Consider the following 899,144-nt stretch of genomic DNA (forward strand, 5'->3'; position numbering starts at 1 on the left):
AGTTGGAACCACTTGACAGCACCTAACAACGACAGGGTACACTACACACTATTTATGAAGTAGGAATTGCCTAATTGTAACTAAAAATATTGTGGCTGTATCTAGTTTTCCCTACCGCCCAGCAAGTCAGGTTGTTGTACTGTGGTGGCTTGAGTATTGCTGTGATGCTGGGAGCTAGGCCACCAGTATTTCAAATACCAGCAGGGCTATCCATGGTGGACAGGTTTCAGCGAAGCTTCCAGACTAAGACAGACTGGAAGAAAGGGCTGACTATCTACTTTTGAAAATTAGCCAGTGGAAAACTCTACGGGTCACAAGAGAATATTGCTTGCTTTGGAGCTGGAAGATGAGCCTCATAGATTAGAAGTCACTTAAAATACAAAACGGCCGCAACAATGGACTCAAACAACAGGAAGATGGTGCAGGACCCAGCAACGCTTATTGTGTTGTGCGTGAAGTCACCACGAGTTGGAGCTGACTCAACAGCAACCACAATAACACTCTAGCTCTCTAGGTCCTGCGCGTGCTGTCAGGGGGGACCAGTCCCTGGAGAAGGACATCAAGCTTGGTAAAGCAGAGGGTCAGCGAAAAAAGAGGAAGACCCTCAATGAGACGGATTGACACAGCGGCTGCCACAATGGGCCCGAGCCCAGCAAAGACTGTGGGAATGGCGCAGGACCGGGCAAGGTTCCATCCTGTTGTAGGTAGGGTCCCCGTGAGCTGGAACCAGTTTGGCAGCACCTAACCGTGACAGGTCCTGCACAGTTGCTCTGCTGCTGTTCAGTGACATGACGCACTATGAGCTGGGTTCCCAGCCCCTCTGAGCCTTCACGTTCATCCACCTCTTTGCTTGAGCATTACACAAGGGCCCAACAAATGCTATTTGGTCACAATGATAATGTCCAGACATTGCCTCTAGGAGGTAAGATCCCTTTCTTCCTTGAAGCTGGCAAACACATGACCATGAGCAATTTTGATGGAAATTCATCATAAAATGCCTTTTTTGAGTATTGCTTGAAAAATAAGCTGTTGCTATAGGATTTTAATAACACTGGCCTCATGCCGAGATGAAAAGCGTGTGGTCATCAGCTACAAAGGGAGCTTCAGCTGAGAGGGCTCGTTTTGGGATGAAAATTGTCTTCCTGTTTTCTTACTACATCAACGATACAGCAATTTCTTTTATAATTTCCAGTTGTGCACAAGCTGGTCAGCAGAAAATTAAGAGCTTCCTTTCCCCACTAGCTGAGAGAATATTCTTTTAAAAGAAAGAAAGATAAAAAGAAGGAAGAAAGGAATTAAGGGGAAAAAAATCCATAGCAAAAACATATTAAAAAAAAAAAAAAATCCTCCCTAGCCTACGGGCTTCAGGAAAAGATGATTAGTTTGAGAGATACGCAGTAGCCTGGGTTAGGTCCTGTGTTAAGTGTTGCCTCTCTAGGCACGTGGGTTACTAGGGTCCCTGGAGCGTGATTCCATATTCCGTAAGTCCGTGTAACCTCTGCTACTGCCCGTCTGTCTCTTCCTTATTTCTGTTCTACAACCTAGGAAGGTGATCTTAGTTGATCATTGGAAGTTCACTTCGATTGCTCTCATTAAATTGCTCACAAATTTCACTCCTTGTGAATGGGGAGAAAAGAGGTAACATTCCAAACCTGCAAAACCAACATTTTCACCGATTACAGGGTCCTTCCCTTCACCATTGGGGAAAGAGCTTCAGATCAGGCTGAGGATTTTCCGCTGAAGTGAAACCAAGTTACAACAAGGTCAGAAAACGTGATCTGGAGGCTTCAGCGACTTCTGGTGCCAAGGCCTTCCACTGTGTGCTTTCAAGGTCAGGTCAAGGTTATATGAGAAATGCTCACAGTCTGCTCACAGACTGACTTGTCTGTCAGTCTGTCATACTGTTGTGACTTGCGTGTTGCTAAGATGCTAGAAGTGATGCCGCTGGTATTTCAAATACCAGCAACATCACTTATGGTAGACAGGTTTCACGGAGCTTCCAGACTAAGACAGAATAGCAAGAAAGACCTGGCCATCTACTCTGGAAAATCAGCCAATGAAAACCTTGTGGACCGCAAGAGAATATTGTCTTAGATAGTGCTGGAAGATGAGCCCCAAAGGTTAGAAGGCAACAATGGACTCAGTTATGCTGGCAATCTTGAGGATGGTGTGAGACGGGGCAGTGTTCAGTTCTGTTGTACCCCGGGTCACCATGAATCAGTGTCCACCTGACGGCAACTAACAGCGTAGACGTGGGGATCTGGAGCCCTGGGCTTCTGTTGTTGTCGTACGTTGTTGAGTCAATTCCAACTCACGGTGACCGTATAGGACTGAGTAGAACCACCCATAGAGTTTCCAAGGCTGTAAATCTTTACTGGAACGGGTCACCAGGTCTTTTCTCCCACAGAGCCACTGCTGGATTCAAACTGCCTATCATTCGGTTAGCAGGTGTGTAACCGTTGGGCCACCAGGGTTTCTTCCTGGCCTTCTACCCAGGGGTATCCCAGGATTGATCTTGGCACGTTGGGTGAGTCCCCCAGGGAGGGACTGTTCACACACCATGCACTGCAAACCTAAGCTGCCCCACATGTGAACCTTGCTGACACTTGAGAACGGAAGGGAAAGAAACCAACTATTAAATCGGTTTTCTACAAGGGCTGTTGGATTGGGTTACCCAGGAAAAAGACTCTGAGTGCTCTAGGGACAGCATCTCTAGGACAGAGGGAAGCAGAACTGGGCAGAAGGGGAAGTTGAGCTCTGACGTACGTGGTTGCAATAGAAGCTTCAGCCGATCCCATGGGGAGTGTTGGAACTGAGACGGCCCCAGGGGGCTGGGCCTTGGCACTCCCCCATGTCCACAGGTCACTGGATGAAGGGTGCCCACAGGGAGGGGTGTAACCTGGGTGGAGCTGCTCTTTTCTGCAGAGAGAAGTCCTGAACAGTCAGTGGGCGGCCAACAGTCCCAGCAGCTGGGGGAATGAGTGCGTTCACCCTAAAGTGGGGACCAGAGATACTCCATAGCCTCTACTACTGTGTGGAGTTTCATGTGTGACTCCTGGCTGCTGTGACAAAGTGGGGCCCCTTTCAGAAAGAAAATATCAGGACTAGGAAAAGTTGTTGGGACAAGGTGGGGAATCAGGTCAAGGCAATTCAAGACTGGCTGTTGGGAACTAAAGCCATTATGGCTGCCTACATTTCCTCTTCCCTTGTTCCTCCCTTAAGATCCAGTCACCTCCTCTGCCCCAGTAGTGTCCCTCCCAAAAGCACATGGCTTGGGAATGCATACTAATGAGTTATTATTGCTGTTAGTGCCATGGAGTTGGCCCAACTCATGGCAACCCCGTGTACAAGAGAACGAAACACTGATTGCTTAGTCCTGTGCCATCTTCAGGATCATTGGTAGGCTCAGTTCCATTGCTGCATCGACCAACCAACCACGGGTGGTTCACCTTCCAGCACTATATATTCTGTTGTGATCCAGTGGGTTTTCACTGGCTAATTTTCAGAAGTAGGTCACCAGGTCTTCCTTCCTAGTCTTAGTCTGGAAGCTCTGCTGAAACCTGTCCACCATGGGTGGCCCTGCTGGTATTTGAAATACCAGTGGCCTAGCTTCCAGCAACATGCAAGCCACCACAGTATGACCAACTGGCAGATGGGTGGTGCACAGACGAGCTAATGGCCCCTTTGTGAAGGCATCTGTGCTTCAACAAGGCCTTCTGTGCCAGACAACCTTAAAAGCATAGACTTTGGATTCAGACCGGCGTTGTTTCAAACTCCAACTCTGACACTTTATAACTGTGTGGCCAAGAGCAGAGTGCTTAACAGCTCTCAGCCTCATTTTCCAACCCCCTGCCCCACCCCGCCCCGCTCCCATTGGTAAGACAGGGCCATACTATCTACCTCACAGGGCTATGGTGAAGAATAAGAGAATACTTGTGAGGGGCCAGCGTGGGGTGGTAAACAACCAAAAATCCAAACCAGTTGCCATTGAGTTGCCTCCCACTCACGGTGACCCCATGTGGGTCAGAGTAGAACTGTGCTGTTAGCAATTTGGGTTACTTCAGCATTTTAGCCAGCGATGTAGCATTGGCTAGAAGTTGTAAAAATGAGAAGTGTCTTGGGGGGGTGAATGTGCTGGGGAAAGTGAAGAAGTGATGTGGGAACTTTTTTTTTAGCATCCTTTGCAGACAGGATATTGTTTAAGTATATCTTTATAACCTAAACCCATTTAAAAAAAAAAAAAGTTGCCATCAAGCTGACTCTGACTCGTGGTGACCCCGTGTGAGTCAGGGTAGGACTGTGCTCCACAGCATTTTCAGTAGCTGATTTTTTGGAAGAAGATTGCCAGGCCTTTCTTCTGACGTGCATCTGAGTTGAACTGAACCTCCGAACTTTCGGCTAGCAGCTGAGTGTTTTAACTGTTTGCACCAGGGGCTTAATGAGTGTTATCAGTTATTATTTAAATGGTGGTGAGTTAATATTACTGATGCTGTTTGTCTTACCAGCCATCGGTACCTCTGTCTGAACTGGTGCGTCTATGTTTTCTGGGTGCAAGATCATGTGGACTTTGGCCGGGAGCGTGACCGTCTCTCCAAGGCGGATCATGTTTTCTCATAACAATCAAATGTGTCGGTCATACACCCTGCTGTTGCCATTCCCAGTCACACGTGGCAGACATGTTGAGACACAACAGAGCACTTTGATGTCAACCGGGTTAAAGACCAGGGACTGGAGAGATGCTTAGGTGATGTCTCCCATTGTTCTCAGCCTGCTGCCTCCCCGAGGCCTCTTTCAGATAGCTCTGTCTGCACGGAGCAAGTGGCCTCACTGAAGCAAGGGCGGTGGCAGAGGGAAATGATGACTCATTAGGAGATGGGGATGTCACAGGTGGGCTTCAAGTTTTGTAATTTAGGTTATTTGCAAATCCTGGTATTCTGCTGAGGTTCTTCTATGTATATGACTCGTCCATATACATATATTGATGTACGTGTAAACATATATATACAACCCAAACCAAACTTAACCACTGCTGTCAAGTTGATTCCGGCTCCGTGTGTTACAGAGTAGAAAAGCTCCATAGGGTTTCTTGGCTGTGACCTTTATGGGAAGAGATTGCCAGGGCTTTCTTCCACATTGCCGCTTAATGGGTTAAGATTGCCACCCTTTAGAATACTGTTGTTGTGGTTGTTGCGTGCCATTGAGTTGCTTTTTGACTCATAGTGACCCCAGGTGTCAGAGTAGAACTGTCCCATAGGGTTTTCTAGGCTGTAAACTTTACGGGGCAGATAGCTAGATCTTTCTCTCGAGGAGCGGCTGGATGGGTTCAAACCGCCAACCTTTTGGTTAGCAGGGGAGTACTTAACCATTGCGCCGCCAGGGCTCCTTTGTACATTAGTAGTTGAGCACAAACCATTTGTATCACACAGGGACTTTGTGTGTGTGTATGTGTGTATAAAAATATCCATACACATACCGTACATACAAATATATATGCGGAACATATATTCGAAATTCGTCTCAGCATGGAAGAAACTAAAAATACATGAATCGGAGCCTGCTCTTACTTAACATCAAGATTAATTATTTTTCAAGGTAAATATTGACAAAGCTGGAGACCAGGGCAGCCAGTACCTCTCAGTTCAATAATTCTTGATGTTAACTTCGGCAGAAATCAATGTCTGCTTATTGTACTCCCAAGAGCCAAGACAGGCAACTCTACCATTTGAAAGAAATTTTAGTTCTAAAATTAAATTAAAATCCAGGTCTTGACATCTTGCTGGCACTAGGTACTCCCAAGTTCTTTCTAAGAAATGTTAACTAAAGCATTTATTGGGTCTGTTGCCCCAGCGGTTAATCAGAAAGGATTGTTTCTTTGCAGACAGGAGGAAATTATAAGGAGGAAGAAGGTGAGCGTGAGCTACTCAAAGGAGGCAGCTGGGAAGATTGCAGGGCTTGGTCTCATTACGGCAGAAATGACTCTCAGAAACCTGCCCTGGTCTCTGCCATGGAGGAGGACAGGCAGCTGTTTCTGACTAGCTGAGGCAACTAGTCCCATCCCTGACATTCCCAATCCACGAGTCAGAGCAGGAAAGGAAAGAGGCAAGGGCTGCTGAGCCACATGACGGTTCTGGCCACCCAAGCAGTGGTGCCAGTAAGAGGCTGTGAAGAAGAGGGTATATGGGTAGATTGACCTGTGTCCATCTATATGTGCACACACCTGTGGGCATTCCTAGATGTTTGGGGTTTGGTACACAATCAGAATTGCAGCAGTCGACTGGATTGGAAGGAGCCACCCTCATATACCTGGGAGTATGGTGACTAGGCCAACAAAACAACGAGAATGGGGTACTTAAAACCTCCTTTGGTGAAATAGGTCCCTGGGTGGCACAAATGGGTTGTATTTGACTAGTAACCTAAAGGTTGGTGGTTCGAACCCACCCAGTGGTACCACGGAAGAAAAGGCCTGGCAATCTGCTTCCATTAAGATTACAGCCAAGAAAATCCTGTTCTTTCTGTAACACATGGGGTCACCATGAGTTGGAATCAACTTGATGGCAACAGGTTTGAATTTTTGGGTTTTTTTTTTTTTTTTTTTGGTGAAATATGCAAACCTATGCCTTTACAAGCTGCCACCATGTTACCAGTTGGGAATGTCAGGACTGTTGTTGTTAGGTGCTGTCAAGTCAGTTTCGACTCATAGTGACCCTGTGTACAACAGAATGAAACACAGCCTGGTCCTACGCCGTCCTCACTATCGTTGTTATGCTTGAGCCCATTGTTGCAGCCACTGTGTCAATCCATCTTGTTGAGGGTCTTCCTCTTTTTCACTGACCCTCTACTTTACCAAGCATGATGTCCTTCTCCAGGGACTGGTCCCTCCTGATAACATGCCCAAAATACCTGAGACGAAGTCTCTCTATCCTTTCTTCCAAGGAGCATTCTGGCCGTACTTCTTTCAAGAAGGGTTGGGACTACTGACCAGTTTTAAGGATTTTAGAGACTCAGCCATCTCCTGATCCACAACCAGCCTGGAGAGCTTTGCAGTTGAGGAGTGGAGGACTCAGCCATGGGGTTAGCCCATGCTGAGTTTCATAAGATGCTTCCGGTTGTTGCAGGGCCCTTCTATGAAGATCTTGCAGCTGCTCTGAATAGACCTCAGTGTTCAGGGATGTCTATGTGAATGGAGTAACCCAGGTACACTTGTCTACACACGCGCACACACACACACACACACAATATTCCTTCGTTTGTGGAATGACCACATTGCTTTATGAACTACAGTGTTGTTGTATGCTGTCAAATCGATTCTGACTCCTATTGACCCACTTGACAGAGTAGAACTGCCCCATAGGGTTTCCTGGGCTGAAACCTTTACAGGGGCAGATCGCCAGGCCTTTTCTCCCACGGAGCTGCTGGATGGGTTCGAACTGTCGACCTTTCGGTTAGCAGCCAAGCACTTAACCACTGCGCCACTAGGACTACTTATGAGGTATCGTTGTTGTTGTTTGCCACAAAGATGTCATGTTCAGACGCTGCAAATCTCCACTCTAAACAGGTTGGATGTAAAACTCTGAAGGTAAAGGTTTTGTCTGTTTTGGTCCCTGATCTAACCCAGCACTTAGGAGAGTGCCAGTCAGTATTTGTTGGCTATTTCCACCACTAAGAACATCGACACCAACCACACTACCAACAACAGCCACACAAACACATGGGAGAACTTCACGGGACGATGAATCCTTCAACTTGCGAAGGTTCTCAGCACATTGCCTGCTAGATGATACTCAAACATTTGTTGAATGAACAGTCTAGTTTTTTTTTTTAAATTATAAAACAAATGTTTGCAGGTGGTAAAAAAAAAAAAAAGCATTAAGAAGGGTGTATAACAAAAAATAAAACCCCTTGTCATTCTGATCATCAATCTTACTTTCCTTTAGCAACTAATATTTACAGTTTTGTGCCCTTCCAGAAGTTTCTTTGTATATATCATTCTTTTCTATTAAACAAATGGGAATGTGCTCCACACACTGTCCTGACCTTGCTTTTCTCGCTGACTGAGATATCCTGACATCTTTCCTTACCAGCACACACAAATCTGACTCATTCCTTTGTTGTTGATTTTTTTTTTTAACAAAGCATATCCTATCATGTAGTTGTAACACGACTTATTTAATCTTTCTCCAATGGTGGAAATTTGGATGGTTTGAAGTCATTTGCCATTTCAAACAATGTCATAGTGATTATCTTTGTCATGCTCTAGGGACACCATTGACATAGACTCAATGGAATGGCACCTTCTTGTGTTGTACAACGTGGTCGTCCTGGTTCTTATCCTTAGTTCTCTGCACGCACGGCCAAGTATTTCTGTAGGGTAAATTCCTAGAAGAACAATTGCTGGACCAATAAAAATTTTGATAAATAGTCCCAATCCACCTTAAAAATGTTGGATATCAATATGAATCAATTAATAATGCCTCTTTTGAGGGGGTCATTTCCCCAGGATTTAAAATAGGAGCAGCTTCCACTTACTTTTTTAATCCAACCTGAGGCCAAAATATGACTTTTATTTCTGTCCTGTTTGTATAAGGAAACTCACAAACACTCAACTATTTGTACAGGTTAAATTTCAGTTTTAGATTCTTAGTCTTTGGAAACTCTAAGGCTTAGTGTCAGCGAACATACTCTAACTCTTTAGACACTCAGTGTATTACAACAGTGCTGCTCCTAGCTCCTAGCGTAATGCTTTCCTGAAAGTCCAATTTTACCTTCCTTTCATGTCCGTAAGGAGCCCTGGTGGTGCAGTGGTTTAGTGCTCAGGTGTAAACCAAAAGGTCAGCAGTTTGAACCCACCAGCCCCTCCACGAGAGAAAGATGTGGCAGCCTGCTTCTGTAAAGATTACGGCCTTGGAAACCCTGCGGGGCAGTTCGACTCTGCCCTACAGGGTCGCTATGAGTTGACGGCAATGGGTAATGGGTTCATATTTGTAATCTTGCAAAAGTTGGTGGATATTTCATATATCAAGGGCATTGGGATCAATCCTCTAGAGGTTTTGTACTGATGCTTTTGGCTCATCAGCAAATTCGAAATTCATCCTTGATGATTTTTATGGCTGTAGTAGTCATCCAATTTCATTTGCAAATGAAACAAGTGGCCTTTGATGGCAAACTCTTTGCAAAGCCAGTGCGCTCCATTGAGTTTGCTGTGTTTCCTCTGTAGGTTGAAAGCAGTAGCTGCCTAGAAACAGCTTAACCCTACCGTGAGAAATAGCATTTTATCATGGAACTTGGCAGAGCCTTCGATTTCCTCCCATGTAATATCTGTCAGTCATTCCCATTGTCCAGGAAACATTCTCTCTGCTCTCCACGTAAAAATCGTTATCTCTGGTGGCAGATACAGCTTCTCTGGGGCCAGACCATGCTCATCCTGTGGTTCCCTCATGTTGCCTTTCTGGATCCCCTTGGAACACCAGTTGTGCTCTACAAAGTGTGGCCAGAAAGTTAATGGTGCAATAAAAAGGCCTGGATCCTTTCCATATACTACCCAGCCCCCCTAAATTGTGTGTCAATCTTCCTGGCCCTGCTGCCGAGCCCAGTGGGCATAAAAGAGGCTGGAGTGAAAGCACGAGGTCCTGTTTATGGAGTCATAGTGTTGAGCTGGGAGGGACTTCGTTGTTACTGTTGCCGTCCGGTTGGTCTTAACTCATGGCGGCCCCATGTATAACAGAACAAAACATTGCCAGGTCCCGCACCATCGTCATGGTCATTGGCAGGTTTGAGTCCGTTGTTACAGCCATTGTGTCATCCATCTCATTGAGGGTTTCCCTCACCTTTCCTGGCCCTGACTTTACCACACCTGAAGTCCTTCTCCAGCGATCAGTCCTTCTTGAGGACTTGTCCAAAGTAAGCCGAAGTCGCAGACAGTACCCTGTCGTGATCTGTAAGATATTCACGGGCTGATATTTGGAAGTAGGTCACCAGGCCTTTCTTCCTAATTCTCTCCCTGAAAGTCTGTCCTAGTCTGGAAGCTCTGCTGACACCTGTCCTCCATGGGTGATCCTGCTGGTGTTTGCAACACTGGTGGCATAGCTTCCAACATCATAACAACATGTAAGTATGACAGACTGCCAGACTGATGTTGGATGTGAAGTAGAACACATATAATTCAGAACATGCTTCTCTGTGCAGGGGCTCAGCAGCCCCGGGGGGACAACTGAGAAGGATTCCACTGGCCTGTTTAGGGCAGGGGTCAGGGTCTGTCTCAAGAGCTTCGCAGGCTCTAGCCTACTCTGGATTAAGAGCCCTTTTTGGTACCCTCTTAACCTTGGAAAGGAGCCCTGAGGGGTACAGTGGTGAAAGCACTCAGCTCCTAACCAAAATGTTGGTGGTTCGAACCCACTAGCCACTCCGTGGTAGAAAGATGTGTCAGTTGTCTCTGTAAAGATTTTCAGCCTTGGAAACCATATGGAGCGGTTCTACTCTGTCCTCACAGGGTCGTTATGAGTTGCAATTGACTCGACAGGAGTGGGTTTGGTTTTGACCTTGGACCTGCTGAGAGGCATTCTTAGGTGAGGAGTTGAGTTCAGTCCTAAGGTTTGTTGGTGACACATAGGTACACGTGCCTGTTTTGGCCAATGCCCAGAAGCAGTTCTGGGAATACCTTTGTCATCTCTAAGCTGGGCTGAGACCAGAGACAAGCCCTGACCCCTGAATTCTGGAAGCCTTGGGGCTCAACGGGCTTGATTAGTTTTGGTGTTGGTGAATGCCCACACCTTCACATCTTTTAAAGAAAGCTGCTGCCTGAGGTTGGACGCCCGAACCGTCCACAAAAGCAGATCATATAGCAAGCAATCTCGTGCACAGCAGGACAATGCAGGCTTTGAGGTATTGCTTGGCTACAGAGGGCTTGGCCAGCCTGTGGTTTTGCCTGGCTGGTGGGGCCCCAAGGCCTGGTTGCCTTTGCCCGTATAGTTTTACCCTTTAAAGGCACAGGGATGTCATAGAGGGCACGTCTCAGAGCCTGAGTTTTAGAAACGAGGGGATCGGGTCAAGTTATGTTTGCTCACTTGGGGATCAAAGCAGAAATCTGAGTTTGGGAGGCGGCTGCCATACCCCAGGCTGAACTAACTTTCCAAATAGCCAACTGACCTCCTGACCTAAGAGTGGTCAGTCACCTACCAGCCAATGAACCAACAAACCAGTAGGGCCCAAAGTTCTGAAGGAGCTTGTGTACCCCATATCTCATCCAAAGACTGATTACTAACACCTGTTAAATGTGTAGAAAACAGACCTCGTTTCTTGCACCATGGTGTTGTTGTTAAAACCAAACAAAAAACCAAGCCTGTTGCTGTTGAGTTGATTCCCTACTCTGTAGGACAGAGTAGAAGCACCATAGAGTTTCCAAGGAGTGCCTGGTAGATTTGAACTGCCGACCTTTTGGGTAGCAGCTTTAGCTCTTAACCACTATGCCACTAGAGTTTTGTTGTTAGCTGCTGTCAAATAGTTTCTGACTCATCACAACCCAGTGTGCGCCCGGTCCTGCACCATCTTCATGATCACTGGCATGTCTGAGTCCATTGTTACGGCCGTTGTGTAGTGTCTTCTAACCTAGGCGGCTCATCTTCCAGCACTCTGTCAGACAACATGCTGCTGTGACCCACGAGTCTTTCATTGGCTAATTTTTGGAAGTAGATCTCCAGGCCTTTCCTCCTAGTTTGTCTTAGTCTGGAAGCGCCACTGAAACGTGTCCATCATGGGTGACTCTGCTGGTATTTGAAATACTGGTGCCATAGATTCCAGTATCACAGCAACATGCAAGCCCCCACAGTATGACAAACTGACGGATAGGTGGTCTATCACAGCATGTAGGAAGTTAAATTGTGTATGCTATTTCCCATAAGACCATGTCAATAAACCCACACATTTGTCAAGTGACTGACTACATGTCTCTACTATGACACGAGAGTTATACTAATTACGGTTAGTAAGAAGATGAGTAAGGTAGCTTACCGTCGGGTAGGAAAGATAAAACAAGCAGACACATAGTGTAACTTGGGGTTACAAGTGGTAGGCAGTGGTAACTGAGGTTCACTTAACATGATGTTCTTTAGCCTCGTTAGAAACTCAGGTCAAGAATCAAAATGATCCTGAATGTTCCCTGTGCTATGCTGTATTTTACATGCCATATTTTATGTCTTCTTCTTAACAGATGACCTATTGTTCTTATCTGAGCCGACTCACTTCTAGGTTGGCTGGAAATTATTCTCGAATATTCTCTCACCTTCAATTGTGAAGTATCTTTGATCTGGAGATCCATGACCAAGAGCCCCTTCACAAAGAGCCCAATGTGATTCTAGCAGTCACAGACTGACCTCAGAGTTCACCCTTGTTCTTGAGCCGTGTCCCCACACGACCTGGAGAAATAAGTGAGCCACCCAGCGCCTTCCCTCCCTGCTCACCAAAGAGAGCACTCCTGGGGGCGGCCTGAGCTTTTACCCATGTTAGCAAAGCTCAATAAATGCCGGTGTTTTTTATTTAAAGGAGGAATAGAGTGGACCAGGACTAGCTCCCTCTATAATGACAAAAATCTTTTTCACCCCAGTTGTGAGTTCAACTTCAGCAGTGCCACGGGTCAACTAGCTTCACTAAAAGGAAGAGGTTTTATAAAACGATCTCACTTATTTTTTTTTTAAAACCGAGAACAGCTATTAACCCTGTAGGGGTTAAATCAAACGCTTTAGATCCAAAATATAACTCACATAGAGGCTCTACTAGCTTTAATTTTTTCCTCCAAATTCGGAATCCTGAATGCCTTTTTTTTTTTTTTTTTTAAAGAAAACGGTGCATTCATTTTCTCTGAAAATGACTTCTTTGTGCTCTAGTTTTCTAGCTCAGAGATAAAATTGAATTCTTTGAAGAGGCTCAGAAACTAATTTAAAAAATCTAAGGCCCATCAATAAGTGACAGAGAGTTCTTTGCGTACCATTTTATGATCCCTAGTTTTTTAGTTCGACAGACCCCAACATATTGTTCAAAACAAAATCCTTCATTATCATTTGATGTCTGTCATTAGGCGATCCAAATTACATACTTTTTGCTCTTCTTGTTCATGAAAACTTGACTGAGTCTGACCAGTTAAATGGAAAGGTCATTTTCAATTAGTGTAAAATCTGAATAATAAAGAGTTCTTAGAGAAAAGACACTGGTGTGTTTTTAAGTATATATTCTAAGACTCTTGAAGAAACTGAAGCACTAAACATTTTAGAAGACATGTGAAAGATTTCCCCAACCCCCAAATCTTGATTTATTTTTTGTTTAATATATATGTATTTTTAATTTTGGAAATTTAAAAAATATAAAGTATGAAGAGTAATTAACAACCCTTATACCCACTGCCCATAAACAGTTTATTACATTGGCTTGTAGTTTTTTTTTTAAATAATTTTTATTGTGGTTTAAGTGAAAGTTTACAAATTAAGTCAGTCTCTCACACAAAAACTTATATACATCTTGCTACACACTCCCAATTACTCTCCCCCTAATGAGACAGCCCGCTCTCTCCCTCCACTCTCTCTTTTCGTGTCCATTTCGCCAGCTTCTAACCCCCTCCACCCTTTCATCTCCCCTCCAGGCAGGAGATGCCAACATAGTCTCAAGTGTCCACCTGATCCAAGAAGCTCACCCCTCACCAGCATCCCTCTCCAACCCATTGTCCAGTCCAATCCATGTCTGAAGAGTTGGCTTCAGGAATGGTTCCTGTCCTGGGGCAACGGAAGGTCTGGGAGCCATGACCACTGGGGTCCTTCTAGTCTCAGTCTGACCTTTAAGTCTGGTCTTTTTATGAGAATTTGGGGTCTGCATCCCACTGCTCTCCTGCTCCCTCAGGGGTTCTCTGTTGTGTTCCCTGTCAGGGCAGTCATCGGTTGTGGCCGGGCACCATCTGGTTCTTCTGGTCTCAAGATGATGTAGTCTCTGGTTCATGTGGCCCTTTCTGTCTCTTGGGCTCGTAATTACATTGTGTCCTTGGTGTTCTTCATTCTCCTTTGACCCAGGTGGGTTGAGACTCATTGATGGATATTAGATGGCCGCTTGCTAGTGTTTAAGACCCCAGATACCACTCTTCAAAGTGGGATGCAGAATGTTTTCTTAATAGATTTTATTATGCCAACTGACTTAGATGTCCCCTGAAAGCATGGTCCCCAAACCCCTGCCCCTGCTACGCTGGCCTTCGAAGCATTCAGTTTATTCAGGAAGCTTCTCTGCTTTTGCTTTAGTCCAGTTGTGCTGACCTCCCCTGTATTGTGTGTTGTCTTTCCCTTCACCTAAAGTAGTTCTTATCTACTATCTAATTAGTGAATAACCCTCTCTCACCCTCCCTCCCTCCCTCCTCTTGTAACCGCAAAAGAGTGTTTTCTTCTCAGTTTAAACTATATCTCAAGTTCTTATAATAGTGCTCTTATACAATATTTGTCCTTTTGCAACTGACTAATTTCACTCAGCATAATACCTTCCAGGTTCCTCCGTGTTATGAAATATTTCACAGATTCCTCACTGTTCTTTATTGATGCGTAGTATTCCATTATGTGAATATGCCATAATTTATTTATCCTTTCATCAGTTGATGGGCACCTTGGTTGCTTCCATCTTTTTGCTATTGTAAACAGTGCTGCAGTAAACATGGGTGTGCATATATCTGTTCTTGTAAAGGCTCTTATTTCTCTAGGATAAATTCCGAGGAGTGGGATTGCTGGGTCGTATGTGAGTTCTATTTCTAGCTTTTTAAGGAAATGCCAAATCGATTTCCAAAGTGGTTGCATTCCCACCAGCAGTGTAGAAGTGTTCCAATCTCTCCACAGCCTCTCCAACATTTATTATTTTGTGTTTTTTGGATTAATGTCAGCCTTGTTGGAGTGAGATGGAATCTCATTGTAGTTTTAATTTGCATTTCTCTAATGGCTAATGATTGACAGCATTTCCTCACGTATCTGTTAGCTGCCCGAATATCTTCTTTAGTCAAGTGTCTATTCATATCTTTTGCCCATTTTTTAATTGGGTTGTCTTTTTGTAGTTGAGTTCTTGCAGTATCATGTAGATTTTAGAGATCAAGCGCTGATCAGAAATGTCATAGCTAAAAGCATTTTCCCAGTCTGTAGGTAGTCTTTTTATTCTTTTGGTGAAGTCTTTGGATGAGCATAGGTGTTTAATTTTTAGGAGCTCACAGTTTTTCACTATGAGTTGGAATCTACTCGACGGCACTGGGTTGGGCACAGTTTTCTAGTTTTTCTTCTGCGTTCTTCATAATGTTTTGTATACTGTTTATGCCATGTATTGGGGCTCCTAACATTGTCACTATTTTTTCTCCCATGATCTTTATCGTTTTAGAGTTTATATTTAGGTCTTTCATCCATTTTGAGTTCGTTTTTGTGCATGGAGTGAGGTATGGGTCTTGTTTAATTTTTTTGCAGATGGATATCCAGTTATGCCAGCACCAGTTGTTAAAAAGACTGTCTTTTCCCCACTTAACTGTTTTGGGGTCTTTGTCAAATATCAACTGCTCATATGTGGATGGATTTATGTCTGGATTCTCAATTTTGTTCCATTGGTCTATGTATCTGTTGTTATACCAGTACCAGGCTGTTTTGACTACTGTGGCGGTATAATAGGTTCTAAAATGAGGTAAAGTAAGGCCTCCCGCTTTGTTCTTCTTTTTCAGCAATGCCTTACTTATCCAGGGCCTCTTTCCCTTCCATATGAAGTTGGTGATTTGTTTTTCCATCTCATTAAAGAATGTTGTTGGAATTCGGATCGGAATTGCATTAAATGTATAGATCACTTTTGGTAGAATAGACATTTTTATAATGTTAAGTCTTCCTATCCATGAGCAAGGTATGTTTTTCCACTTATGTAAGTCCCTTTTGGTTTCTAGCAGAAGTGTATTGTAGTTTTCTTTGTATAAGTCTTTTACATCTCTGGTAAGATTTATTCCTAAGTTATTTTATCTTCTTGGGGCTACTATAAATGGCATTGATTTGGTGATTTCTTCTTCGATATTCTTTTTGTTGGTGTAGAGGAATCCAACTGATCTTTGTATGTTTATCTTGTATTCCGATACTCTGCTGAACTCTTCTATTAGTTTCAGTAGTTTTCTGGAGGATTCCTTAGGGTTTTCTGTGTATAAGATCATGTCATCTGCAAATAGAGATAATTTTACTTCTTCCTTGCCAATCCGGATGCCCTTTATTTCTTTATGTAGCCTCATTGCTCTGTCTAGGACCTCCAACACAATGTTGAATAAAAGCAGTGATAAAGGGCAGCCTTGTCTGCTTCCCAACCTTAATGGGAATGCTTTCAGGCTCTCTCCATTTAGGGTGATGTTGGCTCTTGGCTTTGTATAAATGCCCTTTATTATATTGGGGAATTTTCCTTCTATTCCTATTTTGCTGAGAGTTTTTATCACGAATGGGTGTTGAACTTTGTCAAATGCCTTTTTTGCATCAATTGATAAGATCATGTGGCTCTTGTCTTTTGTTTTATTTATATGATGGATTATGTTGTTTTTCTAATGCTGAACCATCCCTGCATACCTGGTATGAATCCCACTTGGTCATGGTGAATTATTTTTTTGATATGTTGTTGAATTGTATTGGCTAGAATTTTGTTGAGGATTTTTGCATCTACATTCATGAGGGATATAGGTCTATAATTTTCTTTTTTTGTGGTGTCTTTACCTGGTTTTGGTATCAGGGATATGGAGGCTTCATAGAACAAGTTTGGGAGTATTCCGTCCTTTTCTATGCTCTGAAATACCTTTAGTAGTAGTGGTGTTAACTCTTCTCTGAAAGTTTGGTAGAACTCTGCAGTGAAGCCATCCGGAATAGGGCTTTTTTTTGGGGGGGGGGGAAGGTTTTTGATTATCCCTTTCAATCTCTTCTTTTGTTATGGGTATATTTAGTTGTTCTACCTCTGTGTTAGTTTAGGTAGGTAGTGTGTTTCTAGGAATTTATCCATTTCTTCTAGGCTTTCATATTCGTTAAGAGTACAATTTTTCATAGTAATCTGATATGATTCTTTTAATTTCAGTTGGTTCTGTTGTAATATCACCCCTCTCATTTCTTGTTCAGGTTGTATGCTTCCTCTCCTGTTTTTCTTTTGTCAGTTTGGTCAGTGGTTTATCAATTTTTTCAAAGAACCAGTTTTTGGTCTTATTAATTCTTTCAATTGTTTTTCTGTTTTCTATTTCATTTAGTTCAGCTCTAATTTTTATTTGGTTTCTTCTGGTGCCTGTGGGTTTCTTTTGTTGCTCTCTTTCTATTTGTTCAAGTTGTAGGGATAATTCTTTGATTTTGGCCCTTTCTTCTTTTTGGATGTGTGCATTTATTGATATAAATTGGCCTCTGAGCATTGCTTTTGCTGTGTCCCAAAGGTTCTGATAGGAAGTGTTTTCATTCTCATTGGATTCTCTGAATTTCTTTATTCCTCCTTAATGTCTTCTATAATCCAGTCTTTTTTGAGCAGGGTATTGTTCAGTTTCCATGTGTTTGATTTCTTTTCCCTGCATTTCCTGTTACCAATTTCCGCTTTTACCACCTTACGGTCAGAGAAGATGCTTTGTAATATTTCAATGTTTTGGATTCTGCTAAGGCTTGCTTTGTGACCTAATATGTGGTCTATTCTAGAGAATGTTCCATGTGCACTAGGAAAGAAAGTATACTCGGTTGCTGTTGGGTGGAGTGTTCTGTATATGTCTATGAGGTCAAGTCGGTTGATTGTGGCATTTAGATCTTCCGTGTCTTTATCGAGCTTCTTTCTGGATGTCCTGTCCTTCACCGAAAGTGGTGTGTTGAAGTCTCCTACTATTATTGTGGAGCTATCTCACTTTTCAATGCTGATAGAGTTTGTTTTACGTATCTTGCAGCCCTGTCATTGGGTGCATAAATATTTAATATGGTTATATGTTCTTGGTGTATTGTCCCTTTAATCATTATATAGTGTCCTTCCTTATCCTTTATGATGGATTTAACTTCAAAGTCTATTTTGTCAGAAATTAATATTGTTACTCCTGCTCTTTTTTGATTGTTTGCTTGATATATTTTTTTCTTTGCTTCGATTTTTTGTCTGTTTGTGTCTCTAAGTCTAAGGTGTGTCTCTTGTAGGCAGCATATAGATAGGTCTTGTTTTTTAATCTAGTCTGCCACTCTCTGTCTCTTTATTGGTGCATTTAGTCCATTTACATTCAGCGTAATTATGGATAGGTATGAATTTAGTGCTATCATTTTGATGTCTTTTTTTGTGTGTTGTTGACAGTTTCTTTTTCCCACTTAATTTTATGTGCTGAGTAGATTATCTTTATATATTGTCCTTTCCTCATATTCGTTGTTGTTGCTTTTGTTTCTGCTGAGTCTCAGTTTTTTTCTTGCATTTTATTTTGATGAGTAGGGTAGTTTGTCTCCTTTGTGGTTACCTTATTATTTACCCCTATTTTTCTAAATTTAAACCTAACTTTTATTTCTTTGTATCGCTGTATCTTCCTCTCCATATGGAAGGTGTACGATTACAATTTCTTAGTCCCTCTTTATTATTTTAATGTTGTCTTCTTTTATATGATAACATCAGTGTTACCCTGTTTTGAGCTTTTTTTTTTTTTTTAATAATCTTGCTTTGTTTTTTTGGATTTCCCTGTCTGGGTTGACTTCTGGTTGCTCTGCTCAGTGTTCTGGTCTTGGGTTGATACCTGATATTATTGGTTTTCTAACCAAAGAACTCCCTTTAGTATTTCTTGTAGTTCTGGTTTGGTTTTTACAAATTCCCTAAACTTGTGTTTATCTGGAAATGTCTTAATTTCACCTTCATATTTAAGAGACAATTTTGCTGGATATATGATTCTTGGCAGGCAAGTTTTTTCCCTCAATTTTTTAAATATGTCATCCCATTGCCTTCTTGCCTGTATGGTTTCTGCCAAGTAGTCCGAGCTTATTCTTATTGGTTCTCCTTTGTAGGTGACTTTTTGTTTATCCCTTGTGGCTCTTACAATTCTCTCTTTATCTTTGGTTTTGGCAAGTTTGATTATAATATGTCTTGGTGATTTTCTTTTAACATCTACCTTATATGGAGTTCGATTAGCATCCTGGATAGATATCTTCTCATCTTTCACGATATCCAGGAAGTTTTCTGCCAACAAATCTTCAACAATTCTCTCTGTATTTTCTGTTATCCCTCCCTGTTCCGATACTCCATTCACTTGTAGGTTATTTCTTTTGATAGAGTCCCACATGATCCTTAAGGTTTCTTCATTTTATTTAATTCTTTTGTCTGATTTTTCTTTGAATATATTAGTGCCAAGTGATTTATCTTCAAGTTCAGAAATTCTGGCTTCTGCTTGCTCAATTCTGCTCCTCTGACTTTCTATTGAGTTGTCTACTTCTGTAATTTTGTTAATCTTCTGAATTCTGATTGCTGTCTGTGGATTTTTCTAGCTTATTAAACTTTTCATTATGTTCCTGAATAATCTTTCTAATTTCCTCAATTGCTTTATCTGTGTGTTCCTTGGCTCGTTCTGCGTATTGCCTCATTTCCTCCTGATGTCTTGAAGGGTTCTGTATATTAAACTTTTGTATTCTGCATCTGGTAATTCCAGGAATGCACTTTCATCTAGAAGATCCCCGGATTCTTTGTTTTGAGAGGTTGTTGAGGTGATGATGGTCTGTTTCTTTATGTGACTTGATATTGACTGTTGTCTCTGAGCCATCTATAAGTTATTGTATTAGTTTATGTTTGCTTACTGTGTCATAGCTGCTTGCTTTGTTTTGTTTTTATATGCCCAAATGGGTTGCTTTAGTGAGCCAGCTTGATCATTTATGCCTTTGGAGCTCTGACATCCTGTCCCCAGCTGGCTAGAGCTGTTATCAGGTATATCAGTCTAGAAGTCCATTCAGTTTTCTTGTATGAATTCAGCTCAGGTTTCCAGGTAGCTGATCATCAAGTGTGTGGTACAGGATCTGTCCTACAGTCTTAGGGGGACAGGGGTGATTGGCGTATATACTGGTATCTGATTGCAGCATGGGGGAGGGGGTCACGCTCTGAACAAGGCAGGGGGCTGAGAACTGACTCCCGAGTGTCTCTGAGAAAAGTGCGTCCCTGTTCCCTGGAGCGTGCAGGTGGGTGGGTCCTGCAGACGGACCATGGGCACCCAAGGTTTTTGGTTGTAAGGACTGGGAGGTACCAGTTATCTTTGGACCTCTGTTGTGGGTGATCTGAGTGGAGCTAACAGTCTTTGGGTCCCTTATGTGGGTAGGTGGGGACCTTGTTTAATAGGCAAAGCAATGTCAAACGTCAAATACCCACCTCTCCACTGCACCACTGAAATGGTTGGAGTTTGCCAACAAGGGCCTATTCTCCTGAAATAGGCCCACACAGGTCCATGCAGAAGGGAAAGGTGCTCAAGGTCCACAGACGGTTTATGCCTGGAGAGGAGCTGCTTCTGTCCTGAGTTCCCCCAGTTAATGGAGTTAGCAAATTATCTTTTCCCCCCAGTTGCAAATTTTTTCCTTCCCCAAGTCTGGGAGGACGGCTCCAGGTGCTCATCAGGGTCTATCTCAGGCCTAGGGATTCAGCTGCTGCGGCCGGCTTGGGCGGGGGGTGGGGGGCGTGCGCGGTAAAATATAGGCAAGTCCTTAGCTTTTGCCGGGAGCGCCCTTCTGCTCAGGTTCTGGAGGCATGAGTGGGCTGTGTGGCTGCTGCTTCTCCCTGAGGAAACTGCGGCTGAACGCTGGGACCAGCCCGCTGCCACTACCGCTGCCGCTGCTCCGGGAATGGTGCCTGAGGGCTCCCCGCGATTCAGGTCTGGCACCTCCTCTCCACTTCTGAACAGTCTCTTCCTTCCCTGCCCCTCAATTCGTTGTCTAAGCTTGCCTTTGATGCTCAGGGCTCCTAGCTTGTCACAAATATACTCATTTCACTTGTTTTTTCGGGTCTTTGTTGTGAAGTGGGCTGGGTGGAAGTGTCTGTCTATTCCGCCATCTTGGCTCTGCCTCCTGTAGCCTGTTTTTATTAAAGAAATAAAACTTTACAGGTCAAGTTGAAGTCCTCTTTGTCCCCCATTCTCTGTCCTGTCCCCTCTCCAGAGTCAGTTTATGTTATGAATTTAATGTGTATTGCTACGATTTTAAAATACTTCTTATGTGCCTTCTTGGGCATCAGAGGAAAACATACTGTTGTTTTGTGTGTGTGTGTGTGTGTGTGTGTGTGTGTGTGTTTTATGTACATAAGGGGCAGTTTTTTGCACATACCATTTTACAACTTGTTTTTTTTTTTATTCAACATTGGTTTATTTATGAACATCTCTGTTTAGAACGAGTTTTATTTCTTTGCATTATTTGTGTTCCTTGATGCATTTAGATTTACTTACAGCACTTTGAAGGAGCCCTGGTGATGCAGTGGCTAAAGTGAGGGACTGCTAACCGAAAGGTTGGTGGTTCAAAACTGAAAGATGTAGCATTCTGCTTCCGTAGATTTACAGCCTTGGAAACCCTATGGGGTCACTATTAGTCGGAATCAACTCAATGGCAGTGGGTTTGGAATTTATACCATTTTAGTTTGCTTTTGTGGACTTTTCTCCTTTTTGATTGAAGTGGTCATTTACTCTTTATTTCCTCTTCTACTAATTTGAAAGTTATACATTCTATTTCTAGGCCTTTAGTGAAAACAAACCAAACCAGTTGCCACGGAGACAACCCTGACTCATGGTGACCCTATGCATGTCAGAGTAGGACTGTGCTCCATAAGGTTCTCAATGGCTAATATTTTGGAGGTAGATCACCAGGCCTTTCTTCTGAGGCAACTCTAGGTAGACTTGAACTTCCAACCTTTCATCTAGCAGGTAAGTATGTTAACCATTTTTACCACCCAGGGACTCCAGGTGCCTGGGAGGGCACAGCAACGTGGCCCGCGTGATGGACGAGCAAGGAGGCTCACCTCTGGGCCCTGTGATGTGCTCCGGGCCTCACAGACCTCTGCAGCCACGGGACCCCGTGTTTGCCTGGCCCCTGCTCACCATGCTGGCTTCAGCTGCGCATCTGTGAGGCTGGCCTGACTTGGAATCCGCCTCCCTCAGTTTAGTTAGGGTCAGGTCTGCCCCACTCTCCATCTCTGGAAATCTCCTGCAACCCTGCAGGCAGCCTGTCCACCCACACTCTGCTGCAGATGGACAGGCCCTGACTCTCAGCTTAGCTCATTCTGATGAACTTAAGGCTGCTGACTGCTGCAGGCCACCCTGGGGCCTTCCTGGCTTCATCGCCTCTCACCGCCACCAGTTTAGGTTCCTTCTACATTTCTGGCACCTGGAGATTTCCATTTTTTGCTTCCAAGGCCTATTTGGTATAAGTTTGTCCTTCTATTTTATTCAGCATTTTTGTGCGTTTGGAGTAGTGGATTTCTACATGTGCCCCATCTGCCATCTTGCCTGGAAGTCCTGGAATCTTACTTACTTAGTTTACTTTCAAGTCTCTTTTGTGGGGGTCAAAGTAAGCACTTCAGTTTAAGTGAGTTTAAGGACGATCTGAATCAACAAAGTTTTAGGGTGTGATTTTTCTTTTTCGTCATCTACAATACAGGGACAGTTCTTCTTTACAATTACCTTTTTGATTTTCCTTCTCTTTTTTTTTTAGTCATCAATATAGATCCTCAGCAACAAGGGCGAGGGCATGGTCTAGAATGTGCATGCCAGGATATACATCAAATTATTCCAGTGACAACTGTGGAAGCATCTACTATTATAAGGCACCCCAGAGAGGTAAATGCCCTGACTTTATGGCTTGTATAATCTAATTGGAGAATTAAGGTGACATGAAATATTTAAATAACATCACAAGTCTGGGGCTTAGCAAGTGTCCTACCAGTGCCACAAACAACACCTATCATAAACTTCCTGGAAAAGAAGAGCTTACCATCAACTGAGCAAATAATCTGAGAAAATGGACTACATGAAGAAGGACGGGGCATCAGGATTGGAGAAAGACTCATTAAGAACCTACATTATGGAGATGATACAACTTTGCTTGCTGAAAGTGAAGAGAACTTGAAGCACTTACTGATGAAGATCAAAGACCACAGCCTTCAGTATGGATCACACCTCAACACAAGAAAAAAAAAAAAAAAGAAAACAAAAATCCTCGCAACTGGACCAATAAGCAGAGAAAAGATTGAAGTTGTCAAGGATTTCATTTTACTTGGATCCGCAATCAACACCCATGGAAGCAGCAGTCAAGAAATCAGACTATGCATTGCATTGGGTAAATCTGCTGCAAAAGACCTCTCTGAGGTGTTGAAGAGCAAAGATGTCACCTTGAAGACTAAGGTGCACCTGACCCAAGCCATGGTATTTTCAATTGCATCATATGCATGTGAAAGCTGGACAATGAATAAGGGAGACTGAAGAAGAACTGACACCTTTGAATTGTGTTCTCGAAGAGTATTGAATATATCATGGACTGCCAAAAGAACGAACAAATCTGTCTTAGAAGCACAACCAGAATGCTCCTTAGAAGCAAGGATGGCGAAAGTACGTCTCGCATACGTTGAACATGTTATGAGGAGGGACCAGTCCCTGGAGAAGGACATCATGCTTGGTAAAGTGGAGGGTCAGCAAAACAAAGGACAACCCTCAACGAGAAGGATTGACGTAGTGACTGCAACAATGGGCTCAAGCGTGACAACAATTGCGAGGATGGTGCAGGACCAGGCAGCGTTTCATTCTATTGTACACAGTGTTGCTATGAGTCAGAACCGACTGGACCAAAAAAAAAACAAAAAACACCAAACCTGTTGCTGTCGAGTCCATTTGCACCTTATAACAACAGCAACCGTCAACTTGAACATCCACTACAGTCCTATGGAAAAGCTTGCCTTGAATTAAAAATTGAGGAATGGACCAGTGTTTAGTAGGCTTTGAAAAGGGGTAGTATTACATTCTCATATTACCTTAACACTGAGTCTCATGGATGTTTTCCTCCTTCAGTTTCCTTTCCAACTAAAAATAATGTTTATTGGATATTTTCTGATTACAAAAATAAAAAGTATTTACTGTAGAAAATAAGAAAATTATAAAGAGGAAAATAAAACACCATACATAATCTTACTCTGCACAGCCAACCGGTAACATTTTTATTTTATAATTTCTAGGTTTTTTTTTCTATGCATATTTGTGGTTTTTAAAAGAAAGTAGAATTCAGGATCCTATTAAACTTATATGTTTTTTCCATTAAAATAATTTATTGTGGTAAAAAACATATATCCCCCAAATTGCCATTTTAGGCATTTTATGTGTACAATTCAGTGACATTAATTGCATCCACCACACAGTGCAGTCATCAACACTGTTCGTTTCCAAATGTTTGTCATCGCTCTGAACAGAAACCCAATGCTCTTTAAACAGTAACTCCCATTTCCCCGACTCTCTGTGCTTTGGAAACCACTAATAACCTCTTGTCTCTATGCATTTTCTTGTTCTAGGTATTTCAGATGAGTGGGATCATGCCATACACGTCTTTTTGTGGCGGACTTTATATCTTTGTAACCTGCTTTTTTCGCTTACTTTCATAAGCATTTTCCTTTTCAAGAAACACTCTTCTAAAACATGACATTTAATGACTCCACAACACTCATCACGTCCGTTTAATCAATATCATAGTATTGGTCACGCTGCATGGTGGGGGCACTGACTCGGGGTGAGGTATCGGGAGGTGGGGACATAACATGGGAATGCAGGCGAGGGCCAGACGCCCCCTGGTCAAAGCTAAAGCGCCAGCTACTGTCCCCTTTACTAGGCTGGCTACCGAGTCACAGTCAAAGCTGTAAAAGCCAACCCAAGAAAATAGTTTCAAGTCCCTCAGATAGTTGCTCTTAAGAGTTTCATTTGAATTAAACTGTAAAACAATAGACCCCCGTTCAAAAAATAAAAGGAAAAATCAGAGAGCAAAAAGAAAGCAAGCTACTACTCTGAATTCACGTAGCCCTAGTGGCACAATGGTTAAGTGCTCTGCAACTAACCAAAAGGCCGGTGGTTCAAAAAAACCCAGGTGCTCAGCAAGAAAAAGACCTGGCAATCTGCTCTGGTAACGATGACAGCCCAGGAAACCCTATGGGGCAATTCTACTCCGTCACATGGGGTTGCTATGGGTCAAAATCAACTTACGTGACAACAATTAACCGCACTTAACAACACCTCTGAATTCACTTCCTTCCCTGATCTGAGTTCACTCTGTATAGTTGTTGTTAGGTGCCGTTGAGCCGGTTCCTACTCACAGCGACCCTATGCACAACAGAACGAAACACTGCCTGGTCCTGTGCCATCCTCACAATAGTTGTTATACTTGAGTCTGTTGTTGCAACTACTGTGTCAATTCATCTCGTTGAGGGTCTTCCTCTTTCCCGATGATCCTTTACTAAGCATGTTGTCCTTCTCCAGGGACTGATATCTCCTGATAACATGTCCAAAGTGTATGAGTAGTCTCGCCACCCTTGCCTGTAAGGAGCATTCTGGTTGTACTTCTTCCAAGACAGATTTGTTCGTTCTTTTGGCAGTCCATGGTATATTCAATATTCTTGCCCAACACCACAATTCAAAGGCATCAATTCTTCTTCGGTCTTATTTATTCGTTGTCCAGCTTTCACATGCATAAGAGGTGATTGAAAACACCTTGGCTTGGATGAGGGGCACCTTAGTCTTCAAGGTGACATCTTTGCTTTTCAACACTTTAAAGAGGTCCTTTGCAGCAGATTTACCCAATGCAATGCGTCTTTTGATTTCCTGACTGCTGCTTCCATGGGTGTTGATTGTGGAACGAGGTAAAGTGAAATCCTCAACAACTTCAACCTTTTCTCCATTTATCATGATGTTGCTCATTGGTCCAGTTGTGAGGATTTTTGTTGTCTTTATGTTGAGGTGTAAGCCATACTGAAGGCTGTGGTCTTTGATCTTCATCAGTAAGTGCCTCAAGTCCTCTTCACTTTCAGCAAGCGAGGTTGTGTCATCTGCATAACGCAGGTTGTTAAAAGATGATTACTGTTAATGGATTATGTAAATCAGTAGTTCTCAAATTTCAGCGCACTTAAAATAGAGCTAAGAGCCCCTTTGAAAACTGTAGATTTGGGGACCACACCTCCTGATATTCTGATTCAGTTGGTCTGGAGTGGGGTCCAGGAAATCTGAAGGGCAAATTTTCCACCATCAACTGCTGTGGAGTTGATTCTGATTCGTGGTGACCGCATGTGTGTCAGAACAGAACTGTGCTTCACAGGGTTTTCAGTGGCTGATGTTTTGGAAGTAGATAGCTAGGCCTTTCTATTGAGGGGGCTCTGGGTAGAAATGAACCTCCAGCCTCTCAGTTAGCAGCCAATTGAACTCACTGATCGCACCACCCAGCTTCCAGAGGGGAGCCCAGGAATATGCATTTTAATGGCTACACCACTCTGAGAAGCACTGGCCCTGATATGGTGGAGATTTTTCCCACCAGCTGTTGCCTGGAATCCCACCCATCAGAAAATCCATCCATCAGAAAATCTTGTTGCTTACTGCTCGTTAGCCCGTCCAGAAAAGGTGAGGAGGACGGGTACCAACATGAGCGATTCTGCTCTTTTCATCAGTGGATTGATACTTTGCAGCACTGAATTTAAAGTAATGGCCAAACTTATGACTAATGGATATGATATTTTAGGAATTATTTAATGTATTTTTTATTCACCTTAAATCAAGATGCCATATGGCTCCCCATCCTTTTAATCAATGAGTTTCAATGCTTCAGGGGCAGGGCAGTCACTGGCTAGAACACCAAAGTCATCGCTCAGCTTTGACTGTCAAATGAAGCTTTTTATGTATGTGTCCCCAGGGGGAGAGGGCTGCTGAAAGCCAGACTGCGTCGAGAGAGAAAAGGCATTTCTAAATTTCCAAACCTCCATTTATGTATCATTTATTTCTAACCTTATTGAATTCTTAGTGAGAGAAGGAGGCCTGGAGAATCTCTGCTCTTCAAATTTTCTTGAGGGTTTCTTTGTGGCCAAGTACAGGATTGATTGTTGTAATGTCTCTAGCTACTAACACAGGTGAGCTGATTGTAGTGCTCAGTTCCTCTGTGTCTATTTCGTGTCTCCTAGATCTCACTGATTTCAAAGAAATATATCCAATCTTCCACTCTAACTGTATTTTATCAAGTTTTCCTAACACTCTTTTTGCACTTAAATTACATTTTTATCAAAGTTATGTTCTTTTGCAGTCAAATTGTACTCTGATGTGTAAAACAAGAAAACATAATCCCCTGCCTTCCTCCTCCCTGTCCCAAGATCCCACTCCCCAGAGGAAACCACTTCCAACCCTTTTAGCTTCACCTTCTGGTGGTTGCTTCCATATTTCAAATTTGCATGTAACTTTGAGTTTTCAATTTTAAATATGGTCTACTGACTTCCTATTTTGGAAAAAAGTTTAGGGAAGAATAGCGATAAACACTCATACTCAATCTGCCACATTTAACGCCTAGAAGATGCAAAACCAAACCAAATCCATTGCCCGGGAAGGGATTCTGACTCGTGGCGACCCCATGTGTCACGGAGTAGAACTGCTCCATAGCGACCCCATGTGTCACGGAGTAGAACTGCTCCATAGCGACCCCATGTGTCACGGAGTAGAACTGCTCCATAGCGACCCCATGTGTCACGGAGTAGAACTGCTCCATAGGCTCTTCTCGGCTGTAGTCTTTACAGAAGCAGATTGCTAGGACCTTCTTCTGTGGTGCCACTGGGTGGGTTCAAACCACTAAGCTTTAGGTTGGTAGTTGAATGCAAGCAATCAAACAAGGTGATTCTGGACACGTGTGCTGTGTAAACCACACTCTAACGCTGGTTTTGTGGGCTGTTGTCTCAGGGCTTTGTGAGACTTCAGATTTCACCCCGGCTCATCTTCAGAAGACCTGGGCTCCTCCTTCAGTGTATACCAGCAAATTCTCTGGGTTCAAAGTCACCTGCCAAGCTCTTCCTCCCAATGTCTGGTTCCAAAGCTGGCTTTTTATTTTTATCTTATTCTGGTATGCTGGTGACAAATATAACAACACTTGCCATTTTTAACTACAGTCATTCATTGCTTAACATCCATCATCTGTTCTGCCAAATAGGACGTAATATGATTTGGAGGCTGTGTGAACACCTGGGTTAGCGGGAAGCGGCGCACACTGAGGGGTGCTGTTTGTGGCCTGACCCCAGCAGGTCCCCCTGCGGATGCCCCAGGTGAGCTCTTTGCGGGGTCCTGGCCAGCGCGCAGCCCTGGAGCCCCAGGAAGGTCATGGTGGGAGGCTCTGGGTGTGGCCCGAGCAGCAGGGGAGCAGTCTCGGCGCCCCCGGCCAGGCTGGGCCCGCGATGCCTGCTGGCCTTGGGCAGTCAGGGGCGGGCTCGTGTGCGCACTCCTCCCAGCGGCAGGGGCCCTGTTCCCATGAGCGGGGGCTACTGAGTGGGGCTGCGAGCCTCCCCCAAAGCGCGCCCTCCAGGCCTCGGGTGTGTATGCGGTCAGACGGTCCCCTAATGGACTTTATGCTGCGCATGACTGTATTTTAAGTGTATAATTCAGGGAAATCAATTGCATTTGCCTTGCTGTGTAACTGTCTCCACTATCCATTACCAAACGCTTTTCTCCAACCGAAACAGAAACTCAGCACCCCTTAAGCCATTAAAAAAAACCCCAAAAACCAGTTGCCCTGGACTCCTACTCATTGCACCCTCGTGTGTCAGGGCAGGGTCTTCGGAGAGTCCTCTTCAGTGGCTGATTTTTCGGAAGCAGATTGCCAGACTTTTCTTCCCAGGTGCCTCTGGGTGACTCGAATCACCAACTTTTCAGTGAGCAGCTGAGCGCGTTAACCTTTTGCACCACTCAGAGACTCCCTTTAATCAGCGTTGCTGTTGCCTTCCAGTCGATTCTGACCCATAGTGACCCTATGGAACTGAGTAGAACTGCCTCAGATGGTTTCCAAGGCTGTAAATCTTTACGGGAGCAGATCGCCACACCTGTCTCCCATGGAGCCACTGGGTGGGTTTGAACCGCCAACCTTTGATTAGCAGCCAAGGGCTTAACCATTGCACTACCAGGGCTGCGTTTTCTCTTCCTCCCCTCCCCAGCCCTTGGTAACCACTAATAAACTTTCATCTCTACTAAAACATGACTTTTGATATTAATAGGAGCTTCTTTGGTTGAAGGCTTCCCCAGCCCCATTACTGCGTCGCTGTCTGGCTTTGAAATGTCACAATGGCATCTCTGCCCTTGTTTAGGAAATCTTCCTTTATGAAAAACTCCATCTGAATCACCCGACAATAAATAATTGCTATAAAAAAAAATTTTTTTTTTTAATTGCTACCCTGGTGGTATAGTGGTTAAGAGCTACGGCTGCTAACCAAAAGGTCAGCAGTTCGAATCCACCAGGTGCTCCTTGGAAACTCTATGGGGCAGTTCGACTCTGTCCTATAAGGCCGAGAGGAGTGGGAATCGCCCCCAGGCCGATGGGTTTAACCAATCACAGGAGTCCAAAAGCAAGTCTGAAATCCAAAACACTGCACCTATTCCGCCTCTAGGCGGCGCCAGCCTTTTGGAAAATAAGGCTGTTTATGTAACTGGGATTGGCAGTCTGAGCGGCTTGTGTAAATGTCATCCTTTAAAAATAAAGACGAAACTCTCGGCTAACTCAAACAGGAGCAAATTAAAACGTGGAGTGAAACATCTATTTCACAAACACAATTCATCCGCTGTCTTTGGCGCTTCAAAATGACACCTTGTCTCCGAATGATAACTGGCACCCTCCCACTGGCTTTGTCTTCGCGGTGACAAAACAACCCATCAGTTCACTCACTTCAGTGGGAGACAAATCCAGGCGGTTAGGACGGGCTTCGTGTGACTCACAGGCCTGGAGACCCAACTCCTGTGCAACCAAACACATAAGCCAAGCCACCATGACGTGACTGGGGTGTTGACTTTATCCCCTCACACTGTACTGAAGAAGCTTTGTGTTGAGAGTCTTGACTGTTTTAAAGATGACTGGTTTTCCTCATGAACTCACCAGGAAGGCCCTTGAAATATCAATTTTCCACAGAGTTAACCAAAACAAAAAACCGAGCCCCCCACTGTCAACGGGGCTTCCGACTCCTGGCAAACCCGTGTGTGTCAGAGGGTTTTCAAAGGCTGATTTTTTTAAAGTAGATTGCCAGGCCTTTCTTCTGAAGTGCCTCTGGTGGACTTGAACCTGTAACCTTTCACTCAGCAGCCAAATGTGTTAGCTGTTTGTACCACCCAGAGACTCTGTCCAGATGATCGCTCTCCTCCTTGAACAAGTTCTTTGACTGACATCCTTGTTTTAAACATTTGGAAAACTTCTCTCTGAGACTTACCTTGTTGTTGTTAGTTACTGAAGAGTCAGTTCTGACTCACAGCAGCCCCACGTGTTACAGAGTAGAGCTGCTCTGTAGGGTTTCCTTGGCTGTAATCATTTCAGAAACAGATCGCCAGGCCTTTTCTCTGTGGTGTCACTGGGTGGGTTTGAATCATCGACCTTTAGCTTAGTAGTCAAGCATAGACCGTTTACGTCACCCAGGGACCTTCAACAGATTTTATAACACCCAAAACCATCTCAGTTTAAGGGTTTTGTGTCCTCATGTGCTAATGCAGAGTCTCCATCTTGGCTTTAAAATGGAGTCTCTTGGGAAGTTTTTAAAAATCCTGAGCTCAGGCACACATTGTGTCATGGACTGAATTATGTTCCCCCCAACCCCAAATGTGTGTATCGATTTGTCGGGGCCATGATTCTCAGCATTGTGTGGTTGTCCTCCATCTTGGGACTGTAATTTTATGTTAAAGAGGATTAGGGTGAGATTTTAACACCTTTACTAGGGTCACAGCCCTGATCCAACGTAAAGGGAGTTTCCCTGGGGTATGGCCTGCACCACCTTTTATCTCTCAAGAGATAAAAAGGAAAGAAAAGCAAGCGGTGAGCTGGGGACTTCATACCACCAAGAAAGAAGCACTGGGAGCAGAGGGCGTCCTTTAGACCAGGGTTCCTGCGCAGAGAAGCTCCTAGTCCAGGGGAAGATTGACTAGAAAAACCTTCCCCCAGAGCCAACCGAGAGAGAAAGCCTTCCCCTGGGGCTGATGCCCTGAATTTGGACTTGTAGCCTCCTAGACTCTGAGAAAATAAATTTCTCTTTGTTAAAGCCACCCACTTGCAGTATTTCTGTTACAGCAGCACTAGATGACTAAGACACACCCCAAACCAATCAAGCAAGAATCTCTGGGGGTGGCACTCAGGCACAGTGTTTCCTCTGAGCTCCTCAGGCGATGTAACCTGCAGCTGCCCTTTGGATTCCTTCACTTCCTGTTCAAGGATCTCTTCCCCTTGGGGTTCAGACCCTAGATGCTGGGGCTGGGTGCAGGGACCAGTTCCTTTTTCTCCTGGAGTCCATGCTCGTTCTACCTAAAAACTCAGGCAGACAGATCCCTCAGTGTATCCCTCAGTGTCATATGTCCATCATGCCTAGATCAGCCTGAAGTTCAATGGCAGCCACATCTTTATGTCAAGCTCGGGGCTCCATGGCATGGTCATTGGCTGACCATTGAAGGGCACCTCACAGGCTGTCTATGTGATGGTTCCCAGAGGCCAGTCTGGAGACTAATTGTTATAACTCAGGGATCTTGGTAGAAGACGTATAGCTGGACTCAACCCCCAAAGGTCCCATTCAGTAGGTCTGGGAAAGACCTGGAAAGCCATGTTTTAACCTGCTAAGTTTTGGGGGAAGCTGATCTAGTTCACCACCTCCAATTTACAGAGGTAGCAGGCCTCAGAAGGGGGAAGTGACCTGTCTGAGGTCACTGGCCAGTCAGGAGGAGACGTAGGTTTAGAATTCAGGTGTCCTGACTCCTGTGAAAAGAAACCATACTATGGGCAAATGCAGTCTTTGTATTTCAAAAATAAAACAAAAAATATCCAATGAATTTTTCCTTTCAACATTACCAGTCAGACATTAGGGCTAAAGAGCAAAGTGTCCTTGAAAATCAAACCTGGGTTCAGGCCCCCACTTGGCCAACATTATTTGTGTGGTTTGGGGCAAGTATTTTCACCTCCCTGAGCCTCAGTTTCCAAATATTTCAAAAGGGGTCATACTTGTCTCATAGAGTTTGCTGAGGATTAGATGACACAGCTGGAGCCCTGGTGGCAGAGTGGTTAAGGGCTACAGCTGCTAACCGAAGGATTGGTAGTTCGAACCCACCAGCTGTTCCTCGGAAACTCTATGGGGCAGTTCTATTCTGTCCTATAGGGTTGCTATGAGTTGGAATTGACTCGACGGCACACAACAACAGCAAATGGAGTAACACGTATAAAGGGCCTGGGATAGAACCTGGTATGAGTAAAGACACAAAACTGGCTCCTGCCATTTCTAATACTCTGATTATTACTCAAGTTATTCAGCGTTTGTCTGCCTTTGTGATTTGGTAGAAAGTGAGCCAGAATTATGGTCCAAGAGGGTTTCACCATGTTCTTTTAGCTTAACCGATAGCCAGTTGCGTTGAGTCAATTCGTACTAATGGCGACTCTGTGTCAGAGTAGAACTGTGCTCTGTACGGTTCTCAGTGGCTGACTTTTCAGGAAGAAGGCTAACAGGCCTTTCCTCTGATGTGCCTCTGGGTGGCCTTGAGCCCCCAACCTTTGGATTATCAGCTGAGTACATTAATCATTTGTACCACCAAGGGACTCCCCTTTTAGCTTAGTGATTGCTGAATGCCTTCATCCAACGCAGCAAGTCAGGAAAAAAAAAAAAAAAAGACTTGTAGGAGCCTGAAGTTTTTTGTTAGATATGTATTTCTGGTTATAAATGAAAATCACATTCATCATAGGAAACAACAGAAATGTTCAGAATCATTGTACAATATTGCCTTCAGTCATTTAACTCAAAAGTAGACCCATAGTGTAATACATTTTTGTATCTTGTAAAAAAAAAATAACGTATTACGGGCATTTTCCCATGCCATTAAAATTTTTTGACTATACTTAAGGATTTCATCTTACTTGGATCCACAATCAACAGCCATGGAAGCAGCAGTCAAGAAATCAAAAGACACATTGCTTTGGGTAAATCTGCTGCAAAGGACCTCTTTAAAGTGTTGAAGAGGAAAGATGTCACCTTGAAGACTAAGGTACGCCTGACTCAAGCCATGGTATTTTCATTCACATCATATGCATGTGAAAGCTGGACAGTGAATAAGGGAAGACTGAAGAAGAATTGACACCTTTGAATTGTGGTGTTGGCGAAGAATATTGAATATACCATGGACTGCCAAAAGAACGAACAAATCTGTCTTAGAGGAAGTACAACCAGAATGCTCCTTAGAAGCAAGGATGGCGAGACTGCATCTTACATACTTTGGACATGTTGTCAGGAGGGATCAGTCCCTGGAGAAGGACATCATGCTTGGCAGAGTACAGGGTCAGCGGAGAAGAGGAAGACCCTCAACGAGGTGGATTGATGCAGCGGCTGCAACAATGAGCTCAAGCATAACAACGATTGTGAGGATGGCGCAGGACCAGGCAGTGTTTCGTTCTGCTGTGCATGGGGTTGCTGTGAGCCGGAGCTGGCTCAACGGCACCTAACAACAACAACAACAACAACAACAATAACAACATATTCTTTTAATAGCTGCACGATATCTAATCATATGGCTGCATTCATAATTAACCATTTTCTGATTAATAGATATATTGTTTCCTTTGTTGCTATGGTAATGGACATTTTGATGAATGTTTTGTAGATAAGTCTTTTCCTGAGTTTCTGAATTATTTCCTCAGTATTAAGTCCCATAATAGGAATTTTCGGGTAAGAGACTATGACCTTTTAAAGCTTCTTGCTGCGTGTTGCCAAATGACTCTCTGGAAAAGTTGCACCGATTTATTTGTGCCCTAGAAGCAAAGGATACCATCAACTTAGAATATTGTTATTTTGGTATAATTGCATTGATAGAATTTAGTGCATTTGAAAACATTTATTTGTAATGTTGGATTTTTAGGTACTTATTAGTCATTTATATTTTGTCCTCTGAGAATTGTCTGTTAACTTGGTCTGTTTTTCTCTCACAAGCTAGTGTTTTCTTTTGAGTTTATACGAGTAACCATACATAAGTGACAGCTATTTCTGTAAGCTTCTTTTCACAGACTCTTTTCATGCATTCACAGCACAGTTCTACCAGCCGTCTGTCAGCGTGTCACCCTGTGGCTGTTCGCATGTTGCTGGGATGCTGGAAGCTATACCACAGGTATTTCAAACACCAGCAGGGTCGCTTCCAGACTCAGACAGACTAGGAAGAAAGGCCTGACAATTTACTTCTGAAATTAGCCAACGAAAGCCCTGTGGATCACGACACGATACCGTGTGATATAGCACCTGCAGATGAGCCCCCTAGGCTGGAAGACACTCAAAACGTACAGTGGCTGCAACAGTGGACTTGAGCAAACCAACGATCGTGAAGATAGTGCCGGACAGGGTGATGTTTCGTTCCGCTGTACGTGGGCTCGCGCTAAGTTGGGGCCGTGTCAACAGCAACTAACGACAATGGTACGATTGCTGTACACGTCTGTCTGCTGTTATAAAGGCTTGCCCACAAAGGAAGCACCGTTCAAGTCGTTGTAAGTCTCGGGGTAGCAGCTCCTGAGCTGCTAACGTCCTGCATTTCCCAGTGGTTCGGTGTAATGGCGGGGCTTGGAGCCAGCGGAACCTTTGTTCAAATGCTGGTTTGCCACTTACGGGTTTTGTGGTATTGCTTATTTTATTTAACCTTTTGGAGTCTTATTTTCCTCATCCATAAAACGAAAATTCTATCTAAATTTCAGGGTTCATGGAAGGATTTCACAAGTTGATGCTTATCGAAATACCCTGTCATGGATGAATTGTGTCCCCCCCCAAATATCTGTCAGCTCGGTTAGGTCATGATTCTTAGTATTGCTTGTCTACCGTTGCGTCATCTGATGTGATTTCCCTATGTGTTGTAAATCCTATCTCTGTGATGTTAATGACATGAATTAGTGGCAGTTATATTGATGAAATCTACAAGATTAGATGGTGTCTTAAGCCAGTCTCTTTTGAGATACAAAAGACAGAAGCTAGCAGAGAGACAAGGGAACCTCATACCACCAACAAAGCAGTGCCAGGAGTGCAGGGTGTCCTTTGGACCTGAGGTTCCTGCACGGAGAAGCTCCTAGATCAAGGGAAATTGGTGACAAGGACCTTCTCCCAGAACTGACAGAGAGAGAAAGCCTTCCCCCGGAGCTGGCATTCTGAACTTGAACTTCTGGCCTCCTAGACTGTGAGAGAATAAAATTCTCTTTGTTGAAGGCTTGCCCTTGAGGTATTCCTGTTACAGCAGCACTAGACGACTAAGACACACCCTAACACATATAACGAAGTCCCTGGGTGGGACAAATGGTTAACAGGCTCAGCTGCTAAATGATAGATCGGCAGTTTGTATCCATCCGAGGTATCTCGGAATAAAGGTCTGGCCATCTCCTTCTGCAAACCCAGCCACCGAAAACCTGAAGAACACAGTTCTACTCTGACACACATGAGATGGCTGTCAGCGACTGGTTTAACCATTCTCAGTGACCTCAAGGTCAGGCCCAGAAGAAGCAGCAATAATAGCAAGGTATTCTTGGGGCCCATAATTGACACCCCAAGTATTGGTGGCTCAGCACAGCCTGGTGGCTTTGGCCTGTGGGACGACTTCAATGCCAGTTACGCCAGCGCAGTGGTTTAGTGGACAGCAGAGGCCTTGCCACTGAGACCTCTCTACAAGGATCCAGAGCAAAGAAGAAAGTTATGGACGTGGCCACGTGCAGCAAGTGAGAGAACTGCCTTTGAACCTGCATGTGATACTCCCTGGAGACCTCCAAGTTTAGGGCAGGGAGAGGATTTTACAGTAGGCTGTCAAGTTGATTCTGACTCGTGGCAACCCCATGTATGCAGAGTAGAATTGTGCTCCATAGGTTTTTCAGAAAGGTGTGATTGGAAGCAGGTTGCCAGGCCTTTCTTCTGAGGTGCAGTAGGCTAGAACATGAGAAATTCTGCTTTTTACTGCTATTTTGATCTACTTTATCATCATGCTATGTGGCCTATGGACACCAAGCGGATGGGCCAATGTAAGCCCACAGAGGTCCAATGACTTATCCGAAGTCACATAGCCCATCACCTCCAGACGCAGGTTTCCTGACTCACAGCTCCTGCTCTTTCTTTTACGGCTCCTCATCACCAAGCACGTTTCTCCATGTAAGCCAATGTCTTCCTCCGGTGCTCACAGAACCGTGTTACGGCAAGGCCTGTGAGAGCCGGAACTCCATGGGACTGCCTTGTTTTTCTGGGCCTCGCAAGTTTTCTGCCTTGGACAGCGTGTGGTGTTCCCACTTTCCTATGGCTTTTTTTTTAGTGGAAAATATTTGTGTATTCCTTCTCTGACAAATTTCCACCTTACACAGGTTCTGGCTTTTGCAGGTTTTACTGCACCTACTTGAATTTCTTGGGATTGGATACGAACACCATTGATGTGATGAAAGAAGGATCAGTCAGCCCCCTCACCTTGTCCTCTTAAATCTGGTTCAGTGGGGAGGGATCCAAGGGCATTTCAGAGCAGGCAGGGGATCCAGGGGTGACCCAGTGGGCTCTGAGGCTTATTGCAAGATTTGGATCCCTCCAGGGCAGGTCTAAATGGATCCTGATAGTTGAGGTTTAAAGTAAACCCCTAAGCAATACTGAAAGTGTCCCCAGTTTAGCCCCAGGCTATTTAGGGTCAGGCATTCCTAGGGGATACCCACAGTTAATGTGTTTGGCTGCTAACCAAAAGCTTGGTGGTTCGAATCCACCCTGAGGTGTCTTGGGAGGAAGGCCTAGTGATCTGCTTCTGAAAAATCAGCCAATGACGACCCTGTGGAGCGCAGTTCCACTCTGACACACGTGGGTTCCCATGAGTTAGAGTTGACTTGACAACTGGCTCTTTTATCTACGGTCAGGTGAGATGCCAGAGTTAAGCTAAGTCGACACCATCCTTAGGGCTGGTGGGGTGGGCGTGGAGCCCAGAATCATCACTCTCCTCCGCCTCTGTTTTCCCCACTTGAAGGCTTTGTCTACAAGGGAAAGCACGTGGAGCTTCAGCAAGATTTCAGACCATTTGAGCAATAGCCCTTTGCTGAGCATGGTTCCCAGATATTTTCTTTGGGTAAATCTGGCAACCCTGTGAGCAATGGGGAATGTGTTGTAACCGAGGCACTTGGTTTACCTGTCTGCACGTTACTGATTCATTTCATAGGTTAATTGGCGGTAGCTTCCTTTCACTTCGCTATGTAGACTTTGATCAACACTGGAGATACTTCTTATGCTTCTCATCTGTTTCAATTATGGGATTGAGAGTTTCAGTGAAAATTGGTGGAAACAGGTTCTGTTCAGAGAGCCGTCCTCATTTTCACTGTGGGGTGAAGGAACTGGGCAGGACTGCCTGTGGTTGGCCATGCTGTTGAAGGTCAGAAGCAGCAAAGGGGCTATGACACCCCTCACCGCAGTGGCCTTCTATAGTGTCTTCATGTGTAAGAATGAAGGCTGCTCTCATGAAGGTGGTGGTGTAGATGAGGGAGCGAGTGAGAAAAAGGAGAAGGTGGGCCAGGCGGCTGCCCTGCGACTGCCCTATACCAGGCCACTGCTCAGTGGGACAGGTCAGCCTGTTTGGTGTCCTTCTAGGTCACCTGTTGCTAGAACGACAACAGAAACTTCCCAGTGACAGCACTGGAGCAAGGTCCCTGGCCTTACAAACAGGTCCAGAAAAGCCCTTCTGGAGCAGGCCTGCTACGTAGTGAGTGTGCATTTTCAGTACCTTCATTTCCTGAAGGGTGGGCGGGGCAGAGGGCACGCTCCCAACTTCCATCGTCCCCAGCCACCAGCTCCGTTACAATCCCACCTGTCCTGCCGGTCCCAAGCCCCGGAGCCGCCTGCTTCTACTGGTGCTTGTTTGGGCTGGTTCTCTGCTTTCTTTTTAATTTGTACAGGGACTGCATGTCATGTCTAGGCAGTTCCTTGGAAAACAGGTGACTTAGCCCTTGACTTGGTTTTGCCACCTGTAGAATCCATCTCTGCTTCCAAGATTTGGGTCAACTTATATGAGGTCATAGGTTCCTGAGTAGCGCTATACTACTAACCTAAATGTTGGCGATTTGAACCCACCCAGTGGTGCCACAGAAGAAGAGGTCTGGCGACCTGCTTCCGTAAAGATTACAAGGTTATCAAGAAAATTCTGTGGGACAGTTCTACTTTGACTAACTTGGGGTCACCATGACTCTGCATCTCCACGTAACCGTTCATGTTGAGATTCAAATTCAAAGCTCCTGAGTTGTGAGACTAGCATACACCTGCCTCGTGAAGGGGCCATTTTGTTGCAAGGGGCGTAACCCCTAATAGGAGCCCCAATCCTCCCTGCTCCCTGGGGGAGTCATCTGAATGGGAACGGGAGTAGCATTCCAGGTACGCTTTGAGGAAGCCAAGAAGATGCCCAAAGCAGAAGGGTTTTCCCTCACGTTGACTGAAATTCCACTCTTCCATGAAGCATCATTTGAACCTTTGGAACATAAGGTCGCTATGAGTTGGAATCGACTTGATGACAACGGGTTTTTTGATTTAATATAATTAAGGAGCCCTGGTGGCACAGTGATTAAGCACTCAGTTGCTAACTGGAAGGTCATCACTTCTAACCCACCAGCCACTCCTCGGGAGAAAGACGTGACAGTCTGCTTCTATAAAGATGACAGCCTTGGGAACCCTATGGGGCAGTTCTGCTCTGTCCTGTAAGGCTGCTATGGGTCAGAATTGACTCGTTGGCAATGGGTTTGGTAATATAATTTCTTTTAGGAGGGCCCCACCTACCAGGTGTAACACCTTTCCTCCATTTCATTGCTTCACGTTTGATGTCTACAGCAGCCCATTTCAAAGTTCTGAGGGATGTTATGGGCACTGCTGAATACATGGTCTCATGGCAAATATGTGTGGGAAACATTGGGTTGAATCAAGTTGAACAGGTCTCTTTTCTGCAGACCTTGTCAGAACCAAAACCAAACCCATTGCCGTCGAGTTGATTCCAACTCATAGTGACCCTACAGGACAGAGTAGAACTGCCCCATATGGTTTCCAAGGAGCCCCTGGTAGATTTGAATTGCTGGCCTTTCGGTTAGCAGCTGAGCTCTTAACCACTGCACCACCAGGGTTTCCAATCAGAGCCTTTAATATTTAAACGCACAGTGTGAATCTCCTTAGTATGCCATATTTATCAAGTTTGTTTGACTAAGAAACCAATATTCCCCAATTTTACCTCCTCCCCCCTCCCCCAGGCCAGGGGAACCACTGTTCAATGGATCAAATTTGAAGAACTAGTCTAGAACGCTGTTGAAAGATCATTGGCCAAGATCTTGTTCTACCACTCTAAGCTGCTCAGAAGATGCTAGAAATCGCTCCCTGTCTCTTCAAACAAAAACAAACCTGTTGCCATGGAGTTGATTCTGACTCGTAGCAACTGTATAGGACAGAGTAAAATTGCCCCGTAGGGTTTTCTGGGCTGTAACCTTTACGGGAGTGAATAGCTAGGTCTTTCTCCTGCCAGGCAACTGATGGGTTCCAACTACCAACCTTTTGGCTAGGAGCTGCGTGCTTAACCACTGTGCCACCAGGGCCCCTTCCCTGTCTCTTAAGATTAGGTTATTTGCTGATCCTTAAGAAAATTATGGTGAATTTTTTGAAAAAGACTTTATTTGTAACATGGGAATAATAATACCTGTCTCACAAGGTTGTTACCCGTCATGAGGATTGAAGGAGTTAGTTCGCTAAAGCAGTTGCCACAGAGTAGACACCTAATATTATAAAAAGTAACAAGGAGGTGGAACCACTAACGCTGAATCGAGAGTCTCTTGGCAGTCACAACAATGAAGATTGTAAACAAAGAATAATATGTTGCCAACCCCCAAAATATTGGTACCACCACGTATAAGTTTTAGAATACGCAGTGCCTGGAGATAGTAGGCCCTGGTGGCACAGTGGTTGAGAGCTCTGCTATTAACCAAAAGGTTGGCAGCTTGACTCTGCCAGGCGCTCCTTGGAAGCCCTATGGGGCTGTTCTGCTCTGTCCTACAGAGTCGCTATGAGTTGGAATCGGGTTGATGGCAATGGATTTGGTTTTTTGGCTTGGGAACTTGTTAGAAATGTAAATTACCAGCAGGTTCCAGTTCAAAGCCCTGCTTTATTCAACTGGACCCCCGTGTGAAGCTGTGGCCAAGTCATTCTTTAGGAATGATGACATATTCTCCAGGGAGGCCTGAAGAGATCTTTGTTCCCTTTCCTTTGCCCTCTCCAGCTGCAAGGGGTGAATCGGTCTCAGGTTCTTCAGAAGACTCTGATGGGACCTGACTTACTGGCACTGTTGTCCTGGGGCAGCAGCATCCAAGGCTCTTCCCATCAGTGGACGACAGGGCTGGAAGCCATGTGGGTGCTGGGGAACCTGCAGAGCATGGTGTTGATAGCGGCGATGAGTAGGGAGACGGCACCAGGCCTCAGACATGTCTGCAATGTGAGTCACGTGCAAACGGACACTTTCGCCTCCTGGTTTCCTTCTGTCCAGCATCCTCCCGCATGGCCCAGGTTCATGACGCAATTTCAGGGGAAGCGAACTTGAGCAGCTCATCGTAAAATGCTTGATTCCACTCAGCTTCAGGCACTTTGATCATTGATCACAGCCATCATGTCCTCTGTCCACCATGGGAGGAGCTTATGCCCAGGTTAGGGGAGCCTCGTCTTGGCTGAGGGTCACATGCAAAGGACTGCTGTCTGTGCACACCTCAGGGGTGCCATTCCCGCTGACTACAAGGTGAATGGCACCCCGGGAGTTGTGCAGTTAGTGACGCTGACGGGGCCTGTATTTGGTGAGGCTGAAGACCCCATCCATCCAGCCGCACAGAATTCGTGACCCCTCCTCCTCTCTGGTCCCTCACACCCAACTCATCTCGCCATTGCCGCCAAGTCAAGTCTGACTCATGGCCACCCCATGTGTGTCAGAGTAGAGGTGTGCTCCGTAGGGTTATCAGTGACTGACTTTTTGGAAGCCAGTCACTGGACCTTTGTTCTGAGGTGTGTCTGGGTAGACTCAAACCTCTGACCTTTCGGTTAGCAGATGAGTGCATTAACCACCCAGGGATTCCAATTCATCTCAAAGCCCTCCCTTTTCACCCCAAATCCCTCATGAATCCATGGAGTCCCTCTGTCTCTGTCAGCCTGTCTCTAGTCCAGCCCCCGTTGTCCCTCACAGAGACCCTGCTGTGGACTTCTAACTGGACTCCCCACATCTCTCTTGACTCATTTTTTCAAAATGCATATCTGATCACAACCTCCTCAGCCTCTCCTTATCTCCCCCAAACACCACTCTAATGAAGCCTCTCGGCACTTAGGATAAAGACCACAGATCTGAATACGGTCTGCCTGCGGCCCACTGCTCAGATTCGTTTGTCTTCCTTCGCTGTCTTCCCACCCTGGTCCTTCATCCAGGACATCAATCATGCCATCCCCCCGCCGAGGACACCCCTTCTCCCCATAACCCCATTACATCATCAACTCCCACTCATCCTTCACTCTCGCTCATGCTCACTTCCTCATCTGACCTTGACATGGTCCCGTGGTAACCTGATTTGCGCGGCTATTTGTTTAGTGTCTCCCCACAGGCCTCTACGCTGTCCATCTTGTCCAGGGTAACACAGTGTGTTCATTTCATTTAGCAGCCAAGTGTGTTAATAGCTTGCACGGCCCACTCCTATTACCCCAGTACCAAAAAGCCAGTTGCTGTCAAGTCTATGAATGCTTGTTGCCTTTCGGCGGGGAGAAGGCAAAACCTTGCAGCCCTAAGCAGACAGGTGAGCGACATTCACGGGTATCCCACACCGACTCCAGCCCCTGCGTCCTTCCCACCAAGGAAAAAAGCCAGTTGCCATTGAGTCATTTCAGACTCGTGGTGACCCCACACGTGGCAGAGCAGAACTGTGCTCCACGGGGTTTTCAGTGGCTCATTTTTTGACATAAATCACCAGGCCTTTCTTCTGAGGTGCCTCTGTGTGGTTTCAAACCTCCAACCTTTCATTTAGCTGAGTGTGTTAACAGTTTGCATGACCCTGTTACTTCTCTTACCCCGATACTAAAAACACAGTTGCGGTCGAGTCGATTCTGACTCATGGCACCCCATGTGTGTCAGAGCAGAACTGTGCTCCATAGATTTTTTATGGCTGATTTTTCAGAAGTAGATTGCCAGGCCTTTCTTCCGAGGCACCTCTGTGTGGACTTGAACTTCCAACCTTTCAATTAACAGCAGAGTGCGTTAACCATTTACACTATTAAATCCCCTTCCTTTGCAGGTACCTCCAGCCTGAGTGCATTTCAGGTCTCTCTCATTCTTTGCCCTCACTGCAGTTCCAGACCCCATTTTGAATGACCTGGCATGATTGTGAGATCAAAGGCTAATATCTCTCTCATCTTCCTATAAAGGAGTCTGAGTAGTTAGTTCCTTCCCACAAGTATCTTCCAAGCCTATTATGAAGCCAGCCTCATGTTAGACTTCCTCTCTCTGAGAAATTAAACAAGCCCAGGGAAAGTCCACATCCTGAAGGTGCTCAAACTTGCATGAGGAAACAGACCCATGGCCTGTCCAATGCTCTGCTGTGTCTTCAAACTCCATCAGAATTCAGACAAGGGGGAGACCAATGAGGACTTGAGTGTTGAGATAGTGTGTGAGTTTCCTATTGCTGAAAGAAATAAGAAAAGCCTTGCTATCTTCTGAAATTCAGCCAGTGAAACGGTGGAAATGGTCTGATCTCGTTGTGCATTGTGTTGCTATGAGTCAGAGGCAGACTCACTGGCAGCTAACGACAACAGCAATTGTTCGGCCTGTCACAGAAGGGTTCCTGGAGACGCATGTGGTTGGCCTTAACAATAGGTGGCCTTATAGGATAGGAAGGTGGGGTGACATTCTGCGGAGGAGATAGATGTGCGCTGGGTGGTCTGCACCAGTTGGACAGTGGGCTTTACAAGATCTTCTTTCTCTTCTGTGTGATTCCACAGACAGGTACCCAAAGCCCCCGGTGAGCCTGGGCTCTCCTCGTTGTGCCTGTTTGTGTATTCTGTATTCCGCAAGTTCCCAATAAGCATTTCTGACCAGTGGGGAATGCCCCGATCCCTGGGAGCAGTGCAGCAAAGGAGAACATTGGACGTGCTCACGGGGCTTTAAAACTTCACTCAGTCATCAACATTTACTGAGCACCGCCAGTGCCAACCACTGTGCGAGGCTTTGTGGATGCACGTAACTGAGACAGAGTCCCCGAACCCAGGGTGCCTTTTTCTTCTTCATTTCCCAAGCTTCATGCCACGAATAAGTTACGTTAATAGTCAAAATATGTTTACAAAAAACATAAAGGGGTTGACTCTGACATGAGTTGTAGGTCACGGCGAGTCTGAAGCGTGCACTGTCTATTCCCAGTGCTGATGAGGGTTAGAGCAGGTGGATGGAGATGTCCTTTAGCTGGAGGCGATGAGCAGAAGCATGGCTATTTGCTGGAATGGGAGGGACATCAGGATAACGGAGACAGACTAGCAGGGTAAGTGGAGGGTGGGTATTGAGGGAAGCGGGCTTAGTAAGAGAACTCCTGGGTGGCGCAAATGGTTAACGTGATCAGCTACTAACTGAAAGGTTGGCAGTTAGAACCCACCTGGAGGCACTGTGGAAGAAAGGCCTGGTGATTCGTTTCTTAAAGGTCATGGCCTTGAAGACCCTATGAAGTGCAATTCTGCTCTGCACCACATGGGGTCGCCATGACTTGGAATCAACTTGACAGCAACTAGTTTGGTTTGGTTTGGGTTTAGGCTTAGTAAAAAATCCCGGTAGACTCTGAAAGTTGGTTGCAAGTGCTGACTTAAATAAGAACTGTATGTTGTTTCTTAAACCTTTGTTTTATTTTTTCTTTCCTGTTTGCCCAAATGCCACGCCCTAGCACATTTCTCAGAGTTCTGGTCACCATGCTAGTAAACTGGTTTCCAGGGGAACTAGCCGCTCCTCAAGAACATACAAACAGCCCCAGAATAGTTCCTGTGCTAGCCTCAAAAGTAAAACAGAGAGGAGGAAAAATGGGACTGCGTCTGCAGATTAGAAAACCCAGATTGATGCATTTAAAGGTAGATATGTGTGGAGGGAAGTGGGCTTTGAAGTCACGTTCCCTGATTCACATTCCAGCTCCAGGGCTTAGCAGGTGGGTGACCTGGACAAGTCGTTTCATTTCCTAGTAAGTCTGTTGTTTCTTCTATAAAATGGGGATAAACGTAGTAGCTAGAGCATCAGGCTATTGTTGAGCATTAAAATGGCAGCAGCTGACATATTATCCTGCACACAGTAAGTTCTCAATAAATGTTAAATGACATTTAGTGCATAAAGACACCACCTAAGGTTGTAGGCTGGTGTAGGCAGTTTCCGATAGGCTGCTAACCTAAAGGTTGATGATTTGAACCCACCCAGAGGCTCCAAGAAAGAAAGACCTGCCAAGAGCTCCCCTAAAGATTCCAGCCATGAAAACCCTACGGAGCAGGTCTACTCTGTGACCCACGGGGTTGCTGAGCGGGGAGCCGACTGGGTGGCAGCTAACAACAACAACAAGGTTGTAGGGGCGTATCTTCGGGCTTTAAAGCAAGGTAAGAAACATGATGACTAAAGCTCATCCTATTTTAGAAACTGGAAACAAACCACCCAAAGCCAGAACAAATCAACTGACTTACAGAAAATGGTACAAAACAAATCAAGTGATTTACAGAAAATGGTGCTCACTGAGTCATTGGCAGGCTTCCTGCTTCCTTGCATTTTCCTTAGTGATGTACTTGAATCCTGGAATATGTGTTTCAGATTGACCTCAGCCTTTTATGAGAAGAGATTTCAGAATCCAAATCTGCTGCCAAACTTAAGTGGGAAAGGAGGGGAAAAGTCTGAAACCATGAAGGAAGAACGGGAGCCATCATAATAGCTACTGTCACAGGATACTGCTTGTCTGGTCCCAGATTATCTCATATGGTTCTCAAAACAATCCTACTAGGCAGGCAGGGCAGGTGTTAGTATTTCCCCCATCTTATTGATGAAAATACTGAGGCTGGGCCCATAAAACAAACAATGATACACGTAGCTCAACCAAGTATGCAAGGCTAAATGGGCACACCAGCTCAGGGGCAAGGACAAGAAGGCAGGAGGGGACAGGAAAGCTGGACGAATGGAAATGGGGAACCCAAGATCGATAATGGGAGAGTTTTGACACGTCACAGAGCTGGCAACCAGTGTCACAAAGCAATCTGGGTATTAACCGTTTAATGAGAAACTGATTTGTTCTGTAAACCTTCATCTAAAAAAAAAACATCTAAAGCACGATAAAAAAAGAAAATGCTGAGGCTGAAAGAGGTTAAATAATGTATCTAAGTTATCTAACTCATCGCACAGCTGATAAGGGGCAAGGTTCATGACTCCACATCTGTGCCTTCAGAAAAACTGTCATCCTATGCTATCAGCACCACTGTGAAAGATTTTCTAAAAAATAAACACACCCAGTTTATGTAGCCAAATAAGTGTTGTCTTTCAAAGTGGTTACTTTTAGGAGCTGTGTGCTATTCTGCAAGTGCAGCTATTATGCACGTGTCTTTAGAATTCATTTCAAATTATGAGACACACACGCACATGCACACACACATTTCATTAGTTTTGCATCCAAAATGCCCAGTTATTCTCCAGACTTGCCTCCAAACGACTTTTGCTACTTTCAGAACTCAAATCCACTCTTTTCAGATGAGACTTGTGATCAATGAGGATAGTCAAATAAAACCCACAGGCTCTCATGGAACATCCAACGGTTTTGAACCAGAGTAAACACATTGGAATATATTGAAATATATGTGCCACTTCCTTAGAGGACTCTTTTGAAGGGCATCCTTTGTTTGAGTGTGAAAGCTCTGGTATGTTTATTTAAACATGAGGGTCATATTACTTTATGGTGTGGCTTTAGGGGATCAATAAATAACTCCTTTTCTCTCCCCAGACACCAGTTGAGAAATAAGACAGGAAGCAGACAGATGGAGATCAAAGTGTAGCTTTATCACTAATAAATTGATGGCAGAAGCAGCTTGAGAGCTGTGGCCACAAGGCTAGCCAACTACCCAGCCTCAAGTGAGAAAGCTTTACCCACCAGTCACAAGGGCAGTGGTGGCTCAGTGATAGAATTCTCGCTTTCACTGAGGGAGACCTGGGTTCGACTCCCAGCCAATGCACCTCAAGCACAGCCACCACCGGTATGTCAGTGGAGGCTTGCATGTTGCTATGATGCTCAGCAGGTTTCGGTAGAGCTTGCAGACTAAGATGGACTAGGAGGAAAGGCCTGGTGATCTACTTCTGAAAACTAGCCAAGGAAAGCCCTATGGATCACAAAGGTCCTATCTCATTGTGGATGGAGTTGCCAAGAGTCAGGGGTTGACTCAACAGCAGCTAACAACAAGCCAGCCAGTCACCGGCAGCACGTGACCCCCACAGCCCTCACCCCCATGCCAGGCAGAGCTGGTCTCACGAAGCAGACTCCACAGCGGGGGGCAGAGCAGAATGCCCGAATCCTGCAGACAGGCAGGTGATAGAGGGTGAGAGACGGACCAGGAGAGACAGAAGGAGGTTAAGCTAGGGTGTTCATTTCTTTCTCCCAAATTCACTAACACTAACCCCCGCGTGTCTGTTGGTTTGTTGTACTGTGACGGCTTGTGTGTTGCTGTTATGCTGGAAGCTATGCCGCTGGTGTTCACATACCAGCAGGGTCACCCATGGAGAGCAGATTTCAGCTGAGCTGCCAGACTAACACAGACTGGGAAGAAGGACCCGGTGGTCTACTTCTGAAAAGAATTAGCCAGTGAAAACCTTGCGAGTAGCCGCAGAACATTGTTTGGTGCAGTGCCAGAAGATGAACCCTTCCGGTTGGAAGGCGCTCAAAAGATGACTGGGGAAGAGCTGCCTCCTCAAAGTGGAGTTGACTTTAATGACCTGGATGGAGTTAAGCTTTCGGGACTGTTTTAGTTATCTAGTACTGCTCTAATAGAAATACCACAAGTGAATGGCTTTAACAAAGAGAAATTTTTAGTCTAGTAGGCTCCGAGTCCAAATTCAGGGTGTCAGCTCCAGGGGAAAGCTTTCTCTGTCAGCTCTGGAGGAAAGTCCTTGTCATCAATCTTCCCCTGGACTAGGAGCTTCTCGGCACAGGAAACTCAAGCTCAAGGGACATGCTCTGCTCCTGGCACTGCTTTCTTGGTGGTATAAGGTCCCCATGTCTCTCTACTTGCTTCTCTCTTTTATATTTCAAAAGAGATTGGCCTAAGACACTATCTAATCTTGTAGAGCTCATCAATTTAACTGCCACTGATCCATCTCATTACATCATAGCGACAGGATTTACAATACATAGGGAAACCACATCAGGTGACAAAATGATAGACAATCATACAATATTCGGAATCATGACTTAGCCAAGTTGACATACACTTTTGGGGGACACACTTCAATCCATGACAGGGACCTTCATTTGCTGATGTGGCGTGACTCAAAATGAGAAGAACCAGCTGCAAACATCCATTAATAATCAGAAAATGGAATGTACGAAGTGTGAATCTAGGAAAATTGGAAATCATAAAAAATGAAATAGAATGCATACACATTGATATCCTAGGCATTCGTGAGCTGAAATGGACTGGTATTGACCATTTAAAATCAGACAATGTTATGGTTTGCCATGCCGGGAATGACAATTTGAAGAAGAATGGCATTGCGTTCATTATCAAAAAGAACATTTCAAGATCTATCCTGAAGTATAACACTGTCAGTGACAGGATAATATCCGTACAAAGACCAGTTAATATGACTATTATCCTAATTTACACACCAACCACTAGGCCAAAGATGAAGAAATTGAAGATTTTTACCAACTTCTGCTGCCTGAAATTGTTTGAACATACAATAAGGATGCATTGATAATTATTGGTGATTAGAATTCGAAAGTTGGAAACAAAGAAGAAGGATTGGTAGTTGGAAAATGTGGTCTTGGTAATAGGAACAACGCCAGAGATGACAGAATTTTGCAAGACCAACAACTTCTTCATTGCAAATACCTTTGTTCAACAGCATAAACAGTGACTATACACATGGACCTCACCAGATGGAATACACAGGACTATATCTGTGGAAAAAGACAATGGAAAAGCTCAATGTCATCAGTCACAACAAAGCCAGGGGCCGATTTTGGACCAAAACATCAATTGCTCATATGCAAGTTCAAGCTGAAAAAAAAAAAAAGCTGAAGAAAATTAGAACAGTTTACAAGAACCAAAGTATGACCTTGAGTATATCCCACCTGAATTTAGAGACCAGCTCAAGAAAAGACTTGATACGTTAAACACTAACGACCAAAGACCAGACTAGTTTTGGAATGACATCAAGGACGTCATACATGAAGAAAACAAGAGGTCATTAAAAAGACAGGAAAGAAAAGAGCAAAATGGATGTCAGAAGAGACTCTGAAACTTGCTTTTGAACAGTGAGTAGCTAAAGCAAAAGGAAGAAATGATGAAGTAAAAGAACTGAACAGAAGATTTCAAAGGGCAGCTCAGGAAGACATCGTAAGGTATTATAATGACATGTGCAAAGATGTGGAGTTAGAAAACCAAGAGGGAAGAACACACTTGGCATTTCTCAAGCTGAAAGAACTGAGGAAAAAATTTAAGCCTTGAGTTGCAATACTGAAGGATTCTCTGAGCAGAATATTGAATGACGCAGGAAGCATCAAAAGTAGAAGGAATCCAAGGGGGTGGAGCCAAGATGGCGGACTAGGCAGACGCTACCTCGGATCCCTCTTACAACAAAGACACGGAAAAACAAGTGAATCGATCACATACATAACAATCTACGAACCCTGAACAACAAACACAGATTTAGAGACGGAGAACGAACTAATACGGGGAAGCAGCGATTGTTTCCAGAGCCTGGAGCCAGCGTACCAGTCAGGAACGGCACAAGCACAGAGACCTGCTCCACCCTCCTGAACTAACCCCGGGAGGGGGACCAGCTGGTTCCACGGGCGGCGTGGGACGCAGCCGGTAGGAGAAGTCCCCGAGAGGCAGTGACTGGTCTTGGAGCAGAAAGAGCAGCATCCGAGCTGGGGAACCGTCCTGCAGGGATTTGGACTGGACGCAGGTACGCCATAAACACGGAGAGTTGCTCCACCCCCCTGAACTAACCCCGGGAAGGGGACCAGCCGGGTCGCGCGGGCGGCGTGGGACGCAGCCGGTAGGAGAAATCCCCGGGAGGCAGCGACTGGTATTGGAGCGGGGAGAACAGCGTCCCAGCCGGGACACTTGGTCACGGCACAAGCACGGGGAGCTGCTCCACCCATCTGAACTAACCCCGGGAGGAGGCCTAACTGGTTTTCGGAGGCAGCACGGTCACGCGGCTGGAGGGACGAGAAGTCCCCGGGAGGCAGCGACTGATTTTGGAGTCGAGAGTGCACCGTCCCAGTAGGGGAGCCTTGACGCTGGGCGTGGGGCTGGAAGCGGAGGATCTGACCGTGACTCCAGCGGGCCAGACCCCCCGGGGGCAATCTCCACACAGCCAGCACACATAGGCGACGCGCCCCGCGGGAGTCTCAGATATAATAGTCATTCCAAGCAAGACAAGCAACTCTGGCTATATTCTGAGGTGCTACTCTCCTATCTCTCTGTTCCCTCCCCCACCCTCCCCAGGCGGCTTCATTAACATCTGAATAGCCTGAGCCAGAGGGAGAACTCTGATAGGGATCTGGCTGCATTTTTTTTTTAGCGGATTTTCTGGAAAAACTAGTTTCCCAGTGATGGCTCGGAGACAACAATCCATATCAAACCACTTAAAGAAGCCGACCGTGACAGCTTCTCCAACCCCCCAAACAAAAGAATCAAAACCTTTCCCAAATGAAGATACAATCTTGGAATTATCAGATACAGAATATAAAAAACGAATTTACAGAATGCTTAATGATATCACAAATGAAATTAGGATAACTGCAGAAAAAGCCAAGGAACACACTGATAAAACTGTTGAAGAACTCAAAAAGATTATTCAAGAACATACTGGAAAAATTAATAAGTTGCAAGAATCCATAGAGAGACAGCATGGAGAAATCCAAAAGATTAACAATAAAATAACAGAATTAGACAACGCACTAGGAAGTCAGAGGAGCAGACTCGAGCAATTAAAATGCAGACTGGGACATCTGGAGGACCAGGGAATGAACACCAACATAGCTGAAAAAAAATCAGATAAAAGAATTAAAAAAAATGAAGAAACCCTAAGAATTATGTGGGACTCTATCAAGAAGGATAACCTGCGGGTGATTGGAGTCCCAGAACAGGGAGGGGGGACAGAAAACACAGAGAAAATAGTTGAAGAACTCCTGACAGAAAACTTCCCTGACATCATGAAAGACGAAAGGATAGCTATCCAAGATGCTCATCGAACCCCATTTAAGATTGATCCAAAAAGAAAAACACCAAGACATATTATCATCAAACTCACCAAAACCAAAGATAAACAGAAAATTTTAAAAGCAGCCAGGGAGAAAAGAAAGGTTTCCTTCAAGGGAGAATCAATAAGAATATGTTCTGACTACTCAGCAGAAACCATGCAGGCAAGAAGGGAATGGGACGACATATACAGACCACTGAAGGAGAAAAACTGCCAGCCAAGGATCATATATCCAGCAAAACTCTCTCTGAAATATGAAGGCGAAATTAAGATATTTACAGACAAACACAAGTTCAGAGAATTTGCAAAAACCAAACCAAAGCTACAAGAAATACTAAAGGATATTGTTTGGTCAGAGAACCAATAATATCAGATATCAGCACAACACAAGGTCACAAAACAGAACGTCCTGATATCAACTCAAATAGGGAAATCACAAAAACAAACAAATTAAGATTAATTAAAAAATAAATAAATAAAAATACACATAACAGGGAATCATGGAAGTCAATAGGTAAAAGATCACAATAATCAAAAAGAGGGACTAAATACAGGAGACATTGAACTGCCATATGGAGAGTGATACAAGGCGATATAGAACAACACAAGTTAGGTTTTTACTTAGAAAAATAGGGGTAAATAATAAGGTAACCACAAAAAGGTATAACAACTCTATAACTCAAGATAAAAGCCAAGAAAAACGTAACGACTCAACTAACATAAAGTCAAGCACTATGAAAATGAGGATCTCACAATTTACTAAGAAAAACGCCTCAGCACAAAAAAGTATGTGGAAAAATGAAATTGTCAACAACACACATAAAAAGGCATCAAAATGACAGCACTAAAAACTTATTTATCTATAATTACGCTGAATGTAAATGGACTAAATGCACCAATAAAGAGACAGAGAGTCACAGACTGGATAAAGAAACACGATCCATCTATATGCTGCCTACAAGAGACACACCTTAGACTTAGAGACACAAACAAACTAAAACTCAAAGGATGGAAAAAAGTATATCAAGCAAACAATAAGCAAAAAAGAAGAGGAGTAGCAATATTAATTTCTGACAAAATAGACTTTAGACTTAAATCCACCACAAAGGATAAAGAAGGACACTATATAATGATAAAAGGGACAATTGATCAGGAAGACATAACCATATTAAATATTTACGCACCCAATGACAGGGCTGCAAGATACATAAATCAAATTTTAACAGAATTGAAAAGCGAGATAGATACCTCCACAATTATAGTAGGAGACTTCAACACACCACTTTCGGAGAAGGACAGGACATCCGGTAAGAAGCTCAACAGAGACACGGAAGATCTAATTACAACAATCAACCAACTTGACCTCATTGACTTATACAGAACTCTCCACCCAACTGCTACAAAATATACTTTTTTTTCTAGCGCACATGGAACATTCTCTAGAATAGACCACATATTAGGTCATAAAACAAACCTTTGCAGAGTCCAAAACATCGAAATATTACAAAGCATCTTCTCAGACCACAAGGCAATAAAACTAGAGATCAATAACAGAAAAACTAGGGAAAAGAAATCAAATACTTGGAAAATGAACAATACCCTCCTGAAAAAAGACTGGGTTATAGAAGACATTAAGGAGGGAATAAGGAAATTCATAGAAAGCAACGAGAATGAAAATACTTCCTATCAAAACCTCTGGGACACAGCAAAAGCAGTGCTCAGAGGCCAATTTATATCAATAAATGCACACATACAAAAAGAAGAAAGAGCCAAAATCAGAGAACTGTCCCGACAACTTGAACAAATAGAAAGTGAGCAACAAAAGAACCCATCAGGCACCAGAAGAAAACAAATAATAAAAATTAGAGCTGAACTAAATGAATTAGAGAACAGAAAAACAATTGAAAGAATTAACAAAGCCAAAAGCTGGTTCTTTGAAAAAATTAACAAAATTGATAAACCATTGGCTAGACTGACTAAAGAAATACAGGAAAGGAAACAAATAACCCGAATAAGAAATGAGAAGGACCACATCACAACAGAACCAAATGAAATTAAAAGAATCATTTCAGATTATTATGAAAAATTGTACTCTAACAAATTTGAAAACCTAGAAGAAATGGATGAATTCCTGGAAAAACACTACCTACCTAAACTAACACATTCAGAAGTAGAACAACTAAATAGACCCATAACAAAAAAAGAGATTGAAACGGTAATCAAAAAACTCCCAACAAAAAAAAGCCCTGGCCCGGACGGCTTCACTGCAGAGTTCTACCAAACTTTCAGAGAAGAGTTAACACCACTACTACTAAAGGTATTCCAAAGCATAGAAAATGACGGAATACTACCCAACTCATTCTAGGAAGCCACCATCTCCCTGATACCAAAACCAGGTAAAGACATTACAAAAAAAGAAAATTATAGACCTATATCCCTCATGAACATTGATGCAAAAATCCTCAACAAAATTCTGGCCAATAGAATCCAACAACACATCAAAAAAATAATTCACCCTGATCAAGTGGGATTTATACCAGGCATGCAAGGCTGGTTTAATATCAGAAAAACCATTAATGTAATCCATCACATAAATAAAACAAAAGACAAAAACCACATGATCTTATCAATTGATGCAGAAAAGGCATTTGACAAAGTCCAACACCCATTTATGATAAAAACTCTTACCAAAATAGGAATTGAAGGAAAATTCCTCAACATAATAAAGGGCATCTATGCAAAGCCAACAGCCAATATCACTCTAAATGGAGAGAACCTGAAAGCATTTCCCTTGAGAACGGGAACCAAACAAGGATGCCCTTTATCACCGCTCTTATTCAACATCGTGTTGGAAGTCTTAGCCAGGGCAATTAGGCTACACAAAGAAATAAAAGGTATCCGGATTGGCAAGGAAGAAGTAAAGTTATCACTATTTGCAGATGACATGATTATATACACAGAAAACCCTAAGGAATCCTCCAGAAAACTACTGAAACTAATAGAAGAGTTTGGCAGAGTCTCAGGTTATAAAATAAACATACAAAAATCACTTGGATTCCTCTACATCAACAAAAAGAACACCGAAGAGGAAATAACCAAATCAATACCATTCACAGTAGCCCCCAAGAAGATAAGATACTTAGGAATAAATCTTACCAAAGATGTAAAAGACCTATACAAAGAAAACTACAAAGCTCTACTACAAGAAATTCAAAAGGACATACTTAAGTGGAAAAACATACCTTGCTCATGGATAGGAAGACTTAACATAGTAAAAATGTCTATTCTACCAAAAGCCATCTATACATTTAACGCACTTCCGATCCAAATTCCAATGTCATATTTTAAGGGGATAGAGAAACAAATCACCAATTTCATATGGAAGGGAAAGAAGCCCCGGATAAGCAAAGCACTACTGAAAAAGAAGAAGAAAGTGGGAGGCCTCACCTTACCTGACTTCAGAACCTATTATACAGCCACAGTAGTCAAAACAGCCTGGTATTGGTACAACAACAGACACATAGACCAATGGAACAGAATTGAGAACCCAGACATAGATCCATCCACGTATGAGCAGCTGATATTTGACAAAGGACCAGTGTCAATTAACTGGGGAAAAGATAGCCTTTTTAACAAATGGTGCTGGCATAACTGGATATCCATTTGCAAAAAAATGAAACAGGACCCATACCTCACACCATGCACAAAAACTAACTCCAAGTGGATCAAAGACCTAAACATAAAGACTAAAACGATAAAGATCATGGAAGAAAAAATTGGGACAACCCTAGGAGCCCTAATACAAGGTATAAACAGAATACAAAACATTACCAAAAATGATGAAGAGAAACCCGATAACTGGGAGCTCCTAAAAATCAAACACCTATGCTCATCTAAAGACTCCACCAAAAGAGTAAAAAGACCACCTACAGATTGGGAAAGAATTTTCAGCTATGACATCTCCGACCAGCGCCTGATCTCTAAAATCTATATGATTCTGTCAAAACTCAACCACAAAAAGACAAACAACCCAATCAAGAAGTGGGCAAAGGATATGAACACACATTTCACTAAAGAAGATATTCAGGCAGCCAACAGATACGTGAGAAAATCCTCTCGATCATTAGCCATTAGAGAAATGCAAATAAAAATACGATGAGATTCCATCTCACACCAGCAAGGCTGGCATTAATCGAAAAAACACAAAATAATAAATGTTGGAGAGGCTGCGGAAAGATTGGAACTCTCATACACTGCTGGTGGGAATGTAAAATGGTACAACCACTTTGGAAATCTATCTGGCGTTATCTTAAACAGTTAGAAATAGAACTACCATACAACCCAGAAATCCCACTCCTAGGAATATACCCTAGAGACACAAGAGCCTTCATACAAACAGATACATGCACACCCATGTTTATTGCAGCTCTGTTTACAATAGCAAAAAGTTGGAAGCAACCAAGGCGTCCATCAACGGATGAATGGGTAAATAAATTGTGGTATATTCACACAATGGAATACTACGCATCGATAAAGAACAGTGATGAATCTCTGAAACATTTCATAACATGGAGGAACCTGGAAGGCATTATGCTGAGCGAAATTAGTCAGAGGCAAAAGGACAAATATTGTATAAGACCACTATTATAAGATCTTGAGAAATAGTAAACCTGAGAAGAACACATACTTTTGTGGTTACGAGGGGGGGAGGGAGGGAGGGTGGGAGAGGGTTTTTTATTGATTAATCAGTAGATAAGAACTGCTTTAGGTGAAGGGAAAGACAACACTCAATACATGGAAAGTCAGCTCTATTGGACTGGACCAAAAGCAAAGAAGTTTCCGGGATAAAATGAATGCTTCGAAGGTCAGCGGAGCAAGCGCGGGGGTCTGGGGAACATGGTTTGCGGGGACTTCTAAGTCAATTGGCAAAATAATTCTATTATGAAATCATTCTGCATCCCACTTTGAAATGTGGTGTCTGGGGTCTTAAATGCTAACAAGCGGCCATTTAAGATGCATCAATTGGTCTCAACCCACCTGGAGCAAAGGAAAATGAAGAACACCAAGGCCACACGACAACTAAGAGCCCAAGAGACAGAAAGGGTCACATGAACCAGAGAGCTACATCATCCTGAGACCAGAAGAACTAGTTGGTGCCCGGCCACAATCGATGACTGCCCTGACAGGGAGCACAGCAGAGGACCCCTGAGGGAGCAGGAGATCAGTGGGATGCAGACCCCAAATTCTCATAAAAAGACCAAACTTAATGGTCTGACTGAGACTGGAGGAATCCCGGCGGCCATGCTCCCCAGACCTTCTGTTGACACAGGACAGGAACCATCCCCGAAGACAACTCATCAGACATGAAAGGGACTGGTCAGCGGGTGGGAGAGAGACGCTGATGAAGAGTGAGCTAATTATATCAGGTGGACACTTGAGATTGTGTTGGCAACTCTTGTCTGGAGGGGGATGGGAGGATAGAGAGGGAAGCCGGCAAAATTGTCAAGAAAGGAGAGACTGAAAGGGCTGACTCAAGAGGGGGAGAGCAGGTGGGAGTAGGGAGTGAGATGTATGTAAACTTATACGTGACAGACTGATTGGATTTGTAAACGTTCACTTGAAGTTTAATAAAAGTTATTAAAAAAAAAAGTAGAAGGAAAACACAGAGTCAGTATATCAAAAATAATTGGTTGACGTTCAGCCATTTCAGGAGGTAGAATATGATTAGAAACTGATGGCACTGAAGGAAGAGGTCCAAGCTGCCCTGAAGGCATTGGCGAAAAACAAGGCTCCAGAAATTCCCAGAACACCAATTGAGATATTGCCATAAATGGATGCAGCACTGGACACGCTCACTCGCCTATGCCAAGACATTTGGAAGACAGCTACTTGGCCAGCCGACTGGAGGAGATCCATATTTATGCCTGTTCCCAAGAAAGGTGATCCAATCGGATAGGGGAAATTATCGAATAACATTAATATCACACGAAAGTCAAACTGTGCAGAGGATCATTCAAAAGCGGCTGCAGCAGTTCATCGACAGGGAACTGCCGGAAATTCAGGCCGGATTCGGAAGAGGACGTGGGACCAGGGGTGTCACTGCTTACGTCAGGTGGGTCCTGGTGAAAGCGGAGAATATCAGGAAGATGTTTATCTGTGTTTCATTGACTATGCAAAGGTATTCGACTATGTGGGTCATAACCAATTATGGGTAACATTGCAAAGAATGGGATTTCCAGAGCACTTAATTGTGCTCATGAGGAACCTGTACATCAAGAGGGAGTCATCTGAACAGGGGATATCGTGTGGCTTAAAGTCAGGAAAGATGGGCGTCATTGTTCTGTCCTTTCACCATACTTAGTCAATCTGTATGCTGAGCAAATAATCCGAGAAGCTGGACTATATGAAGAAGAATGGGGCACCAGAATTGGAGGAAGACTCATTAATAACCTGCATTATGCAGATGACACAACCTTGCTTGCTGAAAGTGAAGAGGACTTGAAGCACTTACTGATGAAGATCAAAGACCACAGCCTTCAGTACGTATGGATTACACCTCAACATAAAGAAAACAAAAATCCTCACAACTGGACTGATAAACAACATCATAATCAACAGAGAAAACATTGAAGTTGTCAAGGATTTTATTTTACTTGGATGTACAATCAAAACCCCTGGAATCAGCAGTCAAGGATCAGACTACGCATTGCATTGGGCAAATCTGCTGCAAAAGACCTGTTAAAAAGCAAAGATGTTACCCTGAAGACTAAAGTGTGCCTGGCTCAAGCCGTGATGTTTTCAATCACTTCATAAGCATGCAAAAGCTAGAGGATGAATAAGGAAGGTCAAAGAAGAATTGATGCCTTTGAATTATGGTGTTGGCGAAGAACAGTGAGTATAACACAAACCGCCAAAAGAACGAACAAATCTGTCTTGAAAGAACTACAGCCAGAATGCTCCTTAGCAGTGAAGATGGCGAGACTTCCTCTCACTTGCTTTGGACATGTTATCAGGAGGGGTCAGTCTCTGGAGAAGGACATCATGCTGGTAAACTAAAGGGTCAGTGAGAAAGAGGAAGACTCTTAATGAGACGAATTGACACAGTGGCTGCAACCATGTGCTCAAGCACAATAACCACTGTGAAAACAGCACAGGATCGGGCAATGTTTCATTCTGTTGTACATAGTGTCACTATGAGTTGGAACTGACTCGATGGCACCTAACACCACCACCACCACCACCAATGCCACCATTACTACCACAACCAACACTACTACCACCACCAGAAACACCACCTCCGTTGCCATCATCGCCATCACTACCATCACCACCACCACTACCACACCTTCACTGTCACACCTTCACTATCACACCTTTCCCACCAGCACCAGCTCCAGCGCCATTACACTGCTGCCTCCACCCAAGTCTAAGCTCCCATCAATTTTGTCTAGACAAAGCTTCCTAAATGGTCCACCCACGTTCATTCTGGCCTTTCTTCAATATGGTCTTTACATTGAAGACAGTCATTTTTTTCACAATGGACTAATCCTATAGGTCACTCCTCCTGCCAGCGGACAAAATGAGGCAGAGGGGTTTGGGGGCTGGTGGCCGAAAGTGTTTCACGTGGATGGTACGTGGAAAGGTGATTCTCCCCTAGCATTTTTCAGGCATTTATCTTCTTTAATTGAATGTGAGCAAACTTTCTAAGTGTTAGATACTGTTATCCCATACAACAGATGAAGGAATTGGAGCATAGATAATTTCCCAAGGTCACACAAGTAGGTAGTGGTGGAAAAGATTTGAATTCAGTCTGGCTGCAAAGCCCATGCTTGTTTAAACACACGAAGAAGAACTTTGATTTTGCACAGAAAGCCCAGTGTAAGGTAGTGTGTGATAATGGCTCAGAGACTGAAGACATCATTTCTTTTGGGAAATCAGCCAAGGCTTTTTGGTGAAGGTGGCATTTGAGCCCTGGTGGTGCAGTAGTTAAGGGCTTGGCTGATAACTGAAAGGTTGGCAGTTTGAACCCTCCAGCCATTCCAGAGAAGAAAAGATCTGGCAATCTTTTCTTTTAAAGATTACAGTTTAGGAAACCCGAGGGGCGAGTTCTGTTCTGTCCTATAGGGTCCCTGTGAGTCAGAATTGGTTCAACGGCACCCAACAACAGCCACAGCAACATTGGAAGTGGACTTGGGGTGGCAACGGTAGTGATAGTGGATGTGGGAGTAGCGGCGGTGATGGTGGTGGTGTTTCTGGTGGTGGTGGTAGTGGTGTTGGTGGTAATGGTGGTGTTGGTGGTGGCAGTAACAGTGGTGCTGCTAAAGGTGTAGGTGATGTCGGGGATGCTGGTGGTTTTAGCGTTGTCGTGGACTGAATTACGTCCACCAAAAAATGTGTGTATCAATTTGCCTGGGCCGTGATTCCCAGTATTGTGTGGTTGTGCTCCATTTTGTGATTGTAATTTTATGTTAAGGATTAGGGTGGGATTGTAACACCCTTACTAAGATCATGTCCCTGATCCAATGTAAAGGGAGTTTCCCTGGGGTGAGGCCTGCACCACCTTTTATTTCACAAGAGATAAAAGGAAAGGGAAGCAAGTGGAGAGTGGGGACCTCAAACCACCAAGAAAGCAGTGCTGGGAGCAGAGCATGTCCTTTGGACCAGGGGTTCCTGCACAGAGAAGCTCCTAGTCCAGGGGAAGATTGATGACAAGGACCTTCCTCCAGAGCCAACAGAGAAAGCTTCCCCTGGAACTGATGCCCTGAATTTGGACTTCTAGCCTTCTAGACTGTGAGAAAATAAATTTCTCTTTGTTAAAGCCATCCACTGGTGGTATTTCTGTTACAGCAGCACTAGATGACTAAGTCAAGTGTGGCGCTAGAGATAAATAGACAGATTGGGGGGTAGTCAGGAAGTAAAATCAATAGGGCCTAGGGGAAATTTTGATGTATGTGTCGACGGAGAGGATGATGTCAAGGATAGCTTCTAGGTTTCTGGCTTGTCAGTAAAGTGGGGACAGGGGTGGGAAGGGGAAATGATGCCATTCCCCCTTTCTTCTCATGTACAAATCTTCAAGATCCCAGTCAAGTTCCACCTCTTCCTTGATTCCTTTCCGGAGATGGTGATCTCTCTTTCCTCTTTATTCTTTATTGTCAGCGTTGGAGCTCACAAAATCCAAACACAAGTTCTTTCTGGGGCCAGGCAGGTAGCTGGAGTGAGAGAAGCAGGCTGGGTCAGGAGGATCTGCTGAGCGGCAGGACCTTGGTGATGTGTAGAGAACATGGCCTATCTAACAGGAGGGGTGGGGGCTGAGCTGAGCGTTGCCAGCTCTTGAGTTTTCAAGAAGAGCTGAAAATCATGATTTTTTATGTTTATGAGTTAGCAACTAATTCAACACTTACAAAAAAAAAAAAAAAAACTATTGTAAGGGCCAGTTCTATGGGCCAAATAAAACAAATCTGTGACCCGTGGGTAACCAGAGTGGATTTTTTGTTCTAAATCATTCATTCATATTATTTTACTCATCATATTATTGGCCAAGTATATTTCCATAAAATTATTGGGATAGAAATTTTCTGGTAACTTAGCACTATTAAGAAGCACTGGCATTTGAATTCTGCCAAATGTGTTATTAGAATCAACTTTAAAAGCACAATTTAAAAAAAAGTTAAACATTTATTTTGAAAAATTTCATATCCTCAGAAGAGTTGCAAGAATAGAATAATGAACTCCCATACACCTTCACCCAGAGTCATCAGCTGTAAACATTTCACCACTTTCGTGTTCTCTTTTTCTCCCTCTCTGTCTACACACACACACACACACCCCTGATCCATTTGACAGTAAATTGTAGATATCGTGACCTCTAATTCTTCAGCATGCATCTTCTAAGTGTAATGACATTCGCTTACATAACCACAGGACAATACAAGGATCAAATTCAAGGTTGAGAGAATACAATTACCTGATTAAAAAAAAAATGCTATATATTTTTTTAGACGGTTTATATTCAATTTTGAAATATTTTTTCTGATCCAAGATCTAATCCAGGCCATCCACTGCGTTTGCTAGTCATGCACACTGAGTTCCCCTTTATCTGGAACAGTCCTTCAGTTTTGTCTTTTGTGACACTGACATTATGAAGAGTACAGGCCAGCTGCTTTACAGAACGTCCCTCTGTTGGCGTCTGCCTGAACGTTTCCTCTTGTGTAGATTTGCGTTACATGTTTTTTGGCAGGAATATGATGTAAGCGCTGTTTTTTTCTCAGCACGTCGCATTGCGAGCCACATAATGTCACTTTTATCCCTTGGTGAGGGCTGTGTTGGCCAGATTTCCCCATTACACAGGCATGTTCCCCTTTGTGATCAGCACGGAATCTGCAGGGAGACACTGCAAACATCCTGTTCACCAACAACCTTCTGCCCAAAAGTTTTAGCATCTAAAGCAATCATTTCTTTTTAAGGATCAGCATGGAGCTGGTTCCTATGAGGCAGAGGTTAAAGACGCTCAAATGTCCAACTTCTCCAAGCTGCTGTCCCACTCCATCATCTCTAACCACTCCCTCTCCCTTCAGTACTGTCCGTCCTGTTTCTGGGTTCCGTAATTCACTGGAACATCTCACAGAACTTGTGAACCATGTAAAGGAAATGGCTCACATGGTTGTGGGGGCTGGCAAGTCCCAAATCCAAGGATCAGGCATAGGCTTCTTTTGACCACCTGGCTGCAGGGACTGACGAACCCAAACGGGCAGTTCAAGCCACAGACTGCTGGCTCACAAGGCTGTGGATGCTGGTGAATCAGGTCAGACGATAGGCTGCCAGCCCATGGGGCTGTGGAGGCTGGTGAATCCCAGAACCGGCAGGTGGGACAGCAGGCATCTGGCTCAAGTTCCAAGAACCAGAGGTTAATTGATCATGAACCAGACACAGGATCCAGATGCAAAGAGAGAGAGCCCTGCCAGGTCATCCACACATATCATAGATGCAGTCCACACCCCAGGGAAGGGTGTAGCTTGAGTAAGGGTGGGACTTGAGTCCTGCCCTTCTGCAAGGCTTTGACCTAAGACACACCCTACACCTATCCTGCCTCATCAACACGCAGAGGTCAGGATCCACAGCATAAAATGGAGGACAACCATACAATATTGGGAATCATGGCCTAGACAAGTTGACACATAGCCCCAACCGTCACAGGTTCCATACACCTTATTTGCATAGTCCCACTCAGTCATTGTGTGTGAGCCATAAAGATGATGGCTAGAAGGGCCATAGGAAGTAATTCATTACACTGCAGAATCCACTGAAGATTCTTGTCTGAATCTATTATTACTATGGAGGTTGCAAATTTGTGATTATTTTAAACTAACATTTCTTTTACATTTATTAGCATTCGACAGCAAAGAGCTTTCCCTTTCCCATTTGGTTTTTTGTGTTTGTATGGACACACATGGATGCATTTTTTTATCCAATATTTTATAATCTATTTCTGTAACTTTGGTGTTAAAATTGTCCACAGTTGGCCAGTGGGAGCTCCTTCAAGCTGGCTCCTATGTTCTTTTGATATGTCTCCATCATTTCTTTTTTAAAAATGGTGTGATAAATATATATGTAATGTAACATTTGCCATCTCTACGTTCTTCACATGTTGTCTTAGTCATCTAGCCCTGCTATAACAGAAATACAACAAGTGGATGGCTTTTTAGGAAACTTATTTTCTCACATCTAGTAGGCTAGAAGTTCAAATTCAGGGTGTCAGCTCCAGGGGAAAGCTTTCTGTCTCTGTTGGGTCTGGAGGAAAGTTCTTGTCATCGATGTTCCCCTGGACTAGGAGCTTCTCTGCAGAGGAACCCCGGATTCAAAGGACGTGCTCTGCTCCTGGTGTTGCTTTCTGGATGGTATGAGGTCCCCAGCTCTCTACTTGCTTCCCTTTCCTTTTATCTCTTGTAAGACAAAAGGTGGTGCAGGCTACACCGCAGGGAAACTCCCTTTACATTGGATCAGGGACGTGACCTTAGTGAGGGTGTTACAAACCCACCCTAATCCTTAACATAAAATTACAATCACAAAATAGAGGATAACCACACAATCCTGGGAGTCACAGCCCAGCCAAACTGATACATACATTTAGGGGGGACACAATTCAGCCCATGACATGTGTACAATTCAATGACATTCATTGTGCTCGTCATGTTGTGTAGCATCACCATTATCTGCCTCCACAGTTTTCCATCAGTGTCCCCTAGGCAATGAGTTCCCTGGCTCCCAGCTCACTCCTGGTAACCACTACTCAACCTTGAGCTGTTTATACTTGTCCATTCTAGATATTTCATATAAGTGGGATCATACAATATTTGTCCTTTTGTGTCTGACTTGTTTCCCTGGGTGTGATTTTCAAGATTCATCCGTGTTGTAGCATGTACCGATACTTCATTTCTTCTTATAACTGAATAATATTCTTCTGTATGTATGTGCTGCATTTGGTTTGTTCACTCATTTGTTGATGGACAAAGAACTCCTATAACTTAACAACAAATGGCCCAATCAAAAACTGGGCGAAGGGCTTGAATAGACACTTGCCTGTCATTTTCTGATGATTTACTTTCTGGCAGAACAAGATACTTCAGGCTCACTCTGTGTTTTCCTTGCCCTAGCCCTGGAACCAGCCATTTACCTGCTTCCTTTTTAGTGGAGAATGTCATAGAAACCAAGGTCTGGGTACTGAGTGTGCTCATTGCTATTGAGATGTCATTGATTCTAGGTGCTTTCGGGGGGGCGACTAGGGGATGTACATGTTCTTCAATTCCTGGGTTCACACTGTTACCTCTAGTTCCAGAAACCAGAGGGCCCTTCCTCGTCTTCCCCAATTCCATAGTTGTATCAGTCTTCTATTTCCCACGGCGAGTGCCCTGGCTCCCAGGAACATCAATATACTTACTCATCGAAAGCATCACTTTTAAAAAAAAAAAAAAGCAGGAGAGTTTTTCCTCTTCCTCTTTTCCCAGCTGCTGAGATAATTCATTTGGACGTTCTTCATTTTCTGTAATTTTTTTCTCACTAATTTTCACACACTATAAGCATGTTCAGGGTTCTCCAAGCATATCTTTGCAGGGATTTCACCATGTAGAAGTACTAGGTTAATATTATTTACATCAATCATGTCAGAAACCATTCCCTTGCTTTAAGTGAGGTCAGAATGGTTGTTGATAATAACTTCCATCTGCTTGGCAGTTTACAGTTTACAAATACTTCTTTATACGTACAATTTCATTGACTCTTCATGGTTTGAATTCTTGAGGTCCTGGCCAAAATGAACAATAGATAGAACCCAGAGCTTCAGGAATGTTTCACATGGTAGAAATTATTCACACATAATACCTGCTGATTTTTACAAAGATACATTTAGAATCTACGATTGTAAGAAAACGGGTATCATATAAAAGCATGAATAATACGAAACAGTAGATAATATATGGCTCGGGTAGTATCCTCCCCCACCTCCCCCGTGTGATCCCGTTTGGGAACAGAGTTTTCTTTATTATGTTAATAAAGCCATGTCATCGTAGGGTGTGTCCTAAACCTAATCACTTCTGAGTTACAGAAAGAGAAGATTAGACACAGGAGGGAGCACAACTGGGGGAAAACAGGTGCCCCATGAAGATCATCAAGGAACTGAGGGACGCCAGGGCCACAGAAGCTGAAAGAGACAAGGACCTTACCCCAGAACCAGCAGAGAGAGCCTTCCTGGAGAGTCGGTGCCCTGAATTCGGACTTCAAGCCTCCTGAACGATGAGAAAATACACTGCCGTTCTTTAAAGCTGTCCTCTCACAGTATTTCTGTTATAGCAGTGCTAGGAAACTAAGACGAAAACCTGAAGTTTTTATATTCACGTGGACTTTTTTTTTTTTTTTTGGGCTTTGCTGTTTTTGCAGGAATTTTGTGTTTTCCTTAGATTGATGTTAAAAAAAAAGTCAGCTTCCTAAACACACATGGAATTATAGAATGTCTTTGAAGCAGACATTTGCAAATGTGGCTGCACACAGAATCTTTTGGGGATCAGTGAAAAGGGGCTGTACCCCACACCAATAAAATCAGAATTTCTAGGTTAGGTGTCAGGACTTTTTAAAGCCACCCAGGAGATTCCAGCGAGCAGCCGTTGTATAAGAAAAGAAAGGCTGTGTTGAGGTTTGGTGTGTGTGACTTGCACACAGGCTAAACATGGTGAAATCTCTTGGTCCTGATTATTTCTGATTTAAATATCAGTACCTAAAGTGGGCAAGGATATACACTGAGCTTAACCTAGCTGTTGAAGGGGCCCAGGTGGCATAGTTGTTAAGAGTTTGGCTGCTAACCAAAAAGGCAGCAGTTCAAATCCACCAGCCACTCCTTGGAAACCTATGGGGCAGCTCTACTTTGTTCTGTAGGGTCACTATGAGTTGGAATCAACTCCACCGCAACGGGTTTGGTTTTTAGTTTTAGCAGTTGAAAGGCACTGAATATATTCTTTTTTTTTTTTATTAAAAAAAAAAAAAAAGCCAATAGGGGGTTAAAAATCATATTGCTTTTATTCTAAGGTCTACATGATTTTCATATTTTAATGTTTCTGATATCACGCCATGACCTAAAATTAAGGGTTAAAAAAAAAATTTATTTTTTTAACTTTCTCAAGTTGTCCCTACAACAGGGTTCTTAAACCTCAGTGTGCATCAGAAATACCCAGCATATTTGTTACAGAAGGACCTCTGGTGTCGCAATGGTTAAGTGCTTGGCAGTCGGTGGTTGGGTTCAAAAAGGCCTGGTGATCTGTTCCTGTAAAGATTAAACCCCCCAAAACCACTGCTGTTGAGTCGAACTCATAGTGACCCTGTAGGACAGACTGGAACTGGCCCACAGGGTTTCCAAGGTTGTCATCTTTATGGGAGAAGACTGCCACATTTTTCCCCTGTGGAGAATGGGTTACTAGGAGTCAGAAAAGACTCAATGGCAATGGGTTCTTTCTATTTTAAGCCAATTGGCTAGGTATTTACTGTGTGTTTGCATTCATCACCCATTTAAATTTTATATCAGCTTTATGAAGTGGTACTACTGTTAAGCCCATTTTACAGAAGAGACATTGAAGGTTTGGAGAGCTTAAGAAACACACAGAGGGTGCAGGTAGGACTTGCCCAGGGTACCTGGGTCCAACGTTTAAGAACTGCCACCTGCAATCCCAACCTAGCTTTTCAGCCATTCTTCCCTTATTGTTTCTCAACATGAACTGTTTCCTCCAACATGGCGGATTCCCTCCTCATCCTTGACCTCCCCGTGCCCACTCCTACCCCTGGACCTTTACTCCTGAGGTCCCTCCATCCTCTCCCAGGCCTCTTGCTGCTCTCCTCCTTGGTATTGGTGGCTGCTGACTACTCGGCCCCTGACTCATGGAGACCACATCACAACAAAATGAAATGCTGCCTGGTCCTGCATGGACTGTCTTCATGATTGGTTGGGGATCGGACTGTTGTAACCCATAGGGCTTTTCACTGGCTGATTTTCAGAAGTAGATCTCCAGGCCTTTCTTCCTAGTCCCTCTTAGCCTGGAAGCTCTGCTGAAGCCTATTCAACATCCTAGCAACACGCAAGCCTGCACAGACGGGAGGTGGCTGCACATGAGGTGCATTGCCTGGGAATAGAACCGGGTCTCCCGCACGGAAGGTGAGAATTCTGCCCCTGAACCACCGCTACCTCACTGCTGTCCCCTACTTCTCCCCAAAAAGAGACTGTTCCTCTTCTCTAACAGCCCCAAACCTAAACATGCCTCCGTGCTTTATTTCAGCCCCATCTCTGCCATGCACCTCCCCGACCTCACCAGCCTCCATGAGTGCTCCCTTCTGGGACCTCCGTGGCACTCTTGGACTGTAGCCTTTATTTGGTACCTGACATGAATTGCCGCATTTCAGCGTCTTAGTTGTCATCTAGATTAAGCTCCTTGGGGGCACTACCCTGTGCCTGGCAAGTAGTGGAGTTGCTAAAATGTCTGCTGACCCAAACCCATTGCCATCGAGTCAATTCTGACTCGTAATGACCCTATAAGACAGAGCAGAACTGCCCCACGGGGTTTCCTAGGAGTGCCTGGTGGATTCCAACTGCTGACCTTTTGGTTAGCACCCACAGCACTTAACCACTACACCACCAGGGGCCCACGATAAAGTCAACTCAAATAAAGACCCACAGAAATGAGTATAAAAGCAAGAAAGACGAGCGATGGGACCTCCTGGGAGAACCTGTGAAGGGGTTACACTTACTGACACGTGAACAACCATTGGATCTACAAGAGTTGCTAAGTGCATTTAATAATTATTCTTTAGAATTTAGTTTGTGGAATCCTAATCTCTCTCCCAAACCCAGAGAAGGGTGAGAAAATCTTATTTGGTGGGGCTAGGATGACAGGGTGGCAAAGAATATTGAATATACCATGGGCTGCCTTGACAACTTCAATCTTTTCTCCATTTATCATGCTGCTGCTTATTGGTCCAGTTGTGAGAATTTTGTTTTCTTTATGTTGAGGTGCAATCCATATGGAAGGCTGTGGTCTTTGATCTTCATCAGTAAGTGCTTCAAGTCCTCGTCACTTTCAGCAAGCAAGGTTGTGTCATCTGCATAACGCAGGTTGTTAATGAGTCTTCCTCCAATCCTGATGCCCCAATCTTCATGCAATCCAGCCTCTCAGATTATCTGCTCAGCATACAGATTGAACAGGTATGGCAAAAAGATACAACCCTGACGTACACCTTTCCTGACTTTAAACCACGAAGTATCCTCTTGTTCTGTTTGAGCAACTGCCTCTTGATCCATGTACAGATTCCTCATGAGCACAGTTAAGTGTTCTGGAATTCCCATCCACAATCAACACCCATGGAAGCAGCAGTCAAGAAATCAAGCGACACATTGCATTGAGCAAATCTGGTGCAAAAGGCCTCTTTAAAGTGTTGAAAAGCAAAGATGTCACCTTGAAGACTAAGGTGTGCCTGACCCAAGCCATGGTGTTTTCAGTCACATCTTACGCATGTGAAAGCTGGGCAATGAATAAGGAAGACCAAAGAAGAATTAATGCCTTTGAACTGTGGTGTTGGTGAAGAATATTAAATATACCATGGACTTCCAAAAGAATGAACAAATCTGTCTTAGAAGAAGTACAGCCAGAATGCTCCTTAGAAGCAAGGATGACAAGACTTCATCTTACATACTTTAGACATGTCATTAGGAGGGATCAGTCCCTGGAGAAGGACATCACGCTTGGTAAAGTAGAGAGTCAGGGGAAAAGAGGAAGACCCTCAACAAGATGGATTAACATAGTGGCTGCAACTATGGCCTCAAGCAGAACAAAGGTTGTGGGGACAGCGCAGGACCGAACAGTGTTTCCTTCCGTTGTGCATAGGGTCGCTATGAGTAGGAACTGATTTGACGGCACGTAACAACAACAGCAGGATGACAGTGGCTTAGGAGAGGGGTGGTGGAGGTGTGGTATATTCTTTAATATTCTAGTACTAAAATATTGAAATCATATTCCATTGTGACCATCATTGCAGATGAGAATGTATTTTTTTTAAAAATACAGCGGGTAATGCCTACTTAGGTTCCTTTCCAGCCGTTAGGGTAGTAGGGTTTTGTGATAAAACGACTTAGTATTTTGGGGCCATAGGGTCCTACCTAAGAGGTTACATGAGACATCCTCTCTGACAGGCCTCCACTCTCCAATAGTGACTCAGAGCCCTTACCTGCGAGAACATGTCCAGGTACCGCTGAGCCACAGTCAGGGCTGATGCTGGGGAAAGGGCGCCACCTACTGACCAGCCATAGCCACACTCCTTGCTGCAGACACCTCCCCTTTGGTGCTTGGTTCAGGGGAGGTGTGCCCAGAGAGGCTGGCCCCAGAAGTCCAGAAAGTTCTCTGCCAGTCCCAGGAGGGCCCGCCATGGTCATAAGGGTATAGCCATACACAGCAAGGTGTTCTGAGTGCCTATCTTTATAAGACTCTCTTAGGAAAGAGTTCTCCTTTGAGGAAAAATCAACAACCTCTTGCAGAAAACGATAGAACTCATATTTGGCTGCTGTTACACAGAGCTGTGGTCCCATCACACAGACTTCAAAGACAGTTGTGTCGTTAGGGGAGGGGAAGGAGAAAAGGGTGAAGTCTAGGGATTAACTCCATTTTAGGAGCCCTGGCTGCACAGTGGTGAAGAGCTCGGCTGCTAACCGAATGTCGGCAGCTCGAATCCACCGGCCGTTCCTCGGAAACCCTGCGGGGCGGTTCTCCCCTCCCCTATAGGATTGCTGTGAGTCGGAACCAGGTCGACAGCCACTGGTTCGGTGTTTGGTTTTGTGGTGAATCAGTTTGTTGTTAGTCACCACTGAGTAGGTTCTGACTCAAGGTGACCCTATAGGATAGAGTAGTACCCTGTGAGCGAGGTTTGATGTGGTGAAATCCACGTGAAATCGTTCACTACCAATTAGTAAGTAAGCACGAGTAAGCCTGTGCTTACCTTGCCTACTGGGTCACCTGTCCCTGTCGGGGTTTGTAAATTCAAAAAGAGGCTTTGATTCTGTTGGAAGGTGCTGTGGGGTTTGGAGAGAGACAGATGCCAGCCACACCTAGAGGCAGAATCTTGAATGTGGTGAAAAATTGTGAACTTGCTCATGACAGATGATCTGGTAAGCAACTGAAGCCCGGTGCTTACTTTGCCCATTAGGTAATCCACTCCTGCCCAAAGAGATGATACTAACAGCAATGCTCACATGGTGGTGGGCACCGTGCTAGCTGTTTCTCACTCCCACAGGTCAGTCATTGATTCTCCCCACAGCCCCAGGAGGTAGGAACATCACAGGCTTGGGAGATGAGGCTGAGGAACTTGCCCCATGTCCCCGCCAGCTGGTAAGAGTTGAGATCTGAACCTAGTTCTGTCTGGCTCTAAAATCAGTGTTCTTCTCCTTGTCTGTATGGAGACCAGAAGACACCCCCAGAATGGAGAACAAGTCCAAATCTCCTCTAGACAATGTTTTTAGACAAGGATCAATTCTCAGATGATTGGGGCGCCCTATATGGAGAGAAGTTGGGTCAAATACCAACATCACAATGCCATTTACTTATTTCAAAACGATGTCGGCAGAATGGAAAGTGCTTTAGAGATCTCGTGTGCTGGTCAAGTCCTCCTAGCACTCCAAAAAACACTCGGCTGAGGCCCGAAGGTGGGCCATCCCGGGGTGCCACCTCATTATGGGAAGTCCTTGGTTTGCTCACATGCTTGCAAGATGCTGACGGGCTTCCTCACAGGGCTGGAGTCAGCCCCTCATGTGTGTGCTTCTTCACACACAAAACTGGCTGTGGAGACAGACGGGGCAGAGCCAGTGATAATCGGTGCTGAGACTAATGAGCGTGTTAGGGATTTAAGTTTGCAAATGAAATTCAGGAACTCCACCACGACTCTCCTGGGACCAGCGGTGGAGGAGAAGGAGGGCAGGCAGTATGCTGGGCCCCAGGTCTATGAAAGAGGCATCTTGAAGCTTGTAGACTACATAACTAAGTTTCTGAGTTTCTCCTTATCAACCATTTGACTGGAAACTGCCTGAGTTTGCCTGCCTTCCTACCTAGCTACCTACCTGTTGCCATCAAGTCAATTCCAACTCATGGTGACCCCATGTGTTACAGAGTGGGACTGCTCTGTAGGGTTTTCTTGGTTGTCATCTTTACAGAAGCACACTGCCAGACCTTTCTCTTGTGGTGCCACTGGGTGGATTTGAACTGCCAACCTTTAGGTTAGCAGCTGATCGCAAACCACATGTGCCACCCAGGGACCTTCGAGCTTGCCCAAGAAGACATTATTAATACAGTATGGGGGGTGGGGGGCTTACATTGAATAATCCCATTTGCTGTTCAATTACATTTTTACATTTTTCTAGACCACACGAGTATGTCCATAGGAAATGTCTCCCCCCTCTTTTATTAAAAACCAAAATGCAAACCCATTGCTGTCCAGTCAATTCCAACTCAGGACGACCCCATGTGTTACAGAGTAGAACTGCCCGGTGGAGTTCCTAGATGTGATGTAATCCTTCCACTGCACCAGAGGCTGGAAGGTCTGTTTCAGGCTGACTCTATGTGATGTGAAATGAGAACAAGGGTGCGGCAGAATCCAGATATGGAAATCCAGTCTTAAAAACAGTCTGATGGTTTGGCACTCGCAGGATAAATTGGTCATAGCTTTCAACAACTTAGATCCAAGCCAAATGCTATTTGCGTTGAGACAGTGATTCAGGGGCCGTATCTTATTTGCTTCCTTTGAAAATAGAGCACAGGCATTTTTCCATACCTTTGAGAGAAATCTTTTGGCGACCACGCTTATGCATTCATTGTATATTTTATTGAGCCCTAATACAAAGTTCTACGTCTCATCTCGAATGTCTCTTCTGGAGTTATCCCAGCATCCCTGAGCTGAGTTGCTTGTTGCAATGATGGTCTCCTGATGTCTTGTGAAGACGGAGGAAAAATTGGCCAACTGGTAAAGATAAAAAAGAAATAAGAGTAAATGAAGGTTTTCAGAGGATTATAAAGCACACGTGTGGAGCCTTTATGTTCAGAGTGAGAGCGGATATGAGTGCGTGTCTGAATCAGCCATCCAAATAGAGTTCTAGACTGGACCAGGCTGAGGCGTAGTGAAAAAGTAGCAAGGTTTGCCTTTTGTGGCTTTTCTGCCCCCTTGTCTGGATATTTATTTTCTCATAACCTGCACCTCTCTTCTTTTTTCAACCTACTTTCCCATCCTTTGCTAACTTTAGTTGTTGTTGTTGTTGTTGTTAACTGCCATTGAGTCAGTCCTGACTAATGGTGACCCCACGCACAATGGAATGAAACGCTGCCTGGTTGAGCGCCATCCCCATGACTGGTTGTGAATCCACAGGGTTATCATTGGCTGGTTTTTGGAAGTAGATTGCCAGCCCTTTCTTCCTAGTCCATTCTAGTCTAGAAACTCGGCTGAAAACTGTTTAGCATCATAGCAACAAGCCAGCCTCCACAGATAGACACATGCTGACTACACATGAGGTGTGCTGGCAGGGAATTGAACCCTGGGCTCCCACATGGAAAGCATGAATTCTACCACTGAGCCACACTGCCTCCTAACCTTAGTGAGAGAATCAGAATTGTCTGGTTTCAGCACCCACTTCAGGACTCTTCCATACACTACCTGTCAACTTTTACTTCTACTCCCCTTTCAAATGCGTGTCTTCCTTGTCCCTGTTCTGTGAGGTCTTGCTGGTCAAGGAGGAGTTCCAGGGGTAATTATGGTCCCCGGGTGGCACAGGCAGCTTGTGTTGGACTGCTAACCTAAAGGTTGGTGGTTCAAACCCTACCAGGGGTACCACAGATGAAAAGCCCTGGCAGTTTGCATCAGTTAAGATTGTAGCCAAGAAAACCCTACAGGGCAGTTTTACTCTGTAATACACAGGGTCACCATGAGTTGGAATTGACTTGAAGGCAACTAACAACAATGCTCTCTAAAAATTTACAAACACTCAACTGGCATAACACAGTTTATAAAGAAAATGTTCTCCATCCTACTTTGGTGAGTAGCATCTGGGGTCTTAAAAGCTTGTGAGCAGCCATTTAAAATACATCTATTGGTCCCATCCTGTCCAGAGCAAAGGAAAATGAATAAAACCAAAGGCACAAGGAAAACATTAGTTCAGAGGACTAATGGACCACATGAACCACGGCCTGAGCCCAGAAAAACTAGATGGTGCCCCGTTACCTCCACCAACTGCTCTGACAGGGAGCACAATAGAGGGTCCCACAATAAAGAGGGAGAAAAATGTAGAACAAAATTCTAACTCAAAAAAAGAAAAAAGACCAGACTTAATGGTCTGACAGAGACGGGAGGAAACTCTGAGACTATGGCCCCTGGACATCCTGCTAACTCAGAACTGAAGCCACTCCTGAAGTTCACCTTTCAGCCAAGGATTAGACAGGCCTGTAAAATAAACAATAACATGCGTGAGGGACATGCTTCTTGGTTCAATCAAGCATTCAAGACCAAAAGGGCAACAGCAGCCAAAAAGCAAAGACCAGAGGCAGGAAGGGACGGGAACCCTGAACGAATGGACGTGGGGAACCTGGGGTGAAAGGGGAAAGGGGGAGAGAGCTGACACATTGTGGGGATTGCAACCAATGTCACAGAACAATTTTTGCATACATTTTTGAATAAGAAACTAATTTGCACTGTAAACTTTCATCTAAAAGCACGATAAAATTAAAAAAACATTACTCAGTCAATCCTTGATTATAAGGCACAGATGATACAGTTTTTGAATGGTTTTCTCATTTTGCTTTGTTCACCTAACAGATTATTGAGTTCCAATTACACAGACAGCGACGGATTTGGTGTAGGGGATCTTGAAGAGAACACAGCTGTAAGTCTAAGGGATGGGAGACTTGTATACAAAGAGTTAAACTGCACGACAAGCACCAGAAACAATTCGGAAATGACGCAAGGCGATTCTCTTTTATCTAACAAATGCTTATGTCGTGCTTTCTGTTTGGAGACACTGTTCTAAGTGCTTAACAAATATTAACTCATTTAATCTTCCGAGCAGTGCTCCAAGGCAAATACGATCCCTACAGTCATTCCTGGCCTGCAGAAGAAGAGACAGGCACGGAGAGGTTAGGTCGCTCAGCTCTTAATGTAAGGCCAGGGCTGCCTCTGGGGCCTTGGATGGTCTGGATACAGCCTCCCCAGAGTTAGGAGACAAGGGCCAAGTGTGAGGCACAGACAAGCGCTCTGAGTTGGACGGCCAGAGCCATCGCAGGTGAGCTGAAGGGGTCAGGAGTGCCTCATGGCAGCAGTTCTCAACCCTGGCTGCCCATCCGAGCCCCCTGGGAAGCCTACAAAGTCCAGATGCCCAGATCCCTACTGCTGTTGTTGCTGAGTAGAGCCACTCCATAGAGCTTTCAAGGCTGTGACCGTTCAGAAGCTGATCTCCAGGCCTGTCTTCTGAGGCGCCTCTTGCGGGGGGAGTTTAAACTGCCAGCCCCATCCCGGGCCAATTAGATCAGGATCTCTGGAGTGAGGTCTGGCCAATTGTATGAACTGCTCCTCCAGGTATTCTGAAGAGTAGTCATTGTTGGGGACCCTCGCAAGGAAGGAGGCCCTAGGACTAGATCCTACAGGTTGGGGGAGAACTCAGGAAGGAGGCGGGGAGAGGGTGGTCCAGGTGGGAGATGTGGGGGGGTAGAGGACCAGGTCCCTCCTCTCTGTTCTCTCCTCTCCTCCCCCCACCCAGCTTCTGTATCTTCCTCTTGACCCCTTCTTCTTCTCTCTCCTGCTCTGACCTTGACTTCCCCTCCTTCCTTCCTTCCTTCCTTCCCTCTCTTCCTCTTCCCTTCTGTCCCTTTACCCTCCCCCTTCCTGCCTCCTGCTAGCCTCTCTCTCATTTCCTCCTTCTCCTGCCCCACCCTTTCCTTCTACTTCTCAGCTTTTTGGTCATTTCGCTTAACCCTGCTCGCCTTCCCCAGCAGAAGGCGGCAGAGTCAAGGCTCTCAGCCCAGTCTCATGCCCAGTGGCAGTGCTGCAGAAAAAATTGAGGGAAGGACCCGGTTGGGTATTTCAGTTGCCAGCGAGTCAATTCGACTCACGGAGACCCCATGTGTGTCAGAGTAGAACTGTGCCTCATAGGGTTTTCAATGGTTGATTTTTCAGATGTAGATCACAAGGTCTTTCTTCCAAAGCACATTTGGGTGGATTCGAATCTCCAACCTTTTGGTTAGCAGTGGAGCACATTAACCATTTGCACTACTCAGGGACCCCGCTGACAACACTATTAGTATTTTAAGTGCTGATAAGAATGTTAGTGGGCCCTGGAGCTCACGGTACCTGCCTCTGAGAGCGAAGGGAGAGGAGAAAGTGGAAGGCGTATTGGTTTTCTATGGCTGCTGTAACAATTTACTCCAAACACAGTGGCTGAAATGACACCAATTTACTACCTTGCAGTTCTGGAGGTCAAAACTATGATAAGGGGCTCACTGGGCAAAAACAAGGTTTTGGGAGGGGTGTGTTCCTTTCTGGAGGCCCATTTCTTTGATCTTTTCAGCTTCTAGAGGCAGCCAGATTCCTTGGCTTGTGGCCACTTCCTCTGTCTTCCAGGCAGGCAGTACCCCCATCTCTCTGATTAAAAAGAGGCACAGAGACGTGGAGGCCTGGGGAGCATGCAAGGCAAGCTTGGAAGAACTACCTAGTTCAGTATCATCAGGGGTGGCAGGTAACAGGTAACATGTACTATTTATACAATGTATTTTGTTCTTAAGTTTTACATATAATTATGTTTACCACATATCTCATCAAAACACCTTACAATAAGCAGCACTATATGGAGGCAAACGATCCTAGTGGTGCAGTGGTTAAGCTCTCAGCTGCTAACCGAAAGGTTGGCAGCTCAAACCCTCCAGCGGCTCCGTGGCAGAAAGATGTGGCAGTCTGCTTCCATCAAGATCACAGCCTTGGAAGCCCTATGGGGCATTTCTACTCTGTCCTATAGGGTTGCTATGGGTTGAAATTGACTCGATGGCAGTGGGTTTGGTTTTGCATATGGAGGCTGCACAAAGTCACAGTAAGGGCTCATGCCCTAGAGTCATAGGGAGTAGGCTCCTGTCCCAGCTCTGCCACCTATTTAGCTGGGAACCTGGGGTGTGTGATGTAACCTTTCTGAGCTGTGTTTTCTCGTGTGTACAACAGGAGCACTAAAACCTCCCCATTGCTGAAGAGTCGATTCTGACTCATAGCGACCCTGTAGGACAGAGTAGAACTGCCCCATGGGGTTTCCAAGGAGTGCCTGGTGGATTTGAACTGCTGACCTTTTGGTTAGCAGCTGAACTCTTAACCACTATGCCACCAGGGTTTCCCTAGGAGTACTAGTAGTACTAAACTCATAGGGCTATCATGAGGATTAAATGAGATCATAAACCTCAGGCACCTCGCTCAGCCGCTGACCCATGATAGCAACCAGCTGCCATCGAGTTGATTCCCACTCGTGGTGTCCCCATGTGTTGCAGAGTAGAACTGTGCTCCATGGGGTTTTCAAGGGTGTGACCTTGTGGAGGAATCCCTGGGTGGTACGAACAATGAACGCGCTCAACTGCTAACCGAAAGGCTGGGGGGTTGGGTTTACCCAGAGGTGCCTCGGAAGAAAGCCCTGGCAATCTACTTCTGAAATATTGCAGCCGTTGAAAACCCTACGGAGCACACTTAACTGGACAGCAAATGGTGGTGGTGCTGATGGACCTTTGGGCAGCAGATCGCCAGGGCCTTTCTTCTGAGGCAACTCTGGGTGATTTGAACCACTAACCTTTCGGTTAAGTAGATGAGGGCTTTACCGTTCGCTCCACCCAGGGACTGTACATTATGTTGAACGTGTGTGATCGTTGCTATCGCTGGACTGTGTCGCAAGCTGATAGCACTTTATCATGACGCCCACTTGGTGCTGGAAGGAAGAAAAAGAAAGAAGGAAAACAGTGACAGGAAGAGCATTCTGACCTACGCACCATTGGCGATAACATCATTACTATTAAGTTCAAATCGTCTAACTGCTGGGCCTCAAATTCAATCTAGAATCCAAGGACGCCGTGCTCCTGGTACCTATGCCAACAACCCCAAACGGCATCTATAGCTAGCGTTTGAAATGACATTTAGTTATGAGACAGAAGGCAGAAAGGCGTGGGGGAGGGGAGGTGGTCAAGGCCAAACGGAAACTTTCTGAAACCAGATCTGTTGCCATCGAGTCAATTCCAACTCAGGGCAAACCCCATGTGTTATAGAGTAGAACCATGCTCCATTGGGTTTTCTTGGTGATAATCTTTAGAGATGCAGATCTCCGGGCCTTTCTTCCATGGTGCCAAGAGCCAACCGTTTGCACTACCCAGGACCTGAAACTATCTAAAGTACGGTTGGTTAATAGCCACAGCAACGATGGCAAAAATGAATGGAACTCAGGGAAGCTTGGGCAGGCACTTACGTACAAGTCCTTTTTTTATTTCTTAATGGCATTGTTGTATCTGGGAATGAGAAAAAGTCCAATTTCTATAGGAAGTTGGCAATGCATATTTTTCCCATGAGGTGCTAAGTTCTGGGGCTACGTTTGTTAACCAGTAACCGAGAACATGTAAAAAGGGCCTGGCTTTTCAAGGCAGTTGTGTGACAACCAAATGGATAAGCTGCTCTAGCTGACCCCCCAAATGTTGACCAGCTGGTCTGAAAGGGGCCTTGTGTTACTACTGGGGGAGTGGAATGTCTCTTGATTAATCTCATACTGACCAAATGGTAGAAGGCCCCTGAAGACGGCTGGCGCCATAACTTGGTTTTTAAAAATAAGCAGACTAAAATGATGTCACAAAAACTTGAATATACCTAATAGGTATATTTAATATTTCAGGTGTCTAGTTTATCTTCATATCCTCCATGTGCCTTGAACATTTCGTTGCTGTTTTTAGGTGCCATCGAGAGGGTCTGACTCACGGCGTCCTTATGCATACAGCAGGAGGAAACCTTTTCCAGTTGGGCTCAGTCTTCATGATTGTTGGTATGTTTGAGTCCACTGTTGCAGCCGTTTGTCCATCCATCTCGTTGAGGGTTTCCCTTGTCTTTGCTGACCCTCTATCAACCATGGTATCCTTTTCTAGTGATTGGTCTTTCCTGATGACCTGTTCAAAGTAAGCGAGCCAACGTCTCCCCCATGCTCACTTCTAAGGAGCATTCTGGTGTTTTTCTTCTGAGGCTGATTTCTTCATTTCCCCCCCCCCCCCGGCGGTCCACAGTATATTCAATATTCTTTGCCAACACCATAATTCCAATGCCTCAACTCTTTTTCTGTCTTCCTTTTTCATTGTCCAGATTTTGCATTCATATGTGAAATGCATATATTTATAAACAGATCTTAGTAATATTTCAAGAAATAGCCCATCAGCCTTTGCAGAATGTTAGAAGCATCTCCACTGGGTATAAAGTAGGGAGAAAAAATCCAGCAATAAAAAAAGACAGAGACATTGCATGGAGCAAAATCTTCCACATTTTGGTCAGTAATGTTTAAAGGAATCCTGTTTAGACTCTGCTTGACAGTCTTGACCTTGGAAGGGAAAAGAGGTATGATGCTATGAATGTAATAAAAACCAAAAAAAAAAAAAAACATACCCAGTGCCATCAAGTTGATTCTGACTCATAGCGGCCCTATAGGACAGAGTATAACTGCCCCATAGAGTTTCCAAGGAGTTCCTGGCGGATTCGAACTGCCGACCCTTCGGTTAGCAGCTGTAGCACTTAACCACTATGCCACCAGGGTTTCCAATGTAGTAGGTATGAATAATCATTTTTTAAGAATTGTATCACCAGTGTGTAAGCAGGGGAGTCTGGGTTGACTGTACTTGTGGCAGATTTAGCAGAAAGATCAACCCAAACGTTTTATTAGGGTATCAAGTGCTGATAACATAATGTGAAATTCGCTGCCTTCACTATTGTGCTACGCTCTTAGGAAGGTAAAGTGGAAAATTTCCACCCTACACATTTAGTTCCTTCTTTAAGTTGGCAAACGCTGACTTTTTCCACGGCATTTCTACATAACTGGACTCTTGCCAGCTCGAGCATGCACGTGTGTGTGTGTGTGTGTGTGTGTTTTCCTAGCTCGGCATAGTATCACTGGTGCTGTTAGCTCAACTTACCTGCATTTGGGGTTAAAACTTGTTTCTTTCTCTAGGCACCTTACTGGGCCTAGGAATCTGATCAGAGTCCTTTGCAAGTTTGTAACTGATTTGCTTAGGAGCACTCAAATGGACACAAATAACAGTTGCTGTGATGCTCTGCTGTGAGACATTCCCACCCGAGTCCACTGTGTTCAGCCGCTGTAGCTATGAGATCCGCAAATGTTCCTATTTTGTACCTAGCTTCATGTGAGCAGAGGTGGGTCTGTGTCACTTTGTACCCTTCTGATGCTGATCCCTCCACTCGGAGTGGTCTCTTTTGCTTATCAATTCTCCACCCATTCTTTGAAGTCCAGCTGCAACAGCCAAGCTACTCTACCTTCTGTTGCAGGAAATTATTCCTGCCTTTCTCCTCCCTGCACACTGAATTGTGCTTCTGTGACACGGGTTACAAGATGCTTTGCACTTATACACCTGCAGTGTGCTTTGCACACATTCAGACAGCATGCACAGTTATTTTGTAGCAACACTGAAAGTACTCTGGGCTTCTAGAGTGGCAAACTTGGCTCTGCATCCAAATTTTTTTTTTAGTTGTTTTATATATATATGTTTAAATTTGCCAATTTAACATTTTTCAGGTGTATAATTTAGTGATGTCAATAATGATGCTGTGCAGCTGTCACTCACAATCATTGCTGAATTTTCCTGTCACCGTAACCCAACTCTCTTTAACTGTTTTCTGAGCTTTAGCTCCTTGCTGATTTTTCATGGTCATCTCATGCAATTGCTTCAAGGATTAGATGAGATACTGTACGCGAATAGCCACCATTTCTTGCTGGCTTGCCATATCCCAGGAGGCACTGGGTAACAATCTCCCATGTACAAAGACTACAGAGGTTAATTCCTTTATTTCCAGTCCTTGGATATGGAAGTAAAGAGCAGGTGCACACACACACAAGGTAAGTCTCCAGAGAGGGCAGAGACTGCCTGGGCTGCAGTTGCCCTCTGTCTGGCTGAAAGGCTGCAGGGAGTGATTCCTAGGTAAGATGGGAAGCTCACAGTGGGGGGAGGGGAGTGTCATTTCCTTTCCCACTGTCTCTTTTTGCTCCCCCTTCCCCTCCCCTGCTGACAAGTTCAACCCGGGGGAGATACAGACTCATTGTGAATCACTCCAGGGTTGTACTGGTGGTATGCATTTGTACCATAACTCGTGGAATACGAGGGCATTGCAGATCTATCTTCTTGGCCAAGAGAAAGCCAAGCAAAGCACTGTAGCTCTTTAATGGCTAAGGTCTTCTGAGGAATATTAGAGGCTCCTGACAAGCCTATCTGAAGAAACATGACATTCCCACCCTTGGACTCACCAATGAAGAGAACTTTGGGGATCTCCACGTTGATGACTCATAACTTTCCCAGTGTTTTATTTCCATGAGCCATGGATTAAAGTAGGGTGTAGCCCTGTATTTGTGTCTTCAGCTAAGCTCTTCTCACTTCTCACCAAGTGGAAAGTTTTGGAAGCTTCTGCAAGTCCCTAGGATACCATTTCATGATTCAAAACCATTGTACTTCAAATGATATTTGAGGGATGGTGGAAAGTTTTTTTCCCCCCCCAGCCTTCACCCAGGCTTGTCTTGTTCCTGGGGAGCACCCTCTACAGCATCCCGTGTAGCAGAAGAGTCTGGAAGAACAGAATTTCCCATGATGCACTTGAAGAGTCAGTGTTCCCATCTTGCTCTGCTCCCAAAGACTTGCGTGAATAAGGAGCAGTTTTTATGCAAATGTCAGGCATGTTGCAATAACTAGCTACCATGGAGTAGTCATGGCAATTCCCACCACTTGAGTTCTTTGTTTTTTGTGATGTTGCTGCATGCCTCATTTTATGAGGATTTTCTTGTGTGTGGTTGAACCCATCTCTTGCCATCTTGGGCTTGGATACTTGTATTTCAAAAGAGATGAGGAAAAAAGAGAGAAACTGGGAAGACAATCGAATGACACCTTCTGGGTACTAATTACATTATTTCCTCCCTCCATTTCTACTGACAGATATTCTAGTGATTAGTATTCTGATGAATCTCTGTTCTAAGGAGAAGGGGGAAAAAAAAAGGCCATTGCTAAAGGGAGTCTTAAAAAGAGAAGTCAAGTCTTAAAGCAAAGGATTGTGAAAACCTGACTCTTGTGTGACGTTTATGCCATGGATACAGGTCAACTCCAGGAATATTTCTTCTGAAATGAGATAAATGAAAATTGCCAAAGATCTCAGTGGTTTGTTTTCTGGGGTGAGTCATTTGTGTAACTGAGAGCTTTCATCTTGATCACAGGGTCTACTACCTGAAAGTGCAGTGCCTGTGACTGAGTAGTCCCAGAAGGGAACATAATCAGCTGCTACAGAGTCCACCCTGACTCCCGGTGACCCCGTGTGTGTCAGTGTAGGACTGTGCTCCATAGGGATTTCAGTGGCTGATTTTTCAGAAGATCACCAGGCCTTTCTTCCCAGGTGCATTTGGGTGGACTTGAACCTCCAACCTTTCAGTCAGAGCCAAGCACGTTAACAGTTTGCACCATCTAGGGACTCAGTTTACAAGGACCGGTGAAATTCGAAGTGTCCTGTGAGACCCTAATTCACTTCACTCGGGGTGAATCATACCCCTCCCGCAGAAAGGCCTACCTGGGGGCTACTGCGTGCCTCGCAGATGTTGATTTCCAAGATGGAAGCTGTGTACCTGCAGCAATGCTTGTGGGAACCATCAGGAGTGGGCCTTCTGGCGACCACCTTTCGTGAGCTCTGATGGGTGGAAGCAGAAGGGCTGAGAGCGCCGATTAACCAGTAAGCAAGGTGTGCACAGGCTTCACGGTGTTTACTTACTAATCTGTAGTGCACAATTTCACATGGGTTTCCCCACATGAAACAAGTGAAACTGTGCACTACAGATTAGTAAGTAAAGTAAACACAGCAAGCCCCGGCATACCTTGCTGATTGGGTAACCCATCCCTGGCTGAGGGTCAGAGTTAGGCAGAGTGAAGGCGGAGGATGCTGAACTCTTAAGGAGACACTCCACTCCACAGACGCTGTTACCCAGCGAACGCGCTTCCTCTCCCGGCAGCCCGTGTGCAGAATCTTACACTCTGCAACGTTTCCGTTGCCTTTCTCTCTTCTCTGCTTATACCACTCGCCGTCCGGTTCGGTCTGACTCGTGCCGACTCCATGAGTGTGTGAGAGGAGAACTGTGCGCCACAGGGTTTGCGAGGGCTGATTTTTCAGTAGAGTGCCGGGACTCTCTTCTGAGGCACCCTCTGGGTGGACTGAACCACCGACCTTTCGGCTCCTTAACTTTTGCACTAGCCGAGACTCCTCTAGCTTTTACTTTAAAATATGCCAAAGGCATCCTTTGAGTCTCACCTATCAAGTTTCTCAGTTGTCCTGTGAATACAGTTTCCTATATAGAAAGACCCTTTTGCCATTTTTCACTTTTTAGTTTCAACTCTCTCCGCTGGGTATTTTCCCTTCTTATTCGTCACGATTTGACATCAAACGCTGAGGAAACTCTGACACTTTTTAACGTTAAAAAAAAAAAAAAAAAAAGCTCAACAAGTAAGGCCTGGAAGAAACCGCGGTGTCTCTCTGCCGTATTCTCCGGGGTTCCTCAACTCCTGGAGCTCGGGAAGGCGTGTGTGTGAACGCGTAGACAGGGAGACTTAAGCTGGCCTGAGAACTGGCGGGTCTGGTGACCTGCAAGCCCGCCCCCAGCCCGCCCCCGCCCCCCGGGCGCTCGCACTCAGGAAGCAGCTGGCTGCAGGCCGGCTCGCAGCCGCACACAGATCCCCACTCCTCCTCCTCCCGCCCTCCCCCTGCCCGCTCCCTGCAGCCGCGTCCACACTGCGCCGCTAGGGCAGCCCAGAGCGCGGCGCGCACGGCCACCGCCGCCCCTTCTCGCCCCTGCGCGCCGCCAGCCGCCGGCCAGCTTCGCCCGGGCGTCCCAGGACCTGACCCTCCCGGCAGCAATTAGCTACCGTCCCCGGGCGGCCCCCAGCCGCATCCCCTGGCCGGGGGCGAGGAAGATGAGCAGGACAGGCGAGGCTCCAAGTGGAAACTCAACTTTTTAAAAGCACTGTCCGCGCCAGTGTGCGTGTGCGCGGGGGAGAATGAGCTGATGCCGAGGGTCTCGCTATCCCCTCCGCCTCCCCCGCTGTCGCCGCCGCCCTCGTAAACGCGCGCGCACACCCGGCTCCGGCCCTCGGCGCCCGGAGAGGGTCGGTCTCCGAAGCAGCCGGAGCCCGTGGAGCGCGGCAGGCTGGAGCACCGCTGTCACCCAGCGGGCTGGCCGGGGCAGGAAGGGATCCGCACGCCGGCTTTGTTGTGGAGATCCCGGTTACCTGGTAAGTGGATGCCATAGGAACTTTGCTCGCAGGCGACAGAGGGCGTGAAAGCGGGCGCTGGAGCGTGGAGGAGTGCAGGCGCAGAGGCGCAAACTAGGAGTCGGAGTTTGTCGCCGCTGAGCGCCCCTTTATGGCTACGCGCACCCCCACTCCCGGATTCTCGAAAAGTCCTGTTTATGGAGATGGATTGCAGCGACATACAGTTGGGGTCAAGCTGCGTTGTCGTCCGTTGGGAGAGCACAGTGTTTGGGGGACGGAAATCAATAAGGCTTTAAAGTTCCTCAATCTACTAGGAAGAGTTTCTGTTTTGGGTTTTTTTTTTAAACTGCAGGGGCCAGAGGGCTACAAAGTCAGGGCAAGTGACTAGACGCACGGGGTCGGTGCACGCCACTCCGTGTACCCACTGCAGGGACACTTTGGAGAAGTGGGAAGGGATGGGGTGACTTGAGGTCTGTCGCGCACACGCGGGACTGTTGCCTTTTAAGTTCCACGTGCTCGTGGCATTCCACGGCGGCTGTGGCGGCCGCTCACCTCGCCCCACCCCGCGTCCCCACTGCTCGGGGAGGCTCTGGGGTTGGGGGACCCGTGTCCATCGCGGGGACCAGCCCGGCGCCCCGCAGCCGCCGGGTCTATGACAGCCACCCTCCCACGCCGTGATGCTCAGACACTTTCAGACGCGCACACCCCCCCCCCCGGTTGGTCACCGCGCGTTTATATTTTTATGGGTCCCGACAAAATGTCAGCACTGTTTGGAAAGTGTCTCAGTCTTGGGGACTTTGTCCTGAGCGCGGCTTCGGTCCCTATAAATGACCCTGTGTGTGTGTTTTGAAGTCGGCCCGGCTGTTCTCTGGAAAGCGTGAGTGAGCAGCCGGTGCTTCCTAGACACACACACCTTGCCCCGAGCGCCACTTCCACGTTACTCACTGGGGCTGACAAGTCACCTCGGGGATGAGGAAGTCACCCAGTGTCTGGAAAACTTGGCCCCGGCGGATTTGTCATCCTGTGGATGATTCAATTAGGTACCTGAAGGGAGAAACTTTGGGGAAGGTCGTTTCTGGTTTCGCGGGACCCCCCTCAGAATTCCTGGGGGGTTTGGGAGGCCGAGGGCCAAGCGGGACCCCCCGAGGGTCGGACACTCGCGGGGCGGGGGCGCGGCTCCCGGGTCGCGCAGCCCGGGCGTCCCCGCGGCGCTGTCCTCTCGGCGGCTCGCGCGGGACCCGGTTGCACAACAGGAAACCGTACGAGTTTGTTTTGTTTTGCTTTGCTCGCTCGCTCGCTCGCGGAGCGGCCGGGGCTGGGGAGCGGGGCGGCGGGGACGGTCAGGGCGCAGCGCGCACCCCCGCCCGCCTGCCGCCTCCCCCGCGACCCGCCGCGGCCCGGGGCTGCGGACCCCGGCTAGAGGACCGGGCACCCATGGGGGCGGCGCTCCTCCCGCCCGCCCGGCGCGCCTTCCCCGGCCTCCCCGCCCCCTCCCGGCTGGTGAGACCCTCGTCTCGCCTGCTTGGTGATCCTGCTGCCCCGAGCGTCTACACCCGCGGCGGGGGTGGGGTGGGAGAGCTACTTCCGGAATCGCCGGGAGCAGCGTCCGTGGGGACTGGACTTTTGGGATTGCAGCCCCCTTTTGCAGAGAGGAAGGTCTGCACCCTCGGCCCCCGGCGACCCAGCCAGGCGGCCCCTCCTTCTCCCAGGACACCAGCATCTCTGCAGAGGGGGGTCCCACGGGCCTTGGGGCTGGTGAGCAGAGGGGAGGTCTGCAGCTCCCCCCAGCCGACCGGCTCCCTTCGAGTTCTGGGAAAGAGGAATCTCAGGTATGGACTGTGAAAACTACTCGGGACCTTTGCGATCGCGACCAGATGAGGGAACCGAGACCCAGAGACAGCCGGGCCTCTCTAGCCAGGTGTGGCCCACCCGGGACAAACTCTCAAGGTTCCCAGTTCCCAGTTTAGAAAGTGTTTCTCGGCCTGGGGCTGAACTGAAGACAAATGCTAAGTGTCCTTTCTGCCCCCTCTGACAGCTCTGATGAGTCATGATTTCTGCCTTGGGAGTCAGCTGAGAGGGCTGTTTCCCCCTGTCTCCTTCCCCACTGGACTCCCTTTTTAGATAGGGTTGGAGAGAGAGTTTTGGGTACCAGATTGTGTTGGTTTTAATCTTCTCATTCCTCCCCTCCTCCCTCCCCCAAGTTTGCTTCCAGTGGTGATGGGTGAGGCAGGTGGGCTCCACAAAAGTTTGCAGCAGAGGGATCTGCCCCAGTGAAGGTTGTTCCTGAAAAAAGTTGGAAGCCATGTAGGGACAAGAGTGTGGGATACTGTGTTACTTCTGCAGCTGGGAACTTGCTGAAGTTTAAATGCACTGCCTTACAGTTTTTACTTGTTGTCTGTGCGACTAGACTAGCTGTCACACTGCCTTTGAAAGGAAGGGTAGGGGCACATTTTTTAGTCATTTCCAGAACACCTTTCCTTATTGGTGGTGGCCGTTATTGTTAGTTGCCTTCCCGTTGGCTCTGATTATGGCGACCTTATGTTTAACAGAGCGAATCCTTGCCAGGTCCTTCTTGGTAGTTAACTCCTTTGCCTCATTGTTAGATGACTCCGCAGTCCTTAAGTATGAATAGTTAAATAACCCCGTCTCCTTGGCTCACCTTAGGCCAGATTTCGGAGAACATCTTCCCTCTGATGACTTGATTCCACCCCAGGTTCTTTAATGGGAGTCAGGCTTCAGGGATTGAGTCTTTGGAGTTGGTCCTTGTTTGCTTGGGATGAAGTGGTTATTACCCCGAAGAGGAAAGTCACCTATTTTCTTGATGGAACCAGGATCCTCCTGTTGTTGTTGATGGCCACTGAGACGATTTCCAGTCATAGTGACCCCATGTGGTAGAGTAAAACTGCCCCATAGGATTTTCTAGACTGTCATCTTTATGGAAGCAAGTTGCCAGGTTTTTCTCCCTCTGAACTGCTGGGTGGGTTTGAACTACCAGGGTTTCAGTTAGCAGCCTGGTGCTTAACCACTGGGCCACCAGGGCTCCTTAGGATTTACTAGTGGGTAAAATTCCTACAGGTCCAAAATAGTTAGGGTGGGGAGGTTAAATAGCATCCTACGAATGGCTTGTACCAGCCCTGCCTTCACTTATTTGGTGGAGAGTGGCTCCCCATCGGTTCAGAAGACAGGTCAGTATTCTCAGTGTTTTCTTCTGTTTGTTCCTCCTGCTAGCAAATTAAATCCGAGGACATTCTTTACACTGTCTTGTCACTCTCATATTGTCGTTATTGATCTCTGGAGTTGGGACGTCCATTGTAATTCTCCCAGGGCATACAGAGAAGGGGCATTTATTGAAGGGGATCGTTCAGGAAGTGCCACCTCGTGTGTGCTCGCATCCCTGGGGAAGTCATTTCCTGTGCTTCTCTAATTGCTTTTGGTAGAGGATATTATAAAGAAGGTGGAAATACAGGACTTACGTGTCACTTTTGCCCAAGTTTGGTTGGCTCGCAGACTCAATCAGGACTGGAAATAAGATTAGAGATAAATAGATGGCCCAGATGAAACCCAGGTAGCCAGCACATGCTGCCCCTCTCATTCAGGGAGGACAAAGCTTGTAACAAAGCCTTTGAAATGACACTAACATGTCATTTGATTAAAAGGTGCTCACGTTCCAAGGGTGCCTAGTTTCCCACTTATTTCAAGTGGAGTTGACACAAAAGCCAAGCTTTTTTTTGAAAGAAATAACCATTCAGAAAAGGGCACGTACTTTAAGCTTGATGCATTTTCACAAACTGAATACAGCTGGGTAGCTAGCATCCAGATCAAGAAACAGAATACCCTAGAAACTTCTCTCATGCTTCCTTCTGTCACTACCCGCCCCCAAGGGTAACTGCCGTCTTGACTTCTAACTGATAAATTAATGTTGCTTGCGTGACAAAACAGTGTTTTAGTAGGTCAGATAATTGGGGTTAAAGGTGATTGGAACAGTTTGGCTTGTAGAAATTAGATGGCCGGGCAATACTTAATATGAGAAACCAAACAGAAAACCCATTGTTGTCGAGTCAGTTCTGACTCATGGCGACCCCACTTGTTTAGAGTAGAACTGAGTTTCATAGGGTTTTCTTGGCCACAACCTTTACAGAAGCAGACTGCCAGGCCTTTCTTCTGCGGTGCTGCCAGGGGGGTTCAGACCACCAACCTTTTGGTTAGCATCCGAAACCCATTGCAGTTGAGTCAATGCAGAGTCACAGTGACCGTATAGGACAGAGTAGAAGTGCCTCATGGAGTTTCCAAGGCTGTGAACCTCTACAGAAACAGGCCGCCATGTCTTTCTGCTGTCGAGAGGTTGGTGGGTTTAAACTGCTGACCTTTCAGTTAGCAGCCGAGAGCTTTAACCACTGCACCACTAGGGCTTCTTTTGGTTAGTAGATGAGTGCAAATGGTTTGTGCCACCCAGGAATCTCATAATATAATAGGATGAAAGAAAAACACTAGCGAACTGGAAGCCATGTTTTCTGCCCTAGCGACGGTTTGATTAGGGAGATGCTGTAGACATCTCCCAGGGCAGGTGGATAGAGAGATGGCTGAGGAGTGGCTTCTACCACAGCCCACAATGCAGTGGGCCGCCCTCTGTCACGCGGGCAGCTCCCACAACAAAAGAAGGTGTGCCTGGTCTCAGGGCTCAACTGATAGTATTTGGTTTTCCACCTTTCGCTAGGACTTGTTGTTGTTTGCAAGTATGCTGAGATAACGGCCAGGATAGTGCCTGCCTAGAGGAGCAGTGTAGAGGTTCTGGGCTACTTTTTCCTATTAAAGAAAGGAACAGGCTAGGAGGAGCAAATTAGGAACGTGCAACTGTAATTAAACAGGTTCCGCAGGTCACGGAGCTGGAGGAGTCATGATTGTGTGGTCACACCTCACTTAAAAACAACAACAGAAAAAAACAAACCTGTTGCCGACGAGTCGATTCCGACTCATAGCAACCCTATAGGACAGAGTAGAACTGCCCCATGGAGTTTCCAAGGAGCGCCTGGTGGATTTGAACTGCTGACCTTTTGGTTAGCAGCTGTAGCCCTTAACCACCATACCAGCAGGGTTTCCACACCTTGCTTATACAGTATTTATTCAAGGAGGTGGGTGAGACACCTCACACAGTGCATAAATATACATAAATACAGTATAATAAATATGTAGTATATAAATGTGTGATGATATATTTCATTTATAACTTTTTTTCCGGTAGAAATGATCACTGCAGTATACATAAGTAGGCGAATGTGTAAATGTAGCATGAAAAATACATGTATATGTATGATAATGTAGCTTGACAAATATATATCCAGTTGCCATGGCGTTGATTCCAGCTCCCGGCGGCCCCCGTGTGTCAGTAGGACTGTGCCCCCAGGGTCTTCAGGGGCTGTAATCTCTCGGAAGGAGATGACCCGGCCTCTGTTCTGAGCTGCCTCTGAGTAGATTTGGTTAGTAGCGAGTGCTTAACTCTTTGCACCACCCAGGGACTTTGAAAAAAAAAATACAGGTTAGTATAAATAAAAAAGAAATATATATATATATTTTTTATATATCTGTATATAAGGAGCCTTGGTGGTGCAGTGATTAAAGCGCTCGGCTGCTAACTGAAGGGTCAGTGATTCAAACCCACCAGCCGCTCTACGGGAGAAAGATGTGGCGTCTGCTTCCATAAAGATTACAGGCTTGGAAATACTGGGGGGCAGTTTCACTCTGTCCTATAGGGTCACTATGAGTTGGAATCGACTCAACGACAGTGGGTTTGGTTTAGGGTATTTATTTATATGTATAGACATATATTTGTATAAGGGGCCCTGGTGGCACAGAGGTTAAGCATTTGACTGCTAACCAAAAGGTCGGCAGTTCAAATCCACCAGCCTCTCCTTGGAAACCCTATGGGACAGTTCTACTCTGTCCTTATAGGGTCACTAAGAGTCAGAATCCACTCGACATCAGAATTTTTTTTTTCAAATCTATGTACAAAAAAAAAAAAAAATTATTTTTATTTTTTTATGTACCAGGTGTGCTAAGTATGTATCATGTATTATCTCATTTAATCTTCTGTGCTGCTATGAAATATGTACAATACTATAATTATCCCCATTTTATAGATCGGAGACGTAGGAATTCAGAGTAAGGATCAGGGAAGATCTAAAGTGAGTATGGTGCCTTGGAAGAAAGTCCTGGCAATCTCCTTCTGAAAAATCAACCATTGAACACCCTGTGGAACTTATTTCTTCTCTGACACACATGGGGTCACTGTGAGTTGGAATTGACTCAAGGGCAACTGGTATATCCTGCAGGGCAAGTAGGACCTGGGTGTGGGGGAAGGGTGAAAAAGAAGGCAGGAGGGGAAAGACTGCTGACATGCACTCCAAGGCGATATGTAGGATGAACAGAAAAAAGGACTTAATCTCTGTCGTGGATTGAATCGTGTCCCCCCCAAATATGTGTCAGCTTGGTTAGGCCATGATTCCCAGTATTGTGTGGTTGTGCTCCATGTTGTGATTTTGCTGTGTGTTATCAATCATAATCTCTACCTGTGGTTAAAGAGGATCAGGGTGGGATGTAACAGCCTTGTTCAGGGCACATCCCTGATCCAATGTAAAGGGAGTTTCCTGGGGTGTGGTCTGCACCACCTTTGATCCTACAAGAGATGAAAGGGAAGCAAGCAGAGAGTTGGGGTCCTCATATCACCAAGAAAGCAGTGCCAGGAGAGGAGCGCGTCCTTTGGTCCTGTTGTTCCTGCTCTGCGATGCTCCCAGACCAAGGGGATGCTTCACAAGGACCTTCCTGCAGAGCCGACGGAGAGAGAAAGCCTTCCCCTGGAGCCAGCGCCGTGAATTCGGCCTTCTAGCCTACTGGACTGTGAGAGAATAAATTTCTCTTTGTTAAAGCCGTTCACTTGTGGTATTTCTGTTATAGCAGCACTCGATGACTAAGGCAATCATGTTCTGCCTTGGGCACAACATGAGAGAATTTGTCAGAAAAACTGGAATTAAGAAGACTCTAACTACTCTGTCCTGTAGGGCCTGTGAGTCAGAATCAACTTGATGGCAACAGGTTTGTTTGTTTGTTTTAAGTAGATGAGGGGGTCCTTGGGTGATGCAAATGGTTTGCGCTCAACTACTAACCTGAAGGTTGGCGGTTCGAACCCACCTGGCGACACAGCGGAAGAAAGGCCTGGCTATCTGCTTTTGTAAAGATTACAGCCAAGAAAATCCTGTGGAGCAGTTCTACCCTGCAGCACATGGGGTTGCCATGAGTCAGAGTCGACAGCAACTGTCTTTTTTTTTTTTTCAATTAGCTGAGAGCTGACTTGAGACGAAGAAAGCTGGTGGGGCCATTCTTGTCTGACGTGATCTGTCCAAGGCCAGGAACATTAGTGACTGTACATTCCTTTGGGTGTAGCAAGGCTCGCTGAACTGCAGATGGGCAGATAGGCAAGATCAGACCCTGTCCGAGGCTCCCTGCCACCCAGTTACGAGATCAGACTTTCTGAATCGCATTTCTTTCTGAAATTCTGAGCCAGGTCCACAGGGTCTCAGTTCTAGGCCTGCTGAATGCTGTACAAAGAAAACCAACCAGAGGCCAGGGCTGTGTATGAATTCTTGTTATTCTTGTGTGTGAAGACATGGATTAATGTTTTTCCAGCCCTTCCAGCATGACCAATAGATTCCATTTCTGTCTGTAACTTGACTGAGTCATTCATGTAGTTTTTTTTTTGTTTTAATAAATATGTTGTCATGTTGGTTAAGGGCCTAGTCATTGTTGTGGACATTCATACTTCTACAGTGATGTCATTGAACACAGTTTAACTTGTGTAAAACGTCTGTCCACAAGCAGCTAAAAATAGGTACATTGGTCACTTTTCAGCTAACTGCACTGGAGGGAAAAATCATTTAGCTATCCGTGTGATAGGGGTTCTTTAATTATGCTTGAATGTTTGGTCTCAGTGAATGATAAATTCTATATTCTATTTTGTTTCTAGAATCTTCCATAGGTACCTACTTTTTATCCCGTTGACTGTCATTTAGAGCCTTGCAAATAGCTGTTCACAGGGACTGAATAGTTTTTTACACATCAGTGACAAAGAGCGCTCTTTCCGTTGGTGTTACCTTACTACCTATGTGTCTCTGTGAAGGTGAATTTTTCTTTTTTTTTAAAGAAAAATCTCTGAGCAGTTACTTTTATGTTTCTGAAGAAGCCATTGTATCTCGAACTGTGGCCACGTGGCGTTCACTCTTTGCAACTCAGGTTATTAATTCAGCAGTGACATCATAGGGAATGTGTTCACTTTTCCACTTCAAATTCCTTTTCTCAGGATTTGACGGTTAACTCATGTTAAGAACCCATTTGAAAAACTCAGTTCTCAAAGACAGTTTTGTGCTCGTTTTACCTCCCCCCACCTTTAGTCTCAGCATCAGGAGAGTGGGGTTTTCTGTCCAGGGACTGCTGCCCGCCCCCTGGCAACAGGGAGGACCCATCCTTGTCGATGGCTTTGATCCTGACTCAGTCGATGGGTCGGTTGATCTCTATGGACGATTGCACAATTGACCAGTTGATATTTTGCTGAGTAAAAGACATTGTGAAGGATACCAGTAGTCTAGTGTAGCTCTGCATTATTTAATCCTTACTTTTTATAAAGCTAAAAAGGTGGACTTTTTAGACTTTTTTTTTCTTTCTTCATCACAGCTACTTTTTGGTACTTGTTTTACTTTGGCTGTGTATCTGTATCTGCGGCCGTTCTTTGTAGGTACTGGGCAGGCAGATAACCAAAATGCATTCAAAACTGGCTTTCACTCTCTCTCTCTCTTTTGTGTTTAATTGTGACCTACCATAAAATACATTTTTTCATCTTATCCAGGACACACTACCTATGCATATGGATAAGCAGACATGTACACCCATAAACGCAAATAGAATACTTGACTTTTCCTATATTTGTGGGAGTGTACTGTGATACTTTCTAGTCTATTCTGGTCTGTTCTATTTCCTAGGAAAATGCTTTCTTCACTGAATAATTGATTCCATGGTCCGCCAATGGGTTTCAACCCTCAGTTTGAAAAACTGCTAAATTTACAAAGAGTACTTTGTTAAGCTTGGATCTAGAAACTTGTGGCATATTCTTAAACCTAGACTGGGCTGACATATGGGATGGTTGTCTTTCTGAACTATTGATATTTATCTTCAAAATCTTTTTGGTCCCAGGTTCATTCACAGTTTGTGTGTTTTTTATAGCTGGCCAGGGTAATCCTTAATTATCTTCCCCTCTGTGGCCATTTTCGATAGACCTACAGTTTTGTAAACCTTTCTGTGCTCATTGCTGAGTTAATGACTGGAGCAGAGTAAATGAAACGCTTGTTTACTACTCTTAAAGTAGTAAGCCAGGAGGGCGGGAGAGTTATTTCAATGCACTGAAGGGTGAAAAGAGGATTCTAAGAGAGGTTACTGAACTTTAGTATCACCCTCCAGCAGTATTTTCCCAGAAGGTTCTGAATTTCCTCTAGCTGTCTGTAGTCACCAGCATTGTGTGGCAGCTTCTTAATGCTGCTTCTGATGGTTAAGTTAGAATCGTCTAACTAGAGCATAGATTCCTGAAGTGGATTTGGCCATTTCTTCTCTTCCACTCCCACCTTCCTTCTTGTCTTCTTCCTTTCCTTCTTCCTTCCCTTCCTTTCTTCTGTGACCTGTCTCTATTTACTACTCATATTTTGAATACTGTAGGCATTAATTTTGATTCAAAAGGGCACTGCTAAGTATTTTGTTCCATAAATTTAGAGAGGATTATTCTCATTTTTAAGAAAATTTTGTAAAATATAAAAATGAAAAGAGAAATTAGAATGTGTATCTCTAAGTGGATAGTGAGAGTCCTCAGATAAAACGGTATCAGAGTTTCCGTGAGATAGGATTCATAATGTCCATTATATTAATTTTTTTTTCTGAGTAATACTTGGAAGAATGGCCTGGAATTTCTGGAGCGACCACAAATTTGTCTTCATATTTTTAATTGGTATTACTCAGAACTGAGCCTCTTTGATGTCATCTTATCGGTGATTATACAGGTGTAACACCCTGTAGAGCTTAGTCTTCAGGATAAACATGTTAATCTTCTTGGAATTACCAAGATTAGACCTTGTTGTTGTTAGTTGCTGTCCAGTCGGCTTCGACTCGTGGTGGACCGATGTATAACAGAACGATACATTGCCTGGTCCTGTGCCACCTCCTTCATGACTGTCCATATGTGTGAGCCCATTGTTGGGGCTGTTGCGTCAGTGCAGCTCGTTGAGAGTTTCCCTTGTTTTCGCTGACCCTCTACTTTACTAAGGGTAGGCCTTGGGAAAAGCAAATGAACTTATGGTCTGTATGCACTGGGTGTCTGCGTATGTAACTCCGTAGTTTTCTGCCCACGTCTCAGTATGAGGGATTATCTCAGTCCTGTTTCTCTGTAACTTCTGCGACTCTGTCAATTTCACTGAAGAAAGTTATGAAACTACAGACGTGATGCCTTGTAGCGGGCCATGTTATCAGAGTAGAGTCCCCTCCAGTTCCAGTTCTGAGAAGTGATATTGCACACAGCCAATACATGGTCTCCACAATATCCTCCAGTCTTAGGCACATGTTTGCACTTTCCTCTCGTTAAAATTGCGGACAAGAATCATTTTGATTTATTGGTGACATCTAATATAGCTGTGTTTATATTGTTGCCAATAAAATGACTTCCATGATTGGTTTTTGTTTATACAATCTTTTCTGAGGAGTCAGTCACCTGTGTTGGGACAAGGTACATTCTGCTTATGGAAATGAAGCCCTGGGATCTAAGAACACTCAGCTCTCTCTGTCCTTGACTCAATGCAAAATGTGCTTCCCGCTGCAGCTGTGTGGGAGAATAACTCACGTTATCTGTCAATAGGCTTTCATTTCTATATTCTTCTGGCTACAAAAGCTTTAGCAAGGGAAGCCGTCAGGAATGGCTTGGGCCTGTTAGCGATCAAGGCGGTGACATTGAACAAGACAGTGTTAATGAAATTATACAATCATTAACCCAAAGGGAAAGAATAAAAAGGATCAGTAAAGCTTGGGGATAGATTACCCAAAAAGCAAGGCACGCATGGACTTAGTTGTGTTTATTTACTAACCTGTAAGGAGCAGTTGTTTGCTACAGATTAGTAAGTAAACACAAGTAAGCCGGTGAGTACCTCACTGGTTAACCCACCCCTGATAAAGCTCTGTTTTCAAGGGCTCAGACAGATAGGTAGGTAGACTCAGGAGCAGTTTGCTAGCCAGTGATTGAGCCTCATTATCGGGTTTCCCTTGCAGGGTAAGAAATGCTTGTAGCATAAGGAATGGAAAATGTAACAAAGGCTAAATGTAGCCTAAGGGAATGAAATGATGTATGAAAATTAATAATTAACTGGCTCATCAGATGAATTATGACTCCAGATGAGTCTATTAATGATATTTACCAAGAAAGGGCTTTGGGCTGTTAATAGGTATCGTGGAGCATGTGCTTTTAGGATTTTCTTGAATGGATGAGTTCACATTGCTTTTCGTTTGTTTAATCCTTTAAGTCCATGGGGGGAAGTACCTGGAGCCCAGGGTAGAAGGTAGAGTCATGATTTTATGTTTTGATGAAAGGCTTCATTTTCCCAGAAAACTGGTATAATTATTCAACAGGTTGGCGCCTTAGTTTCCTGAAGGGTTAAGTAACTCCTTCTCTGCCCTGGCTTCTACGAGTGTTTATGTGTTTTAAGAGTTTGGATATCGTCAAAAGGAAAGATTTATTGACTCACGTGTTGACTCATAGCAGAATGAACATTTTCATTGTTGGAACCAGTGGTGTATTAAAAACCAAAATATGTTAATATGTCAGCTCAAAAAGCCCTCAGATTTGTACTTCTGGGTACTCATTTTTTTTTTTTTTTTGGTGGTAACTTGGGGTAGAGTAGATTCCTGGATGGTGCAAACAGTTTGTGTTCAATTACTAATCTTCAGGTTGGCGGTTCCTATCCACCCAGTGGTGCCACGAATGAAAGGCCTGACGATCTGCTTCTGTAAAGATTACGGCCGGGAACACCTTCTGGAACTCAGTTCTACTCTGTGACACACGGTGTCACCATGGCTGGGAATTGACTCAATGGCAACGTTTTGTTTTTGCTTTTTGGGGGGTAGAGTGGTTGGGGGACAGAAGAGAAAATAAAATTATGCTGGAGATCTTGATCAAGTTTTTTAAACAGAGAATTGTTCTGCCAAATCCTACCAGTTGGATTTTTTTTAATTATTTTTTTTTATTGTACTTTAGATGAAGGTTTACAGAACAGAATAGCTTCTCATTAAACAGTACACATACTGTTTTATGACATCGGTTAACAATGCCACAACATGTCAGCACTCTCCCTTCTCCACCTTGGGTTCCCTATGACCAGCTTTCCTGTCCCCTCCTGCCTTCTAGTCCTTGGCCCAGGGCTGGTGTGCCCCTTTAGTCTTGTTTTGTTTTATGGGCTTGTCCAGTCTTTGGCTGAAGGGTGAACCTCAAGAGTGACCTCATTACTGAGCTGAAAGAGTGTCTGAGGGCCATACTCTGAGAGTTTCTTCAGTCTCTGTCAGGCCAGCAAGTCTCTACCAGTTGGGTTTTTGACGTACAAGTTTTCAATACTCATTAGTCATGGTTTTACTTTTTAGTAATCAGTTGTAAAATTTAATCCTAAAATTCATTTTTCTCGGTAAGGGTTGCCTTTCAGCACGTTGCTGGCGTGAGCGCCTTCTCGTTTGCTTTAGATTTGGTGGCGTAGAGGCCGATGCTGTATTCCTCACTGTCTACCCAGCTCCTGGAGATTTCAATGCCGCGGGTGTAAAATGGACACAGTTATCCTTGATCGTCAGGAATAGGTATTGTTGATCATCTTCCCTATGTAAATTATCCGGAATAATAGGCTTTCAAGAGACGTTAATGGTTATTGCCAGCCCTCCCATTTTAAGCCCAGAGAAGTTATAAGTGATTTTCTAGAAACAGAGTTCAGGTGTCCTCATTTCTTGTTGAGGGCTCTTTCATTCTGGCTCAGTGAGGATGTGTCCTTCTTAAAAGGTAACTGTTTATTCCTTTTTTCTTTCCAAGTGGGTTTAGGATTACAGTATATCTGATCATACCACCTAGCTTGAAAGTATATAAAAATAGTATGCTGGTAGCCTCTGACCTATGCTGGGGTTCTGTTTTGATGACTGTTGTAAGTCGGTTCTGACTTAAGTCAAATACCTCTTTTTTTTTTTGGTTTTCATTATCGTTGCCTTCTATTGTTGGTACCTTTATAAATCCCATCTTTCAACATCTGCGAATAAACACCTGAGACTTATAAAAAAAAAAAAACTCAACAAATCATGAGCTATAACATTGTATGTAGTACATATCACTAACCATAAGATGTACAAAAAACCGGAACTAAACAAAACAACAGCCGGTTGTAAGTTCGTTTGTCATAATGCAAATGCGTCATAAGACAAGGACTACCTGTAATTTGAATAGACTACATTGATTTCTAAGTTCTGGTGTTTTCTACTTGGGATTCCCTGGGTGGTGCATATGATCCACATGCTAGATTGCTAACTGAATGGTTGGAGGTTTGAGTCCACCTAGAGGCACCTCGGAAGAAAGACCTGGTGATCTGCTTCTGAAAAATCAGCCATTGAAAACCCTAAAGAGTACGGTGCTGCTCTGACACGCGTGGGTTCACTGTGAGTCAGAACTGACTTGACGGCAGCGGGTTGGTTGATCTTATACTTGAAAAATCTGGTGGCATAATTAACACGGAAACTGCAATGTTAGGCATATTTTCACATGTAAATAAGAAAAAAAATTTGTCTTTGGAGACTGCTTTTCTCAGCTTGCATGCCATTGACCTATTGGCTTTTCTTTATGGTATTAATTGCTTTACTTTCTGGCCGCTGCTTTTTTAGTAATAAAATTTTAAGCACGTTATTTGTTGTTGTTTTCACTTTCAACCGAAAGCTATTTCAAAGAGGAGTGTGGTTTATAAAAAATAAAAATAAAGTAAATATCCCGTTCAAGACAGGCAGGTGTGAGTGTCTGGTGCCTAATTAAGCTCTCAGTGCTTTAGTTATTTTTCCTTCTTGCAAACTCACCTTCTTAATGATCCAACCTATTGCTAAGGTGCCTACTTATGTTTATATCTAGGTTTTTGATGAGAATTCCTGCTTGTATACGATCTTGCTGCCAAAATGACTCCCTTATTTTTAACCTGGAAATGGGCACGCTCTGCAAACCTGCAGACACTTGTCTCTTGGACCATGGTGTTAGTGACTCATATTTCCAGTCATGTTAGACAATCGTTCATTTTAAACACATTACCGATACGACGTATTTCTTTGGCCATTTCTTTTTAGGGAGGGGTTGGTGCTGAATGAGTGCTTTCTTCTGCAGAGTTCGGAATGCTCAGAAAACACTGAGCATATCAATGAGCAGGGACTAGGTGGCCAGTATTATCTATAAATCTCTCTTGGAAGAGGCACAACCACAATGCTCCTGAGAAGCGAGGATGGCGGAACTTCATCTCACGTAACTTCGGACATGTTATCAGGAGGGACCAGTCCCTGGAGAAGGATATCATGCTTGGTAAAGCAGAGCTTCAGCAAAAAAGAGGAAGACCCTTAATGAGATGGATTGACACGGTGACTGCAGCAATGGGCTCAAGCATAAAAAAGATTGTGATGACGTCACAAGACAGGGTGGGGATTCAATCTCTTGTACATGGGGTACTATGAGTTGGAATCTACTTGATGGCACCTCACAACAACAACATTATTTAGGACTGGGAGCCCTGGTGATACAACAGTTAAGCACTTGGCGGCTAACTGAACGCTTGGCGGTTCAAACCCACCCAGTTTCTCCACGGGAAGGAAGACCTGGCGATCTGCTTCCATAAAAATTATAGCAAAGGAAACTCTGTGAGGCAGCTCTACTCTGTCCTATGGGGTAACAGAGTTACCTTATGAGTGTAAATTGACTTGACGACACCCAACAACAACAATGTTATCTGGTAAAGCACCGAGACAACCAATGAGTCAACAGATGGGCTGGTAACATACTCGAGTTCTGCTAAATGGGACAGCAGAAAAGGCATTGGGATTTTTCCAGTGCAGCAATCCTACAGCCGGTCTGGCACCAGGGTCTATTTCTTATTGTTTCATACAGACACTTAAACGATGCCAGTTTGGATAACCTGGATTTATTTGTTCATGTTCATTCATGGAGACCATGAGAGAGGGGAGAACAGGAGAGAGACCTGACTTGGAGGAGTGCCATTGAGAATTTTCTAGAACAGGAAGGTGTGCCAGGACTAAAAGTCACAGACTGATAGAAGCCTAGGAAAATGAAGAATTGATGAAAATGAAAAAAAAAAAATGCTAGTTTTTGTATTGTTAATAATTTTTGAAGTTCCTCCATACAGGAATGCCCGATAAGCTTTGCCGAAGGTAGCGTGGAGGGTTTGACTTGAAAATTAAGATATTTTTGATTTACTGAAATGATAAAAGAAGAAACTCCTCCGAAGAAGTTTGCCCTCATGGGTGTTTTTTTCCTTGATGATTTATGATGTCAATGGCGAGGGAGTTGAGTTGAAAATATTTGTCTAAGACATTGAGAGAATCCTACAGAAAAAGTGGTGGTAATCCAATTAAGGCTCTCTGGCTCCTACTGAAGAAGCCCTAGTAGTGCAGTGGTTAAAGCACTCAGCTGCTAACCAAAGGGCTGGCGATTCAAACCCACCAGCAGTTCCTTGGGAGAAAGCCATTGTGATCTGCTCCTGTAAAGGTAACAGCCTTGGACACCCTACGGGGCAGTTCAACTCTGTCGTATAGGGTTGCTATGAGTCAGAATAGACACAACGGCAGTGGGATGGGTTGTACTCCTGCTGCTTTGCTCACAGTCCTCATTTCCTGTGTTTGTTCAGCCTTGGCTTCTTTCCATGGCTCCCATGTCTCTATGAGAGAATAGAGATCATGCTTGTGTCTGTCATTCGTTGGGAGTAATGGCACTACTGTAGCACTTAGTCACCTTATTACATATATTTTGGGGAGTTCTTGGCCAAGGCAATGTTCTGTTGTGATCCACAGGATTTTTTTTTGGCTAATTTTTGGAAGTAGATCATCAGGCCTTTCTTCCAAGTCCACCTTAATGTGGAAACTCCCCTGGAACCTGTCTACGATGGGTGACCCTGCTGCTATTGGAAATACTGGTGGCATAGTTTGATCATGAAGATGGCACAGAATGGGGCACCATTTCATTCTGTTAAACATAAGGTTGACGTGAGTTGGAGCTGACTCGCTGGCGACTAACAGTGACATTGGTAAAGGCAGGCAAGGGCCTTTCGTAATGGTTTAGAACAAAGAAGTATTGCCATCCTCACATATTGGTTGGTGGATGACGTGTCCTGTGGTCACGTCCGTACTTCTTGTTTCCCTTCTGCTGCATTAGGATGTGGGGTAGGAGGCTTCGTGGGACTGTGGCTGGTTTACCATATGTGGCGCGCGGTGAACATCCTGGACAGCTCAGCTTTAGAAGGGCTGTTTTTCCTTATAAGGAGCCCTGGTGGTGCAGTGGTTAAGTGCACAGCTGCTAACCAGAAGGTTGGCAGCTCGAACCCACCCGGCAGCTCTGCAGGAGAAAGACCTGGTGATCTGCTTCTGTAAAGATTGTAGCCCTGGAAACCCTATGGGGCAGTTCTACTCTGTCCTACAGGGTTGCTGTGAGCTGGAATCAATCCTGTGGCAATGGGTTTCGTTTTGGTCTTTCCTCATGCGTTTTTCATAGCCCTTTGGCTTTTATAGGATCTTCATGGACGGTCACAGTATCCTGGTGTTGGTTCTGTTACCACATCAGTCAGGAACCAAGACTGTCACGCTCCCGTGACGCCTGCCAAGCTCTGTGTAAACCGTGTTCCCAGGTCCGGGTTTTTATCTTTTGTAAATCTGAGGACCGTGCAGAGGGTTGCTTTTAGAGTGTAAATAAGAGATGCTTTGTTGTTGCTGTTGTTACTTTCCGCTGAGTGGGCTGTGGCTCATGGTGACAGCCTAACACGTTGCTGTTGAGTGGATTCTAACTCACCGACCTAATAGGTCTGAGTAGAACTCCCCCTTAGGGTTTCCAAAGCTGTAAATCGTTACGGAAGCAGGCAGCCACGTCTTTGTCCTGTGGAGTGACTGGTGGGTTCAAACTGCTGACCTTCTGGTTAGCAGCCAAGTGCTTTAACCACTGTACCACCAAGGCTCGACCTTACGTGGAATGTAGTGTTGCCCAGTCCTGGGCCATTTTCAAGATTGTTGGTATGTTTGAGTCCATTGTTGTGGCTGTTGTCTGCTTTTTGTTTGTTTATCGGGGCCTTTGAAGCATTGGTCTCACAGCTCATGATGGTTGTACTTTTGGGTTTCCCAAGGCCCACTTGTAGCAAAAATAAATAAGACACAGCCTCTAGAGAGCAAACTATGCTTCATTTTGCAAGCTGACCAGAAGACTGGCTGCAGTTGCCATGAGCATTGTATTGAGACGGGCTTGGTGGTAAACACACCATGCGGTCACCATGTCTGAGCTCTCTAGTGCTGTTGTGACAGAAATACCACAAGTGGGTGGCTTCACCAAACAGAAATTTTTTTTTTTCTCACAGTGAAGGAGGCTAGAAACGTGAATTCAGGACGCTGGCTCTAGGAGGCAGCTGGCTTTCTGTTGGCTCTGGGGGTAAGGTCCTTGGCTCCGTTCAGCTTCTGTTTCTTGGTTCCTTGCAGCTCTCATGTGGCATGGCGCCTATCTTCCTCCAATTGCTTTTTTAGCTCCTTATCTAATCTGCTTTTTTTAAATCTCAAAAAAGTGATTTAAAAGACACCCTACACTAATACTGCCTCATTAACATAACAGAACCCTATTCCCAAATAGGATTTTAACCACAGGTGTAACCTGTGGCCTTTACACAGATCCGGACTCCTAGCTACCCTATGCGACATCGTAGACCTGCCCCAGACGGTTTCCAAGGCTGTAAACTTTACGGAAGCATCCTGCCGAGGGCCGACCATTTGGTTAGCAACCAAGTACTTAATCACAGTGTCACCAGGACTCCTTAACCACAGGTATAGGGGTTAGGATTTACAGCACATGTTTTTGGAGGACACAATTCAATCCATGACAGGCCATATTCCATGTCTGCCATGACCGCCATTGAGCCACGCATTCAACGACCTTACTCTGCCTAAGAGACTGCTTTGTAAGAGTGCTTCTTTCTTCGTGATATGAATGCCACATGGGTTGAAAACTCACTGTACTTTGTTTTCATTTTTACTTTTAAAAATGCCTGCCTTTGTTTTTTTCAGCAGGCTCTGACCCACACCATGGATAACGTACTGGACTTGGCCTGAAGGGTGTGGGTCGTGCCATTGGAGACTGACTATCCTGGCTACGGTTGTTCAGAATGAATGGAAGGGCATGCAGCATGAACCTGCACCGGACGTCAGGAGCCCCCCAGGGGCCCGGGATGGCCAGCAGCCCCCACATTCCTCCCCTCCGCACCCACTCGGGGACTCCTGGCCCCTCATCGTGTGGCACCTCACCAAGCTCAGCTCTTGGAAGCCTCGCTAACAGCCTCCATCTCAAGATGCCCTCGGGAGGAGGGATGGTCCCTCAGGGCAACATGGCCAACAGCCCCCTCCACCTGCCAGCCTTGAGCCCTCGGAGACAAGTGCTGACCAATGGCAAGCCTCGGTTTCAGGTCACCCAGGCTGGGGGCATGGCGGGGCCACACCCTTTAAAGCCAAAGCAGCAGGAATTTGGAAGGCCTTTTGCTCCAAATCTTGGGAAAGGTAGGACCATCTTTCTGAGATCTTTGAAAAGTGGAAATTATTATTATTTTTCTCTCCCTAGTCCTTTCTCTGCCAGCAAATCCTTTGGCAAATACATGAGTCAGTATCAAAGTCAGTGATCTCAGTGGTGTTATAGCTTGCTCCATAGAGATTGGGGGTGTACATGTGTGTGTGAGGGCAAGGGGACCACAGCAGTAAATGCTACCTGTGAACAGGTGACACCTCGTGGGACTGTGAAACAGAGAGAAAGGTAAGATAGCTAGATCAGAAATGGGGAGGTGGGGAGGCATGTGATAGAAGGGCAAGGTCAAGTTTAACAAGATGCTGCCCTCTGGTTCACCACAGGCTGGATTCTAGGTCATAGTGCTAGTTGGGTACTAGAAGAAAGGCTTGTTTGGAAGGAAAATGGTTATATATAAAAAAAAAAAGGAGTAGTTTTAATAGCCATTAAATGAGAAATTAGTTCATATAAAGAGAAAAATTTATTTTAAGAGCAGAGCGTATAATTTGAATGAGACAGTAACAAGAGGGAACCAAGTTAGAAGAGAATAATGAAAAGATGTATTTTGTACTTGTGCAGAGCTAGAAAACTGGGGTTAATTTGAAACGCAGAGAGATCATGCTTTTAATTCAGTAGTAGTTGAATTACTGTGTATTTTTAATTAAAGAATAATTGTTGGGGAATAGCAAATGATTTGAATGACACACTCTTTAGAAACTGGTATTGACTTAATGAAGTTATATTGCAAAGTATATGTGTCCTTAAACTAGCAGAGAAAGGGCAGATACCCCATGTAAAATACAGCTTTGTTATGTAAAATAGCAAAGCTATTAAGGTATTTTTAGCGTTTAGTCTTAAAAGTTGATATTCAAAGTACTTACAACCACCAAGTAGACTTGCTAGCATCCTTGTCAACGGCCACTCACCCAGTTAATTGTGGTGCAGAATGGTTTATAATAGGCAAGTAGCCAAAAAGTTATTTGTTTTAGTGTCTGTATATTTCTCTGTATGGAGAAGATGGTATAAATGAACAGATTAAAATAATAATAATAACAAAACACCCAAATATCTATGTAGCTATTTGATTTTTTTTTCTTCTCTTCCCGTTCTTCTTCCCCTTTTCCCCCTCCTCTTGCCCTCCCTCTGTCCTTTTCCATTTTTCTTTGTCTAGGTTTGGTTTTGATTTGTTTTTATTTTTTAGAGATACTGACATTTGGTGTAAGTATAGGAAGCTTCCCTGGGGACTGCTTCTAAAGGAGCTGTGTCATCGCTGAGCTGCTACGTTGTCTGCGTGGCCAGCTAAGTTCCTTAATGTTAGCTCATGAACTTGAATTTTTGGGAACTGAGTCCTAGTAAAATCTTTCAGCTCATGCTTGCCTAGTGAACCATAGAATGCTTTTCTGTATACACATACTGACAATAATATTGGTGTTAAACACTTGGTACTTGTTATGTCATAACTGAGCATGCGTCAGGCGCCATGTTAAATGCTTTCTACCCACAGTCTCAGTGGATCCTCACAACAGCCTGTGAGTATGTGCCCTTGTGGATTTAACTGATGAGGGAACCAGGTTCTAGAAAGGGACTTTCTAGATGAGGGATGAGGAACTTGTCCAGGGTCGCTGGCCGGTGAGGCGTTTGGGACTTATTACTTCGGTAGTGACCAGAAGTGGTTATGATTATAATCGTAGTTTAAAAAAAAAAAAAAAAGCATGAGATACCAAAAAAAAAAAAAAAAAAAAAAGCCAAACCCATTACCATTGAGTTGATTCCGACTCATAGTGAGTGACTCTATAGGACAGAGTAGAACTGCTCCATAGGATTTCCAAGGCTGTCGTCTTTACAGAAGCACACTTTGTGACATCTTTCTCTTGTGGAGCAGTTGGTAAAACAAAAAAACAACAAAAAAAAACGCTTCAACTGTTTAACAGATAGTGAACACTCACAATCAATACATCTTGGAACTCATATAAAAAATAGTGGTTTCATTTCTCTGCTTTTTGGCTTTCTGGCTCCCTGCTCAACTCTGGATCTACACAGTTGGGGCATGCCTGGGTGTGGATACGGGGTCAGGACCGTGGCCGTGCAGCATGGTTACCACTGGTGATCTAGATGGTGCCAGAAGTGTCTGGATGTGTCCCTTTCAGATCCTGGGTGACAATTCCTAAATTAAGCCAACACCTGGCTGAGAATGGTGATCTGGGACCTTTTGAACTTCACCCAGTCATTTACTCAACAAATAATTATTGACCATCTGTTATGGGCAAGCCACGATAGGCAGTGAAGCAGCCTTCGCCCTCAAGGAGTGGGAGGATTCACACAAGTAAATGGGCAGTTAACACAAAGCACAGTGAGGGCTGTGATAGGGATTCACTTAGGGTTCCTAGCTCATGGGGGATGGGTGGGCCTGGGAGGAGAGTACGGTATCTAGGCTGATACCTGAAAGTTGAGGAGCTAGCCTTGTAGATGTGCAGAGTGTATGTCCCGTGTGTGTGTGTATTTGTGCGTGTCTGCATGTGAAGGGGGATGTCTGGAGCTTATTCTGGGTAGGGTTAGGGTTAGGGTAAGGGTCAAAGTACACGCAAGACCTAAAGGGGAAAGATTCAGGTGCACACCATGAACTCCTACCTGGTTCTATGTGGTTAGAAATCTACACAGAGGGGTGGAATCTGTGTTAAGAGATGGAGCTGGAGAAGGATAAGTGGAAGCCAGATGAAGGGTCAAGAATGACACGCTGAGGAGTTTGTATTTATCTTGAGGACACTGGTGAGCTGTTGAAGGGCTTTAACCTCTGAGAGGGTGCCATATGCTTAAGCTTGATGCTGAAGTCTCCCCCTGGCTTTGCCATTGCTTTCCGATGCATATTGACAATACCATGAACCACACGGATAGGTACAAAAGAACCTGCGACTCTGTGGGGCATCAGTGCTTTGGGGCAAATGCTGTTCACGTGGTGGCTAAGAACATACATTTTCTAACCCTTGAAGACTAAGGCAGACCTAACTCAAGCCATGGTATTTTCAATCGCCTCATATGCATGCAGAAGCTGGGTAATGTATAAGGAAGACTGAAGAAGAGTTGATGCCTTTGAATTACAGTGTTGGCAGAGAATGATGAATATACCATGGACTGCCAAAAGAATGAACAAATCTGTCTTGGAAGAAGTACAGCCAGAATGCTCCTTAGAAGCAAGGATGGTGAGACTTTGTCTCACATGCTTTGGACATGTTATCAGCCTCTGGAGAAGGACATTAGGCTTGCTAAAGTAGAGGGTCAGTGAAAAAGAGGAAGACCCTCGAGATGGGTTGACACAGTGGCTGCAACAGTGGACTCAAGCATAACAAGGATTGTGAGGATGGCTCAGGACTGGGCAGTGTTTTGTTCTGCTGTACATAGGGTCTCTATGAGTCAGAACCAACTTGACTACACCGAACGACAACCTTTGAGAGTGGCTACACCGACTCTCAGGTACTCGGTAGAGCTATGTATGCAGAATAGAGGCAACCTAAGAATTATCACACGAACACGCATCTGACTTGAGGTCTGGAAAATCTCAGTGGGAACCTCACGACAAATACAAACTTGATAGTAATGTTTGTATTACTTAGGGTCCATTGAAAACTCAAATAACATTGACTTAACATCATAGGGCACAGTTCTCAAACAATGTGCCAAGTCACTGGGGCACCACAGTGAACCCACAGTGAACTCATGCTAAGGCTGCTAACCAAGAGGTCGGCAGTTCGAATCTACCAGGAGCTCCTTGGAAACTCTGCGGGGCAGTTTTACCCTGTCCTATAGGGTCTCAATGAGTTAGAGTTGACTCAAGGCAACGGGTTTGGTTTGGTGTGCTCCTTTTGGTGATGTCATATCTTTGTGAAGCTGCATTTTGTGTTGTGGTTGTTAGCTGCCACTGAGTTGGCTCCCCGACTCATGATGATCCCAGGCACAACAAAACAAAACGCTGCCCAGTCATTTACCATTCCTCTGATTGGTGTGGATCAGATTGCTGTGAGGCATAGGGTTTTCATTGGCTGATTTTCAGAAGTGGGCCTTTCTTCGTAGTTCATTTAGTCTGGAAGCTTTGCTGAAGCGTGTTCAGCATCATAGCAACACGCCAGCCTCCACTGACAGATGGGTGGTGTCAGTGTGTGAGGTGCACTGGCCAGAACTTAAACCTGGGTTTTCCTCGTGGAAACTACCACTGCCTGCTTTTTCTGTAGTCATTGTGATAAAAAGAAGTATTACGTGAAAATCAGGGAGCCCTGGTGGTGCTGCTAACCAAAAAGGTCGGCAGTTCAAATCCACCAGCCACTCCTTGGAAACCCTATGGGGCAGTTCTGCTCTGTCCTGTAGGGTCGCTGTGAGTTGGAATCGACTCAATGACAATTTTTTTTTTCTTTAATTAGAGGGATATTTTTTCTCATACAAAGAGAAATCTGGGGTGGGCACTTACTGCTAATGGGTGGCAGCTCAAGGGTGTTTGGACCAAGGTCACCGAGAGTCCTTTAGTGTTTCCGTCTTGGTGGCTCATGGCAGCCTCACTCCAGCTCTAGCTCCAGCTGTGGGGTTGGCCTTCTGAGGAGGATAAAAGTGGAAGGAAGAAGGATAACAGGCAAAAAGACACCAGGGGCAACTCTCCTTAGTTGGTCCCCTTTAAATCGCTTTCCCAGGGCTCACAAAGCTGTTCTCACTTCCTTTTTTTAATAACTTGTTTTATTTCTGTTGTTGTTGAAAATACACATAGCTGAATATATGCCAATTCAACCATTTCTACATGTAGAATTTGGTGACATTGATTACATTCTTCAAGTTGTGCGACCATTCTCACCCTCCTTTGCCGTGTTGCTCCTGCCCCGCTGACGTAGACTCACTGCCCCTAAGCTTTCTGTCTAAACTTTTGAGTTGCTGTTGTCCATTTGATCCCATGTAGGTACTTCTTAAAGGAGCACAATGCTCAAGGCAGGCATTCTTTACTATCCCACTTACATTTAATTAGCCAATCGTTTCATAACTTACCCCTTAAATGGAATTCATTCTTTGTACTGGAATTTATTTTTTCCATTTTTTTTTTTTTAAAGTTAGCTTTTGCCCTAATATGGTGTGTTGTTTTGTGTTGGATGGTATCTGTTGTGTTTTACTCTTTCGCATTTTGCTACCTTTGCTTTATCCCTCTCTCAAGCAAGCAGAATCACTAGACAGTAAGCTGCAGACACCGTGGCCCTTCACCTCCAAATTCCTAAGCAAGCATCACCGAAGGACAAGCACATTCATGCTATTTAACCAAAGCGTATTCTTTACAGAAAGAAATTCAACTTCCATACAATATTATTTGTATATAGTTATATCTTAAAGTGTAGTCCATATTCAAATTAGTTTTACCCTACCCACTACCCAAGTGCCGTCGAGTGTGGGGCAAATGATTAAGTGCTCAGTTGCTAACTGAAAGGCTGGAGGTTCTAGTCCACCCACAGGCACCTTGGAAGAAAGGCCTGGTGATCTACTTCAGAAAAGCCAGTCGTTGAAATCTCTGGAGTGCAGTTCTACTCCGGCACACAAGGGGTCACCACGAGTCAAAGTCGATTGGATGGCAGCTGGTTTTTTAAACTACAGAAAAGAGTTATTTTTAGCTTTATGTTTCTCAGGTACGGAAATTCGTTTTCAAATTGATTGTTTACTACATGTAGTTTTTTAACTTGCTGCGATGTATTTATGGGTACCTGAGCCACGGAGTGAGCCTGGAGCATGTTTTGAAGTTGGTGTCATACTGGCCTTGCTAGGGTTTATGCTTGTAGGGTCCTGGTTCTGTTACACCAGTAATGGCATTTCCCCTGCTTTCTGTTCAGCAGTTACACTCTGTAATTAGGCTGGTCAAAACACATTTTTGAAGGCATTTGGGAAAATCAGTTTTATGCTCCCCACTTTAAGCCTGCTTGACACAACTATTTCAATGTTTAAGACAGTTCCACATTGGCAGTACCCTGAGGAATATGTAATTGGGAAGATTTTCATTAGAAAAGTTTTTTCTTTTACTTCAGGGCCCCTGACATTTCTCGCCGGGCTCTGCTGTCCTTGGAGACAAAGGGAGTTAGTTATTCATTAGCGTGTGTGGGTTATTCATTATTGTTGGTCAGGACAAGCAGAATAACACCAACAAAGGACACCACATTCATTTGGATTAAGAAGCCCTTTTTGCCACTCAGGGCTGGTGTTTCTTGTAAAGACCTGGTTTAAGAAAGATAATGTGTGAACCTGGGAGGTCTGAAAATTAATGTACTTTAAATCATAAAAATACACTGGTTTTATTTTTATTTTTTACCATTTATGATTGGCTAAATCAGTGGGTTATAACCTGGAGCTTAAGTTCAAGTGTGATCTCTCAGTGGGTCAGCTGGGTTTATGCTTCTCCCCAATGTCACATCATAAATTTTATACTGATTTAAGATACTACTTTTATCATTCCTTCACTTAGGTTTATCCCTGGAATAACAATAAAACCAAAAAAAACCAAACCCAGTGCCGTCGAGTCATTTCCAACTCATAGCAACCCTATAGGACAGAATAGAACTGCCCCATAGAGTTTCCAAGGAGCGCCTGGTGGATTTGAACTGCCAACCCTTTGATTAGCAGCAGTAGCACTAAACCACTATGCCACCAGGGTTTCCAATAGACAATTGAAAAAAATCTGCTTACCGGTGAGTGTGTCATGTTGAATGCAGTCATATTAGAATTAGAGGCAAGACTAACAACTGGGGTCCCACATGTTTGAACATGGATGGATGAGTGGATGGATGGATAGATGGATGGATGGATGGACAGATGCCTTGGGGTTGTTTCGGACACATGGCACCCTTATGTACAACAGAATGAAATGCTGCCTGGTCCTGCATCATCTCTTGATTACTGGCATGTCCGAGTCCGTCGTTGTCGTATTGTGCTAATCCATCTCACCAAGGGTCTCCCTCACCCTAGCTGGTCTTCTCCTTCACCAAACATGATGTCCTTCTCCAGCAATTGATCCTTCCTGATGACATGTCCAAAGCAAGCAAATTGGACACTGTTCTGTTCTGATCAATGAAGTTTTCACTGGCTAGTTTTCAGAAGTAGATCTTCAAGCCTTTCTTCCTTGTCTTAGTCTGGAAGCTCCATTGATACTACCGGTGACCTGCTGCTATTTAAAATATTGCTGGCATAGCTCCAGCATTATAACAGCATGCAGGCCACCATGGTGTGACAAACTGACAGATGGATTGGTGACTTTTTTTTTTTGGAGTGATGCAGTTAATATAATAGCTAAAGAAAGATGGGGCAAGATACTTGGTCACTTTTTTTCCCTTCACTTCTGCTTTTTAATCATTTCCTTTCACTTCCAGTGTGGCTTCCTGCAGAATTAGAGCAAACAAAGTTAATATTCCATAAAAGCTTCCAAAAATAACCCAACCAGCCAGAGACCAAAGGCATTATTCCCGTCGAGGCAGCCAGGGTTTTCGTTCAGTCTCGCCAACAAGGCAGGTGAAACACGATGTTTACTTTTGTTTACTTTCTGGCCAACACAGGGTCTGCTTTGTGTGATTTATCGATGCTGGGTGTAAATCTAACTGATGATGAATTCCTGAGTATTATTGAGTGGCAGGCAGGATTTGTTCCAGTTATGAAAGCTGTTTGTCAGTCTCGTAACTTTCCTCCTTTGAAAGACTATACTCCATTTCTCTCCCCACCCCTTAAATGCTACAGGACATGAAGCTGAACTTTAATATCCGTTAGTCACCTGTTGCATTTGCTAAGGCTGTTAAACAGGAAAAGCTTCAGACTTGAACATTACTTGGTAGTTCACAAACTTTCATATTCATTGTCTCATATTATTTGACCAAAGGCACAATCCTGTGAGGCAGAGCAAGGGTAACTGGCCCCATTTTAGGGATGAAAAGACTGAGGGTTAGTTTGCTAGATCTCATCCTTCACGTATTATGTGAGTTTTCCTTGAATTCTAGTTGCTATCAAGTCAGTTCTGACTCATGGTGACTCCATGTGTGTCAGAGCAGAGCTGTGCCCCACAGGGTTTTCAGTGGCTGATCTTTCGGAACTAAATTGCCAGACCTTTCGTTGAGGCGGCTCTGGGTGGACTTGGACCACCCGCCTTTTGGTGAATAAAGAACCAAAACTCAAACTAGTTGCTAACGAGTCGATTCCAAGGCATGGCACCTCCGTATGTGCAGAGGAGAACCGTACTCCATAGGGTTTTCAAGGCTGTGACCTTTTGGAAACAGATCGCCTGGCCTTCTGAGGTGTCTGTGGATGGGTTCGAACCGCCAGCCTTGTGGAGAGTAGTTGATCGGTTAGCCATTTGCACCACTCAAAGTCTCCTTTATATGTAGCTAGGGTGAACATATAGCTCATTACTCAAACTGGAATGTTTTCAGGAGTGAAAAGGGGCGTTGTTAATCGTCCTGCCTGAGACTAACCTGGACAAACAGAAATGGAAGCTCACCCTACATTTAGGGGGAAGTTTGATCGCATTTGGAGTCAGAATCTTGCCCAACTGCTCAACCCACTTGACAGGATTATTCCCATATAAGTTAGCAGCAGCATTAATTCCTGGGGACACTGAGTGATTCTTAGTAGATCACTTTGTAGAGTGCATATGTTTCTGATTGTTCCAGGATTGAAAATAAACTAGCTGACAATTATTTAGCACTTTCTTTGTTCTAGCACTGTGCTTTGCTTTACGTGTCTTAGTTTAATCCTCAGCAGTACTATGAGGTATCCCTATTGAAAACACAAGGGCGTAGGGGCTTAGAAAGATTAGAATGTTTACCCAGGAACGCACAGCAGAAGAGCTAGGAGTGCTAACCCGTGTCTCAGGGACCACAGAGCCCTAAGCGTCTCTATGGAATATTATTTATTTATTTATTATTATTATTGTACAGGGCTTGCCTCCAAAGACTAGGCTCTTGGTAATTGAGGGTTATTTCCTGAAAAATATATTATCTTTAACATAATTTCCACCGTTTGTGGCAGTATATAATAGTGCCTGGTATATATTTATTTAGAAAAGAACAGTGAGTTGAAGCAGAAAAACAGCTGCCAAGTAAATTGTTGCAGGCTCTTATGTCGATTTGTGTTAAAAGCGCTCTTCGTCAGTAATAAGTACTAATAATTGTTACTAATGAGGAGCTCTGGTGGCACAACAGTGAAGTGTCTGCTGCTAACCGAGAGGTTGGTGGTTCAGACCCGTCCAACGGCTCTGCAGGAGAAAGTCCTGCCAATCTGCTTCCCTAAAGATCACAGCGTAGAAAACACTGTGGGGCAGTTTTCCTGTGTCACATGGGGTCACTATGAGTGGAAATCAACTCTGTGGCACTGAACAACAGCAACAACAATAAGCCATGTGTACGGATTATTCAAGGAGCCCTGGTGGTGCAGTGGTTAAGCACTTGGATGCTAACTGAAAGGTTCGTGGTTGGAACCCCCCAGTGGCTTTCCAGGAGAAAAGACCTGGCGATCCGCTTGTGTAAGGATTACAGCCTAGAAACCCCCACGGGGCAGTTCTGCCCAGTCACATGGGGTCACTATGAGTTGGAATCATCTTGACGGCATACAACAACAACACAATAACACTGCTTATTAGTACCCAGGACCTAAGACACGGCATTCTTCCCTGCCCCAAACTTGTACTCAGAACTTTTGTGCTACTGGCCAACTGGGTAGAGTGCCTTTATCCAGATTTTTGGTTCCCTGGAAACAGGACCTGGTTGGTCTCGCTTGGGTCAGGTCATAGTTCATTCCAAATGAGGTGGATTCAGAGCCTCGTGGAATAAACCTGGGTCTCACCTGCTCAAAAAAGGGGAGAGTGGGCTCAGTAACACCTAGGACTCCCTAAATGAAGGTAATTTTAGAGGTGTGCCTCAGGTAACAGTGTAATTTCCAGAGTCATGACAGGACTTGGTTCTTCAGCCCAGGTGTTTCCAGAATAAGGTGAAGGTTTAACAGGTATGACCAGCAGCAAAAGTAAACTCTAGGAAATGATTTTGTTTTTTTCCTTAAAAGATAAACTGTTGAACTATATACATTGTGATATTTTGTGTAGTTGTTCAGTGGTGGCCACTACAGCTTCTAAAGTGACCTCTCCTTTTTTTTTTTTTTAATAGTAACCTAGATTTTCATTGCTCAGTATGGGAATTAAGAAAGAGTATTTAATGGATGATCCAGTAAACCTTTAGGTTGATTTTGTATTTAGGGTTTAGTGAGGGGGGGCTTGTCAGAGTTCAGGTACACAGACCTGTGATTTCTATTTGAAATCACCTTGAGCAACACGGCAATTTGAAGTAGTCTGGCTGTCAGATTTGAAAAATTTCAGCATCGCTGTTTATTGTTGCCTTGGGTTATATAATCAAAGAGTCTCCATTTGTGATTTGAATACTCCTGGCTTTTATGCCGTATTTTAATAGGAAACGATCAGAAACAAAAGATATGCAATTAATCAGTCGGTTACATTTTTAAAAAGTTGGGTTACATGGATTGAGTGTTGAAGATATGTTTTCCCTACATATTTGGCTCAGGTAATTTTTCCACTTATATAAAAGTGTGGTCTCTACAATCATTTGTTATTGTGGTATGTAGACTGTAAGCTGGCTCCCAATCATTCCTGCCTCCTGGTATTCATGCCTTTGTGTGATACCCACCCCCTGAGTATGGGCTGGATATACTGACTTGCTTCTAACCAGTAGAATACGTCAAAGATGATGGGACGTTACTTCAGTGACTAGGTTACAAAAGATTGCAAGCAGACTCTTTCTGTTGCCTTCTTAGCTTGCATGCATTGGTAAAGCAAGCTGCCATGTTGGATGGGACCTTGCGGCAGGGAACTGAGAGTGACCTCTGGCCAGTAGTCAGCCAGGAACTGAGACCCTCAGTCCAACAACGTATAAGGAACTGAATTCTGCCAGCAACCACGTGAGTGTGGAAGCAGATCTTCTCCAGTCGAGCCTTCCTATTAGAGTCCAGCCCTAGCCGTTGTTGACACCTTGATTGAGGCTTCTGAGAGACGCTGGAGCAGAGGACCCAGCTAAGCTGTGCCCAGACTCCTGACCCGCAGAAACTGTGAGATAATCAATGTGTGTTGTTTTACATACCTTAAGATTGTGATCATTTGTTACTTGGCAATATGTAACTAATACAGTTATTGTCTGGGCTTTTCTCTCTTTCAGGAGGCCTAGAAAACTAGGCAAAATCTAGGAGCGGAGGGAGAGGGATGATGAAAATCTGTTGAGGGCCTGTGCTATGCCAGCCCTGGTGATAGGCTTTGTGATCACCAGAGTCAGCTTGTGAGGTCTTGGGTCTCCACCCGCAACCCCCCGCCCTGCTCCTTTTCCTTTTTTTCCCCCGTTGTGGTGAGTATGTATATATATATAAAACAAAAGTTTGCAGTTTCACAACTTTTCTACGTGGACAGTTCAGTGGCATCATCATGTTGTGTGACCATCTATTACCTCCATCTTAGAAGCTTGGAAACCAACATTCGGAGAAGCAAAATTGTGTGTTCAGGCTTACACCACTGATACAAGGCAGAACCAAGGTGCCAATGCCGCTCTGTCTTACTCCCGTGTCCTGTTCCTTCCACACGTCCGGCCAACTCCCACAGGCTTAACAAGCATGGTGTGGCACTGTTGCCTAGAAAAAGCAAGCGCTCATCTTGTACTTCTGTGGACTTTTCCCAGGCCTCGCTCTCTCCCTCCCGTCCCTCTCAGTGGTGCGAGTTCTCACCAGAAATTCTTTTGCCCCTTTCTTCCTGCCCTCCATTTAAGCCAGGGTTTCACAGCCCTATTTTTTATTGCCCTCGTTATTGTTCTCAAAACTTACAGACTGTATTATAAACTTTGATAATAACAAAATAGACAATATTATAAATTTTCAACTATATGCATAAAGATGTCATTGTGTTGTTAGGTGTTGTCGAGTCAATTCTGACTCATAGCGACCCCATGTGGCCGGGTAGACGTGCCTGTAGGATTTTCTAGGCTGGAATCTTTATGGAAGCAGATTGCCAGGTCTTTCTCTTGTGGAGCCTCAGGGTGGGTTCCAACTGCTAACATTTTGATTAGCAGCTGAGCACTTAGCCGTTTGCACCACCAGGGCTCCTTAAAAACAACAGCAACAACAACAAAACCAATATAACTTCCTAGCTGAAATACCGAGGAAATAGAAAATATTTTACTATAAAATAAACATAGCTTAATTTATCATAAAATAGTAGGCATGTAAACGTGAAAATGCCCTGGCATAACGGCACTGGAAGACGTAAGGAATTATTCAGATGCTTGTACTTAAATATGGAATTAGCTGAAATCCACGTGATTCTGGTGGGCCGTGTTGGTGGCTGAAATACCACAAGTTGCTTTTAGTGATAGGGTTTTATGAAATGTTGGATAACACTTGATAATATTTCTGTCAAATCAATGATCAGTCTTCTCTTAATTTGCACTGAAACTTCATTCCTAGATAATTTAGTGTAAATTTTGTTGTTGTTAGATGCCGTTGAGTCAGTGCCGACTCATAGGGACTCTGTGTACAACAGAATGAAACACTGCCCGGTCCTGCACCATCCTCGCAATCGCTGTTATGCTTGAGGCCATTGTTGCAGCCACTGTAGCAGCCCATCTCACTGAGGGTCTTCCTCTCTTTCCCTGACCCTCTACTTTACCAAGCATGCTGTCCTTTTCCAGGGATTGATCCCTCCTGATAACATGTCCGAAGTATGTGAGACGTACTCTTGTCATCCTTGCTTCTAAGGAGCATTCTGGTTGTGCTTCTTCCAAGAGAGATTTGTTTGTTCTTTTGGCGGTCCATGATATATTCAATATTCTTCTCCAACACCACAATTCAAAGGCGTCAGTTCTTCTTCGGTCTTCCTTATTCATCGTCCAGCTTACATATGCATATGAGGCAATTGAAAACACCATGGCTTGGGTCAGGCACATCTTAGTCTTCAAGATGACATCTTTGCTTTTCAACACTTTAAAGAGGTCTTGTGCAGCAAAAACAAAACAAAACAGTTTAGTATTAGGCCTTTGTTAAGAAGTGTTGAAGGACTGAAAAGGCAAAAAAGGGAACTCTGCAGTAACAGAAAGATAAAACTGCAGGGAGTATCCTACCATCCTCAGGCCGGGGGACCAAAGGAGAAGGGCTAGGAGTTATCAGCACCTAGAGCCCACAGAGCTGGGACCCGGACCTTTGAGAAGGTGCTGTCCATCTGGCGCTGGTGCTTTGGAGAGCTGGGACAAACTGCCCTTCTGGGGATTCTTCCAGAACCAACCAACAAACATGGGCTCCTACTCTCTGGGAGTCATCGCTGCAGACTCTGGAGCGCTCAGTGAAGATGCCAGATCTATAAAGATCCTCAAATCACAGGTCATGCTTCTGGTCCCTATTCCTGTTTCTTAAATGGCCTGGCATAATCGTACTAGTTAGGTCTAGGCAAAGTACATAAACCCTACTATGGAATTCCTTTCAGAATGCTTCGTTTCAGACGAAGCTTACATACTTGAAAATTCAGAGCCAGCTCAGAGAAATAAAGCAGAGTGACACCATGCTCTCATTTTCATAATTTCTGAGTCTTAATCAGATTTGAAAGACTAGTGATAGCCAATGTTTGCATGGCACTTATGATGTGGCAGTATTATTCTAAGTGCTTTATATTGTCCCACTTCTTAGTGAATTAATGAGACAGGTTATCTCATTAAGCTGCACAAAAACACAATGAGATAGGTACCATTATGTTAGTTTTTATTATTACTCCTCCCATTTTACAGATGAGGAAAGCGAGAGATGATTTAATAACTTGCCCAAAGTCATGCAGCTAGTAATTGGCAGAGGCGGGATTTGAACCAGTCTCTTTGGCTGTAGGGTATGTGCTCTTCACCACTAAGCCATAATGGCTATGTTTTTCTTTTTAAACTTGTGTGCTTACTTATCTATAGATGGATGGACAGACAGGTAATAAATCCATCCATTGCTTCAGCAGTGATGTGGTGTAGTAGAAATGCTGGCTTGGGCCTGGAAGATTGAGGCTCAAAACCCAAATCGTCCACTAACTTTCTTGGTGACTTTAAGAGTCTCCTTAGCAACCTGGGCTCTTTGTGAAATGAGGAAGCTGAGTTAAACGACCTTGGAGATCCCTTTCTAACTACCATTGTTTTCAGGGGTGGAAGGAACCTGGTCACTTTTTGAGAACTAAGAGCTAGAGATGAAGCCTGGCTTGCAGGATGAGCCAGCAGTCAAGGTCTGCTTGAGAGAGCTGGTGTTGCTCTTGGTAGGTAAGTGTCTCAGGCTTGGCAAGGACAAAGATTAAGGCCTCTTTTGTCCAGATATGTGGGCACTGTGGGGCTGGCTGTTGTCTCATTTTCCTGCTGCATTTCCATTTTTTTTGTGTGTGTCCAGGAGTTAATCTTGCCAGGAACTGGCGAGAGCACTAGTTTGAAGTCATTTCTTCCTCGGGGATTTAGCCAAGAGAGGGTGGTCCCTTCTAGCTTTACTTGCTCCTAAGAATCTCTTTGTTGTTGTTTTGTTAGTTGCCATCGAGTCAGTTATGACTCATGGTGACCCCATGTGTTTGGAGTAGAACTGCACGCCATAGGATTTTCAAGGCTGTGACCTTTCAGGAACAGATAACCAGGCTTTTCTCCCGAGGTGCCTCTGGGTGGGCTTGAACCACCTACCTTTTGGCTAGTAATCAAGTGCTTAACCAGGGACTCCCAAGGAGCTGTCTAGTCTGCCCCAGTTGATAGCTGGCCTATGTGTAGATCATCTTTGATCTAAAGACTGGGTGCCTGGAATTCAGAGGCCAGAAACTATCCAGGAACTTGAAAGTCCAGCAAAAACACTCCCAGTCTAGAAGATGGGAGATGAGTTGTGTTGGTTTTAAAATCCTTATCTTAAGGTTGGGGAGGGGGGGAACATGGGTGTGTGGGTCGGTGTTTGTGTGGGGGGACAGCTTTCTTTTATCCTCGAATCAATGACACTCCCCTTTACCCTCAGGCATTCTCCTTGTTTTTCTGTTCCTCCTCTCCCACCCACATTTTCCAAAGCCTTGAATTTTATGAAAGAATTAAGAGTCCCTGAAGCCTTTATATAAATGGGTTGTATTGCAACACGTAGCACTTATCAGCAGTTCTGTGAAATTTATGGGTTTATTTAGAGTCAAAACTGACTTCAGATTAGGTTCTTAGAGTTGCCAAATGTCACAATTGATGTTATTTTTGGTAAATTTAGCACAAAAGAATCATTTTGACTCATGTTCAGTGTAAAGTTGGATACAGATACAAGTAATTCTTCATAATCTTTGAATTGCTTCATATTTTTTCAATCACTGTCAGTATTTGGTGGTGAAATAACCATGCATCATTATCGTAGTAGATGATACCCGTCTCGTAGGCGGCCAAGAACCACACGGTAGATGAAGAGGATCTGTGTGTGTGTGTGTGTGTGTGTGTGTGTGTGTGTGTGTGTAAAATACTGGCCTGTATTTATGTCTGCTAAGTGGCATGGGGGAAACACTGGTAGCATAGTGGTTAAGTGCTACAGTTGCTAACCAAAAGGTCAGCAGTTCAAATCCACCAGGCCCTCCTTGGAAACCATATGGGGCAGTTCTGCTCTGTCCTATAGGGTCTCTATGAATCGGAATTGGCTCGATGGCAAGGGGTTTTTTTAAGTAGCATGGGCAAGAGCCCTGGTGGCACAACAGTTAAGCGCTCGGCTGCTAACTGAAAGGTCAGCGATTCGAACCCCCCAGCAGCTCAGTGGGAGAGAGACCTGGTGATCTGCTGCCTTGAAGATTACAGCCTAGGAAGACCTATGGGGCAGTTCCACCCTGTCACCTAGGGTTAGTGTGAGTCTGAACTGACTCGACAATACACAGCAACGACAGCAGCAAGTAGCATGGGCAGTAAGAACCCTTGATAGGTGGTACCTTGGTAGCCTGCTCAGGCGGGCCGTGCCTGATTTATATTCAGTCTCCTTACTGCATCTAGGAATTTGTGGTGCTTTTTCTGAGATCTTGTGCTAGTCCAGAATTGAGCTGGAAGGTCCCAGAAAAGTTTCTGAGAGCTGTCAGACTGTGAGAAATGTAGTTCTGAGATAGTCCATCTGCCTCATTTAGAGTTACTGGAATTCTGAAGCAAGAGTTGGTTTGGTTCTTTCTGCATCCGCCAGCTGGCTGATTTCTCTGGTGTCAGATGAAGTTAGGAGCCAGGGTGAATGCCTTTTACAAAAGTACTTTCCTTCGGTTGACTCCGGGTGATGAACTTGTCACCTCTGGTAGTTTGTGTTTAAATCTGTCATCCTTAGAGGGGAAGATTTCATAATGTGGGTGGTATGGGTGATGGAGTGGCAGGGTGAGCACCTCAGGGATGTGTGATCCTTACATGGCACACGAGCCTAAGGTGCCACCCCAGCGTGGCACGTGGTCCCTGTGCATGCTCGCCCACTCTTTGGGGGCCATTTATCTTCACTGAACTGCATTCGGATGAAAGAATTTTTGTGAAATTATATGTAGAAATTAGAAATTAGATTCAGGCGCCACCAAGGGCAACATTCTTATCTGTGTTAGGAGGTAGAATGGAAGTATTAGAGATCATTCTAGTTCCATCCCTCTTTACTCCGGGGAATGGCGTAGAGGCAGTATATAGCATAGTATAAGGAGCCCTTTTGGGCCAACTGCTAACTGAAAGGTTGGTGGTTCTAACCTACCCAGCAGCACCATCGGAGAAGGACCTGGCGATCTATTCCTGTAAAGATTACATCCTAGAAAATCCAGTGAAGCAGTTCTACTCTGTCACGTGAGGTTGCTACGAATTGAAAATTGACTCAATGGCACCCAGCAACAACCACGTATAGCATAGCAGAGCGGTTAAGGATGTAGACCCAGGAGCATGACGGGCTGGGAGCAAATCCCTGCTCTGCCACTTGTCAGCTCTGGTACCTTGAGCAAGTGACTTTCTCTAAGGGATTATAACTACACCCACCTCATAGAAGCTTTTAAAAAATGGAAGAAGATGAGGTGTGTCTCGAATTTTAGCAGAATGCTTGGTATATGAGAAATGTAAGTAACGCATTATGGGACCAAGGCAAGTTTTTCATGCATTATCTTGGCTCATATTTACAACATTCCATCTTTTGCTTTGTCGTTGTTGTTAACTGCCGCCAGACAGCCCCGACTCATGGAGGCTCCACGCACAACGGAACTAAACACTGCCCGGTCCTGTGCCATCCCCTGGATGGGCTGTGCTTTGGACCACTGTGACCCATAGGGTTTTCATGGCTTACCAGGCCTGGATTCAACACAGTTGAGGGTTGCTGTGATGCTGAACGGAGACCCTGGTGGTGTAGTGGTTGAGAGCTATGGCTGCTGACCAAAAGGTCGGCAGTTCGAATCCACTAGCCGCTGCTTGTTAACTCTGTGGGGCAGTTCTACTCTGTCCTTGTAGGGTTGCTGTGAGTTAGAATTGACTTGACAGCAATGGGTTTAGTGGGTATGATGCTGGACAAGTTTCAGTGGAGCTTTCAGACTAAGACAGACTAGGTAGAAATCAGCTTCCAAAAACCAGCCAAATCAATCCATTAGGCCTCCATCAGCAATGCCTTCCTTGGCCACGGCAAGTGAGCTCCAGGTGGAGTGGCATCTTGACCACACCTGCACCCTTCCTCCCACAACAAGGCAGCAGCAGAGAGAGCTAGATCTCCTTTAATAGGGTGAGTCAGAGGCTACTTCAGGGGTCAAGGCCAGGGCCATTTTAGCTTGGGCCACAGAGATCTTTTTCTTCGAGATGCAGACCAGCTAGGATACTCTCAATTGGTTGCAGTGGGGGAAGTCTAGCCTTGCAGTTTCCCACACTGTTCTCTGAGGTACGCTGGAGTGCCACAGTGAATTCACAGGTGGAGTTATGGGGCATTTCAATTTTTTGGAGGGAAGCACAGAAATCCCAATCTTCTGTCGTCCACCTTTGACCTAGCGGCTCAGGGTGGCTCACAGTTTTACCACTGGATTGCTGCATTCCTCCAGGGATGTCTTATCTTTGCAAAGCTGGGTTTCAGCTGGGTTTGCTGTACCATGTAAGAACCAGCGTGGAGCAGGAAATGAAGGTGGCAGTGTCCAAGGTGATTCCAAGCTTTTAGAAGCTGTGTAGTGCCCAGCCACATACACATCCCATTAATAATAGTGGTTATTCAAGAATGAGATAAAAATGTCATTTTTCTATCAATTTATGTCTGTTCATTTTTTTCAATGTCTACTGAGTTGTAAAGATATAAACACTTATTGTTTGGAATGGAGTCCCCAGGTGGGGAAAATGGTTAATGAACTCAGCTGCTAACTGAAAGGTTGGAGGTTCAAGTCCACCCAGAGGCTCCTCAGAAGAAAGGCCTGGTGATCTGCTTCAGAAAAAGCAGCCGTTGAACACCCTGTGGAGCACAGTTCTGCTCTGACACACATGGAGTCGCCATGAGTTGGAACTGACTTGTGAGCAACTGGCACAGGTACTTACTTAATAACTGTTAGGTATTTCTCTTGGCCTGGGGGTGCCGTAGGAGCCCTGATGGTGTGATAGTTAAGCACTGGGCTGCTAACCCAAAGGTTGGTGGTTCGAACCCACCCAGCACCTCCGCAGGGGAAAGACCTGGTGATTTGCTCCAATAAAGATTACGGCAGGAAGACCCTATGGGGCAGTTCTACTCTGTCACATGGGGTCGCTGTCAGTGGGAACCAACTTGATGGCACACAACAACAACAGCAAAAATGGGGTGCCATGAAAAACTGCTGAGCCACTAGGGAGCTGTGAACCGAGAAAGTTTGGGACCTGTGGTTAAGCCTCTCAGACCTCCAGGAAGAAGAAAAGGGGAGAGGCGGGACCCATCCTGCCACCAACTCTAGCCAGCCTGTTGGCTACCCTGCTTCCCTGCAAAGTCCATGCCCCTCAGCACTCTCTGAAGCACTCCTGTGGGCGATTGCACAGAACGTTGTCTGACAGAATACTGAAGATGAGCGCTAAGGTTGGAAGGCACTCAGAATACCCAGGGGCTGCAACAGTGGACTCAGACGTAACCAAACGATCACAAAGATGGCACAGGACCGGGCAATGTTTCTTCTGTTTTATATAAGGTTGTCATGAGTCGTAGCCAACTCAATGGCACCTAACAAGCGAGTGATTGGGTGAATCAGAAAAATTAACAAATATCAGTGAGCAATGTGGTTTCTACTGAATGAGTACTCTTACATTGTGGCCAGGGCCGGATTAAGGCATGGGAGGGCCCTAAACACTGATAATCCGTGGTGCCCCTTCCTCTGCTTACTCCGGCATTTGAATGGGATGTATGAGGTAGATATGTGTACATGTACACAGAGGTGGGTTAACCAGCAAGCAAGGTATGCATGGGCCTCCTTGTGTTTACTAACTAGACCAAGCTATAGTGCACGATTTCATCTGTTAACCTATGGGGCAGTTCTGCTCTGTAGCACAGGGGGGCACCTTGAGTCAGAATCAAGTCCACGGCAATGGGCTTGGTTTGCTTCTTGGTTTTCTCCTTGGAGAACTGCACCACAGCCCTGAGCACTAGGATGATTCTTAGTCCTATTCGTTCAAATGTGTGGGCCAAGGAGACTTCCTGGTCTCGCTTGAGTTTCTCTCTAAGTAGTCATTTCTCTTTTCAAAATTTTCTTTTATGGGCAAATGTGTTTTGAGCACTAAATGCCCTGACTTGAGACCAGCCCTTTGAAACACGGGGACCACCTGGCTCTGGGAGGGAACCTCCCTCTGGAGGCCACACCAGTTATCACACACTTGGCCCTTTCAGAACACGAAGAAATCAGTATCTGTTCACAGCAGGAGCATCTTTTCTTTGAGATTGGAGATAAGAGAGTGCATAGGACCCATTTCCATGGGCTCACGTGGCAGTGCCTCATGCGTTAAGATTCTGAAATGGGAATGACGCTTGATGAAACCCTAAGTTTAGGACCCTTGACAAAGACGAAAGGCAGAGAAGTGGCCTCGTCCCCTTGCTCAGGTGTGTGACAAAGAGGTAGCATCCCAGTGGTGGGGTATCCATTAATGTTAGGAAGAGGAGGGCCTGGCGTGTTTGGGGGAGGGGGGCAGGGAGACAGGGAATAGGTGGAATATGGCCGACCCAGATTTTGGGGGGCCGACCCAGAAGGGCCTGTTGGTGTTTTCTAGAGTAAAATTGGTTGCCGGATGACAGCTGGGGCTTTGTGATAATAAGTTTGAAGAACTATGTTTAGAAATAAAAACTCACCCACCGCCATCACGAGTGGATTCCGACTCAATAGGATTGGAAAAGTACAGAAGTTGAATTATAACCACGTGTTAGTAATGTTGAAAGTCGCTTGTTTAAAAGAGTAAAGAAAGAAAAGAATGTAAGCAATGTCATGACTGTGGCAGCCTAGTATTTTGTTGACCAGTGGTTTCAGATGTTGTCAAATACATGTTACATTTACTGTTGTGATTAAAAGGAAACAAATCAACAAATGAAAATCAAATCAAATCAGATCATCCCCAATCCTGCCACTCAAAATAAACTCTTTTTGCTTTCGGATTTTTCTGAGAATTCCAGGGGGTGGGGGTGATTTCCCAGTGAACATGGTTCCACTAATCTTGTCCCCCAAAGTAAAAGGCCGTGTTCTAAATATGCCAGTTCTTTACTCATTATGGATCTTATTTTTTAAAGTAAACTTTTTTGTTTGGAATAATTTGAGTTTACAGAAGAGTTGCAAAAATGATAGCATTCCTGTTTATCTCTGATGTTTCTTGTTAAAGTTACTTTCCGTCCTGTTGTTGCTATGTGGATGGAGCCCTCATTTCCACATCCCTTCTGATTTGTTTTTACTGGTAAATGTGATTACATAGGGCTCGAACCTTCTCTTTCCTTGTATCCCTGGTGCCTTCTATGTTATCTGACATGGAAACCCATTGCCCCGAGTCGATTCTGACTCATAGCGACCCTATAGGGCAGAGCAGAACTGCCCCATAGAGTTTCCAAGGAGCGCCTGTTGGATTTGAACTGCTGATCCTTTGGTTGGCAACCGTAGCTGTTAACCACTGCGCCACCAGGGTTTCCATCTGACGCGGAAGTGTTCAATAAATATTTATCGAGATAAATAATTGCTTTTTGGAAATTTACCGTGTTATCTAGTCACTGTTGAATTCTCTTACTTAATTCTCTTAGTTTTTCAGTTGATAACCTTGGATTTTTCTCAGTTTACTGCCGTATTCTGCAAGTAACAGTAGCTTTGTTATTTCTTTTTATGATTAAATTTTTTTGTGTGTTGTATCTTAAGATACATCTTATATCCCTAAATTATAATGATGGTAGTAAGCATTTTTAGGAGCCCTGGTGGCACAGTGGTTGAGAGCTCAGCAGCAAACCAAAAGTTTGGCAGATTGAATTCACCAGCCGCTCCTTGGAAACCCTATGGGGCAGTTCTACTCTGTCCTACAGGGTCATTACGAGTCGAAATCGACTGGATGGCAGTGGGCTTGGTTTTTTGGTTTAAGCGTTCTTATCCCTGATTTTGCTAAGAATGCTTCTGGTGCCAAGATTATTAACAAACTTAGAGATCTGTGAGTGAACTTTAGGGAGGGTCTGTTAACTCCCAGAGCATATACACAAACTTGATGCATGTGTGTGTGTATAAGAAAATTCAGACTTAGATTTACAATTTTAATCATTTAAAGTATGCTGTTGCTGTTGGTTGTTGTCAAGTGGATTCCAACTCATAGTGACTGCATGTGAGAGAGTAGAACTGTGCCCCACAAGGTTTTCTTGGGTGTAATTTTTATAGGAGCAGATCGCCAGGTCTTTCTCTGGATGGATTTGAACCACCAACCTTTTTGTTAGCAGCCAAGCACTTAACCTTTATGCCACCAGGGCTCCTTATTTAAAGTATACGCATTGCCTTGAGTCGATTCTGACTCACAGCAACCATATAGCACAGAGTAGAACTGCCCCATAGGGTTTCCAAGGTTGTAAATCTTTACGGAAGCAGATGGCCACATCTTTCTCCCGTGGAGCAGCTGGTGGGTTCGAACCGCTGACCTTTCAGTTAGCAGCCGTGTGCTTAACCACTGTGTCACCAGAGCTCCTATTTAAGGTATAATCCCTTTATTCTTCTACTTCCTGTTTACCATGAGATTGTCTTTTGTTTGAGCTCATCTTTTTATTTGTTCTAAAGCAGCTGACCTTTGAGCTTTAAGGATCCATACCCTTAAAATATCTGGCTTTGACTGACAACCCTGTTAGCAGAGGGGAAAAAAAACAGCTATGGAGGGAATCCAGGTCGTTGTAAGATTTAAACTTTGCGAGGGGCTTGAGAGACTTAGAAAATGACAAAGGGTGGTTGTTGTAACGGTGTTTTACGTGTCGAACACGTGAAGACGGGCGGGGTGGCTGTTGTAATGGTGTTTTACGGATTGAGCACGTGAAGACCGAGGCAAGGAGAGCTGACAAAAGATACCCATATTTTTGAAAACCCAAGGTGTTTTAAAAACTCATCTATTTGAGTGAGAAATAAAGTGTACCGAATAGACAACTGAACCACTTCTCACAAATGAATTATGTTGTGCTTAATCCAAACCGAAGGAGCCCTGGTGGCTCAGTGGTTAAGCACTGGGCACCTAACCGAAAGGTCCACAGTTTGAACCTGCTAGACGCTCCTCAGGAGAAAGGCGCCGCAGTCGGCTTCTGTAAAAATTTACAGCCTTGGAAACCCTATGGGGCAGTTCCACTCTGTCCTGTAGGGTCACTAGGAGTTGGAATCGACTTGACAGCAACGTGTTTTTAAACCAAAGTAAATGCGAGCTGGTGTATTGAGGGGTCGTGCTGGCTTTACCTCCTTTGGTGCCAGAGTTGGGGGGAAAGGGTGTGAAAACGCCTGAGGAAGATGCTAGAGATGATCTCATTGGACAATATTCACTAAAATAAATGAAATATAATTTAGAACTTATATCAGGGATTCAAAGGGACTGTTTAAGAATTCCAGAGAGTTCTAACAGATTCTACAACTCCAACTCATGGTGACCCCATGTCAGAGTAGAATTGTGCTCCATGGGGTTTTCAGTGGCAGATTTTCCACAAGTAGATGGCCAGTATTTTCTTTCGAGGCACCTTTGGGTGGACTCGAACTTTCAACCTTTCAGTTAGCAGCCTAGTGCGCTCAGTGTTTGCACCACCCGGGGATTCCGGTGGAATGCAAAAGGTGTGGGCTTTTGAGCATTTTGATCAGGAGATGGATTTGTGGAAGGAGCCTGTGCTGGGCTGGAGCAACAGCACAGGCAGAGCCTGGAGGTGGGAAGTGATCAGGAGACAAGCTGTGTAGTCTCCTGGTGCTCGTGGTTAGCTATGATGAGTGGTCAGGTGAGATATTTTGGACCTGGGGGGACCCATACTCTGAAGTCCTTCAGTGCTCATCTTCACTGGGCTGGCAGCGTACGTCACTGAAGGATGTTGAGGAAAGAAGTGACGTGATTTGAACTGTGTTTTCAGAAGGTCACCTTGGAAGTAAACGACCATGCGTTTGGAGAAAGAATCACAATGCATTTCGGGGGCATTTGGGCCTCATATCCAAATTTAGCCTTTTGTCAGCAGCCGTGCCATCAGGTCCTAGAGTTGCTCCTTTGTGTCTGTCCCTCCTCCTCCATGTAAACACTCCTTTGTGTTCATTCATTCAGAAAAAGTTATTTGGCATCCGCCATGACGTCCTCACATGGAGATAGCTCCTTGCCCTTTTCAGGGTGCCTTTGTAATACTGTCTGCCTTGTTTCCTGTAGACGCACTGTGAAGTACCTAGGGCTGGTGTTACTCCTGTTTTATAGGTGTAGAACCTGAAACTTGCCCAACGTCAAAAAGCTGGCAAGTGGTGAGTTAAGACCAGAATTTGAGTCTTCCGATTCCTTAAGCAAATGCGACTTGTACCTTTGTAAAACACTGGATCCTATGGGCTGTGAACCACAGTGATCTCTTCTCTGAGGGAGGGAACGATCTTTGTAGGGCCAAGGGTCACATATCTAAAAAGCAGTAGAATCCGTCCTAACCAACCTTACCTGGACTGGTAGTTGTGCTGATAATTAAAAAAAGAAAGTTGAGGTGGGAAGGTATAAAGCTGTGAGCCTCACACACCTGGAAGGTGTTGTTGTTGTTGTTAGCTGCTGTTCAGGCAGCTCCGACTCACGACGACCCCCTCCCCACCCCGTACTGCAGGGTGAAACATCGTCTGGTCCTGCGCCATCTTCACCATTGTTGGTATGTTTGAGTCCATTGTTGTGGCCACTGTATCAGTCCATCTTATTGAGAGTTTCCCTCACCTTCACTGGCCCTACACTTTACGAAATACGATGTCCTTCTCCAGCAGCTGGCCCCATCTGATGACATGTCCAAAGCAAGCAAGTTAAAGTCTCCAGCAATGTTCTATGATCCCCAGGGTTTTCATTGGCTAATTTTCAGAAGTAGATTGCCAGGCCTTTCTTTCTAGTCTGTCTTAGTCTGGACGCTCCACTGAAACCTGTCCACCATGGGTGGCCCTTCTGGTATTTAAAATACCAGTGGCCTAGCTTCCAGCATCACAGCAACATGTAAGCCACCACAGTATGACACACTGATGGACAGGTGGGTGGCAAACGTGTTCCGGCAACTGAAAGCATCTAAATCCACGTTATTTACTAATCTCTTGGTGTAGGATTAAGGCTTTGATTAAGGGCCCTCTTCTTGGAGTCCGTGTCAGTCATTATTCTTGCATAAATCTTGTATAATTTAAAGTATTGATTTCTGTATTCTGGAGTGAGAACTGAAAAACACTGGGAAGCAATCTTGAGTGTAGGATCATTTTAGATTTTAAAATCCCCTCCAAAGACCTTTTTTAGATATCGCCCCCACACCTAACTCCTAATTCAGCAACAGCTTTCTAAAAGCAGTTCACCTTTTTTGAACCTTTCCAATGTAGTTTTCATAGAAAAGCAGCCTGTCTTCTTCTTCTACCCATTTCATGTAATATTTAATTAAATCACGTAGATGCAAACAGCATACAACTCTCATATGCGTATCTCTCATGAATAGGTTCAGGAACAAACACAATGGCTCTTCATAAATATCTAACTCTACTGGGTGAGAGCTGAGGTTTTGTGGTGTGTTAGGAAGTAGCTTCCTGGCCAAGAGCCTACCCTGTGCCATGGGCAACTGTCTGTGTATTTTACAGCGCTCAAGGAAGACACCAGCTATTCCGCTGAGTTGGTTAAGAGACATTCAGCTGCAGTTTAAGCTACAGCAGCATGTAACACTAGGGAAATTCAGAGTGTGGTTGAGTTGAGGTGGTTTAGGGTTTATGGAAGGCTAGGGACATTGCATTCAGGAAGGGGAGTTCCAGTGTATGTACGAGAGAGAGAGAGAGAGAGACAGAGAGACAGAGAGAGAGAGACAGAGAGAAGGGAATGACCAGATATTCTCAGCAAGAGAAAGAATGTCATTTCCTTGGAATACAAAAAAGGGAACAGTCAGATGGACTGACCTCTCTAATTCAAAATCCTCTTCTAAGTTTTGTCTCATGAAGGAAACTTCCGATACCAGCTGGGTTAGGTGAAGATTTTTATTTACTTGATGATGTAAAATCATTGTGGTGGTTAAAAACTTGGACAGTCCTTTACCGGATTTTTATGCAGATAGCGCGTGCCTGCTACATGTTTGCCAGCCACACCCTCCCACTGTGAAGTATTTTCATCAGCGCCGCTATGCCAATTTTCTTTTTATGTGTTACAGTAAAAAATTAGCGCTTTCGAAAATACCTCGAGGGGGAAAGGGCGTGGTTGGCAAACAAATGTAGAAGATGTGTGTTATTTGTGTGAAAATACAGTAGCTTCCAACTTTCAAAGTGGGCTACACCTGACTCATCGCCAACAGATGAGGAAAGTTTCCAGGCAGGCATTTGTGATGTCTCTTAGCGACCCTTTCTGACGTCCTGGGCCTCTGTGGAATCCCCCTTCGTATATTTGAAAATGGCAGTTATCTTTTTTCCAGAGGCTAGACTGGATTATCCCAAAGTGATATAACCACCTTTCCATCTGCTCTCTACTCTAAATACATTAAGACAGAGCGTTAAAACCCAAAAGACGAAACCACTTGTTGTCAAGGTGATTCGGACTCATGGCGACTCCATGTGGTGCAGGCTAGAACTGCCCTCCATAGATCTCAAGGCTGTGACCTTACAGAAGTAGACGGCCAGGTCTTTCTTCCAAGGCACCTTGTGGGTCGGTTAGTATGGCAACCTTTCAGTTAGTAGTCGAGTGCTTAACCGTTTGCTCTGCCCAGGGACACTAGATAGATAGGGAAATTAAAATGTATAGAGCCATTTGCCATCCATAATTATAAATTAGCCATGAAGGCTGCTAGTATTATATGTGTATATCTGTGTTATTACTATGTATTTATATGTGTGGGTGTATCTCTATATATTTGTGTATAAGCATAAAAATGAGTGTAAGCATAAATACCTGTGCAAATACAATATATACACACAAATGCACACCATAGTTTTAGGAACTAGAGACATCTGATTAATTAAAGGTGCAAAAGGCAGTCTCATAGGTATAACTGCAGTGTCAGAATGTTGGGCTCTATTTGCTGGGGTCACTGGACAGCAGGGCAAGGTGGTTGTTCCATACCCTTTCACCTCAATCATTTCTGGCTGATCCTTTCTGGTCACTTCCTCCTCCTCTTTCCTGGACTCTGTACTCTGTCGAAGATTAAACAAGATCCGACCCTCATATCAGTTTGCTAAGCTTCCTCTAATTATTAAGTGAGTTTGCTGCTAACAGTGGATTAAGGTATCAGCCTTCCTAGGGGTGTTTGTCTCTTAAGAGTGGGTTCTTGGAGACAAAAGGCCTTGAAGACCCAAGATCTAGGGTACCTTATGCAGGACCAAGTGGTTGCGGGGTTCATCATGGTGGTTTGTCTGGAACCCCTGAAGTGTCATTGGTGTGCTCACAAGGCTGGGCTTTTCTGTATGGACGGCATTGCCCATCTACAACAGTGCTGCTGTCCCGTAGAAATACAATGTCAGCCACGTGTGCAATTAAAATTTTTGGTAGCCACATTAAAAAAAGTAAAAAGAAACAAGGGGAATTAATTTTTAATATTTCACTGGCCCCATTATTTCTAAAATATTATTTCAGCCTATAAGCCGGTCGCTGTTGAGCTAACTCTGGTCTATGGTGACCCCGTGTGTGTCAGAGGAGAACTGTGCTCCAGAGGGTGTTCAATGGCTGATTTTTCAGAAGCAGGTCACCAGGCCTTTCTTCCGAGGCACCTCTGGGTAAACTTGAACCTCCAACCTCTTGGTTAGCAGCTGAGCATGTTAACTGTTTGTACTACCCAGGCACTCCACTTCAGCATAGACCAAATATAAAAATTTATCAATGATATTTTACATTCTTTTTTTTTTTTTTTTGGTTTTAAGTCATTCATATCTGGTGTGTATTTTATATAACCAAAAAAAAGAAAGAAAAAGAATCAAACCATTGCTATCGAGTCAATTCCAACTCACAGCGACCTTACAGAACAGAATAGAATTGCCCCAGAGGGTTTCCTAGGCTGTAATCTTTATGGGAGCAGATTGCCAGGCCTTTTTCCCGGGAGTGGCTGATGGGTTCGAACTGCTGACCTTTCACTTAGCAGCTGAGCACTTAACCACTGCGTCACTATCTCTAATCAGAGTAGCCACATTTCAAGTAGCCTCAGGTGGCCAGTGGCTGCCGTATTGGATGGTGCAGGTCTAGAGTGTCCCATGGCGAGGGTGGGCAGGATGTCATCTCTAAGTCTCAGAACTTGCTGGGTGTGGGGAGCCTGCTGGGAGACAGCCGTGTGTCCATCCTGCCCGATAACTAGTTGGACTCAGATTGTTCGGTTGATCGTGGGGCTTGGGCAGGCTCTGTGTTTGACTTTACCTCAGAGAGAGCAGGCTGATCCCTGTAGATCCGTGAATAAAGAGACTTGTTCCAAGGAGAAAGAGGCATTGAGTAACAAGCATGAGATTTCCTGACTAACAGCCAAGCCTGAGCAAGTTTTCTATAGGCTGGTTGGTGTACGTTTCCATTTCCTGGAGTGGCCCTAGAATTATTGTTGTTGTTGTTAGGTGCTGTCAAGTTGGCTCTGACTCGTAGCAACCCTGTGTGCAACAGAAGGAAACCCTGCTCAGTGCTTCACCGTCCTCACGACTGTTGCCATGTTTCTGCCCGTTGTTGCAGCCACTGTGTCAGTCCATCTTGTTGACTCTCTGCTTTACCAAGCATGATGTCCTTCTCCAGGGACAGGTCCCTCCTGATAACATGTCCAAAGTATGAGAGACGAAACCTCACCATCCTTGCTCCTGAGGAGCATTCTGGCTGTAGCCCTAGAATGAGAAGGAAACAGCTGTGTGTTCTAGTGGGGACTACAAAATAAAGCACACCGTGATCCTGAAATGGGTCAGGTCGGAACTGTGGCAGTGGATCCAGGCAGGATGAGGAACTGTCCCCAGCAACAAACTGGCATCTCACTGCCACACAACACTGGGGGGTCCCTGTGAGCCCCTTTTCCCTGGTGAGGGGCCCAAAGCCACAGGGTAATGTACAGTTTTACTCCAGAATTTAGGGAGAGAATATCAATATTCCTCCTGTTTTTGTCTTCTCATTTTTTTTGTGATATATATTTATGAAAGTGTATATAACTATGGAGTCCTGGTGGCAAAATGGTTAAGAGCTTGGCTGCCAACCAAAAGGTCAGCAGTTTGAATCCAGCAGCTGCTCCTTGAAAACGCTACTGGGCAGTTCTGCTCTGTCCTGTGGGGTCACTATGAGTCGGAATCAACTCATTGGCAATGGGTTTCATTTTTTTAATATGTAACTAATATATATATGCATAATATATATATAGTCTCATGTACTTTGGACATGTTATCAGGAGGGACCAGTCCCTGGAGAAGGACATAATGGTGGTAAGGTAGAGGGTCAGCGAAAAAGAGGAAGACCCTCGATGAGATGGACTGACCCAGTGGCTACAACATTGGGCTCAAACATAGCAACGATTGTGAGGATGGTGCAGGACCAAGCAGTGTTTTGTTCTGTTGTACATAGGGCTGTGGTGAGTCAGAATCGACTCAATGGCAGCTAACAATGATATGTAACAAAACACTTGTCGATTTGACAATTTCTACGTGTGTAATTCAGTGGCGTTACGTTCATCATGTTGTGTGACCGTCATCACTACTCTTTACTGAGCTATTCCGCTGTTAACAGAAGCTCAGTGCTCCCTAAGCAGTGACTCTCTGCTCCCCTCTCTTGTCCACCCCTGGTAACCACTGATCAGCTTTGTTCTCTATGCATTTGTCTGTCTCACGTAAGTGAGATCCCATGGTGTTTGTCCTTTTGTGACTGACTTATTTCCCTCAGTGTGGTGTTTTCAAGGTTCACCCATGTTGTGGCATGTACCAGGACTTCATCTGTCTTTATGGCTGGGTAGTAGTCTGTTGTGTGTATACGCTACATCTCTGGTTTTTATTCGAATACTTCTTTCAGTGAAATTTGATAAACAGGGCTCTCCATTTGGATTAAAAAAAAAACAAAACCCATTGCTGTCCAGTCGATTCCGACTCATACTGACCCTGTAGGACAGAGTAGAACCGCCCCATACGGTTTCCAGGGAGCTGCTGGTGGATTGAAACTGCTGACCTTTTGGTTAGCAGCCATAGCTCTTAACCACTGTGCCACCAGGGTGTCCTATACTTAGATAGTAGGGCTGTATTATTTGCGTAGTTGTCTTCTTCCCTTCAAGATTCCAATTTTTTGTATTTTCATTTTTTGTAACTTTTTTCCCACTTTACTCTGATTATAAAACCAACGCATAGTGAGAATACGAAGATAGAATTATTTATTAATATTTTGACATTAGTACCATTTATAATCTTGAGATAGTTGCTTTTTTTTCCCCCCTGAAGGAAAAACCTTAGGAAAGGAGGGTTGAAGTTATACTTTAGATGATAAACAAATTCTAAGGAAGATAAAATATATGTCCAGGACTTAAATTTTATAACAGTTTTTCCTATTTCTTGATTGCAGTTGCAGCTGAAAAAAGAAAGATGAGGTGAAATGGTTGCAGAATAAGTCCGCATGAAAAAAAACCTAGGTTTTTTTTTTTTTTTTTTTTAATTATCAGTGAATAAAGTAACGCAGGTGAATGAGAAGGGGCTAACAACCTTTATTCTGGTAAGAGTCTGATGGTTCACAGTTCAAGCGTACGTGGCGCCCTGTGCTAAGACTCCTGAAATCTAGTGACCGTGGTAGACCGTGCTCCTGGAAGAAGGATGAACGTGAACCTCTTCAGCTATACGTAGGCATAGTCTCATGATACTTTGAAATAAGTTGCTGGTATGTTAAAAGGAAACATATTTAATAGCCTAGATATCATCTTATCAGGGGAGGAAGTAGATGATGAATAACCATGAAAAAAAATCTGTAGATCACTTTTTAAGTAATACTTCTCTGAAAAGGAGGGAATTGGATCTAACGGCTTTTCAGACCCCCTACAGATTCCCAAGAGCCCGTCGTGGTGCATACGGTTAACGTGCTCAGCTGCTAACCAAATGGTTGTCGGTTCTAGTCCACCTAGAGGCTTCTTCCTGAGAAGAAAGCTGGTGATCTACTTCTGAAAAATCAGCCATTGAAAACCCTATGGAGCACTGTCCTACTCTGAAAGACAAGGGTTGCCATGAGTTGGAACTGACTGGACAGCAACTGGCAATTAAAAACTATTAATTGAAAGTCCCTTTATTTATTTATTTATTAGTTATTTAGTGCCTAGCACAGAGCCATTATAGCTGAGAAAACCCTGTGAAACAGTCCTACTCTGTACCACACGGGGCTGCCATGAGTTGGCGGTGACTCAGTGGCAGCTGGTACTGGTATCGCTTTCCAAGTCGGGGATTTCTGTCAAACTGAGTTTAAGGCAGGTCTCTGAACCTGTTTATTCCAGTTTGAACCCCTGCTGAGAATTTGCATTTCTAACAAGTTCCCAGGCGATGCCAACACCGCTGGTTAGGGACCAGGTCTGAGAACCACTGGTAAAGCAGTGGGTCTCACAGTTTAGTTTACCTAGAACTGCCCCGTAAAGTTTCCAAGGAGCACCTGGCGGATTTGAACTGCCGACCCTTGGGTTAGCAGCTGTAGCACTTAACCACTATGCCACCAGGGTTTCCAATTTAAGAATCACCTGGGGATCTTGTTAAACTGAAGATTTTGATTGAGTTTATCTGGGGTGGAAATGCATGTTCGTAGCAGAGGTTTTACCTGGAACAAACCGGTTGGAAGCCCTGATTTAAGGAATGACAGAATTAGCATAGTGGTTCTCAACCTTCATACCAATATCTCAATGACTACGATTTTTTGGGATGAGTGTTACAAATACTTTGTTCCCAAAGATAATGTGGTAGAGTTTTCTCCCGTGTTTTGAGAAATGGTTCAGAGCTTGTAATTTACACCCTGTGCCTGCCCATGGGAATGTAAGGAGTAAGCGTCATCTTTCCAGCCACGGAGGGAAAGAAGCTGAGAATTGCTGTGGTCAGAGAGAACCGCCAGCTAATTTCTTGTTTTGAACCGGCTTCCTCATGGTGCAGAATTCCCAACGGCAGCAGCAGCAGCAGCGGTGCAGAAGCTACAGTAGTTATAGTCCGTTTCTCCGCTCTGGCCATTTCCAAAGGCTTTGCCCCAAGGAAAGCCTGACTCAGAGAATGCTTTGGGACAGAAGTGCTTTAGGGTTTAAGTAGAGGAAGCCAGCTCTGGAAGAAAGATGTCAGGTGGGCAGACAGTACCGTGGATAGAAGGTGCCTGACTCGTGAAGCATGACACAGAGGGAGAAAGGAGTTTTGTTCAGACGCTTGTACATTTTCTTGTTATCAAGAATTGAACAGACACTGGTGGAACTTTGTTATGCTGCTTGTAAATGGTTAAGGTTTCTGGTTGTTTCGCAGAGGCCTTCCGAGTTCAGCTAGCCACAGTGGTTTTAGCATGGGGAACTGTTTGGCACTTAATTTTCTTTATTATAAATTAATGGGTCTAGGTATATTTCAGGAAGGAAGTTAGAATGTTGGAGATGACCAACATCTTCTCCCTTGTGGGGGGTGTTGTTAGCTGCCAAATTGGCACGCCCCAAAGGTGAGAATGGGACAAAACTTGTCCTGCGCCATCCCCATGGTTGGTCTCGGATCAGACCTTGATGATCCATAGGGTTCCCACTGGCTGATTTTTTGGAAGTAGATCATGGGGCCTTTCTTCCTAGGCCGTCTTAGTCTGGAAGCTCTGCTGAAACCATCATAGCAACACGCAAGCCTCTGCTGATAATGGCTGGTGGCTCTACACAAGGTGCATTGGCTGGGAGTCAAACCCAGGTCGGGCACATGGCAGGTGAGAAGTCTGTCACTGAACCACCAATGCCTCCTCTCACGTGGGCAGACTCTCTCATTCCCATGAAAAGAGTATAGTCACATTCATATTCCCCTTCAAAACCCAAGTAACAGCTCCCTCTCCTTCTGTGTCAGTTCTATTCTGGGCAGAGTTTGGGCGGGGGGAGGGGAGTGCTGGATACTGTGTGTCTATTAAGAGATCATCTCCCTCCTTTCGAGTCTTCCTTTTAACCACATTGTTCCACTGTCCCAGGAAGCTCTTTGAGGGAAAGCTCCATGTGAGGCATGAGAAGCCCTGGTTTCTTTTTGGAGGCATGGTCATAAACCATAACCCTCATATTGTGCTCACTGCGTGGAAACAGACTGGGTGGCAACAGGAAATTTCTGGGGAAAATGTTTGTTCTAAAGCATCCTTACGTGTAAATTCTGAGGAAGGAGCTCTGGACAATCTCTGGTCAAAGGCAGAATAAAGGGAAGGTGAAAGGGACTCAGCCTGACCCTGTGAACTCTGCAGGCTAGTGAGTTATCTAAGGAAGGGTGCGTTATTTAAAACCACACCAACCTGGACCGAGCCCTGAAGTAGCAGTGGGCTGGAAAAGAGAAAATATGCTCCCAGTGTTTCCAAAAACAGGAAGAGAGAAATGAACTTGTCAGTAGTTATTCTCTTAAATTTGATCTCGAGTGAAACAGTGGAAAAAAAATATTCCAAAACAAAAGCTGTGTCTTAGGAGAGGGTTAATCAGGTCGTGAGAATCGACAGTTGGATGAGCCACGTTAAAAAAGAAAGTTAGGGAATTGGAGGGGAAAACAGGTTAAAGAATTTTGATAGTGAAACAGCTACACTAAACCAACTGAGCCTGCGGTTTAAAGAAGTAATTAATCCCAGTGGCTAAGGATCCCATTTATAGATTTTCAGCCCTGCCTCAGAGCTCAGTAGACCCAGCCTGAAGTCCATTTCTTCCAGGTCTCACTTAAAACTCCTGTTTTTGCACATGTACTTTAAAATGTTTATCATCTGCTGAGAGGCTTAATTCTGTATACAGTACTGTTTTTTTTTTTTTTTTTTTCCAGTTAATGTAAAGTTACCATGAGCGAGTAGTTATTCCTCATGGGGTCATAATTTTTGTGGCTGTATAATATTCTGAGGAGCCCTGGTGGCACAGTGGTTAAGCTCTCGGCTGCTGACTGAAAGGTTGGCCTTTTGAACCTACTCGGGGGCTCCGGGGGGAAAAGACCTGGCAGTCTGCTCCCATAAAGATTATAGCCTAGAAAACCCTCTGGGGCAGTTCTGCCCTGTCACATGGGGTCACTAGGAGTCGAAATTGGTTCAGTGACACCTAACAACAAAAACACACTAGTCCATACAGTGAACATATTTAGGAGTTTCTTACACTGGATCTTTAGGTTATTTCAAAGAGTGTTTTTTCACTGTTACAGACAGTCTGCTGGGAACATTTTGTGTAAACTACATTTTCCCCTTTTTTTAGATGGTTTCTTTAAAATTATTTTTGACATAGGGTTATAAAGTAGATGGAGGAAATGAGCTTCATGATGGCTTTTGACCCTTCTTGTCAAATTCCTTTCTAAAACCTTTCCACAATTTTCACGTGGTGGGTCAGAGTGGCTATGGCCAGTTTTGCCTAATGAGGTCACAGTGACTGAAGGATTCCCTCATTTAATGGAACTGGGAATGATTCTAACCTGAGGGGATGTGGCTCCATCTCCCAAGCCAAAGGTTGGAAACTGGTCTCAGGAAATACTTTTAAAGGAACTACAGAAAAAAAGAGGAGTCCTGGTGGTGTAGTGGTTTAAGAGCTTGGCTGCTAAACAAAAGGTCAGCAGTTTGAATTCAGCAGTTGCTCCATGGAAATCCTGTGGGGCAGTTCTACTCTGTCCTATAGGGTCGCTGTGAGTCCGATTCAACCCAATGGCAACAAAAACCCAGTGTCGTCGAGTCGATTCCGACTCATAGCAACCCTATAGGACAGAGTAGAACTGCCCCATAGCGTTTCAAGGAGCGCCTGGGGGATTTGAATTGCTGACCCTTTGGTTAGCAGCCATAGCTCTTAACCACTATGCCACCAGGGTTCCCCGATGGCAACAGGTTTATAGAAAAAAGAGTAGCATTTGCCAATCAGAAGAGAAATTTTAGATTGTCTATATTGGAGGGATTAATTTTTTCAGGTTTACTTTGCTTTATCTAATAGTCTTGGGGCCTAAAGACTAGGGAGTAAATAAAATGTTTATAAATTGAATCTTGAGCCTCCCTGGGTGGTGCAAAGGCTTAACGCTCTCGGTGACTAGGGAAAGGTTGGAGGTTTGAGTCTACCCGGAGATGCCGTAGAAGGAAAGCCTGGTGCTGTCTTCCAAAGAGGGGGGAACATCAGCCACTGAGAAGTCCGCAGAGCACAGCTCCACTCTGACACACACACGGTGACCGTGAGTCAGAATCAACCCGACAGCAACTGGCTTTTGGTTGAAAAATGCCATACACGTAGTAGGGACTCAATAAACGTTATGAGTAAATGAAACCCTGCGGGAAACTCGTCATTGAAAGTAACCCTGAAGTGAATGTTTTTTTGGTAATGTGGTGGAAATTAGTCTGTTCTGCCTGAAATTTCAGATATTTTTCCATCCAGGTTTTCTGAAAATGAGGTATGCTTCTATAATTCCCTGTTATAGCCAATATTTGCAAGTCCTGTAACTAAAAACTGTTTAAGCCTAAAGACAAATATTCCATCGGTCACATCCCAACCCGTGTGAAAAGGGCAATACTTCTTAAAAGTAGGAATTCTTAATATGATAAATTATTTGTTTGGAGCAAGGAATCTTTGAAAAGCCCAGAACGTTAATAAGCGAAGGAGGCGTTTAAAATAAACCACCAGCGTGCTTGTAGCATGAGGTCATTCAGACGCCTCACCTTCAAAACAAAAGGTTTCCCTTCTTCCCTAGCTTTTTCTCTTTCTTTTTTGACAACCACATCAAGTTTTCCTGGCTGTGGCCAGGGAGCCGCGCTCCAGCTATTAAGCTGTGTGAGAGCAGTGAGCTTGGTTAGCAAGGATCGTGTGTGCAGTTGTCAACAAAGGCTTGTTTTACTAGGAACAGTGACTACGCAGGTCTGTGCAGAGGGTTGTGTGCAAAAGTGTTAATCAGTAAGCAGCTTGAGCCGTACTCAGAATCTCTTTGACATAGTTATTTGGCTCTTCAGGGGTGATTGTTGGTTCTGTCCGTTGGCACCCTCTGGGAAAGAAGTTCATCAGTATGCTGAGTTCCTTCTGCCGAGAGCTTGACTCAGTCCTCTGGTTGCTTTCTTTTGCTTCTCTGTAGTCACTTTGCACAGGTGCACAGCCCGTTAGTATTGGTGTTTAAGTACAGCACGCTGGTGAAATGATAATGATCTCAGCTTCCATCCCGGATGACAGATTCTTCTAGCAATGCTTCAGTGTCCCTGACGGAGGGCATTTTGTACACACGCTCACACCCGCGTGCATGCAGCCTCTCACACGTTCACACACACACACACACACACACACACACACACACACACACTTGCCCACTCACACTCCCAGCCGACTCAGATTCCAAGAAGTACAGAAAGGAGTACGGTTGGCCGTTGGAAAGGGTGCAAGTCTGGTGCCCGGAGGAGTGACGGGGGGTGAATGGATTCTCTTGCTCTGTTTGGCACATGGCAAAAGGGCTGCATCACTCCAGGAATTATTCCCAGCTTTATTCCAGCATGGCTGAATGATTGAGGTCCAGTTGTCAGAAACTCGAAACTGATGAAAGTTTCACTTTGAGTCCTAAGCGAAGGCTCACGTGTGGACCTTCTCCTTGTGGTGTGCGTGTTTCAGGAGACCCCCCTCAGCTTTTCCCACTCAGTGACCCCATCACGTGTTTATTAAGTCCCCTGGGGTGAACCTTCCATGCCTAACCGAGACCAGCTGGGCTGATGCCATGGGAATGTATGTGGTGGTCCCTTGTTAAGTCCTTCCAACTCTTTAAGGGTCAAAGAGTGCAGAGCTTGGGCTGGGGGTGGGAGGGAGTCAGTGGAGTCTAAAATCAGATAATCTATTGATGTTCTAATCTTGACACTGTCTCTTACTAATTGTGTGACCTTCAACAAGTCACTTAACCTCTTGATCGAAATTAAGAATAAAAACATAAATAATGGATTAGCATAACAATAGCTTAACACTAATTGAACTCCCACTACATGCTGGGCACTGGGCTGAGCATGCGACGTAGCTGTCACATTTAATCTCGAAACAAGGCAGTGAGGTACATCCTGTATATCTTGACTTTGCAAATGAAGAAATGGAGACCCAGAGAGGTGAGATGTCTTGTTGACGGTGATAAAGCTACTGTGTGGCAGTCAAAAGACTGAATCTTTTGACCCATTCTACCATCCTGTCTCTCTCTGATGTCTTATTTACTAAGATTCCTGCCTCTGAAAGATTCAGTAGATGATGTGGGAGAAGAGGTTGACCAAGGGTCTCCCCAGACTCTAAAGTTCACCTGAACTTGGCTTCTAACCTCTAACGGTTGGGTTTGTATTGACCTATGAGTATTAACATTCTAACTAATCGCTGGGCGGAGTGGTATTCAGCATTTGGTCTCAGGTGTAGTGAGAAAATACAACAGAATAACAGAAAGGAAAACAAAAGGCTGAGGCATCTCATAGAACAGCTCACCTCAGGGCCGGATGATGAATTAATAACACCAGTACCACTGCTGGAAAACCAAGAGGTTCTAGTGAGTTGCTTTAATCAAAGACCTTTCAGCTCTTAGGCTGAGGGGGCCAGGATTTGTGTAGCTGGACCACAGCAGGAGTCTTGGAAATGCCCCTAGGGGCATCCCATAAGCCCTGTAGACTTCACTGTTCTTAAACAGAGTTTTCCTTAGCAAAAGCTGGAGGGTGTTGAAGGAAGTTCTAGGCTCCTTAAGATTGGCAAGTCTGGGGTAGTACTTGAGCAGGAGGGACTAGTCCTGGTATGAAGTACAAGCTTTTCTGGAGGGGGTCTGGCTAGTACGTAGATTGGGGGGTTTCCGCATGGATGGTGGCTAGCTGCAACATTTGGGGTTTTGAATGGAGACTGTCACAAGAGAAGCAGTAGTTAACCAAGAGCATCAGTTTGCCTAGTTTGAAGATTGAAGAGTAACCTTTGAAAAAAGGATTGCCTGTTTATTTTTATATCATGGGTACCCAAATCACATAATTGGTCATTGGCCCTGACCTTTTTTATTAACATGGGTGTTACTGTCATTTGGTGGTGGTTTTAATGCAGGGGTTTTTGTTGATACTCTAGAGCAGAAAATAAACTGACCCAAACACAAAAATATTTTACCCACACCCTGATTCTCTTGGAAGTATATTAAGATTACTGCCTACTCTTTGGGATGGCCAAAGTTCCCTGGGTAATTTTAACCAATCACTTATTTACATCTTTGTGCTAAGTGCTTAGACATGACTGAGTAAATGAAATTTTAGGAGGAAAAATAAAAGAACAGAAATAACACAGGTTGTTTTCTAATTTTAGCTGACTTTTTCTCTTCTGGCTCCTCCAACCTTTCCTTCTTTATCTTTATGATGGGTACTTCCAGAACTTCCTGTGGATAATGCTAACAGTAACAATAATAATAGCTATTGTTTTGTAGGAAGGAGCCCTGGTGGCGCAGTGGTTAAAGTGCTAGGCTGCTAACAGAAAGGTTGATGGTTTGAACTCAACTAGCAGCTCCGCAGGAGAAAGATGAGGCAGTCTGTTTCCGTAAAGATTATAGCCTTGGAAACTTTATGAGGCAGTTCCAGTCTGTTCTACAGGGTTGCTATGAGCTGGAATCAACTTCAGGGCAATGGATTTTTTTTTTTTTTTTAATTGTTCCATAGTGGCTACCTTTAGTTAGACCTTGTATAATGTTTAAAAAGTTTCTTGTATGTTAGCCCTTAAGCAACCTAATAAGTGAGAGACTATTACCTGTATTTTAAATAACAAATGGAGATTCAGAGAAGTTATGTAACTTGCTCAAAGTCACACAGCCAGCAAATGGCAGAGCGAGGCTGGGAACCTAAGAAAGTGTAGTCTCAAAGCTAGGTCCTTTTGTTTCCTGTTTTAAAATGGTTTTTTTTGGAGTTGTGAAACCGTGAAACAAAGGATTACAAATCCTGCTTTTTCAAAAAGCTAAAGGTTTAAAATGGAAATTATTTCTTTTGATTTTCGGTGACTCAAAAAAACGTTGTTTGGGCACATTGCCCGTTGTAGTACAGAGGGAAGACTTTCACAGGGACGTGAGGACAATCAGGGGTCCTTACCAGCTCTTTAGGTGCCATTGGGTTTTCAATCCTATGCCTTCCATTAGGGTCACTGGAAGTCCGTTGTTAATAGTATTTCCTGCGAGAGTTTGTGAGTAATAAAACCAGTCAATAGGACTTTCCGTAGCAGTCCATGATGGTAAGATCTTGCTCTTTGAAGGACGGAAAATATCTTCGTCTTGCCTTAATGATAGAGCCGTGATTTAGTTGGGCATCAAATTCTAGACTGAAAGCTGTTTTCCTCAGCATTGGAAGGTTTTACCCTTGTTGGTCTTGATTTTTGCTTTTGAGAAGTTTGCTAACCACCTAACTAGTTCCTGTGAGAATTTTGCTTTGTTCTGATTTTTTTTTTTTTGTTTGTTTCATCGCAGTATGGTTTTATCTTTCAGTCTAAGGACTTGTTTTTCACCCCAGTTCTGGAAAATCTCTCCAAATATTTCATCTTTGTAATTCCCTCCATTCTTTTTCTAGCATTGTTAGTAGGCAGATTTTGGAGCCTCTCAGTCTATCTTCCATGTCTTTTACCAGTTGCCATCACGTTGATGCTGGCTCATGGCGACCCCACGTATGTCAGAGGAGCACTGTGCCCCATGGTTTTCAATGGCTGATTTTTCAAAAGTGGATCGCCAGGCCTTTCTTTCCAGGTGCCCCTGGGTGAACTCAAACTTCCTTTAGGTTAGCAACCGAGCCAGTGAACTGCTTGTACGACCCAGGGACTCCTCTTTATCTCTTAACTGAACCTTAATATTTTAAAGAAAAAGTTTTTCTTTTTTCCCTTGTGCTTCCTTCTGGGTGAAGAAAACACCTTCTTAGTATTATCTTTTAATTCAGTATTTTTTTTTTTTTTTTATGTGTCAAGTCTAGATTTATCTCATCTATTGAGGTTTTCAGAGTCCGTGAGTGGTACAAATGGTTAAGTGCTCGACTACTAGCCAAAAGGTTGGCAGTTTGAACCCACCCAGAAGTGCCTTGGAAGACAGGCCTGGTGATCTGCTTTTGAAGGGTAACAGCCTGGAAAACCCTATGGAGCCGTTCTACTTTATAACGTTTGGGGTCACGATGAGTCAGAATTGACTCAATGGCATCTAACAACAACAGTTGAGTTTTTCTAGTTTAATGAGTATGCTTTTATTTTCCAGGAATTTTAATTGTTTCTTCTTTTATATCTACCTGTTCTTACTCTGCCTTTTAAGGTTCATAAATTCATATCTATTTTTAAGGGATGTTGTTTCTTTATTCAGCTCATTAATCATCCTAAATGTAATTTTTAAGTCTTTGTCTGACTGTTCTGTAAAACTAACGTCGTTTGGGCTGAATTCGTCAGTTGATGGTTGATTTGACTTTTGTAGAATTAGATCCTTTTGTGTGTTTTGGAGTTTTGGTTTGCGGGCTCATTTTGAATGGGAGGGATTTTTGCTTTTTTGTATTGTTTCTGTTTTTCTCTCATTCTCCCTCCTTGACTAATATTTTGTGGTTTTGTAGTTGGCTTCACCTGGTGCTCCAGGTCTGGTCCATAATTAAGTATTATAATGGTGTTAAACACCATTATATAATGTGTATATATAATATGTATATTGTGTATATATATATATAATATTATGTATTAAGATATGTATAATGTATTTGTGCTCTCTGTTAATTTTGGAAATATCACAGTTTAAGAAGCAAGCAGGCAACCTGACTCAGTGCCTGTCCTCTAAGCCTTCTTTCCTCTACACCCACAGCTGCTGAGAAAGCTGGTACCCCAGGCGGGAGGTCGTCTGTTATTTTGTACAGTGTCTTCTCACAGATGCGTAGGTATTTGGAGAGGAGAGGGGGAGCCCTACCTCAGCCCATGGCTTCCAGCACAAGGCCCCATGCCCATCTAGTATGTGGCACTCTCTGGGTCCTCATACCTTTTGGAAGTCCAGTTTCTGCTGTCACTGCTATGCCTGTCTTGGGAGTCCTGCCTTCCTTTGACTTTAGCCTCAATTTCTACATTTCTGTTTCTTTTCTGGTTGGTGGAGATTTATACCTTACCTTCGAGAACAGTGATGTCTTATTGGTTAGCTCTTTTTAAAAATTTAAAATACATGTTTGGATCAGAGGAACTGTTTTGAAGCTTGAATTTACAGAGCTGACTTGGCCTGACCCAGGCCATTTTCACTTTGTCTGTCTGCTTTTCTTTGCAGTCTTTCCCCAGGAATGACGAAGCGCACGGTTGTGTTGCTGTCTGCCTAGTCCTTTTCCTTCTCTCGCAGAGCTGCTTCAGAAATTAAGGGCTTTGCTTTCTTCCTGGTGCTTATACCTTGATTGGGCAACATTTGGGATAAATTTCAAGGCTCCACCTTGAGTGTAAATGTCAGTGTTATCTCGAGTTAAGGAGAATAAAATTAAGAAATAAGTAAGTTTACAGAAATTATTCTCCAGAACCAATTTTCAGAAGATGTGACATTTGATATGTGTACTCAAGTATAAACTTTGACTTGGCTTTCACACACGTTGTTACGAAAGAGCTGAGAAAGCTTCAGGGGTTTGTTAGTTTCCTTTCTTTTGATTTGAAATAAGAAGTAATACGAAGTGAAAAATTTTCTTCTTATCAAAGTATTTTTGAAAAAAAAAATTTTTTTGAAAAGACAGATGCTAATAAGACTGCAAACCTTTTATTTATTTTTAACATCTTAATAAAACCAAAGAACCAGGCAATGTCCAGGATTCAGAGCATTTTAATGGACCTCACGTACTTGGGTTGAAAAGTGACATTGAGCTTTGGACAGCCCCTCCAGTCCCCCTTTTCTGTCTGCTAAAGACCCACCATAACTCACTTGTCACTGACGAGGGTGGTTCTCTTACGCTCAGATGGATCCCGAACCCTGTCTGGTGACTTTCATAACCGGAGTAAGACAGATACTTTCATGTTCTCTCTTTATATACAATATGTTTAATGGAAAACTACTATGTTATAAAATTACTTGTTTATTTTAAATTATTCTTAAAAAATCTTTTGAAAAGATAATATGTGTGCCTGATACAATTTTCACACAAAGTGTGTTTGGTAAAAAAGCCCGTTCCTCCAATTTGTCTCCATTCTTTCAGGTCTTCTGCTCAGAGGTGGCCATGTGACTGTTTCCTTGTGTGTCCTCCCTGAGATTGTCCATACAGATACAGACAAGGATGTGTACACTCCACTTTTTTCATAAGTGGTAGCATATCACACAAGGAACCCTGGTGGTGCCGCAGTTAAGTGTTCGGCTGCTTCCGCTAACGGTTGGCGGTTCAAACCCACCAACGTCTCTGCAGGAGAAGGATATGGTGGACCTTTCCTTGCTTCTGTGAGGATTGTAGTTGTTACTGTTTTGTGCCTTCGAGTCGATTTTGACTCACAGCGATCCTATACAGGGTAGAAAACCCTATGCCACATAGGGTCGCTGAGTCAGAATCGACTGGATGGCACCTAACAAAGTGTATCACACATGCTTCTGAACATTGTTTTTTATACCTAACAATTTATATTGGAGCTCGTTCAGTATTGGAGCCCTGGTGGCTCAGTGGTTAAGAGCTCAGCTGTTAACCAAAAGGTTGGTAGTTTGAATCCACCAGCTGCTCTTTGGAAACCCTATGGGGCAGTTCTCCTCTGTCCTATAGGGTCACTATGAGTTGAAATCGACTCGATGGCAACGAGTTTGGTTTTATTATCGGTATGTACGTATAGTTGTCTAATGATTTTTTTTTCTAGGTTAAACCAGTTAGCTATTGCTCTAACTGCAGTGTACTCAACAGAGCAGTCCATAGGAGCTGTTCCTGTCCAAGGCATGTTTGTTTTAGGTTAAAGAAGGACCTCTCCCTGTTGGACTCTCCTAGCAGGTAGATGCTTGTGACTTTACATTTAAGAAGATAACAGGGCAGATTCTGACCCTGTGGAAGCCCGCTCACAAGAGAGCCTTTCAGTTCTGCGTTTTCAACAATAGGTGGCGCCAGCAAGTTCTGCATTTGGGCTTTATGTAGATATAAAGCATCACCATTTTCATCATTTTTCATTTTGTATCGCTGTGTTCCCATGTTATGAAGAGCAATCCTGTGGTTCCCTGAAAACCCAGAGGATTTGCACATGCGCACACGAACACGCACTCGCGCGCACACACACGGACTAAGACGCCTTTTCTAGAAAGGTTCCTGCCATATTCTACCGTATCGCTTGCCTCGTCCCACCTTTGTAGCTGTCATCCAGTGAGACCAGCCGTTTAGCTATTCACGTGTTAACCAAAAACCAGCTGCCGTGGGGTCGACTCCTACTCACGGGGACCCCGTGTGTGTAGAGCAGAACTGGGCTCCATAGGGTTTCCAGTGGCTGATTTTTGAGAATCAGATCGAGTTAACTATGAATATGATTTCATATATGCGAAATAGGCACTGGCAGGTGGATCTTTTGAGGTTCACTTTGCTTGAGATTTGGTCCTTGGCCACACACACGGGGATGCATCTTTGCACTGAGGAGTTTTGTGCTCTCAGAACTTAGGCTGTCCCCTCTGCGTTCCCAGTTGTCTATCGGCATCTCAGCTCTGACACCACCCATCCGAGCTCCCTACCAGCTATGCCCACAGGTCCCATTGACATTTAAAACACAGCCCATTTCAAACTTAATCCGTCATCATTGCCCAGAGAGCAGTTCCCTTCTTTTTTTTATATTGACACCTTAGACTTCTCTCCACCAGTTCATCCTTTTGTCTTTCAAAAAAATGTCTTTTATTTCTGTTGCTTCTCTGACAATAGGAGCCCCTGGGTGGCAAAGGCTGGCGGTTCAGATCCACCCAGAGGCTCCCTGGAAGACAGGCCTGGCGATCTGCTCCCAAAAGGCTAGCCATTGAAAAGTCTATGGAACAGTTCTGCTTTGACACACGTGGGGTCCCCAGGCATTGGTATTGACTCGACAGCAAAACAAGCAGAGCAATCTGACAATACAAGACTTTGATCCCTTTATAACTGTGTGATTTCCTGGCCACTCCCCTTCTAGTCCTGTTAAGTATGAGAGAATAATCCTCCTGGCTTGAGGATGGATCACTGATAGACTGGTCTTCCACCAGATTTTCTAAGTTAAGATTTCAGGTACTGATCCCGACCAACTCTGCAATCCCATACAGGTGTGACACGGGTGTCCCATACGGGTGTCTGATGGGCATCCCATACAGGTGTGACACGGGCGTCCCATACAGGTGTGCATACGCACTCTGATGCCACCTTCCCTCTACTGGCATCCCTCGTGTCCACGGACAGCCCTCAGGAGTTCAGAAACCAAAGGAGGTTCTACGACAGTCAACAATGTTGGTTTTTTATTGACTGAGCATCAATTCCCTCTTTCTTTTCCTTCCTGAAGGGAGCTCAGAACTCTTGGGCCTTCATCATGCTTTGGTTTCATCCTATGGTGGTAACTGTGGGTTTCTGCCTTTATAGGACCTTTTGATCTCGTACAAATCCCAGTAGGCCAGCTTGTATCTTTATGCCAAGACTTTGCAAATTTCAGCACTCCTCAAATTCTCCTTTGTTTTCTGTAAATTCAGATATTCACAGAGAATACCAGAGCGTGCATCCAGAATTATGAGTATTCTTTGTGCTGTGGGAGCCCCTGAGTGGTGCATATGGCTAATGTGCTCTGCTGCTAACTGAAAAGTTGGAGATTCAAATCCATCCAGAGTAGCCTCGGGAGAAAGGCCTGGTGATCTATGTCCACAAAATCAGCCACTAAAAACCCTGTGGAGCACAGTTCCACTCTGACACACGTGGGGTCACCCGGAGTTGGAATTGACTCAGTGGCAGCTCGTTTACTGGTTTGTGCCGGAAGCTTCTGACTAAGCTGTTGAACATTTTGCCGTCGTGTTAGGTCAGGGACCCATACCACCGAGGTCTGTCCAGTCCTGTAGTCTCTGCCCCATCCACAAAGCCTGCTTGAAAACCTTCATAGCTCTTCCTATCTTTCCATTCAAGACCAGCGCTCTGTAGATCTAACTTACTTTTTCTGTGTAACGTAACGTGATCTAGAATCATCTCTGCAAGCCTGGAAGATTTAGCCCTGTCTTTCTGCGAACAGGAAAGGTCGCCTGCCTCAGAGGAACACACGAGAGAGGGAGGGAGAGAAAAACGGCGATGCTTAGTGATGTTACCAGCTGCTGACGAGAAGATCCTGGGCCTCCTGTATCACAGTTAGCTCACGGCCTCCTTCCACACCACTTCCCACCAGCAAAGCAAAGGAGTGGAGCCACCTTCCCTCTGCAGCCCTCCCCGACCAGGCTTCCTGTTTGCATCCTTTGGCTTTTGTTTCTCTCCCAAAGATGCTTCTAATGTTTATTCTAACCAGATCTCACCTACCCATATGTGGCCAAGATCAGCTTTCAGCCTCTTCGGGATGAATACCTCTGATTTCTTTTAAAACTGGGTGGGTTGATAGTCTAGGAATTGACTCCAGCTAATTACTCATAATGAAACCAAATCAAATCAACCCCATTGCCATCACCTTTATTCCAGCTCTTAGTGACCCTATAGGATAGAGGACCCTGCCCCATAGAGTTTCCAAGGATGTAATGTTTACGGAAGCAGACTGCCACATCTTTCTTGCAAGGAGCTAATGGTGGTTTTGAACCACCGACCTTTTGGTTAGCAGCCGAGCGTTTAATCACTGTGCCACCAGGGCTCCAGTTAATCATAATAGCCACTGTTTGTGGAGGTCTTACTATATGCGGGATACTTAGCACTCACTGTCTTTTTAGCACTCATCCTCAGTTCTATGAGGTAACTAGTGTTATTGCCTGCCCCGTTTACGGTGGAGGACAACCAGGTTCGGGGAAGTTAACTTTCCTGTGATCATACAGATAGAGAGTGGCCAGACTTGGAGACTTGGATCTTTCCTTCATACCTTGCTGCCACTCTTTGAAGCAATGCTATGAGGTTCTACTTTAGAAAGAAGCTGGAAGCCGTACAGTTTTCTTATCCTGAACCCTGCTTATCGCTTTTTACCCTTCGTTCCACCTCGGGCATAGATGGACTGTCTGTGGTTCATAGTTTGAGCCAGGCATATAACACCCTTCAACCTTCTCTACCAACAAACAAAAAAACAAACCTATTGTTGTCGAGTCAATGCTACCTCATAGTAACCCTGTAGCACAGAGTAGAACTTCCCCATAGGGTTTCCAAGGAGCGGCTGGCGGATTCGAACTGCCGACCTTTTGATTAGCAGCCAAGCTCTAAACCACTGCGTTACTCTGTTTGAGTTTCATAAGTTGTCCCTGTTGGTAATTTGTTAATTCAGTTAACATATATTTGTTCTTACGACTGAAGGCCCAGGGTGGTGCAAATTGTTAACGCTCTCGGCTGCTAACAAAGATTGAAGGTTTGGGTCCATCCAGAGGCACCCTGGAGGAAAAGCCCAGTGATCCATTTCCAAGAAATCAACCACTGAAAACCCTGTCGAGTACAGTTCTGCCCCGACATAACATGAGGTTGCTGTGAGTTAGAATCTTACTCGAAGGCAACTGGTTTGGTTTTTATTATTCTCATAACTACATACCAAACAGGGGGATACAGCTGTTCAAAAGTCTTATCTTACATGATCCTGTCTTCATGGACTTTACACATTAGTTGAGGAGAATGCACTCTACATGTAAATAAGAAAAAAAAAAAATAACCAAGTAAGAGAGAAACTTGGTTCTGCTGATTCTTATTGTCAAGATATTGGAAAGCCCAATTAGCTTGGGTAACCGGGTCACAATCTGCTGCGAAAAGGCACTTACATGAATGTAGTGTCTCATGGGTAGGAATTAGTAATTCAAACCAGTGTATGTTTGAAGTTGATTAAAGGAAAATAGTTACATTCCTGAATAATGATTCAAATGTGCTGGAAAGTTACCCATTACTCACGTATTATATAAATACATTTTAATATTCTGGCCAATGTTAAGATGATATGATTTCAGGTAGATGGCACTATTAAGTCTTCATGCAGTCATAGAATGTTGAGTTAGACAATGTGGTGGGTTGTTTGACCTTCTCCTCCCTCGTTTTCCCTGATGAGCTTAAGACTCTGAGAAATCGCATATGTAATCTTCCCCCTTCTTCCCAAATTCATGACTCGCAGGGTGAATAGATTCTGGGTTATTCAAGGTCTCAAGAGTTCAAGTTGTCAACATTTCACCCTCTCATACATTCACAATGTCAATGACGTGGAAATTAGAACAATTTGAACTTCATGGTTCTTTTCCTTAAATGTGGTGAGGAAGTGTGAAATCATCATTAAGAAGAGTTAGCTAGATCTCTTCAGCCTGTCTTGTCTAGCTTTCATACTCTACTAGCTACCGAATGGTTTGGTAGTTCTGGTGACTCAGGAGGCAGCGTTACTCTGGGTGGCTACTTTAGGAGACCACATGAAAGCAGTCATGCTCCTTGTTACGTTGCAGGAATGAGTTTTTCTCAATGCCATCACTGAATTTCAATGGAGGAAATAAATTACTCAGGCATTTTCTAATGGCTAAAGAATTTTCCACAGTCTTGGCTGTCTAGTTCTCATCATGTGGAGGCTCCATTACCAAACAGTAATTGATATAATTTTGACTAGCAGGCTGATACTGCTTAGAAAACCAGCTAAATAAAACATCTGAGTCATAGATTCTAGACAGAATTTCAAAGAGGGGGACTATATGAGAGACTTAACCTTTTGTAGTTATGAGAAAAATGCAGACTTGGAGGAAATAAAATAATACAAAAAACTGTGGTCATGTCCAGGATTGACCACTCATTAACTTTGTGAACGTGGGCAAGCTACTCAACTCTCTGAGCCTCATTTCCCTCATCTGTGAAAATGAAGATGTAATAATTTCGGCTGTAGCTGTCTCATACTGTTGTTGGGAGGATTACGTGAGATCACAGTTGTGAAGGCACACTAGAAAATACTGTGAAGTCAGAATGGAGACACAACATGAAGAATGTAGCCATGACATTGAATTGTGTACGTAGAAACTGATGAATGGAGGTGTGGTCTGTTGTGTATACTTTCACCAAAATTAAAATGAAAGAAAACACTATGAAGATCTATGTAAGGAGGAGGGCTCAAAAAATATTGTAGCTATGACAGTGATACTCAAAGCGACAACTGTGATTGATCTAAATCTTTGCATAGAATTATGTATAAGAGACCATTAAACGGGTACTTAGATGCTTTTATGTGTTGGTGTAGTGACAGTGTTTGAAAAATACTAGTCACTAAAGGCACTGTTTTTATGTTCAACATTGATACCAGTAAATGAAAATAGATTGAAATATCTTCCTTGTTTCAAAGAAGTTTAAAGGTAGCTTTCAAAAATATGATCAATAAAAAAAGATGAAACCAGGTAAGTGAGGAAATGGGGAGAAGGAGAGTGTGATGAACTAAAAAGCAAGTTAAGACGTCAAATGTATCTCATATGCCCTGTACAGTTTGCTAGAGGTGGGCAGAGATTTGGTTCTGAGTTTCCCTGCAGCCAATGCGAAGAAGGAAACATAACATATGTGTACATCAGAGTGCCCAGAGAATTAAACAGTGAAGCAGGGCTATTTCTAATATGGGGACAATGTTTTTCAGGGAGCCCTCTAAGGAAGACGGTGTATAAAGAACTGAACAGCGTTGTACAAAGCTTCTCAATGGTAATCAGTCGTATATTTTTTGAGGTCGTTATTGTTATAATGCCAGATGTCAAATTCACTGTTTGTTAGTAGGCTTTTATTTACTTGGTTATATCATTACTGAGCACTCCCTGATTGGCACAAATGGTTAAGCACTTGGCCACTAACTGAAAGGTTGGTGGTTTGAGTCTACCCGGAGGTGCCTTGGAAGAAAGGCCTGGTGATCACCTTTCAAGACCACTGAAAACCCTGTGGAGCACAGTTCTACGCTGACACACCTGGGGTTGCCAGGAGTCAGAACTGATTCGATGGCACTGGTTACTCATGATTGAGTGTATATTAGAAGTAACGATTTATGCGATCAGCTTGCTCCCTTCCTTTGTTTTATGTGTTAGGGAACTGAGGCCTTGAGGAGTGGGGTCAAAGCTCGGGGTTACGCAGTACATCTGTCTCAGAGTGCAAGGGGCTCCGATTGCGAGTGTTTTCTCTGAGCCTGCGGTGTGATCGTGGGAAGGCTCCTTGTCTCAGTAAAAGTACCATTTGGCATGAGTTTCTAATTGCGAGTTTTGCAGTTTACACTGGTGCTTTTTTCTGGGTCTTTGTTGTAGAAACTAGTGAATTGGGTGAGATTTTCCTGAGGTGTTTGTTTTTGCTTCTAGAACTTACCAATAAGCCTGCAAAACCAGATCTGGAATTTATGGAGAACAGGTCTTAATATGAAAAATTTCCAACATTTCTGATTAATCTACCTGGTGCACCTCCCCGTGAAGTATTCTCAAGACTGTCATCGAGGACATGACCAGAAAATGTAGAAAAACAGTAATATTCTATACAAATATTAAAAAAAAAAACCAAAACCATTGTTTTGAAGGATAGATGGATTTAAAAAATATTGGTGAGAAGCCTAAGGGAGTTGTTAGGTCGGCTCTGTAACATATTTGTTTGCTCACATTCATGGGAAGTGAATTCTGATGTGAGGAGCAGTTAAGACGTCCCTGTGGTGTTTCAAAGACTGAACAAAACAAACATCTTTCATCAGGGAACTTTAGATCAACCATGAGAATAAACAGGGGCCCAGGTGTTAGAGAAAATAAGGGTGGGTTTCCCAAAGGGTCAGGCAGTGTGCTGAGAGATAGCAGAGAAACTTGGCTCTCTAAGGTTTGTAAGGCAACTTGATTGTGACTTTGAGATGGGCGCATTTGTGGGCTTTTAACCTAGGGGTAGAAATTATAGCCACCACTCATCCGTCAGTTTGTCCTACTGTGTTGGCTTCCATGTTGCTGTGATGCTGGAGGCTATGCCACTGGTATTTCATAAGCCAGCAGGGTCACCCATGGTGGACAAGTTGCAGCAGAGCTTCCAGATTAAGACAGACCAGGAAGAAAGGCCTGGTGATCAACTTGTAAAATTAGCCAATGAAAAACTTATGGATCACAACAGAATATTGTCCAGTGAAGTGCTGGAAGATGAGCCCTCTAGGTTGGAAGGCACTCAAAATATACATTGGCTGCAACAACGGGCTAGAGCATATCAACAATGGTGAAGATGGCACAGGACTGGGCAATGTTTCATTCTGTTGTACGTGGGGTCACCATGTATCAGAGTCGACTCAAGGGCAACTAATAACAACATGTGAATCACGGGATATAAACATTAGAAGCAATGACAATGAGAAGCCATCTCATCTGTCCTACCCATGGGGTTAAGTGACTTGACCGAAGTCACACATGGAAGATTAAAATCCGAGATACCCAATTTGGAGATACTTGGCGATGCGCTGGGTTGGAGAAGAGGAAGCAGTGCTCATGTTCAGTGCCTTTTTCCATCGGAGAAACTAAAGCCTTTGACCAGATTATCTCAGAGCAACGCCATATATCTAAAAGTGATTCCAGTTGTCATGTGTAGGTGTGGAAGACATAAGTACTTAAAAAGTGAGTCTTCTCTTTCCTGGAAAGACCCTGGATTGCCTATATAGGGATTTTTCCCCGATTCCCTGTGGAACAGCAGAAAAAGGAGTAAACATGAAGGCTATGGAGGTAAAGGAGGCAGGGCACAGCCTTGTGCACTGACCCACTGGCCTGAGAAGTGCAGTGTCCTGTCTTTCCATCTTACTGACGGCAGAACGAATCTGATGTTTTTTTTTTTTTTTTTTATCTCAAACGTACGCACTCACTAAACTAATCTGTTAAGATGTAAAGCATCTACCACATTTTTTAGTCAAATTGCTAGCGTAGAGTTATAGGATAACACATTTCCTTGGACTTGTTGCTGTTAGGTGCCCTTGAGTCGGTTCCGACTCATAGCGACCTATATACGACAGAACAAACACTGCCCGGTCCTGTGCCATCCTCACAATCGTTGCTTTGTTTGAACCCACTTTTGCAGCCACTTTGTCAGTCCACCTCATTGAGGGTCTTCCTCTTTTTCGTTGACCGTCTACTTTACCAAGTGCGATGTCCTTCCTCCAGGGACTGGTCCCTCCTGCTAACATGTCCAAAGTACGTGAGATGAAGGAACATTCTGGTGTATTTCTTCCCAGACAGGTTTGTTGGACTTGGCAGTGCCCAGATCTGGTCCCAGTGGTGCTTTGATTGTTTCCTTTAAAGCTGGTAGAATAACCTTTGACTCTCACGTCTGAAAACTTGCCTCCTGAGTAGGTGATCTGTGCACACACTTGCCATTGGATTGGGACACTGTGACTTGAAACATTTGGCAAACTCCAGTGCCGATGTAGGGAGTCCTGGGTGGTGCACACAGTTAAGCCCTGGGCAATTAATCGAACCCACCTAGAGGTGCCTCAGAAGAAAGCCCTGATGATCTGCTTCCAAAAGGTCACAGCTTTGAAAACCCTATGGAGCAATTCCACTCTGCACACACGGGGTCGCCACGAGTCAGAATCAACTTGACGACAGCTACCAACAGTGACAACAGTGCTTAAGCCAACTCGAGGCTGGCTCTGTGTACATTGATCGTACATGTTGAGTGTTACATGATTCACAAGAGAAGAGGACAGGTAGACAGAAGGGGAAGGGTGGACTTTTCTAAGCATCCCGTTTTGGTCTGTCTTCTTCAGGCCCTAAGGTGAGTCAGCGTAAGTCTTTCTAGAAGGACTGAGTCACGAGGCATCTGATGCAGAGTGAGGCTGTCTTTTGATAAGCAGGTAGTGGGAGGAAGCTTGGTGGGTAGAATAGCATCCCATCTGGGGGTTGTAACAGAAGAGGAAGGTGCACATGCGACAGTGACTAGAGAAGTCATGGCTGATGTCTGGACGGCACTTAGAGCTTGCAAAGTGAAGTCACACACATTGTCACTGACCCTGGGTGGAGAAAGGGAGGGAGGGAGAGGAGCAGTTGTTGGTCGAGTTATCGCCGACTCATGGCGACATTGTCTATAACTGTCCTGCACCATCTTCATGATCGTTAGTATATTGGAGTTCACTGTCTTAGCTGTTGGAGTCAGTCCATCTCATGGAGGTTTGGCCCCATTTTCACTGACCCCCTTTTACCAACCATGGTGACCTTGTCCAGTGATTGGTCTTTCCTGATGACGTGTCCCAAGTAAGCGAGCCCAGGTCTCACCATCCTCACTTCTGAAGGAGCGTTCTAGTGGTATTTCTTCTAAGGCTGGTCTGCGTGTTCTGCGGGCAGTGCGTAGTACATTCGGTGTTCTTCACAGACACCATAGTTCAAATGCACCCATTTTTCTTCTGTCTTCCTTTCTCAGTGTTCAGCTTTTGAACACACCTTTTGAAAAGACCACAGCTTGGGTTCAGCACACCTTAGTCATCTAAGTGACATCTTTACTTTGTAAAACTTTCAAGAGGCCTTTTGCGAAGATACACCCAATGCAAACTGATAGATGGGTGGTGGGCGCCAGCAGCCATAAACAGAGGCTTCAGCGTCAAAGCTTCAGCACCGTCCTCCCAAGAGCCGAAGTAGCTTCTTCCTCTTTCCCTTTCCGGTTCTGTACGTGGGCAGCTAATCTCAGTGTTCTTGGCACTGGTCAGATGGAGCCTGGCATTCTGAATATGTGGCATAAGTTCTCTTGGTTTTGCTATACAGAGCGGGTCACCTTTGTCCCAAAAGGACCGTTTTGCATGGAAGGGGAGAATTCAGTGGTCTGAGAAGCAGGAGCACTGGCTTCTTGGCATAGCCCAGCTCTGGTTACCAGTTCCCTGCTCTCTACGCTGGGGAATTTGCCCAGGTGACCCCTGGTGTCCCTTTCAAAATCTCTTCCAGAGGTTTCCCAGCACTGGGGCTTCCACTGGGGCAGCGACAGATGACTCTGCCATTCAGGTTGTCTGATTCTGTAATCACGTTTGCCTTGGCTTCTTCTTTTTTCCTCGTAGGTAGACACAGTCCTTCTCTCAACGTTTTTGTCCCCTGTTATTTTCATATGTTGTCTTTGCCCTGTTCTCTTGGAGTGTAATCATATGTTAGCCAAAGGCAAGTATTAGATTTTCTTTTCCGTGTGCTCTATTTCTTTCTTCAGACATTCTCTGAAATCAAAGGAGGGTTGTGGGAGAAAATCAGGGTCAGGTATCTGAATTAAGTTGAGAGAAATTTAAAAGGCTCTTACCTCACTGATTGTTCTTTATGCCCCCATTTGTCCAAGGGGAATGGAAGACAACATTTTGCCTAGCGAATTCATGGAAAATTTTTTTCCCAGCTAATTCATGTATTTCTCACAGGCTTGAGGGTTCCAAGAAAATGCCAAATGAAAATAACCTGTTTTTTTTTTTTTCATTTGTCACCTATGTATTTGGTTAACTTTTTATTTTAAAATAATTTCAAAATTACAGAAAAGTTACAAGAATAATACAAAGAATTCCCAGATGCCCTTTTCCCAGATTCCACAAATTTTGACATTTGACCTCATATGCCTTGTCATTCCCTGTGTATGGGTACCTATATTGTCATCGTTGTTAGGTGCTGTCGAGTCGGTCCCGACTCATAGCGACCCTACGTACCACAGAATGAAACGCTGCCCGGTCCTGCACCATTCTTACAATCATTATGCTTGAGCTCATTGTTGCAGCCACTGTGTCAGTCCATCTGGTTGAGGGTCTTCTTCTTTTCCACTCACCCTGCACTTTACCAAGCATGAGGTCCCTCTCCAGGGACTGATCCCTCCTGACAACATGTCCAAAGTATGTAAGACGCACTCTCACCATCCTTGCTTCTAAGGAGCCTTCTGGTTGTACTTCTTCCAAGACAGATTTGTTTGTTCTTTCGGCAGTCGGTGGTATATTCAATATTCTTCGCCAACACCACAATTCAAAGACGTCAATTCTTCAGTTTTTCTTATTCATCGTCTAGCTTTCATGTGCATATGATATGATTGAAAATACTGTGGCTTGGGTTAGGTACACCTTAGTCTTCAAGGTGACAACTTTGCTTTTCAACACTTTAAAGAGGTCCTCTGTAACAGTGTGCCTATAAATCTAATTCTGTACCTATATCTATTCTATGCCTATATCTAACTCTATATGTATGTGTTTATATGTAGTTTTTGTTATTGTGTGCCGTTGAGTCAATTTTCAATTCACAGCTACCCTGTGTGAAAGATTAGAACTGCCCCGTAGGGTTTTCTTGGCTATAATCTTCACTGGAGCAGATCTCCTGGTCTTTCTCCTGCAGAGCGTGCTAGGTGGGTTCGAACCACCAGCCTTTTGGTTAGCAGCTGGGAGCTTAACTATTGTGCCACCAGGGCCCCTATGTATCTATGTACAACACACTCCATGGGAGAAAGACCTGGCAACCTGATTATATATTTAATCATTTGAGAATAAGTTGTAGACATGTTGCCCCATTGCCTCAGAACACTTCAGTGTGTATTTCCTAGAAAAGAAAAGAAAAATCCTTCCCCTGCTGCTTTAGGATGCAGTCCAGAGTGACACGTTGTTGTCGTTATGTCTCCTTCACCCGTTGCTGCGAGTCGATCACTTTAACTGAGATCAAATGAGTAACTGATGTTGTCTCATCTTTCTGCCTGTTCACTATGCACGTGAAAGAAGTCAGTTATGTCTACATATTGGGATGCTATTTGGAGATTGCTGGGTTTGATCACGTTTATTGTAGGTTCACTGTACTCCTCAACCCATTTTGTATCTTGAAATGCACAGCAAATGGTGATAGGTGTACGGAGCACAAAGTTAAATGGATAAGCTTCATAGAGGATGCCATCAATGGCCATGAGGGTTCTGGGTTCCAGGTTATCCTTGTCTTGTTATGCCTGTCACCAGGTAGGGAGACACTGTGCTCAGCTCTGGGTTAGAGCATGGTGCTCCCAAGCTGCTAAGATAGTGCGAGGACCTAATTCTTGTGTCTGTAGTGTATGTGCCTTGTTGGTCAGCTCTGGCCAGGTTTGTGCCACTGATCACAAGAAAGACCATGCAAGAAAGTGTGGCTGTCTCATGGCAATCCCTGCAGAGGTGCTAAGCCCTTGGCTGTAGTAGTGGATCATTCAGTATTGCCATAAAGGTGACTCTCCAGTTCCAACTGATAATTCATTTCTTTATCCAGCAAGTATCGACTGTGTGGCAGGCACTGTATGAGGTTGTAGGGAGACAGTGATGACCAGTCTTGGCTCACTTGGGGCACACATTCTAGAGGAGGAGGCAGGTGATAGAAAAGGAAACAAATAGCAAGGATGGTTTCAGATAGTTATGACTGCTCTGAAGAAAATAAAGCCATGGGTGTGTTTTAAGTGGTGTGTGGGCAGGCTAATATGCTGTGATTTACCTTTTTAAAAGATCAGTTGGCTGAGGTTTGGGACTTGGGTTTTAGGGGGCAAAGAGTGGGTGCGGGGGAGTAGGAGAAAGATGGTGATTTTGAACTGGCTTTGAGCCGGAATGGAAACTCTGGTGACATAGTGGTTAACTGCTACGGCTGCTAACCAAAGGGTCAGCAGTTCATAATCCACCAGGCACTCCTTGGAAACTCTGTGGGGCAGTTCTACTCTGTCCTATAGGGTTGCCATGAGTTGGAATCAACTCGACGGCAGTGGGTTTGGTTTGGCTTGGTCCAATATGGAGATGTCCCCGGGTGGCGCAAACGGTTAAGTGCTTGACTACAAACTGAGAGGCCGCTGGTTTGAACCTGCCCAGAGGTGCCTTAGAAGAAAGCCCTGGCACTCTGCTTCTGTCACAGCTTCGAAAGCCCAAAGGAGAGCAGTTCTAATATCCAAATGTGGGGTTGCCGTGAGTTGGAATTGACTTGACCACAACTGGCGTGGTCTGGTTTTGGTCCAATATGGTAGCCACTAGCTACATGTGGCTGTTTAAATTTAATGCAAAATCAATTAAAATGATAAATTCAGTTTTTCGGCACATTAGCCACATTTCAAGTGCTCAGTAGAAACGTGGGTAGTGGCTACCAGATTGGACAGTACATATACAGAGCACTTCCATCATTTAGAAAGTTCTACTTGGCAGCGCTGGTTGTAATAGTTGGTGGAGGGATTTGGGTTAGAGTTTGGAAGCAGCATCAACTGGACTTGCTGATTGATAGGATATGGTGCTAGAAGGGGAGAGACAAATTAAGAACGATGTATGGCTTTTGGGCTTGAGCGCCTGGTTAGCTGGCTGAGACTGGGAAGGAACGGGTTTGGGCGTACACATCAGTAGTTCTGTCTTAGATACTCTGCCCTTTCTTCCAGGGCAATCTTAATGGAGGTGGAGGAGAAGGAAGAGTCCATTGTGATGAGCTTTTCAATCTCCTAAACCCACCAAACCCAATTCCAACTCATAGCGGACCCTAGCAGATGCCAAGTGAGTCCCATGTGTTCGTAAATCCCCACCTTGCTTTAATTTTAAAGGGGCCATTATTGTCTGTTGGTTGTTCTATTAAGTGCTATCTCGTGCTGCTGCAGAGTTTAGTGCCTCAGAAATCCTTTTGTTTACTATGATTTTATTTGAATTGTAATTTGGGATGCCGAGCTATCTTTATTGAAGAGTGACTTATTATAGGACCACAGGTAGAGGCTGCTGACCTGGGCCTGGGACAGGTAAATTAACCCATACTAAATCTGTTGAGTAGACTGACTTGTGGCATCCCAGGTGTGGTGTCAGAGTAGAACTGTGTTCTGTAGGGTTTTCAATGGCTGACTTTTTGGGAAGCACATCACCAGGCCTTTCTTCCAAGGTGCTTCTGGGTAGATTCGAACCTCCAATCTCTTGGTTAGCAGCCTAGCACTTTACTGTTTGCTCCATGCTGTGGCTTCCTGTTAGCCTTACCCTTTTGGAGCTTAGCAACCTGAAATATATAGACAAGGCATGTCTTCTAAAGGGGGGATGTTTTGGATTGAATTGTGACCCCCCGCCCCCCCAAATATGTGTTGTAAATCCTAACCCCTGTACCTGTGGCTATAATCCCATTTGGGAATGTTTTTTGTTATGAAGAAAGCAAAGCCGTGAATGTGTTTAAGTGGTGTGTGTGTGTGTGTGTGTGTGTGTATTAGGCAGCGTTAGTGTAGGATGTGTCTTGAATCAATGTCTTGACATACAAAACAGTAGATCAAGGAGCAGAGGTGAGGGACCATAGATGCCACACCACATGAAGATCGCCAAGGAGCCAAGGACAGTCCATGTTGTACACTGTGTGTGAATGCAAACACTGGGCGCTTTTCACTGTTAAGGGAGTCCCTGCCCATTTGGAAGGAGTCACTTGCCTGTCCATTGGCATGGGGAGAGGCCCTGTATTGACAGTATGGCTCAGGGGAAGGTGAAGGCTGAGCAAGTATTTTTCTTTGTTTTAATGCCACAATGCTCTTATTGCTAATGGCCTGCACCCAGGTGTGGGGTCTGAGCCACGTGATAGAGGCCACTTGCAGGCTATGTGTTCTTCCCTTCCCTTCCCTTTCATTCTGCTGACGCATGAACGTCCTCTTTGGCTATGTCTAAGTCTTCTGGTGCTGCTGTGACAAAAAATACCATAAGTGGGTGGCTGTAAAAAACAGAAATTTATTTTCTGCCAACTCTGGAGGCCAAAAATCCAAACCAGGGACTTGGTCATGTTGATTGCTTCTGTGGGCCTTTCTCCTGGTTCCTGGTGACTGCAGTTGCTGGCTTTCTGTTGCTTGTAGACAGGTCCTCATGTGGCATCTGTCCTAGCCCTGCGTGTGTGTCTCTCTGTGTCGTTATTTCCCTTTATAAGACACCACGCAGAAGGGATTAGGTTTAGGACCCAGCTTACTTTGGAATGACCCCATTAACATAACAAAAGAAAACTCTCCAAACAGGATCATATTCATAGGTACTGGGGCTAGGACTTCAACATTTTTGGGGATACACAACTAAATCCATATAACAGGCTGTTAGGGTTTCAGGTTCACCACTTCTTTGCTCATGACCCAGATGCCCTGGAGCCCTGTTTCACGTGTCCAGACGCTCTTTCACTGGGGAGTGGGTGAGATCTCAAGGTCTTTCCCTTGCACGTTTCACGGGGCCACAGCGCCTGGCAGCAGCAACCCTCCCAACGTGGCTCTGTTCTCTTGAACCTACACTGATTAACGCATGGAGTCTCCAGTCTCTGAAGCCCTTGTGTGAATCAGATCGATTCCGATTTGCTGTTCAGCAGAGGAGGGGTTTTGGTTTTTAATATAATGCATGTGACATTCCTTGCCTGCTTCGTTCCTTTTTGTCATGACAACCCCCTCCCCCCTCCATTCTGCTCATCAATAAAGAATGAGTATGGGCAACTCTGTAGCTATAGGAAGGATAAGCTTCCCAGGAAAGTGTGGAGAGTTTTGAAACCCGAGTCATGTTGGACCCTGAATGTCCCGGGAAGCACAGAAATATGGGGAGAGAACTGAAAACAAAGAACAGCGAGGTAGGCATTGTGGCGAACTTACATGTAGCAGCTGAACATTGGCTCTTCCCAGCTTCTTCCAGAACTCTGGCTGGGTTCTCTAAGTCCAGCAAATTTGCCAATTCAACCCACATTTTTCTCCTTGCATGGAATTAATTTAGAACTAAGGAAGAAAAACTACCCTGGCATCTGTCTATTTAAATAGAAGGAGAAGTCTGCGACTTCTTTTTTTTTTTTTAAACTATCTTCTCAGAGCACATGTAATGAATTTGTGTGGACAAGATTTTCTCAAACATTAGGAAGGCCGCCATGGGACCATCACGCCAAACCATATGGAGTCCAGCTTCAAAAGGAGAGTCTGAATTCAGACTCTTTGATTTCTGAAATTCTCCTATGTCTACCCCTCTATTGAAGAACGATTTTTAAAAAAAGGATCTTGAGAGCAATTTTTGAAGGCCGACAAGTACCCATCCAGTGTTGCCATGCTATTGAAGGACACGCACGGAAAGCTGGAGTGTGACTTCGTAGTGGCACGATATTGTGAGGACACTTTGAAGTGGTTGAGTTATGCAGACATGTTTTCAGAGACTCCAGCGTCCAGTAGGTACTGGAACTGGGACTTGATGACAGGAACATTGACTACCTGGAAACTGAGTCGTAGAAAGATGACTCCATAGACCCAGGCGAGGGGCATCGTAGTGACCACCGGGGCTTGTGACGTTTGGAAGATGAAAGCAGCACATGAGAGTATCTAGGAATCTTTTCTTACTAAAAAAAAAAAAAAAAATTTTTTTCTTACTAGAGTCGTGATAAAGACTAAACAGATTTTTTTTCTTCATCATAAATGATAAGCCTTGTGTCAGCTTCTACAAAAGCTTGCAATCAAAATGAACAAAAGAGCTGAACTCTCTTCTCACCTGCAAGTGGGTATATATAGGACATACGCGTATGCATACACGTGTGTGCGCATGCACACACCCATGTCTCTTACACACACACACATGTCTTTTACTCCTGTCCCCTCCCAGGCAAATGTGTGCACTGACTGAAGTTTGGAGAAGGTTAGACTGGCTTTAACTAGAGTCTTTTAGAGGTGAGGTGATGGGGGCAGTGGTGGGTCAATGGTAGAATTCTCCCCTTCCATGTGGGAGATCTGGGTTTGATTCCTAGCCCGTGTACCTCAGGCACAGCCACCACCCTTCTGTGCGGAGGCTTGTGTGTTGCTGTGATACTGAACAGGTTTCAGTGGCGCATCCAGACTAAGACAGCATAGGAAGAAAGGCCTGGCTATCTGCTTCTGAAAATCAGCCAGTGAAAAACCCTGTGGATCACAACAGTCCGATCTGCAGCCCATCACGTGGATGGTGCTTGTTGTGCATGCGGTCGCCATGAGCCAGGGGCCAGCTCCACAGAAGCTGACAACAAAGGTGAGATGGAAGGGTTTACATATAAAAAACAAAAAACAACCAAACTGTTGTCGTGGAGTCGATTCCGACTCATAGCAACCCCCTAGGACAGAGTAGAACTGCCCCAGATGGTTTCCAAGGCTGCAGTCTTTACAGAAGCAGGCTGCCTCCTCCTTCTCCTGTCGGTTAGCAGCTGAGCACTTAACCACTGCACCACCAGGGCTCCTTAGTTTGCATATAGGGTTTGCATTTTCAAAGTACTGGTGGCACAGTGGTTAAGAGCTCGGCTGCTAACCAAAAGGTCTGCAGTTGGAATCCACCAGCCACTCCTTGGAAACCCTATGGGGCAGGTTTACTCTGCCCTATAATGTCACTAGGAGTTGGAATTGACTTGATGGCAACAGGTTTTTTTTTTTTTTCCCAAAGTACAGCGCACTGTCCCAGGTGAGGTAGGCAAATCTTTTTTAAACTCCAGGCGAGCATTTTGGTGAATCTCCTCCAATTTGGGTAAATGATTATCATAAGTCCCATGTCGTTGACCAGCCTTAGCCGGCTAATTGTTTTCTCCCAGACTGCAGAACGCACTTCACCTTCTAACGTGTTTCCCGTCTACATGATTTGCGATCTCACTGGTGTTAGCAGCCACAGCAGCTGAGGAATATGTTATTTTACACAGATGGTGAATGAAGAAGTAACCTCGGTTTCAGGAAGGAATACGGCATCCTGGGAGATTTCAGGTCTGAGGATAAAGACCATTTAGGAAGTATTATGGATTGAATTGTGTCCCAAAAAATATGTGTTGTAAATCCTAAGCCCTATACCTGTACATAGACCAAGAGGTAATCATTTGAACAGAACAGGGGGATATTGTATGGTTTAAAATCAGGAAGAGTGTGTGTCAGGGTTGTATCCTTTCACCATATTTATTCAATCTGTATGCTGAGCGAATAATCCAAGAAGCTGAGCTATATGAAGAAGAACGTGGCATCAGGATTGTTGGAAGACTCATTAACAACCTGCGATATGCAGATGATACTATACCTTGCTTGCTAAAAGCGAAGAGGACTTGAAGCACTAACTGATGAAGATCAAAGACCACAGCCTTCAGTATGGATTACACGTCAACATAAAGAAAACAAAAATCCTCACAACTGGACCCATAAGCAACATCATGATAAACGGAGAAAAGGTTGAAGTTGTCAAGGATTTCATTTTACTCGGCTCCACAATCAACACCCATGGAAGCGGCAGTCAAGAAATCAAATGACATATTGCATTGGGCAAATGTGCTACAAAAGTCCTCTTTAAAGTATTAAAAAGCAAAAATGACACTTTGAGGACTCGGGTGCACCTGACCCAAGCCATGGTATTTTCAATTGCCTCTTATGCATGTGAAAGCTGGACAATGAATAAGGAAGACCGAAGAATTAATGCCTTTGAATTATGGTGATGGTGAAGAATGTTGAATATACCATGGACTGCCAGAAGAACAAACGAGTCTGTCTTGGAAGAAATACAGCCAGAATGCTCCTTAGGAGCAAGGATGGCGAGGCTTTGTCTCATATACTTTGGACATGTTATCAGGAGGGACCAGTCCCTGGAGAAGGATATCATACCTGGTAAAGTAGAGGGTCAGCAAAAAAGAGGAAGACCCTTAATGAGATGGATCGACACAGTGGCCGCAACAATGGGCTCAAGCGTAACAATGATTGTGAGGATGGCACAGGACCAGGCAGTGTTCTGTTCTGTTTTACTTCGGGTCATTATGAGTTGGAACTGACTCGATGGCACCCGACAAGGACAACATACCTTTGATTATAATCCCATTTGGGAATGGTTTTTTTTGTTATGTTAATGAGGCACTATTAGTGTGCAGTGTATTTTAAGTCAGTCTCTTCTGAGATATAAAAGAGATTGAGCAAGCAGAGGTAGGTGGGGAGAGATGTCAAGCCACATGAAGATGGCCCAGGAGCAGAAGCTCAGAAGAGATAAGGACCTTCCTCCAGAGCTGACAGAGAGAGAAAGCCTTCCCCTAGAGCCTGCATCCTGAGTTCAGACTTCTAGCCTCTTAAACGATGAGAAAATAAATTTCTGTTTGTTAAAGCCACCCATTTGTGGTATTTCTGGTATAGCAGCACTAGAGAACTAAGACAGGAAGCTAAATGAAACGGGAAAGAAAGCAGACTGTGATATGCCAGGTCCTCCCAGGCTGTCATTGTTTTCTTACCTGTGGTTTCTCTAACTTTTCCTGGTGTGGGAACTCCCGAGGGCAGGCACTGTTGAGTCTCTCTCCTGGGGCCTGGCATAGTCCTAAGGAGCCCTGGCAATGCAGTGGTTAAGGGCTCAGCTGTTAACCAAATGGTGGTTCAAACCCCCCAGTGGCTCTGTGGCAGGAAGGCCTGGTAGCCTGCTTCCATGAAGATTGCAGCCCGGAAAGCCCTATGGGGCAGTTCTGCTCTATCCTGGAGGGGTGCTGTGAGTCAAAACTGCCTTGGTGGCACCTGACAACAACAGCAGCAGAGTTCTGGAAGTTAGGGATGCTCAGCCAATGTGGGGCGAATGGGATGGCAAAACCAAAGACATTTGCTGCCGATGGAGGTTCTTATTGGCTGCTGGTTCTGACAGAAGATGCTTTTCCCCAAAGTTTGCAGAAGCTTCTCTGCCTGCTGGGCTGACCATTTGACACATTAATAACTTTGAAACAGAATATGGGTCAATTTAGGCACTGCCTCCTTTCCACAAAAACACACACTCGAGAGCTTTTATGACAGGATGATCAGAGAGTAGAATTTACTTCTGAGCAATTATCCTCCTTCTGTTAAAGGTTGTTCCATGAACTTTGATCCTGAGTTTTGCTTGATGTGTGCTAGAATGGCATCTAGCTGGGCACAGAAAAGTCCCTGGAAAATCCTCGTGTGAGGTAAAGTGTCACTGGGACGAACACACCTCCCTCCATCGCTGTCCTCTGACTTGGCTTAATTTGCTAATTTTTTTACAGCACCAATCTCTATCTGAAATTGTTTATTGTTGTTGTTTACATGTTTATTTTCTGCATTTCCTATTAAAGTGTCATTGCCGTTGTTAGCTGCTGTCAAGTCGACTGATTCATGGCATCCTAACATACAACAGAGTGAAATGTTGCCCGTTCCGTGCCATCTTCATGATTGTTGGCATGTTTGAGCCCATTGCTGTGGTTATTGTGTCAACCCATGTCACTGAGGGTTTTGTTTGTTTGTTTTCATTGACCCACTACTCTTCCAAACATGATTAGTGATTGGTCTTTCTGATGACTTTAAGTCTCACCATCCTTGCTTCTAAGGAACATGCTGGTTGTATTTCTTCTAAGACTGATTTGTTTGTTCTTCTGGCAGGGCAGAGTATAGTCAGTTTTCTTTGCCAATACCACCATTTGAGCACATTGGTTCTTCCGTCTTCTGTTTCATTACCCAACTTTCGCGTGCATATGGCTGAGTGAAGTATAAGCTATGCAAAAGCAGGGGCTTGATCCGTAACTCTGGCTCTGCACGGGGCCACGTCTGCCTCATTGCTTCTTTTGTACCAAGTACCCAGCAGAGTGCCTGGCACGTAGAAAGAGCTTAGTAAATATTTGCTTAATGAAGGAATGAGTTAATTTGATGATCCATGCCCACTCCCAGAGTGTGGTCAATCACAAACATGGCTGTGAAGTGAGGTGGGACATGACTAGGACACTAGGGGAAGCCCCAGAGGACGCGCCACCATTGGAGTCAGGGGAAGAGAGATAGAAGTCAGTCTGTGAAACAAAGCAGATCAATGACCCTTGTTATTTTATTTTATTTTTTATATACTTAACATTACTTTTTTTTATTGCAATATAATTTACATGTAAAATTCAGCCACTTGAAGTATATAATTCAGTGACTTTTGGTAAATTTGCCAAATTGTGTAACCATCACTACAATTTAATTTTAAATGATCTTCGTTGCCCAACAAGATTTCTTATGTCCATTTACAGTTAATTTCCATTCCCACACTCAGCCCTAAGCCCTAGGCAACCACTAATCTACTTTCTGTTTTTATACGGTCACCCATTCTTTACTTTTCATATAAGTGGAATAATAGAGTAATGCAACATGTGGTCTTTCGTGTCTGGTTTCGTTTACTCAGTGTAACGTTCCCAAGGTTCATCCATATTGTAGCATGCTGTCAATTCTTCATTCCTTTTTACGCCCAAAATCAATCCATCATATGGGTATAGCACAATTTGTTTATCTATTCACCCGTTGGTAGACATCTGGATTGTTTCTAATTTTTGGCTCCTGTGAATAATACTGCTATGAGCATTCATGTACATGTGTGTAGACACATGTTATCATTTGTCTCGGGTACATGTATAAGAGTGGGATTGTTGGGTAAATTTATTTGATTTTTTAATAAATTGCCAAACTGTTTTCCAGACTTGCCATACCATTTTACATTTCCACTGGCAAAGTGTGTGGAGCGGCCCTGGTTCTGTGTGGGTTTATTTTTGGGTTGTGGTCTCTTTTGACAGTCTGCCTGTCCATTCTTTCATCACTACCACATTGCCTTGATAACTAGCTTTATAGTTGTTGTTGGGTGCCTTCAAGTTGATTCTGACTCACAGTAACCACACATGACAGAGTGGAGATGCCCCACAGAGGTTTATAGGCTGTAATCTTCCCGGGAGCAATTGTCAGGTGTTTCTCCTGTGGAGCTGCTGGGTGGGTTTGAACCATCAACCTTCCAGTTGGCAGCTGAGCGTGTAACAGTTGTGCTACCAGGCTCCTTGTGACCCTTGTTCTGAAGGGCTGCCTTTAACCAAGCTTGCGAACTCTTTTATTCCACCCTCAGTTAGTAACACGGTGTATTTCTTTACAGAACCCAGGTATGTGGGGGCTGGGTAGGATGGTGGCAGGGCTTGGATGACCTGCCTCTGCACTGAGTGTGAATGAATTTAGGACTTCCTTGGATACCGTGTCTTAAGAGCCTGCTAGAAAGAAAACCCACTGCCCATAGCCATCCCATTGAGAAGCCCACTTTGTGGGCTTTGTTAGAGTGGGACCAAGGAGACCTTGAATGTACACCACAGGGAACCCAAAGGAAATGTACATGAAGAACAGGACAGAGGATCATACATTTTGTATCATCTGGAAGAGCCCAGTGACCTGGTTTTTATTGCTTCACCATATGGCCAGGATTGAACTAGATGCCCATGGGGGGTGGGGAGGTATGATGCTTGGGAACATGGTTTTGTTGTTGCGATCAATTTCATTCACAGGAAACCACAGCCAAACCCTACAAGACAGCTGTATTGGCTTCTTAGGGTTGCTGCAACAGAGTACCACAAAGTGGTGCCTTAAAAGGACAGAACTTTTCAGCCTCACAGTTCTGGAGGCCAGGAGTCCTAATTCGGGGTATCAGCAGGGTCCTGCTCTGTCTGTGGGCTCTAGGGGAAGACTCCTTGTTGTCTCTCTCAGCCTGTGGTAGCCTACCCCAGGCTTTCCTTGGCTTGCAGCTGCAGCGTGACTCCGACTCTGCCTCAGTCCTTTTCACGTGGCCATCTTCCCTCTGTGTCTCTTCTCTTTCACAAGAATATAACTGAGACCGGTTGAGGGCCCACCCTACCCCAGTAAGGCCTCATGTTAATTTAAGTGATAACATCTGTGAAGACCCTATATCCAAACAAGGTCACGTCCTAGGTCCTGGGGAGTTAGGACTTCAGCAAATCTTTTTGGGGGACACAATTCAATCCATAACCAAAAAACCAAACCCATTGCCGTTGAGTTGATTCCGATTCATAGCATCCCTATAGGACAGAGTAGAACTGCCCCATAAGGTTTACAAGGAATGCCTGGTAGATTTGAACTGCTGACCTTGTGGTTAGCAGCCATAGCTCTTAACCACAACACCACCAAGTTTTCCTCAATCCATAACAGGGATTGATTAGATTGGAAAGCATGGTGTTGACTATAAGTGAGGGAGCGACTTTGAAGAGGACTGCCTGTGTGAGGGGTCACTGAAGCCTTGCAGGAGGCAAACGTGTGTGGGCTTTATCTTGGAAGAGGAAAAAAGGGGGATATTCCATGTTCATGGTGGGCCAACATGAGGGAAGGCCCAGCTGAGAACTGCAGCTTACTGGTGAGACCATGAAGAGGCTGGCTTGACCAGAGCTGTGGGAAATAGAACCAGACAAGTAAAGCTGTCTCCAGGCGTGGAGCATGGTGGGGGGCCTGTAGGCTCCCTGTGTCCTTGGACTAGGAGGACACACATTATTTTTCTTTCTGTATTTTGAGGCTCTATCATGTCCAACACAGCCTGGCTTAATTTTAAACCAAAAACTTAAGTTGTGTGGATTGTGGAAACCCCACATAAGAAAAGAGTCCCTGGGGCCACTCACTAAACTTTGCTCTTCAAAAAAATATATTGAGGAAAAAAAAAATCCCTGCTCAGCAGTCATAAATAGCTTGCTGGATATGAATTTCGGCAGGCCAAATTTGAAATTCTATTCTAATTCAAAGCATGTCCACAGCCCTGTTTTCAGATTTGCCATTTAAATGCTTTCTCGGATAATACAGAGGGATGTTAAGATAAACTAAGGCCACCTCAGAATGGGAACGGCAATTGGATGCCCAACTCTGCTGATAACAAGAGGCGTGCTAATCTGATGGTTACTTTCTGGTTGGTTTGTTCAAAGATAGAGTGATTAACCACACCACAAATCCTTTGTATATTGCAAAGCTATCATAATCGGTTCTTTCTGATGTTTTTTCAAGAAGGTCTTTGGGGCTTCTGTTACCGAAATTAGGCTCACTTATTAAGGCTCGAGTTGACTAAGGTATGTATTGTTCTGAAGAAGGCTTCTTTCATTCAGTGATCCTGATGGGTCGCCTGGTGTGGACCAGGCATTGCGTTAGCGCTGGAGGCTCCAAGCTGAAGGAAATGCCATCCCTACATTCCATGAGCCACAGGGCTGGTGCCCCCCCGCCCGTCCCCCCACAACCTGTTGACGTCAGGTCGTGGACTGATATTGACAAAGTTAAGGGAGAGATGGTGGGCGAAATGCAGACTTCTTATTTTCCAGCCTTGGCCTTGAGCAGTGGTTCTCAGTCAGAGCTGATTGTGGCAAGGCCTGGAGACATTTTGATATTTTGATAGTTGCAACTGGGGGGATGCTACTGCATTGCTGGTGGGTAGAAGTCAGGGATACTGCTGAACAGTCCTGCAGTATGGGACAGCCCCACAACAGGGCATTATCCCAAGTGTCCACATTGCAGCGTCAAGGTTAAGAGACCCTGGCAAAGCAAGCAAACAAATATAAAAGCAAACCAGTTGCCATCGAGTTGATTCTGATTCGTGGCGACCCCATGTGTGTTAGAGCAGAACTGCACTCCTTAGAGTTTTCAGTGGCTGTGAACTTTGAGAAGCAGATCACCAGGGATTTATTCCAAGCACCTCTGGGTGGATTCAAACTGCCAACCTTTTAGTTAGTAGCCGAATGCTTAACTGTTCACACCATCCGGGGATTCCAAGAGGCCCTGGCAAAGAGGAACTTCATAAAATGATTGAAATCCCACTAAGACTCTAGCAGTGAGCTTGTCTTTGGCCAAGACTGTGATTAATGTTGGAGAGAAAAGCAAAATGGAATTTAATGATTTATAAGAATCCTGAGGATAACTGGTGCAATGAGAGTAACATAGACTTGTCACTGCGTTATGAAATTTTTCCTGGAAAAAGTAAGCCTGCCTCGAGAATTTGTCCAAATAGGGGCTCTTTTGTCACTTGGGATAGGAGGATTCTTTTTGGTGTGTGGGGCTGTTCTATGGATAGGAGACCCTGCTGGTGTAGTGGTTAAGAGTTTGGCTGCTAACCAAAAGGTCGGTAGTTCAAATCCGCTAGGCGTTCCCTGGAAACCATATGGGGCAGTTCTACTCTGTCTTATAGGGTCGCTATGAGTCGGAATCAACTCAGTGGAAGTGGGTTTGGTTTTTCGTTTTTGTTCTATGGGTGCGGGATGTTTAGCACCCCAGCCTCCATCACTGGTGCCAGTAACACTCCCAGGAATTATGACAAACCCAGATACCCCCCCAGATATCTCCAGGTCTCTCCTTACGAGAGGCTGGACCAGCCCAGAATGAGAACCCTCAATGAAGGAGCACCCATCTAGGGGCCAGGATGTGTGGGTTCTAGGTGAACTCTGTGACTCCCGTTGGAAGTCATTTTACCTCTTCAGGCTGAGTATCTTCATTTCTAAAATGAGGGGATTGGGTTAGATTGGGTCTTCAAAGTAGAGCATATGCATTCATTTCATTGCAGGAAGAAAATCTTAGAACTTGTGAACGTCCATTTATTTGTCATGTGGTCTTTTAAGATTGTTCCTCTTGTGTATGTTTTATCCTGCACTTGGCATGGACGGTGTCAGGGATTGAATTGTGTCCCCTCAAAATATCTCTCAACTTGGCTAGTCCATGATTCCCAGTATTGTGTGATTGTCCACTATTTCATCATCTGATGTGATTTTTCCATGTCTTGTAAATCCTGTCTCCGTGATGTTGATGAGATGGGATTGGGTGCAGTTATGTTAATGGTGCAGGACTCAGTCTTTAAGATGAGGTTGGTTTTATGCCAATCTCTTCTGAGATAGAAAAGAAAGAAGTGAGCAGATAAGACAGGGAGACCTCATACCACCAGGAAAGCAGCACCGAGAGCAGAGCGTGCCCTTTCGACCTAGAGTTCCTGCATGGAGAATCTCCTAGACCAAGGGAGGATTGATGACAAGGACCTTCCCCCAGAGCAGACAGAGAGAAAGCCTTCCCCTGGAGCTAGCACCCTGAATTTGGACTTGTAGCCTACTAGATTGTGAGAGAATAAATTTTTCTTTGTTAAAGCTATCCACTTATGGTATTTCTGTTATAGCAGCACTAGATAACTAAGGCAGACGGTATCATGAGTTTATAATTTCCATATAACTAATGTTAATGTTATCAGGAGAGACCATTCCCTGGAGAAGGACATCATGCTTGGTAAAGTAGCAGGTCAGTGAAAAAGAGGAAGACCCTCATTGAGATGGATTGATAGTCCCTACAACAATGGGCTCAAACATATCCAGGATTGTGAGGATGGCACAGGACCAGGCAGTGTTTTGTTCTGTTGTGCATAGGGTCCCTGTGAGTAGGAACTGACTTGATGGCAGCTAACAACAGTGTACATTTAGGAGTGGTATGCTCAAGCATGTTTGACTTAAGGATGCTCCATTGAAGAAGCTGGGAGCTCAGAGCTCTCCGCCTCTGACAGCCTAAGTTATGGGGTGGAATGTCCTAGAAGCTGAAGGTTTTCTAGCCACAGACTCACCCTGCTGAAGGATGCACAAGGTGATGGACATCCAGCATGCCTCCAAGAAGCAGCTAGCCACAGAGCTCCATCTCCTGGCTTTTGGAGACTTGTAACCAGAGTCAGATTTTTAAGAACTGGCAAGCCACCGGGGTTTTTCAATTTTTTTCTCTCCACAAGTGTGGAAAACACTATTCCCCGATAGAAAGTTTGATTGTTACTTTGCAAAGTGCGTGGGCACGTTGTGAAGTTGCGTAACCGCCTCTCACCAGAGGGCCTGGTGGAAAACCGTCTCTCCCTCTCCTGCCCACTTCAGCAGGAGCACAATAGCCCACTTGCTTGCAAACACTCATGCTTCACCAGGTTGAGCAACTTGGTGTGACTTTATATTCTTAAGGCCACTCTCTGGAGCTTGTTCAGAGGCATAGTCCTTGCTCAGCCCCCTCCCATTGACGTCAGGCTCAGCTGTGGGGAGACGTGCATGTTGAAAACCAGAACTTGTCCATGGCGGTTGTAGCCTCAACATTAAAAACAAAAAAACAACTCTCCATCCCCCTGTTCCCAAGCTCCTTCATTGTAAGCTCTCCTTTTGTCATTTAACTGGGGGGAGAGCATACTTCTGTTTGCCTAAAGAGGCAATATTTAAGGAATCAGCCAGTTTCTTAGATTACTTATGTGTGGCTAGAATCTGCTTTGACAAATCAAAGTTTTTCACCCAGGGGACGGGGCTGAAATGAAAACTGCAGGCCTGGTTGGGTCTGCTCTTGGCAGACAGGAGGCGAGTGTGACGTTAGTAAAAGAGAAGGGACTTTGCTGTTGTGTTCGGAGGGCTTGTTGAGTTGTGTAGGCTGATTGTGCCGTTCTAAGAGCTCTCTTCTCGCTCCCAGCTTTATTCAAGGGACATATGGTATTTCTGTGGCGGTTAAGGGGGAAGTACTTTACTGCACCCAGATAAGGCAAAGTGAGAATCCTCAAATCAGTGACCTAAACTGGTCCAAAAAAAAAGTCCTTCCATTTGCTTCCTGGTTGCACCCACTGCTCAGAGGACTGGGTTTGGTTCCCAGTCAGTGCACCCCCCGCGCAGCCATCATCCACCTGTCACTGGAGGGGCTTTTAGTGGGGGCTTGTGTGCTGCTGCTGCTAGGATGTCAGCGGAGCTTCCAGACTAACAGACACTGGGAAGAAAGGCCTGGCAATCTACTTCTGAAAATCAGCCAATGAAAACCCTATGGATCACAGCAATTTAATCTGCAAACGACCATGGGGATGGTGCAGGACTAGGCTGTGTTTTGTTCCATTGTGTATGGGGTCATCATGAGTTGGGGGAATGGTTAAGCACTTGGCTGCTGACCGAAAGGTTGGTGGTTCGAACCCCCCAAGCGGCTCCATGGGAGAAAGATCTGGCGATGTGCTCCCATAAATATTACAGCCTAGAAAACTCTATTGGGCAGTTCTACTCTGTCACGTATGGTTGCTATGAGTTGGAATTGATTCAAGGGCACCTAACAATGACAATAACAACTTCTGCCTAAGGATTCTGTGATTTTAAAAGGGCAAATTGTCTTCCTTTGCTTCTGGCCCCTCTGGGTCCACAAACATTGTATTTGGTTTCAGCGTGCGTGAATGTCCACCTAAGGATGCTAAACATTCCTTGGTTGTCAGTGTCACGCCCCCCAGTACAATAGGCCAGGTAGCTACATTAAAATGTGAAAGCCATGTTAATCTCTCAACTGTACCCAGATTTGACAGGTCGCATTTCAACTGACAAACAGTTCAACTCCGTTGTAAGTTGACCCAGGGTTCATAGTTATCAAAGATGTTCCTTCATTCTGGCAGTTGCCACAACTCTGCTGTTTTCACAGAGAGATGGTTCCATGTATGGATGGTTCAAGCTCCTCATTTAATCTGAGAGTTTAACTTTTTCATTACCATTGGGTCAGCGGTATACCAGCCACTTGTCATACCTCTGGCCCTCAGAGGTAAGGCGTTATTCTGGTTCTAAGGCATTTAGGGTCAAGGTGGGTCCCTTCTGAAACGCGTGAAGCTCAGCAGACCAGAGCTGGGGCCTCACTGTTGTGTAGGTTGAGCATTCTATTAGGTGATGCTTCTTGGATGTGTTAGTTTTGTAAACTTTTGCCTCTTTTCCTTTTATTTCTGTGAGATAAGGCTTGCAAGCATAATTACGGTTTTCCTGTGTGATAGTTAGGGAGCCCTGATAGGTTCATTTTGGTTTTTCTGTGTCAGATTTGGAAAACCAGAGATTCCCCACGTAACCTAATGAAAAGGTGCCCACCATAAATTACTTATCTAGTTCTCATTGGAACTCTGGTAGCATAGTGGGTACGAGCTACAGCTGCTAACCAAAAGGTTAGTAGTTCGAATTCACCAGGCTCTCCTTGGAAACCCTATGGGACAGTTCTACTCTGTCCTGTAGGGTCGCTATGAGTCAGAATGTACTCAATCAGCGATGGGTATAGGTAGTTCTCATTGCTATATTGTTGTACCACAGATCAGTGGTACCACAGTGCCACTCGCCTCATTGATGGCTTGTATTACCAGACCATGTTTCTCAAAATCCATATTACCATCCAAAAATTTAAACACACTCAATTAGTAAGCATGCCTTCCAAAACTGAAAATAAATGCAGTATTAAAAAAAAAAACTAAGGAGAAAAAATGTAGCGATGACAGGGTATTAAGGTGTGAAGCCCACATTTCCCCAAGCCTCAGACATGCTGTGAAGAGACCGTGGAGTCTTCTCTCGTTTTGTTGACCTTGGAGGTTGGGGGGTATGGTCCCTTGCGTATCCCCAGCACATGTGCTGTGTGAGATTTCCCTAGGTCATCCCTAAAGCTATGCCTTCGTTTTTCCTTGGTAGGCTTTCTGAGTTTTGTATTATCAGAACTTCCTGTTGAGAACGGTAATTTTATCTGTAGAAAATGAACCACTTTCGGCGGGGGGAGGGGGGGTGGGTGCCGGTGAGTTGTGGTATAGTGACATTTGGTTAGCAAGCTTCTGTTTCAGCCAGTCTTTTGTAATTTTTTGTAAGACCCTCATCATAGCCACTCTGAGCTTTCTGGTTTCCAGAATGGAAGCCCTTAGTCTTTGTTTAACATCTTCAGGAAAGGTATACAAGCGAGAGCTCATTTACAAATCCTCTTGATTACTTTGAAGATCCTCTTTGAGGAGGCCTGGTGGTACAGTGGTTGAAGTACTTGGATGCTAACTGAAAGGTCGTTGGTTTGAACCCACCAGCTGCTCTATGGGAGAAAGATGTGGCAGTGTGCTTCCTGTAAGGATTACAGCCTTGGAAACCCTATGGAGCAGTCCCACTCTGTCCTGTGGGGTCATTATGAGTCAGAATCAACTTGATGGCAACGTGTAGAACAGGTATCACAGTGCTTTTCGTATACTTCATGACACGCTTAAAACTTGCGTCTCTCTCTTTCATAGATAGGATTTTAAATTAAGTTCCTTTATAGAGCAACAAGGAGCCCTGGTGGCTCAGTGGTTAAGTGCCCAGCTAACTGAAGGTTAGTGGTTTGAACCCACTAGCTGTTCTGTGGGAGAAAGATGTGGCAGTCTGCTTCCATAAAGATTACAGCCTTGGAAACACTGTGGGGCAGTTCCATTCTGTGCTTTAGGGTCACTGTGAATTCAGAATTGACTCGATAGCAACAGGTTTTGTTTCGTTTTTTGTTCTGGACAGTTCTGCTATAGATTTCTTTAGGTGCAGGTGAACAAAAACATATAGACCCCCCCCCCCACCAAGTAATTTAAAGACAGGAGGATCTTGTATCTGTTAGTCACTTTCCCTTCAGACCTTCAACTTTCCTCTCTTCTAGATTCTTTCTGCCAGATTCCAAGTCAGATTTGCAAGCAAGCAAGCAAACTGAGCAAAAATTAAACTGAACTCCAGCCTTCCTTTGACTACCTGGATCCTTCTAAACTTTTTCCTCGTATTCAGATTTCTTAAAGGAGAAATCACCCATGTTTAAAGCCTTCCTCAACCCGTTGACATTACTTTCCTTAAGGTCCTTTGTTATTGTTGTTAGCTACTGTCGAGTCAGCCCCTGACTCATGGCAAACCCCATGCACAACAGAACGAAATGCGATCTGGTTCTCTGCCACCCCCGTGATTGGCTACAGATCGGACTGTTGTGATCCATAGGGTTTTCATTGGCTGATTTATGGAAGTAGATTGCCAGGCCTTTCTATCTAGTCTGTCTTAGCCTGGAAGCCCCTCTGAAACCGGCTCAGTATCATAGCAACACACAAGCCTCCACTGATAGGCAGTGGCTGTGCATGAGGCTCATTGGCTGGGAATCAAACTTGAGTCTCCCGCCTAGAAGGCGAGAATTCTACCACTGAACCACCACTGTCCCCTGAGGTCACCAATGACTCTCTTTATTAGCTGGGATTCCTTGTCTTGTCTTGTTGAACCAATTCCAGCTGGCTTAAACATTCATGGAGAAACCCTGGCTCATGGAACTGAGAAATCCTGAGGTGGGTGCTGGCCACTGGGGAGGCTTGATCCAGTTCTTGAAATCGTCCACCAAGGACCTGGGCGCTTACTGTGTCCTTCATTGCCTACCATGGTTTGGCTTTATCCTTAAACTCCTCAGTGCCATTTGCTCACCTTCTGATCCCCTAATTCTAGACTTTCCCCTCTTATAGCAAAACGTCCATACATCCTCACATCAAACCTTCCAGGGAAGAGAGAGAACATTTTTGTGTTTCAGAAGCTTCTACAGATATCCCCTTGAATCCCATTGTCTCTGCTTGGATTCTTGGCCCTCCCCGACCCAATCTGTCACTACGACTGGAGGTTTTGAATGTGGTGATTGATCGAGGCCAATCATGGTCCTCTTTGGCTCTATGGATGGGATCATCAAATCCAGATCACGTGACTAAGAGTGGGCATTATGGATTGAATTGTGTCCTCCCCAGAAGATATGTTTAAGTCCTAACCTCTGTACCTGTGAATGTGACCTTGTTTGGAAATGGTGTTCTCCAAGATGTTATCAGTTAACATAAGGTTATACTGGAGTAGGGTGGGTCCCAATCCAATCTGAGTGCCATCCTTATAAAAGAGGAGGAGTTGCACAGAGGCAGAGACACACAGAGGGAAGATTGCCATGTGAAGAAGCGTCTGCAAGCCAAGGAATGCCAAGAAACGCCTGGGGATACCAGAAGTTGGAAGAGACAAGGAAGGATCTTCCTCTAGAGTGATGTGTCTGGATTTAATTTGGACATGCCTAGTAATAATAATAAAATTTCATGCTTAACATTTGTGACTTTTATGGAGCTTACATTTCTTTGAATTATGGTATTGGCAAAGAACTTTGAACATATCATGGACTGCCAAAAGAAGAAACAAATCTGTCTTGGAAGAAGTACAGCCAGAATGCCCCTTAGAAGCAAGGATGGCGAGACGTCGTCTCACATACTTTGAACATGTTATCAGGAGGGATCGGTCTCTGGAGAAGGACATCAGGCTTGGTAAACTACCAGGTCAGCGAAGAAGAGGAAGACCCTCAACAAGATGGATTGACACAGTGGCTGCAACAACGGGCTCAAGCGTAACGAGGACTGTAAGGGTGGCGCAGGACCGGGCAGTGTTTCGTTCTGCTGTGCACAGGGTCGCTGTGAGTCGGAGCCGACTCGATGGCACCTAACAACAACGACAACACGTTTCTTATCATTAGTGTCAGCAGTTTGATTTTCTCTTTACTTTTCCCTCTTTCGTATTTTTTCTTGTTAGTAAACCTGGGTAGTCAAACAATTGCACACACATCCTTGGGTGAAAATGTTGCTGCTACTGCCAGACCAGAACATCTGGCCGACAAGCTCCGTCATCTTGGGGCTGCTCAAAATGTTTATTCATCAGCTGAGCGAACAGTGTCCATGTGTGGCACGTGAGGAATGATTGAGGGATTTTCGTGTGCAATGTGCAGAGGTGAAATGGAAATACCTGTATTTGCAGCCCAGGCATACCCATTTGCCTCCAGGACATCTCCACAGAAACGTCCTCGGGCACCTTGTTCTTCCCAGCACCTCTCCTGCATTCTCTAGTTCAGGCGGAGACATCACCATCCTCCCTTGTTATTCGAAGCAGAAGCCTGCCATTATCTGTCATTATCCTGATACAACCTTTGATCCTATCCAGGCACATTGTTCATTTTATGCCCCATTTCTTAAAACTGCTCTACCCTCTCTGTCCCTATTCCCACTATCCTAGTTCAGTCCCATGTCTTAGTTCAACTGGTCCACTCAATTTTCCACCACTGTCTGTTTGTCGTGCTATGGTGACTTATGTGTTGCTGTGATGCTGGAAGCTATGCCACTGGTATTTCAAATACTAGTAGGGTCACCCATGGTGGGTGAGTTTCAGTGCAGCTCTAGACTAAGACAGAGTAGGAAGACAGACTTGTGATAGTTCCAAAAATTAGCCAGTCAAAGCTTCATGAATCACAATAGACTATTGTCCACTACAGTGCTGGAAGCTGAGCCCCCTTGGTTGGAAGACACCACACAATGGCCACCAAAATGGACTCAAATGTATCGACGATCACGAAGATGGCACAGGACCAGGCAATGTTTCGTTTTGTTATACGTAAGGTCACCGTGAGTTGGAGCTGACTTGACAGCAAGTAACAACAACAACACTCAACTGCAGAAGCCATGTTACTGGTGTCCTTTTTGTCTAGTTATCCTTCTTTCATATGTATCTTTTGTACAAGGGGTCCGCAAACTTTTTCTGTAAATGAGCAGATAATCAGTATTTTAGGCACTGTGGGTCACGTGGTCTCTGCTGCAGCTATTCAGCTGTGCCGTGGTGATAGCAGCCATTGACAATTGGCAAAGGAATGAATGCAGCTGTGTACCAATAAAACTTTATTTATGGGCACTGAAATTTTAATTACACGTAATTTTCCTGTGTCACAAAATATTCTTCTTTTTTTTTAACCATTTAAAAACGTAAAGACCATTCTTAGCTTGTAGGCCTTACAGAAGTTCCACGGGCTATGATATGCTGTCTCAGTTCTACACGGTTATCAGAATGAGCTAATGACAATGCAAGCTGAACAGAATCCTTTGCCCACTTAAGCCATCAATGGATTGCCATGGGGAGCCAATAGGATGAAGTCTGTCTTCTTTAGAATGTCTTGTTCTTTCCTCCATGATCAGAGCTCCGGTCTCATATCTTCCCAATTCAAGTATTGCTCTGCAGTTTTCCAGAATACTGGCCTCCTTGCAGCTCTCTGCCTGAAAAAATAAAAACAAAAACCAGTTACCGTAAAGGTTATTCCAACGCACGGAGACCCTATGTGTGTCAGAGGAAAACTGCTCCATAGGGTTTTCTTTTTTTCTTTTAATAATTTTTATTGTGCTTTAAGTGAAAGTTTACAAATCAAGTCAGTCTCTCACACAAAAACCCATATACACCTTGCTACACACTCCCAATTACTCTCCCCCTAATGAGACAGCCTGCTCTCTCCCTCCACTCTCTCTTTTCGTGTCCATTTTGCCAGCTTCTACCCCCCCTCCACCCTCTCATCTCCCCTCCAGGCAGGAGATGCCAACATAGTCTCAAGTGTCCACCTGATCCAAGAAGCTTACTCCTCACCAGCATCCCTCTCCAACCCATTGTCCAGTCCAATCCATGTCTGAAGAGCTGGCTTTGGGAATGGTTCCTGTCCTGGGCCAACAGAAGGTCTAGGGGCCATGACCACCGGGGTCCTTCCAACCTCAGTCAGACCATTAAGTCTGGTCTTTTTACATGAATTTGTGGTCTGCATCCCACTGCTCTCCTGCTCCCTCAGGGGTTCTCTGTTGTGTTCCCTGTCAGGGCAGTCATTGGCTGTAGCCGGGCACCATCTAGTTCTTCTGGTCTCAGGATGATGTAGCTTCTGGTTCATGTGGCCCTTCCACAGGGTTTTCAATGGCTGATTTTTCAAAAGCGGATCACCGGGTCTTTCTTCTAAGGTACCTTTGGGTAGATTAGAACTGCCAGCCTTTTGGTTAGTAGCTGAGTGCTTGATGGTTTCCACTGCCCACACAGAGCTGTTTCTTTCTGGGCCCCAGAAATTCTCTTCCTGGAATGTCTTTCCCTTTATATCCCTTCCTCCCTCCTCCCTTCCCTCCTTCCTTAAAAAAAAAAAAAAAAAAAAGTATTAGAATTGTTGGTTTGTTTGCTCAATTAAGAGATTTCTTGCTGGCAGGACCATGTCTTACTTGACCCCGTACCCTCATCATCTCACGTCTGGTTCGGCGTCCTGCTAAAGTAGGTACTCAATATTCACTGAATGCACGCACCCACGCATGAATGGACAAATGAATACAGGGCAGAATGGAATAGCTAAATGAGCCAAATTTGCTCTTTTGCTAACAATCCTGACCAAAGTCTTGGTGAGTTCACAGGTTGAAAGCAGAGCAGGCCTTCTTAAGAATGGATTGGGTTCCGAAAGTTTGTAAGTTGGTTGTTCAGAACTTGGAACACATTTTTTCATACAAATGATGTTCTAAGTTATGCTTCGCTGTTCAGCCTAGCCCACAAAAGATTATTTGATGCGTCATGCTGCTGAAATCCTGCAGAGTGGAAATTTAGGAAAAAAGATAGAAAATAATAACTGAGGTTTCACCTTTTAAATTTTATTAAAATACGACAAATCCACAGCTCATCACAAGAAATTTAAAAGGCATCCCTGGGCATTTTGTAGTATTACGAATTAAACAAAACTAGATCCTGGTAAAGGCTTAGAGTGGAAAGGTGGGAGATGGGGAAATTCTGACGGATTTTTTGGGAGACCTGAGTGCCTTTAAATACACCAATTCCTTACTCTTCTCACTTCAAATCTTCCGGCTTTCTTTGCCTCGTTAAATGTTTATCCCTAGACATTTGTCTGAGCTAATCAGAAAAGATTATATCCATTTTTTTAAACTCAAACATAAATGATACATAGTCACACATTTGAGAGGTTAAAAAAAAAATCTTCTTGACTTCTAATCTACTTCAGCAGAATTCCATTTTGTCTTTGGTTGTTCTCTTGCTTTAGAATGATTGCTTCTTCTGTTTTTGTTTGTTTGTTTTCCTTTCACCTTTTTCTCCTGGTTTTCCTCTCTGACTCATCAATATTTTTGTCATGGTCTTCAATTTCTTTGTAACTTGGCCAAGAGACCAGGTAGGCACAAATAGGGTCAATGATAAGATCACCAGCCTAAACTCACTCTTAGCTATTAATTGTTTCTTAATTTTTCCCTTATTCAACACATATTTATTAAAAAGCTTTCTGAATGTAAGGTAGAAAGCCAAGTTCTGTATCAGTTAGGGGAAAAGGTTTGGATGGACAAGGTGGGGTGTAAATAGAAATGAAAGGAAGTTTGAAGATCAAGAACAAGACTCGGTATTCAGAAACCAGGAAGATCTCAGTCTTTGTAACAGGATATACGTGGTGTGAAAACAATCCTAATATTACAGACATTTTTAATGTAGACAAGTACAGTTCCTCTTAAACTCTCTGCTCACCGGTGTACTTTTCACAGTTGGCATATACATTCAGATTTTATTTCATGCACATATGAACATATATTATTAATAATGATTTTTACAAAATTGGGATCATCTCTTAGTTCATCAAATCTAAGATGTGCAATTGAAGATACACCATCATTTTGTGTATCCCTAAGAGTGAAGAAAGCTCTGCCGATTTAACTTTGACACACTGTGCCAGGTATATATTCCCATTTCCCTCCAGACCCATCTGTACCCTTCTCCACCTCCCCTCTGTCCTGGAATGCTGCCCTGGCTCTGACCATCTCGATGCTCTCCCTTGCCCTCTGGCTTCAGTTGGGTCTGGTCAGTGGGGAACCTTAGCAGAAGATCAGCAGAAAGGAGAAGGAGCACTTGGTCCTATTGCTCCATCCCTGAAGGGTCACCTTGGGCTGAACGTGCTCTACCATGGAAGGACATTTTCTCCTCAAGGTGACAGACTCTTATCTACATGACTTACTCCCTCCTTCCTAGATCCTACTCTTGCTTTTATATTTGGCCCCATTATTAAACCTCTCTCAAAGTATCCTAATGTGAGTGTACCGTCTATTTCCTTTTGGAGTTATAGACTGATAGATAAACCATCGATTGTAAGATGCATTCTAATTTCTGAGATGCTCTTAGAATTGTTGCTATTCTACAACATAGCTTCCCCCTGCAATATTAAAGTACATGTTAGTATATCTGCTCCATGAATTGCACATAAATGTTCATTGCAGCATTATTTGTAATAGCTGAAAAGTAGAAACAACTCAAATGTCCACCAACTGGTGAATAAATAAACAAAATGTGGTATATCCATACATTGGAATACTATTCAGCAACAAAAAGGAATGAGTTCTGAAACATATACAACATGGATAAACTTCAAACATATTATGTTAAATGAAAGAAGTCAGACACAAAAGACCACATATTTTGGTTCTATTTGTATGAAATATCTCAGAAGTAAAATCTATAAAGATGAAAAGTAGATTAGTGGTTGCCTAGGGTTGGGGTGGGAATGGCTATTAAGTGTGGGCATGATGGATTTTATTAGGATGATGGAAATGTTCTAATACTAGATTATGGTCAGAGTTATACAACTCAATAATTTTACTAAAAATCATTTAGTTGTACACTTAAAGAGCCCTGGTGGTGCAGTGGGTAAAGTCCTTGGCTGTTAATCCAAAGATGGGCAGTTCAAACCCACCAGCTGCTCCGCAGGATAAAGATGTGACAGCGTGCTTCCGTAAAAAGTCATAGCCTTGGAAACCCTATGGGGCACTTCTACTCTATCGTATAGGGTTGATATGAGTCAGAATCGACTTGATGGTAGTGGGCTTTTTGTACACTTAAATAGGTGAATTTTATGGTAGTAAATTATGTCTTAATAAAGTCATATAAAAGAACATGCTGAATTTCTTTTTATGTCAGTAACTATGGCTCTAATTGTAGCTCCTGTGTTTCATGCTCTTGTATATAATGCTCTGATTTATGGCATTTGGCACTGATGGAGAATCTCAGTACCTTTGCACATGCTCCCAGTAAGCTACTTGCATAAAAGTACTGAAAGTACTCTATTTAACCCATTGCCGTGGAGTCGATTCCAACTCAGAGTGACCCGATAGGATAGAGTAGAGCTGCACTATAGAGTTTCCAAGCAGCACCTGGTGGATTCGAACTGCTGATCTTTTAGTTAGCAGCCGTAGCTCTTAACCACTGCACCACCAGGGCTTCTGAAAGTACTGCAGACCCTACTGAAGATCTTTTTTTTTTTTAATTAATATTTTATTTTGCGTTTGGTGAAAGGTTACCTAGCAAATTAGGTTCCCATTGAACACTTACTACACAAATTGTTCAGAGTCATTGGTTACATTTTTCACAGTGTTCCACCAAAGATTTTGCAGGGGAGAGCTAGCATCCACATGGAGAGGTCTGCTGTGCTGGGTGTGTCCAGGTCTCTCCTCCAGCCAGGGGCCCTGCCAGCCCTGTACTGCCCAACCTGGGTTGCTCTTCCTTTCTCTCTCTCTCAAGCAAACACGTTATGGATCAGGCTTAGCACAGGGCAGTTCTGTGTCCCTCAGACCTGGATTCTAATGGCCCTTCAGCCTTGGAGGCCCACCAAGGATTACCCACGCATTTTCCCGAACAAAAGCACACCTCTTTCTTTGAGGTGGGGTGTTATAATACAACTACTAAGAAAAATAAGATTTCCTTTATGTTATTACGTTGCTCATTCTCTTTAAGCTGCGTGGTATTTCACTTCAGGGATGAAATGTACTTCTTATCAAGTTTTCTACTGAACAGCATTCTTGTGCAGTTACATATCTTCCCGCAAGGTTGGAGGAGCTCCCTACTGTTGACTTTCTGTTTAGTCCTTATCCTCACATTTGCTTAATCCATGCTCTCCCACATGGCCAAGGATAATCGAGAGCTGGCTGTAGTAATTTATCCCTTTGATTTGGAATGTGAGATTAATTATACATAAATACTATTTCCTATTAATGGGTGTTCTCAGTATAAATGGTATGAGTTTAAGATTTTTTTTTAGGGCTTGTTTGGTGGTTAAGAGCCAAAATGTCAGCGGTTTGAACCCACCAGCGGCTCCTCGGGAGAAAGATGTGGCAGAGTGGCTGGTTAGCAGCCGAACATGTAAATGGAGCTCAGTTAAGGTTTAGTTCATGAATGAGGCGTGGAGTTTTGTTTAGAAAATCTGTGAAAACAAAGATGAGGGCTGTGGGAACACCTGGGTTTGGCAATGTGCTGAGCGGTGTGGTTCGCATGGCTGTCAGAGAGCCGTGGACGCCTGTGGTCGGAGTGACCTCACAGGTCACTGAATCTCTTTTGGAGGTTCAATATTGAACCTGAATTTTTGTGCTTGTGACATCTACCCACTGGTTTCAGCTTTGTTTCTTAGGACGAACATGGAAGTCACGTGCCAGCCTTTCATATGGCATTGCCTTAACAACCCAGGGATAGTCCAGACTGCCGCTCTGAGCCTCACCAGGGTTGTAAATGGCTCATTTTTTTTTCAAAACTAGATTGCCAGGCCTTTCTTCCAAAGAACCTCTGAGTGGACAGGAACCACCAACCTTTCACTTAGCAGCTGAGTGTATTAACTGTTTGCAGTGATATTAAGCTGGAAGTTCATTTGTGTTGCTAGAAATGACTTTTTAAACAATGGTTTTAAAAAAGGCTCATATCTTTTTTCTTTCTATGGGAGATTGCATCCTGGGTTAAACAGCACAGAGACTTATAAACAGGGTTTCCAAATAATTTATCATTCAAACTAAGCACTTTGGAGAGTGACCAAAAAAACAAACCAAACTCATTGCCTTCCAGTCGATTCTGACTCATAGTGACCCTATAGGACAGAGTAGAACCGCCCCATAGAGTTTCCAAGGCTATAAATCTTTAAGGAAGCAGACGGCCACATCTTTTTCCGAAGGAGCAGCTGATGGATTTGAACCACTGACCTTTTGGTTCGCAGCTGAGCACTTTAACCACTGTGCCACCAGGGCTGTCTTTGAGAGTGAAGAGGGTGCTATTTGATAATTACTCCAGGAATATCCCAGACCTGTGGGCTGTATAGCTACCCTACCTGAGGGAATTTTAGAATTTTAGAGCACTTTTGAAGCTGAGGACTGCTTGTATGTTATTTTGTAATTTGATGACAAGTTGTTTTTGGTGGTGTCTTAATTTTAAACTAAATGTAAGCACATCTGTGGGGGCAAACTTCTCAACAGTGAAAGGAAGAGTAACTTTTTGGCTTGCTCCTTACTAATAGCCTCAGCGCTCACAAATTGCCAGTAGGTTTCTCTTGTCTGGTTCGCACATTTGGTTTCTGTCTTTCATAGGGAACATTTGCAAACTACCAAATATAAACATCTTTAATGAAGCAGGAAGATAGCGAGGTGAAACAATGTCCAAGGTGTGAATTATTGCACCATCCATCCTCAGACGGAAGCGTGACTTTTTGTGACTGTGAGATGGCTCTTTGCCAAGTTGCATAACAAAAACCCCGGTAATTACAGCCCCTAGATAATTCATGTTATCTTTAAATGTCTATTTTTAAGTTAGGAGAAACTGTAAAATGAAAACTCCACCAGTAAAACCTCATCTCCAAATTCTTAAATTTGTGTAGCTATCTAGTGTTTATGGTAGGTACCCTCCAGAGGTTGATTTCCTTCTTTGTGATTGTTATGAAATATTATTAATGGCTGGAGGGGAGATAACAGAAAAACATCTTCAGTGAAAGAGGTCTGATAAACCTACCTATATCAGGGATGATGGAATATGCCGGAGCATGGTATATTGAGGACTTCTGAATTTCTTTAGGAAGTTGGCGTTTTTATTTTCCTGCTTTTATCATAGTTAAAATTGCCCTTCCTTTGACATGATCTATCTTTGCACTTCGGAAACCCTGGTGGCATAGTGGTTAAGTGCTACAGCTGCTAACAAAAAGGTCGGCAGTTCGCATCCACCAGGCGCTTCTTGGAAACTCTATGGGGCAGCTCTACTTTGTCCTATAGGGTCGCTATGAGTTGGAATCGCCTCGATGACAACGGGTTTGGTTTGTTTCTTTTGTTTGTTTGGAATACCTAAGGTAGGTGTAGGACAAGCCGTAGGCAAAAGCCTGAAACAGGCAGAATTCAACAACGCTCCATGGGTGTTTGTGTAGCAGTCTAGGCAGTGGATACTCCTAGCTCTAGATTTTTCTATGTATCTGTCTCTCACACTTCCCAGATCTTCCTTGTCCTATCTCATTGCCTTAATACTCTCATCTCTCTTCCACTAAGTGGGCAGTGGTGGTTCAGGGGTAAAATTCTCCACTTCCAGATGGGAGACCTGGGTTCGATTTCCGGCCAGGGTACCTCAAGCGCAGCCACCACCCATCCGTCAGTGCAGGCTTGTGTGTTGCTATGATGTCGAACAGGTTTCAGTGGAGCTTCCAGACTAAGTCTGACTAGGAAGAAAGGCCTGGCAATCTACTTCTGAAAATCAGCCAACCAGAACCCTACGGATCACAACGGGGCAACTCAATAGCAGCTAACAACAACAACAATGACTCAACCTAAGGTGTGAGTAAGGGATCATGGTTCATATTGTCTCCTATCGTCCCCTCCGTTTCTCTGTCTCTATAAGATCTTTTTTAGAAAAGTGACCCAGTGAGTAGGTATTTCAGGCACTGTGGCAGAGTCTGTTGTAAAGATGAGCACTTTAGGGGTGTCTTCCTCAGATCTTCTGGTGCAAATATCTCATCCACCTCTGATTGATGTTGAGTCCATTCCGACTCATAGTGACCCCATAGGACAGAGTAGAATTGCCCCATAGGGTTTCCAAGGCTGTAATCTTTATGGAAGCAGACTGCCACGTCTTTCTCCCGTGGCGTGGCTGGTGAGTTTGAACTGACCTTTTGGTTAGCAGTCAAGTGCTTTAACCACTGCGCCACCAGGAATCCTTCTAGTCCACCTACCAGTCCTGAGTTATACAACTGACCAGAGTCGTTATAGTTCACTTGGAAATCAGTCATCTTTAAGAATAAGGAACAGCCCCTATGGAAAGAGGTACTGAAACGTAGGGCCTTTGAGAAAGGACGTGGTAATTCACTCCGTAAATCACTGTTTCCCTGAAGGTAGTGGTAATCACCGTGCTTGGCTCTCAGCTTCAGCTGGAAGAATCACGGAAGAAAGATTTCCCGTTGATGTGTCTCACGCAGGACCTAGGCTGTGACGGGAGTTAGTACCTTCTCCGGGACGGCAGAGGCATCAGCTGGGAGAATTCCACGCTCGGAGTACACCTGTCTCCCCTCACATACCGTATTTGACGTTGCTTTCTTCCTGCGCACCCACTGCGCTCTCAGAGGGAAAAGATACCTCCAGGCTCACCGGGAGCGCTTTCCAGATGAAGGCTTCCTGCCACACCTCTTGGATGCTTGCTTCTAGAACTTGCCCTGTATGAGTGTGATTCGTTCTCAACCTTTCCCAAGTTGCAAAAGGAAGCTTTATCTTCCTAAAAGCTGAGAGAGGTCTTAGAAATCAACAGAGTCAGTAGTGTCTTAATTTATTCTTCAGAACCCCAGGGTTCCTTCAAGGTGTCACGGGAGCTGGGAGGGGTTGGGTCATGAGGAAAAGGTGTGACTTCTTATCCTGCTTCAGCCTCAGCACCTTCACTTTTATCTCTTTTATACGCTGGGCTTCTGGGTAAAATTTCTTTTGAACATGTCAACCAAAATTTGAAAGCTTCTGGTCTTTCAAATTTAGTCCCTTGACTAGTCCCAAGTGTTTTCAGCTAGCTGCTAATGGCGGGGCGAAGACTAGAATACGCTTCCTGAGCTGTGGCCCTCCCGTCTTGTTATATTGCTTTGTCTTCTGAAAAGGTAACCCAGGTCAAACACTGCCAACCACTAAATAAATGAGAGGAGTCATGAAAAAAAAATCATAAAGAGCTGAACTTTGGGGGAAAATGCTAAGCCCTTTTGAGTTCAGAAATGCAAACTAAAGCAATAGTGATTTTCTTTTCTTTTTTTTTAATCTATCCTGTTGACAAAGATTAGATGGGGACAACCCAGGTGTCCATCAGCCTATGAATGGCCAAACGCAATGTGGCCTGTACGTACAAAGGAACGTTATTCAGCCATAAAGAATGACGTTCTAATGCATGATGCAACATGGATGAATTTTGAAAACATTATGCTGAGGGAAAAAGCCAGACACAAAAGGACAAATACTGTAGGATTCTGCTTATGTAAAATACATAGAACGGGCAAATTTAGAGACAGAAAGTAGAGGTTTCCATGGGGCTTGGGGACGAATGGGGAGTAACCGCTTAATGGGTACAGGCTTTCTGTTTGGGATGACGAAAAAGTTTTGGAAATAGATAGTGATGATGGTTGTACAACATGATGGATATAATTAATGTCATTGAATTGAACAATTAAAATGGTTAAAATGGCAAGTTTTATGTTAAATATATTTGGCCTCAATTAAAAAAAATAATGAACAAAGATGATAATACTCAGTGGATAGAAACATGAATGGAAACCTCTAGGGGTTTCTGTACGTTGGTAATGATGGTGTGAATTTTGAGGGCCATGTTTCTTTAGAGAGCTCGAGACGTATCTTAGATACGTTCACCTTCTCCGCTGGTTCACTCTGATGCAGTCCAGGGGCTGTTCACCAGCCACAGCCTTTTTGCGCCTGCCTATGTGTACATCCTAACTGGAGATGCCCGTGCTGGGCAGGCTTAAATGTATTGACTGCCATTCTTACATAGGTCCCCAGGTGGCACAGATGGTTTGGTTTCAGCCATTAACCAAAAGGTTTGTGGTTTGAGCCCCCCCAGAGGCTCTGTGGGAAAAGAGGCCCTATGATTTGCTTCCCTAAAAATTACAGCCAAGAAAACCCTGACACACGGGGTTACCATGAGTTGGAATTGACTTTGTGGCAATGAGTTTGGTTTGGTCACTCCTACATGTGTAAATAATCCAGTAACCCCACTTTTAAAAACTGATCCTGAGAAAAGCCATTTGAAATAACGGTTAAAGACGTGTGCATACAAACGTTCTTTGCAGTTTTTTTTTTTTTTAATGTAAAAATGAGCTATAGCCTAAATACACCACAGTAAGTGAATGGTTAAGTCAACTGCTAATGTCTGCATGATAAAATGCTAAAATTATGCATACAAGTAGGTTTTTGCAAAGTGTTAAAATAATTTTAACATACCATTTGATAAACAGAGCTTCATGCAAAATTGCATATAAAATATAAGCTGAATGATTTCAAAATATGCCTACCTGTGGTGAGAGGACCAGAGAGAAGTAACGTGAAATGCCGTGACTATTTCTGTGCAGTGGGATTTTGAGTGATTAATTTCTTTGACTTCTAAAATATTTTCTGAATTTTCCACGTTGCAAATGTGTTATTTTTATAATAGGGGGAATGAGTTTTTTGCTTCCTGACAAGTCCACTGGAAGTGCCACCAAGCTCTTGGTTATGGGTTGTTTTCTGACATAATACGGGAATGAAGAAAGGGTCAAAGCCCACCCTCCACTGCGGTGGTTGGTTCTGTGAACAGAAATTTCCGTGTGTCGTTTGGCACACTGGGTGTTCTCAGTGGGCAGCAGTTGCTCCCTGGGTCTTTTGGTTACCATACAGGGACTCAGGGTTTATGTTTGGGAGAGTATGATGGCAACGTTAGGTCCCTGGCTGGTGCAAATGGTTTGCGCTCAACTGGTAACCAAAAGGTTGTAGGTTCAAACCCACCCAGTAGCACCATAGAAGAAAAGGCCTGGTGATCTGCTTCCTAAGTTAAGATTATAGCCAAGAAAACCCTCTGGAGCAGTTTTACTCTGTAATACGTGGGCTGCCGTGGGTTGCAGTCGACCAGGATGGCAAGTAACAACAACAACGACCATGTTGGAACCCACTTAGGATTCTTCAGTGTAAAGAGGCTTCCTTTAGTATAGCTCACAAAAAGGGGAAGACCTGGGTTTCAGTCCTGGCTCCATCTTCTCCTCTGTACGGACACTCTAGCCAGATTGGGAAACCTCTCTGTGCCTCCAGTTTTTCCTCTGCTAAATGAGGATAATGATACTTCCTTTATACCCATTAACCAAACCCATTGCCGTCGAGTCAATTCTGGTTGATAGCAACCCTGCTGGACAGAGTAGAACTGCCCCATAGGGTTTCCAAGGGGTGGCTGGTGGATTTGAATGGCCAGCCTTTTGGTCAGCAGCCAAGCTCTTAACCACTGCACTGCCAGGGCTCCTTACCTCTTTTATAGTGATGTTAAAATAAGAAAAGTATTAATGGGGGAAGAATAATTTGGAAAAGGAGGGTGAGAATGGCCGCACAACTTGCAGAATATAATCAATGTCACTGAATTGTACATTAGAAACCGTTGGATCAGTGTATGTTCTACTGAGTGTATATTCAATGACAACAAAACATATTAAAAAACAAACAAACAAGAAAAGATACGTAATATGCCTAGCACAGTATCTACCATTAAAGAAAAATCTGATCCATGCTGTTACATTGCTTCACTTCCTCTGGGCCTCCTCCCCTGTATTATGGAAGTTATGTAAGGGGGGAAAGTACTTTGGCTTTGGAAATTTACTCCTTATCCAATATAGTGGGGACTTGGCTTGATGTAATCCTAAGACTCAGAAGAATGGATAGATCATTCTGGCAGCTCCAAGAGAGAAACAAACAACAATTTCTGTTTCTCAGGGGCTATGGGCCGCCTTGGTAAGAACAAATGTGGGTCTGTCTCAGAGGATATATAAAAATTGTAGTCATTTGTCTTCGGTAGCTGGAGGTCCAGCTTTTTATTATGTATTCGTGACTAGGAGAAGGCACTTGGCACAGGATGAGTTCCAGAATTGTGGAGGAGGAGAAATGGCGTTTCTGCTTCCTTCACTCCTTTCTGCTCTCCATCTATCCCCCTCTTCTACCCTTTCAACAAACTGCTGTCAGAGCCTTCATTCTGGTAGACATGACAAAATATTGACAGATTCTGATGTTATCTTTCTTAGACGTATTGGTATTTAGTCAGGAGGCTTGGCTCTAAGTGTCTGGGGTTCTGGTGGAAGAATTCAGTTGGAGGTCCATTGAGCAAGAGAAAATTTTGTATGTTGGGAGACCATCCAGGAAGACTTGAAATAACTTCTGAGGAAATCTCCTGCTTGAACTCTTTGCTCTTCAAAGAAGGAAGGAGTGCTGAGCTCAAGAGACCATTAGCTTTGGGAGGGCTACAGCTGGCTGCTACCCGCTGATGTCCTTTCTTTTCTGCCCCTTGACTGACTTCCGAGTCCTCTCACCACTGCACACGTCACAGCCATATTTGCTGTGAAGATGGTCAGAACTCTAGATTCCTGCAGGCCTGATGGCTCATGTTGTCAGAACCTAAAATTAAACCTGGCCAGTTGCCAATGTAGAAATAAAATGCAGATGAATCATTAAATCATTAAAAATGGAAGCAATGTTTACTGCCTCCTGGAACACAGCCGGGGAACCTGGGTACGAGATTGGCACACGCCTTTAAGATGATGGAGCGACTGCAGCTCGGGATTTAAAAGCCAGTGTTTCCAAAGGAACAATTAATTAAAAAGGGAAGTTAATTCACAGTTTACAGGCTTAGCATCTGCTTGTTTAATATATGCAATAAAAAGCAAAGTAGTGGTAGATTTATAAAAATGTCAGTTCGAAAATTATGTGTATATAACTGTATATATAAATTTTGCATAATCCATCTCTCTTTTCCTTTTGCTGATCTTCACCAAGGTGTTGTTTTAGAACAGAATGTGGTACTTTTACCCTGTGTCTTTTATGATCTAAATATTCGAAGTTGAAATAATGTACATTTTTTATGTGCTGTATTAGTCATTGGAATTTCTGGAACTGTTTTTTTTTTTTTTTTTTCCAAATCAGTGAATTGAAAATACCTGTTTGCATGTTTTCCTTGGCATGTCCACGCACTGTTTTTTGTTTTTCAGCTGAAGTTCACAGGCTATGTTGTTTTTCTAAGTAGGTGTAATACGGGAGGCTGGTTTAATGTGCTGATAACAAGGACTTAAATGCATCCCATTGCGATATAAAGAAATTCAGACGTTGTTGCTTTATCCCTTGCAAATTTGTACTTAGCTTTATCCTGTGAGCCAAGCTATTATTTTTGGCGGCTTTTTCTTCTAGAGAAATATCTTTACTGCATATAATTTTCGTGAGCTTACCTACACGTGTAGAATTTCCTGAGAGATAGAGACAGTCCCTGTTGAGTTGACTCTGACTCACGGCGACCCCAAGTGTGTCAGAGTAAAACTGTGCTCTCTAGAGTTTGTAATGGCTGATTTTTCAGAAGCGGAGCACTAAGCCCTTCTTCTGAGGCACTTCTGGATGGACTTGAAAACGCCAACCTTTTCATTACCAGGCAAGTGTGTCAGCTGTTTGCGCTACCCAAGATTCCTACAAAACTGAGATAGAGATATAGAAACCTATTTTTTTTTTTTTTAATTTAGGTAACTTTTCTACGTGGAAATGTATATATTTTTTGTTTTTTGTCTTGTTTTTTCACCCAACTGTATGCCCTGAATAGGACTCCTGTTTTATTTATTTATTTATTTTTACTAAAGGTCCAAGAACTTAAATCATTTGAAATAAAGATCTTAAAGTATTTTCCAGTGATAAATTTTGGATATAGAATTTTTCAATGACATTTATTGTTTGGGAGAAATCTCGCCCCTCAGGGATCATTTTGTGTAGAAATATATAGTTTTAAATTTAGTACTAGAATGAACAGTCAAAAAAAAAAAAAAAATGACCCACACAGTCGAATGCCTTCGCACAGTCAATAAAACACAGGTAAACATCCTTCTGGTATTCTCTGCTTTCAGCCAGGATCCATCTGACATCAGCAATGATATCCCTGGTTCCACGTCCTCTTCTAAATCTGGCTTGAATTTCTGGCAGTTCCCTGTCGATATACTGCTACAGCCGGTTTTGAATGATCTTCAGCAAAATTTTGCTTGCATGTGATATTAATGATATTGTTCTATAATTTCCACATTCGGTTGGATCACCTTTCATAGGAATAGGCATAAATATGGATCTCTTCCAGTCAGCTGGCCAGGAAGCTGTCTTCCATATTTCTGGCATAGTCGAGCGAACACCGCCGGTGTTGCATCTGTTTGTTGAAACATCTCAATTGATATTCCATCAATTCCTGGAGCCTAGTTTTTCACCAGTGCCTTGAGAGCAGCTTGGACTTCTTCCTTCAGTACCATCGGTTCCTGGTCATATGCCACCTCTTGAAATGGTTGAACATCGACTAATTTTTTTTGGTACAATGACTGTGTATTCCTTCCATCTTCTTTTGATGCTTCCTTCGTCGTTTAATATTTTCCCCATGGAATCCTTCACTATTGCAACTCGAGGCTTGAATGTTTTTTTCAGTTCTTTCAGCTTGAGAAATGCCGAGCGTATTCTTTTCTTTTCGTTTTCCATCTCCAGCTCTTTGCGCTTGTCATTATAATACTTTACTTTGTCTTCTCCAGCCGCCCTTTGAAATCTTCTGTTCATTTCTTTTACTTCATCAATTCTTCCTTTTGCTTTAGCTGTTTGACGTTCAAGAGCAAGTTTCAGAGTCTCCTCTGACATCCATCTTGGTCTTTTCTTTCTTTTCTGTCTTTTCAATGACCTCTTGCTTTCTTCATGGATGATGTCCTTGATGTCATTCCACAGCTTGTCTGGTCTTTGGTCACTAGTGTTCAATGCATCAAATCTATTCTTCAGATGGTCTCTAAATTCAGGTGGGATATACTCAAGGTCATATTTTCGCTCTCGTGGACTTGCTCTGATTTTCTTCAGTTTCAGCTTGAACTTACATATGAGCAATTGATGGTCTGTTCCACAGTTGGCCCCTGGCCTTGTCCTGACTGATGATACCGAGCTTTTCCATCATCTCTTTCCACAGATGTAGTCAATTTGATTTCTGTGTGTTCCATCTGGCGAGGTCCCTGTGTATAGTCGCCATTTATGTTGGTGAAAGAAGGTATTTGCAATGAAGAAGTCGTTGGTCTCGCAAAATTCTATCATTCGATCTCTGGCATTGTTTCTATCACCAAGGCCATATTTTCCAACTACGATCCTTCTTCTTTGTTTCCGACTTTTGCATTCCAATCACCAGTAATTATCAATGCATCGTGATTGCATGTTTGATCAATTTCAGACTGCAGCAGCTGATAAAAATCTTCTATTTCTTCACCTTTGGCCTTAGTGGTTGGTGCGTAAATTTGAATAAAAGTGGTATTCTCTGAAAGCAGAGAATACCAGAAGGATGTTTACCTGTGTTTTATTGACTATGCAAAGGCATTTGACTGTGTGGATCATAACAAATTATGGATAACATTGTGAAGAATGGGAATTCCAGAACACTTAATTGTGCTCATGAGGAACCTTTACATAGATGAAGAGGCAGTTGATTGGACAGAACAAGGGGATCCTGATTGGTTTAAAGTCAGGAAGGTGTGCGTCAGTGTTGTATTCTTTCACCATATCCTTTCAATCTGTATGCTGAGCAAATAAACCAAGAAGCTGGACTATATGAAGAAGAATGGGGCACCAGGATTGGAGGAGGACTCATTAACAACCTGCGTTATGCAGATGACACAACCTTGCTTGCTGAAAGTGAAGAGGACTTGAAGCACTTGCTAATGAAAATCAAAGACCACAGCCTCCAGTATGGATTACATGTCAACATAAAGAAAAGAAAAACCCTCACAACTGGACCAATGAGCAGATTCATGATAAAGGGAGAAAAGATTGAAGTTGTCAAGGATTTCATTTTACTTGGATCCACAATCAACAGCCATGGAAGCAGCAGTCAAGAAATCAAAAGACGCATTGCATTGGGTAAATCTGCTGCAAAGGACGTCTTTAAAGTGTTAAAGAGCAAAGATGTCACCTTGAAGACTAAGGTGCTCCTGATCCAAGCCTTGGTATTTTCAATCGCATCATATGCGTGTGAAATCTGGACAATGAATAAGGAAGACCGAAGAACTGACGCCTTTGAATTGTGATGTTGGCGAAGAGTATTGAATATACCATGGACTGCCAAAAGAATGAACAAATCTGTCTTGAAAGAAGTACAACCAGAATGCACCTTAGAAGCAAGGGTGGCGAGTCTGTGTCTTACATACTTTGGACGTGTTTCCAGGAGGGATCAGTCCCTGGAGAAGGACATCATGCTTGGCAGAGTACAGGGTCAGCAGAAAAGAGAAAGACCCTCAATGAGGTGGATTGACACAGTGGCTGCAATAATGAGCTCAAGCATAACAACAATTGTAAGGATGGCTTAGGACCGGGCAGTGTTTCGTTCTGTGGTGCATAGGGTCGCTGTGAGTCGGAACCGACTCGAGGGCACCTAGCAACAACAACAACAACAACAAAAGTATAGTAATATGCTTGCCTGTAATTAGAATATCATCAATATCTGAAGGCTTTATTGACCTCTTTCCCAAATGAATTGAAGTTGTTTACAAAAAGCAGGGAAGATGCATATGGCATGATTAATACCCAGGAAGAGTTAGGGCGAATTAGAGGGTGAGAACAATGGTGGTAAAAGAGGAAGAAACGAATTGCCAAGTGAAGTCTGAGTGTAATTACCGAGATTGAGGGCATTAAGAACTTAATATTATATGAGCATTTACTGGAAATTAGCCTCTTAAAAACTATGCTTGTTTTTCCCCTTTGTATTCCTGTTTTACTCTTCCCTGATGCTGGTATGGCACCTCCCACCTTCCACCCTTTGCCAGACTTGAAGCTAAGGTAGAACTGAGCAATGAGTTCTTGTTGATCTGCAGAAAGTGTTAGATGGGTGGTTACAAACAGATCACCCAGGGTTGGAATGTGGCTCCGCAGCTGGGTGTTTTCCAGTCCACCTAGTGCTTAGGGGGAGCCCTGGTGGTGCAGTGGTTAAGACCTTGGCTGCTGACCAAAAGCTTGGCAATTCAAATCTACCAGCCACTCCTCTGAAACCCAGTGGGGGCAGTTCTATTCTGTTCGTTAGGGTTGCTATGAGTTGGAATTGGTTTAAGAGCAGTGGGTTTGGTTTTTGGTTTTAGTGTTTAGAGTGGAGCCTTGGTGGCACAGTGGTTAAGAGCTTGGCTGCTAACCAAGAGGTTGGCGGTTCGAATCCACCAGCTGCTCCTTGGAAACCCTATGGGGCAGTTCTGCTCTGTCTTGTAAGGTCACTATGAGTCGGAGCAACGGGTTCAGTTTTTGGTTTGGTAGTGTTGAGAGAGAGAGGGAAGGAGAGAAAGAGAGGGAGAGAGAAAAGGAGAGAAAGAGCAATAACATTTACAAATGAGATTTCACATAAAAATTTAGATTTTTGGCTTTTCTTGGAAAATCAAAAGTGATACTGAGTACCCAGCCTACTTTCCTGCCTTATAGCACTTCAGCTGCCCTCTTTAGTTGGAGCTTGTGTTCCTTATGGCTGCTAACCAAAAGTTCTGCAGTTTGAATCCACCAGCCATTCCTCGGAAATCCTTTGGGGCAGTTCTACTCTGATCTGTAGGGTCACTATGAGTTGGAATCCTCTCAAGGGCAATGGGTTTTGTACTCAGATCAACAGCAATGGGTTTTGTACTCCTTACATCTCTTGGCCTCCAGGGCATTTGTGAGTAAGGCCCCTGATTAAAATGCTCCTGTTACAAAGAGCTTGCATTCTTCCGGCAGTGGTAGGGGATAGATACTGCGCAGCCTGAGTGTGTTTCTAGTGATTTTCTTAGGATTTCTGCCTTGTTGCTGACTTGCCTCACCCTGACCCCAGAGGAGCACATACAAAGCCCTTTGTACCACAGTCCTCTCAGATGATGCATCCTCATTCAGTATTCATTCATTCATCATTTGTTCCAAAAACATTTATCTCATGTTTACTATCAAAACTCAAGTAAGATAACTCTATCTATAGTTGATACTTGCTGTTGTTAATTGTCCGTGAGTTGGCTCCAGCTGATGGTGATCTTATGTATAACAAAATGAAATGTTGCCCAATTCTGCACCATCTTCATGACCGTTGGTATGTTTGAATTCAGTCTTGGCTACTGTGTTAACCCACCTAGTTGAGGGGTTCCCTCATCTTCGTTGGCCCTCTTGTACCAAACATGATGTCCTTTTCTAGCAACTGGTCTTTCCTGATGATGTCTCCAAAGTAAGTGAGTTGAAGTCTCTCTGTCCTCACTTCTAAGGGATATTCTGGTTGTATTTCTTCTAAGACTGATTGGTTTGTTCTTTTGGTAATCCATGGTTTATTCAATATTCTTCACCAACACCACAGTTTGAACGCTTCACTTCTTCTGTCTTCCTTTTTCATTGTCCAACTTTTGGGTGCATATGAAGTGACTGAAAAGACCATGGCTTGGGTCAGACACACCTTAGTTGATATTTGTTGTTGTTGTTGAGTACTGTCAAGTTGATCCTGACTTATAATGACCCCATATGACAGAGTAGAACTGCCCCATAGGGTTTTCTTGGCTGTAATCTTTACAGAAGCAGATCTCCAGATCTTTCCTTTACAGAGCCACTGGGTGGGTTCGAGCCACCAACCTTTCGATTAACAGCCAAGCACTTAACCTTTGCACTAGCAGGGCTCCTCCAGTTGGTATTTAAACCAAAAAAACCAAACCTTTTGCTGTCAAGTAGATTCTAACTCATAGTGACTCTATAGGACAGAGTAGAACTGCCCCATAGGGTTTCTAAGGAGCAGCTGGTACATTCCAACTGCCGACCTTTTGGTTAGCAGCCGAGCTCTTAACCGCTGTGCTACCAGGGCTCCAGTTGATATTTAGAAAGTACTAAATGCCCTGTATAAAAGGGGACTTTGAAAATACTGTACATTGGAATTTGGGAGAATCTCAGAGGTTGGAATCATCTGTAGATTCCCACTGCACGTATTGTACAAAATGAGGAGAAATACTTGCAGTGTGTTTGTTACTCATTATGGGCATGGAATGACCTTCACCTCTGTCGGTGCCCAGCTTGCCCTCAGCGATAGCAAAGGGCTGTGTATATTGAGGATTGGCACTGAGCCACCGCCCTGGAAAAGAACGCTCACTGGTAGTAAGAAAGACAGATGCAAATACAAGACTTCTGAGTAAATAAGAAAATAGATATTCATGTGGATTTATTCCAAGCCTAAATGTGATTCATTTTGGGGCACATATATATGTATATATATATATATATATATATATATATATATATATATATATATATATATATATATATATGTGTGTGTGTGTGTGTTTTCTCAGATCTTAGCTTTTGGAAGCAGAGCTAAATTTCAGTTTTCATATATAAAAGGTACCTGGTATGAAAGAGGAGTCCTGGTGGTACAGTGGTTAAGAGCTACGACTGCTAACCAAAAGGTGGGCAGTTCAGATCTGCCAGCGACTACTTGGAAACCCTATGGGACAGTTCTGCTCTGCCCTGTAGGGTCAGTATGAGTTGGAATCATCTTGACAGCAACAGGTTTTGGTGCTTTTTCTGGTATGAAGAAAGGAGCCCTGGTAGCGTTGTGGTTAAGCGCTTGGCTGCTAACAAAAGGTTGGTGGTTCAAACCCACCAGCTGCTCCGTGGGAAAAAGATATGGCAGTCTGCTTCTGTAAAGGTTACAGCCTTGGAAACCCTGTGGGGGCAGATCTACTCCATCCTATAGGGTCGTACGAGTTGGAATCAACTTGGTGGCAGTGGGTTTAGTACGAATGGGGCATTTTACATGATCACAAATCTGTTAATTGTTGGAATTAAAAACACATATAAACCCTTTTGGTTATTATTACCCCAACGGCAGTGGGTAGTGGGTACCCCCAATACCAACAAAATGAAAAGGTGTTCTACCATTTCTCAATATTTGGTTGTTCGGTTCCTGCTCAATGACTTTTAACATCTTATTCGTTAGGAGCCAGCGGTCATTCAATCTAGTGCTACTATAACACAAATACCATTCAGTCATACAGCCACTTGACTGAATGGCATTGAGCATTTGTTCTGTGTGGTACGCACTGTAAACTTTCAGCATCTGAACAGGGTAGACCCCGTTTTAGGCTTAGCCTACGTTAAAAGCAAAAGCATTCAAGCCATCTTAGTTAGCTTCCTTCCAGGGGGCTGCTTTTGTCTTACATTTTTATTTCATGTGATAACAGTCCATGAAGGGCCACACTGAATGAGTAAGCAGCTCTCCCCTTGGATAGCTAAAGAAATCACCCTGTAAGGATCTTCCCGTATTTGCAATTTTGAAGTCTGCATCTGATTTTTAAATAAGTGAATAGGTTTTCTCCATCCGTATTAATTTTTTTAACTCTAAAAATGGAAGCCCAAAGACAGAGTTTAACATTTTTTCCTTTAAGTTGGAAAGCAGAATGCAATAGTTTAAATTTTAATCTAACCTCTGTCTAAGTTGCTTCTATGGAATCTTATAACACAGTCCATTTTCGAAAGCTTAACTATAAGCTATTCCCCAGACTATTTTAGTGAATAAAGAGCACCCTATCTTCCTACTGTTTGGGTGAATTTTGTATTTATTTGCATATTGCCTGCAGCCTTGAATGATGGAAAGCAATAGTGTTCCAGGAGGGAATGTCTGCTGGCCTAAATATGCCTCATTGGTGATACTAACAGAAGTGCCGTCACCTCCTCGGTGGTTATTGTCTGCCATTGAGTCGCTTCCAACTCATAGCAACTCCGTGTGTCTTAGTTATTTAGTGCTGCTGTAACAGAAATACCACAAACAGAAATTTATTTTCTCATACACAGTTTAGGAGGCTGGAAGTCCAAATTCAGGGTGCTGGCTCAAGAGGAAGGCTTTCTCTGTCGGCTCTGGAGGAAGGTCCTTGACTCTTTTGAGCTTCTGCTCCGGGCAATCTTCATGTGGCTTGGCATCTCTCTTCCCCCATCTCTGCTTGCTCAGTCTGCTCCTTTGATATTTTGTATGTGATTGACTGAAGACACACCCTGCACTGATCCTGCTTTATTACCATAACAAAGACAACTCATTCTTAAATGGGATTCTAACCACATGCATTAAAAAAAAAAAAAAAAATCCATTGCCATTGAGTCAGTCCAACCCATAGCGACCCTAGAGGACAGAGTAGGACTACCCCATAGGGTTTCCAAGGAGCAGCTGGTGGATTTGAACTGCCGGCGTTTTGGTTAGCAGCCATTTATTACTTAACCACTGTACAACCAGGGCTCCACCATACACACAGAAGTTAGGATTTACAACACATATTTTTGGGGGACACAAGTCAGTCCGTAACACCATGTGACAGAGTAGAACTGCCTCATAGGGCTTTCTAGGCTATTATCTGGAGCGAATTGTCAGATCTTTCCCCGGTAGAGCCTTTGGGTGGGTTTGAACCACCAACCTTTCAGTTAGCAGCCCAGTGCTTAACCATTGCACCACCAGGGCTCCTCACCATATAGGTGGGTGGCGGTCAGTCTCATCCTTTGAAGCTCAATCGTTCTCACATGATTCCCTTTGTGCGATCTGGGTGTGCTTCCATCCAAGGATGAGCTTCACCAGTTCTGGCCACACTTGCTTGGCCTTCCTGGCAGAAAACTCCCCCAGGCCTCCTTCCAGAGTGGCCTTCCCCTGAAGTCGCTCTAATTTTGTTGCTAATTCCTGCCTTTAAGAGCCTGTTTGAAACCCTTCTAGGTAAGTTTCTCCCGTTGGCCTTACCTCATCCTGAATGTCTACCTGTCCTGTGTTATTGCTTCACCCTTCTGGAAAGGAAGCCAGGGATCCTGTCTGCTACTGTGTGGTTGTTTTCTCCATGTGCTGTAGCACAATTACCATATAAATGATTCATTACTTAGGACAGAATCTGAGCCAGTGGGTCTAGCCAGGGTTTGAAAAATTCTCTGGTCCAACCCTCCCTCATTTTGCAGATGAGGATGGTGTGTCTGAGAGAAGTTAAGTGGTATCTGGTGAATATTTACTGATTGCCAGTTATATGCCTATGACTTGTTTCATTTAATTTTAATTTTTTATTTTGATATAATTTCAGACTTATCAGGACACAAAAACAGTACAAGGAATTTCCTTAGATCTTTATCCAAATTCCTCTAGTGTTAAGTTTGTACCACATTTGCTTCATCATTCCCCCTCTGTATTTTTCTGAACCCCTTTCCTTCTTTCCTTCGTTCATTCATTCGTTCCCCCCTCCCTCCCTCCTTCTTCCCTTCCTTTTTCTCTGTGCTGAAACAACACCTTTTGGCCACATCCCCAACAACACCATGGAGTTGGGGTTTTCAAAGCTGTTTAGTAACTTCTAGAATCTAGGGATAGTAAAACCAAAAAAATCAAACTCGTTGCCATCAAGTTGATTCTGACTCATAGAGACCCTACAGACAGAGTAGAACTGCCCCCATAGGGTTTCCAAAGAGTGGCTGGTGGATTTGAACTGCTGACCTTTTGGTTAGCAGCCAAACTCCTAACCAGAGTACCACCAGGGCTCCTTGGGGATAGTAGTGATGTTATATTAAAGGTCAGTCAATGCAAAGTAGAAATCTTGGTATAATTCCTCACGCTCTCCCTATGTCTGCCAAGCAGGAGTCTCCAACCCTAGTGAATTCTTGGCCAAGGTTCCCACTGTTGTCTACCCGTTGACAGTGTTGGACAACAGTGGGAACCTTGGCCAAGAATTCACTAGGGTTGGAGACTCCTCCCTGAAATGTAGAGACAGGACAATCAGGGCTCTCATCTTCCTCACTGCAGATGGTGGTGATTATCTTTGACCCCACTGGGGAAAATATCCAAATACTCTTTGAGACTTAGTTTAAATAGTTATCACTTATATATTAAATAAAAGGGTCATCAAAAAAGAGGAAGACCCGCAACGAGACAAATTGACAGAGTGGCTGCAACAATGGGCTCAAGCATAGCAACAATTGTGAGGATGGTGCAAGACCCAGCAGTGTTTCGTTACGTTGTACGTGGGGTTGCTATGAGTCAGAACCAATTCGATGGCACCTAACAACAACAGCGCATTTCCCTACGGAGTTACCATGGTTTGCATAACCAGATTTTCTGGTTATCTAACTGAGCATCTGGGTCAAACAGATTAAGGTTTCAGTGGTTAGGTCTAACCAGGGACAAAGCTTATACCTATTTCCATTAAGTTCCTCGTTTAATTTACCATAAGGCCATCCCAACTTGGCCTCCAGCATTAAAGAGAACATAATACAGCAAAATGCTCATCTGGAAAGGAATTCGCATTGTTCAAAGGTTTGGAGGACAATTACAACACTCATAAAACCAGAAAATGATCCATAAATCTTTTTTAAAGTAAAAATGTTGGCTTATTTCTCAAAATGTTTCTATTACTTAATAATATGACTATCGGAGCCTTTGTTCAGCACATAATGTTCAGGATAATTTGGTAGACATGAACTGAAAATTCTTTAAACAACTTGCTTTTATCACAATTCAATTTTATTCCTCTATTCAGGCATAGTGACATTCATTTAGTGGCTTTGTTGAGGGAACATTTCTTTGCATATAATATACAGGACCATTCAACTGTAGTCTGGGATAATTATCCATTTCTTTGGGCTTTCTTGGATGGAACAAATGGAGTCCGGTTAACAGCCTCAAGTCAAAAATATCTTAAAGACATGACTTGTCTTATACGTATAATTAAGGGGAGGGGGGGAAGCCTTTATTTTTGGATATTCTTTAGACAGTCATTTATAACAGAGTGTTAGCTTGAAACTTTGGCAAGCAAGATCTTAGACAGAGAGAGACAGACAGGCAGAGAGAGACAGAAAGAAGAAAGACAACAGTTGGTCTGACTTGTTTACTGAGCTTTGATGTTGAAAACTTCTGCTCTCATTGGTAATAAGTGAAGATTGCATTGACGCGGGCCAGTTTTGTTGTCTTACAAATCTCCACTTGGAACAGACCTTGAACTAGAGCCCATGACCAGAGTGCCCCTGCTTTGTTTCTGCGCCTCCTTGCTGCTGGTCCTTTATGATATGTTCTCATCAAGGCCCATCAAGATCCCAATGAGGCTGACCCATTGGAGAGACGTCAACAGCCTAAAAATGGCACCCCAGAAGAGCACTATGTGTCCAACTTAGATGATGCAGTGGCCACAGGCGTGATATTAATCAGCCAGTCACCTGTTAGAAAGTATTTTTGTTGGGGTTGAGACACACACATTATAGGCATCCTGTGGGATGCAAGGGGCATGAATGAGCTTCGGTGTCAGACACTCCCAAATTCAGTTCCTAGTGCTGCCACTTCCACTAGCTCATGACCCGCCTTGAATACATTACAGGTAGACCCAGACTTACCACGGGGTTCCGTTCTGACAATTCCATCCTAAGTTGGTTCTGATGTAAGTCGAATACCTCATTTTTTTTTTTCAGTTTTCATTATTATGGTCTTTTATTGTAAGTATCTTGTATAAATCCTATCTATATTTGTCTTTGGGGCTTGGAAACATTACATAAAAACTTACAGATGTATTTTAATATATACATACATAAAAAATACACAAACCATAAAAATTTACCCTGAGGATGAAGAAGAGTTGAATGGCGTTGGCATTTTGTCAACTGCAGTAATAATTCCACTTGTGGAAGGTTCTGGATCATCTGAATGTTCCCTGAGAACAGGGATGGCATTTCTAGTCAGAAAATTGGAGTTCTCTATATGGTCCTTTTCTTGTTTTCTGCATATATTTCCTGGTAACATCTCATTGCTTCCTGAGTCTGCCTATCGACTTTAGAAAAGCGATTAGCAGCTGAAGCCCCTGATTTAGTTTAGGAAAAACTTTCAGTAAATTATGTGCTGCAGTATTGTGTGTGGTACATATTACTAATGATGAGATGTAAAAAAAAAAAAAAAGATGTTCTTAAGCATGGTTTCTTGTAACTTGAATACGTCATAAGTCAGGGACTATTGTTAGATGCCATCCAGTCGGTTCTTGCTCATAGCGACCCTAAGTGCAACAGAACAAAACACTGCCTGGTCCTGCACCATCCTCACAATTGTTGTTATGCTTGAGCTCGTTGTTGCAGCCACTGTGTCAGTCCATCTCATTGAGGGTTTTCCTCTTTTTTGTTGACCCTCTACTTTACCAAGCATGATGTCCTTCTCTGGGGACTGGTCCCTCCTGATAACTTGTCCAAAAGTACGTGAGATGACATCTCGCCGTCCTTGCTTTGAAGGAGCATTCTGGCTGTATTTCTTCCAAGACAGATTTGTTTCTTCTGGCAATCCATGAGTATATTCAATATTCTTCATCAACACCGTAATTCAAAGGCATGAATTCTTCAGTCTTCCTTATTCACTGTCCAGCTTTTGCATGCACATGGCGCGACTGAAAACACCATGGCTTGGGTCAGGCACACCTTAGTCCTTAAAGGGACATCTTTGCTTTTTGGCACTGTAAAGAGGTCTTTTGCAGCAGATTTGTCTAATGCAATACGTCATTTGATTTCTTGACTGCTGCTTCCGTGGACATTAATTGTGGATCCAAGTAAAATGAAATCCTTGACAACTTCAATCTTTTCCCCATTTACCATGATGTTGCTCATTGGTCCAGTTGTGAGGATTTTTGTTTTCTTTATGTTGAGGTGTAATCCACACTGAAGGCTGTGGTCTTTGATATTCATCAGTAAGTGCTTCAAGTCCTCTTCACTTTCAGTAAGCAAGGTTGTGTCATCTGCATAACACAGGTTGTTAATGAGTCTTCCTCCAATCCTGATGCCACATTCTTCATGTAGTCCAGCTTCTTGGTTTATTTGCTCAGCATACAGACTGAATAAGTCTGGTGAAAGGATACAACCCCGACATGGACCTTTTCTGATTTTAAACCACTCCATATCCCCTTTTCTGTTCAAATAACTGCCTCTTGGTTTATGTACAGGTTCTGCATGGCGACAATTAAGTGTTCTGGAATTCCCACTCTTCACAGTGTTATCCATAATGTGTTATCCATACAGTCAAGTGACTTTGCATAGTCAATAAAACACAGGTAAACATATTTCTGGTATTCTCCACTTTCAGCCAAGATCCATCTGACATCGGCAATTATATCCCTTGTTCCCTGTCCCCTTCTGAATCCAGCTTGAATTTCTGGCAGTTCCCAGTTGAACTGCTGCAACAGTTTTTGAATTATCTTCAGCAGAATTTTAGTTGTATGTGATATTAATGTTATTGTTTGATAATTTCTGCGTTCTGTTGATCATCTTTCTTTGGAATGGGCACAAATATGGGTCTCTTCCCGTTGGTTGGCAAGGTAGCAGTCTTCCAGATTTCTTGGCATATGTGAGTCAGTGCTTCCAGCACTGCATCCATTTGTTGAAACATCTCAATTGGTATTCCATCAATTCTAGGAGCCTTGTTTTTCACCAGTGCCTTAGTGCACCTTGGCTTTGTCCTTTATTACCATTGGTTCTTTTTTTAAATTTTTATTGTGCTTTAAGGGAAAGTTTATAAATCAAGCCAGTCTCCACACAAAAACTTAACATACACCTTACTACATTCCCTCCACTCTCTCTTTTCATGTCCATTTCGCCAGCTTATAACCCCCTTTACCCTCTCATCTCCCCTCCAGGGAGGAGATGCCAACATAGTCTCAAGTGTCCACCTGATCCAAGAAGCTCACTCCTCACCAGCATCCCTCTCCAACCCATTGTCCAGTCCAATCCCTGTGTGAAGAGTTGGCTTTGGGAATGGCTCCTGTCCTGGGCCAGCAGAAGGTCTGGAGGCCATGACTACCGGAGTCCTTCTAGTCTCAGTCAGACCATTTAGCCTGGTCTTTTTACAAGAATTTGTGGTCTGCATCCTACTGCTCTCCTGCTGCCTCAGGGGTTCTCTGTTGTGTTCCCTGTCAGGGCAGTCATCTGTTGTAGCTGGGCACCATCTAGCTCTTCTGGTCTCAAGCTGATGTAGTCTCTGGTTTATGTGGCCCTTTCTGTCTCTTGGGCTCATAATTACCTTGTGTCCTTGGTGTTCTTCATTCTCCTTTGACCCAGGTGGGTTGAGACCAATTGATGCATCTTAGATGGCTGCTTGCTAGGGTTTAAGACCCCAGACGCCTCTCTCTAAGCTGGGTTGCAGATTATTTTCTTAACAGATTTTATTATGCCGATTGACTTAGATGTCTCCTGAAACCATGGTCCCCACACCCCCGCCCTGCTACTCTGGCCTTAAAGCATTCAGTTTATTCTGGAAACTTCTTTCCGTTTAGTCCACTTGAGCTGACCTCACCTGCATTGTGTGTTGTCTTTCCTGTCACCTGAAGTGGTTCTTATCTACTATCTAATTAGTGACTCCCCCCTTCCACCCTCCCTCCCTCCCCTCTCTTGTAACCATCAAAGAATATTTTCTTCTCTGTTTAAACTATTTCTTGAGTTCTTATAATAGTGGTCTTATACAATATTTGTCCTTTTGCAACTGACTAATTTCACTCAGCGTAATGCCTTCCAGGTTCCTCCATGTTATGAAATGTTTCACAGATTCCTCTCCATTCTTTATCAATGCGTAGTATTCCATTGTGTGAATATACCATAATTTATTTATCCATTCGTCCATTGATGGACACCTTGGTTGCTTCCATGTTTTTGCTATTGTAAACAGTGCTGCAGTGAACATGGGTGTGCATATATCTGTTCTTGTAAAGGCTCCTATTTCTGTAGGATCTATTCCAAGGAGTGGGATTGCTGGATCGTATGGTAGTTCTACTTCTAGCTTTTTAAGGAAGTGCCAAATTGATTTCCAAAGTAGTTGTACCTTTTTACATTTCCACCAACAGTGTAAAAGTGTTCCAGTCTCTCCACAGCCTCTCCAACATTTATTGTTTTGTGATTCTTGTCTTTTGTTTTATTTATGTGATGGATTACATTAATAGTTTTTCTAATGTTGTACCATCCTGGCATACCTGGTATGAATCCCACTTGGTCATGGTGAATTATTTTTTTGATATGTTGTTGAATTGTATTGGCTAGAATTTTGTTGAGGATTTTTGCATCTATATTCATGAGGGATATAGGTCTGTAATTTTCTTTTCTTGTGGTGTCTTTACCTGGTTTTGGTATCAGGGATACGGTGGTTTCATTGTATGAGTTTGGCAGTTTTCCTTCCTTTTCTATGCTCTGAAATACCTTTAGTAGTAGTGGTGTTAACTCTTCTCTGAGAAAGTTTGGTAGAACTCTGCAGTGAAGCCATCGGGAACAGGGCTTTTTTTGGGGGGAGGGGGGAAGGGAAGGTTTTTGATTACCTTTTCAATCTCCTCTTTTGTTATGGGTCTATTTAGTTGTTCTGCCTGTTTTTGTGTTAATTTAGGTAGGTAATGTGTTTCTAGGAATTCATCCATTTCTTCTAGGTTTTCAAATTTGTTAGAGTACAATTTTGCATAGTAATCTGATATGATTCTTTTAATTTCAGTTGGGTCTGTTATAATATTGCCCGTCTCATTTCTTATTCGGGTTATTTGCTTCCTCTTTGGTTTTTCTTTTGTCAGTTTGGCCAGTGGTTTATCAGTTTTTTCAAAGAACCAGCTTTTGGTCTTGTTAATTCTTTTAATTGTTTTTCTGTTTTCTGTTTCATTTAGTTCAGCTCTAATTTTTATTATTTGTTTTCTTCTGGTTCCTGAGAGTTTCTTTTGTTGCTCTCTTTCTATTTGTTCAAGTTGTAGGGATAACTCTTTGATTTTGGATGTGTGCATTTATTGATATAAATTGACCTCTGAGCACTGCTTTCGCTGTGTCCCGAAGGTTCTGATAGGAAGTGTTTTCATTCTCACTGGATTCTCTGAATTTCTTTTTTCCATCCTTAATGTCTTCTATAATCCACTCTTTCTTGAGCAGGGTATTGTTCAGTTTCCATGTGTTTGATTTCTTTTCCCTGCTTTTTCTGTTATTGATTTCCACTTTTATGGCCTTATGGTCAGAGAAGATGCTTTGTAATATTTCAATGTTTTGGATTCTGCTAAGGCTTGCTTTGTGACCTAATATGTGGTCTATTGTAGAGAATGTTCCATGTGCACTAGAAAAGAAAGTAGAGTTGGTTGCTGTTGGGTGGAGTGTTCTGTAAATGTCTACGAGGTCAAGTTGGTTGATTGTGGCATTTAGATCTTCTGTGTCTTTATTGAGCTTCTTTCTGGATGTCCTATCCTTCACCAAAAGTGGTGTGTTGAAATCTCCTACTATTATTGTGGAGCTGTCTATCTCACTTTTCAATGCGGATAGAGTTTGTTTTATGTATCTTGCAGCCCTGTCATTGGGTGTGTAAATATTTAATATGGTTGTATCCTCTTGGTATATTGTCCCTTTAATCATTTTATAGTATCCTTCCTTGTCCTTTATGACGGATTTAATTTTAAAGTCTATTTTGTCAGAAATTAATATTGCCACTCCTGCTCTTTTTTGATTGTTGTTTGCTTGGTATATATTTTTTTTCCATCCTTTGGGTTTTAGTTTGTTTGTGTCTCTAAGTCTAAGGTGTGTATCTTATAGGCAGCATATAGACGGATCATGTTTTTTAATCCATTCTGCCACTCTCTGTCTCTTTATTGGTGCATTTATTCCATTTACATTCAGCATAATTATGGATAGGTATGAATTTAGTGGTATCATTTTGATGTCTTTTTTGTGTGTTGTTGACAGTTTCTTTTTCCCACTTAATTTTATGTGCTGAGTAGATTATCTTTATATATTGTCCATTCCTCATATTTGTTGTTGTTGATTTTGTTTCTGCTGAGTTTCTATTTTTTTCCTGTATTTTATTTTGATGAGTAGGATAGTTTGTCTCCTTTGTGGTTACCTTAGTATTTACCCATATTTTTCTAAATTTAAACCTAACTTTTATTTCTTTGTATTGCCGTATCTTCCTCGTCATATGGAAGGTCTGTGATTACATTTCTTAGTCCCTCTTTATTGTTTTAATGTTGTCTTCTTTTATATAACCACATCGATGTTACTCTGTTTTGAGCTTTGTTTGTTTTTAATCTTGCTTTGTATTTTTGATTTCCTGTCTGAGTTGCCTTCTGATTGCTCTGCCCAGTGTTCTAGTCTTGGGATGATAACCTGATATTATTGATTTTCTAACCAAAGAACTCCCTTTAGTATTCCTTGTAGTTTTGGTTTGGTTTTTACGATTCCCTAAATTTCTGTTTATCTGGAAATGTCCTAATTTCGCCTTCATATTTAAGAGACAGTTTTGATGGATATATGATTCTTGGCTGGCAATTTTTTTCCTTCAATTTTTTAAATAAGTCATTGCATTACCTTCTTGCCCGCCTACTTTCTGCGAATAGTCCGAGGTTATTCTTATTGGCTCTCTTTTGTAGGTGACTTTTCATTTATCCCTAGCTGCTTTTAAAATTCTGTCTTTATCTTTGGCTTTTTGGGTTGGCAAGTTTGATTATAATATGTCTTGGTGACTTTCTTTTAACATCTGTCTTATGTGGAGTTTGTGAGCATCTTGGATAGGTGTCTTCTCATCTTTCACAATATCAGGGAAGTTTTCTGCCAACGAATCTTCAACAATTTTCTCTGTATTTTCTATTATCCCTCCTGGTTCTGGCAGTCCAATCACTCGTGGGTTATTTCTCTTGATAGAGTCCCACATGATTCTTAAGCTTTCTTCATTTTTTTAAATTCTTCTATCTGATTTTTCTTCAAATATATTAGTGCCAAATGATTTATCTTCGAGTTCAGAAATTCTAGCTTCTACTTGCTCAATTCTGCTCCTCTGACTTTCTATTGAATTATCTAGTTCTGTAATTTTATTGTTAATCTTCTGAATTTCTGATTGCTGTCTGTCTATGGATTTTTCCAGCTTATGAAACTTTTCATTATGTTCCTGAATGATCTTTCTAATTTCTTCATTTGCTTTATTGGTGTGTTCCTTGGCTTGTTCTGCGTATTGCCTCATTTCCTTCCTGATGTCTTGAAGGGCTCTGTATATTAAACTTTTGTATTCTGCATCTGGTAATTCCAGGAACGCACTTTCATCTAGAAGATCCCTGGATTCTTTGTTTTGAGAGATTGTTGAGGTGACCATGGCCTGTTTCTTTATGTGACTTGATATTGACTGTGTCTCTGAGCCATCTATAAATTAGTGTATTAGTTTATGTTTGCTTACTGTGTCATAGTTTCTTGCTTTGTTTTGTTTTTATATGCCCAAATGGGTTGCTTTAGTGAGCTAGCTTGATCATTTATGCCTTTGGAGCTCTGACATCCTGTCCCCAGCTGGCTAGAGCTGTTATCAGGTATATCAGTCTAGAAGTCCATTCAGTTTTCTTGTATGAATTCAGCTCAGGTTTCCAGGTAGCTGATCATCAAGTGTGTGGTACAGGCTCTGTCCTACAGTCTTAGGGGGAAGGGTGATTGGTGTAGGTACCGGTATCTGGTTGCAGCAGGGGGTCATGCTCTGAACAAGGCAGGGGATTGAAAACTGACCCCCAAGTGTCTCTGAGGAAAGCGTGTCCCTGTTTTCTAGAGCGTGCAGGTGGATAGGTTCTGCAGATGGACCATGGGCACCCAGTGTTTTTGGTTGTAAGAACTAGGAGGTACCAGTTATCTTGGACCCCTGTTGCGGGTGGCTGGTTGACCTGAGTGGAGCTGTCAGTCCTTAGGTCCCTGATGTGGGTAGATGAGGACCCTGTTTTTTAGGCAAAGCAATGTCAAACATCAAACACCCACCACTCCACCGCACAGCTGAAATGGTTGGGGTCTGCCAACAAGGGCCTATTCTCCTGAAATAGGCCCACGCAGGTTCATGCGGAGGGGAAAGCTACTCAAAGTCCACAGATCGTTTATGCCAGGACAGGAGCCAGTTCTGTCCTGAGCTCCCCCAGTTAGTGGAGCTGGCAAATTATCTTTTCCCTCAGTTGCAAATTTTGTCCTTCCTCAAGGCTGGGATGATAGCTCTAGGTGCTCATCAGGGCCTGTCTCAGGCCGAGGGAATTCAGCTGCTGAAGCCGGCTTGGTGGAGGGGGGCGGTGCAGGAAAATATACAGAAGTACTTAGCTTTTGCCGAGAGCACCATTCTTCTCAGGTTCCAGAGGTGTGAGTAGGCTGTGTGGCTGGCTCCTTCTCCCTGAGGAAACAGCAGGCAAATGCTACCACCAGCCCGCCGTTGCTGCCCCGGAAATGGTGCCTGAGGGTTCCCTGCGATTCAGGTCCGGTAACTCCTCTCTGCTTCTGAATCGTCTCTTCCTCCCCCTGCCCCTCAGTTTGTTTTCTAAGCTTGCCTTTGATGCTCAGAGCTCCTAGTTTGTCATAAATATACTCATTTCACGTGTTTTTAGGATCTTTGTTGTAAAGAGGGCTTGCTGGAAGCGTCTGTCTATTCCGCCATCTTGGCTCTGCCTCCAGTACCATTGGTTCTTGATCATATGCTACCTCCTGAAATGGTTGAACATCAACCAATTCTTTTTGGTACAGTGACTCTGTGTATTCCTTCCGCCTTCTTTTGGTGTTTCCTGCAGCAGTCAATATTTTCCCCATAGAATTTTTCAGTATTGCAACTTGAAGCTTGAATTTTTTCTTCAGTTCTTTCAGGTTGAGAAATGCAGAACATGTTCTTCCCTTTTGGTTTTCTAACTCCAGGTCTTTGTACATTTCACTCTAATGCTTTACTTCATCTTTTCAAGCTGTGTTTTGAAATCTTCTGCTCAGCTCTTTTACCTGATTATTTCTTCTGGTTGCTTTAGCTACTTGATGTTCAAGAGCAAGTTTCAGAGTCTCTTCTGACATCCTTTGTATTTTTTTGCTCTCTTTCCTGTCTTTTTAATGACCTTTTCCCTTCTTTGTGTATGGTGTCCTTGATGTCATCCCACAACTTGTCTGGTCTTCAGTCACTAATGTTCAATGTGTCAAATCTGTTCTTGAAATGATCTTTAATTTCGGGTGGGATATATGCAAGGTCGTTCTTTGGTTCTCATAAACTTTTAAAAAAACTTCTTCACCTTCAACTTGAACTTGCATATTAGGAAGTGATGGTTTGCTCTGCAATCGGCCCCTGGCCTTGTTTCTGACTAATGATACTGCGCTTCTTCATTCTTTCTACAGATGTATAGTCAGCTTGATTCCTGTGTATTACACTCAGTGAGGTCCATGTGTACAGTCAGTTTATGTTGCTGAAAAATGGTATTTGCAATGAATAAGTCATTGGTCTTGAAAAATTCTGTCATCCAACCTCTAGTATCATTTCTATCGCTAGGAGCATATTTTTCAACTGCATGTCCTTTGTTTCCAACTTTTAAGTTCCAATCACCAGTAATTATCAATGTGTCTTGGTTGCATGTTTGATGAATTTCTGACTGCAGAGGTTGGTAAAAATCTTCAGTTTCATCATCTTTGGCCTTAGTGGTTGGTGTGTAAATTTGAATAATAGTCTTCCTTGTAGGCATGTAGATATTTTCCTATCACTGACAGAGTTGTACTTCAGGATAGATCTTACAATGTTCTTTTTGACGATAAATGTGATGCCATTTCTCTTTAATTTGTAATTCCCAGCATAGTAGACCATATGATTTACCTGATTCAAAATGGCCAATACCAGTCTATTTCAGCTCAGTGATTCCTAGGATATCGACCTTTATGCATTCCATTTCATTTTTGATGACTTCCAATTTTCCTAGAATCATACTTTGTGCATTGTACTTTCTGATCATTAATGGATGTTTGCAGCTGTTTCTTCTCATTTTGAATCATGACATATCATCAAATGAAAGTTCTGAAAGCTTTACTCCATCCGCATCATTAAAGTCTACTCTAACGTGAGGAGGTAGCTCTTCCCCAGAAGTGTTTTGTGTGCCTTCCAACCTGAGGGGCTCATCTTCCAGAAGTAAATCAGACAATGTTCTGCTGATATTCATAAGGCTTTCACTGGTCAATTTTTTTTTTGTGTGTGTGCTTTAAGTGAAAGTTTACAAATCAAGTCAGTCTCTCATATAAAAGTTTATATATACCTTGTTGTGTACTCCTGGTTGCTCTTCCCCTAATGAGACAGCACACTCCGTCTCTCCACCCTGTATTCCCTTTGTCCATTCAGTCAGTTTCTGTCCCCCTCTGCCTTCTCATCTCCCCTCCAGACAGGAGCTGTCCACATAGTCTCATGTGTCTACTTGAGCCAAGAAGCTAACTCCTCACCAGTGTCATTTTCTATCTTATAGTCCAGTCCAATCCCTGTCTGAAGAGTTGGCTTTGGGAATGGTTCCAGTCTTGGGCTAACAGAAGGTCTGGGAACCATGACCTCCAGGGTCCTTCCAGTCTCAGTCAGACCATTAAGTCTGTTGTTTTTACGAGAATTTGAGGTCTGCATCCCACTGCTCTTCTGCTCCATCAGGGATTCTCTGTCGTGTTCCCTGTCAGGGCAGTCATCAGTTGTAGCCAGGCACCATCTAGTTCTTCTGCTCTCAGGCTGATGTAGTTTCTGATTGATGTGGCCCTTTTTGTCTCTCGGGCTCATAATTACCTTGTGTCTTTGGTGTTCTTCATTCTCCTTTGGTCCAGGTGGGTTGAGACCAATTGATGCGTCTTAGATGGCTGCTTGCTAGGGTTTAAGACCCCAGATGCCACTCACCAAAGTGGGATGCAGAATGGCCAATTTTTTTTTTTTTTAAGAAGTAGGACACTAGGTCCTTCTTCTTAGTCTGTCTTAGTCTGGAAGCTCTTTGAAACTTGTCCACCATGGGTGACCCAGCTGGTATTTGAATACTGGTGGCATAGCTCCAGGATCACAGCAACATGAAAGCCCCCACAGTACATCACACAGACAAATGGTGGAGTCGGGGATTACCTGCACTTAATTTCTCTGACCTGCAGTTTATGTAGCAGGAAAATCTTACAGTCATTCAGCAAGCATATATTGGGCACCTACTGTGTACTAGGCACTCTGTCAGGTACTGAGGGTTCGTTGATGAGAAAGAGGCTGTTTCTCTCTGCCTCTTACGTCTGACGTCTCTTACCAGGAACTGTTGCCATTTGTAATTCAGACCAATCAGGGGCACAGTTCTATGGAAGGTGGATTGGACTGAGCCTGCGAACATGAGTTCCTATTCCAGCATTGCCAGTAACTGACCATCTGCTTCTGGACAGGTCACTTAACCTCTCCAGGGGTCGCTTCTCTAAGTTCCTATTCCAGGATTGCCAGTGACTGACCGTCTGCTCCTGGACCAGCCACTTAACCTCTCCAGGGGTTGTTTCTCTGGTACGATGAGGGTCTGGACTAGGCACAGCCTTTAGGTCCCTTCTGACCCAACGGCACTCACTGATTTTCTTCCTGATTCTCTGCCTGAACCAATGTGATGTGTGGGCTTCTTGTCTTTCTGTCTCTACCTCCCAGTGGACCCACCATCACAGCCTCGATGGGGTCGTAGGTGAGCAGGAACACTGCTTTGCTTTTCAAACTTGATTCAATGCTTTTCACCCTGTGCCTTCTCTCACCTCTGGTTTTGGGGCAAGTAGCAAAGGCAAGAGAAGGGAAGACTCAGCTGTCTCTACATCTTGTCATCCACCTCTTTAATTAAACTTGAGGTGACTCTTGGGTTTCATGCTGAGAACACATGAAGCGAAAGTGCCTTTTGTTTTCCACTGTCCTCACTTTAATTCGTTGCCATCACAGTCTAAAGCGAAATTACAGAATACAAAGGGGGAAACTGGAAGATTCTTCAGCAGCCGTTTTGTCTACTGTACTGAAGTCTCAGAGGGAGAAGCAAGCTTCCCAAGGAGGGCAGGTGGTTAGCAGTCAGGCCAGAGCTTGAAGTCAGATCCCAGGGCAGTTGGCCTTCATTCTGCCATTGGTATAAAATCAAATGCATTTTCAAAGTTTTTTTTATGGAAAAGAATGTAGTTTTAAAAAGCATAAGCTGTTGTTTTTGCTTTGTTTTGCTTTTGCCTTGGATATTCAAGTAGGTGTTTATGTCAGAAGGAACTCTGCTGAGATGATGTTGGAAATGGCCTGTTAATTAGTTGCCATTGAGTCAACCCTGACTCATGACGACCTTATGTACGACAGAAAGGCGTGTTGTTCAGTCCTGCGCCGTCTTCACGAGCTCTGACACATTTGGGTCTACGGTTGTAACTGTTATTTCAGTCCATCCCACTGACGGTCTCCTCATTCTCACTGACCCTCTGCTTTACCAAACGTGATGTCTAGTGATTGGCCTTTCCTGACGATATGTCCAAAGTAAGTGAGACAGAACCTCACCTTCCCTGCTTCTAAGAAGCATTCTGGTTGTATTTCCTAGCCTAGAATAGCCCTGGTGGTGTAATGATTAAGCACTCAACTGCTAACCCAAAGATTGGTGGTTCAAACCTACCCAGTGGCTCCATAGGAGAAAGACCTGGCAATCTGCTTATGTAAAGATTACAGCCAAGAAAATCCTAAGGTCTGGGTCTACGCTGTCACACTGCATCGCTATGAGTTGAAAATTGACTCGATGGCGCCCAACAACAGCAAAGCATAGCCTGTTCCCCGTATTTTAGGGACCTGCCCCCGTCCTGTTCGCCTGCATCCATGGAACCTGGTGGTGCCTTTAGTACCTCTGACCACGTGGATGAAGTACAGCCCAATGCAGGTGTCATGCCTCCCAGGTACGCAGCATACCAGACCATGGTATGATGCTGCCTTGAAAGGGGAAGCAAGAACAAAATTCAGAATGAATCTCTCTTCACTCCCTGTAAGTCTCCCTCTCCCCAGATGCTTTGCTATTTTTGGTTTAAATGGTGCTGTTTTTGCCAATAGTAAGCATCCTTTTATTTCATGTAAGTCTGGAGTGTGCTTTGCACAGGGAATTCAGTCTGGGTTTCCTCCCTCTTTCTATGCATGGTTGTTCTTAGGTAGCCCCCGTGCCATACACAGTATCTTTTGCTTCCTGATATTGTTTGTTCCCTGCTTATGGAATGTTCTCTGACATCTAATTTTAGATCCTACACGGTGCCCTCTAAGCAGCCCCTCCTTTGCAGGAATAAAAGCTGTGGTTAAAATGTCACTTCCCATAAATCAGTTTTGGTGAAGATGGAGGCAGCTGTGGGCAGGGGAGGGAGGCAGGAACTCAGGAAGCCTTGGCAGGGTCTGACCCTTTCAAAGTCGACTAATCCCCTGTCTTATCCCCCATCTCTGTGCTGCTCCTGGGAGGGTGGAGGGACCCTCTTTAACATGAAGGAATGAGCTTTCGCATTGTTCGCCTTTGTCGCACCAACAAAAGCCCTGGAAAATTCCAATTAATTAGCAAGCCTTGGGCTAATGAAAGAATAAAACCCGAAAGAGAAACGCTCAAAGCTTTTGGAGAGGTGTAACATATGAGGACAATGCTGATTGCAAATATTTGGGGCTGTTTGTATAATTTTCCCAGGGTTTGTCTTCCTGAGACTCAAAGGAATAAGACAAGAGAGACTAGAGCAAGGATTTGCTCGGGTCAGGATGTAATCACATCGCTGGCTTTTAAGGACCCCAAATGACTCACCGTCATTTGGAGAAGGCCATTCAATGCGGACTCACACACTCAGGGAAATTAAATATAGCAGATAGACCCTTCACGCATTTTGTGTGTAGACAGAGACATGGCAGTTGACCTGGCGTAAAGTAGTTGGGGAAATAAGATTAAAGTTAATTATTATGAAGGACCTGGAAATCACTGTACCACTGTATGCTGGAATGAGGATTTACAACCAGTGTGACTGCTAGAAATACATGGTGATGAAAAGCACTAAACTTGCTCACTTGTAGTTTTTTTTAATTGGATAATAATAATAATAACCACAACACAACCAACAACTAACATATACTGAGCACTTACTGAGCACTGGGCACCATTCTGAGCATGGATACCATGTGATTGATGCTTTGAGCACCTTCATTTTATAGTTCAGAGTATTGAGGCCAGATACTAAGTGGCTGGCCCAAGGCCACAGTTATGAGTGACAGAGCCAAGATTTGAATCTATACGGTCTGATTTCAGAGTCCATACTCTAAACCACCAAGCTGTCCTGCCTGTGAAATATACTCTTATTACAGGACTAGAAATAATGCCGGCTGGACTCAGAGCCTGAGAGTCCAAGACCCTACTCCCAGTTTTGTCACTAGTCATTCCTGTGGCCTTGGACAAGTCACTTACATTTCTGGCCTTCAATTTGTTTGTCTGTTAAATGGAGTTGTTGGTGATCTCTGAGGTATCTTTCATCTCTGATATCCTGTGGTTGGAGAAAATAGCGAATTTCAGATACAAGGGTAAATGAAGTGGTCACTTTCAAGGTGTGTGTGTGTATGTGCATGTGTGTCCAGACATAAAAACAGAGGTGGCAGCTTTAAACCTAGACAGACCCGCATTCAAACCCTGATTTTCCTGTCTAATGGGGGGATGACTGCTTTATCGTTCCAAACTTTAGTTCTTCCCCTCTCTGGTGGAGGTGATGGTTGTACGTGTATAGACGGCCTAGCATGACAATGCCTAGGCATTGCTAGTACTTCCCTATTAGCCTTCATGTAGGTGGTGTGATGGTTGGATAGAGGGTTCCCCATTTAGAGAGTTGGGCCAGAGCAGAGAGGTTAGTTCAGCCAAAAGGAACGTGGTCCCAAAGAGGTGGCTGGGTAGGGATTTTTGCATGGATGCATCTTTTGATGACTGACCTCATAACTGAGAATAAATCCAGTCCGAAACCACCAAGCTTCTGGCTGGTATTCCATCAGACTCCTTTGTTGAATTACGTTGCCTTCCTTTCATTGCTGTTCCTTGGGCAATTATCTTGTCTGCAGATGTTCAAACAGTGATGCTCTTGAGACTCCCTGGAACGAGCGGTAATTGAAAAAATGCTGGCTTAGCAAGTAAGCTGTACCTATTTCTGAGCCATTCTAGTAAGGGTTGGGGGAGAGACAGGGAGACAAACACTGACTAAGGGAGAAAAAGGAGCCCTGGTGCAGTGGTTCAAGGGCTTAGGAGCTAACCAAAATGTTGGAGGTTCAAACCTACCAGTGGCTCCGCAGGAGAAAGATATGGCAATCTGCTTCCTTAAAGATTATAGCTTTGGAAACTTTATGGGGCAGTTCCACTCTGTCCTGTAGGGTTGCTATGCATTGGAATTGACTCAATGACAAGGATTTTTTTTTCTTTTGGTAAGGGAGAAAGAAATTCAATACATCTACAAAGGGGTGTTTTGGAAGCCATTTATATTGTCACCATGGCTACTCTGCCTGGTATAAATAAAAGTTCTTTTTACTCTTATGACCCAGAGTCAGAGTTGGTGCTATGGAAATGACACAACAGAGAACTTGATGAAAACAGGTTGTCATTACTTTTTAAAATTTGGCTTTCTTAAAACCAGTGTACTATAGACTAGTGGTTACCAGTGAAGATACAAAAGGGTTGTCCATACATTGTATATCAAGAGAGGAGCCACTACTCAGTTTACCAGCCAGTCTGAATATTCTTTTGAAGTCATCTACATACTTCCCAAAGTCAAAAAGAGTTGGCGTATCTTAAACCCTAATCTGGGTGTAGAATAGATTGGCAACCGCAGAGTTTCTGAGAGTTAGATAATCATTTGTAACTTGGGAAGACATCTTGGAATTGTAAAGAAAAATAAATCTTAGTTACCTCAAAGGCAAGGTCTCTGTAGAAAATGATATGATAATAAGACAAAACCGTCAAACAGGCTTGGGTTGTGCAGACTCAGTTTGTTCCAGAAAAGTTCAGGGTGAAGACAGCTCGTGAATTCTGTCATCAGGCAGTGAGGCCCGTATCACATGTCACTTTGCTTTGTTTTTAACATGTGGCTCAAGCTATGCCAGACCTGCTGCTGTGTGGGAGATGTACTTTCTGACAACATAAGGCATTTTCCTGGCATCAGGCCCCTTTGGAATTTTTACTGGTGTGCACAAACCCAGTGAGTTTACGTTTCCCACACATGTCCAATGCAGTCACACTTGGCTTTGTGGATTTCTGGTGGTCATGAAGCCTGTCAGTGCCAACATGGTCAGATCCTTCATCACCACCAGAGGTCATGCTGAAGAAACGAAACCAGGCGTTCATTCGTTTATTACTCAAAAATTATCTCCCATCTACCATGTCTGTTCTGAGGAAGAAACAGAGTAGACAAGATAGATAAACCCATTTTGGATGAGCTGAAAGTATTTTGTTTGGTGGAAATGAAAATATCTCTAGAAGGCGGTCTCCTTTTCCTCCTGTCTCCTCATCCATCATGATAAATAAAGTTCACTGGGAAAATTTGTTTATATTAGGCCATGTTCACGGAGATGATGATGACAACGACGATTACATTAATACTCCTGTCACTTCTTGGCTGTACACTATTGACTGACTGGACCAGTTGATCTGTTGCTGTTGAATCGATTCTGACTTGTGGCAACTCCATGTATGCGTGTTAGAATTGGGGTTCGCAGGGTTTTCAAGACTGTGACCTTTTGGAGGCAGATTGCCAGGCCTTTCTTCTGAGGCACCTCTAGGTGGGTTTGATCTGCTAACCTTTGTTTGTTAACCTGTGTTTAACCGTTTGCTCCAGCCCAGGACTCCTTGGCTGAATGGAAGCACTATATAAATAAACACTTCTTGGGAAGTGAGACTGTGCACCACTGAGCTACTTTTTGGAGCCCTTGTTGGTAGCCTTTTTAAACCCTGGTACTCCCCTCCTGAATATGTTCTATTGTTGAACATAGGGAGAGCATTAAAATGAAATGAACCCCTGAGCACAAACTCATTATCTCTGATGGACAATAACTCTAAGAACCTTCCCCAGTATTAAGGGCCCAGTGTGGGTTATCTTTGTATAGAGAGAACATTATAGTCCATCTCGATAGAGGAAGCCAAGTGAAGTCAGAGGTTGTACAAGATGATAGATAAATGCCCAGTGTTTCTTTCATACGTGACTCTACAAGATGGTTCCTTCTGTTCATTCATCCAGCACGTATTTATTGACAATGTGTCAGGTATAGGACTAAGGACTAGAGATGCAAACTCACTAAGACACAGGCATTCTTCTCCAGGAGCTCTTAGGCTAAGTCAAGAGGTCATTTCCAAATTTATCAGATACCATGCTCTCCCTTGCCGAGTACATTCCAGCCACCCTGGCTTTCTTGTCCTCTTCCAACACACTAAGTGCATTTAGCCTTCAGGTCTTTCCACTTGCTCTTTCTTCTGCCAGGGACACTTTGCCCCCGTACTTTTGCTTGACTGGTTTTTCCTCGTCATCTGGCTCTCAGCTTACAAGCTGCCACTTCCAAGAGCCTTCTCTGCCACCCAGTCTAAAGAAGCCCCCTCTCCAACCCTCCCTCACATCTCTCTGTTTTCTTTTATGGTGCTTCTCCTTGTGTGATAACTATTTTGCCCGTATATTCATCCACTTGCTTATTGTTTGTCTCTTCCCCACTAGCCTGCATACCCCATGCAAACAAGGATCTTACTTGCCTTGCTTGCCATGGTATCCTTAGCAATACGTTTTTGTTGAATGAAAAATTAAATGAATAAATGGATAACTGTAATACATTATAACACATTCTGTAATGGAAGAGTTAGCAGAGTGCTAGCTTGGAAGAAATAACTCTGGAGTGCTTCTTAGAAGTGAAGATAGCAAAACGTTGTCTGGCTTACTTTGGACGTGTCATCAGGAATGAGACCAATCAGTAGAAAAGGACATCATGTTTGGTAAAGTAGAAGGTCACTGAAAATGAGTGAGGGCCCCCAAAAAGACCAGACTGACTGGCCTGACAGAAACTGGAGAAACCCTGAGAGTATGGCCCCTGGACACCCTTTTAGCTCAGTAATGAAGTCACTCCTGAGGTTCACCCTTCAGCCAAAGATTAGATGGGCCCATAAAAAAATGAGACTAAAGGGGCACACCAGCCCAGGGGCAAGGACAAGAAGGCAGGAGGGGATAGGAAAGCTGGTAATAGGGAACCCAAGGTCGAGAAGAGAGAGTGTTGACATGTCGTGAGGTTGGCAACCAGTGTCACAAAACAATATGTGTACTAATTGTTTAAGAGAAGCTAGTTTGTTCTAAAAACCTTCATATAAAGCACAATAATAAAGAAAAAAAAAAGATGAGACCCTCCATGAGATGGATTGACACGATGTCCACAACAATGGACTCAAGCATACCAAAATCATGAAGGCAGCACGGGACCGGGCAGTGTTTTCATTCTTTTATACGTAAGGGCACCATGAGTCAGAGCTGACTCTGGCGACTGACAACGGCGACGATATATACATCCATTAGTGAGATTATTACTCGAAGAGACCAATGCATTCTTACTGAGAAGCTTTTCTAAGGATAAAATTTATTGATATTTAATGAAGCATGAAGTCTCAATGAACCAATGAACTAAATGAACTAACAGGAAAATGAGAAAAAGAGTGAGAACGTTTGTGCCTGAGTAGGTTTGAGATGTCTTCGTGAGAAGACATTTGAGCTGGGCCTAGAAGACAGGAGACGGTGTATTGGAAAGCACCACCTCTGCTTAGGTAGGTGAACGCTCTTCCTTCCCGATCCTGTCCCTGCCCGCTTGCCCACCTGCTCCTGGAATTCGGCAAGCAGCCACAATAATTCACCAATAGACTTGACTCTAATACGCATGACAGGATAAGCCTGGCAATTGGAGCCCCTGCCCTCCTTGGACGCATGGATCTGGGAAATGAAGAATGTATGTTTCCCGAAAACTTCTCTTTCATGCTACAGAGACTTGTTAGAGCTCGTCTTTCCAATAAAGAGAAAGTTGGAATTGATGGAATGGAGAGAAAGAGCTTATGAAACACAGATAGGCCTTTTTGACTTCATAAAAATAGAAGCTTAAAAGTGGCATTGTTTTCAAACAGAAAAAAAAAAAAGATATTTTTTCCCTACTGTAAGCAAATATTTGCAATTGAGGCATGCGTTTTCAGCTATAGACTAAAATCTGCATATTACTTTGGGGTCTACAATCGTGGCAATCCGGGGTTTTGTCATGTCTGATAGACATGCTTGGGATCTATACATCCATTCACGAGATTATCGTTTGAAGAGACAAACACATTTGTACTGAAAAGGTTTTTTGAGGATAAAATTTATTGATATTTAATGAAGCGTGAAGTCTCTAAAATGAACCATGAAAGCAATAGCTAAACTAATTAACTGCACATAAAGACTCCGGAATACATACGTGATGTGGGCTGGGTGCTTATCAATTGTCCCTGGTTAGCCTGCCATCCTCTCATATGTGCTTTGTGGAAGCAACACCCGCAATAAAGGAGGAAATAACCATTAAGATTTCCTGTGAACGCGCATGGGATGTTTAAGTCAAGCACTGCGGGGTTTATAGGTTGTAATTTAGCAGCATTAAGACTGGCAACAACAGCACATTATTTCCACACACTTGTTTGAAGCCTCTGTGCTGCTTCCTTGAATGATGCATCCTTCCCTGGTTCTAAAAATATGCATCTGCCTCCCTCCCCCTGCTCCCGCCAAGGAGAGGCCGGGGATGGGGAGTACCGTGAGATGAACGTTTCATTGTGCAAGACGGATTTGGAGGGGCCTCTTTCAACTGCAGGGGAAACATGTCCTGCTGGGAGTGCTGAGAATGTTAAACAGCAGGTGAAACCACTCATGCTATGATGGTTATTACAAGTTGCAACAATATGGGGGACAGGTGACTTACCCTAGCAACACCATCTTCCTCCTCAGCCAGTGGCTCCCTAGTCTTACCCACAGGCACCTGCTCTCCGGCCCGTTATCACAGAATCACACACAATTCCCTCTTGGGCCTTCTGGAAACAATATTCATGTACTGACAACGGAGCCCGACAGATGGAGATCAGCTCGGACAGCGTATACCAAGGGCAGAGGGTCAGGCACTGCCATAAAACTCGGGGTGGCGGCTCTCAAACTCGTGTGTGCGTCAGACTCCTGGTGAAAACACGAATGGGCGCCCCCTCTCCAGTTTCTGATTCAGTAGGTCCTGCAATAAGGCATGAAATTTGCATTCCTGACAAGTTCTCAGGTGACGCCAACGCTGCTGCCCCAGGGACCACACTTTGAGAGCCTTGTGGTGGTTGGTCGCCATCGAGTGGAATATGACTTATGACAACCTCATGTGTGCTTGTAGAAGGGCTCCGTAGGGTTTTTAAGGCTGTGACCTTTTGGAAGCAGATTGCCAGGCCTTACTCGCGAGGCACCTCTGGGTGGGCTTGAACTGCCTGCCAGTCTTTCGGTTTGTAGCCCAGCACTTGACTCTTTGCTCCACCCAAGTGTCCTAGGGCTGCTGGATGACTTATAACCTTAGGACTGTCCTCTCTCACAGTTCTGGAGGCTAGAAGTCTGAGATCAGGGTGTTGGCAGGCCCATGTGCTCTCTGAACTAAGACTCTAGGAGAGGGTTCGTTCCTTCCTTCCTCCAGCTTCTGGTGGTCCCAGGCGGTCCTTAGCTTGTGGCTGCATCACACCGATTTGTGCCTCCATTTCACGTGGCCGTCTGCCATCCACGTCTGTCTGTCTCTCTGTCTCATCTTTTTTTTTTTTATAAGGATACCAGTACTGGATTCCGGCTCACCTTGCTCCAGTATGACCTCAAGTGAACTAATTACATCTGCAAAGACCCTATTTCCAAAGAAGATCACGTTCACAGGCACTGGGGTTAGCATTTCAACATCTTTTTGGGGGACACAATTCAACCCATAACAGATGGGGAAGGACATTTTCAGGGACACCGTTTAGGGAAGTTACCACCAAGTAAAGATGTGCTTTGTCCTGGATACCCCTTAAACGCCCACCCTCTACCTTTTTCTTCCCTAAGGGGGTTTCTGTTTATCCTCTGAGGCAGTCATGGCCTTGCTATCAGATAAGGGTTTGGCACTTATTTACATTTAGGTGTAGATGACTCTTGGTGACTTAAAGGATTGTTGTGTGCCGTCGAGTTGATTCCGACTAATAGAGACCATACGGGACATAGTAGAGCTGCCCGCGTAGGGTTTCCAAGGAGCAGCTGGTGGATTCGAACAGCCAGCCTTCTGGTTAGCAGCCTGAGCTCTTAACCACTTCACCACCAGGGCTCCTAAAGGATTACCCTTAAAAACAACAACAAAAGCCCAGTTGCCCTCCAGTTGACTCTGACTCCTGGTGACCTCCTGTGTGTCAGTGTAGAACTGTGCTTCCTTGTGTTTTCAATGGCCAATTTTTTGTAAGAAGACTGCCAGGCCTTTCTTCTGAGGAACCTCTGGGTAGACTGGAACCTCCAACCTTTTGGTTAGCAGCCACGTACCACCCCAGGACTCCACCGTTAACAAGGTCATATACATTTCTAATAGCATGAAATCAAAGGAATGAAACTGCAAAGAAGGTATTTCAGACATCTGCCAGGGGGTGGAATGGCTTTAAAGGACATCAAATTCAGGTATGAACTTATACTAACCCAGCTTATGCTATTCAGGCTAAATTCTGTGCCTCCCCAGGAAGTATCAGTCTGCCTTCAGTAACCTCTCAGGTGCTTCCAAGTTCTCTCTCTAATACCTAGCACAATGTCTGTTGTACAGTAGACACCTGGTAAATATGTATTGAATGGGTGGATGGGTGGATAGATGACTGGATGGATGGATGGGTGGATTGATGGGTGGGTGTATGGATAGATGGATGAATGGATGGATGGATGGATGGATGGATGGATGGATGGATGGATGGATGGATGGATGGATGGATGGATGGATGGATGGATGGATGGATGGATGGATGGATGGATGGATGGATGGATGGATGGATGGATGGATGGGTAGATGGATGGATGGATGGGTGGATGGATGGATGGATAGGTAGATGGATAGATGGATGGATGGATGGATGGGTGGGTGGATGGATGGATGGTAGGATGGGAGGGCGGGTGGGTGGATGGATGGATGGATGGATGGATGGATGGATGGGTGGGTGGGTGGGTGGATGGATGGTTTGGTAACAGAGACAAAAATACTTAAAGCTGTGTATTCAGTGTGCTTCTCTCTCCTCTTGCCCGTTGAGTAAAATACTGTGTTGCCTGAAGGGAAAGTATTCTCAACTTCTCTCAGGACTTCCCCACACTGATTTTGGGGCTTTAATAGGCTAATTAGTGGAGAAGATAAGCTGAGGAGTGGGAAGAGAAGAGTTTTATTTTGATTGTGCTTTAGGCGAAAGTTTACAGCTGAAGTCAATTTCCCATACAAAAATTTATACACATATTGTTATGTGACACTGGTTGCAATCCCTATAATGTGACATCATACTCCCTCTTCCCATTCCAGGTTTCCCCGTGTCCATTCAACCAGCTCCTGTCCCTTTCTGCCTTCTCATCTTGCCTCCAGACAGTAGCTGCCCATTTAGTCTCGTGTATCTACTTGAACTAAGTACGCTCTTCACAACTATTATTTTATGTTTTATAGTCCAGTCTAATCTTTGTCTGAAGAGTTGGCTTCAGGAATGGTTTTAGTTCTGGGTTAACGGAGAGTCTGGGGGCCATGCCTTTGAGGGTTCCTCTAGTCTCTGTCAGACCATTAAGCCTGTTTTTTTTTTTTTTTTTTTTATGTGAATTTGAGTTCTGCGCCCTGCTTTTCTCCTGCTCTGTTAGGGACTCTCTGTTGTGTTCCCTATCAGGGTGGTCATTGGTGGTAGCCAGGCACCATCTAGTTCTTCTGGTCTCAGGCTGCTGTAGTCTCTAGTTTATGTGACCCTTTTGTCTCTTGGGCTAATATTTTCCTTGTGTCTTTGGTATTCTTCAATCTCCTTTGCTCCAGGTGGGTTGGGACCAATTTATGCATCTTAGATGGCCACTTACCAAAGTGGGATGCAGAACGTTTTCTTAATACACTTTGTTATTCCAGTTGACCTAGATGTCCCCTGAAACCATGGTCCCCAGAGCCCAGCCCCTGCTACTCTGTCCCTTGAAGTGTTTGGTTGTATTCAGCAAACTTCGTAGTTTTTGGTTTAATCCAGTTGTGCTGACTTCCCCTGTTTTTGGGCTGTCCTTCCCTCCCCCCTCTCATAACCACAAAAGACTGTTTTCTTCTCAGTTTAAACTATTTCTCAAGTTCTTATAATACTGGTCTCATACAATATTTGTCCTTTTGCAACTGACTAATTTCACTTAGCATAATGCCTTCCAGGTTCCTCCATGTTATGAAATGTTTCACAGATTCCTCACTGTTCTTTATCGATGCGTAGTTATTCCATTGTGTGAATATACCATAATTTTTCCATTCATCCATTGATGGGCACCTTGGTTGCTTCCATCTTTTTGCTATTGTAAACAGTGCTGCAATAAACGTGGGTATGCATATGTCTGTTTGTGTAAAGGCTCTTATTTCTCTAGGATATATTCCAAGGAGTGGGATTGCAGGATCGTATGGTAGTTCTATTTGTAGCTTTTTAAGGAAGCTCCAAATAGATTTCCAAAGTGGTTGTACCATTTGACATTCCCATCAGCAGTGCATAAGTGTTCCAATCTCTCCACAGCCTAACATTTATTATTTTGTGTTTTTTGGATTAATGCCAGCCTTGTTGGAGTGAGATGAAATCTCATTGTAGTTTTGATCTGCATTTCTCTAATGGCTAATGATTGTGAACATTTCCTCATATATATGTTAGCTACCTGAATGTCTTCTTTAGTGAAGTGTCTATTCATATCTTTTGCCCATTTTTTAATTGGGTTATTTGTCTTTTTGTAGTTGAGTTTTTGCAGTATCATGTAGATTTTAGAGATCAGGTGCTGATCAGAAATGTCATAGCTAAAAACTTTTTCCCAGTCTGTAGGTAGTCTTTTTACTCTTCTGGTGAAGTCTTTGGATGAGCATAGGTGTTTGATTTTTAGGGGCTCCCAGTTATGTAGTTTTTCTTCTGCATTGTTAGTAATGTTTTGTATACTGTTTAAGCTATGTATTAGGGCTCCTAACATTGTCCCTATTTTTTCTTCCATGATCTTTATCATTTTAGATTTTATATTTAGGTCTTTGATCCATTTTGAGTTATTGTGCATGGAGTGAGGTATGGGCCTTGTTTCATTTTTTGCAGATGGATATCCAGTTATGCCAGCACCATTTGTTAAAAAGACTGTCTTTTTCCCATTTAACTGTTTTGGGGCCTTTGTCAAATATCAACTGCTCATATGTGGATGGATTTATGTCTGGATTCTCAATTCTGTTCCATTGGTCCATGTATCTGATGTTGTACCGGTACCAGGCCGTTTTGACTACTGTGGCGGTATAATAGGTTCTAAAATCAGGTAAAGTAAGGCCTCCCACTTTGTTCTTCTTTTTAAGCAATGCCTTATTTATCTGGGGCCTCTTTCCCTTCCATGTGAAATTGGTGATTTGTTTCTCCATCTCATTAAAGAATGTCCTTGGAATTTGGATCGGAATTGCATTAAATGTATAGATTGCTTTTGGTAGAACAGACATTTTTATAATGTTAAGTCTTCCTATCCATGAGCAAGGTATGTTCTTCCACTTATGTAAGTCTCTTTTGGTTTCTTCCTGAAGTGTACTGTAGTTTTCTTTGTATAAGTCTTTTACATCTCTGGTAAGATTCATTCCTAAGTATTTTATCTTCTTGGGGTCTACTGTAAATGGCATTGATTTGGTAATTTCCTCTTCAGTGTTCTTTTTGTTGGTGTAGAGGAATCCAACTGATTTTTGTATGTTTATCTTGTATCCCGACACTCTGCTGAACTCTTCTATGAGTTTCAGTAGTTTTCTGGAGGATTCCTTAGGGTTTTCTGTGTATAAGATCATGTCATCTGCAAATAGAGATACTTTTACTTCTTCCTTGCCAATCTAGATGCCCTTTATTTCTTTATCTAGCCTAATTGCTCTGGCTAGGACTTCCAGCACGATGTTGAATAAGTGTGGTGATAAAGGGCATCCTTGTCTGGTTCCCGTTCTCAATGGGAATGTTTTCAGGCTCTCTCCATTTAGGGTAATGTTGGCTGTTGGCTTTGTGTAAATGCCCTTTATTATGTTGAGGAATTTTCCTTCTATTCCTATTTTGCTGAGAGTTTTTATCGTGAATGAGTATTGAACTTTGTCAAATGCCTTCTCTGCATCAATTGATAAAGTCATGTGAATCTTGTCTTTTGTTTTATTTATGTGGTGGATTACAATTTTTTTTTTTACATTAATTGTTTTTCTAATGTTGAACCATCCCTGTGTACCTGGTTATGAATTCCACTTGGTCTTGGTGAATTATTTTTTTGATATGTTGTTGAATTTTATTGGCTAGAATTTTGTTGAGGATTTTTGCATCTACATTCATGAGGGATATAGGTCTATAATTTTTTTTTTCTTCTGGTGTCTTTACCTGGTTTTGGTATCAGGGATATGGTGGCTTCATAGAATGAGTTTGGGAGTATTCCGTCCTTTTCTATGCTCTGAAATACCTTTAGTAGTAGTGGTGTTAACTCTTCTCTGAAAGTTTGGTAGAACTCTGCAGTGAAGCCGTCTAGACCAGGGCTTTTTTTTGTTGGGAGTTTTTTGATTGCCTTTTCAATTTCTTCTTTTGTTATGGGTCTATTTAGTTGTTCTACCTCTGTTTGTGTTAGTTTAAGTAGGTAGTGTGTTTCTAGGAATTCATCCATTTCTTCTAGGTTTTCAAATTTGTTAGAGTACAATTTTTCATAGTACTCTGATATGATTCTTTTAATTTCAGTTGGGTCTGTTGTAATATCGCCCCTCTCCTTTCTTATTCGGGTTATTTGCTTCCTCTCCTGTTTTTCTTTTGTCAGTTTGGCCAGTGGTTTATCAATTTTGTTGATTTTTTCAAAAACCAGCTTTTGGTCTTGTTAATTCTTTCAATTGTTTTTCTGTTTCCTATTTCATTTAGTTCAGCTCTAATTTTTATTACTTGTTTTCTTCTGGTACCTGTGGGTTCTTTTGTTGCTCTCTTTCTATTTGTTGAAGTTGTAGGGATAATTCTTTGATTTTGGCCCTTTCTTCTTTTTGTATGTGTGCATTTATTGATATAAATTGGCCTCTGAGCACTGCTTTTGCTGTGTCCCAAAGGTTCTGATAGGAAGTGTTTTCATCCTCGTTGGATTCTCTGAATTTCTTTATTCCATCCTTAATGTCTTCTAAAATCCAGTCTTTTTTGAGCTGGGTGTTGTTCAGTTTCCATGTGTTTGATTTCTTTTCCCTGCATTTCCTGTTATTGATTTCCACTTTTATGGCCTTATGGTCAGAGAAGATGCTTTGTAATATTTCAGTGTTTTGGATTCTGCTAAGGCTTGCTTTATGACCTAATAATTTGGTCTATTGTAGAGAATGTTCCATGTGCACTAGAAAAGAAAGTATACTTGGTTGCTGTTGGGTGGAGTGTTCTGTATATGCCTACGAGGTCAAGTTGGTTGATTGTGGCATTTAGATCTTCCGTGTCTTTATTGAGCTTCTTTCTGGATGTCCTGTCCTTCACCGAAAGTGGTGTGTTGAAGTCTCCTACTATTATTGTGGCTCTGTGTATCTCACTTTTCAACGCTGATAGAGTTTGTTTTATGTATCTTGCAGCCCTGTCATTGGGTGTGTAAATATTTAATATGGTTATATCTTCTTGGCGTATTGTCTCTTTAATCATTATATAGTGTCCTTCCTTGTCCTTTCTGATGCATATAACTTTAAAGTCTATTTTGTCAGAAATTAATATTGCCACTCCTGCTCTTTTTTGTTTGTTGTTTGCTTGGTATATATATTTTTTCCATCCTTTGAGTTTTAGTTTGTTTGTGTCTCTAAGTCTAAGGTGTGTCTCTTGTAGGCAGCATATAGATGGATCCTGTTTTTTAATCCATTCTGCCACTCTCTGTCTCTTTATTGGTGTATTTAGTCCATTTACATTCAGGGTAATCATGGATAGGTATGGATTTAGTGCTATCATTTTGATGTCTTTTTTTGTGTGTTGATAGTTTCTTTTTCGCACTTGATTTTATGTGCTGAGTAGATTTTCTTTATATATTGTCCTTTCCTCATATTTGTTGTTGTTGATTTTGTTTCTGCTGAGTCTGTATTTTTCCCTTGTATTTTATTTTGATGAGTAGGATAGTTTGTCTCCTTTGTGGTTACCTTATTATTTACCCCTATTTTTCTAAATTTGAAACTAACTTTTAGTTCTTTGTATCACTGTATCTTCCTCTCCATATGGAAGGTGTATGATTACATTTCTTAGTCTCTGTTTATTATTTTAATGTTGTCTTCTTTTATATAATAACATTGCCATTACCCTGTGTTGGGCTTTTTTTTTTTTTAATCTTGCTTTGTTTTTTTTGATTTCTCTGTCTGGGTTGACTTCTGGTTGCTCTGCCCAGTGTTCCAGTCTTGGGTTGATACCTGATATTATTGATTTTCTAACTGAAGAGCTCCCTTTAGTATTTTCCTGTAGTCTTGTTTTGGTTTTTACAAATTCCCTCAACTTGTGTTTATCTGGAAATGTCTTACTTTTACCTTCATATTTAAGAGACAGTTTTGATGACTGTATGATTCTTGGCAGGCAATTTTTTTCCTTCAGTTTTTTAAATATGTCATCCCATTGCCTTCTTGCCTGCATGGTTTCTGCCGAGTAGTCCGAGCTTATTCGTATTGGCTTTCCCTCGTAGGTGACTTTTCTTTTTTCCCTCGCTGCTCTTATAATTCTCTCTTTATCTTTGGTTTTGGCAAGCTGGATTATAATATGTTTTGGTGACTTTCTTTTAAGATCTACCTTATGTGGAGTTTGATGAGAATGTTGGATAGATATCTTCTCATCTTTCACAATATCAGGGAAGTTTTCTGCCAACAAATCTTCAACAATTTTCTCTGTATTTTCTGTTATCCCTCCCTGTTCTGGTGCTCCAGTCACTTGTAGGTTATTTCTCTTGATGGAGTCCCGCATGATTCTTAAGGTTTCTTCAGTTTTTAAATTCTTTTATCTGATTTTTCTTCAAATATATTAGTGCCAAGTGATTTATCTTCAAGTTCAGAAATTCTAGCTTCTACTTGCTCAATTCTGCTCCTCTGACTTTCTATTGAGTTATCTACTTCTGTAATTTTATTGTTAATCTTCTGAATTTCTGATTGCTGTCTGTCTATGGATTTTTCCAGCTTATGAAACTTTTCATTATGTTCCTGAATAATCTTTCTAATTTCTTCAGTTGCTTTATCTGTGTGTTCCTTGGCTTGTTCTGCGTATTGCCTCATTTCCTTCCTGATGTCTTGAAGGGTTCTGTATATTAAACTTTTGTATTCTGCATCTGGTAATTCCAGGAATGCACTTTCATCTAGAAGATCCCTGGATTTTTTGTTTTGAGAGATTGTTGAGGTGATCATGGTCTGTTTTTTTTTATGTGACCTGGTATTGACTGTTGTCTCTGAGCCATCTGTAAGTTATTGTATTAGTTTATGCTTGCTCACTGTGTTGTAGTTGCTTGCTTTGTTTTGTTTTGCTATACCCCTATGGGTTGGTTGAGTGAGCTAGGTTGATTATTTTCACCCTTGGAGCTCTGACATCCTGTCCCCAGCTGGCTAGAGCTGTTATCAGGTATATCAGCCTAGAAGTCCATTCAGTTTTCTTGTATGAATACAGCTCAGGTTTCTGGGTAGCTGATATCAAGTGTGTGGTACAGGCTCTGTCCTGTGGTCTTAGAGGGGCAGGGGTGATTGGTGTATATACTGGTATCTTATTGCAGCAGGAGGTCACACTCTGAACAAGGCCGGGGTCTGAGAACTGTCCCCCAGGTGTCTCTGAGGAAACCACATCTCTGTTCCCTAGAGTGTGCTGGTGGGTGGGTTCTGCAGAGGGACCTTGGGCACCCAAAGTTTTTGGTTGTAAGGATTGGGAGGTACCAGTTATCTTTGGACCCCTAGCACGGGTGGCTGGGTGACCAGAATGGAGCTACTAGTCCTTAGGTCCCTGATGTGGGTAGGCGAGGACCTTGTTTAATAGGCAAAAAAACGTGAAATGTCAAATACCCACCTCTCCACCACACAGCTGAAATGGTCGGAATTTGCCAACAAGGGCCTATTCTCTCAAAATAGGCCCACACGGGTCTGTGCAGAAGGGAAAGGTGCTCAAAGTCCACGGATGGTTTATGCCTGGACAGGAGCCGCTTCTGTCTTGAGCTCCCCTGGTTAATGGAGGTAGCAAATTATGTTTTCCCCTCAGTTGCAAATTTTTTCCTTCCCCAAGGCCAGGAGGATGGCTTCAGGTGCTCATCAGTGTCTATCTCAGGCCTAGGGATTCAGCTGCTGAAGCCGGCTTGGTGGTGGTGGTGGTGGGGGGCGGATTAAAATATACGCAAGTACTTAGCTTTTGCCAAGAGCACCGTTCTCCCCAGCTCCCGGAGGCGTGAGTGGGCTGTGTGGCTGGCTGCTTCTCCTGGGGGAAACTGCGGCTGAACGCTAGTACCAGCCTGTCGCCACCACCACTGCTGGGAATGGTGCCTGAGTGTTCCCTGCGATTCAGGTCTGGTAACTCCTCTCCACTTCTGAACGGCCTCTTCCTCCCCCTGCCCTCTAGTTCGTTGTCTAAGCTTGCCTTGATGCTCAGGGCTCCCAGCTTATCACACATATACTCATTTCACTTGTTTTTTCAGGTCTTTATTGTAAAGAGGGCTCGACGGAAGCGTCTGTCTATTCCGCCATCCTGGCTTCGCCTCCTATTTCTAGCTTTTTAAGAAAGTGCCAAATCAATTTCCAAAGTGGTTGTACCATTTTACATTCCCATCAGCAGTGTTTAAGTATTCCAGTCTCTCCACAACCTCTCCAGCATTTATTATTTTGTTTTTTTGGATTAATGCCAGCCTTGTTGGAGTGAAATGGCATCTCATTGTAGTTTTGACTTGCATTTCTCTAATGGCTGATGATTGTGAGCATTTCCTTATGTATCTGTTAGCTGCCTGAATGTCTTCTTTGGTGAAGTGCGTGTTCATATCGTTTGTCCTTTTTTTAATTGGGCCATTTTTCTTTTTGTCGTTGAGGTTTTGCAGTATCTTGTAGATTTTAGAGATTAGACCCCTATTGGATATGTCATAGCCAAAAATTTCTTTCCAACCTGTAGGTCATCTTTTTACTCTTTTAGTGAAGTCTTTTGATGAGCATAAGTGTTTGATTTTTAGGAGCTATCTTTTTTTTTTTTTTCTTCTTCTGGTGTTTGTGCATTGTTAGTTATATTTTGTATTCTGTCCATGCCATATATTAGGGCTTCTAACGTTGTCCTTAGTTTTTCTTCCATGATCTTTATCATTTTAGATTTTATATTTAAGTCTTTGATCCATTTTGAGTTAATTTTTGTACATGGTGTGAGGTATGGATTTTGTTTCATTTTTTTTGCAGATGGATATCCAATTATGCCAGCACCATTTGTTAAACAGACTGCCTTTTCCCCAGTTAACAGACTTTGGGCCCTTGTCAAATATCAGCTGCTCATAGATGGATGAATTTACATCTGGATTCTCAATTCTGTTCTGTTGGTCTATGTATCTGATGTTGTACCAATACCAGGCTGTTTTGACTACAGTGGCAGTATAATAGGCTCTAAAATCAGGTAGTGTGAGGCCTCCCTCTTTGTTCTTCTTCGTCAGCAATGCTTTACTTATCTGGGGCCTCTTGCTTTTCCATATGAAGTTGGTGATTTGTTTCTCCATCTCGTTAAAAAATGCCATTGGAATTGGATCAGGATTACATTGTACCTGTAGATTGACCTTTCCACAATGTCGAATCTTCCTATTCATGAGCAAGGTATGTTTTTCCACTTATGTACCTACATCTCTTTTGTTTTCTTATAGCACTGTCTTGTAGTTTTCTCTGTATAGATCGTTTATATCTCTGGTAGATTTATTCCTAAGTATTTTATTTTCTTGGGGACTATTGTAAATGGTATTTGATTTGGCGATTTCCTTTTTGAAATTCTGTTTGTTCTTGTAGAGGAATCCAACTGATTTTTGTATGTTTATGTTGTATCCAGATACTCTGGTACAATAGAGAAGGTTTTATTGGGAAAGACTGAGACTGGATTAAGGAATGAAGAGAAGAGTGGAAGAAGGGAGAGCAAGGAGGGAAGAACCCTGTTTGCTATGTGTATGCTAAGAGAGTTTGTTTTGTTGTGTGGGAGTGTGGGAGAGTTGAAGAGTGAAGGAAGCCTTCCGGTTGCTGAAGGGCATGATGGAGTCGTCCATCAAGAGGAATGGCAGGGGTGAGGGCAAAGAGGTGGTTTTTACAAGTGTTGCTCTGAGTTATGAATTGTTGTTGTTGTGTGTCATCAAGTCGATTCCGACTCATAGTGACCCCAGGTGACAAAGTAGAACTGCCCCATAGTGTTTCCAAGGCTGTAAATCTTTACGGAAGCTGACTGCCACATCTTTCTCCCATGGAGCAGCTTGGTGGGTTCAAACCACCGCTCTTTCAGTTAGCATTTGAGTGCTTAACCACTGTGCCACCAGGGCTCTTTGGTTATAAATTAGATACTTGTTATTTATTATTAACGAGCCCTGGTGGAACAGTAAAGTGCTCGGCTGCTGACCAAAAGGCTAGCAGTTTGAACGTGTCATCTGCTCCATGGCAGAAAGATGTGGCAGTCTGCTTGCATAAAGATTTACAGCCTTGGAACCCCATGGGGCAGTTCTAGTCTGCCCTGTACTGTCACTGTGAGGAGGTATGGATTCCATAGCAATGGGTTTTTATTTATTACTATTTTTAGAGAGGAATTAAAGATTGGACTTATTTTTACCATCCATTGCTGGACTTCGTTTCTCTAAATCTCATTATCTGTCTGAAATTGGAATGAGAGGTCCTGAGATTTGAGTTATGCAAGGTTAAGTGTGCTTGTTGTTGTTAGATGCCATCGAGTCGGTTCCGACTCATAGCGACCCTATGTACAACAGAATGAAACGCTGCCCGGTCCTGCACCATCCTTACAGTTGTTGTTATGCTTGAGCTCATTGTTGCAGTCACTGTGTCAATCCACCCCCTTGAGGGTCTTCCTCTTTTCTGCTGACCCTCTACTTTACCAAGCATGATGTCCTTCTCCAGGGACTGATCCCTCCTGACAACATGTCCGAAGTATGTGAGACGCAGTCTCGCCACCCTTGCCTCTAAGGAGCATTCTGGTTAAGTGTGCTAATGTGAATCCTGGAGCGTAAGGGGATGTCGTGAGCCCACAGCGGGAAGGCACTTAGCGCTCTGGTTACCTTCCTGAGCAGTGATTCTCCAAGTGGAGTCTAGACCAGCAGCAGCAGCAGCATCCCCTGGGAACCTGTTAAAATGCAATGTCTTGGGCCCCACCCCACACCTACAGAGTCAGAAACTCTGAAGATGGGGTCCAGCATTTGTGTTTTAACAAGCCCTCCAGGTGATTCCACGGTAACTAACAACAACAACCAGGAGATTCTGGTGTACGCCAAAGCTGGAGGAATATTAGGCTCAGGAGTGGCTATATTCTTGGGTCTTCATTTGAAGGAACGCTAGACGTTGGACCTGACCAGACCCCTCTGGAATTCAGAAGGACTTGGGTAAAGTATTACTGTGCAGTTGTCTACCTGTGCGTGACTACAACTTTTTTCCCTCTTAGATACTTCATCATCTGAAGGCCTATAAAGATGGACACATTTTTCAGTTCAGCCAAGAAAGCAAATGGGCTGAATATTAAAAGGGAAAGAAGAAAAGTTTATAAAGCAGTTATAACGAACAACTACCCAAGAATCTATACCACATCTGGGTCACGAGCCTGGGAAAGTGACTTGGTTGTGGCACACATGGGCTATGTGATGGGTCAGTGATTCCCGGTGTAACCCATCTCTGATGTCACTTTCAAACTTGCTTTTTTATCTTTTGGCATTAAGCTAGTAACATGTGACCTTTTAAATTTTTCACTTATCAGTGCCAGTTTTTTTTTTTTTTTTTATTCTGTGTGTAAAAATAATACACGTGTAGGTGCTCTGACCAGCTGCCCCACTGAGCTCCCTGTTGACAACCAGGGTCAACTGCGAGCATGTGAGAGAACAATTTATATGCCCATCTGTCCACCCTTCAGATGACTGCAGCCCTAGCTGACATCTGTCTGCAGTGCACGGGGGACCCCAAGTAAGAACCACCCAGCTGAACCCAGTCAACACCTGGGACGACACCACAGGAGATGATAATAAGACCCTGAGCCCTGGTGGTGCAATGGTTAAGTGCTTGGCTGCTAACTGAAAGGTTGGGGGTTCAAACTTACCAGCAGCTCCCCAGGGAGAAGAGACCTGGTGATCTGCTATTTATTATTTGGGATAAAAACTCAAAGCTAAATTCTTATCTCACATTATATATGTTCTGATTACCTATTGCTATGCAACACACTACCCAAAACTTGTGTGCTGTCAAGTTGATTCTGACTCATAGCGACCCTATCGGACAGAGTGGAACTGCCCCATAGGGTTTCCAAGGCTATAATTTTTACAGGAGCAGACAGCCACATCTTTCTCCCAAAGAACGGCTGGTAGGTTCAAACCATCAACCTTCTGGTTATCAGCTGAGCGCTTAACCACTGTGCCACCAGGGCTATTTAATCTTTTGCCTTCATTTTAGCAATGATAAGTCTGAGGCCTAGAGAAGTTAACTTACTTGCCTTGTGCCATGTAGTTAGCTTAGGAGTCTAGAATGGAAAGAAGCCCAGAAGATAACCTTTGCATGTGGACAGTGAAATTTTTCATTATTTACATAAAAATATAAAACTTGAGTGAACAAATCTGTCCTGGAAGAAGTATAACCTAGAAGCAAGGATGGCGAGTCTTCGTCTCACACACTTTGGGCATGTTATCAGGAGGGATCAGTCCCTGGAGAAGGACATCATGCTTGGTAAAGTGGAGGGTCAGCGGAAAAGAGGAAGACCCTCAATGAGATGGATTGGCACAGTGGCTGCAACAATGGGCTCAAACATAGCAACAATTGTGAGGATGGCACAGGACTGGGCAGTGTTTCATTGTTAGAACTTCATAACTAGGACTGACTTGATGGCACCAAACAACAATATAAAACTTGATGCTGTATTTTAAACCTTTTGGGATGTTATGAAGAGTAGGGAATGACTTTAGGAATTTTTTCTTCCAGTCTCCCCAACGTTTGCTCCAATATTCTTGCAGCTCCTTCTTGTAGTCTTTCGAGGGCAAGAGCTCGGCCTCATTTCTGATTGCTAGAGAGTCCTTCCTTTGGTTGAGCTGTGCACTGCCTTCCTGAGGCTCTGACGTCCTGTCTGGTTGGATGGTGTTGGAGGAAGCTGAGCTTTCACCGGCTGCTCATGTGGCAACTACAAGAGGTTGGAAGGGCAGTGGAAAAAATTGTGTGACTCGTGGTTGGATGAGGTGAGATATGGTGTAGCGAGGGCTTGAGGTCCTGGTTTCCCATAGTATCAGACTTCTGTGAAATGGGTATCTTATAAATATTGTCAAATAGAATTGAGTTTTCTATGTTTTTTTTTTTTTTAGGTCTTTTTTGGGAGATGTCTTAGTTATCTTGTGCTGCTGTAACAGAAATACACAAGTGGGTGGTGTTTAACAAACAGAAATTTATTTTCTCACAGTTTAGGAGGCCGGAAGTCAGAATGCAGGGCACTGGCTCTAGGGGAAGCCTTTCTCTTCTGTCCTCTGTAGGGGGAAACCCTTGTTTCAGCTTCTCTAGGCTGGCGTTCCTCAGTTCCTTGGTGGTCTCCATCATCTTTACCCCATTTGTGCTTGCTTCTCTTCATGTCTCCTCTCTTTTCTCATCGCAGAAGTGGTTAGGTTTAAGACACATCCTACACTGTTATGGTCTTGTTAACACAACAAAGAAAACCCTATTCCCAAATGGGATTGCATCCAGGGGTACAGGAATTAGGATTCCTACACATATTTTGGGGGAGGGGGCACAGTTCAATTCATTACAAGAGTCATGTAGGTAAGGGTTCTGCCCCAGGAGCACTGAGGGTCTTAACCCCAAATGCCCTTCTTACTGTCACCTCGGAAGGTTCTGCTTTCCTTGGAGCCTTCAGCCAGGGTCTCACCCCCTGCCGTGGGGGGTATGAGCAGATTTAGCTAGGGACAGATGAATTTTATGTTTCATGACCAGGCAAGGCCCCTGTGCCATGGGATGGCCAGCCAAACTCATCCACATAATGAAGGCCCTTTCATTATTTTGGACTCCTGAAGGCAGAATTTTTCTTCAGAACAAAGACAAAGAAAGTTGAAGGCCACAACGCGAAGAATTCCCTCAGTGCGTAATGGCTAATTGGGCAATTGTTCTGCGATTTTTATGTTGCCAGGAAATAAGTATCCTTGTAGCATCACTGACTGCTTGTAAAATTTCTTTGAGATGGGAATCTTTTAAAAAATTATGCTGTCAACTTTGATAATGCTTAAATTAGAGCCCCGCCCCCTTTTCTCTTTCTTAAAGAGGCTCTTTCTGTTCCCGAGTTGGTTCAATGGCAAATTTCAATTTGGCAGAAAAAGAGGCAGGCATGGGTTCTGCGAAAACCTGTACTGCCCAAGGTTTGAGGAATCTGGGCAGACTCAGACTGGATCTCTTTTTTAATAATGTTGAAGGACAATAATCTCATTTCCCTCTTCTCCTGCAAATTCATGGGTTTTGTCTAATCTAGAAGAGAGACTGCTTTTGTGTTCTCTCAGATTTAGACAAAAGGGAGAGGGACATTTCTCCAGGACTGTTTTCAGATTCAATTATTGAACTGTGATGGGATGGACCTTCAGGCACAGTTGTGAAGTAGGGGGCCTCTGTGTTCCTTCTCGTCCCTGTTTCCTCCCACTGTGCTTCCTCCAGCCCTTCAGCTCTCCATAGTGCTCTTAACTCAAACCTCATGCTCATTGCCTGGAAGGAGTCTGCCATCGGCCATCTTCACTCTATTTTGAACGAGAAAGGCATTTTTAACTGCCTCAGATGTGTTTGCACCATTGTGTGTGTACGTGTGTGTGTGTTGTGTGTTGTGTGCTGTTGAGTCTATTCCGATGTGTAGTGACCCTATAGGATAGAGTAGAACTTTCCCACGGGGTTTTCTAGGCTGTATGTAATCTTTATGGGAGCAGATCACCAGGTCTTTTCTCCTACAGAGCTGCTGGTGGGTTTGAAGTGCTAACCCTTCGGTTAGCAGCTAAGTGCTTAACCATTGTGCCGCCAGGGCTCAAACATCATTTATAACTGACAACCCAGTAAAAGCAGTAGATACTGTAGAAAGGAGGGTTAGTTAGGCGCTCTGTTACTTAGATTTTTATCCTGGCTCTGACGTTAACAAGGACCCCTAGTGGTACAATGGTTAAGAGTTTGGCTGCTAACCAGAAGATTGGTGGTTTGAACCCACCCAGAGAGAGGTCTGAGGGAGGAAGACTTGGCGATCTGCTCCTGTAAAGTTACAGCCTAGAAAACCCTATGGGGCTGCTGTATTCTATCACATGGGGTCACTATGAGTCAAAAATTGACTTGATGTCACCTAACAACAACTGCCATTAACTGGCAGTGTGACCTTGGGGAAGTCACTTTACCTCCCTGGACCCAAGTTTTACCATCTACAAAATATTGAGGTTGGAAAAAAAAAGTTCAGTATTGTTTGCCATGCTGTATTCAGTATTCTTCCCCAGCTCCACAATTTGAATGTATCAATTCTCCTTCAGTCTTCCTTTTTCATTGTCCAGCTTTTGCATGCATATGAGGCAATAGAAAAGATCATGGCTTAGGTCAGGTGCACCTTAGTCACCAAAGTGACATCTTTGCTTTTATAAATCCTGAAGAAGTGTTTTGCAGTAGTTTTGTTCAGTGCCATATATCGTTTGATTTCTTGCCTGCTGCTCCCATGGGCATTGATTGTTGATCCAAGTAGGATGAAATCCTTCACAGCTTCAATTTCTTCTAAATGATTCATTAAATGATCTTGTTTGGTCTTCAGAAAGCCCCCAGATAGCTCGGCAGGGAGACTTAATTTAAGTGATTTGGCCAGGGAGGCACAGCTACACAGCCACAGACCAAATGTGGTGCCTAGGTTGTGCCTTTGCTCTGGCAGAGACTTCTCTGGCCTCGTACTGCTGGCGCCACCCCCTCACATCTACATTTCTGTCCTGATTGTGTTAATATGTTTATTGGTTGATGAAACCAGGGAGCAATTGCTAGTCTGGGGACAGTTGGTGGCTGGTGGACTGTAGGTCAGGGAAGTTTTATAAGATGAAATTTTGGTCTTCTGAGGCAGAATTACAGAAAAGGCCTCCCACAAACTTTATGTAGGAGCCCTTTTGGTGCAACAGCTGAGCACTCAGCTGCTAACCAAAAGGTTGGCAGTTCGAACCCACCTAAGCAGCTCTGTAGGAGAAAGACCTGGTGATCTGCTTCCATAAAGATTACAGCCAAGAAAACCCTGTGGGGCAGTTTTCCTTGTCACAGTGGGTAGCTGTGAGTCTAGAATTGACTTGACATCACCTAACAACAATAACGTGAGACTTTATTCATATTGTTTTTAAGGCAAGTTGGTCTCTGGTAGAAACGGGCCCTATAAAATACAGGGTCTACATGGGAAATAGGCTGCCCCTCAAATTCTGGTTGCACTGTGCTTGTCTGTGTGTGGCAATGTTGCACTTGCATGCATGCAATGCTCGTGTACTCCTAGCATAGATTCTGGTGAATTGTGTGTACTCAGGAGCTTCATGGGATGAATGAATGAATGAATGAATGCAAAATTGCAGCAGTCCCTTCTATGATAACATTTAGGCAGGTGAGCATTTTCATATCTCACTCCTAAATATCAGCACCACCATTATCACCGTCATCCTCTTCTTCAGCATCTCCTCACTGAGTGTTCCAGCAGGTTGCTTTTTTTTTTTATAGACTGTTTTTTAGAGTAGTTTTAGGTTTATAGAAAAATTGTGCAGAAAGTACACAGAGTCCCATATACACCCCTGCACACTCTTTCTCCTGTTATTTACATCTTGCTTGGGTGTGGTACGTTTGTTAAAATAGATGAACAAGGGTTGGTACGTTATTATTCACTCAAGTCTGTAGTTTGTATTAGGGTTCACTCTCTGTGAACAGTCCTGTGGGTTTTGACAAAGGCGTGCCAGGGACCCACCATTATAGTGTCATACAGAGTAGCTCCACTGCCCGAAAAATGTCCTGTGCGCCCCCTATTCATCCCTCCACCGCTGCCCGGACCCCGCAGCAACCACTGATCTTCTTATGGTCTCTAGAGTTTTGTCTTTTCCAGAATGTCGTATACCTGGCGCCATACAGTATGTAGCTTTTTCAGACTGGCTTCTTTCACTTAACAATGTGCATCTGAGGTTCCTCCATGTTTTTCCATAGCTTGATAGCTCATTTCTTCACTTTTCCAACCATCACCACTGTTTATTTCCCAAACTTTTCCATCACCCCAGAATTTCTGCCCGTTGTGCAAAAAACTCTGCGTCTTCCCTTGCCCCTCAGCTCCTGGTAACCACTAATCTACTTTTGTCTATATGCCCTTGCCTGGTCTGGATATTTCATATAAATGGGGTCGTGCAGTATTTGCCCTGTGTGTCTGGCTGATTTCACTCAGTACAATGTTTTCAAGGTTCATCCATGTTGTAGCATGTGTCGGAACTTTGTTTCTCTTTATGGCTGAGTAATATTCCATTGTGTGTATAGACCGTGTTTTGTTTATTCATTCTTTGAGTGACAGGCATTTGCCATGTTTCCACCATTTGGCTCTTGTGAAAAATGCTGTGCCGAGGATTGGTCCCACAGCTTTTTGTTCTTACTTTATTTTACCAGATGCCACTTTGTGGTGTTCCTCTCGTGATCTCTGTGTCACCTGTCTTTACCATGCAGTGTAACCACTGACTGAGTAAATGAGCAAATGAATTTGATGTTAAGTAGCAAAAATTTCTAAAAGTGAGATGGTTTATAATAGACATTGAATAACCATTGCTATAAAGGTTAGATAGTGTCATCTATTCATACTTACAGGCATGACACTATTTATAGTACCTAAACAGAACAAATTAAGGTACCATCCTTGACTTTCTTGCCTACAACCAAAATGTTGGAGCCTGGGCTCTGCATTTGTTCGGTCTGGGAGAAGAATTGTTTTCCAATTTTCCTGTCTCCTCTCCATTTAGTAGTATTTGTCCAGTAACACAGAGGGCGACAGAGTGAACACATTCATAGCCATCTGTGCATGTTTTTGGAGGGGACTACGTAGGTTTGAATCCGCATCTTGGCAAGTTATCTTTTCTGGACCTCAGTTTTTGTCCTTGTGAAATGGGATGGTAACAATCGCACTGATCTCATAGGGCTGTTGTGTGGGCTAAGTGAGATAACCCATGTAGAGGGCCAGGCACATTCCTGTGGCACTAAGTATGTTGTTAATTGCCATTGAGTCAGCTCTGACTCACGGCAGCCCACGTGTAACAGAACAAAACGTTGCCTGGTCCTACGCCATCTTCATGGGTGTTGGTATGCTCGAGTCCATTGTCCCGGCTGTGGTGTCAACCCATCTCGTTGAGGGTTTCCCTCGTTTTCGCTGACCCTCTGCTTTACCAACCATGATGTCGTTTTCTAGTGATGGGTCTTTCCTGATGACGTGTTGAAAGGTAGGGAGTCTCCCCACCTCTTTTGTGGTACTTACCAATAGCTAAGGAAGGGGAGAGGAGCTGGAGGTTTGTTATATTCCGTCTCCATGCAAGGCTTCGTGGGGGAGGTGACAAGCCACACTGTTTGGTAGGGAGCAGTGTGGGCAGTGAGGTGTAGGCAGCCTGGTGGGAGCAGGTAAGTGGCAGGGGTGACAAAAAAGGAGCAGCCCCTGCCACCCCCACTCCGGGCCTCTGAGCAATCTCCCTGTTTTAAATAATAGCCCTTCCCCCACCAACCTGTGGAAAGACCTCTGTACTGAAGCCACAGGTGTGGTGTGGACGTTCCTTGTCCATGGGCCTCTATAGGCGGCTGCTCCGTTTGGGATGTGGTGGCCTGGCACTCCGCTGTGGGGTGGTGAAGGCGAATACCATTGATACTCTCCCCGTCTTTACAGACCTGCTGGTTAAGAGGGCGTCGTAAGATATCCAAAACCAAAACAGTTACCGTCGATCGATTCCAACTCGTGCCGACCCCGTGTGTGTCAGAGTAGAGCTGTGCTCTATAGGGTTTTCACTCGTTGATTTTTTTGGAAGTAGATCGCCGCTTGCGCCACCCAGGGCCTCAGACGTAAGATCCATGTACAGCTAATTCCAAGTAGGAAGTCATGAATTGCACAAGAGATGCAAAAACAACGTTGCCAGGGAGCTCAGAGGAGGAGGACTGTAAACTGCAGGCGTCATCGTTGTCATGGGTGCCATCGAGTCTATTTCAACTCATAACAACCCCATGTAACAGAGTAGAACTGCCCCATAGAGTTTTCTAGGCTGTAATCATTATGGGAGCAGATAGCCAAGCCTTTCTTTTGCTGAGCTGCTAGGTGGGTTTGAACTCCAACCTTTTGGCTAGCAACTGAGCTCTTAATCATTGCACCGCCAGGGCTTCTCAAACTTAGGATAAAACCAGAAAACCAAACCTGTTGCCGTCAGGTCAATTCCAACTCATAGAGACCCTATAGGACAGAGAAGAACTGCCCTGTAGGGTTTCCAAGGAGCAGCTGGTGAATTTGAACTGCCAACCTTTTGGTTAGTAGCCAAGCTCTTAACCACTGTGCAATGAAGGCTCTAAACTTAGGATGCTGTTGTTGTTGTTAGGTGCCGTCGAGTTGGTTCTGACTCACAACAACCCTATGCACAACAGAACGAAACACTGCCTGGTCCTGAGCCATCCTTACAATCGTTGTTATGCTTGAGCTCATTGTTGCAGCCACTGTGTCAATCCACCTTGTTGAGGGTCTTCCTCTTTTCCGCTGACTCTGTACTGTGCCAAGCATGATGTCCTTCTCCAGGGACTGATCCCTCCTGATAACATGTCCAAAATATGGAAGACGCAGTCTCGCCATCCTTGTCTCTAAGGAGCATTCTGGTTGCACTTCTTCCAAGAGAGATTTGTTCGTTCTTTTGGCAGTCCATGGTATATTCAATATTCTTCTCCAACACCACAATTCAGGGCATCAGTTCTTCTTCAGTCTTCCTTATTCATTGTCCAGCTTTCACATGCATATGATGTGATTGAAAATACCATGACTTGGTTCAGGTGCACCTTAGACTTCAAGGTGACATCTTTGCTTTTTAACACTTTAAAGAGGTCCTTTGCAGCAGATTTACCCAATGCCGTACGTTGTTTGATTTTTTGACTGCTGCTTTCATGGCTCTTGACTGTGGATCCAAATAAAAGGAAACCCTTGACAGCTTCAGTCTTTTCTCCATTTATCATGATGTTGCTAAACTTAGGATAGGAGGCAGGAATCTGGTAGGTGTGTTCCCAAGAGGAGGTGGCATTTGAGCTGATCTTTGATGGGGGGGGGGGAGTGTAAAGGGACTGCAGTGGGGGGTTTAAACCTGGACTCAAACTCCTTGTATGTGTTCAGTCAGGGAACTGATCTACCCAGATCTCATCCAGGATCAGAGAAAATTAGCAAGAGTTTTCCTGAAGCTGTTTTCTCTATAAGGAAAGAGGGGAGGGGTTGAGAGCTAAGGAATTCCCAGCGTTCAAGTTAAATGTTAACTCCTTTGTGTAGTTAACAACTAACTTATTCTTTTCTATGCAGAAGAAAGAGGGGGATGATGCAGAGCAGCCTTTACCTTGTAACTTAGAGCAAGAAAACACCAGTTGTTGTCTGCGTGTCCACGTTTTCAGCAATTCATGTGTAGCTAATGTAAAGATGGGTGCTGTACACGTACCGCCACGAGTCCCTGGGTCTGTCTCCTGTAGGCTTCTCAAGAGTGGTGGCTACTTTTGAGCATATTCCCAGTTTAGCCATTAGAAGATTACAGGCTTTGTCTGTATGAACTCAGCAGCTAAAACCAGGCTTCCAGAAAGGTGGGTGAGCTCACTGCAGGCGGCCCAGACCAGGCGAGTTGATGACCCACCCGCCATTGTTCACTCCGGCCAGAGCTGGCTGACTTCACCCGCAGTTCCGCTTGAAGGGAGACATTGTTCCCTGGGCTGCGTTTGTCAGATGCCTTCGCCTGCACAGCGGCCTTGCTGAACGTCCCAGCAGTCCCCGAATGTTCCTGCAGGTGCCTTAGGAAACCGGAGAGCGAGTAGCCCTGGAAATGTCTGCAGGGTTCTCTGCACAGCTGTCTGAGGCCCCAGCAAAGAGCAAGACGTAAACACCTCCACTCCCACACGTGTGTACAGACAGTGCACACTCAGGGAGGACCTCTTACTTCTAACACTTTTAAATGTCAGTTAGCACACAGCCTGCGAGCAGGAATACTTTCAGCATTAAGTGGTGTTGCTGAGGACTGGGGATTTCTCAGGAAGAATCATGGTAATGTATGGGATGGAGGTATGTGGAGGAGGTGGACTAGGGCTTACAGAGTTATTTGTGTTTGCTATAAACCGTGGTGGTGTAGTGGTTAAGTGCCACAGGTGCCAATCCAAAGGTCAGCAGCTTGAATCCACCAGGCACTCCTTGGAAACTCTATGGGGCAGTTCTGCTCAGTCCTATAGGGTTGCTGTGAGTTGGAATCGGCTCCATGGCAATAGGTTTGTTTTTTTTTTTTCAATCAGAAATGAAATCTAGCATGTTCAACTTTTTCAGCTTCTAAGGATGTTGTTGTTACTGGGTACTGTCAAATCAATTCTGACTCATAGTGACCCCATGTGACAGAACTGGCCCATAGGGTTTCCTAGGCTGTGATATTTACAGGAGCAGATTGCCAGGTCTTTCTCACACGGAGCTAAGCGCTTAACCATTGTGCCATCAGACCTCCTTCTTCTTAGGATATTACCTGTATAATGTTCATTTGGTGAAGAAATGAATGGCTGAAAGAGATTGATTTCACTGGACTTAAAATTTTATATTTCAGGTGTTATGGCATGGTGGTTGGAATGTAAGAAGGAAATGGTGAATTGCCTTTATTTGTTATAAGACCAAATGCTTTTGACTCTGAAGATGCTATCGAAAGATGCAATCAAAAGGGAGAGGAAAAAAAAAAAAAAAAAAGCCAGTTGCCATCCAGTTGACCCCAACTCGTGGCAACCGCATGTGTGTCAGAGTACAACTGTGCTCCATAGGGTCTTCAATGAATAGCAATTCAGTTTTAAAAACTCAATCTGAGTGCTCTTCAGAATGAATGCCAAATAAAATCCCGTGACATTGGCCCTGGCCTGTTTTAAATAAACAGCTCTTGTATTATCCTTCTTCTCCCCCTCGTTGATCTAAACCAAAACCAAACCTGTTGCTGTTGAGCCGATCCTGACTCATAGCGACCCCATAGGACAGAGTAGAACTGCCCTGTAGGATTTCCAAGGAGCGACTGGTGGATTTGAACTGCCAACCTTTTTTTTGGTTAGCAGCCTGAGCTCATAACCACTGCGCCCACTGGACTCCCCACATTTGTCTAGAGGATGTTTAATTTTCATTGCTAGGCTAATCCTTGGGCTGGAGGCATACTGAATTCCATTTTTAGGTAGGAGAACAGATGTTTGAGGTAAACTTTCTTCAGGAGAGCTCAGTTCACTGTTGACTGGGCTAGGGCTGCAGATGTCAACTTAGAAATTAGTTTGCCTGATTCAGGTGACTTGGATAAGACTTTTATTCTTCTCAGCCTTCTGTATTTGTGAGTGCATTCTTGGGAAGATTGCTGTTGGGCAGTGTTGCATGTCAAAGATGAGGGAAGTTTAGTTATTAACCCAAAATAGAGGGTAAAGAGGGGCAGTAGGCAGGTGAGGAATGAGGAAAGGGCCAGACTGAAACATTTCCAAAAGGTATTTTCGTTGTTTATACTTGTTAATTATTAATATTAATTATTGATGAAAAACGGCTTAGAGTTACATGCCACACATTGTTTTAGGAATAAATTATCACATTTCTTATCTGCAACTCGAGTAGATATTAAACTGTTTGAAATAATCAATATTTATTCATTTAGTAAGATTATCCCCCCTTCCTTCCAGCCAGAATTCCATGAATTTCCTGCACATAAAAGAGTTTATTTTATGAATGTATGCACTCTTCCCTCAGCTTTGGGTGGCTTCACACTAAATGGCTTTTTGAAAACTGAATCTGACCAAAGAAGGACAAAAACTGAAAAGTCTCTTTAGAACAAAGTATATATCTCACACAAGGCATTTAGATAATGTAGAAGGCTTCGGAAGGTTAAAAATTGCTAAATTACTTATGAGTATTGTGCTTTGTCTCAAATTCCATGCCCTGTCAGATATGCACTGTAAAATTCACCTAGTTTCTTTCTTTCTTTTGTTTTTTAATTTTTATTGTGCTTTAAGTGAAAGTTCACAAATCAAGTCAGTCTCTCATACAAAAATTTATACCTTGCTATATACTTCTAATTGCTCTCCCCCAGTGAGACAGCATATTCCTTCCCTCCACTCTTTCTTTTCGTGTCCATTCGGCCAGCTTCTGACCCCCTCTGCCCTCCTATTTCCCCTCCAGACAGGAGATGCCAACATAGTCTCATGTGTCTGCTTGATCCAAGAAGCTGACTCTTCACCAGTATCATTTTCTATCCCATTGTCCAGTCCAATTCCTGTCTGAAAAGTTGGCTTTGGGAATGGTTTCTGTCTTGGGCTAACAGAAGGTCTGGGGACTGTGACCACTGGGGTCCTTCTAGTCTCTGTCAGACCATTAAGTCTGGTCTTTTTACAAGAATTTGGGGTCTGCATCCCACTGCTACCCTGCTCCCTCAGGGGTTTTCTGTTGTGTTCCCTCTCAGGGCAGTCATCGGTTGTAGCTGGGCACCATCTAGTTCTTCTTGTCTCAGGCTGATGTAGTCTCTGGTTTATGTGGCCCTTTCTGTCTCTTGGGCCCATAATTACCTTGTGTCCTTGGTGTTCTTCATTCTCCTTTGCTCCAGTTGGGTTGAGAGCCATTGATGCATCTTAGATGGCCACTTGCTAACATTTAAGACCCCTGAAGTCACTCTCCAAAGTGGGATGCAGAATGTTTTCTTAGTAGATTTTATTATGCCAATTGACTTGGATGTCTCCTGAAACCGTGGTCCCCAAAGCCCCGGCCCCTGCTATGCTGGCCTTCGAAGCATTCAGTTTATTCAGGAGACTTCTTTGCTTTTGGTTTAGTCCAGTTGTGCTGACCTCTCCTGTATTGTGTGTTGTCTTTCCCTTCACCTAAAATAGTTCTTATCTACTATCTAATTAGTGAAAACCCCTCTCCCTTGCTTCCTCCCTTCCCCCCGTTGTAACCATCAAAGAGTATTTTCTTCTCTGTTTAAACTATTTCTTGAGTTCTTACAATAGTGGTCTTATACAGTATTTGTCCTTTTGCAACGAAATAATTTCACTCAGCATAATGCCTTCCAGGTTCCTCCATGTTATGAAATGTTTCACGGATTCATAATTGTTCTTTATTGATGCGTAGTATTCCATTGTGTGAATATACCATAACTTATCCATTCATCCATTGATGGGCAAGGTGCATCTTTTTGCTATTGTAAACAGTGCTGTAATGAACGTGGGTGTGCATATATCTGTTCATGTAAAGGCTCTTATTTCTCTAGGATATATTCCAAGGAGTGGGATTGCTGGATCGTATGGTAGTTCTATTTCTAACTTTTTAAGGAAGCTCCAAATCGATTTCCAAAGTGGTTGTACCATTTTACATTCCTACCAGCAGTGTATAAGTGTTCCAGTCTTTTCACAGCCTCTCCAACATTTATTATTTTGTGTTTTTTGGATTAATGCCAGCCTTGTTGGAGTGAGATGAAATCTCATTGCAGCTTTGATTTGCATTTCTCTAATGGCCAGTGATCGTGATCACCTTGTTTCTTGGAAACGAGCTTTTTAGGAGTTTCTGCATTTTGTAATTTATCATGCAGGCTTAAATGATGTATATTCTGTGTACATTTCAGTGGACAAGTATGCACATGATTGAAGGTTGCTCTGGAAGTGAGAACTGGTTGGTACTCTTGTTGAGAGAGAATGATTGAGACGCACACACACATACACACTCAGAGGGGGAAGGAGAGAGAGTGAGAGAGGAGAGAGACAGCCAAACAGACACACACACACACACACACACACACACACACACACACACACACACGGGGAGAGGGAGATTGAAATTGGACTGTTCCTCAGACAGATTGGGAGTTGGTGTGGTTTGGAGACTGACCTTTCTCTCAGAATCAGGCTATAAAAGTCAGTGTTTCTGCTTCTCAGGAATTATGGATGTTTTGAACATTATTAGATTCATTTTAGCCCCAGTCTTAAGGACTGCATGTCAGATTTATGATGGGTTGGACCCATTTTCTGGTCTAAGACTGTGTCTTTATAATCAGTTGGCTTTTCTCTATGATAACGTCCCAGCAGATGTAGGCTAAGGTGTACTAGTCAAGGCATCAGCTACCTAAATGGTTGGTTATAGAAAATAACACCCACCATTGAACCATCTCTGGGGGTCCTTGTGCATTGGCTTGTGTGACACCCTGAGGTAACCTGTATTGGTGTGTTTTGCCAGTGGGGGAGGTTGCAATAGTGGTTTGAAAACCTTACCTAACGGCGGAGTAAGTAGGCTGATCCTGGATCAGTTCATTCTCTCTGTCATCTCAGGGATTTGCCCGCTGACCTCATCCACAGCTTGGAGATGATAGTTAGACCTCTATGGGTAGTTGGCTCACCACTCTTCAGAGTCCCAATCTAAGACCAGGGTTTCTCTGGGGGATCTAGAAAAGTTCCACCTGACTTTGCTTTCAATAGGCTCACTTCCTTTTAGGAAGAAAAATTCTGCAGTTGTGTAAAATGTCTGGGGGCCTTGCCTTTCTGAAGTGAGGGTTACTGGTGATGCTTCCTGGGAAGAACAAGTCATTCTTTTAAGTGAACAACACGTTCTTGCTTAAATATTTCCCAGAACAGTTCTAAAGAAATATAATACAGGTAAGTTTTGTTATGCTCTTATTGTGAGTTAAGTTTACGAGAAGCAAAAGTGGGATTTGAATCATAGAGGGGGAAAAAGCTTTTTTTTGTTTTTTGTACAAGTGGCTTATGTTTTCTATCTCATGAATTCTTACCATTTATAAAATTATCTGGTTCTTTGCCCCTACTCATGGTTGACTTTTCTCTCTTTTTTTTTTCCATGTACAGACCTTTGAATTATTTTTATTCATAAGTGAAAAATGTATTACAGCTTTATTTCCTTTTATTAATAGTTCCTTCTTGCCCTTAACCACATCTCTGACTTTTTGGCATGTGAAGCCCAGTGAGCTCATGCTTAATCATGTATAAACAACCATCTAATTATATGGTTTTGAATTTTCGTTTGACCGACTAAACAAAAATGACACAGAAAAGAGAGACTTGACAACCTCCCTGTCTTCAGATACCTGGCTTTCCCCCCCTCCTTCTCTCTTCATACATTTAGTGAAATACGTGCTATAACTTATCAAAAAATCAGTTTGCCTTTGCCAAGTTTCTGAGGTAAAAAATTGTTCTTTTCAAGGCTACGTGTCAAAAAACAAGTTGGTCGAGCTGAATTATATGTCTTTTCAAACTTCTTGTGGACTGTATTCTTTCCTCCCTGGGACAGAGGTATTTCTAGAATTCCTCGTGCTGCTGGTGTCAGGTGACAGAGGGACATTTATGGGGCACGGTTTCTCAGTCCCCATCCCCTTACCTTCTCCCTTGAGGTACAATAACAACTATCCCTGATGCCATATCTTCCCACCCTCCCCCAAACCACTCTGATTGACACATTTTTGAAAGAAGCTAGTGGGAAAAATCTTGCCAAACAAAGGTGCTCACTGTACTTAAACAGGAAGGATGAAGTTGTTGGTTCCCTTTTCTTTCTCACTGGCTGGGTCCTAGAATTCGAAACACGGAGCAAAATCTCTTCTGAACAGTTAAAGGGTTTCATGATAGATAGTTCAATGTGCTTGATGGAAGAAGAAGAAGAAAAGATGCCTCCCTTTATTTATTTTTCCTGACTATTTCACAAGATGAGTGTTTCAGAAGGTAGGTTTTGTTAACTCATATTCAATAGCCATGAGAGAGAAGAAAGTCAAGGGGGATTTGTGTGAAATCTGGCCACAGTGATTTTTCTCGGTAGTCCTTCAGCTTTAAAACATACATCTGGGCCATCCAGGATACTCCACTGGTCTCACTTCTTCAGGAGCAAGGAAGAATGAAGAAAATGAAAGACACAAGGGAAAGATTAGTCCAGTGACCTAATGAACCGCAACTACCATGACCTCCACCAGACTAAGTCCAGTACAGTACAACTAGATGGTGCCCAGCTACCACCACTGACTGCTCTGACAGGGATCGCAATAGAGGGTCCTGCACAAAGCTGAAGAAAAATGTAAAACAAAATTCTAACTCAAAAAGAAAGACCAGACTTGCTGGCCTGACAGAGACAGGAGAAACCCTGAGAGTATGGCCCCTGGACACCCTTTCAGCTCAGCAATGGAGTCACTCCTGAGGTTCACCGTTCAGCCAAATATTGGACAGGCCCATAAAACAAAATGAGACTAAAGGGGCACAGCAGCTCAGGGGTAAGGACTAGAAGGCAGGAGGGGACAAGAAAGCTGATAATAGGGAACCCAAGGTCGAGAAGGGAAATTGTTGACATGTCATGGGGTTGTTAACCAGTGTCGTAAAACAATATGTGTACTAACTGTTTAATGAGAAGCTAGTTTATTCTGTAAACTTTCATCTGAAGTACAAAAAACAACAACAAAACATTCTTTTGGTTTCTCAAAGTGTGGTGATTCCGGAAATGCCTATTTCTATAGGCTTAAATGTCATACAGGTTAGGCCTGAAAGCAAGTTACGGCAGCTCTGTTCTCAGAGTTTAGGGTCAGAATGACCTAACTAAGGTTAATGTCTAAACAATCTTCCTTCTAGAAAATATTTTAGCAATTTCCTCATATTTTTTTCTGCCTGTACTAAGGAGCTAATATTGGCCAGTGACTTACAGGGGCTGATTGTAATATTTTATTCCAAACTGTAGTTTTGTTTCAAGGTTCACGTTCTTTCATCATAGAAGAAGAAGATTAAAGCAAGACTTCTGCCTTTTGGAGTTATTTTTGTTTTGTTGTGGAATGTTTAGAACAAAGAGGAGAGCAAAGCCTGGCAGAGTTTATAATTTGGTTCACCTGGAGCAGTCAGAAGAGTTACTCTAACCACCAAGTTAAGGACTCTACCTAATTGACCGTTCGAGAATTGGAGATGATTTCTCTCCTTCCCGTTGACTTTGGAAGCCATGAGATCTAACGTTGCTCATGATGGGTTCTTTGTACTCATGTGCTCAATGTTTGTATGTTATTCAGGAGATGAGCTTTCAACTTTTTATTCCTATTTATTCTCAACTATAACATTCAGACTCAGGTACATAACTACTACTCCTTAAAAAAAAAAAAAAAAGTATTACTTTAGGGGAACGTAAGCACAACTCCGTTTAGATTTTTCCTAGGTGTATCAGTCTGTATTATGATGGCTTTTTTGCTTTCATGGGAAAGGATTTGGGTTGGAGGTGATTTTTTTATTTGTTTGTTTTAAAGTAATTATTTTTATTTTGTTTATTGTACTTTAGATGAAGGTTTACAGAACAAACTAGCTTCTCATTAAACAGTACACATACTGTTTTATGACATTGGTTAACAACCCCACGACATGTCAACACTCTCCCTTCTTGACCTTGAGTTCCCTATTACCAGCTTTCCTGTGCCCTCATGCCTTCTAGTCCTTGCCCCTGAGCTGGTGTGCCCCTTTAGTCTCCCTTTGTTTTATGAGCCTGTCTAATCTTTGGCTGAAGGGTAAACCTCAGGAGTGACTTCATTACTGAGCTATAAGGATGTCCAGGGGCCATACTCTCAGGGTTTCTCCAGTCTCTGTCAGACCGGTAAGCCTGCTGTTTTTGTGTGAGTTAGAATTTTGTTCTACATTTTCCTCCAGCTCTGTCCGGGACCCTCTATTGTGATCCCTGTCAGAGCAGTCAGTGGTGGTAGCAGGCACCACTTAGTTATGCTGGACTCAGTCTGGTGGAGGCTGTGGTAGATGTGGTCCATTAGTTCTTTGGACTAATCTTTCCCTTGTGTCTTTCGTTTTCTTCATTCTCCCTTGCTCCCACAGAGGTAAGACCAGTGGAATATCCTAGATGGCCGCTCACATGCTTTTAAGACCCCAGATGTGACTCACCAAAGTAGAATGTAGAATGTTCTCTTTATAAACTATGTTATGCCAGTTAAGCTAGATGTTCTCCTTGACCATGGTCCCCACAGCCCTCAGCCCAGCACTTGGGTCCAGAGACGATATTTTTTACTTGTTGTTTGACCCACCTTCGGGTATTCTATACCAGTTGCTGTCATATCAACGCTGACTCAGGGTGGCTCTGTGTGTGTCAGAGAACTGTGCTCCATAGGGTTCAGTGGCTGATCCTGGGGAAGTAGATTGCCAGGCCTTTCTTCTGAAGCACCTTTAGTTGAACTTGAACTTTCAACATTTCAGTCAGCAGCTGAACGCATTAACCATTTGCACTGCTCAGGGACCCCTCAGATACTGTCAGCTAGGAGTTGTTGCTTGTGATAATGTCTGACATGCCCCCGCAGGGTGTAGAGGTAAGACATTCACATTTAGTTAATGCCAACTCACGTTCCAGTCCTGTTTACAGAGGTGCTTAAATCACTTCACGTCTCTAATGAGTTAAAAAAAAACAGCGTTAGATAAAGGCAACAGAAGGGAATCTATAGTATATAAGTCCTGGTCCAATTGCCTGTGTGTGTAGATTAGTGATGTTGGAATTTTATTTTTATATTCTGAAAGTTTGGTTAAATTTATACAATGACAGGTTGCTTGAGCCAAAGAAGAGATATTTCAGCCTCCCCCCCCCCCCAATTTAAAGTAATTCTGTAGTTGGCGTGGCTTACTCTACCAATTCAAGTATACAAAAAAAAAAAAAAAATTATTTCCTTTAAATCAAAACAAATCAGACTCCAGGACCCCATTTTTCTGGTTAGCAGGAAATTTAACCTTGATCATTGTTGCTTAGGGTTCCCTGATGCCCTGCCAAGGTATGACAAGTTTCTAGGGTCTTTGTACAGAGCAACATGTTCCAAGAGGCTTTTCTGGTTCTTGATCTATGAGGTTACTGCTGAGATGCCTGCTCACCAAGCCCACATAGTCTCTAGAAATCTGGGGCTTCTGTGCATAGCTTGGGCACAGGAATCTGTGCTAGAGCTGGGAACCCCAGGACATTTAGGGGTCCTGCTGTCCCTGGGAGCTGCCAGAGAAGAGGTCACTGGTCCTTCACTACGTAGACAACTGTCAGACTGCTGTTCCTCCCCAGATGTCACTAGTTTCACTTCTCTCCCCTTCTCCTGCCCTCCTCAGAGGCATAATCCCAAGGAACTTAGGCTTCCACAGAGGACTAGAAGCCAAGGAGAATTCAAGCAGCAGCTACGTCTGTTGTTGTTGAGTTGACTCAGACTCAAGGCGACCCCATGTGTGTCAGAGTAGAACTGTGCTCCATGGGGGTTTCAAGGTTAATTTTTCAGAAGTAGATCACCAAGCCTCTCTTCTGAGGTGCCTCTGGGGGGACTCAAAACTCCAACCTCTTGGTTAGCAGCTGAGTGCTTTCACCATTTGCACAACCCAGGGCTCCAAGCCTATAGGTAAAAAAGAAAACCAAACCCATTGCCGTCGATTCTGACTCACTGTGATCCTGCAGGACGGGATAGAACTGTCCTCTAGGATTTCCAAGGCTGTAAATCTTTATGGAAGCAGACTGAGACATCTTTCTCCCGTGGGTTTTAACTGTCAACCTTTTGGTTAGCAGCAGAGCGCTTAACTATTGGGCCACCAGGACTCCTTCTAGCCTATAGCCTAACACTCCCTGTATTGCTCAGTAAATAAGACCTGCTGCTGTAGTCCTCTGGGAAACTGATGCAGCTTTCTCCCATTGAAGTGGGTTTCCTTCCTCCCTTCCTGTCATCTTATATTTATGGAAGTCCCCTTTGTATAGCCTACCGATAATCATTTCACCTTGAAGTCATGTATTTTCACAGATTAGTTCAGCATCTAAGCCTGGGTCTTAGCCTGTTAAATGAGATTGGAAGAAAAGAATTGCCTGACTCATCTCTGTCACCTGTAGTCCCTGGAGCAGATCCTGTAGCACAGAGCCAGGACCCAATACGTGAATACGACCCGTGAGCGATAAATTGCTAAGTGGTACCTGTACTAGTATTACCGTTTTTCAGAGTCATGGTTTGCTTATCTGATGTTTGTATCTGCTTTGGTCCCACAGGATTGTTAGAAAATTTGTCGAGGGACAAGGCAGTAGAATGTGCTTACATTTTCTCTTTGGTTTTTTAGGCTAATTGTTGGTGAACTTTATTTAATGCTCTTGCTATCTTCTGAGAGCCTCTGAGGAGCGTAGCCACTTTCAGTTAACTTGGCAAATCATTACAAGAGCGAATGGAAGGATCAGCACAAACAGTCTCTGCTAATTAGTTGATAATTGATGTACAATAGCTGACCGATGGAACTTTAGAATATTAACTTTGTCGGAGGGGTATTGTTTAATTCATCTTCCCGTCTTCATGAGGTGGCCTGGAGCTGTGTATTCTTAATAATAGCTTCTCAGGAGTGCCATAGTGGTGGGGAGGAAGCTCGGGTGTCTTTGTACAGGAATCCAGGGCACTAAAAGACACAGAAAGGAATATGATATTTTTTGATCTCTCAGAGCATAAGTGTGACTCCTCCAATACAGGGATGACACCAAGTGAGTAATGCTGGTGATTCCATACTTTGTGGTCGGCATTCCTGCCTGCTGACTCGGCTGGAAGAGTGTTGGTGTGAGAGTACATTCTTCTTTGTGGGATAAACATGGTAGATTTGACCAACAGGACTCCTGCGGGCAGAGTGGTGGGGGATTGATTGCATGATTCCTGGGAATTGCCATCCATCTGCGTCCAGATTTGGGCTGCTTAATGGCTGGGACAAAGCAGCTTACTTTTAGAATGGACTCACAGAACAGTCTTAATATGAAGCCCCCCCCCCTCTTTTTTGACTTTATCTCCTAAATCTTTATCAACCAATTATAAAATCCTCAATCTTACCCAGGAATCCCTGGGTGGTGCAAATGGTTAACATGCTCAGCTGCTAACTGGAAGGTTGGTGGTTCGAATCTTCTCAGAGGTGCCTTGGAAGAAAGCCCTGGCAATCTACATTTGAAAAATCCACCATTGAAAACCCTATGGAGTACAGTTCTGCTCTGACACACATCCACACATCGGATCACCATGAGTTGGAGCTGACTTGTCAGCAGCTGGTAGTACCTGTCCCTTGTACAGTGAAAAGCATATACTTCTCAAAGTTCTCTCATCTACTTGATTCTTATCCCGTTTTAGAGAAGAGAATGGGTCAGATTGGTGCTGTGCTTTGTCCAAGGTCAGGTACCTCGTTACTAATGGGCTCTTAATGGTTCTGCAGGAGCCCTGGTGACAGAATGGTTAACAGCTCCACTGCTAGCCAAAAGGTCAGAAGTTCAAATCCACCAGCTGCTTCTTGAAACCCTTTGGAGCAGTTCTGCTCTGTCCTATAGGGTCGCTATGAGTCAGAAATGACTTGAAGGCAACACAGTTTTTTTTTTTTTAAATGCTTCCTTATCACAGGAAAATAAATATGTGCATTAGAATGTTAAATGTGTTAACTATTTCAGTACAGGAAGTCCCTGACCAATGGCGGGGTTCTGTTCAGATGACTACTCTGTAGCAAGATGGTTCTGACTTAAGTTGAATACCTTCTTTTATTTTTTAATTTTCATTATTATTGCCTTTTATTATCAATATCTTTATAAATCCATTCTTTATTTGTCTTTGTGGGTTGGCATGAAAATGATAACATCAGCAAATCACTTGCTGCAATATTTTATGTAGTACACATTGCTAACAATAAAAACCAAAACCAAACACGGTGCTGTTGAGTTGATTCCAACTCATCGTGACCCTATAGGACAGAATAGAACTGCCCCATGGGGTTTCCAGGGAGCGACTGGTGGATTCGAACTGCCCACCTTTTGGTTTACAGCCAAGTTCTTACCCACTGTGCCACCAGGACTCCATTACTAATGATAAGATGTACCAAAAAAAAAAAAGTGGGCGATCATAAGTGTGGTTCATTGTAACTCGAATACGTCATAAGTCGGAGACTGCCTCTATTAGTTTAGAGACATTGCTCTTAGTCAGTGCAGGAGTATCTGATGATTCTCTTAAGAATATAGGGCATGATGTGTGTCTGACTCACATCTGCTTTTAGAATTATACGTGTTCATGTTTGTATGAACTGAGAGAAGGATGTGGAAGGATACAGCCTCAGCTGTTGGAATTGATTCTCTTCGGGGGTGGTCCAGCACACGTTTGTCAGTTTGTTGTACTGCGGTGGCTTGCGTGTTGCCGTGATGCATTCATGAGGGACAGGATTATGAGCTTTTCCTTCACACTCTTCTGCATTGCTTGCTTTTTATAGCGCAAATCCCCCTCCCCCCCCAAATCCCTGATGCTGTTAAGTCATCCTGACTCATAGCGACCCTATAGGACAGAGTAAGACTACCCCATAGGGTTTCCAAGGCTGTAATCTTTATGGAAGCAGACTGCCACATCTTTCTCCCACAGAGCAACTGGTGGGTTCGAACCTCCAACTCTTTGGCTGGCAGCCAAGCACTTAACCACTGCGCACTAGCACACACACACACATAAGTATATATTACTTTTAAATTTAAAATATCAATACAGTTAATCCTGAATAAGAGAGAACAGCTGCATCCTAGACAATGCTTTGATATATGCTAAACTAATAAACCGTAGAGATGAAATTTATATGCCATAATTCCTAATATAATGTTGGCGCCTGTGAGGGGGTTCCCGATAAAGAGTACCTTTCTTTCCTACCAGAAGGTCCCTTTTTTCCAGATAGAGGATATGTTGGAAGGCAGAGCTTTGTGTGAGAGCCCAACAGCCCTGCTGACTGCCTTACCCAGTGCAGGTGGCTCTGCTGGGACAAGTGTCCTGTGAAAGGCTGACCCCGTGGAAGAGCAGAGAGCTGTGCCTCTCTCTGGGCAGGTTCGGCCCCAGGAGGAAACCACAGGGCTTCCTGAGCCACTCACACCCTGTTATTCGTCCTACTTTGGCAGAGAAAAGCTTACAACAACAATAATAACAATAAAACAATAAAAATAATCAGCTTCTATAGAGATAGATGGGTGAATGGATGGATAACCAATTGTTGCTGAGTTGACTCTGACTCACGGCGACTCCATGTGTGTCAGAGTAGAACTGTGCTCCACAGGGTTTCCAATGGCTGATTTCCTGGAAACAGATTGCCAGGCCTTTCCTCTGAGGAAAAGCTTCTGGGTGGATTCATGGTGGTTTTGGTTTGATATCTATGTCAGTTTTAGAAGAGCCATAGATGAACATAAGTATTTCTGAAGGATGCAGCCTCAGCAGGAATAATTGCGACATAAAGGACCATTTGACTTCAAGAGAGCCCTGTTAACTAATGATGACGTTAATTAAAAACACCACCCCGCTCAGATGATCTATCTGTTCAGAAACTCAAAAATGCAAAGCACTTGCACTCCCACCAGCATGCAGTGATTTTGGCTAGAAACTACATGGTGCTCCGAATGCCATCTTCCCCGATCCTCAACTGAGCAGTAAACACATTCAAAAAAAAAAATGCAGTCTCTAAAAATAAGCGGTATTTCAAAATGAAAACCAGTGCCCAGGCAGTTGGCACATCTGGTAGTTTAGAAAAGTTATACAGTTTGTTTTCAGAGAATGATAAGCCAAGGAACATTCCAGCTTGGCCAGTTGAAGCCTTTTTCTTCTATCTGTGATGACACCTGGTTTAAAAAAAAAAAAAATTGGCTTCAGGCTCAAAGCAAAAAGAACATTGGAAATGGGTAGAGAATTAAATAGCATCATTTTATTATATTGTTTTATGCAAGGAATTATACAGAACTGTTCACCTTCTTCAGGAAAGAAAGTGGGAAAAAGAAGCAAGAGAAGGCAGATAATGATAACAGTAACAACGATAACAGCGGCTTCCGTTCACTGAGTACCTACTGTGAGTTGGCAATGTACTGAGTTCTTCATGTGTGTTATTATTACTAGATGCACAGTGACCTTTTGGGGTGGTGCTATTTTTATTCTTATTCTATAGACGAGAAGACATAGACACAGAGATGTTAAGCAGTGTCCCCAAGTCACACAATTAACAGGAGGGGTCACAGGCAGGCTGTCTCTGGAGCCCACACTCTCGAGCACTGCGTGATTCTGAGGCATTTGCAGGTGTTTCGTACGCCTGGCATGATGAAAAAAATTTTAAGGAGTTAGGTGGTTGCATTGAGCACAGTGGCTCCTGGTCAAACCATTGTTTGCCTTCACTTGTGAGACCAATGAGGCCATTTTTCCAGAACATTCTCATAGTTGTGCCACAGACATCACACGTTCCCCAGGAATTCACCGTTTATCCTCACACTGTAAGCATAGGTGATATCTGTTAGAAGCCGGCTTGGTCTCCTAGGCCGCCATGACAAAACACCACAAAGTGGGGGGCTTTAAAGTCAGAAATATGTTGTTTCACAGTTATGGAGACTAGAAGTCCAAATTCAGGGCATGGACATAGGGGAGGCAGTCCTTTGTCTCTTCAGCTTCTAGTAAACCCAAACCCACTGCCATCGAGTAGATTCTGACTCATAGCGACCCTATAGGACAGACTAGAACTGCCCCGTACAGTTTCCAAAGCTGTAATCTTTACGGAAGCAGACTACCACATGTTTCTCCGGCAGAGTGGCTGGTGAATTTGAACCACCAACCTTACAGTTAGCAGCCAAGTGCTTTAACCACTGCGCCACCAGGGCTCCCAGCTTCTAGTAGTTGCCAGCAATTCTTAGCATTCCTGGGCTTGCAGGCCCATCTGCCTGTGTTGCCTAATGGTGTCTGTCTTCCCCCGTGTGTGTCTGTGTGTCTGTATTCCCCTCTAAAAGACACCACTCAGAAGGGACTAGGTTTAGGAGCCACGTTACTCCAGCATGGCCTCATGAACATGACGCAAGAAAACTGGTTCCAAACAGAGCCATATTCACAGGTGTAGGGACTAGGACTTCAACACATCTTTTAGGAGACACAGTTCAGTGTGTAACACTGTGGGCGGATGATGTCAAAGTAGGTGGTGAATTTGGGAGAAGGGAGTGACCTGATGGAGACACTGGGGAGGGAAAATTAGCCTTTATTACAGGGATAGAAATGTACGGATCCAGGCTGGAGGATTACAGAGGCAGCCTTGGCCACTGTAAGCTTCTGGCCGGGGAAAATGAATTTATAATTACTCCTTGACTAACTTCATCATCTGTCGTGCCCTAGTAATCAGGGCTGTAAGGAGCATCAAAGCACTAGCTTAGTTGGAGGTTTTTGAAAAAATGGCACTGTGTTTCAATCAAGAAGACAAGGAGGGTTTCAATGGAAGTAATTTATCGGAATTTAATATTTACTTATAACTGTCTTTTTTATGTTGTATACATACACATAGACAAAACGTTTGCTGTTTCAGCATCTTGCATGTGTACCATTAAAAAAAAACCATTGGGTGACATTAATTACGTTTATCATGTGTGACCATCACAACTATCTGTTTCTAAAGTTTCCCATCACCCTTAGCAGAAGCTTAATGCCCCTAACCGATGACTCCCCACTTCCTCCTCACTCCCACCCCTGGGAACCACTAATAAACTTTGATCTCTGTGCATTTGCCTGTTCTAGCTATTTCATATAAGTGGGATCATACAATATTTGTCCTTTTGTGTCTGTTTCACTCAGCATGATGTTTTCTAGGTTTGTCCATGCTGTAGCATGTATCAGGACTTCAGTTCTCTTTGTGGCTGAATAATATTCCATTGTATGGATATGCCACACATTGGTCATCCATTCATTCTTAATGGACATTTAGGTTCTTCCCACCTTTTGGCTACTGTGACTGGTGCTGCGGTGATCATTGATTCTCATGCATTCATTCTTGACTTCATTGGACAGACTTTATTGTGTGCTGTGTGCCGGGCCTGGACTAGGTGCTGAGGAAAGAGGTGCGTTGTCTTCTCAAGGGCATTGTTTTCACAAAGCTCCGGGTGGAGGGGCGGGGTGCCAGGCATGGAAGCAGTTCAGTTCCCTGCAGTGTTCTAGGTGCTGAAGCAGATGGGTCATACAGGGTGATGGGGCAACAGAAGGAGGAATTGCTCACATCTACCCAGGAGGCAGCAGTGTTTGGGTGGCGCAAATGGTTCATATGCTTGGCTGCTAACTTAAAGATTGAGGGTTCAAGCCCACCCAGAGGCACCTTGGAAGAAGGCCTGATATCTACTTCTGCAAAATCAGCTGTTAAAAACCATACAGAGCACAATTCTACTCTGACACACATGGGGCGCCATGAGTTGGAGTTAACTCGACAGCAACTGGTCTGGACCCAGCAGGCGGTGGGGCAGTGGGGGGGGGGGAGGGCATGGGTGATAGAGGAGGTGACCTTTGAATCCAGTCCTAAAAGATGTGCAGGTACTTGCTAGATAGACAGGTAAGAGAGTACCAAGAAGAGAAGAACACGGACAAGACAAGAATTACAAGAACTCTTTCGAGCTATGGTACTGGAATTCCATCATTTCTAAGATATGCCTGTTTGTATATCTCGGCATCTCTGAAATCTGGACACCGTGCACTGGTGTAATCAGCAGCGCATGTTCTTACTAGAACAGAAAAGAAGGTACATCTCATAATCGAAGGCATCTTTAGCTTGATAACAGAAGGTACTGATACGCTTTGCCATCAAGTGGTATTTCTTGGGTGTGCTGTTCCAGGTGCTAATATGCCTCTGGTTTAGAGGTAGATACTAATACCTTTTTATTGAGGAGGAAACTGGTGTGAAATGATTGAATTCCATAAATGAATCTATGACATTAAATTTGACAGAATATTTAACAGTCGTGGTTGATTTTAATAGTGATGACTGGTAGCGATAGAACAAGATGAAAGAATTCAGGAGTTTTATGTACTGGAGCCCTGGAGATGCAATGGTTAAGTGCTTGGCTTCCATCCAAAAGGTTGACAGTTGGAACCCACCCAGTGGCTCTTCAGGAGGAAAGATCTGGCGATCTGCTCCCGTAAAGATTATAGCCTAGGAAACCCTATGGGGAAATTCAACGCTGTCATGGGGTCACTATGAGTCAGAATCAACTCGACAGCACACGACAATATAATGGACTAGGCTATGAGCTGTCACACTGCCTTTATCCACGGTGAAAAGGGAGTCTGTGGATGGTGCAGTTAGTGAGTATGGCTGCTAACTGAAAGGTTGGCAGTTCGAGTCCACACACAGGTGCTTCAGAAAAAAAACCTGGTCATCTACTTCCAAGAAAAAAAAAAATCAGCCATTGAAAACCCCGTGGAGCCCGGTTCTACCCTGACACACATGGGCTTACCATGAGTCAGAACTGATTCAACGGACAGCTGGTTTGAAAAGCAAGTGGTATGTAGCTCTCGGGTTTCTAAAGATGCTGGGTTTATGATGCATTACGTAAAAATGTACCCAGCATTCTTGGTGTCAAGATGAAGTCTCGATGGTACAATGCTTATGAGTTTAATGAAAACAGAGAGAACATCTATAACTCATTTTCAAGTCACAAGAAGATAGAGCAGATGTAAGCTGCAGCGGGTGGGGGAGAAGGGAGGTTCTGCCTTGTGCATCTGGGAAAAAAAAATCAGAGAGAAATTACCCTTGGGGTTGATGATGGGAAGTGTCCAAGAAAGAAACCAAGCATTGTAGCACCTTAGCTTCAGTCCACAGGTACCATGTACACACACCCTGGTAGAATGTTTCTGCTCTGTCATTAAATCCCTTTGTGACCTTGGACAAGTCAATTACCACTTGGATTTTGGTTTCCCATGGGGGTTGGACTTAAGCAGGGTCCCTGCCATTGTGACTGTACCGGCCTTTTTGAGAAGCGATTTCCCCGATGCGAGCTTGCTAATGACTCTGAGGTCTTATTTATGCCTTGGTTTTGTGGGCTCTTGGAAGAGAGTGTCAGAAAAGTTGACAAGTAAAGGCACTTTTTGGCTATTTATTTAATTCTGGGGGAAAAAAAAAAAAAGAAAATTGTACCCCCTGGGACTCAGGAAAGTCTCAGTGACGCTTTTCCACCTCCTTTGATCCCAAATATTTCAATGAGGTAAATGGGGAATTTGGTGAGAAAATGTCAGAGCCTAAACTGAGCTCATAGTTATTTTCATTTTTTTAGAAATGGAAACAGACTGGGTAGTCATGGAGCCCTGACCAGGTAGTTTGCAAAAAATGTTTGTAAAAGCACATCCATGTAGAAAAAATGCTTAGCATGAGTAGACCAGGGTGATTGTTTTTATAAACGAGTCATAACTTTGTTAGCCTCTCTCATCCTTGCTTTTCACTTTGTAACTGACACAGATTCTTGTGGGTTTTTTTTTTTTTTTTTTTATCCCTTTTTGAGTATGTCCCAAATTTCACTAAACTGGAAGATTGTGACTAATGAAAATGAAACATTTATGTCGAATTTGGCTACCATGTTGCTTTTAGAATGTGGGTTTTGCATAGAACCCTGTCTTCCTGGTTTGTTTTCTAATTGGGTATATGTCCCATGACAATGTATTGGAACGAAGATGAGAACTCAAGGTTTCAGAATCACAGCCAGACCATATCCTTTTAAAGAGACTTTTTGGAAGGCCAGGTTGGGAATGAAGACAACCAGTTGAGCAGGTTTTTATCAGCAATGCCAGCTTCACTTGCAGGGTGACCCAAGAGACTAGCTATTCCAGGAAAAACTTGGTTTGATATAGGTAATCCCATCTCCTTCCTACCTTAACCCTTTAGGTAAGGAGATTAGAAAATATTTTTAATATGACTGGGCACTTCCACCTGGACGCAGCAAAATAGAAGCACATTTTGTATGAGCGGTGATTATGGGGTAGTTTCTACTGTAGCATGATAGCTTGTTCATTGGAATTCCACGAAGCCCTTTGGTATCACCAATACTGCGAAAAATGGTGATCCAAGGACTGGCTCTAAAGACGGGTCCAGATGTAAGTGTGGACATGTATGTGTTTACTGATGTCTGATGTAAGGGGCACAGAAGCTAACCTGATTCATTTGTTTTTAGGGGCTCTTGGCTTTGGGCCTCAGTGCAAGTCCATTGGAAAAAGCAGCTGCAACAATCTAGTGGTCACCAGCAGCCCCATGATGGTTCAGCGACTGGGACCCATTTCACCTCCAGCAAGCCAGGTCTCTACAGTATGCAGCCCGCTCAGTCCTAGCTTACAGAGGGCAGTGAACGCAGCCAGCCTGAATATACCTCCTTCAGATACCAGGTCTCGCGTTATTTTTTTTTTCCTTCTTTATGGTATAATCACACCCCATGAGTGAGTGTTTTCTGTTCCTGAACACGCACACGTGCGCACACACACACACACAAGCGTGCATGCATGTACCTCCTTCAATCTAAGCTTTGTAGGAAAACATGTATGAAAACCAAGTACATACAACACTGTCATCTGAATTGGAAGGAATGATGTTATAACTGCTGTCTTTCCGTATGAGCGAGATGACCTCAATATGGATCTTGGGCCTGAGGGAACAAAGCCCAGTGTGTACCTTTGTCACCTCCTGGTGAAGCATGTCATGTTGTGGTCTAGAAAATAGCGATGTTCCATATACCTCTCTTACCTGTGAGGTTTTCAGTGTATACGTTGTAGCATGCCCAGGCTGCTTTATGGTTTGTTTCTTCTGTCCACCCACCCATCTACCTAAGTACTTATTAAGTACTTCCTGTCTGCATCAGAGTCCCTGGCTCATGCAAATGAGTCATGTACTTGGCTGCTAACTGAAAGGCTGGAGGTTTGAGTCCACCTGGAGCTGCCTCAGAAGAAAGGCCTGACAATCTACTTCTGAAAACGCAGCCATCGAAAACCCCGCGGAGCACACAGTTCTATTCTGATACACGTGGGGTCACCAGGAGTTGGAGTTGACTCAGCAGCAACTAGTTTTGGCTGCTGTCTGCATAATACAATGGTCAGAGCTTAGGGAGATAGGAGAGAAAGTAAAGAGAGAAATCAGGAGCCTCAGGAACTCAGGATGTGTCTGGGAAGGCACACTTTCGGGTAGGAATTACATAACAATTCAAGACCATGCTTGACCAGGTACCAGAAAAAGTAGATACCATGTTGTGGATGTCATGTGCTGTCGAGTCAATTCCAGCTCATGGTGATCCTACAGGGCAGAGCAGAACTGCCCCATAGGGTTTCCCGGGCAGTAATCTTTACAGGAGCAGATCATCAGGTCTTCCGCCTGTGGAGTGGCTGGTGGGTTTGAACCACTGACCATTCGGTTAGCAGTTGTGTGCTTAATCATTGCACCACCAGGTCTCCCTTTGTCTCTATCTCTATGTCTCTATCTCTGTGAGTGACATTTGAATAGAATAGGGAAATCACCCCCTCAGACAAATTTTTCTCTCTGTCAAAATTGTTATTAGAGGGGGCATAAGCCAAAATACTCTGTAGTATGTAATGTCTGTTTTCAGGTGTGAAATGAATTATTTCATCTTCCAGAATTTGTCTTCTTGAAAAAACACAACCCAAAGTTTTTGCATCTTAGCCCTGGTTCTAAGGAGCCCTGATGGCTCAGTGGTTAAGCACTCGGCTATTAGGGTCGGTGGTTTGAACCCACCGGCAGCTCCCAGGAGAAAGACCTGACAGTCTGCTTCCGTAAAGATTACAGTCTAGGAACCCCTATGGGGCAGTTCTACTTGACCCGATGTCACACAGCAACAGCTGTGGTTCTGCTGTAGCTGTGACCATGCAGAGGGATTTTACCTCTCTGGACCTCTGCTCCTCATCTTTGGAGGGCTGGGGTGGCTCTGAGCGGTCTTGCATTTCTGGAATCTCATTTCTTCTCTTTCTCCTTTCTCGCTCTTCCCTTCCTGCCCTTCTTTTTCCTTCTTGTGTCTTGGCATTGCCCTCCTAGCTGCTGTTTGAGACTCTGAAACTGTAGCCCTGGAATTTTTTTTTTTTGTAATGCCAATATTTTTTTATGAGGTGGAAACTTGTTTTCCACCAGAGACTTTTTGTGATGGGAAGCTGCTGTCATTTTCCCATTGATGATTATGCCTTGAGGGACTCCTCAGACTTGCTGAGTGTTGCATGTAAAATTAACAGTGCTCATGGGGAGGTGTCATCGGGAAGCTTCGGCTTCCCGTCTGTGGTAATTCCAGCCCATGCCTTGAAGGCAGAGAGACATAATTAATGGAGAAGCTGACAGTAGGCCTGGCACAGGCTGCTCGAGCATATACCTGACGCGGTCCCGTTCAGGGGATCGGCCAGGGAAGGGTCATTATTGCAGGGTTTTCTGGCGTATTTGATTCCTTAGCATAATTTTATATTCTTAAAAGACAACATCTACAAGATGCACTGTCAGGTGTTTTCGACTGCATTCTGAGAGTCTTTCTATGGAAATAGTTTCTTTTTGCAGGGTGAGCAAAGAAACAGGAGTTGAGAAGTGGCTTGGTGAAGTCTGGAACTTTCTTTTAGCAATCTGGAAAGGTTGCATTTGTATGTGATCTTTCAGTTGGTTTGTGTGTCCATCAGAGGAGAGAGAGGATAAGATACAGCAGCTCGACTTGAGGGCATTCTGCTGTCAGGAGATAAAGGGAAGATGAACAGAGAGTCTGCTTTGTGTTTTATCCACTGAGGGCAGCGGGGTGGGCATTGGAGCCGGAGAGGGGACCTGAACTCTTCAATCTGAGATGGCCACCCTGTGCGAAGCCTTACTGTGTTGGCTGCAGGGAAAAGAATTGTATTCATGTATAGGTATATGTATGTATATAAATTTTTATTGTGCTTTAAGTGAAAGTTTACAAATCAAGTCAGTCTCTCACACAAAAACTTATATACACCTTGCTACATACCCCCAGTTGCTCTCCCCCTAATGAGACAGCCTGCTCCCTCCCTCTACTCTCTTTTCGTGTCTATTTCGCCAGCTTCTAACGCCCTCTACCCTCTCATCTCCTCTCCAGGCAGGAGATGCCAACATAGTCTCAAGTGTCCACCTGATCCAAGAAGCTCACTCCTCACCAGCATCCCTTTTCAACCCATTGTCCAGCCCAATCCCTGTGTGAAGAGTTGGCTTTGGGAATGGCTCCTGTCCTGGGCCAACAGAAGGTCTGGGGGCCGTGACCACTGGAGTCCCTCTAGTCTCAATCCGACCATTAAGTCTGGTCTTTTACAAGAATTTGTGGTCTGCATCCCACTGCTACCCTGCTCCCTCAGGGGTTCTCTGTTGTGTTCCCTGTCAAGGCACTCATCGGTTGTAGCTGGGCACCATCTAGTTCTTCTGGTCTCAAGCTGGTGTAGTCTCTGGTTTATGTGGCCCTTTCTGTCTCTTGGGCTTGTAATTACCTTTCGTCCTTGGTGTTCTTCATTTTCCTTTGATCCAGGTGGGTTGAGACTCATTGATGCATATTAGATGGCTGCTTGCTTGCTAGCGTTTAAGACCCCAGATACCACTCTCCAAAGTGGGATGCAGAATGTTTTCTTAATAGATTTTATTATGCCAGTTGACTTAGATGTCCCCTGAAACCATGGTCCCCAGACCCCTGCCCCTGTGATGCTTGCCTTCGAAGCATTCAGTTTATTCAGGAGACTTCTTTGCTTTTGCTTTAGTCCAGTTGTGCTGACCTCTCCTGTATTGTGTGTTGTCTTTCCTGTCACCTAAAGTGGTTCTTATCTACTGTCTAATTAGTGAATACCCTTCTCCCATCCTCCCTCCCTCCCCCTCTCATAACTATCAAAGAATATTTTCTTCTCTGTTTAAACTATTTCTCAAGTTCTTATAATAGTGGTCTTATACAGTATTTGTCCTTTTGCAACTGACTAATTTCACTCAGCATAATGCCTTCCAGATTCCTCCATGTTATGAAATGTTTCACAAATTCCTCACTGTTCTTTATCCATGTGTAGTATTCCATTGTGTGAATACACCATAATTTATTTATCCATTCATCCATTGATGGGCACCTTGGTTGCTTCCATGTTTTTGCTATTGTAAACAGTGCTGCAATAAACATGGGTGTGCATATATCTGTTCGTGTAAAGGCTCCTATTTCTCTAGGATCTATTCCAAGGAGTGGGATTGCTGGATCGTATGGTAGTTCTATTTCTAGCTTTTTAAGGATGCACCAAATCGATTTCCAAAGTGGTTGTACCATTTCACATTCCCACCAGCAGTGTGTAAGTGTTCCAGTCTCTCCAACATTTATTCTTTCGTGTTTTTTGGATTAATGCCAGCCTGGTTGGAGTGAGATGAAATCTCATTGTAGTTTTGATTTGCATTTCTCTAATGGCTAGTGATTGTGAGCATTTCCTCATGTATCTGTTAGCTACCTGAATGTCTTCTTTAGTGAAGTGTCTGTTCATATCTTTTGCCCATTTTTTAAATGTGTTATATAAATATATATATATTTTTAATTATTTGTTTTTCTTGATTACCTATGTGATTCTTTATCATTATAGAAAATGTATCCCTGGGTGGTGCAGATGGTTAAGTGCTTGACTACTAGCCAGAAGGTTGGTAGTTTGAACCTACCTGAAGGCATCTCAGAAGGCAGGCCTGGTGATCTGCTTCCAGAAGGCCACAGCCATTGAAAACCCCATGGAGCAGTTATACTCTGACATACATGGGGTCGCCATGAGTCGGAATCGACTCAACGGTAACTAACGACAGCAACATAGAAAAATGTGGGAAATAGGAAAACACAAGGCGACAAATGAAAGTCATCTTGAGTTCTGACCCCTGGAGACAACCTTGGGTGGACTTCTGATGCCCAGCCTTCTCTTTATGCTCATACAGATGCATCATAAACACGTCTTCCTTTCTACCAGATCAGTAATAACCTACATAGTTTTATAATCTACTTTTTCAGTTAATATACTATGGGCACTTTTTCCTGTAATAAAAGTCTTCTCAGGCATCAATCAGATAATGGCTTCTTGCTGCCCAAGGTTCTATTTTATTAATAAAAACATATAAGTAAGAACAAATTTTCCTCAGTCTTTTATTTCTGGGCATTTAATTGTATCAGTTTATTTCAGGATGATAATTCATGCTGTTTTGGATCGAGTCTGTAAATGTGGGTCTGCACATCGCTGGTTTCGCCTTGGTTTGGGAGTTCCATGTGATCTGCGTTCAGCATGTCTTCCGAGCTTGGCATTGAACCAAGTAATTCTACTTGCTCATTAGACCTCTTGTGGCCCAGTGAGAGTGACTTGATTCTTGCCTTACCAGCACCCTAGACTTCTGCCCGCCGTTTCTGAGTTTTTCATACTGGGTCTGTTTTGAGCTGTCTCTCCTTTCCTTTCACGTGTACTTCCAAATTAGCCCGCCCCCAGAAATGACACCCTTGGGTCAGATGCACGCAGGGAGATGGAAGTTGTTCTCAGTATGCCTTTGGAAGCACAGCTCCTTGTCACCCTTTCTCAAGGGCCCAGGTGCTTAGCAGCAGGGGTTCCAGATGACAGTCCTTTGGAACCTTTCCTAGCCATTCGACATAGTTTTGCAGAAAGAGATCAGAACATTTGGGTTCCATTCCTAACCTGTGTGAGTTGAAACCTGTCGCACCAGGTCTCTTAACCAAGCAGACTGCGGGGACTGCGGGGACTGTGCGGTGTGAGGTAGGGAGGACAGCAGACGTCAGGTGTGATCCAGCAAGGTAGCTGCCTGTATCAGAGGCTGCTTCAGTTGTACTTCCAGGAGGACTTTGGTGCTCTTCTTTTTTAAATTTGGTGTCACTGAGAGGAATTTCACAGAACCACGGGATTTATTCTCTGTAAAATAGAGGTAGTGGAAAAAGCTGTTTGGCGTACCTCAGTGGTTGTATCAAGTGAGATAGCATAGAGGGATCATCCTCAGAAAGCTGTAAATGATGGTTAGTCATCATTTCATATTAATTGATGATTTATTCACTTTCTTAGTCGGCAGTTTTTTGAGTGCCTGTGTGTATCTGATGCTCTGAGGGTGGATGCTGGGGAAGTAGAAAGAAAGCCTTTCTCTTGGAGGGCTTTGGATTTTATTGAGGAAGATAACACACAGATGCCTGAAGCTAGCTACCCTTAAGGCACAGCACAGACAGTAGATGGAGTCCTTTGGTAGGGCAAGTGGTTAACACGCTCGGGGTTAACACACTCAGCTGCCAACCGCCAACCCAAAGGTTGGAGGTTAGAGTTCGCTCAGAGGCACCTTGGAAGACAAGCCTGGTGATCTAGTTTTGAAAAATCAGCCATTGAAAACCCTACGGAGCACAGTTCTACTCTGACACACCTGGGGTTGCCATGAGCTGGAATTGACTTGACAGGAAGTGGGTTTAGGTGTGGTTTGAGGAAAATGAGAAGCATCTCTCCACAGGGGAACAAGTGAATGTGTTTCACTATAGGCCATCCTCAACCAAGTAATGTAATTACCACAAGCAAAATAGGCAAAGGTGGAGAGAAAAACTGGAATGTGTTTTCTAGATCAAGGTGGATATAGTATCAGAGGCTGTTATTCACTGCTTACAAACCTGAATTACTCCCACATGACAGTGACCAGGCAAATACAACAGTGCCACATAGGTGTCCACTCAGCCCCCAGGCTTGGGAAAGCTCCGCTCTTTGTGTCCTCAAGACAGACCTTCTCAAGCTCAGAGGGGAAGCAGAGTCTCTTGTCTCTGCCTCACCTATGCTAGGACCACTGATTAGCTGGGAGCAGAAAGCAATCCCTTGGTCTTTGTGGGGAAGGGACCCAAAGGTCCTTGCGGTCCAGTCACCAGAAGCCTAAACTTGACTCTGAGGGGGGAGCCACGTGCTGCCAATGTGGGGGGAAAATAACTGGAAATGTCCAAGGGAACTAAAAAGAGATGGCTCAGAAACCCCCTTGGGGCTTGCAAAAGGGCGTCAGCCTAAATATGAGGATGTGTACCAAGGAAAGGAAAGTCCGTGTCAGGGGTAACTGGACATAAATACCTGCCGTGTTTGTCACCGGGAAACATTCCTTAACTCGATGGAAACTCCACGTTGATCATGGTGTTGCTACCTCATGCTGTACGTTTCAGAGCTGAGATGTCTTCTTACTATTATCTCAAGCTTGTAAGAAACGCCCATTCCTTGGTTCCTTTCTGTGAAGAGGAGGAAGATGAGACTGTCTCTCTCTTACTTCCCCCAGCTCCTCTGCCACAGGTTGCTGTTAAACAGCTGGGGATAGTAACCGTGTTCATTTTCAGGAGACGTGAATTTTGTATAATGTTTTGATTAATTTTTGTCAGAAAATGATCTTGTAGACAGCAACGCAGTAAGCCACGTGTTCCAGATATTTTCCATGTCTGGGTCAGGAAGCACAGTGAGTTATGTCTAGCTTCTTTGTGATAACTTTTCCATCTAAGGGACTTGGCCTTTCTTTTCAATTCTTTGTAAGGTAACCATGTCATAGTGAAATACAATGCATTTTAAAGAGACCGGAGCTACATTACAAACCGTTTTGATTTGCAGATAACATCTCGTGACATGAAAGCATGATTTTTAAAGGGTGAGAAGAGCACGAGATGATTTGGGGAAAAAAAAAATTTTTTTTCTTTGAAGCCAATGATCTGCTCTTGGCCCAAAGCTTGTCCCATTTAGGGACAAGAGCTCACCGAAATCCCAAGACGGGCGAGTGCCGTGTAAACCTCGTACAGCCCACATGTGTAATTCCAAATATGACCGAGTTCAGTTTGTTACTTCCTTATTTATTATGCACCTTGCTGCTGAGCCGGTCCCGACGCATGACGACCTCCTGTGTGCACAGCAGAATTGCTCCATGTGGTTCTCAAAGCTGTGTGACCTTTCAGAAGCAGATTGCCAGGGCGTTCTTCTGAGGCGCCTCTGGGTGGGTTAGAACCACCAACCTTTCTGTTAGTAATCAAGTACTTAATTGATAGTACTACCCTAACCAAAAAAACCAAACCTACTGATGTCAAGTCGATCCCGACTCTTAGAGGACAGGGACCCTAGAGGACAGAGTAGAATTGCCCCGTAGTTTCCAAGGAGAGGCTGGTGGATTCGAACTGCCCATCTTTTGGTTAGCAACCAAGCTCTTAACCACTGCGCCACCAGGGTTTTCGTAGCATCTCCAAGAGACTCCTTATACGTTGTAGCTGTATTTTCATTTTTTTCTATTTTCTAGAATGACTGAGTACTGACAGCATTAGTTGTTCTCTTTAAAAACAAAAATTCTTCCGGATTCTTTAATATTAGTGAAACTAAGTCATGAAATTATTATTAGGTCCCCTGATTACCTTGACTTTGAAGATTTCTTTTTTTCAAGTTAAGCATGGGTTTATGTTTTACCTCACCAAATAGATTTTACTTGAAGTCTGGGACTTTGTGTAGTCTGGCATTTCCTGCAAAGCTTATTATAGCATGTGGCACACAGTAGGTGCTTAATAAGTACCTGCTTACCTGGTTTGGCGAGATAAACATCTGAAATTATCCCCAGGTCTCTGAGTTTCCCCCTACATTAAAAAAATATTTAAAAATAAAGCAAGGACTATTTATTATCATTAAAGTATTAAGATTATTTATAACAATAGCTCTTTTGTTTTATTATTCCAGCAAGCATTAGGCTTCATTGTTCTTCTTGGTAAGATGTTATTTACCTGGAACTAAAAGCCTTGGGTTTTATCTTAGCCAAAGAATGTGTGTTTAGCGGAGAATGTAATTAGGGGAAATACTTAAGGGATTGTCAATGCAACGTTCTTTTAGCTCTTAAGCAATCCATATCCTGCTAAAATGTTTATCTTTTTTTTTTCCTTTTTCCCCTTGTGGCTGCTGTTCCAGGTCCCTTATTTCACGTGAGTCTTTGGCGTCCACGACTTTGAGTCTGACAGAAAGTCATTCAGCTTTGAGCGTGAAACAAGAGTGGTCCCATGGCTACAGGACTCTCCCTTCGCTTCCTTCCAACCACGGCTCTCAGAACGGCAGTGATCTAGGAGACATCCTGGGCCTTCCCCCCGGGACGGCCATGTCCAGTGGCAGTGTCTCTAACTCATTACCGTCCTACCTTTTTGGCGTGGAGAATAGCCACTCTCCCTACCCGAGTCCCCGGCATTCCTCCACCAGGTCCCACTCGGCCCGCTCCAAGAAGAGGGCCCTATCCCTGTCCCCGCTGTCCGATGGCATCGGGATAGACTTCAACACCATCATACGCACCTCGCCCACGTCCCTGGTTGCCTACATCAATGGCTCCAGGGCTTCCCCAGCTAACATGTCCCCACAGCCTGAGGTCTACGGCCACTTCCTGGGCGTGCGCGGCAGCTGCATCCCCCAGCCCTGCTCCGTTCCCAGCAGCCAGAAGAGCCTGCTGGTGGCCAGTGGTGGCCTGGCGCTCCCAGCCTGTGGGGAGGACGATGTGGCTGAGTATGAACGCATGCAGCAGCTGGAGCACGCTGGGCTGCAGCCCGGCCTGGTCGGCAACATGGTGGTGCAGCATGGCCAGCCCGCTGGCCTGCTTAAGACCGAGCGCCTGGACGACTTCCCGGGGAGCACCCTGGACCTGCCTTCTGCTCCCCCTCTCACTCCTTTGCCACCCCCACCCCAAGGCCCCCCACCACCCTACCATGCCCACCCGCACCTTCACCACCAAGACCTGGTCCCCCATGCCCAGCTGCTGTCCCTCCCCCAGGCAGCCCTGGAGGAGGATGGGGACCTGGATGACCTGGGGGGCAAGCACTGCTGTCGCTGGATAGATTGCAGCGCCCTGTATGACCAGCAGGAGGAGCTTGTGCGGCACATCGAGAAGGTCCACATCGACCAGCGGAAAGGAGAAGACTTCACCTGCTTCTGGGCTGGCTGTCCGCGCAGGTACAAGCCCTTCAACGCCCGCTATAAACTGCTTATCCACATGCGAGTCCACTCTGGGGAGAAGCCCAACAAGTGCACGGTGAGTCTCCGAAGCCCATGTGGCTGCGTTCAGAGAAGGTCCAGCTTGCTTTTCATGCATTTGTCCAATCTCAGCCCCCAAATCAGGGGATGCGCTCTTCCCAGATGGAGTTCGGATGCCCAGCTCTAGCTGTTCATGAGGTTTGACTCCTCTTCAGCTCTGAGGAAGAGGAGGTTTGTTTACATATTAGCGGGTGCGGTCTCTCTCCACTTGTAGATGATCTTTGCAGGGGTACATGACCCCTCACGGCGGGGGGAGATGGAGCTGCCACACTGTAAGTAAATCTTAGCACACAGATGCGCAAACTTTGGATTTCTGAAATACGCCGGGATGTGCAGGAGAAGACACACACGCTGCACTACCAGCACGCGTTAGCTCTTTTCCAAAGCCAATGCTTGGTGATTTTTCCTCCTCTCCAAGAAGTACACAAATATTGGGGTTGGAGAGAGGGGTGTTTTGCTATTTGGAAAGGAGCTCACCCTTTAGCAACCTGGATAGTGAAAAAGCGGCTGAGTGCATCCATACGCCTGCGCATTGCCTTTCAGGGTCGCAGGCTCGGTTGGCAGTTTCTAGCCAGTGTGAAAACACCCAGGGTACACAACAGGAGCAAAGCCTCGCGGGATCTCCCCTAGGTTTAAGGAGAAGGGATTTTGTGGGCAGGTGTAAGGAGACAGAGCCCAGTGAGGATGAGCCTTTGGTGTTGAAAGGAGGGGGCACGGCGTCTCTTTCACCCCCACCTTCCCTTTACACGGCTCGGATCCTGGAAATGTTCCCGTTTCTTGGTAAAATGTACTGTTTCTGAGTAATATGACCCTTAAGTGATTTCCCAACCATTTCACACCTAACAGAAACCTTCCGTGTTTACAAGCAGGTCATCACCCCTGGGGTCAGAGGGTGGCTTTGCACAATCTCAGATGGCTCACTTGACTCTCGTGTTTTATGTTAGTTTAGAGAGAGGGAAATATTTCCTTCAGAGAGAAAAACCTGAGAATTCTAGGTATGCCTTGAATCTTGAACATGCTGCTGTTGTTATGTGCCATCGAATTGGTTCTGACTTATAGCGACCCCATAGGACAGAGTACAGCTGCGCCCCGTAGGGTTTCCAAGGAGCTGCTGGTGGCTTCAACTGCTGACCTTTTGGTTAGCAGCCCAGCTCTTAACTGCTGTCCCACCAGGGCTCCTTGAACATGCTGCAGGCCACTACATGTGTGAAATATGTAAATCTTTTTGAAAAGACTTTTACTTGGACGGTGGTCCCCCCACCTGGAATCCCTTTTTTCTGTAGTGTATCTGGATGATAAAGACTCTGGACCACGTTTATGTTTGATTGGAGATTGACCAAGTTGTCTGATTCAGGCAAAAGCCAACCAAACAGGTGATCTCTGTAATGCAGGTATTAGAAGCCCTTTTTCTCCGTCCAGTGGGTACTTTTGCAAGAGTTTGAAGAATTTCTGGAGGAATAAAATTGCATTTCTTGCTACATTCTGCCCCATGTTGCAATTTTTTTTCTGAAGGAAAACCTGAAGCTGATACACCGTGAGAATGCCGGTTTGTATGAGTGAAAAGAAAAATTATATTCCAGGCGGCAAAACCTTATTCTGTCGGTAGGGTCCTGCATTAAAAAAGCCAGAAAAAGACAAGCAATTGAAGGCAGTTCCCTTTAGTGTGTTTGGAACAAGCCAGCCTCTTGCAGGCAGGAAAGACATTTAGTCTCTGAAGGAAAACAGTCCAACCTTTTAGTTCTGACTAATCCTAGCTGAAAATAGTTCACTCGATTTGGCTTCATGGAAATAAACATAACGGTTTGAGTTATCAAAAAAAAAAAATGTATTTTTTGCATTGCAAAAGTAATTTTTGGACAATAGGGCTTCTCCCATTTTCCACTGTTTGCAGACTTTGGGAAGGCATGTGACTTTGAAAAGTTGACTTTTGCTAAAGTGTATGATGACTGTGAAAAACAGAACTTCCGCGAAAGAATGTTTGCAGGCCTGGGCATAACTTTTCATTGTGTGGTTCAAGATGGATCTGGGAGGTAGATTTCTCTCTCCCCTACTCTGCTTACTCTCCAGCTCTAGACAGAATCTTCTCCACATTCAGATTGTTAGGTTGAGTAGCCTATCGAGTCTGGAAGCACAAAGCATTGACTTACATGTGTCGGAGCACAGATCTATTCGGACAAAACAGGGTTTATTGGAGCTGACGAGTGCTGAATGCTAATCTTGTGACTGTATATTTTTAAAAGGAAGACATCCATTTTCATTCTAAAACATACGCGTCATGGGTGGTATGTCTTCTGATAACGTTGATGTTGCCACGTGTCATCTGCTTGATTTGTAGGGCGATAGCCAACCGGCAGCGAGTGATTTTAATGTGAAAATTCAGCATTGTTCTCAAGTTGTAGTTCACGGATAGAATGTATCACACCGATTGTGGATACACGTCAGAAAAAAAAAAAAAGTATGTCTCTGCTTCCTGTAAAACCCATCTTTACGCTCCGGAACCGGACACAAAGAACTGTGAAAACTGAAAATGTTCCTCTCCGGTTACCTTCACACCTGACGGTAGTCAGTTGAGTCAAAGCTGAAGATCTCCGCCAAGTAGAGTGAGCACACTCCTCTCTTGGAGGCGTGAAGTGGTCTTTGTGTTTTTGGCCGTGTCACATGCTGCAGGGCCAGGTGCACTTTAGAAGGCCCAGTCCACTTCTGTTTTACGTGTGTTTAACTGGGATTATTTTATTGTGTACAATATTTAGCATGAGTCATATTCACTTACTGAGCTTATTGACCCAAGAAAGATACGATGACCCAGTTGTGCTGGGTGACCATGACTACAAGCGGAACAGTGAGCTTCTGAAAGTCCTGGTTAAAGGAGGCGTGTGATGGGGCTACTTGGCGACAGCCTGCTTACAGTAAGAGGCTTCCCCCAGTGTCCTCCCTCGTTGTCAGATTCCGTTTCATGCAGGGAGAACACAGCTCAGACTCTGAGACCGGAACCCTGCAGCCCTAACCAGAGCTCTAGAATCCAGGTCGCAGGGTTCCAGGTGGCAGCAATGGGGGCAGATGGTTACTTTATTTTTGTTAACGACTAGAGAGCAGAATGGTTTCTTTGTCTTTTTCCACCCAAATGGCTCCACGGTTCTGTACATTTCATTCTTGTTGCTTTTGCAGACATCTAAGCCCCCTGCTCTCTTTCCAGGTCTGGCCTCGATTGCAGACAAGTTCCCGCGCAGTGAATGGCAAAAGCCCTGAGTAGCAGAGGCCAAGATAGAGCAGTACCCCTTACGGCAACCACCTGAGTCCATTCCCTGCTATCTATTAACTGAAACAGGTGCCAGATCATTCTATTGGAATCTTCCTGAGCTTATACCCACCCCAACATTGATGAATCTCACTGTTATCAAAACCTCTGAGCATTCTGAGCCACGTTGTTGTTGTTAGCTGTCATCAGTCGCTCAGCGTCGACTCACGGCGACCTTACGGATCACAGAAGGAGATGTTGCCCGGTCCTGTTCGCTCCTCATGATCGCTGATATGTTTGAGTCCATTGCTGTGGCTGTTGTGTCAATCTGTCTCAGGGAGGGTTTTCCTCGCTTTCGCTGACCTTCTCTAGCAACTGGTCTTTCCTGATGACATGTCCGAAGTAAGTAAGAGGAAGCCTCTCTATCCTTGCTTCTAAGGAGAGTTCTGAATGCACTTCCTCCAAGACTGATATATCTATGCTGAGTTCTATTAAGTTTTTCTGAGATGACAAAATTCCAGATTCTCAAGTCAGAACAAGTCATGGAATCTCTAGATTGGACTCCTTCCCAACCCCTTGTTTCGTGTTCCTAAAAGGACAATATAAAAGGTGACCCCACACCAGAGGTGGGAACTAACCATACCTATCCATAGTAATTATTTCAACAGAGTGCACGCTGAGAGTCTTTTTACCATAGGTGCCTTTAAGTTGAAGAGTGTGCAGCACCCGGGGAGTGTTGATGGCCGGCACGAGAAAGCCTATCTTGAGCAGGGGGACAGGGTCCTGAGCCAAGATCACAAACACGATGAGTTGCCTTTGCACACAATAGAGAGCAGTTGTTTTGGGAGGTTAGGGAGTGTTAATAAGGGAATTAGGGGGAATGTGGGCTGCCACTTAAATGTTGCTTATTATTCCTGGATGAATTTTGCCCAATAGCAAAAAGGAATTTTGCAAAACTTTTACCCACCCACAGATTTTCATGAAAATGTCACTGACCAAAGACGCTTTGAATTTTGTATGAATTGACTCATTTCTCCACAGGCATTTTGCCTGGCAAAATCCGGAATATTTGCTTTGGCTTGAGTATTGGGCAGTTTGCTTTTTAAGTAACATTGGATTATGAATACAAGAAAATAAATACAGAGCTGGGCCTATGTCCCCATTCCCTGTGGCCTGCCTTATGGGTGCGTGGGCCAGCTTTAGCGATGTAAAACGTTTATTGAGGAAAAATAAATTCACTGTAAGCTGTGGGAGAAGGTTTTTTTTTTTTTTCATATCCTTTATTTAGTTATTTTGATAAGACTTGCTATTGATTGGTGACCACAATTATATATACCAGAAACTATCCCAGGAAAATACCATTTAAGCATAACTATTAGTTACTACTTCACAATGTTCATATTGATCAAACTTAGTAAATTCTCAGAATCAGGTATGGAGGGGGAGGTTATGGAGAATGCTAATCAAAATACCAGAAGTTTGACTCCATCCAGAGGTGCCTTGGAAGAAAGGCCTGCTGTCCTGCCTGTGAAAAACCAGCCATTGAAAACCCTGTGGAGTGCAGTTCTACTCTGACGCACATGGAGTTGGAGTGAGTGACAGCAGACCCGATGGCAGCTGGTTTTGGAAAGCAGAAGATGAATATATTCAACTAAGTCATGTCTAGGTGTCTAGTCTAGAAAAGCTCTTACATATGGGGGCAGGAAGATACACAAAAAGATGTTTATTTCACCTTCATTTAAAACAAAAAGTATAAATAACCTAACTGCCCATAAAATCCAAGAAATAAAAAACTCAACCCATTGTTGTTGAGTCAATTCCAACTCATAGCGACCCTGTAGGACAGAGTAGAACTGTCCCATAAGGTTTCCAAGGAGCGGCTGGTAGATTCAAACTCCTGATCCTTTTTTTTTTTTTGGTTAGCAGCCGCAGCACTGAATTACTACCATTAACTGTGGTTTACTCTTAAGAAATAATATAAAGCCGTTTAATATTAATGATTTAGATCTACATGTTAAACATGGATAAATCTGAAAAAAACAATGTCGAATGAAAAAAATTAGTTGGAAAAAGATATATACAGTATAATACAATTTATGTACATTAAAAAAACACACTAGACTATATAATGTATTTTTGTAGTTCTGTAATTGTGTATCAGGAGTGACCAGTTTCTGGAGAAGGACATCGTGCTTGGTAAAGTAGAGGGTCAGCGAAAAAGAGGAAAACCCTCAGCGAGATGGATCGACACAGTGGCTGCAACAGTGGGCTGCAGTGTAACAACAATTGTGAGGATGGCGCAGGACCGGACAGTGTTTCCTTCTGTTGTACATAGGGTCGCTATGAGTCGGAGCCAACTCGACGGCACCTAACAACAATAATTATATAATTACTTTGTGAAACAATAAAATTGTGTGGGAAGGATAATCAGTAACCTTAAGGTTCTTCTAGAAAAGGCAGAAAGAGAAAGAAATGGGTTGTGGGAGGGTTTTTTTTTTTTTAGAGGGAGAGAAAGAGTGAGAGAGAGCAAGAGCATGTGAGAGAGCACTGAAGCAAATATGGCAGAATATTAATTTTTTTTAACTTGGTGATGGGAATATAAATGTCTTAAGTGTTGTTAGGAATCCCTGGGTAGTGCAAGCACTTGACTACTAGCCAAAAGGTTGACAGTTCAAACCTACCCAGAGGCACCTCAGAAGACGAGCCTGACGACCTGCTTCTGAAAAGTCACAGCTTGAAAACCCCCTGGAGCACACGTGGGGTCTCTGTGAGGTGGAATCCACTCGATGGCCAGTAGTAACAATAGACGTCTATTAGCATAGTTCCTCTAGTTAAGTTTCATAATCATAGGTACATTTTTTGGTCTGAAAATAAAAGGGAAATCGACAAATAGGACACTCCCACTGCCTTCCACACATACTGGTTTTCAGATGAGAAGAACAAAGCTGAGAGAATTTCAGTGGTTTTCCCCTTTTTCAGAGCCTCTGAGGTAGTGGTTCTCCACTGTGGCTGACGTTGGGGTCACCTGGGGAGCTTTGGAAGGCCCAAGGCCTGGGCCCTTCCCCCAGAGATGGGTGGAATTCGTCTGGGTGCCGCCCCCAGGTGATGCTACCGTGAAGCCAAGGCTGAGAAACGGTGCTCTAGAAGCTCCTAAGTTCTGACAGGGGGCCTGAGGTAAATAAACGCGCACCCTGGCATTTCAGACAAGGTGTAGTGGGCAGTGTTTAACGGAGAGTACGTCCTCCTCCCATCAGGGTCCTGCTGATGGTTAGGGGATTGCGCGCTCCACTCGGGAGCCCTCAGCTGCTCACCCGAAGGTGGGCAGTTCTAACCCACCAGCCACTCTGCAGGAGAAGGATGTGGCAGCCTGCTTCGGTAAAGATTACAGCCTCAGACACCCAATGGGGCAGTTCTACTGTGTCCTGTGCAGTCACTAGGAATCAGAATCCACCTGACAGCACTGGGTTTGGTTTTGGTTTTTAGTGTTCCCTTGGAGTAAAATTCAGAAATGAGATGATAAGATACAAAGCTATTTTGGAAGCGGCAGCCTGCTTTCAGCCAAGTACTACTCAGAGTACTGCTCAGAATACTGCTCGGAGTACTGCTAAGAGTACTCAGAGTACTCAGAATACGGCTCGGAGTACTGCTAAGAGTACTCAGAGTACTCAGAATACGGCTCGGAGTACTGCTAAGAGTACTCAGAGTACTGCTTCTTCTTTCAACTAATAGCCAGCTAAAGGCTGGGATGAGAACTGCGCTGACCAGCAGATGTCATGGCCACCTCCTTGCCTCCCTGAGTTAAAAGTGGAGCTGACCAAGGCGTCACATCTGTCCCGTTCTGAGAGGGAAGAGTGAGCGTTCTCCCTTCCGCATACAACACAGCCTTCCTGCTTTTAATATAAAACAGTCTTCAGAACAGCTTCGCTACTATAGATATGTGTGAAGCGTTAGTGAATTACCAAAATATTGAATTTTCCCTTTTATCAACTCTGCTGATGTGATTAAATAAATAAAATTAACATTAATATCCTCCTCGTCTCTTGAGGCTGAAACCCTACTAGCGCAACATCTGGTAAGTATCAGGCAGAACGAAGTTTCTAGGCCATATCCCACAGACATCTGTCTGTCAAGCATAGAATACAGACTCCGCGATTTAAAAAAAAAAAAAAAAAACTCAAGGTTTTATTTTATTTTTCTCAGTGATTTTACACAAGAGATACAAGCATATTTATCTGTGTATATACATGGTGAACATGTAGACCCAGACATGTCATTGTAATTTACAAATCCTTTAGTGTAGGTTAAAACGAAACCACAGAAATTCGCCTCAGCTGGGCCACGGACCACAGTCTGTGAGGTGGTTGTCAAGTTACATTTCACGTCTCCGAAACACAGTTTAGAGACCTGCCATTTGGTAGTGGTTTAGTTTTATTTCCCTTTAGAAGGTATTTGGTCTCGTTTACCTGGGAACTGGCCTTTTGTGAACTTCGTCTTGAAAATAAATGCGTAGCAGATTTGGGCAAGCATTTCAAAGTAAGCGGTGGTTTGTATTTCTTTGCTCTGTGATTCTAAGATTAATTAAAAACAATAGATAATGATAGCGGCCCCGTCTAAGAGGTTAAGTAGTTGAGGTTTTATCCTCATTAAACAAAATCATTAACTACACCACGGTTAATGTTCCTTTTAGTTCATATTTGTTTTGTGGTTTTGCTCTCATTTCATGCCCTGAAATAATTTTTTTTTTTAAATAAGAAAGGATTATATAAATACTTTCACAAATGCTCTGATTAAGGGAATGTGTCTCTGACCTTTTGAAGTTGGTTCATATAATAGATCTTAAAATATACTTTTATTAGTTCATTTAGACTGCACTGCTATGGAAAATTTGGTTGGCAATTTATTAGAAACTTTTTTTTGTGTGTGAGCTTTGAACTGTTTCTTGATTGCCTTTTCTCTGAGCAGTGGTGTTGACATCCATGAATCCAGGTAGAATTGGAATGTGTAGACTGAAAGACCAAACAAAATTTATTTTTTCAAAAAGAGGTAGTCTGATTCTCTTTGATCTTTCAGAAGTGTTTCTTCTAGCTCTGGGGAGAGTGACTTGGAAAAGAGATGTTTATTTATTTTTCCAGGTGGATTCGTTAGTTTCCACTGTAATTACTGAGTCAGGGTTTCTAGATCATCAAGAAGACAGTAGATGCTGTAGCCCTGGGCAGTGGATGTGTGGCTGGCAGACACAGACCCTAGACAGGCAGGTTGGATGTCACATCGGCTTTGACTTTGGCTGGCCATGTGTCCTCTATCCAGAAGGGTCGCTGGTTTGTCTAATAAGTGTTACCACTCCTGTAGGAGGCTGGTGTAGACAGGAATTTGGTGAGAAAATGGAATGACACCTGTGTTCTTACTTAGGAGCACAGTAGTTATTTTTTATTTTCTTGGGCCATAGATATTGGTCTTGAGTGGAGATAATGACTAATTCTTTAGAGGGCGAATTTTGAAGAATTAAAAAAAAGTGGTTAATTCGAAAAGCTGTTGAGGAATTGGAAAGTGAGATGATTAAGTTCTGGGCAGGCAAAGGCCATGTGTGTAAGTAATCATATTGTTAAAAAGCAAAGATGTCCGTTTGATGGCTAAGGTACGCCTGACCTAAGCCACGGTCTTTTCAATTGCCTCATACGCACCTGAAAGCTGGACAATGAAAAATGAAGACAGATAAGAATGGATGCCATTGAACTGTGGTATTCACGAAGAATATCGAATATACCATGGACTGCCAGAAGAACGTACAAATCAGTCTTAGAAGATACAACCAGAAAGCTCCTTAGAAGGAAGGATGGTGAGACTTCAGCTCGCTTACGTTGGACACATCATCATGAAAGATCAATCACCAAAAAAGGGCACTATGGTCAGTAAAGCTAGAGGGTCAGCAAAAACAAGGGAAACCCTCCGTGAGCTGGACTGACGCAATAACGACAACAGTGGATTCAAACATTACAATGATCATAAAGACGGTGCAAGGCCAGGCAACCTTTCATTCTGTTATACATAAAATGACATAAGTTGGAACCAACTTGACAGCACCTAACAACAACAACAACAATTATACTGTGCTTTAAACTTAAAAGACCAAAACTAAACCCGTTGCTGTTGAGTTCGTTCCAACTCATAGTGATCCTGTAGAACAGAGTGGAACTGCCCCGTACAGTTTCTAAGGTTGTGATCTTTATGGAAGCAGACTGCTCTTCCTTTCTCCCATGGAGCAGGTGGTGAGTTTGAACCACTGACCTTTTGGTTAGCAGCTGAACAATTAACCACTGTGCCACAGGGCTCCTTGGGTCAAAACTTGATGTTGTTGTTAGATGCTGTCTAGTTGGTTGCAGCTGACTGCGACCCCATATACAACAGAACGAAACACTGCCCGGTCCTGTGCCAACCTCACAATCCTTGTTACGCTTGAGCCCATTGTTGCAGCTACTGTGTCAAGCCATCTCATTGAGGGTCTTCTTTTTCGCTGACCCTCTACCTTACCAAGCATGATGTCCTTCTCCAGGGACTGATCCATCAAATTTAGGGGAACCATATAATTTATAATTCAAATCATACTTTTGAGAATGAAAGGGTTCTATTTTGCTGGGATATGAACATATGAGCATCTGAGGATTATCCTGGGAAAACCAGGATGTGTGGTTACCCTACCCAGATAATATGTGTACTAATGGTCCACCCAATACATGTTCATTTATTCATTTGACAATGGATCATTGAGAGAAAGCGATGTGCCCTGTCCTGGACGCTGGGGGACAGCAGTAAATGGGACATTATCTTGAGGAGCTTACAGTCTTCAGGGGTGCAGGTAATTATTCAAACTGCAGTGGATATAAGGGCTATGATAGGGGTCTGTGCAAGTTGTTTTAATGGGAAGATGGGAAGAAGCCTCCAACTAGGTCTAGAGTCTGGGCAGGCTTCTTAGAGGAGGTGACATTTTCACTGCGTCTTGAAAGGAGACAGTAATTTTTGGCTGAGAAAGGGAAGGAGGCCGTTCAAGCTGAGGCACCACCACGTGCAATGGCCGGGGGCATGGAGGAACCCAGTGAAGAAACAATTCCCAAGTTGTTTGGTCACGCAGATGAGGTAGAAGTGGGAAGTGAGGCTGAACATTGACCTTGGGCCAATCACGAAAGACTTTTGCTATCAAACAGGGATACCAGTAAAACCAGGTGCAGTCCAGTTGACTCCAACCCATGGCGACCCTGTGTCTCGGAGTAGAACTGTGCCGCATAGGGTTTTCAATGGCTGATTTTTTAAAAATAGGGGTGCTGTTTTTAAAATTAGAAGGAATCCTACATCTAGTTGCTACAAATGCGAATCTAATTAAGACAACAAACTTTAGAACAGAGAAAGCACCAAGGTAGTAAACACTGTGCTTTGGTGCATGTGAAATCAAACTGTGGCTCCCCCAAACTATCTCTGTGGTCTCTTAAACTTTATGATTTAATTATTCATTAGAACATATGTCTCGTCAGCTATCATACGGGACGCATACATTTTTCTTAGGCCAAGTGGTCAGCCAGGGAAACACAGAGTCTCATATACTTGGAGGCAGGCCTAAAAGCATTTCAGTTGTGTACTTTAAAGAAAGAAATTAAAAACCTGGGGAAGACTGGAGACCAGCGCTGTTTGGTCAGCTATGTAGTGTGAGTAAGATGTGGTCAGAGGCCGCATCCATTGTCCTGTGTGTGTGAGTAACTACCTCTTAGTTATATATTTCCTTTTATAATCGGTAAAGGGGGGGTCGCTATGAGTCGGAATTGACTCGTGGCAACAGGTTTGGTTTTTGTTTTTTTGGTTAAAGAGAGCGGAGTACTGTTAGACAAAGCTTTGGACTGGCTCTCATTATGCTGTGGTTGTCAGCCTTTTCAAGATTTTTTCCCTCGCTGCTGAGATTTACTTTGGAATTTTTTTTCTGCTCGAACTGAATTAATACAGAACAGAGATAAATGGTTGAGATGTTTGCTGTTGTTGTTGTTGTTGTGCACTGTTGGGTCAATTCCAACTCATTTTGACCCCAAGGGACAGAGCAGAACTGCCCCTTGGCTATAATCTTTACTGGAGCAGATTGCCAGGTCTTTCTCCTGCAGATCCACTGGGTGAGTTCAAACTGTTGACCTTTTGGTTACCACCTGAGTGCTTATCTGTTATGCCAATGTCATTGCTGTCACATCGATTCCGACCCTATAGGACAGGGTAGAATTGCCCCATAGGGTTTCCAAAGAGTGGATTCAAACTGCTGACCTTTTGATTAACAGCTGAGCTCCTAACCACTGTGCCACCACGGCTGCAACATGTTTACCTGTTGCCATTGAGTCAATTCCAACTCGTAGTGACCCTATAGGACAGAGTAGAACTTCCCCGTAGGATGTCCAAGGAGTGGCCTGTAGGTTTGAACTGCTGACCTTTGGGCTCTCAGCCGAGCTCTCAACCATTGCGCCACCGGGGTTCCAATGTGTTTAGAGGAGCGAAAATTAAATCAGGTCTCATCAAAATGGCACTCTTTGCCAGCGATTCCATCTGCAGCTCTTGAAGGCCACATGCCTCTCCAGACTCGGGGGAGGCAGAGGGGAAGGGGAGACTCACTTGCTTTATGCGAGGAAGCAGGCGCTCTGGCAGCACTAGCCTCAGCCCGGGCTCCAGCCTCCCACTGTTGGGTCACTGACCACAGAGCACGGCCTGGAGCCAACATCAGTGGACCCGGCAGTCCAGGGTGTTCCAGTTGGGGCAGCTGATGCGTCTTGGATCCTTGTTCTTAAAAGTTATGAGGTAGCTTCTCAGGCACATCTCTCCAAAACGATGTCTTCTCTGTGTTTTAGAATGTTTATTTGCAAAGGCTTTAATTTTTAGGTTGGAGCACGGGTACTGGGCCTGTTGTGCCCATCCTTGAATGAGAAATGTTGATGCTGCTCAGCTCTTGTTTTCTGTCACTTCCTCCCTCCCTCCCAATTTCCGGTGTGAAAATTGCCCGGAAAAGATCATGTGATGCCGTGTTAGCCAAGAGAATAGACTTGGGGGTGGAAGAGTAGTTGTAAGGAAGGGAAAATGGGACACCCAGCCTGGAATAAAATTGTGAAACAGGAATTTCTCTTCTTCTCGCTTGTGGTGCCCCCTGCTGCGTCTTTCCGCAGAGCTCCCATGCTGCCTCACAGCCCCTTCCTCGCTCCTGACTTCCCTGTCTGGCTGTTCAAGGCTTGCTTTCCCTAGGGAATTTTGGGAAAGATAAATTCAGACATGTAAATGGTGAATGGCTACTCCTCCCAGAAGTAGCTGCATTTTTACTGGGAAGGAAGTATTAACCTTTTCTCTTAGACCAACAAGTCCATAGCGGAATGGGAAGGGAATGAAAACAACTGTGTTACAAATTCTGACCCTCTAGATTACTTTATTTAATCGTCACCATAGCCCTCAGGAAGAAGCTTCAGTGGCGTGTGGTTAAGCACTCAGCTACTAACTGAAATGTCAGCAGTTTGAACCCACCAGCAGCTCCGCGGGAGAAAGATGTGGCAGTCTGCTTCTGTAAAGATTTACAGCCTTGGAAACCCTAGGGGCAGTTCTACTCTGTCGTACGGAGTTGCTATAAGTTGGAATTGACTCTACAACAACAGGTTTCTTTCTTTTTTTTTTTTTTTTGTATAGCCCTCAGAGCTAAGTAATTGTGGAGTATGAGATTTGACTTTTTTTCCTAGTACGTACTGAAAGATCATTTATTATTCACCTTTGAGTGCTAACCACAGTACCTGGTTCAATGATTAATGGATAGCAGACTGTATGTACATATCTACGTCTGAAACCAATCGCCTTGGAGTCCATTGTGACTCATGGTGACCCCCTGTGTGTCTGAGTAGAACTGTGTTCCACAGGGTTTTCAATGGTTCATTTTTGGTAGGTAGAAAAAAAAATTTTTTTTTTTTAGATCCCCAGGCCTTTCTACCAGGTGGAATATAATACATATATGTGTGTGTGTGTGCGTATACATTCTCAAAGCTAGGTGAAGGGTACACGGACGTTCATTATTCTATTGTTTCAACTTGTGTGAAGACTTAAAATTTTCCTCAGTAAAAAGTTAAAAATAAATGAAACACTTTCTGAATTAACTTGTAGGAAGGAAAAGGACGGTTTGTTCCCTCCAACTCTTCAGAAAAGGGGTGCCATTTTTTTTCTTAGATAACCTGTGTTCTACTGATCTGGAAGCAATTTTTTCCATTGTGCATGAAGGTCTCTGAAATCACGGTGCTTAAGAATGAAAAGAGGGATAATCTTAAGGAGTAAATTGTTTGAAAATACAAATGATTAGAAGGAAACATTGTTGAAATATATTAATCAAGACAATCTAACTTCTGTAATGAACAACCTCCAGATCTCAGTGGCTTGACATGATAAAGCTTTAGTTCTCGCTCATGTTGTAATCCAGCTTGCTCATTGTGGTCGTACACGAGTGACCCAGGAGCCTTTAACCTAATGGCCCTGCAGTCAGGGTTTAGGGCCTTGGAGTTAGTCCCTTGAATCCTCTGTGCCTGGCTGATAGACAACGTGAAAGACAGCACATTGGGAATTGTTCAGATTTTAGAAGCCAGTCCTGGAAATGGGACAGTTCCTTCTTCCTTCATTCCATTGGCCAGAATGTAGTCACATGACCCCAGCTAACTGCAAGGAAGCCTGGGAAATGTGGTCTTCGTGTGCGCCCAGGAGGAAAATTAATCAGAATATTATCTCCACCATGGGAAACTAGGGTTACCCCTGTTTTCTGTGAACCTTGACTTATCCTGGTTCTCCATATCCCCTTGCAAAGAAGAAATGCTTCCATCTTGATCTTGACATTTCCATGAGTAGCAACCCTATCTCATGAAAGTGGTTTTGTCAAAGACTATTTTTTTTTTTTCTTATTAGCGCTGGTTCCTCCAACTCGCTTTTCAACCTCCCAAACTGTTCCCAGCCCACCGAATTTTTCCTTGCTCCCTCTTCAAGTATCCCATTGCTGTACCGTCACCACTGCTGGGAAAACTCTCACTATCTCAAGTGGATTGCTCATGTTCTCCCACCTTGTCCCAATGACATGTTCTCAGCACATTACTGCCTTCTGGTCATCATCTTCCCTGGGTCACAAGGATGTGTGATGTCTTCATGTTCCACATGCACCCACTCTTGAGGCCGATCTGTTCATTACCAAGGGCAAGGTCACGCATGAATTGCTGAGCAGTCCACCATTGTGCACAGAAATTTGGTGTGAAGGACTAGCTTACTAAGACCCTGAAACAAAATCCTCGGCGTCTTTTCAGAAAGCAGCTTATTTGATCCGTGCAGTGTGGTCATAAGTGCCCGTCTATTCTCTGAGTGCTTGCTTTTGGTCAGAACTGGCACAGGCTCAAGGAAAAAAATGACAATGAGCCTCTATGGACGCTTTTGGTCCATTTCCATAAATATAGTCAAACAAAATGAAATTGCCTAGGTCTTTATACTGTGTCCTTTGGTGTGTTTAAAGCTTGCAAAACCACCCCCAAGGATGACAAATTGTAAACACCATGCAATACCACGGCCCTGGTTCAAGGCCTGTCCCAGTGTTCTGCCGACGTCTACCCTTCCTAGAAACGCTGAAAGTGTTTTAGGAAAATGAAGCTAGGCAAACAAGCTTATCAGGAGCGACAGTAAAAAAGAGTCATTGATTCTAATTAGGAGGCGTCACATATGCAGACACAAAGCTGCTTTTGTGTGGCCGAAAGCCTGCCTGCTCTCTGGAACCCATGCGGTGCTTTCCTGTGGCTTTGGATAATCAGCCTGACAAAGTTTCAGGGCCCTGACCCCTTGGCCCGTCTCAGTCTCGAGTGATTCAGCTGCACTTGTTGAAACTTGTCTAAGGTGTTGTTGGGAGGTGTGCTGGGATACAAGGTGTTGTGACGGTGTGACAGTGAGAGGGGTGCTGTTTGTTTCTGCCAGCCTAGAATGCCTCATAAGTGGATGTGGGCAATGCTCAGGTTCTTCAGGCAAGGATGGAGTTGATTTCTGGTTGTTTCTATAGCAAGTATTTTCCCTCAACAGTCCAGTGTGTTGGCCCACTTCTAGTGAGGACTCTAGCTTCTCGGGTTGTCTGGGTCAGCCTGATCCTGCTCCACTGTGTCCCTGGCAAGGCCAGCTTGAGACTGTGACCCTGGTTTTGTGCCGTGTCAATGGAATGGAGCCTTTGTGATGGATCCAGTCAAGGAAGGAGCTGTATAATCTGAGCAAATAATGGAGAAATCACTCTAATTGCTGGCTCCATTGAGGTAGTAAATCAAAATCAACCACCGTGTCACTGTCACTTTCCTTGAATTGGGAACTTGGGAAAAAATGAATCTCACTAGACCGCAGGGTCAGGAACATGGATCTTGGCAAATCACCGAGGCAATTTAGTTCAAAATTAAGAGTACATATTGACCATTTGTGATGGCAATGATTTATTTTCAAGGATGCAGTTCACGAAGGCATTTTTTAGTTGCCTGATTGTACATTTCCTGCTACAATTGGCTTGCTAATCACCTTCAGTGAGCAATAGGGGCTGGCAAAAAAAAAAGGGGAGGGGGTGGTGGGAGCCCATTGTGTCCCGAAGGAACGGTGCTGCCAAGTGTCTTGACAGGCTCCTCCTGCACTTGTCAAACAGCTGTGCCGGGGAGTGAAATTTTGGAGTCGGATTCTCACTTAGCTGAGACTAGAATAGGCTTCATTGAAGGTGTCCGCAACAGGGGACGATTTTAAACTCTCAAACTCAGAATCCATGTGCTTCCAACACATTCCACGGACCCTTTCTGCGCCTTTTTTCTTTTCTTCTTCTCCATTATTTTCGTTCAGATAGGTATTATATATAAAAAAAATTCCAAAGAGAAAAGGAAGTGAAAGAAAATTGTCTTTGTATGGGGACAAATGTCTAAGGTCAGTTGCATAATAGTTTCGCTTAAACATATTTCACTTCTTTAAATATTTGGGTGATATTTATGTTTGAACGTGGAGTCTTTCATCTAAGTATAGATGCGAACTGTTCTTTTGTGGCTTCAGCTGGCAGCTTCTCTAAGGTGAACACTCTCTTGGGTCCCTAGAAGGGACCCTCAGGTGCAAAATAGAAGGTTCTCTGAGAGACTAAGTCAGATGGCTGTGCCTGTTGCTCTCACTCGACTATTTATTGAGCAGCTACTTCATGCCAATCACTGTTCTCAGTGCTGAGGATACAGCAGGGAGCAGACCAGACCAAAAGCCTTCTGTCCTCCTGACGCTACGTTTTAGAGGGGGAAATAGAAAACAATTGGATATCTGGGGGAAGAAAGTTCTAGGCAGGGAAAAGAACAAGTGCGAAGGCCTTGAGGCAGGTAGGTTGACCCAGAATGTTCTAGAACCACCAAGGAGGTCAGAGTAGCTGGAGTGAGGTGAACAAGGGAAAGAGAGGTGGAAGATGAGGTCAGGGTGATAGTGGAGGCTAGATGGGTTAGGGCTTTGAAGCCATTGAAAGAGTCCTTGGATGGTCCAAATGGCTTATGTGCTAGGCTGCCAAGCAGAAGGTTGCAGGTTTGAGTGCACTCAGAGGCAACTCAGAAGAAAGGCCTGATCACCTGCTTCCAAAAAAATCAGCCATTGAAAACCCTGTGGAGCCCACTTCTACTCTGACACACATGGGGTCACCATGAGTCAGAGTCAACTCTGTGGCAGCTGGTTTTCAGGCCATTGAAAGGATGGTTTTGAGTAGAGGGAGCGATAGGATCTAACTATGTTTTATTAGAATCACTGAGTGATAGAAGGGGAGCAAAGAATAGAAGCAAGGGGACCAGAACTGCCATCGGGATCATTGCGGTAGCCTCCTAGCTAGGTCCTCTGGCTTTGTCTCAATGGTGGCTGTTGGAAGAAACTGTTGGATTGTGGTTGTATGTTTACAGGACACCTGACAGGATTTTCCGATGGATTGGACGTGGGCTGTGGAAAACAGGGGTATTGGGTGACCCCAAAGTTTGGCTTGAGTAACTGGAAGGGTGGGCACTACCTTTTGCTAAGGCGGGGGTGAAGGTGGAGGCTTGGGGAGGCAGCAGAGGGCTTGGTTTTGGACTTGGTAAGTTTGAGAAGTCTGTGAAACATTTCAGTGGTGATCTGGAGAACAGAGAAGTCTAGACTGAGGATACAGTTTTGGGACTTCTGTGTATAGATAGCAGTTAAGGTTATGAAATTGGCTGACCTGATTTAAAGTGAAATGAGAACTAGAGGGATGAAAGAATTGGTGTCTATGCTCCCGGAATCTATGGGGAGTGGGTGAAAGGGAAGGTGAATAGGAGGAGGAAACTGCTCTTTGATAAGTACCTTGTATCTCCTCTGCCCGGCTTTGTCTACTGCCCTTGACCCCACCTCTCGCGTATCCAACTAGTTGCCATCAAGTTCACTCCAACTCATGGCGACCCCGTATGTGTCAGAGTGAAGCTGTGTTCCATAGGGTTTTCAGTGGCTGATCTTTTCCAAAGTAGATCACCAGGCCTTTCTTCCAAGGCACCTCGGGCTGGACTCAAACCGCCAACCTTTCATTTAGCAGCTGAGCAGGTTAACTGTTTGCTCCACCCAGGGACTCCATCATGGTGCCGTTGAGGAGAAAAGTATCAGGTTGAAAAGGTTGTTCCAGGTTTCCCTCCCATTGAAATACCTGTATTTATGTCTCTAGACAGAAAATGAGAGACATATTCCAAGAGAATAAATTAATTTCTGATGTCATGGTCTTGTGTTCTTGAAACTTTGAGGGGAGCGGAGGAAGTTAACGACAAGATACATAGATTGTAGTTTCTGCAGAACTTAAAAATGTGTAAATAGGTAATCAAGAAAGTATTAAGTCACTTCTACCACTGAGGTAACACTGGGGTGACAAGAGGTCTAGGAACACAGGAGGACTTCTTGGTCAGTGTGTTGAGGGGATTCCAACAGCAGTGGGTGCTTTTCTTCCTACCTTTCTGCCAGTGGGATTCTGTGATTCTGTCTTTCCTAAGTTCATCTCTCAATGACTCTGATGGTGTCTGCTGTTCCAGAATGCACCTTCTCAATTGCTGGGCTGACTTCTGTTCAGTGGGCCTGCTCTGGGGATGTCCCCCGGTGTTCATGAGGATAAGACGGCTACTGGCTGGAGGGGTCTCCTGGGCTGTCCTCACGTCCACGTTCTGAATGTGTGACAGGCTGCCGTGTTCTGTTCTCACCCACAGAAACCCAATGAGTCTCTAAAGATAAATTTAATTTTAAGATCACACAATGACGTTTCTCATTATAGAGACAGCTTAATGAAAAACCTTTTGTGTACCATGCGTTAGGTTTGTTTGCTGTAGATTATGAAAACTAGGGAACACAGCCTTACATCTTAGCTTTTGGAACATTTTATGATGTTCATGTCTATGGCAATAAAATTTCATTGGCTCCAGCGGGATGTCTCCTGTCTCCTTTGTTTAATTGAAGTGTTCTGTCACATCTACAGCACGAGAAGGGATAGGGATTTTATTTTCTCTTTACATTTCTCTTTCCCTTCTGTTTCCTCCCTTCTCCCCCTCATCTCCCTAGCACCTACTGCTTCCCTTTGTCTTTTCTTTCTGTGCAGAGCTACTGGGATGTCTGCAGAGAGAAAACAGAGGTTGCCACAGAGCTTAAAAGCTGTGTGTATGTGTGTGTTTCCAGTGGCTGTGAAAGAAAGCAGATTCAGTGCATTTAAGTCTATGTCTTAGAGAGTTCATATCTATTTTGGGGCTGTTGCATACTCTCTGGGGTCCCTGGGAGGTATAAATGGCTGCTAGCCAGACGGTTGGCGGTTCGGGTCTACCCAGAGGTACCTTGGAAGAAAGACCTGGCAATCTACTTCCAAAAAACTAGCCATTGAAAACCCCATGGAACACAGATCTATTCTGACACCTGAATCATCATGGGTTGCCATGAGTTGGAGCAGACTTGATGGCAGCCGGTTTTTATTGGCTCCATTTCTCTAGCAAATTGTATCATCCTACTAGGTAGGGCAGGGCTTCTCAACCTTTTAGCACTATTGACATTTTGGACCAGATAATTCTTTGTTGTGGGAGCTGTCCTGTAAGTTATAAAATGTTCAGCAGCATACCTGGCCTCTATGCACCTCCACTCCCAGCCGTGACAACCAAAAATGCCTCCAGACATTGCTACATGTCCATGGTGGGGGTAGGGAAAAATTGCCCCTGGTTGAGAACTGCTGAGTTGCAGGAAGCTGAATTTATAAGCCTTATGCATGTAGAGGGAGGGCAGCCAGTGCCTGGAACACACATACTTGACTCAAGAAAACAACTTCACTCAGCCATTGCCAAATTACAGACTGTAAGAGCGCTCCCCCTGCCAGAGTCTTACCAAGAACGTGGCCATGACCCCTGCAACTTCTGATGACTAGTCAATGGGGAAGAAGCCTTTTATGCTTCCCAGGTTGTGGTGTGGAGGTATGTCAGCTGTGCCAAGTACCTAGTGATTCTTGGATTCCCTTCTCTAGTAGAAACACAAGTATACGTGGAGGGTTGGTTCCCTGTCCTAGAAAAAGGTTGTGTCTAGAATTTCTCCTCTTCTTATGGGGAAGCACCTACGGCAAAAATAGGACAATATTCTAAGCCATAATTCTAGCCTTAGATGAGAATAATTCCTATCTATGACCAATTTCTCACCAGTTTTAATATTCATGGTGAGACCATGAAACAAACAAACAAAAAAACCTAAACACAGTTGCTGTCAAGAGTTGATTCCAACTATGGTGACCCCATCTGTGTCAGAGTAGAACTGTGCTCCACAGGGTTTCCAACAGCCGATTTTTCAGAAGTAGATCACAGGCCTTTCTTCCAAGGCACCTCTGGATGGGCTTGACCCACCCATCTTTTGAGTAGCGGCCAACCGTGTTAACTGTTTGCATCGCCCAGGGTCTCCAGTGAAATGTACTGAAAATATACATAGAAGGTGGCTGTGAGAGGTCCAGTGTTGCAGTTTCATGGTGTCTGTGTCCTTAGATGCTGTCTTTGGTTTCAGAAGGGAAGCCCAGTTCAGTTCTCCCCTTTAGAAAACGTCCCTGAAAGGGTACACCTTTGGTGCCCACGACGGTCCTAAGTATAATTACTCATTAATGGGAAAGAGAATTCTCTTCCCATCACAACCTGACTTTGATTAGGTTGAGATCTACAACTGTGACAAGCTGTAGTGCTTATAAGAGTAAACTTTTTTTGAAATCAGCTAATTGGTGGTGGTTGAAATACAAACAGCTTCTTGGATATTTATTAATCAGGAAAATAGTAGGTGTAATTATTGCTAGTTACCCGTATTATCCTAGAAGAATGATATCCAAAATCGAAGACACTGATTGTCGAGCTGACCTGTTCCATCCATTCAGGAGACTTGTTAAATCAAGACTAGGTTTGGGGGTATTTTGTACTGAATGGCTAGTGGCAAAAATAACAGACTCTGACACATGAAAGTGGCCTTATACAGTTCATACCAAATAATTAAAAGCCCGGTGTGCTCATGATGGAAGGCGATAAAGTAGAAACAGCTGTTTTGGACGTTTATTTTTTGAACCCCAGAGAGAAAAATGCTTTATGGTCTGAGGCAGGCTTTAGGGAAGCTGAACTCTACTGAAAAAAAATAGCATTTCCGTTTGTTAAGTCCGCTTTACGAAGCAGTATCTCATGTATCACCTCATTGGATTATCCCAAAAAATCCTTTGGGGTAGGAAAGGTGGTTGCAGTGTTCATTTCCATTTAAAAATGAGGGAATAGGTCAGTGTGACTTATCTAAGATTTTTAAAAAAAATCCAAGAAAACCCAAAAACAGTTGGCACTGAGTCAGTTGCAACTCATGGCGGCCCCATGTGTGTCAGAATAGAGCTGTGCTCCACAGCGTTTCTTTATTTGTTTCTTTTATTGTCGTGAAAATATCTACAACAAAATCTACATCATCTCAATTTCCGTGTGTACAATTCAGTGACATTGACTGCATTCTGCAAGTTTCCATTGGGTTTTCAATGGCCGACTTCAGAAGTAGATCACGAGGGTTCTCTTCTGAGGTACCTCTGGGTGGATTAGAACCACCAACCTTTTGGTTAGTAGACTAGCTCTCTTAGGCTGGGTTCTCCAGAGAAGCAAAACCAGTGGTATGTGTGTATGTGTGTGTGTGTGTGTGTGTGTGTGTGTGTGTGTGTGTGTATATATAAATATAAATATATATTTATCTGAAGGAAATGGCTCACGCGGTTGTAGAGGCTGGCAAGTCCCAAGTCCATGGGTCAGGCATCAGGCTGGAGGCTTCTCCTGACTCTTGGAGCTGCAGGGGCTGACGAACCTAAGATTGGCAGGTCAGATGGCAGGCTGCTGGCTCACAGGCTACAGAGGCTGTTGAATCCCAAGATTGGTGGCTGGCAATACAGTAAGCTGCTGGCTCAAGTCCCAAGAATCAAAGGTCAGGTGATGACGAGCCAGATACAGAATCCAGAGTGAGTTAGTTTTGCCAGAACATCCATATATATTGGCTGCAGGCCACACACCAAAGGAAACTCCCTTTCCAATTGATTTGCTGCTCACGTCAGATCACAAAATGGAGGATGATTATGTCAGATCACAAAATGGAGAAGGAATACACCATTACATAACTGCCAAATTACATCATCACTTAGCTGTGAAACTGCATCACTCCATGACTGCCAAAACCACTGAGGATCATGGCCCAGCAAAGCTGACATGCAGCCTTAACCATCAAACTAGCACTTAAGTGTTTGCGCCTCCCAGGGACTCCATCTAAGGTTACACAGCCAGTAAATACTGGATTGTGAATTAGGACCCAGGTCAGCTGGACTCCTAGACCAGCGCTTATTTCCATTCTACCACCATCTCCCGTGAAGTTACTGTGAGTTATCTTTGTTTCATTCTGTACGCTGCTGTTTTCCAGGGCTCCCAGTACTAATTTCTTCCCCATGCCCACTAGGGGGCGGTATGTTACTCAGCTCTGGGGCCCCATTCATTTTGCATGCTCCCCCTAGTGTTGTACAACTAGAGGAGTCCTGAAGAGGCCACCGTGTGGATGGTGCCCCCTGGAGGTGAGCAACATGGTAGCCTCGAGTAGAATTCCATCCATCAGGGCAGTTTCTACCCCCGTATGAGTTAAAATTGTGGAGTGATATATTGGGTGAGTAAAATGACTCTCTTTGCCTGGGAACTTCACAAGAGTTAGTTTTTTTCTGTTTTCCCCTTCGGTGTTACACCATTTAAAATACCATACAATTCTGTAATGCTACTTATAAAAATAGCCGTTCCAGTCCTGCTAAATTAAAAAGAAAAGGCAACACTGGGTTTATTCCTTTGGTTAAAGAAAGATGCTTGATTTTGATGTAGGATTATTTCATCTTGTTTAAACATTGTAATCGTGTCCTTTTCAATTTGGTTATTTTGGAAAAAGCATATTTTTATTTAATATAAAAACTGTATCTCTCTGAACCATAATATCAGGGAGTATCTGAAGCACGTTTTTTGTCATTTGTTTTTCCTAATTAGTCAGGTTTCTTTTATCCTATTTTGTTTTTTTAACTCCTCCCTGCCCGCCTGCCCCCCACACCCCACCACACCCCACCACCACCTTTGTTTAGTTTACTAATATACTGTCTGATCTTTTCCAGAAAATTATCTGGACTCTTTTCTTGGTTGGTGGGAAACCCTGGTTGCATAGCGGTTAAGTGCTACAGCTGCTAACCAAAGAGTCGGTAGTTCGAATCTGCCAGACACTCCTTGGAAACTGTGAGGCAGTTCTACTCGGTCCTATAAGGTCGCTATGAGTTGGAATCAACTTGACCACAAAGGTTTTTTTTCCTTGGGTGATTGATTTTGTGGGACCAGAATATGTGCAAAGAATATAATGTTTAGTGACTTGGATTGTGCGTGGATGAACAGTTCAGCCCTGGCAGGAAGTAAAGTCATCTCAATTAGATGGAAGGAAAATTACCTGACAGTGTAAACCTCATACTGCATATGACCTTACCGGTTCTGATTTCTGTTGTGAGGACACTATTTCTATTATCAATATATAACAGAAAGGAAACTGAGTAAGGGTAAAAACGCCGTGGCCTTTCATTTATATACCATTTTATAGGGATCATTTTATACCTTTTCAAAATATCCTATGTTGTTGTTAGCTGCCGTCGAGTCAGCTCTGACTCATGGTGACCCACATACAACAGGATGAAATGTTGCCTGGTCTTGCTCTGTCATGGATTGAATTATGTCCCCCCAAAAATGTGTATATCAATTTGGCTGGGCCATAATTCCCAGTATTGTGTGGTTGTCCTCCATTTTGTGATTGCAATTTTATGTTAAAGAGGATTAGGGTGGGATTGTAACATCCTTACTAAGGTCACATCCCTGATGCAATGTAAAGGGAGTTTCCCTGGGGCATGGCCTCTACCACCTTTTATCTTACAACAGATAAAAGGAAAGGGAAGCAAGCAGAGAGTAGGGGCCTCATACCACCATAAAAGCAGTGCCTGGAGGAGAGTGCAGGCCCTTTGGACCTGGGGAGAAGCTCCCACTCCTAGGGAAGATTGATGAGAAGGCCGACAGAGGGAGAAAGCCTTCCCCTGGAGCTGATGCCCTTTTGTACTTCCAACTTACTAGAGTGTGAGAGAATAAGTTTCTCTTTGTTAAAGCCATCTACTTGTGGTATTTCTGTTACAGCAGCACTAGGTGACTAAGACATGCTCCATCTTCATGATCGTTGGTATTCTTGAGTCCATTGTTGCAGCCACTGTGTGCTTTGAGTGCCTTCCAACCTAGGAGGCTCATCTTCCAGCACTGCGTCAGACAACAGTCTGGTGGATTTTCACTGGCTAATTTTTGGAAGTAGATCAGCAGGTCTTCCTTCCTAGCCTGTCTTAGTCTGGAAGCTCCGCTGAAACCTGTCCACCATAGGAGACATTGAAATACCAGTGGCATAGCTTCCAGCATCACAGCAACATGCAAGCCACCACATTATGACGAACTGACAGATGGATGGTGGGTCATTCTATAACATATGTCATTTCATTGTTGCACAGTCCAGCATGGAAGGCAGAATGGTCAGCCTTATTGTTCCCATTTTATGGGCTAGGAAACTGAGGCTCAAAGAAGCTATGTGAGAAAACAAATTATACAACAGAGTCTTCTTTATATTAACAAATTATACAACAGAGTCTTCTTTATATTATGCTGTAAATTTTACCTTTTTTGCCCAAAATAACATTAAGAGTTTCAAGGTAGGAAAAAAAAAAAAAAAAAAGAAGTTTAAATTCTTTGTGGAATGGGGTGAGATATAAGTAAAACATAAATAACATTTTAAAATGTGAAGTCACACAATTCTATTCATACTTAATTTGTAAAGTATTATGTTCAGTGAAACGAAAACGAACAGGAAGTAGGTTCGAGGGACCTAAGGAGTTCAACCCCACCTGGGAGCAGGACTTGCCTCGGTGCTGGCCTCGAACAAGCTGCCGCTGGGGCTGCTGTTGCTGCTGCCGCCCCCTATCTGAAGCCATCGTAATTGCAACTGCCCTTGTTGCTGGACACTGCTTGACCTTGAAGGCAGTGGGAAGCCACTGAAAGATTTTAGAGGAGAAACCAACCAGTTGCTGTTGAGTTGACTCTGAGTCATAGTGACCCCATATATGCCAGAGTAGAACTGTGCTCCAAAGGGTTTTCTTTTTCATAATTTAGTTTTTGTTGTTGTTGAGATCATACAGAGCAGAACATGGCGACGCCAGTTCAACAACTTCTACGTGCGCGATTCCCTGACGCCGATTACGTTCTTCGGGTTGTGCAACCATTCGTATCCTCCTTTTCCTAGTTGTTCCTCCCCCATTAACCCCATAAACTCACTGCCCGCTAAGTTTCCTTTCTAACCTTTTGAGGTTGGTGTTGTCAATTTGATCCCGTATAGATAGTTCTTAAAAGAGCACAATGCTCAAGGCACGCATTAATTTAGCTAAACTTTTTTTTTATTGTTTGGTTTTAAGAAGGCTTCAGGGGATATTTTTGGTTTAAGGTTTAAAATTATCTCAGGGTAATAGTTTTGGGGTTTCATCCGGCCTCCGTGACTCCAGAAAGTCTGGATTCCATGAGAATGCGAAATTCTGCATGTTTCCCCTTTGTGATCAAGCTTCTTCTGTAGACTCTGGTCAGAGCATTCAGTAATGGTAGCTGAGCTTCCTGCAGTTCTTCCACAGGGTTTCAAGGACTAATTATTCAGAAATAGATTGCCAGACTTTTCTTCTGAGGCACCTCTGGCGGGACTGCAACCACCAGCCTTTAAATGATCAAACCTGTGTTTTAAGATGTTGCTTTGGCTGCAGTGTGCAGAATGGATTTGGAAAGCATGATGGGGCAGGAGCAGGGGCCAGTAAGGAAGGTTTCAGGTTGGCCCATTTGGGGGGTAATGGGGGCACAGCCTCAGGTGGAGGAGGCGCAGAATTCACACCCGTTCTCACATCTCCGAGATGTCGATCAGTACAGCCCACCTGCTCACGCTTTCCCTTAGCCTGGGGACCAGACGGGGATGAGCTAGGTGTCTCTGGAGAACACATCCAGTCTCCCAAGCATTGGGGCTTCACATATTCCTGTAATGTGTGCTACCTGAGGCTGCTGACTCATGGAATAGCAACCATGAAGGTGCTATGGATTGAACTGTGTCTCCCCAAAAGATTCGTTGAATTCCTGAGCCCTGTACCCTTGAATGTGACCTTGTTTGGCGAAATAGGGTTTTTCTTTACAGATGTTATCAGTTAAGTGAAAAGTGCTCATACTGGAGTAGGGTGGGTACCAGTCCTAATCCCTTTGGAGCTGTGTTTTGTAAAAGGGAAAAACAGACGCAGGACCGGGGGCACACACAGGGGAGATGCTGTGCGAAGGTGAGTCTGCCAGCAGCAGAGGAATGAGCACCAGGGGTTGCCACAGCCGCTAGAATCTAGGAGAGAGGTATGAACAGTTCTTCTCGTAGAGCCCCCAGGAGGAGTTGACATGGCTGAGACCCTGATATGGACTTCTAGCCTCCAGAACTGTGAGGAAATAAACTTCTGTTCTTCCAAGCCACCTACTTCGTGGTGTTATGTTACAGCGGCCCTGGGAGACTCAGCAGAGGGGAGGGCTTGGGGCTAGCATCCCCTGACCTGGACACAGCATGCCTCACTTTGAGCTCTGTGTGTGAGTTTGCTAATGTCTTATGGCTGTATACAAGAGCTACCTTAGACAGCTAAGGAGCCCTGGTGAGGCAACGGATAAGTGCTCGGCTGCTAACTGAAAGGTCAGTGGTTCAAACCCACTGGCAGTTCTGTGGGAGAAAGACGTGGCCGTCTGCTTCTATGAAGATTTACAGCCTTGGAAACCCTGTGGGAGAGTTCTATCCTCTCCTGTAGCGTTGCTAGGAGTCAGAATTGACTTGATGGCAGCCGGTTTTTAGACAGACGTATGCATAAGCTTCTAGGGGAGATTGATTCATTGGGTAGATCTATATTTGCCTCATGATCCCTGGAATTTTATGTCTCAGCTTTGAGCAGGGCCTTTTGTTGTAAGGAGAGATTAAAAGGGTGAAGGCTGATGTCACAGCAGGAGAAAACATCAGCAGTGACAGCAAAGCCCAACCAGCTGCTGCGGAGTCATTCCGGACTCGTGGCGACCCCGTGTGTATCAGAGAAGAACTGTGCTCCATAGGGTTTCCCTTGGGTGATTTCACAGCAGGAGATAGAGAGAAATATTTCAAAAAAACAGAAATTAAGCTAAGGTCAGAGCCACACTGAGAGTGCTGAGGCACAGTTATACTCTCTGTGGTTGGAAGACGGGAATGCTGCAGAGACCTTAGTTCATACCCAATTACTCTCTCAGGGGAACTTGTTTACTGGATTCTGCCACCAGTTTAGGGGTTGTTTTCTTCAGCGGTGAGGGTTAGTTGGTGAAGTGATTTATTATGTTTCTCTTACAAAGCGTATCGATCTTGCTCACGGAAAATGTTAGTGGTGTATCTTCCATCGTTCATCTTCCGCTGCCCCATCCATTGCCTCCAACCCTCGTCCGGTGACTCTCATGTCACAGAGGAACATCTCATTAGGAATCTCCAAGCTCAATGACATGGCTCTGTGAGGTGGCAGGATTTTTTAAAGGCAGTCATTACTCAGAATGGCAAGCAGGAATTAGCGTTTAGGTAAGAGAGCATTACAAAGTCTTGAAAAGGGATTCTTCCTTAGCCTCAGTGAGAAATCTAGTTCTGCGAGACTGGAAAGTTGTTTTTATTTTCCACTCTCTCCTGCACCAGCTCTTCTGTCTTTAATCATCCAGTGTCCTACTGCATAGAAGAATCCATGGGTCTCGCAGTATGATGCTGGGACCCTGATTTTAAGAAGTTATGAACTATTTCCAACACACGTAAAGACAGAAGAATAAAACAGCAAACACTCAGACAATGGAACAGAATAAAAACCAAAACACCCAAACCCGTTGCCATTGAGTCAATTCCACACAGAATAGAGTGCTGAAATGGACCCACATATAAATGGAAACTTAATATTTTAGAATTCTGTTTTTTGTCTTCATTGGGTAGTGGTCCTTCCCCGTGCCTCTGAAGATAATGTAAACCCAACACTATTGAGTTATTGGGAAATGATCCCAGTAAACTCACCGCATGGATCATAGCCAGAGTGTAATGAGGGGATATCGTTGACTTCGAGCAAAGTGCTTCATCACAGTCAACAACAACAGCACAGCGCACACTGAGGGTTGTCTTTATTCTAAAATATTTTGTCTTGGGAAAATATTTTGGTCAATGTGTGGTGGTGGTGGAGTCACCAACATCTTGCTTTGTATTCCCCCCTCAGTCCTGAGGTCTTCAGTCAGAAGTTCCAGATGAGGGAGGAAGCTAGTGGAGGTGGTCACAGGAGATGCCACCTCCTTACGTGTGCCTTCTCACTGAAGGGCATGCAAGTGATCTGCAGGAGGAAGTGACAGGAGCGTCAGGTGGGCCCTGAAGCCCATGATTTCATGTAGGTCCATGTTTCTCCCTACTCCTTCTTACAGGGTGGTGGTTGTTGCTGTGTGCCGTTGAGTTGATTCGACTCATAGCAACCTGATGTGAAAGAGAACTGCCCCATAGGGTTTTCTAGGCTGTGATCTTTATGGGAGCAGGTCGCCAGGTCTATCTCCTGAGGAGCCACTGGATGGGTTTGAAGCACTGACTTTTCAGATAGCAGCTAAGCACTTAACCGTTGAGCCACCAGGGCTCCTTCCAGGGTAGGCACCCTTTTTGTATTATAGGACTTCACATGAGTGTTGTGCCTTTTTGCTCTAATCTTGGGAGAATTTTTCCTTTTCTCCTAACATCTTCAGTGGAGGCATCCTTGATTCTAAAGGGCTTTGGGTAGCAGGAGATTCTAAGAGAAGCCACTCCTGCCCCAACAGATTGGAGATGTGCCATTCTCCAAACCTGCAGGTTCCTCTTGGAAGAAAAATCTCTGCAAAAAGAGGCCCCTGCCCATGGTCTGAGGAGTGACTTTCTTTTTAACTGTTCCTTCCTTTGTCTCCTTCTCTCCATCAGTTACAAGCTCATGGAAGCCGAGACCTGTCTTCCTTCACCATCTCTGCCTCTTCCCCATACCCACCTCTGCCACCTTGTTTAGAAGACTGATTCACATCACAGATCAATCTCCTTAACTCAGGAAGGGCATAGTCAGCACTGCAAATAACCTTAGATTAAAGGTGTTTGTCGTTAGATGCCATCGAGTTGGCTCTGACTCATAGTGACCCCATGTACAACAGGACAAAACACTGCCTGATCTTACAGCAGCCCACTGTTGCAGCCACTGTGTCAGTCCATCTCGTTGAGGGTCTTTGTCTTTTTCACTGACCCTCTACTTTACCAAGCATGATATCCTTCTCCAAGGACTGGTCCCTCCTGATAGTACGTCCAAAGTGTCCAAGACATAGCCTCTCCATCATCACTTCTAAGGAGCATTCTGGCTGTACTTCTTCCAAGACAGACTTGTTCATTCTTCTGGCAGCCCATGGTATATTCAGTATTCTTCACCAGCACCATAAATCAAAGCCATCAATTCTTCTTCGGTCTTCCTTATTCCTTGTCTGGCTTTTGAATGCATATAAGGTGATCGAAAAGACCATGTCTTGGATCAGGCTTATCTTAGTCATCAAAGTAACATCTTTGCTTTTTAAGATTTTAAAGAGGTCTTTTGCAGCAGATTTGCCCAATATTCCACTTTAATTTTTAGTTTAGTCCTTCAGCCAGTAGACAGATTTAAGAAGTAAGGACTCTATCGCCACCCCCTAATTCCCTGCTTTCATAAAATTGTCAAAGGGTCATTGAACTTAGAAGGGGCCATTGAGAAGTCTGAATTCTGCAGTTATTCATGGGATGACTACATTACTTTTGTTTTTGGTAGGAGTTAACAATACAAATGACCTTTCAGTTGGAACTATTCCTGGAACTAGGTGTAGAAGTGACTCAGTCTATGTCTTTATAACAAAACTGAAAGGAAAAAAAGAACCAAACACCCACATTTACCTTCGTCTAAATAGAGTCAATTAGCAAGAAATCATCTGGTTATTTAACAGAATGTAGAAACATAGACCATAAGTCTCTTGGTGATTCAGAGATTTTTTTTTTTTTTTTAAATAAAAATTCATCTGTTTAATCGTTTGGTTAACAAACTCATCTTTGTTCTTTTAGTTTATCTCAAAAATGTCCTTCTCTCTTTGCTTTGCATTCAGATGTATTCCTGCTTTGACAAAACCCATGATGGAGAAATCTCTCATATAACAGGACTACTTTTTTTTTTTTTTAAGTTACTAGATGTGGAGGAAATAGAGCAAAGAACCCAGATTTAGAATTAGATTCAGCTGAATTCGATTCCTCGCCATGTTAACCTACTGGCTGTGGAACCAGGAGAGCTCTGAGCAGCAGTTTACTAGCCTGTAGAAGGAAGGTAATGATACTTACCTTGTGGAATTGTTGGCAGGGTTAGGGCAAGTGGTCCGGAACCACAGTGCCAGCCAATTAGTAGGAACTCACTTTTTAAGTGTTAGTTCCTTTTTCCTCCTGTGTGGGCAGGTGGGAGTTCAGCTGTGGTTAACTGTAGTGTAGGTAGATATTAGAAGTGAAGCAAATCTAAAACTAGTTCATTGACAAAACTCTGTCCTCTTGAGTAGGACGTTTTACTCCTCTGATTTCCCTTATCTTTAAATGATGAAAATGAACTAGTTTTAAATTTGCCTAACTTCTCTCCCAGAGGAGAGATTAGACCCCAATTCTTTTCAGACCTAGGCCTTTCCCTTACAGCATAGCTTACCCCATGATCTTACTCTTGAATTCCATAAAACATAGCAGCCACCTAAATGAACTTCCCAATATAGTCTACCAAGAGACCTGGGGAGAAGAGAAAACACGATCTTGATCTATGTGATCGTTAAGAAAATTAGACTACATATAATGTTTAGGCCTCACAGTTATCATGGAATTTTTCGTTCATATTCTTCAAGTTGTGTAACCATTCTCACCCTCCTTTTCTGAATTATTCCTCCACCACTGCCGTAAACTCACTGCCCCCGTAAGGTTCCTATCTAACCTTTCTGGAGTACTCAGAATTTGGTGTCTTTTTGGCATAGCATGAGATGGCGCCCAGTTACATGGTTTATGCCAAGAGACGGATTGACTTTTTCAAAGGGTGTATGTGTTTAAAATGTGCTGGATATTGGCAGATTCCACCCCTATAGAAGATGATACCTCTTTGCAGCCAAGTGTGAGAGGGCCTCACCAACACAGTGTATTATTAAGCACTTTGCTTTTTGCTAATCTGGTAGATGAAAAATGTTAATCTTTTTAGGAGCTTGGTGATCCGTGTTGTTTTTCCTCCTCGTGGCTCAGCATGTCCCTCCCCTCTCCACTAGTCCGTTCCCATTGCTTTCTCTCAATTTGGTGTTTTCAGTTGAGATTTTGGATTGATTAAAGTGTTTTATTGGGAAATACCATTGAAAGATGAAGCATCCAAAGTTGGGACACTTACAGGAAATTGAATTCAAAGAGAATGTAAAATGCAATGAATCCTTCCCAAGAATTAGTCAGTAGCAAAATATTGATTTAACACGTGGTTGACCCTAAAATTCTTAGTTTTTTTGGAGTGGGATTTTATGAAGTGAGGCCTTAGGGACACTAAAGGATTGATAAGGCCTTCTGGTCACCTTGACCTGTCACGGTCAGTGGATACCTCTTTGACTTCAAATGGCCAAAAATTCCAATGGAAGGTGTTTAGTAGTTCAGGTTCAACACACGCACATGAAAACATAAACCAAACCTGTTGCTGTCAAGTTGATCCTGGTACATAGCGACCCATAGGTCGCTGCATAGAACTGCCCCATAGGATTTCCAAAGACCAGTTGATGGGTTCAAACTGCTGATCTTTTGGTTAACCACTGTGCCACCAGGGCATGCCCACCTGCAGTTGAGGAAAATTGTAGAGGTACAGCCACCCTCAGTGGCTGAGTTAGAGGGACTGAAGATGCTCTGGTTGCATGTCGGCTTCCTGAAAACCAGCATCCCCTCCTGCCTACTTACAGTCCTTCCTGCTGCCACTGGAAGGTCAAGCCCTTAATATGCATTTGCTCCCTGCCATTTTGAAATGTGCTCAAAATTGAGTAACTAAATCCTGGGTTCCTTTTTAAGTGTTGAACGTTCCTGTTCAGACTTAGGCTGGAAAGCCCCTGCCAGACGTGGAGAGGGAGCCTAGTGTCTGCCCTCTCCTCCCCACATGCCTTTGTCCTCCTTTTGCCAGAGCTGTCCACACTCATTGAAAACATGAGGGTCAAGGTGATTGACTCTCCAGTATTTTTCCAGTAGAAACCTTCATGCATTGTTTTAACATTTTTTTTTTCAGGCAGCATAACATCGTGATTGAAAGCACGGATTGGGAAGCCAGACCTTGCCTGGCTTTAAATCATGACTCTGCCACGGACTGGCCATTAGACCAGCCCAGTACTTATCTACTCTGTACCTTCATTTCCTCATCTGTTGTGGTTGTTAGTTGCCATTGAGCCAATTCCAACTCACGAAGACCTCACACGTACAGAGTAGAACTGCTCCATAGGGTTTTTAAGGCTGTGACTTTTTTGAAGAGATTGTCAGGCCTGGCGGCATGGTGGTTAAGAGCTCGGCTGCTAACCAAAAGGTCCAAAGTTCGAATCCACCAGCTGCTTCTTGGAAACCCTATGGGGCAGTTCTACTCTGTCCTACAGAGTCGCTATGAGTTGGAATCGACTTGATGGCAATGGGTTTGGCTTGGTTTTTGGGGCCTTCGCAGGTGCCTCTGGGTGGGTTCTAAACGCCAGCCTTTCAGCTAGTAGTCAAGAGCTTCACTGTGTGCACCACTCAGGATCTTCTTTCCTCATCTGTAAATGAGGATAATTAAATGAGTTGATGTGTGTACTTACATGTATACCTGTGTTTGTGTTATGAGCTTAATGAAGTGACTGGCTTATCGTAAGTGGTCTGTGTTTATTATTGTCATCATTATTAGTTTTATTTTTATTTCAGATGCTGTAAGGACAAGTGGGAAAATGTTTACTAGGTACTACTCGTACACGATATTACACATATTAACTCACAACAACTCTTGTGGATATTATTCTCTTTTTATATATGGAAATGGAAGCACAGGGAGGTGTAGTAAATTGTTTAAGGAACTTAGATACATTAGAAAATGGCAGCTGGGATTTGAAATCAGATTCTAGAGGCTGCGGTTGTAACCACTGCGCTGTACACGAGCCTTCCCTTCACAGAGCTTGGGACCCAGGGACTCTAGCATATGACAGTACTACTTGCAGCAGCTCCAGCAATAGTAACCGAAAAAGCCAAACTCATTGCTGTCAAGTTGATTCTAACTCATAGCGACCCTACAGGACAGAGTAGAACTGCCCCATGGGGTTTCCAAGGAGCACCTGGTGGATTCAAACTGCAGACCTTTTGGTTAGCAACCCAGGTGTTAACCACTGTGCTGCCAGGGCCCAGAACTGTTGCCCTGGTGTTGATTCTGACTCATGGCGACCCAATGTGTTAGAGAGTATAGAACTGCTCCACAGGGTTTTCTTGGCTGTCATGCTCTCAGAAACAGATCACCAATCCTCTCTTCTGTAGCACGGCTACATGGGTTTTTCCATCAACCTTTAGGTTAGTAGTCAGTCGTTTAACAATTTGCGCCACCTAGGGACCTTCCAGCAATAGCAGTACCAGTACTAACACTAGCTGGCCTGTAGCGGGCGTGCTGTGTGCCAGGCATTGTGCTCACCATGTCATATACCTGAGCCCACCTCTCCCATGGCCTTATGAGGAAGCTACGATTAGATGCTCTGGTTACTGAGGGGCCAGCCGGAATTTAAATCCAAACCTGTCTGATTTCAGTGAACTGGAAAGCTTTCCTTGTACCTCAGCTCCTGCTCACCTCATTCTGCCTGGGAAGCCTTGTTTTTACTTTAAGCCCTGTCTTCGTTTGCTAGTGCTGCCGTAACAGAAAATACCACAAGGGGGTGGCTTTAAAGAGCTGAAATGCATTTCTCACAGTTCTGGAGGCTAAACGTACAGATCAGGGTCTCATCCACGTCACTTCCTTCTGGGGGCCTCTCTCCTGGATTCTGGTGTCTGCTGGAGATCCTCGGCGTTCCTTTGCTTATAGACAGGGCTTCATCTAGTGTCTGCCTTCCCCCGTGTGTGTGTCTTTGTGTCTACTCTGCTTTTTTTTTTTAATAACTCAGAAGTGATCAGGTTTAGGACTCACCCTACTCTGGCATGGCCTCATTAACATAACAAAAGAAAAACCCTATTTCCAAATGGGATCACATCTGTAGGTACAACGGCCAGAAATTCAATACATATTTTTGGGGGATGCAGTTCAATTCATAACAAACCTAAAAGAAGGATAGAATACAAATTCTCCTGTGACATACTACAAGAGCTATCACCAAGTCATTTTTTTTTTTTTTTTAACAGAATTGAGTCCATTTCAAACCCTTAATATGAATGAATTCAAGGAGTCTCCGTAAACTCAAAACAAATATTGACTAAAGAAGGCCACAGTTTTGGATCTGCTGAGGGTTCTAGACTAGACGTTAACACTAGGGAGCGATCAAAAGTTCAGTATTTTCTCGAAGATGAGGGTATGGGGCCCCTGTAGAGGGGAGAAACAGTAAAAGTGGAGTTTTCTAGAAGATGAGGTGTCCTCTAGGCTCCTGTAGTGGGAGGGGCAGTGTAGGTAGAGTTTTCTAGAAGATAAGATAGGCCCTGGGCCTCTGTAGAGGGGAGGGGCAGTGAAGGTAGAGTTTTCTAGAAGATAAGGTGGGCGCTGGGTCCCTGTAGAGGGGAGAGGCAGTGAAGGTGGAGTTTTCTACAAGATGAGGTGGGCGCTGGGCCCCTGTAGTAGGAGGGGCAGTGAAGGTGGAGTTTTCTAGAAGATGAGGTGGGTGCTGGGCCCTTGTAGAGGGCAGGGGCAGTGAAGGTGGTCTATTTCACAGCTCTACCTAGAACAGGGGCTTCAGGGACCGAACACATTACTTCTGGGACGAGCATCTGACCTGGATGGGATGGGAATAGGAAATCTATACCTCGAAGTCCCTTTGAACCCAGACAGGACAACTCTCACACATAGAGGGACAGAGCAGGGACATAATGCCTCTTATGCTAAGGACATGGAGGCAGACGCGAGGGACCACTTCGTCTCAACAGAAACAAGTTCTCCTCTTTTGAATCACCTGGAATGGGGATTTTCCCCTTTACTATTCTGGTAGTGAAGACACCTGAGATTTTTATGTTTTTAGCTTAAACATGAATTTTTATGTTTTAAATGCTTTTTATATTTTAGCAATGTTCTTCCTCAATAATTCTTAAATATTAACATAGTTCTATTCCCCTCACATTCAAACATGTTTGAATTTGTCAGATCATTTATAGAAAGAAATTTGAACATGTAGTTTTGTATTATCATGTATAAAATACATATACCATAAAAAAATTTTTTTTTTCATATATATATGTATATCATATGTAAGGAACCCTGGTGGCTTGGTGGTTAAGCCCTTGGCTGCTAAGCAAAAGGCTGGTGGTTCAAACCCCCCATCGGCTCTGCAGGAGAAAAGATCTGGCAATCTGTTCCCGTAAAGTTTACAGCCTAGGAAACCCTATGAAACAGTTCTACTCTGTTATGTAGGGTCGGTTGCTTTGAGTCGAAATCAACTCAGTGGCAAACAACAACATATCATATCATTTATAGATAGATACACACACATAGGTATATATAAAATAAATATTTATCCAGTATTGAAGGTTAGGTTTTTCAGGCATTTTCTTTTTTAAATAAAGCAGCATTCAGCTTTTTCATAGGTGATAATTGTCTTCTTAGTCTGGTGCCCTTTACATAGTGGAGTGATATGTTCCCGTACAACCTGAGCTTAACCCTGCCACATTGCAGACGTGACAAGTGTGAATATTGGGGTTATTAAGAGTCAGGGAAAAGCGGCCAAGCCAAATATTTGGGACTAGTTCATAAAAAAAAAAAAAAAAAAAGAAAGCACTTACGTTTTTGTTTAAAGAAAGTTGTGGGGACGGCCTTCCCAACAGCTTGGTTTTAACATGACGTTTGGATATAAATGTTTCTGTTGCAATTACGTCATTGGTATCCCCATCTGAAGAGCTACCTATTCCGTGTTCTTTCTGAGGAACAAAGACAATGAAGAAAGACCTTTTGGGGTGAGGCCCTCTTGACTGGCAGGCTTCACATTTTGGCTGTGAAGCACTTGGACTTTTTTGGAAAGGAATATTGGTATCCTCAACTTACAGCATATTTGAGTTATGACAAACTACACTTAAGACCTTCCTTTTTCTATTTCTGTACATCTTATCGTTAATAGTATGCATTACATACAACGTTGCAGCGTGTAATCTGCTGACGTTATCATTCTCAGTTGTAATGTTCCCAACCCCCGAAGGCAAATATAGATTAGAGTTATAAAGATACTGATAATAACAGGCAATAATAATGAAAGCTTAAAAAAAAAAAAAAAAAACCGTGGTATTTGCCTTACGTCAGAACTTTGATGGAGTAGTCGTCAGAAGAGAACCTGATCGTAAGCTAAGGACTGCCTGTATATCCATTTGGATCATAGCTTAAAATTGAGGCAGAGAGTTCATAAATATGAAATTTCATCATATTTTCCCCATCATAGTAAAAGGCCTGCAATTTAACAGGAATGTAACACTAGGTTGTAAGATTCTTGAGGGAAGGGACAAGATTTTTTTTAGTGCTCCCTTTTTCTTCGGCACTGGAAACACAACCCCGTATACAGTTGGTGCCCAATAAGTATTTATTGAAGTGAATTCAATCTAAAATGGTGAGTGGCTAGTTTTAAGAATAAGATAGTTGTCCTGTGACCTTTTACTTACAATATTCTATCAGATTTGACTTAAAGGACACACACCCTTCTGAATCACTTTAGGGCATACTTTAGGATGGGGAAAAATAAAGGATTGTACTTCTTTTAGTCCCTGGATGGCACATATGGTTAAGCAGTTGGCTTCTAACCAAAAGGTTGCCTATTTGAGACCACCCAGAGGTACCTCAGACGAAAGGCTTGGGGATCTGCTTCTGAAAAAATCAGCCACTGAAAACCTTATTGTTATGAATTGAATTGTGTCCCCCTGTCTGGGAATGTGTGTTAACTTGGCTAGACCATGATTCTCTAGTACTGTGTGATTGTCCACCATTTTGTCATCTGAGATGATTTTCCTATGTGTTGTAAATCCAACCTGTATTACGTTAGTGAAATGTGATGAAGGGCAGTTATGTTAATGAAGCAGGAGTGAGTCTACATGATTAGGTTGTGTTTTAAGCCAATCTCTTTTGAGATATAAAAGAGTGAAGGGAGCAGAGAGACAGGGAGACCTCATACCATCAAGAAAGTAGTACCAGGAGAAGAGTGCGTCCTTTGGACCTTCGTCCCTGCAGCGAGAAGCTCCTAGTCCAGGGAAAGATTGATGACAAGGACCTGCCTCCACAGCTGACAGAGAAGGACAGTCTTCCCCTGGAGCTGACGCCCTGAGTTTGGACTTTTAGCCTCCTAGGCTGTGAGAGAATAAATTTCTGCTTGTTAAAACCATCCACTTGTGGTATTTCTGTTGTAGCAGCACAAGATGACTAAGATGCTTATGGAGCACAGTTCTACTTTGACACACATGGTAACTGGTTTGGTTTTGGTTAGTGCTTCTCTTTTTATTTTTTTCATTTTCTTATCGTGCTTTAAGTGAAAGTTTGCAATTCAAGTCAGTTTCTCATACAAAAACTTATGCACACATCATTATGTTACCCTAGTTTCTCTCCCTACAATGTGATAGCACATTCCTCCTCTCCACACTGTATGTGTCGTGTCCACTCAGCCAGCTCCTGTCCCCTTCTGCCTTCTCATCTCACCTCTGAACAGGAGCTGCCCACAACTCTTAACGTGTCTACTTGAGCTAAGAAGCACATTCCTCACAAGTATCATTTTATGTCTCATAGTCCAGTCTAATCTTTGAAGAGTTGGCTTTGGAAATGATTTTAGTTCTGGGCTAACAGATTCCGGGGGCCATGTCCTCTGGGGTCCCTCCAGTCACAGTCAGACCATTAAGTTTGGTCTTTTTTACTAGAATTTGACTTCTGCATCCCACTTTTCTCCTGATCCATCAGGGATTCTCTATTGAGTTCCCTGTCAGGGCAGTCATTGTGGTAGCTGAGCACCATCTAGTTCTTTCAGTCTCAGGCTGATGGAGTCCTTGGTTTATGTGGCCCTTTCTGTCTCTTAGGCTCGTATTTTCCTTATGTCTTTGGTGTTCTTCATTCTCCTCTGCTCCAGGTGGGTTGAGACCAATTGATGCATCTTAGATGGCCATTTGCTAGCTTTTAAGACGCCAGGTGCCACTCACAAAGTGGGATGCTGAACGTTTTCTTAAGATACTTTGTTATGCCAATTGATCTAGGTGTCAGCTGAAATCATGGTCCCCAGATCCCTGCTCCTGATTCTCTGTCTCTCAAAGTGTTTGGTTGTATTCAGGAAACTTCTCAACTTTTGGTTTAGTCCAGTTGTGCCGACTTCTTCTGTATTGTGTGTTGTCCTTCCCTTCTCCTAAAATAATTCTTGCCTACTGTCTAGTTGGTGAATACCCCTCTTCCTCCCTCTCCACCGTCGTAACCATCAAAGAATGTTTTCATCTGTGTTTAAACCTTTTCTCGAGTTCTTATAATAGTGGTCTCATACAATATTTGTCCTTTTGCCACTAATTTCACTCAGCATAATGCCTTCCAGGTTCATCCACGTCATGAGATGTTTCACGGATTCATCGTTGTTCTTTATTGTTGCATAGTATTCTATTGTGTGAATATACGATAATTTGTTTATTCATCCGTTGATGGGCACCTTGGTTGTTTCCGTCTTTTTGCTATTGTAAACAGTGCCGCAGTGAACATGGGTGTGCATCTATTTGTGTTTTCTCTAGGATCTATTCCAAGGAGTGGGATTGCTGGATCGTATGGGCGTTCTATTTCTAGCTTTTTAAGGAAGCACTAAATCGATTTCCAAAGTGGTTGTGCTATTTTATATTCCCACCAGCAGTGTATAAGCGTTCCAGACCCTCCAGAACCTCTCCAACATTTATTATTTTGTTTTTTTTGAATTAATGCTAGCTTTGTTGGGGTGAGATAGTATCTCACTGTAGTTTTGATTTGCATTTCTCTAATGGCTAATGATCATGAGCATTTCCTCATGTATCTGTTAGCCATCTGAATGTCTTCATATCCTTTGCCCATTTTTAATTGGGTTATTTGTCTTTTCGTTGTTGAGGTTTTGCAGTATCTTGCAGATTATAGAGATTAGACACTGATCAGGTATGTCATAACCAAAAAATGTTTCCTGGTCTATAGGTTGGCTTTTTACTCTTTTGTTGACATCTTTTGATGAGTGTGTTTGATTTTTAGGAGCTCCCAATTATCCTAGTTTCTCTTCTGGTGGTTGTGCATTGTTAGTAATGTTTTGAGTGCTGTTTATGCCATGCGTTAGGGCTCCTAGTGCTGTCCTTATTTTTTCTTCCATGATCTTTATCGTTTTAGATTTTATTTTTAGGTCTTTGATCCATTTTGAGTTAGTTTTTGTGCATGGAGTGAGGTATGGGTCTTGTTTCACTTTTTTGCAGGTAGATATCCAGTTATGCTGGCACCATTTGTTAGAAAGACTGTCTTTTCCCCCATAATGGGCTTTGGGCCTATGTCAAATATCAGCTGCTCCTAAGGGGATGAATTTACATCTGGATTCTCAATCCTGTTCCTTTAGTCTATGTATCTGTTGTTGTACCAGTACCAGGTTGTTTTGACTACTGTGGCGGTATAATACTTTCAAAAATCCACTAGTGAGGTCTCTCACTTTGTTCTTCATTTTTAGTAATGCTTTACTTGTCCGGGACCTCTTCCCTTTCCCTATGAAGTTGGTAACTTGTTTCTCCATTGCATTAAAAAATGCCATTGGAATTTGGATCTGGATTGCATTGTATGTATAGATTGCTTTGGGTAGAATAGACATTTTCACAATGTTGAGTCTTCCTATCCATGAGCAAGGTATGTTTTTCCACTTGTGTAGGTCTCTTGCAGCAGTGTCTTGTAGTTTTCTTTGTATAGGGCTTTTATGTCTCTGGTTAGATTTATTCCTAAGTATTTTATCTTTTGGGGGGCTGTTGTAAATGGTATTGATTTGGTGATTTCGTCTTCGATGGTTTCTTTGTTGGTGTAGAGGAATCTAACTGATTTTCGTGTGTTTATCTTATATCCTGACATTCTGCTGAACTCTTCTATTAGTTCCAGTAGTTTTCTTGTGGATTCGTTAGGGTTTTCTGTGTGTAAGATCAGGTCATCTGCAAATAGAGATACTTTTACTTCTTCCTTACCAATTTGGATGCCCTTTATTTCTTTTTCTAGCCTAATTGCTCTGGCTGGGACCTCCAGCATAATGTTGCATAAGAGTGGGATAAAGGGCATCCTTGTCTGGTTACCATTCTCAAGTGGAATGCTTTCAGACTCTTTCCATTCCAGATGATGTTGGCTGTTGGGTTTGTATAAATACCCTTTATTATATTGAGGAATTTTCCTTCTATTCCTATTTTGCTGAGAGTTTTTATCATGAATGGGTGTTGGACTTTGTCAGATGCCCTTTCTGCATTAATTGATAAGATCATGTGGTTCTTGTCTTTTGTTTTATTTTTGTGGTGGATTACATTGATTGTTTTTCTAATGTTAAACCGTCCCTGCATACCTGGTATGAATCCCACATGGTCATGGTGAATTATTTTTTTGATATGTTGTTGAATTCTATTGGTTAGAATTTTGTCGAGGATTTTTGGATCTAAGTTCATGAAGAATATTGGTCTGTCATTTTTTTTTTTTGTGGTGTCCTTATCTGGTTTTGGTATCAGGATTATGCTGGCTTCATAGAGTTTGGGAGTATTCTATCCTTTTCTATGCCCTGAAATACCTTTAGTAGTAGTGGTGTTAACTCTCCTTTGAAAGTTTGGTAGAATTCTCTAGTGAAGCTGTCAGAGCAAGTGTTTTTTGTTGTTGTTGTTGGGAGTTTTTAAATTATCTTTTCAATATCTTCTTTTTTGTTATAGGTTTCTTTAGTTGTCCTATCTCTGTTTGTGTTAGTTTAGGTAGGTAGCGTATTTCTACAAATTTGTGCATTTCCTCTAAGTTTGCAAATTTGTTTGTGTACAGTTTTTCATATTATTCTGTTATGATTCTTTTAATTTCGGTTGGGCCTGTTGTGATATCGTCCATCTCATTTCTTATTTGGGTTATTTGCTTCATCTCCTGTTTTTCTTTTGTCAGTTTGGCCAGTGGTTTATCAATTTTGTTGATCTGTTCAAAGAACCAGCTTTTGGGTTTGTTAACTCTTTCAGTTGTTTTTCTGTTCTCTGTTTCCTTTAACTCTGCTCTGATTTTTATTATGTGCTTTCTTCTGGTGCCTGAGGGTTTCTTTTTTTGCTCTCTGTTTGTTTGAATTGTTGGGGTAATTCTTTGATTTTGGCCCTTCTTTTTGGATGAGTGCTTTTATTGTTATAAATAGACCTCTGAGCACTGCTTTTGCTGTGTCCCAAAGGTTCTGATAGGAAGTGTTTTCAATGGATGCTATGAATTTCTTTATTCTGTCCTTAATTTCTTTTAAAACCCAGTAGTTTTTGAACAAGGTTCTTCATTTTCCAAGTGTTTGATTTTTTTTTCTTTGTTTTTTTCTGTTATTGATTTCTACTTTTATGGCTTTATGGTCAGAAAAGATGGTTTGTAATATTTCGATGTTTTGGATTCTGTTAAAGGCTTGCTTTATGGTCTAATATGTGGTCTACTGCAGAGAATGTTCCATGTGCATTGGAAAAGAAAGTATACTTGTCTGCTGTTGGGTGGAGTGTTCTGTATATGTCTGTGAGGTCAGGTTGGTTGATTGTGGCATTTAAATCTTCTGTGTCTTTACTGAGCTTCTTTTTAGATGTTCTGTCCTTCTCCGAAAGTGGTGTGTTGAAGTCTCCTACTATTATTGTGGAGCTGTCTGTCTCACTTTTCAGTGCTGTTAGAGTTTTATGTATTTTGGAGCCCTATCATTGGGTGAGTTTTGCTGGGTATATAATTCTTGGCTGGTTTTATATATTTCAACACATTTCCTTCTTGCCTGCATAGTTTCTGCTGAGTAGTCTGAGCTTAGTCTTACTGACTCTCCTTTGTAGGTGACTTTTTTTTTTTTTTAAATCCATAGCTGCTCTTAAAATTCTCTCTTTGTCTTTGGTTTTGGCAAGTTTGATTATAATATGGCTTAATGACTTTCTTTTGGGATCTACCTTGTGTGGGTTTCAGTGAGCATCTTGGATAGATATCTTTTAGTCTTTCATGATATCTGGGAAGTTTTCTGCCAACAAATCTTCAATGATTCTCTCTGTATTTTCTGCTGTCTACCCCTCCCCCTGATTCTGCTACTCTATTCACTCATAGGTTATCCCTCTTGATAGAGGCCCACATGATTCTTAGGGTTTTCTCATTTTTTTTAATTCCTTTATCTGATTTTTCCTCAAATATGTTCGTGTCAAGTGCTTTATCTTCAGTCTCACTGATTTTGATTTCCATTTCCTCAATTCTCCTCCTATGACTCTGTATTGAGTTGTCTAATTCTGAAATTTTATTGCTAATCTTCCGGATTTCTGTTTACTGTCTCTTTGTGGATTCTTGTAGCCTATTATATTTGTTATTATGCCCTTCTCTAATCTTCTTAAGTTACTCTAATGCTTTGTCTTTGTGTTCGTTGATTTGTTCTGCATTTTGCCTGATCTCCTTCTTGTGCTCTTGAGAGTTCTGAATTTTAATTGTTTGTATTCTACCTCTGATAATTCCTGGAATTTCTCTTCATTCAGAAGATTTCTTGATTCTTTGTTTTGGGAGCTTGCTGAAGCCATTATGGTCTGCCTCTTTATGAGATTTGGTATTGACTGTTGTCTCCAAGTCATCAATAAGTTCTTTATTTTATGTTTGTTTACAGTGTCCTAGCTTTTTTTTTTTTTTTTTTGATATGCCTGAATAGGCTGCTTGAGTGAGGTAGTTTGATTATTGGCACCTTTAAAGCTCTACCATCCTGTCACCAGTTGGTTAGATTTGTTACCAGGTATGTGAGTCCAGGAGTCCATTTACTTTTCTCATATGGATTCAGCTCAGATGTCCAGGTAGTTGGTCACCAAGCGTGTGGTACAGGCTTTCCCCTACAGTTTTTGACAAACAGGGGTGATTGGGGTAGGCACAGGTATCTTGTTGCAGTAGGAAGTCATGTGCTGAGCAAGGCAGGGGGCTGACAACTACCCCTGAGTGTATGTGTGGAAAGTGTGGCCCTGTTCCCTAAAGTATGTAGGTGGGTGGGTTTTGCAGCCAGAGTGTGGGCACTCAGTGCTGTTGGCTCTAAGAACTGGGAGGCACCACTTATCCTTGCACCCCTGTCACAATTGGGTAGATGGCGTGGGTGAAACCACCAGTCCTCAGGCCCCTGATGTGGGTAGGTGAGGACCCTGCTTAGTAGGCAGAGCAGTGTCAAACATCACAAACCTGCCTCTCCATCATATAGCTGAAGTAGTTAAAGTTAGACTTCAGGTATATACCCTGTTGTACTGTGCTAATGAGGGCCCATGCTGTTGTAATGAGCCCATACAGGTCTATGCAGGGGTGAAAGGCATTCAGTGTCCGTGGACCCTTTATGTCTGTGCCTTGGCAAAGGAGCTGTTTCTGACTTGAGCTCCTAGCTTAGGGGAGCTGGCAGATTATTTTTTCCCTGTTTGTTAATTTGTTCCTTCTGCAAGGCTGGGAGAATGGCTCAGGATACATGACAGATCCTACTTCTGGACCAGGGAAAGTGGCTATCACTGAAGCTGGCTCGGAACCCAGTGCAGAGCAGGGAGGGGTCGGGTAAATGGAGAGAGTTTTTTCCAAAGGGGTGTTTTTTGATCCACATGGCAGATTAGACACACGTATTCATCTTTTGCTGAAACAATGCCACCTTTCGCTGACTCTGGAGGCATGAGTGGGCTGTCCACTGCTTAGCCTCTCCTGATGTGGAAAACGCATCGTGAATGCCATTGCTTGTCTTACCATGCTCGTGGCAGTAGATCGAGCCTGCAGGGCGCTGGTTCCTGCCGGGTCATGTCTGGCAACTCCTCACTGCTTCCGAACTGTCTCTCCCTACCCCTTCCACTCAGTCCAACTCCTCGACTTTGCCCATGATGTTCAGGGCTCCCAGACTGTCATATATAATCAAATAATTTGTTTTTTTTGGGTCTTTCTTGTAAGAGGGACCAAAGGAAGTGTCCGAGTACTCCGCCATCTTGGCCCTGCCTCTGGTTAGTACTTCTGTTGAGTTTTGGAGCCCTGGTGGTTCAGTGGTTAAGAGCTGTGCTGCTAACCAGAAGGTGAGCCATTTAAATCCACCAGCCGCTCCTTGGAAACCCTATGGGGGAGTTCTCCTCTGTCCTACAGGGTTGCTATCAGTTGGAATTCACTCAATAGCAATGAGTTTGGCTTGGTTTTGGTTTTCTGTTGACTTCTATCCAGCTCTCCTTTCATTGGGTACTAATTATGTAAGAACACTTTTTTTCTTACCTTTTTTTCCCTTTAATTCATTAATTCACCAAATAATTACTTATTAAGCATATGTTTTATGCCAGGGATTGGGCTAGGCTGAGGGACTGTAAAGGTAAATAAAATGCAGTGCTTGTTCCCAAAGGGAGTCAGGTCAGTCAATTAAATGGTACAGGTGTCCTAATCAGAAGGCTTTATGTACATGGTACTAAGCTCTGTTCTCTCATCTCCTTTCTTCCCTTTTTTCTTCTTTCTTCTTTTAAGAAGTAGGATTCTTGTAGAGTATGTGGGGTAGGGGGCAAGTCCAGGTCCACTGTAGCTGTGATCAGACGTTGTCTAGCCAGTTAGCTGTGTTCTGTTGTAGCACATCCATTGGGGTTTATTAGTGAATGAAATGTAGAGCCTGTCTACAGGTGGCCCCAAGTCCACTGGGACAATTACATGTATTTAACTAACCCCAAATGGGGGCAGTGGTGGTTCACTTGTAGAACTCTCCTGGGAGATCTGGGTTCTATTTCCAGCCAGTACACCTCATGTACAACCACCACCCATCCATCAGTGGAGGCTTTTGTGTTGCTGTGGTGCTTAACAGGTTCCAGCAGAGCTTCTGGACTAACGAGGACTAGGAAGAAAGGCCTGGTAATCTGCTTTTGAAAATCAGTCAGTGAAAACCCTATGGATCATAATGGTGTGATCTGCAGCTGATCATGAAGGTAGCACAGGGAGTGGCAGTGTTCCATTCTGGTGTGCATGGGTTGGCTATGAGATGGGGGGCCAATTTGGTACCTGACATCAGTAACTAACCCCAATACAAATTGTTGCTGTAGTTAGCTGCTTTTGAGTCAGTCCCCGCCTTATGGTGACCCATGTGTTACAGAGTAGAAGTGCTTCCTAGGGTTTTCTTGGCAGTAATTTTTGGAAGCAGTTCACCAGACCTTTCTTTCGTGGAGCTGCTGTGTGGGTTCGAACTGCCAACCTTAAGGTTAGCAGCCAATAGCAAACCACTTGCACTACCCAGGATCCCCTAATAGAATTAGATAATAGTAAATTGGGTAAGTGAGGTGCAGATAAATCCCTGAGAGAAAAAAATTCTCTGTGTGTGTGTCTGTGTGTGTGTGAGAGAGAGAAATATGAAGCCTTTGTGGAGGAAATAGGCAGATTTGGGGTGTGTAGTAGGTTAGGGTACCTTGGACTTTTGGCACATGTAGGAATATGGAAACTCCTGTATTGGGTGCCCAACTAATGCTTACTCTAATTAAAAAAAAAAATTGCCGTCGAGTCGATTCTGACTGATAGCAACCCTATGGGACAGAATAGAACTGCCCTACACGGTTTCCAAGGAGCAGCTGGTAGATTCCAACTGCTGACCTTTTGGTTAGCAGCTGAGCTCTTAACCACTGCACCACCAGGGCTCCACAGTGAATGGTTATCTTGTATAAATGAATCCTATGTTGTCGTACTTTCTTCCCCAAAAACCTATTGTTTTCTTGATTTTTAATGTGGTTTTTCTACAACTGTATTTTAAGCTCCATAGCCCACATCCTGTGCTTTTTGCTCTTCTCCGTAGCAGGGGGTTTTCAAACCATTCCCTGGTGCTAAAGGGTTTAGCTGGGCTATTTTTTACCAGGGGAGTTAGGCTTTTGATCTTTCTGGAAATTGCTGATTGTTTTCCTCTTTTCTTTGTAAGGATATCATTTTCGAGTCCATTTTTCTTTTCCTCTTTCTTCTCAAAACACTTTTTTCATTTTCACTCAGTAGTGGGTCTATACATTTTTTGAATATGCATATATTCAAGGCTTTCACTTGAAAGTAAAATGCAGGTTTTGCCACTCTAAATGGAAAAGGAATAATATATTGAATCCATGACCTAAATAAAGGATGACAAAACAGATGATACATTTTCATAGTTACCCCACCTCTGCTGCCAGTCTCACCATGGTAACTCTGTGTATTGCTCTTACTCTTCAGCAGTATTTTACATTTTCCCTTCCTTGCCTCCACTTATCATGGGTTATTGGTTACAAACAAGTATAATTATTGCCTTTTTTTTTTTTCCATTTGAAACTTTGCCATGTTTTCAGGGACAGCCCAATTCAGCTAAATAATTCTGAGTTGACTGCCAAGTGTATGAGAGCACCATCCCAGCAGCTTGTGGAGGACGTGGGCGTAAGGCCTGGAGAGTTCCTATCTTCTCCGGGCTCCTAATTCAGTGTGGAGGACATGTCTACAGATCATTCCATTATCAGCTGGACTGTGAAGGATGCTACCATTGATGAACAGACCAGGCTTTGTGGGAGGTGAGGGGAAAAGAGATTAATCTATACAGGGGTCGTCCAAGTTCATGACCCTTTTTGGATAGTGAATCAGTTCCATGAAGCCTAAACTCCCCACTATGCACAGTGCTAGGTACATACTGAAGAAGCTACTCAGGAGTCTGTTGAAAAATAGTCCACATGTGGAGTAAAAATCCGAAAGTCTATAAAGGATTCAATGGAAAGAATGTCTCTTAACACATCCTTCCTCTCCAGAGACACCCAGTTTTCACAATTTCCTGTCTGACTGATTGTTAAAGATATGTTTCTGGAAGATCCTTTTTTCATTTCATTGAATCCAACCCAACATAATTCTGTGTATGTGCCAGGTGCTGTGTTGGGGACTGAGAATACCAACAATAGGGCTCTGATCTCTGAGAGTTCACAGTATGATACACACAGAGTTATAACTTGAAATATGAAACGTTCAGTGAAGTAATAGAGATATGAGTAAGTGTTCTGATAACTCAGAGGAAGGAATGAGTCATTGCCTTAGGGTGGGACTGGGGAAGTTTTATAGAGGTCAAGATCCTTCAGCTGGGTCTTGGGGGATAAGGATTTCATTAGACTGAGGTTGGGGGAAGTAAATTCTAGGCCAAAAGACCCATGTGTTCAAAGAGGTAGGTAGATAGATAATTGACAGACAGACAGGTAGATAGAGATAGATAGCTGCCGTCAAGTCAGCTTCTACTCACAGTGACCTTATGTACAACAGAAAGAAACGTTGCCTGGTCCTGAATCATCATTATGCTTGCTGGCATGTTCAAGCCCATTGTTGTGGCTATTGTGACAATCCATCTCATGGAGGGTCTCTCTTAGCCTTGCTGGCTGTCTACGTCACCAAACATGATGTCCTCCTCCAGTGATTGATCCGTCCTGATGATTTATCCAAAGCAAGCAAGTTTGGCAATGTTCCATTGTGATCCATAGGTTTTCATTGGCTAATTTTCAGGAATAGATTGTTAGGCCTTTCATCCTAGGCTGTCATAGTCTGGAAGCTCCACTGACACCTGTCCATCTTGGATGATCCTGCTGGTATTTGAAATATCAGTGGCATAGATTATAGCATCATATCATGACGTAAACCACGACAGTCACACAGACTGACAGAGGGGTGGTGGGTTCAAAGAAACAGAAGGCTGGAAAAACGCATGGCTGAATCTGTCCATCAGGCTAGAGTGGAAAGTACATGCAGCAGTAGATGTGTCTGGAGGATGAGTCCAAATGGTCAGGGACATGGAATGCCTCATCCTATGGTGTTTGGACCTCATTGTGTGTGAAGGTGAAGAGAAATGGCTACAGGAGAGTAAGCATAGTCATGATGTAAGCCACTTCTGTGGTGGTTCTCTGAAGGATGGAATGGGCGGGGGAGAAACCGTAAGTGTAGAGATAAATTGAGATTATAAACTCTGCCTATAATCTGCGCAGGATGAATGAGAAGGCAGCAGTGGAAATGAAGAGAAAGGAGGTTTGAGAGATCTCATAGAAGAAGAAATCATCAGGCCTGAGGATGACATGGACTTATTAGGCTCCTGTCTCAGGATCTCTGCACCTGCTGAGGGGACATAGAGAAGTTAGACACAGTCTTTGTGCTGAAGGAGTCCACAGTCTAGTCGGAAGCAGGGCAGTCTCAGAAAATGCAGAGTAAGAAATGAGAAGGAATGGGAACTCTGAGAAAATACCTGAAGATCTAATGAGAGGGCAGATAAGAAGCCCTCAGTGACAGGACAGAGCGATCAGTTGTAAAAGCAGAAGGAGAAACAGTTGAGGATAGCATGGTGGTGGGAGTTTGAGAAAAGAGAGTGTTCCTTAGTTCTGTTGCTGTAGAGAAGCCGGGTAGAGTGGAGGCTGAGAGAGAGAGCTTAGCTCTTAGAAAGTCAGTGTTGACTTCTGGGAGAAAATATTATTTATTTTGGCAAGGAAAGAAAGGTCTCAGTGGAGGGCCTTGGAGAAAGGCAACTAGGAGGTGGACTTCATGAAGAGAAGTAGGGCTGGAGGTCATCTCTCCTCATTTTATCTACCCAGTGAATTTTCCCCGGGATGGTTGGTGAATGTGAGGCCACATGTGGGAGCTGGGGGAGAGACAGTTGGTTGACGAGGGCATGAAAGATGACAGTCAAGCTCAGAAGAAGGCGAGGGTTCACTAGAGCCTCCACAGACCATCCGTTCCTGGCGCTGAGCTTAGGATGCGCCTTTCCACTGCTTCGTTCCCAGCCTGTTTGGTTCTTCCTGTTGAGTACCTAATTTTATATATAAACCCAAAGGAGATGATTTTCTGTTTTTTTTTTTTAAATTCCCTCCAAAAGTTTCTCCTCCCTTTATTTGTAAAACTGAATTGTCACCTTTCATCAGAGATGGGATCAGCCATCTCTGATGGGTGTTTCTGACCCGCATCCAGGAACGCATAAAGTTTCTTTGAGGAACTCAGTGCCGGTTATTCTAGAAGGTTCCTGTGCATAGACTGAGATGTACAGATTAACAGGCACAGTCCTAACGTGGTGTTCTAGAAATCGCGTTGGGCTCCTCCAGGAGGAAGCCAAGGAGTTTGTTAGGTCACCAGAGCCTGGAGCTCCAAGCGCAGTTGCTGTACGGCTGGCTTCTGTTGTTTGTAGCTCCCTGTAATGTGTGATAACAAAGAGCAGTGTGTGGTAACAAAGAACACTCTGTTACCATGAGTTATTTTAACCACCATCCTTCGGCTGCTCAGCCTTTTTTCCCCCTTCTTCCTCACAGCTCTGTTTCTGGCTCCATGTTCTCCCTCACCCACTTCCACCCCCTCCCCAGCTGCTCCTCCGTGGCGCCTCGTGGGAAGGCCTTCCCTCTGGTTGTTTCTCCTCCACCGCTGTGAACCTGCTGGTGGCTTGTGGCCTTGCGACATTAGCACTTTGTCATTATTTGTTCTCTCTCTTTCCACTTATATTTCTACCAGGGCTTCTTCACATTTAGAGAACCCCAAGGAAAGAGATTTCATGGGCCCTCTCCTTGGACGGGAGGTCTAAGAAGTGAGGGGGGATGGGGGGAAGGTTGTACATTTCTGGCATTGTACTGCTCTGCTGTCTGAGCTGGGAAGGAGGGGAGATCAGTGGTTTTGAGGGCTTCGTAATTATTGTCTTTCTGCCCAGGATCTTCTTGTTTTTTAATGCTACTAAATGTGTCTTCTACTATTATTTTTTTTATAATGCACCTTTTAATGCTACTAAGCCAGAGTCTCGTGCCCATCCACCACCTGTCTGCCAGGGGAAGCTTGTGTCGTGATGATGCTGAACAGGTTTCAGAGGAGCTTCTAGACTGTGGCCGACTAGGAAGAAAGGGCTGGAGATCTATTTCCCAAAACCAGCAAGTGGAAAACCTACACATCACAACGGTCCAATTGGCAACCCATCATGGGGAGGGCACAGGTCGGGGCAGCTTTTTGTTCCATTGTGCAGGGTGTCGCCAGGAGTCCAACTGACTCGATGACAGCATCGAGCAATAATACAAAACACAGAATAAGCTTTACTAAACCAGACCTGGAAAAGTCGCTTGCTTTATTCTTAAATCTTGACCTCAGACTCTGAATAGTAACTGAGCCCCAAGTGGCTCCCTCTGACTCCCTGGAGAGAAGTGAGGAATCACATGGTCTGTGATGTAAATGGCAGTAAACCCGGAGTGGTCCAATAGAGGCGGTTCCTTTCTCAGAGGTGACTGCCCATGCATTGCCTTTTGTCCTGGCATGAAGTAGCAGGTGAAATCAGAAACCACTGATATAAGCAAATGGTGCACAGGACAAGGGTGTGGTAAACTTTACTGAATTGTATTGTACAGATTTCAGGGCAGAGAGTGGTTTTTATCTGTTTGCATCTTTCTGCAGCGAATTATTTTTTCCTTTCGGCTTGGTTTATTTCAGAACATACTCGAAATGTTTTTCTCAAACCCCTTGTTACGCATGTCATCAGGGGTATATATCACACCAAGAAAGAATATAAAAAAGTAGTTCAAAGATTTCCGTGAAAAAGTCCCCCCAGTGGGCTCTGTGACCTTGGGAAAGTCAATTAAGGTCTCCATGTCTCAGTCTCTTTACCTGTAGCATGGGGAATCCCATGTGTGTGTCAGTGTAGAACGGTCCACCATGGGGTTTTCAATGGCTGATTTATGGGAAGTAGATCTCCAAGCCTTTCTTCTGAGGTGCCCCTGGTTGGACTCGAACCTCCAGCCTTTCGGCTAGGAGCCCATCACGTTAACCGTTTGTACCCCCCGTTGACTCCATGAGTTGGAATTGGCTCAATGGCAACTGGTTGGTTAAGAATGAGGAGGCTGAACAACATAAACTCTAATGTTTTGTCCGTTTCAAACAGCCATTGATGATATTTCAGATTGAGGGCTGGCAACCAGACCTCACCTGGTATTTCAATTTCGTGTACCTGGTAGAGGCTACCTAGAGGGCTGTGGTAAGGATTATAGACTGCCGGGCTCAGTGGAGAAGATGTTGGTTATTGATTAGTGATGTCTGCCATGAATGTGGTTGGGAAGAGTAGTGGCACGTGTTTTGTGATTTGCAGTTTCTGCTGTAACTGTACTTAGAGGGACCACGGGGAAATTGTGTTTTCATTTCACAGACATACACACACACACGATAGTATATCCTTTTGAACCAAATTGTTGATGAAAACACAGTCGTGGGTTCTGTTCCCGTTCCAGATGATTTCATTTCCATCAAATCAAATTTCTTATGTTGTCTTAAACCCAAGGAGAATAGAGAAAATTATGTGTGGTTGACATAGTATAAATGTATCTCTATTGATTGTTCTTATCACTTCTGACCCAGGACTCCTGAAAACCTGTTCACTTGCAGAGGGAAAACAACCAACCAACCAAAACTTGTTGATTCTGATGCACAGCGACCCCGTGTGTTACAAATTAGAACTGCGCCATAGGGTTCTTAGCTATAATCTTTACAGAAGCAGATAGCCAGGCCTTGCTTTCATGGCACACTGTGTGGGTTCAAACCACCTACCTTTTGGTTAGTCGTTGAACACAAACCATTTGTGCCACTCAGGGACCCATGTGCAGAGGACAAGTTAGTAATTGATAGCTAGCTACCCACCTAATGTAGTATATGACCAAGTCCTAGAATATGACTTTTTTATGACTGTGGGCTTTGGAACAAAAAAAGGTGTTGAAAAAGTGTAACGGAAAATACATAATCTTCCCCTGGAATCTGTTCCAAGAGTGAATGTGAATATTCATTGCTCTAGGATGTCTGACAAAATGATGTTTTCAGAACATCTAAGTGGAGAGCTAGAGAGCAGTGTTTTTGGAATGGTAGATGGGAATGGGTAATGTTAATCAGATTTCAAGGCTCATCATGACCGGCTGCCCCTCGGGACACTGATCAAAGTTTTGTGAATCCTTCTGATGCGGAGTTATTCATTAGAGCTCTCAGCACGTAATCATGGCCTGTCAGAAGATCTGCTCGGTTCTGTGTAATAAATGAGTAGCGTGCCTCCGGCTTGCTGAGGTGGTAGCTTGATAACTGCGTAAGCTAGGTTGTTTTTCTTCTCCCACAAGGCCTGAGCAAATGGCCTCAGCTCTTGCCCGCCCCATCTCAAACGAAGATGAGAAGTTTAGGACTTAGATTTCTTTCAGGGTTTATTTCGAAGGGGAAAGAGCCCAGCCCCTCATTTTGTTCCCCCTTTTCTTGTTGTCGGACCTTCTTTGGAGCTGGAAGCGTAACCGGCCTTGTTTTTATGCCCGTGTCTTGCGAAGGATGTATACATTTTTCTCCAGCCACGCGTGGTGATGTTCAGGAAGACATTAGTAGGCTGATGCTGATAAGTGGTGCCGCGTTTAAACTGCTGCCTGCATGGTACTCGTACTAGCACTCGGGGAGGCAATTATTTCCCATGGTTTTGACAAGATGTCAGCTGTAATATGCACAGAGCACAAACGTATCCTAAGATACTCGAGTGCCTTCGAAATCCTTCCAGAGGAGAACTCAAGTATGTGTCTGGGGCTTCCATTCCAACTCTGTCCTGTCTTGGAGTGTTTGTTTATATTTAGGTTATTAGCTGTTGATGCACATGAAGTGGCGTCGAAGAAGCAGGAATCATTCTATTTAGTGATTAGAATTTACAGGGGTTTCTAGGAATATTATGCCTTTTTTTTTTTTTTTTTCGAATTTGAGAGAGTAAAGAGATGGAAAGCAATGTGCTATTAGTCATTTTATTGATAATGGCAGTGGAGGTGCCTGTTGGTAACAGCTTCAGAGGGAAATAAGAGCTATTCTGTTGAGTCCCCGGGTGGCACAAACTGTTAACGCGCGGCTGCTGACCAAAGGGTTAGAGGTTCGAGTCCATTCAGACATACCTCAGGAGAAAGGCCTGACGATTTTCTTCTGAAAAGTCAGCCATCAAAAACCCTATGGAGCACGTTTCCACTGTCACACATTTGGGGTTGCCATAAGCCAGCATCAACAGGTTGTGTTTTATTTATTTATTTTTTTTTACAGAATTATATTGCACACCTACTGCGTATAAGCCACTGATGAGAATAAAAGATGCATCAGGTCCAGAACTTACCAGGGAGGAGTTTATCATCCAGTTGGGAAGCATGTTAGTCAGGACAGGCTAGCTGCTATAACAGACCCCCAAATTGCAGTGGCTTAACACAGTAAAAGTTTATTTCCCGTTAGTTGGTTGGCTTTCTATGTACTTACCCAGGAACCCAGGTTCCATCCACTTTGTGGATCCACTTCAGGGTCTGTGGTGTGGTGTGGTACTTTCACCATAAAGCCGGATAAGGAGCAAAGAAAAAGAGGATTACGCGTGGGTGGTCTGATAGTGAGGAAGTCCCTTCTGTTGTCATCCCATCGGCTAGAGCTCAGGCACATGGCTAAATGTACTTACAAGGGAGCCTGGGCAATGCAGTCTGATACACTAGACAGCTGGCAGCCTGCGCCGTTGGAGGTCAACTTCTACAGCAGTGTTGAAGGGATTGAATGCGGTAAGGACAGAATGGGCCATCAGCTGGGGAAGCCTGGTGGATAGGATCTAGATGCTGTCTTAGTTCTCTAGTGCTGCTATAACAAAAATAGCACAAGTGGATGGCTTTAACAAACAGATTTATTTTCTCACAGTTTAAGAGGCTAGAAGTCCAAATTCAGGGCACCAGCTCTAGGGGAAGGCTTTCTGTCTCTGTCGACTCTGGAGGAAGGTCCTTGTCTCTTTGAGCTTCTGCTCCTGGGCGATCTTCACGTGGCTTGGCATCTCCCTTTCCCACCTCTTCTTGCCTAATCTGCTGTTTTTATCTCTTGTAAGATATTAACCAAGACACACCCTACACTAATCCTAACTCATTAACATAACAAAGACAATCCATTCCCAAGTGAGATGATAACCAAAGGCATCGAGTTTAGGATTTACAACACATATTTTGGGGGGACACAGTTCAGTCCATAACAGATGCCTACGAATATTTTCAGAAAGAAATCCAGAGGGTCATCTTTGTATCAGTTCTGTGTGGAAGTCATGGTGCTGTATAGCACTGTAATCCTTTGTGATGTGTCGGAATTAGAGCGCTGGGCCCGCACTGAATACGAGCTGACTGTGTAACCCAAACACACCTAATACCTATCACTTACTTTCTTTGTAGGTTGTTGAGAAAATACAAGAAAAAAAGCATGTGCAAGTTATAAATGTGTACTCTATGCCTAATTTAAGTGTTTAGAATATACTTCCAAAGCAATTCAAACCCTTAAACCAAGAATATCCCTTGAAGTCTTCTTTAAACAAATAAGAGTTTAGCTTAACTGGTAAAGAAGGGCTGCCATGAGCATTGTGCTCTTTTAAGAACTATCTACTATATGGGATCAAATTGACAACAGCAACTTGAAAGATTAGATAGGAAACTTAGGGGGCAGTGAGTTTATGTTAATGGGGAGGGGAACAATTCAGAAAAAGAGAGTGAGAATGATTACACAACTTTAAGAGTATAATCCAAGTCACTGAATTGTACATGCACAAATTGTTGAATTGGTGTATGTTTTGCTGTGTTTAGTCTCAACAACAACAGCAAAGCTGTGAGACCCTATTATGGAATACCAAAGAAGGTAAAAACATTAACCCAACCACAGTAAAATATCGGTACAGGAAAATCACCTTGGATATGAAATATCTTGTTTGCATTAAACCATTTTACATTTGAGGAGTTTGACGATCACAAAGACTTGGCTCTATTCAACAGTTTCCCAAGGAATCAAGGCTAGATTTTCAGCAAATGACCTGGAAAAAAAATTTCTTTTTCGAGAAAAGAAGCTTGATAGTTTTTCTGGGGGTGAACAAAAAGGGGCATTTCCAAGCAGATTTCTCTTATTCAGCACTTTTAATACCCTTCCTGAACACTAAAGCAGCTAAACACATTTTTAGTAGTTTTCACTGAAAGAAAGTACAGCCTGGAGCCAAGAACGTCCACGCCAGACTTTAAGCTAGAGCAGGTTTTTACAGCCATGTTAGAAACCTCCAGAAGAAGGAGGGTTATAATGAAAAACTCTGACCTGCCCTTGACAGCATGGATGGCTGTGCCACAAAAATATTCGGTTCTTTCCCTCAGCCTGGCTAAAAAGGATCTCTTGGTATCCTTTGCTACAGTATTAAAATTTTTAAATGTTTTATTTAACCCAGTGGTGTCGCCATGAATTGGAGGCTGACTCCCTGGCAGCAAACAGCAGCAATCCAAAATAGTATAATATGAACATGTAATCAATATAAGGAAATTATTAAGATGCTTTACATTCTTTTTTATTGTACTAAGTATAAAACAACCAACCTTGATGCACACCTTTCCTGACTTGAAACCATGCAATATCCCCTTGTTTTTTTGAACGATTGCATCCTGATCTATGTACAGGTTCTGCATAAGCACAATTAAGTTTTCTTAAATTCCCATTCTTTGCAATTTTATCCATAATTTGATATGGTCCGCACAGTCGTGTGTGTCAGGGTTGTATCCATACACCATATTTATTCAATCTGTATGCTGAGCAAATAATTCAAGAAGCTGGACTACATGAAGAAGAATGTGGCATCAGGATTGGAGGAAGACTCATTAACAACCTGTATTATGCAGATGACACAACCTTGGTTGCTGAAAGTGAAGACTTGAAGCACTTCCTGATGAAGATCAAAGACTACAGCTTTCCGTATGGATTGCACCTCAATATAAAGAAAGCAAAAATCCCCACAGCTGGACCAACAAGCAACATCATGATAAATGGAGAAAAGATAGAAGTTATCAAGGATTTAATTTTACTTGGATCCACAATCAACACCCATAGCAGCAGTCAGGAAGTCAAAGGACACATCGCATTGGGCAAATTTGCTCCAAGAGATCTCTTTAGTGTTAAAAAGCAAACATGTCACCTTGAAGACTAAGATGTGCCTGACCCAAGCCATCTGTTTTCAGTTGCCTCATAAGCACGTGAAAGCTGGAGGATGAATCAGGAAGACCAAAGAACAATTGACACCTTTGAGTTATGGTGTTGGTGAAGGATATTGAATATACCATGGACTGCCAAAAGAATGAACAGACCTGTCTTAGAAGAAGTACAACCAGAATGCTCCTTAGAAGGATGGTGAGACTTCTTATATACTTTGGACATGCTGTTGGGAAGGATCAGTCCCTGGAGAAGGGCATCATGCTTGGTAAAGTAGAGGGTCAGCAAAAAAGAGGAAAACCTTCAGTTAGATGGATTGACACAGTGGCTGCAACAATGGGCTCAAGGATAACTGATTGGGAGCATGGTACAGGACTGGACAGTGTTTCTTTTTGTGGTACACAGGGTCACTATGAGCCAGAATTGACGGCACCTAATAACAACAACAACAACAACAAGATAACCAGGCCTTTCTTTCAAAGCACCTCTGGGTGAACTTCAACCCTAACCTTTTGGTTAGCTGCCAATGGCTTTAACAATTTGCACCACCCAGAGACTCCTGTATTACATTAGATGTAAAGTGATTGCATTATGTTATGGGCATAACTACTCCAGCCAAGGCCAACTGATTTACAGCAGCAGGTAAAAAAATTAGTGTAATGGTGCTTAGGAAAATATCTCATGGGACGGGGGAGAGGGAGTTGGCAAACAAACATGGCAGGTGTGCAATATTTGCATAAAAGTACATTAGTCACATGTGACTATTCATGGCAGCAACTAAACCAGTGTTTGGCCAAACAGCAGGGAACCATATCCAGCCAAGTTGACACAAGAAATTAACCATTACAAGTTGGGAGCCATATCTTTGAGGAGTAGATTCCGTGCAGGTAAGGCTGGTTCTGGGCGTGTTAGAAAACCATAAACCACAATCAACTACTGCTGCAGCCAGGGTGAGGAACGTTACTGGGAGGCTTCTGACCTGAGCAGGAAGAACGTGAGAAGAAAGCACCTTGACCTTCCTTCAGCTTTCCCCTTTCCCTCTGTTGTTGCTAGGTACTGTCCAGTTAGCTCCGACTCATAGCAACCCCATGGTCAACAGAACAAAACACTGGCTAGTCCTCTGCCATCCTTATGATTGTTGCTATGTTTGAGCTCCTTATTGCAGCCACTGTGTCAGTGCATCTTGTTGAGGGTTGTCATGGATCGAATTGTATCCCCAAAAAATATGTGTGTTAATTTGGCTAGGCCATGATTCCCAGTATGGTGTGATTGTCCACCATTTTGTCATCTGATGTAAATCCTAATCTCCGCCTGTGGTTAGTGAGGCAAGATTAGATTATGTTAAAGAGGATTAGGGTGGGAGGCAGCACCCTTACTCAGGTCATATCCCTGATCCAGCTAAGGAGACTCTGCTTGGGGTGTGGCCTGCATCACCTTTTATCTTAGAAGAGATAAAAGGAAAGGGAAGCAAGCAGAGAGTTGGGGACCTCACATCACCAAGAAAGCAGCACCGGGAGCAGAGTGAGGGTTCCTGCTCTGAGAAGCTCCTAGGTGAGGGGAAGACTGATGACAAGAACTTTCCACCAGAGCTGACAGAGATGAGAAAGCCTTCCCATGGATCTGGTGCCCTGAATTTGAACTTGTAGCCTACTAAACTGTGAGAGAATAAATTTCTCTTTGTTAAAGCCATCCACTTGTGGTATTTCTGTTATAGCAGCACTAAAAGACTACAACAAGGGTCTTCGTCTTTTTCATTGACCCTCTACTTTACCAAGCATAATGTCCTTCTCCAGGGACTGGGCCCTCCTGGATAACATGTCCAAAGTACATGAGACAAAATTCTGACATCCTGGTGGAGCAGTGATTAAGAACTAGGCTGCTAGCCAAAAGGTTGGGAGTTCAAATTTACCAGTTGCTCCTTGGAAACCCTATGGGGCAGTTCTACTCTGTCCTATAGGGTCGCTTTGAGTTGGAATCGTCTTGACAGCAATAGGCTTGGTGTGGTTTTGGTTTGACCTGAAAGACATGGATTAAGATGACATAAGTTGCAATCTTTTTTGGAAAATATGTCATTTTGTTACTCTATATTAAACTTGTAATTATTTACAAGTAGTTATTATAGTTATTTGGAAACCCTGGTGGCATGGTGGTTAAGTGGGACAGCTAACCAGAAGATTGGCAGTTCAAATCCATGAGGCGCTCCTTGGAAACTCTATGGGGTAGTTCTACTCTGGCCTATAGGGTCACTATGAGTTGGAATCTACCCGATGGTAGTGGTTTTGGTTTGTTTTTTTATTATAATTATTTAAAGTATTTTTTCACATGAGGTTCATTGTTCTCATGGGATTAAAAAAAAAAACAACCATTGCTGTCAGTTGATTCTGACTCTTAGCGACCCCGTAGGACAGAATAGAACTGCTCAGAGGATTTCCAAGGATAAAATCTTTATGGAAGCAGACTGCCAAATCTGTCTCCCGAGGAGCGACTGGTGGGCTCACACTGACGACCTTTTGGTTAACAGCTGAGTGCTTAGCCACTGCACCACCAGGGCTCCTTCATCAGATAATTGATGAAATATATTGATCCTAAACCTTGGTCCCTATTAAATATTCTTTATTTAGTTTATTTTCATAATTTCAGTGCATCTCAATCTTTTAAAAGCCTGATCTGTCTTCTCATGTGTCAGTCATCCTTCTCATTTTGTGCCAGGGACTTCTGTGATGCGCTTGCTTTTTGTATCTTCATGGTGAGATCAGCACTGACAGAAAGATTACTGGAGTTGAAGTCAGGAGACAGTATGCTGTCCCCTAACTATGGGACCAAGGAGCCCTGGTGGCACAATGGTTAAGTGCTCAGGAGTGAACCAAAAAGTTGGCAGTTTGAACTTACCCAACGGCTCCACAGAAGAAAGATGTGAAGATCTGCTTCCATAAAGATTACAGTCAAGGGAACCCTACGGGGCAGTTCTACTCTGTCACCTAGGGTTGCTATAAATTGGAATCGACTTGGCAGCACCCAACAACAACCACTATGGGACCCTGAGCAAGTCTCTTGAATGGGAATATAAATTTTTTTTTTTTAATCTGGAGAATTGGGAAGATGGCAGTAGACCATCCGTTTAGGTTGGTTTCAGCTCTAAAATTCTGTGGGTTAGTAAAACTTCCTAATGACCATGTAGAGGCAAACGTCATTTACCAGGTTCATGGTGACTTTGTGGGTGACAGAGATGACTGAGCCCAGGGGACTGAAATGTAATCGAATCCTATGTATTGATTGAAACTAATGATATCTGAGAAGATACGTGGAGTTGCCATGATTTGGAATTGATGCCGCAAACGCTGGTTTGGTACTTTAAGCAGCAGCTCTGGTCCAGAGGGACAACCTCAAAACGTGGCTCTTCATGGTGACGGAGTTCCCAAATAATCAGAATATGGAAAACTGATATCTCCTATGGTGTAACAAGGGTTCAAGTTATAAAATACAGAGCTGTAAGAGATTATCATCTAATTAAGCAGGACCTTCCTATCTTTCAAAGGAGGAAGCCAGTTTGGAGCATTTATAGCAGAAGAAAGGTGGAGAACAGGGTGGGAGGCTGCCTGGCTGTTGTGAGGTTGTGGGATGTGGTGTCATCAATCACCTAGCAAGCATGTCCAGGAGGAGGAGATGAGTTTGGTTAGAGGTGTATGAACCGCAAAAGGCTTAGGAAACAATTTATATTTTTAGAAAAGAGAACTAAATTCCAGGAATGTCTATGGCAAAGCCCAGGTGATGAGAGTGCCAGGTTGTGGCTTGGGTGGGCGCTGTCTCAACCTGAAACCAAAGCGTGGTTTGGGACCTATCCTGAAACGACCCTGATCCTCTGGAGTGTCCTGGCTCATGCTGTTGACCATCTGCAGCCTGGGGCTTGTTGGACAGTAGATTAGCAAAAGGTTCTAATCCTTTGGTTTGCGTAGGAAGGAGGAACCAGACAGCTGGAAGTGAGATGGAGAAAGAGGAATGCCGGTGAGTGGGGGAAATGATTGGAGAACTTTTCTTGTGCAAACTTCAGTGAAAAAACCTGCGAGCCTGCACCTTGGCTCTCAGTTTGTATAACTGGATCCTCCAAGTTACTTCTGTAGTATTTTGTCTCCTACATTTTAAGCAGGGGTTTGCGTACTTACGCACATCAAATCATAGAGTAATTACTCAGAAACTCCTGTGTGCCCAGTGGAGTTTTAAATACTTTGTATGTATTAATTCACTTAATCCTCCCAATAACCTGTATCTTCCTCATGAAATCCTCCCAATAATTTGATAAGGTGGGTGCTCAGCATTATCCCCATATCATAGATTAGGAAAATGAGGCAGAGAGAATTTAAGTTATTGTTAGAATAAGAGTTTAGGCCCAGATCTTCTGACATGAGGAGCTCTGGTGGCTCAGAGATTAAGCACTCAGTTGCTAACCAGAAGTTCAACAGTTCAAACCCACCCGGTGTCTCTTCAGGAGAAAAGACCTGGTAATCTGTTCCTGTAAAGATTACAGCCTAGGAAGCTCTCTGGGATAGTTCTACTTTGTCATGTAGGGTCTCTATGGGTCAGAATTGACTCGAAAGCAAACAACAACTATGTCTGACTTGAGGATTCATGCTCTATTATTATTATTTTTTAATAATATTTTATTGTGTTTTCAGTGAAAGTTTACACAGCAAATTAGGCTTCCGTTTGACAATTTCTACACAAGTTGTTCAGTGACGTTACTTTATTTTTCACGATGTGTCACCATTCTCATTAATTGCATTCTGGTTGTTCTGTTTCCAGTATTCTAATTTCCCTGCGACCCCTTGTCTTCTCATCTTTGCTTTAGAGTCCTTGTCGACCTTTGAGAATTTACATGCCTAACGACCGTGTCGTCCTGCTCCTGTAGCGGGTACTGTGCCCTGGATGGCTGTGGGTGCTCTGGGAAGTGTGCTGTGTTTGAGAGAAATCATAGGAAGATGGCAGCACCCTCCCTCTCGCAACATGTTACCCAGTGGGATCCATCCTGAGAATCTGCCTGGTGGCTGAGTGTTTTGAGTACTGCCCCACCCTGAGTATCGGATGGGGAGTGGACACGTGAGCCTCTTTGGCAACTGAATTTCAAGGTGTAGTAGCCCACGAGTGTTTTTGGAATGACCTGGTGTTCTTATTTAAAATCCTGGCTAGCATTACTGAATGTTTCGATCAAAAATTCTATAGAAAAATCCTGATCAAAAGGGGGAAAACGCAGAACAGAATTTAAAATTCCTTCGGAATCTAGATTTTCTGAAGCCATGAGTCCCCAAAACAACTGCCCTGAGAATAATCTTTAAGTGGGGGTGGGTGAACCAATAAGTAAGGTAATTTCAGCAGATAAGGTGAAACCCACGTGAAATTATTCACTACAGATTAGTCAGAAAGCACAAGTAAGCCTGTGTTTACCTTGTTTACTGGGCCATCCATCCTTTCAGGTATTGTAAATTTGAAAAGAAGCCTTGATTTTATAGGGAGGTGCTGTGGGACTGGGAGAGAGACAGATGCCAGCCATACTTAGAAGCAGAATCTTTGATGTGGTGAGAAAATGTGAAATTGTTCCCTTCAGATGGTCTGGTGAGCAAGGTAGCTACTGAGCTTACCTTGCCTATTGGATAATCTACCCTGTCTTTAAGCCTTTAACCTTAAACCAAAAACATCCCCTGAAGTCTTCTTTAAACCAAGTAATAGTGTAACTTAATGAATAAAGAATGTCTGCCTTGAGCGTTGTGCTCTTTTAAGAACTATCTATATGACATCAAATTGCCAACTGCAACTCGAAAGGTTAGATAGGAAGCTTAGGGTGCAGTGAGATTACGATAATGGGGGAGGAACAATTCAGGAAAGGGAGTGAGGATGGTTGTACAACTCAGAGGAAGTAATCGATGCCACTGAATTGTGTACATAGAAAGTCGAATCGGTGTATGTTCTGCTGTGTATATTTGCAACAACAAAAAAATAAATTATGTTAAAAAATCAGTAAAAAAAAAAAATCTGGTCCTCATCCAAGACCTTCTGTATCTTCTTCTGAATCTGAAGGTTGTGAGGTGAGAATTGGCAATGGGAAAGTTTAGAAAACACCCCGGGTGATTTGTGTGTGCACTGAAGTTTGAGAAGTGCCCCATGGAGCACCCTCTCTTTCGATGAATGTCACCTACCCATTGGCTTATGCAAACCCACCTGTGATGATCATTTGTACAAATAGCTGTAGAGATGATACATGAGAACTTCCGTAGGCTTTGGAGAAACAGGTGTGCCTTATAAATGGAGTGGCTGCAGGGTTATAGAGCTGCTTTCCAGTTTGAGACTATAGCAGCTATTTGTACAAAAGGGACCTACTTCAGGGGCCAATGTTTGAAACAAAGCAATGAGCCTGAGCATGAAGAGATCATAAATACACATGTCGTGCTCAATAGCAACAGCATATGCTTTTATTTAAGAGTTATTTTACTACTAATTTGGGCTTTCAGCTCTATTCTAGGCTGTACGGGAGCTGTAAAATGATGAGCTTGGCTTTGTTAGGCTGCTCATGGGTATTTATTTTTTTTTCCTGAACCCAGTCTCCTAATGTCTGAGAAAGGAACGAAACAACCATCACAGCAACACAATAATACGACAACAAATAAGCTGCACTCCTCCCTAGAAAGCCATTCTGTCACATGCAGAAATCTCTGTAATAAACAAGATGTAATTAAAAAAAAAAAAAGATAAGGTTCATGCTTGGCTAGACTTTGCAGTAAATTGTAAAGAGGAAAAAATGCCATGTCTTATTTACAGTGAATGCATTTCATACGTGGGAACCAGATCCTGATAGCTCAATCAGAGATTTAAAATGTCCTGCATGTTTTATAGAAAACTCTCTCCCCCCTGAAAACTAACCCACCATTGCCCAAATGTTGTTGATGGATTGAAGGTGCTTTGACTTTGTTGTCCTGGAAGAGAGGGCCCCCCTCCCCGTGAAATCCTACCTGCCCACCACGTGAAAACATGGTAGGCAGGGTCTTTGTGTGCTTGACGGCTAAGGGCTTCATGTTGTTAGCTGCCATCGAGTCGATTCAACTCACGGCAACCCCATGTGTGCAGAGTAGAACTACTCCTTAGGATTTTCAAGGCTGTAACCTTTTGGGAGCAGATTGCCAGGCCTGTCTTCCAAGGCACCTCTGGGTGGGTTTGAACCACCAACCTTTTGGCTAGTAGTAGCGTGCTTAACTGTGCCACCCAGGGACTCCAAGGGCTTCCTAGCTTGGCCTTCTTCACAGAGGTCTAACTTTGCAGTGGTTGTGAGTAGCACAGAGGGCCTGTCTTTTAGGGACGTGAGTAGTGGGGTCCATCTTCAGAAAATGGTCAAGCCTATAAATATTATCGGAAACCCTGGTGGCGTAGCGGTTAAGAGCTATGGCTGCTAACCAAAAGGTTGGCAGTTGAAATCCACCAGGTGCTCCTTGAAAACCATATGGGGCAGTTCTACTCCGTCCTTTAGGGTTGCTATGAGTTGCAACTGACTCGACGGCATTGGGTTTTTTTGTTTTTAAATAAATATTATCATGATTAACTCTAAGAAAAAAAAAGAATAGCTTGAAAACAGTCCACGGGGAAAAGCACCGTTGAGACAGTGCAGACATGACAATAAGGATGAGGGGCTGATTTTACTCCCCTGATTGGGGACAACTCCTTGCATGACTTTTCCTGGCCTTCTCCCATGGTTGAGAAATAGAATGACCTCCCGGGTGGTATATATTGAGCTCCCTTCCTGACGGTACATGCAACCGTCTGCGTAGTCTCTGGCCAAAAGGGATGTTATCAGGGCAAGTAAATATTAAATAATAATTAAAAAAAAAAACAACAACGGTTGACACAGAGTCAACCCTGACTCTTGGTGACCCCATGTGCTCCATAGAGTTTTCAATGGCTAATTTTTTGGAAGTAGGTCTCCAGACCTTTCTTTCGAGGCCACTTCTGGGTGGACTCAAACCTTCAACCTTTTGGCTAGCAGTCAAGGATGCTAACCATTTGTACCACCCCACAGGGACTCCAAGTAAATATTACCTGTTGCCTTTCCTCTTTGGGTGTGCTTCTTGATGTTCTGTTGTTTAGTTTTTGCTTTGTAGTGGTCGAGTTTTGTGGCTTTTGTGAAGCACTGAGGACCACTTTACAAAAGATATATTATGAAAATACTTAAATTATAAAACCACCTTAGTACTTTTTCTTTCCAAGAATAGAAATGCCAGATTGGTAACTGTGGGCTTCAAGGAGTGCAGCAAACGGAAAGCTGAATTTTCTTCTTTCCCTCTGGCTGTACCTTTTATTGTTGTTGTGCAGTCAGTCGCAACTCAGAGCGACGCCATGTTGACAGAGTAGAACTGCTCCGTTGGGTTTCCTAGGCTGTGATCTTTATGGGAACAGATCTTCAGGTCTGTCTCCTGTGGAACCGCTGGATGGGTTCGAACTGTTGACCTTTCGGTTAGCAATGGAGCGCTTAACCATTTGCGCCTCCAGGTCTCCTTCCTGGTTCTACCGAAAAGGACTTCTAAGCCAGAGGATTTATAAGTTTCCAACCTGGCAGGTGTCACTTAAGCTTTTGCATAGCTCTCTGCTGCTTCACACTTTGTAGATACCCGCACAGCCCTTTTGAAAGTCAGAATCTGAGATCCAGGATAGAAAAGCAAATGTTGGTGATTTAAAGGTCCTGGATGAATTTGTAATGTCACACTTCAAACTCTAATTCTACCCCGACCCCAGCATACCCCCTTGGCAAAGCTAGTACCAACATTAGCTTCCAAACAGTTCGTTGATATTGTTCTGCATTTCCTTAGGGACGTTTCTAGAGTGTTTATGGGGTTCCTGTGTGAGTTGGAGTTAAAAAAAAAAAAAAAAGGAAAGCAGCAACGCTTTGACTGAGGAGGTTCATACCTGTTGCCTTAGAATCAATTTCAACTCATGGTGACCCTGTAGGACAGAGTAGAACTGCCCTGTAGGGTTTCCAAGGCAGTAGTCTTTGTGGAAGCAGATTGCTGCATCTTTCTACTGTGGAGTAACTGGTGGGTTCAAACCACTGACCTTTTGGTTAGCAAACAAACGCTTAACCACTGTACCACCAGGGCTCCTTTAAGGACATCCACTTGGTGAGTTATTTCCTTATTCACATAGACCCAGTGGTTATGTAACAGAGCTGCTGGGAGTATTTCCCATCATGTGGTACCTTTGAAACATGTCTGTAGGCATTTGAAGACCTGCCTCCCAAAGATGCATTGTCCCCTTATTTAAATTCAAGGCGTACTTTGTGACCGTCACTGGTTCCTGAATAGGATCTTTTGGTGTATTAGTGTGCTTTGACATCAAAAGGCTTTACAGATCTCGCTGTCTAATGTTGGCCACAGCATCATAAGTGAGTTCTAAAGGAAGAAAAAAAGATCCCAGTGGAGAAAGGAGGAAATAATGATAATGATAGCCATTTCCTGGGAGTGGATGTGTGCATATTTCTGAGTCCTAGACGACAGGTACAGAGAGCCGGTGGTTCAGCCTGGCTGCCATATTGTGAGCAGATAGGCCTTTTCTGTCTTAGCTGGGCTTCTCCAGCTCACCCATAAAAGAACTGTGAATGGCTTCTTTGGCAGTGATTGGAGACCCCCTGGCAGCAGATAACACAATTAATTCATTTATTACTTAATTATTTAAATATCTGAGTGATGATTGCTAGCTTTGGGGTACAAATTGAATATTGAGGGCAGACTAACAACTCCATCCAAACTCTTCCACCTGGGTGGGTGTGGGTGTGTGTGCAGGTGGGCGTGTGGGTGTGTGTGTAGGTATGGTGGGTGTGGGTGTGTGAGAGAGAGACTTATGTAGTGCTCTCACTCAAACGAGGAGCACTGGTGGTGCAGTGGTTAAGCGCTCAGCTGCTAACGGAAAGGTCAGTGGTCCAAACCCACCATCAGCACCACGGGAGAAAGATGTGGCAGTCTGTTTCCATAAAGATTACAGCCTTGAAAACCCTAGGGGGCAGTTCTACTCTGTCCTATAGGGATGCTATGAGTCAGAATCAACTTGATGGCAAGGGATACTCACGCACACACCACCTCCTCCTTTGGGGGGTAGTTTGGGTTGCCGAAGGTGTAAAGTGATAATAAGTGTAGGGGGGATATAGTCTTAGGTATCTGGGAAATCTTATTTGACAAGTGAAATTCCCAGTAAACAGTCCTCACTTGTCACTTTGCTCATTATTCTCTCAATGCAAACTTGAACTTATCCTAAATCATTATCCGTTAAATCGCTGTGCCCAAGAGCAGGGCTCCAGCACAAAACCGGGGGCTGGTTATTGAAAATCCTGAAGCAATTTTCTGGACAACTGTTCCAACGGTGGAATCTCATCTTCAGCAGGGATGATGAGGACAGAATAAAAATATGGCCCAGAAAGCATCGAGGTGATGGAAAACCTGGCAGCAGATAGCTAGTGATGGTCACACAACATGATTAGTGTAACTGGTGGCACTGAACTGTATGTGTGAAAAGTGTGGAATTGGTAAATGTTGGGTTATATATATTTTTACCATCCAAAGAAGAGCCAAACCTGTTGCCATTGAGTCGATTCTGATTCATAGTGACCCTGTAGGACAGAGCAGAACTGGCCCATAGAGTTTCTAAGGAGCTGCTGGTGGATTCAAACTGCGGGCCTTTTGGTTAGCTGTTGAACTCTTACCCACTGGTGAGCTTAAGGTAATTCATGTGAGTCAGTGAGTGATGAACGAAGCTTTGCCGCTCCTGCCAAGGGAAACTATGAAAGGGCCCTTGGTCGTCTCATCCATAAAATGGGAATAATTTCTTAACAGAATGCTTGCCCACAATGGCTGTTACAGTGGATATCAGACATTTTATGAATATATTTAAAAAACAGTTAAAAATGATCCAGTATGTATATCATATATACACACGTATATCTGTATGTATGCGTGTGTGTGTGTGTGTGTATACACATATATGTATATGTTGTTAGTTGCCATCAAGTCAATTCCGACTCATGGCGACCCCGTATATGAGAGTGGAACTGCTTCATAGGATTTTCAAGGCTGTGATCTTTCAGAAGCAGATCACCAGACACCCCTAGGTGGGTTTGAACCGCCAACCTTTTGGGTAGTAGTCTGCCGCTTAAGTGTTTTCTCAAGGTGTATATATATATATATATATATATATATATATATATATATATGTATTACATTTGAGTCACTTGACTCAGATAAAATCACTTGACTGCGTTAATTGTAAATGCAAACTGGGCCACAGGGAATGCCAGGGCCTTGGCTGCCTCTGGGGCCTGGGTGCCATGTCCCTTGGTCTCTGCTGGATCCTGGCAATGACGTCATAGCAGCTGGCATGTATTCCAGCAGCTTCTCTTCTGGTCATCCACGGGCTTACCCACCCAGATGGGAGTTTTCGTTATACCTCAAACTAGAGAAGGCAGAGTGGCCTTGTGGTTGGTTTTTTGTTTGAAATCTACTGTGGTATTTTAGAACGATTCCCAACTCTTTCATAAAAGAACTTTGGTGAAATAGCAGCGCAGCTGTAAAAGGCTCTTGACGGAATGGAAGGGCTTCATTTCCGTGTAAGTATGCCTTGCAGACCGAAAAGCACTCCCCTGTCCCCGTTCACTCCCTTTCATTTCAAGGCACTTCCCACCATCATCTGGAGGTAGCCATGCAGTTGAAAAAAACGTTCTGATGTTCTGGCGAAAAACAAAGACTAGTGTTTGACAAGTATGTTTAAAAGAAACTTTAAGTTCTTCATTTAGTTAACAGCTATGAGGAGTGGTGGTTGAGTGGTAAAATTCTCGCCTTCTGTGCAGGAGACCCGGGTTCAATTCCTGGCCAAAGCACCTCATGCATAGCCACTGCCTGTCTGTCAGTGGAAGCTTGTGCGTTGTTGAAGAGGTTTCAGACAAGCTTCCAGACTAAGACGGACTAGGAAGAAAGGCTTAGAGATCTACTGAAATCTCAGCCAGTGAAAACCCTATGGATCACAGTGGTCCGATTTGCAACTGATCGTGGGGATGGTGCGGAATCAGGCAGCATTTAGTTCTGTTGTGCACAGGGTTGTCGTGAGCCAGGGGCAACTTGCTGGCAGGTAACAACAGCAGCAATTGCTCTGCGCACCACTATGTTGTTGTGGTGGTGTGCCATCAAGTCAACTCCGACTCCTAGGGACCCTATAGGGCAGAGTAGAACTGCCCCATAGAGTTTCCTAGGCTGAAAATCTTTACAGGAGCTGACTGCCACATCTTTCTCCCACGGAGTGGCTGGTAGATTCAAACCGCCGACCTTTCGGTTAGCAACTGAGCACTTTAACCGCTGTGGTACCAGGGCTGGTCTTTAGTAAGCATTTAAATCTTTTAATAATTTTTATATGTAAATATTACATCCATAATCCTGGCCTCCTCTGGGGGACAGCAACCTGAAGGCCTCCGAGCCTGGGGTTTGGAATGGCTGAATAATGGATCTGAAAGCTTAGCCACCAGCGGGTCTGCCTCTCCAGTGGTTTAGAGGTAGCTGAAGGAGGCCAGAGGCACTACTTGTGTAATTCTCGAAATCTGGAAGACCAGGGAGCCAATTAATTTCCCCAACCATAAAGTTTTAGAGCTGGCTGGTATCTCAGAAATCTACTCAGCTCAGAAAATTCCTACCTAGTCAACACAGCATTTTTATTGCGTCTTATCGGAGGCCCTCGAGGCTTCATAAAACTAGGAGTTTTACGGTATTTCTGCTAACCCTGTGTAGTTATTGGAGCTAACTCTCTTGGCTGGGCATGAACAAGCCACTTTTCTGGACCTTCGTTCTCCATGCGTGAGACGAGGTGGTTGGATTAGAGATGATTTCTAAGATCCCGTAGTTTTCTGATATTCTTTCATCAGTGCTCAGACCTGGGTTCATTACTCAAGTCTGCATTGGGGAGAGAAGTGAAATAGGTCAAAACAAAACAAAACAAAAAAACAAACCCTCAAACCCCCAATCCACAACATTGAAAAAAAAAAAATCTGGAATCCAAAAAAGAGAAACAAAAAAACATCCCTCACGGCACTGTTTCCATGTGCGTGACCAGGGTGTCCAGATCCCCTCACGTGGTCATACAAGGGCAGTTACAGGTACACGTAGACTTAATTAACAATAAATGAGAATTTTTCCGATGACATTCTTGCTCTTGGAGCCCAGATTTTTCTCAGTGTTTATTATCTCTGATTATAAAGGTCAGATTTGGCCATTGTAAACCAAGTATGCCAAGTATTTCTGTACTTGGAAAATATGGAAAAATGTAAAGGAGGAAAAATTTAGTAGATACACCAGTCAAGCAAACAACTTTTTTTTTTTTTAAATTGTGCTTTGGGTGATGGTTTGCAGAACAAACTAGCTCTCATTAAACAGGCAGTACCCATATTGTTTTATGACATAGGTTACCAACCCCACAACATGTCAGCACTCTCCCTTCTCTACCTTGGGTTCCCTATTACCGGCTTTCCTGTCCCCTCCTGCCTTCTAGTCCTTTCCCCAGGGTTGGTGTGCCCCTTTAGTCTCGTTTTGTTTTATGCGCCTGTCTAATCTTTGGCTGAAGGGTGAACCTCAGGAGTGACTAAAAGCTAAAAGGGTGTTGGGGGGCCATAATCTCGGGGTTTCTCCAGTCTCTGTCAGGCCAGCAAGTCTGGTCTTTCTTTTTGAGTTAGAATTTTGTTTTACATTTTTGTCCAGCTCTGTCCGGAACCGTCTACCATGATCCCTGTCAGAGCAGTCAGTGGTGGTAGGCCGGGCACCATCTAGTTGTACTGGACTCAGTCTGGTGGAGGCCATGGTAATTGTGGTCCGTTAGTCCTTTGGACTAACTTTTCCCTTGTGTCTTTAATTTTCTTCATTCTCCCTTACTCCTGAAGGGGTGAGGCCAGGGGGTATCTTAGCTGGCTGCTCACAGGCTTTTAAGACCCCAGACGCTACTCACTTTTTTTTTTTTTAATACGTCACATTAACCTTCTTTTTTTGCATGTATATAAAATATTTCTTTGCCCTTTTCCTCTTTTGAGATTTGGAAGTTATGAATCCTGTTTTTGTTATTTAAAATTACCTTTACAATGAAATGTTTTAAAGCTTATTTTTCTCTCATCACCCAAATCGTGAATGACACCTCTGCTGCTTCTCCCTGGTGTGATGAAAGCATTAGAGCCTCTTTCTACAACTTCTTTGCCCTGGAAATTTAGACTGGGATGACTATTATAATTGTAAAATTATTGTTTTTATTACATGTTGCATTTTCTAATTCAAAAACAATTTCCAGAGTTCACTCTGTGTGCTTACAAGCTTATAAATGACATTTCATTTTAATTAGAACGTTTTAGTTTTAGAGCTCATGCTTCCTCCCGGGGCTTCCATACTAATAACTTCTTCATTCTTGAACTCTAGGTTTTGGATCCTTTCTCCACTGGTTGAAAGGCTTTTAAGGAACTTTTTCAGAAAGTGTACATAGTGTGATGCTTTCTGACCTTGTGTATTCTAAGGATTTTTTTCTGTTTACCGAAGAATGATAGTTCTACTGGATTTAAAACAATTGTATCCTCACCTTTTTCTTTTAAAGCTAAAAAAAAAAAAAAAAAAATCCAAAAAACCCATTGCCGTTGAGTCGATTTCGACTCATAGTGACCGTATAGGACGGGACAGAACTGCTGTATGGAGTTTCCAAGGAGTGGCTAGTGGATTTGAACTGCCTACCTTTTGTTTAGCAGCCAAGCTCTTAACCACTGAGTCACCAGGGCACCTCTTAAAGCTCAGTGGTTGTTAGTTCATTTTCATTTCCAATTCTTAATATTGTGGAAGAGAAGTCAGGGATCAATCTACTCTTTGCTGGTAACCTTCCCCCCCCCACGCCCCCCGCCTGTTTTGATGCTATGAGATTTTCCTTTTCTTCAGGTGGGACATTTATCAATGTCTTTTCTCCCTTAGAATCCAATCTGCTGTTCCCTGTCTTTATTGTGGCTTTAAATGAGAAAAGCTTGTTTTTCATCTCTAAAGTGTCAAAGGAGGAGTCGTTGGGCAGTCGAAATGGTTAAACGCTCAACTATTAGCTGAATGGTTAACAATTCGAACCTACCCAGGGGTCTCTCAGAAGACGGGACTGGTGATCTGCTCCTGAAATGTCACAGCCTTGAGAACCCTATGGAGCAGTTCTGCTCTGCACACCTGAGGTGGCCATGGCTTGGAATCCATGGCAACAACCATGTCTTAGGAGTTTCCCTTTTATGAGTGTATATTCTAGTTCCATAAGGTGCCCACTTGGTTTTTGTTGAGGAGACCAACTGGAGATTCTCAAAAGTAGTCTCCTCTTCTTGCAGCAGAACTCTTTCACAGGAATGCTTTTACTGTGGTCCCTCATGGGATTTCCTTAAGTTGACTGGCAGCATCTTTTCCTACGACCTGTCTCACTCTTTCTCTGTTCACTCCTGTGAAGGAACGTCTCTGCTTATGCAGAATTAAGCGTAGGGATAGGGTGTCTTAGTCATCTGGTGCTGCTGTAACAGAAATACCGCACGTGGATGGCTTTAACAAGCTTCTCTGCATGGGGACCCTGGGACCAAAGGATGCACTCTGCTCCCGACACTGCTTTCTTGATGGTATGAGGTCCCCAATTCTGCTCACTTTCCTTTCCTTTTATCTCTTGAGAGAAAAGGTGGTGCAGGCCACACCCCAAGGAAACTCCCCTTACATTGGATCAGGGATGTGACCTGGTAAGGGTGTTACAATCCCACCCTAATCTTCTTTAACATAAAATTACAATGACAAAATGGAGGACAACCACAGAATACTGGGAATCACGGCCTAACCAATTGGATACACACACTTTGGGGGAGACGTAATTCAGTCCATGACATAGGGTATCAGCCAGGGTCCAGGCAGGATACAAACTACACTGGTAATTTGAAGGAGAAAAATTCAATGTAAAGTATTATTAACCAGCCAAAGATATTAAGTACTAAAAAGGGAGAAAAGGGGTTCTGGGGGAACACACGGGTGGCAAATGCAGTGAGTAATTATTTCCTCTAGGGCTCGAGGAAGCCCTGTAGTGCAGTGGGGTTAAGTGCCCGGCTGCTAACTGAAAGGTAGATGGTTCAAACCCACCAGCTGCTCCGTGGGAGAAAGATGTGACAGTCTGCTTCCTTAAAGATTATAGCCTTGGAAACCCTATGGGGCAGCTCTGCTCTGTCCTGTAGGGTCACTATGAGTTGGAATGGAATTGACTTAATGGCACACAACAACAACAACAACAGGGCTGGGCGGGGACCCTCTGAGGAAGGAACCAAGAATTTAGAAGGGGGATTCCTGCCCTACCCCCCAACAGGGTTAAGATTGAACTTCATTAGTGAGGGTGTGGCTCCAGCTCACTGTATGGTAGAGAAATTCACTGGGACCCATACAAATTCCCCATTAGGGTGCTGGAGAAACTTGCTAGAGAGTAAACACCATTGGACTTCCCACCTGCTGTGGCAGCAATGCAATAGAAGCAAAAAGGAAAACACACCAGAACTAGGAAGAGAAGCCCCTTCCTCCTCTGTGTCTTGCAGCTCCCCCTATTAGCAGAGCCTAATACTTCACCAACTGGCAAAGGAGAAATGTTTACAGGGTCCAGCTCTCGTGTCACAAAGCAGAACAAAGAAGGGTAGATTTGGAGTTGATAGTCAAAAATTGGTAAGTGACACGGATGGGCTCTCTGAGGCTTAGGAGAAGGAAGGAAGGAAATGTTTGTTTTTAGTGTAGTTTTATATTACTTGGCCAGAAATCCAGCAGCCTGGAGGAGTCAGGAGGGTGCTAGAGGGCACTGGTGGCAAGGAGCATCACCTTGGTATGGGGGAGTGCCCTTTTCATTCTTGTTGGACAACCAGGAGGTGGCTGGGACAGTGCCCTTGCTCTGTCCTTGCCATCAGCATCCACGGTAAACGGGAATATGCATTCCTGAGGCTTTTCCACCCAGGGGGCTCCTTGCCTGGATGGTAGGGTTCAGATAGATGCTCAGTTGTCTTCATGAGCTTCTTCTGGGTCTTCTTCCATTTACTTCTGTGCCAGGGAGTTGTGGATAGGGTCAGTCTCTCATCGTCAATGCCATTTGCTCTCTTATGGAATAGAAATGCCTTGACATTGCTGGAGGATGAATGTTCTGTTGTTGTTGCTAGCCCCCAACTCATGGTGACTCCATGTAAATGGAATTAGACGGTTGTGATCCATAGGGCTGGCATTGGCTGATTTTCAGACGTAGGTGGCCAGGCCTTTCTTCCTAGTGCATCTTAGTCTGGAAGCTCTGCTGAAACCTGTTCAGGATCATAGCAACACACGAGCTTCCACTGACAGGTGTTGGCTGCACATGAGGTGCGCTGGCCAGGAGTGGAACCTGGGCCTCCTGCATAGAAAGCAGGAATTCTACCCCAGAGCCACCACTGCTCCTGGCGTGAGTGTTAACCAAAAAACCCCAAACCTGTTGCTGTCGAGTCGATTCTGACTCATAGCGACCCTACCCTATCTAAAGTCCTTAAAGGATGTAAATTTTACCCGTTTTTTATATTCTTTGGGTGATTTTAACGAGACTCTAGGAGAAGATGCATGTAATTACACCATCTTCTTACCAGGAAGTCTCATATTTTTCAATGTGCCAAAAACCTTTTTTCCTAGACTTATTTTGACCTTATGCTTTTAAAGCGTGATTTTCTTAGCCTGAGTTTCCTATGCTTTTTCTAAGTGAAGTTGGAATTATGTGACACCATCTCAGGGCGAGAATACACTGTGAGTTTTCCCCACGTAATTTTTATGGGCATCATCTATATAGTCCAACTCTAGCATCTTAAACAAACCTCATCATCGGAAATATTCTAGTCTTGTCAGGTTAGTTAACATCACGCTGATTCGTGGATTTGGAAGCATTTGGCTTGTGTCCTTTTTCTTTTCCTGGCTCAGAGGAAACTTTTAAGGTTAATACAGAGAGTTCTATTTTAGTCAGACTGTTTACTAATTGGTAGAACATGACATTTGTGTTAATACATTAAGGCGGAAGAGTTGGGAATGTGTATCGAAGAAACAAATTTGATATTAAATTTTGAAAAACGACAGAAAATTTCTTACTCTGGCAGTTTTGCAGTGGGGGTATGAACATATTCAAAAGAGCTAAAATGAAAAGAGAAGGGCTTTATATAGTACGTGGAAATAAAACAAATATTATGGTACTTGCAAAACAACCCATTCCACTTGGCCTTGAATCCCCTTTTGTTCCGAGTCTGTGTGATGCTCCCTTTTCTGTCTGGGCTGTGTTGCTGGCACAGTGGATGGGGTGGCTGTGAGTCAAGGAAAAGCTGAGCAGAGACCCAGAGGTGGCTTTGCCTTCGGGAGGGACTGGTTGGAGTCCTTCACAGCCTGGGGGAGTTCTGGGAAGAAACAGAGACTCAGCCAGCTCTCTTGATGGGATGAGATGGACTTCATTGCCCTTTGGTGATTTCCAGAATCAAACTTTTTTCTTTTTCCTTTTCTAAAGATTAGGAGCAGTGCCTGTCTTAATCAGCAGGGCTCTCTGTTCTGCTTTCAGATGATGAGTAATGAGTGTGTCCTCCAACCACATCTACAAAGACAGCTTGCCGGGATTAGGCTCCCTCTGGATTCTAATGGACAGGGACCGATCGCACATGACTGGATGCTCTCTGGCTGTTTTTAACTCTAATATATGTCTTTTGAAGGTCACTTCCTTGTGTGAGAAAATGGAAATGAAGTTGGATTTAAATAGTTTCCTCTCTAGTATTGTTTAATTTTATACATCTTTTCTGAGCAGAGGGAATGAGTCTTGGTAAGATGAAGTCCCTGAGTGGTGCAAATGGTCAGTGTGCTTGGCTGCTGAATGAAAGATTGGAGTTTGGAGTCCACCCAGAGGCACCTCGGAAGAAAGGCCTGGTGATCTACTTCTGAAAAATCAGCCACCGAAAACCCTATGGAGCACAGTTCTACTCTGACACACATGGGGTCGCCATGAATCAGAGTCGAGGTGATGGCAGGTGGTTTAGGAAGGAGATGAACCAAATGGGGATGGAGATCTTGTTTAAACCATATAAGAAACCCAATAAATTTAGTTTTTTGAGATAAAATTAGCAGCGTAGAAAATGAGACAGCCAAGGAGAACCTTGAACTAATGTATAAATGTTATCTCTCTGTGCTTTGTTGTGTAAAAGCTCTAAATTTTTGGTAGTTGTATCCATCAATCATTTCTCCTGTTTGGGGATTCTTATCTTACTTAAGAAGGCCTTCTTTATTACAATATTTAAAAGATATTCTTGGTGTTTTCTTATAAAATTTTTATACTTTCTCCCCTTACCTTTATCTCTCTGTTCCTTCTATAGTTTATTTTTATATATGATACAAGGCAGGAATCTAGTTTTTTTTTCCTCAATAAATGGTCAACTCTTCCAGCATTGCTGAATAAGGTCCACTCTTTTCCTACTGAGATTATATACTACCATTAGCATAAACTGCATCCTAATTTTTGCCTTGTTCTCTTACTTGATTCTCTCTTCGTGGTCTATTTGTCAGCTGCTGAATCTCTACATTTCACAGTTCACAAAAAAAGTTTCTTATAGCATTGAAATATGTTTTCACGTCTGAATGGGACCTTTTCTCTCATTGCTGGTCTTCAAAATTCTGTTGATCTTCCAGCTATCCATTTTAATCACAATGGACCTCAGAATCAGCTTAATGCGTTTCATAGAGATATCTTGCATTCAGTTCACAGATAAATGTTGAGTCTGACTGTACAGATTCTCGATAGTTTCTCCATTTGTTTAGGCGTTCCTTTGTGTCCGGCAGTGAAATCTTGTGCCTTTCTTCATCTACGTATTTCACTTTTATCAGTAGGTTTCGTATTGTATAGTGGACACACACACACACACACACTTGAATAGCATGAGATCTCAATGGGCCTTCATTTTTTAATTGGTTGGTTGTGTGTAGAAAAGTTATTTTTTTCTATGATGATCTTGTGTCTCACCAACCTATCAAACATGTTTATTTGCCTTTTTTTTTTTCAGTTGATTTTCTTAGATTTTCTAGTTATCCCTTTCTGATATTTATAACCTCATTTGTTTTCTTGCATCACTGCCTTGTGTAGGACCTTTGACACATGGTTGAGTTCTAGTGGTTCAAACTAAAACCAGACCCTGTTGCCATCATGTTGATCCTGACTCCTAATGACCCTCTGGCTGGCTGATAGCGAGTGTGCTTGTCTTCCTTCTGACTTTACCGAATAGGCTTCTAATACAGCACCATTTTTAGAAGCTTTATTTCTTTATTTTTTAATTGCAAATTAGGATCAAATCTTATCAAGAGCTTTTTAAACCTCTGTTGAGGCCATCATCTGGTTTGTGTTCTTACTCTGTTCATGTACTGGATGACATGAATAGATTTCCAGATGTTTAATCGTCCTTCATTCTGGGGTAAACCATGCTTGGTGGTGGGATTTGGTTCTTAATAATATTATGCTTTCCTGCACTAATAGCCCAAATATATCACTTCTTCTTCTGGTATAATTTGTTACGTGCCTTTCGAAGTCTCTTCCACACTCTCTGAATTCTGCCATCATATTACATGTTTTGTAAGAGCTAGAATTTCTCTAACTGGAGTATAAAAAGGAAGTGTAAGTAAGAAATAAGATAGGACAAGTCCCATATGTTTTGTTCCAATATTGTAGAATGTACACATCACACTGCTAGATGGACCTAAGGTGGTGTTGGTTCAGGATAAATTTCTCTTTTGTGCATTGTTCTTTACAGCAATGGAACTCGTAAATGTTGTATCTATCTCTGTATTAATCTGGTGAGATTTAAGGATTACGGTGACATAAGTGCGTTTATTGCACGTGCTTAATCAGCATAACCCAAGTGCTTAATCAGCGTAATAGCAGCAAGAATTTGTATCACTTGTCTAAAGCGTCTGTGTGCATGACATTCTGCATGCGCTATCTGAATTAATCTTCACAACCATGGTGGGTAAGCCAAATAGTTACCGTTGCCCCATTTTATAGGTATGAAACTGAGGGTCAGAAAAGGCACGTGGCTCAACCTAGGTCACAAAGCAAATAAATGATATAGTTGAGATTAGACCCATGTTTTCTGAATCCTACACCGATATTCATTCCATCTCTGCCTTGGATTGCTTGGATGATGAAAACTGGGCCTTTTTATTCACAATAGCCAAAAGGTGGAAACAACTCAAGTAAGTGTCCGTCAACAGATGAATGAATAAACAAAACACGATACATACATTATTCATAGATGAGTATGAATATATATTATTCGGCCATAAAGAGAAATGAAGTCCTGATACATGCAACAATGTGGATGAACCTTGAAAACATTGTGTGAGTGAAATAAGTCAGACACAAAAGGACAAATATTGTATGATTCCACTTATGTGAAAGAGCTGGCTCAGGCAAAGGCAGAGACTACAGCTTGTTAGTGGTTAGCAGGGACTGGAGGGAGGGGGAGTGGGGAATTATTGCTGAAAGAGTACTGAGCTTGTCTTTAGGGTGACAAAAAACATTCGGAAATGGACAGTGGTGATGGTTGCACAACACAGTAAACGTAATTAATGTCATTGAATTGTACACTTAAAAATGGCTAAGATGGCAAACTTTTTGTTATGTATATTTCACCACAATAAAAACAAACAAAACATTGGGCCTTAGTATGTGGCAGAAACTGGCCCAGAAGCAAAGAACCTTTTCTTTCCCTTCCACCTCTCGCCCACTCCAGCCAGGACTTGCAGTATGAAGAAATCAGCAAGGAGTCCTCAAGGAACACTTTATGCAATAGCATGAAGACTTCGATTTTGAGCAGCCTTTTGTTCTTCTCCTCGATGAAGGCAGTTGCTAAGCCACAGGGACAATGCATGGTTTTAGTATGGCGGTACATTTGTGAGCCCCTTTGCATCAAAGAACGCACAGTCCTTCACACACACTGACTTTGACAAGCTGGCTACTTAGTGTGGGCAGGCAAGAAAGTAATTCAGTCTCCATGTTGTGCTCATGAAATTATGTCCAGGAGAGATGCTGCAACAACCTGAAACCACAGAGTAAATGAGGGGTAGACTGGGAGGACCAGGACTCCTGCGGCCTTCTCCACCTCCCATCCCCTTTTTTTGTCACCAGACTTAATGAAGTTCAGCTGTCCCAGGTGGAGGACGCTGTCTTGGGTTACCCTGAGCACTGATAAACCAGGGGGAGCAGAGTAAAATGTGCAGTGACAGTTTTTATTTTTCACTCATTACATTCTAGCACAATTCTTTATGTGGTACACACAGTACAAGCTTGGGAAAGACCAGCATGCTGCTTTTTTTTCTCTTTAGAAACGTTTTAGGATATCACGATGTTAGCTGTCATGATGCTTTTGATAATTTAGATATTTTACTGGGTGTCATGTAAACATGAGTCTTTAAACATCTATGATAGAATGGCTGTATGTAGACTGGCATGACTGTTTAGAATCCCCAGGATCCCCAGCCGCAGAGCAAGCATCCACCCTCCAGGTCTTTTCCCTGGGCCTTTACCAGATGTGTAGGGTGGTATGTGGAAGGAGAGGGTAAGACAAAAGCTGAGAGGGTTTCCTCTTAAAGAACATATGGCCTTACCCAATGGAAGGAAGTGGTCTGGTGAAGGCTGGGGGGCGGGCAGGAGGGCTGAGATAAATCCCTTCTAGTCACCAAAGACTAAAGTCAGGGCAGAGAGATCTCCAGAGGTGCAGAAACTCAGGGCTGTAATGGAGCATGAAGAGACCTTCTTAACGACCCCAAAAACTGGCCCCTGGGCTTAAAGCTGAGGGAGATCTTTCCCAGTTTAGAAAATTGGTGGTCTAGCTGTAAAACGTAAAGAGATCCCTGGAATCTTGCCAGTACCCAGATCCCTAGCCCTGCTGGGAGAATCCTGATCTCATCCTCAAAATATCTGAAGCCAGTGGTGAATTAAATCTAACTAAACAAACAGACAAAAAACAAACACACTGTCGAGTTGATTCTGACTCATAGTGACCCTATAGGACAGAGTAGAACTGCCCCATAGGGTTTCCAAGGAGTCGCTGGTGGATTTGAACTGCCAACCTTTTTAGCAGCTCTTAACCACTAACTAAAGCTACAGTAAACCCAGAACCAGATCAAGTATAGATTATATTGACTCACCTGGCAACCGCCCCACCACCCTAGTGACCTGATAGAAGGAGCATGGTCTTTTCTGTGGATAAATATTATTAACTAAAGTTACTCCTGTTCTTTTACACAAAATGTTTGGCATACAATAAATTATAAGACATATGAAGAAGTAAGCGATTGTGACTTATGGTCAAGAGAGGAAATAGTCAATATAAGTAGACCCAGAGATAGTCCAATTCTATAAATTTCAAGAAGGGACTTTAAATGATTATGCTAAATATACTAAAGTTTCTAGTAAATAAAATGCATAGCATGCATGACCAGATTGGGAATTTTAGCAGAGAGATGGAAACTTTTTTAAAAAATCAAAAGTAGAGCAGCTGAGCATGGCCTGTAAGTCTGGAAAGCCAAGGAGACGAATAGACAAGAGAAGACACTGGTGACTAGAGACGTGATTTCTGAACCCAGACTACTGTCTGTTTACTCTTGGTCTTGCTTTTATTTCCCTTATTGTGTACGTGTGGTTCATACTTGTTAACTGCAGAAAAATAAAAACAAGATGAAACAACAACAAAACTAAACACCTACAGGCAATTCCTGTGCTGGAGAAATCAATGGCCCAAGAATCTAGGCTTATAACTAAAGTCTAGATTTACTTCCTTTTCCTTTTCCCTAGGAAAGAAATTTGAGCTTCAGGTACATTTGTGATTCTGTACAATCCATACATGAGGCAATGTCCTCTTTGTCTTTTTTGCTTAGCTTTGTTTGGAGAAATCACTCACTCAGAAGGGCATGTGCACCAGAAGAAAATGTCTGCGTTACAAAGCCTGGAGAAAAACACCTACAAATGTTTTTAAAATGTTACATTTGCTTTACTTTTTTTTTTTTTTTTAAACATGTAAAGAGATCAAGGTTTATAGTGAGGGAGATGTGCTTTTTGCATAAGCCCATCATCAAGGCCTCTTTTCTGAAGTTTTATCAGTGAAGACAGTTTTGTTTTAAGGCATTGGAAGTACTGTCATGTCTTTTCCAAGAAATGTCAAAGGGTCATTTTGGTATCATTGAAAAACTTGAGTAAACTTTTTTTTTCCCGAGCTACATTCTCTGTTTCCTAAGAAGTCAATTTGACCTTTCTTTCTTTTTTATTTCCTTTTCAGTTTTATTTCATTTGAAGAGAAGTGAACTGGTCCACACAAAATGTGACTTGACATTGTACCTTTCAGTCAAGGACAAATAATGTGTCTGAAACAGACCCCAAATGCTTGCTGAGCTTAAACCTTTTCCAGGAAATGATGGAAGCCTTCTCTTTTCATTTTTCTCTGATTATCCATTTTGTAAATTTTCATTGTCACCAGTTTTTGTGCTTTTCTGTTCACCTCGTTGGAATAGAAGTGGTGCGATATTTTAATTAGAGATTTTCCTTGGGGATGGACCTAACCAAGGAGGATTAGTTTGGAACTAGGCAGGACTGGCTACATAATTTGAAGGGCCCAGTGCAAAGTGAAAACAAGAGGCTGTTTGTTAAAAAAAAAGCTATTAAAAACTTTAAGATGATGACAGCAGAGCATTATGTCAAGCATGGGGTCCTTCTAAGGGTGGGGCCCTGTTGGGCTACATAAGTCACACACACATGAAGCCAACCCTGGGACTGGGATTATCTTGGTTTCCAGTTCCTTAGGGTGTTTTTGATATTTCTTATAGCTGCCCATAAAGATATTCTAGACTTAGGGTCTTGAATGGAATGACACTTACTTTGGAGCCTGGTTGTTATTGGGGATGTACGGTCAGGATGGTAGGCTGTCCAGGTTGTGCACTGCGCAATGCTACAGTGTATCATTCACAATCTTAGTCATCATAAATTTAGGTGATTCTTGTACCATTTTTTTCCCCTGGCAGATGGTAGCAAAGTGTCTTGAGGAAGGGAGTAGCTTTGCTAATTCACACAGAGATGCCATTTGGGCAGGTAGTCAGCTGCTTTTGAGTAGAACTGCCGCATAGGGTTTTATAGGCTGTAGTGATGTTCGTTTTCACTCGCCTTTCCCCACCCTGTAACATTTTATCTCTTTTCCTTGTTAAAGATCTAACTCTTGTTTGTGACTGTAAGTGCTCGTTTGACCTCACAGTGTGTGTGTGTCTATGTCTGTGTGCCTGTCATTCCTTTCTCCCCTCTCTCCTGCTCCCTGTCTGCTTCCCTTTGGCTTTGCTCTCTTTTCTCTATCTAGCCATTACTTTGCTCCCATAGCCTGGCTCTAAAGAAAGACTTTTGAGAAGCTGATATTTTAATCTTAGGTTGAACTTCATTCAGGTTGTCACCTCTCCCAGGGGTATTTCCATTTTAAATCTTCTACCCTGGATGGGAAAAGGGACATTTTAATAATTTAAAGGAAACCCCATGAGCAAATGGAGCCTGTCTCAGCTGCGCTGGGAACTAGTAGCTGAAAAAGGAGTCTTGTATTTGAACTGCATTCACAGGGAGCTTACACTTTGACAGTGAAATCGGAATAAGATTTCCAAGAAGACAGACTGATTCCCAAGCCTTTAAGGCCAGTCCTCAAATCCATGTTCTTAAGTCTGGAGGGTATCTTAGAGATACTTTGCAGGAGCCCTGCTATCAGGATTGCTATTGTGAACTGCATTGATAGCCACCCTGATGATCTAGGTTGCCCTATGGACCCATATGTAAGGTGCATAGGATCAGGGTGAAATGTGAAACTGGATGGTGACAGTGAAGGGAAGAAGTAGGTGAGATATGAAACTAACAAGGACATGGCATTTGTTCCACACAATCACCATGTCACTGTTTTCCCCATCACCTGAAAAAGGGGGAAGGAGGGTTTCATTCTCCTGCTTGCCCTTTACAGAGTCTACCCCTCTTCCCTTCCTTGGTGCTGCCCTGGATGTTCATTTTAACCTGATCTTACCTGCAAAAGAAATGGTATAAGAAGGAAGTGGAGGCAGTAGATTAGAGTCTTGTCTTGTTATGAAAGCAAGGCCGTTGGTAGCATTGCCATACACCCGCCTTTCCCCGTAAAGCTGCAAGAGGGTACCACTGAGTGCTGAAAACGAGCTGGCGTACTGTTGATCTGTAGAGAATGAAGCCTCTGTACATTTGCCTTGAACTGTTCCCTTGCACCTGATCAGGGGCCTTTCGGTCAAAGTGATAGGACTGCCATTCCTTGGTTTCCTTAAACACCTGTTGCCGTCAAGTCGGCTCAGACTCATGGCACCCGACGTGTGTCAGAGTAGAACTGTGCTCCATTGTGTTTTCAATGGCTGATCTTTTGGAGGTAGATCACCAGACCTTTCTTCCAAGGAGCCTCTGGGTGGACTCGAACCTCCAAACTCTAGGTTAGCAGCAAGCGGGTTAATGATTTGCACTAGCTGGGGACTCTGCTCTGGGGTTTCCTCAGCGGGCCCCTGCACATGCCACATAGCAACAGATTTGCTTTGGATTTAAAATGAGCCTTCTATAGAAAGGCCCTGCAAATCTTTCTGTAAGATTTAACACGGCATATCCTCTGTCTTGTAATTATACATTTTTTGTTGTTGTTGGTGGTGGTGTTAAGTGCCGTTGAGCTCATTCCCATGTGTCGTGACCCCATGTGACACAGTAGAACTGCTCCATAACGTTTTGAGGGTGTCATCTTTACAGGAGTGGATTGCCAGGTCTTTTCTCCTGTGGAGCCAGTGGGTGGTTTGAACCACCAACCTTTTGGTTAGCAGCTGAGTGCTTAACTGTTGTGACACCAGGGCTCCTTAATTAGACAGTTCACACTTTGCCGTATCTCAAGATTGTAAGCCTTCAAGTGGCTGCCACCATGTCCTGGTCATGTTGGAACCCCCAAAGTCTGTCCCGGCACTTGGCATATGGAAGGTGCTTGGCGAGGTGAGAGGCTGGTCGGTGGTGCTGGGAGTCCTACAAAAATAGCATGAGGAACAGGCAGCACAGAGCACCCTTGGCTCTGTCGCACCTGGAGTTTAGAGTAATCCGAGGCCAGGCCAGATCTGCTCAGTCAAACCCAGCATCTGTAGCTGCACTTCTCAGAATAGCCCAGGAAAGAGAAAACAGAGGCCTTTGCCAAGTCTGTTGATGTCAAGGATGACAACTCCATATGCTAGGAAGCAGGAGCCCCAGGTGCACTGTGGGTTCTCAGTCCAGGATGCTGAAGTAATGAAAGGGAGAAAGATGAAGAGCGTCTGGCATTGCCTTCTCTTCTTCTCCCCTCCCCATCAGACCAGGAGGAGAGGACATGAGAATGTTAAAAAAATTGAGGTAGCATGATGATTTTTTGGAAAGCCCTAGCTATCACTGTTAGACAGATGCTTGTTAAATCCCAGGAAGGGTAATTCATAGCTCCTGTGGAAAAAGCGTTTCGGACTCATAATTTGTACCGGTATCTCCATTTTCAGAAATAGACTCTTCTGAGCACTGGAAGCGTCCTAGTGACCGAGTGTGGCAAGCAGTAAGATGGGAAACCAAAAAAGCCAAACCAAGCCTGTTGCCATCAAACGATTCTGACTCATAGCAACCCTCTAGGACAGAGTAGAACTGCCCCATTGGGTTGGTTTCCTAGGCTGTAATCTTTATGGAAGCAGACTGCCACATCTTTCTCCCACAGAGCAGCTGGTGGGTTCAGACCACTGATCTTTTGGTTAGCAGCAGAGCACTTAACCACTGTTCCACCAGGGCTCCTTAAGGTGTAGAACACTGCTGGCTTTTCAGACGGTTTGTCGGTAAAACACACATACACCACAATATAAAACACAATTTAAAAATCCAGTCTAGTTTCCAAATGTCCTAGTTTGGTTATGCAAATATGCACATTTGTTGGGTGCTTTTGAGGGCTTGGAAATGCGGAGGTGATGCGAAGTTGTGGAAATCTGTCTTGGGTTCACTGTTTGCAGGGCCTGGGCTATGTGAGGATAGACCAGGGGCCCCAAAGGCAAGGTCTCTGCCCTCCTGAGGTAGATGTATCGTGAGAACCTGGATGGCACCCCTACTCCGTACCAGGGGGCTCCCTGACTTCGGGTCAGCAGTTTCATCTTTCTGAGTCACAGTTTGTTCATCTCCTAAGAAAAAGGTTTAGACTTTCTGAAGGCTTTGTGCTCAACTCACAAATTTTCTCTGTGTTCTTCTTTCTCTCTCATTCAAATAACAAAGAACTGATGATCATAAAAAAGACCCAAGAGCTTGGTCAAAGTGAACACATTGAAGGAGCGTGTAGAATAACTTGGCCTTTTGCTTTGACCCTAAAGTAAGTCCTTGGAGGGTTTTATTTGAAAAACAAACCAGAACAAAACAAAATAAAAGCCTGACACAAACTTACCTTGAAGGACCTTTAGTGAGACTGCTTTGTCTTTATCTCAGGAACAAAGACAACTGATTGCAATGTCTGATGGAGTGTGCGAAGGTGGGGTCTTCCATGCACATTTGAAGTCCACGTGGTCTACAGTTGATCAATGGTCTCATTCATCCGGGTGCCTTTGGAGGCATACTTCTGTTCTCTGTAGAGCTAGCTGCTGTCCAAAATTGCTTTTTTCTTTATGAAAGTAGAAAATTAATAGGTACCAAGTCTGGCTCTTCTTCTGTCTCGTGGGAATTTTTTTAACCTTGAGCACCATTCAGTCATTTACCCATTACCAAAAAACACCTACAGCGTAGCTGGTTGGAAACCTTGGTGGTATAGTGGTTAAGAGCTACAGCTGCTAACCAAAAGGTCAGCAGTTCGAATCCACCAGGCACTCCTTGGAAATAGTATGGGGCAGTTCTACTCTGTCCTATAGGATCGCTATGAGTTGGAACGGACTCGAGGGCAGTGGGATGGGCGTAGCTGCTATTGTTTTAGGCATTGGAGATACCGTGATGGACAAGACAGGCAGGTCCTGCTCTCGTGGAGAGTACATGCTAGAACTCGGAGATGGACAGTTAATAAGAAAACAAGTCAATTAGTAATCTCAGAGAATCTGCAGGTGCTGTGAAGATAGTGGAGCAGAGTGCTATCATACAAGTGTTTGGGAGTAGGAGAGGGGCTGTTTTAGTTTGGGTGGCCATTTGGTTCTGTCAGGGGAGGCATACAATGAGCTGAGACCTGAACAATACGGACACGCTAACCGTAATTGCTTGATGCTGAATTGGCCACTCATGTTAGTTAGTGTTAGTTAGAAAATTAAATTTCAAATGTAAAATGGAGCAACCACTGTGGAAAACAGTTTGGCAGTTCCTCAAAAAGTTAAACATAGAATACCATAAAATTTTTTATGGTAAGAACTACCATTGCCATCAAGTTGATTCTGACTCCTAGGGACCCTATAGGACAGAGTAGACTGCCCTATAGGGTTTCCAAGGAGCGTCTGGTGGATTTGAACTGCCAACCTTTTGTTTGGTCAACAGCCAAGCTCTTACCCACTGTGCCACCAGGCCTCCAATTACCCAGCAATTCCACGCTTAGGTGTATACCCCCAAAGGCTTGAAAACAGGTATTTAAACTAATGTGTGTACACGAGTGTTCATTGTAGCATTATTCATAATAGCTAAAATGTGGAAATTTCCATCAACAGATGAATGGATCAACAAAATGTCTGTACATATAATGGAGTATCAGTCAACCATAACGAGGGATGAAGTATACTGATACATGCTACAACATGGATGAACCTTGAAAATGTGATGCCGAGCGAAAGAAAGCAGACATGAAAGGCCACATATTGTGTGGTTCCATCTTTACCGCAAATCCATAGAGACAGAAAGCAGATTAGCGGTTGCCAGGGGCTCGGGGAGGGAGAATGTGCAGCGACTTCTTAATGGGCACCAGGTTTCCTTTTGGGTGATGAAAATGTCCTGGAACTTGATAGTGGTGGTGGTTGCACAATGTTATGAACGTGCGTAATACCGCTGAACTGTACACTTTAAAATGGTCAAAATGGCAAATCTTACGCATATTTTACCACAATTAAAAAAAAACCCAAGTGTGATGTTTGGCACCAGCTGAGAGGCATTTATATATACTTAAAAATATCCTGACAACTACTTATAAACTGTCTGGTTTAGTCCTTTATTTCAGGGTAGATGCTGGTGGCACAGTGGTTAAGAGCTCGGCTGCTAACCAAACGGTCAGTGGTTTGAATCCGCCAGCTGCTCCTTGGAAACCCTATGGAACGATTCTATTCTGTCCTATAGGGTCGCTGTGAGTCGGAATCGTCTTGATGGCAGTGGGTTTAGTTGAATCTTTATAGGAGCAGGTTGCCAGATCTTTCTCCCTCGGAGCCACTGGGTGGGTTTGAACTGCCAACCTTTTGATTAACAGCCAAGCACTTAACCATCCTGCCAGCAGGGCTCCTTTTCAAGATAGAGCTGAACTCAAATACAGCTGTACAAAGAGGCAGGTGTGCATATCTCTCCAAGGAATCCGTTCTTTCATGTCCTAAATCATTTAGAAGTGAGCAGGATGGGCTCCCCTCCCGCCCCGCACTGCACCCTAATCTCTATCAGTTTTTCAGATGTGATCCAGCCTCTCTCGGGAAGAGACTTAACACTCCCAGCTTGTTGCCTCTCCCTGTGAGTCTTAAGTGAAGAAAGAAGGCTCCAAGGATGGGGAGTGGGTAGGACGATAGCCCTGAGATTAAGACAGGTGGAGAGGGTTTGAACAGGTCTCCCAAGACTAAGCTGAAGATGTGGCTGTAGATAAAGGCAACACCAAGAAGGCAGGAAGTGAACACCGCCTGGCTTTCAGATGGCTTGGTGTGAGCCCTGGCCTCTCCTGCCACTACTTGCCTTGGGGCCCTAAGATGTCATTTCAGTTCAGATATACATGTATTGTTCACGAAAATTAGTACTGTCCACAGGCTTAGCACCTAAAAGAGATAAGATATGGGAAAAAATGAAATCTTTGATAAAACTTGAAGACACGAGTTCCATAATCGTGTCACATTTCTTCGTTGCGTTAATATGTCGTGATTCTGACATTTCTGTCCGGGAAAGGCAGTTGCTGTTCAGTTACCCCCGACTCACGGTGACCCCGTGTGTGTCAGAGTAGAAATCTGCTCCATGGGGTTTTCAATGGCTTATCTTTCAGAAGATCACCAGGCCTTTCTTCTTAGGTGCCCTGGGTGGACTTGAGCCTCCAACCTTTTGGTTAGCCGCTGAGCGCGTTAATCATTTGCACCACCCAAGGACTCCATTTCTTAGAATGGGAGAAATTGATGAAAGTTCTGTGGCCCAGAAAAACTGTGGATCCCATCTACAGAGTTTTCAAGCCTCCAGTGACAGTGATGGCTCTGTCTGTGTCTGTGTGTGTGCATGTTTTTTTTTTTTTTTTAATTCTTAATTAGTATTCACTTACTCTCAAGTCTGTAGGAAACCTCTTTCTTTGAGTGACATGAATTCAATGCTAGCTAGGCTTTTTTTGTTACAGCTGCGAATTTTTCTGATCTATATGGTTATTAGGAAGTGGAGGTGTGTTTAGATATATTTTTGGAGGGGTGGATTTTGATAGATTCAGCCTTAAAAATAAAGCACTCCTCCAGACTGGGGGAGATATTGGGACTACAACAATTTTCAACAATCCAGAATGGTTTCTATTGGCCCTGCCCACCTAACCACTCCCCAGCAGCAATCCCTAACCCCCACAGGCACACACCTTTCTTTTTCCTTTGTCTGCTTTCCTGTGGAGGTCTGTTGGTGGCTCAGTGGTAGAATACTCACCTTCCATGGTGGCGACCCGGGTTTGATTCCTGGCCAATGCACCTCAAGCACAGTTATCCCCTGTCTGTAAGTGGAAGCTTGTGTGTTGCTAGGATGCTGAATGGGTTTCAGCGGAGCTTCCAGACTAAGACTAGGAAGAAAGGCCTGGTGATCTACGTCCAAAAATCAGCCAGTGAAAACCCTACAGATCACAATGGCTTGATCCCACTGTGCAGGGGGTCGATATGAGTTGGGGGCTGACTTGATGGCAGCTAACAATAACTTCCCCCCCACACTCAATGTTAGAAATAAAAAATATACCATGTGTTCCTTAAGCAATGTTCGAATTCCATCGTAAACACACATGGGAGAGAAGATAAGCATGGTCTGTTGTGTGTGTTTGAGGCCCATTGTCTGTTCTCGTTGGGACCCCCTTCTTTGGGGATTGTGAGGAGAGGGGGGTTAGGCTGCACAGGAGATTATCAATGGGTGCTTTCAGGCACCCTCTGGAGCGTGCCCCTTGGTAGTAATTACTTGTTTAGGATCCTACGTGCACCAGAAGGAGCTCACTGTTCTCAGAAAAAAAAAAAAAAAAAATTTTTTTTATATTCTCAGACAGGAGGAAAAATAAATCTTTGTAGTTTGCTGTGAAACGCCCAGCTTCCCCCAACTACAAGGACCCCTGTGGCAGGTTTAGGATTTCACCTGCAGGTGCGAAGGCTTACTCTTTTGATCCCTTCTTAACTTGGAGGCCTAGCTCTGGGAGGGGGTGTTGAGAGCCTAACCAGGCTTGTAAAAGCCACACCTGCGACTTGGAGTGGACCCTAGTGTTAAGATTGAAAACATCACCACCAAAAGGTTTGAATCCTGTGATGAGGGTCTGAAAACAAAAGACTTTTAACCTGGCATCATTGCTCTGTATAGACATGGACTCTGTTCTCAGGACATGCCCTAGAGGATTCACATGCGTGAGTGTGTGTGTGTGTGTTGGAGGTGGGGTGTGTGTATGAAAGAGAATGAGGGAAAGAACGAGATGATTAATGGTTTCAGCACAGGACGCTCCTATTCTTGTTTTCAGTTGTTTCTTGCTAGTAGTCTTGTGTGGTAACTTGCTCATAAATCATTGGTGTTCAGAGTCTCAGGGTGGTTACAACAGTTAGCATGCTTGGCTGCTGACAGAAAGGTTAGAGTCTACCCAGAGGTACCTTGGAAGAAAGGCCTGGCGATCTATGTTCAAAAAATCAGCCATTAGAAAACCCTGTGGAGTGCAGTCCTATTTTGACACATGTGGGGTCACCATGAGTCGGGGTCAGCTTGACAGCAGCTGGTGGTGGTACTGTTTACCGTAACTGCTATGTGGTTAGAACCCAGCTGGTCCAACCAACTCAGTTTCTCTCTGTGCAGCCCTGTGCCTATGACATTTGGTGCCGATACAGCCTGCTGCTCAAGTCTGGAACGCAAAACTATTTGGAGTTCTGGCCTGCTCCGAACTTGTCTGACCACATTGTTTCCAAGTGAAAGAATGCATGATGTCACCAGCACGCCAGAGATGGTCTTCGGGAGAATCAGACTGCATATGTGAAGGAACCCTAGTCATGCAGTGGTTAAGCGCTCAGATGCTAACTGAAGGGTCAGCAGTTCGAAACTATCATCAGCCACTCAATGGGCGAAAGATGTGGCAGTCTGCTTCCGTAAAGATTACAGCCTTGGAAACCCTACGGGCCAGTTCTACTCTGGCCTATAGGGTCACTAGGAGTTGGAATCAACTCCATGACAAGGGTTTTTTTTAGATTGCGTATATCTGGAAAAGGGCTATATTGTTGGAAGTAACAAAAAAGTTGTTGATAAGATGTTTATGCAGGGAGCCTAATGGGTGCACACGCTAGGCTGGTTGCTTGATGGGTGGCTGGGGGGACCAGCCTTTGAGAAAGGTGAAATTACTGAGAAAGTTTGCAGCTGGGACTTCTGATGGCCACAGAGGGGACCTCAGTGCTGGGAGAGGCACTGCCACCTATTGCTTGTGGCTGTAACAGACGCTTTCATGGGCTTGTAAAGGGGGTTTTCTCTTTCTGTTAGGTCATTGCCTTCAGAGTGGTTTAATGCAATTTAAAAATAAGCACAGCGTTGAGTACCATAATGTGGTTAAGCAAGCTGTGTCCGATTGTGCAAGGTAACTTTTTTCTTCTATTTATGAGAGCGGTTTATATTGTATTATGCACATCCTGAGCCACGGCGTGACTCTGTGATAGCCCCAGGTAATACCAGCATTTAAGGTGGACTGCTTAAATAGACCCACAGAGAAATAAGTTTTCAGCAGGATTCCTTCCAGCACCTGAAGCATCTCACAGCTTGATCTGTATCTTTATATCTTCTGACAAATCTGTTTTCTCCTCTTGATCCTCACGAATGCAATTCTCAATTAAAAAAAAAAACAAAAAACTATTTGCTTTCCGTGGTTTGGTTTAAATGTTGCATGAAGTTTAACTCTAGGCTGAGCTTTGTGGTAGAATTTGGTCAGAGTAGTGTTTGATGCCCTGGGACCATTCACCCTGTCTTAGTTACCTAGTGCTGCTGTAACAAATACCACAAGGGAGTGGCTTTAAGGAACAGAAGTGTATTTTTTCACAGTTCTGGAGACTAACAGTCCAAATCAGGGTCTCGGCCATATTGATTCCTTCCTGATAGGTAGCCCGGCGTGCCTTGATTCCGTGGCTTATAGACAGTCCTCACTGGCGTGTGTCTTTCCCCTGTGTCTCATCTGCACTTTTTATAACTCAGAAACCATTAGATTGAGAACCCACTTCACAAGGGCCTGGTTTCATTAACATAATAAAGAAAACTATTTCCAAATAGGATTATAGCCACAGATCTAGGGGTTAGGATTCCAACACATATTTTGGGGGATACAATTTAATTCATAATACCTCTCTCCTTCAAGGTTTGACCACGTTCGTTGTGAACAGACAGAAGTGCGGTAAATGGGGAAGGTATCAGTTTTATGTGAATATTGTGTACGCCACGGACTGCCAGAAGAGCCAACAAACTTGTCTGGGGAGGAGAACAGCCAGAACGCTCCTTAGAAGAGAGGGTGGCCAAACTTTGTCTCACGTACTTCGGGCATGTTATCAGGAGGGACCAGTCCCTGGAGAAGGACATCATGTTTGGGAAAATAGAGGGTCAGCGGAAAAGAGAAAGACTGTCAATGAGATGGACTGACACAGTGGCTGCAAAGATGGGCTCGAACATAACGATGGTGAGGATGGTGCAGGACTAGGTAGCGTTTCATTCTCTTGTATGCTGGGTCACTGTGAGTTGGAACTGACTTGACAGCACCTAACAAAAACTATGTCAGTTTTGTTTAGGGCTCTCTGATGATGGGTTAGATTAGAGAGCACAAGTGGGGCCCCTGACCTCACTGTCAGAGTCTTGAGTCTTATGCGACTTCCAACCAAGAGACTGCTGGAAGAGTTGAAACTCAGAGCAAACACCTCCCTGGGCCTAGCAGGTACCCCTCCCCCCGCTCCAAAAAAAAAAAAACGAAAAACAGACAACCCGTTGCCAACAAGTTGATTCTGACTCATAGCGACCCTATAGGACAGACTATAACTGCCCCATGGAGTTTTCAAGGCTGTAATCTTTACAGAAGCAGACTGCCACGTCTTTCTTCCCGGGAGCGCCTGATGGGTTTGAATTGCCTACCTTTTGGTTAGCAGCCCAGCACTTAACCACTGTGCCACCACGGCTCCTTGTCTAGCAGGTGCTGTTGTTAGGTACTGCGGAGTCAGTGCCAGTTCATAGCGACCCTACGTGCAACAGAATGAAACACTGTCCGGTCCTATACCATCCTCACAATCGTTGTTATGCCTGAGCCCATTGTGGCAGCCACTGTGTGTCCATCCATCTCGTTGAGGGTCTTCCTCTTTTTCCTTAACGCTCTACTTTGCCAAGCATGATGTCCTCCAAGAACTGGTCCCTCCTGATAACATGTCCAAAGCATATGAGAGGAAGTCTTGCCATCCTTGCTTCTAAGGAGCATCCTGGCTGTGCTTCTTCCAAGAAGTCCAGCAGGTAGCAGCCACATATTCTGCTGGATCTAGCGCACCCCCTTGCTTGCTGCACCCCTCTTTGGATCTGCACTGTGCCACTCAGTGTATTTGCTATCTTTCTCAGCATCACGGCCTCTACAGGTTTGATGAAGATACCTTCAGTGTCTTCACCCAAGTTAAGTGATCAAGAGGTTGAGCTGGACCTTGCCAAGGCGAAAGTCCTGTAGCAAGCTACTAGGAACCCCTCTTGCAGTGAATGTTAACTTTGACAACGGTTTATAGCAAGTTTACTCCCACTCTCTTTATTTATAAGGGTATCATAGGAGACCATGGTGGTGGCTTGCCGTATTTCTGTATAGGGATATAATCAAAGGGAAAAATATACTTAGGCTGATATGGAGGAGCCCTGGTGGTGCAATGGTTAAGCACTCAGTGCCAACCCAAAGGTTGGTGGTTCAAGCCCACCTAGCGTCTTTGCAGGAGAAAAGATCTGGCGATCTGCTCCCGTAAAGATTACAGCCTAGGTAACCCTATGGGGCAGTCCTACCCTCTCCTGTAGGGTTGATATGCGTCAGAATCAACTGGATGGCACACAGCAACAGCAATGGGCTGATGTGACCAATTCTTAGTGAAATTTTGCTGGGTCCTAGTGATTACGATTTCTTTTTCTGGCTTCTCACAAACCATCCCTTTACTAAAGCATTTATGATATTCTCCAAGATCTCCCAAGGTGACTTCCATGCAATTTCTAGAATCTACCTTCTGTTTCAATTTGAAAACCTGGATGACAATTTCCCAGGGACCCAACTTTTGGCACATTCTCCGTTTTCCCTGACGACTCAAGGACTTCTGGTGGGGATTGAGCATCAGCGATTGCTGGCGCAAGGTCTCTAGACCTAGTGCTGGGATTCTGAGGCCGTGTTTACTGTCACCTTATGCCTCCCATGGGATTTTTTCCAGGCCTGGAAATTGGGACCACACCTTCTTTCTTCCTAAGTTGTTACAGCGCATGTGCAAAAAAAAAAAAAAAAAAGTGTTTATAGCTAGAAGGTCCAAAACCCTTGATCGTCCTACAGCTCTCTACTCAAAAAACCAAACCCACCACTTTTGAGTCCATTCTGACTCATAGACAGCCCTGGGGAGTCTAAGACTGTAAATCTGCATGGAAGCAGGCCGCCATGTCTTTCTTCCGGGGAGCTGCTGGTGGTTTTGAACTGTTGACCTTTCAGTTAGCAGTCAATTGCTTTAACCATTGTGCCACCAGGGCTCCTGGTGATGTGAAACACACAATGACCAATGTGTGGGTTATGTTCTTTCATTTGCAAGTGGGTGTCCTCACGTGGGCTTCCCCAGGTAATAGGGCTTATTATAAGGGTGTTGGAGTCCCTGGGTGGTACAAATGGTGAATCCACACAGCTGCTAAGTGAAAGGTTGGAGGTTCGAGTCCACCTAGGGGCACCTCAGAAGAAAGGCCCGGGGATCTAATGCTGAAAAATCAGCCATTGAAAACCCTGTGGAGCACAGTTCTACTCTGACACATGCAGGGTCACCATGATTAGGGGTTGACTTGACGGCAACTGGTTATAACGATGCAGGGGCAGTCATGGCAGAAATTGTCCCACGGAAACACACAGTTGAATGAAGAAATGGCCAGGACTTGGAATCACAAGTTCCTTGGCAACTCTAAGGACTGGGTTATCTCACCATGGTCATAGGAGGAGTTCAGATCCCTCATCTTAGCCCTGTGCCAAAAACACACTCAGCTGCTCTTTCTGCCTTATCTTTGACTCCTGTTACTTACCTGTGCCCTGAATATCTTTTCTCTACCTCAGAGTTTACCTTTACCCAAACTTTTGGCTTAATCAATAGTTTGCCCCACCTGTGGCACCTTCTCAAGCTGAAAGAACTGAAGAAAAAATTCAGGCCTCGAGTTGCGATAGTGAAGGATTCTATGGGAAAAATATTAAACGATGCAGGAAGCATCAAAAGAAGATGGAAGGAATACACAGAGTCATTATACCAAAAAGAACTAGTCGATGTTCAACCATTTCAAGAGGTAGCATAGGATCAGGAACCGATGGCACTGAAGGAAGAAGTCCAAGCTGCTCTGAAGGCATTAGTGAAAAACAAGGCTCCAGGAATTGATGGAACATCAGTTGAGATGTTTCAACAAACGGAGGCGGTGCTGGAGGTGCTCACTCGTCTATGCCAAGAAGTATGGAAGACAGCTTCCTGGCCAACTGACTGGAAGAGATCCATATTTATGCCTATTCCCAAGAAAGGTGATCCAACCGAATGAGGAAATTATAGAACAATATGATTAATATCACATGCAAGCAAAATTTTGCTGAAGGTCATTCAAAACCAGCTGCAGCAGTATATCGACAGGGAACTGCCAGAAATTCAGGCTGGTTTCAGAAGAGGACGTGGAACCAGGGATATCATTGCTGATGTCAGATGGATCCTGGCTGAAAGCAGAGAATACCAGAAGGATGTTTACCTGTGTTTTATTGACTATGCAAAGGCATTCGACTGTGTGGATCATAACAAATTATGGATAACATTGTGAAGAATGGAAATTCCAGAACACTTAATTGTGCTCATGAGGAAGCTTTACATAGATCGAGAGGCAGTTGTTTGGTCAGAACAAGGGGATACTGAGTGGTTTAAAGTCAGGAAAGGTGTATGTCAGGATTGTATCCTTTCACCATACCTATTCAATCTGTATGCTGAGCAAATAACACAAGAAGCTGGACTATATGAAGAACGGGGCATCATGATTGGAGGAAGACTCATTAACAACCTACATTATGCAGGTGACACAACATTGATTGCTGAAAGTGAAAAGGACTTGAAGCACTTACCAATGAAGATAAAAGACCGCAGCCTTCAGTATGGATTGTACCTCAATATAAAGAAAACAAAAATCCTCATAACTGGACTGATGAGCAACATCATGATAAACGAAGAAAAGATTGAAGTTGTCAAGGATTTCATTTTACTTGGATCCACAAGCAACAGCCATGGAAGCAGCAGTCAAGAGATGAAACGATGCATTGCATTGGGTAAATGTACTGCAAAGGACCTCTTTAAAGTGTTGAAAAGTAAAGATGTCACCTTGAAGACTAAGGTGCGCCTGACCCAAGCCGTGGTATTTTCAGTGGCATCATATGCATGTGAAATCTGGACAATGAATAAGGAAGACTGAAGAAGAATTGATGCCTTTGAATTGTCGTGTTGGTGAAGAATATTGAATATATCATGGACTGCCAGAAGAACGAACAAACCTGTCTTGGAAGAAGTACAACCAGAATGCTCCTTAGAAGGAAGAATGGTGAGACTGCATCTTACATACTTTGGACATGTCAGGAGGGATCAGTCCCTGGAGAGGGACATCATGCTTGGCAAAGTACGGGGTCAGTGGAAAAGAGGAAGGCCCTCGGCGAGGTGGATTGCCACAGTGGCTGCAACAATGGGCTCAAGCATAACAACAATTGTAAGTATGGTGCAGGACCAGGCAGTGTTTCAACCTGTTGTGCATAGGGTCGCTTTGAGTCGGAACTGACTTGACCGCACCTGACAACAATAACATGGCAGTTTGGAGTCTATTTCTTTCCATTCTCTTGTCCAAGGAAACATGTTTATTTTTTAATGGTGGTGAAAATATATACACCGAAACATTCACCAGGGCCACGACTCCCATGTATGCAATTAGTGACATTGATCACATTTTTTATGTTGTGCAATATCCTACCACTAAGGAAACTTTTTAGATGGTGTCCACCATAATTTAGGAATGAATCTTTCCAGAGACTATAGAAAACATTAAACAATCTCCCAAAGCCCTTTTGAACCTTAACATTTATTATTTTATTTCTCTGGTTGCCTCCTTCCTTTGAGAAAATAACAGTCTACCTCTAGTCTCTCACCACCTCCGTCTGTTCTTTTCACCTTGTGCTCCTGTTACCATCTGCCTGGGTCTGTTCCTGTTTTTCAGGTAAGATTCTTTAGAATGAATATGACTGGCCCATGTCATGCATGTGTGGGAGAGCTCTTTGCTGGCCAGCCCAGGGATTGGCAGTCTTTGGGTCAGATGTACCTCTTTAATCCAATCAGCTGTGTCTGTGCCATGGAGCCAAACACGGCAGCCCAGAAGGAGGGGAGTTACCCATAGAAAGAGACTTCAAGCATGATTGACACACTGGTTGGTCAGAGGGCCGGCTTACAATACTGTCACAGAGTTAGAGACATTAGTAAGTTTTATCATATTTTTAAAGAAAACAAAAGCAGAAACCTGAGGACTATCCCATTCTACTGGGAGAAATATTGAAGAACAACAACAGAAAAAATTTGCCAGTCAGTTCTTTTTCAATGCCATAAAATGAAAAGTGTTTTAAAGTTTTTTTTCTAAGAGCTTTTTAAAAAAGCCTGCTAAGTTTTAGGGGACAGCTTTTGAATAACTTTGTAAGATGCTCCATTTTTATTCTCCAGACTGGGTTTGGTGACATTCGTGGGGCTGAGCTGCTGTCCTGCTGGACCAACTTTGACCTTGTCATCTGCTCTTGATTTTGCTTGTGTGACAGATGCCAATGGAAATTACCCTCTGACTCTTTGTTGGCATAATTCTTGCTCTTCCCTTTTAAGGATATAAGGGTTCTTGTATTTATCTGAGTATAGGTCACGATCTTCTTGTCTGTGCTTTTAAATTACGCGTTGTCTTTTTTTCCTAAGGGAATGTGGTACTCAGAGAAATAAAATAATAAATGTTAAGGATCCAAGGACATTTGGAAGATTATTTAATTTCTTCCTTAGTCTTTGGGCAGATCCATTCCTAAATTTTTCCAGTCACCATCTTAAAAGTCCTCCTGAGCAAGAGAATGGATACAAAATGGACAGACTTCTCTTTACTTTCCCTTGTCACCTGTGAATCTCAGCCATCTGGTTGCAGGAAACTTTACACCTTACCAAGGCAAGGAGAAGGAATTTTTTTTTTTTTTTAAAGCTCTGATGACCCACTTATCTATAATAAACCATATATTTTCCTTTATGTATTCAGAGGAAATAAGTGGGACCCTCCCCTCCTTCCTCCTTCATACCCAGGACCGTCGGCTGCCCTTGGCAGGTGTCTCTGAAGCTCAGTGTTCTGCTTGTGTGTCTTAAGTCTAAGGTTACAGGTAAAATGTTTGTGTGTGTGTGTATGTGTGTGTGTGTCTTCTCCGACACACACCAACTCCAGATCTCCTCTTTGACCAACTACAAAGCAGTCCTTCTGCTCTGGACTCTGACTACCTGGAGTTGGGTCAGCTCTCACAAATTAAAGGGAACAGTCCTCCAGACCACCAGGTCTACTCAAGACTTCAGATGCCAGCCATGAGCTTGGCGATCCCCAGGGCCCCCTCCCTTCTGACCTGATTTTTACAAATTTGGGGGTTCCCACTATTCCCTCAGGTCTGATAATTCACTAGAACGGCTCACAGAACTCGGGACAGCTCTGTACTTGGGATTACAGCTTTACTATAGCAAAAAGGATACATACAAATGAGGAGAGCCACAGGGTTAGGCCTGGGAGGGTTCCCAACACGAGCTTCCGTGTCCCAAAGGACACATCACCCTCCTGAGCATGGATGCTGTTCACCATGGAACAAACGGTCTCTCTCTGTCTCTCCGTTGCTGTCTTTCTGTCTGAGACACACAGAATTTTTCTGTGGTCAGTGTTATGATTCTGAATGTCTTTGGCGCCTGAAGGAAATTTTATCCAGGGTAACATTTACTGTCCCCTTAATAGTTCCCTTTTATTTATTTATTTTTTAAGCTCAGTGGACCATCCAATAGTCTCCCAAATCCCACCTCTGAGTTCTAAGACAGTAATATTGTTTGCTAAATGTCGAACTGATGGCTATGATACCTAACATAGGAGACTTAGATCAAATTCGTGATTCAGTACCAAAAGAAAAAAAAAAAAAAGAAAAGCTCCTTGCCATCGAGTCAGTTCTGACTCATCGCGACCCTATAGGACAGAGTAGAACTGCCCCCTTAGGGTTTCCAAGGAGCGCCTGATGGATTCAAACTGCCGGCCCTTTGGTTAGCAGCCTTAGCTCTTAGCCACCATGCCACCAGGGTTTCCTTAGGATTCAGTAGAAGTGCTTAAATATGGACCCTTTGTATAATCACAAGAAGCTCTGGAGGTGCAGTGGTTAAGTGCTTGGCTGTTAACTGAAGAGTCGTTGGTTCGAACCCACCAGCTGCTCCATGGGAGGAAGATGTGGCAGTATGCTTCTGTAAAGATTCCAGCCTTGGAAACTGTATGGGGCAACTCTCCTCTGTGCTATAGGGTCGCTGTGAGTCAGAATCGACTTGACGGCGGTAGGTTTGGCTTTGTATAATAAAAACCCAGAAAAAACTTTCTTTTTTTTTTTTTTTTCTGGATTTTTATTATACAAATTCCAGCCTTGGAAACTGTATGGGGCAACTCTCCTCTGTGCTATAGGGTCGCTGTGAGTCAGAATTGACTCGACGGCAGTAGGTTTGGCTTTGTATAATGATACACATAAATACTTTGTGCCTATTGTGTAGAACTTGGTGCTAAGGGGTGGGGAGTAGGTGCGTAATTTTGGAGGTAGAGTGAAGATCCACACACAGTTTCTTTGACTTTGATCTTTATACCCTGCTATAGGAGCTCTGTTCTCCTCCTGAGTAGATTCTCTGCCCACCTTCTTTTCTCCTGGGCATCCCAGGAGCTCTCCTATGTACCTGGAATGGATTCTCTGAGATATGAAGGTGTCTGCTGGTTTTCTTGTCTGTGCTGGTCCCCATGGTGATATCTGCTGCTCAGCCCTTACCTGTGCTCTTGGCAGCGCCTAGCCTGATGCCTCTCATCCATGGTGATGCTGGCTGGTTCATCCGTGGTGATGCTGGCTGGCTGCTGGCTGGTGCTCCAGGTGCTCGGTTCTGTTGCTTCTGCAGCTGCTATTCCTGGGAGCCCCAAACCTACCAAATTCAGATTGTGTTCTCTGGAGCCACAAATGAATTGGGGCTTGTACTTGTCTGAAAATAAGATTTTCTTCCTCCTTTTGTGTTACTCTGTTTTCTAAGGAGGTGCTATGTCAGCTCCCAGTAGCTCAAGAACAGAGACAGATGTCCCAATAAGCACGGTGTGCACAGGCTTATGTGTGCTTACTTACTAATCTGTAGTGCACAATTTTACCTGTTTCATGTGGTGAACTCCATGTGAAATTGTGTGCTACAGATTAGTAAGTAAACACAATTAAGCCCTTACATGCTTTGCTTACTGAGTAATCCCCCGCCGCTCCAGAGGGTGTGAACACAGGTCTGACCCTTTATTTCTTCAGACGTCATTCACAGCTTCATGGCTCCAGGACTTGGTGGAGAGGGTTGTCCTGAGGGTACTCTGAGCATTAGACACAACCAACCAAAAAACCCAACCCAGTTGCTGTGGAGTTGACTCCAACTCCTGGCAACCCCACGTGTGCCAGAAGTAGAACTGTGCTTCATAGGGTTTTCAGTGGCTAATTTTTTTGGAAGATCTTCTGAGGTGCCCTGTGTAGACTTGAACATCTAACCTTCTAGTTAGCACCTGAGTGTGTTAACCATTTGTACCACCCAGAGATACAATAAAAAAAATACTGTACTCAAAAACACGACTTCTCACCCCTCAAACAATGGAGGCGTAGTTTGGGACCAAACTTGTAGGCCTGACCGTCTCATCCCTTAGGATATTATTTCATCTTCCCACAGACTGACTCTGATGGACTGTCAGTCCATCAATCGTGCTCAGACTAGGTACACCTGAAGCCCACCTGTGACTATACCCAAGGTTCAAGGCAAAACTTAAACCAGCACCAAATCAGCTGCTGTGAAAGTTGACTCTGACTCATGGTGACCCCAGGTATGTCAGAGTACAGCTGTAATCCACAAGGTCTTTAGTGACTGATTTCTCAGTAGGTTGCCAGGCCTTTCTTCTGAGGTGTTTGAGTGGACTCTAGCTGCCAACCTTTCTGTTAGCAGTGAGCACATTAGCTGTTTGCACCATCTAGGGACTCCAAGCCAGAACTTGGTACTTGTAAAAGAAAAAAAAAAGACAGAATGTACCTCACCCCGACCCCTGCCTCAAACTCAGAAAACTGGATTTTTTCCTCAGCCCTCTACAGTTCATACTTACAAAAAATTAATTCTGACAGTACCACTTCAGGCCCCTTTCCAAAGAAGTGAACTTTTACTGAGAGTGATTTGAAAGGAAGGCACAAATGGGTGTTTAAAAAGATTAAAATGCAAGGAAGGCACAAATGGGTGTTTAAAAAGATTAAAATGCAGGCGTGAAATCGGGACGTTGAGCAGGAGCTGGGGGGCCAGGAGGGGTTTGGAAAACAAGTGCGAAGCTGGACTGCAGCGGGGAACACAGGGGCTCCGAATTCAGGAGGAAAACCATTTTTGTTTCTCAATAGAAACACGGCCATTTCTTTTGGCATTTCCAAAGTTGCCACTCCCAGGGCTCGCGGCGCTTTTTCAAACAGGCGCTGGCGATTTGGCATCCCGACACATAGCCGGCTTACAAATATGTGCACTCTGAGGCCTTCGCACACGCTCTCTGTGGTTTCTTTTAGAAAGTGCCTTTAAGGAACTCCGCCGTCTGAATTCCACAAAGCCTGTGCGGCTTTTATTGCCGCGGGAATTGTGTATACATTGTTTTCCCCACAGACTGCCGTTTGTTTGTGTTTTCCCACAGTTGTTGTTTTGGGGAGTTTTGTTTTGTTCTCGTGGCAGCTGAAGTGATTTGGAGTGTTTGCAGCATGACGTTAATTAGCCAAATGTTTCCACCTGGAACTTTGAACACCTGGGCTGACATAAATTGCTCAGCATCAGTGCGGGAAGCCTTTGGAATCGCGGATGCTGGGGCGGGGTGCAACAGAGCGCGGGCGGGGACGGGTCCTGTGCGCTACTCATTTCAGCAAATGCAGACAGGGGCAGGGGTTTTGGTAGAGCTGATTCTCAGCAGCCAGAGAGTCAACTCTGAGAATTTGCGTTTCCACCCCAGAGGTACTGACTCCGAATCTGCAGCAGAACAAGATCCCCAGGTGATTCTTACCTATAATAAATTGTGAGACCCACTGCTCTACTGGTGCTTCTCAGAACTGGTCCCTAACCAGCAGCATTGGCATCACCTGGGAACTAGTTAGACATGCAAATTCTCAGCAGAGGTTCCAAGCGGACTGAACTGGTTTGAAGCCCTGGTTTGAATGCAGATAGCTTAAATTTGGTGCAGTTAGGTTGACAATTGGCCCATTTTACTTCTCAATGTGCTTGCCCTTGGGCTGCATATTTTAAAATCTTGGATGGTTGGGAGGGAAGAGTCAAGGTTGGTCTCGTCCATTGTTAGGGCTTCTGGGTGAGAGATTAGTACCTGGATCCTTCCACATACCCCATCCATGAGAGGAAGGCTCTGGCATTCCTGACCTACTGAACATATACAGAAACAGCCATATTCAAGTCAGATACAAGACCTTTTTCTTGTTAACCCATTGGGCACCTGATAAGAGTCCCTGGCTGTGTAACTTCCTCCTGTACCCTGACTTATTAGATCTACGTTTCTTCATTTGAGAGCATTGAAGATGTTAAGAACACCCAATAAAAATGGGCAAAGGACATGAACAGACACTTCACCAAGGACATTCAGGCAGCTAACAGACACATGAGGGAATGCTCTCGATCTCTAGCTATTAGAGAAATGCAAATCAAAACCACAATGAGATACCATCTCACCCCAGTATTACTGGCACAGATCAGAAAAACAGAAAATAACAAATGTTGGAGAGGCTGTGGGGAGATTGGAACTCAGATGCACTGCTGGTGGGAATGTAAAATGGTACGACCATTTTGGAAAATGATATGGCGCTTCCTTAAAAAGCTAGAAATAGAATACCGTATGATCCAGCAGTCTCACTCCTAGGAATGTATCCTAGAGAAACAAGAGCCATCACGCAAATAGACATGTGCACACCCATGTTCATTGCAGTTTTATTCATAATAGCAAAAAGATGGAAATGACCTAAGTGCCCATCAGCAGAAGAATGGATAAATAAACTATGGTACATACACACAGTGGAGTACTACACAACGATAAAGAACAATGATAAATCTGCGAAGCATCTCACAACATGGATGAGTCTGTAGGGCATTATGCTGAGTGAAATAAGTCAATCACGAAAGACAAATAGCGTATGAGACCACTATTATAAAAACTCATGAAAAGGCTTACACGCAGAAAGAAACAATCTTTGATGCTTACTAGGGAGGGGAGGGGAGGGGAGGAAAGAACACTAAATAGACAATAGGTAAGTGGTGACTTTGGTGAAGGGTAAGATAGTACACAATACTGGGGAAGCCAGCACAGCTTGTACAAAGCAAGGTTGTGGAAGCTCCATAGATACATCCACACTCCCTGAGGGACCGAATTACTGGGCTGAGGGCTGGGGGACCATGGTCTTGGGGAACATCTAGCTCAATTGACCTAACACAGTTTATAAAGAAAATGTTCTACATCCTACTTTGGTGAGTAGCGTCTGGGTCTTAACAGCTTGTGAGCGGCCATCTCGGATACTCCACCGGTCACACCCCGTCTGGAAAAAGGGAGAATGAAGAAATCCAAAGACACAAGAGAAAGATTAGTACAAAGGACTAATGGACCACAAGTTCCACAGCCTCCACCAGACTGAGTCCAGCACAACTAGATGGTGCCTGGCTACCACCACTGACTGCTCTGACAGGGCTCACAATAGAGGGTCCCAGACAGAGCTGGAGATAAATGTAGAACAAAATCTAACTCACAAAAAAGACCAGACTTACTGGTCTGACAGAAACTGTAGAAACCCTGAAAGTATGGCCCCAGGCACCGTTTTAGCTCAGTTCTGAAGTCATTCCTGAGGTTCACCCTTCAGCCAAAGATTAGACAGGCTCGTAAAACAAAAGGAGACTAAGGGGCACACCAGACCAGGGCAAAGGCGAGAAGGCAGGAGGGAACAGGAGAACTGGTAATGGGGAACCCAAGGTTGAGAAGGGCGAGTGTTGACATGTTGTGGCGATGGCAACCAGTGTCACAGAACAATATGTGTATTAATTGTTTAATGAGATTATACTTTGCTCTATAAACCTTCATCGAACGTACAATAAAAAGTTAAAAAAAAGACTCCAAACTAAAAAAAAAAAAAAATGTAAAACCAGACCTGTTATTGAATTGTATTGTTTTCAGTTCCCCTTAATTGCTGATGATATTTCATCAGCTGTGATTTCTTCTATTTTCATTGCAAATGTAGCATGTGGTAATACTTAGTGATTTAAACAGGCCTTGGGGGCTAGCTTAGGCATTTCACAACCATCCCCAAACAATGGATTAATAATTTTTGACACAAATTCTTTCACATTTGGGGACTGTATATTCAACTATGGGGCAGTTCTACTTCCTATAGGGTCGCTATGAGTCAGAATCGACTCGAGGGCACTGGTGTTTTTTTTTTATATTCAACTTAACAGTTTTGTGTTTTGTTTTACCCCACCAGGTACATTGCTCTATAAATACTTAAAAAGTGATTGTCCTGATTTAGAAGTTTGAAAACTCTTCGAAGGCCCCAGTTCTCTCTCCCATTAGAATGAGCTTCCATCTAGGAACCGTGTTAACGGGTAACTATTTGGCCAGGTATGGACCAGGGCTATGCAGGAGTCTTTTTTCCAGGATGACTCAGGTACCCTCTGGCTGGAGTCCTTTGAAGCGGGGCTGACCTTGGCTCTCCCCTTACCGCTCATATCTCCCCCATTTTGGCCCCCACTTTTGAGATGTACTGGCCCTCTGTTTGGACTTTGCCCAGTGATGTTGCAGAGCCTTCTGTTCCCACTGTGACCTCGGATCCTAAAATGATAATACTTCTACTTCATCTGCTTCTAAGTTGAGGATCCTAATTCTTGTGTATTTGAGCATCTTGGCCTTACACCATAATAAACATTGAGAAACACCCAAGATCTCGCAGAGATTTCTACGACCCTAGCAGAATCTGTTTGGATGTATCTGCCTTTGGAAGAAAACAGATATGTCTTAGGAAATAGAGTGGAAAGAGCATTGGACTGGGACGCAAGAACTAGGCTTTCGTCCAGGCTCTAGCACTCACTGATGGTGCAACTCTGGACATGTCGCTTCATTTAACCATGCGTTCCTCAAGCTGGTTTGGAAATGTTAGGGAGTTAGACCTGGGTCCGTAAGCTCCTTTCTGGTGCTGCTAGCCAGTGTTTCTGTGAAGTTATATGTTCTGCGAAACAGAGACTTATGGGATCCGAACTCCTTCAGTGAAGCGAGGACTTCTCCCACGGGGAATAATTGTTTGGAAGCAGGAAAGACAGGGGCTTGGATACCAGTGGAGAATATCTTTAGGGTTCTCTGTTTTGTCTTTCAGTAGAAATGATACTGAATTGGGCAGCTAGGTGAAATATAATTTTTTTTAATCCAACCCTTGAATTTTGGCCCTCAGAACCAATTTTAATACATGCAGAAATACCTTGATGAATGACTATGCTGCACCCTCTCGAAAGGGTAATCAAATGGTCTGTTCAGTCCACGTGAAGCAGGTGACGTGTGGAACCGCCCTAGGCACGAAAGGGTCCAGAAGATGTTCTTGCTTAAAAACCCCCAAAAGGACAGTGTTAGAAGAAGGACTGGTGCCCAAACTTGCTATCTTGGCTTTCTTTTTTATCCCCGCCACCCTGCCCCCTGAGTTTGTGAGATATCGAGGGTTCCTAATGTGGCCAAGGAAACCCTGGTGGCGTGGTGGTCAAGAGTTACGCTGCTAACAAAAGAGTCGAAGTTCAAATCCACCAGGTGCTCCTTGGAAGCCCTATGGGGCAGTTCTCCGTCTTCTAGGGTCGCTAAGAGTTGGAATCAACTTGGTGGCAATGGGTTTGGTTTTTCTTTTTTTTTTTTAATGTGGCCAAGGAGCCCCGGTGTTCCAATGGATACGTGCTCTGCTGCTAACCAGAAGGTTGGTGGTTCTAAACTACCAGCTGCTCCACGGGAGAAAGATGTGGCAGTCTGCTTCCACAAAGATTTACAACCTTGGAAACCCTGTGGGGCAGCTCTGCTCTGTCCTATAGGGTTGCTATGAGTTGGAATTGACCTGACGGCAATGGATAATGTTGTGGCTGGCTGTCCAGCTTTACTCAATGATTTGCGGAGGGTGAAGGCTTGGGGTTATCGGGCAGTTCCTCAACTGTGTACATTGGGCCACCTTGGAAATGAGTGGGGAGAGGAGCCGGTCATCTGAGTTATGACCGAGCCCAGTGTGTCAACTTCCGGCTGTGTCTACAGACAGGGATACTTGTATTTAGAGTGCTTAATCCTAACATTTAAGAAATCGGGATTAAGGAAGCTGTACAACTGTAAATGTTAAAGGAAAAGAATGAACAAAAGGGTACCAGAGAGTTCAACACACAGTGTACAAACTACGTCACGAGGCAAAGGCCAGTTCTCTTTACAACCTGGCAGCACAGCGGTTTGCAGAACCGGACCGCACGTCCACTCCTTCCACAGAAACATTAAAGGGACGTGCCCAGGAAATGCCTTTTCCTTTTAATTAGGGGAAAGCGGCCTGCTGAGACCTGGGAAGGGTATTGGATTTCACCTTTAATCTCCCAGACGTCAATCTCTTTACAAGGGGCGTTTCTCCGAAAGGTACCAGTTGGAGTGCCTTGGCATGGGGTCCCAGAATGGCCTTTATCATCCCGATGACAATTTTTCTGATTTAGTTAAGAGTTTATTCAGTTGTAAAGCTACATGAGTCACGTAATTAGAGGTTTCCCTCTGTGTCAACAGAGAGGATGTTTTTGGAGCTCGGTAACAAGTTGGACAACTTTTCGGCCACACTTCAAAAGCAGCAGTCAATTATGGGATAATGTTTTTAGACTGTCAAAACTGGAATATGGCCGGTTGCTAATCATCCTAAAATAAAACCCTTGATTAATTGCAGAATGAATTATCCAAGAGTGACTAAGTTTACTTGGTCCTCATTGAAGTTTTACCAGGCTACCTGTGCTAAGCCAGGTGAACCGGAAGAGGGAGGCGATGTTTTTCTCCCTCATCAATGTTCCACTTAAACTAACAATCAAAGATAAAAAAGCTTTTGAGATCACAAAGAGAGACAGACAGGGTATCATATGAACATTTCATCCAATGAAGTGATTTTTTTCACCCTTCCTGGAGTTCGCGTCTTCCCTAAACACGGGCAGCTGAAAGGTGTATATAAAATATCCCTTCAGGGAAAAACACCACAGTGAAATTTCTCCACAGCTGTCATAATAGTAGTTCATTAATTAAATGGTATTTTTAAAATAACTATTTGAATGTTCCTTGAACATGAATGAATCGTAGCCAACGCTTTGAGAGAGAGCACAGATTAATTAAGTGACCACAAGGGCAGAATGAATATCTGGCATTTAGAAATGCAGGAGAATTCCAGCCCTGACTTTTGGCAAGACTGATGCCTGTTTTTCTGTTCCGGAGACATTTGTCTCCTAATTTGGGGGTCATAGGTTAAGATAATGCCTGGGCTTGTGAAAGTCCTACCATGATTCTCTCTTGCTCGCTGTGTGTGTGTGTGTATGCGTTTATACGTGTACATGTTTGTGTGTGTTATGTGTGCCTATATATGTGTGTGCATGTAATGTGTTTGTGTGTGCCTATATTTGCTTGTGTGTGCCTATATTTGCTTGTGTGTGTGTATGTGTGTGTTTGTGTGTGTGTCTCTGGAAGCATTCTACATAGTACCTGGCTTGTAGGATATTCTCAATACGCTTACTTATAAACTACGTGTGTAACATTTATTACATGTATCAGGTAGTCTTTCGGGAACTTTGAAATTTAACTCATTTAATCCTCACATTACCCTCTGGGCTAGATACTCTGATTATCCCATTTTACAAATGAGAAAACTGAGGCACAGGCAAATGAGTAAGGTGCCTGGGTCACAAAACTAGGAAGTGACAGAACCATAATTGAAACCCCAGTCTGTCTGGCTTTGAAGTCCGAGCTCTACATTAATACGCTAATATGGCCTTCTCGAAAAATCTTTGTTGAAATGGAAATAACAGTCTTGTGATGAAGAGCTTATAAGGTAAGTTCACATGTCTTATTTCATTTGGTTCTCAGAGTACCCAGTTAGGAAGGTACAGTTATTCCCGTTTTGTTATTGTTGTTGAGTGCCTTAAGTCCATTCTGACTCTTACCCACCCCATGTGACAGAATAGGCTTGCCTCATAGGGTTTTCTTGGCTGTATTTTTTCAGGAGCAGACTGCCAGGTCTCTTCTCCTACGGAGACTCTGGGTAGGTTCAAACTACCAAACTTTCGGTTAGCAGCTAAGTACTTAACCATTGGTGCCACCAGTCAAAAAAAACAAAAACAAATCCATTGCCGTTGAGTCGATTCTGACTCATTGAGACCCTATAGGACAGAATAGAACTGCCCGGTAGGGTTTCCAGGGAGAAGCTGGTGGATTCAAACTGCCGACCTTTTAGCTAGCACCTGAGCTCTTAACGACTGCATCACCACGGCTCCTCACGCCTCCAGGGAGGTGAATATTTTCCCAGAGTCACCTGGCTAGTAAGTTATAGGGCAAAAGGCTGGAACACGGACCCCTGGCATCAGCTTGGATTTTTTTCTGCTGGATCGCTGTTTGCTCCCTCGGCTGGTTTTCATTTCTCCTTGAGGGCAGCGGTTATACTCAAACACAAACCTGAGGAGTGGGGAGAGGTTTTTGTACCAAGGACTGCTCTTCCAAACACCAGCTTTTCTGAAATTCTTCCTGGTATGTCACCTTTCCCACAAACCCCTCAAAACCACTTATTTTGATGGGATTGACTCTGGGAAGTCAATGTTTAAGTAAAAATTTCCCAGGTAATACTCCATTTACTAGACACCTGTTTAGTATCTGACCCCCAAGGCTGAAGGTCTTCAGAGTGGGCCCCCCTATTTTCCACTCGTACCCCTTGAGTCTAGGGAGTAAGCTGCTTTCTTGTTTGAATCCTTTATTCTCACCTTTTGGCTATTGATAGAAACTGTAGCCAATTTGGGCTGAGTTCTCCACTTCTTTTCCATAGGCATCTTGTTTTCAATTCAAATTGTCAATCATTTCCTGAAAACCTACTCTTTATTTCTACATCTGTTTATTTATATCCCATCTTGTTCTGCAGCAGTTGGGGTAAATTAAAGGAAACATAAAGTAATAAAATACAAGCGTAAAGTAGAACGTCAAGACCAGAGAAGATAAAAATTAGGATAGGATAAGGCCCGAGGGAGAGAGGCTTGACTTCGAGCTTCTTGTTCCTGTTGTTGTTATTGAGTGCCACTGAGTCTCTTCTGACTCATAGCGACCCCTGTAACAGAGCAGAACTGCCCTGCTGAGTTTCTTATGCTATAATCTTTACAGAAAGTAGCCTTGGTGGTGCAATGGTTAAGTCCTTGGCTGCTAACTGAAAGGTTGACGGTTTGAACTCACCAGCTTCAAAGGAGAAAAGACCTGGAGACCTGCTCCCATAAAGATTATAGCCTAAGAGACCCTATGGGGCAGACCTGATCCGTCGCACGGGGTCGCCACGAGTTGAAACTGACTTGATGTCACCCAACGCAACAACAACCTTTGTGGAAGAAGATCACCAGGTCTTTCTCCCTTGGAGCTGCTGGGTGGGTTCAAACAGCCAACCTTTTGTTTTAGGCAGGAAAAAAAAAAAAAGGTCAAAACAAACAAGCAAAACATGAAATGAAGCCAATTCCAGAATTCTTGTTGATGCTAAAGAGAGGAGAAGTCTTAACTCTAAAGGAAAATTCTCACTTGGAGCTCCTTTCAGAAGGGAATTCCGTGGAAAAACCATGTAGACACTGATTACAAACGTGACCTTGGATCTGTCAGCCTAGGGCAGAGGGAGAAAAATGAAAGCCTGTGGAATAAAACAAATGCAGCTGGAGGGTAAGTCATACTGTGTGGGGATGCCGAGAAAAGAAGTGTTCATCTTCACAGAGGGACCCGGGAAGGTAGCCGGACGTTCCACCTGATGGCGCCTTGAAAGAAGGGAAAGATCTGGTTTTGGTTGGAGAAGAAAGAAGAGGCGAGCATTCCAGCAGAAAGAAAGGAGCAGCGATGGTCAAGGTTATGGGAGGTCCCGTTGTCCCCTTGTGTTTGGGGCAGGGCAGGGGGGCAGTCCTTTGAGTCAAGTGTGGGAAGACTGATGTGATGGAAGACAGGACAGGAATGGTGGTTAGAAGGAAACTCTGTGTTTTAGGAAGTTGGGTGGTTTCTGAGAAAGGGCCGTGACTGGACCTCTGTTTTGGGAAGCTCATGCTGGCACCAGCGAAGATTGTCTCTGGAAGGAAGGAGATCACTTAGGGCACTTTTTGCAATAATAGAGAGAAGTGACCAGGGCCCCAGCTAGGCCAGTGGCAGTGGGAATGAAAAGCAGAAAATGGAAAATCCATGGGAACTAAAGTGAACCGGATTTGGCCGGTTGTAGTTTTTAGAGGTGTAACGGGGAGGCAGGTGGGAGGTGGAACCGGTTTGTATTGAAGGCAGGGACATAAGCTTGTACACCGGTGTTCACTGCAGCATTTTTCACAATAGCCAAAACGTGGAAACAATCCAAGAGTCCAATAACAGATGGGTAGATAAACAAAATGTGGTACATACATACCATTGGGGAGAAAAAAAAGTTGCCATCAAGCCAATTCCAACTCACAGTGACACTACAGGACAGAGTACAACTGCCCCCCATGGGGTTTCCAAAGCTATCATCTGCACGGAAGCACACTGCCACATCTTTCTCTTGTGCAGAGGCTGGTGGGTTCGAACCGCCGACCTTTCATCCGCTGTGCCACTGGTCCTTTGTATATACATCCCGGGGAATATTATTCAGCTGTAAAGAGAAACGAGGCTGTGATGCATGCAATGACATGGGTGAACCTTGAAAACATTGTGCTAAGGTGAAATAAGTCAGACACGAAACTGCAGATATTACGTGATGAAATATCTGTAGGCTAGGAAAAGGCCACGAAAGCAGCATTTACTAGTGGTTACCAGGAGGGGGTGAGGGGGAAATGGGGGTTACTGCTTACGGGGTGCTGAGTTTCTGTGAAGGGTGATGAAAAACTTTGCCAAGACTGGCGATGGCTGCATAACCAGGAGGGCATGGTTAAAGTCACTGAATTGTACACATAATAATAATTGAAGTGGCACATACTTTGTTCTGTGTATATATATATATTTCACTACAATAAAATTTTGTTTTTTAGAAGAAGATGGTGAGGTAGGGTTTGGCATATGCTGAGTTTATCAGACATGCGGAGATGGGGTTGGATGTACTGGAGTCTTCTTTATTCTTGCTAAAGTACAGTGCCTTGGTCAAGAACTTGGACTTTAGTTGACTAGATGTGGTTTTGAATCATGACTCACTAGATCTGGTTTTTAATCATGGCTCTCCCATAAGCAATCAGAGACTTAGTTTTTTCATCTGTAAATTGGGGATAACGTCTACCGTAAAGGATCATGGTAAAGGGTCAGTGAGAATGCACACGTTTGGAAAGGGTGCTGCGCGGCTGTAGTGAGCAGTCTTGTTGGGATTATTTCTACTCCTCTTGGGCTGGTCTCACCTCCTCCTCTCTCTGTATTTCTGCTTTGTTGCATCTACAGTTCTTTCATCAGAAATATGTTTATCTCAAAACACAATCAGAACCTCACTGTCCCAGCTCACCAGGCAGTGATAGTGTGTATGACAGCCTGGTGAGGTCAAGCACCCTCTTGCTGCTACTAGAGAGAGTATCTAAAGGTATGAAAACCTGTTGCCATCCAATTGATTTCCACTCATGGTGACTCCATGTATGTCAGAGTAGAACTGTGCTCCACAGGGTTTTTGATGGCTGATTTCGTGGAATTAGGTTGCCAGGCCTTTCTTCCAAGGCACTTCTGGCTGAACTCTAACTCTGTCCTTTCCGTTAGCAACCAAGCACGTTAAAGCATGTTAACCGATTGCACCACCCAGCTCTGAAGATCCCCTCGTTCTTGTCTTAGCTCCACTCACTGGTAGCTCTTGCAGGGTTCCGTCTTCAATCCTTAATTCTCCTTCTGAAGGGGAGAGTCACTGTAGGATGCCAAGCAAAGTGCAGGTTCTGAAGACAAGATTCTGCACTCTGGGGTGTGAGGGACTGTGGTGCTGAACTCCTCAACCAGCCAGTGCTCAATTTGAAGTTAAAAAGGGTTCGTAAGGACAAATCCTAGGTGGTGCACATGGTTAATATGCTCAGCTGCTAACTGAAAGGTTGAAGGTTCAAGTTCACTCAGAGGCACCTTGGAAGAAAGGCCTGGTGATCTGCTTTCGAAAAATCAGCCATTGAGAACCACGTGGAACACAGTTCTACTCTGATACATGTGAGGCGGCCATGAATCGGGGTTTAAGGACAGAAAGGCAGACACTGTTGGTAAACAGAGCACAGTGACTCCAGCATCACATGGTACCCCAAACTATTTCTTGAAAACTGATAAAGGTGATAGTTTTCGAAAGTGACAGTTCTAGAAAGTGACAGTTCGGAGAAAAGGTGATGTGGCATCCCCGAGGGCAGGTAACAGGACGTAAAGGGCCTCTGATGGGCCGGTGGGGCTGTTACAGCAGTCCTAATTATCAGGTATTGTGGGCTGAGCTTCTTGCTGGGGGAACGTTCTCCCTAATTAAAACACCTCTGCTCTGAACAAGCTCAGAGGTCCCTGCTAATTCAAGAAACAGTGGAAAAACCTACCAAGAGCTCAGCTTTAATTGAAAATATAATAATTAGATTGTGGTATCCTACTTTTAATGATAGAGCCAGATTTTCTCTGTTTCTCACTTGCTTTCTGGTGGCATTATGCCCTGATGGAATTAATAAACTTTCTGGGGATCTGTTACAATTTCCAAAACTCTGTTGCTCAGCCTGAATCCAGAAATGCAGATAGTTGTCAGGTTGTTTCAGTTTTCTTGGATCCTTTGCCTGAGTTTTGGGGAATCAAACCTTAAGTCCATGTGTTGTCACGTAGATGAATAGAACGTTATTTCATCTGATATAACTTGCGTTCATTTTTATTGTCGTAGATGTATATATATGTAACACAGCATTTGCCAATGAAATGTTTCTCACGTATACAGTTTAGTGACAATAATTACATTCCTCACGTTGTGCATTTGTCCCAGTATCCGCTGGCACAGTTTCCATCACCGTGATTGCATTCATTTTTGAAGCTGGTTAAGGAGCATGTTTAAGGAACCGAGTGTCACCAGACACAGCATCAGCCTTCCGTTTCTACCCATGCTTGAACTTGAATGTGAATAGGGGTCGCCTGGGAGATCTTGTTAAAATTCAGATTTTGGCTGAGTGGGTCCAGGGTGGGGCTTGGGATTCTGCGTTCTAGCAAGCTCCTGGGGTTGTCTGTGCTCCCACTGGTGGCCCACGCCTTGAGGAGTGCAGTCTTGGCGGGCCCAACTCGGCCTGTCTCCATCTTCTCCCCACGATGGAGATGTGCCTACCTATGGTTTGTGCCCCTCTTCGGGATCTTGCCCTGGGCACACAGGCCCCGGGAATTACTGGCCCAAGTGGTCTAGAGCTTCTGCTAGTGTTTTCCCTGGCCTCTTGTACCCTAGGTCCGAGGGGTGGCCGTGTGACTGGGCTGTTGCAGAATGTACGCGAGGCCACGTGTGGTACACGGTAGAGCCAGGGCTGAGCAGAGAGGGGGCACGCCAGAGGGGTGCAGGAAGCTCCCCCAGCACTGCTTGCTTCTGTTGCAGAACTTTGACATGTTCAAAATGTCTAAATTCAACCTGGCATTCCAAGCCTCAGGTGTTCTGGGCAACTTAGTAGGCGAATGCCGTTGGGGATAGGGACAGGGGACATACAGGGGCAGAAGGTGCCCATCTTGACCGGGTAGGTGACCAGAAGCCTCCTGGCTTATGGTGTCTGTTGTTGTTGTTGTTAGGTGCCATCAGGTTGATTGCGACTCATGGCAACTTCATATGTATCGGAACAGCACGTTGCCCGGCTCGGCGCCATTTTCACGAGTGTTGCTGTGTTTGCATCCATTGTTGTGGCCGCTCTGTCAGTTCGTCTCGTTGAGGGTTTCCCTCTGTTCAGTGACCCTCTCCTTCACCAACAGTGATCTCCTTCTCCAGCAATTGGTCTTTCCTGACGATCTGTCCAAAGTGAGGAAGATGAAGTCTCACCATCCTCGCTTCAAAGGAGCATTCATACTGGCGTGGAAAATTAGAGTTTTAAGACAATGACTTGAAACCTATACGGATGGCCAGAGAGGGAGTGACTAGAATCACTGGGGCAATTTCTAACCGACCTCCGAGTTGACTTTCTTGGTTGTTCTCTCATTGCCTTTATACCACAGGGGGCGTATTTTCTTTGGCACCTATGAGTAGTTTCTTGATCACATCAGTATATGATGGCATGATGTCAGTGACCAAGACACACTAGGTAGTGGAATATTTGAACAAAACAGGCATCTCAGAGTTTCTGTTGCCATCCTAGCTTCCTGTACGCTGTTAGCATCTTGGTGAATGTGAGTTGTGTGAAGGCTCACTTTTAACATTAACGGTGGTGGGGAGCACACATCTTGGCCTGTTGTTGTTAGGTGCCTTTGGGTTGGTTCTGATTCATAGCAACCCCATGCCCAACAGAACAAAACACTGCCTGGTCTTGCGCCATCTTCACAATCGTTGCTATGTTTGAGCCCATTGTTGCAGCCACTGTGGCAATCCATCTCGTTGAGGGTCTTCCCTTTTTCACTGACCTTCTACTTTACCAGCAAACCATGGTGGTGTGGTGTAAGAGCTACGGTTGCTAACCAAAAGGTCAACAGTTTGAATCCACCTGGAGCTCCTTGGAAACTCCATGGGGCAGTTCAACTCTGTCCTATAGGGTCGCTATGAGTCGGAATGGACTCGACAGCAATGGATTTGGTTTTCGGTTTTCTACTTTACTGAGCATGATGTCTTTCTCCAGGGACTGGTCCTTTCTGATAACATGTCCAAAGTACATGAGATGACGTCTTGCCATCATGGCTTCTAAGGAGCATTCTGGCTGTGCTTCTTCCAAGACAGATTTGTTCGTTCTTCCGGCAGCCCATGGTATATTCAATATTCTTCACCAACACCGTGATTCAAGTGCATCAATTCTTCTTCAGTTTGCCTTAGTTATTGTCCGGCTTTCATATGCATATGAGGCAGTTGAATATACCATGACTTGGGTCAGGCGCATCTTAGTTCTCAAAGTGACACCTTTGCTTTTTAACACTTTAAAGAGGTCTTTTGCAGCACATTTGCCCAATGCAGTGCATCTTTTGATTTCTTGACTGCTGCTTCCATGGGTGTTGGTTGTGGATCCAAGTAAAATGAAATCCTTGACAATGTCAGTATTTTCATGATTTTGCTTATTGGTCCAGTTGTGAGGATTTTTGTTTTCTTTATGTTGAGGTATAATCCATACTGAGGGCTGTGGTCTTTGATCTTCATCAGTAAGTGCTTCAAGTCCTTTTCCCTTTCAGCAAGCAAGGTTGTGTCATCTGGATATCGAAGGTTGTTAAAGAGTCTTCTTCCAATCCTAATGCTGCATTCTTCTTTGTATAGTCCAGCTTCTTGGATTATTTGCTCAGCATGCAGACTGAATCAGTATGGTGAAAACTAGTTTTGGCCTGGTGGGAAGAAAAGATCTGTTGGAATTTATAAACCCAAGGGGTAAGTATTGTTACAGTTGATTAGATGACAGCTTTTACAATTTATTGTCCAAGGTATGTCCCTTGGTGGTTCAAAATGGTTAAGCACTTGGCTACAAACTGAAAGGTTGGTGGTTTGAGTCCACCCAGAGTTGCCTGGAAGAAAGTCCTGGGAATCTGCTTCCAAAAGATCACAGCCATTGAAAACCTGATGGGCACAGTTCTACTCTGACACACCTGAGGTCACCTTGAGCCAGAGTTGGTTTGAGGGAAAACAACAACAACAACAACAACAAATTATTTCCCAAGAATCCCATGGGTTTCAAAGATAGTCTTTTAGGTTACTGAAGGGGTTATCAGTGGAATTTAACTTTTAGATGAATTTGGGGGGAAATTACTGATTTATATTTTAAATCTGGGTGATGGTATTAATGGCAACCCCAAATAATCTTCTTCCTTCCGTTCAAATAATCTGCAGAATATACTTTTTTCTTCTTCATCATTCCGTCCTACTGTGTCTACCGTATTTTCTCAGAGAACTTGCCTACATATATAACGTGCAGGGCTACGGCACTACAAAAATAGCAAGGTTGAACAGTTGGCAAAAAAGGTATGATGCGTGCATCATTTGTGTCAAAATATGGTACTTCTCAGCCAAAGACCACGTTAGAAAGCAGATTAATGAACCTCTCCACCAGAACGTGTAAAGACTTTCTTATACTTTTTCTGCATTGATCGGATAAGGAATAAGGAAAAGGGAAGAGCGAGCCTAACACTGTCCGAGCAACGTCTCTTACCTTTATTGCCCTGATTGCTATCAATGTATTCATATAATTTTAGAATTTACTGTCCCTTTGACGTAGCTCATCCACTGCCAGTTCCCATAGGATATGCCGTCTTTTCATTTGCCATTCATAGGTATAGACTTTGGAGTCCCTGGGCGGTACAAGAGGCTAATGTGCTCGGCTGTTAACTGAAAGCCTGGAGGTTTGAATTCCCCCAGAAACACCTCAGAAAAAGTCCTGGTTATCTGCTTCTAAAAAAAATCAGCCATTGGCAACCCTATGCTGCACCGTTCTATGCTGACACACGTGGGGTTGTTCTGAGTTGGACTCAAATGAACAGGAGCTTTTTTTTTAAAATGGTTTTTATGGTATAAACCAAACCAGACCCACTGCTGTCGAGTTAATTCCATCTCATAGTGATCCTATAGGACAGTGTAGATCTGTCTGTAGTGTTTCCAAGGCTATAAATCTTTATGCAAGCAGACTGCCACATCTTTCTCCCATAGAGTGGCTGGAGGGTTGGAACCGCCCGCCTTTGGGTTAGCAGCCGAACGTTTTAACCACTGTGCTGCCAGGGCTCCTTTTTTTTTTAAATGTGTAGACGTTAATAAAATATTACTTGATGCAAAAGCAGGCAAAAATATCTGTGGTGTTTGGATTCAGGAAAGAGGTTAGAGCTGGGGCAGCGATGGCTGGGATTGGGCTGGCTGGGGGGGTGCTCCAGGAAGGCTGGTCACATGCTGCTCTTGGCCTTGTTACATGGGACCACTGTGTGTGTGTTCACTGTATGGCAATTCAGTGAGCTCTGCCCTTAAAACATGCACTCTTTTCTGTAGGTATGTTCTGCTTCAGTAAACATCGTACTGAAAAATAAGAAGAAAAAAACCAACCCTGCTTCCCCCCAATGCTTTATACATTCTTGATTTTGTCATACAGTCTGCATAATTTGAGAAAATATGAAAACCTTTAGTCCTGATAAGGGGCGAAGGAAGGAAGGGATTTGATATTAATTATTGACTATGGGCTCTAATGTTACACTAGATGTCTTCCATAATACAGTGTCTCATGTGACCTTCTCAGCACTCCTGGGAAATGCTGTGTGTTTTCTCCATTTGCAGATGAAGAAACCGAGATCCAGAACATTTAAGAAGAATGGGCAGGCTCATACAGCTGTGTGCTAAGGGGTCAGGGCTTGACCCTCGAGTCTACCTGGCTTCAAAGTTCTCTACAGTACATGACCTCTTTATTACCTAGCTGACGTTCAATTGTTAGCTGCCGTTGAGTTGGCCCCAGACTTCAGGACAACCTGATGCACAACAGAAGGAAACCCTGCCTGGTCCTGTGCCATCTCCATGATCGGTTGCGGATCAGATTGTTGTGATCCATAGGGCTTTCATTGGCTGGCTTTTGGGAGTAGATTGCCAGGCCTTTCTTACTAGTCCATCTTAGCCTGGAAGCTCCACTGAGGCCTGTCCAGCACCATGGCAACACACAAGCCTCCGCTGACAGACAGGTGGTGGCTACGCTTAGGTTCATTGGCCTGGAATCTAACCTGGGCCTCCCGCATGGAAGGTGAGAATTCTGCCCCTGTACCACCAATGCCCTGAGGTTGAATTAGTATTTAATGACTGAGTGAGTTAATTAGGGGAAGAGTACTGTGCTGCCGATCTAGTGGGCCTGGGTTGTGTTGGTGTGGTCTGGCATACAAGTTTGCAGATCGGTCCCTTGGAATGGAATTGACAGGACCCCACCCGCTGGGTTCCCCCTCCTCTCACACTGAGCTAGCCTTCAGCTGGACCAGGCTGGGCAATCATAAGAGCTACTGACAGACTGATGGGCAGTTATCCGGAGCGCACCTCTCCTGCGAGGGTCCATCAGGGCTGTGCTCATTTGGAGCCAGTGTGCGAATGTCTCGTCTGCCCGGAGAACGGCAGCAGTAACTGAGTGGCGGGGAGGCTGGAGCGAGCAGGACCCTAGTGAGCTGTCAAGTGGGATTGCTGAGATGATTTCAGTGTGAGCTTCTCAGACTGTTTAGGAACAAGAACAAGCACAGTACATGTTATTTATGGCATTCACACTCTTGCAGCTAGAAACAAAATACAGCATGTTCCCAGGCTCAGATTTAAATGAGAATATTCTGGCATCTCCAGATTACCTGAACAGTGGTTTTGAAAGACAAGGAAGAGCCCCAAACCTAGATGGGGGGCGGGCAGAGAGACGACAGAGAGGGTCAGAGGGAGAGAGGATGTATATCTAATGCGTTCGTGCATTCTGAAAATGTTGCAGTCCTGAGAGGCATTGGCTGTTTTACCTACTGTGGAAACGTGAAAGGCGTTCCTGTGTATCCATTTGTGAGCTATTTTAGTAAAACTCATGCTGTTAACTACTGCTGAATTACGCTGTGCTCTTCAAATTTTTTTTTTTTTTTCTTCTGGCTTAAAGATCTAGTTGGATGGGTCTTCTTTGAGAATCTTCTGGAAATCATTTTAGCAACTTTGAAAGGGTTAAGGGTTGTTGGATTAAATCCATGTTTCCTTTTAGCCAGGCTACTAGCATTGTATCCTGGTGGACTGTTAACTACCACAGGGGTGGATTCGATTACATTTTTCAGGAAGCCCTGGTGATGCAGTGGTTATGTGCTCGGATGAAGTGTGGTCTGTGTCCAGAGGTTTATTTCAAGGAAGCTGGGGCAGAGATTTGAAGTCGCTGCACTGCTGATCTCCATGCCCAGCCTGCAGACTCAGGCTCCAGGCCAGTTTGACACATAAACACGTGTCCTCAAAGCCTAAACCAGTAAACCAGTTACCCCGGAGCAGATTCCTACTGAGGGCAACCCCATGTGTGTTGGGGTGGAACTGCGCTCCATGGGGTTTTCAGTGGCTATGACCTTATGAAGCAGATCTCCAGGCCTTTCTTCCTAGGACCCTCTGAGTGGGTTCGAACCACCAACCTTTCAGTTAGCATCTGAATGCTTAAGCATTTGCACTACCCAGGGACTGACTCCTCCTCAAGGCCTAAGAACCTGTGTGATTCGGAGAGACCTGGGTTTGAATCCATTGCCCACCACTTACCAACAAGGCGACCTTGAGCACATTGTTCAGTCTTTCTCTGCTTCTCTCTATTCGTCTGTGAAAGAGTGCTGAGACCTGTCTTGACAGGATGCTGTGAGCGTTAAATGAGATAATGTTCACGGGGCCTGGTCAATAAATGTGAATTCTGTCACTCACCCTCTTTCCCCCTGTTTATTTGAGTGAATAAAATAATGTTGGTAAAAGTGCCTTTAACCCACATTTTAAAACTAACAAATATTCTTAGAGAAAAAAAGATTTTGTTAAACTACCTTCTAGTTGGGAGATTCTTAAGTTTTGAAGTGTATTATTTATTACAAAATGGTTTGTATTTTAGTATATTATTTTACTTGAACTACATTATATATATACAGATCATTTTTTTCCTGTTTCCTCAGCGTATGTGTGTCTTTTTTGGGGGGTGGAACATCTCAAGTAATCGCCTGTGAAAAATGGGGGACTGTAAAGAAACGGGAAGTAATATATTCTTATCCTTCCATTGACCTAGCAGTTCGCACACGTAAATGCGTGATATCAATAAAAGTGACTGTAATTATTATGGCTTCATGATAACAGAAAAGCATTCTTATTCAGATATACAATAATAAAAGTAATTGTATCTTTGCTAGGAAAAAATAAATGGAGGTAGGTAGGTTTATATGACTTGATAACTGAGACTGTCATGTAATGTATCAGGTAACTTATTATTTCTCGGTAAATACTAAGCGGATAGTCCTACTCTCTCTAACTAAATGGAGATATCCTAGCTTCAGAGGTGTTGAGGGCCTGTTTGGCAAAATTGCGTGTGCATTTATTGTCTCGATGTTGGAGAAAAGGCTCCCCTTTGAACCTAATCACATTTTCTTAGGTTTTTGCTGTCTGTACACGGTGTGTTTTGGGATCATGATTTGGCCCAAAGCATAAAAAAGGGTATGTTATAAAATTCATTCTTCTCTACCATGATTTTTCCTTCTAAAAATTATTTGCAACATTTCATCTTGGTTACAATAAAGACTAATTCGAGTCTCTTTCTCTATTGATTATTCCATAAAAGAGAGCTGCTTCACCTACACAGCTCCCCACAGGCATGAGCCAGTATTTATTCACTCTTAGTACATTTTTCGGGAAGCCCTGGTAGTACAGTGTTAAGCGCTGAGCTGGGTGGTTCAAATGAACCTGCCAGCCACTCCATGGGAGAGAAGAGCTGACAATCTGTCTCTGTAAAGATTACAGCCTAGGAAACCCTTTAGGGCAGTTCTACTCCGTCCTGTAGGATCTCTATGAGTAAGAATCTACTCGACAACACAGGATAATAACAACAGTATATTTTCCACCTCGTAAATCTTAGGAATATCTCCTTTTGAGCTGATAATAAGGCCTCCATGGGCTACCCTCTCTCCATAAAAATTTTGATAATTTTGTGAGACTCATGATTCTTTTTTATCTAAAAACATGGGCCAAAGCGTTGCATATTTGGTCTGCTATCTAAAGACTTGGTTCACTCGCCATTCATGCATTCGTCTCTTTTTTTCAGTGAGCATTTACTGAGTGCGTCCTGTTGCTTATCACTGTGAGATGTGCTAGGGACCTAGTGAAGGGAACAGACACAATCACTGCTCTTTGGACTTTATTGAAGAGTAGGGGAGATGGATACTATTGAAATAATCACAATTAAATCGATCATATCTGTGATAAATTGTTATTGTTATTTGGTGCTGTAAAGTTGCCCCCATACACAATGAAACAAAATGCTGCCCAGCCCTGTGCCATCCTCATGATTGTTGTGATTTGTAGTGTCTTTGTTGGCTGATTTTCAGAAGTAGATCTCCAGGCCTTTCTTCCTAGTCCATCTGAGTCTGGAAGCTCCCCTGAAACCTGTTTAGCATCCTAGCAACAAGCAAGCCTCCACGGACAGATGGGTGGTGGCTGGACATGAGGTGTGTTGGCCGGAAATCGGATCCAGATGTCCCACACGGAAGGCAAGAATTATACCACCGAACCACCGATGTCCCCACAGTCTGTGATGAATAGGAGGATGCAGTCCAACCACGGAAGGTGGGGAAGGCTGTCTGAGAAAGTGGCAGTACAGCACAAATATGAAGGAAGAACATGAGTTAAGAAGATTTTGTCTATAAACTCAAAGTCAGAGCTTCCTTTTTTTGCCCGTTTAAATGTGTACAGTTTCCTCAGCAGTTACAAGGAGCACGCCTCCTCCTGTGAACACCCTGTGTGATATGAGGCAGCCTAGCCACCAGCTATCAACTCATCTTCGTAAAAAAACATGAGAGGTGAAGACCCAGAGCTTTCCGGGATTCGGTTAGCTGTGCCCTGATTAGACTGACGCAGTGGTCACATGGAGCAGCCCCTTCTATCTGCTACCTTCGCTGCTCCAAATACTGATGGGGCTCATTCAAGAATAAGTATGTTCCTACAGGGAGGCAAAAAAAAGAAGAAATGAAAATTAATCGATTCTATCCACACAGTCATTATCCTGACCTTCATGTTGATTCTTGATGGGATGACAACGATATTTGCAGCTTCTACAGCCATGATACTAATTAGAATGGGAGCAGCACTTTTGGTGAACTTCCTCTTTGAGAAGGCTTATTGAGTTTCCCTTTACATGCTCTGTCTGAACACCTGCAGGCAGGTTGGAGGTTGTGTGGCATAAAGGGGGTTCTGGAAACATTCTGAGACTTACTTGATTGGTGCTTTACCCAGAGTCTTTAAATGTTTAGGAACCAAAGCAGCAAACGTTTCCTTGGTAACTCTTCTTTAGAACCTGGTGGCCAGGGCAGCAGCCTTACTCCAGATCGTGCTTCCAGGGTTGCTTTGGAAAGCAACAAAAAATAGCAGAATGGACTTACGTTTAGATATAATTTTCTGAATAGTTACACTACCTAATCTGTATTGGGCACTGCACAGAATTTAAGCTAAAAAAGACAACTCGTCCTTGACTATTAGGAGCTTAGAATGTAGACAACTCAAATTGTATGTGGTACCAAGTAAGGATGGGGTGCTTTTTAAAAAAATTATATAAGTGAATTTTTAGAAAGATTGGATAAATGTATTTCAATATAAATGGCTTCCTTTAATCCTATATATTAGTTTCAAATTTATTAAGTTATAATCTGTATAGTAAATTGTATCTTTTTAAAGTGAACCATACAATGAGTTTTTCATAGGTGTACGAGCCAGTTGCTATCCAGTTGATTCTGACTCATGTTGACCCTACGTGTGTCATAGTAGAAATGTGCTCCATATAGTTTTCAGTGACTGATTTTTTGAAAGTGGACTGCCAGGCCTTTCTTCTGAGGTACTGCTGGGGGGGGGACTTGAACCTTCAACCTTTTGGTTAGCAGCCAAGTGTGTTAACTGTTTTCACCACCCAGGGAATTCCTCACAACTGTATTGAAAAAAAAAAAACCGTTGCTGTTGAGTTGATTCCAACTCATAGCGCTCATGAAATCATTGCCACACAGAGCGTTTTCATCATCCCAAAAGTTTCCTCATGCAACTTTGCAGCCTGCCCCTCTCAGTCCTGGGCACAGGTGACAACTGATCTGTATTTTGTCACAGTAGATTAGTTTGCATTTTCTAGAATTAGGTAAATGGTATCAGAACGTATGTACTCTTTGTATCTGGGTTCCTTCACTACTACAATTGTTTAGAGTTTCATCAGTGTTGCCTGTATCAGTAGTTCACTCTGTACTGCTGAAGAGTATTCGCTCTGTAGGTATGCTCTCAGTTATCTAGTGCTGCTGTAACACAAAGACCACAAGTGGTTGGCTTGAGCAGACAGATTTATTTTCTCATGGTTCAGGAGGCTAGAAATCTGAAGTCAGAGTGCCGGCTGCATGGGTAGGCTTTTTTTTCTGTCGGCTCTGGAGAAAGGTCCTTGTTTCTTTTGAGCTCCACTCCTGGGCGGTCTTCGTGTGGCTTGGCATCTGTCTTCCTCTCTCTCTCCTTCTTTTGCTTGTTTGTTTAATCTCCTTTGTATCTCAAAAGAGATTGACTTAAGACAACCAAACCCAACCCATTGCCTTAGAGTCTATTTCGATTCATAGCAACCCTGTAGAAGAAAGTAGAACTGCTACATAGGGTTTCCAAGGCTATAAATCTTTGTGGAAGCAGGCTGTCACATCTTTCTCCTGTTGACTGGTTGTTGAATTTGAATTGCCAACCTTTCAGTTAGCAGCTGATCACTTTACCACTGTGCGACCAGAGCTTCTTGGACTCAAGACACACCGTACACTAATCCTACCTCATTAACATAACAAAGACAGCCCATTCCCAAATGGGATTATAACCACGGGCATAGAGGTTAGGATTTACAACACAAATTTTGGAGGGCCGTAATTTAATCCTGGAAGAATGGCTGAAAGAAGTACAACCAGAATGATCTTGAGAAGCAAGGATGGCGAGACTTGGTCTTACATACTTTGGACACGTTACCAGGAGGGATCAGTCCCTGGAGAAGGACATCATGCTTAGTAAAGTAGAGGGTCAGCGAAAAAGAGAAAGACTCTCAACGACATGGTTTGACACAGTGCCTGCAACAATGGGCTCAAGCCTGACAGCAATTGCGAGGGTGGTACAGGACCAGGCGGTGTTTGGTTCCCTTGTACATGGGGTCGCTATGAGTCGGAACTGACTCGACGGCACCTAACACCAGCAACAACAATTCAATCTATAACATACATCATCTTCTGTTTATCCATTTACTTGTTGAGATGTTTCCAGATTTTGACTATTGTGAATAAAATTGGCATGGACGTTTGTGTACAAGTCTCAGTGCAGACATTTGTTTGCATTTCTCTTGGGTAAATGCCTAGGAATGAAATGGCAAGATCATACGGTATGTTTAACTTCTTAAGAAATGAGGTCAGGAAATTGTTGCTAAATCCTGCCACCAAGTAATCCACGCACATTGGTATTTTAGAGCATTTCATTTTTCTATGTAAATAGATGAACCAAGTTGGGGGTTCGGGTTTAAGAATTTTCCCTAAAAATGTATGGTGAAGATTTGTTGTTGTTCGTTGTCATCAAGTCAGCTACTACTCATGGCCATCCCATGTACTAAGGAATGAAACATTGCCCTGTCCTTCACCATCCTCATAATCATTGATATGTTTGAGTCCACTGGTGTGGCCACTGTGTATTCTGAGTGCCTTCCAACCTAGGGGCTCATCTTGTAGCATTATATCGGACAATATTGTATTGTGATTCATAGGGTTTTCATTGGCTAATTTTTGCAAGTAGATTGTCAGGCCTTTGTTTCTAGTCTGTCTTAGTCTGGAAGCTCTGCTGAAACCTAGCCATCATGAATGACCATGCTAGTATTTGAAATACCAGTGTACCAGCATCATAACAACGTGCAAGCCACCACAGTATGACAAACTGACAGCCAGATGGTGAATGCTGAAGCAACCGGAAGAAATGATGAAGTAAAAGACCTGAACAGAAGATTTCAAAGGGCAGCTCAAGAAGATAAAACAAGGTATTACGATCAAATGTACCTACAGTTAGAAAACCAAAAGGGAAGAACACGCTTGGCATTTCTCAAGTTGAAAGAACTGAAGAAAGAATATAAGCCTCGAGTTGCAATAGTGAAGGATTCTATGGGAAAAAAATTGAATGGCACAAGAGGCATCAAAAGAAAATGGAAGGGATACACAGTGTCACTGTGCCAAAAACAGTTGGTCAATGTTCAACCATTTCAGCAGGTAGCATATGATCAGGAACCGATGGCACTGAAGGAAGAAGTCCAAGCTGCACTGAAGGCATTAGTGAAAAACAAGGCTCCAGGAGTTGAAGGAATGCCGATTGAGATGTTTCAACAAATGGCTACAGCGCTGGAGACGTTCACCTGTGCCAAGAAGATTGGAAGACAGCTACCTGGCCAACCAAGTGGAAGAGATCCATATTCACACCCATTCCAAAGGAAGATGATCCAACAGAATGAGGACATTATCAAAGGATATCATTAATATCACACACAAGTAAAAATTTACTGAAGACCATTCAAAAGCTGTTGCAACAATACCTCAGCCGGGAACTGCCAGAAATTCAAGCCGGATTCAGAAGAAGACATGAAATGAGGAATATCATTGCTGATGTCAGAGGGATCCTGGTTGAAAGCAGAGAACACCAGAAAGATGTTTACCTGGGTTTCATTGACTATGCAAAAGCGTTCAACTGTATGGATCATAACAAATAATGGATAGCATTGCGAAGAAAGGGAATTCCAGAAAATTAATTGTGCTCATGAGGAACCTGTACATAGACCAAGAGGGAGGCGTTCAGATGGAACAAGGGGATACTGCGTGGTTTAAGATCAGGAAAGGCGTGCATCAGGGTTGTACCCATTCACCATACCTGTTCTTCCTGTGTGCTGAGCAAATAATCCGAGAATCTGGAATATACGAAGAAGAATACAGCTTCGGCATTGGAGGAAGACTCATTAACTACCTGTCATATGCAGTTGACACAACCTTGCTTGCTGAAGGTGAAGAGGACTTGAAGCACTGAGAGATGAAGATCAAAGACCACAGCCTTCAGTATGGATTACACCTCAACATAAAAGAAAATCCTCACAACTGGGCCAATAACATCATGAAAATACTGAAGTTGTCAAGGATTTCATTTTATTTGGATCCACAATCAATGCCTGTAGAAGCAGCAGTCAAGAAATCAAATGACATATTGCACTGCCCAAATGTGCTGCAAAAGACCTCTTTAAAGTGTTAAAAAGCAAAGATGTCAGTTTGAGGACATCCAAGCCATGGTATATTCAGTCACCTCATATGCATGCAAAAGGAATAAGGATGACCAAAGAAGAGTTGATGCATTTGAATTACAGTGTTAGCAAAGAATATTGAATACACCGTGGACAGCCAGAAGCACGAGCAAATCTGTGTCTTGGAAGAAGTACAACCAGAATGCTCCTCAGAAGCAAGGGTGGAGAGGCTATATCTCACATACTTTGGACATGTTATCAGGAAGGACCAGTTCCTGGAGAAGGACATCATGCTTGGTAAGGCAGAGGGTCAGAAAAAGAGGAAGACCCTCAACGAGGTGGATTGACACATTGGCTGCAACAGTGGGCTCAAGCATAACAACCACGGTGAGGATGGTGCAGGACCGGGCAGTGTTTCATTCTGTTGTACGTGGAGTCACTATGAGTTGGAACTGACTTGATGGCACCTAATAATAAGAACACGGGGCCCTGGTTGTACAGTGTTTAAGCGTTTGGCTGCTAACCACAATTTCAGCAGTTGGAATCCACCAGCCACTCCTTGGAAACCCTATGGGGCAGTTCTTCTCTGTCCTATAGGGTAGCTATGAGTTGGAATTGACTGAATGGTAACGGGTTTGGTTTTTTTTATAGTACGGTATAAGGAGCCCTGGTTGCACAGCATCTAGGTGCTAGGCTGCCAAATATAGTATAGAATAAAAAAAAAAAAAAAAAGTATAGAATAGCATAGTATAAATAGCACAAGTACTATCTGTATATGTAGGTTGATGTGGAGACTATATATGTAGGAAAGATACTATGTATAATATTTAGGAAAATGCTCAGGGGACAGTGTCAGAGACTCTCCAAGTCCCCTCAAGGACCTAGCCAAGAACTGCAGATGCTTGATTGCCATTCCCCTGTAACCAGCCCTGCATCAGGTCTGTGTCTTTTTCAATCCCCAAGACCCACTGCTCTCTCTATCGCGCAGAAATCGCTGAGCTGCTCTATTTTTGGAGCTGCGAGCAGGTGGAAGTTGATTTGTGCTGAGTGGTACTGTGACTGTGATCAGGAGACGCCTGGCCAGTATCATTTGCTTCTATCAGGGTGACAGCAAGAGAGACTCTGAAACAATCCACCATGTGTTACCGTTAATGATTTGCTTTGCTGGGTGCGGCTCAGCACTAATTCTCACTGTATGGGACGTTTATAGTCTGAGGATATGTAAATAGGGAGAAGGATACAAAGTATCTCATAGCTGGAAGCTGGAGTTTAGTGGAAAAGTTATTAAGTTTCAAGATTAAAACCACGATGAAAAACCTGGTGGGAGACTCCAGGTGTCTCTTGTGCTTGGTTTCTAACTCTTCTTAAAGATAATAAGTATAAAAAAAAAAAGCCAGCCTAATTGGTTTAAAGGGTAAAAAATACAGTCCCAAAGAGTTTTTAAAAATTATCTTTCTATAATGTTAGACAAATGGGTTGGTGAGATTCCCTCCGGATTGACTGGTGCCTGGATATGCTATAAATGAAAACAGACAATGTCATGCTTGGTTTGAGAGGGACCTTGAAAGCTCAAATCCTTGCAAGGAAGAACTCAATTTACTCACTCTACACAAGTCTCCTTTATAGCAGTCTTAAAAACAAACAAACAAAAAAATATGGGGTGTGAAGGGTGCTGGAGGGAAGTGGTGGCTCAGTGGTAGGGTTCTTACTTTCCACGCAGGGGACCCGGGTTTGATTCCCGGTCAGTGCTTCTCATGCACAGCCCTCACCCAGCTGTCACTGGAGGCTTGGGTGTTGCTGTGATGCTGAACAGGTTTCAGTGGAGCTTCCAAACTAAGACAGGTAGGAAGAAAGGCCTGGTGACCTACTTCTGAAAACCAGCCAGTGACAACCCTGTGGGTCACAACGGTCAGCTCTGCATCCGGTCATGAGGATTGTGCAGGACCGGGAGGCGTTGTTCCATGGTGCCCGGGGTCGCCGTGAGTCGGGAGACCGAATTGATAGCAGCTGACAACAACAGCAACAAGGCTGCCGGGCAGTAAGGCTGTGTGATGCTGTCAGGAGACCCGGAGCCTGCCTTCATTCCTCCCTCTGTGTGTCTTTGCCAGCTGTGTGATGTCAGGCAAATGACCGAACCTCCCTGGACCTCCGTTTCATCCCCCAAATTCCGAAGGATTGCTGTGTGGGACAAAGACTTCACAAATATGAAAGCACTGTTTACATTTAGGACACTGTCCAATAAAAGCTTTGATCCTTTGGGGTTGCATCTCAGTGTTCCAAAGAGCCATGATTGTCCTTTATCCTTCATACTCAGGAGTCCTGGTGGTGCAGTGGTTAAGCACTCAGCTGCTAACTGAAGGGTTGGCTGTTCGAATCCACCCCAGAGGCGCCCTACAGGAGAAAAACTTGGTGATCCGCTCCTGAAAGAGTACAGCCAAGAAAACCCTATGGGGCAGTTCTACTCTGTCACATGGGGCTGTTAGGAGCCGGAATCAATCCCATGGCACCCAGCAACAACAGCAGTGTTCTTCACATGGTGCTAAGGATTCAGGCTAGCGTTTACCAACCGCCGGCCAACTGGTCCTTTTCTGGGGGCTTTTCCCACATTATTCTGTTGCTTCTCACTGTCAGTGCCTTAGGAACTGCTGTCACTCCATTCCCTAGCAGGAACTGGAGATCCACAGGGCTCGTGGTAAAGGGAGTGCTGGCATTTAAAGCTCACTCTTACCTCACTCCTCTAAGGGAACATACCTGAGCTTTCTTTTCTACTCAGGGCCTCGTTAGCTTGCCACCATTTATATTCTGTCCTTCTCTAGCAGGATTCCCAAGGGGGCAAGTGTCAGAATCCTGTGGGAATTCTCTTTTTCCAAGTGTGTATACCCACCTCCCAGAGGGCTGGGCCTCACTGCCACAGCCGTTACCAAGGGGACGGCCAGCTCCCAGAGTTTAAGTGGAAGAGAGCTTGCAAGCCATTGCTCTTTGGATTTGAAAGCTGTTCTCCAAGTTCCCCTCCTCCGCTTTCCCCTTCTTGAAGTTCACTAATCCCTGTCAAGATCCCCATTATAACTAAGAACATGTGACGCCCCTAAAGTTTAGTCTGTTTTACAGGCTTAGTTTAATTCAAAGCTGATAAACTTGGTCGCTAGGGAAGTGCATCCCAGGTGTGTCTGTCATTCACGAAAAACAACCAGCAAGAGAAATGATTCATCTTGTTTCTTTCCTCGGTGACTTCTCTTTTCAACTGTGGCTTCTGGGGACATGTCTGTGACTCCTCTGGACTGCTGGTGCCAGTTCTGGTTTAACCAGAGAGAGGGGATGCAGAAGCAACGCCTAGAACTTATCCCCAAATTGCATCCTAACTGGCCCCTTTTATACTGAACCTCCCTGCTAGCAAGACTTGACAAAGACCACTAGCAAGTAGTTAAATTTATATGTTGCCTGCCTGCTTGCCTGCCTGCCTCCCTCCCTGCTTCCCTTTCTCCCCTCTTCCTTTCTTGCCTCCCTGCCTCCCTTCCTCCCCTCCTCCCTCCCTCTCTCCCTTCCTTCCTTCCAAAATACACTTAAAAGTTATGATTACTTTGTGGAAAGAGTTTTGCTTCACATTCCAATGCAAGCATTTGAAAACCCATGTGTTTGTGAGAATATTTGCAGCAAAAAGATATGTTGTCACTGGGCACTGTCAAGCCGACTCTGGCTCCTAGCAACCCCACGCAGCAGAGTAGAATTTCCCCACAGGGCTTCCTAGGCTGTGATCTTTCTGGGAGTAGATCCCCAGCTCTTTCTCCTATGGAGCGGCTGGTAGGTTTGGAATGTTAACCTTTTGGTTAGCAGCTGAGCGCTTAACCACTGTTCCATCAGGGCTCCTTATATACAGAGATATAGCCATGTTTTAATATTAGAAGTAGGGTCTCTGGGGCGGAGGCGGGCCAGGAAGCAGGCATGTTAAGATGTTACTTTCAATCTTCTTGGTGGATATGTCTCACAGTCTTACCAATGCTGCTCAGATTGCGTATTGAACTGACTCTCACCACCACACGGCTTCTACTGAAGTCTTCATTTTTCTCTTTGCACTCATCCTTAATTTTGTTGAAAAGACACCACTTTGGGAGAACCTGTTTGGGGAGGGCATATTCTCCCTGCGCCTTCTTAGACTTCTCCATAGGCACGTTCTACACCAGGCTCCTCATTCTAAGAGCTGCGTCATTGCTTGTGCCATTTCCGCTAGTAAGACTTCCCACAAATTTCAGATCTGTGCATCTAAACCTTAAAGCGATCAACTGCTGACTGAAAAGGGTTGCTACGAGTTGGAATTGACTTAATGGCAGTGGGTGGGTATCTAAACCCTGACCATCTCTGATAGCCTCCCTCTGATCACCTCTACTCTGAGAAGACTTCTGCAACCACCCGTGCCCGAAGCGATTTCTCCCTTTTCCAAAGACTTGTCCTTACTTTGTTTCTGTCCCTCATGTGACACTGAAATACTGCTCTGTGTTTCTAGTTGTGTGTGTGTGTGTGTGTGTGTGCATGCGCACACGTGTGCTCTCACAAACAGATCGTCAGTTTCTTGAAGGTGGTTGTTGTTACCAGCTGCCGTTAAGTCGATTCTGGCTCATGGCAACCCCACGTGGGGAGTAGAACTGTTCCCTAGGGTTTTCTTGGCTGTAATCTTAACAGAAACAGATCACCAGGCCTGTCTTCCATGGTGCAGCTAGATGGGTTTGAACCATCAACCTTCAGGCTAGCAAGGAAGAGTGTATCTTCCGTATATTTCCTGGATTGCTGCACTCAACTTTGTATCATCTGTTGGTTGATGAAGGCCAAGCTGCCTGCTACTCTGCATTGGAGTGAGGCTGGTCAAGGAAGACTCAAGCAACTCTCTTACTGGGTCCAGTTACCTCCCTAGAACTAAACCAGCAACCCTCCTCTTTTCAAGCCAGTGCCTAGCGGCTCTACTGAGACAAGCGCAAGGCCATGCCCCAGTAAGAACTGGAATTTCCAAAGATCTGGGTGGTGGGAAGAAAACGGGACTAACTTGGTGGTTTCTAAAGAAGAAGAGGTTTTCCAAGAAGAAGAAAGGCCAAGCTTCCTTTTCAGAAGCACCAGGGACCAGATGACAGGCACGAGATGGCCCACTGGGCGCTGAAAGCATCTGGCAATGTGATGGTTTGGTTTGCAGATCGGATGTCAGAAAACCTCCCGGGCTACGTTGCCCCAGAGGAGCCCTCGGCAGTTCCCTGTGCTGCGGAAGTGTCTGTGTTCACTTGGGTTGTCACCTGGTCATCTGCCAGCTGGTGATGGGGCTGTAGTGCCTTTGCACAACAATGGGGCCCTCCCAGGGCTGAGGAAACACCACCGAGATGGCGAGTGCCAGGACCCTTAGATGTCTCGTTTGATGGCGGCTGTTTGAGCGCGTCCATGTGGAGGAGTGTTTTCAAGCCAACGTCAGACTGGAGTGACTGGGGTAAGCCGTCAGAGCCTTCCCGGAGTCAGAGTGGAGGGTGGGCAAAGGCGGCAATTACAGACGAGCGCAGAAATGGCAAGACAGGCTAGTCCCATTGTTTTTCGGCATTGGGGACCTCACTGTCACTTCACATGGTGTCTTCGAAAAAGCCCCCTGGGCATTCCTGGCCTGAGCCATTAGCGCTGGTCTCAAGCCTCTTAGTTCTGTGTAGGAACATGTAATTCTTCTTATTTATGTAACAGGAGAGTGGAAATGAAAAAGTACAGGAATGCTGAGACTTAAGGTCCCCCACTGCAGAAAGGAAACCGGACAGCTTGCCCAGCAGCTCTTCTTCAGAGACAATGGGAACCGCGGTAGTTTCAGATTCTTCCTGACTTCCCGGTTGGCTCCGTGTGCAATAGCTTTAGACATGCGAGGCTTTTTATCAGATGACAGTGCTGTATGGCCACCGATGTTCTGGGTGAGGGGTGTTTGGGGCCAGCCAGACCTATACTCTGCTCAGTTTCCTCTGAATGTGATGAATTTGAAGTGGAAAATCTGACCCATCTTTGAATTAGCATTTGGCGCCTTAAAGCAGAGAAGAGGCGCTCTGTGTCAGAAAGTGGCCCTGGAACCGTACGTTTCACAGCCTTCCACAAAACAGCCTGGGCATTTGATGGGCGTGTGTAACTGGGACCTAATTTTTCAGCTGTACCGTGTTTACCGAATTCCTAGTAATCAGGGCCAGGCTGGTTATACCAGTTATTATTGAGAAATAACCTACACAGCCATGCTTGTTTAAAATCTTTGTTGTTGTTGAACTTCTTTCTAGACAGGATAAACCTAACTTGGTGGGTAGGGCAGGGGAGACTGGAGAAGGGGCATTCGTAGCTTCACAAAAGGTGAAATGTTCCAGATGGGATGTCGTGACATCTCTAAGGTAAGGGTGGGTAGGTCAGTGCAAGCTGCAAGTTAGGGTTTCCCTTGTCTTTTCTAGGCCGTATGTATCTTATTAACATCGCGTTGACATAGCTTGAAAGGCAGAGGCATTACCTAGATTTGGGAAGTCTTTCCAGGAGTCAGTATGGTAGAATGATGAGTGAGAAGGTTAGAATCTTTACCTCGAATGTTCCTTACCCACTCAATACCTGCGCACATGCCTAACTTGGCATAGTTGTTGTTGTTAGTTGCCGTCAAGTGGGCTCGGACTCATGGTGACCCCACATACAACAGAACGAAACGTTGCCTCATCCTGTGCCATCGTCATAATTGTTGGTATGCTTGACTCCACTGTGTATTTTGAGCACCTTCTAACCTAGGAGGCTCACCATTCAGCACTGTATCGGACAGTATTCAGTTGGGATCCATAGGTTCTCCACTGATTAATTTTCAGAAGCAGATTGCCAGGCCTTTCTTTCTAGTCTGTTTTTGTCTGGAAGCTCTGCTAAAACCTGTCCACCACAGGCGACCCTGCTAGTATTGGAAATACCAGTGACATAGCTTCTAGCATCACAGCAACATGCAAGGCACTCCAGTATGACAAACTGACGGATGGTGAATGGTGTAGCTAACTAACTCTAATTTATAGTTAAGAGCTTGTCTGCTAAACCAAAGGCTGGCAGTTCAAATCCACCAGCTGCTCTTTGGAAACCTTATGGGGCAGTTCTACTGTGTCCTGTAGGGTTGCTGTGAGTCGGAATTGACTCAGTGGCAATGGACTTTAATTTATCCTTTAGATTTCCTCTCAAATGCCGCTTCCTTTGGTTACTTCAGAACCCCCGTCATTATACCTTATGCTTCTTTCTGTAGCTTTTATCCCACTTATATTTCAGTAATTGATCTTGCAAATAGTGGTTTAATAGCTATTCCCCCTAACAGAGTGACAGTTCTGTGAAGGGAGGGTGTGTCTGTCTTGCTTGCTTCTTCAGTCCTTACCAGAGTCTAGCACAGTGACCTGTACAAGGTAAGGAATGAATGAATGAAAGAATGAGTGAGTGAATGGTTGACTTGCCCAAGCTCTGCCAGGGCTCAGCCCTGTGACACTGGGTAAGCTGTCCCAGTTCCTCTAGGTCCCAGTTTGCATCTGCCCTTTGGAGGCATTGGGCTAGACAATTTCTAAGGCCTGCTCAGTTCTCTGATGCTGTGACTCAGATTTCTAGGACTCTGTTCTCCCATATTCACAGCCTCACTCTCCCTGTGCTGGTCTTAGAAACCCTGTCGGCTCAGTTTAGGCCAAATTCAGGAGTTGGTTGTTGCCCCCAGCAGGGCGTATATCAAAGCTTGCTGGTTGGAAGAAAACGTTGAGTTTGAATGAAAGTCTTCTTGACCATTGGCCACATGTCAGTTCTCTCCTCCAGTCTGTCTGCCTTCCCTTGCCTGTGGCACTCTTAGACTCACCTTTAGACCATATGGGACCTTTGCATGAAGAAATTAAAAGGTGTCCCCTGTATTTGGGACTTCAGCTCTATCACCCCATCACCCCTCACTGGACATCCTGGTACTGAGCACAAACTGCCCACCTTGGTGCTGGAGCCCTCCCTGCCTGCAGCACCCCCCGCAAAAAAAAAAAAAAAAAAAAAAAAAAAAACTGACAAAGAAAAAAACAGTTGCTGTGGAGCTAAGTCTGATTTATGGCCACCCCATCTGCTTTAGAGCAGAACTGTGCTCCGTAGGGTTTTCAGGGCTGTGGTCTTTCTGAAGCAGATCACCAGGCCTTTCTTCAATGTCACCTAACAACAGACCACCTCTGGGTGGATTCCAGCTCCTGCATTTGGTTAGAAGCCAAGCACTTAATTGTTTGCTTCACCCAGGGACCCTGACCTACCCTAATTCTTGACAAATGTCTACCTGTACTTTTGTTCATCTGCCTTGCCTTGCCCCTTCATACCTGAGGCACCTTGGTTTACATCCTCCTACCTGTGCCTAAACTAATCCTCAGAGTGTTCATGGGCTCCAGAGTCTTATCCCAACTCCAGACTTCTCCATCACCAAGAGGCCAAGCAACAAATAGAAAGGTGAAGGAAAAGGTAGTCTGATATTTTGTACCCAGAAAATAATGTGAGCTTTTTTTTTAGTCCTAGCAGATCTTGAGACTGCCTGTGTCCTGTGCGTCTGTCTACATTTGCATGTTGTTGTTGTGTTGTTAGGTGCTGTCGAGTCAGTGCCAACTCACGGTGACCCTGTGTACAACAGAATGAAACACTGTCTAGTCTTGCTATCCTCACAATTGTTGTTATGCTTGAGCCCATTGTTGCAGCCACTGTGTCAGTCCATCTCGTTGAGGGTCTTTCTCTTTTTCTTTTCTCTTTTCCTCTTCTTATATTTACATAGGGCAGCCTCATTAACATTTATGAGGACCTCCTAGGTGTCAGGCTCTATATATGGGTTATAAAGGATCGATGTGCACATATAGTAGCTACCTTATTCATGTTAACATATATAAATGCATCAATCATAGAAAAAAGAAACAATGAATCTCTAAGGGCAGAAAATTGATTATATCATGAGAAAGTTTACTTTCAATCTTGACACAATTATTATGCCTCCTTGGCTATTGGGAGTAAAAGTCACAACAACCTTCAGAAGAGAGAATGCACAAGGAAGAAATGCAATCTGCTGTGGAAGCAGTTTTTTTTTTGAAATTTTACACTATCTTGTAGGTTTATGTAGATCGAAGAAGAATTGACGCCTTTGAATTATGGTGTTGGCAAAGAATACTGACTATACCATGGACTGCCGGAAGAATGAACAAATCTGTCTTGGAAGAAGTACAGCCAGGATGCTCCCTAGACGTTAGGATGGCAAGACTTCGTCTCGCTTACTTTGGACATGTTATTCAGGAAGACCAGTCCCTGGAGAAGGACATCATGCTTGGGAAAGTAGAAGGTCAGCAAAAACGAGGAAGACCCTCAACAAGATGGACTGACACTGTCTGCAACAAGAGGCTTATACATAGCAACAATTGTGAGGATGGTGCACAACCAGGCAGTGTATCCTTCTGTTGTGCGTGGGGTCCCCGTGCGTCAGAACCAGCTCGATGGCACCTAACAACACCAACAACAGACAGTCTTAAAGTGAGTCATTTAAATCTGTCACTTAAAGTCCATTGTGGCTTTTTGGCTGAGAAGTGCCTGCGCTGGCGTTTGCACATTTGACGGTGACATCATGAGCCACCAAGGGACTCAAGTCAGCTCACAGGCACCAGCACACTGTGGGCCAAACTGTCACAGAGGGCCGGAGTTCACAAAGCACAACCACATTTGGTACTGTACTTCTATATTAGAAACTAGGACAGATGAGGACCCAACACATGAATAAGTGTTAGAAGAAGACAAAGATTAAGATGGATGCCGACCGGGGTCCGTTGTTAACTGAACCCAAAAAAATAAAACGGGTGCCGGCAAGCTGATTCTGACTCATGGCGACCCCTTGTGTGTCAGAGTAGAACTGTGTTCCATAGGGTTTTCAGTGGTTGTGACCTTTCAGAAGCAGATTGCCAGGCCTTACTTCTCAGTCACCTCTGGGTGAGTTTGAGCTGCCAACCTTTTGGTTTAGTAGCTGAACACTTAACTGTTGGCGCCACTCAGGGACTTCTCACTGTTCACCAGTCCTCCACTTTCCTGAAATTTTATAAAGGAATGGAGTAATTTTCACACAAGTGTAAAGAAGAATATTTTTACACAGTAGTTAAAAAAACAAGAATCTCAGTGTCCTCAAGAAATGGCATGAAGAGCTATATAAAAGCATCAGGGAAGGTTTGTGTGTTCAATATCCTTTAGAGAATCATGGAGGGGAGTTGGGACTCATCATCTCCTCCCCCCGCACCCCTTTGACACAGGTGAAGGAATAAATACAGTAATTACCAAAAAGGATTTGGTTTGCCTACATTTCATGGCCCAGCAGTTGGTCTTCGAAACGTGCATTGGCTACTGTGGTCCACATTCCTCTAATGATTATTAGTAAATCATTGATTTGCTTATTCTGGGGGCATTTATCAGTGCTCCTATGTGCCAGGCAAGAAGCCTGATGGTGCAGTGGTTAAGTGCTCGGCTGCTAACTGAAAGGTCTGCTTGGAACCCATCAGCCGCTGCGCAGGAGAAAAGACCTGGCGATCAGCTTCCATAAAGATTTCAGCCTAGAAGCCCTATGGGGCAGTTCTGCTGTGTCCTCTAGGGTTGCTGTGAATCAAAATCAACTCGAGGGCACCTAACAACAACAGCGTGTGCCAAGCTGGGCAGTGACTGCTTTAGGGAGATCTGCATTGTGGAAAACACTGCCCCCATCATAAGGGGCTTACAGTGTAATGAGTAGGTAGGAAAACCTAAGGAGGTGGTGGTTTGGACCCTGTACTTATGAAATTGCTTTGAATGACACGTGTAAAGGTTAGAAGGAGTTTTGTTGGAATTTTTTTTTTTTTTTCATTTTCCCAGTGATATTTGTTGTATAGGCAGGCTGCCTGCAAATGAAGGAAAAACGTCTCAGTGCTTCTAGTCCTTTCCTCTCTCCTGTCACCTCTCTGACTTCTGCTGTCAGAAGTAATCATTTTTAATGAGAATCCTCAACCATAAAAATCCGACTTTTGAAAGCAGTGCTGGAAAGAGAGACCAGTCTCTTGGCGGGAATGTCAAAACAATAACAACAACAACAAAAAGTTAACAGCAGATATGCCTAGTTTCCCGTGAATAGGGTTTCATAAAAACCACCGTGAATGAAACTGAAGGGGGCCTGAAAGTGTGGGAAGAAGGCATGTAGCCCACCCAAACGCAACTGACCAGAAACGAGCAGCTTACACCAAAACAGTTAGAAAGTAAGACCTTACAGCAACTCCCCCCCAGCCAGTGGCAGGCCACGTGGCCCAGAGACAGCCCGCCGGAAGCAGCTCAGCCCCGTAATCACCAGGTAGACGCGTTGCCAGGTCTTGGCTGGCTTCTTCCCTGCTTGGGCTGCTGTGTACTCTGGATCCTTTGTGAACGGGCTGAGAACCTGTGATGGCACCATGCCACTGTGTGCTGCACAACTCAGCATCTGTGTCCTGAGGCCTGGCTCACAACACCAAAGGCACCAAAGACCCATGTGCCTCCCAGCACAACCACAAACCACATTTTCTTTGTGTTCTGGCCTTGCTTCTGCATTCCTGTGCCATTTGACTGGGAACCCCCCTGGTTCTCGCTCACCGCCTTGTCCCCCCATGCCTGGCACGAGGTCCCTTGCAAGCCAGATTCTCTTAGTGATGAACTAACAGTTACTTGCTTCTTTCTCCAGACTCTGGGGCCACTTTTTTCAAACTTCTGCTTTGGCACTTTGTAGTCATGATACTGGTATGTATTTTAGGACTCTCCTCTAACTACAGGGGCTTGCAGGGGGATTTTCAGAGCCTTAGGTACTGTAGGTGTGGGGAAGGAAGTTGAGCAAGTGGAAAACCACCAACACACACGTATGTACCTACTATCCATTTGGAGAAGATCCACTTTGATCTGTTTTATATTTTGGTAGTTTATTTGAAAATAAAGATCCTACTATAGATGATACGGAAACTCTGGGGGCGTAGTGGTTAAGCGCTATGGCTGCTAACCACAAGGTCGGCAGTTCAGATCTCCCAGGTACTCCTTGGAAACTCTGTAGAGCAGTTGTACTCTGTCCTGTAGGGTCACTATGAGTTGGAATTGACTCTGCGGCAGTGGGTTATAGATGATACGTAACCAGTGAACTAGTTGCCATCGAGTTGACTCAAACTCGTGGTGATCCCACGTGCGTCAGGGTGGAATGGTGATCTTTAGGGTTTTCAATGGCTGATTTTTCAGAAGTAGGTCACCAGGCCTTTATTCTGAGGTACCTATGGGTGGATTTTAACTTCCAACCTTTGGGTGGAGTCCTTGGGTGGTACGAACAGCTAATGCTCTTGACTACTAACTGAAAATTAGTGGTTTGAGTCCAACAGAGGCACCTTGGAAGAAAGGCCTGGTGATTTACTTCCAAAAAGCCAGCCATTGAAAACCCTCTGGAGCACAGTTCTACTCACACACGTGGGGTTGCCCTGAGTTGGAATCAATACAACGGCAACACACATCCATACCGTTGTCTTAATTATTACACCCTGGAGCATTTTCTTGATGGTGGGATTTTTGTGCCTCTCAGTATGGATTAAACCTCAACATAAAGGAAACAAAAATTCTTACAACTGGACCAATAAGCAACTTCCTGATAAATGGAGAAAAGATTGAAATTGTCAGGTGTCAAGGATTTTATTTTACTTGGATCCACAATCAACGCTCATGGAAGCAGCAGTCAAGAAACCAGATGATGCATTGAACTGGGCAAATCTGCTGCAGAAGACTTCCTTAAAATGTTAAAAAGCAAAGATGTCACTTTAAGGACTAAGGTGTGCCTGACCCAAGTCATAGTGTTTTCAATTACCTCATTAGCATGTGGAAGCTGGACGATGAATACGGAAGACTGAAGAAAAATTGATGCCTTTGAATTATGGTATTGACAAAGACTATTGACTATACCACGTACTGCCAGAAGAACAAACAAATCGGTCTTGGAGGAAGTGCAGCCAGAATGCTCCTTAGAAACAAGGATGGCAAGACTTCGTTCGTCTCAGATACTTTGAATGTGTTATCAGGAGGGACCAGTCCCTGGAGAAGGACATCATGCTTGGTAAAGTAGAGGAGCACTGAAAAAGAGGAAGACCCTCAATGAGATGGATCGACACAGTGTCTGCAACAATGGGCTCAAGCGTAATAACAATTGTGGAGATGGCTCAGGACTGGGCAGTGTTTCGTTCTGTCGTGTATTGGGTCGCTATGAGTCAGAACTGACTCGGCGGCACCTAACAACAACATCAAGTTATTGGGTTCATCAGCCAGAGTGTGGTCTGGAGGACAGTACCCCAGTCTAGGTATTTCAAGCAGGAAGGGGTTTCATACAGGAAATTATGTCTTATAGAACCATTGGAAGGGCTGGTGAGGACAGGTCAGAGAAAATTGCCACTGGCTTTCGGAAGATTAAGAAGCTACAGAAATCAAAGGAAACAGCCATGGGTGATCTCAGCCACTTACAGTAGCACCAAAGAGGGCAATTTGCAGGAGAATGTCTGGAAGTGGATAAAAGTCTCAGGTCTGCTCCGGCACCCAGCTCTGCCTGCCTTTCCTGGACCTAATGATGGTGTCTCCTTCTCTTCTGCTTTCCATATTGTGCACAGATGCCTCTCAGTGGTGCACTCTAACCTGGACCCCTTCCATAAGGGGTTCTGTGGGAATAGTCTTTCCTAGACTCCCCTGCGGAGAGGAATGCTCACCATTCTGAGCATTTTCCATGTATTAACTAAATTAACCTTTGCAACTATACATAGGATCTGTTGCTATTGTTGTTGGTAGATGGTGTCAGGACAGTTCTGACTCATAGCGATCCTATGATCAAGAGAGCGAAACACTGCCCAGTCCTGCGCCATCCTCACAATTGCTGCTACGTTTGTGCCCATCATTTCAGCCTCTGTGTCAATCCATCTTGTTGAGAGTCTTCCTCTCTTTTGCTGACCCTCTACTTCACCAAGCATGATGTCCTTTTCTAGGGACTGGTCCCTCCTGATAACTTGTCCAAAGTGCATGAGATGAAGTCTTGCCATCTTCGCTTCTAAGGAGCATTCTGGCTGTACTTCTTCCAACACAAATTTGTTCATTTTTCTGGTAGTCCATGGTCTGTTATTATCTGCCCCATTTTACTGCTTAGGACACTGAGCCACAGAGATTGAATAACTTCCAGTTAAGTGGCAGAGTTGGGATTATGAATCCAGTCAGTCTGTGCTCTTTAACTCTGTGCCAGTGGTTCTCAGATGGGAGTTATGTCTGGAGATGCTTTTTGATTGTTACCACTGGCATTTAGTAGGTAGAGATCAGGAATGATACAAAACATCCTATAAGGCACAGGGCAGCATCACCACCAATCCCCCCACAGCGAAGAATTATCCTGCTCAAAACATTAGCAATTCCAAGGTTAAGAACCCTGCTCTATACTAGGCTGAGCTGGTTGGAAGAAGAAACCTTGGGAGCAGAAGGAGCTTTTATTGTTCTTAGGGGTTGTTGTGATCACCTCCTATGCATCCCATTGATTAAGGAGGATCCCACTCTGCATAGTACAAGACGATGGCCAAACATATGCCACTTGACACTGGACAGATGAGATGGACAGGAACTTGCCTGTCAAATAAAGTCACAGCCTGGGGGAGGAGGACACCGAATGCCATGCAGAGCCACGTGGGGGCTGCACTCAGAAGGAGAGTGGATCAGCAGGGGCTGTGGGAGGCAGACTTTGTAGTAACAAGAGGGTGGGGTGGCTCCTTGGTTCCTACAGGAGAAGATGATTAGCTTGTTTGGATAATTTCATGGGCTGGCGGGGAGGTGAAACCCGTAAGTCCCAAGAACCCGATGAGGTGCAGCTGGCCTGACTGATAGGGGAATTAGCCTCTGGGTGGGGAGGCTTTACCGCTGGGTGGGGGCGTATCTGATGAGAGCAGGGGAACTCATGGCTTTTGGGATTCCTGTGAGACCTGAAGATACAACGCACCTCTTGAAATTTTAGGTCTTACAATGTAGGAGTCCACCACTTGAGAGTTTTCCCTGTGTCGTGTGGCCTGGGCCAGGGACGCCAGACCCCTCCTTCTTACCAAACCCTCGCTCTACAAGGAGCTGCTTTTCCATTTACGATGAACCCAGGCAGACCTGGCCAAGGATGGAAGACGGGAAGCTCCTCCTATTCTGGAGACTGCCAAGTCCCTGGTGTTCACCCCACACCTCTGGCAGTTCCTGGAGTATTTTTCATCCACCACGCATTGCCTCTTCCTTCTCCCCCTTGCCCTGTCCGGAACTGCCATTCCTCTGCCAAATACAACACAGACCTGCGGGAGCATTAGAACAATCTTTGGCTCCATCCATGGCCCCAACAACCAGGCCAGAATGAGTACTCTGCCACCCTGTTCCCAGAAATGCCAAGCACGAAACTGTCCCCACTTTCACTCTCCACTGGGAAGCTCTGTGGAGGGCTGCCATTTCAGGACCCAGACCACAGCTGACCCTGTGGGCCAGCAAAGGCACCGCCATCTTTCTGAGTGGCAGCTGGCACCTGTCACACGTGTCTTGGTGGCATCCCTGTTGGAAGTAAGGAGTGATCTGTGCCAGCTGGCTTGTCAGCTGGCACAGTAAACAATGAGCATGAACCACCGTGTGTCTGCGGCACAGCTGAGGAGCTGTCTTTGCATGCGGGCTGTGCGAGGGAGGTGGGCAGCCTTCTCAGGCTCTGTATGAGCAATTTCCATTCTGTTGTTTTCTCTCACACATGGTGTTCTGGAACGGCTCTGGAAAAGGGGAGAGAGAGAGAGAGAATGAGATCCCTCCTCGGTGCTTTAATTTAGATTGTTGAGAGTAACTTCATCCATTTTCTCCTGAGTGTGTGGGGAGAGGGAACATCAGAGAAGCAAGGGGATGAGTTCCGTTTGTGGCTCAGGTGGGGAATGCCTCCTGACCATCACAGAATGCCAACCTAGCAAAAGCTCTACTGTGTAGTAGAAAGCACACTAGGCTATGAGTAGTTGTTGTTGGCTGCTGTCGAGGCAGCCTTCTACTCATGGCGACCCCATGTACAACAGAAGGAAAAGCTGTGTAGTCTTGCGCCTTGATCAGTTTCAGATTGGACCGTTGTAAGCCATAGGGTTTTCATTGGCTGATTTTTGGAAGTAGATCACCAGGCATTTCTTCCTAGTCTATCTTAGTCTAGAAGCTCTGCTGAAACCTGTTCAGCAACATAGCAACGTGCAAGCCTCCAGTGACAGAGGAGTGGTGGCTACACATGAGATACATTGGCTGGGAATCAAACCAGGGTCTTTCAAATGGGAGGTGAGAGTTCTGCCACATGGAGATAATGCTATTTGGTTCGTAGGATTGCTCTGAGTCCTTAACGCCTGTAAAGAACCTAGCCCAGGGCCAGACTTGTGGTAGTAAGGAGCATACCTTAGTTCCCAATCTTTCCCCACCCTCACCCACAGCTCATCCTAGGCCGTGACATGTTGCCCATTTCAGTAATGTGCTCAAGGCGTGACTTGAATCACATCAGACCAGCTGCACCTCACCAGGTCTTCAGCCTACAGTTTCACCCCGCTGACAGCCCGTATAGTTACTCAAACAAGCCAATCATCTTCTCCTATGGGAAGCAGAGGGCACCTCACCCTCTTGTTACTACAAAACCTGCCTCCCATAGGATCAAATATATATATATATGTGTGTGTATATTTTAATGACCTGGTCTATAGCTAAGGAGCTGTGGTGGCACTGCGAACCAAAAGGTTGGTGGTTTGAACCTACCAGCCGCTCCACTGGAGGAAAGACTTGGTGATCTGTGTCCATAAAGATTACAGCCTTGGAAACCCTATGGGGCAGTTCTACTTTGTCCTGTAGGGTTGCTCTGAGATGGAATCGACTCGATGGCAACAGGTTTCTTTGAAAGGGAGTATAGTTAAGGGCAAACCCTGGTGGCATAGTGGTTAAGAGCTATGGCTGCTAACCAAAAGGTCAGCAGTTCGAATCCACCAGGCGCTCCTTGGAAACCCTATGGGGGCAGTTCTACTTTGTCTTTTAGGGTTGCTATGAGTCAGAATTGAGTTGACGGCAACAGTTTTTATAGTTAAGGAGCCTTGGTGGTATAGTTGTTGAAGCACTCAGCTGCTGACCAAAATGTTGGTGTTTCAAACCCACCAGCCACTCCACAGGAGAAAGATGTGGCAGTCTGCTTCCGTAAAGATTACAGCCTTAGAGACCCTATGGGGCAGTTCTACTCTGTCTTGTAGGATCACCATGAGTTAGAATTGACTCGACGACAGTGGGTAAAGCTAACTTATATTCTAATTGGCTGACTTATCCCTTTACTCTGTTTTTGAAAATTCCATATGGATGGCTAAATGTGTTTTAGAAATATTCCATTTTTCTTGAGACATAGGATTAACTTTCATTAAAACCAGCACTCAGAATAAGTGGTAAAAGACACTTTCCCTCTGTTTCCCTGTTAGGAAGGAGGTGCGAAGGGAACGTTTACAGCAAAGGGCCTCAGACTGTAGAGCGAGGCAGACCATGCCTTCTCCCCAAGTATTTCGGCAGCTTTTGTGGGAAGTCTGTGGGAAGCAGAGAAGAGAGGATGTGGCTGACGTGCTGTGTTAATAGCTGTGAGTTGAGAAGTGGGGTGACAGGAAGGGCCTGTGTGGATCTGTGAACATGGTACGTCCATTTGCAGGTATGTGTGGCTTTAATCATCGTATTGACTTCCATGTTTGCTCTTCCAGAAGCCTTGAGACCACGGTGGTGCTGCACTAGGTCAACCAATGGCTGCAGACAACTGAAGGGAAGGCAAACCCACAAAGCCACAGATAGACTTCTCTGCCTGACACACGTCTCTTCTTTCTGTCCTCAACAAACAGCTCATATTGAAATATTTCATTATCTCCACTGGTGGTCATTTTCTTTTATATGCTGTACCATCCTGGGCTCAGCCGTGTTATTCCTGGCAGATGTTTAGGTTATTTCAGATTTTTTTTGCTAGTCCAGGGTCTGACTGATAATCATAATAATAATAGCTGACATTTACATAGTACTTAACATATGCCAGAAACCCTGGTGGCATAGGGGTTAAGTGCTATGGCTACTAACCAAAACGTTGGCAGTTCGAATCTACCAGGGGCTTCTTGGAAGCTCTATGGGGCAGCTCCACTCTATCCTATAGGGTCTCTATGAGTTGGAATCGACTGGACGGCAGCGGGTTAGGTTAGGTTAGGTTAGGTTAATATGTGCCAAGTGGAATCTAAAGCCCTTCACATGTGCTAACTAATTTAATTCTTTCAACAAGTCTATTATTAGCCCCATTATATTGATGAACAAACTGAGGCATAGAGGTCCAAGAGGCCCAAGGTTACAATTAGAAAGTAGTAGAACCAGGATTTGAACTCAGTCAGTTTAGCTCCTGAGACCATAGAGCTTTGTGCCAGCACAGAGGGAAAGTGCCCATTATAACTGTCAGGAAAGGCTCTTAGTGAAGACCTGGCATTTTCTCGGTCCGAAAGGAAGTGTAGAAAGTGCCAGGTTGAGACAGGAGCAATACTTGCCAGGCTGAGGGGGCTGCAGGTGCATAGCTCAGGTGTGTGTATGGGAATCTTACTATACAGAATGTGACTAGAACACAGGTGAGTCGAGGGTAGGTCGCGGGAGAAGAGGCTGCAAAGATCCTTGGAAGCCTGATGGGGAAGGACTTACTTAGTTCGCCTTAATAGGAAGCTGGATTTTTTCCTGTAGGCAACAGGAAGATGCTAGAAGCTTTTAAGTAGAGGACTAAGAAAATCATCTTTTTTTTTTTTTTCCCCTTAAACTTTTTGAAATTGTTAAATGTATCCTATCTACCAGAACATGAATATAATGCATGTGTATTGTAAAGACAATTTCCTGGGTGGCACAAATAGTTAACCATTAGACTGCTAACCAAAAGGCTGGCAGTTCAAACCCACCCAGAGGCACTTTGGGAGTAAGGCCTGGCAATCTGCTTCCAGAATATCACAGCCGTGAAGACCCTATAGAGCTCAATTCTCCCCTGCACACATGGGGTCGTGCCGTGAGTCAGAATCAACTCAATGGCAACTAACAGCAATGTAGTAAAAAAAAGTAATAAATAAAACGAACAGTGATGAATCTGACATGCAGCTTGAGAGACAGACGAGTATTAAGTCAGGCCCTTAGAACCTCCGTGTCTCCCTCACCAGTCACATCCCCATCTCCTGCTCAGAGGAAGCTACCATTTTTTAAATTTTGTATTAATCATTTCCTTGCTGTTCTTCAAAGTTTTCCACGCATATATGTGTCCCTAAAAATATACCCTTCAGTTTCGCCTGCTCTTGAAGTATATATATTAGCTCAGTATTAGGGTCATTGGTATGTTTACAGTATTGAGTCTTCTGTATGTGAACAGAGCCCTGCTGGCTCAGTGGGTAAGAGATTAGCTGCTCACCAAAAGGTCGGGAGTTCAAATCTACCGGCTGCTCCTTGGAAATCCCATGGGGCAGTTCTACTCTGTCCTGTAGGGTTGCTTTGAGTCAGAAGCGACTCGATGGCAAACGGTTTGGTTTTGGTTTTTTATATGTGAACACACTTTGTGTCTCAGTTGATTTACATCTTCTTTAAGGTATAAATATATATGTTATGTGTGTGTGTATGTGTGTGTGTGTATGTGTATACATATATATAATATATATATATATTTTTTGCCTAAAGGGCTTATTCAACTTTTGAATTTTTTTCCGCATAGTATACTAAATGGTTTTTTGTTGTTTTTAGAAATTGTATCTTTTTTAATCTTACATTTTAAACTCTTGGTCTCTGGTACATACAAACGTATTCTGGCTACTTGTCTTAGTTATCATTCTTTGGTATGAATACAAACATAAACATGCCAAATAGGTAAAATAACCAAGAGGAAATAATTAAATCAAACTTTTTTTAAATTGTACTTTAGATGAAGGTTTGTAGAACAAACTAGCTTCTCATTGAACAGTTAGTACACAGATTGTTTTATGACATTGGTTAACAATGCCACAACATGTCAACACTCTCCCTTCTCAACCTGGGGTTCCCTGTTACCAGCTTTCCTGTCCCCTCCTGCCTTCCAGTTCTTGCCCCTGGGCTGGTGTTTCATTTTATGGGCCTGTCTAACGTTTGGCTGAAGGGTGTCTTTTGGTGAGCATAAGTATGTAAATTTTAGAAGATCCTGGTTATCTGGCTTATCTTCTGGGGTTCCTGTGTTGTTAGTTAAGGTTTGTATTCTGTTAATGCTGTATATTAGGTAGGGCCTTTAACGTTGATCCTATTTTTTCCTCTATGATCTTTATAGTTTTTGGCTTTATATTTAGGTCTTTGATCCATTTCGAATTAGTTTTTATGTATGGTGTAAGGTATGGGTCCTGTTTCATTTTTTTTTTTTTTTTTTTGCAGATGGACATCCAGTTTTGCCAGTACCATTTGTTAAAAAGACTGTCTTGTCTCCATTTAATGGGCTTTGGGCCCTTGTGGAAGATCAGGTGACTGTAGGTGGATGGATTTACATCTGGGTTCTCAGTTCTGTTCCATTGGCCAGTGTGTCTGTCGTTGTACCAGTACCGGACTGTTTTGACTACTGTAGCTGTGTATAGGCTCTGAGGTCAGGTAGTGCGAGTCCTCCTACTGTATTCTTCTTCTTCAACAGTGATGTATTTATCTGGGACCTCTTCCCTTTCCATATAAAGCCGATGATTAGTTTTTCCAGCTCTTTAAAGAATGTTGTTGGTGTTTGGATCAGGATTGCACTATATCTGTAAATTGCTTCGGGTAGAACTGTCATTGTCACAATGTCAAATCTATCTATCCATAAGCATGGTGTGTTTTTCCATTTATGTAGATCTCTTTTGGTTTCTTGCAGTAATGTTTTGAAGTTTTCTTTGTATAGGTCTTTTACATCCCCGGTTAGATTTTTTCCTGGGTAATTTATTTTTTTAGGGACTATTATAAATGGTATTGTTTTCCTGATTTCCTTTTCATCATTCTCTTTATTAGTGTATAGGAATCCAACTGATTTTTGTTTGTTTATCTTGTGTCCTGCTACTATGCTAAATCTATTAGTTCCAGTAGCATTCTTGTGGAGTCTTGGGTTTTCTATGTATATTATTATATCATCTGCAAGTAGGGACAGTTTTACTTCTTCCTTACTAATATGGTTGCCTTTTATTTCTTTTTCTTGCCTTATTGCTCTACCTAGGACTTCTAACACAATGTTAAATGGGAGTGGTGATAAAGGGCATCCTTGTCTTTTCCTGTTCTCAAGCGGAATGTTTTCAGCCTCTCTCCATCAACAATGATGTTGGCTGTTGGTTTTGTATAGATGCCCTTTGCTATGTTGAGGAATTTCCCTTCCATACCTATTTTATGTTTTTATCAGGAATGGTGTTGGACTTTGTCGTATGCCTTTTCTTTTGTCAATTGAGATGATCATATGATTCTTTTATTCATGGCATGGATTATATTGATTAATTTTCTAATGAAGTCAAACTATATTTGATTATAGTACTGTGAATATATGTACTTATGGGATATATTCTAAGGAGAGAAAGAACTGTAAAGAATGCTAAACTCTACTCAGTAGGTTTATTGTTAATGTTAATATTTCTATTCTGAAAAATACGTATTGTAAGATAAAATAGTTTCTTATTAATGTAATTAGAAACCAAGATTTTTCACTGTAAGAGAAGCAATAGAGATATAAAAGAAAGAAAATAAAATCCTGTGGCATTAAATTTGAATTGCCTCTCTCAGATGAACATACAATTTAAAATCAATGTTTCCTAGCTCTGTCCATTGAGAGGGCATAGAAGTGTGACACTTTACTAAGAATGAGCCCACTCAACACACAGATCCTGATTTCTAAGTATCATTCCCAACTAAAAGGACCCACTTCCTTGAGGAAGTGCCTGATTCCAGATCTGGAGTAGGTCAAGTCCAAGGTGAGCCTGGAGCGTCTTTTGGGGCCAGAAAGCAAGGAAGTGCTCAATGAGTAATGGAATCATGTCAGAAGAACACAGAAGCTAACTTAAAGGAATTTCCACAGGCAAAATTGAGGGCAATTTAAGCACTAAATATATAGTGACAGTAATGGATTATCACACAGTGATGAGAAGGAAATAAATGAAAGTTTTCTAAACTCTCTTATTAATTCCAATCACTTGCAGGTTCTTTCGGGGGTTTTATGTATAAGGTTATATGATTTACAAATGATGATTTTTATGTCTTCTTTCCCAGTCCTGATAACGCTTTTTTTCCTTTTCTTATTGTCTAGACTAGAACCTCTGGTATGTTGCTAAGTGGAAATGCTGATAATATCTATCCTTGTTTCATTCCTATTTCATTTAAGGTCATGGCTTTTAATGTTTTACTATTGAGTATGCTCTTTATTATATATTTTTAGAAGGTTAACAGATCTCTTTTATGCTTAGTTTGCTACGAGTTTTTATCCTTAATGGGTGTTGCATTTCGTTTAATATTTTCTTCTGTAGAGAGCCATATGATTTTCTCCTTATTGTCAATGATGTGATCAATGAAACTTATTTTCCTAGAAAAAAAATTTATTGATTCAATTTTTTAATGCCTATGGTATCATTCAATCTTTTTATTTTTAAGTCTCTTTTGGTAGTTCGTATTGTTACAGACACTTTTCTGTTTCATTTAAGTTTTCAATTTTTTGACAAAAAAAATTGTCACCTTTCTAACCTCTCCTACATCTGTAATTATATTGCCTTTTCATTCCTGTTATTGTTCATATGTGTTGTCTTTCTTTTTTTTCTTGATTCGCTTTGTTACATGTTTGTCAATTTTATTTTCCTTCTGAAAGAACCAATTTTGAGCTTTATTATTAGAATATCCCCAATTCTTTCTCACTCCTCTTGGTTTCTGTTTGTGGCGGCGGTGGTGGTGTTTTTTCCTGGCCCCTAAAGCATTCCCTTGCTCTATTCCCAGGTCCAAACCACATCAAACTCATTGCTGTTGAGTTCATTCCAACTCGTGGCGACCTCGTGTGTTACAGAGTAGAACTGTTCCATAGGGTTTTCTTGGCTGTAATCTTTATGGAAGGAGATTACCAGGCCTTTCTCCCATGGCACGGCTGAGTGAGTTCGAACCCCCAGCCTTTTGGTTAGTAGATGAGCACAGACTGTGCCACCCAGGGACCTATTGCCAAGTCAGCCATGCGTTACGATAGATATTCCTTGAAACACTGTCACCAGCATTTTTAGGTGTGCCGCATCAGAACCGATTTCTTTGAACATCTCGTTTGCCACGTGGCCTGGGGCAGAAGTAAATAAGGAAGGAGTTTTGGTTTTCAGAGAGATAACACTGGTGGCAGAGTTCAGCATAGGCTGCCATCAGGGAGAGGCTAGAGACAAGAAGACAGTTGTTGATTCCAGATGATTTATTCACACACTAATGTACACATCCTGTGCAAAGGCTTATTAGATTCCTTTACAAAGCCTGTGAAACGTGAAGATATTTCATAGCCATTACCTAGGGAAATCGTGGTTTGTCCCTTGTGGTGTTTTAAACTGGGTTTGGGAGTCAGAGCGTCCATATTCACAGTCTGAACTTAAGGGAGACACATAGTTGCCAAATCCTGAGTGAGAAAAATGAATCCAAGTCAAGGTGTAGGTGCCAAAATCATAGTCTCTCTCCCCGGTGTTGCTTGTTTGCCAAGCATTCTTCAACATAAAGGGGGCACCTGAGCTCATGCCCGGTTGTGGGTGTGCTATGCAGAGGTGATCGAAGCTGCCTTTGATTTCTCAGTGCTGGGGAGAGGGTGAAAAGAGTGAGACAATAGTGAGAAGCCACTTGCTGCATCCATTGCATGAACCCAGCAGGTACTTCTCTAGGACAGTGGTTCTCAAAGTGTGGCCATGGAACTTGTGAGAAATGTCCCCCCTAGACCTTGTAAATCAGGAACTCTGGAGCAAGGACCTGGACTCTGTGTTTTAACAAGCCCTCTGGGTGATTGTGGTGCGTATTGAAGATAGAAAACGGCTGCTCCTGGGTTGATACACAAAGGAAGCGATTTCTTAGAAAAGATAAGTCAGTGTTTCCATTGTCAAAATACTCTTAAAATATAACAAAACAGATGATTTATAGCACGCACACAGAAAAACAAATCGGCAGCAACCTAAATGTCCAGTAGTAGAGGAGTGGTTGAAGGAATTACAATAGAGCCATTTGGTGAAATTAGGCCACCATTCAATTTATTTAAGCATAGTTAATGGTGAGGAGAATTATTATGGTAGAATGTTCAAATGTATGTTTGTATACGTGCATGTACATACATACATGCTTATGATGGTTATATAGGCATTCCTCAGGATCCCAGGAAATTCCTTACTTTTCCTGGAAATATATAAAAATGATGTTGGTCTCTCCTTGGAGAGTGGACTTTTAGGGGGATTTTGTGTATAAACATATAACATAGCAAAAATTGTGAGGATGCCACAGCTCCAGGTAGTGTCTCGTTCTGTTATATGTAAGGTCACCATGAGTCAGAGCCAATTCAACAGTGACAACAATGTACATATAATGGTACATATAAATATAATGAAAAAGGAAGGCAGAGGAAGAACTGATGTGTTCCAATTGTGGCATTGACGGAGAGTATCGAATATACTGTGGACTGCCAAGAGAATGAACAAATCAGTCTTAGAAGAAATACAACCTGAATGCTCCTTAGAAGCGAGGATGGTGAGACTTGACTCGTTTACTTTGGACATATCATCAGGAAAGACCAGTCACTAGAAAAGGACAACATGCTTGGTAAAGTAGAAGGTCAGCGAAAATGAGGGAAACCTTCAATGAGATGGAATGACACAATAGCCGCAATGATAGGCTCAAACATACCAATGATCATGAAGATGGCACCAAACTGGGCAATGTTTTTTTTGTGTGTGTGTGTGTGTTATACATAGGGTCACCATGAGTTGGAACCAACTTGCTGGCAACTAACAACATAGGTGTAGTGTATAACCAAAACCAAACCAAACCCACTGCCATTGAGTTGATTCTGACTCATAGCGACCCTATAGGACAGAGTAGAACTGCCCTATAGAGTTGCCAAGGAGCCCCTGATGGATTCAAACTGGCAACCGTTTGGTTAGCAGCCATAGCTCTTAACCACTATGTCAGCAGGGTTTCCCATGTATGTTGTTGTTGTTGTTAGGTGCCATCGAGTCGGTTCTGACTCCTAGCGACCCTATGCACAACAGAACGAAACACTTCCCTGTCCTGAGCCATCCTTACAATCGTTGTTATGCTTGAGCTCATTGTTGCAGCCACTGTGTCAATCCATCTCATTGAGGGTCTTCCTCTTTTCCGCTGACCCTGTACTCTGCCAAGCATGATGTCCTTCTCCAGGGACTGATCCCTGCTGACAACACGTCCAAAGTATGTAAGACGCAGTCTCGCCATCCTTGCCTCTAGGGAGCATTCTGGTTGTACTTCTTCCAAGAGAGATTTGTTCGTTCTTTTGGCAGTCCACGGTATATTCAATATTCTTCGCCAACACCACAATTCAAAGGCGTTAGCTCTTCTTTGGTCTTCCTTAGTCATTTTCCAGCTTTCACATGCATATGATGCGATTGAAAATACCATGGTTTGGGTCAGGCGCACCTTAGTCTTCAGGGTGACACCTTTGCTCTTCAACACTTTGAAGATGTCCTTTGCAGCAGATTTGCCCAATGCAATGTGTCTTTTGATTTTTTGACTACTGCTTTCATGGCTGTTGATTGTATATCATACATATAATAATACATATACATGTAATATACATCAGCATCCATATTTTATATATTTCCAACTTGTCTAAGATGAACAAATACTAATTTCACATCAACAACCAGGAAATAAACTATTTTTGAATTGTAGTAGAATTGCATCAAATTGTAGGTTTCAGTTGATTAAAGCTGACACCTGCCTCGCTGGCTTTCTGAGGAACAGTTGGTTAAGAAAGAAGCAGTAAAAGAGATCCTGGTCAGACAAATGGCGCAGCCAGTGGTGGAGTGAGTCACGCGGGAAATGGGTTTACTTTGGGGATATTTGCAGATCAGTTCACAGCACTGTGGACTGGCCATAAATCTTGAAAGTTTGGGAATTGGAGTGGGAACACAGGAAATGCAAAAACCTTCTTCCCCACGATCCTGCAGCTCAGAAAATCCCCAACATCTGGCTCACGTGTGAAGCCAGGAAAGACAGGGTTTACTCTGGCAGCCAGCCTTGCTAGGAGCCTGAGCTTGTTGGCTCCGCAGCACCCAAGGAAAACGCTTTGCAAGGATTTGCTGAGGATATCATTCCCAAGTAGAAAATCTTCATACACATCGAACTAAAGAAAATGCTGTATGGTACCTCTTAGGGGGTAAAAGTACTTGACCTTATCACCGTTGGTCCAGGTCGAGACTGGATGTCTTGCTGTCTGACCTTTTGTTCTGTGCTGGCCAAATTAAAGATGACATAGAAAGCCATGGTACCTTTACAAAGACAGTCAACTGTTAACTTTCTTTAAAAAACTTTTATTATGGAAATTTACAAAAATTGTCAAAAGTAGAATGAACAGTTACAATGAATATGCCCATGACCCAGCTTAAACATCCTTTACTTCATAATAAAAAAAAAAAAAAAAAACTTTTTGTCTTAGTCATCTAGTGCTGCTATCACAGAAATACCACAAGTGAATGGTTTTAACAAAGAGAAATTTATTCTCTCACAGCCTAGGAGGCTAGAAGTCTGAATTCTGGGTGCAGGCTCCAGGGGAAGGCTTTCTCTCTCTCTCACCTCTGGAGGAAGGTCATAGTCATCAATCTTTCCCTGGTCAAGGAGCTTCTCAGTGCAGAGACTCCAGGTCCAAAGGACGCACTATGCTCCTGGCACTTCTTTCTTGGTGGTGTGAAGTCCCTGTGTCTCTCTGCTTGCTTCTGTCTTTTATATCTCAAAAGAGATTGGCTCAAGACACAACCAAATCTTGTAGATTGAGTCCTGTCTCATTACCCTAACTTCCTCTAATCCCATCTTATCAACGTCATAGAGATAGGATTCACAACACATGGGAAATCACATCAGATGATAGAATGATGTACAGTCACACAATACAGAGAACCATGGCCCAGCCAAGCTGACAGATATTTTGGGGGGACACAATTCAATCCATGACACTATTCATATTGAGCTTCTGGGTTAATAATCTTACCAAGTCTCTCCCATAAATGACCATCTCTTCCTTTACTTAGAGAAGGGTTTGTTTTTAGAACCTCGTTACATTCACCATCTGTCAGCTTGTAGCACTGTGGTGGCTTGCATGTTGCTATGACTCTGGAAGCTATGCCACCGATATTTCAGATACCAGCAGGGTCATTCACCCTTGGTGGACAGGTTTCAGCAGAGCTTCCAGACTAAGACAGACTAGGAAGAAAGGCTTGGTGATCTACTTCCACAAAGTAGCTAATGAAAACCATATGAATCGCGGCAGAATACTGTCTGCTATGGTGCTGGCAGATGAACCCCCTAGGTTGGAAGGCGCTCAAAATACGCAGTGGCAGCAACAATAGATTCGAGCTTACCAACGACCGTGAAGAAGGCACAGGTCTGGGCAACACTTCGTTCTGTTGCGTATGGGGTCGCCATGACTCAATGGCAACTAACAGAAACATGCATTCATTATCTACCCATGGGAAGAGAGGGCAATGCAATCTGTTTGAACACTTCTCCACAGAACCCTTAACAAGGGAAAGTGTTCTTGGTTGCTCCCTTTTCCGAAGCACCTATCATTAAAAGACAGAGTCAACTCATTCTCATTAATCCTTTTTCTTTGGTTTTAAACTTTCAGATTTTGAGTTGTTGAAATCCAAAATCATCCCTGACCCCTCTCCCCAAACTACTTTTGGGAAATATCTTAGTGGTTTTTTTTTTCTCCCCATTTCATGCAGTCTTTTTATTATTATTAATTTTATTTATTTTCTTGTTGTTGAGCATATACACAGCAAAAGATACACCAATTCAACAGTTGCTATACATACCATTTCCTGACATTGATTACATTCTTCGAGTTGTGTAAGGATCGTCACCCTCCTTTTCTGAGTCATTCCTCCCCTGTTAAGCTTAGTCTGGGCACCGTATAAGATTAAAGTGAAGCTACTGTTCTTGTCCTCTGAATGCCCACGTTAGTTGTGACTCTGACGTGTGCAGACAAAGCCGCCCTAAAGCAAGGTTTCGGTGGGGAGTCCTGTTTTCTCGTCGACTTTACACTGTAGCGTCTGACTTTACTTCCTCTAAGATGCAATCAAAGCCTCACTTCGTGTAATGGCAGACTTTCTAATAATAAAATATTAGTGACCCCCCGAGTTAAGCTGCAATTAGAATACAAAAATGTAATCAAATTAAAATGGAAGTATCAGTGAATTCCATTGATCACCATGTGAAGCGTGGCCAATAAAGATACAGCAATTGGAGTTCACAGACTCTGAGACTCGTATACATTTTGAAAGTGTTCCTGCATATTAAACCTTCAAATGAACTTCCAACTTCAGCTATGACATTCACTTTTTTTCATGACTTATTTTACTTTATTTTAGCTCTACTGTCTCTTGGCAGACATGGGCCCCATGCCATCTGCTGAAAACTCTTTTCTGTGTGTGTCTTTGTTAAAAAGGCTTTGAGGGGAAGGTAGAAGTAAAAATCAAAACGTCCGTTCATTGGAATGGTGGCTACCATCGTATCCATTTGTACACAAATCTCCAAGGTATCTCAATAAAATGTGCTTCAACTTTAAAAGCAGGGAGTTTTCTATCGCAAGAGCCTTGGCCATTAACACCCTCTTCATACAAATGGTTGCGTGAGCTTGGCGCTTCTGCTCGTGTGCTGGGAGCTACTTTCTGCTTCGAAGTCCCTGGGTGGCGCAAACAGTTAACAGTCTCAGCTATTAATTGAAAGGTTTGAGTTTCGAGTCTACCCAGAGGTACCTCAGAAGGAAGACCAGGTGATCTGCTTCGGAAAAATCAGCCCATGAAGACCCTTTGGAGCACAGTTCTCCTCTGACACACGTGGGGTCGCTGTGAGTCAGAATCGAACTGGCAACGACTGATTTTACTTTCTGCTTCAGAACTAGCTGAGGCACAGTTGCTCTGAGACTCTGACCAAGTTCCGTAGCCCTATTTGTATAGATGAGAAACGTTGGTCTGTTTCCCTGCTAAACAAAATATTTTCACTCTGACATTCCATATGTCAAAGAACCCCTTTGTTGCCTAGGCCTGCTTTTAAAGTGTGGGGCATGCTTACCGCCAAGGACGAACCCATCTTTATCGGAAAGAAAATTCTGCCATTTAATTTGTATGCAATTGTATTCGTCTGAAATTTAAAACATTTTAAAATATTAAAATAAACACGGATACGTTTGGATGTTTGAAAACTAATACGGACTTTAAGGCTGGACTATTGCAGGTTATATCCTTGGTTCCCTGGGGGTCAAGTATTCCTTCCTCTTCTGGGTAGGACAACCCATTGCCGTCGAGTCAGTTCTAACTCATGGTGACCCTATAGGGCAGAGTAGAACTGACCCATAGGGCTTCGAAGGAGCAGCTGGTGGATTCAAACTTTTGGTTAGCAGCCAAGCTCTTAACCACTGCGCCACCAAGACTCCAAGAGCTGTTCTGGAGAGAACCTTTTACAGAAGAATGGTCATGGCTATTCGTCAAGATGCCAGGAAATTCCTTCTTACTCTACACAGTCAGAATGTTGCAAATTCCTGGTTGGCAGGAACGTCTTTCTTATGCCCCCCTCTGTGAGGCAGGAATTTGTTCCCCATTCACCTGTCAACTTTACTGAGTCAGGGGCTGTGCCAAGTGTGGGTCAGCCTTTGGGGAAGAAAGCAGATGTCATCGTCCTCGGGAACTTAAAACTGGTTGGTGTCAGTGATGGCTGGTTGTTAGGGTGTTTACTAGCATCTGTCCTCCACCTGATTGATTGTAATACTGTGTGAATTAAACATTTCCCCCATTTTCCCTTACGAAGCATTAGCTTTTTCAGTATCAACTAAATGAGGAAAAACTACCCACAAAATTGCGGTTTGTCCAAGGCCCTTTTCATGCTGTACCCCTGCCTGGGTTGCACATGCCATGTTTGAAAATGAGCTTCATAGTAGAAATATTACCTGGTTTCATCATTCACATTGAGACAGTATTCAATTTTCTAGTCTCCCTTGCAATTACGAATCTCTCTTTAAATTTGAGCTCAATGGTATCTGCTGAAAACTCTTTTTTGCGGCTTCATTATTAAGGCTTCAAGAGGAAGTAAAAATCAAAATGGATGTTCATTGGAATGTTGGCTACCAGTGTACCCATTTGTATACTTATCTCCAAGGTATCTGAATAATACGCCCTCTAATTTTAAAAGCCAACACCATTTGCTACTGCAAATGTCTTGTGTCTTGTTCCTCCTATTTGCCACTAACACCTTCTCCATACAAATGAATTAAAAATTTTTTTCTCCTTTCCTTTATCAAGCAGTGGCTTTTTCAGTATTAACTGGGTGATGAAAAACTATCCACAAAAGCCCAGTTTTCCCAAGGCCCTTTTCCTGCCTGGGTTGCCACATGCCCTGTATGAAATGAACTTCACAGTGACCCATAGTGAGCATGGCGAGACCTCGTCTTGCTTACTTTAGACACGTAATCAGGAAAGATCCACGGCTAGAAAAGGGCATCGTGGTTGGTAAAGTAAAGGGTCAGAAAGAAAGTGGGAAACCATCAGTGAGGTGGATTGACAGAATAGCCGCAGCAATGGGCTCAAACATACCAGTAATCCTGAAGATGACACAGGGCTGGGCAACATTTTGTTTTGTTGTACATAAGGGCCTCCATGAATCAGAGCCAACTCATTGGCAACTAACAACAACATAGTATAACAACCTGGATATTGATCTTGATACACTGTATTTTTATGCAAATAATATACACCTTTCTACGTTTGTTTGCCAACTGTGCCCCCCCACTTCGAGGTATTTTCATAAGCACAGCTATGCCAATTTTTTTTTATATGTTGCTGTAAAAAATTAGCATAGCACGCTTACAAAAATAACTCAAAGGGTGAGGGCGCCGTTGGCAAACCAATGTAGGTGTGCGTTATTTGCTTAAAACTATAGTAAATCTGCCAATCTTATTCAGATTTCCTTGGTTTTCTTTGTACTTGTGTGTTTGTGTGTGTTGAGTTCTATGCAATTGAATTGCCTGGGTAGTTTTGTAAATTCATCACTTCAGTAAAAATACTGAGCATTTTCAATGCCTCAGTGGTCTTTCTCATGCTTCCCTTCCATAACCACACCCACTTGCCTCTTGTCCAGTCCTCCATCCCTAACCCCTGACAACCACTAATCTGTCCTCTATTTCCAGAATTTTCTCATTTCAAAAAATGTTACCTAGTTGGCGTCATACAGTATATAACCCTTTTGGGTTGGCTTTGTTTTCTATTCAGCAGACTTCTGGACGTTCATCCAAGCCCTTTGCTGGGTATGTGGTTTGAAAATATTTTCTCCCATGCTGTAGTTTATCTTCTCACTCTCTTCACATGGGCTTTCACAGGGCAAACGTTTTTAATTTTGGTGAGGACCAGTTTACCTGTTTTTCTTTTTATGGATTGTACTTCTGGTGTCCCGCTGAAGAACTCTTTGGCTAATTCTATATCCTGAAGATTTTTTCTGATTTTTTTCTAACAATTTTATAGTTTCATGTTTTACATTTAAGTCTATGAGCCATTTGAGTTAGTTTTTGTATAAGGTGTGAGGTGTAGGTTGCCGTTCATATTTTTTGTTTATGGATGTCCATTTGCTCCAGCACCATTTGCTGAAAAGTCTGTCCCTTCTCCACTGAATTTCTTTTGCACCTTGTTAAAAATCAGTTAAGCATATTTGTGTGGTTCTATTTCAGGACCACCTATCCTGTTCCATTGATCAGTGCATGCATCTGGTAACACCCTGTTCTGATTATGTAACTATAAAGTAAGCCCGAGTGTCAGATAGAAGGAGCCCTGGTGACATAATAGTTAAAGGCTCAGCTGCTAACCAAAAGTCTGGTGGTTCAGACCCAACCAGCGGCTTCGTAGGAGAAAGATACGGTGACCTGCGTCTGTAAAGATGACAGCCAAGAAAATCCTATGGGACAGCTCTGCTCTGTCACGTGGGATTGCCAGGAGTCAGATCAACTCAGTGGCACACAACAACAGCATCAGGTAGACTGGTTCGCCCCACTTTATTTTCCTTTGTTAAAGACTGTTTCAGCTATTCTGGGACCTAGGCCTTTTCATATAATTTAAAATTCTTTTTTATTTTGTCGTTGAGAATATACATAGCAACACATATGCTAATTCAACAGTTTCTACGTGTACAATTCAGTGACATTGATTACATTCTTAGAGTTGTGCAACCATTCTCATATAAATTTTGATTGAAGTCATGGAAACCTCACGTCCGTCTAGATCCCTTTATTGTCCCAGTTTTTAGATTCTGTGACTTGTCTATGATGTCACAAGGAAGCTGCAGTCCATATTGAAAGTTTGTTTCATAGTGATGGTCAAAGCCCCAGAGCAGATTACCTGCAGCAGCACCTAGAGCCTCCATCTCCCAGCCGGGCGAGGCCTCCTCACCGGCAGAGCAAGCACGGTCAGCTCTGTTCCGCCCTTTGCAGGAGCTGGTTAGCAGCAGACAGCGGGCGCCTGTCCGTCAGGCACACACCTGCAATCTGAAAGCATGAAACACCGCCGCTCACTGGGCCCCGTGGCTCCTAGGTGTTGAGAATCCATTTGCTAGTTTTAATTTTCTATAAATTATTCTATAATTAAACTAAAGAAGACTTTCTTTTCCTTCAGGGAAGTTATCCTTGACAGCTCCTAACTTAATTTTGTTAAATTAGCCTGACTGATTTATTTCTTTTCTTTTTTTGCACAAGTGAATTTATAATTGATGTGGGTAGAACAAATTATATAGCTTACAGTTTAGGAATAGCGTAAAGTTTTAATTTAAATTGAGAATGGCATAAGTTAGAAGGAAACATTAAGAAAATATGTTTTTACAGAATTATATATTTTTTTCATGGAGTCCCTGAGTGGTGCAAATGGATAACATGCTCGGCTGCTAACCGAGAGGTTGGAGGCTTGAGTCCCCCCTAGAAGTGCCTCTGAAGAAAGGCCTTTGTGATCTACTTCCAAAAAATCAGCCTCTGAAAACCCTATGTTGCACAGTTCTGCTCTGACACACATGGGGTGTGTCCAGTTGGCTTGGTGGCAACCGCTCTGGTTTATATTGTCGCATCGCTTAATTGTTTAAGATTGTAAATAATACCTCTAACACAGGCCACCTGTGCTGCTTCGGAAGGGTATTGCATATTAACACTTTCTCTCCCAGAGTCATCTTAGATTTCTCACGGGAAATCAATCATTTGAAACATTTCTTAATATTACTGGTCTACATGGCTAGTTTAAAAAAAAAAAAAAAGTGAGTCTAGTGGCCGCAGTTGTACATCCACACAGCCTGTGGGAGAAGGTGATATTCTAGACGGGAACATACTTCTGCCTGGTAGCCCCAGTGCTCATTTACTAAAATCTAATGCCTTCCAGTTAATGGTCCTTCAAACTGTGGCACTTCTGTTCTTACAGAAGAGTTATATCTAATTTGGAGGCCCTGGTGGTACAAATGGTTAAACGCTCGACTACTAACCTGAAAGTTGGTGGTTTGAACCCACCCAGAGGCACCTCAGAAAACAGGCCTGGTGATCTGCTTCTAAAAGGTCACAGCCTTGAAAACCTTATGGAGTAGTTCTGTTCTGCACACATGGGGTCATCATGAGTCAGAAATGACTTGTTGGCAACTAACAACACCAACAACAACGCACCTAATTTTTTTTAAATTGTACTTTAGATAAAAGTTTACAGAACAAACTAGCTTTTCATTAAACAGTTAGCACACATATCGTTTTATGACGTTGGTTACCAAGCCCACAGCATGTCAACATATCCCTTCTCAACCTTGGATTCCCTGTTACCAGCTTTCTTGTCCCCTTCTGCCTTCTAGTCCTTGCCCCTGGGCTCGCGTGCCCCTTTAGTCTTGTTTTGTTTTATGGGCCTCTCTAATCTTTGGCTGAAGGTTGAACCTCAGGAGTGACTTCATTACTGAACTAAAGGGGTATCCAGGGGCAGTACTTTAGGGGTTTCTCCAGTCTCTGTCAGGCTAGTAAGTCTGATCTTTTTCTCTGAGTTTGAATTTTGTTCTGCATTTTTGTCCAGCTCTGTCTGGGACCCTCTATTGTGATCCCTGTCAGAGCAGTCAGTGGTGGTAGCTGGGATGAGGGACAGTGTGAACTTTCTTTGTGAATTAAGCTCAGTGTATAGCGAATGTATCAAGTATAAGAGAATGTCGTGTGTTGACTGAGGTAGCCTCAGTCATGGCCTTCACCTTGATTTCAACTCTAATTTCTTCCAGTTAAGAAAGTTTTGGGCTCTGCATCATTCCTTCTTGTATTTAAGAGCCAATGACCTTCTGGTGAGTCTGCTCTTGATTCTTCTACCTTCTTTCTGGCCAGCTACCTAAGGAAGCCTTCCGTATAGCATGAGGAAAATAAAAGAAATTGAAATGCAAGCCAACTTCCTTTCTATTTCTGAGAAAAATTTTGGTGAAGAAGATCTTGAAACTTTTCATTACCTGAAAATAAGGCAGTGAATATGTATTGTCTTTGCTCTTATGACGGACAAGAAACTAAAAGAACCCCAGATATTTTTTGCTGTTATTGTTGTTAGTTGCCTTTCAGTCAGCTCCAAGTCATGGTGACCTCACGTATGACAGAACAAAATGTCGGCTGGTCCTTTGTCATCTTCATGATCGTTAGTATGTTTGACTCCGTTGTTGCAGCTACTGTGGCCGTCCATCTCACTGAGGCTTTCCCTTCTTTTTGCTGACCCTCTACTTTACCAAATATGATGTCCTTTTCTGGTGATTGGTCTTCTCTAATGACGTGTTCACAGTAAGCGCGCCAAGGTCTCCCCATCCTCGTTTCTGAGGAGCTTTCCTTCGCTCTTCCGGCAGTCCATGGTATATTGAATATTCTTCACCAGCATCGCAATTCAAATGCAGCAATTTTCTTCTCTCTTCCTTTTTTACTGTCCAGCTTTCCCATATATTTTATTTGTGTGCACTTACTTAGATATTAAATTTATACACTACCTTTCCTTGCCTTCACAAAGGACCCCAGCTTCTATCAACAAGAGAAAAAGAAACGTCACCTTTGTTTCCGGTCATGGACCATTTGTTAAAGAGGAATGCAGTCCGATGTATAAACACTGCAGTAGGTAGCAAAACGTTTGATCTTTATAAGGTGGAGTCACTAGGGCTGTCAGGAGCTGGCCAGAGCCTGGCGTGAGAAGGTGTCCCTTTACCAGGGCAGGGGGCTGTCTCGAGAGATGGAGTTTTTATGCTCAGATAGCCCTGGATTAAAAAACAAAACAAAAACTAGTTGCTGTCGAGTCCACTCTGACTCACGGTGACCCCACGTGTGTCAGAGTAGAACTGTGCTCCGTAGGGTTTTCAGCGGATGATTTTTCAGAAGTACGTTGCCGGGCCTTTCTTCCAGGGTACCTCTGGGTGGACTCGAACCTCCAACCTTTTGGTTAGCAGTGAAGTGCTTAACTGTTTGCACATCCTAGGAACTCTAAGTCCTGGATAGGAGCTGCATTCAAAATGAAGGAGAAAGAAAAGAAACAAGAGAGACAGTGCAGGGAGGTGATAGGCTTTTTTTTTTTGCCGGGGGTGGTGATGGAAATGTTCTAAAATTGACAGCCGTGATGGCCGTGTATACCTGTGAATATACTGAAAACCATAGAATTGTACACTTTAATGGGTAAATTGCCTGCTGTGTGAATTGTATCTTAATAAAACTGTTTTAAAAAATGAGGCAACGCAGCCAGATGATTCTGTTTTTAATTTATGCAGCTATGTAGGAAAAAGAGGAAAAAACAAACCATAGTCGAGGTACCCCATGCTGGCGGAGAAAGGGTGAATCACGGCAGAGAGCACATTTGGAATGTTGTGTTCTTTTTTGTTCTGTGCTTTAGCAAGTAAACACAATCGAACTATGCAGAAATAGCAAAGGAATTAAAATGTGCCACTCTGTAAAGGCATAATAAAATCAGACAGGCCGATCCAGGTTTTTTTTTTTTAAGTGTAAGCAATTACTTTGCAGGTGAAAGAAGATTAAAGCTGTTGGTGAGTCCCTCCCTCCCTGCATGGCAGGCACACAGAGCTCAGAGTCTGCCAGAGCTCTCCAGAAACTTTAGAGATCTGTCGTGAGGCTCTCTGTGGCCGTTTGTGAAAGGGAAGTCACCACCAAGTATCTGGGCATCCACTTGGGGAGGTTATAGTCTTCTGGACCTGCCTGTCAGTTCCTATGACAGATGAGGTCTCATGACAAGTGTTAGCTATGTGAGCTGCCTGCCACAGCCCCAGAAACTGGACAGCCGCCTCACAGCTCCAAGCCATTCAGTGTTCTTGGGTTGGACTTAGGTTTGTTGTAAACCATGGGTGGAAAGATTCTTTTAGGGTGTCCCTTGTTAGAAAACCTTCAAAAAGTGTGGATATACAGCAAAATGAACACGCAGGCATCCATCAGTCCATCCATCTACCCACCCACCCATCCATCCACTCACCCACCTACTCATCCAGCCATCCATCCAACGAAATTTGAAATTTTCATTTGTTCAGTGTTTGGAGGAGATGCACGAGCTTTATTACGTCATCATGGGGCGTATGTTAGTGCTGTGTTAAAACCTGTGCAGTGGAGTCAACTCTGACTCATGGTGACCCCAGGTGTGTCAAAGTAGAATTGTGCTCCATAGAGTTTTTATTTATCTTTTTTATTGTGCTTTAAGTGAAAGTTTACAATTCAAGTCAATTTCTCATACAAAAACTTATACACACATTGATATGTGAGCCCAGTTGCTTTCTCTATAATGTGATAGCACACGCCTCCTCTCCACCCTGCATTTTCTGTGTCCATTCAACCAGCTTCTGTCCTCTTCTGCCTTTTCATCTCTCCTCCAGGCAGGAGCTACCCACAGTCCCATGTGTCACTTGAGCTAAGAAGCACACTCCTCACCAGTATCATTTTATGTTTTATAGTCCAGTCTAATCTTTGTCTGAAGAGCTGGCTTTGGGAATGGCGGCTGGGGTCCCTCCAGTCTCAGTCAGACCATTAAGTCTGGTCTTTTTACTAGAATTTGAGTTCTGCATCCCACTTTTCTCCTGCTCCATCAGGGATTCTCTGCTGTGTTCCCTGTCTGGGCAGTCATCGGTGGTACCTGGGCACCATCTAGTTCTTCTGGTCTCAGGCTGATGTAGTCTCTGGTGGCCCTTTCTGTCTCTTGGGCTCATATTTTCCTTGTGTCTTTGGTATTCTTCGTTCTCCTTTGTTCCAGGTGGGTTGAGACCAATTGGTGCATCTTAGATTGTCACTTGTTAGCTGTTAAGTCCCCAGACACCACTCACCAAAGTAGGATGCATAACATTTTCTTAATATACCTTGTTATGCCAGTTGACCTAGATGTCCCCTGAAACCATGGTCCTCAGACCTCCATCCCTGCTACTCTGTCCCTCAAAGTGTTTGGTTGTATTCAGGACACTTCTTAGCTTTTGGATTAGTCCAGTTGTGCTGACTTCCCATGTATTGTGTGTTGTCCTTCCCATCGCCTAAAATAACTCTTGCCTACTCTTCCATAGATTTTTTAATGGCTGATTTTTGGAAAGGAGACTGCCAAGCCTTTCTTCTACGTGGACTTGAACCTCCAACTTTTCTGTTAGCAGCTGAGCTCATTAACTATTTGCACTACCCAGGGACTCCACCCTAACCTCCCCAAACTCTTAAGGTTTAGTCTTTTGGTGTTGACGGCAGATGGCAACAACAACACTGTTTAATACACTGCGTTTTGTCTCTCCAACAACACTGGAGCCGTTTGAAGATTAGAGTGAGGTTGCTCTTCTTTAGCATCTTAGTTCTCTAGTGCTGCTGTAATAGAAATACCACAAGTGGATGTCCTTAACCAACAGAAATTCATTCTCCCACAGTCTAGAAGGTTAGAAGTCAGAATTCAGGGCACCAGCTCCAGGGGAAGGCTTTCTCTCTCTGTCAGCTCTGGGGGAAGGTCCTTGTCATCAATCTTCCCCTGGGTCTAGGAACTCTTCAGACAGGGACCCCAAGTCCAAAGGACACACTCTACTCCTGGCTCTTCTTTCTTTGTGGTATGAGATCCCCCTCCTTTCTGCTAGCTTCTCTCTTTTATATCTCAAAAGAGATTGACTCAAGATACAACCTAATCCTGAAGATTGAGTCCTGCTTCATTAACAAAACTGCCTCAATAACATCAGAGAGGTTAGGATTTACAACACATAGGAAAATCACATCAGATGACAAAATGGTGGACAACCACACAATACTGGGAATCATGGCCTATTCAAGGTGATGAGCATTTTTGGGGGACACAATTCAATCCACAACAGTAGCACAGCTGAGCCTGGTAGTGGGTGCTCATCGGGTACTAATTGATTGAAGTGCGGAGTAACTTTTAGGTGGCTGTGAAGAGACCCAGTTCTACTTCCAAAGAAGTTTCTGCATTGATAAGGAGAGGGAACACTTTAATTTAGCCCCATCTCCCTAATCTCTCTGGATGCCCTAGAGAAAAATAAGAAAAGTTGCTTTTAGGTAGTAATTAAGAGGTAAATTCTTAGACCCCATTTGAAATTCCAGGGGTTTAGGATTAGTAATGGACTTAAGCCTCACTCATCAAAATCAATTTTGATCCCTTTAAAGCTTAACGTGTCTAATGTAAAATAGCCTTAAGCCAGGCAATTTTTAACAAGATACACCTGGTCCAGTAGTTTCCTTGTCTCTTACATCTCTGCTTCCTTGAGATATCCATTCTTTCTGAATCATTTAAATACTCTGTGTGGCCAAGCCTTCCAGTGATAATTTTTTATAGTCATCTTTACTATTAAATTGAAATTCAGTAAGAATAATAACCATGCCTCTATGTTTTATATTATCCCTAACACTACTTGCTGCTCTTCAATGCTTTTTGGGTAGAGTCTTTATGTAGCGCTGACTCTGCCGATTTTGTATTCAAAATGCCAACAAGGTAAGTGTTTTAATTGCATTTCTCAATCTTGGGAACAGGGCTTTGAGCCAGTTTGAACTGGTTCAGTCATGGGCAACAAAGTGAAACCAGAACAGACTTGGATTTTTATAATTTGGGTGATCTTGAATGAAAATCGGAATGGGAAAAATTACGAGTCGAAGCCCTGGAGTGGGAAGCTTAGAAGAGATGTAGTGAGCCCTTTCAGGAGACCGTAGTGTAAGATTGTATTACTGGCAGGACTGTAGAGAGCAACACAGATTCAAAGCTGAGCGGTTGGCTGCCATCTTTGAGTGGGGCTCCACTGTTTCTGACTCTGCTCAAAATCCACCGAGCAAGACAACTGGTTGCTTTGTAACACCTACACTGCCCTTGTTTTTTAAGAGGGGGATTAGGCTACTAGCAGGGCGTCTACTCATAATTTTTCCCATTCTGATTATTGTTCCAGTTCACCTGGATTTTGGAAATTTGGGTCTGTTCTGGTTTCACTTCCTTGGCCATGACCGAACTAGGAAGAACCGATTCGAAGCTCTGCTTGGCAACATCAGTAGGTCCCTGGAGCTAATTATGTGCCATCCATGGAACAGGATAGAAAGTAGATGAAGTTTATACTAGCTGCCGTTGAGCTGACTCCAACTCATGGCAACCCCATGTGGGTCAGTGTAGAGCTGTGCTTCATAGGGTTTGGAATGGCTGATATTTTGGGGCTGAAGATAGAGGTGGTTCAAAGAACTTGAGGTAAGGAAAGCAAGGGTGTTTACAGAGCCCTTCATTCCACAGGTTTACTGAGTGCCTACTATGTGTTTGTAGTGCTGTAGCAATTGGAAATACAACTATAAAAACTCAAACAGACCAATGAGATTGACTGATAATACAGAAATATTTATAAGAAAACAGCCATCTGGTCTTTATTTGCCTGGAGCAACAGAGAAAGAAGGAGAGTCAGAAATAGAAGGAAATGAGGTGAGTGCCTAATTGCCTCCATGAACAACTTCCTCCTTTGCCAGGAGACCAGAAGAACTAGATGGTGCCTGGCTACCGTTACTGAACATTTTGATCAAAGAGTCTATAAAAGAAACCTGATCAAAAGGTGGGGGGATATAGAACTGAATTTTAAATCCTCACGGAATTCAGAATTTCTGGAGCCGTTGAGGCTGATGAACACTTGGAACTCTTGCCCTGAGATAATCTTTAAACCGTAAACCAAAAATATCCCCTGAAGCCTTCTTTAAACCAAATAACATTTTAGCTAACTAGTAAAGAATGTCAGCCTTGAACATTGTGCTTTTTTTCAAAAGAGTATATGGGATCATATTAACAACAGTAACTTGAAAAGTTAGATAGGAAGCTTAGGGGGCAGTGAGTTAAGGAACAATTTGGAAACGGAGGGTGAGAATGGTTACACAGCTTGAAGAATGTAATCAGTGTCACTGAATTGTACATGTAGAAATTATTGAATTGGTGTATGGTTTGCTGTGTATATTCTCAACGACAATAAAAATGAAATGGGCCAGGTCCCCCAAAAGAAAAACCGCAGGGTATTTTGAGGGCATTTAAGGGGCAGGGGCTCCTGCCAAAGAGTTTCACTGAGCAATTCATCAAGATCCAACTGGCCTGAAGGGAATCTGAAATGCTTATTCTCAGCGTCAGTGAGTAACACCATGCTCATGTCAGGAAGAATTTTCCAGCATTGGGAACCAGTGGCATATTTATAGCCCCTTTTATGTCAACTTGTCAAGCAGCATCTTTAACACAGCCGTCTCTCTAGAAGCCTCTCATGGTTGTTGAGGGCCATAGCAACACTGGAGCCAGGCGTTCTGTCGTCTCCATTTTAGTGGAGCAGGGGATGCTGGGAGTTAATCTGTCCATAGCATACTGTGAGCACAGAGCCTGAATGAGCCAGAAGAGAATAGCAGTTCTGATTACCTGGAGGCCAGAGGCATGTCTCTGGCCAACGAATGTCATATGTGAGCCTCTAGACCTTGGAGCTGGCTGTTGGTAACTGATTCAGAGACTTAATTATCTGGTTTCATTTGTGTTTGTTGAATGGTGATGATGGCATGTAATTGTTGTTGTTGTTAGGTGACATTGAGTTGGTTCCAACTCATAGCAATCTTATGTGCAACAGAAAGAAACACTGCCCAGTCCTCCGCCATCGTCACTATCGTTGCTACGTTTGAGCCCATTGTTGCAGCCACCGTGTCAATCCATCTCGTTGAGAGTCTTCCTCTTTTTCACTGACCCTCTACTTTACCAAGCATGTTGTCCTTCTCTAGGACTGTTCCCTCCTGGTAACACGTCCAAAGTACTTGAGTTGAAGTCTCGCCATCCTTGCTTCTAACAAGCACTCTGGCTGTACTTCTTCTAAGACATATTTGTTCATTCTTCTGGCAGTCCATAAAAAAAAGAAACCCATTGCCGTAGAGTTGATTCTGACTCAGTATTCAATATTCTTTGCCAACACCATAATTCAAAAGCATCAGTTCTTCTTTGGTCTTCCTTATTCATTGTCCAGCTTTCGCATACATATGAGGCAACTGAAAATACTATGGCTTGGGTCAGGCACACCTTAGTCCTTAAAGTGACGTCTTTGCTTTTTAACACTTTAAAGAGGTCTTCTTAGAAGATTTGCCCAACGCGATACGTCCTTTGATTTCTTGACTGCTGCTTCCATGGGCATTGATTGTGGATCCAAGTAAAATGAAATCCTTGACAACATGGATCTTTTCTCCATTTATAATGATGTGGCTTATTGGTCCAGTTGTGAGGATTTTTGCTTTCTTTGTGTTGAGGTGTAATCCATACTGAAGGCTGTGGTCTTTGATCTTCATCTTTAAGTGCTTCAAGTCCTCTTCATTTTCAGCAAACAAGGTTGTGTCATCTGCACATCGCAGACTCTTCATATTCTTCTAAAGGCAGGTTGTTAGATTTTTTATTGAAGAATAATGTGTCAGGTCTGATTTTCAGCGATGCTTCCTGTGAGAGGGACGCTCCATGTTATAGAAATGCATGGTGACCAACAAGCGAAGCTGTGTTATGCTGCAGAAGAATGACTGACGTTATTCACAAATGAAGCCTCAAACGGGATATTAAAGCAAACACTATGAAGAAAGGACCCACAAGAGTCAGCCTTAATAATGTAGCTGATGGGGCTTAAGGAGCCCAGCCAGACGGGGCTCCACCATTGACAAGGCTGAATTAGCTCTCAGTAGCAATCAAGGCAGTTTGAGTGCGTCCACAATTTCATATAGGAAAGCTGATGGTGAGAAATGATAGAGTGCTCTTTATGAAAAAAAAAAATCAGAGATGACCCACTGCCTGTCCAACAGCCCGATTCTAGTTTGCCACGTGCAGTGAGGGAACGGGGTACGTACAGCCACGCTTTGAGCCATCACCGGTCTTCTTTAGAGGGTTGAGGCTTTCTTTGATGTGTACCTGGAACCTGGATCCAGCAGATCAGCTGCCGTGGAGTCAACTCCGACTCAAGACAGCCCCACGTATGTCAGAGTAGAACTGTGCTCCGGAGAGTTTTCAGAGACTGTTTTTTTTGGTGGTAGATCACCCGGCCTGTCTTCTGATGCACCTCTGGGTGAACGCAAATGGCTCATCTTTCAGTTAGCAACTGAGCACACTAACTGTTCGCACTGCCCAGGATAGCTGGGGATCCAGCATAATTGCCTTTAAACACTCTGAATCGTTGCCTGTGAGGTCGGAGCTGAGGAGTGGATCACTGCCTCAGTGGGTTGGGGTGGCTTCACTGAGAACGTGAGGCTTGAGCCCCACCTTTAAGGATTGGCAGGCTGTGTCCAGATCACAGAAACGGACGAGTGTTCTTTGCAGAGAGAGCAGCAAGTGCCAGAGTACAGAGCTACAGCCTAGGTAGGTGTGTCGGTGATCTGGTGTTGCCGTAACAGAAATACCATAGGAGGATAGCTTTAAAGGACAGAAATTTATTTTCTATAGAAGCTTAAAAATACTTATTGATTGATTTGACTATATAATGACGCCTTTGTTGTGTCTTCCTATTCATTTATTTGTGAATTAACCCCGATTGGGAGTGTAACTGGAACTGTGTGCTGCAGAACGGCCAGCAGGTTTTATGTAAGTTCTAACCAAAGAAAAAGGAGTCCTGATTGCTCAGTGGTTAAGCACTCAGCTGCTAATAGAAAAGTCGAGGGTTCGAACCCACCAGCCACTCTGTGGGGAAGACATATGGCAGTCTGCTTCCTTAAAGCCTTGGAAGCCCTGTGGGGCAGTTCTACTCTGCCCTACTCTGTCCTGCAGGGTCTCTGTGAGTCAGAATCAATGCATCAGAAACAGGTTAGGGTACCTAGAGAACAAGGAGCCTTGGTGGTGCAGTGCCTAAGTGTTCACCTGTAACCAAAAGATTGGCGGTTCAAACCTACCCAGTGGTTGCAGAGGAGAAAAGACTTGGCAATCTGGTTACGTAGACCTTACAGCCAAGAAAACCCTATGGGGCAGTTCTATTCTATCATATGCGGTTCCTGTGAGTCAGAATTGACTCGATGGCACCTAACAACAACAACTAGAGAATGGTAGATGAAATCAGTAGGTTGGACACAGAGCCAGGGACTAGTTTCCAGGATGTCTCAAAAGGGCCTATGTCTAAAGGAAGTTCTTAGGGAAAGAAAAAACATTTGGGCGCCATAGTGATTCAAGTGAGAGGCGGTTTCCAGGTCTGATGTGGGGTCTGACATGCTACAGACCTCCAAGGCCCCTCTCAAACCCCTGCCCCCAACCCATCCAGGCAAGAGTAAAGAGCACCAAGTCCCAATGTTAGGGCATTAATGTTGGATTCCCACACAGTCCCCCAAAGAGAATCTGTTCTCCTGTTTCCTCCCCCATTCTCCATCCACTTGGCATTTTAAAGGTACATGTGACATGGTCTGCATTTTTAATTAAGAAGGGGAATGAGTTTCACATTCAATTACTTTAAAATTTGCAGACATTACTTTCATCATAAAATTGCCCCATTTTATTTACAAGTAAATTTTTCATTTTCTCAGCTTTTCCCTCCTGTATTTAATGATCATTTTACGTCTGTTGTCACGTGACCTTTGGTTTTGCCTTCCCTGTCATTTTTGCAAACTCCTGCTTTCCTGTCGGTTGGCTCAGTTCTGCTCAGTTACTGGACCTGTGAGCAGGGCTGGGCCTACACTGAAGAATTTTCATGCTATAGTAGCTCATTAATTTGGATTCCGTTGCTTGGGAGTTGTGATCATTTCAGCCAGGCAAATGTTTCTGACATTGAGTATTATCTTTGGCCTTTTATATATAAAATTGTCATTTTTTCCACTAAGTTTCAGAACGGTGGAGCTGAAGAAGCCACAAGAGCTCTTAACTGGTGCCTTACTTGACAGATGAGAAAACTGAGGTACAGAGAGCGGAAGAAGTCTTGAGAGTGGCAGAGCCCTGGTCCTCCAGCCTCCGATTCTCATGAGACCAGTTCTGACTCATAGCAACCCTACTTACAACAGTATGAAACGCTGTCTGGTCCTGCACCATCCCCACAATTGTTGCTGTATTTGATCCCATTGTTGTAGCCACTGTGTCAGTCCATCTCGTTGAGAGTCTTCCTTTCTTTCACTGACCCTCTGCTTTACCAAGCATGATGTCCTCCGATGACTGGTCTCTCTTGATGACATGTTCAAAGCACATGAGACAAAGCATTGCCATCCTCGCTTCTAAGGAGCATGCTGGCTATACTTCTTCCATGACCGATTCGTTCGTACTTCTGGAAACCCATGGTATTTCAATGTTCTTCGCCAACACAGTAATTCAAAGGCATCAGTTCTTCCGTCTTCCTTATTCATGCATATGAGGTGATTGAAAATACCATGCCTTGAATCAGGCACACCTTAGTCCTCAAAGTGACATCTTTGCTTTTTAACACTTTAAAGAGGTCTTTTGCAACAGATTTGTCCAATGCAATATGTCATTTGATTTCTTGACTGCCGCTTGTGGATCCAAGTAAAATGAAATCTTTGATAACTTTAATATTTTCTCCGTTTACTGTGATGTTGCTTATTGGTCCAGCTGTGGGAATTTTTAGTTTCTTTTTGTTGTTGTAGTTAGGTGCTGTTGACTCATAGTGACCCTGTGTACAACAGAACGAAACATTGCCCGGTCCTGTGCCATCCTCACAACTGTTCTATGCTTGAGGTCATTGTTGCAGCCATGGTGTCAATCCATCTCGTTGAGGGCCTTCCTCTTTTTCATTGACCCTCTATTTTGCCAAGCATGATGTCCTTCTCCAGGGACTGATTCCTCCTGATAGTATGTCCAAAGTATGCAAGACGTAGTCTCGCCATCCTCGCTTCTAAGGAGCACTCTGGCTGCACTTCTTCGAAGACAGACTTGTTCATTCTTTTGGCATTCCGTGGTATATTCAGTATTCTTCACCAGCACCACAATTCAAAGGTGTCAATTCTTCTTCGGTCTTGCTTATTCGTTGTCCAGCTTTCACATGCATATGAGTTGATCGCAAACACCATGCCTTCTTTATGTTGAGATGTAAGGAAAAGAGCTACAATATCTTTATTTCTAAATATTCTTCACCTTGAACCATGTACTGATGAAATCAAGGCTTTCTTATCCTACATCTCCTCACCCCACCCCATCTTACCTTATTCTAACTGAGAAGTTATCTTCATATGCTAAACCCAAACTCACTGGCATCCAGTTGATTCTGATTCACAGCGACCCTATAGGAGAGAGTAGAACTGCCTCCGTATGGTTTCCAACGCTATAATCTTTACAAGAGCAGACTGCCACATCTTTCTCGTGGAGCAGCTGGTGATTTCGAACAGCCAGCCTTTCAGTTAATAGCCAAGCATTTTAACCACTGTGCCACCAGGGCTCCACTTGGTATGCCAGCAGGGCTTTAATCAATCCGGAAATCACTTTGGAATGGTCATCATGCTGAAATGCAGCCTCACACACTGCTTTGCTTGGAGATGACCCTGAGTTGCTGCCTCCCGTAGGGTGAAAGGGGAGAGGAAACCTGTGCTGTCTCTTCACATCATGCGACAGTGCAGCCAGTAGCCAGACCTGCCTCCTGCTTCCTGCCACCGAGCCCTTAGTGGAGCTACCATCCCGCTAGGCTTGCCCCCAGGTTGGCCTCGAGATCTTGCAGGCTCTTGAAAAGTGGGTGAGCACAAGGAATTTGTTGTGAGCAGCAGCAACCCTGGGAGCTATTCCCGTTTTTGAGCCTGTCCCAGAATTTCGGAAGAGCACTAGGTAAGGCCAAAAGGGACCTTACATCTACACCCAGAGACTCTAGAACTGTGATATGCACCGTTTGGGGGGCATAGACCAACTCTGGGAATTCGATGACGGGTACAGCCCATTGCTCTCACCCCCAGCCCCAAATACACAGCTGCACGTGCACACATACACTCCCACGGCCCTGCGTGCTGTTTCAGGGGTGTCACAAACAGTTGGCGCTCAATGGCTAATATAAAGGTTGGAGGTTCGAACCCACTCTGGTGCCATGGACAAAAGGTCTGGTGATCTGCCTTTGTGAAGATGGCAGCCAAGAAAACCCTGTGGAGCAGTTCTGCGCTAACACATGGGGTTGCCATGTGTTGGAAACAACATGATGGCTGTATGTTTGGTTTTTTGTGTATGTGCGGATTCTCTAAATCTCATCCGTGGAGTGTCAGAATCAGTCTCTCTAAGCTAGAAGGTTCAGACTGATCATGATGTGTTCCACCGAAATTTGTCAGTGCTGCTTTGCAAACATCTCACTTGATCCTGGATAAACTCACGTGGTAGGTGCATTCCTCCTGCTTTACAGATGTAGAAACAGGTTTAGAGTATAACATCGTTAATACTGTTATTACGGCTGCTAATTGCAGCTGCCACGTATGGAATGTTTGCCATGTCCTAGGCACTGTTCTAAACACGTCCTATGTATTAGCTTCCCTTCATCATGAGCCTTGGAGGCTGGTGGTGTTGTTAGGTGCCATCAAGTCAATTCGTGCGACAGAACGAAACGCTGCCTGGTCCTGCGCCATCATCACAGTCAGCGCTATGCTTGGGCCCATCCTTGCAGCCACTGTGTCCATCTGTCTCATTGAGGGTCTTCCTCTTTTTTGCTTACCCTCTACTTTACCAAGCATAATGTCCTTCTCCAGGGACTGGTCTCTCCTGATAACATGTTCAAAGAATGTGAGACAGAGTCTCGCCATCGTCGCTTTAAGGAGCACCCTGGCTGTGCTTCTTCTGAGGCAGGTTTGTTTGTTCTTCTGGCAGCCCATGTCATGTTCAGTATTCTTTGCCACTACCATAACTGAAAGGCGTCAATTCTTCCTGGGTCTTCTGTGTTCAGCGTCCAGCTTTGCACGCATATGAAGTCATTGAAAATACCACGGCTTGTTTCAGGTGCACCTTAGTCCTCAAAGTGACATCTTTTCTCTTTAACACTTGAAAGAGGTCTTTTGTAGCACATTTGCCCAGTGCAGCGTGTCCCTTAATTTCTTGACTGAGGCTTCCCTGGGTGTTGATTTTGGATCCAAGTAAAATAAAATCTTTTCTCCATTTATCATAATGTTGCTTATTGGTCCAGTTGTGAGGATTTTTGTTGTATGTTGAGGTGTAATACACATACTGAAGCCTGTGGTCTTTGATCTTCATCAGTAAGTACTTCAGGTACTCTTCACTTTCAGCAAGCAAGGTTGTGTCATCTGACCATCACAGGTTGCTATGAGTCTTCCTCCAATCCTGATGCCACGTTTTTCTTGATATAGTCCAGCTTCTCAGATTATTTGCTCAGCGTGCAGACTGAATAGGTATGGTGAAAGGATGCAACCCTGATGCATACCTTTCATGACTTTAAGCCACGCAGCATCCCCTTGTTCTGTTCTAAGGACTATATTCTATGTACAGGTTCTTCATGAGCACGAATTAAATGTTCTGGAATTCCCATTATTCACAATGTTACCCATAATTTATTGTGATCCACACAGTCAAATGCCTTTGTATAGTAAATAAAACACAGGTAAACATCTTCCTGATATTCTCTGCTTTCAGCCAAGATCTTCCTCCAACCCTTGGAAATAGGAACTATTATTAACTCTATTTTAAAGATAAGGAAACTGAGACAGAATATTGTGGGGCTCCAAGATGGATGGGGAGATTTGAGGACCAGGCATGGAATGAATGAACTCCAAGGCACCCTACAGAGTTTGTGAATGATTCTGACTTCAGTCATTGCACCTTCCCTGTGCTGAACAACCTCTAACCAATTCTCTGACAGTTGAATCGTTAACTCAAAATGTAATGCCCAGGAGAAACCCTCCAGTATTGGCCAAAGTTTTGATAGATAACGTGTACAACCCCTGTCGGAACTGGTCCCTTTGACTTCCATAGAAAAGTTCTCGAGTTTGCCCTACTCATAAAAAATCAACAGCAGCCATGGAGTCGATCCCGACTGATCGCAACCACATGCACGTTAGAGTAGAACTACGGTCCACAGGGTTTTCAGTGGGTCATTTTTCAGAAATAGATTTCTCTGGGTGGACTCGAACCTCTAACTTTTTGGTTAGTAATCAGGCATATTAAGCTTTTGCACCACCCAGGGACTCCAGGATTTGCACTGTACTTGTACTTAATGGAGATGAGCTACTTGTCCCAGAAGAAAGTGGAGTGAATTAGGAACAGAGAGTGAAGCTTGGGCAGCTAAAAATGATAGATTGATTGATCTGTCACTGTCCCTTCCAGCCATGGGATTTTGCGACTCAGTGGTTCTGTGCCATCCATTGGTTAAATGACTGGATTGACTGATGGTGATGGAGCCCATGGAATCCATGCCGGGGTCCAGAACCAGCAGCTGGAGCTGTTCCTGGGTTCACATCCTGGGCCACAGGACCTCACCACATGCTCTTGGAAACGAGATAGGAAGCAAAGCTTGCTTTCCTTAAAAAAAAAAAAAAAGTTGACCTAACTGCCATATTAATGTAAGCTATTTTCATGGGAAAAGAATTTTATGTGTAGGATAGTGAACCACAGTTAAAACTTTATTTTTAATTAGATGCTTGTTTTTTGGATGCCTTTGGGCCATACTCATGTTTAAAGAGTAAATCCAGAATGTGCTGGGTTTTTACAAGAATGTATTGTTGTAAAAAGGAGCCCTGGTGGTACAGTGGTTAAGTGCTCGGCTGCTAACTGAAAGGCTGGTAGTTCGAACCCACCAGGCATTCTGCAGGAGAAAGATGTGGCAGTCTGTTTCTGTAAAGGTTCCAGCCTTGGAAACTCTATGGGGGAGTTCTACTCTGTCCTGTAAGGCCGCAATGAGTCTGAATGGACTAGACAACAATGTGTTTTGGGGGGTTGATTGTTGTAAAAGCAGCTCTTTGCTTCACTATAGTTTTTCTACTGCTTGATCATTTTAGCCATTACCAACATACGTAGAATTGAGGTTTTTACTCAGGACACAGCCCGACACCCCTTTGTGTACTTCAACCCAGATCTGATATTTGTACAGGTTTATGAGTAACCTAATTGGAAAGAATCAGCATGGGTCCATTCCCTAACACATGGAGGTTGACCCTGTCCCCGCGTTCCCCCTTCTCAGCCATTTCTAACGCCACGCACCCACGCAAAACTCATTCTCTGGCCCCACCCATCCAGAGCCAGGGCAAATCTCACAGGTTAAAAGGGCTCCTTTTAGACTGCCAAAGAGGCAGATGCCAGGGAGTTCACATAACACCCTCATTTGGACCTGCTGACTCCTCCTTCTCCTTTGGGTAAATTATTTCTATCTAGATGAGCCCTCTTTTCTTTTGTGTAGTGGTGTCTAGCATGTTTGGGAGTACTCATTTTTTCACTTGCTCACCGATACTCATTGAGCACTTGCTAGCTGCCATATATTCTGTGAGGCACTGACAGCATCGTTATAGAATGATAGCTGCCTTCAACTACCCATGGTGTGGTCATTGACTGAAAATTCCCCAAAGCCCTCAGGAGCCAATTTGCTGCATGTAGTCCTCTGTGTTGAGCCACCTTGTGACTGGAGAAAATTAAGGCTATTAAAGGAGGAAGAAGAAGAATATTTGAGTGGCGAGTCCTTTGGACAATGCCTGGAAAATAGTAGATGCCCAGTAAATATGTACTGTTTGAATGGATGGATGAATGAAAGAAAAAAATGGTCTGTGATAATCATTGTATTGATGATGTTAGGATCATACTTAGCTCAATGTGTTGAACCAAAAAAAAAAAACCAAACCCAGTGCCATTGAGTCGATTCATAGTGACCCTATAGGGCAGAGTAGGGCTGCCCCATTGAGTTTCCAAGGAGCACCTAGCAGATTCAAACTGCTGACCCTTTGGTTAGCAGCTGTAGCACTTAACCACTATGCCACCAGGGTTTTCCAATGTGTTGAAAGGATTTGAAGATACTTTACCACTTCACTTGTAAGACATTTTAATTGGAAATATGTATTGCACTCCTGATATGTGCTGGGCCCTGTGCTTGGCACTGGGGCCATGGGAGTGGGCGAAACATGGTTGCTGCCCACTAACTGAATGGTCCAGGACTTCATGAAGTATAGGCCGCTGTCAGAGCACCTGGGAGGGGGGCATGTTACCCAGACCCAGGGGTCAGCAAGAGCTTCCAGGAGAAGGTGTGGCTTGAACACATGGTACCTGTCTTAGTTCACTAGTGCTGCTGTAACAGAAATACCAAAAGGAGGTAGCCTTAAAGAACAGACATTTATTCTCTCCCAGCTTAGGAGGCTAGACGTCTGAATTCAGAGCACCTGTCCTAGGGAAGGCTTTCTCTCTCTGTGGCTCTGGGGAAAAATCCTTGTCTCAGCATCTGTAGCTCTGCTCTTTCTCAGTTTGTTGCATTCTCCGCAGGTCTCCATCTTTCCACCGTTGGTGCTTGCTTCTTTCTGTGCCCATCCTGCCCTTCTTATATCTTGCAAGTAATTAGGTTGAAAACACCCTACAATGATATGATCTCATTAACACAACAAAGAAAACCGTATTCCTGAATGGGGTTACATCCATAGGCATACCCTGTTGCAGTCCAGCCAATTCTGACTCATAGCAAACCTAGAGGACAGAGTAGAACTGCCCCATAGGGTTTACAAAGAACAGCTGGTGGATTCAAACTGCCGACCTTTTTGTTAGCAGCCAAGCTCTTAACCACTACACCACCAGGACTCCTGGTATCACCAGGGACTCCTGGTACCACCAGGGACTCCTGGTACCACCAGGGCTCCTGGTACCACCAGGGCTCCTGGCACCACCAGGGCTCCTACATAAATTAATCTGGATGAATTAGGGTTCCAACACGTATTTGGGGGGAGGCACAATTCAGTCCCTAATAGCACTTTTGGAGAAGAGGCATATTTTAAATGAACCCGGTTCTCTCAAGGCCTACACTACAGCCTTGGAAGCTAGAGGCAGACTTTGGGGCCCAAAGAAGGCTTCTCTTCTGACTAATAGCTTTCATATAAAATCGGGTGAAAAGGTTGAAATCACCTTCCAATCATGTGCAGTGCAATATCCTGGGAGTTGGTGGTGAAATGAAAAGACCTAACTGTTCTCTTCCCTTTAAGACAGAATCTGTTTAAAACGTAGCCCAGACGGCTGGGGTCTTAACAAATGCTTGCTTAATTGAATTGAAGATAGAAACTCTGAAAGGTGGCAGGGAGAGACGTTGGGGATCTGCTTACTCCCTCATCTCAGTTCTGGGCTGTTGCCCAAGTTCATCTTCCTTCAGTCGGTCCAGCTCCGCAACAAAAGAATGCTTCGGTTCAACAGAGCACCATAGAGCCGCACGCCTGCTGAGCAGGTGGGCCGTCCGGAGAGCCTGCGTGGTAAATACAGAGTGCTCATGGAAATGCCAAGTGTCACTACTTTGGCATTTAATTATCTGACTTACTGGCAGCTGGAAGTAGGGAAGCAAGCAGAGAAAAAAAAAGAAGAAGAAAAGGCGGGGGAGCAGAAGGCAGCACTGGACAGTGATCTGATACAGACAGCTGGGTGGGAGCACTACCATCTGGGCACATCCTTAAAAAACACCCACCTTGTAGTTACTGTTAGAATCACCTACAGGTTTCAGGAAGAAATCTCCATCAAAACTGCTTCTGGTTTTTTTTTTTTAACATCACTTTGGACTTGCAGAGGAGCACACCATGAATGCTCTCAGTAAAGATCTTTTTGGGTGATGTTCCGTGTCGAAGGTGTCAGGACCTGCAGCAGCAAGGGCAGGCAGGAGAGGGATTCCAGAAACATTCGGGATCTGGTGGCAGAGCTGTCAGATTTGAATTGAAAGGACTTGGCAGGCTGCTGGGATCGCTTGCGTCTCAGGTGGAGTAGAGTGATAATAGCTTTTGAGGGACCAGACAAGGATTTTTACCCCAGCTCTGACGCTCACAGATGGTGTGAACCTGGGCCTTTCTGTGTATCCTCAAGGCTTACTTAGGTACTTCCCCCTGGAGGTTCTCATTGTTTGGGGAATTACTATAAGTAAGGAAGGAAGAGTCACATGGGAACCCTTGTGGCATAGTGGTTAAGTGCTATAGCTGCTAACCAAGAGGTTGGCAGTTCAAATACACCAGGCGCTCCTTGGCAACTTTATGGGACAGTTCTAGCCTGTCCTATAGGGTCGCTGTAAGTCAGAATTGACTCGATGGCAGTGGGTTTGGCTTTTTTTTTTTTTTAAGAGTCCCTTTGGACCCCCTGGGTGTTGCAAACTGTTAATGTGTTCTGCTGCTAACTGAGAAGTTGCAGGTTCGAGTCCATGCAGAGGCAGCTTGGAAGAACGGCCTGGTGCTCTGCTTCCACAAAGTCAGCCATTGAAACCCTATGGAGCACAGTTTCTATTCTGACACACATGGGGTCACCCTGAATCAGAATCAACTCTCCAGCAGGTGGTAATTACTAGTTATTAATTAAATGTCACTTTTCTGTGGTGCCTGGCACAGAACTATTACAGCCAAGGAAACCCTATGGAGCAGCTTTTCTCTGTGACACATGGAGTCACCATGAATTGCAATCGTCTCGATGGCAACGAGTTTGGTGGGATTTTTTTTTTTTTGTCAGAAGCATTTAAACTAGGCGATACGTTTGAAAATCACATTTTTTTTAAGCAGCAGGACCCTTTTATTAAACAAAATATTACATAGGACACTCATATCTAACACCAACAGGAAGGAGCCAGCTGCTCAGACAAGGAGCAAGATTGAACTTTCTAGAAACCTTCAGATCTTTCTTCAAACATCATCACCTTTTTGAGACCGCCCTGACTCCTCCTAAGCAGCAAGCCCTTTCACCTCACCCCAACCTCTGGTGTTCCTGTCCCCTTTCTCTGCTCTGTTTGTCTCCATATAAACCAAAACCAAACAAACAAACCCTTTGCCATCAAGTTGATCCTGACTCATAGCGACCCTATGAGACAGAGTAGAACCGCTCCGTAAGGTTTCCAGGGAGCTGCTGGTGGATTCGAACTGCTGACGTTTTGGTTAGCAGCCGAGCTCTTAACCACTGCGCCACCAGAGCTCCAGTCTCTGTAGAAGTTACCATTACCTGCCATACTGTATGTCAGCTCATTTGGCTAGTGTCTGCCCTTCCCACTGGAAAGTATGTCACCAGAGAGTAGGGACTTCATCTCTTTTGTTCACTGCTGTATCCCTGTCTCCTCTGACAACACCAGGAACAAAGTAGGCACTCCATAGTTATCGTTTTCAGTGAGTGATGCTAAGTAGTTACCATGTGTGGTGCCTACTGTCATAGTGTAATGTGGGGGAGAAGCAGGGAACCAGGGAACCATCAAACTTGTGTGGTTGATGTTGTGTTGGGTGACGCATGGCGTGTTATGGGAGCATGCAAATGGGAGGTCTGGGAAGACTTCCTGGAGACAGTGGTCTGAGCACTTAAGAATCTGAGGCACAGGGAGGGATAAGTCACTGACCCAGTGTCACATCATAGCCAAAAAGTGGCAGAGCTGGTACAGCACGATGAACTGACACTGGCACGAGGACCTTGGTCTCCATTCTAAACACATAATATATGTTGTTGTTCGGTGCAGTTGAGTCAGTTCTGACTATAGCAACCCTGCATACAACAGCACAAAACCCTGCCCAGTCCTGCAACGTCCTCACAGTTGTTACTATACTTGAGCCCACTGTTGCAGCCACTGTGTCAGTCCATCTCATTGAGGGCCTTCCTCTCTTTCCCTGACCCTCTACTTTACCAAGCATGATGTCCTTCTCAGGGACCGGTCTCTCCTGACCACGTCCAAAGTAAGTGAGATGAATTCTCGCCATACTCACTTCTAAGGAGCATTCTGGCTGTTCGTCTTCCAAGACACAGATTTGTTCGTACTTCTGGCAGTCCATGGTATATTCAGTACTCTTTTCCAACACCACAATTCAAAGGCATCAATTCTTCTTCAGTCTTTTAAATTCATTGTCTAGCTTTCCCGCGCATATGAGGCTATTGAAAATACCATGGCTCGGATCAGGTGCACCTTAGTCCTCAAAATGACGTCTTTGCTTTTTAACACTTTAAAGAGGTCTTTTGCAACAGATTTGCTCAATGCAAAAAATTTCTTGACTGCTGCTTCCATGGGCATTGATTGTGGGTCCAAGTAAAATGAAATCCTTGACAGCTTCAACCTTTTCTTCATTTATCATAATGTTGTTTATCGGCCCAGTTGTGAGGATTTTTGTTTTCTTTATGTTGAGGCATAATCCCTAGTGAAGGCTGTGGTCTTTGATCTTCATCAGTAAGTGCTTCAAGTTCTCTTTACTTTCAGCAAGCAAGGTTGTGTCCTCAGCATATCGAAGGTTGTTGATAAGCCTTTCTCCCACCCTGATGCCATGTTCTTGTTTATATAGTCCAGCTTCTCGGATGATTTGTTCAGCTTACAAATTGAGTAATATTAAAAAAAGTCAGTATCAGGACTTAAGCAGAACTTGAGTCATGTTTATGGGGAGTTGACACAGCCTTGGCTACATCACTGAGGATCAGCTGGATCATAACGGCTTATGTGATTGAGTCCAGAGAACGTTCAGAGGATTCCAGAGAGTGAGGAACGGCATCGCAGAGGAAGTGGAAATGAAATTGGGGATTTTCACAATGCTGCGAAAGTAATATTGGCAGATTTGGGCTTTCATCAGGGTCTGACTCAGGAGAATGTGACTCAAAAAACAATATTCCACGCACAGACAGTAAAATAGTGGTTATTATATGTACAGAATCTTTGAAAGTGCAGACACGTTGAACCAGGAGTTCTAGTTCTAAGAATTTAACCTAATACAATTTATTCTAACATTTTATTTATACATGGGTTCCTGTTGTTAGTTGCTGTCACGTCGGCCCTGACTCATGGCGACCCCATGTGTTACAGAGTAGAACTCCTATATACGTATATAAAAAAAAAAATAGTGCCATATACGTATATACAGAGTACATATTCACATACAGCGTGTATACATTCATATACTCTTGGTATTCATATATATATATATATATGCAAATATAACTGCAAAATACTTAGAGGGGGAACTGATCAAATAATTCATGGATTATCCGTACAATGCAATATTATGTAGTTAAACTTATGATTTTGAGATATAGTTATTAAGATGGAAAAATAATGTTGTTGTCAGTTGCTGTTGAATGGATTCCGTGTCTTAGTGACCCCGTGTTGACAGAGTAGAGCTGCCCCATAGAGTTTTCTTGGCTGTAATCTTTATGAGAGCAGATTGCCAGGTCTTTCTCCCATGGAGCCACCAGAGGGGTTTGACCTGCCAGCCTTTTGGTTAGCAGCCAAGCACTTAACTTGTTGCGCCACCAGGGCTCTCCAGAAAGATAATAACCATACATTATTAAGAAAAGAAACCCCAACAGTACGTATAGGATGATTTTATTTTCTAAAGAAAATGCGTGTGTGTATATATATATTTATACAGTGTATATATATGTGTGTGTGTGTGTGTATGTTGTTGTTGTTTGGTGCTGTCGAGTCGATTCTGACTCATGGCAACCCTGTGTACAAAAGAATGAAACACTGCCCCTTCCTGTGCTATCCTCAGAATCATTGTTATGCGTGCAGCCGTTACGTCTCATTTTGAGCCATACCACATCAGCAAATGAAGGCCCCTAAAAGCTTTACTGTATCCATGTCATAGAGGTCGACTCTACTTGGAGGAGGCAACTCTTCTTCAGTGGTATTTTGAGGGCCTTGCATCCCCAGGAGCTCATCTTCCAGCACTGTATCAGACACTGTTCCACTGCTATTCATAGGTTTTCACTGGCCAGTTCTTTCAGAAGTAGAGTGCCAGGTCCTTCTTCCCAATCTGTCTTAGTCTGGAAGCTCCGCTGAAACCTGTCCATCGTGGGTGAGCCTGCTGGTATTTGAAATATCGGTGACATAGCTTCCAGCATCACAGCAACACGCAAGTCACCACAGTATGACACACTGACAGATGAGTGGTGGATATGTGTATATGCATACGTAGACACACACACAAACACATACATACACACACATAATTATATATTTCTATGGGATAAAGACTAAAAAGATAAGACTAAAAAGATAGAGGTCAATATATTAGCATCGTTTATTTATGTAGTAAATAAGTTTTTATTCAGGTAATAAGCATTGTTTGGCTGCTAACCAAAAGGTCGGTGGCTCAAATCCACCAGCTACTCCTTGGAAACCGTATAGGCCAGTTCTGCTCTGTCCCGTAGAGTTGCTATGAGTCGGCATCAACTCGACGGCAACAGGTTTGGTTTTCTGGTTTTGTAAGCATCATTGGAAAGAAGAGCAATACTCCCCCGCCCTTAACAAACTGCTTGGCCATTGGCAGTAGTTTCTATCACCGAGGTTAGCCCTCCACCCCCACTCCTGTACCAGGCTGAGGGGTGATGTGTTCACAGCTGCCTGTGAACCTCTCAGGAAGCTCAGTCTTCTTCCCAGCTCAAGTCTTCCCTCTGCTTTCCTGAGTGCCTTTCGTGAGAAAGGCCCATCTGTCGGCCTCCCCCGGGACTGCCATTTGTCTCTGAGGTTCAGACCTGCCGACGGTGCACCCAGTGGCGTCAGCTGGCCTTTTGCTGTCATGAAATCTTCCTGTTGTACACTCACAAATAAAAGTTAGCAGCACTTCATGGCTGCTTGGTGTGAAATTAGACCTTTTAACCAGCTGGATGCAACAGCCGGTGTAGAAATGCTGATGACGGCTAGCCTTCATGGTTCCATTCAATTAGAAATAGATTTTTTTCCCTCCTCTGTGGTGAAAGGGGTTGTCAGGAGGAATGCCTCCCAAACGTCTGAAATACGTACTTGTGTAAAAGCACCATTAAAGTCAAGTAACATCTCTATGACCTTTGAACCAAGCCGTCATCCTGCCGTTATTGATGGAGTGCTATAGGCCGTCTAATTAAAATCAGAGTGACAGATTTGTTATTGAAAATCTGAAACCCAGCTCACAGCCCGCACAGCACATCTGAGCAGCGTGTATCTCTGTTGTGTTGATAGGCTCACAGAAATCGCTAGGCTGTGCCGGGTGCCAAAAGGGATTCGATAAATCTTCTTTTCTTTCTGAGGGATTCTCATTAGTCTTTTTAATAATAGCACGAGTGGATATCAACTCCGGTTCTCCAAAATAAATTAAGTGTGTCCATTAGGGTTGTAATTAGAGCATCGGATAGGAGCTCCTTCTCTTGTAAAGAGATGGCAAGACTGGTACACGCCAAGGGCCGTCCTCTCCTCGCGACCCTTGCCTTTTAAACAGTGCCTTGTGTGTAGAATGTGGATCTAATGTCTGGGTAGGGGAGGGATGGCCTATCAAGGGCTTTTGTCATCTGAACTGACAATATTTCTCCCCCCTCCCTTGGAGTTCTGAGCATACGGTATCAAGTGGTGTGAATTCTGCAGATCGTAAGTGAAAGCTGGTCACCAACCAGCAGCCCACAGTTCAGATTTTGCTAAACAAGCCACACAAACCTCTGAGTCGAGAACATGACAGAAGGCTGTGTTATCTGAAAATTTAGCTAATTTTTTTTTTTTTTTTTTAAACTAGCAGGAGCCATCTGTCACGGTGATTCTGATTCAAGGGCTAAATTGAACGGAAGGCATCGTTGGGCAATTGAACAAATTCTTTCAAAATATTTTCATACCTTTCCCTCTTCTCAGGAGTTTTTTTTTTTTTTTGACCAAAGAAGTCATTCAGGTTGTTGTTGTTGTTTTTTTTTGAAGTTTCTGTCTTCCAGGGTGTAGAAAGCCTTGTCATTCTGTAGGTATAAGAAAGGCATGACGTGCAAGTAAATGGGTGCGTGGTGTATGGAGTTTATTCTGGACTAACTATAAAGACTTTACAGCCTTATAATGAAAGTCTCAGGCCCTATTTGGATGTCAAAGGAGCCCTGGTGGCACAGTGGCTAGGCACTCAGCTGCTAACCCGAAGGTGGGTAGCTTGAACCCACCCAATGGCTCTGCAGGAGAAAGACCTGGCCATCTGTTCTTGCAAAGATTACAGCCTAGGAAACCCTGTGGGCAAGTCCTCTTCTGTCATGCAGGGTCGCTGTGAGTCAGAATGAAGTCAACAGCAGAGAACAGCAATTGGGATGTCTGGGTGGTACAAATGGGTAAGCACTGGGCTGCTACTAACTGAAAGATTGGTGGCTTGAACCCACCCAGAGGTGCCTCGGGAGAAAGGCCTGGCAACCTACTTCCAAAAGGTCACAGCCGTGAAAACCCTATGGAGCACAGTTCCACTCTGACATATATGGTGCTGCCATGAGTCAGAATCAACTCGATGGCAATTTTTTTTTTTAATTGAGATGTCCAGATATTCTAAATTAATCCATGAGAGGTTCCCGCAGAGGGTGACTGAGGCTGACCTTGGTGCGGAGCCCTTTCTCCTACCATGCCTCGGGAACTGGGGGGGAGGGGGTGCCTCTGAGCAGAAAGAATGAGCAAAGGGGCAAAAGACTGCACTTTACAGCAAGGATCTTCCACCGCTTTCCCGTAATCCCAGTTATTTTCCACTTTCTCCTCCGATGTGAAAGAAAAATGTGTGTTATTTCCTGTGTCATGAGCTAAGTAACAGGTTCTGGAAGCTGTATCCTCTTGGGCATGCATGGAAATAGGAAGTTTGAAGATAATATTTCCATCTTTTGAATCTGGAGGAAGGTAACCTCTCCCCCGTCCCCTCCTTCCTTCATTTTAAAAGGAAAAAAAAAAGTTACGTGTTGCTGTGAAGGCAGCTGGGTGTCATTTCTCTTTAAATAGTACAAAACATATGGGGGCAGGATTGCATTTGTCACAAATTGTCAAAATATTTTTTTAAAGAAACCAAAATCTTCTAGGGATGGTTCCAAATATGCCTGATTTCACCGAGCAGTGAACATCACGACCTTTACATCAGCGGCTGTATTTATAATATATATGTATTTATAAATACCCATATGGCCTGCCAAGGCTTGACTGGCTTCTGAGCCCAGGAGCCAGCAACAGCGGTAGGGTATTTCACCTCCGTGGAGTTTAGCTTTTGAAAGAGTTACCGATTTACCTTGGCGGTTTTCATTTGCAGCTACGTGATTTCCCTGTGCTTTGTTGATGGGTGCCGTATTTCAATGTAGACTGTGGAAGCAGAGGATGTTTTGAAGGTCTTGATGTTTTCTGTGGGATCCTTCCACGATAACGTAGGCAGTGGGGATTCAGGGGTAGATTCTCACCTTCCACGCAGGAGATGCAGGTTCCACTCCCAGCCAGTGCACCTCGTGAGCAGCCACCACCCGTCTGTCCGTGGAGGCTTATGTCTTGCTATTGATGTTCAGCAGGCTTCAGCAGACTCGGAAGATAGGCCTGGTAATGCACTTCTGAAATTCAGCCAATCAGAAGATAGGCCTGGTAATCCACTTCTGAAATTCAGCCAACCGGAAGATAGGCCTGGTAATCCACTTCTGAAATTCAGCCAATGAAAACCCTGTGAATCACAAGGGTCTAATCAGCTACCGAGGGTGTGGAGCGTGCAGGAGAGGACAGGGCTTTGTTCAGTTGTACCTGGGGTCACCCTGAGTCAGGGGCCCGGCTGGAGGACAGCTAAGAACACTACATACTGAGAGTTATTTCCTGGTGAGTCAGTGAGACTTGTCAAGATGGACATAAACCAATGACATAAAAAAGAGCCAAATGTGTTGATTTAGAGGAGAGTAGGTAAACCTATAAGAACTGTTACTGATTTCTTGTCCCTATTTTAGGTACCTTGAGAGGTTTGGGAAATCCGTACCTACAGAGTACTTTTTTACTAAGAGTACAAAGAGACACCATTCAAATGCAAAAACACAATCCAGTGCCCTACCCCGAGGTCAACTGGGTTCAAGAAAATACCAGAGACCAGCTGTATTCCAGAAAGTCAGCAGCCCTCAAGGGTTGTATTTACACACCAGTGGAAACCCACAGCAGTAGTGGTTAAGTGCAACAGCTGCTAACCAAAAGGTCGGCAGTTCGAATCCACCAGGTGCTCCTTGGAGACTCTATGGGGTAGTTCTACTCGGTCCTGTAGGGTTGCTATGAGTTGGAATTGACTTGACGGCATTGGGTTTGGTTTGGTTTTTAATAGGCCTTACCAGGGAGAATTCTGAAAGAGTAATACTTCCCTGATGAATTAAGATGCGCTTTTTTGCTCAGTGTGAACAGAAATCCCAACCCACCTCCCCATTCCTGTGCCCCTCCCCAAGGGGTGTATTTGTTTTTGGAATCCCCCCTCTACCTCCCTACACTCCCTCTAGTTTTGAGAATCATACACAACTCTCTTATGTTGAGAATACAACGGGCTTCTCTCCACCAACCAAGATTTTGTAGAGCTGGGCTCTCCACGGGTTTTATTACAAAAATGAAAGGTTTCTTTTTTTTTTGTATTCAAAATATAAGATTATAATCTTTAGTGTCCTTTTTAAACTATACTGCTACCCCAGGAAATTTTACTTTTCTGCAGCCCCAGCCAAGAATCACTGACTTAGGCTTCTCTCAGTTACCCAAACCCTAGTGCCGTCAAGTCGATTCCTACTCATTAGATCCTCATTATTTGTTATTAAGGTGCCCAGGCGCACAGTGGTGCAGCGCTCAGCTGCTAACCAGAATGCTGGCGGTTCGAACCCACCAGCCACTCCAAGGAAGAAAGATATGGCAGCCTGCTTCTGTAAAGATTGTTTTTGTTGTTGTTAGGTGCCGTCCAGTCGGTTCCGACTCGTAGCAACCTTATGTACAACAGAGCAAAACACTGTCCAGTCCTTCACTATCCTCACAATTGTTGTTATACTTGAGCCCATTGTTGCAGCCATCTCTTTTTTGCTGACCCTCTGCTTTACCAAGTGTGATGTCCTTCTCCAGGGACTGATCCCTCCTGATAACATGTCCAAAGTATGTGAGATGAAGTCTTGCCATCCTTCCTTCTAGGGAGCATTCTGGCTATACTTCTTCCAAGACAGATTTGTTTCTTCTTCTGGCAGTCCATGGTATGTTCAATATTCTTCGCCAACACTATAATTTAAAGACATCAATTCTTCTTCCATCTTCCTTATTCATTGTCCAGCTTTCACGTGCATATGAGGCAATTGAAAACACCATGGCTTGGGTCAGGTGCACCTTAGTCCTTGAAGTGACATCTTCACTTTTTAACACTTTAAAGAGGCCTTTTCCAGCAGATTTGCCCAATGCAATGCATCTTTTGATTTCTTGACTGCTGCTTCCATGGGTGTTGATTGTGGATCCAAGTAAAGTGAAATCCTTGACAACTTCAATCTCTTCTCCGTTTATCGTGATGTTGCTTATGGGTCCAGTTGTAAGGATTTTTGTTTTCTTTTTGTTAAGGTGTGATCGGTACTGAAGCCTTAGAAAGCCTACGGGGCAGTCCTACTCCGCAGAATTGACTCCACAGCAACGAGTTGTGTTTCTCCTCCCTTGAGTCTTCCTCCACCTTCCGTTTAATGCATCCTCCATATACATCACTGTTTTTCGAATCCATCACCCTTTCCTTTCTTCTCCCTTTTTTTTTTTTTTAATTCACGTTTCTGGGTGCTGTTTGATTCTGAATATTCACCTCTCTCTAGCTGATGACATTAAAGAACATTTTTCTACCTACATGAAGACAACGAGATCGCCTGAGTGAACTGCATACTTTTGCAACTGAGTTCATTTCTTTTTCAGCTTCGCAAGCACAGTGAAATGTGTAAATAGGGGCCGTAATTCCCCTTCCATTGCAACCCGGAGTCGTTAACACTTCCTAGGTGGAAAAAAACACATGAATGCTGTTCTTTTAAACTCATCATAATTCCATTGTAAGTTCCCAGTCTACGCTCTGCCCTTGGCCTTAGTGAGCTGTTGCTTTTTGTGAAGGCACAAAGGGTGTTGATTGGCTTTCAGAGAAGAACAGGGGCCACGTGTATCTGCCCGTGGGCAGCTTTTGTCCCTCACTCCGTGGCTAGAATGCATTAAAATCACGACGAAATGGAAATTTCAGATGGAGCAGAGATTCCTTCTGGAGCTTTCTACTTCTTTTTATGGGTGAACGAGGTCATCTGGCAGCCTCTGTTGAAGAGAAACTCAGCCCCTGGTTCTCTGTGCCTCAGAGGGAAGTTCCACATCCAGAATTTAATTAAGAAAGAGGGAAGAAAATGTGAAATTTAGCCATGGTCTTTCATATTCATCGATCTGTTGAGTGCAGTAGAAACCATTCATTAATTTATTCAAACTTAGTTCTTGACCTGCCGCTGTAAGCAATTCATAAAATTTCATGTTGGGAGAGGAAAAAAAAAAAAAAAAAGGTGTAAATCCAGCAGGTTTTCCTCTGTTTTCATGGATGGTAGGGAAGGTCTTGAAGAGCTTTACACATCATGCTTGCAAAATCAAGTGGAAATGAGTGAGAATTTCTACCATCTGTCCACTTCGTTTTTGTACTTACAGCAATCCTCAGTGATCCCAGCTCATAAAAAGTTGATTTTGTAAGAATTTCCTTTTGTTTTTAGAAATCTACCATAGATCTGTGAGTCACAAGATGGGTTATAATTGAAAACCTGGTGAAGCTTTTGACGGCAGAGTTAAGCAAACATGTAAATGCTCATAAAAATAAACTCTTGAAAATTTTAATTCCCCCCATTTAATTACATGTTTTGCAATGGTGTATATTTTCAGGCTTTTCCCCCATGGTGCTCATTTTTTGGTATCTCTTCTTTGGAGGTTGCCTCCTTGTTTTGACAGTCTTAGTTTTATATTCTCAGGGACACTTATTCCTGGATTTCGTTTGCTTCCCTATGTTAAAATTCCCCAGCAGTTTTGTGTGAAAATTATTCCCGTAGTAAAGTATCACAGTAAGAGGAAGATAATTAGCAGACACAAGGAAATTATCACAGTACAAGAAGCAAAATCTGCTTTTCTGTAACTGAAGTCAGCCTTAAATCTTTTTTTTTTTTTTTTTTAACATTTTATTGCTGTGTAGGTGAAAGTTTACAGAGCAAATTAGTTTCCCATTCAACCATGTGCACACAGCCTATTTCCTGACATTGGTTGCAAACCCCCAAATGTGTCAGCACTCTTCCCTCTTGCTCCCAGGGTTCTCTGTGTCCCTTCGCCCAGCTTCCCTGCCCCTATCATCCTTCTGGACTTTGCTTTGGGCAAAGGCTGCCCTGTAGGTGTTGTATAGTTGATGCTCCTGAGGTATAGATTCCTCACTGGTGTTACCGTTCATTTTATAGGCCTGTCTGTTGGATGGCTATAATGCGATCTCCAGGAGTGATTTCAGTTCCAAGTTTGAAGGGTGTGTAAGGGCCACAGTCTCAGGGCTTCCCCCCAGTCTCTATCAGACCAATAAGTCTGGTCTTATTTATGAGTTTGAATTTTGTCCTACATTTCTCTCGCACTCTGTCCATGACCTACTATTGTGGTCTTGGTCAGAGCGGATGGTAGTGGTAGCCGGGAACCATCTAGTTCTTCTGATCTAAGGCTAGTGGAGGTCATGGTTCCTGGGTCCAGTAGTCCTTTGGATGGATTGTTTCCTTGAGTCCTTGGTTTTCTTCACTCTTCTTTGCTCCATATGGGAAGGAACCAGTTATATCTTAGATGGCCGCTCACAAGCTTTTAAGACCCCAGTTGCTACTCACCAAGATAGGCTGTAGAACATTGTCTATATAGATCATGATATGCCAATTGACTTAGATATCCCCTGAGACTATGGTCCCTAACCTTCAGGCCCAATATTTCAGACCCAGAAGGCGTATGTTTATGGCTAAGAAGTTTTCATGACTGTGTACCCTGTGTGCACTATTGCATGCATGGGTATATTTGCAGCAGGTACACATATATATGCAGGTAGGTGTACTTCCATACTCGCTCCTGCGCCTGTTCAGCATATATACTTACCTGTGTATCTACGCACACGTTGTTGTCTGTTATTACTGTTGTTGCAGGATTGTATATGCATTGGTGTTTACCGTTGTTGCCTTTTACTCTTGTGTACCTTTTAGTGTCTTCCTTTACTTTGATTAAGTCGTGTTGACTTCCCCCATATTGTGTATGATCTCTCCCTTCACCAAAGTTAGTGTGTGTCTACTACCTAGTTAGTGGTTTTTCTTCCTCTCCCCCATCCCTGGTAATCGTCAAAGAATGTTTCTGTCTCTGTGAAAGCCTTTTCTTGACTTTTTGTAATAGAGGTCTCATGCAATATTTGCCCTTTTATAATTGGCTTTTTTTACTCAGCAGAAAGTCCTCTAGGCTCATCCGTGCTGTGAGAAGCTTCACAGATTCTTGGTTATTCTTTAACGCTGCATAGTATTCCACTGTGTGTAGGTGCCGCAGTTTGTTTATCCCTTCATCTGCTTAAATCATTTTTGAAACAAGTTGAATAAATAAATATATATATACATATATAGCATAGAGATCTAGCATAATATATAAATAGATATATGATGTTGTTGTTGTGTGCCGTCGAGTCAATTGCAACTCATAGCGACCCCATGTGACAGAGTAGAACTGCCCCATAGGGTTTCCTAGGCTGTCATCTCAACAGGAACAGATCACCAGGTCTTTTTCCTGAGGAGCCACCAGGAGGGTTCAAACCACTAGCCTTTTGGTTAGCAGCCAAGCACTTATCCGTTGTGCTACCAGGGCTCCTAACGTGTAGTGGATTTAATTGCTGGCGTCAGATCATCAGTTAAATATAAGGATTGTTACTACAGGCTTAAGTGTAAACACACCAAACAGAGCAGTAACGGAGTGCCACTCAGGGAACTGTGCACCTGTGGTGCTACCGTGTATACAGCGGATTAGAGTTTGTCTTGTTCAGACCCAGCTTTGTGTGCTGGGCGTAGAGGTGCCATGGAGCCTGAGCGTGTGGGCTGTCCACAGCTTCTTTGCCACCAGGTCTTTCAGTCTCCTCCTCTCTTTTCACAAACCTGTCAGTTATTTGCCCAAATTGGTTATTTAGAATTTTCTCATTTCTGAAGAATGCTATTTTTAAGTGGAAATGATGACTGCATAGAAATCAGCTAATGATTCCTTTTATTTTATTTTTTTAATGCTGGCCCAGGTTTACCTTTACCCAGTCTGGGCGGCTCTGTGCGGATGGAACCACTGAAACATCAGATAAATGGCCTCAACAGAAAGAGTTTGGTTTTTCAACGTTGACATGAAGGGCACGAAATGAGCCTCAGATTTTCCCCACATTAGGAAGAGTAACATGGCTACATTGTCATGACTCTATTCTTCAGTGGTGATAGGAATTCTAAGGCCTGCCCCTCCCTCTCTCTCTTTCTCCCTCCCTCCCTTCCTTGTCTTTTCCTTTTTCTCTACCTCCCTCCCTCCCTCCCTCCTTTTCTCTCTATCTCTCCCTCCTTTGTTCTTCCTTCTCCTGTTGTATTTTCCCCCAGAAGACCAAGATCAGGTAAAAGGGCCAACACAGCCATCTCTGAGCCCTGGAACCTGCTCTGAGCGATTTACCTGACTTGAGTCATACTCACCTTCTCATCCTGTCTTCAATTGCCCACTTCTCACTAGGTGGCCACTTGGCAAATGTTCTCACAAGCTTAGAAGAAGTTGACTGGAGCGAGGGTTTTGTGTGTATTTCGATGACTAGATGCTTCTACACCCAGAAAAAATTCTGTGTCAAATGCTCTAGGATGGGGTGTCTCAACTTGGCCCTGTTGACGTTTTTGGCTGGTTAATTCTTTGCTGAGGCGAGCTGTCCTGTGCATTGTTGGATATTGAGCAGCATCCTTGGCCTCACTCATTAGATGCTGGTTGCACTCCTCCCCGACACACAGTCAGTTGTGACAACTAAAAATGTCCCCAGATGTTGCCAAATGTTCCCTGGAAGGCAAAATCGCCTCCAGTTGAGAACCAGTACCCTAGGGTCTAACGCTGTTGTTGTGAGGTGCCACTGAATCGGTTCTGGCTCATAGCAACCCCATGTACAACAGAATGAAACACGGCCTGGTTCTGTGCCATCCTCACAATTGTTGTTATGCTTGAACCCATTGCTGTACCCACTGTGTCAGTCCATCTCATTGAGAGTCTTCTTCTCTTTTGCTGACCCTTCTACTTTACCAAGCATGATGTCCTTCTCCAGGGACTGATCCCTCCTGATAACATGTCCAAAGTAAGAGAGATGAAGTCTCGCCATCCTCCCTTCTAAGGAGCGTTCTAGCTATGCTTCTTCCAAGATAGATTTGTTTGTTGCTTTGGCCCATAAACCTGCTGCCATGGATTATGACTCATAGCAACCCTATAGGACACAGTAGAACTGCCACATAGGGTTTCCAAGGAGTGGCTGGTGGATTCGAGTTGCTGACCTTTTGGTTAGTAGCCATAGCTCTTAGCTGCTGTGCCACCAGAGCTCCATTCTTTCCGCAGTCCATGGTATATTCAGTGTTCTAGGGTATAACACTAAAAAAAAAAAAAAATAACACTAGTGGTCTTTTATTTCTGAAAATTTTAAGGAGATGCAATGGCATACTTTCAGGATGATAAAATAGTAATTAATTTCTCCTTCTGCAAATTAATGCAGTTGTTCACCAGAGTTGACTTGAAAAGAGAAAAATTTGCACTTTTGATACCATGTCTCACAAATGACCAGGATTTTTGTCAAAGAAGAATCAAAATGATTTCCCATCTCATCACATAAGGACTGTAAGAACCAATTACTGAAGTTCTTTTTTTTCCCCCCATTAAAATGTCTTTTTTTTTAATGACAATTTTAATCCCAATTCTTTACCGGCTTCAGCGAAACAGCAAGGGTGTTGTTTACACTCTGCTTAAGGAAATTTCTGAGCTTAAGCAGAAGAACCTCTGCCAGATATGTGGCTGTTCTGAGTATAACAGCTCTGAAAACCACCCTGAATAATTGTTTTCAAATCACTTTATGAGCTAGCATTTTGCACTCAAGCAGAGGCAAAAGCTAAAAATAAATTGCTGACTTCCTAATTGAGTATGAGGGTGTGCAAAGAGGTGAGAAGAGAGAAAATGGACTTGGTAAATGCATGTTTTTCGTTTGGAATACAGAGCGCCTGTACAGTTCTAATAAAGGGGAGGTAGCATTTATCTACCAGCTCTCAAGACGACATGTCCTGAAACAAGAAGTAACGGAATCAATTTAAAGCTCCTCACCTAGCTATCTTCCCCAAGAGTATTTTCTGAAAATGCCTCTGTTTCTTAAACCTTACTAATTTCCAGATGTTGTTGTTGTCAGCTGCCGTCGGGTCTGCTCTGACGCATGGCGGCCTTACGTAGAACTGAATGAAACGCTACCTGATTTGCCGCCATTTTTGTGATTGTTGGTATGTTTGAGCCTATTGCGGAGGCTCCTGTGTCAATCCATCTCATGGAGGGTTTCCCTCGTTTTACTGACCCTCTACTTTACCAAACACAATATTCTTTTCTAGCATAGGTCTTTCCTCATGACATGTCCAAAGTAAGCCAGCCAAAGTCTTACCATCCTCTCTTCAAAGGATCAATCCAATTTTATAGGTTAATTTCTGGATTGCCTAACTTTTCTGTCATTAAGAGTGACGGGACTCTGAAAGCAACCATTCTGAACTTCTAACAAGGCAGATGCCTTAGGCTGGGCTCTCTAGAGAAGCAAAACCAGTAAAGAATATAAATGTATATATACATAGAGAGATTTATATCAAGGAAATGGCTCACGCAATTGTAAAGGCTGAAAAGTCCGAAGTCCATGGGTCACACTGGAGGCTTCTCCTAACTCATGTAACTGCAGGGGCTGGCAAACTCAAGACCAGCAAGTCGGATAGCAAGGCTCTGCCTCACAGGCTGCGGAGACCAGCAAATCCCATAACCTGCAGGCAAGACCTCAGGTAAGTGAAGAACCGTAGGTCAGATGAATAGGAGCCAACCGCAAGATCCAGAGCAAGCAAAAGCCCATGAGCCTTGCCAGAAAGTCCACCTATATTGGACGCAGGCCACACATAAGGAGCCTCCCTTTCAACTGATTGGCTACTCACAGCAGATCCCATCATGGAGGTGACCTTACCAGACTATGTCATAACTGCCAAACCACTGAGAATCATGGCCCAGCCAAGTTAACACACAGGCTTAACAATCACAGCAGACATGGAACTTAAAAATAAGAGACCCAAGTTGTTTTGATCAGTTAATACCCAGCTGAATCCTTCCCAATCCATTCAGTTTGGTTAGGGACAGAAGATCTCCAAAAGTAAACAAAAGAATCAGAAAGCTGTCCTGGGTTTTCAGAAGCTTCAGCCCAGCTAAGAGTGCCATTTGCTATAAGAAGCCCCCACACTATGGTACACAGCTCTTGAGATTTTTGCTTTCATGGAATTGATTCAGATTATATAGGAGTCCTTGGTGGCACAGCAGTTAAGAGCTCAGCTGCTAATCAGAAGACCGACAGTTTGAATCTCCCAGCCGCTCCTTGAAAACCCTATGGGGCAGTTCTTCTCTGTCCTATAGGATCGCTGTGAGTCAGCATTGACTCAACGCAGTGGGTTTGGTTTTGGGTGGTGCAAATGGTCAGTGTGTTCAGATGCTAACTGAAAGGTTAGAGGTTCAAGTCCGCTCAGAGGCACCTCAGAAGAAAGACCTGGAGATCTACTTCTGAAAAATCGGCCTTTGAAAACCCTGTGGAGCACAGTTCTATGCAGACACACATGGGGTCGCCATGAGTCATGGTCAACTCAATGGCAGCTTTTTTTTGTTGTTCTAATTTTATATTAACTTTGATCAATTCAGCAAACATCTGTGTATCTGACTTGTGCAAGGCTAAAAGAGGATCTTCTTTGGGTGGAAACATTGGACCTTTCCCTGGACCTATTCTTCTTCTTTTTTGAGATATTTCTCATCGAGTACCGGGGAGGACAGTACAGGTCCTTGATCTGTTATGTGCTCACTTTTGAACTTCTGAGTTTCTAACCTGCATGTGAATTCTAAGCAGCCTTTTTATTCAAAGGAAGAATAATAGACTGAAGAAGAGATTGATATTCCATCCTTCTGAGTCTTCCCTTTGTGCTGACAAATTAATCGTGTGTTCTACCTTCTGCGAACAGTCAGGCTATTGTTCGGTTTGCCAGGTCATATGCATTTCATTACACTACACCTTGGTGACAAAGGAAGCTTATGGGTAAAAATGAACCCAAGATGAGTCAAGGGTTTGGCTGTAGCTCTGTGACTCAAACATGGGCAAGTCATTGGTCCTGACAGTTCTCCTGTGACACAATGGAAGAGACCCGTGGCAAAGTTGTATTGATGGAGCCTAACACAGTTCCAAGGGATGTTTTGTTTCCAGACTCTGTGGAATCACATTTATATTTGCTCACTCCCTCGGATTTAAATTTTTCGCAGACAGCCCCAACTAAAACCCAATGCATGGAATAACTGCCTAAATATTCCAAATGCATACATAATTCAGAGTTCTTCTCTGGGGCTGAAGCTTGAATTTCTTTTACGAATAATAATGAAATGTTCTCTTTCTTGAGCTAGTGGCTCTGGCCCAAGTGCGTTCAATTTGCCATAATTAATTGAGAGGCACGTGTATGATTTATACAGTTTTCTGGATGTAATACTTAAACGATTTATTTCAAGAATAATAATGATGACGTTGACAAGCATAGCAGTAGTTTATAAAGGGGTAAAAAAAACTTATCCATGGAAAAAACTAGAAACCACCTTCTATGAGCATATTCTCAAATATCGTTGTATGCTGTTAAGCAAACTTTTTTTTTTTTTTGCAAGTGTTCCCCTAGTATGTACATAGGTGTGTTTTTCACATCTGCATATAGTCACCGTTGTTATTTGTGATGCTGAAAATGCTGCCTGCCTTTCTGAAAAATCCTTCTGTCATGGATTGAGTTATGTCCCCCCAAAAATGTGTGTATCAACTTGTTCAGGCCATGATTCCCAGTATTGTGTGGTTGCCCTCCATTTTGTGAGTGTAATTTTATGTCGAGAAGATTAGGGTGGGATTGTAACACCCTTACTCAGGTCACCTCCCTGATTCAAGGTAAAGGGATTTTCCCCGGGGTGTGGCCTGCACCACCTTTTATCTCTCAAGAGATAAAAGGGAGGGGAAGCAAGCAGAGAGTTGGGGACCTCATACCACCATGAAAGCAGCACCAGGAGCAGAGTGCTTCCTTTGGATATGGGGTCCCTGTGCCTGAGAAGCTTCTCAATCAGGGGAAGATTGAGGACAAAGACCTTCCTCCAGAACTGACAGAGAAAAAGCCTTGCCCTGGAGCTGACACCCTGAATCTGGGCTTGTAGCCCACTAAACTGTGAGAGAGTAAATTTCTCTTTGTTAAAACCATCCACTTGTGGTATTTCTATTACAACAGCACTAGATGACTAAGACACATTCTTTGGTGCTTCATTGATGTTTTCTGTCTTATTTAATTGGACTACAATGGATATTGACACCAGTGCTGGGGACCACATGTCATTTCATTGGAGCTGTAATTTGTCATGTATGAGATCTCCATGGCCCGATTCCATTAAAAGGACTGTGAAATCCATAGAAAGGTACAACTTCATCCTGAATATCACGCTACTCTAGCTATACGATAAAAGCATATTGTCCTGGTCTTCATCCCCTTACACTAAAAAACTGTGAATTCAAAATTCACCGTGGAAGCCCCATGCAGTTACAGTCTAGAGCTATCAAAAAGCCATAGAATATTCTAGCCCGCACATCTGGTAAACCCATATGAATTTAGATTTATGGTGGAGAAGGAGAGATAAGGAAGTTAATCTGAATTAATGGGAAATGTAATTACCATTTTTTAAAAATATGTATAATTTATGGGATTATTCTTTACAACCAGCAAAGCGGTATTCACGTATAAAAATGTACAAAACGTTTATCCAGCCTTGTACCCCCAGTCACGCTCCCCCTCAAAATAATAGACAGTAACAGTGTAATGTGTGTCTTTCTGTACACATATGCACACATAGGACTTTTTTTCCACATACTAATGGGATCAGACTACGCATGTTTCTCCAAAGTTACTTCTTTCATTTTGCAGTATTATGGGTGTCTCTTCAGGTAGGTCTGACCCATTCTTTGTAATAGCTGTGTGACAGTCTATAGTGTTGCTCTATTCTAACCGAGGATATTCAGTTCTCGTGTGGTTTTTCTGTCCCTATAACAAATGAAGCAATATACATATAATAAATACCCTTTTATACTTAAGATTTTCTCGGCAGAGCCGCTGGTAGGTTCCAACCACCTAGTTTTTGGTTAGCAGTTGAGTGCTAAACCATTGCACCACCAGGGCTCTGCTAAAGAAGAGACATGGCAATCTGCTTCTGTAAAGATGTGCAGCGTTGGAAACCCTATGGGATAGCTCTGCTCTATCCTGTAGGATTGCCATGAGTTGGAATCGACTCGACAACACAGAAAACAACATATTTATTCTTATGTACTAATATGGAGAATTTTTAAAGACAAGTGGGTTTGAACATAGTATTTTCAAGTACATAAACCAAACTAAACACATTGCCGTCGAGTCGATTCTGACTCATAGTGACCCTGTAGGACAGAGCAGAATTGCCCCACAGAGTTTCCAAGGCTCTAAATCTTTATGGAAGCAGACTGCCACATCTTTCTCCCACGGAGCGGCTGGTGGGTTTGAACCGCTGACCTTTTGGTTGGCAGCTGAGCGCTAAACCACTGTGCTACCTGTGCTCCTTTTCAAGCTTATACAGTAACTAAAAATAGGTAAACCAGGCACTGGCTAATAGAAATTCTAATATGTCTTCATTATTAGATGCCCAAGGTTTGGACTTACTGTATCAGCCAGGGACCTGATTGAGGAGTCTGAAAATGCTCATTTTACAGAAAGTGGACCAGAAATTGGCTGGGCATGGGAACAAGCTAACTGTAAATGGGCCTGAGGAGTCTTCTTGAGGTGATGAAAATGTTCTAAAACTAGATTATGGTGATGGTTGTCTAACTCAGTAAATTTACTAAAAATCATTGAATTTAGCATTTAAATTGGGTGAATTTTATGGCATGTAAATCATACCTCAATAAGATTGTTTAAAGAGGTCGCTTTTTCAAGCAGTTTCTGTGAGATCTTTTTTGTAACATTAATTACCATTATCTGAGGAAAAAAAACAAAACTTTGCCTCGGTAAAATCAGTTTCAGCCCCCTAATACCCACTTGGTTCATTACAGTCTCAGAATTCTTGGAATTTTCTCCATAAATATTTTCTGAACTTAATTGAATAAAGTGTTTTTGCTCCTGCCGACTGCAGTAACCGTTTCCCAAAGTGGTACTCGGCAAAGTCACAACCTTATTTATTGCGTTGGATCATTCGTTTAAGAGTTACAAACTGAGCACCAGCTATCTGCTCAAGGCTGCCCTAGGCACTTGGGATATAGCAGTGTAAAACAAAAGCTCTTGGAGCTTACACTTTAAGTCTAAAAAAAAAAAAGGAGAGAAGCCCATTATTTCATGCCTTAAAGCATGGTGTCCAATCTAATCACCTGGGTTTCTTGTTAGAATGCAGATTCCTGTGCAGTAGGTATGGCGTGAGGCCTGGGATTCTGCATTTCTACCATGTATCCAGGTGAGGCTGCCGTTGCTGTTCTGCAGTCCACACTTGAGGTGTAAGGTCTTAATGGAGTGAGAGCTATATGTACAGTGGTCTTGGTTATATACGGTTGTGGTGTGTTTCAAACCCTTGGTTCTCCCTAATTTCTCCAATTCTTGGGATACAATAAGAAGTAAACATGGGGTTGGGGGTTCCTAGCCACTAGCTCTTGGTCATCACCTAGAACATCTTAAGCAGGCCTTTGCTGGGTGAGAGAGACATACTGTCTACTGCAAAGACTAGGAGGATAGGGGGTCTTGGTAGCAGCATCTAGCAGCTAAACCTTCCCACACCACTGACACGTGTTTGGTCAGGAAGATGGGGAGCTGGCATTTTTCTCCAGATTTTTGACAGTTCTTCTCTAGACTCTGGTTGGTTAAGCATAGCTTGCGACTCAAAGTTAGAAACCAATGGCTTACAGCAATAAATTAGGAAAGTGGTGGGGTTGAAGGGAACTAATATTTTTTGAGTGCCTGCTATGATTTGGAGCCCTGCTGGTTCAGTGGTTAAGAGGTTGGCTTTTAACCAAAAGGTCGGCAGTTTGAAGCCACCAGCCACTCCTTGGAAACCCTATGAGGCAGTTCTGCTCTGTGCTCTTGGGTCGCTGTGAGTTAGAATTGACTCAACGGCAACAGGTTTTGGTTACTATGTATATTTAAGCATCATAGAAACCCTAGGAGGAATTTATTATTATTATTATTTTCAAGAAAGAAAACTGAGCCTTCAGAGTATTTTTGTTTATGTGGTTTGCTTGGACAAAAAAGTTTGTCCAAGATCACGCAAGTGGCCATTAGCAGAACTGGGATTAGAATGGAATTCTTTGTATCTGACTTCAAAGAGGCGACTCTATTGTTTGCCCCATGCCCTACCGGAGCTTCCTCAGCGAAGAGAAATTTCTAGTCTCTCAAGGGTCTGCCTCCTCACTCTTTACAACTTATGGAAGCACCATAGTTTCCTTAAAAAGTACCACCTCACCCGTTTGCCCCACAATTCCCCAAAGGCTCTGAAAATACAAGGACCTTGGCATTTCCTATTATAAAGCACTCCACTCAATACCTTTTGTGAAGACAAAATAGGAAAAGATTCTGCTCCTGTCCTGTCTCTTGTCATATTCAGATATCCCTGCAGGACAGGCAGGATGTGTTCTAGACACAGGCCGCCTCAGAAATACGGAGACATCATCTGGTGGAGAATAACTGGCCCTTGTTATATGCCTGATAAGATTTTTTGGCTAGTCATCTTCAGAATATCAGATTTAATTAAATGTAGCAACTAATTAAAGAATAGAGTGTGTGATTGAATTCTTGGGAAATTAAAAAGAGAAAATTTCAGATAGTAAGTAGAATTTTCTTCATATGTTCCCCCTCCCTTTTTTTCTTTGCAATTTCTTGACCTTTTGTCAAATGCAGTGCAAAGAAAATATAATTTATGTGAGTGTGTTTTGTATGCCCAGTAATAGATTTTTTTTATTGGAACATAACCTTTATGAGATGCTCCCGTTATTACTGGCTGTCAGGGGAAAACTAAGTGAGCTTGCCTCTGAGCTTCCGATTTGCCTTTCTGTATCCAAAAGGCTGTGCGAATGCTGGAGGAGATACATAGCATTTACTGATGATTCTTTAAATTAGTCTCATCAATCCGGGGCTAAATACAATACATCCTTTCCTTGAAGCTGATGGCCAGGGCCAGCAGTGGTGCTTTTCAGTCCAGTAGTCTCTCTGTGTCTGCTCTGAAAATACCTCCACCTTCCAAGGACTTGTACTAGTTATAGCGCTGATGCAGTTGTTACTTAAACTGTGAATGGCAGCCTAAAGCAGTTCATGCATCTTCCTGGATTGGAAAAGGCACCATTTTACGAGTGGGATATAGTGTTTGGTTCATTGTGCTTCATGGTGGTCAGATTCAGAAATGAAACTGAAAACTGACTTAAGGATATGAACCAAACCCCCATTGCTGTCAAGTCGATTCCAACTCATAGTGACCCTATAGGTCAGAGTAGAACTTCCCCATAGAGTTTCCAAGGCGTGCCTGGTGGATTTGAACTGCCGACCTTTTGGTTAGCAGCTGCAGCACTTAACCACTATGCCCTCAGGGTTTCCAAGGATATGAAAGGCCCCTCCATATACTGTCTCCAAAAGGGTTGACCTTTTGTACTGTCTGTACAGCAAAACCATTGTCCTTGGCTGTCCCAGTGATACCTTCCACCCGATGATAATATTGTCAGTCTGGGTTTGGCAAAGATAACTCCCCTCTACTTCACCTGCATTCTTTTTTTTTCCCCTCCATTTCTATTTTTTTAAATTTATTTTTAACAGATTTATTGAGATATAATTTACATACCATAAAATTAATCCGTATTAAATGTGTAATTCAATTATTTTTAGTCCATTTACAGAGCTGTGCAACCACCATCACAATTTAATTTTAGAACATTTATATCATCCCCAAAAGGAGCTTCATTCCCACCCCTAGTCCTAGGCAACCACTAATCTACTTTGTGTCTCTACAGATTCATCTTTTCTGGACATTCATGTGTATGGAATCGTAGAATATGTAGCCTTTTGTGTCTGGCTTCTTTAACTTAGCATCATGACTTTGAAGTTCACCCATGTGGTAACATGTATCAGTACTCCATTCATTTTTTATTGCTGAATAATATTCCAGTGTATGGATACACCACATTTTGTTTATCCATTCACCAGCTGATGAACATTTGGGTTGTTTTCACTTTTTGGTTACTATGAATAAGCTTATTATGAACATTTGTGTACAAATGTTTGTGTGGACATACGTTTTCCATTGGGTAGATACCTAGGAGTGGAATTGCTGGATCATATGGCCTTTTTAGGTTAAAAACATTTTGAAAAATGGCAAACTGCATCCCAAAGTGGCTATTTGATTTTACCTTCTCACTTGCGGTATGTAGTGGTTCCAGTGGCTCCACATCCTCATCAACACTTGTCACTGTCTATGTGTTTGATTGCAGTCATTCTAGTGGGTGAGAAGTATCTCAAAATTTTGATTCGCATTTCCTAATGAGTCCCTAATGATATTGAACATGTTTTCATGGGCTTCTTTATGCCATTAGTTTTCAGGTTTCTAATTCCATCTCTTGTACTCCACACCCCAACCCAAGTCAGTGCCACCAAGGTAGGTGATTCTGTTGAACATGGAGTCAATATCTTCTGCTGACTTCTGCATGAGTCTTGTGTGTGCAAGGTCCCCTGGCCAGAAGAGAGTGGTGGTCCACCTGTGCAGAGAGCAGAGAGAAAGAGGGTCCGTTTAATCTCGTTTATCAGTGAGAGTGACGGCATGGCATTGGGGAAAGTAGACATAAAGTGAGCATTGGCTAGGACATATTTTTGTATTTAAACTAGATTTTTCTAACTAAAGTTAGAAAATTCACTTTACCTAGTCATACTACATTGAAAAGAGTTTGACAGAATCAATGGAATAATATCCCTGGCACAAATCCTCAGTATCTAGCCCAGTAATTCTCAGTGTGGTTCCCAGGCCGGCAGCAGCAGTGAGTCTAGGTGGCTACGCGCATTCTTAAAGCTGAATAATAAGGCAGAAGTTGACTCTTCAATGGACCTTCCACTTTATGAGTGTGGAACCCAGGGTCAGGAGGGAGCCTCCTTCATTCAACAATTAATGTTTCTTGATCAATATCTATGCAAGTAGCAGTCAGGAAATCAAGTGACATATTACATTGGGGAAATCTGCTGCAAAAGGGCTTTTTAAAGCTTTAAAAAGCAAAGATGTTACTTTGATGACTAAGATGCGCCTGACCTAAGCCATGTTCTTTTCAGTCGCCTCGTGTGCGTTGAAAGCTGGACGATGGAAAACAAAGACAGAAGAAGAGTTGATACATTCAAATGGTGATGTTGGCAAAGAAAGTTTTTGGTTTTGCAATTTCTTGACCTTTTGTCAAATGCAGTGCCAGAAGACTGAACAAATCCATTTTGGAGGAAGTACAGCCAGAATGCTCTTTTAGAAGTGAGGATGGTGAAACTTTGAGTTGCTTACTTTGGACATGTCATTGGGAAAGACCAATTACTAGAAAAGGCATCATGTTTGGTAAAGACTTAGCAAAAGTAGGGAAACCCTCGATGAAATGGATTGACACAATAGCCCCAACAATGAACTCAAACATACCAGCCATTATGAAGATGGTACAGGACCAGGCAACATTTCATTCAGTAATTCATGTGGTCGCCATAAGTTGGAGCTGACTAGAAGGCAGCTGAGAACAACAACTTACTTGATCTCAGAAGATAGCCCCAGTGAGCACAGAGCTGACTTTAATTTTGCCTCAGTCACCAAAGACTTGGAGATAGAATTCTGCTCAACTAAGCACCAAAAAGAGTCCCTAGGTGCTGCAAATGGTTAAGTGCTCAACTACTAGCAGAAATATAGGCAGTTCAAACTCACCCAAAGGCGCCTTGGTAGACAGCTTGGTGATCTGTTTCCGAAAGGTCCTAGCCTCGGAAACCTACGGAGTAGGTCTACTCTGCACACATGGGGTCACCAGGAATGGAAATTGACTTGACAGCAACTAGCACAACAATGACAAGCACCAAAAAGTTTTCATTTTCCTGAGATAACACAGGAGCCTGGTGGTGCAGTGGTTAAGAGCTCAGCTGCTAACTAAAAGGTCAGCAGCTCGAATCCACCAGCCTCACCTCGGAAACCCTATAGGGCAGTCTACTCTGTCTTATAGGGTCACTATGAGTCAGAATCGACTTGATGGCATTGGCAGTGGGTGATAACTCAGACTTCACAGGGTGTGGAATTTGACCCAGTATCTTATTAGAATAAGCAACACATCTCCAGCAGGGCCAGAAATACTGAAGGAATCTTCTCTTCGGTATCCCCGCGTTCATTTCTGCCAGTTTTACTGAGAACTCCAGAAGTGCTGGGGATGTGTGAACGTGTCAAATGAATGAAAAACAACGTTAAACATCTCAGAACCTGCAAAAGGGTTCAATTCCAGAAATGAGCAAAGGTTTGGGAAGAACCTTCTTTTTTTCAGAGAGGTTTATTCATCCTCCATAGACACAAAAATAAGTCTTTCAAAGAACATGAATATTTGAGGCACTTGGCAACAGGCAGACTCTGGCAACATCCCCTTATTTATACCATGTAATTATACTTGCCTTTATATGTGTGTCCTTTTCATTACCGAGCCTAACGTAGTCTTTTGTCAAATTCCAGTTATTGATTAGCACTGGCAACATTGAAATGTGGCTTTTTATACATCAATAAATCTCCCCCCCCCCCCCCCCTTAAATCACAGCAGAGCTTGTTGGAGATTTGGGGGAAAAAACAACTTAAAATTCACATCCAGATCTTGGCTGCCAACTCAGGACTTTGTTACCACGAGATTTGCCAAGTTTTTAGCTTGCTCCTTGCTGAAAATGCAGAGATTGGGGGTAGGGGAGCCCTGTAGCCAGAGTGAAGGCCAAGTGACATCATTAGCGCTCGGCTAGGTCTGCGACTCCCGTGAAATCCTGGCTTTCACGTCTGCCATCCTTTCTCTGTTTTCTCCCCTCTGCAGTGCTCCTCAGTCCATTCTAGAATCAGCTCCCAAACTAAAAGCAAACAAAAAAACTGCTCAAAGCATGACATCAGGGACAAACTATGAGCCTATCAGATTTGTTTGAATAAATATAAGTCAACAGCCAAAGCCTTGGCTTGTTTTTCAAGAGATTTAATCCTTTTGCCAGTTGTATGCTTACAATGTTAATTTTCATCATGGGACTAGCGTTCCTTTCAAAAGGAAAAAAAAAAAAAAAAAAGTGCTATTCCCAGGGAAGAAGCTAGTGAGGTATAAGTGGGGGCATTATGCAGTTCCGGCTGCCCTCTGTTAACTGCGAGAGTTATCACTGTGCCCAAAGAGCGCTGGTGGCACAACAGTTAATCGCTCAGCTGTGAGCTGAGGGCTTGGTGGTTTGAACCCACCCAGAAGCTCCTGGAGAGAAAGACCTGGTGACCTGCTCTCGTAAAGATTACAGCCAAGAAAACCCTTAGGACAGTCCTACTCTGCCACACGGGGTCGCTGCGAGTCCAAAATCAACTTGATGGTGCCTAACAGCAACAAGGAGCCCTGGTGGCACAGTAGTTAAGAGCTTGGCTTCTAACCAAAAGATCAGCCGTTGGAATCCACCTTGGAAACTCTGTGGGGGCAGTTCACTCTGTCCTTATAGAGTCCCTAGGAGTTGGAATGGACTCCATGGCAATGGTTTGTTTTTGTTTTTGTTTTTTTAACAGCTACAACAGTATCATTGTGTCCCATCTATAGTGCAACCAACAGAAATTTACTGGGAGTCGATTATACTAAATACAGTTATGTTTAGGCTTGAATCTCTTTAAGAAGTCGAAAGGAAAACTTCCTTGGTAAAGCTTCTTTCGTGTTAGGTGTTTGTATCAAGATACATTGAGATCACAATGTTTCCTTTGAGAAAGTTGCTTTCAATGGCACCCTTGGGGTGGGAAGAGTTAAGGCAACTTTTTACTCTGCCTGATTTGCAGTCAGGAGGGAGCGCCTTGTTCTTTTGAAACTAATAGACTTGTTCTTATCTTTGTCTGATGGTGTAGAGATTTGCCCACGAAATCTGCCAAATCTAGCAAATGGTTGGTAACTATTTTCAATATGGGTGAACCCACAAAGTCCTTTTTCAGAACGGAACGCTACTTCCTCACAGCCAGCCTCCTTCTTCCTATTGAATGTTGGCAACCTCGGTTTTGGAATATTTTTGCATTTACAATCAAGAAACTCTCAAAGAATGTTGTTCTGACGGGCTTATTAGGGACCTGTGATTTATGGCATGCTTAATTCCACCTGACTTCGATTGGGTGGGTGCGTGGAGACGGCATGTAATATATTCGGGTTTTGTCAAAGCCGGAGAGAAGCATATTTTTGTCACATATCAGATTCATGCCTGTTTTCCAAGCATTTATCCATTCGTTGGGCTTGTTTATATTTTTCTAACACCAGAATGATGAGTACACGGGTTTGGTGACCTGTGGCACTTCAGGGGCACTGTTTCCATGTCTTCTGGGGACAGAAGACCACGACGAGCCGTATGGGAAGCACACAGCGGGCTCTGATGACACGTTTACTTTCTGAAAGGCGAGAGCGATTTAGGGTGAGCTGGTGCCCCTGTCAGAGCAATGAGGGCCAGCGGTTGCGGTGACAGATTAGTTTTGACAAGCTTAATGACCCCAAAGAAGAAAAGTCTCTGGCTCTGATAGCAACTGGGGAATAGTTGGTGGGCTCAGCCAACTGGGGAATGTGTTAAAATCCCCCAGTTCTCTGTGGCAGGTCAATCACACCGTTCAGCAAGGGGGTGGAAGGTTGCCATCCCCATCTTTAGCCTTTCAAAAGCATCCGTGGGCTATATTTCCATCAATTGAATTTGGGTTGGCGGGACATCAGGGCATTGAAAGAAACAACTGGATCTTTCAAACTGTGTTCCTATGAAAAACTTGGGCAAAGAGCAAAACAAGGGGTTTGTAAGGCACCAGTGGGCAGTGCTGACCTGAGTTCTGGCAAGTTTTGTGGGTGCACCATAGGCAGTCTTCCCCCCCTCCCCCACCGCCTACCCAGGGTGGCTAGGCCCTGTGGCAAAATGTAGGTTTGATTCAAGTGATGATAAATAAATGATTATCAATTATCAGTCCGCCAAAGCACAGTTGCTTCATCAATTTATTCAACAAAAATTTATTGTGGACCTACTGTGCGTCAGGGAGTCCCTGGGTGGCACACACAGTTAAGCGCTGAGCTACCATCTGAAAGGTTGGAGGTTCGAGTCCACACAGAGGTGCTGCAGAAGAAAAACCCGGCTATCTACTTCTGAAAAATCAGCTGTGGAAATCCCTGACACACGTGAGGTCACCCAGGCACATACTAGCTGCTCAGTAAAAGGTGCTTTGTTTCTCTTCCCCTCATATCCAGAAAGCCTTATTGTAGTTACACAGGGGGAAAGCACCTGAAGATTCATGAAACCTCTGAACGGAGTGGGTGTTCACTGGAGGGTTTGGTAGTTGTTATGTGGCAGACATTTTCCTCCCAAATAAGTTTCCAGGGAATTGAGGTGGTGGAAAGCAGAGTTGCAACATCCGGGTGGAAAATCAAAGGTTGGGTTGAGCGGTGGAAGGGCAGGTTTTCATTCCCAATGGGTTTTGTGTAAAGAACATTAAGAGTGAACATTTGCTACCACGGATTCCCGCACTGAGGGCCTGACTCATTAGCCAGGATAACTCCTTTGTTGGGGGCGTTCTTCCCCGTTCCCTAGAGGCTGCCTGATTTGCGATGTGGGTGTTTTCAGGCGGAACACTGCACAGTCTTGCAACATCTATGGTGGAGTCTCTGTGTGGACCTGAGGGGATGATGTCAATGCTTAATTTTTAAGACAAAAGGAAAAACATTGAGAAGCTCTTTTCCTTTGTGCATTCGAGACTGAGTGGGAAGGAGAATTAAAGATACTTCAGCAAGAAGTCTGCTGGTGCTAAGATTCCTTTTGTCTGTTTTCCAGGTTCGTGGAATATGTACCTGCCTTTATTAGCAAGGTTTTAAATATGGCTTCTGTGTGAAACCGCTGTTCTCTCGTGTCGCCTCCAGGGTGAGGATCAGTTCCAGGTCAGCACTGCCCTGGTGGTGTATCCTTGGGGCTGCGTGCTAAATCCCGGGGTTGCCTTGTCTGCAATACGCGGATCCCCCACCGTGGTTCATCCTGCCCCTCGCTTTGTTCATCGCCTGCATGGAACTTCAGTGCGTTCTCCTCACGGCCACTGCAGCCGCGACTTTCCAGTCTCCTTTTAAATGTGCTAATTATAAAGGTGAAAGCAAAGACCTTCACTGGCGAGGCAGTGAAGCCGGGGAGGTGTTATTCAATCCAGATACATCGATCACTGGTAAACAAGAACAGGTTTAACGTGTAGGCAGTGCAAAAAGCTCTCAGGAAAGGGCGCCCAGCCCACGGCTTGATTATTTTATCTTGCCTTTCCCTGTGAGACCCCCAGGCTACACCTTCAAAGAAGCAACAGATAGGTAGGTACGGAGGTGCTTTGGGATTCCTGTCCCATTCCGCTGCTCTGCGGCAGCCAGGTGGCTTGGAGGCCTAGTAGAGAGTTTTTTCAGGTTCTAGCTCCAATTGTTTATGCCACGCTGTGAGGTCCAGGGCATTTTCTCCAGGATGGAGCTCTTAGCTGATTTGCCAGGGAAGACACACTTCTGACTGCAGGGAGAAGCTGCTCTTTTTGCTATTGATGTGTCTCAGAATTGAGGCAGAAGAAACCTGCCCTTTTGGGGGGCCCTCTCCTCATTTTGTCCCTGGGTAGCACAAACGGGTAAACACTTGGCTACTAACAGAAAGATTGGCGGTTCGAATCTGCCCAGAGGTGCCCTGGAAAAAGGTCTTGGTGATCTGCTTCCAAAAGGCCACGGGCATTGAAAGCCCTACGGAGCACAGCTCCACCCTGACACGCATGGGGGCGCCATGAGTCGGAACTGACTCGACAGCAACTGGTCTGGTCTGGTTTTGGTTTTCTCCTCATTTCAGTGAAGCTGCAGAAGAAAAAGCCACACTAAGACTAAACATTCAGAGTCATTAAAGCGTGGCCAGCCTCCTCTGTCCAAGGGTGTTTCTGTCATGGAATTACCGTTTGGGGATTATCCAGAGTTGGCTGGAGGAAGACTCGGCTTTGGGAATGAAAGGAGGGGGAAAATACAATTGGTCCATGGAATTAAGGAAATAAAAACTCCATGTAATGTCTTTTGGTGTACCCTAAACTAGAGGTGAAATCCAGTGTGTTGAGTTACTTAAGAGTGGGCTGAGAATTGGACGGGTGTCTCCAGGCCCTTTGGTTTTCTGGAAAGGCTTTTATTGGACAGGCCAAAAATATTCCACTTGAGGGTCGGGTCTCCACAGAATTAGACAAAGGGCATCAAAGCCTGTTCCATGGTGATCTGAAGGTTCTGTCCCGGACATTTTGTTGATATGGATACCAACTCTTGTCTCAAACCCAAGGCACTTGATTGTAACATTTTAATAGCCAGCTTGGATTTTTGGCAGGCTTTTGTTTAGTTTATTTTTCTCTAAGCTTGAGACTTAAGGAATTGAAATTGGAGAGCATTGCCGTGTCTTGGAACTTAAAATAAAATTTGAAAAACTATTGAAGGCAATTCTTTTCTTTCAGCTGCCGCATTGAATATTGGAATTTCACTTTTGTAAATGACGGTTGGCTCGTGTAACCACAACAGTTCTTTCATGGACTGTGTAAGCAGGTGATCTGACCAGAGTGGAAGAAGCCTTTTCTTCTTTTTCCTATTTTTTTTTTATTTTGCTAAATCTAGGGGATGTAGGTGGAGGAATCGGTGGTAGAATTCTTGCCTCCCGTGCGAGGGACCTGGGTTCGATTCCCGGGCAATACGCAGCCACCACCCATAGGGCAGTGGGGGCTCGTGCGTTGCTTTGGTGCTGAATAGGTTTCGTTGGAGCTTCCAGGCAAATGGACTAGGAAGAAAGGCCTGGTGATCTATTTCTGAAAATCAGCCAGTGAATACCCTGCGGACCACAGTGGTCCAACCTGCAGCTGATCGTGGGGATGGCACAGGATCGGGCAGCATTTTATCCCATTGTGCATGGCGTTGCCATGGGTTGGGGGCTGACGTGACGGCAGTAACAACAGGGGATGAGAGTTGTAGTAGGTAATATTTGTGCCGTGGTATGGCCTTAACCACTGGCTTGAACACATGTACTACTTTATTCAGGCTCCTCTGTTTCCCATAGCTGCCCTTGAAGGGAAGCTTCTCTTTGCTGGTTATGGCCACACTTTTCTCTCCCTGCGTTTTGCCTCTTTATGATATGCTTCTTAGGCCAAGGCAGCCAAGCTCAACACGGGAGTCCCTAAAGCACTTGATATATTGCTCCCTGACCACATGAGGTCAGTCTGTCTTTAATCTATCAATTATTCTTTCCCATGGCTTTTGAGGAGCCCTGGTGGTGCAGTGGTTAAGAGCTCTGCTGCTAACCAAAAGGTCGGCAGTTCAAACCCACCAGCTGCTCCTGGGAAACCCTATGGGGCAATTCTACTCTGTCCTATAGGGTCGCTATGAGTCGAAATCAACTCAATGACAATGAGTTTTTTTTTTTTTTTTTTGACTTTTGAATTTCTAAATGCTGGGAGAGAAAATTAATCTGACATTTTGGAGCTTTGCATGTTCAACAATGACCATTTCCTACGGTCCTTCTTTCATTGGTGTGGTGTACTAAGTTTGTAGCGTCACACAGCGGTGCTCTGGTGCAGGCCATCCTAAATGGCAGAAATCCTTTTTGGGCCCATGACACCTCCCCTATGTCTTGCATGGGATTGAAGTTCAGGGATATTTTTGGTTTGTTTTCTCTCTTTTTTTCCTAAATATTTCTTGTTGTTAGTTGCCATTGAGTCAGTTCAGCTCATGGCAAACCTATGTTGCAGAGGAGAACTGTGCTCTGCAGAGTTTTCAAGGCTGTGACCTTTTGGAAGTAGAGCACCAGGCCTTTCTAACAAGATGCCTCTGGGTGGACTCGAACTACCAACCTTTCTGCTAGTAGTTGAGAGCTTCAACATTTGGGCCACCTAGGGACCCACTCACCCTAAATAAACAGATGGAAATGGTTTTTTTTTAGAAGTTTAGAAGCATTAGTTGATCTCTCTACCTTTTAGCTTTGCACGCGACGTGACCTTTAACTTGGCAAGTTCGGTCATAGACGAGACAGGCAGAATACTATGTGTCACGAATGCAGAGGAACAGATCTGATTCTTAGTCACTGGCTCCCCTCGTGTGTATGCTACTCTCAGAGCGCATGTTTTTCAGACCTCTTTCCCTTTTACGAGGGGCCCTGGTGGCGCAGTGGCTAAGCACTGGGCTGTTAACCGAGAGGTTGACGGTTCGAACCCCCCAGCTGCTCTGTGGGAGAAAGATGTGGCAGTCTGCTTCCGTAAATATTACAGCCTTGGAAACCCTAGGGGGTAGTTCTACTCTGTCCTATAGGGTCACTATGAGTTAGCAATAGGTTTTTGGGTTTTCCCTTTCTTTACAGCTCTGTTTCCTGGGTCATCTTCATCTGATGGCTTCATCTGCATTTGAAGCTGCTAACCTCAGCCATCTCTAGCCTCTCCCCAGCTGTCTGTCCCCATGTCCTCTTCACCTTGTGAATTCTCTTGCTTTTGCTGAGCCGCTGCTCACCAGGTGGGTCCTTTTGAGCTTTCACATCTCTTATTTATTTATTTCCCTCGCCGAGGCTTATTACATGTGCACCATTGTCTGAATTGCCATGAATTTTGGATTTAATTCCAGAGAGTCAAAGGCATGTTTTCAGCTGAACAAACCAAATGAAGTAAAAAGCTTCATCCCCCTTTTTCTTTCTTCTCATTACCCATCCCAGCGGGGAGGATGAGCAAAGAATGCAGCCTCTGGATCCTAAAAGAATTTCCAATATTCGTTCTTTCTCCATAAGATACGGAGAGGTTAATCCTTTCTTTAGACGTTTTCTTTTTCTTCTTCTCTCTCTCTCTTCTTTTTTTTTTTTCTAAATAAACAGGGCCTAATTGGAAAAAGCTGAGAGAGCTAAGCAGAGAAGAATAGAAAACATTTACTGAGCTTGGAAGTGCATATTGAATGCTGCAGGAAATTTGCATATGCATTACTTGGAGAAAAAATAGAAACATTCTCAGCCCATTAGTTACTGTGATGGGCTTCTGCAGTCTCAAATCCAAGTACTTTTGCCTTGTTTTCTCCAACTGTTCTTTTCTGTAACCATTTCTCTTTAACCACAGGGCAGCTATTCTCTTTTACCGCACGTTGTATTAGGGACAAAACCAAAGCAGGAATGGAGTTGTGCTTAGAGTGTGAGCAGGCTACCTCTGATCTAATCCCCAAATGTTGTGCCATTATTTCCGCGCTGTGACAGCCGGACTGCCTCTTTACCGTGGGAGCCTCTGTGTCACATTTTCAAGCTCTACCACTGTGACAACCCGTAGGTTACTCCCTGTTGCCTCAGTTTCTCTAAATGCAAAACAGTCATGTGAAACAGCACTAATAAAGATGGGAGACCAAAAAAAAAAAAATCAATGAATATTTATAACAGTAAATTGAGTCCCTGAAATATAAGATTCCTCAGATAATTCAAAGCATAATTAAGGTACGGAGAACAGATTAGTGTTAAACGTATGTGCGAAACGCATTTTACATTTCCTTCCAACAAAGGCTGAATTTAATTTACTCCAAGGGAAAAGGGAGAGGGAGGAAAAAGGGGGAAAAAGTGGTTCTGTGAATCAGGATTCTAAATGTGGACTTTGGCACGTTGATTGGTGACTACAGACACAAAGCTGCATGTTGACTGTTCCAGCAAACAGGCATACGCATACGTGTGTGTGTCTATGTTCAGGTACATGGGCGTGTGTCTGTGCCCGTGTGTACAAGTGTGTGCACGTGCGTGTGCTCCAGGTAAGAGGGGGAGGTATATAATGAACAAATGTAACCACCACTGGCAATATTCTTACAGGAGAGCTGACATCCCAGTACTAGTGAGAAAATTGTCATCAGAATGTATTTAAAGCTATTTACCTTTAATCTGTAGAGAAATCATTAAACAGGGATCAGCTCTTTGCCTTGTGGTGTGAGGCACCACCTTGCCGTACAAAGACATGTTCAGATCCTTCCTGTGGAAAACATCTATATCATTGTGTCATTGTTCCAGGAAAACCCAAACGCCGTCACTTTACAAAGGAATTGCTGAATATTAAGAGAAGCGGAAGGTGGTGTAAAAGATCAAAATATCAATATCCATCGGCCCAGTTCAGGCTTCCACAATGGCTTGGAAACTGCTGGAAAGAAAGATGTGTGCAACATCGATTACATAACATTGATCACATAAATAGAAAAAAATCCTAAGGAAGAGAACACTTTCTCTGTGTAGTGTAAACTCCTAAATGTGCTACAAATGCACTAATTTCTCCAAATAACTCAAAAATGAAAAAAAAGAAAGAAAGAAAAGGCATGTATTCAAAAGAGAAAGAGTAGAACTGCCCAATAGGGTTTCCAACGAGCAGTTAGTGGATTTGAACTGCCAGCCTTTTGGTTAGCAGCCAAGCTCTTAAACACTGTGCCACCACGGTTTCCATAAAAAGCGTATCCTAATAGAAAATCTACTGCTAACAGAAAGGTTGGTGGTTCGAACCCACCTGGAGGTGCCTGGGAAGAAAGGCCTGGCAGTCTGCTTCTGAAACATCACAACATCGTAAACCCTACGGTGCACAGTTCTACCCTGAAACATGGGGTTGCCATGAATTGGAATTGATTCAACGGCGCCTGGGAAAGAAAGAAAACCCAAGATTTTTTTTTTTTGCTCAAATTCTTTGCTGCAAGTAAACCTTTTTCTATTAGGATGGTAAAGACATGGTTAAATTCTCTGGCATAAGACAGAATTCTCCAGAGAATTTATATAGTGCAAATTCCAAGGTCACAAAGGAAACCAAGAAATGTGAACCTGTATCCCTCAGACCCCCAGCAGAGACCTCTGTGAATACCTGAATCTGGTGCTGGCTAGATAGCAATCACAATGTGATTTTTTTTTTTTTTTTTTTTTATGAAAAATAAACAAGATTCACAAGGGGAAAGCTGCGTTTGAGTTGCAGTTAGATCCTCTAGAACCTCACTAGAGCACTTCAGTGGTTCCCTGGTAGAATCCTCACCTTCCAAACCGGGGACCCAGGTTTGATTCCCGGCCAGTGCACCTCGTCTGCAGCCACCACCCGTCTGTGAGTGGGGGTTTGTATGTTGCTAGGATGCTGAACAGATTTCAGCAGAGCTTCCAGACCACGACGGACCAAAGAAAGGCCTGGCAATGCATTTCCAAAAAGCAGCCAATGAAAACCCTATGGGGCACGGCGGTCCATTTTATTCCATTGTGCATGGGGTGGGCATGTGCCCGGGCTGCGTTGAAAGCCTCTAAGGATGAAGACGACAGGATCTTTCTGTACAAAGTATGGCTTGAAGACCAATAGCATCCGCACCACTTGGAAGTTTTGCTTAGAAATATAGACTCACAGGCCATACTTCGGACCCACTGAATCTGAATCTGCCTTTATAAATCTCCCTGGGAGATTTGTGCATGCTTTTAAGTTTGCGACACACTACCCCAGTATACCATCTGGTACCTTATTGTTTCGGGTCTTATGTGTTGTCTCCACACAGTAATTGCTTGACAGACCTATGAGAATTGATTTTTGATCACTGAATAAGTAAATGAATAAATGACGGTGCAGAGAGTAGCTGTGACATGTGGATAATCTGACCCGCTGTCATGCATCAATCCCGGGAGCAGCTGGCAAGTTCTAGGCGCTGTGCTAGACTCTGGAGGCAGACAGAGGGATGAACCAGACAGATGCAGAACTCTGCAGATAGGTGTCTGACAGATGATTGCTGAAAGTTGTACTTCAAGGCAAATGAATAAAGAATAATGAAAGAAAACTATGCTGTGCAAAGAAAGTGCAAATTGGGTGAGTGTGCTTGGCTCAGGAGGACCAGAGAGAGCCAGTGGACTCCCCAGTGGTGCCCCCTTCAGAGGCTCTGGCTCAGGCAGGTGTATTCAAGATGAGCAGAAGAGCGGTGAGGTAGGTTACGACTTCCCAGTAGTAGGGTAGCTAAGTAAAGAAGGAAGCCAGTACAGTTTAAACTAACTTTTCTTTTTTCCTAAATAAACATTTTTATTGGTCATAAGATTTTGTTTTTAAGGTACCAAGAGCTAGCATGATTTGCTAAAATTAGAAAAATAACAAACACCACACTTCCGGGGAGTATGCAACCAAGAACTCTAAATGGGGCAGTATTTCCAGCTCTGCCACGTTGGTTGTCATTCTCCGCATTCTCTGGGCCTGGATGGACCTGTGGCTTGGCAGCTTCCCGTGTTCCCTCTATGCCTTATGGTTGTCTTAGACCCATGGTTGTCTTAGACCCAGTCGGAGCACCAATGATCAGGAAGGTCCCCTCTATCTTTATTGTATCTGCACCTAACATGGAATCTTCCAGAAGGACCAGGGATTTTTTTTTTTTCTCTCTCTCTCTCTCTTCATGTGTCTCCCTCTCCTTCTCTTTCTGCTGTTGGGGTTGCTTTTCCATCTCGGTCACTTCAAGTTGGAATTCCATTTGCATATCTAAACTGCTAATTATACCAATTACTTACAGGACTTCTGCGTACGAAAAAGAAGTCTGAGACTGACCCGTTGCATTAAAGTCAGTGTCAGCTTGCCCTGAAATTTGGAGCTGTGGAGACACGTCCTTTTCTCTTACATTTTTAGAAGGCCGGCTGCCAACGGCCATGCTTCGCGGGCCCCAGATGCTCACATTGCTGGTCCCGTTGCCCTATAGTCCGGTACGCATTCTTTGACTAAATACTACTCTTGAAAGATCAAAAGGAGTACTCCCTGCTTTCATTTTGTTCTTGGCTGTAGCTCTTGGATGGTGAATTTTTTGTTTTCTCTTAAGAAAAGCTTTCTTTCCATCAGAAGAAAGAGAAGTGAGTCTGTAGATCATAAAGAGATCGTTAGCGTTCACTAATACAGTACGTTCTGAAGCCGCTTTCCTCCTACGTCTTCTCAGTAGTATTTACCGAGCAGCTGAAATAACTGGGCTTTGAATTTGGAGATTACTCTACAGCAAGACCTGCTGTCACCTATTGCTGGTGTAGTCGCACCAGACGGATTTAGGGAAGCGAGGTATTCGTCTCCCGGGTGGACAACTTTGTCAGGGTGAGTTGAGATATTTCTGTGTGTACAGTTGGAATCTAGAAAACATTTGCATTGCATGAAGCAATTGGAAATGTTAGAGAGCTTCGTGAACATTTTTTTTCCTCCAGACCTGAAGGTCTGTTCTTTAAGTCCTTTTATGATTCCCCACTCTGTGTTAGAACATGCACTATTCATTCGAGGGTAAAGCTATTCTGAATGGACTTTAAGCCTAGAAGCGTTGTTTAAGGAAAGGAAAGAAGACAAGGCAAGGAAAGAAAGCATTTTTAATATAACTTGTGTTTTAATATGTAATATCTATCTGCCCACTTACTCAACAAATATGCATTGGGAGCTTACTATGCATGGCACCATGTCATGAAGAGGACAGGTCTGTTCCCTTTCCTGATGGAGCTCACGTTCCATGAGGAAACAGACAAATGAAGGATGTTCTAAGGGCCTATACATGGTGGTTCAGTGGAAAAACTTCTTACCTTCCATGCAGGAGACCCAGGTTCGATTCCCGGCCAGTGCACCTCAAGCTTAGCTACCATCTGTCTGTCAGTGGAGGCTTGCATGTTGCTGTGATGCCACACAGGTTTCAGTGGAGCTTGTAGACTAAGATAAACTAGGAAGAAAGACCAGGCAACCTATTTCCAAAATTCAGCCAGTGAAAACCCTATGGGTCACAATGGTGTGATCCACAACCCATCATGGGAATGGTGCCATACCGCCATTGCGTATGGGGTCACCATGAGCCAGGGACCAACTCCACAGCGGCTAACAACAACAACAAAAGACCTAAGCTTGAGGGGACAGAGAATGCTTTCCTGAAAAAGAGGTATTTCAACCAAGTTCTAAAAGAGATGAGCACTATTTAACCAGGCAAAGAATAAGAGGAAAACATTTTCCAGGTGAAGGAAACAGCATGTGCAAAAGCCCTGAGATGCAAGGGCACGGCACCTTTGAGGACCTGAGAGACCAGTGAGGCTGCAGCTGAGAAAGCGAGAAGGAGAGCGAGCTAGGAGATGAGGCGGGACGTAAGGCTGGCAGGAGCGAGGTCAAACACGGCCTTATAAGCCATGTCCGGCTTTGGTCTTCATCTTAAAACCAATGGGAAACCTTTGAAGGATTTGACACAGGGGATACCATGATCATATTTCTATGTTTCAAAAGATGACAATGGCAGCAGTGTGGAGACTAGATGGTGGGATAGTGCTTATGAGTAGCGGAGGGAGACCTGTTAGATTACTGAAGTAGACCAGGTGAGAAGTAATGGTGGCTTTGACTAAACCCAACCCAACTCAAACCAAACCTGTGGCTATCTATGGAGTCAATTCCTACTCATAACTGCCATATAGGACAGAGTAGAACTGTCCCATAGGGTTTCTAAGGCTGTAATCTTTATGGAAGCAGACCGCCACATCTTTCTCCTGAGGGATGACTGGTGGGTTTGAACTGGTGACCTTTCAGTCAGCAGCCAAGTGCCTTAACCACTGCACCACCAGGGCTTCAACTGGGGGAGATCGAATGGTAATGGAGAGACGTAGACACGTTTGAGAGGTACTTTTGGGGTCTTGGATATTAGAGATGGGGTGTGGGGGAGGGACATTTCAAGGATGACTTCTGGGCTAGCACTGCAGCATGGATAGACCTCGGGGGCCAGGCATCTGTTTTGGGGGATCGGTCACTGTGAAGTATTGGGATATTTATGTTGAGGTGCCTATGAAACATCAGCACCAAGAGATTATATAAGGCGGTAGGGAGTGGAGCTCAGAGCAGAAGCTGAGGCCAAGTTTAACCATTCTGATGTGATACAACGGCAGGTACACACATGACCGATGGTATACCAGACCAAAAGTGTTTACCTTCAGTCTGTAAAGCTCTTACATATAACTTCTAGGTGACAAGAATTGCGGGGGAGAAAGTACCAAGCTAACAAGGTGTGGAAACAATGGACCAATCCAGAATGTGGGCGGGATGTTTTACATTTTACAGAACAATAGCCCCGTCTCTGCAACAAGCAAGCTTTTTTCCTTTTTTTTTTTTTAATTGTAGTTTAAGTGAAAGTTTACAAATCAAGTCAGTCTCTCATACAAAAATTTATATACACCTTGCTGTGTACTCCTAGCTGCTCTCCCCCTAATGAGACAGCACACTCTTTCTCTCCACCCTCTATTTTTTTTTTTCCATCCAATTTCTGACCCCCTCTGCCTTCTCATCTCCCCTCCAGACAGGAGCTGCCCACATAGTCTCATGTGTCTACTTGAGCCAAGAAACTTACTCCTCACAAGTATCATTTTCTATCCCCTTGTCCAGACCAATCCCTGTCTGAAGAGTTGGATTTGGGAATGGTTCCAGTCTTGGGCTAAGAGAAGGTCTGGGGACCATGACCTCCAGAGTCCTTCTAGTCTCAGTCAGACCATTAAATCTGGTCTTTTTATGAGAATTTGGGGTTTGCATCCCAATGCTCTCCTGCTCCCTCGGGGGTTCTCTGTTGTGTTTTCCGGCAGGGTAGTCATCAGTTGTAGCTGGGCACTATCTAGGTCTTCTGGTCTCAGGCTGATGGAGTCTCTGATTGATGTGGCCCTTTCTGTCTCTTGGGTGCATAATTACCTTGTGTCTTTGGTGTTCTTCATTCTCCTTTGCTCCAGGTGGGTTGAGACCAATTGATGCATCTTAGATGGCCGCTTGCTAATGTTTAAGACCCCAGATGGCACTCACCAAAGTGGGATGCAGAATGTTTTCTTGGTACGTTTTGTTATGCCAGTTGACCTAGATGTCCCCTGAAACCGTGGTCCCCTGCTACTCTGGCCTTCGAAGAGTTTGGTTTGTTCAGAAAAAACAAGCAAGCATCTTAAAGGGGATTGTTGTTGCTCCTGTTAGTTGCCACAGAGTCTACTTTCGTTCATGGGGGCCTTACGTCTAAAATAATGAAACATTGCCTGGTCCTGTGCCAGCTTCACGATGAGGAGGGACTTAAGGAGCATAACAAAGTCAAGCAGTGCCTAATACTGGATTGGATATTCACTTGGCTATACCAGTCATGAAGAACATTGGGGGGCCAATTGGGGAAATTTGAATATGGCAGTTTAGATTAAAAAAAAAGGTAACACTGACATAGAAAGATGGGGATTTACTAAAATAATCAAGTGGCAGAAGAGTATGCTAGTTTTTTTTTCTTTTAAATCAGGTTACAGAACGTTTGGCTTAAAATAATGCATAGGAAAAGATCTAGAATGATATTACCAAGGATATTCACAGTGTGGTGAGAATGTAAGGTTTTTCCTCTGCTTTTGCTTGTCTATATTTTCAGATTTTTCTATGATGCACTTGTACTCCATCTGTAATAAGTGGGTTCTTTTAAATGTGTGTAAATAAACAAGTAAAGATGGTGTTGGTTGTCAGCAGCGTGAGGGTGGTAGCTGGAGCCGTGCATGTAGGAAATCACCGAGGGGAGATTATGGAGTGAAAACGAAAGCTAGTCGGGGACAGAGCCGTAAGGCCTCTAACATGGACCAGTTGGAGGAAGGAGGAATAGGAAAGGAGACTGAGAGGGGTCACTGGAGAAGCTGGTGGAAACAAGGTAAATTTGGAGAAACCAATAATAATGTCATGGAAGCCAGAAAAGAGAGTGGCTGAAAGATGGCACATAGTGCTACCAAGTCAAGTAAGATCAGGACAGATGTGTCCATTGGACACAGATTTGGTGGCATTAATAAGGTCCTTCAGTTGCTCGAAAAGATCTCTTGGCAGAGTGGTTAAAGCAATCAACTGCTAACGGAAAGATGGGTGGTTCGGGACCACCAGTGGCTCCGCAGGAGAAAGACGTGGCAGTCTGCTTCCGTAGAGATTAACAGCCTTGAAACCCCTGTGGGGTTCCTATGAGTTGGAACCGACTTTACGGCAGTGGGTTTGGGGTTAGGTTCAATTGCTTGAATGTGAACGTGGCTGTGTTTGTACCTCACTTATGTGGGGTGATCTGTTCTCCCATCTTCGGTTAAGCATTAGATGAACTGTTACTATGGCTGGAAGGCCTTGGGTGGTGGGAACAGTTTAAGCATTCAGCTGTTAACCAAAAATTCGGAGGTTTGATTCCACCCAAAGGTACCTTGGAAGAAGCCCTGGCTATCTACTTCTGAAAAATCAACCACTGAAAACCCTGTGGAGCACAGGTCTGGTCTGACACACATGGGCCTCCATAAGTTGAAACTCACTTGATGGCAACTGTTTTTTCTTTTACTATGACTGAATAAGAGGAACTTATTTTTCAAAATAAAGAAGAAGAAAGAAGAGGACAAGGAGATGAGGAGGGAGAAGAAACAAAAAAAACTTGGGGAGTGGGGGGAGGGAGAAAGGAAAAATATAAATGTCAGAGAAGAGAAAAAAAAAACAGGTGGCATAGAGCTTGGGAGACAGAAACAACTGCTTAGCTTAGATCTGAGTATTTTATGTGTAAATCTATAGAATTAATCAGTTTTAAAATTATAAAGCATTCGAAAGGCTAGTTAGTTCAAACGTCCTCCTTTTATGAATGGAAAAACGAAGACCCAAAGAGGCCAACAGTCTGCCACTGAATTGTGGTTGAAATGAGACTTAGAGTTTGGGTTGTATGTTTCCTGACCTAAATTTAATTCTATTCAATTACAGTATAATGGTCTCACCCCTAAAACACATCACTAAACAGACGTTACCTGGATCAACACATTAATCAAGCTGGACTCTGTCGTGTAAAAATCTACATGCATCATTAATGTGGAGGTGATAATGGGGTGGAAAAAGAAAAAGTCCTGAAACCTCCTGACCTTACCATATACAAATGATTGACAGGCATGCATGCATCTTAATAAAAAACAGTATCTGTGGCCACATAAAGAGTCACCAAAAAAAACAAGACCTACTGCCAATAAGTCGAGCCCGACTCATACTGACCCTGTAGGAAAAAGCAGAGCTGCCCCAAGGGTTTCCGAGGCTGTAATCTTTACTGAAGGAGACTGCCACATTGTTCCACCGTGGAGCAGCTGGTGAGTTTGAACTGCCAACTTTTTGGTTGACAGCTGAGCTCTTAACCGCTGTGCCACCAGGACTCCTTACATAAAAGGTTACAGATGTTAATTCCACTTAAACTATGATCAAAAGTTTTCACACTCAAGCAGGCAAAAATAAGTGGGGGAGAGGGAGACGGTGACAAACCTTCCCGCTGTGGAAGCTCAAAGGAGATTCTTGTGATTACCTACGATGAAAATCCCGGCTTCTAGGACTAGATATTCTGGCAACAGGTCAGTGATATCAAGCGGAGTAATAAACTGAATATGTTGGAAAATACCAGAAGGGGAATAAAATTAAAAAGAAAAGGTTGGATTCTTATATCCAGCAAAGGAAAAGAGTAAAACAGATTGTTTTTCTCTTTCTCGGGGAATTTTGTTTCATGCGGAGTTAGAATGGTCCAACACATATTGAAGCAAAAATCCCGTCAGTTAATCATCTGCCCAATAAACATTTATTGAGCACCTTATATGTATTAGGAGCCCTGGTGGCGCAGTGGTTAAGAGCTCGGCTGCTAAGCAAGAGGTTGGCAGTTCAAATCCACCAGCCACTACTTGGACATCCTATGGGACAGTTCTACCCTGTCCTACAGGGTCTCTATGAGTCGGAATCAACTCGACAGCAACGGGTTTGGTTTGGAATATGTATTAAGGAAGTCTTGGGTGCAGAAATTGTTAAAGCACTCAGCTACTAACCTAAAGGTTGGAGGTTTGAGTCCACTCAAAGGTACCTCGGAAGAAAGGCCTGAGGGTAGACTTCTGAAAAGTCAATCACTGAAAATTCCATGGAGCACAGTTCCACTCTGACCCACACGGGGTTGCCATGAGCCTGAGTCAATTAGACACCAACGGGTTTTGGCTTTTATATGTATCAGCCAATTAATAGCTTATGAGAGCTTAGAAAAACATCTTTCTTTTTCCTTCATAGGAAACCCTGGTGCCGTAGTGCTTAAGAGTTCAGCTGCTAACCGAAAGGTCAGCAGTTTGAATCCAGCAGGTGCTCCTTGGAAACCCTATGGGGCAGTTCTACTCTGGCCTATAGGGTCGCTATGAGCAGAATTGACTTGACAGCAACGGGTTTGGTTTATTTTATTATTTTTTTCCTTCATAAGTAAAGTTATTCGAAAAGAGGCTTAGCCAAGTGTACGTCTAAGAAGGGCCAAGTTTTGTCACCATTGGTACATTGGTCGTAAACGGATAAAGTAAGGGTTTTTGCTGTAGCGTGTTTCATTGTTTGGCTGTAGATGCAACCTCGAGGTTCTTCTAGAATCTCAGGTTGACTTCTCCATGCCAGGTCTCCTTTGCATTCGTGTTTCAGCAGCCCCAGCGTCTAGTGGCTCACAGATGCACGCCACATTTTTTTTCTTGTTTATCTTTGAGAGTTACAGTTAGTAAAGAGGAAGATTATACCAAGAACACAAGGCTCACATTACTTTACAGACATCGCTAATGGCTTAACTCTGTGCTCAGACTTTGCCGAGAATGATGGGGATAATTTAGGAGAATTGGCCCTTGTAGCAAATTTAAACTGCTAATATTTTTCACTTTGTAAAGAAACAAAAGAAACAGTGCAATTGAATTGCTTCCAGAACATGTTTCTTTCCTTATCTCCTCGACCTCTTGGGAAGCAATGCTTGCTTGGCTGTTGTATGGAGGAAATATTTGGGTAAAGCAGGCTGAATAATTGAGACAGAAGTCCATGTTCTCGTAGGGGTCCTGCCACTTACAAGCTGTGTGACCTTGACAAGTTGCTTAACCTCTCAATTCCCTTCACTTGTAAAGTGGGGCTAATAATACCAGATCACTCAAACACGTGAAGAATGATGATGACAAAGGCTCACATTATTGAGATTTTACTGTGCACAAAGCACTTTCAGAAGGTCCCTGTTTCATTAGCATTACAGCCAAGAAAACTCCAGGGAGCAGTTCTTCTGTGTAACACATGGGGTCGCCATGAGTAGGAATCGTCTCGAATCAACTCGCACTAACCGTAACAAGCGGTTTCATACTGCCTTTGTTAGCTCTGTGAACTGGCAAGGAGATAAAGGAAGAAATGTATCTTGGAAACACCATTTTACTCATTCTTCTTGTCTGGAGACTAATAACAATGAAAGTTTAAATTCAATAAAAAGGCCAACTGCCCTAAATAATTAGGCCAATATTCTCACCAAATTGAAATACTCGAGATGATCAAATAGCCACACCTACCCCAATTTTCAAGGAGCCCTGGTGGCGCGAATGGCTAAGCGCTCAGCTGCTAACTGAAAGGTCGGTGATTTGAACCCACCCTGTGACTCTGTGATTGAAGGACTTGGCGATCTGCTCCCGTAAAGATTACAGCCTAGAAAACCCTGTGGGGCAGCTCTGCTGTGTCACATGGGGTGGCTATGAGTAAAAAATTGTCTTGATGGCACCTAACAACAACAACAAAAAAATGACACCCCAAACTTTACGAAAAGAATTGGGGTAGACCCCTCATTCTTGTGATAAGCAGAGATATTCCACAGAGAAGGTGTGGAAGTTGTGTTCAGTAGGATAGCCAAGAAAATTAAGGTTAGAATTCTTAGCCAACGTATTTTTGTACGAATTAGAGGACTCGGAGCTCTATAATTCAAATCTATTAGGTGTTGCTGAATTACACACATGAAAAATGTTGAACTTGCAAATGTCGTTGTCATTATCTGTACTTTTACAACAATAAATGGCAAATGTTATCTTTCTCTGTATTTTTATAACAGCTAAGTTGGATTAATGGGTGGATAGAAGGATAAATATGCGATTAAAAAAAAAAAACAAGTCCAGTAAAACACTAATTGTAGAATCTAAGTTGGGGCATTCCCTATAAAATTTGCTGTGTATTTGAAAATTTTCATAATAAAACATTGGGGAAATAAAACATCAACAAAAACTCAGAACATGCATGGCAGTGATAGAATATCCTGAGTCCCTAGGCATAAAAGGTCATAAGTGGAAAGGGTTAATGGATTTAATGGCAGTTTCTTGCCCACGCATGAACTATGAACGAATAGGAAGAAAGGGTAAGGTGTAAGAGTGATCTCCTCGACAACCAAGAAGGAAAAGGTTTCAGAGGTGGAGTTTGTTGCTGCTGTTGGCTGTAATTGAGCTGGCCCTCAGCTCATGGCAAGTCCATGCACAACAGAACAAAACACTGCCCTGTCCTGAATCATGCTGGTGGTCGGCTGCAGACTGGACTATTGTGATCCATCGGTTTCCACCGGCTGACTTTCGGAAGTCATCGCCATGCCTTTCCCAGTCCATCTTAGTCTGGAAGCTCTACTGAAAGCTGTCCAGCATCAGAGCAACACGCAAGCGTCCACTGACAGATGGGCGATGGCTGTGCGTGAGGTTTACTGGCTGGAAATGGAAGCCAGGTCTCCCGCATGGAAGGCGAGAATTCCACCCCTGAACCACCACTGCCCCGGGAGATGGGATATCAGCTCAACAAGCCCATTGCCATCCAGTCGATCCTGACTCATAGTGACCTTATAGGAGACAGTAGAACTGCTCCGTAGGGTTTCCAGTGCTATAATCTTTACAGAAGCAAACTGCCACATCTTTCTCCTCTGGAGTGGCTGGTGGTTTCTAACCGCTGACCTTTCTGTTAGCAGCCGAGCACTTAACCATTCCTCCAGCAGCACTTCTGGAGATGGGATCAAAACCAAAATCGACTCATGGCGACCCTATAGGACATTGTAGAGCCACCCCATAGAGTTTCCAAGGGGCACCTGGTGGATTCAAACTGCTGACCTTTTGATTAGGAGCCATAGCACCTAACCACTGCGCTACCAGGGTTTCCGGAGATGGGAAAGAATAGTTTAAAATCAGAACGAGGGAGAAGAAGAAGAGCAGATGGAAGAAGGGAATACCCTCCTCCCCCAAAGCACCTGCTTTATGTCACCATAAGTAGAAATCAGTTCGTGGGAAACTGGTTTAGTTTTTATTTCTTTGCCATGTGCCAGTCAGGCTTGAAATGGGAAGTCCATGCAGAAACATTCAGCTGTGGAAGAAAGAGAACTGGAGGGAATGTATTTTGGAAGCAAGCGAGTGAGTGTGGCTGTGGACGAACCAGTGTGAGTTGTCACTGAAGGTTGTCAACGTGTGGGCTTGCAGGGCTGCAGTCCCCATCCGTCTGGGATCACACCTCTGTCACGGCCGCCAGGGCTATTGCAAGGTTTTCTTTCCATTATTTTCATATCTGAAGCTTCTTAAGCAGCCAGTCACAGATGACTTTGAGCGAGAAGTAGAGAATTTTTGTCTAAGCTGTGCATAATGAAAGCTGACTTTTTGTGGAGAAAAAGCACCGTGTCAGGAAAATATTCCTGCCACTCCTTCCCCCTGTCGCAGGGGCGGAAATGTTACATTTGAAAGTGGAAAAGTCTTAAGCTATCATTTTTTAATCCCATCTTTCCTGCCCACTGCCTCTTCCAAAGCTTGTCAGGGCCAGATCTGGAATAGCAAGAGCCATTAAAAATTTGGCATCTTGTACTCCAGTTTTTTTGGAATCAGCTCCGTGTGGGCCAATTTATGGTAAATTATTCTCCTCGTGTGTGAATTTCCTTTTCTCTCTTGGCAATTTCATGCTTGCAGCTACACCCCTGCACACAGATCTTAAACACACGCATTTTTTGCAGAGTCTGGGTGGGATATGTGTGCTGGTGTTAAAGCGTGTGCCCACGACTGTACCCACAAGCGTGTATGCACATATTTGCACCTATGGGCCCGTATAATCAGCAAACAGTTTGTCTTGGAGGTTTGTGTTGCTGTATGTATGTTAGCATACATTCTGTTGCAACCCGCAAACAGTTTCTCAGTCAAGAGATGACAGAATTCAGCAATCATTTGGGGAAACACCAGAGTAAATAAATATATTGCTTAGCTCTGTGAAACCAGGCATGCCAACTCTTAATAGAACTGAAGGCAAGCAGGGGTATTGCTCCTCTTTGTCATCAGAGACAATTACGAGGCAGCCAGTTGACCACTGCCAGTGAGCAAGGCGGGCCCAGGCCTTGCTACAGGCCTTGGAATCTGAACTAGACTACAACCCTGTAGCTAGAGTTGGTTATAACCTGGGATACAACGCTTCAGCCTCTGCCTCCCATTCACAGAGGTTGGGTGCAGGACGGTTGACATGCCTGGTGTCACGAGAAATTGCTTGACCTGCTCTTTGGGGACACGTGACTGGGGGAAATGCGGGACAAGGCCCCAAAGACCTTTTCTCTTTGCATGAGAAGCTCTGATCAGAAGCCGTCCTTGGTGTGCTTGAAAGCGTATTAGCTCAGCTTTTGAAAGGCAATGCATAAGAGCTTCTTTTCCTTTATATGTGAGGAAGGCGTACATTTATGTGCCTTGAGTTATTGCTAACAGCATGTTCCCAGTGAGTCTGTGTCTGTTTAGCCCAAGTCTGGAAAAGGGCGTGCTAAGGAAACAGCTGACTCCCGTCCCCCGTATGGCTACAGATTTCCCAGAACATCAATAAAGAAGTTAATACACCACAACCACACAAAAAAATACAGGTCTGTGTGGCTATTACTATCATTTTCCCACATGGCTGGATGGTGAAATAATTAAATGTCTTTTTTACACTAGTTCTATAGGACGTTAACATCCAGCATCTAACACCCATCTATTGATGCCTTTGATAGCTTTTTCGAAACTGACCATTTGGTGCCATCATGAGCAGTGACTGACCCTACTTAATGAAAAGGCCTTCCCAAGGTCACTTCAGGAAGGCTAGGACATCGCCATACCTTTTTTTTTTTTTGACAAAGGGTTTATTCCATTCATTTTGTATAGCATTTATTTAGCGAAGAATCTACAGTCCCTAGAGCATATGCCAAACACTGTACCCAGTGCAGGCAAAGACTAATACAGCTCACTACCTAGTGGGGGAGACAGTCAAATTAGTGTGCTGCCCTGTAGGTGGGAAGGTAGTGAGCAAGGCTGCTAACTGAAAGGTTGGAGGTTCAAGTCCGCCCAGAGGCACCTGGGAAGAAAGGCCTGGTAATCTGTTCCTGAAAAACCTGCCATTGAAAACCCTATGAAGCAGAGTTTTCCTCTGGTACACATGGAGTCACCATGAGTCAGAATCGTATTAACAGCGGCTGATGAAGTGGGGGAGCCCTGACGGTTCAGTGGTTAAAAGTTCAGCTGCAAGCCTTAACAGAATCCAAAACATCGAAATATTACAAAGCATCTTCTCTGACCCTAAAGCCGTAAAACTAGAAGTCAATAACAGAAATATCAGGGAAAAGAAATCAAACACATGGAAACTGAACAACACTTTGCTCAAAAATGATTGGATTATAGAACACATTAAGGACGGAATAAAGAAATTCATAGAATCCAACAAGAATGAAAACACTTCTATCAGAACCTTTGGTACGCAGCGAAAGCAGTGCTCAGAGGTCAATTTATATCAATAAATGCACACATACAAAAAGAAGAAAGGGCCAAAATCAAAGAATTATCCCTGTAACTGGAACAAATAGAAAGCCACAAAAGAAACCCTCAGGCACCAGAAGAAAGCAAATAATAGAAACTAGAGCAGAATTAAATGAAATAGAAAAAAGAAAAACAACTAAACGAGTTAACAAGACCAAAAGCTGGCTCTTTGAAAAGATTAACAAAATCGATAAACCGTTGGCCAGACTGACAAAAGAAAAACAGGAGACAAAGCAAATAAGCCAAATAAGAAATTGATGTGGGGGATATCACGACAGACCCAACTAAAATTAAAAGAATCATAACAGAGTACTATGAAAACTTGTACTCTAACAAATATGAAAACCTAGATGAAATGGACAAATTTCTAGAAACACACTACCTACCTAAAACTAACACAAACAGAGACAGAACAACTAAATAAACCTATAACAAAAGAAGAGATTGAAAAACTAATCAAAAAACTCCCAACAAAGAAAAGTCCTGGCCCTGACGGCTTCACTGGAGAATTCTACCAAACTTTGAGAGAAGAGTTAACACCACCACTACTAAAGGTATTTCAGAGCATGGAAAAGGATGGAGTACAACCAAACTCATTCTATGAAGCCAGCATAACCCTGATACCAAAACCAGGTAAAGACTCCACAAGAAAAGAAAATTACAGACCAATATCCCTCATGAATTTAGACACAAAAATCCTCAACCAAATTCTAGCCAACAGGATTCAACAACATATCAAAAAAATAATTCACCACGACCAAGTGGGATTCATACCAGGTATGCAGGGATGGTTCAACATTAGAAAAACAGTCCATGTAATCCATCACATAAATAAAACAAAAGACAAGAACCACATGATCTTATCAAATGATGCAGAAAAGGCATTTGACAAAGTCCAGCACCCATTCATGATAAAAACTCTCAGCAAAATAGGAATAGAAGGAAAATTCCTAAACATTATAAAGGGCATTTGTACAAAGCCAACAGCCAACATCATTCTAAATGGAAAGAGACTGAAACCATTCCTACTGAGAACAGGAACCAGACAAGGATGCCCTTTCTCACCACTCTTGTTCAACATTGTGCTGGAGGTCCTAGCCAGAGCTATAAGCTAGCTAAAGAAATAAAGGCCATACAAATTAGCAAAGAAGAAGTAAAAGTATCTCTGTTTGCAGATAACATGATCTTGTACACAGAAAAACCTAAAGAATCCTTAAGAAAACTACTGAAACTAATAGAAGAGTTCAGCGGAGTTTCAGGATACAAGATAAACATACATCAATCAGTTGGATTCTTCTACATCAATGAAGAGAGCAACGAAGCGGAAATCACCAAATCAATACCATTTACAATGGCTCCCAAGAAGATAAAGTACTTAGGAATAAATCTAACCAAAGATATAAAAGACCTACACAAAGAAAACTACAAGACACTACTGCAAGAAGCCAGAAGAGACCTACATAAGTGGAAAAACATACCCTGCTCATGGATAGGAGGACTCAACATTGTAAAAATTTCTGTTCTGCCCAAAGTGATCTATAGATACAATGCAATCCCGATCCAAATACCAGTGACATTTTTTAATGAGATGGAGAAACAAATCACCAACTTCATATGGAAGGCAAAGAGGCCCCAGATAAGTAAAGCATTACTGAAAAAGAAGAACAAAGTGGGAGGCCTCACACTACCTGATTTTAGAACATATTATACCGCCACAGTAGTCAGAACAGCCTGGTATTGGTACAACAACAGATACATAGACCAATGGAACAGAATTGAGAATCCAGACATAAATCCATCCACATATGAGCAGCTGATATTTGACAAAGGCCCAAAGTCAGTTAAATGGGGAAAAGACAGTCTCTTTAACAAACGGTGTTAGCATAACTGGGTATTTATCTGCAAAAAAGTGAAACAAGACCCATACCTCACTCTATGTACAAAAACCAACACAAAATGGATCAAAGACCTAAATATAAAATCCAAAATGATAAAGATCATGAAAGAAAAAATAGGAACAATGCTAGGAGCCCTAATACATGGCATAAACAGTATACAAAACATTACTAGAACTGCACAAACAGCAAAAGAGAAATTAGATAACTGGGAGCTCCAAAAAGTCAAATACCTATGCTCATCCAAAGACTTCACCAAAAAAGTAAAAAAGACTACCTACAGATTAGGAAAACGTTTTTAGCTATGACATTTCCAATCAGCGCCTGATCTCTAAATCTACATGATACTGCAAAAACTCAACTACAAAAAGACAAATAACCCAATTAAAAAATGGGCAAAGGATATGAACAGACACTTCATTAAAGAAGATGTTCAGGCAGCTAACAGATACATGAGGAAATGTTCACGATCATTAGCCATTAGAGCAGTGCAAATCAAAACTACAATGAGATTGCATCTCACTTCAGCAACCCTGGCGTTAATCCAAAAAACAACATAATAAATGTTGGAGAGGCTGTGGAGAGACTGAAACACTTATACCGTGCTGGTGGGAATGTGAAATGGTACAACCACTTTGGAAATCAATTTGGTGCTTCCTTAAAAAGCTAGAAATAGAACTACCATACGGTCCAGCAATCCCACTCCTTGGAATATATCCTAGAGAAATAAGAGCCTTTACATGAACAGATATATGCACACCCATGTTCGTTGCAACACTGTTTACAATAGCAAAAAAATGGAAGCAACCAAGGTGCCCATCAATGGATGAATGGATAAATAAATTATGGTATATTCACACAATGGAATACTACCCATTGATAAAGAACAGTGAGGAATCTGTGAAACATTTCATAACGTGGAGGAACCTGGAAGGCATTATGCTGAGTGAAATTAGGCAGTTGCAAAAGGACAAGTATTGTATGACACCACTATTATAAAAACTCGAGAAACAGTTTAAAAAGAGAAGAAAATATTCATTCTTTGATGGTTATGAGAGGCGGAGGGAGGGAGGGAGAGGGGTATTCACTAATTAGATGGTAGATAAGAACTACTTTAGATGAAGGGAAAGACAACACACAATACAGGGAAGGTCAGCACAACTGGACTATACCAAAAGCAAAGAAGTTTCCTGAATAAACCGAACACTTCGAAGGCTAGCATAGCAGGGGCGGGGGTTTGGGGACCATGGTTTGAGGGGACATCTAGGTCAATTGGCATAATTAAAACTATTAAGAAAACATTCTGCAACCCATTTTGGAGAGTGACGTCTGGGGTCGTAAATGCTAGCAAGTGGCCATCTAAGATGCAACAATTGGTCTCAACCCACATGGAGCAAAGGAGAATGAAAAACACCAAAGACACAGGTAAGTATGAGCCCAACGGACAGAAAGGGCCACATAAACCAGAGACTGCATCAGCCTGAGACCAGAAGAGCTAGATGGTGCCTGGCTACAACCGATGACTGCCATGACAGGGAGCACAACAGAGAACCCCTGAGACAGCAGAAGAGCAGTGGGATGCAAACCCCAAATTCTCATAAAAAGACCAGACTTAATGGTCTGACTGTGACTAGAGGGACCCCAGAAGTCCTGGTCCCTGGACCCTCTGTTAGCCCAAGACAGGAACCATTCCTGAAGTCAACTCTTCAGACAGGGATTAGACTGGATTATAGGATAAAAAATTATACTGGTGAGGAGTGGGCTCCTTGGATCAAGTAGACACATGAGACTATGGTTGCAGCTCCTTCCTGGAGGGGAGATGTGAACGCCGAGGGGGACAGAAACTGGCTGAATGGACATGGGGAGTACAGGGTGGAGAGAAGGAATGTGCTGTCTCATTGGGGGAGAGCAACTACGAGTACATAGCAAGGTGTATATAAGGTTTTGTATGAGAGACTGACTTGATTTGTAAACTTTCATTTAAATCACAATAAAAATATAAAAAGGAAAAGAAAAAACAAGTTCGGCTGCTAACCAAAAGGTCCGCAGTTCAACTCCACCAGCTGCTTCTTGAAAACCCCATGGGGTCATTCTACTCTGTCATACAGGGTAGTCATGAGTTGGAATCAACTTGACAGCAATGGATTTGGTTTTGTTTTTGGTAATGTGGTAGAAACACAGGTAGGCAGAAAATTAAATAATTGGATTGCTTTTCGGTACATTTATGCAGGGCCAGTTATGTAGCCAGGAAATAGATTGGCTTTGCTGGCATGCAATCAAAGTGCCTTAGTTGAGGTCTGACCGAGAAACCCTGAGGTATACAAGGTCTTGGCTATTGTTAGTTGCTGTCGAGTGAATTCTGACTCATGGTGACTCCACGTGTGCAAGGTAGAACTGTCCCATAGGGTTTCCAAGGCTGCGATGTTTCAGAAGCAGATTACCAGGCCTGTCTTCCAAGGCTCCTCTGGGTGGGTTCGAACCGCCAACATTTCAGCTAGTAGTCCAGTGCTTAACTGTTCATGCCACTGAGGGACTCCATACATGTTCTACCATTGCAGTTGATTCTGACTCATAGCGACCCTGTAGGACAGAGTAGAATTGCCTCGTAGGGTTTTCAAGGAGCAACTGGTGGATTTGAACTGCTGACCTTTCAGTTAGCAACCGAGCTCTTAATCACTGTGCCACCAGGGCTCCCTACACACTCTAGTGGATATAAACTCACAGACTACACGTAACTAATGCTAATAAAGCAACAAGAACGAAATCAGACAGCCAAGTTATTGTTGTGCTTACATAGCCCCGTTAGAAACCCATCGCCATTGAGTTGATTTTGACTCATAGCAAACCTACAGGACAGATTAGAACTGCCCCAGAGGGTTTCTAAGGCTGTAATCTTTACTGAAGCAGACTGCCACATCTTTCTCCTGCAGAGCGGCTGGTGGGTTCGAACCGCCAACCATTCAGTTAGCAGCCAAGCGCTTGACCACCGTGCATGCTACCAGGGCTCCTTTACACAACCCCAGACAGCCAGTTTTTCATTATTTACCCCCCTCACAGAAATAACTGTTTGAAAGCACAGTTTTCTGGCATTGTACTGACACCGCATGAATAATGTATGATCCCCCTCTATTGGCTGACTAGCTGGAGGAGGCCATTTGATACGTCTTAAAGATCAGTATTGCATTGTAGCGTGCTCTTTTTCCACTTAGGAACGTTAACACCCGTGATGACGTTCCGTTTGTTCCCAGCTCCTTCCAGTTGTTACAAACCAGGCCCTTGATAATTTCCATAAAAATTTTATGTGGTTCAAATGTTGGCACAGAAATAACATATTTCCCTCCACATTGTCACGTGGTGTCTCCAAGACAGTTTTCCGTTTTGGTCTGGTAAGTTGTACCCTCATTGATTTTGCCACCTTGCTTAGAGTACCCTTGGAAGGATCAGCTGCTACCTGTGACCCAAAATGTTAAAGAGCAACGGATCGTCATAAACCAAAAGAGACCCGTTACTCAATTCCAAAAAACCAAACCAAACCCATTGCCTTTGAGTCGGTTCTGACTCATAGCGACCATATAGGACAGAGTAGAACTGCCCCATAGGGTTTCCAAGGAGCAGCTGCTGGATTTGAACTGCCGACCTTTTGGTTAGCAGCCAAGTTCTTAACCACTGATCCATCAGGGCTGCACTACCCACCTAGGTAACCTTTATTTTATTCAGATTTCTTAATTCAAACCAGGAAGCACAACAAGCCAGGAACTGTATTTATGAGCTAGTTACTGGTTTTATTTTGTACTCCGGAATAATAAGGAAAAACACAGTAACTGGGATTCCCTAGTTACAGTTCAGGAAAACATTACAGGAAAGGTTTTATATTCTACAAAATGTTTAATCCTTCCAGAAACTCTGGATAAATGAGGACCGTATGTCATTTCAGGACTCATGGAAGCCAAAGAGTCATAGCTTCTTCCTCTTCCAGCTGCCACAGCCATACCAAGGGGCACTGGAAACTTTGAAGATTGCTGTAGGAAATGCAGGTGTAAACTTATTTAGGTACCTGGAACCTTTGGAAAATCAGTTTGGAGTATACTAGCTTCTGTGAAGTTAAGAGAACTCTCAAATTATCCAGGGGTAATCCTACCAGTGGAGCCCTGGTAGCACAGTGGTTAAGAGCTTGGCTGCCAACCAAAAGGGTGGCAGTTCAAATCCACCAGTCACTCCTTGGAAACCCTATGGGGCAGTCCTGTAGGGTCACTATGAGTCAGAATCAACTCGACAGATATTTTTTTGTTTTTTTTAATGGTGTAACCCCACCAGTAGCCACAACAATGGACTCAAACATACCAACATCATGAACATGGCACAGAACTGGCAACGTTTTGTTCTGTTTTTCATGAGGTTGCCCTGAGTCAGGGCTGACATAATGGCAGCTAACAACAATAACCCTGCCACCCACTACCTGTGGCTTGTGTGTTACTGAGATGCTGGAAGTTATGCCACTGTTATTCCAAAATACCAGCAGGGTCACTCATGGTGGACAGTTATTAATGGCGCTTCCAGACAAAGGCTGACTAGGAAGAAAGGTTGGGCAATCTACTTCCGAGAATTAGCCAATGTAAACCCTATAGATCACAACAGAACATTATTTGATATAGTGCTGGCAGAAACTCAAAATATACAGTGGTCACAACAATGACCTCAAGCCTACCAATGATCACGGAGATGGCACAGGACCAGCCAACGTTTAGTTCTTTTGTACGTGGGGTCCCCGTAAGTCGGAGCTGACTCGACAGCAGCTAACGACAACTTCACCACACCTTTTTCAGTGAGAATGTTATTACTCTTTGCAGAACTTTTGAAATGTTATAAAGTTGGATATTACTTTTTAGCAAGAAAAAAAAAAGGCAGGGGGGAACAGGAGCTCATGGATGCATTGTTCCATTATGGAGAAGAGGGTCATGGGACAGAACACCTGAGCGAAATCACAAACCCAGGACGTGCAGAGACATGTTCTCTGTCCTCACTGTGGAATCATTAGCGTGCATGAAACGTGGAGCTGGAGGAATTCCGTATTGCTCAGTGTAATGAATTCATAAACTAGAGACTTTTAAAAAGCCTCAAAATATTTGAGTTTTTTTGCTGCTTCTTCCTTTATGTAACACTTTCGACAAACCGATGTGGTAAATATTAAGATTAGCTGGAGCGTCCGGTACTAATAAGAAAGCACTGGGAACAGAGAACCCCGGTGGCACAAGGAGGACCATCTGTGCAAACGGGAATTAGACTGCCTGGCAAACGAAATCAGATGGCCGCAGTGTGCTCCTGCCATCATTCTGCTTCCATTCGTCGTCCTTTTTTTTTCCCCTCCTGACTTTGCTTCTGCATTTTTTTCTCCCAGACAACACTTGCTGTTATCCTCCTAGAGACTAAATTTTAAAATTAGATTTTTACTGTTCCGCAGGCTAAGGATGAAGCTGCCACAGTTTGGCTCATTCAAGGCAAGCCCTTTCTTTGTTCTTTTATTCCTTCTCTAGTTCTTTTGCACATTTTATTTTTCCTACTTTTTTTAATCCCACCAAACTGTACATTTTCAACATCCAAAATCCAAAACACTAAACCCATTGCCGTTGAGTCGATTGCAAGCCCATGTGTTACAGACTAGAGCTGCTCCACAGGGTTTTCAATCACTGTGTTCTTACTGAAGCAGATTGCCAGGCCTTTGGTGGATTCAAACCACCAACCTTTAGGTTAGTAGCTGAGAGCACTACCCAGGGCACGTTTTTCAGCATCAGGGGCATTTAATGATAGTAGAACCTTGCTTCTCAAAGCGTTATCTCCGAGCTTTCAACATATAGAAGAATCACCTGGGAGATGGTAGGAAATGCAGACTCTGGGCCCCAGCTGTAGACCTACTGTGGAATCAGAAGCTGCATTTTAACAACTTCCCAAGGTGATTCACATGCATGTGAAGCTGAGAAGCACTGCCCTAACAGGAAACCTCTAGAAGGAAATCCCAGCTAAATACACACCCCAGATTTCTCAGGTCTTCTGTGATATGAGTCACAGGGGAGGCCACCTTTCCTTGACACCTTTTGAAGGTATGCCCTTGATTTCTGTGGACTTGAATGCTTGGATTTCCTGCAGAGTCATCTTGACTGTATCCACAGTGTTACAAATACCTGTTGGCCTTTCCTCCAGTCCTTTCATCTCTGTTGTCTTTGGGCTGTACGTGGAGATGTAAACCAGCATGTAACTCATCAGTCAGTTGGCCGCTTCTCAGTACATCACAGTGGCAGCCGTCACTAATGGGATTAATTGGTCTTGACTGATGAAATCGTAAAAGCGTTTACCTCCAACGGTTGTAAATACTGAGCCGTAATTGAAATCAAATGTATATTTTTCCAAGTACGTCCAGCATCATAGCATCGTTTCTGTTTGAGTTCTGTTGACATTAGTGATGGTATAGAAACCTGACCAGGAAAGGTTTGCTGTTATTACTGCTTTGAAGACGAACTTAAGCTTCTCAGCACTCTAAGTAACTGATTAGGGGAGGGAGTAATCGTCTACTTGATTATTGGTTACACATATACAATAAATCCTATTTTAATGGTGTCTAATGAGCCTTTCATTTCCAGAGCCTCACACAAAAGCCTCTGATAGGAAGGAAAAGTATTATTTCAAAGGTCATCTTAATGCCACTTAGTGTCAACAATCCGCAATCAAGCCAATATGTATAGGTGGTGATTACAGTCAGCGGTGATCTTTAAATATGAAATAATCTCCTGAATTAGCAAAATGGTGCAAGCTTAGGTTCTCCAGGTTTAAGACAGCTTACACTTTTTAATTAAAGTTTGTGATTGCAAAACAGCTTCAAAGTTAAAGAGGTTTTTCTTGGTGTGCAGCTTCACGCCACACAGTATTTTCAAAACCTGTGAGATTTGAAGTTCTGAAACTTACAGCTTCCCGCATTGTTCTTGTGGTTTCTGTAAAGCCACTGAAAGGTACAAGTGGAAAAGGATGCTGTCCCCTGTAGTGCTTTCTCTTAGCAGGAGGCTGCATTGGACGGTGGGAATATACAGCATGTGTTGGTCAGGAGACCACGGAGGGAACTCGTGGGTGTATCTATTACAGAACCAGACATCTGTCAGCTATCGGTTTAAAAAATCGGGACTTTAAAGAATTTCTTGCCCGTTGCTGTCGAGTCAGCTCTGACTCACGGTGTCCTCTTGTGTTGCAGAGTAGAACTGTGCTCCACTGGGTTTTCAATGGATAATTTTTCAAAAATAGATTGTCAGGCCTATCTTCCGAGGGTCACTAGGTGGACCCAAACCTCCAACCTTTCAGTTAGCAGCAAGCATGTTAAATGTTTGCACCCTCGCCCCCCACCCCAGGACTCCAGAGACTCTCTAGTACCTGTTAAGGGAATGGCTTTCTGGGGCTTGCCCCATTGGCTGTGTGAATGGAGATGCCCAGTCACACCCTGGAATAAAACCCATTGCCGTCGAGTTGACTGACTCATGGCAATCCCACGCTGGCAGAGTAGAACTGTACTTCGAAGGATTTTCAATGGCTCTGACCTTCTGGAAGCAAATCACTGAGTCTTTCTTCCAAGGTACCTCTGAGTAGGTTCAAACTACCAAGCTTTCAGTTAGTATTTGAGTGTTTAACTCTTTGCACCACCCAGGGGCTGTCCTTTCTTCGCTCCAGGGTGCTGCTAGTCCATATGACTCCTGTCTGAATTAGAAATACATAAATTCTCCAAGACACTCTGTCAGAAAGTTTTTGTAAGAAATACACAGATCCACAACGATGACAATGCAGATGGCATCCCCTAACTCACCAACTCTTGCCTGTAGCTGGCGTCAGAATTTCCTGGAAGGCTTGATGACCCTCAGGTGGCTGCCGCCATGCCTCTGGGTTCTAAGTCTTCGGGGCTAGGTGGAAGCAGAGAATCTGTCTTTCTGATGAACTTCCCAGGCCCTGCTGCTGTTGGTGATGATGTGGTCCTGGAACCACTGCTCGGAGTTTACAGTAGATAACCTGCCCTGCATTGTGCACCGGCCTTGCTTCCATCTTCTCATGGGTAAAGTTGGAGTCATATTCATTTTATCCCTCCCAAAGTCTAATACATCGCACCATGTTCGTAGGACACTGTTATGCATTGAATTTTGTCCCACAAAAATATGTGTTGTAAATCCTAACTCCTGTACCTGTTGAGGAGCCTTGGGGTGCAGTGGCTAAAGTGCTCGGCTGCTAACAGAAAGGTTGGTGGTTCAAACCCCCAGCTGCTCTACGGGAGAAACATGTGGCAGTGTGTTTCCATAAAGAGGATAGCCTTGCAACCCTATCGGTCAGTTCAACTCTGGCCTGCAGAGTGGCTACAGGTCGACATCGACTCGATGGCAAAAGGTATACCTGTCAAAGTAATCCCATTTGGGAATAGGATTTTCTTTCTCTCTTATGTTAATGTGGCTGTACTGGTATAGAGTGTGTCTGAAACCAGTTCGCTTCTGAAATATAAAATGGGCAGATGAGGCACAGTAGCAAGGGGGAAACACTGATGGCGTGTGTAGGTCACCAAGGATCCAAGGAGGAGAAGCTGAAAGAAACAAGGATTTTCCCCCAGAGAGGCCACAGAGGGCCTTTCCCTAGAGCTGGTGCCCTGAATTCAGACTTCTAGTCTCCTAAACCATGAGAATATAAATTTCTGTTTCCCACAGACACCCACTTGTGGTGTTTCTGTTATAGCAGCGCCAAGAAACTGAGACAGGCCTACTCAATACTTGTTGGGGGTAGGAGAATGCTACTGAGGTAAAAATACTAACAGATGAAAATACCTAGTGAGGAGCTTGGCGCAGAATAAATGCTTCATGAAGACCAGACCCTTTTCCCAGCCCAACCTCACATCGCCACCCTTTTATGTTCTGTTTTTCCTCCTTTTGCTTCCCTCCACAGACTCAGAGTTTGTGAGTTTTCTCCTGTCTTCCTATATATGGCTTGTTTTTGAGCCCCAGGAAAGCCCAGGCTTGGTGATCCAGTTGGGTGTGGCTGGGCCTGGATTCATGGTTCTACTACACATCCCGAAGAAGACAGGCGAGTCAGACACTGGTTAATCTTTGTGTAGGGGGTGGCTGGTGGCAGTGACATGAACAGTGAGGTGACAGTTTGGATCTTAGGGTGGGCCTTGCACTTCAGAAATCTCCATGAGAAAGTATCTGGCAAAACCTGGGCAGACACTTCTCCTAATAACCCGTTGGCATCCAGTTGATTCTGAGAATACACTCTAGGGCAGAGTAGAACTGCCCCATAGGGTTTCCGAGGCTGTGATCCAAGGCCTCATCTTTCTCCCTCGGAGCGGCTGGTGGGTTCGAACTGCTGATCTTTTGGTTAGTAGCAAAGGACTTTAACTGCTGTGCCATCAGGACTTGTACGCTCCTCCTGATGGTCCTTACTTCCCTAAGCTTAGATGTTCGTCTACAAAGCAAGGCACACTCATCTGAGATTTGGAAAACATGAAACAATAAGAAAGAAAAAGTCATCCATTTGCCCAACCATCCAGAGAATCTAGTTGTGGTGTATTTCCTAACAATCTTTAGTAGGTCCACCTCTATGTTAGTTTATTTTCCAGGTATTTGCACTTAATTGAACTTATGGATCTAGGGCTTGATCTGGGGCTGAATTATGGGGTTGTTCCCATCATGAACGATAATGATTCCTCACAGGGGCGGATGACCCAGTGAGCAAGGTAAGCACAGGCTTACATGTACTTACTTCCTAGTCATGTTGTGAAATTGTTCACTATAGATTAGTAAGTAAGCACACGTAAGCCTGTGCTTACCTTGTGTCATGGATTGAATTATGTCCCCCCCAAAATGTGTGTATTAACTTGATTAGGCCATGATTCCCAGTGTTCTGTGGTTGTCCTCTATTTTGTGATTGTAATTTTATGTTAAAGAGGATTAGGGTGGGAATGTAACACCCTTACTCTGGTTACCTCCCTGATCCAATGTAAAGGGAGTTTCTCTGGGGTGTGGACTGTACCACCTTTTATCTCTCAAGATACAAAAGGAAAGGGAAGCAAGCAAAGAGTTGGGGAACCTCATACCACCAAGAAAGCAGCGCCAGGAGCAGAGCGCGTCCTTTGGACCTGAGGTTCCTGCGCTGAGATGCTCCCAGACCAAGGGAAGATGGATGACAAGGACCTTCCTCCGGAGCCGACAGAGAGTGAAAGCCTACCTCTGGAGCTGATGCCCTGAATTTGGACTTCTAGCCTACTAGACTGTGAGAAAATGAATTTCTCTTTGTTAAAGCCATCCACTTGTAGTATTTCTGTTATAGCAGCACTAGATGACCAAGACACCTTGCTTTCTGGGTCATTTGCCCTGTCAGGGATTGTAAATTTGAAAAGAGGCTTTGATTCTGTAGGAGGGTGCTGTGGGGTTGGGAGAGAAACAGATGCCAACCGCACCTAGAAGCAGAGTCTTTGATGTGGTGAAAAAATGTGAAATTGCTCACGGCAGATGATCTGGGAAGCGAGGCAAGCACCATGCTTACCTCGCCTATTGGATAATCTGCCCCTGATTCCTTATAAACTTGTTTGCTTTCAAGTTTCATCCAGATACCATAGGAGACAGGAACATCACTGCTTTCCTATTCTTGTGGGATCGTTAGTGTGGCAGGTTCAGTCAGGTGTGGCCATGAGCTGGGTGTTAGCCCCCCCACACATACACATAGCCATTTGCCAGTTCTTTGGTGCCTGATTTCTCTGGTTTGGGGTTCGTGGGTTCTTCAAGTAGAGTGTTTTCATCCAGAGTCATCAGGTGGTATATATCCTGAACCTCTGAACAGGTGATTGCCAGTCTCCTGTCTTTATTCAGAAGTTCCTGGGTGGCACAAATGCTTAAGTGCCCAACTACTAACCAAAAGGTTGACTGTTCGAATCCACCCAAGGGTGCCTGGTGATCTGCTTCTGAAAAATCAGCCATTGAAAACTCTATAGAGCACAATTCGACTCCGAAATACATGAGGTCGCCATGGGTCAGAATCTACTGGATGGCAACTAGTTTGGGTTTTTTGTTTTTGCCTTTATTCATACCACTTCATGAAGCTGAACCTAGGTGGGGTCAAAACCCTTATTATCTTCTCTGAAATTACTGTGAACTGCTCTATTGTCTCCCGGCAGTTTTGTCTTTGTTGCCGAGGGAACATCTGCAAACAGCTGGATTTTCGGTACTTTATAGGTTATCTTGGAGTCCCTGAGTGGCGCAGTTCAGCTCTTGGCTGCTAACCTAAAGGTTGCAGGTTTGAACCCACCCCGAGGTACCTTGGAAGAAAGGCCTGGTGACCTGCTTCTGAAAGATCACAACCATGAAAACCTCATGGAGCACAGTCCTCTGACACATGTGGGGGGGCCATGAGTCAGAATCAACTTGATGGCAACTGATTATGGATAATCTTTTTGTTGTCACTTTTCAGCCTGAGGGTGCATATTTTTCTCCATCCTTGTTATTTTTAAATGGTCAAGATGTTTTGAGATGTGGTTCACTTTTACTGACTTACTTGAAATACAACCAACCCCTTTGTCTTTTGAGTATGGCTTCTGTTAACAGTAATAATAGTAGCAATAAGCTGACTTTTAACTGGACATTTTACCAGGCATTTAAGTGGACATATAACTGGAAAAAGCTTAGAAATGTTCGTCTACAGCCAGGGTATTTCTGATCAGGTGGACAGTTTGAGTTAGTTCTAGGACATGTCAGAGGGTTTCCAATCACTCGGTGGTAGATTCGGTGGTCTTGTGTCCTCTGGCCTTCACAGAAGCCTCGATAATCGATTCCAGCATGCTTCCTGACTCCCGTGTGGGGGTCCAATTAGCGTAGTCTTCTCTGGGACCAAGACCTGGGGTACTGTGGAAAGGAGTGGATCGAGGTCCTGCCAGATCTGGGTCTGTACCCTTGGAGAGGGTCCCAGAAAGGAATCCACTCCACAAAAAAGCCTTGCTAGGAGCTAAGCTCCAGGCTTGGCATGGCCAAAGCCCCAGTGTGGTCCTCCGGTTGATTCCAAGTTAAATAAGCTGAGCTCCAGGCGCTTGCTCTGAGTCGTTCTTCAGCGAGAACCTAAAAACAGAGGCTTGCTTGGCAGAGCCCTGTTACCTATGAACTGGGGGTTAGCGCTGAGCCCCTTTACTGTCAGATCTGAGACCCACTTGAGAACCTGAGGAAAGGAGCCCCTGAACTCCGGGCTCCTCTTAGCCCTCCTGCCAAGAGCAGCTTAGCATGGTGGGCTCTCCCTCAGCTAGAAAAGTGGTTGGCTTCGTCAGCAGTCAGCTCCTGCTCGGTCTAAATTTATTTTTCTGTGAAATCGAAATTAGGAAAACACCAAAATTATTTTAAGCAAAATATCAAAATTGAAATAAACCAACATATGTCTGTGAAACATGTATAACTCTCAATCAAAAATAAGTGCAACTTTCATAAATTTCTTAAAATACTCCAGCCTACAAAATCTGGACAACTTAAGTAGATGGGTTTGTGGCGTGTTTGATTGTTTGTTCTACTTGGTTCATTATTTGCCAATGAAAATTCAGGTAGGGAACACCTGGCCAGCTGTGGATCACCCCTTCACAAACATACCCTTCACTGTCTCTTGTAATAAGTGAAAGAACCAACACGTTTTTTTGACACTTCTTTCAGTAAGTTTCAGTTATGCCTGCTAATTTTGGTCGAAAACCATCTTGAATTTCCTGACTTCCCTTGCATTCTATCCTATACCCGGCTCCCCCCGCCCCGCCACACATATGCCTGTACGTCTCTCTAAAAAGTGAGGCTTCTTAATCTCTTTAAACATTTTATGCTTCGTTTCTGGTAGTTTTTTTTTTTTCCCCTTCATATTTCTAAGTTCCTCTTCCAGTGGGAACTCAGATGGGATTAAAACTGTCTAAGTAACGTAAATATTCTAGGGCTTAGCCCCAGAGAGAGAGAGAGAAAGCTCAGTCCTCACCAAGACTTTATGCTTCTTTTGCAGGCTTTCTCCGATACTTTTTTTTTTTTTTTTTAAATTATTAGATTGTTACTTCAAGGATAGGAATCACTCTGGCCCTATGATAGTAGCTGAAGTTTTGCCCACAAAAAGCATTAAGAAAATATTACCGTCAGAAAGTACTGTTGACGAACCAATGAAGCATTTCTTTGAAATCTTCAACCTTTCAATTCTTCTATTCGTGAATTAGATTACAGAATTTCTTAAATAAAAATAAAAAGTCTTACTTTATTTGGAAAATGATTTAGCGCTCAAGGAATTGTCAGTCTTCCAGTTCCTTTTTAAAACCCCGAACCGGTGGCTGTTGAGTAGACGCCGCCTCGTGGCAACCCCGTGTGTGTCGGAGCAGAACTGGGGTCTCCCTGGCCGATTTGGTGGTCGTAGGTCACCAGGCCTTTCATCTGAGGTGCCTCTGAGTGGACTTGAATCTCCAGCCTTTGGGTTAACAGCCAAGGACTGTAACTATTTGCACCACTGGTCCTTTTGAAAAGCATGTTAAAAACTTTATCTCATTAGGCTTGGCACCACCCTCTGTCTTAAAAAGGGCACTCTTTTGGTTGTTGAAAACCCCTCAAAATATCGTTAAGAAAGTTTATGGCCATAGAGGAGCCAGCCGGCACACACCTTTTTCTTCCTGGATCTTTGGATCTCCAACTCAGCTTTTCTCTCATACGTCACTCTGATTTTTCTTGAGAGTTTATTAGTTGTCAGAAAGTTTCTTCCTTCCTGGTTCCTTCCATTTAGACCAATTTGGAAATGGAAAAGTGTGTTAATTTTTTAATAAATCTTTAAGACATGCGTTACTGTGTTTTTATTAACTGAACCAGATGGCTCACAGTGATTTTTCTCTGACATAAGTAATCACAGAAATCAGTTTGGGACCCAAATCTGGCATGAAAAGTGGCATGGATATCAGCGGGGATATGCCGTTTGCATAAACATGCGGATAATTTTAGAAGCAATATTTGTGACTGTTTGGATTCCATTTTACTTCATCATTTTCGGCCAAGTACAAACTAATGACATTTCTTCTTTTCCTTCCCCCAAGATTCAAGCAGTCAAGGTCCTTCTCAACAACCAAAAATTGTTTTCTCTTTGCAGTTTGAAGGTTGCAAGAAGGCCTTTTCACGGCTCGAAAATCTCAAGATTCACTTGCGGAGCCACACGGGCGAGAAGCCGTATCTGTGCCAGCATCCGGGCTGCCAGAAGGCGTTCAGTAACTCCAGCGACCGCGCCAAGCACCAGCGGACGCACCTGGACACTGTAAGAAGGGTGGGAGCTTTCCAGCTTCTAGCCTGGTCCCCTGGTGTGAGGAAGCGCCCCTCTGATAGTGGGACGCTGAAGGTGTTTGCTTTATGATCTGCAGGTGACAGGGACAAGCTGAGGGCAGCAGGAACCTGGTCAAGGGCCAGAGGCAGCCTGGCTGGCTATTTCGCTTTTCTGTAATTGCGGCCCATCCTAAATGTCACAACTGCCTGGGACAGAAGGGCTACTTGGTCACATCTGTGTATAAAGCAAGGACCCCTGATAGCACAGTGGTTAAAGCGCTTGGCTGCTGACTGAAAGGTCGGTGGTTTGAACCCACCATCCTCTCCGTAAAGACTACAGTCTTAGAAACCCCATGGGGCCATTCTACTCTGTCCCATAGGATTACCATGAACCGACTTGATGGTAACGGGTTCGGTTTTGGTGTATAAAGCAAAGGCTTTGTATATTTATACACTTAATGTGTACTGTTATACATTTATACATTCAATGTGTACTTTTATACGTAAAAATTTTACACATTTATATGGATAAATGTGTAAAATTTATACATTATATATATATATATATATAATCACAGTGGCTGTAACAATGGGCTCAAAGACAGCAACGACTGTGAGGACGGCGCACGACCAGTACATAGGGTCACTATGTGTCGGAACCAACTCGACAGCACCTAACAACAATGTACGTTTATAAGGGCTGTAACATGTTGTTAGGTGCCATCAAGTCAATTCCCACTAAAAGCAGCCCCATGTGACAGAGTAGAACTGCCCCATAGGGTTTTCTAGGCTGTCACCTTTACAGGCACAAATCTGCAGGTCTTTCTCCAGCTGCTGGGTGGGTTTGAACCACCAACCTTTCATTTAGCAGCCAACTGCTTAACCATCTGCACCCCCTGGGCTCCTGGGCTGTAACATAGTAGATTTAAATACAAAGAATAACTGCTAGAGATTGGACATTAAAGTAAGAATTCACATATCAAGACAGACTAAAATAGACAGGTATAAAATTAGACAGGTATTTTATACTATTGCTCGCTAGAAATATGAAGCTCTTCTTTTTTTTTTTTCTCATCCTGGCTCTTCTTGACGTGAGAACTTTGTGGCTGGCGTGAATTTGGAGGGTAAACCTGACCTTTATTTTCTGACCTGGTTTTTTCACCTTGAAATGACCTACAAAACACCAGCGAATCCTTCCCCAGGGTTGAGTTTTCTCACGCTCCCTGCATGCGTGTTAGCCATGTGTCCTTTCACGTAAACCCACTGAGGACAATTGCTCTGCCTTATTACACCCCTAACCCTCTCAGTGCTGTAACATTTTGCTCCCTGCAAATGTTTTCTGGGCGTCTGGCTTTGATTTTCTCAATTAGGTTAAGAGGCCTTCTTTTGCGTTTCTCAGGCTTTGGTGCTATTTCCCTTACAGAAGGCCCTTACAGAAGGCCAGGTAGACTCCTGCAATTTCACTCCATTTAACAGAGCCATCAGGATAAATATATTACAGGCATCTCAGATCTCTTAGCCCACGTTCTTGCCAATAATGTATTCATGACAGTGCTTTTGCAGTGTTACCGTTCTGATGTCTATTATTAAACTATACCAGAGATGCAGTTTTGAAAAGATACTGTTAGTTCTACATACCTTCTCAGGCATATTTACGATTCTTCTGATGTTATAGTTGACATATTTATTAAATTTTATATTAGCCTCAATTACTCATATAAGGAGCCCTGATGGCACAGTGTTTAATAGCTGAGCTGTTAACCAAAAGTCGGCAGTTTGAATCCATCAGCCATTCCTCAGAAGAAAGATGTGGCAGTCTGCTTCCATAAAGATTACAGCCTTGGAAACCTTCTGGGGCAGTTCTACTCTGTCCTATAGGGTTGTTATGAGTTGGAATCAACTTGACAGCAATGAGTTTTTGGTTTTGGGTGGCACAGTGTTTAAGCACCTGGCTGCTAAGCAAAAGATTGGGAGTCTGAACCCATCAGCTGCTCTGTGGGAGAAAGATGTGACAGTCTGCTTCCATAAAAATGATAGCCTTGGAAACCCTACAGGACAGGTCTACTCTGGCCTGTAAGGTCGCTTTGAGTCAGAATTGACTCAACAGCAGCGAGTTTTTTATTAGTCATATTGATAGAAGTCATTTTAACTATATGTCACATCACCTTTCTAAACAGAATTATCTCATTATATACAAAAATGTGATGGTTTATGGAGATTTGTCTAGTAAATATCTGAAATATAAATACAGCAGCATGGCATACGATGGACCCTTTCTGCCCTAGCTGAATTGAATTCAGTGATGAGAGGTCCAAGAGAATATTAAATGAATAAATTTGGTGGATAAGTGAGATTTTTAAAAGGCAGAAATAGAAAAAAGAATAAATTATGTTAAAAAGCCCTGTTTTGTTATCCCTAAAATGGTCTCGGTAGAATCCAATCAATTTTCCAATTTGTCACTAATCTTTATCATGGAAGGGTGAGCATTCGTGAGACAAGATCGCCTTGAGAAATTGCTTCCCCTATACCTAGTTATCTGTTGTTTGAAAGAACTATTGTGAGGCTAAGTTTTATGGCTCCACAATATTCTTCTTCACTTGGAGCTAATTTTAGCTAATCATTAGGAATTAAAAAAAAAGATCTGTTTTTCAAACTTTTGAGGGAAGTTACCGAAGATAATAATTTTATGATTCAGTATAATGTAATAGCTTAAAAACTTGGCTATTAAGAAAAAAAAAAAAACTCTTCTATTTTTATTTTTGGAAAAAAATGTTTCTCTATTAAATCTTCTAAAGCCATCATTTGTCTTTTAAGGTCCAGACTTCTTGTTTAATTTTTTCTACAGTATTTAGCAAATTGCTAAACACTTTAAAAATCATGCAGAAATTAAATACAGCCAGTTCCTGGATTACAAATGAGTTCTGTTTCTAAATCTGTAAGTTGAATTTGTACATAAATCGGAACAGTTAGGTACATTGGTATCTAATGTCAGTTAGTCAAATGTTTGTCTTAGTATACAGTATCTAGTGTACCTTTCTACGCATAAAAGACATTAAAGAAACGCTTCCAGATACGCTGAGACATCTTTGACATAATAATACACTAATAATAATAATAAGGTTTTGATTCACATGGCAAAGTAGCACCCATCTGTTATTACGAACCATTGTACATACCTTGAATTTTTAATATAATAGGCTTTATGGTGGCGTAGTGGTTAAGAGCTACGGCTGCTAACCAAAAGTTGGCAGTTCGAATCCACCAGGTGCTCCTTGGAAACCCTATGGGACAATTCTATTCTGTTCTTTAGGGTCTCTGTGAGTTGGAATTGACTGGGCGGGGGGGTAACGGGTCTAGGTTTTTTTTTTTAAATGGGGCTTGGTTCATAACTACAGGTTGTACATAAGTTGGATATTCGCAAGCTGGGAACTGCCTGTACTTATTTTGAAAAGCAAAGTGTAGTTGCTTGAAGAATTTATGATTTAAATTTAGGTCTGTGTTCCTTTCATTGGCTGTCCCTGAATGGCACAGACACTTAAGAGCTTGACTATTAACTGAAAAGTTGGCAGTTCGAACCCACCCAAAGCCATCCAAAGGCACCACACAGGAAGGCCTGGTGATCTGCTTCTGAAGGTCACTGCCTTGAAAACGTGATTCTACTCTGCATATATGGTGTTCCCATGAGTCAGAATGGACTTGACAGCAACTGGCTTGATTTTTGGATTTGATTCCCTTCCATTAAGTACTCCTGTGCTAATGCTAGCAGAATTTTGGATAAAGGGTTTTCCTTAAACTAAATGGATTAAATTTTCTGTACTCATAGGAAAGTAGCTTTCCATAAAGATTGCTGAGTTCATAATTCTAGCCCTGAAAATTTTTTTAAATTGTACTTTGGATGAAGGTTTACAGAACAAACTAGTTTCTCACTAAACAGTTAGTACACATTTTGTTTTATGATGCTGATTAACAACCCCAAGACATGTCAGTACTCTCCCTTCTTGACCTTGGGTTCCCTATTACCAGCTTTCCTGTTCCCTCCTGCCTTCTTGTCCTTGACCCTGGGCTGGTGTGCCCCTTTGGTCTCATTTTGTTTTACCGGCCTGTCCAATCTTTGGCTGAAGGGTGAACCTCAGGAGTGACTTCATTACTGAGCTGAACGGGTGTCTCCAGGGGCCATACTCTCAGGGTTTCTGCAGTCTGTCAGGGCAGCAAATCTGGTCTTTCTTTTTGAGTTAGAATTTTATTCTACATTTTTCCTCAGCTCTGTCCAGGACCCTCTATTGTGATCCCTGTCAGAGCAGTCAGTGGTGGTAGCTGGGCACCATCTAGTTGTGCTGGACTCAGTCTGGTGGAGGCCGTGGTAGATGTGGTCCATTAGTCCCCTGAACTTTTTTTTTATTAACTCATTTCTCTATTAGCATCTCAATGTCTAACCAGGGGAAAAATTTTTATAGTACAAATAGAAAATAATGAAAAATATAGCTTAATGAAGTATAACATGCCGTTTAAAGCCTACGTAATCTGAAATAAAGGAACCTTAGTGGTCATTACCATAAAAAAAAAGCTGCTGAAATTTGAATGGCTTTGTGGTGCTCTCATTCAGCTGCTAACCCAAAGGCCAACAGTTCAAACCCACCAGCCACTCTGCAGGAGAAAGATGTGGCAGTCTGCTCTCATAAAGATTAGAGCCTCGGAAACCCTACAGGGCAGTTCTACTCTGTCCTATAGGCTCCCTGTGAGTCAGAATTGACTCGAGGCAATGGGCTTTAACCAGAAATAAAATGGCAAGTACACCAATGCTGCTTGTACCATCCCCTGACACTGCTGTGCGGGCACACTGCTCCCAGGTGGCTTCAGCAAGGGGAGGAGTGACAGCTAGTGGGCAGGAAGGCTGAGTATGCAAGCTTTCTCCAAGACCATCTCAATATCAAACACAAATAATGTTGTTGTTGTTAGCTACTGTTGAGTCGGGCCCCAACTCTTGGCAGCCCTGCACACAACCGTATCAGACTGTTGTGGTCCATAGGGTTTTCACTGGCTGATTTTTCAGAAGTAGATTGCCAGGCCTTTCTTCCTAGTCCATCTTTGTCTGGAAGCTCTGCTGAAACCTGTTTAGCATCATAGCAACACTTCAAGCCTTCACTGACAGATGGGCGGTGACCACGCATGAGGGGCATTGGCTGGGAATCCAACCTGGGTCTCCTGCATAGAAGGTGAGACGTCTACCACTGAACCACTGCTGTCCCCACAAATAACATTACCCAGTTCCTTTCTTTCAAACCCATATGATAGTGATCACGATGACAATAAAGGCGTTGATTGGTATAACAATTCAATGCTCACAAAGCCTTTTTACGCGCGATGTCTCCTCTGATGCTCAAGACATGAGCTTATGTAGTCAGTCACAGGACAGCCAGTACAGATATGGGCCAGTTGCTCCCGTAAAGCAAGATTAAGGTAGGGAAGGCTAGTGCAAGAAAGCCTTGGGGATTTGGGAGAGATTTCAGGATAAAGAAAATCTATGCTTACCCAATAGAAACTCCTTGGCAAATGCCTTTAGCCCAAAACTGCTTAACCTTTATAAAAACTGTGAGGCTCTGTGAGCCTGGCTCATCTGTTTTTCATCGTTGGCCCCTAATATGTAACACAGCTCCCAACGCATCATGGAAGCATCAGAGCTGTTGGACGATTCAGCCAACTAATTAATCAGTAAATGAACCAACAAGTAACCATTGCTGCTGAGTCAGACCCAACCTGTGGCGACCCCATGTGGCCAGAGTAGAACTGTGATCTGTAGGGTTTTCAGTGACTGATTTATTGCCAGGAGATCACCAGGCCTTTCTCTTGACTCCATCCTCCAGCCTTTCAGTTAGCAGCCAGGCGCCTTAACCATTTGCATGAAACATAGTTAATCCTGTGCTTTTTTTTTTTCTTCTTCCCAGTTCATGGAATAAGCAAAACATTTTGATGTATTTCGTAAGTGAAGAGCCATGGTCTCAAATTCTTGCTGTGAATTTTGTCATTACCGTAGGTGCTGAAATTTGAATGGCTTTGTGGTGCTCTCATTCATTCGTTGCTAACTGTTATGTATCAGGAAACCCTGGTGGTGCGGTGATGAAGAGCTATGGCTACTAACCAAAAGGTTGGCAGTTCGAATCCACCAGGCGCTACTTGGAAACCCTACGGGGCAGTTCTACTCTGTCCTGTGGGGTCTCTATGAGTCGGAATCTACTTGATGGCGGTGTTTTTTTTTTTTTTTTTAATGTGCCAAGCACCAGCGATGCAGAAGTAAAAGTGCCTAGATCCAGCCTTAGATTCATTCCTCACACCTCCAGGAACAGGGGGTAATCAGAACAGCCAAAACTTGTTTCCTCATCTTGCTCAGCCAAGGGTTTACCCTCACAACCCAGGCTCCGCACCAGGGCTTCTCTGCAGCTAAGGCTATAATAACGTTTCTCTGATTTCTCTTGTCTGTTGTTCAGAAATCTCCCGTCTCCTACTCACTTTGTACTAATTTTCCTTCTTAATTCTCTCTCTCTCTGAATCAGGTTTCTTCTGAAACACACCCAGTCTTTTCTGGACTTTTCTACAGCTTCTTTACCTGCACCCTTAAAGAGTATGTCTTTGCTAGTTTCTGACAGTACCAGAGATTGTACTCAGGGGAACATCACTGTAAGTATGACTGGAGATGCCTACGAATAATTTCCACACTGAAAGAGGCTGCAAGAGTTATGTCTGGCGTGTACTCTAATGCGGTCTCTTAAAAATCATTGAAGATAGGCCACCTCTGTTTCTTGAAAGTTTCTCCTCTTTGCTGTCATGCAAAATTATTGGGCTTTCTAATTGAAATGCATGAGTATTACCCAGAATTCCCATTAGCTGGCTGTTCATACTCTGAAGTCAATAGTCTCTGAGTAAACCCTTCCATGATTCTGTTTACCATGTACCCACAGATGTTTCTTTCTTTCTCATTCAGAAACCGTACGCTTGTCAAATTCCAGGATGCTCCAAACGCTACACCGACCCGAGCTCCCTCAGAAAACACGTGAAGGCACATTCTTCCAAAGACCAACAAGTGAGGAAAAAGGTAATTTCAAAAGAGAAATTTTTCCAGCCCGGAAAAACACATCTAAATGACTCTTGCAGTGCTGGGAGCTTCTGTAGGACGTTGGGAATTCTTTACATTCCTCAAGGTGCACCATGCTTCAGACGGTTTGAGGAGGGAACTCTTCCATGAAGTATCAAGACTGTGGTTTGTATCGCTAATGTAGTCAGATAGGAATCTCCGGGGATGCCTTGTATAATAGAAATCAGAGGAAACTAGTGAAAAGTCACCTTAATTGGAAAGTCACACATTATGAAAATCTAGTCTAAATAGCTAAAGAAAATGGAATTGGAGTAAACAACAACAACAAAAAAAAACCCTTTCTCCAGATTAGCACTTTGTCTTAATGTAACACTTGGATGAAATGATTTTAGCTCTGATGACAAAGGAGGATGGTCCTGAGATGAGTAAATATAGCACACCCCTCACTTTCAACTTAAAAAAACACATTTCTGAATAGATTGTTATTGCCGCTAGTTGCCTTGGAATCGCCTGTGACTCCTGGTGACCTTACGTACAACGTAACAAAGCGTTGTCTGCTCCTGCACCATCTTCATGGTCTTTGGCATGTTTGAGTCCATTGTTACGGCTATCATGTAGTGTCTTCAAACCAAGGGGGCTCATCTTCCAGAACTTCATCAGATAATATTCTCTTAATAGATACTGTGTATGAAAATTTGAAAAAAGGAACTGAGCCTAAAATCCCTTTAATATCAGTAAGGGTTTACTACATCTTTAGAAGTTCATAAAAATTATCATCTCTCAGATATAGAAGAAATGTTAAAAATCAACCAGAGACCCACCTGACTTGTTGCTCTGCCAGCCTCATGGAAGATCTCCATCAAGTGGTTGGCCACACTGTGCTTGAACTCCTCTAGAGCTGAGGAGCTCACTACTTTTCAAGGAGTTTGCTAAGAATTTCAGATTTTGAATTTTTGGAGCAACAAGTATCTTCTGGCCATGACAGAAAACAAGTAGAGCCGACCTTGGCTCTTTGAGTGTTTCATTTCTGTTGAGATGGATATCTGATTTATTTAAGGATTCTTCATAACAAATTTAAGCATCGTTTCAGATTCATCTTGCTTCAATTGATTGAACACCATGGCTGGCATTTTCAGGTTACTGTGATTTCTACTTATAAATCTTGCATTCCTTCATGATTTATAGGGATTTAACACTTTTATGTTGGGAAATCATATCTAATCTCTGTTACTTGAGTTTTTCTTTCTTTGGAGGTGTTAGCACGGTGTTCGCTGAGGGCTCGTATATGGAAAGAATTTGACCTCTTCCCTGTGTGGTAGAAAAATGCCCAATTAAAAGGATTTGAGAGATACCCTTAATTGCACACAAAGTCTCTCTTGTAAGTCCGTTGTTAGAATTGCTTATTTTTTTTCTCTAGAAACATAGTTAAATCCGTTTATGTCTGATGTGTATCACCATTTGGCATGGATTGGATCTGCTCTTTTATTTTAGAAGAGTTAAGGAACTAACTGCTAAGTGAATTAGTAATGTACATAAAATTGTAAGGGGGTTACTAATCTTCCTAAAGTAACACTCCATTGCCATCTTCACAGTCATCCTTATGTTGGAGCCCACTGTTGGGGCCCTTGTGTCCATCCATCTCATGGAGGGTTTCCCCTTGTTTTCATTTACCAACCATGATGTCCTTTCCTAGCGATTAATCTCTCCTGAGGATGTGTCCAAAGTAAATGAGCCAAACAAAGACTCAACATCCTAGTTTCTAAGGAGCATTCTCCTTGTAACTGTTGCGTACTTTTAAGTATTTCTGCAGAACCACTGTTCAATGTTTTTCTGTCATTATTTGCACACGTCTTATAAAACTTGCAATAATGAATTCTGTATGTTAAAAAAAAAAAAAGAGAGATGAAAGTATTGTTTCCTTAAGTCTGACCGATCACCGTCCTCAAGTTGTCCCAAATGGGCGAGGTTTTCCTCAAAGAGCAAATCTATCATAAGATTGAAGAACAACTCATAGAGAGTAACAATTTTTGTGGATGTGAAAGAGCACATGTCCTGTATCTAGACAGATAAGCAACAATATGATACTCAGTTAAGGAGGTAACCTAGGTTGACAGTAAATATAGAAATGTAACGGAATATTTTCAGGAATTATTAGCAGTTCCACCTCTATTTAAAAGAAGAGAGTATTTTTGATTGTGTGAAAGGCTTTTTTTGTGTGTGTGCATCGGGTGAAAGGTTACAGAGCAAATTAGGTTCCCATTCCATAATTTGTACATAAAGTGTTTCCTGGCTATAAAAACAGCATGAGGGTGGCGTCTGCCCTCCTCTAACTTCACAAGGGGGAAAGAGAATCAAGATCGACAGCCCAAGGCTGATTCTTATGAGGCGGGGGTCAGACAGGCCTCCTCTCTCTGCCATATTTACCAATTCCGACACCAGCCGTCCCTCCCACGGCACTCTCTACTTCTCTGGTAGGTTCTATGATTCATTGCAGTGGCCACACAGAACTCACAGACCATACACATGATTATGAGGTTTATTAGGGAAGTTAACAGGTTACAATTCAGGTTCAGGGACACTCAGAATACAGTTCTTCCATCAGGACAGCCTCTTCCCAGTCATGCTGTCAGGCGTGCCTTTCTTGGCCCTCAACCTCTGCTCAAAGGCACTCAGCTTTCTCTCTCCATGGGTGGGGAAGCCCACCACACCATCTCCTGCTGCCAGATCTTTGCTACCAGGTCTCTCTTGCCACTGTTTCTCAGTGTCTTCAGGGTTACAGCTCTCTCTCTCTCTCTCTCAGTCTCCTACTTCTAGAAGCTTCTCAGTGCAGGGATCCGGGGTCCAAAGGGCGTGCTGGCTCCTGGCTGTTCTTCCTGGTATGCTGGAATTCTCCTTCCTGGGTCTGGGATGGCTCATTTCAAGCCCAGCGGGATGACAAAACTGACCAATGACCCTACTGCACAATCCCACCCAATCACTTGGGTGGATGTTACAAAACCATGGCTAGGAAGGCACACAAAAGTGATCTCAGGGACCACAATGGCCTTGGCTTCATTCCCCACAATGTGTCAGTACTCTCCCCATTTCTGCCCTGGGATCCCCATATCCTTTTGTCCTGATTTTCTACCTCTTCCTGCCTTCTCATCTTTCCTTTTGGGTAAATATTGCCCTTTTGGTATCTTATAATTGATCATTCTAAGGAACACATTCCTCTCAGGTTTTATTGTTTATTTTATGGGCTTGTCTGTTGTTTGACTGGAAGGTGGTCTCTGGGAATGACTTCAGTTCCAAGTCAGAATAATGTCTTAGGGCCATAGTCTGAAAGGTTCTTCCAGTCTCTGTCAGACCAGTAAGTCTGATCTTTTTTGTGAATTTGATTTTTTGTTCTACACTTTTCTCCCACTCTGTCCAGGATGCTCTGTTGTGATCCTAGTCAAAGTGGTTGGTAGTGGTAGCCAGGCACCATCTAGTTCTTCTGGTCTCAGGGTCTTGTAGGTTGTGGTTCATGTGTCCCATAAGTCCTTTGGACTCATTAGTCCCTTGAGTCTGGGTTTTTCCACTTTCTTTTGCTCTGAAATGGGACAGACCAATAATTGTGTCTTAGATGGCTGCTTGCAAGCTTTTAAGACCCCAGATGCTAGTCTGTATGAAAGATTCTTGACGCATAATTGAAAAAAGAAAAACCGACCTTGAGACAGCAAAATATAATTTTATAGACAATTTACAGACAGCCTTCAAAAGGCAAGTTAGATAATAAGGATATGTATACGGGGAACAGTATTATAATCTACGTCAAATACTGCAGTGTCCGATTTTACTTTTGTCTTACCTAAAATGAGGTATCATCTCTCAAGTAAGTTAGCTTTGGGTGCTCACTTGGTTTCCTGCAAGTGATTGGATTGATTTTTATTGCCCAGCCTCACTGACAAGGTCGTGGTGTTTACTTTCTGAATTTTAGCCTGCCTTTTTATCTGAAGATTTTAAAAATTCTTTATGAATCTGGAATGGGTTAATTTGTGGAAATTCAAAGGGTGAAAGTTGCTCTGTCCAACAACAATAATGACGAAAAGGAAATGTTACTCCCAGGAGAAGCAATGCTGATAAACCCCAAATTGGTGGATTTACATTTTCAAGTCTCTCACTGGTACACCGGCATGGAATACTTACATGGTAAAATGCTGTTACTAGACCTTGGAGAAATTGTAATTGCGAACTCACATCAGGCCTTGGTATTTGAAATATTTCCTGGCAGCCATAATTAAAGAAAAAAAAAAGTAAGAAACAATAAACCTTTTAAGGCAGAATTAAGATTATTTACGACTTTAATTAAAAATTGAAAACTGGCATCGTTTCAAAAAAGCCTTTACAAAAAATGTGAATTCATCAAAAATAACCATAAAAATTCCAAGGTGATAAAGGTGCAGTGAAGTAATGGCCCCAGCCCTGGGGAATTGTTTTGTTGAAAGAATAAAACTCTTTGCTGTCACACCCGGTTAGTCATGGACTCCTTTAATATACCCTGCCTGCCTGCCTGTAATCCTCTTTTTAACCTCCCCCTGAACACTAAATGACATTATTTTGGTCTTAACATTGCCGGCTGTATGAGGCTGTACTCTGAATTGGGGCCAGGACAAGGCACCCTCAGCCACAGGACAACAGTGTATCACACAGGACAGACATTTCATAAGTAATGCCCTGGTTGCAGACATGTGTCCTTTTCCACACCTATTGGATCCCACTGAAAATCAAGAAAACCCATTACCTATTGCCATCAAGTCCATTCTGACTCTTGGCGACCTTACAGGATGAGTAGAACTGCCCCATGGGTTTTTTAAACTGTAATCTTTTTTTTTTTTTTAATTATACTTTAGATGAAGGTTTACAGAGCAAACTAGTTTCTCATTAAATAATTAGTATACATACTGTTTTATGACACTGGTTGCCAACCCCCTGACCTGCCAGCACCCTCCCTTTCTCCACCTTGGGTTCCCCATTACCACCTTTTCTGTCCCCTCCTGCCTTCTCATCCTAGTCCTTGGGCTGGTTTGCCCATTTAGTCTTATTTTGTTTTATGGGCCTGTCTAATCTTTGGCTGAAGAGTGAACCTCAGGAGTGACTTCAGTACTGAGCTAAAAGGGTGTCCAGGGGTCGTACTCCCAGTCCCTGTCAGAATGGCAAGTCTGGTCTTTTTTTGTGAGTTAGAATTTTGTGCTACATTTTTCTCCAGCTCTTCCCGGATCCTCTACCGTGATCCCTGTCAGAGCCCCTAGACTGCAATCTTTACAGCCTAGAGTCATCGAGAAAAAGGAAGACCCTCAAGGAGGTGGATTGATACAGTGGCTGCAACAATGGGTTCAAGCATAACAGTGATAGTGAGGATGGCTCAGGACCGGGCAGTGTTTCCTTCTGTTGTACATAGAGTCTCTGTGAGTGGGAACCAACCTGACAGCACCTGACAGCAACAGTCTTTAGGAGGGAAGATTGCCAGGTCTTTCTCCTGCTGAGCCGCTGGTGGGTTTGAACTGCCAATCTTTCAAGTTAGCAGCTGTGTGCTTAACCGCTGTGCCACCTGGCCTCCCTGAAAATCGAGAAGAACCTGAAATCTCAGTGAAATATTTATTTAAGCTGCTAAAAGAAAGACGGAGAAGAAGAAGAAGAAAAAAAAAAACTCTTCTGCAAAGGAATTGGAATAATTTGGCTCACTGCACGCAGAGCAAACTTTTCTCTTTGCATAATGCATGCACACCCACACAGCCATCAGTCGCTGTACAGATGTCTTCCTTCAGATGCACTTTGCAGATCTTTGAGTCCATTCATTAAGTAGAAGGCCACACAGAGAAGTGAGAAGTGAACACGTGCGTCACCAGCTCTGGTCTCCACTGAGAATAGGATTTAGCCTGTAGAGCAAAAGGCAGACTGTGTCCTTCAGTGCTGGCTGAGAATGAGTGGGTGAAATCAGAGAAAACGAAGGCAGCATACCACTGGAAATTTTCCTCAAGGCTGTGAGATTTATAGAGTTTTTCATTTTCACCTCGTCAGCACTGGAAGCTGGGAGTTCTCCTTCAACTCTACCCTGCTATCAAAATGGACTTTTAAAAAAGCAAATGCAAAGAATGCCAGGCCAAAAGCTAGAGGCTACATGAGCCTTCTGTCCCACGCTGCCACAAAGACTCCAGACTTGGGGTGTGCTATGTTCAGTGTTTGTCAAACACCGACCTTTTAACACGCGCCATGGCTGACGACTTACTTTTGCAACCTCAACCTCGGCTGTTACAGAACAAGCATCATATTTGAAATGTGTGTAAATGCGACAACATGCGTTTGTATTTTCTACTTAGAGAAACAGCTTTGTATGTATAGCTTTCTGGAGAGCAGCTTATTGAATGCAACTTTCTCTTCCTGTTAAACTGGCAGTTCTTTGGGGTCTATTCAGAGCCACCACCATGTATACTCAAAACTATGAACAGTTGCATGAAATACCACCTCAGGGGCAGTGGTGGTTCAGTGGTAGAATTCTCACCTTCCATGCAAGAGACCCAGGTTCGATTCCCAGCCACCGCACCTCCTTCGCAGCCACCACCTACCTGTCAATGGAGGTTTGTGTGTTGTGTTAGTGCTGAACGGGTTTTTTTGAAGATTCCAGACTAAGACAGACTAGGAAGAAAAGCCTAGTGATCTACTTCTGAAGATCTTTTGCATCATGGGCAATGTGGCAGGTAACATGCATGAGTGGGCACACAACTATGGGGCTTCCCAGATTTCGACAGCACCCCCTCACTTTTCCCTCTTGTTTCCCTTGGGACAAAATTAATGATGGAATGACAGTAATAGGCCCATATCATGGATATACCTTTTCCAAATGAGCTAGCTCCATCCCTCCCCTTCACATTTAAGAACCCATACTGGAATACATAGCAACCCCATAGGACAGAGTAGAACTGCCCCATAGGGTTTCCTAGGCTGTCACCTTTATGGAAGCAGATCACCAGGTCTTTCTTTTGCTGGGTGGGTTTGAACAGCCAACTTTTCAGTTAGCAGCCAAGTGCTCAACTGTTGTGCTACCAGGGACTCGAAAGCACCTGACAGCATTGGAATACAAGTTTGGTGGTGCTGTCATGGGGTGACGTTGAAACAGCCCTGGTATTTTTTTAAGTTAGTCACTTATGAACTTCTGTTGTTGTTAGGTGCCATTGAGTCACTTCCGACTCATAGCAACCCTGAGTGCAACAGAACAAAGCACTGCCCAGTCCTGTGCCATCCTCACAATTGTTGTTCTGCTTAAGCCTATTGTTGCAAACACCGTGTCAAACTTCTATACCGTAGCAATTGTTGGTGACAAATTACTTGCCTCACACCTCAGAATGATGGTGAGCGGGCGGACTGGATTATTACCCGATGACCGTGATGCATCTGGTTCGAGCAAGTGATTTCAAGGAAGGCTCTGAAAGACACTTTTGTAAGACAGACATTTTGGTTAAAAATAGTGATACTAATTAATAATGAAATTTAAATGAAAAGCAAATCAAGTTACATTTAACCCTTTGCCAATAGCACAGATTTGGAGTTGAAACCAGTTGCCTGGAAGCGTCTATTTTGAGTTGGCCCAGTGTGAGGCCAGCTATGCTTTCCAGTGCGTTTCGATGCTGCCTGGTGAGAGGAGCTGTTGGAAAGTTGCTGAGAATTCATATTTTGGGGGGAGGTTGTCAACAAGAGTGAGCAGTTCTCTTCCTTTCTAGAGAGATCAGAAACACCCGCCCTCTGACTGGTGTAAATGGTTAAGCACTGGACTGCTGTCCAAAAGGTTGGTGGTTTAAAACCCACCCAGAGGCACCTCGGAAGAAAGCCCTGATGATCTGCTTCCAAAAGGTCACAGCTTTGAAAACTCTGTGGAACAGCCCTACTCTGCACCCACGGGGCTGCCACCAGTCAGAATCGGCCAGGCAGCAACGAACCAACAGCAGTTACTAGCGTCTCTCAGGTGGTGGTTCTAAAAAGCAGTACTTGTCCAAGTGTGCTCTTTGGGACACATTCTACAGGTTATTGTTAGTCATTACTTTACAGAAGTTTTTTGCAGGCATATATGTTTGGGAAACACAGGGTTAAACAGTATTTAATGGTTTCCTTCTTGCAAGAATCCTTACACACAACACAACAGTTGGCGCCGAGTCCACTCGTACTTATGACGACTCCGTGTATGTCAGAGTAGAACTGTCCTCCACGGGATTTCAGTGACTGATTTCCGGAAGTAGGTCATCAGGTCTTTCTTCCTCATTTTATTTTTCTTCCCCCCTAAAATTCTTAATTGGGACAGGAAAATAGGGGTGTTTGGCACTGCTCTGGCCAACTAGAGGACCTCGTGACGGCTGCTCTAATGAGCGGCTTGGGTTGTACAGTACCTGGCACAGCTACCTGATGGAACAGCTCCTGTTTTGATTGATTGACTGACAGGAGCCTTCTAAGCTTCTCCTTCCTTTTCTCTTGTTAGATTTTGTGGCTTGTTGATGAGAACGATTTTGGAATGAAAGCACTTAGCTCAGACTCTTGCCTAAATATAGTGTTCTAGAATATCACGACACAGCTCACCTCGTCCTTCCCAGGCTTCTCTGCTTCCAAAGTGCCTACGTCTCTCCTGTAATTCCTTGTCTCTCTGGTCGTTCTCTCTTGTGTCCCCTTTCAGCTTCAGTTGAGCTTTGTTTTTAATATCCATGGGTGATATTTGCCCATTTGTTTGTATCTTGGCTCTCTGAGCTGTGAAGGTTTATTTTCAGGGTGACTTCACACAAAGACTTGGATCAAGTTGATATGAAAACTTCATGGTGGATGCTGGGCAGGTGGCCGTGTCTTGGAGAAGTGTTTGAGTTGGATGCCAGGAGATCCGGGCTTCTTTTAAGCAGTGCCATGAATTGCTTCGTGACTTAGCTTAGGTTACATCCCCTTGGTTTTTCCATTTTCCTGTCTTCCAGCTAGCTTGAAAAGCAAACACAGGGCCCCTGAAGTGGAAGGTGAGCTAATTCCGTAGAAAGCATTGTTAGATCATGTGACTGCCATCCACGGCCGTCTCTTGTGGCTGACAACAGGACAGCAGTGTCCGTGGAAGTTTTTTCCTTTCTGAGGACTGTGTATTCTTGTACGTGAAGTCATCTTCAGCCATTACTAGAGCTAGTCTTTTTGGAGAATATGGACGCTTGGGTGACAGTGCAGAAAAGGGGGAGGAAGCTGCCACCCAAACCAGGGAGAATTAAAATCAAACTTGAGCCTGTGCTCTTTGGTTTGTTCAGGGGTTATTAACTTGGGGCCCAGGGAGCATAGAGATGTATACAGACGGATGGACTTGAGGAAGTTCATGAGCTTCCAGAAATTATATGCAAAATGCATTTTTTTCTAGGGAGAAGCTCCATAGATTTCATTGACTCTCCAACTAAGACCTTTTGAGCCAAAAGAAATGCAAGGGTCCTGGTGATGGCTTTACTTAAAAACCAAACCAAACCCACTGCCATCAAGTCAATTCTGACTCATAGCGACCCTATAGGACAGAGTAGAACTGCCCAATAGAGTTTCCAAGGAGCACCTGGCAGATTCGAACTGCCGACCTCTTCGTTAGCAGCCGTAGCACTTAACCACTATGCCACCAGGGTTTCCTTGGCTTTAGTTACAGGTCCCAAAAAGACTTTACCCAACTAAGAACCTATGACTGTTGTGCCCTGGAGGACCAAATCCAAATGATACAGATTTCAAATTTCAAATTATTCAACCTTTACTTAGACATTAAAGAGTCCTGGTGGTGTAGTGATTAAGCACTCAGCTCAGTGGTTCCATGGAAGAAAAGACCTGGTGATCTGCTTCCGTAAAGATTATAGCCTTGAGTTATAAAGAAAATGTTTTACGTTCTACTTTAGTGAGTAGCATTTGGGGTCTTTAAAGCTTATGAGCGGCCATCTAAGATGCTCCACTGGTCTCACCCCATCAGGAGCAAGGGAGAATGAAGAAAACTAGAGATACAAGGGAAAGATTAGTCCAAAGGACTAATGGACCACAACTACCATGGTCTCCAGCAGACTGAATCCAGTAAAACTAGATGGTGCCTGGCTACCACCACCAACTGCTCTGATGGGATTACAATAGAGGGTCTGGACAGAGCTGCAGAAAAATGTAGAACAAAGTTCTAACTCACAAAAAAAGATCAGACTTACTGGCCTGACAGAGACTGGAGAAATTCTGAGAGTATGGCCCCGTGACACCCTTATAGCTCAGTAACAAAATTGCTCCTGAGGTTCACCCTTCAGCCAAAGATTAGACAGGCCCATAAAACAAAATGAGACTAAATGGGCACACCAGCCCAAGGTCAAGGACAAGAAGGCAGAAGGGGACAAGCGAGCTGGCAAAGAGAAAGCCAAAGTTGAGAAGGAAGAGCATTGACATGTGCTGCGGTTGGCAACCAATGCCACAGAACCATATGTATATTAATTGGTTAATGAGAAACTTGTTTGCTGTGTAAACCTTCATCTGAAGTACAATAAAAATAAAAGAAAAAGATTGCAGCCTTGGAAGCCCGATGGGGCAGTTCTACTCTGTCCTATAGGGTTATTATGAATTGGAATCAACTTGATGGCACACAGCAAGAAGACATTTACTATGTGTCTGATATTTTGCCAAGTGCTCTGGTATACAAAAATGGTAAGATCGGCCCCTTTCTCTTGAGGCAATCAGAGATGTTAATGCTGAAGTGTGACAAGGGGTAAACCAAAAACACCGGTGTTATTGCCATCGAGTGGATTCTAACTCATAGAGACCCTATAGAACAAAGTAGAACAGCCCCATAGCGTTTCCAAAGAGCAGCTGGTGGATTTGAACTGTCAACCTTTTGGTTAACAGCAGCTCCTAACCACTGCGCCAGCAGGGCTCCAAGAGGGGGTGCTGATTGTATAGATGGCAAACCACAGTGCTGACTGGAGGTACACCAGAAGCCATTGCACCAATTAGGACTGCGTACACTTTTCAGGATCGAATAGAGGCTTGGGCAAGGGTAGTGGCAACTGGAATAAAAACAAGTGGACAGGAAGTGGTGATGGATTGAATGCTGGGGTGAGGGAAGGGAAAAGTCAAGATGGCTGCAGGGTTCCTAGGTTCTGGGATTGGATGAAAAGTGAAACATAGGAAGGAAGGAGGAAAGGGTATGCTTGACAAGACCATGGTAGATTTTCCTTGGGAACCCTTTACCCGCTGTATTGGGGATCAATCAGAAACAGAAACAGAGATAGAGATAGTGAGAGAGATAAGCCAGTTGCTGCCGAGTCTTCTCCAACTCATGGCAATCCCATGCATGTCAGAGTAGAATTGTGCTCCACAGGGTTTTCAATGTCTGATTTTTTGAAAGTAGATTGCCAGGGCTTTCTTCTGTGGAACCTCTAGGTGGACTTGAATCTCCAACCTTTTGGTTAGCAGCTGAGCTAACCATTTGCACCATCCAGGGACTCCAGAGATAGAGATAGAAAGATGGAGATTTATTGCAAGGACTTAACTTATACAACTTCAGGGGCTGGCTAGCCGATTCCTAAATTAGGGAAATTCTGAAATCTGTCAAGAAGGGCAATCAGGAAACTCTTGGGCAGGAGCTGAAACTGCAGTCCACAGGTGGAATTTCTTCTTCCTCAGGGAAACTTCAGTTCTGCTCTTAAAACCTTCCAGTGGATTAGATCGGGCCCAATCAGATTACCCAGCATAATCTTTCTTTATTTAAACTCAGTTGATTGTAGATGTTAATCACATCTGAAAAATACCTTCATAACAACCCCTAGAGTAGTGTTGTATTGAATAACTGGGGACTACAGTCAGCTTGTCAGTTTTTCGTACTGTGGGGGCTTGCGTATTGCTGTGATGCTAGAAGCTATGCCACCGGTATTCAGATACCAGCAGGGTCACCCGTGGAAGACAGGTTTCAGCTGAGCTTCCAGACTAAGACAGACTAGGAAGAAGGACCCGGCAGTCTACTCCTGAAATGCATTAGCCAGTGAAAACCTTATGAATAGCAGCAGAACATTGTCTGATATAGTGCTAGAAGATGGGACCCAGGTTGGAAGGCACTCAAAAGATGACTGGGGAAGAGCTGCCTCCTCAAAGTAGAGTCAACCTTAATAACTTGGATAGAGTAAAGCTTCCGGGACCTTCATTTGCTGATGTGGCACGACTCAAAATGAGAAGAAAGAGCTGCAAACATACATTAATAATTGGAACCTGGAATGTACGAAGTATGAATCTAGGAAAATTGGAAATCATCAAAAATAAAATGGAACACATAAACATCGATGTCCTAGGCATTAATGAGCTGAAATGGACTGGTATTGGCCATTTTGAATCAGACAATCATATAGTCTACTATGCTGGGAATGATAACTTGAAGAGGAATGGTGTTGCATTCATCGTCAAAAAGAACATTTCAAGATCTATCCTGAAGTACAACGCTGTCAGTGATAGGATAATATCAATACGCCTACAAGGAAGACCAGTTAATATGACTATTATTCAAATTTATGTACCAACCACAAGGGCCAAAGATGAATAGAAGACTTTTATCAGCTGCTGTAGTCTGAAATTGATCGAACATGCAATTGAGATGCATTGATAATTACTGGTGATTGGAATGCAAAAGTTGGAAACAAAGAAGAAGGATCAGTAGTTGGAAAATATGGCCTTGGTGACAGAAACAATGCTGGAGATCAAATGATGGAATTTTGCAAGACCAATGACTTCTTCATTGCAAATACCTTCTTTCACCAACATAAACAGTGACTATACACGTGGACCTCACCAGATGGAGCACACAGGAATCAAATCGACTACATCTGTGGAAAGAGACAATGGAAAAGCTCAATATCATCAGTCAGAACAAGGCCAGGGGCCGACTGTGGAACAGACCATCAATTGCTCATATGCAAGTCCAAGCTGAAACTGAAGAAAATCAGAGCAAGTCCACGAGAGTGAAAATACGACATTGAGTATATCCCACCTGAATTTAAAGACCACCTCAAGAATAGACTTAACCCATTGAACACTAGTGACTGAAGACCAGACGAGTTGTGGAATGACATCAAGGATATCATCCATGAAGAAAGCAAGAGGTCATGGAAAAGACAGGAAAGAAAGAAAAGACCAAGATGGATGTCAGAGGAGACTCTGAAACTTGCTCTTGAGCGTGGAGCAGCTAAAGCAAAAGGAAGAGTTGATGAAGTAAAAGAACTGAACAGAAGATTTCAAAGGGCATCTCGAGAAGACAAGGTATTATAATGACATACGCAAAGAGCTGGAGATGGAAAACCAAAAGGGAAGAACATGCTCGGTGTTTCTCAAGCTGAATGAACTGAAGGAAAAATTCAAGCCCCGAGTTGCAATAGTGAAGGATTCTATGGGGAAAATATTAAACGATGCAGGAAGCATCAAAAGAAGATGGAAGGAATACACAGAATCATTAAAAAGAATTAGTCGATGTTCAACCATTTCAAGAAGTGGCATATGATCAGGAACTGATAGTACTGAAGAAAGAAGTCCAAGCTGCTCTGAAGGCATTGGTGAAAAACAAGGCTCCAGGCATTGATGGAATATCAATTGAGATGTTTCAACAAACAAATGCAGTGCTGGAGGTCCTTACTCATCTATGCCAAGAAATATGGAAGGCAGGTTCCTGGCCAACTGACTAGAAGAGATCCATAGTTATGCGCATTCCCAAGAAAGGTGATCCAACTGAATGCGGAAATTATAGAACAATATCGTTAATATCACATGCAAGCAAAATTTTGCTGAAGATCATTCAAAACCAGCTGCAGCAGTATATCGACAGGGAACTGCCAGAAATTCAGGCTGGTTTCAGAAGAGGACGTGGAACCAGGGATATCATTGCTGATGTCAGATGGATCCTGGCTGAAAGCAGAGAATACTGGGAAGATGTTTGCCTGTGTTTTATTGACTATGCAAAGACCTTCAACTGTGTGGATCATAACAAATTATGGATAACATTGAGAAGAATGGAATTCCAGAACACTTAATTGTGCTCATGAGGAACCTTCACATAGATCAAGAGGTGGTTGTTTGTACAGAACAAGGGGATACTGATTGGTTTAAAGTCAGGAAAGGTGTGTGTCAGGGTTGTATCCTTTCACCATACCTATTCAATCTGTATGCTGAGCAAATAATCAGAGAAGCTGGACTATATGAAGAACGGGCCATCAGGATTGGAGGAAGACTCATTAATAACCTGTGTTATACAGATGACACAAACTTGCTTGCTGAAAGTGAAGAGAACTTGAAGCACTTACTAATGAAGATCAAAGGCCACAGCCTTCAGTATGGATTGCACCTCAACATAAAGAAAACAAAAATCCTCACAACTGGACCAATGAGCAACATCATGATAAACGGAGAAAAGATTGAAGTTGTCAAGGATTTCATTATACTTGGATCTACATAAACAGCCACAGAAGCAGCAGTCAAGAAATAAAAAGACGCATTGCATTGGGTAAATCTGCTGCAAAGGACGTCTTTAAAGTGTTGAAGAGCAAAGATGTCACCTAGAAGACCAAGGTGCACCTGACCCAGGGCCTGGTATTTTCAATGGCATCATATGCATGTGAAAGCTGGACAGTGAATAAGGAAGACCGAAGAAGAATTGACGCCTTTGAATTGTCTTGAAGAAGAATGTTGAATATACCACGGACTACCAGAAGAACGAACAAATCTGTCTTAGAAGAACTACACCCAAAATGTCCTGCGTCTTACATACTTTGGACATGTTGTCAGGAGGGATCAGTCCCTGGAGAAGGACGTCATGCTTGGCAGAGTACAGGGTCAGTGGAAAAGAGGAAGGCCGTCAACGAGGTGGATTGACACAGTGGCTGCAACAATGAGCTCAAGCATAACAACAATTCTAAGGATGGTTTGGGACCAGGCAGTGTTTTGTTCTGTTGTGCATAGGTTTGCTATGAGTCGGAGCCAAACTCGACGGCACCTAACAACAACAACATGGTGTAGCCATGCTGGGCCCTGGTGGTGCAGTGGTTAAGCGTTTGGCTGCTAATCAAAAGGTTGGCAGTTTAAATCCACAAGCCGCTCCTTGGAAACCCTATGAGGCAGTTCTACTCTGTCCTAGAGGGTTGCTATGAGTCAGAATCGACAGGTTTGGTTTTGGGAAACCCTGATGGCGTAGTGGTTAAGAGCTACGCCTGCTAACCGAAAGGTCGGCAGTTGGAATCCACCAGGTCCTCCTTGGAAACTCTCTGGAGCAGTTCTGCTCTGTCCTGTAGGGTCACTATGAGTCGGAATTGACTTGACGGCAGTGGGTTTTTTTTTTTTTTTAACACATGAAACTGGCCATCACACCCACACTCTAAAATCTGTTCTGTTAAATTTTAAATGAGGTGACTTTATTTGAAGGTAACACTAGCACATGAAAACGGCCGTGAGGAATCTCGAAGTGTCCTTTACACTAATATGCAATACTGAATACACACCGATTATTCACTAGGGAAGCAGAAGGAAATGAAACATTTGGGTATAACTCATCCTCCTGCCTTTCTTTAGGACATTGTTTAAAACCAAAATGTTTCTGACCCGTTAATTTAAATACGCCATGCTAGGAGTGAAAGAGGATTATACTTTATGCAAATAAGTGAATAATTCTGGCCTTTTTATACTTATATCTTACATTATATATCAGAGAACTTACAAAATCATAGAAGTTTATCATAATATGTTAACTTTTAAATCAGTCATTTTATCACAAGTTTGTATCATGCGATATTTGTTAAGATGGTGTGTTTATATCATATGAAATGAGACAATAATGGTAAAACACCTAGCATGGTGCCTGATACATTATACATTCCCCGTAAAGGTTAGCTATTGCTACCGGAATTACCTCAGGCAGTCTATTAAGAAGGGAAGTGGTTCTTGAAATTTTGGTAAGTTGGGTTTCTGAACTTCGGACTACTCTGTGGATTTATTTTCCTCTCCAAGAGATTTTAGCTGGTTAAAAATCATTAATGGAAACTCAGATCGTGATATAATTATGAATTGATTATATGTCCACCTTTTTTTCGTCTTCACCCAAGAAACACATTTAGAGTTCTGTGTATGTGTTTTAACATCCTCTCCCAGACAATCTGATAATCCTAGTACCTGTTTTCACCGAGAAAATCCGTATGTCTTCATATGGAAATCCCTGCCGTTTATCCGACCTCCCCTACATATTGTCCCCTGAGCTGATGTCTGGGTGTTGATTTCATGGGAGGAGCTTTATTTTTATATCCATTTTTGACCTTTGTTGTTTCCTGAATTTGCCTTTTCTAAATTGACACAAAACTTATCATTATTTACTTATTATTATGATTATTTAAGGAGTCCTGGTGGCGCAACAGTTAAGCTCTCGGCTGATAACCGAAAGGTTGGTGGTCCGAACCCACCCAGCACCTCTGTGGAGAAAGACTTGGCAATCTGCTTCTGTAAAGATTACAACCCAGGAAACTCTATGGGGCAGTTCTACTGTGTCACTCTGTCACTATGAGTTGAAAATCAACTCAACAATACTTTTATGGTACCTAACAATAACAAGAGTATTGCAATTATTTGCAATTTTATTTCCTCTTCTGTGAGTTGGCTGCTCGTTTCTTTGGCATATGGACCTCTGAGTCATGGATCTGGATTCAGATGCCTCCATCACCAGTCTTAGCGATAGAACCTTAGTGAGTTACTTAACATCTCTGAACTTCAAGTTCTCATTGTAAAATCAGGATTAAAAAAAAAAAAAAACCCATTGCTGTCGAGTTGATTCCAACTCGTAGCGACCCTATAGGACAGAGTAGAACTGCCCCACAAGGTTTCCAAGGAGCACCTGGTGGATTCGAACTGCTGACCTTTTGGTTAGCAGCCGTAGCATTTACCCACTACGCCACCAGAGTTTCCACAAAGTTGGGATAGGCACAGCAATCTCATGGATTTCTTAGAGCAATACCTACCTGCAAAATGCATGCACAGTGCTCCTGAGCTCAGTAGTCGGTGGCGGTGGCGGTGCCATAAGTGTGGAGGTGAGGGTAGTGCTTATTGTTAGATGGTGTTTCCCTACAAAGGAAAATGGCTTGCCATCCCCCATTGCTGCTGAGGAAACTGGCTTTAATGGTGTGAGGGGTGAAGTCAGAGCATAGCAAGAACTATCTAAGGGGAGAATAGTTTTGTTTTTTTTCTGACTCAGCTGGTTTAGTTGGATTCTTGGGGGAACTTAATAGAACTTGGAGTCTTCTGCAACGCTCCATTTGCCTCGTTCGTCGAATAGAGCCCAATCTCTGTGATTGGGAGGCTTTAATAGTGTCTTAGTCCGGGTCCTGTAAAGAAACAGAACCAGCGAGATTTATCTCTATCTACAGAGAGAGACAAAAACAGAAAGAGATTTATGGATTGATTTTAAGGAATTGACTCATGTGATTATGGGGGACTGTCGTTGTTTGGAAACGCTGGTGATGTAGTGGTTAAGTGTTATGGCTGCAAACCAAAAGGCTGGCAGTTCGAATCTACCAGGCTGTTCTTGGAAACTCTGGGACAGTTCTACTCTGTCCTGTGGGGTCACTATGAGTCGGAATCGGCTCAACGGCAACGGGCTTGGTTTGCTTTGCTTTGCTTTGGTTGTTGTTTGTTGTTAGGTACCTTAAAGTCGGTTCTGCCTCATAGTGACCCCATGTATGACAGAACAAAATACTGCCCGGCCCTTCGCTGTCCTCACAATTGCTGTTATACTTGAGCCCATTGTTGCAGCCACTGTGTCAGTCCATCTCGTTGAGGGTCTTCCTCTTTTTCCCTGACCCTTTACTTTCCCAAGCATGATGTCCTTCTCCAGGCACTGATCCCTCCTGATAACACGTCCAGAGTATGTGAGACGTAGTCTCACCATCCTTGCTTCTAAGGAGCATTCTTGTACTTCTTCCAAGACAGATTTGTTCGTTCTTTTGGCAGTCCACGGTATATTCGATATTCTTCACCAACACCACAATCAATTCAAAGGCATCAATCCTTTGGTCTTCCTTCGTCATCGTCCAGCTTTGGGATGCATATGAGGCGACTGAAAACACCATGGCTTGGGCCAGGCACATGTTGGTCTTCAAGGTGACATCTTTGCTTTTTAACACTTTAAAGTGGTTTTTTGCTGCAGATTTGCCCGATGCCATATGTCATTTGATTCTTGACTGCTGCTTTCATGGACATTGATTGTGGATCCAGGTAAAAAGAAATCCTTGACAACTTCAGTCTTTTCCCCATTTATCACGATGTTACTCATTGGTCCAGTTATGAGGATTTTTGTTTTCTTTATGTTGAGGTGTAATCCACACTGAAGGCTGTGGCCTTTGATCTTCATCTGTAAGTGCTTCAAGTCCTCTTCATTTTTACCAAGCAAGGTTGTGTCATCCGCATAACGCAGGTTGTTGAGTCTTCCTCCAATCCTGATGACCCATTCTTCTTTATATAGTCCAGCTTCTTGAATTATTTGCTCAGCGTACGGATTGAATAGGCATGGTGAAAGGATACAACCCTGACACACACCTTTCCTGACTTTAAACCACACAGTATCCCCTTTTTCTGTTTGAACAACTGCATCTTGATCTACTTACGGGTTCTTCATGAGCATAATTAAGCGTTCTGGAATTCCCATTCTTTGAGATGTTCTCCATAATTTATTATGATCCACACAGTCAAATGCCTTTGCATAGTCAAACGGGAGACTGGCAATTCCAAAATCTATAGGTCAGGAGACAAGAAGAGTAAGAGAATTTTGGCAGAATGTCTATTTGTAGTCTGGAGGCAGAATATACCCTAAGGAAACTTCCTTTTTGCTCTTAAGGCCTCCAACTGATTGGATGAGACCCACCCACATTATGGAAGATAATTTGCTTTACTTAAGGCCAACTGATTAGATCACATGTAACCACTTCATAACAGCAACTGGCCTAGGGTTTGACCCAACAACTGGGCACCATAGCCTAACCAAGTTGACACATAAAAGTAACCATCACAAATAGGGGTTGTGGTAATAATGATGCTGGAGGGTCTTATTTTGCTTGTATTTAACACTTTAACCTTTCAGAGTCATTTTTGTATACTCGTTTTGTTCTTTCGCCTTTGGATTCAGGATAAATGTTTCATGTCCACTTCTACTTTCTTCAGTTTGTTTTTGAGAAATGAGCAAGTTGAGAAGCGGGAGGAAAGCCAAGTATGATGCCTGAGGCTGGTATGTTGTTTTCCTAGGAGCCAAAAGGCCTGCAGATGTGGCCAGGATTCCTTAATCCTGCTTAATGCAAAGCCGTCCATTAAGCCTGGACACACTGTTTGCAGTCCCGGCATTCCACAAAACATTCTGGAGATAGATCATTCTCCCGCTCGCAATGCAGAGCCCTATTTCTAAACCCTAGCAGAGTGTAACCTGACATCTTAAATAACCCACTGTTTGCGCTGTTTGTAGAGCAGCAAATGACTTTTGGGTTAACTGTTAAAGACCTACAGATAGTGGCTGCATTGGCGGGGATATTCTTTTAACTAGAATAGAGAGACTGGGTGCTAGCTGCACAGCCATAGAATTCACAGCTGGGGTAGAAATGTGGTCCATCAAAATTATAAGGGTCCTTAACTATAATAACCTTGTCCACCCCCAGCCCAGTATGAAAATCAAATTTAGAAAGTCTCGAAGACATTCAGGGAGTCCCTGGTGGTGCAAACAGCTACGTCTCCATTGCTAAGCAAAACGTTGGAGGTTGGAGCCCACTTGGAGTGCCTTGGAAAAAAGACCTGGCAATCTACTTCCAAAAGATTAGCTATTGAAAACCCTGTAAAGCCCAATTCTACTCTGATACACGTGGGGTCGCCACGAATCAGAGTCAACTCGATAATAACTGGTTAACCGTCTTTGTTTGCCTAATGCAAATCTGTCCATCCGTTGTAGTTTTTATTTATGAGTTGTCTGTTTGTGATCTTTTTCTATTCTTGTACAGAAAACTTTCATATTGATTTGAAATAACTCTTTACATATAAAGGATATTACCTGGTTCATTGCCATATACAATCGAATATTTTTAGTAGTTTTCCCTTTTTTAAAATATGGTTTATGTTGTGAATTGTTTTAGCCGTATAAAATTTACTTCAGAGACATTTTTATAAACTCAGGCTTGTATATTTTTCCCTTGTAGCTTCTGTTTCAGTGTCACTCGTCAGCGGGCCAGTTCAGTGTCCCACCATTTTAATTAAACTCCAGCTTCCTTCATTTTAATTAAACTGATGTTCCAAGTGCGGTAATTCTGGCCTGTTTCTTGTGGAAGAACAAGGAGGCCTTGCACCTGTACCTGGTTGAGTTTGACTCTCAGATCTGACTCTGGAGAAAATTACACACCTTCTCTGAGCCTCAGGATCGAGGTAAAACAACCTGCCTTCCCTGGATTATCGTGTGATTCATATGAGACCATGCAAATGAATACATTCAGCAACGACTCCGGACCCCAGGCTATAGGAGGTGCTCAGCAAATGGCTTTTTCTTTTCTCCTTGACACTATTGTGTTAAGTGAGAAGGGTATTTCATTACAAGCCATCTGTATACCATTTTAACTTTCCTCACTTTGAGGTATACATTACAGACAGCTGCACAACCCCACACCTTACCTGGAAGGAGTAGTGCATTACACCTTCATGCACAATCAACACTGAGCTCTGATTTGCTGTCAGAGTCACCAGTCACAAGAAAGCCACAGGGTGGTGACCCAAGGCCATTACATTTTAATTGCAGAAAGTAAAAATCAGTGCCTGCCATGGGGAGTTTTCCTCATTCACCATCCCAAGGACATCACTTGGGACACCAGTTTCCCAAGACCAATTTCCCTGAAGGTGACTCAAAGAGAGCCAAGTAGCAATTGCACACTCAGTGGCTTATATTCCAGGAGACGAACCCAGAGCTTAGAGAACCTGAATCTAGAGTAAGCACGCCTGCCCTCTGCTCAGGAGGGAGACGCTGTCCCAGGCTTCCACGGCCAGTAGGTGTAGAAACAGCCTTGAAAAGATAGTTCAAAGAAAGGCAGTCAGTGCTTTTGCTTGAAAGACGTGTAGACACACAAGAAGCCCGTGGAGAACTGGCTGTCGCCAGCAGGTTTCGGTTGGCCCTTCTTAATTTCATATGTGTAAATGCAGCCAAACGCCAACCCCAGCCTGCCCTACAATGGCCCTGAGTCTTCAAGATAGTCCTGAAATAAAAGTGATTTCTGAAAGAGGAGACTGAGGCCAGGACACAAGGAACATGGGTGTTTGAAACATAATTCTGTGCCTTGTTGGTTTGTATGCTCTTTGGCCATTTCCGCCCACATTTGTTTCTGATTCTGTCGTCCTGCTCCTGTGTAACGTCAGTTATCTCATGGTTTGATTTAGGAGTTGCTTATTTCTTGGTTAAGCACTCGGCTACTAATCAAAAGATCAGTGGCTTGAACCCACCAGCAGCTCCACAGGAGAAAAGACATGGTGATCTTCCCCCATAAAGATTATAGCCTAGGAAATCCTATGGAGCAGTTCTACTGTCTTATAGGGTGGCTATGAGTCAGAATTGACTCAATGGTATGCAACGACAAACTAAAATTATCCATACCACTGGCCTGTTGCAGTGCCTAGAACTGCCACCATTACAATCATTCTTTCCAGTCATGGGGTTGTCTTCAGAAGATCCCTGTACAATTTGATTTTGTTATATGGCTTTTAAAGGCAATACCATAATCCCTTCACTGCCATTAACATAGCAATATGGCTTCAATGATGCGTTCGAGTTATGGCATTGGTGAAGGATATCGAACATACCATGGACTGCCAGAAGAATGAGCAAATTAGCCTTAGGAGAAATACAACCAGAATGCTCTTTAGAAGTGAGGATGGCGAGACTTTGTCTTGCTTACTTCAGACATGTCATCAGGAAAGACCAGTTGATAGAAAAGGACACCATGTTTGGTTAGCGAAAAAGAGGAAAATCCTCCATGAGATGAATTGACACAGTGACTACAACAGTGTACTAAAACATACCAGTGATCGTGAAGATGGCACAGCACCGGGCAATGTTTCCTTCTGTTATACATGAAGTCACCATGAGTTGGAACCAACTGGATGGCAACTAACAATAACAACGTGGCTTCAGTAACTAGTTTTCAACTATGTTACCAGTTAGCGATTACGGTTGTCCTCTGTGCACATTATGCTGGAAAGGTAGTTTTAATGGGACTGTGGAACGGGAACAGATGAAAAATGACGAGTATTCTTGGGCCTGGGTGAGGTGCTTTCAGCAGAGTCCCTGGGGGAGAAAGGAACAGCTCCAAACCACTGGATGACAAGGCAGAGAAAAACCAAGCATCAGGAAGCCCTGAAAACCAAAAAAATGGATGGGGTGGGTGGTGGTGAAGAAGTCACTCCACAGTTTATACTGGAGCCTATCCTGCTATTTTACAGAGCCCTGGTGGTGCAGTGCTTAAGCGCTCGGCTGCTAACCAAGAGGTCAGTGGTTCAAACCCACCAGCCACTCCGTGGGAGAAAGATGTGGCAGTGGGCTTCTGTAAAGACGACAGCCTTGGAAACCCTATGGGGCAGTTCTCTGTCCTATAGGGCCACTATGAGTCGGAATCGAATCGTTGGCAATGGATTTGGTTTTGGGGTATGGGCTTAAAGAATAGAACCTAAAGTGGATTTTACGACATTCCATCTCCTCAGTTTTCCTAGACTTTTTAAAGGAGTGTAGACAGTATATTCTAAAGTGAATGCCAGTGGAAGGTTTTTCGAGCAACAACTCGGATGCGGTTGTAGTTGCTCCCTTGTCGATGACGTCACTCTTCCTTCTGGATGCCTGGCTTGGCATCACCTTCAGCCCAGACAGCACATGCTGGGCATGGGAGTGTCACCTCCTAGCCACATTCCCATGTAGATTTTTCCCCCACAGACATCTGGTGACACTGAGTATAAAACAGTGATATTTACGGTGGTATGATTAAGTTAACTTCATGGTGGGGAAAACCTGCGTATTTCATTTCCTGGCCGGCCTTTTCAGTTTGGGATTGCAACACTGCAGTGACGTGCATTTATGCCTTTCAAATGGACTGTGGTGTTGGAACATTGCGAAATTCCTGGGGAACCTTCATCTTCCTGCAACCACTGGTTTGTAAGCTGAGGCTGTACTCACTCCCTCCCAGTCAGCTCCTTGGGCCCTGCTTAACAATTCTGATTCACATTGTACATCTTTAGATGGTCCCTATGCCATGTTTTCATTCAAGTTTCACTCTTGAGGGTACAAATAAAGGACAATGAAAAAAGATTTAAAAAAGAAAAATTCTAGCTGCTTCTTTCAAGAGCAATTGAACTTAGGCTATTTCCCTATTGTTTTCCATGAAGTCTCATTTTAAAATATTAATGCGAAGAGACAAGCATTCAGGGCTAAGGACCAGTGAGCAGTAGCCATGGTAACCAGGAAGCCATTCAGGAGGAGAAAAAAAATGCAGTAAAGAGTAAGTGTTTTAATCCTGAACTTTAATCCCTTTACTTCCTGTTCTCAAAATGAAATATAAATCAGGCACCATGGAGCGCTGCAATTTTTCTCTGAAAGGGATGTTGGCCAAAGAGGATTAGTAATGGACAGACGTGTTTAAGGAATTTAATCACGCAATTTGTTGTAAAACTTTGGAGACCACGAGTGACCAGTTCCTTTGAGTGGCATCAATGAGAACAAACAAAACATACTTTGAAACTGATTAGAGCGTTGGTGCAGGGGGGGACCCCTGTTTGCGGTTATTGTTACATCATTTCAGCCTGTGGTAATGACGTGAGGAACCAAGGACTTCAACGGTGCCCCTAGTGGGGAGGTAGAAGGTTGGGGCTGGGTGGCTCACTGGTAGAATAGAGATATTCTTTTGATCTTCAAGATACTAGGGAAAAATTAGGTCGCCTGTATGTCACATACTGCCTTTCCTTGATGTTTGGTTACTGGGGGACTTTGACAAATTCATGTGCTTTCCATCATCAATAGGATCTTGAATTCCTGAGGAAAAGCACAGGCTTTCGTTTCTGCGAGCCCTAAAACAGGACTCTCGGAAGGATGTCGTTGAGTGCCGTAAAGCCGATTTCGACTAGTAGCGACCCCGTGTGACAGCGTAGAACAGCCCCTGTATGGTTTTCTTGGCTGTGATCTTTATGGAAGCAGATTGCCAGGTCTTTCTCCCACAGAGCCACTGGCTGGGTTTGAACTGCCAACCTTTCAGTTAGCACTCAAGCGCTTAAACACTGCACCACTAGGGCTTCTGTTCTGGCAAGATTCCTGTTGTTAGCTGCCGTTGAGTTGGTTCAAATTCGTAGTGACCCGTGCACAACAGAAACTTGAAAGGAGAGACTCATTCTTTCTTGGTGTCCCTATTTTGTTCCTAAGATTTTCTTCTACATGGAGGCCTGCTGACTTATTAGCTTCTGGTTTCAAATACCTGATTCTCTTTCTTCAAAGTCAGACCTAAGCCATGGCACCCGCTCTTGCTTGAAATGTCTATTATTTGATTCTATGGTACATCTACTTTTCCTTGCTCAAGTTTAAAGGACTACTGGGGACAAGAGGGAGACATGTCTTTTTTTTTTTTTTTAATTGAGGTTGCAAATCATTAATTTAGAGACAGATGACTATGTCACATTTAATTTTTTTGTAAGAATAACCATACATTATGCTTTATTCATGCTTTTTAAGAAGCTTATTTCAAATTTCCATGACTACAATTTCTTCTTTTTGTTTTTTTTTAATTGTGGTAAGGTAACAGAACATTTGCCATCTCAACACCTTTTCCCTGTGGAGTTCAGTGACAGAATACTACTTCTGTTTATCATACCATGCGGCCATCACCATTCATGATTTCCAGTTGTTTCCTTGAGACATTTCTTTTTGTTGTTGTTGTTCTTTTTTCTTTTTATTGTGCTTTAAGTGAAAGTTTACAAATCAAGTCAGTCTCTCATACAAAAATTTATATACACCTTGCTATATGCTCCTAATTGCTCTCCCCCGATGAGGCAGCCCGCTCCTTCCCTCCACTCTCTCTTTTCGTGTACATTCCGCCAGCTTTTAACCCCCTCTTCCCTCTCATCTCCCCGCCAGATAGGAGGTGCCAACATAGTCTCAAGTGTCTACTTGATCCAAGAACCTCATTCTTCACCAGAATCTTTTTCTATCCCATTGTCCAGTCCAATCCCTGTCTGAAGAGTTGGCTTTGGGAATGGCTCCTGTCCTGGGCTAACAGACGGTCTGGGGGCCATGACCACCAGGGTCCTTCTAGTCTCAGTCAGACCATTAAGTCTGGTCTTTTTACAAGAATTTGGGGTCTGCATCCCACTGCTACCCTGCTCCCTCAGGGATTCTCTGTTGTGTTCCCTGTCAGGGCAGTCATCGGTTATAGCCAGGCACCATCTAGTTCTTCTGGTCTCAGGATGATGTAGTCTGTGGTTCATGTGGCCCTTTCTGTCTCTTGGGCTCGTAATTACCTTGTGTCCTTGGTGTTCCTCATTCTCCTTTGGTCCAGGTGTGTTGAGACCAATTGCTGCATCTTAGATGGCCGCTTGCTAGCGTTTAAGACCCCAGACGCCAGTCTCCAAAGTCGGATGCAGGATGTTTTCTTAATAGATTTTATTATGCCAATTGACTTAGATGTCTCCTGAAACCATGGTCCCCAAAGCCCTGTCCCTGCTACACTGGCCTTCAAAGCATTCAGTTTATTCAGGAAACTTCTTTGCTTTTGGTTTACTCCAATTGTGCTGACCTCCCCTGTATTGTGTGCTGTCTTTCCCTTCACCTAAAATAGTTCTTATCTACTATCTAATTAGTGAAAAACCCCTCCTTCCCCCTTACTCCCTCCCTCCCCCCTCTCGTAACCATCAAAGAATATTTTCTTCTCTGTTTAAACTATTTCTTGAGTTCTTATAATAGTGGTCTTATACAATATTTGTCCTTTTGCAACTGACTAATTTCACTCAGCATAATGCCTTCCAGATTTCTCCGTGTTATGAAATGTTTCATGGATTCATCATTGTTCTTCATCGATGCATAGTATTCCACTGTGTGAATATACCATAATTTATTTATCCATTCATCCGTTGGTGGGCACCTGAGATATTTCTTTTAATGGCACTTTTTCTTCCCTCAGTGTGTGCGTTTGTGTGTATACATCCCTGGGTGATGAAAACAGTTAATGCTCTCAGCTACCAAAAACTGAAGGCTTGGCAGTTTGAGTCCACCCGGAGACTTGTTTTTGTTGTTGTGTGCTGTCAAGTCGATTCTGACTCATAGTGACCTATATGACAGAGTTAAAGTGCCCCATAGGATTTCCTAGGCTGTAATCTTTATGGGAACAGACTGCCAGGTCTTTTCTACTGTGGAGCCACTGGCGAGTTCCAACTACAAACTTTTTGGTTAGCAGCCAAGCACTTAACCATTTTGCCACCAGGGCTTGGAAGAAAGTCCAGGTGATCTACTTCTGAAAAACCAGCCATTAAAAATCCTCTGGAGCGCAATTCAACTGTGATACGCATGGGGTTGCCACATGTTGGAGGGAACTCGACGCCAACTGGTTTTAATATATATTTCCACGATAAATTTATTGTTATGGACTAAAAGTTACCAGAGCACAGGGCTCTCTGCAGAGATCTGAAGTCATTACAACTTGTACTAGCTTCCTGCAGTGTCAGAATGTGAAATTAATTCCAATAATAGCATCTTCCCAAAGGGGTGCTGATAATTATGACAGACAGGCAACACGAGGCCCGGAGCATCTGAGAGTGGAGTTAGACGCAGCAGACCGCTGGGCGTGGAGCTCCTCGACCCTGAGAACAAAAGCAGGCATGCTAAGACATGCAGATGGCGAGACATCTGGGGAAGAAAAATAGCATCGTGTTCTCCAACTCAGAGGACAACATGCAGAGTTGGCGACACCTGTTTCTGCTTCCTTATCTTGACCTGGTCTCTGCTCTCCACATTCTGTCAGAGCCAGCAAGACTCCTGTGGTCTAGGACAGTGCTCCTGACGTACAGCCTGGGCACTGTGAGTGGCCACTGGCAGCCCTCATCTGCCCCACTGTTCTCATGGGTTTTTAGTTTTTGAGTTTGGATTTCTAGATAAGGTTAATTTTCTTTGGGAAGTGGGATGAGTTCTAGGGGATGGGTAAGAGGAAAGATCAAGAGATGCCAGCGTCCAAAGGAGGTTGTTGTTGGGTACTGTCAAGTCGATACTGACTCATAGCAACCCCCTATGACACAGTAGAACCTCCCCACAGGGTTTCCTAGGCTATAATCTTTACGGGAGCAGATCTCTGAGTCTTTCTTCCACAGAGCTGCTAGGTGAGCTCCAATTGCCAGCCTTTTGGTTAGCAGCTAAGCACTTAACCACTGCACCACCAGGGCTTCATATCCAAAGTATAAATAATAGATTCTAAACTTGAAAAAGAGGAAGGCCTCAGCGAGCTGGATTGACACAGTGGCTGCTACCATGGCCTTAAGCATAGCAAAGATTGTGAGGATGGCGCAGGACCGGATGGCGTTTTGTTCTGTTGTACACAGGGTTGCTGTGAATTGGAACCGACTCAACGGTCCCTAACAACTACAACAACAACAACAACAACAAACTTGAAAATGACTTTGGCAGAGGCTGCACAGACTGCAGGAAATATGTAGAAGATTCTGTTCCCTACCTCAGGCTTCACCCTCAGGAACATCTCTGAACCTCTTTTCTGATAAACCAGGAGAACAGCTTCATTTCAACAAGGTGTCAAATAGGTCACGTGGCTCAGGCACCACTCTAGTTAAGAGATACCGTCTGATATGGATTGAATTCATCCCCCCCAAAACAGGGTTTTTTTGTTATGTTAATGAGGACATACCAGAGTAGGGTGGGTCCTAACCCTAATCCCTTCCGAATGGTGTCTTATAAAAAGCAGAGCAGACAGAGGGACACACACAGAGGGGGAAGACAGATGCTAAGAGGTGCTCAACTCCTAGGATGTTGAACAAGGAAGGACTGTCCCCTAGAACCCACCCCCTGATTAGTACTTCCAGCCTCCAAAAATCCCTTGGTGGTGTAAGTGGTTAAACACCCATCTACTAACCAAAAGGGTGGCAATTCAAATCCACCCAGAAGTGCTCCGAAGGAAGACCTGGTGATCTAGGTCTGAAAAATCAGCCATTGAAAACCCCGTGGAGCGCAGTCCTACTCTGAGACACATGGGCTCACCGTGAGTCAGGGTCAACTCCACGGCCACTGGTTCAAGCCCCAAACTGTGAGATGATAAATCCATCTTCCTTAAAGCCACTGATTTGTGGTAGCTTTTGTTATAGCAGCACTAGGTAACTAAGACGCCATCTTTGTCAAGAGGAGGAAAATGGCTTTCAGCAACATGCTTCTATGCATTGAAAAAAATACCACCACTGGCCAGTTCTCATTTTGTGATATTTCCTCAGGGAAAAGAGGTTCTGGTGCGGTATTAAAGACACTCTGCGGAGTCCCGTCGGCTCAGTGGTTAAGACTTTGACTGCTAACCAAAAGGTCAGCAGTTTCAATTCACCAGGTGCTCCTTGGAAACCCTGTGGGGCAGTTCTTTCTACTCTGTCCTCTAAGGTCCCTATGAGTCGGAATCGACTCTACAACAGCAGATCTAGGGGAACAGTGACAGATAGACCAAGGCTGTGGGCTGGTCACCTCTTCAACCAGGAGGCAGAGGATGGGGTTCTCTTCTGGTCAACAGTGCGGGTGGAGTATGTGTGTCCAGACGCACCTACTCAGCTTGAAAAGTCTCGTTCCCATTATCGAATACGTGCTAGACATTGCATGTTTAAAAGCAAGGTAGGAAGTTGGATGTCTTCCCAGCCCTTCAGATGAAAGAGAGAGACAAAGTAGAAATGTAATCAATTAGCATTTCCTATTGGAAGGATTGGTTTCTTGTAGGTTTATTGGAAGGATTGCTCATTCACGCATTCCAGGAGGTGATATGTAAATAAGAATAGCATTATCTAGTGAAATTTAGCATTAATGGAGACTGGGTGTTATAAGGAAATAAACCTCCCGACTGTCTTTATTTTATATGTATGTATAAGTGTATATATCTCTCCGTTAAGATTTCACTTGGTTATTTCCTGTTGTATTCTTAATTGATAATTTAGGCATATTTAAACTGCCTTGCCCTTTCTTTCATTGTATCACACAAAGACGTTGTTTCATTTTTCCTTGGGGGTTGCCTACAGGTTAAGCTTGGATTGGTGAACCCTTAGCAGCTGTTTGTTCGGTTGCTATTCATTCATTAATTCATCCCTTCGTTCCCCAGACATTTACTGAGTACCTTTCATGTGAGGAGAAATGCTGTTCTAGGTTTCATGATGAAGACAGACGAGTTCTTTTTATGGTTTTCATTGTAGTGAAATGTACATACCAACACATTTGCCATTTGAGCCATATTACGTGTACAATTCAGTGACTTTAATTACATGTACCATGTTGTGCCACGATTACTACTGTCCTTTTCCAAAGTTTTTAAACATCCTTTACAGAAACCCCTTAAGCAATACCGCCTTATTTCTACCTCCCACCCGCCCCATAACCGCTAACAAACTTTCGTTTCTGTGCATTTGCGTAGTCTAGATATTTCCTAGAAGTGAGATCATACAACATTTGTCCTTTGGTATCTGACTTATTTCACTCAGCCTAATGTTTTCAGCATTGCTCCGTGTTGTAGCGTGCTTCAGAACTTCAGTTCTCTGTATGCCTGAATAATTTCCGTATAAGACATGGGTTCTGTTTATAAAGAGCTTTGTTGTCGTCTGTCTCTCTCTCACGCACACACACAAACACAAGCACACACATATATAGAGTTTATAAATAACTATTATACAACGTAGGTCCCTGGGTACTGCAAGCAGTTTGTGATTAGCTGCTAACCTAAAAGTTGGCAATTCAAAACCATCCAGTGGCACCACAGAAGAAAGGCCTGGCAATCTACTTCTATAAAGCTTACAGCCAGGAAAACCCTATGGATCAATTCTACTCTGTAATACATGGGGTTGCCATGGGCCGGAATGGACTTGATGGCAATGGGTTTTACACAATGTAGAAAACCAGACGTGCCATCACAGCCACAAGCAAGTTCCTGTTGAAAGGAAAAAAGATAGAATTGACTTTTGACTGGAGAGGGCTGGGAAAGCTTCCAGGAAGGGGTGACATTTGAACAGAATTGTGGAGACTGTGCGGAATATACTGTCGATATGCAGGGTCTGGAGAAGAGGGCCAGACGAGGGAGACCATGGCCGGGAGTCCAGCGTGAGACGCAGGAAAGATGTGGACAAGGATTGCGGGGAAGAGCATCTTGACTGTAAGACAGGAAGCCATGCGGCATAAAGCCACAAAGGTGGGTGAGAGCCAGCTTGTTAGAGCCCTTGAGTTCAGGCTTCTAGGTAACGTTTGGAGGGTGAGTCAGTAAGCAGGTGACATTGTCAAGATGTTGTTGTGGTTGTGTGCCATTGAGTCGATTCTGGCTCATAGTGACCCCGTGTAATAGGATAGAACTCCGCCTGGTGGGGTTTTCTTGGCCGTGATCTTTACAGGAGCAGATCACCCGGTCTTTCTTCCTTGGAGCTACTGGGCGAGTTCAAACCACCAACCTAACGGTTAGCAGCCCAGGGCTTAACCGTTTGTGCCACGTGGGCTCCATGTCAAAGGTGGACTTGAGGAAGATTAAAGTGACTGCTGAGAGGAGGATGGACTGGAGAGCAGAAACCAAGTGCTTGTCATTGAAACAACAGCTTAGGGGTTTTTTGGAAGTAGGCAGTTTTAAAATTCTGCAAACACACAGGTACATTAAAATTAGCCTGAAATCTTTTTCAGTCAATCTCTTTTCATTAAATGGAAGAAAAAAATGAGACCTACTGCCGTCTGCTGTGAGTCTCACCCCACACATCCTAAACCATAGCACAGGCACGGGCTATAATCAGAAATCTATTCAAGGAGAGACAAGACAAAGCTGGTAAGATGGATGGGGAAAGTAATCGCTAGATAGCTGACTGCTTTAATTAAACCATGGAAGTATTCGAATAGAGAGAAAAACTGTACACTTGAGTGGACAGGATGGGATGTGTGTGGTCACATCCCACAGTGAGCTGGTGTCAGGAGCCTGGCTGGCTCAGCAGATAAGAGCTGAGCTCGGCTCCTAACCCAAAGGGCGGCAGTTTGAATCCATCAGCCATTCCTTGGAAACATTATGGGGCAGTTCTGCTCTATCCTGTATGAGTCAGAATCAACTTGATGGCAATGGGTTTGATTTTTTTTTTTTTTTTTGGTTTTATGATGAAAATAAACCGTTTGTCTTGCTTTATGTTTTTACCACTCTCTAACTGGGCCTCACAGGGTGAAGGAGAATTTTTTTTTGTTTTAATTGTACTTTAGATGAAGGTTTACAGAACAGAATAGCTTCTCGTTAAACAGTACACATACTGTTTTATGACATCGGTTACCAACCCCACAACATGTCAACACTCTCCCTTCTCGACCTTGGGTTCCCTCTTACCAGCTTTCCTGTCCCCTCCTGCCTTCTAGTCCTTGCCCCTAGGCTCGTGTGCACCTTTAGTCTCATTTTGTTTTTATGGGCCTGTCTAATCTTTGGCTGAAGGGTAAACCTCAGGAGTGACTTCATTACTGAGCTGTAAGGGTGTCCGGTGGCCATACGATTCGGGGTTTCTTCAGTCTCTGTCAGACCAGTAAGTGTGTTCTTTTTCTGTGGGTTAGAATTTTGTTCTACATTTTTCTTTAACTCTGTCTGGGACCCTCTATTGTGATCCCTGTCAGAGCAGTCAGTGGTGGTAGCCGGGCAGCATCTAGTTGTACTGGACTCAGTCTGGTGGAAGCCGTGATAGTTGTGTTCCATTAGTCCACAGAACTAACGCTCTTGTGTATTAGTTTTCTTCATTCTCTCTTGCCCCCGAAGGGGTAAGACTGGTGGAGTATCTTAGGTGGCTACTCACAAGCTTTTGAGACCCAGATACTACTCACTGCAGTGGAATGTAGAACATTTTCTCTACAAACTATGGTATGCCAGTTGAGCTAGATGTTCCCTGAGACCATGGTCCCCACAGCCCTCAGCCAGTAATTCGGTCCCTCAGGGAGTTTAGAGGCTTCCATGGCCTTGCCTTGTACAAGTTGTGCTGGCTTCCCCAGTATTGTGTACTGTCTTACCCTTCACCAAAGTTACCACTTATCTACTGTGTATTTAGTGCTTCTCCATCCCCACACCTCCCCTCCGTCTTAACCATCAAAGATTGTTTCTTTACCTTTTCATGAGTTTTTACAGTAGTGGTCTCATACAATATTTGTTGTTTTGTGATTGACTTATTTCACTCAGCGTAATGCCCTCCAGATTCATCCATGTTGTGAGATGCTTTGCAGATTTATCATTGTTCTTATCATTGCTTAGTACTCCAATGTGTGTATGTACCATAGTTTGTTTATCCATTCACCTGCTGATGGGCATCTAGGTTGTTTCCATTTTTTGCTATCATGAACAATGCTGCAGTGAACATGGGTGTGCATATGTCTATTCGTTTGATAGGTCTTACTTCTCTAAGATATATTCCTAGGAGTGGGATCGCTGGATCATATGGTATTTCTATTTCTAGCTATTTAAGAAATAGTTGTATCATTTTGTGTTCCCACCAGCAGTGCATAAGAGTTCCAATCCATTCGAAGCCTCTCCAGCATTTATTTCCTGTTTTTTTGATTCATGCCAGTAATGTTGGGGTGAGATGTTATTTCACTGTGGTTTTGATTTGCATTTCTCTAATGGCTAGTGATTGTGTTTTCCTCATGTGTCTGTTAGCCACCTGAATGTCTTCTTTAGTGAACTGTCTGTTCATATCCTTTGCCTACTTTTTAATTCGTTGTACCATTTTGCATTCCCACCATTAATGCATAAGAGTTCCAAACTCCCCACCGCCTCTCCAACATTTCTTATTTTCTGTTTTTTTTTTGATTCGTGCCAGTAATACCGGGGTGAGATGGTATCACCTTGTGGTTTTGATAGCTAGTGATCACAAGCATTTCCTCATGTGTCTGTTAGCCTCTTAAATGTCTTCTGTGGTGAAGCGTCTGTTCATTTCCTTTACCCATTTTTTAATTGGATTATTTGTCTTTTTGTTGTAGAGGTGTAAGATATTTCTGTGGATTTTAGAGATTAGACCTTTGTTGAATTTGTAATAGCCAAAAATTTTTTCCCAGTCTATAGATTCTCTTTTTACTCCTTTGGGGAAGTCTTTTGATGAGCCTGTTTACTTTTTGGAACATCCCCGTTATCTAGCTTACCTTCTGGAGTTTGTGTGTTGGTAGTTATGGTTTGTATCCTGTTAATGCCATGTATTAGGGCCTCTAGAGTTGATCCTATTTTTTCTCCTATGATCTTTATAGTTTTTGGTTTTAAATTTAGGTCTTTGATCCATTTTGAATTAGTTTTTGTGTATGGTATGACGTATGGGTCCTGTTTCATTTTTTTGCAGATGGACATCCAATTTTGCCTGCACCATTTGTTAAAAAGACTATTTTTTCCCATCTGATGGACTTTGGGAACTTGTTGAAGTTCAGGTGGCAGTAGGTGAATAGATTTACATCTGGGTTCTCAGTTCTGTTCCATTGGTCATTGTGTCTGTTGTTGTACCAGTACCAGGCTGTTTTGACTACCATAGCTGTATAGTAGGTTCTGAGGTCAAGTAGTGCGTGTCCTCCTACTTTATTCTTGTTCTTCAGTAGTGCTTTATTTATCCGGGACTTCTTCCCTTTCCCTATAAAGTTAATGATTAGTTCTTCATCTCTTTAGAGAATGTTGTTGGTATTTGGATTGGGATTGCATTGCATTTGTAGATTGATTTGAGTAGAATTGTTATTTTCACAATGTTGAGTCTACCAATCCATGAGCATGGTATGTTTTTCCATTTATGTAGGTCTGTTTTGGTTTCTTGCAGTAGTGTTTTGTATTTTTCTTTGCATAGGTCTTTTACATCCCTGGTTAGATTTATTCCTAAGTATTTTATTTTTTTAGTGACTATTATAAACAGTATTGTTTTTCTGATTTCCTTTTCATCATTCACTTTAGTAGTGTGTAGGAATCCAAATGATTTTTGTATGTTTATCTTGTATCTAGTTACTCTGCCGAATCTATTAATTTTAGTAGTTTTCTTGTGGAGTCTTGGATTTTCTATGTATAGTATCATATCATCCACAAATAAGAACAGTTTAGCTTCTTCATTACCAGTTTGGATACCCTTTATTTCTTTTTCTTGCCTTATTGCTCTAGCTAGGACTTCCGGCACAATATTAAATAGGAGTGGTGGTAAAGGGCATCCTTGTCTTGTTCCTGTTCTCAAGGGGAATGTTTTCAGCCTCTCTCCATTAAGAAATGTTGGACGTTGGTTTTGTATAGATGCCCTTTATTAGATTGAGGAATTTCCCTTCTGTGCCTATTTTATTGAGTTTTTTTTTTTTTAATCAGAGATGAGTGTTGGACTTTGTTGAATGCCTATTCTACATTGATTGAGATGATCATATGATTCTTTTCTTCTGTTTATGTAGTGGATTTCATTGATCGATTTTCTAATGTTGAGCCATCCTTGCATACATGATATGAATCCTACTTAGTTGTGTTGTATTATTTTTTGATATAATGCTGAATTCTATTTGCTAGAATTTGTTGAGAATTTTTGTATCTATATTCATGAGAGAGATTGGTCTGTAATTTTCTTTTTTTCTGGTGTCTTGCGTGGCTTTGGTATCAGGGTTATGCTGGCTTCATAGAATGAATTCGGAAGTATCACTTTGTTTTCTATGTTCTGAAATAGTTTGAGTAGTATTGGTGTAAGCTCTTCTCTGAATGTTTAATAGAATTCTCCAGTGAAGCCATCTGAGCCACGGCTTTTGTTGTTGTTGTTGTTGGGAGGTTTTTTTTTTATTATCTTTTCAATCTCTTATTATGGGTCCATTCAGATTTTCAATATCATTTTGTGTTAGTTCAGGTAGGTAGTGTGTTTCTAGAAATTTGTTCATTTCCTCTAGGTTTTCAAATTTGTTGGAGTCTAGTTTTATATAAAACTCTGCTATGATCCTTTTTATTTCAGTTGAGTCTGTTGTAATGTCCCCATTTCATTCCTTATTTGGGATATTTGCATCCTCTACTGTTTCTCTTTTGTCAACTTGACCAGTGGTTTGTCCATTTTGTTGATCCTTTCAAAGAACCAACTTCTGGTTTTGTTGATTCTATTGTTTTTCTATTCTCTGTTTCATTTATTTCTGCTCTAATCTTTGTTATTTCCTTTTCTTCTGGTGGCTGTGGGCTTCTTTTGCTGTTCTATTTCAATTTGTTTGAGTTACGTAGCTAATGTTTTGATGATATCCTTTTCTTCTTTTTTGAGGTGTGCATCTATTGCTATAAATTGACCTCTCAGCACTGCTCTTGCTGTGTCCCAGAGGTTTTGGTGTGATGTGTTTTCATTTTCATTTGATTCTAGGAATTTTTTTATTCCATCTTTGATTTCTTCTATTGCCCAGTGGTTTTTCAGCTGGGTGTTATTCAGTGTCCATATAATTGATTTTTTTTTTTCCTTACTCTTCCTGTTGTTAATTTCTGCTTTGATGGCATTGTGGTCAGAGAAGATACTTTGTATTATCTCAGTGTTTTGGATTTTGTTGAAGGTTGCATTGTGGCCATTAGTGGTCTATTCTGGAGAAAGTTCCATGAGCATTGGAAAAGAATGTGTACTTTTGCAGCTGTTGGGTGGAGTGTTCTATATGTATCTATGAGTTCAAGTTGGCTGATTGTGTCCTTTAGATCTTCTGTGTCTTTGTTGAGTTTCTTTCTAGATGTTCTGCTCTTTACCAAGAGTGATATGTTGAAGTCTCCTACTATTATTGTGGAACTGTCAATTTCTCTCTTCAATGCCGTTAGAGTTTGTTTTATGTACTTTGGAGCCCTGCCATTGGGTGCATAGATGTTTATTATGATTATGTCTTCATGATGGATCATCCCTTTAATCATTATATGGTGCCCTTCTTTGTCTTTTATGGTGGATTTTGATTTAAAGTCTGTTTTATCTGAGATTAGTATTGCCACTCCTACTTTTTTTTTTTTTTTGGTAGCTGTTTGCTTGATATATTTTTTCCATCCTTTTATTTTTAATAAATTTACATCTTTGTTTCTAAGGTGTGTCTCTTTATAGACAGCATATTTATGGATCCTGTTTTTTAATCCATTCTGTCACTTTCTGTCTCTTTATGGGTGCATTTAGGCCATTTATGTTTCATGTAATTATTGATATGTGTGAGTTTATTGCTGTCATTTTGTAGTGCTTTTTTTTTGTGGTGCTGAAGTTTTCTTTGTTCCTCTTACTCTCCTCCGCGGAATTCCTTTTGTCGGTGGATTTTTTTTCTTTTGTTTTTGTAGATTTTGTTTTTTACTGAGACTTAATGTTTTTCGTCTTTATTTTGGTGAGTAAGTTTGTTAACTTCCTTTGTGGTTACCTTGAAATTTACCTTTATTTTCCTAGGTTTGAACCAGTCTATTATTACTTGGTATTGCCTTGCCTTCCTCTCCATTAGAAGTTCTATACCTACACCATTCATTCCTCTTTATTGTTCTTACATTGTTATCATTTACAGATTAACCTTTCTGGTTCCCTGTTGTAAATCTTTTGGTTTTGAATAGTCCTTGAGAGTTCATTTCCTTGGTTGGTATCTGGCTGGTGCTATCTTGCATCCTAGATTCAGACTGTCATCTGATGTTGTTTGTTTTCAAACCGAAGGACTCAATTTAATAATTCTTGTAAATTTTGTTTGGTTTTTACATATTCTCTTAATTTCTGTAAATGTCCTAATTTCACCAGCATATGTGAACGAGAGTTTTGCAGGATATGTTATTCGTGGTTGGCAATTTTTTTCATTCAAGGTTTTATGCATGTCATCCCCTTGTCTTCTTGCCTGCATGGTTTCTGCTGAGTAATCAGAGCTTAGTCTTATTGTTCACCTCTGTATGTGACTTTTTGTTTTACTTGAGCTGCTGTCTGTATTCTTTCTTTGTCCTTGGTTTTAGCAAGTGTGATTATGATAAGCCTTGGTGATTTTCTTTTGGGGCCTATCCTACATGGGATTCATCGAGCTTCTTGCATGGTCACCTTTTCATCTTTCATGATATTGGGGAAGTTTTCTGTCAGCAATTCTTCGATGATTCTCTCTGTGTTTTCTGTTTTCTTCCCCTGTTCTGGAACTCTGATCACTGGAATATTTTTGCTTTTGATTGTATCCCATATCATTCTCAGGGTTTCATCATTTTTCTTCGTTCTTTTTTTCTGATTTTTCCTCACACAAAGTGGTGTCCAAAGATTTGTGTTCAATTTCGCTGATCCTGTGTTCCACTGTTTCAGCCCTGCTCCTCAGACCTTCTATGACACTGTTCATTTCTGAAATCTTATTGTTTATCTTTTGGGTTTCTAATTGTTTTTGTATGATTTCTAGTTGTGAATTTACTTTGATATTTTTTTCCTGTATTGTTTTCCTGAATTCTTCCATTGTTTTGTCTGTATTTTCCATTAATTTGTCTGCCTTTTCCATGAATTTGTCTATTTTTTCCTCACTTTTGTCTGCTTTTTGTGAAGGGGGATGTTTTTAATGGCAATGTGGAATCCCTGAGTAGAGTAAACAGTTAATGGACTTGACTGCTGTCATGGATTGAATTATGTCCTCCAAAAAAAAAAAATGTGTGTATCAATTTGGCTGGGCCATGATTCCTGGTATTGTGTGATTTTTCCTTTATAAATCCTGCCTCTATGATGTTATTGAGGGGGGATGGGCAGCAGTTGTGTTAGTGAGGCAGGACTCAATCTGCAAGATTGAATTGTGCCTTGAGGCAATCTCTTTTAAGATATAAAAGAGAGAAGCAAGCAGAGAGACAGGGAGCCCTCATACCACCAAGAAAGCAGTGCTGGGAGCAGAGCTCATCCTTTGGACTCAGGGTCCCTGCATGGAGAAGCTTCTAGTCTGGGGGATGATTGATGAGAAGGCCGACAGAGAGAGAAAGCCTTACCCTGGAACTGATGTCCTGAATTTGGACTTTTAGCCTACTTTTTTTTTTTTAGTGTGAGGAAATAAACTTCTCTTTGTTAAAGCCATCCACTTGTGGTATTTCTGTTATAGCAGCACTAGATGACTAAGACAGCTGCTAACTGAAAAGTTGGTGGTTCAAGTCCACCCTGAGGCACCTCAGATGAAGGGCTTGGCAATCAGTTTCTGAAAAATCAGCCACTGAAAACACTATGGAGCACAGTTCTTTTCTGACACACAGGATCACCGTGAGTCGGAATTGACTTCGTGGCAGTTTTTTGGTTTGGTTTGGGTGAAATTAGGAAATTCCTTATTAATAGTTCTCTGTCTTAAAAAAGAGCCTATCCTTCATTTTAATGTTTTGCTTTTGAGATGTTCCTCTGGATGAGGTGTGAATCCATCTTTGACGGTCTCTACTGTTTAACATTTTCCAGCCAGAAAAAAAAAAAAAAAGTAAGATTCTTGATGTCAGCTTTAAGATAATATTGACTTAGGAGGAAAATGGTGTTTTTACAAATGTAACAATAAAAAAAAAATCCAAGCTGCGTGCCTTTCTGATTCCAACATCCTTTCAGACCTCAGCTCCTCTCCTCTGTCCAAGATAGCTAGATCGTGGTACAGATTCTGCTACCTGGAACATCTAGATGAAGTATTAACATCTCCAAAATGTATGGAAAATGTTTTGTTGTTGATTTTGGTTTCTAATACATTTTGGACCGTTTTTTGTGAAAGCTAGCTACATTCTTCTGAAATAGAGAAGCTAGCTGCATTCTTCTGAAATAGAGAAGTTAGCTGCATTCTTCTGAAATAGAGAACCTGGTTGCATTCTTCTGAAATAGAGAAGCTAGCTGCATTCTTCTGAAATAGAGAAGCTAGCTGCATTCTTCTGAAATAGAGAAGCTAGCTGCATTCTTCTGAAATAAAGTCATTCCAGGGTGATACTCAGCCATGAAAATTGTACTAGTGTTGTAACTAGGACACTGTCTGGCCCTGGACCTCTATTTCTGATGCTAAAAAGGGCCCAGTTTGTTACTCAAAGGTGTTACTCCTAATGAGCATAATAGTCTACTTTTTAAGCAAGAAAAAATTCTCTATGTACTATGCTAGCCACTTTGTTTAGGGCGCTTCACGTAACCCTGCAATAACCTTACAGAGCTGGTGCTATCACCTTGGTTGAACAGAAGAACGTACTGAAGGCTTGAGAATTCAATATCTTGCCAAAGGCTACCTAGTCATAGGTGGTGGAACTGGGATTTGAACTTGTATCTACTTGACCCCAAAGTCCTCATTTTTTTTTTGTCCTTTATCATGTTGCCACACTATACTATGGAAAAGGAAGAGGTTGATAAAAGAGAGGGAAAAACATCTAAAACAGGATGGGAGGAAAAAGAAAAGTGCTTGTTAGTGGGATTAAAATGCTTCCACACTGGGTATTAATGAAAAAAAATAATAGAAATAATAGTTAACGTGAGTTGAACATTGACTATATGCCATGTATTGGTGAAATACCTTATTATTTCATGTTATCCCTGCCAACAACCTTATAAATTGGGTGCCTTTATTATCCTCAGTTCGCATAGGATACTGTGCTAAAGAGATGTTAAACAGCATGTTCATGGTGGCCTCACAGTTTTTAAGTAAGGATACAAAAGTTCAAATCCAGATAACCTGGGTCCAGATTCCATGCTCTTATCTTTTATGACCCATATCTTGGATGAGCTTTTATTTAAGTGTTATTGATGGCTCCGTGTTGATAGGGTGTGGGCAATTTTTCAGAAATAACTCACTCTTGGTCAGAGATTTAGTGTCATCTTTGTTGTTGCTGGCTACCATTAAGTCGATTCCAACTTATGGCAATTCATGTGACAGAGTAGAACTGCCCCATAGGATTTTCTAGGCTGTAAATTGGTTTAAACTTTATAGAAACAGATCACCAGGTCTCCCTCCCATGGAGCTGCTGGGTGGGCTCGAACTGCCAACCTTTTAGTTAGCAGCCAAGCCCTTAACCATTTACACCACCAGCGCTCCTCAGCATCAGGTTTAGTGCTGGAGAATATTTATACTCGTTGCCGTGGAGTTGACTCTGACTCATAGTGACCCTTTAGGAATTCCCCATAGGGTTTCCAGTGCCGTAATCTTAACGGAAACAGACCGCCACACCTTTCTCCCCTGGGAAAACACGTACATCTAATATGTATTCTGAAGGGGGAATATGGTAGCCTTCTAAGTGAGTCACGTGAAGTCTACCCAAGAAGAGGTTCTGTGCCACCAAATGAAGAAGCTCACTTTAAGAAGTTAGCTTCTGACTTTAAAAGGCTGTCAGAAATAAAGAGCAGCACATATGAAAAAAGATGCAGGGATTTTGTTTCATGACAGGTTTCATTTGAGCCCCACTGGAAAAAAACTCCATGAGGGCAGGGAATTCAGTTGCCTTGTGCATCGTGTTGTATTCTAGACCTAGCGCAAATTCAGGCACATGGTAACTGCTCAATAAATACGTGTGGACTAAATGAATGAGTGAGTGAATGAAGAGTGTAACATGAATTTTTAAAAGCTGTTGACTCTTCTAGACTGTATTAGTAGAGGTAGAAAGTCTAGAACAAAGGGATGTGTTAGTTCTTTTGTACTCTGTCCTGGTCTCACTGTTCGCATATTTGGATACCATTGACCCATAGACCACTGAGGTTTAGCATTGAGACTAACTGGGAAGGAGAATGGAGTAATACACTATTGGAGAGCAGGGACCCGGCATTTTATTAGTGACTTCTGTGTGCCAAGCATGGTGTTAACTGCTTTCTGTGTCTTAGGTCATTTAGTTCTCAAAGCAGCTAAGATAGCTCAGTGGTTGCTGTTATTGTTAGCTGCCATCAGGTTGGACGCCCAGCTCGTGGCCGCCCCGTCCATGCTCAACGGGATCAGACTGTTGCGGTCCACAGGGTTTTCACTGACTGATTTTTGGGAAGCAGACCACCAGGATTTTCTCCTAGTCTGTCTGAAACCTGTTCTGCATCATAACAACACTCAAGTCTCCAGTGACAGACAGGTGGTGGCTACATTTGAGATACGTTAGCCGGAAATTGTGCCCCGGGTCTCCTGCATGGAAGGTGAGAATTCTACCACTGGGCCTAGATAAATGTTATTAGCCCCATTTTGCAGATGGGAAACTACTCTTAGGCAAGCGAATAAACCTGCCCAGGGTCACACAGTAGTTGAACCCTAGTTTATCAAACTAAAAGCCACAAGCTATTTCTATGTATGTCTTTTCGTGACTATGTAAGAAACTAAAGCTGTTCAGCCTGGAAAAGTAACTGCTGATGAAGAAGCTAAACCACAGCCTCCTGTAAGGCTAGGACACTACGATGTTTGGAGGCTTTTCAGATATTAAAAGGACTATAAAGCAGTCTTGTGAGCAAAGTCATTCTGCGTGGTCTGGCGTAGGAATAGAGCCCAGTGCGTGGAAATTACGGGGCCAGATCAGTTTAAGGCAAAACTTTCTCATGATTAGGCCTAGTTAACCAAGGAGGGTGCTCAGTTATAAAGCAGTGTGTTCCCCGTCTCCCTGTCACCAACGGGATTTAGACAGAGGCCGAGCTGCCACCACTTGTCAAGAATGGGATAACACTGTGCAGTTCAATTCCGTAAATTTAAAATTAAATTAATTGAAATTAAATAAGTAATTAAATAAAATTCAGTGTCCAGTTCCTCAGTTGCACCAGCCACCTTTCAAGTGCTTATTAATCACATGTGCCGGGTGGCTGACAGAGCTTTTCCACCATCACAGTTCTGCTGGACACCATTGCTGTGGAGCTGGCCTGTAGGATTCTTGGGCCCTAGTTCCTTTTTGGAAACCCTGGTGGTGTAGTGGTTAAGTGCTAAGGCTGCTAACTAAAAGGTCGGCAGCGCGAATCCACCAGGTGCTCCTTAGAAACCCTGTGGGGCAGTCCTACTCTGTCCTAGAAAGCTGCTATGAGTCGGAATCAACTTAACGGCAGTGGGTTTGTTTGTTTGTTTGTTTGTTTGTTTTTCCAGTTCCTTTTCGGAAACCCTGGTGGCGTAGTGGTTAAGAGCTATGGCTGCTAACTAAAAGGCTGGCAGTTAGAATCCACCAGGCATTCCTTGGAAACCCTATGGGGCACTGCTGCTCTGTCCTTTAGCATCACTGTGAGTCGGAATTGACTTGACGGCAATGGGTTTTTTGGGTTTAGTTCCTTTTATTCTGAAATTCTGTGCCTCAGTGAATAGTTCCCATCAATTACCATTTTTGACTAAAGAACCAGTAGTTTTTTAGTGTCTACGTTGTTATTGTTAGCTGCCCTCAAGTTGGCCCCCATGCACAATGGGGACAAAACAGCGACTAGTCCTGCGCCATCCCCATGATGACCTGTGGCTCAGACTGTTGTGATCCAGAGGGTTTTCACCAGCTGATTTTCAGAAGTAGATCACCAGGCCTTACTTTGTAGCCCATTTCAGTCTGGAAACTCCACTGAGCAACACAGTAACTGGCAAGGCTCCACACACAGGTGGGTAGGTAGTGGCTGCTCACGAGATTCATTGGCTGGGAATCAAACCTGGGTCTCCTTATAGAAGGTGAGATTTCTATCACGGAGCCACCAATGCCTCCTGTTTGCATTTCTCTTATTGAGATATGTATATACACACCCTGGCATGATTACCATCCCAGGTATTTTAGTATATTCATTAGTTAATCAGCTGTAGATAAAATAGTTGCCCTTTAGGGTCACTGCTGACCAAATAGGCATTCCCCATATAGAAACTCAGGGTGCCCCTTCTTGTTCCCAAAGACGTCCCGTCCAGTTCCATTTTTCTAAGTCTGTACCTTAATTTCTCTTCCTCTTTGTAAATTGGCCATTCCCAAAGGTAACTACTGTAATTTGATAGCAGATTGTTGGAGATTAATTACCTATGATATGCCAAAGCCACTTCATAAATGTCAGTGCTAAGGGGTCCCCTAGAGAGGGAATTCTTAGATTCAACTGGAAGTTAATTGTAATTAATATAATAGGTTAATTCATTGTAATTATTTTTAATCCTTTTGGCAGTGAGCCAATTCCCTGAGATCTGCATTGTTCCAAGTATCCTAGGGAACTCTTGATGAGGACGTGCTGGTACTAAACCTTAGCCCTCTGGGAAAAAAATCCTACTTATCTTTCCTTCTGGCCGAGTTTCTTCACAACCATATTTCAGTGGCCTTTGATTTCTGGTGAATGAAGGAGTCCCTGCAAGGTGATGCATAAACACGCCTGGTCCGGATAGACCACGCTCTTGGTGAAAGAGAAGACAAAAGGCCTTTGTGCCTCTTTTTCTTTGGAAGCGTGTGTTGCTTCAGACAAACAGAATGCTTTTTGCTTCTGGAATAAAATGCAGTGGAACTGAAAACTGAAGAATCCGGGCCTTTTTCCCTGCCCTAATTATTTCCACTTGACTTGCTTAATCTGGGACGATTATTCAGTCACATCTGAAATGAGAAAATGGCGGCAGTAGAATTCCCGTCTCTTGTTTCAAGAGCTTATAAACATTAACAGAACACCCTTGAACAAAACGACCAATTCAAATCACCAATGACGGTGCCTTGTTTTTATATATTAGGAAAAATCCCTACATTGTCAGGGCAGGGGCTCGAGTTTCCAAATGCAGGAACCTTGTCTGACCTTGATGGGTGATTTCATTATTAAGGTTGAAAAACTATCATTTGGAGCAAATATTTCATAATGGGAGATTGTACAAGTAAGCCAATTTGCTTACTTGCACCTGGACAGGCCACAGAAGTAAGCCCTAAAATGGTTCATTTAAGACCAGCCATTTACACTGAGACTCACAGGTTGGTTTCTGAGACTGTCTTCATTCCCTCCTGGTATGTCCGTGAGCCCCACTGCAGATCTATGAATAGAAGGATGCATGCCGTCCACATGGTCACAGAGAGCTAGATCAGGGCTCAACATACAGAAAAATGTTCAGATGACTGAGACTGTCTAGAATTGGAGCTAAGGAGCCCTAGTGGCTCAACAGTTAAGCCCTTGGCTTCTAACCAAAGGGTCAGTGGTTCAAACCCACCAGCCGCTCAGGAGGAGAAAAGACCTGGCTACCTGCTCCCATAAAGATTACAGCTTAGGAAACCCTATGGGGCAGTTCTACTCTGTCACACAGGGTTGCTGTGAGTCGAAAATCAACTCAATGGCACCTGCAACAAAATTGGAGCCAACCGTCAAGATGAAGAAGTAGGCTGCCCCGTTATTGGTGATTACCAAGCAGAGTCTGAATACCCACTTCCTGAGGTTCTTGTGGGAAACCCTGGTGGCGTAGTGGTTAAGTGCTATGGCTGCTAACCAAAAGGTCGGCAGTTCGAATCCACCAGGTGCTCTTTGGAAACTCTCTGGGGGCAGTTCTGCCGTGTCCGATAGGGTTGCCATAGGGTCGCTGTGAGTTGTAAATCAACTCGACAGCTACGGGTTTGGTTTTTTGGGCTGGGGTTCTTGTGAGAAAAGATAAAGATTTGAATCTACTGACACCTGTTGTTGTTAGCTGCCATCAAGTTGGCCCCCGACTCGTGCCAGCCGTGCTCAAGGGAATGTAACGCTGCCCGGTCCTGTGCCATCCCCACGATTGGCTGTAGATCAGACCATTGTGATCCATATGGTTTTCATTGCCTGACTTTCAGAACTAGATCACCAGGCCTTTCTTCCTACTCTACCTTGTGTGGAAGCCCCACTGAGACCTGTTCAGCATCATAGCAACATGCAAGCCTCTACTGATAGGTGGTGACTGCACATGAGGTGCATTGGCCGGGAATCGAACCCGGGTCTCCCACAATGGAAGGTGAAAATTCTACCACCTGACCACCAATGACTTCAGCCCCATTTAATGCTGATTGCTCATGTAAATTAGGGTGGTTGCTTTTTGTTTTTGTTTTTTAATTTAGTCTCCACAGTTATGCTTTTATTATTAATAATGGTCCGAAACCCCTCGCTGTCACTGAACACCCAATTACCTGATCCCAGGTTTGCGGGCAGAGCAGGTACTGCAGAGATGTGTGGGAAGGGGTGTGGGAGCATCCTGTGAGAGCTGCTGAGTGGCTCCGTGTATTCCTGGACCACGTGAAGTCACTCTGGGGAACACTTACTAAGTTGGGTGCTGCTGGAAACCGACTGTGAGCCAAGGATTCAGGTGCTTGCGATTTATTAAAGACCGTCCCCAGGAGAAGCCTGCAGTGGCACAAAGGGAATAGATTGGGGGGAACTAAACGCATGTCAGGGAAGGTCCTTGCATCAGCCTGATCCCACAGGGGGCTCTGGAGCATAAAATACACCTCGGAGTATATCCTACCTGGAGGCAAAGGAGGTCCTTGGGTGGGCAAACAGTTTGACGTTGGTTACCCTGGTGGCACAGTGGTTAACCGAAAGGTCAGTGGTTCTAACCCACTAGCTGCTCCACAGGAGAGACGTGGTGATCTGCTCCTGTACAGATTAAAAGCCGTTGAGTCGATTCCAAGTCATAGTGACTCTATAGGACAGAATAGAACTGTCCCACAGAGTTTCCAAGGAGCGGGTGGTGCATTTGAACTGCCAACCTTTTGGTTAGCAGCCAAGCTCTTAACCACTGTACCACCAGGGCTCCTGCAAAGATTACAGCCTTGGAAATCCTATGGGGGCAGTACTATTCTGTCTTATAGGGTCACTGTGAGTCAGCATCAACTCAACGGTAATAGGTTTGGCAATAGGTACTAGCTGAAAGGTTGGTGGGTTCAAACCCACCTAGCTGTGCCATGGAAGAAAGGCCTGCCAATCCAAATCCATAAGGATTACAGCCCAGAAAACCTCAGGGGGCTTAGTTCTACTCTGTAACAGGTGGGGTTGCCATGAGTTGGAATGGATTTAGATTTTTGGTGTTGGAGGTAAAGGAGTCACTGATATTTATGTATGTATGTGTGGGGTGGGGGGGCTAGTCATTAGCTGTGACATGCACAGAAGCTGGGGAAGGACCACACAGAGCTAATCAAAGGGATCTGAGGGGATCTGGCAGGGTACCCACAGTCTCTCTGTGACACTTGCTATGGTCTATATACAACCATCGTTGTTGTTAGGTGCGTTAAGTGGATTCTGACTTACGCATAGTGACCCCATGTGACAGAGTAGAACTGCCCCATCCGGCTGCCTAGTCTATCATCTTTACAGGAGCAGATCACTAGGTCTTTCTCCCGAGGAGCTGCTGGGTGTGTTCAAACTACCGACCTTTTGATTAGCAGGCAAGTGCTTAACTGTTGCACCACCAGGGCTCCTTCATTACCACGCGTAAAGAAGTGAAGACCACGCTGTTTTACAGACATATCCGCAAACCACTGGAAACGCCAGTCTCCTTTAGGCAAGGAATTGTACCTCATTCTTACAAATACAATCAGCTTATTTACTGAATGACTTACCTTGATGCTAGTACCATTCTGCCAGGTGCTGTCAGAGGCGGGACGCACGTCCTGAGGGGCTTTATAACACACCGTGGAAACTAAATTAATAAAAATAAAGCCCCATGCACATGTCCATTCGCAACGTTGCTAAACGCTAACTCTGCAGTTCCCCTTGAGCCATGGGAGGCCAGTCGTAAGCTAGGTCTCTCTCGGGGGAGGTGGATTGGGTGGAGGGAGGCTGGCCGTGCCAGGTAGGAGGAGTGACCTGCCTAATAAATGGGATGTTTGCAGACACTGAGACAGAGCTCTTAAAAGGAGCCTCCACCGCTTTGGTTGAGGTCGAGGGGGAATATTTATCCATGGCATGAGGTGGAATTGCATTGTGGAGGCTCTTAATGTCTTAACCATGTGAAGCTGGCGTACCAAACACTGGGAGAAGTTCTGTGTTTCCCGGGAATGGCGTGAGAAGCGCTGTTCAAGGACAGTGCCTGTGAAAGCCCAGGATGAGTGGATGAAGGATGAGCCTGGGGGAAGGAATAGCCACAGGCTACTCTCAGCGGTCGCCTGAACTTGTTCCCGACCTCCCCGTGCCGTACCCAGATGCTGGCAGGTTCTCTCCATCTGGATGTCCAGCAGCCACCTCAGAGTTAAAGCGGCCAGCTGCCATGGAGTCGGTTCTCGCGCACGGTGACCCCGTGTGTATCGGAGTAGAACTGTGCTCCACAGGGTTTTCTCTGGCTGATTTTTCAGAAGTAGATTGCCAGGCCTTTCTTCAGAGGCACCTCTGGGTAGACTGGAATCTCCAGCCTTTTGGTTAACAGATGAGTACATTAACTGTTTGCACCACCCAAGCACTAAGACTAAAAGTAGGAGTCCTACAAGATCTGTAGCTGCCCCACCCCACCTCTCAGACCTCATCCCCCATTTCTTTCTCCCCACCTGACACCCCATTCCAGCCACATCAGCCTCCTTGCACTCCATGCCTCTTAGATTCTTCCCCTTGGTATGCACTTAACTAATTCCCCCTAGTCCTTCAAGACTTTGCTCAGATCTCCTCGATGAGGCCATCATTTCCCAGTGCTCCCAGTCCCCCCTACCCTTCCTTTCCTTTTTTCCATAGCACTTACTACCTTCTATACAACTCAGTTAGTTAGTTAGTATCTCCCTCCTCTGCAATGTAGACTCCTCAGTAGGGATCTTTTTCTGTTTTGACCGCAGATATATTTCAAGCACCTAGAACAGTGCCTGGCATATGGTTAAGGCCCAAGAAATATTTGTTCAATGAATGAAGGAAGGAGAGAGAAAATAAGGGGCAGTGCTACTCTGGCCCTAAGGTAGGGGATATGGTTAGGATGGCTGAGTTGAACAACTGCAGGGGGCAGCCTTCACATAGGTTCAATGTGAATTAAGTCCTGGAGGTGTGCAGCACAGCAGCCCTTAGAAAGTGCTGAGCTGCTGATCAGGAGGCCTTGAAGTGGGTTCAGTTCTACTTCTCCCCCCAAAAGCATGTGACCTCAAGCAAGCCCTTTGCTCTCTGTGGCTCTTGTTTTATCTCCCGTCCCCCTAAGAGGAGGTTAGGTCCTTTGCAGCAGATTTGCACGATGCAATACATCATTTGAGATCTTGACTGCTGCTTCCGTGGTCATCAACTGTTGATCCAAGTAAAATGAAATCCTTGACAACTTCAATATTTTCTTCGTTTATCATGATGTTGCTTATCAGTCCAGTTGTGAGGATTTTTGTTTTCTTGATGTTGAGGTGTAGTCCATGCTGAAAGCTGTAGTCTTTGATCTTCATCAGTAAGTGCTTCAGGTCCTCTTCGCTTTTAGCAAGCAAGTGAATAAGGAAGACCGAAGAAGAATTGATGCATTTGAATTTTGGCATTGGCAAAGAATATTGAAAATGGTGGGACTTCATCTTGCTTACTTCGGACATGTTATAGGAAGGACCAATTCTTGGAGAAAGACATCATGCTTGGTAAAGTAGAGGATTAGTGAAAAAGAGGAAGACCCTCAACAAGATGGACTGACACAGTGACTGCAACAATGGGCTCGAACATAGCAACAATTGTGAGGATGGCGCAGGCAACATTTCATTTTGTTGTACATGAGGTCTCTATGAGTCGGAACTAACTCGATGGCACCAAAAAGAGTAAGTTGCTCTACTCTGGTGGCTTGCGTGCTGCTGTGATGCTGGAAGCTATGCCACTGATATTTCAAATACCAGCAAGGTCACCCATGGTACCCAGGTTTTAGCAGAGCTTCCAGACTAAGACAGGCTAGGAAGAAAGGTCTGGCAATGTACTTCCAAAAAGTAGCCAGTGAAAACTGTATGGACTGTAACAGAATATTGTCTGACAGAGTGCTGGCAGATGAGCCGCCTAGATTGGAAGGCACTCAAAACACACAGTGGTCACAGCAATGGACTTGAGCACACCAGCAATCATGAAGATGGTGAAAGACTGGGCAACATTTCATTCTGTTATACATGGGGTTGACATGAGTGGCAGCTAGCAACAACGACACAGAAGGAGTTGCACTGGATTAAAAGTTTTCAACCTCCTTTATCTCTGTGAAAGAAAATTGACATCAGGTTGTTTTTAAGATATGAACCTCAAGTAACTATTATCATAAGTCCTGAAGGGAGACTGCCAGATGGGTATGTAAGTAATTTAAGCACCGTTTCCATGATAACTAATTAGTATGTAATCAACCCAAACCCATTGCCCATCAAGTTGATATAGTTAGTGTGTATAGCCCCAGAATTAATGGTCACTTTCCACCAGAGATAACATTAAACTTTCAGGTCCAGAGATCTCAAGGAGACATCTTAAAAAATGGCCAAGATGTTTTTTTTTTTTAACCTTGTCATCATAAAAATATGACACAAAGGAGCATCACCCCCTTGTAGGTTAGAACTTAACTGTCTTAGTATCTCCAAACCAAATGTCTTACAAATATCCTCAGCATTCATCCTGATCAGCTTATGGGCGTCTCCCAGTGTTTGAGTCAAAAAAATTGCCAATGTCTGCTAATTAGAAGCCAAAAGTCTCTGGCTTCAGCAAGATTTTTTATTAGAAAGACCCCATTGGTACTGGTAACAGTAAACCCTAGAGCAGTCGGTAATAGAAAGCAGAGACAGGCTCATGTCTGCACTGAGTAGAACACGTGGGCCCCAGATTACATTTTAATGATGGAAGATAAATTAAAAGTGATCACCAGAACTCATTCTAAGACTAGATTTTTTTTTTTCCCAGTTTTTCTTATTCAGCACGTGTTAGGTTAATACCAAAATAATAGACATACCTTCCAAAGGCCCTGAGAGGGCTAGGTATTAACTGCAGACATTCCAGTTCAGAGATCCCCAAGTGCCAACGCAAAGGAAATTGTAATACAATTATGTCTCATTTACTAAAAAAAAAAAAAAAATTTACTACACGTGCTAAATGCTCCCTCCCTGTACTGAGGGTCTCTGTGCTGTTTCGTATTCTTGGATAAAGACCTGGACATATGTTTATCTCTTTACAAAGCTTTTTGAGATCCTAGAAATACTGCTCTCTAAGCGGTAATTTACTGATGTTTTATGTGTGTGTGGTTTTTTTCTTTCTGATCAGACTGTGGTTCGTAGTCATTGTCTATGGTGTGCTAGGAATGATAGCAACCAGCTCTCCAGATAACCAAAAAATAAAGCCCTAGTTTGTAGTGTCTGCCGATTTCCGTGGTGTAAATAGTCTCATCGTGACCAGTTTCAAGCTGTCAGTCTGACGTTGCTGCACGGAGAATTTGGAAAATATGCACCCCACTGGTGTTCTCAAATTGGTGTGAGCCAGTTCTAGCACACGAGTGGGTTGTAGAAGGTTTGGAAAGCAGAAGGGATTAAAAAAAGCAATTTGCTGATATAATCATTCTCAGACATTCACTTACCAAAAAATAAAGATCGGAGTGATAAAGATACTAGTAATAAAAGGCAATAATAATGAAAACCAAAAAAATAAATAAAGAGCTATTTGACTTACGTCAGAACCAGCTTACAATGGAGTCATGGTAATGGAACCCCATCGTAAGTCGGGGCCTACCTGTATATAATTTTGTGTTTCCTTTTTATCTTTGTAAACATCATTTTAATGGTTGCACAATATTCTATCAAATAGGCATAAGATAATTAGCCCCCATTATGGGCATTTAGGAAACCCTGGTGGCGTAGTGGTTAAGTGCTACGGCTGCTAACCAAAGGGTTGGCAGTTCGAATCCGCCAGGTGCTCCTTGGAAACTCTACGGGGGCAGTTCTACTCTGTCCTATAGGGTCGCTATGAGTCGGAATCGATTCGACGGCACTGGGTTTGGTTTTTTGGCTTTATGGGCATTTAAGTAGTTTCTAATTTTTTTTTTTTTGGTATTGCTGTAAATAATGCTACATATTGTTAGGTAGGGAATCCCTGGCCTGTGCAAATGATTAACACGCTTGCCTGCTAACAGGAAGGGTGGAGGTTCAAGTTCACCTAGAGGCACCTGGGAAGAAAGGCCTGGTATACCAGCTACTGAAAACCCTGTGGAGCACAGTTCTATTCTGACACACACGGTGTCGCCATAAGCTGGAGTTGACTGGATGGCAGCTGGGTTAACAGCATACGGATTTGTTCATCATCTGCTTCCCACCCAGAGTACAAGTTCCCTGACAGCGGTATCCACAGAGTCTAGAGGAGTGCCTGATACTCAATAAATATTTGTCGAATGAGTGTGGCTATTCCACCCCTGGACTTAAAGCTTTTAGTGTTGTCTTCATAAAATCAATTTATATGCTCTTTTTAAATATTGAAGTGGATAACCATTTGTAATATTTGTAACAGATATATTCATAAATTGTTTTAAAGGTATGCTGTTTTTGTACAAGTTAAAGGTCAATATTTCTATGTAACTAAATCTTCCGCTGTGATTTTTTTCCCGTTGAAATTGAGCTGACAAAATCTTCTTTTTTCTTAAAGAGGTCAGGTTATTTTCACCTATACTTTATCCTAGCATTTTTATGGCTCAGCTTTTACTTTCACATGTAACTCTTCAATATGGGAAAGAATTTGTTTTGATGCATGTGATAAAATGAAGATCTGAATTGTTTTGGTTGTGTTCTTAATAGCTGTTCAGATAACTTACTGTTGAGTTTTTGTTGCTGCTAATGGCATTGCTTTATTTTTTTTAATTGTGCTTCATAATATTTCATAATTTTAATTTAACTTGTGCTAGTTTCCTCTCCTCACTCAACAGGAGTCAAGTCTCATCGGACATTTCTTAATTATCTCTGAGATACTTTCGTGGCAGCACCTCTATATTTTAAAATCACTTTCCAATATGGACTAAATATACTTGTGTTTGTGTTTAGTATCACTACAACTGCTGATAAGGTACACGGCAAATACAAGGAGATGAAATAGGAAGTTGGGGTCCCAGACTGGCAATATGGAGGATGAGGGTCAAATCCACCCGTAGCCGCGTTATCCAGATTCCTTTCTCCTGAAGCCCCTGCCAGGTGTTACCAGGATGTGAGAAGTGGTCCTTTGTGGGCCCTCTGTTAAACCCGGTGCCCGCCCCGTAACTGCTCCTTGGCAATCATGTGTGGGTTGAATTGCACTGTGCAAGTATTCCAAGGACCAACCTTCTTTCTTCTTGTTCGGTTTTCTCCTCCTGTAGCTGCGGTCCAGCACGGAGCTCCACCCGGACCTGCTCACGGACTGCCTCACTGTGCAGCCCCTGCAGCCAGCCGCTTCCCCGAGGGACGCTGCAGCCGATGGGGCCGTGGGGTGCTCCCCCGGGCCTGGGCCTGACCTCTATCCAGGTAACCACGGCAAAGGAGGCCCAATTCCATCAACTGCTCTTAAGTAGGCCCTTCGCTTTGGGAATGCTCAGGGGAGGAAAACTCTCCCTAAAACCATCTGCATTTTACTCTGTCTCTGGGCTACAGGGAGCGCCTGGGGGGTGCAGATGGTTAACGTGCTTGGCTCCTAACCATTAGGTTGGCTGTTCAAGTCCACCCAGAGGTACCTCTGAAGAAAGGCCTGGTGATTTACTTCCAAAAGCTCAGAGCCTTGGAAACCCTGTGTAACACTTCTACACTGCATACACAGGGTTGCCATGAGTCGGAATCAACTCCACAGCAGCTAACAACTACAACAACAACAACAACCTGGGCTGCAAGAAGTCCCTGGGTTCTACAAACAGCACATTCAGCTGCTAACAGTGAGATCGGCGGTTCGAGTCCACCCAGAGGTGCCTTGGCAGAAAGGCCCGGTGACCTACTTCTGTAAAAGCAGCCACTGGAAACTCTATGGAGCCCAGTTGTACTGTGACACACGTGGGGTCGCCGTGAGTGGCAACTGACTCGACGGCAGCTGGTTCACTAGTGCTGACTTGTCAGACCCTGGGGGTGTGTGATGGTTTGGGTAGCATCGAGATGCACAGGGCAGGTGCCAGTTCTGACGAGTACCAGGCTTGTCTGTCTCCTAAAGTGTTAGCTTCCCTTAGTGAATCGCCCCTTTCAGGTAGCTAAGATGGAGCTTGATTGGAAAGGGTCGCCTGAAAAGGCTTTGATTTCTGTGGAAGAAAATACCGTTCTAGGTTAAGGCGGCCACTTATCACCTGAGGCCACGCTAAGGACAATTTCAAACTGAAGTGTTTACTTCTCTACTATTCTGAAATTCCTGGGGCTCCCCAGGCCCGCTCCAGAGATGACCTGGGAGTCATTTAGTGATCTAACAAAAAGACTGGGGCTCCGTGAGCAGTCCTCAAGGATGGCTCATTGTATTTTCTGCCCTTTTGCTCAGAGGTCCTATACCCCAGAAAGAGAATGCACCCGGGCAGCCTCAGCCTGTAAATTTAGGCGATTTATCTGCTAATTGGAGGGAGAAGTATTTCGTGTCCATGGCTCATGGTGTGAATACCACTTCCCAGCCTTAATGCCCAAGTAGATCTTCTCATCAGCTCCTGGGATGAGCTAGCAAAGCAGATAAGCCTACAATTAGGGAGTCTGCAGGATTATGGATGGCCTGGACCAGTGCCTGGTCTTGGCGGAGAGTCCACTCACTAACAAAGAATGTTCTATGGAAAAAGATCTGTCTCATGGATGCTCACAAAAATCCCAAGCTGAAACTGTACTATGGATTTAGTAAAACATGACCTTTGCTAATGACCTAAGCCGTGGAGACATCAGAGGCCAGTGTGGTTGGAATATGTGAGTCCCTTGAAACCGCCCATCACGTGAGGAGCTGAGGGGGAGGGAGCAGGAGAAATAGGCAAGAAGAAGGGAATTTTATCTGTATCACTTCCATTGAGTTATAAAATAATTAGCATATTTAAGAGCTTACAAATACTGTTGAATTATCCCAATTTTGAATGTTAACTTCAGACTTTTCAGAAAAATGGAGGTGTTTTGTTTAGATGTTGTAGGGGATTGTAGAAGGAAAATAAAGATTTTTTTTTAAAGTAGGCATTTTTGAAATCATGTATTGCTGGGAGGTCACAGTTTCTTTCTTACAGTATCATCACTTTCTGCAATAAGTGTTGTTGTTATTAGTTGCCATCAAGTTGGCTCTGACTCATGGCGACCTTACGTACAACGGAATGAGACCTTGCCCAGTGCTGTGCTGTCGTCATGATCATTGGTATGTGGGAGTCCATTGTTTCGGCTATGGTATCATTCCATCTCATGGAAAGTTTCCCTCGTTTTCGCTGACCCTCTACTTACCAACCCCGATGTCCTTTTCTAGTGATTGGTCTTTCTGACGACGTGTCCAAAGTAAGCAAGCTGAAGTCTCACCGTTCTCACTTTTAAGGAGCATTCTGGTTGTATTTCTTCTAAGACTGATTTGTTCATTCATCTGGCAGTCCACAGTGTATTCATGGTATATAATAAACAGTACTGTGTTCAGTCCTCATAGGATGTAACATGTTTTGTGAGATAGCTAATCACTTATTTTAATGTAAGTTTATGTATATATTTTATTTTTAGTATTTATTTTCTTATACATTTGCTGTATTATTAAGTTGAGTATATTTGCCATCTTGGGACAGTGTGCAGAATTGTAAGGGTTAGAAATAACTTGTTATAAAAGTGCTTTAAATAGTCTGCATCTCAAAAGTGGCCATTAATTAAGAGATTTTATTAGAGGATTTGAAACGGGAACACACATTTCCCTACAGGTTAAGCTTTATAGGACAATTGTGAAGATCAAATAACATAATCTATAGAAAAGTCTTTAAAAAACCATAGCGTGTTATAAAAATGCAGTAGTTATTACTTGTATTATCTTCACAACCGCTGCTTTGCTTGGAATTCATAAGGGGTGAAAACAAGACAGAGCAACTTGGAATTGGTTGGGGGGGCGGAGCAAGAACAGAGGGAGGTGGGACTCAAGGTACAAGAGGAGATTTAAGGGGAAACATTTAGCAATGCTTCTTTGTGATGTCTTACCAATATCTGCTGTCCAAATTTTGTAGGCACTGATAGCTTTAACCTGTAGATTTTGCTTGGCTGCTAACCTAAAGATTGGTGGTTCGAACCCACCCAGCAGCTCCATGGATGAAAAGGCCTGACAACCTGCAGTCATAAAGATTACAGCTAAGAAGATCCTATGGAGCAGTTCTACTCTGTCACACATGGGGTTGCCATGAGTTGGCAGCTGACTCAAAGCCAGCTAACAACAACAATAATCCTGAGCTGGAGTCCCTGGGTGGCGCAACCAGTTAAGCACTCAGCTAGTTAGTAGCCAAGAGGTTGGCTGCTGAAAGCCACCTGATCTACTGTTGAAAGATCACAGCCATTGAAAACCCTATGGAGCCCAGTTCTACCCTGACACCCATGAGGTCTCCATGAGTTGGAATTGACCCAACAGGCAGTGGTTTTCTCTAGTCCTGAACCAGTCCTTTAGTGTGCACTGAATCATCTTGAAGAGTTGTAAAAGCATAGGTGGGTGGGCCTGACCCCCCCGAGTTTCCGATTCAGGAGATCCGAGTAAGTCCCAAGGATTTGGGTTTCTGCCAGGGCTTCCTAATGGGTGCTGCTGGTTCAGGGCCCACAATTTGAGAACTGTTGCTCTAGGCTCTGAAATGCCATGAATGTGACTTGTAGCAAAACATGATCTGGATTTTGACCAGTGGAAGTAACAATAAGCATCACACTGTAGTGTATGTTTCTATTTCTTACTGCAGAAAACCGATAGATGGCTATTGCACTTCTCTTCTCAAACCAGTGTTCCGATGCTCATGTTTAATTTAGAGTGAGATCTTATAACCACCCAAGTGAATAAAATTCAAGTTCTGGTTTCCAGCCAGCCCAGGGCACATCTGTATGTGTGTGGCTCACGTTAATGCCATTCGTTATGTCTGTGAGCTGCTTACTCTGATGCTTCAGTTTCCCACACGCACTTGTTCCTTTGTCTTTGTGCTGGTTTTTCACACAAGATTAAGCTGAATTACTCATTTTTACAATAGGTACAAGTTTTTGCTGTAAAAATATTTTTTGCGGATGAGCAAAAACAATTCCAACCTCATTGAGGAGGGAAGGAAAGTTGTGAGGCTGGGCCATGGGGCTTTATTCCCATTGGGCAAAGTCTTGGTTGTCTTTACACTATTATTTCTCCTTTTCCTCATTGAATATTGTTTTGCCAGCACCGAAATGAGATGTAACAAAGGAAGGTTGGATCTCCTTTGAGCTGTGCCTCATGCAGGTCATAGAGAACAGGTGGCAGCATAGAAGACTCAGGATAGAAGCTTCTGGAACAAGGAGCTAGTAATATCTTTTGTGATTAGGAAGTTATGGGTCAAACTTCTGGGTCCAAAGTCCTGACTTTCTGCTTCTGCTGAGTTTGTCGTCTAAGAAAAGAGAGAAATAGGTAGTTATGTCTCTTTCGGATGAAGAATAAAGAAAAAGGATGCTGGAAATTTCCAGGGCGTGTGTAGTCATAGTGAACGTTGATTTTTTACACTTGTATGAGCACTAAAAATAAGTGTTAAGAATAGAGTAAAACTCTGGGCTGAAGGACATTGCTGAATTGACTTGGATGTTCCTTGCCTGTTTTACTGTCAGCAATGATAATAGAGCGTATTTCAGGTGCTAAGTAAAGAGGGCATTGTGGAATTTACTCATTCCAGGTGGCCAACCAACAGCACTGTCTCAGAAGACTGGCTTTTCTAGTGTTTTTTGCTGTATTAGAAAGCCTGGTGGCGTAGTGGTTAAGTGCTATGGCTGCTAAGCAAAGGGTCAGCAGTTCGAATCCACCAGGCGCTCCTTGGAAACTGTATGGGACGGTTCTACTCTGTCCTATAGGGTCGCTATGAGTCGGAATCGACTCGATGGCACTGGGTTTGGTTTTTGTTTTGGTTTCCTCTATATTGTCAGGAATAGCACTGCCCTGACCAGGTGCCCTGCCCTTGGCTTGAACCGTTAACGCTATCTTCACAGTAGTGATGGATTCATCAGAAGTTACAGCTGCCGAAAAAGACAGTCTTTTTAACAAATGGTGCTGGCAGAACTGGATGTCCATCTACAAAAAAGTGAAACAGGATGCATATCTCACACCATATACAAAAACTAATTCAAAATGGATGAAAGACCTAAATATAAAGCCAAAAGCTGTAATTATCATAGAAGAAAAAAATAGGATCAATGCTAGAGGCCCTAATACACAGCATTAACAGGATACAAACCATAACTGACAACACATAAACTCCAGAAGATAAGCCAGATAACTGGGATCTTCTAAAAAATAAACACTTATACTCAACAAAAGACTTCACCAAAAGATTAAAAAGAAAACCTACAGACTGGGGGAAAAAAATTGGCTATTACAAATCAGTCCAAGGCCTAATCTTTAAAATCTACAGGAAAATCCAACACGTCTACAACAAAAAGACAAATCATCCAATTAAAAAATAGGCAAAGGAAATGAACAGATATTTCATCAAAGAAGACATTCAAGCAGCTAACAGACACATGAGATAATGCTCCCCATCACTAGCCATTGGAGAAATGCAAATCAAAACCACAATGAGATACCATCTCACCCCAGCATTACTGGCACGAATCAAAAAAAAACCCAGAAAGTAAGAAATGCTGGAGAGGCCGTGGGGAGATTGGAACTCTTATGCACTGCTGGTGGGAATGTAAAGTGGTACAACCATTTTGGAAAATGGTATAATGCTTCCTTAAAAAGCTAGAAATAGAAATAACCATATGATCCAGCAATCCCACTCCTAGGAATATATCCTAGGGAAATAAGAGCTGTCACACGAATAGACATATGTACACCCATGTTCACTGCAGCATTGTTCACAATAACATAAAGATGAAAACAACCTAGATGCCTATCAGCAGATGAATGGATAAACAAACTATGGTACATACACACAACAGAGTACTACACAAAAATAAAGAACAATGATGAATCTGTGAAGCATCTCATAACATGGATGAATCTGGAGGACATTATGCTGAGTGAAATAAGTCAGTCACAAAGGGACAAATATTGTATGAGACCACTACTACAAAAACTCACGAAAAGCTTTACACACAAAAAGAAACAATCTTTGATGGTTAAGAGGGAGGGGAGGGGTGGGAATGGAAAAACACTAAATAGACAATAGATAAGTGATAACTCTGGTGAAGGGTAAGACAGTACACAATACTGGGGAAGCCAGCACAACTTGATGAAGGCAAGGTCGTGGAAGCTCCATAGACACATCCAAACTCCCTGAGGGACCGAATTACTGGGCTGAGGGCTGGGGGACCATGGTCTCGGGGAACATCTAGCTCAATTGGCATAACATAGTTTATAAAGAAAATGTTCTACATCCTACTTTGGTGAGTAGTGTCTGGGGTCTGGAAAGCTTATGAGCGGTCATTAAGATACTTCACTGGCCTCACCCTGTCTGAAGCAAGGTAGAGTGAAGAAAACCAAAGACACAAGGGAAAGATTAGTCCAAAGGACTAATGGACCACAACTACCACAGCCTCCACCAGACAGTCCAGCACATCTAGATGGTGCCAGGCTGCCACCACCGACTGCTCTGACAGGGATCGCAATAGAGGGTCTGGACAGAGCTGGAGGAAAATGTAGAATAAAATTCTCACCCACAAAAAAAAAAAAGCCAGACTTACTGGCCTGACAGATACTGGAGAAACCCAGAGGGTATGGCCCCTGGACACCCTTTTAGCTGAGTAATGAAGTAACTTCTGAGGTTGACCCTTCAGCCAGAGATTAGACAGGCCCATAAAACAAAACGAGACTAAAGGGGCACACCAGCCCAGGGCAAGGACTAGAAGCAGGAGGGAACAGGAAAGCTGGTAATGGGGAACCTAAGGTCGAGAAGGGAGAATGTTGATATGTCATGGGGTTGGCAACCAGTGTCACAAAACAATGTGTATTGTTTAATGAGAAGCTAGTTTGCTCTGTAAACCTTCTTCTAAAGCACAATTAAAAAATATAGATAAAACAAATGTAAAATTTTAAAAATAAAGTGAAATGTAGTCTTCCCAAAACAATAAAATCATGCTCAGTAGGCAAAAATAATAAGTTACAGCAGCTTCCTCGGTGACTTAGTTTTTCTACCTGAGTTTCCAGGCTGCTCTCTCCTCACTGTCAGGAACCCCCCTGGACTTTGCTCCTAGGACTCCTGTTCCCTCTCAGGCATCTTGGCTGCTCGTATCTGGCTCGGCTCCGACTATCCATAGGCTCTGGATTTCACAGTGGGATTTTACCCTAAGGAATCAGGGCTTGTTATATTTACTGCGGCCTCTTCCCTGAGGGTTTAGCTCAGCTGCTACCCAAAAGGTCAATGGTTGAACCCACCAGCCGTTCTGCTGGAGAAAAGACCTGGCAATCTTCTTCCATAAAGATTTTGGTCTTGGAAACCCTATAGGGCAGTTCTACTCTTGTCTTACGGGATCACTAAGAGTCAGAATTGCTGTGACAACAGTGGGTTAATGGGAGGAGGTGAGGGTTTCCTTTGAGTTGAAATCAAGGCAAATAAGAACACCAGGGACAGGAGGTATGGCTGCAGGAAGTGAACTATTCATCTCTAAACAAAGGAGACAGAAGCTCCTCAGTGTGCACAGGAATCTGCTCCTCAGGCTGGTTTCCAAACACCAAACCAATTGCTGTGGGGTTGACTGGACTCACGAGGGCTTTGTGTGCGTCAGGATAGAATCGTGCGCCACGGGGTTTTCGATGACTGATTTACTGAAAGTAGATCACTAAGGTGTCTCTGGATGGGCTTGAACCTTCAACCTTTATGGTTAGCAGCCAAGTGTGTTAACCGTGTTCCCCACCCAGAGAATCCACTGATGGGTACTAGGATTTCTGGTGGGTACTAGGGCTTGAGTATTCAAAGATAGTGCAGTTTTTTGGTTGGTTTGTTGGGTTTTTGAAAGCAGCATGCTATGGTTATGGGAGAAAGAATGTGGACTTGGGAATCGACTAGATATGAGCTCCAGTCCTGGCTCCTCCAATTACTGCATGTTTGGTTTGGGGAAGTTATTTTTCCTCTTTCATCCCAGTTTTCTCTTTTAAAAGTCAGAATACTGACACCATAGGGCTCTTGAGAGAATTAAATGAGAGCATGTAACTATTTAGTACACTCTTTAGAAACCCTGGTGGCATAGTGGTCAAGAGCTACGGCTGCTAACCAAAAGGTTGGCAGTTCCAATCCACCAGGTGCTCCTTGGAAACCCTGCAGGGCAGTTTTACTCTGTCCTATAGGGTCACTATGAGTTGGAAATGACTCGACGGCAATGGGTTTGGTTTTTATTTTTTTGGTTTTTGGCAACCAGTGGGATGCTCACCACATGTTCTTTCTCTTTTTTCTTCACCTGTTCTTAAAAGCTTAGAGAATTACCCACAAACCAAATCAGTGTCTTGACAAAGAATAGAACCCTTTCTATCCACTCCTTTTAATATTGAGTACCACTACTTGGAGTTCAGAAATAGATGTCCTGAGATAGTGTGTTCCTTCCAAGGCATGAGAGGAATTCAAGTCAAGATGATAACTCAGAGCCCCAGTATTCCAAGACTCAACCCACATCTCTGCATTAGACTTTATTCTGTTGTCATGAAGAGTAGACATATACTCTGGTCATACAGAGTGCTAACATGCCTGGTTGACAAATGAACTTACTGATCAGTGGACTTGTGAGGGCGAGGTAAGTGGGAGAGAAGGAGAAATTGGATTGCCGGCTTTGGCCAACCTAGCTTTACACAGTCATTGTTTTGTCATTGACGAGAGGTAGCCTTGGACCCCCCTGACATCATTTTGCAAATAGACTGTCCCAGGCCATACTGTTTACCTCAAAGCATACTCCAGGGTGTCTGGAAAACTAGTCTTGACTGTTTGCTTACCTCGAATTTAGTTCACGTATTTCACAAACAGTTCCTTAGTCTTTTGATGATGGTTCTTCAGAGTTATCATATGACAGATAATTTATTACACCCGGGGTCAGCAAATGTGCCCACGTGCCGGATCTGGCCTGCCTCCTGTTAGTAGAGCCCACGAGCTAAGAACAGTTTTGAGTTTTAAACACAAAATGTAAAAATGAATTTAGATGAAACCAGTTACTCAAAGAATTAAGGACATTGCCTGCTGTCTGCAAAGCCTGAAATATTTAACTTCTGACCCTTTACAGAAAAGGTTTGCGGACCCCTGCTTTATGCTTACGCTTGAGACATTCCTCGATGACTGAGAGAAATCCAAGAAAACCAGAAAGGGAATCAATTAGAGGGGAGAATGCATTATAAGGTATATTAGGATTATGTATTTAATCAAATTTTGTTTTAGGAGTCTTTCAATACAAATGGGTTTTACTAATCTCCATATTTTTAGATTTAGCAAGTACTTGGTGGCACACTGGTTAAGAGCTTGGCCACTAACCAAAAGGTCGGCAGTTCAAATCCACCATCCACTCCTTGGAAACCCTGTGGGGCAGTTTCTACTCTACTCTGTAGGGTTGCTATGAGTCAGAATTGACTAGCCGGCAAAGGGTTTGGGTTTTTTTTTTTTTTTTTTTAAGTAGTAGTCTTCAGGAGTCCTTGGGTGGCCAAGAGGTTAAGCACGCCACTACTTAACCAAAAAGTTCGTGGTTAAAAACCACCCAGAGGCACTCAGAAGAAAGGCCTGGCACTCTGCTCCCAAATTACAGCCATTGAAAACCCTATGAAGCGGTTTTACCCTGCAACACGTGAGGTTTCCATGAGTCTGAATCAGTTCAATGGCAACTGGTTTGTTTGTTTTTAATAGTCTTCTAGGCCACAGGTTTTCAAAGACTTTTATAATATCCAATATTTAAAACAGATGGGAGCAGAGCAGCTACTGTTAAAGGGAGCAGATCCCGGGCCACTTGTACTGCCCATTCCCCAGGACTCATCGTCCTTGGGACATTCTAAGGAACCTCCAATGCAGTGGCTCGCAAATGGAAGAATTATAGGTTAAAGTCGTCAAATGCACCCAGACACCTGGAGAGGCCTGGGGGAGGGGTAAATCCAGACAAGTGGGACTTCCACTTAGGAAGAAGCCGGGAGAAAACAGAGGGGTAGGTTCTAGTTTATGATGAGCTGAAGGTTGGCAGAGAGATCAGAGGGGGACCTCACGGCTTTATTCTGCCAATGTCTGTTTTTTTTTTTTTTTTTTTTCTAAAAAAGGGATGAATCTCTCCCAAACCCTTGAAAATCAAGGATTACATTGTCTAAACTCTAGACCTCTTGTAGACGTACAAATTAATGCCCAGAAGAAAGCAAAAAATGGAAACATCGACCTTAGGGACTCAACTGGTCACATCCTGAGAGAACCAACAGGAAAGATGCTTCTTTCCTCAAAATACCCCTTCTGCCAGCAGCAAGGATGCTGGAAATCCCACAGGTAGAGAAATGCTTTTAAATACAAATCTTTTGAATACGGTTGTATGTGGGCAGAAATTCTTGATAGCATGTAAATGACTTGTCAGCGTTCCTCTTAAGAGTAAACTGCATTAGAAGGTAACGCTAAGCACCTGAAGACGACACAGGACTAGCACCCACTGAGTGGGCAAAGTGTCACAAAAGGGAAAGAGGGTTCTCTAGAGTCACAACAAAACCAACTTCATCATCTATGCAGTGTTGCCCAGGGCTAGTGGTACTTGCCGAGATCCTGGGGGACGCGAATGGTTAACACACTCGGCTGCTTACCAAAAGGCTTGTGGTTCGAGTCTCCCCAGAGGCACCTGGTAAGAAAAGCCTAGTAATCTACTTCTGAAAAATCGGCCACTGGAAGCCCAGTGGAGCACAGTTCTACTCTGACACACCTGGGGTCGCCATGGGTTGGAATCAACTTGATGGCAACTGGCAACAGGGTTAATTACAGGAGGCAGTGGTGGTTCGGCGGTAGAATTGTTGCCTTCCGTGCAGGAGACCTGGGTTCCATTCCCAACCAATGCACCTCGTGTGCAACCACCTGTCAGTAGATGCTTGTATGTTGTTAAATGATACTGAACAGGTTTCATGTGTGCTTCTAGATTCAGATGGACTAAGAAGAAAGGGCTGGCCATCTACCCGAAAAATCAACCAGGGAAAACCCTACGAATCACAGTGGTCCAGTCCACAGATGATCACGGAGATGGCACAGGACCAGGCAGTGTTTTGTTCAGGTGTGCATGGGGTCCCCATGAGTCGGGCCAACTCAACGACAGCTAACAACAGCAGTGGTAATTGCAGACATTGGTTCTTCACTATACCACATTTTCCCAAAAGGGCTGCGGTAAATCCATCTTCAAGAGCTAGGAAAGAGAGAGTTTTTCTGAGAGAGTCTGGAGTCAGTAGACCTGCCCTAAACTTGGCTAGAGGAATGTTGCATTAAAAATGGTGTTGATGGCCTATGCTAGAAGTCTATTTCCAAAAAGCCTTCCCTGTGAAATACTTTCAAGTCATGTTAATATGGAGTGGATGGGATTGTCCTGGCAGTCTTGGAAAGGAAAGAAACATCTTTTGGGGCCGACATGGTGTGGGTAGGAGATAGCTAAGGGCTGAACAATGAGGAGTTAGGGAAAAACGAAAAACCCATTGCCATTGAGTTGATCCTGACTCATAGAGATCCCATGTGTTAAGCAACCCAATATTGTTTTACTAAGACTTTGGTTTCTGTGGCAAAATTGGACTTCATCTCCAAAGTAAGAGATGGCCAGCATTCTGTAAGCGCTCCCAGTGGCAGCTGGCCACTCCTACTCTTTCTTTTTTTCTTCCCGCTTTCCCAAACCCCCAGAATAGAGGCTAACACAGCACATAAACCAGGAGACAAATGTAGGGTTTCCCACTGGGTAGGCTGAGTCTTCTGCTTGCTCACATTCTTTTACTGACTTTCTGTGTAACTAGCTCTCTGTGGGTGAGTAAGTAGGTAGGTTGGGGGGCAGAAAGAAGAAAGATAAGGTGGGAGTGTTGAGGTTAGAGGTGTCATGTATTGTCTGGAAAAACCCAAGAGGGCTGCATGAAATATTGGCCCCAGAGAATCTGAAGGAGCCGCCAGGATAACGACATTCTCCTTGGAACAAAATGGCTTTGTTCTGAAATGCAGGTGTTTCAGGAGCTTTGCCTCTCATGAAGTTAATTACACCTGGTATTTCAGAATGTTTGATGGTAACCTTTGGCACTTGTGTGGGTGACGTCAGCCATGATTGTCTTCCAGTTGTGTTGCAGTGTATTCCAGAAAGAGGAATATATGTGCGCTGAGAACTGGGAAAAAAAAAAAAAAAAGAAGGAAAAAGACAAGACAGGCATGTAAGTGAATACCCTCTTCCAAACACGAATAACTTCTCTGCTGGCCATAAATCCAGCTGTGCGGTGTGGAGATGTAATTGGGCAGCCTCCACCGAAGTTTGGAGCTCCTCGGGGAATATCTATTTGTGAGAGATCTGAATATTCATGTAACTGTCCAGACAGCGGTACATTTTCATTTTTCCTTGTTTATTTCTGTCCCCCAGGGAACGGCAACACTCTCAGCTCAAAGTTAATACAGGCATGTTCATCGGAGCAGCCCCTTCTCTTACCTTAATCGAACGTCTGGCTAACACATTTGTTTGCCGGGTACCAGGTGGCTCTCCCGTCAGGTGACAGCGCTGTTTTCTTTGTTTTTGCGCACAGGAGGTGGTTAGCATCGTTTGCCATCAGTTAGCTGGGGGGAGCATGTCAAGCATGAACGGCCATGTCATTTCAGCCTGACAGCCTCCCGATCCAGCGGAGAAGGGATTGTCCCATTATCCTCTTACCGGAGCTGTTGGGGAATGATACCATACATTGCCAAGCAGAGAGGGGAAAAGACAGGCAGAAAGAACAGATTCTTAGGGTTCAGCAAGAACAAAATAACTCATGCTGCAATGAGAAGGGAAAGGTTAGAGAGGTGACCGTGGAAAGCCTTAAGAAGCGACTTTGTCCTAACTCAGGTGGAATGTGGGTTGATGCCCTTCCTGCTGAAGGGAGACGACATGCCCAGACACAAGGAGGAAAGAGAAAGGGAAACAAGCCTCCCCGACTCATAAACACCAGGGCAAAGATGAGCAGGAACATCTCTGCTGTTCTCCAGTTAACCTCAGTCTCAAACGCAGCCTTCCAAGGGGCCCTGGCCAGGTATTTTCCTTGTGTGAAAACTCTCTCCGGTGTGTGAGCTTCGATTGGGAGAGTGTGTGAACTGTAACTGTGCGCAAGGATAAACCAGTTGCTGTCAGTTGGCTCTGATTCATGGGACCCTGTGTGGGTCAGGCTAGAACTGTGCTTCGTATGGTTTTCAGTGGCTGAGTTTTTGGAAGTAGATCACCAGGCCCTTCTTTCGAGGCACCTCCGGGTGGACTCCAACCTCCAGCCTTTCGTTAACTGTTTGCACCCACCCAGGGAATCTGCATTGGATCATAAAAAACCGCAAACCAAACCCGTTCCTGTCAAGTCGATTCTGACTCATAGCGGCTCTATGGGACAGAGTAGGACTGCCCTGTAGGGGTTTCCAAGGAGCAGCTGGTGGATTTGAACTGCTGACCTTCTGGTTAGCAGCCGAACTCTTAAACACTGAGCCACCAGGGAATCAAATTGCTTCAAGATGAAATACAGAGAACTTCAGGAGGTGCTGGGGCCTAAAATGTCATTATTGGGGATCAAAACTCCAGTCACCCCAATAATGATCCTTTTTCTCAGAAGGACTGAGCAGAGGTATTATTTGAGTTCTGAACATTAGCCAAGGCTGCCTCTTTATGTGCTCAGGGAAGGAAAGAAAAGGAAGTGCTGAAAATGTAAAAATACTTCAAGATAAACTAAGCTTCAGGAGGGACCATTGTGTTGACATTTTAGTAATGGCCCAATTTTGCTCCTTAACGAAGTGCAGTCATGCATGAAAATGACTTGTTATCTTTTAAACTGAAGCGTATTATGGGTTGTAACTCAGAGGTGTGCGTTACGCGTGCAAAATAAAGTACAACGTTAACCCTCTGAGGAGTCTTTCCCAGGCCCTGAACACTTTACAGCAGCTTGTGTAAAAAATTGAGCAAAAAAATTAACTGATTAGAGAGTATGTTATATAAACGGCCTGCATTTTGAAAATGACTCTAGTTTTCCCTCATTGGAGAATTCCCATTTTGAAGAGCATAAGCCAGTCTTCCCCTAATCCTTTGTTGTTGTTCTCAAGTTGATTACAACTTATGGCGACCCTATATGTGCCAAGTAGATTGCCAGCCCTTTCTTCTGTGGCACCTCTGGGTGCTTTTGAACCACCAATCTTTCAGCTAGTAGTTGAGTGGTAACCTTTTGCACCACTAATCCTATAAATAATAGTAAGAATGACAGTGATATAAATAACATAACAATAAAAATAGCAACAGTTTATTAAATACTTTCTCTAGTGCAAGCTCTGCGCTAAGCATTTTCTACACATTGTTTAATACTCCTCACAACTCTATGAGTTGCTCTGCTTATTTAAGGTGATGAAGTTTAGGCTAAATGACCTGCCTAAGGTACACTGCTCTTGGTGTTGTCGTCAGTTGCTGTCATGTTGGCCCCAACTCATGGCGACCCCATGTACAACAGATGCCCAGTTCTGTGCCATCTTCAAGATCACTGGTATGCTTTAGTTCATTGTGACCACTGTGCATTTTGAGTGCCTTCCAACCTAGGGAGCCCATCTTCGAGCACTATATTGGCAGTATTCTGTTGTGGTCCGTAAGGTTTTCATAAGACAAAGTTTAGGAAGTAGATTCCCAAGCCCTTCTTCCTAGTCTTAGTCTGGAAGCTTTTCTGAAACGTGTCCACCAGAGGGACCCTGCTGATATTTGAAATACCAGTGGCCTAGCTTCCAGCATTACAGCATGACAAACTGACAGATGGGGGTCGCTGGTAAAGCTAAAATTCCAACCCAGGCCCTTGTGAATCACGGTGCCTACACTTCGTTCTCTTAACCACTCTGTCACTGCTTCTCTCTGATACCCAGTTTCAGGTGAGGTCAAAGGAGCCCAAACTTCTCTAGTAGTTCAGCTGTTCCGAACCCTTCCTGGGTCCAGATTTCTGCTGGAGGAGAAAGAGAGTGAGCCAAGATTAAGCTCAGCCTTCTCATGGGCCCTCTAATTCTTTTCATTAACTCCATGAAAGCAGACTTTCCCTGGTTTCATTGATTAGCTTACGCCTCTGTGCCTTGACCCTGGAAATACTGCCGAAGAGATGAAGGGTAAACCCATTCCTCTTCCCAGGTACCACACGTTGTTGTTGTGTGCCTTCGAGTCAATTTCGACTCATAGCGACCCTAAAGGACAGAATTGCCGCATAGAGTTTCCAAGGCTGTAATCTTTATGGGAGCAGATTGTCAGGTCTTTTCTCCCACAGAGCTGCTGGGTGGGTTCAAACCACCAACCCTTTGGTTAGCAGCCCAGCACTTAACCACTGCACCAGCAGGGCTCCTTATATACTGGCTACCAAGCCATGAATGTCGTTTGTCAGGGCACCAGCATGATTCCTGCACTCTTATAAGTTAGTTGTCAGTCCATAGATAAGACTGCGTACTTCTTTCCTGTGAGAGCAAGCACACTACAAGAAGCAACATCGAGGCTTTCCAGGCAATTATAAAAGACTTCAAAGGCAGATTTGCAAGAACCACTCAGCAGCTGCAGAGCCACACAGTGAATGTCTTCTTTGTGCGAATTGACGGAGGTGGCCACCTTTCAGTCCAGGATATCGAGTTTGCTTGTGGTAAAGGCTGCATGTGGGGCAGTGGTCGTCGTTCAGTGGTAAAACTCCTGCCTCCCATGTGGGAGACTCAGGTTCAGTTCCTGGCCAGTGAACCTCACGCACAGCCACCACCCCTCTGTCATCAGTGGAGGCTTGTGTGTTGCTTTAACACTGAACAGGTTTCAGCGGAGCCTCCAGATGAAGGGCTAGGAAGAAAGGCCTGTCAACCACTTCCAAAAATCAGCCATTGAAAACCCCACGGAGCACGACAGTCTGATCTGCAGCTGACCGTGGGGATGGCGCAGGACTAGGCAGCATTCGTCCCATTGTTCGTGGCATCACCGTGAGTCGGGGGCTGACTGGACAGTAACAACAGCAACAAAGGGCACTTGCGTCGGATGGCTCACCAGTAAGCCCTCCCTGCCTGCCGCCTTTCCCACCGTTGTATCAGCTGCTTCTGACAAACCTCTGAAATCCTTATTTGGGAAAAAACCCATTTCCTACCAGCTGTTTGTTTTCCAAACCAAATCATTCAGCTAATTTCTTGCCTGAATTAATTTCCAGAGCTGAAAACGTTCTCTCGTCGATGCTAAGGTAGTTTTGGTACTTTCAGGATGGGCAGACATGGAAATGGGAACGTGCTTTTACACGCTAACTAGCATTTGGATGGCAGAAGCGACCCATTTGCGTTGTGTGTGGGCGGGGCAGGGGCTGCATATTGACGCCACGCTGCAAATGTGTGTGCAACGGCTCTGACACGCATCAGTTTTAAAAGGCTGCAGCCTGTCGGAATCAGATTGCCAGGCCTTTCTTTCGAGTCACCTCTGGGCAGGTTCGAACCACCCACCTTTCGGTTAGTAGCTGAGCGCTTAACTATTTGTGCCACCCAGGGACTCTGTGGCACATAATAAGTGCTTAGTAAATGTAAACTATTGATTCTAAGCACCTTCTGTCACGTTGTTGTACCGCGGTGGCTTACATGTTACTGTAATGCTGGGAGCTACGTCCCTGGTATTACAGATACCAGCAGGGTTGCTCATGGTAGAGAGGTTTCAGCAGAACTTCCAGACTACTACAGACTAGGAAGAAAGGCCTGGTGATGTACATCTGAAAATTAGTCAGTAAAAACCTTATGGATCAAAACAGAACATTGCCCAACTTGCTTGCTTTGGACACACTTCGTGTTTGGTACAAGAGCGGGCCAGCAGCGGCAAGGGAGACCCTCGGTGAAAAGAACTGGCACAGCAAGTGCACCGATGGACTTGAATATGATGGTGATCATGAGAATGATGCAGGATCAGGCAATGTTTTGTCCTTTTGTACATAGGGTCACAGTGAGTCTGAGCCAGCCCAACAGCAGCTCTCTGTCTGTCTGTGGGTTTTAAGATACGGAGCAGCAAGAAAACGAAACGCGGCTGAGATACAGTCCAGCAGCCACTACTCAGAGTACTTGCCCTAGATCAGTGTGCTGAGTGTCCCCAGGGAGTGTGTCGGACGCTGAGAAGCTCAGCTTCCCCACTTCTCCAGCACCTACCGAATCAGAACCTGCGTTTTACCCTGGTGCTTGGTTTGCCCCGTACAGCTAGAGGGGCAGGATCTTAGCTGACCATTCAGGCGCAAACAGGAGTGTGCTGTGCACCTGGCTGTTTTTAGTATATTCAGCCTGGTGACGGAGGCCTTTACTGCCTTCCGATGTGATGAACAAGGAGTCCTGGTGGGGCAACGGTTAACCACTTGGCTGTTAACCTAAAGGCTATTGGTGGTTAACCTAAAGGCTGTTAACCAGCGGCTCTGTGGGAGAAAGACCTGGTGATTTGCTCCCGTAAAGATTACAGCCTAGAAAACCCTGCGGGGCAGTTCTACGCGGTCACACGGGGTTGCCACGAGTTAGAGTCAACTTGATGGCATCCAGCAACAACAACGTGATGAACACACAGACTCGAAGACAGCACCTAAGTTCACCTGCCCTGGCTCAGGAAGCTACTAAACCCTCCTCATCTCCCTCCATTCACACAACTGTGCCACTGCTCAAGTGTCGCCCTGGGTGCCCTGTCCATACCCATTAGAAATACAGAGGAATTGTTTTCATTTGAAGAGAGAAAGAGTTGCCTGTTAGCCCAAATTTAGGTGAGCTGGTTTTGGTTAAAGACCAGAAACCCTGGTGGCGTAGTGGTTAAGTGATACGGCTGCGAACCAAAGGGTTAGCAGCTCGAATCCACCAGGCATTCCTTGGAAACTCTATGGGGCAGTTCTACTCTGTCCTGTAGGGCCTCTACGAGTCGGAATCGACTCGACGGCACTGGGTTTGGTTTGGTTTGGTTAAAGACCTGCATACCCATGGCCTGATAGCCAGAGAGCTGGCATCTGAGAATCACTTATATCAACAGATACTGCTTGGACAAAATCATTGTGCCCCACTGAGCCCTCATCCCCAACTTTACAGAAGACAGTGGGGTGGGGGCTGCAGTGAGCCAAGAGCCAGAGAGAGAGCAAGCCCGACACAGCAGGCAGGCCAGCTGCAGTCCCCTGCTGAAGGCAGGCTGGCGAATTCATCTCAAGAACCAGCTTTTAGTTCCTCGTGGAGTCCACCATCTCTTAATCATAAAGCAGTGAGAATTTCCAATGCGTTCCTCCACCGTGCCTAATCAGTTGTTCCAGCTGCCAGTCAGGGCCACATCTGGAGGGTCATGTAAAAGCCCTCTTGCAGCCTTGAAAGCAGCAGTAACCTCCGAGGTGACCCTGGACAATGCATGCCGTCCCCCCGCCCCACCCCCACCGTGGCGTCCTGTGTGTGTGATTGATTTTATCACCAGTGCTGTTCCCCTTGTCCTGGATTCTGGCGGGAACGGTCCCCTTTCTTATGCTTTGATCCATGTACTGCATTTCTGCCCCATTGGTTGAGTAAGAAAATTAGTTTGAGTGTGTATAGAAGGAAATTTTTTCCTTTTATGAATGAACTTACAATTTCTCCCTAACATGGAGATTTTTCCCCCCTGAGGTTAGAAATCACTTGGCAAAGCCGAAGCATTTGTCTGGAAGCATATGTTGTGGCGGGCCATTGAATCAACTCAGACTCGTGGCAGCCCCATGTGTGTCAGAGTAGAACTGTGCTCCATAGAGTTGTCTTTTCTTTAAATAATGTTTTACTGTGTTTTTGGTGAAAATTTACACAGCTAATTAGATTCCTATTTAACAATTTCTATGCATATTGTTCAGTGACATTGGTTACATTTTTCACAATGTGTCAACATTCTCATTATTTCCTTTCTGGTTGTTCCATTTCCACTAATCTAGCTTCCCTAACCCCCAGCCCCAATACCTTCTCACCTTGGCTTTAGGGTCAATGTTGACAGCTTGGTCTCGTAAAGTTGATTTTTTTCTTTTTTAGGAGTGCGGTACTCATAGGTGGTATTATTTGTTTTATGACCTACTCTGTTATTTAACTAAAAGATGACCCCCAGGAGTGGTTTCAGTTCCAGGTATAAAGAGTGCCTCAAGGAGACAGCTTCGGGGGTTCCTCTGGTCCCTACTGGTCCAATAAGTCTGTTCTTTTTTAAAGAATTTGAGTTTTAGTCTATGTTTTTCTCCCATTCTGTCCAGAGCCATTTATTGTGTCCCTGGTCAGAATGGTCAGTAGTGGTAGCCAGGCACCATCTAGCTCTTCCGGTCTCATGACAGATGAGGCCATGGTTCAAGTGAGCTCTTAGTCCTGTAGAGTAGTTTCTTCTTTGAGTCTTTGGTTTTCTTTTTGCTCTTCTGATCCAGATGAGTAGAGACCAAGAGTTGTATCTTAGGTGACTGCTTGCAAGCTTTTAAGAACCCAGACAAGTTCCATAGGCTTTTCAATGGCTGATTATTTGGAAGTAGATTGTCAGGCCTTTCTTCTGAGACACCTCTGGTGGACTCCAACCTCCAAGCTTTCGGTTAGCAGCCGGACACATTGTTTGCACCACTCAGGGACTCCTGGTACAGAGAGTAGGTGCCAGAAAATTGTGTTTGAATGAATTAATTAAAGAATATTCTTAGACCACAGTAATTCAGATCATATCCTGGGTACATGCCTGTGACATTCAGCATTCCTAGTAGTCAGTATAAGCAGGAGAGACATTTCCTGTGCCACAGTGACAATTTCAAAGAAATCCCATCTTTGATTGCGGCCAAGAACAGTCCTATTGAAGTCACAGCTAGCTGACCCGTTTGATTGTCCATTTTATCGGAAGGGTATATGAGATGGGGATCGGGCCTGTTTGTTACTTCCTGCAAATTTCTGGTCGTTGTATCAGTCCCGGGCGATATCTCCAACCAGCATTCATGCCCTGGATTCTGCACGCAAAGTGCTTTTGTGGACAGCTTTGACTAGGTTGTAATGTCGCTGGAAAAAAGATTACCCTGTGCTTCTTATCCCATCTGTTAGAAAACAGAGCAACTCAAAGACCTCATTTTGCTGAGAGGTGATTTCCTACACCCAGCATAAGGAACTGCACAGTACATTTTCCAAATTCAGACTCCGCATTCAGCCCTGAAGTCCCGGCTTTCTTGATCTTGGAGGGACAATTAAGGGCAGGGCCATGCACCCGTGTTTGACTGTCGGTCAGTCAGCATTCAACCTCAGCGCAGCTGGAGGCAGAGTTCCTGAGCCTTCATGCCCTACCAGGAGGCACCTCTTATGCCCCACCTCACCCTCTCCACCACCTGTTCCTACCAGCCATTGCTGTGGCATCCAGCTGGACCAGACACGACTCGGCAGCACCTTCCTTCAAGTGCACGCTGTTCCTCTTGCTTTCTGCTCTAGGGCTTCTCTGATTCTCTGAGTTGGGGCACCCAGAGGAACCCTGAGCCCCCAGGTACATGTGCTGACTTGGAAGCGTGAGAGACTTGACACCCCAGCAGCCCTAGACCAAGGGACGGTAGGAGTTGGTGGGTGAAGGTTCCTTTCTGTCCTGTCCTGGTGCTATTCGTTGAGCCACACAGTGGATTCCTTCAGCATTTAGACTGAGTTCGCCTTTATTCACCTGACAAACAAACATGAATTACCGTAATGCTGTTCAGAATACCAAGCACCAACCATGTCTTGTTCCCCGTTCTATATCTGGACCTAGCTCATTGTCAGCCATGTGGTCGGGACTCCATACACATTTGTGGGATGACTGGCTGCTAAGAGAGGGATGAGAAAAGTGCAATTAATTCTGCACACAGAGCAAGGATATTCAAATCAGTAGAGAAAAGGCAGAGGGTATTCCAGGAAAAAGCGCAGTAGCATAAATTGTCCTGATAATTTGAGGTATGGTCAGTTGCCTGGTATGGCCAGAGCCTAGGATGCATTGTGGGGCCGCAAATAAGTTAGTATGTTAAAGTGGCTTGAACACTGTTTGATGATTTGTAGGAACAAGTCTGAGTATTTTGGCAGAATTGATGTAAAGAGGTCTGTTTCCCTCACTTAGTGGTGACCTTCGCAAGGATAGGGGCGCACATATAGCAGAGTGGCTAACATAAAACCCCAAAATCAAATTCATTGACACTGAGTCGATTCTGACTCATAGCAACTTTATAGGACAGAGTAGAACTGCCCCGTAGGGTTTCCAAGGATTCAAACTGCCGACCTTTTAGTCAGCAGCCAAGCTCTTAACCACTGCACCAAACATATAAAACATATAGTAGGCACTTAATGAATATTTGATTATAAAAAAAGGAATGGCTTGGTTTATGGCGATGGAAAAACCTCACTGATTAAGGATAGAGTTGCACAGCTGGTTAAATGTACTTGCTGCCGATAAGTTGTACACCTGTGAAAACTTAAATTAGCAGACGTTGTGTGACAGATATATTTGCAACAACAAAGAGCAGCTGCTGAGGTTTCTTACGTACAACCAAACACCTCAAGTGATTTGGTTCCTTGATTTGGAGGTTTAGGGTCATGGTTACATGTGACATCCCAGTTAATTGGCCTACTAATGTATTTAGTGCTTCTGTTCTACCTCCTAGTTCCCTGCATAGTGCCTGTGTGCCTTTTAAGCATAGTGTTTAAAAACTTACAGGCAGCCATCCGAGGTACAGTGGGTCTCTATTCACCTGGAACAACAGAGGAAGAAGGAGTCAGGAATAGGAGGAGGAAATGGAATGTGTGGCCAATTGCCTCCATGAACAACTGCATCCTTTGCTATGAGACCAGAAGAACTGGATGGTGTCTGGCTACCATTACTGAACAGTTTGATCAAAGATTCTATAGAAGAAATTTGGTCAAAAGGGAGAAAATGTAGAACAGGACTTCAAATTCTAATGGAAATCAGACTTTCGGGAGCCATGGAGGCTGGATGAACCCCTTAAACTGTTGTTCTGAGATAATCTTTGAACCTTAAAACTTAAATCAAAAGTATCCCCTGAAGTCTTCTTAAAACCTAACAGTAGTTTAGCTTAACTAGTAAAGAGTGTCTGCCCTGAGCATTGTGCTCTTTTAAGAGCTGTCTGTAGGGGATCAAACTGACAACAACTCAATGATTAGTTAGGAAACATGGGAAGCAGTGAGGTTATGTTAATGGGGGAGGAACAACTCAGAAAAGGAGGGTGAGAATTGTTGCACAACTTGTAGAATGTAATCAGTGTCACTGAATTGTACGTGTAGAAATTGTTGAATGGTGTATGTTTTGTGTATATCCTCAACAAGAACAACAAAAATGAAATAAATTATTTAAAAAAGGAATGGTTGGAGGATGGTGGATGGATGGATGGATGGATGGATGGATGGATGGATGGATGGATGGATGGATGGATGGATGGATGGATGGATGGATGGATGGGTGATGAATGGGTTCACTGGGGGATGGGTTGATGGATGGATGGGTGGGTGAATGGATGGATAGGTGGGTGAGTAGATGGATGGGTGGGTAGATGGATGGCTGGGTAGATAGATGGATGAATGGAAAGTTGTTTGGAGGGATGATGGATGGTTGGCCCTGGCTGTTAAATAATGGGATGATGGAGAGGCCCTCAACCAGGCATAACTTTCAGTGTGTGGCGGGCTACAAATTACACCAAACTTCCCAGCCTAGCTCATTGCAGCTAATGACAAAAGAGAACATGGTAGGCCTTCTGTAGACCCCTGGGAAACACCACATTTTCTGATGAACCATGGTGTAGAACATAGAGTAGGCGTCCTGAGTTTTGCTTTTGCCCACTGGGTTGTAAACAGCAGGGGCCATGCTTCTCCTGTGAGTCACACATACACACACACACACATACTCACACACATACAAAATTATCCCCAGGGAAGAATAAGTGATGGGTGCATTTAGCAGCTATAAGACCAATAAATAGGACAGCTCACATTTCCACAGTAAGGCAGGAAAAAAAATTAGCTGTGTTTTCACGGTATCTCTGTGACCTCTTATTATTCCATTAGTTTTTCGAATAGTATTTAATACCCTGAGCTCCATGCTGACAAACACCAGTATTGAAACGATTGCCACTGTCAATCCAAACAGCCTTCTCCCCTGGGTGAAATGATTACTTGGAGTACAAGCAGAACTGTGGTTCCCTGAGCTAGCTGAGCATAAATGAGGGTGGTGATTCATAAGGTGACTCCAGCGAGTTTGCAAACAGGCAACTTTTATTGAAGCTGACGCACACCATGGAAGCTCGGCTGTGCCTTTTTGGGCTGGTAAGCATTTTTCTAGTGCCACGACCTCTTCAGGACACGGAGGGCTGTGGAAGATGTAGGCTTCTGAGGGCAGAAGTTAACCTGACAGAATGGTGATCTGCCAGGAATAAACTCTTCATGTCAGATCACACCCCTGTCAGGAGCTTTTGAACAGGAACATGGTAACTCGTCACACATCCCTTTAAGTGCTTGAACTCTTGCTCCATTGAGCTAAACTTTTAGGGGCTGGGTCATCCGGGGTCTTGATTCTATCCTGGAAAGGGTGGAGAAAAGTGGTACTGGTTTAAAAATATAGCTGCCTGAACTTTTAAACCCACAAATCTTTTTGATAACATGGTGTCTCTTTTTTAGCCCTGAATGTGGTTTCTTTTTTTTTTCAATCCGTTTATTCTTTGACACTCATGGAGTAAGTTCAGAGGAGAGCAGAAGCAGTATGGAGCTCAGCGTAGCTTCACTGGGGAAGGAAGTTAAAGGGGGTCAGCAGAGTGATGCTGTCTGCTTGCCGCATAACGAGATGTCTGCTGAGTGAGTCCCGGAGTCTGACAGAACCTCTCTGATAGGCTCTGAAGGTGACAAGCCTGGCTTTCCTTGGTGACATCGGACCAGTTAGCCCATCTTCCTGGACACGTATGTAAGTTTGAGGTCACATACAGTTCTCAGAGGCAAGGCCGCCTCTATGAGCCAGGCTATGTTTTGTTTTCTGTGTCATAAGAAGCCACAGCGGGACAAGATGCCGAGGCTGTGTTGAAGGCCCCTTTTCATATTTTGTGGTGCTGGCAGAGGACTCTTTTTTTTTTTTTTTAAATAATATTTTATTGTGTTTTTGGTGAAGGTTTACATAGCAGTTTAGATTCCCATTGAACAATTTCTACACAAATTGTTCAGTGATATTGGTTATGTTATTTGCAATGTGTGAACGTTCTCATTATTTCTGTTCTGGTTGTTCTATTTCCATTAATCTAGTTTCCCTGTCTCCTTACATTCCTCATCTTTGTTTTAATGTAATTGTTGACTGTTTGGTCCCATTTAGGTGATTTTTTTTTTTAAAGGATCACAATACTTACGGGTGATATTCATTATTTTGTGAGCCAACCTGTTATTTACTACAAGGTGACCTCAGGGATTAGTTTCGGTTCAAGGTTTGAAGATATCTCAGGGCAGTAGTCTAGGGGAGTCCTCCAGTCCCAACTGGTCTGGCAGGTCTGGTTTGGTTTTTTTTTTAAGGAATTTGAGGTTCTGTTCTACATTTTTCTCCCATTCTACCAAAGTCCATCTATTGTGGTCCTAATTAGAACGAATGGTAATTGTAGGCAGGCACCATCTAGTTCTGGTCTCACGGTAGATGAGGCCATGATTCATGTAGACTATTTGTCCTGTAGACTAGTTTCTGCTCTGAGTCTTTGGTTTCCTCCTTTCTCTTTTGCTCCAAATGAGTAAAAAAAAAACAAATGAGTAGAGACCAATAATTGTATCTGAGATGGCTGCCCACAAGCTTATAAGACCCCAGACACAATTCAATAAATTAAAATGTAGAACATACACTTCATGAGCTATATTTTGCCAACTGAGTAAGACAAGGGGACTCATTTTTGATGGAGACCAAGTCTCTGCCATGACACAATCCAGGAAGGTGAGTGAGATGTGTAAGTTCGAAGCATGTAGGATGCTGCATCCACGCCGGGATCAGGGAAGCTCAGCCACGGCAGGGGGAGACCTGTTTGACCCCTGGTGGTTCACCGGGGTGGCCAGAAGAGGAAGAAGGCAGGTGCTATGCCCTTTTCAGTCTGCTAATGGAATTTCCGGTACCTGACTCTTGTCCCCTGTGACTGAGAAGTGCTAATACTGGGACCTCAGTGCAGATGCATACATTACAAGACTGGCTAATTATACACTGTCCAGATAGGGGGTGGCAGGCCAAGACAATACTTCCGAGGCAGACCAAGATGTCAGCCCCCAGCGAGCTGAGCATGTGCCCCTGAGGCAGCAGTCAAGGCCCGAGAGCCCGGGAACCTGCCCCTGCGGGAAAACAAAAGCTGTGTATCCAGGAAGGGCAGAAGGGGCCCCTTAAAACCACCAGGAGAAAAACAAACAAGCCCCTAAAATCTGTCTGCTGTCAGCATTTGGTACTAAAAAATGTAGCTCCATTTGGGGCATCGTCTGATGCTTGTTTTTCCTTGGTTTCAGCTCCCCTTTTCACCAGCAATCACTCGAGCCGAAGCGGAACAGCTGCTGGGGCTGGGCCGCCCCCACACGCTGTCAGTCACCCTTCTCCGGGACATAATGTACAGGGGAGCCCCCACCAGCCCACCTCCCAGTTACCTCCACTCGCAGCTGTGGACGCGGGCGCTGAGAGGTAAGACCATCTGTCTCTCTATCCTGATAGGTGTCGCCGCCAAGCCTCCCAGCACGGAGAAGTGATCTGACAGTTGTTGAATTTTATTAATAATCCAATAGTGGGTTGAGTTTTACCCAAAGGTGACATTTTAAAAGTACATACACAAAGCACATGGAGCAAGTATCTCATTATCTGGTTTATTTTTCCATGGGGGGAAAAAAAATGAGATGCGATTGCCAATAGCCGACTGAAGTGTCTGATGCAGGGAAAATGCATCAGAATTTCCCTGCTTTCCACCTTTGCTCAGTCTGCTTTGGGAACTCGGTTGGAAGGGGTGGACGTGAGGGTGAAATGCTTTCCACGTGTGAGGTGGCACTTCATCGCCTAAGCTGGGCATGTCGGCTTGGGAGTATGGGATCATGTACGGCCTCTCAGAAAGGGACTGCTCACTGAGTTCTTTATGCTGCTGTCGCTCTCATCAAGGATTTCTGCAGAAATGACCATGACCTTCATATTTGTACTTCTGAAGTTTCCATTGGCTCCTGAGGCCTTTCTTGGCCTAACCTCTGTTTCCCGGTCCCCCTTGCATGAGTTTTGGTGGAACACAAACTAAAACAGAGGCCAGCACCTCTCGCATCTCTGGTTCCTGCCCCTTTTTGGAGCAAGTGCCAGTGAGCTTTGCTTGCCCAGTGTCTGCCTGCGTTGGTACAGGTCACTGTGGGAAGCAGCTTGACCCTCAGGCCTTCCCCCTGGAACACCCGGCCCTCACTGGCCGGCACAGCACGCCCACACCCCTTGTCACCTCATCTGCACTCACCATGTGGCTTGAGTTGACCTACCTCAGGGTTTTTCCCCACAGGGAAAAAAGGCCTTGTGGGGACCCCTGAACATTTCTGGGGTAGTAGGTATTTGACGGGCAAAATAATGGGCTGAATGGGCAGCAGGAATAGAAACTCTGAATCTTGGCTTTCACAGGCAACCTGGGCCTTTATCATTGCTGGCTGGTCCATGAGTTTTTTCATATGTGATTTTAAGCCTGATAAACCACATATTTTAAACATGTTTATGACTACTACAAGGAGCCTACACTACTACAGTGATGCAACGGCTAAGTGCTTGGCTGCTAAATGAAAGGTTGGAGGTTCAAACCCACCCGCAGCTCCAAAGGGGAAAGGCCTGGCAATCTGCTCCCATAAAGATCACAGCCAAGAAAACCCCATGGGGCAGTTCTGCCCTGTCACATGGGGCTGCTAAAAGTTGGAATAGACTCGATTGCACCTAACAACAAGGCTACTATGGAAAAAAAGCCTGGCAACCTCCTGAAAATCAGCTAATGAAAATCCTGTGGAGCACAATGGTCCGACCTCATTGTGCCTGGAGTCGCCATTGGTCAAGGCTGACTCGGTGTCAGCCAACAGCAGTGCCCGCTATTTATCGATACGTTCATTTGTTGAATAAGCATCTGTTGAATACCTGCTGTGTACTGGACACTGTGCTGGGTTCTGGAGACACAAGGATTCTCAAAACCTGGTCCTGCCCTTACAGGACTTAGTGGTGATGACGGGCATATGAACCAGGTACAGGAATGCTGATGGAATCAGTGACAGAACAGGTGTCACGGGGCCCCAGAGAGGACATCCCCAGCTCTGTCTGGAGGAGAGAGGGAGAGAAAGACATAGTGATCTAGGCACCGGAGGAAGACTAAGGCTTTTCCAGAAGGGTAAATGGGAACAGCATCCCAGGTGGCAAGAGAGCATACCCAAGATGTGGGGTGGTGGTAGGGGTGGGGGTGAGGACATGCATCGAGGGGGGTTTCAGTGACTCAGGATGGCAGTACCCAGGGTGTACGTGACAGATGGATTGGGATAATAGCAGGTTGGCTTATATGGAATTATATAAATCATATGCTAAGGATTTTGCCCCTTACCCTTCTGGAAACAACCTACATTATAGGCTCTTTATTATGGAGACCTGGTGGCACAAAGGCTCTTTATTATGGAGACCTGGTGGCACAGTGGTTAAGAGCTGGCTGCTAACCAAAAGGTCGGCAGTTCGAATCCACCAGCTGCTCTTTGGAAACCCTGCAGGGCAGCTCTACTCTGTCCTGTAGGGTCACCATGAGTTGGAATCGACTGGACAGCAACAGGGCTTTATTAAGTGCAGGACACAATCAGATTTACATTATAGAGAAAGCACTCTAGTGGCAAGATGGTGTCATACTTGAAGCTGGAAGCAGGAACTAGAGGTAAGGAGGACAACCAGCCCCAGAAGGAAGCCCTGATGATCTGCTTCCAAAAACTCCGCCATTGAAAACTCTGTGGAGCACAGTTCTGCTCTGACACACGTGGCATCACCGCGAGTCAGAGTTGAAGCAGCAGCAATTGGTTTTTTAGGCGAACTAAATTAGGTAAAGGAGCCCTGGTGGCACACTGGTTAAGCGCTCGACTGCCAACCAAGACGTCAGCAGTGGGAGCCCATCAGCCACTCTGTAGAAGACAGACATGGCAATCTGCTTCTGTTAATGTCACAGCCTTGGAAACCGTATGGGGCAGTTCTACTCTGTCCCGTGGGGTCCCCATAAGTCGGAATCAACTCAATGGCAACATGAAACACCTAGTATGGTAGATGGTCTGAAACAGGCACTCAGGCTGGTGCCTCGGCATGGCTGAGAGATGCAGGTTTGGAAGCCAGAGGAAGTTGTTGGATGATCGTCGAGGTTGATCAGGTGAATAACCAGAAGGGAACGTGGAGAGGAAGGGGCAGGAGGTGATACTTTCTATGGTTGGTGAATGAGGCGGACCTTTTTGCTTCTGTGGCTTTGCCTCGCTGTGACCCCTTCCCGCAGGAAGTGTGCCAGTCCCTGTGCCAGCCCGACCGGGACCGCTAGCCTGAGGCAGGTTATCTCTTCCCATCAGGATGGGTGAGGAGGACGCCGTGAAACAGCCGGGAATTGCTCACTGTGTTTGCATTGGTGTCCAACCTGAAAACTCTCGGAGGAAATGGGCTTCCCTTCCACTCTGGCTTTATATGTCTTTGCCTCTGTTTGACTGGAAACCGCCCCCCTCCCCCCGTACAAACTCCAGCAGTTTTCTTAACGGAAATAGGTTTATCACACTCTGCGACTTTTAGTGGGAAACTGGCATGTTTTCCTGCTTTGCGGGCGTTGATTCATCATTTACTTAGCTTGAACTTGTTAATAAAATGGACTGAGTCACTGTCAAAAGTCAGGCAAGGTCCAGGACATCTACCCAGCTTGCAGCAGGCTCTTTGATCCTTGCCATCATAAAATAAAATAAGTACAAGTTCTCTCAATTTGCTGAGGTTCCATTGTTATTTTGAAATATTGTCCGAATGGCACGGCATTTCGGTGATTTAAACAGTTCCATGGCCCGTCATCTAACGTTGGTTTAGGCTTGTTACGGAAAGTGGTGCTGTACCATGTCACAGCGAACAAGCCCGGTGGCACTTTATGTTCATAGCTGTGGCTTTCATGAGAGGATGTTAGTTCACTGGGTTGCTCTAGTATGCCTGTTAGACCCGAGAAAACAAAAATATTGTTGGGAGCCCCTTTTTGCGATAGAGAAATCTTGAAGTCCCAAGAGTAAGTCAGCTGGACTTGTGTCCCGCATCTTACCCGAGAGAATGCCAGCAGCCTTGCCCCATCTCTCCATTCTGAATAAGGCCACAAGCACTGTCCTCTCTGCAGTGCAAGTAACAGAAGATTAGGGGATTTGTGGCTTGACCACGATGGAGAGACTTATAAGACATTTTCCGTGAGCGCCAGAAAAGGCTGAATGTAAGGAATCAACATCAATCAACTGCAGAGGATGTTGGGAATAATTGTTTTTGAGAAAGTAGTCGAAGCATCAGAGCCAAACAAAGAAGGAATGCCAATTTCCTGAGTCCCTATTGAGTATTAGAAGGAGCCCTGATGGGGCAGTGGTTAAGTGCTCGGCTGCTGAGAGGTCAGCAGCTCGAACCCACCTGTTACTCCACAGGAGAAAGATGTGACAGTCTGCTCCCATAAAGATTACAGCCGTGGAAACCCTATAGGGCAGTTCTACTCTGTCTTACAGGGTAGCAAGGAGTTGGAATTGGCTCAAGGGCAATGGGACTTGGTTTGGTTTTACTGAGTATTATAAAGCCTCACTGGTTTTCAGATGTGGTATCGTTAGAATTCTTGTTGTTAGTAGCAGTTGTTATCATGGCCACCTCATGCACAATGGAACAAAACACTGCCCGGTCTTGTGCCATCACCACGATCAGTTGAGGATCAGGCCATTGTGATTCACAGGGTTTTCACTGACTGATTTTTGGAAGTAGATTGCGAGGCCTTTTTTCCTAGTCTTAGTCTGAAAGCTCTGCTGAAACCTGTTCGTCATCATAGCAACACAAGCCTCCACCGAGAGAGCGGTGATGGCTGCCTATGAGGTGCGTTGGCTGGAAACCAAACCCAGGGCTTCCACCGGGAAGGCGAGAATTGCACCCCTGAACCACCACTCCCCGGTTAGAATTCTAGGTGCTTTGATAGATGCACGTTCTTTCTGTGCCGTCCAGTAACCAGGGCTGACCTTGTATCGTTTTTAAATCCAGCATTGGGAACATAGTGTTGCTTGCTTGGATGCTAAGGGGCTAAAGACAACAGTCGTTTTCTGTTTGTCTTTGCCATTCTGGAAGGTTCTTCAGCTCTAGTCAAACCAGCCTGCTCACTGCCGTCTGACTCGGCTGGTTTCTGTATCTTAATTCCTGCTCTTCCTCTACCTTCTTGTGATGTTGTTCTTGCCGTCTTTGACTCAATGGTACCCAGCCTTTGGCACCTGGCTGAGCTTTCCACCCAGGAAGCCTTCTCCGACTCTGGCAGCTCACAGAGCCCTGTTGATTCCCATTTACTTACCATTCACCAGATGTCATCCTGCTAACTAGATTATTAGCGCTTTGAGGGCAGGAACCTTACGTTTTCACTAGAATGTTAGCTCCCTGAGAGCAGAGACTAAGCCATGTTTGTGACCACTGTGTTCACAACCTTCATCTTCTCAGTGCATAGAGGGGGCCCCTAATAAACGTTGTGCAATGAATGAATGTGGAAGGAAGAACTCGGAGCCCACGAGTGTTGCTCTTTAAGCTCCACGTTCTGCTTTGGATCCCTTCATGGGAAAGCCGGATGTGAGCGTGCGTGTGGACTCTACCAAACGAACCACTTGACTCATGGCTCAAATGTTAGTTCACAGCAGATTACTTTCCACATCTTTTTTTAAATTTGTAGACACATTGGTTTTTTATTTTTGATGAATTACAAGTGCACATTAAAAAGCAATTATTTTAATGTCTGTAAAGGAAACTGTTCCTTTAGTGCCAGAGAGGTCCTTTCCCCTCTACCAAATCAGCCATCTTTATTTTGTCCCCACATTCCAAACAAACCTACCTCATGTGAAGCCCAAGCCGATGTTTTTTTAATCCCCTTGGATTTTCAGTCAGAAAAGTGAGTCAGGACAGTGATACTGGAAGGCTTGAGGTGAAATAGAATTCTTTGTCTTGCAACCTCATCTTAACATGTTAGCATGAAGCAACATGGAGTTCAAACTAAGCCATTGTAATTATACAAATGTGTCAGTGTTTTTTTCTTTTTTTCATACGTTTTCTCTGAAACAGCAAGTCATTATGGAGCCAGAATTCCCAAAATGAAAAGCCACAAGCCATTCTAGCCTGAGTCAAGACATCTGCATAATACACAGTGGCTCATCTCTGACAGACAGCAGGCCATTCAGAAGAAAAAAAAACCCAAAAAAACCAAACCCACTGCCATCAGTTCCATTCCTAGTGACCCTAGAGGGTTTCCAAGGAAAGCCTCCACTATGCTTTAACAGCGTCATCAGGAAATCAACATGGTCTTTTCCCACATTTGGTTGGGGATAGTTGGGAGACTTAGCTGCTGAGAGGCTGTATACTTTTTTCCAGGTGAGGAATGTCTGCCATCAGTGGGGAGGAGACTCTTGGAAGACTACTGAGGAGAGCAGAAACCAAGAGACAGAGTTCCTTGAGATGAGTCTCCTTGAGTCCTTCTCTGAGAAATAATCTTTGGTTGCTTTTCTGTTTAGTTACAAGAAGAAAAAGAAAGCAAAACTTTTCTTTGTTTTAATCATTCTTCTCAGAATAAGTGATTAGGATCATTCCCTTCAGTAGATGTTCCCCCTCAGACCCAGCAGCCCTTAATCTCTGGGCAAACGTAACATCCAACTGGATATTTACACCAACCGCGCAGATGGGGCATCTAACTAGACGTGAAGGTTGGCTTCAATGGGGCAAATGTATCATCTACCTGGAAACAACACTTGGCAATGAATTGAGAGCCAAGTCTATAGAACTGGCAGTACAATCAACAGGAACAGCCAACTTTTCTTAAATACTTACCTCTGCGCAATGCCGTATGAGGGGCTAGAGATACAAATGGCAGCAAATAGCCGAGGACTTAATGTCTTTCCAAGCCAGGAACCCTTCTCCGACTATGAATTTTTTTAATATATGCCGTTTCTTCCAATTCATCGCTCTAGCCAAATATTGAATTCTATCTTCAAGAGAAGGTGCAGAATATTTCTTTGTGGCGATAACAGCTACCTGACTTCCTGCAGATTAAAAAAATGCATAATAAACAGCACCTGTTTATTATGCCCACACCACCACCCAGCTACTTTCTTTACAAATTTACGGATTATATTTACTTTGGAGGTCTCATTTGGCAGTCGCTGCCATAGGCATCTGATAAATTTGGTTAGAGTGCTGCGTTTAAGTGGGTTCTAGACGTTCTCAGTGCTACTGTCTTCAAAAGGCTCATGTTTGCAATTGAGTACCATGAGAAAGGGATGGGATAGTCATTTTTTTGTCTACCTAAACCTCCCTTGGAAACCTTCGTGGCGTAGTGGTTATAAGTTTTGCTGCTAACCAAAAGGTTGGCAGTTCAAATCTACCGGGTGCTCCTTGAAAACCCTATGGGGCAGTTCTACTCTGTCCTATAGGGTCGCTATGAGTCGGAATCTGCACAATGGCAATGGGTTTGGTTTCTTATGTTTAGAACAAAATAACACTTTTATCCTCATTTCTTGCATGACATTCTCATTACACTCTCTTCTGAATATTTTCCGCTCATCTAACACATTTTATCACAAAGCAGATTAAACGCTATGCCTAACACCACACTGGGCAAAAGAAAGACTCTTCCCTTTGCTACGGGATCATGAGTCAATCCCCTTATTTTGACCTTTTCAGAGCAGCCCATGGGATGATATCATAGCAGATGTTTTTTCCATAGTAGAAACTTTGCCATCCAGCATCTAGGACCACTCTGGATAAATTTTCTTCTGGTTGGTGCTTTTTTAAAGAGGAGTTGGCAGAATCAGACTTTCTTCCCTCTCTCCTCATCACGTCAGATTCTGAAATAGACAAATAACTCAGTCACAGCCAATTCTGCCGTCAAGAAATCCCGGAAAACTCTGGCTCCTTGTGAAAATGTGTCCTGCATAATTCATGCCTCTAACATACAAGCTAGCCTTCCCTCCTCCCTTTGCATTTCTACAGGGGGAAATAGTGCAGTGCCCTGGGCTCTATTTCAGCTTTTCTAGAGAGAAAAATACACTGCCATGCCTTGGGCACTGATTACTTTGTTTTCTTAATGTGCATCTTGCCCAAGTGGAGATACTGCCCCCAGAATACTCTTCCTTTTCTGTCTCTCACAAACACACACTCGTCACAATGTATGCCTGAGCCTTCATTCAAAGCTCTTGGTGATCATTTCACATGAACACAACTCTCCTAGCTACCTAGTACTGCCTTAAGAAAAAATGCTGCAAGTAGGTGGCAGAAATCTATTTCCTCATAGTTCTGGAGACTAAAATCCAAATCAGGTCTCAGCTACATCGATTCCCTATGTGGGCCTCTCTGCTGGTTTCTGCTGTCTGCTGGCAATCCTTGGCGTCCCTTTGCTTATAGAACAGTTCTCACATGGCGCCTCCTTCCTCTGTGTGTGTCTCTCTGTCTCTTCTGCTCTTTTTATAAGACATTACTCAGAAATGATTAGGTTTAGGGCCCACCCTACTCTGGTATGACCTCACTAACAGAACAAAGGAAAAACGTATTTCCAAACAGGGTCATATTCACAGGTACAGGGGTCAAGACTTCTACATTATCTTTTGGAGGACACAATTCAGTCTGTAACACCAACTTCACATCTCTCCTTTTGCCATGCTTTATGGAGGAATGAGCAATCATTTTCCGAGTCTTGGTCTTGTCCTCCCTCGTGAGTTATTTGCAGTTAACATTCACCCAACCTTGGGGAAGGAGAAAGAGACACTCAGTCCTCCCAAGGGATGGACTCAGCTCTTTGGCTAGTTTGGGACAGAGTCCTCCGGAGGCCATACAGCCCGTGGCCTCCTTGGGGCCTGCCCGGGTAGACAGTGTTTCACTTACCCACACTTCCCAGCAGCCGTTTCTGCATTATTGAAAGCTGGACTTGATTGTTTCAGGAACAGAATTCAATTTGCAGTTCCCCCAGTAACGTGCTGTGATTCACTCGGGGACAAATCTGGGTTGAACTGAGTCCAAGTGTCTCTTTTGTGAGACAGAAGGGAAGTATAAGTAGATACTATAGTCACCCAGATGAGTCAGCCAGGAATTCACGAAGTGATTCATAAATCGTTATAAAGACCAGTAAAGTCTTCTAAACTGGAGCGCTGTCTGGCCATACAAAGTCGGGTATTATCGTTGGGGGTTTCTTTTCAGCTGCTCAATCAGATGTGAAATCCTTAAAACTGCTTTTCTTTTTGGGTTTTGAAAAGGATTCCTTCCCCCGCCCACGCCGCAGTTGGCCAACTGCTAAAGCCATTTTTCATTGATTAGTTTTCACAGATGAATTTTAAAACCCCCGTGGGTGATACCTCACAGTTCCTTGGGGGACTAACCAACACCTCCCCAAATCCACCACAGACCAGTTTGTATCTATTATTTCTGCTCCCTGGCAGCAAATCAATATGATTTTTCACGTGAAGATAGTGAGGCAAGCTGTTCAATGCATTCTCCGCTCTTTGGGAAGTCTACAGCACCCATAAAAAAGGGGGGCACCATCCGAAGTGTACATCAACCAACATTTAATCCATCTGATCGTGGAAACGCTTAAGTTCCTCTTTTCAAAATGTTAACTCCCAAGGCAGTGCTAAAACACACAGTCCCACATTGCTTGCTAGAGCCGTTTACCTGTAGGGCAGCAAAGAAGGAAGGAAAGACATGTTTATGGTATGTGCTTGGCTTGCAGCACAGTCTATCAGTACGTTGTGTTCGAAGACATAAAATGGCAGGTTGAACATAACATAGGATTGCTTTGGACTCATAGGCAGAGGAGAGAGCCCGCCTGGGAAGGAGTTATGCAACGAGATGTCTCGAGGTGTAAGCCCAGTTTAGACATGAAGGACCCTTGGATCAGTCTTGAGCAGTTCACCAAAGCAAGCTGGGCAATGTCTCTGGTTGTCAGATTTCTTGAAGGCGGTGGGCTGCTGATGCCGCCATCCCCACGAGCCATGGTAAGGATTTTTATCTCGGATGTTCCCAGAACCATCTCCCGTTTCTCCCTCATTTCACCCCTCCACCATGCATTGCATCTTCCGCAAGCTCGTCCTACTTTATGGGAATGAAGAGATGTCTTGAGAATGAACTGTGAGCCTTGGAACATATCAGTTCACCTCTCTGGGACTTCCTTTTTTTCATCCAAATAAGGTGGTGTTCCTGTGCCCCTCCCAGCTAGAACATTCTATAATTCTATGTATTTGTGAATTCTGGGATACTCACTGGGAACCCTGTGCCAAGAAATGAGACTCGAACGTGAGCCCATGGTGGACCACCCTTAGAAATAGAAAGTTAGCCTGTGAGTGCATGCCTTACTGTCTTTGAGCCTTAGTTTCCATATCTGAATTCTGTTGTTAGCTGTAGTGGAGTCAGCTCCGAGTCATGGCAATCCTGTACACAGCGGAAGGAAATGTTGCCCCGTCTTGCACCATCCCCATGATTGGTTGCAGATCAGACCATTGTGATCCATAGAGTTTTTCATTGGCTGGTTTTTGGAAGTAGTTTGCCAGACCTTTCTCTCTAGTCTGCCTTAGTCTGTTCAGGATCATAGTGACATGCAAGCCTGCACAGACAGGTGGTAGCTGTGCATGAGGTGCACTGGCTGGGACTCAAACCCAGGTCTCCTACTTGGAAGGTGAGCCTTCTACCACAGAACCACCCTGCCTCCCCCCATATCCGTATCCAAATCTGTATGGTCAAGGGGAAAAAAGGATCCTAAGATTTTTTTACTTTAAGAACTCCATAGGTATTCTTAAGGAGCCCTGGTGGCACAGTGGTTAAGTGCTCAGCTGCTAACCGAAAGGTCAGCATTTTGAACCCATCGGCCGCTCTGGGAGAGAAAGATGTGGCAGTCTGCTTCTGTAAAGATCACAGCCTTGGAAACCCCATGGCGCAGTTCTGCTCTGTCCTAGCGGGTCTGTCTGAGTCGTAATCGACTGGATGGCCCTGGGTTATAGGTGTTACTATGCATGGCTGGCTCCACAGTCTTCTGTCGCTCTCCAGCACTGGGTGCATGTAAATGTCAGAGATGCCTCAAGTGTACATTATCTTTAGATCAGCCGGTCAGTGAACGTGTATCGGTCATCCGAAGGGCGTCAGACCTTCATTCTCTTAAGTACTTCCATGCCCCTATTTAAAACTAGCCACATTCCACCCCCATCCTGTCCCTTCCATTCTTCTTCTCCGTATTGTTCACCTCATCACCTCTAGCCCAAGACAGAGTTTGTGTACTTCAGGGTGTTCATCACCTGCCTGTCCTCACTCACAAAGACAGGGACACCTGTCATTTGCTGCCCTGCCCCTGGTGCTTAGAACAGTGCCACACACATGGTTGGTACTCAACAAATATCTCTTTTTTTTAAATAATTTTTTTTTCTTTTTGTTGACAATCTACACAGCAGAGCATACACCAATTCAACAAGTTTTGCATGTGCAACTCAGCGTCATTGATTAGAGTCAAGTTGTGTGACCATTCTCAGCCCCGTTCTCTGAGTTGTTCCTCCCCCATTCACAGAAACTCACTGTCCCCTAAGGCTCCTGTCTATCAAGTTGCTGTTGTCATTTGATCCTGTGTAGATAGTTCTTAAAAGAGCACAGTGCTCAGCATAGACATTCCTTACTAATTAAGCTAAACTATCATTTGGTTTTAAGAAGACTTCAGGGGATATTTTTGGTTTAAGATTTAAAGTTTAAAAGATTATCTCAGGGCAATAGTTGTAGGGGTTCATGCAGCCTCTGTGGCTCCAAAAATTCTAGATTCCGTGAGAATTTGAAATTCTGTTTTGCATTTTTTCCCCCTTTGTGATCAGGATTCTTCTATAGAATCTTTGAACAGAATGTTCTGTAATGGTGGCCGGGCACCATCCTGTTCTTCTGGTCTCATGGCAGTGAGAGGAGGCAATAAATACCTCTTGAATGAATAAATGAATGTGTTACCTCAGTCAGAATTTATGATCCTCAGTGAGAGTTGAGATTGTTTGTATTTTATAGCTGAGAAGACTGAGGTGAGGAGAAGTTAGGGGATTTACTCAAGATTTTCCAGCCAGTAAGGGACAGAGCAGACAGCTTGGCACAGCAGACTTTGTTGAATTGAATAGGAATTTCAGGTCAATGAAGACATCGTTGCCAAGCTCTTGGGAAATGTGGGAATTCTGGCTTGTGGGGTAATAATAGGTCTCTGAGTGTAGCACAAACGGTTTGCACTCAGCTGCTAACCTAAAGGCTGGCATTCAAACGCACCCAACGGTGCTGCAGAAGAGAGATCTGGCAATCAGCTTCCATAATGCTTACAGCATTGAAAGCCCTATGGAGGCAGAATGAAATTAAAGACAATGTTGACACGTTGTGGAAAATGTAACTCGTGTCAGTGAACAATTTGTATAGAAATTGTCAAATGGAAACCTAATTTCCAGTGTAAGCTTTCGAAAACAATAAAATCCTATGGAACAGTTCTACTCTGTAACACGTGGGGTCACCGTGAGTCAGAATCAACTTGATGGCAACGGGTTTGGTTTTCTGTTTTATCTTTAATAAAGAACAGAGCCAGAAGCAAACCCCAGTAGGTTTGATTCCCAAGCCACCTATCTTCTACAGCATCCACCGGCTTCTCCTTCCTTTTTCAGTTTAGCTGCATGTAAACCTCACCAGTTCTACTTGTCTTGGTTGGGACCTCCTGTTCTGGGAAATAATTTAAGACCGAGGATTGCATTTAGGGGAAAGATGACTGCTATGATTCTGGCCCACCTCACTGCAAGGTCAGGAAGCCCAATGGTAAGAGAGGAAAGACCATCTCTATGATCCTAGCCGACCTCACTGCAAGGTCGGGAAACCCAATGATCAGAGAGGGTGAGAGCAGGGAAAGCAAAGGAGGGCATGGAAGAGAAGGAACATGGCCAAGCAGTACCCCCAGTAATCTGTGGCCAAGAAATACCCCCCGATAATCTGTGCCCAAGCAGTACCCCCAATAATCCGTGGCCAAGCAGTACCCCCCGAATAATCCGACATTTTCTTAGGTGAGTATGAATGTTTGCAGAAACCTTTCCATATTTTTGCGCAGTGTCTTTTATAAGCCCTTGAAACCTATTTCCCAATTTCTTGTTTTTCGCCCAAATTGTTACTCATGCTAAGAATATACAAACTCCTGCACTAAGTAAGTGGAAATGGTTGACTCCGTTGTCTGGTTTCCTTTTGTGTGATCTCTTTCTGGTAAGCAGTGATTTTTTTTCCCTCTTATATTATGTGCATGTTTACGTAACAATCATTTATTGTTTCAAAGACGTATCAAAAGCCAAAGCTAGAGCCTGGAGAGCTATGTCCAGTGAAAGCTGTGAACTGTCAGCTGCGGCTGGTGGGCAGGGTCGGGCCCAGAAAAGATTTCCGAAGTCTTTCTTTGGCTCTTGGACGCTGCTGTAACTCAGGATTAGCAGAGTGATGTTATCTTGGCCTGATGGAGTTGGGGAGTGAGATATTTCATAGAAGAAAAAGAAAAGTAACTACCATTTTTTTATTAATTTTAGCATCAAAATTTCTACTTTACCTTCTTTTGATTAAAAAAAAAAACTTTTTGGGCCAAGTATTCTGACTATAAGCAGCCCTGGTGGTGTAACAGTTAAGCGCTTATTTGACTGCTAACTGAAAGGTTGGCGATTTGAACCCATCAAGCGACTCCGTGGGAGAAAGACCTGGCAATCTGGTCCCATAAAGATTAGAGCTAAGAAAACCCTATGGGGTAGTTCTACTCTGCCACATGGGGTCACTTTGAGTCAGAATTGACTCGAAGGCACCCAACAACAACATTGTGACCATACTCGTTATAGTGTGTGTGTGTGTGTGTGCGTGCGTGTGTGTGTTGAAGAAACGGGGTTGGAGAGTAGGTGAGGACTTTTAGAAGATGGGAATCTGAGGCCTTCACCCAAACTTCACCTATAATAAGAACCCTTTATGTGTTAAACATAGTAAGCTTCTGTATAGTAAATGTGTATGGTTGTTTATTTCTTCACTAGTTTGTCCTGACTGCTCAGTTTAATTCTTTTAACTTTTATGTGGCTTCTCTGGCATGACTTTTGCTCTGAGGTACCAGTGATTATTTTTGGCATTCCCAGGAGCCTTGCCTCTAAACAGTAGGACCCTCTTCCACCTTCTCCACTCCTCTCCCACACCCTCACCCCAGATTTTAATTTGCTATATTTCCACTCCAAGAAGCCCTGGTGGCACGATGGTTAAGAGCTCGGTTGATAACTGAAAGGTTGGCAGTTCAAATCCACCCAGTGACTGCGGAAGAAAGACCTGGCGATCAGCACTTATAAAGATAACAGCCTAGAAAACTCCATGAGGAGTTCTGTTGTGTCATATGGTATTGCTATGAGTTGGACTCGAAGATACCCAACAACAGCATGGGTTGGTTAATGAATAACCAAGTTATAAAAAGTAAATTTAAATTGAGAGGTTGAGAGAGTGTCAGATAAATACTGTCTAACATTTTGACGCAGTACCAAAATTGATTCTATGTGCTGTACTTGAAAATCTATCATATTTATGCACTCACTTCTAAGGCTGGACTTTTTAGTGCTGAGTTATGTATATCCTTGTTCCTGGCAATTGTCTAGATAACGAAGATCATTTTTGGCCCCGTTCAGCTTTTTTCTATGTATGCGAAAGCTAAAACTTTTCTATTTCTTCCCTTCCCAAATCAAAGCCTACTTTAAGTTGTTTATTTATTTTGCTTAGAATGTTTGGTGAAGTTGAGGGCCAGTGAAAGAGACCCTCAGTGAGATGGATCGGCCCAAGAGCCACAACAGTGGCCTCAGATATGCTAGCAATCTTGAGGATGATGCAGGGCCGGGCAATGTTTAGTTAGGACATATGGTTGCCATAAGTCAGAGCCCAACGGACAGCAGCTACCTGTATATCTACCTGTCTGTCTACCTCTCTATCTATCTAGAATCTATCTATATGTAAATATATAATATATAGATAGATATAGGATCTATTGTATGGACATGACATTATAGATGACTCCTAAATGCTCAAATGAATTCTCTTCTTTTGAGTTTGTTGACTATTACCCCTTTTTGGTAGCTGTTGTTTTGTGTGTGAATGAGTCAGTCCTGACACATAGTGCCCCACGTGACAAAAGTAGAACTGCCCCATAGGGCTTCCTAGGCTGTGATCTTTACAGGAGCAGATTGCCAGGTCTCTTCCACAGAGCAGCTGGTAGGTTTGAAGCACCGACCTTTCTGTTAGCAGCCGAGCACTTTAAGGACCTTTGCCAAAAAAATGCAATAGAGAAGTCACAATGACAGATTAGCAGTGATATCCACAGCCTCACAATTCAAACAGTCCCTCCTCCATTCCTGAAGATTTTTAGGGGCAGGCACCCTGCCTCCAGGATGCCGGTGTGGGGTGGGCGTGTGGACTCCTTCTAGCCCTGAAGTCTGTGCTCCCACAATTCCTATGTCTCCCTCCGGCTCCAAGCTCAGCAGCTTGTGACATATATTAAGGACATGTTCCCCAGGAAAATCGCCTCCATATGAGGAATCCTGGCACATGAGTTTTACTAGATGTTCTCAGGGCAGTGCCAGGATTTGTTTGCTGTGTTTTCTTTTAAAGCCATTCAGTACATCTTTTCAGGATAATTCCAGTTATTGAGATGATATGCTTGGAAAATATATATTTGCCCAGCTCAGGACACATCGTTACTGTTCCCTTCCAGAAGAATGGAGACGTAAACTATTGACTGAGTAGGCATTTTAATTCAGCTGGTCTGTTTAAGCGTCCCTTGACTTCTTTTCTGTAGAGGTTGTTTGTATTGTTAATTGCCTTTGAGTCTGCCCCTGATTCATGGTGACCCCATGCACGATGGAATAAAATGCTGCCTAGTCCTGGGCTATCCCCATGATCTGTTGTAGATCGGACTTTTGGAGTCCATAGGGTTTTCATTGGCTAATTTTCAAAAGTAGACTGCCAGACCTTTCTTCCTAGCCTTAATCTAGAGGCTCTGCTGAAATCTGCTCCACATCGTAGCAGCACAGAAGCGTCCACTGATGGACAGGTAGTGGCTGTGCGTTAAGCGTATTGGCCAGGAATCAAACCAGGTCTCCCGCCTGGAAGGTGAGAAGTCTGCCACTGGACCACCTCTGCCTCTCTCTAGTGGTTGACTAGTTCAGATCCTCCCATCTTGATCCCGATACAAGCTCCTTACATAGCCTTACCATACCTCAGCAAAGGAAAAACCAAAACAACGTGGAACTTTGTCCTATGGTTTTCTCATGCTTCCAGTAAACACAGAGAAGCTCTGCTTTATTGAATATTCCAGTTCAAAACATTGCAAGTTACTTGAAAAACTTGACTGGTTCATCCTCTCTTGTTAGCATTTGTGGCCCTTCACAAAAGCTGAGCAAAGTGAAATGACTCGTTCCTGTAAAGAAAGTGATGTAACCAGATGGTGACTTAAATGCACTGGTACAGAACAGAGTCTGTCTTTCTGCACAGTGTGAGAAACAGTCAGCTGAAAGTTTTCAGCTCAGTGGACTTTTTGTGGAGACTAAACAATTCATTCCACCACCCATCTGTCATTTGTTGTACTCTGAAGGCTTCCGTGTTCCTGTGATGCTGGAAGCTATGCCGCTGGTATTTCGGATACCAGCAGAGTCTTCCATGGTAGACAGGTGTCAGTGGAGCTTCCATAGTAAGGCAGACTAGGAAGAAAGGCCTGGCAATCTACTTCTGAAAGTTAGCCAGTGAAAACTCTATGGATCACAGCAGAATATTGTCTGATGTAGTTCCGGGAGATGAGCCCCCCAGGTTGGAAGGCACTCAGAGGTCATGGTGGCTTCAACAATGGACTCAAGTCATGCCAACAATCGTGAAGATGGTACAGGACTGGTCAATGTTTTGTTCTGTTGTACATGGGATCGCCATGAGTCAGAGTCAATTGGACGGTAACTAATACCAGTAAAACGAGTCATTCATTTCACTGTGTTGATGGATTCCCTGATCACCACACTTCCCCAGACCCTCATTGAACTGGCAAGCTGAGTATCATTTTGATACTCTGTGGACATAGCCAAAATTTTAACATCGTTTACACAAGTTGTCTTGGTCATCTAGTGCTGCTGTAACAGAAATACCACAAGTGGATGGCATTAACAAAGAGAAATGTATTTCCTCACAGTAAAGTAGGCTAAAAGTCCAAATGCAGGGTGTCAGCTCCCGGGGACAGCTTTCTCTCTCTGTTGGCTCTGGAGTAAGGTCCTTGTCCTCAATCTTCCCACGGTCAAGGAGCTTCTCAGGCACAGGGACTCTAGGTCCAAAGGACTCACTCTGCTCCTGGTGCTGCTTTCTTGGTGGTATGAGGTCCCCCCCTGTCTCTTTGCTTGCTTCTGTCTTTTATATCTCAAGAGATTGCCTCAAGACACAGTCCAATCCTGCAGACTGAGTCCTGCCTCACTAACACAACTGCTGCCCGTCCTCCCTCATTAACATCATAGAGGCAGGATTTACAACATACAGGAAAATCACACAACACCAGGAATCATAGCCCAGCCCAACTGATACATCTGGGGGAGGAGGGGACATAATTCAGTCCATGACACAAGTACAGCTTCTCTTCAATGTTGCCAGCTGCCGTCTAGTCGATTCTGACTCATGGCGACCCCATGTGTGTCAGAGTAGAACTGCACTCCATAAGGTTTTCAATGGCTGATTTTTGGGGAGCAGATTCCCAGTACTTTCTTCCAAGGTTCCTCTGGGTGGACTGGATCCTATAACCTTATGGTTAGGAGCCAAGCACGTTCGCCATTTGCAGGGACTCCCCTTCATTGTTAGAAAGTATAAACTATCTTTTTAAACCTAGTGAGTCAGATGTTGTCAATTCTGTCCTACAATCAGAAGATCAGTGTCCGATTATCCATATCATGTCTCAGGTTACTGGACAGTGTCATCGTATTTAAACAGCAATATGCCCCCTGCCCCGCCCTGAAAACTACCGATAGTCTTCCTGCCATTGGCACATGCTACTGCGGAAGACAGTTCTGTTACACCCTTGGCGAGTGTTCTTTGCTGAGCGTAGAACCCTCTCAGATCTCTTGGGTTCTGGGTTTCAAAGCACACTTGACCCTTAAGGTGTAAGTTAATTTATTCTTGGCAAAAGAAAATGGATTGTTTAAAGAGAATTAGAGGATTAGAGGGACTTACAATAAAGACTTGTAACACTTTTTGGACATTGACTATGTCTTACAAAACATTTATGAGCTACGTGTAAATGAATCAGAAACATATGGATTAATTTCCCCTAAGATGCTAACGGATTTTAAAATTAGCAGAATAAGGGCCTAGCCAAATGTGCTTTGAATTTCACCAAACCCAGAATATTTGAAACATAGTTTAAGAAGCTTGACAAACCCAAACTCTCTCTAGGTTTTCCCTTGGGTGGGTTGCTTTTATCCACTCACTATTTTTTTTTTATCCCAGTTGAGATTTTGTCCTTGTTGAATGCCATGGAGTTGATTTTGACTCACAGCGACCCCGTGTGACAGAGTAGAGCTGCCCCGTAGGGTTTTTCGGGCTGTAATCTTTACAGCAGCAGATCGCCAGGCCTTTCTCCCACACAAACCGCCAAGCTTTCAATTAAGGTTTTAGGGGTTACAAGGAGGAGAGAAAAGTCCTAAAGGTTTTTTTTCAAAGGGATTATCACCCTCTTTTTTTTTTTTATAGGCAGAACAGAACGTTAGAACCAGGCTTTGAGGAGTTTGTCTTGGCCCTTATGTTTTCTCTTATAATTGTTTTCTCAGGTTTGTGCCTTCTGCTTTATCTCCACACCACATCAGTCCCCAAAGAGGACCAGCCCCCTCTTCAATACTGCAGAGAACCCAGCCTCCCCAGCCCCAGCAGCCAGCAGGGTCCCACCTGAAGTCCTACCAGCCGGAAGCAAACTCTTCTTTTCAACCAAATGGCATCCATGTCCATGGTAAGTGACGCCTGGCAGTCCCTTGAGTTTTCAAAAGTGCTGTTGTTTTTAATCAAGGGTCTGAGTTACCAGTTGTGGATTTCAGATGTTCTGTTATACACCCAGCCTAGACGTGGATGGCTTTCCTCTACGATTTCACATTTAGTAGTCATGAAATCCTGTACTGTTTTCCTGGCTTTGGCCCTAAGGCGGGTAGGACTTCTGACACCCCAGGGTGGTCCACCCAAGGTAATGATTCGTTAGCAGATCTACTTGCTCCAGGCAGAGGCCTTGGCAACAGCACCTTGTTTTCTAAACAATGAGCAGCCTGTTAAAGGGAGCAGCAGAGTTCTCTTGCTTTTCCTCTCATACGCCTTTGCCCCCATCTCCATACGGCCAGATCCTCTCCATCCTTCAAGGGCCAGATGAAATGCCACCTCCTCCCTGAAGCCTTCCCTGATCCCCCCTGCTCAAGATAATTCCTCAACTTAGTGGACTTTTTGCAGCAATTGGTTGGTGGCTGTGCTAAGGGTGCAGGGTGGGGGCGTGAGGACACTCTAAACTTGGGTTGCACATCACCTGTGTTTCTCTGATCATACCTATGGTCACTCTTCCCAGAAACATATATATCTGTGTCTTAAACTTATCTTCACTATTAATCTGTAAGCTTCTCTCTGAGGACAGAATTTTCTGCTCCATCGGTGTAGCTCTCAGAGAACTTAGCAAGGTTCTTCACATGTAGCAAAGACTCACAGACACGTGGTAGGTGGATGGAGGGAGGAAGGGAGGAAAGGCAAGAGAAATCACAGTCGTTTTCAAAATGTGCCCATCTCCTTATGTGTTATCGTAGCACACACATGGAGACCTATTCCCTTGTCTTTGTTTTCTTTTAACCTGTTATACAGATTCGGGCAAATGTCTTAGTGAAGATCCATAAAAGATTGAATTGTCAAGTCATAGACTCCAGCTACACATAGCCTTTTAATCCCCTGGGGCAGTCAGACTTTCTGTATAACAGAAGGGTTACCATCCCTTTAAACTGAATGTTTTAGCTTCTTGTGAAAAATATGACTTCCTACATCAGCCTCTTGCTGACTCCTGAATTTGCTCCATGTGAGTTATCACTTGAAATTCACGGATCATGTCCCCCAAACAAATCTAAGTCAATATTCAAACCACGTGTGAGTTGGTATGAGTAAGTCCCAAAGATGGCAGAACCCAGCAGTCCTGTGGAGCTGGGCTTGGGTAAGAACACCGCAGTAAGGGGCTGGACAGCCGAAGAGGAGGCAGTGAACAGACAGGGGCAGGCAGTAGGAAGGGAAAGACCTTGAGGAGCAGGGCCCCTGGCTCTAGCTCAAACTTCCAGCCATCTCCTGACCACCCTCTTCCCATGCCGCCACCCTGCACCCTAAGCATAACCACCACCCAGGTGCTGTCAAGACAACTCTGAGTCACGGCAGCCCTATATGTGTGAGAGTAGAACTGTGCTCCGCGGGGTTTTCAATGGGTGACGTTTCAGGAGTAGCCCACCTTTCTCCTGCTATCCAAACCCCCTGTTTCTCAGCAAAGCTTGGCCTCCCATCATTCTTTGGGCCTGGGGTAATTTCTACTTTCTTCTATCTGGTGAATTTCTTCCCAAGCTTTTGTTATTTATTTACTCAACCAACAGGTATTTTTTGAGTGCCTACTGTGTGCAAGGCAAAGATGTGTAACAAAGAGCAACAAGGGAAACTCTCCCTTTTGTAGGGATCCTCTCAGCCCAGTCCCCCCTTGACTAACGTTGGAGAGACCCAGGTCCCCTGTGCTGCGAAGCTGTCCTCACCCCGCCCAAGTAGGAGGTGGGCCACGTGCATGTGGGCTGTGCACAGAACACCAGTTGTCTTCGATCCCATTCTGACTCGTGCTGATCCTGTGTGTGTCAGAATAGAACTATGCTCTAGAGAGTTTTCAGTCACGGATTTTTCAGAAGTAGATTGCCAGGCCTTTCTTTTAAGGTGCCTCAGGGTGGACTCAAACCACCAGCCTTTCAGTTAGCATCTCAGTTAGCATCTAAGCATGTTAACCACTTGCACGACCCAAAAACCAAACTCATTGTCATTGAGTTGATTCCAACTAATAGTGACCCTATAGGACAGAGTAAAACTGCCCCGTAGGGTTTCCAAGGCTGTTATCTTGACAGAAGCACACTGCCACATCTTTCTTCCACAGGGCAGTTGGTGGGTTTGAACCACTAACCTTTTGGTTAGCAGCCAAGCACTTTGACCACTGTGCCACCAGGGCTTCTTTGCACCACACCCAAACCAAACAGGGACTCCTTAATATAGAATAGGTCATTGATTCAAAGATGTACATTTTAATGTCTCTGACATGTCTCCCAGTCAGTGGCATCAAATAATTGACACCGATTTTTCTTTCTGGTGCTATCTAAAAAAAAAAATGGAATAACTCACCGTTGACAATGTCATCATTCCAATGAAATGCACTATAACACACTTTGATTACAACAGTGAAAAAATTTTTTTTTTAATTTAACAATTAACCTACGTGCAGAAAAAAAATTAGAAGGAAATTCTCTAAAATATTAATAGTTTTTCTATCAAGTTGGTAGGATAACAGGTGATTTCATATTTGTTTCTGCTTTCTAAAGAAATAAAAGAGTTTTGGGAATTGGACCAATTTGAATCCACATACCAGTCTGCTGTGAACACTGTTTCTGGGCAAATTGCTGAGCCACAGTTCATGGAAGATGGGGAAGGCCTTGTCTACTCCCTTAGGGTTCTCTAAAGAAGCAGAAGCAGACCACTCTTTAGGATAAGGACAAAATGTGCCCAGTTTATGTAATATTCTTCAAGTGGGTGATACAGTGCTGGGAGTGAGAAGATAGAAACCTTCTTGTTAGTTGTTAGCTGCCAGTGAGTCATGGCAACCCCTTCTCAGTGGGTTATATTTGTTGGGTGTGCCTTTCAGCTGGTGTTAGACTAGTTTTTCAGTGCAGAAATGTGCTCATATATAGATATTGCTACTTTATATTGGTCCATGAAATGTTAGAACTCAGAGGAGTTTTGGTTTCAGAGGTGAAGAAAAAAATGAAATGGACTGGCCTTTGTTACTCCCACCATGCTAATTGCTACCAAGCTAAGACCTGTGTTCTTTGTGTATTTTTATTAAAAGATGTTTTGTAAAAGGCGTGCTTTGAAAAGATAGGTAGTGCTACTTTTTCAAGTTCTCGCCTAGTTTGCCAGATCCGGCATCATGGAAACAGGGAGCTTCATCCCCTAATAAAACTTGATTTTTTAAAGCCCCAAGCAGTGTCACAGGGTTGCTAACGCGGTATTGCTACAGTGAGTGTTTGTTCTTTTTCAAGATGTTCATGGCTGTAACGAGCATCCTCACCCGCAACTTCTGTTCTCCCTGTGGCAGCTAGAGGTCAGGAAGAAATGTCATGGCCATATTTTTAGAGATGGGAACTAGACACATGAGAGTGTCGAATCCCGAGGTATTGCTGCCTTGGCAAAAAATACAGGCACCCTGCACAAGAGGTCCCCATTTCCAAGCCACATTCTTAATCAACATGTTTTCTAAGTCAAAGGCACACCAAGAAAAATACGTATTTATGTTTTTCAGTGAGGAAATGTGCTTGTATGTAGATATTGTTACATTACATTGAGCCCTGAAAAGTTGGAACTCAGCGGGGTTTGGGGCTTATGTGGATGAAGAAGAAAATGAGGTCCACTGAGCTACGTTAAACAGCCATGCTGATTGATACCAAACTAAGACGTTGCATGGCCTCTGTATATTTCTATTGAAAGGTTTTTTCCAAAAGGTGTACTTCTTTTTCCTGTTTTCTCACCTAGCAAATGACCCAGGACCAGAGCTCAGTTTTGTTGATCCTACACCCTCTTCACCCATTCATCTTGCCTTCATTAGTACAGCAGATAAGGTGTCCTTGCTTTCAGTGCTTGAATGAGGATAGCATTTATGGGTCTATGTTTGCGTGGCATCTCCAAGGCAACTTCGCAGTACATTTTAGTCTTTTATTTCCCATGTAAACGTAAGCACAACTCCTTCCAACCATATAAGCATGTTCTTCAATCTTTTCTTTTTCTCTAGGATGATTCACTGGCCCAGGCAAGCTTCAGGGTTTTGCCTGGGTTAGTTGCCTGAGAGTTGGTATTTGTGCATTTCGTTGGGGTCGTGATGGACCATTTCTTTTTAAATGCTCTCTTCGCTCCAGATTTTTACAGTGCCCTGGAAATCGCTAGAACGTCATTTGCACAAACTTCCTGCTTCTGAGCCCATCCGGGAGATGTGGAGCTAGTTCAGCAAGTGTTTATTGGTCACCCCATTTGTGCCAGGCAAACATGAATGTCATTTAATCAACATGCTGCGCAATGATAGAAGAGACGCGAGGCACCCAGTTTATTCAGAGGAAGGTGTCAGAGAAATGTTCATAGGGTGATGCTTGAATAGGGTTTTGATGATAAATAGTTCCCTGGGGAGGCAAAGTGGAGAAAGATATCCCGGTCAGAGGAAAAGCAAAGAGTACAGGCAAGACCAGGCGGCAGCACGGTGTGTGTATACAGAGAACGGCCAGCAGGAGTCAGTATGTGGCTGGGCATAAAGGGAAGCCGTGGGTGGGGGGAGAGGAGGCTGGGCAACCAGCAAATCGGTTGCCACTGAGTCAGCTTTGACTCACGATGACCCCATGTGTGTCAGAGTGCAAATGGGTTTCACGGAGTATTCAATGGCGTATTTTTCAGAAGTAGATTGCCAGGCCTTTCCTCCAAGGTGCATCTGGGGGACTCCAACCTCCAGCCTTTTGGCTAACAGCCAAATGCATTAACCATTTCGACTCCTTAACATAAAAACAACATCAACAATTAAAAACAAAAAAAAACCTGTTTCTGTACAGAATCATATTTACAGGTGCAAAACAAAACAAACAAAAAAATTAGTTGCCATCTAGTTGATTCCAACTCACGGCGACCCCATGTGTGTGAGAGTAGAACTGTGCTCCATGGGGTTTTTAATGGTGGATTTTTCCGAAGTAGATCGCCAAGCCTTTCTTCCAAGGCACCTCTGCATAAGTTCAGGCCACCAACCCTTTGGCTAGTAGCCCAGCGCTTCACAGTTTGTACCACCCAGAGCCTCATCTTGCAGGTATAGGGGCCAGGATTTTGGTATACAATTTGGGGGTCACAGTTCAATCCACAACATCAAGCTTTCCACTGCTGGCTCTTGTTCTCGCCGTTCTCAGTTGCCGACACAAAGATTTCCATCACCCGAGGTCCTCTCCTTAGATTTCATTAAGAAAACACCATGGAGCTCCTCCCAGTGGGAAGTGGGCGCCTTCCCTGTTGGTCTGGCTCATGTGGTTCTTAACTTGTCTTTCTCATGATTTAAACTGCCTTGAAGAAACAGCCCCGTCAGCTCCCAGACAATGGTGGCATTTTCCTACCTCGGTATGGAGCTGTAAGCTTGTCAGCTCCGTTCAAATTGACTGCATCAAGGAACAAAGGGTTTCCATCCACCAACAGGCCTCCAGAACAAAACACGCTATAAATGGCTTGTCCTACCAGACACTGAAGCATCTTTCAAGCTATAGAAATCTCATAGCACTGATATTTAAATGGAAACAAGGTGGCAGGTACACGTTTAACTAACTCCATCCTCTGTCAGCTGTTTGCTTAGAGTGATTGCACAATGAGGCCTTCCAGAAAGAGTGCAGTTGGCAACAGACACAGCTGATCTCATTTCTGGGACATTACAGTGTTAAATGTTTAAAAGCTTTTTTTTTTTTTTTTAAAGGCGAGTTATAAAGACAATAAACACACTCACCTCCCAGAGGAAATTTAGTCACATCTGCCTCTTGTGAAATAATGAAGTAGTAACTGGAGAAATTGAAGAATTTAAGCATGTATCACTTCTTATAATCTCAGGAAGGCAAGTAAGGTTTATTGTAAATCAGCAGCGTAATAGTCTTCATTTAGAAAGTTGTGAAATACTCACAAAAGGGTTGAGCCAGTGAGTGTACTGCGTGTTACTCGGATGTTATTGTCAGCAGGACTGATCAGGAATAATTTTCGGTATCAGCCGTAATGTAATGTCGTTAACGCACACATATATCTTTTCGCACACTCTCTAGGAAAGATTTCTAAAAGAAAAATAGCTGGATTCGTGGGTCTACACACTTCAAAGTTGGATAGGCACTGCTGTCCCTTTACAAAGGGCATCTGTTCATATTTTCATTGAACACTAAAGGAGTTTTAATAATAACGGGAATTAAGTCACAGAAAGTACTACTTGAGTTTTGTAAAATATTGTTTATAAAGCAGTTTGCTCTCTTGCATCCAGCCAGTTGAAATACAAGTTGTATTATTTGTAACATGACAGTTTGTTTTCTTAGTTAGAACTCAAAAATTTATTGAAGAGAAGCAAAATATCCAGAAAATTTCCATTTCACCAATTGCTGGGGCTTCTCTGTCAGTTCATTTAAAAACACGTGTAGAAAAGTGTTTAAAACCCTTTGCCATCAAGTGAATTCCTACTCATAACGACCCTATAGGTCAGAGAAGAACTGCCCTACAGGCTTCCAAGGGGTGGCTGGTGGATTCGAACTGCCGACCTTTTGGTTAGCAGCCAAAAGCTTAACCACTGCATTACCAGGGCTCCAACAAAAGTGAAAAGGTCCCCCTCATTCACCGTCCATAGAAAGCACTGCCTCCTTCCCCTTCCTCTCCACATTCCCTTCGTGGTTATTCACCTTATCAACCTTGGAGACCATCTAACAACGTCCTCTGACTTCCGAACTTGAATCTCTCAGCCATGCCAAGGTGCCAACCTAAATGCCTGGTCCATGCCAACAGCCACTGAATACCTTAAAAACAAGAAAAAAAAACCATCGTGGTCGAGTCAATTCTAACCCATAGCAACCCTATAGGACAGAGTAGAACTGCCCCATGGGGTTTCCAAGGAGCTGCTGGTAGATTCCAGCTGCTGACCTTTTGGTTAGCCACCACTTAACCACTGCACCACCTAGGATCCCTGAATGCCTTTAACCTGTTACCATCTGGTTGATTCCAACTCATAGCAACCCTATAGTGAACAGTATTAGAGATTTAGTGCTTTTTCATTCTTTGGGGGCAGTAGTGATATTAGTCCAGGAGCAAATATTCTGTTTTATATCTGAAAGTCATGAATTTATCTTCTAAAGAATAAAGCTCTTGAAATCAAGTTAAATATTTTTCTTGTAACTATATTTTAAGGTCTGCTCAGTTGGACTCTTCAGAGCTGAACATATTCATAGCAATCTGTGTCTTGTAATTCTCGTATTTTTAGTTGGAATTTTTCTTGTCAGTATGATAAGTAGTTGATGGTTTAGAAGGTAAAAAGGGTGAATACCTTTGGATGGAGTTTCCTTCATATAAAAAAGGGGGGAAAAAAACCACCCACACATCAGGAACACCTGAATTACTGCTAGTGCAGCCACTGTGATAATAAACACAACAAATAGAACAACAAAAACAATAAAACTTCAGAACTGGCTTGATCTGTTCCCATTTGGATCACCTCAGTTTCCTTGGAAATTCTAGTTGGTTGATTCAGAATTTGTGAGTGCTCTTTCTAATCACAGGAATTTCTCCCCTGTAACTAGATTGTTCTGACTAAACTACCGGTTTCATTCTTTTGCAAGGTCTTTGAGAACTAGACCTCAAGTTTCAAGTCTATTAAAGTAAAAACATTCAGGCGTTTTTCTAGATCATTTGAGGGAAACCACCAACCCTCCCCTTATCTCATTCCTTCATCAAACCCAACCTCCTTTCCCACATCCCAGAGCAAAACCTTTCCCTCACATTCTTAAATTTCCTCATCCTTATGGCAAAATGATCCTGGGAATCTGCATTAGCCAAGTAATTACCCAAGGTCCTTTGCGCCGGTGCTGTGGGCTGACTTGATATTTCTATCAGTACCAATGAGGGCAGCGGCACTGCTTTACATTTATATTCAAATATGTATTTTGTAAATCACACTTACATTGTTGTTGTTGTTAGTTGCCACTGAGTCAGCTCCAACTGATGACGACAAAACGTTTGCTGGTCCTGCGCCATCTTCGTGGTTCTTGGTATGTTTGAGCCCCGTTGTGTCACTCCATTACATTGAGGCTTTTCCTCATTTTTGCTGACCCTCTACCTCACCAAACATGATGTCCTTTTCTAGCAATTGGACTGTCCTGATTACGTGTCCAAAATAAGCACCTAGCTTCTAAGGAGCATCTTGGTTATATTTTTTCTAAGTGTGATGTGTTCCTTCTTCTGCCAGTCTATGATATATTCAATATTCTTCGCCAATACCACAATTTAAATGAATTACTTCTTCTCCTCTCTTCCTTTTTCATTGTCTGGCTTTCACATGCATCTAAGACAATTGCAGAGAACATGGCTGGGGTCAGGCACACGTTAGTCATCAAAGCGGCAGATGATACTCTTACATACATACTTTTTATTTTTTTTTTTTCCTAGTGTCTGGCGTCGTGGCGTAGAGCCCGGCTGCTAACCAAAATGTTGGCAGTTCAAATCCACCAGCCACTCCTTGGAAACACTATGGGGCAGTTCTACTTTGTCCTGTAGGGTCGCTCTGAGTCAGAATTGACTGGACGGCAGTGGGTACCTGGTGTCAGAGTCTGTTGACCATATAGAAACAGCTCAATAAAACATTGCTGGATGACACTGAAGTCCTTGTTATAATCCTGTAACGAGCACAGGGAATACATCCTTGCCCTTATTTAGAGACTAGGCTCAGAGTAAGAGTGTGCCTTGACGCTGGGATGGTTTCCTCAGAGCGCCCAGGGTATTCCGTGGATGGTTCAGTCGCTTATGTCTCCTGCCCACTCTTGTTTTATCTCTTCAGGTTCAGCGGCCTCTCCAACATTTTGCAGGAAAGGGCGACTCAGCAGTAAAGCCCTGCAGCTCACCTGGAAAGGGCCAGTCATGTTTTCATCACCTTTGCTGTTTCCTTCATTTAAAAAGAACCCAGTGATGGGAAGTCCCTTTATTTTCTGAAACCTTTGTGGGCTGTTGTGCGTAAGGTACACAGATCAGTGTCTTCAAGCTCCGTTTTTATCTATTCGACTGTCAACATTTTGGCCAAAGGCTCTAGCTGCAGGTGCCATGCACTCATTCATTTACTCATTCCCAAATGTCCGGCTCCTACTGTGTGCCAGGCCCAGGTCTGGGTGCTGGAGCTACATCAATGGAGAAAACACAGAAGTCCCCACCTGTTCTGAGCTAATAACTAAGGGCTGTTAGTGCTATGTGGTATTACTGTGCCATCCAGTCAGTAGGGCATGATTCTTTTGTGTGTGTGTATATGTGTGTGCTTTAAGTCAAAGTTCACAAATCAGGTCAGTCTGTCAAACCAAAACTTACATACACCTTGCTGTATTGCTCCCTCCCTAACGAGACAGCACACTCCTTCTCTCCGCTGTGTATTCCCCATGCTCATTCAGCCAGCTTCCGTCCCCCCTGCCTTCTCATCTCGCCTCCACATAGAAGCTGCCCGCATAGGCTCATATGTCTACTTGATCCATGAAGCTTACTCCTCACCAGTATCATTTTCTATCTTATAGTCCAGGCCAATCCCTGTCTGAAAAATTGGCTTTGGGAATGGTTCCTGTCTTGGCTAACAGAAGGTCTGGGGACTGTGACCTCTGGAGTCCTTCTAGTCTCAGTCAGACCATTAAGTCTGGTCTTTTTACGAGAATTTGAGATCTGCATCCCACTGCTCACCTGCCCCCTTAGGGGTTCTCTGTTGTGTTCTCTGTTAGGCCAGTCATTGGTTGTAGCCGAGCACCATCTAGTTCTTCTGGTCTCAGGCTGATGTAGTCTCTGATTTATGTGGCCCTTTCTGTCTCTTGGGCTCATAATTACCTTGTGTCTTTGGTGTTCTTCATTCTCCTTTGGTCCAGGTGGGTTGAGACCAACTGATACATCTTGGATGGCTGCTTTCTAGCATTTAAAACCCCAGATGCCACTCACCAAAGTGGGATGCAGAATGTTTTCTTAATAGATTTTATTATGCCAATTGACCTAGATGTCCCCTGAAACCATGGTCCCCAGACCCCCGCCCCACTGCTCTGGCCTTCAAAGCATTCAATTTATTCAGGAAACTTCTTTGCTTTTGGTTTAGTCCAGTTGTGCTGACCTCTACTGTATTGCGTGATGTCTTTCCTTTCACCTAAAATAGTGCTTGTCTACTATCTAATTAGGGTGTGATTCTTGACAAGCAAAACCTTTGAGCTTAACAGTGAGAGGATATTCTTCCTGGTCCATGTGTAGGCAGGGAATCATGTCACCAATTTGTTCCGGAGAACACTTAGCACAGTCCCTGGGTGCTGCAAACATTAACACACTCGGCTTCTAACTGAAAGGTTGGGAGTTGAAGTCCACCCAGCGGTGCCTTGGAGGAAAGGCCTGGCAATCTATATCCAACGAAGCAGCCATTGAAAACCCTATGGAACACAGTTCTACTCTGACATGCAGGGGGGCTCCAGGGGTCTGGGCCAACTCAACAAATGGGTGGAAAATACATAGTGAAAAATCAGGAGTTTGGTGTGCGGTGGAATGAGATTTAGCAGGAAAGGAAGGAACCTGGAGATTAAACACACCCCTCAGAGTGTGGCCCCAGATGGCAGTGAGAGGAAGTCTGTGTAGCCAGAGAAGTGTAGCAGAGATGGTAGGTTATAAGTTGAGTTGACCAGATTAGTGGTCAGTGTCCACAAGGTCTGACAAGGTAAGAGGCAAGTTTCCTGACAGGGATACTGGGATCTGGTGACATTGTCTGGTCTCACAAATTCAATGTCCACTCTTCTATCTCAAACCCACTTATACAGAATTCTGTATTCTTTCGCTCCAAGCCCAAATTTAATCTCACCAGAACCTTCTAGGCAGCAGATTTCTGGGAGGCTTGACAGCATGTAGCAGAGATTGTGAGGTAGAGGTTTACGGGAGAAGTCATCAAGCTGTTGGCACACCGGAGGACAGGTCCCATGGTTAGAGGGGTCACTGTGCTGGGAGATCGTATAATCACAAACTTGGATTCAGAGAAACAAGAAGTCACCTAGTTAGTGGACAGGATGTAACGTGGGAGTTTGGTTACAGATAGACAACAGAAGTTTTGGCCACAAGATAAGTAAGGGCCAACGGTGACACAAGACTTCTGAGTCACTCAAGAGAGGTCCCATGATTTCACCTTGACCAAGAACTTAACGTCTGAGGAAGGCACTGGGGGAGGGAGCCAGGCAGGTAATCTCAATCCGTATCTGCTGAGAATATAATCCACGCTCTCTTTACAACAGTCCTCATCACTATGTTCCCAGGAGCCCCAGAGCTCAGCAGAAGGGTGTGGGGTTAGCCCAAGGGGAAGAGATGCCCTCCGAAGAGCTCTCCTCCCCATTTTATTTTATTTTTTTATGAACTTTAGGTGAAGGTTTACAGAACAAACATAGTTTCTCATCAAACAGTTAGTATACACATTGTTGTGTGACATTGGTTAACAACCCCACGACATGTCAACACTCTCCCTTCTCAACCTCTCCTCCTCATTTTAAATGAAATCAGAGCTGCTCTGATTTTGCTATTAGGATTTCATTTGGAAAACATTTAAACATTTAAAAATCACTGTTTTTAGGTAAAGGCGTTCATTGTTGTTGTTAGGTGCTATCGAGTCAATTCCGACTCAAAGCAACCCCGTGTGACAGAGTAGAACTGTTCCTTAGGTTTTCTAAGCTGTAAACTTTACAGGAGCAGATGGCCCAGTCTTTCTCCGGCAGAGCAGCTGGGTGGGTTCGAACCACCAAACTTTCGGTTAGCCTTAAAGATGTTCATTAGAGCACCTCAGACTTTAGTGTAGGAACCACCTTATTAAACGTGTGGATTTCCTGGCCCCTGCTCCAGAGATTCGGGCTCAGCAGGTCTTAGGTAGAATCGAACAAGCCTGCGCAGGGAGAGCTGATGATTAAGCATCATGGGCCTAGACCCCAAGTGTAGGACTCAGTGCCCCCTCTCCTGACTCCTTAATCAGGGATAATACAAAGGAAGCCATTTGCCTGTGTCCAAGCAGGTCAACACTTTCTAGCTTGCTTTCTTGGAGTTCCTGGGTAGCCCAGATGGTTAGTGTGCACGGCTGCTAACTGAAAGGTTAGCAGTTCGAATCCACCCAGAGATGCCTTGGAAGAAAGGCCTGGCCATCTACTTCTGAAAAATCAGCCATTGAAAACCCGTGGTGCACAGTTCTACTCTGACACACATAAGGTCATCGTGAGTCGGGGTCACTGTGAGTCGGGGTCACTGTGAGTCGGGGTCACTGTGAGTCAGGGTCGTCATGAGTCGAGGTCGCCATGAGTCGGGGTCACCATGAGTCAGGGTTGTCATGAGTCGAGCTCGCCATGATTTGGAGTCGACTCAACGGCAGCTGGTTTGGTGTATGGTTTTTCTTCCTTCACCTCCTGGGAAGCCCTATAAGTGTGGCGCAGCCTAGGAGCTGAAAGAACCAGGACGGCTCTCCTGGACCTCAGGGACACCAGAGAACTGCGGTGCGGCAGCTGTTCCTTTGAACATGCCTTTAAATCCCCGTTGGGAACTCCTGCTCTGCCAGAGCTTTCTCACAGCAAAGCCGACTTGGAAGGAAAAGTGAAAAAAGAATTAAATCTTCATTCTTTGCCATCTTACCTCTGTTCTGCTTTAGGCCAGTGGACCCTGGAGTCAAAAGGCTGCTTGTGAGCCTCTGTGGTGAAGAGCCTCACACAGCCCTGGGCAGACTTAACTCTGTACACAGAGATGGGAGGATAATAAGAAACGCCAGACAATACAAAAAAAAAAAAAAAGTTGCCATGAGGTTGATTCCAACTCATGGTGGCCCCCATGTGTGTCAGAGTAGATCTGTGCTCCGTAGGGTTTCCAATGGCTGATTTTTTTTTGGAAGTAGATTGCCAGACCTTTCTTCCAAGGCACCTCTGGGTAAACTCCAACCTCCAACCTTTCAGTTAGCAGCCGAGAGCGTTAACCACTTACACTACTGAAACCACAGGGGCTAGGGTTTTCAGTGGATTTTACAGTTTGCAAAATATTTTCACACTTATTTCCTTGTATCCACCCAGTGGAGGTACATGTATCCGCAGTGAAGTGGCTCCCAGCTGGTTCCCACCCAAACCAGTGGGCAGAGTGTCCCCATCACACAGTCATCCACATTCGACGGTCCGTACCCTCCACCCTCCAAGGGTTTACACGTTTACACGTACCCAGGACTTTTGAGTCATAGGAAGCTGGCCGGTGGCTGTTCCTTGGTGACTACTTCTGAACAGCTCGGCGCTGAGTCCCTTTCCATTCAGCCACTGTGGTTCTTCTCCCTCCTAGTCTGAGGATCCTGCTGCAGCGTGAGGACGGTTATTCCCCTTTTACAGATAGAGAATCGTGGACTCAGAGAGGCCACACAGCCCATAAGTGGCAAAGCCAGCTTTCAAACCCATCTCGATGCCTCGGGTCTGCTGGGTTTCCATTCTCTATTTTATGTACTTTCCGAACGTGCAGTATCACCTCAAGGACTCAGTGAACCACTTTACCGTATCGTGTATGCCCACACATGGCAATTACTGAGATATATTGCAATTACTCGGCTTTGACAACTTATCGTTTGGAGAATTTGGAAGCCATAGGCCATCACAAGTTAGGGTTTGGATGGGCTGGGGGTATTAAAATGAAAACAGAGTGCATCTTTAACCAAGAGTGTGCTACGCATGCCTTCCTTGCTCTGCTTTTTCCCATTTCCCTCTCGTCCCTTCAGCAACATGCCCTGCTTGCCCCCATTCCCTTATACAAACCCTTTACAGGTATCAGGAGCAGACCCCTGCCTCCACCCCTGGAAGTGAGACTCCAAGCCTGAGGGCCAGGTTGTGGCTCACAGTGATAGGTGCTGTTATCAGTTTGCTGCAAACCAGAAGAGGTGCTAGAGGAGAGCAACTGAGTGTTCAGAGATGAAAACGGCCCCATTTCTTGGAAATGGGGGAGTCCCTGTGTGGTAGAGATAGTTAATGCTCTTGGAGGTTCAAGTTTACCCAGAGGTACCTTGGAAGAAAGGCCTGGTGGTCTACTTCTGAAAAACCAGCCATTAGAGACCCTGTGGAGCACAGTTCTACCCTGGCACGTACGGAGGCACCGAGTTGGGGACGAGTCAGTGGCAGTCGGTGACTGGACTTAGAAATAGGCAGCCGCGTCTAACTAGATGCCGTCACGCTGCTGCCTGTCTGTCCGAGAGCAAGGACGCCAAGCAGCTGCTCCCCTGGCCCTCTCGAACCACTGTCACTGGGCTTCTTCAACAGGAACGTGCCCAGGCGGAACCGTAAGGGTTATTATTTCCTTTATTTTCCTCTGTCTCAGTACAGTAGTTGCTTAAATGTCAGTCGTAAATAGCTCAAGCGCTTTGCAAGCTGGCTTAGTTCTCAGCCCGGAGGAAAATCAGTCTCCCTAGCACAGTCTGTGAGCTGTTCCCACAGCCTCCCCGTTTATAGACTCCGGATGAAAATGTAGGGCCGGTGTCTCTGCCTCTCCCCGGAAGGAAGCCTGGTGGAGTTCTAACTCCGATGAAGACTTGGATGGTGCTGAACGGCCAAGGCCAAGAGCCAGGTCAGAACATGACAACCAAACTGTAGAGCTTTCACTTTTAAAGCAGCATCATTTTATTCTCAGGGATGGTGAATTCTGTGAGAAAATGTGCTTAGGAATTGTAAAAGAACCTATATGTACTTCTAAGCTTATTTAATGGTAATAATAATTGCGTCTATTTACTGAGAACATACTGTGTGCCAAGGAGTTCCTGAGTGGCCCAAATGGCTAAGAGCTCAGCTAGTAGCTGGAAGTTGGCGGTTTGAACCCACCCAGAGGCACCTCAGAAGAAAGGCCTGGTGATCTGCTCCCAAAAGGTCACAGCCTTGGAAACCCTATGGAGCAGTCCTCCTCTGTAACACATGGCGTCGCCATGAGTCGGAATCGACTCAGTGGCAACTAACAAAAACAACTATGTGCCAGGTACATACTAGCAGTTTTTATAAACTCAGATGTGTATATAATCTTTCCCACAGTCCTATGAAATAGACATTATTTTAAAAGGAAATGAGGCTCAAGAAGGTAAGTAATTTATCCAAGAACACGGAGTTGGTCAGTGTTAGTTGATCCAACGGTTCATGCAATGGGTAGAAATAAAATAGCGATTGAATCAGAAAAGTGGCCACAAGAAAATACTGACCAGATCTCGGTTTCTGTTGCTGAGTGGTTTTAGAATTTTTCGGTGATTAGATAGCCTCATCAGTTTTACCAATTAACTTACGGCTTTTTCCCCTGGATGAGAATATTTGTGCTTTCTGAAATGTTGACCGTGTCTACGTGATTTTGCTTGTGATCAGTCAGCAAGGACGAGCCTGCTACAGGGAGGTGCTGGTATCAATTCTGAGCATTGTCCACCCAGAGCTTTTCCAGGTGCATGGAGTCTGGTCGTGGTTCCCCAACCTCATCATAAAGGGGAGCATGAATTTTGTTTCTCAAAGCCATCTGTACATAAACAAACCCATTAAGTATACAGCTTAGGTATATCACCTTAACAAGATGCAGCCTGGTGGCATAAGTCTCTGTCCACGTGTATGAACAGATGGGTCAAGTCTTCCGTGTTGACTTTTGACTCTGCCATCATGTGGTACAGAAAACGGAGGCCCGCCTGGGCTACGGGCCACTCCCTGTGGGCATGGTGAGCTGGGTGCACAGTCTGCAGAAGGAAAGAGGTGACATGCGTCCTTCTGCTTCTCCTGGTTCCAGAAGGAGAAGCGAGGTCTCCAGGAGAGCTGAAACGCCCTGGAAGTTCAGCCTAAAACAATGCTCATCAATCCTTTTGAGGGTTGGGGATTGGGTGACCAGTGTTTATTTATTGACGCACTTAGGCTCTGGCTCCTTTCACAAAGTTTGAAGTAGTAATTTCTAAGGAAAAGACAACTGTAATAAAGACTCAAAGGAGCCCTGGTGGTGCAATGGTTAAGTTCTCAGCTGCTAACTGAAAGATCGGTGGTTCAAACTCACCAGTGGCACCGGGGGAAAAAGGCCTGATGATCGGCTCCCATAAAGATTATAGTCTTGGAACCCTGTGGGACAGCTCTACTCTGTCATATATACGGGGTCACTGTGAGTTGAAATCCACTGGACAGCACATAGCAACAACAACAATAAAGACTCAACTGTATAACCCCTGAGGTCATCTTGTAGCTAAATAACAAATTGGCTCAAAAAATAGACTATCACCCGTAAGTACTGTGCTGCTTTGGAAAATCACCTCTGAGGGACCAAACGGTCAAGAATTACTTTAAAACGAAGATGAGGAATATAAGGGAGCAGGGAAACTAGATTAATGGAAACAGAACAACCAGAACGGAAATAGTGAGAATGTTCTCACATTGTGAAGAATGTAACCAATGTCACTGAACAACTTATGTAGAAATTGTTGAATGGGAACCGAAACTGCTGTGTAAACCTTCACCAAAAATACAATAAAATGTTATTTTTTTTTTCTTTGCTTTGTATCAATCTTTTTTTTTTTTTTATTAAGCTTCAAGTGAACATTTACCATTCCAATCAGTCTGTCACACGTAGGTTTACATACATCTTACTCCCTTCTCCCACTTGCTCCTCCCCTATTGAGTCAGCCCTTACAGTCTCTCGTTTCGTGCCAATTTTACCATCTTCCCTCTCTCTCTATCTTCCCATCCCCCCTCCAGTCAAGAGTTGCCAACACACTCTCCCGTGTCCACCTGATTTAATTAGCTCACTCTTCATCAGTATCTCTCTCCCCCCCACTGACCAGTCCTTTTCATGCCTGATGATTTGTCTTCGGGGATGGTTCCTGTCCTGTGCCATCAGAAGTTCTGGGGAGCGTTGTCTCTGGGATTCCTCTAGTCGCAATCATACCATTAGGTGTGGTCTTTTAATGAGAATTTGGGGTCTGTATCCCATTGGTCTCCTGCTCCCTCAGGAGTTGTCTGTTGTGTTCCCTGACAGGGCAGACATCGATTGTGGCCGGGCACCAACTAGTTCTTCTGGTCTCAGGATAATGTAGGTCTCTGGTTCAAGTGGCCCTTTCTGTCTCTTGGGTTCTTAGTTGTCGTGTGACCTTGGTGTTCTTCCTTTGCCTTTGCTCCCGGTGGGTTGAGACCAATTAATGTATTTTAGATGGCCGCTTGTTGGCATTTAGGACCCCAGGAGCCACAATTCAAAGTGGGATGCAGAGTGTTTTCATAATAGAATTGTTTTGCCCATTGACTTAGAAGTCCCCTCAAACCAAGTTCCCCAGACCCCAGCCCCTGCTTCGCTGACCTTTGAAGCTTTCATTTTATCTCGGAAACCTCTTTACTTTTAATCCAGTCCAATTAGGCTGACCTTCCTTGTTTTGAGTGTTGTCTTTCCCTTCAATGTTATTTAAAAAAATACTCAACTACACTTCCCATCTTGAAGACCAGAAGACTAAGAATCACTCTTCCGGCCTTTACTTAAGTTCTTGGTGGGTGATCTGTTTTTTTTCAGGAATTTAATCAGGCACCCTGGTGAAACAAAATCTGAGGATTCACGTTGAACCGGATCTGCACTTGCCAATACGGAAGTCACCAGCTGTGTGTGGCTATTTAAATTTGAATTCATTAAAATGAAATAAGGCAAAAAGTCAGTTCCTCAGTCACACTAGCCACATGTCACGTGCATACAACCCCATGTGGCTACTGCATTGGGTGGCATAGACATAGGACATTCCCATGGTCAGAGACAGTTCTAGCGGACAGTCCTGCCCTAGAGAATACACTTCTTTATCATATTCAGCCATGCAATTCCTTTTCCTGTCTACCTTCCCACTTTGGGAAGGAAATCCACACCCAGCTTAGTGGGCTGCTGTATCATCCTGAGCAGCAAAGATGACCCTGGGAACTCTCCATCAGTGACCCATGTGACAAAGTCAAGAGAGATCTTTAAGAATAAATTTCTGTGATATGTAAAGAAGCTCATTTATAATATCGATAGAAGAAGCAGGATACAAAACAATATGTGTGTGTATATATATGTTATTCTAGTGTTGGGTATATATATTTGGCCATTTCTGAATCATGCAAACAAAGGAATTATTTTCCTTTCTTTTGTCTATACTTGCTTACATTTTCCAGTTGGAGAAGGACATCATGCTTGGTAGAGGGTCAGCAAAAGAGCGGAAGACCCTCAATGAATGGACTGCCACAGTGGCTGCAATGATGAGCTCAAGCATAGCGTTGATTCTGAGGATAGCGCAGGACCGGCAGTGTTTCACTCTGTTGAACATAGGGTCGCTGTGAGTCGGAACCAACTCGACAACACCTAACGGCATTTTTTATAATCAGAATATGAGTTTGTTTTTAGAATAAAAAATACTGTTCCCAAAATTGAGAAGAGGAGGAGTGACTGTTCTTACCCTTCAGGAGGTACAATTTCATGGTTGTTACTCTCAGTTGCCATCAAATTGGCTCTGACTCATGTTGACCTATGTACAACAGAATGAAATGTTGCCTGGTCCTGCGTCAACTGCATGATCCTTGGTATGTTTGGGCCCATCTTCCAGCACCATATCAGACAATATTATGTTGTGATTCATTGGGTTTCATTGGCTAATTTTTGGCAGTAGATCACCAGGCCTTTCTTCCCAGTCTGTCGTAGTCTGGAAGCTCCGTTGAAACCTGTCCACCATGGGTGACCCTTGCTGGTATTTGAAATACTGGTAACATAGCTCCCAGCATCACAGCAACACACAAGCCACCAGAGTAAAGCCACAATGACAGTTGGGTGGTGGACAGTTTAGGTAGACTCAGTTTATCCACAAATTCCTCTTCATTCTTGGAGATAAATAACTTCTAAATTGAGGGGGAGGGAAGATTTTGTGACTAAATGTGACAACTAACATTTATTGCCAACATCTATTTGTGTGTGTGTTCTTATGTTATTATAAATGTCTATGTTCTCACGCCAACTGTGTCATCAATCCTCAAGGGCAACATTTCCTTGGTTTCCCCTACAGCACCCTGAAAGCATGCAGTAACTCTCATGGACTGACTCACTGGCTGATTGGCTGACCTTGCCATTACTTTTATGTTTTATGTCTGTGAAATGCGTTAACATCTTGCCTCATTTGGCTTTGGGTCTGAGAGGTAGTGCTCTTTCCAAATTTGCTCTGTGAAACCCAGCAGCTGTGATGCAGAAGCCAGTCATCAGAAAATGAGTAGGCCTTTTCTGGGTTTGTGTGTGGCACAACCCTAATGGAATTCTTAAAAATTGGGGTACCACCAAGACTATGGCCCCTGGACACCCCGCTAACTCAGAAGTGAAGCCACTCCCGAAGTCCATCTTTCAGTCAAAGATTAAAACAAACAAAAAAACATTGCCATCGAGTCAATTCCGACTCATAGCAATCCCATAGGACAGGGTAGAACTGCCCCATACAGTTTCCAAAGAGCACCTGGTGGATTCAAACTGCTGACCTTCTGGTTAGCAGCCGTAGCTCTTAACCACTATACCACCAGAGTTAGGCCTATAAAACAAGCAATAACACAAGTGAGGAACGTGCTTCTTAGTTCAATCAAGTATAACTATACGAGTCCAAATGGGCAACCCCTGGCCAAAAGCAAAAACGGGAAGGTAAGAAGGGACAGGAAACCTTGACAAATGGACACGGAGAACCTGGGGTGGAAAGGGAGGGGGGAGAGTGCTGTCACATTGTAGGGACTGCAACCAAGGTCACAAAACAATTTGTGTATACATTTTTGAATGAGAAACTAATTTGCACTGTAAACTTTCACCTAAAACACGATAAAATAAAAACGAGCTAGTTTTATGGGACTAGTGCTGGGAAGAGAATCCGCTGGAGCTCCATGTGTTTGGCATCTCTAATAGCTGGCTCAGTGGAGGGAGGACTTTAATAAAGAGGATTTCTTTTCATGAGTTGGCTGTGAGAGGGATAAAACTTGCTCACAGGGCTGTGCTGGTTCTGACTGTCCCTCATGCCAGCCAAGACACCCAGAGGCAGGAATTACAGTCTGCCTTGCCCTCCTCTCTCAGACCCAGACAGACAGGGGGACAGAGCCCAGCATGTTGGATTTAATACTGAACTTCACCAGGTGTGTGTCACCACCTCACAGACCTTTGACGCTCTCACATATCACAACACTTAATTTCGATTTGAGCCACGTGACATTTCTGCTCGTTCTGAGAAGCGTGAGAGAAGGTAGGAAGGGGACAGTAAATTGGTTTTCATAAAAGGCCAGTGGAAGTCTTTACCATTGTACCTGGCACGCTGGAACGATTAATGCCCGTATTTGGGGAGTGGTGGGAGTTGAGAGAAAAATACCTTCTCTTCTCAGAAAGGTAATCTTACACTGAGGAGCGCTATCAGGGAATTTATGGGTAATGAACCTGAGCAGAGCCAGCAGAGGGGAATCTTAGCCTTTGCTTTGCTCGGGGAGGATGCCTTACCTTCTAATAGATCAGCCATGGTAGTCCTTGGTAATGTTTTCTCCCTGACAGGTGTGCCAGGTTTTCACGTACCTGGCCATCAGGTAACCATAATCAAGACCAGTCCAAGGAATATCCCAAACCATGCAGCCCCACATTTCGGGCTCCCTCAAACAACTCAAACCTGTTGTTCTTAAGCTCCCACTGGGATGTGCGTCAATTAAGGCACAAGGCATACACTTCAAGGTCCCCAAAGTGTCAAGAACATTCCAGAGAATTCCATCTGGGTGGGGGGGGGTGCACCACGTGCCTGCCTCTGTGTCTGTTCTTGCATTCAGTTATTGTTGAGGGACTTAATCATGGCATTTTCAAAAGTGTTATTTCCCTTAACTAACTTTTATTTTCGAGAACTACGTTGTCATTGTAAGATATTTTTACTTTTATTTATTTAACAAAAATATAGATTGTATAAAAACCTATTGCTGTCAATTCCGACTCATAGTGACCCTATAGGACAGAGTAGAACTGCCCCATAGGGTTTCCAGGGAGTGGCTGATGGATTTGAGCTGCCGACCTTTTGGTTAGCAGCCGAGCTCTTAACCACTGTGCCAACAGGGCTCCTATATATGATATACAGTAGGTCATTAAAATATATTATGCATTATAGAAATATTAATTATTGTATAATTAATTATATCATTAAATTGTATTATATAAATATTAAGTCTTACTTTTCGCAATAACACTGAGATATAGGTCCTCCTATGAACCCCATTTTACAAATGAGAAACGTGAGACACTGGGAGGTTAAGTCATTTATCAAGACCACACAGCTGGTGAGTAGGCAAGCTAGGATTTGAACCCAGGTAGTCTGGTTCCAGAGTACTTGCTGTTCAGCAATATTAAAATTCAGAAAAATGAAAAGGCAAAAAATAGTCAAAGACAACTATAGAGATATCACCTCACGCTCTTTATCCTAGACATAGCCTTCCATGTAACTGAGCTAAGTCTCCATATTCAATTTTGTATCCTGCTCTTTTTTTTTTAAACTTAACCTTATAATGATCTTTCCAACATTACATAATATTCCCATCATGTAAATGTACTACTGTTTACTTAATCTTTCTCTTATGGTTGTCCACCATGGCTCTCCAATGTTCTGTTATGATGACTTGTAACCAGACTGGTCCAGGTCAGCTCAGCACAGCCATAGAGATGCAAAATGGGTGAAAGCTTTATTTGGTTGGCCAAGCAAAGGAGCACACCAGGACTCGCCTGGCCAAGATGGCTGCCTGAACAATGGCCAAAACAGTATTTATTAGGGGAAGGGTCCTGGGTAAAGGAGCAAGGACACTGATTGATCTGGCCCAGAAAAGATGTTCTCGGGGTGGTTCTGTTGTCTGCGCGTGCTCAGTCCATATGATCTCTCAACCGGATCTTAGGCTTGGACACCTCACTTCTGAAAGTCTGCCCCCAATCTTGGGCCACTAAAGTTTGGTTATATCCGGCAGCAGAAAATTTACAGGGTCACCCAGAGGACGGAGTTGATGGTTCTGCACGTGTCAGATGGGCCAGAATTGGTCTTAACTGGTTCTGTGGTCTGCAGACCCCAGCCTCTTGTTTTTCTTATCTGGGGCAGGAAGTTGGCCAGTTGCCTAAAAAACACCTGGACAAACCAGTTAGAATGGGAAGGGGCTCATGCGACTCCACTTATAATTTGGGGGTTGGTAGTGGTGCCCGGAGGCTGGGGTCTCATTCCCTCCTCTTTTCAGGATTTGAGTGTTCAGTGCAAATCCCAACTCTCACTGGGGAGCAGGGACAAAGGTCATTCTTCTGCAACTGCCTTGAGCTGGACAGGGGTGCTGGCATAGAACTGAAGCCTGGCTTCTGTGGGTTCAGGAGGGATGGATCTGTAATCTCGCAAAACATACAGGCCTGAGGTCCTTAATCTTTTTCAGTAAATTGCATAAGTACTTGTAAGAGACAGGATCCAAAAAGGCAAATGGCAAAAATAATTAATACAGGGGTTATTATTGGCCAGGCTCATTTGAGCAAAGTGGATACTCAACTACTTGCCATTTGGGGGTTGAAATGAGGAGACAAGAGGTTTTGCTTGAGCTGCTATAGCCAAGCTGATGTCACATGGGTTAAAACAAGGGACAAACTAATAAGATCCATGTTTTCTGTCAGACCCCACGTGTCTGTCAGTTTGTCGTACTGTGGGGGCTTGCATGTTGCTGCGATGCTGGAAGCTATGCCAGCTGTATTCAGATACCAGCAGGGTCACATATGGAGGGCAGGTTTCAGCTCAGCTTCCAGACTAAGATAGACTAGGAAAAAGGACCCAGCAGTCTACTTCTGAAAAGAATTAGCCAGTAAAAACCTTATAAATAGCAGTGAAACATTGATATAGTGCTGGAAGATGAGCCCCCCAGGTTGGAAGGCACTCAAAGGATGACTGGGGAAGAGCTGCCTCCTCAAAGTAGAGTCAACCTTAATAACGTGGATGGAGTAAAGCTTTTGGGACCTTTATTTGCTGATGTGGCACAACTCAAAATGAGAAGAAACAGCTACAAACATCCATTAATAATCGGAGCCTGGAATGCACGAAGTATGAATCTAGGAAAATTGGAAATCATCAAAAATGAAATGGAATGAATAAACATCAATATCCTAGGCACTAGTGAGCCGAAATGGACTGGTATTGGCCATCTTGAATTGGACAGCCATTATAGTCTGCTATGCAGGGAATAACAACTTGAAGAGGAATGGTATTGCATTCATTGTCAAAAAGAACATTTCAAGATCTATCCTGAAGTACAACCCTGTCAGTGATAGGATAATATCCATAAGCCTACAAGGAAGACCAGTTAATACGACTATTACTCAAATTTATGCACCAACCACTAAGGCCAAAGATAAAGAAATTCAAGGTTTTTATTAGCTGCTGCAGTCTGAAATTGATCGAACATGCAGTCGGGATGTATTGATAATTACTGGTGATTGGAATGCAAAAGTTGAAAACAAAGAAGGATGGGTAGTTGGAAAATATGTCATTGGTAATAGAAACAATGCCAGAGATGGACTGATAGAATTTTGCAAGACCAACAACTTCTTCATTGCAAATACCTCTTTTCACCAACGTAAACGGTGACACACGGACCTTGCCAGACGGAATACATGGGAATCAAATCAACTATATCTGTGGAAAGAGATAATGGAAAAGCTCAAGATCATCGGTCAGAACAAGGCCAGGGGCCGATTGTGGAACAGACCATCAGTTGCTCAAGCGCAAGTTCAAGCTGAAACTGAAGAAAATCAGAGCAAGTCCACGAGAGCCAAAATACGACCTTGAGTATATCCTACCTGAATTTAGAGACCATCTCAAGAATAAATTTGATGAGTTGAACACTAATGACTGAAGACCAGACGAGTTGTGGAATGACATCAAGGACATCATACATGAAGAAAGCAAGAGGTCACTGAAAAGACAGGAAAGAAAGAAAAGACCAAGATAGATGTCAGAGGAGAGTCTAAAACTTGCTCTCAAACATCGAGCAGCTAAAGCAAAAGGAAGAATTGATGAAGTAAAAGAACTGAACAGAAGATTTCAAAGGGTGGCTTGAGAAGACAAAGTAAAGTATTATAATGACATGTGCAAAGAGCTGGAGATAGAAAACCAAAAAGGAAGAACATGCTCGGCATTTCTCAAGCTGAAATAACTGAAGAAAAATTTCAAGCCTCAAGTTGCAATAGTGAAGGATTCTATGGGGAAAATATTAACGATGCAGGAAACATCAAAAGAAGAGGGAAGGAGTACACAGTCATCGTACCAAAAAGAATTAGTCAATGTTCAACCATTTCCAGAGGTAGCATATGATCAGGAACCAGCTGTACTGAAGGAAGAAGTCCAAGCTGCACTGAAGGCATTGGCAAAAAACAAGGCTTCAGTAACTGACGGAGTATCAATTGAGATGTTTCAACCAACAAATGCAGCACTGGAAGTGCTCACTCCACTACACTGAGAAATTTGGGAGACAGCTACCTGGCCAACTGACTGGAAGAGATCCATATTTATGCCTATTCCCAAGAAATATGATCCAACTGAAAATGCGGAAATTATTGCATTTTACTTCAATCCATAATCAACACCCATGGAAGCAACAGTCAAGAAATTAAAAGACGCATTGCATTGGGCAAATCTGCTGCTAAGGACCTCTTTAAAATGTTGACAAGCAAAGATATCACCTTGAAGACTAAGGTGCACCTGACCCAAGCCAAGGTATTTTCAATTGCATCATGTGCACGTGAAAGCTGGGCAATGAGTAAGGAAGACCAAATAAGAATTGACGCCTTTGTATTGTAGCGTTGGCAAAGAACATTGAATATACCATGGATTGCCAAAAGAACGAACAAATCTGTCTTGGAAGAAGCACAACCAGAATGCTCCTTAGAAGCAAGGATGGCAAGACTGCATCTTACATACTTTCGACATGTTGTCAGGAGGGATCAGTCCCTGGAGAAGGACATCATGCTTGGTAAAGTACAGGGTCAACGGAAAAGAGGAAGACCCTCAATGGGATGGATTGACACCATGGCTGCAACAATGGGCTCAAGCATGACAACAATTGTAAGGATGGTGTAGGACCAGGCAGTGTTTTCTTCTGTTGTACATAGGGTCGCTATGAGTCGGAGCCGAATTGACAGCACCTAACAGCAACAACAACGTTTTCTTACTTAGAACAAGGAGCTCTAGCAGCAGAAGTTTAGTCCGTTGGGAAGTAGCTTAAGGTTTCATGAGTCTATTAGAAGCAGGAAAAGTGATTAAATCCCCACGACAGTAGGGACAGTAAGGACAAAAGTTAAAAGATTAGAACAGACAGAGCAAGCAGGCTGACACTTTGTACCACGGATCAACCACTGGTACATGTCACTTATCTGGAGTGTCTTTCTATTTCTTGAACAGCCACCACAAGCCTGTTATTGGTTCAGCCTCCCAGTTGCTATTGTTTTTTCAAGGTCTGTTGTTCAATGTCAGGTGTAGGAGTCAACTTGATTCTGGTCTGGTGAATCTAGGCGCTCTTCTCCCTGATCTTCACAGCTGTGGGTGTGGACATCATAGGGACTATTCTATTTCTCAGCCAAGGTCTTAACATCCCAGGCTTTAACAAATATCCAGCTTCTGGTCTTGGTAGTGGAATAGTCTGCCAGGTAGGACTGACATACCTGTGGACGAATACAAGAGCTTCTCCCATGAGACGCAGGTACAGTTTTACAGTTTACCTTGTTTATGAATACCGTTGGCCCCAAGTCTGTAGTCACATTGTTTTAGTGTAGATCTGAGGTGTTACAGTTACAGAGCAAGGGACGCCCATAAATAAGCTCAAATGGACTTACCTTTAACTTAGTTCTAGGAGCAGCTCTTACCCTGAACAGAGCCATTGGGAGGATTTTACTCTAGGTCAACTTGGTCTCTTGACACAACTTAGCTGGATGTATTTTAATGGTCCAGTTTATTCTTTCAACTTTTCTACTGGATTGAGGCCTCCAGTAGAAGCGCCACTCAGTCCCAAGCGACTAAGTGAGTCACCTGGGCGGTGAAATGGGGCCCATCATCGCTTTCGATGACTGGGGCAAACCAAACTTTCAGTTGTTGTATATGTTCGCCTATTTTACCTTTGTCAGTGTCAGAGCCTGTATTATGGTGATCAGCTCAGCCTTCTGAGCTGAGGAGAGCATTTGCCTCTAGAACCACGGTAAGGCTGACAATTGTGTAGCCTGCCTTTTGTTGTCCTCTTTCCATGAAGCTGCTCCCATCGGTAAAGAGCTCGAAATCAGCAGTAGTCAGAGGCTGGCCCTGTAAATCGGGGCACTAACCATATACAAGATCAACAGTTTGAACACAGTCATGATGTATGGGGTCACCAAGGGAGAGGCAGGTTGTATCTGGATGTTAGGATTGTCCACAAGGGCAGCTTGGTACTGGATCACTCAACTCTGGGATAGCCAGTGACTGCCCCTTTGTTCTAAGATGGCTAAAACCGAATGTGCCATGTGTACTCACACCAATTGTCCCAGCATGAGCTTTCTGCTGCCTTCAATATGCAGACCATTGTCGCAACCACCTTTAAGCAAGCTGGCCATCCTTGGGTCACTGAATCCAAGGTTTTGGAAAAACAAGTCACTGGGCACCTCTATGACCCCAAATGCTGGGTGAGTACTTCTGCCTCTATACCTTGGTGTTCATAGAGGGATTTGGTCAATAATCCAAAATTAGGGATTTGAATCTTGCAAAACCCTGCCATTTCCAGGAACCCATGAAGCCATTGGCGGTTCCCGGGTGGGGCAAGTCGGCAGATAGCCTGTTTTCTTTTGGGCTACAGCCCTTGCTGCCCTCCACTGGTGATGAATTCTAAGTAAGTAAGCTTTTGTTGCACAATCTGAGCCTTTTCCTTGGATATTCGGTATCCAGCCTCAGCCAAAAAGTTTAAAACAGTCTCTGTGTTAATACTGCAGTCAGATTTGTTATTACTTTCAATAAAGAGGTCATCCACGTACTGCAGAAGGACCCCATTAGTCAGTACTGGTCTCTGAAGTTCTCTGGCCTAGGTGGTCCCAAGCAAAGTCAGGGAATTTTTGAGCCCTTGTGGGAGAATGGTCCAGCAATATAGCTGTTTCTGTCTGGAATTTGGATTCTCCCACTCAAATGCAAATATCTTTTGGCTTTCTGAGTCCAGGGGAATGCAGAAAAATGCATCCTTTAGCTCTAAAACTGAGAACCAAGTCCAAGTGGGTGACAGGGTTGAAAGAAAGTATAGGGTTAGCCACCACCAGATGTATGGTAACCGTTACCTGGTTAATGGCTCGCAGGTCCTGGACAAAACAGTATGTCCCGCCCTTCTTCTCAAATGGCCAAATAGGAGCATTAAAAGAAGAATGGCAGGTTTGCAAATGTCCAAAATCCAGGTACTTACTGGTGAGCTGATGAATGGCTACCTGGCCTTCTCTTTTTAGAGTGTACTGCCTGACCCGTGGTGGTGTAATGCTGGGTAGTAGCTGGATCTTGACTGGTACCACGTTGTGGGTGTGTCCTGGCCACCAAGTGACCCAAACAATAGGGTTAATTTCCTTTTCTAGGCACTGGTTTGGGAAGAGCACCTCCCCCTGATAGTGAGGCTCTGCCTTTCGGTAGAACAGGAGATGGGCCTTCCAACCATGTTCAACGGGAACATCAACATGCATCTATCCTTGCTCAAAATAGATTTCAGCCTGTAGTTTACTAACTAGGTCCCTCCCCAATAACAGGACAGGGTATTCAGGCACGTACAAAAAGGAGTGGGTCAGGGTCTTTGCCTTTCCCAGGAGAGAACAGGTTAAAGGCTGGAGAAAAGGTTGAGTATCTTCTTTCTCTGTTACTCCCACCACAGAAATCTTTTTTTTTTTTTACAGCCTGTACCCTCTAGGCAGATTAAAACCAAGTGGTTTTAGCCGGTTTTCCCTCACCATTCATTATAAACAGAGGTTTGTGTGGAGGGCCTGCCTCCTGTCCCCTCTAATCAGAGCCTTCCTCTAAACTTAGGGCTGGCAGCTGAGTGGTCTCTGTGTTTGACCTCAACAGCTTTGGGCACTCTTTCTTCCAGTGGCCTTCTTCTTTACAGTAGGCACACTGGTCTTTACTCAAGGAGGGCCTTCCCGTAGGGCTGCTGCCAGCAAGGTCACCTGTCGTTTGGCCCTCCGATCTTCTTTGGCACCTTGTGCCTTTTCTTTCTCCTTTCCTCTATTGTTATAGACTCGAAAGGCCAATTCAACTAAGTGCCTGATACTCATAGTAAAGCTTCTTTCTGTTTACTGAAGTTTCTTCTTATCTGGGGTGCTTTGTTCCATAAACATAGCATTAACCATTCTGGTATATTCAGGCTGTTCTGGGTCTAAGTCCGTATATTGTCTGAAGATGGAGAAGATTCTTTCTAAGAAGGCAGAGGGGTCCTCATCTGATTTCTGTCAGACTTCATAAATTCTATTTAAACTCTTCTGCTTTGGGGCCTGATTCTTAAGCCCCACCCGTAAATAATACTGATACTGAGTGAGCTTACTGTACTTGTCAGCATTGTTTGGCTTCCAATGAGGGTGCTGGAAAGGGACAGCCTTGTCCGGCATCAGGTTACCTGGCTGGGAGTCATGCTGGTGCTGGGCTTCTTCCTCGGCTTTTTCAAATACCATTGGTCTTTCCTCAGGAGTCAGTAAAATATTTAAAAGGGACTTTTTTTTTTTTTTTTTTTTGACAGTCTGCCCAAGTAGGGTCAAAAGAATGAAAAATCATGGTAAACAGTTCATACATTTTAAACGGATCTTCTCTAAATCCCTGAGTGTAATTTTTCCAGTTACATAAGTCAGAGGTAGTGAAAGGCACATTTACTCACACCAAGGCACCATTTCCCCTGAGATCTGCCTAAGAAGATATTATCCTGAGGTTCCCTGAACATGGCTCTGATCAGGCAAGGGCTCTTCTCAGGTCAAATCAGGAACTTGATAGGGTGTCCCCTGTCTCGTGTGGGATGGGGAGAGAAGACACTCCCCTTCCCCGGGACCTCCAATAACTGCCACATTCCCTAGTTCCGGATCTGGGCCAGGGGAAGGCTAGGGTGGGTGTGGTGGCGGTGGCTGTGGGAGTCCCAATGCTATATTAGTTATTCATTTCCACTTTTCTCATTTACTGCAAAGATCAACAAAAACTAAATAAATTGGAATACATTCAACTATAGAATACTACGTACCTATTCAAAATAATTAGGAAGGTAAAATGTGTGTGCGTGTATGTATCTGCTGGAAGGGCAGATGGTGGATAGATCTATATTGCTCCCCTCCCCCTCCCCACCCCCTGCAGGCCTTGTTAAGAGTACTCGGCAGGTTTTACCACGTTGTGACAGTATAGAATATACGATAAAAGAAGTTAAGGAAGACACATTCAGAACCTGGTGGGAGAGACTGGGGTAGGAATGTCCTCTGAAAGCCAGACTGTCAGTGTCCAGGACTTTTTGGAGAGTTCAGGGAAGGTGAGAAGTCCTGGAGCTTCCAGTACTAGAGTGCAAAATAAAAATAAGCCAACAAGGCCTGAAAGCCCCCCTGAAGGTAGCAGTTTAACCTAAATAGCAGTGCATTCCAAATGCTTGTACCAAAGGTTTTGTAGGAAGCCTTAAGTTGGTGGCACAAATGATTGGTGGTTCTAATGTACCCAGCAGCACTGCAGAAGAAAGGCCTGGCAATCTGCTTTCATACAGATTACAGCCAAGAAAACCCTGTGGAACAGTTTTACTATGTAACACATGGGATTGCCATGAGCGGGAATCAACTTGAAGGCAACCATTTTTACCCGTGAAGGCCTTTTGTCATGTGCAGCCTGGTTGTAGCCAGGCTGGAATGGTCTTCAGAACTTTTGCCCTAAAGTAGCTCAGTGCCTTGCTTGCATTTCAGGATTTTATGGGCAACTGCAGACGTTCTGCCCCCCGCACTACCCCGACTCCCAGAGAACCCTGCCGCCCAGCAGCTCCTGCAGCGTGGTACCCTCCTTCGAGGACTGCCTGGTGCCCACATCTGTGGGCCAGGCTGGTTTTGACGTTTTCCACAGAGCCTTCTCGACTCACTCGGGCATTACAGGTGTGTTGGCCAGACTGGCAGGGGAGACCAGCGGGTTTCCTGTAACCTGCCTGGACTGAACTTGACCCAGCACATGACCACATAAAGTCTGCCAAATGTAGCCCTGAAATGTCTCTCATCTTCACCTACCTCTTCAGTCCTTCTCCAACTCCACTCTACCGCCTCAGTTGGGGCACCATCTTGTCTCTCCCAAGCTGTGTCAGCAGGCTTCCAGCAAGTCTCCCTGAATCACTCCTCATCTCTACCATTATGACGTCATGCGACTGTGAGCACTGTCTTCCAAACACGAAGCTCAGATAGTTTCAGCTGCTTGGAGAATAAAGTCAAATCTCCTCAGCATGGTATTCAAAGTCCCCATGAGTTACGCTTAACCAAACTCTCCAAACTGACAACCCATTGTCAGCACACTGGGCCCCCCATGTCCCTCCTTCTCTGTCTTTACTCATTTTCCTCCTTCTGGAATGTTCTTTCCCTACTTCTCCCATCTGTGAGAATCCCGTCCTCTTTTATGGCTCAACTTGAATATCACCTCCTTTTTCAGGCCACCCTCATCCTTCCCTAGAACACTTTACTTTTACCTATTCAGGCCATATTTTGTGCCCCATCTAATTTTAGCCAGCCACCTACAAGTCAGGTTCCTTCTCCACTAACGCCCTTGAGGGCAGAGACCCGCTGAAGAACACAACGTAGCGTGGTTCCTCCCTGGCCTCCAGTCAGCATTGGGTGAACACATTGCGGGCCCAGTGGGTGCGGCGTGGCGGGAGTCTGACTTCTTGTCTTCTTTCTCTTCCAGTGTATGATTTGCCTTCGGGTTCCTCAAGCCTCTTTGCGGAGTCTCTTCGCAGTGGGCCTGAAGACGCCACGTTCTTGCAGATCAGCGCAGTGGATCGCTGTCCTAGCCAGCTCTCCTCTGTCTATACTGAAGGCTAAAAACTCCGTTGGCCTCTCCTGCACATCCAGAACTTTCCTCTTGCTTCCCACCTTTTGTTTCCATCCTCTCACAGACTCCATGAAGAAGGATGTCCACCGAATCAGCAGAACCTGCAAAGCAACCGCTGTGCCTGTGGAAGGCAGGACTGGCTGGTTGGAGCTGGGCTTGGCAGGGATGTTTGCAGTCACTTCTTTTTCTCTCTGGGTTTGCTGGACCAGGTGACCAGCATGACTGTCTCTCCAAAGGGAATTTAGAGTCTCACTCTATGGATATCTGTTACTTCCTAACCATCAACCCTCAAAGGACACCGATGAGATGATGTGCGCATGAAGATGTCGTTTGGGGGTCAATCTTGCTGGAAAGACTAAATAGGGAAGTACATCCCAAATACTCTCCCTCACTGCTGGCCTCAGCGCAAATCCAGGCATGGGGGAAATCCATGCCCAAAGCACAGTGTGGTCTCAACTCTTGGGAACCCTGGTTTCCCTGCACTGGCCTGCCATTCCCATGAGCTGGCAGCCCCCCTCCTCATAGACAGCCCCATGCTAACCACTCGCTTCACAGTGTTTCTCCAAGAAGGTCTGTCAAGCACAGTCCCTTGAAAGGCACTACAACTTGTTTTATATTCCAGTAACCTTAGTTCTTTCATTTTAAAGACTTGCTATTTATGCCTACTTAAAAAAAAAAAAAATTGTTTAGCTGTCTGGTCTTTGGATGGGAATAATATTTTAATCTCCCCCACTGCACACATTGTACCACAGCTGTAGCTCTGCCTGGCCCCACCTTGCAGCACCTGTGAGCACTCCTGGAATGTTGGCTGTGCAGTGAACAAAGGCTCCCTGAGGGAAATTTGGGGTAGGCACACTCCTTGTATCCAGGGCTAGCAAGAACTCCTGTGTGTTGACTGTTGAGTGACTCCAAGCTGAAGACCTTGTTCAAAGGAGAAGGTCCCCTGCCTCTTTCACCCAATGCCTCTGCTCTGTCCAGAGAAGACCCACAAGATGCCAGAACGGGGTACACTGAGTTGTGTGTGAGGGGGGTGTGTGAAGGATGTCAGATTCTAGTTGTTTGCGAGGCTCTGCTCACCTCCTTGTGGATAGACACTCACCCGTCTGTCTCTCTGTCCCCTATTTTTCTCCTCTACCTCTTTCCACACCTTCCTCTCTGCCTAACCATCAATTCTTGGGATTCTGGCCTAAGACAGATAGAGGGGACAGTTACAGAAAGGTGGGCAGAAAGTGGCAACACATCTTCTGGAATTTTCAAAGCACTTGGCCCTTTGATGCCAAGCTTGAATGGGAAGTCATTTTCTGTAATTCCTTTATAAAGCTATTAAAAAGATCCTAAACCAAAAACCAAACCCATTGCCACTGAGTCAATTCCAACTCTTAGCAACCCTATAGGACAGAGCAGAACTGCCCCACGGGGTTTCCACAGCCATCATCTTTACAGAAGCTGACTGCCACGTCTTTCTCCCATGGGGCAGCTAGTGGGTTCGAACTGCCAACCTTTCAGTTAGCAGCTGCGCGCTTTCACCACTGCACCACCAGGGCTCCTTAAAAAGATCCTAAGTCCTGTAAACAGGCTATAAAAATTAGCCAAACCCCAAAGATCTGGTAAATTCTGACATTGTTGCACTGTTGTGTTTCATGGCTTCTTTTCTTAACTCTCTTTGTAAAATGTTTTCTGACCCAAAATGAAACAATATTATTTGTCAAACTGAGATAATTAACAGTCTTCAACAAGACAATTAAGCAATTTGGTGTCAGACTTGGGATCCTCTAACAGCTTGTATCCTGGCGGACTGGTCCTTCTGGGCACATTTCACCAGAGTCCATTCCAGCAGGCAGTAGAATAAGATGGATAGAGAACCAAGTGTGGTTATGTCTTTACAGTGCACTTGGTCAATCTAGTTTGGGTTGGGGTGGGGGTAGGGGTCTGCCTTAAGAAAAGCCCTCATACAGATTTCCAAGTCTGCAAAAGAGAGGAGTTACTCACTTTACAAAAGCCTGCTCTACGTCAGGAAAGGATGCAGGTCAGGCTGTCTTTACGGATGAGCGCTCCGGCTGGGCGTGCATAAGATCCCATCTTTCGCCAGGCCTTGTGGGTCATGTCACTTGGCTAAAACAAGGACAAACACCTGCTGACACTGGCTTTGTAAATAGTATCCCTCTTGTATCCTTCCTCACACCCTGGAAGGAAACACCCTGATGTCTTGTGAGAGACAATCTATTTGTTCCTAAATTCTGAAGCCTTTAGGAACAAGTCAAAATAGATTTCATTTGTGTGATGAGGAGAAAAGAAACTAAAAGGACAGACTGAGACTGCAGTTGATAGTCTTGGCGCTGCCTGGAGGCTTCACATCATTTAATAAGTAAAATGGGAAGGAGGACAAAGCATGAAGTAAACCTCAGAAGCCTGTGGATGGCGTATCTCCCTCAGCCTCAGACGAGATGCCTGTGGGCCATTTTCTGGTCTGTGAGGGCCTCTCCTGCAGGCCCCAACTCTTTCATGCTCTCCCGCGGCTAGGGGGACTAGAGAAGTGGGCTAGTCAGCAACAGCACCCGCAGTACCCTCCTTCCAAAGCAGGAAATCAAAGCCCAGTCCTTCCTGTTAGCAGAGGGACAGGCCGGGAACCAGGGCCCACTGTGGCCACAGCCCACGTACTCCTCAACCACCCCTCAGTGCCACAAAGCTGCAGGTTTCAGATCAGGGCCTCGGGAACGCGATACTTCCGGCTCTTTCCAGGCACATCCGGCTTCCTCCTAGGCACATCCGGCTTCCTTCTAGGCACATCCGGGTCTTTAGATTCCAGGCTCTCCCCGACCTTTAAAATCGTCTCTTGCTTACTTTCGCATTGTAGAAGATTTATATATGCTTTCATTGTTATTTTAGTAGCTGGAAAAGTGGAAACTTCGAAAAACTCATTCCCTTCCATTTATTGGCCTCTTTAGTCTTGATGTATAGCCGTATTCATACATATCTGAACAGAGATTTTCGTTCCCCTTTTTAAAAATCTGGTGCTGTGAAAACAGCCCAATGCCAATTATCCTATTACATTATTTAAAAAAAAAGTCTGCCTAGAGACATTTCTTTTGCTGTCGTATTTTAACTCGCTAAAAGGATTGCATCAAAATGTCCATTGTAATTTAGCCGCTGATCAGCTGTTCAATATTTTTAAAGTATTTACTGGTCTTTTGGGGAATCTACCTTTACCCATGTCTCCCTTGATTTAACATAGGTGACTCTAAAAACAGGGAAAAAAAGGTCTTAGTGGATCACAACATAGTTTGAGCTGATAACGTAGGGATGGTTCTGTTATGTTGTTTTTAAGGTCCCAGCCGTCAAGCGCACTAGTTAACCAATACCCGTTTTGAACCGGGGTCCATGTTAAACACCCTCCATCCCAATTCCTTTCCTGTTGCCTTGAGGTATTGGTTTGAGTGACTGTAAATGTTCAATCTAATAATTTAGTATTTTATTTGGCTGTTTTGACCATGTCATTTTATAGCATCATTTTTTTTTTTAATGGCACTTTTTGGAATTTCTGCGGTTACTTTTTATTTTTGCAAGGGATAAAGCAAAAAAAAAAAAAGCACTCATTGGAGAAATGGCGAGTGCAAAAACGAAGAGATTTATGGGGAGGGGCGTGGAAATCTGTTTTCCATAAATCATGCAGACTTTTGTACATAGTTCTAGACACTCGCGTAGAGAAATGAGCTGCATATATCATAGTGGATATGGGGCTGATTTTACTCCAGGGGTACATCTGGTGCTTATTGTCATCGATCTTTCAGAGAATTAGGTACACTTTTTTCTATTAATATGTATAGTTTTGTGATTTGTCACAGTTATGTTTCATGTAATCATAAGTTATTTTGTCTTGTTTCATGAAGTTCTTTTTTTTATGTCAAAAGCAGAATGAAGGGGACTGTGCACAGAATAAAACTGGAACTACAGGATATGCCTGCCCGACCACCTCCCCAGGCCGGGCACTTTAAACTCAATGGCGACCACCGCTGTTTGTTTGTTTGCTTTATTATTTTGTTTTGCCATCGGCCTCCTTCACATCGGGGATGGTAATTATAATTAAAAGCAGATGGGGGAGGGAGACTGTCCAAGACCAGCCTTAAAATGCCGCGTTGCTTTGGGCCAGAGCTGCAGCCTGGATTTAATTATAGATATGAGGACGGAATGGCAGTGAAAATGAGTGCCTCCCCGCGTCCTTTACATGTTGGGAGTGTCCATAAATAAAACATGAAGTTTTATTTCATCAGATTTAATTAAAGCTTTTATACATGTTTTATTGGTTAGTCTATTAATCTGCTTCCCAAACTGGATAAATGTGTGCTCGGATTTGGGGTTTCTCTGTGCCTTTGCAGGGCCCCGCTGTATCATGCTTCAAAAATGCCTCCAGTGCCTGGTACTGCAGGTGACGGGGGTACAGCGCGCTGGCGGTTGGAGGTTTGGGCCCTTTCTGCAACAGAAAACCTCACAAGTGTCACCTTCCCATGGGCCAGCCAGTCCCCTGATATTTAAAGTGGTGGTGATGGCAAAAGGGGTGGTTACCATTTGCTTGATTTCCCCGTGAGAGATGCCAAAGGTTGAAGACCTCAGCTGCTATCCAAAAGGTTGGCACTTCGAGTCCCCCCAGGGGTGCCTCAGAAGAAAGTCCTGGCGATCTCTTTGCAAAAATTTCGCCGTTGAAAACTCTACGAAGCATGGTTCTACTCTGACACACGTGGGGTCGCCACGCGTCTGACACACGAGGGGTCGCCACGGGCCTGACGCACACGGGGTCGCCACGGGCCTGACGCACGTGGGGTCGCCACACATCTGACACACGTGGGGTCGCCACGGGTCTGACACACACGGGGTCGCCACGGGTCTGACACACACGGGGTCGCCACGCGTCTGACACACACGGGGTCGCCACGGGTCTGACACACACGGGGTCGCCACGCGTCTGACACACACGGGGTCGCCACGGGTCTGACACACGTGGGGTCGCCACCAGTCTGAATCGACTCAACGGCAACTTTTTTTTTGTGGGGGGGGGCAGGTGTGCACTCCGCAGACTTGGAAAGAGCACCCTGACCCATGGACTGTGAGAAGCTCTCTTCCCTAGCACCCATTCCTGCCATAGGGGCGGGGCAGGATATTCTTACCCCTTGCTGGCCTGCTCGCCAAGCACCTGAATCTGAAAAGATATCACATACCTCAAGGGTCATTCTTAGAAAGCTGACTGTTACCCCCTACATTTTTAAGATCTGAGAACCATTTTAAGGGGAATACAAAGCCAAAGGTAAGATAACTGCCATGCCCCTTGTCTGGTTCCTGGGGTAGCTGATGGGGGGTGGCGGGGGTGGGCCGGCAGCAGCAGGTTGATGAGGGGCTGTGGGGACGGAAACAACATTTGACTCACCAGACACAAAGGGCTTCTCAGCTCCCTAAAAGGAGGCAGCTGGGGAGAGTGCGATTTGGTCCAACCACTTAGAACAGTTTGGTAGCGCTGAAAATACACATGCCCTATTAGAGTTCTCACAAAGCCAGAATATATATTCGGCTACTAACTGCAAGGTTGGAAGTTTGAGTCTACCTGGGAAGAAAGGTGGGCAATCTCTTTCCAAAAAATCAGCCATTGAAAACCTTTTGTGGCACAGTTCTACTCTGACACACATGGGGTCTCCATGAGTCGTAGTCGACTCAACCGGAACTGGTGTATATGTGTGTGTGTGTGTATGTATATGTATGTGTTTGTATGTATTGTATGTATGTGTGCATATGCATTGTGTATGTGTATGTATGTATGTGTGTGTGTATGTGTGTATGGAGCCCTGATGTCCAAGTGGTTAAGATCTATAGCTGCTAACCAAAAGGTCACTGCAGTTTGAATCCACCAGCCCCTCCTTGGAAACCCTACAGGGCAATTCTGCTCTGTCCTTTAGGGCCACTATGAGTCGGAATCAACTTGACGGCAACAGGCTTGATTTTGTGAGTGTGTGGGTGTATATATATATACAACGTTGTTATTGTTAGGTGCTGTTGAGTCAGTTCTGACTCATAGTGACCCTATGTACGACAGAATGAAACACTGCCTGACCCTGCACCATCCTCACAATTGTTGCCATGTTTGAGTCCACTTTTGCAGCTACTGTGTCAATCCATTTCATTGAGGGTCTTCCTCTTTTTTGCTGACCCTCTACTTTGTCAAGCATGATGTCCTTCTCCAGGGCCTGATCCCTTCTGATTATGTGTCCAAAGTATATGAGACAAAGTATCACCATCCTTGCTTCTAAAGAGCATTCTGGCTGTACTTTTTCCAAGACATATTTGTTCATTCTTCTGGCAGTCCATGGTATCTTCAATATTCTTTGCCAACACCATAATTCAAAAGCATCAATTCTTCTTCCATTTTCCTTATTCATTGTCCCGCTTTCACATACATATGAGGTGATTGAAAATACCATGACTTGGGTCAGGCACAAGTGACATCCTTGCTTTTTAACACTTGAAAGAGGTCTTTTGCAGCAGATTTGCCCAATGCAATACATCATTTGATTTCTTGACTGCTGCTTCCATGGGCGTTAATTATGGATCCAAGCGAAGTGAAATCCTTGAAAACTTCAATCTTTTCTCCTTTTATCATGATGTTGCTTATTGGTCCAGTTGTGAGGATTTTTATTTTCTTTATGTTAAAGTGTAATCCATACTGAAGGCTGTAGTCTTTGGTCTTCATTAGTAAGTGCTTCAATTTCTGTTTGATTTCAGCAAGCAAGGTTGTGTCATTGGCATAATCCAGGTTGTTAGTCTTCTTCCAATCCTGATGCCCCGTTCTTCTTCATATAATCCATCTTCTCCAATTATTTGCTCAGCATACAGACTGAGTAAGTATGGTGAAAGGATACAACCCTGACACATACCTTTCCTGATTTTAAACCCATTGCTCTGTTTGAACAACTGCCTCTTGGCCTATGAACAGGTTCTGCATGAGCACGATTAAGTGTTCTGGAATTCCCATTCTTCACAAGGTTATCCAGAATTTCTTATGACCTACACCGTTGAATGCCTTTGCATAGTCAATAAAACACAGGTAAACATCTTTCTGGTATTCTCTGCTTTCAGCCAGGATCCATCTAACATCAGTAGTGATAGCTATCTTTCCATGTGCTCTTTTAAGCCTGGCTTGAATTTCTGGCAGTTCTCTGTTGATGTACTGCTGCAATCACTCTTTATTTATCTTCAGCAATATTTTACTTGCTTGTAATATTAAAGATATTGTTTATTAATTTCCACATTCTGTTGGATCACCTTTCTTTGGAATGGGCAAAATATGGATCTCTTCTAGCTTTTTTTTTTTCTAGCTGGTTGGCCAGGTAGCTGTCTTCCAAAATTCTTGGCATAGACATGCAAGTACTTCCAGCATTGCATCTATTTGTTGAAACATCTCAACTGATACTCTGTCGATTCCTAGAGACTTGTTTTTCACCAATGCCCTCAGTCAGCTTAGACTTCTTCCTTCAATATCATCAGTTCTTAATCGTATGCTACCTCCTGAAATGGTGGAATGTCGACCAATTCTTTTTGGTACAGCAACTTTGTATTCCTTCTATCTTCTTTTGGTTCTTCCTGCGCCATTCAATATTTTGTCCATAGAATCCTTCAGTATTGCGACTCGAGGCTTGGATTTTCTCTTCAGTTCTTTCAGCTTGAGAAATGCTAAGCATATTTTCAGAGTCTCTTCTGATATCCATTTTGGTATTATCTTTCTTTTGTCTTTTTAGTGACCTTTTACCTTTTATAATGTCCTTGATGTCATTCCACAACTTGTCTGGTCTTCAGTCACTAGTGTTTAATGTGTCAAATCTATTCTTAAGATGGTCTCCAAATTCAGGTGGGTTATACTCAAGGTCGTACTTTGGCTCTCATGGACTTGTATTATTTTTTTTCTCCTTCAACTTGAACTTGCATGTGAGCAATTGATGACCGCTTCCAGAGTCAGCCCCTGGCCTTATTCTGACTGATATCGAGTTCTTCATTGTCTTTGTCCGCAGATATAGTCGATTTGATTCCTATGTTTTCCACCCAGTAAGGTGCATGTATATAGTCACCATTTATGTTGTTGACAAAAGGTTTTTGCATTGAACAAGTCATTGGTCTTGCAAAATTGTATCATGTGATTTCTGCTGTCGTTTCTATCACCAAGGTCGTATTTTCCATATATAGACCACTTTTCTTTGTTTTCAGCTTTTGCATTCCAATCGTCAATAGTTATCAATGCATCTTGATTTCATGTTTGATCAGTTTCAGACTGCAGAAGTTTGTAAAAATCTTCAATTTCTTTACACTTGGCATTAGTGGTGGAATAATGGCTAAGTCTCAGTTGCTAACCAAAAGGTCAGCAGTTCAAACCCATCCAGTGGCTCTGTGGGGGAAGAGACCTGGAGATCTGCTCCCGTAAAGATTACCTGTTGCCATTGAGTCAATTCAGACTCATAGTGACCCTATAAGAGAGAGTAGAACTACCTAAAAGGGTTTCCAAGACTTTAATCTTTACAGAAGCAGACTGCTACATCTTTCTCTCTCTGAGAGGCTGGTGGATTCGAACTGCTGACCTTTCTGTTAGCAGCAGAGCACTTTAACCACTGTGCCATCAGGGCTCCCTTCTCAAGAAGATTACAGCCTAGGAAGGCCTATGGGCAAGTCCTACTCTGTCATATTGGTTTACTATGAGTTGGAATCGACTTGGCAGCACACAGCAACATTCTATTTATATACAGAGCAAACACAAGAAAAATTAGAGTTTAGTGGTAAAAGTTTAAAGAACAATAAGGAAAATATTATCTCAAAGATCAGTATCCTGATTGGCCCTGGTGGGAAAGAAAAGGCACATGAAGGACTTCTGGGGTGCTGACTGACACTGTTTCATTTCTCAACCCAAATGGTGGGTTACACAGGTGTTTGCTTTATAATTAACTGCATATCTGTTTTATGGTTTTTAGTTCAAATCAGAGTGAAGGCCAAGGCCTGCATCCCTTACCCCAGAGTTCTACCAGTTCGCCCTGCAAAGGATCAGATAGTACATATTTTAGGCTTTATGGACAATACGGCCTCTGTCTCCCTCTACACAACTCTGCAGTTGTAGTGGGAAAGCTGCCATAGACAATATGTAAACGGATGGGTGTGGTTGTATGCCAATAAAACTTTATTTATGAACACTGAAATTTGAATTTCATTAAATTTTCAGGTGTCATAAAGTATTCTTTTTATTTTTTTTTTCAGCCATTTAAAAATGTAAAACATTCTTAACTCACAGGCTCTACAAAAACATCACAGACAGGACTTGGCCAGAAGGCAGTAATTGGCCAACTCCCGCCCTAGTCAACTGAAGATGCATTTCCCATAAATATAAAAGGAGCCCTGGTAGCACAGTGGTTAAGTACTTGGCTGCTAATCCAAAGGTCAGCAGTTCGAACCTGCTAGCGGTTCCACGGGAGAAAGATGTGGCAGCCTGCTTCCATAAAAATTACAGCCTTGGAAACCCTACGGGAGCAGTTCTCCTCTGCCTGTAGGGTCACCATGAGTCTGAATTGACTTGATAGCAACAGGTTTGGGTTTTTTGGTTTCCCATAAATATCCACCCAAAGAAAACAGCATGGAGCCACCCCTCTGTTTTTTCTTCTGCTACCTTAGGTCTTGTTCCTAGATGAAATTCATGAGTTCTATTGATTAAGCTTTTTTTTCTTGAGACTCTGAGCTCTGCTCCCCTGGATACAGATGAATGCTTAGAGCCTGGAGCACCATCTGACTTTATCTCGGGATGTGAAGTTTTTAATAAAAGGCACTGGGCATAGAGAAATCTGTGAGAATTGGAAAATGAACACCCTTTCTTTCCAAGCTAACCAAATATTTGCTGGATGTTGGCAGCCACAGCCAACCTTCTCTGAAATGTGGAGGGGTTATAAGTAATGGAATGCTTCATTTCTCCCAGGCCACAGCTCTCAAAATCTGTGGGGTTCTCAGGGAGCAGAGAGCCAGGGCTTTAGGTTCAAGAAGTACTTTTGAAGCAGCCAGGAGGCCCTGACAGTGCTGATGGTCAGCTCCCCCTATAAGTAGCAGGGAGAGTTGCTGAACACTCCCAGCGCCTTCTCTGGCTTCTGGTTTCCCGTTATTCCTATCAGCTGCTCACACTTATAAGGAGCCCTGGCGGCTCAATGTTTAAGCACTCGCCTGATAATGGAAAGATTGGCAGTTCGAACTTACCCAGCAGCTCTGCAAGAGAAAGACTTGATAAATGTTCCCATAAAGATGACAGCCTAGAAAACCCTATGGGGCAGTTCTACTCTGTCGTATGAGGTTGCTATGGGTTGAAACTGATTCGATGGCACCTAACAACAACTCACACTTATAAGAGAATGAGACTGAGTCCACGTGGGCACAAGTTTATGCCTCTTTTTATGTCTCTGTTGTTGTTTTTAGGTACCGTCGAGTTGGTTCCCACTTACCATGAGCCTGTGTACAACAGTACAGAACACGGCCTGATCCTGCACCGTCCTCACGGTCACTGTTATGCCTGAGCCCATTGTTGCAGCCACTGTGTCAGTCCATCTCCCTGAGGGTCCTCCTTTTATTCGCTGACTGTCTACCAAGCATGATGTCCCTCCTGGTAACATGTCCAAAGTACATGAGGCGAACTCTCGCCATCCTTGCTTCTAAGGAGCATTCTGGCTAGACTTCTTTTGTCTCTCTAGCTTGTGATAAAAGCAGCAGTTTATGAAATATGATCATTTACAAGTCCTGGGTCATTCGCTAAATGTTGTTATTAGTTGAGTCAAGTCAGCTCCAACTCATGGCAACTCCATGTATAACAGAACAAAAAGTTGCCCTGTCCTGCTTTGTCTTCATGATAGTTGGTATGCTCGAGTCCATTGTTGTGTTTTGAGTGCCTTCCAACCTACAGGCCTCCTCTTCCAGCACTGTATCAGACAATATCCAGTTTTTATGGGCTAATTTTCTGGAACAGATCATCAGCCCTTTCTTCCTAGTCTGTCTTAGTCTGGATGCTCAGCTGAAACCTGTTCACCATGGGTGACCCTGCTGGTATTTGAAATACCAGTGACACAGCTTCTATCATCACAGCAACCAACACACAACCCCCCACAGTACAACACACTGAGAGATGGATGGTGGTCCCAAATATTAGCTTAGATTAAATCCTCTTTACAAGGTCTTTCTGGTTAATTTCGTGTGCTTGGGTTTGTATATGTGTACAGTTCTGATATTAAAGCCGCTGGAAGCACAGTATTTTGGGTAAAACAGGCTGAATTTTATAAAGAGATGTCTAAGCAGGAGAAAGCTTAGAGTACCTGCAGTCTAACCTTGCCATTTTGCAGAGGAGGAAACTGAGGTTGTTTCATTCATGCATTCACTCACCATTTATTCTATGCCTACTGCGTGTTATAGAAGCAGATCTAGAGATGACTTATCCTCAGAGACGTTACAGGTGGAGTCCAAGAATCAGCAGTGGGAGGCCATTGCCTGGTGCTTTGCGAAAATGTACATCCTAGAGCTACTGAAAGAACGCCTGGAGCTGCTGAATTAGGACGTTGAGGGGTGAGAAGGAGGAATCTGCATTTAACTAGCTCTCCAGGGGGTTGTTCTTTTTGCACCCTAAACTTGACCACCCTTGATACGGTGGAGGAGGCAGCCCATTTAACAGGGCAATATGGTATAACGAGAGTTAATCAGAGGATAAGGGCCCTGGGTGGTGCCAACGGCTAAAGCTCTCGGCTGCTAGGTTGGTGGCTCCAGTCCACTCAGAGGAGCCTCAGGAGAAAGGGCTGGTGACCAATTTCTGAAAAATCAGCCACTGAAGACCAGATGGAGCATGGTTCTGTTCTGACATGCGTGGAGTTGCCACATGTCAGAATCCACTCAATGACAACTGGTTTCACCAGGAGAGGGGATTCCAGTTCCTCTCTAGGGGAGAGGGGGGCAGGGTCAGAACTTCCTGGGCACCTGATCCCAGCCTTGAAGGATAAGTAGGGTTTCGGGAAGCAAAGAAGCAGAGGGCAGGTGTACCATAGCATGTACACAGGCACCAAGAGAAGGAAAAGAGACTTGTCTGGAGTCACCCAACATGCCAGTTGGAAGGTTGGAGGTGGTCGAGTGGGCTCTGGGTGATTCTTCCATAGCCCTGTCTTCCATAGCCCTTCCTTCTGTCCACCAATGCTTCCCAACAACCAAGGAATTGGGATGCTACCAGTTACACAGCAAAGAAAGGTCCCATAGTCAAATTAGTTTGGGGAATTGTAGGTCAAAGTTCCATTAAGATTTTTTCATCAGGACTTCCCAGAGCCTTTACTATGCTAATGTGCACTGTGACTATCCTAGAGAGAACACTCGATCCTTAACCACGGGACCCTTTTCCTAAAAAGCACCTTGTTCTTTAGGGCACTCTTTGGGAAAACCTACTCTGGAGAGGGATGGGAGTGGAACCCAGTCTGGATGGCATTTGCCCCTGGCAGGTGGAAATGGCAGCTGTGGATGGCTCCTGGCCCCTGAGAAAGAGGTAGAGGATGAGAAGCTGAAGTAGGCATGGGGGATGGTTTAGAGCAACTTCAGGAGATGGTTCTGAGCACATAAAACCACTGGCATGAAGTCTCGGTAAGTGAGGAAAGGAAAGGAAGGCAGGAGGAAGGAAGGGGACTGGATATTGGTGGTAACGGAAGGAGGAGGTAGTGAGCTAGAGAGAAATATAAGAAGCGCTATGGCTGCTAACCAAAAGGCTGGAGGTTAAAGTCCACCCAGAAATACCTGGGGAAAAAAGGGTTGGTGATCTATTTCCCCCAAAATCACCCACTGAAAACCCTACGGAGCACAGTTCTGCTCTGACACACGTGGCGTTGCCAGGAGTGGGGGTTGAGTCAATAGCAACTGGTTATAGTGGGCCCGGGTTGTAAAAGGCCCTCAGGGTGAGATGGCCTACAAAGGCCCAGCTCAGCGCAGCCGCTGGACACACAGAGCTTTTCATAAGCGGTCAACCAGGTCACTAAAAATGCTCTCTGTAAGACCTTCCAAGGGCTACCAGAAAAGATAGCCCACCTTTATAAGTAAAACAAGGGGACCTCCTGGGCTGGTCCCCCTGCTTCAAAGGGCTCTATTCTGACCATCCACCAGCCATGCCCCTTCCCACTAAGTGAGAAATTCATGTGGCCAAAGAAACATCCCACCTAAAGCCTTTTCTCCCTCCCCTTTTAGACTCATTCTGGGTATCTGGAACTCCAGAATTTTTTGTCCAAATGGCTCCATTGCTACTTCCATCACCAACATGGGCTTCTTTCTCAAGTCCATCCTCCCAAGAGTTGGTCATGTCTGCAGTGTGGGTCTCCCTAGTCCTCAGGGAGGCTGTTTGTGGGCTCTGGACAGAGCTAGACACGGGACTGGTGTGTGCATATGTGAACATGATCCTTCTTCATCGTTGAAGATGGAACCAGGGATTTGAAGAGGAGGATGGGTCAAAGGCTGGAGGCCAGGGACCAGTTCTCATAGTGCCACCATGTTCTGGCAAAGAAATTCAAAGCATCTCTCTGGTCACTCCAAATCAATCAACATGGTGGCACTATGCGACAATTTCCAGATAGCATCTAGTGCACAATGCAAACATTCGTTGTAGTCTGATACCTTTTTAAAAGCAAACCAACACATTATTTCTAATTCAAGTGCTTTCTGACTTGGCTGTGCCCAACGCTCAACAGTGAACATCTGTAGACCACGTCTCCGCGGACTGTACACAGCACATCTGCACAGCTCAGTGCTTTGTGTTGCCCATGTATATAGCGTGACCCACATTATACAGTTATGGAATGGCCCATTAACACCCCCCCACACACACACATATTGCACATCTGCATGGTATATTACACTAACAGTCTCACTGGGGTGCCGTGGGGCACATCTCTGCACTTAACCTACACAGCTGGGTCTTCTATCGTCAAATCCAGATCATACTCTCTCTTCTTCCTGGCGTATGCCTGTGCTCACTTCTGCATAGACTTTCAAAAAGCGAGAATCCTGTCCTCAGAAAGGGTTTATGTCTTGAGGCCAAGGGCTCATGATGGAGGAGGCACATTTGAGCTCCAGGCCCCCATTGCTTCCTAAGAAATTCAGAGCTAAGTTACCTGATGCTATCTACTCCAGATGCCCTCTGGTAGTACACAGGGATTGAGACGCAGAGCCAGTGGCTTCTCCAAGGTGCCAGCTAGCAATGTGCCAGCCAGGACAAGAAGCCTGGGCTCTTGCTGTCTTTCTCTACTATCACTTCTTTTCCTCCATCTCTGTCTCTCCTGGGATCTTGTTAGCTGCCATCGAGTCAGCTCCAACTCATAGCGACCTTGTGTGTAACAGAACAAAACATTGTCCAATTCTGTGCCATCTTTACAAGTGCTGGTATTTTTTAGTGTTATTTATAAGGTTTTCATTGGGTTAATTTTTGAAGGTAGATTATTCAGCCTTTCTTCCTAGTAGTCTGTCTCAGTCTGGAAGCTCTGCTGAAACCTGTCTACCATGGATGACCCTGCTTCTGTTGGAAATACCGGTGGCATAGCTTCCAGCATCACAGCAACATGCAAGCCACCACAGTAAAGCAACCTGACGGTCTGGGATTTTAACCCCTATCAAAGCCTGACTTGGCTGTTTTCAGCTATGCTTGGGGAGACTTGCTCACAGTCCACGGTGGAGGCAAAGCTGGACTCTGACCCCCTGGCCTGAGATAGGTTCTGTTCCACAACAGAGCAGCAGGGTGAGATGCAAGAAGCCCTGGTCTGGGAGTCCTGAGACAGGTTCTAGCTGGAGGACTACAGCCAAGTCACTTCTGACTAGACCTTGAGCTCCAGTGTGAGGAGATCTCAGAGCCCACTCCATCTCCACCAGTGAAGCAAGGTATTTGACCACTCTGAACCTCAGTTTCTTCATCTATTAATGGGGATCACACTGGAGTGGGAGGGTTCTTGGAAGATTCTTGGTGCCTGTCATATGGTTGGTCCTTAATAAATGTCAGTTTCCCTTCCCCACCTGGAAAATTGAAGGGGTTGCCGTAGAGGTCTGTACAGTGCTGACATCCATTTATGCTGTCACTCAGCTTCCAATTCCGGTACTTTCTCCAGGATCCAAGATGGATTTCCCTCTCGGTTCATTTCCCTCCTCAGCCCAGCTGTGTTCATTGGAAAGTTTGCCATGTAACTGTCGTTCCTCACCTTCCCTGGCCATGAAGGGATTTGCAGCCAGTCAGTCCACCTGGTGGTTGGTGCCATTAATGATTCACCAAGAAGATGGGTCCAGAAAGTGACCTGTGGAAAGATTGCCTTTGGTGCTGGATGAGAGTGGCTCCAGGTGAGCTCTGAAGTCAGGGACTCATCAACCTGAGGCTCGGGAACCTCAGGTAGCATGCGGTGAGGAGTCTCCTTCATGGCCTGGGGAGCTAATCTCTCTCTCTCCTCTTGCCTCATGGCTCTAGTCTTCCATCTCTACAGATGTGCCTCCTCTGGTTCTCTGCTCCATATAACTAGGAAATGATGCTTTTGCACATTCCTATGCTAATTCTTTACCAGCCTGAACAGACAAAGGAGAGTAAATCAGTTAGTCAATGGATAGAGAGATAGGTACATAGGTAGGTAGGTGGATAGATAAGAAAACTAAGTAGGTCCTTTCCAAGGTTCACTTCCTCTCTGAGACCTTTCTCCCATACACTTGCCCTCTCTAATCCCAGCCACCCTTCCTGAACAACAGCTTATTCCCTCCTCTGTGCTCCCATAGATCTATGGACATGCCCTCTAGGTTGTTTCAGGTGCAGTAGAGTCATGGCGACCTTATCTGTAACAGAATGAAATGTTGCCCAGTCCTGTGCCATCCTCACAATCATTGGCATGTTTGAGCCCATTCTTGTGGCTATTGTGTCAATCCATCTCATCGAGGGTCTCCTTCTTTTTTCGCTGACCCTCTACTTTACTAAACATGATGTCCTTCTCCAGTGATTGGTCATTCCAGTGGATGGGTCCAAAGTGAGGGAGAAAAGTCTCGTCATCCTCGCTTCTAAGGAACATCTTGGCTATATTTGCTCCAAGACAGATTTATGTGTTCTCTGGAAGTCTGTGGTATATTTAATATTCTCTGCCAATACCACAAATGGAATTCTTAAGTTCTTCAGTATTCCTTAGTTATTGTCCAGCTTTTACATGCATACAAGGAGATTGAAAATACCGTGGTTTAGATCAGGTGCACCTTAGTCATCAAAGTGACATCTTTGCCTTTTAACACTTCAAAGAGGTCTTTTGCAGCAAATTTGTCCAATGCAATATGTTGTTTGATTTGACTGCTGCTTTTTTCCATGGGCATTAACTGTTGATCCAAGAAGAATGAAACCCTTGACAACTTCAATTTCTTTGCCACTTATCAGGGCGTTGTTTATTGGTCCAGCTGTAAGTATTTTAGTTTTTTGTTTTTGTTTTTTAATGCTCAGATGTAGTCCATACTGAAGGCTGTCATCTTTTACCTTCATCAGCAAGTGCCCCAAGTCATCTTCACTTATGGAAAGCAAGACTGTGTCATTTTCATATCTCAGGTTAGTAATGAGTCTTCCTCCAATCCTGATGCCACATTCTTTTTCATATATCCCAGCTTCTCAGATCATTTGTTCAGCATACAGATTGAATATGTATGGTGGAAGGATACAACCCTGACACACACCTTTCCCAATTTTAAATCAAGGATTATCTTCTCCTTCAGTTCAAACAACTTCTTCTTAATCTATGTACAGTTCCCACATCAGCACAATTAAGTGTTATGGAATTCTCCTTCTTTACAATGTTATCCATAAATCGTGATGATGCACACGGTCCAATGCCTTCACTATACTTATTTACTGATCTCTCCCGCCCCAAAGTCTCGTGAGCGCCTCCATGACAGAGCTTACCACTGACTGATCACTGAATCTCCACAGCATGGCACGTAGCAGACTTTACTGGACTGATCTGAACTGCAGGTCAATGAAGAAATCATTTCCAAGCTATTTGGAGAAGGTGGGAATCATGGCTTCTGGGGTAAGAATGGGATGAGTCAGATCTAGAATGCAGACGTATGGGAGAATTCCACCTGTGCAGGTAACTACAGGTAGTTCAGTCTATTTGTGTGCACAATGGGAGTGGGTATGAGGAAAGAGTAAATAGGAGACAGATCCCTGGGGACTATTGGGAAAAAAAGTCATTGAATGGATTCCTACTCATGGTGACTCCACGTGTGTCAGAGTAGAACTGTGCTCCATAGGGTTTTTTTTTTTTTTTTTTTAGAAACAGCATTTTCATTTTTTTTAATTCTTTTATCTGATTTTTTTTCAGCTATGTCGGTGTTAATTCCCTGGTCCTCCATATTTCCCAGTCTGCATTCTAATTGCTCGAGTCTGCTCCTCTGACTTCCTATTGTGTTGTCTAATTCTGTAATTTTATTGTTAATCTTTTGGATTTCTACATGCTGTCTCTCTATGGATTCTTGCAACTTATTAATTTTTCCACTATGTTCTTGAATAATCTTTTTGAGTTCTTCAACTGTTTTATCAGTGTGTTCCTTGGCTTTTTCTGCAGTTTGTCTTATTTCGTTTCTGATGTCTTGAAGCATTCTGTAAATTAGTTTTTTATATTCTGTATCTGCTAATTCCAGGATTGTATCTTCATTTGGGAAAGATTTTAGTTCTTTTGTTTGGGGGGTTGTAGAAGCTGTCATGGCCTGCTTCTTTATGTGGTTTGATATTGACTGCTGTCTCCGAGCCATCACTGGGAAACTTGTTTTTCCAGAAAATCCACTAAAAAAAAAAATACAGTCAGGTCCCTATCAGAACTGCCTTTGGATTATAACCGCCACCTTGTTCCCTGTAAGGATGAAAGTCCGAGATTTGGATCCTATACGCTTGGCTGTAGCTGGTTCTGTGTTTTTAGTCCAATTAGAGATGGATTTTTGGTACCTGGGTTTTTTGTGGTTCCTTCTCTCAGGCCGGAAGAGTGGGTTAGGAAAAGACCAAAAGAAAAAAAAAAAAAGGAGGGGGGGAAAAGCAGAGCCTCCCCGGAGCTAGAGCCATTCTCCCTCTGGCTCAGGAAATTCCAATGTTAATGAAGCCGCCTGGGGAGGGTGGGGGAGGGATCAGAGAGATAGGAGGGTAGCACCTCAGAATATAGCCAGAGTTGCTTGTCTTGCTTGGAATGACTATTTTATCTGCGATTCCCGAGGGGCGTGTCGCCTATGTGTGCTGGCTGTGTGGAGATTGCCCCCGGGGGTCTGGCCCACTGAAGCCGCAGTCAGATCCTCTGCTGCCAGTCCAAAGCTCAGTGTCAAGGTTCCCCTGCTGGGACGCTGCTCTCCCGACTCCAAAATCAGTCGCTGCCTCCCGGGGACTTCTCCTCCTGCCAGCCGCGTCCCCGCGCCGCCCCGCAGACCAGCTGGGCCCCCTCCCGGGGTGAGTTCAGGGGGGTAGGGCTGGGCCCCTTGTTTGCACCATCAGCTCCCCTGGGCTCTGCCCTAAATCGGGCACGAAAGGTTACCTGACTGGGACGCTGGCTCCAGGCTCCGAAAACAATCACTGCCTCCCCGTATTTGTTCGTTTTCTGTCTCTAAATCTGTGTTTGTTGTTCAGGGTTCGTAGATTGTTATGTCTGTGATCGATTCACTTGTTTTTCCGAGTCTTTGTTGTAAGAGGGATCCGAGGTAGCGTCCACCTAGTCTGCCATCTTGGCCCCGCCTCCCTCCATAGGGTTTTTGAATGCTCATTTTTCAGAGTAGATCACCAGGCCTTTTTTCCTGGGTACCTCTGCTTGGACTTGAACTTCTAACTTTTCATTTAGCAGCCCAGAGCATTCACCGTTTGCACCAGCCAGGGACTCCTCAGAGACTATCGTTTAGAATATATCTTACGTGAGCCGGAGAAGCTTAAAGCCATTTTGATCCCAGGAGTGACATGATCCTATTTGGCTCATAGATAGGACATTGGCCACAGAACAAAGGATGGATCAGAGCGGCTGAGGTAGAGGCAGGGATCTCCTGATCAAGAGCTGGTCTTCGGAGGGTCGGGAGGATAACGTTTTGTAGACCCAGGGTGGGCATGCCAACGTGGCTGCTCCTCTAGTGCCATCCTAGGGCTGCCCAATGGAGTTCAGTCGTTTTTCTGGAATTTTGAGAACCCACTGGATTATGTTTGAAAAACAACAAGATGGACGTCTCCTCCAAAGACATGAGAAATTTATTTTGCCTTAAAAGCCTATAAATTTACTTAAGACCTTGGGTGTGGCCATTTTGGCAAAATGAATTTCCCATCAGCCTGCTCACTTTCACTTCCTGCCTTTCATGAAATATATGTATACAGAAAGCCGAGACTCCCCACTGGGCTCTGCATTCGGGCGCATCTGCCGTCCAATTTACAGCTTGCAAAGGAGGTGTTAATTAGTTGGCAGAAGCACCTGAACAGGGAGTACTGGGCTGGATGAGGGAGTGGGAAGGTCTCTGGCATTTCCTTATTCATATAGGCAGGAAAAAAGAAGGAAGGAAACTCACATTGCTGTCCAAAGCGGCAACATCCGAGCCAAGGCGAGGGGCGCAAGTATAGCAGGTACCTCTTTTCTCTAAAAAGAGAGGCTGTTTCTGGGTTCATGTGATTTGTATCAAATTAATATCAAATGCTCGTAAGAATTTAAGTTTTACCTTCATATATTACTTTCTGAATTGCAAAGATCTTTCAGGAAAACATGCATGAGTTTTTTTTCACTTTTTGTTTTTGTGTTTTTGATTAGAGTAGAATTAACACTGCAGAACGCATCAAACTAGTTCCCACAGCAGAAAAAGCTGAGAACATGTCTCACCAGAGAAAAGGCAGTGAATGGGGCCAGGGGATTCTAGGAGGTGAAGGGAAGAGGAAGTCCCAAATCCAGATGGAGCTCAAAGGACTTTGCATTCATGGTTAATAAAAAAAAGTTGGCCGAGTTGAAATAGGTGGTTGCAGACAATGGTTTGCAATCCTATAGGACAGAGTAGAACTGCCCCACAGAGTTTCCAAGGAGCAGTCGGTGGATTTGAACTGCTGATCTTTTGGTTAGCAGCCAAACGCTTGACTGTTGTACCACCAGGACCCCCATTTGATGGGGAGAAGCAAAAAAAAAAAAAAAACCAAACCCATTGCTGTCAGGTCGATTCCGACTCATAGCGACCCTATAGGACAGGGAAGAACTGCCCCATAGAGTTTCCATGGAGCAACTGGTGGATTTGAACTGCCGACCTTTTGGTTAGCAGCCGTAGCTCTTAACCACTGTGCCACCAGGGTTTCCTTGATGGGGAGAGTAAGGCTAAATTAGGATCAACTCTAGCTTTCTTCATTTTGAATGTCACTGAAACTCATCCAGTCTCTTCTCTTTAACTAGAAAGTAACAAATGGTTGATGGAACAAAATGTAGAGAGAGGTCTGTCTTCCTGACTTTCATGAAATACAGGATGAGACTAGATGGCATCTAGCAAACATCTTTTTAAAGATGACACAGCAGAGGTGCACAGAAGGAAAGCCACTTTGCCAAGGATATTGTTGGTGAAGTCGTAGCTTGAGCCTGGGGGTCCTAACTCTCTGCTGGTTTCCCTTTCCACCACACTGTTCTGCTTTTCTAAAGGCCTTCAGAGCACATTTGGGCCCAAGCCCTGAAAACCTGACCCAGCACAGTAATTCTTAGCTGCAGAGGGGTGTACGGTATGGTTGCAGGAGTACACAGAAAAAAGACATGGACACTCCAGGTGTGAATCACCTGATTATTCATGCCTCCACTGACCATAGTCCCTTTGCGTACTGCCACGGCTTGTGTGTTACTGGGATACTGGAAGCTATGCCAACGGTATTTCAAATGCCAGGAGGTCCGCCCATGGTGGACAGATTTCATCTGAGCTTTCAGACTACAATGGACTAGGAAGAAAGGTCTGGCAATCTACTTCTGAAAATCAGGCAATGAAAACTCTATGGATCACAACAGAATATTGTCCAGTATAGTGCTAGAAGATGAGCCCCCTAGGATGGAAGGCACTACATGACGGGCCCAAACATGCTAGTGACTGTGAGGATGACGTAGGACTAGGCAACATTTCATTCTGTTATACATAAGGTCACCATGAATCAGAGCCAACTCAAAGGCAATCAACAACAACAGGACCACAAGCAAGAAATCAGTCGAAAAGTTGATGAAAATATCAACTTGCCATTAGTTAATAAATACTGCACGCACCAGCGGGGCAAAAGACATCGTGGGGAGTTTCCTTACTAGGCTTTGGAAGAAGCATGACATTGTGTAAAAAAAATCAGAGGTACTCAGGTTATGCATGCAGTTAGTCCCTGACTTACAACGGGGTTCTCTTCCGATGACTCTGTCTTAAGTCAGTTCTGATGTAAGTTGAGTGCTTCTTTTTTTAAGTTTTCATTATTATTGCCTTTTTTTTTTTTTTTTTTTTTTGGTGTCTTTATAAGCCCACTCTTTATTCATCTAAGTACACAAATCATAAAAATGTACTCTGGTCAAGAAGAATTGGATGATGTTGGCATTTTGTCAGTCACGGTAATAACGCCACTTGTGGAAGGTACTGGGTCATCTGAATTATCCCTGGGAGTGGAGATGGCATTTCTAGTCAGAAAATGAGTGACAGTTGTCTGTGCAATCCTTTTCTTTTTTCTTCATATATTTTGCGGCGACATCTCACTGTTTCCTGAATCTGCCTATCGACTTTAGCAAAGCAATCAGTATTTGGGTCCACGTTTCCAAGCATTTGAAGCCCCTGATTTAATTTAGAAAACCAAATCTATATGGCAGTGTTTTGAACAGTAAATAACAAAATTGAACATCTGCGAGTGAACAGCTGAGAATGATAACATCAGCGAGTTGCACGCTGCCACACTGTATGTAGTACATATGACTAACAAGAGGTACAAAACGGAAAAAACAAAAACAGACAGCTGTAAGTGGGGTTCATCGTAACTCAAATACGTCGTAGGCTGGGGACCACCTGTATAAAGAATATATGGAGACCACTTGTCCTTTGAAAAATGCCCCTGAAACGTCATCAAATACAGCTTGCGCTGCAGCAATGCCAAGAGGAAAAAGAGGTAAAAATGGAGCTTTTAGCACCCTCAGCAAGCTCTCTTTTAGGCTGCCAAGATGCAAGGTGCCTGAACAAAGAGAGAAAAGGCCCTTTTCATCCAGCCCTGGAATGGCTGTGCCTGGCCCCTCCCGAGGTTGAGGAGTCCGAACAGAGAAAGACCAAGCAAAGAAAACACAGCGAAGGAGACAAATGAGGGCTGGGCCTCTTGGAAAGATCAGAGGTCTCTGCACTCTGCAGCTTCCTCCAGCAAACCCTAATTAGCCCACGAGAGGACAAAACGCACCATGTTTTCAGGACACTTACCCCCGGGACAGGGGAATTCTTGAGGTATATAAAAAAAAATAATTAGGGGCAATTAGCCAGGGTGAGGGGGGAGCAGGATAGGCCGTGGACTGGCTAGCAATTGTTTGACGGGGTAATAACTTCCCCAGAGAATCCTGGGGGGCGTCCTGCATAGGGCTCTTTTGAACTAGGTTACCCCTGGGCTCTATGCCCAAAAGCCTGAGGATAAAAAAGAGGTCGGGAAATCAAACAGGATTTTTTAAATCAAGTTTACTAAATGTTTTCTCTGTTTTAAATCTCCAGTTTCCAGTGACAGGCTGGCATAGCATAGCTCTTCAAAAAATATTTATTAATGAGGAAATGGTCCCTGGGTGGCCCAGTCGGTTAAGCGCTCAACTAGTAACTAAAAGGTTGGCGGTTTGAATCCATCCAGAGGCGCCTTGGGAAGAAGGCCCGGTGATCTGCTTCTCAAAGGTCACAGCCTTGAGAGCCCTGTGGAACGGTCCTGCTCTGCGCACGTGGGGTCGCCGCTAGTCGGAATCGCCTCTGCGGCAACCGGTTTAACGTTTTTGGTTTTCCGTGAGGAAATATAGGGGCAGTGACAGAATTCTTGCCTTCCCGGTGGGAGACCCGGATTTGATTCTCTCCACCACCCATCTGTCAGCGGAGCCTTGCGTGTTGCTATGATGCTGAACAGGTTTCAGGGGAGTGTCCAGACTAAGTGGACTAGGAAGAAAGGCCTGGCAATCTACTTTTGAACAAGCAGCTAATGAAGACCCTATAGATGACAACTATCCAGTCTGCAAATGATCATGGTGCTGGCAGAAGATCGAGCAGCCCGCGTGTCCTCCGTTATGCACGGGTGGGATTGCCATGAGTCCGGAGCCGACTTAACTGCAGCTAACCACAGCAACGAAGGACTTCAGAGAAAGGAAATGGCCAAGGAAGTTCATGCGTTTCCTATCTGCCCCCATCCCCTAAATAAGCTGTGCCTGAGTGTGTTGGCAGGGGCAGGCTATCTTTAGCTGAAATCAAGGACTTCCTAGTTGTCTTGGATTAGCCACAGGTATCTTGTAAAGCCCACCACAGGGAGACTAGGGTGATATTTCCATTGCTTGGGATCCATTAGGAGTAATAGAAGAGAGTGAAACGAGGGCTTCCTATAGCTCAGGTGGACAGGATATGAACTGGAGAGACTTAGGTTCAAATACAAGATCCACTACTTACTAGCTATGTGACCTTAAGAAAGCTGTTTTATCTTTCTGAGTCTTGGTTTGCTCATCTGCAAAATGGACCCAACTTACACAGGGTTATTGTGAGGATTAACATGGTAATGTCCCCAACTGGCCACAGTGAACAACTCAAGGCAGTAGGCCAATAAATTCATTTACCCACATGTATATTTTAAAATCAGTTTATCTTGGAGGGCCCACCAGGAAACTTCTTTGCTCAAAATGAGACATTTTAAGCCTGGGAGATTTATTGGGAATTTTTATGGCCAAGGTGGGCATTTGGCAATGCTTACTTTTAAAGTTTTTCAAGCTAAAATTATTGTGGCTAGGCTCTGTGGTATCAAACTTCAGGCCCATTCATCCATTTTTGGAGTGTCCCGATTTTATTTTTTAAAGAAGAAGATTTGGCCTTGTCCATAGGTACTTCTTTGATCCACCTCTGATAATAGCTATGTTGGTTTTCCCTTCAAGCACATCACCTCCTCCAGTTCTTCACATCTCACAAAGGTTGCAGCTCTAACCCCAGCTCAGCTAGCTGCTGAAGTGTATGAATTTGCAATTAACCAAAAAACACTAAATATCTGCATGCCAGGTGCTTGTTCAAGAGTATAATTTAAAATTTATTGTGGTTCAGTTGAGAAACATACCTTGTTAAATGAGAGCTGCTTTAAGATTTACCCTTTCAAATCTCTTCCAAAATTAAGCCAGGTCGCCACGGAGTTTTAGTACTTGGGATACGGTGTTAGCTTCCAGAGAAGAGATTTTGCTGAACCACGCTTTGGTAGAGCAGAGCCCTGGTGGCGCAGTGGTTAAGCACTCGGCTGCAATCTGAAATGTCCATAGTTCGAATCCACCAGCCGCTCACAGGAGAAAGATGCGGCAGTCTGCTTCTGTAAAGATTACAGTTCTATTCAATCCTATAGGGTCGCTAGGAGCCAGAATCAACTCAATGGCAACAGGTTTTATGCTTTGGTAAAAGGTCCACATGTAGCTTCAATTTTTCTCATCCTTGGTTTTATGAAAAAAAAATGTATTTATTGCGTGGCTATTGTTTTGAGCTTTCATGCTGTGGCCTTTTCAGGAGGACCCATGGGAGACATTTTTCTTTGATGTCACATGTCCCCCTGGAGCAACTGGTTTATCTTTTTTCTTATGGGCACAGAATTGTGTAATGAATCGCCTTGGCTACTACGAAGCTTAGATTCAACTTTATTATCTGCCTGCAGCAAAAGGCAGAGGCACTGGGTGGTGAAACAGTTAATGTGCTCAGCTGCTGACTAGAAGACTAGAGGTTTGAATCTGGCCAGAGGCACCTCACAAAAAAGACCTGGTGATCTGCTTCCAAAAATCAGCCACTTAAAACCCTATGGATCATAAGAGTCCAATCCACAACGAATCATGGGGATGGCGCAGAATCGGGCAGCTTTTCGGTCTGTTGTGCGTGGGGTCACCATGAGTCGGGGGTCAACTTGACAGCAGCTAACAACAACGATAGCAACAACCACATTCAACATACCCTTTTGTAAAAAAAAGGAAAATGAACTCATTTAATCCAGACAACAGCCCTATACATATCACCATTTTACAGATGGGAAAACTGAGGTAGGCACAAAGAAGTTTAAGAACTTGCTCCAGTGGTAGAATTAGGATTTGAACCCAGGTATCTGGCTCCTGATCCTGAATTGTCGAGTGTTGTGGTGAAATGAGTTCCTTTATGTGGCCTCTTGCCTTGGTTCTGAGAAAAAGAAAACAACTTCCTGGGTGCCGAGGAGCTGTCACAGTTGCCCTTGTTACAGTTTCTCAGGGAAGAAGCCATCTCTGTCTGTAGAAAATGTCAGTTATTATGCACATAGATGGAGCCACTTGACAGGGAATTGGTCAATTAGTATGCTAATAGGGTATGCAAAATTCGTCCAGTACGGTTGAGCCACTTGACTATATAAGCACCCATCCCACAGAGGTTGAGGGGGGCCTCACTATCACCAAGAAGAAGAGCCTGGAGCGAGCGCATCCTTTGGACGCAGGATCCCTGCACTGAGAACATCTTAGACCCAGGAGCTACTGAAGGGGTGGCCGTGGAACCAGAAGAGCAGTGTGAGATGGTGGGGTGAGCCCACGGACCGAGACGGCTACAACGGGCTTGCTGACCACGTAGTGAGAGAGCTGAGGGCCTGCAGGCAGGAGGCTTGCTGACAGAGTGGGGTGCCTCTGGGCACTTGTTGTTAGACAGACTATGAATAGCTCAAAGAGCTCTCACACTTGCCAGGGCAGGGCAGAGGAGGCAGGCCAAGCAGGGTCTGATGCCAGCCTGAGAAGGGGCTGAGGTGAGGCCTGTCTGGAGTGGGCCTAGATAAGCCTGTCTTGAGGGCGCCAAGAGAAGGCCTGCGTGACCGAGCGACTGAGAGAGAAAGAGAGAGGCAAAAGGAGAAAGGAAGGGAGGGAAAGCGAGCGAGAGAGAGAGCTGTCCTATGAAGGGAGGGATGTGCTTTTCACTCTGGGGGAGCCTTCCAGACCTTCCTGTGTGCTTCCTGACATTCATCTTGTTCCTGCTATTTCCAAGTTAATCCTGATCCCATGTTACCTCCGTAATAAATCCCGGAACTATGAGTGTGGCTTGTGAGTACCATGTGGCCATTGCAACAAATTATCAAACCCAGCAGAGAAGTAGAGAGTGCCGCAGAAGGACAGCTGGTGTCCGAACGGGTAAAGGTGGGAGAGTGGAGGTGGATCTGATCTCCACCTCACAGGGGTCAGCTTTGGGCTGATGCTGGTGCTGATTCTTATTCTCCCTGAAGTTAGACGAGGTCCAACACTACCACTACCCTGTTACAAGTGTTATGCTATGATGCCTCCAGGGACTGGTGACAGCCATATCTCTTGGCTCCACAACTGCAAGATTTTAGACAGGCTGCAGATAGTATATCCGGAAACTGTTCATCAGAAGTCTCTGGGCAGAAGACAAAGTTGCTCTGATATTGGGAAACAAAGCAAGGCAAAATGGAAAACCAAACAAAACAGTGCACGTGGTATATGCCAGGCTGTTCTGCCAACTGCACCAAAGGCTTGCCTTCAGCATGGGAACTGACCAAGGAGACTCAGCCAAAGAGCTACATGGACATTGAGGATCAGTCTGAGGGGAACAAATAAACAAAAAACTTACCATCAAGTCAATTCTGACTCTAGCGACCCTGAAGGCAGGGTAGAACTGTCCCATAGGGTGTCCAAGGCTGTAAATCTTCACAGAAGCAGACAGCCACATCTTTTTCTCGAGGGTCCACTGGTGGATTAGAACCGCTGACCTTTCAGTTAGCAGCCAAGCACCCCTCCTTAACTAGCTGGTGTGATCTTTTCAGACCTCTGCTACTACCCTGGCTGCTCTTTACCAGTTAGTTGTGATATCTGCATTGACAGACACCAGATATCTGGCAGGGGATGTGGACAGTGTGTGGAGAGGAAGCCCATCAAACTGGAAGCATCAACGAAGGGAAAGATGACACCATGACGGCCTGAAGTTGACCACAGGATGAGACTGGCTGGCAACTTCAGCCAGGGCCCCCCTCCCTCAGTTGTACCCCATATTCAGTTGGAGCCAGGCCTTCTGACTTGGTGATGGGCAATACGGCTTTGGCTTTCTCCGTTCAGACCTATCACAGGACTTTAACAGGACAAGTGAGAGTCTGGTTCATGGCTCACGGTACCCATTCTTTCTTTGCTCTTCTATGACAGAAGCCTGAGCATCTTCAAAGAATGTCAGAATTCAAGCACCACACTGAACCCAGGCCATAAAAAATTCACAGTGAAGGCTGGGTTGTTACATCCTTGCCAACACTGAAGTCATTTCACCCAAAGGAGACTTGATAAAAGCCAAACCATTAGATTACAGGATCTCCTCCAGAGTCATCCAGTGACAACTCTTTGGATAGATAGACAGACAGACACATAGATAGACAGCTGCTGTTGAGTTGATTCCAACTTATGGTGAGTCTATGTACAACAGAACAAAACATTGCCCAGTCCTGCATCATTCTCATGATTGCTGACATGTTCAAGTCCATCACTGAGGCTATGTGCCAGACCATCTCACTGAGGGTCTCCCTCGCCCTCGCTGACCCTTTACCCGAGCATGTCCTCCTCCAGCAATTGAGCCCTCCTGCTGCTGTCCCTAAACAAGCAAGTTGGACAACACTCTGTTGTGATCCATAAGGTTTTCGCTGACTCATTTTCACAAGTAAATCGCCAGCCTGTCTTAGTCTGGAAGCTCCCCTGCAATCTGTCCACCATGAGCAACCATCCTGATACTGAAACACCAGCTGCATAGCTCCCAGCATCACAACATGCAAACCACCACAGCAGGACACACCAACAGACAGAATGGGATCTTAGCTATACTGCCCGAGAAATCACCAAGTCCAAAGTCCACGCTCTTCTCCACTAAGCTACACTGCCTCTCTTGCAATGTTTGTATATTTAATTGGACCCTATGTACTATTGGAAAGTAAGATTCCTATAGCTAGGGACAGTTTTGCATCTAAAATAAATCGTATTGGGAAGATTCACTACTAAAAAGGAACAAAACATTCTGCAAGGTATCTTGCAGCTTCCTGTCTGAGTGGCGGAGTCCGAAAGTTAAAGGTGCCTCTGCCCCCAGGCCGGCCCTGGTGTCTGTCTCCAGAGCTTCTCTCCCTCCAGTCTCTGACCAGGATGCAGGGTCTTGGACTTACTGCCCCAGTCCCAATCTCTCTACTGACCATCACTCAGCCTGCCTGCCCCTCTTCTAGTCTGTAACCAAGCATTGGTTTCCACCTCTCCTGGAGCCTCGAACTCCTCTCATTGCCCTATGACTTGCTCAGCTTCAGCCAAATGTGCCCCCTCTGATCCCTCTTACAGCCCAGCCTCTCAAGGACAGCCCAGCTCTCTGCCCTTCTCCTCTCCCATTGCCCGGTCTTTTTGAGCATCTCATTCATTTTCATTTCAGTATCTCAGTCTTAGAGGATAACTGCCTTCAGGTGACGAGGACAAGCCCAGCCCACTTCCACCCTCTAAGACAGCTGGGACCCTGACCTTTACGATTGATTTAGCAACGAATCACTTTGGCTCAATTAAAAATGCATTTATTTAATGTTTTGCTGCTTACAAGCTAATACAGATTTATTATAAAATATTCAAAACTTGCAAATATGTAACAGAAAGAAGATCAAGGTTCTTATTTGCATCCCTATGATACAACCACTGCTTACAGTTTGGTACAAATGGACATGTGTGTGCGTGTGTGTTTGTATATATATAGACATGTATTTACCCCTGGGTGGGGAAAAGGTTAACATGCTATCCAAAAGATGGGCCACCCAGAGGTCCCTCCGAAGTAAGGCCTGGTAATCTACTTCCAAAACAAGTCACTGAAAACCTTATGGAGCACAGTTCTGCTTTGACATGCAACACGGGGTCACCGTGAGCCACAGTTGACTCAGCGGCTGTATACATACACACACACATATATATACACACAGAAAATAGGAGTTTCTTGAAACTGCAGTTTAATCATACCATATACATTGTTTTTGAACTTGCCTTCATTTAATAATACATCCTGAACATCTTTCTTTCCTATCAACACACATAAATGCTTACTCCATTTTTTCAAAGGTTATAGAGTGTTCCATTGTGTAAACGGACCAGTGTATTTAATGCATCTAATAGTGATGGATGTGGGGCTTCTTTTCCATTTATTTTTCTAACAATGCACAATGAACATCCTTGGATACCTATCTTTGCTTACTTGTGTGAGTATTTCTGAAGAAGTTAGATTTTTGTGGATTTCGTTTCTATAAAATGAGGCTAACTTGGAGGTTGTTGTGACAATTAAATGAGAAAATTAACATTTTAGTGGTCATTTGTTATTCTCTTATTTCTTAGTGTCGAAACCTCTATCTAGGTTGGAAATTCTCCACTTTGTCTTAATTGGGAATAAAGAATTCCTTCCATTCCAAAATCCAAATCCTTTGCCATCAAGTCAATTCTGACTCACAGCGACTGCATAGGACTGAGTAGAACTGCCCCATAGAGTTGCCAAGGAGTGGCTGATGGATTGGAACTGCTGGTCTTTTAATTAGCAGCTAAGCCCTTTAACCACTGGGCTACCAGAGATCCACTAAATTTACCAAAAATGTCAGCTACTCACCTTCCCAGACTCCTTTGCATCCAGGCAAAATCATGTGGCCTAGGCTCCACCAATCAGATGCACCCACAGTACACCTTGTCTCGGGAGCTAGTGACACAACAGCCAAGGGTTGGAGAGCACACACACACTCTCTCTCCAACAGCCATGGCAGTAATAGTGAAAGCAAGGTCAAGTTCTCATCAGAGATATATCTACGGTACAAACTGTTGGTCTAGTGCGTGGTAACACACAGCAGTTGGGCTTCTTCATTAGAACAGCCCTCAAGCATGGTTTTGGGCATTCTTTCCGGCAGCTTAAGGTCAGGTTTCATTCTTCATACACCCCACTAACTCTGGATTAATCCAAATCCTGTGAATAAAGTCATTTTTTGATTAAACTCCACCCATTCTCATCGATTCAATTTCGACTCATAGTGACCCTATAGGACAGAGTAGAACTGCCCCATAGGGTTTCCAAGGCTGTAATCTTTAGGGAAGCAGGCTGCCTGCAACATCTTACAGTCATGGAGCGACTGGTGGATTTCAAACTGCCAACCTGTCAGTTCTCAGCTGAACGCTTAACCGCTGCACCACCACGGCTCCTCCTGGTTAAACCAGACAGGGACATTTTCTTGTAATTTAAAACCCTGTCGGCTACTTATGCAAATCTGTAAGCCCCATATGAAGACAAGTAACCTGGCAGATGTGCTTGGTTCCTCCCCAACAGCCAGTTCTCCTTCTTCCTTGTTCATAGTATAGGGTGAGTATTTGACCTAATTTCAGCTAATCCAAACAAGTTACCACTGAGTCGATTCTGTCTCATGGTGACTCCACGAGCAACAGAATACAACTGTGCTCCATAGAGTTTTCAATGGCTGATTTTTCAGAAGTAGATCTCCAGGCCTTTCTTCTGAGATGCCTATGGGCAGACTGGAAGCTCTAGCCTTTTGGTTAGTAGCCTCCACATTAACTGTTTGCACCACCCAGGGACTCCAATTTTAGCTACAGTGGCATAAAGGGAAGACTTCTGGGGACTCCTGGGAAAGAGTTTCCTTTCCTTCCAAGAAGAGAGAGATGTGTGAAGAGAAAGCCTTTTTGTCGCTGCCTCCCCTGACACGCACCCCGGCCCAGCTTTCTGCTTGGGTTGTTGTCACATGAGAATGAGTTGCTTGGAAACCTGGCAGCCATTGCCTGACCGTGGGGAGCCATGTTAACAACATACTGGGGACTGTAAAGGTCAAGAATGGAAAGAACCTCGGTCTTTGATGACACCATTGATTTTCTAGAACATAACTTGGGTTGCCCACTCCCAAACTATCTGTTGAATTGAAAGCATGCTGTTAGTTGCCATCAAGATGACTCATGGCAACCCCATGTATGACAGAATGAAACGCTGCCCTGTCCTGTGTCATTCCAAGATTGGTTGTGAATGGGACCATTGGGATCCATAGGATTTTCAGAAGTAGATTGCCAGGCCTTTCTTCCCAGTCTGTCTTAGTCTGGGATCTCTGCTGAAACTTGTTCAGCATCACAGCGACACACAAGCCTCCACTGATAGGCTGTGCTTGAGGCGTATTGACTGGGAATTGAACCCGGGTATCCCGTGATAGCGAGAATACTCCACTAAATTACCATTGCCTCTGTAATGTTTTAGCATAAGGAAATACACACGGTCCAACATTTCAGAGCCCAGAAATGGTTCTTCCAGACCACGACTCTGGAACCTAGCACATTTTGCAATAATTCTTTGTTTCTGGATGGACTTTTGAAAACCAATCTACTGAGGAAAAAAAAAAAAAAAAAATCAGTCTACTCCTTGCTTCCAGCATAGCCCTCTGAGAAATCTGCAACCCTTCTGAAGGATTCCTATATTTGAATGCTGACTCAGCCAAAAAATTTTTTTTTCTCCCAACTAATTGAATTCTGTGGGTCCCACAGTGACTGACAGTGTCCCAGATTGGGAGCCCTGTAACTGAAGGCACCAAGTTGCCTGCTGTATTTTCTGCTTTGTTCTGGTTTAATTGCTTTGGTACATGTGCCTATTACATGGAGAACTAAACAAAAACTCTACAGGACTGAAAATGGCACTTAAAATAGCATTGTGTCCCTTCAGAGGCTGCTGTTCGACTCCGTAACTAGACAGGTGTTTCCCAGCAGAAGGGAGGATCATTAAAGTTATTGTGGGCCTGGGGACAGCGATGGCTACAGTGTTCCCTTGCCCCTGCCACCCCTTCTGGCAAATTCTCCCATTCCAGTGCTGGGTTCCCACTGTGACGTCTGCCAGCGTAACTCTGCACTTCACATTTGGCGGCGGCAAAGGAAATCAAAGTTGTATGAAAATTCCCAAGGTAAAAGTTGTTATTTTCCTAGTTGAATGAGGTTAGGTTTCGATAAAGGAAAAATCTGATCATAAAATTACACGGTGTTATTTTTACATTCCACCCCCATCTATCAGTTTGTTGTACTGTTGTGGTTTGTGTGTTGCTGTGATGCTGGAAGCTAGGCCACAGGTATTTCAAATGCCAGCAGGGTCACCCGTGGGGGACAGGTTTCAGTGGAGTTTCCGGACGAAGACAAACTCGGAATAAAAATTTAGAGGCTGACTTCTGAAAATTAGCTAATGAAAACCCTGTGGATCAATGGAATATTGTCCATTATATAATTCAATGGTCAAGTACTTGACTGCTAACCGAAAGGTTGGCAATTCAGACCCACCCAGTGACTCTGCTGGAGAAAGATCTGGGGATCGGCTTCTGTAAAGATCACCATCGGTTGGAATCAACTCGATGGCACCCAACAACAATAATTCTGGAAGGTGAGCACCCTAGGTTGGAAGGTAATCAAAATATAGTGGCCACAAAAATGGACCCGAGCATACTGACGATTGCGAAGATGGCCCAGGACCAGGCAACATTGTGTTCTCTTGTACATGGGGCTGCCATGACTTGGAGCCAACTGGATGGGACAACAGCAACATTTTGATATTGTTACAAACTTAACCTTTATAGTAAGAATACAGTTCAATACAGAATGTAACCAACTCGGTCAGCCTGAGGCCGGTCCTAGGCACCTCTGTGTTTGTTCTCTGCCTCCTCCCAGTCCAGCCTTTTTCCTAGATGGGGAGGCTGTGGTAAAGGCATCCTTTCCATACTTGGGGACAGTTCTCAGAATTAACTAGCGAGAGCTCTGGAGCATGGAGAAATAGCTGACCTGGACACAGCACCAAGCCACAGTGGCAGGCGGTGGCAGCAGGACCAGGAGAATCCAGGCAGCTCCACCTAACTCTGAGGCCCTTTCTCGCAAAATCAGCTTCGGTTCTCAGGCTCAGAAACCTTATAAGACATAAAGGGGTCTACAGGGAGCTCCTGTAGGGCATTAGTGGTTCAGTGGTAGAATCCTCGCCTTCCACACAGGAGACCTGGGTTCGATTCCCAGGCAATGCACCTCAAGTGCCAGTGGAGCCTTACATGTTACCATGATGCTGAAAAGGTTTCAGCAGAACTTCCAGACTAAGATGGACTAGGAAGAAAGGCCTGGCAATCTACATCTGAAAATCAGTCAATGAAAACCCTGTGGATTACAACGGTCCATCTACATTGATCCTGGGGTGACACAGGACTGGGCGGCATTTTTTCAGTTGTGCATGAGGTCACCATGAGTCCGGGGCCGACACTTGGGGAGCTAACAACAACAGCAACTACAGGGAGCTCCTGAACAGCACCGTGGGCTACTCCTCCTTCTCAGAGCCGTCTGTTAATTACTAAAACTTCCCCCGGCCCCATCAGGTGCTCTCTGTCCCCAGCTGCCTCAGTCGCACTCTCTGTGGACAGGTGATTAGCTGTTATTCAATAATACTGCCTTTGGGAAATACCCACGAATGAGGAGAGGCTCTAGGCCAATGATCCACACACAGTGCTTAAACACACGCAGATGCACACACACAGTGCTTCTCCACACACACACAGTGCTTGTAAACACACACAGTACTTGTAAACACACACAGTGCTTCCACACACACAGTGCTTCTCCACACACACACAGTGCTTGTAAACACACACAGTGCTTTTACACACACAGTGCTTCCACACACACACACACAATGCTTCTACACACACACAGTGCTTCCATCCACACACACAGCGCTTAACACACACAGTGCTTACACACACACACACACAATGCTTCTACACACAGCGTTTCTACACATGCACACAGGCTGTCTTCTCATACTTTGCATTATTTAAAAAAAAAAAACTATAGCAACAAAGTGGAACAAGGGAAGCTACAGCAACAAAGTGTAACATGCTAAGCTGGCTTTGTCCTTCACCGCAGCACCTGCCAGGTGGTCTCTCGCAAGGGTGACTCATTTGAAATCTCCCTGCCAGCGCTGTTATTCAGCAAGATTTCAACTGGTTTTCCTCTCAATCAGGTGTGGTGGCCATCAGGCAAACCTGAGGCCAAATGCTAGCTCTACCACTTATGTGGATAATTTACTATGTCCCTGCCTCGATCAGTGAAGAGCTCGGTTGCTAGCCAAAAGATCAGTAGTTCGAATCCGTCAGCTGTTCCTTGGAAACTCTATGGGGCAGTTCCACTCTGTCCTATACAGTTGCTATGAGTCAGAATCAACCCGATGGCAACGAGTTTGATTTTTTTTTTTTTAATCATTCAATACCACTGCTCATCTGTCAGTTGTACTATGGTGGTTTGCTTATTGTTATGATACTGGAAACCATGACACCAATATATCAAATACCAGTAGGGTCGCCCTTGGTGGGCAGGTTTCAGTGGAGCTTCCAGACTAACAAGACTAGGAAGAAAGGCCTAGAGAACTATTGAAAATTAGGCAGTGAAATCCCTATAGGTCGCAGGATATTATCTGAGACTTTGACCTGCTTACTTTGGTCACGTCACCAGGAGGGACCGACCACGGGGGAAGGACATCGTGTCTGGCAAAGTGGAGGGTCAGTGAAGGTGAGGGAAACCCTCAGTGAGATGGCTTGACACAGTGGCTACAACCATGGACTCAAACTTGCCCATGATCATGAAGACGGTGCAGGAACCCGCCACGTTTCATTCTGTTATACATAAGGTCGCCGTGAGTTGGAGCCTACTTGACTACAATCAACAACAACGCTTCTCCTACATGACACAGCAGAGGTGATATTGTTATTTAACAGCTGGCGTAGCCTTAACACCAAACGATCAGAATGGGGACCAGCCCTAACCAGCCTGTTCCCACAAACTGAATGCCACCTTGTCATGGGGTCTTCAACATCGACTTGCCTGCCTCATCTCTTTGATTCTAAGATCCCACAGGCTAGAGACCACCACTATTTACCTCCATACCCCAAAAGAGTGCCTAACCCCTATTAGCTTCTCTTTAGGTATCCCTGACTAACGAGTCATATGAAAAAAGGGAAGCAGAGGACCTGGCAACCTTTGTAACCACCTCAGCACTAATCTCACACTCCTGGTGCTGCCCATCAAAGAGTTCCTTCTCGCTTGGCCTTCTGGTGTAGGAGGGCCAAGTCCCTCACCTCTCCTCCTTCTCCCCCATGCTCTATTTGAATCAAAGACACTCATATTGGAGCTGAAGGTGTCTCCTCAAGAGAAAGTTTTCACAGGTGGTGAAGCCAAAACCCACAACATCCTCCTCTGCCTTCCGCTCCAGCGAGCACATTTGGGGCCAAAATGCCAAGGGGTGCACACGTTTGAGGCAGACGGAAGTCGCCTGAATTCACTGCTTCCCTCTCAGCTCAGCTCTGGCAACTTCCACGGCCTGCTTTTCCTCACTTGCACATTCACCTTTTCTAGCCTGAACTTGAAAGTGGGTTTTGGATTTTTTTTTTTTTTTTTTTAACCTTCCCTCCCCATCAGGAAAAACAAGCTCCAACTAGGCCAAAATAAACTGGCTGGACATTTGAATAAATGATTATTTTTCCTAAGTGGCCTCTCACACATAGCAAAGTCCATGATTTTAGCCAAAAAATAAATCGAGGGAAAGTGAGAAAAATTAGATTAAAGAGGGTTGGACAATTCACACAGAATTTCCCGAAGTTCAGGCTGGAAGAGGCCCTGAAAATCACAACTGCATGGGAGCCCTAGAGCTTCAAGTAGCCCCATCAGGGGCTTGGAGGGAGCAGGTTGGACTCCAGGTCACCCATCACCACTCAGATCAGAGTCGCTAAAGTTTTGTCTGACTTACATATTGGACTTCCTCCTAAGAGTTTATTTGAAAAGAGAGTTTTGTGGTCAAAGATGCTAATAAATTACTAATCCAAGCCCAAACCCCAAAACCAAACCCACTGCAGTTGAGTCAATTCCGACTCAGAGCAACCCTACAGGACAGAGTAGAGCTGCCCCACAGGCTTTCCAACGCTGTAATTTTCACAGAAACCGACTGCTACATCTTGCTCCCGAGGAGCCTCTGGTGGGTTTGAACCGCCAGCATTTTGGTTAGCAGCCAAGCACTTAACCACTGAGCCACCAGGGCTCCTGATCCAAGCCCAACCAACATATTTTACAATTGCTGAAAATAAGGCCAAGAGAGGCAAAATGCTTTGCCTGGCCTCTCACAGCTAATTGATCATGGCATGAGAACTCAATTTCAAGTCTTCTAATTTCAGTTGTTCTTCTTATTGTTAGTCACCATTGAGTCAACTCCAACACGTGGCAACTCCATGCCTGCAGAGTTGAACTGTGCTCCATAGGGTTTTCGATAGCTGAGGTTTCGGAAGTGGATCACCAGGCCTGTCTTCTGAGGTGCCTCTGGGTGGATTTGAACTGTCGACCTTTTGAGAGCTTAACCATTTGGGCTACCTCAGGACCTGGCTGCCTCACTGTGAATGTCAAGCTCTTTCTGTTATCCCAGGTCACAGAGGAGGGTGGAGCCATACTCCCTCCTTCCAGAATGCCATCACCTCTCTCAGCCAAGAGCTGGCCATGAGGACACATGAAACCCAGAATGTCATGCATGCCACTCATTTGTCCAACAAGTAGTCTTGGAGAGCCCTCTATGTGCAACTGTGATTTCTCACACACTTGGCATGAACCCACAGTCTAGCTGACAGCCAGGTAGAACAGGAAAAGGATTGGCTCTGGGATTAGATGACTTGAGATTGTGTTTGAAGATTTGCCACCCTGAATAGTGCCATCCAGGGATTCAAACCGGTTCTGCCCAGTTTGGTCGTGGTCAAGGCAGCAAAACCAGAACAGGTCAAATTTTTAAAATTTGGGTGAGCTGGAATGACAACTGGAATGGGAAAAATCATGCGTCAAACAATGGGCAACAGCTGCCCAAAAGCAAAGATGAGAAGGCAGGAAGGGATAGGAAAACAGGACAAATGGGTACAGGGAACCCAGGGTGTAGAGGGAAAGGGGGAGAGTGCTGACACATTGTGGGGATTGCAACCAATGTCACAAAATAATTCGGTTATAAATTTTTGAATGAGAACCTAATTTGTGCTGTAAGCTTTCACCGAAAACACAATAAAGTTTAAAAAGGAATTATGGGTTGAAACCCTGCTAGAAATTTAATCTCTCTCTTAGAAAACAGGGGCACCATACTAGCATAGCAACCAGATCTCCCGCCTGTGGGATTCTGAGCAGAGCCGGAAACAGCACTGCCCCACTCAAAGACGGTGGCCGGCTTTGCTGCTTTGAATCTGTGTCGCTCTCCACAGTCCTGCCAATAATCGAGTCTCCCTCATCAGGCTGCTGAAAGGGCTCACAATGCTTCTTTTGAGCCTCCCATTCCAGGGCTTCAGTTCGTAATTTTTCCCATTCCAGTTGTTGTTCCAGTTCACCCAAATTTTAAAATTCAGGTCCGTTCCAGTTTTGCTTCGTCGGCCATGACTGAATGCATTCTAACTGGTTCGAAGTCCTGGTGCCATCACAATAAAGGAAAGAATATGTATGTGTCAGTCAAATTCTAATTAGGAAAATGGGAACTACTTCATGGGTTGACAACTGAGTGGATTTATCAGGGAATTGGTTACACAGGTGATGGAGAAGCCGAGAAGCATTCTTAGTTACCTAGGGCTGCTATAACACAAATACTCCCAAGTGTGTGGCTTTAAAGAACAGAAACACATTGTCTCAGTTCTAAAGGCTAAAAGTCCAAATCAGGGTCTGGGCTGTGTCAATTCCTTCCTTGTAGAGAGTCCCCGGTGTTCCTGGGTTCCCTGTTGTGTAGATGATCCTCACATGACATCTGTCTTTCCCATGTGTGTGATTGTGTATGTGTGTCTATGTCTACTCTGCTCATTTCGTAACAATGATTAGGTTTAGAGCCCACCCAACTTGGGTATGATTTAATTAACGTAACAGAGTAGAACTGCCCCCATAGAGTTTCCAGGGAGCACTTGGTGGATTCAAACCGGTGACCCTTTAGTTAGCAAACGTAACTCTTAACAACTATGCTACCAGCGTTTCCTAACGTAACATAGAAAACACTATTCCACATAGGATTACAGCCTCAGGGATACAGGTTAGGATTCCAACAATTTTTTTTGGAGGGAGGGCACATTTTAATCCATCACAGAAGCCAAGAAGGTTGGTGAGGTAACCCAGAAATAAGAAATAACAGGAAGTTGCTCCCATCCCTATGGCTAGCAAGACAAGAGGAAGAGGTGATACTGGAGCCCAGCAGCCAGGGTTACCTGACAGAAGCTGGAAGCATAGTGGGCTGTCCAGTGGTGATTAGAGACATGGGGGAGACTCAGCCAACACTTGAACCCATGGAGATGCAGACAGAAGACAGGGTAAGGGAAGTGACTCGGGTGGGAAAACCCTGGCTTCTTTCCTTTTCCACCTTCAGTAGGCAAGAACCAAAGTGTGTCCACCATGTTGTGTCAACAGGGAGAAACACACAGCTGGGGAACTTGTGGTAGCCCTAGATCCAGAGGCCCATTAACCAGTCAGCAAGGTACATGCAGGCTTCATTGTGATTACTTACCAATCTGTAGTGCACAATTTTACTTGGGTTTCACCACACCTGTGATGTGGTGAAAAACATGCATAATTGTGTACTATGGATTAGTAAGTGTCTTAGTCATCTAGTGCTGCTATAACAGAAATACCACATTGGATAGCTTTAACAAAGAGAAATTTAGTTCTTCACAGGAAAGTAGGCTAAAAGTCCAAATTCAGGGCATCGGTTCCAAGGGAACGCTTTCTCTCTCTGTAGGCCTTCTCATCAATCTTCTCCCAGACTAGGAGCTTCTCTGCACAGGGACTCCGGGTCCAAAGGATGCGCTCTGCTCCCAGAACTGCTTTCTTTGTGGTATGAGGTTCTCAACTCTCTGCTTGCTTCCCTTCCTTTTATCTCTTGTAAGATAAAAGGTAGTGTGGGCCACACCCCAGAGAAGCTCCCTTTACATTGGATCGGGGATGTGACCTTAGTAAGGGTGTTGCAATCCCACCCTAATCCTCTTTAACATAATATTACAATCACAAAATGGGGGACAGCCACACTATACTGGGAATCATGGCCTAACCAAGTTGACACAGATTTGGGGGTAGGGGGGCACATTTCAATCCATGACATTAAGCACAAGTAAGCCAGAGCATACCTTGTTTATTGGGTATCCAGCCCTGCCTCAATCTGGCTACTTCTTTCCATGGGGTGGATGAGTTTCAACCAGGCAAGAAAGGTACAAGGTTCTTCTTCATGATTTGGAGGAGTCTCCAGGCTTTACTAATTTTTGTTTAGACAACTATCTTCCTTTTCTTCTTGTCACTTTCACACTGAGCAGCCTCTTGCTACTGAGTTACATCAGCTATGCCATGGAAACAGTGGGTGCTGGCAGCAGCCACAGTTCCAGAAGCAGCTGACCTGGGCCTTTTCTTCCATCTCCCCTTGTGGCCTGGGTGGTCATGGTCCTAGGGCTTTCCATTAAGCCAATTGAAGGAGAAGCATTTGGCTGTAGGCCCACCCATCGCATGGAAATTCATGGTTCTGAGCCTGCCAATGTGTAATTAAGAGAGAGGCTGGCCACCCCTGGGAACCGACCCAGTTGACAGATTCTGAGAAAAGGGACAGAACATCCTGACACTCCGTGGTCATCTTCTCTGCCTGGTCCTATTCCTCTACGGGATGTGCCAAGCTAAGAAAGCCAGAAGGTCACTGAGCAAAGTTACTCATTTATGGGATCTTTATTTGGTCCAGCCCTGATTTGTTACAGTTTGCTTCATGGCCACATCAGCCTGGCAAGGAAATCCTGTCTCATCTCTGTTGATATTGGGAGGGTCTGTAGTTCCTCAAGTGGAAAATTTGGATTTAATGAGAAATGACTCTCAGGGAGGAATTGAGACATCTTCTTGTGTTTTACGTGTTAGAAAGGGTTGCATGACTCCTAGCTGCTTAGTTATAGTGCTATTCACTCACCAAGAATGTGTTGAGTAATCTGTTAGTACGTCTTCTTGGTTTTTCCTCAGGAAACAAAACTGATGAGGAGAGAACCATGACGAGCCTTCTGTAAAGATGTGCCATCTCCTTTTGCTTTTGCTTCTTTCAAGAGACCACTAACATCTAAGTAAATTTAAAAAATCACTAACTTGAAGGCGGAGAGGGTATCTCACTGATTCCAACCTGCAAGAGGAAGGTGTTGCCGAGTGGAAAGAGCGTAGCCTCTGAAAACAATTGGATTTGATTCCTGACTCCGCCATGGATCAGCTGCTTGGACCTGGGTCAATCACTTAGCCTTTCCGAACCTCAATTTTCCTACCAGAAGAATGGGCATCACAATACCCACCACCTAAGGGAAAATTTCGAGGTAAATCTCTAACCTATTAACACTCTGTTGGGCACATGATAAGCATGCAATAAATTGTACGTGATTGGCAGGAGTGGTTCAGTGGTAGAACGCTTGCCTTCCACATGAGACACCTGGGTTTGGTCCCCGGCCAACGCACTCCTGTGCAGCCTCCACCCATCTGTCAGTGGAGGCTTGCATGTTGCTATGATGCTATGGACAGGTTTCAGTGGCGCTTCCAGACTAAGGTGGACTAGGAGGAAAGGTCTGGTGATCTATACCTGAAAATCAGCCCATAAAAGCCCTTTGGGTCACAGAGATCCGATCCACAGTCGATCATGGGAATGGCACGGGGCTGGGTAGTATGTCATTCAGTTGTACATGGGGTTGTCACTAGTCAGGGGCCGACTTGACTGCAGCTAACAACTGTAGCTGCAACTGTAGCTCTCATTATTACTTGCTGGATAGCCTCAGATACCTCCCTTCGCCAAACTGAAGTGAGCTCCTGTCGTTCAGCTCTACCCCAAGCCCGTAGCTCCCTCCCTTCACCACTAATCAGGCTAACCAGGCACATGCTGTTGTGTCTTCTGACAAGGCTGCTTGCTGTGGACATTTTGTGATCTCTCTCCACCTTCCCTCAACTCCAAATGGCCTGTGCCTTCATGCTGCTCTTGTCGTGTCAATGCACCTCTCATGGATTGAATTGTGACCGCCAAAATACGTGTTAACTTGGCTAGCCCATGATTCCCAGCATTGTGTAATAGTCCACCATGTTGTCATCTGGTGTGATTTTCCTACGTGTTGTAAATCAAACCTCTATGATTAGCAGTAGTTATGTTAATAAGGTAGGACTCAATCTACAAGATTGGGCTGTATCTTGAGTTGATCTCTTTTGAGATGTAAAAGAGAGAAGCAAGCAGAGAGACATGGGAACTTCATACCACCAAGAAAGAAGAGCCAGAAGAACAGCTTGTCCTTTTGCCCCTGAGCTGAGAAGCTCCTAGGCCAGGGGAAGATTGATGACAAGGACATTTCCCCAGAGCTGACAGAGAGAGAAAGCCTTCCCCTGGAGCTGGCATCCTGAATTCGCACTTCTAGCCTCCTCAACTGTGAGAGAATAAACTTCTCTTCATTAAAGCCATCCACTTGTGGTATTTCTGTTAGAGCAGCACTAGATGACTCAGACAGCACCTCATACAGTGTCTGGCATGGACTGGGTGCTCACTAAATATTTGTTGAATAAATGAACCAGTAATTTAACTGACCTGGTAAATGAAACCAGGTGCTGCATGCAAACGTATCACCAATCCTAACGAAGTGTATATTTTAGGGTGTAATTTCTAAAGCTGTTGCAAATAACCCAACGTGTGTGCAAAGGTTATACTGAACAAGAAGAAGAAAGAAAAAAAAAGAGAGAGAGAGAGAGAGCACAAACATAAAAGAAAATGGAAATGATGAGGGGGTTATAACCAGTGACACAGAAGAAATTAAAACAATCACGAGAGGCTACTTTGCAAATTTCCATGCAAGTGAATTTGAAAGCCCAGGTGAAATGGATAATTTCTTAGGGAAATACAGATTACGAAATTCGACCTAATTAGAGCTGAAAAGCCCAAATAGACCAATTCCTACAGAAGAAACAAAGTTATTGAGGAAATGACACCCCTCCTCGCCCCCCGCCAAAAAAATCACCACGCCCCTTGGTTTCATGAAGGATTTCTACAATTTTATTTTTCAAAACCATGCTTTAGGTAAAAATTTACAGAGCAAATTAGTTTCTCATTCAACAATTTATACACAAATTGTTTTGTGACATTGGTTGCAGCCCATGCAATGGGTCAACACTGTTCCCTTCTCCGCCCCGGGTCCCCCATTCCCATTTGTCCTGTTTTCCTGTCCCTTCCTGCCTTCTCATGGGCAAGAGTTGCTCATTTGGTCTCATTTATATGACTGAGCTAAGAAGCATGTTCCTTACATGTTATTGTTTGTTTTATAGACCTGTGTCATCTTTGGCTGAAGGGTGAACTATGGGAGTAAATTCAGTTCTGAGTTAAAAGTGTGCCTGGGGCCGTGGTCTCAAGGATCCTCCAGTCTCTGTCAGACCAGTAAGTCTGGTCTTTTTTGTGACTTTGAATTTTTCTACTTTTTTTTTCCCACTCTGTCTGGGACCCTCTATTGTGATCCCTGTGAGAGAAGTTGATGGTGGTAGCTGGGCACCATCTAGTTGTTCTGGGCTCAGGCTAGTGGATGCTGGTACCTGTGGTCCATTAGTCCCTTGGATTAACATTTCCCATGTGTCTTTGATTTCCTTCATTCTCCTTTGCTCTGGACTGGATAAGACCAGTAGATATATCTTAGATGGCCACTTGCAAGCTTTTAAGACTCCGGACAGTACTCATCCTGACTTCCCCTGTAATGTGTGCTGTCTTTACCTTCACCGAGGTTACCACTTATCTACTATCTAGTTAGTGATTTCCCTTCCCCAGTACTCCCCACCCTTCTAACCATCAAAGACTTTTTCTTTCTGTGTGTAAACCTTTACTTGAGTGTTTATAATAGTGGTCTCATACAATATTTGTTCTTTTGTGATTGACTTATTTCACAGCATAATGCCCTTCAGATTCATCCATTTTGTGAGATATTTCACAGATTCATCACTGTTCTTCACCATTGCATAGTGTTCCATTGTGCATATTTTTTTATGCATTCATCTGCTGATGGGCACTTAGGTTGTTTCCATCTTTTTGCTATTGTGAATAATGCTGCAATGAACATGTGGGTGCATATGTCTATTCGTGTGATGGCTCTTATTTTTCTAGGATGTATTCCTAGGAGCAGGATTGCTGGATCATATGGTATTTCTAATCTCTAGCTTTTTAAGGAAGCACCATATAGCTTTCCACAGTGGTTGTACCATTTTATATTCCCACAAGCAATGCATAAGAGCTCCAATCTGTATGCACCTCTCCAATATTTGTAATTTTCTATTTTGTTGATTAGTGCCAGTAATGTCATGGTGAGTCTTAGTTATCTAGTGCTGCTGTAAAAGAAATACCACAAGTGGATGGCTTTAACAAACGGAAGTTTATTCTCTCACGGTCTAGGAAGCTGTAAGTCCGAATTCAGGGTGCCAGCTCCAGGGGAAGGCTTTCTGTCTCTGTTAGCTCTGGGGGAAGGTCCTTGTCATCAATCTTCCCCTGGTCCAGGAGCTTCTCAGCACAGAGACCCCTGGTTCAAAGGACACGTGCTCCTGGCTCTACTTTCTTGATCCTATTAAGTTCCACACCTCCCTGCCATCATCTCTCTGTCTGCTTCTTTTATATCTCAAAAGAGATTTGACTCAAGATATGACCTAATCTTGTAGACTGAATCCTACCTCATTAATACAATGGCCGATAATCCCACCTCGTTAACATCATAGGGGTAAGATTTACAACACATAGGAAAATCACATCAGATGACAAAATGGTGGACAATCACACAATACTGGGAATCATGGCCTAGCCAAATTAATACACATATTTTGGGGGACACAATTCAATCCATGAGAGTATCTCATTATAGTTTTGATTTGCATTTCTCTAATGGCTAATGATCATGAGCATTTTCTCACGTGTCTGTTAGCCACCTGAATGTCTTCTCTGGTGAAGTGTCTATTCCTATCCTTTGCCCATTTTTTAATTAGATTATTTATCTTTTTATTTTTAAGGTGTTTCAGTATCTTACAGATTTTAGAGATTAGAGCCTTGTGGGATATATCGTAGCCAAAAAACTTTTTTTCCAGCCTGTAGGTTCTCTTTTTACTCTTTTGATGAGATTTTGGACAACCGTGTTTCATTTTTAGGAAATCCCAGTTATCTAGTTTATCTTCTGGTGTTTATGCACTGTTAGTTATGGTTTGTATCCTATTCGTGCCATATATGAGGACCCCTAGCACTGCCCCTACTTTTTCTTCCATGATCTGTATAGTTTTAGGTTTTATATTTAGGTCTTAAATCCATTTTGAATTAGTTTCTATGCTTGCTGTGAGATATGGGTCCTGTTCCATTTTTTTACAGATGAACATCCAGTTTTGCCAGCACCGTTTGTTAAAGAGGCTGTCGTTTCCTCATTTAATGGACTTTGGGCCATTGTCAAAGATCAACTGACAACAGGTGGATGGATTGACATCTGAGTTCTCAATTCTGTTCCATTGGTCTATGTGTCAGTCGTTGTACCAATACCAGGCTGTTTTGACTACCATGGCTGTATAGTCGGTTCTGAGATCAGGTAGTATGAGGCCTTGTTCTTCTTCAATAATGTTTTACTTATCCAAGGCATCTTCCCTTTCATATAAAGTTAATGATTAGTTTTTCCATCTCATTAAAGAATGTTGTTTATATTGGAATTGGGGTTGCATTATATCCGTAGATCACTTTGGGTAGGATTAACATTTTTACAATATTGAATCTTCCTATCCATGAGCATGGTATGTTTTTCATTTATGTAGGTCTCTTTTGGTTTCTTGTAGTAGTGTTTTGTAGTTTTCTTTGTATAGGTCTTTTACATCTCTGGTTAGATTTATTCCTAAGTGTCTTATTTTATTATGTACTATTATAAATAGTATTGTTTTCCTGATTTCCTTTTGTAGTTGTCTTTGTCGATGTATAGGAATGCAACAGATTTTTGTATGTTTATCTTGTATCCTGCTACTCAGCTGGATTTTTCTAGGAATTCCAGTAGTTTTCTTATGGAATCTTTATGGTTCTGTATGTATAGTATCGCATTGTCTGCAAATAGAGGTAGTTTTACTTCTTCCTTACCAATTTGAATACCTTTATTTCTTTTTCTTGCCTTGTTGCTCTAGCTAGGACATCCAGCACAATGTTAAGTAGGAGAGATGATAGAGAGCATCATCTTGTTCCAGTTCTCAGGGGGCATGTTTTCAGCCTCTCTCCATTGAGAATGAAGTTGGCTGTTGGTTTTGTATAGATACCTTTTATTATGTTGAGGAATTTCCCGTCTACTCTTGTTTTATTCAGAGTTGTTATCAGGAATGTATGTTGGACTTTACCAAATACCTTTTCCGCATTGGTTGAGACGATCCTGTGATTCTTTCATTTTGTTCTGTTTATGTGGTAGATTACATTGATTGATTTTCCAATGTTGAACCATCCTTGAATACCTGGTATGAGTCCCACTGCGTTACGGTGCATTATTGTTATTATTTTTACGTGCTGCTGAATTCTATTGGCTAGAATTTTGTTGAGAAAATTTGCATCTATGTACATGCGAGATATTGGTCTTTAATTTTCTTTTCTGTGGTGTCTTTGCTTGGTTTTGGTGTCAGGGTTATGCTGGCTTCATAGAATGAATTTGGGGGTATCTCTTCCTTTTCTATGCTCTGCAGTAATTTGAGTAGTACCAGTGTGACCTCATCTCTACATGTTTGGTTGCATCCTCCAATGAAGCTATCCAGGCCAGGGCTTTCTTTTTGTTGGGGGTTTTCAAATTACCTTTTCAATCTCTTCTCTTGTTGCGGGTCTGTTCAGACTTTCTACTTCAGTTTGTGTTAGTTTTGGTAAGCAGTGTGTTACTAGAAATTTGTCCATTTCCTCTACGGTTTCAAATTTGTTGAAGTATAGGTTTTCGTAGAACTCTGTTATGATCCTTTTTATTTCAGTTGGGTCTGTTGTAACACTTCTTGTTTGGGTTATTTGCTTCATCTCATATTTTTCTTTTGTCAGTTTGGCCAGTGGTTTGTCAGTTTTGTTGATCTTTTCAAAGAACCAACTTTAGGTCTTATTGATTCTTCCTATTGTTTTTCTGCTCTCGATTCCATTTATTTCTGCTCTGATCCTTTTTTTTTTTTTTTTTTCTTCTGGTGACTGTGGGCTGCTTTTGATGTTCTCTTTCTATCTGCTCAAGTTGTAGGGCTAAGGTTTTTATTTTGCCCCTTTCTTCTGTTTTGGTGGGTGCATCTATTGCTGTTAATTGACCTTTGAACATTGCCTTTGCTGTGTCCCAAAGGTTTTGGCGTAATGTGTTTTCATTCTCATTTGATTCTAGGAATTTTTTTTTTCCATCTTTGATTTCTTCTATTACTCAGTGGTTTTTAAGAAAGGTGTTATTCAGTTTCCAAGTTTTTAATTTTTCTTCCTTGCTCTTCTTGTTATTATTTTCTACTCTTATGGCATTGGGATCAGAGAAGATGCTTTGTATTATTTTTGATGTTTTGGATTTTATGAATTTTTAAAGATTGTCCCAGTGCCCTATAAATTATTCCAGAACATTAAAAAATAAAGGACAACTCTTAGTTTCTTTCATGAAGCAATTATAACACTGAAACCTAAACTAGATAAAAGACTACACAAAGAAAGGTAACTACACACCATAAAATAAATTTTCTTTAAAAGTCTAGCTGAGTTGGGTTTTATGTTTAAAATTTATGCTGGGATCTTAAAGAAAATTTATTGAATGGAATTTTCATAATGATATGGGAAAAATTAAAAGAAACAACAAACAAAATATTAGCAAACAGAGTCTAACACCACATTAAAAATAATAATACAATATGACCTAGTGGGATATATTCAAGGAACGCAACGTTGGCACTTTATTTGGAAATCCATTAATATACATACTCAGAATAAAAAGGGACCTTACATTCATCTCTCCTGGGCTCTGAGGGCTGTTCATCTCTCTCTTTATTTCCTTCTTTCTGGACCACCTCTAAAAACTTTAATTGGAGTAGAGGAGAGAGTGAGCCTGGAATCTCTTAGGGAAAGTCAGACAATGGAAGACTGGTGGAAAACCCAGAGAAATGGCTTTAGATTGTAATTTCTAAAATGGAGTGATATGTATATGTGTCGTTGCTGTTGTTAGGTGCCATCGAGTCTGTTAATTCATAGTGGTCGTATATATAACAAAATGAAACACTGCCTGGTCCAGCACCATCCTCACAATTGTTGTTATGCTTGAGCCCATTGTTGAAGCCACAGCGTCAATCCGTCTCATTAAGAAAACCAAAAACCAAACCCAATGCCATCAAGTTGATTCCAACTCCAACTCCTTGGGAGCTCTATGGGCAGTTCTATTCTGTCCTATACGGTCGCTACGCGTTGATCAGTAGCCATAGCACTTAACCACTACACCATTAGGGTTTCCATCTCATTGAGGGTCTTCCTCTTTTTTGCTGACCCTCTACTTTACTAAGCCTGATGTCCTTCTCTGGGCACTAATCCCTCCTAATAACATGTACTAACTATGTGAAACTTAGTCTTGCCATCCTTGCTTCAAAGGAGCATCCTGGCTATACTCTCCCAAGACAGATTTGTTTGTTCTTTTGGCAGTCCATGGTATATTCAATATTCTTTGCCAATATCACAATTCAAAGTCAGTAATTCTTTCTCAGTCTTCCTTATTCATTGTCCAGCTTTCACATGCATTTGAGGCATTTGAAAACACCTTGGCTTGGGTCAGGTGCACCTTAGTCTTCAAGGTGACATCTTTGCTTTTTAACACTTTAAAGAGGTCTTTTGATTTGCCTAATGCAACACGTCTTTTGATTTCTTGACTGCTGCTTCCATGGGCATTGATTGTGGATCCAAGTAAAATGAAATCCTTGATAACTTCAGCTTTTTCTCCATTTATCATGATGTCACTTATTGGTCCATTTGTGAGGATTTTTGTTTTCTTTGTATTGAAGTGTAATCCATACTGAAGGTTGTAGTCTTGGCTTTTCATCAGTAAGTGCTTCAAGTCCTCTTCACTTTCAGCAAGCAGGGTTGTGTTGTCTGAATATCACAGTTTGCTTATGAGCCTTACTCCAATCCTGATGCCCTATTCTTCATATAGTTCAGCTTCTCAGATTATTTGCTCAGCATACAGATTAAGTATGATTAAAGGATACAACCCTGATGCACACCTTTCCTGATTTTAAACCATACAGTATCCCCTAGCTCTGTTCAAATGACTGCCTTTTGGTCTATGTACAGGTTCCACATAAGCACAGTTAAGTGTTCTGGAATTCTCATTCTTCGCAATGTTATCCATAATTTGTTATGATCCACACAGTCGAATGCCTTTGCACAGTCAATAAAGCACAGGTAAACATCTTTCTGTCATTCTCTGCTTTTAGCCAAGAACCATCTGATGTTAGCAATGATATCCCTCATTTGAAGTCCTCTTCTGAATCTGGCTTGAATTTTTGCCAGTTCCTGTTGACGTACTGCTGCAGCTGCTTTTGAATAATCTTCAGCAAAATATTACTTGAGTGTGATATTAATGATATTGTTTGATAATTTCTGCATTCTGTTGGATCACCTTTCTTTGGAATAGGCATAAAAATGGATCTCTTCCAGTCAGTTGGCCAGGTGGCTGTTTCCAAACTTCTTGTCATACACAAGTGAGCACTTCCACCCTGTATCCATTTGTTGAAACATCTTAGTTGTTATCCTGTCAATTCCTGGAGTCTTGTTTATTGCCAGTGCCCTCTCTGCAGCTTGGACCTCTTCCTTCAGTGCCATCAGTTCTTGATCATATGCTACCTCCTGAAATTGTTGAATGTAGACCAATTCTTTTTGGTATAGTGTCTGTGTGTATTCCTTTCATCTTCTTTTGATGCTTCCTGTGCTGGCTAATATTTTTCCTGTAGAATCCTTCAGTATTGCAACTTGAGGCTTGAATTTTTTGTTCAGTTCTTTCAGCTTGAGAAATGTCGAGCATGTTCTTCCCTTTTGGTTTTCTAACTCCAGGTCTTTGCATGCTCCAGGTCATTATAATATTTTACTTCGTCTTCTTGAACTGCCCTTTGAAATCTTCTGTTCAGCTCTTTTACTTCATCATTTCTTCCATTTGCTTTAGCTACTTGATGTTCAAGAGCAAGTTTCAGAGTCTCTTCTAACATCCATTTTGGTCTTTTCTTTCTTTCCTGCCTTTTTAATGACCTCTTACTTTCTTCATGTATGATGTCCTTGATGTTATTTCACAACTCCTCTGCTTCTTTGGTCATTAGTGTCAAATCTGTTCTCGAGAACCCAAAATTCAGGTGGGATATACTCAAGGTCATGTTTGGGCTCTCATGGACTTGTTCTAATTTTCTTCAGCTTCGACATGAACTTTCATATGAGCAGTTGATGGTCTGATCTGCAGTTGGTCCGTGGACTTGTTCTGACTAATGATATTGAGCTTTTCCATCATCTCTTTCCACAGATGTAGTTGATTTGATTCCTCTGTAGTCCATCTGGCAAGGTCCACCTGTATGATCGCTATTTATGTTGTTGAAAAAAAAAAGTATCTGCAATGAAGAAGTTTTTGGTCTTGCAAAATTCTATCATGTAGTGTCTGGAGTTTTTTCTATTACCAAGGACATATTTTCCAACTACCGATCCTCCTTTGTTTCCAACTTTCACGTTCCAATCACCAGTAATTACAGTGCACCCTGATCGCATGTTCAATCAATTTCAGACTGCAGAAGTTGGAAAAAATCTTTAATTTCTTCATCTTTGGCCTTAGTGGTTGGTATGTAAATTTGAATAATAGTCATATTAACTGGTCTTCCTTGTAGGCATGTGGATATTATTGTATTACTGACAGTGTTGTACTTCAGGAGAGGTCTTGAAATGTTCTTTTTGACAATGAATGCAATCCCATTCCTCTTTAAATGTCATTCTTGGCGTAGACCATATGATCATCTGATTGAAAATGGCCAGCGCCAGTCCATTTCAGCTCATTAATGCCTTGGATGTTGATGTTTATGCGTTCCATTTCATTTTTGATGATTTTCAATTTTCCGAGATTCATACCGCATACATTCCACCTTCCTATTATTAATGGATGTTTGCAGCTGTTTCTTCTCATTTTGAGTTGTGCCACATCAGCAAATGAAGGTCCCGAAAGCTTTACTTCATCCACATCATTAAGGTTGACTCTACTTTGAGGAGGCAGCTCTTCCCCAGTCATCTTTTGAGCACCTTTCAACCTGGGGGGCTCATCTTCCCGCACTATGTCAGACAATGTTCCGCTGCTATTCATAAGGTTTTCATTGGCTAATGCTTTTCAGAAGTAGACTGCCAGGTCCTTCTTCCTAGTCTGTCTTAGTCTGGAAGCTCGCCTGAAACCTGTCCGCCATGGGCAAGCCTGCTGGTATTTGAATACCAGTGGTATAGCTTCCAGCATCACAGCAACACTGAAGTCCCCACAGTATGTGACAAACTGACAGACATGTGGGGGAATATATATACATGTATATGTGTATATTCACACATATGTAGGAAACCCTGGTGGTGTAGTGGTTAAGTGCTACAGCTGCTAACTAAAAGGTTGGCAGTTTGGATCCACTAGGCACTCTTTGGAAACTCTATGGGGCAGCTCTACTCTGTCCTGTAGGGTAGCTATGGGTTGGAATCAACTCAACGGCAACGGATTTACATTTTGGGGTGTTATATATATATATATATATGTATACACACACTGACTGGCTTAAAGATAATTGATTTAGAAATAGTGGTCCTCACAGATCCTCCTCTGTATGTTGGCAGTTGCCATTTCCCTGAGAAACACTCTCGTACAGGCAGAGTCCCTCGGTGGCACCAATGGTTAAACACTCAACTACTAACCAAAAGCTTGGAAGTTTGAACCCACCTAGAAGCACCTCAGAAGAAAGGCCTGGCAATCTGCTTCTGAAAGGTCACAGCCTTGAAAACCCTATGAAGTACAGTTCTACTCTGCGACACATGGGGCCACCACGAGTTGGGGGCCGACTTGACCGTAACTGGTTTGAATTTGCTCTGTAAGTGAGGGCTCTTGATTGTCAGAGTCTATGGTCTAACTCCACATGAAGCCCCTGAAAGATTTGTACACGCCTTAGGGTATATCAAGTAGAGAGTGCTCCTCATAAGGAAAGGGTCCCTTTTCCCTGTGGTGAGGTAACAAAACAGGTGGCTTCAGTGCCCAGTTCTCTCACCTACACTGCCAGTGAACCAGCCATCTTGTTTCACATGACTCACATGGTCTTGCAAAATTCGGATCAACACAGAAACCTCACTCAGCATTGGCTTCAGCTGTGAAAAATGACAGCATCTTGCCATTTCACACAACAGCAATTACCTTGGGGGGGGTGCTATATTTTCCCATACAAGTAAATATATTTATTTATTTTCTTTTTATTCTACTTTAGATGAAGGTTTACATAACAAACTAGTTTTTCATCAAACAATTACTACATACATTGTTGTATGACATTGGTTAACAACTCCACAACGTGTCAACACTCGCCCTTCTCAATCCTGGGTCCCCTATTACCAGCTTTCCTGTTCCCTCCTGCCTTCCAGTCCCTGCCCCAGGGCTGGTGCACCCTTTTAGTCTTGTTTTGTTCCATGGGCCTTTTCAACCTTTGGCTGGACGGCGAACCTCAGGGGTGACCTCATTACTAAGCTGAAAGGGTGTCTGGGGGCCATACTCTCAGGGTTTCTCCAGTCCCTGTCAGGCCAGCAAGTCTGCTCTTTCTGAGTTAGAATTTTGTTCTACATTTTTCTTAGCTCTGTCTGGGACCCTCTATCATGATCTCTGTCAGAGCAGTCAGTGGTGGTAGCTGGGCACCATCTAGTTTTACTGGACTCAGTCTCGTGGAGGCCACGGTAAATGTGGTCCATTAGTCCTCTGGACTAATCTTTCCCTTGTGTCTTTAGTTTTCTTCATTCTTCCTTGCTCCCAAAGAGTTAGACCAGAGGAGTATCCTAGATGGCCGCTCACAGGCTTTTAAGACCCCAGATGCTACTCATCAAAGTAGAATGTAGGACGTTTTGTTTATAAACTCTGTTATGTCAATTGAGCTAGATGTTCCCTGAGACCATGGTCCCCACATCCCTCAGCCCAGCAATTCAGTCCCTCAGGGAGTTGGTTGTGTCTATGGAGCTTCCACAACCTCCCCTTGGACAAGTTGTGCTGGCTCCCTCAGTATTGTGTACTGTCTTACCCTTCACCAAAGTTCCCGCTTATCTATTGTCTCCTAAGTGTTTCTCTATTCCCACTCTTCCACTCCCTTGTAACCATCAAAGATTGTTTCTTTTTGTACATAAACCTTTTCAAGAGTTTTTACAGTAGTGGTCTCATACAATATTTGCCCTTTTCCATACAAGTAAATGCAAAAGATTTTGTTTTCATTTAACCCTTTCATGGTTAACGGAATGCAGTCCAGTTGAATAGCCTGAGTAAATTTTTTTAACTGTAGTTTTATGTGGATAAGAATAAGTGTTGAGAGTGTGGAATTATAAGCATTCAACTTCGGTTTTAACCAGGACCTTCAATGAACTCATGTCCCTGGGTGGCGCAAATCGTTCACGTGCTCAGCTGCTCACAAAAAGGTCAGAGCTTCAAGTCCACCCAGAGGCACCTCGGAAGAAAGGCCTGGTGATCTACTGCTGAAAATCAGTCCTTGACAACCCCGTGGAGCACAGTTCTACTCTGACACACATGGGGTCACCATGAGTCGCAATCAACTCAATAGCAACGTATTTTTCAATTAACTGGAATTTCTCCTCTTAGACAAGGGGGTAAACTTTTAAGAACTTGTATTAAGGATTTAAAAACAATTTGCAGGGCTTTTCTTGGAATCAATTAACCTTCCAGGCATCTATTTCCACAGAAACAGAACCGATGTTCACACAGATGACCCTAAGTAACTAGGAGACGTCCAGACAGTACAAGAAAGAACTTAGCTGTGCTCACTCTACTGTACTTAATTAGACATGAAAGAGGATTAATGCATTTATTAAAAACTTTTCAGTAGTAGAGGTTTAAATGAAAAAAAATTTGGTTAATGTTTAATCAATTGCACAACCCTGTTGATTTGGGCCACAAGTTTTCTGGATGATTGAGATTTCAGGAGAGTTTAAATATAAAACATGCCCTGTTTAAGAATCCCTAGAGTTGTTTACATGGTTGTAAAGTCCTTCCCTTTACAGTGTGGCGTGTACTCAAGTTACTCCTGCCCCAACCCCAGTGAAAACATTCATGTAAAGGCAGGGCTCTGTCTCAATCTGGAACCAACATTTGGCCCTTGCTTTTAGGTCCCTGGGTAGCACAAATAGTTTGCACTATACTAACCTAAAGGTTGATGGTTCAAACACCCCCAGTGGCACTGTGGAAGAAAGCCCTGGAGATCTGCCTCTGTAAACATTACAGACAAGAAAACTCTATAGAGAATTTCTACTTTACAACACATGGGGTTGCCAAGAGTCAGAATCGGCTCGACAACAACGAGTTTTTTTTTTTTAATTTTATTTTAGTTTTTGGTTTTGTTTGAGAGAGAATCCTGTCCCAGCATCCTTCAATAAGCCCTGATTTGACTTCTACTGGCTAAAATCTGTCAATTAGAAGGCCCCCTTGGGAGTTAATGGGGCAAGTGTGGGGGCAGGAGGGAAATAAAAGGTGCAGTGCCCAATTCCCAGGAGCCCTGGTGGTGCAGTGGTTAAGCGCTCAACGTTAAATGAAAGGTTGGTGGTTTGAACCCACCAGCCACTCTGTGGGAGAAATATAGCAGTCTGCTTCTGTAAAGATTTACAGCCTCGGAAACCCTATGGAGCAGTTCTATTCTGTCTGATGGGGTCGCTATGAGTCAGAATTGACTCAAAGGCAATGGGTTTGGATCCAATACCCACTGTCAGTCCTCCCTCCGGGGTTGTCTTGCTAGTGTAGCTATTAATCAGGCTCTTCACCTACTTTTTGTGTATGCTTGGCAGGGTCCCACTGCACAGAAAATAGCTAAAGGAGCAAGGAGAAGCAACACTGGCAGAGCCCTTCAATTAGTAGCTAATGATTAAATTCATTTGGTATTCTTTGTCCCGTAACGACATTATTTATAAGGAATTCTTTTGGTGGGACTGTGGCTGCCTTTTGCCCTTCCAGAAACATTTTTCATCCATTATCACTAAATAATCTTTCCTTCTTGTAAATCCCTTAGCAAAGGCTTCTTATGAAAGAACTTGCAAAGGAATAAATCCTCTGAGATATTACAGGATTCTCGCTGTGAGCCTCCACAGGCTTGCATGAGAACTGCTCTGCTTAAACCCCTCACATTGCTTTGAAGATCTAATCCATGTGCCTGTAATTCAGGCAACAAAAAGGCAGCCATAAATATTTGTGAGGGGGCTAACATCTGCAATGGTTTGCAATATTTTTGGTGTGGTAAAAGAGGAGAGGGTAAAACTCTGATGTTTATTTGCAGGCCCTCTTTTGGGAGGAACTTCAGTCTTGGGTGCAAGGAATTAGAATTCACTTTGGAAAGTACTAAAAAAAACCCACCCCATTGCTGTAGAGTCGATTCCTACTCATGGAGACCCCAAGTGTTACGGGGTAGAACTGCTCCTTAGGATTTTCTTGGCTGTAATCTTTATGGGAGCAGATCTCCAGGCCGTTCTTCCGTGGTGCCACTGGGTGGGTTTGAACTGCTGACCTTAAGGTTAGTAGTCGAGTACAAACTGTTTGCACCATTCAGCCACCTTGGGGAGTATGGATAGGGCAACATGGAGGGTGAGATAGGATGGGAATGAACAGAAGAGAAATCAAATCATTTTTTGACACCTACTTTTTATTATTATTTTTTTTTTATTGAACTTTAGATGAAGGTTTACAGAACAAACTAGCTTCTCATCAGTTAGTACACACATTGTATGACATTGGTTAACAACCTCACGACATGTCAACACGCTCCCTTCTCAACCCTGGATTCCCTATTACCAGCTTTCCTGTTCCCTCCTGCCTTCCAGTCCACCTACTTTTTATTGTTGAGAAACCATTTACACATTTGCCCATACAAGCCTCTGAAAAGTAAACTTCCTTCCAGCCCCCAAAGGACATGGACAAACACCCGCCACATATGACTGTGAGATTCTGAAATTGCAGCTGCTAGCGATCCTCGCTTCCCAAGGTATGGCCAAGCAGCTGCCAGATGAGCGACTTTACTGATTGCAGAGTTCCTATTTTTAATCAGACTTGCCGGAAATTGTGGGCATCTCTGTTTTATTTACTTGGTTTTAAAATGTTTCCTGCATGAGTTTCTTTTTCAGCAGAGAAAGTAAATTGTGGAAGATATTCTCTGTCTACTTCCAAAATCTCTGTTGAGCCGTGGGTTCCTCTTTTTGTAATTTGTAATGTGGGCCTTGAATGTTTACCAAAAGGCCCAAGTCTTCCATGTAATTTTTGCTTCTTTATTTCAGAAGAACAAAGAGCCTAACAAATGGAACTCTACTAAAACCCAAAAAAACCAAACCCTTTGCTGTCAAGTCAATTCCAACTCACAGTGACCCATAGGATGGAGTAGAACTGCTCCATAAGGTTTCCTAGGCTGCATCTTTCAGGGAGCAGATCTCTAGGTCTTGTCTTCTGTGGAGGTGCTGGTGGCTTCGAAACACGCAGCCGAGCGTTTAAGTGCTGTGCCACCAGGGCTCCTCTGAACACTACTGAGCAAGTGTCGAATAGCATCAAAGAGCTTTCTGCTTGCGCATTGGCTTGGTCAGGAAAGAGCAAGGTCTCCTGCTCTTCGTTCCGCCATGCTTCGTCAAGTCTCATAATACTAAGTCTCCAAAAGGAGAGTCAAGGTCAAGACTTTTGATTACTATATTTTATCAAAGCTCTGAGGTCACTAAGAAAGAAAAAATAAAAAACACTGCCAATTAACTATAGCACACCATCAATTATGTGGCTGATTTCAGAAACATCAAAATAAAACAAAAATGGGAGTCTTAGAATTGATTAGAAGTGGTCATTGCTGCTGCTGTTTTCTGCCAAGTCGGTTCCCACTCGTGGCCGCCCCACGGGACGGAGTGCAAGTGCCCCACAGGGCGTCCCAGGCTGTAGTGTTCGCGGAAGCCAACCATCAGGTCCTTCTCCCACAGATCCACTGGTTGAGTTTGAACTTAGCCACTGAGCACTTGTTCATTACACCAAGGGCACCTTAGGTATGTATTAGAGACTAAATAAAATAAAATAAAATAAAAAACTGGTAAAATTCTGCCCCATTATTGTTTAATTTTCAGACAAAAAATACATCTATTAATACGGATTAAATTATAGCGCTTAATAGCAAAACAGATTGCAGTAAACCCTGAATTGGAGTAAACCCTGAAGGCAATCGGAAAACTTTAGAATTCTCTACCCATTCCCCAATTTATTGCTAGGGATTTTACTGTTATTTTAAAGCAGAGTAGTAGGAATGACTGACATCTGCATATAAATGATCCCTTAATTCCTTCCTTTATTCTACAAAATGAATCTCAAACTTTGGTGTGTTCAATGTGAGTAAGCTCTACTTTACGTGATTTAAAGAACTCTCATTGTTGACTCTAGAAGCAACCCCTATATAAAGGCAGCTTCATCAAGTAGATGAGTTTTCATTCATTCATTTATTCTTTTGTACTTTTCCTTTATTTTTATTTAATTTATTTGAATATGGAAACCCACCACCCAGCTGTCAGTTTGTTGTGCTGTGGTGGCTTGCATGTTGCTATGATGCTGGAAGCTCTGCCAACAGTATTTCCCATACTAGCCTGGTCACCATGGTGGACAGGTTACAGCAGGGCTTCCAAACTAAAACAGCCTAGGAAGAAAGGCCTGGCAACCTACTTCTGAAAATGAGCCAGTGAAACCAGAACATTGTCTGACTCTCTTGCTTTGGACACGTCTTGCTTTAGACACATCATCAGGAAGGATCAATCACGGAGGAGGACAGCATGCTTGGTGAAGTAGAGAGCCACCAAGGATGTGGGAGACCCTTGGTAAGGTGGATTTGGCACAACAGCCACAATGATGGACTCAAACATGCCCGCGATTGTGAAGATGGTGCAGGGCAAGGAAACATTTTGTTCTGTTGTACCTAACATCACCATGAGTCGGAGTCGACTCCAGGGCACCTAACAACAGCAACAATATGGAAACAAAATGGCTTTGTTTCTCTTCCTTTTTTCATATTTGCGACACTAGAAGACTCTAACCCATTTTAAGTTAGGGGAGGGGCAGCATCCCTGTAGACTGGCTTGGAAGCACTTTTCCTCAGAGGAGTATAAAGATTAAACCCTGAAGGAAAGAGGAACCTGCTCTTCCGTCGCTAGTGATTCTGCTTCAAGGTTGAATGACGGGAAGAGGATCAGAGTCTTTGCTCAGAGTGTGAGGTGAGAGTTGGCAAGGGAGAAAGGAAAGGAGGGGGAGGGAACAAGCAAGAGCAAGCAAGAAAGGGACCTGACAGATTCCCACAATTCTGGGAGTTTATTCTGGGGAAGAAAGCTGTTGTGGATTGAACTGTATCCCTGCAAAAGATAAGGTGAAGTCCTGGCCCCTATATTTGTGAATGAGACCTTGTTTGGAAATAGGAATTTTCTGTGGTTATCAGTTAGCCTATCTGAGGTCATGCTGGAGTAGGGTGGGTCCTAACCCTAACCCCTTCTGAGCGACGGGTCATAAAAGGGGAGATTAGATGTGGAAACAGAGCCATGCACAGGAAGAAGGCAGCATGTGAGGATCCACCTACAAGCCAAGGAGCGCCAAGAAACACCTGGGGCTTCCTGAAACTGCGGGAAAAAAGGAAGGATATTCCCACGGAGCAGAGAGAGGGCATAGCCCTACCAAAACCCTGAATTTGGACTTCTGGCCTCCAGAACTGTGAGAATATAAGTTTCTGTTCTTTAAAGGTACCCACCGTGTGGTATTTTGTTATGGAAACTCCATGAAGAAGGGAGAAGGAGGTGAGCGACCTGGAGATGGACCCCTTTGAGGGACATTCTTCAAATGATAAACACTCACTCTTCTATGTCAAGAAACTTGGAAGATAACTACCTGGCCAGCTGACTGGAAGCCATCCATATTTGTGCCCATTCCAAAGAAAGGTGACCCAACGGAATGAGGTAATTATTGAACAATATCATTAATATCACAGGCAATTAAAATTTTGCTAAAGACCATTCAAAAGCGGTTCCAGCAGTACATTGACAAGAATCTGCCAGAAATTCAAACCAGATTCAGAAGAGGATGTGGAACAAGGGATATCATTGCTGATGTCAGATGGATTCTGGCTGAAAGCAGAGAATACCAGAAGGATGTTTATCTGTGTTTTATTGACTGTGCAAAGGCATTCAACTGTGTGGGTCATAACAAATTATGGATAATATTGTGAAGAATGAGAATTCCAGAACACTTAACTGTGCTCATGCAGAATCTGTACATAGACCAAAAGGCAGTCGCCCAAACAGAACAAGGGGATACTTCATGGTTTAAATCAGGAAAAATGTGCATCAGGGTTGTATCCTTTCACCATACCTATTCAATCTGTATGCTGAGCAAATAATCTGAGAAGCTGGACTATATGAAGAAGAACGGGGCAACAAGATTGGAGGAAGACTTGTTAACAACCTGCGTTATGCAGATGACACAACCTTGCTTGCTGAAAGTGAAGAGGACTTGAAGCACTTACTAATGAAGATCAGAGACCACAGCCTTCAGGATGGATTGCACCTCAGCATAAAGAAAACAGAAGTTCTCACGAATGGACCAATAAACAACGTTATAATAAATGTAGAAAAGATTGAAGTAGTCAAGGATTTCATTTTGCTTGGATCTACAATCAACCCCCATGGAAGCAGCAGTCAAAAAATCAAACTATACATTGCATTGGGCAAATCTCTCACAAAAGACCTTTTTAAAGGGTTAAAAAGCGAAGATGTCACTTAACAACAACAACATCAAATGCCTGGGAGAATGGAGAGTTTGCCAGCCAATTGCCTAGCTCCCAAAGAGTGAGAATCTTCTGCTGCTAGAAGGGGGGCCCATGCCAGTGGACTGGTCCTGCCTGGCCCTCACCAGTTGCCTGTCAGTCAGGGGTTGTGCCCTTCTGAAGCATGAGACCTGGCCTGGTTTCTGTCACTCTACTCAGTATGGACACCCCCTCCCTACAATGTCACAAGATATTTTTCAGGAGATTGGACCCCTACCTGGTGGTGGTGAGAGAACCTTGAAACACCTGGGCTGTGATGTGGTTAGCGCCACCCTGTCATATCCACGTATGTCTGATGCATATTGACATGTATAAGAATGAAATTAAAGAAATTCCTTAGCAAAAGATAAATCACAGAAGAAACTATCTATAAATTTAATTACATAGCCCTAAAAGAACTCTGCTTCCAAAAACAATATAAACCAAATTAAAAGGCAAACAACATGTTGTTGTTGTTGTATGCCCTGGAGTCCAATTCTGACTCACAGCAACCCTATATTACAGAGTAGAACTGCCCCGTAGGGTTTCCTAGACCTTTGCAGGAGCAGATCTCCAGGTATTTCTCCTACGGAGTTGCTGGGTGGGTTGAAACCACTGGTCTTCTGGTTAGGAGCCAAGCGCCTAACCATCGTGCCACCAGGTCTCCTTTTACAAACAATATAATGGGGTAAATGTTTGCAACAATTGCATCTTCCTTTTCTCCAGATGGCATTAGAAGTCTGCTGCGATCCAGACTGCTGGGATGATCCAGACTGATAACAGCGATGGTGGTGTGGGCACTATTTTGTTTGGGAGGGATTGGGGACAGCCTTGTGTTTTCTGAGCACGTGAGTAGAATGGTCCTGAAAATTGGGAGGTGGAAGACAGACCAAGGTAGAGTCTGATAGAGTTCTGGCCCTATTGGCCCTAAAAGGAGAGCCCGTTAACTGAGACTCAGCAGGATGAGAAATTGAGAAGGGTGAGTATTGCAGTTTGATTGCTTTGTTATTAGCGTAAACAAATCGCAGACTGCGTTTTTACACTCCGGCTCCTCTTTGTAAATTCTATAATGGGCAAATCTTTTGAAACTTCCAGTGAGATATATTGGTCAAGATAAATGGGCACAATGTGAAATAAAAAATGCCTCCAACTGTGAAGTCAAAATACACCACAATACTAAGTGGTTTTCTCTGGACATTATGGTTGAGTGATTTTTATACTTATATGTACATTTTTTTTCTTTCTCCACATTTTTCAAATTCCTCAAGACCCATATATTTTTTTCTAATACAAACTGGCAAGTACGTTTTCAAAGTTAACTAACCCGCAGCAATGAAACACAGATTTTTTCTTCCTGTAACAATATTGTCATCAGTTAGAGACGGTTACACTATTCTTTGCTTAAACTGCACTTACTCGTTCAATGAAGGCTATTATTGTTGGAAAACCGGTATATCTGTGCTGTGATACAACCTGACAGTCACCAGCCTCAAAAACTCCCAACCTTTACTTACATTCTTCCTCGCCTCTTACTCCTTCTAAATGGTGTAATGACCTTGCCTTGGCTTTAATTCCTTCCTGTTGCCAGGTCATTGAATTTCCCCAAGACAGGAGAAGAAATAAAGAGAAGAAGAAAAAAGAGAAAAGCTTAATAAACTTTTTTAGAAGTCATAAATGAATCTTGATCTTCTCTGAGGGCTATTGAATTGATGGTCTCATTTTCCTTTTTATAAAATGCACAGAAGCTTCCAACCTCCCACCACCCAGAAGAGTATGCTTGTACCAAAGCTGTGACGGTACAAATTCCGTTCCTTTCTGTTTAGCTTCCAAGAAGTACGTTTGTAACAGATGAGTGTAGCATAACAAGGGTTATGCTAAAAGCTGGTCAGTAACTTATATGGAGCATTTGAGGAATTTTGTTGGTCGCTGGCTTTCTCATTGAAAGGGAGAACAACACAAGCGAAAGCCCCAGGCCAGAGCTTTTGGAAGTGAAGGTCGTGGCAGGTTCCAGCTTCCGAAACGACCACCACCAAAATCCTGTGCGGTCCAGGGCAATGTGCTCCCGCGGGTTGGTCTGTGGCAGAGTTGCCAAAACTCACTCGCCTGTGGCTTCATTGTTCTCTGCTAAAGAGCAACAGAAAGAATGAAATGGGGTTTTCAAACTCTCTTGCTTGTTTTCACAGTCGTTTTCCAGTCAGCGTGTTCTTCCAGCTTGGCCACAACTCGCCCTTGTTTCTAGAAGTGGGGTGAACCCCCTCACAGGCTTACCATAAAGCATCACAGAGCACATCTTCGGCGGGGCCTCCCCGGGCTGCCGTTGTGAATAAAGTCTTCTTTTATGCGGAACTTTCAGACGTTGGGAGTAATTTCAGGTCAGCTGCGTGGTTTAGATGAGATCATGAGGACATGCCCTGTGACCCCCATTTAACTGGTGAGGGACCCCCTGAAGGTTCTATAACTTTTATGGACTGTTGTCAGTTTGGGACTGGCTGGCGTTTGAAACACCCCCCGGCCCTGTCCTTTTTTAGTACCCTGGAATGCCTTCAGGAAGGTCCCTAGGTGGTGCAAACAGTTTGTGCTTGTCTACTAAACTAAAGGCTGGCAGTTCGAACCCACCCAGTGCTATTCCTGAAGAAAGACCTGGCAACTTGGTAAGATTACAGCCAAGAAAACCCTATGGAACAGTACTACTCTGTAACACATGGGGTCGCCATGAGTTGGAGTGCCTGGACCTTAACCGGTTTGGTTTTCCTAGAATGCCTTCCAGGGGCCTCACACTATGGCCCTGCCCTGGTCCAGTTCCAGGCACATGGCATAGGCTCACCCAATAGGATGCTCTGTCCTGGGAAATTTGTATCTTGAGTGTGACCGTAAGACAAGGGGACAAGAGATATCTAATATTGTCCCCAATTCTTCTTCTCCCAGCCTTTCTCACTATCTCTGAGCCTCTTTCATTTACCTTTAAAAAAAAAAATTTATTTATAATAAAATGTAATTGACATGCAGAAAAGTGCTGCATTTCAAGTCTAACCAATTATTTCACAGTGAATATATGTGTAACCACCACCCAGGTCAAGAAATAGTCATTTAGCAGCCTCCTCTACTCCAAACCAAAAACTCATTGCTGTGGGGTCAATTCCAACAACAGTACCAGTCCTGAGGACAGTGTGGAGCTGCTCCATAGGGTTTCCAATGAGCGGCTGGTGGATTCAAACTGTTGATCTTTTAGTGAGCAGCCGAATGCTTAACCACTGTACCACCAGGGCTCCTTCCCTCCCCCAGAAGCCCCTATTATACCTCTTCTTGGCAGCAACTCTTCCCTTCCCCCAGGAAAACTGTTAGCTTGACTTCTGTAGTAGTCACTGTCTTGCTAATTTTTAATTTTATCATTCAAATATGACTTCACAAGCAGCGTAGTTTTGTTTTGCAGGCTTTTGGGTTTTATATAAACAACGTCAAACAGGATGTATTCATCCGTATCTGGCTTCTTTCACTCAGCATTTTATTTTTTAAAAGTTTTCTGTGCGCACTGGGTGAAACTGTAGTTCATTGCAATGTAGCATTCCGTTGTATGACTATAACACAATGTATCCCTCCACTCTCCTACTGTAGGCTCTCTGGGATGGCTGGGCTGCTGCAAACAATGCCAATAGGAACAGCCTTGTACCTTTTAACCTGAAGCACATGGGCACAGATTTTTCTGGCCTATATATGGCTGAGAGTTAAAAATGATGAATCCCAAGTTTTATTTACCTTCAACCTTTCTACATAAAGTCAAAGAGTTTTCCAAAGTGGCTGTCCCAACTGACACTCCTGCCAGCAGCAACCGCACAGTCTCACCAACAATCGGGACCCTCAGATTTTTTTAAAAATGGCGCTACTGAATGATTAAGGGAACCCCAGTGACATAGTGGTTAAGAGCTATGGCTGCTACCAAAAGGTCAGCAGTTTGAATCCACCAGGTGCTCCTTGGAAACTCTATGGGGCAGTTCTACTCTGTCCTATAGGGTTGCTATGAGTCAGAATTGACTTGGTGGCAACAGGTTTGGCTTTCTTGGTTTTTGGTGGTACAGTGGTAAAAAGCCCTTGGCTGTTAAGCAAAAGGTTGGTGGTTTGAACCCACCCAACAGCGCTCCATGGGAGAAAGACTTGGTCATCTGCTTCTGTAAAGATTACAGCCCAGAAAACCCTATGGGACAATTCTACTCTGTCACATGAGGGCTCCGTGAGTTGAAATCGAGTCTACGGCACCTAACAACAACAATTGAATGATTTGTACATTCTCAACTGTTTTGCACTGGGCAGAAGTGAACCAGAATATTTTTTTCAAAGTCTCGCCAGGATTAGGGTTGTATGGTAGAAGGAACGTTGGCTTTGGATTTTGACTGCTTGGGTTCAAGTCCCAGGTCTGCAGCTTAGCTATATGACCATTGGCACATTTCTTAATCTCAGGTTTGTAAGATTGGGTTATAATAATTACTACTCTCAAAGAGTAATTGTAAGATGAAATGATTTAATTGGTGTAAAGTATTTAGAACAGTGCCTGGTACATGATGAGAGCTGCTTCCTTATTCGCCATTGTGATTATTATGATAAAAGCAAAAAATGCCTAGGGTCAGGTGTTGCTAAATCTTAGAATGCTTACATTGGAAGGAAATAAGGGTCATTTGTTTATTTATTCATTGCTTTCTTATTTCCACAAACACTTAAAGCTGTGAAAGAACAGGGCACATGGCCTCCCTCCTCATGAGCCTCCCAATTTAGAGGTAAAAGCAAGAACAGAGACAAGTTAACACCAAACACAACATGGTAAGTGCTACAATAGTCTTATGTATTGTGGAACACAGGGGAAGAAGCTATCCATTGGGCCCCAGGAGTGGGGAGCTGGAGAAAAGAAGGCTTCAGATTGATGGTAGTATTTGAGATGGGCTTCACAGTTTGAATAGCAGTTCACCAACCAGAAATATGGCAGCAAGGACTTTCCAATTAGAGGCAAAATTAAAAAAAAAAAAAAAAAAATCAGTCGCAGAAGCATGAATGTAAAGAGCCTATTTGGAAGACTTAAGTTGGTAGGAGATGGCTAAAATATTTCTAAAAAATTTAAAAGTACCAGAAAATTAGACTGAGGTGAGATTATAAAGAGCATTTACCTAATATTAAAGGGTTTGAGGTTTATTCTTTATCTGATACGGAGTTAATAAGGTCTTAATCAGAGGAGTAACCAGGAGCTCTATGATAGGGTGATAATAAACTGTGATATATGGATTAGCTGAGAAGGGGAAAAAATGGTTATGTTACTATGCTTGAGCCCCTACTGGGGATGAGGATGAAGTGTGCTTTCTCTGTACTGGTCCATTTTCAGACAAGGCTCTTCTCGTGGTCATAAGACTGTTGCAGCATCTCTTGACCAAATCCTCTCATCTTTGCATCCATGAGAACAGAAGGAGTTCATCTGTCCCCAACAGTAAAACCACTACTGGTTTACCAGAAAGGGAAACTAGATGCTGGGCAGCAGAAATAAGCATTGCCCATTGGCAATAGGGAGATTAGTTAGAGGATGAACAGATCATGCAAGAAGTTGCTAGAAAAGTAAATAGAAAGAAGATGTCTCAGTCACCTAGCATTGCTGTAACAAAACACCACACGTGGGGGGCTTTAAAACACAGGAATTTACTGTGTCAGGTTTGGAGGCTAACAGTCCAAGTTCAGGGCCTTGGCAGAGCTATGCCCTGTCTAATTGGGAGAAGATCATTGCTCGACTCTTTCAATTTCTGGCAGCCCCGGGCATTTCTTGGCATTCCTTGGCTTGTAGATGATGTTCACATGGTGTCTTCCTCCTTTGAGTGACTCTATTTCTGAGTCTGTCCTTTTTTAAAATGCCACTCATAAACGATTAGTATTAGGGCTCACCGTACTCCAGTATGACTTTGCTAACTTAATTAATAACGTCTGCAAAGAAAAATCCTATTTCGCCAAGCATTGTCATGTTTTCTGGACCCTGGGTCAGGACTTGAACATGTCTTTTGGGGGAACACAATTCAGCCCATACCAGAAGTGAATGAATAGGAAATATATTCCGAAGATTGACTTGATGGGATTTGACACATGGGGAACTGCGAGGGAGGAGTAGAAGGCTGAGATGGTTCCAATGGTGGGGGTCTGAACATTTGGGAGGAGAGTGATGTCACTTACCGAGATAAGAAACACAGGCAGAAAAACAGGCTTGGGGGCCAGATGAGTTTCGTTTTAGACCCTGCTGAGCTTGCAGTCCTGGCAATCTATCTTGTGGAAAGGTTGACCAGGCAGATGGAAGAGCAGGTCTGTAGGAGGCACAATACCCTGCACACAGCTTCCCCATAAATGTTTATTAAATACAAAATAAACAAAGATGAAACCAGTCTCCATGTTAGCATTCCCACAGTGTTATTTACTGGTTGGGTCGTTGCCGAAGCGAGGCTTGAATGTATCCAACTTAAAAATAATTGCTTACCACTTCTGTGCCCTCCCATATGCTTCTCCTTCCGTCCCTAGCACAATTATAAAAAAAAGTAATTAGGATTTTGAAAAAAAGCATCATTCAAACACACTGTCATCTCTGCCCTACTATTATTAATTACTACCTAAAAAAACAAACCCCTTGCTGTCGAGTCAGTTCTGACTCATAGCGACCCTATAGGACAGAGTAGAACTGCCCCTTAGGGTTTCTAAGGAGCCACTGGTAGATTCGAACTGCCAACCTTTTGATTAGCAGCCGAGCTCTTAACCACTACACCACACCACCAGAGCCCCTATTAATTACTAGAGAGGTGGTAATTACTATGTTACTGTGTGTATATGCCCACGACTGTGGGCTTGTACTGTGGTGTCTTTGGGTTGCTCTGATGCTGAAAGCTATGCCACCGGTATTTCAAATACCAGCAGGGTTGCCCATGGTAGACAGGTTTCAGCAGAGCTTCCAGACTAGGACAGACTAGGATGAAAGCTTTAGCAATCTACTTCTGAAAATTAGCCAATAAAAACCTTATGAATCCCAACAGAACAGTGCCCAGCTCGCTTGCTTTGGACACATCATCACAAGATCAATAGCTGGAGAAGGACATCATGTGACAAGGATTGGTACAATAGTCGCAACAATGGCCTCAAACATGCTGGCAATTATAAGGATGATGCAGGACCAGTCAACATTTCATTCTGTTGTACATAAGTTCTCCACGAATCGGAGTCCACTCAATGGCAGCTATCCATCCATCCGTCCATCCGCCCGCCCGTCCGCCCGCCCTCCCGTCCGCCCGTCCGTCCGTCCATCCATCCATCATCAATCTATGTTACGTGGTGTTAGTATGTGCAGTGACACACACAAGTCATCGAGGGTCCTGAACTTGACACTGACATGAAGACCTTTCCCAGTCTCGTTGTGCTGTGCCTACTACAGCCCTTATTTCATAATGCAGAGATTTTGTGCTTTGTCAGAATGTTTAGAGAACGCATTCCCATTTGGGATTCAGGAAGTGCGCTCGTCCAAATAGGAGAAGGTAGCTCGTGCCTCCTTCTCCTGCCTTCAAGACACATTACTAGGCTAGCGTTCAAAGGCGTCTCCAACAAAAATCTCTCATTTCAATTTAGAAGTATTTTGAGGCTGGTGAATTCCATTCTCATGCTATTTGCCCACACTCATGCCCGCCCCCATCATTCCCACTCTTGCATTATCTGAGTGTTTGTCTCCTCCATCAGTCTATCAGCTCCTCAGCAGACAGACTGAGTTTGGCTCATCTTGGGTTTCCCCACCCTAGCTCAGTGCTTTGCACGTAGTGGTTTCTCTCACAAAGCACATGTGGAATAAACAAGCAAAAGCAATTGTTTATCTGGTCAGGTCTGTTATGCGGTCACCGGGCTGGATGCTCAGCTCTCTTCTGTCTACCCTGTGCAGTGGGGCAGCGGCTTTGTCCCGACCAATTACAAGTTGCAATGATTTACCGGAGAGGGGAAGCAGTATCACAGATTTTTTTTCTTCGTCGTAGAACCAAAGCCTGGCCATGGTTCATTCGTTTGTTTGTTTTAATTGGATTCTGTTTGAAAGATCCTCTGCTGAAGTTTCGTTTTCAGCCTTCAAGAAAGAGTTTCTCTTCCACCCGGAGCCCTACTCACCCCAGCCAGGAACCCAGAGTCCCACTGCACGGGAACCTCTGACTCAGCCTCGCAGAAGTGAAGCTCTATAACAGGATGCATTCCTCTCTGACTAATTTGTTCTTTTCGACACATGTTGACTCATTAGAAACTGTGAGAAGAAATTTAGTAAAAGTCATCAGCTTTTATTGCTTCCGTACCAAAAATAAAAATTAAAAAAAAAACCTTTATAACAAATTAATTGCGCACTTGGTACCATATAATCGCACACTCGTTTCACAAGTGCCTATCAGGAAAAAGCACTGTGAAGCACTCCATTCGGAAGTCATAAAAGTGAAGACAGTAACTAGGGGCAAATCTTCTTAGCATGTTTTTATGGCTACAAATAAAGGAGCTCGGTAAGGTTGGGGTAAAGTTTGAAGAGAAATAAACCTTCATGTAGAAGAAAGTTGGAAAGTGAACCTTGACTGAGGAAGGCAGCACGGCGGGGTTTCTTTGAACACACCTGTGGTAGAAGCCCGTTTGCTCCTCGCTGGTTTCTTCCAGATTGTTGCAGATGTGAGGCACTCTCCCTTATCCCAAAGGTGAAAAATCCTGGTCATCTGAGCCTTTTTCTTGGAATTTTGATAAATTGAAGTTTGTTATGTATTGCTTCTAAGATGGGACACGTGCTCCTGAAAGTGAGGCTATGGAACTTTCCCCTGAGGGTTCACTCATCTTAAGATTCAGCTCAAACTCTACTTCTCCTCTGAATCCTTTTCAGATTCCCCCAATAGTCTCTCTCAGCTGTTCCTATGGTGCTTCTCTCTCCAATATTTATTGCCCTGTAACAAACCATGCCAAAACTGATAGCTTAAAACAACCACCGTTGTATTGCTCATCATTATGTGAACTGGGAGTTCGAGCAGAGCTCAGCAGGGATTGTTCATCTCTACCCCCACGTGGTGTTGACTAGGGTGGCTCCACTGGGGCTGGAGGGACCAACAAGGCTTCATCAGATGCCCTGCGTCTCAGCTGGAGTGGCTGGAATGTCTGAGGGGTGGCTGGAATGTCTGAGGGATTGCTGGTCCCATTCTCCAGAAGCGTAGTTGAAATTGTCTTCAGGATAGTTGAACTTCTTTTCAGCATAGCTCCGTGCTTAAACAGAATGAAAACGGAAGCTCTTAAGTCTCTTAAGACCAACAGGATGAGTCGAGAGTGTCACTTCTGCCGTATTCTATGGGTCAAAAAAGCCACAAGGAAATCCCTGATTCCAGGAGAAGGGGAAGGAGTCCTTCTCTTGAGAGAAGGGCTGGCATGACCAGAGAAGGAAGGAAGCAACTGATGGTGGCCATCTTTGTGGACTATCTCTTAACAGCCTGTTTTGTAGCTGTACAGTACCCTTGAGGAGTCCCTGGGAGATACAAACCATTAATGCGTTCGGCTGCTAACAGAAAGGTTGAAAGTTCGAGTCCACTCAGAGATGCCTCAAAAGAGAGTCCTAGTGGTCTTCTTCTGAAAGGTCACTGGCTTGAAAACCCTGTTGAATACAGTTCAACTCTGCAACACATGGGGTTACCATGAGTCAGAATCGACTTGATGGCAACTGGTTGGTTAGCAACCTTGAGGACTCCCTGGGCGGTGCATATGGTTAACAAACCCAGCTACTAACTGGCTGGCAGTTCAAGTCCACCCAGAGGCACCTTGGAAGAAAGGCCTGGTGATCCACCTCCAAGCAATCAGCCATTAAAAACCCTGTGGAGCACAGTTCCACTCTGACACACATGGGGTGGCCATAAGTTGGAGTCAACTTCACGGCAACTGGTGGTTTTTTAAAAAACAACACTGGATTCAAATATTCTGTTATTATTTGTCTGCCTACCCTACAATACTGTGAGCTTCTCAAAAGACAGAGTCAAGGTCATGTCCATTGCTGTGTCCTTCCCACAATAGGGGCCCTAGGACTGCTTGGATAATTGAACAGATTGGTGTAGGTTGGAGGTGGAAGGTGGGGAAGTATCTTGGAGAGAGCAATGGCTTTGGAATGAGGTGATATGGGTTTGAGTCCCAAATTTTACACTTCTCTGTGAGCTCTAGTTGTGCCACTTACTCTTTATTTCTATTTCTACAAGTGTAAATTGAGGTGATAACTCTCAGTTCATAAAGTGAGCATTCAGAGCGGACAAGTTACCGACTGTGGAAGTGCCTAGCACAAAAGGCGAGGGTGTTGATTGAGGGAATGAGTCTTATTCTTGACTTTGTGTTTACATCCTCTTTGTCCTCCTCAGATGTTCTTATGCTTATCCACATGTTTGAGAAAAAAGGGTTTTCAGTAAGTGGTTAAAAGTAGAAGACTATTTTAAATACAGCCTAGGATATAACGGCATTAGAATAAATTCTGTAATTGGCACTTTGCAGAACTGCTGACAAAAAACACTCAGGCATGCTCATTAGGCCCCTAGCACAAATGCACTTGTGGATACCAAATTAAGGGCCCAGTATGCCAGCAGTGACTGGAATCTACTTGTGCCAATCATTTCCATTTTTCCTTTAGGTTACCTCTCACGCTCATAGCTGACTTACCCTTCTGAAAACTGTCTCTGACCAGCCCATACCTCTCCCTAGTAAGCCATAATTAATGGACACACACTAGGAGGACCAAGGAAGCAAGCACAGAGAGCCTGAAGTATAAGGTACTTGACATCATGAAAAGTAGAGGGCCACCTCTTGTTCTTGTTGGGTGCCGTCGAGTCAATTCCAACTCATAGCAGCCCCATGTGACAGAGTAGAACTGTCCCCGAGGGTTTTCTAGGCTGTCATCTTTACTGAAGCAAATCATCAGGCCTTTCTCCCGCAGAGCCACTGGGCGGGTTTGAATCGCCAACCTTTCGGTTAGCAGCCAAGTGCTTAACCATTGCCCCACCAGGGCTCCTATACATTACCCTAGCAAATCAGAACTCATGAACACATGCTGCAGGACCAAGGAAGCAAGTAGAGAGAGGCTTAAGTATAAGGGCGTCGACAGCATGAAGGACAGAGGGCCACCTAGACCAGAAAAAACAACAGAGCAAATTTTAATTGAGACAGTCTCCTGTGTGAAAGCAAAGCCAAATAGCAACCACTCACATTTATTTAGTGCAGTTCTCAGACTTGTCAGTCCCAACTCCCCCTTTATAGAGCATATATTTTCTGTTGCCCCTTGTACTATTCTGAAATCAAGTTCATAGATAAAATAGATTATCTACATCATGATTTCAAGAATATCACTATAATGCTCTAATTGTAGGATCTAGGAGGAAGAAGACAGAAAAGTAATTTATAATCAAATAGTGTATTTCAATATGTAAATACTTAGGTTCAACTACCCTGTATACTAAAGAAAATAACATAGTCAATGCTTGCACATATACTGAGGATTCATAAGTTTGAAAGCAAGATAATAGTCAACTAGTCTTACTCTTTTTTACACTTAAAAAAAAATAAGGGCTGTATAAATACATAGATACTCATTCCTCACTTATTGATATGGTTGGGTCCCAAAGACCAGGTGGTTATGCAAATATCAGTGTTCTGTGGAAATGGAGACCACATCCGATCACAAAATAGAGGAAGATTACATCATTACAAAACTTCCAAATTACATCATTACGTAACTGCCACATTATATAATTACGTAACTACTAAATTACATCATTGTCAAACCACTGACAATCATGGCCCAGCCAAGTTGACACATAATCTTAACCCATCACAGCCAGCGTTACTCTTGCCTCCCAAGGCAGCATTCGTTACTGTCAGATGTACGTTGTTAATATGCAAAATAATTGTACAGTATATTTTTTTACTCCACTACTCATCTGCCAATTTGTCTTACTGTGGTGGCCTGAGTGTTGCTCTGATGTGGAAGCTATGCCACTGGTATGTCAAATACATGCAGGGTCACACTCTGTGGATAGGTTCAGCAGAGTTCCCAGACTGAGACAGACTAGGAAGAAGGACCTGGTGATCTACTTCTAAAAAAGAAAAAAATTGACCAGTGAAAACCTTATGAATAGCAATGGAACATTGTCTGATATAGTGCCAGGAGATGAGCCCCTCAGGTTGGAAGGCATTCAAAATACGACTGGGGAAGAGCTGCCTCATCAAGGTAGAGTCAACTTTAATGACATGGATGGAGTAAGCTTTCAGAACCTTCAAGTGCTGATGTGGCATGACTCAAAATAAGCAGAAACAGCAGCAAACATCCACTAATAATTGGAATGTGGAATGTACAAAGTATTAATCTAGGGAATTGGAAATAGTCAAAAATGAAATGGAATGCTTGAAGGTAGATATCTCAGGCAACAATGAGCTGAAATGGGCTGACATTGGCTTCTCTGAGTCAGACCATCATAAGGTCTACTATGCCAGAAATGACAAATTGAGGAGGAAAACATCACATCCCCTATCAAAAAGAACATTTCAAGATCTATCCTGAAGTACAATGCTGGCGGTGATATTATAATATCCATATGCCTACAAGGGAGAGCAGTTAATAAAACTATTATACAAACTTATGCACCAACCACTAGTGCCAAAGATGAAGAAATTAAAGATTTTTACCAACTTCTGACATCAGAAATTTATCAAATAAGCAATCAAGATATAATGATAGTTACTGTTCATTGGAATGTGAATTTTCCCATAGAATCCTTCAATATTGCAATTCAAAGCTTGAGTTTTTTCTTCAGTTGTTTTAGGTTGAGAAATGCCAAGCATGTTCTTCCCTTTTGGTTTTCTAACTTCAGGTCTCTACACATTACTTTACGATATTTTACTTTGTCTTCTTGAGCCTCCTTTTGAAATCTTCTGTCCAACTCTTTTATTTCATCATTTCTTCCATTCCCTATAGTTACTCTACATTCAAGAACAAGTTTCAGAGTCTCTTCTGACATCCATTTTGATCTTCTTTCTTTGCTGTATTTTAATGACCTCTTGCTTTCTTCATGTATGATGTCCTTGATATATTCCCACAACTTGGCTGGTCTTTGGTCATTAGTGTTCAATGTGTCAAATTTATTCTGAAGATGGTCTCTAAATTCAGGTGTGATATACTCAAGGTCATACTTTGGCTCTTACAGATTGCTCTAATTTTCTTCAGCTTCAACTTGAACTTGCATGTGAGCCTTTAATGGTCTGTTCCCCAGTTGGCCCCTGGCCTTCTTCTAACTGATGATATTATGCTTTTCCATTATCTCTTTCCACAGATGTAGTCAATTTGATTCCTCTGTATTCCATCTGGCACAGTCCACGTGTATAGTTGCCATTTATATTGTTGAAAAAGGTGTTTCCAATGAGTAAGTTGACAGTCTTGTAAAATTCTCTCTTGTGATTTCTGGTGCATGTCAAGAATGGATTTGACGCATTGAACATTAATAACTGAAAACCAGATGAGTTGTTGGATGATACCAAAGACATTATACATGAATAGAGCAAAAGATCATTAAAAAGACAGGAAAGAAAGAAAAGACCAAAATGGATGTCAGAAGAAATTCTAGAATTTGCTCTAGAACATAAAGTAGCTAAAGCAAAAAGAAGAAATGATCACGTAAAAGAGCTAAAAAGAAGATTTCAAAGGGCATCTTGAGAAGACAAAATAAAATATTATAAGGAAATACACAAAGACCTGGAGTCAGAAAACCAAAAGGGAAGAACATGCTAGGCATTTCTCAAGCTAAAAGAACTGAAGAAAAAATCAAACCTCGAGTTGCAATATTGAAGGATTCTATGGGCAGAATACTAAATGACATTGGAAGCATCAAAAGAAAATGGAAGGAATACACAGATTAACTGTATCAAAAAGAATTGACTGGTGTTCAACCATTTCAGGAGGTAGCGTATGACCAAAAACTGATGGTAGGAAGGAAGAGGTCCAGGCTGCACTGGAATTGACGGAACGCCAGTTAACAAGTTTTAACAAACGGATGCAGCACTAGAAGCACTCACTCGTCTATGCCAAGAAATTTGGAAGACAGCTACCTAGCCAACCAACTGGAAGAGATCCATATTTCTGCCCATTTCAAAGAAAGGTGATCCAAACGAATGTGGAAATTATCGAACAATATTATTAATATCACATGCAAGTAAAATTTTGCTGAAGATCATTCAAAAACGTTTGCAGCATTGCATCGACAAGGAACTGCCAGAAATTCAAGCCATATTCAGAAGAGGATGTGGAATGAGGAATATTATTGCCGATGGCAGATGAATCTTGGCCAAAAGCAGAGAATACCAGGAAGATGTTTGTGTTTTGTTGACTTTGCAAAGGCATTTCACTGCGTGGATCATAAAAAATTATGGATAACATTGTGAAGAATAGGAATTCCAGAACACTTAATTGTACTCAGGAGGAACCTGTACATAGACCAAGAGGCAGTTGTTCGAACAGAACAAGGGGATATCGGGTGATTTTAAGGCAGGAAAGGTGTTCGTCAGGGTTGTATCCTCAAACCACACTTATCCAGTCTGTATGCTGAGTTAATAATCTGAGAAACTGGACTATATGAAGAAGAACGAGGCATCATGATTGGAGAAAAACTCAATAACGACATGCAAAATGCAGATGACACAACCTTGCTTGCTGAAAGTGAAGAGGACTTGAAGCAGTTACTGATGAAGATCAAAGACCACAGCCTTCAGTGTGGATTACACCTCAACATAAAGAAAACAAAAATCCTCACAACTGGACCAATAATTAACATCATAGTAAAAGGAGAAAATATTGAAGTTGTCAAGGATTTCATTTTATTTGGATCCACAATCAGTGCCCATGGATGCAGCAGTCAGGAAATCAAACGATGCATTGCACTGGGCAAATCTGCTGCAGAAGACCCCTTTAAAGTGTTAAAAAGCAAAGATGTCACTTTGAGGACTAAGGTGCGCCTGACCCAAGACATGGTATTTTCAAGCATGAAAAAGCTAGATAACAAATAAGGAAGACCAAAGAAGAATTGATGCCTTTGAAATATGGTGTAGGCAAAGAATATTGAATATATCACGGACCACCAGAAGAACAAACAAGTCTGTCTTGGAAAAAATACAGCCAGAGTGCTCCTAGGAAGTGAGGATGGTGAGAATTCATCTCACATACTTTGGACATGTTATCAGGAGGGACCAGTCCCTAGAACAGGACATCATGCTTGGCAAAGTAGACAGTCATCAAAAAAGAGGAAGATCCTCAACGAGATGGATTGACACCATGGCTGCAACTATGGCCTCATGCATAACAACTATTGTGAGGATGGTGCAAGTCTGGGCATAATTTCCTTTTGTTGTACGTAAGGTCATATGAGTCGGAATCCATGCAACAGCACCTAACAACAACAAAGCAAAGAAAGAGGCATTGGAGAGGGTGTTGGCAAGAAATGTGTGCAAGTTTAATGACTTCCCAAAGTGAGCAAAACTGGGCCTGAACCCTCTGCCTCGGTGGGGCTGAGTTTTCACCCAGGCTCTCAGCGTTCTCACAGGAAGCCCTGAGGCTCAGTGACTGGCCAGGCCCAGAGGGAAGTGCAGGGTCTGGGATTGTGAACTCAGGGCTTGCAGGGGTGGGAGTGGAGCCCTGGAGGTAGCTTCTTGAGGGAAGCTCCGACCCAGCACAGGAGGAAGGTGAAGTGGTTAAGCCTAAGCCATGGGCCCTCCAGTCACACAGCCTGGCTTTATCTGGCTGTGTCTCCTCCAAGCCTCCATCTCCATAGAGGAATAATCCATAACTGGGCTCATCACGGTGATGAGCACATCAGTAAATCTTAGCTGTTATTATCTCCATGATCATATTTTCTAAATAAAAAAATCAGACAAATGGGTAGTCTGAAAACAGAAAAAAAAAGCCCTCCATTTTTACATCTGCTCATTTTTGCATAATGACCTAGTCTTTGGAGCCTAACCATGTTGTGAGGAGTGTATGTAAATACGTATGTATGTATGTGTATGTATGTATATATGTATATGAAAAGTGTCAATAAATGTGAATAAATCGCTGTGAATACTATAGATACAAATGCAAACTGAAACAAACGTGTTATACTTCTGACTCAAATGCCACAAGCAACATCAATGATATGAATTTCAAAATGGTGAACAATCCTCGCGAAAGTTCTGATAAAACTAAATGCTGTATTTAGGTGGGAATTTTCTTCTGGTAAATTCAGTACATATTATTACTATGCAAAAGCACTTGTTGTTGTTACGTGCTGTTCCCACTCATAGCGATCCTATGTACAACAGAATGAAATACTGTCTGGTCCTGCACCGTCTTCATTTTTGCTATGCTTGAGCCCTTTATTGAAGCCACTGTGTCAATCAATCCATCTAGTTGAAGTTCTTCCTCCTTTTCGCTGACCCTGTACTTCACCATGCTTGATGACCTTCTCCAGGGACTGGTCCCTCCTCTAGGGAGCATTCTGGCTTTACTTCTTCTAAGACAAATTTGTTCGTTCTTCTGGCAGTCCAGGGTATATATGATATTCTTCACCAACACCATAATTCAAAGGCATCAGTTCTTCTTTAGTCTTCCTTGTTCATTTTCCCACTTTTGCTTGCATATGAGGCAACTGAAAATACCATGGCTTGGATCAGGCGCACCTTAGTCCTCAAAGTGACATCTTTGCTTTTCAACACTTTTTTAAAGAGACTTTTTTATAGCAGATTTGTCCAATGCAATACATCATGTGATTTCCTGACTGCTGCTTCCATGGGCATTGATTGTGGATCGAAGTAAAATGAAATCCTTGCAACTTCAACATTTTCTCCATTTATCCTGATGTCGCTTATTGGTCTAGTTGTGAGGACTTTTGTTTTCTTTATGTTGAGGTGTAAATCCATACTGAAGGCTGTGGTCTTTGATCTTCATCAGTAACTGCTTCAAATCCTCTTCACTTTCAGCAAGCAAGGTTGTATTATCTGCATATCACAGGTTGTTAACGAGTCTTCCTTCCATCTTGACACCATGTTCTTCTTCATATAGTTCAGCTTCTCAGATTCTTTTCTCAGCATACAGATTGAATAACGATGGTGAAAGGATACGACCCTGATGAATACCTTTCCTGACTTTAAACCACGCAGTATCTACTTGTTCTATTTGAATGACTGACTGCCTCTTGGTCTACGTACAGGTTCCTCCTGAGGACAATTAAGTGTTCTAGAATTCCCATTCTTTGCAATATTATCCATAATTTATTACAATCCACACAGTCTAATCCCTTTGCATAGTCAATAAAACACAGGTAAACATTTTTCTGGTATTCTCTGCTTCCAACCAAGATCCATCTGACATCAGCAATGACATCAGTGTTTATATATTAAATGAAGTAAGGATCTACACTCAGATTATTATAAACAAGTTTTTACTTATGCAAATATCTGCCTTCTTGAATTGAAAAATCTGTGAAATTTGGGAACTCTCTTGAGGCGGGACAATTTCTCCTTGTGCAGGACCATCTGCAACTTGCAAGACGTATAGCATCTCTGATCCCCGCCAAGTTGATGCTCCCCAAATCATACCAGTTGACCTCGAGTAGATCCCAAGTCACGGTGACCCCACGTGCGTAAGTACAACCGTGCTCTGCGGGATTTCCGGTGGCTGATTTTTTGGAAGCGAATCACCAGGCTTTTCCTCAGAGGTGCCTCTGGGTGGACTAGAACCTCCAACCTTTCGGTTTGTAGCCAAGCATGTTAATAATTTGCACCACCCAGGGGCTCCAAAATCATTGTGAGAAAAGCAAGTCCATAGGGTACCAAACTGACCCTAGGGAGCAGGGCTGTGACTGTTGAAGTCCACCAATTTTGTGCAGTAAGTTTGTAAAAACGGCTCCTTTTCAGGGATGTTACCTCATTGGACCATCACAGTGAGAGACACTACTATTTCCATTTTTGCAGGTAAGGAAATAGGCTCATAGAGGTTTAGTGACTTACAAAGGAGGTGAGGGGTTGACCCATATCTTCTTACACTTTGCATAGCATTTTGCCCCATGCTCATATTTTACACAACAACGAAAGCTTGTTTCCATCAGTACGGTAGTCTTTTCAGAATGTATTGTGCTGTGTAAAGGGTTGCTGAGTCAGGAGTGCAGAAGTTAGGTTGCTAGGATTTGCTGACTCAGAGTGAGGACGTCGCTTCTCTGTCTATGACTTCTGGCTCTTCCGCCCTTACTTTCTTCTAGTCCTTCCATTTTTGCTCACCTGCTAGAGAGGGTTGTGACTTGGTAATTGCAGGATGTGTTGAGCTGATGAAATGAATGGCATGAGTTGATACAGGCTAAGTACTTGGAATGGTGTCTGGTACCCAGAATGTCCATAAAGTCAGTTTCATACGTGTTAGCTATGATTACTGAAATGTGTGGAAAGAACACAGGTTTATGGTGATGGTGTTGGAGGTGGTAGGGATTGTCTTTCTTGTATGATCAAGTTCAACAACTTTGTTTGAATCATCTAGTATTCACACAGCTTTATACCAGGTCCTAAGGAGCCCTGGGGGAGCTTTGGTAGCACAGTGGTTAAGCACTCAGCTGCTAACTGAAAGGTTAGCTGTTTGAACTCACCAGCCAATCCTCAGGAGAAATATGTGGCAGTCGGCTTCGGTAAAGATTTCAGCCTTGGAAACCCTAGGGGGAAGTTCTACTCTGCACACGAGGGGTATCATACAGCAGCTAACAAGAACAGCTCAGACTTACCCAATCAGCACCTCCAAGGGTGGATCTGTTTTCGTTGTGTGTCACCGAGTCAATTCCAACTCATAGCGACCCTATAGGACAGAACAGAACTGTCCCATAAGGTTTCCTACTCCGTAACCTTTACAGGAATAGATCACCAGGTCTTTTCTCCCAAAGAGCAGCTGGTAGGTTCAAACTGCCGACTTTCTGGTTAGCAGCCAAGCACTTAGCCATTGTGCCACTAGGGCTCTTCCCTAGGGTGGGCTTAGAAACTGATATTCTTTTGCAAACTCCTCAAAGCAATTCTGATGATAAGTCTGGGTGTGGACAATTCGCTGGTTCTCCAAATGTGGCCTCTCAGATCAGCGGCAGCACCTGGGAGCTTGTTAGAGCTACTGGTTCTCAGGCCCACCCCAGACCTACTGAGGCAGAAGCTCTAGTGTCAGGCCCAGCAATCCATGTTTTCCACCCTGCAGTCAATTCTCCAGCACACTTGAGTTTGAGACCCCCTGGAGGAGCAGGGTAGAAAAATGTTCTCATCTGTCAGTTTCTTGACAGTAAGAAGTTAACAAATGAGTGAGTGCCAAGAAAGCAGAGACAGGAGGTACTGACACCACCTTTTATCTCTTTTTTCCTTGCCCCAAGAGTTTTAGTAGTGAAGAATAAGGGGAAAATGAGGTGGGATTCTTTCTCTCCATTTAAATTATGATAGTGGCAAGGACCATGTCAACAATGCCAGCTGCTTCCAACAGATTTTTCCTAAGTCTCACAACAACCCAAGAGATAGGTTGACACTATCTCTTTTCTACCCAGGAGAAAACACTCTCAGAAAATTTAAATAATTTGCCCAAGGTCACATAGTTAATTAAGTAGCTGAGCTGAGACTGGAACCCCAGAGTTTTTCTCACTACACCAAGCTGTCTCTCCTCTGATCTTTCTCCCATCAGGACAGGAGAGCTCTCAGGGAATTCATTTTACAGCTGAAATCTAAGACCCAGAAGTGTAAAGTGGATCACCCCAAATCACCAGGCAGGTGGGTGGCAGAGTTGCGGTTAGAAGCCAAAGAAAGCGTCTGTGTCACGGCCCAGGGCTCTTTCCAAGATGCCACGTTGTGTTTTGTTCTCAGACTGCTGGGACACTTGTTACATAATGTTTAAATTTAGGTAGGAATGTGATTAATCGGCATTTGGGGCTATTTGATCAGATGTAGAATATACATGAGGGAAACACTTAATTGAAAAGGTCAAGAAAGGGGAAGGCTGGAAGGGTTGCAGTGTGGAAGCCCTGAGAACTGTAGGCTGTGCGAATATTTTTCAGACCCTTATGGCTGTGAACTACAGTTTATTTCATCTGCTGAGATGAGTTCCATATTCCAACTAAACAAACCCAGAGCTCTGTGGCTTTCATGTCTGATTGAGGAGAGGCCTTGGTAATTATTCATCTTCTCCACTGATAGGTTCATGTGTGGATCAAGAAGAAATTAAATGTTTATTGCATTTCCTGCCTGTCTCTAAACAACTGTCTGCGTCCTTCAGCAAAGCAGTGATCAAAGCAGTCTGTTCATCGTTTCAGATTTTCCCCTTTTAAAAAATCATTGTTTAAAATCCCTTTTTTGCTATAAAAGAGATATAGCAAAGAGAGCAAGGGATAGAACTTCCTTTCTTAAAAAACACCTGTCATTTGCACAAGGGATGTAGAAGGAAAATACATATTTTAGTCTTCATTTTGTATCCTTTTAATTATAGTCATCTCAGGGCTCTGGTATAAAAATATAGAACATTTAGCAAAAGTAGATGAAACCAATCTCTAAATGGTGCTGCTGAGGGCTCTTTCACTAACATACTGATTGTGCCCAATTGATTCTAAATGTCAGTCCGTAATCACCAAAACTTGAAAGTGTTGTGATCTCTAGGTTGCTGCTTTTGACCTGAAATTTTAAAAGGCTAACAAAGTAGAATGATCAGATTACAAAAACAAATTTGCTTCTTCCAAGTTGAAGCCATGATGTAACCAGGGGTCCGCAGCAATGTGGATCACCAGTGCCATGGTTGTAGCTGACATTCTTGGTAGTCTATGCAATGTCTGTTTCCAGGTACTGCTTTTTAGCTCTGCTTTCTTCTTCCAATGAGGGTCTCGTTTTTATGCAGATATGCTTCATCTTGGAGTGCCATGTGACGGGGGCGAATCTTAATTTGTTCTGTTCAATCATGTGAGGCACAACCAACTAGCCAATAATTGATTAAAGGAAAAAGAGAAAGACCCTCAACAAGCCGGATTGACACAGTGGCTGCAACAATGGGCTCACGCATAACAATGATCATGAGGATGGCGCAGGACTGGGCAGTGTTTTGTTGTTGTACTTGGAGTCACTGTGAGTCAGAACTGACTCCACGGCACCTAACAACAACATGGCCATGTAACAGATTCTTGGTCTTTGAAACATAATGGCAAATCTGTGGGAGAACTTCTAGAAGGGACCTCTTCATTCTTTGAAAAAGATGAAGGGAGAGATGGCCCATGTTCTGCCTTGGGTGTTATAGCCACGTGGAGTGTCAGCCTGAGGAGAAGCCAACATGCAGACAAGGACAGAAGTAAGGACATCACAGAGAAGCAGAGCCTGCAGCAACCAGAGATAGCCTGTCTTTATACTTCTTGCTCAGTGAGAAAAGGAATTTCTGTATTGTCTAGAACAGTGGTTCTCAAACTTTGGCATTCATTAAAACCAGGTTGCTGAGCCCCACTGCAAAGTTTCTGATTCAGTATATCTGGGGAGGATGCCAAGAATTTGCATGTCTAACAAGTTCCCAAGCGATGCTGCTATGGCTGGTCCAGGAGTCCCATCTGAGACTCATTGGTCTAGAAGTAGGATCCTGGGTGGTACAGTGCTTAAAGCACTCAGCTGCTAACCAAAAGGTTGGTGGCTGGAAACCCACCAGCTGCTCCACAGGAGAAAGATGTGGCAGTCTGCTTCTGTAAAGATTACAGCCTTGGAAACTATGGGGCAGTTCTACTCTGCCCTATAGGGTCACTATGAGTTGAAATCGACTTGATGGCAATGGATTGGGTCTAAAATTCAGGTGAGTCAAAGGTTTCAATTACAGTCATGTGCTACATAATGTCTGTTTGGGCAACATCTGACCGCAAATATGTCAGTGGTTGTAATTTTTTTTAATTCAATTCTTCATTAGAACTCTTTAAATTTGTTTTTGCAAACATTTAACACAGGAAAAGAAAAGAAAAATAAAATCCCCATCCCAACGTTCTTAACTCAGGGGGCAGACACAGGACCTATAAGAACAGGGTTCAAGACAGGGCTTTCATTTTAACCTTTTGTTGCGGGTAATGGTCTGTCTCTGTGCCTCCCATCCAGGCTGCCTAAGTAAAGGCCCTGGGCCCAGAGCACTCTCTGTTAAGGAGGTTGGGAATTGGATCTCATTCTCTCTTCTGGTTCCTTCTCCTTATCAGGGAAGCCTTCCCCTCTTTCTGGGCACACAGTAACTTTCTCTGCCTCTTGCACATGCCCAGGCACTATACAGCACCTGACCAACCCCGCTTCTATATCTGTTCCTGGTGGGGAGGGAGCAGGGTCTCTTACATTATGGCACAAGAGAGGGAGCATGCCAGATTGTAAGAACCCACCTTGAAGGCTGGACTGAAGGGGAAACAGGCTTTGTGAGGCTAAATATGGGTGCCCCCATGTGGTCTGCTTGTTCACTACAGTTTGCATTCTTATGTAAGCCTCTGGCATGGAGCCACTATTGTCCACCACCACTATAAAACCTCTGCCTTCCCATTGCAGGGTGTGGAGATCTTCTCTGGTCTTTTGGCCCCCAGGGACCACTGCCTCGTATGTAAGTCTCCCTAATATGCTCTTTTGCTGCCACACGAGTTGCCACCTCCATTCTTAGAGACAAATTTCACGTTACTGGTCCAGGCCTGGACTCTTTTGCATGGCTCCCTCCCCAGAGCACAAACTACCTTCAAAGTGTGGTAACGCAGACCTATGCAGTGCCTGCTTGGTGCCAGCCTCCTTAGCAGTGTCAGAAGCTTGCTGGGTTCTACCCTCCAGGGCAGAGCCCTTCTCTGAACTTTGCACCTGGCGCTGGCAGTGATAGTTGGCCACGTTCATGATCATCTTGGCTATATCCTTTTGATAATAAGGCTGCCCAGATATCAAGATCTTGGCCTCATCTTTGGAGTCCAACCGACTCACACACGGCATGTGGGATGTGCACTCTGCCCAGACGGAAGGTTACATTCACCAGCCACACCTTAAGGTAAACTCTATACAGTATATAGTGTGTTTGCACAACATCCAAATCGCATAACGTCCTATTTCACAAAATGTATCATGGACTTTAAGCGACACATGATGGTACTTTCAGCTGAAAGCATCCTCATTGATATGCAAGGGTGCTGAGAAGCACATGAAGATGTAAAGATCTCCTGCCTTCCAGGTTCTTAAAAGCCCCTTTTACGTAAGCTAACCAGAAAGAAATGTTCTATCCTGCCTCCTTTCCATTAAAGATGACAATCCTTCCTAAATATTCATTGATCAAAACTCTGAAGAGCACATATTTCTAGAATAAAGAGCACAGGCCTTGGAGCCAGGCAGTCCTGTACTCATATTCAAGCTTTACAGTATTAGCTATCTATGCTGAAATCATTTAGATTCTCTAAGTTTTCTAATTTATAAACAGGAAATAAGACTTTATCCTGTAGATCTGCTGTGAGGAAGGATTACAAAATAGCATGATAATTCTTTTAGCATAGTACCTGATATATGGTAGGTGCTCAATACGTATCCCAAAGGTGCTCCATATATACCCCAATTCTATTTCTTTTCCTAATTTCCTAACTGAAGGTACAGCACACAGGCCAAAAAAAAAAAAGTCCTCATTATCCAAAATGGTGTTATCTAAAATTCTGTACTTATAAAGACTGTTTATGGAAACAAGAAGCTTCATAACACAAAAATATTTACTAATAAACTGTTCACTTATAATATTAATTCCCATTCAAACATCCTTCCCTGTTAAAATTGTTGTGTGCTGTCAAGTTGATTCCGACTCATAGAAACCCTATATGACAGAGTAGAACTCCCCCATAGGGTTTCCTAGGCTGTGATCTTTATGGGAGCAGATTGCCAGGTTTTTTCTCTTGCAAAGCCACTAGTGGGTTGGAACTGCCGACCTTTTCGGTGAGCAACCAAGTGCTTAACCATTACACCTACAGGGCTCCTTTCTCTATTAAAGAATTACTGTCTATTTCCACCCATTCAATCCAAATATTTGTAGATTAGTCTCTACCAGATTGTTGGAAATTGTGATTATCTGGTAATACAAATCCGTTGCAAATTGAGATTGCGAATCTTGCAAATGGTATAAGATTTCTTGAAATCAATTAAAGTGATGTTAAAAAACAACAACAATTCTTCAAACCACATGCAAAGCCATTAACGAATGAAGCAGAAGGAAAGAGGTGAAATTTTTGCAGAAGTGTAAAATCTGAAATGTTGATGCTGGGATAAGCTCTTTAAGAGAATGATTTGAATATCAAAGGCTTAAAGAGAGTCCCTTGATAAGAGTGATGCATATTTTCACACAAAGATTCTTCCCATGATGTGTCCAAAACACAAGGGAAACAAAGAATGTCCTATTGTTTGATCACGTTATTTTCTCATTATGATGGCATCACATTAAACAAGCCACTCTTAATTCATTCTTGAAAGACCAATGAATAGTCGCTATTATTACCTAAATCTTATTAAATATAAGATAAAATAAATATATTTCTACAATTTTTGTATCATTGTCAAGGTAAAATTCCAATCAAATCCCCCCTCCCTGATCATTTACTACGAAAACTTGATTTCTGCTTTAAGTAAATTCACTTCAAGATGTTGAGGGAGATAGAAATCAAGACTTCTTAAAAGTGCGTGGCTTTGTACAATACCTAAGCCCTCTTCAAGGAGAGTGCTAATTGCCTTCCAGTATTTATTCTTCTTTTCACTTAGTAGCGGAAACCTGACTTTTAGCTGGGACTGTGCACCCCAGACAAATAACTTAGGTTTTCTAACCTTATTTGAATCTACAGCTGGATGACGAGATGGAGCGGGAGTGTTTTGTGAGACTTCTAGTAAAGTTTCAAAAAAGAAGTTAGGCATGAACTCTGGTGGTGCAAGGGTGAAGAGCTCAGCTCTGTGGGAGAAAGATCTGATGATCTGCTCCCATAGATATGACAACCTAGAAAACACTACGGGGCAGTTCTACTCTGTCATGTGGGGTTACTATAAGTTGAAAGCGACTCAACAGCACCTAACAGCAACAACAACAACATGCCTTTCTATCTCCCTTCTCCTTCCTGCTGTCTGGAATGTGTCAGGAGCTACAGCAGCCATCTTGGACCATGAGGTGGAAACTATATACTGAGAATGGTGGAAAACAAAGCTCAACATCTGGGCCCTTGATATCACCATGGAGCTCTTATACCAGCTCCCCAGTGCCTAATTCTGGATTCTTTACTGGACAAACATTCTGTCGTGGATTGAATTGTGTCCCCCCAAAATGTGTGTCAACTTGGTTAGGCCATGATTCCCTGTATCCTGTGGTTGTCCTCCATTTTGTGATTGTAATTTTATATTAAAGAGGATTAGGGTGGGATTGTAACACCCTTACCAGGGTCACATCCCTGAACCAATGAAAAGGGAGTTTCCCTGGGGTGTGGCCTGCACCACCTTTTATCTTAGATAAAGGAAAGAGAAGCAAGCAGAGAGGAGGGACCTCATACCACCAAGAAAGCAGCACCAGGAACAGAGAGCATCCTTTAGACCCAGGGTCCCTGCACAGAGAAGCTCCTTGACCAGGGGAAGATCAAGAACAAAGACGTTCCCCTAGAGCCAACAGAGAGAGAAAGGCTTCCCCCGGAGCTAGTGCCCTGAATTTGGACTTGTAGCTTACTAGGCTGTCATAGAATAAATTTTTCTTTGTTGAAGCCATCCACTTGTGGTATTTCTGTTACAGCAGCACTAGATGACTAAGACACATACAAGCACTAATCCCGTGAGAAATGCTATAATTTAGGAGTTTGCTCGAGGTTACAGCGTAATTCTATCTAACGTACCCTCTAAAATTTGCTGAACATCTATTACTGAATTTAAGTACAGTTTTACTCATTGCTTTGGACTGTAAGGATAGGGAAGTGGATTGGCAAAGTGTGTATGTGGAGAGGACAAAAGTCTCCGGCTGGCTATTAAGTAGAGTTACGCAAAAGCAAAGCAATCGTATTCGTTTCATATCGGTCTGAGTACAAACATACTCCACCACCCATCTGTCAGTTTGTCATACTCTGGTGGCTTATATGTTGCTATGATGCTGGAAGTCATGTCACTGGTATTTAAAATACCAGCAGGGTCACCCATGATGGCATGATGGACAGGTTTCAGTGGAACTTCCAGACTAAGATAAACTAGGAAGAAAGGCCTTGTAGTCTACTTCCAAAAATAAGCCAGTGAAAACCTTATGGACCAAACCAACATTATCTGATATAGTGCTGGAAGATGCGCCCCTTGTGTTGGAAAACACTCAGAACACACAGTGGTCACAACAATGGACTTGAGCGTACCAACAATTGTGAAGATGGTACAGAACTAGAAAACATTTTGTTCTGTTATACATAGAGTTGCCATGAGTCGGGGTCGACCTGACAACAACTAACAACATGAATATATTCAGTAGATTGGATCTGTGGATTATTCACATCTCATTCTGTTGAGCCTACAATATTTGAGTAGGAAGGGCCTTTGCAATTGTCAAATGCAGCATCTGTCCATTTCAGGAATCCTCTCTGCCACAGGCCTGTAAGACAGTCACAAAGCCTCCGCCAAAATGTTTTCGTAATGAAGAGCTCATTACCCACTGAACGCAGCCCATTCAGTTGACGGTAAGGTCTTCCTTGTGTTGATTCAGGATCTGCCTAGTCAGAGCTTCTACTCACTAGGTCATAGTTCTACAGAGCTGACCTTCCTCTTAACAGCCATTTTGGTTATTTAAAAAAAGCTACTATGCTCAGATTTAGACTACACACCCCCAGTTCTTCCCATTATTCTTCTCGTGAGGATTTTCGTAGACCTCTCACCCTCCTGGTTGCTCGCTGGAGGATTCTAGGTTGTCAGCAGTCTTCTTGGAAAAGCCCACTTCATCCTGCTGGCTCTCATGGAACACAGAGGGTCAGCATCTGCTGTAATTACACTTTTCATAGTTGACGTCCACCATCGGTGCCCTCTGCAGCCTTCTCTTTTTTACGAAACAGAAGAATACCAGTTTTCTTTGACCCTCCTTAAAACTCCTTACAAATGTTTATTTCCTATAGGCTAGGAGGCATAGAAACACCCTCCAAAACAAAAACAAACAAGCAAATAAACAGTCACTTGGATGGTTGTTGTTGTCGTGTGCCCCTGAGTCCATTCCAACACATAGCGACCCCACGTGACAGAGTAGACCTGCCCTGTAGGGTTTCCTAGGCCATAATCTTTACGGGAGCAGATTGCCAGGTCTTCCTCCAGTGGAGATGATGGTGGGTTCCAACCACCAACGTTTTGGCTAGCATCTGAGCACTCAGCCACTGCACCACCAGTACTCCTTAACTTGGGTAGAGAGAGCAGAATTTTGGAATATATTCCAAAGTAGTTAAAACCTCGAACTAAAAATGAGACAGGATTTATGAGTTTTGAAGATAGATAACATTCCCACCAATGCACTGCAACCTGGTGGACTCGATAAAAGACTCACGGTCTGACTGATAATTTTCCAGGCATGGGGAAAGGGGGGATAAGTAAATCTACCATTTTCAGAAGAAATGATGGCAAAACAAGTAAGAAATATTAGATCAAGTGGACTGATTGGTTCTTATTCCTCCAGACAATACAACACACACGCAAACACGCATGTGCAAACATGCACACATTGAAACATGTACACATGCAATGCATACATGCAAGCAAGCACGTACAAACACGCACACGTGCAAACACACACACCACCCCAGCTAGTAAAGCCTTTGGCCACTTGCAGCATCTCCTAATCGTCTAAATATAAAAAGCTCCGGGCAGCTCCAGGCAGCTCCAGGCACTCTTATCTCTTTCACGGAAACTTGCCTCCTCTTGGTCCTGCGCTTCAATCTGCACTAGATCACTATCTTGCCCCTCAGCCACTCAGTTCCCCATTGACAGTGTAAATGTCACTTTGAAATAACTGTCCCTGCTATTTGGTTTGAGGTTGCTTGAAAAAGTAGTGTGTTTGCAGTACATGCTGGGTTATGTGATTTCACACAAAAAAGCCTAGGGTCAGGGGACAAGTCCTGCTTCTTAAGGCTATTCTAGCTCATCTCTGAAGAACAATCTTAGGCCAAGAGGGGGAAAAAAATGAAGTGAACTGAACTGAACTTGGGCCCTTAACATGGTAGTAAATCTACATTCTGTCAGGAAGTTAATAGGTTGTAAGCGATGGCTTTCTAACCTAAGAATCTGACCCTGCGCTGCTTCGCGTTTCGCTGAAATGTTCGTTCCAAAGTGGTGCAGAGCGAAGATTTTCAAAGGTTTCTGAATTCTCGGTGGGCTACACCCAATCAGGGTAGTGGCAGTTCAGTGGTAGAATTTTCGCCTTCCATGCAGGAGAGCTGGGTTCAGTTCTTGGCTAGTGGACCTCACGTGGAGCCACCGCCCTGTCAGTGAAAGCTTACATGTTGCTATGACGCTAAACAGGTGTCAGCAGAGTTCCCAGACTAAGACAGACTAGGAAGAGAAGCCTGGTGGTCTGCTTCGGAAAGTCAGCCTATGAAAGCCCTGTGGATCACAACCATCTGACCTGCAACCGTTGCGAGATGGTGCAGAAGCAGGCAGTGTCTCACTCTGTCGTGCGTGGTGTCGCCATGAGTCAAGGGACAACTCAATGGTGGCTAACAACTACCACAACAACACGCCTAACCACGTTCCCCCATCTTGCATCAGCTCTCACCGTCTATAAACCTCAGCAAAACCTTTTCTTTTGTTGACCCAACTGTGGTTCCCATGTGTTCCATGGAACTTTTATAGCACCGTTGATGAGTCCATAAGAAAATGACTAGTAGTCTTGGGAGCCAGGAGTTCTGAGGGCTGCCCGCTGCCCTGGGCTCCTCAGAGTGCCCAGATCTACATTTATCAACTGCACCAGTTGGGGTCCTCAACATCGTTCTTCATTCCATGGTCTCGATTGCCTTTTTCTACAGTATGGCCTTATCTAGTCCATATGGTAAGCTTTCTCCACATTTTATTTGGAAAAAGGCAGAGAGCAATAGAATAAACTGAGTAGGCCCATTTCTGTCACCAAATAGCTTACAGGAGTTGCTCACCTTCTCTGGGGCTCAGTTTCCAAATGTGTAGAGAAAAGCATTGAGTTCGATTTTGAGGCCACTTTCAGCTCTCACATTCTAGGACCAGGTGACTTTTGACTAATGTAGTTGCTGTTGGGAGCTGTCCAGTTGATTTTCTGCTCATGAGGACCCCATGTGACAGAGTAGACCATTTCCATAGGATTTTCCAGACTGTAACCTTACGGGAGCAGATGGCCAGGTCTTTCTCCCGCTGAGTTGACCTGCTGGGTAGATTTGAATGCCGACCTTTCAATTAGCAGCTGAGCACTTAACTGTTGTGGTTAAGGGCTCCTTTTGATTCTGATAATACATTTAAAATAGATTCTCAGAGGAATAGAGATCAAATGCCTCCACCTGAATAACAAGGTTGCCTTCCTGCTACTTTGGGGAAGGAGGATGGATACGAGGATCTACCTTTGACTGTTAAATAGCAGCTATACAGCCCTGGGGAGAACGCTATCAGCTGAATCCACTCTTCATTGTGGCTGGAGTTTCTCCCATTTTGAGGTTTCAAATGATGCAATTTGGTTTATTCAGAGGGCACAGTAAGAAAGAATCAAGCTACCTGCCATAGCTTCACACCGAAGACATTTAAGGTTGTCTTCACAGAAAAACTGAAATAAGTACTTTGAGCAGCTCAAAAGGAGGGACAGTATTCAATTCAGGCATCTTCAGGGTCACCAAGACCTATGAGGTTGTCCCTTGTGCCAGTGCCAAAATCTTCATTATTCATTTGTTCAACTGGGCTGGAAAAGTCACGGAATAAGGTTACCCTGTTTTCCCAGCGTGGGTCCCAGGGTAGCGCACGCAGTTTGCCACCGGCTGCTAACCTGAAGGTTGGCGGTTCTAACCCACCTAGCGGCTCCTTGGAAGAAAGGCCTGGCAATCTGCTTCTCTAAAGATTATAGCCAAGAAAGCCCTATGGAGCTCAGTTCTACTCTGTAAAACGTGGGGTCTCCATGAATCGGAGTCGACTTGAGGGCAACAGGTCTGGTTTCGGTCTGCTCTCCCAGTGACTTGCCCCGGGCCTCCTGGACCCCAGCTACCTAGAGAAATCTAACAAAAGGGAGTCGTACCACTTGCTTTCCCAATATGCAATTCAGTTCTTGAATCTAGAAAACCGTGGTTTGTTAAGGCTTCCCTTTTGTAACACAAAAAAGGGAAGCAGCACTCATCAGAAAGACTCATTAGATACCACGTTTCCTCCTTCTCCTTTTTAATAAGTTGGCTTATTTAGAAAAGGTATTTCCATCTTACATCTGGGCGACTCACTTGCTGCAACGTGTTGGTAGAGACCTATAAAGAGTAATCGTTGGAAGCTAGTAACGGGGGTGGGCCTGGGGTGGTGGGTAGAAGGAAGAGCAGGGTCCTTCCCAAAGCACAGTTCTAAAGAACGCGGTTGTTCCTGAGTGTATGGTATACATAGAAGAGTCAACAAGTTGACAAAGAAAACCCAGACCTTTGATGACCCCTGGTGAATAAAGTAAGCACTGCATTGAAACGCAGCAAACGCTGCAGCCTTCCCTGACAGGCAAGCCCCCTGCATTGAGCCTCTCCCTCAAGTAAGGCAAAGGAGTTTTCTTCCCTCAATGGCCTTTTTTTCTTTTTTTCACATGCACTACAGACTCAAGGCGTCTGTATCCCTCTAAACAAACCTGCTTTTGGCCATCTCTGTCGGCAGAGATTAAGACGTGTGTGTGTGTACACTGTTTTACGTCTGCACTGCCATCCTTGAGACACGAATGGTGTTATTTATAGAACACTGAAGAATTCGGTGGCCTCAGAAGGCAAGGTCTGGAACTTTCTTTCAGATTAGGTATATATTTAGGATTGTTATACGGAAAAATAAAGCAGCCTTCTTATGTAACCCAAATGTAAAATCAGATTTTAAAGGTAATCTTTTGTCTGTCACTCCTGGGTACCAGCAAAAATATTCTTCTGCAGCAGAAGTCTCCATTTTTGTCAACAGCTGTGTGCAACCAGCGTGTGGTCCATGTGAACCAGGAAGCTGGCTGTTTTTTGTCAACTTGCAGGGGTGGAAAGAAATCTGCCTCTGTCATAGACTGAGGGGGAAAATTGTAGGCATTTTTAGTGTACACCCCAGATATGCAATTACAAAAGTAGTAATGCAAATGCCTGTTTGTAATCACCTAGAAGTGAACCCCTGGATAGAGTTATAATGGGGTAGAATATTAAACAGTTTATGCCATGAATACAATCTAGCTAATCAGTCTTTTGTATACTATAGTGATAGGCTTCTAAGGTCCTTATGGCCTGGACTGAAGGTATTTTTTACATCTCTAAGATTGGTGTACATAGGGTATAAAATTGTTGAATTTTATTCCTTTTTAATCATTGCAAACTAAGGAATGTTTTTATTTTGAAAAAAATCAATGAAATTAAATTTTTTACTTGACTGCTAGCCAAAAGATTGGAGGCTCAAGTCCAACGAGGGGTGCCTCAGAAGAAGGGCCTGGTGATCTACTGAGTGACCTTGGCAACCGAAAACTCTATGGAGCACAGTTCTACTCCAACACATGAAGTTGCCATAAGTTGAAGTCTACTCAATGGCAACTGATTTTTGGTTATAGTTCCCAAATGTTCGCTTCAGCTTTTGGGGCATTCACCTTGGTCTCTTCACTGGGATTATAGGGGCTCCTGTAGATATGGGAAACCCTGGTGGTGTAATGGTTAAGAGCTACGGCTGCTAACCAAAAGGTCGGCAGTTCGAATCCACCAGGTGCTCCTTGGAAACTGTATGGGGCAGCTCTATTCTGTTCTATAGGGTCGCTATGAGTTGGAATCGACTCCACGGCAAAGGGATTTTTTTTTTTTTAATGTAGATCTGAGCCATCATTTTATCACAGGATCTTCAACAGATCTTCTGGATAAGGAAGCTGCCATTCAGAGAATTAATCAACTCATCGAAACCCAAACCCAAATACAAGCCCATTGCTGTCAAGTCGATTTTGACTCATAGTGACTCTACAGGACAGAGCAGAAGTGCCTCATATGGTTTCCAAGGCTATAATCTTTATGGAAGCGAACTGCCACGTCTTTCTCCCACGGAGTAGCTGGTGGGTTCAAACCACCAATCTTTCACTTAGCAGCTGAGAGCTTAAACACTGCACCACTAGGGCTCCTTATCAACTTGCCAGAGGTCTAAAATTTCAAAGATGAGAAGAATCTAATCGATTTCCTCCACCACCTTTTCCATTTTGCAAGTGAGACAATGGGCACCCAGAATGGGTGCTGTTTCTAACACAGCACAGCTCAGCATAGGACCCGCCGTCTCCCAGCGGTGCCTCAATCACTTGGCCTTCTTCAGGGCACACTGGCTGTGTCGTGTGTTTAGAGGGGGATCGCAGCACCCAGGGGGGCCTCGAGTAAATCGTTGAATAAAAAGCTAGGTGAAGAGGCGATACAATAGAACATTGATAAGAATTGGAGAAACAACTCAATTCGGAGAGACATTTATATTTCAAGTTTCTTTTTCATATAACCATCAGATTAGAGAAAGTGTGCTTTTTTTCACCATAAAATCCATTTATATTTTTTAATCATTACATTTTTTATGAATATTTAGGTTTTAACATTATATATAAAACCAGTTCCCATTGAGTCAGCTCTAACTCATGGTGACCACATGTGTCAGAGTAGAACTGTGCTCCACAGAGTCTGCAATGGCTGATTTTTCAGAAGTAGGTCACCGGGCCTTTGTTCTGAGGTGCCTCCAGATGGACTTGAACCTCCAACCTTTTGCTTAGCAGCTGGGCAGGTTAACTGTTCGTACCACCCAGGGACTTCAGGTCTAGGATAAGGCCTGAGAATTTGAGTTTCTAACCAGTTCCCAGGAGGTACTGATGCTGCTGGTCTGGGGCCACACTTTGAGAATCATAACCCAAAACCAAACTACTGCCATGAGTTGATTCCGACTCATAGCGACCCTATAGGACAGAGTAGAACTGCCCCATAGAGCTTCCAAGGAGTGCCTGGTGGATTCGAACTGCCGACCTCTTGGTTAGCAGCCGTAGCATTTAACCACTACGCCACCAAGGTTTTCATGGGAATCATAAGTATGGGGAAAAGGAAAGCTTTGGGGTTGGGAATGTAATCTGCGGGGCTTTCCCAAGCTACATTTTACCCACCACCCAACTGGTCTTTTGATCAGCCCCCAGCCCGATATTATATTCTAAGTCCCTTTCTGGATTTTTTTTCTCTTTCTTTCCTTTTTGTTCACAGTCAATCTATTTTCCTCAGCTGGTCAATACCTGCAGCTCTGCCTATAGGTGAGTAGAATGAACAGAGAAGGAGGTACTGTAGTTAATTAAATCTATGTAGAGTCCCAGCTCTGTCAATTACTGATTAAACCAAAAAAACCAAACCCACTGCCATCGAGTTGATTCCAACTCATAGCAACCCTATAGGACAGAGTAGAACTGCCCCATAGAGTTTCCAAGGAGTGCCTGGTGGATTCAAACTGTCGACCTCTTGGTTAGAAGCCATAGCACTTAACCACTACACCACTAGGGTTTTCTAATTACTGATTAGAGTCTGAGAAAACTATTTCTCTTCTGGGAACATTGTTGTTGTTATCAGCTACCATCCAGTTGACTCTGACTCATGGTGGCCCTTGTACAACAGAACGAAACGTTGCCCGATCCTGCGACATCCTCATAACTACTGCTGCAGCTCCTGTGCCAGTCCGTCTCACCGAGGGTCTGCCGTGTTGTCGCTGGCCAAACATCATGTCCTCATCTACCAATTGATCCCTCCTGATGATGTGTCTAAAGCCAGCAAATCTAACAACGTTCTGTTGTGATCCATAAGGTTGTCATTGGCTTATTTTTGGAAGTAGATCACTAGGCCTTTCTTCCTCATCTGTCTTACATTAGTATCCTTAGAACTAAGGACCAAAAAAGAAAGCTGCTAAGAAATCTTAAACTTCATTCAATAATTCTATTATTGGTGCTAACATTGGTATTGCTACTTTGAAACTATTTTATGCATATTATGTTGTTTTTAGGGGCCATCAAGTCAGCTCCGACTCATAGCAACCCTATGTACAACAGAAGGAAACACTGCTCAGTCCTGCACCATCCTCACAGTTGTTGTTATGCTCAAGCCCATTGTTGTAGCCACTGTGTCAATCTACCTTGTTGAGGGTCTTTGTCTTTTTTGCTGACCCTCTACTTTACCAAGAACGATGTCGTTCGTTCTCCAGGTTTTGGTCCCTCCTGGTAACATGTCCAGATTATGTGAGATGCAGTTTCGCCATTCTTACTTCTTAGGAGCATTCTGGCTGTACTTCTTCCAAGACAGATTTGTTTGTTCTTCTGCCAGTCCATGGTATATTCAATACGCTTTGCTAATACAATAATTCAAAGGCATCAAATCTTCTTTGGGCTTCTTTATCCATTGTCCAGCTTTCGCATGCGTATAAGGTGATTGAAAACACCATGGCTTGGGTCAGGTGCACCTTAGTCCTCAAAGTGACATCTTTGCTCTTCAATACTTTAAAGAGGTCTTTTGCAGCAGATTTCCCAATGCAATGAGTCATTAGATTTCTTGACTGCTGCTTCCGTGGGCGTTGATGGTAGATCCAAGTAAAATGAAATCCTTGACAACTTGGCAAATAAGTTGTTAGGAATCAAGATTTTTAATGTAAAATAAATTAGATGTAAATATAAAATTAAATAAATTGAACCAACATTCTAGATTGCCAAATTATAAATGGAAATACCAGTATTAATTCTTACTGTCTTAAAAATACATTTCTTATATCTGGTCACTGAAAAGAACTAGAAGCAATGATATTGCAGTAAGAATAAGCATCCCTGGTCCCAGATTTTGGTTTCTAAATACCATTTACTACCAGAAGGAATCCAAGCTCCTTTAAGAAATTTCCGGTTTCTCGTCTGGGGCAGTGGTAGGACAAGGTAAGCCTGGGAGATTTTTGAAGACAGAAGGCTAGAAAGTATTTAGAGATCAATGGAGTTATGTCAAAGGAGAAGGACTCAGATTTAACGAGCTCCTGCTGGTTAAATTTGGGACAATTTGAGCATAAGAAAGAATAATGACTGTAACCACTGGAAGCATATTGAATATGTAAAAATATATGAGTCTGTATAGATATTCAAAGGGAGAATGCAAAAAAAAATTAAAAGACAGCAAAAAAACTCTTGATACTCTTGAGATGACTATTACGTAGCTCTTCACTTTGAAAATTGGTAATTAAAGGGAGAGGATTAAACATTTATCCTGCTGTTGATCAAAGTAAGCTCTTCTTTATAGAACAAAAAATGCTAGCTAATAAATATAGAAAGAGAGAAGTAGAAAAAATATCAGTTTACAATCCCTAACAAAACAATTGACTTAGACAACAGCCATCAATGGTTGCTAAAACTATCAGGTAAAAGGGTGGCAGAAAAGTGGGTATTTGCTAGCTACTTGCAAAGGAAGAACCATATCCTTACAATATTGGTATCTGAACTGTTACCACCCAGTCTTCTGATCAAACACAGCATCACTAAAAATGAAAAACGGAATATTCTGTGCTTCCTGGTGTGATGCAATATAAAGTACCCATACACACTGCCAGGGAGTCGATTCCAACTCATAGTGACCTTATAGGACAGAGTAGGACTGCCCCATAGGGTTTCCAAGGCTGTAATCTTTATAGGAGCAGACTGCCACATACTTCTCCCACCAATATAAAGTTGTTGTTGTTGTTAGGTGCCATTAAGTCAGTTCCAACTCATAGCAACCCTGTGTGCAACAGAATGAAACACTGCCCAGTCCAGCGCCAGCCTCACAATTGTCGCTATGCTTGAGCCTGTTATTGCAGCCACTGTGTCAATCCAACTCGTTGAGGGTCTTCCTCTTTTTTGCTGACCCTCTCCTTTACCAAGCATGATGTCTTTCTCCAGGGACTGATCCCTCCTGATAACATGTCTAAAGTATGTGAGATGCAGTCTCGCCATCCTTGCTTCAAAGGACCATTCTGCTTATACTTCTTCCAAGACAGATTTGTTCATTCTTTTGGCAGTCCATGGTATATTCAATATTCTTCACCAACACCATAATTCAAAGGCATCAGTTCTTCTTCGGTCTTCCTTGTTCGTTGTCCAGCTTTCTCATGCATGTGAGGCAATTGAAAACACCAGGGCTTGGGTCAGGCAAACCTTAGTCCTCAAGGTGACATCTTTGCTTTTTAACACTTTAAAGAGATCTCTTGCAGCAGATTTGCCCAATGCTGCTTCCATGGGTGTTGACTGTGGATCCAAGTAAAATGAAATCCTTTGCAACCTCAATCTTTTCTCCATTTATCATATGTTGTTTATTGGTCCAGCTGTGAAGAATTTTGTTTTATGTTGAGGTATAATCCATACTGAAGGCTGTGGTCTTTAATCTTCATTAGTAAGTACCTCAAGGCCTTTTCATTTTCAGCAAGCAAGGCTGTGTCACCTGCATCACGCAGGTTGTTAATGAGTCTTCCTCCAATCCTGATGCCCTGTTCTCCTTCATATAGTCCAGCTTCTCAGATTATTTGCTCAGCATACAGATTGAATAGGTATGGTGAAATGATACAGCCCTGACTCACACCTTTCCTGACTTTAAACCATCTGATTGTTCTGTTCCAACAACTGCCTCTTGATCTATGTACAGATTCCTCATGAGCAGAATTAAGTGTTCAGGAATTCCCATTCTCTGTAATGTTATCCATAATTTGTTATGATCCACACAGTCCAATGTCTTAGCATAGTCAATAAAACACAGGTAAACATCTTTCTGGTATTCTCTGCTTTCAGCCAGGATCCTTCTAACATCAGCAATGATTCCACGAACTCTTCTAAATCTGGCTTGAATTTCTAAATCCTGCTTGATATACTGCTGCAGCCACTTTTCTATGACCTTCAGCAAAATTCTGGTTGTGTGTGACATTAACAATACTGTTTGATAATTCCCACATTTGGTTGGATCACCTTTTTTAGAAGTAGGCATAAATATGAATCTCTTCCAGTTGTCCAGGTAGCTGTCTTCCAAATTTCTTGGCATAGACAAGTGAGCACTTCCAGTGCTGCATCCGTTTACTGAAACATCTCAGTTGGTATTCTATCAATTCCCAGAGCGTTGTTTTTTGCCAAGGCCTTCAGTGCAGCTTGGACTTCTTCCTTCAGTACCATCAGTTCTTAATCGTGTGTTACTTCCTGAAATGTTTGATCATCGACCAATTCTTTTTGATATAGTGACTCTGTGTGTTCCTTCCATCTTCTTTTGATGCTTCCTGCGTCATTTAGCATTTTCCCCGTAGAATCCTTCAGTATTGCAACTCCAGGCTTGAATTTTTTCTTCAGTTCTTTCAGCTTGAGAAATGCTGAGTGTGTTCTTCCCTTTTGGTTTTCTATCTCCAGGTCTTTGCACATGTCATTATAATACTTTACTTTGTCTTCTCAAGCTGCCCTTTGAAATTTTCTTTTCAGCTCTTTTACTTGCTCATTTTTTCCTTTTGCTTTAAGTACTCGATGTTCAAGAGTAAGTATCAGAGTCTTTTCTGACATCCAGTTAGGTCTTTTCTTTCTCCTCTGTCTTTTTAGTGACCTCTTGCTTTCTTCATGTATGATGCCCTTCACATCTGGTCTTCTGCCATTACTGTTCAACGTGTCAAATCTATTCTTGAAATGGTCTCTAAATTCAGGTGGAATGTACTCAAGGTGCTACTTCAGCTCTCACGGGCTTGTTCTAATTTTCTCCAGTTCAACTTGAACTTGCGTATCAGCAATTGATGGTCTGTTCCACAGTCGGCCCTTGGCCTTGTTCTGACTGATGATATTGAGCTTTTCCATCGTCTCTTCCCGCAGATGTGTATTCCGTCTTGCAAGGTCAATGTGTATAGTTGCTATTTATGTTGGTGAAAAAAGGTATTTGCAATGAAGAAGCCATTGGTCTTGCAAAATTCAACCATGTGATCTCTGGCATCATTTCTATCACCAAGGCCACATTTTCCAACTACCAATCCTTCTTCTTTGTTTCCAGCTTCCCCATTCCAGTCACCAGTAATTATCAATGCATCCTGATTGCATGTTTGATCAATTTCAGACTGCAGGTTAGAAAAAAACTTCAGTTTCTTCATCTTTGGCCTTAGCGGTTGGTGCATAAATTTGAATAATAGTCACATTAACTGGTCTTCCTTGTAGGCATATGGATATTATTCTATCACTGACAGTGTTGTACTTCAGGATAGATCTTGAAATGTTCCTTTTGATGATGAATACACCATTCCTCTTCAAGTTGTCATTCCTGGCATAGTAGACTATATGATTGTCCAATTCAAAATGACCAATACCAGTCCATTTCAGCTCACTAGTGCCTAGGATATCAATTTTTATGTGTTTCATTTCATTTTTGTCGATTTCCAATTTTCCTAGATTCATACTTTGTACATTCCAGGTTCTGATTATTAATGGATAATTGCAGCTGTTTCTTCTTCATTTTGAGTCAGGCCACATCAGCAAATGAAGGTCCCAAAAGATTGACTCCGTCCACTTCAGTGAGGTCGATTCTATTTTGAGAAGGCTTCTCTTCCTCAGTCTTCCTCAGTCCAACCTGGGGGGCTCATCTTCCGGCGCTATATCAGTGTTTCACCGCTATTCATAAGGTTTTCACTGGCTAATTCTTTGCAGAATTAGACTTCCAGGTCCTTCTTCCCAGTCTGTCTGTCCAGAAGCTCAGCTGAAACCTGTCCATCATGGGTGACCCTGCTGATATTGGAATACCAGTGGCAGAGTTTCCAGCATCACAGCAACACATAAGCCCCCATAGTACAACAAACTAACAGACACATGGGGGGATATAAAGTAGCACTTAGGAAAACTTCTTTCCAAAATGCTAAACCTGAATCTGATCAAGTCTTTAGATTCAAATTCCAGTTATAGCAAAAATAGGAGTTGGAGGAAAAAAGTTAAACAACACTACATGGAAACCACCAGACTAATCCAGAATGTAGGACATTCTACAAAACAGCTGACCCGAAATCTTCAAAGAGCTAATGCCATCGGGGAGAAAAAGAAGGAAGGGAAATATTCTATAAGAGACCTAAGACAAAAAACAACTTAATGGATATATGGTCCATGATTATATCTTGGTTTGATAAATTCTGGAGGCAATTAGGGGAATTTAAACATGGTTTGGGAGGATGGTGCAGGACCGGGCAGTGTTTCCTTCTGTTGTACATAGGGGTTGTTATGAGTTGGAACCAACTCAACAGCACCTAACAACAACATATAGATTGGATATTAGGGAATTATTTTTTTAGGTGTGATAATGGCATTGTGGTTACATAGGAGAATGTTCTCAATTTTTGGAAATATTAATAGTTATAATAATTATAATTATTAAATATAAAACAGTTATAGATGATATGTCATAATGTCTATAAGTTGTTTTAAAATGGGTCAGCAAAAATAACCTAGATAGATGAAACAAATTTTTTTCTCAAAAATTCTTGATATGGATAGTGAGTATATGGGTTTCATTTTACTATTTTTCTACTCTTCTGTATGTTTGAGACATTTGTAATTTAAAAAACATTGAATTAAAAACATTTTTTATTTCTATTATATATGTAATATATATAAAATATACACATGCGCACACACATACACAGAGTATCACAAGTTATAGATGTTCAAAAATGTTAGTTCAGTGTCTTGGAGTAAAAAAAAAGAAGAAAGCCAAGTCTATCCTTGGCTCAGCTCAAAAGAAGTGAGGTTTAGACAAACATGCACATATGTAAACAAACAAGCGAACTTCTCACCCACACTCCCCTCCACCCCATTTCTCTAATTGATTTATTTGGCTTCCCTTTGTTGTGTCAACAGAGTGAGCCTTCAGCTTTTCCTCTGCTGTGGGTAGTGCCGAAGATGTTTTGCACTTATTCAAATCATAAGGTCAAAGAAAAGAGAGAGTGCAAGAGAGCAGGTGAGGAGAAGCCAGATGGAGGGGGAAGAGCGAGGAGGCAGATGGCCCTCTCGAGCACAAGCACTGCAGCCGCCATAACGAAACCATGCAAACAGTTCAAGGAGAGTTGGTGACATGCTAAGAACTTGACTGCCCACTTGCTAGAAATTTGACCGGAGGTGACCGAGACTCACTCTAAAAACTAAAACCAAACCTGTTGTCCATCCTAACACATAGTGACCCTATAGACAGACTAGAACTGCCCCACAGGGTTCCCAAAGCTGAAATCTTTGCAGGAGCAGATTGCCAGGTCTTTTCTCCCTCAGAGCGGTTGGTGGATTCGAACCACTCCCCTTTTGGTTAACAGGCAAGTGCTTAATTACTGCACCACCAGGGCTCTTCAGACTGCCCCTAACCTACCTAAAATCAGAATCCAGGTTCTTTCATCCGAATAAGTCACTTTTGCCTATTTACTAACCCAGTGCAAATCAAGGCTATTCAAGCATTAATTGATGTTTATTGTTGTTAGGTGCCATTGGGTCAATGCCAACTCACGTGACCCCATGCATGCAGAGTAGAACTGCATCACACGGTTCCCAAGGCTGTGGCCTTTGAGGAGCAGATCCCCAGGTCTGTCTTCCAAGGCTCCTCTGAGTGGGTTCTAAATGCCAGCCTTTCAGCTAGAAGTCAAGTGACTAACCATTTGCGCCACCCAGGGACTGCATTTGACATCTAGGTCAGGGAATGGTCAATCAGTCACTCATCCAACAAGTATTTATCAAGTTCCTACAATGTGTCAGGCAATTTTCTAGCACCTTGGGATACATCAGTGAACTAAACAGACCAAATATTCCTGCCCCATGAGTCGAAATCGACTCCACAGTAGCTGGTTTTTAAGAGACAGTGGTGTCTGACTAGTAGAATTCTTGCCTTCCATGTGGGAGACCCAGGTTCGATTCCTGGCCAGTACATGTCATGCTCAGCTACCACTCGTCTTTCAGTGGAGACTTGCATGTTGCTATGATGCTGAACATGTTACAGCGGAGCTTACAGCCTAAGATAGACTAGGAAGAAAGGCCTGTTGATCTTTCAAAACTCAGCCACTGAAAACCCTATGTATCATAAAGGTCTGATCCACAGCCACTGGAGGGGATGGTGCAGGACCAGGCAGAGTTTCATTCCATCGTGCATGGATGGGGCCACCACAAGTCAGGCACCTACTGGAGGGCAACTCACAACCACTGTGGACAGACTATAAACAACAAATAAGTCAATTCAGTGGGGCATGGGTTGTAACTTAAAATAGGGAGCCCAGGATGGGCCCCACTGAGACCGAGTCATCTGAGCCAAGGCTTGAAGAAGGTGAAGGAGTCAACTGTCGAACGACTGTGGAAAAACATTACAGGCAGAAGGACCAGCAAATGCAAGGCCCTATGGCAGCAACGTTTATTAGAAGCAAAGATGGTAAGACTAAATCTCACATACTTTGGACATGTTATCAGGAGTGACCAGTCCCTGGAAAAGGACATTAAGCTTGGTAAAGTAGAGGGTCAGTGAAAAAGAGGAAGACCTTCAAAGAGAAGGATTGACACAGTGGCTGCAACGATGGGCTCAAGCATAACAACGATTGTGAGGATAGTGTAAGAGCAGACAGTGTTTCATTCCGTGGTATATAGGATCGCTATGAGTCAGAACCAACTGGATGCCACCTAACAATGATAATACGGTAGCTATGTGCCTTTCCAGTCCCAGGGATAGAGCTAAGACCAGAGAGTCTGAGAGGAGAGATAAAGGAAAGTGACAGGAGATAAGGTTAGAGGTATCAATGACCAGATCATGAAGAGCCTTGAATGCACTGTGAAGAACTTGCCTTTGACTCTAACGAGATGGGAGCCAGGGGAAGGCTTTGAGTAGAGGGATGACCTGATTTGACTTATATTTTTAAAAGAAATCTCTGGCTGAAAATAGGCTGCAGGGGGCAAGGGTGGAAGCTCGGAGACCTGCTAAGAGGCTACTGCAGTAATCAGGTGAGTGGCGATGGCTGCTTGGATCACGGTGAAAGCAAACCAGTCAAACCCACTGCCACTGAGTAGGCTCCGGCTCATGGTGGCCCCACGTATAGCAGAGTAGAGCTACGCCTCAAATGGTTTCCAACGGATGACTTTCAGAAGTAAATCACCAGGCCTTTCTTCCAAGGCACCTCTGGGTGGACTCCAATTTCCAACATTTTGGTTAGCAGTCGAGCGCATTAACTGTCTGCACCACCCAGGGACTAAATCTAATCGGGTCAGGTGCTGTTAATGTGGAGAAGCAAGAAAGGAAGCCTATTTAATTCACTAAATCTCAACATCAAATAACAAGATATTCACTTTACCCAAGATTTGAACCCTAAGAATGAGTTATCTTGTGTATCTTTCTGTAGAGTTCATGAAACAAGATAACGGAAAGTATCTCTAAGGGATGTCTGGGGAAGACGTGGAGCCAGTAAGTATTACAAGGACCTAGGAGTCCAGAAGGCATCCCAGTGCCCAACTATATTGCATGACAATGCAAATCTTGTTTAAAACCTTTTAAACAGGGGGGCCAGAAAAAGTGTTTTTCATCAGAACCAGAACCGTTCTCAGAGAGTCCTCCATGGGGTTCTTCGATAATCAATGCGTAAAAAATGCTGGCCATCCTCCCTGTTGTTAAGAGAGGACACAAATTACCTTTATTATACATAAAGCAGGGCGCATCACTACTGATCCCGTATGAAAAGGATTAGGAGACATTTAAAAGATAAGAAGGGACTATTGTGAACAACTCCATGCTAAGAAAGTTGACAACTTAGGTGAATGAAATGGACAAATTACTTAAACGATACACTACCAAAACTCCTTGCTTCTTGTCAACATTCATTATTTTCCCCTTTTTAAAATTATGATGAGAGCCATCCTAGTGGGTGTGAAGAGTCCCTGCGGGGCACAATGGTTAAATGCCGGACGACTAACTGAAAGGCTGGCAGTTTGAACCCACACAGAGGAAACAGGTCCTGGCGATCAGCTTCCAGAACCGTGGAAATCCTACGGAGCACAGTTCTACTCTGCAGCGCGTGGGGTCAGGATTGACCTCAGTGGCAAACGGCTTGTTTTCCTTTTTTTTTTTTTCTAGTTTAGTGAGTGCAAAATGGTATCTCTTTGTGGTTTTGGTTTACATTTCCCTAAAGACTTCTTCAAAGTGTTAAAAAGCAAAGATATCATTTTGAGGAATGGGGTACACCTGATCTAAGCCACAGTATTTTCAATCCCCTCATATGCATGTGAAAGCCAGACAATGAATAAGGAAGACAGAAGAAGAACTGATGCATTTGAATTACAGTGTTGGCCAAGAATATTGACTATACCATGGACTGCCAGAAGAACGAACAAATCTGTCCTGGGAGAAGTTCAGCCAGAATGGTCCTTAGATGGGACAATCGCAAGACTTCATCTTACACACTTTTGACATGTTATCAAGGGGGACCAGTCCCTGGAGAAGGATATCATGCTTGGTAAAGTACAGGGTCAGCAAAAAAGAAGATGACATAGTGGCTGTAACAAAGTGTTCAAGCATAGCAACAATTGTGAGGATGGTGCAGGACTGGGTAGTGCTTCATTTTGTTTTACATAGAGTCACTATGAGTTGGAACTGACTTGGTGGCACCTGACAACAACAAAAACGACTCAAGACTTTGAGTATCTTTTCATTGTGCTTGTTTATTATTTGCGTATCTTCTTTGGAAAAATGCCTATTGGGTATTTGTCCGTGTTGTTCAGTTGTAAGAATTCTTTACATATTTTGGATATCAGACCTTTATCAGATATATGATTTGCAAATATTTTCTCTCATTCTGAGGGTTGTCTTTTCACTTACTTAATAGTGTCTTTGATAAAAGTGTTTAATTTTAATGAAGTTCAGTTTATCTGTTATTTCTCTTTTGTTGCTTGTTCTTTTGGTGCCGTATCTAACCATCTTTGTTTTTGATAGACATTTTTGTCAGGTGTAGAATTCTAGGTTATAGTTTTTGTTTTTTTTTTAATGATGTTGCTCCACTGTCTTCCTACTCACATTTTTTCCAATGAGAAATCTGCTATTATCTTTGGTCATCTGTATGTGTGGTGGCTTTATTCCTCTGGCTGGTTTTAAGATTGTCTCTTCATCACCGGTTTTGAGCAACTTCATGATGTGCCTTGATGTACTTTTCGTCATGTTTTTATTTCCCATCTCTCAAAGACCACTGTCCTTTGTTGCCTAACTGTTGTTTTTACGTGTTTTTTCTTTTCTTTCAGTTTAATTGAATTTTTATATGTGTTCTTTTCATCTATTTTGTCTTTTTGTTTGGTTGAATTATTTCAAGCAGAAGGGTAAATCCTGTCCCTGTTACTCCCTTTTGGCCAGAAGCAGAAGTCACTGGGGTCAAGGACCCCATTAGACTTTTCTAATAACCTGAGAAAATCTGTGTTTCTGACTGAAAGGAAATTTAAGAGTTATAGATTATAGGCTGTTGGTAACAGAGCCAAAATTTTGTCTAAGAATTATAGAGTCTACCTTGTATATTTTTTCCTTTGGCCTACAGCTGGCTGCAATAACACCAGTGGTCAGGAGAGCCTTATAATTTTTTATTTGCTATTACAACTCTGAATTAAGCAGTTAAACTCAGCTGATCTAAGTTACCTCTTTTAACATGTGAATCCCTTGGGAATTAATGTCTAACAACCTGTTCCTAAAACTTAATTGCTACCAATTTTGGGGAGTTTACTGTTATATCCTAACACTCTTCTGAACATCTTACATACGTTAATTCATTTAATTCTCACATCGACCCATTGGGTTACCTTTGTAGCTAAAACAGATTAGCAGAAGTTGAGAAACTTGTCCAAGATCCCACAGCTCATTAATCTCAGAGGCTGCATTGTAACCTAGGTTTAGATGACTCCAAGCTATTCAAAGAGTGGTCCAGGAACCAACAGCATCAGCAGAACTTCCAGCTCTACTCTGGATCTATAGAACCCAAGCCTACATTTTAACAAGGCCCCCACTAGATTTGTATGGACATTCAAGTTTGAGAAGCCCTGCTCAAACCATGCTCAACCTGTCCTCCCTGTCAGCTGGTTGAAGGAAGACCATTAAGGAGGTAGAACCTTAAGACAAGGCAGGCACCATAATCTGAGAGTTTGGAGTATTACCCTCACGGTCCAGGCCAGATTGGGGTCACGTAGTCTATATGCTGAGCAATCCAAGGTTAAATTTAAAAACATCTAACACAAAAAGGCAAACAACCCAATTAAAAAATGGGCAAAGGAATTCAGTAGACATTCCACCAAAGAAGAACTACAAATGACCAACAAGCATGTGAAAAGATGCCCAACATCATTAGTCATTGTTGTTGGGTGCTGTTGAGTGGGTTCTGAGTCATAGAGACCCTATATGACAGAGTAGAACTGCCCCATAGGGTTTCCCAGGCTATAATCTTTATCAGAGCAGATCACCACGTCTTTTCTAGGGAAATGCAAATCAAGACCACGATGAGATATCAAAGCACACCCACTAAGATGGCTATGATTAAAAAAAAAAGGAAAACAACAGATATTGGCAAGGATGTGGAACCCTCATCCATGGCGGACTAGCTGTGGAAAATGGTGAGGTAGTTTCTCGAAAAATTAAATGTAGAATTATCGTATGATCCTGCAATTCCATTCCTAGGTATATACCCAAAAGAACTGAAAGCAGAAATGCAAACAGATACTTGTACAGCAATTTTCATTGTAGCACTATTCACAATAGTCAAAAGGTGGGAACAGCCAAAATGCCCATCAACAGATGAATGGATAAATGAAATGAGGTTCATACACTTAGTGGACGATTACTCAGTCATGTAAATGAACCTTGAAAACATGCTGAATGAAATCGGTCAATTACAAAAGGACAAATATTGTATGATCCCACTTATATGAAACATCTAGAATACGCAAGTGTATAAGGAACAAAGTTGATTAGTGGTTACCAGGGGCAGGCAAGAGGGAGGGAAGAGGGGGACCCATGGCTTAGGGAACACCAACCTACTTTTGTTAGGTGCAATGGAAAAATCTGGAAACAGATAAGGGTGATGGTTGCATAACATGATATACATAATTAAAGTCATTGAATTGCACATGTGAAGAATGTCAAAATGACTAATGTTTAATTACATTCATATTTACCACAATAAAAAACAAACAAACAACAACAAAAACATCTAACACACTGAATACCTCCCACATGCCAGGAGTGTTCTTTAGGGCTTTATAATATCACCTCACTTAATCGTCATACCGTATCTTTAAGGTTGGTCCTCATTTTATAGATGAAGAAACTAGAGTGCAGAAAGCTTGGATAGCTGGCTGAACACAACTTTCTAGTGGCAGAACGGTGATTTGGCTTCATGCAGGGTGGGTCCAGAGCCCAGGCTTAGATCACTCTGTCAAACTGAGAAAGCATCGTGAACCTGGGCAGAAGGTGGAAGAAGAAGGCAGCCCGGAATGGGGAAGGGGGAGAGGTATAAGAGACAAGCTCTGTCCAGCTTGCTGCTTTGCCAGGGGTGAAGCCCTGCATAGTTACAACACCCCAAAGTCTGTCAGATCTTTAAAATAGCTGGAAATTTCTTTTGCACACCTGAAACTTGACATGTTATACAGTAAGTCCCCAGGTTTTGAATGTCTGACTTACGGGCAACTTGTACTTGCCCTTTAGTTTTGTGTGAATTTGCCCTCACCTAGCAACGATCGAACCAATCCCTAATCACAACAAATTCCTCACGTAATCAACTTGCTGCATGTGCGGCTTTTAAATCATTGGAAAGCCCTTGAGCCTTTTCTTCTACTAAAAACTAAAACCAAACCCATTGCTGTCAAGTGGATTCCAACCCATAGCGACCCTATAGCTCTATGCACCTGTGGCAACCTACCTACAGATTTGACTTAAAGATACACTTAGGAACCGATCTCATCCCTGACCCAGGGACTGCCTATACTTGAAGGTGAGCATAATTACTCCTGAAAAATTCTTGTCTACTAAGAGAAAAGACAAATGGAGAGTCATAGTTTTGGATTAGGACTTAGAACCAGTTCATTCTGATTTGAACCCCTGCTGAGAACTAGCCTTTCTACCCCCAGATACACTGAATCAGAATCTGCATTTGAACAAGACCCCGTGAGAATCACCTGGGGATCTTGTTAAAATGCAGACCCTGATTCAGTATATCTGAGGTGGAAAGGCAGATCCTCAGCAGGGGTTCAAGCCAGAGTGAACCAGTTTGAAGCCCCTTTTCAGATATACGATTTTCTGCTAGTGAGCAAAGAGAAAACAACGTACTCAGAGGCTGTTTTCTGTGAGCAAAGAGAGAAAATACGAGAGCCACTGGCCTGGTCAAAAGAGAAAGCCGATTTGACTTTCCTTTTAGGCTTTATAGAAGCTTTAAATTTAAAAGGACATTGCCGCTTACTGACATTGGTGAGGCTTTTTGCTTTATGAAACCCAACCCAGTGCCATGCTTTATGCTTTATGAGGGGTGGCTTAATCGCGTTCCTGTTTATTTGTTAGGTTTACGGAGATGTATTTAGGTAGAATCTATAGTCCCTTCTCCTGGAAGGAAAAAAAGCCAAGAGCACAAGTCAGCTGGCATTGGGGGACCAATTCAAGGCCTCTTTTATTGTGCACTGCTTCAGTTAATTGGCTTTCTAATTATGATTTATTCTAAACTGTTATTTTAAACCCACGCCTGGAGACTGTGTTGAGGTGACATATTATTCTAGAAATAATAGAGGCTTGGGTATCTGCCTTTCAGCGAAGCGTTGTGTCTGCTCTTTCCTTTCCCACACCAACCTTGGCATTTTATATATCCCCAGCCACCCTGAACTGGCCCATCAACCAGAAAATGGGACCGTTCAGCTCTGTTCTTGGAAATTGCCCTTCTCATTTACTTTCCACCTTGTTTTATTCTGCGTCATTTCCACATAGCCTTTTATTTGGTTTCTGCCCCTCTTGTTTTTAGCTGGAGTCCCTGGTGGCATGGACAGTTTGTGCTCGACGACTAACCTGATGGATAGTGGTTCAAACACACCCAGCAGCACCGTGGAAGAAAGACCTGGCCGTCTGCTTCCACAAAGATTACAGCCAAGAAAACCCTAGGGTGCAGTTCTGCTCTGACACACATGGAGTCGCCGTGAGTTGGAATCAACTTGATGGCAATGGGTTTGGTTTGGGTTTTTTGTTTTTACCTGAATGTCTACCGTTTGGACTTGCTGTTCGTCTTAGCTATCTAATAGAAATACCACACGTGGGTAGTTTTACAGGCCCGAAATGTATTTTCTTACCATTTAGGAGGTTATAGGGGAAGGCTCCCTGTCAGCTCTGGGGGTAGATACTTGTCTCAGCTTCTGTGACACTGTCTCAGTGAACCATCTCCCTGAGGACATCATTCCTCGTGATCTCCACATGGCATCTATCTTTACCCCCTTTGTGCTGGCTTTCTCTGTGTCTAATCTCTTCTTTTTTTAACTCAAAAGTGATTAATTAGGTTTAAGACACATCCTACACTGATATGACCTCATTAACATAACAAAAAAAACTGATCCCCAAATGGAATGACATCCACAGATAGGGGGGTTAGGATTCTAGCACGTATTTTGGAGGACACGGTTCAGCCCATAGCACAGCTCATTAGCACTTTCCTCCAGGGACTCCGGGTGTCCCACAGCAGTTCAGTCTCAGCTCACCTTCTGGCTCCTCCTGGCCTTGGCTGCCCTAAGCTGGATACCTGGCTAATCCAATTTCAGCTCCTTGGGAGCCAGTCTTGAAACGAGCCTGTTGGACTAGTGTCTCGGCTGGGTGTATTAGGAGCCCACACAAGGGACAGGCAGATCCACCTTGCGACCCTGCCAGGTCAGGGAAAAATTGCAGATAGAAGAGATTTGACTTCAGATACTATCATCCTCTTCTGCTCTCTCCTTTGCTCCCGCTTTTCCCCTTATATATATAGACATGTTGATGTTGTGAGGAGCCCTGGTGGTGCAATGGTTAAGAGCTCGACTGTTAACTGAAATGTCAGTGGTTCAAATTCTACAGCTGCTCTGTGGGAGAAAGATGTGGCATTCTGCTTCCATAAAGATTTATAGTCTTGGAAACCCTGTGGGGCAGTTCTACTCTGTCCTACTCTGTCTGTTTCTGGGTCTCATTCTCACAGTAACTTGCTCTTTCCTGGATCACAGGTATCTTGTCTATTGTACCTGAGTATAGGTTTATTTAAAAGATGCTGGTGGATTATACTTCCCCCTACAAAGTGATAGAGAGATGGAGAGATAGGTAGCTGCATTGAGCTGACTCCGACTCATGGCAACCTTATATACAACAGAACAAAATGTTGCCTGGTCCTATGCCATCTTCACAGTTGCTGGCATGTTTGAATTCGTTGTTGCATTTATTGTGCCAATCCACCTCATTGAGGGTCTCCCTCACTGTAGTTGGCCCTCTGCAAGGTGGGAAGGGGTTTGGTATGGGGGGAGCTGTTTATTTTTCCCCCTAAATCTGGCCACCCTGCACTCAGGGAACATGCTCAAATAAACTGTCTCCTAAATAGGCTAGATCAGGCTAACTGTAGGGCTTTAGTTTGGCTGACTGGCAGAGACAAACTTGGAGTAAGCCCAGAATTGCCCAGAATGAGAGAGAAGATACCGAATGGTGCTGACTGAGATTCTCCTTCAGCCTTGTCTGTATCAGTCATTTTCAACCTTTGCTGTGCATCAGAATGATCTAATGGGCCCACTGCCAGAGTTCTTATTCAGTAGGTGTAGGGTGAGACCTAAGAATTTATATTTCTAACAAGTTCCCAAGTGATGCTGGTGCTGCTGGTCTGGAGGCCACTCTTTGAGATGCCCTGAGAATGCTTCAGCCTTTCTTCCAAAAATACACTGAAAAACTCTTTAGCCAACATTGGTTTGAAGGGTCGCTTTAGGAGGCACTGTTGAAGCCCTACCCCATAACCCTGGGTCCACCTCTGAGTTCTCCTGTAGCTGTGGTGGACAATTTCTGTACAAATCCACAACATCCCACCCAAGTCCCTGAGTCTCTGTCTCCCTGCCCAGCACCAGGGCATTGTGCTCAGCCTGCTTGTAGGGCAGCCCAGAAGTGCTAGGGGTTTGTTACCCCCAGAGAGACCCCTCAACTGCAAGGGATGGTAGTTGTTGTTAGCTGCCTTCAAGTTGGCTTCAGTGCATGGCAACCTTACGTATAACATAACAAAACCCTGCCTGGTTCTGTGCCATTCTTCATGATCGTTGGTTGGTCTGAGCCCACTGTTGTACCACTTTGTCAATCTATCTCATTGAGGGTTTTCCTCGTTTTCTCTGACCCTCTACTTTACCAGCCACGATGTCCTTCTCTAGCTACTGGTCTTTCCCAATGACATGTCCAAAGGAGTGAGCTGGAGCTTTGCCATCTTTGCTTCTAAGGAGCATTCTGGATGTGTTTCTTCTTAGACTGATTTATTCGTTCTTTTAGCAGTCCATGCTATATTCGATATTGTTCACCAACACTACAGTTCCAACACACCAATTCTTCTGTCTTCCTTTTTCATTGTCCAGCTTTCGCATGCATGTGAAGTGATTGAAGAGACGATGGTATGAGTCAGGCACGCCTTAGTATCAAAATGACATCTTTGCTTTTAAAACTTTAAAGACACCTTTTGCAGCAGATTTACCCAGTGCAATACACTGTTTTATTTCTTGACTGCTGATTCCATGGGCATATACGGTATAAACCCCTTTTTCTTATCTATCTGTCTGACCTATCTATCCATCCATCCTTCCATCAATCCATCTATCAACCTATCTGACTTTCGCACACACATGCACACACACACACACACACAGAAAAAGCCATATAAAGCAATATACCAAAATCTTTTTTTTTTTTTGTCTTTAACAAAGAGAAATTTATTTTCTCACAGTCCTGTAGGCTAGAAGTCCAAATTCACAGTGTCAGCTCTAGAAGAAGGCTTTCTCTCTCTCTGAATATACCAAAATCTTAATGGAAAAAAGATTATGGCTAATCTTTATGTGTTTTTTTCTTCCCAAAATTTTTCCACAGAGGATATATTAAATCCTTGTAAAGATTTTGTTTGTTTGTATTACAAATATTTTTAAAAGAAAGCAGTATTTTTATTTTCCTTTACCATCTCCTTGCCCTGTGGCTAGCAAAGAGTACCCTACAGAGCTTCCATTGCTAATGACTTTGGATGATAAAGACTAGGACTGTGTTCATCTATTCTTATTTTAAAAATTTTTACTGGTAATTTACCAAAATCGACAAGGAAAACAGGCTAACAGAAGGGCAAGAGAGAGTCATCCCACCCTTCGGAGAGCACTAAGCTATCAGAAGCACCGAGGGCTCTGCCAGCTGTCTGCTCTAGCAAGTGGCCGCTCGGTGGCTGTTCGGTGCCTGACGCGAAGAGAAGGTACATCAGGGTTGGAAAGGATTTGGAAGGTTCTCCCCTGTTATCTTGGAATCCCTGCTCCAGAAATGTGACCAAAAGCCAACATTCACTGAGAGTACTATGTGTACGTACTGTTCTAAGAACTTTTTATGGGCGGCCTCATGGAATCTTCCACAAAACCTACTTGGTATACATGTTGCTTTGTAACATTTTTCACTGATCATCACATGAACCGCATTCTGTGTCTTGAAATAGTCTTCCACGACATTATTTCGTTCGAATTTTATTTTCAGAGGGTGACATCTTGAAATCAAAAGGGTACCTTGCTATCTAACTAATGTCTCTGAAAATAGAGACAAGCGATAAAGGAAGAAATCTATAGGTAAATATACATACAGAGGGCTTAGCTAAAAACAGCCAAAAGGAAAATGCTTTATGCACAGATCATTTTTTAGCTGAATTGGGATCGCCAAACCTCTCCTAAAGCTGCTGAAGAAACAGCATTTGAAGGGTTTTTTATGCCCTCCCTTGGACCTTACCCTCCCACAGGAAGCGTTATTAAAGACGGGTGAAGACAGACGTTTTATCAGCATTAGCAAGGCGAGTTATCAAGTGGGTTAGACAGGGTGGGAACTGAACTGCAAGCTATGAAAGAATTCTGATTTCCCTTGTGGGGGTTACGGGAGGAGGCATAAGGAAGGAACTGAGCCAATAGTTTGTTCTCTAATTTAAAGGCCATAAATGTGAGCTAATTACCCCGGGGTTTACATTCCTTTGTAGGACTGGGGATGGGGGATATTTTTGCCTCTTTCAGGTACAAGACGAAGTGGACACAGAAATGTGCAGGCTCTTCCTCCACTTTCTCATGACAGGGAAGCCCTGTTCCACCTACCTCCAGAGAGTGGGAGACCAGTTCCTGTCGAGTCAGTTCCAACGCATGGGTGACCCCACACGTGTCAGCACAGAACTGTGCTCCATAAGGTTTCCATGAATGGTTTTTCGTAAGTCAATCACCAAGCCTTTCTTCTGAGGCACCTCGGGGTGCACAAGCCTCCAACCTTTCAGTTAGCAGCTGGGTGGTTAACCCTTTTCATCAACCACGGACTCCCCAAAGGAGTGAGACCTGCCTATATTCTTCCTTTACATACTATGGAAAATCCAGTGGCAACATATCGCTAGCCCCAAGCAGCATAACCCAAAGATTATTTTCTAACTTTTATAATTACTTCCTAAGTCAAGAAAATGTACAGAGTGTACTAACAAAGTTTTAATGGAAAAGAATTAGGGATAAAAATAGGTTATAGGATTTTAAGTCTATCTGGGAGCAGTTGCTGCCACTCAACTAATTAAAAATTATTTAAGTAGCGCTTTGAAGAAGATGGAAAGAATGAGATCCCCATTCATGTTAATTCCTTTTGATATCATTCCAGCTGGCAAGTAAACACCAAGGCATAGCAGGGAAGGTCAAGGTTATTTGAAGGAATGATGCTCCCTGCCTCCTTGCAGAAAACCAGTCTAGTTATGAAATTTTAAGGGAAATAAAGGCAAGCAGGAAGGATGTGGAATAGTGCTGGAAGGAGACTTATATGCTCTTAGAACTGGGAGGGGAAGGAAGAGGAAATGCTTCAGAATAATGCTAAGACAGGTAAAAGCCCAAACCCATTGCCACTGAGTTGATTCCAACTCCTAGTGACCCTATAGATCAGAGTATAACTGCCCCATTGGGTTGCCAAGGCTATAAATCTTTATGGAAGCAAACTGCCACATCTTTCTCCTGCAGAGTGGCTGGTGGGTTCGAACTGTCAACCTTAGGTTAGCAGCTGAGCGCTTAACAACTGAGTCACCAAAGCTTTTTCTAAAACAGGTAATGGGGAGTTGAGAAAAGATGTCAGACTTTCAGTAAGAGCTGGGGAGCTGGAGTCAAAGTTATTGTGGTTGTAAAATTTGAACTCACTGCTAAAGTGATAGACAAAAAATACAGCATTACCCTGGGAAAAGAACTTAGCGGAAACCTCTTTACATTAATTTCCTTTTTTTCATGAAGAAAGTAGACGCGAGAGAACTGGCCTCCTTAGTTGTTAGTGGTAGATCAACACTGAAGCTCAAACAGTAGTTGTCTATCACCTGTAAGTGCAGGAACCAAGTTGTGAATAGAGTTGGTTCCCACTTTTTTTGTCCAAGCAAATGTTGGGTAAGAAAGAGTGAACCTTGATTAGGCCCAAGAGTGAGCATTAGTTAAAGCAAATATCTTTACATTTTACAAGTGTTTGAATATCTCACCTCTCAAATTCTGCTTCAGAGGGGCAAGCTTGCCAAACCCTTTCATGCGCTAAGGTCTCCAAGCAAAGTTAACCTTAACAAGGCAGACAAAAGCTTTGCTTGGACAAAATCGCATAAACTTGCAAACAGACAGAGGAATGCAACTCAAAGTCTTAAACTCAGGCTAGTTTTTTCCCCTATTATTTGATTTGCATATAAACGAAGTCAACCTTCCATCTAATTCTACCTGAACCCATAAAGGCAATTTCCTTTTGATATTGCTATTCATTGTTTTCAAGAGGAAGTGTACTGTTAATGGTTCCTCGCAAGGTGTAAATGAAGGTTATACTCAAGCCTGTACATTGCCAGGCAAATTATATGGGACCAAATGGTTGACTGACTCATACCTGTTCTGGAGGGTTTTGAAGCCAGAGGTCAACAGCACAGAGTTTTAACCTTCTTGACATTAGGAGCGATGCCGAGGAACTGGACACAGCCACCTTTTAATTTATTTTTAGGATTATTGTTTATTTCACTCTAATACAGAGGGGTATGGCCGTAATGTCATTTCGCCATATTATCATAGCTAAGATCACAACTAATTTTCATGGAACGGCCATTAGGTAGATGACATTGATTATTTATTTGGCCAACTGTTGAAGAGCTCACTTAATCAAGGGTTTTGAATTGACTACTCAACTGAGATCTATAACAATTTAATTTAATTGACAATGCAGACAATTGACCAAACCATTAAAAAAGGGATTTTTTAATTGAATTGAATTAATAGGTGGTTTGACTGAATTATCCAGAAATGTTCATGCGGTGCGATGTATCAGAGCCAGAAGGAAGAGTTCATCCTGAACCTCAGAGGGGACCCAGGCTGGCTGAGCTGAGGCTGGCCTTCCTCTCTCTTATCAAAGGAGTCTTCCGGGAAGGGACTTGAAGGTAAGAAGAAAAATGGAGTGGATAGGGAGTGGGTGGTGGTTCTAGACATCCAGAGCAATGAGAAACAAGCAAGCATGAAAAACACATTAAGAAATGAGACAGTGGCGCCCACCACCTTCCTTCTCTGTCTAGCTGGTTCCCGCCACTTGGTCAGAACTCAGCTGACACATTCCTTCTGTGGCTTTGTGCTGTCATAGTGCCTTGGTCTACCTCCACCAGGTCAGCCTCATTCATTTTCTTTTCTGCATGTCCTATTAAATTGTTTACTTTTTCAGCCATTCATTCCATAATATAATTGTGAGCCTACATGCACCAGGAGTGCCTGGGTGACGCAGACAGTTAACGTGCTTGGCTGCTAACTGAAAGGTTGGTGGTTCGCATCCACTCAGAGAAAGGCCTGGCGATCTACTTCTGAAAATCAGCCATTGAAGGCCCTGTAGAACAGTGTTCTACTCAGCGATTGAAGGCCCTGTAGAACCCTGTTCTACTCAGCGATTGAAGGCCCTGTAGAACAGTGTTCTACTCTGACATACTAGTTTTCGTTAATGAGCGCAGAAGATCAGAGATAAATAGCCCGGACATGGCAAGTAAATGCCATACGTACCTGTACTCATCATTCCTCCATCCACGGCAGACATAAGCAATCAAATGTGCTCCTCTTTCCTACAAAGCCTGAATCCTACTGAGCCTCGGAACCCTTCCCAACAAATCCTTTCAGGCAGCTGCCAGTACAGTGATTCAGAGTGAGGACTTGATGAAACCTCCTCGGTAGAGTTAGGTCGAATATAATAGCACTCAGGGAAACAGTACCAGGAAGTGAGGTAATTAATGTAACGAGCCAAGCTTATTCTGATAGGATCATGGAAGACTATTAGCAAAATGACCTTTATCTCAGGGTCCTGCTTTGTCCACCAGGGCTGATGGACAGGAGAAGCAGGAAGGCTTTGTCACAGTAAAGGAAAAGGTTGAGGATAGTTGAGAGAAAAAAGACGATTTAGCCAAGCATATGCTGAACATAGTGTTTTCAGTAACAGCCCCTGAATAACCAGAGGCATCGTGCCTTGCCTCCATGCCCTTCACCTTGCTCCTCTAAATGGAAACACAAGTGCCTGAGGATATCCGAAGCTCGGCAAACACTGCACCGAGTGCTGAGGCAGAGCCCTGTAAGGAATTTCCGTGCCTGCTCGTACAACAGATGGCTCCCTACAAGAATGACTTTAATATCAAACAGACAAGCCAGGCCCATGAAAAATTCTGCCATAAATCTGTAATAGAAAATATTTTCTAAAAATCCATTCAAAAAGACCATAAATTTCTACAAGGAATTTCTTATTCATTCCAGAGCTCGTGTCAGAAGAAGGGGTATCCTTTCTTTTTTTTTTTTTAAAGGGGAATTTCAAGTCAAATGGAAGATCTACAGACTTTTAAAAATCTTATGGAAAGGAGAAAGGAGTGTGTGGTATGTGAGTGTGTGTGTGTGTGTGTGTGTAAATTACCTTGTTTAATAGACCTGCTCATTCCACCCAGACTCACTGAACACATCTCTGACCCACAGCCCTCCGGCTTCTCCTGTCTATCAGCCCCGGTGGACCCCTTGGTCTCCTTGCCCACCATCGTCTCATGTTCAGCCATTTTGTACATCACCCTTTCTGGTTGTTGTTAGCTTCTGTCCAGTTGGCCCCGGACTCATGACGACCCCACGCACAGTGTAACAAAATGCTGCTGGTCCTGGGCCAGTCTCATGATCAGGTTCAACTCAGGCTGTTGTGATCCATGAAGGTTTCAGAAGTAGATCACCAGGCCTTTCTTCCTAGTCTTAGTCTGGGGCTCTGCTGAAACCTGTTTAGCATCATAGCAACGCACAAGTCCCCACTGACAGCTGGAGAGTGGCTGCACATGAGTTGCACTGGCCAGGAATCAAACCTGGGTCTCCTACACGGAAGGTGAGCATTCTACCACTGAACAACCGCTGCCCCTTTCTAGAACTCTGGAATCTCTGACCCTCTTGGTGCCCTACCACTTCCACAGAGTGGGCTAGGGTTCTGAGGGTCAAGTTTCGTGAGGGCTCAGCAGCTCCCTGAGGTTCTTGAACTCTCATTACTGAGATTTTAGTTCAGTAGTTTGGCATGACTGGGTCCAGGCTAATTCCTGTTCTTGAAGTTTATTTGCTACCTATATGTTATTGTTGTTGTTGTTGTCATTGTGTGCCATCGAGTCAATTCTGAATCACTATGACCCCATGTGACAGAGCAGAACTGCCCCATAGGGTTTCCAAGGCTTTATGAAAACCGATTGCCAGAGCAACCAGTGTGTTCAAACCACTGACCTTTCGGTTAGCAGCTGAGCACTTAACCACCACACCATCAGGGATCCTTGCTACTCAAATGTTGTTGTTTTGGTTGTGGTCAAGTCGATTCTGACTCATAGGGACCGGACAGGAAAGAGTAGAAATGCCCCATAAGGTTTCCTAGGCTGTAATCTTTACAGAAGCAGATTGCTAGTTCTTTTTCCTGTGGAGCAGCCGGTGGGTTCAAACTCCAACCTTTCAGCTAGCAGCCAAGTGCCTAACCACTGTGCTACCAGTGCTCCTTGTTACCTGTACACCGCCCACCTATTCTTGGCCCGAGTGAGCTCTCTTTCGCCCCACCATTTGCACACATGCTTTCTTCACAGAGAAAGGGGAGAAAAGATCTGTCCAGCATCCCACTCCTACTGTGACCATCATCCGATGCCTAGTCCAGCCACCCCTTCACACCTCTCTGATGCTTTCTGCTTCAGGGCACCAGGCAGGTGCCTTAACATCTGTAGATTCTAGCTTCTCTTAGATTTTTAAAAAAAAAAAAAAAAACCAGTTGCCGTAGAGTTGGCCCCAACTCATGGCGACCCCATGTGTGCTCCATAGGGTTTTCAATGGCTGATTTTCTGGACGTAGATTGCCAGGCCTTTCTTCCAAGGCACCTCTGGGTGGACTGAGACCACCAACCTTTTAATTAGTAGCCAAGTGCATTAACTATTTGCACCACTCAAGGACTCCTCTCTTAGGTTAAACTCCTGGCAGTTCAAGAGATAGACAAACTTTTAAAAACAAACCTTAGTAGTTACGTATTTATTTAAACACAATTTTAGAGAAAAAATTAAGTAACTCATCAAAACCACAATTGCAAGAATTTTATGGTTCAGGTCGAAAAATTATTCCCGCATACTTCAGCTTGCTTACTTTGGATACATTATCAGAAATGACCAATGTTAGAGAAGGTCATCATGCTCGGTAAAGTAGAGGATCAGCGAAAAAGAGATCGACCCTCAGTGAGGTGGACTGACACAGTGGCTGCAACAATGGGCTCAAACGTAGCAGCAATCATGAAGATGGCACAGGACTGGGCCGTGTTTTGTTCTGTTATAAATAAAGTTGCTGTCTTAGTCATTTAGTGCTGCTATAACACAAGTGGGTGGCTTTAACAAAGAGAAATCTGTTCTCTCACAGTCTAGGAGGCTAGAAGTCCTAATTCAGGGTGTCAGTGGTTAAGACTTAGGCTGCTAACCAAAAGGTCAGCAGTTCAAATCCACCAGGCACTCCTTGGAAACTCTATGGGGTAGTTCTACTTTGTCCTATAGGGTCACTATGCTGGACAGCAATGGGTTTCTGGGCGTTTTAATCTTGTAGATTGAGTCCTGCTTCATTAACCTAATAGAGGCAAGATTTACAGCACACAGGAAAATCACATCATATGACAAAATGGTGGATAATCACACAATACTGGGAATCATGACCCAGCCAAGTTGACACACAATTTTGGGGGACACAGTTGAATCTGTAACAGTTGCCATGAGTTGGAGCTAACTCAATGGCAACTAACAACAACAACAACCCTGCCGAGCCTTTGTCTGTTACCATGGTGTCAATAGAATCTCTTAAGAGTTTATGAGTCAGGTGGTGTTTTCTTCTCGACAGTACTCCAGGCCTTTAAAGAGCCATGGCGACCAAAAGAATGTAGAGGTGTGTCACTGGTAGTGACGGCTTTCTTTTGGCTTTGTTTCAGTTTATTTACTTTATATTTAAGGAAAGCAGAAAACAAGCAGGCAGGATGGGGTGGTCAGGCCCAGGTGTCCTTTGCTTTCTGAGTAGGAAGTCTTTTGTTCCCACTCATTAACATCTCCCAATAACTTCCAAAATCAACATGGCCCTTCCCGACTCAGATAGCCCTCTGGAGATTTAAAAAAAAAAAAAAAATTCTCTTCTGGGAAACATTCACAGTTCCATAGCCCTGAATAGGAGAGAGGATTTAGGTTAAATTTCTTACATAATAAAGTCTCCAAAAGTTTTGCTCTAATGAATGCTTACATGTTGTTGTTAGTTATGAGTTGGACCTGACCTATGGTGACCTTAAGCATAACAGAAGGAAGCTTTGCTGAGTCCTGTGCCATCCTCACAATCATCGCTATGTTTGAACCCATTGTTGTACCCACTGTGTCAACCCAGCTAACTGAAGGCCTCTCTCTTTTGCTGACCATCTACTTTACCAAGTATGATGTCCTTCTCCAATGATCAGTCCCTCCTGATGATGCGTCCAAAGTAAGCAAGGCAAAGTCTCACCATCCTCTGTCTTAGGAGCATTCTGGCTTTACTTTCTCCAAGACTGCTTTGTTCATTCTTCTGATCTCATTATCATCAAGTTGATTCCAACTCATAGAGACCCTGTAGGACAGAGTAGAACTGCCCCATAGGGTTTCAAAAGCTGTAATCCTTATGGAAGCAGACTGCCATATCTTTCTCCTGCAGACCAGTTGGTAGGTTCGAACCCCAACCTTTTGGTTAGCAGCTGAGCACTTAACCCCTGCACCACCAGGGCTCCTTGCCCTTCTGGTAGTCCATGATATATTCAATATTCTTCAACAGCACCACAATTCCAATGCGTCAGCTCTTCTTTGATTTTCCTCATTCATTGTCCAGCTTTTGCATGCATACGAGGCAACTGAAAATACCACAACTTGGGGCAGGTGCACCTTAGGCATCCAAGTGACATCACCTGTGGCATAGCTCCCAGCATCATAGAAACATGCAAGCCATCACAGTACAGGAAACTGACAGATAGCTGGTGGATTCCAAGTGTAAAACCCGTTGCTGTTGGGTCAATTCCAGCTCACAGAGACCCTATAGGACAGAGTAGAATTGCCCCATAAGCTTTCCAAGGCTGTAATCTTTATGGAAAAAATTGCCACATCTTTTTCCCATGGAGCTATTGGTGGGTTTGAACCACTGACCTTTCAGTTAGCAGCTGAGAGCTTAACCACTGCCCCACCAGGGCTCCTTCCAGGATTCCAGGAATACCAGGCAGCAGTTCCATCAAATGTTCTGCCACTGCCTAACAAAGAGCGCCAGCTTCCCTGTGTCAAGTATCTCGTAGTTCTAGTTGCCCAAGACCCTGTTCTTCCTCCAAGTCTGCTCCGCACTGTAGCTGTGCTGAAGCATCTTCCTTTCAGAGGAAAATTCTGTGACCAGATGTTATACTCAACTCTGTATCACAGAAACGTGAAATTTAGTAGCTTAGAATCATTAAGCAATATTTTGTTTCTCCCAAGAAATGGGGAGCCTGGATATAGATAATATAAGCTGATAGGATACTGTACTGGATGGCTTCCCACCTTCTGCCTTATCCACCATCCACAAAGACAAAGGCAGAGGACAAACAGCACATGCCAGATTCATTTTAGACCCCTTTTTAGGAGCTTTCCTGAAAAACCCTTGTCCAAAGTAATAGTTCAAAATAATTATGATAATAATAACAAATGTTGTTATTAATGGGTGCCGTTGTGTTGCTTTTAACTCATAGCGACCCCATGGGACAGAGTAGGACTGCCCCATGGGTTTCCAAGGCTATAACCTTTACGGCAGTAGATTGTCAGGTCTTTTCTCCTGCAGAACCACTGGCTGGGTTCAAACCACCAACCTTTTGGTTAGTTGTCAAGTGCTTAACCACTGTACAGCCAGGGCTCTTTTCCACTAAAATGTCATCACAAGATATCATCACTAATGGAAATCTGGTAAAGCCACACTCAGACGTATTTAGCTTTTCTACAACTGTAATTATCTTTGTACTATAACGGGAATAATTCCCAGGAAAACTCCCCAGATTCAGATGTCAAGTGCAACACTACTGTCAAATTTTGGACTCTGGTGACCACAGTAGGACTTTTGTAAGAAGGGTTACAAGAACCTAAACATCTATGGATGACTGGATAGGAGACCTGCTTCAGTTTTACAGTCCTACAGCAATCTCTGCCTTTCACAGATTCAAAGACCTTCCCAGCTGGGATGCAGTAATTTCATTTACTCTAAAATATCAGTGTAATCACATAAAAGGGAAAAAGGCCCCAGGAGAAGTTCTCTTGCTATTAGCAGTAACATATGTAAAACTCTTCTCAGACAAGGGCTGTTAATCATGCCACTGGAAAGGGCCCTGAGAAGTCATTTATGCCATCGTGGACAGATAAATGTGTATTCTAACCTTAAAAATATATCCAAGGAGAAGATTCAAAACTCTTCTTTTGTTGGCTTAATTATTCTGAGCACTGCCTTGGAGAATTGTTAAAAAGCACTGGTATTCTATTTCTTTCAACAGGTATTACTGAGCATCTACCGTGCTTATGAGGCTGTAAGAAAGACAAAGAAATGTGGGATAGGGCCTTTAGCAACAAAGAGATTATAATCTATTTGAGATAAAACACAGAGAAGGGAGAATATGCCAAGGTGTGAACTGGCCTAAAAATGATTCCTGGGGGAAGAGGTTATACTGGCCTTTGTTAGAATTTGTACAGTGAAACAGTGCCTCCGTTTCTCTGGTCTTAACCACTAAAGTGTGCAGTAATCCATACTCAGCACTCTGAGAGTGTGATCTTTAAAAGGTAGTTGTTATTAGCTACTATCCAGTTGATCTCCAACTCATGGCGACCCCATGACAGTGTAACAAAAAGTTGCCTAGTCCTGCACCATCCCCATGATTACTTATGGATTCAACCCTTGCGATCCATGGGGTTTTCACTGGCTGATTTTCAGGAGTAGGGTTACTAGGCCTTTCTTCCTAGCCTGTCTTAGTCTGGAAGCTCTGCTGATACCTGTCTGGCATCACACCAACACATAAGCTGCCACCGATAGTCGGATAGTGCCTGCGCGCAAGCTGCAGTGGTGAGGATTAGAACCCAGATCTCTTGCATAGAAGGTGAGACTTCTACTACCGAACCACTAATGCCTCTTAAAAGACAGAGCTAGCAGCTTTTCTCAGGGCTGGGATTAAGGTTAGACAAGTGAAGTATTTCCCGTGAATACAAAATTTAAGTGGGCTCAAAAAAATCAGTAATAGAGATAAATTATGTTTTAATGAGTATTTCTCTAAAAATCAAAATTAGTGCAAAAAATCCACGAAGAACAAAATAACAAAATTTTAGATAAAAACAGGATCTGAGAGTGTCATACCAAGATATAATGGAGCCAGAGGCAAAAAGAAAAATGTGTGCCTCTATATACACGCTTTTCTGAATTTTTTAAATGGTTGTTTTCCAGAACTTTAGAGTAGCTGAAAAAATATTGAAAAATTGAAAAGTAGGTACATAAAAACTTGAACATTAAGTTTAAATATTTTATTTATACGAATATTGCCATAGTGAAGGATTCTATAGGCAAAATATTGAACAACACAGGGAGTATCAAAAGAAGATGGAAAGAATACATACAGTCACTGTACCAAAAAGAATTAGTCTACGTTCAACCATTTCAGGACGTGGCATATGATCAGGAACTGATGGTACTGAAGGAAGAAGTCCAAGCTGTACTGAAGGCATTGGCGAAAAACAAGGCTGCAGGAATTGACGGAATACCATTTGAGATGTTTTAACAAATGGATGCAGCACTGGAAGTGCTCACTCATCAATGCCAAGAAATTTGGAAGACAGCTACCCGGCCAACTGACCAGAAGAGATCCATATTTATGCCTATTCCCAAGAAAGGTGATCCAGCAAAATGGAGAAATTATCAAACAATATCAATATCATATGCAAGTAAAATTTTGCTGAAGATCATTCCAAAGCTGTTGTAGTAGTACATTGACAGGGAACTGCCAGAAATTCAAGCCAGATTTGGAAGAGGTGTCGAACCAGGGACATCATTGCTGATCTCAGGTGGATCCTGGCTGAAAGCAGAGAATACCAGAAGGATATTTACCTGTGTTTTATTGGCTATGCAAAGGCATTCGACTGTGTGGATCATAACAAATTATGGATAACATTGCAAAGAATGGGAATTCCAGAACTTTTATTTGTGCTCATGAGGAATCTGTACATAGATCAATAAGCAGTTGTTCAAACAGAACAAGGGGATAGTGTGTGATTTAAAATCAGGAAAGATGTACGTCAGGCTGTATCCTTTCACCATACCTATTCAATCTGTATGCTGAGCAAATAATCTGAGCAGATAATCCGAGAAGCTGGACTATATGAAGAAGAACGTGGCATCAGGATTGGATGAAGACTCATTAACAGCCTACGATATACAGATGACACAGCCTTTCTTGCTGAAAGTGAAGAGGACTTGAAGCACTTACTGATGAAGATCAAAGACCACAGCCTTCAGTATGGAATGCACCTCAACATAAAGAAAACAGAAATCCTCACAACTGAACCAATAAGCAACATCATGATAAATGGAGAAACGATTGAAGTTGCAAGGATTTCATTTTACTTGGATCCACCATCAACCCCCATGGAGGCAGCAGTCAAGAAATCAAACGATGCATTGCATCGAGCAAATCTCCTGCAAAGGACCTCTTTAAAGTGTTAAAAAGCAAAGATGTCACTTTAAGGACTAAGTTGCACCTGACCCAAGATATGGTGTTTTCAATCGCCTCATATGCGTGTGAAAGCTGGACAATGAATAAGGAAGACCGAAGAAGAATTGATGACTTTGAATTGTGGTGCTGGCGAAGAATATCAAATACACCATGGACTGCCAGAAGAATGAACAAATCTGTCTTGGAAGAAGTACAGTCAGAATGTTCCTTAGAAACAAGGATGGCGAGACTACGTCTCACATACTTTGGACATGTTATCAGAAGGGACCAATGCCTGGGGAAGGACCTTATGTTTGGTAAAGTAGAAGGTCAGCGAAAAAGAGGAAGACCCTCAACGAGAAGGATTGACAGGGTGGCTACAAAAATGGGCTCAAACAGCGATTGTGAGGATGGCACAGGACCAGGCAGTGTTTTATTCTGTTGTACATGGGGTCACTTTGAGTCGAAACTGACTCAACGGCAGCTAACAACATTTATACCCAAATCATAATTTATTACAATTTTACTGTTCTGGCTTTAATGTATGCAAACTCATCAATAATAATTTCATAACTGACTTCTTACCTCAGTGCTTTTCCTCCTATTGCTACTTCTACTTGCAATGCTGTTGCCCAAATGTCTATCAGATAAACTGTTATACAGCTTCCAGAAATAAGCATTTCTTCAACACTTCTCCCCACCCCCATCAGGCAGAAGTTACCACTCTTCCTTTGTTCTTTTCACTGTAGCCTGCATTTACATGTATCGAAGCACCTCCAGCTTTTCAGGCGTGTGTGCTTTATTATCTAGACTGTGAGTACCTTAAGGGCAAGTAAGGAGTCCCCGAGTGCTGGAAGTGGTTAACGTGCTCGGCTGCTAATGAAAGGAGTGAAGGTTTGAGTCCACTCACAGGGACTATGGAAAAAAAAAACCTTGACAATCTATTTCCAAAAACTCAACCATTGGAAACTCAATAGAGCACAGTTATAGTCTGACACACATAGGGTCTAGGTGAGTCAGAATCAACTAGACAGCAACTGGTCAGAAGGGCAACTACTGCTCTTACTCATGGTTGAATCCTCGGGGACTAGCTCAGTGTCTGAGACTCTATAGGCACTGAATTATATCTGCTGAGTGACTGAATTAAGGGACAAACAGGAGTGGAAGAGTGTTCAGCGTAGTAAAAGAAAAGTAAGTACAACAGCTTGGTTGGAAAGTTGAAGCTATTTTAGATAAAGGCACACATCTGTGTTTACGTAGCAAGAGATACGTAGTACGTTATTACGAAACAGCCTAGGCATTTAGTTTAATTGATTAACTAGTTTATTGAGTCGTACTTAATTGTTTGGCTGACTTTCATTTTAGCAAGCGTAACCTGCTGGCTCTGTGTTGAAGCAGGGGAGCCCTTCAGGTACAGAGACCAAGTAAGTCTATTGTAATAGGTTGCATCTAACACGATCAAAAACCAAACCAAACCCACTGCCATTGAGTCGATTCCAACCGTGTATGATGGAGACCTCTAAAAAGGTGGTGGGAAAAGAAAAGGAAAGAAATGGCTGATGGAAAAGTTATGAAAAAGTCATCAGTTGGAACTGATAACTAAGAGGTGGAATGCCATTTGAAGAGTTTTCCTCTGAGTGCAGTGTTTTTGTTTGTTTTAATTTTACATCGCTGAAGCTTTAGACATTGCTGAAGACCAAAGTCTTTGCCTACATTCAGGGCCATTTTATCCATTAAGCACTAAGGCACCATGCCCACTGTCCCTGAGTTTCAAGGGCCTATCAAAATGTTTCAAACTAAAAAAAAAAAATCTAGAAGGCAGGAAAGGACAGGAGAATGGGACGAATGGAAATAGGGAACCAGAGGTGGAGAAGGAGGGGAGAGTGTTGGCACATCGCAGGGACTGCAACCAACGTCGCAAAACGCTTTGTATATAAATTGTTGAATGGGAAACTAATTTGCTCTGTAAACTTTCACCTAAAGCACAATTTAAATTAAAAAAAAATCATTGTCTCCAAAATAAGAAATTGCAATATTTAAATTAACAAATGTTTAATTAAACCTCCACAAGAAGGTTTGAAACAAAAAGTATTTTATTGGCTCCGAAATACTCAAAGAAGATAACAACATTAAAATTAACAAGTGTTGCATTAAATGTCTCTAATATTAGGCCAAGTAGTCAAGGGCAACTCAGCTCTTCCATAGACGTTACATTTCACGTGGAATGTGGGTGCGTTTTAATGCTTAGTAAGAGGTAGGGGAGACTTCAAAAGGAAGAGCTGATGGAGCCTGCATACATACTATCAGGAGTCCCTGGGTGGTTCAGATGGTTAACACATGCTTGGCTGCTAACTGAAAGTTTGGAGATTCAGGTCTACGCAGGACTGCCTTGGAAGAAAGGCCTGGTGATTTACTTTGAAAAAATCGTGCCATGAAAAATCATATGGAGCACAGTTCTACCCTGACACGCATGGGGTCACCATGAGTCAGAGTGGGCTTGATGGCAACTATGTATGCACTAGCAACACAACCTTGTCTCTGTGCTCAGCTATGGTCCACACCGCCCCTGCCTCCCCGCCCCCATGACCAAGTTCCACCTTTATCTCTTTCCCTCACAGGTGAGTTCTAAATGGTCAATGTCCTTCAAAAATGGCTCCAAGTACATTGGTTTCTAAGGATCTGAGCCTCAGCCCTAAATGAAAACTTGACTTGAAATACCATACTCCTTAGTTATTCTATTGTTTTCAAAGCTTATATTGTGTTAATAAAAAAGGAAATTTCGAAGAGCATGTTTCAATTAAAATAAGTGCTGTTGATGATAAATAGTCACGAAACAAAGGTTCTTCGGAAATTGGCATTATTGACACTAGAGGAAGAGCGACTTTATCTACGAGTACTTAGGAAATGCACCGTTGTACCCCACTGAGAGTGGGGAGCTGGTTTGGGATGCGGTGGATGGCCAGTACACCTAGATTGAACTTAGCCACTGAATATCAGAATGGTCCATTAAAATCAATAACCAAGAACATTAGCTATTTTTTAAAAACATCTTGCAGTGTGACATCTATAAACCGCTGGCTACCTCTCTACCATTTTTAAAAGTCTACCCTTAAGGACTCCATCTTTACAATGTGAAGAACTAACCTACAGAGCAGCGATCTTGTTCTGGTTGATTTCCCACCATGGTGGCAGCGTGCGTAAGTGGTAGAGCAGAAGAGTGAGCAGCCGTGTCTCGTTGGTGAAAGTGTGGGTCCCACTTTCTGTACCTTACCAGGTGTGATTGTTACACGTGAAAACACCAAGGTGGTCTGCATCTCTCATTCCACCGGAGCTGGCCCGTGTCGGCAGTAACAAGAGGAGACGTCTGGAAATGACCCCTCAGATGCCATTTGCAGATTAGCAAACTCTTTTTACGCAGCTGGCAGACTGGGGAAACGGAAGTTTAGCTGAGAGGAGAGGGAGAAAGCAGTCTTTGCTGTTGTCCCTGCCAAAGGGCCCTGGCGTGGATTCAAGGGGGTCCGACTCTGGAAAGAACATGCCTTGGAATCTGAACCATTTAATTCTGGTTTTCTCTGCTGAGTCAATTGACCCAAGTTAATCCTAGACATGAAGTCATTGGAAATAATCACTTGCTTGGTCTAGTTTGTGCTACCCCTACAAGAAGCTCACTTTTTTCTAAAATTCCTACTCCTTTTCGTTGGTCAGAGACCATGTACCCACAACCCCCCGCACTCTGCTAGACATTTACTTTCTTTTCCTCCATCTTATAGATCAAACAGTCAAGGCACACGGATTTTCCCAACTTTTGTGCTAAATCTTTGACTAAGGAGTCCTGACGGTGCAACAGTTAAGCACTCGGCTGATAACCAAAATGTTGGTGGTTCAAACCCAAACAGTGTCTCTGCTGGAGAAAGACTTGGCCATCTTCTCCCATAAAATTCCAGCCTAGAAAACCCAATGGGGCAGCTCTACACATGGGGTTGCTATGAGTCAAAATTGACTGGATTTAGCACCTAAAACAAGTAAAGATTTGACTAGGTGTTAAATTCTGTGTCTCTGGTCCAAAGGTTTTTTTCCACCTGGGTCTCAATGTGCCCTCAGCTATTTTTTCTAAATTCCAGTTCTGAAAAGGCCAAAAAGAGCTGTTAATGTTCCCATTCAACAAAAACATCTGTCAAAGGCAGTTGCTGACTGATGAGTCATGTTCGTCTTCTCTGCCAGATCTAAATCGGACCTAGGAGAATTTCCACAGTTGCTGGTAAAATATTAGAGGCTTGGTATTGGGGCATTTTCCTTAGAGAAGACATCACTTATATATCTCTTCTAGCACCTGTGGAGAAAATTACCCCCAAATGGTAAGCTGTGGCTCCTTGGGGGAGGGAAAAGAGGATTCCACAAAAAAGTAGAATCTCTCTTGCTTTGGCTAAGAAAGTCAGAAGAGAACTAACTCATTTTCCCAAGGCCAAATCTAGCAATTATGTACAACTGTGTCCATGCAGTCTGCTCCCTATTAACTGTGTCTGCTCACGCCTCATCTCAGCCGCTCCACTCAGGTTTGGAATTTCCTTATTCTCCCACTCTCTGCTTCTGCGCCTATTCGTCTTTCGGCACAATTATCAACGCTCCCTCTCTCCTGCACCCTTTTATATAAGCCTACAAACATTCTGTAGTATCTCCCGACTTAATGACACCAACAAAACCCTTTCTTTGATTTCACAGTTAGTTCCTCTAGCCATGGCCTCATTTCTTCATCGCCCCGTTTTATCGTGAAATTCCTCAAAGGGTTTTCTATGCTTCCTGTTTTCATTTTTCCACCTTCTGTGCTGTCCTCCACCCACATCAGATTGCTGTGTCTATAACTCTTTTGAAACCAATCTTATCACGGTCACCTGTGGCTGGGCTGACCCTATGTTCTTCTTTGCCCAGGGCTGTCTCAGTTTACGCCTATTGTCTTGACATAATTACTAATAACTTCCCTTTACTCTTAAAAAAATCATAATTTGGACTATAAATGAGAAGGACTAGAAAATATTCTACCAAGGACCACCATCTTGCAAATTTGGCTGGTCACCTCTCTGCACTTACCTTTCTCAGTCTCCCCTCAGTGATTTTCTTGAACTCTAAATGTTGACACAGCCCCAGGCTTTAACTCAGCTTTCTCCTCTCCTCTCTTCTCTCACCATGATCTCTCTAGAAGTCATCTCATTCAGCCCCATGGCTTGGAACACCATCAATATTCGGATGGCTTTCAAATTTATATCTCCATCTCTGACCCCGTCCCTGAACCCTCACATCAACTTCACTGACTGTTTGATGGCTCGCCTTGTATGTCTAATAGGTATCCATGTCCAACACAAAGCCTCTAATTTCCCTCCGTCCTTTGCCTAGACTTCCTGTGGTGCTCCCACTCTCAGGAAATGGTATTGCCATTATCCCAGTTGCTGGAATCAAAGCCTAAGTGTCATACTCCATTACTACATTACTGTGTTTGCTTCACAACCCACATCCAATATTTAGCAAGTCTATCTGAAAACATATCCGTAACCGGACTGCTTGTCTCCATCACCTACTCTGCCCTCACCACAGCTACCCATGGTCTTCCTGCTTCTATTCCTGCTTCTGCTGCACAGAGCAGCCAGCAGGATACTTTCCAACTGTACACCAGGTGATACTACATTTCAGAGCAACCCCTCCAAAGGCTTCACCTAACAATGAGAATACAATCTAGATTTCTGCCCATTACTTATCAGGCCATCTGTGATCTGGTTTCCCTTATCTCTTTGAACACATTTCTGCCATCCTCTCCCTACTCTGCTCTGTCCACCCACCATGGCTTTGTGCTCAAGCAGGTCAAGCTTCTTCCTGCCTCAGGGCCTTTGACCTTGCAGCTCCCTTCACCTGGGAAACTCTCCCCAGAACCTCCTAACGACTTTGTTCCCCCACTTCATTCAGGTCTGACCACCCTAGCTCATATGTTGTTGTCATCAGGTACCGCCGAGTTGTTTCTGACTCATGGTGACCCTGCAGGACAAAATAGAACTGCCCCACAGGGTTTCTGAGGAGTAGTGGCTCCCCCAGGTGTGAACAGCCCTAGATTCTCCTCTTTGCTAATTTCCTGCCCCGTCTCTACGTAGATCTGGATTTGGTTTTACACCTGACTCAAACTTGCTTTTGGAAAAGAGTTGGATGAGAGATAAAGCAATAAATACATATATACTCCCTCAGCTCCCAAGATGAATGAAAACTATATCGAAGCTTTCAGAAGAATAACAAAACAATCAAAAGTATATAGTCATAGGAAGAAAGACCTGGCAATCAACTTCTGCAAATCAGACAATGAAAACTCTGTGGCTCCAACGGTCTGACCCCATTGTGTATGGGGTCGCCGAGAGTCGGGAGCCAACTCCACGGCGCTGACGACAGCAAAAGTCAGTAGGTGATTGTGGGAGAAAAATAGAAAATAGTCGTCTTTTATTAATAGAAATATCTATCATAACTAAAAGGAGCCTGGTGGTGCAGTGGTTAAGTGCTCGGCTGCGAACAGAAAGGTTGGCAGTTCCAACCTGCTACCACCCTAGGGAGAAAGATGTGGCAGTCTGCTTCCAGAAAGATTCACAGCCTTGAAAACCCCTCGGAGCAGCTTTACTCCCTCCTGTAGGGTCGCTATGAGTCAGAATCGGCTGGATGGCAGTGGGTTTGGTTTTTCGGTTTTTATCACAACCGTATCCAACCAATTTATACCTCCTTCCATTCCTCAATTTTTGTCATTTTTGTCAGGTAAATTTGCTTCCTTGTAGGCCAGTTGCCCTCAAATCAATTCCGAGTAGAACTGCCCTATAGGGTTTCCAAGGCTGTAATCTTTACGGAAGCAGGCTGCCACGTCTCTCTCCCACGGAGCAGCTGGTGGGTTTGAACCACAGATCTTTCAGTTAGCAGCCAAGTGCTTAACCACTGTGCCACCAGACAAGGTGCTGAGTTCTGCCCAGTGAACATTTCACTCCAGCGCCATGGTGTCGACCCCTCTCTTAGCGGTTTACGTCGACATAGTCTCGCTCTGAAAGCCCGAGACCCAGCAGCAGCCCCTTAGCTGGCGTTTCAGCTGGGGCCCACGTAGCTCTCTGTTGATGGTGGTCAGTAATCTGGGCCCGTGCAGAGATCTGAAGTGCTCTAGAGTGCGGTAAATTTTGCAAGCCAAGAGCTGCCAAGGTGCACTGTGAATGAGGTCGGTGATGATAAAATGCTTTCCTATAATGACGTCAATTCAACTCAAAACGTCAGAGGTATCAGGTCTCACCGTGACCAAGATGAAATATCCTTCAACTCCCTGAAGGAACTTTCTGATTATTAATTTGGCTTCCCAGTTACTCTGAAACCAGAAAAGAAGTGCTTGCCTGGGACTATCCTCTAAAGCTAATAGCTTAGTCATTTGATTTTTGCTTTTTAAATATTAATGCATTTTGATCCACTAACTCTGCTTCTATATCCTATGGAAATAATCGGCAATATAGTTAAAAAAAAATTTTTGTGTGTAACGATGTTTTAAAAAAAAGTTTATGACAGCATTATTTATAATGGTGAAAATTTTGGAATAACCTGAGTGTTACATGTTTTACAGTGGTCTGGTAAAATACTTGATAAATTCTTATTATGGAGTAGAGTATAGTCATTAAAATATACTTTAATGTCTACTGAATAATATAGGAAAATCTTCATAATATAGCATCAAGTAAAAAAAAATTGGATATAAACTCCACTTTGTATGATCTCAACTTTATAAATATTGTGTGTTTGTGTGTTGTAAAATATTGAAAAGAAAAACACCAGAATATTAAGGATGCCTGCATCGAATGATGATTACAAAGATGTTATTCTACTTTATGTCCTATTCTTCTTTTATCTTACTTGTTTCCGAATGAGTATGCAATACTTTTTAAATCAGAAAATATACGTAAACTTATGTCTGTTTACATTGTATTTCAGTCACACGTGACTATTTTTCTGAGACATACATTTTTTCCTACACACTTTCTCCCTGTCAAAAAAAAGTAAGTTTACTTGGCAGAAGTCACTAAGCACAAAATTAATTAGTTATTTAGATCATTACTAACAGAGTCCCTAAGAATCTGCAGTTTAAAAATGTAATTGAAATAAAGGTATAAATGCCACACTGCAGGCAATTATTGAGAATTTTTACATTTACGTGTGATCGCAGCAATGAAATGATACAATTAAAAGTATTATTCAGAATCTGAGTGCCCAGGTGCTTGTTACTCATCAGGAGCTCGAGGACTTAATTTCTAGAAAAATGAGTAAGTATCATGAGCGGTGACATATCGCTTCTCCTGCCCTGCCCCCAATCTCTGAAAATACCCCAAATTTGCTTTAAAAGCAGTGCAAAAATGGCACCCCCCCATCCAGCTAAAAGATCAAGGGAAGGAATGAAAGATGAAGCAGCAAATGAGATAATAGACAAGATAATTACAGAGCTTTAAAAGCCTTTGATTTATTTTTAAGATGTAAGAGCTGTATTTAGAAAAGCTCACAGCTAACTTTATGTGAATATTGAGTGAATTGTTCTGAAACACGGTAATAGTAATGAAATGAAGGAGAGCAAAGTCTCCTTCCTTTTCTGGGCAGTGCCTCTCCCGGCTGGCCCAGGAGCTATGGTGGCCCAGTGATGCTGTGCCTTCACACCCAAAGTCAATAGATCAGGGCTTGGGGTTTCGCAGGGTGAAGCATCTCCCTATCCTTGATTTTCCGCTGTGGCCCACCCAATATAACTGCTGTCCTTTCAGCAGAATTAGGAAGCTTCTTTTACTGCTCTCTCTTTCATCCTCAAGAGAGGAAGAGCGACTATCTCAGGCGTGGGGTAGAAAAAAGCCTTTTTCTGTGCTTTTGTTTTCCAGCTGACCTGTTCTCAGACAGTGCTTGCTCTTCCCCCTGGAATCTGCCCACTGGTTACATGAGGCATTCTCTACGTTGGCACATTCTAGCCAAGGAGTCCTGTAGCTTTCTATTTGTCCTATTTAGGATTAGATGGGTCAATGGTCACCCATGATCCAGACTCAAGGTCTAGCAGATATTTAAAAGCTGACCTTTTGATAGCTATCTGACTCCACTGTATATTTTTTCAGGTGGCACCAAGTTCAGAGAGAGAAAGAGGTTTGGCTGCCACTCCAGAGAACCTCAAAAGGCTGCATTTCCTTGAGTGGTATTAGATTTATACTGAGCTTCCATGTTATTTCCACCACCTGTCTGTCAGTTAGTCCCACTGTGGTGGCTGTGCCTGCTGGAAGCTATGCCACTGGTATTTGAAATACCAGCAGGTCATCCATGGAGTTTCCAGACTTAGACAGGCTGAGAAGGAAGGGCTGGTGGCCTGCTTCCAAACATTAGCCAATTAAAGCCTGTGGATCACATCAGAACATTGCCTGACTCACTTGCTTTGGACACGTCATCAGGAGGGATCAGTTGCTAGAGGACTTCATGCCTGGTGAAGTGAAGGTCCAGTGAGGGTGAGGGAGACCCTCAGAGAGACAGATTGGCACAATAGCCATGACGATGGACTTGAACATAATTGTGACTGTGAGGACGACAAAGACCGGGCAGCATTTCATTGCATTGTACATAAGGCTGCCATTAGTAGGAATCAGCTTGACAGCGGCTATCTATCTACATTATTTTAGGATGGGATCTCTCATATAAGCAGCACTATAACACTAAATGGAGCCCTGGTGGCACAGTGGCTAAGAGCTATGGCTGCTAACCGAGAGGTTGGCAGTTCAAACCTACCAGTTGCTCCTTGGAAACCCTATGGGGCAGTTCAACTCTGTCCTGTAGGGTTGCCATGAGTCAGAATTGACTTGACATCAACGGTTTCAGTTTTTGGGTTATAAGGCCAACTATCACCAATCACATGAAAGGTTGAGGCTTAGGCCACGAACATATTTTAATTGACAAATTTGCAGGTATGACTTCTGTGAAAGTCGGGTTATAGAAAACATAATTTCAGCATCCTTGGGAAGAATGGGTTGATTATTGATGACTTTAAGGTCAGAAGAAGCATTGTAGCTTCTTGAACAAGAGAGTAAGTTAAAAATTTATTTTGGTAAGTTATTTATAAGGATTTTAATCTGATTTAATCCAGGATCCAAATCTATGGTTGGCAACGTTGTTGTTGTTGTTAGGTCCCTCATGTCAGTTCTAACTGATAGCGACCCCGTGTACAACGGAACAAAACACTGCCCGGTCCTGCACCATCCTCATAATCGTTGTCATGCTCGAGCCCATGGTTGCAGCCACTGTGTCAGCCCATCTCCTTCAGGGTCTTCCTCTTTTTCGCTGACCCTCTACTTTACCAAGCATGATGTCCTTTTCCTGGAACTGGTTCCTCCTGATAACATGTCCAAAATATGTGAGACGTAGTCTCGCCATCCTTGCTTTTAAGGAGCATCCTGGCTGTACTTCTTCCAAGACAGATTTGTTTGTCCTTCTGGCAGTCCGTGGTATAATTAACGTTCTCCGCCAACACCACAGTTCAAAGGCGTCAACTCTTCTTCGTCTTCCTTGTTCATTGTCCAGCTTTTGCATGTGTGTGAGGAGATTGAAAACACCAGGGCTTGAGTCAGGCACACCTTAGTCTTCAAGGTGACACCTTTGCTTTTTAACACGTTAAAGAGACAGCATATTTGCCCAGTGCAATGCATTGTTTGATTTCTTGACAGCTGCTTCCATGGGCTTTGATTGTGGATCCAAGTAAAGTGAAACCCTTGATAACTTCAATCTTTTCTTGGTGGCAAAATTATGTCCAAAAGGTAACACACCCTTTTCCAGCAAAAGATTAATTTAGAGCCACACTCACTGCCCACATAAAGATGTATTTCCTAAATGAGGTAGCATAACTCACCTTTAAGACTAAACGGGATATGTCATGGGAGTCCTGGTCAACCAAGAAGCAGACACCAAAAGGGACCGAAGAGATAAGTGTTTTAGGGAGACTGTGGTGTGAGAAAAAATGGGGAGGGAGCTGGGAAATTTGAGTCTTCAGACCTTCAGACCCGGATGCCAATTGCGAATGTGCCTCTGAGTTCCCAGGAGAAGAGTAAAGGAGAAATTAAGGCTGAATAGAAGGATCCTACACGACAAGACCTTTGATGAGTGTTGTAGCCAAAGCCAGATGGCTGTGTGGGGACTCCCATATCTCCCAGGAATGGGCCTCCCTTGTCACCTCTGCTTCCCTTGACATTGGCAGAGAGAAATGTGAGAGAAGGTCTCAGAACAAGCACGGCTGTGGATTTCAGAGCCCTCCAGATGGGGCACTTGATCAGTTCACTCCCCATACTGGGGGGTCTGCGAGGCGTGTTACCATGGCCACCAAACACGGGATCTGGCAACCAAAGGGAACAAAGCCAGGTTGTTTCCAAAGCTGTATTCCCACTGCGATTTGCTAGGATGATCCTACCATGAAATGTTGTTTTCACTCACCTAGGGAAGAACTGATTAAGAAATCCACTGTTTTTAGTATGTCATGTACATAACCGAGAAATATTCTGAAAAAAACAATATTCTAATGACCAAGACAGGCTCAAAGGGTATTCAGAATTTGCCAAGGTTCATTCATTTGTCCCCCATGCCCCTCCGGGTCATTCCTGCCCATGGCAATCCAATCCCTGCTACCTGCTAAGTATTTGAAGTCCCAATATGGAGGCGTGTGCTCACACAACTGTGTGTGCGTGTGTGTGCCTATACATGTGTGCATGAATGTGTATGTGTGTGCACATTCACAAGTGTATGCACGCACATGTGTGCACGTAATGTGGGTGCATGTGTGCACATTTACACATATGCATGAACATATGTGCACATATGTGTGCATGTGTGTATGTGTATGCATGCACGTATGTGTACATGTGTGTACATGTGTGCGCATTGTGCACATTCACAAGTGTATGCATGCACGTATGTGTGCACGTATGTGTCCATATGTGTGTGCATGAACGTGTGCGTGTGTGCACATTCACATGTGTATGCACGCACATATGTGCACATGTATGTGTGCAGATGTGTGCGCGTACATGTGTGCACATGTGTACCCACACATGTATGTGCCTGAATGTGCATGTGTGTGCACATTCACAAGCCTATGCGTGCACATGTGTGTGCATGTCTGCACATGTGTGTGTGCATGGATGTGCATGTGTGTGCACGCGTGTCTGTGCATGTGTGTGCACGTGTAATATGTGGTGTGGGGAGCTGAGGAGAGAAGCAGAGAGAGATTTGAGATCTCTAGAGCTCAAACACATGTCAGTATTCTGACAATAGCTAGCTGGCACATGTGGAGCTAAATTTAAACATATGTTTTTGGTTTAAAAAACCTTGTTCTGACTGCCAAAGGAAGAAAGAATCTTAAATTTTTCTTCTAGCGATCCTGAGTGTAGAATAGGGTGGTCTTACCAAGCAAAACCTAATAAAATGCGTTTATCAGAAACACGTTTCTGTTTGTACCCGAAGAACAGGGGCGTAATAATTTATCTCAAAGGTTTAGGGTGGATTATTCCAAGCACTTATTTTCCAAAGCTTTTGCATATTTTACATAGCCCTGTGTAACATAATCTTTACCATGGGTTCCACAAATAAATCCTGTTTACTGTCACAGAGCTCTGTTTTCAACTGAGTACCTTGGGATGAGGGGAGGTTTCTTTGTTGTAAAGTGAGAATCTGAAATGGCTTGTCTGGGACACCTCATCAGATCTCTGGATTGTTTTCTGATGGATTGAGGCACAATTTTTCTCTAAAACAGATATACTGGCTATGTACTTCTCCCACCCAGAGTGACTCCCTGGACCACCAAGATCATCCCAGAGCAGCCTGGGTGACCCTCACAACTCCTCACTCTTATTCATCAGCTGTTTCTGAGTTATGCTCTGGCATTATGCCCTTGGTTCCAGTTGACAGAAGTTTTTTAAAAGTGGCTATGTGAAACTTGTCCCTGGATAGTGTGAACAGTTAATGCACTCGGCTGCTAACCAAAAGGTTGAAAGTTCAAGTCTACCCAGAGGTACCTCAGAAGAAGGGCCTGGTGATCTACTTCCAAAAAATCAGCCCCTGAACTACTCTGACACACATGGGGTCACCGTCAGTTGGAGTCAACTCAATGGTAACTGGTGGGGTATCTTATGGTATGAGAAACTGACTGTTTCATATAGCAGGGCTATCTTTGAGGTCATTGTCCATCGTATTAAAATATCTCCTTCTCAGGGGCAATTTCCCACTTGTCTCAATTTTTGGAAAGCCTGTGTTTCTCCAGTGCACCTGATAAATAATGTTTAACTCACAAGCACTTGGAATCTTGATTCTGATCATGCTTTCCTCTGCTTGGGCTGCGAGAAACCCAGAGGCACCTTCACATCCGGTCTGTAACCATTGTATAGACCTTGGAGTGCACATTTCTATGTCCTGAATTTACCCCGGTGGCCTGCTAGCACAGTGGCTAAGCACTCGACCGCTAACTGAAGGGTCAGCAGTTCGAACCCACCAGCTGACCTGCGGGAGAAAGAGGGACAATCTACTTTTGTAAAGATTAAACCAAAAAACCAAACCCATTGCCATCAAGTCAATTCCCACTCATAGCTACCCTAAGTCACTGCCTTGGAAAACCCTATGGGGCTGTTCTACTCTGTCCTATTGGATCACTATGAGTTGCAATCAACTGCATGGCAGTGGGTTAGGGGCACTCTATGTTTCTACCTTTACTCTTTTGTTATTCTATTTCATTGGTTTTTGTTTGCTTGTTTGTTTTTGTTTTTGTTTGTGCTCCATGCCAAACAACTTTTAGAAAAAGATGCAGCATAATAAAAAATTATGTAAATTTTCTGTCGTTCTACAGCAAACCTAAAACCAAATCCAATTATTTCCAGATCCCCAAGAATCTTCTTTCTCTTTTTGTCATGATTTCAAGGACTACAAATGGTATATATAGTAACTCATCCCTTGGTATAAGGTAATTAATAACACATAGGACCCTGGAGTCCCTAGGTGATGCAAACAGTTCATGTGATTGCGTCCTAACCAAAAGGTTGGAGGTTCAACAGCAAAAGGCACCTCAGAATAAAGGCCTGGTGATTTACTTCCTAAAAATCAGCCATTGAAAACCCTGTGGAGCACAGTTCTATCCTGACACACGTGGGGTCGCCATGAGTCAGAACCCACTCACCAGCAACTGAGTTTTGTATCACGGCCACGGCGGAGAACGCATGTCTCATTTTCTGAAAAAAGCATGCGAGCTGGTCCTGAAGTATTCCATGAGGGCATGCTTGTGCACACACATGGGCACGTGTGTGTGTGCATGACTCTGTGTGTGTGTGTTTGTGTGTGAGTAGCAAAAGCATAGAAGGGTTTGAGAGCCACCAGAAGATAAACAAAGAAAACGGTGCCATCGAGACCTGGTTTGTCTCTCCTGCCTCCCCCTCCATCATTTATTGGTCTTCCAGAGCTGAGTCACGTTGACAAGTTCAAATCTCTCTAAAAACACATCTCTGGCCTTGCATTGCCCCTGGCTCACCTTCCTGAACTCTCTCTTCTGTGTGGCACAAGCTTTTATTTTTGAACTCTCATCTATTCTTCCTTGCCCTTTCCATCCTGGGTTTTCTTCTCAGTTTCCTTCTGTTCTTCACAGTCTTCAACATGGAGCAAAGCAACCAGCTGATGCTCGTGTTACACAGCCCTTTTTTTTTTTTTTTGGAGAGGCCATTACAAATTTACAGAGATAAAAATAACGATTTGAAGGATGTATTGTGGAAATCTTTTTAAGAGCCTGCAAAAACAGCAGAAAGAAATCAATTAGAATTGCCATGGCAACTACCAACAATTTTATACACAAGAGCGAAATAAAATAAGAAAAGTAACAAAATGGAAAATGCATAAACGGATTGAAATACGGTGAAGTGTTTATGAAGTAAACACTATAGAGTGAAGCCTCATGAAAATAAATTTCATTAAAGTAAATGAAATACGCTTTAACTCTTCATTGCTAATGAGCTAGGTGTAGGGACTTCATCAGGAGCCCTAGTGGCGTAAGGGTTAAGCGCTCAGCTGCTAATCAAAAGGCCGGCAGTTCGGACCCACCTAGCAGGCTCCACCGGAGAAAGACCTGGAGACCTGTTAGATGCCGTCAGGTCGTCGACTCACAGAGACACTATGTACAACAGAATGAAACACTACCCGGTCCTGCGCCATCCTCACAATTCTTGTTATGCTGGAGCCCACTGTTGCAGGACTGACCCCTCTTGATAACGTGTCCAAAGTATGTGAGACATAGTCTCGCCATCCTCACTTCTAAGGAGACTCTGGCTGTACTTCTTCCAAGACAGATTTGTTCATTCTTTTGGCAGTCCGTGGCATATTCAATATTCTTCACCAACACCACAATTCAAAGGTGTCAATTCTTTCTTCTTCAGTCTTCCTTATTTATTGTCCAACTTTCGCTTGTTGAGGTGACTGAAAACATCATGGCTTGGGTCAGGTGCACCTTAGTCCTTAAAGTGACATCTTTGCTTTTTAACAGTTTAAAGAGACCTCTTGCAGCAGATTTGCCCAATGCAATGTGTCGTTTGATTTCTTGACTACTGCTCCCATGGGTGTTGATTATGAATCCAAGTAAAACGAAATCCTTTACGATTTCAATCCTTTCTCCATTTATCATGACGTTGCTTATTGGTTCAGTTGTGAGGATTTTTTTGCTTTATGTTGAGGTGTAATCCATCCCGAAGGCTGTGGTCTTTGATCTTTATCAGTAAGTGCTTCAAGTCCTCTTCACTTTCAGCAAGCAAAGTTGTGTCGCCTGCATAATGCAGGTTGTTAATGAGTCTTCCTCCAATCTTGATGCCCTGTTCTTCTTCATATAATGCAGCGTCTCAGATTATTTGCTCAGCATATAGATTGAATAAGTATGGTGAAAGGATACAACCCTAATGCACACTTTTCCTGACTTTAAAACGCAGCATTCTCTTATTCTGTTTGAACAACTGCCTCTTGGTCTATGTACAGGTTCCTCATGAGCACAGTTAAGTGTTCTAGGATTCCTATTCTTTGCAATTTTATCCATGATTTTTTTATGACCCACACAGTTGAATGCCTCTGCGGAGTCAACAAGTAAACGTCTTTCTGGTATTCCCTGCCTTCGGCCATGATCCATCTGACATCAGCAATGATATGCCATAAAGATTACAGCCTAGGAAACCTTATGGGGCAGTTGTACTCAGTCACATGGGGTCGCTACGAGTTGAAAATCGACTTGACAGCCCCTAACAACAGCAAGGAATTTATTGATATAGTGAAATAAATTATTACTGATAAACTCTTAATGATATGAATTTTGAGTTAAAAGAATGTTTAGAAAATAAGTTTAGGCAGATTGGGAAAGTACGCAATCCACTTTAAAAATCCGCCCCCCTTGGGGGAGATTACTTCTAAGAATGTTTAAATCCACCATGTTAACAAAAAATTTGATAATTAGAGGTAAATTAAAGAACTAACTAATGGAAGTAACACAGCAAAAGTAACTGGTGGAAGTCAGAAGAGAACATAGACTTTCAGGACATTTGTGATCTGGAATGTTCTGGAATGATCTATTCCATCTAGATTTGGAATAGAAACTCCGTGTCATAGATCAGTGGTTTCCAACCCTACGTGCCCATGAAAACCACCTGGTCCTGCAGATCTGCAGACCCCAAAACTCCTGTCATTATGTCCCCCCAAAAATGTGTGCCTCAATTTGGCTGGGCTACAATTCCCAGTATTGTATGGTTGTCCTCCATTTCTTGATTGTAATTTTATATTAAAGAGGATTAGGGTGGGGTTGTAACACCTTTACTAAGGTCACCTCCCTGATCCAATGTAAAGGGAGTTTCCCTGGAGTGTGGCCTGCATCACCTTTTATCCCTCAGGAGATAAAAGGAAAAGGAAGCAAGCAGAGAGCTGGGGAGCTCATACCACCAAGAAAGCAGTGCGCATCCTTTGGACCCAGGGACCCTGTGTGGAGAAGCTCCTAGTCTGGGGGGAAGATTGATGAGAAGGCTGACAGAGACAGAGAACGCCTTCTCCTGGACCTGACGCCCTGAATTTGGACTTACAGCCTACTTTACTGTGAAATAAATTTGTCTTTGTTAAAGCCACCCACTTGTAGTATTTCTGTTATATCAGCACTAGATGACTAAGACAACTCCTATGACTGGGACCATCCCAAAACTATTAAATTAGAATACCTGAGGGTGTCGCCTGGAGGGTAGGACTTTTTAAATTTTTCATATGGTTGTAATATGCAGCCAGCATGGAGAACCAGGGTTGGGTCCATCCCCCCACCACATTACCAGGAAATTCATTTTCTCCCCTGTGTGGTGGGCAGAATAATGTTTCCCCAAAGATACAGGGTCACTATGAGTTGGAATCGACTTGATGGCAACGGACCTGTGAATATGTTAAATTATAAAGCCAAGAGGAATTAAGGTTGCTATCAGCTGACTTTAAAATTGGGAGAGTAGCTGGATTGTCCAGGTGGGCCCAATTGAATCACAAGGGTTTTTATAAGAGGAGGAGGCAGAAGAAAGAGAAGCAGAGAGATGGCAGTGTGAGGAGGACTCAGCCTGAGGTTGCTGAAGGAAGGGGGCCGTGAGGCAAGGCGTGCAGGCAGCCTCTCGGCTCTGGAAAAGGCGAGGGCATGAATTCTCCCCTAGAGCATCCAGAAGACATACAGTCCTGCCAACAACTTGATCTTGGCCCAAAGAGACCCATTTTGAACTTCAAACCTACAGAACTGTAAGATAAAAAATTTGTGTGGTTTTAAGACAGTTGGGGGTAATTTGTAACAGCAGCAACAGAAAACTAACACATCTCCATAGATCACAAAAAACAAACAAACAAAAATCCTGGGCCTTACGAAGCCCAAGAAAGAGTCAGTACAACCTGTACACGCGTGATGTCTCCCACTCACCCGCCATGCCGCTGTGGCGGATTGTCCCATGGAGGGTGCTGGGGCTGGGTCGCTCGGACATTCTGCTCACCATCGAGAGTCCCATTCCAGCCTGCCTGGTCCTTTGAGGGATACAGCTCCTTCCACTTTGGTTTCAGTAGAGTTCCCTACAGGTTTTCTTCCCTGTTGCTTCATTAATGCTCAGCTCCTCCACTGACCTCTTTTCCTTTTTTCTTTTCTGCTCTGAAAACATAAGCTGCCTCCTATACCTTTCTGGGGTGGGGGTGGGGGGGGAAGGCTATATGTCGTGAATCTCAGCTTCTGGTGACCTGTCCTCCTGAGTTCCTGGGTGCACAGGGCCTCACTCCACACATTCCTCCTGTGAAACAGGACTTCTTGTCCTGTGCCTACCTCTTGAAGGATATAGCAAACTTCAGTTATTCCAGGGCTCTCTCTTTTCCCCTCTTTCTAAATGTGAGTTCCAGAGTGGCTTTTCTGGCATATTCCCTCTCATATAAGAGTTGTTGTTAGGTGCCGTCGAGTCAATTCTGACACATAGTAGAGCTTCCCCACAGGCCTTTCTAGAATGTAATCTTTATGGGAGCAGATCACCAGGCCTTTCTCCCAAGGAGCCACTGGGTGGGTTTGAACTGCCAACCTCTCAGTTAACATTCAAGCGCTTAACTGTTGCACCACCAGGGTGTCTTTCATATGAGAGTGAAAAACACACATCATCTCCAGCAGGGTACCCCGTTGTAACCTGAGAATGATGAAGCGAGTTTTAAAGTGTTTCATCCTTCAGGTACCAACGAAATGTTTGTATATCTGGCAACTTTGAATGAGTTCGAAAGCTAGCATGTTGTTGTTAGTTGCTATTGAGTCGGCCAGAATAAATAAATAAAGCTAGTATAAGGAATACCAAAGCTTAAAAAAAAGACTTTTGGCCACTGAAGGCATGAATCAGAAATAACACAGGTGCTCGCTCCCTCTGACATCATGGTTTCAGGTGTATGATAGTATCAGTTACCTAGTGCTGCTACAACAGAAATACCACAAGTGAACGGCTTTAACAAAAAGAAATTTATTCTCTCACAGTCCAGGAGGCTGGAAGTCCGAATTCAGGGTGCCACTTCTCAAGGAATGATTTCTCTCTCTGTTGGTTCTGGAGAAAGGTCCTTGTCATCAATTTTTCCCTGGTCTAGAAGCTTCTCAGCACAGCGACCCCAGGTCCAAAGAACATGCTCCCTCGTGGTTCTTCACTCTTGGTAGCACGAGGTCCCCTGTCTCTCTGCTAGCTTTTCTCTTTTGTATCTCAAAAGAGACTGACTCAATACAACCTAATCTTGTAGATTGAGTCCTGCCTCTAATCCTGCCTCATTAACATCATAGAGGTAGGATTTACAACACATGGGAAAATCACATCAGATGACAAAATAGTGGACAAGCTCACAATACTGGGAATCACGACCTAGCCAAGTTGACACAGATTTTGAGAGGACATGATTCAATCCATAAAAGATGGTAATCTCACCTGCTGTTTAGTCACTGGACTGGGTCTGTCACCATCTATCATGCCATCCAAATCCTATGAAGGAAAAACTTGATAATAGTTGTTAATGGTAACAAAAAAAACTATACCTCATATTCACTCTTCCTTCCATTTTGTTTCTCTCTGAAGAGAAAGAGTTAGGCATATTTTTAGTTCTGCCCTAACTCAGGAATGATTAAGTTTTCAAATAAGATGGGGCTACTTTATGGTTACCGTACACTGGGGGGAAAATTTAATAAGGCATTCTCCAACGACAATGTGTAACAAGATTAGGTTGGACATGTCAATGTACTGTGTGTGGTGCAGTGAGTAGTGGGAAGAAAAGGCAAAGAGGGAGAGAGGGAAATTGTAAGAAGTTTGGTTGAGTGCAAACTGGTGAAACCATAAAGTTTATGTTTACTTTTCCTTTTGAGTTTCAGAGCTGGGGATTTCGCTCTGGGTAAAAATGGAACTGGGTGATAGTATGCACACGGTATCTCAATAAAGCTGTTAATAATAATAAAAAAGGGGAGGGGTGCTGGGTATCTGATTCAACTTTCGATCCAATGTGTCCTGTAGGTTGAGAGAGATGCACCCAGTTTCACCAGGGGGTGGGGAGTGCCATGAGCCAGGGGCAGCCTTGATGGCAGCTGGCTAATAGGAGTAGAGGAGAGCATATAATCTTCTCGTCACTTCAGCCAAATGACAAGCAATGCTATTTAATTTACTCCACTCTCTCTCCTCGAACAGACAAAACTTATTTAGCTTGGTGCCAAGTGTTTAGCAATGCAAGGATCAGCTTTAAAAGTGATTATTTTAAAGTCTCTAATGAGTCTGTGCATAAATGAGCCTGTGCATAAAGGTTATGGAGGAAAGCAGCTTATTTAGCTTTCCTCCTCAATACTGAGGGGGTAATACAAAAGCAACCGTTTGATACAAAGTTACATTAGAACACGGAGTTTCTTTGCGAAGCCAGCTGCCAACATGGAATCCTGATGGGAAATATTACATAAGTAGATTATAAACTCCAGAGTATGTTAAATGGATTAATGATGCTGGGAGAACGTGTACACACTTGCAGTTGGGAAGCTCAACGTACATTCTGCGGAATGACTGGTAAAGACAAGAGTCCCTCAGCAGAAACACCCTAATTCAAAGAGGAGTGAGGCAGGCATGCTAACTAGAGTTGGCAGATTATCAGCACAAGGTCTGGTGTCTTCATTTTTTTAATCTGGTTATAACTTTATGTTGACATCACAGAAACATGTTGCACTGGCTTTGGTGTTAGCCAGACCTAGGATTGTGGGCCAGTTCTATGCATATACCAAGCTTTTTGACCTTGAGCACATTACCGTACCTCTGTACAACTCAGTTTCCTTAAGAGTAAAAAGAGACAAAAAACACCTGGGGTGATTATGGAGGGAACTACTGTACATAAAGAGCCTTGCACATAATCACTGTTCGTTACACGTTCTTTCCTTCAGTAATACTGTTATGCTTAATAACAACTGAAAATTTGTCTTTTGGGGGGAAATAAAAGAAAATATGGAAGAAAAAAATTGAACGGGAAGGAAATGTGGATGATGGTGAGAACAAAGTGTTTCTTTATTGCATTTATTTGCCTGGCAGGTAAATTAACCAAGCCAATCACAAACTGGAGCTAATAAGCTCCTTTTCAAATTTATATTTGGAGACACAGATCCCAGCAATTGAACTGGGATCAAATTAAGTGCATTTAAAACCAGCTTGAGGGGGCTTATCACTCAGAAAAGACAAATAACTAAAACACTGAAGCAGTGGTTTTTGAAGTGTGGAACATAAAATTGATATAATGGTCTCTAACCTCAATTTAAAAAATTAAATAGAGTAGAATAGAACATTTTGGAGTGCATCAAACATAGTAAGGGTAAGTTTTATTCCATAAAACTTTGTTTCAGATGTATGATACACGGTCGCTATGAGTTGGAATCGACTCAGCAGCACTGGGTTTGGTTTTTTGGTTTATATACACAGTACATAAGTATGTATTTGGATCACAATAAAAAATACATTTCTTACTTTGGGTTGTGTCAAAATAGTTTGAAAGCCATGGCTCAAAAGGGAAAGAACTCACTATGTCCGTTTTCAATAAATTAGATTTCTCTCTTGGCCTTGTTCAAAGACGCCCTGTCATTGCTTCTCAGGTAGGTAGATTCCTATCTCAAGATCCTTGTCCTTGGGCCATCCCCCGAAGATCCACATATTACATTTGGATCAGGAGGCACCCTTCTCAATACTTCCATACGTTTCATCGGGAAAGAGCTGTAGGAGACATGGTCAAGCCAAATTAAGACAAAAAAAAAAGGGGAAGTAAATGATAATTTTCATTTTCTTCTCATTTTTGATAGCTCCTCTGAAAGATAGTATCAAAAAATATTAAGAAATAAAGACTATAATATGAATTCCCTGTTTTTTTTCCACCTAGAGAATATTTTCCTAAATCAGCCAAAAGCCATAGATAGATGAAAGTATTTCAATGCATGGATGGGTGTAAGGTATTACAAAGGAATTGGTGCAGAAGGACATCGGCCTTGGTCAAAACAAAACAGAAACAAGACCAAACAAAACCCTGGCAGAGCAGGAGCTAATATTTAATGACTCCCATTCAGAGCCAAACACTCCATCAGGTGCTTCAACATAATTGTGTCTTTTAAAAGTCCTTAAAGACAAGTATTACATATTCTCATTTTACAGCTGAGAAAAATGAGCCTATGATTGGTTAAGTCACTAGCCCAACACAGCCACAACCCTAACCCCAATTTGCTGGCCTAACTCCAAGCCTGAGCTATCCCCACCCCACCTTTTCTGAGGGCACCTGTTCTCCCCATTCTGCTGCTTGTTTTGCCTCTGCCCCATGGAAGCCCTTTCCTCCATTCCCATTAGCTCTTCATGCTGTCTCCCTCCCCATCAAAATCTATTCTCTGTATTAAACCAAAACACTGATAACTGAGCCGGTTTTCCTAACATTGTAAAAGGGATCAAACCTTAAGCTAAAGAAATTCCTCCAAGCTGGAATTTCAAGCATCATAGAAAAGGTGAGGGCAATTTGGGAGATGGTAGATAGGGAAAGAGGATAAGGAGAGAGAGAAGTTCTTTAGGGTATTCCCGTGTCTGACCAATAAGACACGTTCAGTTCTGCCCGTCTTTCCAAGCTAGTTCTATCAAAGTGGTGGAAACTTAACCCAACCTCTAATCCTCTCCAGGGCCAACCTGAATATTCCGTATGTACTTCGCATTCCATATCTGTCTTAGTACAGTCTGCTTTGATTAGATGCCGAGGGTCCTCTCGTTTAAAGCTAAAACAAATTACAGTTAAGTAAGCCAAATTAAAGTTAAGTCAACCTCATCCAATTAAGAAACAAAACAAAAACTTAATTTGGCAGAGACCTCATTTTCTTCTGCTTTTATGATTCCACACACTATACACTGCAATAAATGCACACACACAAAAATATTGACAGATACAATTCAGAATCCACAAAAAGAAGTAACAGTTGCCTGTCTTCTAGCAATGCATGGTTTCCTTGTTAAGTTGATAGCAAGTTCTCACAGGCTCAGGCCAGAGTACTCTAAGAAGCCAGTTCTATCCACAGCAATCAGGAAATCAAACAACATATTGCATTAGGCAAATCTGCTGCAAGAGACCTCTCTAAAGTCTTAAAAAAGCAAAGATGCACCTGACTCACACCATGGTATTTTCAATCACCTCATATGCATCCGAAAGCTGGACCATGAATCAGGAAGACCTGAGAAGAATTGATGCATTTGAATTATGGTGTTGGTGGAGAATATCGAATATACCATGGACTGCCAGAGGAATGAACAAACATGTCTTGGAAGAAATACAGCCAGAATGCTCCTTAGAAACAAGGATGGTAAGACTTTGTCTCACATACTTTGGACATGTTATCAGAAGGGACCAGTTCCTGGAGAAGGACATCATGCTTGGGAAAGTAGAGGGTCAGCAAAAGAGAGGAAGACCCTCAGTGAGGAGGATTGATACAGTGGCTGCAACAATGGGCTCAAACATAGCAATGACTGTGAGGATGGTGCAGGACCAGCAAATATTTTGTTCTGTTGTACATACAGTGGCTATGAGTTGGAAGCGACTCAATGGCACCTAACAATAACAACAACAACATTCACAGATATAGGTGCTGGGGTTCTTCTTTTCCGTCTCACCAGATGCCGGGGGCCCCATCGGTCCTAGTGGACCTATTGTGCTGTTGTTGTGTGCCATAGAGTTGATTCAAACTCATAGTGACCCTGTATGACAGAGGAGAACTGCCACACAGGATTTTCTTGGCTGTAATCTTTTTTTTTTTTTTTGTTAATCTTTTACAAGAGAAGATAGAGAAGTCTTTTTCTCCCAAGGAGCTGCTGGGTAGGTTTGAACCTCTGGCCTTTCAGTTAGACGCCGAGTGCTTAACCATTGTACCACCAGAGTCCCTCAGTGGGCCTGTGGTGGGAGGGGGCGCTGGTGCACAGTAGGGAAGCAGCCTCATAGGGGAGCAAGACAGTGATGATACAAGGAGGCATGAGACAGGCATTGCTCCTACAGGCTGGCAAGGGCTGGAAGTGCAAACTGGGCCAAATTTCCACTTGCTTTTGGAACCCTGGTGGCACACTGGTTAAGTGTTGGGCTGCTAACCAAAAGGTAAGCAGTTCAAATCCACCAACTGCTACTTGGAAACCCTATGACATAGTTCTACTCTATCCTACAGGGTCACTATGAATCAAAATCGAACAGGTTTTTTGTTTGTTTACATCATATAGGTATCTGCACAGGCTCTGGCACATGACATTTCCACTAATGCAAAGTCGTGAAGATATTCTTATATTATCTTCTAAAAGCCGTCTTGTCTTGCCTTTCACATTTAGGCCTATAAAACACAACCCGTAGTCCATCTATAATTGATTTAGCTATGTTGAGTGGTTGGGGTATAATTTTATCATTGTTCCCATTTAGATATCTAATTGCCCCGGCTCCATTTGTTGAAAAGACTATCCTTCCCCCTTCTTCCCTGCAGCGACTCCTTTATGATAATCCAATCGTCTACATACGTATATGTGCGTTTCTTTGCTCTCTATATCCTGCACTTGAGTCTACTCTCTACTTTCATGCCTATACCACACTCACTAGACACCCTCCTGCTGCGATGTTTGTCTTCAAGAATATCCTGGCTCTTTCTACCCTTCCACGTTTTGAAATAAAATTTTAGAATCAGCTTATCTAATTCCATTAACCAATCTCTTGGGATTTGATTAGGATTGCATTGAATCTATTTATCAATTTGGGGAAAATTATCATTTTTATAGGGTTGAGTTTCCCAACCTACGCTCACAGGATACCTCTCCATTTATTAAATCTTTCTAAATATCTCTTGATAAATTTTATAGTTTTATCTGGAAAGGCTTGCATATCTTTTAGGTGGATATATTCCTATGTACATAGTATTTTGAAGCTATTTAAAATGGAATCTTTAAAACATTTCATTTTCTGTTTATTGCTGATTATAGAAAACATTGCTTTTTATTTTGATTCCTAGCCATCAAATTTTCTAAACTCTATTATGAAGTCTAATATTGCAATATCATAGTTTTTTATTTTTCTGCACATGCAACCATCTATTCTGTAAATAACAACGCTCTTCTATCCTTTATTTTCTAATTTTTGTCTAACTATATCAGAAAAAAAAACCATTGCCAAGTCATGTTAAAAAATACAATGCTGAAAAGGCAGCGTATTTGTCTTGTTATTGATCTTAGACAGAAAGCTTTGGTTGCTAATTTTTTTTTAGCCTTTCTTCATTCCTAATATATTCATTTGAGGCTATAAATTTCCTTTTATATACTAGAAATCTACTTTGGAAAAATCAACCATTGAAAACCCTGTGGAGCACATTTCTACCCTGACACACATGCGGTTGCCACGAATCCAAAACAAGTAGGTGGCAAAAAAAAGGAGAGAGATATTGTGCTATATATTTTACATTTACTATCTCATGGAATCCTTGCAACGCTTTGAGGTAAATATTGTTATCCCGATTTTTCAAAGGCTTTGTAACCTGACCCTATGAATGCCAGCAAATTTCCATTAGTCATTAAAGTAGCCCAAGACAGATCTGGCCCACGAGGCATGTGCGAAAGGGCCAGCTGTGACTGATAATTGACCTCAACAGAGGACACAGCAACAGGAGGAAAGAATCAGAAGGAAAATCATCACCCAAACCATATTCCAAAGCGAGAGGTCCGACAAGAACCATATCACCTCCTGTTTCCTGGCCACCTTCTAGAATTTTCCCTCCCCGATACACCTGCATGCCCGCCATATTGCTGCCCAAATCACACATAAGCCCTGCTTCCCTGCAGCTTGGGGAGCTGGATCTGAGGAACTTCCTCCTGGCTCCTTGCTCTTCGCATTGCAATGAAGTTACTTTCTCAAAGACCAGTGTCCAGACAATTGGTAAGTCTGAGCGCGCCAGATGAGGAAGGACGTACCTTCCCATATTCGGTAACAGCTTCAAAAGGCCAGTAATTTGTGCAAGGTCACACAATTTACGTATCACAGAACTGGCCTTCAAACTCAAGAGATTTGATGCCAAAATCCTCAAAGTCAACAGCTATGCAATATGGTAGCAATCAAATAGTGTTTTGGACTCTAAAAAGCTAAGAATATCTTCTGTGGAATAAGACACTGTGAAGAAGGGTATTAAAGAGAAGGGAAGAGGGGGATATGGTCTTCAGAGCAGAACCCCTGAGGCTGGTAGTAGCAATGAGGCTAGTGGTGGCAGGGGACTAGGGTGTTTCTGCCCGGCATGTGTTCTACACCCATTTTAGCAGCAATTCACCAAACTTCATCAGGGATGAGGGACCAGTGTTCAGAATCTCCCAGTCAGGGCAGCTCAAATTTTTCACTGGGAATGCTGATGCTTAAAGCCACAGAGTCAGCCAAGAGAGCGGCAGCAAGAGCAGCAGTGCCAGAAAGTGAGTGATGTGAGAGTTAAGACCTCGGGGAGAATGAGGAATAATGTGAGAGCCAGGGAAAGAAATAGGCTGGCAGCTGGATGGTAGGGATGCTGGAAAGCCATCAGATAAGAGAGTCTAAGAGGACAGAGGCAGCTTGGCAGCCTTCTACTCTCCTCCAAGAGACAGAAATAATGACAGCAATGGGACAGCAGCAGGCAGAGGGGCTGGGGAGGCAGCCCAGACAGAGGGGAGAGGGCTTGGCAGGGACTTGGCATGTTACCTGCCTGGGGAAAGCTTTGTGTGTCATTTTTTTTCTTCTTGTGGGTCTTAAGAAAATAATCAGCTTCCCTTGAGAGGTTGACTTGATTTGACTTGAGTGTCTATCTCTTGGACTGTCACCTAGTATTTGGGGCATGAAACAAAGGCAGAAGTGAGGTTCTTCATAGGGTGAGTCCTTGTTATAAATATGACTTGGGTAAGATATTTAATTTTCTCCTTCATGCAGTTAAATAATGCCTCCTCTGCAGGACAATTATTGAACATCAAGTTACGTGGAGAGGGTTTGGAAGAATGAGCTCCATGATCTGGCTCTACCCCAGACTTACTCTGTGATTTGAAGTACCTTCCTGATCTTAGAGATGAAGGGATTGGGCTAGATGATGACATCAAAGATCCCTTTTAGTTCTTCCATTGTGTTTGTTTTGAGCCATACTGAGTGAGATTCTACAAAAGACTGCTTGGAGCACTTTAGATTATGGGTCATATTTCCCATCACCTCTCTACATACACACACACACACTCATACGTACACACACGTGCACACACCTACCCACCCATACACATGATGTGTGCCTATGACCTATTTGCTGAGTACTCATCAGCAGATGTAGTCCATGGTAATTCTTTGACTTATCACAGCAGACATAGAAAATGATAAATGTGTACAACTGCTACAAGGGCTCAGGGCAGGGGTGGATTATCCAATAGGCAAGGTAAGCACAGCACTTACCTTGCTTACCATATCATCTGTAGTGAAATCGTTCACTATAGATTAGTAAGTAAGCCCATGCTTACCTTGCTTGCTGGATCAGCCGCCCCTGAAAGGGATTGTAGGCTTTGATTCTATAGGAAGGTGCTATGGAGTTGGGAGAGAGAACAGATGTCAGTCATACCTAGAAGCAGAATCTTTGATATGAAGAGAAAATGTGAAATTGTTCACTACAGATGACCTGGTAAGCAAGGTAAGCTCCGTGCTTACCTTGCCTATTGAATAATCTGCCCCCGGCTCAGGGGCACATTTCCAGGCCATCCACTGGGCACTTATTTCACCTGTTAGACGGGTAAACCGTTCTGGCTCTACATTAGGATCACCTGGGAGTTTTTAAATAGCAGTAAAACCTAGACCCACTCCAGACCAACTGAATCCAAATAGTTGGGGGAGGGGGGGTTCAGGCATCGTAATTGTTAAGAAGTTTTCACAACATTCTAACATACCATCATTTGAGAACTATTGTATGAGCATCATGAAAGCAGGAACTATGTCTTACAGCTACCACCCATGTGTCAGCTTGTCATACTACGGTGGTTTGAGTGTTGCTATGATGCTGGAAGCTATGTCACCGCATTTCAAATGTTTTCAGTGGAGCTTCCAGACTAAGACTGGGAAGTCTGGTGGTCTGCTTCTAAAAATTAGCCAACGTGAACCCTATGGCTCGCAGAACATTGTCCTAGACTTCAACTCACTTATTTTGGATATGTCATCAGGAAGGGCTGATGGCTGGAGAAGAACATCATGTTTGGTAAAGCAGAGGGCCAGGGAACATGAGGGAGACCCTTGATGAGATGGAGTGATGCAGTGACCACAACAATGGACTCAAACATACTGATGAGCATGAAGATGGCACAGGACCAGGCAGTGTTTGGTCTATTATACATCAGGTCACTCTGAGCCGAAGTCAACTCAATGGCAACAACAACACATCCTACAAACCGAAGCACAGAGCTTAATGCGTTACAAACCAAAAGAAACAAAATACAACAACAAAAACAAGCTGGTTGCTGTCGAGTTGATTCCAATTCATAGTAACCCTATAGAACAGAGTAGAGAACTGCCCCATAGGGTTTCCAAGGAGTGGCTGGTGGATTCAAACTGCCGACCTTCTGGTTAGCAGATGTAGCTCTTTACTACGCCACCAGAGTTTCCAATGTGTTATAAGCACTCAATAAATACATGCTGAGCTGATTACTCAACACATGCCCCAGGTAGCATAAAAAGACAGGGACAATCGGAGACCAAGCTGAAAAGCTGGTTAGATATTATTGGTTCTTTCCCCCCAGGAGGGTCATCCTCACAGTCGTTCCTAAGAACTCCCTTAGCTTTCTCTCCTTCTCTTATCCCTGATTTATGCTGTGTATTAACTTAAATCACTATCCACAAATCCATCATAAAAGGTTAACTACTAAGAAATATCTTCACTTTCCAAATCCCATCAAAATTCCAGAAACACACGGAGGCAACAGGGTACAGTGGAAACATCAGGGGCTCTGGAGCCTGAGAGAGCTGGTTTTGAATCCCAGCATACTCATTTATTAATCACTAATTAACCATTAATTAATCACTCATAATTATTTGCATAAGACACTTAGCACCTGCCCCTAAATTTGTTCATCTATCATGTTGAAACACCTACCTCTGAGTACAGTAGTGATGATTAGAAGTTAATAAAAGCCGGCATGTAGATAATAAGTATTTATCTACTACTGATATTATGAAGGTGCCTGGGTGGTACAAGCGGTTTGTGATTGGCTGCTAACCTAAAGGTTAGTGGTTCAAACTCACCCAGGGGCGGCTTGGGAGAAAGGCCTGGCAAGCAGCTTCCACAAAGATTACAGACAAGAAAACCATATGGAACAATCCTTCTTTGTAACGTATGGGGTCGCCCTGAGTCAGAACCAACTGGGCAGCAAGAGTTTTGGTTGTATATGTGTGTATGTATGTGTGTATGTATGCATATATATATTATTATTATTTATCAGAGTAAAAGCCTATTCGAGTTCCCTTTAAACCTAGTCAGATAAGCACAGCTGTGGAGCAAACATGTGGAACCCAGAGGCATTTCTTAAACTCTCTCACCAGTACATGGGTGCCTCATGCTTCCCTCCATCATGTTCTCTTCCTAGCACCCTAGACTTCTTTTTCTGGTTTTCTTCCAAAGAATGGCTTAATGTTTGAAAATCCTGCCTGAGGAAATCCATTTCACAGATGTGGCTGGGAGATACAAGGATCGGCCATTGGGCCAGAGGTTTTCTTTTCTACCTCCATATGAGGTTGGGTGGTGGCTCCCTGGTCAGAAAGGGAGTAAGGGGCATGGAGCCCCTGTGTGGGGAGAGAGCACAGTCCTTGGCCTTCCCCTCTCCCTGATCATCCTTGAGGCCTACAAATAGGGGCTTGAGGCTGATACCAACATTCCCCAGGGTAGCAATTGCTAGATAAGAGCATCTAGTGCCACCACTTGTCAGCTTGTCTCACTGCCGGGGCTCGTGTGCTGCTGTGATGCTGGAAGCTAAGCTAATACCGGCAGGATTGCCGGTGGTGGACAGGTTTTGGTGGCACTTCCCAGTTAAGGCAGACTAGGAAGAAAGACCTGGCAATCTACTTCTGAAAATTAGCCAATGAAAATCCTATAGTTCACAACAGAATATTGTCTGATACAGCGCTGGAAGATGTGCCCCCTACAGTGGAAGCCGCTCAAAGTACACAGAGGCCACAATAAAGGACTCGAACAAGCCTAAGATCATGAATATGGCGCAGGACTGGGCTGTGTTTTCTTCTGTTGTACTTGGGGTTGCCATGAGTCAGAGCTGACTCGACGGCAACTAATAACAACAAGCATCTGCTAGGTATGGCTCAAGTCTACAATACTGCATTAACTTCCTTGCAGAGTTAACGTGTTCAGGGGGCACCTACTTCCACCCTTGCCTCACACCAACCATTTTCTAGGTAATAAATGAAGATTTGAGATGTCATCATTTGAAAGTGGCTGGTCATTACCACATGTGGACACTGGCTTCTCCTACCTCAAACTGTTCCTCTGCCACCAGCATTGACCAGAAGAAGTCACCAGTTTTAGATTTTAAAGTAAAATTAACTTAACAGAGGCGGGGCCAAGATGGCGGACTAGGTGGATGCTACCGCGGATCCCTCTTGCAACAAAGACTCGGAAAAACAAGTGAATCGATCACATACATAACAATCTACGAACTCTGAACAACAAACACAGACTTAGAGACGGAGAACGAACGAATACGGGCAGACAGCGATCGTTTTCAGAACTAGGAGCAAGTGTACCAGGCAGGTGACCTTCAGAGCCCGATCTGGGACAGAGCCCAGGGGGGCAGACGGCACAGACAAGGGGCCCAGCCCTACCCCCCATACTCATCCCGGGAGGGAGTCTAGCCGGTTGGCGCAGGCAGCGTAGCGGCGCAGCCGGTGGGAGAAGCACCCGGGAGGCAGTGACAGATCTTGGAGCGCGGAGAGCAGTGTCCCAGCCGGGGAGCCGTCCCGCCGGGAGTTTGGCGGGAAGCGGGCGTGGCGCGAGCGTGGGGATCAGCTATATTTCCCTAAAGCGACCCCGGGGGGGGCCCAGACGTTCGTGCGGGGGACGCCCACCTGGTTCGTGCATGCGGAACGGCGCACCGGAGGGAGAAGTCCCCAGGAGGAAGTGACTGGTCTTGGAGCGGGGAGAGCAGCGTCCCAGCCAGGGAGCCATCCCGCTGGGATTTTGGCAGGTGCGGGCGGGGCGTGAGCACATTCCCCTGAATAGACCCCGGGGGCGGGCCCAGCCATTCGTGCGGGCGAAGCCCACCCAGTTCGCGTGAGTGGAGCAGCGCGCCGGAGGGAGAAGTCCCCGAGAGGAAGTGACTGGTCTTGGAGTGGGGAGAGCAGCTTCCCAGCCGGGGAGCCATCCCACCGGGATTTTGGCAGGCGCGGGTGGAGCGTGAACGCGGGGATCAGCTCTATATTCTGAGGTGCTACACTCCTGGCTCTCTGATCCCTCCCCCACCCTTCCCAGGCGGCTCCATTAACATCCGAATACCCTGAGCCAGAGGGAGAATTCAGATAGGGATCTGACTGCATGTTTTTTAGCTGATTACCTGGAAAAACTAGTTTCCCAGTGATGGCTCGGAGACAGCAGTCCATATCAAACCACATAAAGAAGCAGACCATGACAGCTTCTCCAACCCCCCAAACAAAAGAATCAAAATCTTTCCCAAATGAAGATACAATCCTGGAATTATCAGATACAGAATATAAAAAACTAATTTACAGAATGCTTCAAGATATCACAAATGAAATTAGGCTAACTGCAGAAAAAGCCAAGGAACACACTGATAAAACTGTTGAAGAACTCAAAAAGATTATTCAAGAACATAGTGGAAAAATTAATAAGTTGCAAGAATCCATAGAGAGACAGCATGTAGAAATCCAAAAGATTAACAATAAAGTTACAGAATTAGACAATGCAATAGGAAGTCAGAGGAGCAGACTCGAGCAATTAGAATGTAGACTGGGACTTCTGGAGGACCAGGGAATCAACACCAACATAGCTGAAAAAAAATCAGATAAAAGAATTTAAAAAAATGAAGAAACCCTAAGAATTATGTGGGACTCTATCAAGAAGGATAACCTGCGGATGATTGGAGTCCCAGAACAGGGATGGGGGACAGAAAACACAGAGAAAATAGTTGAAGAACTCCTGACACAAAACTTCCCTGACATCATGAAAGACGAAAGGATATCTATCCAAGATGCTCATCGAACCCCATTTAAGATTGATCCAAAAAGAAAAACACCAAGACATATTATCATCAAACTTGCCAAAACCAAAGACAAACAGAAAATTTTAAAAGCAGCCAGGGAGAAAAGAAAGGTTTCCTTCAAGGGAGAATCAATAAGAATAAGTTCAGACTACTCAGCAGAAACCATGCAGGCAAGAAGGGAATGGGACGACGTATACAGAGCACTGAAGGAGAAAAACTGCCAACCCAGGATCATATATCCAGCAAAACTCTCTCTGAAATATGAAGGAGAAATTAAGATATTTACAGATAAACACAAGTTTAGAGAATTTGCAAAAACTAAACCAAGACTGCAAGAAATGCTAAAGGAAATTGTTTGGCCTGATGACCAATAATATCAGGTACCAGAACAATACAAGGTCACAAAACAGAACGTCCTGATATCAACGCAAATCAAATAGGGAAAGCACAAAAACAAACAAATTAAGATTAATTCTAAAAAATAAATAAATAAACAAAATAATACACATAACAGGGAATCATGGAAATCAATAGATAAACGATCACAATAATCAAAAAGAGGGACTAAATATAGGAGGCATTGAACTGCCAGATGGAGAGTGATACAAGGCGATATAGAACGATACAAGTTAGGTTTTTACTTAGAAAAATAGGGGTAAATAATAAGGTAACCACAAAAAGGAATATCAATTCCATAACTCAAGAAAAAAGCCAAGAAAAACGTTTAACGACGCAACTAACATAAAGTTAAACATTATGAAAATGAGGATCTCACAATCTACTAAGAAAAACGTCTCAGCACAAAAAAGTATGTGGAAAAATGAAATGGCCAACAACACACATGAAAAGGCATCAAAATGACAGCACTAAAAACTTATTTATCTACAATTACGCTGAATGTAAATGGACTAAATGCACCAATAAAGAGACAGAGAGTCACGGACTGGATAAAGAAACATGATCCATCTATATGCTGCCTACAAGAGACACACCTTAGACTTAGAGACACAAACTAAAACTCAAAGGATGGAAAAATATGTATCAAGCAAATAATAAGCAAAAAAGGAGTAGCAATATTAATTTCTGACAAAATAGACTTTAGACTTAAATCCGCCACAAAGGATAAAGAAGGACACTGTATAATGATAAAAGGGACAATTGATCAGAAAGACATAGCCATATTAAATATTTACGCACCCAATGACAGGGCTGCAAGATACATAAATCAAATTTTAACAGAATTGAAAAGTGAGATAGACACCTCCACATTTATAGTAGGAGACTTCAACACACCACTTTCAGAGAAGGACAGGACATCCAGTAAGAAGCTCAACAGAGACACGGAAGATCTAATTACAACAATCAACCAACTTGACCTCATTGACTTATACAGAACTCTCCACCCAACTGCTACAAAATATACTTTTTTTTTCTAGTGCCGCCATGGAACATTCTCTAGAATAGATCACATATTAGGTCATAAAACAAATCTTTGCAGAATCCAAAACATCGAAATATTACAAAGCATCTTCTCAGACCACAAGGCAATGAAGCTAGAAATCAATAACAGAAAAACTAGGGAAAAGAAATCAAATACTTGGAAAATGAACAATACCCTCCTGAAAAAAGACTGGGTTATAGAAGACATCGAGGAGGGAATAAGGAAATTCTTAGAAAGCAAAGAGAATGAAAATACTTCCTATCAAAACCTCTGGGACACAGCAAAAGCAGTGCTCAGAGGCCAATTTATATCGATAAATGCTCACATACAAAAAGAAGAAAGAGCCAGAATCAGAGAACTGTCCCGACAACTTGAACAAATAGAAAGTGAGCAACAAAAGAACCCATCAGGCACCAGAAGAAAACAAATAATAAAAATTAGAGCTGAACTAAATGAATTAGAGAACAGAAAAACAATTGAAAGAATTAACAAAGCCAAAACCTGGTTCTTTGAAAAAATTAACAAAATTGATAAACCATCGGCTAGACTGACTAAAGAAAAACAGGAAAGGAAACAAATAACCCGAATAAGAAACGAGAAGGACCACATCACAAGAGAGCCAAATGAAATTAAAAGAATCATTTCAGATTACTACGTAAAATTGTACTCTAACAAATTTGCAAACCTAGAAGAAATGGATAAATTCTTGGAACAATACTACCTACCTAAACTAACACATTCAGAAGTAGAACAACTAAATAGACCCATAACAAAAAAAGAGATTGAAACGGTAATCAAAAAACTTCCAACAAAAAAAAGTCCTGCCCCAGACGGCTTCACTGCAGAGTTCTACCAAACCTTCGGAGAAGACTTAACACCACTACTACTGAAGGTATTTCAAAGCATAGAAAAAGACGGAATGCTACCCAACTCATTCTATGAAGCTACCATCTCCCTGATACCAAAACCAGGTAAAGACATTACAAAAAAAGAAAATTATAGACCTATATCCCTCATGAACATTGATGCAAAAATCCTCAACAAAATTCTAGCCAATAGAATCCAACAACAGATCAAAAAAATAATTCACCCTGATCAAGTGGGATTTATACCAGGTATGCAAGGCTGGTTTAATATCAGAAAAACCATTAATGTAATCCATCACATAAATAAAACAAAAGATAAAAACTACATGATCTTATCAATAGATGCAGAAAAGGCATTTGACAAAGTTCAACACCCATTTATGATAAAAACTCTTACCAAAATAGGAATTGAAGGAAAATTCCTCAACATAATGAAGGGCATCTATGCAAAGCCAACAGCCAATATCACTCTAAATGGAGAGAACCTGAAAGCATTTCCCTTGAGAACTGGAACCAGACAAGGATGCCCTTTATCACCGCTCTTATTCAACATCGTACTTGAAGTTCTAGCCAGGGCAATTAGGCTAGACAAAGAAATAAAGGGTATCCAGATTGGCAAGGAGGAAGTAAAGCTATCACCATTTGCAGATGACATGATCGTAGACATGGAAAACCCTAAGGAATCCTCCAGAAAACTACTGAAACTAATAGAAGAATTTGGCAGAGTCTCAGGTTATAAAATAAACATACAAAAATCACTTGGATTCCTCTACATCAACAAAAAGAACACCGAAGAGGAAATAACCAAATCAATACCATTCACAGTAGCCCCCAAGAAGATAAAATACTTAGGAATAAATCTTACCAAGGATGTAAAAGACCTATACAAAGAAAACTATAAAACTCTGCTACAAGAAATTCAAAAGGACATACTTAAGTGGAAAAACATACCCTGCTCATGGATAGGAAGACTTAACATAGTAAAAATGTCTATTCTACCAAAAGCCATCTATACATATAACGCACTTCCAATCCGAATACCAATGTCATATTTTAAGGGGATAGAGAAACAAATCACTAATTTCATATGGAAGGGAAAGAAGCCCCGGATAAGCAAAGCATTACTGAAAAAGAAGAAGAAAGTGGGAGGCCTCACTCTACCTGATTTCAGGACCTATTATACAGCTACAGTAGTCAAAACAGCCTGTTACTGGTACAACAACAGGCACAAAGACCAATGGAACAGAATTGAGAACCCAGATATAAATCCATCCATGTATGAGCAGCTGATATTTGACAAAGGACCAGTGTCAGTCAACTGGGGAAATGATAGTCTTTTTAACAAATGGTGCTGGCATAACTGGATATCCATTTGCAAAAGAATGAAACAGGACCCATACCTCACACCATGCACAAAAACTAACTCCAAGTGGATCAAAGACCTAAACATAAAGACTAAAACGATAAAGATCATGGAAGAAAAAATATGGACAACCCTAGGAGCCCTAATACAGGGCATAAACAGAATACAAAACATTACCAAAAATGATGAAGAGAAACCAGATAACTGGGAGCTCCTAAAAATCAAACACCTATGCTCATCTAAAGACTTCACCAAAAGAGTAAAAAGACCACCTACAGACTGGGAAAGAATATTCAGCTATGACATCTCAGACCAGCGCCTGATCTCTAAAATCTACATGATTCTGTCAAAACTCAACCACAAAAAGACAAGCAACCCAATCAAGAAGTGGGCAAAGGATATGAACACACATTTCACTAAAGAAGATATTCAGGCAGCCAACAGATACATGAGAAAATGCTCCCGATCATTAGCCATTAGAGAAATGCAAATTAAAACTACGATGAGATTCCATCTCACACCAACTAGACTGGCATTAATCCAAAAAACACAAAATAATAAATGTTGGAGAGGCTGTGGAGAGATTGGAACTCTCATACACTGCTGGTGGGATTGTAAAGTGGTACAAACACTTTGGAAATCCATCTGGCATTACCTTAAACAGTTAGAAATAGAACTACCATACAACCCAGAAATCCCACTCCTCGGAATATACCCTAGACATACAAGAGCCTTCACACAAACAGATATATGCACACCCATGTTTATTGCAGCTCTGTTTACAATAGCAAAAAGCTGGAAGCAACCAAGATGTCCGTCAACGGATGAATGGGTAAATAAATTGTGGTATATTCACACAATGGAATACTACGCATCGATAAAGAACAGTGATGAATCTCTGAAACATTTCATAACATGGAGGAATCTGGAAGGCATTATGCTGAGCGAAATGAGTCAGAGGCAAAAGGACAAATATTGTATAAGACCACTATTATAAGATCTTGAGAAATAGAAAAAACGGAGAAGAACACATACTTTTGTGGCTACAAAGCAGGGAGGGAGGGAGGGAGAGGGTTTTTTATTGATCAATCAGTAGATAAGAACTGCTTTGGGTGAAGGGAAAGACAACACTCAATACAAGGAAGGTCAGCCTAATTGGACTGGACTAAAAGCAAAGAGGTTTCCGGGATAAAATGAAAACTTCAAAGGTCGGCGGAGCAGGGGCCGGGGTCTGGGGAACATGGTTTGAGGGGACTTCTAAGTCCATGGGCAAAATAATTCTATTATGAAAACATTGTGCATCCCACTTTGAAATGTGGCGTCTGGGGTCCTAAATGCCAACAAGTGGCCATCTAAGATACATCAATTGGTCTCAACCCACCTGGAGCAAAGGCAAAGGAAGAACACCAAGGTCACACGACAACTAAGAACCCAAGAGACAGAAAGGGCCACATGAACCAGAGACCTACATTATCCTGAGACCAGAAGAACTAGTTGGTACCCGGCCACAATCGATGTCTGCCCTGTTAGGGAGCACAACAGACAACTCCTGAGGGAGCAGGAGACCAATGGGATACAGACCCCAAATTCTCATAAAAAGACCATACCTAATGGTATGACTGCGACTAGAGGAATCCCAGGGACAATGCTCCCCAGAACTTCTGATGGCACAGGACAGGAACCATCCCCGAAGACAAATCATCAGGCATGAAAAGGACTGGTCAGCGGGGGGGAGAGAGATGCTGATGAAGAGTGAGCTAATTAAATCAGGTGGACACTGAAAAAAAAAAAGGAAAGGGTAGCAAGCAGAGAGTTGGGGACCTCATACCGCCAAGATAGCAGTGCTAGGAGCACAGTGCGTCCTTTGGATTCAAGGTCCGCATGCAGAGAAGCTCCTAGTCTGGGGGAAGATTGACGAAGAAGGCCGACAGAGAGAGAAAGCCTTCCCCTAGAGCTGGCACCCTGAATTTGGACTAGACTGTAAGAAAATAAACTTCTCTTTCTTAAAAATAAATAAATAAATAAATAAACTTAAAACATTTTACAGAGAGAATACACATATTGGGTGTATGTTTTCATATGCCCAAAAATATCAGCCTGAGTCCCATGTAGGAATATTTGTTAAGAGAGCATACACTCAAAAAAAAAAAAAAGCAAACAAATAAATAAACCCGTTGCTGTCGAGCGGATTCCGACTCCCAGCAACCCTACAGGAAAGAGTGGAACTGCCCCACGGGGTTTCCTAGGCTGTAATCTTTAGGGAGTGGACCACCAGTCTTCTGTCCAGTGGAGCGGCTGATGAGTTTGAACCACTGACTTTTGGTTAGCACCCGAGTGCTTAGCCATTGGGCAACCAGGGCTCTTGAGCATGAGAATGTGTTGAGAATTCACACCTTCTGGTACATTTTAATGTATAAAGAAAAATTCTGAATTTATCCCATTTTCCATTGTGCAGCATATGCGAAGGTGGTATTTTAGAGGAGTTATGTAACGTCCGAGGCTGGACAAGGCAGTTCTAAAAGACACTGCTGCTTTGCCTACATGACAAACCAAGTGACTAGGCTCATAGATCTGAGCCAAAATTATAGTTTTCAGAAACTTCTGCTAAAGGATTTAAACAGTTTTCTGCCTTGCCACCAAAATGTGTGTTCGTTTCTCCACACCTCCACACCTGGCAGTATTTCAGCCTAACATTTGCTACGGTATTTTGAGTTCATCTTGTTTATTTTCTGCTTTATTTTTTCCCCCGATGTACATTTTATGTGCAAAACCAAGCTAGCGTTTCCCACGTATATGGCTGCTGTTTAGCCCTGCTCCTGAACCCTACTCTGCTTAATTAAAATACACTAAAAATAACACGGACTTCAGTGTTTAGAATTTTTACTTCCAACGTCAGCTTTTACAGTCCATGTCCAGAATAGCATTGGTTAGATTTCAGAGCCAGAGTACAAGATTGCAGAGGTATACTAAAAGTGGTGTGTTTGAAATGAAATATTACAGTAAAACCTGTGAAAGGTGGAACCTGCGGAGAAGGAAAACTCAAATACTTTCCACTAAAATGAGTGATAGAAATGCGGTAAGTCTACACCCCGTCAGAGGCCGAAAACTTGCAAGACCCCGAAAAACAAGGCTGTCCCGTCAAGTTCCAACTCTCACAGGCTTCACCACGTTTTTGTGTTTTTGAGACTAGAAATGAGGTGTGAATATTACGATACCCAAAACCAAACCAAACCCACTGCTGTCGAGTCAATTCTGACTCATAGTGACCCTATAGGACACAGTAGAACTGCCCCATAGTTTCCAAGAAGAACCTGGTAGATTTGAACCGCCAATCTTTTGCTTAGCAGCTGTAGCACTTAACCACTACACCACCAGGGTTTCTGAATATTACAACAGGGTGTGGAATTAACACCACTTGCTGCATTGTTGGAAACTCTGGTGTTGTGGTGGTTAAGCGCTACAGCTGCTAACCAAAAAGGTCGGTAGTTCAAATCCACCAGGCACTCCTTGGAAACCCTATGGGGCAGCTCTACTCTGTGTTATAGGGTCGCTATGAGTTGGAATAGGCTCAATGGCAACGGGTTAGGTTAGGTTTCATCATTGGGAGACCTGGTGGTACAGTGGTTAAGCACTCAGCTGCTAACCAAAAGGTCAGCAGTTCGAATCCATTGCCTGCTCCTTGGAAACCCTATGGGGCAGTTCTGCTCTGTCCTGCAGGGTTGCCATGAGTCGGAATTGACTCCACAGCGACAGGTTTGGTTTGGTCTCTTTTTGGTCGCATTGTTGGAGGAATACAGTGTGGCAGAGCAGGAAGAACCCAGTATTTGAAATGAGATAGGCTAGACCAGTGGTTCTCAAAGTGAGGTCCCTGATCCAGGAGCATCCGTGTCATAACATTGGTTATAAATGCAAATAATTGAACACTGTTCTGGACTTAATCGGAGACCCTGGGAGTGGGGTGCAGCCAGGGCCAGATTACCCAACAAGCAAGGAACCGAAACCAGAAGCCCAAACCCGTCGATGTTGGTTCTGACTCACAGCAACCCTACAGGACAGAGCAGAACTGCCCCATCAAGTTTCCAAGGAGTGCCTGGCGGATTTAAACTGCTGACCCTTTGGTTAGCAGCTGTAGCTCTTAACCACTATACCACCAGGGTTTCCAAGCAAGGTATACATGGGCCCAATGGTGTCTTCCCACCAATCTGCAGTGCACAATTTCAACTGTCTCCCACCATGTCAAAGATGTGGTGAAGCCCATGTGGAATTGCTCACCACAGATTAGCAAGTAAATACAATCAAGACCACATGTACCTTGCTCAGTGCAAGCCAGTGCATACCATGCTTACTGGTTGATCTGCCCTTGGGTTCAGCAATCTGTGTTTTAACAAGCACTCCTCCTCCCCACGCTTTGGTTGGCATGCATGCTCAACTCTGAGATTGACCTATGTTCAAGCCTTAGCTCAGCTGCTAACTTGGTTGGTGGCCTTGGAAAAGTAACTCATCTGAGTATTGGTTTCCCATCCACACTCTCCCTCCGTTTCCCTCTTCTGCACTCTGATTGCTTCAAGGCAAGAAGGCAGGTCTGCGGCTGAAACTGAAGTCCTGGAGAATGATATGGCAGCCTCTACTTCCTGTAAAAATTCAGTTAGCATCTATCATTTCAGACTCATGGCGGCCCCATGTGTGTCAGAATAGAACTGTGTTCCACATAGGGTTTTCAATGGCTGATTTTTTGGGGAAATAGATTGTCAGGCCTGTCTTCTGACATGCCTCTGGGTGAACTCAAACTTCCAACTTTTGGGTTAGCAGCTGAGTGCGTTAACCATTTGTACCACTGAGGGACTCTTGTAGGCAAGAGTGAACGTCTTGACTGTCCTTGGTCTTGGGAGAAGGAAGGATATCTTCCCCTCCCCTATAGTGGGGGATCAGGGTGTGAATTCACTGAACTGGCCTTTCCTAGTGAACCTGTGAAGAAAGGGACTGGGCCCCCTAACTGGGGGTCCTCTGGATTCAGGATGTAAACCACTTCAGCATTATTTGTTCTCAGCTACAAGCCTTCACTCTAATTTCAACACGAAGGGAAAATCCCACTTGCTCGTGTTTGTAAAATGTGGGTAATCATGCCCTGTACTCTATTCTCTCCATTCTACAGAACTATCCTGAGGTTCAGATGATGAAAGTGCTTTGAAAACTGTAGAACGCTACACTGAGGCTTGTTCCCACTGTTGTCTAATACTCTAGAGAAATTGTTCTGTTCCTCTTCCTCCATCCTTTGTAATCCTGGTCTCAACAGAGAAGATGAGCCCTCTCCATGTCCTGTGGGTATTTAACTGTCAGCCGCATCACTCTTGTTTCCTTTGCATGGAGCTATGGTCATCTGGCCCCTTTTGTTCATAAATAACAGAAACCATCCATCACAAACTGTTGTCATCCAGAAACAGTACTCCTGGGAAGGAGATGTGGGTACCCACAGACACAAAGCAGGGGCTGTCGAATCAGGCCTCAAGGACTGCAGCGAGTGAGTCGACACTCCTGCGACTTTTCTCCCCTGCCATGGCTCTCACCTCGGTCAGTCTTGACTTTGCTTTGAGGGCTGGCTTGATTTTCCTACTTCAGCCAGGTGGTCCCATATGGCACAGAATGTGGCCACACACAGCTGCAGCTTAGTGACCCCTGAGGAAGGAGAGAGCATCTTTCTCCCACTCTTCGTAGGTTGATCCCAGGGAAGAACTATGATTGGACGAGGAGGATGGGGCCAGGTTGGGTCACACGACCCCCCACCCCGAAAAAGGGTAGAAGCAGCTCATGGAACAATATGGTGTGTTACCAGGAGAAAAGTCATGGGAAAGCTTGTTAGGAAGATTAAAAACCTCAAATCTCCTAGGCATCGACTGGGTATAAAAAATTCTGCTATAGAGTGTTTTAGTTATCTAGTGCCATTATAATAGAAATACCACAAGTGGATGGCTTTAACAAAGAGAAATTTATTCTCTCACAGTCTAGAAGGTTAGAAGTCTGAATTCAGGGTGCCAGCTCCAAGGGAAGGCTCTCTGTCTCTGTCAGCTCTGAGGCAAGGTCCTTGTCATCAGTCTTTCCCCGGTTTAGGAGCTTCTCAGGCAGGAACCCTGGGTACAAAGTATGTGCTCTGCTCCCGACACTACTTTCTTGGTGGTATGAGATCCCTCTGCTCCCTTTTGTCTTTTATATCTCAAAAGAGATTGGTTTAAGACACAACCTAATCTTGTAGATTGAGTCCTAACTTATTAATATATCTGCCAGGAATCCCACCTCAAAAACATGATAGAGATAGTATTTACAACACACAGGAAAAACACATGACAAAATGGTAAACAACCACACAGCTGGGAATCATGGCCTAGCCAAGTTGATAGATATTTTGGGGAGACAAAATTCAATCCATGACATATGGTCATCATTTCTTCCTTTCGTTTTAGCTACTCTATATTCTCAGTCTCTTCTGACATCCACTTTGATCTTTTCTTTCTTTCCTGTCTTTTTAATGACCTCTTGCTTTATTCATGTATGATATCTTTGATGTCATTCCACAACTTATCTGGTCTGCAGTCATTAGTGTTTAATGAGTTAAATCTATTCTTAAAATAGTGTCTAAATTCAAGTTATAGATTGCAATTTCCTGTTGAAAGCCCTGGTTAGACTGGTACAGCTTATCAATAATTTTGAAAACTGTATTTCCCCTAAAAGATTATCAAAGAAATAACTGCTATGCAATTCCTTTATGCTTGCCATTCTTTCGGAGTCGGCAAACATAAAAAAGTCAGCAGGCAGACCTTCTATTCCCTTGGCAGCCTGGTAGAAGTCCTTGAATTACACACTGTCTCCTCAGCAGCCCATTCTGGGCTCCCCACGGACAATATCTGAATAGTACATGAAAGTGCAGGAATGTGAGACACCATGGCGTGCTGTCATAGGTCAGAGAGGAGAAGAGAGAAAGAAAAACTGGATATCTTTATTGTTTTATTTTTTGCTGTTTTTCCCCATTGTACATGTTACTTTTGATTAACAAAGACGGAGCCATCCTTCAAGAGGGAGCCCTGGCAGTAGCTCTCATTCATTTGTTCCCTGGTACTCTGGTAGTTTAGGAGCTCTGGTAGCACCATGATTAAGCACTCAGCTGCTAACCCAAAGGTTGGTGGTTCGAGCCCACCAGCCACTCCACAGGAGAAAATATGGTAGTCTCATTGCAAAAAATATTTACAGCCTTGGAAATCCTATGGGGCAGTTGTACTCTGTCCTACAGGATCTTTATGAGTCGAATCAACTTGACCACTCGATGGCAGCGGGTTTTTGATTTGGATTCCGGTACTCTGCACCAGGACCGTGTCCCACGCGTGTTCAGAACATGGCCCTCCTCCACCCCCGAGTTCAGTGTTTGATCAGACAAGAGAAATGAGACGCCAATGGGAGAATGAAAAAGTAAGGAACCGTAGAATACTTTGGTTTCTCCTTCTGAATATATACATGTTCAGCTCCACTGGCAAGTAAACCCATGAAACAATTTAAGTGTCTTTTCTGCTAACCACTAAGTCTGAGAACTCTGAATTTTTCACAAGGGTGTGCGATTGCCTTTTTGCAGCAGAGATGGCAATAAAAATTCCCTTAAATTCTCTGCTTTTGATATGCACAAAATTCTTTGTGTGCAAAGCCTGCTTACCATCTTACTCAATTTGCCTTTGCTAAAGGCTGGGTGAGAAACTGGGGAAGCAAATGCATTTCTGCCGAGAACTTGGCATGTGGCATCCGGTGGCAGCAGATGGCATGTGAGCACCTTTGTGGGTAAAACGCCTCTGCTAAATCAGCTGAGAACTACAGGGTTGCGCCTGTCTTCCCCGAGTGTCATTCAGTCACCCTGGCACCCAGAGCAGGGTAAACAGTCTCCTGCTCCCGTTTAGAACGAAAGCTAACGTGGCCGACCTCAGGAAAGTCAGGGAGCGGCTGGTGCTCACGTCCGATGCCAGCTGGACAAATGCACAGACCACAGCCAAGAGCATTCTCTCCATGGGGCACTGGCCTTGGACGGGCCACGGACATCTGGAGTTCATCAGATGGTTCAATAGGAAGCCACAACCAACAGAAATCCCAAGGGCCCAAAGTGGAGAGGCAGAAAGAACACAAGGTTCCCAGTTTGGTATGAAAACTCCTCGTTGACAGTCCCAACCTGGTTGGGGAGAGGCAGAAAGTACAAGGAGCTTCCGCCAGTGTCTCCTGTTCTGAGGCCCTCACCATCCTGCCATGCTCTGAGAGTTTCATGGGCTTCTCTGGATTCACACCGAGGAGGAGCTAAATTTTGCTCTGCAATCCACGTCTGAGGCAGCATGCTAATGAGAATTATTATTAAGCAATGTCGAGTTGGCACCCATCTCATGCAATCTGCTCAGCAGCAGAAGCAGAAAGGGAGAGACAGCGAGTCAGAAAAGCAGCTTTCCAGAGTGCTCTTCTGAACCTGATTAGTTTTGGTCACTTCTAATACCAGGCAAAGCCAAGTGCAACTGTAGGCTTTCATGGTGTGGCACAGTTTGCCACTGTGATCTACCTGGCCTCTCCCTAAAGGCTGTTGCCGTCTAGTGGAATCCAGTTCCTAGCAATCCTATAGGACAGAGTAGGAGTGCCCCATAGTGTTCCCCAGGCTGTAATCTTTACAGAAGCAGACCGCTACAACTTTCTCCTGCAGAGCAGCTGTGCAGTACAGTGGTCGAGTTCTTGGCTGCTAAGCAAAATGTCAGCGGTTTGAACCCACTAGCCACTCCACAGGAGAAAGATGTGGCAGGCTGCTTCTGTAAAGATTAAAGCCTTGGAAACCCTATGGGGCAGTTCTCCTCTGTCTTATAGGATCACTATGAGTCGGAGTTGACTCGATGGCAGTGGATTTTTTTTCTCAATTTCTCCCTAAACAGGCTTCTAGATTGTGCTGTGGCTTTTAACATATTCCTCTCTTCAAGAACTGCAAAATCAATACCTCCTGTAAATTCTATAAGTGGGGCACCAGGAAGACCAATTTGCTGTTCATTTGGAGATTTCTTTCATTTGAGTACTCCAACAAAACAGAACCAGCTCACTCTCGGAAGAGGAATTGTATCTCAGAACTCTTCTGGCTTAAGTTTTGGAGTGGGCTGTGACGTCTGGTCAGGTTGGAGAGACTGCACCACAAATCATTGTTGAACAGACAGGCCCGAAACAGGAATTACTATGAATGATCCAGGGGGCAGTGACGGTTGATTGGCAGAATTCTCACCTTCCATGTGGGAGAGCGGGGTTCAGTTCCTGGCCAACGCACCTCATATGCAACTACCACCCGTCTGTCACCATCCTTGCTTCTAAGGAGCATTCTGGCTGTACTTCTTCCAAGACAGATTTGTTTGTTCTTCTGGAAGTCCATGGTACATTCAATATTCTTCACAAAAACCATAATTCAAAGGCATCCATTCTTCGGTCTTCCTTATTCACTGTCCAGCTTTCAGATGCGCATGAGGTAACTGAAACACCACGGCTCGGGTCAGGCGCACCTTAGTACTTAAAGGTGACATCTTTGCTTTTTAACACTTTTAAAAGATCTCTTGCAGCAGATTTGCCCAATGCAATGCGTCATTTGATTTCTTGACTGCTGTTTCCATGGGTGTTGTGGATCCAAGTAAAATGAAATTCTTTACAACTTCAATATTTCCTCCGCTTATCATGATATTGCTTATTGGTCCAGTTGTGAGGATTCTTGTTTTCTTTATGTTGAGGTGTAATCCATACTGAAGACTGTGGTCTTTGATCTTCATCAGTAAGTCCTTCAAGTCCTCTTCACTTTCAGCAAGCAAGGTTGTGTCATCTGCATAATGCAGGTTGTTAACAAGTCTTCCTCCAATCCTGATGCCCCGTTCTTCTTCATATAGTCCAGCTTCTCAGACTATTTGCTCAGCAGACAGATTAAGTATGGTGAAATGATACAACCCTGATACACACCTTTCCTGACTTTAAACCACACAGTATCCCCTATTCTGTTCGAACTGCCTCTTCACCTATGTACAGGTTCCTTATGAGCACAAGTAAGTGTTCTGGAATTCCCATTCTTCTCAATTTTATCCATTATTTGTTATGAATCACACAGTTGAATGCCTTCACATAGGCGATGAAATACAGCTAAACATCTTTCTGGTGTCTCTGCTTTTGGCCAAGTTCCATCTGACATCAGCAGTGATACCCCTGGTTCCACATCCTCTTCTGAATCTGGCTTAACTTCTGGCAGTTCCCTGCCGAGCCGTGGCTGCGGTGGTGTTTTAATTATCTTCTGCCAAGTTTGCTAGCACATGATATTAAGATTCTTGTTTGAATAAATATAATTAAATTAATATAATTAAAAATATAATTAGAAATAGATACATATCCATAGACCTAGATTGATTTCATTTCTTTCAATGACTGTGTATTCTTCCACTGAATAGATGGATCATAATTTATTTACCAAATACCCTACTGATGGACATTTAAGATCCTACCTTTATTTTGAGATCATCTTTGGAGAAGCCAATTTCTCTATGCAACGTCAGGTAATAATTTTTCAGCATCCACGCAAATTTTACTTTAAATATCATAGTAACGCACATGAAAATCCAATCCAGATTAATGATGTTGTTGTTAGGTGCTGTTAGCTGGTTCCCGCTCATATCAACCCCACGAACGACAGAACGAGACATTGTCCGATCCTGCTCCATCTTCACAATTGTTACTATGTTTGAACCCATTGCCGCAGCCACTGTGCCAATCCATTTCATTGAGGGTCTTCCTCTTTTTCATTGACCCCCTACTTCACCGAGTCCTTTTCCAAGCATGATGTCCTTTTCCAGAGATCGATTCCTTCTGATAACATGTCCAAAGTAGGTGAGATGAATTCTCTCCATCCTCGGTTCTAAGGAACATTCTGACTATACTTCTTTGAAGATTTATTCATTCTTCTGGCAGTCCATGGTACGTTCAGTATTCTTCGCCAATACCATAATTCAAATGCATCAATTCTTCTTCAGTCGTTTATTCATTTATGGTATTAATGATACTAATAGTAATAATAATAGCTCCCATTATTGAACACTTAGTATATATACATGAATTATTTCATTTAGCACAACAACCGTCTGAGCTGATGATTCTCATTTAATAGATGAAGACACAGGCTTAGACGGGTTAAGTGATATACTTAAAATAACCCACCTGCTAACTCTGAAACTTAAAATTTTATTATAGTTCTGCTTTAACGCCCCTCACTTACTATCCCTCTTCAAATTAACTCACTTTTTTTTTTAATTGTTTTAAAATACTTTATTTCACAGCCAGTCATAGACATTCACAGCTCTTTGCCACAATTACAAGGCAACAATAAAACCATGAAACTATTAAAATTTTTCAAAGGTTCCATGTAAAATTAGCTTTTGTAACGCTAGGCATATGTATACCACACTTTTGGAAAACATTGAATTATAGGATAAAATCTCCATCACAACTCTGAAATTATTTCTTAGTATACTCTACCTGAAGCCATGTATTGCACAATTATTACGTTATTAAGAATCCATCCTTATTAGCTTTGCTATAAACACACTAAGTAAAGAAATGTATGTTTCACCAATCTAAGGGATAAATGAATGAATGAAAGGGCAAATAGCATCCATTTCATGCTTGCCTTTGGCTTGGCAATCCAGCACTCCCCAGAGTGGGTAAGCGAGGCTTCCCAGGCTTCCTTTGTTGTGCTGGGGGATTTCAGAGGGTGTTGAAACAGGAAGAATCAGGAATAAATCAGAGATAGAAGGGGCTGAGTAAGGGAGAGGCCACTCCAGAAACAAGGGCCTGGAGTAACAATGATTTATGGAAGGTCTTGGAGAAACTATAGTATTCTGGACTTCACGACCAACTTCGGACAGATCTGGCCCAGTGCTGGGTTTTCCTCACAGGAAGGAAATGTTCCTCTATTTAGCAGCTTTGGAATTACCCCCTTTTCAATACTGTTGCTGTTGTTAGCTGCCCCGACTCATGGCGACCCCATGCACAACGGAACAAAGTGCTGCCCAGCTTGCCGTCCCCATGATCGGTTGGACTGTTGTGATCCATATGGTTTTCGTTGGTTGATTTTTGGAAATAGATCACCAGGCCTTTCCTCCTAGTCCATCTTAGCCTGGAAGCTCCACTGAAACCTGTTCAGCAACGTAGCGACATGCAAGCCTCCACCGACAGACAGTGGCTGCTCATGAGGTACATTGGTCAGAAATCGAACCCAGGTCTCTGCATTGAAGGCAAGAATTCTACCACTGAACCACCACTGCCATCTTAAATAACAGACTGTCCTAATATTTACAGTGGTTAAGATCTTGGCTACTAACCAAAAGGTCAGCAGTTCAAATCCAACAGCCACTCCTTGGAAACCTATGGGGCAGTTCTACTCTGTCCTATATGGTTGCTATGAGTTGGAATAGACTCAGTGGCAAAGGGTTTGGTTTTGCATTGGAATATTTTATTATGAAGCTTTGGGTACTTCTTGACCCTGGTTTGCTTTACCAGAAAATCCATGCTGGCTGTCTCTAGTGAAGAGGAAACTTACCTTTGGTCCTTCCTTCTCAGGCTACCAGAACCTTCTCTGTCTCTGGTCACTTGTCCTTGGACTTGGAACATATTTCCCTTCTCTCTGGGCACCAAATAGTAAACTAATTCACGCTGTCATTATCTGATAGTAGCTTAATGAATCCCACTTCTAAAATTTACATCTTAATAGGAGAAGTTTCTAAGTAAAAGAAGGAGGAGGAGGAGGGGCAGGAACTGGAGGAGGAGAAACATAGTTTTTAACACCAAGAGCTTCATGTGTATTAGACATAGGGGGCAAAGCAACAGATGAGTCTGTCAGTTCTTATGTTTGTGATATATGGAGAGAGACTTAGCCTTATGAAAACGGAGAAAGAAAATTGAACTGAGGTAGCATACTCCATATAGCAGCCCTGATGGTGCAATGGTTAAGTGCAGAAGGTCAGTGGTTCAAGCCCACCAGCCACTTCACGGGAGAAAGATGTGGCAGCCTGCTTCCATAAAGATTACAGCCTGGAACCCTTGGAGTTCTACTGGGCCCTGAAGGGTCACCATGAGTTGGAGTCAACTCAAGGGCAGCGGATTTGGTTTCTTTTTATTTCTATTTTTTTTTTTTTTTTTTTGGCATACTCCAGAGTGATGGCAGGGACTTTGCTTAACTACTTTGACATTCTACTAATTCACAATTGTGTTCCTTTGGAAGAAAAAAAGTTTCGCAACTGTTTTGACTCAGCTGAGTAAGGAAAAGAAGCTTTGATGCAATAAATATCCTAACGCCACACTCATAATGACATTGTGGTACAGAGATTGGGAAGGTAGAAATTACAGGACAAACTCTCTACACCACTTCCTTCGGATTGTTCCACATGTTAAAGATAAAATCAGTCAGTGTAATAACAGAAGGCTAGAATGATATGTTTGAAGAACTCCAAGGTGTCTCAATTGGGCCCTTGCCTAAAATGTTGTAATGAGTCCTCATTACATGCAGGGAAAAAATGTGACTCAAGGCCTCCTGGTTTTACACACCTCTCCAGCCCTCTTGTTTCCCACTCTTTGCTTCACAGTTTTTCTTCAGTAATGTGGATTGCTTATAGTTTCCCTTTACATCAGGTTTTTTGTGTCTTCCCTTCATGTTTTTGATGAGGCTGCCCCACTTTCTGAATGTCTTCACTCCTTTCCCAGTCATGCCTGTTGTTGTTGTGAGGTGCAATCGAGTCAATTTTGACTCAGCAGCCCCATGGAACAGAGGAGAACTGCTCCATAGGGTTTTCTAGGCTGTAATCTTTGCAGAAGCAGATCGCCAAGTCTTTCTCCCACAGAGCCATTTCATGGATTTGAATCACCAGCCCTTCCGTTAGCAGCAGAGCATTTAACCATGGTGCCACCAGGGGTCCTTCAACCACCACCCCCCTTTTGCCTGGTTAACACCTAGTCATTCTTCAATACCTAGCTCAAATATCATCATCTCCATTAAAACTTTTCCTCCATCCATCTCCAACCTTAAGGCAACTTAAGTATTTCTTCTAGGTAAGTCCAAAATGCCCTGTTTACGTCTCCACACTGTATTTAACTCATTTAATAATTCCTTGTGCTGTGTGTTACTCTGTCTAGCTGTACTGGGAACTCCTTGAAGGCAAGGACTGAGTCTCTTTTTTTTAATTCCCAACAGCATAATTGGCAGTCAGTAAATGCTCATTGAATGCATAAATGAGTGAATCATTAAGTCCAAAAAGCTAAGGAGAAAACTGATTCAGAGGCTAAATGACTTTTGTTGTTGTTAGTTGCCATCAACCTACTCCGACTCATGGCAACCCCATGTGTGCAGAGTAGAATTGCTCCATAAGGTTTTCAAGGTGGCGATCTTTTGGAAACAGATTGCCAGGCCTGCCTGCCAAGGCACCCCTCAGTGAGTTTGAACCACCAAACTTTCAGCTAGTAGATGAGTGCTTAAACCATTTGTGCTACCCAGGGACTCCTAGAATCAGCTTTTATAAGTCTCTACTAATTTTTTTTTTTTTACTAATAGGAAAATGTTTGCTAAATTGGTTTAAAAAAAAAAAGATGAAAGCAGAAGTACTGAGACTGCAACCATTAAAGCATACAGATGTGGCCTCACGTTAAGAAAATAAAAAAGTGGTTTGATGGCACAGTGGATAAAGCGCTAGACTGCTAACCCGCTGGTTGGTGGTTTGAAACCACGAGTGACTCCGTGAGAGAAAGATGTGGCAGTCAGCTTCCACAAAGATTTGCAGCCTTGGAAACCTATGGGGTCGCTATGAGTTGGAATTGACTCGATGGCAATAAGTTCGGTTCAGTTCTATCCTCTTTAAGGATAAAATGCTGAACTCACCGTACTTGGTGGTCAGGTTCATACTTGGTAAACTGATTTCTAATCCCATTTCTAAGGTTAAAGATGTAAACAAGCTCATTAAAACGTGTCAAACACTTGTCAAACATCAAATAGCTGTTATATAACAACACTTTAAAGTTTAGATTGTTACATAGAGATTGCATTTCCATCAGAAAATTCTCATGTTCTAAAAAATTAAGAAAAAAAATGGAACTTGAGTTTTTTGCAAACTCCAACCAATTTGAAAGTGTTGAGAGCCATTTGAGAAATCTAAAACCTGGCTGGGGATAGTTCACATAATCATACTGTTATTCCCACTCAAGATTACCATAGTAATTCCATCCAGCAAAAAGGAGAGCCAGATGGAAAAAGGTTTGGATTCTCTTCCTTCATAATTGTTTAGAAGCCAAGTTTCATATGAAAAAAACAATTTTCTGAGGAAATAATGCTCTGCTCTTTCCAACCCCTCCAAAAGTTTTTAGATGACTCCTTGTGTTGGATTTTCTTGGTTACCTACCCAATATCCATTCCTTTCTCTCCGAGAGCACCCCAATTGTCATTTGTATGTCCACAGCTCCCTTAGCCGACACCATGTGTTTCAGGAGTAATCCCGCCCCCTTGTTAAAGACCACTTCAGGAATGGGACATAAGACACAAGACTGATGAGTGAGGTCAAGGGGAGCTTGCTGGGGACTTCCAGAAAACGTTTATCTAAGACAGAGATGTGGGAAGAGTTATGCACAGGAGAAGCAGGGACTACGTTGTCCTTTGCAAACAGCTAATAAATGGAGGAGCACAGAGCCCCAAGAGCCTCCTCTCCGGCAGAAAGCTGCCGCTTCCAGGTTAAGCCAACTGTGGAATCTATGCAGGTCCCTGTGTGGCAAATAGAGTTTTGCACTCAACTACTAACCCACCCAGGGGTACTGCAGAAGAAAGTCCTGGCAATCTGCTTCCATAAAGATAACAGCCCCCTAAAAGTCCCATGGAGAAGTTCTACTCTGCAACACATGAGGTTACCATGAGTTGGAATTGACTCGATGGCAACAGACTTGGTTTGTCGTCTCTCCTACCTCTGGATTTCCAGTTATGTCATTCAATATATCTTGCTATTATTTAAGTCACTTGGGCTTCTGTAACTTGCATTGGAAAGAATCCTAACTAATAAAAAAAAAAAAAAAATCGCTACCATATCTAACGTAAAGTTCTAAACAAATTTTTTTATTTTAAAATAATTCAACTACTTTATGTTTTTCTGTTCTTGGGCTAATTGAGGTTTGGAGGAGCGTCAATCACCTTAAAACATAAGATTTTCCATCACTTTAGCTATCACATAGGTGACCATTTATTTATTTTTGCATTTTCTTGAACACTCATAAAAGTCTGAGATTTCACCGCCGGCATCTTCTTGACCATGATTCCATTAGCTAATGTGTGTATTAACTCCATGTAGAGCACCTTTTGTGGCTCTGAGTAGATTCTCAGAGAACTCAATCATCCAGGTGTCTCATTAAATTGCATGCATTTTCGTGGCGTGTCAGCCCACTGTGAAAGTCCCCTGAGGCTTACCTTGACGTCTTGGGGTTATTCTATGCAAGTGGTGATTTTTAGGCCCCACTGGTCCCAAACATTCAAAGGAGCCCAACATTGCTGAGTTAATGAAGGAATCCATAGTGTAAGAAAAGTAAAAATACAGTGGTGTACTTACCTTCAGCTGAAGAAAACTACTTCTTTTGATGAAAACATATTTTTACCAGGAAGCTGGCAAAATATACTACTTTGGGTCAAAGCAATTTTGAATTCTTGCAAGGAGTCTAAACAATACAACCTTTACTCTGAAATTCTATATGACCACAACAGCAATTATAATAATAGTTCAAATGTATTTATTGCTGTTGTTAGGTTCCGTCGAGTCAGTTCAAACTTATAGAGACCTTATGTACCATAGAACGGCACACTGCCCAGTTCTGCGCCATCCTTACAATCATTGTTATGCTTGAGCTCATTGTTGCAGCCACTGTGTCAGTCCACCTCGTTGAGGGTCTTCCACTTTTCCACTGACCCTGTACTTTGCCAAGCATGATGTCCTTCCCAGGGACTGATCCCTCCTGACAACTTGTTCAAAGTATGTAAGACACAGTCTTGCCATCCTTGCTTCTAAGGAGCATTCTGGTTGTACTTCTCCCAAGACAGGCTTGTTCGTTCTTTTGGCAGTCCATGGCATATTCAATTTTCTTCGCCAATACCACAATTCAAAGGCTTCAGTTCTTCTTCGGTCTTCCTTATTCACTGTCCAGCTATCACATGCATATGATGTGATTGAAAATACCATGGCTTGGGTCAGGCACACCTTAGTTTTCAAGGTAACATCTTTGCTTTTCAATACTTTAAAGAGGTCCTTCACAGCAGATTTGCACAATGCAATGCGTCTTTTGATTTCTTGACTGCTGCTTCCAAGGGTGTTGATTGTGGATCCAGGTAAAATGAAATCCTTGACACTTCAAACTTTTCTCCGTTTATCATGATGTGGCTTATTGGCCCAGTTGTGAGGATTTTTTTATGTGTGTATTTATTAGGCACCATGAGTCGAGCACTAAACTTAGCTCTTTTGCTGAGCTATCTCACTTAACCCTCATAACAACCCCGTGATACAGGTTCTGGTGTTTCGTTCACTTTACAGATGAGTCATTGAATCTTACTGATACTAAGTAATTTTCTGAAGGTCTCTAGAGCCCAATAACTGTCAACAACATATAGCATTTCCAAAAAGGCAATGAAGTCTTAATTGCCTTAATAGTAGTGGTCAGATCAAAAGTTCTACTTTGGACCAATAAAGTCACAGCTGAGGCATTGTGGCAAATAATGGGTGTCACAGTTTTAGAAGGACAATAGCAATCAAAAGTTCAAATGGGGAAATGACAAGTATGACAGGAGTTGGGAAAATATCTCATATGGATTGGACGAGCCATTGAGACAGGATGACCAACACTTTTCCAGCGATGTTTATTGTTATAGAGACGGTACATGTGCCTCATAGAAAAAAAGAAAATACGGAGAAGTGGGAAAACCGATCATCACATCCCACCATCCAGAGACTGCCATTGCTCACACTTTAGTGAGTGCATTGTGGATGGTATGTATGTGTGTGTATAAGTGTGTAGAATATTTTAAATATAAATGAAATGAGAAAAAAATGAACATGTACATATTTTTTTGCAACCTGTCACTTCTAGTCAATGATTTCTACCTTTTTTTCCCCCGTAAATTTTCATCTCTGCTAAAATCCAAACCTTATTCAAATTCTCTAATTGATCCTAAAATGTCCTTTAAGGCTGGTTTTTCTAAAACAGTACCAAGGCAGGACCCCCATTACATGTGTTTATTATGTCCATTAAGCCTCTTTTAACCTAGAACAGTCCCCCTTTCTATGACTGTTGACACCAGCAGATCTCCAAACAGGGACGGGCTACCCAATAAGCAAGGTATGAACAAGCTTAATTGCGCTTATTTACTTATCTGTAGTGCACAATTTCAATCTTTGAGCCCATGCATGCTGTTCTTACTGGTTAATCCATCCCTGCCTCCAAATATTCCACCTTTTTGAACTCGTCTGGTTGTGTCTTCTTTTACTTTGTCCCCTGTGGAAGTTACTTTAAGGCTTGATGGATTCAAGTGAAACACCATGGATAGCATATCATAGGTGACATTCCATGCTTCACGTCTTCACACCAGCAGACGCAGAACTTTCAGTTCACCCACCGTTAATTTGCTAAGATGGACTCTCCATGAAGTTGTGGCAATCTGAACCCTCTGTCGTACAATTTATTTTACCTCAAGTGATTAGGAAGTGTTCTACGTACTATTAGTTTGACTCCAAAAATATCCAGTTTCTCATCCACAATTCACCTAAAGATTTTAAAATTGATTATCCTTGTCCAAATCAGCCAACTTAAAAAAAAAAAAAAATGCCATCAAATCAATTCCGACTCACATTCAGCTAGAGTTTGCCAAGTGATGCTTCCTTAATCCTGTCACTCCTTCTACATGGATTAGTTGGTATTCACAGCAGAGCTTTCCATTAGCAACTGGTCTGAGCCTCAATTCCCTTTTTTGTCTGATTGTGACATTGTCTAGATGATGTCTATGAGTTGTTAAATTCTGGAAAGAATTTAATTCTACAAAGAAACATGAAGTTCCTGGGATATTTATAATGTCTGGTAAGAAGAAGTTCCGACTGTCTTTATGTATTTAAATCTGGCCGTCTGGAAAAAGAAAGAAAATGCATTGTTCTAGAAGGCTGTATTGAAAAGGCAACTATTAACAACAGAGGGAATAACTATGAGGTAATATCCATTAGCAGAAAGGTTCTCCTCAAAAGTAGTAAGTTCTCCAAAAATATTCCATCAGAATCTAGACCTGTCGTGTTTGTTAGTCCTCAAGTCCATCCTCCTTAGTTAAAATATTAGAATTTGAAGAAAACTTATATATCCTTAACCAAATGGAAAATACAATAGAAATAGTTCGTAATCTTGTGTGTGTGTTAGAAGGAAGGAAACCAACTTGTCATTATTTGCAGATAATATGCTCATGTACCTAGAAAGTCTAGATGAATCTAAATGATCAGGCAATTAAGCGAGATTATTGGGTTCAAGGCCAATATACGTATTTCGGTTGTATTTCTGTACACCAGCAACATAAAGAGAGAAAATAAAATTTAAAAAGTAATAGACTTTACAATACTCACAAAAAACATCAAATACCTAATCTAATCAAGAAGTACAAGATGTCATCACTAAAAAATATGAAACAGTTTTTAGAGAAATTAAATAAGACCCAAATAAACGGAAATACATAACATGTTCATGGATCAGAAGTCTCACTTTTATGAAGAGGTCCATTATCCTAAAATTAATCTACATATTTAATTCAATCCCAATAAAAGTCCCAGCAGGTTCTTTTTTCATTTAGACAATTGAAAAGCCAGTTCTAAAGTTAATATAGAAATGCTATGAACCAAGAAAAAACAAGGCAATCTTTTAAAAGGAGCAATCTGAAGGGTTTACACAATCAGATGCCAGAATCTGTTATAAAGCTATAAAAACCAAAAACCAAGCCCTCCCCCATCGAGTTGATTCTGACTCATAGCGACCCCGTAGGACAGAGTAGAACTTCCCCATTGAGTTTCCAAGGAGCGCCTGGTAGATTTGAACTGCCAACCTTTTGGTTAGTAGCTATAGCACTTAACCACTACGCCACCAGGGTTTCCTCTTATAAAGCTATAGTGACTAAAATGAAAAACTTCTGCTGGTCAAGAAACACCAAGAGGATGGAAAGGAAATCCACAGAGTGGGAAAAGATATTTGCAATATACACATTTGAAAAGGACACATATTTAAAATACTTAAACTTCTACAAGTTGAAAAGGGAAATCGATAAAAGATTTGAACAGGCACTTCACCAAAGAAGATATCCAAATCAGCAATACACATATGAAAACATGTTCAACTTCATCAGTCATCAGAGACATTCAAATTAAAACTACAATAAAATACTCCTACAAGCCCATCAGAATGGCTAAAGAGAAAAGACAGGAAATATCAAGTGTTGACAAGGAAATGGTATAACTAGGACTCCCATATACAGCTGGTGAGAGTATGTATTTAATCACTGTGGAATAGTTTTTGGAAGTATCTAGACTGATACAATAGCCACAACAATGGGCTCAAAAATGCCAATAATAATGAATATGACGCAGGACAAGGCAATGTTTCATTCTCTCATAAATAAGGCCACTGCATGAATCAGAGCCAACTCAATGGCAACTGACAGCTATAATTGAACATATACGTATTCCATAACACAGCAATTCCACACCTAGGTACATGCCCAGCAAAAATGCAAGCATATAATCACCAAACCCATGTTTTAGTACATTTAGCTGCCATTAAGTGGACTCTGACTCATGGAGACTTCATATACAACAGAAGGAAATGTTTCCCGATCATGTGTCATTCTCACAATTGCTAGTATGTTCAAGTTCATTGGCTATTGTGCCAACTCATTTCCCAAGGGCCCCCCTCACTCTCCATGAACCTCTACTCCACCAAGTGTGATGGCATAGCTACACTACGTGAAATGGCTAAAAATTGGACCTTACTGAAATGCCCAGAGCCCTAGTGGTCCAATGGCTAAGCACACGGCTGCCAAATGAAAGGTCATCAGTTTGAACCCACCAGTCATTCTGCAGGAGAAAAGACCTGGCAATCTGCTCCCATAAAGATTACAACCTAGGAAACTCTATGGGCCAGTTCTACCACGTTCTATAGGGTCGCTTTAGGTCAGAATCTACTTGACAGCATCCATCAACAGGAACAACACTGGAAAGCCCATCAAAATAGAATGAATAAATAAACTGTCTTATGCTGATCCAGAGCAATACTGAACTGTAATTAGGAAGACAACTTACAATAGGAGTGAATATCAGAAATATGATACTGAGTGAAAGAAGTGGGACCATAAAAATACGTAATTGTTCCGTTTATATAATCTACAAAAGCAAGAAAAAATAATCTACCCTATTTGAATCAGAATAGTGGCTACTCTCGGGGTGGGGGGGTAGGTTTGCTGACTGGAAAGGAGCGTGAGAGAGGCTGGAAAGTTCTGCTTTGTGATTTGGGTGCTGGCTTCCTGGGTGTGTTCACTTGGAAAATTTACTGAGCAGTCCACTTGGATATCTGCACTTTTCCATGTGTATGTAACAGTTCAACAACAACAATTTTTTTATATATGATTTTTTTTATTTTTATTGTGCTTTAAGTAAAAGTTTACAAATTAAGTCAGTCTTTCATACAAAAATTTATATACACCTTGCTATATATTCCTAATTGCTCTCCCCCTAATGAGACAGCACACTCCTTTCCTCCACTCTCTATTTTCTTGTCCATTTTGCCAGCTTCTGACCCCCTCCACCCTCCCATCTCCCCTCCAGACAGGAGGTGCCCAAATAGTCTCATGTGTCTACTTGATCCAAGAAGCTCATTCTTCACCAGTATCATTTACTATCCCATTGTCCAGTCTAACCCCTGTCTGAAGAATTGGCTTTGGGTATAGTTCCTGTCTTGGGCTAACAGAAGGTCTGGGGCCCATGACCTCCGGGGTCCTTCTAGTCTCAGTCAGACTATTAAGTCTGGTCTTTTTATGAGAATTTGGGGTCTGCGTCCCACTGCTCTCCTGCTCCCTCAGGGGTTCTCTGTTGTGTTCCCTGTGTTCTCTGTTGTCATTGGTTGTAGCTGGGCACCATCTAGTTCTCCTGGTCTCAGGGTGATGTAGTCTCTGGTTTATGTGGTCCTTTCTGTCTCTTGGACTCATAACACAACAAAAAATTTTAAGTGAAAAAATAAATACCCTGAAGAAGGGAAAGTGGGTGAGGCTTTAAATGCAACCAGATTGGCCATGGGTTAATCATTGCTACATTTGGGTGATGGGCACATGGGAGCCCTGGTGGCTTAGTGGTTAAGTGCTTGGCTGCTATCTTGAAAGGTCAGTGGTTCAAACCGACCAGTCACTCTGAGGGAGGAAGATGTGGCAGTCTGCTTCTGTAAAGATCAACCAAAAACCAAACCAAACCCATTGCCGTCGAGTCAATTCCGACTCATAGCGGCCCCATAGAACAGAGTAGAACTGCCCGTGGTGTTTCTAAGGAGTGGCTGGTGAATTCGAACTGCTGACCTTTGGGTTACCAGCGAAGTCCTTAACAGCTGAGCCATCAGGGCTCCAGTTACAGCCTGGGAAACTGTATGGGGCAGTTCTGCTCTGGCCTGTAGGGTTGCTATGAACCTGAATGGACTTTATGACACAGTGGGTAATGGGGGCAGATGGGGGTTAATTTTATTGTCCCTGTTAATGTTATAAATGTTTGAAATATGGTGAAATACAAGATAAAAAAATGAATGTTAAAACAAATCAGGGAAAAACGATCTACGCATATGATTTATAAATACAAAGATATATAAATGCGAGAATAGTGCCTCCGGGAAGGCCAAGGGGTGAGGAGAGAATCACTCTATTGTGTTACAAACATTTTAGGACCATTTGATTTCATAAACTATGTGCATGTATTACTTTGATAAATTAAAAGTAAAATTTAAATGTCAAAAAATAAAAAATAGCCGAAGGGAAAGGGAATGAAAAAGTCCTATGATTTTAATCTCTGATGATAATAAAATCATGTTTTGGATGCATATTACTTCAGGGAATTGGAATGAAGGAACAGAAAGTGGAGCAAAAAGCCAGAGATGCTATAATTTCATATAAAATTTAATTTAACTCTCATGAAGTAAAGAAAAAAAAGAAAATTAGTAAGGAGCAGTAAGTCCCTACAAAAGAATACTACATTGGAAACAGAATTTTTGAATCAGAGAATTCACATACAGCTTAATTTTTTTTTTTTAATGTATAAATATATTTTAACAATGTAGTAAGTCAATTTTAATTTTTCTAGCTTACTTGACTACATTATGTTGGGGCCAAATTAGGTTGACAAACATCCTACTGAATCCTTTTTCCTAGGAGAACATTTTAAGAAAATCTGAGCTAAACACAGTGTTAATAAGTAAAGCAGGCCTATTCCATTTTATGGAATTGACATAAGGCAGTAACCTCTTAGAGCCCAACTGATGACTCTAATCCCCCCTCCCAGCCAAGCAGGATCCTTCCTTGGGCCCTATGCCAAACCCTGGAGTCCCTGTGCAGTACAAATGGTTAACGAGCTCAACTGCTAAGCAAAAAGTTGGATGGCAATCCACTTCCAAAAAGTCAGCCATTGAAAACCCTATGGAGCACAGTTCTACACTGACACACATGGAGTCGCCATGAATCGGACTTGGTGGCAACGGGTTTTTACTGGCCATGGAAAACCCCATTGTTTACCTAATCAACACCTACGTCCAACCTCTGTCTCACTTCCCACTTCTGCTTTGAAGCTGGAAAAGCACAGTGCTTGCAGTCCTAGGACCTTTGCAGCTTGTCCTAGTCACATAACTTGGTTTTGACCAACGAGGTGAAAGCAAACGTCCGCTGGGAACATTTGGGAAAGTTTCTGCATTCCACATAAAAGCGGACAGATATTTTATCCTTCATTTTTCCACCCTGATGAAAAAATAAATCCCCCTGCCGTATACTCCCACCTTCACCTAGTCAGAGCATGGCTTGTTCTTGTTCTCTTAGTGTGCTAACGCCTTTACAGGGCTTTCAGTCGGGTTTCAGGGGGATTGAAGGTAAGTGTGTGTGTTCAACTCAACATGTTTAACTCTGAATGCGAAGATTTTAATTAAAACGCTGCTTGATAATGAGAGATGCCAAATTTTAGGGTGTGGTTATCGCATGGGGAAAGAAAGAGGGGGATGGAATTGGAGAGGGTTGTAGGAGCTCTAAGATCAACTGTATCTGTAGGTTTTGTGATTTAGAAACAAAAGAAATTATGGGGAAAAATTAAATTTGATGAAGCCAGGAACTGAGTATGTGAGTGTTTCTTAGGTTAGACTTTATAATTGTAAGTACATGTGAAATATGTTAAAATATTGCAAAATATCAAATAGATTGCAGGGGGTGGAGCCAAGATGACGGAATAGACAGACACTTCCATCCAGCCCTCTTTACAACAAAGACCCGAAAAAACAAGTGAAACGAGCATATTTGTGACAAGCTGGGAGCCCTGAGCATCAAAGGCAAGCTCAGACAACGAACTGAGGGGCAGGGGAAGGAAGAGACCGTTCAGAAGCAGAGAGGAGTTACCACACCTGAATCACCGGGAGCCCTCAGGCACCGTTCCTGGAGCAGCGGTGGCGGTGGGCTGGTCCTAGCGTTCAGCCACAGTTTCCTCAGGGAGAAGCAGCCAGCCAGCCACACAGCCCACTCACACCTCCGGGACCTGGGGAGAACGCAGTTTCCTCAGGGAGAAGCAGCCAGCCAGCCACACAGCCCACTCACGCCTCCGGGACCTGGGGAGAACGGTGCTCTTGGCAAAAGCCAAGGACTTGCCTATATTTTACCGCTCACCCCCCCCCCCACCCCCAAGCCGGCCTCAGGGGCTGAATCCCTGGGCCTGAGATAGACCCTGGTGAGCACTTGGAGCCATCCTCCCGGCCTTGGGGAAGGAAAATATTTGCAACTGGAGGGAAAAGATAATTTACTAGCTTCATTAACTGGGGGAGCTCAGGACAGAAGCGGCTCCTGTCCAGGCATAAACCATCCGTGGACCTTCAGTACCTTTCTCTTCTGCATGGACCTGTGTGGGCTTATTTCAGGAGAATAGGCCCTTGGGGGCAAACTCCAACCACTTCAGCTGTGCGGTGGAGAGGTGGGTGTTTGACATTTGACATTGTTCTGATTATTAAACAAGGTCCTCACCTACCCACAACAGGGACCTAAGGACTGGTGGCTCCACTTGGGTCGCCCAGCCACTCGCGACAGGAGCCCAGGGATAACTGGTAGCTCCCAGTCCTTACAACAAAATCTTTGGGTGCCCATGGTCCCTCTGCAGAGCCCACCCAGCAGCACACTCTAGGGAACAGAGACGAGTTTTCCTCAGAGACACTTGGGGGTCAGTTTTCAATCCCCTGCCTTGTTCAGAGCATGACCCCCTGCTGCAATCAGATACGGGTATATATGCCAATCACCCCTGCCCCTCTAAGGCTGTAGGATAGAGCCAGTACCACACACTTGATATCAGCTACCTGAAAACCTGAGCTGAATTCATACAAGAAAACTGAATGGACTCCTAGACTGATATACCTGATAACAGCTCAAGCCAGCTGGGGACAGGACACCAAAGCTCCAAAGGTGAAAATAATCAAGCTACCTCACTCAAGCAACCCATAGGGGTATACCAAAACAAAACAAAGCAAGCAGCTACGACACGGTAAGCAAGCATAAACTAATACAATAACTTATAGATGGCTCCGAGACAATAGTCGATAACAAGTCACATAAAGAAACAGACCATGATCACCTCAAAAGGCTCTCAAAACAAAGAACCCAGGCATCTTCTAGATGAAAGTGCATTCCTGGAATTACCAGATGCAGAATACAAAAGTTTAATATACAGAACCCTTTAAGACATTAGGAAGGAAATGGGGCAATACGCAGAACAAGCCAAGGAACACACAGATAAAGCAACTGAAGAACTCAGAAAGATTATTAAGGAACATAATGAAAAGTTTAATAAGATGGAAAAATCCATAGATAGACAGCAATCAGAAATTCAGAAGATTAACAATAAAATTACAGAATTAGATAACTCAATAGAAAGTCGGAGGAGCAGAATTGAGCAAGTAGAAGCTAGAATTCCTGAACTCGAAGATAAATCACTTGACACTAATATATTTGAAGAAAAATCAGATAAAAGAATTTTAAAAAATGAAGAAACCTTAAGAATCATGTGGGACTGTATCAAGAGAAATAACCTATGAGCAATTGGAGTACCAGAACAGGGAGGGATAACAGAAAATACAGAGAAAATTGTTGAGGATTTGTTGGCAGAAAACTTCCCTGATATCGTGAAAGATGAGAAGATGTCTATCCAAGATGCTCATCAAACTCCACATAAGGTAGATCTTAAAAGAAAGTCACCAAGACATATTATAATCAAGTGTGCCAAAACCAAAGATAGAAAATTATAAGAGCTGCGAGGGATAAAAGAAAAGTCACCTACAAGGGAGAGCCAATAAGAATAAGCTCGGACTACTCAGCAGAAACCATGCAGGCAAGAAGGCAATGGGAAGACATATTTAAAAAATTGAAGGAAAAAAGTTGCCTGCCAAGAATCATATATCCATCAACACTGTCTCTTAACTATGAAGAGGAAATTAAGACATTTCCAGATAAACACAAGGTGAGGGAATTCGTAAAAACCAAACCAAAACTACAAGAAATACTAAAGGGAGTTCTTTGGTTAGAAAACCAACAATATCAGGCATCGACCCAAGACTAGAACACTGGGCAGAGCAACCAGAAGTCAACTCAGACAGGGAAATCCAAAAAACACACAAAGCAAGATTAAAAAAAAAAAAAAAAAAAGCCCAACACAGGGTAATGCTGATGTTATTACATAAAAGAAGACAACATTAAAATAATAAAGAGGGACTAAGAAATGTAATCAAACACCTTCCATATGGAGAGGAAGATACAGCGATACAAAGAAATAAAAGTTAGTTATAAATTTAGAAACATAAGGGTAAATAATAAGGTAACCACAAAGGAGACAAACTATCCTACTCATCAAAATAAAAAACAAGGGAAAAATACAGACTCAGCAGAAACAAAATCAACAACTACAAATATGAGAAAAGGACAATATATAAAGAAAATCTACTCAGCACATAAAATCAAGTGGGAAAAAGAAGCTGTCAACACACAAAAAAAAGACATCAAAATGATAGCACTAAATTACCTATCCATAATTACCCTGAATGTAAATGGACTAAATGCACCAATAAAGAGACAGAGAGTGGCAGAATGGATTAAAAAACAAGGTCCGTCTATATGCTGCCTACAAGAGACACACCTTAGACTTAGAGACACAAACTAAAACTCAAAGGATGGAAAAAATGTATCAAGCAAATAACAATCGAAAAAGAGCAGGAGTGGCAATATTAATTTCTGACAAAATAGGCTTTAAAGTTAAATCCATCAGAAAGGATAAGGAAGGACACTATATAATGATTAAAGGGACAATACACCAAGAAGATATAACCATATTAAATATTTATGCACCCAATGACAGGGCTGCAAGATACATAAAACAAACTCAGCATTGAAAAGTGAGATAGACAGCTCCGCAATAATAGTAGGAGACTTCAACACACCACTTTCGGTGAAGGACAGGACATCCAGAAAGCTCAACAAAGACACAGAAGATCTAAATGCCACAGTCAACCAACTTGACCTCATAGACATATACAGAACACTCCACCCAACAGCAACCAAGTATACTTTCTTTTCTAGTGCACATGTAACATTCTCTAGAATAGACCACATATTATGCCATAAAGGAAGCCTTAGCAGAATCCAAAACATTGAAATATTACAAAGCATCTTCTCTGACCATAAGGCCATAAAAGTGGAAATCAAGAACAGGAAAAGCAGGGAAAAGAAATCAAACACTTGGAAACTGAACAATACCCTGCTCAAAAAAGACTTGATTATAGAAGACATTAAGGATGGAATCAAGAAATTCATAGAATCCAATGAGAATGAAAACACTTCCTATCAGAACCTTTGGGACACAGCAAAAGCAGTGCTCAGAGGCCAATTTATATCAATAAATGCACACATCCAAAAAGAAGAAAGGGCCAAAATCAAAGAACTATCCCTACAACTTGAACAAATAGAAAGAGAGCAACAAAAGAAACCCACAGGCACCAGACAAAAACAAATAAAAATTAGAGCTGAACTAAATGAAATAGAAAACAGAAAAACAATTGAAAGAATTAACAAGACCAAAAGCTGGTTTTTTGGAAAACTCAACAAAATTGATAAACCATTGGCCAAACTGACAAAAGAAAAACAGGAGAGGAAGCAATAACCCAAATAAGAAATGAGATGGGCAATATTACAACAGACCCAATGAAATTAAAAAGAATCATATCAGATTACTATGAAAAACTATACTCAAACAAATTTGAAAACCTAGAAGAAATGGATGAATTCCTAGAAACACATTACCTACCTAAACTAACACAAACAGAGGTAGAACAACTAAATAGACCCATAACAAAAGAAGAGATTGAAAAGGTAATCAAAAAACTCCCAACAAAAAAAAGCCCTGGTCCGGACGGTTTCATTGCAGAGTTCTACCAAACTTTCAGAGAAGAGTTAACAGCACTACTACTAAAGGTATTTCAGAGCACAGAAAAGGACAGAATACTACCAAATTCATTCTATGAAGCCACCATATCCCTGACACCAAAACCAGGTAAAGACACCACAAGAAAAGAAAATTATAGACCTATATCCCTCATGAATGTAGATGCAAAAATCCTCAACCAAATTCTAGCCACTAGAATTCAACAACATATCAAAAAAATAATTCACCATGACCAAGTGGGATTCATACCAGGTATGCAGGGATGGTTCAACATTAGAAAAACAGTTAATGTAATCCACCACATAAATAAAACAAAAGACAAGAATCACATGATTTTATCAATTGATGCAGAAAAGGCATTTGACAAAGTTCAACACTCATTCACGATAAAAACTCTCAGCAAAATAGGAACAGAAGGAAAGTTTCTCAACATAATAAAGGGCATTTATACAAAGCCAACAGCCAACATCACCCTAAATGGAGAGAGCCTGAAAACATTCCCATTGAGATCGGGAACCAGACAAGGATGCCCTTTATCACCACTCTTATTCAACATTGTGCTGGAAGTCCTAGCCAGAACAATTAGGCTAGATAAAGAAATAAAGGGCATCCAGATTGGCAAGGAAGAAGTAAAATTATCTCTATTTGCAGATGACATGATCTTATACACAGAAAACCCTAAGGAATCCTCCAGAAAACTGCTGAAACTAATAGAAGAGTTCAGCAGAGTTTCAGGATAGAAGATAAACATACAAAAATCGGTTGGATTCCTCTACACCAACAAAAAAGAACATCGAAGAGGAAATCACCAAATCAATGCCATTTACAGTAGCCCCCAAGAAGTTAAAATACTTAGGAATAAATCTCACCAAAGATGTAAAAGACTTATACAAAGAAAACTACAGTACACTTCTGCAAGAAACCAAGAGACTTACATAAGTGGAAGAACATACCTTGCTCATGGATAGGAAGACTTAACATTATAAAAATGTCTATTCTACCAAAAGCAATCTATACATTTGATGCAATTCTGATCCAAATCCCAAGGACATTCTTTAATTAGATGGAGAAACAAATCAACAATTTCATATGGAAGGGAAAAAGGCCCCAGATAAATAAGGCATTACTGAAAAAGAAGAACAAAGTAGGAGGCCTTACTTTACCTGATTTTAGAACCTATTATACCGCCACAGTAGTCAAAACAGCCTGGTACTGGTACAACAACAGATACATGGACCAATGGAACAGAATTGAGAATCCAGGCATAAATCCATCCACATATGAGCAGTTGATATTTGACAAAGTCCCCAAAACAGTTAAATGGGGAAAAGACAGTCTTTTTAACAAATGGTGCTGGCGTAACTGGATATCCATCTGCAAAAAAATGAAACAAGACCCATACCTCACTCCATGCACAAAAATGAGCTCAAAATGGATCAAAGACCTAAATATAGAATCTAAAACGATAAAGATCATGGAAGAAAAAATAGGGACAACGTTAAGAGCCCTAATACATGGCATAAACAGTATAGAAAACATTATAAAGATCATAGAAGAAAAACTAGATAACTGGGAGCTCCTAAAAATCAAACACCTATGCTCATCCAAAGACTTCACCAGAAGAGTAAAAAGACTACGTACAGACTGGGAAAAAGTTTTTAGCTATGACATTTCTGATCAGCACCTAATCTCTAAAATCTGCAAATTACTGCAAAAACTCAACTGTAAAAAGACAAATAACCCAATTAAAAAATGGGCAAAAGATATGAATAGACACTTCACTAAAGAAGACATTCAGGTAGCTAACAGATATATGAGGAAATGCTCATGATCATTAGCCATTAGAGAAATGTAGATCAAAACTACAATGAGATTTCTTCTCCAACAAGGCTGACATTAATCCAAAAAACACAAAATAATAAATGTTGGAGAGGCTGTGGAGAGATTGGAACACTTCTACACTGCTGGTGGGAATGTAAAATGGTATAACCACTTTGGAAATCAATTTGGAGCTTCCTTAAAAAGCTAGAAATAGAACTACCATATGGTCCAGCAATCCCACTCCTTAGAATATACCCTAGAGAAGTAAGAGCCTTTACACGAACAGATATATGCACACCCATGTTTATTGCAGCCCTGTTTACCATAGCAAAAACATGGAAGCAACCAAGGTGCCCATCAACGGATGAACCGTTAAATTATGGTATACTCACACAATGGAACACTACGCATCAATAAAGAACAGTGAGGAATCTGTGAAACATTTCATAACATAGAGGAATCTGGAAGGCATTATGCTGAGTGAAATTAGTCAGTTGCAAAAGGACAAATATTGTATAAGACCACTATTATAAGAACTTGAGAAATAGTTTAAACTGAGAAGAAAACGTTCTTTTGTGGTTACAAGAGGAGGGAAGGAGGGAGGGTGGGAGAGGGGTATTCAGTAATTAGATAGTAAATAAGAACTACTTTAGGTGAAGGGAAAGCACACAGTACAGGTGAGGTCAGCACAATCGGACTAAACCAAAAGCAAAGAAGTTTCCTGAATAAACTGAATGCTTCGAAGGCCGGCATAGTAGGGGCAGAGGTCTGGGGACCATGGTTTCAGGGCACATCTAAGTCAATTGGCATAATAAAATCTATTAAGAAAACACTCTGCATCCCACTTTGAAGAGTGGCATCTGGGGTCTTAAACGCTAGCAAGCAGCCATCTAAAATGCATCAATTGGTCTCAACCCACCTGGATCAAAGGAGAATGAAGAATACCAAGGACACAAGGTGATTACGAGCCCAAGAGACAGAAAGGGCCACTTGAACCAGCGACTACATTATCCTGAGACCAGAAGAACTAGATGGTGCCTGGCTACAACCGATGACTGCCCTGACAGGGAACACAACAGAGAACCCCTGAGGGAGCAGGAGAGCAGTGGGATGCAGACCCCAAATTCTCGTAAGACCAGACTTAATGGTCTGACTGAGACCGGAAGGACCCCGGTGGTCATGGCCCCCAGACCTTCTGTTGGCCCAGGACAGGAACCATTCCCGAAGCTAACTCTTCAGACATGGATTGGACTGGACAATGGATTGGAGAGGAATGCTGGTGAGGAGTGAGCTTCTTAGATCAGGTGGACACTTGAGACTATGTTGGCATCTCCTACCTGGAGGGGAGATGAGAGGGTGGCGGGGGTTAGAAGCTGGCGAAATGGACATGAAAAGAGAGAGCAGAGGGAGAGAGTGGGCTGTCTCATTAGGGGGAGAGTAATTGGGAGTGTGTAGCAAGGTGTATATGGGTTTTTGTGTGAGACACTGACTTGATTTGTAAACTTTCACTTAAAGCACAATAAAAAAATTATTTAAAAAAAAAAAGAAAATTGATTGCACTCAGAAGGACCTGTTTATAAATGCATCAATAAGGAATGAAAAGAAGGGCCCTGAAACCCCATTCAGATAGGGCAAGAAGGTAAGATATTACCAAGAGATTAGGCACAATCTGAAAGAAGAATCTACACCACACGATGGATATTTCATTTGCCCAACTAAGTACTGAAAGGTGATGTCAATGTTCAGTGTATGACAAATATCTGCAGACGCACACACGTACGTACATACACAGATTTATGGCTAAATTAGGTGTAGAATACATTGCTTTCATTAAATATTGTGAGTTCAATCCTTTTTAAAAATTTTCTTTCCTTGTTTTCATAAAAGTCTACTATTTATAAGAGGAGACATGGTGGCACAATGTTTCAGTGCTCAGCTGCTAACTGAAAGGTCTGTTGTTCGAAACCACCAGTGGCTCCCTGGGAGAAGAGACCTAGTGGTCTGCTCCTGTGAAGATGACAGCCTAGGAAACCCTACGGGGGAGTTCTAGTCTGTCACAGGGGGTCACTATGAGTTGAAATCGACTCGACAGCACACAAGAAAAATATTTATAGCTTCTCCTGGTTTTGTTAGATATAGATGCCTAACCTGGGCAAACTCTGCGTTAACAATCCGGAACTCAGAGAGGTACAGAACAGATAAGCAGCGCCTTTTAAAAAATGCAGTCTTAATGAGTGTGGTGGTGTTACTGAGGCACTAGATAGGGCGTGTCAGTGAGCTATATTTAAAGACAAGGTTGAAATTTATATGCCTATAAATGTTGATTAAATTTAGTACTGGAGTACATGTTAACAACAACAAAAGTGCAAGTCATTTTTTCATTTGGAAACGTCTTCACGAATTTGTTAGATTCCGCTATAGCTAAAACTATTCTCAAACTAAATTCAATAATGTACGGTTTACGTGTAGCGCTATATCTAGAAGAGTCTCTCTCAATAGCACATGATCTGAGGGATCTGCTAACACACTTGGTTCAATAATTATCCATTCAGCCACAGAAATACTTTGCCTGGAAATTGAATCACCTCAATTACCCAGTTTGGGGATTCATAATGAAGTATTGAATAGGTTTTTCTCTAAACATGTTGACTGTTTTCCTCTCATAAATGTGTCTCTCAATTATATAATTTGTCTAGACAGCTAGCACATTTAGTAGAAGCAGCATAGTATTTGGAATTAGACCTAGTTTCCAGCCCAGCTACTCTGCCATTTACCAGATGTATTATTTGGGCAAGTTATTTAACCTTGTTGAACCTCAACCTCCTCATCTATAAAATGGGGACATATGATTCCACTGTACATAACTAATCTCATGTAGAATATAATCAATATATGTTAATTCCTTTCCTTCTTCCAAAATTCATCTCAAGCGTTACTAATATTACTTAAAATGTGGAGACTCCCATCTTTGAACCAAAAAATAGTTTATCTTAAGTAAAATATTTCTGCCACGAGCATTGTGCTCTGTTAAAGAATTACGTATGTGAGATCAAATTGACAACAGCAACTTGAAAGGTTAGATGAGGAGCAGTGAGTCAAAGTCAGTGGTGGTGGAACAATTTGGAGAAAGATGGCTAGAATGTTGGCACAACACGAAGAACGTAATCAGTGTCACTGAGTTGTAATGTATAAATTATTGAAATGGTGTATGGTGTATGGCTGTGGAGACTCCTAAGGCCATTAACATCCAAAGCAGTAAAGGTAAACTCATGGAAATTTGAAGGTTCTTATGACAAGTATCCTAAAACTTTATTTTAAACAAATCAAAACCAAACCCACTGTCGTCAAGTCACTCCAACTCATAGCAACCCTATAGAACAGAGTAGAACTGCCCCATAGGGTTTCCAATGAGCGACTGGTAGATTTGACCTGTTGACCTTTTGGTTAGCAGCCAAGCTCTTAACCACTTTGCCATCAGGGGTCCTTAAAAATTAGAAAGCTATACACCAAAAATGGAGAAGTAATAATATGATGAGAAATGAAATTAGGAGACTTGGTTCTAGTCCTAGCTTTGCCATTATCTTTGGATTTTCTAGTTGGCTATTCATTTCACTTCTTGGGGCCTTAATTTTCTTATCTGCATTACAAATGAGTTGAATGAGATCAATTTTCCCCAATCTGAAGTCTACTGAGAAGGGAATAGAAATTTAAGATCTGTTTCCAGTATTTTATAAAGCCTAATGAAAATAATTTATCTATCCTTGGTAAGGTTGCAGAGAGATCAGGTGGGAGAAACAGCAGTAGCAATTAAGGCAAGCAAGAGAGCAATACCAGGTAAATGCCATCGAATAAAAGAACCCTAGAACATCATTGTGGGATAGGTATTTCAAGGTCACCTGGCCCAGCTCAAACAGATGCACAAATCCCCTCATTATAGCCCAGTGTAACCCTTTCATTGAGCTTCCCCAGTATCATGAGTAGGCCTGTCCAGTTTCAGAAGTTCTAATCTTCACATTGTCTGGGAGCACTTTTTCCTGCCAATTGTTGCTCTCTTTCTTTCCTCACCTCACAAGTCTCCTCAGCTTGTTTCAAGTTGAGCTTCAGAACCCACCTTTCCACATGGACAGTCAAATCCATTGGTCTCTATGGTGTTGGTATCTTCTTCCTGAGCAGCAGTAGATCATTCCCTCCTTCTTGGAATGATTTCTCTTGGCTTCCTGGTTAGCACTGTCTCCTGTCATTCCTCCTAACTCGCTGGCTGGTCCATCTCAGTCTTCTATTCTGGCTCCTCCCCTTCCTCTACCTGATCTCTAAATGATGGAGTGCCTGTTGGCTCAGAAAATCAGCCTTGTTGTATACCCACACTCTTAAATGATCCCATCCATTCTCATGCTTTAAAAAGTCTAGAGTTTCAAATCAATTTCTTCCTTTTGTCACCTCTCCCTTGAAACGTAGACTCAAATATCCAACTGCATACATGACAGCCCCTCTTGGATGTCTACTTGTTAGGTGCCACTGAGAGTCAGTTCCAGCTCATAGCAACCTTAGGTACGACAGAAGAAAACACTGTCTGGTCCTACACCATCCTTACAATTGTTGCTGTGTTTCAGCCCATCATTGTAACCACTCTGTCAGTTCATCTCATTGAAGGTCTTCCTCTTTTTCACTATCTACTTTACCAAGCATGATGTCCTTCTCCAGGAACTTGTCCCTGCTGATAACATGTCCAAAGTACGTGAGACAAAGTCTCACCATCCTCACTTCTAAGGAGCACTCTGGCTGTCTTTCTTCCAAGACAGACTTGTTTCTTCTGGCAGTCGATGGTATATTCAATATCCTTCACCAACACCATAAGGCAAAGGCACGAGTTCTTCTTTGGTCTTCCTTCTTCATTGTTCAGCTTTCAGATGCATATGAAGCAATTGAAAACTCCATGGGTTGGGTCAGACACACTTAGCCTTTAAGGTGAGATCTTTGCTTTTTAACACTTTAAAGAAATCTTTTGGAGATGATTGCTCAATGCATTGTGCCATTTCATTTCTTGACCTCTGCTTCCATGGACGTTGATTGTGAACTCAAGTAAAATGAAATCTTTGACAGCTTCGGTCATTTCTCTGGTTATCATGATGTTGCTTATTAGTCCAGTTGTGGGGATTTTTGTTTTATGTTGAGTTGTAATCCACACTGAAGGCTGTAGTCTTCCTCAGTAAGTGCTTCAAGTCCTCTTCACTTTCAGTAACAAAATTGTGTCATCTGCATATCGCAGGTTGTCACTGAGTCTTCCTCCAATCCTGATGCCACGCTCTTCTTCGTATGGTCCACCTTCCCGGATTAGTTGCTCAGCATACTGATTGAATAAGTATTGTGAAAGGATACACCCCTGACACACACCTTTCCTGATTTTAAACTATGCGGTATCCCCTTGTTATGTTCTAGTGACTGCTTCTTAGTCTAGGTACAGATTCCTCATGAGTACAAATAAGTGTTCTGAAATTGCAATTCTTTGCAATGTTATCCGTAATTTCTTAAGATCCACACAGTCGAATGCCTTAGCATGGTCAATAAAACACAAATAAATATCTTTCTGGTATTCTATGCTTTCAGCCAAGATCCATCTGACATCAACAGTGATATCCCTTGTTCCATGACCTCTTCTGAATCCAGCTTGAATTTCTAGCAGTTCCCCATCGATGTACTACTGCAACTGTTTTTGAATTATCTCAGCAAAACTTTAGTTGCATGTGATATTAATGACATTGTTTGATAATTCCTGCATTCTGTTGGATCACCTTTCTTCAGAAGGGTTACAGATATGCATCTCTTCCAGCTGGTTGGCAAGGTAATTGTCTTCCAAATTTCTTGGCATAGATGAGTGAGCTCTTCCAGTGTTGCATCTGCTTGTTGAAATATCTCGATTGGTATTCCATCTGTTCCTGGCTCCTTGATTTTCACCAATGCCTTCAGTGCACCTTGGACTTCTTCCTTCAATACCACTGGCTCTTGATCATATACTACCTCCTGAAATGGCTGAACAGTGATCAATTTTTTGATACAGTGACTCCGTGTATTCCTTCCATCTTCTTTTGATGCTTCCTGTGTCATTCAATATTTTGCCCATAGAATCCTTCAATATTGCAATTTGAGACTTGAATTTTTTCTTCATTGTTTTCAGCTTGAAAAATGCTGACCATGCTCTTCCCTTTTGGTTTTTTAACTCCAGATTTTTGCACATTTTGTTTCATGGATGTCTAATACAAAAAGAGCCAAACCTGTGCCTGTCGAATCAATTCCGACTCACAGTGACCCTATAAGACAGTGTAGAACTGGTCTCACAGCGTTTTCAAGGAGCTGCTGGTGGATTCAGACTGCCAACTGTTTGGTTAGCAGCTGTAGCTCTTAACCACTGCGCCACCAGGGAGAAGATATTAGTCATTATCTATCAAAATGTAAACATGATTGGAGTAATAATAGGTTATAAGAACAAATTGAATTACCAGAGTTCCAGTAATATCACCTGGCATTTGTGTGCTCCCTTAAAAACTCATCTGTATGAGACCAGTCAACAATTACTTTAAAAAAAAAAAAAAAAAAGGAGAAAGTAAGGAGGCAGGGAAACTAGATTACTGGAAATGGAATGAAAGAACAGAAACTCTGGGAGTGTTTATGCATTGTGAAGAATGTAGCCAATGTCACTGAACAATTTGTGTAAAAATTGTGGCATGGAAACTTAATACAATACGATTTTTAAAAAGTCAAGTAGTAATCAGTCTGGGTTTGATCTTCCCGAGTGATGCAGCCTCATTAGATATTTTAAGATATCCTAACTTTTGTAATTGTAGTGTATTTTTTTCAGCCAAATTCTCAAATGTGATGTTAACCATTCTATCCTTCCTATCAGGGTCTTTCCAGATCTTGAGTTTCCTGTTACTCAACAAGAATACTTTTTATTGTACTTTACTAATGACTAAATTGTATCCAACACTTCACATGTTTCAGCCAATGTTCTATGTATTTTATGTAGCTTAACTCATTTAATTATAATGAGATATATACAATTATTTTGGACATTTTACAGATGGACAAGATAGCAGAAGGCAGTTAAGCAACTTGTTAAGATTAAACAGTAAAGTCAGTAAGTAATGATGAAGTAAAAGAGCTGAACAGAAGATTTCAAAGGGCAGCTCTAGAAGACAAAGTATTATGATGACGTGTGCAAAGACCTGGAGATAGAAAACCAAAAGGGAAGAACACACTCAGCATTTCTCAAGCTGAAAGAATTGAAGAAAAAATTCAAGCGTTGAGTTGTAATACTGAAGAATTCTATGGGGAAATTATTAAATGACACAGGAAGCATCTAAAGAAGATGGAAGGAATACACAGTCACTATACCAAAAAGAATTGGTCGACATTCAACCATTTCAGGAGGTAACATATGATCAGGAACCAATGGTACTGAAGGAAGATGTCCAAGCTGCACTGAAGGCTTTGGCAAAAAGGAGGCTCTGGGAATTGATGGAATGCCAATAGAGATGTTTAACAAATGGATGCAGTGCTGGAACTGCTCACTCATCTATGCCAAGAAATTTGAAAGACAGCTACCTGGCCAACTGACTGGAAGAGACCCATTTTATGCCTATTCCCAAGAAAGGTGGTCCAACCAAATGTGGAAATTATTCAACAATATCATTAATATCACATGCAAGCAAAATTTTGCTAAAGATCTTTCAAAAGCAGCTGCAGCAGTATATTGACAGGGAATTGCCAGAAATTCCAACTGGATTTAGAAGAGGACATGGAACCAGGGATATCATTGCTGATGTCAGATGGGTGCTGGTGGAAAGCAAAGAATGCCAGAAAGATGTTTACCTATGTTTTATTGACTACGCTAAGGCATTCGACTGTGTGGATCACAACAAATAAGGGATAACATTGTGGAGAATGGGAATTTCAGAACACTTAATTGTGCTCATGAGGAATCTGTACATGGACTAAGAGGCAGTCATTCAAACAGAACAAGGGGATACTGCGTGGTTTAAAGTCAGGAAAGGTGTGTGTCGTGGTTGTATCCTTTCACCATCCCTATTTAATCTGTATGCTAAGCAAATAATCCAAGAAGCTGGACTATATGAAGAGGAATGGGGCATCAGATTGAAGGAAGACTCATTAATGACCTGCATTATACAGATGACACAACATTGCTTGTCGAAAGTGAAGAGGAGTTGAAGCACTTAGTGATGAAGATCAGAGACCACGGCCTTCAGTATGGATTACACCTCAGCATAAAGGTAACAAAAATCCTCATTACTGGACCAATAAGCTCATCATGATAAGTGGAGAAAAGATTGAAATTGTTGAGGATTTCATTTTACTTGGATCCACAATCAACACCCATGGAAACAGCAGTCAAGAAATCAAGAGATGCATTGCATTGGACAAATCAGTCACAGGAGATCTCTTTAAAGTGTTAAAAAGCAAAGATGTTGAGGCAGAGCCAAGATGGTGGAATAGTCAGACACTTCTGGTGATCCCTCTTACAACAAAGACCCCCCCCCCCCCAAAAATGATTATATGTATGGCAAGCTAGGAACCCTGAACATCAAAGGTACAGTTAGGAAATTGGACTGAGTGATGGGAGGGGGAGAGACAGTTCAGAAAGCAGCAAGAAGTTGCTGGGCCAGGCTCAGTGGGAACCCTCAGGCATGATCCCCTGGAGAGTAAAGCAGCAGGGCTGGCAGTAGCATAGCATTTGGGATGCAGTTTCCTCAGGGAGAGACAACAAGTCACACAGTCTACTCACACCTCCAGAGTCAGAGGAGGACAGCACTCTTGGCAAAACCTGAGTGCTTGTGTTTATTTTACTGCTCCCTCAGCCTCTAAGCCAGCTTCAGTGGCTGTCAATTTCCCTGGGCCTGAGAGAGGTCCTGCTGCGCACCCTGAGCCATTCTCCTGGCCTTGGAGAAAGAATAAATTAACAATTGGGGTGAAAAGATAATCTGCCATCTCCACTAAGCTGGGGAGCTCAGGACAGAAGTGGCTCCTGTCCAGCACAAAGAGTCCATGTACTTTGAATAGCTTCCACCCCTGCATGGACCCGTGTGGGCCATTTCAGGAGATTAGGCCCTTGTTCCTGCACAGATGTATGTGCTTGAGATCTGAGTTCAATTGTTTTAGCTGTGTGGTGGAGAGGTCGGTTTTTGATGTTTGACAACACTTTGCCTATTAAACAGGGTCCTCGCCTACCCACATCAGGGGCCTGAGGACTGTGGGCTCCACCCACATCACCTAGCCACCTGGGACACAGGTCCAAGATTAAGTGGGGCCTCCCAGTATTTACAACCAAAAGTGTTGGGTGCCCATTGTCTGGCTGCACAACCCACCCACCTGTGTGCTCTAGGGAACAGGGATGTGCTTTCCTCACAGACACTTGGGGGATGGTTTTCAGCCCCCTGCCCTGTTCAGAGCATGACCCCCTGATGCAACCAGATACCTGTGCCTACACAAATCACCCCTGCCCCTCTAAGACTGCAGGACAGAGTCTGTACCACACACTTGATGAAAAACTACCTGGACACCTGAGCTGAATCCATACAAGAAAAGTGAATGGACTCCTAGGCTCATATACTTGGTAACAGCTCTAGTCATCTGGTGACAGGATAGTAGAGCTTCAAAGGCACAAATAATCAAGGTAGCACACTCAAGCAGCCTATTTGGGCATATCAAAACGAAATAAAGCAAAAAGCTAGGATACAGTAAGCAAACAAAAAATAAATTAGTACAATAACTTATACTTGACTCAGGGACAACGGTCAATATCAAATCACATAAAGAAGCAGACCACGATCACTTCAACAAGCTCTAAAAACAGAGGATCAAGGAATCTTTTGGATGAAGATGTTTTCCTGGAATTACCAGATGTAGAATACAAAAGATTAATATACAGAACTCTTCAAGACATCAGGAATAAGATCAGGAAGGCGATAAGGCAAAATGCAGTAGAAGCCAAGGAACACACAAAAAAAGCAGTTGAAGAAATTAAAAAGATTATTTAAGAACATAATGAAAAATGTAATACGCTGCAAGTATTCATAGAGAGACAACAATCAGAAATTCAGAAGACTAACAATAAAATTGCAGAATTTGACAACTCGATAGAAAGTCAGATGAGCAGAATTGAAGAAGTGGAAGGCAGAACTAGTGAGACTGAAGATAAAACACTTGGCACCAATATATTCAAATAAAAATCAGATAAAAGAATTATAAAAAAAAAAAAAAGAAGAAGAAGAAGAAATCCTACAAATCATGTGGGGCTCTGTCAAGAGAAATAACCTACAAGTGATTGGAATACCAGAACAGGGAGGGATAGAAAATACAGAGAGAATCATTGAAGATTTGTTGGCAGAAAACTTCCCTGGTATCGTGAAACATGAGAATATATCTGTCCAAGATGCTCATTGGATCCCACATAAGGTAAATCTCAAAAGAAAATCACCAAGACATATTACAACCAAACTTGCTAAAACCAAAGATAAAGAGAGAATTTTAAAGGTGGCTAGGGATAAAAGAAAAGTCACCTACAAAGAAGAGTCAATAAGAATAAGCTCAGACTACTCAGTAGAAACCAAGCAGGCAAGAAGGCAATGGGATGGCTTATATAAAGCATTGAAGGAAAAAAATTGCCAGCCAAGAATCATATATCCAGCAAAACTGTCTCTCAAATATGATGGCAAAATTAGGATATTTCCAGATAAACAGAAGTTTAGAGAATTTGTAAAACCAAACTAAAACTACAAGAAATACTAAAGGGAGTCCTCCGTTTAGAAAATCGATAACATCAGATAACAACCCAAGACCAGAACACAGGATACAGCAACCAGGCATCAACCCAGATAGGGAGAACGCAAAAATAAACCAAGATTAAAAAAAAAAAAAAAACTCTCAGAACAGGGAAACAGCGACATCATTATGTAAAAGATGACAACATTAAAACACCAAAGAGGGACTAAAAAATGTGGTCATAGATCTTTCACATGAAGAGGAAGTCGAAGCGATATAAAGAAATAAAAGTTAGGTTTAAACCTAGAAAAATAGGGGTAAATACTAAGGTAACCAGAATGATGACTAACAATCCTACACAACAAAATAAAATACAAGGAAAACATAAAGCCTCAGCAAAAAAGCCAAGGTGTCCACTTGAGTGTGCCTGACTGAAGCCTTGGTGTTTTCAATCACCTCATATGCATGTGAAAGCTGGACAATGAATAAGGAAGAACAAGGAAGAATTCATGCCTTTGAATTGTGGTGTTGGTGAAGAATATTGAATATACCATGGACTAACAAAAAAAGGAATACATACGTCTTGGAAGAAGTACAGCCAGAATGCTCCTTAGAAGCAAGGATGGCGAGACTTTGTCTCCCATACTTTGGACATGTTATCAGGAGGGACCAGTCCCTTCTCCCTGGAGAAGGACATCATGCTTGGAAAAGTAGAGGGTTGGCTAAAAAGAGGAAGACCCTCAACAAGATGGATTGACACAGTGGCTGCAACAATGGGCTCAAACATAGCAACAACAATTGTGAGGATGCACAGAACCAGGCAGTGTTTCGTTCTGTGGTGCATAGAGTCGCTATGAGTAGGAACCAATTTGACAGCACCTAACAATGGAAACCCTGGTGGCGTAGTGGCTAAGTGCTACAGCTGCTAACCAAAGGGTCAGCAGTTTGAATCCGCCAGGCACTCCTTGGAAACTCTATGGGGCAGTTCTACTCTGTCCTATAGGGTAGCTATGAGTCAGAATTAACTCGACGGCACTGGGTTTGGTTTTGGTTTTTTGGTTAACAGCAATAACAGCAAGTAGTGGTGCCTTTGGTGCAAATGGTTTGCACTAGACTATTAACCTAAAGGCTGGTGATTCAAGTTCACCAGAGGCACCTCAGAAGAAAGGTCTGGTGATTTGCTTCCATAAAGATTACAGCCAAAAAAACCCTATGGAGAAGTTCTACTCTGTTAACACATGAGGTTGTTACAAGTGAAGTTGACCTGATGGCAATGGGGTTTTGTTTTTCTTGGAGGTGAGCTATAAATTCAGGTAGTCTAACTTCATAATAGGTTGAGCCACTAAGCTGCCTCCCGTTACTGAAAGTCTGGTGGTTCCATTTGCCTGTATAACCTATTATTAGTCTGATCATGTTTACAGTTTGATAAATAATGATTAATATCTTCTTCCTGGTACACAGTGGTTAAGAGCTACGGCTGCTATCCAAAAGGTCAGCAGTTCAAATTCAACACCTGCTCCTTGGAAACCCTATGGTGCAGTTCTACTCTGTCCTGTGGGGTTGCTGTGAGTTGGAATCAGCTTGATAGCAAAGGGTTTTTGTTTTTTTTTTTTAATGTCTTCTCCAGTAAACACATGCCAGTTTCTTCAAGAGCTTCTCATATTACCTGATTCTGAATCTCTTCATCATCCAGGTAACTTCTGGAAATACAGATGTGTATAGTCCATTCTCTTAAAGTGCCAGAACTAAGCAGTATTCCATATGTGGACTCAGTTCTATATGGAGAAATGAGCCCTTCTTTCTGGATATTATAATTGTTTTATTATAGTATCAAGTCATCTTAGCTTACTTGGTATCCACATCACACTTTTCTCATATTTCTATCAGATGTATTTTTCACAAGATGCAAAGCTCCTCAAAGCTTCTACACACACTTCCCGAAACACCTACCAGGAACCAAATAAAAAGAAAGCATCAGTAAGATGTAACTTCCATATACGGAAAGTTGGCTCCTGTTACAGTTAAGGAATGCATGCATATTCAAGCCTACAACCCTTTAAAGTAATATACATGTGAAAAGATTTTTTTAACTAAAGACACTTTGTTAAAACATTAGAATAATAAAATAAATCAAGAAATATTGTTGGCTGCAAGACCACTTGAAGGCCAAGTAAGGAAATAATGAGAGCTTCAGTGACTAGAGGACTTCAGTATACATGCAAGAGGAGAAAAAAAGGAAGTGAACATCTGAGAGAGAGAAGAAGAAAGAGATCATGAGAGAATCTGGTTTCATTGAACCTCTTTTTCTACCTCCTGCTTTAATTCTCACAGCTGTGGAGCATCCTAGCTGCTTGTTCTCTAGTGTTTTCCCCTGATTTACTCTCAGACTTAGCCATTAGTGCTGTTGTCTCCATCTGTGACCTAGGAATCTTTCAGTCAAGAGTCGGTTCATGGTTATCACCACTGACTGCTCTGGCAAGGATCACAAGAGAGGGTCCTAGACAGAGCAGGAGAAAAATGTAGAGCAAAATCCAAACTCACACCCCCCCCCCAAAAAAAAAAAACCCAGTCCTGATGGTCTGACAGAGACTGGAGAAACCCCTGAGAGTATGGCCCCAAGAATATGGTCCCTGAACACTCTTTTAACTTAGTAGAAGTCACTCCTCAGGTTGATCCTTCAGCCGAAGATCAGACAGGTCTATAGGGCCAACAATAACACACGTGAGGGACGTGCTTCAGAGTTCATTTATGTATACGAGACCAATGGGCACACCAGCCCAAAGGCAAAGATAGGAAGTTAGGAAGGGACAGGAAAACTGGATGAATGGAAACCGGGAACCCAGGGTGGAGAAGGGCAGAGTGTTGACAAATCACGGGGTTGGCAACCAATGTCACGAAACAATTTGTGGATTAACTCTTCAACGAGAAACTAATTTGCTCTGTAAACTTTCACATAAAGCACAATGAAAAAAAAAATTTCAGTTCAATGATCCTTCTTGAGTGTCCTTACTTGACTTTTTGCCTTGGTGAAATGTTTTGCCATGGGACTGTGATGCCACCAAGGGTGCCCCAGTCTCACAAGCAAGAGCTATTAATGAACTTCTATTAGCTCTCATTTTTTTCTCCATATGATATTGGATAGATTTCCTGAAAGCCTAGATGAAGGTTTTACATTTATTTCTAATGAACTGCATCTGGTTTTATTCAACCTGGGCTAAGATCTTTTGGGAACTGAACTCTGTGCTTAGATTTTAGCTAACCTAGTTTCAGGTCATCCACAAATCTGATGACAAGCCATTTATGTCTTTAGCCAAGTTGTTTATGAAAATGTTAACCAAGAATAGGTCAAGAATGGGGTTCTGGGGTAAGATCACTAGAGGTTTCTTTCTCAACAAAGACACATTAATCAATATTCTTTGAAAATGGTCATTCTATTGTTTATGAACCTCTCAAGTGTGCCATGGTCTAGTTCGCCTTTTTCTTTCTTGTTGCCACGGACAAAATTCAGATATGCCATTTCAATAGCGTTCTTGGATATGCCCACTAGGTACTCATTAGTGACGTTACAGCATAGAGGTTAAGATCATGTATTCTAGAAATTTGCCGCTTAGGTTCAGATCCATATTCCCCAACTTTTAACTATATAGTGTTGAGCTAGTTACTACTCTAAACTTCCAATATCTCACCTATAACATTGGGGAAAATAATACTCATGCAGCTCGAGGGAGAAAATGGATGTAAAGCATGTAACCCAGAGCCTAACATCAAATAAGCAGTTGCTACAGAGTCGATTCCTACTCACAGAAACCCCACGTGTGTCAGAGTAAAAGTGTGTTCCGTAGGTTTTCAATGGCTAATTTTTCAGAAGTAGATCACCAGGCTTTTCTTCCAAGGCACCTCTGAGTGAACTAGAACCTCCAACCTCTCGGCAGCAGAACGCGTAAACTGTTTGCACCATCCAGTGACTCAAATAAGTGCATAATAAATGCTAACACTTAACAAAATATCAGTTAACCTCCCCTAAAAGGAAACAAGTTTAGTCTGGTACGGCTTAATCTTCATGAGCCCATGCCGGGTTTATCGAATACTACAGTTTGTGAGAATTTTGCAAGAATTCTCAGCTTTGTGAGAATTTACATGCTGTTGTTTTTTACCATTTGAAAAGCCATCCATTTTAATTATCCATTCTATAATTTTGCACAGGGATTAATGTCAGGCTCACTGACGTTTAATTGCAGAATTTGCCTTTTTTCCCGTTTTTAAACATTTGCTTGTCTTGAGTTCTGGGGCACCTCTCCTTTCTTGCCATTATTCAGGGGTATCAGTGGCTGGTTCTGAAGTCTCGCCCCCAGCCTCTCTCTGACACTCCGTAGAACTCATGTTAGCCAAGGCACATGATGTTCTCTATCTCCTTGCCTATCTTTGATATCAGTTCCCTCTTAAACTGGTTTGTGAAGATCTGAAGATCATTGTCATAGAGGCAGAAGACAGGCAGAACAGGAACGGAGTGGTCCTGCTTTCTTTTTATCATCTGTTATCGCCATCTGTCTCAAGCAGAGGGCCAACCCCTTCCTGTTTATTCTTCTTGATCATGAGCACAACTTTTGAAATCCCACCTTTTGCCTTATTATCTTACACTCACTTTAGCTCCATGGGAGTTTATGCCTCAAATGATTCCTAAAGACACATATAAAAAAATTTTTTAAAAATCACCATTCCTCATTCTGTCTTTTGTTTATGTCTTTTTAGAATATAAGCTCAGACACTTCCAGTTTAAAATAACATTTTAAGTAGTTTCTTCAAGTTTCTCCCTAAAATATCTTCTAAGATTCAAATTAAAAACAAAAATGCACAATATGTGGTTCTGCAGAAGTTTAACGTGCTACGATTTTTAAATTGCCTGCCACCCATGTCTCAGTTTTAAGTGACTTCAGAAAGCCAACCCATTAGTATGTGTTAAGTGATCAGGTGGTGTGGACCAAAGTTATTGCTATGGAGATAGTAGTAAGTGGACAGGTTCAGGATATACTGAACGTAGCACCAAAAGGACTTGCTGATGGATTGGATATGAGTCGTGAGAGAAAGAAAAATCGAGGATTCCAAAACACATGGAATTTTGGTCTGAGCAAATAGATAGATGGTAAGTCTGTTTAGTGAGTGGTAAAAGACTTTGGAGAAGCAAATTGGAGAGGGGCATTAATAATTCTGTTTTCACCAAGTTCACTTTCAGCATTCAATTAGACATCAAAATTGAAATACCAAGCAGGATATAGGAGTTTGGAGCTCAAAAGAGAGGGCTAGGCTAGAGATATTTGAGTTATCTGTTGGAGATAGTACTTCAAGCCCTGGAACTAGCTGCAATCACCCAGAGAAGATTATCAGGTGAGAAGAAAGCCAAGAGAGAGCCCTGGGTCCCTGAAACATTCAGAGGTCTGGAAGAGAAGATGAAGGAGCCTGAGATGAAGAAGAACCTGGGAATCATGAGACGTGGGAAAGCAGTGATGAATGTGTGTCAAAAGTAGGGAATGGTCTCAAAAGTTAAGAGTTCATGTAAAACGATCTCAGAAAAACAACCCTTAGCTTTAGCAATATGAAGCCATGGCCAACATAAGGTTCATTTCCTGAGAGACATCAGGAGAAACACCAAATTGGAGTGATCTGAGGAAAATTTGGGAAGAAGTAGAAACACGAGAAAAGAAAAAGTCAAAACAAAACAGAAAGCAAAAAGAGAGAGAAAAGAAGAAAGGGAAAAAAATAAGAAGTAAAAAAACAAGAGAAAAGCAAGAAGAAGTAGAGACAGTGAATATAGACAACTTTCAATTTTCCCACAAAGGAGAGCAAGAAACAGGGCAGTCACTCCAGGAGAATGGAGACACAGAGAAAGATTTTCGTTTGTTTGACTGCTTTTTTGTTTTGTTTGGATGGACAATCTTTAAAGCGTGCTTGATTTGAGTGGGACGAGCCCAGCGGAGAAGGAGAAATTATTAACGTAGTAGAGAAAGAAAAGGATGGCAGCAAAAAAAATCCTTAAAAAGGAACATAAATGAAAGGGTTGGACTAAGATAGGGACAGTGACCCTGCTATTGTAAGTAAAGGGGAGCTAGTTTGCGTGTTCAGGCGAAAGTAAGTTGCTGAGGTATTTGGTTGGACAGTAAGGTAGTTCTTACTGGAATGGAGGTATTTTGTATAAAATATGTAGAGAAATTATTAGTTTACAGCAAGAGGGGTAGAGGATGTTAGAAGTCATTCTCTCAGAAAATGGAAAACTGAATTTACTAGAGAGGAGAAGCAGGGTTGTTTGGCAGTGTTAAGTGACCATTTGAGGTGTGTTGTCATGGACTCAAAATGACTCTGGTCAGGACTGCTATGATTTTTTTTTTTTCTCCTGTAATGTTGAGATATAGTGAACAATTGTGGAGTGACTAGTTTAAGAAAGCTTAAGTTTGTTTTTTGTTTTGTTGTTCTAGCTGTGTACAAAAGTGAGAGCAATGTGCAAGGTGTGAGGGAATAATTATAATGTTCGACAATGGGATACAGGCCAGGTAACAAAGGAAGTGAAGCAATTGAGGGGGGGTCAGTATTTTCTTCCCTTGTCTTGCTTTGTATTTATTTTGTTCGTTTTCTAACACAAAAATTTAGTGCTATGCATTTCCCTCTCCGCACTGCTTTAGCTACATCTCACATATTTGATATGGTGTATTTTAATTTTTATTTAGTTTTATGAACTTTTTTATTTCCTTTGAAACCTTCTCTTTGTTTAGAAGTATGTTGTTTAATTTCCAAGTGCTTACAGATTTTCCCACTGTCTTTCTGTTATTAATTTCTAGTGGGATTCAGTTATGATCAGGGAGCATACTTATTATGATTTCAATTATTTTAAATCAGTTGAAGTTTGTGTTATGGCCCAGGAGATGGTCTATCTTAGTAAATGTTCTATGGGCACTGGAAAAAAATATGTATTCTACGCACCCAATGACAGGGCTCCAAAATACCTAAAACAAACCCTAACAGCACTGAAAAGAGAAATTGACTGTTCCATAATAATTGTAGGAGACTTCAACACACCATTCTTGGTAAAGGACAGAACATCTAGAAAGAAACTCAACAAAGATACAGAAGAGCTAAAGGGCACAATCCGCCAACTTGACCTCGTAGACATATCTAGAACAATCTACCCAACAGCCGCAAAGTACTCATTCTTTTCCAGTGCACATGGAACTTTCTCTGGAATAGACCACATCTTAGGCCACAGGGCAATCCTTAACAAAATCCAAAACTTTAAAATAATACAAAGTATCTTCTCTGACCACAATGCCAATCAGAGTAGAAATTAACAACAGGAAGAGTAAGAAAAAAAATCAATTACATGGAAAACTGAATAACACCCTGCTTAAAACCACTGGGTAATAGAAGAAATCAAAGATGGAATCAAAAAAATTTCTGGAATCAAGAAAGAATGAAAACACATTATACCAAAACCTTTGAGACACAGCAAAGGCAGTTCTCAGAGGTCAATTTCCAGCAAAAGATGCACACGTCAAAAAAGAAGAAAGTAACAAAACCAAAACATTAGTTACACATCTTGAACAAATAGAAAGAGAACAGCAAAAGAAGCCACAGCCACCAGAAGAAAGGAAATAATAAAGATCAGAGCAGAAATAAATGAAATAGAGAATAGAAAAAAATAGAAAGAACCAAAAAAACCAAAAGTTGGTTCTTTGAAAGGACCAACGAACTTGACAAACCGCTGGCCAAACTGGCAAAAGAAAAACAGGACAGGATGCAAATAACCCCAATAAGAAATGAAATGGGGGACATTACAACAGACCCAACTGAAAAAAAAAAAAAAAAGATCATAACAGAGTATTATGAAAAACTATACTCGAACGAATTTGAAAACCTAAAGGAAATTGACAAATTTCTAGAAACACATTACCTACCAAAACTAAAACAAAATGATGTTGAAAATCTGAACAGACACTTAACAAGAGAAGAGATTGAAATGGCAATTAAAAAAAAAAAAAAAAGCCGAGGCCCAGATTGCTTTATTGGGGAATTCTTCCAATTCAGAGAAGAGCTTACACCAGTACTACCCAAACTATTTCAGAACTTAGAAAAGGAAGCAATACTTCCAAACTCATTCTATGAAGCCAGCATAGCCCTGATACCAAAACCAGGTAAAGACGCTACAAAAAAAGAAAATTACAGACCAACATCTCTCATGAATATAGATGCAAAAATTTTCAACAAAATTCTAGCCAATAGAATTCAGCATCATATCAAAAAAATAATACACCACAACCAAGTAGGATTCATACCGGGTATGCAAGGATGGTTCAACATTAAAAAATCAATCAGTTCAATCAATGGAATCCACCACATAAAGAAAAGGAAAGAAACACGTGATCCTCTCAATCAACGCAGAAAAGGAATTCGACAAAGTCCACCACCCAATCCTAATAAAAAATCTCAATAAAGTAAGTACAGAAAGAATATTTCTCAACATAATAAAAGGCATCTATGCAAAACCAATGGCCAACATCATAACAGAGAGAGGCTGAAACCATTCCTCTTGAGAACAGGAAAAAGACAAGGATGCCTGTATTACCACTCCTGTTTAACATTGTGCTGGAAGTCCTAGCTATAGGCAAGATAAAGAAATACAGGGCATCCAAATTGGTAATGAAGAAGTTAAATAGTCCCTATTTGTGGATGATATGATACTACACATAGAAAACCCAAAATATTTCATGAGAAAACTACTGGAACTAATAGAAAGATTCAGCAGAGTAGCAGGGTACAAGATAAACATACAAAACATACATTCCTATATACCAATAAAGAAAATGATGAAAAGGAAATCAGGAAAACAACACCATTTACAATAAAAAAAAAAATTTTTTTTTTTTTTTATTGTAAATGGTAATAGCCCCTAAAAAAATAAAATAGGAATAAATCTAACCAGGGATGTAAAACACCTATACAGAGAAATCTACAAAACACTACTGCAAGAAACCGGATATACACAAATGGAAAAACATGCCATGCTCATGGATAGATAGACTCAACATTGTGAAAATGACAATTCTACCCAAAGCGATTTACAAATACAGTGCAACCCCAATCCAAATACCAGCAACATTCTTTAAAGAGATGGAAAAACTTATCATTAACTTAATATGGAAAGGGAAGAAGCCCTATAGGTCAAGCACTATTGAGAAGAAGAACAAAGTACAAGGATTGGCACTACCTGATTTCAGAACCTACTATACAGCTACAGTAGTCTAAACAGCCTGGTGCTGGCACAACGACAGATACAATGGAACACAGTTGAGAACCCAGATGTAAATCCACCCACGTATGGTCACCTGATCTTTGACAAGGCCCAAAGTCCATCAAATGGGAAAAGGACAGTCTTTTTAACAAATGGTATTGGCAAAACTGGATGTCCATCTGCAAAAAAAAAAAAAAAAAAGAAAGAAAGAAACAGGATCCATACCTCACACAATATACAAAAACTAATTCAAAATAGATCAAAGACCTAAATATAAAGCCAAAAACTATGAACTTCATAGAAGAAAAAATAGGATCAACGCTAGAAGCCATAATACAAATACATGACATAAACAGGGTACAAACCACAACCAACAATATACAAACTCCAGAAGATAAGCTAGATAACTGGAATCTTCTAAAAATTAAACATTTATGCTCATCAAAAGACTTCACCAAAAGAAAGTAAAAAACCTACAGACTGGGAAAAATTTGGCTACTACAAATCAGACAAGTCTAATCCCTAAAATCTATAAGAAAATCCAACACCTCTACAACGAAAAGACACATAAGCCAATTAAAAAATGGGCAAAGGAAATGAACAGACACTTCACCAAAGAAGACATCCAAGAGGCCAACAGACACGAGAGGAAATGCTCACAATCACTAGCCATCAGAGAAATCCAAAACAAAACCACAATGAGATACTATCTTACCCTAGCATTACTGGCACAAACCAAAAAAACAGGAAATAACGAATGTTGGAGAGGCTGCAAGGAGATCAGAACTCTTATCCACTGCTGGTGGGGAACGCAATATGATACAACCATTTTGGGAAAATTATGGCACTTCCTTAAAAAGCTAGAAGTAGAAATACCGTATGATCCAGCAATCCCACTCCTTAGAATATATCCTAGAGAAGTAAGAGTCATCACGCGAATAGACATATGCACACCCATGTTCATTGCAGCATTGTTCACAATAGCAAAAAGATGGAAATGACCTAAAAGCCCATCAACAGATGAATGAATAAACAAACTGTGGTACATACACACAATGGAATATTACACAATGATAAAGAACAAAGATGAATCTGTGAAGCGTCTCACAACATGGATGAATCTGAAGGGCATTACGCTGAATGAAATAAGTCAATCGCAAAACAACAAATATGAGACCACTACTGTAAAAACTCATGAAAAGGTGAAGAAACAATCTGTGATGGTTACTAGGGAGGGGAGGAGTGAGGATGGAAAAACACTAAATAGACAATAGATAAGTGGCAACTTTGGCTAAGGGTAAGACAGTACCCAATACTGGGAAAGCCAACACAACTTGTACAAGGCAAGGTCATGGAAGCTCCTTAGACACATCCAGACTTGCTGAGAGACCAAATTGCTGGGCTGAGGGCTGCGGGGACCATGGACTCGGGGAACATCCAGCTCAATTGGCATAACATAGTTTACAAAGAAAATGTTCTACGTTCTACTTCGGTGAGTAGCACCTGGGCTCTTAAAAGCCTGTGAGCGGCCACCTAGGATACTCCACTGGTCTCATCCTTTCAGGAGCAAAGAAGAATGAAGAAAAAAAAAAAAAAAAGATACAAGGAAAAGATTAGTCCAAAGGGCTAATGGACCACATCAACCACAGTCTCTACCAAACTGAGCTCAGTACAACAAGATAGTACCCAGCTACCACCACTGACTGCTCTGACAGGGATCATAATAGAGGGTCCCGGACAGAGCTGGAGAAAAATATAAAACAAAATCCTAGCTCAAAAACAAGGACCAGACTTGCTGGCCTGACAGAGTCTGGAGAAATACCGAGAGTATGACCCCCAGACACCCCTTTCTGCTCAGCAATGAAGACACTCCTGAGGCTCAACCTCCAGCCAAAGAGTGGAGAGGCTCATAAAACAAAACAAGACTAAAGGGACACACCAGCCCGGGGGCAGGGACTAGAAGGTAGGAGGGGACAGGAAAGCTGGCAATAGGGAACCCAAGGTTGAGAAGGGAGAGTGTTGACATGTCGTGAGGTTGTTAGCCAATGTCATAAAACAATGTGTCCTGTTTAATGAGAAACTAGTTTGTTCTGTAAACCTTCATCTAAAGTACAATTTAAAAAAAAAATGTGTTTTCTGCTGTCATTGGGTGGAGTGTTCAATATGTCCGTTTAGAATCTGTTGTTTGGTTGTGTCGTTCATATCTTCTATATCCTTGCTGATTTTCATTGCTATAGTCTATCACTTGCTGAGAGCGGGATATTGAAGTCCCTAACTATAGTTGTGGATTTGTCTATTTCTCTTTTCAGCTGTATTGGCTTTCTGTTTCATGTATTTTGAGGGTTTGGTGTGTGGTTCAGAGCCGTGGTAGCGCAGTGGTTAAGAGCTTGGCTGCTGACCAGAAAAAAAGGTCAGCAGTTTGAATCCACCAGCCGCTCCTTGGAAACCCTATAGGGCAGTTCTACTCTATTCTATAAGGTTGCTGTGAGTCAGAATCAACTCAATGGCAATGGATTTGGGGTTTTTTTTTGCTTGTTTGTTTTTGGTGTGGATTTCTATGGGTTTATACTGTTTAGAGTTTGCTTAACTTCTTCAATCTATCCGGTTAGACATTTCGTCAAATTTGGGGAGTTTTTTAAACCATTATTCTTTCAAAGAATCTTTCAGCCCCTCTCTTTCTCCTCTCCTTCTGGGACTCCAGAGACATGAATGTTGAGGCTTTTATTATTAGTCCCTATTTCTCTGTTCAGTTTTTTACAGTCTATTTTGTCTCTGTTTTTCAGATGGGTAATTCTATTGATCTGTCCTCAAGTTCATTGATTCCACCTTCTACCGAGTCTATCCAGTGAGTTTTTATTTCTGTTACTATATTTTTCATTTCTACAATTTTCATGTGTTTTGTTTTTTTTTATATAACTTCTTTTCTGTTGTTTCAAGAGAATTTGTGATTCCTTATTCAAGCATTTTTATGATGGCTGCTATGAATTCCTTGTTAGATAAGGTCAACATCTGATTCGTCTTGGTGTTGGTGTCAGTTTGTCTTTTTTCATACAGGTTGTGATTTTGTGGGCTTAACATGGTATAACATGTGATTTTTTCAATTGTACCTTGAACATTTTGGCTATTAAGAGACACTGGGTCCTATTTGAGTCTTTTAATTTAACAGCCAGTCACCTTATTTGGGTTTAGCATGCAGATCCTGGTCTAATTCTGTGGTCTGTAGTTCCAATGACCAATTTTCAGAGCTTTTGTGTTGCTATTTTGGTCTGATTGGTTTATCTCATGTCAACGGGGCTCCTCTGGCATCTGCTGGTGCTGCCCGAAAATGTTTGTCTGGGCTGGACTGCCTGGTGGCTCTACCTAGGGGAATGGAGACTCTGCCCCACAAAGGCAAAGAGTACTCCTGATGCTGGTCAGCTGGTTGTGGCAGGCTCCTCCTTACCAGTGCCTCTCAGCTGCCTGGTTTTCTAGGTGAATGGTGTGAACGTCAAATAAGGAGGTATTTTTACACAACGTTCGACTTGAATTCCTCAAGCCAGGAGCCTGGGAACCGTAGATAGGTCTTCCCTCTCTGTCAATCAGAAGCTGATTTACCAAGAATTAATGAAGCTTAAGTTTCAGTGACTGTGCGGGATCCATTTCTAAACCCCTGGCACCTATGTGTGTTCACATGGTCACATGTTTTTGTAAAATTTGCAAAATATATGTATTTTAACTGCAATTAGTTAAGACTATGCCTCTTTCTGCCTTGACTTTCTCTCTGTCAGCTCCCCCTCAGGTCGTTGCCACAGGCACTTTTGGGATCTGGTTAGGAGGAAGTTGAGTTAGGAATACTTTTAGTTTGGACTTAGTGGCATAAACTCCTGTTGATCGCAGACACTCCTGTTTATAGTTAAGTTCTTGGGCAGGGGTGGCTTTGAGAAACACTCCTAACCACCCACTCAGCTGACCCACTAGCTTCAGAGAACCAGTGGTTGTCCTGCAATTCAGGCATGACCTGTGTCACCCAGAAATATAGGAGAGGGAGGAGAAACAATATTGGAAATTTAGGGAACCAGAAAATAGTCTGTGGGACATCCTTCCAATCATTAGGCTTGTAATATAGTAAGTGGAGTGTTTAGAACACAACGGCGCCTAGTCCCAATGGAAGTAACCTTCTGCCACATATGAACTTGATGCAGCATATATATCTGTAAGCAACTCATACTTTGGGGGGGGGCCAATATAACATGAAATAGAATTTATGATCATTTTTATATGCAGACCACCACCCTAAAGTTGAACTACAAATAGCAAATACACCTGTGTGTGACATCACGTACCCAAACCAAACCAAAACCATTGCTGTCAAGTCAATGCCGACTCATAGTGGCCCTATAGAACAGGCTAGAACTGCCCCATAGGGTTTCCAAGGCTGTCATCTTTATGGAAGCAGACTACCACATTTTTTTCCCATGTAGTGTCTGGTGGGTTTGAACCGTTAAGCTTTTGGTTTGCAGCTGAGCGCTTAACCACGGTGCCACCAGGGCTCCTTACGTATCCCAACTCTCAATAATTAAAAAAAAAAAATATTTTTGATCAAGCTCACTGGAAGAAAGACTGAATTATCTTGGCATTCTTTATTTAGAATATAATCTTATAAAGTAATTGTCACATGAAAGGCAGTATCAAAAGAGTTTACAGCCAAAACGTTTCAAGCAGTTGACTGATTAAAAATAGTATGTTATTATTTTTTCTGGGTATTGTAGCGTTTGTAGTACTTGGCAGCTTTTAAAAATTTGTAATGTGCTGTGTTTCCTTTCTCATTCTAAAGAAATATTCACTTTGTATCTAATTTGTTGTGATTTTGTGTTTTTTCTTTTTTTTCTTAAAGATGATTTTGCAAAACTTGAATCCAGTCTTTTGTTCTTCCTCTGTCAAACCCACATCCAGTCCATCTGAAAACCCTATTGCTTCCACCTCTAAAACACATATCAATTCCGTCTACTTCTCTCCGTGTCCGCTGTCCCCGCTGCGGTCGCCACAACTCTTACCTCTTACCTAGAGAATGGCAGTAGCTCCTCTTTCCTGGGCAGAAATGTTTTAATTTAGTCTAGTTAAACCTATAGCTTTTCTATATGTTTTCAAGACTTCAAGGTCTTCTTCCACTCCAAGCTTTAAAAAAGCTCTCTTAATTTTTCTTCTAATATATTTGTAATGATTTTTTTTTACTGACACCTTTCGACAACATAGTATACCTTTGTGTTCCTTCAGATAACTAAGAGGGAATGCTATTATTTTCTTCATTTAGATCCCAGTCTTGTCTTCTTAGATTTATGTTGGGTAATTTATCTTTTTTATTGCACTTACGAATGAGACTTTTTTCCATTCCTATTTCTAATTGCATAATATTAGTAGAAAGAAAAGCTATTAATTTTTTATCTAGCCAGTCACGTTAGTAAATTCCTCTTACTCTAACAGATTTTTAGCAGAATATCTTGTATTTTCTAAGTATATAATCACACCAACTGCCAATAAGCATAGTACTCTATTATCATTTCATTTCCCATATTTAAATTGATTCTTTTATTTTCTAGCCTTATCATGTTATAATCTCCAAAATAGTGTTGAAAGATAGTGGTAATAGTAGGAATACTGATCTTATTACTGATTTTTAATAAAAATGACTCTAGAAGTTCACTGTTGAATATAATGTAGCTGTTGGGTTTAGGTGGAGATTTTTTTATTCTTATTTAGGTACTTTCTTCCCCCACCACCACACCCCCACCCCAGCTCTTCCCCTAGCTGATAATTTATTGGAGTAAATGAAACCATATAAAATCATAAATTATTAAATACAGTCATGACATTGTCCTCTAGATCAGTAGTTCTCAACCAGGGGTGATTTTCTTCCTCAGGGGACATCCGGCTGGCAATGTCTAGAGACATTGTTGGTCGTTACAACTTCGAGGGCATTACTGGCATCCAGTGGCTAGAGTTACCAACCCGTGGGTTCTGAGTTACCATCAATGGTGGCCCCATGTGTGTCAGAGTAGAACTGTGCTCCATAGGGTTTTCGATGGCTGCTAAAATCCTACTATGGATGGAAACCCCCCAGCCCCAAAGAATTATCTGGGCCAAAATGTCATTAGTGTCAAGGTTGAGAAACGCTGCCTAGCCCATCTCCTAGAAGACAGCTTCTGCCGGAGGGAGGACAAGGGACGTAGAGTGCCCTAAAACTACCTATAAAATACCCTGGCCCTGGGCCAAAGTGGAGTGGGCACCTGGGCGGGGGGAGTGGAGGGCTGGCCCTCAGAGAACCTGGGAGTTGGTGTAGCAGAACTGCTTTCTGGGCTAGCCCCTGAAGCAGAGGCCGACAGCGAGGTGTTGGTTTTGTGCCACTTGCCACTGGTGCCACACATCTCCATACCTGTCGTCACTCTTTCCCAGGTAGAACCCAGTCGGGACTGGTGGAGAAACATGTTCCGTTGTAGCAGTGGGTAAACTCACTAGCCCCTTCTCCTCTGGCCATTACCTTTTGTCTCAGTGAGTTTTCTTTTATTCCTGTTTTACTTAGAGTTATTCTTAGGGGTATCGATTGAATTTTATTAAATACTTTTCATGGCAATCATTGATAAAACAATATAGATTTTCCCCCTGTAATGGGTGGTATGTCACATTATCTTAATAGACACCTTTGTTTCAAAAGTAAAATGAAATCTACCAACACTAAAACCAAACCTGTTGCTATTGAGTTGACCCTGACTCATGGTGACTCCACGTGTGTCAGAGTAGAACTGCGCTCCACAGGGTTTTCATGGCTGTAATATTTCAGAAGTAGGTTTCCAGGCTTTTCTTCTGAGGCGCCTCTGAGTATTGGATTAGAAAAGACAACCTTTGGATTAAGTAGCTAAGCACTTAACCGTTTGCACCATCCAGAGACTCCAATGAATCTACAATGTTTTTTTTTTTTATTTACTCATCAGCTTTTCCGTTAATTTTTTCTACAGACTACAATTGGTGGACTAACTAAATAATTACACGTTCATTGGTGTTTGGAAAGAATTTTTTCTGAAACCATCTGTGCCTGGTAACCCAAACCAAGCCAAACCCATTGCCGTCAAGTCGATTCCAACTCATAGCGACCCTGTAGGACAGAGTAGAACTGCCCTATAGAGTTTCCAAGGAGCACCTGGCAGATCTGAACTGCCGACCTCTTGGTTAGCAGCCGTAACACTTAACCACTACACCAACAGAGTTTCCCTCTTAAGTGATCGACCTTTAACCTTTCTGATTTGTTCTAGAGTTCTCGTCTTAAGCCAGTCGTGGTTATTCTGGTTTCATACCAGCCTTCTGATCAGGTTTTGCCTCTTCCAGTCTATATTCTAGTGACCAGAGTAACCTTTTTAAAGCAGAAGTTAAATCATGTTACTGCTTTGTGTAAAACTCTTTCTACTCAACAAATAAAATACAGTTTGAACTCTCGTATGGCTTACAAGGTCCCTAATGATCTGCTTTTCCCATTTCAATGCTTTCTTGTGCCACTCTTTCCTTTATAATTCCATTTTAGCCACACCAATAGTCTGCTTATTCCTCAAAAATAACCAGTTGCCATGAAGTCGATTCTGACTCACGGCGACCTCGTGTCTGTCAGAATAGAACTGTGCTCTGTAGGGTTATCTTTTTCTTGTTTATTATTGTGGTAAAGATATATATAACAAAACACTTGCCAATTCAACAATTTACGTGTATAATTCAGTAGCAATGATTACATTCTTCATGTTGTGCAATCGTTATCACTATCCTTTTCCATGTTATTCCGTCACCATTACCATAGACTCAGAAACCCTGGTGGCACAGTGGTGAAAAACTACAGCTGCTAACCAAAAGGTTGGCAGTTCGAATCCACCAGGCACTCCTTGGAAACTCTATGGGGCAGTTCTACTCTATCCTCTAAGGTCGCTATGAGTTGGAGTCAACTCGACGGCAATGGGTTTGGTTTTTGGTTTGGTGTTACCATAGACTCAGTGCTTCTGCATAGGGTTTTCAATGGCTAATTTTTCAGAAGTAGATTGCCAGGCCTTTCTTCCCAGACACCTCTGGGTGGACTCTAACCTCCAACCTTTTCATTAGCAGTTGAGTGTGTTAACTGTGCGCACCACCCAGGGGCTTCTCCTTAAATATAGGAACGTCGTCTCAAAAATCTGTTGCTTTGGCCTTTACCCGGAAAGTTTTCCATCCCCTCCACACTTCATGTGGATTGATCCTTTTCTTACCTCAGAACTCAGTTTTTAAATTTGCCACCTCAGAGGCGCCCTATCTAAATTGATTTTCCTCAAAAAAAAAACCCCACCCTGTTTCCCAAATTAGGCAGAGATTTTCTCTGTCTGACAGCCTCAACAGCTAAATATAGCGGTGAGCAGCCCCTCAAATATATATTCCCTCGAGGAAAAACTCGGAGATTGGGTTGGTCACTAAGAGAGTTATTTTTCTCAGGCATAGTGGTTTAAAGGCTTGGTTGCTAACATAAAAGTCAGTGGTTTGAACCCACCAGCCGCTCTGTGGGAGAAAGATGTGGCAGAATCCTTCTGTAAAGATTTCAGTCTTGGAAACACTATGGGGCAGCTCTATTGTGTTCTATAGGGTCCCAGTGACTAGTAATAGACTGGGTAGCAATGGGCCAGTTTGGTCTTACTTTGGAAAAACACCTGGTTTCAGAGCTCGAAGGTCATAACAGAATCCTAATTTCCTAAAGATAATTTCAGCCCCTGAGAACTTCTCAATTCCTTGAGTCTGAAGACAAATATTTATATGCAATTCCACACATGGGCCAGGAATATTTTAGGATTGTAGCCATATAGAAATGAGTATGTATACAAGAACACTAATGTTAAGAAACGGTGAAAGGAATAAATCATTTTTTTTATCTAGGTATCGACTACTTTTTTTTTTTTTAATTTAGTCTCTCCAAATGGCTGGCTAAGAAATACTCCTTGGCAAGATATTTCTCAATCTGGCTTATGTTGCCTGATGTAATTTTACTAAACCCAGCATTTTAACATTTTTTAACATATTCCCAAAGATCTGTCATGAAAGATGCATCTTTTAAAAAAATCAGCCAATAAAGTACGCATGTAGCAGAAATGAGCCACTAAAGGAATGCTGAGGAGCCCTGGTGGTGTAGCGGTTCAGTGCTTGGCTGCTGTCTGAAAGGTCGATGGTTCGAACCCAGCAGCCACTCTGCAGGAGAAAGATGTGGCAGCCTGCTTCCATAAAGAGGACAGCCTTGGAAATGCTGTAGGGCAGTTCTCCTCTGTCTTACAGGGTCACTAGGAGCCAGCATCAACTCGATAGAGATGGCTTAAACGAACGTTGAACAGTGGGTGAAAAAATTCATGGTAAGAATGAAGAAAAAACCCTGTGTACCATTCCTAAGTATAACAATTCCTTTAAAAAAGAGTTCATTTACCAATGTTAAGGTTGAAAGGATCATCAGATGCAGTGCAGGTTCCTCCCTCCACATGATTTTACATTTTTTTGGAATTAAAACCTCTCCTGGGTACCAAATTCTCAAAGACAAATGTCCAGACCCCAATACAAGATAAGCCAGTTCAGGAGCTGTAGTTTTGGGTACACGTTATGGGTGTGGATAGCACACAGTAGCATCTACCAACTAAACACCATTTAAGCTTTTCTACGTCAAGACCGATTCTAGTTTTTTGTGTTTTTTTTTTTTTTTTTTTACCCTCACTTCCTATCAGGCAATATTTTTGCTTTGAAAAGGGTGGAATTAGATGCTCATTGAACTTCAAAAGAAGAAGAGTCACCCTAAAGCAGGTGTGCTTCTGCTAGCCCAGAATCGTTTGTGGGAGTTATCCATGTGTTCTTCCCAAAATATCAAGTCAGATGAGAAGAAAGCAAATGTTTTTGACATCAACACACAGATATTTGGTCAGAGCAATAAAATAGCCTCGAATGCCAAAAAATAATAAAGGAAATGTGGAATGAGTCACTTCCAAAGTTATGGAAATAATTTGACTGTCTTTTACTATATGATAAAAATTGACGTGATTTCTAAGTAACCACAGATAGAAACACTACACTAACAACACGTTATAGTGCAGTTGTGATCGGAGGCCTTGTTCTATTCATGGTATAACCAGGAATTTTGTCTGTTTCAAAACAATTATATATGTATATACAATGTGTATGTGTGGGATTAATTTTCTAACGGTAGTGATTTGGTTGCTTTAAGCCAATACAAACTCTCTCGTACCGGATGTTACATATTTAAGATGGCTGAACTGGCTTCAGGTGTAGCCCATGAATATACAGTTTCAAACTGGTTCGTTAACTATAAACTTCATTAGTTTCTGATTGGTTCATCAGGAAGAATACTGAAGTTGTCGAGGATTTCCTTTTATTTGGATCAACACCCATGGAAGCAGTGGTCAAGAAATCAAGCAAAGCAGTGCATTGGGCAAATCTGCTGCAAAAGACTACTTTAAAGTGTTAAAAAGCAAAGATGTCACCTTGAAGACTAAAATGCACCTGACCCAAGCCATGATGTTTTCAATTGCCACATATGCATGTCAAAGCTGGACAATGAATAAAGAAGACCAAAGAGGAATTGACGCCTTTGAAGTATGGTGTTGGTGAAAAATATTGAATATACCATGGACTGCTAGAAGAACAAACAAATCTGTCTTGGAAGAAGTACAACCAGAATGCTCCTTAGAAGCAAGGATGGCAAGACTTTGTCTCAAGTACTTTGGACATGTTATCAGGAAGGGCCAGTCCCTGCAGGATATCATGCTTGGTAAAATAGAGGGTCAGCAAAAAAGTGGAAGACCCTCAGCTAGATGGGCTGACACAGTGTCTACAATAATGGGCTCAAGCCTAGCAACGATTATGAAGGTGGTACAGGACCAGACACTATTTCATTCTGTTGCACGTAGGGTCGCCGTGAGTTGGAATCAACTCGATGGCACCTAACAATGACAACAATTAGTTCATAATTAACTGCCTGTAGGTAAAGGGCTAAAACCTGTATTTTCCATTTAATTAATGCTGCACATTTACTCCAATCCATTGCCATCAAGTCAATTCCAACTCATAGTGACCCTACAGGACAGAGCAGAACTGTCCCATACGGTTTTCACGGCTACAATCTTTACAGAAGCAGACTGCCACACCCTTCTTCCACGGAGAGGCTGGTGAGCAGCTGAGTGCTTAACCACTGCACTGCCAGGGCTCCTGTACAAACTGCTTCTGCTATGCAAAGTAACCTTTATTTTTTTTGCATGAAAAATGGAAATGAGTAAAATCACTGATGATATGGATAGAAACACCACAAAATAAGGTTTTAATTGTTCTTTATATGTAACTTAAGCGGTGACGAAGTATTACGATGAACCGTTTTCCACAGGATTGGAGAAGATGGGAGGAGAAGGGAGAAAATAACATTTATGTAGCCTAATGCGTTACGGAGTCTCTGGGTCGTGCACTCAGCTGCTAACTGAAAGATTGGAAGTTCGAATCCACCCAGAGGCACTTCAGAAGAAAGGCCTGGTAATCTACTTCTGAAAAAAATCAGCCATTGAAAACCCTATGGGGAGCACAGTTCTACTCTGACACACTTGGGGTCGCCGTTAATTGGAGCTGACTCAACGACAACTGGTTATATTTGGAGAATGGGCAATCTTTCAGTGTGGCTGAAATGAAATTGTAAAGGAAAGAGTGGCACAAGAAAGGGTTGTGATGGGCAAAATATATCATTTAGGGGCCTTGTAAATCATAGAAACACCAAACCCAAACCCATTGTTGTCATGTTGCTTCTGACTCATGGCAATCCCATGTGTTACAGAGTAGAGCTGTGTGCCACAGGGTTCTCTTGGCTGTAATCTTTGTGGAAGCAGATTGCCAGGCCTTTCTTTCACAGCACTGCTGGGTGGGTTTGAACCACCAACCTTTCAGTTAATAGTTCAGTGCAAACCCTTTGCACCACTCAGGGACCTAAGCCATAGTAAAGAGTTTAAGTTTCATTTCATTTTACTTATTGAGGGGAAAGAGTTTTAAGCAGCAGTAACATGATTGAACTTCTGCTTTGAAAAGATTACTCTGACCACTAGAATATAAACTTGAAGAGGCAAAACTCATCAAAAAGCTGGTACGAAATAGTTCCGGGGTATAACCTTCTTATCATTTTCTTCAAACACACAGCATGAGAAACCTACCAGGAAGGCATCTCAGGACTCAGCATTTGTGATCTGACAGGATGTGCCTCTGTGGACGGGAGGCGAAAGGGCTCAGGTGTTGCTTGCTTTCTTCTCTATGTAAAGAGGCCGGAGCAGCTCTGGAGAGAATAGGTGAGAAGAGCCAGTAAGGACTCCATATTTCATGGAAAGAACAAAGTTGGTAAATATTAAAACTCTGTAATAACAACTGTGAGGACGACACAGGACTGGGCCATTGCACATAGGGTCGCTGTGAGTTAGAACCCACTAGACCGCACCTGACAATAACAGCACAGACCTGAGACTTTTCTGCTGTTCCAAACTCGGGGTGAGACCACTGGACAAAGCTTGCTTTTATAAGAATAAATATAGTTGTTCCCAATGAGCACATCATTGCATATATTCATTTTGTGAAATTTCTACTTTTATATGAAGTGTTCTTATGTGTCCAATATAAAATATATAACTCCGGTAAAGGTTTGAGGGCAGAGTTTTATCTCGAGGTTGGTAAAATTATTTCCACTGAATAAATTTCCTTTATTTGGATTTATGCTGACAGTACCCGTGGCACTCCCTGGCACTGGGTAATGGAGGTGAATTAACATTCTCAGGTCTCTAGGATACTGGTTTTTATACTGTCCTGCTCTGAGGTGGCAACTCAGAGAGTGATACCAGAAGCCCCAAAAGGTTGTCTAGCCTTAAATTATTTCAGTATTAGCACTCAACAGTGATAACAGGATTATTTTTAAAACTATTCCTTTGGGTTAGCCGTAGACTCTACCAGAGTAGTCTGTTAAAATGGAACACTCTGGAATAAGCAACAACCCATCAACTAACTCATTACCAGCAATTAAGAACTCAGGAGGGATCGATTTTGCAGGGCATAACCGTCCATTAAGGAGCCTTGGTGGTGCACTGGTTAAGTGCATGGCTGCTAACTGAGAGGTCCACCAACTGCTTGAAGGAAGAAAGATGTGGCAGTCTACTTCCTTAATGATTACAGCCTTGGAAACCCTGTGGGGCAGTTCTCTGTCCTATAGGGTCGCTATGAATTAGAATCAAATTGACGGCAATAGGGTTTTTGTTTTTGTTTTTTAACCCTCTATTGGGCAGCAGGAGCCAAAATGTAGGCAGTTCAAATCCTCCCGCTGCTCCTTGGAAACCCTATGGGGCAGTTCTACTCTGTCCTATAGGGTTGCTACGAGTCAGAGCCGACTCAATGGCACCTAGCAACAATATTGGGCAGCAGAGGGGCAGGCCTTGAAAGCACAAGATTTGAGGGTAAAAAAGTAACTGAAAAATGTAACTTGTAAAAAAGCAACTGAAAAAAGTAACTGATAAAACATGGTAACTAAACACTTGGAGGAGCCCTGGTGGTATAGTGGTTCAGAGCTTGGCTGCTCATCAGAAGGCTGACAGTTTAAATCCACCAGCTACTCATTGGAAACCCTATTGGGCAGCTCTACTCTGTTGTCTTGGGTCACTGTGAGTAGGAATCAACTCAACAGAAACAACTTTGTTTTTTATTTTTTGTTTTATTTCGTGCTGCTGTAACACAATGCCACAAGTGTGTGGCTTTAAAGAATAGAAATTTTTTGTCTCACAGTTGTGGAGGCCGGAAGTCCAAATCAAGGCATTGACTCAAGGGGAAGGTCATTTCTTGTCAGTAGCCCCAGGTGTTCCTTGGCTTACAGATGGTGTCTCACATGGTCCCGTCCCCCTGTGTGTTGTTTCTATGCTGCTCTTTTAGTAAGACACCATTCAGAAGGGATTAGGTTTAGGACCCATCCTACTCTGGAATGGCCTCATTAACATGACAAAGGAAGCTGGCTATTTCCAAACAAGAGCATGCTCATAGGTAGCAGCAGTTAGGACTTCAACATAACTTTTGGGGGGACATAATTCAATTCACGATAGGCTCCTTAATAGAAAAACAAAGGTTTTCCAAGAAGAAATCCTTAACCCAGAACTGGACACACGGGCACTCTTAGCAACAAGGGACTGTATTTTTCACACGTGCTGCCGCTGTGAACAGAATTGGAATCCTGCCATTAAAGATGAAGGGGGCATGGATTTGGGGTGGCAACTAGCATCGCCTTCCACCAACCTCAGAGAAGATTATTGGGTGAAACACAAAGTTCTCCCTGCTCTCTTTTGACCACCATCCTCCCCTGCTGATTTCTTGCTGACTTTGTATTTTGGATTATTTTCCCTGCAGGTGATTTCTGAGTCAAATGTAGAGAACAGAATGGACATGGCTGGATGGAGAAAATGAAACAGTTTCGGTGATGCAAAAAGATACATGAGCAAAAAAAAAAATCAAAGAAAAAAATTGGAGAGTTGAGGCTGAGTGAACAAATTGAGGGGGTAAGGTGTGAATAGACAATGGGTGCTTAAGGGTTAGACAGAGCTGAGTTTGACTAGTACACAAAAAGACTAGAAAAGCCATTGTAGATTTTGAACAGAAGAGTGAAATGTTTCTATAAAGAGAAAATACCTATTTGTTGTCATACTGAGATTCTTCATCTCTTTCCAAGTTGAGCCAATAGAGTTATCAACACTGCGTCTTAGCACCTCCAAAGCAACATGGTGTAGAGTGTGAATAGATCACCGAAGCATGATTCACCATTAATTAGCAGTATTATTCTTTTTAGAGATTTAGAAAAGACAAAGGAACAATTACTGTATAACCAGAAATCTTTGCAGATATGAGTGTCTCTTGTATTCTAAATTGTCTCTGCAACCAGTGTTCTTTTAAAAAGCCCTATGAAAATGGTTTTAAGCTTTAAAATGATCAGCTGATTCCATTCAGGTGCACTCCACATCCATTAGAAAACGCTTCCTTTCCTATCACCCAAAGGCCTCAGAGAATATCAATTTTACAGTTTTTACTTGTTTGAATTGTAAGCACCAGCGGTAGTAAAAAGGGAACTTTTTTTTCAGATGCCATGAAAAACAGCTTATGCTACTCTTCTGAGATATTTTGAGGTGGTGTTTAGTGCTATTGAGAACTTTCAGTAGGAAAAACCCAAAAGTCTTCAGTAAGTCAGAAATTTGTTCTTTCGAATTCTGAAGCAATTCAGGCTTCTTTAGGAACCTGCTGGTCCGATATTTCAGGAGGTGACTTTTCCATAGTTCTGTCTGTGCCTGTTCTCTTCAATAACCACATGGCCTTGATGTCACTGCATCTTGGGACCACCTCAACATTTGAAACCTCTTAACCTAAAGACAGAGCTTTTTCCTACAGTCTTTTTTCTTTGTTTTTGTTTTTCTTATTTATTTTGCTGTCAGAATTTATGATAAAAATTCATTTGTGGAAGATTTTTTCTCATGGCTTTCTTTATGCTTCCATAATACTTTTGAATCAGTTTAGAACCCATCCTACTCTGGGTGTCATTAACATAGCAAAAGAAAACCCCTATTTCCAAACAGGGTCAAATTTATGTGTACAGGGGTTAGGACCTCAACACATATTTGGGGAGGGACCCAATTCAGTCCATAACAATCAGACATCTATTCTAATTGCTGTAGTAGCAGCTTCCAGATCAGAGGTAGGAAGAATTGTTGGGGTCTCTCCTCACAGTGAGATGTGAAATGAACTGTGGCAGTAGCAGTAGAGATGAAGGGGAGGCACTAAATAGGAAAGAGACTAAGAGATAAAACATCCTGGACTTGGTGACTGATTAAAAGAAGTAAGGAAAAGTGAGAGGAGGTGTCTTAGTCATCTAGCGCTGTCATAACAGAAATACCACACGTAGATGGTTTCGACAGAGAAATCTATTCTCTCAGAGTCTAGTAGGCTACAAGTTCAAATTTGGGGTGTCAGCTCCAGGAGACAGCTTTCTCTGTCTGTCAGCTCTGGAGGAAGGCTGTTCTCATCAATCTTCCCCTGGACTAGGAGCTTCTCTGTGAAGGAACCCCAAGTCCAAAGGGTGCACTCTGCTCCTGGTGCTTCTTTCTTAGTGGTATGAGGTCCACCCTCTCTGCTTTTTTCCGTTTCCTTTTTATCTCTTGTAAGATAAAAGGTGGTGCAGGCCACACCCCAGGGAAACTCCCTTTACATTGGGTCAGGGATGTGACCTAAGCAAGGGTGTTATAGCCCACCGTAATGCTCTTAACTTAATCCAGTCTTGCCTCATTAACCACAGGCAGAGATTACGATTTACAACATATAGGAAAATTATATCAATCACAAAATGGAGGACAACCACACAATACTGGGAATCATGGCCTAACCAAGTTGACACATATTTTGGGGGGACACAATTCAATCCATGACAGGAGACGAGGACGACTTCCAAATTTTTAGCTCAGGCATCTGAGAGAGCAGTGATGCTATTTACCGAAAAAAAAAAGGGAGCGGGGGGAGTACAGGATAAAAAATCAGATTTTAGGATAAAGGTATGGTCAAATTTTGGATATTTTGAATTGAAGGTGTTTGTGGGACATCTACATGGAGAAGTCTGGGCTGAAATGCACATTCAGATTCTTGAACAAACACGCAGAAAAGATGTGCTTTGTGAAGATGGTAATCCTCATTTTCAGATTAGGTACATGTATTCTATTCTAAGTGAGTAATTCTGTTCTAGAAGTCAGTGGCTGATGACTCTGGATGCACGAATGAATTCCAGAGGGCCTGATCATTCTTAGATTAACTGATTGAGTCATTCCAAAAGGCTCAAAAACCACAGCCATTACCTGTTACTACATTAATAGACATATCTTTTAAAGAATTTCTTTTCATCTAGATGCATCATTAATTCACTTATTTTGAAATAAAACGGTTTGTATCTTGTCAACTCACACAACCATTAGCACACAGTGAGTACAGGATCTTTGACTGGGTGTGTGTCCTGGCTTTATGACCTTGGAAAAGTGATTTAACTTCTCTGAGCCTCAATTTCTCAATGTGTAAAAATAGGATTTATAATAAGCCAAACCTATTGCCATCCAGTCTATTCTGACTCATGAAAATGCCATTGTTTCACAGTTGAACTGCACACCAAAGGGTTTCTTGACTGTAATCTCTTCGAAAAGAAGACCGGGTTGCACAGTGGTTAAAGTGCTCAGTTGCCAACTGAAAAGTTGGTGGTTCTAACCCACTAGCTGCTCTGCAGGAGAAAGATGTGGCAGTTTGCTTCCATAAAGATTACAGCCTAGGAAACCCTATGGGGCAGTTCCACATGGTCACTCCATCTTCACTTTTAAGGAGCGTTCTGGTTGTATTTCTTCTAAGACTGATTTGTTTGCTCTTCTGGTTGTTGTTGTTAGGTGCCATCAAGTAGCTTCCCACTCATAGCAACCATGTGTACAATACAACGAAACACTACCTGGTCCTGCACTCTCCTCACAATCATTTATGCCTGAGCCCATTGTTGCAGCAACCGTGTCAATCCATCTCGTTAAAGGTCTTCCTCTTTTTCACTGACCCTTTTTTTTTTTAACTTTACTAAGCATGACATTCTTCTCCAGGGGCTGGTCCCTCCTGATAACATCCAAAGTGTGTGAGACAAAGTCTTGCCGTCTTTGCTTCTAAGGAGAATTCTGGTTGTACTTATTCCAAGACAGGCTTTGTTCTTCCGGCAGTCGATGGTATATTCAGTATTCTTCACCAACACCGTAATTCAGAGGCACCAATCCTTCTCAGTCTTCCTTATTTATTTTCCATGGCACAGCTTTAGTTTCACATAAAGTAAAATGAAAGCCCTTATTAACATGGGAATTAAACACTGCAAATTTATATGCCACCGTGCATTTTTAAACAGTCATTATTTTTGGCTAATAATGAAGGTTCTGTATATATGTCACATTAATAGCAGTATACATGTTGAGAGACATAAACATAAGAGAAACACAACCATGAGTGTGATTAAAATGAACATATGTTAAGGATATTTAAATAATGCCTTGGATGTATTTAAAGAGTCCAAATTACTTTGTAAGTCTAAATCCTTTTCTTCAAAATTTTCAGTGATATTTCAAAAATCTTCCCAGCAGCCTTAGGTGGTGGGCTGCCATGCTTAATTTCACAGAGAGGCATATGGGCCATCCAAACAGATCTTGCCATGGTGAAACACAACTTACACTAATTAGATCAATAAAAGCCTATTTCTATGGAGAAAATTTGCTTTAATGAATTGTTGTTTCATCAATAATTTATTACATTAGAATTTTTATAGAAGGTCCAAAGTTTATACAAACTCAAACTCTAGCATTTCAATCGCAATCTTCCTATATTCACTTTTACTAATAGAGAGTGGAATATAAAAACAGCTTTTAAAATTATAAAACTTCAAAAAACTAAACTGTGTTGGACTATATATGTCACTATCCAGAAACTCAAATATTATGATGCTGTACTCATGTTATTTCCCCAATATGGTTATTGGGGAAACTCATTTTAGAATTTTAGATGAAAGCTCACAGTAAAACAGGGCTGTGTTGTTCACATTTCTTAGAGTTATCAACCTCAAAGCAGACTAGTCCATACACTTTAAAAATTTGCCTAATACGTTTTTATTATTATTATTTTATTGTAGTGAAAATAGATTTATAACAAAACATACGCCAACTCAACAATTTCTACGTGTACGATTCAGTGAAAAGTTGTCTAATCCTTTTATAGACCAAACAGTGAAGCACAGTGATTTCCTTTATTCCACAGCAATAAAGCTAGTTCTAAAGCCCAAATTCAAAGTAAGCTGGGTAAATGCTTGTGATGCCAGCCCACAGGGAGAAAGTTGCACAGATAATATGCCACTTTCTTACTAGGGAGTGCAAAATATTTCAAATCATTCTGGAGGCCGTTAATAGAAAGTTAAACCTAGGATGGCCTAATGCTACCCACTGCCGTCAAGTTGATTCTGACCGATAGCGACCCTGTAAGATAGCACGGCCCCATAGCGTGTCCAAGGCTGTAATCTTCATGGAGGCAGTCCACTGCATCTTTCTTCTGTGGAGCCACTGGTGGGTCCCAACCAAAGACCAGTAGCTGAGCACTTAACCAGTGCACCACCAGTGCTCGTGGTCTAATACTAGTATTACATGAAAGTGAGAATAAAAATAATGCCTGCATGAAGGGGATAACCACTCCTCTACTGTTAAAACCTCTGATTTGCACACTTCAGAAATAGAAAAGAGAAATGCCTAATCATAGAGCCTCTAAGTTTACTTGAAAACTCATTTAGAATTCACAAAATACACACACCCATGATGGGGGAAAACTACAGCACAATAAGAAATTAGAAAGTAAGAAGTTTTTCATATTTTCTGTGAAGAAAAAATTATGAAACCAATAAATCAATTTGTAGACAATTAAATGAGCCCTGGTTGCACAATAGTTAAGCACTTAGCTGCTAGATGAGAAGTTGGTGGTTCAAACCCACCAGCAGCTCCGCAGGAGAAAAGACCTGTCAATCTGCTCCTGTAAAGACTAAAACCAAAAAAAAAAAACCCATGGGGTCGATTCTGACTCATAGAAACCCTATAGCAGAGTAGAACTGCCCCACAGGGTTTCCAAGGAGCACCTGGTGGATTCGAGCTGTCTACCTTTTGGTTAACAGCTGTAGCTTTTAACCACGATATCACCAGGGTTTCCCTGTAAAGAGTATAGCCTAGGAATCCCTACGGGGCAATTCTACTCTGTCCTATACAGTTGCTGTGAGTCAGGATTGACCTGACAGCACACAACAACATATGATTGAAAGGATGACATTTTAAAGGAGTGAAAATTGAGTCTGGCAAATTAAAAAAAAAGTTGTTTATATTTGTTTTGTATTTTAATTTCTATATCTCTATTTCCCCTACTTTAATTTCTATGTCCCTAGCCAACATGACCATCTATGTAAATCTGCTAGAACTAATAGATGACTTTAGCAAGGCAAAAGGATATAAGACCAATATATGCAAATCAATTATATTTCTCTACACTAACAACAAACAAAAAGAAGCTGAAATTTAAATGTAATATCATTTACGATAGCATCAAAATTATGAAATACTTAGAAATGTAAAAGATGTAGAAGACCTGTACATGAAAAAGTAAAAAAATTAAAAAATTTTTTTTCAAATGATGAGAGGAATTAAAGAAGACATAAACATATAGAGAGAAACACCTTTTTCACGAATTAGAGGACTCAGCACTATCTGGATGTTGGTTCTTGTCAATAGATGTGTAGATCCAATACAATATCAAAATAAATCTCAGCAAGCCTTTTTGTAGAAACTGACAAGCTGATTCTTAAATTTATATAGAAGTAGAAAAGGCTTAGAATAACAAAAACATCTTTGAAAAAGAAGAACAAAGATGGAGACCTATTACGGCCTGATTTCAAAATTTGTTATAAAGTTACAATAAATAAGATAGTGTGGTTTTGAGGTAACGATAGACAAACATATCAATGGAAAGAATAGAGAGTCCCAAAATAGACACACACACGCACATATGGCCAAATGATTTTTGACAAAAGGTATTCTTATAGAGAAGGATAGTCTTTTTAATAAATGTTACTGCAAAAATTGGGTACCCATATTGAAAAACAAAACAAACTGGACAGCAACAACTAACTTCGATCCATTCCTCATAACCCATTGCCCATTGCTGTCAAGTCAATTCTGACTCATGAGTGACCATTCCTCATCCTATCCATAACATTTAACTCGAAAGAGCTAATAGAGGAATTAAAACGGCACACTGAAAAAAAAAAAAAAAGTTTAATAACAGCCAAAAAGCAGGGGCGGGGGGTGGGGAGACAAAGAAAAGGAATGGAGAGGGAGAGAAAGTAAAAACAGAAAGCAAAAAGCAAGAGGGCAGACTCAGATTCCATATAAACAATTCCATGATAAAACGGACATGTCAGACTGGATGAAAAAAGCAAGACCAACTATATGCGTCCTACAAGAAATACAGAGGTAAGACTTGTCATCAGAGAGAGAAAGCATTTCCCTGGAGCTGGTGCCTTGAATTTGAATTTCTAGCTTACTACCAAGAAAAAAAAGAACCCATTGCCCTCGAGTTGATTCTGACTCACGGTGACCCTGTAAGACTAGAACTGCCCCATAGAGTACCCAAGGACCACCTGGTGGATTCAAACTGCCAACATTTTGGTTAGCAGCAGTAACACTTAACCACTACTCCACTACTAGACTGTGAGAAAATAAATTTTTCTTTGTTGAAGCCAGTGACTTATGCCATTTCTGTTACAACAGCACTAGATAACTAAGACAGCGACCCTATAGGACAGAGTAGAACTGCCCAATAGGGTTTCCAAGGAGCGCCTGGTGGATTCGAACTGCTGATCTTTTGATTAGCAGCCGAGATCTTAACTACTGTGCCACCAAGGCTCCCACTTCTCATTGTTGTTGTTGTTGTTGTTGTTAGGTGCCGTCAAGTCAGGTCCAACTCATAGGGACCCTACGCACAAGAGAACAAAACACTGCCCAGTACTGAGCCATCCTTACAATCGTTGTTATGCTTGAGCTCATTGTTGCAGCCACTGTGTCAATCCACCTCATTGAGGGTCTTCCTCTTTTCTGCTGACCCTGTACTCTGCCAAGCATGATGTCCTTCTCCAGGATCTGATCCCTCCTGACAACATGTCCAAAGTATGTAAGATGAAGTCTCGCCATCCTTGCTTCTAAGGAGCATTCTGGTTATACTTCTTCCAAGACAGATCTGTTTGTTCTTTTGGCAGTCCATGGTATATTCAATATTCTTCGCCAACACCACAATTCAAAGGCATCAGTTCTTCATTTTTCCTTATTCATTGTCCAGCTTTCACATGCATATGATGTAATTGAAAATATATGGTTTGGGTCAGGCTCACCTTAGTCTTCAATGTGACCACTTTGCTCTTCAACACTTTAAAGAGGTCCTTTGCAGCAGATTTACCCAATGCAATGCGTCTTTTGGTTTCTTGACTGCTGCTTCCATGGCTGTTGATTGTAGATCCAAGTAAAATGAAATCACTGACAACTTCAATCTTTTCTTTCTTTATCATGATGTCACTCATTGGTCCAGTTGTGAGGATTTTTATTTTCTTTATGTTGAGGTGTAGTCCCTACTGAAGGCTGTGGTCTCTGATTTTCATTAGTAAGTGCATCAAGTCCTCTTCACTTTCAGCAAGCAAGGCTGTGTCATCTGCATAATGCAGGTTGTTAACTAGTCTTCCTCCAATCCTGATGCCCTGTTCTTCTTCATATAGTCCAGCTTCTCGGATTATTTGCTCAGCATACAGATTGAATAGGTATGGTGAAAGAATACAACCCTGATGCGCACCTTTCCTGACTTTAAACCAATCATTATCCCCTTGTTCTGTCCGAACAACTGCCTCACGACAAGGTTCCTCATGAGCACAATTAAGTGTTCTGGAATTCCCATTCTTCTCAATGTTATCCATAATTTGTTATGACCCACACAGTCGAATGGCTTTGCATAGTCAGTAAAATACAGGTAAACATCCTTCTGGTATTCTCTGCTTTCAGCCCGGATCCATCTGACATCAGCAATGATATCCCTGGTTCCATGTCCTCTTCTGAAACCTGCCTGAATTTCTGGCAGTTCCCTGTCGATATACTGCTGCAGCCACTTTTGAATGATCTTCAGCAAAATTTTGCTTGTGTGTGATATTAATGATATTGTTCTATAATTTCCACATTCAGTTGGATCGCCTTTCTTGGGAATAGGCATTAATATAGATCTCTTCCAGTCAGTTGGCCAGGAAGCTGTCTTCCATATTTCTTGGCATAGACAAGTGAGCACTTCCAGCACTGCATCCGTTTGTTGAAACATCTCATTGATATTCCACCAATTCCTGGAGCCTTGTTTTCTGCCAATGCCTTCAGAACAGCTTGGACCCTCTTGAAATGGTTGAACATCAACTAATTCTTTTTGGTACAATGACTCTCTGTATTCCTTCCATCTTCTTTTGATGCTTCCTGTGTCATTTAATATTTTCCCTGATAGAATCCTTCACTATTGCAACTCAAAGCTTGATTTTTTTCTTCAGTTCTTTCCGCTTGAGAAACACTGAGTGTGTTCTTCCCTTTTGGTTTTCCATCTCCAGCTCTTTGCACATATTATTATAATACTTTACTTTGTCTTCTTGAGCCTCCCTTTGAAATCTTCTTTCCAGTTTTTTTACTTCATCAATTCTTCCTTTTGCTTTAGCTGCTCAACGTTCGAGAGCAAGTTTCAAAGTCTCCTCTGACATCCATCTTGGTCTTTTCTTTCTTTCCTATCTTTTCAATGACCTCTTGCTTTCTTCATGTCTGATGTCCTTGATGTCATTCCACAACTCATCCGGTCTTCGATCATTAGTGTTCAATGTGTCAAAATCTATTCTTGAGATGGCCTCTAAATTCAGGTGGGATATACTCAAGGTCATATTTTGGCTCTTGTGGACTTGCTCTGATTTTCTTCAGTTTCAGCTTGAACTTGCATATGAGCAATTGATGGTCTGTTCGACAGTCAGCCCCGGCCTTGTTCTGACTGATGATATTGAGCTTTTCCATCGTCTTTTTCCACAGATGTAGTCAATTTGATTTCTGTGTGTTCCATCTGGTGAGGTCCATGTGTATAGTCACGATTTATGTTGGTGAAAGAAGTCATTGATCTTGCAAAATTCTGTCATTCAATCTCTGGCATTGTTTCTATCACCAAGGCCATATTTTCCAACTACTGATCCTTCTTCTTTGTTTGCAACTTTCGCATTCCAATCACCAGTAATTATCAATGCATCTCGATTGCATGCTTGGTCAATTTCAGACTGCAGCAGCTGATAAAAATCTTCTGTTTCTCCATCTTTGGCCCTAGTGGTTGGTGTATAAATTTGAATAACAGTATTAACTGGTATTCCTTGTAGGCATATGGATATTATCCTATCACTGACAGCGTTGTACTTCAGGATACATCTTGAAATGTTCTTTTTGACAATGAATGCAACACCATTCCTCTTCAAGTTGTCATTCCTGGCATAGTAGACTATATGATTGTCTGATTCAAAATGGCCAATACCAGTCCATTTCAGCTCACTAATGCCTAGGATATCTATGTTTATGCATTCTGTTTCATTTTTGACAATTTCCAATTTTCCTAGATTCATACTTCATACATTCCAGGTTCCGATTATTAATGCATGTTTGCAGCTGTTTTCTTCTCATTTTGAGTTGTACCACATCAGCAGATGAAGGTCCCGAAAGCTTTACTCCATCCTCATCATTAAGGTCAACTCTACTTTGAGGAGGCAGTTCTTCCCCAGTCATCTTTTGAGTGCCTTCCAACCTGGGGTGCTCATCTTCCAGCACTATATCAGGCAATGTTCTGCTGCTATTTATAAGGTTTTCACTGGCTAATGCTTTTCAGAAGTAGGCCGCCAGGTCCTTCTTCCTAGTCTGTCTTAGTCTGGAAGCTCAGCTGAAACCTGTCCTCCATGGGTGACCCTGCTTGTATCTGAATACCAGTGGCATAGCTTCCAGCATCACAGCAACACACAAGCCCCCACAGTACGACAAACTGACAGACACATGGGGGCACTTGTCATTAGGGAGATTCAAATCAAAACCACAGTGAAATAGTACTACACATCCCCAAGAATGGCTACAATTAAAAAGTCATCTCGGTCCTTGGTAAGAGGGTTGGCAATGATGCGGAACAATTAGAACCCTCAGACATTTCAAGCGAGAATATGAAATGAAGAAGGCACTTAGGAAAACATTTCAGCCGTTTTTTATAAAGCTAACCGTATACTTACCAGGTGACACAGAAATCTTACTCCTATTTATCTAATAAAGTAAAATGGAACATGTTATTTCTTTTTTTCTACAAGAAGATTTTTATACACAAACATCCATAGAAGCATTTTTTATGATAACGAAGAATCTGAAAACAAATTGCGGTATACCCATCCAACGAAATATGACTCAGCCATTAAAAATAAACGAATCACCGATACACACAACGATACGGATGAATCTCAAAAACGTACTGCTGAGTGAAAGAGGCCACACCAAAGAACAAAACAAACCCCAAAGCTTTCCGTATGGTGTTTCCCGTTCTATGACTTTCTAGTAAAGGGAAAAATACAGTGACAGAGATTCCGTTTTCCTAGGGCTGGGGGACGGGGTAAGGTAGAGAGTGAGAGAGGATTGGCTGCAAAAGACCAAGAGGGGACTTTTGTTTTTGTATTGCTTTACATTTTTAATTGTTGTAAAAAATATATCTGCAACACCATATTTGTCAATTCAATGTTTTTCACGGTCATATCATCAACTACATTAATCATATTGTGCAACCATTCCTCATCTGTTGTCAAATACGTCCATCATCATAAACAAACCCAATGCTTCCACAAAGGAACTGCTGATGGTGACAGAAATGCCCCAGACCTTGACTGTGGTGCTGATCAAATGAGTGTATACATTGGTGAAACTTAACTTAATGTACACTTAATATGGGTGAATTTTGCTGTATGTAAATTATACCTCAATAAGGCTGTTTTAATAAAAAGAATATGAACTTATTTCTCTCCCAAAGTGATATGTTAATACCGATGATACGTGTACTTTTCAAATTGTCTTTGTTAGCTGGAAAAATTGGTTAAAAAGAGTAGAAATTAACAACCACGGTAAGTACAGGGATAGATTCATTTTAAAATTCCATTCTAATAACGCTCTTCTTGAAGAGCGGTACTATTTATAGCCTGGAAGCAAACTGTGTGAGAGACATGGTGGGCCCTCTGCCTTCCGTGTTCTGCCTTCAGGACTTCTCACTGCAAGGGGATAAATGGATCCCTTACATAGGGCTTTATTTGTTTACAGAATTGCCACGTGTTCATATCCTCTGAGTAGATTCAGTGGCCTTTCTAAAGCCTCTTATGAGGCCAGATGGGAAGGGAATAGAGCAATCTCCACTGGTCTAGTTTTCTCTTTCTAAACATTTAAGAAGAAAAAAAGAAAATCAAAATGCCCTTAAAATCCTTTTTTCTCCAGCTTCTTGAAGAGAAGGTCCAACAAAGCCCAGTAACCCTCTAAAAGCTCCCCCACTGCGAAATGGAATGCAACAGAGACCTTCACCTTCACCATAAGGACTGACTCCTGACTGAGGAGTCTTTCTCAAGAGAAATCTCACAATTCAGTGCAAAAGTTGCCCCTAGGTTGCATCACAGATTATCCCAGCTGGGGTTCAGACAAGGACTCTGATAGGATGTGGCAAAGGGGTAGTCCCTTAGTGGCCCCAATCTTGCCCCTTCTTGCCCTATGGGGCTGATCACAGCCAGATAAGTAGGAAGTGACTGCATTTTAAATTTACAGAGCCGCACAAGAGGCTCTTTCAGAGTGATGCTGGCTTGCTTTTTTTTAAATTAATTTTTGAAAGAGATGCATTATCAGTATTTTAAAGAATGAACAAAACTTTGGCAAATTTTAGGCTAGGGTAAGCGATGAAAATAATATTATAGGCATGTAGAGAGCTCTATGAAGGTTCTCCATCTAGTTTCCTCTCCCTCCTTTGACAGATTGGGTAGCGCTGTTCCACATTCAAGGAAGGTTCTCTTCTTCAGGCTGTAGCTTTCCAACATAACCCTGTTCCCACAGGGGGATGGTTGTGTGTAGGATCAGGGGTGGGAGGGAGGGAGGGAGGCAGCTCAACATAGCGGTTAAAACAACAGGCTCTGGAGTTTGCCTCCTGTGTTGTTGTGGGCTGTTGAGTCCATTCCGACTCACAGCAAGCCCATACAACAGAGTAGAACTGCCCATAGGGATTTCTAAGGCTGTCCTCTTTACGGAAGCAAGCAGACTGCCACAGCTTCCTCCCTCAGAGTAGCTGGTGGGTTCAGACTGCTGACTTTCCAGTTAGCAGCCAAGCACTCTACCACTGTGCCACCAGGGCTCCTTTCTGGCTCAAATCCTAACTCCAATGGGCAGTTCTACTCTGTCCTATGGGGTCCCTGTGAGTCAGAATCAACATGAAGACCACGGTTTCTCTTTTTTTAAAGATTGTCTAAAACTGAATTGTGGTGATGGTTGCCCAACTATATAAATTTACAAAAACAAAAAAAATCATTGAATTGCACGTTTAAAATTAGTGAATTTTGTAAATTATATTTCAATAAAACTGTTTCAAAAGTTAAAACTGAAAATAAAAAAATCCTAACTCCAGCATTTGTTACATGTGTGGCCCATGGAAAATGATTTCTTTTGTTTCCTTGTGGGGGATAATAATGTTGTTAGTTGTCATCAAGTCACTGATTCCTGGCTCCCCCATGTGTGTCAGAGTAGAGCTGCTCCATAGGGTTTTCAATGGCTGACTTGTTGGAAGGAGATTGCCAGGCTTGTCTTCCGAGGTACCTCTAGGGTAGGTTGAACGCCAGCCTATTGGCTAGTAGCCGAGTAGTCAACTTTTTGTGCCACCCAGGAACTCCATGGAGGGTAACAATAGTACCTATGTATCGAGTTGTTACAAAGATTGTAATACACATACAAGGAGTGTCATGGATTGAATTCTGTCCCCCCCAAAATATCTGTCAACTTGGCTAGGTCATGATTTCCTTGTATGATTGTCTACCATTTTATCTTCTGATGTAAAGCCTATCACTATGACGTAATAAGAAGGGCTAGTGGCAGTTATACTGATGAGGTTTACAAGATTAGGTAGTGTCTTAAGCCAGTCTGTTTTGAGATATAAAAGAGAGAAGTGAGCAGAGAGACATGGCAACATCATACTACCAAGAAAGCAGTGTCAGGAGCAGAGCAGGTCCTTTGGACCTGAGGTTCCTGAGCTGAGATGCTCCCAGACCAAGGGGAGACTGATGACAAGGACCTGCCCCCAGAACTGACAGAGAGAGAAAGCTTTCCCCTGGAGCTGGCACCCTGAATTTGGGCTTGTAGCCTCCTAGACTGTGAGAGAATAAATTTCTCATTGCTAAAGCCCTCCACTTGTGGTATCTCTGTTACAGCAGCACTAGATGACAACAGACAAGGAGTGAAATATGCATAAAAACTGAGGCCAGTGTCCAGCACATAGAAAATGCTTGTATTAATTAGGATTAGGTCCAGCTGTGTGATAGAAAGCAAGATAGATGTTTCTTTCTCATCTAAATACAGATACTGCTGGGGCAGTAGAGGCCTCACAGTCATTATTAGGCGCTTAGTCTCCACATTGTGAGCCCTGGTGGCACAGTGGTTAAGTGCTTGGCTGCTAACTGAAAGGTCAGCAGTTCCAATTCACCAGCCACTCTGAGGGAGAAAGATGTGGCAGTCTGCTTCTGTAAAGATTACAGTCTTGGAAACCCTATGGGGCAGTTCTACTCTGCCCTACGGTGTCACTATGAGTAGACCAGATGGTGGTGGGTTGGTTTGGGTAGTCTCCACATTGTTGTTCCGTGGGCTTGATTGGTCTGACTTTGTGGCGTCCTTATTCTAAGCAACAGGATGAAAAAATGAAGGAGCAGAGGCCCAGCAAGCTGTGTCTGAAGCAAGACTTCTCGGAAGTGGCCCTGTGACAACAGTATAGGCACAAGACCCCACCTAGCAGCAACCAAACGCATTGCCATCAAGTTGATTCGAACTCATGGTGACTCTATATACTAGCAAATGAGGTCTTTGGGCCCAGAGAAAATTGGGAGTAATTCCATTATCGTGGAAGAAGGGGAGAAGATAACTAAGTGGCAGTCTATCAAGGTGCTCCACGAATGTGTGCTGCTGTTACTTTGTCTTCTAGATGGGTCGGGATCATTCACCAGACCTGGTAGCTCTCCAAGCACGTGTGATTTCTTTTTTATGGGCCTCTCCACTTGAATATGCCTCTGAAGTTTGCACATTTATGAAAAAGAGCTCATTATTCTCTTCTCCCCTCTCTAAATGTTCTCTTTAGAGTAAGTATAATACTACCCTTTTCTTATAGTCATACCTGAACTCATCATCTCAAGGTAGTAGTTTCTGATTTTCCTCTGTCTGTCTGCTTCAATGAGTCTGTGAGCTTATTTGATGTCATCGAGGTCCCAACAGGAAACAGATGGTGCACTGGAAACAGGGTAATTCGAGGTGAGTTAAAATACAAAGGATTATTTACTAAAATGTGCGTGCAGGGAGCCACAAAGACTGGTACAACAGCCTAGAGAGCAGCTGAGCTGTTCTCCTCGAAGGCGAAAGGGAAGAGAGGAAGGAGCCTTTACCAGAATCTTTAGCAAACGACAGAGCTAAAGCAGCTTTCCAGAGACAGTCAGGGAAGGCAACACCCTGACTTCCCTCCCCACCTCCAATCTTCTGCCAGTGCTGCCCCTAATGGAAACCAGCTGGCAGCCAGAGGCCATGGGAACGTAGTCATGTGGCCCATGGAGGTCAGCCTTCTAGAAAGAAGGATGAGGGAGAGCAGAGAGTGAGTATGGAGAGATAGGTGGAAGATACCTAGCACAAAAAGAGGGGCTTTGACTTTTCTTTTTTTTATCTTTCTCTCCTCCTTGTTCCTCCCTCCCCCATGTTTCCAAAATAACTAAACCAAAGGAAAAAACCAAACCCGTTGATGTGGAGTCCATCCTGACTCCTAGCGACCCTACAGGACAGAGTAGAATTGCCCCATAGGGTTTCCAAGGCTGTAGTCTCTATGGGAGCAGATTGCCACATCTTTCTCCTGTGGAGTGACTGGTGGGCTTGAACTGTCGATCTTTCCTTTAGTGGCCAAACGCTTAACCGCTGTGTCACTGGGGCTTCTTCCATAATAACTAGTTGAGCACATATAACATGTGCTCAACAAATATTTGGAAATTGAGTCTTTTTTGTGCTTGGTAATTTCTAAATATTGTCACTATTTCCTCCATACTATTTCTCAGAATGTTCTCACTGTTCCTGGTTGTAGCTTAATCCAAGTCTTAACCATTACTTCCCTCTAAGACCATTTCTCTCATATTTTCTTGTTGGTTCATTTTCCACAGAGGAAAAAAACAAGCAAAACAACCCACGAATACAAATACTTAAAAAGAAAAAAAAATCTATAGACCACAGTGAGGGTCCCTGGATGGCACAGATAGTTTGCACTCTACTGCTAACCAAAAGGGTTCAAACCCGCCCAGTAGCACCAGAGAAAAAAGTCCTGGCTGTCTGCTTCTGTAAAGATTGTTGCTGTTGTTAGGTGCCATTGAGTTGGTTCCAACTTGTAGCAACCCTATGTACCACAGAATGAAACACTGCCCAGTCCTGTGCCATGCTCACAATAGCTTTTATGCTTAAGACCATTGGTGCAGCCACTGTGTCTATCCATCTCTTTGAGGGTCGTCCTCTTTTCTGCTGACCCTCTACCTTACCAAGAATGATGTCCTTCTCCAGGGAATGATCCCTCCTGGCAACGTGTCCAAAGTATGTAAGACGCAGTCTCGCCATCCTTGCTTCTAAGGAGCATTCTGGTTGTACTTCCTCTAAAACAGATTTGTTCAATCTTTTGGCAGTCCATGGGACATTCAATATTCTTTGCCTACACCGCAATGCAAAGGCGTTAATTCTTCTTCAGTTTTCCCTATTCATCATCCAGCTTTCACATGCATATGATGTGATTGAAAATATATGGTTTGGGTCGGGTGCACCTTAGTCTTCAAGGTGACATCTTTGCTTTTCAACACTTTAAAGAGGTCCTTTGCAGCAAATTTGACCAACGCGTCTTTTGATTTCTCGACTTCTGCTTCCATGGGTGTTGGTTGCGGATCCAAGTAAAATGAAATCCTTGACAACTTCAATCTTTTCTCCATTTATCATGATGCTGCTTATTGGTCCAGTGGTGCGGATTTTTGTTTTTTTTATGCTGAGGTGCAATCCATGCTGAAGCTATGGTCTTTGATCTTCATTAGTGAGTCCTTCAAGTCCTTTGCACTTTAAGCAAGAAAAGTTGTGTCATCTGCATAACGCAGGTTGTTAATGAATCTTCCTCCAATCCTGATGCCCTGTTCTTCATATAGTCCAGCTTCTCATATTATTTGCTCAGCATAGGGACTGAATAGGTATGGTGAAGGAATACAACCCTGACACACACCTTTCCTGACTTTAAACCTTGTATCCTGCTGTACTGTCTGAACAACTGCCTCTTGGTCTATGTAAAGGTTCCTCATGAGCACAATTAAGTGTTCCAGAATTCCCATTCTTTGCAATGTTATGTATGATTTGTTATGATCCACACGGTCGAATGCCTTTGCATAGTCAGTAAAACACAGGTAAACATCCTTCTGATATTCTCTGCTTTCAGCCAGGATCCGTCTGACATCAGCAATGATATCCCTGGTTCCATGTCTTCTTCTGAATCCAATCTGAATTTTTGGCAGTTCCTTGTCAATATATGGCTGCAGCCACTTTCAAGTGATCTTCAGCAAAATTTTGCTTGCACGTGACATTAATGATATTGTTGAATAATTTCCACATTCGGTTGGATCACCTTTCTTGGGAATAGGCATAAATATGGATCTCTTCCAGTTGGTTGGCCAGGTAGCTGTTTTCCAAATTTCTTGGCATAGAAGAGTGAGCACTTCCAGCACTGCATCCGTTTGTTGAAACATCTCAATTGATATTCCCTTAATTCCTGGAGGCTTGTTTTTCGCCAATGCCTTCAGTGCAGCTTGGACTTCTCCCTTCAGTACCATCGGTTCCTATGCTACTTCTTGAAATGGGTGAACGTTGACTAATTCTTTATGGTATAATGACTCTGTGTATTCCTTCCATCTTCTTTTGATGCTTTCCCCATAGAATCCTTCACTATTGCAACTTGAGGCTTAAATTTTTTCTTTGGTTCTTTCAGCTTTAGAAATGCTGAACCTGTTCTTCCCTTTCCGTTTTCTATCTCCAGCTCTTTGCACGTGTCATTATAATACTTTACTTTGTCTTCTTGAACCACCCTTTGAAATCCTCCGTTCAGTTCTTTTACTTTATCAATTCTTCCTTTTGTTTTAGCTGCTTGACATTCGAAAGCAAGTTTCAGAGACTCTTCTGACATCCATCTTGGTCTTTTCCTTCTTTTCTGTCTTTTCAATGACCTCTTGCTTTCTTCATGTATGATGTCCTTGATGTCATTCCACAACTTGTCTGGTTTTCGGTCATTAGTGTTCAACGTGTCAAATTTATTCTTGACATGGTCTCTAAATTCAGGTAGGATATACTCAAGTTTGTACTTTGGCTCTGGTGTACTTGTTCTAATTTTCTTCAGCTTCAACTTGGACTTGCATATGAGCAATTGATGGTCTGTTCCACAGTCGGCCCTGGCCTTGTTCGGTCTGAGAATACTGAGCTTTTCCATCATAAAGATTACAACCAAGAAAGCTCTGTGGAACAATTCTACTCTGTAACCCATGAGGTTACCATCAGTTGGAATGGACTTGATGGACATGTTTTTTGTTTGTTTTACTCTGTCTCCTTCTTTCACCTTTATATTACTTCATTACAGCTGACATCAGATTAAGATTATTTGTGGACACTTAAGTAAGGTTCCTGCCAATTTCCTTTCCAAAACTGTTACAGCTTCTGGTCTACCCTGTTTCTGACAAGTTAGTATTGTATCTTTTGAAGTCTACAATAAACTTTCAGGATTATATTTCTTTTCCAAAGATGATTGCCAAATAGGGGTATGGCTTTTGCAAGAGATGCCAATATTTGTAATGTTTTGATTACAACCAACTTAACTAAAAATAATCCCCTAAAGACTCTTGGCTTTATCGGATACTGCCTTGGCTTACTGTCAGTGGTGAGAGCGCCCACTCAGATCAAGCTCCATTTTAGGTTCGACTTATTTATACACTACTCAGCTCTGCCACCTCTGTTGCGGGCTCCTTAGAAGCTGATGGAATTTCTAGCTTATCTAGAAACAATGGGATACTCTGTATCCCATTATTGAATCATTGAGTCAATGCCAACTCCAAAGAAAACGATACAGGTTATTTTACATGATTTTACTTCACTTTTTTTTTTTTTTTAATTTCAGGAAGATTTTCATCTTAAAAGTTATTATTCACTTTCAAAAATAGGCATGTTTAACCATATGAAAAACCCTCTGTCAAAGACTATCTTATATATCATTTTTATTATCCACATTAACATTTCGTGTCTTTCATCAGTCTTCTACACAAATTAGTGTTCTTTCTTTCAGGGTTATTTCTTCTGGGTGAAGAACGATATCACATTTAACAAGGAGTCTATAATTATCGTGTCACAAATTTGAATCTACAAATAGGGTATTCCTGTAATGCAGATCCAATTGTCTTTGTTTTGATAATGTGTAATTTTATAATGAAGTAAAGATTGTAGTGCCAAATTAGGGTGCTGAGTTCAAGTGCACTTAAGCAATTCTTTCAGAAAATAATTTTTCTATTTCTTTGTTACTTTTTTTTCCTAATCTTTGTGAAACTAGTATCCAAAGTTCACAGTGATTTTGTCTCAGTGGATTACTGCATTTTCTGGTTAATTTATCCCCCTCTTTTTTTTTTTTTTTTATAGCAAGAAGGAAAGAGCCTTGGTGGTTCAGTGGCTAAAATGCTCCACTGTAACCAAAAAAGGTCGGTGGTTCAAACCCACCAATCGCTCCTCAGGAGAAAGACCTGGTGATCTGCTTCTATAAATATAACAGCCTAGGAAGCCCTATGGGACAGTTCTACTCTGTCATATAGGGTTGCTATGAGTTGGAATCAACTCTATGGCACACGACAACAACATAGGAAGAAAGGAAAATAAACTATTTGAAATAAATAATGTTAAATTCAGTTTTTCTACTACATCTCAGGGTTATTTGATCCTGTTTACAATGTTTAGGGATTATACATTTCTCAAGGTCCTTTGGAAATGTTGAGGATTTGAAAAAAAAAAAAAACAGTTTGAAATATGAAAAGAAAGCTGCAAATCAAAATGACCAAATATTTAATGATGTCTACAAAACTTACCATGTTATCATTTGTAACTCAGTTCTTACTTTTGTACATTTTATGTGGAATGTGGTACATTTTAATACATTTGATATGATGTTGGATGGGAGGTCTCCAAAACCAAATTCTAGTCAGTGCTTTTACATTAAGTCAGATCTCTGAAAGCCTTAACAATGACCTTACTCTCTTTTATCGAAGAAAGTACTAGATAAAATTTCACACAGTGCTTGAAGGCAAGTGTTTTAAACATTCCACTGTAGCACATATATTTTTGTGTTCCATGTCCCTCAACATAAAAATGTTAGTAAGCAAAACAAAATCTGTGGAAAAATATTCCATGCACATAAACTCCCTCTTTTAAAACGAAAGCAAAAAAGGCATGAAAAGAGACAAGTACATGTAATCTGAATCAGTGATCTCTATTTTTTCTTCATTAGTGACTCTGGTAAGTTGGTAAAAAAATATTTATGAATGAAATAAAAATCAGTTATATGTTGCAGTGGTTGACCTAAATATTCAGAACAGTTTAAATGTAGGATTTACATATAATTTTTATCTTTTGGAGAGGAGGAAGAGTGGAGATGTCTGACATGTTTCAGTAGGAAGATATTTTTAGTATAATATATAAAACAGGAATAATAGCCCTACAGGAACCTGGGAAATGTATTTCCAGACTCTAAATAACATTTAAAAAAAAGTAGAGAGAGAGAGCAAACTTCAGAAGAATACTTTCCAACATATATTATTCACATCAATTGCTTTTTCAATTAGAATTACACTCTCACACAATTCAAATTCATTATCTTATCAAAATCTACTTAAACCCCATTGCCATGGAGTTGATTCCGACTCATAGCGACCCTATAGAGCAGAGTCGTACTGCCCCATAGTGTTTCCAAGGTTGTAATCTTTTTGGAAGTGGACTGCCACGTCTTTCTCCCCAGGAGTGGCTGGTGGGTTTGAACTGCTGACGGAAAGGTCAGCAGTTGAGTGCCTAACCACTGCACCACAAGGACTCCTTAAAAAACCTACTTAGGGTTCACGAATTTCTTAAATGCTGGTAGAAATACTCACTAATTTTAACTATATAAGTAGTTCACAAAAAACCTTCCTTATTTCCCAAAATTATTACATATCTGTTTAGTATTTTGAATAAACTCACCTAGTATTTCCTCTTTAAAAATCCATGAAAATTAGAATTTTAGAATTGAGACCACTAAGGCCGTTCAATTCTTGATTTACAAACTTGGTTTTCTTATACCTCCAAAAGCCTTTAATCCTGTTACTTCAAGAGATTACTTGATTTTCTCAACGTGGTCATAGAATTCGTATCAAAGTCTCTGAAATGTTATCTCAGAATAAGGTTATATTATTCCACAGTGTCTAATATACTGGAATTCCAATAGGTGAATAGGAAAAATTTCTCCTTGATCATCTAGTTCACTTTAAACTCTCAAAAGCAAAGTCTTTTTTTGTTCGTTTGTTTAGATGCATCAGGAGCATAAAGTAGGAGGGTGCCAATCAACATTATATGGTCACGCTTAATAAATACATATTTGAAAATTTGCCAAGGATACTTTTACTACGTATTATTTTTTCCTTTGCAGTGTTGAATAAAAGTATTAAGGAAAAAGTGAGTTAATTAGGTAAGTAAATATAAAAATAAATATTTCTTTTTGTTTATTAATAATTTCTAGGGTTTAGAAGCATGTATTGTTTACATATAATGCATATGTAATGTGAATTATAATTTTGTTGACTGTAAAAAAACACCTATGTAAATAGTACCCAAACAAGTCTACACTAGCACTGTCCAGTAGAACTTTCTTTGCTGATGGAAATGCTCTGTATTTGCAGGGTCCATTTTGGTAGACACCAGCCACATAGAGCTGCTGAGCACTTACAATGTGGGTAGTGTGACTGTGGAGAAGAATTTTAAATTAATTTACAATTAAATTTTAATAGCCACCTGTGCAGAACATGTCCCTAATGCTGGGAAGCTCTCTCATGCTGCATTCTGCTAAATCCCAACCCACCACCTCCATCATCACAGGGAAATACTGAACAGAGATTGGTGCTGCCTGTTCTTGGTCTTTATATAATGGACTCACATGGTATAGGGGATATACTCTTATTGTTTGGCTCCGTATACCGAACGGAATGTGTTTGAGATTCATCCATGTAGTTGTGTGGATCACGGGTTTATTCCTTTTAATTGCTCAGTAGCATTCCGTTGTGTGAATGTATCACAGCTTGTTTATCCATCCTCTATTGAGGGGCAGTTGTTTCCAGTCATTTGGATTTAATGCCGAACACCTATATTGTGTTCGACACTCTGCATTAATTGAAGGCAAAAAGCTGCATGTACTGCTGGTGTGTGTAAAGACAATTCATCTTTGGTTTTGAGCAAAAATAGTCAACTTAATGATTCTGTTACCATCCTTCCGTGCAGGGGTAAAGTTTTAATTCCAGGTTATGTTTAAGGTTAGACATATCTCAGGACTGCTGAGTAATGAGTTATTTTATATTATTTAAAGAAAACACAATTAGCAAGATAAATCTACCAGAAAAAAAAATGCAATGCTTTCAAAACCAAAATATACTTTGTGTGGAGGCAGGCAGGGTTGGCAGAGGGCTCCAGAGAAGAGTGGCAAGTTACGGGTAGTTCTGCATTATCTTGGCCTCTGTCACCCTTTATTTTTATTAGATAATTTTCACGTATCCACAAGATTTCAGGTCCAGTAAAAGAGGTTAGTTGGTCTAATTCCACAGTGCTCTGCATATTCATAAATGCTCAGTAAAAACTGGTTGACATGAAACCATTCATTGTACATGAGAACTTAGACTCCACATCTATCTCAGTTGAAGAAAACCAGATATTGTAACAAAATGAAAACTTTAAAGAGAGGTTTATAAAATGATTCACCACAAATTCAGTAGTAAGCTCCCACAGAACAATAATTTTCAAAACTCTCATTCATGTAATTTTTCAAAAGCTTACCTCATGTCAGTATTTTATCTATTCATATGCAGCTTTTCCTTTTTCCAGCATTAATATTAAAATAATTTATTCTTTTTGAATTTGCAGTGTTGAATAAAAATATTAAGGAAAAAGTGAGCTAATTAGGTAAGTAAATACAATAAATATTTCTATTAATAATTTCTGGGGTTTCGAAGCATGTATTGTTTACGTATAATGCATATGTAATGTGAATTATAATTTTGCTGACGGTAAACACCTGTGTAAATAGTATCCAAACAAGTCTACACTAGCACTGTCCAGTAGCGCTTTCTGGGCTGATGGAAATGCTCTGTATTTGCACTGTATGATATCAATGCTGTAGATATCAATAGGAGGAAGTAACTTAATGGATAATACTGAAAATGAAATGTATCAATAAAGATGTGCTGAAGTAATTTATAACTGTGTAATCCATACATTACCAGGAGTTCATATTTTCCTTCAAGTGGTTTGGATATAAATATGCTAATTTGTATCTCTGCCGATCATGCTAATCTGAGAGCAAAAACACTCCCAAGTTCAAAGGATACAATATTTTAAATACATTGAGCATTTTACAGACAGAACTGTTTGGTCCATTTTAAGTACTCAACAAGTTATTATCGCATTGACAATTTATTCACTTTGCCAAGAAATATAAGACCTTTTTTTTAAAGTGCCTCCTGGGCCCACAGTGTACATTGCACTGTATTGTTCTTGTTAGGTGCCATCGAGTTGGTTCCGAGTCATAGTAACCCCATGTACGACAGAACAAAACACTGCCTGGTCCTGTGCCATCGTCACAATCGTTGTTAGGCTTGAGCCCATTGTTGCAGCCACTGTGTCAATCCATCTCATTGAGGGTCTTCCTCTTTTTCCCTGACCCTCTTCTTTAGCAAGTGTGATGTCCTTCTCACTGTTGCACTGTAATAGGTGATAACTATTAGGAAACTGCTGGGTCTTTTCTCTGGCTTCTCAATGAATTATTCATTTATGAAATATATGTACAAAATATGTGAAGAGCATATGCAGCTTAAAAAAAAAAAAAGACCAAAAAGGAAATCCTATCAGAACTGACTTATAGGCAAAAGGATTTCTGGGTCCTTTTATAACTAACAATAGTATAAAACAATACATGCATATATAATTTAGTATGTTTTTTCACGCTATAGCTTGAACTGGTTAGTTGATTCAGTGGGGTGGTAACACTGAAAATTTCATGTTAATCTCTTACCATGGTTAGAAGTCATATCACCAATTATCCTTAAGTAGGGGAAAATATTCAGAATCCTAACTCTTTAATAATTCACTCACAGAAATTTATCTGTTCCTAACTCAGGAATAGGCCAAACCATGGAGCAGCAAAAGAAATTGTAAGCTTTTGAAACTGATGTTACAATGTCCTCACCCAAAAAAAAAAAAAAAAAAATTCACCCAAAGGTCATACACTTTTTCTAAAGCAGAGTCCCTCATAGTGCCTATTGATACCCTTGAGACAGTTTTGAACAAGCTTCATTATGTGGTTTGTTTGCCTGCAGATTAAAAGCAGTAAATTAAAAGGATGGGAAGGATAATAGAACTATGTTCACTGACAGCAGTATGAAGCAACAGCTGATGGTAAGCGAAGGGACAGGCAAACTGTAACAGACAATGAAACTAAAAAAGCAAAGCTATTCACAGCTATGTGGTGTGAGCCAACAACCCTTCCCACCATGACAGGAATAATTGAGAACTTTATCTGTAAATGTAATGAAATGAATATTCATAATGACTACCAGTTTTCATATAGCTGGAATGCATGCATACCTTATTTCCCAAGTGTACATCAAAGTTATATGGAATTTGAAGAGTTTTAAGTGCCGCCGGTCACCACACTGTCATCTCACTCACTAGAAGGCTCTACCAGTGGGTCCTGAAACCTTGTAGTGTTAGCACTGTGCCCTGCTCATCACTGCTCA

General features: G+C 43.3%; 1 protein-coding gene across 9 annotated transcripts; it reads left to right on the forward strand.

Annotated features, from left to right (window-relative positions):
- The first annotated feature begins 82,567 nt into the window (after positions 1 to 82,567).
- GLIS3 (GLIS family zinc finger 3) lies at positions 82,568 to 690,995 on the forward strand. 9 transcript variants are annotated; one of them, XM_049895324.1, is made up of 12 exons: positions 82,642 to 82,731; positions 101,104 to 101,589; positions 262,801 to 263,008; positions 271,535 to 272,636; positions 515,764 to 515,925; positions 522,907 to 523,017; positions 575,276 to 575,420; positions 586,116 to 586,247; positions 600,629 to 600,797; positions 619,175 to 619,350; positions 649,347 to 649,529; positions 650,323 to 654,978. In XM_049895324.1, the coding sequence occupies exons 2-12, from the start codon at positions 101,202 to 101,204 to the stop codon at positions 650,457 to 650,459; spliced, it is 2,913 nt and encodes a 970-aa protein (XP_049751281.1). In that variant the 5' UTR covers positions 82,642 to 82,731; positions 101,104 to 101,201; the 3' UTR covers positions 650,460 to 654,978. The 9 variants fall into 9 exon arrangements, with proteins under 9 accessions (XP_049751289.1, XP_049751281.1, XP_049751283.1 ...); XM_049895326.1 differs by having other exon boundaries at positions 82,648 to 82,731; positions 101,107 to 101,589; XM_049895323.1 differs by lacking the exon at positions 82,642 to 82,731 and adding an exon at positions 84,044 to 84,539.
- The last annotated feature ends 208,149 nt before the right edge of the window (positions 690,996 to 899,144 follow it).

The sequence above is a fragment of the Elephas maximus genome, chromosome 9 (genome assembly GCF_024166365.1).
Source record: "Elephas maximus indicus isolate mEleMax1 chromosome 9, mEleMax1 primary haplotype, whole genome shotgun sequence".
NCBI classification, from domain to species: Eukaryota; Metazoa; Chordata; class Mammalia; order Proboscidea; family Elephantidae; genus Elephas; species Elephas maximus.

Coding starts and splice junctions, on each gene's coding strand:
- GLIS3 (XM_049895324.1), top strand. CDS start 101,202: ATGAATGGAAGGGCATGCAGCATGAACCTGCACCGGACGTCAGGAGCC. Junction 101,590..262,800: donor TGCTCCAAATCTTGGGAAAG/GTAGGACCATCT, acceptor ATTTGTTTTTAG/GGGCTCTTGGCTTTGGGCCT. Junction 272,637..515,763: donor AGAAGCCCAACAAGTGCACG/GTGAGTCTCCGA, acceptor TTCTCTTTGCAG/TTTGAAGGTTGCAAGAAGGC.